Here is a 1153433-nt window from a genome sequence, read left to right as displayed (position 1 = left end):
GAACCTCACTTCATGACCAAGATCAGTTATGGCAGCAACTGATAAGAGATTTCTCCTGATTTCGGGAACATACAACACATTTGAAAGCTTTTTTACTTCACCATTTGCAGCAACAAAAGAAATAGTACCTGTGCCCGCAGCAGGGCATTTAGCATCATTTCCAACCGTCACAGTGATGGATTCTTGTAGAGGCTGCATAGAACTGTATAGACCTTTCTTGTTGGTCATGTGACGGGAGGCCCCACTATCCAACACCCAAGAGTCAGTGGTAGATTCTTCTTGCGCCGAGGAGCACACTTCCTCAATGGTCGCCATGAATAATTCCAACTCTGCTTCAGCCGTATTGGCTGTCTCTTTCCCTTTAGTTTTAAGGGTACCATTCTTTTCATCTGCCTTCTTGACACGACAATCTGCAATTGCATGTCCTTTCTTCTTACAGTAGAAGCACTCTCCTTGAAACCTCTTCTTGCCGCCCTTTTTCTTTTTGTCACCATCATTTTTGGTGGAGGAAACACCTTTGCCTTTTGCATTGGCAGAGAATGCAGCATCTCCATTGTTGCTTCCTTCTTGGGCTTTCAGCCTCAACTCCTCCTCCATTAATAATGCACAAAACTCCTCAAAAGTCAAAGCTTGAGGTCTCACCTGAGTATTAAGGGCAGTTACTAGTCCATCAAACTTTTGTGGACAAATCCGAAGACACCTCCGAGCTAGCTCTTCGCTAGTCTTTTGTATCCCAGCGCCAGCCATCTGGTCGCGCAGATTCTTAATCCGAGTGATGAATGCTTCAACCGTCTCTCCTACAGCAAACTTCTCCGCTGCTAGTTGATTCTCCAAGTTTTGAATCCTTGTTTGGTTTCGTGTTTCATACTGACTCCTTAGTACATTCCAAGCCTCTGACGCTTTGGTTGTATGCTGAATCAGAGTCAAAACACTGTCAGAACAGCTTGTAACTAAGGCACACAATGCATCTGCATTCCTTCGTTTCCAAGCTCGTAGAAGATCTGCATTTGGAGGAATCATCACACTAGGATTTGATGGGTCGGGGATAGGCTGTGGTTCTGCGTCAGTCCCCAGCACAGTCTCCAGAAGCTCATAAGAATCAAGGATAGTTGTAATTTTGAACTTCCACAAGGTGTAGTTTGTACCATCTAACTTGCCTTCGCTGAAGGTTGGTGGACGAATCCTCAGTGTTTGAATAGCCGGTACAGCAGCACCACCTCCTGCACCGCTTCCTGATGCGCCAGAACTACTTCCCGGAGTCGACATCGTTTCTCTTTGCTGTTGAAGCCTTTGCCTCTTGCACGCTCTCCGATCTCTAGAGCCCCCTGGGCTCTGATACCATGTAAAATATTACACGGCGCAGCGAACAGAATCTGAGAAAGAGATAGAGAGTACACAACAGATAAGAGGAGAATCAGTAAAATTCTTTAACTCCAAACAACTGATACAAAGATGGCTCTGTCCACCCGTGCGCTTCCACTGAGTGAAGCTTAGATGGCGATCTAGACAGAAGATAGGCGAAGAGCTTAAGGCTAGCTGGAACAACAACTCTGACTGGGTGAAAGATGAGTGAATGATGGCCGCGAAGGGGTTTAGCTTTTATAGCCCGTGAAGGTCGTTAGGTCGGCCTGCTGACCGACCTACCATATGAGCCTCCACTAGTCGGCCAGGGAATATTCCAGGGAATATTCCCTTTACCATCGGGCCGGGGGCGCTGCCCCCGGACCCCCGCCAGGGGGGCCGCTGGCCCCCCTGGGACCCCCCAGCCAGGGGCCGCTTCCGCGGCCCCCGGACCCCACAATAGGGGCCCCTTTTGACTCCCTTACCACGCAACTCAATGCAATGTGCCTCGAGTTGCTACCAGCTTAACCACTCTGTCTAACCCAAAGATTAGACCCACAACAGTCACCTTTTTGCCATCCGATCACATAGACCTCATCTGATATACAAGTCAGGACTCAACCAATGTCCGGGCTCACATTTGGCTTCTCCTCATAATGGGGGCCTTACAACTTTGAGCACCATGGATCATTGGTAGCACCTAATGAGGGTGGGGCATTGATCATATCTAACATCCAATACATTAAGTTTATTGTGGCAGGATCCAGCGACCATGTCGCTTTAGATTATTGTCGGTCATTTGCTTTAAGGCAAATACTTAACTTTCCTTTTCCTCCGTAAACTTTTACCAAGAAAAGTGAATAACAGGATGGTCACTCAACCTTAATAATTTAACTTCCTTCAATAACTTGTCAACTTCATTTCAAGAGATGACAAAACTCTTTGCGGACAAATTCCAAAGCTATACAATGTTACGGCTTGTGCGCAAGTATTGCATCTATTCCATGGAATCCTCCTATCCATTTCTTAGTGTTCCGACCACGGGTCTCTAACCCTAGTCGAGTAACAGGATTTTTGGGGTATCCTTCAAGTCATTTCTAATTAGGTTTGGCTCATGATTCTAGAATATGCAATTCCGTCGGAGTTCCATCATAATCCTTAGGTTCGCAGTTTTTGTCCTAAGCGATATCGAGTTATCCTTATACTAAATCCTAGTTATCTCTTAGGATTCCTATGTTATACGATTCCTTGTGATTCATATTACTTAGCCAATTCATTTATGCCTGTTTGTGACAAGGATGATCCTTCTAGGGTGATAAACCAAATCTACGGAATCGAATTCGCGTAAACAAGCGATTGATTGCCGTTTTCTTGGTGAGGTAAATTACTTACTAATATGTACGCTAACTTTCCTAATTAATCCAGCCTACTACTTTGTAGTCTATGCTCTTGAACTTATGCATTGGCGATTCATACAATCTTTCCTTGGTGCATGCTAATTTGGTTACTAACTTTCCCTAGGGCCTACTAGGTCTTGCATCAACAATCGTACCTACTACCTTGTAGTTTATCCTTTGGCATCCCATGCATTTACACCTAGTTACGACTCTTTAATGATTGATCCTTTTCTTATGAAGACTACGCAATTTCATAACATTCTCCTAGTCACTAAGTTGTGATGATACTCAAGCGAAAACTAGTGTTGCTCTATTCCATCGTATAACTATGTTGCAAGTCATACGTTCGTTTTTAGTGCCCTATTAGTTCTTTCCGAATGAAATCTTATGGTGCTAGACTTTCCCTATGAAATCATAATGTGCATATACGCTTAATTCATCATATCTAGGATGGCAACTAATGCACATATAAACTTCATCTTCTTGCTTAGGATTAGATTCTTACCTTTAAAAATACCATCTACATGCATCTAATTCCCTAACCGTTCAATCTTTCATAATGCTCAAAAAGATGCATTTCTTTCAATGCTTTTAATTTAAACGTAACTTGAATTTCCCTTCCTAAGCGCGCCTAATCATTTCTTATGCGGAATTTAACACGGAAGAACCTGGACTTGTGGTGTCGGGTGATGTCCACTTGCACGTTTGGAGTCGAACCTCCCGCGGTTGCCTCCTGGGATCTTTTAGGAGCCATCGTAGTCGTAAATTCGACTTACGAGTTGCCTTTGTGTTCGTATGCGGATGGTTTCCTCTTCGGAATAGACCTTGCAACAAAGCTTCGGACTCTCCACGAATTCGAATCGGCGCGGTAATTGGACGGCTTGCGGCTTATCCCTTCTTGCGGAGATCACTCGATGGATCTTGCGGTGGTCTTTGAGGCTCCGCCGTCTCTTCTTAGACGTTCCAGGGAGGAATAGGAAGGCCTTTTCCCGGGAATTGGGATGGGACGGAACCTTTGGAAATGGGTGGAATAAAAATCCCTTTAGGGAAGTTGGAAAAATGGCCGTGGGAAAGGCCTTTGGGCCAAAATGGTGGGAAATTGCCTTGCAATGGGGGCAAAGGATTTAGGGTCGTGGGAAGGCCCTTTAGGAGGCCCCCCTATGGAAGCTTCCAAAGAAGCTTCCAAAAGGAGCTTCTGGCACGTGGCAGGGCCGTGGACGACGTGGCGGCGGCCCGGATGGCTAGCGGACCCCAGCGGTGGCGAGGCGGCGTGTGGCAGCTGGTGGCGTCGCAGGCGGGCAGCAGCACGGCAGGCTGGAGGGGCGCAACACGGCGGCTGGCGTCCAGCGACACGGCAGCGATCGGGCGGCTCTCCTCTCCACAGACGACCTCCCTCTCCTCTCTCCCACACACAGTCCTCTCCCCTCTCTTCCTTAAGCACACCACCCATCAAGGGGGTGTTTATATAGGCCGTGGGGGTGGGGAAGGGGTCTCCCCCCACGTGGGGGAAACTGCCCATGCAACCCCCACCTTCCCATCCCCCCCACATACTCCCTTCCCTCCAGCCATGCATCGGCTGGGGGAAAGGGATAAATACATTAAAAAAATTTGCAATCAATTTAATTGAATTGCCCCTCCCAAGAGGGTGTTTTCGTGCAGTTAGCGGTTTTTATCCCCCGGTTCAATTTACCATTTGCAGAGGTCCTATTTCTCTTGTGCGGCTCACACATTACGCGGCCTAATAATTCAAATGCGAGAGATACCCTTTGCACAGGGTTTGCACGGCGTGTGAGAAGTGATACGATCATGTGGAAATATTACACAATCCCTGGACATGTTTCATGAAATTGCAGATTTTATGTCACAGATTGAGTCAGAGGCTGAGGTAACTCAGCAAAGAGTGTTGAGTGCTGAAGAAATTCAGCAAACAGAGTTTCCAGCTGGTTATGATCAGCTTTCAGAGAGACAGAGGGCTGAAAATTTTCAGCCAACAGAGTTTACTGCTGAAATATTTCAGCATTCAGAGTTTGGGGCTGTTTCTGTGCAGTCCATAGAGCAGAGGGCTGAGAATATTCAGCCATTGGAGTGCAGAATTGCTGATTTACAGCAAGGTTTATGTAATGCAGAAGAGCATAATGAAGCCAGGGTTGACACGAAATACAAAACTGTGGATAAGAAGGTGAAGCCGGTTGCTGTACCGCTTCCACCTGACAGTGATCAGCAAATAGAGAGGGCTGCTAAACAGCAAATTTTGAGGAATCCGGAGCATATTGGTCATAAATTTTCAGCAGAGACACTTGTTGAATTGAAAATTGGAAATGGCGATTTCTTGTTACCCATAGAGAAGCAATGCTTTCAGGATATGCTTGAGCGTCATGGAAGGGGATTTGCTTTTTTGCCACATGAGATTGGATGTGTGAATCCTGATATTGTTGCTCCTATGGTCATTTTTACTATTCCTCATATTCCATGGAATCTCCGACCTATTCCAGTGCCTAAAGCACACTTGTCAAAGCTGATTGATTTATTGAATGAGAAAATCAGGATGGGAATCCTTGAACCTTCATCTGCACCATACTCAAACAGGTGGTTTACAGTTCCGAAGAAGAATGGTACTCTTCGATTTATTCAGGACATGCAGCCAGTGAACAGAGTTACTATCAGGAATGTTGGTATAGGTCCAGTTGTGGATGAGTTTGCAGAGGCATTTGCTGGACATGCCATCTATTCTTTGGGTGATTTGTATTCAGGATATGATCAGTTTCAACTGGCTTTGGAAAGTAGGGACATAACCACCATGAGAACTCCTATTGGGCTTGTCAGGATGTGTACCTTGCCTCAAGGTGCCACTAATTCTGTTGCGCATATGATGAATGCCATGCATAAGGTCCTTCGTGATTACATACCTCAGCTTACTATGCCTTTCTTGGATGATGTGCCCATTAAGGGGTGTGCAGAAGAAGAGAAGAATGAGAGCCTAAATGAGCAGGGATGCAGATACTTTGTGGCTGATCATATTTCAGCATGTGAGAAGATTTTGGCCAGGTTAGAAGAAGTGAACTTGACACTTTCAGGGCAAAAATCTGTTTTTGGAGTGAATGAGGTTGTCATTGTTGGGCATATGTGTGGATATTATGGCAGGAAACCCTCACCTGATAAGGTGAATGCTATAGGTAAGATTGCAGAGTATTGTTCTACTACTTCAGAGATACGGAGATTCATTGGTGCTTGTGTGTTTTATATGATTTGGATACCTCATTTTGCACACATTGCAGATTGTTTGTATCAGCTGCTTCGAAAGGGGCAGAAATTCTATTGGGATGAGAGTCACACTAAAGCCATGCGGAAATTGAAGAAGTTATTGCAGAATGCTCCTACTCTCAGGAAAGCAGATTATAATTGTGATAGGCCTATTGTATTGACAGTTGACACTAGTCCAATTGGCATAGGTTGGGCTGTGGGTCAAGATGATGTAGATGGAAATAGGTATGCTATTCGATTTGGGGCGAAAGTCCTAAATGAGAGACAGAGGAGATATCCGCAAATCAAGAGGGAGTTATTGGGGATTGTCACGGGGCTCAAATGTGACAAGGAGTACTTTATTGGAGCTTCAGTTGTGGTAGAGACAGATTGCTTGTCATTGATTGGTATGATCACGAGTTGCTCTACTCCGGATATAGCCATGTTGAGATGGATTGCATACATCAAGTCATTAAATCCGGAATTTAAACACATAGCAGGGAAGGATAATCCAGTGGCAGATATGTTGTCTAGAGCCAGATATGATGATGAGGAGACTCTACTTGCAGAAGAGGATGATGCAGAAATTTCAGCCACTATGGTTGATCATGTTTGTCATGTTTATGATATTGTGGCTTTCACAGAAGAACTCTATGTTGGAGATTGGTTGCTGATTGGCAGGTACCTTAGTACACTAAGCAAAAGAGATGAATGGACAGATGAAGAGTTCAAGAAGATCAGAAGGAAAGCCTATGGTTATTTTCTCAAGGACGGATTTCTTTGGAAGCATCCGAAGAAAAGAGGCGGATTACCTTTGCGGGTTGTCTGCGATAGAGAGACACAGTTGCAGGTGATGAGGGAGTTTCATGAGAGTCCTTGGGCTGGTCATAGAGGAGTATGGGCTACTTATGAGAAAATCAAGGAGAAATATTGGTGGAAAGGCATGTATAAAGATGTTTCTCACTTTGTTGAGACTTGCAGAGACTGCCAGATGTATTTAGTAGTGCGTCATAGAGATGAGCTTTATCCGACCTATCCGCTATGCATTCATTATAAGTGGGTAGTTGATTTGGTTACCATGCCTATGGGTCTATGGCAGATGAGATACATTGTTTTGGCTAGAGAGGATCTTACTAATCATGTTGAGGGCAGATCTTTGAGAATGAAGACCACTAGTGCAGTGTGTAAGTTCTTATTGGAGGAAATTTTCTGCAGGTATGGTTGTGTGGGTAAGATCACTGCGGATCGTGGTGAATTGGATGCAGATGAAGCTAGGGAGTTTTTCTCTCAGCTAGGAATCAAATTGGCTCTAACCACAGCATATAATCCAGAGGGAAATGGAAAGAGTGAAAGAGGGCATCCGCCGATAGTGAAAGCATTAGCCAAAGCATGCAGAGGACGGATTGGAGAATGGCCGAGACTTCTACCATTTGCTTTGTGGGCTGATCGTACGACTCATAGTGTTACCACAGGATATATGCCTGCAGAGTTGATGTGTGGTCAGAAACCTGTTATGCCGATTGAGACTTGTGCTTTGACTTGGTCAGCTTTACCTTGGCAGGAGGATTTGACGAGAGAGGAGCTCTTAGCTCTTCGGATTCGACAGTTAGAGAGGAGACCTGAGGATATTCAGCTAGCTATTGACAGGTTGAAGGTTGCTAGACTAAGAAATAAGGACAGGTTTGACAGCAGGCATCGCTTGCGGCCTAGAGCAATAGAAGAGGGAGATTGGGTATTGGTGTTTGATAGCAGTATTGAAAATCAGCATACTGCACTTCGGAAGATGGTGAAAAGATGGTTTGGGCCGTACATAGTCAGACATGTCTTTGATAATGCAACATATGAGCTGACTGAATTGGATGGGACAATGCTTAGAGTGCCTATTGCTGGAAAAAGAATCAAGATTTTCAAGAAAAGAGATGATGAGGATTATGCATTGGAAGAATTTTCAAGAGAAGAGCAACGACAAGAAACTCCAATGGAAGAGACAGATGATATGGCTGATAATCTTGTTGATCTATCGGAAATGCATAACGAAGAGATTGATTTGTTTGTGGATCTTGATGATAACGATCATGGGTAGTTGGCCCATCCGGAGGATGCGCAGGATTAGAGGGGGTGGATGTCGTATTGCTGCGCATTCGAGGTGTGAAAACCACCCAAAAATTGTGTGTGTAATTTGATACTTTGTATATACTTAGTTGTTGTGTTTACATTTACTTTCTATGCATGAGTATAGTGAGGAGGAGTTAGAGGCATAGTGGTGAACATGATGAGATGCTTTCAGCCTATGTTGATACATGTTGCTGCAAAAAGGTCTGGAACCATTGCTTGTCAAAATCCATCAGCACTATTGCTTGTAGACTCAGCAGAAGGGAGCCATTGACAGTAGGACGGATTCATGGTTTGAGCTCAATGACTGAGGCTGCTCCAACTGTGGCAAGACATGTTGTGCTGAATTACTTGATGACATTGTTCAAAGTTGCTTTCCTGTTGTTAATTGAGCTTGGAGTGTTTCCTTTGATGTGCGGGCGGTGGTTGGACATATGTACTCTAAGCCTGTGGGACGGGATTTAAGGAACACATTGTGTTAATTTCAGATTGTGTCTGTTCAGCATTTTCATGGTGACCTTTTGGTTTACTCTGCGCTAGAACAAAGGAAGGGAGATGAGCTTTTTCAATGGAAAGGAAAGGAGACTAAAAAAAGAAAAGGATTTTTCAAAAGCTAAAGAGGGAGGGAAAAAAGAGGCGTATGTGACAGAAAAAGAGGGAGAGGAATTACGCTAATAAGGGAAGAACAGAGCATGGCTTTTGAGGGGAGTGCTCTGCAATCGGGGAATAAGGTGGAGCACGGTGGCAGAGAAGCAGGCGTTTGTGGACATTGTCATCCCAACAGTGCGCAAGCTTTGTCTCAAACCGGTCTGGATTTTATTCACGCAGGCATGCCACCACTGTGGCACGTGCGGGCACTATGATATGGAGTACCCCAAGCCTGCAAAGGAGGAGGAACCGAAACCACACGCACAAGGGAAAGCATCTTCGGCAACAATCGCCAAGGCAAAACAGGTTCAAAGCAAGATAAGAAAAATCTGCATCAACTAGAAGAGGAGGACAACTGCTGGCAAGTCGCCAGTAATCGGAAAGGTATACAAGTCCCTGCAAAGACACTCAACCCAATCCCTCAAAGCACAGTTGACAACCCTCCCTCGATCAAAAACTTTTGGAACAAGATTTCCATACCTAAAAATAGTCATTATCGATTCGACGTGTTCCTAGCTCTCAATGAAGTTCTGATTAATCATCTGGATATGCAGCATCCATGAATGGATGCAAAGCTGCAGTTGGCTATTAACAGAGACAATGCGGGTAGGTTTGATAGCAGTATTCAATCTTGGGCTCATTGCCCGATTTAGCAATGGGAAACAAGCTCGACAAGAAGTGCAGAACAATACATGTTGCATCGAGGAGCTGGCCTCGCTGGAGTATAGTGATGAAGGCTTCGATAACGTTGCCTCCCCAAATCCTAATGTCAAGAAGAATGATGCTAGACCATATTAAAATAGCAACCATCAATGCCAAATGTCTCAATGGTGGGTTGAGACACAGACAAGACACAACAGGGGGAAGAACAGCTCTCCTTCAGCAACGAAGCTAGGCACGGACATGGATGCTGGAAACAGGAAAGCGGCGTTTAAATGAGGTCCAGCGCAAGATGACAGAGAAAGCCATGGATCAAAAGCAGCTGCTCCTCCACATGTCATCGTGAAGCTCGCCAAATTGCAAAGCGATTTCCTTCGAGTCGGTGGTACTTAGGCACTGTATTAAAGCAGTTCATTTTAGCTGTTGAGGCTGATGGGCAAGAGGTCTTGGATGATCTTTATGAGCAGCATATCACATACTTGAATGCTTTTAAGGAAACAGGGGCTCATCATAAAAAATGATCAATTTACAATTGCAACAGCATGTATGTTCTTGGCCAGCAAAGTAGAGGAACATTGGAGGCCTCTTGAAGATGTGGTTGCTTTGGCATATTGTTTGCAAAACATGATTAATCCTGTAGCAGCTCAGGAGATGAGAGATAAGGATTTCCCTATTGCCGGAGAATTCTAACCTTCATTGATGATATGTTTCTGAATTACTGTGGCTGTCATTTGAAGATGATTTCAGCATTCATTTCAGTTCAGAGAACCTCAATATTACTAGAAATCCACCTTGACAAGATGTATATGCAGTCACAAAGCTAGAAGAAACATGCTATTTTGTCCTTTTAGAATCATGAACTGATTTCTATTGTTCGTCTGACAAAAATCTGTGACACTTCTTCAACCAGTTTAAAAGCAAACACTGCTCCTGAAAAATTTATTCTTGTCTGAATGAAAAAGAAGAGCCAACCTTCTATACTATTTATTTTTACAAGGATGTCATCAGCTCTATATGACATAATCAACCTTGATTCCATTGATCTTTTTCTGAGCTGCAATGTGGACATTTACAACAGTAGTCAGCAGTAAATAAGAATAATTCAGCTTGATTGATCTTCTATCCTAAAATTTAACAAGGACTTCTGAAGTTGCGACATTGCTTTTGAAACCCTTCGACAACGAACAACTTCACGATCTTTAGGTCCTCCATCCACTTGATTCTCTTCAAGCTAATTCGAAGGTAGGCATGTCGGTGGGCAGCTATGTAATAGATCCCTGAAACACCCATCCATCTCCGTTCCATGTACAAGGGTGTTGGATTGTAAATGCGGTCTAGGATGTTCATCATATCGATCCTTCGTCGATAATATAAAGCATGCATCGTGGTCATAAACATAACTTGGAACACCAAGAATCTATTTCATGCTTCATAAATCTGCAAGACAACATCGATAAGTAAGGAAATGTCCTTTACAACAACATTTGCTTTACTTCACCTTATTAAGTTTTCTTATAAAGACAGATCCTTCGTTGGTTTTTCCCTTATACCAACTGTAACATGTCCACTTGTTCCCTTTCAGGACACGTCTTAGTAGCCCATCGGGAAGAGAGTCTAGAAAGCTCCGCCCGGCACTCCCATGGAATGTTACGGGGTTTGCGATCTAGGTCTTCCCGAGTCTACCACATAGCAGAAGTATTCCGGCCGTTCCCACTTAGGACCGACCTGAATCAGGATTTTCCTAGTGGTTAAACTCCTAGAACATCGGCTAGCGTCGAACCCCAAGCGAGCTACTTTATGCAGAAACGCCAGGGTCGAAGCGAATTCATGCTGCACTTGGCTCAAAAGAATGGGAAACGAGAGGGATGCAAAGCTCGACCTCTCTGCCCATAAGGCATAGTCCCATTCCGTTCCCCTAAAATAGCATAAATCGGGGTTCTAATAACCTATATTCTAGGTCAACGTTCCTTACTGTTCATTTCCTTCGACAAAAGTTTCCTGCTGTCCATTTTGCTTGAGAAAAGTTCTTGGCCAATCGGAACCAACCATCCGTAGGACGGGGACCCATGGCCACATCCACCGCACTTTCCTCAGGGTTGTTTTAGTTGTCTAATTATCTACCACATTTAGTTGGGCATGCATAAAATAGCTTCCTTAATTAGCTAGTTAGACACTGGTTCCTTCACGTAATCTTAGCACTTGACATAGAAAAACAGTGTCAAACAAGTTCCTTTTCAACATGTTATCTTATTATCTTTGGAATACATCCATATAACCCAGCCCATAGGCTAATCCATAATCCGTTGGAAGGCTATCAAGCAATCTACAGGGATTACTAATCCAAGATTCCGCCCGTAGACTAGTATGCGAGCCTCGAGATCCAATCTTGAGTCACGTTGGCCTCTTATGCAGGGCCCGGAAGGCAAGGGATTTACGGCCAGAGCCCCCCCTGGCACCCAAGCGTCCTCCTGCTCCAAGTAGTGCCCAACGGAGAGACCTCTTGCGGCAGGTTCAGTCCACATTCCCGGTGCGGCTAACAACCCCCTTGATTAGGGTCAGGAAGACAGTCGGGGGTAACTAATGTTGCCTCTCCCTTCAGGCATTCAACCTGAAGCATTAATTAACTTTCCATCTTTTAGTTCCTTGAGCAAACAATGCAAACAGTGCTCCTAAACTGTTACAAGCACAATCAATCTACTCGTCGTTTATTTGGCCAACTAATAAGGAGTGATTCCTTATCTCCGAATGCATCCAGCATTCGATCCGGGATCAATTACGACTTGGCAAGATCCCCAAGGGTTTGTTTGTTCACCCTTTTGTCCTTGGGTTAGGACCATACCTTGTTAACCCAACTTAACCAACACCTTAGGTTTCATAAATTAACGGTAAATCTTGGCGACCATGTCGCTCTAACTTGATTGATCCTTTGCTTACCAAGCAAATACATAACTTCCCTTAACTTGGCAAATCAGCCCAAGAAAGATGATGTAGCAGGATGATTACTCATCCTCTTGCAAGTTAAACTTGCGCTAGAACCTGTCAACCTCATTCTAAGGAATGACAAATCTATCTTGTGATTAAACCACAAAACCGCGCGACGTTGCAACTTGTTGCAAAGTGTCGCACCTAACTCATGGGATCATTTCACCCATTGAATGGCGTTTCCTGGCCAAGGAATTATGTTTAGACAAGAGGCATGGTTTGGGGGTGTCTTCTTACCAACCCAACCCTAATTGTACTAGGTCAACAACGTTCAGTCCTAGGGTTTCCAAACTCAATCCGAGTTTTAGCATTAGGTCAAACGATCCTTAGGGTAGAAACCCTAGATCGTTGTTTGCATAAGCGTCCAATTGACCCAAACATTCCGTGAATGTGGGTAGGACCTTTGGGTTTGAGAGCTTCGACTTGGCATCCAAGTACGATATTAGGCTGCATTTCCGACATGCCAAGCCCTAGCTAGTACTTGAGGGGTTTATCGTATCAACTAGTTATGCCTATACGAATCCTTTGAGGGTTGGGTGATTTAGCTAAAATTGGACTACTTGTCTTGCGACAAGAGGGATCCTTTCCTTGAGATGCTAACCTTGTCTAAAGGTGTAAACAGATGCTAGATTCCACATTTTATGCAAGTATACGATTTGTTACATCTATGTTCTATAAGATATGCAATAACCCTTTAGTTTTCTTATTAAAGTCACGACAAATGATAACTTGCATGAAACCTATTAGGGTTTACATCAAAGAATCATACCTACAACCCTTTTGTCTAAGCTTTAGAATTTCATACTTTGATAAGCCATGCAATCTTTTCCAAAATGCAACTTGATGAAATGAAATTTACGCATGACGAATATGTAACATGTGACCCTTAGATACAACATCGTAAATGAAGTTCATGCAAGACTAAGGCTAGTGTTGACTTAATCCATTTCCAAGCATCTTTTGCATGTAACTTGCAAGTCCGTGGTTTCAATCCCATGCTATGCAATTTTTCGAACAACAACTAACAAATGATAACGATTTTTCCTCATGCGAATCACAACAAGGAAGTTATTGCCTAAAAGTAACATATGTTTTATTCTTTCCATGGCCAATCAAAAATGCACTTAACAATGCGTTTAGGCTTGACAATATGAAACGCGCAGAAAGGGAATATGCTACTAAGCTCGTAAGATGGATAGGTAATTCACATTCATAGCATTGGAAATGCAAATAAACCAATTTCATGACATGCATTAATTTTGGTAAATTGTCCGAGTGGGCAAATTTTTCCCCAAATGCATTTTAACTATGCTAGGTGAATTAGAAACATGCATAAGTGCTTCCCTTTCCATGAAAGTTATCGTGCTTAACGCGGTACTTTTGCGTGGAATCAAAATCGTAAAACCCGGGCTTGTGGATCCGCGGTGATGTCCATGTGTAAGATCGGGCAGGAACCTCCCGCGGGTGCGCCTTGCGTCTTCTTGGGAACCATCGTTGATGACTTGAACTCCGCGATCTCTTACTTGATCTCCGAATTTCCTCCGCTTTGGCAAAACGACCTCCAAGCCCGCCTGCTTTCTCCCTTGCGCAGGAATTGGGGCTTTATGAACCCGGTTTTTAAAACCGGGGAGGGCACTAGGAACAAGGCTTAAGGGCCTTATCCTTTAGAAGCTTCCAAGAAGCTTCTAAAGAGCTTCTGACTTTCCAAGACCACGTGGAAGAGAGGGAGACCAATGATTGGAAGGAGGGGACGTCGAAGACAGGGGGAGGTGATTAGGATGATGGCGGGGGCAATATGGCAACAGCAGCAGCGCTGTAGACGGCAGCTGGCGGCGAATGGTGGCGGCGTCTCCAGGCAGCACGGCAGCCTTCTTCCGAGCTCCACAGCCTCTCTCCTTATGTGCCCCTACTCTCTCTCTCTTCTCTCCCTTAGCACGATGCAGGTGGATAGGCAATGACAGCGGCAGAATCGTTCTGTCCTCTCTCTCTCCCCTTCACAGCAGCACGGCAGCATTTTATTGGCTCATCCTTCTCTCATCCACTTGACCACAAGGGGGGTTCTTATAGCTTTAGGTGGGGGAGATGGTAGCCACCACGTGGCTTAAACATGCCCCTCCCTCCTCATGCTCCCACACGACCCCTTAGGCCATTCCTCCCCACACTCCCTCTCCTCTAGCCATGCACCGGCTAGGGGAAGGGCTAATTATTTAAAAAAAATGACTTAAATTTATGTTATTGCCCCTTCAAAAAGGGTGTTTCCCCGTGGCTTTTACGGTGTGCAACCCCGGCCTTGATTTCACTATGCGGAGGCCTCATTTTTGTGCATGCGGGGTACGGATTAAGCTGCCAATAATTACGATACGGGAGATGACTTTGCACGGCCTTTTGGGCGGGTGTGCGGTGACCCAAGCTCTTTAATATTCCGAGCGAAAATATTACAATCAAGAAAATAGAAAAATATGAACTTTAGGCTAATGGGCCAAAACGGTGCAAGTGAGACCCAAGGACCTTCCTAGGGGGGCCTCTATCGCATCGTTGTGACCCATGCTGATCACGGTGGGTGTGTTGAAAGCCAATGGGCAAGAACAGCGTGAGTGAGGTCGAAGGACTAACTAGCGCAAGGCCCAAGGACTAACTAGCACAAAGCCCAAGGACTACCAATTGGTCCGCTTATTACAAGGGAGAGTTCTCCTAGTTCGGCGATGTAAATGTTTTGACATAAAGGCGAAGATCCCCCAAAGGACCTAAAGATGGACAGAGGAAAGCAAGGAGAAGACGAGAGGTGCAAGAGGGATTGCTTTCGGTTTGTGACAAGAGAAGACAAGAGGCAGCAGGTGAGAGAGGCCATCGTCGTATACCGTTGTGACCATTAAGGAAAGATTAAGCATACCTTGTACGAGATGGAAAGGAAAGCAAGCAGAAGACAAGAGGTGCAAGAGGAAAGAAAGCATGGAGCAAATGTGAGGTTCATCAAAGCCAACCACACGAAGTAGATGAAAGGTTCATCAGAGCGACTAGTGCTCACAAAAAACTTTGTTCCAATCCAATGGAAATAATGAGCATTTAATGCCACTTGAAGTGACCCGCATCGTGTTTGTTACGAGCCATGGCCCTCATTCCTTTTTTTTTAAAGAGAGACAGAATTTGATTCAAAGGAAAAAAAGAAATTACAAAGTTCCATAAGGAAGATCCATGGCGAGACTCTTAGTAGCAATACATACTAACCATGCACACAGGCTCAAAACCAAGCACATAATAGGAATCAGACCCAATATGGAATGTACATAATAGGCTTAGAAGAACCAAGGACATAATAAGACGAGTTTGTAGACAAAACACAAGAAATGGACACTGAAGTCGCTAATCAGCTTGAAGTTGAGGATGTGGTCATGATGAACAAACTTTCCCTTCTCCCTTCTGAAGAGAATCAAGGAACCATAATGTCACAAACATTTAACCTAGCACTCGTAGAGTCTATCCCAAGATTGCTGTAGAAGACTTATTTTTTTCGTTGAAGGCAGCAATTCATTCCTTTTTTTTTGTTTTCATTGTAGGTACATGAAATTTAGAAAGACTAGTTTTGGGCTTATCGTTTGATGAGTGGTTTTGGATTTTTTTTATTTTTATTTTTTTAAAAAGTAGGCACAAGGTAAGTTACTTCTTTGTATTTTCGCCCCTTCCTTGCCTCTTCATGTTTGTGTTTCTCACGTCATTCCCCTCCCTCTTCGTGTTCATGTTGCTTGCCTCATCCCCTACCGCTTCATCCCTGCATCTTCGAGTTTCTCACTGTCAGAATGAAAAGCTTCTCATCTACCAAGGTATATTAAGCCTCTCATCCTCCAAGCCTGGTTGTCTTCTTTGCAGTAGGATTCTATTACTCTCTGTCGTGCTTCCTCTCTTCTTGGGCCATCACAGTGCAAGAGAGGCCCTTCAATCCATCAACCTCATCCCCCTCACCTCGTGATGACCTCCCTTCCTGAGCCATCACGGTGCAACAAAGACCCCTCAATCCATCGAGCGCGCCCCCTTTACCCGTGATGACCTTCCTTCTTGGGCCATTACAATGCAAGAGAGACCCCTCAATCGATTGACCTCGCCCTGTGATGACCTCCCCTCCTAGGTCACCACATTGCGAGAGAGGACCCTCAATCTGTCGACCGCACCCCCATCGCCCCATGATGACCTCCCTTCTTGGGTCATCGCAATGCGAGAGAGGCCCCTTAATCCATCGACCGTGCCTCATCGCCCCATGATGACCTCCCCTTCTTGGGCCATCACAGTCTCATGCAAGGCCCAAGGACTTACTGTCATATGCTTGTAGATTCCATGACAAAAAGGCCAACCACAACAAAGCCTCACATCAGACCAAGATGATGCTATGTTACAAGTCGGATGCGGGAGACAAAGATACAATGCACACAGGGGAGTTCTTGACGAGCTTAGGCGCATTTCACGCCACATGCAGCCTGCAATCCGGAGACTCCCTTTCCAGAGGATTGTCAAAGAGATCTGCCAGCATCATTGAATAGGGATGCGGTGGACCACCTCTTCCCTCCTTTCCCTCCAAGAGATCTATGAAGATTTCTTGATTGAATTCATGGAGGATTCCTACACGCTTGTTGCACATGCACATAGGGTTACTGTGATGGCAAGAGACTTTGATACTAACAGGAGACTTTGCTACAGATATGATTGGTTGCTTTAGCCTCCTCCCATCCGTGACCGTTGCATGCATGACATCCTTGCAATGTCTCTTGTCCATCCAGAGCACCATAACGCAAAACCATATCAAGCATTCCACCCTCTCAATATAAGGTTGCAAAGAGGGCATGATTTGTAGATTTTTGTTGAGGAAGTTTTGCAAGAGCAACCCTAGCCCCAGGAGCCCCAACCCCAAGAGCCCCAGCCCATGGCCGAGCTAGGAGCCCCAACCCCAGCCACAATTAGAGCCGAGCAGCAAGAGCCCATGGCCCAACCCATGGTGGAGCCAGAGCCCATGACCCAGCCACAAGACTTAGGAGTCAGCCCCTCTGAAGAGCACCAAGATATTAATGACCAGTGCATCATTAGCATGCTCTGGGAGGATGTGGAGGCTGGCCTCCAAGATTACGAGAATATGCTAACCTCCACTTCTTCTTCTTCTATAAATTGTGGCTTTACCATTATGGGGGCCAGAGAGGTTTTTTTGATGGACTTGCACGACGTGCAATGCATACGGTATTTTGAAAGATGAATGACCACGGACACAATAGTGCATGCAGCAATGTTGTAAGTATTCTATTCAGTTGTCGTATGTTTAATAAGTATTTGATCAAATTCTTGTGTCTTACTTGCCCAATTGTTATTATGTATAGGTTCAATTTGCCATCTCTAGCAGAGGAACATCAAAGACAAGTTTTTGTTCTTAACCCTCTGTTCTCCATTGCATTGTGTGAGGATACACAAGTGTTCATCTAATAGCTTGATTGGTTCAGGTGTGTCAAGCCTGGATGATGCTTAAATCATCTGTATGGCCTATAATCAAAGGTATGTTGTGACTATTAAAGAATATCTTTAAGAGCCATTAAGCAAGCATGCTGCCAATATTTTTTTTCCCTTGTTAACTTAGTGAGCATTGGATCTTGTTATTATATTTGGTTAAGATGAATACAATATTTTTAGCAGATTTGAGGAGATCCAATGAATTCCATGGTCAAGTTAGACAGTGAGTAACCTCAACATTATATTCAATTATTTCATTCTATGCAAGTTTAACGTATTTGTTGTACACATCAAGGTGTCTTTGTAGTTGTGCAAAAAATTTTGTGATGATGTATGAGCATCTAGTGTTGGAGAGGGGGCTGGTAGACACGATGCAAATACAATGGGTTGTGGTGCCCATCTAGTCAGACGCGTTCTCTTGTGAATGGAGGACCGCTCTGAATGCCTCACTTTTATGGAGGCAAATTCTTGATATTCCTAACGTAAGTAGAGTGACTTATTTATGTTTATTTATATGTATACAACATGCATTGATAGATAAGGTGCATGTGTTACTTTATTTTCAAGACATTCCATTGCACTGTTATAGTGACTCAGCTCTCACCCTATATATCATGGTCACTCAACAAGGTATACTAGGCTAGCATTGATAGTCGACGACCAAGGAGGTAGCGCTAGGAGAAGTTAACGAGTATCAGTAACTGGAGCACCTTGTACAATAAGAAGAACTAAATCTTGTCGCTACTATAAGGCATGCAAAGGCTATGCGGCAATTTGAAATAGATCAAGCAGAGGTGGAGGAGTTTGTATATGTGAGAAGGGCAACCGAGAGGGAGTAGAGAGAACAGCTAGAATAGGTAGCATGATATGACATGGAGGCTAGAGGAAGCGCGAGACACGATCCCCTCCATGGAGCCAAGGTAGTCAACAGAGGGGGAGGCGCCTTGTACAACAAGAAGAACTAAATCATGCCACTGTTATAAGGCATGCAGAGGCTATGCGGAAATTTGAAATAGACCAAGCAGAGGTGGAGGAGTTTGTACGCACGAGAAGGGAAACCAAGAGAGAGCAGAGAGAAGAATTGAAATAGGTAGCATGGGATGACATGGAGGCTGCCCGAGATTGAGCAAAGGGAGCATCAGACACGATCCCCTCCACGGAGCCAAGGGAGTCAACAGAGGGAGAGGCGGAGTGGAAGGGGGAGAGAATCAGCTCATTGGTAATAAAAGCAGTAGACACTGACTCTAGAACATAAAATGTACTATCGTTCAAAAGCATGTATTATACATTGGGATTATCATAGTTATCAAGTTTATAGTGTATCATCAATTTGAGAGGTCTCCTCTAGTATTCTAATCCAATGACGATTGTGATAGTGTCAACCTTGCCTCCATTTTGCGAGTCCTTCAATTGCATTTGAGTTTCTAAATGCTTCAATCTTCTTGTATTTCTTTATCCTATCATCTCTTACTACTTGTGTAATGGCTGATGATTTTAATTCCTGTTTTGTCCATAGTATCCACAATATCCTTTTATACAACCATTGGAATAGCTTACAAAGACTATTGGCTTTTCTACTACCACCACCATGTTGGGTATGCCTAAAATACGCATTGTGTGCCATGTAATGGGACTTTTCCATGCCTTCTATGCTCCAAATACTTGGATTTCCATACTTTTCAATGAAATATGGCATATGATTGTATATGATGTGCTCCAGATAAATGATTAGTCTCTGAACATTGTTTAGTAGACATGGATAATTTTATACAAACATGTATAAAACCAAAGACTTGTCTTACCATATAGTGTTTGAAGTTGATGTCTTCCCATGATTTTATGAACTCTTTCTTGAATAGATCTAGAGTAGTCTAAAACCTCTTCTTGTTTGTATTTGTCCATGTCTCCTTATCCAGCATCTGGAATATGATATCCACAGCACGCCACACTTCTGCCTTTGCATGTCTTGAAAGAGGTTTGTGATCCTTTACTATCTTGTGCAGCCTTCTCCATTTCTCAAATTCAATCCTACTTACATGCGTCATTTTGTAGTACTTTCCACGTTTGGTAAGCTTTTGTCGCCTGTTGTCAGTGGGTCTCGAGAGGAATTGTCTTGCCTTCATGCCTCCAAGAGAAACTTTTCTTGGTATATCTATTTCATTGTTTGACTTTTTTTTATCTTGTATCCCTCCTCCATGAAGCTTCATGTCTGCCAATAACATCTCAAGAGCATCAATCCCCTTCTTTCGATCTGTGTGGTTCTTGATCTTCCAAGCAAATCTAATGTACAAGTTGACAAACTTCTCAATCACCCGATAGAGGTATATCAAAGATTGGTTTGAAATATTTGTTGAACTAGTGATGATTAGGCGCCTCCTTCCACCACTTTTGATTAAGTATTTTTGCATCCTCCATGCAATACAGGCAAGGAAGGGTGACCAGGCCTTTGTTACAATTATATAAGCACTTTAGAGTCTTCAAGTCCAATGCAAGTTGCCAAGTAACTTGAAAGTTGCCCATGTTTGGAACAACTAGTTTCTTCTGTCTTTTCATTTGAGCATTAATAACATCTAGTAGTGGAGTCTTCTAAAAGACACATTCCAATGCTTCATAATTCTCCAGCACAACCAAAAATGTCCCAAGCCACCATAAATTCATTTTGGGCTATACACTGAAGTAACAAGAATCATCCCTTGGCATGTTTGCCATTGCCCTGTCCATTAATGTAATGGCTATCCTCTCAATGTTAACATCTTTCAGAAATAATCTTTAATGTAAAGTTCAATATGCCATTTTTCTTTGCATGTGAGATATTGTAAAACTCAACCACTCTCGAACTTGTAGTATCTCCAAATCCATGAAGATATTTTTGTATTCGTCATAGACAACCAAACCCTATTTTTCCTCAAACTCTCCATTGATGTGATAGGGATTTCAAACATACTCCTCCTACTTTAAGTTAAGATATTTCCAAAGTCTCCAAATTTTTGTAGTTGTGGGCATGAGCTTTGGCTTAATACCTTGTGATTGTAATAAACTTGAAACCTCTTTTTGCAAGAAACCATAGCCATTGCAACTTATACTACTCTCATCCATGGTGCTCTGTATACCCTCCACAGAAACCATGTTTTGGCTCAAAAGGCTCAACAACTTGCCTCTACACTACCTTGAACTTCTTCTCCTATATGAGTTCTTCTGCAATCTTTGAGCTAACAAGTGGCTTAAGTCACTTTGCAAGGTTGACACTAGGGTTACAATTTTCCTTGTTTGGCTGTAGCACATCCCTAAACAAGAGGGACAATGTAAAGCAAGGAGACATAATAACCAAAAAACAAAGAATAGTAAGATAAGAGATTCCTAATATGATAACCCTTATTCATTTCTTCATACCTTCAGAGCCTACCTTCAAATCCTCTATGTTCTTTAGTTCTCGTTTCCTTTGTCGAAGGCCAAGCAATGTTTGCTTCTGTCTCAAAATTTGTAGCTGCTTGTTCAATCTTTCTATGTCATGTTGTTGGGCTTTGACCTTTTCAGCTCTTGATGTGCATCATTGCACTCTCCATTACAGGTGTTGTAGAGATAGCTTTGCAATAGCCAAGAAGGCCATTCTTGCCATCTTCAACAAACCTAAGAAGGGTAGTTGGGTTTGAAAAGGGTGGGGTGCTAATAGTGTGAGGATCTTTGGGATAAAGAGAACCATCACACCAAAGGTCGACATGCCTAGATCCTCCCTCATGTAAGTCAAAGGTATAAGTGATTTATATCTCGATACTCTTTCTTCAACAAGAATTCTACGTGGAGTTTTACATGTCCTAGATGTACAAATAAATCTTATTTTAGTTACAAGACTTGTGGATCTTGGTCTCTTTTTCGGTTTTGACCATATCAAGTATTGAGAGAGATGGCCAAGCCATCATTGTTACTCCTTGAAATCATAATTATTTTAAGTATTCTTTAAATGAAGATGTTGCAAATGTTGTTACAACTCCTAGAGATCCTAACAACAAAATATGGCATCATCGCTTTGTTCACTCTATTTTTTCAAAGCTTGTCGATCTTTATCGACATGACCTTTTTCAAGGTATGGAATTCAAAGCTTGTCCTAATATGGGTATTTGTGAATATTGTGCACTTGGAAAGCATTTTCGCAAACCCTTTTCCATTTCTACGACAACTGATTTTAGAGATTTGCTTGATCTTATTCACACTAATATTTGTGGACCTTTTTCTCCATCGAAATCTCAATATCGATATTTCATGACTTTTATTAATGACTTCTCAAGATACACCACTATTTTTCTCTTTGTACACAAATCAAAAGCTTTATTATCTTTTCAACAATATAAAAAAGCTACAAAACTTTACATTGGTCGTCGCATCAAGAAACTTTGCAGTAATAGTGGTGGAGACTACATTTCAAATTACTTTTATGATTGTTGTATTAATCAAGGTATTCATCACAAATATATGGCTCCCTACTCTCCTCAACAAAATGGTATTTGTTGAACATAAAAACATGACTATTCTCAATGCCATGCAATGTATGCTTATTCATTTTGGTTTATCTCAATGTTTCTGGGCCAAAGCAATCTTAAGAAGAGTATTTGTTCAAAATCATCTTCCTACAACTACTACTCCTGGTAAAATATGGATTACTACTTGGACACATGAAACTCCTTCTATTTCATATTTTAAAAATTTTGGATGTATTGCATATATTCATGTATCCAAAGAGAGGGACTAAAAACTTGATCCTCCTATTTTAAAACTTATTTTCTTGCAACTTATGGGCAACACATGGTTTCAAGAGGATGCTGGGAGGACGTGGTCACTGGAGGACGTTGATGATACAAAGTCATTACTCACTTATTTTCCTTTTCCATATGAAGATGAACATTCTTCACGGGATAATATAGACTCTTCAACTCAAGATTCACAACCTACACCTATTATTACTAATGATGACCTTGGCATTGATCTTTATGTTGCTCTTCCAATTGATAATGCGCATGGTATTGTCATATTTATGATGCTGACATTCTTTAGAATGCTCTCAATATTTGTGAAGACCCTGTCTCTTATAGTGATGCCATGTCATCCTCACAAAAGGAAAAATGGTGGGAGGCCATGGAAGCTGTGTATGAATCTCTCCTCTCTAAAGATACATGGGTTCTAACTGAGTTACCACCTAGACATATTGTTATTAAATGCAAGTGGGTTTATAAGACTAAAACAAAAGAATATTTAACATTTAACAAATTCAAAGCAAGGCTAGTTCCCAAAGGTTTCTCACAAATTACAGGAGTTGATTATCATGAAACTTTCTCACCTATTGTTCATATTACCAGTATTCGGGTCTTCTTAGTTGTTACTATTGAGTTTGATTTGGAGATTCACCAAATGGATGTGAGAACTGCTTTTCTTAATGGTGATTTAAAGAAAGAGATATACATGGAGCAACCATAGGGATTTTTAGTCAAACATAAGGAAAATCTTGCTTGCAGACTTCATCGGGCACTCTATGGTCTCAAACAATATTCACGAGCTTGGTATCAAAGATTTATCTCTTCCTTACAAAATAATGTTTTACCTCTCTTGTTCTTTAGATCCTAACTTATATGTCAAGTACTACAATAATAGGTTTGTTATTCTTATTCTGTATGTGGATAATACCATACTTGTTTCTAACCATCTCAACTTCCTTCAACAAGTAAAGAAGATTTTATCTTCTGCATTTGACATGGTCGATCTTGGAGACATACAATCATGTCTTGGTATTCAAATTCAATGCTATCGAGAAAATTGTGTTTTATTACTGCGTTAAACAAAGTTCATTGAAGATATTATTCAAAATTTTGGTTTGGGTTCTGCACATCCTGCTAGTACTTCTTGTCTTGTGAGCTCTACCAAAAACTCTCACTTTTTGTAGAATGATGGAAAATTAGCATTGCATCAACTTTATGCTAATCTTGTTGGATGTCTTCAATTTGTTGGCTTAAATTCTCAACCTGACATTCTTTTTGCTGCAAATTTTCTTGGACAACATCTTAGTTCTCCATGCCTTAAACATTAGACTGCAGTTAAACGAGTTATGAAGTATTTGAAAGACACTAAAGATTTTGGAATGGTTTACCGACACCAACAAAACTCCGATTCTCTACATTCACTTCAACTTCTGGGTTATATAGATACAGATTGGGAAAGCTCTCACTTATCTATGCTACAAGTGAAAATTGTTTCTTTATCAATGGTTGTCTTGTCTCTTGGACTAGTAACAAACAATGTTGTGTTGATGTTTCCAATACACAGGTTGAATATATAGTTGCATCTTTAGCGGCCCGAGAGTTAGTATGGCTTTGACAAGTTCTATCATATATTAGCCATCCTCCTCTCTCCAGCACACCACTTCAATGTGATAACCAAAGTGCTATTAGTCTTGCTAAAGACTATGTTCAACATAACAAGTCTAAACATATTGCAGTGCATTAGCATTATGTTCGATATGAAGTAAAGAAATGCATGATCATGATTGAAAATTGTCCAAGTGATCAGATGATTACACATATATTCAACAAAGGACTCAATGAAGCATGCTTCACTCTGTTGCGCTCAAAACTTAGAGGTGTCTCAACTTCAATCTTTGGGATCTAATCTACTATGACATTGTAGTGCCATTGTACAAACTCCCTGTAGGCACCATACACTTCACATATGCACATACACCATAGACCTATTGGTCATCTTTGTATATGCATATTCAGCCTCACTTTACATGCACGAATTCACTTTACATGCAAACAATAATCCTTCTTGATCATGTTTAAACATTTGTATATAGGAGCTTGGGGTTTTCCCTTGTGCTCCCCAAGGTTTTTTTCATCCACAGCTAGAGACCTTTCTTTGAGTGGGGGCATTGGAGCTATATATAGCTCACCCTATCTAGACTAGGTCTCACCTATATATATGTGTAGATTGTGATCAGTAGTCTATGGGAGTGTATATGTTGTGTCTCTTCTCTCCCTCTTGCATCTCTACATATCTTCTCTATCTACATCTCCACACACCTCTTATTCGACTCAGAAAGAGTCTATTGGACCAAATTTAGGCCTCAAACGATCAAATCTCATGCCTTGAATGGCCACTCGAAGCTCGAACAGACGCTCCTCATCCAAGTTTAAGTCGAGTTGATCACTCAAATAGCCACTAACTTGTAGGATTCCACTTGGATCGCCATCCAAGTCTAAGTCCAAGGAGTCTAAGTCTAACCATTCAAGCAACCACTAACTTGTAGGAGTCCACTTGGATGGCTGAATCAAGGACTCAGATGGCCGAGTCTAGGACTCGGGTGACAAATTGTCAAGAATTCTATTTTTGACTTTGTAATGCTACTTTTAAGACATGTTAGGGTCTACTCCCAACTCTCCACTAGCCACGTTGAAATCGGGACTAGTAGGTGAGACCATAGAGCTTTTTGCACTCTAAAACCTTGATCTAGGAGTCTAGGAGTGACTAAAATAACTTATCATTGGCTGCTACTTTGGATAGAGACCTAAATTGATGCACTTGGCTAAATACCCATTAGACCACCTGTAACAACCCGTGATGGATCCAAAGACGACTACCCGGAGTAATCAAAACCCACTCAAAAAAGATGAAATGGCATGAAATTGATTGGATATAGTTGACTTCATCAAAGGTGACACTCTACATTATAGACACCTAAGTGCACGTGAAATCGGGACTAATAGGTGAGACTATAGAGCTTTTTGTACTCAAAAACCTTGACCTAGTAGTCTAGGAGTGACTAAAATAACTTACCATTGGCTGCTACTTTGGATAGAGACCTGAGTTCACCCACTTGGCTGAATACCCTTTAGACCACCTTTAAAAACCCGTGAAGGATCCAAAGACGACTATTAGAAGTAATCAAAATCCACTCAAAAAAGCTAAAATGGCATGAAATTGATTGGATGTTGTTGACTTCATCAAAGGTGACACTCTACATTATAGATACCTAAGTGCATGTGAAAGCTAAAAGCTTGATTTCATACAACTCACATTAGGTCCCACTGCTAGCGTATAAGTCTGTGTACATTTGTAAAATGTTAAATTAATAAGGATCACACTAAGGGAGATTAAGCTAAAAATGAATCCACCAGTAGGAGTGCAACCTTGAGAATCAGAGGAGTAACCTAGGATACCAGAAATAAAGACCTAGAGAAGACAAAACTACCAAACCACTGAGGCAAGGAAAGACTAGCCAAGATTAGGGATACATCTTTAGTCGGCCTGCTTGACCTCATAAAAGAAGCACTACTAGGTCAAGAGACAATCACCATGGTAGGCACTATCTCGAATGAGAACAATATCATACCTTGACCTTGACTTTAACATGGTAGAGTATTCGGATGACATCCGAAACACTATATGACCAATAGACAGGATAGTGCATCATGGAAGACCAACACCAAATATCATAGCTAACCTCACGGAGGAGAGAAAATTGGAAAGGATAACATTGTAGTGCATTGCAAGTTATAGCCAGTAGCAAAGGGCTCAAAGGTTGCACTAAGAGAGAGAGCTCAATGAGTTCACATGATCCTAGCCATCACAGGTTTGAATAGAACGGCAGGCAATCATGATAGGAAGAGTTCCTTAGAAGCCGACCTTACAGTGAGCAAGCTACTCACAAAATGATTACTAGGTAATACAAGTGCTGAGCAAAGTGGGGCAGCCTTGGTGGCATCATTGCTAGCCACCCTAAATACTAGGGGCCAAATAAAAATATTCATAGTTGCAAAGTAACTCGATAAATACTAAGCAAGCAATGAGCCCTTTAACTTTGTCGAGCAATTTGAGCATGTATGTGAGGCTAACAACCTCATGGACCTTTCTCAACAAGCATAAGCATTTGTTGTTTACTTGGGAGACAAGGGACAGACTTGGTTTACAAATCTTGACAATGATGAATGCAATAACTTCATCCAATTGAAGGATCTCTTCATCAAGAGATTCTCCAAGGTAGGGTACTCCGATAAGCTCATTATCAAGCTGATGAATACCATCCCAAAAGATAAAGAGAAAACACGAGACTACGTTAGACATGTGAGGAGTCTCCACAAGAGGATACCTGCAAAGCTGAGTGACCCAATGAGAGAGCTATCTCTACTGTATTTATTAACAAGATCTGCAACAAAGAACTCTATAAGGCCCTAGTGAGGAATTTGAACGTGCAAAGGGATATGCTTGCAAGAGTCTTTGAAAAGGCTATAAGGATGGATGACTTGCTCATGGAGAGAAACTCTGGGGTCACACAACAAGGGAGCAACACGTGTAGAACCACCAAGAAAATCATAGAACTTAGCGAATGAGCAATCCCCAACAAACAAGATAAAGGAAAGAGTGTCAATCATCATACCCAAGCGATAGCTGATGTGAACTGGAAACTAACCAAACTATAAGAGTCAATATGAAGGCTAGTACCATCTCACGTGCAGTGTGTGCACTCTAGAGGGAACCACCACGTGCCATCTAAATATCAGGATCCCAGATCACGGCCATGTGCCATTTATGAAATATTTGGGCATGACACCATGCACTGTCGATTGCCAAGACTATTGCCTTACTAACACCCTTACACTCGGCCATACTATCTAGGAATTAGGTATCCATACTTTGGAAGGGGAGTCCCTTTGGCTCTACGCGGTTCAAAGCCAACTGCTCATAGACTAGACCCAACAAGAATCCCTAGACCACCAGGACTTATAGTGACCCATCCACCAAGCGATCCTCTAGTGCACTTTGTGGAGATACCACTAGAGGAAGACTCATACGTGAACCCTTATGTCGCTTATGACGAAGAGATAATCCCATATTGATGGACTATAGGCCTTTTCCAGTCATGGCCTTAGGCAAAGGAAGAGGTAGAGGCCTAGGAGGAGCTCAGAACCATAAGCCCATAGCATGTCAAATATGTGGCCATCAAGGGTATATCTCATCTTGCTGCCTGGAATATGAGCAAACAAATAGAGACTGACTTGAGATGCCCAAAATATGAAGTCATACACCTATTCACCGATTTCCTTGGGTGAAAACCCTCTACTAGTTTGACGATTGTACCATCTGTGCTATTCTAACTCTTTCGTATTCATTCACCTAACAAGGATGCCACATCTATCCCCATAAATGTCATGACACGAGCTCAAATAAAGCAAGCCGATATCTCATTACTTGGATCTAGTAACCTGGATATATCCTCTATAGGGAAGAACAACTAATAGAGGAGGAAAAAGAGAACTAAGGCAAAAATATCATTCAAGATAGAGAGTGAGTCCACATTGACAAAGGGAAAACATGTCAGTGATTGAAAAGCAAAAACACCTTCTAAGATGAGAGAGAAGGAAAGTGCTAAGGTTGGAGAGTACCATGACCCCAACCACCAACTAAAGGCTATGGATAAGGTCAAGGAGTTTATAAAATAAGGACAATCTCACTTGCAAGATGTTGAACCTATCATTGAGAATGAGATCCACAAATTCTTAGTCATGAGCCCACCAGTCTCTCCCATAAACTTGAGAGTAGGGGAGGCAACACCACCACAAGAATAGCCACATGGATAGAGCATTGGCAAGAAGCCCTTGCAGCCAAGGAGGGAAAGGCAGTAGATCACTTGCTAATCATACTAATATCAATGTTGGTGATATTGTCACTAGGAGAATTGCTTGGGAAAAACCCCGCACTATGGCAAGGATTGAAGCGGTAGGTGGAACAAAGTGATAAACATGAACCACAAGACTTGTCTGATCATGATGCCATAATGCACATACCGTCTAATGCTGAATCCAACTGTCTAAGTCCCCAAAAAGTAAATGACTTTCGGGAAGGCACTGAAATGCACACAGTTTTACCTGTCATTGCCCTAGGAGATACTATGCGGAATAGAAAAGTAGAAACAAGAGTAGAGGTTAGTGTGCTGAGCCACACAGTCCTATAAGCTTTGAGAAACCAAAGGGTGGAAAGCGCAGATTTCAATGTCACTCTAGCGAATGGGATGAAGGTTAGTTATTTGGGAGTCTTGAATGATTGGCCTCTATAGATAGCATGAATCAAATTCTATGAGAACTTCATTGTCATGAAGATAGTGGATTATGATATCCTGCTAGGCAAACCTTGGATGAGAAATGCCAAAGTGATAGAGGACTAGGGTAATAACTTGATATTCTTAGAAAATAGATTAGAAGAAATCCGAGTAGAGATGGACACTTGGAAAACCTCACCAATGGACCTAGATGCCATCTTTGCCATGGTAAAGGATGACTCTAGAAGTGCTTACGAAACTCTAACAAGGTACATTCCTTGCCCTGAGGATGAGCATGATTGGATGCATGTATTGGCAACCATTGATCACCCATTCTTGAAGGATGAGGGCAAATATGGGCAACAAGATGTAGACTCATCTACCAAACCTAACAATGCCATTATTTCTAATCTATCCACCACAGTACCCTTGTGCATGATGGCCATGAGTTCCATCAGTCAACCAACACCAATCACCTCTATCGTGTCCCAACTAACAAATGGGAACTCCACGAGATCTTCGAGTATCTATTGGGTGAGTTGGGTGGATTGTAGCCTAGCTTCTAATTTAAAGCCTCTCAAGGATCTTATGGAAAGAAAAGAGTGACAATGGACTAAGGTGCACGACTTAAACATGTCATATAATTGGACTCTCATATATCGAGTGAGAAAAAAACTTGAAAAGAGAAACCCTAAAAATGACACACAGTCCAAGTGTGAGGATTTTGAAGATGAGTACAAAGATTGTTGTTCCATCAATGATGAGGACGGCAAAGAAGAAGTAGAGACCATAGAATATGACATGGATGGAAGAGTGATTGAGTAAATTAAAGCAGACAATAAACCCGGAGAGGTCAACATGTTCATAGTGAACAAAGGAGTTGCCAAGGTAGATTGCAATTGAGCTTGGCTAGAATGCCAAGAGGTGGTAGATTATGAGTAAGAGAGATTAGTGCAATCTTGTACCACACCATTATTTGGAATGGAGTCAGTCTCAAAGTTCTAACCACCAGGGGAGACAACCTCTTCTAGTGAGGATAGTGAGTACAACTCCGAGTCAGAGGTGAGCTCTAATAGTGACACGGAAATACCTCAACCACCTAGAACCAAATGTATCAAAGGGACCTTCCAGTCCACATAAAGTGCAATAGGCTAAAGATGGAGAGGAAGAAATAGTCAAAGTCTTCAAAAGCTGAAAGATAGAAGAAACCCCATGACTTGCCATAGCACTTCATGAAATTTAAATTTGTAATTGAATTGTGGTGTTATTAGTACGAACCAAGGAGAAAGGACAAGCAAGTGAACCCATTAAAGAACTGCCCAAAGTTAAGGAGGTCAACTTTGCAAGGAAAGAGGACAAGCCGCTACCCGTGTACATAGAAAATGACCTAACCAAAGAGGAGAATAATCTCATAAATCTCTCAAGGGAATTTGCTGATGTATTTGCATGGTCCTTACATGAGCTAAACAAAATAGATTTGAGTATCGTGACTCATAACATCCCTATGATCCCTAATATAGTACGAGTTAAGCAATGACCATATGCAATGAATTCTAAGCATACACATGCAATTAAGGAAAGGATTAATAAGTTATTCAATGCAAAAATTATTTAACGAGATAGAGCAAATAGACCAGGTGTCACCCATAGTCATAGTCATGAAAAAGAATGAGAAGATTTGAGTGTGGTAAACTATAAGAAGGCCAATGTAGCTACAAAGAGAGATAACTACCCATTACTATACATTGAGCACATGATAGAGAGAGTGGCAGGAAAGGAAGCCTACGATTTTTTGAATGGCTTCTCAGACAATAACCAAGTGCAAGTCCGTCCAAAGGATAGACACAAGATGGCATTTGCCACTGACTAGGGTTGTTTATCTACATAGTCATGCCATTTGGACTAACCAATGCCCCTGCTACCTTCCAACATTTCATGTGTGCCATCTTCAAGGACATGCTTAGAAAATTGTTGGAAGTCTTGGTTAATGACTTATGCATCCACACCAACTGGAAAGAGCACTCGGAAAAGCTGCAAATAGTCTTTGAACAATATTGGCAATACGGTCTCTCACTAAACTCCTTAAAATGCCGGTTTTGGATAATAAAGCATGATTCTATTCTAGGGCACGTTGTGTTAAAGAATGGGATAGCCACAGATTCCTCGAAAATCAAGGTAACTATAGACCTTCCCCCTCTGACCAACTTCAAGGGAGTTCAATGTTTCTTAGGCCACACAAGATACTACTGGCGATTTGTGTTGAACTATACATTGATTGCTAGACCTTTGTACAAGCTATTAAAAGTTTTCAAGTGGACCGAAGAATGTCAAATGCCTATGAAAGGCTTAAAGAGGCTCTAAATTCAACTCCTATCTTAAGAGACCCAAATTGATCCATTATCTTCCATGTCCACATTGATTCATCAAAGTTTGCCGTGGGGATAGTATTGTGCAAAACTGGTGAATATAACATGGACTATCCAATGAGCTTTGCTAGTAGACAACTCATTGATACATAAATAAACTACTCCACAACAAAGAGGGAAGGGTTAGCCATAGTCTTTGTCGTAAAGAAGTTTAAATACTATCTTCTAGCAACACCCTTTATTTCTTTATTGATCCTTAAGCATTTCTGTACCTTGTGAACAAACCCGGTTTAGCAGGATGCATCGCTTAATGGTTACTTCTACTTTTGAAAATTGACTTCTATAGTAGTACACAAGGGCAAACAACACTACATGATGGCAGAACACATGTCGTGCATACCTACCACATGTGAAGTTGTTAGAACAAGTATTAGTGATGACGCACATCTTTTTCAAATGTCTAGTGAACAAGATTGTTTCAAGTAGACCTCACACAATATTGGACAAATGACATGTTCCACATTCTAGAGAATATATTTCCAGAACAACCCATAAAAAAATCTAGGTTAAGAAGTCTTGTCTTGAAAATATAGCCCTATCAATTGATTGCAAGTCAATTGTATCAGTGAGTAAAGGATGGAATTCTAAGGAGATGTGTCCACAAACACAAAATATATGATGTACCCAAGGAAGCACATGGCAAGATTGTTGGACATTTCAATGAAACACCACATCACGAAGGGCGCTCCAGTCTCAACTCTGGTAGCCAACACTATTCTATGATACAGCAAAGTTTGTAAAGCACTATGATGAGTGCCAATGAACCAAAGTCCCTATTCGTAAGAACAAAATGAAGTTGACCCCGGTGATCGCATGCCAATCATTTGAAAAATGGAGAATTAACTTCATTAGTTCAATCAGTCCTGTGACATAGTACTCTCAAGCCAATTACATCATCGTTGCCACACACTATCTCACCAAGTGAAGAGAAGCTCAAGAAACTCGCAAAAATGATGCTAGGTCCACATTCAAGTTCCTTTGGGAGAAAGTAATCTTGTGATTTTATTACCCCATAGAGTTGGTTAGTGACCAAGGCACACATTTTATTAATAAAGTAATCACTCACTTATTATCCATCTATTTAATAATCCACAAAAAATCCTCACAATATAATGCTCGAGACAAGGGTCAAGCTGAGTCCACGAACAAGATCCTAGTGAATGTCCTAACAAAAGTTGTATTTGCTTCACAGAGTGACTAGGACAACAAGCTTATGGCAGCTTTGTGGGCATATTTAGGATGGCCCACAAAAAAACCATAAGACAGACTCCAGTTAGGTTGACCTACAAAACTAAAGCTATTTTATCAATAGAGTTCTTTCCAAGCTTAAGAATAGGAGCCCAAGAGAGATGGAAGGGGCGAGAAGCATGGACAAATCAGTTAAAAGAGTTGGAATGCCCATCAATCTCATGGCAACCCATACTCTAACCTATGAAAAGATATGATGCAAGAGTTGATTTGACAAACACATCAAGCAACGAGGCTTTGGGCAAGGATACCTAGTCTTGTTGTACTCTATCAAGAGACACAAACAAAAAACAAAAATCAGGCGATTGGGACCTTTTAAGGTTCCCAATTTAGAAAACGAGGAATGTGGAACTTGAATTCCTAGAAGGGGAGGGCATAGGTTTCTTCAATGGAAGTCGCATAAAAAAGTATTATCCTTTGTCACATCCATTTCATGAACCTCTGATTATAGATCCACAGAAAAATGTGAGAGTTGCAACCATCATTGAACTATCTGAGGAGAATGCAACAAAAGTAGTACTAGCCTACCTGTAAATAACTGTAACTACCCAAAAGACATATATCCTTGATGCGCTATTTGATGAGGAAGCCAACTCAAATATCTTAATGTATAAACACTAGAGTGCCATGGGTATCAACCCCAATTGCAACTAACCAATGCAAAGCTTAGCCCATTTGGGGGGCAGTCCTATCCACTCTTGCAAATGTGCAAATTAATGGTTTCTATTGAGATTGAGAGCCTACCCATTGTATTTTACGTGCTACCTAACAAGCAAAGCATTGGTAAGAAATCATTGTTGAAATGTGTGTTCAAAAAATAAGCTCATTGTAATATTGACTATGAACTCTCAACCGAAACGGCAAATTTGGCACCCCTATAGTTCACAGGTGACTAGGTAGCACTAGGTTCCAAGAGCTCTATTGTGAGCCCAAGGATATTATGAAGGTAACACTTTGGTGTGGCTACCTAAACTCTCAAGAGCCATGTATAATCTTCAATATCATGCTCCAAAATACAAGGCCTAGAAACTTTAAACACAATAGAGAAACATAAAAGCCAAAAGGAAGGCTACTGAATCCATGAATGCTCCAATGGTGTATCGACCCAAATCTCAACCAAGAGTCCATGAGCAATCGCTCATGAATGAGCTCCTTCGTCATGACTCTAAGGTGATCACCACTATAAAATCCAATGACAAAGTGTCAATAAAACTCCAAAATTTTCCAACCAATCTTACCACACCCACTAAGAATCCCAAAGTAGAAGTACCACGCATCAACATGTCTAGCCCAAGCCACCAATAGGCCTTAGGCCATCTCAGCAATGATGATCCATTCTTGAAGTGGCTTTCGACATGGCCATAGAGAGGGGGATGACTTAGTAATGTGCATTCAACAACTGGACTCAACTTTCATATTGTTTGCTAGAAGTTACACACGTTTGGACCTAGGCCTACTTGAGAAACCCATAGCAAATGAGATGTATTCTTTGTCATGTTCTTGGAAAGAATACGAATTTATTTTTAGTAAGACCCCCCTATTGCACACATAAAATAATTCACAATGAAATTTCACAAGAAAAATCTGTAAGTCCATGATTAATCATACCCTTCACAAGAAAAGTAAAATTTCTATGCCACCACAGGAACTTTCTAAACTCCAACAATTAGTCGAGTTTGAGTCCAATTTCTTACGCAAGTGATATACTTTGCGCATTTCATGGTCTCAAGAGGGTTATCAAATCATGACCAATGGGGAGCAATGACATGCCATCAAGACTTCTAAGTATGACCAGACGTATGTAGCTTGAACCTTATTTAGGATATTAGCCCTCACAAGGAATCGGTCATTAGAAGGCAACATCACACTCCACTCATACTTGGATAGGCTCCCAATGGAGCAGAAACTCCACATTGCAAGCCAACTGAAATCTTGTAATATCTTAACTTATGTATTAACTTATATCACACAACTAGGCATTCATCCACAAGATATGAATTGTGATGTGACCCTAGAGTACAACCCCAAGTTTTATGACTAGCTCTTGAAAAAGTTGTTAAAATATTGAGGATGCATGCTAAGGAGGATCACTAATGAGCAAATAGACAATCATAAGGAGGCATAATCATTGACAAAGAAGAACAATTGATATTATCCAAGCATAATGCAAGTTCAACTAATGAGAAAGACTAATGGAATAAATTTGGGGATGTGTGCCTTTTATAGGCTTACAATGGGTGGTTTTGGTAGGTGAGAAAAGGTCGAAAGTGACTGTGGTATTCACCAACTGTGATTTTAATGAACCATGCATACATGACCTAGTCTAAGGCTTTATTTGCAATGTGTCTCTTTGCCTTGTTTGTTCCTTAAAAAGAGGCTATGGTGGATGTGATTGCACATTTTTCAACACCCCTGCTCAATCACAACCAAGAAAGACACTGAGTATACAAGGGCTGTCATGAGTAGAACCTTGCTAAGTGTAGACATGGAAAGAACCAACCATACAAAGCTCGAGGATGTTACAAGGCCTCACTGTGTGTGTAGAGGCTGTAGTGTGCAAAGGTTACATGAGAAGTATAGGAGCTTATGGTGAGAATATTAGGCAAATCCACATTTTAAACTTTAAAAAATTCTATTAGAAAATGAGCTACAAAAGAGGGACTAGTGAGTCCTATCCTTTTTTTCTTGGGCTTCTTTTTCTTTTTCTTCTTTGTTGTATTCATCTTCTTTGACTGTAGCAAGATATACTCTTTGAGAGCTTTTCTTAGCATAGAAAAATTTATCAATATGCCCAGTTTTCTTACAAAAGTCATAGACTATGCTCTTCTTTCCTTTCACATAGAGGAGTTATTGGTCTCCTCTTAGGATGCTTGTTTCTCCCTTGTTCTTGATTTTCTTTTCCTCTTCTAAGAGAGAGGCTTTGATATCCACAAGCTTCAGCTTTGGCATGTTGATTAATGTGGTAGACAAAATTACTAAACTCGAGTGGAAGACTCTTGAGAAGCACTTCAATGCAAATGTCTTCATCCATCTTCAAGTTGATTCCTGCAAGTTGTGTCAACAAGCTTTCCATATAATTCAAATGAGTTGCAAGTGAGGTACTACTTTGCATGTCAAGCCTAAAAAGTTCAATCAATAAGCCATATTTGGAGTATTTTGAATGAGCTCCAAACAAGGTTTCTAATCGATCCCATGTCGCATGAGAGGTTTCACAATCATCAACATGATGAATGTAGCTGTCATCAAGTTCAAGCTTGATAAAAGCTTGAGCCTTATCATCATTTTTATCCCATACGACTGAAAGGGCACCCTTGCCCATGATGAGGTTGCAAAATCAACAGCAAATCAGCTCCAAAAAAATTAGATTTGAGCAGCAGAAGAGTCTAGTTTGATGCCTCAAGTGTTACAGAAAATTGAGTAGAATTCTAGCCCACGTTGCAAAAACTCCAAATGACTAAAAAGAGTGAGAAAATGAAGTGAAATAGAAGCTTGAAGTTTGAAGGCTATGAAGTCTACATTAGGTTTTCTAGGGATAGCTTGGTTTTTCACCTCGTGTGAATTGAAGGGTCGATCATTTTCAAAACTTTTTTCAATAGAAATGAAGCTTGGTAGATAGGCTACAAAAGCCCCATGATGATCGTTAGCATTGCGGCGTGTGTAGGTGGATAGAGTAGTACGAATGAAAATGGTGCAAATCTGGGCAACAACCAAGAAATGGAGCAATGTTGGAGCATAGAGTCACTAATGTTGAGCTTTGAAGTGATAGCGAGGAGCGCCTAGAGTCAAGGAATATTGGCCTAGAAGGAAGCATGAGCTGAAATGGCCTAGGAAGAGATATTAAAGTCCCCCATTGAAGGTATGTAGCTATGGAGGTAGGTGAGAGATTCATGGAAAAGTGGAGGAAGCCAAAATTTCAAACTGAAGTGACCCAATTAGTGGCCCAATGACTCATTACCTTGAAACCCACTCTGATACCATATTAAAATATTGAGTATGCATGCTAAGGAGGATCATTGATGAGCAAATAGACAATCATAATGAGGCATAAGCATTGACAAAGAAGAAGAACTGATATTATCCAAGCATAATGCAAGTACAACTAATGAGAATGACTGATGGAATGAGTGTGGGGATGAGTGCCTTTTATAGGCTTACAGTAGGTGGTTTTGGTAGGTGATGAAAGGTGGAAAGTGACTATGGTATTCACCAACTGTGGTTTAAATAAACCATGCATGCATGACCTAGTCTAAGGCTTTATTTGCAATGTGTTTATTTGCCTTATTTATTCCTTACAAAGAGGCTATGGTGGATGTGATTGCACATTTCTCAACAAAAGTAAGGCACATCACAGATGCATTAAATGCCCATGCACCTTGATTTCCATAAATATAGGAAGGTTTTTCATCCTTTAAAAGCGAGAGGGGGTACAAGTGGAAAATGAATGAAAAGTCAAAATAGAAATTGAGTTTTAAAAGGAAGAATGACTCTGTAAAAATGTATGGATTGACTTATGTGAAAATTCTCATTTTGTGATTTATACCCTTCATCATTAGACATTCATATTTCTATAATCGCTTTACCTTCGATGCAAGAAATGTCCATTAAAGAGAACTAATTGTGGGCTGTTGTGTGGTGATAGGAACCTTAATGGGAGATTAGTAGAATAAAGCCAATAGGCTCCCCTTGTCGGAGGAGGCATATAGAAGATATGTATTAGCCATGGAGATACACATGTTCTCGGTGATATCTAAAGAGGTTGTTAGACAAATGATAGAGCAATGTACTATTGCCAAGTACGTGAAAAAGGTAGGGTGGAACATCAACCATAGCAAATGCATAGAGTTCTTGAGGACCTTTGATGCCCAAGGGAATAGTGGCACAATAACCATCGGGCAAGGAGAGACCTCTCTCTAGAAGGGTGGAAGTTGCTCTTAGTCCAAAAATGGTGGAGAAGGCCCTACGACTAGTAGATAAGCTGGAGAATATGCCAAAGAGGTATGTCTATGGGATACTAGGAATGGATAAAAAGAAAGAATACACAAACAATGAAATCAGATTGGCTACTAATGAGAAGGAGATCAATCGATCCACTCAGCAGCAACAAGAAAACTTGATTGAAAGGATGATCAGCGATGAGCAGTAAGGCTCAAAGCTATCAAGCTAGGGTGAGAGAAGGAAGATTACACTTAAAATCCCCATCAGAAAAACCCGATCCACCTTTGAAGAAAATAGAGAACTACAAAGGGTGAAAGAGGAATCAAAGAGGCTTAAAGAGGAGCACGGGAAGAAATAAAAAGAGGAGGAGGAGCAATTGAGACAATAGGAGGAGGAACAAATAGCTTTGGATATTCAGAGATCACTTGAACAACCATCTCAATCTCACGTATAAGCATTGATGAGCCTAGTACAAGATGACATGATAAGCATAAGTACAGCGAAAGTAGGACCAAGACCGGTGGTATGGAAGGCAAGGGTAAAGCCTCTCTACATACAAGCCCACCACTCATAGCCACCCCAACAATCACCTTGATACAAGGAATCATTGAAGGGGCAGTCAATGAAAGTAACATTATAGCTTGGGTGTATTATTTATGAGGAAAGTGCAAGAAATTGCACCTATCTCTAGCAAAGTATCCCTATAGAAACGAAAAACCCAACAAAGCAAAGGCAATACCCAATCTTACCAAGTGTCGAAGATATCCCCTTTGAAGGTATCAACTAATTTGGTGCCTTTAGCCATGTGCAACACTAAAGATTACGACGAGTTGGTAAAAGAAATTAAGAGCCAACTCGACAAGATGATTGAGAAGAAAAAGGATGCACTTGCAAAGCTAAAACAAGAGAAGATCGCATTTGCAACCGATAGGTAGAAAAAATGAGGGTGATGACCGTCATCAACAAGGAGATGATTCCATTAAAAGATGCCTTGAAGGCCACGTAGGGAGAAGAAAGCTTGAAAAACTTGTACAATGACGAAAGAGACAATTGTATTGCCCTAGAAGAAATGTGCATCTTCAACTCCAAGGAAAACAGACACCTTGATCTAGAAAAGGAGTTGAAGAGGCAAAGAGAGGAGGCAAGGAAAGAGCTGCATGTAACAAAGACTCAAAGAGATGAGGAGACCACACAAAGAGGATGGTAGAGCTAAACAACCAACTTCAAGTAGCTCTCCATGAACCAGCAATAGTAAGGGAGCAAGTAGAGCACCAAAACTAGGAGCAATAACAAATGCATGTATTGTAGCAAGAACAAAAGCAGGTAATCACCACTCTAGCCAGTACCAAAATCAAGGGCTATAACAGATGAAAGATAATGCAAAGGAATAGAGAGTCAAGAATGAAGATAGAATCAAAGACTTATCTTACAAGATGGCCCATTTAGAGAGTGAACACATCATGGCAGAGAGCAAAGCTGCAAACAATGAAGATAGGAATACATGAGCAATAATGATCTTTCTTAAGCACAATACTAAACATCATGCAACAATTAAGAGATGAATAAATACTGAAGTAAAAATAAAATTAGAATTGGCAAGGACAGTACTACAACATATGCTCCATGACAACCCAACCCTAGCACCATCTTGGGAGAAGAAAAGCAATGATCTTATCTAATTTTACCTAGCTTAATCTCGTAAGAACTTGACTTGTTAGGGTTTGGGAAGTTAGAGCAATAAGCGCAAATGCTTCCACAAGAGTCGATGGAGCCGATCCAAGAAGGGTAAAATTTTGAGCTTGACTAGGAAGAGAAAAAACGACGAGATGAACTAAGTCTCTTTTCACAAGTACAACCAAAAGAGCAAGGAGAAGAAGCCATGCCACCCAAAAGTCAGGTGGACATGAGGCACAAATGCATAGAGCACGTGGGACTAGCTCACATAAGAAGCTCCAAGCCAAGCCATTGCAAGTTTCCAAGTGAGAATGGTGGCCTCTAAACTGGGACTTGGAACTTGTAGTGTGGGAGAAATGGGAGAACTAGAGTCGCCCTTTCAAATTATCATTTACCTTACCTCGTATGTTGGATAGGATACTATCTCCAAGGGTGGTTCAGGATGTAATAAAGCTCTCGTTGAAGCTAGAAAGGAGATGGCTAGAGGAAAGAATGATACATCCCATGAGGTGGTAATAAGAGCATGTAGATTACTGAGAAGACAAAGTGATGGAGGTACCTCAAAGAGTTAAAAGGATATGAAGCTCAATCTAAGTGGCACAAAAACATCTGGGACTCTAAGCTAGAGGCCTGGATGGCCTTGTATAGCACCTTACCACATGAAAGGGATGATTATACCTACATGCCCTACTGGAGGAGGATTGGAGTTGACTTCAACTCCGGGAGGTAGAATTCACTTTTATCATGATCCTACTTCTAACCCATTCCTCCTTTTGGTACCTAATCCTCCATCTTCCCTAGAACCCTTGACCCTACCATCGCCCAAATCAACCCGACAACTTCCAAATGAACTCCTACTATAGGATCTACTTCTACCAAATGACATTTTTTCAAACATTCCCTCCTTTGCCCTCTATAGAATCAACCCATAATGACCCCTCCCTCTAGCCCACATTCCTAAACCCCAACAATAATGTTCCATATATCAAATGCCTAAGGACTTACTAGTCCACACATAAAAGCCGCTCAACAAGTGCTTCATTCTCCTAGACACCACTTTTGACACATTTTCCAAACTCTTTGCCATGATGGACTTGGGCATGGAAAACACTTACATGCTCTCATTGGCATCCCAATTGTCCCCTATATGGAAAGAGCACGAGCATCTCTTTTGCAAAAGCGTCACCATTTTAGAAAAGTTAGCACAAGAGATTGCACATGAATAGTTAATGAAATGTCGACTGCATCCCTCCTACAAGAGAAACAAATGAAATGCCGACTACCTCCCTCCTACAAGAGAAACACACTCCTCAAGGACTCCAATGCTATTTCCAAGATACAACAATTATGCAATTCATCAAGTCACTTTCTGAACAAATGGTCTACTCTTCACCAAGAAGTAGCCACACTTAGCAACAGTAAAGTGATTACAATTATAGAACACCAAAAGGTCATCAACATCCTACAACATGACCCCACTTATTACCACGAGACCATCTCTCTTTATGCCATCATCAAAGCTTGCGCCTTTACACCACCTAAAGAGTTGCTGCATCACCTAATCATTGATAAAATACTCATGGAAGAACTCCATGTTGCTATCACTTCAATGGACCATCACTCTTGGATGACCTAACTTGATATCTTTGTGAACTACTTGTTCAATCGACTAACCTAGACTCCCTTTCTAAATTGGAGTACAAATGTGATGTTTATGACTAGTGAATTCTAAACCTTCTCTTATACACTTATAAATTTCAATTTTTGTACATACAAATAATACTATACCATACATAACTACCTTAAAATTTTATGGCTACACACACTTGATCCCCCTCCCAATCTAGGAAGCTTGAATCATTTTTGTAGGAGGGAAAGGGAAAAATCACCAACATGCAGACAAGACCAACCAAACAATCTACAAACTCATGAGCAAACCAATGATGGTGATCCATGCTCGAGCAACAAATCATTGACAAGCACCTAACCCAATAAATCAAATCCAAGATGTAACAATTTGTGTTTAAAAATGGAGTTAGAACACGGAGTGATTGAAAATGTATCAACAATAGTCAATGATCTCCTTAATGAGGACAAAAACGTCTTCTCTCCTTTGTAAAGGAATTGCTTTCGCATCCAAGTAAACATGCTTGAAGTTGGACAAATCCGCTTTAGAGGCACAACTAGCCTCAACAACTTAATCAGCCATCATCAAGTACTCAGAGAAATGATAGTTAATTGTGAGGTAGTCACTTTCATCAAATATTTTGCACACCCTATTAATTTCATAACTTATAAAGTTGTGATCTATGGTTACCAAAAGCTGTGATCTATGGTAGTCACTTTCATCAAATATTTTGCACACCCTATTAATTTCATAACTTATAAAGCTGTGATCTATGATTACCAAGTAGAAAGAAAGGAAATTTGGATGTAGTTTGGTAGAAAGAATGGATATCACTAGGAAAACCACCAAAAGGTCATTGAAATCATGCCTAAATTAGTGTAACAAATATTGGGTTTGAAAAGAAAAATAGGAAGATGCAACAAAATAACAAAATTGGTGACGATATTCCAAACTTGGGACCCATAGGTGGTGACACTAGGGAGTACTCTCTATGAAACTAGGAGATGAAGAATTAATGGCCACTTTATAATGAGCCTACCTCCAACCTACAAAGAGTTTCAAAATGGTTCATGGAGGATATAATGACAAGGAACATAGTGAACCAACTTGAACATGTTATGGTTGGAGTGTATTTCTAAGTCCCTGTTGGGAGCTCACACAGTTTTTAAAGAAGATGCACCTTCCAATTTCAGTCACATAGAGGCCAAGAACACAATCATCAATTATGGAGCGATGTTGACTCACTTACTAGTTGCCCACCTTGAAGTCCCTCTTCAACAAAACTAATGCATGGTCCCCTACGAGCCAAATCTCTAGGGAAAGAATCGAAAAGAGAGAAGCAACAAAAGAGGCCAAGAGAAGACATGACCCATGAGGAGGAACAAAGACTATTTGATATGGTAGCCAAAATCTCCAAGCCACAATTTAACAAATTGGAAGTGGTATATGCACATCAAGAGAGGGAGGATCTTACTAACGCTATCCACACATCACTAGAGACCTCCACCCGAGAACACCTCATGACTAATGGCTATTGAAAAGGTAGAATCTCGCTTCAACAAGGAGAGGGTAGACGAAGAACCTATCCCCTCGTCCCTCTTGCTCAATAGGCAAAGAAATATGGATCAACTGCAAGTGCAAATCTCTAAACTAGCCAAAGCAAAGACCTTGCAAGGGACCACTAGAAACAATTAGCAAAAAGCACAGCAATATGCAGAGTCCACAAGAAGTGCCTACAACCATCCCAAACCACATGGGAAAGGAGAAATAGAGACCTTAGAGAGAATCTATGAAGACCTCAAGGGGGCAAAGATTAACATTCTTAAAGAAAAACAAGATTTGTATGAATAGCTACATAAGTTGTAGAGAAACTATAAGATCTTCATTGTAGAAAAAGAGAAACGGGTAGCAAAATTGCAAAAATTTGCTCAAGGAAAAGGAAACACAACTTAGAAAAAAAAAGAGGAACTCAACATGGCTAGAGCCACATGGGACAATGACATCCAAAAGGCATTGGAAAGAAAAGAATTGAGTCACAACAATCAAAATTCCTAAAGCTTTCGTTGGAAAAAGAAAACCTCCTAAAGAGAGAATTCCAAAAGGAAATGGAGAGGGAGAGTGCCTTGAAGGTGGAAAGCCAAAGGGTCAATCAAAGGGAAGTAGCACTTCAAAAAGAGCTTGAGTATAAAGAAGAAGGCCTCCAAAACACCAAGGAAAGACTTGAGGAAGTGCAAACGAGCTAAACAGCACGCTAGATGGAGAATGAAATGCTCAGGAGAGAAAACCTACAATTGAGCCATGCACTCATCGAAAGTTAACTAGTAATTTTCCAAGAAAAAGCCAATGTGCAACAATAAGAAAGAGATCACCAATTACATCTACAAAAATGAGAATAATGGAAAAAAGCCTTCAATGCCCTGCAAACAACAGACCATCATTAGTTAGCTAGGGTAGACTATAGATTCTTTGAAAAAAGTAGCATTGAGACTACAAAGAGAGATGCTCCTCAAATTCTCCAATGATTTAGGCATAGCCTTGTATCAAGAACCAATAGCTATGACTTCTTGCACAATTCTACATGGCCTTCCTGATCTTGACTTTAGAGAACCTGTGAAACACCCAATGGAAGAAACCCCAAAACAAAAAAAAATCTTATGAAGCCATGATTGAGGAATTGAGGACACAGTCCAAGATCACCGATTGTCTCTTCTATTCAACTGATTTTTGATGCATTGCAAGTGAACCCTGAGGAAGCAATGCAAAAATACCAAGTGTAGGAAGAGTCCAACAACACAATGATATTAAACTTTAAGGTGATGAGGGAAACAAGTTCAAGGAGCGACTTCCCCCATGCATAATGCGAGTGCTCATCATGGTAGCGAAGAGCATACCAAAAAAGTTGACATGGCAACTTGATGTAGAAGCTTTCGAGAAATCTTGCCAAGTCACTTGAGGCAAAAGCAAGTAGCTCACCATGCAACCATGGGAAGCATGAAGAAGGCAACTAGAATTGAGATACCCCATCCTAAAAACTAAAAAAATAACTTGATAGACCTTTTTCTACTCACGCATCATCACAAAGATGAACCCACTCCAATACCCTTAGCCTCCTCGCCATGGCAAGGAGTACATAGAAGGAGATTGTGATAGATATAACTTTCCCAAGATCCTCAATGTAGGAGCCTCTAACAAGAAGAAGACCTACCTATTCTTGTCACTTATCCTTGTTCCATTGTTACTATCTTTGCAAGAAGATTTTCTAAATGTCCTAATCCTTCTTTTTTCATCACTTATAACTATCTATAAATCCTCATTATTCCACTCCAATAGCCAATCATGCCATATGAGAAGAAACTCCCACCCTTATTTTTTTTATGTAAACACTTGAATTGACTGGGTGGCAATGATAATACTTTACCTTCAAGCTATATACACTATTGCCTTCTTACTGTGTTAAACTACTCGAGGATATGGTGGATTGTCGATTTGCACTATGCAAACATCCCTTCTACTCTATATTTTTCTTAAAACTATGCAATTCATTGAAAGAATACATGGTTAGCATGGAATGCTTTCAACATGTACAACATGTACACAAGCTAGTTCTTGAGTAGCATTGTGTCTACTTGTCAGGTTAATTCCCTCATCCTTATTTATTTATTTTATTTAAAAAGATAGAAGAAAAAAAAGCACAACACCTAGAGGTCTGTCACTTGGTCCATTCCTCCACACTACCACTTTAGGACTCGTCAATCGTAGGGCATCCCAAGCTTGCTTGGCTATCTTATATCTCTAAAGTGAGCACAGCATCACAACCTTCCACAAACTAGGTTCTCAAGTGTGGTTCGAGTTCCAAGTAAACTTGGATTGTTGTCCCATTTGCCAATTCCATTGCACAAGCACTACACATCACTAACAAGTAATCACCATAGAAGCACCATCCCCATCAGATCTACTTCACTCATCATTCCACCACCCTCTATGTATCCCATCTTTCCACTAGCTAGAGAAAGAAACAAGAGTGCTATGGGACTTGCACTCCAGTAGGAGAGGGGTAAATGTTAACAGCATTAAAAGCATGAGAACATTGTAGACATATAATTTTTGGAAAATTGTATCAATTAGTGAAAGCCTTGTATTAACTCTCCAAGAGTTGGGCTCTTCTCCCATACAAATTGTCAAAAAATAACATAAGAAACTGGACTAAAAGAGTGGAAAAGAGAGAAGACCTGCTGTCAATTAACCAACAGTTTGGCTAGATGCCCAAGGGAGGGGAAACTTAACCTTATAATTTATATATAAAAATAACGAGCTTGAATAGAATTTTTCATTCTTGTGTGTGCAAACATTGTCCCTCTACTTTTTTGCTCTAAGTTTAGTGTGAGATAGGGAGTGTGAAAGTGTGAGATTGAGAGATAGTATGTGAGTGGTGAAAAATAAGGAAAGTAAAACCTCTAGTCTCCTCTATAGTACTTTCTCATGCCCACCATGATCTCTCTTGCATACAAAGGTCTTGGAGGATTAAGGACCTTCTTGGTAGGAGGCACATGACCCTATGCTTGATACAATAGTTGGTTTAAATCCGCATGCGAGTAACCAAGTGAGAGAATTGGTGGTTTATGTAGAGGGTGTCCGAACAAATAATACTTCAAATTTCTACTACCATTGAAGTGGCTAATGGGTTGGCCATCTGGAGTTTCTAACTCTACATTCTTGATTCTACTAATCATGTGAACATAAAAAGATTTGAGGCCTCTTAATTTGAGTTTCTACTTGTTTCCTTTAATTGAATAAAGTATGACAATTTCCCCCTTATCAAAGGATATTGCTTCACATGCTTGTCAAACTAGGCTTTTCATCTCGCCTTCTCTACAAGTAGAGCATGAGTAACTAGCAGCCACATTTCACTCAATCGTTCCAACTCAAGCGACCTATGCTACCATACTTGAGTGCCTTTCCAATGTTCTTGAATAGCAATGCATAGACTATGAATCAAGAATTCTACATGCATGAGGGAATCGATGCCATACCTCAAACTAGCAACCACATTTCACTCAATCGTTCCAACTCAAGCAAGCTATGCTACCATACTTGAGTGCCTTTCCAATGTTCTTGAATAGCAATGCATAGACTATGAATCAAGAATTCTACATGCATGAGGGAATCGATGCCATACCTCAAACAAAATAGGGTTTGACAAATGGCAATCTCATAAGTTGTGCAATATGCCCAAAGAATTGCCATGGGCTTGTGAACCTAATCAAAGCATGAAGCAAAAATTTTCTTGATCAAAACATTAACAAAAGCTTTGCCTCTAGCTTAAGCATACTAACCATTGTCTCAATGATAGTATGGGCTAGATTTCTATTGGATGAGGGACATTGATAGAAGGTGATGGATTACCTCATTTAGGAAGCATGTCCCTTGATCGCTGACGATTTCTATGGTACATTGACTTATTCTCAAAGAAACCTAAGGATGTTCTTGCATCAATTTTATGGGTTGTCCATGCTTCTACCTGTTTAGTCATATAGTCACTTGCTATGATGATATGTTGAGCTTGTGAGTATTAGGCAACTGTGCTAATTGGTCATATGAAAACTATGCTTCACTTTTCAAAAGGTTAGTAGGAAATAACAAGTATGAGCTCCATTTTGTCCTTTTGAGTGGGTAATTTAGTACACAAGCTTCACTTTTCAAAAGGTTAGTAGGAAATCCATTTTGTCCTTTTGAGTGGGTAATTTGGTATACAAGCACTTGTCACAATGTTTAACAAAGCGGCTAACATCTTTGAATAGCGTGGGCCACCAAAGTTTAGCTTGAAGCACCTTCTTGGCCATGGTAGTTGCATCAAAGTGTCATCCAATGATATCCACCATGTGCCTTTTTCAATATAGCTTTTATCTCATGGTCACACACTCCTCTTTGAGAAGATCATGAGGTACAATTGATCGGCAATCAATTGATATGGACAAGATCTAATTAAAAGATGATTGAGACGCACTTTTTCATTTATGCATTCGAGAAGGTTATGTTCAAGAATGTATACTATGTCATCTACCCAATAGGACATGAGGTCAACCTAAAAGAGTTTAGTTTTCTAGCTAGTGTAAAACAGAGGAGTGTCTGGCAACTAATCATCAACTAGAGTGGCCTTCTTGTTCCATTGGTGACTTGTGAAAGGTGATCAACCATCAACCATGAAAGTTTTTTTTTCCTTTCATAGAACAATAAGAACATCAAATTCTAACAAGAGAAGCCATTTATCAATATGTACGATAGCACAAGTCTTGTTTACAAGATATATCAAGGCTTGATGATCCACAAAAAAGGTGAAAGGCATGACTAATAGATGATAGTAAAACTTATTAATGTCATATACAATAGCTATGCCTTTGCGTTCAATGGTAAAATAATTCATTTCAACTTTAACGAGTTGTTGACTTTAGAGGTTTTAACAAGAAAATCAAGGTTTTATTTACCAAGCTAGTGCAAGAATGCCCCAATTGCAACTTTAGAGACATCTATATGTACATGAATAATCAAGAACCTGGGACTTGTAAGATCGAGACTATCACGAGAGCCTTTTTTTAATGTGACATAAGATGCTTGATACTTCTCAATCCACTCCTAGGTAACTAATAGCTTGTACAAAGGTTGAGGGTTAGCAACTATGTAATTAGATACAAAGTGATTATAGTTCCCAATATGTCCCCAAGAAGCATTGCGCTCTCTTAGTGTTGAATGGGGATGGTTTTTTTATGATGACCCTAGCCTTAGAGAATTTTGACACTTGAAAGAATTTAAGGAGGTTATACAATCGATATCTTTCAAAGAAAAGGTTTCTCAAGATGATCTTCCCACAACTAGAATGGACACGTAAATCATCGACAAACACCTCAAGCCATTTTCTAAGTGTGTATTTGAAAATGGTAAACATGAGTCTTTTGAATGTCACAAGTGCATTAGTCAAACCAAATGGCATGATTATATAAGCAAAGACTTCCCATTCTATTACAAATGTTGTTTTAGGTCAATCATTTAGAAGTTCCTCAATCTCTTTCTTGACATGATATGCATAGCATAGATTCACTGGATAAGGTCATTGCTTTTAGTTAATGCAATCTTTACATTTTTTTAAAAGTGCCACAACAATGGAAGATAACCAATCAATGTTTTTGATTTCCTAGATGAATCGAGCCTACTAAATTTTCTCAATCTCTTTCTTCACATGATATGCATAGCATGGATTCACTGGATAAGTTCATTGCTTTGAAGGCTTAGCATCTAGTTTAGAGTGCAATCATGTGAGTTAAGACCTAGGGTGGAATCCCTTACAAATCTAAATAGCTCCAAGTGAATACTTCTTATACTCCCTAAGAAATTTCACAAGTCATGCATTTTTATCCTTATTAAGGTCTCCAACAATGTAGACGGTAAGTCTCTCCAATTTTAGCAAGGTTTACTTCTTTGAATTTGGTCAGTCTCTCAATAAGTTTATTGGATGGATGCTCCACACAAAATAATGACACTCACTTTTCTTAACTTGCTTAAACAAGCTAATAAATCTTGTGGGTTTTTTTGGCTATTTAAGCCCATTCCTCTTTCTTTAAGTACTTCTTGCTTAGAAAGTTTGACTTTAGCACTCAATGATTTAAGGTCAATCTAATTGAATTCGCCCAATCCTATGGCCATCGATGTCATAATTTTCCAATTTTGAGTCGAATTTGCCCAATCCTATGGCCATCGACATCATAATCTTCCAATTTTGAGTCAAACTCCTCCTAGATGTGATTGTCCTCTAAGTCACTACGCTCATCAACTTCTTTGCCTTTGCTCATGCATTAGTGAGACAAAGAGTTTGTTACGAAACTTCAATAAGACTTTATGCAAGTTTATCTATTCCTAGGTAAGACTTATCAATAATTATTTAAAGATTGTCAAATTTGCATGTGGACGATCATAGAATCATGGCCTCCACTAACTTAGCTTTTTCTTTAATGCCAATTAATCTTTTGCGAGATTGGATAGCCTTCAATGCCAAAATAGGAGCCATCATGAAACAAGGTATTGACAAGGTTTCAAGGATGGCTCAATGTCATATGGCTAAAGACTGCTACAAAAAGCAAAATGACATCATGAATGGAAAATTGCAACAATGGAATTATAAAGGATGTATGGTATATTGACTCAGGTGCATCAAACCACATGACAGGTCATGCAGAATGGATGTAGGATGCAAGGAAAATGGAAAACTAAAGTCTCTTTTTTATTTATGCATTCATAAGCTAAATGATATTTCGACTCATTTATGAATGGCGACTCCAATGTGGCACAAATGTACATTCAATCTTACTCATCCTCAAGGGAGGGAATGTATTCAATCAAAGGTGTGATTGTTCATCCTCCATGACTATTTCAATAGGGCCAAAATGGTATTAAGGTCAATAGAGGTCATCCTCCATGACTATTTCAACACAAACTACCTCTCTGCAATATCTTAAGAATACTAAACCATTGGCCCAATCCTCAATGAGTCATGCATTGCACATCCATGGATGTGCCAAGCAACGTCATTGTATACTCCTTTTATGACAAAAAAATCGCCCTTGAACAAGACTCCAATAATTTTGACTAGCCAATCTCATTGAACTCCCCAAGGATTGAACCTTAAATCCATCAACAATAGTTAAATTGAAATGAACTCTCTATGGGTGGACGAGGGGTGGAGTACTGCACACTTGGAGAATGTTATTGTTAACTATACCTACACCAACCCTAGGACCCGCTATTCCATGATGCCTAATGTTTTGGAGGGTTTCCATATGAAGTATTGCATGTCATTCAACACCCTCCAAAAACGTGTTGATCCCAAGAACACACAAGGCTAAAGATGCATTATGGTTGGTGTGAAGAGCATGCATGGTGTAGTTTGCTATGATCAAAACCTTCAACCCAAGCCTCCAATCCTTGCTAAATATGCTAGGATACCTTTCATTGAAGTATAGCAATGGTTTATGCAAGTATGGCAATTATTTCTAGTCTAATATGCTCATAGAGATTGTATCAAGAGAGAAGTCGTGATCCAAGGGTGATAACTCAATCAATGGTCTAACAATGAGCTTATCAATTTGTCATATAGAAGACAAGCTAAGAAGGTTGATTTTTCTTCACCCTATGCTTCCTTTTGCTCATCTTAAGCATCTTTTACCTACTCCTTAACTTTGTCAAAAGAAATTAATTGTTGGACCAAGTAGGTAAGAATGGTCCTTTACTAGTATCTCCTCTTTGGTAGGCTATGTTGTGGTGGGATAGCAACAAGTGGTAGTGATTAGTAGCATTCACTTTTTTATTCGAGTTCAATCATCATGCATGCTAATTAACACTTGATCAAGGTTGTTGTTGGCCCCTCTATTAATTCCACCTACCTTTCTTTGAGCACAAGTAATACCCAAGCTACATGTTGGTAACATTGTCGATTTCTACTAAGTGATTGAGAGTAATTTGTTCTTTGCCTCTCAACTCAAGCTAGTTTTTATTCAATGGCCTTAAGAGTCATATTGGAAACGTGTAGTTTTGGATTCAAAAGTATAGGTTTGGTGGTTCTCGACCACTCTGAGACACATGCAACATAAGCCTAAGCCTTGAAGCTATGTCTAAGGTTGATCAATCCTAGGTGATTACTCCTACTCACTTATTCTATTATGGAGATTTATATGCAATTTGCAAGATCACAAGGTCTCCCAACAATGGAGGTCGCACAATTTAAAATGAATGCCCATCATGGATACTCTTTAAGAGTATTATACAAACAAGGATGCAACAAACACAAAACCACCAACACTCAATAGCAATATATCTAGATGGTTTGGTGCACTCAATGGTTGAGGCAGCTACTACTCTATAGAGTTCATTCGCTTGTTTGGGTAAACAAGTGAATGAGAACAATAACAGTACAAAGGGTAGGCTAAGTATTACCATGTGGTGGAAAACAATGCAACATAACAAAGATGGGTGCATACATGAAATTGTCCCAATTTTCATTTCCCTGACAAAGGGAAGGCTAAGTATTACCATGTGGTGGAAATAATGCAACATAACGAAGATGGGTCCATGGATGAGCTGGTTGCTTTTGTACTACATGGTATGCCATGTATTGTGAAATTGTCCCAATTTTCCCTCCCCTCCCTCACCTTCCATAATCCTTCCATCTTACTAGATTGGACTCCGATTGCAAAGACAAAAGTTAGATACCTTGATGCACAACACACCATGACAAATCTTTTGCACCACTATCCATGCAAAGTAATGTGCAATGTACGAGTATTTAGATCCAAGTGTGAAACAAGTTTAGCAACCTCCTATTTCTTGGCCACCCACAATCCACCCACTCTTAGCCTTGACTAGAAAACAAGTTCATGATGTATTTAGTAAAAATTCATTGAAAAAGTGCAACAAAATAAAGCGTGAAAGAAGTATTGAAATTAACTAGCAACCTCCTATTCCTTGGCAATACTTGTACAAGCCATCCGCAACCCACATGCTTTTTGGTCTTGACAAGAAAACGAACATTGACACCAATAGGCACTCTTATTCTTTCAAGAGCTTTAACACACATGTACAAGCTATCCACAATCCACATGCTCTTGGTCTTTCAAGAAAACCAACAATAAGACCAATAGGCACCATTATTAAGCTTGAACAAACACAAAAGACTACTCACCTAATCACACTGCAAACTACTCTTCCAAGAGCTTGAACACACACTATAGACTACTCTCACCTAGTCACCCACACTTGGATTAAAACAACCATAGTATCAAGCATGAAGGTCATGTACCTCCCATAAGTTCTACATATACCTAGGTCAAATATCTCCTATAAGTTCTAAACAACTCCACAATCCAAGTGAGCTTGAACACACACTGTAGACTACTCTCACCTAGTCGCCCACACTTGGATTAAAACAACCATAGTATCAAGCATGAAGGTCATATACCTCCTATATAATTTCTAAACAACTCCACAATCCAAGTCAGCTTCTCACAACCCTGCTTGCACTAGAGCACAACCCTACTTGCACTGGAGAAAACATAATGGGTACAAGACCCTCCCATGCAGAAGAGAAAACATAGTGGACAAAATAGAGACCCTCCCATGCAAAAGAGAAAACATAGTGGACAAAATAGAGACTTCACTCTTACACTGAACTTGGGAGCAAGAAATAGAGCAAAGTTTAAACAAAAGAAAAACCATTTTAATTGTATTAACAAATTGTTCCACTCAAAAAAGACCATCTTGAAATTTACAATTATTAATGAAATATTAATGAAAATATATTATTGAAAAATATTCCAATCCACTAAAGGAATCCCCTACAAATTGTTCAACACATGATATCAAGAGCAGCTCGAAACTCATGGATATCAAACAATGAGAATAAATGTATTTCAATCCACCAAAGGGATCCTTACAAGCCACCTAAGCGGAGTTTGCCAAGGTCTTACCTTCTCCTTTCTTAAGTATGCTTGAAAGCGTCCAAGCACCTTTTATTGCAATCATCCATATGTTGCCCTATGCAAACTTTCCTCAAAGGAAGAGTTAATAACCACTCACAATAACCATTTCAATTTCAAATATAAGCAATTAACACTAGATAGCATTTACCTTACGAGCATCCACAACCATTAGAAACAATACCAATTAACACTAGATCACGTTTACCTCACGTTTACCTTACAAGCATCCACAACGAGTTGTCCAAAATAAGTTCATATTATGCCACAACAAATGACTATTAACTTGACTACTACACAAAAACCTCCTGTGTACTACACAAATCTACATGGCAAGTAGCTAATAAGTTAACTCACCAAAATAGTGGCACTACCATTTCAAATACTAAAAAGAAATAGTAGATCACTTCAATACACATTACGTTCTATCCAAGCACCCTTTTCGAGGTACCCCTACTCCTATAACGATTAGAGAGCATCATGCATAGCACATATACTATGTTCACTCACATCATTCCTATAACTCATATCAAGATACTTGATTCTATTTAATGAACTCCGAGATCATGCTAGATTTAGGGGCCTATAGCTAAGCTAGTAATAACACCGAGAAACAAATATGCTAAAAGTGTGCAATTAGGTTATTAAGTATAATCAACAAGGAAAAATCCAAAATATTCAATTTCTGATACTATTTCTAAAGAACATAGAAGTATAACCAACAAGATCAATCGGGTAATATCCTTTAAAGTCGACACCTATCTCTAATTGACTACCATGACACTATTATGAGCACACACCCGAAATAGGGCTTCGCTCTCACTCTAGGCACAAGACGATACATGGCACACCCGAAATAGGGTATAATCTGCAGGAACGTCAAGCCCGGAACGGGTTCAACTGGATCGCCTTATTTGAACTTTATGGAGGGATACATGGCGTACGTGTCCTTGCAATATACAAGGCCGTAGTGTACTGAAACATCAGTCCCGGGCCGTGCTGAAGTTGGTCGCTCGCGTTAAATCTAGGAACATGATGTCCAGTTACTAAATTATTCGGTAGAACCATGCTGCTGCAATGTCGATGGCTTATTGGTCCAACTCAAGGAGCTATAATTTCAAGGTCTAGCCTGTAACTGAAGCGAACTCAATCCTAGACGTTGGGTTCTATGTGACCTCACTCAGATCTCCCCTTACGCAATTATCGAATGAGTGAATGCAAAGACGAAGAAGAGGGCATGCACAATGTAGTTAGCAGTTAACCTAATGCTCAGTGTCTGCTTTATGAGATTTGAATGCTAAACATAGTTCACGTAGGCCTCGCTCATTTTCTTCAATGTTGAGCCTTGCCTGCTCCACAGTTGCGCGTCTAAAGTCATTACCACGTGATGTATACAAAAAGACATCATACATGAAACCAGTCATGAGTAGAGGTGGTCGGTACATACATACTCTGAAGACTTCCATGCGTAGGGAAGAAAACATCTTTACAAGTTGACTGGATGCTTTGATACGGCAATCGAGTTCGCCGCGGCCGGGAAGCAAACAATCGATCCCCGTAAAAGTGGGGAGGAAACAGAGGTAGAGGAGGCGGAGGAGGAGGAAGAGGAGGAGGAGCTCCCTTCAGTCCAAGGCGGGTGAAGGAAGAGAAGGGGTGGCTCCTGCTTCATACACACGCATGACCTTGTCTTTCTCCCTCATCGACACTTAAAAAGTCAAAGCCAGGCGAATGAATGAAGCAGCAGCGGCACCTTGCTTCGCCCTCTCCCAGGTTGGACCGAGGAGAGCTCCTGCCGCTGTTCTTGATCCCTGCAAGTAACGAAAAGAACAGTAAACCCTAATTAGTTAGGGTTAGGGCCGGTTCGGAGAGCTCGGGGAAACCCGAAGCTCGGCCAACGGGAGGTGAAATACAACGGCTGTTTTCTGTGAGTAAGCCACACAGAGAGGTAGAGACACTGTGTGTGTGTGTGTGTGTGTGTGTGTGCACGCGTGCGCGTGTGGAGGGGGGGGTTGTGTATTTGTGCGTGAGAGAAGAGTAGCCCCCCTAGACTGGATATTTATGAGTAAAGGTGGTTGTGACAACAACACATGCAGGCAGCAGGGGCAAAAGGTGGTAGCAAAGGAAAGCGAGAGCCAAGCAACCACAACCAACTGAACCGACCAGTTGTTGAAAGAAGGCGAAACGGGCAGCTATTTATAAGCCCTTAAGAGCCCCTCGCTAATCGTCTGCCTGTCTAATGGGAGACGTCTATGTCCCGGATATCACATCGAGGTGGTGTGTGTGTGTGAGAGTGAGTGGTATTAGATTCTCCACACTGCCAGACGTACCCTTTCCCCATGTGAACACTGCACTGCCGCTCTCACTCCTTCGCATGGCTAAGCGTCACTTCACCTTCCTTTGCAGCTCACGAAAGCTGCTACTTCCCATCTTTTCCCCTCTCTCTCTTTCTCTGTCTCGCTCTACTCCATCGATCATTGTTAGATCACATCGCCCCATCACCTCTCTCTCTCTCTCTCTCTCTCTCTCTCTCTCTCTCTCTCTCTGTGTCAATGCCTGATGCATCATGATTCGATCGCTGTTGGATCACATCCCCTATCACCGCTATCATTTCGCTTTCTCTCGCATCCTGGCCTGCATTATTTGCTGCAATCCTTTGGCCCCCGCCCTTTCCTTTCTGGTTGAATTAGACCCGAGACAATATAGCTATAGGAGAAACCTACCTCTGATTCTATCTGCACAAATATATCATAATCAATGCTCCTCTAAAGTCTCTCTCTTTTGTTGTTCTTATCATCCCCATTACCCGTTGATTCGACTGTTGGACCCTCATCCGATTACCCCATCCATCAGTTTTTTGCTTGCTCATTATTGAGGAAAAAGTTGTCTCGCGAACCTCCCAATCGGATTTTTGTAGATTTCTCTTTACCGCATCGGGAGGTTACTTTCCCACTTCAAAATCACATTCGACGGGATGGAAAAACCATTTAAAAACACTCTAGTCTGATGCCGAATTAGTCACTGGGCGAATCGTCCCTTTCTATGTATATCTTTACTATCATGACGGCATATCATGTTAGCTAAAAAGGATAAATCTACAATCCAAGATCAAGAAAGATGAAAAGGTCCTTGAAATCATATCCTAAACTCTTAAAAAGAGTTCTATAGTACAGGGAAAGCATTATTATTCACTAACATGATTTTCAGAATCCATTCACAAACTACAACATTCGAGCTTTCTTAGACAGGCTCTAAAGGCATTTCCTAACACAACAAATAATTTCGTATTACTTTGTATGCAAAAAGATATGCTGCAAGGGAAACATGGGTATAGTGTTTGAACTCACACACCCTTAGAACTCGATCCACAATAAAGCCACTATGCTAGAGCCTCGTTGAAAATTTCTTATTACTTTTAAACCACCATTAAACATTTGTAGGTTTTCACACAATTCGCTCAATTGTAAACATGAACATTGTTACAAAGCATACAAATTAGTTCAAGTCTTTCAAATTTATTTTTCTTAAATTACAACCTCTTCCACTTGCACAAACTCAACAACACATTGACTATCATGACCCTTATATGGTGTGAATGTGACCATTCTAAACAATATGTTAATTGTAGTGGCCTTTACATGATGTGGTTGTACATAGGTACCTGACCATATAGCTATTTTTCTACCTCCTCTTGTAAAGAATACTTTGCTCTACTTGTCCTTGCAAATGAAACTCCATTCTTCTCCTTGCCCCCTTTTTCCTTCTCTTCACGGTTATATCTCGACATGTAAATGAAGTGCTATCAAAATCCCCATTAAAATGCTCAGCAAAATATTAGTTTTCTTTAACTTTGCGTTCAAAGTTTTCAAGCCCTAATAATAACAATGGAATGTCCAATATTAATTTGTAAAACTAGTATTTTCATTTTGTCATTATATATGCCTATAGATCAAGACATGTTACTACAAATATTCTTTATTTAATTTTTGTATACCCATAGATATGAACATGTTATTATGGATTACATCTTCACCCCCAACAAAAAAACTAATGAGTACACTGGCTTTTAGTTAAGGAAACCTCCACAACAAGGTTGCAATCCTTATTATATATCCATGCTTCTACACAATATTGACATGCCTTTAAAGAGAAGATAATACCTTCCCAACAACTGTGAAAAGGGCTTATTTTCCTCTACACAAGTTATAGGTTTCCACTATTGACAATAATTATATCCTCTTAAAAATGAACACCTCAAAAACTTTTATTACACTCACAACAATATACTATATGCATTCACTTTTCAAAAGTTCTTTATTTCTTTTAAAGAAAAAAAAACCAAAGAGCCATAATATCAAGGCAACAACCTCTCGCAACAAAGAGAGCTAAAAGTCCAAAAAAAGAGCACACATCATGAGGGACAACTCAGTGGATCAATGAAGTTCAATATATTGGATTATGATGTATACACAAGCAAAGAGCCACATGACTTTCTTTGCTATGTCATCATCATATTCAAGAGCATAAGTATGGAACTACGCAACAATACAAAGCCAATGCAAAGTATGTTATATGCAAGTGAGCTCACTTATGAAAGCTCTTCAAGGATAAATCTCTCTAATTCTATAACCCCATTAAGATATGGTTGGGGAGTATTATCACTTCAGCAATAATGAAGAGGAAATGGTTCTCACTCTCAACCCTAGTACAACTCTTCTATTCACAAAAATTCCACACACAATATATATCTTCTCAACCCATGCCTTTCACGCTATCAATGTTGATATCACCAAACCAAAATAAAATAACAGATCTCATTTCTATTCCAAACAAAAGTTTTTCCCTTGCCAACTCTAGCCAAGGTGTGAATCAAAACTTCTTTCTCTCCTAACTACCCTCTACTCCTCTACATTTGTATAGTCGAATGATATGGTTGCAATGCCCCTTCTTGACTAGACATCTTTGACAATCATTTTCTTTAGTAACTCCTCTTTCCACGTAGGACCTTGTCTTGCTATGATAAAAAGGCTTCTCTTAAGTCTTTTTCTCACCTTTAACTCATCCTAAGTACTCTCTTTCTTTGTCTCCATTCCTTCTTCTCTCCCCATGCAGTTATGCCTCCCTCCTATTATAGTCTTGCTACATGGAATGGCAACATGATTTACTTTCTTACTCATGCAAGGCTATGACCATATCAAAATCTCCACATGGGAATGGGCTTGAGAAGAAGAATAATAAGAAGGGGTGAAACACAAGAAGAAGGGCATCAACCATAACTTTCCATATAACTCTCTCTCTTTTTCAAGCCATGACTATGTTAAAAGTAAGTAGGAAAAAAGAAGAAAGCAAGAACTATCAAGTCTTTATATACAACAATGAGCTTTCTATTTAGTTATACAAGTTATATCCACATGGTTTCTTTTTAGGTGGGCAATTTTGTATCCTCTTGTCTCTCTTTTGTCCATTTATGATTTGTGTCCTTCATACTAGGCTTTTGTGGCTTACTTGCAAGATTCTCTATTGTATGTAATGTATTAGTATATTTTAAAATGGAATGCTCAAAAGCAGTGGACTAGTCACAAGAGAGAGAATTGAACATGGAAGGGATTTAAAGAGATGTTGGGACTTTGATATCTCAAAAACTAATCTCTCTTTTTTTTGGCTCATGCCTTAATCTCTTGTTACTAATATTAACTATTAATCTTCACTTATTCTTTGTAGGAGTCTCTATCTTTTGCATTTTCTATGTATGGATTATGAAAATGATAATTGTAGTATTCTTGGTGCCTTGGGAAGTTTACTCTTACTTTTGGCCTTTATCAACTTTAGATTTTTATTACTCTAATTGTTTGTAATTCATATTTTAGCACCTTCTACTTTAAAAGGATTTATAAGTGACTAAAATTTTATCCTCCTAGATGGGTCTTAGTCCTTAGCACTCAATAACAAAAGGTTATATATTTTAGCATTTATGACATACAAAAAATATTAGAAATTGAGTATTAGAGCTTGGAGGAGCAAGGGTCTTTGTGATCATATAACTAATATTGCTAAATATTAGGAATCCAATTCACCTTTCTTGTTATGTGAAAGTTCAAGCAACAATGGATAACAAGCCTTTACCAGAGAGAGAGCATTACCAATGATGTTGATACACTTGTAATACCATTGAATGGAAGCATATATGTAGTTGATTGGCATACATGCATGGGCACATTCATCAACATGTTTACTATTATGTTTAGATTTGTGAACAATATAGAAGCTTTATACACTTTTAAACATGTCTATAGATGTATATTAATATTCCAACACATGAAGAGTATACTGGAAAAAAATTTCCATGAAAACACACACAAAAAAGTTTTAAAATATCAAGCCCTAACAGGGATGTATATAACAGTGCATAATCTCGACATACATAGCAAATCAGGCCAATGTACATAGTAATACATGTAGAGAAAAAACTTCTAGCAAGAATGAATGACTTACAAAACATCAACTTAAAAAACCTCTAGCAAGGATGATTCACACACACACAGTCTCTCTCTCTCTCTCTCTCTCTCTCTCTCTCTCTCTCTCTCTCTCTCTCTCTCTACGATCTCCTTTCTCTCTCCCCTCTTTTCCTCTTACTTTACTAATTGAGATTATGAAGGCAAATCCCTCGTTCATGTGAAAGAAAAATTTAAGAAAATAGATGAAAGTTTTTTGCAATTTTTATAACATCAAAATGTTTACAATATTATATTATAGTTGATATTTATATAAATTTTGATTAGTTATTTGTTTATGATGAGTTGAAAATTTATAACATCTAAAGAGAAAATTGCATCAAATGTTAAGATAAGAATAGCAATATTGATATAAAGGAAAGGGATAGTCTAGTGTTCTTGTAGTGAGCATCTTGAGAGTAAGAATTCATAGTAGGAAAAGAGAGATGGTTGGGGTTTGTGAGGATAATGTTGATCATATGTGAAAGACATCCTCAAATAGAGCTCAAATAATATATAAAGGTCAAGACAAGGTGACTTGTTGAAAAGTATATGCTTGGATAAATAGAGATATTTAAGAAGGTTAGGTTTGTTTCGAAGGAAATAAGAGAAATAGATGTAAAATAAAGTGAAAAGCTTAACAACTGCAATAGTACTCATGGACAAACAAGGGTCATTGTAATAAGAATGGATAAAATAATGTTCAAAGTAGTCCAATTGAACATTGTTTATAGTATCAATGCTATTGAAAATATGAGAATTAGAATCTAAATTTGTTGTAGCAAGCAAAAGTCGTATGTATATAAGATTATGACATTGCACATGTAAGGATTTCAATATGTTTGCCTTTCAAGTATAGCACATTATTAGTTATTGCTCTCTCTCTCTCTCTCTCTCTCTCTCTCTCTACACACACACACACACACACACACACACACACACACACACACACACACACACACACACACACACACACACACACACACACACACACACACACACACACACACACACACACACACACACACACACACACACACACACACACACACACACACACACACACACACACACACACACACACACACACACACACACACACACACACACACACACACACACACACACACACACACACACACACACACACACACACACACACACACACACACACACACACACACACACACACAAAAGCACTTAGCGTATTTGTGTTGTTTTTGGTAGAGAATAAAAATAAATATTCTTACATGCACTCCATAACCGTTAGGTTTCAAACAATGTATATCCTAATCTCATTTATTATCCTATCAACGTTTTGCAAAGGTTGACATTCATTTCTTATAAAGTGCACCAACAACAAATCTTAGCCTTATATTTCTTGTCCATAGGTTAAATGATCGTAGCTGAATAAGAACCAATAGGTTGTGCTTTTATGTCTACCTTAAAGGAACATATGGAAATGAAAATAACATTTTTCATTGTTAGATTAAGTGTGCCAAATAAAACAATGGAGATAGAGTGACAATAAGATAAAGAACGTTGTTGGCCTTTAGTTGAAGCCAACAATCATATCTCTTATCAGATTGATTGAGCCATATATCCACCATATTATCATGAGCTTCAACCACCTTCAAGAAGGTCGTAATTCATCTTAAAGAGCTTAAAATCGTTCAACAAACATACATAGTAGGAATCTACCACACCTAAAATTGAGATGTAGATTTAGAGTGTGATGTCCTTCATCTACCAAACATTATAGATAATTAAGCCCATTAACATAGAGCTACAATATTATTATGTTTTATTAATTCAAGTACATCTTTAAGTATTATTGTAGTGCTCACAAGCATTAAAGGTGAACATTTAAGTATTATTGGTTCAACATGTTTCAATTTATAATAAAGCCCATTTACCCTCTACAACTTTAATGTATTGGTTCAACATGTTTCAATTTCTTAGACTAGTTTTGCATTTTTTAAAATTTGAAATTATAAAGGTGAACTTTTGTACAAATTTACAGCAGAAAGGTCGTTTTTTTTAAGGCTCGGAGAAAAAGGTATTCATGAGTACTATCAACTTGAATGGTAATCAATGTGCCCTTGTCCCATCTTAGCGAGACATTTGTGTGTGTTGAAAAATGATGTTTCCTCTTTATCTTCCTTATCATGAGGAGACAATATCCTTGTGATGTTGAGAAATATGGGAGTTTAAATGGGCATCGTCTTGATCAAAAAAATATTCTCGTTATTATTTATAGTAATATGAATTTTTGTTTTTCAAGAAAAGTAACTTCTCAATAGCTTTTGTATCTTTTTAAAGTATAAAATGAGATGTGACATGAGAAGAGAATCTCAGGTGTTCTATCCAATAGGGGGTCGAGCTTGGCATACATTGTAAAGGACCAATGTGTGAAGTACAAGCTAGAGTGAACTATATTTTCCCTTTCTCCCTAGTAGTGGAAAATAAAATTCCAAGAAACCAGTAAGCAAGTGTGAATTTGTAAATCGATATACTCTCTAGTTGATGGACATATAGTGTTATAGTAGTTGCATTATTTTGTCCCATAAGATGGCACACTCAAATGCTAAATCTCTAGGATAATATAACTTGGAGTCTCCCTATTCCTTTGAAATCTGTACTTAATCTCATTATATTTTAGAGCTTCTAATTTTCCCTATGCTTTAAGACCTTCATATTCATCCCATGTAGCAATTGATAGGTTTTGGATAGCTTATAGAACATGGCTGCAAAGCCATATACATGTGAGGCCAAATTCCTATACAAAAACTTAATAACTTCTTAGACTAGGTGTTGATATAAGCATTATTCATTAATGAAAATGAGAAATTTGTCTAAATAGAAATTGTAATAAGACACAAACCTTTAAATAAGCCCTTGTTAAGGAGTGAGCCAAACATATTTTGAAATTTATGTTAACCATAAGCTTTTACTAAAAGGTGATGAGGGTGGTGATGCCAAAGTTGTTTCATTGAAACTAAGGATGTGCAAACGTGTTTTACTAGCTTGCACCCACCCATTGCATTATGAAGGAGCTTGCATGATTGCATATGTACAATGTTAGTTAGTTCATGTGCCATTACAAAATGGACTGAACATGCTAATGGATTAGCTTTTAAGGGGTCATTAGAAGGGTTCTTATGTAAACTAGAATGGGGTGATGCCAAAAGTAGGTTCTCAAAGCTATGGGACATTGAACCTAGTTTACTATTGTATAGATGTTATTAGCAAGGAGATCACGTGATTTTAAACATCTATTTTTCTAGATTACATTCATACACAATAACATTAGCATATACCTTGAGAAGAACAAGGAAAAGATCTACCACTAGACAACCAAAACATCATTTTCAATTACAAGATGTATAAAGAGTATAGGCTTGTATGCATAACTAGTTAAATTATATAGAATTATAAGCATAATAACAAATTATTATAATTTCATTAATTATAATTATAATTATTAAGTTTTATTAATAAAATTTTCAGTTAAAAGTGTTAAATGCATTGCATAAAAAAAGGATAGAAATTGTATAGTGGAGGGGAATCAGTCCATTGCTTAGGACTTAGAGAAGTCTTGACACTCTCCTAGCTCCCAATCTACCCCTATCCAAAAATCTACTTATTATTAATAAGATTTAATAACATTGTCCCTTAACGCTCAAGGGTTAAATTGAAATTTTAGAAAGGTATTCGACAACCTTCATTTCTAAACCTATGGCTATCATTAGCTAACTTTGATAAGCCGTAAGTCATGGCAATAGAAGACCCAAGCCCAAAAGGACCAAATCCCCTTAGTTTACAACTATTTGCTTGGCATTTGATTTGATCTCTAGCTCACCATTTCAAAATCCATCTCGAGCTGCGCCCTCAAACCGATTGTCATTATCCCCCTTTGGCTTCAGGTTGTGAGTGCTCACCATGTATGGGATAGCCCAATCATACAATTATATTATTTGGATGAGTTTGAACTTACAGATTTACAAAAATGATATGTTGCAAGCCTACACATTATAGTTGTCTGATTCTGTGTTTTAAAATAATGTGGTATTGTTATTAGATTTATTATATATATGAATAAGCAATCTTATTATTAGATCAACCCCCCACCCCCCAAAAAAAACATAAATAAATTTTACACACACACACACACACGCACGCACACGCACATGCACACGCACACACACACACACACATGCACACCCCATTCCTTCCTCTTTCACTGCAGCCACATTTATGATTTATTTTGGGTTTAAAAAAGATTCTTTAGTTCTTGAATTGGATCCTTCAAGGATGTCATGCATAATTTGCAAATGTTGGTACAAGTCCTTCCAATACATCTCCAAATCTATTGTTAAAAATAATAATTAGAAAATTATAAAAATGACAAAGGGCTTTTGTCTCTTTATGTTGGGCACACACCTTTGCGTCATGCTTTCCTAGATGTCTTCTCTATTTTCTTGGATCTTCTATCTTTGATGTTATATTCTCAATTTTGGTGATTGAGGTTTGGGTTGACATTGAGACATTATTAGTTTCACCTTCTATACTTCCCTAGTTGAACTTTAATGTTAATAAAAAATTTAAAAGGCAAGATCAAAGAAGGTTAAGCCAAAGTGAAAGCTAAAGTGTCTGATTTATTTGATGGTGCTTGTTGGTGGTACAAGTGGCTAGAGGTAGGCGACAACAAGTGGTGAGGTAGTACAAGTACTAGATGTGAACTAAGGTGGTGCAAGTCCTAGGTGGTGCTAGTCCTACGTGGTGCATGAGGTGAGGTGGTCCAAGTCCTAGGTGGTGCGAGAGGTAGGTGGTGCAAGTTTGGGTTTGTGTGGGATGTAGCATTTTGCATGTGTGGTTTGTGCAAGTATGGAAATAAAGTCGTAGTATGGAGTTCTAATGTGGAAGTGGAGGGCTAGTGTTGAAGTGAAGTGCTAGTGTAGAAGTAGTGTGAAAGTAATGGTATAGTATGGGACAAAAGGGACCTCAATTGAGATCAAGTCAAATTATGAGGGCTAAAAGCAATCAACCAACTCAACATATGGCAACAAGTAATAACCAACCAAACAATGAAAACAATTGCTATGTATTTTATTCTTGCACTACAAGATACAGGCCTTATACCGACGTTCAAAGCGACAAAAATGTTCATAAAGAAATTTGCCCCTTGTCATAGCAAAAAACATCGGTATTAGTGATGCTATAGAACAGTCAGTATCAACGTGTTATTTGCGTCAGTATCAACCTCACATTTGCGACATTGATACTGATGCAGATAACGACACTTTACGATGTATATTGCAATGCTAATAGCAACACATGCATTAAATTTGTGACACTAATAGTGACAGTAACAAGGAAATTTTTTTTTGTGGCAGGGCAACATACAAAAGAGTTTTAGTAATGTGTACAATGCTCGTGTAAATGAAGGCAAATAGTACTTGAATCATAACACTATTACATGAAATAAATACATGATCACATAATGAAAGCGACAATACAATCATGGCAAGATACTACTACTACATAGAAAATGCCTACACAAATCACATGACAAAAAAAGAAGACTATGTGAGCTCCACAGATCCAAGGGCGAGCTATAGATTCTCACCATCTGAAACCTTGTCCTGCTGCAAATGAGCATTGAACGGACTCTGGAAAAAAAGAAACAACTACACATCACTCCACTATACAATAATGCATTTTAATTAAATTTAGTAACCACGGACAAGAAAGATGAGTGACTTACAGGGTTGTCGCAAATACAATAATCGTGGTTTGTAATGGAGTGCTGCAAAGAAAACAAAATACAACTATTAGAAACACAATTGCGAGTACAAGGCATATTGCAAAAAAATAAGCAAGCAAAATAAAATAAAAACTTACAAAGTCCTCTAGATATGCCACTCCCAAGATGATGGACCACTCTTGCCTCCAGTCCTGCCCTTGCCACCTCGTACTGCTGTCTCCAACATCCTGGAGAATCTGTAGCCTCCTCCTTGAGTCGCTGCTAGTCGTCCGCGTCTAGCCACTCGAGCTTTGAGGCCCCACTCTTAAGTGCTTTGCATACGTCCGATCATCTGTGTGACATGTACGCACGCATGCATTCCATCATCCAGCCTGTGGAAAACCTATCTGCTATGGCAGGTACTGGAAACTCCGCATGCAAGGATGCTACCATGTAGTCCTTGCTCCCCTCTGGTATGTTCTTCCAATGATCCAAGACTTTGTGCCGAAAAACTTGTTGGCACAACTCTCTCATACAAGCCATCACTGTCCTCCCCTCATAATTCATTATGATGGCTCCTATCCTATCATCTACAAGGTATCCGTATCCCTCTAGGGTATGCCTAAGTTGTGTTCTCTCCCACCTGCGACCACACTCTTGGGCATATCTAGGAAACCCCTGTACATATGGTGTAGCTACGGGGGTAGTATCTCTCGAAGTAATTGGAGTAGACATCCCCACAGGTGTGACAAATCCCATAGGTGACGCAACTCCAACAGAACAACGAGACGGAGACATTGCGTTGGTACCTCCACAACAACCACCTAAGCCACGCTCTCTCAAACCACCAACGAGAGCAAGAAGTAGCACCTATATCCCGAGCCGACCACAGGCTCACTGCATCCATGTCTCCGCAGTATCCCCCAGAACCACTTCCTCTGTCTCACCCAAATCTGGAGCATCGACCTCGCCTACTGAAAATTGAAGCATCAAAGCACACCGAAGTAGATCTAACAAAATGGCGTGATGGTTTTCCAGACAGCTCCTGATCCGCCATATCTCTGAACCGAGCCATTTGATCTAGAGGCATACACGTGAAGATCTCCTGTAGCTTCTCATCGCTCATCCCTCGACTCATCATGCTGATGCAAATATCCACAAAGGTCACCTGCACAGACAAAAATTGATGTTAGCATAATCAATATAAATCATACAAAGCGCAGTAATATAAATCCTTAAAAAATGGTCTTACTTAAAATGCATATCTTATGTACCCTTATAAGCGATTCGTGGACGAATTGAGTAGGTGGATGCTCCAAGTATGAAGTACCCTATGGTCCCATGTCAATCTCCTGACAGAACTCTGCATACACTGGAAGGTCGATAGACATGTCACCACAAAAGGATGAGTCCACTTTATTCTCAAATAATGCTTGGACTCCTGTATTTCCATCATTCTTACCCGATTCTGGCTCCTCTACATGCTCCAAGCTTTCGGTGGCCTCCACCCCTTGCAATATCGACCCCTCTATTTGAATATTGTCCTCATCTACACTCGAAACATTTCTTTGATCATATACTCTCGCACTTTGGGAAGCTGAAGGTATAACATACCACCATCGAGGTTGTCGGGGGTTTGGATACCAAATTACATGTTCAAAATTATGTAGAAGAGAGATTTAACTTTTATGACATGTACCATGTCGTAATAAAATTTTAAAAAAATGAGTTTATGCACTTGTTCACAATGGGCCGGCAACACAAACGCATCGCGCACATCTGTCCATCTTTTTTCAGAATCTATTTCGAGAAATCCACATGGACCTCATCGAACTATTGCTCCAGCTCTTTCAAGTACCACTTTGAACCACTGCACATTGAATAGGATCATGGAGAAGTTACGGTAATCCACCATGACAATACTTTGCAAGTTCCCAAAATACTCCATCTCATCTATAACCGTGTTTGGATGCATTGCTCGTTATCGGCTCTCTTGCTCAAACTTTGCCATGATACTACAATTTGTTGTGGAGTGCATTTTGTCAATATGCTCCACGTGAAAATACCGTCCGCACAACCACGTCCCACTATATATATTGTACAGTATATTGAAACACTAAATTAGCTGTCGCATATAAAATATAGATACGACAAACCCTAAACACGTCATCGCCTTTGGACTACATCCCCTCGAGAATTCCCACTCCTCGGTTGAGACCTCCGCCCCTTCGCGACACGTTGCGGTTAAAGCTCCATGCAACCATTGCATTGACATAAACCGCGGCATCTCCTCCATGCCCTCGGGATATCCAATCGGTCAATGGTGCGTACTACATCGAAATTCAGATCGTGCTTCTTCCGGATCTTTTCTAGCTTGCTTGTACCTAGTGAGCCACGTTGTCAAAGAGTTTTCTGTTCATGATATAAATCATAGAGTTCTTATGTTTGTAGAAGAACTTCATTAGGATTCACATGAGAAAGTTTCATACATAATTCAGTCATTATTTCCAAACATTTGACTTAGATATCATTTAATCACATAAGTTCCCTTGTAACTTGACATGCAATTTTTCAATTTGTATAATGTAAAATTGTCAATTTGTCCTCATCAACAAGAGGTAATTGACATTCTACAGGTTATGTCACATTGGTTCATCAGGAGTATTTGCTTGGAAATCAAGAAGAGTGCCCAAAAGTCCAGTTGGTTTGTATGGGACCTGGAATAATGGACTTGTGTGACTTGTAAGTGACCTAAATGGTCAACTTTTGTGTGGAGGCTGAAGAGAAGAGCAGCCCGTATTTTTTGGCACAATTTTCGGGCCTGCATACTTGTGGCAGATGGAGGAAGAGCTGAAGGCTATGGTGCATGCTCCAAAGCATGCAAACTCAGAGCAAACTGAAGAAAGAGAGGAGATACAAACAAAGAAGGTAAGAGACTTTCTTGCCTATCCATTTGGTATTATGAAAATGAGTGGTATGACAGTCCGTAAAAGGGGAAAACAGAGATAAAGTATTCAGCCTGCTCTTATGTACGTCTTCTTCCATTCTCTTACCATTTTCATGGTCCATTGAAGCCCCTCTTGTGCCCAAGTACTTGAGTGACTTTGGGGCAAGTAAAGGGGAGATTTTGGAGGCGTATGGGGCTGTTTTGGACTACTAAAACTTGTCATAAATAGGGCAGCCCACTGTTCTTGGCTTCTTGAAGGGAAATCAAGTGATCTATGTGGATGCAAGTGATGGTATTGACCTCTAAACATCAGGGCTTCATTTGAGAATGATTAGAGAGGCTTATTCTTGAGATTATGTGCATTTTTGGAGCTTGTTTATGGGCTGGAAATTACTGTTATAAGATAGGGCTGAAGTGAATTAAAAGCTTTGTTAGTGCATTTCAAGAGTTTTTGGTCTATGTCTTGGAAGTAGTGGAATCTACCTCTCAAATACTTGTATCTTGGAGTTTTTGTTCATTGGCATTCATGAAATTGTAACCGTTTGGGCTTGCATTTGAAATATGTATTTGGATTAAATCTGAGATAAAATCTCTATATGTATTGGTCTATTAATCTCATACGCATTTGATGTAATCAAGTCAAAGTCTTTAATTCCATTCATGTATGCTAAATATATGAACAAGCTTGAGGTCTTCTTATCCAACTAAAACATCTCTAAAACCCAAGACTTATCAAACCCCATTCTTTTCTCCCTCTCCTAACCTTGAATCCCTCACTCCTCTTCTGCTCTAAACTCTGATGGTAGACCTTCGACCCTCCCCAACACGACAACAATGTCTCCATGGAGGCATGGTGCAACATACAAAAGCGATTCACTTTCTCCTCCATTGCAGCATCCATTATTTTTTCTACCCCATTTCCAACCACCATATCTTCGGTCAATCTATCATCGTCCTTCAGCGACCATAGCATACTGTTGTCTGAATCCACTGTTGGTAGCCATTGTGACATATGCACTAGCGCCTCACACACAAACCAACCTTCAGCCATGCTACCTTCTGGCCGAGCTCATTGTCACACAAAGCCTTTCAGGGTTTTTGTGAAGCACTTCAAGAAGAACATCCATCACGTATGGACCTATCCAACAATCTCCAGTTCATCTACAAGATGCACAAGAAGGTGGATTTGTATCGTGAGCATGCTAGTAGGCAGGTATTTCTCAAAGAGATAGACCATCTCCATTGCTCCCCGCCTTGTGGATTCAATAGAGGACGTCTTAATCTCCTTCTTGAGATCCATTGCACTAAAGTTTGACAACCTATAAATCACCCCGTGTATTTCTAGAGTAAGGCATCCTGCAATCGCGATCAGTAGTACAAAATGCCACAAACAAGGAAGCATTATGGACAATGACTACACTCCAAATAGCAAAATACCAGGCCACTTACAATCCAGTCGTAGTACAAGCCTGACATATCTTATGCCAATCATGGGATTTTAGCCTTGACAATTGGTCATCTTTAGAAAACGCGGACCTGAGAGAACGCATCATACCCATCGGAGTGCTGATAGACTTGACTATTTACTTCACAATGCGCTCTTCTTTAGTGGACAAAACCCAAGGAGCGCAAGGTAGCTGCAAACGACCATTAGCACTCGACCACGGCCAAAGTGCCTCCATCTTGCCTACCTCCTTCAAATCCATTCGTGCCCCTACAGTGTCTCTCTTTCCTGTGATGTGGTCCCATAGTAAGCTACCCACGTTTTTGAAAATATGCATGGGATCCAACAAGTAGTTGATTTGTAAGTGGGTCGAATACGACAACTCGTAGAAAACTGAGAACCGTCGTATTCCGTTTGGATTTGACTCTGTGTGGACCATTTTCAGCTCGTACCAGCTTTGGGCATTCATACATGCTGGAGGTTGTCCAAGAAAACCTTCCTTGAGTTTATGAACCTCTGGCAAGAAAGGGTGTGTCCTTGATATACCATATTTGTCATGGTTTGTGACCTTCGGGAGTCTAACTGTGGCCCACAAAATATGCATGCATGATAACCTGAGGTAACCAGACCTATCCCAACATCTCTATCCAGTGAATATAAACTTGAACGAGCTATGATAGATGTTACCAATGAGAACGGAAGCCTACCTACCTGAGCACTCCCCAAATCTCGGAAAGTCATGTATGGTCCACATGAGAATGTCTCAAATATTGGCGGATCGTCAACCATCGCACTTGCTCATATCTTCCACAATGACTCCCTCCTCCCACAAAATCTTAAGCTCATCGACTAATGGACGAAGATACACATCCATATTTTTGACTTTGTAGCGGTTGGGAATGAGCAAGCTAAGAATGAGATGTCATTTTTTCATAGAAAGCATGGAGGGATATTGTAGTTGACAAGGACTATAGGCCACACAGTGTAAGAAGTTGAGCGCAAACCGAATGGGTTCACGCTATCCATAGCAAGACAAAGCCAAAGACTCCTTGGCTCTTGCGCAAAGCCTGGAAAGGTAGAGTCAATGTGGCTCCATGCGCTTGAATTCGCTGATATTTGTTGAACTCCATCTGTGGATCTATTCTGTGGATGCCACGTTGTCAAGCTCGCCATGCCGGACGTACGAAACATGTGGTTTATGCGGGGTATAAGCGAAAAGTGTCTAAGAAATTTTTGAGGGATGGTTTGCCCTTGCAAGTCCTATCGATACCTGTGAGCACCACACTTTGGACATGTCTCCATAGTCTCGTATTCTCCTCAAAACAAGATGCAATCTTTTATACATGCATGGATGTTGTTGTAGTCCATGCCAAGCTTTCGTAAAACATGTCACGCATCATCACAAGACTCAGGTATGGTATTTGCAAGTTGTAATATATGATACTTTAGTAATCTGAAAAAAAATCATAAAACACCTTGAAAAAACACAAATGTTTTTTATGATAGTGTCGAAAAGAAATCAACGAAGCGTACGTACAAGGTACTTGAACAACTCGGTCACACTCATATCGCTCCACTCGTATTTTGCTTGCACACTTAGGAGTGCAAGTAGTGTCTTGAGGTGAAATACTCGGCACCCATCATATAATGGTATGGATGCTTCCTCTCTAAGCGGACTAGATGTCTCGACATCCATGGGCATCAATGCATTGATCATTGCCTCCATCTCAGGCTCCAAGATTGTAGGAAAGTCTGGAAGGCTTCTTGTTTCCTTTGGTATTGATGATATAGATTGGGTAGTATCTTCCAAGTGTGGTGGATTAGCTCGGTAACTCCATCCATTGCATGCCCATAAACTTTTCTAACTAGCCACAAAGGGTGTACTCCTCCTTGGGATAAGACGTCACCTCCCTGAATAGAAAATTTGCCAACCACACCCAATGTTTTTGTATATGATATTCAATTAGATTGCAAATACAATGCATGATTGATATACATTTTTCTTACCGTTTGCTCAAAATTTGAGATCGCGTGATCAATGATCTCTGATTGAAACTTGCTGAAGCGGCATACGTGTTCTATAGAAAATCAAAGTTTTCGTCTAATTGTCAGCTTACATTGAGAGCAAGGACATGGGACACGCTGATTAAGATATGCGATCTTGAACATCATGACCTTCATCGTTTTCCAGTTGGTCTGCGTTACGTTAAACAATTTGTTTTTCTTATCATTATTTTTTTCTTTCTTAAATTGTTTGAGAAGGGATTTCTTCTCTTGTAACTCAACAAAATCAACGTATGTAAAGTCTCCACCCATCCACAAATTAATGTATGTCGGAGTGTTTCCCGTCTCGTGGTATTGCACCAAACCTCACCAGACCTTGCCACCACTAACACTACTACTATTACTACTACTACAAACAAGAAAAGAAGAATTTAAAGAACAAGATCTTACCCTCTCTTTGTTTTTTATCCGTTCATTCTCTTCTCTCCCTCCATCTCTCTCTCTTTCTTTATTATGTTGTATGTTTATTCCCTCTCTCTCATTCCTTCTTCGCCCTACAAACAAGAAAAGAATAAATTAAAGAACTACTACTACTACTACCACTACTACTACTACAAAGAAGAAAATAAGAAATTAGCTACTACTACTACTACCAGCACCACTACTACTGCCACTACAAACAAGAAAAAAATAAATTAAAGAACTACAACTACTACTATTACTACTACTACAAACAAGAAAAGAAGAAATTAAAGAACATGATCTTACCCTCTCTTTGTTTTTTATTCATTCATTCTCCTCTCTCCCTCCCTCTCTCTCTCTTTCTCTCTTTCTCTATTATGTTTAATGTTTTTTCCCTCTCTCTCTCTCGGTCCTTCTTTCTTTTTCTCTCTTCCTCTCCCTCTCTCATTTCCTCTCTTTCTCTCTCAATACACATGATTTTTAACAAAAACAAGCAAAAGAAAATGAGAAAAAACAAAAACAAAGTAAGAGGGAACAATGCACTCACCGCAAAGGCCCGAGGATGGATTCAGCGGCTCTTCTTCGCCCTCCGTACACTTCTTCCTCTTCTTTGCAAATGGCGGCGGTGGCGGTGAGAAGCTTTCCTTCCCCCTCTTTCTCTCTTTCTCCCCCTCTCCCTCTCAAATACAAGATGCAGTTTGCTCTCCCTTTCGCTCTTTCTTTCGTTCGTTCGTGCAAAATGATGCACTTGGGTTTCGGCGCACTTTTTTTCGCCTGAGTACTGTCGCTATTTGCGTTTTAAAAAGTTTTTCTCAATTTCTTTCCTTCAATGCATATATAATAAATCACCCATAAGAAGTAAGATGCATCTACAATATTGATCCATGGACTTCTTAACTAAGAAGTTTTGAGTTTTGAGTTTTATATTCTACATTTTGCTTTTTACTTTTTCTTGAGTTTTTCTCAATTTTCATCCTTCAATGGTTGGATATAGAACCAAACACCCATAACAAGCAAGATTTATTTATAATATTGACCCATCGACTATTTAAGTAAGATTTTTTGAGTTTTGCACTTTGCCTTTTGTGTTGTTTTCACTTCAATGCATGCACAACCAAACAAGTTTGACAACCATGATACATCTTTAGTCCACAATAATGTCACAAAGGATTTTTAAGCAAGAAGAGTTTGAGTTTTGAGTTTTGCATCTTGTATTTTTAGGCTTTTGAGTTTTTATGCTATTTTTAAAGTTATTTTGTATTTTATGAGTTTGGGTTTTGTATTTTTTTTCTAGTCTAACAAATCCAATATTTTCAATCTCAATTTAATGCATTGGTTCCTCCCTATTTTGCCTTCCTAAACTAGTTGCATGTATTTCAAAGTATGCAAGTCATAAGTGTGGACGATCAATACCCCATCTATCCTATCCAGACAAGCAGTCAAGCCTTCTATTCGACCACATAGTGTTAAGGAGGGAGGGGGATATACATTAAGCCACTAACCATTGGGGTTCAAGAGACAAAATATGAGAGGTGAAAGGATAATATGAAACCAAAAGGCACTAAATGCAATCTACACTTGGTAGACAAAACTAGATGACTATCCATGCAATGGTGATGTGTTGAGACTGGTTTGAATCCTAGACCAATAAACAAATATTTGTATAATTGGATACATTAGAAATGATCTAGAATGTGTGACCTCTCAAGAAGTAATGATGTAGGAATTCTCACCTAGGTTTTAATAACTAACAACACTTTTGTTGATCACTCTAGATTTGATGTCATATATGGATTGAAAATTTGGAACCAACTTTATAAATCTTATAGTTTACTTATAATGACACTCCACATTTTGTTAGATATATTCAATATACTACCCTCATAAGATACCACCAATGATGAGACTAGACATTCCTAACTTGCATATTGGATAAGATCTATATGAGCAAAACTCTATATTTCTACTTCTTGGATTAGATATAGTAGTAGAAATGGTAGCAACTCAGCACACACTACATCCATTTGTAGGTTTATGTCCCATGGCTAGGGATCCAAGTATATATCACTTTTGACCTAATGGTAAAAGAGACATTTCTTGAAATCTTTACTAGTAGACTAATAGAGTTTAAAAAGTATATCAATTAGGCCTTTATTATCTTTTTAGGCTATAAAACAATGATTGCCCTAGATCCATAATCATCTATAGTCTTTCTAATTAGAATTATTCCAACTATCCTTGAGTTTTCACGTACCATTTATCTAGATTGCTATATTAGCTTCAAAATTGAAAGTAGAGGAGTGGAGAGAGTCATCTTGTGTCATTCCATTTAGAATTATAGAAGCTTTTGTTCTTCTCTAAGGTATTATTTACTTGGATTCCTTGCTTAGATTTTGCTTACTATAGTGTGTAATTTTTGAATGGTATCAAAGGCCATGCGATTCTAAGATTAAAGTGTACTTAAGAGACAAGGGCTTCAATAGTGAAGAGGAGTGACATAGTAACATCTACAAATGGTTTTTCCATTTTAAGAAAAGTGATTTTGGCACATCAAGAATTGGTATTACTACACTAGTATTTTGAACAAGGAGGATACATCCACCAACCTTTAGCATACAAAGTTAGATAGTACACACTATATACTATGGAAGTTTAAAATTACAAATGTATTTGATTCCTATGAGGTTTTGGAGTTGATAGTGGGAACTGAACTTGAATCATAACCTACCCCCCAACCCATCCAATTTGATTGTAATGATTCCTTTAAATGCTAAACTTCTATGTCCTTGTACATGAAGCAATGGATATGCATTGTGTGAATCAATTAGGAGAACTATTGATAGTGTTTTAACTTTGATTTAGTATAAAATTAGATCATAATTATAGGCTTGGAAAATATTGAAAAGATAGTAGTACAAAATGTAAAATCAAACATAGGTTGAGAACTTGGAGAATCAACTATAGTAGTAAAGAAGTTTGTTAAAGGAGAGAGAGAAAAAACATTTATCACTTGGGTAAAGTTTTTGCAAGTCATCTAGTTTTGGGATATAAAAGATTAGTACGGAATTGGCTTGGCAATGTCTTTGATTTTGTCCACCAAAGTCACATGGACTAGTAATACCTCTTAACAATAAAATGAGGCCTCATGCTTTTGTATTTGAGAAATTTCCTACTTTCTTGACAAAGGACGAGTTGTGGCTTAAAGCCAAAGAGGAGAACAATAGTGGAGATGTTATATTCTCCACCAATGCAAAAGGTAAATGTGTTTCCTCCACCAAAAGTGATGGTGATGATAAGAAGAAGAAGGGCGGTAAGAAGAGGTTTTGAGGAGTGCTTTTGTAGAAAGAAAAAATTGTATATAATTGTAGATTTTTGTGTAAATAAGAATATAAAAAGAATGGTACATAAAAAGTAAAGGGAAGGAGATAGCCAATGCAATTGAAGTAGAGTTGGAGTTCTTCTTTCATGGCACTCATTGGGTTCCTTCGTGCAAGATGTTGGTGCCTCTTATCATCTAAAAAGCTATATATAGTGCTATGTGGCCTCTACAGGAACCCATCATCTGATAGGTGGTAGTAGTATAAGATTCCTTACAATAGAAATGCATATATTATTTCCTTTATTACTCTAAATGGTTGAGTGAAAAAGTTTTCAATTGTTTGCATATTCTCACTACAAGGATATAGCGGAATAGCGATGGGTAGTTTTTCGACGATATTAGTGGAGTTGCTATTTGCAATGCACATAGCAATGGTCCCTTGACAAAAAAAATGGGCCACATGAGCGTAGAATTTTTCCATGAAGAGTGAAAGAGAGAGAAAAAGAGAGAAAAATAGATCGTGCGTTTGGGAGGGGGAGGGAGAGAAAGAGAGAGAAGGAGAGCTTCTCACCGCCGCTGCTGCCATTTGCGAAGAAGAGGAGGAAGTGCATGAAGGGTGAAGAGGAGTGGCGATTGCGAAGAGGAGACGAAGAATCAATCCTTGGGTCTTTGCAGTGAGTGTATTGCTACCTCTTGGTTTGCTCTTGTTCTTTCTCCTTTTCTTTTGTTTGTTTTTGTTGAGAATGAGATGCATTGAGGGAGAAAGAGAAGAAATGAGATAGGGAAAAGAAAAAAGAAAAAGGAATAAAGAATGAGAGAGAGAGGGAATAAACATGAAACATAATAAAGTAAGAGAGAAATAGAGAGAGAGAGAGAGAGAGAGGGAGGGAGAGAGGAGAATGAATGAGAAAATACGAGGGGATAGAGAAAAACAAAGAGAGGTTTTGTTTTTGTTCTTTAATTTCTTGTTTTCTTGTTTGTTTTTTTTACAATGATATGCATTGAGGGAGAAAGAGAGGAAATGAGATAAGAAATGAGAGAGGGCGGAGAATGTGGCGCATCAAGGGAGAACGATAGGAAATGAGAGAGGGAGAAGAAGAAAGGAAAAGGAAGAGAGAACGAGAGAATAAACATGAAAGATATCAAAGAAATTGGGAAAGAGAGAGAGAGAACAAGAAAGAAAGAATAAACATGAAAGACAAAGAAAACATGAAAGAGAAAGGGAAGAGAATGAGAACAAAAACAAATGGTTTGTCGTGACCAAATGGAAAACGATGAAGGTCATGATGTTCAAGATTGTGAGAGGTATCTTAATCAACGTGTCTTCTGTCCTTGTTCTCAAGGCAAGTTGGCAACTGGATGAAAATGTCGATTGCATATAGAACACGTATAATGCTTCCGCAAGTTTCAATCGAAGATCATTGATCAGGCGATCTCAAACTTTGAGCAAACGGTATACTTAGTGTGTATCAATTATGCATTGTATTCGCAAACTAATTGAAAATCATATACACAAACATTGGATGTGGCCATAAAATTTATTACAGGGAGATGATGTCTTATCCCAAGGAGGAGTGCACCTATTGTGGCCAGTTAGAAGAGTTCGTGGGCATCCAATGGATGGAGTACCTGAGCCAATCCACCACTTGGAAGGCACTACCTAGTCTATACCATCAATACCAGAGGAGACATGCAGCCTTTCAGGCTTTCCTACAATCTTGGAGCCTGAGATGGAAGCAATGATCGATGCATTGATACCCATGGATGCTGAGATATCTGATCCGCTTAGAGAGAAAGCATCCATACCATTATATGATGGGTGATGAGTATCTTTCATGGCCGTTGGTTGTACTCCTAAGTGTGCAAGCAAAATACAGGTGGAGTGATGCCAGTGTGGCTGAGTTGTTCAAGTATCTTCTACATACGCTTCGTTGATTTCTTTTTATGTTTCTAAAGTATCATATATTACTATTGGCAAATACCATGCCCGAGTCTCGTGATGATGCATGACATGTTTTACAAAACTTGGGCATGGAATACAACAACATCCATGGATGTGTTTATGATTGCATGTTGTTTCGAGGAGAGTACAAGACTATGGAGAAATGTCCAAAGTGTGGTTCTCACGCGTATCAATAGGACTTGTAAGGGCAAACCATCCCTCAAAAAGTGCTTAGACACTTTCCACTTATCCCTCGTATACATACATGTTTCATATGTCAGGCATGGCGAGCTTGACAACGTGGCATACACAGTATAGATCTACAGATGGAGTTAAATAAATATGAGTGGATTCACATGCATACAGCCACATCGACTCTACCTTTCTAGGCTTTGCACGAGAGCTAAGGAATCTTTGGCTCGGACTTGCTATGGATGTCGTGAACCCATTCGCTCAACTTCTTACAATGTGTGGCCTGTAGTCCCTGTTAGCTTCAACATCCCACCATGGCTTTCTACGAAGAAAGGACACCTGATCCTTAGCTTGCTCGTTCCGAGCCGCTACAAAGTCAAGAATATGGACATTTATCTTTGTCCATTAGTCGATGAGCTTCAAATTTTGTGGGACGAGGGGGTCATCGTGGAAGATATGAGAAAGCGTGGTGGTCGAGCCATTCTCATGTGGACCATCAATGACTTTCCAGGATTCAGAGAGTGCTAGTAAGTAGGCTTCTATTCTCATTAGTAACATCTATCATAGCTCGTCTAGGTCTATATTCACAGGATAGAGGTGTTGGGATAGGTCTGCTTATCTCAGGTTATCATGTATGTCCATTGTATGGGCCACAATTAGACTCCTGAAGGTCATGAACCATGAAGAAGATGGTATATTAAGGACACGCTGCTTTCTTCCCGGAGCGTCATGAACTAAGGGAAGGTTTTCTTGGATGACCTCTAGCATGAATGAAAGGCTAAAGCTGGTACAAGTTGAAAATGGTCCACACGGAGTTGCATCCAAATAAAATGTAATGGTTTTGAGTTTTCTACGAGTTGCCATATTGGATCCACTTACAGATCAACCACTTGTTGGATCCCATGCATATTTTTAAGAATGTGGGAAGCTTACTATGGGACCACATCACAAGAAAGAGAGACATTGTAGGGGCACAAATGGATTTGGAGGTAGACAAGATGGAGGCGCTATGGCCGCAGTCGAGTGCTAATGGTTGCTTGCAACTACCTAGCATTTTTTGGGTTTTGTCCACTAAAGAAGAGCGCTTTGTGAAGCAAACTATCAGGTCTATCCACACTCCAACGGGTATGATGCGTTCTCTCAGATCTGCGTTTTCTAAAGATGATCAACTATCAGGGTTAAAATCTCATGTTTGGCATAATCTATGTGAGGTTTGTACTAGAAATGGATTGCAAGTGGCCTACCTATTTTGCTATTTGAAGTGTAGTCGTTGTTTGTAGTAACGTTTCTTCATTTGTGGCAGTTTGTACTACCGATCGCGATCACAGGATGTCTTACCCCAAAAATACGTGGGGCAATTTAGAGATTGTCAAATTTAGTGCAATGGATCTCACTCAAGAAGATCAAGTCATCCTCTATTGAATCCGCAAGGTGGGGAGCAGTGGAGATGGTCTGTCTCTTTGAGAAGTACCTGCGCACCAGCATGCTCACGATACAAACCCACCTTCTGGTGCATCTTGTAGACGAAGTGGAGATTGCTGGACATGTCCATACACGATGGATGTTCTTCTTGGAGCGCTTCATGAAAACCCTAAAAGGCTTTGTGCGACAAGGAGCTCAGCCAAAAGGTAGCATGATTGAAGGTTGGTTGGTATTTGAGGCATTAGTGCATATTTCACAGTGGCTACCAATTGTGGATTCAGACAACACTATGCTATGGTCAATGAAGAATGATGATAGACTGACCAGAGATGTGGTGGTTGAAAATGGGGTAGAAAATAGAATGGATGCTGCAATGGAGGATAAAGTGAATCGTTTTTGTATGTTGCACCATGCCTCCATGGAGACATGGCTTGCTAGGTACGAGCAAGCCAAGAACGATTAGAAAGAAGCATGATCCGAATTTTCACGGAGTACGCGCCATCAACCGATTCGATATCCCGAGGGCATGGAGGAGATGCCAAAGTTTATATCAATGCGATGGTTACATGGAGCTTTGATGGCAGTCTCCCACAAAGGGGTGGAGGTCTCTACTAAGGAGTAGGAATTTTCCAAGTGATGTAGTCCAAAGGTGACCACATGTTCTATAAGCTGTTGTATCTAGATTTTATATGTATATGCACTAGTTAACCGTTTCAATGTATAGTACAAAATACACAGTACAGCGTGGTCGTGCGGACGACATTTCTGCGTGGAGCGTATTGACAAAATGTGCTCAACAACGGAAATTTATTTTGTGCATCTACCAGCGCATCTACATGGCAAATTAGACGGGCATATAGACACGCCCATAGATACGCTTTTACAAGCATCCATAGACGTGAACGCAAAACAAAAACTCTCCTTTAAAAAAAGATATTTTTTTTTTTAAAATTTGAATTATGTAGCGCGTGTATGAGTGCGTGTACTCTACATTTTAGACATGCTTATAAACGCGCGTTTTCTGCACTTTAGACGCACAGATAGACACGCAAAATAGAACTTGAAAAAAAAAACCAGAGAGCACATGCTTTATGGTTTTTTTTTCCTCCTTCCATACATCAAATTGTGCATTTGGAAAAAAGACAATGGATCTGAAAGCATGAGAATTGAAAACAAATGTCCATGTATTCATTATAGATAAAAAGTATTTACATAGGGAGTTTAAGTGCTTGCGACCTAAAGCGTGGCCGCAAGCAGTAGGCTCAAAGATGGATAATAGATATATAAGAAAACAAGGCCATAGAGGAGGTATGGTGCTCCTCTACGAATCTGAAGAAGAAACATCTTCGCTAGCACCACCATGGCTACTAGCATTGCTATCCCCCTCCTCGCTATGCTCCACATCGGGGTTCGCCTACACACACAAAAGATCAAGGTTGCTTACGTACACATGGTGGAGAAAAGTTATAATTAGCTATATTTTTAATAGGAAAGTAAGAAAAACATACCTCCTCTGGCTGTCGAATCCTCATAACCCGATTGTATTGGTCCTCAGTGATGAGATCCTCCTCATAGAAGTGAAGCCATGTGGCTACGTGGTTATGGCCTGGATGATAACCTACCTCTCTAGGAGTAGGTATCCTACCAACGATAGTAGTCTGCAAAACAATTATGATATATACAAACAATTATGAGACACAATGTATTAGAACAAATTATATAAAGAATTAAAAGAAATATAAATTTTAAAAAACTAGAAATCAAAATATACTTACAACCTCTGCCTCACACGACTCTCTGCCGCCCGATCCGTAATGTGATGATCCCATAGTTTCCATTTGGATGCGTCATGCCTCTGCATGCTGGCGACTCTTCACTTTCTCTGCTACTCTTCACTTTCTCTGCTGCTTTCTTCTTGGCTTTCTTTCACTCTATACGGTGGCACATAGGTGGTTGGCTATAGGCTCCACACCCCTTCTCCTGTCTCTACAGTGATTCCCTGGAGTGTGTCATGAGACGGGATCTTTTGTTGTGAAGCAAATCCCTGACTTTTGTGCGTCCCCAATCATCCGAGAATCGCTGACCCTCAGGATTTGGGTACCTCCTATGGACTGCCCTCAACACCTCCTGCCAAAAGCCCATTTTCTAATTTTTGAAGTGGACGAAATAATCTTTATACGTCGCATGCACGACGCTCCTCATGTACGCCATTACATCCCTTCCTTCATCATCATGGAAGATGCCACCAGTATTTGTAACTCTATAGTACTGGCGTACAGGCTCCTCTACGTGATCTTCTGGTGAGGGTGATGGCTCGCCACCTCCTAGGCAACCCCCACACAAGCCTCGTCCTCCCCCTCCTCCCTGTTTGTCGACTACCCTCTGCTTCGCTGGATGCACGTGTGTCGGCTGACGCTTGTGCTTTAGCCGATGTATGTACAGGTGCTGCACGTGGAGTACCTGCACTTGGAGTTTGGGAAGTAGTGCCAGGCAAAGACATCAGAGGCGTTCCAGACATGACACTGAACACCTCGTCTGCTGTGGGAGAGCGGCCAAGGTGTCTGGTCATCTGTCCCATGAAGTCTTCTCTACTAGGAAAACCTCCAAAAAATGCATTGACCCCTCTGCCGAACAAGCCCAATGTATCATTCATGCGATCCAAATCTGTGTCATTGCTAGATGAACCAGGATGCAACATCTGCAAAAAAACACAGGAAAAAGACAAATTCGTACAATTCCAGAAATAAAAAATTCCAATATGGCTCATTTTCTATTGTGTTTTATAGTCCAATAATTCCTTGACTTCTCATTTTCCATCATATCACATTTGTTTGCATACAAAAAATCATATATTGCCTTCATCCACACATAAAAATTTTCAAAGAGCCATAATCCTTGATCCAATCCAACATTAATTATGGAAAATCATTCAGTGAGCCTAGAATCATTATGTAAGAGAAGGATTTTAATGCTCACACATTTTCATTTTCTTCAACTGTATTTTGCAAGCACTTACTAAGGTCCATTTAAGTGAAACAAAGGTGTGAAAATCCCATAGAAAAAATACATGGATGCTCATGACACTTGAAAGTGCTAATAATCTAGCTTTCTTTAGACATTGAGCATAAAACTTAAGTTCTAATGCTTCTCATTCATTGGCCTTTGAACATTAAACATGGAAATTAATAACAATACTAACTTATTGTTCATTCCCTAAATTAAGCACTTGGAGGTGAAAATTTCCCTAGATACTATATAAAAAATCCCCCCAAGTCCCACTCTCAAATATGGGGTTAAGATTTAGCCACTTGGTCAAATCTTTACTCCTTATTTGAAAGTGGAGCTTGGAAGATTCCCAAATTCTCTAATATGGTATCGAAAGTATAATGCTATCTAATTCACTACGTTCGAAGGCTAAAGCTTCTAAAAATTTGATCATGAATCAAGAAAATTTATAAACACAAACATGGGATTGGTCACACTCATCATTGCAAAAATATATTATTGATTAAAAAACTAGATCTACATCCCATGCCCATTGTGTTTTTGTTCTTAGTTTGCTTTAGTTATCAATATAAAGAAGCATAATAAGCACAATAATGTTTAGGCAATAAAAATTGTTTTTTATCAGAGCTGGCTGGCGTGTGTATAATCGCGTCTAAAATGCAGGATAGACGCGCTCTCAGACGCATCCCTAAAGTCAACCCTTTGGTCAGAGCGCGTGTATATCCGCATCTGAGATGCAGTATAGACGTGCTATCAGATGCGATTTCTAGGTCAATGCTTCTGGCGTGCGTGTATCCTCGCATGTGGACTACAGAATACACGTGCCTGGAGACGTGACTTTGAAGTCAAAGCTTCTAGGGAGGGCGCGTGTATTCCCGCGTCTCACATGCAGGGTACATGCACCTGGAGACGCGACTCTCAAGTCAAAGCTTCTTTTGTGCAGAGCGTGTGTATTCTCGCATCTCTGACGCAGAATACACGCACTCTGAGACGCGGCCTCAAACGCAATGACAGCAAACATGGTTTCGCGTCTATCCCTGTGTCTGTACTGAAATATAGACGCACTGGCAAACATGCTCAATCGCCTGATTTCAGTCCGACGACTGCCATTCACGATTTATTTGTGCTATAAAAAATGCAATTATAGATTCTAATACAAAGAGAGAGAGAGAGAGAGAGAGAGAGAGAGAGAGAGAGAGAGAGAGAGAGAGAGAGAGAGAGAGAGAGAGAGAGAGAGAGAGAGAGAGAGAGAGAGAGAGAGAGAGAGAGGACTCACCTTGGGTGTTTGGTGTGGCGGGTGGTGGCGATTCTTCATTCTCCTTCTTCCTCTCCTTGGTGAGTTACTCTCCCTTGATGCTTGCTTACTGCTTGTTGTCTGCTGCCTTTGCTTGTTCTTCCTCTTGTTCTCCTCTCTCTTGTTCTCTCTTTCTTCCTCTCCTTGGCTTTCCTTTTTCCCCTCTTGTCTCTTTGAAATGAAAGAAGAGGTGATTCATGAGGAGGTGAGGCATGAAGAGACTGCATGTCGGCTAAACTCGAGCTTCAGAACTGTAAAAAACGCAGGAAAGGAAAGGCGCAGTTTGAAAAGAAATGATTTAAGTATCTTTTGAATTTTGACGTTTACGTCTATTTTCGCGTGTATATGCGCGTCTAAGTTTACGTAAACGCGCGTATAGACGCGAAGTTAGACGCGTAAATAGATGCAAATTTAGACGCGTAGGTAAACACAGATATAGACGTGCATTTAACTTTTATCACAATTTTTTGTTTTTAAGATAAGTTTTGATAGTAAGTTCTTATCATAAGTTTTTATGTATTTATGATAAGTTTTGTGTATTTAAAATTGAGATCTTAGAATAATTAATACGCCAGCTTGAAGTTTTTATGTAAACATATGAAAGAAAAATATTTTGATGTTGTCATGAATTAGGTTTAATCATGTCGTCGTCATCACCTAGTGCGGTGCATGCTGATGAGTCAACGAGCACATCCTCAAGTGAGGATGAAACATTACGTCTTCATAATCGAGATGCATGGCTACGACAAAAAATTAAATTCATGTGTGATCGTTGTCGAGGGTGTATTTTTCGAGCACGTCGAGTTGCAATGTCACACCTCAGCATGTATGGATAGTGGGACCGAGAAAAATCACCGGTATTCATTGTTTTTTTTTAACACTAAGATTGCTAGTCTATGTTACTCAATTATATATCAACATACATGAAACTCCCTTTTTTGGTTGAGTAGGATGCGGTGCCACATCCTCAGATGCTCCCTCCCGGGCGTTGAGAGGCTGTAAAACGTCGACGCGAGGAGGCAGAGTGTTCAAGAAGAGTGGAGACTGACGACCATGATAGTAGCCCTCATGAAATGCCCCATCAAGTTCTAGAGGATGAGATTTTGGATAACATGGTACACTATCTATTTTCGCAACCGGTTCAGGGAGAAGGTCACTCTACGAAGCCAGATGATCCACTATATGTAGCATCATCTACTCTGTTGTATGAAGGTTGTACATACTCCATTCTTCATGCGTCCCTCGAGATACTTAACTTGCAAACAATTTATGGATGAAGTAATGCCAGTTTGAATGCGTTATTGAAGTAGGTATCAATTCAGTTTGGCTTATGAATCATAATATTAATTGTTCTATTTTAAAATCAGACACAAATATATGTTGGTGGTTTTTTAACTCACTTTTAAAAATATATGTAGGTTATTATCACAAATGCTTCCAAAAGGAAACAAATTGCCAACTAAGAGAGAGCAAGCAAGACATTACTTGACATCTTTGGGAGGCCTCGATTATGTCAAGATCCATGCATGTGTCAATGATTGTGTCTTATTTCGTGGGATCCCTGAGTTCGCACGAGAGTGTCCTATTTGTGGCGAATCAAGATACGAAGTGGAGATGAAGTCAATGGATGTGCCTCGTAAGGTTTTGCGACATTTTTCAAATTTTCCACGTATTCAACTTATGTTCAAGTGTAAGTCTATTGGAAAGCTCATGTCATGGCATGCTAGTCATCGTTCAAGTGATGGAAAATGGAGGATCCCTACAGACACACCGGCATGGCAACATATAGATAATTTGTGGCCCGTTTTCAAAGAAGAGCCAAGAAATTTGAGATTTGGTTTAGGTATGGATGGAATCAATCCATTTGGCATCAAAAGCACATCATACAGTGTATGGCCAGTGGTATTGGAGAACTATAATATTCCTCCATCCATGGCAATTAAAAAGGGACATGTAATGTTGTCCCTTCTGATTCCTGGAAATCACAAGGTAAAAAACATGGACATTTACTTAGAGCCTTTGATTGAAGAGTTAGAAATGTTATGGGAAGGTATTGAGGTGCAAGATATAAGCGCATCTGCATCCTCTAGAGATTTCATGTTGAAGACCATGTTGTTGTGGACCATGTATGACTTTTCAGGATAGGGAGAGTGTTCAAGTACATGTATATAAATCTATATTTGAAATTCAAGACTTGAATCAATTGCATTTTATTAATTCACTTGTTTGTTCAGGATGTGCGCTCCACGGATCCAGGCGTGAGCTATAGATCCTCGCCATCCAAAAGCTCGTCCCACCTCAAAGGAGCATCGAAGGGACTCTGGAAAAAAAGAAACAACTACACATCAGTCCACCATACAATAATGCATTTTAATTAAAATTAGTAACTATGGACAAGAAAGATGAGTGACTTACTAGGCTACCATGTGCATACAATATATGGATCAATGTAGTGAGACCGTGTCTCTCTACATATCGAGTCTCTAGGCTGGTGGGATTGCGGTTTGTAATGGAGTGTTGCAAAGCTAATAAAATATAACTCTTATAAACATGATTCTCAATACAAGCGATATTGCAAAAAAAAAGCGACAAGAACAAAAGAAAAAATTACAAAGTCCTCCAGATAAGTCCTGTGGCCACCACTCCCAAGAGGATGGATCATTCATGTCTCCACTTGTGCCCTTGTTGCCTCGCGTTGCTGTCTCCAACGTCTTAGAGAATCTATAGACTCCTCCCTGAGTCGACGCCAATCATATGTGCCTAGCCACTCGGGCTTTGAGGCCCCACTCTTAAGTACCTTGCGTGCATTTGATCGTCTATGTGACATGTACGCATATACGCACTCCATCATCCAGCGTATGGAAAACCTGTTTGCTGCAATGCATACCAGAAACTCCTCATGCAAGGATGCTACTATGTAGTCCTTGCTCCCCTTCAGTATGTACTTCCAATGATCTAAGACGTTGTGCCAAAAAACTTGTTGGCACAACTCTCTCATATGAGCCATCATCCTCCTCCCCTCATCATTCATGATGATGGCTCATGTCTTATCATCTACAAGGTATCCATACCCCTCTAGGGCATGTCTAAGATGTGTTCTCTCCCACCTGCGAATCGCACTCTTGGGCATATCCAAGAGACCCCTGTACATCTAGTGTACCCAGGGGGGTGGTATCTCTCGGAGTAGCACCCATAGGGGTGCCACTTGCGGACGAGTTAGCAAAAGGTACAGTGACTAGAGTAGACATCTCCACAGGTGTTGAATCAGTTTGAGAATACAATGATTTTGCGAATACAATTCATGATTGATACACATTAAGCATACCGTTTGCTCAAAGTCTGAGATCTCTTGATCAATGATCTTCGATTGAAACTCGCAAAAGCGTCATACATGTTCTATAAACAATCGATGTTTTCGTCTAATTGCTAGCTTGCATTGAGAGCAAGGACACAAGACACGCCGATGAAGATATGCCTTGCAATCTTGAAGATCAGGACTTTCATCGTTTTCCATTTGGTCTACGATACGACAAAAAAATTGTTTTTGTTCTCATTCTCTTTTTCTTTCTTAATTTTTTTGAGAAGGGATTTCTTCTCTTGTAACTCAACAAAATGAATATCAGCTAAAGTCTTGGTTTTCTCCCCCTTTCTTTGTGCTCTTCATTTTGTGTTCTCCCCTTTCTCTTTCATATCTTCTTTGTCTTTCACGTTTATTCTCTTATTCTCGTTCTCTCTTCCTCTTCCTTTCTTCTTCTCCCTCTCTTATTTTCTTTCTTTCTCTCTCTCTCTTTCTTTGTTGCCACTTTCTTTGTTTCTCTCCACTCCCTTACGGGTAGGCCTACGGTGCACCTTTAACAAAACCTAGAGAGAGAGCTGCTGCTGCTGCTACTGCTACTGCTACTGCTACTACTACTACTGCTACTGCTACTGCTACTACTCCTACTACTACTACTACTACTATAGCCACCATCCTATATTGCTCAACAATCTACTACTACTACTACTACTACTACCACTACCACTACCACTACCACTACCACTACCACTACCACTACCACTACCACTACCACTACCACTACCACTACCACTACCACTACTACTACTACTACTACTACTATAGCCACCATCCTATATTGCTCAACAATTTCAAAACACGATAGTACAGCAGATGTGACGGCCATTTCTCTCTTCCTGTTCCTTTATTTTTCTCCCTCTCTTATTTCCTATCTTTCTTTCTCTCTCTCTCTCTTTCTTTCTCTCTCTCTCTCTCTCTCTCTCTCTCTCTCTCTTATTTCCTATGTTTCTTTCTCTCTCTTTCTTTGTTGCCCCCTTTTGCTCAACAATTTCAAAACACGATAGTACAGGAGATGTGACGGCCATTTCTCTCTTCCTGTTCCTTTATTTTTCTCCCTCTCTTATTTCCTATCTTTCTTTCACTCTCTGGCCATTTCTCTCTTCCTGTTCCTTTATTTTTCTCCCTCTCTTATTTCCTATCTTTCTTTCACTCTCTCTCTCGTATTTCCTATCTTTCTTTCTCTCTCTTTCTTTGTTGCCCCTCTTTGTTTCTCTCCATCCTCTTATGTTTTCTCACTCATTCTCCTCTCTTCCTCCCTCCCTCTCTCTTCCCATTTTTTGTTGTCTTTCATGTTTATTCTCTCTCTCTCTCTCCTTCTCTCTTCCTTTTCCATTCTTTTTCTCCCTCTCTCGTTTCCCATCGTTCTCCATCAATGTACCACATTCTCCGCCCTCTCTCCTTTCTTATCTCATTTCCTCTCTTTCTCCCTCAATGCACATCATTGTAAAAAAAAACAAACAAGAAAAGAAGAAATTAAAGAACAAAAACAAACCCTCTCTTTGTTTTTCTCCACCCCCTCATGTTTTCTCATTCATTCTCCTATCGCCCTCCCTCCAACTCTCTCTCTCTCTCTCTCTCTCTCTCATTCTTACTTTTTTTTAAGTTCTTCTTTTCCCTCTCTCATTTCCTCTCTTTCTCCCTCAATGCATCTCATTCTCAACAAAAACAAACAAAAGAAAAGGAGAAAGAACAAGAACAGACCAAGAGGGAGCAATGCACTCACGGCAAAGGCCCGAGGATGGATTATTCATCTCCTCTTCACGATGGCGGCTCCTCTTTGCCCTTTGTGCACTTCCTCCTCTTCTTCGCAAACAGTGGCAGCGGCAGTGAGAAGCTCTCCTTCTCTCTCTTTATCTCTTTCTCTCCCTCTCTCTCTTTCCCAAATGCACGATCTATTTTGCTCTCTCTTTCACTCTCTGTTTCGCTCTTCGCGGTGAAATGCCACGCTCGAGTAGTGTATGAATCTTATCCATCTTCATAAATATGTCCAATTTGGTATTGTGCCTTGATGCCATTCAAGAAAGTATCAAACTTACTAGAACACTAATAGTGCCTAGGTCTCTCTCAAGAGTCTAATTTGGTACTTTTGGTATTTTTTTCTATTAAAGTATCAAATTTGTTACATTGTTATAGTACTTAGCTCTTTGTAAAGTTTCCAATTTGGTACTTTTGGTATTGTAAGTGTCTATCATCTAGGATTGTACCAAATTTGGCATAATATGAATAGTATATAGGAATCTACAAAGTCTCAATTTTGGCTCTTTTGGTACTTTAGACAATGTTGTAAGTACTATATTTATAATTTTTCATACTATACATGAAATTAGTGTGGGGAAATAGAATACCAAAAGTGTTGGTATTGTATGAAACATGTATTGTACTGAACCTTCTACAATAATAGCCAAATTAATATATCTCACAAATTATGAAAACTAGGAGATGAGATTACTTAAGAATCATTTTAAAAATGCATCGAATGTTTCATGACAATATTTTCTTTAATTCTCATCTTACTAATGTCCTTTTTGTTGAGAGAAAATATTTTCTTTGATGACTAGAAGGGATAGACCAATTCTTTTTTTTTTGAGGATGATAAGATTTCTTGATGTGCTAATATCTAACAAGCACTTAATGGCACTAATTCATACTAATCTTTTATCTACAATTAAAAAGTTTTCGCCATTATATTCGTTTGATGTGAGCACATAAGAAACTAGTAATTTTAGATTGGTTCACTATTGTTGCGCCACTTGTAGTATTTTAGTACCATATTCAAAGAGCTTTTGTTCACAAAATGCTCACTTGTCTAGCAAGAGACCTTAAGTTCTTTCAATGTATTGTTGATGCGAGACAAGAGTGGGTTGGATGTCCATACTTTGCAACTTTAAACATGTCTAATGGTGTATAAGTTGGTGGAGTAGTTGCTCAGTCTCACTTGGAGATCTTGAGTTTTCTTGCATCAACACCATGCCACTATTGAGAAAATGTTTTTCTTCCTAGACTTGGTTTTTGGTGACCTCACAATAGTGGCATGATCAATTTCTTTGCTTCTTTGTTTGCAATTCTTTGTATTCCAATATCCACAAATGTAATCTTGGTTTGTGAGTGATCATGGTATGCAAGTAGCATCTAGATAGGTTTGTGGCATTGTATTGTTGCTTGGATCAATATACATGGTATACGTAGATGGTGGCTTGGAGTCATCAAAGCTCAAGAAGCACTATAAAATAGGATTCTCCATTGCCAGAGAGAGAGAGAGAGAGAGAGAGAGAGAGAGAGAGAGAGAGAGAGAGAGAGAGAGAGAGAGAGAGAGAGAGAGAGAGAGAGAGAGAGAGAGAGTAGCTCTCTCTCTCTCTCGTAGCTCTCTCTACTCTCTCTCTCTCTCTCTCTCTCTCTCTCTCTCTCTCTCTCTCTCTCTCTCACTCGCTCTTGGTACAACTCTCCATGCCTCCATTTGCTCTTGACCCCTTCACGTCCACAATCAGTTAAATGAAATAAATCAAGGATCATCCTACTCTCAATCCCAATCCTCTGTTTAATTTAAACATTTCATTTCTTCACAATGTATTTATTCTACATAAAATTCACTAAAGGCATGTGCTATCAACATGACAACTTTTTGTACCACCAAATCATGCATTCGTCCATACAAAGATAGAGAGATATTAGGGATAGGGAGATGAAGAGAAGATAAAGGAGATGAGAGATAATAGATAGAATATAGGGAAAGAGAGAGAATAATATAAATGAAGAAAGAGGGATATACACACACTCTCACTCATGGAAAGAAGGAGAAGATTATAGAGAAAGAGAAGATAAAGACAGAAAGGGTGATAGAAAGATGGAAGATAGAAGATAGTGAGAGATAGAAGGCATACGGTGAGGAAGAGAGAAGGAGGAGAGTGATAGAGGAAGATGTGATTTGTAAAGGCGAGGACAAGTAGAAGCCCTTGTCCATCATTTGCACAATCTACAAGAGATTATGAATATGTAAATGAATGAGATTATTTTCTAGCATTGTACTCTCCCCATCTTGTAAGAAAACTACAATAAATTATGAGTATGTAAATCATGAATAATATTTTTTTCTAACATTGTACTCTATCTCGAGTCTTGCCAAATTTTTGGCTGTCATTAGACTAGAATTTTAGGCAGTTTGAGAGTGAAGTATTGCACCTAGAATGATGAGACCATTTGTTAGAGAAAGATTCCCTTCTATGGTAGCATGGGCCTAGAGGTGGTGGGATTTGGTTGTGCTAAAGTTAATGCCACATTGGTCCCGTAACGAGAGAAAAAATAATTGGTGAGCATGATGTGTGAGCATTTGATAGATCCTATTTCTAGAAAAAGGTGAGGGCAAAACTAACGATATGGATGCAATATCTAATGATGGGGTATCAGTCTGAGTCTTAGGCAGTTGACTATAATAATTATAAATAATTGTCCCAACTATTTGAAAAAATATTCTTTAAAACCAATTTTATGTTGTGCCTTAAGAGTGTTCAATGAACCTTGTGTAATGAGAAAACTAAGGAAGTTTTTATATGTATTTATAATATCGCAATAGGACCCTAATTAAACAATGAAAGATGACAGGCATATTGTGTGGAAAGTTCATGAATAGCTTTATTAACAAAACTATCCTATAGATGGGTAGATATGATTAATCGAGTGATTTTCTAAAAGAATCCATAGAAAAGATTTAAACACATAAATTTTTGAGTTGAATCCTAGAGTTTGACTAGCATCCTTTTAGGGGGCTAGATTGAGATTACATTGTGGTAGAGGTATATCATTGATCATCCCCCCTTATCTATCACTCTCTTTGAACCAAGTGTTGCATTAGTATACTCTTAGTATTTATTGATTACAAACCTTCTTGATTGGGGGACTAGATTTTAAGTAGAGACTAAGAAGTTATCACAACTTTGAATCAATCTTGGTAGTTCGAGGTCATTATGTTTTGTTGTGAGGTAGAATCCAAAGTCTTCTCAGGAACTAAGCCCATGAATGGTGTGGCATTTGAATAATGGTACTCAATAGAGATGTTTAAGGGATTACCAAAAATCAACTCCCTTGGCTTGTCGAGGGGTGGATATGTCACACATGGTATCAACGATAAAAATGTGAGAGAACTAAAACTTAACTTTTGTGCTTAGTGAGTCAAACAGATAATGTTAAGTCAAAACAATCAAACTTGTGATGGAAATATTTAGAAAAAAAGATTCCTTTGAAAGCATGTTGAACTTAATGTAAGTATTTATACATCTACTTATGTGGAGGTACACCTCAAGATCAGGTGAGGCTAAGAAGCATGAAATGGACCTTGAAGCATACAATATGCACTTTTTTTTGGAACAACAAATAGCATGGATAATGGAGGCCTGAGAGACAAAAGCATGTGAGGAGTTTTGAGGCTGTAGAGATAGAGAAGTGGTTTAGAGATATAAACTCCTAAAGTAGCATGAAACAAAGTGGATCTTGCTACTCCCAATATCCTCTCTCCATGTTTCTTCTTTTTCCTTCCTCATTCCTCTTCCTTGCTCCTCCCGTTCTTCTTTCCTTTCTCATTTAGTAGGCTTGCATGTACTATGTGGATATAAATTCTTGGAATCTTTGCCTCTCACTGTACTCATGCTCCAAATCGCTTTCTGTTGAATAAAGGAACTTTGGTTTCCTTCTCCTTCAAAATTTTACTACATAATTGAATTCAAAGTGCATCTAATTAGTCATTACATATTTTGGTGGAGACTATAGAGTCACCCATCAAGATGAGAAGACCATCATTCCCTCAATAGAATCCAACATCACCAATGTGCATTGATTCTTTGATGTATCTTGAATATCAAACAAAATAGTACCCATTAGATTCAATACTAAATCCTCTATAAAACTTGATGATCAAAGTTAATTAGACAAATTAGTTGTAGATTTATTACATGATGAATCAAACCCATAAAACATGCTAATTTTAAGGTACGAGCAAAGTCCCACTCTACACTTGCCATGCATAGGATATCCTAACTTGGATTTGTCGTTTTAAGAAGGTATCAAATTACCACCAATAGCCACAAGAAAGACAAGCACTTGACATCCACACACCATTGGAAGGGATCGCAACACCATGATTCTTGCAACAATATGAAAATATTAAGAGATGTTGACAGCTAGCATAGCAAATATCAATTCAAAAAATTTCACATTAAGACATCACATAAAAAACATTATCACATATTTAATAACATAAGCGATGCTCCATAAAGAAGCTAGTAAGCCAAGTTGTACTAAAATAGAACCAACTATTACTCAAGGTAGACCCCTCAATGATAGAGGTAGTGAAAATAATTTATCTTTGGTCAACAATATAATTCAAGCTAGCTAGATGATTAGATGACCAAGGACCAACAACTTTTCATGATTCAATTTGGATAATTTAATGCGTTGAATTGAACAATGATATTTACTATGCACCCACACCAATGAATATTGATATCTAAAATGCTCAATGGATACACAAGAGAAAGATCCTTGAAGGAGACTCTCAAGGAAAATGAAAATATCTTCTTTGCAACAATAATTACAGAAAAAAAAAGATTCCAAGAAGCACAATGCATACCTTGTTGCACAATATATCTAAAAGAATAAAATACAAATCACTAATGCAAGAACTAATGGTGTTGTGCTTTACTACCTAGGTGAAGGTGTACATTCAGATTAAGAAAGGCCAAGGATAAGCCAACAACCACTAGAATAGGTTATAAGGGTTTTTCTTTACACCAAAAAATAGCATGGCCAAAGGAGGTGGAAAAGGAGGTGAGGGTGTTTGGAGACAATAGAGCTATAGAAGTGGTTCAGAAATACAAGCTCCTAAAGCAGCTCGCAATAAAGCGGATCTTCTTGTTGTTAGTCTTCTTCATTCATCTTTCTTCTTTTTTCTTCCTCATTCCTCTTTCTTGATCCACTTATCTTTCTTTCCTTTTTTCTTCAACAATCTTGACTATGTTACATGGAGATTAGTCCTTTGAAACTCCACCTCTCACCATTGTTGGGAGATTTAGTATGTATGGGCCAAGTGTTTATGGAACTGAGGTAAGAAGATTTTGTAGCATAGGAGAGAAAATTTGTAGCTCAAACCCAACTATCGAGTATATGTATCACATAAAACTTTATGTTTGACCCTTCTAAAACACATACATCAACATATAGACCATAAACTAAGGCTATGACAGCTTAGTAAAATCCCAAATATAGTTCACTCTATGTGTTAAAGGTTTTCATACATGAGATTAAATAAGGAACGATGTATCATCAACTCAAAACAAGCCAACATATGCATTAGAATAGTCATGTACATATGCGGTCCACATAGACTAATAATAGCATATTTTAGAGCATATAATTATCCTTCTTTTAGGTCAAATATTTGATCCTTAAACCTACTACAATAGTAGATCAAGAAACTTGAAAATATCCCTCAATTTAGGATAGTGAAGAGCGATAATCAAACCCATATTCAAGGTAGATCAAAGAATATCTTCATGAAGCCTAGTAGATAGCCTCTATGGCCTATTGAGAATAGTCCACAATAGTCAAAAGATTCCAAAGCAGCCCTCTTACTACATAGTAAGAGCTTCAACTTGTTATCTTCTAGTCTTTTCGTGTGCTTTCTTCTTGATCTTAGCATACAACTCATGACTATAACATATTAGGCCTACAACGACATTTCTAGCGATATTTTTAGTCTTTAGACAATTTCCTCTCGCATCATCACTAAAAGCTTCGATAAAATCATTGCGATAGAGCAGTCACTATTGGCCTCATGATTAGCATTGGTAATAGTGACACTTTTATATAGTAACACTAATCAAGGTAGTTGAAGTCAAATAATAATGCGAATAGTGATGATTACTTGTGAAAAAAAAACACCCATGCTACCCTTCTAGCCACATTGGGCTAAGAACTATATTCTGCTACATTGCATTGAAAACCAATCATGCCATTAAATTTAAAAGAGTGCACATCATTTCATAGATTATAAACTCTTTAACAAAAACAAATAAACACTAATTGAATGTTCCAAAATGTACAATGATAATGCGAATAAGGTAGTACTATAGTAAGCCATATGGTAGAGTTAAAATAAGACAAAGAGTTATAAATGTCACTCACTCTATAGTGCATACAATGAAGGGAAAAAGTGTCTATAAATGTAAGTTCCATATAATAGCCAAGAGGGGGTACAAGGGAAAAAAGAGAAGGGTATTCCAAGTAGCCAAACTCAGGATAGTTGGTTGCCATCCAAAAGCTTGTCTTGATGCTATACATCATCAAAAGGTTGAAGGGATAAATGGTCACAAGAGACTAGACTTCTCAATAATCCAAATAAGGTCAATCCTTGACTAGAAATCTCCATCATTGTATCCAATAGAGAAACTCCAGGCATGAATCTCACCACCGCTGAATGAAACAATAACTACTCTCTGCTAATGATGATGTAGAAAGAGAACACAAATCCCTATTCCAATGTACTAATTTGAGGATACATATCCCTATTCAATGTACTAATCAAGAATAAAATGCAGAATAATAGAGATGGCCACCACTAGAAACATTTAATAAGATTTACTTTATGCTCTCAATAAATGTCGCGGAAAAAGTAGATGAAGATGAGCATAAGTTGAAAAGCTAATGCTTTTCTAAGGCTGGTTCAACAAGTCACATGAACCAAAAGTGTGTGAGAAATATCTATCCATCAAGGAATGTGTCAAAAAGCTATTCGATTTAAATTTTTCACTTCGTGGATACTTTTGGGCAAACAATCTCATCGCCAATAAATCTAGTTGTGCCTAAGTTGCATAACGTGACTCTCCAAACCAATTATGTACTCTAGGTTTGCTGGCCGAGTGATTGCCAAATAGATAAGGCTTCCCACAATCTTCCAATACATAGTGACATCCTCAATCAAGTTGCGCTCATGTGCACTAAGCTTAGAATTGACATCCAAAGGTACAAAAATATGCTTGTAATCAGCAATACCATACTTCTTCAACATATCCAACACATATTGTCTCTCTGACAACCATATACCCTCTAGTGTCAAAATTTTCTCTATGCTAAGAAAATAGTGCAACTCTCCCAAATCGTTCATCTCAAATTGAATCTTGATGAGACCCTTCACATTTTCAATCCATGTTTGACTATATCATCCACAATGATCAAATCATCCACATATGTAGTAATGACCACAAAACTTGCATCATTCTCATAGAAATAGAATAAGTGATCAATATGTGCTTTGCAAAATCCAATGTTAACAAGGTATTTTGCAATCCTCTCATGCCATGCCTTAGGTTCTTGTTGCTTTAGCCCATATAAGACCTTACAAGTTTTCATACATAATCTAGATGACTCTTATCCACATAAGACGATAGCTACTCCACATAAACTTCCTCTTACAACTCCCCCTTCAAGAAGATATTCTTAACATCGATTTGATACATGATCGAAACTTTTGAGATAGCGATTGTTATCATAGTCCTTATAGTGGCCATTTTTGCCATTGGAGTAAACGTCTCCTCATAACTAATACCATAAGTTTGGTATACTCTTTGGCAATCAATCGTGCCCTATAGCTCTCAATAGATCCACCTTGTAAACACATTTCCAACAACCAATTGCTTTCTTGGCTTTAGGTAAAGGCACCAACTCCCATGTGTCATTATCCATAAGCGCAATCATTTTTTCATCCATAATAGAATCCCAATACTCAAGTGGGTTCCACATCCTACACAACCTTAGCCATGTATGCATAATGATAAGCTACATAGCTATTATATGTTAATCATTGCATTGGCTTTCTTATTCTACTTGACTAAAATACAAAAAATCCATGCCTATATTGCTTGACAGAGATGCCTATATTCCATTGGATCGTATTCACATTTGTTCATTGCATGATTTTGTCAGAATCATGGAGAAACTTGTATATGAATACATTTGCTTTGCTGATAGGATGCAACTAGAAAAAGAAGCCATTGTGTAGGAATGTGGAGCGAGTGCTATCAAAAATTGGGCTACATAAGCATCAAGTGATGATTGAAAAAGATGAGAAGAGATTAGAAAAATTTGGTAACTTTCCAAAAAATCCTTGCTTTAGAGGAGCAAAGACTAGGAAGTTTCTCTCAGTACCAATCAATGAGAAAGGGAATGTCATGGTTCCGGTGGGCCGCAAGCCTACGATGGGTGGAAAAAGTTACATTTTGCAGTTCCTAATCGAAGTAATGGAGGAAAAACAAGGCTGGCCGAAGCTAAGGTTTGGATAAACCTTAACAAATTGACTCCCTTACTTTGCAAGGTGGTGTTTAACAATGAAGATAAGCAAAAATTTATCGATGTTGTGCATAGCTTCTACAAAAAAATGGTGGAAGTGTTGGGCAAAAGCTCTATCACATATTACATGGTGCGTACTAAGTCAATATTTTAAAATTGTATGAATTGTATAAACTATTGAGCATAGCTTTACTCATGTGTGATATGTGACTTTGCAGCATATCTTGAGGCACATGGGTAATACTTTGCAAAAAGGGAAGCATCGGAGTTTGGTCCACACAAGAGATGGAAAATTCATATTGGATAGCGTGTGGTGTACACCAAAGAAAAATTGATCATTTTGGAGGGGTGAATAGTAACAATCCAATTATCCAATTGCTATCTTGGTGGTATAGGATTATAGTAACGGATGAAGCTAAACTCTCGCAAAAGAGAGCAAATGAAAGTGCTAATAAATCAGCTGCGCACATGATGGAATCACGTCGTGTTGCTAAAAGAATGCATTATGAAGCCTCAAGTGCCAAAGAAAACCATGCGAAGTGGCTAGGAACAAGGCTTTGACAAGACAACAAATGGGTTTGAAGAGAGCTAAGATAGTAATATAAACAATGTGTTCAGTGTGAATGCAATTCATAGTTTAAGAGAGAAAGAGAGAGTGTACATCTGTGTGAATGAGTGTTACAATTTAGGGTTATATAAAAGAGGGTTTCACTTTCTATCTTATTCATTGTGTTCTCACATCTCTTGTGTACGAAAAATGGCTAGGCCTAAGGTAGTTGCAAATAAGCTTCCGCTCAGAGCCCCAATATCCTATTCAGCCCCTTGGATCATCTACTAGCTTAGATACATCCCCATCTCAACTTAACCCAGCTTCCTCAAGTCACCCTCACAAGGGTCCTCCTCAGCATCCCCACAAAAAATGTAAGTGGAAGCTAGGTATAGTGGCCCTAAGAGAAATCATGAGATATCAATGCTCTTTTGATCTTATCATTCTAAAGACGAGCTTCTCGAGACTTGTTCGTGAGATTGTGCAAGACCTCTACCACATAGAAATCAGGAGGTGGCTTTTGGCACAAGGTTAGGATAGACCCGATCTCTTCACAAAAGAATGGCTTCATGCTTTACAGCGTGCTGCAGATGCCTATTTAGTTGACTTGATGATCGATGCTCAACATTGCGCAATACATGCGAAGCACATTACTGTAACTCCCAAGGACTTCCAACTTGTAAGAAATCTTCAAGTAGTGAAGGATGCATTCGTTCGAATGGAATGAACACAGTTTGTAATGCTATCCTTTTTGGCATAGTGTTCTCCTCGTGCATTGGAAATATAACTATGTTCTAGCGCCAAATTGTTGTACATGCCCTTAAAATATGAATTAAATTTTTACTCTTGTCCTTCGCTCTCAACTTCGACTATGCATCTTCGCTGTATTTTCAACTCTTATTTACATTTTTTGCCAGCACTATCAATTTCAATAGGAAAAACATGCAAAAATTCGCGATTTCTTATTGTAGACTTTACTCTTGATGCCTTTGTATAGTCTATCTAGTGCGAAGTTTCTAAGGGCCAATAGTCATGATCTTTATTTCTCAATTATCAATCCATTCATAATTTTGATGTGGGATAGTTTTTAAAATACTAAACTGTATTGAAATGCGACGAAACTTCATATGCACAATTGTTAGGTGACCAAGAGCCCATATTATTTTTTTTGGAAAAAATACTTGTAGACCCCTAGTCCAAACTATGGCGACTACTGGCTCTTGGTCACCTAACGAGTGTGCCCATGAAGTTTCATCGCATTCTAATAAAAGGTTATGAATTTACGATGACACGACGGACAGTGAGTATGAAATTGCATTAACCCGATTTTGGGATTTAAATGGGTTAAAACTTCATTCTTCTTCTCATTTTCACATCTTGCTTTCTTTGCTTACTCCCTTCTCACACTCCCAACCTCTATCTCGTCTCCATCTTGCTCTCCTTGAGCTTGCATTGCATGCACCAAGTAAGCATGTCACCATTTCGGCAACTGGAAGGCCTCACACCTGGAGCACAAGGTGGAGCCTCCTCTAGTGCAACAGTAGATGTTTCCCATAGAGCACAACGACCACCACAAAAGAAGAGGAGATGGAAATCGGGCACCGTCGCCCTTTAGGAGATAAGGAGAATCAAGTGCAAATACGAGCTTCTTATCCCGAAAAGATATTTTCATACGGTTGTTTGGGAAGTCATGAAAGACTTGGAGCTAAAAGGGATGCATTAGGGCTAAAAAGGATTCAAAAAAGGCACTTGTAAGAAAATGATTAAGTTGCTAATTAGTTGAGATTTTGGAAGAATGAAAATGCCAAATTTGGTTGCTCAGATGTGATTAATGAGAGAATATTAAATTCATTAAAGAGCTCAGCCATTAATTGTCTCTCATCTTTTATTTATGTTAGGGTCACCTTTTCGATCGTTTTTGTTCTTGGAACTTGGGAGAATTTGTATTTTTGAGAAATATCCACCTATATCGCAATTTGTCTACTCCCGTGTCTTCTTTTCACATGCTCTTTCTCCATTCTCTTTTGCCATTCTTTTCGTTGTGTTCCCTTTCTTATCACTATGATCGTTAATCTACTAAAATGTTTAGCAATACCTCTGCAAGTAATACAGATGTGAGCACATGCATGTACAAACTTACCATCCAATAACTAGATCCAATTTATTCATCTTGGAGAAGTATACATCTTCGAGTACTAACAGATGAGATGGAGGCCAACATATTGCAAACTCAAGGAAAGAAATTATACTCTATCTTACACATACATGGCTCAGATGAATAAAATGAGAAAATCATTATTTATTGCACAGACAATCATATTTAAGCTTAGAAATAAGATTGATGTTTTGGAAAATGCTAATAAGTCATTATAAGACAAGCTAGCACACTTAAAGAAAACTCCAATAGGATTCAGAGAGAGAAAGAGACCATTAAAAAATATAACTAGCTTATGTGAGAGAATAAAGAAAAGAAGATTGATTCTTGCAAAGAAATATGTCTCTAACATGTCAGGTATTAATATTCGAGAGAGTGAGGAGAGAATTAGTTTTTCAAAAGAGACCATGAATAAGAATGATATTTTGAGAATTCCACCTCAGAATATGGATTTGAGAGGCCCAACTCTCAAAGAGCTGGTTAAGGACTTATAGGACATAGTAAAACCAAACAAAATTGTAGAGACATGTGATACTATGGGCATTAGTCAAAAAGGTTATCGGGCTATCTCAAGATTATGATTTAAAAATCTAAAATGTAATAGAATACATGCATTTGGGTTATCTCGAGCCCTAAGAGTATCCGCTGCAAGGACTGCCATGAATCGTAAGATTCCACAAGTTTTCGGGGAATACATTCATATTGAAGCATCTATGCCATATGAAAAGACAAAAAGAAAATCTAGTTTTGAATACAATGTATCTAACAATATATGGGTTGATCTAAGAAGAGTGCAGATTGCAATGGTTCACATGTATAGACTCATGTTAGAGGAATGCCACGGTGTTTTGAAGTTTTCCTTGAAGTTAGATGAAGCACATATTCAAAAGGACAAAAGATAGAAAGAGCTAGCATTTGCATCATGAACAGAGTATTGGAATACGACAATGGTGGGGGTCAAGCACCAATGCATAAGTTCCAGTCTGAGATGGAGATTTGGTGGGTTGGTGCAGCTCAGGTACCAATTGAGAATCATCAAATGGTTGTTTACTCATACATGTATTCCAAACATTATTAAGTTTCAAAGTGAAGGAGAAATGTTGATTGTTGATGGGTTTGGTAATTTTAATGTGGAATAGCACATGAGCGCTAACTTGAAAACTATCAAATGTATGCTTGAATATGTAATGGGACAAATGTAAAATATCCTTGTATTTATTGCATGGAAAGTGTTGCGTCTAAAGATTGGAGCAACTTGTGCCCTCTAAGAAGAGCCCCAACTAGAGGTCAAGTTCACTTAAGAAAAGATCCAACACTTTCAAGGAAAACAAGAGATGTCTTGGCTGATGTCTCAATGGGAGGCTCAAAAGCTACGCATTTTATAGGAAACCATACAGGAAAACAGGTGAGCTTTACTTGGGAGCATTGGAGAGAGCTGTGTGGGATAACCATAAATGTTGCAAGCACACCATGACTTGTATTTCTAAGGATGGAGGTTTGGAGACACCTCGATGTCTTCCTAAAGCTCCTCAAGCAACAAACAAAAACCTACATGTATCCAGAAGAGTTCAAAAATTCGATTACAAATCTTGTTTAAGCAATAAAGTAGGCATGGGGAGAAAAAGATATCATTTTATTTGGTAAGAGAGAATATTTAATCTAAGCTTTCTTTGATAAAATTTCAATTGGCACAAAATGATTGTTACTCTTATGAATTTGCAGCATATTGTTCATATCCGTGGGCCTTACTTTGTGGAGGAGCAAGTGCCCCTAGCAACTTATAACGGCCAAGGCATGGAAAAATCTCACTATCAAGCACGTACAAGTTTTTTTCAAAGTACAAGACACGGAGGAGGAGTTACAAAAAGCAGTGCTCTTGAGGAGCTATTCAATTGGTTTTTTCAACAATAGCTTCAAAGAATGAATGCTTCAACTTGATAATTCATAGTATTTTTCAAGAAAGAAGAGTACAAAGCTAGATCTTAGGAGCCTTTACATCATCCTCCCCCCCAAGATATTTCCTCTATAATGCAGAAATTTTCTTCTCTTGTAGTAGCCAATTATTGATTTTATATAAGTTTGGTTTGTTGCCAAAGCATAAGATGAGAGGGCGACAAAGTATACTGCTCTAGAAGCAGAGAAACCAGGACCATAACCAAAAATCCTAATTCGCGTAGTCTTCTCCAAAAACATCACCTTATGTGCATTGTATTGTGACCAAGACAAAGCAAGTAGCCTTGTAAGTGCCTTGAGACATAGTATAGGCCATGTTGCTTCCTTTGAGAAGATGTTACGAAATACCAAGAAAACATGTGGATCAATCCTTGCTAAGTAATGGCCAAGTGCAACATCTTTCAGTGAACTAATACCAACTATTGTCCCTTTACGCTGTCCCAAGAAGTTATCGAAGTCTTCAATCTCCAACTGTAAAAAAAGATAAATGTCAAATGAATGTTGAAATAAAATATATTAATATATATATTACAAAATTTGAGATAATAGTACCAATTGATTTTCATCATTCTCTAGCTCAGTTGGATTCCATATGTTAATTGATGATTGTGCCTCATTGGTATCTTCCAATTCTTTAACATATTGTCACTCCTCTTCCAAAATTGGAAATTCCAAGTTGGTCTTGAAGGCCATGGAACTCCTCTTCAATAATCCCATACTATTTCTCAGCATTCTTTGCCTTATGAAAATAAAGAGAAAGGGCATCCCTTGCTTCAATAAACTTGTCGTCTGTAATTTGGGTGTCAAGTTTAAGTAACCCTTCTTTTGATTCGTTTTCAACATCACTAATGCCATTTGCAGCATGAGAAGCCTTTGTAATGATCATTAAACAATAATCCTCCCTAAGATTGATGAGCCTTTGGATGTCTGCTAGCAGTATGGATTCCTTGTCCTTGATAGGGAAAGTTGGAAGTGAAGCAACATTATAAAAAGAAGAGTCACATATAAGATCTGCATTTGCATGGTTTTCTTCAATAATGGTCTTAGCTTTGAATTGGGCAACATCTAGTTTGCAAGCAATATATGCTTTTTGCTCAAGGTCCAAACATTCCTCTATATCCTTGTCATTTGCTACCTCGTCCAAAAGGCAGAAGCTAGAACATTTTGGACCCTCTAATTGTTGTTCATAAAATTTAACAAGATATTTAACAAGAGTATACGCAATGAATGCATTTGTTTTTGACACTAGCATGCATTTCCTAGAATGTGCAGAACAAAAAAAATCTGAGGTACAAAACCTGTCAAGAGAATGAGATGTACACTTTCTTGAAAACAAAGCCTTCTCTGAAGGTTAGCTTCCAATAGGTATGTGAACATATTCCTTTGCATCCTTTTCAACTACCGAAAACGCAAGACTTTCAAACTTAGAAAAATCCTCCAGGAAAAACTTCTTGCATGAGTTCAATACATGGTCAATATCCCAGTCAGGGTTGAAAATATCCTTTGATGTTCCGTAATAAGATAAATCCATGCCATTCTTAAGAAGAAAGTCTAAGAGCCTTTTTGATGGAGAAACCTCTATGAGCTGAGACAATCGAGAAACCCTCAATTGTGACTTGCCTTTGACAGGAGACTTCCTAGGCATTCCAACACTTGCTACTAAACAAGGGGAGGAAGATATGGGAGTTTCAGGGGAGAAGGTAGCATAGTCAGAAGCCCTTGTTGACCCTAATGACAATCCTTAGGTTCAGACATGAGTAAAAGCACGATTTAGCGCGAAAGTGTGCACCCGACCTCACGGAAAATGCCTCCTCGTTTTGTATTTGTGGATCTACAATACAACGCAAAAGTGTGCACTTGACCTCACGAACAATGCCTCGCTTTATATTTGTGGATCTACGATACGGCGAGAAAGTGCGCAAGCAACGTCAAGAAAATATCTCCTCACTTCGTATCAAGGGGTGCACGAAATGGCGCAAATTGACATATGAAAAATTGAAATTGAACCTCAACTCTCAGCTTGATAATTTTCCATAAAAATCATAAATGTGAAAAGCCACGTAGACAGCCACGTGGATGGCCCACGCAAACCCTAGCCAATAAAACAATGCCACATGTTGCCTATCCCGCAAGTATAAAAGATTGATGCCAGCTTACGTGGCTCACTTTTTGAATCCACAACCGCGAATACACAACAACTTTGAGTTCAAAAATTGTCGCATCACCTTGTATCAGTCATCCGCAAATACGGCATGACTAGGAAAATTTTCTACCTACGCTTGACTCCTTTCGTGCCGTATCGATCATTTGCAAATACGGTGCGAGTAGGTTACTTTGAAACATCCACTTCACTCCTATTGCGTGTTGAGATATTTGCAATCACACCTAATGTAGCCTCTTTGTATGAGGAAATTCTGGGCTTAGGACATGCAGGCAGATTGAATTCCATATGCACCGAAAGGGAAACTACTACCCATCCAGCAACTATAAAGCATTGTACTTGACTACCACTTTTTCACACATATGACGAATGCAATATCATGATGCTTTTCCATTTCAGTTAGTGTCTTGGTCATTGTCAGCCTCATACTTAAGATTGTGTTTATGAGCCCACGCTTCCATCTTGGAACCTAATTCATTTGAGTAACAGTTGGTCTCTTAAGTCTACGTCGTCATGAATATTCTCTTTTTGTTCCATCCGCCATACCCATGCTCTAGATCCCACATATTTCACATGGTATCAGAGCACAGTTGAGCATGGCTTGGCATGTCTCAACTCTCCTCTCTACTCATCCAGCTCCTCACAGTCTCAGATCAACTCAGGATAAGTGCATGACTTTATTTTTAACTTCATTTTCATCTTGCACCTTGTGGCAGCCATAACTAGTCTGCATCCTGTCTCCTTTGAGCTCTTGGATCTCTTCATAGAAGCCATATCTTTGCAAGATTCCTTCTGGACATATCTCCCTCAACTTAGGAACTCCTCCCTAGTACATTACAGTTGGACATTGGTGATCATTCAAGCCAACATTGCATGATTTCATCATCGCTACCAAAATTGTGCCTGTGAGAGGTCCTACTGCTGCCGCCATCACTACAATCCACGATTGGAGATCCGAGCTTAGGATAAAGTAATCTTGCTATATAAGCTTCTGTCTCACCAAAGGAATTATCAAATGGCTTTGTCTACAAGTTACATAAATCGAAAAACTAGTCAGCCTATTCCTGAAACCCTCACTCCATAGCCATCTTCAGCATCAAGCTCTTGAAATTCTTCAGTTTCTCTCTCTTGCCACTCAAATCATATGCCTTCCACTCTGATCTTAGTCTTACTTAGTTCCAACAAAGATTTGAGAATTTAATCAGGAAGATTTGGAAGACTTTGAAGATTTGAAGCACTCATCTGAAGGACAAGCATCAAGAATAGTGAGATTTCATGTTATCACTGCCTGTGTTTTTTAAACACACTGCAAGTCAACTTGGTTGCTAGTCATGTTTAGTCAGTTGAAGAATTTTTGAAACATTCAAGATGAACTCCTTGCTAGCCATTTGGAGTTGATACCCTATCATGGGAATGTCAAATAAGAAGACTTTTATATGGCTACTTCCAATGAAAAGTAACATTATTATTGTTGCTTATTTCAATTTCATAGAAGATGTTTTTACTCTACCTACAGGAGGAAATGGAGCTACTCACACCCAAGTGCAATGAATGATTCCATCTAAAGATTTTAAAGACACTCTAGCTACGTTGGTCATCATGAAAACCTCAAAGATGATACCTTTGCTTTAGGGGGATATAAACATGAAGACTAATACAACTAATGCAAGTTGTTCTTGATCCTTGGAGTCTTCAGCTTTTTCATGGCTATATTAATGTCTTCAAGCCTTCTTTCTAGCTATTTAATGCATAGGACTAGCAACTCTTCTCTATTCAAACCCTCTTCCCATGGTAGAACACTCCAAGTAGCAATAGTCTCCTCAATAGGCATGATTGATTATTGTCCATACATTAATTCAGCAGACATATACCCTATAACTGCACTATGAGTGATCCTATCAGCCCACAAAGTAAAGGGTAACATTCTTGGCCATTCTTTCATCCTTCCCTTGCATGACTTTGCTAATGCCTTATTGATAGGTTGATGACCTCTTTCACTATTGCCATTTGCTTCAGGATTGTAGGCTGAAGTTAAAGCCAGCTTGATACCCAATCATGAAAAGAAGTCACGAGCCTCGTCCACTTCCAATTCTCCTCTATCAGCAACCACTTTACCAACACAACCATACCTGCAAAAGACTTCTTCCAATAAGAACCTGCAAATTGCTTGAGTAGTCTTTGTACTAAGAGCTCGACCTTCCACTTGATTTGTCAAGTCTTCTCGTGCAAGCACAAGATATCTCATATTCCATAAACCTGTAGGCATGGTAACCAAATCAACTACCCATTTGTAATGCATAGACAATGGATAGGTCGGTTGCAACACATTTCTATGCTTTACCATGGAATACATCTGATAGACATTGCATGATTCCACATAATGTTCCACATATTTATACATGTTTTTCCACCAATACTTCTCTTTGATCTTGGAAAATGTGCCCCAAACTCCTTTATGTCCAGTCCATAAGCTTTCATGAAACTCTTGCATCACCTGTTGTTGAGAAGCCCTATCTCCCAAAACACGTACTAGAGCTCCTTTCTTTTTCTTTGCATGCTTCCATAAACATCCATATTTTAAGAAAAGCCCATAAGCTTTTCTTTTAATTCTTTTGAATTCAGCTTTAGACCATTTAGCCTTTTTTGTCATGAGGCTGAGATATTGACCTATTTTGAGCCAATCATCCTCATACAACTCTTCCAAAAATTGTGTTCTCACTGAAGCATAACACTAATGATGCTTTCTCTCTACTGCCCATTTCTTCTCCATGGCTGTAAGCTCTTTTCTTACTACTAAAATCCCTATTACAACAGTTGTACCTGTAGTAACAACAGCTGCATACTCATTCCCTATTGTCATAAAGTCATTTTCAGCACCTATCACATCATCCTCTTCATCTTCCATCAACTCCTCTTCATCTTCAAACCTCGCTCGTGAAATCATGTCAGCCACGGGTTTTCTCTACTTACAATATGCTAAAAATTAGGGTTAAGTGACTTTATATATGCAATCCATCATAACATGACAATATAAGGAGTTGAGCAATGTGCTATCATGCCTAATACCACTACATGAGCTCCCATAAAATACTCCCTATCACACTTAAGGGCTGTCACTACACCCAAAGCTCTCTTTTGACTTGAGAATGCCTTTGTTGGCGTTCATTGAGGACATTTTCTCCAAACCGAATGACATATCTATTCCCATCAGCATCATCCTGACCCACTGCCCAACCAATGCCAATTGGGCTTGTATCCATAGTGAGAATAATAGGTTGCCCATTCTCATAATTTGCTCTCTTTAGTGTTGGGGCTGAAATCAATAAGCTCTTTAACTTATGAACTGCCTTTGTATGTTGTTTTCCCCACCAAAACTTTTGCCCTTTTCTCAAGACCTGATATAGACTTTTAGCCACATGAGCAAAATGCGGAATCCATATCAAGTAAAAGACACATGTACCCAAAAATCTTCTTACCTCGGATACATTCGAACATGTCTCTCGCATCTTTCTCATGGCATCAATCTTTACTGGTGAGGGCTTTCTTCCATATGGTCCACACATGTGCTCAACAACCAATACTTCCTCTACTCCAGAAACAAATTTTTCTCCTGATAGAGTCAAATGCACTTCTTCAAGACGGCTCAAAATCCAGTCACAACCAGTAATATGAGTAGTCACAAATCCTCTACATCCCTGATCATTCAGCTCTTCACTCTTCTCATGGATATCGCACCCTTTTATCAGCACATCATCAAGAAAGGGTAAGGTCAACTGAGGAATATACTCCCTCAAAACTTTATGCATAGCATTCATCATATGCGCCACTAAATTGGTTGCCCCCTGTGGAAGCGTACACATCCTAACCAATCCAAGTTGTGTCTTCATGGTAGTGATATCCGGGATTTCTAATGCAAGTTGGAACTGATCATATCCTGAATATAAATCTCCCAAAGAGTAAATTGCCTTGCCTGCAAATGCTTCTGCACATTCGTCCACTATCGGGCCTGATCCAACATTCATTATGGTGACTTTATTAACTGGTTGCAAATCCTGTATAAACCTCAAAGAACCATTCTTCTTTGGAATAATAAACCACGGATTTGATTATGGAGCTGAAGAGGGCTCCAAAATCCATATCTTGATCTTCTCGTTCAAAATCTTCAGCAACTTAGGCAAATATGCCCAAGGTACTGGAATAGGCTTCAAATTCCATGGAACATGAGGTACTGTAAAGATCACCATAGGTGCAACTATGGTCGGGATCAACACATCCAATTTCCTCTAGCTGAAATGCAAAGGCTTTCCCATGCCTTGCCAACATCTTCAAGAAACAAGATCTTTTCTACAAGTAAAAGAAAGCTTATATCACCAATTTTCAGCTTTTGTGAAGTTTTAGCTGTAAATTTATGTCTCACTCCATGTGGATCCCATAAACTAGGATTTTGAGTCACTTTTTTAACCAACCCATCACTTTCAAGTGGTAAAGGCAAAGCCACAAGCTTAACCTTCTTTGCAATTGTTTTATACTTTGTATCCACCCTTGCTTCAGCCCTGTTTTGTAGCCCATATTGCAGCCCATAACATTCATGCTTAGCAAACTCTTGAATGACTTCATACATTTCTAAAGTGTCAACATAAATAACCTCTTTTTCTGCTATGCTTTCAGCATTAATTGCTGTAGAAATTTTAGCCACTGTATCAACATCAATTAGCCCTGAAAATAGCCCTAAAATACCTTCATTTGTAGCCATCAAACCATATGTCTTCAGCTCTTTTTCAGCCCATCCTACATATTTCTTTTCAGCCCTGCACATGGCTGAAACATTCTTAAAACTGCCAAGACTACATGCTGTCCATTCCTGCAATCTAGACACAAATACAATTTCCCCCTTTCTTAGAGGCATAATTATCTTCCTAGAGGCACTGCTATAGCCTCCCCTTACAGCGGTGCTATCTAAAAACCCTTAAACTCTCATGCATTAGGTGGCATGGGATTATCCCACAGCTTATCCCGATTGCGGGGATGATTCACACAAACAATGAGAAACTGTACTGCCTTTGTATTATCTTTACTCCAAACCGGAGCATATGAAGAACCATCATCCAAGGCTGCCCCAAAATCACTGGATAACTACATGAATCTTGCATTAAAAAATGATATTCATCCCTAACATCTCCAATAGTCACGGGTGTTACAACTATATATATCATCTCTCACTTGACTTGGGTCTCACCTATATATACTAACTCTACATCAATAGGAATCATTCTTTGGGAGCATGTCTTGTGTATCTCTCGTACTCTCTCTCTCTCTCAACATGGTATCAGAGCTATGGATGCGTAGCAACAACAAGGAAGATAAGTTGTATGATTGTTTATACTTGATTGAATTCTTTGCACAAGTGATGATTTGATACATGAACTTGTTCAAATTAGAAGTATTAGTTAATTTTGTCTTTAAAAACCGCTCTCATCGTGCTCTCGAATCCTATCAAAACCGCTTGTCAATCGGAGTTCTGGATCAAAAGTTATGACAGTTCAGGATTCAAGACAACAATTCTGCTCCAATCTGCAATTCTTTATTTAAAAATGTAATTCTAATTACAGTTTGTTAATCCCCAATTACAGTTTGTTAATCACTTGTCTTTGTTAATGACGTTGATTACAACAAGTAAACGATGTTTTATTCTCGTTCACGTTCTTTGTTCGATCGAAATAGCACTTTTCTTATACGCGTCATCTCGTCTTGCACGTTATGTCTCTCTATTTTGAGCTTTCTTTTTAGTCACTCAATAATTTTTGTCGTTCGTATGTGCATCTCCCTATTTTGATTGTCACACATCTCAACTACGCTCGTCTTGTTCATGGTTTGCAGATTCTGCGATCTCATCTTATTTGTTTTCTCTCAAGATACATGCATGGCCAATTGCGTAATTGTTAACGGATATCCGTCTGGCCAATGTTCGGTTCCCTTCTTCCAAGGACAAGGCTTTCTTGGGTGGAAAGCAAAGATGATGCTAATTCTTGAAGATGACGAATTATTTGATATTGTTTTGGGCGACCTGTCTTGCGCAGTTCAACCTATTGATGTGATGAATGACAATTCTCTGATTACTGATGGCCCGTTATTTGAACAATGGAAAATTGATCATACTGATTGGATTCGTCGTGACAAAGCGGCTCCTCGTTATATATTCTCTGCACTTCCTGACTCACTTATGTTGGATGTCTTTCATCTGGAAATCTCTCATGCTGTTTGGGAGTATCTTATCTCAACGTTTGAGAAGAAATCGGTCACCGAAATTTTATATCTCCAAACTCGTTTGAAGAATCTTCAATATAAGGTTGGTACTTCTATGCACTCTCATATCGAGGCTTTTAAAGATATTATCAATCAGCTTGGTATTGCCGGCGCTCCTGTTGCTAAAAATCAGATTGTTACTCAACTTCTTCATACTATCAAAGATCCTTTATATGACAATATCATCACTATTTTGTCTAACAAGGATGATATCCACTTTGACAAAGCATGTATATCTCTTATTGAATATTCTCAACGTCATGAGCATCATTTGGAAAAATCTGATGCTGTTTTGGTCACTCGTGAAAAAAGGGATTTTGATGCTGCATTTGTTGCTCGCAAGCGTCCCGCTTCACGTTTTCAGCAGGGTGGACGCCCTAATCAAGGTGGTAAATCTTCTCGTCTTGCTTATCCTAACAAACATTGTTCTTATTGTGATAAGAAAGGCCATGTGGCTTCTGTTGTTGCTGGGCACGTCAATATGATGAGGAGCATGGAGTTACTACAAAGCAACCTCGCTCATCCAAAAGTTTTCCTCCTTGTGATTATTGTGCACATACAGATCATCCATCTCGTCGTTGTTATAAATGTAGATATGATGAAGAACGTTCTCGAGCTTATATTGTTCAACAAACTACAACTGATGATGATCATACTCATCACGAGCTCAATTTCGTCCATCATGATATCTCTCTAGAAAAGGTACTTCATGTTCATGATGGTTCTCTATTCATCGTTGATTCAGATGCCACTGGAAACATGACATACCAATCGTAGTGGCTTCACAATTATCATTCTCTTCCTGTCAAGAAGTTTGTTTACCTTGCGGATGATACGACTTGTCAAGTCAAAGGAGTGGGTGATTTATATCTGGGGACTATTTCATCCACTAGAATATTAAGAGGAGTTATTCATGTTCCAGATCTGCAAAGAAATCTTCTTTCTGTTGCTCTTCTAGTTGATCTTGGTTTGTTTGTTGGCTTTGATCATAATCAATGTCGTATAGAGAAAGACGGACATACTATAGCAGTGGCTCCTCGACATGGTAATCTATTTGAGCTATCATTGAACGATACAGTTGCAAATGTTGTTACTGCCCCAGGAGATGCAGATTGCAAATTATGGCATCAACCATTTGCACACTCCAATTTTGCCAAAATTCTTGATCTTCATCGTCATGGTCTTGTGCAAGGTATGGATCTTAAATCTCATCCACGTATGGGAATATGTGAGTACTGTGCACTTGGAAAACACCATCGTTTGTCTTTCCACACTTCTACTTCATCACATTCCTGTGCTCTCTTGGATTTGGTTCATACCGATATTTGCGGTCCTTTTCCTGCCTCAAAGTCTCAATATCGATATTTTATAACTTTCATTGATGATTTCTCACAATACACACATGTCTATCTTCTTCAACATAAGTCTGAGGCTTTATCTATATTTAAACAATACAAGATAAGTGTGGAGCTTCAAACTGGATTCTCTATAAAGACTCTTCGCAGTGACAATGGTGGTGAATATATATCCAATCTATTTGATGACTTCTGTAAGGATCAAGGTATTCATCATGAGTTTACAGTTCCTTATTCTCCTCAGCAAAATGGTGTTGCTAAGCATAAAAATCGCACTATTCTTAATGCTATACGTTGCATGCTTATACACTCTGGTTTGTCTCGAAAGTTTTGGACTGAAGCACTTCTAACAGCCGTTTTTATTCAAAATCATCTTCCAATAACTGCACCTTTTGGTAAAATTCCTATAACAATCTGGACAGGGAAGACACCTTCAGTCTCTCACTTTCACACATTTGGTTGCATTGCTTATATTCATGTGCCCAAGGACACTCGATATAAGTTGGATCCTCCAGGTTTGAAGGTTATTTTTCTTGGTTATTCAGATCATTCCAAAGGTTATAAATTTTATGATCCTTCTACTCAAAAGGTTATCATTAGTCGTGATTCTATATTTGATGAGAAGACTATGGGTGACACATGGTTGTCAGATGTTTCAGATGATACACAGTCTTTGCTTAGTGCATTTCCTTACTTGCTTTGTGAGTCTACTAATTCTGATGATCATAAACCTCCTTCACCTCCAAAGAAGATTGATGAAAATTTGGAGATATATGTCGATCTTCCTATTGAGATAGAGCATGGATTCTATTCTATTGAATATGATGTCTTTGATGATGCTATGTCTGTCCAAGATGATCCAATATCATATATGGAAGCTATCAATTCGTCTCAAAGGGATCAATGGCAAGAAGCTATGCAAGCTGAGTACGATTCTTTAATCTCCAAAGGTACATGGATTCTTACTGAACTCCCCCCAAATCGTGTTCCTATCAAATGTAAATGGGTTGATAAAACCAAGACCAAAGCTGATGGCTCGTTTGATAAGTTCAAAGCACGACTTGTTGCAAAAGATTACTTGCAGATTGTAGGAGTAGATTATCAAGAAACATTTTCTCCCGTTGTGCGCTCCACAATTGTTCGTATGCTTTTGGCTTTTGCAACACTATTTGATCTAGAAATTCACCAAATGGATGTTAAAACGGCTTTTCTCAATGGAGATCTTGAAGAAGAAATCTATATGGAGCAACCTGAAGGTTTTATGATTGCAGGAAAGGAGCATCTTGTATGCCAGCTTCATCGTGCATTATATGGATTGAAGCAAGCCTCTCGTGCTTGGTATATTAAGATTGATCAGTTCCTCACATCTAAAGGTTTTGTTGCATGTTTTGCTGACCCAAATCTTTACATCAAAAGGGAGGACAAATGTTTTATTATTCTTGCTCTATATGTTGATGATACTATTCTTGTGTCAAATAATATTGCTTTCTTGGATGCTATGAAGAAGCTTTTATCGACTGCATTTGAAATGGTGGATCTTGGTGAGATACATTCTTGTTTTGGTATTCAAGTTCAATGACACTGACAACAAGGCATTATTCTTATTCGCAAAACAAAGTTTATTAATGATATTGTTAAGAAGTTTGGGTTGACAAATGCGCACTCTGCCAACACTCCCATTCTTTCGAGCTCTACCAAGGGTACATCTACAACACGCAACGAAGAATCAGCCATTCATCAACCTTTTGTTAATCTTGTTGGTTGTCTTCAATTTATTGGTTTAAAAACAAGACCAGATATTTTATTTGCAGTTAACTTTTTGGGACACTATCTTTCCTTCCATTCCACTATTCATTGGAGTGCTACAAAACGTATTCTTAAGTACCTCAAGGGTACTAAGGAGTTTAGTCTTATTTATCGTCGTCGAGAGGATTCTTCTTTATCTTCTTCAACTTCTCTTGACCTTATTGGATATACAGATGCTGATTGGGCAAGTTCACATTTATCCATGTGATCTATAAGTGGGAATTGTTTCTTTGTAAATGGATGTTTGGTTTCTTGGTCTAGCAAGAAACAACGATGTATTGCGGTTTCTACAACTGAGGCTGAATATGTTGCTGTATCATTAGCAGCTCACGAGCTAGTTTGGCTTCGACAACTACTTGCAGATTTGGGACATCCTTCATCATCTAGTACATCTCTTCAATGCGACAACCAAAGTGCTATTAGTCTTACCAAAGACTATATACAACATAGTAAATCAAAGCATATTTCTATTCATTATCATTATGTTCGACATGAAGTCAAGAAAGGTTCCATTATGCTGGAGCATTGTCCCAGTGATCAAATGGTTGTAGACATCTTCACAAAAGCTCTTAGTGAAGCTCGCTTTAGTTCATTAAGACATGCACTTGGTATTGTTCCAAGTTATTATCTCACTGATTGAGGCATGTATCATTGTATTCAAGAAAACTTTATAGTAAATTATTTTTGTATCGTAGGTATGTGTAGGGGCTCGAATTTTTCCCTTGTTCTCCCCAAGGGTTTTTTCACTCGCAGCCAGAGACCTTTGTTTGAGTGGGGATGTTACAACTATATATATCATATCTCACTTGACTTGGGCCTCACCTATATATACTAACTCTACATCAATATGAATCATTCTTTGGGAGCATGTCGTGTGTATCTCTCTCGTACTCTTTCTCTCTCTTAACAACGGGTACATTTGGACAAGCTGCATAAAGTTCCCTTGATGAATTGCTTTCCGCCTGCATGTGCCATCCTGGATCTACATCAATTGGCCAACCTCCATTCTCATATAAATTGCGTGACATAACATTGATTTCAGAACCATGATCCAAGAGAGCTATGCAAGGCATCTCTCTTTCTCCCACTTTAACAATTGTCTATGCTGTAGCATGAGCCCAATGCGTTCATGAATAATGACTGCTTGGAATAAAATGTGCATCTTCTTCTTCATGTGCTTGTTGATGGATATGCCTATTATACATAGCCTTTTCTCTATGCTTAGTGCTGCCCATAATACCATTTTCGGCCACAAGCTTGCTGTCTATACTTTTATCTAACCCATTTTTCAGCATTAGCCTATTCCAAAACAACATTACATACATCATCATATTCCCTCTGAAGATGTTTCTCTATGTCTTTTTCAACCTGCATCAATGCTTGCAAAACTTCACCATCAAACTATTTTTTTCGTTTCAGCATATCAATGATTGCATCATGAAATTCACGCTTTGTGATTCCAAGAACTTCACCAAGTGTGAATTCCACTCTACTTTCAAGTATGCGATCTTCCAAGACTTTTTTAAGATTTGTGGCAATCTCAAGGTCTAATTGTAACCTATAATCGGACTGCTTGCCCCTTTTCTTCCCTTCTTGTTTCTTCTCTTGAGATGCATCATCCATAACATGCTCAGGTATGTCTTTTTTAGTCTCTTTTAGTTGCTCCATTTTACTTCATGATATGCGTTTAGATGGGCCTGAAGAGGAAGGACCAACAGTGTCCTCATCTCTTCTTATCTTTTCTTCCACAAGAGCTTCTTGATTATGAACCTCAGCCAAATAAGCATAGGCTGAAAATGAGTCCACTAGTGGGTGAATAGTCAACCTTTCTCGATGTAGGAGCATATTTTAAGAGTTGCTTCAATTTCTTCATTGCTTTCTGATGCTTCCTTTCCCAATGAAATTTCTAACCTTTCCTTAGAAGCTGATAAAGAGCATCGACTACATGTGTAAAGTGAGGAATCCATATCAAATAGAACACACATGCACCCAAGAATCTACGCACCTCTGATACATTCGTGCATACATCTTGCATTCTGTCAATCCCATCTATTTTTGCTGGTGATGGTCTTCGCCCATAGGGCCCACACATATGCCTAACAATCAAAACCTCTTCAATTCCAAAGACAAACTTTTTTCCAAAAAGAGTTAAATGCACCTCCTCTAGATGCGTCGAAATCCTCTCACAATCCACAATATGGTCTGCAACAAACTGTCTACATCCATGAGCATCCATCTCTTCATTCTTTTCATCCATTGCACCTCCTTTGATTGGAACATCATCCAAGAAGGGCATTGTCCACTGTGGTATAAAATCCCTAAGTATCCTATTCATAGCATTTGTCATGTGTGCTAGTGAGTTTATTGCACCCTGTGGGAGAGTACACATCCATATTAACCCCAAGGGAGTCTTCATGGTTGTGACATCCTTGCTTTCAATTGCAAGCTCAAACTGATCATATCCCAAGTAAAGATCACCCAAAGAATAGATCGCTCTACTTGCAAAAGCCTTTGCAAATTCATCAACCATAAGGCCTACATCCACATTTCTTTGGTCACTTTATTGACCGGTTGCATGTCTTGAATAAATCTCAAAGCCCCATTCTTTTTGGGTACAATAAACCAACGATTTGAGTACGGGGCTGAAGAAGGCTCCAAGATCTTCATGCGAATCTTTTTATTTAGCAAATCCACCAGCTTTGGCAAGTAAGCTTTAGGCACTGGAATAGGCCTCAAGTTCCATGGTACATGTGGCACAGTAAATATGACCATAGGAGAGACAACATTTGGATCCACACAACCTATTTCACTTGGCTAAAATGAAAATGCCTTTCCATGCCTCTCCAACATCCGCATAAAACAGTCTCTCTCAGTAGGCAAAAGAAACCCTTCTACACCAACTTTCAATTCTTGTCATGTTTCAGATGTAAACCGATGACCTATATCTTTAGGATCCCTAAGCTTGTCTGCCTTGATAAATTTTCATATAGACCCTCACTCTCTAGTGGAAGTGGCAAAGCAATTGGTTTCACCTTTTTTTCAACTGTCTTATACTTTGTCTCCACAAGTGCTTCAGCCCATTGTAATCCTTCCTGTTGAGTAAACAATGATATGACATCATACATATCCAAAGAACATACTAACAACACTCTGTTCTCAGCCTCATTTTCTACATGTATAGTTGCTAAAATTTCAACCATAGTCTCCTTGCATTTGGAGACAAAGGAGACTCTCGAAGCATATCACGATTTCTAGGATGATTAACACAAATCGGACTGCTTTCCTCCCATCCTTGCTTCTGGCTCTTACATAACCAGAACCATCATCAAGTACCTTTGTTTCCATCCGCACTCCTATAATATTGGGCTATCCCAAAATCACTGTATATGAGGAATTATCTTACACAAAGAAGTGTTTCTCTTCTTGTACATCACCAATTGTCACTTTCACATTAGGACATGCAGTATAAAGCTTTCCTAAAGAATTATTTGCAGCCCTCATACATGAACCATGATCAATATCTATAGGCCATGCACCATTTTCATACAATCCACGCTCAATGACATTTATCTCATACCCATGGTCAAGTAAAGCAACTCATGGAGTTTCACGTTCCCCTATTTTCACTACCATTTCAGTGGTAGCCCTAGCCCAATGATTTCTTGTGTAGTGACTGCGAGGAATAAATCCTAGAGTCTCTTCCCCATATTGTTGCATCTGCCTTACTCCACCATACATATTGCTACAAGACAATGCATTTTCAATCACTTTCTTCTCTTTTCCACATGTTATCCACTGATTAGTAGCATCCTGCATAGATAATCCAATACTTACTTCATGCTCATATTCAGTCCGATTACCCAACAAGCTATTTTCCTCTTCAAATTGCAGCAATATCACCAAGAAACTGACACTTCCTCTTAATTATGACAATGATCTCATCATGAAATTCTCACTTGGCGATGCCAAGCACCTCTCCCAAGGTGAATTCGACCCAACTGTTTAAGATCCGTTCTTCAAGAACTTTCTTAAGATCTATGGCTGTCTCAATTTCAGATTGCAACTTATATCTTGGCTGCTTGCCCTTCTTTTTGCCCTCTTGTTGATTGTCCTGTTTTTGCTTCAAACTAACCTCTTCCATAACATGCTTGAGAGGTAGCTAATTTGAAGCTTTAGGTTGATCTACACTTCTTCTTGTTATTCTTTTAGATGTCCTTACAATATCTTCATCTCTTTTTCATTTTTCTTCTACAAGTACATATGTATTTTGTACCTTTGCTAAATATGCATACACTGAATATGCATCTACCAGTGATTCCCAACTAGTTATGCCACGAACTTCTTGCCCTGCATGAGACATTTCACAATCAGTAACCTTTCTCTTTTCAGCTGCATATAAAGCATGTGTCCATATTTCATCCTTTGGACCAACCATCACTTGGCCATGCATTCTATCCAACTATAGACCAAAAGTAGAAGCATGTACTGCCGCATAAGCATTTCGGACAGCCAAGTCTTCCAACAACTTCTGCATACCTACCTTTTCAAAATTCAAAGAAAGAGGCAATCTCGTTTCTTGTGCATGGATCTTGCCATCTTTCCAAAAGATGAGGTGTCGTGCCAAGGCCTCCTGATAGGCATCACAATCCTTTCTTTTATACTACAAACTGTCACACCACATACATCTTTTTCCTGGCTTAGGGGCTGCTGCCCGTCCCCTTTTCTCTTGTCCTTTTTCATCTAATTTTGCAACCTTCAATTGAAGATCATGCATGCCTTTGACCAATTCATCTAAGACAACTTCTCTAACAGAGGAAACAATAGTAGGTATAGCCATAGGGTTAGCCACAGAAGTAGGTGGCTTATTGGATACATCAACTGTCTTGCCCGTAATAGTGGGCAAGCTAAAGATATACAGTCTTTCTCTTCTTCTATGCTTCTTCACAAGTGCAATAACAGCTTCCTTAACATGTCTCCACTCTATTTTCAAACATGTTTGTGTAGTCTAATCCTCCAGCAAATCATCAAGCTTCTCTTGAACCTCAGGATCAGCTGCCTGTAGAAACAATTCAATTTTCTGACTTGCAAGAGCTTAATATTTTGCAAGATCCAACTACTCAAATTGACTTTCAAATTCTCTTAGCAATTCTGTAGCCACAAGACCCTTATTGGGTTGTAAAACCCACTCCTGAAAAGTCTTGCACATAATCAAACTGGTATCTTCAATGTAAAATTCTTCCCTTAGTGTCTTCTTGAAAGCTATTCAATCAGCATCCTGCAAGTATAATTCAGTAATCCGTGCTTTCTGTTGATGTACAGTAACACATATAAAATATCGGCTCCATGCAGGTTGAGCCACCCCAAAGAATTTCATCTTCTGAGCATAGGTATGTACATATGCAGATACATTCTTGCCATTGAATAACTTCACCTCACGCTCAACTGCTTGTAAAGCATTCATCACAACACTTTCTATTTGAGTAAAAGCTTGCATCACCTCTTCTTGTTGTTGTACCTACATAAGCATATTCATATTTTGCACCAATTGTTACAAAACATCACTGGAGATTGTGTTCGAAGGTTCTCCCATCTTGTCTTTCCTTCTTCTAATGACCTTTCACGTCAGGTTCACCAATGTCTGAGGGGTTTTTTTCGAAAGGTCGAATCCACTGGGGATCAAAGGTAGAAGGAAGTAGAGATAGGAGATGGAAGAGAAGAAAGAGAATAGACAAGAGGTAAACACAACAAAGACAAAGCACAATGAACTGAATCAATATGTATTAAAAGAACCTGGAATCCTTGCACTACTCAGAAGCAATCTCCAGGCATTAGATCTCCTAGAGCTTCTTCATAGAACAAAACATGAATCAAAATTACAGCTCCTTCTCTGCTGCTCCGAACCCAAATTTGATGGCTCCATTGGCTCCAAAAGAGGGGTAAAACCCCAGGACGCCTGTTAACGAATCCTTCTTCCTCTTCCAGTTCAAATTGCAGTTTTTAGCCTGTTTAGAGCAATCGCAATGCACGTGATTTCGACAATCTATCCTTCTTATGAAAATCCCATTATTGACTTAAAAAGAAACTAGCTTTTTGCATGCCATCCTAATCTAGAAGCTTTTCTAACTTTTTCATATTTTTACAATAAATAATATAAAAAATAGGTTAAAATTATCCAAAAATCTAGTATTTTTGGATAATCCATGCAACTCACACCAAAACTAATGACTTAGATAACATTGATTCTCTTGATTAATAAGAAGTCAGATGATGATGCATTCCATGCTTTTTCACATTGTTTCCACATAGCATCATGACAACACAAGTGAAACGGGTCCATTCCCACCTCTCCTCATGAATCTCAGTTCCAATGAGTCATATCCATTTGAACTTGGAGTATGGGGCCTGGCTGCCTCGATCAAATAGAAAACCCTGCATGCCAAGAGGCAAAAATGATGGTTGCTCCATGTGGCACGGCCACCATGGAGGAGGGAGGAGACATGGGTTTGATCAAGCCTCACACTCCCTTCCCTTGTATCCGGTGTTGTTGGGTCGATATTTAATTTTTAACCATTATGGGTAGGGACCTTACGTTACATTTCACTGAATAGCTCAAATCATTGTGTTTAGATTCTGTATGTTTGGATTTGTAAGGCATGCACATACATAGACCTGTACATGTATGTGTGTGTGTGTGTGTCCCCCATCAAAATTAGAGTTAAAGTATTAATTTTGGATAAACACACTATAGAAGCATGATACACACCTCTTTACATTCATTTAAGGACTAATCTACGTTTTTGTGGTGCCATACTTATCATTGTTGTGGAAGATACACACCATCTAAATCTCATTCTCTCACGAAGTACATCATAAAATTCTCATTTTGACACAGCCATTTTCAACTTTGAATGACTAACAAATATGTAAGGAGTTTTCCTTTTTATTTCAAAAGTTAACCTAATCTAGAAGTATCCAGATTTAACTCAAGGATATGTAAAAATGGTTAGATATGACTTCTAAATATATACTATTTGGGAATTTTCTAAAGTAGGATGGTTCATGTGTATGAAGACATAATAGACTAGCATTATCTTTTTGGTTAGAGTTGCCTAAGCATTAGCATGTTTACCCTTGTTCAACCACATATATACATGTGCTAACCTCATCCTATTGTTATACATTATAGTTCAAATAATATCCTCTCTCTCTCTCTCTCTCTCTCTCTCTCTCTCTCTCATGACCTTTTTAAGGGGTAGCTATGGATGGAGAAAGTATTTTTCATGATGACAACAAAACCATTTGTAGCACAAGAGATCCTATAAGCAAAGCTCATTGCTATCCTTGTGGTGATTGGTGGTCTTTATGACCTAGTTATGCATACAAAAGAGCATACTATATGAAAGGAATTTAGATAGGTACTTAAACCATAGTTGATATTATGCTTAGAGATCCTCCCATAAGAGAAGACATAAAATGCTTGTCTGTATACACTAATATATTGCTAAGAAAATGGCCTTTGGACAAGTGGGCGACCATGAAGCCTAGATGAATGACGTGACTAGGCCATGCTAAGTTGAACTAGGTCATGGAGATTGATGTTGGCTAGTATGGTCATCAAGAGTACATTGAACCCATAAAAAATATGACTTAGCATAAATATAGCCTTATATAAAGACAACCTTCTTCAACTTTCTATGTCCTAATTTATTCATGATCTAAGCATGATCATATATTCTTTGCAAGATAATAGATCAATGATTTGATAGGCAAAACACACATGTGCAACAACAAATTTAAGTTGAGATAGGTGGATAGTTTAGAGAGGCTTAGGATGGTATGACCTATCAAAGATTCTAGATGCATAAGGTGGAGGCTAAGGAGGTAGGCATTTAGGAATATTACTTATGTAGATGCTAGGGTAGAAAAGGGTACTTGGTTGTAATGGCTATCTCCTTTTTCGAGGGATGTAATCTCCCTCCATCTTGTTATGATATTCCTTAAGAAGAGATTCCCTTGAGATTTGTTGGAAAATAGATTAAGGTTATTTTGGAAAGAAACCAAAAGGGATTTCACCCTTTGGAAAAAATCGATGGAGTTATGTGGCTCATCTCTTTGCTGCTTTGGTTGTGAACATGGTATGTGACTCATCTTTCTCTCCTCTCCCTCTTTGATTGTCAACATGGTACGAATCACTATCTTTGAGGTTACACGATTATGAGTTCTATTTCACATGTGCCTCTTGTTACAAGTTGATTCAATCTAGGTTTATCAAGGTTCTATAGTGTTTACAATATAGAGCTTATAATAGAGAGATCCAAAATTTAGTGGTGTCACTTTCACGCTTCGCCAAAGGATTTCTACTATTATGTTCTTGATCTATGTTGAATGCTTTTATGACTACAACTTATGCATAGAGTAAGCTTCGTGACTTATCATGTTGATAAGGTATGGCATGAATGATGAACATTAAAGGGGTGTAATCGAGGCTCAAATACGAGATAATACAATATAAAATGAGAGACTTAAAAAAAAACATTTTAATTCTAGGAAAAACACAACCCCTTCTATTTCTCTCTTTATCTTTAGTACTTATTATTTATAGATTTGCTTGGTTGACTCTCAAACCTCTTCACCAATACCACTATGATAGTGGTTTCCACTCTATCATGGATTTGTGGTGATTATGAAATAGGCTTCTCTTTCCTCTAATTTTTGTTGACCATTCTCCAAGTTTAATAGCCAAAACAAAAGAGATTGTTTGTCTTGAAAAAATGAGTGGTACAACCAACTTGAATGTTGAACCATTGTGCAATGTTTTTACCCAAAGAACAATAGTTTGTAACTTGATGACAATGATGTTGAGGCCTCTAAGATAGGTGTATGCCTTGGCATTGATGTTGATGCACCCTCTAGTGAAAAAAAATAAGAGAAGGAGAAAAAGCAAGAACGTAGAGATATCCACAAAGCTTGCATGACAGAGATTGAATATAATCTCCCCCATGCATGGGTGACCACATGCATATATTTATAAATTATCTTAGGCTTTTGTACTTAAAATACATTGAAGGCATCTTTTTGTTACTTCTTTTTCTTTTCTTGCATAGCTTGTTTTTGGCAAAATAAATCTATCCTATTCTAATAGCTTTACATCCAATAATAATATTTTAATCTTTTTAAGTTGATATAATAAATATATCCAAAATAAATCAATTACATATGTACATATGCAAAGTCATTAACACTTGTGAGTGCCTTAAAAAACATATTATTTTCAATGTCTAAAACCAACAATTTTCAATAATATTTACATGCTATAAAGCATATAGATTTCATTCCTTAAAATGTGCTTATAAAAGTATATATTTCACATAGCTCCATCTAATAATCTGCTTACCCACAACACAAAACATATTAGTATCATTCCATCTATCTACCACGAGTAATGTGATAAGTGTTACATATATACATACGCAAAAAGTGGATCAAATCCATAATAAATAAAGTAAAAATCATATTATATCAATAGTGAATGTCAATAGAATACACTAATTATCATAATTTCAATAATAGCAAATACTTTATTCAAACATTTTCTCAAATTTGACTCTAATATCAAATATATATTTGATTCATATCTTTATAGTTGAAATTCAAACTCTTAACTCCATGATATCTACTTATACATCAAATCATGATTTTTTAACTATATGGCATAGATTTCAAAAGACAAGACTAATGTTTTTTTACCACTATACATATCAATGAGATTTTTGTTCCATGAAAAGAGATTATATGTAATTGCATCATTAATTAGAAACATCTCAATGAATATAATGCATACACCTTGATATATGGGACATATATTAATTCAATCAATAATAGATGTATGCAAAGGTTACTTTTATTGGGTTGACATAGTTTTTTAAAAATAATATTATCTATCAGAAAGTGAAGCATCATCATGGTGAGCCTTATGCTCTACTTATACCAGTAATGTATCTAATGGATTGTGGGAACCAATCTCAAGGGAGTTCAAATCTAGTTGATGCTGGCTCATAATAATATACTATTGATAACTGTGGATAGATTCAATAAACATGTCTCCTTTGTTTCTTATAAGAAGATCTTAGTTGCACCTGCACTAGCTAAGTTTCTCACTAAGACTATTTCTTCCCATAATGGATCCTTGAAAGAATAACTTTCTAACCATGATGGTAGGTTTTCAACCATCCTTTGGTAGCACTATTCAAGATGTAGGTTCTAAGAGGGACTTCACATCAATATCTACCCTAAAAGCAATGGTCACTATGATGTAACCAATATCACTATCTTTAACCTTCTTAGATTATATACTATAGACTGGTCAAATAATTGGACCAACCTTTACCTATTGTACCATTTTCATATAATAATATTCTACATTGAGCTATAGGTAGGATACCTTTGAAAATAGTTAGGAATTTATTTTTTATATTTCTATGACCATAATAAGCATCGTAGCAACTAGTACTTTGGATAATAATCATTTTTAAACACTAGAAGAGGTAATTAACAAGATCAAACAATATTAACTAATATATGATGATCAAGCAAACAAGAAATGTAAGGCTGTAAATGAATAGCATATGTTACATTAGTTATACATTATCCTTCATTACTTCAAAAATATAATGTATTGTTTATACAAAATATCATACATATATATTAAAGTGAAAAAAACATTCTATTGAAGAATCTCGCTAGATTTAGAAGTTATTGCTTACTTTGACTTACAAATATCTAATGTCTACATGTCACTCATAATTTCATTAAGTCCAAATGGGCATAGATTTGTGGCATGAGGAACTATTAAGAAATCCATGGTTAACTTATTGTCATAGAGGGTATGCAAATTCATCACTTAGAGAAACAAATATTGCATTCTAGACTACCTCATTGATTGGTGCATATTAACTGTAGAAAGGACCAATAACGTCTAATTAATCTCCCATGTTATTTGTTCTCTACCAATTGAGAACAATTGCTTTTTAATCCCTAAGTAATGTTATGATAAAAAAATTGTGCATTTTTATTTGTGTATTGATTGCATAATCACGGATGCTTGTGCACGTAGTGTACTCTTTGATATTGATTGGGTAGTGTGTGGCAAATAGATGACAAGGAATAAATGTGCTTTGTGTTTCTAGTGTGCTGGACCTTGTAAGACAACATTATGCAAGTATAATTATCTTTAGATTTATCAACAGAGTATTTTGGGTGTGAAAAAATAGTATTATTTTTTTCATTACTAAAGTACAGATTTATTTATGCATATATGTGGAAATTTTATTTTTATTAATGAAACTTTTGTATTGCACTTAAGAACAAGATAATTACTTTTTGTAAAGCTAGATTTATTGGATGGGGATTATAAACAAAATAAGCAAAAACATCTTATTCATACAAGAAATGAAAAAAGCTAAAAATGAGACTTTTTATGATTATTTTAGAAAAAATATAAAGAATAAACATCTATAAATAGATATGGAAGAGAGAGGCTCACTCATGCATAAGGAGAGATTGTTGCCATCCTTTCTTTGTGCACTCTTGTCTTAATTTCTCTCTTGCTTCTTTGTGACTATGTTAATTTTTGTTTGCTAAAGTATAGTGAAGGAAACATGTCATGCCAAAAATTTAGCTTACATAAGAAAAGAAGAGGAGCCATCTCTTTAAAAACTCTAATGCCCTAGCTACTAACAAAGAGTATAAATTTACCATGATTGTTAGCAATGTCTCAACAAAGGCACAAATTTTTTAATGCTTTACATGTAGCTATAAATATAGCAATCACAAGAGTGGGAAATATTATGAAGAATGTACACTCCAATTGAGGGCACACTATATATGCAACATGAGAACTAAGGGACCAACAAAATGTGTCTAAAAGGTGACCCCCAATCAACCTTCAAACACATGAATCATGGATATAACTTCATACTCACTTAGGATTTTACTATTCTATATTGAACCTCAACTATACCCATTTAATGGTTTTTATTCATTCTATACATTGACCATGATAGTCCATAAATCTCACTCTATGTATAACCTATGATAGCTGTAAAGCATCTTGTATATATCAAGAATGTAATATTAGAAATCCTCCTACAAAGCGTTAGTGTGACATTCATGCATAACTTTTTTCCCCCTACTAAATCTTCATTGCAAAGACTACAAAAAAGTTGAAGCAAAGACAAGGTGTGTGACATGCATTTACGAGTGTGTCATATCTCAGTTAAATGCACCGATAACTAGATCCATCGTGTTGTGTGGTTAAATTTGCATAGAAAATAATTTTTACATATGTGGGTAAATATACTTGCAAATTTATGGAAAAGTACGTGCCTTATGAAAGCTTACTTATATCATACAGAGAACACCAAAAAGAGCATTGTAGCCCCACCATTAGTGCATTTGTATGTGTTTATAGGAGTGTTTACAAGAGTGTTTATTAACTAGTCTAATAAAGTGTTTCAAACAAGTTTGAAAATGGTTCTATAAGTAAGTTTTTATGAATATATTTATAAACATAAACTACTCAAGTTTGCACTTAGTCATGAGAAGACAACAATATAATTGTGGTACTAAACCTTAGACTTCCAAGGACAATCATGGTAAGGAACTCAATGGAGGTTGCACACACTCTATGTGCTTATAATTTACTAATTTGATCTTTAGAAAAGAGGGTTTAGAGTTTACGATCTGCTATTTAGTGTTTAGGGTTTAAGTTTTAGTATTGGGGTCTAATGTTTAGAGTTTATGGTTTAGGCTTTAGGGTTTGGAGTTTAAGGTTTAGAGTTTCTATTTTAGAGTTTAGGATCTAGTGTTCTCCTATGTGTCAATGGGTGGTTCTTTGCAAAGTGGATACATTGTTGACCAGGTAACATATGAGAGGAAAGATTTAAAAATTGACCTCCAACCAATGCATTAAGTCTAGTGAAAGAATAATTCAAGATGCATGTGGGTATTGCTTTCGCGACTTATATACATACTCTAAAACATGCATGATTCTAAAATCTCCTAAGATTGCACAACTACGGCCAACATATATTGAAAAACTTTCAAACTCAATATCTTTTCCCAAACCAATGAATTAAATCAAGTGAAAGAATTATTCAAAATATCTACACTTTTTACTTTCAAGATCTTATATGCATGCTCTAAAATGTGCATTTTCATGTGTCTTTAAATGCGCCACTAACATGTACCAATTATATTTAAACGTATCATCAGCTCATTTCAATTTTTAATATTCTTCTGATTTATTCATAGTGAGGAAAGGGCTGAGAGCTCTGATTGAGTGACAATCAAGCCATAAAATAAGAGCATAAGGTCTTGCGTGGGAAATGCCATGGAAGAGATCCATCATGGAGAAAGCACACTTTAGCCTTCACCTAGTATTCGTCTCCTGTAACTTGCAAAGAAATGTGTTATTATCTGTGTTTTTAAATACATGAAGATTTCTATCATTTGTTATTACAAGTGACTTTGTTAATTTTCTATATTTTTAGGTTAATTGTATTTCTTTTGATATTTTTATGGATGGACGTGATTACAGTTTCATAGGTTGTGGCTAAGGCTATATTCATTTGTGATATAATGGCTTGCAGTTTCATCAGTTACTTGTTTGAAAAGATGGAGCAACATGATGAAGAGAAAAAAATTGCTCTTACACAATGTATAATGTGTAAATCATCAAGGTATCAAAATTCTCCTCCACAACTCTCCTTTTCTATGGTGCAAGCCCCACGTGTACCATTAAGATATGCATGATAGAGATGTCTTCTATATACATTTAGGTAAATTTTGTACTTGACTTGTACTTTCTAGTGATATCCAAGATTTGCTAGCTTAGATTTCTTTCATTTTATATGCAAGCCAAACTTTACCTACTATCTCTTATATAAACTCATCTTGAGTTCTAATACTGATGCCAAGAGGCATATTCCACGATGGATTTCGTGAGGTTTTGCGGTGGATCCCGTTAAAATTTATTTATTGCCGAGGCTCATACACAAGGTGGATTCCTTGTGCGAAAAGTCGATGGGGACACCTATCCTTTTTGGGCATCTTGTTAATTTAATGTGCAAGTGGGTGATTCCATAGCGGGTGATTCTGTAAAATACATAGTTAAATTAATAGACATTTATGAGTTTAGAGTGCGCACTCGTAAAAAATTAAGGTTAGGATTGAGTTCTAACCAATTTATTTATTTTGTAGCTGAAGACTGTTAGATATTCACTTTTGTCAGTTTAACTTTATTATTTTCTAACAATTGTGAATGCTTCAGTTGATGTGTAGGCAGGCAACGATGGCGTTGGGAAGCAGTGGCTGATTGCGTGTATTCAAGTTATTATCATTTTTTATGGACGAGCATCTTAGGCGTGGCGCCAATATTTATTTTGACGCGCTTATTTATTGAAGTGCTTGATATTTATTTATTATTTTTGTATGCGCATGGGCGCACGATTTAAATATTTGTATTGGACATTGTATTTGGGCATCACCCGACTCCTTGGGCGTCCAATAGCTTTAATTCTTTAGTGGGACAAAAGCAAACACAAAAGCTAAAGAGTGCTAATTGTAAATTAGGCTATTTTTGGAGTTTCGAGATCAATAATATATGAAATACATGCTTTGTGGAGCGCTCACACAAGGCATGGGGGGAGATTGTACCCAATTGGTATTTTGCTTCATGTTATGCAAGATTTCTCTCTTATTTTTTGTGCAAAAGTAGAGTTCTTTTATTCTTGGGGACATTCCGGCGCTCACTACGTGCGCATACAACATCCGATCTGTGCACAAGTGGTATCAGAGCGAAGCTGAGATCGAGAGCTTCCAATGGCTTACCATATCGCGTGAAGGCGGAGCTCCTGGAATGATCGTGTTCTACAGTCAGTCTCGTGGCAATCCTCAATACGAGCGTGTTCCTGGCAGTCAAGAACCCCCTGCTACGCACTCAGATCGCGAAGGACCGACCTCTGCACGCGTAGCACCACGCGGGAAGCTTCTTCATCGACAGGTTTTTTTCTTCAAGATCAGAGAAGACAAATAAGTCAATTTAAGCTTAAAAGCTTAATAAGCTTTTTAATAAAGCTTAATCCCCAAAATTTCAGCGACAACGGTGGCGGTGTGTATTCTTAGGCGCCGATTCTATCATCAACATTCTCTTGTCCTAGATGTTTTTAAAAAAATTTCGTTAAGTTTTTTTATTAAATCCTAAAGGTTTAAAATCTTACTAAAGCTTAAAGCTTTATTAAGGCTCAAAATCCCAATTTTCAACTCTCTTCCATAGCGGCAATTTCCACACGCCTAAACACGAACTTGTCTTCAACCCTGTGCAAGCCCCTATTCACACCTATGGACTAACAGAGCTAGATTCTAGCAAACAGTTTATAGCACGCAGTTTGCACGCACGATTATCTTCTTGGAAGACGATCATGATATCAAATTTCGCATCCGCAAAGGAAAAATACTAAAAAAATCTATTTTTTTAATAAAAAAAGCATTGTAAACCGGACTTTGAGCTACGCTCATCCCGCTAACAAGATTTCGAGTGTGTGAGGTCTTTTGGAATTTTGTAGGATGTCCGATCAAACCATGGAAGATTTTATGGCTGAAGGTGACCTACCCGAACCAACGATGGAGCAAAAACTAGATTTGATTATAATGCAGCTTCAAGAGAAATGAAGAGCACATCAAACCTTGCAAGCTCAATTGGCCAATCTGCAATGATCTACCGCCGACCAAGATGGACCGCAATTAGAAGATCTTATATAACATATGATCGATGCAACACTTGAAGCGCAATCTATTCGGAAAGAAACAAAGATAAGTAAAAGAAATTTCAAATTTCGTACTTTCAATGGGTCACGCGATAGAAAGATTGTACTTGCTTTTATCAGTCAATTTGATGATTATTTATATGAAGAACAGTATGCTGAGAAAGGTAAAATTAAGTGTGTCACTAATCATCTAGTGGACCAAGCATCCCTATGGTGGATTGTTGTCCACAAGAGCATTTATTGTCCTACTACTTGGGAGACTTTCCAAAAGAAATTTTGAATTTCCTTCCACCCCAATGCCACAAAAAAGCAATCAAACAATGGGATCTTCTGCAACAAAGAGATTGTGAGCCTATTTCACAATATACCGAGCGTTTTTGGAATGCTTTATTGCAACTACGAATGCTTGAAGATGTACCTGAGGCAACCCATAAACGCAAGTTTATGTCTAGCTTACTTGGACATTTTTATGCAGAGATCAACATGTTTAAGCCAATGACTCTCGAAGATGCAATTTCTTTGGCCCATGACACTGAAGACAAAATTCAAGGACGAGAGAAGTGACCACAACAATTTCAAAGTAATGGTAACTTTGGTTCAAAACAATTCAATTCAAATTTTTGAAGATTCAATCAAAGTTGTTTCCTTCCATCTTCATTCCATAAATCTTGGACACGACCACCAGCTTTACCATCAAACACAAATCCAAACCCTAAGCCATCTCACTAGCCAAATCCCAATATTCCTAAACTTCCTGCTATTATCAATAATGTATCTAAAGTCAAACCCATAGTCTGTTACTACAAATGTCATCAACCTGGACATCTAGCGGCAAATTGTCAATCCAAAAAGCCAACTGTTCATATCAATTATTTGCGAGTGACAGAAGATGAAGAACATGAAGAAATGTCGGATTTCACGGAAGACGATGACGACATTAGTACTACTTCAGATACTTTACTAGGTATGCCAAATTCCCAATCTTTATTAATGACGAAATGTCTTGTGCATAGTAAAGAAAAGACTGTTTTACATGATGATGGGAGCACACATGACTTTATTTCTGCAAAATTGGTCAAAGAATTGAATTTACCAACTATTTCTACACATTATCGCATTAAGGCTACATTCTTAGGCACTAGATACAATGGAACACAAGAAGTACATGACTTAGAAATTAAAATTGGTGATTATGTCGAACATAGAAATTTCTTAGTTGTGCATTTGCAATCTAGTGACATTATCTTAGGAATGCCTTGGCGTCATCAGTACAATCCTGATATAGACTATTCCACGCATTCAATGAAGATTCATTCTAATGGGAAACAAATCACATTGCATAGTATGCACACTTTCGATAATTTTCCATTGCTTAGTTATACTCAAGCTAAACGTGCATTACGGAAAGGTAGCAAATCCTATTTAGTATGGGTGAATGAAATCGAGGCTAAAGAAAATCAAATGCATCCTAAGCACATACAATTTCTTTCACAATTTCAAGATTGCTTTGCTGCTAATTTACCACCTGGATTACCACCTATACGTCCCGAAGATCACAAGATAGACCTAATTCCCGGATCACAACCGCCATGTAAAGCACCATATAGACATAATCAAATTGAATAGAAAGAAATTCAAGCCCAAATTGAAGAATTGTTAACCCGAGGACTCGTTAGACCTAGTAGTTCTCCATTTGGTGCACCTGTCTTATAAGTGAAGAAGAAAAATAATACCTATCGCATGTGCATTGATTATGATGCCCTTAATAATATCATTGTTAAGAATAGATATCCGATTCCTAGGGAAAATGACCTTATGGACAAGCTACAAGGGTCTGCAATATTTAGCAAGATAGATCTTAAATCTGGATACCATCAAGTAAGATTGGACACATCTGATGTATTCAAAACTGCATTTAGAACACAATTTGGACACTATGAATTCCTTGTTATGCCTTTTGGTTTAACTAATGCACCAGTCACATTCAGTCATATGATGAATCACATATTTTTGAAGCATCGGCATTGTGTCATTGTTTTCTTTGATGATATATTGGTTTTCAGTAAGAATGAGAACAAGCATTGTGAACATTTATCTTTGGTTTTTAAATTATTGAAAGAGAATCAATTATATGCTAATCCAAAAAAGGGTGAATTTTTCCAAACAAAAATTGAATATCTAGGACATATTGTTTCATCTGAAGGTATTAAAGTTGACCCTGAAAAGATAGAAGCAATTTTGAAGTGGCCAATAACTAAAAATGTGCACGAATTACGTTCTTTCTAAGGTCTTGCTAGCTTTTACAAAAAATTTGTAAGGAATTTTTCATTGCTTGCATTACCTTTGACAAAATTATTAAAGAAAGGCATTGTGTATCATTGGTCTGACAATCAACAAAAGTCCTTTGATTTACTGAAACATGCTTTAACTCATGCTGCTGTATTGCAATTACCTGACTTCAATAGACCATATGTCCTAGTAGTCACTGATGCTAGTGGATCTGGAATAAGAGCAGTCCTTATGCAAGATTCTCATCCCATAGCCTACTCTAGTTGCAAACTTAAACCCTCTGAACTTAAGTATTCTACCTATGATAAGGAATTGGTAGCTGTAGTACAAGCTTTACGTCAATGGAAACACTATTTAATGGGATCTGAATTCATGATCAACACTGACCAACAAAGCATTAAACATCTCCTTAGTCAACCATAAATATCTAACCGACACATTAAATGGGCTACTTTTATTTAAAGTTTTCATCCACTCATACAATATCAATCTAAAAAAGAGAATGTCATTGCCAATGCTCTAAGTAGAAGACCGACTATTCATAATATTTTTGTGATATCTTTTGACTCTCTTCTCCCTATGAAAGATACTTATATCCAAGACCCTATTTTTTAAGTTGATTGGAATAAATTTGCTGCAAATAATTGGATTCCCATTGATTCATTATCTTACACTTATGGATTTATGTTCTATGAAAAAAGATTATATGTAACTGTTCCATTTCGATCATTTGTTTTGCATGAAATTCATTGTCCCCCATACCAGGGCCATAGAGGAATTATTTCTACTTTACGTACACTGATTGAAGATTTTTATTGGCCACACATTGAATCTGATGTATCTAACTTTGTATCTGAATGCTTAATTTGCCAAAGAGTTAAATGATACCATGGTAAACAATATGGTTTATTAATGCCTTTACCAATTCCAGAACGACCATGGGAACAGATCTCAATGGATTTTATCACTAGTTTTCCTAACACTAAAGCTAATCATGACATGATTTGGACTATTGTTGATAGGTTTAGCAAACAAGCATATTTCATTCCATGCAAGAAAACGTTAACTGCATTTCAAGCTGCTCAACTATTTTCACTAATCATGGTTTACCAAAAGTTATTATTTCTAACCGTGATTCTAGATTTTGCAATAATTTTTCGATTACTTTGTTTGTTAATTTAGGAACAAAGATTGATTTTTTATCTACCTTTTATCCTGAAACAAATGGGCAAACAGAAGCTACTAGCAGTACCATTTTAGATCTTTTGCGTGCATACACAATTTCAAAACCACAAACATGGGATACATATTTACATTTACTTCAGTTTGCATACAATAGCACACCACATACAGCTACATAGAAAGCACAATTTGAAATTATTTATGGATATAGATTACATATACCTATTACATCATTGTCAAACAAAGTTCAACCTGCTGATGATATTGCTAACATGCAAGATACTATTTTTAATGAAGTTAAAGATATGATTGCGAAAGCCCAGCAATTATATATAAAACAAGCCAACAAGAAAAAAAGAACTATGAGTTTCAAAGTTGATGATTATGTTTGGTTACGTATTGAAAAGCGAAGATTACAAAGTGTTGACAAATACCCTGTTGTAAAGTTAGCTCCTAATTTTATGGACCTTTCAAGATCACTCAAAAACTCAATGACAATGCATTTAAACTAGAATTGCCACAACACTGGAAAATCCACAACACTTTTCATATCAGTTTATTACAACCTTTTAGAGGCTAATTACCTATACATCCTATCTATGAAAACCCTCCTTTGCTAGAAGAAGAAACTGAAATTCTTGAACCTGAAACTATTCTAGATACTCACTTTATGACCACTAGAACTGGCCGTAGATATTCAAAATATTTGGTTAAGTTTAAAAATCATCTTGTTGAAGAGGCCCAATGGATGCATACTCGAGACCTAAGTGCTTACCCCTCACTGCTGCTGGCTCCACATTGAGCTGATAGCAATTGAGGACAATTGCTACCCCACCCTGGGGGTATGATGCCAGGAAGCATATTCCACGGTGGATCTTGTGAGGTTTTGTAGTGGATTCCGTAAAATTTTATTTATTGTCGGGGCTCATACACAAGGTGGATTCCTTGTGCGAAAAGTCGATGGGGACGCTTGTCTTTTTCGGGTGTCTTGTTAATTTAATGTGCAAGTGGGTGATTCCATAGCGGGTCATTCCGCAAAATACATATTTAAATTAAAAGACATTTATGAGTTTAGAGTGCGCACTCGTAATAAATTAAGGTTAGGATTGAGTTCTAACCAATTTATTTATTTTGTAGCTCAAAACTGCTAGGTATTCACTTTTTTCGGTTTAATTTTATTATTTTCTAACAATTTTGAATGCTTTAGTTTATGTGTAGAGCAGGCAGTGGTGGCGTTGGGAAGCACTGGGTGATAGCGTGTATTCAAGTTATTATCATTTTTTATGGGCGTGCATCTTAGGCATGGCACCAATATTTATTTTTATGCACTTACTTATTGAAACGCTTGACATTTATTTTTTATTTTTACATGCGCATGGGTACACGATTTAAATATTTGTATTGGACATTGTATTTGGGCATCGGATCTATGCACCAAATACATAAAACAATTCTATTCCATCACTCATTTTTTAAGTTCTTTTGTTTAATATTTTATTCTACCAAGTTATGTTCTTGGGTATATTTTTTCACACCACATTGGCTCTATTCATATAAATAATGCACAATGAGCATATAATAAAGGGCAAAAAAAAAAAGCTAGTGAGTTGATGATTATAGAACAATGGCTCCAAGCACAATTCTACAACGAGCAGCTCCGTGATTTTTATCTTCACTTTGACAATGTGCATTTCAAATTTGTGTAAATATATGTGAACAATGCAAAGATAGCATGTATATATACACATTTAGGAGTCCGTGAAAGTTGCAAATGTATTTGAGAGAAGTCACGTTTAAAATCGGGATTACATGCTTGTTATACATACACTTGTCACCTATCTTTCTTAGTTCAAGAAGTATGTCTATGAGGCCATTTAGGTGCCTAATCCCTTGTAGTGAAACACTATAAACCCTTAGAAAATCACATTGCAATAAGATTCCCATGCGAAACAAAAACCCTAGTTTCACAACTTCAAATATGATGCTTTTATACCACATTAAAAATGAGAGGATAGCAAAGAAAGATGAACAACATGACTCCATAGGTTCTGATCAAATAAACTCAATGAAAATTGAATCTCTTAAATAATGAAAAACTCTTTTGGTTATCTGCCGCACAAATCCTAAGGGAATCCCTAGAACTCATGGAATTACATAACAAGATGTAGGGAATCTAATCGCTCCAAAAAGGGGATGGTTATAGCAACCTAGTGTCCTTTTCAATGGAAGGCATCGACACATGTGATGTCCCTAAACCTACATCTCTTGAGCCTCCATCTTGTGCATTAGAATCTTGAATATGTCCTATCATCCTATCCCTCTCCAAGTTTTCTATCTATCTTCTCTCAAATTGAGTGTTAACAAGTGTGTTATAGGCCTAATGATATATCGATCTCTCATCCTATAAAATATATGTAAATGTAATATTGCTTATATCTTGAAGAAATTAAGAATAGAAAGCTAAAGATGGTATACATATATGCATATATTTATACCATCTTATTTTCGTTTTGATCAATGTGCCATTGATGCCCATATTAGTGGATGTCTATCTTAATGACTCAATTCAACATAGCAGGACCTAGCCACATCATAGGTATGTCTAGGCTACACTATGGCATTGGTAGTCTACGTATGTAAAGCCCATTTTCTCAACCATATACTAGTCTATACAAACAAGCATTTTATGTTTCCACATATAGGGTGATCTTTGAGCATCATGTCAACCATGGTTTAATATGTATCTAAATTCATTCCTTATAGTGAACTCTTGCATATGCATAACCACATCATAAAGAGCATCAACCACCACAAGGGTAGCAATGAGCTTTGCTTATATGTTCACTTGTGCTACAAACAGTTTTGTTATCATAACAAATACTTTCTCCATGCCTAGCCACCCCTTATAGAGAGAGAGAGAGAGAGAGAGAGAGAGAGAGAGAGAGAGAGGAAGGTTGATTATATTGTTTAAGGCATAATGTATGACGGGGATGAGGTTAACATGTATATATATGGGTGCTTAAATAAGGATTGACATGCTAATGCATAGACAACCCTAACCATAAAGATTATGCTATTTTGTCATGTCTTTCATACACACATCCTAATTTAGAAGAGTCTCAAATAGCGTATGTTGAAAAGTATATTTATCCATTTTCACATATCTTTTGATCACCTAAAATAGAAAAAGTTTTGAGCTTTTGAAATCAAAAGGGCAACTATCTACATGTTTATAATTCATTAACAATTGAAAATGATTGTGTGATAATAAAAAGTTCATTCTGTACTTCATGATCGAAAGAAAGATGGACAATATACTTAGTGGAAGCAGGTGTGCATCATGTTTTTATAGTGCCTTTATCGATAATCACCTCTTTGAATCGAATTGTGGGAACTGCATGCATATACATATTCGTACATACATACATATATTTGCACATGCTTACAAATCCAAGCGTACAGGATCCGAAAATGGTGATTTGAGCTTTTGAATTAAACCGAAGACAATGGTTCGGTATGCAATATCAACGCACCAACACATGATAAGTTCTGTTGCTCTCAAGATCATCAGGTTTAGACACGTTATCATTACTAATCCAGCCTTTCTACATCGACTTCAGAAATGCAGCTTTCAGCCACCTTTCTCTGGCCAAAAGGTCCTTGCCTAGAGACTTCTCCAAGCCACAGTTTTTAGGATGTAGTATACCCCCAAACAAAGGTCGAGCTCTCATCGACTATCCTGCGATAAGAAACCAATTCAAAGCTTGAAGCTCCTGCGATTCACGAGAAGGTGCTTTTCAGACATTGAACCAGCCAGTTCTATCTGAGCACGAGTTGGGCAACGCATCAGTTAAAACCTCAGTTAGCAACGTAGCAGGCGAACTGGTTAATGTGAGTGTCGTTGAAAACTCGTGTAAAGCCGTAGTGCCAGCCACCGCTCATAAGTTTCAGAATCACCTCATCACGTGGCGAACGCACTGCAGTACTCCTCTTTTGCCCTCATACGGCAGCCAGTGCTTCCTGATACTCGTTGTGGGCGTTTCGTTCTTCATTTTTTATTCTTTTACATGCTTAAAACAACTCATACTTTTGGATTGCGCGCAGCATTCTGAATGATAAGATTCTCTCGTCGCCTCCTAGCTGACAACCCCCTCGTCGACGCAGTGATCCTCGCGCCCCGAGTGGTAGTTAATGCCGGGGCGTCCACCATTCCCTGCGCTTCCGCCTCATGCCTTCACCGAGATTGACGGGAAGGCAGAGGGATGATGACGAGGTACTATACCACTCAATCATCGGGTTATATTCGATGGGCCAGTGAGAAAGAGAGGGACTCACCCTACGAGGATGCCGGTTATCGACAGCGAGAGAGCGAGAAACCGTACAAAGACCGGAGAGAGAGAGTGCAACACCTCTCTTAGACGGCCCCCCCCCCCCCCCCCCCCGGCGGATCCTCGATGCACCGATCCTCGCACCCTACTCCTTGAGCAATGAGTGGTAGCTAAGGCGGGACCATTCCCGTGCTTCCGCCTCGACCTGCCTGCAGCAAGATTGATGGGAAGGCACAGGGATGAGGACTCAGGAGCTATTGATGGGCCAGAGAGAGAGAGACCGGCCGAAGATGCCTGATGTCGACACCGAGAGAAAGAAAGAATAACCGTACAAGGACGAGAGAGAGAGAGAGGATCCGTGCAAAGATGGCAGTTCGAATGACCCGTTCATAATTGCAAGATATAGATTCAGCGCCGCCACGTGATTTATTTCGAGCATTTAAGATTTATATTAAACAATACGAAAACTTTTTTTCTCTCAATTTGTTTTCCAAGAGAATGTTGAAGGGCTATGCTACACGCAAATTTGCTACACTTTACAACAAGCAACGTAAACTGCATGTGACACCTTTCTTAACCGTCTCCTACTTATTATGAAAGGAGATTACTTTACTTACAAGACATTAGAATAGTTTACCTAGTCATTTCATGTAACGTAACCCTAAGAGATAACTTCTTTGCTATATGGCATGCTAGCAAATGAAGATGGATAGCACTATCTATTTTAAGTGGCTCGATGGCGTAGAGAAGCCAATAGAGTATCACCAAACGATTTCTTTTTCCATGTTTTTTTCAATGGAATTTATAGATATTTCCAATCTAGCTACATACATCAAGTGACACTCAAATAAAAAAATTAGGAGATTTTAATAGTTTACTAAGTAGACCTATTCATAAATAAAGTGTTTGCAAAAGAATGACAATGATAATTATGGGCGAGTGATAGCGAAGTTAGCCAAACCTTGCAAGAATTTGTGTTACAAGAAGCGGAACACATGGAAAACCTAGCAAATCAAACATCTCAACTATTAAATACAAACATTATAATACAGAAGAGAATTTGAATAACTCAATAGATTGAGAAAGACAAGAGAAAAATGTACGATTGGGCCCAACCTCCTCCATGGCAAAAGCCATGGCTTGTTATCTTTAATTATATATTATAGTTTTACATGGATATTTACATTTATATCTTACATATAATTACAAAAAAAATACAAATATCAATTGAAATACAGAGTTTTAAGAGTCAAGAGGTATCATGTAACATACTGCAGTTGCTGCATAAAATTCTGTGTTCCGAATCTTGAAATTTTGGCATCACCATTGCGTTGGGAGCATGCCAAAACCCCCAAGATGACTCTTGAAGCTCTTGATTCCGATTTCGGGGGATGAATGACAAACGAAAAAACTCAGTTTTTACCCTATTCTCCTGTTTTGCACACGATCCTGTTGCTTCTATAAAGAAAGCTAAAAAACCCTTCTATACTTAATTACATTAAGAAAATAGCAAGGTATTCCATAAAGAAAGCTTATTTCAATAAAATCATATCTTAAATCTCATATTCTAAAATAATCTATATTAAAAATAAATAAATAAATAGTACTAAGGATAATTATCTAATTATTACTAAATAAGTTTAAACTTATAACTTATAAATAGAGTAATAATTGTGATAATACAATATCATATAGATACATAATATTATACATTATACTTAAGATAACTAATCATAATTATAAAATTTACGTTTGAACTTACGCTAAACCCCAGTGCTATCCAAAGTCATTGCTACCTGCTCTACACATCAACTCAAGCATTCACAATTGTTCATAAATAAAATAAAAAAACAATAGTATAATTCTAGCAGTCTTCAGCTATAAATAATTAAAATAGGTTGGAACACTATCCTAACCTTAATTTAATTCGATGCCAGGAGGCATATTCCACGGTGGATTCTGTAAGGTTTTGCGGTGGATTCCGTAAAATTATATTTATTGCCGAGGCTCATACACAAGGTGGATTCCTTGTGCAAAAAGTCGAAGGGGACACCTATTCTTTTTGGGCGTCTTGTTAATTTAATGTGCAAGTGGGTGATTCCATAGCGGGTGATTCCGTAAAATACATATTTAAATTAATGGACGTTTATGAGTTTAGAGTGCGTACTCGTAATAAATTAAGATTATGATTGAGTTCTAATCAATTTATTGATTTTATAGCTGAAAACTGCTAGGTATTCACTTTTGTATGTTTAATTTTATTATTTTCTAACAATTGTGAATGCTTCAGTTGATGTGTAGAGCAGGCAGTAGTGGCATTGAAAAGCACTAGGCGATAGCGTGTATTCAAGTTATTTAGAAGAAATTATCATTTTTGATGGACACGCATCTTAGGTCTAGCACCAATATTTATTTTGATGCGCTTATTTATTGAAGCACTTGACATTTATTTATTATTTTTATACGCATGGTTGCAGGATTTAAATATTTGTTATTGGATATTGTATTTGGGCAGAGCCCGACTCTTTGGGCACCGAATAGCTTTAATTCTTTAGTGTGACAAAAGCAAGCACAAAAGCTAAAGCGTGCTGATTGTAAATTGGGCTATTTTTTGAGCTTAGAGATGAATAATATATCAAATACATACTTTGTGGAGCGCTCACACAAGGCATAAGAGAAGATTGTATCCAATTAGTCTTTTGCTTTATATCGTGCAAGTCTTCTCTCTTGTTTTTTGTGCAAAGGTAGAGTTTTTTTTGTTCTTGGGGACCTTCCGGCTCTTGCTACATGCGCATACAACGTCCGATCTGTGCACCAGTGGTATTAGAGCAAAGTTGAGATCGAGGGCTTTCAATTGCTTACCATCTCGCGTGCATGAAGGCGGAGCTCCTGGAATGATCGAGCTCAGTCTCATGGCAATCTATCAATCCCAGCGTGTTTTTGTAGGTGAAGAACCTCATGCTACACACTCGGATCGTGAAGGACCGACCTCTATAGGCAGAGGACCAGCAGACAAGCTCCTACATCAAGTCGCCTATTCACAGATAAGAGAAGAAGTTTATTATTATTTTTTAAGAAGATAAGCTTTAAAAAGCTTATAAGAGATTAAAGCTCTTTAAAATCTTGACTTATTGCGGTGGGAGCACGTCGTCACAGACGGCGGCGTCAACAAACGGTCCCCCTTACACATCGTCAGAAAAAAAACGGCCTATAATATTTTTTCAGCTTGAAAATCTTAATCACAATAGTCACCAATTAATCCTTCTATCATGGGTGTTCACACTACCTGAATTCTTGAACTGGTTTGAAGCTTCCAGTTGCCTGCGTTCACACTGGTTAATTCTGAACTAGTTTTTTACTCTCTCTGCAAGCTACTGTTCACCCTGTGCTATGACACAGTTCAATTCCAGCAAACAGATTGCAACACGCAGTCTAGTGCACGAATTATCTTCTTGAAAGACGACCGTGATATCAAATTCCGCATCCGCAAAGAAGAAATACTACAAAAAGCCATTTTAAAAAAAAGAAATAAGCCTTGTAAACCCAACTTTGAGCTACGCTCATCTGGCAGAATCTGACCTATCCGAACCAACGATGGAGCAAAAACTGGATTTGATTATGATGCAGCTTCAAGAGGAATGAAGAGCATGTCAAACTTTGCAAGCTCAATTGGCCAATCTGCAACGATCTACCACCGACCAAGATGGACCGCAATCTGAAGATCTTATACGACATACAATCAATGCAACACTTAAAGCACAATCTATTTAAAAAAAAACAAAGATAAGTAAAAGAAATTTTAAATTTCGTACTTTCAATGGGTCCCGCGATGGAAAGATTGTACTTGCCTTTATCAGTCAATTTGATGATTATTTCCATGAAGAACAGTATGCTAAGAAAGACAAAATTAAGTGTGTCACTAATCATCTAGTGGACAAAGCATCCCTATGGTGGAGTACTGTTGTCTGCAAGAGCATTGATTGTCCTACTACTTGGCAGACTTTCCAAAAGAAATTTTTGCAGAATTTCCTTCCACCCCAATTCCACGAAAAAGCAATCAAACAATGGGATCTTCTACAACAGAGGGATTGTGAGTCTATTTCACAATATTCAAGCGTTTTTGGAATGCTTTATTGCAACTTCGAGTGCGGCTTTTTTTTTTGCAGGAAGCTATAAAGATGTATTAATATTGAAAATAAAATTTTACAGCTGATTGATTTAAGTACTGCTTCAACCCTGGGAAGCTACTGTTACTTAGGTGGACACATATTCAACTATACAAAAAAAGGCCCAACAGACCATAACAGCATCAGAATTGAAAATCCTAATAGTCATTATTCAATGTTCAGCCTTCTTCTTGATATCCAGAAGAATTGCTGCCAAATCCACATTGGAGGCTGCAGTCTCCAGTCCCTCCTTTAAGCTGTCTTCATGCTGCTTGAGAATGGTAGCTATGTCTTTCTCAACGTGCAAAAAGAGGTCAGATTTCAGGCCATGTATAGGATCCACATCAATGTTTTCAAACAATTTCTTGTTCTTGCTTAACCAAATGTGCCACAAGTAATAGCTTCTGATCCAATTCCAAATTGGGGGAGGAAGACCATAAATTTCCCCTAATAACACCTCCTTCCAGGTGAGTTTAGTGGGGTGATACTTGAAGACAGTGACCTGCAGAAAACACTAGATGTTAGCATTTTTAGTAGAGTTACGGAAAATATGTGAAATTGATTCTACCTGCTGGCCACACCTTGTACACAGACCATTCCCCAAACTAGCTTTGAGTGATCTCTCATTAGTCCACAGACTTTTGAGGGTAATGAGCCACATCAGACAGGACATCTTTGGTTGAATAGAGGGAGCCCAAATGTTATTAAACCTATAGTTCCACTGTGCTACTGCCCAATTAATATGCCATCTGTTATTCAGTTTATTGCAGAGTGGAGCATTGGTATTTATCAAGTCAGGCAGGGGTAGTAGCGGTTTTTCCCCCAATAACCTGATCCCCCTGTGATTGAAGTGGTGGTTGAGATTGCTCATAACCGGCATGTTAGAATCCCACAAGAGTACCCTTTCAATTATCACGTCCAGTTTCTGACATTTTAGTTTGAATGTCTGTTTTAGTTTGTCCTAGTCATCCACTTTTTAAGGGCTGGATCCCATATGTCCCTCTAGCTTCTAATTCCTTTCTTGAAGAGCTTGTAGGCTAAGTTTAATTGGCTGTCTAGGATCGCTCCCTTATGGAAGCTGAACCAGATGGAGTCTCTGGAACACCAGGGCAGAGTGAGGTTGTGGTGGGGAGAGGGGATTAACAAGTTTTTGTACTTGAACCAGGCCTCCCAAAGTCCTTTGGCCAGGGGCGAGCAATCTTTAGGTTTCAGATTGGCAGGACAAATAGTTATTGTTAGTGGGTCTAGGCCTTTCCATTTTGGGCAGCCCTTAACCTGAAATTTGCCAATGGCTGCCTTGATTAAAGTAATCCAGTCCTCTTCTTCCCTTATGATGCTTCTTGCTATCCATTTGGCTGCCAGGTTGTCAGCCAGAATGCTAAGATTGGGAAGACCAAGACCACCTAATTTCTTAGGTGTAGTACATATAGCCCAAGATGCTTTAGGTACCTTGAATTGTTCCCCATCTCCACTCCAAAGAAAGTTTCTCCCTAGTTGCTCTAGTTGCTTCATTCCTACCTTAGAAGGTTTCCAGCAAGCCAAAAAGTAGATTGTGGATGGAATTAGCATGTGTTTAAGCACCATGCATCTTCCAGCTATATTGAGCTGCAGCCCCTTCCATTTTTCAAACTTACCCCTGACTTTTCCCAAGACCCAGTCCCATCTTTGTTTCATTGATATTCCAAAGCCCATGGGTATGCCTAATAGTCTAAAAACTTTACCTCTTTCTAGCTCCTTGCATCCTTCAGCTAGGAGCCAACTAGGACAAGGACTAATTAGTATTTTAATTCCTGTTTTGTTGGGGTTGATCACAGAGCCAGAAGCCTTGCAAAAGGTTTGCAAGTAGTTCCAAAAGGCCAGTAATGAGGCTGGATCATTATTGACCATACTATTTGTATCATCAGCAAACTGGTTGAGAACCATGTCTTTGTTGTTGGGGAGTTTGATACCTTTAATACTGCCCTTATCAATCTCATCTTGAATGAGCCATCCTAGTACATCAGCTGCAATGGCAAACAGTAAGGGAGCAAGAGGGCATCCCTGCCTGATGGATCTCCTCAAGGGAAAAGAGTTAGTCATCTCTCCATTAATGGCTATTCTGGTGGAAGCATTACCAAATAGGGTACTAACATATTTGATGAACTTCCTCCCTAGCCCCATATCATGGAGGGACTGAAGGATAAAATCCCATTTTAACCTATCATAAGCTTTGTCAAAATCAATCTTGAAGAACACAAAATCTTGGTTGGTTCTTTGGGCTTGTTCGATTCCCATAGGGCAATTATTGAGTCTAGGATGTATCTCCCTTTAATGAACCCCTTTTGTTCTTTTCTTATCCAGTGGTCAAGTTGATCAGATAGCCTTCTAGCTATGGCTTTAGCAAAGACCTTATATGCTGATGTGAGACAAGTGATGGGTCTCCAATTAGCTAGAAGCTCTTTGTCATCTCTCTTATGGATTAGCTTGACTACCCCTTCATTGATTGTGTGAGGCAAGGCTCCAAATTTTAGGGACTACCTCCATACCATGAGAAGGGGCGGAATAAGAAAGTCTTTGAATTCTTTGAAGAATTCATTCGGCAGGCCATCAATCCTTGGGCTTTTCCCTGATGCTAGAGAGTCAATGGCGTCACTGATCTCAATAGCTGAGAGCTCCCCATCTAGAACCTCAGCCAAGCCTGGAGGGACAACTTTCCTCCTAGCCATCACTATCTTAGCTTTAGCAGTTGTCTCTTCTGGTGAGCTCTCTCTAGGGGAGCTAAACATTTTAGAGAAGAATTCCTTGGCTATAAGGAGATTCTCACCATTGTTTTGTGCATGTGTACCATCTTCCTTTCTCAGCATAGGGATGGAATCTCTAATTTTTTTTAAAAAAAGGACTTGGAACATGTCTTTGGTGGGTTTATCTGCTTTGCCAGCCCACCATTGCCTAGTGAAGAGTTGTATGTCCATAGCTTCTTTTTCTTCAGTAGATCTAAGTTCTTGCTTGATTCTTTGTAGGTCAAGTTGCAGTTGGCTCTCCCCAGCTTCTATCATGATCTCCAAGGATCTATATGCTGAGTATTGTCTAGCTCTATGTTCCCTAACCTGCTGAACCTTTTTTATTTTGACATCCCTCAAGAATAGTCCATGAGTGAGCTGGGGAGACTGTTTGCCGGAAGGCCAATGTCCAGATTTCTTTGATGGAATCCCTAACTACTTTGTTTTGGAATAGTCTGGGGTCTGTATGAAACCAGCCAGCCCTAATTATTTGGGATGAGTTAGAGAGAGTCAGTTGTATAGGCTTATGGTCAGACATAACTAAGTTATCTAGTACTTTAACTTTAAGATTGGCATAGGAGGCCAGCAAACCTGCAGCTACATAAAATCTATCAAGTCTAGCCTTACGTAAAGAGGATCCACTTTGATTGTTACTCCAAGTAAATCCTAGTTGTTCAATAACATCCGTGAGCCCATGATAGGCTTTAGTTACCAACCACTTACTCCTTTCAGTTCCTGCAATACATGTACCTTTTTCCAAATACCTGTCAAATGTTTCAACCATATTGAAGTCACCTGCGATAATGATGGGGCAATTGATAACCTGAAATGAGTCCCATAGCCTGCATCTTTCAGAAGAAGTATTAGGGGCATACACTGAGACAACAACAAATTCATCCTGATTCTTAAAAAGGCCTGCCACCCAGTGATTCTCCGTATCTATCATTGTCTTACAAATTAGATCCTTAATTTTGACGGAGACACCTATGCATGTACCTCCTCTCCTATTGGTGTGGTTTGTTATGAACCATACATATTCCTTAGACACTGACTATAGATTCTTAAGAAGAGGGGGGCCTGACACTTTAATTTCCTGTAGGCAAATAACGTCGGGGAGGATGGCACTAACTTTGAGCCATTCCCTGAGTATAGTTGCCCTTTTGGGGTCAGTCAACCCCTTGATGTTATAAGAAACAATTTGTAATTTGTTCATTATCCAGATTTATGTTTTTTTTGGTTTCCCTTTCTTCTGAGGTCCTTTTGTTTGCCCAAATGGGTTACTAGCACTTTGTTCTACACTTGAGAATCTTCTTTTGGCATTTTGACTATTACCTACCTCTTTGGTTGGGCTTTCAACAGGGATAGGGCTGAGAGGGGGTTCTTTTCCCATTGGAAGTTCCTCTTCCTCTGCCTGCAAGAACTCGACATCTTCATTCTGTTCGTTGAGGTCAAAGTTTAGGTTTTCTAGATGTATGACATTGTCATCAGACCTGGTGGTCTGCCCCTTGTTTTCTCCCTGAGTTTCTTCCACTATTACCTCATCAGAGACTAGCTCTGTTGTAGTATCCTCACCCTTTGCCCCATTTACCCCCTTTTCACTATTCCCTTCTAATGTATCCTCTAAGTTCATGAGAAGAGGGGAGTATCTATTGTTATTAGTGTTTTTACTCTTACTACTAGTGTTTTGTTTCTGGGATGATTGATGTTTACTCTTACCCTTCCTATTGACCGATTGGAACCCATCATCTTGAGGGTCACAGGTTTTAGGATGGGGATTAACCTTGTTGGGTTTTGGACTCACTCTATCCTTCCATTCAGGGCAATCTCAAATGAAATGCCCCATTTTGAGGCACTTGAAACAGACATTAGGGAGATTCTTGTACAGGACAGGTTGGTTCTTCACAAAGTAGCCCTCTGTGTCAGTAATCAGCAAAGAATCAATTAGAGTTTTACTCAGATCTATTTCTATTAGGAGCTGGGGGTGCCATCACGGATTAATGTCCGTGTAGGGTCTTTGCCCTAACAGTCTACCCAGGGGGGCGGCTAAGGTTTTCAGAAAGGGGTATAAATGTAATGGTAGGTTCGGGAATTCGACCCAAATCGGGACGCAGGTCGGCTTGGGACCAGAGGGGTTGAACTCTGGTGACCACTTGAAAAGGGACAATGGAGAGCTTCTAAGCATCCATTGCCCATGGCTAAGGAGGTAAGGGCTGAGTGCTCATTTTCAAACAGGAAGAAGAAGTAGTTTTTTGGGAGGTATTGGATGGCAATGGGCTTCCCCCCAATAGGTTCCCAGTTTTGCTTAACCCAATTGCGTAGAAAATCCATGGGGGGACGTGCCCCATGACACAATCTGATCAGCGCTCTTGACTGATAAGAGACGGTGATCTTTTTTAGCTCAATAGCAGGGACAGAGAGACAGTATTGCGTACCTGACATACCTGTTTGGTTGGACGATTGGCTAGGTTCCGAAGGCGCTTTGGAGGGGGTGGCGACGTCCTGCTACCCTTTTTGCATTCCTGCTTGAGCCTGATATTCACTTCATTGAGGAAGACGTGGCTGACTTCGAGGAGTTGCAAAGTCGTCAGCTCCTTCAGTTTCTTGGAAACTCGCCCTTTGGAACGCGGGGCTTCCAAAACTGCCACCTGCCAATTGTTCTGCAACGCCTCCCAGGTGGACGGATCCAAATCCTGAGGACAATCCATCTCCTCTTCTGCCTGCGTGTTGTTTTGCATGCTGCCCAATAGGTTCGAGACCTGCATGCTGAGCGGGGAATCCATTAAACAGAGGGTTACCCACTACTTTCCCAAATGCCCTTTGTATAGAAACCGCCATGCCCGGATCATGATGGGAGAGAGATGGGGGTGTCATCTGCATGATAGGCAAGGACACGGTGCCAAACTGCGGCACAGTCTGAGCAGAGTTCTGGATCTGCATCTCCCAAGACGCAGGCAATACCGCACCTGCCCTAACGGGCGGCACGAAAGGAGACAAAGATCCCACCAACTGTTATGAGTGCCTCCCTCGCACATGCAACTCGTCCCGTCGCAGAAGCAACAAACCCTAACCCTCGGCCAAAAGGCTAGAGAACGAGCGGGCGAGAGCGAGCGGATAAGATCTTGACTAGGGCTCTTGGCTTTCTTATTGATCATGCACACCATGTGAAAAACTCTAAAGTGCGGCTTTCTTATTGATCTAGAGAGCCAATGCCATTTTAGACATTAGTGTTAGTGTCCATGGTTCAAACATATTAGTTTTTTGGACAAGTATGGCCAATTTATGATATTTTAGATATTATCTCTTGTAAAAATCCAAAAATTGTAGACAACTTCTAGATTAGGATGATATGCAAAAGAAAGCATGTAGCTTTCAATCATTTGTGAGGATTTTATGTAAAAGCAATCATTTGTTATAAAGCATCACCACCACTTGAAGCTGTAGAATCTCCCATCTTTACACACCTCTGCTGTTGCTGTTGACTTTCACGTCGGGTTCATCATTGTGGGAGCGTTTGCGATCGAAATTCAAGGAGTGGAGTAGACGGAAGAGAAGGGGTTGAAAGAAAGAGAAGATATGAAAGAATACTCGTAGAAAGAAATAGAAGACGTAGAATAATACTCACAGAATTGAAGCCTGTCAGTTTATTTCTCCATTATGAGAAGACAAATCTCTTGTACACAAAAACTACACAAAATAATACCTTCCTCTATGCTGCTTAGACCGCCAATCTGATGCTTCCATTGGCTTCAAAAGGGGGATAAAATACCAGCACACCTAGCCAGAATTTTGCCAGATCACTCCTTCTTTACTCCCACTTCGAAGTGCTGTTCACTGCTTGAAAACAATGATCGCGATGTGCTCGATTTAGTCCATCTGTCTACAACAACAGCAGCAGTTGTTGTTACAACAACAGATGCAAACTCAACAGGAAGCAGAAAGAATTGATTCCTTAGCCGTGAATGCATTGCAGGCAGTGGGACAATAATTGAAGCAGTTTAAAGGTCAAAATGTTTTGGCCTTCATCTGGCTGTATGAAGAAAAGATGTTGTTTCATGGGGTACCACAATATGCATGGAGTTGGTATTTCTCTTGTTTGGCCATGCATGCTTTGCATGATTGAATTGATGAGTTACATAGAAGAGATGTTGATTGGGCAGCTTTTAAGAAAGCTTTGAGAGAAGAGTTTTTCTTGGAAGATGCAGGATTGGTAACTAAAAAGACATTTATAGATTGGATTGAAAAGCCCAATAAAGGGTTGGCTGCTACAGCTTTGCTCCGTGAATTTGAAAGTCGGTATGCACAATTGGATGCTGATGAGCAATAATCATTGGAGAGTCAGAAAATTGATTTGTTTCTAAAGGCTACAGATCTTGTCTTGCAGGAGAAGTTGATTGATCGTTTAGAAGATGCCTCTTATGAAACAGGGCTGAAATCAGATTGGGCTAATGTAATTGAAGTAGTGCATATGTTGGTAAAGAGAGAGCGGATAAAATTAAGATGGGGTACAGGCACACAACTACCAGTGCTCAGAAGGGGGCTGAAATTGCAACCAAGGCGCATGTAGCTATGGCAAAACAACTGGCTATACTTGTTGGTCCAGCTCTTAAAGGTGATGTTATGGATGAATTAATCAAAGGCATGCATGATTTGAGGCTGAATTTGACAGAGATCTATGCAAAGGTCAAAAATTTGGATGTTAAGGTAGAAAAGAAGGCTCGGACAATAGTCCAAAGACCGTACAAAGAAAGATACAAGAGGAGATGCATTTGGTGTGACAGTTTACAACATGAAAAGCGAGATTGTACAGCTTACCGTGAAGCAGAAGCAAAAAGGTTAATCTTTCAAAAGATGGAAAAATACATGCAACAAAAACTGGTCTTCCAATAGAGCCGAATTTCGGAGATGGTGGCATGTAGAAGAAGTTGGAAGAAAGCCTATCATTATTACTCTTGATGCAAGCCCAATTGGGATTGGATGGGAAATTAGGCAAGATGATGAAGAAGGGAAAATATATGCAGTTTGCTTTGGTGCTAAAGTATTGACTGAATGACAGAGAAGATATCTACAAGTAAAAAGAGAATTATGGGAAATAGTGACAGCCCTTAAATGTGATAAGGAGTATTTTATGGGTGCTCATGTAGTCATTGAGACCGATTGTTTGTCGGTATTGGGTATGATTACTAGTTGTGCTACCCTGGACATTTTATGCTCTGGTGGATTGCATACATCAAATATTTGAACCTTGAATTTCAGCATATTGCAAGAAGAGATAACCCAATGACACACATGTTATCTCAGGCACGCTATGAGAATGAAGATGGGATGATGGATGAGGAGGAGGAAGATGACTTTCTTTGCGACTGAAAATGATGTTGCAAGAGTAAATTTAGCAATGCAAGGTGTTGCTACAGCATTAACTGAAGCTTGGACAACAAAGGGAAGACACTTTAGATGTTTTGCATCTTGTGTAGAAATGTTTCCAGAAGACAAATATGCAAGAGAGTGGCTGAGAATTGATCAATATCTCAGTACATTAACAAAGAGAGATGAATGGTCAGATGAGGAGTTTAGGAAGATCAAGAGGAAAGCCTATGGGTTTTTCTTAAAAGATGGATACTTATGGAAACATGCTAAAAAGAAACAGGGTATGCCATTACGAGTTTTGGGTGGCAGAGCTTCACAAGTAAATGCTATGCAAGAATTTCATGAAAGCTTGTGGGTTGGTCATAGAGGTGTTTGGGGTAATTTTGCAAAGATCAAAAAAAGATATTGGTGGCAGGGTATGTATAAGATGTTACTCACTTTGTGGAAACATGTATGACATGTCAAATGTATTCATCTGTGAGACATCGGGATGGATTGTAGCCCACATATCCATTGTCTCTTCATTTTAAGTGGGTTGTGGATTTGGTCACAATGCCTGCAGGTCTTTGGCAAATGAGGTATCTTGTGATGGCCCATGAAAACTTGAGTAATTAAGTGGAAGGGAAAGCTTTACGTACTAAGACAACAAATGTTGTGTGTACTTTTCTCTTAGAAGAGATCTTTTGTCGGTATGGCTATGTGGGCAAAATTACAGCAGATAGGGGTGAGTTGGATGCAGATGAAGCTCTTGATGTCTTTGCATGGTTGGGGATAAAGCTTGCTTTAACTTCAGCCTATAACCCTGAAGAAAATGGAAAAAGTGAAAGAGGTCATCCATCTATTGTGAAGGCATTGGCAAAAGTATGTGGAGAGAAGGTAAAAGAGTGGCCATGATTGCTCCCTTATGCTTTGTGGTCTGACAGAACAACTCATAGTGTTGTTACAGGATATATGCATGCATAATTGATGTATGGTCAAAAACCTATCATACCAATAGAAGAGATGACAATCACATGGAGTGTGCTACCTTGGGAGAAGGAGTTGAATCGAAAGAAGTTGTTGGCCTTGCGCATTAGACAATTGGAAAGGAAGTCAGAAGATAGAGGCAACAATTGCAAAATGAAGGGCAGCAAGGATACAGAACAAGAAACGGTTTGACAAAAGACACAGAATGAGACTAAGAACCATACAAGATGGGGATTGGGTATTGGTTTATGATAGCATTTTAGACAACTAGCATAGTGCCATGCATAAAGTTTCCAAAAGATGGTTTGGACCCTATGTGGTAAGACATGTGTTTGATAATGCTACTTATGCATTAAATGAATTGGATGGGACAGCCATAAAACTTTCCGTAGCAGGGAAAATAATCAAATTATTCAAGAGGCAGGAATCTACTGCCTATCAGTTGCCAGAATTAGAAGAAAATGGTAGCCATGATACATGGGATAGCCAAGAAGATATGGAAGATGAAGAAGCAAAGGACATGGTTACAGAGAATGAGGAGGACTCAGAATCCAATGACAACTAGGATTTTGGCACATATCGGAGGATGTGCAGGTTCAGAGGGGTGGATGTCATGATTCTATGCAGACATAGTGTGAAAAAACATGGAATGCATCATCATCCAACTTCTTATTAGTCAAGAGAGTCAATGTGATTTGAGTCATTAGTTCTAGTGTGAGTTGCATGGATTATCCAAAAATACTCGATTTTTGGAAAAGTTTAGCCTATTTTTGATATTATTTCTTGTAAAAATCCAAAAAAGTTAGAAAAGCTTTTAGATTAGGATGTCATGCAAAAAGCTAGTTACTTTTTAAGCCAATTATGTGTTAGATATGATCAATGCCCCACCCTCATTAGGTACTACCAATGATCCATGGTGCTCAAAGTTGTAAGGCCCCCATTATGAGGAGAAGCCAAGTGTGAGCCCGGACATTGGTTGAGTCCTGACTTGTATATCAGATGAGGTCTATGTGACCGGATGGCAAAAAGGTGACTGTTGTGGGTCTAATCTTTGGGTTAGACGGAGTGGTTAAGCTGGTAGCAACTCGAGGCACATTGCATTGAGTTGCGTGGTAAGGGAGTTAAAAGGGGCCCCTATTGTGGGGTCCGGGGGCCGCGGAAGCGGCCCCTGGCTGGGGGGTCCCAGGGGGGCCAGCGGCCCCCCTGGCGGGGGTCCGGGGGCAGCGCCCCCGGCCCGATGGTAAAGGGAATATTCCCTGGAATATTCCCTGGCCGACTAGTGGAGGCTCATATGGTAGGTCGGTCAGCAGGCCGACCTAACGACCTTCGCGGGCTATAAAAGCTAAACCCCTTCGCAGCCATCTCACACTCATCTTTCACCCAGTCAGAGTTGTTGTTCCAGCTAGCCTTAAGCTCTTCACCTATCTTCTGTCTAGATCGCCATCTAAGCTTCATTCATTGGAAGCGCACGGGTGGACAGAGCCATCTTTGTATCAGTTGTTTGGAGTTAAAGAATTTTACTGATTCTCCTCTTATCTGTTGTGTACTCTCTATCTCTTTCTCAGATTCTGTTCGCTGCGCCGTGTAATATTTTACATGGTATCAGAGCCCAGGGGGCTCTAGAGATCGGAGAGAGTGCAAGAGGCAAAGGCTTCAACAGCAAAGAGAAACGATGTCGACTCCGGGAAGCAGTTCTGGCGCATCAGGAAGCGGTGCAGGAGGTGGTGCTGCTGTACCGGCTATTCAAACACTGAGGATTCGTCCACCAACCTTCAGCGAAGGCAAGTTAGATGGTACAAACTACACCTTGTGGAAGTTCAAAATTACTACTATCCTTGATTCTTATGAGCTTCTGGAGACTGTGCTGGGGACTGACGCAGAACCACAGCCTACCCCCGACCCATCAAATCCTAGTGTGATGATTCCTCCGAATGCAGATCTTCTACGAGCTTGGAAACGAAGGAATGCAGATGCATTGTGTGCCTTAGTTACAAGCTGTTCTGACAGTGTTTTGACTCTGATTCAGCATACAACCAAAGCGTCAGAGGCTTGGAATGTACTAAGGAGTCAGTATGAAACACGAAACCAAACAAGGATTCAAAACTTGGAGAATCAACTAGCAGCGGAGAAGTTTGCTGAAGGAGAGACGGTTGAAGCATTCATCACTCGGATTAAGAATCTGCGCGACCAGATGGCTGGCGCTGGGATACAAAAGACTAGCGAAGAGCTAGCTCGGAGGTGTCTTCGGATTTGTCCACAAAAGTTTGATGGACTAGTAACTGCCCTTAATACTCAGGTGAGACCTCAAGCTTTGACTTTTGAGGAGTTTTGTGCATTATTAATGGAGGAGGAGTTGAGGCTGAAAGCCCGAGAAGGAAGCAACAATGGAGATGCTGCATTCTCTGCCAATGCAAAAGGCAAAGGTGTTTCCTCCACCAAAAATGATGGTGACAAAAAGAAGAAGGGTGGCAAGAAGAAGTTTCAAGGAGAGTGCTTCTACTGTAAGAAGAAAGGACATGCAATTGCAGATTGTCGTGTCAAGAAGGCAGATGAAAAGAATGGTACCCTTAAAAGTAAAGGGAAAGAGACAGCCAATACGGCTGAAGCAGAGTTAGAATTATTCATGGCGACCATTGAGGAAGTGTGCTCCTCGGCGCAAGAAGAATCTACCACTGACTCTTGGGTGTTGGATAGTGGGGCCTCCCGTCACATGACCAACAAGAAAGGTCTATACAGTTCTATGCAGCCTCTACAAGAATCCATCACTGTGACGGTTGGAAATGATGCTAAATGCCCTGCTGCGGGCACAGGTACTATTTCTTTTGTTGCTGCAAATGGTGAAGTCAAAAAGCTTTCAAATGTGTTGTATGTTCCCGAAATCAGAAGAAATCTCTTATCAGTTGCTGCCATAACTGATCTTGGTCATGAAGTGAGGTTCAAGAAGACAGGTGCAGAAATTATTGATAGTGCTGGCACAATTGTTGGCAAAGGAGAAAGGAGGAACAACCTGTATGAGCTAAGTGCTCTTACAGCCACCGCTGGAGTGGGCACAAGTAAGCTTTGGCATGAAAGGTTTGGACACATCGGATTTGCAGTATTGAAGGAGATGCAAAAGCAAGGTATGGTTGCTCACCTACCTACAATAACTGAATTGAAGGAACCATGTGAAGCTTGTATGATGGGCAAGCAACAGAGAAAGGCATTTCCACAAGAAAGCAAGAATAGAGCACATGCTCCTCTAGAGTTGGTGCATGCTGACTTGTGTGGTAAGATGCCTACACAGGCCTTGGGGGGATCTTCTTATTTTATGTTGATTGTCGACGACTACAGTAGGAAGATGTGGGTGTACTTCCTTCGTGATAAGGCTCAAGCTTTTGGTAAGTTTAAAGAATGGCTAATACTTGTTGAGAATGAAACAGGGAAAAGTGTGAAGAAATTTAGAACAGATGGTGGTGGTGAGTTCAACTCAAAGGAGTTTGAAGGCTTTTGCAAGAGCAAAGGTATCAAGCGTCAATTGACAACGCCTCACACACCTCAGCAGAACGGTGTTGTGGAACGCAGGAATCGCACCATTGTGGAGATGGCAAGATGCATGCTAAAGGGCAAGGGATTGCCTAACCATTTTTGGGCTGAAGCTGTTAATACTGCAGTCTACATTCTAAATCGGAGCTACACAAAGGCTCTCAAGGGAAAAACACCTCATGAGGCTTACACTGGTAAGAAACCATCTGTTTCACATTTCAGAATTTTTGGATGTGAATGTTATGCACATGTTCCAGATGAGAAGAGAAACAAGTTACAACCAAAAAGCAGAAAATGTATCTTCTTGGGTTATAGTGATGAGCAGAAGGCTTACAAGTTATATGACCAAGAGGCAAAGAAGATCATCGCGAGCCGTGATGTGGTGTTCAAGGAGGAGCCGCATACAGTGGAGGAGGAGAAGGCAAGGTCTTCCACTTTATCATCAAGCGAAGAAGTAGTCCACTATGAACCTGTCCCGAGAGCTATCCCTATCCTTAAGGAGGAGGAAGCATCATCTTCAGATGATGAGGAAAAAGTTCACCAACCTGACATCACCCCACCGGAAAAGCCATTGCCGCGCTGGGTGAAGCAGCTCTATGACCACAATAATCCTATGCCTGCATCTGTTGAGGAGAAGGCAGACGGACCAAGGAGGTCTCAGAGAATAGAGGAGCAAAGGAGGGCTTCTGCTCACATAGTCAACATGGCCTTGATGGTTGAGATTATGAGAGAAGTAAAGGAGCCAACTGACTTAGAAGAAGCACTTGCAGATCCATCATGGAAGGCTGCTATGCAGGCAGAGTATGACAGCATAATGAAGAATGACACTTGGGAGCTAGTGGATCGGCCAGCAAAGCGGAAGATTATTGGCACCAAGTGGATCTGGAAGGTAAAGTACAAGGCTGATGGTACCTTAGAAAAGTACAAAGCTAGACTGGTTGCCCAAGGATTTTCACAAGTTGAAGGGTTTGATTTTCAAGAGTCATTTGCCCCAACTGCCAGAATGACCACTATTCGCACGGTACTTGCAGTGGCTGCCCACAAGAAGTGGCCAGTGTACCAAATGGATGTTAAGTCAGCGTTCTTAAATGGTGACCTCAAGGAGGAGGTGTACGTGGCTCAGCCACCAGGGTTTGAGGCCCCCCATTCTGAGAACAAAGTGTGTAAACTGAAGAAGGCATTGTATGGGCTGAAACAAGCCCCCAGAGCATGGTACCAGCGGATAGATAGGTTCTTTTTAAACCTAAACTTCAAAAGATGTGCCTCAGATGCTAACTTGTATGTTTACAGGGATGGTAAAAAGTCTGTAGTGATTGTCCTATATGTGGACGACCTTCTTATTACAGGTGACTATGAAGACATGATCAACCAAACTCGAAAGGCTTTGAGTTTTGAGTTTGAAATGACAGACTTGGGCTTGCTGCACTATTGTTTGGGGATTGAAGTCTGGCAAGAGCCAGGAAAGATCTTCATCTCTCAGAAGAAGTATGCATGGGAGATCTTGAAGGCATTTGGCATGACCGAGTGCAAGGAGATAGCTACACCTATGGAGGTGAATGTAAAGTTATCCGTTGAGGATACATCAGCACTAGCAGACATTGGGAGGTATAGGAGGTTGGTCGGCAGTCTAATCTACTTGTGTAACACCAGACCAGATATCAGTTTTGCTGTTGGTGTTTTGAGCAGGTTCTCAAACAAACCTCATGAGAGTCATTGGAAGGCTGGGATGCGGGTGCTCAGATACTTGAAGAAAACTCTTGACTATGGTATCACATACAGTTTCGGAACTTCTCTTGTGGGGAACTGTGACTCAGATTGGGCAGGAGACATTGATTCCAGGAAGTCAGTTTCTGGTTATTGTTTCTCTTTGGGTTCAGGAATTTTCTCTTGGATTAGTAAGAAGCAACCAACAGTGGCATTGTCTTCTACCGAAGCAGAGTACAAGGCAGCTTGTTTTGCTGCATGTGAGGCCGTATGGTTGAGAAGGATTCTATGGCATATGGGAGTGCAGGATGAAGAACCAACTGTGCTGAGATGTGACAATCAGAGTTGCATCGCCATTGCCAAAAATCCAGTGTTTCATGCACGCACCAAACATATAGAGATCCAGTATCACTATGTGCGTGATTTGATGGAGGATGGGATAGTGGAATTGGTCTACTGTCCAACAGAGGAGAATGGAGCAGATATCTTCACCAAAGCACTTACGAAGGATCTGCTTCAAGTTCATCTTCAGAGACTCGGCATTGGGCCGAGGAGATAGTTCACCTATGGGTGGACATTGAGGGGGGGTGTTAGATATGATCAATGCCCCACCCTCATTAGGTACTACCAATGATCCATGGTGCTCAAAGTTGTAAGGCCCCCATTATGAGGAGAAGCCAAGTGTGAGCCCGGACATTGGTTGAGTCCTGACTTGTATATCAGATGAGGTCTATGTGACCGGATGGCAAAAAGGTGACTGTTGTGGGTCTAATCTTTGGGTTAGACGGAGTGGTTAAGCTGGTAGCAACTCGAGGCACATTGCATTGAGTTGCGTGGTAAGGGAGTTAAAAGGGGCCCCTATTGTGGGGTCCGGGGGCCGCGGAAGCGGCCCCTGGCTGGGGGGTCCCAGGGGGGCCAGCGGCCCCCCTGGCGGGGGTCCGGGGGCAGCGCCCCCGGCCCGATGGTAAAGGGAATATTCCCTGGAATATTCCCTGGCCGACTAGTGGAGGCTCATATGGTAGGTCGGTCAGCAGGCCGACCTAACGACCTTCGCGGGCTATAAAAGCTAAACCCCTTCGCAGCCATCTCACACTCATCTTTCACCCAGTCAGAGTTGTTGTTCCAGCTAGCCTTAAGCTCTTCACCTATCTTCTGTCTAGATCGCCATCTAAGCTTCATTCATTGGAAGCGCACGGGTGGACAGAGCCATCTTTGTATCAGTTGTTTGGAGTTAAAGAATTTTACTGATTCTCCTCTTATCTGTTGTGTACTCTCTATCTCTTTCTCAGATTCTGTTCGCTGCGCCGTGTAATATTTTACATTATGGGATTTTTTATAAAAAGGATAGATTGACAAAATTGCCGCGTTGCGATCACTGTAAATAGGCTTAAAACTGGAGTTTGAACTGGAAGAGGAAGAAGGATCCGTGAACACATGTCCTGATGTTTTACCCCCCTTTCGGAGCCAACGGAGCCATCAGATTTGGGTTCTGAGCAGCAGAGAAGGAGCTATAATTTTGATGTACATTTTGTTCTACGAAGAGGATCCAGGAGATCTAATGCCTGGAGATTTATTTGAGTAGTGCAAGGATTCCAAGTTCTTTTAATACATATTGATTCAGTTCATTATGCTTTGTCTTTGTCGTGTTTACCTCTTGTCTATTCTCTTTCTTCTCTTCCATCTCCTATCTCTACTTCCTTCGCCCTCTGATCCATGGTGGATTCGACCTTTCGACAAAAACCCCTTCGACATTGTGGTGTCATAGTCCAAGATGGTTGAAAGTGGATCCTTGTGAGCTTGGAACTCTTTTGTGGCAGGATCCGTGACTCCAAATGCCAAGTTACCCAGGTCTGAGTTAGACGAATGCATTACATGTGCAGTGGGTGTGCCATGGTAGGGGAGGGATATCTAAGGCGTGATGGCCTGGTGATGCAACATGACTTGGACAATGCATGTTGTGGTGTGATGGAATCTTCTTGGTATATCTTTCAAATTGGCTTTTTCTACATGTTCTAGATGTGACACAATGCTATGTGCTCGTGGACCATGTTACTTATGCTGGTTTTTGCACTACAGGCATGTGGGACCAAGTAGGGATCGTAACACTTGGTATAAAAGCTACCTAACACCCAATTGTTGCGGTGGTCTACATGGGTGGAGGCAAGTTGTCCAAGATTTCAAGCAAGGAGTGTCCAACAAGTCAAGACATGATGTCGAGCTTGTTCAAGTGTATGTGTTGAAAAATGAATTGGTAGAATGAAGCAGGGTTGATGTTGCATGTCACCACCCACAACTTGTGGAGAGATGTGAAGAGAATGTTGTAGGTTAATGGTTTGGACCTTAATCTATGCCCATCCACAGGAAGCGTGAAGTGGAATGCTCGTTTGAGCTTAAATGGATCTTTTGGAGCCATAAGTGGTTTGGACCTTAATCTGTGCCTATCCACATGGGGCATGAAGTGAAATGCTCATTTGATCTTGAATGGATCTTTTGGAGCCATAAGTGCCATATTATGAGACCATTTTTTTAATAGACTTGTGTTGCATAAGAAAATCCTTTGCCCCTTTTTCTTCACTCAGGGGATGGTCTATGAAGGGGATGCTATGCGAGCTGAAGATGGAGCTTACGAGATTGAGTATCTCTTTAAAGACTCATGGGCCTAATGCGAGTATAAAGAAGGCGGGTCAAGAAGATGTATAAAGGTGATATCTTTGAAGACTCTTGGACCTAGTTGGAGTATAAACAACGCGGGCCAGCTTGAGATTGCACGGTGAATTTAATGGAGCGGATGAGCGCTAAGGGCGAATGTGTAGTCTGTGAACTGAAACCCTTGTGTTCAACATCAATGAACTCGTGGACCTGGCAGGAGTATACAGATAGCAGGTGAAGGGTGAGACCATTAGTTAGAGGATGCAAAATGAGGATCATGTTTTGAGTTGAAGGATGAGCCATGAGGCAAAACAGAGTAATGTATGGAAGAGACGTAGGTGAATTAGTCGGACCGAAAGAGAATATACATGCATGGAGTTATGGGGCAACTTGTTGACTACTTATATGAGCCTTGATGTTGAAGTCACACAAAGAGAAGCAAATGGGCAATGGTCTGGCAACTCCTAATTACCTAGGAAGTATAAAGGTATTGGGTGTGTGATGAAAAGTGGATTCAAGAAACAAGTTCCTTTGTGTTGAGGAGAAGAAGAAGAAGATGGAGTGGAAGAAGCGAAGGAAAGATGGAGTGAAATGAGCGTGAAATGATGGATGTAGATTACGGCCCCACAATTTTCTCCAAGATAAAGATGAAGATGATGAAGAAGGAGTTGAGGAGGTGGGATGAGGTGGAGGAGAATCATGACACCGCTAGTATAAATGAATAGCCATGTTGAGTAGAGAGATGCAAGACTCCTTGAGACTGGGAATATAAAAGAATGGTCGAGTGTAGAAGAGATGTGTGGAGAATGAGTCATGTGGTTCACAATGCTTGTGGAGCCGCGAGCTTAAAGGAACATCCATCATGTGTGCGGAGGCTAGGGAGGGCCGAAAGAATCAAGAACTCCTTATGCCGAGAGTCTAAAGAACTTCTTGGTGACTTGGGGACTTGGGAAAAGTATAAAGATATTGGGCTAGTTGCCATCATTAGGAGAAATATGGACTCTCTTCTTTGCCCCTTAAGGAGTGAATAAAGAAATATAGGCCTAACCAATGAGAGATCTGGGATTCCAGATTCATGTAACATGAATCTTCTAGCCATATCTTGGCCCAAATCTTCCCTCAGCAATAAAATAGGGGGAAATGTGGAGAATACAATGCTGAAACTTCCTGGAAGTTTGTGACTCGAATTTTCATTTTCTTATTTTTTTATGTTTGACTTTTCATTTCTCCCCTTTTCAGTTTCCCCCTCTTTCTTAGGCATATCTCAACTTTATCATATCTCTTTCCTTGCGTCTTCTTTCTTGATGAAATCTTACAGCCTCATTGTTGCTTGCCCTATCTGTAACCCTGTGAAATTTCATTTCCTCTACACAAACACAGAGTGAGTTTCACGTGTTTTATGAGAGCAGAGCTTGTTCTACCAAAGCCCTAAGATTTTCTTCACAAAACTTTACAGGTATATTGTTCTCGTCCATGGATGCTCTATGGTAAAGTTTTATCTCGTTTGGACAAAACCTGTGCAAGTTATGTGCATTCTCTGACATGTAATTTTTTTTGTTTTGGTACTTTAGGAGTCTCTTATAGTCAAGAACAATGATTTTTAGAACACTCAACTTCTTCTTCAACATCTTATGGTTTCTTTGTAAACAAAGCTACATGTATGTTGTCCTTTTTTTTTGATGCTCCATGTTTAAATTTTATCTCGTTTGGACAAAATGTATGCAAGCTATATGCATACTGAGTTTTCCTTTGTTTTTTTACTCCCAGAATCTTTGAGGGTGGAGAACAATGATTTTTTAAAACCTCAACTTCTTCAACATCTTTGGGCTTCTTTGCAAAGAGAGCCATAGGTATATTGCCACTTTTTTTTGTTGCTCCATGGTTAAGTTTCAACTCATTTGGACAAAGCCTATGTAAGTTATATGTATACTTTAACTCGATATTTCTTTTGTTTTTGTACTATAGGAATTTGTCAGTGAAGGAACAATGGTCTTGTTATAAGTCAACTTTTTGTTCAACATCTTTGGGCTTCTTTGTGAAAAGAATTGTAGGTACAATGTTTTTTAAAAATTGCTCCATTTAAATTTCATTTCATTTGGAGAGAACATTTGCAAATTATACACATGCTGTTATGTAACTTTTCTATTTGGTTATCATAGATGTCTTCACGGAGGAAAAACATCAGTAACATACTTATAGTGGAGGTCTTCAATAGGAAAGATAGTGGCAGTAATTGGATTTGTGATAAGTACTATATGTTGGATTGGATTTTGATGCACCCAAGTACTCAAGGGAGTTTCAAGGTCAGGGATAAGGATTTTGCAAACCCTAGCGAATGCTGGAAAGGTAGAATTTTAGAGTTCAAAAAAGTGTTCAATGAAACAAGTATAGTAATAGAAGTGTTGATCCAACATGTTTATATACACAAACAAATCTTTGTACACGACAAGAACTACATTGCAAATTATTAAAAAAATAGTAAGTTTTTAAAATTTATCATTGTTTATTCTTTTGCATCAGAGTTTAAAAAAAAATCTTTGCAGTGTTCTAATTCAATCTTGTTTTAGTGACAGCTCTATATCCATAAACTTTGCATGAATGACAGAGTGTGGAATGTTTGAGCGGCAAGATATATGTTTGGCATGAAGACATAAGTTCCTTGATCTATGATAATAACTCTGCAAGTCAACTTGCAACTCAAAATATCCTTTTTTATGATTCATTGTATGTGATAGAAAGATAGAGACTACGGTATGTCCCATTGCCGCCACTATCTAGTGGTGAATGGTTGATTGGTAGCTTGGATTTGTTAGGAGTATGTAAGTCCAAGATAAAATTTGACATCAATAGTGCTATGAAACCCACCACATGCTCCAAAGATATGCATCTTAGTTGGTTTATTCCATTCTTCAGGAATGGATGAGTCAGCTATTGGGTGAGTCCTGGCAAGTTAAAAGAACACATTATTGTGATGAGACAATTGAATGCAGGGTCAACCAATCTGATCTCACATTCAAGTAAATCTTCTTTTACTACTTTGAATGCCTTGATTTAATTGACACAGGTCTTGCTTAGATGAATTGTTGTGCTATTCACATTTACTTACCATTATTTTTGTTTTTATTACATATATTTCATCGCTAGACAAACTCAGTGCATTTGCTTTTGATATAGAAGATGGTGACTTTTGCGAGGGGAGTGGATTATCTTGGATCAAGATACCTGAGATGAGACACATACAACTCTCATAGATGTGGTTATCTTGTGGAATGGTCATAATACTTTTGTGGTCAGCGCAGAGAGCCATTAGCCCATTTCTTTTTCGAGACAAGAAATCCAATTAATGTCCAATGAGCCCCTTTGCAACTTCTATTTCAAGTTAGATAATAGAAAAGTCAGGATTCGTAGTGAGCAATCCATGACATGTAAACAATGTGCTTCTCCACATATCCTTGATATAGTGGAATCCTTGTAAATTTTTTTAAATAAAGAATGAATATAAGCTTTTTTAAAACTTCTGAGTACTTTCAATTTAGATAATCTTAGTTTACTATGATCTAAGTGTGCGGTAATACATGTTGTAATTAGTCAATCGTGCTAGTTAAAATCATAATTAAATTGTAGGCTGGAGTTCTATAATCTATGCAATATTGTCTTTTCACAATGATATATTGTAGCTCATCTCTTCTACTTGTTTCTTAAAATTAAATATGAAATTGGATCCAAGGGATTTTGAAAGTCTTTCGGATTTCTTTTCTTAAAAATTTTCTATATTTTCTGTAGTTGGACTTGAATATACTCAGCGATCCGTGTATATTTGAGGATATAATAATGTAGAATGAAGCATTTGTCTGTATGAGTAACTTTAACGGTTACTTTAAAGTATTGAAATAAAGAAACTAAGGTAAGAGTTTTAATTTGAAACTTTAGAGTTAAAAAAGAACATTTATTTAAAACCTAGATACATAAAAGCTATAACTCTAAACTCATTTTCACTTTCATTCTCTACTTCCCTACACGTGCTCTCCTCCCTTCTCTCTTTGTGTGCCATGGCTACCACTCCCGCCTTCGCCACATGGATTAGCTCCACATGCTACGCACACATAGGAGACTAGATATACCCTAGGTTTTGTGCGACCTTGAGTCTAGAGAGCTCGCTTTCCACCGTAGACCCTAGATCTATTATACTGGCATTATTTTGTGATGTAGCAAACCCTCTCACCTGCTCTATTCCGGACTCTATTCTCAGATGGGTCTCCATAGATTTCCTATATAGTTTACTTGCTGGATCAAGCCATGCAAAGGTAATAAATTGAGCCCTTGTGCATGTGGAGCAGCATCTCCATGCCAGAGCAGTGCTCACCTCATTCTAAGACCATGCCATGATGGATCTCATTGAGCGTGATGTAGCATTTGCCATATATGTTTTGTGCATTGAGGTGCAAGAGGACAGTAAGGAAGATATCGACACACCCTCTTGGCCACAACTAGAGTATTTCGAGAGGGAGCCTGAAGAGATCACACTTGATCCGAGAGTAGAGGCAACACAAAGCTTAGCCATTGTGCTCGCACCCACCTCCTTACCTTGTTGAGATGTCGATAAGCGATAAGCCAATCCTCGCTTCTCTCCATGCTATCATCATCAAGGGGGTGAAATGTTTACTTATGCAGGATGTACTAGAAATTTTAGAGCTAAGGAAATAAGAGCTATATTGTATCATGGTGCGTGATGCACCTGATGATTTTATAGATTTTGATATACAAGATGCGCCAGCATATGTTGACGAGGTGACTCGATATGATGGCACAAGTGTCGATGACATCTCTTCCATTGTGAGCACCCAAAAGCAAATTGAGAATGTAGTGCCACAGTATGAGATCTTAGATGAGGAGTTCGAGTGGCCTCCGGCCAGGGCAGCTCTAGGAGCCTGATCTCGGAAAAATTTTATGTGCATACTCCCGATGCCCTAGAGGGCCTACTGGTAAATTTTGACGCAAATCCGATGTATATATCTTTACCATACTCCATGCATAGTGAGTTTGACACAGTAAGTCTGACACTGAACTTGTGTGATATAGGACATTGTCTATATAGATGAATTTTCATCTAGAAAAGGTGGCCAATTTGGTAACCAAGGAAGGGTGTGGGACTTGGTATTGAAGGAGTATATCGGCCAGCTTGTGAGCGATATTTTTGTATTCCATAAGACATGCTCTCCAGCTTTTTTTGAGAACTTCTTGAAGTTGAGGGCACTAACAAAGGCTGGGCCCTTAAAGACCATCCCAATGAACTCTAGCTTGGAGAAAGTAGTGTTGCTTTGACATTTGAAGCTCCTCTACTTATTCTCTAGTACTAGGTTTGGGCCACTTTTTTCTAGGGTGACCCATGGCATGGTTGCTGGTGTTGAAGACGCCCATGTCATTAGGCAAGAAGCACTAGGGAAAAATGTGTTGCTGCCTATGACCAAGAATAGCTCTAACCATGGGGAGTCTAACTCAAAGAAGCTTAGGAGAAAGTAGATGTACTTAGTGCTAAATGATATCTCATCACCAATGTAATGTAATTTGTTATCTTCTCTTGAAGTAATGAAAATAGATATTTTTTGGATTTGCGTATAATGTAGTTTTTCATACACATCATTTATTATTGTTTTTTACTTGAATATTACGTTTATTTATCAGATTTATATGCAACACAATTCGTATCCTAAATTTAATACGTAGTTTTTTATCAAGTTTGTGCACAACATGTATTTGTTCCAACACATGTAATGATAACTCAAAGACATAAATAAAACAAATAACAAACGAATAAACAAAAATAAGATGCGCCAAAAAATTTGTATTCATATTTATAACATTTTACATGGAATCCATTACAACCAGGGTTTTACAAAATCTCTTTGGAAGCTACATTTCATATATGTTTTAGTAGTACACCCTATTGTTGTTGATCTCCACGAGGACTATCCTTCCATCGCCGAAAAAACCTCACTATCCGTAAATTCCTATTGGTGACAATGACTCTCCTTGCATATACTGCTGCATAGACAACGTCTCTGAACAAGTCGATGACGTAAGCTTTGATAGCTTCCTGTAAGTTTAAGGAGGGCTTGGGCAGTCCAACGATCATGTTGTTGCAAGCTTGTTCCATCTGGAAAATGCCTCTTGCTTTTCTTAATAAGTATCACTACAAGGAATTGGGCAATTAGCGACACCGATTAGCGACGACAGATATCGGCGACGCCGCAGGGGAAAAAACGTGGCCGAAACCTGAGCGTGGTTTTCATTTTTTTTTGCTTCGACTTTTGAGAGCGAGAGCGAGGGAGAGAGCGAAGGCTTTGTGAGAGAAGAAGATGAAGAAGACTTGCTGCCACCGCCGCCGCCACCGCCGTTGTTCGTGAAGGAGAGGAGGAGCCCTCATTGCAAAGAGAAGCCGCCCCACGCTCGCCATATCTCATTGGTGAGTCTCCCTCTCTCTTTCTTTTGCTTGTTCAAGGTTTAAATCATTCTCTTTTGCTTGTTTAGGAGAGGAAATGAAAGAGAAGGAGAGGGAGAGGGAGAGGGAGAGAGAGGGAGAGAAAGAGAGGGAGAGGGAGAGGGAGAGAAAGAGAAAGAGAGGGAGAGTGCATTCTCTCTCTCTCTCTCTCCCTTTTGCTTGTTTAATGTTTAAATCACTTTCTTTTTTGCTTGTTTAGGAGAGGAAACGAGAGAGTAAGAGAGAAAGAGAGGGAGAGAGAGAGGGAGAGGGAGAGGGAGAGGGAGAGGGAGAGGGAGAGGGAGAGAAAGAGAAAGAGAAAGAGAGGGAGAGGGAGGGGGAGGGGGAGGAAATGAGAGAGGGAGAGAAAGAGAAAGAGAGGGAGAAGGAGGGAGAGTGCATTTTCTCTCTCCCTCTCCCTTTTGCTTGTTTAATGTTTAAATCACTTTATTTTTTGCTTGTTTAGGAGAGGAAATGAGAGAGAAAGAGAGCGAGAGGGAGAGGGAGGGGAAGGAAATGAGAGAGGGATAGAAAGAGAAAGAGAGGGAGAGTGCATTGTCTCTCTCCCTCTCCCTTTTGCTTGGAGGATGTTTAAATCACTTTATTTTTTGCTTGTTTAGGAAATGAGAGAGAAAGAGAGATAGAGAGAGAGAGGGAGAAAAAGAGAAAGAGAGGGAGAGGGAGAGGGAGAGGGAGGGGAAGTAAATGAGAGAGGGAGAGAAAGAGAACGAGAGGGAGAGGGAGAGGGTGAGAGAGAGAGTGCATTGTCTCTCTCACGACGGGTTTGGTTGTTTGTTGTTTGAATCACTTTCTCTTTTGCTTATTTAGGAGAGGAAATGAGAGAGAAAGAGAGAAAGAGAGAAAGAGAGGGAGAGGGAGAGAGAGGGAGAGAAAGAGAGGGAGAGGGAGGGGAAGGAAATTTAAGATAATAGACTTATTGATAATGGTATGCAATGTGCTTTGCCATGGGCCACGTACATTGGTGACTCTTTAAGATGGCTTAAAAATGGTCAATTCCTTCATAATGTCCAAGTAGGGGATCTAATTGTGATATGCAAAATTCATTGTTTTTGTATTAACTTTATAGGCATGCCAAATTAGAAATCATGCCAACTAGTCAACGGAAGGACTAAAAGAAAATGATACCCTAGCTAATGGTCATTACGGTACTTCATCAAAATGAACCCAAAAGTATTGTTATAGAAGAAAAAACCCTTAAATTGAGTATAGGATAATTTCTCTTAGGTCTTATGACTATGAGTAGAATTGATTGAAATAAATTTTATTACTATAGTTATTAAATTTCATAGATGGCGCGCATTAATTTTAAAATGGATTACTTATACTCAAAACCGAGATATAACAAATAATTATCTATCGGGACAAACAAATCCTTGAGCATGATACAAGGCCGAGATATAACATCGGAAAATCTCTCAACTACTATATACAATGCAAGATTTATGGTCAACTTGCAACTTGACGTACATCTCCATAAAGCTATCCATTTAAGCCTCGTTTGCTGTAATGTAGATAAGATGGAAAACGAAGAAGGTCTTATTGTTCAAGACCGCGAGACGTATCTTAATCAGCGTGTTCCATGTCCTTGCTCTCAATGCAAGTTGGCAATTAGACGAAAACGCCGATTGTCTCTAGAACACGTACGACGATTTGGCGAGTTTCAATCTGAGATCATTGATCAGGCAATTGCGGATTTTCAGCAAACGGTAATTTGAAGTTAATATTAATCATGCATTGTACTCTCAAGCTAATTGAAAACCATACACAATAAGATTGGGTCTTGTTGGCAAATTTTCTATCCAGGGGGGTGATGTCTCGACCCAAGGGGGAGTGCACCCTTTGCGGCCAATTAGAAGAGTTCATGGACGTGCGATAGATGGATTGCAGGAGCCAATCGACCACTCGCAAGGCCCATCTATACCGTCAATGCCAGAGGAGACAGACAACCTTCCCGATTTGCCTACAATCTTGGAGCCTGAGATGGAGGCAATGATCGATGCATTGATTCCCATGGATATTGAGACATCTGACCCGCTTAGAGAGGAAGCATCTATACCATTATATGATGGGTGCCGAGTATCTCGGTTGAAGACATTGCTTGCACTCTTAAGTGTGCAAGCAAAATACGGTTGGAGCGATACGAGTGTGACTGAGTTATTCATGTACCTTGCACACAGGCTTCATTGATTTTTTTTTAAACACTATTATTGCAAACATTTGTGATTTTTCAAGGTGTTTTATGATTTTTTTCAGGTTATTGAAATATCATATATTGCCACCTGCAAATACCATGCCTGAGTCTCGTGATGATGTACGACATGTTTTACGGAAGCTTGGCATGGACTACAATAACATCCATGCATGTATCAACGACTGCATATTGTTTCGAGATGAATACGAGACTATGGAGACATGTCCAAAGTGTGGTGCTCACAGGTATCGGCAGGACTTGCAAGGGTAAACCATCCCTCAAAAAGTTCTCAGACACTTTCCGCTCATCCCTCGCATAAACCACATGTTTCGCATGTCTGCCATGGCAAGCTTGACAACGTGGCATGTGCAGAATAGGTCCACGGATGGAGTTCAACGAATATCAGCGGATTCGCGCGCATGGAGCCATATTGACTCTACCTTCCCAGGCTTTACGCGAGAGCTAAGGAATCTTCGGCTCGGTCTCACCATGGATGGTGTGAACCCATTCGGTCTGCGCTCGACTTCTTACAGTGTGTGGCCTATAGTGCTTGTCAACTACAACATCCCTCCATGGCTTTCTACGAAGAAAGGACATCTCATCCTTAGCTTGCTCGTTGCGGGCCGCTACAAAGTGAAAAATGTGGACATGTATCTTCGTCCATTAGTCGATGAGCTTAAGATTTTGTGGGAGGAGGGGGTCACGGTGCAAGATATGAGCAGGCGCGATGGTCGGCGGTCAGCCAACATTCAAGCCACTCTCATGTGGACGATGCATGACTTTTCGGGATTGGGAGAGTGCTCAGGTGAGCAGACCTTTGTTCTCGCTGGTAATATCTATATTTTATTTCATTCAATCAAGTATTCACTAGGTCATGGCTCGCCTTATAGGTCTGGTTACCTTAGGTTATCATGCATGTCCATTGTGTGGGCCACAGTTAGACTCTCGAAGGTCACGAACCATGAAGAAGATGGTATATCAAGGACACACCGCTTTCTTGCCGGAGGATCATAAACTCAAGGAAGGTTTTCTTGGACGACCTCCAGCACGTATGAACGCTGCAAGCTGGTATGAGATGAAAATGGTAAACCCGGAATCACATCCAAATGGAATGCGATGGTTCTCAGTTTTCTACGAGTTGCCATATTGGACCCACTTACAGGTCAACCACTTGTTGGATCCCATGCATATTTTCAAGAATGTGGGCAGCTTGCTATGGGACCACATCACAGGAAAGAGAGACACTATAGGGTCACGAATGGATTTAAAGGAGGTAGGTAAGATGGAGGCGCTTTGGCCGCAGTCGAGTGCTGAAGGGGGGGTGCAGCTTCCTCGCGCTCCCTGGGTTTTGTCTACCAAAGAAGAGCGCATTGTGAAGCAAGTAATCAAGTCTATCCGCATTCCGACGGGTATGATGCGTTCTCTCAGGTCTGCATTTTCTAAAGATGACCAAATGTCTGGGCTAAAATCCCAATGATTGGCATAAGATATGTCAGGTTTGTGAACAGAATGGATTTTAATTAGCGTGGACATTTTGAAATTTGAAAAGTGACCATTATTCATAATGCTTTCTCCTTTGTGGCAGTTTGTCCTACCGATCGCGATCGCGGGATGCCTTACTCCAGAAATTCACGGGGCCATTTACAAGTTGTCGAATTTGGTGCAATGGATCTCACAGAAAGAGATTAAGATGTCCTCTATTGAATCGGCAAGGCGGGGAGCAGTTGAGACAGTCTGTCTCTTTGAGAAATACCTGTCCACTAGCATGCTCACGATACAAGTTCACCTTCTTGTGCATCTTGTGGACGAAGTGGAGATTGCTGGACCTGTCCATACGCGATGGATGTTCTTTCTGGAGCGCTTCATGAAAACCCTGAAAGGCTTTGTGCGACAACGAGCTTGTCCAGAAGGTAGCATGGCGGAAGGTTGGTTGGTGTCAGAGGCATTAGTGCATATCTCACAATGGCTACCAACGGTGGAACCAGACAATGAAATGCTATGGACGCTGAAGGACGATGATAGGCTGACTGGAGATGTGGTGGTTGGAAATGGGGTGGAAAAAATAATGGATGCCTCAATGGAAGAGAAGGTGAATCGCTTTTGTATGTTGCACCATGCCTCCATGGAGAGTGGCTCGCCAAGTACCAGATTGCAAGGCAAGATCGAGAGGAAGCGCGAGCTGAATTCCGACGCAGTACGCGTCACCGACCGATTCGATATCCCGAAGGCATGGAGGAGATGCCGCGGTTTATGTCAACACGATGGTTGCATGGAGCCTTGATCGCAGCATCCAGCGAAGGGACAGAGGTCTCAATGGAGGAGTGGGAGTTCTCGAGGGAATGTAGTCCAAAGGTAATGAGGGATTTAGAATGTGTCGTATCTAAATTTGCTTGCTACATCTAATTTGAGTATTTCAATGTACAGTACAAAATATATAGTGCAGCGTGGTCGCGTGGACGGCATTTTTGGGTGGAGCATATTGACAAAATGCACTCCACAATGGACTATGGTATCATGGCAAGGTTTGAGCAAGAGAGCCGGCGACGAGCAACGGATCCGAACACGGTTGTGGATGAGAAGGAGTATTTTGGGAACTTGCAAAGTATTATTACGGTGGATTACCGTAGCTTTACCATGATACTATTCGATGTGCAGTGGTTCAAAGTGGTACTTGGAGGAGCTGGAGCAACAGTTCGACGAGGTCCATCTAGATTTCTCGAAATAGATTCCGAAAAAAAATGGACGGATTTGCGCGACATCTTTGTGTTGCCGGCCCATTGTGAACAGGTGCAAATAGTCATTTGCTTGCTAATTGTAATACGACATGGTTTATGTAACAATGGTTTGAACTCGCTTTGTAAGTATTTATGAACAGGTAATCTTCTATCCAAACCCCCGACAACCTCGATGGTGGTATGTTATACCTTCAACTCCTCGAGGTGCGAGAGTATATGATCAAAGCGATGTTCCAGGCATAGATGAAGAAAATATGCAAATAGAGGGGTTGATATTACAAGGGGTGGAGGCCACCGCAAGCTTAGAGCCCGCATCGGCTAACAATGATGGAAATACAAAAGTGGTAGAATTTTTTGAGAACGAGACAGACTCGTTCTTTTGTGGTGACATGTCTATCGACCTTCCAGTGTATGCAGAGTTGTGTCAAGAGATTAACATGGGACCATAGAATACTTCATTCTTGGAGAATTGTATTACTCAATTCGTTGTTTAGATCTTCCATAAAGGTAGATAAGATATGCATTTTAAGAGGGATTTTTCAAAAATGATTTATATTAATGTGCTTTGTATAGTTTAAATTGATTATTCTAACATCATTTTTTATCTGTGTAGGTATCGACATTTTCAGGATGAGTCGAGGGATGAGCGATGAGAAGTTTCAGGACATGATGGCACGCATGTCTCCAGATCAGCTCGCGAGATTCAGAGAGATGGCAGACCAGGAGCTGTCTCGTTCTTCGTCAAGGCGCTTTGCTAGATCTGCTTCAGCGCGATCAGATGCTTCAGCTTCGAGCAGACGATCTCGACGCTCGCGACTTGGGCCAGAGGGAGGGATTGTGACTGCAGGAGGATCAGGGGGTGCTGCTGTGGAGACACAGATGTGGTGTCTCCGTCTCGTCATTCAGCTGGAGTTGCGTCACCTCTAGGATTTGTCACACCTGTGGGGACATCCACTCCAGTTACTCCGGCTTTTACGCAGCCGTCAGTAGATGGCACGCCTTTTGGTGGCAGTCCTTTTGGTGGCACCCCTTTGAGTGGCACTCCGGGAGAGGGTACCCCCGTCGGTACACCGGATGTACATGGGTCTCCTGGATATGCCCAGGAGCGTGGATGGAGATGGGAGAGGGCCCATCTTAGGCAGACTCCTAGGGGTTATGGATACCTAGTGGATAGTAGGTCAGGAGCCATCATCATGAATGATGAGGGGAGGAGGGTGATGGCTCGCGTGAGGGAGTTGTGCCAACAAGTTTTTCGGCACAACGTCCTGGATCATTGGAGGAACATACCGGAGGGGAGCAATGACTACATAGTAGCATCCTTGCACGAGGAGTTCCCGGTGCCAGCCGCAGTAGATAGATTCTCTACGGGCTGGATGATGGATTGCATGCGTACATACATGTCACATAGACGATCCAACGCACGCAAGGCAATCAAGAGTGGGGCTTCAAAGCCCGAGTGGTTAGATGCAGACGACTGGCGCCGACTGAGGGAGGAGGCTACAGATTCGCCAGGACGTTGGAGTCAGTAGCGGGAGGCGGCGAGGGCACGAATCGAGGCTGGATCGGTGCATCATCTTGGGAGTGGCAGCCATAGGACATATTTGGAGGACTTTGTAAGTTTCTCTTTTGTTTTGCTTTTTTTTTTTTGAGATATTCTTTGTACTGACAATCATGTTTCTAACAGTTAGCATTTTTTTTTCTTTACAGCACTCCATTACAAATTGCGATCCGCAAGGCCTTGAGACTCGATATGCAGAGAGGCACGGTCTCAGGGCATTGATCGACCGATTGTATAGACGCGGCAGCCTTGTAAGTCACTCATCTTTCTTGTCCGTAGTTACCATGAGATATTTGAATGCATTATTGTATGGTGGATTGATATATTGTTTGTTTTTCTGCAGAATCCGTTTGATGCTCCTTTGCGGCGGGACGAGCTTTCGAGGGACGAGGATTCGTAACTCGCCCTTGGATCCTTAGAGCTCACACACCTTTAGTTTTTAGTCACCTGATCTATGTAGACATTTTCTATGTATTAGTGATATCGTTTCATGATTGTACCAATCGCATTTTATGCGATCATGTATTTATTTCATGTATCAGTTTTATGATTTCAGTATACATTCTTTTTGTTTGCAAGCGCTTTGTATGCAGCAGTGCAGAAACTATTTTGTATGGCTCTCATACAGCACACAGTGCTATACTGCCCAGCCACAATTTTTTTTTTCTCTGTTACCGTCGCTATTTGTGTCGCAAATTTACTGCTCGCGTCGCTATTGGCGTCGCTATGAGCGTCGCAAATTCTCTGTAACCGTCGCTATATGCGACGCATATAGCGACGATTCTATGGCATTGTCAATAAGGTGAAGTCAAGAGAGGGCGAGGCATCGATTAGATGAAGGTTCAAGACTCGTGGACCTAGGGCGAGGATAAATAAATAGGGCAGATGGGGTTAAGAAGGATGGAACTCGTAGAGCCGCGAATATAAAGATGGGCTAAATGCATTAAATAAGGGTAGAGGACCAAGACTTGTAGAGCGACAATAAAGAAACTTGGGCTCGTGGTGGGAGCCAATGAGCAGTACAAATAATCTAGCAAATTTAGATCCAAGGAGGAAGAACAGGATCGAGGTGGAGCATAGTGAGATGCATGCCCTACTCTAAGTTTAAGTCAACATGACTCATTGGAGTTGAGACTCACGAGAGATTTGGCAATTGACTCGTATTGCCTCTATGGTGTATTGCCTCTATGGCGCTTTGGTCAAACTCTTCCATGACATGATTTGACAATTCCAAGCACTAAGTTACCCAAGTGTGAGTTAGACCAATGTTTTATGCGTGCTATGAGTGAGCCACGATGCAAGAAGGATATCTAAAGCATGACAGCATAGTGATGCGATATGACACGGAGGGTGCATGATGTGATGCAATGGCGTCTTCTTGGCATATCTTTTGAATTGGCTTGTGATGCGTGTTCTAGATGCAACGCGCTGCTGCATGCCCATGGACCATGTTACTTGTGCAAATTTCCCTGTTGCAAACACATGGGACCAAGTAGGCATCGTGACACTGGATAAGTTTTGTTGCTCTCAGCGTCTGGAGATTTAGAAACCTAGCTAGTCGAGCCTTTCTCCATCGACTTCAATAATGCAGCTCTCAGCCACACATAGCTTTTTGGATGTACTACACGCCGAAAAAAAGGTAGAGCTCTGATCGCGTATCCCGCAGAAAGAGTATCAACTAAAAGCTGGAAATTCCTGCAAGTCACGAGAAGGTGCTTTTCAGACATAGTATCACCTACTTCTATCTGAGCAAGAGTTGGGCAATGCATCCGACGATGCACAGGCTGGTTTTGGGGTTGTTAGGACGTCAGTTAGCAACGTTGCAATGCCAGGTAAAGCCCCAACTAGACTATCTAGTTACTCACCGAGGCGAGAAGTGCGTACATTGATCTGCGATTTTCGGATTGTGTGCAACATTCTGAGTGATGAGGTTGTCTCGTCGTCTCCCAGCTGGTGCCCTCTTAGCCCCCTACCCTCCTCCATGCACTGATCTTCGCGCTCTGAGTGGTAGCTAATGCGGGGAACTTTTAAGGGTCGCCCACCATTCCTCGTGGTTCCGCCTCGTGCCTCCACCAAGTTCGATGGGAACGCAGAGGGATGATGACGAGCTATTATACCATTCAATCATAGCCTATAGGGCTTGCGATGGCGCACAAAGAGAGAGAGAGAAAGAGCCTAGAGGGGAGTCACGGTACGAAGATGCCAGCTATCGACAGAGAAAGAGCCAACGTACAAAACCACACGGAGAGAGAGCGACCGTGCAAAGTGCACTTCTAATGACCCATTCACAACATTGTTCATGAAAAACATTTTTCGTAGCAGATACAAAAACTTTCAACTCAAATTTTTGCAGGGATTTTTGAATCAAATTACATATATTTGTTATTTTTATAATTAAAATTTTCAAAAGTTAGAGGTTTTAAAACTTCTTTTTTAAAATTTGAATGTTTTTAAATTTTTTTTGCAATTCACTCTACATTAAGCCTCGGTTTTTTGTGAACACTGATTCACAATCGCAAGATATAGACGAAGCATCGACATGTGATTTATGTCACAAGTTTAATATTAATATTGAATAATATGAAGACTTTCAACTTTTCTACGTGAGAATGGAAGTGTATTAATAAATAACTATTGTTATTGCATGGTAACCTCACTTGCTTCGTTTCTTCTTTATATATGATATTTCGTTTTTCTCATCTTCTCTAGCATGAAGACACCAAGCTACTTTAGGGCGACTTATTATGTGAAATTATCACGAATAATATTATAAAAAGAATAAACATGTCATTCGCTTGATTGTTTGTTGGCAATGCAATCTATTGCCTTGTTTGTCTATGCACACACACACACACTCTTTCTCTCTCTTTACAATTTGAAAGTGCTGGGCCATGTAGTCAAACTATCAGGTAACCTTGCTAGGAAATGACGTTCTCTCCCCTTGCCTCTTCCCCCACACATTATATTTCACTTTTCTCAACTTTAATACTTCTCATTACCTTTTTCTCTCTCATTCGTATCTCTTGCTCTCTCTCTCTCTCTCTCTCTCACTATATTTTTGTTAATCTCTCTCTTTCCCTACCCTTTTTCAACCCTCTCTTCTCTTTGTGACCTCTTTTTCTTGTTCTCTCTCTCCATATATATATATATATATATACACATACATATATATATAGATATAGATATAGATATAAATATATATATAACCTTTTTCTCTTTCTCTCACTCTCGTGCCCATTTTCTCTTCTTCATTTTCTTCTCTCTCAAAAAATTTTCCGTCCCCTCTCTCTCACTCAATTTTTTCTTCTTTTCTCTCTCTCTCTAGATAACTTCTTCTCTCTCTCTCAATGTAAGTTCTCTCTCTCTCTCTCTCTCTCTCTTTGTACTTTTCCATGACTTGTGCCATTTGTGCCACCCCTCCCATTAGGCACTTGCTCCTATCAATCACTCCCGCTATGCTGCCAACAACTCTCTCTATTGGACAATCCGCTATAGAGAGAGAGAGAGAGAGAGAGAGAGAGAGAGAGAGAGAGAGAGCATGTGTGCTTTGCCTTCCTCAGCCGTTATTCATTGGCCTTTGCTGACATTGATACTACTAATGCTTGTCATGTTCTTCTTTTTTCTATATTATAGTTGCCTCATCATACTAGTTGTCACTACCTCTACTATCCCCCACTAGTGCCATGCTACATGTGAGTGAGAGAGAGAGGGAGGGAGAGAGGGGGAACTCTCAACAATGGAGGGAGAGAGAGGGGGAATTCTCAAGAATGGAGAGAGAGTGAGTGAGAGAGAAGGGGGTAAGAGCCTGCATGTGGAGCTCATGGTTTGTAAAGAGAGATAGAGGGGTTGTGATCTCAAAGGCAATGCCCATTGAGCCACCAACTCTCAATCCCCACACTGCTCAACCACCACTAAGTACACTGCATAGTAGCCATCCAAAACTGCCACTGTCACCATCTTGCAAAACATTGATAATTTACATACATACATACATACATACATACATACATACATACATACATACATACATACATACATACATACATACATACATATATATATATATATATATATATATATATATATATATATATATATATATATATATGCTCACCCACCATATTTTTCATGTAGCTAGCCACTCACCTATTGGTGTGGGGAGAGAGAGAGAGAGAGAGAGAGAGAGAGAGAGAGAGAGAGAGAGAGAGAGAGAGAGTGTGTGTGTGTGTGTGTGTGTGTGTGTTGTGTTGTACACCTAGAGAGGAAGAGAGGGGGAGGGAAGGCCCTCACTTTTCAAGAGAGAGAGGAGGCCTTAGTAAAAGATGTTGAGACACAGTGTGTGTACTTTTTGAGAAACTCTTGATACGCTAGCCAAAAAGGGGTGGGAGGATTTTGATTTTTTCTTTTGAAATAGGTTTGGAGGATGCTGTAGGTTTATGAAGCCCTTTAGAGGCTCAAAACTTCTCAAACCTATAACCAAAATAAAGATATAACATAGATTTTTTAAAAATTACTCAGAAAGAATGTGTGGGTTAATGTAAATAGACTAGAGCCATCTGAGTCCTCTTTCTCAAAAGTGCTCTAAGCATGAGCGACACCCAGTAACTATGGGCTTTATGGTCAATATAGGTCCTAGTTCTTGGAAACACAAATGAGAGAGAGAGAGAGAGAGAGAGAGAGAGAGAGAGAGAGAGAGAGAGAGAGAGAGAGAGAGAGAGAGAGAGAGAGAGAGAGAGAGAGAGAGAGAGAGAGAGAGAGAGAGAGAGAGAGAGTGTGTGTGTGTGTGTGTGTGTATTGTGTTGTACACCTAGAGAGGAAGGGAGGGGAAGGGAAGGCCCTAACTTTTCAAGAGAGAGAGGAGGCCTTAGTAAAAGATGTTGAGACACAGTGTGTGTACTTTTTGAGAAACTCTTAATGAGCTAGCCAAAAAGGGGTGGGAGGATTTTGATTTTTTCTTTTGAAATAGGTTTGGAGGATGGTGTAGGTTTACGAAGCCCTTTAGAGTCTCAAAACTTCTCAAACCTATAACGAAAATAAAGATATAACATAGATTTTTTGAAAATTACTTAGAAACAATGTGTGAGTTGATGTAAATAGACTAGATCCATTTGAGTCCTCTTTCTCAAAAGTGCTCTGAGCATGAGCGGCAGCCAATAACTATGGACTTTATGGTCAATATAGGTCCTAGTTCTTGGAAACACAAATGCCTTTCTCATCATTATGTAACATAAATATTTGTCCCCACAAAGGGGATGTGATCAATAATCCAAATATTACACCAATAATTGTGTGACTCAATTCGCTTGTAGAGTTAATCATGATTCGATGTATGGTATCATATGAGATGTAAAAAAAGTTTGAGAAATGATGGTCTCTTATGTGTGGCCTAACCAAAAGCTAGAGAATTGTCACGAATCATGTGGTGGAAGGACTTGCTTGAGCTGTTACCCAAACACACACCATACACATAAGAAGAAGCTCACTCAAGAAGACCATAAGAGAGACACAAGCCAATACATTTTCTTGCTAGTTTCTTCTTTTTCTTTCAGACACAATACAATGTATACAAAGTGTAGATAAGATACAACATAGAAGAGAGTGGCATACTAAGTCAAGTAATATATAACTGACTATATAAGTGATTTGTGCTATAACTAAACTGCATGTAGGTAGGTACAACAAACCAAATATGATAAGTAATAAATCAATGGCTATGCGAGGATCATAATGACCATTGATGTGCTAAAAGTGTAGATATGTAGACCCATCTAGCCAAGTGGTCCATCATCAATGTCCGCATGTGTTAAGATTATCATCTCAACACTTCCTCTCAAGCTCAATTGTATCTCTCTAACTCTAAGTAAGATTAAAAAAATTTTGAAGCTTCTTTGCACAAAATACCTTTATGAAAATGTCAGCTATTTGATCTTATGAGCTCACATATACCAAGTCAATATCTTTAGCAAGCAAATTTTTTCTCACAAAATGGTAATGCACCTCAACATGTTTTGTCTTAGCATGGAATAATGGGTTCTTATCAAATTATATGTTTCTCATATTGTCACAGTAAATGATAACTAGACTATCTCCTTGCACATCCAAGCTGCCCAATAACCTTTGTAGCCATACCACCTCACATGTTGCCATAGTAATACCTATATACTTAGCGTTTGTACTCGATAAAGCAGCTCAAAGTTACTTTCTGCTACTCATCTGTAGGCCCAATCTACATGAGTGTATCCAAACACATGTATATCTTTACTTGTTTATAAAAAAAGTCCATAATGCAAAGTGATCTTCACATACCTCAATATACGTCTAATTGTATCCAAATGAGTCATTGATAAGGCCAACAACATAAGCCAAGTTTAGCCTTGTGATTGCTATATAAATTAGAATTCCTAATATCCTCTTGAATATAGTATGATTTTTTATCTTATCCCCAACATCAACACTCAACTTCAACTTTTTGCTCTAATGGCACTGAAAGAGGCTTACATGCTATCATACCATGTGTAGATGACATATCCAAGTCATATTGCCTTTGTGATAGCCATATACTATCATCACATTTGATCACCTCAATACCTAGAAAGTAACTTAGCTCACCCAAATCCTTCATCTCAAACTTCTTCTTCATAAGGTCCTTGACCTTAACAATCTCACTATCAATGTCACTTGCAATAATCAAGTCATCCACACCAAGCTTGCATCTCCCTTTTTTACATAAAGTAAGTGATCAACATCAAAAACATAAAAGCCAATGTTGATGAGATACTCTCGAATCTTGTAAAACCATGCTCCAGGTGATTGCTTCAATCCATGGAGTACCTTCTTGAACCTACACACATATGTGGGATACTTTAAATCCTCATAACTTGTTGGTTGCTCCATGTACATCTCTTCTTGTAATCCATCCTAGAAAAATGTATTTTTTACATCCATTTGCTATAAACTCCAATCTTTGGCTACACCAAAGTAATCACACATCTAATAGTTGTCATTCTAGCAACTGGATTGAAAATATCTTTCATAATCTATGCCATATATTTGAGCATAACCTTTTGCAACTAGGCTAACCCTATACTACCTACTTACAGAACCATCCACATTATGCTTAATTTTGTGGATCCACTTACAACCAATAACTTTCTTGCCTTTAGGCAATGGTACTAGATTCCAAGTCTTATTAGTCTCTAATGTAGCTATCTCCTCATCCATTGCTCCATCCCAATGACCATGACTAACAACATCCTCGAAGTAATTGGAATCAATATCCTCAACCACCTTTACCATATAAGCATAATGATGAGTTGTATAACCTTCAAAACAAAATCCTTTAACATGGTATTCGACCCTCCTAAACTTGTTTGCTATTGGAACACTCTCTAGAGCCTTTACATTATCAGGTATCTTGACTCAAGGAATACCAAGCTCATCATCCAAACTCTTTGAACCATTTGAATCTCCATCAGATCCCAAATGACTAAGAGATGCACCATTACTATCTCATACTTTCTTTTTCTCTTTGTTTTTACTTGCAATACTTATAGATGCACCTAAAGGTGTGAAGTTACTCCTTTGTCTCCCAGACCAAGGGCTAACTATAGATATAGTATCAGATGTTGGTTTTGGTCTACTAAGGCTCTATGATTCTTTTTTTCTGTGAGTGCATAACTATCATGATCATGATCATCATCCAATGCATCATCACCAGATGCATACCAACTACTCATCTCATAAAATTAAGATCCCTCTTACTCTGAACTTACTTGTGATAGGGTTATAACAATGCTATCCTTTGTGCTCTAAAAAGTATCCAATGAAAATATATCTTTTAGTCTTTGGATCAATATTCTTTGGCACTTGATCTAGCACATGAACATACACAATACAACTAAACACTTTTAAGTGTGATACATTGCACTTCTTACATGTAAAGCATTCTTCGGGGATCATTTCGTAAAATCCACTTGTGAGTGTTCTATTCATTATATAGATGGCAGTATAAACAACTTCACACAAAAAATATTTTGGAAAACTCTTTTTAGCCATCAATACCTATGCAACATCTATAATATACTTATTTTTCCTTTTGCAACCTTCTTTCGCTACGGGATATAGCTGCAAGTAAATTGTCTTTTTATCCCATGAGAGTTCAAGAAGTCATTGAACTCATTAGAGAGGTACTCTTCCCCTCCATATAACCTTAAGCACTTAACTTTCAAGCCTTTTTTTTTTCAATAGTAATCTTAAAAGTTCTGAAGTGCTCAAATATATCAATCTTTTTCTTCATGAAATACATCCACAATTTTCTTGAACAATCATTAATAAATGTGATAAATTATTTTTTGCTACCTAGATTTATGTTTTGTGTAGATCCCCAAATATTTATATGCATAACATCAAGTATATTTCTACTCACATCTCTATTATGCAAAACAGATTGACTTGCCTACTTACCAAATTGATATGCTACACACACTTTATGAAATTATGAAAATTTTAAAGTAGGTAACCGTGTAACCAACCCTTTGGACTATATTAATTTTAACATTTTCACATTTGTATGTCCAATATGTTTGTGCCATATTTTAATGCTTGCAAGCATTTTTTTGCTTTTAGCATACATAGTAGCATTCATAGTAGGAATTCTTGCATCTAAAGTGAACATAAGGCCAACTCTACTTGCTTTTTTGGATCAAACTACATATATTAATAAAGTCTTACACAAAATAACCTTTTGCATTAAATAAAAAATAAAGCCCTTGCTCTACCATCTAGCCAACAGATACTAGATTCTTTATGATGGACAGTACATGCAATATATTTTACAGAGACTCTTTGTTCAACCATCATGAAAGGACAAGGGAACTTTTCTAATGTGTGAAATTGGGTGTTATGAATCATCATCCATTTACACATAACCTAGACTTTCTAAACCTTGTATATTTCCCCCAACAACATTCACTATGGCTAGTCATATGATTAGATGCACCTGAATCAATACACCATATATAATGTGTTCTTTCATATAACAACATTCATCATGGGCTGCATAACAAATAGACACTCATTTTTCTCTTCATTTTTTTTGTGAAGATGATATATAGTTTTCTTGCTTCAATTTACGATTACAGATATTATCCTTCTTAATGTAACATTGAGATGCAATATGACTTGTTTTGCTGCAACAATAATAAATAATAGTAGAATTTCTAGAATCCATTTTTTACCATCCACCTCTTTGTCTAGAGCTTCCTTCATCTCTAAAGTTGCCATGGTCTCCTGAAACCTACATTTTACTAAATTGTTGATTCAACTTGTTTTGTTGGTTATCATAAGTACATCCCATGCTATGACCTCTTTAAGAGGATTTGCCATGTCCTCTTTCTAAACTTGAGTAAAATGCTTGGACTTGTTCACTAGTTTTTTCAAATGTTTCACCCTACATGTTGAGTAAAATTCTTCCATATATACATAGAAGTTACAAATGATTTCCACATCTTCTTATTTTTAAGGCCACCCAAAGTAGATGAAACCAAATGATCAATATCATGTATTCTATCAATAAGTTGCTAAGGTATCTGCAATGCTTCTCACTTTCCAAACATACTCATCTATAGACATCTTCTATTTCTTCAAAGTATTCAACTCTCAAATCTCCCTCTGGAGTTCTTCATGGGACTTACTTTTGCCTTTTTAGCCAGCCATTGGGATACAGACCACAGGACCTACTATTTGTAAATGGGGTGTAACTTTTGGTAGGAAACTTTGATTGGTGAGATTTTTGATTCAGATCAGAGGGGACAAAGCCCTCATTGAGACAAGCTATTAACCTTTGTGACAGAAAATGATCAGAATATTGTGCAATGGGATTTTTGTGTCTGTGGTTTGCACCCTATCCGCAGTGACCCTAGTGCACAAAAATGGCCATAATTTCCAAACCATATCTTTGATTGGGGAGATTTTTGATTCAAATTAGAGGGAACAAATCCCTCTTCGAGACAAGCCATAGGTTTACTCCAAGATGCAATATAGAATTTGTTGCTCTTCAACTCCAATCATTCAATGTAAAAGAAGAATATGAAGACAAAGTCATTGATGCTACTGATTATCAAAGAAAATTAGATTTGGGTTGAATGCATTATCATACATGTAAAAATTATGGCATATTCATCTAAACATGTCTAGTCTGAACAATGCCTAGTTTTTAAATATTTGGATGTGACCATTCATTAATATAATAGAATAGATTAGAGAATGTTCTTTGCGTACTCTGTATTATGGAGTTCTTTCTGTTTTCCACACATCAGAGCTTGAATTTTTGTAAGGGATGTAGGAGAATCTGAGGCAAGAAGCATTTGGGAGAGAGAGAGGCGACTGAAAGCTGCATCATTGAAGTCAACACAAAAATATTCGAGTAGAAATTGTTGACCCTCGATTTGCAATAATGATGACCTGAGTAGATCTGGTGATGTTGAGAGCAAAATAGCTTAACCTATGTAGTTGCATTGATATTGCATAATGGAACCATCATGGGTTGGCACAATCTTATATTTAGATGGACTCTATCCATTGAGATTTATGTGCATATATGCACATATATAAACTCACTATATAAGCATGGCACATAGTTTTGTTTATGTTTGTGTGTTGCCATAGTTATCATTTCTTTGGATGGAGGCCTAATCTATGTTTCTATGGTGCCATACTTATTATTTCTTTGGATGGAGCAAAAGAATTTGCCTTGAAATTTTTAACTTTGTGAATATGCTTGTCATGCACATGGAAGCTTCCTTGGCAATTGTACTCGATTTTTTAATTTGTCACTTTCTTTGGGGGGTGCAAGGTCTAGCTGAGAGCAAGGGGGGAGTTGTGTAGTCGTGCTCTCTAAAGCCTATAAAAGGAAGTAGCGGTATATGGCCTTTGGGAAAACCACATAAAATTTTAATGTAGACATTGCATTTCATGTTGCACCACTTAAGAGGTATGATTCCTTTATTACCAAGGAAAATAAAGACTTTAGAGTTCTTTTCTCTAGCCCCATAAAGCTTTTCAAGATCATCCCATTTCTCCTTGGAAGTGGAGAGTTGGTCAATGTGATGAGTCAAAGATTCATCCAGATGAAGTATAAATATGTCTTGGACTCTTTCATCATCTTCTACATTAGTTAGGTTGGATGGGTCAATAATTTTGGTCCCTTTGATGAAGGGCTAGCAGCCTTGTGCCAATAGCATCCTCTCTCGTGCATAAGTGGAATTTTGTAACATAAGAGAAAGAGAGAGAGTTGCATGAAAGTAAATTTTGATTAATAGCATGAAAAATGGTGGCTCTCGCCTTGTAGCGTAAGAATGGGTAAAAGAGTTAATCATGTAGCTCATAAAGTCACTTCTTGAAAAAGTGGTTTACCCATCACCATGAAATAACCACCCTTGGAAGTAAAGTGGTCACAACTATGGAACAACAAAAGATCATCAGCTTCCTAAATCATGACCCCACTTACTGCAAGACCATGTCTCTTCGAGTTATCATTGAAACTCGTACATTGAATCTACCTTTTCAGAGTTGCTTAAACACCCCCTCATCAATAAACTGCTGATCAAAGAAGAACTCCATGTAGCCTATCGCGTCAATGGCACATCACTCTTGGATGACATGACCTCGTATCTTTGTGAGCTTCTCATTCCTCTGGCAACCTAAACTCTAATGTTGAACTAGAGTACAATCCTAAATTTTATGATGTGAATTTTGGACGCTTCTCTTGTATAAAAATAAATCCAACCATTGTAAATACCAATAATACTCTAGAATACAAAAACATCCTAAAAATGTAAGACCACACATATTTGACCCCACTCCTAAGCTAGGAAGCTTGACTCCTTTTTGTAGGAGGGAGGAGGACCAATAACCGACATGAATACCATACCAACAAATATGGAAACCCATGAGTAGATCAATGATTGTAATCAACGATCAAGTAATAAACCATTGATAACCAACTTATAACCGTTTGGGACAAAGTTGGAAGAGTTAAAAGTGGACCAAAAATATAGAGAACCAAGACCTGAATGCACTATGGTTAGATTGCATCTCTAAGTCCCTTATAGGAGCCCACAAGGTCTTTGAAAAAGACATGCCCTCTAAGGTGAGTCACCCAAAGGATAAAATTACGATCATCAACTATGAATTTGTATCAACTCACTTGATAGCTACCTACCTAGGTGTGCCTTATGAATAGTTGATATCTAGCTCTACACCCAACTCAGTAGAAATAGAAAAGGAAAAGAAGTGACACCAAAAAAGGCATAGGGAAGACACTTAGGTGATGAAGAATGGAGATTATTTGATGTGGTTCCCAAAATCTCCAAGAAAGAGTTTGAAAAACTGGAGACTGGATAACACAACAAGAAAGGGAGGATCTCATAAAGGCTATCAAGGCATCATTAGAGGCCTCAAGCAGAGCAAAGGTTATGCCTATATTAGCCCTTGAAAAAAGAGAGTTCACTTCCAAGAAGGGAAAGGAGAAAGAAAATGAGGAACATTTTCCCCCAACCCTCTTGCTTGATATGTAGAAGAAGATGGATTAGCTACAAGCCTAGGTCTTTGATGAGAAAAGGGAACATTAGGAAAAAAAATGAACTCACAAATGGGCCTTTTAGCCCCCCTCTCTCCTCCTTAAAACAAGGAAAAGAGGGGAGAATAATAGTAAAATAATCCTCCTCTCTCTCCACTTTTGCAATCTTGTTTTTCCTTTTATATATTATCTACAAAGATATACTCAGATTCCTTCTCTCTCCTCATTCAAGAAGTATTTTTCAACCAAATTTTATATTAAAAAAGGAGCTAGTTACGGGAGTGTGGTGCTTCGATCTCAATGCAAAATGATTAGTAGATACGAGGCAATCGATTTTTTAAGCGAGAACAAGGAAAATGAATTTTCAAAAGTTCCTTTTAAGATATTTTGGGGATTTTTTATATCCTAGATTTTGTTCAAAAAACAAACCAACTGGTCAAATTTCGTGTTTTTTGGATATGTTTTTGGGCAAAATAGAAATATCTAAAATACAAAAAGTTTTGGATATCCCTACCCTCTGAGCTATTTCCCCCCATATCTATACTCTCTCATGGTTCTATTGTGACCTCTTCTCTATGTTTATTCAACCTTCATTAATAGAGTGAATTACTTACACCCTCCTTTCCCTTGGCACCTTTGTGTGCCTCTCTGTGCATCTCCACTCTACCTCTTGTGACAACCAAGTAGGCTCCTTATTTCTATTAATAGTATGAATACAGGAAGGAAGGAGCTGAATATTGAGATAGATATTGAATATGCCCCATTATTCAAAATAACCCAGTGTACCAGTGTCAACCCTCAAGTTTTGCAAAGTTACAGGTAAATGGGATTGAAACATGTGGATTTGTGGGTTAATGGGGGAATCTACCCAATTGATCCCTTAAACAATAGACCTCCAACTTTCTCAGGAATCACAAATTTACTAAAGTATGTGTGCGAGGGTAAAAATGGGTTATTTGGTTATACTAGGTGGCTCAATGATCAGGCGTTCAAAGTATTTACAACTTGCCAAGCAACCATAAAAAATTGCCATGATGTGATCGCTGCACATCAACTTCATATACAATAGCTCATAGGATAAGTGGTACAGCTGAATGACACTATAAGTCAACAAAACAATCAAATTATTTCAATGCAGGACACTATCCATGACATTGGTATCTCATATGAGGAGGAAAAGGCACAATTGGATGACTTGAGAAAGATCAACAGCAAGCCAACACAGGAACGCAAATGAAAGAAGAAGCCAAACAATGAGTTAATTGTGAATAGTGGCCAGTGGAAGCGATGTATCAAAGCATGTAAGGTAGCTCAGAAAGAGAACCTAGGTGAGGGTGAGGTTGGATAGTGTATTAGTAGATTACTGGACGTGTGTACATTCAAAAACTCTTTGAGCAATCCTAAGTTTAAGGCTATGAAGGAAAAGGTGATTGAGTAAACATTAAAAGATGTGTCAAAAGAGTTCTCAACTGTGGATGCACATGGGCCATATCCTTGAGGCACGTGGGCCATACTTTGCAGAAAAGAGAAGCATCAGAATTTGGTCCACACAAGGGATGGAAAATTCACATTGGATAGGGCGTGGTGCATACAAAAAAAAAACTGATCATGGTGGAGGGGTCAATTGCTATCTTGGTGGTATAGGATTTTAGTAGCGGATAAAACTAAACTCTCGCAAAAGAGAGCAAATGAAAGTGCTGATGAATCGGCTGCAGACATGATGGAATCGCGTCATGTCACTAAAAGAGTGTGTTATGAAGCCTCAAGTGCCAAAGAAAACCATGCCAAGTGGCTAGAAACAAGGCATCGACAAGGCAGCAAATGTGTTATGAAGCCTCAAGTGCCAAAGAAAACCATACCAAGTGGCTAGAAACAAGGCTTCGACAAGGCAGCAAATGGGTTCAAAGAGAGCTAAGATAGTAAGATAAACAATATGAGTCAGTGTGAATGCAATTCATAGTTTAAGAGAGAATGAGAGAGTGTACATCTATGTGAATGAGTCTCACAGTTTAGGGTTATATAAAAGAGGGTTTCACTTTCTATCTTATTCATTGAGTTCTCACATCTCTTGTGCACGAAAGATGGCTAGGTCTAAGATAGTTGCAAATAAGGTTCTGCTTGGAGCCCCATATTGTGTTCAGCTCCTTGGAGCATCTATTAGCTCAGATACACCCCCTTCTCAACCTAATCCACCTTCCTCAAGCTGCCCTCACATAAGGGTCCTCCTCAGCATCCCCACAAGAAACACAAGTGGAAGCCAGGTACAATTGCCTTGAGAGACATTAGAAGGTATCAATGCTCTTTTGATCTCATCATTCCAAAGGCAAGCTTCTCGAGACTTGTTTGCGAGATTGTGCAAGACCTCTACTGCACAGAAAGCAGGAGGTGGTTTTTGGCACAAGGTCAGGATAGACCTAATCGCTTCACAAAAGAATGTCTTCATGCTCTACAGTGTGTTGCAAAGGCCTTTTTAGTTGACTTGATGACTGATGCTCAACGTTGTGCAATACATGCGAAGCACATCACTGTAACTCCCAAGGACTTCCAACACGTAAGAAATCTTCAAGCAGTGAAGGATGCATTCATTCCAATGGAATGAACACTGTTTGTAATGTTATCTTTTTTGGCATAGTGTTATCCTCGTGCATTGGACATATGACTATGTCCCAGTGCAAAACTATTGTATGCACTCTTAAAATATATGAAATTTTTACACTTGTCCTTCACTCTCAAATTTGACTATGTATCTTCGTTGTATTTTCAATTCTTACTTACATTTTTGTTAGCACTGTCAATTTCAATAGGAATAACATGCAAAATTTTTCCATTTTTTGTTGTAGACTTTACTCATGATGCCTCTGTATAGTCTATGTGGTGCGAAGTTTCTAAGAGCCAATAGTCGCGATGTTGATTTCTCAATTATCAATCCATCCATAATTTTGATCTGGGATAATTTTTAAAATACTAAAATGTTTCGAAATGTGGCGAAACTTCACACGTGCACTCATTAGGTGGCCAAGAGCCCTTTTTTTTTTTGAAAAAACAGTGCTGTCTGCAGACCCCTAGTCGGAAGTCTGGCGTGTGGAGCCACTTTTCTGGCAGAAAAGTGACTCCAAAGTCTGCAGTCACTTTTTTTTCAAAAAAATTAATTCGAGCTCTTGGCCACCTAACGAGTGCACATGTGAAGTTTCGTCACATTCCGATACAAGGTTATGGATTTAAGATCACACGATGGACAGTGCGTATGAAGCTGCATTAACTCAGTTTTGGGGTTTAAATGGGTTAAAAGTTCATTGTTCTTCTCATTTTCACATCTTGATTTCTTTTCTTCCTCCATTTTCACATCCCCAACCTCTGTCTCTTCTATGTCTTGCCCTCCTTGAGCTTGCATGTCACGCACCAAGCAAGCATGCCGTCGTTTTGGCCCTAGGAAGACATCACACCAAGGCCTGCCACCTAAAGCACAAGGTGGAGCCTCCTCTAGCGCAGCAACAGGTGCTCCCCATAGAGCACAAGGACCACCATACAAGAAGAGGAGATGGAAACCAGGCACTGTCGCCCTTCAAGAGATAAGGAGAATCCAATGTGGATACGAGCTTCTCATCGCGAAAAGTTCTTTTCATAAGGTTGTTCAAGAAGTCATGCAAGACTAATTGGAGCTGAAAGGGATGGGAAGATTTTGGGCACGAGTGCGGGATGGCCCACCATCACGAAGGTGGACTGTTGTAGCTATGGAGGCTCTATAAATAGCTGCAGAGGGGTTTCTCATCGACTTGTTTGATGATACACAGCTTGCGGCCATCCATGCAAAGCATGTCACAATCACAGATAAAGACATGAACTTTATCATTCAGCTTCAACATGGCAAGGGAACTCCGCCATAGTTTACTAGATTAATGATGCAAGGTTTATAATGAGTGTTACAGCACCATAACATCTTTAAAGGACAAAAAATTTTGTATACTCTGCCACATTGGAATATTTATTTATATATACATAATATCTCATGCGATGTGTTTTGAATTTAAACAATCGCAAGTGCAATACTGCGCATTGAATTATGTTAATATATACGGATGTGTCATTCACGTACAACATATTATCGTCACACTTACACAATCGCAAGTGCAGTACTATGCATTGAATTGTGTTAACGTATGCGAATGCGTCATTCACGTACTACACATTATTATCACACTTATACGAACCACACATTTATTTAATAAATATTTATTTGTAGGGACAAAGTAAAGCATCTTATATTCATCAAGAAAAATACATGTGATGGTTGTTAGTGATGGTAGATACAAAAAGCCGATAGCCAACAAGAACTCTCAATTGTTCCTTGGCTTTTTCATCAGTGGAGAGGAGGGGCCAGTTTCCGATGAAAATATAAGTTCCTTCTTTGCTTTAAAAATGATGCGCTCCCCCTTCAGCTCTTTCTCCAGGAGAAGTGGATCTAACACTTTAGTGAGGTAGTCTAATGTAGCAATCACACACATTGCTCCACCACGCATTTAGTCAAACAAGTAAAGAAGCTTTGACTGCTTGATTAGCACCACCTTCTCCAAGCTAGATGTCACAGGTATCGCTCGAAAAGGTCCAAACTTGGTCAAAGCTCGAATTTTCATGATTATTTATTACCTTCCTGGTGAGCACTTCCTATGGAAGGCCACCAAATTTGCAATAAGGTTACCAATATACTCCTTCAGAGTTGAATCCTTCCGCCAATCCTCATGCCAAGCTCCTCCTTACCTTGATGCAAACTCATCTATATACAATATGTCCTAAATGACAAAGTCAAATAAAATAATATGTTTAGCGACTAACTTGGAGTTATCAAAAAGTGATGAAACTTGCCAGTAGAGTGCGTCGGGTCCCTGCGAGTCCACCGGTGAAATCTTGGCCAAAAATGATACCTACAGCTGCCATGTCCAAAGTCTGGCCCAGAAAGTGGCCCGAGACACTAGACTTCAGACATGGCAGTTGCATGAATCATTTTTTGCCAAGATTTCACCAGTGAACTCGAGGGGACCCGACGCACCCTACCGTCAAGTTTCATTGCATAAAAATATATGGTAGTTAGAAATATCACACCTTCTTTATATCATCTTGTGTCTTCATTTTCTCGTGTGTTAGTGAGGCACCTCTTTGGGCAGAGGGATCTACAAACTCCTTAGTAGGAACCCGGGGCCTTGGTCCAAACAAATCATGATGTAGTGCTTCAAATTCAGCATCTGGCACAATGTAATCTTCTTCAATCGAGGTAATATGCTCATGTGCTGTTATGGTCGCACTCACAGTATCTAAGCTTGTGCCATCATATCTTCCAATCTCTGCCATTGTTGGATGTACATCCATGTAATCATAATCGATCATGTCTTCCATTGAATCCTTGACTAGGATAGAAAAAAACTCTTCTTCCTTCATTTCCAAGTATTGTAGTACATCTCATAGAAGCAAGTATTGTACACCATCTACTTCAATGGGTATCAAGGAGGCAAGGTTGGGTTTGTCGACTTGTGGATGTTCTGAAGAAGATGGCACCATGAGAGCCAACCCTTGCTCTGCCATCACTCGATGTTCATATTCAGCTTTTACGAGCTCTTCAATCGGTTCTTCTCATGTGTATATGTTAGAAACAACCTGTGGAGTTGTATCTTCATCACTCTTCTCCTCTAGGGGTGTATCCAATGCAAGGAGGTAAATTGCCAATGTGCAATCACACTCCACGAGATCCGAAGGTGATGTACCTGGTGCACTTCCCATGGGAACAGTGCATCCTCTATGCGAAGGATCCACATGGGCCAGACACCTATTCACCTCTTTTTGGTGATTCTTCCCTTCCTAAAATACCATGAGCCGTTCCAGAGGCACCCAAGTCATGTCCGATCCCTTGATGGAGTATGTGCATGTAGCAATGGTGCTCACAAAGTCTTCCAAAACCTGAGGGGGGGGATCGAGCAATGAGAGCATGCTTTCAAGGTTAAATTTCTTAGAGAAAACCTTGAATATCTCATCACCCTGGTTGGCAAAGATAGTCTCATGGATCCACTCATCAAAGTGTGCGCGAGCATCCATCGTAGGAGGTAAGAGGGATGTGGTGGATATAAAGAGATGAAGAGAGAAAGTGTGAAATGAAACAATGAAACAAGAACTAAACTAGTTCTACCTTAAAAACCTTAAGTTTTAAACCATTAAGGGTTGTTCGCATACGATATTTAGTTATGGCTTTACTTACATCTTTGTAAAGTTTACATGCATATGTAAATGTGTTGATGTGGAAAGTGTATAACAAGTGTATGATTTTGCATAAATACCATAATTTTTAGATGTTGCAAGTTTGTAAGTGACAATAATCTATTGGCCAAAAAAATCCAAAAATTTATAGATGTTGGGATTTTTAAACCACGGTCCACCAAAGAGATGCTCTATCCACTAAATGATTAGTGACACACTTGATTTTATATTTTTCAGCGTATGTCTATTCATGAAAGTAATCATCAAACTAACATGAATGCAAAAAACAGTCTTTCCATCTCGAGTGCCATTGAAAGTACGGAATTTGAAATTTCTTTTACTTATCTTTGTTTCTTTGTGGATGGATTGAGCTTCGAGAGTCGCATTGATGGTTCGTCGAATAAGATCTTTGGATTGTGGTCCATCTTTGTCGGTAGTCAATCTTTGTAAATTGGCCAATTGAACTTGCAAGGCTTGCCGGGCTCTTCGTTCTTCGTCCAACTGCATCATAATTGAATCCAACTTTTGTTCCATCGTAGGTTCAGGAAAATCGTCTTCAGCCATTAAATCATCCATATTTTGTTCCGTCATCCTATAAAAATTCAAAAAACCTCACACTCTCAAAATCCAATTAGCGGGATGAGCGTAGCTCAAAATCGGGTGTACAAGGCTTATAGATTTTTGTTTGACTTCCACGATCTTTGACTTTTGCGGTTGCGGGGTTTAAAATCTTCGAAAAATCTGTGTTTGACCTTCTGCGTGTGCTGAAACTGGTTCAGCAAGTCTGCGTATGCGAACAGAGTCTTCCAAGGAACAACTTTGCAGTTCAGTGCTTCTGCGCAGGAACAATCCTTATGGGAGTTTTTGGCACAAGTCAGTTCTAACTTCTGGTGACTTGCTGGACTTACAAAGTTGCAGAACTTATGAAACTTGATCAACTTGAAGTTTGTTGTAACTTTAGACTTGCTTGACTAAGCTTAAAGCTTAGTCTAACTGAAACGACGAATTTTAGGGAGGAGGGGCCGTTTTTTGCATCGCCGAATCCGTTTAGGACATGCCGCGTTACTGATCGATGATTTTTGTGGGGCCTTAAGCTTTTAAATAGCTTATTAAGCTTTTGACTTAAGCTTTTAAGCTTTTGAAAATTATGGAAGCTTATCTGTTGACTGTGAGAAAACGACTTGGAGAAGAAGATGTTGACGTGGTCCTCCGTTGTTTCAGGCCGGTCCTTCGCAATTAGAGGTTGTAAACAGAGGTTCTTGACCGCCAAGAATCCACCCGTATCGACCGTTCGCGATGAGACTGACCGTAGAGCTCGATCGTTCCAGGAGCTCCGCCTTCACACAAGATGGGTAGCGATTGGAAGCTCTCGATCTTAGCTTCACTTTGATACCACTGGTGCGGAGATCGGATGTTGTATGCTCGCGTAGTGAACGCCGTAAGGTCCCCAAGAACAAAAGAACTCTACTTTTTGCACAAAACTCAAGGTAGAAAGCATGCACGAGGGTGGATACAAAGTACAAAACAGTAGCAAAAAGGTTAAGCATGTGGCTTTGCCTTTACCACCTGAAAGTGATGAGTTGGTTGAAAAAGTGCCTCAACAGCCTAGTCTGTGGGATCCACATAGAGTAGGACATACATTTACGGTTGAAACTTTACAAAAGCTAAAAATTGGCGATACAAGCTTTCTTTTGCATGCAGAAAGAGCTTGTTTCTTGCAGATGTTGGCAAGGCATGGGAAAGCCTTTGTGTTTCAGCCTAATGAAATTGGATGTGTTGATTCGACCATAGTTACATCTATGGTGATCTTTACAATACCTCATGTGCCATGGAATTTAAAGCCTATTTTAGTACCTTGGGCATATTTACTTGACAAACTGCTAGAGCTTTTGAACGAGAAGATTAGGATGCAGATTTTGGAGCCCCCTTCAGCTCCATATTCGAATCAATGGGTTACTAATCCAAAGAAGAATGGTTCTTTGAGGTTTATATAGGATTTAAAACCAATTAATAAGGTCACCATAAGGAATGTTGGATCATGCTCGATAGTGGATGAATTTGCAAAATCATTTGTAGGCAAGGCAATTTACTCTATGGGAGATTTATATTCAGGATATGATCAGTTCCAAATTGCATTGGCAAGGGGAGATGTCACTACCATGAAGGCACCACTTGGATTGGTTAGGATGCGTACGCTTCCACACGAAGCAACTAATTCTGTGGCACATATGATGAATACTATGCATAAAGTTTTGAGGGAGTATATTCCTCAGTTGGCCTTACCCTTTCTTGATGATGTTCCAATCAAAGGATGTGATATCTATGAGAATTATAAAGAGTTGAAAGAGCAAGGATGTAGAAGATTTGTGGCTAATCATATTGATTATTGTGACAGGATTTTGAGCCGTCTTGAAAAAGTGTATTTGACTATGTCAGGAGAAAAGTTGGTTTTTGGAGTGGAAGAAGTACTAGTTGCTGGGCACATGTGTGGGCCATATGGGAGAAAGCCCTCACTAGTATAGATTGATGCCATAAGCACGATGCAAGAGACATGTTCGAATGTATCCAAGGTGAGAAGTTTTTTGGGTACATGTGTATTTTACTTGATATGGAGTTCGCATTTTGCTCATGTGGTTGAAAGTTTATATTAGCTTTTGAGAAAAAAGAAAAAGTTCTGGTGGGGTAAATAGCATATGAAGGCAATTCAAAAGTTAAAGAGCTTATTGATTTCAGGCCCAACACTAAAGAGAGAAAATTATGAGAATGGCCAGCCTATTATTCTCACCATGGATATAAGCCCAATTGGCATTGGTTGGGCAATGGGTCATCAAGATGATGTTGATGGGAATAGGTATGCCATTCTTTTTGGAGCAAAGGTCATCAGTGAACATAAACGACACTATTCTCACGTCAAAAGAGAGGTTTGGGATGTAGTGATAGCCCTTAAGTGTGATATGGAGTATTTTATGGAAGCTCATGTAGTGGTAGAGACTGATTGTCTACCTCTATTGGGCATGATAGTAAATTGCTCAACTCCTGATATTGCCATGTTACGGTGGATGGTATATATAAAGTCACTTAGTCCTTATTTTTAGCACATTGCAGGTAGAGAAAATCTCATGGCTAACATGCTTTCAAGAGCAAGGTTGAAGACGAAGAGGAGCTTATGGAAGATGAAGAGGATGATGTGATAGGTGTTGAGAACTACTTTACGACAGCATGGAATGAGTATGCAACTGCTGTTACTATAGGTACAACTGTTGTAACAAGGATTTCAAAAGTAAGAAAAGAGCTTACATCCATGGAGAAGAGATGGGAAATACTAGAGAGAAAGCATAATCATGGTTATGCTTCAGTGAGAACACAATTTTTGGAAGAGTTGTATAAGGATGATTGACTAAAAATAGGCAAATATCTCAACCTCATGACAAAGAAGGCTAAGTGGTCTGAAGTTAAATTCAAATGGATTAAAAGAAAAGATTATGGGTTTTCTTGGCATGCAAAGAAAAAGAGAGGAGCTTCAGTACGTGTATTGGGAGATAGGGCTTCTCAACAACATGTGATACAGGAGTTTCATGAAAGCTTATGGGGTGGACATAGAGGAGTTTAGGGCACATTTGCCAAGATCAAAGAGAAGTATTGGTGGCAAAACATGCATAAATATGTGGAGCTTTATGTGGAATCATGTACTGTTTGTCAGATGTATTCCATGATAAAGCATAGAGATGGATTGCAATCGACCTATCCATTGTCTATTCATTACAAATGGGTAGTTGATTTGATTACCACGCCTATAGGTTTATAGAATATGAGATATCTTGTGCTTGCATGAGAAGACTTGACAAATCAAGTAGAACATTGAGCTCTTAGTACAAAGACTACTCAAGCAGTCTACACATTCTTATTGGAAAAAGTTTTTTGGAGGTATGGTTGTGTCGGTAAAGTGGTTGTAGATAGAGGAAAATTAGATGCGGATGAGGCTCATGACTTCTTTTCACGATTGGGTATGAAGCTGGCTTTACCTTCAACCTACAATCCTGAAGAAAATGGAAAAAGTCAAAGAGGTCATCAACCTAGCATTAAGGCATTAGCAGAGTCATGCAAGGGCAGGATGGAAGAGTGCCCAAGAATGTTACCCTTTGCTTTATGGGCTGATAGAACTACTCATAGTGCAGTTACAGGGTATATGCCTACTGAATTAGTGTATGGACAATAGCCAATCATGCCTATTGAGGAGATTATTGCTACTTGGAGTGTTCTACCATGGGAAGAGGATTTGAATAGAGAAGAGTTGTTGGTCCTACACATTAGATAGTTAGAAAGAAGGATTGAAGACATTGAGACAGCCATGAAAAAGCTGAAGACTACAAGGATCAAGAACAAGAAGAGGTTTGACAAGCGACACAGACTTTGACCACAAGCTATATAAAAAGTATACTGGGTACTGGTTTATGATAATAGCTTGGAAAATCAGCATAGTGCCAATCGGAAGATGACAAAGTAGTGGTTTGGTCCATATGTGGTAAGGTTTGTTTTTGACAATGTTAGCTATGCATTAAATGAGATGATGGATGGGACAACTATAAGGATTCAAGTGTCTAAAAAATGTATCAAGATCTTTAAACATAGGGAGCCTTCAGCATATGAGTTGAAGGAGTTGGATACTGAGCATGAACATGAGAATATGGAAGAAGAAGAGGCAAAAGATGAAGACATTAACATGGTAGAGGATACTTCTTTGACACTACATATCCATAAGACTTTGGCACATGCCGGAGGATGTGTAGGTTAAGAGGGGGTGGATATTATGCCGCTATGCAGACACTGTGAAAAACTCTAGAGTGCATCGTCATTCGACTTTCTTATTGATCTAGAGAGTCAATGCCATATTAGTTCATAAGTGTTAGTGTCTGTAGTGTGGATGGTTAAAAAATACTAGATTTTTGGACAAGTTTAGTCAATTTTTGATATTTTAGATATAATCTATTGTAAATATCCAAAAAGTGTAGACAGCTTCTAGAATAGGATGACATGTTGAAAAAAGAAAGTGGATTTCAGTCATTTTGGGAGATTTTATGAAAAAAGAAGGATTGGAAAAATCACTCGACGCATGATCGCAATTTACAAGCACCAAACACTGAACTCGGAGAAGTAGTGATTTGGGAGTATTCTGGCCAAGCGTGGTGGTATTTTAACCCCCCTTTTGGAGTCAATGGAAGCATCAGATGGGTGGTCTGAGGAGCAGAGAGGAAGCTATTTTTTAATGCATGTTTTTGCTCTATAAGAGATTTATCTTCTTAGGATGCAAAAATAAATTGACAAGCTTTACTTCAAAGGGGAGGAAAAAGTGAGGAAAAAATCACGCAAGACAAAGAAGGTGTTTTAATTTTAAAAATGGAGGTTTGGAAAGGAGGGTAGCTTTGAGAAGCCCTCTAGATGTTCAAGGTTTTCGGAACCTATAGCCAAAATAATATAGTAGTATAGATACAGATATAGAGATAAATAACACATATACATAATTTAATTAAAAAATCTTTTAAAAATTTAGAGTAGAGATTTTTGTAAATAGCACTAGGATCCATTAATGTACCTACTCGGGGAAGTTACTATGTGTATATCCTCTATATTACGTGCATTGAAGGCCTATTTATAAATATCTTTATCTGTGAAATTTTCTTGAATAAAATATAACAATTTTCTATTCAATCTGTAAATAACCCTTTATATTATACCATTTTGCAATTAAAAATATATAAAAATAATATTTTAAAAATACCTTATTTTGAACCCACATGATACACACATATATTCATGAGTAACTTATCCAAGTGTATCTATTATAAGTCCTAAGAAAAATGCTACTTGCCGAGGGTTAAGCTTCCACAAAATGAAAGAAAAAACCTTTGGAGACACTCTATTGGCCATTTTAACTTACCAAGCCACTTAAACTCGATGGCCACATCCATACCACGTTTTCCGTATACCATATAGTGGAGAAGTTATCTCTTATTGAAGAGTTTGGTTGTTAGGAATACTAGCTGGCGTTTCTTAGGAGAAACTATTTGAAAGAAATTGAAAGGAAGGTATCTTTTATCCCGGGGGTATTAAAGAGAACGGAGCTGGTAAATTTCCTTGGCGAATGGATTTCCCATACTTGTAACTCGGCTATTACTTTATTAGTATATTAATGTAATTTCAAGTTTTCGTACAAAAATCTGTGATATAAATCTCGTGTCGGAGTTTATTCTATTACTCGCGATTATGAACGGGTCATTCGAAGTGCCATCTTTGCACGGTCGCATCTCTCTCTCTCTCTCTCTCTCTCTCTCAGAGTGTCCCTTCTTCGTCTGATGATTCTGGTTACAACTGTCATCTTCGTACGGTCTCTCTCTCTCTCTCTTTTTCTGGTCCACCAATAGCCCCATGATTGAGTCACGAGTGGCATAGTAGCTTTTCCTTAGCCCTTTACCTTGCCATGAATGTTGCTGGAGGCACGAGGCGGAGGCACGGGGCTTAATGGTAGAAGCCCTCTAAACTAGTCCACGGCCTTGGCTCCCACTCAGTGTGTGATGATCGATTCATCGATGAGGATAGGGGGCTAACGAGGGATCTAGGAGACGACGAGATCAGAGCCTCACAACTCACGGTGCGCTGCAAGCACTATGAATGAAGCTTTACGGTCGTTTCATGTCCTTGTTGCGACACGCTACTGATCACGTTCCAAACGCTTAATCATCGTCCCAAGTATGAGAAATGTTCAAGAAATGCTTTACCGAAAAGTATGAGCTGTTTCTAGTAAATTGGAGTCTAAGAAAAGAACAGCATGCCCACAACGAGGAGGAGGCGGTGCAGATAATCAAGGTCTCTCTGTCTCTGTCTCTGTTTCTCTCTATCTCTCTCTCTATGCGCAACTCGCAAACGTGAAATCTTACTCGTTTCAGTACGGAAGTCCAATCTTAAATATGACTAATATGCAATGGCTGATTCATGCGGTTAATAGTATGGATCTGGTTCGCTTCGGCATCAATATACGAGGGTGCGCAAAAGAACTCCATTACGTTAATCGCCACGTGATGAGGTGACTCTGAAGTTATGAGGGCCTCGGAGGGATAACTAGCTAGTATATATGGAGCTGTGGCTGCACGAGGCCTTCACAGGATCTTTCAGCGACACTTACGTTTACCAGTTGGCCTGCTACATGGCTCACTGACGTTCTAAACGCCCAAAACCGGCAGTCGCATCGTTGTATGCATCGCCCAACTTATCGCCGGAACTATGTCTGAAAAGCCTTCTCCTGAATTGCAGGAGCTTTAAGCTTCTAGTTGGTACTATTATTGCAGGATAGTCGATCAATCATTATGTTGAATATTCATCCAATGGTCGTGTGTGAATCAAATAGACACATGTCCAGTCTTTGGATGTAACCGTTCATTAATATAATAGAATAGATTGGAGAATGTTCCCTGTGTGCTCTGTACTATGGAGTTTTTTTTGTTTTCCACATGGTATCCAAGGGTTGGGTCGATGCCTTGTGTATGTCTGTCTCATCAGTGAATCTCCCTATTTTCGCAGCTACAAACTCTTGCGTGTTGATTGCCAAGGTGCCCAAATCATTGCACCCTTTGAGCGATTGGTTTTCGAACAAATTGATAGCCATGCAATCCCAACTGGCACCCAGATTGTGACAATGGCCGAAGAAAGCAACCCGCCCAACGGTAATCATTGCCAATGTTCTATGCATGCCGCATCCTCTGAGCACAACGTTGCTGGCCAAGAAGAAGCAAAAGAAAGCAACGTGCTCTTATGAGTAACAACCTCTAAGTCGCCTTGCGAAGAGCCCGAGCAAGTTGTTCAAATCCAAAATCCTATTCTCCAAATTACCTCTCATCAGTTCATTCTGCTTCAAGCACCAGACTTGGGAGTTTTCTATGCTCATGGCCAGGACTCTACTATTCTTCCAACTCTAATATCTCCTCTGTGCATTGATTGTGTCCTGGGGAAGCCTCTCTCTTACGCAACACATGCATCCGAGACTTTGTGCATTGTGTTATGCCATTGCTCTTCATGCAACTACAACAATCCCAAGAGGTCATTCTTTTTTGCATGAGGTTGCTTCTCTTTCTATGGTGGTATTTCTTCAGGACATGGCATGGCATATTGTGATTACTTGGCCCAGGGTGAGGATGAAGGTTGAACTGTTGCAATTGCTTCGTCTTGCCAAGTGTTTTCTTCACCTTGGTGAAATGGATGCTTAAAATTTTTCTATGGGTGTTGTGTTTGGCTATATGCACGTAGCAAAGGGTTTGGACATTATAAGGCACACAATGTCAATGATCATGCTTTCTAAACACCATGAATTACCTTGTCATGTTCTAGATTTTTGTGATTTTTCTCATTTAGGAGGCAGCCTAGGAGTTCAGGATAGATACGTTACAAATCCATGTGAAACTTGCTAATTTTCCTTGGATCATGGAAGTGACATGTTGAGTGAGATGGCATTATGGGTGGCTTTTTGTGATGTTGCAAATGGTATTTATAATCAAGTTGCTGACGCTAGCCTCGGCTTCAATGTGACTCCTAATCCTATCCATCATTATTCAAGACCTAATGGTGTTTTAGATGATATACAAGAGAGCAATCAACTTGATGGACAAGTAGACACATCATTTTGCTGTTTCGCAAGTAGACTTTGCCAGATCTGTGAATTGGGATGATTGTGTTCCTCACTGCGTGAATTCTCTTGCTCTAGATCAAGATGCTTAGTTTGCAGCCTTTACCTTTCTCTTCCCATTGACGGGGAGTAAAGGTGCTCAATGGAACGAGAAAGGATTTTATTGGCATTTTTTGCTCTTCAATTCTTACCATTCAATGCATAAGAAGAAGATGAAAATGAAGTCATTGACGTTGTTGACCATCAAAACAACATTAGATTTGGGTTGAATGAAAATTTATCATACATGTAAAAATTATAGCATATAGCTCTAGCGAGTGAAGCACCATGAACCCTTAGGAAAAATGTGGTGCATCTCAATTTAAATTCTTTTGTGTAATTGAGACATTCACACTACTTCCATTAAGTAGAAGTGTTAGATATTCATATAATGGTCATGTGTGAATCAAACAGACATACATGTCTAGTTGTCCATTCTTTATATATTTAGATGTAATTGTTCATTAATATAATAGAATAGATTAGAGGATGTTTCCTGCATACCCTATATTATGGAGTTCTTTTTGTTTACCACACATTATGCACTTTTGGGGGTAGCGGAGGCAATTGAAATCTGCATTAATGTTGAAGTCAACACAAAAATATTGGAGTAGAAAAGGCTAACCTCCATCTGCAATAATGATGACTTGAGTAGATTTGGTGATATTGAGAGCAAAATAGCTTAACCTATGTAGTTGCATTGATATTGCATAATGTAACCATCATGGGTTGGCAAAATCTTATGTTTAGTTGGATTCTACCCATTTTGATTTGTATGCATACATGCACATATATAAACACACTATATAAGCATGGCACACAGTTGTTTATGTTTTTATGGTGCCATACTTATCATTTCTTTGGATGGAGACAAAGCATTTGCATTGAAAATTTTAACTTTGTGAATATGTTTGTCATGCACATGGAAGCCACCTCGGCAATTGCACTCTTAAGTTTTTAATTTGCCACTATTTTTGGGGGGTGCAAGGTTGAGCTAAGAGCAAGGGGGGAGTTGTGTAGTTGTGTTGTCTAAAGCCTAAAAAAGGAGTAGTGATATATGGCATTTAGGAAAACCAATTTTTTTTAGTGTACACATAGCATTTCATGTTGCACCACTTAAGAGGTGTGCTTCCTTGATTACCACGGAGGAAAATAAAGCTCCCATCCATCTCATCTTCTAGACAATGACTTGTTTTCTCGACATAAACATTTGTGCATTTAATGACATAAAAATATGCACATGGTTTGCATTTGAGCTCAAAGCTCGAAAGCTATTCTATTTCACATTTAAACTCCAGGATGAGTGAGAAAGGTTAGACATGCCTTTTTAATATATGCTATTTGTGACTCTCCTAATTAAGTAGGGGTGCTTATGTGGATGAACTGTGACAAATGATCATGATGTTTATGGTAGGATTGCTTATGTACTAGCGTATCTATCCTTATTTAAATACATGTATATACATGTTATGCCCATCATATTCTTTTACACAAGCAATAAAATCTTTCTCTATTGGGCTAGAGGTGCTCAATGTATTTGCAATGTTTGGGTGCACTTCTATTGTTTGAGAATCCTTGACCACTTAATTTGTAACTAACTCTCACATAGCCTCTTGCACATGAATGCAAGCATTTTTTTGTAGTGAGTGGCATGGCCTTTCTTTAACCCCATGAAGGATGCTTCTTGCATGCTCTATGACTCAAGTGAGTGTTTTGTTGGTTCTTAACCCTCAATGGCCCTTACATGCAAAAGAGAAGGCATGGGCATGTCACTCTCACTCTCACTCTCTCTCTCTCATAATGGGAGAAATAAGGAAAGTGCAAAAAGTTTGCATATTCATGAATAGCTTGTTCTATTCATTCTCATCTTTTTTATATACTTTTAAGGGGTTAGGATTTCCCCAACCCTTTTAGGCATCCAATCCGTCTTTTGGGCCAAAATATTGGTAATCTCTTATTGGATTTTTTTAAATTGTGAGAAAAGAATAGAATCTTTGTGGTTTCACCATAGGAGCCTATTCTAATATTATAAATTGCATGGGATCAAGCCCAATCTATAGATTTACATGGAAAAGTAATACAATTGAGGTGACTTCTTCGTAATTCCAATGTGCAATGCTTCATGCACATTGTGTTGTGGACAATAATTCTAAAATTATGATGCTTCATGCTTTGCTTGCATGTTGTACATTGCTTCTTGCAGTTAACATTTTCCCTTTCCTAAATGAGTGCATGTCCCATGGCACTCACCATCATAGGTAGCATGTTGTTGCTTGCACAAAGTCGTGAATGCAAGGGATAGTTATATGCTGCCTTGGAGAAATCCTTGTGAAGCTATTGATGAAGAATGCTTGTAGTGCTAGGCCAGATATGGTTGGTGTGATGGTAGTTGATATGATAATTGAATTTGTTGGTATCCTTTGGATTTTTTTGTAAACTCCAATGGAGAGACAAAAGATAGAAGCAATGGGTTAAAGGTCCATGAAGAGTTCATGATACATTAATTCTTGGAATCTTCAATACTTACAATTTGAAAGCCTCTCATGTGGTCTCACCCTAGGGGTAGTGCTAGTCTTCTTATTGTGCACAAGACAATTTTTGTTGGTTTTGGAGATGAGTCGAACTTGCAACACACATAAGAGTGTTGTTTCATATTTAAGGATCTAAACTAAATATAAACTATGTTGTAGATATTACGTGGGTGTATGTGCATACTTAGATATTACCTACTTAAAAGATAGCCATCTTGGTTTCTCATAGTGGTATAGCAAATGAAGCTTGGGGTGCAACTAGATGGAAAAAAATGTTGGTGCCGAGGAAAAGTACACTTGAAAGGAATATTGAGACACCTTCATTACTATAGTATATTTGGTGTACACTATCTTTCTCTTTGAAAATCAAATTGCAACAATTTTTCACATACTTTGTCAACATTAAGGGGGATTTTCTTTTCAACTCCCTCTAGGCTCTACCAAGATCTTAGATACTAATTGTGGGTTAGCCTCAAGTTTCAATTTAAATCTCCTTTGAGTCGATAAATTTGTAGCTCGGTATCTCCTCACTCAATGTGTATCTTGTTACCTCTCAAGACTCCTCATGTGCCACAGTTTCCTCCTCTCATTTCCTCTTAAACATTGTCACCCCTTTCATATCTTAGCTATGTCGCCATTCTAATATCTCTTCACCTCTTGGCTCTTGACTTGCCCTATGCACAAGCTTGATGGCCATAATCCATGGAGTGTATTGCATGTAGGGTATGGCCAAGTAGGAGGTCTCATTGATACTAAATACTAATAATACTACATGGGCGAAATAACTAAAACATTGAATTAAAACATCTCATTTTTGTTATCTCTATCTCTCTCTCCATCTCACAAACCTTGAAGTGTTATATTGACTTCTAATGTTTTTCAATATGCATATTAAGAGAATGTTTACTAATATTGAAAGTCTTCACTATATAAACGATATCTTACCTATATGGCATGCTAGCAAATGCAATGGTTTCAACCACCTATCTTAAGTGTCTTGGTAGGATAAAGGGGCCAAAAGAGTGTCATTTAAGGATTCCTTATTATTATTATTATCTGGTGAGTTATAAAAAGTATTAATAAATTATCTACATACATCAAGTGAGACTCAAATATAGAATTTAAGATTTTTGATAGTATTATCGAATAGATATAGTCATAAATACAAAATTCACAAAATAATGATAATGAGGGTGATAGAGTGACACTCAAGGATGCATATTTTTAAGGTTTTACAAAATAAAAAATATAAAAGCATTTACACAACTCATTTGTCTGACTCAAATTATGCTTCATGTAATATAAAAGGATTTGTATCAGAGCTTTACTAAAGTGGATGTATCTCTTGTGTAAAATTGTAATGAAGGAGACCTAGGAGAGAGAAGAAGGGAGAGACTCTAGTGAGGAGAGAAAGGGGGAGAATATGAGAGAAGAAGAGAGAGAAAGACAAGAAAAGGGAGAAAAAGAGAAGGGAAGCCATGAAAGATCAAAGGAAGGTAAAAAGAGACTTGATTATTGATAAATTGATGCCCTAATTTGGTCTCTTGATATCTTAAATACCCCAAGTGTAATCATGTATTCTCGTATTAACCCTATGTCCTACACCTCTATCTCCACTCTTTTATATTCCATCCCAAACGTGAAGGGTTTTATCCTAAAAAACAAAAAGAGGACTTATTGGTGGATGTGGCTTATAGGGGAAGGGGGTTATAGAGTACTACTTTGTTCAACATTTCAAATGATAATATAGATATGGAAAACTACAATTACATGTGGAATCAGGGCATGAAAATGTGTATAGGATGCATTAACATGTACAAGTTGATAGCGTATGAGTTTGTTCACCAATTCTTGATAATTTGGGGTGGACAATATGTTGTCCGAAATAGGTCTTGGAGAAAACCGATCATAAAATCCTATGGATAGCTCTGATTGTGGGATATAAAACATGTCAAAATGAAGCTCGTTAAGAATACATTTAGTCCATTTAGGTGATACTTGATTCTCATTAATGGGGTAAAAACTATTTTAAAATAGTCTACTATTTGCAAGTTATCTGCAGGCGTTATCTGCAGGCAATGCAAACTAGGATAAAGTTAGCTAATCCTTAGTCAAAATTGCACCCTTGAAGTACAGGGGAGGGGGTTGCACTGGTGAAATGCTAATCAAGGTAGGGCTTTTCCAAACTAGTCCTTCCCTTGGGATCAAATGGATAACCTATGTGGTAAGCATTAGGATCATAAGGGTTATCCATACAAGCATGGATCTTTGTACTACCATTAGGGTCAAAAGGATAATTGTGATCCAATACATCCATTGTATCATAGAAGTGATTCATGGCGTCATCCTCAATCATTGATTGTGGTGCAAGATCTACAATGACTTGCACAATAACATGCATTGACTCATCCATAAAATCATCAAGAACCACCATGCCATGTACTACTAGAGAAAATGAGGCCACAATCACCACTATATTCACTACATCAACCCCTAGGCATTGCCTATCTATGAGCTCCACATTCGTGCTACTATTGGGCCGTCAAAGTTAAGGGCCTTGGATTGAAGGGGCTCCTTCTTATGAAGCTGCATTGAGGTGCTCTCGTCATGGCATCGTCCATGAGAAGCATCATGTTGCTAATAAGGATGCTCAAGTTGCTCATAGGAAAGATCAAGTGACTGATGATATTGAGCATTGCATTGGTGATAGTGATATTGCTCACCATGTACATACTCATAGACATTTGCATGATGTTGCCCATGGACATAAGTTTTACTAGATTGTTGTCCATGCTCATGACCATAATGCAGCCTATAAGAATGTGCATAGTTATGAGATGCATGATGATACTCAATGCACAATCATCATATGTATGCTAACAAATCAGTAAGCACATGCTACTGCCTTTGCACATAAAACCCATGCCAATAGTCATGGTACTCATAATTTGCATGAGGATACCCATGCTTTTTGGGGATTTAAGAGGGGCACATATAATTCAAAAGAGTCTTCTCAAAAGCACCTAGTTGCCACTACAAACTCAACTATCACATACACAACATCATTAGCAATGGCACAACCACCTTCTTATGTATATGCACAACTTGCAAGTCTCACAATTTCACCATATGTGACCAACACATTTGGATACCAGTTTGTCCCGCCTTGTTATGCATATGTGCATACTCCATACCACTAGTATCTCTCACAAATTGAATATTCAACATTCCATCTCTTTATCAAATGCTCTAGGATGTGAGTATATCCTTTCATTATGTAAACTTGGAATTACTATTACATTAAATTCATTTATATTGCATTCACTATTACATTTTGTGTTTGTTGTCTATAGCAAAAAGAGCATGGAGCATCGTGTGTTGCTAAAAGCCTTTGGAGCTGAGCTTGTTCTAACAGACCCTAGAATCTTACATGCTCCAGCAATTTGAAAATCTTGCCAAACCACCTTCTATTTGTTATCTAAAAGAGTGCCTATTAATTCTAACATGTCAATTTTGTTGAGATATCAGAGTGATAACATGAGAAGATGTACACAAGAGAGGGAGAGAGAGCTCAAGTACAAGAAGAAGATTTTACTTAGTGTGTTGTTCACAAGTACAATTGGTACACTCTCTCTCATTTTGAGAGTGACCTCTAGGCTTTTTAAATAGCCTCTCGATGGCTAGGGTTAGGGTTTTCCCTATCCTCCAGTCCATTCACACTCATCTACTCTTATCCACTCTTGAATACATTGGGTTGACATGCCTCTCTCTCAACACCCCTCCTCAATGCTAGAGTGGCATTGAACTACAAGACATGTTAATGTTTTTTACCTTAAACAAATGGGATGACTTTATAAATTGGGCTACAAGAGTGCTTATGGATTTATAGATTTATAAGAGTCGATTATCAATTGTTGTGGAGAAAAAGTTGGCCTACAATTATTTTGGTACTTTAGAGATGGTAGGGCATTTAGTCGTGATATGCCTTGTCTTCTTACATTTGTTGCACTTGATCTTGTTAGAATTTTTTTCCAATAGTTTCTTACAATATGTCCTCTTTTATTGCAAAAGAAACATTTAGTACAAATGGTATGAACCAATAGTTGCTCATGTGCTATTGAAGTAGATGCCTGACTAATACCACCTTCTTCTGATTTCTTTTCTTCTCATCCAAAGAAAATTGGATGGTGCTTTTCAAGGTCAGATTAGGGATATTTATAAGTGTAGTCACAAGGGTTGTGAACACCTTTACAACTTTCAAGAGAACTACAATAGCATCTTCATCATGAATTGGAGCTTAAACTGACAATAGTCATGCAATGATCTCCTTCATGTGAGAGATAAATTTACCCAAGTCTTATCCTTGCTTATATTTCAAGCTAAAAAATTTGATATTGAGGAGAATTTTAGAGTTCTTTCCTCTAGCCCCATAAAGCTTTTCAAGCTCATTCAATTTCTCCTTGGTAGTGGAGAGTTGGTCAATGTGATGAATCAAATATTAATCCAAATGAATCAGACTCCTCTTCATTATAATAAAATTTATTTTGGCCAAATTCTCTGAGTATTCTTGTGCTATTCTTTTCATTATATTTCATATAAATGGTATAATTAAAGTGATGTCTTGAAATTAAATCTATACTTTGTTGATGTATGTATCCACATGCATTTTGATATTGATGTTTATGTCTATTTACAAAAGTGTAAACATCTCTTAATGCCATGTTGATTTGTATGGCATATTGGTGATTACTGGACAGACTTAAAATGCTTATTATTTAGGGGTTAATATATACTTCTTTACATCTTATGCATAGGTTATAATGCTTGAGAGAAGAACAAGAATTCTCTTGATAGAAGTACGCAACATAAAAGATAAAAAAGGGAATTGTATCACTAATACGTATCATTGCTCGTCTTGGGTACATATGCGTCCAAGTATGAAGGGAGCTTTCAAGGTGAAAGCATTTGCAATTACAGATGTATCAAAGTACTAGAAGGGTAAAATTTTAGCTCTCAGACAAAGGAATATTGATTCTCACCTTGTAATAGAGGCGTTTGTACAACATGTATTCATGCAAAAACAAATACATATTGCACCCACTGTGCCCTTTGAACAAAACATTGCAAACAATAAGTATTTTCAACTCATTGAGAATGAGAAATTTCAAGATACCTATGTAACAACTTGTCTCGTATTTACAGAAGTATGCCCTTCGAATTGCTGTGAGTGAAAAAATGTTGAGAGTTTCACTGGTTCTTTTAAGTGTTACCACCTCGAAATTGGTAGATTGCTCTTTGAGGGGCGTATAGCTAAGCGGCTCACAAAGGACCTTGTTTTTTTCTATGACTCCAAGTGCATATTGCCCAAGGGGAGTCGAGAATATGGAACCCTTGAGTCTATGTACATATCGAATCTCAATAGCATAGAATGGCCATTGTGTAGTAGAGACATTTTACACATGTGTAGCACCAAAATTTTAGTAGACATATTGAATTCTATGAAGCCAAGCACCGGCTCAAAGATTGTACATCTAAGATGGTTCATATCGATTGCAATTTTTGCACACATGTTCAAGGAATGTAAGTATTTGAGACGTATCGAAAGCACATATGTCATAAAAAATACATCTGAGGATTATGTAACAAGGATTCTAGGAAAAACTTGGACATAAAAAATATCTCACAGTCCTGACACAATGGAGTGTCGAGTCACAACAAGGGATATGGCTTTCAGGTAAAAATTTCATTTCTTGGTTGACTATTATCTTACTTTGGGATGAATCGACTAACTTTCTTTTCCAATTACAGGTACTTTGTCGCATGACAAACATTATGCCTAGTGTTCAAGTATCGTAGATGGAGGATACTCAAAGGTAAATGGTTGTGCCTTGATCAAGACATACATAAAGTGCAGTTGTGGATGTTACTTTCATTTGTGAGAGCCGCGAGTCCCAACTGTTACAAATGGAGGATGATTGGCCCTTAAGTATAATGCGCCAAGAAATTACAATGTTAATGCAGAATCCACTTGTTAGTTTCTATTTTAAACCAGATGGTAGGAAAATTGAAAGCTGAGCTGAGAATACTCTTACCAGCGGAAAGTGTGTGGCTCTACATATTTTAGAAATTGTAGATAAGAGCATAGATTGTCCTACTACCTGGGAGAGTTTCAAAAAGAAGTTTATGTAAAATTTCCTTCCTCCACAATTCCATGAAAAAGCCATAAAGCAATGGGACATTCTTCAGCAAAGAGATAGTGAGCCTATTTCTCAGTACACCGAACGCTTTTGGAATGCCTTACTCCAATTACGCATGCTTGAAGATGTACCTAAAGCGACTCACAAGCGCAAGTATATGTTTGGATTACTTGGGCATTACTACGCTGAAGTCAATATGTTCAAGCCTGCAACTCTTGAAGATGCAATTTCTTTAGCTCATGACACTAAAGACAAGATTCGAGGAAGAGACAAGCGTCCACAAAAATTTCAAGCAAATGGTAACTATGGTTCTAAGCAATTCAATTCCAATTTTAGAAGATTCAACCAAAGTCGATTTTCTTCATCATCTTTCCGTAAATCTTGGACAAAACCACCTGCTTTGCCATCAAATACCAATCAAAACCCTAATCCATCTTCACAACCAAATCCTAATATTCCTAGACTTCCTGCCATTGCAAACAATGTATCTAAAGCCAAACCTATAGTGTGTTACAAATGCCATCAACCTGGACATCTAGCAGCCAATTGCCAATCGAAGAAGCCACCTGTCCATATCAATTATCTTGGAGCAATGGAAGATGAAGAACATGAGGAAATGCCTGACTTTACGGAAGATGAGGATGACATTACTACTCCTTCGGATACTTTACCAGGTATGCCAACTCCACATTCTTTGTTGACAATGAAATGTTTAGTGCATGGAAAAGAAAAGATTATTTTGCATGATGATGGTAGTACACATGATTTTATTTCTGCAAAGTTAGTGAAAGATTTGAGATTATAAACTGTTCCTACGCATTATCACATTAAAGCAGCATTCTTAGGCATAAGGTATAATGGAACACAAGAGGTGCATGATTTAGAAATTCAAATTGGTGAATATACTGAAAGAAGGAATTTTCTAGTTGTACCATTACAGTCCACTGATATTATCCTAGGTATGCCTTGGTGTCATCAGCATAATCCTGACATAGATTATTCCACACATTCAATTAACATTCATTTTCAAGGAAAACACATTACATTGTATGGTATGCACGCATCTAATAATTTTTCACTGCTTACTCATACTGAAGCTAAACGTGCATTACACAAAAGTAGTAAATCTTATCTAATTTGGGTGAATGAACTTCAAGCTAAAGAAAAACATATGCACCCTAGGCATAAAGAATTCCTTGCACAATTTAAAGATTGTTTTGCTGAAGATCTACCACCTGGACTACCTCCTTCACGTCCTGAAGACCACAAAATAGATTTAATTCCTAGTACACAACCACCTTATAAAGCACCATATAGGCATAACTAGATAGAGCAGAAAGAAATTCAAAATCAAGTTGAGGAATTATTAAACAAAGGATTAATTAGACCTAGTAGTTCTCTATTTGGCGCACTTGTTTTGTTGGTAAAGAATAAGAATAATACTTATCGTATGTGCATTGATTATCATGCCCTAAATAAGATTACTGTAAAGAATAGATATCCAATTCCTAGGGTCGATGATCTTATGGATAAACTACAAGGTTCTGTCATATTTAGTAAAATAGATCTTAAATATGGTTATCATCAGGTGAGATTAGATAAATCTGACATATTCAAGACTGCATTTAGAACACAATTTGGTCATTATGAATTTCTAGTGATGCCTTTTGGATTGACTAACGCACTTGCTACATTTAGTAGAATGATGAACCACATATTTTTGAAATATCAGCATTGTGTTATAGTATTCTTTGATGATATCTTGGTATTCAGTAAAAATGAGAAAGAGCATTACGAACATCTGTCTTTGGTTTTCAAGTTGTTGAAAGATAATCAATTGTATGCTAATCCGGAAAAGAGTGAGTTCTTTCAAACAGAAATTGAATATCTAGGTCATATTGTGTCATCAGAAGGTATTAAGGTTGACACTAAGAAGATATAAGCAATATTGAACTGACCTATACCCAAAAATGTGTATGAGTTACGTTCTTTTCTAGGTCTTGCTACTTTTTACAGAAAATTTGTGCGAAATTTTTCATTACTTGCTTTGCCTTTGACTAAACTTTCAAAGAAATGTATTGTTTATCATTGGTCTGATAATCAATAGAAATCTTTTGATTTATTGAAACATGCATTAACACATGCTCCTGTATTACAACTACCTGATTTTAATAGATCATTCTTTTTAGTAGTTATTGATGCTAGCGGATCTAGAATAGGAGCTGTACTTATGCAAGATAATCATCCTATAGCCTATTCTAGTTGTAAATTGAAACCCTCCGAACTTAAATATTCCACATATGATAAAGAATTGTTAGCTGTTGTACAAGCTTTAAGACAATGGAAACATTACTTAATGGGTTCTAAGTTTATGATTAAGACTGACCAACAACGTATTAGAGATCTACTTAGTCAACCTCAAATATCTGACCGACATATCAAATGGGCAGCTTTTATTCAGAGTTTTCATCCTCTTATTCAATATCAACCAGGTAAAGAAAATATAGTAGCCGATGCATTAAGTAGAAGACCGACCATTTATAATATCTCTGTTATATCATTTGATTCTCTAACCCCTATGAAAGATACTTATCATCAGGACATTACTTTTCAAGCTGATTGGAATAAATTAGTTGAAAATAACTGGCTTCCTATTGATTCACTGTCTTATAATGATGGATTCATGTTTTATGAAAAGAGATTATGTGTTATAGTTCCATTTAAATCCTTTGTTTTGAATGAGATTCATTGTCCTATATATCAAGGTCATAGAGGTATCATATCTACTTTACTAAAGATTTTTATTGGCCACATATGGACACTAATGTATCTAACTTTGTTTCTGAATGTTTGGTTTGTCAAAGAGTTAAGAGACATCATGGTAAACAATATGGATTACTTATGCCTTTATCTATTCCATCAAGACCATGGGAACAGATTTCTATGGATTTTATTACTGGTTTACCTAATACTAAAGCTAACCATGATATGATTTGGACTATTGTAGACAGGTTTAGTAAACAAGCATATTTCATTCCATGTAAGAAAACTTTAACAGCATCTCAGGCAGCACAATTGTTTTTGAAAACTGTTTTCACTAATCATGGATTACCAAAAGTTATTATTTCTGACCGTGATTCTAGATTCTGTAATAACTTTTGGATTACTTTGTTTGCTAACCTAGGAACAAAGATCGATTTCTCATCTGCATTTCATCCTGAAACTAATGGACAAATAGAAGCCACTAACAATACTACTTTAGATCTTTTACGTGCTTACACTATTTCTAAACCACAGACATGGGACACACATTTGTATTTACTGCAATTTGCATATAACAATACACCACACACAACAACAAAGAAAGCACCGTTTGAAGTGATTTATGGTTATAGATTGTCTACACCTGTTGCATCTTTATCAAATAGAATTCAGAGTGCTGATGATATTGCTAACATGCATGATACTATTTTTGATGAGGTTAAAGACATGATTGCCAAAGCCCAGCAATCATATACAAAACAAGCCAATAAGAAAAGACAGGCCATGAATTTCAAAGTTGATGACTATGTTTGGTTGAGAATAGAAAAACGTAGATTACAAAGTGTAGATAAATACCTAGTTGTAAAATTAGCCCCTAGATTCTATGGACCATTTAAGATCATTCAAAAAATTAATGACAATGCATTCAAGTTAGAACTACCACCTCACTGGAAAATTCACAACACCTTTCACATTAGTTTATTACGACCCTTTAGAGGCCAATTACTTGTACACCCTATTTATGAAAACCCACCTTTGCTAGATGAAGAGATTGAAATACTTGAACCTGAAGCTATCATAGATATTGACTTGAACCTAACGATTGTGAATGCTTCAGCTGATGTGTAGAGATAGCAGCAGTGGCGGAGGAAAGCATTGGAGGATAGCATGTATTCGAGTTATCACTTATATTTTGATGGGCGCATACCTTAGGCATGGCGTCTACATTTTGTCGCGCTTATTTATTAAGGCATTCGATATTTATTTATTATTTTATATGCGCATGGGCGCATGATTATGATATTTGTATTTGGACATTGTATTGGGTATGCCTGACTCTTTGGGCGCCTGCCCATTAGCTTTATTTCTATTTTGTGCTAAAGCAAACTCAAAATCCAAAAGCGTGCTATTTTGTAATTTGGGCTATTATTTGAGTTTAAAGATGATTAATACATAAAATACATGCTTTGTGGAGCGCTCACACAAGGCATGGGGGAAGATTGCACCCAATTGGTCTCTTGTTCATGTCGTGCATGCTTTCTACCTTGAGTTTTGTGCAGAAAGTAGAGTTCTTTTGTTCTTGGGGACCTTCCGGCATTCACTACGCGAGTATACAGCATCCGATCTGCGCACCAAGTATGGCTTTTTCAACCTCTCTCTACTCCTCCATTTTACTTCATGCTATGCATTTAGATGGGCCTAAAGAGGAAGGACCAGCAGTGTCCTTGTCTCATCTTCTCTTTTCTTCCATAAGAGCTTCTTGATTATGAACCTCAGCCAAATAAGCATAGACTAAAAATGAATCCACTGGTGCACTCCATCTTGTTTTCCCTCGTATACTCTGCCTCACATCAGTCAATTCACACTTAGTTGTTTTTCCCTTTTCCATGAAATCTAATGCTTGCATCCAAACGTGAGATTTTGGTTCACCCATGCCTCCTTTACGAGCTTCATCAATCCTTTCAAGTCTCAATCCATACGTGGCTGCATCTATTGCAACAAATGCTATCCTTGTAGCCATATCTTCCAACATCTTCTACATGTCACCATTTTCAAATTTTGGCTCTATTGGAAGACCAATTTTTGTTGCATGTATTTTGCCATCTTTCCAAAAGATTACCCTTTTCGCTTCCGCTTCATGGTATGCTGTACAGTCTTGATTTTCATGATGTAAATTGTCACACCAAATGCATTTCATCTTGTATCCCTCTTTGTACGGTCTTTGGGTCATTACCCAAGCCTTCTCTTCTACCCTAACATCTAACCTTTCCACCTTTGCATAGATTTTTTTCAAATTTAGTCTCAAATCATGCTTGTCTTTAATTAATTCATCCATAACATCACCTTTAAGAGCCAAACGAATAGGTATAGTCGGTTGTTTTGCCATAGCCGCAGGTGTCTTGGCTTCAATTTCAGTCCCCTTCTAAGCACTAGCAGGTGTGGTGCCTGTACCACATCTTAATGTCATTCACTCTCTCCTTATCAACATATGCACTGCCTCAGTTACATTAGCCCAATTTGATTTCAGTCCCATTTTAGAAGAGGCATCTTTTAAGCAATCGATCCGCTTCTCCTACAAGACACGATCTACAGTCTTTAGAAACAAATCAATTTTTTGACTCTCCAATGATTGCTGCTCATCGGCATCCAACTATGCATACTGATTTTTAAATTCACGAAGCAAAGCTGTAGCAGTCAACCCTTTATTGGGTTTTTCAATCTAATTTGTAAATGTCTTTTTAGTTACCAATCCTACATCTTCCATGAAAAACTCTTCTCTCAAAGCATTCTTAAAAGCTGCCAAATCAACATCTCTTCTATGTAACTCATCAATCCAATCATGCAATGCATGCATGACCAAACGGGAGAAATACCGACTCCATGTATACTGTGGTACCCCATGAAACAACATATTTTCATACAACTGGATGAAGGCTAAAACATTGTGACACTTAAATTGCTTCAATTCCTATCCCACTGCCTGCAATGCATTCACAACTAAGGAATCAATTCTTTCTACTTCGTGTCAAGTTTGCATCTGTTGTTATAACAATAACTATTGTTGTTGTTTCTGCAACAAAGTAGTCATATGTTATAAAGAATCATCACCACTTGAACCTATAGAATCCCCTATCTTTACACACCTGATCTGACTTTCACCTCGGGTTCACTAGTGTCGGAGCGGTAGAAGAATACTCATAGAGGTTTTTTTTTGCATCTTGAGAAGATAAATCTCTTGTAGACCAAAAATATGCATTAGAAATGAGCTTTCTCTCTGCTGCTCAGATCACCAATCTGATGCTTTCATTGGCTCCAAAAGGGGAGTAAAATAACATGACACCTGGCCAAAATACTCGTAGATCACTCCTTCTCCCAGTTTGGAATGTTGTTTGTTGCATGTATACTATGATCGTACGTTGCGTAATTTCACCAATCATTTGTTTTGCATAAAATCTCCCAAAAATGACTGAAATCCACTTGCTTTTTTTTACATGTCATCCTATTCTAGAAATTTTCTATAGTTTTTGGATATTTACATGAGATAATATCTAAAATATAAAAAATTTAGCTAAAATTGTCCAAAAATCTAATATTTTTAAACCATCCACACTACGAACATTGACACTAATGACTAATATGGCATTGATTCTCTAGATTAATAAGAAATTTGAATGACGATGCACTCTAGAGTTTTTCACACTGTGTCTGCGTAGCGGCATGACAACCTGTCCAAATTAAAGATCATGATAAAGAATTTGAGTTTATAGACTCAAGGATCTCCCGAGAGGGATTGAAATACCTTGTCCCACTGGAAAGGATGTAACATCACTGATTGCACTTGGGAACCTGCAAAATATCTCCAAAGAGCACCTCTCAAAGTTAAAGAATTTCACAAGAGGAATCCAACAAAACTTGGACCAAACCACTAAGCCGTTCCTCCTTGCGGAACTCGCCACTAGAGGAGGGGGTCATGTCAAGGACATGCCATAATCAAGTGTATAGATTAATTCTTGCTCATGCCATATGAGTCCGCACCCCATGCAAACACACCCTTAACAGAACATCCTCAAGCAAACCATGCAAACCTACCCTTGCCATGTCATCGTAGAACCTTTTAGAAGATATGCCATATCATTGCTTGCATCATCGATGATGTCATCATGGAACATTCTAGAAGATCTTTAGCCACCCTTTAACTCTTATAAAAGGAGGGGCTTGTTAAGATGGCAAGCTCAACACATGCGGACATTGATGATGGACCGCTTGGTTGGATAGGTCCGCACGTCTACACTTAGCACGTTGGTGGTCATTGTGACACTCACATGGCCAATGACTTATCATTTATTATATTTAGTTTGTTACACCTACCTACAGCTGGCAAAGATATAGGCCAGTCGATTAGTGTAGTCGGTTATGCATTGTTTGACTTAAAAAGGCCACTTTTCTTTATGTTGCGTCTTATCTATACTTTGTGTACATTTTGTATAGTGTGTGAAGAAGAAGAAAAAATCAGCAAGAAAACGTTTTGACCTCCATCTCTCTTCTTGTGTTCTTGAGTGAGCTTCCTCTTGTGTATACAATGTGTGTTTGGGGTAGCAACTGAAGCAAGTCCCCCCATCACGCGATTCTTGACATGGTATCAAAGATGCACTATTGAGAGAGGCTAATTTTGAAGGCTGAAGTGAAGGAGAGGAAGCAAGGTTTGAGCAAGCAAGCAATGGGTAAGAAGCTCTCCCATTCTTCCACTCTCTCCCTTGGATAGTGCCTGTGGCGGCACTGGAAGTAGGGTAGAGCAAAAATCTCAGATTGTTGTGAAATTTGGTGTGCAAGCAAAGCACTGTATATTCTACAAATTAGGCCCTTTAGGGTGTTCCCGCAATTATTTTGGGCGTTTGAGTCCGTTTCAGGCCCCATTTTAGAGCCGCAAGGTTGTGGACAACAGTTTCAGGGTACACTGTCATTTCGGCTGTATTGACTGAAAGTGGGTGCATAGGTTACAGATTTCAAATTTGTAATTTTTGAGGTGGTTGCAAGAAGCAAACATAAGGTTTATTTGCAAACATATTGCACATCACATGTACTATTGAGCAATTAGTGAAAAAGATTGCTTGGTGTATGGTTGTGCACGTATTGTGAAAGATTGCAGAAGACTGGCTTATTGTGTTGTATCATTGTTTGTGATAATGGCAGAGAATAGTGGATATTCCATTATTGAGAAGCTCGACAAGAACAACTACCTTTCATGGAAGTTCCGTGTGACGAACTTCCTCATTGGAAAGGGCCTTTATGAGTTTGTTTTAGGTGAAGAAAATGAGCCAGAGCTCAGTATCCCTTCTACTGTAGATGAATTAAAAGCATGGAAAGAATGGAATGTGAAAGACAAAAAAGTGATATACTGGTTATTTGCATTCATTGATAATATGATGTTGGGACATATCAAGAATGCAAAAACTTCACATGCGACTTGGAAAATTTTTGAGAACATGTTTTTAGTAAATATAAAGGCACGAAAGGTTCAACTCAAGCAAGAGTTGAATGCCCTGAAGAAAGGAAAAATGTCAATCAATGAGTATGTGTTGAAGGTGAGGAGCATTGCAGATGCTTTAGCAGCGATTGATGCAATGCTTGATGATGATGATTTGGTTTCATCCACTTTGAGTGGCCTTAACAATTAGAAGGCATGGAAATCATTTGTTACTTCAATATACGTATAGAAGCCATTTTCAGATTTTAATGAGTTGATCTCTCTCATGATTACTAAAGAGATCAATATGGAGGGTGAATCATCTAAAAAAAATGGTGAACAAGTTCAAGCATTTTATTCAAGTTCAAGAAGGGGACGTGGTAGATCCTCTTTGAGAGGGCGTAGTATGGGACGTGCTAGTGATAACCAGCAAAATAGGTTCAATCAAGAGTTTGGTGAAATGCAAGTTTTTGGAGGCAAAGGAAACTTTAGAGGCAGGGGGAGCTCTAGAGGAAGAGGTGGATGGTAGAATAGAGGTTCTAGAAATTTTGCTATTGTTTGCCATTATTGTGGCAAAACCGGCCATATTGGAGTCCATTACTATGCAAAGAAGGATGATATTCACAGTGGTCATTTCCAGCAAGGAAACTATGCATCATCTTCACCACAAAATGAAGACAAAAATGAGCATCTATTTGTTATGTAGCATATGATGAATGTAGTTACATGAAAGGGGACACATGATGATGTATAGTATGTCGATTCAGATGCATCTAATCATAGGACCAGTCATGTTGAATGGTTTGGAGAGATGTAGGACTTACAAAATCCAAGTCATGTGTAGACGGGTGATGATTCATGCCACCCAATTTCACACATTGGAAAGGTTCCCTTGTCCTTGTATGATGGCCAAACAAAGAGTCTGACAGATGTATTACATGTGCCATCAATCACAAAGAATCTAGTGTCTATTGGCCAAATGGTAGAGCAGGGGTTGCAGGTCCGATTCAATGCAAAAGGTTGTTTTGTAGAAGACTTTAATGATAAGTGCATGTTAGTTGCAAAAGGAAGTAGAGTTGCCCTGATGTTCACTTTAGATGCTGGAATTCCTGCAATGGAGGCTACTATGTATGCTCAAGGAAAATGAATAGTTGCAGATATTGAAATATGGCATAAACGTATTGGACATGGAAATGTGCAAAGGTTAAAATTAATGTGGTCCAGAGGATTAGTTATAGGGTTGCCTTCTTTTAAGTTACAGAATTGCATAAAGTCTTTGAAGCATGTCAGTTTAGTAAGTAAGCAAGAAAACCCTTCTGGCATGACAACGAAGTGAGTAGAAAAATACTTGATGTAGTGCATACATATGTTTGGGGGCCTACACAGAATGTATCTCTTGGTGGCAGCAAATACTTTGCCACATTTATTGACGACTGCTCAAGGAAGTTATGGGTATACTTCATGAAGGAAAAGAGTGATGTGTTTGAGCACTTCAAATCTTTTAAGGCAGCTATTGAAACAAAAACAAGCTTAAAAGTGAAGTGTTTGAGATCAGATGGAGGGGGAGAGCACCTCTCTAATGAGTTTGCTGGCTTCTTGAGGACTCATGGGATAAAGAGGCAATTTACTTGCAGATATATACAAGAGCAAAATGGGGTTGTAGAAAGAAAAAATAGGCATATTGCAGAAGTTGCACGGGCATTAATGGCTGAAAAGAATATGCCCAAAAATTTTTGGTCTTAGACTTTCCATACTACTGTGTAGATTATGAATAGAACTCCCACAACTGCAGTTCATGGGATGACTCCTAAAGAGTGCTTTACCGGCAAGAAGCCCAATGTATTGCACTTGAAGGTATTTGGATGTGTTGCATATGTTCATGTGCCAGATGAGCTATGGAAGAAGCTTGATCCCAAGGCAAAAAAATGTATTTTTATTGGATACTCTTTAGAGTAGAAAGGGTATCACTATTATAACCCTATCACATGTGAGTTCAGAGTGAGCAGGGATGTTATCATCGATGAGATGGGCAGCTAGTGTGCACCTGTTGGTGATGTATTAGATGATGATAATGATCAGGACAGTTATGTGTAAAAAAAAAAAGAATCACGGAGTCTTAATGGACTAGAAATATCATCTGGTACTATACCTACAGTGGGCCCTTGGTCTGGGAGACTAAGGAGTAGCCCCACATCTTCAGGTGTATCTATAAGTGTTGCAGGGAAGGACAAAGGAAAGAAGAAAGCGCTAGATAGTAATGATGCATCTACCAGTCAGCTTCTTGAGGACTCATGGGATAAAGAGGCAATTTACTTGCAGATATATACAAGAGCAAAATGGGGTTGTAGAAAGAAAAAATAGGCATATTGCAGAAGTTGCACGAGCATTAATGGCTGAAAAGAATATGCCCAAAATGTTTTGGTCTGAGACTTTCCATACTACTGTCTAGATTATGAATAGAACTCCCACAACTGCAGTTCATGGGATGACTCTTAAAGAGTGCTTTACTGGCAAGAAGCCCGATGTATCGCACTTGAAGGTATTTGGATGTGTTGCATATGTTCATGTGCCAGATGAGCTACGGAAGAAACTTGATCCCAAGGCTGAAAAATGTATTTTTATTGGGTACTCTTTAGAGTAGAAAGGGTATCGCTATTATAACCCTATCACATGTGAGTTCAGAGTGAGCAGGGATGTTATCATCGATGAGATGGGCAGCTAGTATGCACCTGTTGGTGATGTATTAGATGATGATAATGATCAGGACAGTTATGTGCAAAAAGAAAAACGAGAATCACGGAGTCTTAATGGACTAGAAATATCATCTGGTACTATACCTACAGTGGGCCCTTGGTCTGGGAGACTAAGGAGTAGCCCCACATCTTCAGGTGTATCTATAAGTGTTGCAGGGAAGGACAAAGGAAAGAAGAAAGCGCTAGATAGTAATGATGCATCTACCAGTCATTTGGGATTTAATGGAGATTCCAGTGGTTTAGAGAGTTTGGATGATGAGCTTAGTATTCATTCAATCAGGACTTCTTGCATGGTGAATTGCAAGAAGAAGTGTATATGGAGTAGCCAACAAGTTATGAGGATTTAAAGCATCACACATATGTGTGCAGGCTAAAGAAGGCGCTCTATGGGTTGAAGCAAGCACCTAGAGCATGGTCTAACAAGATTGGAGAGTATCTTGTCAATATTGGATTTTGTATTTTTGATAATGATCACTCACTTTATGTGAGAAAGGGAGATGTAGGTTTGGTCATTATAGTCATCTATGTGGATGACTTGATTATACAGGTGACAATGACAATGGGATTGCTGAAGCTAAGGACTTCTTAAAGAAGAAGTTTGAGATGAAAGATTTGGGTGATCTAAGATACTTTCTTGGTATTGAGGTGATCAGATGTAATGATGGTATATGGCTATCCCAAAGACAATATGGCTTGGATATGTTATCCAAGTATGGTATGATAGCATGTAAGCCTCTTTTAGTACCATTGGAGCCAAATGTGAAGTTGAGTGCTGACGTTAGGGATGAGATAGAAGACCCTACTATGTTCAAGAGGATAGTAGGGAGTTTGATTTACATGACTATCACAAGGCCATACTTGAGCTATGATGTTGGCCTTGTCAGTCAATTTTTGTAAATGTCTAGAAAGCCTCAAAGACTCATTTGGATGCAGTTAGATGTATATTGAGGTATATGAAGTCCACTTTACATTATGGACTTTTTTATGAGGAAGGTAAGGACGTACAAGTCTTTGGATATACAGATATAGATTGGGTTGGTAGCATGTTAGATAGAAGATCTACAAGTGGATTCATGTTTTCCCTTGGTAGTGCAACAGTTACATGTAGCAACAAAAAGCAACCTACAATTGCTTTATCGAGTACAGAGGCTCATTATAGAGGTGCTGCTATGGTAGCATGTGAGGTGGTATGGCTGAAAAATTTATAAGGTGATTTGGATGTGCACAGAGATGGTCCAATTGTCATTCATTGTGGCAACATGTGCAACATACACCTAGCTAGGAATCCAGTATTCCATGATAGGACAAAACACATTGAGATGCACTACCACTTTGTGAGAGAGAAGGTACTTGCAGGAGAGATTGACTTGGTATATGTCAGCACGCAGGATTAGATAGCTGACATTTTCACGAAGGCATTGGGTGTAGAGAAGCTTCGAAAGTTCCGAAGCTTACTTGGAGTTGCAGAGATAGAATTGAGATTGAGGGGAGTGTTGACATGGCAAGCTCAACACGTGCAGACATTAATGATGGACCGCCTAGCTAGATGGGTTGGCATGTCTACACTTAACACATTGGTGGTCATTATCACACTCACACAGCCCACTCATCATTTATTATATTTAGTTTGTTACACCTACTTACAGCTGGCAAAGATATAACGCCAGTTGATTAGTGTAGTCAGTTATGCACTGTTTGACTTAGAGTTTTCCTTTATGTTGTCTCTTATCTATAATTTGTGTACATTTTGTATAGTGTGTGAAGAAGAAGAAAAAATAAGCAAGAAAACCTTTTGGCCTCCATCTCTCTTCTTGTGTTCTTGAGTGAGCTTCCTTTTGTGTATACAGTGTCTATTTGGCGTAGCAGCTCAAGCAAGTCCCCCCACCACGCGATTCTTGACAAGGCTCGTTACATAGCTGCTCACTTTTGCCAATACCAGTCTTGGGAGCTCAAGGAGTCAAGACCTCGGACTATGTAACTTCCAGCTCCATTTCTAGATCTTGTCTAGTCATGGTATCTAGTCTTCTCTTGTCTTTCATTATACTCCTATTGTCTTGTCACCTTGTAATCTCATAGTACAAGATTTTATCTAGTACTATCTTGTATCTTGTTCATCCTTGTTGAGGGAGATCTTGTAATTCTGATATCTTGTATCCATACATAGAGTCCTGGGTTGTGGGATCCTTCATATCATATCAAGTCCTGGTGTCTATACCTATGCTCTTGGATTGTGAAAATTTTCATATCTTGTTAAGTTATTAGCTCCCATAACAGTTTGGCAAGACTACTTTCTAGCGCTACTGAGAACCATGGAGGCAACCATTGAAAGAACCATAACCTTCCTTCAAAACCTCCAATAACAAATCTAGGACTTGAATGAATGACAAGCACAACTTCAAATAGAACATCCTATGCATCTAGACCCTATGCTTCAAGAGATGCAAGACCAGATTTGAGACACGTAGAACAATAGGGGAAAGTGATTAGATGATTTTGCATGTATATTAATCTCCAACAAGTTCCAAAGAGTAGCATGCCATAGAATTTCAATGGTGGCTATTCTAAGTTCAAGGGACTCTTGCAACAAGTAAAGCTCTATATCCACATGCAATTGGATAGGTATCCAAATGATGCTTGCAAGTTGGGATTCATTTGCCCCAATCTTGGGAAAGAATATGCCAGTACTTCATAACTATGAGGCATTTCTTTGCTAGCTTACTTTCACATTTGGAGATCAGACACCGATCAAGTAACAGAAACAAAACATGAAAAGCTACAAAAATATAATTTCCTTGCCTTTGCTTTCTTATGCATCTAGCTTTAGGCAATTAATCCATGACTTCACTTGGCATGAGGAGTATTTTATTAAGCAATTCAGATGGAGTCTTCAAGATTACATAAATGGCGTCTTGCTCACTATGCATAGAGACAAAAACATTCAACGATTATATCATGCAAGCCATCCAATGTGATAATAGATTATTCGAGAGGAAGCTAGAAAAGTGAGAAGAATTAAGGCCTTACCAATGGAACCCAACCCCAATCAAAGACCCAACAGAGAAGAAAATGTAAACAGATGACACCAAATTCCAGTCCTTGACCCCACAAGAAAAGTAAAGATGAAGAGAGAATCATCTATGCCTATATTGTGGAAATCCTAGGCACATCACCCTAAATGGCTCGAGTAAGAGGGAAAGAACCCTAATAGTTGTTGCCACCATCCCCTCAAGCACCAAAATGAGGATGTTCGATTGTAAATGAGATCGTATAGTTGGACTTTGATATAAGAAAGGGTATCTTGATCCTATCCATGCCCATGGAAACTTTCCTTGTCATAGTCCAGATGAACTTGCAAAGAAACACTCTTTTCCTGAAAACCCTAATCAAATCCTGGGCCTCCACATGTTTCATTAATGATGGCTTTATGAATAGATACCATATTCTAGTAAACAAAAAGACCAATATGCAATAGCTGAAGTTGTGGGTGGAAGACCTCTAGCATCTAGAGGTATTACTAAGGAGACTGGACAACGCATGGTAACTCTTGGTAATCACTAATCTCATATATGCTTTAATATCGTATCCAATCCCACAAATCCAATCATCCTTGGGATACCTTGGCTAAAGAAACACAACCCAAAAGTTGATTCGGTTAACCAAAAGATTACACATTGTGAAAATCCAAGAAAGTCACTATATTTAGGAGCCAATGACTGTATACACACAGCAAGGCACGAACTGACCTACATGATATATCATATACCTGTTGTAGAATCAAGTAAGGATGAGTTAGTCAAGCTACCAAGCCAATATGAAGATTTCCAAGATGTCTTTAAAAAAAAGAATGCAAATCTCTTGCCCGAACATAAACCATATGATTGTGCTATAGAACTCCATGAGGGGGCTCACCACCTTTTGGACCTATCTACAAGCTATCCTTCGATGAAATAGCTAAACTACGTAAGAATATTGATGAGACCTTAGCCAAGGGGTTCATTAGGCTCTCATAGCCTCCTGCTCAAGCTAGTCCCATCTTTGTTCATGAAGAAGAAAGATTGGTCACTTGAATGTGTGTGGATTATCGAAGACTCAACAAGATAATATTCTAGAATCGATACACTTTACTGTTGATACTAGAGATCTTTGAATGCCTTGGAAAAGCCAAGATCTTCATAAAGATTGATGTACGAGGGGCTTACAATATTGTATGGATCAAAGAAGGAGATGAATGGAAGGAACTTCTCCACACAAGGTATGGCCACTTTGAGTATGTTATTATGCCATTTGGTTTCACCAATGCTCTTGCAATGTTTTAACATATAATGAATGATATCTTTTCAGAGCATCTAGATGATTTTTTACTTATATATTTGAATGAAATCTTGATATTCTCAAAAGATCCAAAGGAGCATGAGAACCATGTAAAATTAGTTTTGGAAAATATCAGAGACAAAGGACTATATGCAAAACTTGAGAAGTGCTTTTCACCATCAAGCAGAAGTGGAATTCTTAGGGTACAATGTCTCCCAAAGAGGAATATTCAGGGACCCCAAAAAGATCAAGACTATTCTTGATTGGAAGATACCCACATGTGCCCACAATGTCCAATGCTTCCTTAGCTTTGCTCACTTCTACATGATATTTATCAAGGATTACTCAAAGATATTTACACCACGCACCATACTCACAGGAAACCATGAAGAATGCTTTCACCACTACCCCAATCCTAGTCCACCCAAATCCTATTGAGCCTACTCCAACCTAATTCTACTAGGCCCTTTTTCGAAGAGACCAATGGATTAAACAATGCCTTAGGAACCATATTGTTCCATCATGGAGATGATCATCATATACATCTAGTGGCATTCCACTCAAGGAAGTTCTGCCCTCTAGAGATAAACTATGAGGTGCATGACAAAGAACTCCTTGTCATTGTAGATGCTTTTGATACTTGGTGTCATCATCTACATGGTGTAGCCCATAAAGAATTGTTTATATAGATCAACAAAATCTAGAATACTCTATGACAACCCACATACTCAATCGAAGATAATCCCATTGAAGTAGCTTCTTTTCTAGGTTTGAATTTGTCATCACCTATCACCCAGGATACCAACAATGTCAATCAGATGCGTTATCAAGAAGGTCCTACTTGGCACCTAAGAAGGGAGAAGAATATTTTGATAAAAAATAAGCAATACTAGTCAAGCTAGAGCACCTCCAAGTAGTAGCCATCTCCATTTGTCACCAAGACAACCCTACGATGATCCAGTTAATCCACGAAGTCATGCTGCATGATGATTTGGCCAACAATGTCAAGAGAAAAAATCAAGAGGGAAAAGGAAATGTAGTTTGTGAGTTTCAGGAAACTAATGGATTGTTATACTCTAAGGATCTACTTAACATCCCTCCACAAAAGTGGAGAATCCACGTACTCCAACAATGCCATGACACGCCATCAACAGTAGGACACCTTGGAGTTAATAAGACCTTAGAGCTTATTTCAATATATTTTTGGTGGCCTTAGATGTGGAAAGAAGTTAAGGAATATATAAAATCATGTGATACCTGCAACATAGCCAATGTATCTCGTCATAAACCATATGGCCTCCTGCAACCCTTGCCCATTCCAGCACGACCATGGTCCTCTTTGTCCATGGATTTCATAACAGATCTTCCCAAATAAGAGAAATATAACTCTATTCTTGTTGTGGTAGATAGGTTCACAAAAATGGTACATTTCATCCCTACCACCAAGACCATCATAGGTGCAGCTACCACTAGACTCTTCCTCATATGCATTTTTAGTTTACATGGACTCATAGACAACATCATTGGTGAAAATCTTGGTCTCTTATTCATATCTAGCTTTTGGAAGAGCTTTTTGCAACCTCTATGGAGTCCAAGTTAAGTTTTCCACAACCAATCATCCACAGAGACTGATGGTCAAACCGAATGGGTAAATCAATTCTTGGAATAATATCTCTACTACACTATCAAGTACCATCAAAATTATTGGTTTGAGCTATTTCCCTTTGCAAAGTTTGCTTATAATAGTAGTATCCATGCATCTACTAAGAAAACTCCTTTCTTTGCAGACTATGGCCAACATCCAAGAATGGATATACATCTCTCCAATCAAGTAAAGAACCTTGCCACTCGAGATAAAGCTTAAGATGACATCCTCGAGCAAACCATGCAAGCCCACCCTTGCCATGTCATCAAAGAACCTTCTAGAAGATATGCCATGTCATCGGTTGCATCTTTGATAATGTCATCATGAAATATTCTAGAAGATCTTTAGTTGCGCTCCATTATCTATTAAAGGAGGGGCTTGCTATAGAGCTCATTAGTCTTGCCAATGCCAATCTTGGGAGCTCAAGGAGTTGAGACCTCCAAGTAAGTTACTTCGAGTTCCAATTCTAGTTCTTATCTAGTCATGATATCTAGTCGTGTCTTGTCTTCCATTATACTCTTGTTGTCTTTTCACCTTGTAATCTTAAAGTATGAGATCTTGTCTAGAATTGTGTTGTATTTTGTTCATCTATGTCAAGGGGGATCTTGTAGTTCTGATATCTTGCATTCATACATACGGTCTCGGGTTGTGGCATCCTTCATATCCTATTGAGTCTTGGTGTCTACACCTATGGTCCTAAATTGTGGTATTTTCTGTATCTTGTTAAGTTTTCATTGTACCTTGTGCCTCTACAAGTGGGATTATCGTGTAATCAAAACTCTTGTAAAACATTTTGCATCTAGTCTAGTTTCTCAAGCAGAGTCTAGTGCCCCCATAACAAAGATAGAGAGAGAAAAAAAGATGATGATGAAGAAAGAGCAAACGAGAGAGAGGGAAAAAAAGAGGAAAGATAAATGTATTTTTTAGATTTAAACATTTTTTGAGAAAGGGGGAAGGGAGAGAGGAAAGAAAAAGGAGTAGAGAGAGGGGGGGGGGGAATAGAGAGAGTCAATTATATAAACAAAAAAGATGAAATTCAAAGGAGATTAAAAATGGGGGGGAGAGAGAGAGAGAGAGAGAGGGAGAGAGAGAGAGAGAAAGAAGGAAAAGAGATGGGAGGGGGAGAGGGGAGTAGAGGAAAAGGGGAGAGAAATGGCGAGACAAGAAAAGTGAGGAGAAAAGAAAAGGAGAGAGAGAGAGAGAGAGAGGAACAAGAAGGAAGAGAATATGAACACACACAGATAGAGTAGAGAGAGGAAAGATAAAGCTTACATACTTTCAGAGAGAGGAGAGAAGGCAGAGAAAGAAGAAGAGAGAGAGAGAGAATTATAGAGAGAAAATATAAAATTCAAGAGAGAGAAGAAAAAATGAAAAAAAGAGGAGAGAGAATAGAGAGAGAAGGAAAAGAGAGAAGAGAGGTCATATAAAGAAGGGGGAGAGAAGAAAAGAAGACAGAGAGAGAAGAAGAAGATGAAGATGATAGAGAGAGAAAAGATAAAATTTAAAAGAGAAAAAAAATTAAGAGAGAATGAAGAGAGAGTGAGAGAAGAATAAAAAAGAGGAGATGGAGAGACAAGAAAAAGAGAGGAGAGAGGAGAGAGAAGAAAAGTGGGGAGAGAGGGGAGAGAGAAAGAGAGAGAGAGAGAGAGAGAAAACCAAATATGAGAGAAACTAAACTAAAATAAAAGGCAGAGAGAGAAAGAGAGAAAAATTTAGACATAAGGAATTTGGGGAGAGAGAGAGAGAGAGAGAGAGAATAAAAAATGTAGAAATATAGAGGGAAAAGAAAAGAGAGAAAGTGGATAAATGGATTGTTGAGTGAAGTTACTCACTTATCGCTTTGCCGCAAGTGGCCTAGCATGAAGTGTGCACGAAATGCTAGTTTTTATAAGTAAGAAATTTCAAGGGCTTGAGGTTTTAAACCTCCTTCTTTAAAATTTGAAGGTTATTTTAAACTTTTTTCAATTCACTTTACATTAGACCTTGATTTTTTATGAACACTAGGATAGACAAAAACATCTTCCTTTTCAAAGTTTGTACCCATGGTTGTAGTTCTTTCCTCATTTCTTAGTCCTTCTTCCTCTTTGTGGCAGCAATATGTGAATCTTCTTTCTTTCTCCAACTCTTTCTCATTTTTTCTCTTCTTTTTGGCCCATTTCTTATGCGTTCTTGCCTTACTATTAGTCCATATTATCTACAAAGTATTAGCCAAGTAAAAAAATCATTATTAGCTAGATGCAACTCTTCCATGTCATTTGGAACCTATAGTTCCACCACTAAGGTGACCAATTTGGACTCAATGATTTGTTAAGCTTTCTAATGATTCTATTTTGATTAAAGAAAAGGTTACGAAGAGGAATATAGGATTGTGATTACTTGGATTCCATTGTTTGCTAACCTTCCTAATGATTCTACTTTGATTAGAGGAAATGTTAGGGAGAGAAGCAAAGGTTTGTGATTATTGCAGCATATTTGAATGATGTTTTTGAAAAGGGAGTCCTAACAGTGAGTACTCACCTTGAGGATTTGGAGGTTTTGCTTTTAGATGTAGAGTAATTACAAGATCTTATCATCTTGCTTCTAGTCTCTCAAGTCATTGTCCTATATATCCTAATAATCATTGATCCCTTTTTTACTTATGAGGCAAGCTCTACCTAATATTTCTTTCTCTATGAGACTTTGGAACCTATTGAACCATATGTGATCTTGTGAGCACTAAGGGAGGGTGAAATTCAAAATTCTGGAGATGCTTATAGGGATCCATGTTAGCCAAAGGATTTCCATGTCAAGCAACATAAATATCTTTTCTTCTTCTAGGATCTCACATCCTTTCTCTAAGATCCATTGGGGTGAATGCTTGTTAAGGCTTATGATGCTTGTTCTTGCTTAGTTCACTAATGATCTCAAAGCTAGATAGAAAGTTTTGAGAGAATCCCAAAAGGAGGAAAGTGATTAATTGTCACTTTGTACTATACCATTTTTTAAATTTGTGAATTGATTTAGTACCATGTCCTTATTTTTGCGTAGTTCTATTTCTTTCAATATATCTATTTTTACTTTGTATTCTACTAGCCATCCAAGACTATTAAGTGACAATGGAAAGAAGTAGCAGAGTTAAGGACATCCATATCTTATGGATTTGTAGAGGTATTACCAAACGTAGTACCTATATATTTGATAAATCTTTTCCCAATACGAATGCCATGTAGTGATTGGAACATAAATCCCTAGTTTAGCATGCCATATATTTTTTGAGAAAATGCAAAGCTTTCCCAAAGTGCTATTATTTATTCAAGAATAAAGCTTCCTTTTATGATGCCTTTTCTATCCTTTCTTATTTATCCATCTAGGTGAGGGAACAACCTTCTTGCTAAAGTTTCAAAAAATATTATGTATATAGTGATTAGACATGTGACATGCTTCCAATTCAAGATATTTTCTTTCTCATGTCTCTTATAGATCAATTTGATGACACCTTGATTTATTCTAGTTGTTAGAGCCCCAAAACTCATAGACTTTCTCAAAAATCTAAGGATAGGGTATTTCTGAAATTCCTTGAACTCTTTTAAGAATACATTAGGTACTCTGTCAAGGTCGAGGCTTTCTCCTATTGCAAGATTATCAATTGTGACATTTATCTCTTATTCAAGTACCTTCATATCTAGTATGCGTATCATAGTTTTGGGAATAGGTTTTTCATTTGGTACCATCTCTTTTTATAAGTAGGAGAACCATGTCTCTCTCTTTCTTCTTTTTAGTTATTGAAAACATCTCTCATGCATGGAAGTCAATGTTTTGAGCCAACCTTAACCTTACATAGAGATGAAATTTTCTAGCCTCTTTCTCCTTCCCCTTCTCTTATTTTGTAATAATTAACCCTAATTAGCTTCTTTTTTATTTCATGTTTGCCTTGGTTGATTTATTTTTCTAGTAGATATCTCATGCTTAGCTCATATCTAATTTCCCTTATCTTTGTGCTTATTTTGCAAAATCCTCTTTTATTCATTGTAAGAAATATTGTGTGCCGCATAGCTTTATGCTGGACTTAGAAACATGGTGTTTTGGAAAGACCCATTCCAAATCTCATGCACATTTCTTTTACTCTAAACACTTTGGAAAACCACTCTTAAACTAGAAAGTGATTTGACAATAAAATATCTTTCAACATCCTACAACTACCATACCATAAGATGAAACTAGACTTAGTGAAACATACATTCTATCCAATATGGCTTACTACATACAGTGGCCTTTCTATTTTTGATGGACCATGTAAAATGGGAGAAAATACAGATATGAGGTAGGTTATGAAAGGTTTTGAAATTGAACCATCTTTTATTTGTAGTCCCTAATATTACATGTCTTTTATTCAAGAGCTTATCATTCAATAATGCCAAAATCATTGGCCAATACTTTGGGGCTAGTAAAATACTAATAATAACGAATGCTAGATTTTAGTTCTTCCTTTACATGATCTATATAAGGAAACCATATTTGGGCATGGGTTGAAGAGGATGATTTTAGATGCTTACTTTGAAATCCAAATGAACAAAAAGGCTCAACCTCCCATTGCAAAATGGTAGGCACTTAAGGGGACCTCCGCTTTAGCTCTAGTGAACCTAATGAGGATTCTACAATAAAGAAAGACTCTCAAGTGTTCTTAAATATGTCAATAAGGGTAGAATATAAGATTCATGATGCTAATGTAGTAGAGTTTAAACTTGGGACTCCCAATGATCCCTTCCCAATTAAATTCGACACTATATTATTTAATAATGAGCATAACGTTTGTGTGAACTCATATTGAAGTTTAGGGATGTATTTGCATGAACTGAAGGAGATTTCCCTAATTGATGTGGTGCATAAAATCCTATTGAAATAAGACAATAAACCTACAAGATAGAACATCAAACAGATGTTGTTTGAGCTAGGTTGCAAAGGATCCACCATATCTTTGCACAAAATTGAAGAAAATTCATGAAACTAGTAATTTCCACAGTATAATTAAGAGAGAAGAGTGCATGAGAGACCATTGGGCACAATCTTCTCCCCATGCATGGGTAAGTATATCCGCTATGCATGTATTTTATTTATTTTATTTTATTCTCTAAATAAGATCCTTGTAAACGTCCTGACCAAAGTAGTCTCTGCTTCACGCAGCAACTGGGATAACAAGCTGATGGCAGCCTTGTGGGCTTACCGTACAGCTTATAAACATCTTGACCAAATTAGTCTCTGCTTCGCGCAGCAACTGGGATAACAAGTTGATGGAAGCCTTGTGGGCTTACCATACAGCTTATAAAATGGTTGTTAGCGAGAGTCCCTTTAGGTTGACCTATGGGGCTGAGGAACTTCTACCAGTAGAGTTCTTCGTTCTTAGCCTGAGAATAGCGCTTTAAAAACGATGTGAAGGGAAGGAGGCATGGATGGAATGCCTAGTTGAACTTGAACGCCTCTTAAAAACTCACCTTCTAGCCACTCATGAGCTCATATACAAGAAGACACGATGCAAGAGCTGGTTTGACATGTCAAGCAGTGCGACTTTGAACAGGGTGACTTAGTGCTCATGTACTCAGTTAAAGGACACAATCATAAAATGAAGTTTAGAGATCATGGGCCTTTCAAAGTTAGCAGAACTGGCAACGCTGAGCTCGACACTCTAGACGGCAAGGGCATGGGCTTCTTCAATGGCAGTCGCATTAAGAATAACTACCCTCTCATGCATCCACTGCATGAGCCACCAATGTTAGAACCCCTGTCAAGGTAGGATTCGCCACAATCACAGAAATTGATGATGAGGATGAGGAAGCCATAGAACTCGCATACCTCCACATCACGGTCACTGTGAAGCAAACATGCAATTTTAATGCCTTGATCGACGAGGGAGCAGACTTCAATGTCTTAACTCACGATTATTGGACCCAACTTGGTAAACCACCACTATAGCCCACTAATACCAAATTAAGCCCATACGGGGGCCACTCATACACACTTCTAGTGTAGGGCTGCTGTTGCTATCGAGTCTGAGATTGTACCAATGATCTTTTACATGTTGCCAAATACTAAAGACACAAGCACGAAGTCACTGCTAGGGCGAACCTTCAAGAAGAAAACTCACTGCAATGTCGATTATGAGTTGTAGCGCATCCACCTCGCCATAGGCAACGTCCGCATTGTTACAGCCTTCAGCAAGGGATGTGCGACCTCATCAAAGTCTGAAAGGCCACCCGTAGAAATACTCGCAGCCAAGTCTACCGGGGGGGGAGGGGGGGGGTAGTGCTTGGCCACCATCCACTGAATCTTATGAGCCACCGCTCACAGCAACCAAAGCTAAGGCCCAACAGCCTAAGTTTCAATGGAGGCCTAAGCAACCACAATTGCTGCCTAGGAGTAGATTCTCACGTCCTCCTAACACAAGAAACTCTAAACCTAGGAGGCCGAGATGCAGTTACATAAATCAAAGCATGATCAAGCCAAGATGGGTTTCTAAAGCCCTCTTGCACATGCAAGGCTACTATGAGGGAAATGCGTGGATATGGATCCCTGAGGCCCGAATGGCCCAAGGCACTACTCACACGACGCCGCCCTCAAGCTTGATCACCATGAGCCCCATAGAACCTAAGAACTAAAAGCCGCATTGCTTCCAAGACCCGCCTCCTACAAGCTCACCCACGCACAATCCCAAAAGAGTTGAGCAAACCTATCGGACCAAACCAAAAACACATTTACACACTTCAACCCCTGCTAGTGCTGATAAGACTTGCCAAACCCAATCCAAGTGTAGCAGCCCATCCGTAGCAGCTACTACTCCGACGCCCATCCATGAGGCTCAACCACCGCTTCATGGGCAACTGCCACCATCTTCTGCCAAGCCCTCTAGCCCTATCAAACCCTAGCCACCTGCAGGCCTTAAACCCTCCTACAAGCAAAAATCATTCTTAACTCTAGCCGCAAACCTAGCCGAAGACACAAGGGATGACGTTATTGCTTGTCTTAGACACTTAGATACCATGTTCATGTCGCTGGCTTTAAGTTATGACCGCTTGGACTTAGGCCTGCTGTAAGAGCCTTTAGCAAACTGAAGTTTGCACGATGCCTTGTTCCTTGGAAACATTCGATTTTGCATTTGTCAAAACACCCCACTTAGCTATCGAGTTGCTACACACTGAGATATCAAGAGAACAAGCCATCAAACGGTGCCTCATTATATCCTACGATAAGTGCATGACTTCTTCCATCAGTGACAAAGAAGTCGAGGAGTTGAAAGCATTAGATGACACCGACTCCCCATTTTTACGAAACAAGTATACTCTGCGATTGCAGTGGGAAGTCGAAGGATGTCAAATGATGACCAACGCTAAGCAGTGCCATGCAATCAAGACATCGGAGTATAACAGAACCTATGTCGCACCCACCTCATATAGAGTGTTAACCACTCTTTGTGGTTGACCCATGGAAGAGCACGTCAAAGGACACCCATATCTTGATCATCTCCTGACCGAAGAAGAGCTGCACATTGCTAGCCATGTCAATTCTAGTGATTTCCTAATGGATGTCCTCACTTACATCACACACATAAGTACCCGACCCTCTGAACTGGACTGCAAGGCTTAGCTGGAGTATAACCTAGAATTCTATACTTGGCTCATGCGCAAGTAACCCTTATATCTGAATGTTGAATGCCCTTGACCTCCTAACCTTCAATCCTAGCAAGGATTCTTCTCAATCTAGAAGGGGAGGGGGTAAGGTGAATCAAATTAAAACCAATCAAGATGAAGCAAACGCATAAACACATAAGAAACTAGTGATATAGGAGGAATGTCACAAAAGATTTGAAATAAAAGGAAAGAATTATAAAGGGAAGAATCTATGTTGGATCTTAATGCTTTCATTCAACAAACATAAAGTCTTTCTTTTCAGTAAATTATTATTTTTAAAGGCACTAATGGGAATTATGGTTCATGACATGAACGAAAGATGTCGCAACAAGACCATGCACATCGACTCCCCTTCACGGAAGAGGAGAGGACCCAATACAGCTTCTCCTTAGCAAGTCGTGCCTACAACCAACTAAAATTTCAAACCATCCATAACACCAAGGAGGTAATGGCCAAGGAGGAAGCATCCAAGCGGGTCTTAGAGCAGTGCAACCTCGCTAAGTACCTCGAGAAGTTTGCACAAGATCTTGACCACAGAAAGCATGTGGAATTCCTCAGAACTTACAACCCAGATCAGGAATGTGGAACTCTAACAGTGGGAAGGGGTGAGAAGGCGAAACAGGTACAGGTACCCTTGAACCCAGCCTTGGTGAAGAAGGCAATGGACTTAGATCCTAAGGTGGAGAAGAAGTAGAAAAGAGACGTTTGTGCCATACTTAAGATGAAGAGGGAAGAGGTGCTGACCACAATGATGACATCAGCATCCAGGATATCCCTGATACTGAAGCTCGCATGCATGCAAAACTGGTGCACTCACTGTTCTCCAGCCAACGCTACAATTCCCTCATGCACCGGATCAGCATGCCTGTGCTGGAGAACATGGAAGCTCGCACCCTGGATGAGGTTGATTGGAATGGCTATGTGCGCAAGACCATAGACCAGGCAGCAAAAGCACTAGCCTTGGGGAGCAAGCCAACAAGCGGGGGAGTCCCTAGCCTCCAAAAGCACTGAGAGGAAGAAAGCCTCATCCAAAGCCTCTTTCATCAACTATGGAAGTGTTTTTACTACCCTCATCTAGGAGGCAGTAAAAGAGGCACAGGATGCAGAGGAAGGAGAAGGAGAAACACCTAATAGATCGCCCCCTCACCAAGACCAAGAGTTGTCTAGCGACAGGACCGAAAGTGATAAAGAAAAAAGCAAGCAAAGAAACCTAAGAAGAGGATGACATAAAAGAAAAAGCAAGACGAAGGCCGCAAAAATGAGAAGGAGGCCGAAGAGAGGAAGAAGAAAGAAAAAGAAGAAGCAGATAAATTGGAGGAAGAATCTAGGAAAGCAGAAGAGGAGAGGGAGAGGAGGGCTGTTGAGGAAGAGGAGCTGAGAAGGAAGGAGGAGGAAGACATGGTCGAAGCCACACGTCGGTCTTTAGAGCAACAAAGCAGGGCAGATGACCTAGGAGCTTTGAGCCCCGCCAAGGGAGGAGGGGCGAGGCTCAAGCACTCGGTGCCGGAGATCATACCGCTATCCCTCAGTGAAGGCAAGGGTAAATCCCCCATCCATCCTATCCCGACCCTTTTGGTGCCTACCACCGAAGCAGCCACCCTCACCCCAAGCATCCCCACTACTACCGACGTCTCAAACTTTGTGGCCTGGATACAATATTTCATCAATAAAGAATTAGCCCAAGGGAAGAGCATGGAAACCATGGCCACAGGGGCAGAAGAGGCCGGGCACAGATGCCGAATCTAAATGAGATCCAAAATGCCAGAAAGTGGAGGCCTCAACCACTCTGATCCACACGATGATGACGCCACCAGCTAACTATGATGAATATGTTGCTAAATTGCTCTCTCAACTAGAGAAAGCTAAAGAGGATAGGAAGATAGCTATGGCCGAGTTAGCTATGGAAAAAGAGTCGGCAGCTGCTTTTCAGCTTGAAAAGACCCGACAAATAGCCATGCAACAAAAGGAGATATTTGATCTCAAACAAGAGCTGAGTGGCTGGAAGATGAGAATCAGGAGTTAATAAAAATGGAGAGGGAGTATAAACTCTTGATCATGCAACATGAAGAGCTAACTGCAAAGACTGATCAGATCTAACGAGGCATGGAGGAGTTTGCTGCCAAAGAAGAGGAAATGAAGCAAGAGGAAGAACAACATCACAAGGAGATGGAGACCATGACTGAGAAGCTGAACTTAGAAAGAAAAGAGTAGGAGAGAATGAGCAAAGAATTGAAAGACCAGGAGCAAAGACTCATAGCTCTGGTGCAAAGGCAGGGGGAAGCCATGGAGGAAATGAAGAAGAGAGCCGAAGAATGGGTGGGACGAAATGAATGGAGGATGAAGACCTTGGTGTGTCACCTGGCTCTCGTGGAAAAAGAGAAAATCCTCACAGAGGGTAGAGCAGAGACCGCCCAAGTAGCCTTCAACACTCAACAGAAAGCCTTCTTGAATAAACTAATGGATACCGCCCACTCAAAGGAAGGGGAGCCCTTGAGATGGCAAAGAAGAAACTAAGCATAGCTCGTAGGGCCCTGCAAGCATGACTGCACATGCCACCCCAACCAGATGTCGTGGGGCTGAGCCTTGATGATCAACGGAAGTACTTATTGATGGCTGGCCTAACCCCCTAGGAGGTCGATGCATTAGGCTTTGAAGAGGAAACACAGCAAGTAGACCGATAGAGGAATGAAGTTGACTCCAATTTGATATGGGCAGATTTAAAGAAAAGGTGATCCCACAACCCCCCTTGCCACATTCCCAAGAGTAGCCATCAATTGACACATTTGCAGAAAAACAAGCCGCCCTCAGGGAAAGGAGAAAGAAATTGGTGAAATAAACCAGGAAAAAAATGAGAGCCAAGCTGTTCGTGCAACCATCCGCACCCCTACCACCATGCCTAGATGACCTCCGAGCATGTTTCCATGCTGAATTAATAGTTTGGGAGTGACAAGAAAGGGACAAAAAACCCTTCTCCTTTAACTTCCTTCTGCCCAACAGCCTGAGGAGAGTCATGCCACTTATAGTAGTGGAGGAAGGGATTGTGATTGGAAGCCGACTAGGCCAGCAATGGCTAGAAGAGAAAGAAAAGAATCCCATTCTCTGGGTGACCGAAGAGGCAGACTTTTGGCAGAATAAGGTCTTTGAAGTGCCACATCCTGTACAAGGCTATAACTACTAGCCCATGTGGAGGAGATGGGTGTGTGACATTAACATGCTCGCTTGGATGGCCTTTTGCAACAACTTACCATACTAGACGAACAACCCTACATTTATGGGATACCCTATAGGGTAGGAGTGGATTTTGACGCTACTCTCCATGGACGCTATGACTTCCCCATTATCTATAATCCTTACTGTGCCTCTTTTAAACAAGCTCTCATCTTCACCTTTGAAAGCCTAGACATTTCCATGACACACTTCCTCGCCAACTTTTCCTCTTTCCCTGACTCAGCCTTCATAACCACTTGTAACTACCTTAGGATTCTTAAACTCTTACTTAAGCATGACACTACCCCATAAGAATGTGGCCTCCCACCCCTCTTTTTTTATCCTAACGCCATCGGTAACTGCACCATGATGCGCTTGATGATGAGAGCTAGTATTCTACCTTCATTTTGCCAAGCTCTTCTTAAAAATATGAATGATAGCCAGTTCACCCGATGTAACCACCCCTTCCTCTCTACGACTTCACTCCATGTTCGCATGAATATCAAGGGATACATGCAAAGATGGCAGTTTTTAAGCAGATCTATCCGGCCCCCTTCTCCACCTCAGTCTAACTATGAAAGTTAGAAACTAGTTGTCATCCTGGTTTTTTTTAAAAGGGAAAAAGAAAAGGAAAAGAAAAGAAATATAAAAGAAAGAAAGGAAGGCAAGAAAACACATCACAAAAAGAAAAAGACATGGAAAGAAAGACTCACATGAAGACACAACCAGGACCACACATGACACGATCACTGCACCTAGGGGTCCTCAAGTTAGGTATGTCCGGTGGCTTTGTCGGCCGGCTCCACTCCTAACCCCCTAGCCCCTTTTTGACCCCCCACTTCACGCTTAGGTCACATCAAGGGCATGACATACCTAGGGAGGTAACACTCACCTATGGTTAGACTTGTCACCCTATGCTACACATATCACACCTCCCTACTACATGGACGGGGTCCTCAAGTGTGGGACATTACCCAGGCCTGCTTGTAATTAGACCCAACTCCCCGTTCCACCAGCACCACGAACACAATGCACCACACAGTAAGGTAGACACTCCCCTTAGGTAGAGCACCGCACCTTCTCCTTTTGGGTACTACAAAATGCAGCAAACCACCAACTTCAGAGGCCCCATCATCCACTTGACATCTGATTGGATTCTTCATCAACCATCATTCCCAAAGCTTCCAAAGCATCTGAGTCCACATATGGCCCTACCATCACCTGACCACAACAACTTGCCAATCGCCTACCCTTCCAACAAACAGCTAGAAGTGCCATGGCAAAGGCACTCGTCTCGGAGGGGGGTAATGTTAACTGATCCGAGAAAATCACAAAAAAATATTTGTCTAACACTTTGTTGATTTTTTGTACATTTGGAGGTTTGAAATAAAGAAGAGGGTAGGAACAACCTCTTGGGAAATCACTGGATAAAAATATTTTCCAAGAGGGTGGAAACAACCTCTTGGAAAATCACTGGATAATAATATTTCATGGACCGGTTTACCAAGGGGGGGTGAAGAGTAAAGATCAATGGAGGAAGGTGAAGGGAAAATGTCTAATGTGAAAAGAAAAGACATGAAATGGATTTGGAGCCATCCAAAGGGCATGTGAGGCTCATAATGTCATGGCTTTGGAGCCTTACGATAATTCAAACAAATGGGACTCTTCTTGGAAGCATTAGTGGAAGAAAATCAGGCACATGATTTTGTAATATTTTTAAAAAATACTTTCACTCTGATCCAAAAAAACTTTTCAACATGAAAGTTGTAGTGCGTGAGCTGAAGTTTTGGCTGGTATTTTTTATTTATTTTTTTAGCTACGAGTCGGGAGATATTGCCAAAATGGTGGATGTCAACTTTTTCCAATTGCAGTAGAGACCACCTCCCAATTTTATACACACCCACACTTTCTTTCCCACACTTAACACTTCCATAAAACATCATTCATTAGACTCCCAACCCTTTCCCCTCTCTTCTCCTCTCTCTCAAGCTAATAAACCATTAGAATTCCCCTCCAAAATCACCCTCAAATCATCATTAATTGTAGTAGTAATCTATGAATTCTCACTACTCTCTCTCCATTATTGCTAGATACACTACACTGTATAGGCCTTATATCGACGTTAAAAGCGATAAAAATGTAAATAATAAAATTTTCCCCCATCTTCGCAAAAAGCGTTGTTATTGGCGACGCCATAGAATAGTCGGTATCAGCACCGTTATTGGCATCGGTATCAGCGTCGCATTTACGACGCTGATATCGACACTAATAACGACGCTGATACCAATTCCCTGCAACACTAATAATGATGCCAATAACGATGCATGCAGTGACTTTGCGATGCTAATAGCGAGACGGTAACAGGTAAAAAAAATTGTGGCAAGGCAGCCACATATAGCACTGTGTGCTTTATTTGGGCCATACAAAATAGTTTCTGCACTGTGTACAATGCTCGTGCAAACAAAAACAAAGTATACTGAAATCATAACACTGATACATGAAATAAATATATGATTGCATAATGAAAGCGACTGGTACAATCATGACAAGATATCACTACTACATAGATCAGGCGACCAAATAAGAAAGGTGTGTGAGCTCCAGGGATCCAAGGGCGAGTTACATATCCTCGCCATCCGAAAGCTCTTCCTAGTGTAAAGGAGCATCGAACGAACTCTGCAAAAAAAGAAACAACAACACATCAGTCCACCATACAATAATGCATTCTAATTAAATATGGTAACTACGGAAAAGAAAGATGAGTGACTTACAGGGCCGCCACGTCTATACAATCAGTCGATCAATGCAGTGAGACTGTGCCTCTCTGCATATCAAGTTTGTTTTGGCCTTCTCACATACCATAACAGTCACGAAACATCATTCTTCCTAAATTCACAACAGTACTGAAAAGAAACTGCTTGAATAGATTTCTAGCCTTCATCTCCACATAATATTCAAGAAATACATTCAAATGTAGAGCAAAATATCATGCTTAGCAACATAAAATTACTGATCGTTGAACACAACACTGTTTTCGTTCACCATAATCATCATTGATTAAATAACATGAAAGAGAATAATATTAACATTCAAGACATGATAAGAAAATGATAGAATCAAACATCAGCAGTCATTCCTGAGCGCTACCCATAGTCATATTCCATTCATGATCAGAAACTAACTACTCGAATACAACTGCTTGATGTTTTTGACCTGTGCCTTGACTTTCAGGCGACACATCGTATGAAGTATAAAGACTGCTTTACATATGCTGACCCAAAAGACTACATGCATACTAATACTAATGTATGAAATAGTACTAAATAAACGGTAGAATCCGAGCCCTAACACCTGGCAGAGCCCGGTGGATGACTGGGCCAGTCATGACTCGAACCCACAAGCATGTAGATAGCTAACTGAACATATGAAGACTAGATATGATGAAGAACTTACTCAAAGAACACAATTATGCCTTGCCAGAGGCCTTGCACCCCTTGACAAGCCGCACTGAGCTATCATGAGTAGAGCCCCTCTAGGATACTCATAATCCTCTTATTCAGTTGCATAATTGATTCTAAGAGTCAGTGAGATGATCAAAATGTATCATGAACAAAACAAAACTACATGCAAAGTAACAACTAGTAAGATCTAGGAGTATAGGGAATGATATCCGTGCATGAAAACTTCTGACATGACACATCACCAACATCATGATGCTGAATTGGCTCATGATCTATAGCAGAAAAATCATGATGAAGTGTATGAACCACCTCCTGAATCAGAGAATCATGATCATCAGACCGAAAGTCTCTATGCTGCAACAAAGTAGCTACATGCTCTTCACTTGCTCTTTTTGCATCCACAGCCTTCTCCAATTTTGTAGTGACATCCATGCATTTTGCCTCCAATTCCTGCACTTTCAATTTCAAAGCGTCTCTCTCATGCATAACATCCTCATAATGTGTAGACACAAAGGCATTCTGAAGCATATGATAAGGCCAAGAAATCATGCCTTCAAATCTATCGGCAACCATTTTCCATGCAAGTTTAACATCATTCACCAATGCATTTCGAATATCCTCAAAATCAGATCTCAATATCACTGAAGCATCCACTTCAACCTCAACATTACTCAAGATTCGCTTCTCAACTTCTTTCAATGGATGATATCTTTCCAACAACATTTGATAATCAACCTGGAGTTGAACATGTTTCCCCATAAAAAACTGCATTTCCTCCAAGCATTGATCCTTAAGTTCACTAGTCCATTTTTCAAAAAAAGTAGTATACATTTTGTTTTTATCCAACAGCTGCTCTAGATGCATAATTTTACCATTAATATCCAATTCCAATGCATCATACTCGAATTTCTTGTGCTGCACTTGCTGAGTCAAGTCCTCAATTGCCTTCTGCATGGCAGCCAACTGAACTTGCATATCAGTAATCCGAACAGCAGTCCGAGCATTGCGCTTATCAAAATCCTGGAAATATACCATGAGTTTCTGCATAACTCCAATAGCATCAGAAAGACTACCAAAGTGATTATCATGCACCCCAAAACTAGTTGAAACCGAAGGTATGTCGGCTAAACCTTCAGCCACCTACTGCTGAATACCAAAGTCATCACAAAGAGGATTCTGAGCATCATTAAAATTAGCATCTTACTTCTTCTCCACTAATGTAGACCGGTGCCTCAACCATATCTTTCCAATTTTCTACTTTTTATTTGCATAAAGACTGCCATCTACTTTAAAAGCATCATTCCCATCATTTTGTTTACCAACATGAAGTACATCTTTAACACTTGCATCCTTATGATCCCCCTTAACAAATTCAGAAGCTATCTGCTTAGCATATGCCTCATCATATCCAACCTGCTTCAAATCACTATAAATAGCATGTTTTGGAACATCACTGATATTTTTAATCTCCTGAGAAACATCAACTTTATGATCAACTTCCACTACATCTTCAGCCAAAGAAGCAGCATCCATTTTCAACAAATACTCAGCTGTAAGCTCGGGATACAAGACCCGTGCATGCTCATACAAACCTGCAAGAAAACAACCCATCCGAGATTTTTGAAAAATCTTCTTAGTTTTGGAGATCTTGATTTCAGCCTTGAGCCTATCAAACATAAGGCTTGCCCAATTCGGCATCCCCAAATGCTCTGCATAATAAAGAATGCCATAAGTATCACAAGCAATACTATCAGTCTTGATAAACATCATAAAACGCTCCATAAACCACCGTAACTGCGATTTCTTGACACCATCAATGCGCTTCAGGACATAAATATTCCGAGGTCCAGCTGGTTTACCAAAAACATATTGCATCTGATCTTCGATACACGAATATGCAATCGGATTATCATTCATAGGAAGAGCAAACACTTCACTGACAATGGCAGGAGTTAACTCAAGACGACCTGCACTTTTACAATTTGAGTGCCGCAAAATATCCATCTAGATTGAAGCATGCACATTCGATGCCCAGCGATCCAAAGGCAAGGAGGCATAATCATACAACCCGATTTTATTTAACCATAATTGATGAGCCTCAGCCTCAACATTCAAATACAAGTTGGAGTCCACGAAGGGAGTACCAACAGCACTAGGACTGGAAAGAGCTGAAGCATTTGATGGCATTACCTCTTTGTCTCCCTGTTGCACCGGTTTGTCATCATCGCTGGGCACATAAAGCTCATCATCGTCATCCTCCTGACGGCCACGCTTGGTCAGAGACAGCTTCCGAGCTGAAGAGCGATGGGTATGCGTCATGGCGGTGAGAGTTGCAGGCCGAAAATGAGTCGGGAGTGGAGAATGTTGAGATGACAAGCTCAACACATGCGGACATTGATGATGGACCACCTGGTTAGATGGGTCCACACGTCTACACTTAGCATGTCGGTGGTCATTATGACTCTCACATAACCACTGACTAATTACTTATTATATTCAGGTTGTTACACCTATTTACATCTGGCATAGTTATAGCGCCAGTCGACTAGTGTAGTCGGTTATGCATTGTTTGACTTAGTAGGCCACTTTCATTTTATGTTGTATCTTATCTATACTTAGTGTACATTGTAAAGAGTGTGGAAGAAGAAGAAAAAATCAGCAAGAAAACGTTTTGGCCTCCATCTCTCTTCTTGTCTCTTGAGTGAGCTTCTCCTTGTGTATTTTGTGTGTGTTCGGCGCAGCATCTTGAGCAACTCCCCCCACCACGCGATTCTTGACATGGTATCAGAGCCGCACCACTGAGAGAGGCTGATTTCGAAGGTTGAAGAAAAGGAGAAGAAGCAAGGTTCGAGCAAGCAAGCCATGGGTAAGAAGCTCTCCCATCCTTCCACTCTTTCTCTTGGATAGTGCCTGTGGAGGCACCGGAAGCAGGGCAGAGAAAAAATCTCAGATTGCAGTGAGATTTGGTGTGCACGAAGAGCGCTGTATATTTTACAGATTCGCCCTTTAGGGCTTGCGCAGTTATTTTGGGCATTTGAGGCCGTTTCAGGGTCCATTTTAGAGCCGCAAGGTTGCGGATAGCAGTTTCAGGGTAATCTGTGACTTCGGCTGTATCGACTGAAAGTGGGTGCGCAGGTTACAGATTTCAGATCTGTAAGATCAAAGGTGTTTACCAGTGAGTAAACACAAGGTTTATCTGCAAACTGGTTGCAGATTGCATGTATTGTTGAGCAGACAGTGAAAAAGGCTGTCTGGTGTATTGCTGTGCACTACAGGTCGAGGGTTGCAGAAGATTTGCTTGCTGTTTGGTATTATTCTTGTGATAATGGCAGAGAATAGTGGAAGCCCCATCATTGAGAAGCTCGACAAGAACAACTACCTTTCATGGAAGTTCCGTGTCACGAACTTTCTTATTGGAAAAGGTCTCTACGAGTTCGTTTCAGGTGAAGAAAAGGAGCCGGAGGTGAGTGATCCTCCAACTGCAGAAGAGACAAAGGCACGGAAGGAATGGAATACAAAGGATAAAAAGGTCATGTATTGGTTGTCTGCAGTAATTGACAATAATATGCTGGGACACATTAGAAATGCAGAGAATGCATATGCAGCTTGGACCATACTTGAAAGTATGTTTTCTGTAAATACAAAGGCACGAAAGATTCAACTCAAGCAAGAGTTGAATACATTGAAGAAAGGGAAGATGTCTATCAATGAGTATGCATTGAAGGTAAGGAGCATTGCAGATGCCTTGGCAGCAATTGATGCAATGCCCGATGATGAAGATTTGGTGTCGTCTACCTTGGGTGGACTTAACAATGAAAAGGCTTGGAAGTCTTTTGTAACTTCCGTATATGTCAAAAAGCCATTTCCAGATTTCGATGAGTTGGTCTCCCTTATGATCACTGAAGAGATCAACATGCAGAGTGAGACATCTGAAAGAAGCGGTGAACAGGTCCAAGCTTTCTACTCCAATTCAGGAAGGGGACGTGGCAGGTTCTCTTCAAGAGGTCGTGGTACAGGACGTGGTAGTGACAACCAGCAAAATAGATTGAATCAGCAATTTGGCGATATGCAAGTTTCAGGAGGTCGTGGTAACTTTAGAGGTAGGGGGAGCTTTAGAGGAAGAGGTGGATGGCAGAACAGAGGTTCTAACAACTCTAGTATTGTGTGCCACTACTGTGGCAAAACAGGTCATATTGCAGCCCAATGTTATGCTAAGAAAGATGATATCCGTAGTGGTAAGTTGTAGCAAGGAAACTATGAATCGTCTTCACGACAGAATGAAGACAAAAATGAACGTCTGTTTGTTATGCAGCATATGTTGAATGCTGTTACAGGAAAGGGAGCACATGATGATGTTTGGTATGTTGATTCAGGTGCATCCAATCATATGACCAGCCATGCAGAATGGTTTGGAGAGATGCAGAATTTGCAGAATGCAGGTTATGTGCAGACGGGTGATGACTCATGCCACCCAATTTCACACATTGGAAAAGTTCCCTTGTCCTTGCATGATGGTAAGACAAAGAGTCTTTCAGATGTATTACATGTGCCATCTATTACAAAGAACTTAGTGTCAGTTGGTCAAATGGTAGAGCAAGGGCTGCAAGTCAGATTTAATGCAAAGGGCTGCTTTGTAGAAGATTTCAATGACAAGTGCAGGTTGGTAGCAAAGGGAAGTAGAGTTGGACGTATGTTTACTCTAGATGCTGGAATTCTGACTATGAATGCTGCTATGTATGCCAAAGGAAAAGGTGTTGTTGCAGACATTGAAATTTGGCACAAACGCATTGGACATGCAAATGTACAAAGGCTGAAATTAATGTAGTCCAAAGGGTTGGTTATAGGTTTGCCTACATTTAGAGTTGCAGAATTCCAGAAGGTATGTGAAGCATGTCAGTTTGGTAAGCAGACAAGACAACCTTTTTCACATGATAGAGATGTAAGCAGAAATATCCTTGATATTGTGCATACAGACATTTGGGGGCCTACACAAAATGTATCTCTTGGAGGCAGTTCATACTTTGTCACATTCATTGATGATTGTTCTAGAAAGCTGTGGGTACATTTTATGAAGGAAAAGAGTGAAGCGTTTGAGTACTTTAGAACTTTCAAGGCTGCAGTTGAAAGAGAAACATGCTTGAAAGTAAAGTGCTTGAGGTCAGATGGAGGGGGAGAGTACCTCTCAAATGAGTTCAGTGATTTTCTGAGGTCTCATGGGATAAAGAGACAGTTCACATGCAGGTATATCCCACAGCAAAATGGGATTACAGAAAGGAAAAACAGGCATATTGCAGAAGTTACACGCGCCTAGTTGGCTGAAAAGAATATGCTTAAGCATTTTTGGTCTGAGGCTGTTCATACTGCTGTTTATATTATGAACAGAACTCCCACAACTGCAGTTCATGGTATGACCCCCGAAGAATGTTTTACAGGTAAGAAGCCTGATGTTTCACACTTGAAAGTGTTTGGCTGCATTGCGTATGTTCATGTGCCAGATGAGTTGCGGAGGAAACTGGATCCAAAGGCTGAAAAGTGTATCTTTATTGGATACTCTTTAGAGCAGAAAGGGTATTGCTGTTACAACCCTGCCACATGTAAGTTCAGAGTGAGCAGGGATGTCATCTTTGATGAAATGAGCAGTTGGTATGCATCTAGTGGTGATGCATTGGATGTTGATGATGATCATGATACTCATGTGCAGGCTGAAAAGCAAGAATCACGGACTCTTAGTGGACCAGAGACATCATCTAGTAGTCCTTGGTCTGGGAGACTAAGGAGTACCTCTACATCTTCAGGTGCATCTAGTAGCACTACAGGTAAAGACAAATGAAAGAATAAAGTGTCAGAAGGCATTGATGCAGTTCTTGATGGAGACTCCAGTGGCTCAGAGAGCTTGGATGATGAGCTTGGCATTCCTTCAGTGAGGACTCCAGGTGTGCAGAGAGCACGCGTTAATGCAAAGACTCCATTGAGTGATCCAGTGGTCCGCAGGTCTAGCAGGGTGAGATACCCTGTTAAAAGATTTGGTTTTGAAGGTTATGCAGTGCACCATTATGCTTATATGGTGAAACTAGTTGAGGATGTTGAGCCCACATGTTTTGAGGAGGCTGTTGGTCATGCTCATTGGGATGCAGCAATGGATGAGGAGATGGCTGCATTAGAGGCCAATAAGACTTGGGATCTAGTATCATTGCCAGAGGGAAAGAAAGCTATTGGATGTAAATGGGTTTATAAGATTAAGCACAATGCAGATGGTTCTATTAGCAGGTACAAAGCTAGGCTGGTTGCAAAAGGCTATGCCCAAACATATGGCATAGATTATGATGAAACCTTCAGTCCAGTTGCTAGGATGGCAACTGTCAGATGTGTGATTGCTTTGGCAGCAGCCAAAGGTTGGAGGTTGCAGCAAATGGATGTAAAGAATGCCTTCTTGCATGGTGATTTGCAGGAAGAAGTGTATATGGATCAGCCAGCAGGTTATGAAGATTTAGAGCATCCCACGTATGTGTGCAGGTTGAAGAAGGCACTCTATGGGCTCAAGAAAGCACCTAGAGCATGGTCTGACAAGACTAGAGAGTATCTTGTCAATATTGGTTTTTATGTTTCTGATGCTGATCACTCACTTTATGTGAGAAAGGGAGATGCAGGTTTGGTCATCATAGTCATCTATGTGGATGACTTGATTATTACAGGTGATAGTGATAGTGGGATTGCTGAAGTCAAGGGCTGTTTGAAGATGAAGTTTGAGATGAAGGATCTAGGTGAGCTAAGGTACTTCCTTGGCATTGAGGTGATCAGATGTGATGATGGTATATGGCTGTCCCAAAGACAGTATGGCTTGGATATGTTGTCCAAGTATGGTATGACAGCATGCAAACCACTTTCAGTTCCGTTGGAGCAGAATGTAAAGTTGAGTGCTGATGTTGGGGATGAGATAGAAGACCCTACTATGTTCAGGAGGATAGTGGGGAGTTTGATCTACATGACCATTACAAGGCCAGACTTGAGCTACGCTGTTGGTCTTGTGAGTCAGTTTATGCAAGTACCTAGAAAGCCACACTTGGATGCAGTCAGACGCATATTGAGATATGTGAAGTCCACATTACATTATGGACTTTTCTATGAGGCAGGTACAGATGTACAGGTGTTTGGATACACAGATGGAGATTGGGCTGGTAGTATGTCTGATAGAAGATCTACCAGTGGATACATGTTCTCTCTTGGTAGTGCAGCAGTTGCATGGAGCAGCAAAAAGCAATCTACAGTTGCTTTGTCGAGTACAGAGGCTGAGTATAGAGGTGCTGCTGTTGCAGCATGTGAGGTAGTATGGCTGCAAAAACTATTGGCTGATTTGGATGTGCAACTGGAAGGTCCAGTTGTCATTTATTGTGACAACATGAGCAGTATACAGTTGGCTAGGAACCCTGTGTTCCATGCCAGGACAAAACATATTGAGGTACACTACCACTTTGTGAGAGAGAAGGTACTAGCAGGTGAGATTGACTTGGTGTATGTCAGCACACAGGATCAGATAGCTGACATCTTCACAAAGGCATTGGGTACAGAGAAGCTTCAAAAGTTTCGAAGCTTACTTGGAGTTGCAGAGATGCAGTTGAGCTTGAGGGGGAGTGTTGAGATGACAAGCTCAACACATGCGGACATTGATGATGGGCCGCCTGGTTAGATGGGTCCACACGTCTACACTTAGCACGTCGGTGGTCATTATGACTCTCACATAACCACTGACTCATTACTTATTATATTCAGGTTGTTACACCTATTTACAGCTGGCATAGTTATAGCGCCAGTCGACTAGTGTAGTCGGTTATGCATTGTTTGACTTAGTAGGCCACTTTCATTTTATGTTGTATCTTATCTATACTTAGTGTACATTGTAAAGAGTGTGGAAGAAGAAGAAGAAATCAGCAAGAAAACGTTTTGGCCTCCATCTCTCTTCTTGTCTCTTGAGTGAGCTTCTCCTTGTGTATTTTGTGTGTGTTCGGCGCAGCATCTTGAGCAACTCCCCCCACCACGCGATTCTTGACAGATAAGGGGAGAAACCCTCAAAAGAAAATATGCCCTTTTCCATTTGCATGCCAAAGTCCAAGTTCTCTCTCAGTCCACCGTGTTTTGTGCTAAGTGTCACTTCAACATCATGAGATTTAAACCATTCACACATGTAACTACCAATAACTAATTCTTTTGTCCCATTTTGAATGATAACATGAACATTGGAATAATAAGGTTGTACCAATCTCTTAAGCCTAAATCCATTCACTGCAGGTTGTAAAATCTTCCCTTGCAAGTCCTGCAACAAAAAGGTACCCTGACCCATGTCTCTGAAAATGATAAAGGGACCTGCATACCTGAGCTTTAACTTACCAGGAAACTTGCCAAGGCAAGAGTTATACACTACAACCCAATCTCTCTCCTGAAAATTTTTCTTATTGACATGTCTATTAACCCATGCCTATCTCTTCTGTTGTGTAACTCCAGTAATATAAGCTACTAATATCCGGTCCTCTTCCAGTTTCAGAAATTTCTCTAATCGATGCTGCACTGATTCTTCAAGATCCATCTTGCTCAAAACAGCAACTCTCAGACTTGGAACTACAAATTCCATAGGAACAACTGCTTCTAGGCCATAAACCAGCCTAAAAGGTGTAAGTCCGATTACAACTTTATATGCTGTCCGGAAAGCCCACAATGCTGAATCAAGTTTAATATCCCAAACTTCCCAATTGTCTTCAACAATTTTCTTCAAAATACAAAGCAAAATCTTGTTGGAACTTTTAGCTTGACCATTAGCCTGAGGATGATAAGGAGTAGACTTTTTGTGGAGAATCATATGCAAGATAGTCAGTTTTGTGATCACTTAATTCAGGAAATGCTTCCCCCGATCACTGATCAACTCAATAGGACAGCCAAATCTGGTCATAACATTAGAGTACAAAAACTTTGCCACACTTACTGCCTTATTATCCTTTAATGCTTGAGCTTCAACCCACTTAGTAGCATAATCAGTACAAACTAAAATGTATTTGTTACTTGTCCTTTTTGTAGCTGGTTTAATGGGACCAACAAAGTCAATCCCCCACTTTTGAAATGGCTCAAGTGGCAACACAGGATGATCTTGCATCCTATCCCTGTCAAGTGGTTGACCTTCCTTGAGACACTACAAACATTCTTTGGCATATTAATGAGCATCTTTCAACACAATAGGCCACCATAACCCTGCTCGTAGTATTTTCCTGCCTATAATCTCTCCAGAGAAATGACCTCCTGATAGTCCGGCATGAGCTTCATGTAACACTGCTGGTTGCTCAAACTCAGGAACACACCATCTTAAGATATTATCAACTCCCCTCCTGTACAATGTATTCATAATAACCTGAAACATTCTGCTCTTTAGTGCCAACCTCCTCCTGTGATCTGTTGAAAGGTGTGCATGCATGATGCTTGACTTTAGAAAATGCAGCATCTGATCATAATATGAATCAGGATCAAGAACCTGAAGCTCAAAAAGTTCAGCATTAGATAACTGATTAGAAACTCCAACTTCAAAATCATCATTTTCCAATAGACTTAAATAATCATCTATAGCATGCTCTTTCCCAGGAGTATGAACAATTTTGAAATCAAACTCCTGTAACAGCAACATCCATCTTGCTAATCTACTTGTCAATTGAGGGTTATTTACCAAAAATAAGAGTGCTTGATGGTCAACATGAAAAATGACTGGGTTGCCCAGCAAATAATGTCTGAATTTCTGCACTGAAAAAACCATTCCAAGTGGTTCTCTTTTAGTTATCGAATAGTTCTTTTCAGCAGTACTTAATCTCCTGCTTGCATAATAAATTGTTCTGTACCAACGAGATACTTTATCCTGCATTAGAACAGCTCCCACATCCAAATCAGATGCATCAACAAAAATATGGAAAGGTAAATCCCATGCTGGAGGTTGCAAGATTGGAGCCACCACCAACATTTTCTTAAGAATACTGAAGGCTCTCTCCTGATCCTCCCTCCAAACAAACTGCATCCCTTTCCTAGTGAGAGTTGTAAGAGGAGAACAAATATGTGATAAGTACCTTAAATACCTACTGTGCCACTTAACTTGGCCCACAAACCTCATGACTTCCTGCATATTACTTGGATCTTTAGCTTTCTGAACAGCTGCAATCTTTCTGGGATCAATACTCATGCCTTCTTCTGACAAGATATGACCTAACAACACACCTCTTTTAGCTGCAAAGACTGACTTGAAAGGATTTAATGACATACCAAACATTTTGCATCTCCAAAAGCATAACCTAAGGTGTTTGAGATGCTCTCTCCTGCTACCAAATACACAAAAATCATCAATAAAGACCCTCATAAAAGTTATTAGATAAGGCTCAAATGTCTTATGAGCAGCTCCCTGAAACTCAGGCGGTCCATTTTTCAACCCAAAGTTCGTAACGTGCTAACATAAGCTCCCCACTCTGTGATGAAAACTGTCTTATCCATGTCTTCCGGATGCATCCTGATTTGATTGTATCCTGAAAACCCATCCAGAAAACTATATATCTCATGACCTGCCACATCGTCTAGGAGAGAATCAGTAAAAGGAAGCGGAAAAGGATCAGTAATAGTAGCTGTATTTAATTTCCTATAATCAACACAAACTCTAATCTTCCCATTCTTCTTTGGCACCACAACAATAGGAGATAACCAAGTAACCTCATTGACTGGTTTGATGAACCCAACTCTCAAGAGCTTGTCAATTTCTTCCTTGACCTATTTGGCATAATTAGGATTCATTCTATACCTCTTCTGAACAATGGGCTTAGCATCTTTCTTCAAATTTATCTTGTGCTGACACACAGCTAGGTCAAATCCTTTCATATCTCTGTAATCCCAAGCAAAGATATCTCAAAACTCTCTGCACAACTCAATTAGATCCTGATGAAATTGTCCTCAACAAAAATACTAACCTTGATAGGTTTAGGCTCTCCTTCAATATTCAAGTCAAGCTCCTGAACCTCATCTTCAACAACTCTTGCAGATCTTCTCATTGTATGCTCATACCTTAATTTAGCCTGCACAATAGCTTTCTGTCCCTCTTCATCCAATACACCTAAACTTTCCATGAAACTGTCCATACCAGCTTGCTTTTTTTCAAGTCCTTCTTACTGCAAAACTTCAAGATAAACAATGCCTTGATCCTGAATTAATTTATCTTGCTCATCCCCTAACCTGTCCTGAAATTCAGGATGCTCCGGACCTTTAGGAAGACCTTATGCTTGATGTCCAGACTGATTTTGACCTGCAGTTTCAACAGGTTGATGCTCCAAAAGAACATTTCCAGCCAATCTAAACCACGGTCTCCCCAAAAGCATTGCATAAGAGTCTCCAATTTCTGACATTCGCAGCACAACAAAGCTCACCCTGAACTTTAGACTAGCCACTAAAATTTGTTGATTCATTAAGATACCCAAAGGCTGTAACCTCCTTTGATCTGCCATCCGGACCTGAAATGGGGCTGGTAAAAGCTCCTCCTACTTAGTTGCCAAATATGTATGTTCAGGAAGTATATTAACTCCTGAACCTCCATCCAACAGGACATCATCATGTTTTCTTCCTGCATACTCAACCTGAATAGTAGGTACTTGGTAATCCACAACCTCCTGCTGAGTTGGTATGACTGCCTTACAATCAAGAATTGCTTGTTCTTGATCCATTGTACCTTGAAGAACTTCATGCTGCTTCTGCATGATCTTCAAGAGTAACTTCTCTTTAAACCCTTGTAGCAAATCCAAAACTTGCTCCAAAGTCAACTACAGGGAACACTTAGCCAAAGCTTGAAACAAATCTTCTGAACCTCCTTGCTGTAATTTTTTAATATTTCTACTATCAGGAAACTGTTCTTGATGATCAAGAACCTGATCCTACTATTCAAGAAGTTGGTCTTGCAGTTCAAGAAGTTGGTCCTGCTGTTCAGGAAGTTGTATGCCTGAAGTCCCTACATCCCCAACTTGATCAAATTCAACTTCTTTAGCAAGTTTTTACAACTTTCTAACTTGTTTGGTTGCCTTTTTTCTTGTCTTTTCTTGTTCCTGCCAATCAAGCTTCTTGCCAGCTTGGCTTCTAGTGATTGCTAAAACCATTGGTTCATCCTGACATTCCTCTACTTCAATACAATTAGAACAATCACAATTAACATGCATACTTACAGCATTAGTGCTACCTAGTCATCTTAATCAGGTAACTCTATAAGGACTGCTGCAACTGGGGCAGGTGGATGCTGTTGATGAGATGCTCCTGTAGGTCTTGCGTCATTACGGGACCTTGCTACCGGCATTCCTCTCTCAGTCCTATGCCTTGCGCAAAGCTCACAGTTTGGTCCAACAAAGTGTCCTTCACCTCCACAATAATGGCATGCTCCTGTTTGTGTAGTTTGCTATTGTGCCTGAAAATTTCCCCAAGGCTGTCTAGGTTGCATTCTTCTAGGTCCTCTGAAGGGTCTCTGTGGTATAGTGTCAAGAATAATCTGATTCACTATAGCTGGTTGAATAGGTCTCGGTTTTGCTTACATCATTGGCATCTGCTTTGCCATCCTAACATTAGGATTATACCAGCAAGCCCTAGTTTCATGGCCCTTTCTCTGGCATATCTCACAATGCTTTTCCTTCTTCTTATTTTCAGAAATACCCAAATCCTTTAGCTTCTGTTTTAACATTTTATCTAACTTTCTGTCCACTGACTTCTTCCTATCTTTTTCCTTTGCTTTCTTCTTTTTGGTCTTGGGTAATCCTTATTTCTTCTTCTTCTTCTTCTTCCTCCTACTAAAATTATATTCATCAGAGTCACTGGAATCATCATCAGAATCTGAGCTGTAATCGCTGCCCTCATCTTCACTTTCTGTACCTGAATCTGATCCTGAATCTGCCTCAGAATCTGAATCCGAAGAGTCCTCATATTTACTATTCTTAGACCTAGAGGTACCAAGTCTTTTTTCCACTCTCATAGCTGCCCTAATCATTGTATCCAATGTATCATTCTGGCCCATCTCAACATTGGCAATGGGGTTCCGAATCTTACCTCTCAAACCCTTCATAAAGTAGGTAATCTGCATTTCAACTGAAGGTGTATCATCAGCATGCAGCCTGTTTAGCAGATTCCTAAACTTCTGAGCATAATCCTCTACCAACATAGCCTTTTGCTTGATTTTCTTAATCTTGCTAAGAATGTCTCCTGGAGTTTTATCTTTACGGAACCTACCCAAAAATTGCTGGTTTTAAGGCATCATATGAATTAAAGGCCACCATACCGAAACTGGCAAACCAGTCCATAGCTTTTCCTTGAAAGGTGGCAGCAAACTGTTGCATTTTAACCTGATCCCCGTACATTTGATTAAACCCACTGGCTGTCCACCTGGTCTCAAATTGTGCCACATGGTAATCAGGGTCCTCTTTCTTCTTGCCTAAAAATTTGGATGCACGAACCTTTGGATTAACCAATGGATTTGGATTCGTTTCCGGTCTCTTCCTGGGCTTCCTTGGAGGTGGTAATGGGTTAAAATTCAAAACCTTCTGAGGTGGAATTCTAGCACTTCTTAACAAAAATGTTCTTCCAAGCACTACATGCTGTAACCTCTCAAATGCCTGTCTAGGAGGAGTATCCTGCTAGTCAAGAGGTAATATGCCCTCATCATCTGACAAAGTTGGAGATTCTGATGAAGTGGCAGGAGAATGATAAACTATTGAGGTACCTGCAAAGGCACCCCCTTCCAAAGAAGTTTGCCCAACATCAATAAACTGCTCCTCATCCAGCCTGAACAAACCCTCTGTTCCACCCCTATCATCCAGCCCTGCAACCTGTTGCCGCTGTCTTGCCAAAGCCTCCCTGATTTTCCGGGACTTGCTTCTAGTAAGACTGCCCATAAAAGGCACCTTACCCAATCCCAATGCCATCAGCATTCATGTTGCCTGAATCTCCTAGAACCTGATTCTAGATCTGCACCAAAATCAAGAAAACATGTTCCTGAACCTGGTAGGGATGGCCAAAGTGTTTTGGCCTTCTCACACACCATAACCGTCACGAAACATCATTCTGCCTAAATACACAACAGTACTGAAAAGAAACTCCTTGAATAGATTTCTAGCCTTCATCTCCACATAATATTCAGGAAATACATTCAAATGTAGAGCAAACATCATGCTCAGCAACATAAAATTACTGATCGTTGAACACAACACTGTTTTCGTTCACCATAATCATCATTGATTGAATAACATGAAAGAGAATAACATTAACGTTCAAGACACGATAAGAAAATGATAGGATCAAACCTCAGCAGTCATTCCTGAGCACTGTCCACAGTCATATTCCATTCATGATCAGAAACTAACTACTCGAATACAACTGCCTGACGTTTTTGACCTGCACCCTGACTTTCAGGCGACACATCATATGAAGTATAAAGACTGCTTTACATATGCTGACCCAAAAGACTACATGCATACTAATACTAATGTATGAAATAGTACTAAATAAACTGTAGAATCTAATCCCTAACAGAGTCTCAAGGCCGGTCGGATCGCAATTTGTAATGGAGTGTTGCAAAGAAAATAAAATACTAATTGTTAGAAACATGATTGTTAGTACAAATGATATTGCAAAAAAATAAGCAAGCAAAACAAAGAAAAACTTACAAAGTCCTTCCGATATGTCCTATGGCCGCCACTCCCAAGATGATGGACCACTCCAGCCTCTAGTCGTGCCCTCGCCGCCTCGCGCTGCTGACTCCAACATCCTGGAGAATCTGTAGCCTCCTCCCTCAGTCGGCGCCAGTCGTCTGCGTCTAGCCACTTGGGCTTTGTAGCCCCACTCATGAGTGCCTTGCGTGCGTCCGATCATTTGTGTGACATATATGCACGCATGCAGTTCATCATCCAGCCTGTATAAAATCTATCTGCTAAGGCTAGAACCGAAAACTCCTCATGCAAGGATGCTAGTATGTAGTCCTTGCTCCCCTCTGGTATATTTTTCCAATGATCTAAGATGTTGTGCCGAAGATTTAGTGGGCACAACTCTCTCATGCGAGCCATCACCCTCCTCCCCTCATCATTCATGATGATGGCTCCTGACCTACCATCGACAAGATAGGCATATCCCCTTGGGGTATGCCTAAGATGGGTCCTCTCCCACTTGCGTCCACGCTCCTAGGCATATCTAGGAGACCCCTGTGCATCCGGTGTACCGACCAAGGTAATATCTGTCAGGGTGGCACCCATGCCACCTGCAGACGGCTGAGCAAAAATCGGAATCGGAGTAACTCGAGTAGATGTCCTCACAGGTGTGACAAATCCTAGAGGTGATGCAACTCCAACAGAATGATGAGACAGAGACACCGCGTCCGTGCCTCCACATCATCCACTTGAGCCTCAGCCACACTCCCTGGAACCGCTACGAGAGCAAGGAGTCGCACCTGTATCCCATGCTGACCACGGGCTCACTGCCTCCGTATCTCTACAACATCCCTCGGACCCTAAAGCACTCCCTCTCTCTCGCCCAAGTCTAGAGCGTCGACCTCATCTGCTCGAAGTTGAAGCATTCGATCACGCCGAAGTAGATCTAGTAGAGCGGCCTACGATGTCCAAGACAGAGTTCCTGGTCTGCCATGTCTCGAAATCTCGCGATCTGATCTAGAGACATGCGCGTGAAGGTATCCTACAACTCCTCATCGCTCATCCCTTGACTCATCCTAAAAATGTCACCTACAATGATAAAAATTTATGTTAGCATAATCAATTTAAATCATAAAAAGCATGGTAGTATAAATCCTTAAAAAATGATCTCTTTTCAAATGCATATTTTATGTACCCTTACAAGCGATTAGTCAATGAATTGAGTAAGTGGATGCTCCAAGTATGAAGTATCCTATGATCCCATGTCAATCTCCTGACACAACTCCGCGTACACTGGAAGGTTGATAGACATGTCACCACAAAAGGATGAGTCCACCTCGTTCTCAAAGAATTCTTGGACTCCTATATTTCCATCATTGTTAGCCGATGTAGGCTCCAAGCTTTCGGTGGCCTCCACCCCTTGCAATATCGACCCCTCTATTTGCATATTGTCCTCATCTATGCTCGGAGCATCGCTTTGATCATATATTCTCGCACTTCGGGGAGCTGAAGGTATAACATACCACCATCGAGGTTGCGGGGGGTTTGGATAGAAGATTACCTGTTCACAAACACGTACAAGAGAGATTAAACTATTGTGACATGTACCATGTCGTAATACAATTAACAAACAAATGAGTTCATGCACCTGTTCACAATGGGCTGGCAACACAAAGGTGTCGCGCAAATCCATCCATTTTTTTTCAGAATCCATTTCCAGAAATTAAGATGGACCTCGTCGAACTGTTGCTCCAGCTCCTTCAAGTACCACTTTGAACCACTGCACATCGAATAGTATCATGGTAAAGCTACGGTAATCCACCGTAATAATACTTTGCAAGTTTTCAAAATACTCCATCTCATCTATAACCTTGTTTGAATCCATTGCTCATCACCGGCTCTCATGCTCGAACCTTGCCATGATACCACAGTCCATTGTGGAGCGCATTTTGTCAATACGCTCCACGTGAAAATATTGTCCGTGCGACCACGCTGCACTATATATTTTGTATTGTACATTGAAACACTCAAATTAGTTGTCACATATAGAATATAGATAGGACAAATCCTAAACACCTCATCATCTTTGGACTACATCCCCTCGAGAATTCCCACTCCTCCCTTGAGACCTTTGCCTCGCGAGACACTACGGTCAAAGCTCCATGCAACCATTGCGTTGATATGAACCGCGGCATCTCCTCCATGCCCTGTGGATATCGAATCAATCGATGACGTGTACTACATCAATATTTAGATCGCGCATCCTCTCAATCTTGCCTAGCGATCTGGTACTTGGCATCGATCATTGCCTCCATCTCAGGCTCCAAGATTGGAGATAGGTCTGGAAGGCTGCACGTCTCCTCTGGCATTGACGATATAGATTGGGTAGTGCCTTGCAAGTGGTGGATTGGCTCATGCACTCCATCCATTGCATGCCCACAAACTCTTCCAATTGGCTACAAAGGATACACTCCTCCTTGGGATGAGACGTCACCTCCCTGGATAGAAAATTTGCCAGCCATACCCAATCTTATTCTATATGGTATTCAATTAGCTTGCGAGTACAATGCATGATTGATATTAACTTTTCTTACCGTTTGCTGAAAATCCACAATCGCCTGATCAATGATCTCATATTGAAACTCATCGAATTGTCGTACGTGTTCTATAGACAATCGACGTTTTCTTCTAATTGCCAGCTTGCACTGAGAGCAAGGACATGGGACACGCTGATTAAGATACGCCTCTCGCGATCTTGAACAACAAGACCTTCATCGTTTTCCATTTTGTCTACGTTACGACAAACAATTTGTTTTTGTTATCATTCTTTTTTTCTTTCTTAAATTGTTCTCCTCTCCTTCCATCTCTCTCTCTTTTTCTATGTTACGACTATGACCACGACCACGACTACAACTACAACTACGACCACAACCACAACCACGACCACAACTACGACTACAACTATGACAACCACGACCACGGCCACAACCACAACCATGACTACGACCATGACCATGACCACGACCACGACTACAATGACCACGACCGCGACTACGACCATGACCATGACCACCACCACGACTACGACTATGACCATGACTAGGACTACGACTATGACCACGACCATGACTACGACTATGACCACGACCACGACTACGACCACGACCATGACCATGACCACGACTACGACTACGACTACGACCACGACCATGACCATGACCATGACCATGACCACAACCATGACCATGACTACGACCACGACCATGACTACGACGACAAGGACCACGACTATGACCATGACCACGACCACGACCACGACCACGACCACGACCACGACCACAACCACCACGACCATGACTATGACTATGACCATGACCATGACCACGACCACGACCAAGACCACGACCACAACCATGACCATGACCACGACCATGACTACGACTATGACTATGACTACGACTACAACTATGACCAGGACCACGACCATGACTAGGACTACAACTAGGATGACCACGACCACGACCACGATTCCGACCATGACTACGACGACCATGACCACGACTACGACCATGACCACGACCACGACCACCACGACTATGACGATGACTACAACCATGACTACGACTACGACCACGACCATGACCACGACCACGACCACGACCACGACCACGACCACGACCACGACCACGACCACGACCACGACCATGACCACGACCAGACCACGATTATGACTACTTATATAGAGATGAAGAGAGAGACAAGAGTTAGGGAGAGAGTAAAGTTAGAGAAGAAGAGGAGAGAAGTGAGAGAGGTAGAAATGGAAAGAGAGATAGAGAGAGAAAAGAGATAGGAGGAGACAGAAGGATTTAGGGAGAGTATAGGAAGAGAGAAAGAGGAAAGATTGAGGGAGAGAGAAGGGTTGAGAGAAGAGAGAGGAGAAAGAGAGAGAGATCCGACTAGAGCATTTGACACCCATAGTCAACACACCGTGGAAAACACAAGCACAAATTGACATTGAATTATGGCAAGAAAATCCACTACAAAACAATAGTTATAATATACAAGGTAGGGTTTCAAAGTCTTACTAACTTCAATCGGTCATGGATGCCATACTATGGGTAGGTTGCACTCACTAAGAATAGAATTGGCGATTCACCTCATCTTCTCTCCATTATCAATAGAATTCTCCTTTACCATTTACAACTCACCCACATTCTCTCCACACTATTGAACACTACAATCTCTATGAGGGCATGAGATTGGGATCTCCACAGATACCAAAGCATGATCTCTATCTTGATGATTACATATATATTACTACTACTCATGGAATAAACCTAAAATAGTTATTATGCTCAAATATATGATTGTTAGAGCAGAAATTTGTTCCTAAGACTATTCTAAGGAAGAGAGAGGGTTAATGATAAAAGAGTGTCCTTTCTTGCAAGTGATTTTATATTATATTTTTTAATTAAAATTGATAGTTGAAGATGAGTTTTCTAAGAGATCTTGTGGTGATGTTGTTTTAGTTTTGCGAAGCATATAAATGATGATGTTTTAGTTTTTTGTATTTGTCTTTTTAAGAAGAGATTGATTTTTATAGAATATCCAAAGTTATTTTTGGATTTACGCTATGAGAAAGCCAATGGTATTTTTCCCTTCAGGCAGCAGCACAAGATCCCATGTCTTATTTTCAGGCAAGGCATTCATTTTTTCATCCATAGCTGCACACTAGTGCTCATCTTTCACTGCTTCAGCATATGTACCTGGTTCTTTGATCTCCATCACTTTTGTCATGTAAGCAAAATGCTTTGCAGAGTAGCCACTATACGTCAACCGGTCAACATGATATCTAACCCTTTGCGAGTGTCTAGAGGCTGTGGTGCATTGCTCAATTCCCCTCTCTCATGAGGCAGAATGTACATGTTCTGCCTAGTACCAAGCATAAACACAATCAAAATACCAAGTTCACTGTCTAAAGTGTCAGCAAACTCATATCCAAAAGTCATACCAAATGCATCCTCAGTAGCTTTCTCTTTTCCTTTGTTGTCCAAGACATCATATCTCCCCCTCACTGATATACTCGTGTCAGTGGACGGTGAGCTCCTCAATCTCCCTGTCCCTGGGGATATTGTCTGACCACTAGGACCTGTCATAGCAGTGCTCTACTGCAAATCAACTATAGATACATGAGTGGAAGGCATATCCGATGGCACCATAGCTGGTGATACATACCAAGAGCCCATCTCATCAAAAATAACATCCCTACTATGACCAAAGTCTCCCTGGTAGAGGGATCATAGCATTTGTATGCCTTCTTCTCTTGCGAATATCCAATGAAAACACGCTTATGCACTTTTGGATCTAGCTTCTTCCTTTTCTCATCTAGAATGTGCACATAAGCAAGACACCCAAAGACTTTCATGTGACTTACATCCGACTTATAGCCATACAGCTTCTCAAACGGTGTCATCTCATGAATACCTACAGTGGAAGTCCGATTCAAGATATACATGGCTGTCATAACAGCCTCAACCCAATAATAGAGTGGCATCTTCTTCTCATTCATCATGGCATGAGCAGCTTCCTTCAAGACCCTATTCTTTCTTTCAGCTACCCCATTTTATTGAGGAGTGTAGCTGCAGGTAAGCTACCTATGTATGCCATTTTCAGCCAAAAAATTGTCAAACTCATTTGTAACATACTCCCCATCGCTATCTGATCTCAAGCAAGAGATATCGCACTCAAATTCCTTTTCAACGTGCTTTTTAAACTACTCAAAAACAGCAAACACTTCATCCTTGTCGTTAGAATGTAAACCCAAGTATAGCGACTATAATCATCAATAAATGTCACATAATACTTTGAGCCTCCCATAGATGCATTATGGGCTGGCCCCTAAACATCAGAGTGCACTAACTGCAACGGACGTGCATTATACCTTACATGCCTCACAAATGGCAACCTCGACTACTGCTTACTAAACTGGCAAGCATCACATACATGACCAATATCTGAGTATTGGAACTTGGGTAAACATGTAACAAGCTATTTTTTCTACATAGTTTACAGCCTTTGCAAATTCACATGCCCCACTCTCTTATGCCAAATTTTCAAATCTTTGATAGTGCTAGAACCATGGGCAAACATCACTGAATTCAGCTCTGGAAAATAGCATCAAGAGTAAACATTATGCCATTCCTATGACCGTGAGCTATTAACTTGCTTCCATTGCCAAACTCTTCAATAAAACAGCCATGCTTATTGAATCTAACCTGTAAGTTTTGCTCCATTATCTGATCGACAGGCAATAAGTTTGTGGGAGCCTTCGCTCAACCGCCAAGACCCACAGACCGCTTATTATTTCAAGTGTTCCAAGCCCAGCACTAATGGCTATCTCTCACCTAGTTGGCGCGCCATGGATCCTAAGAGTGTAGTGAGCTTACCTTCATGCTGATCAAGTTACCTCCTATCCCGCACACTCCGGTAGCTCCAGATCCAAGTGCAAGCTTCAAGCAAGCTCCATCCTCAAGCTCCACGCTCCAAGCTCCATAGCCGCGACCAAGACAAGAGAAGAGAAGAGAAGAGAAGAGGAGAGGGGAAGATGGAGAGATTCTTCTCCTCAGTCTCTCACCCTTACACACTCACTCCCTTACACTTTCACACTCCCTCTCTCAAGCACAAGAAGAAGAAGAAGAAGAAGAAGAAGAAGAAGAAGAGGAGACCCACTTTTGGTTACACACAAGAATGAGCTTCTCATTCACTTTTCAACTTTATATACAAACCCCTAAATCCCTTTTGGGCGGTCATCCCCTTATCCCCTTTTTCACATGGCCAGCCATGGCCTAGGCCCTTTTTTCGATTGTCCTCCTATCTTCCTAGCTTCCTTCCTACCGCCATCTACCTTTACAAATTGCACAAGTGACAGCCTGGCACTCCTTAAATTATTGTGCACATTTCTCCCTTATTTGGGACTTTTCTACGCTTCTTGTGTTTCTAGATTTTCCTTGTGTGCCTTTGTCTTTCGTTTCACTTTGCCTTGGCCTTTGTCTTCTGCTTTAGCTTTCCAGATTTTCCACCTTGTTCATCTACCGGTTAACATTACCCCCCTCCTAGATGAGTGCCAGCCCCATGGGACTCACCGTCGTAGGTAGCAGGCTTTGGCATGCACTGAAGATGTGGGTGGAAGGGACATCGATGGTTGCCATGGAGGAGTGTTGGTAGTGGTGTGGAGGAAGGTCGTTGGGAGCATGTTGGTGGCCTAGGTGGCTGGTGGTAGGGTTGTTGGAGTTGGTGGTAGGGTTGTTCATTGTTGGGGATTGCACTGATGGCTAGCACAAGTGTTGGTTTGTTGGGGATTCTGCACATGACGATTCTTGGCGGGCTTGCAAGATGATAAAGGATAAGAATTCAGAGTTGGTGTCAATGAAGAGCGAATGACACCTTCATTGAAGTCTTCAATACATGCAACTGAAAACCTGTCATAGGTAGTCTCTTCCTAGGGGTAGTGCTAGTCTTCTCTAACGTGCACAAGACATAGTTCAATTAGTTTGGGAGACAGGTCGAACTCTAAGCAAGCTGAGAGTATTGTCCTGCACTTAAGGACACAAACTGTGTAAATATTTTGGTGCAGATATTATGTGAGTGCTCGTCCATACTTAGATATTACGTAGTTAGAAGACGGTGGGCTGGTTTCTCATAACAATTTGTGGATGAAGCAAAGTTGTCTATGTTGAGAAGAAGTACATGTGAAGGTGTATGAGACATCCTTTGCATTGTGACTGCACAATGTAGCATAATTGAAAATAGGGACACCGCACGTTCGGTAGCTAGGAGCTACTAGACTTGCTTGATGAGGACGGTGTACTTTCCATGACCATTCGTGCAGTGCTTACCACGATTGATTGCAATGGTATTAAGGCAAAGTGCAAGAGGGAATCGTGTGTATGGGTCAGGATGACAGGTCTAACCATAGGCGAGACAAGCTCCCTAGGTATGTCCTGCCCTTGATGTGCCCTGAACAATTGTGAGTGATGCTAAAGGGCTATGGGACTAGGGACGGAGCCAGCCGACCAAGGTCACTGGACGTACCTAATTTGAGGACCCCTAGGTGTTGTGCTGTGATCATGGGTGCTTCTTCTCTTTTCGTCTCTTTTCTCTTTTTTTTTTTCCTTTGTCCTTTTTTTTTGTGGGACTTTCCTCAGTACAACCATTGCAATGAGTTGAGGTTGCCTTTCCATGGGTTGGAAAATGTTGAGCTTCGAAGGCTCAGGAAATGGATATTACAGTGATGATTGTGCCCTAGCCTTGTTGTTAGAGAAACAATTGTTGAGATGGGGAGATACACTTGAGATTTTGCAAACCTCTTTGTGACACACAATGCCGGTACAATTGAGGTAACAACTGTCGTGAGCCAAATGTAGAGCTTGACCCAGAAAGAGAGCGTAGCCCATGACTATGCTTTGGGCCATGCGATGTGGCAGTCGGCAAGGGTGATTTTTTGCCTTTGGCAGCATGGCTTTGTCGCAGCTCTTTGCGGGATCGGTGGTCTTGCAGTGACTTGGGCATTGAACACTTTCGCACAAAGATCTGTGTCATCCTGCATCCACTTTTGTCACTTCATGAGAGTACATGCACGGCATATGCCACAACTATAATAAACCAATGCAACGCAAGGAGACACCACTTATCTGAATTCCATGGTGTTGACTTAGATACTTATCACCTGGGCTTGATTAGATTTTTCTTTTGCTAAACACGTGAAACATATTAAATGCAAATATGAAAAGTTTGTATAATTGGAGAACATGTCAACACTTAACGATTTCAAGACAAAAATTCATGGCCATGTAGCATTTGAAAAGCCTTTTATACAACATTGGGCTACTCCATTTGTACGAGACAGGGAAAGTTTGAGTGGTTGGGCGATTGAGGCTATGTTGGTGAGGGGCTCCTGTGAGGCTATGCAGGGAAAATGTTGGCTGGGACCTGAGTGGTGTAGTCTCTAGCTGCAACTGTTTCCAGAATGCTTTTAAACAATGTGTCAAACTCCTACTTGTCTCGAGCTGCCTTCTCCTTTTTCAAGCACCTAGTGCCCGAGCGTCTGGTGGGAGCTTGCACAACTGGTGTTGCCACACCCCGTGTGTTCCCTTGAGCCCTTGTCCTCTTGGCTTGGGGGGTTTTCCACCTTCGTCCTAGGCGGTGTCATTTGGGGCCTCTTTTCGGTGCGTACCTCTTTAGAGTAGGCACGTAGCGTTCTGGTGGGGGCGTTAGTGTCTTATGCTCTTTCCGACGGCGGAGAGCTTCCTTGCATGCATACTATGTGGTCCATGACTGCTACCGTAGGGATCTACAAAATGCGAACCAAGGATTAGGCCTTGAGGCACGATAAAACTATTCACATGGAAGGGATTATACAGTGGGTTATCAAGTGTATATGGTGAGGAGGGGTGAGGTGAGGCATGCAACGTTTGTTGTAGAGGAACATTCCCCTATTGATGTTCGTTTTGTCTCCAACCATTAGCAGATCTTAGCTTATGCTAAATTGCAGAAAGTGGTTGTCATGGAGTGGATCAGGGCTCATCCCTGGAAGGATAGACCGAAAAAGGGGAAAGGTGTATAGAAAGGAATAGTGCCCCATCTACACTATGAGAGATGTTGATCAAGGCTTCCTATGGAGATAAAGAGGGTTGCATGCCCTCCAATTGGAGGCGGGAATGGTCACACGACTTCTAAATGTGTGGTGAGAGGAGGACCTAAGGAGCTTAGTCTATCAAACCCAACTCTTCTCCCTACGCTTGACTATCATTGCTGTGTGTGATGATATTATCTATACAAGGTCACAAAAATCATTGTTTATTTATGTACATGTTTACGAATCCTTGTCACTTCATAAGGATAAAAACCAATTGTAGAACTCAAGATTGTACTGGAGTATGGCACATGCATCCAGTACTCCTGGCAGCCTTCTTAATAACATCAGGTATTTTGCAACGTCAAGTATCATGGTACCTTGTCCGAGTCTACTTGCAACATGTATCTCCTCCTCATTGAGAACCTAATCAGCCAGAGAGTTCTCTTGACTAGTTCCAGCTAAGTCCGTACCCCGAATGGCAGATAGCACTCGAAAGGAAGTTGGTGCTACATAGGTTGGGTCTCTTTGAGACCGCCATTTGGCCAATTGCTTCTCTGAGACTGTCATAATCTAGGCTCCTAATTCGACCATTGCAACACGGCTTTCAAACCAGCATTTTTCAAATTGACTTCGATCCTCTAATTGTCGCTTTAGTTGCTCTATCTCTAAGAGATTTGGTTGGCAAAGCACATCATTGAATGTTACAGTTAAGCGTAGTTTCTCAGCTTCCTCATTAGAGATGAGTCATATGTGTTCATGCAGGAGCTTGTCATAATGCTCGTCAAGATGTTCTTGCTCTTCCCAGGATAGGGGAAATGACAACTATTATTCATGTTGCTCCTTAGGGAATGCGTCCATGTCTACCAGGACATAGACACGTACGAATACCTTGAGCTTAGCATCCAACTCAGTTAAACATTCTACGACACTTCTATGTTTAACGAGGGCTTGCTTGGTTGCTATCTCATGCAAGGTTCTAGGAGTTTCCCTAGGCTTTAGCATAGCTGGAGGCTCAAGTCTAGATGAGCAAGATTGGTCAACACTACGATTGCTTATGCTCTCGGGGTTTCCATGTTTCCCCTGAGGTTTTGTTGTTGTGTCATGGTTCTCCTTAGATGTGACTAGTATAAATTTGTCACCCTATTGTGACAATGTTGTATCCACTCTTGATTGGTCAATACAAGTTCTGTTGTCGATGGATTGAGTGTTGCAAGCAACCGTTGATGGTAATGACTGCTTTGATTTTTCAAAACACATGGATGTGTCTAAGGTTTCACCGCTATTAGGAGAGACATCAATGGATTCATTGGTGGATGGTCTCGATGTTTTATTCCTCAGCTCTTCGGCACTCTTAGTTTCAATCTTATTGGGGTCTACAGCCACTTGCAACTATCGTTGTTGTTTTTGTTCTTTTTTCTTCTTTTTCTTAGGCAATTGAGGTGCATCCCTTGAAGACTCGGGAACTTGAACTAGGTCAGTCTCGTCGATGTGCTTGGCTGGGCCTCAACATTCTCTTTCTCTGGTGTGTCCTCATGGGACGTAGCTACAACCTGCCGGACAGCCTTACTAGGTTGATTGGTCAGATGCGCCAGCTCCTTGACCACATCTTTGAGAGGTTTCTCCTCAGGCCTAGGCTTTAGGTGCTTTGGAAGTGCTGGAGTTGTCAAGGATGCTGGTTGCGGCACCTCCTCCACAGGTGAACTACTACGGACACGTTCCGCAAGGGTCATTGTCACAGCCAAGGGCTATGACTGTTGTGATCCTGGATTGGAAGTAGTAGCAGCTATTTCAGTGGACTGGCTATACTGCTAGTAGATTGCAGTGTCAACTCCATAGGGTGATCAGAAGTGGTCGTGTCTTTTGTTGCCCTTTGAGCATTACTTGTATAGATTGAGCATGAGTTGATCTAGTCACCTTAGTTTGCACAAGCATATCCTTGGGCTGAGAGCTACGGATGGTGTTATGTCCCATCTCTTGGACATTTGGAATCTTAGCACTACAAGGAAACAAAGCAATAGCAACGCCCATTAGTAACGCAAATAGCGACACCCCACAAAGAAAAAAAAGCGGGCCGAAACTCGAGCGCGTTTCATTTCACACATTTGTGAAAGTTTTTGAGAGGGAGAGCGATAGAGAGAGAGTGACCGTTTTGCATAGAGGGTGAGAGAGGGAGAGGAAGAAGGCTTGTCACCCACCACCGCCGCCGCCGCCGTCATTTGCGAAGGAGAAGAGGAGCCACCGTCGCGAAGAGGAGCCACCAAACCCTCATGCAAATCTTTACGATGAGTCCATTCTCTCTCTCTTTTACTTGTTTAGGGTTTAATTTGTGTATATTGAGAGAGGGAGAGGAAATGAGAGAGAAAGAGAGGGAGAGGAAGAGGGAGGGGGAGGAAAGGGAGAGGGAGAGGGAGAGGGAGGGAGAGAAAGAAAGAGAGGGAGAGGGAGGAGGAGGGGGGGGAAATGAGAGAGGGAGAGGGAGGGAAAGTGCATTCTCTCTCTCTTTTACTTTTTTTAATATAATTTGTGTATATTGAGAGAGGGAGAGGAAATGAGAGAGAGAGAGGGAGAGGGAGGAAATGGAAGAGGGAGGGGGAGGGAGGGAGGGAGAGAGAGAGAGAAAGAGAGGGAGAGGGAGAGGGAGAGGGAGAGGGAGAGGGAGGAAATCGAAGAGGGAGGGGGATGAAATGAGAGAACAAGAGGGAGGGAGAGTGCATTCTCTCTCTCTTTTATTTATTTTTGTATAATTTGTGTATATTGAGAGAGGGAGAGGAAATGAGAGAGAAAGAGGGGGAGAGGGAGAGGAAGAGGGAGAGGGAGGAAATGAGAGAGGGAGAGGAAGGGAGAGAGAGAGAAAGAGAGGGAAAGAGGGGGAGGGGGAGGAAATGAGAGAGGGAGAGGGAGGGAGAGAGAGAGAGAGAGAAAGAGAGGGAGAGGGAGAGGGGGAGGAAATGGGAAAGGAACAGAGAGAGAGAGAGAAAGAGAGGTGGAGGGAGAGGAAGGGAGAGGAAATGAGAGAGGGAGAGAGAGAGAGAGAGGAAATAAGAGAGGGAGAGGGAGGGAGAGAGAGAGAAAGAGAGGGAGAGGAAGAGGGGGAGGAAATGGGAAAGGAAGAGGGAGGGGGAGGGAGAGGGAGGGGGAGGGAGAGGGAGGGAGAGAGAAAGAGAGGGGGAGGGAGAGGGAGAGGGAGAGGGAAACATTAAACATAATAGGGAAATGAGAGAGGAAGAGGGAGAGAGAGGGAGGGAGACATTAAACATAATAGGAAAATGAGAGAGGGAGAGGAAATGGGAGAGGGAGAGGGAGAGGGAGAGGGAGAGGGGGGAGACGAAAATATAATAGGGAAATGAGAGAGGGAGAGGGAGGGATAAGAAATGAGAGAAGGAGAGGAAGAGAGCAAAAGGAAATGAGAGAGGGAGAGGAGAGAGAAAAAATGAGAGAATGAGAGGAGAGAGAAAAAGAGAGAAAATATGTTAAACATAATAGGAAAAGAGAGAAAGAGAGGATGTGGGTGAGGGTGAGGGTAAGGATGAGGTAGGGAGAGAAAATGAGAGAGAGAGAGGGAGAGGAAGAGAGAAAAGGAAATGAGAGAGGGAGAGGATAGAGAAAAAGAAATGAGCGAGAGAGCGAGGAGAGAGAAAAAGAGAGAAAAATCATTAAACCTAATGGGGAAAGAGAGAAAGAGAGAGCCAGGATGAGGGAGGGAGAGGAAATGAGAGAGGAGAGAAAGAGAGAAAATGAAATGAGAGAGGGAGAGGAGAGAGAAAAAAATGAGAGAGGGAGAGGAGAGAGAAAAAGAGAAAAAAATCATTAAACCTAATAGAGAAAGAGAGAAAGAGAGGGTGAGGGTGAGAGAGGGAGAGGAAATGAGAGAGGGAGAGAAAGAGAGAAAGGGAAATGAGAGAGGAAGAGGAGAGAGAAAAAGAAATGAGAGAGAGAGGAGAGAGAAAAAGAGAGAAAAATCATTAAACCTAATAGGGAAAGAGAAAAAGAGAGGGTCAGGGTGAGGGAGGGAGAGGAAAAAAGAGAGGGAAAGAAAGAGAGAAAAGAGAATGACAGAGGGAGAGGAGAGAGAAAAAAAATGAGAGGGAGAGGAGAGAGAAAAAGAGAAAAAATCATTAAACCTAATAGAGAAAGAGAGAAAGAGAGGGTGAGGGTGAGAGAGGGAGAGGAAATGAGAGAGGGAGAGAACGAGAGAAAGGGAAATGAGAGAGGGAGAGGAGAGAGAAAAAGAGAGAAAAATCATTAAACCTAATAGGGAAAGAGAGAAAGAGAGAGTCAAGGTGAGGGAGGGAGAGGAAATGAGAGAGGGAGAGAAAGAGAGAAAAGTAAGTAGAACCTTACAACAAGCTCATCCTAGGCTAATAGGGGTTAGGCAGATCCTCAACAAACCTAAGGGATATATGGCTAGAGAGCCCTAGCATACTTATGCCTCCTAGCATAATGTTCTTCTTGCAAAGAGACCTCTCATACATGGGGCTTGTCCTAGCCTCCACCATGCAAATATACAACGAAGGCAATCAGCCTATCAGCATGAGAAACATTTATTTTTCATAACGTAATCCCAAAAATAACTTTGGATATTCCATAAAAATCAATCTTTTCTTAAAAAGACAAATACAGAAAGCTAAAACAAGATCATTCATATGCTTCGCAAAACTAAAACAGCATAACTACAAGATCTCTTAGGAAACTCATCTTCAACTATCAATTTTAATTAATAAATATAATATAAAATCACTTGCAAGGAAGGACACTCTTTTATCATTAACCCTCTTTCTTCCTTAGAATAGTCTTCGGAACAAATTTCTGCTCTAACAAGCATATATTTGAGCATAATAACTATTTTAAGGTTTATTCCATGAGTAGTAGTAGTACATATGCAACCATCAAGGTAGAGATCATGATTTGGTATCTGTGGAGATCCCAATCTCATGCCCTCATAGAGATTATAGTGTGTAATAGTGTGGAGAGAAGATGGGTGAGTTGTAAATGGCAAAGGAGAATTCTATTGATGATGGAGAGAAGATGAGGTGAATCGCCAATCCTATTCTTAGTGAGTGCAACCTACCCATAGTCATGGTCATCGTGGTCGTGCTCATGGTCATGGTCGTAGTCGTGGTCGTGGTTGTGGTCGTGGTCGTGGTCGTGGTCGTTGTAGTCATAGTCGTAGTCGTCGTCGTGGTCATGGTCGTGGTCGTGTCATGGTCGTGGTCATAGTGATGGGACCTAAAATGGGCCGGCATTGGCTATGGCACTAGCCGGACCTCATGCTCATGACAGACAAACACACCCTCACGGCCTCACGGACCAGGAGCGTCTATCTACTGCTAAAGGACAAACTGCCCTAAAGCCTAATCTATGTGTTTATAGTTTTATAGCTTTGTAGTCCAAGGTTTCCCTTTCTAAAAACTCCAGAGAGGGAGAACCCTTACACATTGGCAATACCACGATAATCACATACATAGAGGCAACCTCCTCGGTAGAAACACCACGGCCCCACTGCAGCTCTCCTACATCACAGGGATTGGCCCATTGATGCGCTGCTCAACATATAAAACAAACGAACACAAACTCCTCTCTTTTATATTTCAAATCTAGGAGATATACCATGTATCCTTACTTACCAGTCCCTTAGGAAACCGACCCCCTATCCTACGGCAAGGGATAACCCTACACTCTCAATCGTGGGTTAAATTCCTAAGAAAACAAGTGCTATGCAGTTTAGGAGCTTTTCCGTTGATACCATGAACTATGCATAGTGCATAATGTGAACGGTTTAGTGCACAAACAGAAGAAAATCAGCATTGTGCATCGTGCGAAACCAATCTTTTCATGATTTCCATGCTAGCATTTATGTAATGAGAAAAGACACCAAGCCTTATGCTCATGCTGCCTTTGCCTTTATTTTAAAACAACGTCCTATAGGCATGATGCAACACATAAAACAAATTTTAGTTTATATTTTGATACTCAACCTCCCCTCTCACCCTGCCGTTTAATGTTTTGCATTTGTTGATAGGTGAAAGAGTCATTTTATGTGTGTTTCCTTACAAAGAAAGCGATAAACATGAACGGAAACAAAGAAACGACGGTAAACCGAGGCCAACCTCGTGCTTTACCTTCATTATACGCTGCACAAACACACATGTAATTTTCTGGAATTTTCATTTTACTGTTTTCTACTTTTTTTCCATTTAAAACCCATTTTTCACCATTTTTTGGTATTTTACCTCTATTTTCTTCAAAAAAAATGACTAAAAATTAAGATTGATTGTGGGCTATGGTCCTTAGGTTCCTTGATAGCAAAATTTTAGGTTTTGTAAGCATTATGTCTCATATTTCCCATTTATTTTGCAAAAACCCCATTTTTACCCCTTAAACGCGTGTTTTTCGGGTTTTATAACATTAATTTCAGCCATATCACTTATGCTTTTTTTATTTTCAGATTATAAACTGTTGAAACTCATAGAAAAAAACATCATAATGAATAATCTACCCATGGAAATAATATTTCATCAATCAAATGGCATAAAAACTCATTTTTCTTCATAAAAATTGAATTACCGCTTGGATTTCGTGTTTTGGGATCTCGCTTCTGCTGTGGGACTGCGGGTCAACCCATATTCAATGTCCAGCATCTTCACAATCAGCAATCTTCATGTCTACATCGACCCGGAAGCAATCCGGTCCCAACCGGACAATCTTTCCTTCACCGTTCTTCATTTCCTCTTGCACGCAGGAATAGCCCTTTAGGGGAGAGAGAGAGGGAGGAGAGAGAAATACTAGAATTAGATTTCTTCATTCCCACAGCCATTTCACGAGTGAAGGGCGGCGATATGCTCAACCCATAGAAAGAAATCAAGGGCCAATGTCGGTGCAGGGGTTGTATTCAGCCTGCCATCATGATCCCCATGGATCATGGCACATTTTTTGGCACCAACAGACCACGCCATCTCCATGCTTGCATCACATTTTTTTATCTTCTTTTTCATAAAATTTTTAAGGGGGGTCAAAGCTCCAAAAGGCACACCCAATTTTGGTCACAAACTTGTCCACCTCTTCGAATCTTGACCGTTTCCTGGCTCCTTTCTCGTCCGGCATCCGATTTGAGCTTCGAAAAATCCTGGGCGTCCGGCTTAACATCCTACATTGACTGGCAACTCTTGACAACCCGCACGGCAGTCTGAATAATTATAAAAAATCCACAAGTATCGCTCGGGCGCCTTTTAAAAGCCATCTTTCACTTGGTGCTTAAAATCGTCCTAGCTGGATCCGCCGCCTTCGATGTTGAATATTTTTCCCCTAAAGTTTGGATTTTTTGGCAAATCTTAGACACATCCCGGGCTCAAAAGTCCGCTCTCATTGGTGACCACGGGATAGGGCGACTCAGCCCGTCGAATCCCACAACAAATCTGCACAAAAACAACCAAAGGAAGCATCAAGCTGATACAAAATAGACACATACTTAAACAGAGCACAATGCTCACCCTACCCTCCTGACAAAACCAAGGAATGAAATCCACAAGGAGTAGACCTAGCGTAAGCTGATAGAGGGTCCGAAACTAGTCACTAACCAACTGCTCCAACACGGCCAAACTAAAAAGAACTATCAAAGAGGTAGCCCTAAGTGGTGGTCTGAACTACCTACCTAACTAAGGACAACACAACCAAGAGCTCCTACTAGGCGAGGACTCCTATAGCCTGATCAAGAAGTATTTTCCTTTTAGCACATTTCGTCATTTAGGTTTTTTATTTTTCCATACTCGGGCATGTAAAAAGAGGAAGCTGAGCGTAGTGACCCAAGGAGAACAGGGCATCGGCCTCAGGTCCTGTCTCTGTACCCAAGAACCTACCAAGCCCTCGCAAGGCGACACGTAATCCTTTTCTGACGCTCACTTTTATTTTCAGTCCAACCTTCCTTACTTTCTTCTTTTCCAGCAAGACGCCACCCCTAGGAAGACAAGGCATCGGCCCCGGGACTGTGACTCATCCCCAGGAAACTACAGGCCCTCACAAGGCGATGATCAACTGCTTATAAATTTTCCTTTCTTTGCTTGTTTATTTTTATATGGGTTAGGACCCCTTTTTACACACCTTTGTATATATTTATTTTCTTTGCGATATTCAGGGTTTTTTTTTCTCTTCTCTATCATCATTTTTTCTTCGGGCAGGCTTCTCTAACTGCCTCACAACTAACAAGAAATCCTAGAACGGCTACCTAGCAGGCTAGCAGAACAGGGTCACTAGAACTGCCTTCTAAAACAAGTCTTTCGATGCCTGGCAATTTCTTTATAGGAGGCAACAACTACTCAGACCTCCCTCAGACAAACCTAACCTAAACCTAGGACTTCATGCCTTGGACACCGGTCCCCAACAGGAAAACAAAAATCCCCTATAAGTACATAGACACATAGTATAAAAACACGGTGCTCATAAAGGAGAAATATCACCTGGATAGCGCCACGAGAAGCTTTCGTGCGACAAAGGCTCCTTCCAAGCTCTTCTTCGAACCTATCGCACAAGACTAAAACAAGAAACCATTAATCTCACCTGTACTAAACAGACAACTGGCCCTCTTGGCCTAACGAAATAAAGCATTCCTCAAAAGAAACTGAGCGGCCCTCTTGGGCTAACCAAATCTGGACGTAATATCCAAAGCAGCTAGCCTTCCTAGCTTAAAACTAGATAGGTCATTTTAGTCCACGTAATACTGATGTCCTTGGCATATACATCACACCCTATCAGACTACTCGGGGTGCCAAGGATAGCATATCATAGGTCGACTAGCCCCATGCTACTCATGCAAGTTAGCTAAAAGCTTGATCTTGTATTTTTTTTATCTTAGATTGTTTTTTTGTAGAGCTACAAGTCCAAGCCTTTCCACCAATAACTCATCAATAAGACCAATCCCTTCTTGGGCACTATGAGCTGAATGAACGACCTGAGTGGGCTCGCATGTCCCATATTTATTGTCATCTGAATAAATTGGTCGTTCAAGCGACTGAGTGGCTCCTTTGGGAGAAAGAATCATAGCTTTGTACTCATTCGAACCTCTCCTACTCAGGTTTTCACATAAATCAGTGCCGCGACCCAAACTAGGTAGAGCTTCAAGCCTAGGCACATCACATGGGTGTATCCCAAGGCAGTGTATATTGTCAGATGTATATCCAGTCTTATTCTCTTGGGGGTTCGACAAAATATATCCTGATGGGATCCTTGGCCTTGCATCCGACACTCTTGCCATACTTTTGGAGATTTTGGGTCTCCAAACCCATCTCACATTTCCCTTAATATTCTTGCATTCCCTCAATTTGCTACACTGGTCTAACAAACTCAATGCAAACTTATCCCTATGGCCAAATGGCCTCACATCCTTATGACCTTTGTGAAGCATAGGTGGACTTTTATCATTTTGCATCCTCTTTACAAAAGATATCTTTACTTGTTTACGTCCACACTGCAAATTTTTTCCCATAAGAACCATGCTTTCACTGAAGGGAACAACATCCACCCGGAAGCATGATTCCAACACCAAAGGTCTCTCTAGACTTACTAGCAACAAAATTAAAACCACACACAGAATGCTTATCAACACTCATAGGCCCATTGGTTCTATCCATGTTGCCATCACAACTACCTCTCATGGAAGTGTTGCAAGCCCTAATGGGACTTATATGGCTTGGAACCGTTTCACTGAGAGGCATGTCATTACTACTCATAGGATTGCCATTTTCCGCTTTGAGAGTTTGGCCACCAAGGTTCCCCTCATAGGTTGCCTTGGTATCAACAAGTGAGCTGTCTCCTTGTAGAAATGGTTGGAAGCTAGGATGCACTTGTACTGAGCGGGGAAAACTCCAAAAGTTTTCCCAACATCTCTGAATATGACCCTCATAATCAGTGGAATGCATTTTTGCTTCCCTTAACGACTTAGGATTCCGTAGTCCCACTTGGATTTGCGTATTAATATCTAAGCCATTCAGAAAGAGCTCACATAGCACATCATCTGGTAATGCACTGGCTCTTCTTGGCCAAAGCCTAAGAGTACTATCAAAGCCTCTAGCATACTCTTTAATAGAAAGATAAGGCTCCTGTCTAAACTGCATAAGCTGCCCTAAGACCTGAATCGTAGGGAGCTTCTTTTCATACTCATATAGAAATCTATCACGAGACTCCTCAAATGATTTGATCGACCCTCTTAGGAGGCTCCAGTATCATTTCATTGCCTCTCCCGACAGGGTACTTGGGAATACGAGCATCCGATGTATATCGTCAAACCCACTTGCAATGCAAGTTAGGCCATATTCTCTTAAATGAATCATCAGATCCTCATTTGGCACCCCATAAAACATTGGAAGATCCCTATAAAGAGGAGGACATTTAGTCCTCCCCTTTGGGATCAACACCAGGTCATTAAAATCTTCATATTCATCATGATCTGGGTCTAGCCTCTTAGGATCTTTAACCTCTTCCATCTCCACCCTTTCTGGTGTAAGGAGGTTAATACCCTTGTTGACATCCCTTTCTGCCAACTCACTGAGTGGTCTTGGGAGTCCTATAAATTTCAACATGTCATTTTGATCCCCTCTTAGAGGGTCTTCCATACCTTTCCCTTTAAAAGGAAAGTCCATAACGGATTTATATAAGAGCTTTTGGTCCCTATCTAATGCAGATTTATCATTACCACTTCTTAAAACTTGGGAACCATGCCTTTTAAGCAACGGTTTTCCCTTGACAGCTAGGGCTTCTAACATCCTTGTGATGCCTACTATGTCATCATGGTGGCCCATTACACAAGATGTTTCAACCACAAACATATTCCATCATATATCAGCACTTTCCCATGGCATTATGGCTTTAACATGATGACTTGCTAATGCCATAAGTACCCTAGTTTCCAACATGCTTGTTCCATGCCCTCTAGATTGATGGATGGTTAAGCACGATTTCTCTCGGGTAGAGACCACACCAAGACGAACCTCGGCCCATGCCATCATATTAGAGGATGGGGTAACCACTAATTGGCTACTCTTTTCATCACATAAATTATCTTCTGCAAAGGACTCATGCTCTACATAACTAACTAAGTCCATTAGTAAGTTTTGTATGGGGAAAGACAAGTTTTTCCACCATCCTTGAACAAACCCCATTTTATGGATAATTTAGGGTCCCTTTAAACCCTAGATTCGAAAACCGTCACTTATAGGCAGCTCCCAGTAGACACACCACTGAAGGGACCTAAAATGGGCCGGCACTGGCTATGGCACTAGCCAGACATCATGCTCATGACAGACAAACACACCCTCATGGCTTCGCGGACCAGGAGCGTCTATTTACTGCTAAAGGACAAACTGCCCTAAAGCCTAATCTATGCGTTTATAGTTTTATGGTTTTGTAGTCCAACATTTCCCTTTCTAAAAACTCCACACAAGGAGAACCCTTACACATTGGCAATGCCATGATAATCACATACACGGAGGCAATCTCCTCGGTAGAAACACCACAGCCCCACTACTGTAGCTCTCTTACATCGCAGGGATTGGCCCCTTGATGCGCTGCTCAACATATAAAACAAATGAACACAAACTCCTCTCTCTTATATTTCGAATCCAGGAGATATACCATGTGTCCTTACTTACCAGTCCCTTAGGAAACCGACCCCCTATTCTATGGCAAGGGATAACCTTACGCTCTCAATCGTGGGTCAAATTCCTAAGAAAACAAGTGCTATGCAGTCCAGGAGCTTTTTCGTTGATATCATGAACTATGCATAGTGCATAATGTAAATTGTTTAGTGCACAAACAGAAGAAAATGAGCATTGTGCATCACGCGAAACTAATCTTTTCATGATTTCTATGCTAGCGTTTATGTAATGAGAAAAGACACCGAGCCTTACGCTCATGCTGCCTTTCCCTTTATTTTAAAATAACGTCCTATAGGCATGATGCAACACATAAAACAGATTTTAGTTTATATGTTGATGCTCAACCTCCCCTCTCACCCTGCCGTTTAATGTTTTGCATTCGTTCATAGGTAAAAGAGTCATTTTATGTGTGTTTCCTTACAAAGAAAGCGATAAACATGAACGGAAACAAAGAAACGAGAGTAAACCGAGGCCAACCTCATGCTTTACCTTCATTATACGCTGCACAAACACACATGTAATTTTCTGGAATTTTCCTTTTACTGCTTTCTACTTTTCTCCCATTTAAAACCCATTTTTCACCATTTTTGGTATTTTTCCTCTATTTTCTTCAATAAAAAATGACTAAAAATTAAGATTGATTGTGGGTTGTGGCCCTTAGGTTCCTTGACAGCAAAATTTCAAGTTTTCTAGGCATTATATCTCATATTTCTCATTTATTTTGTAAAAACCCCATTTTTACCCCTTAAACACGTGTTTTTTGGGTTTTATAACATTAATTTCAGCCATATCACTTATGATTTTCCAATTTTCAGATTATAAACTATTGAAACTCATAGAAAACAATATCATAATGAATAATCAGCCCATGGGAACAATATTTCATCAATCAAATGGCATAAAAACTCATTTTTCTTCATAAAATTTGAATTACCGCTTAGATTTTGTATTTTCGGATCTCGGTTTTGCTGCGGGACTGTGGGTCAGCCCACATTCAATGTCCAGCATCTTCACAATCAGCAATCTTCATGTCTACATTGACCCGGAAGCAATCCGGTCCCAACCGGACAATCTTTCCTTCACCGTTCTTCATTTCCTCTTGCTTGCACGCAGGAACAGCCCTTTAGGGGAGAGAGAGGGAGGAGAGAGAAATGCTAGAATCAGATTTCTTCATTCCCACAATCATTTCATGAGTGAAGGGTGGCGATATGCTCAGCCCATAGAGAGAAATCAAGGGCCAATGTCGGTTACAGGGGTTGTATTCAGCCTGCCATCATGATCCCCATGGATCATGGCGCATTTTTCGGGCCAACAATCCACGCCATCTCCATGCTTGCATCACGTTTTTTTATCTTCTTTTTCATAAAATTTTGAAGGGGGGTGTCAAAGCTCCAAAAGGCACACCCAATTTTGATCACAAACTTGTCCACCTCTTCGAATCTTGACCATTTCTTGGCTCCTTCCTCGTCGGCATCTGATTTGAGCTCCGAAAAGTCCTGGGCATTTGGCTTAACATCCCCATTGACTGGCAACTCCTCACAACCCGCACGACAATCTAAATAATTATCAAAAATCCACAAGTGTCACTCGAGCGCCTTTTAAAAGCCGTCTTTCACTTGGTGATTAAAATCGTCCTAGCTGGAGCCGCCACCTTCGATATTGAATATTTTTTCCCTAAATTTCGGATTTTTTGAAAAATTTTAGGCACATCCTGGGCTCAAAACTCCGCTCTCATGTAGTTGTGGTCGTATTCGTAGTCGTGGTCATGGTGGTCGTGGTCGTGGTCATGGTCGTGGTCATGGTCATGGTCATGGTCAGGTCATGGTCGTAGTCATCGTCATCGTCGTCGTCGTAGTTGTGGTCGTGGTCGTGGGTCATGGTTGTGGTTTTCATAGTCCTAGTCGTGGCCGTGGTCGTGGCCGTGGCCGTGGTCGTAGTCGTAGTCGTGGTTGTAGTCGTAGTTGTAGTCGTAGTCGTGGTGGTGGTGGTGGTGATGGTGCTGGTGGTGGTGGTGGTGGTGGTGGTCACCGTCGTCGTAGTCATAGTCGTAACCGTGGTCGTGGTCGTGGTCGTGGTCGTACTTGTTGTGATCGTGGTCGTGGCTGTATTCATCGTCGTGGTCGTAGTCACCATCATCGTCGTCGTCGTCGTCGTGGTTGTAGTTATAGTCGTGGTCGTGGTCGTAGTCGTAGTCGTAATGTAGAAAAAGAGAGAGAGATGGAAGGATAGGATAACAATTCAAGAAAGAAAAAAAAAGAAAGAGATGGAAGGAGAGGATAATAATTTAAGAAAAAAAAAGAATGATAACAAAAACAAATTGTTTATTGTAATGTAGACAAAATGGAAAACGATGAAGGTCCTATTGTTCAAGATCGCGAGCATATCTTAATCAGCATGTCCCATGTCCTTGCTCTCAATGCAAGCTGGCAATTAGACGAAAATGCCGATTATTTCAATCTGAGATCATTGATCAGGTGATTGCGGATTTTCAGCAAACGGTAAGAAAAGTTAATATCAATCATGCATTATACTCATAAGCTAATTGAATACCATATACAATAAGATTGGGTCTGGCTGGCAAATTTTCTATCTAGGAAGGTGACGTCTCGTCCCAAGGAGGAGTGCACCCTTTGCGGCCAATTAGAAGAGTTTGTGGGCGTGCGATGGATGGAGTGCATGAGCCAATCCACCACTTGCAAGGCCAATCTATACCGTCAATGCCAGAGGAGACAGGAAACCTTCCAGACCTACCTACAATCTTGGAGCCTGAGATGGAGGCCCTTATCACCCTGTCCAGGCCTGCACTCAACTTAATCTTGCTTCCCTTACTAACATTTAACCCGAAATTTCATTTCTTGCCCTTCTTTTTCCTATTTCAGCCTATTATACAGCAACAGAAAACCCTACTGTTTGCATCAACGTTTTTCTCCTATCCTTTCTAAATGCAAGAAAAAATTATAAGGAAAATACCTACACTACTCCATCATGCTTTCCCAAGTCCAAAACAACAAAAACCTACTTTCTAAGGAGATCGAATACCTCTTCAAACTCCCTCGCTTCCTACCTATCTATCTCAAGTACCGGTCTAGGGAAAACCCTATTTCAATGCTCGATTCGAAGCCTGCAAGTGCTCAAGGCTTGAATTCGTTGGTCCTAGCAATGAAACCAAAATGTGGGAGCCTTCGCTCAACCTCCAAGACCCACGGACCGCTTTTTGTTTCAAGCATTCCAAGCTGATCACTAAAGGATATCTCTCACCTAGCTGACATGCCATCGATCCCAAGAGTGTAGTAAGCTTACCTTCATGCCAATCGAGTTACCTCCTCTCCCGCGCACTTCGGTAGCTCCACGATCCAAGTGCAAGCTTCAAGCAAGCTCCATCCTCAAGCTCCACACTACAAGCTCCATAGCCGTGAGCAAGAGAAGAGAAGAGAAGAGGGGAAGATGGAGAGCTTCTCCTCCCCGGTCCCTCACCCTCACACACGCACTCCCTCACACTCTCACACTCCCTCTCTCAAGCACAAGCTCAAGCAAGAAGAAGAAGAAGAAGAAGAAGAAGAAGAAGAAGAAGAAGAGACCCACTTTTGGCCACACACAAGAATGAGCTTCTCATTCACTTTTCAACTTTATATATAAAACCCTAAATCCCTTTTGGGTGGCCATCCCCTTATCCCCTTTTTTACATGGCCAGTCGTGGCCTAGGCCCTTTTTCCCATTTTCCTCCTATCTTCCTAGCTTCCTTCCTACTGCCCATCTACCTTTACAAGTTGCACGGGTAAGAGTGCGGCGCTCCTTAAATTAAATCATGATGCACTTGCACTCTTTTACAAAAGTATTGACTTGCGCTTTTCCTTGTGTGCCTTTCTCCCTTATTTGGGACTTTTCAGCGCTTCTTGTGTTTCTAGATTTTCCTTGTGCACCTTTGTCTTCCGTTTCACTTTGCCTTGGCCTTTGTCTTCTGCTTTAGCTTTTCTCGATTTTCCACCTTGTTCATCTACCAGTTAACAAACTTCTTCATCATCGATGGAACATGCAATACATCATGCAAATTTTTCTTTTTGCCATCATGAACCACAAGAGGCACTTTGCCTTTGTGCTCAATGCTATGTTGTGTGTCATCACCTGTACAAACACAATATTTGTGAGTTTGGGAATCTCCCAATTCTCATTTTTTGAATACTAAAAAGGTGGCACCTGGATAACATGCCCATAATTTTCTTAAAACCATGTGATGTGACATATCATTGGTGTTAGCTATATATAGTCTGTCTATATATAGCACCCTAAGTCCCCTCTATATATTCCTATCATGTGTGCTCAGTTGGCACACTTCTAGGGTTCCACTTCCAGTGTCTCATTTCTCTCTTCTCTCCTCTCTTCCTTTCATCTCTCGTCTTCCTCGCAGTTTCCAACATGGTATCAAAGCGAGGTTCTACAACATCACAAAGCGATGCTGCACGCGTGCTGGATGAGGAGGCGGCCTCGAGCTGCATTGGAGAGGCCTGTGTCGACGATGATGTCTAGCATCAAGGTCGATGTTGACGTTGGTGTTGTTGCAAATGCCTTCAACGTTGCCATCGATGAGTGTGCGGCTCCAGTTGCCTGTAGATGCCTTCAACGTTGCCATCGATGAGCGTGCGGCTGCTAAGGGGAACATGTCAGTTACCATATGGCGCTTGATGGCGCTCATACTCAGTCTGGACCTCAAGAGGCGAGAGAAGGAGCTGGAATGCCAGCAGCAACAGATGCCTTTGTTCATGCGCGTGCTCACTACTAGCTATAACAGATGCCTTTGTTCATGCGTCTGCCAGTGAGCAGTATGGAATTGGGGGTTGGATCTCGTTTTCTTGCTCGCTTCCGGGTCTGCAGCGACTAACCAGGCTTCCAGTTTACCATATGCTTCACAGTTCATGTGTTTGTGGCAGAAATTCTGTGTGTAGCGGAAGCTCTCTGTGCAGTGCACATTTGTAGCATGGCGACTAGAGATCTCTACCCAGCAGTTTGCTTTTTAGATCACAAGCCTTGTGGCAAACAAGAGAGAGATTTTTTACTGCTTGTCTGTATTTCTCCTTCTCAGAGTGTCCGCTCTATTGTGGATCTAATGCACAGGCACAGTTTCCACGAAGCAGTAGTTTCGCCCTCTAGGAGATTTGTGGATTGGGAGGAGCATTTTATCTCCCATGACCGTGGGAGCAGAGTTGTCAATTATTGGCTCAAGGACATGAATGGTGCATCATGCCTTGCTGTTGTTGGTACTGAGCGTAGTCTCAGACACATGGTTTATGTAGTAATTGGGAGGAGCACTTTATCTCCCATGACCATGGGAGCAAAGTTGTCAATTATTGGCTCAAGGACAAGAATGGTGCATCATGCCTTGCTGTTGTTGGTACTGAGCATAGTCTCAGACACATGGTTTATATAGTAACTAATGAGTTCTTATTACTAGCAGGGCTGGACAAGTGTAGCACTCCCTCCATCACTACTCACCAAAGTAGCCTGTGAGGTTTGTAGTCTCAAACACATGGTTTATGTAGTAACCGATGAGTTCTTATTATTAGCAGGGCTAGACAACTGTAGCACTCCCTCCATCACTAGTCACCAAAGTAGCCTGTGAGGTTCTTCCATTTTATTTCGGTACTGAGCGTAGTCTCAGACACATGGTTTATGTAGTAACTGATGAGTTCTTATTACTAGCAAGGCTGGACAACTTTAGCACTCCCTCCACCATCACTGGTCACCAAAGTAGCCTGTGAGGTTATTCCATTTTATTTCAGCTCTGAGGAAAACTTCCACGTTGTTGTCAACAACATATACAGTCGGAAGCACTTGCTAGATTGCTTGTATGGCATTGCCACTCAAGGCTTATATTCTTCCCAGCTGATGAGGGTCTATATTCCAGCCGATGACACATTAATTCGTTTATATTCTTTCCAGCTGATGAGCGTCTATATTCCAGCTGATGACAAATTGTTTTATTTATATTCTATTCATGGGGCCCCACATGTGTTATGTTGTCTATAGAGCGGCGTCGCGAACCGTCTCTATAGACCTTGTGTTGTTCTAATGTCACTGTAACATTTTTCTTTAATTTTTGATGTGACAGATATACTGCTTACATCCCAAGTTTAGTTGAAGGAATTTCTTGGAGATTTTATCTTTTACAATGATGTCGCTTATCCTTCTTTTACATGTTGTATATTTAGGAGTGATAAATCTCTTTTGATGCCTCTGAATAGGTTGTTGTAATTTAGGAGTGATGTAGCTCCTGAATGATGTAGATCCTTCTCCGTTGATATTGTAATTCACAAGTGATGTAGCTCCTTTGATGCCTATGAATAGGCTCTTGTAAGTTCAACTTTGTAATTTTATATTTTGAATATTAATATAACGGTAGGCCTATATAGAGCTGTGGGTTTTTCCCTTGAGCCCCCAAGGGTTTTTTCATCCATAGTAAGGGACCTTTATTTGAGCGGGGGTGTTAGCTATATATAGTCTGTCTATATATAGCGCCCTAGGTCCCCTCTATATATTCATATCATGTGTGCTTAGTTGACACACTTCTGGGGTTCCACTTCCAGTGTCTCATTTTTCTCTTCTCTCCTTTCTTCCTTTCGTCTCTCATCTTCCTCACAGTTTCCAACAATTGAAAAATGCTTGAAAAATGGAATCTATTGAGCTATGGAGCGCTCAATTTGGAGTTATATTGTTTAAGTTATGACAAATCCAAAGATTTGACCATGTGTCCCAAACTTATGGGAAATTCCTATATTCCCCAATATGGTGTTTACATACATAGCCATGTTTTTCAGCCACCATGTCAGTGAACCAATCACCGTGAGGGGTCATGTGGTTCGATGCCCCTCAATCAATATACCAAACTGCATCATCAGTGGATTTTTCAGCAGCCCTGTCTTTTATATACTACATGGCAAATAGTCTATCACATGAAGCCTCATCTGTTTGACTAGACATAGCAAAATGTCCACATTGTTTGCCCTTCTGATTGCCTTGCTTCTTCTAGCAGTCCTTGGAAATATGCCCATATTTCCCATAGTAATGACAATCCTTATCCTTATTCGGATTGTCAGATGGGCGCTGCTGCTACCATGAGCCTCTACCTCTAGGGCTAGATCTCCCCCTGCCCCTAAAGTTTCCATCACCTCTTGCATTCGATACCTGCTGGTTGTTACCTCCATAGGATGCATTCTGCTGGCCTCCTCTGCCAAACCCGTAGCCTTTACCACGACTACCACGACCACGTTGATTGGAATAAAAAACTACATCCTTGTTTTTAGAACTGCTTAACCGTGTAGCCAAGCCAAGTTTAACCTCATCATGGATAAGCAATGCAACTAGTTCATTGAAATCAGACATTTCAGCCCGCATAGACACACAGAAGTGTCAAAAGACTTATACTCAGTCCCCAAGTGATTCAAAGTCACAGCAACCATGTCTTCATCTTCAACCTGTGAACCTACAGATTCCAACTGATGTGCAATGATCTTGATCTCCGTGACATAATCCTGAATGGATCTCCTCTTTCTCTCCATGTGTTGAACTTTTGCTTCAACTATATCCTTCTAGCACTTGTGGCTGTTCATTATCTGCATTACCATGGCATCTGATATACGTAGAGACAACCAGTGTAAGACCCTGTGAGCTCTTTCTGTCCAAGCTTCATGTAGTCGTCTCTTATCAGTCGTAGGTCGATCTCGAAGCTCAGGTTCAGCTTTGATTCCAGTCACCAACTCCCAGTATCCTTTACCTATCAGGAAGTTTTCTATTCTGAAATTCAAAATGGCATAGTTATGGTTGTCCAACTTCTCCCCCACAATTTGGGTAATATTGTCTGTCCTTTCTGCATTTGCCATGTTGTAGACCTTGTTTGGCTACTTGCAAACCAATTATTCTTAATAGTTTTAGTTTTAGCTTGCAACTATTTATGACAGTTTTCAGCACTGTATGTGCTCAGACATTCAGTTATTCCAGCCTGAAAACAGTGGTACATATACCTCTTGACACTTGGCAATCACCTAGGTATTGCAACCTGCATTTACAGACTACATTCAATGCAAAACCAACATGTATTTGGGCAGCCTGTTCATGTGTAGACAAGCAGTCTGTAAGTTGAAAAATGATAGTAACTAGCAGCTCTTTTTTAGGCTCAACATAGAGGGTACGTGCCCCAAGATCACTTACAGCAGTTCAAAGTAATATCCTTGCATATGGGGTTCCAGACATACTAGTTTGACACTGAATGCAACATGAACAGCTCTTCAAAACATCATAGACATGTACCATCATACATGGGATCCAATACATGAGCCTAACCACTTCCAAGTTGTCCCGTCTTCAAGAGCAATATCAGAGAATGCATTTACACTTTATGATCATCCAATAGAGTGTTAAAGTATTTGTTTTCTAGACCCAAATTTCAAATTCCAAGAGCATCCAATGCTCATGTAAATCCTCAAAAAATTTTGCAGACATATCCAATGCCATATATGTCATCAAGACCAACAAAAGAAAACATGTAATCTTCCAGTGTAGATGAATGCTTGTTATAGACTATGAATGACAATTTTTAGTCTATCAAGAACTCACAAATCTTAATTCTTTTTACACCAAACTTTAGTTTATAAGCATGGCATCCAGTACATATGCCTTCATAAACTTGTCTATGCTCCAATAGACCCTTTTCAGTATGCTAGGGAGCTTCAAGCTCTTACCCAATGTCAAGTACTTGGTGAATAGTCACTATTTACAGCAGTGAACCCTCTGTTTCAGACCTGTACAGTAGTACATCTGCTCATATCTCACCTCCTAGGAAATCATTAGCATGTGGAGTCTTCAAAGTACCTTTAGAGTAGGTCTTCAAGTTGTTTAGTGCCTTCTTGATGCCTATGAGCATGATCTCATGCCAAACAAGCAGTTCCCAGATCTGGCACAAACATGCAGGCTGCATGGATGCTTTCAGCAGCAACAATCAATGTAAATGATGCCAATGACATACTCCAATGTGTCCAATGAGATCCTCAAAATTCTCCAACCAAGACCAGGAAACCTCTTCTTCAAGCAAGATAGGTGAATGCCAACACATACCTAGATAGAGACAAATGACAAGCAATGGCTATCAACCCCTTCACTCTGCAAACCCTTGCACTTCATTCTTCAAGTCCTCTTCCTGCATGCACTCCACCAGTGAGCCCATTCATGGGTGCTCTGATACTATGTTAAAAGTCAAAGACAGAGACAGAGAGTTGGAGTAACCATGTAGAGCAGTCTACTCTCTCTGCCTTTAATTATCCATTCTAACACATAACTAAAGTGAATAGCACAACCTAAGGTCTCAAGGACCATTCACACCAAAGACTGCCAAGTCCTAAAACACCGACTTATTCAATGTGTGCATAGTGTGGTACAATTGGACATTCTAAGTGTTAGTTGGGTATAGTCATAACTGAAGATAGATAGATGAGCTTGAAGTCTAATAGATAACACTTGGCTCGCCAAAATTAGACAACTCTAACCATCCAGTTTAGATAAATCAAACTTGGACAGTGCATTCGGACCAACGGTCAAATATCAAATAGCCCAGAACTAGACATCGATTTTGAGAATGAGACTAAAACCTACAAAGCAAACAAGAGACTAGAGCATTAGTTTATGGAAAATTTTTACATTCCTAGACTATGTAGGGGCCAAACCCTAGCTATAGGATATCCCACTAGATCCCTAGATGAGTTGATACGGTAATAGAGGTGACTCACTCGAGGGTTGAGACCCGATAGTCCAAGAGCAACCAACTCATTGAGTATACCCCAATAGAAATCCAAATTGAAAACGTGAACCTGCTACCCTTTACACCACACTTCAAACGTGTAGCAAGGACCTAGAGCAGTGGACAACTATGAGTGGTCACCACTTGTACAAGAGAGATGTAACTAGTCAAATTGATTGAAGGAAGTATGATCTACGTTGATTGTGATTGAAATCGCACACTTCATCATGTAAACACACTTGAAGTGCACAAGAAAAGATAGAAAAATTGATTTGGCACAAGTCCACTCTACCACTTGTGTGTCCAATCCATATAGCATTGCAAGCTGATTGTGTAACAAGGAACACACTAACCAAGTTTATGTAAGGGACAAACCTACTAATAGGAGCAAACCCTAAGAAGCCGAATACAACCTAAGAACTAGAACACCTAGAATGAACAACTATAAATTGTCAAGTGACAAAGAAGGAAAAGAGAATCGACACGATTAGGGATGCCCAATCTGATCAACACACTGGTTGCTCAGGAAACCACTGACATGTCGAGAGCTAGAACCAACCTTGTAGATGATGAGCTCAACTTGGGAGAATTCCCAATCGACATAAAGCAAATGGTAAACCAATATGACCTATGAACCAAAATTGTGCATCATGGTAGACCAAATTAAAACATCATAACCGATCTTGAGGATGAGAGAAAGTTGGCAAGGAAGGTGCTGCAAAGCATATCAGCCTACAATTAAGAGCAATGAGCTTAGAAATTGAGACAAGATATAGAAATACATGAGTTCCAATGCATCTTAGCTCTCACCAATAGAACTAGAGCAAGACCAAATGCTGAGAGGGAGAGAGTGCTATAGGTTGATCTTATGTTGAATGAGCTTCTCATGAAGCAACTCTTAGACAATACGACTATGCTACAGAATAAAGAAGAGTAGGTCTAGTGACTACGTTGCTAGCAAGACTAGGAATCATGCCAAACTCTAAGAGCAAAACAAAAATACATGTCGTACTTGCTAAGCAGCTCAACAAGTATCAGCCCCATAATGACCCATATGACTTCATGGAGCAATTCGAGCAAGTACGCAAGATGAATGCCCTCACAGACCTTGGTCAACAAGCATAAGCTTTCAAACTTTGCTTAGGAGACAAAGAACGAATGTGGTTTACTAGCCTAGACAATGTCAAACATAATAATTTTAATAACCTCAAGAGTTTCTTCATCAGAGATTCTCTAAAGAAAGATACTCCAACAACCTCATCGTCAGGTTGATGAGCATCAACCAAAAGGATAATGAGGATATCTAGGACTATATCATCCACGTGCAAAGTCTCTTTAATTAGAGAATCCCAGTGGGGCAGAAAGACCTAACAAACAAGCAATCTCCACTATATTTTTAAATGGAATCTGAAGCAAAGAACTCTACAAGGCCTTGGTACACAACTCGAACATGGCAAAGGGATATGATAGATAGGGTCCTTGAAGAAGCCATGCTTGCACATGGATGACCTACTCAAGTAAAGAAGCTCGAGAACATGACCCAAGATTGCACTACCTCTAGACCCTCAGAGACAGCTGCGACCATTTAGCGAGAGATAAAACAACACATCCACCTAGTGACACTCCAATACATTATGTAAAGGATCTGAATGAGGATGAAGCATATCTGAACCCTTACATCTCATACAAAGAAGAGGGTGACCCCATCTTAATGGATTTCAAACCAATGCCGATGATGGTGTTAGACAGGGGAAGAGGTAGAGGTCTAGGAGGATAGAACCTAGAACCCATCGCGTCCTAGACTTGCAATTACCTAGAGCATATCTCATCTCACTGCCCCAAAAGGGAGAAAGGAAATTGAGATAAAGCAAACCTAAGATGTCAAGAGTGCTAGATCACACACTTATATGTCAAGTGCCCTAGCTAGAGCCCTTCCACTAGTTTAGGAATTGTGCCATCCATACCCTTGGGATTGTTTGGAGTCGAGACATTTGATGGTGAGGCCACCTTGATTCTCTTGAGCATCATGATCCAAGTACAAACAAAGCAAGTTGATATCTCATTACCTGGACAACCTAGAAATCTTAATGTAGCTTTAATAAGGAAGAAGAGTCGAAGGAGAAGGAGAAAGAGGGCTATGACAAAGGTAACGCTTAAGACAAATAGTGCCATCACATTATCTAAGGGAAAGTAAGTCACAAATACATAGGCGGAAACATATGCTCCCAAGATGGCAGAAAAGGGGAGTGCCAATATTGGGGAGTTTCCCTATCCAAGGCACTAAAATGAAGTAGTGGATAAGGTCAAGGAGTGGGTGAGAGAAGCCTAAGAGCACCTCAAATATGTTTAACCTATCATAAAAGATGAGATTCATGAACTCTCTAAAATGATCACATCAATATCACCAATGTGGTTAAGATTGAGAGATGGATCTAGATCCCATGTAGCACTGCATAAAGGAAGCCTAGACACCATACGCAGGTAGACTATCCACCAAGATCACTACAAAAGGGCCTAGAGCATTACTAAAAGCAAGTAGTTGGAAACCTAGTCACGATATTGATATTAGCCATTGTGACTCTAGCTCTGGGAGAGCTACTTATGCAAAACCAAACACCATGGTAAGTGTTGATGCAGTGCATGTAGAAAGATGTTGTCGCACGAAATATGTGTGCAAGTTCACGAAAGTCACTCGTCGCATGGATGCTATGCAAGATGGAAGCAAGATCAAGATCGACTCAAGACAATAGATTTGATGTAAAAGGTCTAGTATATTGCAATTCTAGTCCAAGTACAAATCCAATATAGAAAGCCTTTAGTAGAGATATCAAAGCAACTCATGTCTCCCTCTTCGAGATCAGAATAATTCCAACTGATAGAGAAATCTCAAGTGGCATGGCGAAGCGGAGACTTTACAATTAGTTAAGAGTGTACGACATTACTGAAAGAAGGAAAGAGAGATAAAGATGAACCGGGCTATCTTAGTATGCTGGAAATAGCTTCAACAAAGTGGCCAATTTTCGCCTACACATGACCTACATGGCGTGATTCTCTTTCTCTTTTTGTCTTCATTATTGCTTTATTTCAGAAAAATTTATTAACTCTTGACATTGATTTGCTCTGATGGTGTCAAATTGGAAAGCTTTAACTTTCATTCCCTTCTCTTTGCATGCACTGTGGATGTAGCACATGTTGATCCTTGTAGTAGCCTGCATTGATTTAGAGGCTTCTCCTTCCAAGAATAGATCCCTCCAGATCCTCCCTTTTTGCAGTAGAGCCGGCTTGTCCATGAATCTTCTAGCTCTTCACGATGATTTTCCTCAAATTCCCCATGCTACTCCTCAAGAGACCATCTTGTTTTGTCTTTCCTTCCTCTACAAATAGCTGTCTTGACAACAATAACCACAATTCATGCTCTAAGACACATATCAGCTGGCACATAGGAACCCACCCTCATGCCTAGACATAGTACAAAAGCATCCTCCCAAAAAAAACACAAGCATGCTGAAAAATCATGCCCTTATACAAATCCTTAAACTTCATAAACACTCCACAGTGAAACTGATTGCGCGAGATGATGCTCTATCGAGAAGCTTACAATGCTCTTATTGTCTGAGGTGACACGCTTATTGCTCAAGGCAACACTAATTCTAGACAAAAGGATAACCTGTGTGGATTGTAGGATTTCATTCACCCTTCATTTAGTTTTTCTTTATCAAGACTCCTTCCTGCCGGCGGCAAGTGATGACAAGTCGTTCCTGCCTTTCAGATACACATGACGCATGTAATTCTTTCCTCTTAATAACGTGAAGCCATCTCAAAGCATGAGAGGTAGAAGTTTCCCTCTTCCTTCCCTCCCATAACATGAAGCTTTATTTTTTTTCTTTTGCTGAAGGCGCTTCCACCAAAAACATCATGTCCCCTCCCGAAGGTTGAAAAAAGCTTCATTGATGCCAAATTTGCCACATGGCATTAGAAAAAGCCCCATGATATTTTCATAGCCCTATGCTCCTAAATTGTGAGACAGACTGATACATCATGCTCAGAAAGCACCTTTGGATTCAACATACTAACTAGCTAAAACAGTAAGTCAGGTTGTGCTTCAAACAAATCAGAAAATGTATTTGTGCATGACCTATTCCAAAAGAGTTGATTACACTGCTAGGAACACTGTACCAACATTTTGGCACTCCCCAATGAAAATTGTTGATAGAGTAGAAGAATTGTTCTTCATAATGCCAGGAAAAATATGAGAACAATATTCCCATATAGACCCAGACCCTACATGATCCTCAGGTGCCTAGGGCCCAATGCCTACAAACTCCAAATCCCCAAGAATGTAAAGGTTCACAACGTATTTCATTTAAGCCTACTAAAGAAATATGTAGCCAATCCTTGCCATGTACTCAATGATCAACAAGTTGTAATGCCGAGCCAAGGATTCCTTGAGCTTTGGCAAGATAGAATCCTAGACATTTGGGAGAAGCGATTGAGGAGTACAACTCTCAGAGAGTACCTCATCCAGTGGAAGGACTATCCAGAAGAAGATGCCACATGGATTGATGATATTACTCTCAAATAATACCCCCAATTCCTTTCAAGATGAGGACATCTTGATCCCTTAAAGGGGGAAGGATGTAATAACCCCCCTCCCCTTTTCTGTGTCCCATAGGACCCCCTATATAATTAAAATTATTTGAAAATTTTTTACTTCCCCCCCTTGTTGACACCACCAACTGGCGAGACGGAGGGGAACAAGAAGTAGAAGATGACAATGATGACGATCAGGAGGAGGGGCACACATGTGGCACCTCCCTCCCCCTTTTCCCCACTATCCCTTCCCCCCCTAACACAAAACAACGGGTGCATGGTGGCAGGCCATTTTTAGCCACCCAGGTGGAGGGTGGGGAGAAGGCCACCATACCACCCCTCCTCCCCATAAAGATCCCCCCCTTGGGATGAAGGCATTATCTACCTAGTCCCCCCCTTTGAAGCTGTGCAAAGAGAGAGAAAAAGAGAGAGAGAGAGAGGAAACTTCTAGAAGTTTCCAAGCCCTCCCCTTGAGAGGGATTTCCATGCACTATCTCCCGTTTGGTAAGCTCTGGAATAAAATCATGTAAGAACTTGTTCATCCCATTCATCATATGGGCAATAGAATTAGTAGCTCCCTGTGGAAGCATACACATCTGGACAAGGCCTAAAGGTGTATTTATCATAGTCAAATCTCTATTCTCAAGGGCAAGCTAGAACTGTCATAGCCAAAATAAAGATCACCAAGTAAAAAGATAGCACCTCCAGCAAAATCCTCTGCAAACTCATCCACAATAGGACCTACACCAGCATTCCATATAGTGACCCTATTCTCACCAGCTCTAGCTCCTGTATGAATTTGAGGGTCCCATTCTTCTTGGGAATTATGAACCATCTATAAGAATACCGAGTTGAAGATGGTTGTACAATCCCCATCCTAATCCACTCATTCAAAAGCTCCACCAATTTGGGCAAGTGAGAACTAGACACATGAATAGGCCATAGATTCCACAGAACATGCAGAATGGTAAAAATAACCATAGGCATCACAACAACCCTAGGATCAATACATCCTATCTCATGTGGGAAAAAAGTCAAGGCTCTTCCATGTCTGCTCAAAATCTCCTCAAAACATTTCACCTCTGTTGGAAGTAAAAAATCTTTAGTCTGAATCTTCATCTCTTTCAGTGTCTTGGCTGAAAAACCATGTCCAATACCTGCAAGATCTCGTAAAAAGAAGGCTGCATAGTTGCTCTCTTAATCATCTCATCACTGCCCAAAGGTAGCCGTCCTACAATGAGTCCAACCTTCATGTAAACTGTCTTATATTTTGTTTGTACTCTAGCTTCTTCTCTACTACCTACAAATTTTAGCCATTGCTATAAATACCCTAGTAAACACAAATTTTGCTATGTATAAATAGAACCCAACTCTTTTGACTGGCAAAAATCAGCCATATCATTTTTAGACTATATATGAATAGCCCAACATTGAGGCTCACAGCTTACTTGAACTGTAAATCCTGTTTGCTACTATAAATTAATACATTGTAATTCTTTTTGCTAAAATATTTCAGCAAAGAACACTGAGAATTCTTAACACCCAAATTTTCTTGGAGCATGAAAACAACAATTTCACAATACATCGCCAAAGAATTGACATGTAAGACATATGATAGCTCTTGATTTTTAGTTTTCAACAATGGTAAAAGATCCTCAATAGTATCCGAGAATGATAGCCCATCATAGAGACCATCTACCCTGTCTTCATCTTGTAAAATACCTACAAGCTTCAATCCTTTTTCTTTTCTCTTCAAGTACTCCCTAGCAACTCTAGGCATGTCTGTAATATGCTAAAAACACAAAGTAATTTTAGTAGACATACCACACTTCTGAGGAAAAACAACCGCTGTCAGGAGGCAAGAGCTTTCCCTCTCCTGTACCACTGTCAGGTTGCAAGACAGTGGTACCTAACAAAAATCTGGTGCTCTTGCTGGAAGAGAGGAATCCCTCAAAGAATCCTTATTCTGCTAATGGTTGACACAAACTATCGTGAATTGAACAACCCTCTTTCCATCCTTGCTTTGGATCAGCCATAGGCAGACCCATCTTCCAGAACCTTAGTCTCCATCCAAGACTCAACAATGAATGGCTGCCCCCCCAAAATAATAGGATAGGAACAAGAGTTATGCACAAAGAAATGATAAGTCTCATCCACATCTCTAACAAAAATCTTCAAGTTCGGACAAACAACATACAAATCTCCTGCAATGTTGTTGGCCACAGGCATGCACCAAACCATGATCACATCAACTAGCAATCTATCGATATCATACAATCCATGCACTATGACATTAATCTCGGAGCCATGATCCAAAAGAGCAACACAAGGGGTCTCCGCCTCACCAAGCTTGACTACCATCTCTACAGTCGCACAAGCCCAATGACTGCGAGAAAAGGCACCTCATCACTTCGCATACTATATGAGTTGAAGTAAAGGCTGAAGAGTCTTCTTAGATTTCATACATAAAGGTACATCTGTAGAGTCCTCAGTAATCTCCTCATCAAAATCAATGTCCTTAGTTTGCAAGCCATAGATAATAGCCTCACCAAAACAACTGCTAAAGCCTATGGATGGATCGTCTCCTATGTCAACTCTTCAATAATCTGTCATTTTCTTTTAGTGATGTATGTTATGGCCTTTCAACATGCCATAACAGCCACAAAACATCATTTTGCCGCCTAAATACATAACACTGTTGTAAAGGAACTTCCTGAATGTATTTCTAGCCATCAACACTACATTATGTTCAAGAAATACATTCAAACACAAAACAAACATCATATGCAGCAACATACAATTGTTGTCCATCAATTGCGACATTGTTTTCTATCACCATAATCATTATTAATTAAACAACGTGAAAGAGAATAACACCAACACTCAATAGACAATCAGAAGATAATGGGATCAAACATCGGCAGCCATTTCTAGGCGCTGTATACAGTTATATTCCATTCATGATCAAGAACCAACTGCTCGAATACAACTGCCTGAAGTTTTTGACCTGCGCCCTGACTTTCAAGCAACACATCATATGAAGTATAAGGATTGCTTTACATATGTTGATCCAGAATACTACATGCGTATATACTATTACAAAGGTATGAAATAGTAGTAAATAGATGGTGAATCTCAAGTCCTAACAATGTCGATGATAACATCACAAATATCTCTTTTGGAAATTCCCAAAACTTCTCCAAGATTGAATTCAATTTTACAGTTAAGAATCTGATCCTCAAGCTGGTGCGCAGATCGGATGCTGTACGCTCGCGTAGTGAATGCCGGAAGGTCCCCAAGAACAATAGAACTCTACTTTTTGCACAAATTACAAGGTAAAAAGCATGAACGACAAGAGCAAGAGACCAATTGGGTGCAATCTCCCCCCATGCCTTGTGTGAGCGCTCCACAAAGCATGTATTTTTATGTATCAATCATCTTCAAGCTCAAATAATAGCCCAAATTACAAAATAGCAAGCTTTTAGCTTTTGAGTTTGCTTTAACACAAAATAGGAATAAAGCTAATGGACGGTGCCCAAAGAGTCTGGCATGCCCAATACAATGTCCAAATAGGAATAACGTAATCGTGCGCCCATGCGCATAGAAAATAATAATAAATAACCGAAGCCTCAATAAATAGGCATGATAAAATATAGGCGCCATGCCTAAGGTATGCGCCCATCAAAATATAATCCATAAATCGAATACTCGCTATCCTCCAATGATTTCCTCCGCCACTACTGCTATCTCTACACATCAACTGAAGCATTCACAATCGTTAGTAAAATAATACAATTAAACCGACAAAAGTGAATACCTAGCAGTCTTCAGCTACATAAATAAATCAATTGGTTAGAAATAAATCCTAACCTTAATTTATTACGAGTGCGCACTCTAAACTCATAAACGTTTATTAATTTAATATGCATTTTGCGGAATCACCCGCTATGGAATCACCCATGTACACACTAAATTAATGAAACACCCGAAAAGGACAGGCATCCCCATCAACTTCTCGCACAAAGAATCCACTTTGTGTATGAGCTCCGGTCATCAAAGTTTACGGAATCCACCGTAAAACCTCACGGAATCCACCGTGAAATATGCCTCCTGGCATCACAAGCACCTTCTTCAAGTCTATAGTTGTCTCAATGTCAAAAAGCATCTTGAATCCAGGTTTCTTTTTCAGCTTCAGATCCTTTGTCTTCAGAGCTTTCTAATCTTCCTATACTTTCAGCTTCTAAACATTAGGCATACTTTGCTCTAATCCTAAAGAAGAAGGCTAAGAAACTAGATCACTTTTCCTAGTCACCCTCTTCGAACCTTCAGACTGATCATTATGTATTTTTTGCTTCTCCTCAACAAACACTTCAAATCCCTGAGATTTCCCCATATAGGCATAGATAGAAAAGACATCAACTCGATCATCCCATCCAGTCCCTTTCCTGATCTCATCACTTATGGGTGGCTGAAAGTCCGGATGTTGAAGCTTTTCCCTTTTTCTCTGCATGCACTGCATAAGACCATAAATGAGATTTGTCCTTTGACAAAAGTGCTCTAATTGAAATCCATAGGCAACAGCTTCTCTTGTTACCTCTCTTATCACATAAGAAGAGTGCAAAAGAGACTCTTGTAACAATTTCTTCATACCACCCTGACGAAAATTTGATTTGATCAACTGCTCTATGTCTCCAAAACATATCATCTATGGCTCTATCTACCACTAAGGCTGAGTATGTTGCAGCCACTATCTTTCACATTTTTGGCAGCGATGATGATGAAGGGCATGGGGGAGGCTACAAACAACCCCCCAATCTGATCACAACAATGACATTCCTCACTTTTTTGCTCCTAATCACCGCCTCCACCTCCCACAATGGCTGCCTGGTTGATGCTGAGATAAAAAATTAGTATTTCTCTCTCCTCCATCTCTCTCCTCTAAGGGGTTGATCACATGCAGAAAATCAAGAAGAGGATGCGATGAGGGATGCTTGTTCGGCGTGGACCAAATTGCTCCAAGATCGAAGGGAAGATGAGGGGCAATGTTCAACATAGTCGGGGAATTGATGAGGAGTCCATTGGTTGCCCGAAATTGTTTCATAAAAATATGTAGCACACAAATAAGTGGTATGCCTAAATTTTACAAAGAAAATTGCATTGGTTTGACATTTGATGGCTTTAATGATGTGCACATGGAAAGAAAATTTTCACGAATCAATCTTGAGCAAGATAATGAGCCGAAAAAATACTTCAAAGAGGTAAGGCTACTATAGAGAACCTGCCTAATGGCGATGGAGTTAGCCTCATTGAGGCTGTATGGGTTAATGGCACTTAAAGCTTCTAACCTACAAGCCATTACGAGAGGTCAAAAGGGTAGAGAAGGCGACAAAGATAATGTAAAACTTATCAATGAAAACCATAAGCAAAAATATAAAGGGACGCAATTCCTTAATCCTAACATGGAAGGGGGACCTTTAAAACCCAAAGAGAGTAAAGCGGATGCCAAGAAGGATAAATAATTACCAAGGAGAAAGAAAAAAGCTAAGAAGGAAGCATCAAAGCTAGTTTAAGGACCAAAAGAGAGTATGATCTAGTGAGAGAAGAGCACTCTAGGGAATTATCATGAATTCAATTTGGCAAGCTCTCTTTGTGAGGTTAAACCAAATGTAAATCTCTTGCAGTTGATTAAGTCGTGTCCAAGAGTGCACAAGGAATTTAAAAAGATCTTGTATACTAGGTATATCGTGGAACCTTTGGGCATAACACGAGTAGATTGGTGGGAGCATTCTAAAAGACATTACCCAAGGGTTGTAGCCTACGTTGATGGAATACTAGTGGATCATGCTATCATAGATACAGGATCCTCTATCAACATCATGAGCTTAGAATTGATGGAGAGGTTGGGTTTAGCAATCCAAAAGGATGCCTCCACAAATTTGCGAATGGATGATGATAGTTTAAGACAAGCTGAAGGTCGTATTACTACCAAATTCCTTGTGACCATTGCGAGTGTGGATTGCACTGTGGACTTTAGGGTCATTACGTTCACAGGACAGCCAAGATTTCAAGCATTATAAGGAAGGCCATGGATCTTGTGATCCAACAATCAAGTGGATATACATGCTCGTCCTTTGATTTTTGGTAGAGGTGCCAATCGTGTGGTAGTAGATGCATACCTTGGGTCTCCTCAAAGTGGAAGAGCTTCTCTATCCTCTACAAAATTAGAGATGGTAGAAGATGTGTCTGCAGTGAGATGTCATCAAGCGATGAATCCAAAGAAGGGTCCATTACAAAGGACATCTATTAGATAGCTTTGAATGAGCCAATAGAGCCACAACATCAGTTAGAGAAGCAGATGTGATTAAGATGGATCTTGGTATGCCAAATGATCCACGGCCAATTAAATTAAGGTCCATGCTTAGTGTGGAAGAAAGGGAGGACTATGTGTCCCTTATCCAAGAGTTGTGCAACATCTTTCCCTGAAGTTGTGATGAGCTGAGAGGTATTCCTTGCAGCATGGCAAATCATTCCATTCCTCTAAAGGAAGGTAGCCGTCCTATGCATTAGAAAGTAAGGCATATGCCTTTGGAACTAAGGGATGGGTTGTTCAAAGAGTTACAAAATTTGTGAAAAGCTGGTTTGATCTTCCATGTTCAACACATTGAATGGTGTTCACCTGTTGTTATCAGGAAGAAGAAAAATAATCAAATTTGGCTTTGCGTAAACTTTAGAGATCTTAATAAGAAAATAGTTCAGGACTACTACCTGTTTCCCTTTATTGACTAGATTTTAGACGAGTTAGCAGGTAGGGAAATAACGCATTTATGGATTGCTTTGTGGGATACAACCAGATGGCAATTGTAGAAGAAGGTAAGTTGAAAATAGCTTTCATTATTGTCTTCGGTAACTTTGTATACCATGTGATGGCCTTGGTTTATACAATGCGCCTAGTTCATGGCAATGAACGACAGACAAGACCTTTGGTGACATCTCCCTAGAGGAGTTCAAAGTATTTATCAATGATTTGGGGGCAGCCACCATAAGAGAAAGGTAGTTAATTATTTTAAGGAAGTGTTTTGAGTGCTGCACACAATTTTACATACATAGCTCTTAACCCATGGAAGTGCTTCTTTGGGCTATTGCTATGCCATGTGGTTAGTTCATTAGGGATTGTGATTGACCTTGAAAGGATAAAGGCCACAGTTGCCATGAGTCCACTACACACTCAGAAAGAAGTACACCACTTTTTGTCATCTATAGGATACTATCAGAGGTTCATAAATGCCCTAGAAAAAAGAACATTTCCACTAACGAATCTATTATCCTTTATCTGTCTATTTGAATAGAGTGACCCTTGTAAGGTAGCTTTTGATTATGTGAAATAGGATCTAGTAAAAGCACCTAAAAGTAACAAATTATTCTACATATTTTTAGCAGCCACCATGAATAGTATAAGTTACTACTTATTTCAAATCTAGGAGAAAAAATGGTACCATCCGATAGCCTTTGCTAGTCAAAAGTTGGGTATATCAGAAATCAAGTTCACCTACATGGAGAAGTTGTGCCTTGCAATGGTATTTGTGACTAAAAAATTCACGCACTACATCCTCTATGAGAAGGTAGTTTTCTATACGAAGGCAGAAGGACTTAGATTGCTTCTAGATCATTTAACAAAGTGGTTAATCACTTTGAAGGAATAAGATTATGAGATTATAAGTAAGCCACCAAAGTTGTAGGGTATTGTGGAATGTCTTATGGATTTCAAGGAGTCAAAAGAGTTGAAGGATGTGATATTGAGGAAATGTTTAAAATTGATACGGTCTCCATTCCATCTTGACATGCTGCTATCACACATTACCTATCAAGAGGAGAGGCTGGAGCTAGCTTATCAATATTAGAAAAGAGAAAAATTAGACAGCATGCTTTGAAATTTTCTTTGATCGCTCGTAGGAACACTATATGGGCAGGGGGTTAAAAATATCTATTGCCAATGTGTGATGCTGACAAGGTTCCATTCATTTTGGAAGAGTGTCATGACTTCGATTGGAGAGGGAACTTTGCTAGGTAGCTAACTGCACAAAAAGCTTTAAGAGTCAGATATTGGTGGGTGGCTGCCCATTTTCCAATATGCATTTGAGTATGTCAAGAGATGTGATACTTGTCAATGGCATGATAGTAGGGAGATTAGGAAGCGACCACTTACTCTGATTATGGCTATACTTCCATTTGAGAAGTGGGACATTGACTTCATCGGTCCTATTACCTCGTCATCTTCCACACAGAAGAGATATGTCATAGTGGGGTGACTAACTATTTTACAAAGTGGTCAAAAGCACAAGCAATGAGGAAGGACGACGCAAAAGAGACTGTCAGTTTTCTATTAGAATAGATTATATGTTGATTTGCTTTGCCAAAAGAATTAGTATCGTTGTCATGACATTGCGCATCCACCATTACAAACCTGAGGTCAAAGTTTTTCACCAAGAATTTGAACACATTAGTCAGTGTCATTAGGAATTTATTTTCCATTGTACATGATGCACAAGCACATGCAATTAGGGTAGGCACATTTTCTTTAGTGAATTCATAATTTTTGTGTGGAGCATTGTTTGATTGATTGCATTGCATAGAATTTAATTTGAATTTTTCAAATCACAAGAACGATTGGACGCGAAGTTCTATTTCATAGCATATTCTTGATAGAGCACATTGCATGGAAAAACAAGTTCATATGAAGGTATCCATTTTGAAGACTCAATGATCCAAGGAAAATATCAGCTTTTGGCTTTGGACTTTCCCCGTGCGACTTTCATATGTAGTAGCCTACAAAAGCTATAAGGGCACATGAGAATTTTTGGGAGTAAATGTTGAAAGAGTTAGAGCATTAGTTGAAAAATATTTTTGAAGAGAAAGATGACTTATTCATGGGTCAAGTTGCAAACCACCATGTTGGGCTTTTGTCCCTAGAAGATTTGTTTACCTTTGTGCTTACATTAAGAGGGGACCTGCAATTTTATTGGCACTTTGTTGGTATTGATCATCTGATGGAGTGGGTTTCACAAAGCAAACTTGCATGTCATAATTTAGTGTCTCTATCTCCAATGCTTGACGAAGTCCTAAACCCACCAAGATGTGATTATCCAAATTATGATTGAACCCAAGTTATAGTGCAACGTGCACGTGTTTTGTTTATATTCCATGTATTGCCATTTTTCCTCAAATTACTTCCACTATCAAGCTTTGCAAGCAAAGTAGCACCAGTAATGTTTTTGTATTTACAACATCCAATTGAAACTTTGGTTCAAGCATCATATGCACTATTACTGCACTTATATCATTCCAAGGTGATTCAAAAAGGCTTCCGAGTCGAGCTTGATGATTCTCGTCTTCCTTAAAGATTTTTTCACAAATCATGAAATTCCACCTTCTTCTCTTCTCTCTCAGTTTGAGATTTTGACTTTGTCTTTCCCAACCTCTTCTGATTAAATCCAAAAGTCTTTTGAGTATCTTGTGTATATTTTAATTCAAGAATTTGATTTTGCATTTGAAACTCTTCTGGTTATTTATTGTATGTTGAGTTCTTCCATCTCAAAACGTCCTTGTGGTGAGCGACTTCTGTGAACCCCCCGCACGAATTCCGTGCGACATGTGGTGGACCCGACGTGAAAGCGTCGCTTCTGATCATTGAGATGGGAGACTCTTTGAATAATCCATCTTCTTCATCAACTGCTTCTTCCTTTTTTACCAATGAGATGAAGACTTTATTACAAACTCTTTCTTCAACTATTATGATGCAGAATCAACAGATGTAGTTATCTATGCAGTAGCAACAACAACAGTTACATCAGCAACAATTGGATCAACAATGAAAGTTGCATCAAGAACAAGAGCATGTGCATGGTGCATCCAAGGCGATCAAGGCTGTGGTTAGTGAGCGTAAATTATTTGATGGTCGGAATGTTTCAGCCTAAGTTAAAGCCTTTGAGAGCCAAATGCACTTCTTTGGAGTTCCAACCAACTGGAGCAACTATTTCTTACAGCTTGTCACGCATGCTTTGCGGGTTAGAGTGACAAATTTGTTTGTGAAAGATTCTAACTAGAATGTTTTCACAAAAGTTTTCAAAGATGAATACTTTCTAGAGGATTAAGGTATTGCTATGTGAAAGACATTCAGAGAGTGCATTTATCGGCCCAATAAAGGACTTGTTGCTTCTAAATTGTTGCGAGAGTTTGAAAAGTAATATAACCAATTGGATGCACTAGGGCAAAGAGCTCTAAACTCAAAGAAGGTGGAGTTATTATTACAGGTGGCTGATCCGACGCTTCAGGATGAGTGGGCAGAGCTTCTTGAAGACTGTACACAACCTATGGGGATTGAAGACAGATTGGCAGGATGCTATTGATGCAGCTACTACACTAACAAGGAGGTGGAGATGGAAGGCTCGCTTGCAAAAGGGCATGCAATCACCACCAGCAATGTCTTCTCCTTTCTCAACTTCTCCTACTTCTTTTGTTGCTCCATCCACTGCTTCTCCTAATTCTATGCATGTGTCTATACCTATGACTATTCCTACTGCAATTTCTAGCCCCACTACACTAACAAGGAGGTGGAGATGGAAGGCTTGCTTGCAAAAGGGCATGCAATCACCACTAGCAATGTCTTCTCCTTTCTCAACTTCTCCTACTTCTTTTGTTGCTCCATCGACTGCTTCTCCTAATTCTATGCATGTGTCTATACCTATGACTATTCCTACTGCAATTTCTAGCCCCACTGCAAAACCAACTATTGAAGATATGATGGAGGAGATTTTAAAGGACTTAAAAGACCTACAAAACAAGATGACTAGAAGGGAGCAGCAACCAGCTCCACTTTCAGCCCCAACTTTATCTACCCTTGCAAATTCTTTCAAGATGGCAAAATCTCAGTGAGACGAAGCGCTTGTTGAGGAGAAGCGGAGAAGAGATGATGATCAGTTTGAAGATTCGAAGAGAGTGACTAGGAGGAGTGATTGAGCTTCTTAGTCTTCTTCTTCGGAACCAGAGCAAAGTATGGCTAATGTTCAAAAGCCGAAAGTATAAGAAGATCAGAAAGCCCTGAAGACAAAAGATCTGAAGTTGAAAAAGCAACTTGGATTCAAGTTGATTTTCAACATAACACCATATTGGGGAATATGGAAATTTTCCATAAGTTTGGGACAGTGGTCAAATCTTTGGATTTGTCATAACTTGAACACTATAACTCCAAATCGAGTGCTCCATTTTTCAAGCACTTTCCAATAATAGGTCATGTGGTTCTTTAAGAAATTTATGGGCATATTATCCGTGTGCCACCTTTTTAGTATTAAAAAATGGAAATTGGGAGATTCCCAAACTCACCACTATTGTGTTACATTGAGAGGACTAAAAACTTGAAGAAGATTAAGGAGATTGATTCTGATGAGGAGGTTACTGATGGTATTTATGACAAGCTATTATGATCAAATACTATGGAGGATCTTTCAACATTGCTGAAAACTAAAAATCAAGAGTTGTCATATGTTTTAGAGGTCAATTATTTGGTGATAAATTGCAAATTTATTGATTTCATGCAATAAGAAAATTTGGGTGCTAAGAAATCTCAGTAGATAGTGTTCTTTGCTAGAATATTTCAGCAAAAAGATTGACAAAGTGCCAATTTAGAACAACAAACAAGATTTATAGTTGAAATAAGCTGTGAGCCTCACTATTGGGCTGTTCATATGTAGTCTAAAAAAGATATGGCCGATTTTCAATAGGTATGGGTGATGTTTATGCATAGCAAAATTTGTATTTACCAAGGTATTTACAACAAATTCTGAAATTTGCAAGTTGTAGCACAAAGGAGCTAGAGTACATACACAATATAAGATAGTTGATAAGAAGGTTAAATAACCTTTAGAAAGTGCTAGTAATTTACCAATGTTTACGCCATTTATGGAGATGGATATGGATATAAACATCAATGTGGACAAAGCACAAATTTTCTTCAATAAAACAACCATCCCTGTTGAATCTGACTTGCAGATTCTGTTCTACCATCTGTCCAACTGACAGTAGATTCTTGGTAATAGAAGGTAATGTAGTACATCATGCAGGCTTTTCTTTCTGCCATCATGCATGAAAGAAGACTCTCTCTCTCTCTCTCTCTCTCTCTCTCTCTCTCTCTCTCTCTCTCTCTCTCTCTCTCTCTCTCTCTCTCTCTCTATGTGTGTGTGTTTTCTCTACTTTACTTTTACCTCTTCCTCTATATATATGTGTGTGTGTATGTGTATATGTTCTCTCTCTATCCCCCTCTCTCTCTATTTTCTCCTCTTTTCTTTGTTTTTCTCTCTCCCTATCTATTTCTATTTCTCTCTCCTCCTTCCCATCTTTATTTCTCTCATTCCTTCTCCCCTCCCCCTCCCTTCCCCATCTTCTCTTTTTTTCTTTCCTCTCTTTATTTTTCTCTCCATCTATTTCTCTCTTTGCGTCCCTCTCTCTCTCTCTCTCTCTATTTCTTTATTTTTATATGTCTCTCCCCCTCTATTTCTCTCCCTCTCTCTCCATATCCCTCTCTATCATTATTTCACTCCTTCTTTCCCTCACTCCCTCCCTCTCTTCATTTCTTTCCTTGTCACACACACACACACACACACTCTCTCTCTCTCTCTCTCTCTCTCTCTCTCTCTCTCTCTCTCTCTCTCTCTCTCTCTCTCTCTCTCTCTCTCTCTCTCTCTCTATGAAGCTCTACATAAACAATAAGAAAGAGAGAAGCAAAGAAAAGAGAGAAGAGAGAATGCACTTACCTCAAATCTTGAAGAAGAATCCTTTTGCGCTTCTCTCCTTCTTCTTCTTCTCCTTCAAGGGTTCCTTACTTCTCCTTTGGGTACAGTTGTCATCCTTTTGCACTTCTCTCCTTCTTCTTCTTCTCCTTCAAAGTTCCTTACTTCTCCTTTGGGTACAGTTGTCCCCTTTCTTTTCGTGGATGGCAATGGAAATGGCAGTGGCAATGGCCTCTCTCTCTCTCTCTCTCTCTCTCTCTCTCTCTCTCTCTCTCTCTCTCTCTCTCTCTCTCTCTCTCTCTCTCTCTCTCTCTCTCTCTCTCTCTCTCCCCCTTGCATTGATCTCTCTCCCTTCTTCTCTCTATGTATCTCTTCATCATCAAAAAGAAAGAGAGAAGTAAAGAAAAGAGAAAAAAAAGAGAGAAGAGAAAATGCACTTATCTCAAAGCTTGAAGAATAATCATTTTGCACTTCTCTCCTTCTTCTTCTTTGTTAAATATGCGAGATCTAGAGCACAGCGAATGCGAAAGATATGGAGGTTGAAAGAGGAAGAAGAACTCATGAAGGCATTTACCCTGACAAGACAAATTGTCACACAAGTGAATTAGGTTCCAAGATTGAGACTTGGACCTACAAACACAATCTTGTGTATGAACAGTGACATAGACACTTTATTGAAAAGAAAAGAGTACTATCATTGCATTAGAAAAGAGTGCAAGCACAATGCTTTATAGGAATTAAATGGTAGCACTTCTCCTACTGTGCATATGGGATTTTGGTCATGAGCCCTCACTACTCCTTACAAAGGGATTGAAGTAAGTGTGATTGTAAATATCTCAACACCCCTCCTCAATCACAATGAGAAGTACAAAGTGTATAGAGGATTTAGTGAGAGAAACTCCTACAAAGTGTGCGCACACCATAAACATGGCAAGACTCCAAAGGCTATCGCAAAAAGGCTAAGTGTGGGTACCACAAACATGATGGACATGTAGAGGTTGGAGTAGGGGCCTCTCCAAGTGTACAGAGGCTGTAGTACAAGGCTAACTAAGGAGTTTACAAGTTTATGTCTAAAGCATTAGGGCTAGGCAATAAAAGGCTAAAAAATTTTATCAAAATAGAATGACTGATGAGGTTTTCTAATGGTCTTATTCTTCTTCTTCTTCTTCTTTATTTGCTCCATTTTCTTCTTCTTCTTTAATTGCAACTAGATAGACCTTTTGGAACCTCTTTCTAGCATGGCAGAACTTCTCGGTGTGTCCGATTCTTTTGCAAAAGTCACAGAAGAGCTAGTCCTTCTTGCCTTTGTACCTATTGTGTCAACATAGACTGTACGTTCATCTCTAGAGGTGCTTGGTTTTTCCTTAGTTTTTAGCTTCTTTTCCTCCTCTAACAGTGATGCTTGGATATCAACAAGTTCAGGGTTTGGCATATTGATTAGAGTTGTTGATACATTATTATATTCAAGAGGCAAACTTTTAAGTAGAACATCGATGCAAACATCTTTTTCCATTTTAATGTTTATTCCTGCAAGTTGAGTTAAAAGTCCTTCCATGTAATCTAGATGTGTGGCAAGTGATGTGTTGGACTTCATTTCAAGCCTGAAAAACTCAATCAAGAGACCATACTTTGATGACTTAGATTGTGCACCAAACAAAGTGTGAAGTCTCTTTCGTGTATCCTATGAAGTATCACAGTTATCCACATGGTGGATGTAGCTGTCATCTAACTCTAGTTTGATAATGGCCTAAGCCTTATCATCATTCTTTTGCCAAGTGACTACAAGGTCTGGATCACGATGCTTCTTTTCTTTTCAAGTGGTAACGGCCTAGAGGCCCTTCTTCATCAGGATGAGTTTGATGCGCGTTTGCTAGATGTGAAACTCTACTCCTTTGAAGTGAGCAGTTGGAGAGTCTTTGCCCATGTTAGATGTCTTGAGAAGCAGCAAAAAACTTGAAAATTCTCAGATTTTATCAGTGGAAGAGTAGATTACAGTGTGTCAAGAGACACAAGTAATGACAATGTGAAAACACACTATGTAAAGACTACGTCTAAGTTTAGGTAGAACTTGAATCTTCTTAGTTTGGGGTCGTCGTCAATCTTTCCAGGTTCTTTCCCTCCTTGATTTGATGTTGGAACACTAGATTAGAGAGGCAATGGGTTGTTCCAAGTGGTAAGAGAGAGAAAATGATGAGATTTTTGAGCTTTAGTGAAGTTTGGCTATGGCTTCCTAGATTAGGATTTTGACCCAGCTTTGGTATTTCCCTGATTGTGGGAGCTACATTGGATCATTTTGAAAAAAAAGTTAATGGAAAAGAAGCCCTCTTCATACTCTATCAAAGCCCCATAATGATGGTCATGATTCAGGCGTGTAGGGCAAATGACGAGCGACATCTTTGATAATGCTAAGGATATAGAGTACCAACATCAATGAATTATGGGCCAAGAGAGAGTGCCATAAGTGAGGGAAGATATTTATGGAAGAGAGTTCACGAAGATATGCTCTGTATTTGGAGATCCAGCTTCTCCAAGGTGGGTATGTCCTACAGGCCACAAGGTGAGGTTATGGCAGCAATAGACAGAACAACTGACAATGCTGAGCTCCAGATAGGGCAATGGCATGATCTTATGTGATACAGAGAACCCTTGGAAGTCAAGGAATAAATCTGTAGAAGAGAGCTTGGGGAGATATGCCCTCTATAGGAAGTTATGGAAGCTCAAAGGAGGGATGTGCAGGCTCGCTATGGCTGCCACAAGGTGCTCTAAAGATGAAGTTTAAAAAGAATAAAGTCATATACTAATCCTGAGTTGTATGTGAGTTAGGTAAAGATTGAGAGGGACCAAGAGAAGCTGGAGAGGCAGTGCCATGCCCATTTGGGCTCTCACACCATGTTAAATATACGGGATCTAGAGCACGGTAGATGCAAAAGTTATGGAGGTTGAAAGAGGAAGAAGAAACTCATGAAGACATTGACCCTCACAAGACAAGTTGTCACACAAGTGAATTAGGTTCCAAGATTGAAACTTGGACTCATAAACAAAATATTTTGTGTGGAATGTGACATAGACACTTCAATGAAAAGAAAAGAGTACTATCATTGCATTAGAAAAGAGTGCAAGGACAATGCTTTATAGGAATTGAATGGTAGCACTTCTCCTACTGTGCATATGGGATTCTGGTCTTGAGCCCTCACTGCTCCTTACAAAGGGATTGAAGTAGGTGTGATTGCAAATATCTCAACATTCTTCTCCTTTACGGGTTCCCTCCTTCTCCTTTGCAGTTGTCCCTTCTCTTTTCATGGTGGATTGGTGGTGGCAACAACCTCTCTCTCTCTCTCTCTCTCTCTCTCTCTCTCTCTCTCTCTCTCTTTCACATTGATCTCTCTCAGTTCTTCTCTCTATACATCTCTTCATTAACAAAAAGAAAGAGAGAAGTAAAGAAAATAAAAAAACAAAGCAAGAAAAGATAATGCACTTATCTCAAAGCTTGAAGAAGAATTTCTTCGTACTTCCCTCCTTTTTCTTCTCCTTCGCGAGCTCCTTCCTTCTCCTTTACACTTGTCTCCTTCCTCATCGTGGATGGCAGTAGTGGTGGCGGCCTCTCTCTCTTTCTCTCTCTCTCTCATTTACAAACCTATAGAATGTTGTGCTCTAGTTTCGACACTTTTTTATGAAGCCCCTCTCTCTTCCTTTTTTTATTTCTCTTTGCCTCTCTCTTCCTTCCCTCCCCCTTCTTCTCTCTATCTTTCTCCCTCCTTCCCTCCCCGCTCTCACTCAATGTATCTCATTGCAAACACAATCAAATATAAAAAATAAAAGGCTTAAAAAACAAAGATATTGAAAGCAATGTTACCCCACCTTTCTTTATCTCTCTCTTCCCCCTCTCCCTTTACTTTTCTTTCTTTTCCTTCTCTCTCATTCTCTCATTTTTTTCCTATTTCTCTCTTCTTTTCACTTTCCTTTCTCTTTACCTCACCCTTCTTTTCTACCTCCTCCTTCTCTCTTCCTTCCCTCTCCCTCTTTGTATTTCTCTCCCCCTCTCTTTATCTCTCTATTTCCCTTTCTTTGTTTCCTCTCTCTTTTTTTCTCCTCCCTCTCTCCCTCGTTGTTTCTCTCAGTCATCCTCTCTCCCTCGTTTCTTTCTTCCTCTTTCTCTTTGTTTCCTTTCTCCACTTTCTCTCCCTCTTTCTCTCGTCCTCTCCCTTCCTTCTTCTCCTTCCCTCCCTCCCTCTCTTTCCATGCATCTCTTTGCAAAGAAAAAAGAAAAGAAATGTAGAGAACACAAAAATAAAGCAAGAAGAGGCAATGTACCTACCTTAAAGGCCTAAAGATGAAACCCTTTATACCTCCTATTTGTACCTTCCCTCCCTTCTCCCTTACATACTTCTCTTTCTTCTTCTTGTATAGCAACGGTGGCAGTGACGGTGATGATGAGCTTGCCCCTCATTCTTTCTCGCAAATGTTTTCTCAGCAAATGTCATGTCTCGGGTTTTCAAAACTTTTTTCTCAAACCGGTGTCACTAATAGCATTGATATTAGTGTCACTATGTGCTATTAGTGTCACTATTAGCATTGCTATGTGCGTCACAAATTCTAATAGTGACGCTTTAGTAACACCGCTTTTTTGTGTCGCAAACAACCATCGCTATTTCCCCATTCCCTTGTAGTGATAAGTGTTTGTGCATTGAAAGAAAGCATATAGGACTCGCTTCATTTAAGTTTGAAGGAACAATAGCATGATTTAGTTTAGTATTGTTTCTAAGCAACACAATACTATGATAGAAAGGAAATTATTGAAATAATATTTTGCATATGAAATATTTGTTATTTGTTGCTAATTTGTTTGAAAACTATATGGCATTGCACATTGCATCTACATTTAAATATGGTATTAAGAGAAAATATGTTGGATGTATGGCACTTCATCGCAAAAATGATTGACCAATAATGAGAGCATGTGAGGATTCTCAAGGTGTAGAATAAAATGATTTTCTTTGGGGAATCTTATGTAAGGAAACAAAGCTATCTCCTAGAATGCTTTATCAAAAGAGTGGACAATGTTACGATTGTGTTTTTTGTTTAGAAGGCGCATCCTGGTGCCAATCCTTGGAGTCTAGGAGAGTTGAAGGATCCATATCACTATGCTAGGGAGGATCTCTTTGTGTGTGTGATACAAGGTGCTAGCTTCCTAAATGTTTGGATACTCCCTCTATTGGAGTTGGGATGGGAAAAATCGTTGGACTACAAATTAATACAAACATGTGATTTATGTATAGTAGTGTGTATCCTCTAGACGCTCTTGGCTGCGGCATGAAGCTCTTCATAGCCTCATGGATTTTAAATATTATGCAAAGAAAGAGTTCAACTGTTATGTCTCATGCATACAATTTGATGGTGGTGGTGAATATGTGTCAAAGGAGTTTGATAGGTACTTGACTAAGCATGGGATCAGAAGATAGTTGACATCCATCTATACTCAGTAAAACAGAATTTCTAAAAGAAAAAATAGGTTCATTATGGAAGTAGCTAGGGCAATGCTAAATGAGAAACATGTGCCACTTTCTTACTAGGCTAAGGAAGTTCTTACTGCTATTTATGTCATGAATTAGATACCCATAGCTAGCATACATGAGAAGACATTCAATGAGAAACTTTATGGCTATAAACCTAATATTAAACACTTGAAGTTTTTAGCACCATGGTATATATACACGTACCTGATTGAGAAACAAAAAAGGCTTGATCTGAAAGCATTCAAGTGTGTCTTCATTGATTACTCATAGGAATGGAAATCTTATAAGTGTTATGATCTGTCTACTCATGAGATTTTGGTCAACTGTGATGTGATCTTTGATGAGCTAGTATCATGGTATGGCTCTAAGTAGGTAAGTTTCATGATGATCCTTCAGAAGATACATATGTTGAAAATGGGGTGCAAGACACTACTACACTAGTGGACCTACACATAATGTATCTACCAATGTTAGTCCTTAGACAATATGATTATGTAGTCATGGTTCTCATTCCACTAACTCGGATATGTCAAAGAGGGGGAGATTAGACATGGATAAAGTGAAAGAGAAGGCATTTGATGATGTAATAGGTTCCTTCACATTGAGATATGATTCTTCTAATATCTTGGATAGTGAATTTGGAATACCTACAGTTGTTACATCCGATGTTAAGTAGAGGCATGTACTACCTCATGAGAGAGTGGAATCTCAAAGTGCACCACAGCTATGAAGATCACAGAGAGACAAAAAATATGTTGACATATTTACTTAAAATGGATACTTAGCTAAACATTGGGCATACATGACACAAGCAATGAGTTACAAAGAATCCACATCATTTACAAAACTAATCAAAGATGAGAACTGGTGTATAGCAATGGATGAAGAGTATGATGCTTTGTTGAAAATTGGAACTTGTGAGTTAGTTAAGTTGCATGAAGGCAAGATGTCTATTGGATACAAGTGGGTCTATAAATTCAAATCCAAATCAAATGGCTCGCTTGAAAGATACAAGGCTAGGTTAGTTGTGAAGGGTTATGTTCAATAATATTGGCTGGATTATGAAGAGACGTTTAGTCCTGTTGCAAGATGGCAATTGTACAGGTAGTCATCGCATTGGTTACATCCAAAGGTGGGAATTCATATTAGATAGGTGTAGATAATGCATTTTTGAATGTTAATTTGATGGAATAAGTTTACATGGATATGTTGGAAGGATATGTACATCTTGAGTATCTATATTATGTTTGCAGATTGAAGAAAGCTCTATATGGATTGAAAGAGGAACCATAGGCATGGAATGCAAAAATTAGCTCATACTTATAGAGACTTGGATTTTAAATAGGCAAAAGCTAATCATAGCTTGTTTACCAAGAACACAAAGAAAGGCTATGTGATTTTGGTGGTTTAGGTAGATGAATTGGTCATTACAAGTGATGATAAGTATGGGATTGACGAGATCAAATCTATATTCCAGAAATAGTTTCAAATAAAGATCTAGGAGAGCTAAAATTTTTCATTGGTATTGAAGTCATATGAACATGTGAAGGAGTTTGGATATTACAAAAGCAGTATGCACATAATATGCTGGAAAAGTATGGTATGCTAGAGTGCAAGCCCATGGATACTCCATTAGAATAGAATGTTAAGTTACCAATTGATGAGAAAATGAGATTGAAAATGTACCCATGTACAGGCAAATGGTTGGAATATTGAACTGTCTCACCATCACTAGACTTGATCTCTATTATTCAGTTGGGTTGATTAGCTAATTTATGCAAAGGCCAAGGAAACCTCATTTAGATGTAGTGAAAAGGATTATGAGGTATGTGAAGGCTATACTATACTATGGAATGTTCTATGAGTGTGGTAAACCTCTTGAGCTTACATGTTATAGTGATGTAGATTGGGCTAGCTATACGTACGATAGAAGATCAACAAGTGGATATGCGTTTAGTCATGATAGCAGCATGAGTAGCTCGAGTAGTAAAAAGGAACCCATTGTGACTCTCTCTAGTACTAAAGGAGAACACAAAGTTGTATCCTTAGCTATATGTGAAGCTATGTGGCTGGTTAAGATGTTAGATGACTTGGGAATACATAAGGATAAACCAATCAAGATGTACTGTGACAACATGAGTAGGGTGTTTCTGGCAAGTAATCCTATGTATCATGCTAGATCGCAGCACATAGAAGTGCATTAGCATTTCATCAAGAAAATGGTACTTGAAGGGAAGATAGACCTTATCCATGTGAAGACAAAGGACCAAGTAGCTGACATCTTTACCTAATCACTTGGTAAATATAAGTTTACTCGTTTGAGGTTGATGTTTGGGATACAACAAATCACTTGAGCTTTTTTGAGAGTGTAAAGAATCAAGCTCATCTCATTTGTCCAATTCCTTGTCTAGCTATAGGTTAGCTAGAGGTCATATGTGCTCAATAAATGAGTTGGGATGAAATTCTCATTAGGAGTATGGCTAGGTTAGTAGTGTGGTTTGAACTCTATTATAGTTGTGTGTAGTAAGTGGGTTACTTAATGAATAATGAAGAATACTATGGAGAGCACTTTTCTCTCTGAGCTTACCTCACTCAGTGTCTCTCTCTCCCTTTGTATCTCAAAAAAATCATAAGCTAGCACTTAAGGCTTCAAAGGAAGGTCTTGGTGAATACTTTCGGTCTGAAATTGATAGTTAAAAGAGGGTATACAACAACATATATATTGCTATAACAAAAATTCAACATAAAATATACAAGTGGTTACATGTGAAGAGAATCGCTTGTCTATAAGAGACAAAAGTATGATGTACATGAAGAACAACTTTCTTTGGGTGTACTCATGCAGTAGGAAATGAGTCTTGTGGGTAAATTTGAAAGGGAATAGCATAAGAAAATGGGGTAGCATGGTAATGAATCGGGCATACAGGAAAATACCAATCACACTGGCGATATAAAACCATTTTCTTCTTCTTCTTTGACTGCAACTAGAGAGGCCTTTTGGGATCTCTTTCTTGCGTGGCAGAACTTCTCAGTGTGTCCGGTCCTTTGGCAGAAGTCACAGAAGAGCTGATCCTTCTTGCCTTTGTACCTGTTCCCAACATATAATGCATGCTCATCTCTAGAGGTACTTTGTTCTTCCTTAGTTTTTAGCTTCTTTTCCTCTTCTAACAGTGATGCCTGGATATCAACAAGTTCAGGATTTGGCATGTTGATTAAAGTTGTTGATACATTATTATATTCAGGAGGCAAACTCTTAAGTAGAACAGTGATGCAAACATCTTCTTCCATTTTAATGTGGATTCCTGCAAGTTGGGTTAAGAGTCCTTCCATGTAATTTAGATCTGTGGCAAGTGATGTGCTGGACTTCCTTTCAAGCCTGAAAAACTCAATCAAGAGACCACACTTTGATGATTTAGACTGTGCACCGAACAAGGTGTCAAGTCTCTTCCATGTATCCCGTGAGATCTCACAGTTATCCACATGGTGGATATAGCTGTCATCTAGTTCCAGTTTGATAATGGCCTGGCCAGTATAAATCTTCAAGAAAAAGATTTGGAGTACACGTCTAAAGATCCAAGCACCCACTTGAAGATCCCAGCTTTATATCAAGTCGGACATAGTGTGTTTTCACACTACCATTACTTGTGTCTCTTGACACATTGTAATCTGCTCTTTCACTTGTAAAATTTGAGGATCTTGGAACTGATTTGCTACTGCTCTAGCTCTCCAACATGGAAAAAGACTCACCGACGGCTCGGTTCAAGGGAGTTGGGTTTCACACCTGGAAAACCCACATCAAGCTCATCTTGATGAAGAAGGGTCTCTAGGCCATCACAAATGGCAAAGAGAAGAAACCCTAGTGATGTGGACCTTGCAACTACTTGGCAAAAGAATGATGACAGAGCCCAGGCCATTATCAAACTGGAACTAGATGACAGTTATATCCACCATGTGGATAACTGTGAGACCTCACAAGATACATGGAAGAGACTTGACACATTGTTCGGTGCACAGTCTAAATCATCAAAGTATGGTCTCCTGATTGAGTTTTTCAGGCTTGAAATGAAGTCCAGCACATCACTTCCTGAATATAATAATGTATCAACATCTTTAATCAACATGCCAAATCGTGAACTTGTTGAAATCCAGGCATCACTGTTAGAAGAGGAAAAGAAGCTAGAAACTCATGATGATGGAGACAAGGACACTGTTGTTACATAAGTGAATTAGGTTCCAAGATTGAGACTTGGACTCATAAACACAATCTTGTGTGTGTGGACAATGACACTGATACTTTACTAAAAAGAAAAGAGTACTATCATTGCATTAAGAAAAGGAAGCAAGTACAATGCTTTATAGGAAAGTAGTAAACTTCAATAGGCTCCACTATGCATATGGGATAGGTAGCATGCATGTCCTTAGCTCTGAAGCTCCATTCAAAGAGGCTGTTAGTAGGTGTGATTGTCTGAATCTCAACACCTTCCAAGAAGACCCCTCTGGACTTGGGGAAAAGATTTATTGTGACTATCTTTTACAAAAGTGAGTTTACCCCCTTCTTTCTCTCGAGACCCTCAAGCTGCCATGGAAGCTCCAGCCCAAAATCTTGCAAGATCTCTCTCCCCCTTCTTCCAAGGCTTATATGGCACCTCCAACCACTTTCTTGAGACCTTCGACTCACCCTAGAGTACATGAGTGCCATCCTATACTCGGCTAAAGCCCCCAGGGCTGCCCCCGTAATTTTAGGCACATATTGATCTGCGACATTTTTTTAAGGGGACTGATTTGCTACTCTTCCTTGCCACCGCCCATATCCTCATGAGCATCACGAATGCCTACATCATCACTGATATGTTGCTCTTCCTCACCACCACCCATATCCTCATCGGCATCAGCGATGCCTGCATCATCATCGATACTAAGGCCAAGCTTCAACAATGCGATGGATTCCGTTGCCAAATGTGTTGGGATCATCTAAGCTCAAACCAAATGTGAGCAGGGGAGTCTCAAACAGGAGCAGTACCAAGTCTTTGACAGAGCAACGGCATCATCTGGATTGATGCTCTTACGTAGCTCCTTTCCATTGAAGAAGTTTCCAAGCAGCTGTTGAACCTTCGGGATACATGTCGAGCCGCCCACAAGCACGACCTCATGGATACTTCTCTTGTCCATCTTGGCATCCTCAGGCACTTCTCCACAGGCTCCATGGATTTTTTGAACATGTCCATACTCAACTCCCACTACAACATATAGACCAATAGCGATGTTTAAAGCGACGGAATTATTCATACAAAAAATTACCCCCGTCATCGCTATTCGCATCGCTATTAGCAACACGATAGATTCGTCGCTATTAGGGTCGCAATTGGCGTTGTTATTTGGGTTAGCAATGCTAATAGAGACACAAATAGCGACTCTAATAGAGATGCTAATAGCGACGATTGCAGAGTAAATTTTCAATACAAATAGAGACGCAAATAGCTACTATTACATAGGGGAAAAATGTTAGGTGGCAGGGCATGCAACCCTGCCACCCTTCTAGCTATATGCACTAAATATTCTTGAATAATTCATTTTCCAATGTCACCTACACCTAATGTCTAAAAATTGTGTATCGGATTTTTAAAAAAAAACTGAATCCTTTGATTGCAAAAGCTAGATATAATCAATTCAAAAAGGTATTTTGCAAGGAGCTTTTTCATCACATGCTTAGGCCTGAGAAGAAAAAGAGCTTGTGATTGTAGATATAATCAATTCAAAAAAATATTACTCAATGAGCTTTTTTATCACTTGTTAGGCCCAAGAAGAAGATCTTCACTTCAAGCTTTCATTATAGTCAGGACCTTGAGGTATGAATAAGTCCCATTGATCTTCTGCTCACTCCAGCTTATTTCAAACTTGATCAAGTCTTTTTCGGGGAGCATTTGGACATTTGTAAGAGTTATACCATGGTGTTGGAGCCAAAAACACTTATATAGGGAGTGGTAGTGTCTCTAATCTCTACTTCTTCCTTCTTGTTTTTACCTACTTCTATGTCATCTTCTATCTCTTCTTTCTTGTCTTTACCCTCAATCTCAATGGATGGAGGTGCTTTAAGATAAAAAGGATCAAGCTCATCCTCCCCCTTCTCAAACTCCATTTCTTGAGCTCAAACTAGTTGTTGTACTCCAAGTAGATCCCTGAAAAGAACGAATTTCTCTTTACCAAGTGATTTGGTAAAGATATCTGCTATCTGGTCTTTTGTCTTCACATGAAGTAGATCAATCTACCCTGCAAGTACCATTTCCCTAATGAAATTGTAATGAACCTCTATTTGTTTGGATCTAGCATGATAGATGGGGTTGCTAGCTAGCATCACATTACTGAGATTCTCACAATGCAATGTGACTTTGCTATCCAACTGGATACCCAAATCATGTAGTAATTTCACAAGCCAAACTGCTTCACATGTTGCTAAGGTTGCACCCCTGTACTTTGCCTCTGTATACTAGATAAAGCAATGGTGGGTTGCTTCTTACTATTCTAGCTGATCATACTATTGCCCAAAGTGAAAGCATAACCACTGGTTGACCTCCTGTCATAGACACAACTAGCCTAATCAACATGCATATGACCTGTCAAGTAAAATGATTTTCCACGCTCATAAAACATCCCATAATCAGCAATACCCTTCACGTACCAAATAATCCTCTTGACTGCATCTAAGTGTGGCTTACGAGGTTTTTGCATAAATTGGCTAATCAGCCCCACTGCATAACTCAAATCAGGATGGGTAATAGTAAGGTAAATCAGGCTGCCCACCATCTATCTATACATAGTGACATTCTCGATCTTAGTCCCAACATCAATTGCAAGTTTGACATTCTGATCCAATGGTGTTTCCATGGCTTTGCACTCCATCATGCTATATTTCAACAACATATCATGAGCATATTGTTTTTGCAACAGCCATATATCTTAAGGTGTAGACACAACCTCAATCTTAAGAAGTACTTCAGCTCACCAAGATCCTTGACTTTGAATTCAGCCTGTAACATTGCTTTAATTTCAGCAATCCCATGATCATCATCTTTAGTGATGATCAAATCATCGACATAAACCACCATAACAACATAACCATGCTCTGTCTTCTTTGTAAATAGGCTGTGATCTACATGACCCTCAGGCTGCTCCATATACACTTCAAGTTGTGTACATAACCCTCATGCTACTCCATATATACCTCTTCAAGAAAGTTACTATTCAAGAATGCATTTTTGACATCCATTTGCCATAATTTTCAGCCCTTAGAGGCCACTAATGCAATGAGTATTCTCACCATTTCCATCTTGGCAACCAAGTTGAAAGTCTCCTCATAATCTAGGCCGTATTGCTGTGCATATCCCTTTGCAACCATCCGGACTTTATACCTTTCCAACGAACCATCTGACTTGCATTTCTCTTTATAAACCCATTTGCTTAAAGACATCAAGCACCTCATCCTTGTACTTTAGAAAATGTACAGCCATGTGTATCGACTGAAATCATCTATCCAACAGACAGTAGATTCTTGGAAATTCTGTTCTGCCATCTGTCCAACCGACAATAGATTCTTGGTAGTAGAAGATACATGTAGTACATCATGTAGGCTCTTCTTTCTGCCATCATAGCTGGAGTAGTCTACCTTCCTACTGGTGGGCCATCCCGCACTCGTGCCCAAAATCTTTCCATCTCTTTCAGCTCCAAGTCTTGCATGACTTCCCAAACAACCTTATGAAAATATCTTTTCGAGATGAGAAGCTCGTATCTGCGTTGGATTCTCCTTATCTCCCAAAGGGCGACAGTGCCCGGTTTCCATTTCCTCTTCTTCTGTGGTGGTCGTTGTGCTCTATGGGGAGCACCTACTCCTGCATTAGAGGAGGCTCCACCTTGTGCTCCTAGTGGCGGGCCTTGGCGTGAGGCCTTCCCATGGCCGAGAAACGGCGACATGCTTGCTTGGTGCTTGCCATGCAAGCTCGAGGAGGGCAAGCTGGAGAAGAGACAGAGGTTGGGGGTGTGAGAATGAAGGAAGCAAAATAATGTAAGATGTGAAAATGAGAAGAAGAATGAACTTTTAACCCATTTAAATTCCAAAATCGGGTTAATGCAGCTTCATATGCACTGTCCATCATGTGATCATAAATTCATAACCTTTTATCAGAATGCGATGAAACTTCACACACGCACTCATTAGGTGGCCAAGAGCCCAAATTTTTTTTTTGGGAAAAAAAAGGCGTGCAAACCCCTGGCTCAAAGTTTGGCATCTAAAGAATCCTTTCGTGCTTCTCTCCTCCTTCTTCTCCTTCACGTGTTCCCTTCTTCTCCTTTGTAGTTGTCCCCTCTCTTCTAGTGGATGCGGTGGCAATGGCAATGGCAGCGGCAACCTCTCTCTCTTTCTCTCTCTCTCGATCTTACTTGTGTTGATCTGTCTCCCTTCTTCTCTTTATATATCTCTTCATCAACAAAAAGAAAGAGAGAAGTAAAGAAAAGAGAAAAATAAAGAGAGAAGAGAAAATGCACTTATCTCAAAGCTTGAAGAAGAATCCTTTTGTGCTTCTCTCCTTCTTCTTCTTCTCCTTCATGGGTTCCCTCCTTCTTCTTTGTAGTTGTCCCCTCTCTTTTTGTGATGGATTGGCGGTGGCAGCGGCCTCTCTCTCTCTCTCTCTCTCTCTCTCTCTCTCTCTCTCTCTCTCTTCTCTCTCTCTCTCTCTCTCACACAATCTCCCTTGCGCATGTTGATCTCTCTCACTTCTTCTCTCTATACACTCTTTATCAACAAAAAGAAAGAGAGAAGTAAAGAAAAGAGAAAAACAAAGAGAGAAGAGATAATGCACTTACCTCAAAGCTTGAAGAAGAATCCCTTCATACTTCTCTCCATTTTTTTCTCCTTCGCAAGTTCCTTCCTTCTCCTTTACACTTGTCTCCTCCCTCTTCGTGGATAGCGGTGGTGGTGGTGGCCCCTCTCTCTCTCTCTCTCTCTCTCTCTCTCTCTCTCTCTCTCTCTCACAAACTTATAAAATGCCATGCTTTGGTTTTGACACTTTTTTATGAAGCCCCTCTCTCTCTCATTTTTTATTTCTCTCCATCTCTCTCTTCCTTTCCCTCCCTTCTTCTCTCTATTTCTCTCCCTCCTTCCCTCCCCACTCTCACTTAACTCATCTCATTGCAAAGACACAAAGATAGAAAATAAAAAGCTTAAAAAACAAAGATATTGAAAGAAATGTCACCCCACCTCTCTTTATCTCTCTCTCCCCCCTCTCCCTTTACTTTTCTTTCTTAACCTTCTCTCTCATTCTCTCATTGTTTTCCTATTTCTCTCTCCCTCTCTCTCACTCTCTATTTTTTTCTCTCTATCTCTCTTTATCCCTCTCTCTCTCTCTTTTTTTCACTCTCCTTCCTCTCTTTACCTCAACCTTGTTTTCTACCTCCTCCTCCTCTCTTCCTTCCCTCTCCCTCTCTCTATTTCTCTCCCCCTCTCTTTCTCTCTCTATTTCCCTTTCTTTGTTTCCTCTCTCTTTGTTTCTCCCCCCTCTCTCTCTCTCTCGTTGTTTCTCTCACTCATCCTCCTCTCTCCCTCCCTTCATCCCTCATTTCTCTCTTCCCCTTTCTCTCTGCTTCCTTTCTCTCCCTCTTTATCTCTTTCTCTCCCTTCCTTCTTTTCCCTCCCTTCCTCCCTCCCTCTCTTTCCATGTATCTCTTTGCAAATAAAAACAAAAAAAGAAGAGAAGAGAATACAAAAATAAAGCAAGAAGAGGCAATGTACCTACCTTAAAGGCCTAAAGATGAAACCCTTTGTGCCTTCTCTTCACACCTTCCCTCCCTTCTCCCTTGCACACTTCTCTTTCTTCTTCGTGTATAGTGGCGGCAGCGGTGACGATGGTGATGAGTTCCTCTCTCTCTCTCTCTCTCTCTCTCTCTCTCTCTCTCCCCCTCTTCCTCTCTCTCTCCCTCTCAAAGCTTTAAGCTCTCTCGCTCTCTCTTTCATTCTTTCTCGAAAATGTTTTCTCGGCAAATGTCACGCTCAGGTTTTCGAAACTTTTTTCTCAAACCAATGTCGCTATTTGTGTCACTATTAGTGTAGCTAATAGAATTAGCAACGCTTTTCTGACACGCTTTTTGGTGTCACAAATGGCCGTCGCTATCGCCCCATTCCCTTATAGTGTCCTCAAACCTTGTTGTGGTATTGGTGGAATAGAAATCAATCCCTTCATAAAGAGACTCAATTTCAATGGACGTCTGTGCAGTGGATGAAAGAGTCCTCTTGGCCCTCTCGCATGCCATTCTGAGCCTTCTCAAAGCCTCGGCATTGCCAGTGATCTCCTTCTTGTATTTCCTCTTAAACACCATGCGGTTGTCATAATCTTCACCCCCTAGATGCGTATCTCCTGCTGTGGACTTCACCTCAAAAATTTCCTCTTCTATGGTGAAAAGAGACACATCAAATGTTCCTCTGCCTAGGTCAAAAATTGGCACATTCTTTTCTCCAACACTTGATGCCTTCTTGTCTAGACCATAAGCGATGGCTGCTATTGTTGGCTCATTGATAATCCTCATGACATTGAGGCCTGCAATTACACTTGCATCTGCAAGTCATTGAAATAGGTAGGAACAGATAAAAAACAAAGGAGCTCAAATCCTCTCTCTAGTCCAAGAATGTCAAAAAAACAAACTACAATCCAGGAGCACAATATGCTCGCCTAGAGGAAGGATAAGCATGAAATTTTTGGAGGACAACTATGAGTTTCTTGGAGTGGGCAGCCACTACCTCTTCCTCAACCTCTCAGTTGGAGAGATTAAAGAATTACATGAATTATTGTTTAGGCTGAAGCTATGGATCACCTATTGATTTCCTTCTTCCATTATGCACTTCTTGAAATGCATGCATGCCTAAGCACACTTCAAATTTCTTTCCTATTGGCTGAGAATTCAACTCCTAACCCATAACTGTGCTTGGTCTTGATTCTTGATCATTAAGCCAAAAATTGTAAGGAAGGGTAAATGATGCAATCAGTGAGTCACTAATTTGCAAAGTAACCCCTTTCCCCATCCCATTTTCCTTATTCATCATGCATATCATGAAAGGCCCAATCCTCATATTTTAAATGCATATCATGCTAGTTGCTTAATAATGAATGTATGCCATGTATATTCCGAGTGAGAAAAATCCCGATGCCAGGCAAGGTGGCAAGATAAAAGAGGGGTGACCCCCGTGTCATCAAAGACCCTAAAGGGGTGCACAGCCCCGCGTGGGGGGAACTTTTCCCACCTCGTGGTGACCCAGAGCCCAAATTTTGTTTGCAAGTGCATGTACTCTAGATTGGTGGCCCGAACCCCAATCATTGACATCCAAGTAGCTTGCACATCTATGGACAGCAAATGTGTGACTTGATGGATGTATGATGGATGCAAACATATGTATCGGTGGAGATAATGTATGACTTGGTGGATGTATGATGGCTAAATGCACATGTACTGGCAAAGAACATGTATGACTTGATGGATATATGGTGGATGTATGCAATGGGAGATAGGTGTACCCTGTCTCAGTTTTGAAACGTCAATTACAACGAATTCTACATATTTACTATGAGAAATATTTTGGCATGGCCTCATAGAGGGGATCAAGGGCTCCATTTCAAATCATGAGCTTTGTGATCAGAGCTTCCTAGCTCGATATATTACAGTTTTGTGGCAGGGGGTCCGGTGGACTGCACCTAGTATGGCAAGTCATAAGGGTAAAGCCAAGGCCCAAGAGGCCTTCCAACGAGAGATCAAAGATTCCCATGCATCTATGAATGATCCTAGCTCCACCAAAGAGGATCCTGAAGACATTCTTGAAGAAGGTGCCCTCAAGACGGACCGTTTTGCTATGCTTAACAACGCACTATGCCAACATGAGACCCTTCATGCTAAGCGGCATCGAGAGCTGGAACACCACCATAGAGAGATGGAAAACCGCCAAGATAAACTCCCCTCATTCGCGTATTGGAGTATCCCCCTTTCAGGCATTGTATGGTTATTGGGTGCCCTTCCCCACCATGGTCTTCAGTGAGAAGCTTAACCCCCTTGGGAAAGAAGAGTTTGACTGCATGTAGGCCTTGCTTCAGCAATGCAAGGTCAATCTCAAAAAGGCTCAAGAGCACATGAAGCTCCATGGGGATGCAAAGAGGTGCCCTCTTGACTTCCAAGAAGGCGAATTGGTACTCCTCAAGGTCCCCAAGTCCCGTTATGCTACACTTAAAGATGGCTCTTGCAACAAGTTGGCACATCATTACTACAGGCCCTACACAATCCTTAAGAAAGTCGAAGACTTGGCCTATCGCCTCCAAATCCCCCCTAACATTAAGATACATAATGGATTCCATGTTTGCCAATTGAAGCCATTCATAGGCACCCCCAAAGATTATTGGAGGAACTGCCCCCCATGGATGAAGAGGGCCTAATTCAATATGTGCTTGAAACGGTCATAGGACAGCGTGAAAAGCAACTTTGTACTCGGTTCATTCATGAGTATTTGATCAAATGACAAGGCGTATCTCTAGAGGAATCTTCTTGGTGCCCGACCTCTATTTTGGATGATTTTCCCCACCTCAAGAAGACTGCATTGGTTGGATCTTGACCACACTTGACCCCTGTTTGGACTACACCCTGCTTAGGGATAGCCATCTGTTTTGCACCAGTTTTGGTCCTGAGCTATTCTTAGTCGCACCTTACCTACAGAGCTGAAAGTACACCTTAAGGGCTCTGCAAAAACACCTCACTTGTCCCAATCGAAGTTTCCTACAGGAAGTTATGGATGTTCTCCTACAACAGTCCTGTCTTGGACAGCATACCCATCTGCTTTTGGATAACCATTTGTTTTGCAACAGTTTTGATCTTGAATTATTTTTAGTTCCACCTTACCCACATGGCTGAAAGTATATCTTGTGGGCTCCACAACAACACCTCACTCATCCCATTCAGAGTCTTCTACCCAAAGTTATGCCTGACTTCGTACATCATACCCATCTTGAACTGCACACTATCCACTCCATCCAGGGCCTTGTTTTCATGACATGGATGCCCTTGTATCATGCACAGAGTAGTACTATGTAGCCTCCCTTCCCTGTTCCTCCCTTGTTTTTGAGGACAAAAAATTCATGAGACGGGATGGTTTGTAATGAATCGGGCATACAAGAAAATACTAGTCACACTGATGGTATAAAAGGTGTAAGAGGGTTTCCTTAGGCATCACAGAGTTATCAAGAAATCTCTCTTCCACCTCTCTTCAGCTCTCATGGCTTCTCCTTCTTCCTCTCTCTTTCTCTCTCTCTCTCTCTCTTCTTCTTGTCTTTCTCTCTCCTCTTCTTCTAATCCTACAATCTTTCTCTCTCTTCTCTCCCTTAGTTAGGCTTGCTAGGTCTCCTTCATTACAAGCATGATGTCCATGGTGTCTCAGAGCTTCACACTTAGTTTTAAATGCATCTATTTCTTTTAAATTTCTTTCAAATTGTGTCTCCTAAGAAAAGATTTCCTAATCACTAAATTCTTCACTAAGAGAAAACCTCATCAGGATATGGTAAACGGGGAATGGGCTAACGAGATATTGATCTTACTTAACCCTTGGGAGTAGCATCTTTCTAAGGACTATTATTGTAGATACATTGATGGATTTTGATGCTATTTATGAAGCATCAACATTGGCTAATGCCTCTCTTCGGATTCTAGACTCGACAAACTTATGTTCATGGAAAACATTTTTGGTGGTAGAAACAAAGACCTTTAACTCAAAAATTTGGAGGCATTTTTGAGTCAAATTAAGTGTATTTGTCATTTTTATAACTAAAATTTTTCAACGACTTGATGTTTCTAGCCTTCTTCTTTTAATTTTGAAGGTTTTTTTAAAAACTTTCTACAATTCACTTTACATTAGACCGTGGCTTTTTGTGAACACTAGGAAAGAAAGAAATAACTTACCTCTACAGTTTGTACCCATGATTGTGGTTCCTCCCCTCATTTCTCAATCCTTCTTTCTCTTCGTTGCAGCAATATCTTAATCTTCTTTCTTTCCCCAATTCTTTCTCATTTTTCTTCTTCTTTTGAGCCCATTTCTCATGTTATTTTTTAATTTTTTTCTTGATAAGACATATCAATATTAAAATAGTGGATTGGATCAATGTTCTTAGGATAAAATTGAGCTCTAATTCTACAAAGCTAGATATTCCATAGTAATGTGCTTCTTAGCCAGCTCCAGACACTTGGGGAGATACTATAAATTTCGTCCAAATTTAGCTCTTTCTAGTCAATCTTGGTTGGATAATAGGATCTAATGATTGCCTCCAGAAAATATCAATACATTCACATTATTCTACAATTCAAAAAGAGGTGAGGAATCATTTTAGCTTTACTTAAACATCTCAGACATTTTCCATTTTCTATAAAATCCTTGCATGCCCTGTTATTAGTCCATATTGTCGTACTAAGTATTAGCTAAGTAAGCAAATCATTATTGGCTAGATGTAGCTATTTTATATCATTTGGAACATGTGGTTTCACTAGTGAGGAGACCAATTGAGACTCCATATTTTTAACCTTCCTAATGATTTCATTTTGAGTAGAGGGAAGGTTAGGGAGAAGAGTAGATGTTTCTGATTATTTAGATGCTATATTTTGTTAACCTTCCTGATAATACTATTTTGATTAGAGGGAATGTTAGGAAAATGAGAAGTTTGTCATTATTCCAAAATATTCCTCTTGGGTTGAAGTCTAGATCTAGTTCAATGGTCTTTTTGAAAATAGGGCCCTAGCAATTAGTAATTTCCTTGAGGATTTGGAGGTTTTGTTTTGAGATGTAGAATAGCAACAAGATCTTATCATCTTGCTTCAAGGATATGAGGTCATAGTCCCAACTATCCTACCAATCATTGATCTTTTTTTTACTTATGAGGTTAGCCCTACCAAAAATTTCTTCCTCAATTGGGTTCTTAATATATCTTGATTTGGATGAATGCTATAGTGATTGTATTTGGGATTTTCCATCTTGATAGATCCTTAATATGGAAGGCCTTACAACTCTTGGGTATACTATCCACTTTGTAGCTAATATTTTTGCAATCTTTTCTAGGATAGGAAGCCTAAGACCTCATGTTCTTTTGGTAATATGCAATCTTCCAATGCTCGTTTAGGGAGTTTAAACTTATCTCTTTCTCTATCCTGTAAACAATTTCTAGCCAAGCTTTATTGTGGCTTGATGTCTACCTTGGAAGGTTTCGAATAGGAAAGAAAGTATATTGTGGAGGGTACTAGGGTATGTTTTAATGCCACCATTCTACTTCAATGTTGAAATCAAGACCCTTGTATGTGTTGCATTTCTTTTTAACATTTTCTAAGACTCGTTCCCATCTTTGTTTCATAGAGACATTGAGACCCATGGGAATGTCAAGCAACCTAACTAGGCTTTCTTCTTTTAAGGATTTTATGTGCTTCTAATATCCATTGGGATGAAGGTTTGATAAGGCTTTTGATGCCTATTTTGGCTTGATTGACTAACAACCCTCAAGCCAGATAGAAAGTTTAGAGAGAGTCCTAAAAGGAGGAAAGTGATTGAGGGTCATTGTGTACTATATCATTTGTTTCATTTGTGATTCAATTTAGTACCATGTCCTTATAATTGGGTAGTTTTATTCCTTGCAGTCTTCCCTTTTTTACTTTGTATTCTACAAGTTGGCCAAGACTATTAAGTAGTGATAATGACAAAAGAAGGGAAACTAAGAGCATTCATGTCTTATGGATTTGTAGAGGGGAAATAATTTGGAAATTTCCCCATTGACTACCACCAAAAGCAATGGTACTACAAAACAAGGTACTTAGATATTTAGTAAATCATTTCCCAAGACCAATCCTATAGTGATTGTATAAAGAAGATGACTAAGGAGAGAGAACAGAAGAGAGATAAGATTGCAAAAGGGAGAGAGAAATACTAGAGAAGGAGAGTAAAAGACACGAAGAGATAGAATGAAGGAGGGGAAGCCATGGAAGCTATGTGGAAGGTGAAGAGATAGCTCATTAAGTTAATGGATGCCCTACCTGAGTCCCTTTCCACCTTTTATACCCATCAGTGTGACCAAGTATTTCCCTTATTTCATGTGCTATTCTACTGTTTTACATTCTATTTAGCATTACGATGAAAGATAAATTGGTGGAAAAGCTCAAATTTAGATGGAATTGGGATGTGCCGTCATGCATGGGATATGTACATTAATGGGGTATTGTTAAATTGTAAGGTTAGTTGCCAATTCTTCATAATTCGACCCCTCAAGATTCTGGACGTCATGTTATTCACTATATTTGTGCTCTAGTAAACCTTGAAATCACTTTCTATGGACTAATTTGAATGGGGCATCACACATTTCAAAAGGAATCTCTTTGCAAGCACCTTTTGCCCATGTAGGATATACTTTACTATCATTGATGTAGGTTCAAAACTAGTCAAAAATAGAGTGCACTCTACATGTTATGTATGGTCAAAATTAGTCCATGTCTCGCTAGTCTTGAGCCAAATTAGCATCTTTTAGGTAGGGAAACTTCTCTAAGATCAATGGGGGTCACCAAGAGGCTTCTGGTAAAATGTAAACCACCTTGCCATTTTATGAGGTATTCTTTGATGGAACTAGACCTTAGCTGCTTGTCACGTTGGCCAATTATGTTTGTCTTAGGGATGTACTAAATGCCTTTTTTATCTATGGGTTGTAACTCTTTTACATACTCCACTAAGGTTCCACTGAAGGGCTTCAACTAGCTAATATAAAACACATTGTGAATCTTAGTTGAGAAGGGGAGTTCCAACTTCCAAGTGATAAGCCAAGTTACCTACCCTTTTTATGAATTTATATGGTCCATAGAGTGTGGTTTTGCTTATTACCAGTGCCATCCTTGAGAGTAGAATAGCAAGTCATTGGCACTTTCAAAAGAACTATTTCTCCCTCCTCAAACTCCACTTTTGGACACGATAAGGTTGAAGTCCTTAACCATGGGGGTTTCACTAACAAATGTTGGAGAGAGTAAAGGTAGAAAAGATTAAGAAGAACAAGGTAGAAAAGATTAAGAAGAACAACTGGTTACAAAAGTCGAGGATTCAAACACACAGTTTGAGGCCAAATCAAAGTTCTTTGAGTAATGACATTTACATCACTTCAAGATCAATATATGCATTGCAAGTAACAATGTAAACCCTTTATGAGACGACTAGCTTTGGAGTTTCACACGCGTGGAACATGCACTGAGGCACCATTTTGGAGGAGCCACTGCATTTATGGGGCAACAACTTACCACCTGGCATAGCCGACTGCATGCAAGCCACATCTGTGACGAGGAACACAGGGAGGACATGCAATCCCATGATCATAATGGGGCCATGGATTTCAAACTAGCCCTGCAGAGTGATGGAATCAACATGGCTGAGCTGGGTTAGGCCCTCAAAAATGATCAGGCCAGGCGAAACGAAGATTGTAAAGCGCGACCAGCAGAAGGTACGAGAAATTCTCAAAGCACTGATCTCGCTTGCCATTGATAAGATTCACCACAAATATGCTAGCTTGGTATCCACTACTGTCTATTTGTACTTCCTTGGTTGGCCTCCCATCGAGCATGAGTTCTCTCGGTGGCTTGAGGATACCTATCAAGGGAAGCCATTTTGCTTGAGTACAAGTTCATTGGAAAGGTCTTCTACATGGTGGTTCTAGCTAACAAGGGGGAGAGAGACTTGATCCTTGCAGCTGTTGTGGGGTACAAGGGTACCTTGATTTATGCGCTCCAATGGAGTTCCTCCTTCTCGCCGGACGGCGTCCTCATGCATGAATGCCCGGTGTGGATCCTTTACCCACCTGCCGCCTTGGCTTGATGGCGAGGCCATTGATATTGGTGCTATGCTTGGCGAGGTTCCTTACACTCCTATTGTGATGACTCAGGAGTTTGCAAATCTATCTGCATCTAAGATTAGTCAGGGCCAGAGGGCCAAGAGCTGATGTATGTGTCGTGGAAGGACCTTGAGGACTGGCTCCTACAATATGGTTTTCAGTCGATTCGCCTTGGAGAGGTCATCAAGTATCTTGGCGCTCCTATGGGGGTCCGAATCACAAAAAAACAGTTGTTTGATTGGTATATGAGCAGATTTACTCACAAATTCCACAAATTGATGTGCTTTGTGCTTTCATTTGCAGGAATGTTGACCCTGATTAAATCAATCCTCACTTCGACAATAGTGTACTAGGCTTCTTTATTTACTTTCTCTCCCACCTCCTGGAAGCAGGTGAAATAGGCAATTAGAAAGATGATGTGGTCTCATAGAGGTGGTAAAGCTCCCCCGCAGATAGCATGGGAAACCATTACTGCAAGCTGTGCTCAAGGAGGGGCAAGCATCGAGTCTATTGTGGTCAAGGCCCGGGGCCTTGCCTTTGGGCTAATTAGGATAATGGAATCGAATCAACCATGGATCATTTTAATGAAGCACTTGCTTGTCACCTCACCCATCAAAGGCAAGCCGTGGCCAGGTATAAGTTGGCAGGATCGCTTACGTTGCCACTCTGACGAAGTTAAGATTAGTGCATCTACGATAGCCCAAGGGCTTGCTCGTAGCTGGCAAGCTACACTGAGAGACGCCTCATGGACCCCCGCCTCATCCAAGAATGGGGATGCCTCACTCACCCTTTCCCTATGACCCTCTTGCCTCTTGGATTGACCCGAACCCAAGGTTGTATTACTACCCTAGTCTCAGAGGCGTCTCCAATTAGGAGGATTTATGGTATGGCTCGCATTTCAAGTGGTCCAAGGATCCTGGGGAGATTGTGGCAACCTTAGCGTCACCAGGGTGGAATTTTAGTGGCTGGTTGAAGCCTTGAATAAAAGAGGGATGATTGGCCTACAGCAGTAATAATCAATCCCTCCAAGCTTCTCCATTCATTGATGCGCCTGAATGGTAAGACCCTTTGGGAGAAGGAAATCCTCGGATCTATTAGTTACATCACCGGCCATAGCCATGAAAGAGCATGAGAACTGGAGGAAAGATTGTCCCTTTGCTTCCACTACTATATGGAGGAGAAGACTCAAGGACGTGTGGAAGGCAACCCCGTCCTTCATCCTCAGTGTCTTCAGATGGAGATTAATGTTGAAGTCCCTGCCTTTCGCGCCCGCCTTCTAAGCTTGAAGATTCTTATTGCCTCACTATGCATTTTCGTGTAAGATGGTAGAGGAATCAAATAAACATCTCTTTTGGGACTGCATGCATTTTGCTAGGGTATGATAAAAGCCAGGTGGTGATGTTGCCTTGTTTGCTGACTTTGATGCCTTGGATGACTAGTCTTGGCAGATAATTTCTCTTGTTTCAGTGGTCATTCTGGTATATGAGAAATGAATTGGTATGGAATGTATCAATGCCTTGAGACACGACTGTATCTTTGTACTCGAAGTTTGAAAGTAGCAAACTATGGATTATCAAGCTCTTTTGCAAGAAGCTCCTGAAATCGGGTTAGCACCCAGCTGCACCTAGGATGCTGCAGCTACATTTAGCTTTACTTTGTCAATACATCCGGATTCTGCATTATATTTTTAAAAAAAATTCAGTGTTTTGAGCCGCCTTGACGAACTGATGTCCCAAAATACAGTCCCATAGTACATACTTGTAATGTAATTCGGTTATTATTTTATTAATATATTGATGTATTCGCATCCAAGTTTTCGTATTATTTAACATAAAGCTTAAATGTGTCAGAGAAATCACGTGTCGGCGCTTATTCTATATCTTGCATTTATGAACGGGTCATTCGAACTGCCATCCTTGCACCTCGGGCTCTAGCCTCTCTCTCTCTCTCTCTCTCTCTCTCTCTACCGTCTTTGTACGGCCCTCTCTCTCTTTTTCCGGGATCTGGCCCAGCAATAGCCCTATGATTGAGTGGCAAAGTAGCTTGTCCTCATCCATATCTTGCTGGAGGCACGAGGCGGAACCACTTAAATATAGTGCCCTGCATCGGAAATGAAGCCTTACGGTCGTTTGATGTCCTTGTTGTTGCAAGTTTGTTGCCTTCTTGCATTTTTTGCCAAAAAATATGAGCTGTTTCTGTCTCTCTCTTTCTCATCTACGTGCGAGTCGCTACTACCAAATGTTGGGCTTACTCATTTCAATGAGGAAGCCAATCTTAATCTTATCTTAAATATAACTAATTTGCACTGGCTGACTCATGAGGATTACGATACGTACGAGGCATTAATAGTATAGCATCTGGTTCGCTTCGGCATTATACGAGGGCGCGCAAAAGAAGCCTATTACGTTTATAATCGCCATTTGACGAGGTGACTCAACTTACGAGGGCCTCGGAGGAATAACTATCTAGTATAGATGGAGCTGTGGCTGGCACGAGGCCTTCACAGGATCTTTCAGCGACACTTAACATTTACCAGTTGGACTGCTACTTGGCTAACTGACGTTTAAGAGCCCAAAACCAGCCGTTCTAGTGGGTACTATTATGGCACGATAGTCGATCAGAGCTGGACCTTTGTGGGGGAGACTGAGACAAGGAGCATTTGGGGCAGAGAGAGGCGGCTGAAAGCTGCATGCAATTTGAAGTCGACGCAGAAAGGTTAAGAGTAGAAGAGGCATCCGCAATAACGATGATTTGAGTAGATTTAATGATGTTGAGAGCAAGAGAGTAGCTAACCCATAGTGGGTTAATATTGCGTATTTCACCATCGTGGGTTGGCTCAATCTTATGTTTAGCTGGATAGTTCAAATCACCCTACTTGGAATCGTTACATTCAGATTCGTATACATGCATACATACACAATATATAAGCATGGCAGGTTGTGTTCATTAACTAAAGGCCTAATCTATGTCTCGTTGGCGGCATACTTTTATCATTTCTTTGGATGGAGGCAAAGCGTTTGCCTTGTCATTGATAACTTTGTGAATATGTTTGCCATGTATGTGGGAGCCACCTTGGCAATTACACTCAATTCTTCAATGTATCATGTTTTCATTGTTGGGCAAACCTTATAAAATTTTAGTGTACATATAGCATTTCGTGTTGCATCAGTCAGGAGGTATGCTTCCTTTATTGCCAAGGAAAATGAAGATCTAATCCACCTCACCTTCAACATAATAAATTTTTTTGACAATCATTTTGTGTTTTTAATGACTTAAAAGTTCACTATTCATGGTGTTCTACTCATGAGCTCCCCAAGTCATTACACTAGAAGCAATGATTATTCATTGCATTTAGAGCATCATTGACCCAAATCATCATGATAGTCCTTGTCTACCTCTTCAATATTGTACATATAGAGATATAGTTTTGAACCACAAAAAAGCAAGAGTAATAGCTCTCTAGGGACACACCTTACTACTTCAAGAGGAAGAAATTCATTCATTTTAAGATCGACTTTTATCTATTCCTAGGTTTGGGAAAACTTGGTGACCACCGTATCACGGCACCATTTCTTCTACCAAAGATGGGCTTTTCCTACATGCCAAAGAAGCAAATATTTAGTGATTCATAACACTAGTGCCTCTATGGAGAAGTAATCCTTGAATATTTCATTCTAGACCTCCACAACCACAATCTCAACCTTCGATCCTTTAGTACAAAATTCAAGAGATTTGATCGCCTTTAAAAAAAAGTTGTTCTCTCGAAGGCCAGTACCATTGGTTTTACATGTAATTGACAATCAAGGTCATACTTTTAGCTACATGTTATTTCCCTAACTTTTTAAGTATAGAAATTGGATATTATTTGATCAATTATTATTATTTGCTTTGATAAAATGTGTCATGTAGCCACCCTTAGTAAGGCCAAGAAACATGATTAGTAGTTGCTCACACACCTTCTTGAGCAAAACCATCTAGACTCCTTGAGATTTATGGACTTAGTTGGCCAATAAATTTTCGAGTCAACCTTAGAGTAGAATGTTAGGGTTTTGACTCACTAGGATTAACTTAAGGGATCTATGGCCCTTGAGTTTTCATTATCAAACTAGCATTTGATCAAGAAAGGTCACTTCGCACAATTGATTAAGATTGAGAGTGGATCAACACTTGATTTGAGAGTAAAAGACCAAGGAAAGCTAAGTATTAACCTCTTTTTCTTGACATACTCTAACTTTCGCCTAAAATGGTGTTGGTTGGATTCCATGAGTCAACCTTAAATAGGAAAATATTCAACTCCATGTAATTTTTTGTTAGGAAAGCACTTAGCCTTTCAAGTCCACCCCTTTGTAGGAAAGCGTCGTTATGATAGATATGCACTCACTTTTCATCTAATAGATCCCTCATTTTAGCTTTTTCATTGAGGATTCTAACACTTTGTGAGGACACATGAATGAAACTTTGTTAAGTACCCCATTATATGAGATTAATTGAACATCCTTTAGATTGGACACAAAACGATTTGAATATAATTTTTTTCGTTATGATAGATATGCACTCACTTTTCATCTAATAGATTCCTCATTTTAGCTATATCATTGAGGATTCTAACACTTTGAGGACACATGAATGAAACTTTAAGTACCCCATTATATGAGATTAGTTGAACATCCTTTAGATTGGACACAAAAAGATTTGAATATAATTATTTTCAAATAAACATTTAGTCATTTTGATATGATAAGTGTAACTAGCCTCAATCGGAGGCCCTATCTAAGAATGATATCCCATCATTTGATATTTTGGTCCTTTCCTAGGTTCCACACCCTTACCATTATTTATATTCAATGTCTCTCTAGTACCCATACACTATGCTCATTGAGGATTTTTGCGCTTATTACAAGATCACGAATGTTAACATGACTAGAGTCCCCATTTGGCCCATCCCTATTCAAGAAGGGAACCTTCCTTGAACATTTGAGTTGATTGTCTTAGGTATGAATCCCATAATATAAGTTCTACTAATTTTGTTCAACTGACAACAAACCATAGCAAGACTTAGGGGAAGAGTACAATGCCAATAGAACCCTTTTTATTTGTATATGTGCACACATCTATGACAATTGTCTTCAATCACATCCACAAGCAACCATATTGAGGAACAATCATATTTAACACATAGCAAATGAGAATCCAATATGTTCAAGTTGATACCATTTCACGATTCCTATCTTTGATAACAACACATCCATGATTCTATAACATCAATATTTTTACAAATACTATAGGATAACCCCTATCTTAATGCAAAATTCAACCATCCTAGTAGCAGATGCTATTTAAGAAGAACTAATTTAATATATAGAATCAACCATTTTGTGTATAGTTTTTCTATCTCTAGTATCCCCCAACACCACCGTTGAATTATCCCTATTTCAATAACTACATGGCCATATAAGTCAAAGGTATAGTGCATGTGGTATACATTTTTCCTCATGTTTCCCTAGAAATTTTGGGAATTAGAGAACTCTTAACCTAGTAGTCACTAAACTACCCATTTCTCTTTTAATCTAACATCCATCATTGTGTCTTTTGATATTCTCATATCATGCTTATTGTGGGTCATGGTAATAGGGGAGACATGTGATTGTTCAATATGTGACATAGCTAGGCTTTGTGCCTTGGATCAATAGCATGTCCCTTGAAGGCCAATTTTCCTCATGCTGACTTGGTTGTAGTTTAGGCTTAATCCTTTATTGGTTTTAGAATGCATGGAATAAGCTAAGTCAAATTCTATTTCTTGCATTTAATATTTCCTCCTCCATTACCATACTTATCTATTCTAATTTACAATTCGATCACTTTATGTGACAATCATATATGGAAGAAGAGGATCATAACTACACAATAAAGAAGAGAGTTAATTTATGACTATCTAAGTGGTGTCATTTGATGTGACGAGTGCTTGTTGTAGGTACCATTGCTATTCATGATGCGTTGACCAACTTGGTGAGTCTTTTTGATGATGATAATGATGGTTGTGATGAGGGGCCTAAGAGATAGTGTTATGTCAGAGTTGAGGGGAGAGAAAATTACTTCAAGAAGCACTATACATAAAAATAGAGAGGGGGAGAAAATAAGTCTCTCTCTCTCTCTTTCTCTCTCAAAGGAGTAGCTTGAACTTTTGGAGAAGAAATAAAAACTAGTTAGAATAATATTTCTCAATAGTGTGTTGTTGTAGGAAGGTTTTGATTAGCAAAAGAAAGTTCAAGATCAAGAAACAAAAATATTTCATTATGTGGATAGCTTGGATATTGAGGAAGAAGAAGGGTAGAAAGTTGTTATTCAAGCTTAAAAAAGATATGAGCATACCATGAAAGGTTTTGCAAGACCTTTGAGGATGAATTTTATGAAGGTAACATGAATACATTAGGAAATCTTAAACCTACGAAAGTCAGGTATCTATGTAGAGGAATTCAAGAATAATTGAAGATAGATATCTAGGGAATTTTACGATAGCTCTACATGGGATTATATTGACATGAATGGCCTTGATCCTACTATATGTTTACATAGAAACTTGAAGAAATATGCTAAATCTATCATATAAAGTGGTATAGAATAAGCCCTAACTATGATAGGGAAGCTAAAGAAGAATTTGACAAGCTATTGACGGTTGGTTCTCCTAAGCAAGTAAATGAGATGATATGGTTATCCTCCATAGTTGTTGTACCTAAGAAGGATGGTAAACTCAAGAGTATTTGTTTATTACATGAAGCTTAATGTTCCTACCATTAGTGATTGATTTTCTATTTCATTCACTATGCTCTACTTGATGGTGTAGAGGGACATGAGTTGTATAGCTTTATGGATGGATTTTTAGGTTACAATCAAATTGAGATGCACCTTGATAATACGAATAAGATTGCATCTATTACAAAATGGGGGCATATGTAAGCATTGTAATGAAATTTGGTCTCAAGAATGGGCCATTATAAGAGTTTTAGAAAGGTTCCTATGAAACTTTATATCCGTACTTCATAACCTTTGTGAAGCTTTTACTAAGAACTTTTGTGTGTTCTGTAGTAGAAAATATAATTTATAGCATCTTAAGTTGTGATTTGAAAGGTTGAAGAAGTTTGGAGTGTCCCTAAATCCCTTCAAGTTTCTCTTTGTAGCTAAAAGAGGGATAATACCATGTCATATTCTATCTAAAGAAGGAATAGCCATTGAACTAAGAAAGATATTTGCTATTTATATGGCCGAATCTTAAGACAAATTGAGGTTGTCATGAGATTTTTAGAAGTGGCACAATAGATACTTGAGGTATCTTTCCCATATGTGTTCTCTACTCACTACTCTTATTAAGGAAAGCATATGCTTTGTTTGGGGGTAGAATCAAGAAAAGACTTTTGTGATGCTTAAGGATATGCTTGTGGTAGCTCCTATTTTGCAAATTCTTGTATAGGATCTATCACTCAATATATTTGTTGATACCTCTTAATTGGTTGTGGAAGTTGTATTGATACAAAAGGTGCTAGGATGGCTTATGTTGATTTATTATGCACGTAGGAGGAGGAGTTCTAGAATCTAGAAAAACCACTTAATTACTAAAAGAAAAGCATTAAGGATGCTATATTTTCTTCAAAAAATCAAGTGCTATCTTTTGGGCATTCATCCTTTCTTTCATGCCAATGATCAAGCCTTGTTACAAACTAATTAATAAGCACTAATTCTCTAGAAAGTTGGCTAGATTGATGTTATTATACAAGCACTTGATTATAAAGTGATAGATACTCTTGGAAGAGAAGGTGCTAAAGAAATTTGCATGATTAAGAGTCATAAGCCTAATATGAGTAGCTAATAAATAGCCTCATGCAAAACTGTTTGAAAATCATGTTTTTGGTTTCAAAGCGCCTACTCAATGCAAGTTATGGAGCTTGATTCATATTATGATAAGTAGTAGTATTTTTGGTGGAAGGAATTATGCAAAAAGACTTGCCCTCAGATAAAATAAGGAAATTGGCCTTGAAAAGTAGATCTTATTGAGTCATTATGAATACTGTTTATAAGAGATGAGGTGATAATATGATAAGGAAATGTGTTCTTGAATATGATCAGGTAGTACTATCTCATGAGGCATATGCAAGATTTTTTGGAGGCCATTTTTCAAGAGACGTCAGGTGGTCAAATGTCCTAAAATATACACATAAGTAATATAAAGTAATTCATTATGGGAGTTTTGAGGTCTCTAAAATGCCTTTTAGATGTAAAAAAACATTGCTTTAGACCAATAAGACTAACAACTCCATAATGAAAGTTTTATTTTTGAGAAAATAAAAAATCATTTCATAAATAGATTAATAATGTAGGATCTCAATCACTTTACATTAATGACATATTTGGCATTGTATGATAATGACCATTGAAACTAAATTTAAAATTTCAAAAAGCTTAGTGTTTATTTTTTTTCTTTCCTTGTTTTATTCTCGTATCTTTCCTTCCTTGGTGGTAGCTTATTTTTCTCTCTCTCCTTTCTTTGTTATGGATACAGAAATTCCACCTTCAACAAGTTGCCCAAGCTCTACAAACATATCCATATTAGAATTTAATTTATTCTAAATAAATAGAAGATGGATTTCTATTATTATTAGCAAAGATAGCTAGAATTTCACCATTATCAGCAAAGATAGGTGAATTACCATCTGCAACAAGAAAAATGTATAAAAAGAGAGATACGTAAGATATCATTAATATCTGCTTGGAAAGGGTAGAATGAAATATTTCAGACTTGGGGCAAACAAGAAAAATGTAAAAGGGGCTTTAGTACAATATATATTTATGCATAGAAGGTTGCATTTGAAACTTGGAGTATCAAGTTTTCCATTGCATAGATTAAATTATAAATATTTCTAATTCTTTTTTTAAATTCAATTTGTTGAAAGGTTTTATTGTGACAAGTTTTGTTTTTATTTGTAGATGTCTATATTTCTAATCTTGAGAAATGGTAGGCCATTCAGTTTATTGTTTATATTATTAATATTATGCATAGTTTTATTGGAGAAGATATATACAAAGACGAGAAAAACATAACTTGTTGAGAATGGAATATATTTTAATGGCCGTTCTTATATTATCCTTATGCATACTGGCCAATGTAAAAATTACATGGCACAACGAACAAAATCTGAGAAAGAGATAGAGATAGAGAGTACACAATAGATAAGAGGAGAATTAGAAAATTTCTATAGCTCCAAACAACTGATAAAGAGATGGCTTTGTCCACCCTTGCGCTTCCACAGTGAAGCTTAGATGGTGATCTAGACAGAAGATAGGTGAAGAGCTTAAGGCTAGCTAGAACAACTCTGACTGGGTGAAAGATAGATGATCAATGGTTGTGAAGGGGTTTAGCTTTTATAGCTCGTGAAGGCGGTTAGGTCGGCATGACCAACCTACCATATGAGTTTCCACTAGTCGGCCAAGGAATATTCTAAGAAATATTCCTTTTAATGTCAGGCCGGGGGTGCTGCCCCTGGACCCTTGCCAGGGGCCCCTGGCCCCCTTAGGACCCCCCCAGCCAGGGGCCACTTCCGTGGCCCTCGAACCCCAAAATAGGGGTCCCTTTTAACTCCCTTATCCCACAACTTGATGTAATGTGCCTTGAGTTGCTACCAGCTTAACTACTCAGTTCAACCCAAAGATTAGACCCATAATGGATCATTGGTGGCACCTTATGAGGGTGGGGCATTGAGCATATCTAACATCCCCTCTCAATGTCCACCCATAGGTGAACAATCTCCTTCGCCCAATGTCCAGTCTCTAAAGATGAACTTGAAGCAGATCCTTCGTAAGTGCTTTGGTGAAGATATCTGCTCCATTCTTCTCTATTGGACAGTAGACCAGTTCCACTATCCCATCCTCCATCAAATCATGCACATAGTGATATTGGATCTCTATATGTTTGGTGCATGTATGAAACACTAGCTTTTTGGCAATGGCAATGCAACTTTGATTGTCACATCTCAGCACAGTTGGTTCTTCATCCTACACTCCCATATGCCATAGGATCCTTCTCAACCACACTGCTTCACATGCAGTAAAACAAGTTGCCTTGTACTCTGCTTCGGTAGAAGACAATGCCACTGTAGGGTGCTTCTTACTAATCCAAGAGAGAATTCTTGAACCCAAAGACAAATAAATAACCAGAAACTCACTTCCTGGAATCACTGTCGCCTGCCCAATCTAAGTCATAATTCCCTACAAGAGAAGTTCTAGAACTGTATGTGATACCATAGTCAAGAGTTTCCTTCAAGTATCTGAGCACCCGCATTTCAGCCTTCCAATGACTCTCATGAGGTTTGTTTGAGAACCTGCTCAAAACACCAACAGCAAAACTGATATCTAGTCTGGTATTACACAAGTAGATCAGACTGTCGACCATCCTCATGTACCTCCCAATGTTTGCCAGTTGATGTATCCTCAATAGATAACTTTGCATTCACCTCCATAGGTGTAGCTATCTTCTTACACTCGGTTATGCCAAATGCCTTCAAGATCTCCCATGCATACTTCTTCTGAGAGATGAAGATATTTCCTGGCTCTTGCCAAACTTCAATTCCCAAACAATAGTGCAGCAATCCTAAGTCTGTCATTTCAAACTCAGAACTCAAAGCCTTTCGAGTTTGGTTGATCATATCTTCATAGTCACCTGTAATAAGAAGGTCGTCCACATATAGGACAATCACTACAAACTTTTCACCATCCCTGTAAATATACAAGTTAGCATCTAAGGCACATCTTTTGAAGTTTAAGCTTAAAAAAACTTATCTATCCGCTGGTACCATGCTCTGGGGGCTTGTTTCAGCCCATACAATGCCTTCTTCAGCTTACACACTTTGTTCTTAGAATGGGGGCCCTCAAACCCTGGTGGCTGAGCCATGTACACCTCCTCCTTGAGGTCGCCATTTAAGAACGCCGACTTAACATCCATTTGGTAAACTGGCCACTGCTTGTGGGCGGCCACTATAAGTCTTGTGAGAATAGTGGTCATTCTGGTAGTTGGAGCCAATGACTCTTAAAAATCAAACCCTTCAATCTGTGAAAATCCTTGTGCAACCAATCTAGCTTTGTACTTTTTTAAGGTATCATTAGCCTTGTACTTTACCTCTAGAGCCACTTGGTGCCAATAACCTTCCGCTTTGTTGGCCGATCCACTAGCTCCCAAGTGTCATTCTTCATTATGCTGTCCTACTCGGCTTGCATAGCTGCCTTCCATGCTCGATCTGCAATTGCTTCTTCTAAGTCAGTTGGCTCCTTTACTTCTCTCATAATTGTGTTGGGGTAAAAGGCCTATAGTTCTACTTGTGTATACTATGATCGCCCATTCTTTATTCATATATAATATGATAGTGTAATAAGGCTGTCAGTTTAGTTGGACAGCACTTACATTGTGTGTGCTCTTCTCTCCTGCATCTTCCTCTTCTCTTTCTCCACTGCCATTGAATCCCCTTCAACTGGTATTAGAGCGGGTCTTCAAGAGCTCATCCCGGCCTTCCACACGATGTATGAGATCTTCATTCTCACTCAGTTTTCAGCTTAACAGGGTTTTCATAGATTGTGGGCAGCCATAGCTCACACCTCTTGGAGCTTCCTTCACTTGGATCTTGCTTCCAGTCTATCAAGGATTGCTGAGGCTTGGTGTAGGCCTTCTTTGGCCCCCATTTGTGCCCCCTTTGGGTTCCATTGTTGACACGTGGGACAACAGGCCCCCCTAACCAGCTCACGTTTTTTTGTGCTTGTTTTAAAATCTGGCCCAAAAATCACTCTTTTTGTCATATCTGGGGCATTTGGAACCCGATTCATGCAAGGTAAGAGTCTAAGTTGGGATTTTGGCATGCTCCAGACGTGATGGTGATGTTTGATTTGCCAAATTCTGATGACAAAATATTCTGCAACAAGTTTTAGGTTTGAGATAGCATGTATTTGTATGTCCATGGCTTATGTGATGCTTTTACTGATGTCTATTGATATCGGATCACTTGTGGATGTTATGTCTCTTAAGTGAGACGCACTTGGAGCTGATTTAGCTCAGTCATTGACTATTTTGAAAAAATTCAGATCTATCCAAAACAGGGCAGCCACTTGTTACTTCAATTTTATGCTTATAGATCTTGGCATTTGATGCCCGATTATGCCCGATTGGTGCCTATACATATGGGAATGTATGCCTATGGTTTACCTATGGATTTGAGCTTGGATTGAGCACTGATTTGCTCAGTTTACAAAGGTTATATGCTGTTGGAAACTTCAAGGTTGAAGCTATTTATGTTACAGTTAGGTCATGCCTATTGGTCACGGGGTGCTCTCGGCTACTCGGTATGATGTCATGATGTATTTGGACTATGCCACATGTCTTGTTTATGCTTCGGAATGATTTTGAACTGAGATTAGAGCTCGATTTGGATTTGACTGTCACTTCTTTGTAGCTGGCATTTCATCTATGACATGGTTTATGCTTAGGCTACCCAGTACAGGTCATGATGTCTTAGTGAATGCTTTATGCTTTGGCTGTGGATGGCAGTTGTTTGAGCTCATCTCGACATTCATTTGAGTATTCCCTTGAGCAGTTGGATATTGACATGGCTTTTTCTGTTACGACCTTGGATGCTATATGGGATTTGATGCTCCGATTATAGATCTTTACCACTGATGTACTAGCAGATGATTGTCTTTATGAGTAGGTTTCTTATGTTGCGACAACCCTCAACTGCTTGAGCTCTGTGGATGCTATGGATATCCCTATTCATGATTACTTGGATTCCTTGTCATCTTCTACAGGTTCTTCAGATGTTGTTTGCTTCCATTGTGGGAAGCTTGGGCATGTTCAAAGAAAATGCTTTAGATGGATTAGAGAGAAACAGAGACAGAGACGGACTCGACATGAGCAGAGAGTCAACGATGCAGCAGGTATTACCACTCTTTCTAATGGTGAGGTACATGCAATTACCCATGATGATGCAGTTGAGCATGTCCTCCTATCATCTAGTTTCCCTACAGCTTACTTGCTCAATGATCATGCCCATGCCTTTGATTGGCTTTTCGACTCTATGGCATCTTGTTATGTTACCCCTCATAGAGCATGGTTCTCTTCTTAGAGGGAGGTTGATGGATGTATTGATCTGGGCCTTGAGTAGACTTATGCTATTGTTGGTACATGGAACATAAACCTAGCTTTGCCTAATGGGACTTCTCTTATGCTTAGGGATGTTCTACATGTTCCCATGCTCAGTAAGAGCCTGATTTTTGTCATTCAGTTGCATGATGCATGCTACTTTTTTTCTCTTCAGGATAGGTCATGGAAGATCTGTCATGGTTTCTTGGTTTTGGCCAGAGGTTCTCGAGTTAGTTCTCATTACCTAGTGCATGTCTCTCATGTGGGAGATTCTATGATTGCAGTTATCCGGATACCACATGCATTGTTATGGCATTATCGCCTAGGCCATATGCACCACAGAGAGATAGATATCTTGTCTTGTTTAGACTAATTGCTGCCTCCTATGTCACTTCCAGATCTTGATGCTTGCCCTGATTGTACTCTTGGTCCTTGCAGACCCCCCTTGCGACTTATGGCAATCGTACGAGGCATGCTCCTCTAGATCTTGTTGATTGTGTAGTATATGGACCTATGCCTTCCCAGTCACTTGATGGAGCGTTGTACTTTGTGACCTTTGTTGATCATGCTACCCATTGTGTTTGGGCTTTTCCCTTGGTGCAGATTGAGGATGCTACAGTTATGCTTGAAAGGCTTATGGATTCGGCTGATAGCAGGCCTAGGTGCTTGCAAATGGATTACGAGAGTCATGCTCCTTCTCCCAGCTTTTGGACCTCTTGTTACGAGTATGGCATTGATTTCTTCTGCCCACAGTATTATGGGATTGCTCATGGCATGTGTCTGACCTTACAGGCGAAGGTTGCTTCTATGCTTACCACAGTTGGGTTGTCTTATGGCTTTTGGGCTGAGACCCTTATGACAATAGTCTATTCGGTTAACAGGACGCCGTGCTTGACCTTGGATGGTATTACACCCCATGAGGCATGGAGTCGCATGCAACCCTCCTATGATTACTTGAGGATGTTTGGCTGCCAAGCATATGTACGTATGCCACATGAGCCTATGTCATGTAGATGTATCCTCCTTGGTTATGGAGATGGTGACTTTAAGGCCTACAGATTATGGGATTTGGATGCCCAGCAAGTCATACGTAGTCATCATGCTGTCTTCTATGAGATGCAGACACCTCTTAGCCCTCTTGATGAGCTTTCAGTACGCTTTATGGCTGATTTTACAGCAACTACAGTGCCATTACAGCAAGCTCTTTATGCTGAAAATGAGGCACTTATTGACCCAGATGACGTAGCTATGCATAACAGCCAGGGTCAGGATGTTGGTGGTCAGTTGTTAGACCCCTTGCAGGTTCATGAGAGCCGTTTTCTTGTAGTTTTGCAGGCTAGACAGCCAGCTGTATGTCAATCTTCCGCTTTGCTGAGGCCACATATAGTCTTGAGACCCAGTTGGACGAGTGTTTGGGATGTTAGCCCTCTTTCAGGAGTGGGTTTTACAACCCAATAAGGGTCTTGTGGCTACAGAATTGTTAAGAGAATTTGAAAGTCGATTTGAGTAGTTGGATCTTGCAAAATATTAAGCTCTGGCAAGTCAGAAAATTGAATTGTTTCTACAGGCAGCTAATCCTGAGCTTCAAGAGAAGCTTGATGATTTGCTGGAGGATTAGACTACACAAATATGTTTGAAAATAGAGTGGAGACATGTTAAGGAAGCTGTTATTGCACTTGTGAAGAAGCATAGAAGAAGAGAAAGACTGTATGTCTTTAGCTTGCCCACTTTTACGGGCAAGACAGTTGATGTATCCAATAAGCCATCTACTTCTGTGGCTAACCCTATGGCTGTACCTACTATTGTTTCCTCTGTTAGAGAAGATGTCTTAGATGAATTGGTCAAAGGCATGCATGATCTTCATATGAAGGTTGCAAAATTAGATGAAAAAGGACAAGAGAAAAGGGGACGGGCAGCAGCCCCTAAGCCAAGAAAAAGATGTATGTGGTGTGACAGTTTGTAGTATAAGAGAAAGGATTGTGATGCCTATCAGGAGGCCTTGGCACGACACCTCATCTTTTGGAAAGATGGCAAGATCCATGCACAAGAAACAAGATTGCCTCTTTCTTTGAATTTTGGAAAGGTAGGTATGCAGAAGTTGTTGGAAGACTTGGTTGTCCGAAATGCTTATGCAGCAGTACATGCTTCTACTTTTGGTCTATAGTTGGATAGAATGCATGGCCAAGGTCCAAAGGATAAAATATGGACACGTGCTTTATATGCAGCTGAAAAGATAAAGGTTACTGATTGTAAAATGTCTCATGCAGGGCAAGAAGTTCGTGGCATAACTAGTTGGGAATCACCGGTAGATGCATATTCGGTGTATGCATATTTAGCAAAGGTACAAAACACATATGTACTTGTGGAAGAAAAATGAAAAAGAGATGAAGATATTGCAGGGACATCTAAAAAAATGACAAGAAGAAGTGTAGATCAACCTAAAGCTTCAAATTAGCTACCTCTCGAGCATGTTATGGAAGAGGTTAGTTTGAAGCAAAAACATGACAATCAACAAGAGGGCAAAAAGAAGGGCAAGCAGCCAGGATATAAGTTGCAATCTGACATTGAGACAGCCACAGATCTAGAACGGATCTTAAATAGTTGGGTGGAATTCACCTTGGGAGAGGTGCTTGGTATCGCCAAGTGAGAATTTCATGATGAGATCATTGTCATCATTAAGAGGAAGTGTCAGTTTCTTGGTAATATTGCATTGAAATGGTAGTGAAAATAGGGGAACTTGAAACTCCATGTGTTGCTTTACTTGACCATGGGTATGAGATAAATGTCATTGAGCGTGGATTGTATGAAAATGGTGCATGGCCTATAGATACTGATCATGGTTCACGTATGAGGGCTGCAAGTAATTCTTTAGGAAAGCTTTATACTGCATGTCCTAATGTGAAAGTGACAATTGGTGATGTATAAGAAGAGAAATACTTCTTTGTGTAAGATAATTCCTCATATGCAGTGATTTTGGGATAGCCCTATATTACAGGAGTGCGTATGGAAACAAAGGTACTTGATCATGGTTCTGGTTATGTAAGAGTAGAAGCAAGGATGGAAGAAAAGCAGTTCGATTTCTTACTATTTGTGTTGATCATCCTAGAAATTGTGATATGCTTCGAGAGTCTCCTTTGGCTCCAAATGCAAGGGAATTCAAAGACGTAGATTTTCATTAAGCACTGCTGTAATGGGGGGGGCTACAGTAGTGCTGTTTAGAGGATGCACTAACTCCTAATGGAATGAAGCATGTATTTACTAGTAGTTATTCTTAGTTTACAGCAAATAATTCATGTTGGTTTAAGCCTATGGAAGCTATGTGCAAGGCTAAATGCATATCTATGAAATGGGCTACTAAGAAATTGAGAGCATTGGGATTGTTAGCTAAAAATGATGGCATTTCAGGCATCTTTTATGGGCTAAATATTAGTGACACTATGTTTGAAAATTTAGCAACTATACATGTAGAAAATGAGACTGAGAACAGAGTGTTGTTAGTATGTTCTTTGGATATGTATGATGTCATATCATTGTTTGCTCAACAGGAAGAATTACAATGGGCTGAAGCACTTGTGGAGACAAAGTATAAGACAGTTGAAAAAAAGGTGAAACCAATTGCTTTGCCACTTCCACTAGAGAGTGAGGGTCTATATGAAAATTTATCAAGGCAGCCAAGCTTAGGGATCCTAAAGAAATAGGTCATCGGTTTACATCTGAAACATGACAGGAATTGAAAGTTGGTGTAGAAGCGTTTCTTTTGCCTATTGAGAGAGACTGTTTTATACAGATGTTGGCTAGGCATGGAAAGGCATTTTCATTTTAGCCAAGTGAAATAGGTTGTGTGGATCCAAATGTTGTCTCTCCTATGGTCATATTTACTGTGCCCAATGTACCATGGAACTTGAGGCCTATTCCAGTGCCTACAGCTTACTTGCCAAAGCTGATGGATTTGCTAAATGAAAAGATTCGCATGAAGATCTTGGAGCCTTCTTCAGCCGCGTACTCAAATCGTTGGTTTATTGTACAAAAAAAGAATGGGGCTTTGAGATTTATTCAAGACATGTAACCGGTCAATAAAGTGACCATAAAAAATGTGGATGCAAGTCTTATGGTTGATGAATTTGTAGAGGCTTTTGCAAGTAGAGCGATCTATTCTTTGGGTGATATTTACTTGGGATATTATCAGTTTGAGCTTGCAATTGAAAGCAAGGATGTCACAACCATGAAGACTCCCTTGGGGTTAATATGGATGTGTACTCTCCCACAGGGTGCAATAAACTCACTAGCACACATGACAAATGCTATGAATAGTGTACTCAGGGATTTTATACCACAGTGGACAATGCCCTTCTTGGATGATGTTTCAATCAAAGGAGGTGCAGTGGATGAAAAGAATGAAGAGATGGATGCTCACGGATGTAGACAGTTTGTTGCAGACCATATTGTGGATTGTGAGAGGATTTCGATGCATCTTGAGGAGGTGCATTTAACTCTTTCTGGACAAAAGTTTGTCTTTGGAGTTGAAGAGGTTTTGATTGTTAGGCATATGTGTGGGCCCTATGGGCGAAGACCATCACCAGCAAAAATAGATGGGATTGACAGAATGCAAGATGTATGCACGAATGTATTCATTTTAAGTGGGTGGTGGATTTGGTCACAATGCCTACAGGTCTTTGGAAAATGAGGTATCTTGTGCTGGCCCATGAAGACTTGACTAATTAAGTGGAAGGGAAAGCTTTACGTACTAAGACAACAAATGTTGTGTGTACTTTTCTCTTAGAAGAGATCTTTTGTCGGTATGGCTGTGTGGGCAAAATTACAGCAGATAGGGGTGAGTTGGATAGAGATGAAGCTCTTGATGTCTTTGCACGGTTGGGGATAAAGCTTGCTTTAACTTCAGCCTATAACCCTAAAGGAAATGGCAAAAGTGAAAGAGGTCATCCATCTATTCTGAAGGCATTGGCAAAAGTATGTGGAGAGAAGGTAAAAGAGTGGCCATGATTGCTCCCTTATGCTTTGTGGTCTGACAGAACAACTCATAGTGTTGTTACAGGATATGTGCCTGCATAATTGATGTATGGTCAAAAACCTATCATGCCAATAGAAGAGATGATAATCATATGGAGTGTGCTACCTTGGGAGGAGGAGTTGAATCGAAAGAAGTTGTTGGCCTTGTGCATTAGACAATTGGAAAGGAAGTCAGAAGATATAGAGGCAGCAATTGCAAAATGAAGGGCAGCAAGGATACAGAACAAGAAACGGTTTGACAAAAGACACAGACTGAGACTAAGAACCATATAAGATGGGGATTGGGTATTGGTTTATGATAGCATTTTAGACAACCAGCATAGTGCCATGCATAAAGTTTCCAAAATATGGTTTGGAACCTATGTGGTAAGACATGTGTTTGATAATGCTACTTATGCATTAAATGAACTGGATGGGACAGCCATAAAACTTTCGATAGCAAGGAAAAGAATCAAATTATTCAAGAGGCGGAAATCTACTGCCTATTAGTTGTTGCTAGAATTAAAAGAAAATGGTAGCCATGATACATGGGATAGCCAGGAAGATATGGAAGATGAAGAAGCAAAGGACATGGTTACAGAGAATGAGGAGGACTCAGAATCCAGTGACAACTAGGATTTTGGCACATATCGGAGGATGTGCAGGTTCAGAGGGGATGGATGTCATGATGCTATGCAAATATAGTGTAAAAAAACATGGAATGCATCATCATCCAACTTCTTATTAATCAAGAGAGTCAATGTGATTTGAGTAATTAATTCTAGTGTGAGTTGCATGGATTATCAAAAAATACTCGATTTTTGGAAAAGTTTAGCCTATTTTTGATATTATTTATTGTAAAAATCCAAAAAATTTAAAAAAGCTTCTAGATTAGGACGTCATGTAAAAAGCTAGTTACTTTTTAAGCCAATTATGGGATTTTTATAAAAAGGATAGATTGACAATATCGCCGTGTCGCGATCGCTGTAAATAGGCTTAAAACTGGAGTTTGAACTGGAAGAGGAAGAAGGATCCATGAACACGTGTCCTGATGTTTTACCCCCTTTCGGAGCTAACAGAGCCATCAGATTTGGGTTCTAAGCAGCAGAGAAGGAGCTATAATTTTGATGTACGTTTTATTCTACGAAGAGGATCTAGGAGATCTAATGCTTGGAGATTTATTTGAGTAGTGCAAGGATTCGAGGTTCTTTTAATACATATTGATTCAGTTCATTATGCTTTGTCTTTGTCATGTTTACCTCTTGTCTATTTTCTTGCTTCTCTTCCATCTCCTATCTCTACTTCCTTCGCCCTCTGATCCATGGTGGATTTGACCTTTCGACAAAAACCCCTTCGACATCGTGGTATCATAGTCCAAGATGGTTGAAAGTGGATCCTTGTGAGCTCGGAACTCTTTTATGGCAGGATCCATGACTCCAAATGCCAAGTTACCCATGTGTGAGTTAGACGAATGCATTACATGTGCAGTGGGTGTGCCATGGTAGGGGAGGGATATCTAAGGCGTGATGGCCTGGTGATGCAACATGACTTGGACAGTGCATGTTGTGGTGTGATGGAATCTTCTTGGTATATCTTTCAAATTGGCTTTTGCTACATGTTCTAGACGTGACACAATGCTATGTGCTCGTTGACCATGTTACTTATGCCGGTTTTTGCACTACAGGCATGTGGAACCAAGTAGGGATCATAACACTTGGTATAAAAGCTACCTAACACCCAATTGTTGCGGTGGTCTACATGGGTGGAGGCAAGTTGTCCAAGATTTCAAGCAAGGAGTGTCCAACAAGTCAAGACATGATGTCGAGCTTGTTCAAGTGTATGTGTTGAAAAATGAATTGGTAGAATGAAGCAGGGTTGGTGCTGCACGTCACCACCCACAACTTGTGGAGAGATGTGAAGAGAATATTGTAGGTTAATGGTTTGGACCTTAATCTATGCCCATCCACACGAAGCATGAAGTGGAATGCTCATTTGAGCTTAAATGGATCTTTTGGAGCCATAAGTGGTTTGGACCTTAATCTGTGCCTATCCACATGGGGCATGAAGTGAAATATGCTCATTTGATCTTGAATGGATCTTTTGGAGCCATAAGTGCCATATTATGAGACCATATTTTTTTGGCGGAGGAAAAACGAGATCAATAAACTTGTGTTGCATAAGAAAATCCTTTGCCCTTTTTTCTTCACTCAGGGGACGGTCTATGAAGGGGATGCTATGCGAGCTGAAGATGGAGCTTACGAGATTGAGTATCTCTTTAAAGACTCATGGGCCTAATGCGAGTATAAAGAAGGTGGGTCAAGAAGATATATAAAGGTGATATCTTCGAAGACTCTTGGACCTAGTTGGAGTATAAACAACACGGGCCAGCTTGAGATTGCACTGTGAATTTGATGGAGTGGATGAGCGCTAAGGGAGAATGTGTAGTCTGTGAACTGAACCCTTGTGTTCGACATCAATGAACTCGTGGACCTGGCAGGAGTATACAGATAGCAGGCGAAGGGTGAGACCATTAGTTAGAGGATGCAAAATGAGGATCATGTTTTGAGTTGAAGGATGAGCCATGAGGCAAAACAGAGTAATGTATGGAAGAGACGTAGGTGAATTAGTCGGACCGAAAGAGAATATACACGCATGGAGTTATGGGGCAACTTGTTGAGTACTTATATGAGCCTTGATGTTGAAGTCACACAAAGAGAAGCAAATGGGCGATGGTCTGGCAACTCCTAATTACCTAGGAAGTATAAAGGTATTGGGTGTGTGATGAAGAGTGGATTCAAGAAACAAGGTCCTTTGTGTTGAGGAGAAGAAGAAGAAGATGGAGTGGAAGAAGCGAAGGAAAGATGGAGTGAAATGAGCATGAAATGATGGATGTAGATTACGGCCCCATAATTTTCTGCAAGATAAAGATGAAGATGATGAAGAAGGAGTTGAGGAGGTGAGATGAGGTGGAGAAGAATCATGACACCGCGAGTATAAATGAATAGCCATGTTGAGTAGAGAGATGCAAGACTCCTTGAGACCAGGAATATAAAAGAATGGTCGAGTGTAGAAGAGATGTGTGGAGAATGAGTCATGTAGTTCACAATGCTTGTGGAGCCGCGAGCTTAAAGGAACATCCATCATGTGTGTGGAGGCTAGGGAGGGCCGAAAGAATCAACAACTCCTTATGCCGAGAGTCTAAAGAACTTCTTGGTGACTTGGGGACTTGGGAAAAGTATAAAGATATTGGGCTAGTTGCCATCATTAGGAGAAATATGGACTCTCTTTTTTGCCCCTTAAGGAGTTAATAAAGAAATATAGGCCTAACCAATGAGAGATCTGGGATTCCAGATTCATGTAACATGAATCTTCTAGCCATATCTTGGCCCAAATCTTCCCTCAGCAATAAAATAGGGGGAAATGTGGAGAATACAATGTTGAAACTTCCTGGAAGTTTGTGACTCGAATTTTCATTTTCTTAATTTTTTATGTTTGACTTTTCATTTCTCCCCTTTTCAGTTTCCCCCTCTTTCTTAGGCAGAACTCAACTTTATCATATCTCTTTCCCCGCATCTTCTTTCTTGATAAAATCTTACAACCTCATTGTTGCTTGCCATATCTGTAACCCTGTGAAATTTCATTTCCTCTACACAAACACAGAGTGAGTTTCACGTGTTTTATGAGAGCAGAGCTTGTTCTACCAAAGCCCTAAGATTTTCTTCACAAAACTTTACAGGTATATTGTTCTCGTCCATGGATGCTCTATGGTAAAGTTTTATCTCGTTTGGACAAAACCTGTGCAAGTTATGTGCATTCTCTGACATGTAATTTCTTTTGTTTTGGTACTTTAGGAGTCTCTTATAGTCAAGAACAATGATTTTTAGAACACTCAACTTTTTCTTCAACATCTTATGGTTTCTTTGTAAACAAAGCTACATGTATGTTGTCTTGTTTTTTTGATGCTCCATGTTTAAATTTTATCTCGTTTGGACAAAATGTATGCAAGCTATATGCATACTGAGTTTTCCTTTGTTTTTTTACTCCCAGAATCTTTGAGGGTGGAGAATAATTCAACTCATTTGGACAAAGCCTATTTAAGTTATATGTATACTTTAACTCGATATTTCTTTTGTTTTTGTACTATAGGAATTTGTCAGTGAAGGAACAATGGTCTTGTTATAAGTCAACTTTTTGTTCAACATCTTTGGGCTTCTTTGTGAAAAGAATTGCAGGTACAATGTTTTTTAAAAATTGCTCCATTTAAATTTTATTTCATTTGGAGAGAACATTTGCAAATTATACACATGCTGATATGTAACTTTTCTATTTGGTTATCATAGATGTCTTCACGGAGGAAAAACATCAGTAACATACTTATAGTGGAGGTCTTCAATAGGAAAGATAGTGGCAGTAATTGGATTTGTGATAAGTACTATATGTTGGATTGGATTTTGATGCACCCAAGTACTCAAGGGAGTTTCAAGGTTAGGCATAATGATGTTGCAAACCCTAGCGAATGCTGAAAATGTAGAATTTTAGAGTTCAGAAAAGTGTTCAATGGAACAAGTACAGTAATAGAAGTGTTGATCCAACATGTTTATACACGCAAACAAATCTTTGTACACGACAAGAATTACATTGTAAATTATTAAAAAAATAGTAAGTTTTTAAAATTTATCATTGTTTATTCTTTTGCATCAGAGTTTTAAAAAAAAATCTTTACAGTGTTGTAATTCAATCTTGTTTTAGTGACAGCTCTATATCCATCAACTTTGCATGAATGACAGAGTGTGGAATGTTTGAGCGGTAAGATATATGTTTGGCATGAAGACATAGGTTCTTTGATCTATGATAATAACTCTGCAAGTCAACTTGCAACTCAAAATATCTTTTTTTATGATTCATTGTATGTGATAGAAAGATAGAGACTACAGTATGTCCCATTTCTGCCACTATCTAGTGGTGAATGGTTGATTGGTAGCTTGGATTTGTCAAGAGTATGTAAGTCCAAGATAAAATTTGACATCAATAGTGTTATGAAACCCACCACAGGCTCCAAAGATGTGCATCTTAGTTGGTTTATTCCATTCTCATTGTTTGCACATTTGTTTGGTTTATGTGATGTTCTGAAGAAAACAAAGATTACTTATCAATGCAAGTGTCCATCCCAAGAATGGATGAGTCAGCTATTGGGTGAGTCTTGGCAAGTCAAAAGAACACATTATTGTGATGAGACAAATGAATGCAGGGTCAACCAATCTGATCTCACATTCAAGTAAATCTTCTTTTACTACTTTGAATGCCTTGATTTAATTGACATAGGTCTTGCTTAGATAAATTGTTGTGTTATTGACATTTACTTACCATTATTTTTGTTTTTATTATATGTATTTCATCGCTAGACAAACTCTGTGCATTTGCTTTTGATATAGAAGATGGTGACTTTTGCGAGGGGGGTGGATTATCTTGGATCAAGATACCCGAGATGAGACACATACAGCTCTCATAGATGTGGTCATCTTGTGGAATGGTCATAATACTTTTGTGGTCAGCGCAGAGAGCCATTGGCCCATTTCTTTTCCCAGACAAGAAATCCAATTAATGTCCAATGAGCCCCTTTGCAACTTCTATTTCAAGTTAGATAATAGAAAAGTCAGGATTCGTAGTGAGCAATCCATGACATGTAAACAATGTGCTTCTCCACATATCCTTGATATAGTGGAATCCTTGTAAATTTTTTTAAATAAAAAACGAATATAAACTTTTTTAAAACTTCTGAGTACTTTCAATTTAGATAATCTTAGTTTACTATGATCCAAGCGTGCGGTAATACATGTTGTAATTAGTCAATCGTGCTAGTTAAAATCATAATTAAATTGCAGGCTGGAGTTCTATAATCTATGCAATATTGTCTTTTCACAATGATATATTGTAGCTCATCTCTTCTACTTGTTTCTTAAAATTAAATATGAAATTGGATCCAAGGGATTTTGAAAGTCTTTCGGATTTCTTTTCTTAAAAATTTTCTATATTTTCTGTAGTTGGACTTAAATATACTCAGCGATCCATGTATATTCGAGGATATAATAATGTAGAATGAAGCATTTGTCTGTATGAGTAACTTTAACGGTTACTTTAAAGTATTGAAATAAAGAAAATAAGGTAAGAGTTTTAATTTGAAACTTTAGGGTTAAGAAAGAACATTTATTTAAAACCTAGATACATAAAAGCTATAACTTTAAACTCATTTTCACTTTCATTCTCTACTTCCCTACATATGCTCTCCTCCCTTCTCTCTTTGTGTGCCATGGCTACCACTCCCGCCTTCGCCACATGGATTAGCTCCACATGCTACGCACACATAGGAGACTAGATATACCCTAGGTTTTGTGCGACCTTGAGTCTAGAGAGCTCGCTTTCCGCCGTAGACCCTAGCTCTAGTATAATGGCATTATTTTGTGATGTAGCAAACCCTCTCACCTGCTCTATTCTGGACTTTGCTCTCAGATGGGTCTCCATAGATTTCCTATATAGTTTACTTGCTGGATCAAGCCATGCAAAGGTAATAAATTGAGCCCTCGTGCATGTGGAGCAGCATCTCCATGCCAAAGTAGTGCTCACCTCATTCTAAGACCATGCCATGATGGATCTCATTGAGCGCGATGTAGCATTTGCCATATATGTTTTGTGCACTGAGGTGCAAGAGGACACTAAGGAAGATATCGACACACCCTCTTGGCCACAACTAGAGTATTTCGAGAGGGAGCCTGAAGAGATCACACTCGATCCGAGAGTAGAGGCAACACAAAGCTTAGCCATTGTGCTCGCACCAACCTCCTTACCCTGTTGAGATGTCGACAAGCGATAAGCCAACCCTCACTTCTCTCCATGCTATCATCATCAAGGGGGTGGAATGTTTACTTATGCAGGATGTACTAGAAATTTTAGAGCTAAGGAAATAAAAGCTATATTGTATCATGGTGCGTGATGCACCTGATGATTTTATAGATTTTGATATACAAGATACGCCAGCATATGTTGACGAGGTGACTCGATATGATGGCACAAGTGTCGATGACATCTCTTCCATTGTGAGTACTTAAAAGCAAATTGAGAATGTAGTGCCACAGTATGAGATCTTAGATGAGGAGTTCGAGTGGTTGCAAGAAATCATTTTTTGACCTCGACCTGACTATGCAGTACCTTCCCAAGAGAGAGATGAGGGTGGCCCAATTGCGCGAGTGGACATGGATGCTCCTTTATAGCAACAGATAGATGATGTAGAGAAGGTAATGTTATCAGATTAATGTTATCACATTTGCGTCAAAATTTACTAGTAGGGCCTCTAGGGCATTGGAAGTATGCACATTAAATTTTGCCAAGATCGGGCCCCCATAGCTACCTTGGTTGGAGGCTCGCGTCCGGCCAAGGCAACAGATTCATGCCCCGAGACATGAGCCTCCATCCAGGGTAGCTCTGGGGGCCCGATCTCGGTAAAATTTGATGTGCGTACTCCCTAGGATAGCCTCCGGCCAAGGCAGCTCTAGGAGCCTGATCTCGGAAAAATTTTATGTGCATACTCCTGATGCCCTAGAGGGCCTACTGGTAAATTTTGACGCAAATCCGATGTATATATCTTTACCATACTCCATGCATAGTGAGTTTGACACAGTAAGTCTGACACTGAACTTGTGTGATATAGGACATTGTCTATATAGATGAATTTTCATCTAGAAAAGGTGGCCGATTTGGTAACCAAGGAAGGGTGCGGGACTCGGTATTGAAGGAGTATATTGGCAAGCTTATGAGCGATATTTTTGTATTCCATAAGACATGCTCTCCGGCTTTTTCTGAGAACTTCTTGAAGTTGAGGGCACTAACGAAGGCTGGGCCCTTAAAGACCATCCCAACGAACTCTAGCTTGGAGAAAGTAGTGTTGCTTTGATATTTGAAGCTCCTCTACTTATTCTCTAGTACTAGGTTTGGGCCACTTTTTTCCAGGGTGGCCTGTGGCATGGTTGCTGGTGTTGAAGATGCCAATGTCATTAGACAAGAAGTACTAGGGAAAAATGTGTTGCTGCCTATGACCAAGAATAGCTCTAACCATGGGGAGTCTAACTCAAAGAAGCCTAGGAGAAAGTAGATGTACTTAGTGCTAAATGATATCTCATCACCAATGTAATGTAATTTGTTATCTTCTCTTGAAGTAATGAAAATAGATATTTTTTGGATTTGCGTATAATGTAGTTTGTCATACGCATCGTTTATTATTGTTTTTTACTTGAATATCATGTTTATTTATCAGATTTTTATGCAACACGATTTGTATCCTAAATTTAATATGTAGTTTTTTATTAAGTTTGTGCACAACATGTATTTGTTCCAACGCATGTAATGATAACTCAAAGACATAAATAAAACAAATAACAAACAAATAAACAAAAATAAGATGCGCCAAAAAATTTGTATTCATATTTATAACATTTTACATGGATACCATTACAACCAGGGTTTTACAAAATCTCTTTGGAAGCTACATTTCATATATATTTTAGTAGTACACCCTATTGTTGTTGATCTCCGTGAGGACTATCCTTCCATTGCCGAAAAAACCTCACTATCTGTAAATTCCTATTGCTGACAGTGACTCTCCTTGCATATACTACTACATAGACAAAGTCTCTGAACAAGTCGATGACGTAAGCTTTGATAGCTTCTTGTGTAGTTCAAGGAGGGCTTGGGCAGTCCAACGATCGTGTTGTTGCAAGCTTGTTCCATCTGGGAAATGCCTCTTGCTGTTCTTAATGAGTATGCCGTCCATAATCTCACGCACTAGCTTTTGGAATGGAGTCTTTGGTATTAGGAGGAGGTGTGTGGTCTTCTGGTAATGGCAGATCTTACGAAGAGCCACTGTGCCTGGCTTATATCGACACTTGCGATGCTAGCATGGTGGTGGTGGTGGTAGTGGTGGTGGAGCTGAGGGAGGTGGCCTCTGCATAGGATTTCTAGGGGGTGTCTCCGGGCCGCCTGCTTGGTGCGTGCCATGTCTTCTAGGAGAGAAAACCCAAAACTCAAAAGTGAAATGTGTAAAATAATGTGAAACTTTAAACTTATAGTAAAACTTATAGTAAAACTTGAATTAATGTATCCAGGCTTTGGAAAAATATGACCAGTGATCCGATTGATGTGAAATTTTACATGTGGACTTCTTTAGGGTACATCAACTACCAAAATAAAATTTGGCCTCATCAGAAGTCTTCAGGACACCTGTCCAGAGGCTCATGTCTGGGGCCCTGAATCCCCAGGTGTCTCGGAGACTTCTGATGGGGCCTATTTTTTAATATCCATGAGTTTTTATAAAGCTCAACATGTGGGTAAAGTTTCACTAGATTTCGATTTATAAAATTGACGGTTCAATCATTTTTTGAAAATGCAGTAACTAGATTATACTTCACTGATAACAGAAAAACTCACCACCGCACCAAGTGTGCACAACTGCATATTAAATGTGTTGCCAACCAAACTACGTGAAATATTGGAAACTTAAAAATTCACAAAAAAAGTCATGGGTCAAATGGTATATTGCATATCAGATATATTGGTGCCAAATTGCTAAATATAGTAAAGATATAGTGCATCGGTCCATGTACAACGGAACACTGATGTGTGTGTGATTGCGCATTGAATTTATCCTTAACAAAACTACTTTCAAAATTAGAAACTTCGAAATAAACACAATGCAAATCATGGCAAAATAGAATATCAAATATCAGATTTAGCATTACGAAACTATGAAATACATAGTAGATAGTGCATTGCACCAATTAAAACTAGAGCTAGGCAAAATTTAACTCCATTTTGTAGACCACTGCTATCAAATACTTGAAGGTCTACTGGAAAGATAAACCAAAACTAAGCTCCTTACTATTTACAATCAAAATTGAGCTAAAAACATAAATCCAATTACAAGGTAGCTTCTCCAAGCATATTGTTGACATTAAGATTAAGTGTATCCTTGTTGTTGCGGATCCTACGAACAAGAACCATATCTATGGGCTTAATAGTGATACATCCGACATGAATAGCTAAAACTTGAGAATCACCCATTAGATCAATCAAGTAACTTTCAACTGCTTCTTGGAAAGCAAGGCAGGCTTGGCTTGACCATCACCCTACATTCCTTGCCTGGTTCCTTGAAAAGAACTTGTGATGATGCCCTAATTGTAGATCTTGCAGTATTTCTCGCACCAACCTAGAGAATGGTGCCTTAGGAATAATCAAGTTGGCACTCTTTTGGAATTTCCTTATCTCACGTAGCGCAGTTGTGCTTGGTCTCCATCTTCACTTCTTATGTCTTGGAGGACGTGTATTACTAGCTGGAGCAGTAGTGGGTCGTGGAGCAACTGGAGCACATGGACCACCATTTTTGGACAATGGCAAACCATCATTATTGACCACACTAGGGCCACCATTGTTGGAATCAGTAGCACTACCATTATGAGCTGCAGTAGGGCCACCATTGTTGACCACCAAGGGACCTTTGTCACTCACAGTACACTCACTAGATTCGGAAGAGTGTTGAGCTCTTGCTCCTACATGTGCCTTCTTGATAGGAAGCTTGGAATGTGCCATGGTTGTGATAATGAAGGATAGAAAGGTGGAGGGTAGAGTAAAGAGTAATGGGAAAAAATGAAAGGAGAGACTTCACTTTAGTACGAAACTTTTAAACTTACTATGGTGTAAATGACTTTTAAAATTGAAAAACATAGTTCGAAATCGACTTTGAAAAACATAGTGACAAACCTTCGAAATTTTAAACAAAATTTGCAAGACATCTCATATTAAAGATAGGAGTATTAATGTGTCATATCCTGGGTACCTATGCTCTCTTGTAGACTCTAAATGCATCAAAAGTATTATCTTTACCTAGGTCTCCATTTCTTGCCATCTCTCTCTTGGGTTGCCAACCATTCTACGTGGCGTTATCTAGCTGTGTTGTTTTCATATCTTGCATTTCTCACTTCATATATTGCCCTACTTATAAATTCTGCTTGAGAGGTTTTGGACTTATTTTCTTTTTCCTCATATGGTATCTCTAATCTCCTATACCACTATTGTAATAATTGCCTCATAGAATTGGAATCATTGATGCCACATCCATGATCAATTGCCTTTTGAAAAGAACAACGAGCTTGTCAATGAGATCGTTCCATGCCTTGAGTGAACCATACTGTCAAACTTCCTTGATTTGCAAAGTATGGACCATGTGCTTCAAGCATATGCTACACAAGAAGAGAGATTAGAAACACAAACTAATTTGAAATGATGATATTTTTTTGTAATTGTGACAATACTGACCATGTAGTGTGTTATACTATTTGTAGTCCATGCCTCCACCATGGACTTATGAAAAAGGCAACTGTCTCTTTAGATGCATTCGCATCACCATCCCTAAACCTTAACTTTTGTAAGAGAGTTGCTAATCTATCTAGGTGTATCCACAATTCTGCCTTTGCAATCCTCGTTCGTCCCACATTGCTCCAATCCGGAACAACAAGGTGCAAGTTTTTTCATGCTTCATACTTCTCTGGTTGTTTTATAAGTATATTACCTTTCTCATCTCGAGGTGGAGATGTAAACTTCCTAGCCTTGGGTTCACCAAAGCATGGTTTACAAGGGGTATTTCCTCTCTTTCCCGATTTTTTCTCATTTTTTTAAATTTCTACTTGGCCCCCCGTGTGCAATCCAACTTCAGAGAGGACTCGTTCTACCTTATTGCATGTAGCATCAGCTTCTGACACATGCTACATCTTGTATGCAAAGCATATATATTCATATACTAGCTTCTCAATTATTCTAACCAAACAATGCAATGAGCAAAAGTGAACCCTTGTTAGTGGAATTTCCAAAATAGGCCGCCAGTTTAGATCCACTGGAACTAGCATTCTATTTCTCATGACTTTTTGATCACATGTTGGAGCACCTTGTTGTCCTGTCTTGGCAAGCCCTTGCCATTCTTTTTTTCCATCTTTCCCTTTCTTCCTAGTTTGCATGCAGTATATGCATGGAAATTTTTCATTTGCTGCATTTAATAAACCAAACATATACTTCAATGTTTTTAAATCACCTGCAAGATGCCATTCAACTTGATAGTCTCCAAACCCCTCGATGTGTAAAATTGCTCCATTATTTTTCTATTGAATAACACTGGATATATTAGTGAGGTTAAAAAAAACTTTAAGTACTTCATGGTCCTCCTTTGGTACTTCAAATGCTGCAAGCCACCATATTTCATTCTCTGACTGTACACTAAAGTATAAAGAATGGTTTTCATCAATGTTGGGATCCAATGCTCGATTCATAAGTGTTATATTCACATGTTCAAGTTTTTGCCCCTTAATAATCTCACTCTCATCAAGTTTGAGGAAAAACTTAAGCTTGCCTCTACATTAAGCTTGCTTCTACATTCTTTCATAGACATATTGTAGAACTTGAACATAGCAATCTGAACCCTACATATATCCAATACAAAGTTATTGGATGCATTCAATACAAATGCAACTTCTTTGGAACCATACTTCAATATGTGTGTATTTTCTAGACGCATTGGCTAACCAATTAGTTCTAAAAGTTTCTCATTTAGTTATTTTCGAGCCTTCTTCACGTGAAATGGTTTTGATAGAGGCATTACTCGCTTAGTTTTGAAGACTTTTTTAAATCCCGCTCCAAAGTTTTTGTGAGCTTCCTCTTTATGTTTGGATTCTCCTTCTCCAAGTCTATAACTTTAGACTGTAACTCCATATTTTGCACATAGCATCTTCAATGACAGACATTGCTTGTTGTAAGCTCTGGTTCTCCCTATCCTTCTCAGCCAATAATCTATTCTTTTCCATCAAAGGCTGCATATTCCCTTGTAATCTTATCTGCATACTTATCAAGGCTTGATGAACCCTTGCTAATCCTTGTGTGACAAGTCTACATGTGTATCCATACAATCCTTCATTGCCTTCACAAACAAACTTTACAAATGATGTAAGCCCTTCAAATTGTGGTGGCCTTTGAGTGACTGGATTGGGTGGATAAATGCACCCATCAACCCAAAGGTCCATGTTTTTTTGTCCTACATTTCTTTCTTGTTGCATTGTGTATCTTATTGCATCATCCTTTTCTATAGTTCTTTTGAACATTGGTGCATATTCATCCTCCAATTGAAAGTAAATATCTCTCTTTCTCTTGGTATGTCTTGCACTTGCATCCTGTAAAGAAAAACATATGCCAATTTTAACATTACACAATTACACCCCTTTGATTAATAGTAAGCTAAGGAGTCGATGCCAAATTTCTGATCAATAGCAAGAACGTCTAAATATCTGGGAGCTGCATATCAGCATCTATCCAACAACATGCAACAAATTCTGGATTGGCTCAAATCACACAATTACACCCCTTTGATGCACTATATCTGCATTCTTTTTTACCTAGTTGAATCTTGTCTCTTTCTCTTGATTTCAATCATGATAGACCCTAATCAGCCCCTAATTTGCCTGTAATCTTAGCTTTTAATCTACCTCTAATCAACATACAATCTTATCTTCTGTTCTATCCAAAATACTCTCTCTCTCTCTCTCTCTCTCCCCCTCAAGAAGAATTGATCAAATATATTTAAACACATTTATACAGAATCTTGGCTAGTGGAGAACAACAACATCATGTTATCTTCTACCCTAATTTACTCTTTGTTACTCTATCACTTATTTTCTTAGTTCATCTCACACAGTCCTTTCTCTTTCCCCCTCCCTTCTCCCTCTCTCTCTCTCTCTCTTTCTCTCTCTATGAATTGATACTTAAGGATTAAACAACTATGAAGAATAATAATATCACAAGATTAAAAAAATAAAGATACCTCCATTATCACTTGATTGCTTGTAGTATAGAGTGTCGAAGAGGAAGATATCTTATAGCATAGTATTGAAGAGGGAGATTGCTTGTAGCAGGGTAGAGTGTTGTAGATAGAGATTATCTGATTTCAACAAATGCTATCAAAACCACTCCTGAGATTGCTTGTAGGAGGGTGTAGAGAGTGTTGTAGATAGCATTGAGTATTGCTTCATAAGAATTCGTATGCAAGAAACCATATTCTGGAGGGAAGGAGAAGAGTACATAAAATTTCGGACAAAACTAGAGCTTTGAGAGGGAATGAAGAAATGCCCAGAAATAGGCATATACTTGTTCAAAAACAATAAAAATTTACAAGAAAAGTCTCGAGTCAAAAAGGTGTCTTTGGGTTAAAAATAATCTTAAAATATGATGTGTACATCATTTTATATTGTTTTTAAAATTTCATCCCTTTAAGAAACAAAAAGCAAAATGATTCTAATATATTTTCATGTTGAAAAGTCATGAGGGCATTAAAGAGTCGTATATTAATGATTGGCTTCATTTTTACAGAAAATAGAATTGTATTTTTTGAGTTATGAGGATTTTTAGAAAAAGTGACCTTATCCTACAATTTGAGAATCAAATAATAGGTGAAATCTATTAAAAATACAAATATCATATTTGCTTGATTGTAGAAGATATCTTATTCTAATATTATTTTGGAATCTCTTTTTAGAGAGAGACAGGTGAGAGAAACCCCTTAAGGCAAAAAAGAGAGTCCATATTTCTCATAATGGCCACTACCACAGTGAAGCCGAGAGAGGGGAAGGGACCATGAAAATGGTCGTGATAAACTCATGGACTTGGGGTGAGTATAAGGATATTGGGCAGCCTGTCATGTTGTGAGGTGAAGTCGAGAGAGGGCGAGGTATCGATTAGATAAAGGTTCAAGACTTGTGGACCTAGGGCGAGGATAAATAAATTGGGCGGATGGGGTTAAGAAGGATGGAACTTGTAGAGCCGCGAATATAAAGATGGGCTAAATGCATTAAATAAGGGTGGAGAACCAAGACTTGTAGAGCAACGATAAAGAAACTTGAGCTCGTGGTGGGAGCCAGTGAGCAGTACAAATAATCTAGCAAATTCAAGGAGGAAGAATAGGATCGAGGTGGAGCATAGTGAGATGCATGGAAAGACTCATGGAGATGCGAGAATAAATGAATGGCCAAGGGTTGGTGGAGAGAAGAAAAAAGAAGTGGATTGAGGAAGACCTATGAGAAGGCTGAAAGAGCGGATGCTTACGTACCTGGGGTGAGCTTAAAGAAACCAGGCCCAAGACTCAGCCAAACTTTGTGGAATCCAAGGTATCTTGGACTGAAGGTGGAAACAAGGAGGATGCAACATGTGTAAGTGTGGATGTGACACAATGGGGTATGGGACCTAGTGTGGAGCCGAAGGATTTGTGGTATGGCAGAGATGAGGATAGAGTGTGCGATCGATGTTGGGACCTAGAAGCATGTTTCAGGCTCATTTGCTTGAAAATAGGGATAAAGATGCTTGTACAATCACACCCTGTATGAGTGGATGCATTCTGTGCACAGAGCCCTTCATGAGGCAAGGGCAGTTGATCTCAGCCTTAGAGTATGAGCAAGAGATGGAACAAATGTGAAAACCAACCAAGGATGATTGTAACATTGTGGGGAATACTTATGGTCTACTGTGGAAGACCCCCTCCTCCATGGTGGCCCCCTCCTCCATGGTGGGGAATACTTATGGTCTACTGTGGGGAATACTTATGGTCTACTGTGGAAGACCCCCTCCTCCATGGTGGCCGTGCCACATAGAAGAACCATGATTTTTGTCTCTCGGCGTACAGGGTTTTCTATTTGTTCAAGGCGGCTGGGCCCCCTGCTCTGAGTTGAAGTCAACATGACTCATTGGAGTTGAGACTCACGAGAGATTTGGCAAGTGACTCGTATTGCCTCTATGGTGTATTGCCTCTATGGCGCTTTGGTCAAACTCTTCCATGCCATGATTTGACAATTCCAAGCACCAAGTTACCCAAGTGTGAGTTAGACCAATGTTTTACGCGTGCTATGAGTGAGCCACGATGCAAGAAGGATATCTAAGGCATGACAGCATAGTGATGCGATATGACACGGAGGGTGCATGATATGATGCAATGGCGTCTTCTTGGCATATCTTTTGAATTGGCTTCTGATGCGTGTTCTAGATGCAACGCGCTGCTGCATGCCCATGGACCATGTTACTTGTGCAAATTTCCCTGTTGCGAACACATGGGACCAAGTAGGGATCGTGACACTGGATAAGTTTTGTTGCTCTCAGCGTCTGGAGATTTTTAGAAACCTAGCTAGTCGAGCCTTTCTCCATCGACTTCAATAATGCAGCTCTCAGCCACACATAGCTTTTTGGATGTACTACACGCCGAAAAAAAGGTAGAGCTCTGATCGCGTATCCCGCAGAAAGAGTATCAACTAAAAGCTGGAAATTCCTGCAAGTCACGAGAAGGTGCTTTTCAGACATAGTATCACCTACTTCTATCTGAGCAAGAGTTGGGCAATGCATCCGACGATGCACAGGCTGGTTTTGGGGTTGTTAGGACGTCAGTTAGCAACGTTGCAATGCCAGGTAAAGCCCCAACTAGACTATCTAGTTACTCACCGAGGCGAGAAGTGCGTACATTGATCTGCGATTTTCGGATTGTGTGCAACATTCTGAGTGATGAGGTTGTCTCGTCGTCTCCCAGCTGGTGCCCTCTTAGCCCCCTACCCTCCTCCATGCACTGATCTTCGCGCTCTGAGTGGTAGCTAATGCGGGGAACTTTTAAGGGTCGCCCACCATTCCTCGTGGTTCCGCCTCGTGCCTCCACCAAGATCGATGGGAACGCAGAGGATTGATGACGAGCTATTATAAAATTCAATCATAGCCTATAGGGCTTGCGATGGCGCACAAAGAGAGAGAGAGAGAAAGAGCCTAGAGGGGAGTCACGGTACGAAGATGCCAGCTATCGACAGAGAAAGAGCCAACGTACAAAACCACACGGAGAGAGAGCGACCGTGCAAAGTGGCACTTCTAATCACCCATTCACAACATTGTTCATGAAAAACATTTTTCGTAGTAGATACAAAAACTTCCAACTCAAATTTTTGCAGGGATTTTTGAATCAAATTACATATATTTATCATTTTTATAATTAAAATTTTTTAAAAGTTCGAGGTTTTAAACCTTCTTTTTTAAAATTTGAAGGTTTTTAAAATTTTTTTGCAATTCACTCTACATTAAGCCTCGGTTTTTTGTGAACACTAATTCACAACCGCAAGATATAGACGAAGCATCGACATGTGATTTATGTCACAAGTTTAATATTAATATTAAATAATATGAAGACTTTCAACTTTTCTACATGAGAATAGAAGTGTATTAATAAATAACTACTGATATTGCATGGTAACCTCACTTGCTTCGTTTCTTCTTTATATATGATATTTCGTTTTTCTCATCTTCTCTAGCATGAAGACACCAAGCTAATTTAGGGCGACTTATTATGTGAAATTATCACAAATAATATTATAAAAAGAATAAACATGTCATTCGCTTGATTGTTTGTTGGCAATGCAATCTATTGCCTTGTTTGTCTATGCACACACACACACACACTTTTTCTCTCTCTTTACAATTTCAAAGTGCTAGGCCATGTAGTCAAACTATCACGTAACCTTGCTAGGAAATGATGTTCTCTCCCCTTGCCTCTTCCCCCACACATTATATTTCACTTTTCTCAACTTTTATATTTCTCATTACCTTTTTCTCTCTCATTTGTATCTCTTGCTCTCTCTCTCTCTCTCTCTCTCACTATATTTTTGTTAATCTCTCTCTTTCCCTACCCTTTTTCAACCCTCTCCTCTTTGCGACCTCTTTTTCTTGTTCTCTCTCTCCATATAGATAGATAGATATATATATATATATATATATATATATATATATATATATATATATATATATATATATATATATATATGTATGTATATATATATATATATATACATACATACACATATATATATATATATACATACATATATATATATATATATACATACATATATATATATATATACATACATATATATATATATATACATACATACATACATATATATATATAGATATAGATATAAATATAAATATAAATATATGTATAACCTTTTTCTCTTTCTCTCACTCTCGTGTCCATTTTCTCCTCTTCATTTTCTTCTCTCTCAAAATTTTTTCTGTCCCCTCTCTCTCACTCAATTTTTTCTTCTTTTCTCTCTCTCTCTAGATAACTTCTTCTCTCTCTCTCAATGTAAGTTCTCTCTCTCTCTCTCTCTCTCTCTCTCTCTTTGTACTTTTCCATGACTTGTGCCATTTGTGCCACCCCTCCCATTAGGCACTTGCTCCTATCAATCACTCCCGCTATGATGCCACGAACTCTCTCTATTGGACAATCCGCTATGGGGGAGAGAGAGAGAGAGAGAGAGAGAGAGAGAGAGAGAGAGAGCATGTGTGTTTTGCCTTGCTCAGCCATTATTCATTGGCCTTTGCTGACATTGATACTACTAATGCTTGTCATGTTCTTCTTTTTCCTATATTATAGTTGCCTCATCATACTAGTTGTCACTACCTCTACTATCCCCCACTAGTGCCATGCTACATGTGAGTGAGAGAGAGAGGGAGGGAGAGAGGGGGAACTCTCAACAATGGAGGGAGAGAGAGGGGGAATTCTCAAGAATGGAGAGAGAGTGAGTGAGAGAGAAGGGGGTAAGAGCCTGCATGTGGAGCTCATGGTCTATAAAGAGAGATAGAGGGGTTGTGATCTCAAAGGCAATGCCCATTGAGCCACCAACTCTCAGTCCCCACACTGCTCAACCACCACTAAGTACACTGCATAGTAGCCATCCAAAACTGCCACTGTCACCATCTTGCAAAACATTGATAACATACATACATACATACATACATACATACATACATACATATATATATATATATATATATATATATATATATATATATATATATATGCTCACCCACCATATTTTTCACGTCGCTAGCCACTCACCTATTGGTGTGGGGGGAGAGAGAGAGAGAGAGAGAGAGTGTGTGTGTGTGTGTGTGTGTGTTGTGTTGTACACCTAGAGAGGAAGAGAGGGGGAGGGAAGGCCCTCACTTTTCAAGAGAGAGAGGAGGCCTTAGTAAAAGATGTTGAGAGACAGTGTGTGTACTTTTTGAGAAACTCTTGATACGCTAGCCAAAAAGGGGTGGGAGGATTTTGATTTTTTCTTTTGAAATAGGTTTGGAGGATGCTGTAGGTTTATGAAGCCCTTTAGAGGCTCAAAACTTCTCAAACCTATAACCAAAATAAAGATATAACATAGCTTTTTTAAAAATTACTCAGAAACAATGTGTGGGTTAATGTAAATAGACTAGAGCCATCTGAGTCCTCTTTCTCAAAAGTGCTCTAAGCATGAGCGACAGCCAGTAACTATGGGCTTTATGGTCAATATAGGTCCTAGTTCTTGGAAACACAAATGAGAGAGAGAGAGAGAGTGTGTGTGTGTGTGTGTGTGTATTGTGTTGTACACCTAGAGAAGAAGGGAGGGGAAGGGAAGACCCTCACTTTTCAAGAGAGAGAGGAGGCCTTAGTAAAAGATGTTGAGACACAGTGTGTGTACTTTTTGAGAAACTCTTGATGAGCTAGCCAAAAAGGGATGGGAGGATTTTGATTTTTTCTTTTGAAATAGGTTTGGAGGATGGTGTAGGCTTACAAAGCCCTTTAGAGGCTCAAAACTTCTCAAACCTATAACAAAAATAAAGATATAACATAGATTTTTTGAAAATTACTTAGAAACAATGTGTAAGTTAATGTAAATAGACTAGATCCATTTGAGTCCTCTTTCTCAAAAGTGCTTTGAGCATGAGCGGCAGCCAATAACTATGGACTTTATGGTCAATATAGGTCCTAGTTCTTGGAAACACAAATGCCTTTCTCATCATTATGTAACATAAATATTTGTCCCCACAAAGGGGATGTGATCAATAATCCAAATATTACACCAATAATTGTGTGACTCAATTCGCTTGTAGAGTTAATCATGATTCGATGTATGGTATCATATGAGATGTAAAAAAAGTTTGAGAAATGATGGTCTCTTATGTGTGGCCTAACCAAAAGCTAGAGAATTTTCACGAATCATGTGGTGGAAGGACTTGCTTGAGCTGTTATGCCAAACACACACCATACACATAAGAAGAAGCTGACTCAAGAAGACCATAAGAGAGACACAAGCCAATACATTTTCTTGCTAGTTTCTTCCTTTTCTTTCAGACACAATACAATGTATACAAAGTGTAGATAAGATACAACATAGAAGAGAGTGGCATACTAAGTCAAGTAATATATAACTGACTATAATAAGTGATTTGTGCTATAACTAAACTGCATGTAGGTAGGTACAACAAACCAAATATGATAAGTAATAAATCAATGGCCATACGAGGATCATAATGACCATTGATGTACTAAAAGTGTAGATATGTAGACCCATCTAGCCAAGTGATCCATCATCAATGTTCGCATGTGTTAAGATTATCATCTCAGCACTTCCTCTCAAGCTCAATTGTATCTCTCTAACTCTAAGTAAGATTAAATTTTTTTTGAAGCTTCTTTGCACAAAATACCTTTATGAAAATGTCAGCTATTTGATCTTATGAGCTCACATATACTAAGTCAATATCTTTAGCAAGCACATTTTTTCTCACAAAATGGTAATGCACCTCAACATGTTTTGTCTTAGCATGGAATAATGGGTTCTTATCAAATTATATGTTTCTCATATTGTCACAGTAAATGATAACTAGACTATCTCCTTGCACATCCAAGCTTCCCAATAACCTTTGTAGCCATACCACGTCACATGTTGCCATAGTAATACCTATATACTTAGCGTTTGTACTCGATAAAGCAACTCAAAGTTACTTTCTGCTACTCATCTGTAGGCCCAATCTACATGAGTGTATCCAAACACATGTATATCTTTACTTGTTTATAAAAAAAAAGTCCATAATGCAAAGTGGTCTTCACATACCTCAATATACGTCTAATTGTATCCAAATGAGTCATTGATAAGGCCAACAACATAAGCCAAGTTTAGCCTTGTGATTGCTATGTAAAGTAGAATTCCTTATATCCTCTTGAATATAGTATGATTTTTTATCTTATCCCCAACATCAACACTCAACTTCAACTTTTTGCTCTAATGGCACTAAAAGAGTCTTACATGCTATCATACCATGTGTAGATGACATATCCAAGTCATATTGCCTTTGTGATAGCCATATACTATCATCACATTTGATCACCTCAATACCTAGAAAGTAACTTAGCTCACCCAAATCCTTCATCTCAAACTTCTTCTTCATAAGGTCCTTGACCTTAACAATCTCACTATCAATGTCACTTGCAATAATCAAGTCATCCACACTAAGCTTGCATCTCCCTTTTTTACATAAAGTAAGTGATCAACATCAAAAACATAAAAGCCAATGTTGATGAGATACTCTCGAATCTTGTAAAACCATGCTCCAGGTGATTGCTTCAATCCATGGAGTACCTTCTTGAACCTACACACATATGTGGGATACTTTAAATCCTCATAACTTGTTGGTTGCTCCATGTACATCTCTTCTTGTAATCCATCATAGAAAAATGCATTTTTTACATCCATTTGCTATAAACTCCAATCTTTGTACACCAAAGTAATCACACATCTAATAGTTGTCATTCTAGCAACTGGATTGAAAATATCTTTCATAATCTATGCCATATATTTGAGCATAACCTTTTGCAACTAGGCTAACCTTATACTACCTACTTACAGAACCATCCACATTATGCTTAATTTTGTGGATCCACTTACAACCAATAGCTTTCTTGCCTTTAGGCAATGGTACTAGATTCCAAGTCTTATTAGTCTCTAATGTAGTTATCTCCTCATCCATTGCTCCATCCCAATGACCATGACTAACAACATCCTCAAAGTAATTGGAATCAATATCCTCAACCACCTTTACCATATAAGCATAATGATGAGTTGTATAACCTTCAAAACAAAATCCTTTAACATGGTATTCGACCCTCCTAAACTTATTTGCCACTGGAACACTCTCTAGAGCCTTTACATTATCGGGTATCTTGACTGAAGGAATACCAAGCTCATCATCCAAACTCTTTGAACCATTTGAATCTCCATCAGATCCCAAATGACTAAGAGATGCACCATTACTATCTCATACTTTCTTTTTCTCTTTGTTTTTACTTGCAATACTTATAGATGCACCTAAAGGTGTGAAGTTACTCCTTTGTCTCCTAGACCAAGGGCTAACTATAGATATAGTATCAGATGATGGTTTTGGTCTACTAAGGCTCTATGATTCTTTTTTTCTATGAGCGCATAACTATCATGATCATGATCATCATCCAATGCATCATCACTAGATGCATACCAACTACTCATCTCATAAAATTAAGATCCCTCTTACTCTAAACTTACTTGTGATAGGGTTATAACAATGCTATCCTTTGTGCTCTAAAAAGTATCCAATGAAAATATATCTTTTAGTCTTTGGATCAGTATTCTTTGGCACTTGATCTAGCACATGAGCATACACAATACAACTAAACACTTTTAAGTGTGATACATTGCACTTCTTACATGTAAAGCATTCTTCGGGGATCATTTCGTAAAATCCACTTGTGAGTGTTCTATTCATTATATAGATGGCAGTATAAACAACTTCACACAAAAAATATTTTGGAAAACTCTTTTTAGCCATCAATACCTATGCAACATATAATATACTTATTTTTCCTTTTGCAACCTTCTTTCTCTATGGGATATAGCTGCAAGTAAATTGTCTTTTTATCCCATGAGAGTTCAAGAAGTCACTGAACTCATTAGAGAGGTACTCTTCCCCTCCATATAATCTTAAGCACTTAACTTTTAAGCCTTTTTTTTTTCAATAGTAATCTTAAAAGTTCTGAAGTGCTCAAATATATCAATCTTTTTCTTCATGAAATACATCCACAATTTTCTTGAACAATCATTAATAAATGGGATAAATTATTTTTTGCTACCTAGATTTATGTTTTGTGTAGATCTCCAAATATTTATATGCATAACATCAAGTATATTTCTACTCACATCTCTATTATGCAAAACAGAGTGACTTGCCTACTTACCAAATTGATATGCTACACACACTTTATGAAATTATGAAAATTTTAAAGCAGATAACTGTGTAACCAACCCTTTGGACTACATTAATTTTAACATTTGCACATTTGTATGTCCAATATGTTTGTGCCATATTTTAATGCTTGCAAACAATTTTTTTTATTTTAGCATACATAGTAGCATTCATAGTAGGAATTCTTGCATCTAAAGTGAAGATAAGGCCAACTCTACTTGCTTTTTTGGATCAAACTACATCTATTAATAAAGTCTTCCACAAAATAACATTTTGCATTAAATAAAAAATAAAGCCCTTGCTCTACAATCTAGCCAACAGATACTATATTCTTTATGATGGACAGTACATGCAATATATTTTACAGAGACTCTTTGTCCAACCATCATGAAAGGACAATGGAACTTTTCTAATGTGTGAAATTGGGTGTTATGAATCATCATCCATTTACACATAACCTAGACTTTCTAAACCTTGTATCTTTCCCCCAGCAGCATTCACTATGGCTAGTCATATGATTAGATGCACCTGAATCAATATACCATATATAATGTGTTCTTTCATATAACAACATTCATCATGGGCTGCATAACAAATAGACACTCATTTTTCTCTTCATTTTTGTGTGAAGATGATATATAGTTTTCTTGCTCTAATTTATGATTACAGATATTATCCTTCTTAATGTAACATTGAGATGCAATATGACTTGTTTTGCGGCAACAATAATAAATAATAGTAGAATTTCTAGAATCCATTTTTTACCATCCACCTCTTTGTCTAGAGCTTCCTTCATCTCTAAAGTTGCCATGGTCTCCTGAAACCTACATTTTACTAAATTGTTGATTCAACTTGTTTTGTTGGTTATCATAAGTACATCCCATGCTATGACCTCTTTAAGAGGATTTGCCATGTCCTCTTTCTAAACTTGAGTATTTCCACGTCTTCTTATTTTTAAGGCCACCCAAAGTAGATGAAACCAAATGATCAATATCATGTATTCTATCAATAAGTTGCTAAGGTATCTGCAATGCTTCTCACTTTCAAAACATACTCATCTATAGACATCTTCTATTTCTTCAAACTATTCAACTCTCAAATCTCCCTTTGGAGTTCTTCATGGGACTTACTTTTGCCTTTTTAGCCAGCCATTGGGATACAGACCACAGGACCTACTATTTGTAAATGGGGTGTAACTTTTGGTAGGAAAATTTGATTGGTGAGATTTTTGATTCAGATCAGAGGGGACAAAGCCCTCATTGAGACAAGCTATTAACCTTTGTAATAAAAAATGAACAGAATATTGTGCAATGGGATTTTTGTGTCTGTGGTTTGGACCCTATCCACAGTGACCCTAGTACACAAAAATGGCCATAATTTCCAAACCATAGCTTTGATTGGGGAGATTTTTTATTCAAATTAGAGAGAACAAATCCCTCTTTGAGACAAGCTATAGGTTTACTCCAAGATGCAATATAGAATTTGTTGCTCTTCAAATCCAATCATTCAATGTAGAAGAAGAATATGAAGACAAGTCATTGATGCTACTGATTATCAAAGCAAAATTAGATTTGGGATGAATGCATTATCATACATGTAAAAATTATAGCATATTCATCTAAACATGTCTAGTCTGAACAATGCCTAGTTTTTAAATATTTGGATGTAACCATTCATTAATATAATAGAATAGACCAGAGAATGTTCTTTGCGTACTCTGTATTATGGAGTTCTTTCTGCTTTCCACACATCAGAGCTTGAATTTTTGTAAGGGATGTAGGAGAATCTGAGGCAAGAAGCATTTGGGAGAGAGAGAGGCAACTGAAAGCTGCATCATTGAAGTCAACACAAAAATATTCGAGTAGAAATGGTTGACCCTCGATTTGCAATAATGATGACCTCAGTAGATCTAGTGATGTTGAGAGAAAAATAGCTTAACCTATGTGGTTGCATTGATATTGCATAATGGAACAATCATGGGTTGGCACAATCTTATATTTAGATGGATTCTATCCATTGAGATTTATGTGCATATATGCACATATATAAACTCACTATATAAGCATGGCACATAGTTGTGTTTATGTTTGTGTGTTGCCACAGTTATCATTTCTTTGGATGGAGGCCTAATCTATGTTTCTGTGGTGCCATACTTATTATTTCTTTGGATGGAGCAAAAGCATTTGCCTTGAAATTTTTAACTTTGTGAATATACTTGTCATGCACATGGAAGCTTCCTTGGCAATTGTACTCAATTTTTTAATTTGTCACTTTCTTTGGGGGGTGCAAAGTCTAGCTGGGAGCAAGAGGGGAGTTGTGTAGTCGTGCTCTCTAAAGCCTATAAAAGGAAGTAGCGGTATATGGCGTTTGGGAAAACCATATAAAATTTTAATGTAGACATTGCATTTCATGTTTCACCACTTAAGAGGTATGATTCCTTTATTACCAGGGAAAATAAAGACTTTAGAGTTCTTTTCTCTAGCCCCATAAAGCTTTTCAAGATCATCCCATTTCTCCTTGGAAGTGGAGAGTTGGTCAATGTGATGAGTCAAAGATTCATCCAGATGAAGTATAAATATGGCTTGGACTCTTTCATCATCTTCTACATTAGTTAGGTTGGATGGGTCAATAATTTTGGTCCCTTTGATGAAGGGCCAGCAGCCTTGCTACATCATTTTGTACTTTACTAATACATGCCATGGATGAAAGTCGTTTCTATCAAACTTGTGGATTTGAGGTCTACTAACATTAGCATAGACCATGGCCATGATAGGAAGGTCTTACTGATTGCACCAGGAAAGGGTAGTGTCTAATCCTTTATACAACATGCAATAAGTATGGAAGCAAATGAAATTGTACTTACATTAATAGTGTAGAAGCAAATGAAATTGTACTTACATTAATAAGTAGCATACTCAAATGTGATGAGATAAGAGATGACGATAATGGTCTATGCATTCATAACAAATACATAACCTTGCAATGGTCAATGGGATGATGATACTTAAGCACTTATTGAATCATGCTTAAGGTCTAAAACTTTTACAAATTTTTGAAAATTATCAGCAGGAAGTGATAGATTATTATTAGTGCTAAGAAGCACTCATTGCGAAGCATAGGTGAAGCACGTGACATCAACTTGAGCAAACTAGCTTGAGGAGTCACCTTTGGTTGAAGACACTTTGATTTTAGAGCTTTTAGATTTGCAATAACTCCATAGAATCTTAATCATTGATTAAAATCATTGTTGATGAATTTAGTGAGCTGAAAACTCAAAAAACCAAGCTTTGAAGCTTTGGCTAGGGCTCCCATAAAAAACCACAGTTAGGGTTTTTCTTGGTTTAAGCAATAGAAAAGAAACTTATCTAAACCCTTTCAACTTAATTCTTACATATAAGAGGATATCATAGAATAGGATTCGACACATCCAAAGTACCAATGTTCCATATATCTTCATCACAATATATAGTATATTTCCATCTATAGAATAAAATATCTTTGATACTTCATAGTAAGAGAATAGAAATCTTTGTAAACTATAACATTTGTAAACTCAAAATCAAATTGATATTTCCTCTCTCTCTCTCTCCATATATATATATATATATATATATATATATATATATATATATATATATATATATATATATATATATATGTATGTATGTATGTATGTATGTATGTATGTATGTATGTATGTATGTATGTATGTATGTATGTATGTGTATATATGTGTATATATATACATATATATATGTATATATATACACATATGTGTATATATATATATATATATATATATATGTATACACACACACACACACACACACATCACAACTATATGTATATTCTTTCATTTAATCGGTACTCAATTACAACACATTATTTACTAATAAGGTGACTCTAGTTTTCACAATATATGCAATCATATGTAGTTTGTTAAAAATGATCAGTAGATAATAAAGAAAAATTTAACACAAATAATTAAATACATCACATTTTAATACAGATCTCATACTATCTCTTTACAAAATAAAGCTCATGAAGCAATTGGTGTACTCAAATCAACTGCTCATAATACCTAGAATTTATAAATAATAACTCATTTCTAAGAATCACAAAAGAATAACTCTATTGAATTCAACATACTCTAATATATACAATTCTTTTATTTTACTTTCTATATGACTCATATCATTTCTAAAAGAAGGAATATAGAAAACGTGTTGAAATTTATCCATATAAGTAAGATAAGTAAAAACTTATCTATTGAGTATCATATAGCTTGAACATTCTTAAGAGAGTTGCATCATATACTACTTAAAGTTATTCAAATAGTATGGTCGTATGCGATTCTTACGCTTCTTTTTCAATTGAGTTTTGAGATTCAATATTCCATGAAATATAATATAAGAGTAACCACGTAATAAATAATCCTCATAAATTGAGTTATTATTCATCAATTCTCTCATCCAAAGAAAAATTGGAAATTTAAATATTTTGCCATCCATGGTCCACGTGAGATTTAAATATATTGATTTGATCAAATCTATGAAATTAAAAAGATAAATCTATGAGTGGAAACAAAAGAGATTAGATACCTCTCTTTTTCCCTCTACTACATCTATAATTAATCTAGAGGATACATTCTATACAAAAACTAATCCTATGAAATAAGACAATTCCTTCATGGCACACCTTCATTCACTTTAAAGAAAATAAAATCTTTACTAGATTCAAAAAATAATTATAGTTAGCTTGAACCTTGCAATAAAATATTTTAAAAGAAATATCTATTATAAATATTTAAATATTCTTATCCAATTTCTCTCTTAAGATTTCTAAAAAAAAGAATACAAATAATCAAGAATTATATTTTTTCTCTTAAAAAAACAAATTCTTATGAGTTAAAAAAGTTAATAAAAAATTCTTTCCATAAACATGAACTACAAATCATAACATCTAATCAATATAAAAATATACATGATAATATTTAGAAAATAAGACAAATAAAAGAGTGAAATGTACTTATTTGTTTTAATAATCATGAAGAATCATAGGAGAAACATAAAATCCAAAGGCACATAATCTCAAATTATCTTTGCACCACTATAGTGTTTCATATAGCTACTCTTTTATTGTTTATCTCTATCACTTCCTTGTTTAATGTTTGCCTTTACTCTCTTAAACATCAGCTGACTTCATAGTCAAACCTTCATTCTAACTTCAAGTCAATAAAAAATCATCATGCTTAATAGTATATTCACTAGTGTTATCTTCAAAAGATATTTCTTTTCTCTTTGCTTATTGTTGTGACCTAGATTTTTGAGGCGGCTTTCCACTTGACTCACTCGTACAAGTCGTATTTGCTTTACTTCTTAGACCCATGATGATCATTGGTATCTTTGTAGCTTTCTTGTGAACTTGTTCTCTTCTCATATCACTAAGAAGATGTTGAATAAATTCTTCTAGCTTCTTGATTCTTTGCTCCAAGCTTTCTATCTTCAATGATCAGAACTGCTATAATACCACTTGTAACATGACTCCTTCATAATCATGATAAATTATATAGCCAATTGAACTGAATAAAGATACATATAGATAAAATAGAGAAGAAAAGAAATCCATATGATATCTAATCAAGTCTATAAAGTATAAACAATGAAATATCACAACATACACTCCAATATGGAGCTCAAACCTCCTGACCACCTCTGAGCTTATATCATATACATGATAATGAGTCCCAATCTCACTCTTAATCTCATTCACAATCACAATCACAAGTGCAAATTTTTGGATAAAGATGAAGAATAAGAATTGCCTCAATTAGTTATCTTCTATATAAATCTGTGAATTGCAAATCTTCTCAAGCAATGTATCTCTCAAGAAAATCCCACTCCAATATAACTCAAAAGAAGAAGAAGTAAGTGACAGGAACTCCATGGATTAATGTAGTGTGAACTATCATGAAGTAGTCTGCAACTTATTTTTGCTATAATTTTTTTCCATTAACATCTCATAATATAGATATATAGATACTCAAATTGATTGGAAGACACCTAATCAATAAGACTACAAGAGTAGAATTGTGAAATTTGACTTTTAGTTAGAGAAAACGATGATTTTAAGTCGAGCTTCACAAAAAGTGTGCATTTCATTTTTCATGACTCATACATACTATGTTAGGCTCCCTTATGTGTTTAATTTTAAAAATATAATAATATCTAATAAAAATATCATTTATAATCAATATAACTATGTTTAATCTCTGCAAATTATAGAGTTTAAGAAATACTACCTACTAACAAGTTTATAGATATATATTTTGATTATAACACAATCTATTTATTATATTGCAATCGATTAGATAATATAATACACACAATTTTTCACATGAAAAAACTATGAAATTATGTTTTTGATAGTTTTATGAAGAAGATCGTTACATTGTGGAAAGAGAAAGAAGATGATCCTTTAAGTGTAAATGAGATATAAATAACAAGTGTTGGGATAGAACATAAGATTTTGACATTGAAGCTTGAGGATAGAGTAGAGTGTACATATGGGAAGGGGTATTTACATGTATGGAAATGAATGAGAGGGAATGTTTGAGAGGGTAAATCTCCAAGGTTGACATTGATGGAGATGTGAAGACTTGATGATTACTTGATGGACATTTCTATAGGTGTTGAGGTCAAATTGGAAGAGTTGGTGGGTGGAGAGAGCCCCATGTGGCTGGTTCCCAATTTAGGAATGTGGGAGATGGAAGATGTATGGAGAAGAAAAAAGTGAGTAGATTCATTAGAATGGGAATAATGGGATAAAGGCACATGTAATTTAGAGATAACATGGAATGTCTTTTGATGAGCTTCCTCTAATAATAATGCATGTTATAGGGAAGAGGAGCATATTAAGGCCATTTCTTGAGATTTTGGAATGATTTGAAAATGGAAGAGTAGGTGAAAGTAGGGTGGGGCCTTGGAGAGTTGTAGAATGCGGCGAAGATGATGGGCTAGAAAGGGTGTGGCTTGAAGAAATTGGGCTTGGTTGTGAGGGAGGGGTGGAATGGTATACCATATGGAAACACAGGTATGCCTTATAGGCATGCTACATATGGATGTAATATCTTTATCTACGATTAGGTTGAATATGCCAATTGGTGGGTTGAGATTGGTGGATTGGGCAATGGAGGTTGATGATGAAGGGGGAGCACCCATGGCACATAATGGTAGGCCATCTGATGCTCATAGAATTTCTTGTGCTGGACAACATGTTAAAGTAGTCTGGGGACATATTCTTGAGAGCTAGGTATTGGGATTACACATGCCAAATGGATATGCATTATTTGCAATGGTAGTTCTTTTGGCATGATCAAGTAGGGTAGATTTTAGGCTTGGAAAGTTAGTGCTAAGGACTTCAAAATGATAGACTTAAGGGAGTTCAATGTTGGATATTCCAAAGAGTGCATTGACTATGGTTGGGGGCATTACGAAGGGACATGGTAGCAATATCAGGTAGGTTGAAGCCTTCTCTAAGGGAGGGACCTAAGCTTGGGCCACACAATATGGAGATGAGGCAATGGTGGTGTCGAGGTGTGGGAAAGAAAGAGGTGGATTGACTAGTTAAGAGTAGACGTGGGGAGAGAGCTAGAGAAGATGGTTACTACTTTGAAGAGAGTGGTGGTAGTTAGGTGTTCATGTGGGATGAAACCCCCCTTTTGATTTAGTGGCCATTTTTTAACGGAAAATTTTATTTAATCATATAGATAAAGGGTTGGGACACCTTTAGAAATCTTGTGGCCATGGTCTGTGAGAAATGGGAGTTCCCATAAAGAGAAGATCATGTGTGAAAGGTAATTGCATGACCAAGGATAATGGAGAAGAGGTTGGGTTCCCAAGGTATTGAAATGGAGCTCTTATAAAGAAGAGATGGTTCCCATTGGGGATAGGGAGATCACCATATCAAGAGTCAGTAAGATAAATATGGTGTGTCGATGAAAAAAGGCATAGATAAAGACTACTTCGGACTATACTTTTTGGATGCTTTGTGTGAGACTATAGAACATGTGATGAAGATGATAGTAGTGATGAGTTATGTAAGGGTATCCATGGAAAGAAAAATAGTTGATATTAGTGAAAAATCACACTGTAGGAAAATGAAAAGATGTGATGAGTGGGTTTGTAAACTCATACATCTTGATACCAAAGCGATCATGGAACACAATGAAGATGTGTAGCTTTGCCTTTAAATTGAGTTTTTTGTGAAGATTTGCAAGCACCACTATATAGTAGAGTGAGCGATAAAATTTTAGAATTGATTAATTAGGTGGGTGACCATATCAAAGAGTATATGGTGGGAAGTATTTCATGGACTTGGTGGCAACTCCATTTTGAAGGGAGCATGTAGTAGCTACTAACTTCTCCCAATAATCATCACTTAACCCAAGAAGGCTAAACTCATGGCCTATTAGTATTCATGAGTGTGCAATTTTCACTTTTTACATTACCATTTCATTGAGGATGTTATCCTATCATGCATTAAAATTTTCCTGATAGTGGCTTTCTCACTCTAAGCTCACTTTTAGGCCTCAAATACCAACCTCAAGGACCTTGTGACTATGAGAGACTAGAAGAATGCTAAAAACCACCTCTCACTAAAATATTTCATTGTAGTATACTTTCTTAATTTCCTAGCCCTAAACTCCAAGCAAGAGGTATTGCCACATAACAACATCTAATTCACTACACTACAGGATAGAGACCACATATTGATTTAAAGCGACACAAATATTCATTAAAGAAATTTCCCCCATCATCTCACTAAAAGCACCACTATATATGTTTCTATAGATCAGTCACTATTTGCGACACTAATAGCGTTGCAAAAGTGATGCAAATATCTACTCTTTCTAACATATATACCAACTCAGATAGCAACGCGTGTAGTAAATTAATGATGTGAATAGCGACAGTTGCATAGGGAAAAAAATTTGATGGTATAGTAGAGCATGCTGCCCAGCCACCTCCCAATACCATGTGCTTAATAATGCTCCATAAAGCAATTACATATTGAATACACAATCCTCATGAAGACAAGTGCATCATGAGATATTGAAAAAAAAAATCTTTGATTTAATATTCAAATAAGTACACTGATGATAATAACTCATAAAAATACATAAAACCATAGAGAGGAGAGTCCAAAACAAACATAAAAATGTATATAGAAATATCACAAAATGTGAGTTTATACAAGGGATGAGAAATACATCTAAGGAATGCTACATGGAAAAAGCTTGCATAGATCACAAGGCCAAAAAAGAAAACAATATGCACTCCACGAATCCAAGTGCATGTTATAGCTTCCCACCATCCAAAAGCTTGTCTCAATGCAATGGAGTATCAACAAATAGACTCTATAATACAAACAACTAGAGATTAATCCATAATATATATTGCATTGCAAAAAAGCCAATGAGTACAAACAAGAAAGAGAATTGACTTACAGGGTGTAGTGGGAGCTCGTGCTCAACCACCAAGACCCATGGACCGCTTATTGTTTCAAGTGTTTCAAGCAAGCTCTCATGGCTATCTCTCACCTAGCCGACGCGCCATCGATCCTCTTGGGGTGTAGTGAGCTTACCTTGATGCCGAAATGAGTTGCCTTCTCTCTCGCACACGCCAATAGCTCTGCTATCCTAGATTCTAGCTCAAGCATCCTCAAGCCTCCTCCATCTCCAAGCTCCATCCACCATAGCCGCACACATGATGTGGGAGCTCTTCAAGCTCTACCCCGAGACCTACGGACCACTTATTGCTCAAGTGTTTCGAACCGAGCAACCATGGCTACCTCTCACATAGCCAACACGCAATGCCTACCTTACGGGTGTAGTGAGCTTACCTTGATGCTCGATCGAGTACCCTCCTCTCTCTTGCACACCTGCAGCTCCACGATCCTTGAGGCAAGCTCAAGCAACCTCAATCCGTCTCCCATGAGCTTCATCCTCCATAGCCACGTACGAAACAAGAGAAGAGAAGAGAGGAGGAGAAGATGAAGAGAGAAGATGGAGAGCTTCTTCTCCAAGATCCCTCACCCTCACACGATTACTCCCTCACTCCCTCACACTCTCTCAATCCCTCTCTCAAGCACAAGCAAGAAGGCAAGAAACAAGAGGAGAAGAAGAACAAGCTTTCTGCCACCCACGAGAATGAGCTTCTCATTCACTTTTTAACTTTATATACATGCCCTAATTTCCATGGGCGGTCATCCCCCTTTTTTTACATGGCCGGCCATTAGCCTAGGCCCCTTTTCTCATTGTCCGTCTATCCTCCTAGCTTCCTTTCCACCGCCTGTCTACATTTACAAATTGCACGGGTGAGAGCCCAGCGCTCTTTTACAAGATTTCAGGGTGCGCCTTTTTTATTTTAAAATGCGCCTTTCCCTTTCTGCATTTGCCTTGGACTTTTAAGGCTGCCCTTGCGCTTTTGGTCTTTTTTCCTCTTCTTTCTTCAGTAGGGCTACCTTTTTTCCGCCTTTGCCCTACATCTTTTTCGCTTTCTTTTGCTTTCTTCGTGTTGTGGTTAACATTACCCCCCTCCTAGACGAGTGCCAGTCCCATGGCACTGTGGTGCGAAGTAGTGGGATAGATGATGCTATTGCTAGGTGTAACGGGTGGGTAGAGGACACTGAGGCTTGTGAATGAGAGGTGATGGAGTTTGATGACGATGACCAGGAGAGATTCCAGCGTGCTTTAGTCTTCCTGACGATTCTCGCCATCTTTCTCACTGTTCTGGCGCCCCTATGGAGCCGGTCGTCTTTTGAGGATCCGAAACGCTTGAAACAATAAGCAGTCCCTTAGGAGAATGGTATTGGAGGGATTTATTCTGGAGAAACCTCCCAAACATTGTTTGCCTTGAAAAGTCGTGGCCTGGACTGAAAACCCTTGTCTGGGAGTAGAGGATCTTCAGTTTTGAGTTGAAAGTCTTCAGGCTTATGGTGCTAATAAGCGATCCGTAGATCTTGAGGCAGTGGGCATGGATCATTGGACGGTGAGGTTCCAAGATCTATGCCAATGGCAGTCCATCAGGAGGCGGATGGTTGTCAACATGAAATCTGTTGAGCCATTGAAACCTTTGCAGCGAAGCTCCTGAAGTTGCAGTAATGGGGTCATGTCCGACTGCTGGAAAAATTCCTAGTCATTGGAGGATGTAGTAGATGATCGCCTTCAGCCAAGCAGCCCGTTCTTGAAACATGAACATAACCTGCAAGAAAAGTGGTGCACTTCCTTGGGGGTGTGTTTGTCTCACTGTGTAGTGCATGGTGCCCGTGCCAGTGGAACTGGGAGATGGGTGTAACCTTGGGCAAGCCCTTGGTAATGTCCCACACTTGAGGATTCCGTTCGTGCGGCTTCTGAGGTGCGGTGCAAAACTCAGGGTGACAGGTCTGAAAGTCCTGCCCTTGAAGTGCCCTAAGTGTGAAGTGGGGGAGGGGCTAGAGAGGACTCTAGATGCAGTGAGTATGGTGCATCATAATAGTGAATGAAGACTACAAGAACTTTCTTTTCTTTCCTTTTCTTTTCTTTTTTTTTGGGTGAATAAGAGAGAGTACATTGGGCAAGGTATGGGGCACCTATTTAGTCAAAGGGCGGTCGTAGGCATCGTGATAAAAATGCACGACTTTGTAGGTATTCCTTAATACCGGCTCTAGCTCTTAGAGGAGTGGTGGACAAAAAGGGGTGATTACACCTTGCAAAACGGGTGTCACTTATAATTTCTAATAGCTCTAAGCAGAAGGCTGGGAGGAGAGTAGCGCGCATCATCAACCTCGTCATGGCTCTACTATCTATTCCTAGGTTAAGATAAAAAAAGAGTGGAGGGAGATGGGCTTCCTCTGCTGCAGGTTTCTGGAGTAGCAGGAATTTGAGAAGTCGGAGGTAATTACAAGTGGTTAAGAATGCTGGATCGGGGCAGGAAGAGAAATCTACAAGGAAACGATTTATGGAGGGAAGCAGATCTTCTACCCTAAATACTAAGCACTCCTTCGGGCTGCTAGCATTTACATTATAGATTCTCAAGAAGTCAAAATCCCCATGCAAATCTCTGTTGGAATCCACTCCATGCCTACGGGGGTAGAGCATGTAGATGGGATCATTACGCTCTTCGGGGAGGGAGCTACAAAATGTGGTCCAGGCATCAAAATTGGTATCCCAAATCCTCCTCCACCATTTCGGTTGTGCCCTCGTAGCCTTGGACGGATTTGGGAACCAGACCGACCTTGTCTTCCCAGTATTCTCGTGGCTCTTGTCTCCACCTGGTTATTATCATGCTTCTCTCTTCCATCCATTTGTTTGCAAGTTCGTTAGCCAGATCTTTGATCTTGGCTACAACTCCTAAAGGTAGGGCCTGGTCCAGGGAGTGTGGAAAAGCGAATGAAGGCTCAAATGGCCTCTTATGTAGCTCTCTCTGGCGCCATATGATCAACTCCTGGGCCAATCTACAGGATGTGTATCATTTCGTAGTGGCATGGGCTCCTCAGGAGTTGTCGTGGAAGTATGTGCGCTCGGCGTTGGGCCTCCTCTGCTAACTCTTGCCTCCTTCTCCTTGCTACAATTATGCGTTCAGGTAGCTTGGCATCGGTTGGTTCCTCCTGTGGGATCTCTGGTTGAGGCGGACTCGGCATCCTTTGTGGCTCTTTGTCATCATCTTGCTCGAAGTCCGGGCCCTCTTCGACATTTCGCTCTACCATAGGAGGAACGACTGGTGGTGGTGGCGGTGGTTGTTCCTACTCCTGAAAACCCAACTCCTTGAGCTGCGCAGTGGAAAGGCCCGTACAGCGCAGGTAGTAGAACTGTTGCTCTTTACTTATTCCTGTACTTGTTGGAAGCTCCCGCTCTTGAAGGCCGCATCGTAGCGCCCGGGTGCTTAGCTCCAACTTTCTTTTTACCTGTTCCACTGTATCATCGCCCTCGGCTTGCGTCACGTGGAGCACCGTGTTGAGAAAGACCTGTCGCTGGGTCTTAGTGGTTATCTCTGCAGCCTCAACCCTAGCCTCGGCCAGCATTCTTTCACATTCTGCCACCGCAAGCCGTTCTGTTAAATCCCTCACCCTGTCAAAGTTCTTTCTTTCCCACTCTATGGCTCTCTCCTCCATCTTTTGCCTTTGTTTCTCTAGCTGGCCCGCGAGGGTGGTTACCACCTGTTGCTGCTCATTTGATAAGAACCATAACTGGTTTCTTTCTCTTAGTTTCTGAGCGAGCTGTTCTTCAGTGATCCCTCTTGCTTGATCAACAATGCTGAGCCTGTGGTGCGCTTCGGTCAGGATTTTTGATTTCTCTTGGACCAACTGTTCTAGGCTCTGGATTTCAGCGCGGAGCAGCCTCTTCTGATTAAAGGTCATGGCCATGAGGGCTTCCACGTCTTCCTGGGAGGTCTCCAGCGTATCTTGCAATCTCTGCACTTCATCCTGTAGTCGTTTTGCTTTAGCTGCTGAGACCCCCAACCCTTCATTTTTCAGGAATTCAATTTCCCTGATTAGCCTATTCTGTTCTTCTTGCTCGTGCCATGACTGGGGCTTTGCTGCATGTTCTTGTGGGACAGTGGCTTCGCTTTCCTGAACCTCCCGGTAGAGCTTTTCCCCTTGGGCCACCCTTTGCTGGAGATCACTGTATTGCTGCATTAAGAGTTTTATATTCCTTTGTTCCACCACCAGGCTCTGCTCCTCATCCTCCAGCCTTTGCCTAAGGCGGCTTTCATTGGTTTGGGCTTGCTTCGTTTTCTCTTCTAGCTGGTCTTGCAGGGCCTTTATCTCTCTCCATCTGTCAGCTTCCTGCCTTGAGACCTCTAGCCTGAGGGCTGCTTACATCTCCTTTTCTTTCTCTAGTTCCAACAGGGCCACCTTCTTTTCTTCTTTTGCCTTGTCCAGTTGTGTCAGTAACTCGGCCACATATGCGTCATAGTCTGTGGCAGGTATGGGAATATTGGGCGTGGTGGTCGATGCCTCCAGCCTTTGTCGTTTGGGGTCTTGCCGTGACTCTACATCTGCAGTGGCGGGCCTTTTTAATCGAGTTTCAGGGACAATTTCGGCCACCTTGCTCACGAGCATCTGCATCATGGTCATGAGCTGTGCCGCATCGAGAGGAGGCGTGGGTTGTACAGTGGTTGCGGTCGTAAATTCAGCTATTGTTGGCACAAAGGAGGGAGGGAGTGGATGTAGGACAGACTTGCCCTTGCCTATGACCATCGGTGCTGCTTCCACACTTGCGCTGGCTTCGGCTTTATGGCCAGGGCTTGCGGGTTCGAGTTCTCCGCCCCCATGGGTCTCTTCCACTGACCTTCGTGTAGCTTCCACCAGTTCGGCCAGTTCCTTGAGTCGCTGCTCCTCGGCTTCTTCCTCTGCCCTCCTTTTCCTGTCCTCTTCCGCCTTCTTCGACTCCTCTCCTATTTTGGCGAGCTCCTCCTCCTCTTTCCTCCTCCTTTCTTCCTCGGCCCTTCGAGACTCTTTTTTAGCTTTTTTTATGTTAGCCCGTTCTTCCTTACTTAATTTCTATTTTTTCTCCTTCTGACTCCTATCACTTTTGCTTTGTTCTATGGGTTTGGTCGCTCGTGGAGGCGGAACTTCCTGCTCTCCCTTGTGGCTTACTGTTCTTTCGCTTGATTCCCCTCCGCCGTGGTGAACCGAGCTTTGATGTGCCGCTTCCTCCTCCATGACGCCCTCATTCTTTATTGCTTCGTCTATGATGGCTGTGAGGATGCCCCCGTATCTGATTGTAGCTGCTTTCGACGCAGGTTTCTTCCTTATGGAGCGCGCTGTTGAGGCAGGGGACTCTCCTTCTACTGGTGCTTCCGCCGGAGTGAGGAGGGCAGCTGAACTTTGAATGGTCTTCTGTACGAATCCATTCCAATCTATTTCTTCAGGGGTTTCTGCTGCTATGCTTTCCAACAGTGGGACCCCGATCCTGTTCATCAGCGCATTGTAACGTTGGCCCGAGAAGAGGGTATGGATCATTTTTTCTTATGGTTTCACCGCTGGGTTCGGGATGTCAGGCAAGCTGATTCCATCCACAGTATATACCGCTTCTTTCTTGACCCCTAGCATGGTGTAAACGTCTCGCCTCGGCCTTCTCTCTTTCTTTGGCACAAGCCCCAGGGCCTTTTCTATGATCGTTGCATTGAGGGGCACTTCGATTCTCCTTTCTTGCTCCCCTGTCCTTACTGTGACGGTGCCACAATTCCTGCTTTTGTCGAAATTCCTCAGGAAATCCGCGCACATACTGTAATCCACCGCCTGCCCCTCTCACGCCCACCAAGAGCGCTCACAAGGCCAAAGAGTTCAAGTTTCTATGGGTGCCGAAACCGCAAAAACCACATCCGGGTAAACCACCCAAGTGTGATCCTAAACGTCCAAATTATCAACCATCCCGACCCAAGAGGCAGTCTAGGCGCTATCGCTGTAGACGCACAACCACGCCGGGCTGGATTCCCAAAGACCTCTTGCGAGCACAAGGATACCACGAGGGCAATCCCTGGATTTGGGTGCCTAAAAAGGGCCAGCTAAGAAGCTCATCTACAAGCAATCTCACCCTAATGAGAAAGGTTTGCACAAGTGGCGCCCAGAACACAATTAACAGGCCAGGGCCAGCGGTGGCTAACAAGCCTCAGCTCATCTATTGACCAAAGCAAATACCCCAGGCCTTAAACCTACCTAATCCTGAGAACTTACAAACCACGATGACTGCTCACTCAGAACCGAGTACAACCCCCATGCCTCTAGAGCTTCCTACAACATCTCAAAGTGCTTCCCATTACGAGGCCCGACCCGTGACACCGATGAGGAAGTCACAACTATCTAGTCCAGTTGCACCAGCCCTACCAGAGGGTCTTAAACCTTCATATGCAGTACGACCTTTCCTCTCTTTGGCTAAGGACCTTGCCACAACTTCTGGGGATGATTTAATAACCTACATAAAAATGTTAGATGAAACTTTCACTACATTTTCTAGAAGCTATGAGAGGCTAGACCTAGGTCTTCTTGACGAAACGCTTGCTTCGCATGTTCGTGCATTACCATGCACTTGGGAGAAATACGAACTTATGACCACTAAAGTTCCCAAAATTGTTGCCGAACTGATAGCAAACGAGGAAATATCGAAGGATGAGGCTGCACTTAGAAGACTTATCACTTCTTATCGTAAGCCTCCGCGTTCTGCTCCTGAACAGGAGCTGCAAGAGCTCACACAGATGGCAAGCTCACCTTCCACATTCTTGCAGCAGTGGTTTACGCTAAGGATCCAATGGGAGAAAAAAGGTTTTCGCATAATGACCAATGCTGAGCAGGGCAGGGCAATCAAAACTATCGAATATGACCCCACTTACGTGGCACCTATCTCATTTAGGGTCTTGGCCATCACCCGTGATCAGCATTTGGACGAGCATGTGCTCGCCCACCCCTACATTGACCAATTCCTCACCAAAGAGGAATTACATGTTGCCAGTCGCCTCAGTACCGGAGATCTCTTCCACGATGTTTTGACCTACATTTCCCAAGTCTCCATCCAACCATCTACTCTGGATTGTCATGCCCAACTCGAATACAATCCAAACTTCTATGATTGGCTATTGGCTAGGTAAGTCAACCCACGCGAAATAGTGCTTACCTCGCCCATCCTGTGCTAATCCTAGGAAGGATTCTTTGAAAGATTCCTGACGGAGAGGGAAGCAAGGTGAGCAAGAGCAGAGCAAAGATGAAAAGTTATGTTATCTAGCTAGCAGATTGTTATAATTAAGAAAGTTTCTATGAAAGAATATTGTAGAATAAAACAATAGCAATGGTCAAGTCTCTAAGCAAGTGTACCCACTTTGGGCCCATCTATTTTTCTCTCAAACTTAGTTCTAATTAGAAATAAGCCGATTGTTAGGCAGTAATGTTGGCATGGTGTGTTGACAGGTCACCGCCATGGCAGGACAGGACAAAGGAGGCAAACTACCATTCTCAGAAGAGGAAATGACCAAATTCGGCATCGCCATCGAGACGCGCAGATTCAGTCACTTCACTTTCAAGAACACACTGAATCTATCGGCGGCTTCGTAAAAGTGGGGGAGTTAGGGCAGCCCTTGCTGAAAGTCGTCACTATGCGCACATTGTCGATAGCAAGATGTATGTGATTTAAGTTGTAATCCACATTATAGCTGGTTTGTCTCTTGAAAGTGCGACCTAATAGTGACACATTACCAACGTCCTTAGTGTCAGGCAACACATGGAAGAAGGCTGGTAAACTTTCAGACTCGATCGAAACGACCACCTTGCATTTCCCTAGGAGTGGGTAAGCGGTACCCCCAAATGGGGTGAGTTGAGCGTTAGTGAGCTGTAGTTGTGGTTGACCAATGCGTGTCTAATGGTCATGTGTTAGGATGTTGTAGTCAGCACCTTCATCAATCAAGGCGTCGAAAGAATACACCGCTCCTGCTGCAACTGATGCTAGAAGGCATATTTCACGGTGGATTCGGTGCTATGGTGGATTCCGTGAGGTTTTATGGTGGATTCTGTAAACTTTGATGACCGGGGCTCATACACAAAGTGGATTCTTTGTGCGAGAAGTTGATGGGGACGCCTGTCCTTCTCGGGCGTTTCATTAATTTAGTGTGTACATGGGTGATTCCATAGCGGGTGATTCCGCAAAATACATATTAAATTAATAAACGTTTATGAGTTTAGAGTGCGCACTCGTAATAAATTAAGGTTAGGATTTATTTCTAACCAGCTGATTTATTTATGTAGCTGAAGACTGCTAGGTATTCACTTTTGTCGGTTTAATTGTATTATTTTACTAATGATTGTGAATGCTTCAGTTGATGTGTAGAGATAGCAGCAGTGGCGGAGGAAAGCATTGGAGGATAGCGAGTATTCGATTTATGGATTATATTTTGATGGGCGCATACCTTAGGCATGGGGCCTATATTTTGTCACGCCTATTTATTGAGGCGTCGGTTATTTATTATTATTTTGTATGCACATGGGCGCAAGATTATGTTATTTCTATTTGGACATTGTATTGGGCATGCCAGACTCTTTGGGTACTGTCCATTAGCTTTATTCCTATTTTGTGTTAAAGCAAACTCAAAAGCTAAAAGCTTGCTACTTTGTAATTTGGGCTATTATTTGAGCTTGAAGATGAATAATACATAAAATACATGCTTTGTGGAGCGCTCACACAAAGCATGGGGGGAGATTGCACCCAATTGGTCTCTTGCTCTTGTGTTCATGCTTTTTACCTTGTAATTTGTGCAAAAAATAGAGTTCTATTGTTCTTGGGGACCTTCCGGCATTCACTACGCGAGCATACAGCATCCGATTTGCGCACCAGTGGTATCAAAGTGAAGCTTAGATCAAGAGCTTCCAATCGCTACCCATCTTGTGCGAAGGCAGAGCTCCTGGAACGATCGGGCTCTACGGTCAATCTCGTCACGAATGGTCGATACAGGCAGATTTCTGGCGATCAAGAACCCCTGTTTCCATCATCGGATCGCGAAGGACCGGTCTGTAGAGGTGGAGGACCACTCCTACATCTTCTTCATCAAGTCGTCAACAACTAGAGAGATAAGCTCCATAGCTTACAAGCTTAAAAGCTTTTATTTTTTATTAAGCTTATTATTAAAGCTTTATAAGCTTTAAGAAGCTTAAAGCTTCCAAATTGCAACGTGAGATCTCAGAGTATGTTCTGAAAATTCCGCCGCGTTCAAAAAAAGCCCCCCCCCCCCCCACGATTTTCGCCGTTGGCTGTCCATTAAGCTACTAAGCTTAATCACACAAGCTCTAATAATCAGTCAAGTCATCACAAACTTCAAGTCACACACAACTAGTCAAGTTCAGCAAGTTCTAACAAGTCAAAGTTTCTGCAAGTCTGACAAAGCAAGCAAGTTCTGCAAGTTTACAAACTCTACAAGTCACATTAGTCTGGTACTTTGCAAGTCAGACAAGTCAACTAGAATCAAAACTGACTTTTGTCCAAAACTCATAGAAGGGTTGTTCTTGCGCAGAAACTCCGAACTGCAAAGTTGTTCATTGGAAGGTACTCTACGCATACACAGGCTTGCTAAAGCATTTTCAGTATATGAAGAAGGATAAAACACAGATTTTCCGAAGCTTGTGAAAGCCACACCCAAAAATATATAAGCCTTGTATTCCCGAACTTGAGCTACGCTCATCCCGCTAACTTGATTTTGAGTGAGAAAGGTCTTTTGAGTTTTGCAGGATGACAGAACCACATATGGACGATTTAATGGCTGAAGGCGACCTAGCTGAGCCTACGATGGAGCAAAAGCTGGATTTAATCATGATGCAATTGGATGAAGAATGAAGGGCTAGGCAAGCATTGCAAGTTCAATTGGCAAATTTACAAAGATCATCTACCGACAAAGAAGAACCTCAATCTGAAGATCTTATCTGACGTACCATCGACGCAACTCTCGAAGCTCAAATCATCCGCAAGGAATCAAAGATAAGTAAAAGAAGTTTCAAATTCCATACTTTCAATGGCATACGAGAGGGAAAAACTGTTCTTGCATTCATTAGTCAATTTGACGACTTCTTTCATGAGGAAACCTATGCAGAAAAAGATAAAATCAAGTGTGTCACTAATCATTTAGTGGACAAAGCATCTCTGTGGTGGACTGTAGTACGCAAGAGTATAGATTATCCCGCTACCTGGGAGAATTTCAAGAAGAAGTTCATGCAGAATTTCCTTCCTCCACAATTTCATGAGAAAGCCATTAAGCAATGGGATCTTCTTCAGCAACGGGATCGTGAGCCTATTCCTCAGTATACAGAGCGTTTTTGGAATGCACTACTCCAATTACGCATGCTTGAAGACATACCTGAAGCGACACACAAGCGCAAGTATATGTCTGGACTCCTTGGGCATTAGTACGCTGAAGTTAACATGTTCAAGCCTGCTACTCTTGAAGACGCCATTTCACTAGCTCATGACACTGAAGACAAGCTGCGAGGTAGAGACAGACATCCACAGCAATTCCAAGCCAATGGTAACTATGGATCTAAGCAATTCAACTCCAATTTTAGAAGATTTAATCCAGGTCGTTTCTCTTCATCATCTTTCTGTAAAAATTGGGCAAAACCACCTGCTTTACCATCCAATGTGAATCAAAATTCCAAGCCTATTCCACAGCCAAATCCTAATGTACCTAGACTTCCTGCCATTGCAAACAATGTAACCAAAGCCAAACCAATAGTATGCTATAAATGCCACCAGCCTGGATATCTAGCAGCAAATTGCCATTCGAAGAAGCCACCTGCCCATATCAACTACCTTGGAGCAATGGACGATGACGAACATGAAGATATGCCTGATTTTACAGAAGATGACGACGACACTACTACTCCTTCGGATACTTTACCAGGTATGCCAACTCCACATTCTTTATTGACTATGAAATGTTTGGTGCATGGAAAGGAAAAGATTATTTTGCATGATGACGGTAGCACTCATGATTTTATTTCAGCAAAACTAGTAAAAGAATTGAAGTTACAGACTGTACCTACGCATTATCGCATTAAAGCAGCATTCTTAGGCACTAGGTATAATGGTACACAGGAAGTGCAAGACTTAGAGATTCAAATTGGTCAATACACTGAAAGAAAAAAATTTCTAGTTGTTCCATTACAGTCGAGTGACATTATTTTAGGTATGCCTTGGCGTCATCATCATAACCCAGATATAGACTATTCCACACATTCAATGAATATTAATTTTCAAGGAAAACATATTGCATTGTATGGTATGCATGCATCTAATGTTTTTCCACTGCTTTCACATACTCAAGCTAAACGTGCAATACGCAAGAGTAGTAAATCCTATCTCATTTGGGTGAATGAATTGCAAGTAAAAGAAAATCATATGCACCCTAGGCATAAAGAATTTCTTGCACATTTTAAGGACTGTTTTGCCGAAGACCTACCACCTGGTTTACCTCCTTCACGTCTAGAAGACCATAAAATAGATTTGATTCCTGGCACACAACCACCTTGCAAAGCACCATATAGGCATAACCAGATAGAGCAAAAAGAAATTCAAAGTCAAGTTGAGGAATTACTAAATAGAGGATTGATTAGACCTAGTAGTTCTCCATTTGGTGCACCTGTTCTGTTAGTCAAGAAAAAGAATAATACCTATCATATATGCATTGACTATCGAGCATTAAATAAGATCACTGTAAAGAATAGGTATCCCATTCTTAGAGTTGATGACCTTATGGACAAACTACAAGGATCTGCTATATTTAGTAAAATAGACCTTAAGTCTGGTTATCATCAGGTGAGACTAGATACGTCAGACATATTCAAAACTGCATTTAGAACACAGTTCGGTCATTACAAATTTTTAGTGATGCCATTTGGATTGACTAATACACCTGCTACGTTTAGTAGAATGATGAACCGTATAGTTTTGAAATATCAGTATTGTGTAATTGTCTTCTTTGATGATATTTTGGTGTTTAGTCAAAATGAGAAAGAACATTATGAGCATTTGTCATTGGTTTTCCAGTTACTAAAAGATAATCAACTGTATGCAAATCCTGAAAAGAGTGAATTCTTTAAAACAGAAATTCAGTATTTAGGTCATATTGTATCATCTGATGGAGTTAAAGTTGACCCTAAGAAAATAGATGCAATATTGAATTGGCCTGTACCTAAAAATGTGCATGAGTTACACTCATTCCTTGGTCTTGCTAGTTTCTATAGGAAGTTTGTACGTAATTTTTCCTTACTTGCTTTACCACTGACTAAACTTCTGAAGAAAGGAATTGTCTATCATTGGTCCGAAAATCAACAGAAATCCTTTGACTTATTGAAACATGCATTAACCCATGCCCCTGTCCTACAGTTGCCTGATTTTAATAGACCATTCTTTCTAGTAGTGACCGACGCTAGTGGATCAAGAATAGGAGCTGTACTTATGCAAGACAATCATCCTATAGTCTATTCTAGTTGTAAGCTGAAACCTTCTGAACTGAAATATTTAACATATGACAAAGAACTATTAGCTGTTGTACAAGCATTAAGATAGTGGAAACACTACTTAATGGGTTCAGAATTTATGATTAAGACCGATCAGCAAAGTATTAGACATTTACTTAGCCAACCCCAAATATCTGATCGACATATCAAATGGGCCTCCTTTATTCAAAGTTTTCATCCTATCATTCAATATCAACCCGGAAAAGAAAATGTAGTGGCTGATGCATTAAGTAGAAGACCTGCCATTCATAATATTTCTATTATATCTTTTGATTCTTTGATTGCTATGAAAGATACTTATCATCAGGATATTACTTTTCATGCTGATTGGAATAAATTAGCTCAAAATAACTTGATTCCTATTGATTCATTGTCATATAATGATGGATTTATGTTTTATGAAAAGAGATTGTGTGTTACAATTCCATTCCGATCTTTTGTTTTGAATGAGATTCATTGTCCTCCATATCAAGGTCATAGAGGTATCATATCTACTTTACGTACATTAACTGAAGATTTTTATTGGCCGCATATGGACACTGATGTATCTAACTTTGTTTCTGAATGTTTGATTTGTCAAAGAGTTAAGAGACATCATGGTAAACAGTATGGATTACTTATGCCTTTGTCTATTCCATCTAAACCTTGGGAACAAATTTCTATGGATTTTATTACTGGTTTACCTAATACTAAATCTAACCATGATATGATTTGGACAGTAGTAGATAGGTTTAGTAAACAAGCATATTTCATTCCATGTAAGAAAACTTTAACAGCATCACAAGCAGCACAATTGTTTTTGAAAACTGTTTTCACTAACCATGGATTGCCAAAAGTTATTATTTCAGATCGTGATTCTAGATTTTGTAACAACTTTTACATTACTCTCTTTGCTAACCTAGGCACAAAGGTTGATTTCTCATCTGCATTTCATCTTGAAACTAATGGACAAACAAAAGCCACTAATAGCACTATTCTAGATCTCTTACGTGCATATACTATTTCTAAACCTCAGACATGGGATACACATTTGCATTTATTACAGTTTGCATATAACAATACACCACACACATCTACAAAGAAAGCACCGTTTGAAGTGATTTATGGTTATAGATTATCTACACCTGTTGCATCTTTGTCAAATAGAATTCAGAGTGCTGATGATATTGCTAGTATGCATAATACTATTTTTGATGAGGTTAAAGATATGATTGCCAAAGCCCAGCAATCATATACCAAACAAGCCAATAAGAAAAGACAAGCAATGAATTTCAAAATTGATGACTATGTTTGGTTGAGAATAGAAAAACGTAGACTACAAAGTGTAGATAGACACCCAGTTGTCAAATTAGCCCCTAGATTCTATGGACCATTTAGGATCATTCATAAAATAAATGACAATGCATTCAAGTTAGAATTACCACCTCACTGGAAAATTCACAACATATTTCACATTAGTTTATTAAGACCCTTTAGAGGCCAATTACCTGTACACCCTGTTTATGAAAATCCACCTTTGTTAGAGGAAGAGACTGAAATACTTGAACCTGAAGCTATCATAGACACTGACTTTATGACCACTAGAACTGGCCGAAGATATTCTAGATATCTAGTTAAATTTAAGAACCATCATGTAGAGGAAGCCCAATGGATGCACGCTAGAGACTTAAATGCTTTTCCCACTCTGTTAGCTCCACATTCAGCTAATAGCAATTGAGGTCAATTACTATCCCACCTCGGGGGTATGATGCTAGGAGGCATATTTCATGGTGGATTCCGTGCCACGGTGGATTCTGTGAGGTTTTACGGTGGATTCCGTAAAATTTGATGACTGGGGCTCATACACAAAGTGGATTCTTTGTGCGAGAAGTTGATGGGGACGCCTGTCCTTTTCGGGCGTCTCATTAATTTAGTGTGTACATGGGTGATTCCATAGCGGGTGATTCCGCAAAATACATATTAAATTAATAAACGTTTATGAGTTTAGAGTGCGCACTCGTAATAAATTAAGGTTAGGATTTATTTCTAACCAATTGATTTATTTATGTAGCTAAAGACTGCTAGGTATTCACTTTTGTCGGTTTAATTGTATTATTTTACTAATGATTGTGAATGCTTCAGCTGATGTGTAGAGATAGCAACAGTGGCGGAGGAAAGCATTGGAGGATAGCGAGTATTCGATTTATGGATTATATTTTGATGGGCGCATACCTTAGGCATGGCGCCTATATTTTGTCACGCCTATTTATTGAGGCGTCGGTTATTTATTATTATTTTGTATGCGCATGGGTGCACGATTATGTTATTTCTATTTGGACATTGTATTGGGCATGCCAGACTCTTTGGGCACCGTCCATTAGCTTTATTCCTATTTTGTGTTAAAGCAAACTCAAAAGCTAAAAGCTTGCTATTTTGTAATTTGGGCTATTATTTGAGCTTGAAGATGAATAATACATAAAATACATGCTTTGTGGAGCACTCACACAAGTAATGGGGAGAGATTGCACCCAATTGGTCTCTTGCTCTTGTCGTTCATGCTTTTTACCTTGTAATTTGTGCAAAAAGTAGAGTTCTATTGTTCTTGGGGACCTTCCGGCATTCACTACGCGAGCGTACAGCATCCGATCTGCGCACCAGCAACCGTGATCTGCAGGTATGCCGGTGCCACTACTTCTTTGTCCTGATTTGTCAGGTCAGTTACACTAGCCACGCAGACGTTCAGTGGGGGTTCTAGCATGGGTGACTCATGTAATAGATGTGAAGGAGGATAGTACTTTTTAATGCGACTGCCATTAAAAAAGCCTATTCCCTCACCATCAAGTGTTTCCAACTCGACATTTCCGGTCCTACCGATCACGCGTACCCTGAAAGGCCCTAGCCCCCGAAACTTCATCTTCTGTTTATGTCCTTTTATCGAGTACAGCAGAACAAGGTTCCCTTGTTCGAAGTCTTGCTGCGTGACATGCTTGTCAAACCACATCTTTTGCCGAGCCTTTTCACAAATCAGACAGTGAGTGGCGAGGAGTCGGGTCTCCGTTAAGCGCTTCAGTTCTACTAAGCGGTTGGTCCAAGCCTCTCTTCCCTCCCAACGTTCCTGGACTGCTAGCCTCAAACTAGGGATGAAGAATTCTACGGGCAAAATGGCTCCAGTTTCGTAAGTCAGCCTAAAGGGCGTCTGTCCTATAGCCTTTTTATAAGCTGTGCGATAGGCCCACAAGGCCGCCATTAGCTTGTTGTCCCAGTCACTTCTTGAAGTAGACACAACTTTTGTAAGCACATTGACTAGAATTTTGTTTGTGGATTTGGCTTGGCCATTAGCCTGAGGGTAATAGGGAGAGGACTTCTGATGAATTATTAGGAAGGTAGAGAGCAAGTGGGCAATCACTTCATTAATGAAGTGTGTGCCTTGGTCGCTTACAAGTTCGATTGGACAACCGAACTGTGAAATGACCTGCTCCCACAAGAATTTTGCGGTGGTCCTAGCATCGTTCTTCCTCATGGCTCGTGCCTCTGCCCATTTCGTTAAATAGTCGGTTGCCACTATGATGTATCGAGCTTGGGAATATTGTGCTGCAGGATTGACATGCCCAATAAAATCGATGCCCCATTTTTCAAAGGGTTGTTGGGCTATGACAGGGGTCAACTCCATCTTGTCCTTTCGCACAGGCACTTTGGTCCTTTGGCACTCATCGCAGTGCTTTACAAATTTAGCTGCATTGCGAAATAGGGTGGGCCACCATAGCTGGGATTGTAGCACCTTTCGGGCTGTTGTGTCCCCACTAAAGTGTCCTCCAACGATTCCGCCGTGTGCTTCGTTTAATGCGTCATGCATCTCATGCTCACACACGCATCTGCGTAATAAACCGTCTTGTCCCAGCCTGCAGAGTTGGCCAGCTATCAGTTGGTAGGGCTGAATTTTCAGGATAAGTCTCTTCAGCCTGGCCTTCTCAATGGGTTGCTCTGGTAGTCCATTTTCTAGCACTTGCACTATGTCATCAGCCCAATATGGCATCAGATCCGCTCTAAACAATTCTCATTCACTAGACAAGTTAAAAAGATGGGCGTCCGGTAAATCATCAGGCACCCCTTGTCCAGCGGCTTCTCCTGTGGGTATGCGGGACATGTGGTCAGCCATGTAGTGCTGCTTTCCTTTGCGTACAACCACAGAGAAGTCAAACTCCAGTAAAAGGATTAACCATCTAGCTATGCACCCCATAGCGCAAGGCTTGTTCACAAGATACAGTAGGGCTTGATGGTCAACGAAGAAGACAAAGGGAGTGGCCAACAGGTAATGCCTAAATTTCTTTACCGCAAATACCATGGCCAACCGCTCCCTTTCTGTCGTAGAATAGTTCATCTCGGTTTCTGTGAGTTGCCTGCTGGCAAAACTCACGAAGTAATCCAAGTTATGCTCACCAGGCTGGCATAGCACGGCTCCAATAGCGAACTTAGAGGCGTCTATGTGCACATGGAACGTTATGTTCCAGTCTGGGGCTCGCAAGATTGGTGCAGTCCTAAGAGCCTTTTTCAATTCTTCATATGAGTGCTGGTATTCCTCCGTCCACTCAAACACTACCAATAACTTGTACAAAGGTCTAGCTATTAATGCATAATTTAGCACGAATCGTCGATATTATCCAGTGTGTCCCAAGAAGCACTGAACTCCCTTGTAGTTGTTGGGTGGCGGTAGGTCAACAATGACTCTGACTTTCGAAAAGTCAGTGGCAATGCCGTTCCTTGACACTACATGCCCCAAGATGCATCCGTGTTTTACCCAGAACTGGCACTTTAAGGGGTTTAGCGAGAGGTGGTACAGCCTACACCTTTCAAAGACATCTCTCAATTTCTTCAAGTGTTCGTCCCAACTAGAGTGTAAACATAGGTCATCTACAAACACTTCCAGTTCGTGCCTAAGCATGTCTTTAAAGATAGTGCACATTAGGCGCTGGAAAGTTGCGGGTGCATTCATTAGCCTAAAAGACATGACAATGTAGGCAAATACGCCCCATTCCGTGGCAAAGGCAGTCTTGTGCTTGTCGTCGGGGTGCACTCGCACCTGATTGTAACCCGAGAAACCATCCAGAAAACTATAGGCTTCCTTCCCTGCTACCCTCTCCAGCATGTGCTTAGTGTAAGGTAAAGGATAATTATCCCTTTTTGTAGCGGCATTCACTTTTTTGTAGTTTACGCACACTCGGATTTTTCCATTTTTCTTCACGACAATCACGATAGGTGACACCTAGTCCGTGTGCTCGATCTCATATATGAAACCTGCCCTCATGAGTTTATCAATCTCCTCCTTCACTGCATGGGCATGTTTAGGATTCATGGGGTAAGGTCGTTGTTTTGTTGGCACTGCGTCTGGAATCATTGGGATGTTATGAGTCACGACCCTAGGGTCGACTCTCTTAAGTTCGTCTAATGTCCAGGCAAACACATCAATGTACTCTTGCAGGAGTGCAACAAGTTTGGTCTCTTCCTCCTCCGCCAAGTCATCTGCGACGAACACCGGTCTTGGTTTTTTGCCTTTCCTAGCCAAGTTAACCTCTTTGACTTTGGCGGGTCTCTCTGTCGGTTCACTAGTTTGACCTTGTCTCTTTGCACCTAGCAGGACCACCACCATGTCACCCTTTCTAAATTTCGTAAACCGTTTGGGTAGATCCTGTGGTTTCCTCTGCCTTTCCGCTTCCGAGCCTCTTGCTTGCTTCCTGGCCTCCGCTTTTAGCCTCCTGCGCCTCAGGTGGACTGGCAAATCTCCCTTGGTGTGTTTGACCCCAGATGGTTGCGGTATCTCGGGATCACTCTTAGTGCTAACTTCCGACTCTGAGTTGAACCCGCATCCTTCACTTGAGGAAGGTGTTTCCCCAAGGGATCTCAGTTCCGTCGGTGAGTCTGTCTTGAGCACTGGGATTACCCATCGTTGCGCCACTCCAGCTTGCTCGTAATCTACGGCTTCTATTTGTTCCAGCCAGGATCTGTCACACTCTATTAGTATGACTCTGTTTTCGTTTCGACTGAGCCCTTCTTTCCTAGGCTTTAAGTCTGCCATGATTTGCTCTATCGCTTTTCCCTCCGTGTCGTACTCTATCGTGTCTACCTCTTCTTCACTCTCTTCTCCCGCAGAGTGACAGTCTTCATACTCCTCATCGTCCGGGTCCTGTCCTTCTGACTGCTCATCATCCCCTAAGCTTCCCTCTTCACTCTCCTTGTCGTCAGTAACTAAAGCCCAGTTATATAACAAGTTCAGGTCATGGACTTTGTTGCATTTCCATTCTGGTTTAGCTAAAAGGTCACGTAGAGGTTTTAAGTTAGTGGCCAAATTGCCATTCAATTTATCGGTCAGATACTCTACGATCTCCTTAAGCTCTAGTTTGTTGTTGGGGATGTGGGACAAGGCCGGTTTGCCTGGGTTGAGCGAGCTTCCTACCATCATGCAAAGCGGCACAACTGGCTCCTCAGTCGGCACGGCAGCGGTTTTAGCAGCCTGCTGATGTTGTCCTTTCTCATTCGAGAATGGTAGGTCAATGCTTGCCAGCACGTGCATCCAATCCCTCTCATCCTCAGGGTAAGGAATATATCTAGCTAGTGATCCATAGGGCTTGGTCGTTTGAGTATCGCCTTTTAGCATGGCTGAGATGGCGGCCAGGTCAACAGGCGTCGTCGTCCAAGTGTCCATCTCTACCCTCACTGCACTAGTTCTGTTTCTTAGGAAAATCAATCCATTGCCCCAATCCTCTATGACTCGTGCATTCCTCATCCAAGGTCGGCCTAATAGTATGTCGTAATCCACTCCCTTCATGACAATGAAGTTTACCGAGAATTGCACACCGGCAATCTTTACCGGCCAATTCTTTAAGACCCCAAATGGTCTTACCTTCATTCCGTTTGCTAGTGTGACATTGAATCTAGCAGTCTCCATGGGAGGGTTTTCCCATTTCTCTAGGATCGCATGGTTTAGCACGCTAACATCAGCGCCTGTGTCTACAATTCCTTTCCGAGTCATGTCTCCTAAGGCTAGGACGGGCAAAACTGCGTGCATTTCAGTGCCTTCCCAAAAAGCATTGATGTGCAAGGATTTAGGATCTGCGTGTAGAGTTAGGCTTGGGATCCGTGTAACTGCATCGTGATCTTCTGGATCAGTGCCGACAAGCTCCGCGTGTCCCTCGATCGAGTCTTTTAACTCCTGCCACAAGGAGTGATTTTGCCTAAGTAGATCATACAGGCTTAGAGTTATTGGGGTGGACATCAAAGTTGTGAGGAGGCTATTGGACCCTTGTCTTCCTCTGAGGCTGGCAGTTCTAGGCCATGCATCATGTCTGCCCTGGTAAGCTTCCCCCCGGCCTTGCTGCTGAGTCGCTCCTAGTGGTGTAGGCATGCTCCCAGCCTGTGGTTTTGAGGGTGAAACTAGTGTGCTAACACTGGAGAAGTCGTCCATAGGGTCTTCCAATATGGGTTCAGCATCTTCGAGGTGCTTTTGGGCGTCCTTGACCCACTCCTTGACCTTGGCTATAGCTTCGAGTTGCCATTTGGAATGGAGATATTCCCCTACCTTGGCACTCCCTAGCTCTGCTGTCTTAGGAGCCGAGGTCTCTGCCTCTGCATCTGTGACCCTCTTTCCCATTACCAGCGTAGTCGTTTCCTCGGTTTTAAGGGTTATCTTCGCATCAGTTCTCTTTTTCCGTCTCCTCCGGCTTTTCTTCCCTATTGAGGTTGCATCAAGGTCACTTGGCCCTGGCAAGGAGATGCCTGCTTATTTCGTTTGAGCTCGCGTCATAGCATGTAGTGGGATGGGCGTATCCTCACTACCAAAAGTTTCAACTCCAAAGAGCCCCAAAGGCACCGATGGCATGTTGGCAGCACTCGTTGATGGCTTCCGCCTAGGACAGTCAGGAAACAGAAGTGTGATTCCACACTCTATGTATCGGAGATCCGCTTTGTCCTTGTTAGCTTGTTCTCGCTCTGGGCATTGTGATGTAATGTGGCATGGGTGGCCGCAAGTCCAGCATGTGACTGGATCCTGTCTTGGCCCTCCAAAGCCTATGCCTCATCCTCTTCCTAAAGCCATCACTGGCACTGGTCGATAGTCCATCAGGACTGGGTTGCCCTCCTCGTCCTAGGATACATAAGGATTGACATATGCCTCTTCCTCATTAGGCTCCTCCACAAAGTGAATAGGAGCATTGCTAGGTGGGTGAGTCACAAAAGGCCCTGGTGGCCTAGGTATACAAGTTGGGTTCATCTTCAGCCTAGGCACGATAGGTCTTGGGTCAGTTGGTGCTAGAAGAGCTAATTGGGTTCCCCTGCCAAAGAAATTAGGTGGCCTATTACCTAAGTATGGAGGGTTGTATTGGTGCATATATGGGAGTCTCCTCGGCATTCTGTAATACGCTGCATCATGTCCGAATCTACCGCAATTTGAGCACGGTCGAGATCTAGGATCATGGCACTCCACTGGGAGGTGATTGCCACCGCAATACACACATTGTACATGCGATCTCACAGGCTTTCTAACAAGCTCTTGCAATCGCACAATCTCCATTCTTATCTCTGCCATCCCTTGGTCGTGGTCTACACTCTTTCCCTTGTCCTGCGTGCTAGCAGTTACTTTTTCCCCTAAGATGGCTGATCTCCCAGGGTCCCTCTGGCTCACACTATCTCAGTTGGTAATCCTCATGCTACGTTCCCTGAGTTGGTCATCTACATGTATTGCCTCCTCGAAGACTCGAGCTAGCATGTCTCGTTGTAAGGTGGAGTTACTGGCCAAAGCCTTGTAGAGCTCCTCGCTTCGAATCCCATTCATGAATACTGTAGACACTGCCCTCTCGGTAGGTTGCTCATTGGCAGGGATTCTCTTATAGAGACTGCGCACCTGGGTACCGTAATCCCTAACGTCCTCCTTCTCCCTTTCACTGATATTCATCAACCTAACAATGAGGTTGTTTGAATACCCTGCCTCCGAAAACCTCTTGATGAAGAGGCCCTTAAGACGAGCGAAGTTTGTACGTTCTACGTCATCCAGACTAGAGTACCAGGTCGTCCCCTTGTCGCCTAAGCACAGGTCGAAGGCTTGAGCTCACTGCGCAGGGTCAGTAAGACCGTTCACCTCACATACTTGCTCGAACTGCTCCATGAAGCTATATGGGTCACTGCTAGGTTCGTATCGAGCTAGTTGTTTCGCTACTATGGGGATTCTAGCCTGCCCTTTAACCCCTTGCGTGACTCCCAATCCTGACAGTAGCGTGGTGGCTAGGGCAGTAGTACTTTGCTCCACGGATGTATTGTCCATGAGTCTCTTTGCCACCAGTTCACTCAACGTCATGCCAGCCTCTGTTGTCCGTTCCCTCTCTACATTCGGTCCAGGCTTGGCTGCCCCAGCTAGGTCTAGTACTCGTCTAGCCTCGTACATATCCACATCCTGCTGCAGCCTTCTAGCCCTTTGCTCATGGTTGTAGGCAATTATGCCTTCCAATGCTCTCTTGATAGCTCTTCTCTCTTCTTCCAGGTTAGCCACCACTTCCTCTACAGGTCTACCTTGGATCTCAGTCCTGGTAACTAGGTCATAGTCGTGTACCAGTTCTTGGACCGAAGTTGGAAATTCTCCTAAGTCTAATTGGTCTTCCCCTTGATCGCCTCTTGATCCCGACATTGTTTCTGCCTCCAGCTCCACGAGATTGTCGATGAATCCAATCAGCTCCAGTAGCTTTCACTCCTCTATCTTGTTGCTTCCCGTGTCTTTGTGTTTTCTCCAGGTACTACTAGTAGGGCGCTCAGGCACCTGTCTAAGTCTTGGGATCTCCTCCTACTAGTGGGTTCCTTAATGTTATTAGGTATCCAGATTTGTTCCTTGTTATTTGAAAGCAGCGTCGATCCTTACTCACACGTTGTGCTTAGTGCTTTCGTGGTGCTTGGTGCAAAAACAGGCTTTTCTCTTTTCTTGCTGTGCAGGTTTAGTGGAGCACAAAAGTGAAATGCCGATGCAAAAAGAGTTTAATGCAAACTCCACCTTGTTTCTACCCACGTTCTTAGCCTAATTTGAGTTTTCAACTCGGTTCCTGGCCATTCTACGGTCTTTCTGCACCCTGAGTTTGATTAATCTCTGAGGTTCTAATGGCCAAATTGGGTTCTGGGGGTGTTTAGGGTTACGTCCTGGGGTCAGGTCTGTGGTCAGGTGAGCAAAAGATCCTTATCTTTGTGTTCTGGAAAGATGGTCCGATTCTGGGAATCGGACGGACTCTGAGAGTCGGACGGTCCGATTTTGGCAATCGGACTTGTCTGATCCGACTCTAACAGTCGGGCAGGGTTGGTCCGATCGGACCAGTGGTCTGATTTTGTTGGTCACGTCCGACTCAGTAGTCCGATCCTGGACGGTCCGATTCTGGAAGTCGGACGGTCCGACTCCAGAACTCGGGTGGTCCGATTCTAGGGATCGGACCACTTTAGGTTGGTCCAACTGCATCGGCGGCGGGCGCGATTCCGGGGCGTTTGAATCCTTCCTAATGCCTGCTGCACTCAATCATTACAAACATCCCATAGCTGATTAGAGCGCCAATGGAACACACATTGGACTCACCTAAAGTAGCACGAATCGAATGCGCCTAGAATCGGGGTTGCGTTTCCTCGTCCTGTGAACCAGAAACTCTCTCTCTCTCTCTCTCTCACAAACAAAGCCAACTAAGAAAATGAGGTCTGTCCTGGCCTCCCAGGCCTCTTAAGGTTTTTTCCTAGCATTGCAATACCTTACAGCTAGTTCCCTGTCCCTGTTTCACCCAGAAACTTGAATCTGATCCCCTGTTTTCCTGTTTCCAGCAGCAGCCAGAACCTCTATTTTCTCTGGTTTTACCCTAATCTAACCTTAATCTAGTGTAGCCAATATGAAAAATAGAAATGCAGAACAATAGTCCTAATCTAATGCTTCCAACAAACCCAAATACTTACCTGTTCCTCAGATTAAAACCTTCTAAGTCTCCTAGTTATCTCGAGCACTGGTTCAAGCTGCAAACCCTACTTCCATGCTCGATCTGATGCGCGCGGCGCTCAAAGCTCGATTCCGTCGGTCCTGGCAATGGAATCAAAATGTGGGAGCTCTTCAAGCTCTACCCCGAGACCTACGGACCACTTATTGCTCAAGTGTTTTGAATCGAGCAGCCATGGCTACCTCTCACATAGCCGACGCGCAATGCCTACCTTACGGGTGTAGTGAGCTTATCTTGATGCTCGATCGAGTACCCTCCTCTCTCTTGCACACCTGCAGCTCCACGATCCTTGAGGCAAGCTCAAGTAACCTCAATCCCTCTCCCATGAGCTTCATCCTCCATAGCCACGTATGAGACAAGAGAAGAGAAGAGAGGAGGAGAAGATGAAGAGAGAAGATGAAGAGCTTCTTCTCCAAGATCCCTCACCCTCACACGATCACTCCCTCACACTCTCTCAATCCCTCTCTCAAGCACAAGCAAGAAGGCAAGAAACAAGAGGAGAAGAAGAAGAAGCTTTCTGCCACCCACGAGAATGAGCTTCTCATTCACTTTTTAACTTTATATACATGCCCTAATTTCCATGGGCGATCATCCCCCTTTTTTTACATGGCCGACCATTAGCCTAGGCCCCTTTTCTCATTGCCCGTCTATCCTCCTAGCTTCCTTTCCACCGCCTGTCCACATTTACAAATTGCACGGGTGAGAGCCCGACGCTCTTTTACAAGATTTCAGGGTGCGCCTTTTTTATTTTAAAATGCGCCTTTCCCTTTATGCATTTGCCTTGGACTTTTAAGGCTGCCCTTGCGCTTTTGGTCTTTTTTCCTCTTCTTTCTTCAGTCGGGCTACCTTTTTTCTGCCTTTGCCTTGCGTCTTTTCCGCTTTCTTTTGCTTTCTTCGTGTTGGGGTTAACACGTGAGAAAAGAGAAGAGAAAAGAAAAAAGAAGAGGAGATGGTGAAGAGCTTCACCCTCTTGATCCCTCACTCCCACACACTCACTCACTTCCTCACTCCCTCACATTCTCACACTCCCTCTCTCAAGAGCACACACACAAGCAAGGTGAAGAGAAGAAGAGATGACTCTTGTTAGCCACACATCAAATAATGAGCTTCTCATTCACTTTTCAACTTTTTATACAAAACCCTAAAATCCCATGGGCACCCATTCCTTTTTACATGACCGGCCATTGTGGCAAGGTCCCTTTTTCTAATTCCCCCTTCTTGCTTCATGCCCTAAGCCTATACCCATCTCTTCTTTTACAAATGGCATAAGAGGGAGCTTGGCACTTTTTTATAAGAGTGTTTAGAGTTTTTTTTAGGCACCTTTCATTTAAAATTGTGCTTTTTGCCTCAGCTTAGCTTTAGGGGCTGCCTCTTTGCCTTTGCTCATTTTCCATCCTTTTTTCACTTTTTCCTTCATTTTTTCGCCATCTCGAATTGAGGTTAATGATGAAGAATATTTGGTATGGTAGCATCTACACTATGCCAAACTCCCTTCTGCCACAAAGTAAATGAGGTAAGGACACCACCTAGTCATGGAAGAGTGGACTAGGACGCTATGCAAGAGGGAGAGGAGCTTGTAAGGGAGAAGAGAGGAAAACTAAGAGAGAGAGAGAGAGAGAGAGAGAGAGAGAGAGAGAGAGAGAGAGAGAGAGAGAGAGAGAGAACTACAAAAAATAGATGAATCAATAAAACTTAAGAGGGTACAAGAGATGGAGAACTCTCAAGACATAACCAGTATACACAATATGGACACCAATAGCATGGGCTTATTACACTATAGAGCATGCATAAGCTATAGTAAGGGAATGAACTGCATAAGCTCATGAGAGAGAATGGGGAAGGCTCAATAGGGCTGAAGAAGGCCTCTTGGCTCTCTCTTGCAAATTACAAAGGAGAAGGCCTCTTTATATAGGCCTTGAGGGTGTTTAGGGAGGAGGTTAAGATAGAATAGGAATTAACACCACCAAAGCTGCATTAAGGGGGTTCCACCAATGTGGAAGTTCCATTTAGATGTTTTGTTGACCAATTTTGTACTTAATCAAGTTCCATCATAGGTGAGTTGTCTCCATTCTCCCCCCCATAGCTTGAGTCCAAGAGCTCCTCTATAAAAAATAATATAGAGAATCTTCATAAAATAAGATCATATCACTACAAGGATATCAGGCCATAGCAACGTCGATTAGCTACGACAAATACCGGTGTTGTTATTTGCGTCGCTATTAGCATTGCATTTGCAAGGCTAGTAGTGATGCAAATAGCAATGGTACCCAGAGCAAAAAAACGTGGGCCGAAACTCGAGCACGTTACATTTCGTGCATTCACGAAAGAGAGCGAGAGAGAGAGAGCGACCGTCTTGCTGAAAGGGAGAGAAAGAGAGAAAGAAGGCTTCTCACCACCACCGCTACCACCGCCGCCGTTTGCGATGTAATGGAGGGAAAATACTTAGGTTAAGTTGACCTAAGTATAAATGGTGTAAGGGACACTGCATATGCACCATTTGATGAATACACATTTGTCCTTTCACCTTCTTCACCTTCTTCCCTGTCCTTCGATGGTGGCTGCCAACCATTTCTCTCTCCTCTTCTTGCCTTTCTCTCTCTACTCCTAGTATTTCTCTCTCCTCGTCACCCTCTTTTTCTCTCTCTTTCTCTCTCATCTCTGCAGTCTCTCCCTTCTCTCCTTCTCTCTCATAGGTCCCCTTCATTACAGTTGGTATCAGAGCTTAGTTTTTAGATCCTCTCTTTTCTCTCTCCTCATTTTCAAAACTAGTCTCCTTTTAGTCAGAAACTCTAGTTACTCAGACACATAGGTACACAGGGAGTACTGTAGGCAGAGATGGCAGCCTTTCTTGGAGTTTTAAATGGAGCTTGGACCAAAAATGGAGGCAGGAAGACAAAAATGGCAGTAGAATGAGCTTTCCTAGACTTGCGCCTGGAGCTGCTGGCTCTTGGATTGAACTTCATGGTGACTGGTTGTGTGCTTTACGCTCCAAGAGCCTGTCGATGCTGACATTGGCTTGAAGTATGGCCATGGATGAGTCACCGCAGGCGTGGTGCACAAGGTCTTTGTACCACAGGAGCTCATCCCTATATCCTTCTTCATTCGTGCATAGCGTTGGCCAGTAATACTACTGCCAGAACCTTCCTTCTTATTGTTGGCGATGGCCAACAATGACCGATGCAATAGCTTCTAGACCATGTCAGCTTCTCCTTCTTCTTCAACTTCGCCTTCTTCTTCTTCAACATGCGACGACGGACCGGAAAGCAGAAATGGCCTTTCTTCTCCGTCCTTTTGCCCCTAGAATCTTGTTCAATCTGAGGCTCCTTGCCATTGAAGCTATGGCCATTGCTTATATCACGATATTCTAAGACATCTTCTTCGTGATCGGGGACATCATCGTCCACAGTGCATTCGTGCATAGCGTTGGACCGTCGGCTGTGCCAGCAAGCTAATAGCATCTTTCGCAACCACGACAACATCCCTAATCTCAGAAGCTGCCTCCATGTGCACTGGCGCAACAGACGAAACAAGAAGTAAGTTCGAGATTATGTATTGTTGGTACAGTGGCATACACCAGAAGGACCAATGTTTTTCTGTGCTCCAGCATAGATCAAGCCAAATTTGGACACATCCACAGTCTGCAACAAGAAGGGTGTCACCTCAGGGGGAGGGAACAAGACGACGTAATCTTTTGGGATGTTGAGGAGGGATCTAAGGGCGGATTCAACATTCTAAATCACAGGCATGACAATCACAACAAGATCCTTTCTATCAGCAAATCCATCCTTAATTTGAGTAAGCTTTAATATATACAATTCATTTATTTTACTTTTTATATGATTCATATCATTTTTAAAAAATAAATATATAAAATATGTTTAAAATTATTAGTAGAAGTAAGAGAAGCGAGAAATTATTTATTCAGTATTATATAGCTTGAGGACTATTAAAAGAGTTGCATCATAAACTACTTAGAGTTCTCCAAATAGTATGGACATATGTGGTTCTCACTCTTTTTCTCTAAACCAATTTTGAGACTCAATACTCCTCCCTAATATATAATACATGGACAACCATGTAATAAATAATCTTGATAACATGAGTTATTTTTCACTACATCTCTATTTTAGAAAAAAGACCCAAATCTAAAGGTTTTGCTATCTAAGGTCCACATAAGGTGTAAATATATTAATTCTATCATAACCATGATATTGAAAATATAAATCTATAAGTGACAACAAAAGATATTAGATACCTCCCTTTCTCCCTCATACTACTTCCATAATTAATTTGGTTAGAACATATATTCTATATAAAAACTAATTTTATAAAATAAGATAATTTATTAATAGTAAAACTCCATTCACTTTAAAGAAACTTTAAAAGTAATGATCACATCACTCTCAAATCAAGCCTAATATAGATAATATTCTTTTTTAAAAAGAAACTCTTTCTTATGAGTTTAAATAAGAGAAAAATTTAATTCATTTTTTAATAAAATAACTATAAATCATTATATCTAATCAATATAAAAATATACATTATATTTTTTAAAATAATAAAAACAAAGAGAAAATTATAATTATATATCTTAATTATTATATAAAATCGTAGAGAAAATATCAAATTCAAAGACCGCATAATCTTAAATATTTATCCTAGTACTATTGTCTTGCAAATAAATACCACTTGTAATATGACTTTTTCATAATCATGACAAATCACACAGCCAATCAAATTGAATAAAGATACATATGGAGAAAATATAGAAGAAAAAAATAATAATATCTGATCAAGTCTATAAATAAGTGTAGGAACAATGGAGCATCACATTGCACTCAAATATGGAGCTCAAATCTCCCAATCACCCTCGAGCTTGTATCATGTACATGATAAAGGATTCCCAATCTCACTCTCACTCTCATTCACAATCACAATCTTGAATTTTTGGATGAAGAAATACAAGAAGAATATGTCTCAACTAGCTATCTTCTATATGAATCGATGAATTGCTGGAGAACAATAATATCAATCATACAAGTCTTCTTAAATAATGTAATCCTCAAGAAAAGCTTGTTTGAATCTATAATATATCAAATTAGATATGCATGCATGACTCTTAATCCTGCTTTTAGTCTCAATTGTTACAATCAAACTGAATAATATAGGAGGAATAATCATACATTAAACAATAAAAGGAAAAAACTAAGGAGCATAAACTCCATGTATCTATATAGTCTTTCCTAAAGTAATATGCGACTTATTTCTGTCATATCTTTCTCCTATGAACTCAAAATATAGATGTGCACGTACTCAAATCAATCGAATAAGTCTAATCGACAAGGAAACACAAGCAAAATTACGAAATTAGGCTTTTTGTGAATTCTTGAAGAAGGTGCCCTCAAGACGGACCGTTTTGCTATGCTTAACAACGCACTATGCCAACATGAGACCCATCATGCTAAGCGGCATCGAGAGCTGGAACACCACCATAGAGAGATGGAAAACTGCCAAGATCAATGTCATAACGAGATGATGGCTAAGATAGACTTTCTTGTAGAGTGCATGTGCACTCTCATCTCCACCCTCTCACCCTCCTCGGCTTAGTCCAAGGAGCATGGTCCTCCCCGTGAGACCAACAACCCTTTCTCCTTGGAGATGGGACGTGGCCAGCAAGGTTTTGGTAGCACCCATGGTTTTCCCCATAGCACCTATGAGCTGGGCAAGCCTTCTATGCGACATGATGAGCCCATCTCCCCTCACTCATGATGAGCCCTTCCAACCCACTTCCATCCTTAGGATAGCAGCTTCCCCATAGTGGAAGCTATATGCAAGGGCCAAATGCAAATTTTTGGTAGCATATTATGTAGGGTGCACATGGGCAGCCTGCACATGGTAATGGATAGCATGCACATGGTAGTTTTGGGCAGCAAGGCCCCAATTTTTAGTTTGGTTTGCATGTATTGCATGGGCATCATGAAAATTTTGCACAATAAGGCCCTAATGCAAGTGCACATGGGCAGCATGGCACCTAGGGACATTTTGGTCAGCAAGGCATGTATGGGCAACAAAGTATATATGGGAAACATGCAACACATGGCATTCCTGGTTAGCAGGGCCCAAATGAATTACGTGACAAGATTGTCTTTACTAAATTTAATGGGCAATCCTCATCCTAGGCTGAGTTAGAGGAATGGACCTCTAAACTCAAAGCCTACTTTCTCCTTTACCCCCGTTCTGATGAGGCCAAAACTGTCTTCACTTGGAGGGCTTTGTCCGCACATGGTGGAGGTACATTCAAAGGGAAAACCAGCAATTTCGTGATTGGGAAGATTTCAAGATGCACATGGTTCAAGTTTTTGTCTCCCCGATAGAGAAGGAACGTTTGGCAAGGCAATGGTATCATTTTGACTAGCGTAATCTCATTGTGCGGGAGTATACTAACCGGCCAAACTGCATATATACATTTATGGGCTAGATTTGAATCTCTCAACTGATGTAATGGCTCAAAAGCCAGCCACCTTATTTGACGCCATAGAGTTGGCTGAATGGTATGGCAAGAAATACCGCCTCAATGAGGTCATGCATCCCATTTTAGAATAGCAAATATACCTCACTAGACAACCCCCATATGCTAGAAATTATCGTAGCAACAATGCATTGAATGGTAGTCCCAAGATACCGACTTATCCCACTTTTTATGCTAAGAGAAAACATGGCAATTTTGGGACAACACCTTTGCCCAAAGGTGACACAAAGTATGTTAGAAGTAAGACTCCGAATTCCTTAGGTTTGAATGGCCAAATATTCATTTCCCTCGAATGTTGTCAAGGACCGAAAGGCTAAGGGTTTACGCTTTAATTGTGGCGATAAATACACGGCCAATCATGTGTCCCAATGCCCATTTAAGAATTTCATTGTTAGGTTTAATAGCATGTATGTGTAGGAAGATTGTGATAGAGTGGATGAGGACCCACATAACACACCACCGATGATGACACATGCTAAAAATGCAGAATTTGAAGAGGATCTTGATCCTAATCGATTTTATGATTCTCCGGATAGGTTCCCTTTTGACCCCGGTGGCTACCCCACATTTTGCTTGGTTGGAACTTATACTTTACCCCCCCCCCCCCCCCCCCCCACTTTCCCCCATATCAGTTTGGTCAATCTCCATGGATGCATGGACGAGCTCTAGGAGCCCAAGTATATGGAAACATTAATGGCAAGAATGTATATATCCTCATAGATAGTGGCAGCACACACAATTTTGTGAACAAATCCACCCTTTGTCCATCTCACATGAATTCCTACTGAATTACAGAAACCTCTAAAAGTCCAAGAGGCTAACAGGAGTGAAGAGATAAGCACCCATGTCTGCACACAAGCACCTCTCAGGTTGGCTAGAAATTATGCAACAGTGTTGGACCTAATTACACTTGATATGGGCCCCGTGAATGTTGTCTTAGGCTATGATTGGCTGAAGCAGTTGGGGAAGATTTCTATCAACTTTTCTCAGTTGTACATGAAGTTTTGGTGCATGGGCAGCTTGTAGATTTGGAAGGCATCAAAGAAAATGTAGATTTTCATCTTAAAAGAGCAACATAACTGAAAAAGAAATTTAAGAAGCGGTCATATATCTTTGTTTTGCATTTGAATAAGGATGTTGAGGACTAGCACAATTCTTGGAAGAAAGATGCAGCATTGAAGGAACTCTTGGTTGAATATTGGGATCTCTTTCGACCCCCCACCCTCCCACTTAAGAGACAAGTAGACCACCCGATTGACTTGGAACCCCATGCCAAACTAGTCAATAAACCCCCGTATTGACTCTCTAAATGTGAGTGAGAGGAAGTAGCCAAGCAAGTTAGGGAGCTCATTGAGATGGGATTCATTGAGCCTAGCTCTTCCCTTAATGCCTCCCTAGCTCTATTGGTCAAGAAAAAGGATGAGTCCTTTTGAATGTGCATTGACTATCATGATCTCAATAAGATCATAGTCAAAAGCATGTATCCTATCCCTAGAATTGATGAATTGCTTGATGAACTCAAGGCAGCCCACTACTTCACCAAGATTGATTTGAGATCCGGCTACCACCAGATATGAATGAGAGAGGGTGATGAAGTTAAGACAACTTTCTGGACTGATCATGGCTTATACCACTTCCTTATCATGCCACTTGGGCTCATTAATTCCCCTACCACATTTCAGAGCCTCATGAATAAGATATTGCAGCTATGTCTTTTCTAGTTTGTGCTGGTATTCTTTGATGATATACTCATTTACAACAAGCCACTGCATGAGCATTTACACCATTTCAAGCAATTTTTTGATATACTAAGAGAGTATCAATTGTTTGCCAAGGAAAGCAAGTGCGTTTTTATGCAAACTGAGGATGAGTACTTGGGACAAATCGTTAGTGAGAAAGGCATCGAAGCTAACCCTAAGAAAGTGCAATGTGTTCAGGATTGGCCCACCCCCACTACCACCAACTCATTGTGTGGTTTTCTTGGTCTCTCCTCCTTTTATAAGAGATTTATATGCCATTATGCTACAATTGTAGCACCACTGACTGATAGGCTGAAAAAAGAAGCCTTCTTTTAGGATGCCTTGGTTGATCGCAGCTTACAACAGCTAAAGGAATTGCTTACCTCAGTCCCCATTCTTGTGTGCCCTGGCATCTCAAAAGAATTTACCATTCAGTGTCATGCTAGTGGATGGGGTATTGGTGTTGTCTTGCTGCAAGAACATGGTGTGATAGCCTTTGAGAGCCACAAATTGGATGATAAAGAGAGATAGTTGCTTGTCTATGATCAAGAGATGTTGGCAGTCATTCATGCTATCAAAAAGTGGCATCACTACTTGTATGGTAGAAAATTTAAAGTGAAAAGTGACCACCGTGTGCTCAAATACTTCTTGACTGAGCCCAACTTAACTCCCAAGCAATGCAGATGGGTAGCCACCTTACAAAACTATGACTTTGATATTACTCACACTCATAACAAGGATAATGTAGTGGCTAATGCACTCTCTCGCATGTGCCCATGCAAGGTCTCATCTATCACTGAACTCCATCAAGATTGGATAGAAGAACTCCAAGACTCTTACTTACTTCATGCTAAATTCAGCCCTCTTTTCTAGAAATTACAACAAGGTGTTATGGATGCCAACTCCCAATATCAGCTTCGCAATGGTCTTATTTGGACACATGGCCATATTGTGATTCCCCATGCCTCCCCTTTTACTCAACGAATACTTGAAGAGATGCATTCTTCTCCGATTCGTGGTCACTTAGGGGTGTTTAAGATGTATGATTGCATTGCAAAAAGCTTCCATTGGAAAGGCCTATGGTGGGATGCTAAAGACTTTGTGTCTAGATGTATACCTTGTTAGTAAAATAAGGACAACACTCTTAAACCGGGTGGATTACAGCAGCCTTTGCCTATACCTGAGGGAAAATGGACCCACATTACAATGGACTTCATCACCAAGTTGCGTACAACCAAGAAAGGCTGGAACAACATCTATGTGGTAGTTGACCGCCTCGCTAAAGCAACCCATTTCACCCCTACAAAATCTCAGTTTACAGTATCTCAAGTTGCCACTAGTATCTATGTATTTAGGTTTCATGGATTGCCACATGACATAGTGCATGATTGGGATACCAAATTTATGAGTCAATTTTGGCAGACCATTTTCAGCTCCATGGGAACCAACTAGCTTTGTCTACAACCTATCATCCCCAAACAGACGGGCAGACTGAGTGTGTTAACAAGTGACTTGAGACATTTTTGTCATGGTGTGTAGAATGCTTGGGATATGTGGCTGCAATTGGCTGAGTTTTCTTACAACAACTCTCCTCATTCGAGTATTGGAGTATCCCCCTTTGAGGCATTGTATGGTTATTGGGTGCCCCTCCCCACCATGGTCTTCAGTGAGAAGCTTAACCCCCTTGGGAAAGAAGAGTTTGACTACATGTAGGCCTTGCTTCAGCAATGCAAGGTCAATCTCAAAAAGGCTCAAGAGCACATGAAGCTCCATGGGGATGCAAAGAGGTGACCTCTTGACTTCCAAGAAGGCGAATTGGTACTCCTCAAGGTCCCCAAGTCCCGTTATGCTACACTTAAAGATGGCTCTTGCAACAAGTTGGCACATCATTACTACAGGCCCTACATAATCCTTAAGAAAGTCGAAGACTTGGCCTATCGCCTCCAAATCCCCCCTAACATTAAGATACATAATGGATTCCATGTTTGCCAATTGAAGCCATTCATAGGCACCCCCAAAGATTATTGGAGGAACTGCCCCCCATGGATGAAGAGGGCCTAATTCAATATGTGCTTGAAACGGTCATAGGACAGCGTGAAAAGCAACTTTGTACTCGGTTCATTCATGAGCATTTGATCAAATGACAAGGCCTATCTCTAGAGGAATCTTCTTGGTGCCCAACCTCTATTTTGGATGATTTTCCCCACCTCAAGAAGACTGCATTGGCTGGATCTTGACCACACTTGACCCCTGTTTGGACTACACCCTGCTTAGGGATAGCCATCTGTTTTGCACCAGTTTTGGTCCTGAGCTATTCTTAGTCGCACCTTACCTACACAGCTGAAAGTACACCTTAAGGGCTCTGCAAAAACACCTCACTTGTCCCAATCGAAGTTTCCTATGGAAAGTTATGGATGTTCTCCTACAACAGTCCTGTCTTGGACAGCATACCCGTCTGCTTTTGGATAGCCATTTGTTTTGCAACAGATTTGATCTTGAATTATTTTTAGTTCCACCTTACCCACATAGCTGAAAGTATATCTTGTGGACTCCACAACAACACCTCACTCATCCCGTTCAGAGTCTTCTACCCAAAGTTATGCCTGACTTCGTACATCATACCCATCTTGAACTGCACACTATCCACTCCATCCAGGGCCTTGTTTTCATGACATGGATGCCCTTGTATCATGCACAAAGTAGTACTATGTAGCCTCCCTTCCCTGTTCCTCCCTTGTTTTTGAGGACAAAAAATTCATGAGACGGGATGGTTTGTAATGAATCGGGCATACAAGAAAATACTAGTCACACTAATGGTATAAAAGGTGTAAGAGGGTTTCCTCACGCATCACAGAGTTATCAAGAAATCTCTCTTCCACCTCTCTTCAGCTCTCATGGCTTCTCCTTCTTCCTCTCTCTTTCTCTCTCTCTCTCTCTCGCTTCTTGTCTTTCTCTCTCCTCTTCTTCTGATCCTACAATCTTTCTCTCTCTTCTCTCCCTTAGTTAGGCTAGCTAGGTCTCCTTCATTACAAGCATGATGTCCATGGTGTCTCAGAGCTTCACACTTAGTTTTAAATGCATCTATTTCTTTTAAATTTCTTTCAAATTGTGTCTCCTAAGAAAAGATTTCCTAATCACTAAATTCTTCACTAAGAGAAAACCTCATCAGGATATGGTAAACGGGGAATGGGCTAACAAGATATGGATCTTACTTAACCCTCGGGAGTAGCATCTTTCTAAGGACTATTATTGTAGATACATTGATGGATTTTGATGCTATTTATGAAGCATCAACATTGGCTAATGCCTCTCTTTGGATTCTAGACTCGACAAACTTATGTTCATGGAAAACATTTTTGGTGGTAGAAACAAAGACCTTTAACTCAAAAATTTGGAGGCATTTTTGAGTCAAATTAAGTGTATTTGTCATTTTTATAACTAGAATTTTTCAACGACTTGATGTTTCCAGCCTTCTTCTTTTAATTTTCAAGGTTTTTTTAAAAACTTTCTACAATTCACTTTACATTAGACCGTGGCTTTTTGTGAACACTAGGAAAGAAAGAAATAACTTACCTCTACAGTTTGTACCCATGATTGTGGTTCCTCCCCTCATTTCTCAAACCTTCTTTCTCTTCATTGCAGCAATATCTTAATCTTCTTTCTTTCCCCAATTCTTTCTCATTTTTCTTCTTCTTTTGAGCCCATTTCTCATGTTATTTTTTTATTTTTTTCTTGATAAGACATATCAATATTAAAATAGTGGATTGGATCAATGTTCTTAGTATAAAATTGAGCTCTAATTCTGCAAAGCTAGATATTCCATAGTAATGTGCTTCTTAGCCAGCTCCAGACACTTGGGGAGATACTATAAATTTCGTCCAAATTTAGCTCTTTCTAGTTAATCTTGGTTGGATAATAGGATCTAATGATTGCCTCCAGAAAATATCAATACATTCACATTATTCTACAATTCAAAAAGAGGCGAGGAATCATTTTAGCTTTACTTAAACACCTCAGACATTTTCCATTTTCTATAAAATCCTTGCATGCCATGTTATTAGTCCATATTGTCGTACTAAGTATTAGCTAAGTAAGCAAATCATTATTGGCTAGATGTAGCTATTTTATATCATTTGGAACATGTGGTTTCACTAGTGAGGAGACCAATTGAGACTCCATATTTTTAACCTTCCTAATGATTTCATTTTGAGTAGAGGGAAGGTTAGGGAGAAGAGTAGATGTTTCTGATTATTTAGATGCTATCTTTTGTTAACCTTCCTGATAATACTATTTTGATTAGAGGGAATGTTAGGAAAATGAGAAGTTTGTCATTATTCCAAAATATTCCTCTTGGGTTGAAGTCTAGATCTAGTTCAATGGTCTTTTTGAAAATAGGGCCCTAGTAATTAGTAATTTCCTTGAGGATTTGGAGGTTTTGTTTTGAGATGTAGAATAACAACAAGATCTTATCATCTTGCTTCAAGGATCTGAGGTCATAGTCCCAACTATCCTACCAATCATTGATCTTTTTTTTACTTATGAGGTTAGCCCTACCAAAAATTTCTTCCTCAATTGGGTTCTTAATATATCTTGATTTGGATGAATGCTATAGTGATTGTATTTGGGATTTTCCATCTTGATAGATCCTTAATATGGAAGGCCTTACAACTCTTGGGTATACTATCCACTTTGTAGCTAATATTTTTGCAATCTTTTCTAGGATAGGAAGCCTAAGACCTCATGTTCTTTTGGTAATATGCAATTTTCCAATGCTCATTTAGGGAGTTTAAACTTATCTCTTTCTCTATCCTGTAAACAATTTCTAGCCAAGCTTTATTGTGGCTTGATGTCTACCTTGGAAGGTTTCGAATAGGAAAGAAAGTATATTGTGGAGGGTACTAGGGTATGTTTTAATACCACCATTCTACTTCAATGTTGAAATCAAGACCCTTGTATGTGTTGCATTTCTTTTTAACATTTTCTAAGACTCGTTCCCATCTTTGTTTCATAGAGACATTGAGACCCATGGGAATGTCAAGCAACCTAACTAGGCTTTTTTCTTTTAAGGATTTTATGTGCTTCTAATATCCATTGGGATGAAGGTTTGATAAGGCTTTTGATGCCTATTTTGGCTTGATTGACTAACAACCCTCAAGCCAGATAGAAAGTTTAGAGAGAGTCCTAAAAGGAGGAAAGTGATTGAGGGTCATTGTGTACTATATCATTTGTTTCATTTGTGATTCGATTTAGTACCATGTCCTTATTGTTGGGTGGTTTTATTCCTTGCAGTCTTCCCTTTTTTACTTTGTATTCTAGAAGTTGGCCAAGACTATTAAGTAGTGATAATGACAAAAGAAGGGAAACTAAGAGCATTCATGTCTTATGGATTTGTAGAGGGGAAATAATTTGGAAATTTCCCCATTGACTACCACCAAACCAATGGTACTACAAAACAAGGTACTTAGATATTTAGTAAATCATTTCCCAAGACCAATCCTATAGTGATTGTATAAAGAAGATGACTAAGAAGAGAGAACAGAAGAGAGATAAGATTGCAAAAGGGAGAGAGAAATACTAGAGAAGGAGAGTAAAAGACACGAAGAGATAGAATGAAGGAGGGGAAGCCATGGAAGCTATGTGGAAGGTGAAGAGATAGCTCATTAAGTTAATGGATGCCCTACCTGAGTCCCTTTCCACCTTTTATACCCATCAGTGTGACCAAGTATTTCCCTTATTTCATGTGCTATTCTACTGTTTTACATTCTATTTAGCATTACGATGAAAGATAAATTGGTGGAAAAGCTCAAATTTAGATGGAATTGGGATGTGTCGTCATGCATGGGATATGTACATTAATGGGGTATTGTTAAATTGTAAGGTTAGTTGCCAATTCTTCATAATTCGACCCCTCAAGATTCTGGACGTCATGTTATTCACTACATTTGTGCTCTAGTAAACCTTGAAATCACTTTCTATGGACTAATTTGAATGGGGCATCACACATTTCAAAAGGAATCTCTTTGCAAGCACCTTTGGCCCATGTAGGATATACTTTACTATCATTGATGTAGGTTCAAAATGAGTCAAAAATAGAGTGCACTCTACATGTTATGTATGGTCAAAATTAGGCCATGTCTCGCTAGTCTTGAGCCAAATTAGCATCTTTTAGGTAGGGAAACTTCTCTAAGATCAATGGGGGTCACCAAGAGGCTTCTGGTAAAATGTAAACCACCTTGCCATTTTATGAGGTATTCTTTGATGGAACTAGACCTTAGCTGCTTGTCACATTGGCCAATTATGTTTGTCTTAGGGATGTACTAAATGCCTTTTTTATCTATGGGTTGTAACTCTTTTACATACTCCACTAAGGTTCCACTGAAGGGCTTCAACTAGCTAATATAAAACACATTGTGAATCTTAGTTGAGAAGGGGAGTTCCAACTTCCAAGTGATAAGCCAAGTTACCTACCCTTTTTATGAATTTATATGGTCCATAGAGTGTGGGTTTGCTTATTACCAGTGCCATCCTTGAGAGTAGAATAGCAAGGCATTGGCACTTTCAAAAGAACTATTTCTCCCTCCTCAAACTCCACTTTTGGACATGATAAGGTTGAAGTCCTTAACCATGGGGGTTTCACTAACAAATGTTGGAGAGAGTAAAGGTAGAAAAGATGAAGAAGAACAAGGTAGAAAAGATTAAGAAGAACAACTGGTTACAAAAGTCGAGGATTCAAACACACAGTTTGAGGCCAAATCAAAGTTCTTTGATTAATGACATTTACATCACTTCAAGATCAATATGTGCATTGCAAGTAACAATGTAAACCCTTTATGAGACGACTAGCTTTGGAGTTTCACACGCGTGGAACATGCACTGAGGCACCATTTTGGGGGAGCCACTGCATTTATGGGGCAACAACTTACCACCTGGCATAGCCGACTGCATGCAAGCCACATCTGTGACGAGGAACACAGGGAGGACATGCAATCCCATGATCATAATGGGGCCATGGATTTCAAACTAGCCCTGCAGAGTGATGGAATCAACATGGCTGAGCTGGGTTAGGCCCTCAAAAATGATCAGGCCAGGCGAAACGAAGATTGTAAAGCGCGACCAGCAGAAGGTACGAGAAATTCTCAAAGCACTGATCTCGCTTGCCATTGATAAGATTCACCACAAATATGCTAGCTTGGTATCCACTACTGTCTATTTGTACTTCCTTGGTTGGCCTCCCATCGAGCATGAGTTCTCTCGGTGGCTTGAGGATACCTATCAAGGGAAGCCATTTTGCTTGAGTACAAGTTCATTGGAAAGGTCTTCTACATGGTGGTTCTAGCTAACAAGGGGGAGAGAGACTTGATCCTTGCAGCTGTTGTGGGGTACAAGGGTACCTTGATTTATGCGCTCCAATGGAGTTCCTCCTTCTCGCCGGACGGCGTCCTCATGCATGAATGCCCGGTGTGGATCCTTTACCCACCTGCCGCCTTGGCTTGATGGCGAGGCCATTGATATTGGTGCTATGCTTGGCGAGGTTCCTTACACTCCTATTGTGATGACTCAGGAGTTTGCAAATCTATCTGCATCTAAGATTAGTCAGGGCCAGAGGGCCAAGAGCTGATGTATGTGTCGTGGAAGGACCTTGAGGACTGGCTCCTACAATATGGTTTTCAGTCGATTCGCCTTGGAGAGGTCATCAAGTATCTTGGCGCTCCTATATATATGGGGGTCCGAATCACAAAAAAACAGTTGTTTGATTGGTATATGAGCAGATTTACTCACAAATTCCACAAATTGATGTGCTTTGTGCTTTCATTTGCAGGAATGTTGACCCTGATTAAATCAATCCTCACTTCGACAATAGTGTACTAGGCTTCTTTATTTACTTTCTCTCCCACCTCCTGGAAGCAGGTGAAATAGGCAATTAGAAAGATGATGTGGTCTCATAGAGGTGGTAAAGCTCCCCCGCAGATAGCATGGGAAACCATTACTGCAAGCTGCGCTCAAGGAGGGGCAAGCATCGAGTCTATTGTGGTCAAGGCCCGGGGCCTTGACTTTGGGCTAATTAGGATAATGGAATCGAATCAACCATGGATCATTTTAATGAAGCACTTGCTTGTCACCTCACCCATCAAAGGCAAGCCGTGGCCAGGTATAAGTTGGCAGGATCGCTTACGTTGCCACTCTGACGAAGTTAAGATTAGTGCATCTACGATAGCCCAAGGGCTTGCTCGTAGCTGGCAAGCTACACTGAGAGACGCCTCATGGACCCCCGCCTCATCCAAGAATGGGGATGCCTCACTCACCCTTTCCCTATGACCCTCTTGCCTCTTGGATTGACCCGAACCCAAGGTTGTATTACTACCCTAGTCTCAGAGGCGTCTCCAATTAGGAGGATTTATGGTATGGCTCGCATTTCAAGTGGTCCAAGGATCCTGGGGAGATTGTGGCAACCTTAGCGTCACCAGGGTGGAATTTTAGTGGCTGGTTGAAGCCTTGAATAAAAGAGGGATGATTGGCCTACAGCAGTAATAATCAATCCCTCCAAGCTTCTCCATTCATTGATGCGCCTGAATGGTAAGACCCTTTGGGAGAAGGAAATCCTCGGATCTATTAGTTACATCGCCGGCCATAGCCATGAAAGAGCATGAGAACTGGAGGAAAGATTGTCCCTTTGCTTCCACTACTATATGGAGGAGAAGACTCAAGGACGTGTGGAATGCAACCCCGTCCTTCATCCTCAGTGTCTTCAGATGGAGATTAATGTTGAAGTCCCTGCCTTTCGCGTCCGCCTTCTAAACTTGAAGATTCTTATTGCCTCACTATGCATTTTCGTGTAAGAGAGTAGAGGAATCAAATAAACATCTCTTTTGGGACTGCATGCATTTTGCTAGGGTATGAAAAAAGCCAGGTGGTGATGTTGCCTTGTTTGCTGACTTTGATGCCTTGGATGACTACTCTTGGCAGCTAATTTCTCTTGTGACTACTCTTGGCAGCTAATTTCTCTTGTTTCAGTGGTCATTCTGGTATATGAGAAATGAATTGGTATGGAATGTATCAATGCCTTGAGACAAAGTAGCAAACTATGGATTATCAAGCTCTTTTGCAAAAAGCTCCTGAAATCGGGTTAGCACCCAGCTGCACCTAGGATGCTGCAGCTACCTTTAGCTTTACTTTGTCAATACATCCGGATTCTGCATTATATTATAAAAAAAGATTCAGTGTTTTGAGCCGCCTTGACGAACTGATGTCCCAAAATACAGTCCCATAGTACATACTTGTAATTCGGTTATTATTTTATTAATATATTGATGTATTCGCATCCAAGTTTTCGTATTATTTAACATAAAGCTTAAATGTGTCAGAGAAATCACGTGTCGGCGCTTATTCTATATCCTGCATTAATGAACGGGTCATTCGAACTGCCATCCTTGCACCTCGGGCTCTAGCCTCTCTCTCTCTCTCTCTCTACCGTCTTTGTACGGCCTTCTCTCTCTTTTTCCGGGATCTGGCCCAGCAATAGCCCTATGATTGAGTGGCACAGTAGCTTGTCCTCATCCATATCTTGCTGGAGGCACGAGGCGGAAGCACTTAAATATAGTGCCCTGCATCGGAAATGAAGCCTTACGGTCGTTTGATGTCCTTGTTGTTGCAATTTGTTGCCTTCTTGCATTTTTTGCCAAAAAATATGAGCTGTTTCTGTCTCTCTCTTTCTCATCTACGTGCGAGTCGCTACTACCAAATGTTGGGCCTACTCGTTTCAATAAGGAAGCCAATCTTAATCTTAAATATAACTAATTTGCACTGGCTGACTCATGCGGATTACGATACGTACGAGGCATTAATAGTATAGCATCTGGTTCGCTTCGGCATTATACGAGGGCGCGCAAAAGAAGCCTATTACGTTTATAATCGCCATTTGACGAAGGGCCTCGGAGGAATAACTATCTAGTATAGATGGAGCTGTGGCTGGCACGAGGCCTTCACAGGATCTTTCAGCGACACTTAACATTTACCAGTTGGACTGCTACTTGGCTAACTGACGTTCTAAGAGCCCAAAACCAGCCGTTCTAGTGGGTACTATTATGGCACGATAGTCGATCAGAGCTGGACCTTTGTAGGGGAGACTGAGACAAGGAGCATTTGGGGCAGAGAGAGGCGGCTGAAAGCTGCATGCAACTTTGAAGTCGATCCAGAAAGGTTAAGAGTAGAAGAGGCATCCGCAATAACGATGATTTGAGTAGATTTAGTGATGTTGAGAGCAAGAGAGCAGCTAACCCATAGTGGGTTAATATTGCGTATTTCACCATCGTGGGTTGGCTCAATCTTATGTTTAGCTGGATAGTTCAAATCACCCTACTTGGATTCGTTACATTCAGATTCGTATACATGCATACATACACAATATATAAGCATGGCACAAAGTTGTGTTCATTAACTAAAGGCCTAATCCATGTCTCCTTGGCGGCATACTTTTATCATTTCTTTGGATGGAGGCAAAGCGTTTGCCTTGTCCTTGATAACTTTGTGAATATGTTTGCCATGCATGTGGGAGCCACCTTGGCAATTACACTCAATTCTTCAATGTATCATGTTTTCATTGTTGGGCAAACCTTATAAAATTTTAGTGTACACATAGCATTTCGTGTTGCATCAGTTAGAAGGTATGCTTCCTTTATTGCCAAGGAAAATGAAGATCTAATCCACCTCACCTTCAACATAATAAATTTTTTTGACAATCATTTTGTGTTTTTAATGACTTAAAAGTTCGCTATTCATGGTGTTCTACTCATGAGCTCCCCAAGTCATTACACTAGAAGCAATGATTAATCATTGCATTTAGAGCATCATTGACCCAAATCATCATGATAGTCCTTGTCTACCTCTTCAATATTGTACATATAGAGATATAGTTTTGAACCACAAAAAAGCAGGAGTAATAGCTCTCTAGGGACACACCTTACTACCTCAAGAGGAAGAAATTCATTCATTTTAAGATCGACTTTTATCTATTCCTAGGTTTGGGAAAACTTGGTGACCACCGTATCACGGCACCATTTCTTCTACCAAAGATGGCCTTTTCCTACATGCCAAAGAAGCAAGTATTTAGTGATTCATAACACTAGTGCCTCTATGGAGAAGAATCCTTGAATATTTCATTCTAGACCTCCACAACCACAATCTCAACCTTCGATCCTTTAGTACAAAATTCAAGAGATTTGATGGACTTTTAAAAAAAGTTGTTCTCTCGAAGGCCAGTACCATTGGTTTTACATGTAATTGACGATCAAGGTCATACTTTTAGCTACATGTTATTTCCCTAACTTTTTAAGTATAGAAATTGGATATTATTTGATCAATTATTATTATTTGCTTTGATAAAATGTGTCATGTAGCCACCCTTAGTAAAGCCAAGAAACATGATTAGTAGTTGCTCACACACCTTCTTGAGCAAAACCATCTAGACTCCTTGAGATTTATGGACTTAGTTGGCCAATAAATTTTCGAGTCAACCTTAGAGTAGAATGTTAGGGTTTTGACTCACTAGGATTAACTTAAGGGATCTATGGCCCTTGAGTTTTCATTATCAAACTAGCATTTGATCAAGAAAGGTCACTTCGCACAATTGATTAAGATTGAGAGTGGATCAACACTTGATTTGAGAGTAAAAGACCAAGGAAAGCTAAGTATTCACCTCTTTTTCTTGACATACTCTAACTTTCGCCTAAAATGGTGTTGGTTGGATTCCATGAGTCAACCTTAAATAGGAAAATATTCAACTCTATGTAATTTTTTGTTAGGAAAGTACTTAGCCTTTCAAGTCCACCCCTTTGTGGGAAAGCGCCATTATGATAGATATGCCCTCACTTTTCATCTAATAGATCCCTCATTTTAGCTTTTTCATTGAGGATTCTAACACTTTGTGAGGACACATGAATGCAACTTTGTTAAGTACCCCATTATATGAGATTAATTGAACATCCTTTAGATTGGACACAAAACGATTTGAATATAGTTTTTTTCGTTATGATAGATATGCACTCACTTTTCATCTAATAGATTCCTCATTTTAGCTATATCATTGAGGATTCTAACACTTTGAGGACACATGAATGAAACTTTAAGTACCCCATTATATGAGATTAGTTGAACATCCTTTAGATTGAACACAAAAAGATTTGAATATAATTATTTTCAAATAAACACTTAGTCATTTTGATATGATAAGTGTAACTAGCCTCAATCGGAGGCCCTATCTAAGAATGATATCCCATCATTTGATATTTTGGTCCTTTCCTAGGTTCCACACCCTTACCATTATTTATATTCAATGTCTCTCTAGTACCCATACACTATGCTCATTGAGGATTTTTGCGCTTATTACAAGATCACGAATGTTAACATGACTAGAGTCCCCATTTGGCCCATCCCTATAATTGAGTTGATTGTCTTAGGTATGAATGTTAACATTTGAGTTGATTGTCTTAGGTATGAATCCCATAATATAAGTTCTACTAATTTTGGTCAACTGACAACAAACCATAGCAAGACTTAGGGGAAGAGTACAATGCCAATAGAACCCTTTTTATTTGTATATGTGCACACATCCATGACAATTGTCTTCAATCACATCCACAAGCAGCCATATTGAGGAACAATCATATTTAACACATAGCAAATGAGAATCCAATATGTTCAAGTTGATACCATTTCACGATTCCTATCTTTGATAACAACACATCCATGATTCTATAACATCAATATTTTTACACTAATACTATAGGATAACCCCTATCTTAATGCAAAATGCAACCATCCTAGTAGCAGATGCTATTTAAGAAGAACTAATTTAATATATAGAATCAACCATTTTGTGTATAGTTTTTCTATCTCTAGTATCCCCCAACACCACCGTTGAATTATCCCTATCTTCAATAACTACATGGCCATATAAGTCAAAGGTATAGTGCATGTGGTATACATTTTTCCTCATGTTTCCCTAGAAATTTTGGGAATTAGAGAACTCTTAACCTAGTAGTCACTAAACTACCCATTTCTCTTTTAATCTAACATCCATCATTGTGTCTTTTGATATTCTCATATCATGCTTATTGTGGGTCATGGTAATAGGGAAGACATGTGATTGTTCAATATGTGACATAGCTAGGCTTTGTGCCTTGGATCAATAGCATGTCCCTTGAAGGCCAATTTTCCTCATGCTGACTTGGTTGTAGTTTAGGCTTAATCCTTTATTGGTTTTAGAATGCATGGAATAAGCTAAGTCAAATTCTATTTCTTGCATTTCATATTTCCTCCTCCATTACCATACTTATCTATTCTAATTTGCAATGCGATCACTTTATTTGACAATCATATATGGAAGAAGAGGATCATAACTATACAATAAAGAAGAGAGTTAATTTATGACTATCTAAGTGGTGTCATTTGATGTGACGAGTGCTTGTTGTAGGTACCATTGCTATTCATGATGCGTTGACCAACTTGGTGAGTCTTTTTGATGATGATAATGATGGTTGTGATGAGGGGCCTAAGAGATAGTGTTATGTCAGAGTTGAGGGGAGAGAAAATTACTTCAAGAAGCACTATACATAAAAATAGAGAGGGGGAGAAAATAAGTCTCTCTCTCTCTCTCTTTCTCTCTCAAAGGAGTAGCTTGAACTTTTGGAGAAGAAATAAAAAATAATTAGAATAATATTTCTCAATAGTGTGTTGTTGTAGGAAGGTTTTGAATAGCAAAAGAAAGTTCAAGATCAAGAAACAAAAATATTTCATTATGTGGATAGCTTGGATATTGAGGAAGAAGAAGGGTAGAAAGTTGTTATTCAAGCTTAAAAAAGATATGAGCATACCATGAAAGGTTTTGCAAGACCTTTGAGGATGAATTTTATGAAGGTAACATGAATACATTAGGAAATCTTAAACCTACGAAAGTCAGGTATCTATGTAGAGGAATTCAAGAATAATTGAAGATAAATATCTAGGGAATTTTACGATAGCTCTACATGGGATTATATTGACATGAATGGCCTTGATCCTACTATATGTTGACATAGAAACTTGAAGAAATATGCTAAATCTATCATATAAAGTGGTATAGAATAAGCCCTAACTATGATAGGGAAGCTAAAGAAGAATTTGACAAGCTATTGATGGGTTGGTTCTCCTAAGCAAGTAAATGAGATGATATGGTTATCCTCCATAGTTGTTGTACCTAAGAAGGATGGTAAACTCAAGAGTATTTGTTTATTACATGAAGCTTAATTGTTCCTACCATTAGTGATTGATTTTCTATTTCATTCACTATGCTCTACTTGATGATGTAGAGGGACATGAGATGTATAGCTTTATGGATGGATTTTTAGGTTACAATCAAATTGAGATGCACCTTGATAATACGAATAAGATTGCATCTATTACAAAATGGGGGCATATGTAAGCATTGTAATGAAATTTGGTCTCAAGAATGGGCCATTATAAGAGTTTTAGAAAGGTTCCTATGAAACTTTATATCCGTACTTCATAACCTTTGTGAAGCTTTTACTAAGAACTTTTGTGTGTTCCGTAGTAGAAAATATAATTTATAGCATCTTAAGTTGTGTTTTGAAAGGTGGAAGAAGTTTGGAGTGTCCCTAAATCCCTTCAAGTTTCTCTTTGTAGCTAAAAGAGGGATAATACCATGTCATATTCTATCTAAAGAAGGAATAGCCATTGAACTAAGAAAGATATTTGCTATTTATATGGCCGAATCTTAAGACAAATTGAGGTCGTCATGAGACTTTTAGAAGTGGCACAATAGATACTTGAGGTATCTTTCCCATATGTGTTCTCTACTCACTACTCTTATTAAGGAAAGCATATGCTTTGTTTGGGGGTAGAATCAAGAAAAGACTTTTGTGATGCTTAAGGATATGCTTGTGGTAGCTCCTATTTTGCAAATTCTTGTATAGGATCTATCACTCAATATATTTGTTGATACCTCTTAATTGGTTGTGGAAGTTGTATTGATACAAAAGGTGCTAGGATGGCTTATGTTGATTTATTATGCACATAGGAGGAGGAGTTCCAGAATCTAGAAAAACCACTTAATTACTAAAAGAAAAGCATTAAGGATGCTATATTTTCTTCAAAAAATCGAGTGCTATCTTTTGGGCATTCATCCTTTCTTTCATGCCAATGATCAAGCCTTGTTACAAACTAATTAATAAGCACTAATTCTCTAGAAAGTTGGCTAGATTGATGTTATTATACAAGCACTTGATTATAAAGTGATAGATACTCTTGGAAGAGAAGGTGCTAAAGAAATTTGCATGATTAAGAGTCATAAGCCTAATATGAGTAGCTAATAAATAGCCTCATGCAAAACTGTTTGAAAATCATGTTTTTGGTTTCAAAGCGCCTACTCAATGCAAGTTATGGAGCTTGATTCATATTATGATAAGTAGTAGTATTTTTGGTGGAAGGAATTATGCAAAAAGACTTGCCCTCAGATAAAATAAGGAAATTGGCCTTGAAAAGTAGATCTTATTGAGTCATTATGAATACTGTTTATAAGAGATGAGGTGATAATATGATAAGGAAATGTGTTCTTGAATATGATTAGGTAGTACTATCTCATGAGGCATATGCAAGGTTTTTTGGAGGCCATTTTTCAAGAGACGTCAGGTGGTCAAATGTCCTAAAATATACACATAAGTAATATAAAATAATTCATTATGGGAGTTTTGAGGTCTCTAAAATGCTTTTTAGATGTAAAAAAACATTGCTTTAGACCAATAAGACTAACAACTCCATAATGAAAGTTTTATTTTTGAGAAAATAAAAAATCATTTCATAAATAGATTAATAATGTAGGATCTCAATCACTTTACATTAATGACATATTTGGCATTGTATGATAATGACCATTGAAACTAAATTTAAAATTTCAAAAAGCTTAGTGTTTATTTTTTTTCTTTCCTTGTTTTATTCTCGTATCTTTCCTTCCTTGGTGGTAGCTTATTTTTCTCTCTCTCCTTTCTTTGTTATGGATACAGAAATTCCACCTTCAACAAGTTGCCCAAGCTCTACAAACATATCCATATTAGAATTTAATTTATTCTAAATAAATAGAAGACGGATTTCTATTATTATTAGCAAAGATAGCTAGAATTTCATTCTTAGCAAAGATAGGTGAATTACCATCTGCAACAAGCAAAATGTATAAAAAGAGAGAAACGTAAGATATCATTAATCTCTGCTTGGAAAGGGTAGAATAAAATATTTCAGACTTGGGGCAAACAAGAAAAATGTAAAAGGGGCTTTAGTACAACATATATTTATGCATAGAAGGTTGCATTTGAAACTTGGAGTATCAAGTTTACCACTGCATAGATTAAATTATAAATATTTCTATTTTTTTTAAATTCAATTTGTTGAAAGGTTTTATTATGACAAGTTTTGTTTTTATTTGTAGATGTCTATATTTCTAATATTGAGAAATGGTAGGCCATTCAGTTTATTATTTATATTATTAATATTATGCATAGTTTTATTGGAGAAGATATATACAAAGACGAGAAAAACATAACTTGTTGAGAATGGAATATATTTTAATGGCCATTCTTATATTATCCTTATGCATACTGGCCAATGTAAAAATTACATGGCACAACGAACAAAATCTGAGAAGGAGATAGAGATAGAGAGTACACAATAGATAAGAGGAGAATTAGAAAATTTCTATAGCTCTAAACAACTGATAAAGAGATGGCTCTGTCCACCCTTGCGCTTCCATAGTGAAGCTTAGATGGTGATCTAGACAGAAGATAGGTGAAGAGCTTAAGGCTAGCTAGAATAACTCTGACTGGGTGAAAGATAGATGATCAATGGTTGTGAAGGGGTTTAGCTTTTATAGCTCGTGAAGGCGGTTAGGTCGGCATGACCGACCTACCATATGAGTTTCCACTAGTCGGCCAAGGAATATTCTAAGAAATATTCCTTTTACCGTCGGGCCGGGGGTGCTGCCCTTGGACCCTCGACAAGGGGGCCCCTGGCCCCCTTAGGACCCCCCCAGCCAAGGGCCACTTCCGTGGCCCTCGAACCCCAAAATAGGGGTTCCTTTTAACTCCCTTACCCCACAACTCGATGTAATGTGCCTCGAGTTGCTACCAGCTTAACTACTCAGTTCAACCCAAAGATTAGACCCATAATGGATCATTGGTGGCACCTTATGAGGGTGGGGCATTGAGCATATCTAACATCCCCTCTCAATGTCCACCCATAGGTGAACTATCTCCTCGGCCCAATGTCCAGTCTCTAAAGATGAACTTGAAGCAGATCCTTCGTAAGTGCTTTGGTGAAGATATCTTCTCTATTCTTCTCTATTGAAGAGTAGACCAGTTCCACTATCCCATCCTCCATCAAATCATGCACATAGTGATACTGGATCTCTATATGTTTGGTGCATGTATGAAACATTAGATTTTTGGCAATGGCAATGCAACTTTGATTGTCACATCTCAGCACAGTTGGTTCTTCATCCTACACTCCCATATGCCATAGGATCCTTCTCAACCATACTGCTTCACATGCAGTAAAACAAGTTGCCTTGTACTCTGCTTCGGTAGAAGACAATGCCACTGTTGGGTGCTTCTTACTAATCCAAGAGAGAATTCCTGAACCCAAAGACAAATAAATAACCAGAAACTGACTTCCTGGAATCACTGTCGCCTGCCCAATCTAAGTCACAATTCCCTACAAGAGAAGTTCTGGAACTGTATGTGATACCATAGTCAAGAGTTTCCTTCAAGTATCTGAGCACCCGCATTTCAGCCTTCCAATGACTCTCATGAGGTTTGTTTGAGAACCTGCTCAAAACACCAATAGCAAAACTGATATCTAGTCTAGTATTACACAAGTAGATCAGTCTGTCGACCATCCTCATGTATCTCCCAATGTCTGCTAGTGTTGATGTATCCTTAATAGATAACTTTGCATTCACCTCCATAGGTGTAGCTATCTTCTTACACTCGGTTATGCCAAATTCCTTCAAGATCTCCCATGCATACTTCTTCTGAGAGATGAAGATCTTTCCTGGCTCTTGCCAAACTTCAAGTCCCAAACAATAGTGTCGCAATCCTAAGTCTGCCATTTCAAACTCAGAACTCAAAGCCTTTCGAGTTTGGTTGATCATATCTTCATAGTCACCTGTAATAAGAAGGTCGTCCACATATAGGACAATCACTACAAACTTTTCACCATCCCTGTAAATATACAAGTTAGCATCTGAGGCACATCTTTTGAAGTTTAAGCTTAAAAAGAACTTATCTATCCGCTGGTACCATGCTCTGGGGGCTTGTTTCAGCCCATACAATGCCTTCTTCAGCTTACACACTTTGTTCTTAGAATGGGGGCCCTCAAACCCTGGTGGCTGAGCCACGTACACCTCCTCCTTGAGGTCACCATTTAAGAACGCCGACTTAACATCCATTTGGTAAACTGGCCACTGCTTGTGGGCGGCCACTACAAGTCTTGTGAGAATAGTGGTCATTCTGGTAGTTGGAGCTAATGACTCTTAAAAATCAAACCCTTCAATCTGTGAAAATCCTTGTGCAACCAATCTAGCTTTATACTTTTTTAAGGTATCATCAGCCTTGTACTTTACCTTCTAGAGCCACTTGGTGCCAATAACCTTCCGCTTTGTTGGCCGATCCACTAGCTCCCAAGTGTCATTCTTCATTATGCTGTCCTACTCGGCTTGCATAGCTGCCTTCCATGCTCGATCTGCAATTGCTTCTTCTAAGTCAGTTGGCTCCTTTACTTCTCTCATAATTGTGTTGGGGTAAAAGGCCTCTGGGCCTACTTGTGTATACTATGATCGCCCATTCTTTATTCATATATAATATGATAGTGCAATAAGGCTGTCAGTTTAGTTGGACAACACTTACATTGTGTGTGCTCTTCTCTCCTGCATCTTCCTCTTCTCTTTCTCCATTGCCATTGAATCCCCTTCAACTGGTATTAGAGTAGCTCTTCAAGAGCTCAACCCGGCCTTCCACACGAGGTATGAGATCTTCATTCTCACTCAGTTTTCAGCTTAATAGGGTTTTCACAGATTGTGGGCAGCCATAGCTCACACCTCTTGGAGCTTCCTTCACTTGGATCTTGCTTCCAGTCTATCAAGGCTTGCTGAGGCTTGGTGTAGGCCTTCTTTGGCTCCCATTTGTGCCCCCTTTGGGTCCCATTGTTGACACGTTGTCGAAGGGTCTCGAAAGCAATGTCGCAACTTCAGAAGTCCTTGTTAAATTTCAGGATAGAAGATCAATCAAGCTGAATAAGAAAAATGAGAAAAATGATGTCAAATAGTATTCATATTTCTGCCATGAAGTTTGCAAAATACAAGATGACTTCAAATCTGTTCAGTCCACTGATTTTAGGCCTTTTAATTTAATTCTGCTGCATTTGTAAATCCTTGACCTCAAGTCATATGTGCAAAAATTCAGAATTCAAATATACAACACTATTGTGATCTTCTTGGATTCTGATGTCAATAATGTGCAGGAAACTGCCATCAGTGAGTTTACAAACAAGAGGCATGAACTGTAATAAAATCTCTTTACTAACATCTCGAACTGTGGACCATCCTGTGTGGAAACTGTATTTATCCACCAAGATTGTCAATGTCTCCCAAATTCGTAGTCATTGTTCATATTTGGAGCCATGGAAGACAAAGATGTGTCATGAGAAAGGGAGTGTGTTGCAACTATGGAGTTGCAAGATATCCAAAGGCCTGATGACAATAAGGCTCTATTGTAGTTGCTGCTTTTGGAGACTAAGGGATGAATCCACGGACGCTACTCAGCGCAGGTTGTGAAAATGGAGTACGTTTTGGATGATGCCAAGAAGGATGGATCGATACTCAGAGTGGAGAGGAGGGTGGCTATGGCAAAGTATGGCTGACTCTTCATCATCCTCGTCTTTAGCTTGTAGCAGCAATGTCTTCTGTCACGTCTTTGTCACCTTCTTCTGCTTGTTCTTGCCGTCACAGCAACGTTGTCTTTGCCTTCTCCTCTCCTCTGTTATTGCAGGCAGGTCGCCGTCCTCTCATCTTCTTCTTTGACTAACTTCTTATCACTTTCGTCTTCACTTTGTCTTTTGCAAGTCAGTCGATCGTTGTCGTCTTCTCATCACCATCTTCATATCCTACAACGGCCCTTTCCTCACCTTCTTGGACGTCGCCTTTCTTCCATTCTTCAAGTGTCATCACCACAACGTCCTCTATCGTCGTCGTTTGTGAGCTCCATCATTCGTCTCTTGGCTTCCTCCATTCGATCCCTTTTCCCAGCAGCGTCCTCATCCTCTGTCACCTCTGTTAGCAGCAGTGTTCGCCAATGATCTCTTTATGTCTCCTTCTACTACGTCGAAGTCCCTCCGTTCACCTCTTCTCAGTTTGCTTTTCACTGTCGGCACCCTATGTTGTAGAGCCTCCTCTTTCCCACCTCCTTCTTCCCAAGTTTTCGTCTTCCACCTGCTTTTGTGTTTTCTCCCCTAGCTCTTTTGTTTCTGTAGTTGCCTTGATCTTCTTCTCGACTCCCCTTCGTCACCTTCTTACACCCCCAAGAAAATCTTTGCCGAAGACTCCCCAAAAAGCTTTCTCACCCACCACGCCTGCGCTCAGAAAAGCGACCCCTCTTTCTTTTTCCAGAAAAGCGGCCCAGTCATAGCCTCCTGAAATTCCAAGCATGAAATCTCTTCATCTTCCTCACCACTGATATCCATGTCACTATCACCATTCTCAAGATTCAAGAAATCAAGAGAGTCTGAATTCGTCTCCTTCTGTGAAGCCTCATAATCACTTTCTAGATTCTACTGAATAGATACCTTTCTTCTTGCAAGGTTGAGCTTTTGTACGTTATTACAACTCACAGATTTAGAAGACCCCTTGCACTTACCAATTATGGTTGGACTTGAGCTGGCTGTAATCGATTTTCCAATCATTTTTTCTCAGGAGCCATCCATCTTTAGGTGGCAGTCTCAGGTGTCATGACTCCAGTTTGGACTTGAACACGAGCAACACAAAAGTCGGCAGCAACCAAGACTCTATAGATTGAGTAAAATGCTTCAAGCACAGGTGACAGACCAGTGATAGAGGTAGACCCATTTGTGGGTAAAAGTAGTCTACCATTTTGATTCCCCAACCTTTAGCTCCATGTGTGTCACTTCCTAACACCATGATTTTGAAATAAAAAAAAACGTGTCTCATCCACCTTCAAGTGGGTTTCATCACAAGGGCCTTAATCTCTTGCCATTCTTCACAAACATATCCACCACTATGCTTCCAAACTTCTCCCCACTATACTCATACGCAGAAAATAAATGTAAACACAATAACTAAGTATGTACAAAGTATCAAATCACACACACAACTTTTGGGTGGTTTTCACACCTCGAATGCACAGCAATACGACATCCACCTCCTCTAATCCTGCGCATCCTCCGGATGGGCCAACCACCCATGATCGTTGTCATCAAGATCCACAAACAGATCAATCTCTTCATTATGCATTTCCAGTATATCAACAAGATTATTTGTCATATCATCTGTCTCTTCCATTGAAGTTTCTTCTCGTTGCTCTTCTCTTGAAAATTCTTCCAATGCATAATCCTCATCATCTTTTTTCTTGAAAATCTTGATTCTTTTTCCTGCAATAGGCACTCTAAGCACTGTCCCATCCAATTCTGTCAACTCATATGTTGCATTATCAAAGACATGTCTAACTGTATACAATCCAAACAATCTTTTCACCATCTTCCAAATAATCTGCAATAACTTCCTCATTTTCCGCATGGCTCTAGTGTAGCTCTTATCCCAAAATAATTTCTGCCCCTTTCGAAACAGCTCATATAAACAATCTGCTATGTGTGCAAAATGGGGTATCCAAATCATGTAAAACACACAAGCTCCAATGAATCTTTGTATCTCTGAAGTGGTAGAACAATACTCTATAATCTTGCCTATAGCATCCACCTTCTTATTAACAGTCTTGTATTTCCTATCAACCCTGGCTTCATTATGATCCTCTGCATTACTCAAACCTTGCTGTAAATCAGCAATTCTGCACTTCAATGGCTGAATATCCTCAGCCCTCTGCTCTATGGACTGCATAGAAACAGCCCTAAACTCTGGATGCTAAAATATTTCAGCAATAAACTCTGTTGGCTGAAAGTTTTCAGCCCTCTGTGTCTCTGAAAGCTGATCATAACCAGCTGGAAACTCTGTTTGCTGAATTTCTTCAGCACTCAACACTCTTTGCTGAGTTACCTCAGTCTCTGACTCAATCTGTGACACAAAATTTGCAATTTCATGAAACATGTCCAGGGACTGCACTAAAACATTACTGTGACAATTCTGCATATCAGTTTTCAGCATATCTCCCATCTCTGTCATCGTATTTGCACAAATCACACTGTCATACATCCCATCTATGTACTCATCATCCTCCAAAATGCCTGCATTTTTCAAATTTTTCTCATTCCTGCATATATACTGCCTGACAGCTCTAGGCAACCTAGAAGTCTTCTGATAGCTCATCGAACTGTTTGCTGAAATCCCAACAAAACTGGACGAGAAAACACTGCTGCCAGGAGGCGAGAACTCCAATCTCCTCCGCTCTGTACCACCGTCGTCTCACGAAACGGCGGTACCTAATGAAAATCCGAATCCCTCACTATGGGCAAAGGTGCATCTCTGAGAGTATCCCTGTTTCTAACATGGTTCACACACACAGTCATAAACTGAACTGCTCTTATACCATCTTTACTGCGAATCCGTGCATAAGCAGATCCATCATCCATTACCTTTGTTTCCATGCGCATCTCTGTGATGAATGGCTGTCCAAGAATTATGGGATAAGAGCATGAATCCTGCACAAAGAAATGAAAATCCTCCTCTACATCACCAATAGAAACCCTAACACTAGGACAGGCAACATACAAATCACCTGCAGTGTTATTGGCGGCTCTCATACGCCACCCATGCTCTACATCCATAGGCAATCTGTTACTCTCATAAACTCCACGAACTATGAGATTAATGCCCTAGCCCAATGGCTCCGCGAAAAGTGACTACGCGGTATCAAGACAGGCTCATCAATTTCAGCATAATGCATAAGCTGAACCCTCTTCTCTACCTACGGAAAAACAGAAGCATTATCAACCATAACCTCATCCTCATCCTCATCCAACTCCCCAATCAAAACTCCCTGTGTATCAGTGGTAGACAATGCATGTCTTTTCCTCTTCAAAACCTCCTGAAACTGATCCTGAAACTCTCTTTTTGAGATGCCCAAAATCTTAGAAATAGTGAAAGTCACCTCATTGCCAAGTATCTTATCATTAAAGATTTTCTTCATGTATGTAGATGTCTCAATATCGGACGTCAATCTAAACCCTCGCTGCTTTCTCTCTCTAGGCTCTTGCCTCTTTTCTCTCTTTTGAGCATCTTCCATCTGTCGATCTGGCCCTGGTCTTGAAGACGGTCCTGCAGTAGGTGGAGTAACAAACTCACCCCCTCTAGTCTTTTTAGCTGCACTTGGATTTTCTTCATCCCTCTTACGCCTCTCCTCAACAAGTGCATCTACTCCCTGAGACTTAGCCAAATAAGCATAAATAGAGTACCTGTCAACAGGCGAGTCCCAACCTGTCTTTGATATTATGCTAGAGCCTGCACTAGTCAAAACAATTTGCTGAATTTTTCCCTTGTTTGCAGTCTCCATAGCATAAGTCCATAGTGCTGACTGAGTCTCTGATCCCTTCTCAATCTGGACTCCATATGTAGAAGTATCACCTCTAGCTGTCACATAAGAAATACGCGCAGCCATGTCATCCACTAACTTCTTCATTCCACCTTTACCAAAGTTGGTAGCAAGTGGAGCTCCTGTCTCAGTCAACCAAATTTTATCATATTGCCCCCAATATACCAAATTCTTCCTCCTTGCATCCTGAAAAGATTCACAATTCCTGCAATACTGATGGTCTATACTATCACACCAAATACATCTCCGATCTCTCCTAGGTGCAGTAGGAGCACTCCTAGGTGCAGTAGGAGCACTAGAAGAAGTAGTAGGCACAGTCGAAGAAAACTGCTCTTTCAACTTTCCCACCAACTCCGCTTTGACTGATTCCAGTGTCAAATCTGTTACGCCTTTGATTATGTCATCAAGAGAGGTAGGCACCGATGGAGCGGATGGTTTTGGAGCAGAAGGTGTAGGCATCGGTCGTGGAACAGGAGGAATAGGTGGAGTGGAAATAATAGGCACTAGCATAGGCCAAGAAACTGGCTGAGGAGGAGAAGAAATAACACGGATAGAAGTAGGCATAGGAGCAGATGATGGTGTAGGTGTCATGGAACCATTCTGTAGGCGAGTCTTCCATATCCTTCTCTTGGTCAAATTCGAGACTGCATCCTGAGCATCCTGCCAATCCGTTTTAAGACCCATAGGCTTCGTGCGATCCTTAAGAAGCTCACCCAATTCTTTTTGAAGAGCAGGATCTGCAGCTTGCAAGAAAAGCTCAACTTTTTCAACATCCAATGCTCTTTGTTCAATGGCATCAAGTTGACTATACCTCTCCTCAAATTCTCGAATCAACTCTGAAGCAGCTAGACCTTTGTTTGGCATATAGACCCACTCTCGGAATGACTGCCGAGTAGCCATACCAAAGTCCTCAAGGAAATATTCTTCTTTCAAGGCCTTCTTAAAATCTTGCCAATGTGTATTTTGAATAAAAAGATCAGTCACTTTCGCCCTCAAAGCGGGTGTGACAATATGAAGGAAGTACTTACTCATAAGACCAGCTGGAACTCCAAAAAACCCCATCTTGATCTCATATGTCTTCAAATATACTGAAACATTTCGGCCGTCAAATAGCTTCTTCTCATTCTCAACTGCTTCAATAACCTTAGTCGCGCTGTTTGCATTCTCCTGCTCCGAATAGAGTTGCCTTTGCTGAGACAACTGTTGTTGATGCAATTGTTGCTGCTGCTGCATATACAATTGTGTCTGCTGATTTTGGAGTTGCATATACATGGACATATTCTGCAAAATCTGCTTTAGATCCTCTGTTGAAGTACTTGACGCAGCAGTCATTGATGGAGCTAAAGTAGATGCAGCTGGAATTGTAGAAGAGGCTGAAATAGAGACTGAAGTATCTCCCATCCTGAAATTTCTGCGACCCTTTCACGTCGGGTTCACCAAAAAAGTCGAAGGGTTTCGAAAGCAATGTCGCAACTTCAGAAGTCCTTGTTAAATTTCAGGATAGAAGATCAATCAAGGTGAATAAGAAAAATGAGAAAAATGATGTCAAATAGTATTCATATTTCTGCCATGAAGTTTGCAAAATACAAGATGACTTCAAATCTGTTCAGTCATCAGTGAGTTTACAAACAAGAGGCATGAACTGTAATAAAATCTCTTTACTAATATCTCGAACTGTGGACCATCCTGTGTGGAAACTGTATTTATCCCCCAAGATTATCAATGTCTCCCGAATTCGTAGTCATTGTTCATATTTGGAGCCATGGAACACAAAGATGTGTCATGAGAAAGGGAGTGTGTTGCAACTACGGAGTTACAAGATGTCCAAAGGCCTGATGACAATAAGGCTCTATTGTAGTTGCTGCTTTTGGAGACTAAGGGATGAATCCACGGACGCTACTCAGCGCAGGTTGTGAAAATGGAGTACGTTTTGGATGATGCCAAGAAGGATGGATCGATACTCACAGTGGAGAGGAGGGTGGCTATGGCAAAGTGTGGCTGACTCTTCATCATCCTCGTCTTTAGCTTGTAGCAGCAACGTCTTCTGTCACGTCTTTGTCACCTTCTTCTGCTTGTTCCTGCCGTCACAGCAACGTTGTCTTTGCCTTCTCCTCTCCTCTGTTATTGCAAGCAGGTCGCCGTCCTCTCATCTTCTTCTTTGACTAACTTCTTATCACTTTCGTCTTCACTTTGTCTTTTGCAAGTCAGTCGATTGTTGTCGTCTTCTCATCACCATCTTCATATCCTACAACGGCCCTTTCCTCACCTTCTTGGACGTCGCCTTTCTTCCATTCTTCAAGTGTCATCACCACAACGTCTTCTATCGTCGTCGTTTGTGAGCTCCATCATTCGTCTCTTGGCCGTGCTTCCTCCATTCGATCCCTTTTCCCAGTAGCGTCCTCATCCTTCGTCACCTCTGTTAGCAGCAGTGTTCGCCAATGATCTCTCTATGTCTCCTTCTACTACGTCAAAGTCCCTCCGTTCACCTCTTCTCAGTTTGCTTTTCACTCTCGGTACCCTGTGTCGTAGAGCCTCCTCTTTCCCACCTCCTTCTTCCCAAGTTTTCGTCTTCCGCCTGCTTTTGCGTTTTCTCCCCCAGCTCTTTTGTTTCTGTAGTTGCCTTGATCTTCTTCTCGACTCCTCTTCATCACATCTTCCCGCATGTTGATCTCCTTCGTCACCTTCTTACAGCCCCCCAGAAAATCTTTGCCGAAGACTCCCCAAAAAGCTTTCTCACCCACCACGCCTGTGCTGAGAAAAGCGACCCCTCTTTCCTTTTCCAGAAAAGCGGCCCAGTCATAGCCTCCTTGAATTTGAAATTCCAAGCATGAAATCTCTTCATCTTCCTTACCATTGATATCCATGTCACTATCACTATTCTCAAGATTCAAGAAATCAAGAGAGTCTGAATTCGTCTCCTTCTGTGAAGCCTCATAATCACTTTCTAGATTCTCCTGAATAGATACCTTTCTTCTTGCAAGGTTGAGCTTTCGTACGTTATTACAACTCACAGATCTAGAAGACCCCTTGCACTTACCAATTATGGTTGAACTTGAGCTGGCTGTAATCGATTTCCCAATCATCTTTTCTCAGGAGCCATCCATCTTTAGGTGCCAGTCTCAGGTGTCATGACTCCAGTTTGGACTTGAACACGAGCAACACAAAAGTCGGCAGCAACCAAGACTCTATAGATTGAGTAAAATGCTTCAAGCACAGGTGACAGACCAGTGATAGAGGTAGACCCATTTGTGGGTAAAAGTAGTCTACCATTTTGACTCCCCAACCTTTAGCTCCATGTGTGTCACTTCCTAACACCATGATTTTGAAATTAAAAAAACGTGTCTCGTCCACCTTCAAGTGGGTTTCATCACAAGGGCCTTAATCTCTTGCCATTCTTCACAAACATATCCACCACTATGCTTCCAAACTTCTCCCCACTATACTCATACGCAGAAAATAAATGTAAACACAACAACTAAGTATGTACAAAGTATCAAATCACACACACAATTTTTGGGTGGTTTTCACACCTCGAATGCGCAGCAATACGACATCCACCCCCTCTAATCCTGCGCATCCTCCGAATGGGCCAACTACCCATGATCATTATCATCAAGATCCACAAACAGATCAATCTCTTCATTATGCATTTCTAGTATATCAACAAGATTATCTGTCATATCATCTGTCTCTTCCATTGAAGTTTGTTCTCGTTGCTCTTCTCTTGAAAATTCTTCCAATGCATAATCCCCATCATCTCTTTTCTTGAAAATCTTGATTCTTTTTCCTGCAATAGGCACTCTAAGCACTGTCCCATCCAATTCTGTCAACTCATATGTTGCATTATCAAAGACATGTCTAACTGTATACAATCCAAACCATCTTTTTACCATCTTCCAAATAATCTGCAATAACTTCCTCATTTTCCGCATGGCTCTAGTGTAGCTCTTATCCCAAAATAATTTCTGCCCCTTTCGAAACAGCTCATATAAACAATCTTCTATGTGTGCAAAATGGGGTATCCAAATCATGTAAAACACACAAGCTCCAATGAATCTTTGTATCTCTGAAGTGATAGAACAATACTCTATAATCTTGCCTATAGCATCCACCTTCTTATCAACAGTCTTGTATTTCCTGTCAACCCTGGCTTCATTATGATCCTCTGCATTACTCAAACCTTGCTGTAAATCAGCAATTCTGCACTTCAATGGCTGAATATCCTCAGCCCTCTGCTCTATGGACTGCATAGAAACAGCCCTAAACTCTGGATGCTAAAATATTTCAGCAGTAAACTCTGTTGGCTGAAAGTTTTCAGCCCTCTGTGTCTCTGAAAGCTGATCATAACCAGCTGGAAACTCTGTTTGTTGAATTTCTTCAGCACTCAACACTCTTTGCTGAGTTACCTCAGCCTTTGACTCAATCTATGACACAAAATCTGCAATTTCATGAAACATGTCCAGGGACTGTACTAATACATTACTGTGAGAATTCTGCATATCTGTTTTCAGCATATCTCCCATCTTGGTCATTGTATCTGCACAAATCACACTGCCATACATCCCATCTATGTGCTCATCATCCTCCAAAATGCCTGTATTTTTCAAATTTTTCTCCTTCCTGCATATATACTGCCTGACAGCTCTAGGCAACCTAGAAGTCTTCTGATAGCTCATCGAACAGTTTGCTAAAATCCCAACAAAACTGGAGGAGAAAACACTGCTGCCAGGAGGTGAGAACTCCAATCTCCTCTGCTCTGTACCACCGTCGTCTCGCGAAACGGCGGTACCTAATGAAAACCCGAATCCCTCACTATGGGCAAAGGTGCATCTCTGAGAGTATCCCTGTTTCTAACATGGTTCACACACACAGTCATAAACTGAACTGCTCTTATACCATCTTTACTGCGAATCCGTGCATAAGCAGATCCATCATCCATTACCTTTGTTTCCATGCGCATCTCTGTGATGAATGGCTGTCCAAGAATTATGGGATAAGAGCATGAATCCTGCACAAAGAAATGAAAATCCTCCTCTACATCACCAATAGAAACCCTGACACTAGGACAGGCAGCATACAAATCACCTGCAGTGTAATTCGCGGCTCTCATACGCCACCCATGCTCTACATCCATAGGCTATCTGTTACTCTCATAAACTCCACGAACTATGAGATTAATCTCTGAACCATGATCCACCAATGCAACATAAGGCATATGTTTCTCTCCAATCTTTACCATCGTCTTTGTAGTTGCCCTAGCCCAATGGCTCCGCGAAAAGTGACTACGCGGTATCAAGACAGGCTCATCAATTTCAGCATAATACATAGGCTGAACCCTCTTCTCTACCTGTGGAAAAACAGAAGCATTATCAACCATAACCTCATCCTCATCCTCATCCAACTCCCCAATCAAAACTCCCTGTGTATCAGTGGTAGACAATGCATGTCTTTTCCTCTTCAAAACGTCTTGAAACTGATCCTAAAACTCTCTTTTTGAGATGCCCAAAATCTCAGAAATAGTGAAAGTCACATCATTGCCAAGTATCTTATCATTAAAGATTTTCTTCATGTCTGTAGATGTCTCAATATCGGACATCAATCTAAACCCTCGCTGCTTTCTCTCTCTAGGCTCTTGCCTCTTTTCTCTCTTTTGAGCATCTTCCATCTGTCGATCTGGCTCTGGTCTTGAAGACAGTCCTCCAGTAGGTGGAGTAACAAACTCACCCTCTCTAGTCTTTTTAGCTGCACTTGGATTTTCTTCATCCCCCTTACGCTTCTCCTCAACAAGTGCATCTGCTCCCTGAGACTTAGCCAAATAAGCATAAATAGAGTACCTGTCAACAGGCGAGTCCCAACCTGTCTCTGATCTTATGCTAGAGCCTGCACTAGTCAAAACAGTTTGCTGAAATTTTCCCTTGTTTGCAGTCTCCATAGCATAAGTCCATAGTGCTGACTGAGTCTCTGATCCCTTCTCAATCTGGACTCCATATGCAGAAGCATCACCTCTAGCTGTCACATAAGAAGTACGCGCAACCATGTCATCCACTAACTTCTTCATTCCACCTTTACCAAAGTTGGTAGCAAGTGGAGCTCCTGTCTCAGTCAACCAAATTTTACCATCTTGCCCCCAATATATCAAATTCTTCGTCCTTGCATCCTGAAAAGATTCACAATCCCTGCAATGCTGATGGTCCATACTATCACACCAAATACATCTCCGATCTCTCCTAGGTGCATTAGGAGCACTCCTAGGTGCAGTAGGAGCAGTAGAAGAAGTAGTAGGCACAGTCGAAGCAAACTGCTCTTTCAACTTTCCCACCAACTCTGCTTTGACTGACTCCAGTGTCAAATCTGTTATGCCTTTGATTATGTCATCAAGAGAGGTAGGCACCGATGGAGCGGATGGTTTTGGAGCAGAAGGTGTAGGCATCGGTCGTGGAACAGGAGAAATAGGTGGAGTGGAAACAGTAGGCACTAGCATAGGCCAAGAAACTGGCTGAGGAGGAGAAGAAATAACAGGGATAGAAGTAGGCATAGGAGTAGATGATGGTGTAGGTGTCATGGAACCATTCTGTAGGCGAGTCTTCCATATCCTTCTCTTGGTCAAAGTTGAGATTGTATCCTAAGCATCCTGCCAATCCGTTTTAAGACCCATAGGCTTCGTGCGATCCTCAAGAAGCTCACCCAATTCTTTTTGAAGAGAAGGATTTGCAGCTTGCAAGAAAAGCTCAACTTTTTCAACATCCAATGCTCTTTGTTCAATGGCATCAAGCTGACTATACCTCTCCTCAAATTCTCGAATCAACTCTGAAGCAGCTAGACCTTTGTTTGGCATGTAGACCCACTCTCGGAATGACTGCCGAGTAGCCATATCAAAGTCCTCAAGGAAATATTATTCTTTCAAGTCCTTCTTAAAATCTTTCCAATGTGTATTTTGAATAAAAAGATCAGTCACTTTCGCCCTCAAAGCGGGTGTGACAAGAAGAAGGAAGTACTTACTCATAAGACCAGCTGGAACTCCAAAAAACCCCATCTTGATCTCATATGTCTTCAAATATGCTGAAACATTTCGGCCGTCAAATAGCTTCTTCTCATTCTCAACTGCTTCAATAGCCTTAGTCGCGCTGTTTGCATTCTCCTGCTCCGAATAGAGTTGTTTTTGCTGAGACAACTGTTGTTGATGCAATTGTTGCTGCTGCTGCATATACAATTGTGTCTGCTGATTTTGGAGCTGCATATACATGGACATATTCTGCAAAATCTGCTTTAGATCCTCTGTTGAAGTACTTGACGCAGCAGTCATTGATGGAGCTGAAGTAGACGCAGCTGGAATTATAGAAGAGGATGAAATAGAGGCTGAAGTATCTCCCATCCTGAAATTTCTGCGACGCTTTCACGTCGGGTTCACCAAAGATGTCGAAGGGTTTCGAAAGCAATGTCGCAACTTCAGAAGTCCTTGTTAAATTTCAGGATAGAAGATCAATCAAGCTGAATAAGAAAAATGAGAAAAATGATGTCAAATAGTATTCATATTTCTGCCATGAAGTTTGCAAAATACAAGATGACTTCAAATCTGTTCAGTCCACTGATTTTAGGCCTTTTAATTTAATTCTGCTGCATTTGTAGATCCTTGACCTCAAGTCATATGTGCAAAAATTCAGAATTCAAATATACAACACTATTGTGATCTTCTTGGATTCTGATGTCAATAATGTGCAGGAAACTACCATCAGTGAGTTTACAAACAAGAGGCATGAACTGTAATAAAATCTCTTTACTAATATCTCGAACTGTGGACCATCCTGTGTGGAAACTGTATTTATCCACCAAGATTATCAATGTCTCCCGAATTCATAGTCATTGTTCATATTTGGAGCCATGGAACACAAAGATGTGTCATGAGAAAGGGAGTGTGTTGCAACTACGGAGTTGCAAGATGTCCAAAGGCCTGATGACAATAAGTCTCTATTGTAGTTGCTGCTTTTGGAGACTAAGGGATGAATCCACGGACGCTACTCAGCGCAGGTTGTGAAAATGGAGTACGTTTTGGATGATGCCAAGAAGGATGGATCGATACTCAGAGTGGAGAGGAGGGTGGCTATGGCAAAGTGTGGCTGACTCTTCATCATCCTCGTCTTTAGCTTGTAGCAGCAACGTCTTCTGTCATGTCTTTGTCACCTTCTTCTGCTTGTTCCTGCCGTCACAGCAACGTTGTCTTTGCCTTCTCCTCTCCTCTGTTATTGCAGGCAGGTCGCCGTCCTCTCATCTTCTTCTTTGACTAACTTCTTATCACTTTCTTCTTCACTTTGTCTTTTGCAGGTCAGTCGATCGTTGTCGTCTTCTCATCACCATCTTCATATCCTACAACAGCCCTTTCCTCACCTTCTTGGACGTCGCCTTTCTTCCATTCTTCAAGTGTCATCACCACAACGTCTTCTATCGTCGTCGTTTGTGAGCTCCATCATTCGTCTCTTGGCCGTGCTTCCTCCATTCGATCCCTTTTTCCAGCAGCGTCCTCATCCTCCGTCACCTCTGTTAGCAGCAGTGTTCGCCAATGATCTCTCTATGTCTCCTTCTACTACGTCGAAGTCCCTCCGTTCACCTCTTCTCAGTTTGCTTTTCACTCTCGCCACCCTGTGTCGTAGAGCCTCCTCTTTCCCACCTCCTTCTTCCCAAGTTTTCATCTTCCGCCTGCTTTTGCGTTTTCTCCCCCAGCTCTTTTGTTTCTGTAGTTGCCTTGATCTTCTTCTCGACTCCTCTTCGTCACATCTTCCCGCATGTTGATCTCCTTTGTCACCTTCTTACAGCCCCCTAGAAAATCTTTGCCGAAAACTCCCCAAAAAGCTTTCTCACCCACCACGCCTGCGCTCAGAAAAGTGACCCCTCTTTCTTTTTCCAGAAAAGCGGCCCAGTCATAGCCTTCTTGAATTTGAAATTCCAAGCATGAAATCTCTTCATCTTCCTCACCATTGATATCCATGTCACTATCACTATTCTCAAGATTCAAGAAATCAAGAGAGTCTGAATTCGTCTCCTTCTGTGAAGCCTCATAATCACTTTCTAGATTCTCGTGAATAGATACCTTTCTTCTTGCAAGGTTGAGCTTTCGTACGTTATTACAACTCACAGATCTAGAAGACCCCTTGCACTTACCAATTATGGTTGAACTTGAGCTGGCTGTAATCGATTTCCCAATCATCTTTTCTCAGGAGCCATCCATCTTTAGGTGCCAGTCTCAGGTGTCATGACTCCAGTTTGGACTTGAACACGAGCAACACAAAAGTCGGCAGCAACCAAGACTCTATAGATTGAGTAAAATGCTTCAAGCACAGGTGACAGACCGGTGATAGAGGTAGACCCATTTGTGGGTAAAAGTAGTCTACCATTTTGACTCCCCAACCTTTAGCTCCATGTGTGTCACTTCCTAACACCATGATTTTGAAATTAAAAAAACGTGTCTCGTCCACCTTCAAGTGGGTTTCATCACAAGGGCCTTAATCTCTTGCCATTCTTCACAAACATATCCACCACTATGCTTCCAAACTTCTCCCCACTATACTCATACGCAGAAAATAAATGTAAACACAACAACTAAGTATGTACAAAGTATCAAATCACACACACAACTTTTGGGTGGTTTTCACACCTCGAATGCGCAGCAATACGACAACGTGGGACAACAGACCCCCCCCAACCAGCTCACGTTTTTTTGTACTTATTTTAAAATCTGGCCCAAAAATCACTCTTTTTGTCATATCTGGGGCATTTGGAACCCGATTCATGCAAGGTAAGAGTCTAAGTTGGGATTTTGACACGCTCCAGACATGATGGTGATTTCTGATTTGCCAAATTCTGATGATAGAATATTCTGCAACAAGTTTTAGGTCAGAGACATCATGTATTTGTATGTCCATGGCTTATGTGATGCTTTTACTGATGCCTATTGATACCGGATCACTTGTGGATGTTATGTCTCTTAAGTGAGACGCATTTGGAGCTGATTTAGCTCAATCATTGACTGTTTTGAAAAAATTTAGATCTATCCAAAACAGGGCAGCCACCTGTTACTTCAATTTAATGCTTATAGGTCTTGGAATTTGATGCCCGATTATGCCCGATTGGTGCCTATACATATGGGAATGTATGCCTATGGTTTACCTATGGATTTGAGCTTGGATTGAGCACTTATTTGCTCAGTTTACAAAGGTTATATGCTGTTGGAAACTTCAGGGTTGAAGCTATTTATGTTACAGTTAGGTCATGCCTATTGGTCATGGGGTGCTCTCGGCTACTCGGTATGATGTCATGATGTATTTGGACTATGCCACATGTCTTGTTTATGCTCCGGAATGCTTTTGAACTGAGATTAGAGCTCGATTTGGGTTTGACTGTCACTTCTTTGTAGTAGCTGGCATTTCATCTATGACATGGTTTATGCTTAGGCTACCCAGTACAGGTCATGATGTCTTAGTGAATGCTTTATGCTTTGGCTGTGGATGGCAGTTGTTTGAGCTCGTCTCGACATTCATTTGAGTATTCCCTTGAGCACTTGGATATTGACATGGCTTTTTCCGTTACGACCTTGGATGCTATATGGGATTTGATGCTCCGATTATGGATCTTTACCACTGATGTACTAGCAGATGATTGTCTTTATGCGTAGGTTTCTTATGTTGGGACAACCCTCAACTGCTTGAGCTCTGTGGATGCTATGGATAGCCCTATTCATGATGACTTGGATTCCTTGTCATCTTCTACAGGTTCTTCTACTTCAGATGTTGTTTGCTTCCATTGTGGGAAGCTTGGGCATGTTCAAAGAAAATGCTTTAGATGGATTAGAGAGAAATAGAGACAGAGAGGACTCGACATGAGCAGAGAGTCAACGATGCAGCAGGTATTACCACTCTTTCTAGTGGTGAGGTACATGCAGTTACCCATGATGATGCAGTTGAGCATGTCCTCCTGTCATCTAGTTTCCCTACAGCTTACTTGCTCAATGATCATGCCCATGCCTTTGATTGGCTTTTCGACTCTATGGCATATTGTCATATTACCCCTCATAGAGCATGGTTCTCTTCTTAGAGGGAGGTTGATGGATGTATTGATCTGGGCCTTAAGTAGACTTATGCTATTGTTGGTACATGGAACATAAACCTAACTTTGCCTAATGGGACTTCTCTTATGCTTAGGGATGTTCTACATGTTCCCATGGTCACTAAGAGCCTGATTTCTGTCATTCAGTTGCATGATGCATGCTACTTTGTTTCTCTTCAGGATAGGTCATGGAAGATCTGTCATGGTTGCTTGGTTTTGGCCAGAGGTTCTCGAGTTAGTTCTCATTACCTAGTGCATGTCTCTCATGTGGGAGATTCTATGATTGCAGTTATCCGGATACCACATGCATTCTTATGGCATTATCGCATAGGCCATATGCACCACAGAGAGATGGATATCTTGTCTTGTTTAGACTAATTGCTGCCTCCTATGTCACTTCCAGATCTTGATGCTTGCCCTGATTATACTCTTGGTCCTTGCAGATCCCCCTTGCAACTTATGGCAATCGTACGAGGCATGCTCCTCTAGATCTTGTTGATTGTGTAGTATATGGACCTATGCCTTCCCAGTCACTTGATGGAGCATTGTACTTTGTGACCTTTGTTGATCATGCTACCCATTGTGTTTGGGATTTTCCATTGGTGCAGATTGAGGATGCTATAGTTATGCTTGAAAGGCTTATGGATTCGGCTGATAGCAGGCCTAGGTGCTTGTAAATGGATTACGAGAGTCATGCTCCTTCTCCCAGCTTTTGGACCTCTTGTTAGGAGTATGGCATTGATTTCTTGTGCCCATGGTATTATGGGATTGCTCATGGCATGTGTCTGACCTTACAGGCAAAGGTTGCTTCTATGCTTACCACAATTGGGTTGTCTTATGGCTTTTGGGCTGAGGCCCTTATGACAACAGTCTATTCGGTTAACAGGACGCCGTGCTTGACCTTGGATGGTATTACACCCCATGAGGCATGGAGTCGCATGCAACCCTCCTATGATTACTTGAGGATGTTTGGTTGCTAAGCATATGTACGTATGCCACATGAGCCTATGTCATGTAGATGTATCCTCCTTGGTTATGGAGATGGTGACTTTAAGGCCTACAGATTATGGGATTTGGATGCCAGCAAGTCACACGTAGTCATGATGCTGTCTTCTATGAGATGCAGACACCTCTTAGCCCTCTTGATGAGTGTTCAGTATGCTTTATGGTTGATTTTACAGCAACTATAGTGCCATTACATCAAGCTCTTTATGCTGAAAATGAGGCACTTATTGACCCAGATGACGTAGCTATGCATAACAGTCAGGGTCAGGATGTTGGTGCTCAGTTGCTAGACCCTTGCAGGCTCATGAGAGCCGTTTTCTTGTAGTTTTGCAGGCTAGACAGCCAGCTATATGTCAGTCTTCTGCTTTGCTGAGGCCACATATAGTCTTAAGACCCCGTTGGATGAGTGTTCGGGATGTTAGCTTTCTTTCACTGATGTTAGCCCTCTTTCAAGAGTGGGTTTTACAACCCAATAAGGGTCTTGTGGCTACAGAATTGTTAAGAGAATTTGAAAGTCGATTTGAGTAGTTGGATCTTGCAAAATATTAAGCTCTTGCAAGTCAGAAAATTGAATTGTTTCTACAGGCAGCTGATCCTGAGCTTCAAGAGAAGTTTGATGATATGCTGGAGGATTAGACTACACAAACATGTTTGAAAACAGAGTGGAGACATGTTAAGGAAGCTGTTATTGCACTTGTGAAGAAGTATAGAAGAAGAGAAAGATTGTATGTCTTTAGCTTGCCCACTATTACGGGCAAGACAGTTGATGTATCCAATAAGCCATCTACTTATGTGGCTAACCCTATGGCTGTACCTACTATTGTTTCCTGTGTTAGAGAAGATGTCTTAGATGAATTGGTCAAAGGCATGCATGATCTTCAAATGAAGGTTGCAAAATTAGATGAAAAAGGACAAGAGAAAAGGGGACGGGCAGCAGCCCCTAAGCCAGGAAAAAGATGTATGTGGTGTGACAGTTTGTAGTATAAGAGAAAGGATTGTGATGCCTATCAGGAGGCCTTGGCATGACACCTCATCTTTTGGAAAGATGGCAAGATCCATGCACAAGAAACGAGATTGCTTCTTTCTTTGAATTTTGGAAAGGTAGGTATGCAGAAGTTGTTGGAAGACTTGGCTGTCCGAAATGCTTATGCGACAGTACATGCTTCTACTTTTGGTCTATCGTTGGATAGAATGCATGGCCAAGTGATGGTTGGTCCAAAGGATAAAATATGGACACATGCTTTATATGCAGCTGAAAAGATAAAGGTTACTGATTGTAAAATGTCTCATGCAGGGCAAGAAGTTCGTGGCATAACTAGTTGGGAATCATCGGTAGATGCATATTCGGTGTATGCATATTTATCAAAGGTACGAAACACATATGTACTTGTGGAAGAAAAATGAAAAAGAGATGAAGATATCGCAGGGACATCTAAAAAAATGACAAGAAGAAGTGTAGATCAACCTAAAGCTTCAAATTAGCTACCTCTCGAGCATGTTATGGAAGAGGTTAGTTTGAAGCAAAAACAGGACAATCAACAAGAGGGCAAAAAGAAGGGCAAGCAGCCAGGATATAAGTTGCAATCTGACATTGAGACAACCACAGATCTTAAGAAAGTTCTTGAAGAATGGATCTTAAACAGTTGGGTGGAATTCACCTTGGGAGAGATACTTGGCATCGCCAAGTGAGAATTTCATGATGAGATCATTGTCATAATTAAGAGGAAGTGTCAGTTTCTTGGTGATATTGCATTGAAATGGTAGTGAAAATAGGGGAACTTGAAACTCCATGTGTTGCTTTACTTGGCCATGGGTATGAGATAAATGTCATTGAGCGTGGATTGTATGAAAATGGTGCATGGCCTATAGATATTGATCATGGTTCACGTATGAGGGCTGCAAATAATTCTTTAGGAAAGCTTTATACTGCATGTCCTAATGTGAAAGTGACAATTGGTGATGTATAAGAAGAGAAACACTTCTTTGTGTAAGATAATTCCTCATATGCAGTGATTTTGGGATAGCCCTATATTACAGGAGTGCGTATGGAAACAAAGGTACTTGATCATGGTTCTGGTTATGTAAGAGTAGAAGCAAGGATGGGAGGAAAGCAGTTCGATTTCTTACTGTTTGTGTTAATCATCCTAGAAATCGTGATATGCTTCGAGAGTCTCCTTTGGCTCCAAATGCAAGGGAATTCAAAGACGTAGATTTTCATTAAGCACTGCTGTAATGGGGGGGGCTACAGTAGTGCTGTTTAGAGGATGCACTAACTCCTAATGGAATGAAGCATGTATTTACTAGTGGTTATTCTCAGTTTACAGCAAATAATTCATGTTGGTTTAAGCCTATAGAAGCTATGTGCAAGGCTGAATGCATATCTATGAAATGGGCTACTAAGAAATTGAGAGCATTGGGATTGTTAGCTAAAAATGATAGCATTTCAGGCATCTTTTATGGGCTAAATATTAGTGACACTATGGTTGAAAATTTAGCATTGCAAGAAGAGATAACCCATGACACACATGTTATCTCAGGCACGCTATGAGAATGAAGATGGGATGATGGATGAGGAGGAAGGAGTTGACTTTCTTTGCGACTGAAAATGATGTTGCAAGAGTAAATTTAGCAATGCAAGGTGTTGCTACAGCATTAACTGAAGCTTGGACAACAAAGATAAGACACTTTAGATGTTTTGCATCTTGTGTAGAAATGTTTCCGGAAGACAAATATGCAAGAGAGTGGCTGAGAATTGGTCAATAGCTCAGTACATTAACAAAGAGAGATGAATGGTCAGATGAGGAGTTTAGGAAGATCAAGAGGAAAGCCTATGGGTTTTTATTAAAAGATGGATACTTATAGAAACATGCTAAAAAGAAACAGGGTATGCCATTACGAGTTTTGGGTGGCAGAGCTTCACAAGTAAATGCTATGCAAGAATTTCATGAAAGCTTGTGGATTGGTCATAGAGGTGTTTGGGATAATTTTACAAAGATCAAAGAAAGATATTGGTGGCATGGTATGTATAAGGATGTTGCTCACTTTGTGAAAACATGTATGACATGTCAAATGTATTCATCTGTGAGACATCGGGATGGCTTGTAATTGGTGGCATGGTATGTATAAGGATGTTGCTCACTTTGTGAAAACATGTATGACATGTCAAATGTATTCATCTGTGAGACATCGGGATGGCTTGTAGCCCACATATCCATTGTCTCTTCATTTTAAGTGGGTGGTGGATTTGGTCACAATGCCTACAGGTCTTTGGAAAATGAGGTATCTCGTGCTGGCCCATGAAGACGACTAATTAAGTGGAAGGGAAAGCTTTACGTACTAAGACAACAAATGTTGTGTGTACTTTTCTCTTAGAAGAGATCTTTTGTCGGTATGGCTATGTGGGCAAAATTACAACAGATAGGGGTGAGTTGGATACAGATGAAGCTCTTGATGTCTTTGCACGGTTGGGGATAAAGCTTGCTTTAACTTCAGCCTATAACCCTAAAGGAAATGGCAAAAGTGAAAGAGGTCATCCATCTATTGTGAAGGCATTGGCAAAAGTATGTGGAGAGAAGGTAAAAGAGTGGCCATGATTGCTTCCTTATGCTTTGTGGTCTGACAGAACAACTCATAGTGTTGTTACAGGATATATGCCTGCATAATTGATGTATGGTCAAAAACCTATCATGCCAATAGAAGAGATGACAATCACATGGAGTGTGCTACCTTGGGAGGAGGAGTTTAATCGAAAGAAGTTGTTGGCCTTGCGCATTAGACAATTGGAAAGGAAGTTAGAAGATATAGAGGCAACAATTGCAAAATGAAGGGCAGCAAGGATACAGAACAAGAAATGGTTTGACAAAAGACACAGACTGAGACTAAGAACCATACAAGATGGGGATTGGGTATTGGTTTATGATAGCATTTTAGACAAGCAGCATAGTGCCATGCATAAAGTTTCCAAAAGATGGTTTGGAACCTATGTGGTAAGACATGTGTTTGATAATGCTACTTATGCATTAAATGAACTGGATGGGACAGCCATAAAACTTTCGATAGCAGGAAAAAGAATCAAATTATTCAAGAGGCGCGAATCTACTGCCTATCAGTTATTGCTAGAATTAGAAGAAAATGGTAGCCATGATACATGGAATAGCCAGGAAGATATGGAAGATGAAGAAGCAAAGGACATGGTTACAGAGAATGAGGAGGACTCAGAATCCAGTGACAACTAGGATTTTGGCACATATCAGAGGATGTGCAGGTTCAGAGGGGGTGGATGTCATTATGCTATGCAGACATAGTGTGAAAAAACATGGAATGCATCATCATCCAACTTCTTATTAATCAAGAGAGTCAATGTGATTTGAGTCATTAATTCTAGTGTGAGTTGCATGGATTATCCAAAAATACTCGATTTTTGGAAAAGTTTAGCTTATTTTTGATATTATTTATTGTAAAAATCCAAAAAAGTAGAAAAGCTTCTAGATTAGGATGTCATGCAAAAAGCTAGTTACTTTTTAAGCCAATTATGGGATTTTTATAAAAAGGATAGATTGACAAAATCGCCACGTCGTGATCGCTGTAAATAGGCTTAAAACTGGAGTTTGAACTGGAAGAGGAAGAAGGATCCGTGAACACGTGTCCTGATGTTTTACCCCCTTTCGGAGCCAATGGAGCCATCAGATTTGGGTTCTGAGCAGCAGAGAAGGAGCTATAATTTTGATGTACGTTTTATTCTACGAAGAGGATCCAGGAGATCTAATGCCTGGAGATTTATTTGAGTAGTGCAAGGATTCCAGGTTCTTTTAATACATATTGATTCAGTTCATTATGCTTTGTCTTTGTCGTGTTTACCTCTTGTCTATTTTCTTTCTTCTCTTCCATGTCCTATCTCTACTTCCTTTGCCCTCTGATCCATGGTGGATTTGACCTTTCGACAAAAACCCCTTCGACATCGTGGTGTCATAGTCCAAGATGGTTGAAAGTGGATACTTGTGAGCTCGGAACTCTTTTGTGGCAGGATCCATGACTCCAAACGCCAAGTTACCCAGGTGTGAGTTAGAGGAATGCATTACATGTGTAGTGGGTGTGCCATGGTAGGGGAGGGATCTCTAAGGCGTGATGGCTTGGTGATGCAACATGACTTGGACAGTGCATATTGTGGTGTGATGGAATCTTCTTGGTATATCTTTCAAATTGGCTTTTGCTACATGTTCTAGATGTGACACAATGCTATGTGCTCATGGACCATGTTACTTATGCCAGTTTTTACACTACAGGCATGTGGAACCAAGTAGGGATCGTAACACTTGGTATAAAAGCTACCTAACACCCGATTGTTGCGGTGGTCTACATGGGTGGAGGCAAGTTGTCCAAGATTTCAAGCAAGGAGTGTCCAACAAGTCAAGACATGATGTCGAGCTTGTTCAAGTGTATGTGTTGAAAAATGAATTGGTAGAATGAAGTAGGGTTGTTGCTCCACGTCACCACCCACAACTTGTGGAGAGATGTGAAGAGAATGTTGTAGGTTAATGGTTTGGACCTTAATCTATGCCCATCCACACGAAGGATGAAGTGGAATGCTCATTTGAGCTTAAATGGATCTTTTGGAGCCATAAGTGGTTTGGACCTTAATCTGTGCTTATCCACATGGGGCATGAACTGAAATGCTCATTTGATCTTGAATGGATCTTTTGGAGCCATAAGTTCCATATTATGAGACCATATTCTTTTGGCGGAGGAAAAACGAGATCAATAGACTTGTGTTGCATAAGAAAATCCTTTGCCCCTTTTTCTTCACTCGGAGGACGGTCTATGAAGGGGATGCTATGCGAGCTGAAGATGGAGCTTACGAGATCGAGTATCTCTTTAAAGACTCATGGGCCTAATGCGAGTATAAAGAAGGAGGGTCAAGAAGATGTATAAAGGTGATATCTTTGAAGACTCTTGGACCTAATTGGAGTATAAACAACGCGGGCCAGCTTGAGATTGCACTGTGAATTTGATGGAGTGGATGAGTGCTAAGGGCGAATGTGTAGTCTGTGAACTAAAACCCTTGTGTTCGACATCAATGAACTCGTGGACCTGGCAGGAGTATACAGATACCAGGCGAAGGGTGAGGCCATTAGTTAGAGGATGCAAAATGAGGATCATGTTTTGAGTTGAAGGATGAGCCATGAGGCAAAACAGAGTAATATATGGAAGAGACGTAGGTGAATTAGTCGGACCGAAAGAGAATATACACGCATGGAGTTATGGGGCAACTTGTTGACTACTTATATGAGCCTTGATGTTGAAGTCACACAAAGAGAAGCAAATGGGCGATGGTCTGGCAACTCCTAATTACCTAGGAAGTATAAAGGTATCGGGTGTGTGATAAAAAGTGGATTCAAGAAACAAAGTCCTTTGTGTTGAGGAGAAGAAGAAGAAGATGGAGTGGAAGAAGCAAAGGAAAGATGGAGTGAAATGAGCGTGAAATGATGGATGTAGATTACGGCCCCATAATTTTCTCCAAGATAAAGATGAAGATGATGAAGAAGGAGTTGAGGAGGTGAGATGAGGTGGAGAAGAATCATGACACCGCGAGTATAAATGAATAGCCATGTTGAGTAGAGAGATGCAAGACTCCTTGAGACCGGGAATATAAAAAATGGTCGAGTATAGAAGAGATGTGTAGAGAATGAGTCATGTGGTTCACAATGCTTGTGGAGCCGCGAGCTTAAAGGAACATCCATCATGTGTGCGGAGGCTAGGGAGGGCCGAAAGAATCAAGAACTCCTTATGCCGAGAGTCTAAAGAACTTCTTGGTGACTTGGGGACTTGGGAAAAGTATAAAGATATTGGGTTAGTTGCCATCATTAGGAGAAATATGGACTCTCTTTTTTGCCCCTTAAGGAGTGAATAAAGAAATATAGGCCTAACTAATGAGAGATCTGGGATTCCAAATTCATGTAACATGAATCTTCTAGCCATATCTTGGCCCAAATCTTCCCTCAGCAATAAAATAGGGGGAAATGTGGGGAATACAATGCTGAAACTTCCTAGAAGTTTGTGACTCGAATTTTCATTTTCTTAATTTTTTATATTTGACTTTTCATTTCTACCCTTTTCAGTTTCCCCCTCTTTCTTAGGCAGAACTCAACTTTATCATATCTCTTTCCCCGCGTCTTCTTTCTTGATGAAATCTTGCAGCCTCATTGTTGCTTGCCCTATCTGTAACCCTGTGAAATTTCATTTCCTCTACACAAACACAGAGTGAGTTTCACGTGTTTTATGAGAGCAGAGCTTGTTCTACCAAAGCCCTAAGATTTTCTTCACAAAACTTTACAGGTATATTGTTCTCGTCCATGGATGCTCTATGGTAAAGTTTTATCTCATTTGGACAAAACCTGTGCAAGTTATGTGCATTCTCTGACATGTAATTTCTTTTGTTTTGGTACTTTAAGAGTCTCTTATAGTCAAGAACAATGATTTTTAGAATACTCAACTTCTTCTTCAACATCTTATGGTTTCTTTGTAAACAAAGCTACATGTATGTTGTCCTGTTTTTTTGATGCTCCATATTTACATTTTATCTCGTTTGGACAAAATGTATGCAAGCTATATGCATACTGAGTTTTCCTTTGTTTTTTTACTCCCAGAATCTTTGAGAATGGAGAACAATGATTTTTTAAAACCTCAACTTCTTCAACATCTTTGGGCTTCTTTGCAAAGAGAGCCACAGGTATATTGCCACTTTTTTTTGTTGCTCCATGGTTAAGTTTCAACTCATTTGGACAAAGCCTATTTAAATTATATGTATACTTTAACTCAATATTTCTTTTGTTTTTGTACTATAGGAATTTGTCAGTGAAGAAACAATGGTCTTGTTATAAGTCAACTTTTTGTTCAACATCTTTGGGCTTCTTTGTGAAAAGAATTGCAGGTACAATGTTTTTTTAAAATTGCTCCATTTAAATTTTATTTCATTTGGAGAGAACATTTGCAAATTATACACATGCTGATATGTAACTTTTCTATTTGGTTATCATGAAGACATAGGTTCTTTGATCTATGATAATAACTCTGCAAGTCAACTTGCAACTCAAAATATCTTTTTTTATGATTCATTGTATGTGATAGAAAGATAGAGACTATAGTATGTCCCATTGCCACCACTATCTAGTGGTGAATGGTTGATTGGTAGCTTGGATTTGTATCTTAGTTGGTTTATTCCATTCTCATTGTTTGCACATTTGTTTGGTTTATGTGATGTTTTGAAGAAAACAAAGATTACTTATCAATGCAAGTGTCCATCCCAGGAATGGATGAGTCAGCTATTGGGTGAGTCTTGGCAAGTCAAAAGAACACATTATTATGATGAGACAAATGAATGCAGGGTCAACCAATCTGATCTCACATTCAAGTAAATCTTCTTTTACTACTTTGAATGTCTTGATTTAATTGACATAGGTCTTGCTTAGATGAATTGTTGTGTTATTGACATTTACTTACCATTTTTTTTGTTTTTATTACATGTATTTCATCGCTAGACAAACTCTGTGCATTTGCTTTTGATATAGAAGATGGTGAATTTTGCGAGGGGAGTGGATTATCTTGGATCAAGATACCCGAGATGAGACACATACAGCTCTCATAGATGTGGTTATCTTGTGGAATGGCCATAATACTTTTGTGGTCAGCGCAGAGAGCCATTGGCCCATTTCTTTTCCGAGACAAGAAATCCAATTAATGTCCAATGAGCCCCTTTGCAACTTCTATTTCAAGTTAGATAATAGAAAAGTCAGGATTCGTAGTGAGCAATCCATGACATGTAAACAATGTGCTTCTCCACATATCCTTGATATAGTGGAATCCTTGTAAATTTTTTTAAATAAAGAATGAATATAAACTTTTTTAAAACTTCTGAGTACTTTCAATTTAGATAATCTTAGTTTACTATGATCCAAGTGTGCAGTAATACATGTTGTAATTAGTCAATCGTGCTAGTTAAAATCATAATTAAATTGCAGGCTGGAGTTCTATAATCTATGCAATATTGTCTTTCCACAATGATATATTGTAGCTCATCTCTTCTACTTGTTTCTTAAAATTAAATATGAAATTGGATCCAAGGGATTTTGAAAGTCTTTCGGATTTCTTTTCTTAAAAATTTTCTATATTTTCTGTAGTTGGACTTGAATATACTTAGCGATTCGTGTATATTCGAGGATATAATAATGTAGAATGAAGCATTTGTCTGTATGAGTAACTTTAACGGTTACTTTAAAGTATTGAAATAAAGAAACTAAGGTAAGAGTTTTAATTTGAAACTTTAGGGTTAAAAAAGAACATTTATTTAAAACCTAGATACATAAAAGCTATAACTTTAAACTCATTTTCACTTTCATTCTCTACTTCCCTACACGTGCTCTCCTCCCTTCTCTCTTTGTGTGCCATGGCTACCACTCTCGCCTTCGCCACATGGATTAGCTCCACATGCTACGCACATATAGGAGACTAGATATACCCTAGGTTTTGTGCGACCTTGAGTCTAGAGAGCTCGCTTTCTGCCGTAGACCCTGACTCTAGTATAATGGCATTATTTTGTGATGTAGCAAACCCTCTCACCTGCTCTATTCTGGACTTTGCTCTCAGATGGGTCTCCATAGATTTTTTATATAGTTTACTTGCTGGATCAAGCCATGCAAAGGTAATAAATTGAGCCCTCGTGCATGTGGAGCAGCATCTCCGTGCCAGAGTAGTACTCACCTCATTCTAAGACCATGCCATAATGGATCTCATTGAGCGCGATGTAGCATTTGCCATATATGTTTTGTGCACTGAGGTGCAAGAGGACACTAAGGAAGAGATCAACACACCCTCTTGGCCACAACTAGAGTATTTCGAGAGGGAACGTGAAGAGATCACACTCGATCCGAGAGTAGAGGCAACACAAAGCTTAGCCATTGTGCTCGCACCCACCTCCTTACCCTGTTGAGATGCCGACAAGCGATAAGCCAACCCTCGCTTCTCTCCATGCTATCATCATCAAGGGGGTGGAATGTTTACTTATGCGGGATGTACTAGAAATTTTAGAGCTAAGGAAATAAGAGCTATATTGTATCATGGTGTGTGATGCACCTGATGATTTTATAGATTTTGATATACAAGATACGCCAGCATATGTTGACGAGGTGACTCGATATGATGGCACAAGTGTCGATGACATCAATTCCATTGTGAGCACCCAAAAGCAAATTGAGAATGTAGTGCCACAGTATGAGATCTTAGATGAGGAGTTCGAGTAGTTGCAAGAAATCATTTTTCGACCTCGACCTGACTATGCAGTACCTTCCGAAGAGAGAGACGAGGGTGGCCCAATTGCGTGAGTGGACATGGATGCTCCATTATAGCAACAGATAGATGATGTAGAGAAGGTAATGTTATCAGATTAATGTTATCACATTTGCGTCAAAATTTACTAGTAGGGCCTCTAGGGTATTGGAAGTATGCACATTAAATTTTGCCAAGATCGAGCCCCCATAGCTACCTTGGTCGGAGGCTCGCGTTCGGCCAAGGCAACAGATTCATGCCCCGAGACATGAGCCTCCATCCAGGGTAGCTCTGGGGGCCCGATCTCAGTAAAATTTGATGTGCGTACTCCCTAGGATAGCCTTCGGCCAAGGCAGCTCTAGGAGCCTGATCTCGAAAAAATTTTATGTGCATACTCCCGATGCCCTAGAGGGCCTACTGGTAAATTTTGACGTAAATCCGATGTATATATCTTTACCACACTCCATGCATAGTGAGTTTGGCACAGTAAGTCTGACACTGAACTTGTGTGATATAGGACATTGTCTATATAGATGAATTTTCATCTAGAAAAGGTGGCCGATTTGGTAACCAAGGAAGGGTGCGGGTCTCGGTATTGAAGGAGTATATTGGCCAGCTTATGAGCGATATTTTTGTATTCCATAAGACATGCTCTCCGGCTTTTTCTGAGAACTTCTTGAAGTTGAGGGCACTAACGAAGGCTGGGCCCTTAAAGACCATCCCAACGAACTCTAGCTTGGAGAAAGTAGTGTTGCTTTGACATTTGAAGCTCCTCTACTTATTCTCTAGTACTAGGTTTGGGCCACTTTTTTCCAGAGTGGCCCGTGGCATGGTTGCTGGTGTTGAAGATACCAATGTCATTAGGCAAGAAGTACTAGGGAAAAATGTGTTGCTACCTATGACCAAGAATAGCTCTAACCATGGGGAGTCTAACTCAAAGAAGCCTAGGAGAAAGTAGATGTACTTAGTGCTAAATGATATCTCATTACCAATGTAATGTAATTTGTTATCTTCTCTTGAAATAATGAAAATAGATATTTTTTGGATTTGCGTATAATGTAGTTTGTCATACGCATCGTTTATTATTGTTTTTTACTTGAATATTATGTTTATTTATCAGATTTATATGCAACACGATTCGTATCGTAAATTTAATACGTAGTTTTTTTATCAAGTTTGTGCACAACATGTATTTGTTCCAACGCATGTAATGATAACTCAAAGACATAAATAAAACAAATAACAAACGAATAAACAAAAATAAGATGCACCAAAAAATTTGTATTCATATTTATAACATTTTACATGGAATCCATTACAACCAGGGTTTTACAAAATCTCTTTGGAAGCTACATTTCATATATATTTTAGTAGTACACCCTATTGTTGTTGATCTTCGTGAGGACTATCCTTCCATCACCGAAAAAACCTCACTATCCGTAAATTCCTATTGGTGACAGTGACTCTCCTTGCATATATTGCTGCATAGATAAAGTCTCTGAACAAGTCGATGACATAAGCTTTGATAGCTTCTTGTGTAGTTCAAGGAGGGCTTGGGTAGTCCAACAATCGTGTTGTTGCAAGCTTGTTCCATCTGGGAAATGCCTCTTGCTATTCTTAATGAGTATGCCGTCCATAATCTCACGCACTAGCTTTTGGAATGGAGTCTTTGGTATTAGGAGGAGGTGTGTGGTCTTCTGGTAATGGCAGATCTTACGAAGAGCCACTGTGCCTGGCTTCTATCGACACTTGCCATGCTAGCATGGTGGTGGTGGTGGTAGTGGTGGTGGAGCTGAGGGAGATGGCCTCTGCATAGGATTTCTAGGGGGTGTCTCCGGGCCGCCTGCTTGGTGCGTGCCATGTCTTCTAGGAGAGAAAACCCAAAACTCAAAAGTGAAATGTGTAAAATAATGTGAAACTTTAAACTTATAGCAAAACTTTCAAAAAACCCTTAAACTTGAATTAATGTATCCAGGCTTTGGAAAAATATGACCAGTGATCCGATTGATGTGAAATTTTACATGTGGAATTCTCTAGGGTACATCAACTACCAAAATAAAATTTGGCCTCATCAGAAGTCTTCAGGACACCTGTCCAGAGGCTCATGTCTGGGGCCTTGAATCCCTAGGTGTCCCGAAAACTTCTGATGGGGCCTATTTTTAATATCCATGAGTTTTTATAAAGCTCGACATGTGGGTAAAGTTTCACTAGATTTCGATTTATAAAATTGATGGTTCAATCATTTTTTAAAAATGTAGTAACTAGATTATACTTCACTGATAATAGAAAAACTCACCACCGCACCAAGTGTGCACAACTGCATATTAAATGTGTTGCCAACCAAACTATGTGAAATATTGGAAACTTAAAAATTCACAAAAAAAAGTCATGGGTCAAATGGTATATTGCATATCAGGTATAGTGGTGCCAAATTGCTAAATATAGTAAAGATATAATGCATCGGCCCATGTACAACGGAACACTGATGTGTGTGTGATTACGCATTGAATTTATCCGTAACAAAACTACTTTCAAAATTAGAAACTTAGAAATAAACACAATGCAAATCATGGCAAAATAGAATATCAAATATCAGATTTGGCATTACGAAACTATGATATACATAGTAGATAGTGCATTGCACCAATTAAAACTAGAGCTAGGCAAAATTTAACTCCATTTTGTAGACCACTGCTATCAAATACTTGAAGGTCTACTGGAAAGATAAACCAAAACTAAGCTCCTTACTATTTACAATCAAAATTGAGCTAAAAACATAAATCCAATTACAAGGTAGCTTCTCAAAGCATATTGTTGACATTAAGATTAAGTGTATTCTTGTTGTTGCGGATCCTACGAACAAGAACCATATCTATGGGCTTAATAGTGATACGTCCGACATGAATGGCTAAAACTTGAGAATCACCCATTAGATCAATCAAGTAACTTTCAACTGCTTCTTGGAAAGCAAGGCAGGCTTGGCTTGACCATCACCCTACATTCATTGCCTGGTTCCTTGAAAAGAACTTGTGATGATGCCCTAATTGTAGGTCTTGCAGTATTTCTCGCACCAACCTAGAGAATGGTGCCTTAGGAATAATCAAGTTGGCACTCTTCTGGAATTTCCTTATCTCACGTAGCGCAGTTGTGCCTAGTCTCCATCTTCACTAGTTCTTATGTCTTGGAGGACGTGTATTACTAGCTGGAGCAGTAGTGGGTCGTGGAGCAACTGGAGCACATGGACCACCATTTTTGGACAATGGAAAACCATCATTATTGACCACACTAGGGCCACCATTGTTGGACTCGATAGCACTACCATTATGAGCTACAGTAGGGCCACCATTGTCGACCACCAAGGGACCTTTGTCACTCACAGTACACTCACTAGATTCGGAAGAGTGTTGAGCTCTTGCTCCAACATGTGCCTTCTTGATAGGAAGCTTGGAATGTGCCATGGTTGCGATAATGAAGGATAGAAAGGTGGAGGGTAGAGTAAAGAGTAGTGGGAAAAAATGAAAGGAGAGACTTCACTTTAATACGAAACTTTTAAACTTACTGTGGTGTAAATGACTTTTAAAATTGAAAAACATAGTTCAAATCGACTTTGAAAAACATAGTGACAAACCTTCGAAATTTTAAACAAAATTTGCAAGACATCTCATATTAAAGATAGGAGTATTAATGTGTCATATCCTGGGTACCTATGCTCTCTCATAGACTCTAAATGCATCAAAAGTATTATCTTTACCTAGGTCTCCATTTCTTGCCATCTCTCTCTTGGGTTGCCAACCATTCTACGTGGCGTTATCTAGTTGTGTTATTTTCATATCTTGCATTTCTCACTTCATATATTGCCCTACTTATAAATTCTGCTTGAGAGGTTTTGGACTTATTTTCTTTTTTCTCATATGGTATCTCTAATCTCCTATAGCACCATTGTAATAATTGCCTCATAGAATTGGAATCATTGATGCCACATCCATGATCAGTTGCCTTTTGAAAAGAACAACGAGCTTGCCAATGAGATCGTTCCATGCCTTGAGTTAACCATACTGCTAAACTTCCTTGATCTGCAAAGTATGGACCATGTGCTTCAAGTATATGCTACACAAGAAGAGAGATTAGAAACACAAAATAATTTGAAATGATGATATTTTTTTGTAATTGTGACAATACTGACCATGTAGTGTGTTATACTATTTGTAGTCCATGCCTCCACCATGGACTTATGAAAAAGGCAACTATCTCTTTAGATGCATTCGCATCACCATCCCTAAACCTCAACTTTTGTAAGAGAGTTGCTAATCTATCTAGGTGTATCCACAATTCTGCCTTTGCAATCCTCGTTCGTCCCACATTGCTCCAATCCGGAACAACAAGGTGCAACTTTTTTCATGCTTCATACTTCTCTGGTTGTTTTACAAGTATATTACCTTTCTCATCTCGAGGTGGAGATGTAAACTTCCTAGCCTTGGGTTCACTAAAGCATGGTTTACAAGGGGTATTTCTGCTCTTTCCCGATTTTTTCTCGTTTTTTTAAATTTCTACTTGGCCCCCGTATGCAATCCAACTTTAGAGAGGACTCGTTCTACCTTCTTGCATGTAGCATCAGCTCCTGACACATGCTACATCTTGTATGCAAAGCATATATATTCATATACTAGCTTCTCAATTATTCTAACCAAACAATGCAATGAGAAAAAGTGAACCCTTGTTAGTGGTATTTCCAAAATAGGGCACCAGTTTAGATCCACTGGAACTAGCATTCCATTTCTCATGACTTTTTGATCACATGTTGAAGCACCTTGTTGTCCTGTCTTGGCAAGCCCTTGCCATTCTTTCTTTCCATCTTTCCCTTTCTTCCTAGTTTGCATGCAGTATATGCATGGAAATTTTTCATTTGCTGCATTTAATAAACCAAACATATACTTCAATGTTTTTAAATCACCTGCAAGATGCCATTCAACTTGATAGTTTCCAAACCCCTCGATGTGTAAAATTGCTCCATTATTTTTCTATTGAATAACATTGGGTATATTCGTGAGGTTAAAAAAAACTTTAAGTACTTCATGGTCCTCCTTTGGTACTTCAAATGCTGCAAGCCACCATATTTCATTCTCTGACTGTACACTAAAGTATAAAGAATGGTTTTCATCAATGTTGGGATCCAATGTTCGATTCATAAGTGTTATATTCACATGTTCAAGTTTTTGCCCCTTAATAATCTCACTCTCATCAAGTTTGAGGAAAAACTTAAGCTTGCCTCTACATTAAGCTTGCCTCTACATTCTTTCATAGACATATTGTAGAACTTGACCATAGCAATCTGAACCCTACATATATCCAATACAAAGTTATTGGATGCATTCAATACAAATGCAACTTCTTTGGAACCATACTTCAATATGTGTGTATTTTCTAGACGCGTTGGCTAACCAATTAGTTCTAAAAGTTTCTCATTTAGTTATTTTCGAGCCTTCTTCACGTGAAATGGTTTTGATAGAGACATTACTCGCTTAGTTTTGAAGACTTTCTTAAATCCCGCTCCAAAGTTTTTGTGAGCTTCCTCTTTATGTTTGGATTCTCCTTCTCTAAGTCTATAACTTTAGACTGTAACTCCATATTTTGCACATAGCATCTTCAATGACAGACATTGCTTGTTGTAAGCTCTGGTTCTCCCTATCCTTCTCAGCCAATAATCTATTCTTTTCCATCAAAGACTGCATATTCCCTTGTAATCTTATCTGCATATTTATCAAGGCTTGATGAACCCTTGCTAATCCTTGTGTGACAAGTCTACATGTGTATCCATACAATCCTTCATTGCCTTCACAAACAAACTTTACAAATGATATAAGCCCTTCAAATTGTGGTGGCCTTTGAGTGACTGGATTGGGTGGATAAATGCACCCATTAACCCAAAGGTCCACGCTTTTTTGTCCTACATTTCTTTCTTGTTGCATTGTGTATCTTATTGCATCATCCCTTTCTACAGTTCTTTTGAACATTGGTGCATATTCATCCTCCAATTGAAAGTGAATATCTCTCTTTCTCTTGGTATGTCCTGCACCTGCATCCTGTAAAGAAAAATATATGCCAATTTTAACATTACACAATTACACCCCTTTGATTAATAGTAAGCTAGGGAGTCGATGCCAATTTTCTGATCAATAGCAAAAACGTCTAAATATCTGGGAGCTGCATGTCAGCATCTATCCAACAGCATGCAACAAATTCTGGATTGGCTCAAATCACACAATTACACCCCTTTGATGCACTATATCTGCGTTCTTTTTTACCTAGTTGGATCTTGTCTCTTTCTCTTGATTTCAATCATGATAGACCCTAATCAGTCCCTAATCTGCCTGTAATCTTAGCTTTTAATCTACCTCTAATCAACATACAATCTTATCTTCTGTTCTATCCAAAATACTCTCTCTCTCTCAAGAAGAATTGATCAAAGATATTTAAACACATTTATATAGAATCTTGGCTAGTGGAGAACAACAACATCATCTTATCTTCTACCCTAATTTACTCTTTGTTACTCTATCACTTATTTTCTTAGTTCATCTCACACAGTCCTTTCTCTTCCCCCCTCCCTTCTCCCTCTCTCTCTCTCTCTCTCTCTCTCTCTCTCTCTCTCTATGAATTGATACTTAAGGATTAAACAACTATGAAGAATAATAATATCACAGAGATTAAAAAAATAAAGATACCTCCATTATCACTTGATTGCTTGTAGTATAGAGTGTTGAAGAGGAAGATATCTTATAGCATAGTACTGAAGAGGGAGATTGCTTGTAGCAGGGTAGAGTGTTGTAGATAGAGATTATCTGATTTCAACAAATGCTATCAAAACCACTCCTGAGATTGCTTGTAGGAGGGTGTAGAGAGTGTTTAGATAGTATTGAGTATTGCTTCATAAGAATTCGTATGCAAGAAACCATATTCTGGAGGGAAGGAGAAGAGTACATAAAATTTCAGACAAAACTAGAGCTTTGAGAGGGAATGAAGAAATGCCCAAAAATAGGCATATACTTGTTCAAAAACAATAAAAATTTACAAGAAAAGTCTCGAGTCAAAAAGGTGTCTTTGGGTAAAAAATAATCTTAAAATATGATGTGTACATCATTTTATATTGTTTTTAAAATTTCGTCCCTTTAAGAAGCAAAAATCAAAATGATTCTAATATATTTTCATGTTGAAAAGTCATGAGGGCATTAAAGAGTCATATATTAATGATTGGCTCCGTTTTTACAGAAAATAGAATTGTATTTTTTGAGTTATGAGGATTTTGAGAAAAAGTGACCTTATCCTACAGTTTGAGAATCAAATAATAGGTGAAATCTATTAAAAATACAAATATCATATTTGCTTGATTGTAGAAGATATCTTATTCTAATATTATTTTGGAATCTCTTTTTAGAGAGAGACAGGTGAGAGAAACCCCTTAAGGGGCAAAAAAGAGAGTCCATATTTCTCCTAATGGCCACTACTACAGTGAAGCCAAGAGAGGGGAAGGGACCATGAAAATGGTCGTGATAAACTCATGGACTTGGGGTGAGTATAAGGATATTGGGCAGCCTGTCATGTTGTGAGGTGAAGTCGAGAGAGGGCGAGGTATCGATTAGATGAAGGTTCAAGACTCGTGGACCTAGGGCGAGGATAAATAAATTGGGCGGATGGGGTTAAGAAGGATGGAACTCGTAGAGCCGGAAATATAAAGATGGGCTAAATGCATTAAATAAGGGTGGAGAATCAAGACTTGTAGAGCGACGATAAAGAAACTTGAGCTCGTGATGGGAGCCAGTGAGCAGTACAAATAATCTAGCAAATCCAAGGAGGAAGAACGGGATCGAGGTGGAGCATAGTGAGATGCATGGAAAGACTCATGGAGATGCGAGAATAAATGAATGGCCAAGGGTTGGTGGAGAGAAGAAAAGAGAAGTGGATTGAGGAAGACCTATGAGAAGGCTGAAAGAGCGGATGCTTACGTACCTAGGGCAAGCTTAAAGAAACCAGGCCCAAGACTGAGCCAAACTTTGTGGAATCCAAGGTATCTTGGACTGAAGGTGGAAACAAGGAGGGTGCAACATGTGTAAGTCTGGATGTGACACAATGGGGTATGGGACCTAGTGTGGAATCGAAGGATTTGTGGTATGACAGAGATGAGGATAGAGTGTGCGATCGATGTTGGGACCTAGAAGCATGTTTCAGGCTCATTTGCTTGAAAATAGGGATAAAGATGCTTGTTCAAGAGAATCACACCCTGTATGAGTGGATGCATTCTGTGCACAGAGCCCTTCATGAGGCAAGGGCAGTTGATCTCAGCCTTAGAGTATGAGCAAGAGATGGAACAAATGTGAAAACCAACCAAGGATGATTGTAACATTGTGGAGAATAGTTGTGGTCTACTGTGGAAGACCACTACAGGAGTTCTGCTATACACACAGAGCCATCCATAAGAGGCTAGTCTACTGTGGTCTATAGTGGGATGGCTAGTCTACTGTGGTCTATAGTGGTCTATAGTGGGATGGCTAGTCTCACCCTAAGAGGCTCGAAACAACCCTACTTGGGTACAGTGCAAGGTGTACAATGCAATGTGGCTTAGGTCCTAATCGAAGAATCACCAAGTCTACTTGCCTAGGAATGAAGGGGGGAGATAACTTTGATTGGAGTTTAGAAAATAACTCAAGGATGCAAGTTACAATTGTGTCTTTGAGGCGAAAGCTGGAGTAGGTGGTAGTGCCGCAGCTATCTAAATAAGAATAGAAGCAAATTAGGAAAAGTGACCCATCTTTGGTCTTTAGATCAAGGTCAGACACCTGCAGTAGCTAGTGAGTCGAGATGTGGCCATTTTGATGAGCTCTTCCCCATGCAAGGCAGTTTGGGGAATCTTGCGAGGGTGGCGGGTCGTATTACACATGGCTTGAAGAAATCATTGTCTCCACTTTAGAGCAATTTGTGCCAAAGGCATTCGTATAGTTGATGAATCCTCATAATGCCTCTTTTCAGGGTGATTAACCTTGGTCTTTTTCATAGGGAACTAACTCAATTTGAGTAGACTCAAATTCGATCAAGGGGAGGTAGGTATGAGGGAAGGGACTATGAGACTTGGGCAACCCCATGTCCCCCCCCCTCCTCCATGGTGGCCGTGCCACATAGAAGAACCATCATTTTTGTCTCTCGACGTACAGGGTTTTCTATTTGTTCAAGGCGGCTGGGCCCCCTGCTCTGAGTTTAAGTCAACATGACTCATTGGAGTTGAGACTCACGAGAGATTTGGCAAGTGACTCGTATTGCCTCTATGGTGTATTGCCTCTATGGCGCTTTGGTCAAACTCTTCCATGACATGATTTGACAATTCCAAGCACTAAGTTACCCAAGTGTGAGTTAGACCAATGTTTTACGCGTGCTATGAGTGAGCCACGATGCAAGAAGGATATCTAAGGCATGACAGCATAGTGATGTGATATGACACGGAGGGTGCATGATATGATGCAATGGCGTCTTCTTGGCATATCTTTTGAATTGGCTTCTGATACGTGTTCTAGATGCAACGCACTGCTGCATGCCCATGGACCATGTTACTTGTGCAAATTTCCCTGTTGCGAACACATGGGACCAAGTAGGCATGTTGCGAACACATGGGACCAAGTAGGCATCGTGACACTGGATAAGTATTTCTCCATCGACTTCAATAATGCAGCTCTCAGCCACACATAGCTTTTTGGATGTACTACACGCCGAAAAAAAGGTAGAGCTCTGATCGCGTATCCCGCAGAAAGAGTATCAACTAAAAGCTGGAAATTCCTGCAAGTCACGAGAAGGTGCTTTTCAGACATAGTATCACCTACTTCTATCTGAGCAAGAGTTGGGCAATGCATCCGACGATGCACAGGCTGGTTTTGGGGTTGTTAGGACGTCAGTTAGCAACGTTGCAATGCCAGGTAAAGCCCCAACTAGACTATCTAGTTACTCACCGAGGCGAGAAGTGCGTACATTGATCTGCGATTTTCGGATTGTGTGCAACATTCTGAGTGATGAGGTTGTCTCGTCGTCTCCCAGCTGGTGCCCTCTTAGCCCCCTACCCTCCTCCATGCACTGATCTTCGCGCTCTGAGTGGTAGCTAATGCGGGGAACTTTTAAGGGTCGCCCACCATTCCTCGTGGTTCCGCCTCGTGCCTCCACCAAGATCGATGGGAACGCAGAGGGATGATGACGAGCTATTATACCATTCAATCATATGTTAAAAAACAGGCACACCCAGACAATGTAAGATAATGTATATGAGGGCAAGAATTGATTAATTGATACGTATGTAGGAACAGGCTTAAATAGCCTTCGAGGGCAGTTCGAAGGTGGTTGCTGGACAGTTACAGAGTGTCGTGTGAAGTTAGCGTGAAGTTCACAGAACTTGCTATTTTGGGGCTTTTCAATTTATTGGACTCGCAACACACCCCCCTAAATTGACAAGGCCAAATTATACAGGGATAAGGCCAAGCTGTCTGCAGCATTCCAAATGCTTTGCTTTCGCAAGTGGTTTGGTGAGAAAGTCAGCCCATTGATGTTCTGTGCGAACATGAGCCAGTTGAATGCTTCCTTCTTGAATCAGCTCCCTGATAAATTGCAACTTCATAGCGATATGCTTTGTCTTCTCCGAGTGCTTTAGGTTCTTTGCGATGATGATTGCAGACATGTTGTCACAGTTAAGGAGAAGTGGCTGATCTTCAAAGAGGGTTGTCTCAATCAGCAAATGCTTCAGCCAAATGCCTTCCTTTAGTGCAAGTGTCATGGAGACATATTCAGCTTCCGTTGATGATAGAGTCACTCTGTCCTGCTTCTTACTTTGCCATGCGATTGCAGCTCCGGAGAGAGAAAAAACATATCCTGAGGTAGATTGTAAGGTTACTTGATCACCCCCCCAATCTACATCAGAGTAGCCCACTAGGAAAGGTGATGGTTTAGGAGTAACTGCATAGTAAGAAAGACCAAAAGATTTGGTGTGCTGAAGGTAGCGCAAGAGGCACTTGAGACATTGAATGTGAGGTGCTCCGGGGTGCTGCATGAAGCGAGAGAGAAGGTTGGCAGCAAAACAGATGTCAGGACGGGTGCAAGTGACAAGGTAGCGCACACCTCCAAGAAGATTGGAGTAAGGGAAGACCTGGGTGATCTGATTGGAGTGATCAGATTGCTGAAGCTTGAGATGTGGTGGCAAGGGGGTTTCCATGCCTTTACATTCTGCCATGTTGTACTTTCTCAATAGGGAGAGGATGTATGCTTCTTGCGAGAGGGTAATGGTGCCACCAGCTTGATGAACCTGGATGCCAAGACAGTAGTGGATGGGACCCATGTCCGTCATTGAAAAGGAAGCATGTAACTCTGCCTTAGCAGCATCAAGAGATATCTGAGAATTGCAGAGAAGCAAGATGTCATCCACATAAATGGCAAGCAAAAGAAAGGTGTCTTTTGTGTGACGGCTGTAAACATTGGGATCCGATTGAAAGCGTAGATACCCAAGTTTCTCCATGCAGCCATGAAATCGCTTGTACCATTGAAGGGATGACTGTTTCAGGGGCTTTGAGAAGTTGGCAGACATAATCAGGGTGCTCAGCCGAGATGTAACCAGGAGGCTGCTGCATGTAGATGAGTTCTTCCAAATCGCCATTCAAGAAGGCAGTGCGTACATCCATCTGATGAAGTAAGAAGCCAAATTGTGCAACAATGGCGATCAGCACCCTGAAGGTGGTGATGCGAAGAACAGGAGAGAAAGTCTCACTGTAGTCAAGGCCAGGTACCTGAGAGAATCCTCGAGCTACGAGGCGGGCTTTGTGGCGTGAGACACTTCCATCAGCATTAAGTTTCTTTCGCAAGAGCCATTTGCAAGTGACCAACTTCCTGTGGGGTGGGGAAGGCACCAATTTCCAGGTGTGATTATCAATGAGTGATTGATATTCAGAATCCATTGCATCTTTCCACTTGGGGGCTTCATCTCTAGCGAGGGCTTCTTCTAAAGTGATTGCATCGATTGGTTCTGAAGTTAGAGGCAGTGAGCCAGGATCATTGGCTGGGGCGTGGGCAGTTGCATAGAGAACTTGGAGGTTGAAAATGGTGGAAACCAAAGGGTGGGCTATGCTTTCCACATCAGCAGCAACATGGGTTGGTTCAATGGAAGAATCGAGCAAGAGGGAGAGGTTGCTATGTTCGTATATCTCCCGGAGTGAGCGCATTTTGGGAGACATAGTTGAGCGAGTTCTCCGAGTAGGAGCCATCAAGGAGGGTTGATGTATGGGTTCCGCAGGGACGTGTGGTTGCAGGGAATGTCCAGCCCATTCGGTGGAGGTGGATGAAGGTGAAGGAGCAAGGGAAATGTCCTGCTGCTGTGCAGGAGATGATTGTAAAGGTTGATGTGGTACGGGAGAAGAGGTTGGTTGAAAAGTATTCACAGCTTGCTCCAGCTGATTTTGGATGGGTGTAGGAGGTTGAGGGAAGAGGAAAGAGCCAGTCCTTTCTCCAAGAGACCAAGGAGGAGGTTGAGAGAGAAGAGGTGTTCTAATGGGGTTTGGAGAATTAGGAGCTGCTGGTGATGGAGGGGCTTGTTGGGGCACTTGTGGAGGTGGGTGTAGAGCGAGATCCGGTTCTTCCCATTCAACTTGGGGTGGGGAAGAAAGCTGAGATTCAGAGTTGAAATCAGGAAATGTCGTTGGAGAAGTTTCAAGGGGAGGTTTGGACTTCTCAACAGGCTGGGGGCTGAGCAAAGAAGACTCATCAAAGTAAACGGAGTGGGCAAAATGAAATTTTTGATGATGAGGATCATATAGCCGGTAGGCTTTCATACCAAAGCGGTCCCCATATCCGACAAAGATCATTCGCTCACCTGTGGCATCAAGTTTTTGACGTGAGGAGATCGCTTTGACAGGGTACGCAGTGCAGCCAAAGGTTCGAAGATGCTTCAGATTTGGTTTTTGTCCAAACCAATGGAAATGCGGGGTGTATGTTGGTTGAGTGGAGTGGGGTATGCGGTTTTGAAGATAACACGCAGTGGCTACTGCTTCTTCCCAATATGATTTGGAGAGGCCTGCAGTGAGGAGCATAGCACGAGCAGATTGGACGAGGGTACGGTTCTTCCTTTCGGAGACACCGTTTTGCTGTGGGGTATAAGGAATTGTGAACTGCTGTTGGATGCCCTCACTGTGGCAAAAAACCTGAAAAGCATTAGACTTGTATTCTCCACCATTGTCAGAACGGAGAACTTGAATTGGGAGGTCATGAGTTCGCATGACCTTCTTGCAATAATCCTGAAAGCATGTCAAGACCTGAGACTTGAGCTTGAGAAAATATACTGTGGTATATCTGCAAAAATCATCAACAAAAGTTAGGAAATAAAGAGAGCCGGTGAGGGATTTTGTTTCCATCGGGCCGCACAAATCACTGTGGACCAGCTGATTCAGCTGTGTTGAACGAGTCTGGGACCTTGGAAAGGGATGGTGGCTGGATTTGCCAAGGAGGCAGCCTTCGCAAAGATCAATTGGTGAGAGGTTATCAGGTAACCCTTGGCAAAGGCGGTTCTTTCCCATATGGTTGAGGGTGGAAGAGTTGATGTGTCCAAGCCGGTAGTGCCACAGTAAGGTTGAGGTGGCTTTGGTTAAATGTAGGGACAAATTTGAAGTCGAGGCAATGATTGGATGGTTGCCTTGTTGTGAAATGAGGATGGGATATAACCTATTCTTCTGTTGAAGCTTGATTAGCTCAAACTCGCCTGTGGGAAGTTTGAACTGAATGACACAATGATCATGAGAGAACTTAATGGTTGAACCTGTTGAGGTGACAGAAGTGACTGAGAGTATGTTGCGGCTGAGACCAGGGATGTGATAGACATCATGCACTTTGATGGTCGTCCCACTTGGTAATGATACAAGCATATTGCCAATTCCCGTTGCATTAAGACTCCTGTCGTCACCAAGATATACCTGCACACTTGGTGAAAGCTTTCTGTAGCCATGAAGGAAATGGGGATGGGGAGTCATATGGTGGGTTGCACCGGTATCAAGCAACCATTCTAAAGCATGATCTTGATCAAGCATTGGTGTGTTAATGGTTTGAATCACAGAATTAAATAATTGCAATGATTCGATACCATATTGACCAAGAGCAGGGTCCTCCATTTGTTGTAGGTGAGCGCGAGGACGACGACCAGTTCGTTGTTGCTGATCACGTCTTTTGGTGCGGCAATCGCGCTCGACATGGCCATGGCGTCTGCAATATCCACAAACTGTAGGAGTCAGGGGGGTATTGCTTCTTGGCTGATTTCTTGGGGTCGCATTGGGCCGTTGAAAGGGCCTGCGTCTGAAGCCTCCAGGATTCCGTTGAAGGAATTGAGCAACAGCAGGTGCTGGTGGAGAGGATCCATTCCTCATAGTGTCCTCTTGAAGGATTCTAGCTATGAGGGTCTCCACAGTGAGGCCGACCACTGAGGCTTGGGTGGTGATGAAGGGTCTCCAAGATGTTGGGAGTGCGGCCAGGAGCAGCATGGATTGGAGGCTGTCATCTAGTTGCAGGCCAGACAAGAGGGCATTGTCGAGGAGTGTACGCCACTCATCAACAAATTTAGGTGCATTCTGCTGCTCAGAGAGACTCGAGGTCAACAGCTTTTTGAGTGCTGTGACACGGGTGATGAGGTCTTCATGATGGTAAGTGGAGCACAAAAAACTCCAAATCTCTGCAGAGGTTTGGCAATGCCGTACCAGCTGGACTTGGCGGTCGCCTAAATGGAGCATGAGCTCTGCTTGGGCTTGCAGGTCTTGGGTAGTCCAAGTACCTAGGTCGGGGCTTCCAGCAGTAGGCTGGGGACTGGTGCCATCAACAATCTCCCACAGGGATGCTCGCTTGAGCAAGAGGATGACACGGGTGGCCCACGTGAGATAATTCGTACCTGTCAGTTTGTCAAGATGATAACTCCTGACAGTGGCTGGGATGAAAGAAACTGGTGCTTGCGGGGCTGCCATACTGTTGTCCGGATCAACAAGTAGGCGCTAGCAAGAGCAACAGAGAGGGATGGAAGGGTGGTGGGTAAGCGTGTGCTTACAGTGATACCATGTTAAAAAAACAGGCACACGCAGACAATGTAAGATAATGTATATGAGGGCAAGAATTGATTAATTGATACGTATGTAGGAACAGGCTTAAATAGCCTTCGAGGGCAGTTCGAAGGTGGTTGCTGGACAGTTACAGAGTGTCGTGTGAAGTTAGCGTGAAGTTCACAGAACTTGCTATTTTGGGGCTTTTCAATTTATTGGACTCGCAACATCATAGCCTATAGGGCTTGCGATGGCGCACAAAGAGAGAGAGAGAGAAAGAGCCTAGAGGGGAGTCACGGTACGAAGATGCCAGCTATCGACAGAGAAAGAGCCAACGTACAAAACCACACGGAGAGAGAGCGACCGTGCAAAGTGGCACTTCTAATCACCCATTCACAACATTGTTTATGAAAAACATTTTTCGTAGTAGATACAAAAACTTCCAACTCAAATTTTTGCAGGGATTTTTGAATCAAATTACATATATTTGTCATTTTTATAAGTAAATTTTTTTAAAAGTTCGAGGTTTTAAACCTTCTTTTTTAAAATTTGAAGGTTTTTTAAATTTTTTTGCAATTCACTCTACATTAAGCCTCGATTTTTTGTGAACACTAATTCACAACTGCAAGATATAGACGAAGCATTGACATGTGATTTATGTCACAAGTTTAATATTAATATTAAATAATATGAAGACTTTCAACTTTTCTACATGAGAATAGAAGTGTATTAATAAATAACTACTGTTATTGCATGGTAACCTCACTTGCTTCGTTTCTTCTTTATATATGATATTTCGTTTTTCTCATCTTCTCTAGCATGAAGACACCAAGCTACTTTAGGGCGACTTATTATGTGAAATTATCACGAATAATATTATAAAAAGAATAAACATGTCATTCGCTTGATTGTTTGTTGGCGATGCAATCTATTGCCTTGTTTGTCTATGCACACACACACACACTCTTTCTCTCTCTTTACAATTTCAAAGTGCTAGGCCATGTAGTCAAACTATCACGTAACCTTGCTAGGAAATGACATTCTCTCCCCTTGCCTCTTCCCCCACACATTATATTTCACTTTTCTCAACTTTTATATTTCTCATTACCTTTTTCTCTCTCATTTGTATCTCTTGCTCTCTCTCTCTCTCTCTCACTATATTTTTGTTAATCTCTCTCTTTCCCTACCCTTTTTCAACCCTCTCCTCTCTTTGTGACCTCTTTTTCTTGTTCTCTCTCTCCATATATATATATATATATGTATGTATATACATATATATATAGATATAGATATAAATATAAATATAAATATAAATATATATATAACCTTTTTCTCTTTCTCTCACTCTCGTGTCCATTTTCTCTTCTTCATTTTCTTCTCTCTCAAAAATTTTTCCGTCCCCTCTCTCTCACTCAATTTTTTCTTCTTTTCTCTCTCTCTCTAGATAACTTCTTCTCTCTCTCTCTCTTTGTACTTTTCCATGACTTGTGCCATTTGTGCCACCCCTCCCATTAGGCACTTGCTCCTATCAATCACTCCCGCTATGCTGCCACCAACTCTCTCTATTGGACAATCCGCTATGGGAGAGAGAGAGAGAGAGAGAGAGAGAGAGAGAGAGAGAGAGAGAGAGAGAGAGAGAGAGAGAGAGAGAGAGAGAGAGAGAGAGAGAGAGAGAGAGAGAGAGAGAGAGAGAGAGAGAGAGCATGTGTGTTTTGCCTTCCTCAGCCATTATTCATTGGCCTTTGCTGACATTGATACTACTAATGCTTGTCATGTTCTTCTTTTTCCTATATTATAGTTGCCTCATCATACTAGTTGTCACTAGCTCTACTATCCCCCACTAGTGCCATGCTACATGTGAGTGAGAGAGAGAGGGAGGGAGAGAGGGGGAACTCTCAACAATGGAGGGAGAGAGAGGGGGAATTCTCAAGAATGAAGAGAGAGTGAGTGAGAGAGAAGGGGGTAAGAGCCTGCATGTGGAGCTCATGGTCTGTAAAGAGAGATAGAGGGGTTGTGATCTCAAAGGCAATGCCCATTGAGCCACCAACTCTCAGTCCCCACATTGCTCAACCACCACTAAGTACACTGCATAGTAGCCATCCAAAACTACCACTGTCACCATCTTGCAAAACATTGATAACATACATACATACATACATACATACATACATACATACATACATATATATATATATATATATATATATATATATATGCTCACCCACCATATTTTTCACGTCGCTAGCCACTCACCTATTGGTAGAGAGAGAGAGAGAGAGAGAGAGAGAGAGAGAGAGAGAGAGAGAGAGAGAGAGAGAGAGAGAGAGAGAGAGAGAGAGAGAGAGAGAGAGAGAGAGAGAGAGAGAGAGAGAGTGTGTGTGTGTGTGTGTGTGTGTGTGTGTTGTGTTGTACACCTAGAGAGGAAGAGAGGGGGAGGGAAGGCCCTCACTTTTCAAGAGAGAGAGGAGGCCTTAGTAAAAGATGTTGAGAGACAGTGTGTGTACTTTTTGAGAAACTCTTGATATGCTAGCCAAAAAGGGGTGGGAGGATTTTGATTTTTTCTTTTGAAATAGGTTTGGAGGATGCTGTAGGTTTATGAAGCCCTTTAGAGGCTCAAAACTTCTCAAACCTATAACTAAAATAAAGATATAACATAGATTTTTTGAAAATTACTCAGAAACAATGTGTGGGTTAATGTAAATAGACTAGAGCCATTTGAGTCCTCTTTCTCAAAAGTGCTCTAAGCATGAGCGACACCCAGTAACTATAGGCTTTATGGTCAATATAGGTCCTAGTTCTTGGAAACACAAATGAGAGAGAGAGAGAGAGAGAGAGAGAGAGAGAGAGAGAGAGAGAGAGAGAGAGAGTGTGTGTGTGTGTGTATTGTGTTGTACACCTAGAGAGGAAGGGAGGGGAAGGGAAGGCCCTCACTTTTCAAGAGAGAGAGGAGGCCTTAGTAAAAGATGTTGAGACACAGTGTGTGTACTTTTTGAGAAACTCTTGATGAGCTAGCCAAAAAGGGGTGGGAGGATTTTGATTTTTTCTTTTGAAATAGGTTTGGAGGATGGTGTAGGTTTACGAAGCCCTTTAGAGGCTCAAAACTTCTCAAACCTATAACGAAAATAAAGATATAACATAGATTTTTTGAAAATTACTTAGAAACAATGTGTAAGTTAATGTAAATAGACTAGATCCATTTGAGTCCTCTTTCTCAAAAGTGCTCTGAGCATGAGCAGCAGCCAATAACTATGGACTTTATGGTCAATATAGGTCCTAGTTCTTGGAAACACAAATGCCTTTCTCATCATTATGTAACATAAATATTTGTCCCCACAAAGGGGATGTGATCATTAATCCAAATATTACACCAATAATTGTGTGACTCAATTCGCTTGTAGAGTTAATCATGATTCGATGTATGGTATCATATGAGATGTAAAAAAAGTTTGAGAAATGATGGTCTCTTATGTGTGGCCTAACCAAAAGCTAGAGAATTGTCACGAATCATGTGGTGGAAGGACTTGCTTGAGCTGTTACGCCAAACACACACCATACACATAAGAAAAAGCTGACTCAAGAAGACCATAAGAGAGACACAAGCCAATACATTTTCTTGCTAGTTTCTTCTTTTTCTTTCAGACACAATACAATGTATACAAAGTGTAGATAAGATACAACATAGAAGAGAGTGGCATACTAAGTCAAGTAATATATATCTCACTATAATAAGTGATTTGTGCTATAACTAAACTGCATGTAGGTAGGTACAACAAACCAAATATGATAAGTAATAAATCAATGGCCATGCGAGGATCATAATGACCATTGATGTACTAAAAGTGTAGATATATAGACCCATCTAGCCAAGTGGTCCATCATCAATGTCCGCATGTGTTAAGATTATCATCTCAACACTTCCTCTCAAGCTCAATTGTATCTCTCTAACTCTAAGTAAGATTAAAAATTTTTTGAAGCTTCTTTGCACAAAATACCTTTATGAAAATGTCAGCTATTTGATCTTATGAGCTCACATATACCAAGTCAATATCTTTAGCAAGCACATTTTTTCTCACAAAATGGTAATGCACCTCAACATGTTTTGTCTTAGCATGGAATAATGGGTTCTTATCAAATTATATGTTTCTCATATTGTCACAGTAAATGATAACTAGACTATCTCCTTGCACATCCAAGCTGCCCAATAACCTTTGTAGCCATACCACCTCACATGTTGCCATAGTAATACCTATATACTTAGCGTTTGTACTCGATAAAGCAACTCAAAGTTACTTTCTGCTACTCATCTGTAGGCCCAATCTACATGAGTGTATCCAAACACATGTATATCTTTACTTGTTTATAAAAAAAAGTCCATAATGCAAAGTGGTCTTCACATACCTCAATATACGTCTAATTGTATCCAAATGAGTCATTGATAAGGCCAACAACATAAGCCAAGTTTAGCCTTGTGATTGCTATGTAAAGTAGAATTCCTAATATCCTCTTGAATATAGTATGATTTTTTATCTTATCCCCAACATCAACACTCAACTTCAACTTTTTGCTCTAACGGCACTAAAAGACTCTTACATGCTATCATACCATGTGTAGATGACATATCCAAGTCATATTGCCTTTGTGATAGCCATATACTATCATCACGTTTGATCACCTCAATACCTAGAAAGTAACTTAGCTCACCCAAATCCTTCATCTCAAACTTCTTCTTCATAAGGTCCTTGACCTTAACAATCTCACTATCAATGTCACTTGCAATAATCAAGTCATCCACACCAAGCTTGCATTTCCCTTTTTTACATAAAGTAAGTAATCAACATCAAAAACATAAAAGCCAATGTTGATGAGATACTCTCGAATCTTGTAAAACCATGCTCCAGGTGATTGCTTCAATCCATGGAGTACCTTCTTGAACCTACACACATATGTGGGATACTTTAAATCCTCATAACTTCTTGGTTGCTCCATGCATATCTCTTCTTGTAATCCATCATAGAAAAATGTATTTTTTACATCCATTTGCTATAAACTCCAATCTTTGTACACCAAAGTAATCACACATCTAATAGTTGTCATTCTAGCAACTAGATTGAAAATATCTTTCATAATCTATGCCATATATTTGAGCATAACCTTTTGCAACTAGGCTAACCTTATACTACCTACTTATAGAACCATCCACATTATGCTTAATTTTGTGGATACACTTACAACCAATAGCTTTCTTGCCTTTAGGCAATGGTACTAGATTCCAAGTCTTATTAGTCTCTAATGTAGCTATCTCCTCATCCATTGCTCCATCCCAATGACCATGACTAACAACATCCTCAAAGTAATTGGAATCAATATCCTCAACCACCTTTACCATATAAGCATAATGATGAGTTGTATAACCTTCAAAACAAAATCCTTTAACATGGTATTCGACTCTCCTAAACTTATTTGCCACTGGAACACTCTCTAGAGCCTTTACATTATCAGGTATCTTGACTGAAGGAATACCAAGCTCATCATCCAAACTCTTTGAACCATTTGAATCTCCATCAGATCCCAAATGACTAAGAGATGCACCATTACTATCTCATACTTTTTTTTTCTCTTTGTTTTTACTTGCAATACTTATAGATGCACCTAAAGGTGTGAAGTTACTCCTTTGTCTCCCAGACCAAGGGCTAACTATAGATATAGTATCAGATGATGGTTTTGGTCTACTAAGGCTCTATGATTCTTTTTTTCTGTGAGCGCATAACTATCATGATCATGATCATCATCCAATGCATCATCACTAGATGCATACCAACTACTCATCTCATAAAATTAAGATCCCTCTTACTTTGAACTTACTTGTGATAGGGTTATAACAATGCTATCCTTTGTGCTCTAAAAAGTATCCAATGAAAATATATCTTTTAGTCTTTGGATCAATATTCTTTGGCATTTGATCTAGCACATGAACATACACAATACAACTAAACACTTTTAAGTGTGATACATTGCACTTCTTACATGTAAAGCATTCTTCGGGGATCATTTCGTAAAATCCACTTGTGAGTGTTCTATTCATTATATAGATGGCAGTATAAACAACTTCACACAAAAAATATTTTGGAAAACTCTTTTTAGCCATTAATACCTATGCAACATATAATATACTTATTTTTCCTTTTGCAACCTTCTTTCGCTATGGGATATAGCTGCAAGTAAATTGTCTTTTTATCCCATGAGAGTTCAAGAAGTCACTGAACTCATTAGAGTGGTACTCTTCCCCTCCATATAACCTTAAGCACTTAGCTTTCAAGCCTTTTTTTTTTCAATAGTAATCTTAAAAGTTCTGAAGTGCTCAAATATATCAATCTTTTTCTTCATGAAATACATCCACAATTTTCTTGAACAATCATTAATAAATGCGATAAATTATTTTTTGCTACCTAGATTTATGTTTTGTGTAGATCTTCAAATATTTATATGCATAACATCAAGTATATTTCTACTCACATCTCTATTATGCAAAACAGATTGACTTGCCTACTTACCAAATTGATATGCTACACACACTTTATGAAATTATGAAAATTTTAAAGCAGATAACCGTGTAACTAACCCTTTGGACTACATTAATTTTAACATTTGCACATTTGTATGTCCAATATGTTTGTGCCATATTTTAATGCTTGCAAGCATTTTTTTTGCTTTTAGCATACATAGTAGCATTCATAGTAGGAATTCTTACATCTAAAGTGAAGATAAGGCCAACTCTACTTGCTTTTTTGAATCAAACTACATCTATTACTTAAGTCTTCCATAAAATAACCTTTTGCATTAAATAAAAAATAAAGCCCTTGCTCTACCATCTAGCCAACAGATACTATATTCTTTATGATGGACAATACTTGCAATATATTTTACAGAGACTCTTTGTCCAACCATCATGAAAGGACAAGGGAACTTTTCTAATGTGTGAAATTGGGTGTTATGAATCATCATCTATTTACACATAACCTAGACTTTCTAAACCTTGTATCTTTCCCCAAGCAGCATTCACTATGGCTAGTCATATGATTAGATGCACCTGAATCAATATACCATATATAATGTGTTCTTTCATATAACAACATTCATCATGGGCTGCATAACAAATAGACGCTCATTTTTCTCTTCATTTTTGTGTGAAGATGATATATAGTTTTCTTGCTCCAATTTATGATTACATATATTATCCTTCTTAATGTAACATTGAGATGCAATATGACTTGTTTTGCTGCAACAATAATAAATAATAGTAGAATTTCTAGAATCCATTTTTTACTATCCACCTCTTTGTCTAGAGCTTCCTTCATCTCTAAAGTTGCCATGGTCTCCTGAAACCTATATTTTACTAAATTGTTGATTCAACTTGTTTTGTTGGTTATCATAAGTACATCCCATGCTATGACCTCTTTAAGAGGATTTGCCATGTCCTCTTTCTAAACTTGAGTAAAATGCTTGGACTTATTCACTAGTTTTTTTAAATGTTTCACCCTACATGTTGAGTAAAATTCTTCCATATATACATAGAAGTTACAAATGATTTCCACGTCTTCTTATTTTTAAGGCCACCCAAAGTAGATGAAACCAAATGATCAATATCATGTATTCTATCAATAAGTTGCTAAGATATCTGCAATGCTTCTCACTTTCAAAACATACTCATCTATAGACATCTTCTATTTCTTCAAAGTATTCAACTCTCAAATCTCCCTCTGGATTTCTTCATGGGACTTACTTTTGCCTTTTTAGCCAGCCATTGGGATGCAGACCACAGGACCTACTATTTGTGGTGTAACTTTTGGTAGGAAACTTTGATTGGTGAGATTTTTGATTCAGATCAGAGGGGACAAAGCCCTCATTGAGAGAAGCTATTAACCTTTGTGATAGAAAATGATCAGAATATTGTGCAATGGGATTTTTGAGACAAGCTATAGGTTTACTCCAAGATGCAATATAGAATTTGTCGCTCTTCAACTCCAATCATTCAATGTAGAAGAAGAATAAGAAGACAAAGTCATTGATGCTACTGATTATCAAAGCAAAATTATATTTGGGTTGAATGCATTATCATACATGTAAAAATTATAGCATATTCATCTAAACATGTCTAGTCTGAACAATGCCTACTTTTTAAATATTTGGATGTAACCATTCATTAATATAATAGAATAGATCATAGAATGTTCTTTGCGTACTCTGTATTATGGAGTTCTTTCTGTTTTCCACACATCAGAGCTTGAATTTTTGTAAGGGATGTAGGAGAATCTGAGGCAAGAAGCATTTGGGAGAGAGAGAGGCAACTGAAAGCTGCATCATTGAAGTCAACACAAAAATATTCGAGTAGAAATGGTTGACTTTCGATTTGCAATAATGATGACCTGAGTAGATCTGGTGATGTTGAGAGAAAAATAGCTTAACCTATGTGATTGCATTGATATTGCATAATGGAACCATCATGGGTTGGCACAATCTTATATTTAGATGGATTCTATCCATTGAGATTTATGTGCATATATGCACATATATAAACTCACTATATAAGCATGGCACATAGTTGTGTTTATGTTTGTGTGTTGCCATAGTTATCATTTCTTTGGATGGAGGCCTAATCTATGTTTCTGTGGTGCCATACTTATTATTTCTTTGGATGGAGCAAAAGCATTTGCCTTGAAATTTTTAACTTTGTGAATATGCTTGTCATGCACATGGAAGCTTCCTTGGCAATTGTACTCAATTTTTTAATTTGTCACTTTCTTTGGGGGGTGCAAGGTCTAGCTGAGAGCAAGGGGGGAGTTGTGTAGTTGTGCTCTCTAAAGCCTATAAAAGGAAGTAGCGGTATATGGCGTTTGGGAAAACCATATAAAAGTTTAATGTAGACATTGCATTTCATGTTTTACCACTTAAGAGGTATGATTCCTTTATTACCAAGGAAAATAAAGACTTTAGAGTTCTTTTCTCTAGCCCCATAAAGCTTTTCAAGATCATCCCATTTCTCCTTGGAAGTGGAGAGTTGGTCAATGTGATGAGTCAAAGATTCATCCAGATGAAGTATAAATATGGCTTGGACTCTTTCATCATCTTCTACATTAGTTAGGTTGGATGGGTCAATAATTTCGGTCCCTTTGATGAAGGGCCAGCAGCCTTGCTACATCATTTTGTACTTTACTAATACATGCCATGGATGAAAATCGTTTCTATCAAACTTGTGGATTTGAGGTCTACTAACATTAGCATAGACCATGGCCATGATAGGAAGGTCTTACTGATTGCACCAGGAAAGGGTAGTGTCTAATCCTTTATACAACATGTAATAAGTATGGAAGCAAATGAAATTGTACTTACATTAATAGTGTAGAAGCAAATGAAATTGTACTTACATTAATAAGTAGCATACTCAAATGTGATGAGATAAGAGATGACGACAATGGTCTATGCATTCATAACTAATACATAACCTTGCAATGGTCAATGGGATGATGATACTTAAGCACTTATTGAATCATGCTTAAGGTCTAAAATTTTTATAAACTTTTGAAAATTATCACAGGAAGTGATAGATTATTATTAGTGCTAAGAAGCACTCATTGCCAAGCATAGGTGACACACGTGACATCAACTTGATCAAACTAGCTTGAGGAGTCACCTTTGGTTGAAGACACTCTGATTTTAGAGCTTTTAGATTTGCAATAACTCCATAGAATCTTAATCATTGATTAAAATCATTGTTAATGAATTTAGTGAGCAGAAAACTCAAAAAACCAAGCTTTGAAGCTTTGGCTAGGGCTCCCATAAAAAACCACAGTTAGGGTTTTTCTTGGTATAAGCAATAGAAAAGAAACTTATCTAAACCCTTTCAACTTAATTCTTACATATAAGAGGATATCACAGAATAGGATTCGACACATCCAAAGTACCAATGTTCCATATATCTTCATCATAATATATAGTATATTTCCATCTATAGAATAAAATATCTTTGATAGTTCATAGTAAGAGAATAGAAATCTTTGTAAACTATAACATTTGTAAACTCAAAATCAAATTGATATTTCCTCTCTCTCTCTCTCTCTCCATATATATATATATATATATATATATATATATATATATATATATATGTATGTATGTATGTATGTATGTATGTATGTATGTATGTATGTATGTATGTATGTATATATACATATATATATGTATATATATACACATATGTGTGTGTGTATATATATATATATATATATATATATATATATATATATGTATGTACACACACACACACACACACACACACACACACACACACACACACACACACACACACACACACACACACACACACACACACACACACACACACACACACACACACACACACACACACACACACACACACACACACACACACACACACACACACACACACACACACACACACACACACACACACACACACACACACACACACATCTATCACAATTATATGTATATTCTTTCATTTAATCGGTACTCAATTACAACACATTATTTACTAATAAGGTGACTCTAGTTTTCACAATATATGCAATCATATGTAGTTTGTTAAAAATGATCAGTAGATAATAAAGAAAAATTTAACACAAATAATTAAATACATCACCTTTTAATACAGATCTCATACTATCTCTTTACAAAATAAAGCTCATGAAGCAATTGGTGTACTCAAATCAGTTGCTTATAATACCTAGAATTTATAAATAATAGCTCATTTCTAAGAATCACAAAAGAATAACTCTATTGAATTTAACATACTCTAATATATACAATTCTTTTATTTTACTTTCTATATGACTCATATCATTTCTAAAAGAACGAATATAGAAAACGTGTTGAAATTTATCCATATAAGTAAGATAAGTAAAAACTTATCTATTGAGTATCATATAGCTTGAACATTCTTAAGAGAGTTGCATCATATACTACTTAAAGTTATTCAAATAGTATGGTCGTATGCGATTCTTACACTTCTTTTTCAATTGAGTTTTGAGATTCAATATTCCATGAAATATAATATAAGAGTAACCATGTAATAAATAATCCTCATAAATTGAGTTATTATTCATCAATTCTCTCATCCAAAGAAAAATTGCAAATTTAAATATTTTGCCATCCATGGTCCACGTGAGATTTAAATATATTGATTTGATCAAATCTATGAAATTAAAAAGATAAATCTATGAGTGGAAACAAAAGAGATTAGATACCTCTCTTTTTCCCTCTACTACATCTATAATTAATCTAGAGGATACATTCTATACAAAAACTAATCCTATGAAATAAGACAATTCCTTCATCGCACACCTTCATTCACTTTAAAGAAGATAAAAAAAATATCACTTTAAAGAAAATAAAATCTTTACTAGATTCAAAAAATAATTATAGTTAGCTTGAACCTTGCAATAAAATATTTTAAAAGAAATATCTATTATAAATATTTAAATATTCTTATCCAATTTCTCTCTTAAGATTTCTAAAAAAAGAATACAAATAATCAAGAATTATATTTTTTCTCTTAAAGAAACAAATTCTTATGAGTTAAAAAGTTAATAAAAAACTCTTTCCATAAAAATGAACTACAAATCATAACATCTAATCAATATAAAAATATACATGATAATATTTAGAAAATAAGACAAATAAAAGAGTGAAATGTACTTATTTGTTTTAATAATCATGAAGAATCATAGGAGAAACATAAAATCCAAAGGCACATAATCTCAAATTATCTTTGCACCACTATAGTGTTTCATATAGCTACTCTTTTATTGTTTATCTCTATCACTTCCTTGTTCAATGTTTGCCTTTACTCTCTTAAACATCAGCTGACTTCATAGTCAAACCTTCATTCTAACTTCAAGTCAATAAAAAAATCATCATGCTTAATAGTAGATTCACTAGTGTTATCTTCAAAAGATATTTCTTTTCTCTTTGCTTATTGTTGTGACCTAGATTTTTGAGGCGGCTTTCCACTTGACTCACTCGTACAAGTCGTATTTGCTTTACCTCTTAGACCCATGATGATCATTGGTATCTTTGTAGCTTTCTTGTGAACTTGTTCTCTTCTCATATCACTAAGAAGATGTTGAATTAATTCTTCTAGCTTCTTGATTCTTTGCTCCAAGCTTTCTATCTTCAATGATCAGAACTGCTATAATACCACTTGTAACATGACTCCTTCATAATCATGATAAATTATATAGCCAATTGAACTGAATAAAGATACATATAGATAAAATAGAGAAGAAAAGAAATCCATATGATATCTAATCAAGTCTATAAAGTATAAACAATGAAATATCACAACATACACTCCAATATGGAGCTCAAACCTCCTGACCACATCTGAGCTTATATCATATACATGATAATGAATCCCAATCTCACTCTTAATCTCATTCACAATCACAATCACAAGTGCAAATTTTTGGATAAAGATGAAGAATAAGAATTGCCTCAATTAGTTATCTTCTATATAAATCCGTGAATTGCAAATCTTCTCAAGCAATGTATCTCTCAAGAAAATCCCACTCCAATATAACTCAAAAGAAGAAGAAGTGACAGGAACTCCATGTATTACTGTAGTGTGAACTATCATGAAGTAGTCTGCAACTTATTTTTGCTATAATTTTTTTCCATTTACGTCTCATAATATAGATATATAGATACTCAAATTGATTGGAAGACACCTAATCAATAAGACTACAAGAGTAGAATTGTGAAATTTGACTTTTAGTTAGAGAAAACGATGATTTTAAGTCGAACTTCACAAAAAGTGTGCATTTCATTTTTCATGACTCATACATACTATGTTAGGCTCCCTTATGTGTTTAAGTTTAAAAATATAATGATATCTAATAAAAATATCATTTATAATCAATATAACTATGTTTAATCTCTGCAAATTATAGAGTTTAAGAAATACTACCTACTAACAAGTTTATAGATATATATTTTGATTATAACACAATCTATTTATTATATTACAATCGATTAGATAATATAATACACACAATTTTTCACATGAAAAAACTATGAAATTATGTTTTTGATAGTTTTATAAAGAAGATCGTTACATTGTGGAAAGAGAAAGAAGATGATCCTTTAAGTATAAATGAGATATAAATAACAAGTGTTGGGATAGAACATAAGATTTTGACATTGAAGCTTGAGGATAGAGTAGAGTGTACATATGGGAAGGGGTATTTACATGTATGGAAATGAATGAGAGGGAATGTTTGAGAGGGTAAATTTCCAAGGTTGACATTGATGGAGATGTGAAGACTTGATGATTACTTGATGGACATTTCTATAGGTGTTGAGGTCAAATTGGAAGAGTTGGTGGGTGGAGAGAGCCCCATGTGGCTGGTTCCCAATTTAGGAATGTGGGAGATGGAAGATGTATGGAGAAGAAAAAAGTGAGTAGATTCATTAGAATGGGAATAATGGGATAAAGGCACATGTAATTTAGAGATAACATAGAATGTCTTTTGATGAGCTTCCTCTAATAATAATGCATGTTATAGGGAAGAGGAGTTTATTAAGGCCATTTCTTGAGATTTTGGAATGATTTGAAAATGGAAGAGTAGGTGAAAGTAGGGTGGGGCCTTGGAGAGTTGTAGAATGTGGCGAAGATGATGGGCTAGAAAGGGTGTGGCTTGAAGAAATTGGGCTTGGTTGTGAGGGAGGGGTGGAATGGTATACCATATGGAAACACAGGTATGCCTTATAGGCATGCTACATATGGATGTAATATCTTTATCTACGATTCGGTTGAATATGCCAATTGGTGGGTTGAGATTGGTGGATTGGGCAATGGAGGTTGATGATGAAGGGGGAGCACCCATGGCACATAATGGTAGGCCATCTGATGCTCATAGAATTTATTGTGCTGGACAACATGTTAAAGTAGTCTGGGGACATATTCTTGAGAGCTAGGTATTGGGATTATACATGCCAAATGGATATGCATTATTTGCAATGGTAGTTCTTTTGGCATGATCAAGTAGGGTAGATTTTAGGCTTGGAAAGTTAGTGCTAAGGACTTCAAATGATAGACTTAAGGGAGTTCAATGTTGGATATTCCAAAGAGTGCATTGACTATGGTTGGGGGCATTACGAAGGGACATGGTAGCAATATCAGGTAGGTTGAAGCCTTCTCTAAGGGAGGGACCTAAGCTTGGGCCACACAATATGGAGATGAGGCAATGGTGGTGTCGAGGTGTGGGAAAGAAAGAGGTGGATTGACTAGTTAAGAGTAGATGTGGGGAGAGAGCTAGAGAAGATGGTTACTACTTTGAAGAGAGTGGTGGTAGTTAGGTGTTCATGTGGGATGAAACCCCCCTTTTGATTTAGTGGCCCTGTTTTAACGAAAATTTTGATTTAATCATATAGATAAAGGGTTGGGACGCCTTTAGAAATCTTGTGGCCATGGTCTGTGAGAAGTGGGAGTTCCCATAAAGAGAAGATCATGTGTGAAAGGTAATTGCACGACCAAGGATAATGGAGAAGAGGTTGGGTTCCCAAGGTATTGAAATGGAGCTCTTATAAAGAAGAGATGGTTCCCATTGGGGATTGGGAGATCACCATATCAAGAGTCAGTAAGATAAATATGGTGTGTGGATGAAAAAAGGCATAGATAAAGACTACTTCGGATTATACTTTTTGGATGCTTTGTGTGAGACTATAGAACATGTGATGAAGATGATAGTAGTGATGAGTTATGTAAGGGTATCCATGGAAAGAAAAATAGTTGATATTAGTGAAAAATCACACTGTAGGAAAATGAAAAGATGTGATGAGTGGGTTTGTAAACTCATACATCTTGATACCAAAGCGATCATGGAACACAATGAAGATGTGTAGCTTTGCCTTTAAATTGAGCTTTTTGTGAAGATTTGCAAGCACCACTATATAGAGTGAGTGATAAAATTTTAGAATTTATTAATTAGGTGGGTGACCATATCAAAGAGTATATGGTGGGAAGTATTTCATGGACTTGGTGGCAACTCCATTTTGAAGGGAGCATGTAGTAGCTACTACCTTCTCCCAATAATCATCACTTAACCCAAGAAGGCTAAACTCATGGCCTATTAGTATTCTTGAGTGTGCAATTTTCACTTTTTACATTACCATTTCATTGAGGATGTTATCCTATCATGCACTAAAATTTGCATGATAGTGGCTCTCTCACTCTAAGCTCACTTTTAGGCCTCAAATACCAACCTCGAGGACCTTGTGACTATGAGAGACTAGAAGAATGCTAAAAACCACCTCTCACTAAAATATTTCATTGTAGTATACTTTCTTAATTTCCTAGCCCTAAACTCCAAGCAAGAGGTATTGCCACATAACAACATTTAATTCACTACACTACAAGATAGAGACCACATATTGATTTAAAGCGACACAAATATTCATTAAAGAAATTTCCCCCATCATCTCACTAAAAGCACCAGTATATATGTTTCTATAGATCAGTCACTATTTGCATTGCTATTTGCGACACTAATAGCATTGCAAAAGTGATGCAAATATCTACTCTTTCTAACATATATACCAACTCAGATAGCAACGCGTGTAGTAAATTAATGATGTGAATGGCGATAGTTGCATAGGGAAATAAATTTGATGGTAGAGTAGAGCATGCTGCCCAGCCACCTCCCAATACCATGTGCTTAATAATGCTCCATAAAGCAATTACATATTGAATACACAATCCTCATGAAGACAAGTGCATCATGAGATATTGAAAAAAAAGAATCTTTGATTTAATATTCAAATAAGTACACTGATGATAATAACTCATAAAAATACATAAAATCATAGAGAGGAGAGTCCAAAACAAACATGAAAATGTATATAGAAATATCACAAAATGTGAGTTTATACAAGGGATGAGAAATACATCTAAGGAATGCTACATGGAAAAAGCTTGCATAGATCACAAGGCCAAAAAAGAAAACGATATGCACTCCACGAATCCAAGTGCATGTTATAGCTTCCCACCATCCAAAAGCTTGTCTCAATGCAATGGAGTATCAACAAATAGACTCTATAATACAAACAACTAGAGATTAATCCATAATATATATTGCATTGCAAAAAAGCCAATGAGTACAAACAAGAAAGAGAATTGACTTACAGGGTGTAGTGGGAGCTCGTGCTCAACCGCCAAGACCCATGGACCGCTTATTGTTTCAAGTGTTTCAAGCAAGCTCTCATGGCTATCTCTCACCTAGCCGATGCGCTGTCGATCCTCTTGGGGTGTAGTGAGCTTACCTTGATGCCGAAATGAGTTGCCTTCTCTCTCGCACATGCCAATAGCTCCGCTATCCTAGATTCTAGTTCAAGCATCCTCAAGCCTCCTCCATCTCCAAGCTCCATCCACCATAGCCGCACACGTGATGTGGGAGCTCTTCAAGCTCTACCCCGAGACCTACGGACCACTTATTGCTCAAGTGTTTCGAACCGAGCAGCCATGGCTACCTCTCACATAGCCGATGCGCAATGCCTACCTTACGGGTGTAGTGAGCTTACCTTGATGCTCGATTGAGTGCCCTCCTCTCTCTTGCACACCTGCAGCTCCAGATCCTTGAGGCAAGCTCAAGCAACCTCAATCCGTCTCCCATGAGCTTCATCCTCCATAGCCACGTACAAGACAAGAGAAGAGAAGAGAGGAGGAGAAGATGAAGAGAGAAGATGGAGAGCTTCTTCTCCAAGATCCCTCACCCTCATACGATCACTCCCTCACTCCCTCACACTCTCTCAATCCCTCTCTCAAGCACAAGCAAGAAGGCAAGAAACAAGAGGAGAAGAAGAAGAAGCTTTCTGCCACCCACGAGAATGAGCTTCTTCTCACTTTTTAACTTTATATACATGCCCTAATTTCCATGGGCACATTTGGCAGTGGCATGGGCTCCTCAGGAGGTTGTCGTGGAAGTATGTGCGCTCGTTGTTGGGCCTCCTCTGCTAACTCTTGCCTCCTTCTCCTTGCTGCAATTATGCATTCAGGTAGCTTGACATCGGTAGGTTCCTCCTGTGGGATCTCTACTTGAGGCGAACTCGGCATCCTTTGTGGCTCTTTGTCATCATCTTGCTCGAAGTCTGGGCCCTCTTCGACATTTCGCTCTACCACAGGAGGAACGACTGGTGGTGGTGGCAGTGGTTGTTCTTGCTCCTGAAAACCCAACTCCTTGAGCTCCGTAGTGGAAAGGCCCGTACAGCGCAGGTAGTAGAACTATTGCTGTTTACTTATTCGTGTACTTGTTGGAAGCTCCCGCTCTTGAAGGCCATATCGTAGCGCCCGGGTGCTTAGCTCCAACTTTCTTTTTACCTGTTCCACTGTATCATCGCCCTCGGCTTGTGTCACGTGGAGCACCGTGTTGAGAAAGGCCTATCGCTAGGTCTTAGTGGTTATCTCTGCAGCCTCAACCCTAGCCTCAGCCAGCATTCTTTCACATTCTGCCACCGCAAGCCATTCTGTTAAATCCCTCACCCTGTCAAAGTTCTTTCTTTCCCACTCCATGGCTCTCTCCTCCATCTTTTGCCTTTGTTTCTCTAGCTGGCCCGCCAGGGTGGTTACCACCTGTTGCTGCTCATTTGATAAGAACCATAATTGGTTTCTTCTCTTAGTTTCTGAGTGAGCTCTTCTTCAGCGATCCCTCTTGCTTGATCAACAATGCTGAGCCTGTGGTGCGCTTCGGTCAGGATTTTAATGTCAATGTCCACCATCTGGTCTTCTTCATCTGCTTCGTCTTCTTCCTCTAATTTTTTACCCATTTGTCATTAAGTCGCCACTATGACCCTCCTCCTCGTATCGCTATTCTCTCATATCTTGACCTTGCCTGCGTCTCTTTTCACCATATCTTCTCGTCTCTTCATACCTCCATCTCCGCTCGGATCTGCTCTAAAAGTGCTAGAAGAAGAATATGATGAAGAAGAAGGAGAAGAGGAAGCACGCTTCAACATGGCGATCTGTTTTGCTCTCGTTTCCCTCGCTGATTTATAGCAGACCATGCATCCTCATCCTCATCCACAGGCGACATCAGCACGAAACGGCAACCACAAAGAAGGATAAGATAATCTTATACTTTTATCATAACCTTAAAATCCTAAGGTCTTTATAATGCTAGTTCATATGCAACATATCAATCTTTGCTTTTGAAAGGAAAGCCAAAGCATTAGAATCTTTCGGGTGGGAGAACATTAAAGTTTAATATGATGAAGTGGGAGTGCTACTTTGAAGATTTTTTGCGGGGTTTTCACCTTTTTGGTGCCAAATTGGTGGATTTTCAATGTTTCTTCTTCATGGAGATAGTGTGTCTCCCAAAATCAAAGTGTTGTGGTATTCATCCTTATCAGTATATTAGTTAGTGATGGATGTTTGGAATTAAGACAAAATATTGATGTGAAGTGATAGTGGTTGTTGAAGAAGTGGACAAATGATCCATGGAAGTGTGAAGAAATGAGAAGGAGGATATGAAGTGTTTATTGAAGCTTACAATGGAAGTTTATTATGGTTCTTTGGTTCGCGGGAGCTCACCAATTTAAGTGTGGGAGGAATGATAGCCTCCAATTTCTACATCACAAAGGCTAAAAGATTTGGGCTCTACATCGACAAATTATTCACTTTATCAAAAATGTTTGTGATATTGTGTCTAAGTTGTACTTCATTGATATATATTTTTACCATTGTAAATGCTTGGCTTGGATCTATAAAAGCCATTGCATATGTTCCTTTATTTTAAAAACCTTAGGAATCTTGCCTGGAATACATGCAACACATAAGGGCTTCAAGCTTTGCTTTTGTATGGTCAAAATATTTGATTTAATAAAGGTTCAAAAGGGTGCAATTGGGGTTCTTGGGAAAAAGAGGTTGAGGAGGTTGGAGCACGGCAGATTGTGGTGCCTCTTTAACTTCCCTCTTCCCTCTTTTCCAAACTCTCTTTGTCCATCCTTCTTCTTGCTCTACCCTTGTGCAGAAAGCTATGGATCTTGAGTGTGTAGAGGAAGAGGAGGAGCCTCCTGATCTTGTTTCTTGATTGGTGAGGGTGTGTCTTGAGTCTTTTGTGTGTGTGTATTCATGGCAAGAGAGGCGTGTTTGCAGGTTCATGGTGAGGAGCAAAGCTCCAAGCATATACTTGGCTCCTCAGTACCCTAGTTTTAGGCTTGTTAGAGTGCTGGGTGAGAGCAAGTCATTTTTGGTTCCGTTGCCGGGACCGGGCTAGCCATGGATTCTGCAACGTGAAGTGCGGGTGTTGAACATCTTGGAAGCCGGACTTGTAGATTGGGCCAAGATGGAGCCTTCTTCATCATGGATTGAAAGATCGTGCATTGGAAGAAGAAGAAGATGATAATGATGATGGGGCGAAGATGGGCGTGTCTGGCACGAGTGTTTGGTGACTCACTGAGATATGATGAATCTATGAAATTTTCCATCGAAAGGAATGGCTAGGTGGGTGAGCACGTAACTACCAAAGAAGAAGAAGAAGAACAAGATCGAGGAGGAGGAGGTTGAGAAGAAGAAGAAGAAGAACGAGACAGGGAAGCTAATGCTGGTATTTTCCTTCCTTTCATTCAAGGTCTAGGCCAGATTGCGCAATCTACTTTGATTTTGTCTGTAGCTCCGATTAGACATAGAACAAGATGAAAGAACAAGAAGAAGAAGACAGACAAACATACACGCTGCCCTCCCATCTGTGTAGGATCAGTCTAGGCAGTTTTCGATGAGTAGTGTGTTGCTGGTGGGTTTCCCTGCTCCTTCTTCTATGTCAATGTCCACCATTTAGCCTTCTTCATCTGCTTCGTCTTCTTCCTCTAATTCTTTACCCATTAGTCATTAAGTCACCACTATGACCCTCCTCCTCCTCGTATCGCTATTCTCTCATATCTCGACCTTGCCTGCGTCTCTTTTCACCATATCTTCTCATCTCTTCATACCTCCATCTCCGCTCGGATCTGCTCTAAAAGTGCTAGAAGAAGAATATGATGAAGAAGAAAGAGAAGAGGAAGCAAGCTTCAACATGGCGATCTGTTTTGCTCTCGTTTCCCTCGCTGATTTACTGCAGACCGTGCATCCTCATCCTCATCCACAGGCGACATCAGCACGAAACGGCAACCACAAAGAAGGATAAGATAATCTTATACTTTTATCATAACCTTAAAATCCTAAGGTCTTTATAATGCTAGTTCATATGCAACATATCAATCTTTGCTTTTGAAAGGAAAGCCAAAGCATTAGAATCTTCCAGGTGGGAGAACATTAAAGATTAATCTGATGAAGTGGGAGTGCTACTTTGAAGATTTTTTGCGGGGTTTTCACCTTTTTGGTATCAAATTGGTGGATTTTCAATGTTTCTTCTTCATGGAGATAGTGTGTCTCCCAAAATCAAAGTGTTGTGGAATTCATCCTTATCAGTATATTAGTTAGTGATGGATGTTTGGAATTAAGACAAAATATTTATGTGAAGAGATAGTGGTTGTTGAAGAAGTGGACAAATGATCCATGGAAGTGTGAAGAAATGAGAAGGAGGATATGAAGTGTTTATTGAAGCTTACAATGGAAGTTTATTATGGTTATTTGGTTCGCGGGAGCTCACCAATTTAAGTTTGGGAGGAATGATAGGCTCCAATTTCTACATCAAAAAGGCTAAAAGATCTGGGCTCTACATCGACAAATTATTCACTTTATCAAAAATGTTTGTGATATTGTGTATAAGTTGTACTTCATTGATATATATTTTTACCATTGTAAATGCTTGGCTTGGAGCTATAAAAGCCATTGCATATGTTCCTTTATTTTAAAAACCTTAGGAATCTTGCCTGGAATACATGCAACACATAAGGGCTTCAACCTTTGCTTTTGTATGGTCAAAATATTTGATTTAATAAAGGTTCAAAAGGGTGCAATTGGGGTTCTTGGGAAAAAGGGGTTGAGGAGGTTGGAGCACGGCAGATTGTGGTGCCTCTTTAACTTCCCTCTTCCCTCTTTTCCAAACTCTCTTTGTCCATCCTTCTTCTTGCTCTACCCTTGTGCAGAAAGCTATGGATCTTGAGTGTGTAGAGGAAGAGGAGGATCCTCCTGATCTTGTTTCTTGATTGGTGAGGGTGTGTCTTGAGTCTTTTGTGTGTGTGTATTCATGGCAAGAGAGGCGTGTTTGCAGGTTTCATGGTGAGGAGAAAAGCTCCAAGCATATACTTTGCTGCTCGGTACCCTGGTTTTACGCTTGTTAGAGTGCTGGGTGAGAGGCAGTCATTTTTGGTTCCGTTGGAGGAACGGGCTAGCCATGGATTCTGCAACGTGAAGTGCGGGTGTTGAACATCTTGGAAGCCGGACTTGTAGATTGGGCCAAGATGGAGCCTTCTTCATCATGGATTGAAAGATCGTGCATTGGAAGAAGAAGAAGATGATAATGATGATGGGGCGAAGATGGGCGTGTCTGGCACGAGTGTTTTGTGACTCACTGAGATATGATGAATCTATGAAACTTTCCATCGAAAGGAATGGCTAGTCGGGTGAGCACGTAACTACCAGAGAAGAAGAAGAAGAACAAGACCGAGGAGGAGGAGGTTGAGAAGAAGAAGAAGAAGAACGAGACAGGGAAGCTAATGCTAGTATTTTCCTTCGTTTCATTCAAGGTCTAGGCCAGATTGCGCAAGCTACTTTGATTTCGTCTGTAGCTCCGATTAGACATAGAACAAGATGAAAGAAAAAGAAGAAGAAGACAGACAAACATACACGCTGCCCTCCCATCTGTGTAGGATCAGTCTAGGTAGTTTTCGATGAGTAGTGTGTTGCTGGTGGGTTTCCCTGCTCCTTCTTCTATGTCAATGTCCACCATTTAGCCTTCTTCATCTGCTTCGTCTTCTTCCTCTAATTCTTTACCCATTAGTCATTAAGTCACCACTATGACCCTCCTCCTCCTCGTATCGCTATTCTCTCATATCTCGACCTTGCCTGCGTCTCTTTTCACCATATCTTCTCATCTCTTCATACCTCCATCTCCGCTCGGATCTGCTCTAAAAGTGCTAGAAGAAGAATATGATGAAGAAGAAAGAGAAGAGGAAGCAAGCTTCAACATGGCGATCTGTTTTGCTCTCGTTTCCCTCGCTGATTTACAGCAGACCGTGCATCCTCATCCTCATCCACAGGCGACATCAGCACGAAACGGCAACCACAAAGAAGGATAAGATAATCTTATACTTTTATCATAACCTTAAAATCCTAAGGTCTTTATAATGCTAGTTCATATGCAACATATCAATCTTTGCTTTTGAAAGGAAAGCCAAAGCATTAGAATCTTGTGGGTGGGAGAACATTAAAGATTAATCTGATGAAGTGGGAGTGCTACTTTGAAGATTTTTTGCGAGGTTTTCACCTTTTTGGTGTCAAATTGGTGGATTTTCAATGTTTCTTCTTCATGGAGATAGTGTGTCTCCCAAAATCAAAGTGTTGTGGTATTCATCCTTATCAGTATATTAGTTAGTGATGGGTGTTTGGAATTAAGACAAAATATTTATGTGAAGAGATAGTGGTTGTTGAAGAAGTGGACAAATGATCCATGGAAGTGTGAAGAAATGAGAAGGAGGATATGAAGTTTTTATTGAAGCTTACAATGGAAGTTTATTATGGTTCTTTGGTTCGCGGGAGCTCACCAATTTAAGTGTGGGAGGAATGATAGCCTCCAATTTCTACATCAAAAAGGCTAAAAGATCTGGGCTCTACATCGACAAATTATTCACTTTATCAAAATTTTTTGTGATATTGTATCGAAGTTGTACTTCATTGATATATATTTTTACCATTGTAAATGCTTGGCTTGGAGCTATAAAAGCCATTGCATATGTTCCTTTATTTTAAAAACCTTAGGAATCTTGCCTAGAAGACATGCAACACATAAGGGCTTCAACCTTTGCTTCTGTATGGTCAAAATATTTGATTTAATAAAGGTTGAAAAGGGTGCAATTGGGGTTCTTGGGAAAAAGGGTTTGAGGAGGTTGGAGCACGGCAGATTGTGGTGCCTCTTTAACTTCCCTCTTCCCTCTTTTCCAAACTCTCTTTGTCCATCCTTCTTCTTGCTCTAATCTTGTGCAGAAAGCTATGGATCTTGAGTTTGTAGAGGAAGAGGAGGAGCCTCCTGATCTTGTTTCTTGATTGGTGAGGGTGTGTCTTGAGTCTTTTGTGTGTGTGTATTCATGGCGAGAGAGGCGTGTTTGCAGGTTCATGGTGAGGAGCAAAGCTCCAAGCATATACTTGGCTGCTCAGTACCCTAGTTTTAGGCTTGTTAGAGTGCTGGGTGAGAGCAAGTCATTTTTGGTTCCGTTGCCAAGACCGGGCTAGCCATGGATTCTGCAACGTGAAGTGCGGGTGTTGAACATCTTGGAAGCCGGACTTGTAGATTGGGCCAAGATGGAGCCTTCTTCATCATGGATTGAAAGATCGTGCATTGGAAGAAGAAGAAGATGATAATGATGATGGGGCGAAGATGGGCGTGTCTGGCACGAGTGTTTGGTGACTCACTGAGATATGATGAATCTATGAAATTTTCCATCGAAAGGAATGGCTAGGTGGGTGAGCACGTAACTACCAGAGAAGAAGAAGAAGAACAAGATCGAGGAGGAGGAGGTTGAGAAGAAGAAGAAGAAGAACGAGACAGGGAAGCTAATGCTGGTATTTTCCTTCCTTTCATTCAAGGTCTAGGCCAGATTGCGCAATCTACTTTGATTTTGTCTGTAGCTCCGATTAGACATAGAACAAGATGAAAGAAAAAGAAGAAGAAGACAGACAAACATACACGCTGCCCTCCCATCTGTGTAGGATCAGTCTAGGCAGTTTTCGATGAGTAGTGTGTTACTGGTGGGTTTCCCTGCTCCTTCTTCTATGTCAATGTCCACCATTTAGCCTTCTTCATCTGCTTCGTCTTCTTCCTCTAATTCTTTACCCATTAGTCATTAAGTCACCACTATGACCCTCCTCCTCCTCGTATCGCTATTCTCTCATATCTCGACCTTGCCTGCGTCTCTTTTCACCATATCTTCTCATCTCTTCATACCTCCATCTCCGCTCGGATCTGCTCTAAAAGTGCTAGAAGAAGAATATGATGAAGAAGAAAGAGAAGAGGAAGCAAGCTTCAACATGGCGATCTGTTTTGCTCTCGTTTCCCTCGCTGATTTACAGCAGACCGTGCATCCTCATCCTCATCCACAGGCGACATCAGCACGAAACGGCAACCACAAAGAAGGATAAGATAATCTTATACTTTTATCATAACCTTAAAATCCTAAGGTCTTTATAATGCTAGTTCATATGCAACATATCAATCTTTGCTTTTGAAAGGAAAGCCAAAGCATTAGAATCTTCCAGGTGGGAGAACATTAAAGATTAATCTGATGAAGTGGGAGTGCTACTTTGAAGATTTTTTGCGGGGTTTTCACCTTTTTGGTATCAAATTGGTGGATTTTCAATGTTTCTTCTTCATGGAGATAGTGTGTCTCCCAAAATCAAAGTGTTGTGGTATTCATCCTTATCAGTATATTAGTTAGTGATGGATGTTTGGAATTAAGACAAAATATTGATGTGAAGAGATAGTGGTTGTTGAAGAAGTGGACAAATGATCCATGGAAGTGTGAAGAAATGAGAAGGAGGATATGAAGTGTTTATTGAAGCTTACAATGGAAGTTTATTATGGTTATTTGGTTCGCGGGAGCTCACCAATTTAAGTGTGGGAGGAATGATAGCCTCCAATTTCTACATCAAAAAGGCTAAAAGATCTGGGCTCTACATCGACAAATTATTCACTTTATCAAAAATGTTTGTGATATTGTGTCTAAGTTGTACTTCATTGATATATATTTTTACCATTGTAAATGCTTGGCTTGGAGCTATAAAAGCCATTGCATATGTTCCTTTATTTTAAAAACCTTAGGAATCTCGCCTGGAATACATGCAACACATAAGGGCTTCAACCTTTGCTTTTGTATGGTCAAAATATTTGATTTAATAAAGGTTCAAAAGGGTGCAATTGGGGTTCTTGGGAAAAAGGGGTTGAGGAGGTTGGAGCATGGCAGATTGTGGTGCCTCTTTAACTTCCCTCTTCCCTCTTTTCCAAACTCTCTTTGTCCATTCTTCTTCTTGCTCTACCCTTGTGCGGAAAGCTATGGATCTTGAGTGTGTAGAGGAAGAGGAGGAGCCTCCTGATCTTGTTTCTTGATTGGTGAGGATATGTCTTGAGTCTTTTGTGTGTGTGTATTCATGGCAAGAGAGGCGTGTTTGCAGGTTTCATGGTGAGGAGCAAAGCTCCAAGCATATACTTTGCTGCTCGGTACCCTGGTTTTAGGCTTGTTAGAGTGTTGGGTGAGAGCCAGTCATTTTTGGTTCCTTTGTCGGGACCGGGCTAGCCATGGATTCTGCAACGTGAAGTGCGGGTGTTGAACATCTTGGAAGCCGGACTTGTAGATTGGGCCAAGATGGAGCCTTCTTCATCATGGATTGAAAGATCGTGCATTGGAAGAAGAAGAAGATGATAATGATGATGGGGCGAAGATGGGCGTGTCTGGCACGAGTGTTTGGTGACTCACTGAGATATGATGAATCTATGAAATTTTCCATCGAAAGGAATGGCTAGGTGGGTGAGCACGTAACTACCAGAGAAGAAGAAGAAGAACAAGATCGAGGAGGAGGAGGTTGAGAAGAAGAAGAAGAAGAACGAGACAGGGAAGCTAATGCTGGTATTTTCCTTCCTTTCATTCAAGGTCTAGGCCAGATTGCGCAATCTACTTTGATTTGGTCTATAGCTCCGATTAGACATAGAACAAGATGAAAGAAAAAGAAGAAGAAGACAGACAAACATACACGCTGCCCTCCCATCTGTGTAGGATCAGTCTAGGTAGTTTTCGATGAGTAGTGTGTTGCTGGTGGGTTTCCCTCCTCCTTCTTCTATGTCAATGTCCACCATTTAGCCTTCTTCATCTGCTTCGTCTTCTTCCTCTAATTCTTTACCCATTAGTCATTAAGTCACCACTATGACCCTCCTCCTCCTCGTATCGCTATTCTCTCATATCTCGACCTTGCCTGCGTCTCTTTTCACCATATCTTCTCATCTCTTCATACCTCCATCTCCGCTCGGATCTGCTCTAAAAGTGCTAGAAGAAGAATATGATGAAGAAGAAAGAGAAGAGGAAGCAAGCTTCAACATGGCGATCTGTTTTGCTCTCGTTTCCCTCGCTGATTTACAGCAGACCGTGCATCCTCATCCTCATCCACAGGCGACATCAGCACGAAACGGCAACCACAAAGAAGGATAAGATAATCTTATACTTTTATCATAACCTTAAAATCCTAAGGTCTTTATAATGCTAGTTCATATGCAACATATCAATCTTTGCTTTTGAAAGGAAAGCCAAAGCATTAGAATCTTCCAGGTGGGAGAACATTAAAGATTAATCTGATGAAGTGGGAGTGCTACTTTGAAGATTTTTTGCGGGGTTTTCACCTTTTTGGTATCAAATTGGTGGATTTTCAATGTTTCTTCTTCATGGAGATAGTGTGTCTCCCAAAATCAAAGTGTTGTGGTATTCATCCTTATCAGTATATTAGTTAGTGATGGATGTTTGGAATTAAGACAAAATATTGATGTGAAGAGATAGTGGTTGTTGAAGAAGTGGACAAATGATCCATGGAAGTGTGAAGAAATGAGAAGGAGGATATGAAGTGTTTATTGAAGCTTACAATGGAAGTTTATTATGGTTATTTGGTTCGCGGGAGCTCACCAATTTAAGTTTGGGAGGAATGATAGGCTCCAATTTCTACATCAAAAAGGCTAAAAGATCTGGGCTCTACATCGACAAATTATTCACTTTATCAAAAATGTTTGTGATATTGTGTATAAGTTGTACTTCATTGATATATATTTTTACCATTGTAAATGCTTGGCTTGGAGCTATAAAAGCCATTGCATATGTTCCTTTATTTTAAAAACCTTAGGAATCTTGCCTGGAATACATGCAACACATAAGGGCTTCAACCTTTGCTTTTGTATGGTCAAAATATTTGATTTAATAAAGGTTCAAAAGGGTGCAATTGGGGTTCTTGGGAAAAAGGGGTTGAGGAGGTTGGAGCACGGCAGATTGTGGTGCCTCTTTAACTTCCCTCTTCCCTCTTTTCCAAACTCTCTTTGTCCATCCTTCTTCTTGCTCTACCCTTGTGCAGAAAGCTATGGATCTTGAGTGTGTAGAGGAAGAGGAGGATCCTCCTGATCTTGTTTCTTGATTGGTGAGGGTGTGTCTTGAGTCTTTTGTGTGTGTGTATTCATGGCAAGAGAGGCGTGTTTGCAGGTTTCATGGTGAGGAGAAAAGCTCCAAGCATATACTTTGCTGCTCGGTACCCTGGTTTTACGCTTGTTAGAGTGCTGGGTGAGAGGCAGTCATTTTTGGTTCCGTTGGAGGAACGGGCTAGCCATGGATTCTGCAACGTGAAGTGCGGGTGTTGAACATCTTGGAAGCCGGACTTGTAGATTGGGCCAAGATGGAGCCTTCTTCATCATGGATTGAAAGATCGTGCATTGGAAGAAGAAGAAGATGATAATGATGATGGGGCGAAGATGGGCGTGTCTGGCACGAGTGTTTTGTGACTCACTGAGATATGATGAATCTATGAAACTTTCCATCGAAAGGAATGGCTAGTCGGGTGAGCACGTAACTACCAGAGAAGAAGAAGAAGAACAAGACCGAGGAGGAGGAGGTTGAGAAGAAGAAGAAGAAGAACGAGACAGGGAAGCTAATGCTAGTATTTTCCTTCGTTTCATTCAAGGTCTAGGCCAGATTGCGCAAGCTACTTTGATTTCGTCTGTAGCTCCGATTAGACATAGAACAAGATGAAAGAAAAAGAACAAGAAGACAGACAAACATACACGCTGCCCTCCCATCTGTGTAGGATCAGTCTAGGCAGTTTTCCATGAGTAGTGTGTTGCTGGTGGGTTTCCCTACTCCTTCTTCCATGTCAATGTCCACCATCTGGTCTTCTTCATCTGCTTTGTCTTCTTCCTCTAATTCTTTACCCATTTGTCATTAAGTCGCCACTATGACCCTCCTCCTCCTCCTATCGCTATTCTCTCATATCTCGACCTTGCGTGCGTCTCTTTTCACCATATCTTCTCGTCTCTTCATACCTCCATCTCCGCTCGGATCTGCTCTAAAAGTGCTAGAAGAAGAATATGATGAAGAAGAAGGAGAAGAGGAAGCAAGCTTCAACATGGCGATCTGTTTTGCTCTCGTTTCCCTCGCTGATTTACAGCAGACCGTGCATCCTCATCCTCATCCACAAGCGACATCAGCACGAAACGGCAACCACAAAGAAGGATAAGATAATCTTATACTTTTATCATAACCTTAAAATCCTAAGGTCTTTATAATGCTAGTTCATATGCAACATATCAATCTTTGCTTTTGAAAGGAAAGCCAAAGCATTAGAATCTTGTGGGTGGGAGAACATTAAAGATTAATCTGATGAAGTGGGAGTGCTACTTTGAAGATTTTTTGCGAGGTTTTCACCTTTTTGGTGTCAAATTGGTGGATTTTCAATGTTTCTTCTTCATGGAGATAGTGTGTCTCCCAAAATCAAAGTGTTGTGGTATTCATCCTTATCAGTATATTAGTTAGTGATGGGTGTTTGGAATTAAGACAAAATATTTATGTGAAGAGATAGTGGTTGTTGAAGAAGTGGACAAATGATCCATGGAAGTGTGAAGAAATGAGAAGGAGGATATGAAGTGTTTATTGAAGCTTACAATGGAAGTTTATTATGGTTCTTTGGTTCGCGGGAGCTCACCAATTTAAGTGTGGGAGGAATGATAGCCTCCAATTTCTACATCAAAAAGGCTAAAAGATCTGGGCTCTACATCGACAAATTATTCACTTTATCAAAATTTTTTGTGATATTGTATCGAAGTTGTACTTCATTGATATATATTTTTACCATTGTAAATGCTTGGCTTGGAGCTATAAAAGCCATTGCATATGTTCCTTTATTTTAAAAACCTTAGGAATCTTGCCTAGAAGACATGCAACACATAAGGGCTTCAACCTTTGCTTCTGTATGGTCAAAATATTTGATTTAATAAAGGTTGAAAAGGGTGCAATTGGGGTTCTTGGGAAAAAGGGTTTGAGGAGGTTGGAGCACGGCAGATTGTGGTGCCTCTTTAACTTCCCTCTTCCCTCTTTTCCAAACTCTCTTTGTCCATCCTTCTTCTTGCTCTAATCTTGTGCAGAAAGCTATGGATCTTGAGTTTGTAGAGGAAGAGGAGGAGCCTCCTGATCTTGTTTCTTGATTGGTGAGGGTGTGTCTTGAGTCTTTTGTGTGTGTGTATTCATGGCGAGAGAGGCGTGTTTGCAGGTTCATGGTGAGGAGCAAAGCTCCAAGCATATACTTGGCTGCTCAGTACCCTAGTTTTAGGCTTGTTAGAGTGCTGGGTGAGAGCAAGTCATTTTTGGTTCCGTTGCCAAGACCGGGCTAGCCATGGATTCTGCAACGTGAAGTGCGGGTGTTGAACATCTTGGAAGCCGGACTTGTAGATTGGGCCAAGATGGAGCCTTCTTCATCATGGATTGAAAGATCGTGCATTGGAAGAAGAAGAAGATGATAATGATGATGGGGCGAAGATGGGCGTGTCTGGCACGAGTGTTTGGTGACTCACTGAGATATGATGAATCTATGAAATTTTCCATCGAAAGGAATGGCTAGGTGGGTGAGCACGTAACTACCAGAGAAGAAGAAGAAGAACAAGATCGAGGAGGAGGAGGTTGAGAAGAAGAAGAAGAAGAACGAGACAGGGAAGCTAATGCTGGTATTTTCCTTCCTTTCATTCAAGGTCTAGGCCAGATTGCGCAATCTACTTTGATTTTGTCTGTAGCTCCGATTAGACATAGAACAAGATGAAAGAAAAAGAAGAAGAAGACAGACAAACATACACGCTGCCCTCCCATCTGTGTAGGATCAGTCTAGGCAGTTTTCGATGAGTAGTGTGTTACTGGTGGGTTTCCCTGCTCCTTCTTCTATGTCAATGTCCACCATTTAGCCTTCTTCATCTGCTTCGTCTTCTTCCTCTAATTCTTTACCCATTAGTCATTAAGTCACCACTATGACCCTCCTCCTCCTCGTATCGCTATTCTCTCATATCTCGACCTTGCCTGCGTCTCTTTTCACCATATCTTCTCATCTCTTCATACCTCCATCTCCGCTCGGATCTGCTCTAAAAGTGCTAGAAGAAGAATATGATGAAGAAGAAAGAGAAGAGGAAGCAAGCTTCAACATGGCGATCTGTTTTGCTCTCGTTTCCCTCGCTGATTTACAGCAGACCGTGCATCCTCATCCTCATCCACAGGCGACATCAGCACGAAACAGCAACCACAAAGAAGGATAAGATAATCTTATACTTTTATCATAACCTTAAAATCCTAAGGTCTTTATAATGCTAGTTCATATGCAACATATCAATCTTTGCTTTTGAAAGGAAAGCCAAAGCATTAGAATCTTCCAGGTGGGAGAACATTAAAGATTAATCTGATGAAGTGGGAGTGCTACTTTGAAGATTTTTTGCGGGGTTTTCACCTTTTTGGTATCAAATTGGTGGATTTTCAATGTTTCTTCTTCATGGAGATAGTGTGTCTCCCAAAATCAAAGTGTTGTGGTATTCATCCTTATCAGTATATTAGTTAGTGATGGATGTTTGGAATTAAGACAAAATATTGATGTGAAGAGATAGTGGTTGTTGAAGAAGTGGACAAATGATCCATGGAAGTGTGAAGAAATGAGAAGGAGGATATGAAGTGTTTATTGAAGCTTACAATGGAAGTTTATTATGGTTATTTGGTTCGCGGGAGCTCACCAATTTAAGTGTGGGAGGAATGATAGCCTCCAATTTCTACATCAAAAAGGCTAAAAGATCTGGGCTCTACATCGACAAATTATTCACTTTATCAAAAATGTTTGTGATATTGTGTCTAAGTTGTACTTCATTGATATATATTTTTACCATTGTAAATGCTTGGCTTGGAGCTATAAAAGCCATTGCATATGTTCCTTTATTTTAAAAACCTTAGGAATCTTGCCTGGAATACATGCAACACATAAGGGCTTCAACCTTTGCTTTTGTATGGTCAAAATATTTGATTTAATAAAGGTTCAAAAGGGTGCAATTGGGGTTCTTGGGAAAAAGGGGTTGAGGAGGTTGGAGCATGGCTGATTGTGGTGCCTCTTTAACTTCCCTCTTCCCTCTTTTCCAAACTCTCTTTGTCCATCCTTCTTCTTGCTCTACCCTTGTGCGGAAAGCTATGGATCTTGAGTGTGTAGAGGAAGAGGAGGAGCCTCCTGATCTTGTTTCTTGATTGGTGAGGATATGTCTTGAGTCTTTTGTGTGTGTGTATTCATGGCAAGAGAGGCGTGTTTGCAGGTTTCATGGTGAGGAGCAAAGCTCCAAGCATATACTTTGCTGCTCGGTACCCTGGTTTTAGGCTTGTTAGAGTGTTGGGTGAGAGCCAGTCATTTTTGGTTCCTTTGTCGGGACTGGGCTAGCCATGGATTCTGCAACGTGAAGTGCGGGTGTTGAACATCTTGGAAGCCGGACTTGTAGATTGGGCCAAGATGGAGCCTTCTTCATCATGGATTGAAAGATCGTGCATTGGAAGAAGAAGAAGATGATAATGATGATGGGGCGAAGATGGGCGTGTCTCGCACGAGTGTTTGGTGACTCACTGAGATATGATGAATCTATGAAAATTTCCATCGAAAGGAATGGCTAGGTGGGTGAGCACGTAACTACCAGAGAAGAAGAAGAAGAACAAGACCGAGGAGGAGGAGGTTGAGAAGAAGAAGAAGAAGAACGAGACAGGGAAGCTAATGCTGGTATTTTCCTTCCTTTCATTGAAGGTCTAGGCCAGATTGTGCAAGCTACTTTGATTTCGTCTGTAGCTTCGATTAGACATAGAACAAGATGAAAGAAAAAGAACAAGAAGACAGACAAACATACACGCTGCCCTCCCATCTGTGTAGGATCAGTCTAGGCAGTTTTCGATGAGTAGTGTGTTGCTGCTGGGTTTCCCTGCTCCTTCTTCCATGTCAATGTCCACCATCTAGTCTTCTTCATCTGCTTCGTCTTCTTCCTCTAGTTCTTTACCCATTTGTCATTAAGTCGCCACTATGACCCTCCTCCTCCTCGTATCGCTATTCTCTCATATCTCGACCTTGCCTGCGTCTCTTTTCACCATATCTTCTCGTCTCTTCATACCTCCATCTCCGCTCGGATCTGCTCTAAAAGTGCTAGAAGAAGAATATGATGAAGAAGAAGGAGAAGAGGAAGCAAGCTTCAACATGGCGATCTGTTTTGCTCTCGTTTCCCTCGCTGATTTACAGCAGACCGTGCATCCTCATCCTCATCCACAGGCGACATCAGCACGAAACGGCAACCACAAAGAAGGATAAGATAATCTTATACTTTTATCATAACCTTAAAATCCTAAGGTCTTTATAATGCTAGTTCATATGCAACATATCAATCTTTGCTTTTGAAAGGAAAGCCAAAGCATTAGAATCTTCCGGGTGGGAGAACATTAAAGATTAATCTGATGAAGTGGGAGTGCTACTTTGAAGATTTTTTGCAGGGTTTTCACCTTTTTGGTGTCAAATTGGTGGATTTTCAATGTTTCTTCTTCATGGAGATAGTGTGTCTCCCAAAATCAAAGTGTTGTGGTATTCATCCTTATCAGTATATTAGTTAGTGATGGGTGTTTGAAATTAAGACAAAATATTGATGTGAAGAGATAGTGGTTGTTGAAGAAGTGGACAAATGATCCATGGAAGTGTGAAGAAATGAGAAGGAGGATATGAAGTGTTTATTGAAGCTTACAATGGAAGTTTATTATGGTTCTTTGGTTCGCGGGAGCTCACCAATTTAAGTGTGGGAGGAATGATAGCCTCCAATTTCTACATCAAAAAGGCTAAAAGATTTGGGCTCTACATCGACAAATTATTCACTTTATCAAAAATGTTTGTGATATTGTGTCTAAGTTGTACTTCATTGATATATATTTTTACCATTGTAAATGCTTGGCTTGGAGCTATAAAAGCCATTGCATATGTTCCTTTATTTTAAAAACCTTAGGAATCTTGCCTAGAATACATGCAACACATAAGGGCTTCAACCTTTGCTTTTGTATGGTCAAAATATTTGATTTAATAAAGGTTCAAAAGGGTGCAATTGGGGTTCTTGGGGAAAAGGGGTTGAGGAGGTTGGAGCACGGCAGATTGTGGTGCCTCTTTAACTTCCCTCTTCCCTCTTTTCCAAACTCTCTTTGTCCATCCTTCTTCTTGCTCTACCCTTGTGCAGAAAGCTATGGATCTTGAGTGTGTAGAGGAAGAGGAGGAGCCTCCTGATCTTGTTTCTTGATTGGTGAGGGTGTGTCTTGAGTCTTTTGTGTGTGTGTATTCATGGCAAGAGAGGCGTGTTTGCAGGTTTCATGGTGAGGAGCAAAGCTCTAAACATATACTTTGCTGCTCGATACCCTGGTTTTATGCTTGTTAGAGTGCTGGGTGAGAGCCAGTCAAACAAAGAAGATAAAACCTTGTTTACTTGTTGAAAGAAGTTGAGATTATTAGAAATGAGTATGGTATCATCCACATATAGATCAAGAATAACAAAGCTATCATTGCACTGCTTGACATATGAGTTAGGATCTGAAGAGAACGAGAGACAAAATCTTGTTTTGTAAGGAAGAGATCAATCTTTTGATACCAAGCTCATGAAGATTGTTTGAGACCATCGAGTGCCCAAAGAAGTCTGAAAGCAAGATTTTCCTTATGTTTGACTACACATTCCTCTGGTTGCTCCATGTATATCTCTTCCTTTAAATTGTTATTAAGAAAAGAAATTTTCACGTCCATTTTTTGAACCTCAAAATCAAACTCAACATGAAAAACTAACAAGATCTGAATACAAGTAATATGAACAACATGCGAGAAATTTTCTTGATAATCAACTCCTACAATTTGTGAGAAAACTTTGGCAACTAGCCTTGCTTTGAATTTTTCAAATGTTCCATCTACTTTTGTTTCAGTCTTATAAACCCACATGCATTTAATAGCAGTATGTCTAGGTAGTAACTCAGCTAGAACTCATGTACCTTTAGAGAGAAGAGATTCATATTCAGCTTGCATGGCCTCCTGCCATTGTTCCTTTTGTGGGGATGACATGGCATCACTATAAGAGACTGTATGGTCTTCACAAATATTAACAGCATTCTCAAGAATACCAGCATCATAAACATGACAAGTACCATGCTCATTATCAATTGGAAGATCAACATCAAGATCAATGCTAAGGCCATCATCAGCAATAATAGGTGTAGGTTATGAGTCCTGATTTCAATAGTCAAAATTATCGTGTGAAGGAGGTTCATTATCATATATAAAAGGAAAAGAAGTGAGTAATGACCTTTGTTTCATTAACGTCCTCTAGTGATCACCCCCCAACATCCTTCGAAGACCATTTGCTGCCCATAAGTTGCTCATTGAAAATAGCATCACGACATATAATTACCTTCTTAGAAGATGGATCATAAAACTCGTATCCTTTAGAAAAATAACAATATCTAATAAAAATAACTTTCAAACTGAGAGGATCAAGTTTTTTGCGAGTCTCTTTTGGTACTTGAATATAAGCAATACATCCAAAAGTTCGAAAATATGAAATAGAAGGAGTTTCAGCTGTCCAAGTAGCAATTGGTATTTTACCAACACGAGTAGTTGTAGGAAGATATTTTTGCACAAATAATGTTGTTAAGATTACTTCACCCTAGAAACATTGAGATAAGCCAAAATAAATGGGCATACATCACATGGCATTGAGAATAGTCTTGTTTTTATATTTAGTAATACCATTCTATTGAGGAACAGAGCGTCGCGTTCTTCTCCCATGCAAATTGTCAACTATAGTATACAAAAAGGGATTAAGAGTATGCAAGAGGGAGAAGATTGGTCAATTGGCCAAAGTCTAGGTAGGAAGCCCAAGGGAAAAGGGAAACACCAACCATAGACCTCATGTACAAAAGTGATGAGTTTGAATAGAAATGGTTATTTTTATGTGTGCAAACTTTGCTTCTGTAGTGTCTTGCTCCAAGTCTTTTGAGAGATTTTGTGTTTGAGAGTGAGAGATTTAGGGGAAGAGAGAATGAGTGAGAGGTGAAAGATAAAGAGAATGAAATCTCTAGCCTCCTCTCTTATACTCTCTCATGTCGCCTACCATACCTTCTCTTTCATGATGAGGACCATAGAGGGTTGAGGGGCAATGGAGTGCTCACTTGAATCGTGGAGCTAGAGCTTATGACCTTCTCAGTGCTACAAAACTTTCATGAATTGATACAATTTTAAAAAATTTGTGGCTACATTTTGCAATGTCTTTATGCTTCCAAAAATTTGTTAACACCCTTTTAAATTTTTTTTAACTTTACTCTAGGCTCACACAAATCAAAGATGGTTATGGGTTAGAATTACAAATTTCAGCTAAAAAAATGCTATAAATTGATCCACAAGTATTTATATATCCAATGAATGAATCAGTGGCACTAATGCAATAAATTGACCCATACTATGAAAAACCTTGATGACCAATATAGAGGAGGGCTGAATTCTTAATGTCTCTCAAGAAAATTGACATCGATTTAACAAATTCAATCAAGAGATCAAAATCTTTCTTGCAAATTTGGTCAAGAGACTAGGATCTCTCTTGCGAATCATCCCATAGAAGCAAAATGCCTTCAATGTCTTGAGATCTCCAAGAATTAGAGTCATGCACTGCTATAGGTGACTCTCATGAACCTTTTTGAGGCCTTATTTCAAAAATTGGGAAGCTTATGAGAAGCTTTTATGGATTCCATGAAGGATCCTTTGAATCTTAAGCATCAAGTATTCAATCTTGAGAGAATATTGATCAAAAGCTATTATAGGTAGACCGTAGGAATGAGAGGTGAAGCTCTCTGTTAAGATTTTAAAGCTTGGGAGTGTGTGACTATGGCGGTGCTTATTGTGTTCATAGTAGGGTTTCTTCAAGATGGCAATACATGTTAAGAATGAGGGGAGAGGGTTCAATGTTGACCATTGTAAGTTTCAATGGTTAAGGAATACCATGGAGGTGAGAATGAAAAAATGAAGTAGATGAAATGGAGAAGCAGATCAATAAAAATTGCATGGAATTTTTCGAACCTTCCCTAGTGGTCCATGTGGAGCTAAACTATTGCAAGATAGTTATGGTGCTGCTTCAAATCACTAATAAGATGCATCTATGGTGTTTCTTTCCCATGGAAATGGAAGTTCAAGGGGGCTAAGATTGATTTATCCCTATAATTATATGATATCTTGGAAGCAAGAAGAGAGAGAAGGTCTTCTTGAAAATGTGGTAGTGCTTTTACCCTTGTCTAACTCTTGTAGTGATATCCTTCACTAAGAACCCCTAGAATTAACCTAAAAGTTAGTGAAAAGCTACTAAGATAGACTTATTACTTCTATATATGCCCATAGCTTCCAACATAGCTTCTATGTGTCCTTTGAAGGAATCTGGCAACTACTTGTGGGGTTCTATTAACTCATTTTGTTCTCCATCATTGTCCATGTACTTATTGTATGTGAGTAACTACCTCGGGGAAGTTATTATTATATGTATATCCTCTACATCACATGCGTTCAAGGCCTATTTATAAATATCCTTATTTGTGAATTTTTATGAATAAAAAATAACCCTTTTCTATTCAATCTATAAATAACCCCTTTATATTACACCCTTTTGTATGCAAAAAATGTATAAAAATGGTATTTTAAAAATACCTTATTTTGAACCCACGTGATGCACACATACATTCATGAGTAGCTTACCCGAGGTAACTAGGGTTTCCTACTTTAAAAAGGGAATTAGATATGAGGGAAAGGAAGGAATAAAGGACGAAAACATGTAGCTTTGATATCAATTGTAAAGAAGAGGATTGAGGAGAGAGAAGAGAAGAGAGAGAAGATTACAAAAGGATGAGAGAAAGACTAGAAAAGTAGAGAAAAAGACATGAAGAGAGAGAAAGCAGGACATGAAGACATGGATGCTATGAGGAAGGTAAAGATATTTACTTCTTTAATTTTCAGGATGCCCTTAACTTTGAGTCCATTTACACCTTCTATACACTATCAGTGTGATTGAGTATTTCCTATGTTTCCCATGCTATCATAAAAATTGAAACATAAACCCCCAATGTGGCATGTCATAAATTTTTGAGAAAGTGCAAAGCTTTCTCAAAGGGCTATTATTAATTCAAGAATAAAACTTCCTTTTATGAAGCCTTTTTGTTCCTTCCTTATGTAGCTATCTAGTTGAGGATACAATCTTCTTGCTAGATTTTTAGAAAAGATTTTGTGTATAGTAGGGGCCTCTAATTCAAGATATTCTATTGATTATGTCTCTTCTAGATAAGTTTGTTGACGCCGTGATTTATTCTAGTTGCTATTGTTGAGATGTTAAGCTCTACATGAGCTTTCATTCAGTACGCACCATTGTGATGTGGTAGGGTATTACTTTCTAGCATGTTAGGTGATTGACATGAGGATACCCTAATAATTCTATGATTGGACTAAACCCACGTAGTACCATTAGTTATGGCACATTTATTATGCCACCTCTTTTTTCTTAGCAAGTTCACACTTAGTGACCACATGTACATACGTTGTAGTATTTTCATATTATTCTTTTATTATGTTGTAGACTTAGTTCTTTTGTATGGAAAAAGAAGAGGAAAGAAGAAGGAGAGGATTTCAACCCTATCTTTGTGTATGCTCAAGTCTCCATTGCTTTTGTGTGTGTGTTCTTGGTCTCTCTTCACCTCTCTTTTCTCTTGTTTGTTTTTGGTTGGAGCCCCAAAATTTATAGAGCCTCTCCGAACTCTAAGGATTGGATGTGTAAGAAATTCCTTGAATTCTTTAAAGAATATTAGTCATCAAGCAGGGAATTTTTTCTATTGCAAGCTCATCAACTATATCATTTACCTCTAATTCAATTACCTCCATATCTAGAACACTTGCCATAGTTTTGGAGATAGGTTTTCCCTTACCCCAACCCCTCTAACTCTATCCTGAGTTACTTTTGGTGTCTTGAAAAATAACTTTGAACATACATCATTGAATTGGAAAGTGATTTAATAGCACAATATCTTTAAACATCATATAGCTAGCATAACATAAGTTGAAATAAGACTTTGTGAAATATAGATTCTATCCAATCTCGCTTCTCACTATAGTGGCCTTTCTAGTTGTTGATGGACCATGTAAAACCTGAGAAAGGATTGATATTAATTAGTTATGAAAGGCTTTGCCATTGGACCATCTGTTTTCCTAGTCCCTAATATTACATGTCTTTTATTCAAAAACCTTAACCATGCCAAAATCACTTATGAGTACTACGGGGTTAGTAAAATACTAATGATAAATCCTAGATTTTAGTTCTCCTTTTAACATAACATGGTTCGTATAAGGATACCACAACAAATTCCTCTTCAACTTTAATTTAGGCTATTATCCACCATTATTGATATCATTTTCAATTCTTTTAACCAGAATTGATAGTTTGCTCTTGATTCTAAAACAACAACTCCACTTCTCATTTTGTGGCATGTGGAATACTAAGCACAATTGTCTTCAAGGGACACAAGATTCTTGAGCAGATCATAACTTGTGACTTTCGCCTCTTGTAAGGATAGGATAGCTAGTAGTAGATGGTGATTCCTTACCTAATCATTTATTATCCTTGCTTTGTCTCAGGGTTTATTAACCCCTTAGTATTGAAGGTTGTAATAGTTTATGGACTTAACCATTTTTTTTCTTTTTTGGGGGATTTTCCCTCTTTTTTTGGGCTTCCTTAGATTTACCAAATGGGTTGTTATTGCTTTCACAAGCCACTTTCAATAAGGATGTTTTAGTCGATTTATTAATTGTTAACTCTTTGCCTATTTTAGTTGGGGACTGCAAGTAAACTAAGTGTCTTTCATTAGGTCCTCTCTATTTGCTTTCTCAACATCGTCCAATCGCTCCATGACCACATTACATTGTTCCTTAAGGTCTAAATTTTAATTAACTTTATTCTTTTTTTATTTTTTTGCAAGTACCTTTTCTTCCACTACAAGCAATGATTATTTTCAATATAGTTTGGAAAAAAAAAGACAACATTGATATACATGATAAAATATATGTCTATATGTGGTGCACAGATCGGATGCCGTAAGCGCGCGTAGTGAGCGTCGGAAGGTTCCCAAGAATAAAAGAACTCTACTTTTTGCACAAAACTCAAGGTAGAAAGCATGCATGACATGAACAAGAGACCAATTGGGTGCAATCTCCCCCCATGCCTTGTGTGAGCGCTCCACAAAGCATGTATTTTTATGTATTAATCATCTTCAAGCTCAAATAATAGCCCAAATTACAAAATAGCACGCTTTTGGCTTTTGAGTTTGCTTTAGTGCCACATAAAAATAAAGCTAATGGGCGGGTGCCCAAGAAGCCAGGCATACCCAATACAATGTCCAAATACAAATATCATAATCGTGCGCCCATGCGCATTAAAAAATAATAAATAAATATCCAACGCCTTGATAAATAGGCACGACAAAATATAGGCGCCATGCCTGAGGTATGCGCCCATCAAAATATAGATGATAACTCGAATACACGCTATCCTCCAATGCTTTCCACCGCCACTGTTGCTATCTCTATACATCAACTGAAGCATTCACAATCGTTAGTAAAATAACACAATTAAATCGACAAAAGTGAATACCTAGCAGTCTTCAGCTACATAAATAAATCAATTGGTTAGAAATCAATCCTAACCTTAATTTATCACGAGTGCGCACTCTAAACTCATAAACGTTTATTAATTTAATATGTATTTTGCGGAATCACCCATGTACATACTAAATTAACAAAACGTTCGAAAAGGATAGGCGTCCTCATCAACTTCTCGCACAAATAATCCACTTTGTGTATGAGCCCCGGTAATCAAAGTTTACGGAATCCACTGTGGCACGGAATCCACCGTGAATTATGCCTTCTGGCATCATACCCCCGGGGTGGGATAGCAATTGTCCTCAATCGCTATTAGCTCAATGTGGAGCTAACAGAGTGGGGAAAGCATTTAATTCTCTAGCGTGCATCCATTGGGCCTCTTCAACAGGATGGTTTTTAAACTTGACCAAATATCTAGAATATCTACGGTCAGTTCTAGTGGTCATAAAGTCAGTATCTATAATAGCTTCAGGCTCAAGGTTTTCAGTCTCTTTATCTAATAAAGGTGGGTTTTCATAGACAGGGTGTACAGGTAATTGGCCTCTAAAGGGTGGTAATAAAGTAATATGAAAGGTGTTGTGAATTTTCCAATGTGGTGGTAGTTCTAACTTAAATGCATTGTCATTGATTTTGTGAATGATCTTAAATGGTCCATAGAATCTAGGTGCTAATTTCACAACTGGGTGTTTATCTACACTTTGTAATCTACATTTTTCTATTCTTAACCAAGCATAGTCATCAACTTTGAAATTCATGGCCTGTCTTTTCTTATTTGCTTGCTTTGTATATGATTGCTCGGCTTTGGCAATCATATCTTTAACTTCATAAAAAATAGTAGCGTGCATGTTAGCAATATCATCAGCATTCTAACTCTTATTTGATAAAGATGCAACAGGTGTAGACAATCTATAACCATAAATCACTTCAAATGGTGCTTTCTTTTTAGTTGTGTGTGGTGTATTGTTATATGCAAACTGAAGTAAATGTAGATGTATATCCCATGTGTGTGGTTTAGAAATAGTGTAAGCACATAAAATATCTAAAATAGTATTATTAGTAGCTTCTGTTTGACCATTAGTTTCAGGATGAAATGTAGATGAAAATTCAATCTTTGTTCCTAAGTTAGCAAACAAAGTAATCCAAAAATTATTACAAAATCTAGAATCACGATTAGAAATAATAACTTTTGGTAAACCATGATTAGCAAACACAGTTTTCAAAAACAACTGAGCTGCTTGAGATGCTGTTAAAGTTTTCTTGCATGGCATGAAATATGCTTGTTTACTAAATCTGTCTACAATAGTCCAAATCATATCATGGTTAGCTTTAGTATTAGGTAAATCAGTAATAAAATCCATAGAAATCTGTTCCCATGGTCTTGATGGAATAGATAAAGGCATAAGTAAACCATACTGTTTACCATGATGTCTCTTAACTCTTTGACAAACTAAACATTTAGAAACAAAGTTAGATACATCAGTGTCCATATGTGGCCAATAAAAATCTTCAGTCAATGTACGCAAAGTAGATATAATACCTCTATGACCTTGATATGGAGGACAATGAATCTCATTCAAAACAAATGATCTAAATGGAACTGTAACACATAATCTCTTTTCATAAAACATGAATCCATCATTGTAAGACAATGAATCAATACGAATCCAGTTATTTCTAACTAATTTATTCCAATCAGCTTGAAAAGTAATGTCCTGATGATAAGTATCTTTCATAGGGATAAGGGAGTCAAATGATATGACAAAAATATTATGAATGGTCGGTCTTGTACTTAAAGCATCGGCTACTATAGTTTCTTTTCCTGGTTGATATTGGATAAGGGGATGAAAACTCTGAATGAAAGTTGCCCATTTGATATGTCGATGAGAGATTTGGGGTTGACTAAGGAGATGTCTAATACTTTGTTGGTCAGTCTTAATCATAAACTCAAAACCCATTAAGTATTGTTTTCATTGACGTAAGGCTTGTACAACAGCTAACAATTCTTTATCATATGTAGAATATTTAAGTTCAGATGGTTTCAGTTTACAGCTAGAATAGGGTATGGGATGATTATCTTGCATAAGTACAGCTCCTATTCCAGATCCGCTAGTATCAGTAACTACTAAAAAGAATGGTCTATTGATATCAGATAGTTGTAATACAGGAACATGGGTTAATGCATGTTTCAGTAAATCAAAAGATTTTTGCTGATTATCAGTGCAATGATAAACAATACCTTTCTTTAAAAGTTTAGTCAAAGGCAAAGCAAGTAATGAAAAATTTCGCACAAACTTCTTGTAAAAACTAGCAAGACCTAGAAAAGAACGTAACTCATGCACATTTTTAGGTATGGGCCAGTTTAATATTGCATCTATCTGCTTAGGGTCAACCTTAATACCTTCTGATGAAACAATGTGACCTAGATATTCAATTTCTGTTTGAAAGAATTCACTCTTTTTTAGATTAGCATACAATTGATTATCTTTCAACAAACTAAAAACTAAAGACAGATGTTCATAATGCTCATTCTCATTTTTACTGAATATCAATATATCATCAAAGAATACTATAACACAATGCTGATATTTCAAAAATATGTGATTCATCATTCGACTAAATGTAGCAGGCGCATTAGTCAATCCAAAAGGCATCACTAGAAATTCATAATGTCCAAATTGTATTCTAAATGCAGTTTTGAATATATCAGATTTATCTAATCTCACTTGATGATAACCAGCTTTAAGATCTATCTTACTAAATATGGCAGAACCTTGTAGTTTATCCATAAGATCATCTACCCTAGGAATTGGATATCTATTCTTTACAGTAATTTTATTCAGGGCACGATAATCAATGCACATGCGATAAGTATTATTATTCTTATTTACCAATAAAATAGGTGCACCAAATGGAGAACTACTAGGTCTAATTAATCCTCTATTTAATAATCCCTCTACTTGATTTTGGATTTCTTTCTGTTCAATCTGGTTATGCCTATATGGTGCTTTACATGGTGGTTGTGTACCAAGAATTAAATCTATTTTGTGATCTTCAGGACGTGAAGGAGGTAGTCCAGGTGGTAAATCATGAGCAAAACAATCTTTAAATTGTGCAAGAAATTGTTTATGCCTAGGATGCATATGTTTTTCTTTAGCTTGAAGTTCATTCACCCAAATTAAATAAGATTTTCTACTTTTACGTAATGCACGTTTAGCTTGAGTATGAGTAAGCAGTGGAAAATTATTAGATGCGTGCATATCATGCAATATAATTTGTTTTCCTTGGAAATAAATTTTAATTGAATGCGTATAATCTATGTCAGGATTATGCTGATGACGCCAAGGCATACCTAAGATAATATCACTAGACTGCAAAGGTACAACTAGGAAATTCCTTCGTTCAGTATATTTCCCAATTTTAATTTCTAAGTCATGCACCTCTTGCGTTCCATTATATCTTGTGCCTAAGAATGCTGCTTTAATGCGATAATGTGTAGAAATAGTTTGTAAATTCAATTCTTTCACTAACTTTGCAGAAATAAAATCATGTGTACTATCATCATCATGCAAAATAATCTTTTCTTTTCCATGCACTAAACATTTCATTGTCAACAAAGAATGTGGAGTTGGCATACCTAGTAAAGTATCCGAAGGAGTAGCAATGTCGTCTTCATCTTCTGTAAAGTCAGACATTTCCTCACGTTCTTCATCTTCCATTGCTCTAAGATAATTGATATGGACAGGTGGCTTCTTCGATTGGCAATTGGCTGCTAGATGTCCAGGTTGATGGCATTTGTAACAAACTATTGGTTTGGCTTTAGATACATTGTTGGCAATGGTAGGAAGTCTAGGAATATTAGGATTTGGCTGTGAGGATGGCTTAGGGTTTTGATTGGTATTTGATGGCAAAGCAGGTGGTTTTGTCCAAGACTTACGGAAAGATGATGAAGGAAAATGACTTTGATTGAATCTTCCAAAATTTGAATTGAATTGCTTGGAACCATAGTTACTATTTGCTTGAAATTATTGTGGACGCTTGTCTCTTCCTCGAATCTTGTCTTCAGTGTCATGAGCCAAAGAAATTGTATCTTCAAGGGTTGTAGGCTTGAACATATTGACTTCAGCGTAGTAATGTCCAAGTAATCCAGACATAAACTTGCGTTTGTGAGTCGCTTCAGGTACGTCTTCAAGCATTCTGAGTTGGAGTAGGGCATTCCAAAAACGTTCTGTGTACTGGGAAATAGGCTCACGATCTCTTTGCTGAAGAAGATCCCATTGTTTTATGGCTTTTTCATGGAATTGAGAAGGAAGAAAATTCTATAGAAACTTCTTTTTGAAACTCTCCCAGGTAGTGGGACAATCAATGCTCTTACAAACCACGGTCCACCAAAGAGAGGCTCGATCGACTAAATGATTAGTGACACATTTAATTTTATCTTTTTCAGCGTATGTCTCTTCATGAAAGTAGTCATCAAACTGACTGCTAAATGCAAGGACAGTCTTTCCATCTCGAATTCCATTGAAAGTACGAAATTTGAAATTTCTTTTACTTAGCTTTGTTTCTTTGCGGATGGATTGAGCTTCGAGCATCGCATCGATGGTACATCGGATAAGATCTTCGGGTTGTGGTCCATCTTTGTCAGTGGTAGATCATCGCAAATTGGCCAATTGAACTTGCAAAGCTTGTCGGGCTCTTCGTTCTTCATTAAGCTATATCATAATTAAATCGAATTTTTGTTCCACCGTAGGTTCGGGAAGATCACCTTCAGCCATTAAATCATCCATTTTTTGTTCCGTCATCTTGTAAAAATCCAAAGGACCTCACACTCTCAAAATCCAATTAGCGGGATGAGCGTAGCTCAAAGTCGGGTATACAAGGCTTATATATTTTTGTTTGGCTTTTATAGTCTTCAACTTTTGCGGTTGCAGGATTTGTAGTCTTCGTAGAAACTGCGTATGACCTTCTGTGTGTATTGAAACTGGTTCAGTAAGTTTGCGTATGTGAACAGAGTCTTCTAAGAAACAATTTTGTAGTTCTGTGCTTTTGCGCAGGAATAGTCCTTATGGAAGTTATTGGAGTTAGTCTGTTTTGATCTCTGTGGACTTGTTTGACCTTTGTGACTTGCAGTACTCACAAGACTTGCAAAACTTGAATGATGAGGAAGATTTATGACTTGTAGCTTAGATGACTAAGCTTGAAAGTAAACTGACTGGTTGCGATGAAATTTGAGGGGGGGGGGCCGTTTTTGTCCACCAAAATTTACACTGAAGAGCCGTTGTTGCCGTCGATGATCAAATTGAAGAAACTAAGCTTTTTAAAAGCTTAGTTCTAAGCTTTAACTTAAGCTTATGAAGTTTTTATGCTATGGAAGCTTACTGTGTTTCTGTAGAAAAACGACTTGTAGTGAGAGATGTAGGAGTGGTCCTCCGCCTCCTCACGCCTGTCCTTCGCGATCAGAGGCTGTAGACAGAGGTTCTTGACCATCAGGAATCCACCCGTATCGACCTTTCGTGATGAAACTCACAGTAGAGCTCGATCGTTCCAGGAGCTCCACCTTTGCGCAAGATGGGTAGCAATTGGAAGCTCTCGATCTCAGCTTAGCTCTGATACCACCGGTGCACAGATCGGATGCCGTAAGCACGCGTAGTGAGCATGGAAGGTTCCCAAAAACAAAAGAACTCTACTTTTTGCACAAAACTCAAGGTAGAAAGTATGCACGACATGAACAAGAGACCAATTGGGTGCAATCTCCCCCCATGCCTTGTGTGAGCGCTCCTCCACAAAGAGTGTATTTTTATGTATTAATCATCTTCAAGCTCAAATAATAGCCCAAATTACAAAATAGCATGCTTTTGGCTTTTGAGTTTGCTTTAGTGCCAAATAGAAATAAAGCTAATGGGCGGGCACCCAAGAAGTCAGGCATACCCAATACAATGTCCAAATAAAAATATCATAATCGTGCGCCCATGCGCATAAGAAGACTGTCTTTGATATTTAGTTTATAAAACTGCATGAGAAGTTTTACCTTTTGTTAACCCTCAAACGAACAAAGGTGAAAAATCCAGAAAAGCTAAAGCAGAAGACAAAGACAAAGGCCAAGGGAAAGAGAAATGGAAGATAAAGACGCACAAGGAGAAGAGTCCTAAATAAGGGAGAAAGGTGCACAAGGAAAAACGCAAGTCAAAACTTTTGTAAAAGAGTGAAAGCGCATCATGTTTTAATTCAAGGAGCTCCGGGCTCTCACCCGTGCAATTTGTAAATGTAGACGGGCGGTGGAAAGGAAGCTAGGAAGATAGAAGGACAATGGGAAAAAGGGCCTAGGCTACGGCCGGCCATGTAAAAAAGAGGAAAAGGGAATGATCGCCCAAAAAGGGATTTAGGGTTTTGTATATAAAGTTGAAAAGTGAATGAGAAGCTCATTCTTGTGTGTGGCCAAAAGTAGCTCTCTTCTTCTTCTTCTTCTTCTTGTTCTTGCTTGCTTGAGCTTGTGCTTGAGAGAGGGAGTGTGAGAGCGTGAGGGAGTGAGTGTGTGAGGGTGAGGGACCGTGGGGTGGAGAAGCTCTCCATCTTCTCCTCTCTTCTTCTCTTCTCTTTCCTTCTCTTCTCTTGCTCGCGGCAATGAAGCTTGGAGCTTGGAGCGGGAGGATCGAGCTTGCTTGAAGCTTGCACTTGGATTGTGGAGCTATCGGAGTGCGTGGGAGAGGAGGTAACTCGAACGGCACGGAGGTAAGCTCACTACACCCGTAGATATGGATGGCGCATCAGTTATGTGAGAGGTAGCCATTAGTGCTCGGCTTGGAACACTTGAAACAATAAGCAGTCCGTGGATCTTGGCAGTTGAGCGAGAGCTCCCACATTTTGGTTCCGTTGTCGGGACCAACAGATTCAAGCCTTGAGCACTTGCGCGCTTCAAATCGAGCATTGGAGTAGCGTTTTCCCCGAACCAGTGCTTGAGATAGGTAGGAAGTGAGGGGGTTGAAGATGGTATTGGATCTCCTTGGCAAGTAGGTTTTTTATTTTTTTGAGATTTATGTTGTGAGATCGAGTAGTGTAGGTGATTGCTTTGTGATTTGTATGCATTTAGGATAGGAAAAAACAAAGAAAAAGAAGCAAACAATAGGGGTTTATGTTGTTGTATAATAGGCTAAAACAGGGGAATAGGGGCACAGATCCTTGGAGTGCCGTTTGATTCGAGCACCACAGTGATTCCAGGCATGTCTAGCATTCCCTTGTAGTGTCTTGCACCTATCTGGAAGGCGCTGGACGATTCACTGTAGTAGACGTCAGCCTAGAGGCATCGCGTGCAACTCGCGGGCCGTCGGCCGCGTAGTCGAACCAACTCGTTCGAGTCCCAGAATCGGACCCGTCCAGAATCGGACCAGTCCATAATCGGACGCTCGGACAACCGTCTGATCAGACCATCCTGTCCGATCGGACCACTCAGACCAACCCGTCCGATTCTGATACTCAGACAACCTGTCCGATTCGGACACTCGGACAGCCCGTCCGATCGGACCACTGCGTCCGATTCGGACGCTCGGACTCGGACACTCGGACTGTCGTCCGATCGAACCAACCCCGTCTGATCGGACCAACCCGTCCGACTCGGACACTCGGACAACCCAGAATCAAACCGTCTAGAATCGGACCACTTTTTCGATCCGACTCCTAGAATCGGACGTGACCAAAATCAGACCACTGGGCCGATCAGACCAACCCAAAATCGGACGTCCGATTTTGATAATCGGACTCTTGAAAATCGGACATCTGAGAATCGGACAAAAAACTGTCAAAATCGAACAGGTACCTAGAATACAAATTTTAATGCATCTAAACCTCGAGATTGACCCCAAAGGCTACGTAGAGCTAAAGGCACATCACAGATCCATCACTGGGCTAAATTTTAGAGCACGTAGTTCAAAATTTGGCTATAAACGGTTCTCCAATTTGCATATGGCGTTTACCTTAACGGCCCTGCAGACCCCCGCAGAGGGTGCTTTGCCCCCTCCGCACATCCCCCAAGTAGGTTGGAGGGAAAACGCGCGCCGTGACAGGTCCTCCAAATTGGACCCTAGTGTAGTAATGGCTCTACACGAGCATGGATTCTCCCTTGCAAAAGAGCTACCAAAATCCCGTGCCCGAATAGAGACAAACAGAGACCCTAGAACCTCAAAGGGCCCATCTAGCCAACAAGGGCAAAAAGGCCACACTACAAAAACACATATATGTTGCATTCAGACTGCATCTAGTCAAAGCGGAAAGCAACAACACCAAGCTACAATAGCGAGAATGACTAGATATGACAGTCCTGACGATAGATGCTCCTTAAATAGCACTGCACAAACAATCCAAGACATTGGTGGAGAATCCACGTCTGGTCATGCAAGTGGGGACTCAAGGGCATCTGTTAGAAGGCTTAAATTTACAAGCCAGGACCCGGAAGATGAAGACATAGTATCACCTGCTTATCTTAGGGTCAAACTCACCGCGAAAAGAGAGCATACTATCGATGCTCTGATTGATGAAGGAGCATATTTTAACATCTTAACCTATGAATCATGGACCCTACTAGGCCAACCAGAGCTCACACCGACTAGTACAACTCTTAGCCCTTATGGGGGAACAAGCACTCATAGGGAAGTGCAAAATCCTTGCAACAATTGAAATGGAAAGCTTGCCTATCCTATTTCATGTTCCCCCAAATAGTGCTAGCTGCGGGAAAGAAACCCCCCTAGGAAGACCCTTCAAAAGGGCGACCAAGTGTGAGGCCGACTATGTAGCACAGAGGATACACCTGACACTACCGGGTGTGAGGATAGTCACAACCTTTAGCAAGGGTGACCTCATCAAACCTCAAGGGAAAGGCAAGGAAGGTGCTGACGTAATAGTCAAGCCTACTAACGAAAGCAAGGACTTGTTGGAAAAACTGATACAAGCACAGGTCGAACAACGAGAACCAGTGAGTGAGGCCAGGCCTCAAAAAAGAAGATTAAGAGACAATGCCAAGGACGGGCTTTGGACTTACAAATATCGTAGAAGACCCCAAAAGAAGCCCAAGCCTTATAGACGCAGGCATCAATGGAAAGTCAATGCAACGCCGCGACGGATATCCAAAGCGTTGCTACGTGCTCAAGGGTATTATGCAGGTAACCAATGGATTTGGGTACCAAAACCCCTTGTTAAATCCCCTTTGTCGACAGAAGGCCAGATTGTATCAAGAGCAAAGAAGCGCAGGAGGAGATCTAAACGAAGAACCAAGTCTCAAGTCAAAAATAGTGGGGTGACTGAGCCCCTCATGGTCGAAATCAAGAAACCCAACGTGACCAATTGGAGGGTAGATCCTCAGCCTAGCGTGCTTGACAAGCAGACATCAGATGTAATCGTTGAGGATACACAAAAGCCACTAGTGCCCAAGGAACCTTTGACTCCCCAAGAGGATAGCAGGCATCATAGGCACAACATTGCTCATGGCAAGGTTAAATGCTCAACAAAGCAAATAGCAAAATCATCTAATAGCCATGAGCAAATCTCCAAGCCAGTGTCAAAGCCACTTAGGAGTCCCAAGTCTCCTATACCCTCTTCCCCTAAACAGACACAGGAAGCACAACACTCGTCAAGTGCAGCTACTCAAAATAATCCCAATCTCGACCTACATCAAAGCTTCCAAATGTCCAAGAGGCAGGACACGACACCACCCTTAGCTCTCAACCTAAGGATGTGCCTGTGCAATCCACCGTGGCTAGATCAACGGATACTCGATCTACGCAAGTGAATGCTCTAAGGGAAACAAAAGACATGACCACTTCCAATTGCTCTAAGGACTTGACACCGCAATCCACCAATAGTAGCAAGTCCATTGAACTAGCTGCTACTACTTGAAATCAGGGATCACAGCAGTCACAGCCCTTGGTCATGACAAGACCCCTTGCAGAACGTGTCCTTAGTAGTTTACTGGTGGAGGAGGTGTCAGAACCAACTTCATTAACAACTCCAGCCCTTCCTAAGCACCTAAAGCCTAGGCTTGAGGAGAAACCTCTCAAAGATGTGGTCAAGGAGGTGGCGCATCGAACCACTCAACCTAACAAGGCTATTCCGCAGGCCACGACTAGGTCCCATGAGGACACACTAGAGAAGGGAAATACTGAGGCCCAACCAAGCACATCAGTGGCGGTCAACCTAGCCCAAGGTCCTGAACCATTAGATGCAACTGTGCTGACCAAGAAAAAGAGGAGAAAACGGCAAAAACAACAACAGTTGCAGGTGGTTGTGGACCCCAAGAATGTTGAGACCAAGAGCGCTGGAGAGCTGGGAAATAAAGCATCAAGTCCATCCACTAGTGAGTCCATTGATGTCTCTCCTAATAGTGGTGAAACCTCAGACACATCCGTGTGCTCTGAAAAATCAAAGCAGCTATTGCCATCAATAGTTGCTTTCAACACTCAATCCACCGACAATAGAACTCACATCGACCAATCAAGAGTGGATACAACACTGTCACTGACGGGATGACGAATTCACACCAGTCATACCCAAGGAGAACCATGACGCAATAACAAAGCCTCAAGAGAAACATGGAAACCCCAAGAGCATGAGAAATCCTAGCGTTGATCAATCTTGCTCAATTAGGCCTGAACCCCCAGCTATGCTAAAGCCTAGGCAAACTCCTAGAACCTTGCATGAGATGGCAACCAAGCAAGCCCTCGTTGAACATAGAAGTATCGCAGAATGCTTAGTTGAGTTGGATGCTAAGCTCAAGGTGTTCGCATGAGTTTACATCCTTGCAGATGTGGGCATTGTCCCCAAGGAGCAGCTTGGAGATTACTTGCCCTTTCCTCTATCTTGGGAAGAGCAAGAACATCTTGACGAGCACTATAACAAGCTCTTACATGAATGCATGCGATCGCTGGTGACGAGGAAGCTGATGAACTATGCTTAACCGTCACGTTCAATGAAGTGCTATGCCAACCAAATCTCGTAGACCTAGAGCAACTAAAGCAACTGTCAGCAGGCCGAAGTCAATTTGAACAGCGTTGGTATGAAAACCGCATTGTAATGGCCGAACTAGGGGCTCAGATCATGATAGTCTCAGAGGAGCGATTGGCCAAATGGCAGTCTCAAAGAGACCCAACCTATGTGGGACCAACTTCCCTTCGAGTGCTGATTGCCATTCGGGGTACGGACTTAGCTGGAACTAGCCAAGAGAATGCTCTATTTGATAAGGTTCTCACTGAGGAGGAGTTACATATTTTCAGTAGACTCGGGCAAGGTTCCATGCTACTCGATGTGGTAAAATATCTATCGGTATTGAGTAAGCTGCCACGAATACTAGATGCGTGTGCCACGCTCCAGTACAACCGTGAGTTCTACAATTGGTTTCTATCCTCGTGAGGTGACATGGATTCGTATCTGTATATATATAGATGTATATATAAACAATGATTTTTGTGTCACCTTGTATAGATACTATCAACACACACAAGCAATGATAGTCAAGCGCAGGGAGAAGAGTTGGGTTTGACAAGCTAAGCTCCTCAGGTCCTCCTTTCATCACACTTTTAAAAGTCGTGTGACCATTCTCACCTCCAAGTGAAGGGCATGCAACCCTCATTACTGCCATAGGAAGCCTTGACAAACGACTCTGATGGTGTAGATGGGGTACCGTCCTTTTCTATACACCTTCCCTTTCCGATCCATCCTTCCAAGGTTGAGCCCTGCCTAAATTCATGACCACCAGCCGACGTAACTCGGCATGAGCCAAGATCTGCTAATGGCAGGAGGCTAAATATACATCACGGGGGCCATCCCTCTACAACAAGCACTACATGCCCCACCCCTCCCCTTCTCGTCCTATACGCTTGATTATTGAGATATCGAGCTCCACTCGTGATACGCCAGGGTGACCGTTGTGTATTTATGTCACCGACTTGTCAGTTGCAGATGCGGTTGGTACACCGCCCATGAATAATAGCTACATGATAGCTATCCTTATCTACTCTAGTTCGTGGCTCAGTTAGTATGCCACCTTAGTTAGTTGAGTTTGGTTTTGAGACCCATATATAGGGTTCTCCTATTTTCTTTGTAAGAGAGTTCTTTTTGGCTTACACAACTAAGAAGAGCAAAACTGTTTTCAGCCTCCACCCTTGTGTGTATTCCCCCATTGTGCAAGCAAAAAAGCTACAAGTGAGACTCCTTCTTTCTCTCCCACAATCTCGACATGGTATCAGAGCCTTGTTCGTGGTAAGGAGCTCAAGAAAGAAAGCCAAGCTCGCGGTGTTCTGGTAAGAGGAGTAGTGTTGCTTTCATTTTCTGTTTTGGGAGCAGATCTCTGCAGGTAGCACAGCCGGAAAGTGCAGGAGTGCATTGTCTCAGGTTGAGACGCCCTTCGTGGTGAAGCAAGAGGGCAGTATATGCTGCGGGAGAGGGCTTTAGCCATTGGCGACCCTGTTTTTTTGATTTGAGGCCATTTCGGGGCCTGTTTTGGAGGCGGAAGTTTTCTACACGCACTCAGGAAAAAGCCCTGTTTTATGCTGTGCGACCACTGTTCTACAGGTCGGTGAAAAGTTACCACAGAAATTGCATCATATGCTTGTGTGCAGAGACATAGGGAGTTTCGGAATCATCCTTGGTTCCTGTTTATGCAAAATCGTCACTAGGAAGTGACTGTGTGGTCAAATACCACTTTCGCCAGTTTTGCAGATTTGCCCTTGTGAGGGTGAAGCTGTGTTTTTTGCAGTGACAGAAATTTTTTGCAGTATTCTGTAATGGCGTCTGATTCTCTTTCACAGATTGTCACTGAAAAGCTTGACAAGAACAACTTCCAGGCATGGAAGTTTAGAATGACGAATTTCCTTATGGGAAAAGGATATTGGGAATTTGTTGCAGGAAATGAAGAAGAACCAGTTCTTCCTGATGTTCCCAATTAACAACAAATATAGGCATTTAAATCGTGGCATGAGAGAGCCAGAAAAGTTATGTACTGGCTGTCTATCAGCATTTCAAACTCTATGATTGTGCATATTCAGGATGCAAGTACGCCAAAGGAGGCATGGGATACTTTGTCAAAAATGTATAACACAAATACGCAAGCCAGGAAAATGCAGCTCAAGCAAGAGTTGCATAATGTGCAAAGAGAAAGTATGAGCATCAACGACTACCACATGAAGGTGAAGAAGATTGCAGATGCACTTGCTTCCATTGGGTCGCCAGTGGAAGATGATGATTTAGTTTCCATGACCTTGAATGGTCTAGGAAAGGATTATGCACAGTTCCGAACATCCATTTCCGTCCGTGAAAGATTTTCTAATTTTGAGGAGTTGATTGCTCTTCTAATTTCTGAGGAGCAGAGAAATGGTGGTGCATCTTCTTCAGGAGGAACTTCAAAAGAAGCTGTCTTCTACTTAAATGCTGGAAGAGGTAGAGGCAGAGGTAGAGGAGGCCGATTTGGAGGCCGTGGTAGAAATCAGAATATGCAGCAAACTCAAGAAAACCAGTCCTATAGAGGAGGACGTGGTAACTCTAGAGGCAGGGGGAGCCAAAGAGGTCGTGGTGGATGGCAAAGAGGCCAAAATGCAAACAACAATGTTGAATGCTACTACTGTGGTAAAATGGGTCATATGGCTAAAGACTGCTATAAAAAGCAGAATGACATCATGAATGGAAAACTGCAATAAGGGAATTATGCATCTTCTAGTAGACAGGGTGATGACAGAAATGAGCATTTGTTTATGGTGCAGCACATGAAAAATTCTGTGACAAGTGCAGAAGAAAGCAATGATGTATGGTATGTTGACTCAGGTGCATCAAACCACATGACAGGTCATGCAGAATGGATGGAGGATGCAAGGAAAATGGAAAAACCAGGATTTGTGGAGACTGGTGATGATACTGCACATCCTATTGTGCAGATTGGAAAAATTACTTTGTCTATGCAGGATGGGAAAAAGAAATACATGTCCGATGTATTTCATGTCCCGAATATCACCAAGAATCTGGTTTCTGTTGGTCAAATGGTTGAGCAGGGCTTGCAGGTCAGATTTAATTCTCATGGATGCTTTGTTGAGGATGTGAAAAATAAAGGTCGCTTGATAGCAAAAGGAAAAAAGAAGGGTAGAATGTTTACATTGGATGCAGACATGTCTGAATTGAGTGCAGCAATGTTTGCACATGGGACCGGTGTAGTTGCAGATATTGATATCTGGCATAAACGCATTGGTCATGTTAATGTACAGCGACTTAAATCAATGCAGGCCCAAAATATTGTTGCAGGATTGCCCAAATTCAAGGTTGCAGAAATGCATAAGATATGTGAAGCCTGTCAGTTTGGAAAACAGGCAAGGAAACCATTTCCTAGACATGTTCAAGAGAGTGAGAAGCCATTGGAATTAATCCACTCTGATGTGTGGACTACTAAAGCTGCATCTCTTGGAGGCTGTCATTATTTTGTCACTTTTATTGATGACTATAGCAGAAAATTTTGGGTGTATTTTATGAAAAAGAAAAGTGAAGTTTTTGGGCATTTCAAAACTCTTAAAGCTATGGTTGAAAAAGAAACAGGCCTGCAGATAAAATGCCTAAGGTCAGATGGAGGGGGAGAGTACCTCTCAAATGAGTTTGCAAGGTTCCTGCAGGAGCATGGCATAAAGCAGCAATATTCATGCAGTTATACCCCACAACAAAATGGAATTGCAGAAAGGAAAAACAGGCATATTGGAGAGGTATCTCGTGCCATGCTCAATGAAAAAGACTTGCCAGATTTTTATTGGGTTGAAGTAGTTGCTACAGCAGTCTACATAATGAATAGGACTCCCATTGCAGCAATACATGGAATGACTCCAGAGGAGAGGTATACTGGTAGGAAACCAGATATTTCTCATTTGAAAATTTTTGGTTGCATTGCCTATGTACATGTGCCAGATGAGTTGACATCCAAGTTGGATCCAAAAGCTGAGAAGTGCATCTTTATTGGTTACTCTCTACAGCAAAAAGGGTATAGATGCTATAACCCTTCTACTCATAAGTTTACAGTGAGCAGAGATGTTTTTTTTTATGAGATGAGTAGCTGGTATAAACCACTAAATGTAATTGATGATGTAGATGCACAAAATGGTAATGCTGCATAGAATTCACAGCAGCATTCACAAAATATTAGTGGACCTGGAGCGTCCTCTAGCAGCGGTTCACATTCTTCGCCATGGACAGGCAGATTGAGATCAGGAGAATCTTCTCAAAGCAATGCAGATAGTGGTATGCAGGTTTCACGAAAAGGAAAAGAGAAGGTAGATCAGCCCATGTTTGATGTGAATGCAGGTCACTCTTATGTGGATGGTGAATCCAATGGCTCAGAACAGAGCATTGATGATGAGTTGGGTATCCCCTCTATTGTTACACCTGGAGTAAGGAAGACCAGGGATGTTTTGAGAGCACCTGGAAGTGAGCCTACTTTGCGTAGGTCTACCAGAGCTAGGTATCCTGTGGATAGGCTGAAATATGATGGATTTACAGCCATTCACTATGCATATATGGTCAAAGTGATACAAGAACCAGAACCCACTTCTTTTGAGCAAGCCATGGGAAAAGAAAAATGGGAGAAAGCCATGGATGAAGAAATGGATGCCTTGGAAGCAAATGCTACATGGGAGTTAGTACCTTTGCCTAAAGGTAAGAATGCAATTGGCTGTAAGTGGGTTTATAAGGTGAAGCACAATGCAGATGGTTCTGTGAACAGATACAAGGCAAGATTAGTAGTCAAGGGGTATGCACAAACATATGGCATTGACTATGAAGAAACATTCAGTCCGGTTGCAAGGATGGCAACCGTAAGAGCAGTCATTGCTATGGCTGCATCAAAGGGATGGTCTTTACATCAGATAGATGTAAAGAATGCCTTCTTGCATGGTGATTTGCAAGAAGAGGTCTATATGGAGCAGCCACCAGGTTATGTGCATGATGTTCATCCTGAGTTTGTTTGCAGGTTGAAGAAAGCCTTGTATGGCTTGAAGCAAGCACCTAGAGCATGGTCTGACAAGATAGGACAGTATCTTGTCACTATTGGCTTTCAGATTTCCAAGGCAGATTTCTCACTTTATGTGAGAAAAACAGAGAAAGGTATTATGCTGCTTGTCATTTATGTTGATGATTTGATTATGACAGGTGACAGTGATGAAGATATCCTTAATGTGAAAATGCTATTGAAGCAGAAGTTTGAGATGAAGGATTTGGGAGAGCTGCGTTATTTCTTGGGCATTGAGGTGATTAGATCACCAAGTGGGATATAGCTCTTGCAGAGGCAGTATGGATTGGACATGCTGTCCAAATATGGGATGACAGGCTGTAAGCCTATTTCAGTTCCTTTGGAGCAGAATGTGAAGCTGAGCGCAGATGCAGGTGAGCTTCTGGAAGACCCTACTATGTACAGACGCATAGTAGGAAGTTTGATTTATATGACTATTACCAGGCCAGATTTGAGCTATGTTGTTGGATTGGTAAGTCAGTTTATGCAGGCTCCAAGGAAACCGCATTTGGATGCGGCTAGACGCATACTTAGGTATGTGAAGTCCACATTGCAGTATGGACTATTTTATGAGACTGGGGTTCAGATACAGTTGCATGGATACACTGATGCTGATTGGGCTGGTAATATTTCTGATAGACGATCTACCAGTGGATATGTGTTCTCTTTTGGGAGTGCTGCAGTCACTTGGAGCAGCAAGAAACAGCCTACAGTTGCCTTGTCGAGCACAGAGGCTGAGTACAGGGGCGCAGCAATGGCTGCATGTGAGGTAGCTTGGTTGCATAAGCTACTTTATGATATGCATCAGCCTACAGATGGGCCAGTTGTCATTTATTTTGACAACATGAGTAGTATACACTTGGCAAATAACCCAGTTTATCATGCTAGAACAAAGCACATTGAGGTGCATTATCACTATGTACGGGAGAGGGTTTTACTAGGTCTTATTGATCTAGTTTATGTCAGCACAGAGGATCAGGTAGCTGACATATTCACAAAGGCATTGGGCGCAGAGAAGCTGCACAAGTTCAGAGACCTGCTTGGTGTGCAGGAATTGGGATTGAGCTCGAGGGGGAGTGTTGAGATATCGAGCTCCACTCATGATACGCCAGGGTGACCGTTGTGTATTTATGTCACCGACTTGTCAGTTGTAGACGCGGTTGGTACACCGCCCATGAATAATAGCTACATGATAGCTATCCTTATCTACTCTAGTTCGTGGCTCAGTTAGTATGCCACCTTAGTTAGTTGAGTTTGGTTTTGAGACCCATATATAGGGTTCTCCTATTTTCTTTGTAAGAGAGTTCTTTTTGGCTTACACAACTAAGAAGAGCAAAACTGTTTTCAGCCTCCACCCTTGTGTGTATTCCCCCATTGTGCAAGCAAGAAAGCTACAAGTGAGACTCCTTCTTTCTCTCCCACAATCTCGACATTGATAACCTGCACTATAATCCCTTACATATGAATGGTTTATCATGTAACAAATACTAATCCTCGATCCGCATCTTACAGGCCCCCCGCGAGGAAAACATGGAGAACCAAGGGCAGCTAGCTTGCAAGGACGCTCTCCGCAGCCGACGGGAGCATGCAGTACACGCCCCTCTGCCGGTGCGCTACGTGCCCACTCTTAAAAGGTATGCCAAGAAACGCGGACCCAAGCGACACCGCCCCAGACGAAGGCCGAAGAATTCGCGGGCCAGGGGAGCGGACGCTCAAGGAGGCGCACACAATGTGGAAACACTAGTGGCACAAACCCCCAACGTACACTCGGGCACCAGGTGCCCACGAAGAGAAAAGGCGGCTTGGGACAGGGAAGAATTTAATGAACTGTTTAGAGACATTTTGGAAATGGTTGCGGCCCAGGACTACACCATTCATGTCCCAGCCGACATGTTCCCTGCCCAACCCCACAGGAGCCCCACACCAGCAGAGCCCCAATCGCCCGACCACCCAGACTCGCCCCGCCTCATACAAATAGAGTAGCCCCATGGTGTATAAAGGCTTATTAAAAGCTACCTGGCCAGGACTCTTTGTCTTCAAATGTACTCTCATGAAGTGACAAGTGGATACACGATGAGACAGGTCTTTGTGCGAAAGTGTTCAATGCCTGATCACCGCAAGACCATCGACCCTACAAAGAGCCGCGACAAAGCCATGCTATCGACCGCCCACATCTCATAGCCCAAAACATATTCATGGGCTATGCTCTCTTTCAGGGTCAAGCTCTATAGTTGGCTCATGGCAGTCGTTACCTCAATTGTACCAACATCACATGTGTCGCAAGGAGGTTTGCAATATCTCAAGTGTATCTCTTCATCTCAACAACAGTTCCTCTAGCATCAAGGCTGGTGACATAATCCTCTCTGTAATATCCATTCTTCATAGCCTTTGGATTCCAACATTTCTCAATCCAAATGAAAGGCTAATAGACTCAATGTATGGCATTGATTGTATTCATTTTTTTCCACCAAAAAAAAAAGAGAAAGAAAGAAAGAAAGAAAGAAAAGAAAAGAAAAGAAAAGGGAAAAAAAAAAGGAAAAAAAAGGAAAAAAAGCACACACGATCACAGCACCGCACCTAGGGGTCCTCAAATTAGGTACGTCTAGTGACCTTGGTCGGCTGGCTCCGTCCCTAATCCCCTAGCCCTTTGTACATCCCCCACAATTGTTCAGGGCACATTAAGGGCAGGACATACCTAGGGAGCTCGCCTCGCCTATGGTTAGACTTGTCACCCTGGACCACTTGCACAATTATTTTACACTCCATCTCAATGCCATTACAATCAACAGTGGTAAGCACGGCATGAAAGACAATGGAAAAGTACACCATACTTTTCAAGCACTATGAGTAACCACTAGCTACCAAAAGCTAAGACATCACAGAGCTTAATTGTGCTACATTGCCTTAACAAGACCATAATGATGTCTCAAGCAATCTTCAAGTGTACTCCCCGTCTTCATCGACAAATTTTTCCATCAACTAAGCCCTTGATTCACTGACCCATTGCTATACAAGGAACTAGGCCGACAGCACTCTTCTAGCTAAGAAATACCTAAATATGCACGAGCACTCACATAATATCTGCACCGAAGTTTATACATGGTTTGGGTCCTCAAGTGTAGGACAATACTCCAAGCTTGCTTAGAGTTCGACCTGTCTCCCAAACTAATCAAAATATGTCTTGTGGACGATAAGAAGACTAGCACTACCCCTTAGGGAGAGACCACATGAGAGGTTTTCAATTTGCAGGTGTTGAACACTCTAACGAAAGTGTCGTTCACTCTTCATCAACACCCAACTCTGAATGCTTATCCCTTCCCTTCCAACAAGCCCGCAACGAATCGTCATGAGCAGAATCCCCAACAAACTAACACTTGTGCTGGCCATCAATGCAATCCCCAACACAGAATAGCCCTACCACCAACTCCAACAACCTTCCACCAGCCACCTTGGCCACCAACAGGCCCCCAGGACCTTCTGCCACACCACCATCAACACTCCTCCACGAAAACCACAGGCATCCTTGTCACCCACGTCTTCAGTGCATGCTACAGCCTGCTACCTACGACGGTGAGTACCATGGGACTGGCACTCATCTAGGAGGGGGGTAATGTTAACCCTCAAACAAACGAAGGTGAAAAATCCAGAAAAGCTAAAGCAGAAGACAAAGACAAAGGCCAAGGCAAAGAGAAACGGAAGACAAAGACGCACAAGGAGAAGAGTCCTAAATAAGGGAGAAAGGCGCACAAGGAAAAGCACAAGTCAAAACTTTTGTAAAAGAGTGCAAGTGTATTATGGTTTAATTCAAGGAGCGCCGGGCTCTCACCCGTGTAGTTTGTAAATGTAGACGAGCGGTGGAAAGGAAGCTAGGAAGATAGAAGGACAATGGGAAAAAGGGCCCCATGTAAAAAAGAGGAAAAGGGGATGACTGCCCAAAAAGGGATTTAGGGTTTTGTATATAAAGTTGAAAAGTGAATGAGAAGCTCATTCTTGTGTGTAACCAAAAGTATTCTCTTCTTCTTCTTCTTCTTCTTGTTCTTGCTTGCTTGAGCTTGTGGTTGAGAGAGGGAGTGTGAGAGTGTGAGGGTGAGGGACCGTGGGGTGGAGAAGCTCTCCATCTTATCCTCTCTTCTTCTCTTCTCTTCTCTTCTCTTGCTCACGGCAATGAAGCTTGGAGCTTGGAGTGGGAGGATCGAGCTTGCTTGAAGCTTGCACTTGGATCGTGGAGATACCAGAGTGCGCGGGAGAGGAGGTAACTGGAACGGCATGGAGGTAAGCTCACTACACCCATAGATATGGATGGGGCATCGGTTATGTGAGAGGTAGCCATTAGTCCTTGGCTTGGAACGCTTGAAACAATAAGCAGTCCGTGGGTCTTGGTGGTTGAGCGAGAGCTCCCACACCTTTGAATTATTTGCTTGAGTACCAAACATTCTATCAAGTTCCTCCCAGGCGGTTCTAGCATTTCTAATGCCAGATATATAATGTAGCACATCATCACTTAATCCCTAGGCAATGATACCTAGTGCCTTATTATTCATCTTCTTCCATTCTTTGGATTTGAACTGGTCTTCTTCAACAAACCCGTCTTCATCATCTTCCTTCTTGTTGTCTGCATCATCTTCAAATAGGTCCCACAAGTCTTTCTGCATTAGGTGATACATGGTCTTTTCCTTCCAGGCATGGAAGCCTTCTCCATTGAACTTTGCTATTTGCTCAAGCTCTACCATGTTGAGCAGCTCCAATTTACTAAAAAAAGACTAGCAAGGAGATTTGTGAAGTGTCACAAGTAGATCAGTGTCAACTGACACTAGTTGAGTATCAATAGATACTATTCTTAAGCTTAGTATTGAATGTCAGTGCTTGATCTTCTTCTTACTTGTTGATCTGAAGTGTTAATCTTACTGGGAAGTGAGTTCAGACTCAGATAAGAGTGGCAGTGTGTCCCCTAGATTGAAGGGAATAAGAATTTGAAGAAAAAAGTGAGCTTCGACCTTGATGGCTATGGCTTCCTGGATTAGGGTTTCTGTAGCAGCTTGGTTTTTTGGTCTGTGTGTATTACACACTTGATCATTCTCAGAAAATTTTATATGGCCATGAAGCTTATCTCATGGGCTACAAAAGCCCTATGGTGGCTGTGTCGATTGCGCTGCATGTTGTGCGTGCAGCTGTACGAAACGTCACGCAGTTGTAGACTGCGTCGTTTTTGCAGATTGCACAATGCTTCCTGCTGTGGATGCTAATGTCGCTATCCGATGTGATAGGCTGAAGAACCTCGAGCAAGGAAAGATAGTTCCAGAAGGATTCACTTGAAGATATGGCCTGTAGAGAGAGATCCAAGTGCTCCAAGGTGGGTAGATGCAGTCTGGCTATGGCTACCACAAGGTCCAACTGAGATTTGAAGTTGAAACTGGAGATATGAGCTGAATGTGAGCTGGTTAGAGATCACCAGAGGTGAAGAGAGACTAGAGATTCAGAGTATGAGTTGTGCCATGCCCAATTGGGCTCTAATACCAAGTTGAACGATGTGGATCTAGGACATGACACAAGCTATGGTGGATCAAAGATGTAGACCAAGTTCATAATGACATGGACAAGTAGAGACAAACTATTACACAAGTGAATTAGGTTTCAAGATAGATTATCTTGGACTCATAAACACAATCTTGTGTAGAATCGACAATGACAGACGCTTAACTAAAAGTACAGAGCATCATGATATTGTGTTCATTTCATAGTCAAGTACAATGCTTTATAGACTTTGATTTGTTCCACTCTCCTCACTGTGCATATGGGATTCAGGACAGCTCCTCTTGGATCATACATCATTTGTCTATTTCTCAACACAGGAGCTATCTTTGATACTAGGAGGCATGTTCCACGGTGGATTCCGTGAGGTTTTGCGGTGGATTCCGTAAAATTTCATTACCGGGGCTCATACACAAGGTGGATTCTTTGTGCGAAAAGTAGATGGGGACGCCTATCCTTTTCGGGTGTTTTGTTAATTTAATGTGTAAGTGGGTGATTCCATAGCAGGTGATTCCGCAAAATACATATTTAAATTAATAAATGTTAATGAGTTTAGAGTGCGCACTCGTAATAAATTAAGGTTAGGATTGAGTTCTAACCAATTTATTTTTGTAGCTGAAGACTGCTAGGTATTCACTTTTGTCGGTTTAATTGTATTATTTTTTTAACAATTGTGAATGCTTCAGTTGATGTGTAGAGTAAGCAGCGTTGGCATGGGGAAGCATTGGAGGATAGCGTGTATTCAAATTATCATCAATTTTTTATGGGCGTGTATCTTAGGCATGGCGCCTATATTTTGTCGCGCTCATTTACTAAAGCGTTTGATATTTATTTTTTATTTTTTGTATGTGCATGGACGCACGATTTAAATATTTGTATTGGACATTATATTTGGGTACCGCCTGACTTCTTGGGCACCCATTAGCTTTAATTATTTAGTGGCACAAAAGCTAAAGCGCACTAATTGTAAATTGGGCTATTTTTTTAGCTTGAAGATGAATAATATATAAAGTACATGCTTTGTGGAGCGCTCACACAAGGCATGGGGGGAGATTGCACCCAATTAGTCTCTTGCTTCATGTCGTGCAAGCTTTCTTCATTGATTTTTGTGCAAAAAGTAGAGTTTTTTTGTGCTTGGGGACTTTCTGACACTCACTACGCGCGCATACGGCGTCCGATCTGTGCACCAGTGGTATCAGAGCGAAGCTGCGATCAAGAGCTTCCAATCGCTTACCATCTCGCGTGAAGGCGAAGATCCTGGAATGATCGAGATCTATAGTCAGTCTCATGGCAAATGGTCAATACCAGCGTCTTCCTAGCAGTCAAGAACCCCCTGTTGTACACTCAGATCACTTGGGACCGACCTCTGCAGGCAGAGGACCATGCGGAAAGTTCCTTTATGAAGTTGTTGAAAAAAGATAAGAAATTTCATTCCTAGCTCTTCAAGCTTTCATAATAAGCTTATTAGGCTTCACAAGAAGCTTACTTAAAAGCTTCATAACCCAATTTAACCCGCGGCAGCAGCATGTACTGCTCGTCGCCAAATCGGGCGAGATCATCTTGAGGTCCTCTAAATCCACACTTACTTAGAGAGACTAAAACTCTAAGTTACCCAAGTCACTAAGGTCATCAAAGTCAACTTCAACAACTACCATAGAGGCAATTCATATTTAGCAACTCACGAATCAGTTTACTACCCTCTGAAAGCCCCTGTTCACACCTGTGAACTGACAGAGGCAGATTAGAGTAAACAATCATCAACACGCAGACTAAACGCAGTCTATATGCAAAAATACTTTCTTGAAAGACGATTGTGATATGGAATTTCACAATCGTAAAGGAGAAATACTACAAAGGCCAAAATAAAAATATATATACAAGCCTTGTAAACCCGCCTTTGAGCTACGCTCATCCCGCTAACAAGGTTTCGAGTGTGTGAGGTCTTTTGGAGTTTTGCACGATGACTGATCAAACCATGGACGAGATCTTATGGCTGAAGGTGATCTACCCGAACCAACAATGGAGCAAAAGTTGGATTTGATTATGATGTAGCTTCAAGAAGAACAAAGAGCATGACAAGCTTTGCAAGCTCAATTGGCCAATCTGCAACGATCTACCACCGACCAAGATGGATCGCAACTTGAAGATCTTATACGACGTACCATCGATGCAACACTTAAAGCCCAATCTATTCGGAAAGAAACAAAGATAAGTAAACGAAACTTCAAATTTCGTACTTTTAATAGATCACACGATGGAAAGATTGTCCTTGCTTTTATCAGTCAATTTGATGATTAGTTCTATGAAGAAACATATGCTGAGAAAGACAAAATTAAATGTGTCACTAACCATTTAGTTGACCAAGCATCCTTATGGTGGACTATGGTCCGTAAAAGCGTTGATTGTCCCACTACTTGGGAGACTTTCCAAAAGAAAATTTTGTAGAATTTCCTTCCTCCCCAATTCCACGAAAAAGCAATCAAGCAATGGGATCTTTTACAACAAAGGGATCGCGAACCTATTTCACAATATACTGAACGTTTCTGGAATGCTCTATTGCAACTATGAATTCTCAAAGATGTACCTCAAGCAACTCATAAACGCAAGTTTATGTCTGGCCTACTTGGAGATTTTTATGCGGAGGTCAATATATTCAAGCCAACAACCCTTGAAGATGCAATTTCCTTGGCCCATGACACTGAAGACAAAATTCACGGACGAGACAAGTGACCACAACAATTTCCAACTAATGGTAACTTTGGTTCCAAACAATTCAATTCAAATTTTTGAAGATTCAATCAGAGTCGTTTTCTTCCATCTTCATTCCGTAAATCTTAGACACGACCACCTGTCTTGCCATCAAACACAAGTTCAAACCCTAAGCTATCTCTTCCATCAAATCCCAACATTCCTAAACTTCCTGCCATTACCAATAATGTATCTAACGCAAAAACCATAGTTTGTTATAAATCTCATCAACCTGGACATCTAGCAGCCAATTGTCAAGCCAAAAAGCCATCTGTTCATATCAATTATCTGGGAGCAATAGAAGATGAAGAACGTGAAGAGATGCTGGACTTTACGGAAAAAGATGACGACATTGGTACTACTTCTGATACTTTGCCAGGTATGCCAACTTCCCATTCCTTATTAACAATGAAATGTTTTGTGCATGGTAAAGAAAAGACTATTTTACATGATGATGGGAGCACACATGACTTTATTTCTGCAAAATTAGTCAAAGAATTGAATTTACATACTATTTCTACACATTATCGCATCAAGGCTGCATTCCTAGGTACAAGATATAATGGAACACAAGAGGTGCATAATTTAGAAATTAAAATTGGTGATTATACTGAACGAAGAAATTTCTTAGTTATACCCTTGCAGTCTAGTGACATTATATTAGGAATGCCCTAGCGTCATCAATACAATCCTGATATAGATTACTCTACGCATTCAATTAAAATTTATTTTCAAGGAAAACAAATTACACTGCATGGTATGCATGCTTCCAACAAATTTTCATTGCTTACTCATACTCAGGCTAAACGTGCATTACGTAAAAGTAGCAAATCCTTTTTAATATGGGTGAATGAAATTCAAGCTAAAGAAAACCAGATGCATCCTAGGCATGCACAATTTCTTTCCCAATTCCAAGATTGTTTTGCTACTGATTTACCGCTTGGACTACCATCTTCACGTCCTAAAGATCATAAGATAGATTTAATTCCTGGAACACAACCACCATGTAAAGCACCATATAGACATAACCAAATTGAACAGAAGGAAATTCAAAACCAAATAGACGAATTGTTTAACAGAGGATTAATTAGACCTAGTAGTTCTCCATTTGGTGCACCTGTCTTATTACTGAAGAAGAAAAATAATACTTATCTCATGTGCATTGATTGGTGCGCAGATCCGACGCAGGTAGCTCACGTAGTGAATTCCCAAAGGTCCCCAAGAACAAAGTACTCTACTTTTTAGCACAAAAACCAATGTAAAAGCAAGCACGACATGAGACAAGAGACAAATTGGGTTCAATCTCCCCCATGCCTTGTGTGAGCGCTTCACAAAGCATGTATTTAATGTATATTTCCAATCTTTATGCTCAAAAATAGCCCAATTACAAAAATATGACAAGCTTTTAGCTTTTGAGTTTGCTTTCTACCAAAAATAGGAAAATAAAGCTAATGGACGGTGCCCATAGAATCTGGCACGCCCAATCTCAATGTCCAAATAGAAATCAAATATCCAAGCGCATAAGCGCATACAAAATAATAATAAATAATCGATGTCTCTATAGACATAACAAAATATAGGCGTGGCGCCTATCAAAATATAGTCGAAAGGTCGAAAACCCGCTAGACTCCAATGCTTTTCTCCGCCACTGCTGCTATCTCTACACATCAACTGAAGCATTCACAATCGTTAGTAAAATAACACAATTAAACCGACAAAAGTGAATACCTAGCAGTCTTCAGCTACATAAATAAATCAACTGCTTAGAAATAAATCCTAACCTTAATTTATTACGAGTGCGCACTCTAAACTCATAAACGCTTATTAATTTAATATGCATTTTGCGGAATCACCCGCTATGGAATCACCCATGTACACACTAAATTAATGAAACGCCCGAAAAGGACAGGCGTCCCCATCAACTTCTCGCACAAAGAATCCTCTTTGCGTATGAGCCCCGGTCATCTAAGTTTACGGAATCCACCGTAAAACCTCACGGAATCCACCGTGGAATATGCCTCCTGGCATCATACCCCCGGGGTGGGATAGCAATTGACCTCAATTGCTATTAGCTCAATGTGGAGCTAACAGAGTGGGGAAAGCATTTAGGTCTCTAGCGTGCATCCATTGTGCTTCCTCTACAGGATGGTTCTTAAATTTTACTAGATATCTGGAGTACCTTCGGCCAGTTCTAGTGGTCATGTAGTCAGTGTCTATAATGGCTTCTGGTTCAAGTATTTCAGTCTCTTCTTCTAGTAAAGGTGGATTTTCATAGACAGGGTGGATAGGTAATTGTCCTCTAAATGGTCTCAATAAACTAATATGAAATGTATTATGAATTTTCCAATGGGATGGCAGTTCTAACTTGAATGCATTGTCATTAATCTTATGAATGATTCTAAATGGTCCGTAGAATCTAGGGGCTAATTTGACAACTGGATGTCTATCTACACTTTGGAGTCTACGCTTTTCTATTCTAAGCCAAACATAATCATCAACTTTGAAAATCATGGCTTGTCTTTTCTTGTTGGCTTGTTTGGTATATGATTGTTGGGCTTTAGCAATCATATCCTTTACCTCATCAAAAATAGTGTTATGCATAACAGCAATATCATCGACACTTTGTATTCTATTAGACAAAGATGCAACAGGTGTAGATAATCTATATCCATAAATAACTTCAAAAGGTGCTTTCTTTGTAGATGTGTGCGGTGTATTGTTATATGCAAACTGTAATAAATGTAAATGAGTGTCCCATGTCTGAGGTTTAGAGATAGTGTATGCACGTAAAAGATCTAAAATAGTGCTATTTGTGGCTTCTGTTTGTCCATTTGTTTCTGGATGAAATGCAGATGAGAAATCAATCTTTGTGCCTAAATTTGCAAATAGTGTAATCCAAAAATTATTACAAAATCTAGAATCTCTATCTGAAATAATCACTTTCGGCAATCCATGGTTAGTAAAAACAGTTTTCAAAAATAACTGTGCTGCTTGTGATGCTGTTAAAGTTTTCTTACATGCAATAAAATATGCTTGCTTACTAAATCTATCTACAATTGTCCAAATCATGTCATGGTTAGATTTAGTATTTGGTAAGCCAGTAATGAAATCCATAGATATATGTTCCCAAGGTTTAGATGGAATAGATAAAGGCATTAATAACCCATACTGTTTACCATGATGTCTTTTTATTCTTTGACAAATCAGACATTCAGAAACAAAATTAGATACATCTGCATCCATATGCGGCCAATAAAAATCTTCAGTTAACATGCGTAATGTAGAAATAATACCTCTATGACCTTGATATGGGGGACAATGAATTTCATTCAAAACAAAAGATCGGAATGGAATAGTAACACACAGTCTCTTTTCAAAGAACATGAATCCATCATTATATGACAATGAATCAACAGGAATGAAATTATTTTGAACTAATTTTTGCCAATCAGAATGAAAAGTAATATCGTGGTGATATGTGTCTTTCATAGCAATTAAAGAATCAAAAGATATGATAGAAATGTTATGAATTGCAGGTCTTCTACTCAATGCATCAGCAACTACATTTTCTTTTCCAGGTTGGTATTGAATGATAGGATGGAAACTTTGAATGAATGAAGCCCATTTGATATGACGGTCGGAAATTTGGGGTTGGCTAAGTAGATGTCTAATGCTTTGCTGGTCGGTCTTTATCATGAATTCTGAACCCATTAAATAATGCTTCCATTGTTTTAATGCTTGGACAACTGCTAAGAGTTCCTTGTCATAAGTGGAATATTTGAGCTCAGAGGGTTTCAGCTTAGAACTAGAATATGCTATTGGATGGTTGTCTTGCATTAGCACGGCTCCTATTCCTGATCCGCTAGCATCAATCACAACTAAAAAGAATGGTCTGTTAAAGTCAGGCAATTGTAGGACAGGGGCATTGGTCAATGCACATTTAAGTAAATCAAAGGATTTCTGCTGGTTTTCAGTCCATTGGTAAACAATGCCTTTCTTAAGAAGTTTGGTCAGTGGTAAAGCAAGTAATGAGAAATTACGTACAAACTTCCTATAGAAACTAGCAAGACCAAGGAATGAGCGTAATTCATGTACATTTTTAGGAATAGGCCAATGCAATATTGCATCAATTTTCTTAGGATCAATTTTTATTCCTTCTTTTGATACAATATGACCTAGATATTCTATTTCTGTCTTAAAGAATTCACTCTTGTCAGGATTTGCAAACAATTGATTTTCTTTCAGTAATTGAAAAACTAATGATAAATGCTCATAATGCTCTTTTTCACTTTGACTGAACACTAAAATATCATCAAAGAAAACAATCACACAATATTGATATTTTAGAAAAATACGGTTCATCATTCTACTGAAAGTAGCAGGTGCATTAGTTAATCCGAATGGCATAACTAAGAATTCGTAATGGCCAAACTGTGTTCTAAATGCAGTCTTAAATATGTCGGATCTATCTAGCCTCACCTGATGATATCCAGATTTAAGGTCAATTTTACTAAATATAGAAGATCCTTGCAGTTTGTCCATAAGGTCATCAACTCTAGGTATAGGATACCTATTCTTTACAGTGATCTTGTTTAATGCTCAGTAGTCAATACACATCCGATAAGTATTATTCTTTTTCTTGACTAAGAGCACAGGTGCACCGAATGGAGAACTGCTAGGTCGAATTAAACCTCTATTTAGTAATTCTTCTACTTGACTCTGGATTTCTTTTTGCTCTATTTGATTGTGCCTATACGGGGCTTTGCAAGGTGGTTGTGTGCCAGGTATTAGGTCAATCTTATGGTCTTCTGGACGTGATGGAGGTAAACCTGGTGGTAGGTCTTCTGCAAAACAATCCTTAAAATATGCAAGAAATTCCTTATGCCTAGGGTGTATATGAGTTTCTTTTGCGTGCAATTCATTCACCCAAATGAGATATGATTTAGTGTTCTTGCGTAGTGCACGTTTTGCTTGAGTATGCGAAAGCAGTGGAAACATATGAATTGCATGCATACCAAATAATGTAATAGATTTTCCTTGAAAATTTATATTCATTGTGTGTGTGGAATAATCTATATTGGGATTATGTTGGTGTCTCCATGGCATTCCTAGAATAATGTCGCTAGACTGTAATGGGACAACTAAGAAATTTCTTCTTTCAATATATGGACCAATTTGAATTTCTAAAGCTTGAACTTCTTGTGTGCCATTGTACGTAGTGCCTAAAAATGCAGCTTTTATGCGATAGTGCGTAGGTACAGTATGCAATTTCAATTCCTTTACCAATTTTGCTGAAATAAAATCATGCGTACTACCGTCATCATGTAATATAATTCTTTCTTTTCCATGCACCATACATTTCATAGTCAACAATGAATGTAAAGTAGGCATACCTGGTAAAGTGTCGGAAGTAGTAGTAGGATCATCTTCTTCTTCAGTGAAATCCGGCATATCCTCATGCTCGTCTTCGTCCATATCTCCAAGGTAGTTGATATGTGCTGATGGCTTCTTTGAATGACAATTTGCTGCGAGATGCCCTGGCTGGTGACACTTGTAGCATACGATAGGCTTGGCTTTGGTCACATTATTTGCAATGGCTGGGAGTCTGGGTATATTTGGATTTGCTTGTTGGATAGGCTTAGGATTTGGATTGACAATGGATGGTAATGCAGGTGGTTTAGGCCAATTCTTGCGGAAAGATGGTGATGAAAAACGACCTGGATTAAACCTTCTGAAATTGGAATTGAATTGTTTAGTTTCATAATTACCGTTTGCTTGGAATGGCTGTGGTCGTCGATCTCTTCCACGTAACTTATCTTCAGTGTCGTGAGCTAAGGAGATGGCGTCTTCAAGGGTAGCAGGCTTGAACATATTCACCTCAGCGTAGTAATGTCCAAGAAGTCCAGACATGTACTTCCGCTTATGTGTCATCTCTGGTACGTCTTCAAGCATGCGTAGCTGTAAGAGTGCATTCCAAAAACGCTCTGTATACTGTGGAATAGGCTCACGATCGCGTTGTTGAAGTAAATCCCATTGCTTGATAGCCTTCTCATGAAATTGCGGTGGTAGGAAATTTTGCATGAACTTCTTCTTGAAATCTTCCTATGTAGTGGGACATTCTATGCTCTTGCGGACTACAGTCCACCAAAGTGATGCTCTGTCTATCAGATGATTAGTAACACACTTGATTTTATCTTTCTCAGGATAAGTTTCCTCATGGAAATAGTCATCAAACTGGCTAATGAATGATAAAACAGTCTTTCCTTCTCTTATGCCATTGAAAGTGCGAAACTTGAAACTTCGTTTACTTATCTTGGATTCCTTGCGAATGGTTTGTGCTTCAAGAGTGGCGTCGATGGTACGGCGAATCAGATCTTCAGCTTGAGGTTCTTCTTTATCAGTGGACGCTCCTTGTAGCTTTGTCAATTGCGCTTGCAAGGCTTGCCTAGCTCTTCGCTCTTCTTCCAATTGCAACATGATAAGATCCAGCTTTTGTTCCATGGTAGGCTCGGGTAGATCGTCTTCAGCCATAGGATCATCCATATGTGGGGTAGTCATCCTGTAAAACTCAACAAACCTTTCTCACTCAAAATCAGTTAGCGGGATGAGCGTAGCTCAAATTTGGGGTTACAAGGCTATGTATTTTTGGATATTTTCTTCTTCAATTTTCAGAAATTCTACAATATTTCTGTCTCCGTTTGCTGAAAGTACTTCAACGAACTTGTAGATAGGTAGAACAGCTTGTTGCGAACAACTTTCCAGTTCAGAGTTTTTGCATACGAACAAGTCTTCTATGAGTTTTGAGCGTTAGTCAGTTCTGATTTAGTCTGACTTGCAGAGTTGCAGACTTAGCAGACTTGCAGGGTTGTTGACTTGCTGGACTTAGCCGACTTGCAGAACTTGCAGGACTTGATTCCAAGTGACTTGCTGAACTTGACTTCTGTAGTGCGAGACCCGGAGTATTTTGACTTGTCAGATCTGTGTGACTTGCAGAGATTTGTATGATTTAACTTAATTAGACTTGGTGATTAAGCTTAAGAGCTTAATTGGTGGACTAGCAGGCCGCCGTTTTTGAATCGTGGGGGGGGGGGCCGTTTTGACTGCGCGAAAATTTCGGGACCCTCCTCTTACACCACGAAAAGATTTTGAGAAGCTTAGGCTTCTCTTAAGCTCTTAAAGCTTTGTGATTAGGCTTTTAATGAAGAAGATTAAGAGCTTTCTCACTGTTTTTTTCAACGACTTGATGAAGAGAATTGATGAGTGGTCCTTCGCCGACAGAGATTGGTCCTTCGCGATCTGACAGTGGAAATAGGGGTTCTTGATCGCCAGAAGTCTGCTTGTATCGACGGTTCGCGACGAGATTGACTGTAGAGGCCGTTTGTTCCTGGAGCTCCGCCTTCGCCCGAGATTGGTAGCGATTGGAAGCCCTTGATCTCTGCTCCGCTCTGATACCACTGGTGCGCAGATCGGACGCAGGTAGCTCACGTAGTGAATTCCCAAAGGTCCCCAAGAACAAAGTACTCTACTTTTTAGCACAAAAACCAATGTAAAAGCAAGCACGACATGAGACAAGAGACAAATTGGGTTCAATCTCCCCCATGCCTTGTGTGAGTGCTTCACAAAGCATGTATTTAATGTATATTTCCAATCTTTATGCTCAAAAATAGCCCAATTACAAAAATATGACAAGCTTTTAGCTTTTGAGTTTGCTTTCTACCAAAAATAGGAAAATAAAGCTAATGGACGGTGCCCATAGAATCTGGCACGCCCAATCTCAATGTCCAAATAGAAATAACATATCCAGGCGCATAAGCGCATACAAAATAATAATAAATAATCGATGTCTCTATAGACATAACAAAATATAGGCGTGGCGCCTATCAAAATATAGTCGAAAGGTCGAAAACCCGCTAGACTCCAATGCTTTCCTCCGCCACTGCTGCTATCTCTACACATCAACTGAAGCATTCACAATCGTTAGTAAAATAACACAATTAAACCGACAAAAGTGAATACCTAGCAGTCTTCAGCTACATAAATAAATCAACTGGTTAGAAATAAATCCTAACCTTAATTTATTACGAGTGTGCACTCTAAACTCATAAACGCTTATTAATTTAATATGCATTTTGCGGAATCACCCGCTATGGAATCACCCATGTACACACTAAATTAATGAAACGCCCGAAAAGGACAGGCGTCCCCATCAACTTCTCGCACAAAGAATCCTCTTTGCGTATGAGCCCCGGTCATCTAAGTTTACGGAATCCACCGTAAAACCTCACGGAATCCACCGTGGAATATGCCTCCTGGCATCATTGATTATCATGCCCTAAATAAAATTACTGTTAAGAATAGATACCCGATTCCTAGGGTAGATAATCTTATGGATAAGCTACAAGGATCTGTGATATTCAGTAAGATAGATCTTAAATCTGGATATCATCAAAGTAAGATTGGACAAATCTGATATATTCAAAACTGCATTTAGAACACAATTTGGACACTATGAATTTTTGGTTATGCCTTTCGGTTTAACTAATGCACCAGCCACATTCAGTCATATGATGAATCGCATATTTTTGAAACATCAGCATTGTGTCATTGTTTTCTTTGATGACATATTAGTCTTCAGTAAAAATGAGAATGAGCATCATGAACATTTGTCTTTAGTTTTTAAGTTATTAAAAGACAATCAATTATATGATAACCCCGAAAAGAGTGAATTCTTCCAAACAGAAATTGAATATCTAGGACATATTATTTCATCAGAACATATTAAAGTCGACCCTAAAAAGATAGAAGCAATTTTAAATTGGCCGATACCCAAAAATGTGCATCAATTACGTTCTTTTCTAGGTCTTGCTAGCTTTTACAGAAAATTTGTGCGGAATTTCTCATTACTTGCATTACCTTTGGCAAAACTCTTAAAGAAGGGTATCGTGTATAATTGGTCTGACAATCAACAAAAGTCCCTTGAATTACTGAAACATGCTTTAACTCATGCTCCTGTATTACAATTACCTGACTTCAATAGACCATTCTTCTTAGTATTTACTAATGCTAGTGGATCTGGAATAGGAGCAGTCCTTATGCAAGATTCTCATCCCATAGCTTACTCTAGCTGCAAACTCAAACCATATGAACTTAAATATTCTACCTATGACAAGGAATTGCTAGCTGTAGTACAAGCCTTATGTCAATGGAAACATTATTTAATGGGATCTGAATTCATGATCAAAATTGACCAACAAAGCATTAGACATCTTCTTAGTCAAACACAAATATCTAACCGACACATTAAATGGGCTACTTTTATTCAAAGTTTTCATCCCCTTATACAATATCAACCTGGAAAAGAGAATGTTGTTTCTGATGCTCTGAGTAGAAGACCGACAATTCAAAATATTTATGTGATATCATTTGATTCTCTTATTCCTATGAAAGATACTTATCATCAAGATCCTACTTTTCAAGCTGATTGGAATAAATTAGTTGCAAATTATTAGATTCCTATTGATTCATTGTCTTACACTAATGGATTTATGTTTTATGAAAAAATATTATGTGTGACTGTTCCATTTCGATCATTTGTTTTACATGAAATTCATTGTCCCCCATATCAAGGTCATAGAGGAATTATATCTACTTTGCGTACATTGATTGAAGATTTTTATTAGCCACATATGGACATGATGTATCTACTTTTGTATCTGAATGCCTGATTTGTCAACGAGTAAAAAGACACCATGGTAAACAATATGGTTTACTAATGCCATTATCCATTTCATCACGACCATGGGAATAGATTTCAATGGATTTTATCACTGGTCTACCTACCTCTAAAGCTAATCACGATATGATTTGGACTGTTGTAGACATGTTTAGCAAACAAGCATATTTTATTCCATACAAGAAAACCTTAACTGCATCTCAAGATGCTCAATTGTTTTTGAAATTTGTTTTCACTAGCCATGGTTTACCAAAAGTCATTATTTTTTATCGTGATTCTAGATTCTGTAATAATTTTTGGATTACTTTGTTTGCTAACTTAGGAACAAAGATTGATTTTTTATCTCCATTTCATCCTGAAACAAATGGTCAAACAGAAGCTACTAACAGTACTATTTTAGATCTTTTGCATGCTTACACCATTTCAAAACCACATACATGGGATACATATCCACATTTACTTCAATTTGCATATAATAACACACCACATACAGCTACAAAGAAAGCACCATTTGAAATTATTTATGGACATCGATTGCCTACACCTGTTACATCATTATCAAACAAAATTCAAACTGCTGATGATATTGCTAACATGCATGCTACTATTTTTTATGAAGTTAAATATGATTGCCAAAGCCCAGCAATCATACACAAAACAAGCAAACAAGAAAAGAAAAGCTATGAGTTTTAAAGTTGATGATTATGTTTGGTTACGAATTGAAAAACGAAGATTAAAAAGTGTAGATAAACACCCCATTGTCAAATTAGCACCTAGATTTTATGGACCATTCAAGATCATACACAAAATCAATGACAATGCATTTAAACTAGAATTACCACAACATTGAAAAATCCACAACACCTTCCATATTAGTTTATTACGATCCTTTAGAGGACAACTACCTGTACACCCTGTCTATGAAAACCTTCCTTTGCTAGACAATGAAACTGAAATCCTTGAGCTTGAAACTATTATAGATACTGACTTTATGACCACTAGAACTGGCCGTAGATATTTTAGATATTTGGTCAAGTTTAAAAATCATCCTATTGAAGAGGCTCAATGGATGCACACTAGAGACCTAAGTGCTTTCCCTATACTGTTAGCTCCACATTGAGCTAATAGCAATTGATGACAATTGCTATCCCACTCTGGGGGTATGATGCCAGGAGGCATGTTCCATGGTGGATTCCGTGAGGTTTTGCGGTGGATTCCGTAAAATTTTATTACCGGGGCTCATACACAAGGTGGATTCTTTGTGCGAAAAGTCGATGGGGATGCCTATCCTTTTTGGGTGTTTTGTTACTTTAATGTGTAAGTGGGTGATTCCATAGCAGGTGATTCCGTAAAATACATATTTAAATTAATAAACGTTTATGAGTTTACAGTACGCACTCGTAATAAATTAAGGTTAGGATTGAGTTCTAACCAATTTATTTTTGTAGCTGAAGACTGCTAGGTATTCACTTTTGTCGGTTTAATTGTATTATTTTTCCAACAATTGTGAATGCTTCAGTTGATATGTAGAGCAAGCAACGGTGGCATTGGGAAGCATTGGAGAATAGCGTGTATTCAAATTATCATCAATTTTTTATAAGCGTATATCTTAGGCATGGCACCTATATTTTGTCACGCTTATTTACTAAAGCGCTTGATATTTATTTATTATTTTTTGTATGCGCATGGGCGCACGATTTAAATATTTGTATTCGACATTGTATTTGGGTACCGCCTGACTTCGTAGGTGTCCAATAGCTTTAACTCTTTATTGGCACAAAAGCAAACACAAAAGCTAAAGCGTGCTAATTGTAAATTGGGCTATTTTTTAAGCTTGAAGATGAATAATATATAAAATACATGCTTTATGGAGTGCTCACACAAGGCATGAGGGGAGATTGCACCCAATTAGTCTCTTGCTTCATGTCGTGCAAGCTTTTTTCATTGATTTTTGTGCAAAAAGTAGAGTTCTTTTATTCTTGGGGACCTTCTCACGCTCACTACGTGCGCATACGGCGTCTGATCTGTACAACAGTCTCAGTCTTCGTTAGGGTGCTCTGCTAGATCTACTTCAGTGCGATTTGATGCTTCAGCTTCGAGTAGACGAGCTCGACACTCCAGACTTGGGTCAGAGGGAGGGAGTGCTTCAGGGTCAAGGGGATGCTGCAGAGATACGGAGGCAGTGAGCCTGCAGTCGACACAGGATACAAGTGCGACTCCTCCCTCTCATGGCAATTCCAGAGGAGCGTGGCTTATGCTCAGGTGGATGCTGTGGAGGCACGGATGCGGTGTCTCCGTCTCGTCATTCAGCTGGAGTTGCATCACCTCCAAGATTTGTCACACCTGTGGGAACGTCTACTCCAGTTACTCCAGCTTTTGCTTAGCCGTCAGTAGGTGGCACCCCTATGGGTGCCACTCCTAGAGATATTACCTCGGTCAGTACACCAGATGCACATGGGTCTCTTGGATATGCCCAGGAGCATGGACGCACATGGGAGATGACCCATCTTAGGTAAATCCTAGGGGGATATGCATATCTATTCGATGATAGGTCAGGAGCCATCATCATGAATGATGAGGGGAGGAGGGTGATGGCTCGCATGAGAGAGTTGTGCCAACAAGTTTTCTGGCACAACATCTTAGATCATTGGAAGAACATACTGGAGGGGAGCAAGGACTACATAAGTGCATCCTTGCATGAGGAGTTTCCAGTTCTAGCCTCAGTAGATAGATTTTCTACGGGCTGGATGATGGATTGCATACGTGCATATATGTCACACAGACGATCTGATGCACGCAAGGCAATCAAGAGTGGGGCTGCAAAGCCCGAGTGGTTAGACGCAGACGACTGGCGCCGACTGAGGGAGGAGGCTACAGATTCTCCAGGACGTTGGAGTTAGCAGCGCGAGGCGGCAAGGGCATGACTCGAGGCCGGAGTGGTCCATCATCTTGGGAGTGGCGGCCACATGACATATTTGGAGGACTTTGTAAGTTTTTCTTTTGTTTTGCTTGTTTATTTTTTTGCAATATCATTTGTACTGACAATCATGTTTCTAACAGTTAGCATTTTATTTTCTTTGCAACACTCCATTACAAATCACGATCCGACCGGCCTTGAGACTCGATATGCAAAGAGGCATAGTCTCACTTCATTGATCGATCGATTGTATAGACGTGGCGGCCCTGTAAGTCACTCATCTTTCTTGTCCGTAGTTACCATGTTTAATTAGAATGCATTATTGTATGGTAGACTGATGTGTTGTTGTTTCTTTTTTTGCAGAGTCCGTTCGATGCTTCTTTGCGGTGGGACGAGCTTTCGGAGGGCGAGGAATGTAGCTCGCCCTTGGATCCCTGGAGCTCACACATCTTTATTTTTTGGTCGACTGATCTGTGTAGACATTTTCTATGTATTAGTGATATCTTGTCATAATTGTACTAATCGCTTAGTATGCGATCATGTATTTATTTCATGTATCAGTGTTATGATTTCAGTATACTTTGTTTTTGTTTGCAAGCGCATTGTCCACAGTGTAGAAACTATTTTGTATGGCCAAAAAAATTTTCTTCCCGGTTACCATCGCTATTAGCGCCGCAAATTTACTGCTCGCGTCATTATTGGCGTCGTTATTTTCGTCGCAAACCATTGCTACTATCAGTGTTGGTATTGGCGTCAGTATCATGCGACGCTGATATAACGACGCCAATACCGACGCTGATAGCGACACTGATACCGACTGTTCTATGGCGTCGCTAATAACAACGCTTTTTATGACGACGGGGGCAAATTTTATTATTTGCATTTTCGTCACTTTTAATGTCGGTATAAGGCCTATATCTTCTAGTGTAGATACTAGATGATAGAGAGTATGCACAAGAGTAAGAGAGAGAGGATTATGGGAGAGAAAGTAGAGAGAGAAAGAGGCAAGAGAAAGTAGGAGTGTAGTAAGAGTAGAGAGAAAACGTAGCATCCTTGCCTCAAAACCTTGATATATATAGAAATGTCTAGTTGATCAAAAGGCTTTTCTAGTATCATCATTGAGGTCTCCTTTAATTTTTTCTAGGACTAAAGAAATGTGGGTAAGAAAACTTTTTTTTCCACATTTACCAATTTTTAGATTGATACCAATTTTCTCCCAAAGAAATCTCATTTAGAGTCTTTGAGTTGAAGACGCATTTGTGAGGAAGGCTTTGATGCCTACATTTTTAAATCTCAAGATACTTTAAATCATTTTCTTATTAACTTTCTTGTTGTCTCTCACTTATTCTACTCTTTCCTCTTACAATTTTATGTTACTAACTTAAAACCAATATTTTCCATACTTGTAAAGTATTGGTATATTTGCTAAATTGTACTCAAAGATGTAGAGTTGTTTGCACTACATATTTCTTTATGTTGATGTCTAATAAAAATTCCAAGAATGATTTTTTGAAAAAAATGCAGCAATAGATTGACTATGTGTCAAATTACTCCATATCTAAGTGAAATTATTGTGTGTATGTATAATATATCCAACATTCGGCTCTTCTTCTAGCTTAGGCCAAGTGTGCTACATATCATTCATTATATTTTTCATTGTTGTTAAAGTACATAGAAGCAAACATTTCATGGAGGTTTGATGTAGAAATTTATATTTTACTTTTTATGCAAGAACATTTCATGGAGGTTTGATGTAGAATTTATATCCTATTTTTGTATGCAACTACATAAGATTAAATATATAAGTAAGAAATTTTTTAATATAAAAAGAATATTTAACAAAGTACAAATTGTATGAAGAGATTGTAGCTTAGTAGTACATAAGCATAAGAGTAAGCTTGAATATCCATAATACAAAATTAATGGTTTGATGCTCAAGGGTTATCACACATTTCTACTATAGTTGTTGACATTGCCTAATACCACATAGAGATGAGGAAATATAATGCTTTATATCCCAAGCTACAAATGCATGCTCCTCATCACCAGTTTGGAGTGGTGTTGGCTAGGAATCTTGAAGAAAGAATTTGTAGCTTTTATGATTGAGCTTGGATTCAATATGTCATTCTGATATTCTATCTGTTTTATCTAATATTCAATATTTTTAATCTAGAGTTTTCCAACATAACTATACTAGTCGTTTACCAACCTAAGTAAAGAAAGACTATATGAAATGACATGGGCTAAAGCAACTTATAGAGAAATTATATTCATAGGGAGGAGAGATATCTAGTATTTTTCCACTAAAAAGCTCACATTTTCTCTTGTATTTAAGAGTTTTTATAATCTATGTTTATTTCCTATTGTAGAATTCAACTAAGGAGGGATTGTCTGAGAAATAAGTTTTCTTATTAGGGATCTCATTGTTCTTTCCTATTTAGATATATAGTACTTTTAACTAACATTAGGAAAAATTATTCTATTGTATCATTTTAGATTTATACTTCTATTTGCTATTGCATTATGAGGACATCATTATATTGGTTTCTAATTTGAAGTACTTCATAGTATGTTTTCTTTGTGGAACATTGAAGTGTTATTCTCTTACTTTTTAGTACATTTATTTTGACAATACTTGAGTATTTGGATCTAATGGAGCCACGTCCCTACAAATTTCTTTTTTGCTACAAACTTCGCTATTAACTATTAGTGTAGCTTGTTTGCAACCATCGATATATTTATTGGTAATACCTTTGGTATTATGTTGTGTATAGTCTAAAGTGTATTCCATCACATGTACCAAAGTACAAACAGACATACTCGCTTCAAAGGTTTTACTGATGAATATTTTGATGGCATTAAGGCTTGAAAGTGTCAAATAATTTTGCTTCAATTTATGCATTAATTATCATCATTGTAGCCTTCATCTCTTGTAATATTCCTCTATCTTAGAGGATAAGAAGTTTAGTTAAAAGTTCTTATTACTTGAATGAGTATTTGCCTTGATCACTAATGAACATCAATAAGTTGGGGGAGACCCTATGTTATTATTTTTCTTTAGGTTATTCTTCTTTCTTAAAAAAACTAGAGTTATTTTCTTTCTTGTCCATTTTGGTTAATTATGGTCTAAAACATATGTACTTTGGATTTCAGAGTTTCTTTGGTAGGCATTTTTCCTTTCTCCTTCAACTAGGCTATCAATGAATAGAGTGTCCAACCTTTTAGGCACTTGAAAAATGCATTTAGGATATTCTTTTATCTCAATGGTTATTCTCTAATAATGCTCCCTTTGGTGTTAGATATTGTAACATGACTACTTTATAATTGTGATAGGTCACATAGCGAATCGAATTGAATAAAGATACATATAGAGAAAATAGAGAAGAAAAGAAATGGATATAATGTCTAATAAATTCTATAGAGTAGGAACAATGAAACATTCCAACGTGCACTTCAATATGGAATTCGAATCCTTTGACAACCCCTGAGCTTATATCATGTACATGATAAGGGATCCCAATCTCACTCTCAATCTCATTCAAAATTACAATCACAATCACAATTTTAAATTTATGGATAATGAAGAAGAAGAACAATAGGTCTCGATTAGCTATCTTCTATATGAATCCATGAATTGCTTGAGAACCATAGTATCAACCATACAAGCCTTCTTGAATAATGTATTCCTTAAGAAAAGCATGTTCCAATTTGTAATATATCAAATTAAACGTGCAGACATGACTCTTAATTTTACTTTTAATCTCAATTGTTATAATCAAACTCAATAACATGAAAGGACTAACAGTACATAAGAAAAAAAGAAAACACAAAAGAAACATAAACTCCCTATATCTATGTAGTCTCTCGTGAAGTAGTCGGCAACTTGTTTCTATCACAAATTTGTCTTACAAACTTATAATATAGATATGTGGATACTCAGATTAATGAAATAGGTATGACTGACAAGACAATGTAGGGAAAATTACAAAATTAAACTTTTTGTAAAAGAAAACAATGATTTTAAGTTAAGCATAATTAAAAATATTTTTTTCTCATGACTCTTCCATGTTATTTTAGGCTCTCTTATATGTTTTATTCTAAATATTTATGATAATATAAATAAATTGGGATCAATTCGAATTCCCTCAATATTACTATTTAACATATATAAAGTATATGAATAATACTACCTATTAACAAATGCATGGATATGTAAACTATACACATAAGTTTTTACATGGATAAATCATAAAATTAATATGTTTGGTGGTTTTATAGAAAAGATCATTACATTTGATCCCTCTTCAAAAGCTCTTTCCTCAAAGCTAAGGTTTATTAAGAAGTATAAATGGCACCTAATTCCTCTTTTAAATTTTATTTTTAAACATCATTGATTACTTTTTCATAAATTTTAGACTCGTTAAGCAAAAGTATAAAAGAAAAAATATAAAAAACCCATCTTCTGCATTATCTACTTTTTTATCATGTCTTCAATGTAGTTGTAGATATTGAGCATCACTTGCATGGATGTTCATATTGAGAGTCACATATATCTTCATAGTTCGAATAGTTCACATTACCTTCATAAAGCCCTCAAAAAGAGTCTTTTGGGTACCTAGATATCTTCTTCATGGTCCTTCACATTTAGTTTTCATAAAGTAATCATCAAGATCTTCAGGTTAATCCTTTTTATTTCTTAAAGAATCTTCTTCACAATAAAGTTGAGTCCAGTCATATATAGTTTAAATTAATCTCACTCTCACTTGAAGATTATGTCTAAGTATATCTAGTTAAAAATAATCATGGATTTGCTTTTCTCATTCATATTCTCATTTTCACTCTCATTTAGAGTTACATCTTTTGTAAGACACATATGATTTCCCCTCTAAAGAGGCTCAATCAGCTTAATATCTCTTGAAAGAAGTATTTAATCACTATCGATACCATAACATCATAAAAATATGTCCCATATAATAAGATCTGAGCCTCCTATATATACGTTGATATCATTGAACATGAATCAACACATTCAAAGAGAATAGAAATCTTTGCAAAATACATCATCTGCAAACTCAAAACCATACTCAGATTTCCTCTCTCTCTCTCTCTCTCACATAGTCCATAAATTATTATATCTAATCAATATAAAAATATACATTATATTTTTTAAAAAATAATAAAAATAAAGGGAAAATTATAATTATATATCTTAATTATTATATAAAATCGTAGAGAAAATATCAAATTCAAAGACCGCATAATCTTAAATATTTATCCTAGTACTATTGTCTTGCAAATAAATACCACTTGTAATATGACTTCTTCATAATCATGACAAATCACACAGCCAATCAAATTGAATAAAGATACATATGGAGAAAATATAGAAGAAAAAAATAATAATATCTGATCAAGTCTATAAATAAGTGTAGGAACAATGGAGCATCACATTACACTCAAATATGGAGCTCAAATCTCCCAATCACCCTCGAGCTTGTATCATGTACATGATAAAGGATTCCCAATCTCACTCTCACTCTCATTCACAATCACAATCTTGAATTTTTGGATGAAGAAATACAAGAAGAATATGTCTCAACCAGCTATCTTCTATATGAATCGATGAATTGCTGGAGAACAATAATATCAATCATACAAGTCTTCTTAAATAATGTAATCCTCAAGAAAATCTTGTTTGAATCTATAATATATCAAATTAGATATGCATGCATGACTTTTAATCCTGCTTTTAGTCTCAATTGTTATAATCAAACTGAATAATATAGGAGGAATAATCATACATTAAACAAAAAAATGAAAAAACTAAGGAGCATAAACTCCATGTATCTATATAGTCTTTCCTAAAGTAATATGCGACTTATTTCTGTCATATCTTTCTCCTATGAACTCAAAATATAGATGTGCACGTACTCAAATCAATCGAATAAGTCTAATCGACAAGGAAACACAAGCAAAATTATGAAATTAGGCTTTTTGTGATAGAAAACTACAATTTTAGGTCAAGCGTCATAAAAACTATGTTTTTCACTTTTCATGACTCTTCTATGTTATTTTAGGCACTCTTATGTATTTTATTTTAAATATTTATAATAATGTATATTAAAATATAATTTACAATCAATATAAATATATTCAACTTGTGCATACTATATAATCTCAACAATACTATCTATTAACAAATACATGGATATATATTTTGATAATAGCACCCTTTATTTATCATATTATAATCAATTAGATAATACTGCACACATAAGTTTTCACATGGATGGATCATAAAATTGATACATTTGATAGTTTTACATAAAATATTGTTACAAATGTCAATAATAATCCAATAGGTTTTGGCAATATCTTTTATTAGAATATATAGAAACCACCTTGGACAAGTCAAACAAGTTTATAAGTCTCTCACCAAGTTGTTTGCTTAGGAGACTTATCCATGTATGCATGATAGGATAGATATTTCTAGGTAGGCCTTAAAGCTTTACCAAGTGAGAAAATAGTGAAAAAAAATGCAAGAGTGCAAGAAAGTAGAAGACTTAATTGAAAGCTTAATAGACATTGTTGTATTCACAAGTATTATTTGTGTACAAATTGCCTTATAAAGAGATCAATGTGGCACATGGATGGTAGGTGGAAAAGGCATCCAGTAGCAGGTGGGTGCTACAAGATAGGAGGATTATATATAATAAATGGTAGATGGATGAATATCTAAATACTTTCAAACATTTTCCTCATGTGATCATGCTTTATCGCTATTAGCATGGTCAATAACCACTATCGTGATGCTGTGCATCCACCACTGCAAACCTAAGGGCGGAGTTTTTCGCCATGAATTTGATCTCATTACTTAGCGTCATTTGGGAATTGTTTTCTGTTCTATGTGTCTTTTCGTTTGCCGTCCAGTTTGAATTGTTAGTCTAAAAATTTGATTGCTTGGTTCCATCCTAAATTTCTTGTATTCATTGAGTAGTACTCAAGCGCAAATAACCCACATGTATGTCTGTGTGTGTGGTAGCTCATATGAGTGCTTGTTTGTTCTATTATTGAGAATCTAGTCCAAAGTTTGTACATGAAGAAGACAAGGAGTAAAAATCTAGTGGAACATACGATGGAGGAAGAAGCCTGAACACAAGGGCTAAAAGAGAAGCCTATCAACTTGATAAAGAACATCAACCCATCTTATCATTCTCTTGATAATCGGCCAACTAGTCTTGGTAGTAAAATCCACCTTGGAGTACGTCTCTGAATTCCTTGGATTCATTGGGAGAGCTGATTGAAGGAGAAAGGCATTTATTAGCATAGGTTGCAAAATTGCAGGGCAGAGTGACAACATTGGTTGATGAATTACAAGCAGCGTCCAACTTGAAGGGGAATTGAATGCAATATTCAACAAAGAGGAGGAAGAGAGGATATAAAGAGAAGAGGCAGCAAGAGATGATGGATGAGTTGAAGAGGGTTTGTGGCATTGAATATATATCCTATCAGTGATAACCATTTATATTACTCATTCGATGTGGATTGCTATCTCATAGTGAAGGCGGCATAATCTGAGGAGCAGTGGCTATTAATAGCCTTAAGCTTTTTTAAAGGAAAAAAGCTTGGAAAAAAGCGGATCTTTTTCGGGAAGAGGATCGACATAAAAACGTCGTGAAGGAGGAGGATAAAAAAGAAACGTAGCATGGCGCTTATGGAGAAGGCTAGCTTTTGAGAGGATGCACAAGGAAGGCTACATTATGGCACTGAATTTGGAAAATAAAAGATCCAGGGAGGAGAGCAATGGATGTGAAGGGGGATCTACCCATCTTATGACTGTAAAAAGCGGAATCCAGCTGTATATTTATAGATAGAGATGGAGACTAGCAGGATATGAACATATAGCTGAGAGTTTTTATCAACATGCTATCACTAATGATGAGAAGCTCCATTTCGCGAATTGATTAAGGGTTGCAATCATAGCTAAAAGTAGCTAGTCCAACAAGCAATCCATCAATTGATTGAGATAATCAACCGTGGCAATCGGCATGCTTTTGGCCATGTTCGCGTTTGTGAGAAGGCATCTGCATATCCAGGCCTGTTAAGTATGGGAAAGCTACAGAGAGTAGTCAACTGATTGACGTTGGGTACGAGAGAGCTTAGGAGATCATGAAGAGCGACCGACTGCAGGGTGGCGTGGACTTTTGAGAGGGAGATTGGCATGGTGAAAGGAATTTTAGCGTGCTTTCTCTCGGACTCTTGTTGCTGTTATTGGGTGATACTATGAAGAATAATAGAAGGCAAAGGACGGCGAGCTGTTGAGGGCATGAAGACGCAATCTCTGATTACAAGGACGAGCTCTCAGAGGCTTTGACGTCTATGTCAACGTGGATTTTGGCTTTGGTCGTCATCCTAGAGATGATGAGAAGGGATCTCGCCCCTTCGATCAGGATTTGCAGCCATGAGGCATCATAGATCCTTACTAACTACAGCACGCATGTTTCACCAAAACAGCATGGTGACTGCAACATTCCAGAACACTTCTCGATTGAAAGCATGAGGATTTCTAATGCTATCAAAGCACAGTCTCCATGAATAGATACAGCAATACGTCACATGTGCCTCTAATGATGAGTTCCTGAAGAAATGCTAAGACTAGAAAGATAAGTGGCGCAATTAGCGTACCTCTCAGGTAGAGACTATTGATCTTCATTGAGATATAAAGCCTGGTCTGAAGTGATGAAAAATGTAGATTATAAGTTAAGATGCATTGGATAGGAAGGTGACAAAACTCCATAGCAACAACACTCATCAAGCGTCACAATTGGTTTAGCACACACGACTGCAGTGGGGTGTCTTCATAATCTTTGTTGTCGTCTAAGATTACAATAGCACTGGGACAAACGAACGTCCAAGATAAGATTAATGCAACAAATGCAAGAATCTCCTAGTGGCCACAATATCATTTTGCAATTGATGGATGTATAATATCCTACATATGGTGGATTTATGAAGCCTCGTCGACACTGGAGATTAGGTGTCAATAAGGAGAATGATGAGATGAAGAGTTACAAAAACGTGCGAGGCTAAAAGAGGATGACAAGCAGATTGAAAGACCATTAATCATGATGTTGTCATACTACAATACGGAAGCAAGATTGCAAAGAAGCAATCACAGAGAGACAAGGTCATGCAATACCAAAATTTTTCAAAGTTTGTGCTATGAGCTCAAAGATATGCCATCAACTCCTAGTGCCTAAAAAATTAGTTGCAGGCTGTGTTTCATCTCCACTTTCTTTTACCTTGGCATTGGGTCCCATCCATGACACGTGATCTTTACTTGTCAACCTTTGATAATCTTTTCCTTGTATCTAAACTTTTTCTTTTGTGTATTTACCTTCAGTTGAGTACTCTTCATAATCCTTTGCTCCCATCTCACATAGCGTCCCTACGATGAGCGACTTTCACGAACTCCTATGCATATTTGGTGAGACATCGGGTGATATTGTAATCTTAGACGATGCAAAGATTATGAAGACACCCCAGTGTAGTTGTGTTTGTTAAATCAATTGTGATGCTTGATAAGTGTTGTTGCTATGGAGTTTTGTCACCTCCCTATCCAATGTATGTTAACCTGTAATCCACCTTTTTTATCACTTCAGACCCAGCTTCATATCTCCATGAAGATCAGTAGTCTCTACCAGAGAGGTAGGTTAATTGCACCACTTAGCTTTCTATTCACAACATTTCTTCAGGAACTCATCATTAGAGGCACAAGTTGATGAAAATGTGAGTATAGTTGGAGCCAACAACATCGCACAGCAAAGAGCTCCCACACTCATCTACATTATTAGTGAGTCATAACAAAAAAAAAGAGTACTACAACCTAAGGTCACTATAGGACCATTCACACCAAAGACATCTAAATAGAGCTTGAAGTCTAACACTCCCCCTCAAGCTCAAGACAACATCTATAGACCAAGCAGATGTCTAAAAACACTGAACTTATCTTTACCCAAAGACTTGGTAAAGATATCCACAACCAGTTCATCAGTCTTCGCATACATGATATCAACTCTCCTTGCAAGAACCATCTCTCTGATGAAGTGGTAGGGTACCTCAGTGTGTTTAGTCCTGGAATGGTATACTGGATTCATAGGCAGGAGTACACTACTAAGATTGTCACATAGCAAAGTCACTGGAGCATCCTCCTTTATGTCCAAATCAGCCATAAGCTTGAGCAGCCATGCAATCTCACATGATGCAGATACAACACCCCTATATTCAGCCTCAATACTTGGCAAAGCAACTATAGGTTGTTTCTTGTTGTTCCAGCGGATCATTCCGCTTCCCAAGCCAAAAGCATAGCCACTTGTATATCTACGGTCATATGAGCATCCTACCCAATCTGCATCCATGTATCCAACTAGTTTCAAGGGCTTATCTCTCACGTAGAACATCCCATAATCTACAGTGAACTTCACATATCTCATAATATGCGTAACAACATCCAAATGTGGCTTTCTTGGCTTCTGCATGAACTGGCTTATGAGCCCTACAACATAGTTCAAGTCAGGCTTAGTGATGGTCAAGTAGATCAGACTTTCGACCATTTGCTTGTACATAGTCACATCCTCAATTTCAGCTCTAGTGCTCATGTTTAGCTTAATATTCTTCTCAAGAGGTGTTTCTAATGGTTTGCATTCAGCCATGCCATACTTCTTTAGCATTTCCATGGCATAGTGCTTTTGCATCAGCCATAAACCATTTTCAACTTTGACCATCTCAATGCCCAAGAAATACTTTAAATCACCTAAGTCTTTCATGTCAAATTCTGATTTAACATTTCCATAACACGTTGTATGCCCAAGTCCTCATCCCCAGTAATTATCAAATCATCAACATATATGACCAGCACTACCAAGCCACTATTGGTCTTTTTTGTAAATAGGCTGTAATCAATCTTGCCAACAGTAAATCCCAAGCTTTGCAAGTAGTTACTGATCTTTGCATGCCCGGCTATCGGAGCCTACTTCAGCCCATACAATGTTGCTTTTAGCTTGCACACATAATGCTAAAAATCAAAGTGAACATACCATTCGGGTTGATCCATGTAAACATCCTCTGTCAAGTCACTGTTAAGAAAGGCATTCTTAACGTCCATCTGCTGCAATTTCCCGTCTTTAGCAGCAACCAATGCAATCACTGTGTGTATGGTTGCCATCTTGGCAACAGGACTAAATGTTTCCTCATAATCAAGTCTGTACTATTGAGCATACCCCTTAGCAACCAGCCTTGGCTTTATACCTTTCAACACTGCCATCTGACTTGCATTTGATCTTATAGACCCATTTGCAGCCAATGGTCTTTTTCCTTGTAGGTGGTGGCACAAGATCCCATGTTGCATTTTTAGCCAAGGCATCAATTTTCTTATCCATAGCTGTGCACCAATGCTCATCTTCCGCTGCTTCGGCATATGTACCTGGTTCTTTAATTTCCATCACCTTTGTCATATAAGCATAGTGCTTCGCAAAGTAACCACTGTAAGTCAACCTGTCAGCAGGATACTTGACTTTCTATGAGCATCATTAGCTGTGGTGCACTGCTCGATTCCCCTCTCTCATGAGGCAGAATGTACCTATGTGCCTCATGCCAGGCGTATAGACAATCGGAATGCCAAGCTCACTGTCTAAACTGCTAGTAGAGTCATAGTGTGAAGTCATAATACTAGGTGTCATCAAACTTGATGCATCCTCAAAAACTTTTTCCTTCCCTTTGCTGTCAACTATATCATGTCTCCCCCTTGCTGACGTAATGCCATCAATGGATGGTGTTACAGTCCTCCTCAATCTAACCCGTCCAAGGAGACACGGGCAAAGAGCCATCTGTTACTATAGGACCTGACAATGCAATACTCTACTACAAATCAACTGTAGAAACCTATGTAGAAGACATATCAAATGGCACTGCATTAGGTGATGCATACCATGATGCCATCTCATAAAATATAGCGTCTCTCTCACTAGTGTCTCTCGAGTAGAGGGAACATAGCATTTGTATGCCTTTTTCTCCTGTGAATATCCAAGAAAGACACACTTATGTGCTTTAGGACCCAACTTCTTTCTCTTCTCATCAAGGATATGCACATAACAGAAGCTATGCAACCAAATACCTTCATGTGACTAACATCCGACTTATAGCCATACAGCCTCTGAAAAGGTGTCACATTATGAAAATCTATAGTGGGAGTCCTGTTAAGAATGTACATAGTTGTCATAACAGCCTCTTCCTAATAATACAATGGCATACTCTTCTCATTCATCATCGCAAGAGCAGCTTTCATCATTACTCTGTTCTTACATTCAGCCACTCCATTCTGCTATGGAGTATAGCTGCAAGTTACCTGCATATGCCATTTTTATCCAAAAACCTATCAAAAGCATTTGACACATACTCACCACCGTTGTCTGATCTCAAACAATAGATATAGCAGTCAAACTCTTTCTCTACTTCCTTCTTAAACTGTTGAAAAACAACCAACACATCATTTTTTTCCTTCAGTATATATACCCAAGTATAGCGACAGTAATCATTAATAAATATCACATAGTAAGTGGAGCCTCCCATAGATGCATTATGGACTGGCCCCTAGACATCACAGTGCACTAACTGCGACAAATGTGTCCTCTTCCTTACATGCTTGACAAATGGCAACCTAGATTGTTTTCCAAACTGGCAAGCACTGCAGACATGACCAATGTCAGAATATGCAAACTTGGGTAGACCTTTAACAAGTTGTTTTTTCTGCATCATTTGTAGTCTCTGCAAGTTAACATGCCCCACTCTCTTATGCCAAATTTCCAAATCTCTGACAGTTCCAGAGCCATGGGCAAACATAGCTCACTCCAACTCTAGCAAAGTGGCATCAAGAGTAAACATCCTGCCATTCCCGTGACCACGAGCAATCAATTTGTATATATTTTCAAATTCTTCAATAAAGCACGCATGCTTATTGAACTTAACCTCCAAGTTTTGCTCAGTCATCTGGCCTACATAGAGTAATGTTACAAAGCGAAACACGTGGCAAATCTAGCAAATCAAATATCTCAACTATTAAATACAAGCATCATTAGAATACATAAGAGGATTTGAATAACTCAATAGATTGAGAAAGACAAGAGAAAAACACACGATTGGGTCCAATCTCCCCCATGGAAAAAGCCATGGTTTGCCATCCTTAATTATATATTATAATTTTACATGGATATTTGCATTCATATCTTACAAATAATTACAAAGAGAGTACAAATATCAATTGAAATACAGAGTTTTAAGAGTTAAGAGATATCCTGTAACATGCTGCATTTGCTGCAGAAAATTTTGTGCTATGAATCTTGACATTTTGACATCACCATCGCATCTGGAGCATGCCAAAACTCCCAAAACGACTCTTTAAGCTCTGAATTCTGATTTCGGATGAGGGAGAAACAAAAAAAAACAATGTTTTAACCATGTTCTCCTGTCTTACGCGCAATCTTGTTGCTTTTACAAAGAAAGCTAGAAAAGCCTTCTAAACTTAACCACATTAAGAAAATAACAAGTGGTCCATAAAAAAATTTTATCTCAATAAAAGCGTATCTTAAATCTCACATTCTAAAATAATCTATATTAAAAATAAATAAATTAATAATAGTAAGGACAGTGATCTAATTATTACTAAAGAATTTTAAACTTATAACTTACAAATAGAGTAATAATTTTAATAATATAATATCATATAAATACATAATATTATATATTACACTTAAGATGACTAATCGTAATTATGAAATTTATGCTTGGACTTATGCTAACGCCCAGTACTAACCAAAGCCACAGAAACTTGCTCTATACATCAATTGAAGCATTCACAATTGTTTATAAATAAAATAAACAAAAAATAGTGAATGACTACCAGTCTTTAGCTAAAAAATAATTAAATAAGTTGGAACTCTGTCCTAACCTAAATTTAATACGAGTATACTCTAAACTCATAAACATCCATTAAATTTAAATATGTATTTTGTGGAATCACCTGCTATGGAATCACCCACGTGTACATTAAATTAATATGACACCCAAAAAGGACAGGCGTCCGCGTCAACTTCTCGCACAAGGAATCTACCTTGTGTACAAGCCCTGGCAAATAAATATAGTTTTACAGAATCCACCGCAAAACATCACGGAATCCATCGTGGTCTCATGGAATCCACCATGGAATATGCCTCTTGGTATCAAGTAAGTTCTTTGTAATCCATGGAATATGCAATACATCATGTAAGTGTTTTTTCTTACCATCATGAATCACAAGAGGCACCTTGCCTTTATGCTTAATGTTATGCTGCATGTCATCACCAGTGCATGCATAGCCATTTTTCTTAGCCACCATGTCAGTGAACCAATCACTGTGAGGGGTCATGTGATTCGATGCCCCTGAATCAATGTACCATATTGCATCTTCAATGGATTTTTCAGCAACCCTGTCTTTCACATATTGCATGGCAAATAGTCTATCTCCTGAAGCATCACCTGCCTGACTAGATGAAGCAAAGTATCCATACTGTTTGCCCTTGTGATCTCCCTGCTTCTTCCAGCAATCCTTTGCAATATGACCATACTTTCCATAGTAATGACAATCCTTATCATTATTCGGATTGTCAAATGGGTGCTGCTATTGCCAAGTGCCTCTACCACAAGAGCTAGATCTCCCCCTGCCTCGGAAGTTTCCAGTTAACACAATATTAGTGAGTTTGGGAATCTCCCAATTCCCATTTTTTGAATACTAAAAAGGTGGCACCCAGATAACATGCCCATAAGTTTCTCAAAACCATATGATGTGACCTATCATTGGAAAGCACTTGAAAAATGGAATCTATTAAGCTATAGAGCGCTTCATTTGGAGTTATAGTGTTCAAGTTATGACAAATCCAAAGATTTGACCATGTGTCCCAAACTTATGGGAAATTTTCATATTCCCCAATACGGTGTTAGTTCCTCTTGCATTTGATCCATGTTGGTTATTATTGCCATAGGATGCATTTTGCTAGCCTCCTCTCCCAGAACCATAGCCTCTACTATGGCTGCCACAACCCTGTTGATTGGAATAAAAGAAAGTATCCTTGCTTTTTGTACTACTAGAGCTTGTACCCAAGCCAAGTTTAACCTCCTCATGGATAATCAATGCAACCAGCTCATTGAAATCCCGCATTTCAGCTTGCACAGACATAGAAGTATCAAAAGACTTATACTCTGGACCCAAGCCATTCAAAGTCACAACAACCATATCTTCATCTTCAACCTCAGTACAAATAGATGCTAGCTGATCCACAATGGTCTTGATCTATGTCACATAGTCCTGTATGGACCTGCCCTTTCTCTCCATGTTGTTAAATTTTTTCTTTAATTATATCTTCCTAGCACTTGTACTGGTGCCACAGTACCTGATCAAAATATGCCACGCATCCTTAGGAGAGCTGCAATTCATTATCTGCATTACCATGGCATGTGATATACATAGGGATAGCCATTGCAAAACCCTATGTGCTCTCTTTGTCCATGCTTGATGAGCTCATAGCTGGTCTTGTGTCGGATGCCTATCACCTGTAGGTAGCTTGGGCTCAGCCTCCACTCCAGTCACTAGCTCCCAGTAGCCTTTCCCTATCAAGAAGTTCTCCATGCGGAACTTCCATATGGCATAATTGCTACTTTCAAGCTTTTCCCTCACAATCCGGGTAATGTTGTCCGTTTTGTCAGCATTTGCAATTTGCAAACTCTATTTGTCTCCCTGCAAACCAAGACTTTTTTACTGATTGGCTTCAGCCTTCCAATGTAGTGATAAATTTCAGCAACACTTTGGTCAAAATGATTATTCTATTCACTATATGTTTAGGATAGTTTCAGTCCTTCTGTTTTCAGCAGTAAATTCACTACAATATACACATCATCTAAGCTTCCAAACTTGTCCAAACATGTTCCAACATGTATACCGTTAGTTCAGCATCAACACTTAAGCATTGTGGTCATCATAGTAACACAAGCTTCACGTATTCATGTAAAAAAAAAACTTCTGAAATTGCACTATTAAGCATAACCTTATTTCATACTTTGTTCTCTTAGCAACCCAAATAGTAAGGCATAATCATATAGTAGCATTCACTCATGTATGAATATCAAGGCATGTTACAATGAGCTATTTTCACTTTTTTTTAAAAAAACATGTCCAAACTTCCTTACAGCATATGACAAACATGAGAATTGCCACCAACATAAGTTGCCAAGTTATCTAGCTACACTCATGCCTCATGCAACATCTTGTTTGCAGTACATGAACCCTTTAAGCATACTGACTATTCAACCAAGTTGCAGACATATGACTTTCTCTAGAGTGGTTGAAAGCTCTTCAAGTTCATTTGTAGTGAACTCCAGATGAGACTTGGGAAAAGCCCAAAGTTTTAATACATGTTTATATCTTAGTTTTGTAGCTTGATTATCAAAATCATTCACTGCTTGTTGGTGAGGAGCTAGATGTCAAGCTGTCTTTCAACCCAATTGTAAAACCTGAACTAGAACAACCGCTTCAACTTATGATGCAGAATTCCAAAAAGTGAACAAACTAGAGAGTGCTGAGCACTTTTTAACCATACAAAAGAATCACAAGTCATACAAAAAACTTTGTTGGTCTTGTACCACCGAAAATGATATCTTTTTATCGTCTCCTGAAGCAATATCTTCCAATTGCCTGATTTGTCCAAGGGTGACTTTCCTAGTACTGCACCATTTCTTCCTTTATCACACTCAATTGCTTTTCCAATTTTCTCAAAGCCTGGGTTTGATTCTCCAAAATGATATAGGTATTGGGCATATCAAAGAGATTCATCTGATGTTGCTACATTCCATGACCTACAGACCAAAGTAGCTCTGCCCAGGAAGCATCTAAAAAATGAAAAGTATAAACCAGAATGTCCCTTGAAGCATCAAAAAGAGCTACCTCAAATCCTGTACATTTGCTTTGTCTACGCTGTTGTAGAACTCCAACATGGTTGAACTCACTTAAAACTGAGGCTTTTTTCTTTCTAGGCAATATACTTTCTCCAATTTGCACCAATGCATTCACAGCAAGTAGCTCTTGTATTGTCTCCAGCTCAGGCATGAAATGAATGGCCTCCCTCACATCTTCGAAAACATTGGCCTGCAAGCGCTTGGGTGTGACTTTGAAGCATCCTTTTAGAATCGCGGGTAGTTCACTACACGCTTGAGCGTAGTCGGAGCACTCACTCCACATTGACGTTGTTGTTCATAGATTATGTGAAGGCCAGACTAAGGGATGCCTATCCATAGACTATCTCACAAGTAGATATTATCGCCATGGCTGCTCACATCGTTGTCCATGCTAGCAAAGATCACTTACTTGAGATTGCCATTGATTGCAGTTGATAAACTCCTAGTTATGATTGATCTCTGCTAGAACCATGCTCTGATACCATGATGAAAGTGTGAGAATAGTTGGAGCCAACAGTAGTGGAGAGCAAAGAGCTCCCACACTCATCTGCATTATTAGTCAATCATAACAAAAAAAAAAGAGTACTACAACCTAAGGTCACTATAGGACCATTCACACCAAAGATAGCTAAGTAGAGCTTGAAGTCTAACACAAGTGACATACTGCCATATCTATCCATGGTGATTGTGCTTTGATAGCATTAGAAATCCTCATGCTTTCGATTGGGAAGTGTTTTGGAATGTTGCAGTCACCATCCTGCTTTGCTGAAACATGCATGGTGCAGTTAGTAAGGATCTATGATGCCTCATGGCCACAAATTCTAATTGAAGGGGCGAGATCCCTTCTCGCCATCTCTAGTATGACAACCAAAGCCAAAGTCTATGTCGACATAGACCTCAAAGCCTTTGAGAGTTCTGAAAAGCTCCTTGTAATCAGAAATTGCACCTTCATGCCCCCAAAAGCTTGCCGTCTTTTGCCTTCTATTGTTCTTCATGGTATCACCCAAAAACAAAAACAAGAGTTCAAGAGAAAGCATGCTAAGCTTTCTTTAACCATGCCAATCTCTGTCTCAAAAGTACAAGTCACCTTGCAGTCGATGGCTCATGATCTCCTAAGCTCTCTCATATCCGACATCAATCAATTGACTACTCTCTGTAGCTTTCCCATACTTAACAGGACTAGATATGCAGACGGCTTCTCCTCAAAAACACGAACATGGCCACCAAAAGCACATTGATTGCCACAATTGATTATCTCAATCAACTGACGGATTGCTTCTTGAACTAGCTACTTTTTGCTATGATGGCAATCCTTAATTAGATGGTGAAATAGATCTTTTCATCATAAAAACAATCAGCTATACGTTCATACCCTGCTACTCTCCATCTCTATCTATAAATGTACTGTTGGATTCCGCTTTTTGCAGTCACAAGATGGGTAAATCCCCCTTTACATGTGCTTTCTTTTTTTTTCCAAATTCATGTCATGCAGCCTTCATTGTGTATCCTCCCAAAAGCTAGCCTTCTCCATAAGTGCCATGCTATGTTTCTTTTTTTTTCCTCCCCCTCCTCCTTCACGATGTTTTTATGTTGATCGTCTTCCCGAAAAAGATCCACTTTCCGCCAAGCTATTTTCCTTTTAAAAAACTTAAGGCTATTAGCCACTACTCCTCAGATAATGCCACCTTCACTATGAGATAGCAATCCACATCGAATGACTAATATAAATGGTTACCACTGATAGTATATATATTCAATGCCACAAACCCCCTTCAATTCATCCATCATCTCTTGCTACCTCTTCTCTTCGTATCCTCTCTTCATCCTCTTTGTTGAATATTGCATTCAATTCCCGTTCAAGCTCGACATTTGAGTGCTTGTAATTCATCAACCAATGTTATCACTCTACTCTCATATTTTGCAACCTATGCTAATAAATTCCTTTCTCGTTCAACCAGCTCTCCCAATGAATCCAAAGAATTCAAAGACGTACTCCAAGATGGATTTTTACTACAAAGACCAGTTGGCTGATTATCAAGAGAATGATAAGATGGGTTGATGTTCTTCATCAAGTTGATAGGCTTCTCTTTTAGCCCTGGTGTTCAAACTTCTTCCTTCACCGTATGTTCCATAATATTTTACTCCTTGTCTTCTTCATGTGCAAACATCGAACTAGATCCTCAACAATAGAACAAATAAGTACTCATGTGACCTACCACACCAGACATACGTGTGGGTTATTTGCGCTTTAGTACTACTCAACGAATACAAAAAATTTAGGATTGAACAAGGGAATCAAATTTTGAGACTAACAGTTCAAACTGAATGGCAAGCAAAAAGGCACACACAACACAAAACAAATCCCTAATGACACTGACTAATGAGATCAAATTCGTGGTGAAAAACTCCATCCTCAAGTTTGCACTAGTGGGCGTGCAGCGTTATGACATCCGCCCCCTCCTAACTTGCACCTCCTCCGAATGGGCCACAACTACCTATCCTCATCACCACCAAGCTCGATGGTCAATGCGATCTCCTCATCTTCTGCAAAATCATCTATAGTATCCACATCCTCATCTACATCATCTCTTGCCTCGAGTCCATCATAAAACTCATCATCCAACTCCTCAACTAGATAGGCTGCATCATCTCTCCTCTTGAATAGTTTGATTCTCTTTCTTGCAAATAGGTATCCTCGAGCACATACCATGAAGCTCTACTAAGGAATACGTAGCATTGTCATGGACATGTTGCACCAAATAAGGCCCAAACCATCCTCTCAAAACCTTGTGGATAGCACTGTACTGGTTGTCTAGACTGTTGTTATAGACCAACACCCAATCTCCCTCCTCAATCTCTCTAGGTCTCAATATGTGTCTGCTATCATATCAGTCTTTGCTGCGTTTTCTAGCCTTTTTGAGCTTCTGGATAGCTCTCTCAATATCCTTAGATCTCCTCTTCAATTAACAAATATGAAGAGCCAAAAGATCATCTCTAGTCATCTCATCCTATTGCCACAATAAAGCACTCCAAGTGAGTGTGCAAGTCTCTGTAGGCATGACTCGTTTCTATCCATACATCAACTCAGCTCTGGTATATAACATGTGTTCACACTATGGGTATTGCAATCAACCTATAAGGCATTAGGAAACAATCTAGATCACTCCCTGACCCCATCCACCGCATGCTTCTGCCAAGGCTTTCACAATCCGTGGATGGCTCTCTCACTCTTCCCATTGCCTTTCGAATTATATGCTAAAGTCAAAGGAATTTTAATGCCAAGGCAAGAGAAAAACTCCCTAACCTAATGAGCATCCAACTCACCTCTATCTGCTGATGTAATTTTCTCAATGCAGCCATACTTGCAAATAACATCCTCCAACAGAAACTTAGAGACCAGTGAAGTAATCTTCGTCCTCAATGCTCTTCCTTCCACCTGATTCATGAGATCCTATCGTGCCAAAACAATGTAACCCATTTGCCACAATCCAATAGGCATAGTAATCAAATCAAGAACCCACTTGTAGTGAATACATAACAGGTAAGTACGGTGAAGCTTGTCTCTATGCCTCACTGAAGAAAACACCTGACAATCAGTGCATGCCTCAAAAAACTGTGAGATATCTCTGTATATACCTCTCCACTACTAGCTCTCTAATCTTCTCATAGGTCACCCAAATAGATCTATGTCTTGCCCAAAGACTTTCATGAAACTCCCTCATGATTTGCACATGTGAAGCTCTATCACATACAACTCTCAATGGGGCTATCCTCCTCGCTTCCGTGGATGCTTCCAAAGTAGCCCATTCTGCAAGAAGAAACCATAAGCTTTTCTCCTAATCTTCTTAAAGTCCACATGAGTCCATCCATCCTGTCTAGATATGGTACTCAAATAACGGCCATTAATCTGCAAATACTCTCTTTTATACAAAGACTCATCAAAGCTCTTCAAAGCAAATTCATGACAAGTATGATCATCATCCATGGCTCAAAGATCAGCTCCATCATCAACATCAGTAGTGCAAGAAGAATTCATATCATCATACCTTGCTCGTGAAAGTATGTCAGCTACTAGGTTGTCTTCACCTACTATGTACTTGAACTCAGGGTTCATGGATTTTATGTACCCAATCCACCTAAGCATGGCAATGTCGAAAGTAGAACAACTCGTGATCATACCGAGAACAGGCAAGCAATCAGTCTCGATCACTACAGCAGCACCAATGAATTACTCTTTATCATTCTTGAGAGCCAAGACAACTCCCAAGAGCTCCCTCTTAATTTGTGGATACCTATGCTATCCCTCATTTAGGACTTTCACCCCAAACTAAATGGCATACCTATTCCCATCTACATTGTCCTGGCCAATAGTGCATCCAATGCTGATAGGACTAGTATCAACAATGAGTACAATAGGTCTCCCACACTCATAATCTGCTTTTTGAAGAGTCGAAGTAGCTATCAACAATATCCTTAACTTTTGCATAGGTCTAGTGTGTCTCATGTCCCAAGAAAAATGTTGTCTTTTCCTTAAGCTCATAGAGATCATCTGCAATATGAGCGAAATGAGGAATCCAAATAAGATAAAATATAGTAGCTTCAAGAAACTTGCGAACCTCCAAAGTAGAAGAGAAAGTCTCAGCAATCTTCTTTATGGCATCAACCTTCGCAGGGGAAGGCAGGCCTCATCCCATAATAACCACAAATATGTCCCACAATCAAAACTTATCTGGCACCAAAAATAGACTTCAGCCCCGACAATGTCAAATTCACTTCTTCTAGCCTGCAAAGAATCCTCTCAACATCTTTGATATGCATAGCCACAAAGTACCTGCATCCATGATAATCTAAAGTCTCATCCTTCTCTTTTTCCAAACAACCCTTGATAGGAAGATGATCAATGAAAGGCATAGTAAGCTCTGGAGTAAAATCTTGTAAGACCTTGTTCATCCCTTTCATCATATGAGCAACCAAACTAGTAGCTTCCTGCAGAAGCGTACACATCCAGAAAAGTCCTAAAGGTGTCTTCATCAAAGTTAAATCTCTACTTTCAAGGGCAAGCTGGAAGTGGTCATAGCGGAAATAAAAATGGCCAAGTGAATAGATAGCACATCTAGCAAAAGCCTCTGTGAACTCATCCACAATAGGTCATGCACCAACATTACATATAGTGACTCTATTCATCGGCTATAAGTCTTATATGAATATGAATGTCCCATTATTCTTGGAAACTGTGAACCATCTATTAGAATACAGAGCTAAATATGGTTCTAGAATCCCCATCCCGATTTTCTCATTCAAAAGCTCCACCAACTTGAGCAAGTGAGCCCTAGGGACAAGAATAGGCTATAGATTCCAAGGGATATCCAAAATGGTAAAAATAACCATAGGTCTCACAACCCTAGGATCAATGCATCCTATCTCATGCGGGAAAAAAGCAAAGGCCTTCCCATGTCTGCTGAACATCTTCTCAAAACATCTCACCTTTACTAGAAGTAAAAAATCTTCAGTCCCAATCTTCATCTCTTTCAATGTTTCGACTTAAAATCCGTGTCTAATACCTGTAGGATCTCGTAAAGGAGGATGCATAGTTTTTCTCTCAATCATCTCATCATTGTCCAAAGGCAGCGGTCCTGCAATTGACCTTCTTGTGAATTGTCTTATATTTTGTATGTACTCTGGCTTCTTTGCTATAACTTGCAAATTTCAGCCCTTGCTGTAAATACTCTGGTAAACACAAATGTTGTTGTGTATAAATAGCACCCAACTCTTTTGATTGAAAAAAATCAGCCATATGCTTTTCAAACTACATATGAACAGCCCAATACTGAGGCTCACATCTTACTTCAGCTGTAAATCCTATTTTCGCTATAAATAAGCACCCTATCAATTTTTTGCTGAATTATTTCAACAAATAATAATTTTTCCTAAGAATTCTTAGCACCCAAATTTTGTTGTAGCATGAAATAGTAATTTCACAATACATCGCTAGATAATGGACCTATAATAGTGAAAGATCCTCCATAGTATCCGAGCATGACAACCTGTCATAAAGACCATCTACCCTATCTTGATCTTGTAAAAGAACTACAAGATTCGATTCTTTTTCTTTTCTCTTCAAGAATTGCCTAGCAGCAGTTGTAGACATGTCCATAATATGTTGAAAACACAAAGCACTTTTAGCTAACTTGAAATACATAGATATAATTACAAACATGTGACACAACCACACCATTAGTATAAGTAAACTTTCAATATAAGTATATTTCTTACCTCAAAGCCCTAGAGAGAATATGTTATTTTTTAATTTGACACTACATCATTTTATATTTTTACTTGAAAGTATTGGATCAAGCTTATTGTTCATCCCAATGATGGTAATTCATTCTAATTTTATTACCTTCACAATTTGGCACTCATTGAGCTTGAGTGCAAAACCTAGAATACCATCACATTCATCTAGAGTTACCTCAAATAATTAAATAGAATATGATTGTAAGGCCTCAAATTTGTAAAATATATTATTGTATTTGTTATAAACCATAGCCTCCCCTTTTGCTCCATAGTACATATCCTTGATGTAAAATGGAGCTCCTACGACTTAGAACTTAGTCATTCACTTGTTTTCATATTTTTTGAGTGATGTTGGATTTGGTCATATGGATCCATGCAGATTGGATTCCTTTATCTTTGATTAAAGGGTTTTGTATATAGCTATATATCCCTTGCTAGACTTCATATAACTTTACCTAACATGGTTTTCTTTCAAGAAGGCCTCAATATCTTCTTTTTTTATCTTTTGATACTTTGGGTCCCTCACAATCACTTTGATAGCTTCCTTATTTGAGAAGCATCTTAGCATGTGCAAATGATGCCTCCATGATCAAATTTTTTTCTTCCCTAAATTGTAAGATACCTCTACATTCAGAATTAAAATGTTTAGTTTTTATAAAATACTTTGCAAATAATTTATGAAATATAGAAAGATATAACAAGCAACTTACTTACTTCCCTACATGTATCCTTCTCTTAATATCTCAACTTTGCAACTTCATATCTTGAATATTTCGAAGTTTCTCCCACTATTTTACAAACTCACAATACTATTTTTTTACACCTCAATTGATCTCTTTGTTTCTCTAGCTCTAAAATAAACTCTTCTTTTTTGCTATATTTTGTATTTATATTTTCTAATGTTAGCCTCAAGGAAGCATTTTAATTCTCTAACAAATCTCTTTCCAACTAATGTATATTGCTAAAGGCATCCAAATGTTGTGTATATCCTAAGAGGCCATTATAACCATATCCAACAAAGCTCACCAAAGACGTAATACTATTAACAAAGGCATAGAATTGATCAAAGGATATTTTGGATAAAATTTTCCATCAATCCATAGATCTATTCATATATCCTTATGAGCCACATAGTTTTTGGATACAAAAGACATTGGACAAGATTTAGTTTTCTTAGTTAGTAGCTCATCGTCAGGCTTAAGCTTAGCATGAAGGTGATATACCTCTCTCCAAAACCCGTTTGATGATGAGTGATGTCCCACGTTGTCCCTTTATGAACTTGATTCCATCCCAACCATCTCCATTTGTGATATTTTCTCAACCCTTCCATCCCTATTGATTTCGCCCCAACCATCTCCATTTTTGAGGTTTTCATCAACCATAGCCATCCTTATTGACTTCACACTAGCCATCTTTGTTTGTGATATTTTTTCGGCCTTAGCCATTTCTATTTATGTTGCTTGTGAAGTTGCTTTCAAAAAATGAGAGAATATACATGAAATGATTCAAAATGTAATATGGTGGGCACAACTTTAGGCTTCATGTAAGTCTTTTGGCTCATCTTTTGATAAAAAGAACCTATTCTATTAATCCCAATCAATCTAGTTAGGAGCCATGAAATTGTGAGCATCGAGCACTTAATTCCAAGTGCTCACCTCTAGACTCTTAATTTGGGATAATTGATAACTTAAAGGTTATGAGCTAATTTTTGTATTTTGAAAAAAGTAAGAAAACTTAATTAATTTTGATATTTTACCTTTTTCAATTATTTTTTAATTATCTCTCTCTATGGTGAGGTGAGATTTCTTACAAGGTCCAAAGTTGAGTCCAAATCTCCCCTTATTAACTAGCTCCTTGTGTAGTTTAAAGTGATGGAATGTTTCAAACTTTAATGCCAATAAATACACAAAGGTATAGTGGATGTAGTCAACAATAAATGTGAGAAAGTATGTGAGTCTAAGAAGAGAGATACTTGGTATGAGTCTAATCCTCGGGTAAGTTACTCATGAATATATGTATCCATCACATGGGTTCAAAATAAGCTATTTTAAAAACATCATTTTTATACATTTTTTACATACAAAAGGGAGTAATATAAAGGGGTTATTTACAGATTGAATAGAAAAGAGTTATTTTTTATTCAAGAAAAATTCACAGATAAGGATATTTATAAATAGGCCTTGAACGCACGTGATGTAGATGATATACATATAGTAACTTCCTCAATGTCCACTCAAATTTTAATGCACAAGTTGGAGGGAACTTTCAGTGGATGCATTGAAAGAAAAGCATGCTAAGTGTGCATGACTCACAAAAGGGAATTGGAGCCAAGGAGTATGAAATTCTTAGTGCAAGCTCTCTTGTTTTCATTTCTTACAGGAAAAAATTAGATATATCATTTAACCTAAAGTGCCAAAGTAATAAATTTGTTTCTTTTTTATTAGGTTTTATGAGATGGATACTAAATGAAAAACACAAAAGAAAAAAATGTGTATTTAATGGGAAGATAATGCCTGTTTATGGGCATTCAAGAGTGAATAATGAGCCATCAGAGAGAGGGTACGTGAAGAGATAATAAGAGCAAGTAAATGGAGCATTTGATCTTGCTAATCAAAAGAATATTATTGTAACGGTTGGGAACATACTATAACTTTAAGATGGTGGTAGATTGGTATTTGGATAGTTTGATCTTGCTAATCAAAAGAATATTATTGTAACGGTTGGGAACATACTATAACTTTAAGATGGTGGTAGATTGGTATTTGGATAGTTTGATATGAAGATATCCATAGGTGTTGCTAATCAAGATTTTGGCTTTTCAAGTCCAACTTTTAGTGCTACAAGCCCTTGAGCTTGTTGGCAATATTTTCATCACCCAATGTGACTTGCTAGAAACCATTCAAGCTAACAAAGCTAGAGAGCCACTCACAATCGTGATTCATGTGATAGGGAGCACGAGTATCCAAGTACCAAGTGAATTGAGAAAGAGTTGGCATATTGGAACATGTCACAAAGTGCAATTAGAACCCCTTCATCAGTCTTAGCAATTATCATGCATACTTGGGATTTACCACCAAAGCCTTTGTAGGGGGTCAAAGTCTCACCAATGTTGCTAGGGATGCTATTGTTGTAGTGGTTATCCCTTCTTCTTGGTATCGCACTCATTCTTTTAGTGATCTCAATGCTTGTAGTAAGAGAAAATATCATTGTTAACCTCGGTACGAAGAAATAAAAAATAAAGCAAAAGAAAATAAAAAAGATGTAGGACAAAGCAAAAAAGAATGGCCTAATAGAAAAACTTGAGATAAAGGACCAAAAGCATAAGAAGCAAATTTGAAATTCCATGGCAAGTGCAAAAGGAGAAAGGCACATCTTAAATATAAAAGTGCACCCTAAATTCTTGTAAAAGAGTGCTAGGTTCCCTCCTATGCAATTTGTAAATGTAGAGGGTCATGGGTGAAGGAACAATGTAAATAGTAAGGAAATAGGAAAAGAGGATCTAGGCTAAAATGGTCAATCATATAAAAAAGGGATGGGTTCCCAAAGAGGAGTAGAGCATTTGTAAAAGGAAAAAAGTGAATGAATAAGGTAAGATCCCATAAATAGGGGGTAGATAAGGGGTATTTTCATATGATTCTTGCACGCAGGTGACGTCTCCTTATTACTACTAGTGAATCCCCCGTGTCTAAAAGTAAGTAGGTTAGATTAAATTAAGTGTTTGCTTGTCATTTGGATGCATTTAGATAGAGAAAACTTAAGAAAAATAGGGAAAGAAATAATAGGATTATTGCTATAAAACAAGGTAAAATAGGGAGAAAAAGAGGCTTCAATGCATTCAAAGAGGAAAGAGAGAGAGAAGGGGAGTGGAAGACTAGAAGATAAGGGATTTAAAAGGCAAGGAGATCAAGGGGGAGCTCATTTCTACACTTAGGGTTTCAAACAGAGAGAGTTGGATAGGGTTGTTGCAGGAGGGTAGCAGGGAGGCAAGGAGAGCTTTGATTCATGAGACTAGGTGCATTTTGAGGCTACAAGTGAGTTGTTATGATCACTAACATCTTGTTGGTTTGGAGCTTTCCAAGGACTAGGAGGACACATTGACAGTGTTGTACTAGAACTGCATTGAGTTTTTGTAATCAAGTTTTCATTATCGCACCATCCAACTATCAGAATTTGTCCAATTTTTGTATTCTTATACATTGGATTGTCCAACTGGATAATGTTAAAAGTCAGAGACAGAGATAGAGATTTGGAGTAACCGTGTGGAGCAATGTGCTCTCTCTGCCTTTAATTATCCATTCTAACACATAACTAAAGTGAATAGTACAACCTAAGGTCTCAAGGACCATTCACAGCAAAGACTTCTAAGTCCTAAAACACCGACTTATTCAATGTCCGCATAGTGTGGTACAACTGGACATCCTAAGTATCGGGTACAGTCATAACTGAAGATAGATAGATGAGCTTGAAGTCTAACACTCCCCCTCAAGCTCAAGTTAGTATCTAGACACTAAGCAGCTGTCTAAAAACATTGAACTTATCTTTACCCAGAGACTTGGTAAAGATATTTGCAACATGCTTGTCAGTCTTCACATGCATGATGTGTTTTTTCTTGTCATGGTATATTGGATTCATAGCCAGGAGTACACTACTCAGATTATCACATAACAAAGTCACTGGAGCATCCACCTGTATATCCAAAACATCCATAAGCTTGAGCACCCATGCAATCTCACATGTTGCCAATACAACACCCTTGTACTCTGCCTCAGTACATAAAGTAGCCGTAGGCTGCTTGTTGCTGCTCCAATTGATCATGCCGCTACCAAACCCGAAAGCATAGCCACTAGTAGATCTACGGTCATATGAGCATCCTGCCAAATCTACATCCGTATATCCAATCATTATCTCTGACATAGAATAGCCCATAATCTACAATGGACTTAACATATCTCATAATGCATCTAACTGCATCCAAATGCGGCTTTCTGGGCTTCTACATAAACTGGCTTATGAGCCCTATAGCATAACTCAAGTTAGGCCTAGTGATGGTGGTCAAGTAAATCAGGCTGCCAACCATTTGCTTGTACATAGTCACATCCTCTACTTCAGCCCTAGTGCTCATGTCTAGCTTGATGTTTTGATCAAGAGGTGTATCCAATGGTTTGCATTCAACCATGCCATACTTCTTCAGCATTTCCATGGCATAGTGCTTCTACCTGAGCCATAAACCATTGTTAGTTGCTGGAACTACCTCAATGCCCAAGAAATACTTCAGTTCTCCTAGGTTCTTTCATGTCAAATTCAGATTTCAGCATCTTCATTACATGCTCTATGCCCATGTCATCATCACTAGTGATTATCAAATCATCAACATATATGACCAGCACTACCAAGCCACTGTTAGTCTTGCCGTAAATAGGCTGTGAGTGATCAGCCCTACTAACAGCAAATCCCAAGCTCTACAAGTAGTTACCGATCCTTACAGGCCAGGCTCTTGGAGCCTACTTCAGCCCGTACAATGCTTTTTTCAATTTGCATACATAATGTTGAAAATCAGGGTGTACATACCCTTCCGGCTGAACCATATAGACATCCTCTGCCAAGTCACCGTTACGAAAGGAATTCTTCATGTCCATCTGTTGCAATTTCTAGCCTCTACTAGTAGTCAAAGCAATCACAGTGCGTATGGTTGCCATCTTGGCAACATGGCTTAATGTTTCCTCATAATGAAGTCCATACTGTTGGGTATACCCCTTAGCAACTAGCCTTGCGTTTTACTTTTCCACACTGCCATCCAACTTGCATTTGATTTTGTAGACCCATCTACAACCAATGGTATTTTTCCCTTCAGGCAGTGGCACAAGATCCCATGTCTTATTTTCAGCCAAGGCATTCATTTCTTCATCCATAGCTGCACACTAGTGCTCATCTTTCACTGCTTCAGCATATGTACCTGGTTCTTTGATCTCCATCACTTTTGTCATGTAAGCAAAATGCTTTGCAGAGTAGCCACTATACGTCAACCGGTCAACATGATATCTAACCCTCTGCGCGAGTGTCTAGAGCCTGTGGTGCACTTCTCAATTCCCCTCTCTCATGAGGCAGAATGTACATGTTCTGCCTAGTACCAAGCATAAACACAATCAAAATACCAAGCTCACTGTCTAAAGTGTCAGCAAACTCATATCCAAAAGTCATACCTGATGCATCCTCAGTAGCTTTCTCTTTTCCTTTGTTGTCCAAGACATCATATCTTCCCCTCACTGACATACTCGTGTCAGTGGACGGTGAGCTCCTCAATCTCCCTGTCCCTGGGGATATTGTCTTACCACTAGGACCTGTCATAGTAGTGCTCTACTGTGAATCAACTATAGATACATGAGTGGAAGGCATATCTGATGGCACCTAGCTGGTGATACATACCAAGAGCCCATCTCATCAAAAATAACATCCTTACTGACCAAAGTCTCCCTGGTAGAGGGATCATAGCATTTGTATGCCTTCTTCTCTTGCGAATATCCAATCAAAACACGCTTATGCACTTTTGGATCTAGCTTCTTCCTTTTCTCATCTAGAATGTGCACATAAGCAAGACACCCAAAGACTTTCATGTGACTTACATCCGACTTATAGCCATACAGCTTCTCAAACGGTGTCATCTCATGAATACCTACAGTGGGAGTCCGATTCAAGATATACATGGCTGTCATAACAGCCTCAGCCCAATAATAGAGTGGCATCTTCTTCTCATTCATCATGGCATGAGCAGCTTCCTTCAAGACCCTGTTCTTTCTTTCAGCTACCCCATTTTATTTAGGAGTGTAGCTATAGGTAAGCTGCCTATGTATGCCATTTTTAGCCAAAAAATTATCAAACTCATTTGTAGCATACTCCCCATCGCTATCTGATCTCAAGCAAGAGATATCGCACTCAAATTCCTTTTCAACGTGCTTTTTAAACTACTAAAAAACAGCAAACACTTCATCCTTTGTCGTTAGAATGTAAACCCAAGTATAGCGACTGTAATCATCAATAAACGTCACATAATACTTTGAGCCTCCCATAGATGCATTATGGGCTGGCCCCTAAACATCAAAGTGCACTAACTGCAACGGATGTGCATTCTACCTTACATGCCTCACAAATGGCAACCTCGACTGCTACTTACTAAACTGGCAAGCATCACATACATTACCAATATCTGAGTATTGGAACTTGGGTAAACCTGTAACAAGTTTTTTTTTCTACATAGTTTACAGCCTTTGCAAATTCACATGCCCCACTCTCTTATGCCAAATTTTCAAATCTTTGATAGTGCCAGAACCATGGGCAAACATAGCTGAATTCAGCTCTGGAAAATAGCATCAAGAGTAAACATTCTGCCATTCCTGTGACCGTGAACTATTAACTTGCTTCCATTGCCAAACTCTTCAATAAAACAGCCATGCTTATTGAATCTAACCTGTAAGTTTTGCTCCATTATCTGACCGACAGGCAGTAAGTTTGTGGGAGACTTCCCTCAACCGCCAAGACCCATGGACCGCTTATTATTTCAAGCGTTCCAAGCCCAACACTAATGGCTATCTCTCACCTAGCTGGCGTGCCATGGATCCTAAGAGTGTAGTGAGCTTACCTTCATGCCGATCAAGTTACCTCCTCTCCCGCACACTCCGATAGCTCCACGATCCAAGTGCAAGCTTCAAGCAAGCTCAACGCTCCAAGCTCCATAGCCGCGATCAAGACAAGAGAAGAGAAGATAAGATAAGAAGAGAGGGGAAGATGGAGAGCTTCTCCTCCTCAGTCCCTCACCCTCACACACTCACTCCCTTAACACAGATATGAAAAGTTTGTACAATTGGGGAACATGTCAGCACTTAACCATTTAAAGACAAAAGTTCATGGCCATGTAGCATTTGAAAAGCCTTTTATACAACATTGGGCTACTCCATTTGTACGAGACAGGGAAAGTCTGAGTGGTTGGGAAATTGAGGTTGTGCTGGTGAGGGGCTCCTGTGAGGCTAGGCAGCGAAAATGTTGGCTGGGACCCGGGTGGTGTAGTCTCTGGCTGCAACTGTTTCCAGAATGCTTTTAAACAATGTGTCAAACTGCACATGCATCCAGTACTCATGGCAGCCTTCTTAATAACATCAGGTATTTTGCAACGTCAAGTATCATGGTACCTTGTCCGAGTCTACTTGCAACATGTATCTTCTCCTCAGTGAGAACCTTATCAGCCAGAGAGTTCTCTTGGCTAGTTCCAGCTAAGTCCGTACCCCGAATGGCAGATAGCACTCGAAAGGAAGTTGGTGCTACATAGGTTGGGTCTTTTTGAGACCGCCATTTGGCAAATTGCTCCTCTGAGACTGTCATAATCTAGGCTCCTAATTCGACCATTGCAACACGGCTTTCAAACCAACATTTTTCAAATTGACTTCGATCCTCTAATTGTAGCTTTAGTTGCTCTATCTCTAAGAGATTTGGTTGGCAAAGCACATCATTGAATGTTACAGTTAAGCATAGTTTGTCAGCTTCCTCATCAAAGATGAGTCGTATGTGTTCATGCAGGAGCTTGTCATAATGCTCATCAAGATGTTCTTGCTCTTCCCAGGATAGGGGAAATGACAACTATTCTTCATGTTGTTCCTTAGGGAATGCATCCATGTCTGCCAGGACATAGACACGTACGAACACCTTGAGCTTAGCATCCAACTCAGTTAAGCATTCTACGACACTTCTATGTTTAACGAGGGCTTGCTTGGTTGCTATCTCATGCAACGTTCTAGGAGTTTTCCTAGGCTTTAGCATAGCTAGGGGCTCAGGTCTAGATGAGCAAGATTGGTCAACACTACGGTTGCTTATGATCTCGGGGTTTCCATGTTTCCCCTGAGGTTTTGTTGTTGTGTCATGGTTCTCCTTAGATGTGACTAGTATAAATTTGTCACCCTCTTGTGACAATGTTGTATCCACTCCTGATTGGTCAATGCAAGTTCTGTTCGGTGGATTGAGTGTTGCAAGCAACCGTTGATGGTAATGGCTGCTTTGATTTTTCAAAACACATGGATATGTCTAAGGTTTCACCGCTATTAGGAGAGACATCAATGGGTTCATTGGTGGATGGTCTCGATGTTTTATTCCTCAGCTCTTCGGCACTCTTGGTTTCAATCTTATTGGGATCTACAGCCACTTGCAACTACCGTTGTTGTTTTTGTTCTTTTTTCTTTTTTTTCTTAAGCAATTGAGGTGCATCCCTTGAAGACTCGGGACCTTGAACTAGGTCAGTCGTCGTCGATGTGCTTGGCTGGGCCTCAACATTCTCTTTCTCTGGTGTGTCCTCATGGGATGTAGCTACAACTTGCCGGACAGCCTTGATAGGTTGATTGGTCAGATGGGCCATCTCCTTGACACATCTCTGAGAGGTTTCTCCTCAGGCCTAGGCTTTAGGTGCTTTGGAAGTGCTGGAGTTGTCAAGAATGCTGGTTGTGGCACCTCCTCCACAGGTGAACTACTACGGACATGTTCCGCAAGGGTCGTTGTCACAGCCAAGGGCTGTGATGACTGTTGTGATCCCGGATTGGAAGTAGTAGCAGCTATTTCAGTGGACTGGCTATACTGCTAGTAGATTGCAATGTCAACTCCATAGGGTGGTCAGAAGTGGTCGTGTCTTTTGTTGCCCTTTGAGCATTACTTGTACAGATCGAGCATGAGTTGATCTAGTCACCTTAGTTGCACAAGCATATCCTTGGGCTGAAAGCTACGGATGGTGTTATGTCCCATCTCTTGGACATTTGGAAGCTTAGCACTACAAGGAAACTAAGCAATAGTAGTGACCATTAGTGACGCAAATAGCGACGCCCCACAGAGAAAAAAAAAGCGGGCCGAAACTCGAGCGCGTTTCATTTCACACATTTGTGAAAGTTTTTGAGAGGGAGAGCGATAGAGAGAGAGTGACCGTTTTGCATAGAGGGTGAGAGAGGGAGAGGAAGAATGCTTGTCACCGCCACCGCCGCCGCCGCCATCGTTCGCGAAGGAGAGGAGGAGCCACCGTCGCGAAGAGGAGCCACCAAATCCTCCTACAAATCTTTATGATGAGTCCATTCTCTCTCTCTTTTACTTGTTTAGGGTTTAATTTGTGTATATTGAGAGAGGGAGAGGAAATGAGAGAGAAAGAGAGGGAGAGGAAGAGGGAGAGGGAGGAAAGGGAGAGGGAGAGGGAGGGAGAGAAAGAAAGAGAGGGAGAGGGAGGAGGAGGGGGAGGAAATGAGAGAGGGAGAGGGAGGGAGAGTGCATTCTCTCTCTCTTTTACTTTTTTTTATATCATTTGTGTATATTGAGAGAGGGAGAGGAAATGAGAGAGAAAGAGAGGGAGAGGGAGGAAATGGAAGAGGGAGGGGGAGGGAGAGAGAGAAAGAGAGGGAGAGGGAGGAAATCGAAGAGGGAGAGGGATGAAATGAGAGAACGAGAGGGAGGGAGAGTGCATTCTCTCTCTCTTTTATTTATTTTTGTATAATTTTTGTATATTGAGAGAGGGAGAGGAAATGAGAGAGAAGGAGGGGGAGAGGGAGAGGAAGAGGGAGGGGGAGGAAATGAGAGAGGGAGAGAGAGAGAGAGAAAGAGAGGGAGAGGGAGAGGGGGAGTAAATGGGAAAGGAAAAGGGAGGGAGAGAGAAAGAGAGGTGGAGGGAGAGGGAGGGAGAGGAAATGAGAGAGGGAGAGAGAGAGGGAGAGGAAGGAAATAAGAGAGGGAGAGGGAGGGAGAGAGAGAGAAAGAGAGGGAGAGGGAGAGGGGGAGGAAATGGGAAAGGAAGAGGGAGAGGGAGGGAGAGAGAAAGAAAGAGAGAGGGAGAGGGAGAGGGAAACATTAAACATAATAGGGAAATGAGAGAGGAAGAGGGAGAGAGAGAGGGAGGGAGACATTAAACATAATAGGAAAATGAGAGAGGGAGAGGAAATGGGAGAGGGAGAGGGAGAGGGAGAGGGAGAGCGGGGGAGACGAAAACATAATAGGGAAATGAGAGAGGGAGAGGGAGGGAGAAGAAATGAGAGAAGGAGAGGAAGAGAGAAAAAGGAAATGAGAGAGGGAGAGGAGAGAGAAAAAAATGAGAGAATGAGAGGAGAGAGAAAATATGTTAAACATAATAGGAAAAGAGAGAAAGAGAGGGTGTGGGTGAGGGTGAGGGTGAGGGTGAGGTAGGGAGAGAAAATGAGAGAGGGAGAGGGAGAGGAAGAGAGAAAAGGAAATGAAAGAGGGAGAGGGTAGAGAAAAAGAAATGAGAGAGAGAGAGAGGAGAGAGAAAAATAGAGAAAAATCATTAAACCTAATGGGGAAAGAGAGAAAGAGAGAGCCAAGATGAGGGAGGGAGAGGAAATGAGAGAGGGAGAGAAAGAGAGAAAATGAAATGAGAGAGGGAGAGGAGAGAGAAAAATGAGAGAGGGAGAGAAAGAGAGAAAGGGAAATGAGAGAGGAAGAGGAGAGAGAAAAAGAGAGAAAAATCATTAAATCTAATAGGGAAAGAGAAAAAGAGAGGGTCAGAGTGAGGGAGGGAGAGGAAAAAAGAGACGGAAAGAAAGAGAGAAAAGAGAATGAAAGAGGGAGAGGAGAGAGAAAAAGAGAAAAAATCATTAAACCTAATAGAGAAAGAGAGAAAGAGAGGGTGAGGGTGAGAGAGGGAGAGGAAATGAGAGAGGGAGAGAACGAGAGAAAGGGAAATGAGAGAGGGAGAGGAGAGAGAAAAAGAAATGAGAGAGGAAGAGGAGAGAGAAAAAGAGAGAAAAATCATTAAGCCTAATAGGGAAAGAGAGAAAGAGAGGGTCAAGGTGAGGGAGGGAGAGGAAATGAGAGAGGGAGAGAAAGAGAGAAAAGTAAGTAGAACCTTACAACAAGCTCATCCTAGGCTAATAGGGGTTAGGCAGATCCTCAACAAACCTAAGGGATATATGGCTAGAGAGCCCTAGCATACTTGTGCCTCCTAGCATAATGTTCTTCTTGCAAAGAGACCTCTCATACATGGGGCTTGTCCTAGCCTCCACCATGCAAATATACAACGAAGGCAATTAGCCTATGAGTATGAAAAACATTCATTTTTCATAACGTAATCCCAAAAATCACTTTGGATATTCCAAAAAAATCAATCTTTTCTTAAAAAGACAAATACAGAAAACTAAAACAAGATCATTCATATGCTTCGCAAAACTAAAACAGCATCACTACAAGATCTCTTAGGAAACTCATCTTCAACTATCAATTTTAATTAATAAATATAATATGAAATCACTTGCAAGGAAGGACACTCTTTTATCATTAACCCTCTTTCTTCCTTAGAATAGTCTTAGGAACAAATTTCTTCTCTAACAAGCATATATTTGAGCATAATAACTATTTTAAGGTTTATTCCATGAGTAGTAGTAGTACATATGCAACCATTAAGGTAGAGATCATGCTTTGGTATCTGTGGAGATCCCAATGTCATGCCCTCATAGAGATTATAGTGTGCAATAGTGTGGAGAGAAGATGGGTGAGTTGTAAATGGCAAAGGAGAATTCTATTGATGATGGAGAGAAGATGAGGTGAATCGCCAATCCTATTCTTAGTGAGTGCAACCTATGCATAGTCATGGTCATCGTGGTCGTGGTCATGGTCATGATCGTAGTCGTGGTCGTGGTTGTGGTCATCGTAGTCATAGTCGTAGTCGTGGTCGTGGTCGTGGTCGTAGTGATGGGACCTAAAATGGGCCGGCACTGGCTATGGCACTAGCCGGACCTCATGCTCATGACAGACAAACACACCCTCACGGCCTCGCGAACCAGGAGCATCTATCTACTACTAAAGGACAAACTGCCCTAAAGCCTAATCTATGTGTTTATAGTTTTATAGCTTTGTAGTCCAAGGTTTCTCTTTCTAAAAACTCCACAGAGGGAGAACCCTTACACATTGGCAATGCCACGATAATCACAAACATGGAGGCAACCTCCTCAGTAGAAACACCACGGCCCCACTGCAACTCTCCTACATCACAAGGATTGTCCCCTTGATGCGCTGCTCAATATATAAAACAAACGAACACAAACTCCTCTCTTTTATATTTCGAATCTAGGAGATATACCATGTGTCCTTACTTACTAGTCCCTTAGGAAACCGACCCCCTATCCTGGCAACTCTTGACAACCCACATGGCAATCTGAATAATTATCAAAAATCTACAAGTGTCGCTCGGGCGCCTTTTAAAAGCCATCTTTCACTTGGTGTTTAAAATCGTCCTAGCTGGATCCGCCACCTTCGATGTTGAATATTTTTCCCCTAAATTCCGGATTTTTTGGCAAATTTTAGGCACATCCTGGGCTCAAAATTCTGCTCTCATTGGTGACCACGGGATAGGTGACTCAGTCCGTCGAATCCCACAACAAATCTACGGAAAAAAACAACCAAAGGAAGCATCAAGCTGATACAAAATAGACACATACTTAAACAGAGCACAATGCTCACCCTACCCCCTGACAAAACCAAGGCATGAAATCCACAAGGAGTAGACCTAGCATAAGCTGATAGAGGGGCCGAAACTAGTCACTAACCAACTGCTCCAACACGGCCAAACTAAAAAGAACTATCAAAGAGGTAGCCCTAAGTGGTGGTCTGAACTACCTACCTAACTAAGGACAACACAACCAAGAGCTCCTACTAGGCGAGGACTCCTATAGCCTGATCAAGAAGTATTTTCCTTTTAGCACATTTCGTCGTTTAGGTTTTTTATTTTTCCATACTCGGGCATGTAAAAAGGAGGGAGTTGAGCGTAGTGACCCAAGGAGAACAGGGCATCGGCCTCAGGTCCTGTCTCGGTACCCAAGAACCTACCAAGCCCTCACAAGGCGACACGTAATCCTTTTCTGATGCTCACTTTTATTATTAGTCCAACCTTCCTTCCTTTCTTCTTTTCCAACAAGACGCCACCCCTAGGAAGACAAGGCATCGGCCCCGGGACTGTGACTCATCCCCAGGAACCTACCAGGCCCTCACAAGGCGATGATCAACTGCTTATAATTTTTCCTTTCTTTGCTTGTTTATTTTTATAGGGGTTAGAACCCCTTTTTACACACCTTTGTATATATTTATTTTCTTTGCGATATTCAAGGATTTTTTTTCTCTTCTCTATCATCATTGTTTCTTCGGGCAAGCTTCTGTAAACTGCCTCACAACTAACAAGAACTCCTAGAACGGCTGCCTAGCAGGCTAGCAGAACAGGGTCACTAGAACTGCCTTCTAAAACAAGTCTTTCGATGCTTGGCAATGTCTTTACAGGAGGCAACAACTACTCAAACCTCCCTCAGACAAACCTAACCTAAACCTGGGACTTCATGCCTTGGACATCGGTCCCCAACAGGAAAACAAAAATCCCCTACAAGTACATAGACACATAGCATAAAAACACGGTGCTCATAAAGGAGAAATATCACCTGGATAGGGCCACGAGAAGCTTTCGTGCGACAAAGGCTCCTTCCAAGCTCTTCTTCGAACCTGTCGCACAAGACTAAAACAAGAAATCATTAATCTCACCTGTACTAAACAGACAACTGGCTCTCTTGGCCTAACGAAATAAAGCATTCCTCAAAAGAAACTGAGCGGTCCTCTTGGGCTAACCAAATCTGGACGTAATATCCAAAGCAGCTAGCCTTCCTAGCTTAAAACTAGATAGGTCATTTTAGTCCACGTAATACTGATGTCCTTGGCATATACATCACACCCTATCAGACTACTCGAGGTGCCAAGGATAGCATATCATAGGTCGACTAGCCCCATCCTACTCATGCAAGTTAGCTAAAAGCTTGATCTTGTATTTTCTTAAATCTTAGGTTATTTTTTTGTAGAGCTACAAGTCCAAGCCTTTCCACCAATAACTCATCAATAAGACCGATCCCTTCTTGGGCACTATAAGCTGAATGAACGGCCTCAGTGGGCTCACATGTCCCATATTTATTGTCATCTGAATAAACTGGTCGTTCAAGCGGCTAAGTGGCTCCTTTGGGAGAAAGAATCATAGCTTTGTACTCATTCGAACCTCTCCTATTCAGGTTTTCACATAAATCAGTGCTACGACCCAAACTAGGTAGAGCTTCAAGCCTAGGCACATCACATGGGTGTATCCCAAGGTAGTGTATATTGTCAAATGTATATCCAGTCTTATCCTCTTGGGGGTTCGACAAAATATATCCCGATGGGATCCTTGGCCTTGCATTCGACACTCCTGCCCAAACCCATCTCACATTTCCCTTAATATTCTTGCATTCCCTCAATTTGCTACACTGGTCTAACGAACTCAATGCAAACTTATCCCTATGGCCAAATGGCCTCACATCCTTATGACCTTTGTGAAGCATAGGTGGACTTTTAGCATTTTGCATCCTCTTTACAAAAGATATCTTTACTTGTTTATGTCCACACTGCAAATTTTTTCCCATAAGAACCATGCTTTCACTGAAAGGAACAACATCCACCCGGAAGCATGATTCTGACACCAAAGGTCTCTCTAGACTTACTAGCAACAAAATTAAAACCACACACATAATGCTTATCAACACTCATAGGCCCATTGGTTCTATCCATGTTGCCATCACAACTACCTCTCGTGGAAGTGTTGCAAGCTCTAATGGGACTTACATGGCTTGGAACCGTTTCACTGAGAGGCATGCCATTACTACTCATAGGATTGCGATGTAGTTTTGTTTTGTTCATGATACATTTTGATCATCTCACTGACTCTTAGAATCAATTATGCAACTGAATAAGAGGATTATGAGTATCATAGAGGGGCTCTACTCATGATAGCTCAGTGCGGCTTGTCAAGGGGTGCAAGGCCTCTGGCAAGGCATAATTGTGCTCTTTGAGTAAGTTCTTCATCATATCTAGTCTTCATATGTTCAGTTAGCTATCTACATGCTTGTGGGTTCGAGTCATGACTGGCCCGGCTATGCCAGGTGTTAGGGCTCGGATTCTACCATTTATTTAGTACTATTTCATACATTAGTATTAGTATGCATGTAGTCTTTTGGGTCAGCATATGTAAAGCAGTCTTTATACTTCATATGATGTGTCACATGAAAGTCAGGGCGTAGGTCAAAAACGTTAGGCAGTTGTATTTGAGTAGTTAGTTTCTGATTATGAATGGAATATAATTGTGGGCAACGCTCAGGAATGACTGCTGATGTTTGATCCTATCATTTCCTTATCGTGTCTTGAATGTTAATGTTATTCTCTTTCATGTTATTCAATCAATGATGATTATGGTGAACGAAAACAGTATTGTGTTCAACGATCAGTAATTTTATGTTGCTGAGCATGATGTTTGCTCTACATTTGAATGTATTTCTTGAATATTATGTGGAGATGAAGGCTAGAAATCTATTCAAGCAGTTTCTTTTCAGTACTGTTGTGAATTCAGGAAGAATGATGTTTCATGACTGTTATGGTGTGTAAGAAGGCCAAAACAGACTTGATATGCAGAGAGGCACGGTCTCACTACATTGATCAACTGATTGTATAGACGCGGCGGCCCTGTAAGTCACTCATATTTCTTTTTCATAGTAACCATGTTTAATTAGAATGTATTATTGTATGGTGGACTAATGTGTTGTTGTTTCTTTTTTTGCAGAGTCCGTTCGATGCTCCTTTGCACTAGGACGAGCTTTCAGATGGCGAGGATATGTAACTCGCCCTTGGATCCCTGGAGCTCACACACCTTTCTTATTTGGTCGCCTGATCTATGTAGATATTTTCTATGTAGTAGTGATATCTTGTCATGATTGTACCAGACTCTTTCATTATGCAATCATGTATTTATTTCATATATTAGTGTTATGATTTCAGTATACTTTGTTTTTGTTTACACGACGAGCATTGTACACAGTGCAGAAACTATTTTGCATGGCCCAAATAAAGCACACAGTGCTACATGTGGCTGCCTTGCTACAATTTTTTTTCCCTGTTACCGTCGCTATTAGCATCGCAAAGTCACTACACCCGTCGTTATTGGCGTCATTATTAGTGTTGCAGGGTATTGGTATTAGCGTCGTTATTAGTGTCGATATCAGCGTCGTAATTGCGACGCTGATACCAATGCTAATAACGGTGCTGATACCGACTGTCCTATGGTGTCGCCAAAAACGACGCTTTTTACGACGATGGGGAAAAATTTTATTATTTACATTTTTAACGCTTTTAATGTCGATATAAGGCCTATATCGTGTAGTGTATCTAGCAATAATGGAGAGAGAGTAGTGAGAAATCATAGATTACTACTACAATTAATGATGATTTGAGGGTGATTTTGGAGGGAAATTCTAATGGTTTATTAGCTTGAGAGAGAGGAGAAGAGAGGGGAAAGGGTTGGGAGTCTAATGAATGATGTTTTATGGAAGTATTAAGTATGGGAAAGAAAGTGTGGGTGTGTATAAAATTGGGAGGTGGTCTCTACCGCAATTGGAAAAAGTTGACATCCACCATTTTGGCAATATCTCCCAACTCGTAGCTCAAAAAATAAATAAAAAATACCAGCCAAAACTTCAGCTCACGCGCTACAACTTTCATGTTGAAAAGTTTTTTTGGATCGGAGTGAAAGTATTTTTTAAAAAATATTACAAAATCATGTGCCTGATTTTCTTCCACTAATGCTTCCAAGAAGGGTCCCATTTGTTTGAATTATCATAAGGCTCCAAAGCCATGACATTATGAGCCTCACATGCCCTTTGGATGGCTCCAAATCCATTTCATGCCTTTTCTTTTCACAATAGACATTTTCCCTTCACCTTCCTCCATTGATCTTTACTCTTCACCCCCCCTTGGTAAACTAGTCCATGAAATATTTTTATCCAGTGATTTTCCAAAAGGTTGTTCCCACCCTCTTGGAAAATATTTTTATCCAGTGATTTCCCAAGAGGTTGTTCCCACCCTCTTCTTTATTTCAAACCTCCAAATGTACAAAAAATCAACAAAGTGTTAGACAAATATTTTTTTGTGATTTTCTCGAATCAGTTAATATTACCCCCCTCTGAGACGAGTGCCACTGCCATGGCACTTCTAGCTATTTGTTGGAAGGGTAGGCGATTGGCAAGTTGTTGTGGTCAGGTGATGGTAGGGCCATATGTGGACTCAGATGCTTTGGAAGCTTTGGGAATGATGGTTGATGGAGAATCCAATCAGATGTCAAGTGGATGATGGGGCCTCTAAAGTTGGTGGTTTGCTGCATTTTGTAGTACCCGAAAGGAGAAGATGCGGTGCTCTACCTAAGGGGAGTGTCTACCTTACTGTGTGGTGCATTGTGTTCGTGGTGCTGGTGGAACGGGGAGTTGGGTCTAATTACAGGCAGGCCTGGGTAATGTCCCACACTTGAGGACCCCGTCCATGCAGTAGAGAGGTGTGGTGTGTGTAGCATAGGGTGACAAGTCTAACCATAGGTGAGTGTTACCTCCCTAGGTATGTCCTGCCCTTGATGCGACCTAAGCATGAAGTGGGGGGTCAAAAAGGGGCTAGGAGGTTAGGAGTGGAGCTGGCCGACCAAAGCCACTGGACATACCTAACTTGAGGACCCCTAGGTGCAATGATCGTGTCCTGTGTGGACCTGGTTGTGTCTTCATGTGAGTCTTTCTTTCCATGTCTTTTTCTTTTTGTGATGTGTTTTCTTGCCTTCCTTTCTTTCTTTTATATTTATTTTCTTTTCCTTTTATTTTTCCCTTTAAAAAAAAAACCAGGATGACAATTAGTTTCTAACTTTCATCGTCAGACTGAGGTGGAGAAGGGGGCCGGATAGATCTGCTTAAAAACTGCCATCTTTGCGTGTATCCCTTGAGATTCATGCGAACATGGAGTGAAGTCGTGGAGAGGAAGGGGTGGTTACATCGGGTGAACTGGCTATCATTCATATTTTTAAGAAGAGCTTGGCAAAAAGAAGGTAGAAGACTAGCTCTCATCATCAAGCACATCATGGTGCAGTTATCGATGGCGTTAGGATAAAAAAAGAGGGGTGGGAGGCCACGTTCTTATGGGGTAGGGTCATGCTTAAGTAAGAGTTTAAGAATCCTAAGGTAGTTACAAGTGGTTATGAAGGCTAGATCGGGGCAAGAGGAAAAGTTGGCAAGGAAGTGGGTCATGGAAATGTCTAGGCTTTCAAAGGTGAAGGTGAGAGCTTGTTAAAAAGAGGCACAGTAAGGATTATAGATAATGGGGAAGTCATAGCATCCATGGAGGGTAGCGTCAAAATCCACTCCTACCCTATGAGGGTATCCCATAAATGTAAGGTTGTTCCTCTAGTAGGGTAAGTTGTTGCAAAAGGCCATGCAAGCGAGCATGTTAATGTCGCACACCCATCTCCTCTAGGGCTGGTAGTTATAGCCTTGTATAGAATGTGGCACTTCAAAGACCTTATTTTGTCAAAAGTCTGCCTCTTCAATCGCCAGAGAGTGGGATTTTTTTCTTTCTCTTCTAGCCATTGCTGGCCTAGTCGGCTTCCAATCACAATCACTTCCTCCACTACTATAAGTGGCATGACTCTCCTCAGGCTGTTGGGAAGAAGGAAGTTAAAGGAGAAGGGTTTTTTGTCCCTTTCTTGTCACTCCCAAACTATTAATTCAGCATGGAAACATGCTGGGAGGTCATCTTGGCATGGTGGTAGGGGTGCGGATGGTTGCACGAACAACTTGGCTCTCATTTGTTTCCTGGTTTATTTCACCAATTTCTTTCTCCTTTCCCTGAGGCGGCTTGTCTTTCTGCAGATGTGTCAATTGATGGCTGCTCTTGGGAATGTGGCAAGGGGGGTTGTGGGATCACCTCTTCTTTAAATCTGCCCATATCAAATTGAAGTCAGCTTCATTCCTCTATCGGTCTACTTGCTGTGTTTCCTCTTCAAAGCCTAATGCATCGACCTCCTAGGGGGTTAGGCTAGCCATCAATAAGTACTTCTGTTGATCATCAAGGCTCAGCCCCACGATATCTGGTTGGGGTGGCATGTGCAGTCATGCTTGCGGGGCCCTACGAGCTATGCTTAGTTTCTTCTTTGCCACCTCAAGGGCTCCCCTTCCTCTGAGTGGGCGGTATCCATTAGTTTATTCAAGAAGGCTTTCTGTTGAGCGTTGAAGGCTACTTGGGCGGTCTCTACTCTGCTCTTTGTGAGGATTTTCTCTTTTTCCATGAGAGCCAGGTGACACGCCAAGGTCTTCATTCTCCATTCATTTCATCCCACCCATTCTTCAGCTCTCTTCTTCATTTCCTCCATGCCTTCCCCCTACCTTTGCACCAGAGCTATGAGTCTTTGCTCCTGGTCTTTCAATTCTTTGATCATTCTCTCCTGCTCTTTTCTTTCTAAGTTCAGCTTCTCAGTCATTGTCTCCATCTCCTTGTGATGTTGTTCTTCCTCTTGCTTCATTTCCTCTTCTTTGGCAGCAAACTCCTCCATGCCTCGTTCGATCTGATCAGTCTTTGCGGTTAGCTCTTCATGTTGCATGATCAAGAGTTTATACTCCCTCTCCATTTTTATTTACTCCTGATTCTCATCTTCCAGCCACTCAGCTCTTGTTTGAGATCAAATATCTCCTTTTGTTACATGGCTATTTGTCGGGTCTTTTCAAGCTGAAAAGTAGCTGCCGACTCTTTTTCCGTAGCTAACTCGGCCATAGCTATCTTCCTCTCCTCTTTATGTTTCTCTAGTTGAGAGAGAAATTCAACAACATATTCGTCATAGTTAGCTGGTGGCGTCATCATCGTGTGGATCAGAGTGGTTGAGGCCTCCACTTTCTAGCATTTTGGATCTCGTTTAGATTCGGCATCTGTGGCCTGCCTCTTCTGCCCCTGTGGCCATGGTTTCCATGCTCTTCCCTTGGGCTAATTCTTTATTGATGAAATATTGTATCCAGGCCACAAAGTTTGAGACGTCGGCAGTAGTGGGGATGCTTGGGGTGAGGGTGGTTGCTTCGGTGGTAGGCACCAGGAGGGTCGGGATAGGATTTTTGGGGGATTTACCCTTGCCTTCACTGAGGGCTAGCGATATGATCTCCGGCACCGAGCGCTTGAGCCTCCCCCCTCCTCCCTTGGTGGGGCTCAAAGCTCCTAGGTCATCTGCCCTGCTTTGTTGCTCTAAAGACCGACGTGTGGCTTCGACCATGTCTTCCTCCTCCTTCCTTCTTAGCTCCTCTTCCTCAACAGCCCTTCTCTCCCTCTCCTCTTCTGCTTTCCTAGATTCTTCCTCCAATTTATATGCTTCTTCTTTTTCTTTCTTCTTCCTCTCTTCGGCCTCCTTCTCCCTTTTGTGGCCTTCGTCTTGCTTTTTCTTTTATGTCGTCCTCTTCTTAGGTTTCTTTGCTTGCTTTTTTCTTTGTCACTTTCGGTCCTGTCGCTAGACAACTCTTGGTCTTGGTGAGGGGGCGATCTATCGGGTGTTTCTCCTTCTCCTTCCTCTGCATCCTGTGCCTCTTTTACTGCCTCCTAGATGAGGGTAGTCAAAACACTTCCATAGTTGATGAAAGAGGCTTTGGATGAGGCTTTATTCCTCTCAGTGCTTTTGGAGGCTAGGGACTCCCCCACTTGTTGGCTTGCTCCCCAAGGCTAGTGCTTTTGCTGCCTGGTCTATGGTCTTGCGCACATAGCCATTCCAATCAACCTCATCCAGGGTGCGAGCTTCCACGTTCTCCAGCATAGGCATGTTGATCCAGTGCATGAGGGAATTGTAGCGTTGGCTGGAGAACAGTGAGTGTATCAGTTTTGCATGCATGCGGGCTTTAGCATTAGGGATATCTTGGATGCTGATGTCATCGTTGTGGTCAGCACCTCTTCCCTTTTCATCGTAAGTATGGCATAAATGTCTCTTTTCTACTTCTTCTCCACCTTAGGATCTAACTCCATTGCCTTCTTCACCAAGGCTGGGTTCAAGGGTACCTGTACCTATTTCGCCTTCTCCCCCCTTCCCACTGTTAGAGTTCCACATTCCTGATTTAGGTTGTAAGTTCTGAGGAATTCCACATGCTTTGTGTGGTCAAGATCTTGTGCAAACTTCTCAAGGTACTTAGCGAGGTTGCACTGCTCTAAGACCCTCTTGGATGCTTCCTCCTTGGCCACTACTTCCTTGGTGTTATGGATGGTTTGCAATTTTAGTTGGTTGTAGGCACGACTTGCTAAGGAGATGCTGTATTGGGTCCTCTCCTCTTCCGTGAAGGGGAGTCGATGGGTATGGTCTTGTTGCGACATCTTTCGTTCATGTCATGAACCATAATTCCCATTCGTGCCTTTAAAAATAATAATTTGCTGAAAAGAAAGACTTTATGTTTGTTGAATGAAAGCATTAAGATCCAACATAGATTCTTCCCTTTAGACTTTTTTCCTTTTATTTCAAATCTTTTGTGACATTCCTCCTATATCACTAGTTTCTTATGTGTTTATGCATTTGCTTCATCTTGATTGGTTTTAATTTGATTCACCTTACCCCCTCCCCTTCTAGATTGAGAAGAATCCTTCCTAGGATTGAAGGTTAGGAGGTCAAGGGCATTCAACATTCAGATATAAGGGCTACTTGCGCATGAGCCAAGTATAGAATTCTAGGTTATACTCCAACTAAGCCTTGCAGTCCAGTTCAAAGGGTTGGGTACTTATGTGTGTGATGTAAGTGAGGACAGCCATTAGGAAATCGCTAGAATTGACATGGCTAGCGATGTGTAGCTCTTCTTCGGTCAGGAGATGATCAAGATATGGGTGTCCTTTGACGTGCTCTTCCATGGGTCAACCATAAAAAGTGGTTAACACTCTATATGAGGTGGGTGCGACATGGGTTGTGTTATACTCTGATGTCTTGATTGCATGGCACTGCTTAGCGTTGGTCATCATTTGACATCCTTCGACTTCCCACTGCAATCGCAGAGTGTACCGGTTTCGTAAAAATGGGGAGTCGGTATCATCTAATGCTTTCAACTCCTCGACTTCTTTATCACTGATGGAAGAAGTCATGCACTTATCGTAGGATATAATGAGGCACCGTTTGATGGCTTGTTCTCTTGATATCTCAGTGCGTAGCAACTCGATAGCTGAGTGGGGTGTTTTGACAAATGCAAAATCGAATGTTTCCAAGGAACAAGGCATCGTGCAAACTTCAGTTGCTAAAGGCTCTTACAGCAGGCCTAAGTCCAAGCGGTCATAACTTAAAGCCAGCGACATGAACATGGTATCTAAGTGTCTAAGACAAGCAGTAATGTCATCCCTTGTGTCTTCGGCTAGGTTTGCAGCTAGAGTTAAGAATGACTTTGGCTTGTAGGAGGGTTTAAGGCCTGCAGGTGGCTAGGGTTTGATAGGGCTAGAGGGCTTGGCAGAAGATGGTGGCAGTTGCCCATGAAGCGGTGGTTGAGCCTCATGGATGGGCGTCGGAGTAGTAGCTGCTACGGATGGGCTGCTACACTTGGATTGGGTTTGGCAAGTCTTATCAGCACTAGCAAGGGTTGAAGTGTGTAAATGTGTTTTTGATTTGGTTCGATAGGTTTGCTTAACTCTTTTGGGGTTGTGCGTGGGTGAGCTTGTAGGAGGCGGGTCTTGGAAGCAATGTGGCTTTTAGTTCTTAGGTTCTATGGGGCTCGCGGTGATCAAGCTTGAGGGCGGCATCGTGTGAGTAGTGCCTTGGGCCATTCGGGCCTCAGGCATCCATATCCACGGATTTCCCTCATAGTATCCTTGCGCATGCAAGAGGGCTTTAGAAACCCATCTTGGCTTGATCATGCTTTGATTTCTGCAACTGCATCTCGGCCTCCTAGGTTTAGAGTTTCTTGTGTTAGAAGGACGTGAGCATCTACTCCTAGGCGGCAGTTGTGGTTGCTTAGGCCTCCATTGAAACTTAGGCTGTTGGGCCTTAGCTTTGGTTGCTGTGAACAGTGGCTCATGAGATTCAGTGGATGGTGGCCAAGCACTACCCCCCCGTAGACTTGGCTGCGAGTATTTCTATCGGTGGCCTTTCAGACTTTGATGAGGTCGCACAGCCCATGCTGAAGGCTGTAATAATGCAGACGTTGCCTATGGCGAGGTGGATGCGCTACAACTCATAATTGAAATTGCAGTGAGTTTTCTTCTTGAAGGTTCGCCCTAGCAGTGACTCCGTGCTTGTGTCTTTAGTGTTTGGCAACATGTAAAAGATCATTGGTACAATCTCAGACTCGATAGCAACAGCAGCCCTGCACTAGAAGTGTGTATGAGTGGCCCCCTTATGGGCTTAATTTGGTATTAGTGGGCTATAGTGGTGGTTTACCAAGTTGGGTCCAATAATCGTGAGTTAAGACATTGAAGTCTGCTCCCTCGTCGATCAAGGCATTAAAATTGCATGTTTGCTTCACAGTGACCGTGATGTGGAGGTATGCGGGTTCTATGCCTTCCTCATCCTCATCATCAATTTCCGTGATTGTGGTGAATCCTACCTTGACAGGGGGTTCTAACATTGGTGGCTCATGCAGTGGATGCACGAGAGGTAGTTATTCTTAATGCGACTGCCGAAGAAGCCCATGCCCTCGCCGTCTAGAGTGTCGAGCTCAACGTTGCCAGTTGTGCTAACTTTGAAAGGCCCATGATCTCTAAACTTCATTTTATGATTGTGTCCTTTAACTGAGTACATGAGCACTAAGTCACCCTGTTCAAAGTCGCGTTGCTTGACATGCTTGTCAAACCAGCTCTTGCATCGTGTCTTCTTGTATATGAGCTCATGAGTGACTAGAAGGTGAGTTTTTTAGAGGCGTTCAAGTTCAAGTAGGCATTCCATCCATGCCTCCTTCCCTTCCCATAGTTCTTAAAGCGCTATTCTCAGGCTAAGAACGAAGAACTCTACTGGTAGAAGTTCCTCAGCCCCATAGGTCAACCTAAAGGGAGTCTCGCTGACAACCATTTTATAATCTGTACGGTAAGCCCACAAGGCTACCATCAACTTGTTATCCCAGTTGATGCACGAATACGAGACTAATTTGGTCAAGACATTTATAAGCTGTACGGTAAGCCCACAAGGCTGCCATCAGCTTGTTATCCCAGTTGCTGTGCGAAGCAGAGACTACTTTGGTCAGGACGTTTACAATGATCTTATTTAGAGAATAAAATAAAATAAATAAAATACATGCATAGGGGATATACTTACCCATGCATGGGGAGAAGATTGTGCCTAATGGTCTCTCATGCACTCTTCTCTCTTAATTATACTGTGGAAATTACTAGTTTCATGAATTTTCTTCAATTTTGTGCAAAGATATGGTGGATCCTTTGCAACCTAGCTCAAAAAACATCTGTTTGATGTTCTATCTTGTAGGTTTATTGTCTTCTTTCAATAGGATTTTATGCACCACATCAATTAGGGGAATCTCCTTTAGTTCATGCAAATACATCCCTAAACTCCAATATGAGTTCACACAAACGTTATGCTCATTATTAAATAATATAGTGTTGAATTTAATTGGGAAGGGATCATTGGGAGTCCCAAGTTTAAACTCTACTACATTAGCATCATGAATCTTATATTCTACCCTTATTTACTTATTTAAGAACACTTGAGAGCCTTTCTTTATTGTAGAATCCTCATTAGGTTCACTAGAGCTAAAGCGGAGGTCCCCTTAAGTGCCTACCATTTTGCAATGGGAGGTTGAGCCTTTTTGTTCATTTGGAGTTCAAAGTAAGCATCTAAAATCATCCTCTTCAACCCATGCCCAAATATGGTATCCTTATATAGATCATGTAAAGGAAGAACTAAAATCTAGGATTCGTTATTATTAGTATTTTACTAGCCCCAAAGTATTGGCCAATGATTTTGGCATTATTGAATGATAAGCTCTTGAATAAAAGGCATGTAATATTAGGGACTGCAAATAAAATATGGTTCAATTTCAAAACCTTTCATAACCTACCTCATATCTGTATTTTCTCCCATTTTACATGGTCCATCAACAAGTAGAAAGGCCACTGTATGTAGTAAGCCATATTGGATAGAATGTATGTTTCACTAAGTCTAGTTTCATCTTATGGTATTGTAGTTGTAGAATGTTGAAAGATATTTTATTGTCAAATCACTTTCTAGTTCAAGAGTGTTTTTCTAAATTTTTTAGAGTAAAAGTAATGTGCATGAGATTTGGAATGGGTCTTTCCAAAACACCATGTTTCTAAGTCCAGCATAAAGCTATGCGGCACACAATATTTCTTACAACGAATAAAAGAGGATTTTGCAAAATAAGCACAAAGATAAGGGAAATTAGATATGAGCTAAGCATGAGATATCTACTAGAAAAATAAATCAATCAAGGCAAACATTAAATAAAAAAGAAGCTAGTTAGGGTTAATTATTACGAAATAAGAGAAGGGGAAGGAGAAAGAGGCTAGAAAATTTCATCTCTATGTAAGGTTAAGGTGGGCTCAAAACATTGACTTCCATGCATGAGAGATGTTTTCAATAACTAAAAAGAAGAAAGAGAGAGACATGGTTCTCCTACTTATAAAAAGAGATGGTACCAAATGAAAAACCTATTCCTAAAACTATGATAGGCATACTAGATATGAAGGTACTTGAATTAGAGATAAATGACACAATTGATAATCTTGCAATAGGAGAAAGCCCCAGCCTTGACAGAGTACCTAATGTATTCTTAAAAGAGTTCAAGGAATTTCTGAAATACCCTATCCTTAGATTTTTGAGAAAGTCTATGAGTTTTGGGGCTCTAACAACTAGAATAAATCAAGGTGTCATCAAATTGATCTATAAGAGACATGAGAAAGAAAATATCTTGAATTGGAAGCATGTCACATGTCTAATCACTATATACATAATATTTTTTGAAACTTTAGCAAGAAGGTTGTTTCCTCACCTAGATGGCTAAATAAGAAAGGATAGAAAAGGCATCATAAAAGGAAGCTTTATTCTTGAATAAATAATAGCACTTTGGGAAAGCTTTGCATTTTCTCAAAAAATATATGGCATGCTAAACTAGGAATTTATGTTCCAATCACTACATGGCATTCGTATTGGGAAAAGATTTATCAAATATATAGGTACTATGTTTGGTAATACCTCTACAAATCCATAAGATATGGATGTCCTTAACTCTGCTACTTCTTTCCATTATCACTTAATAGTCTTGGATGGCTAGTAGAATACAAAGTAAAAATAGGTATATTGAAAGGAATAGAACTACCCAAACATAAGGACATGGTACTAAATCAATTCACAAATTTAAAAAATGGTATAGTACAAAGTGACAATTAATCACTTTCCTCCTTTTGGGATTCTCTCAAAACTTTCTATCTAGCTTTGAGATCATTAGTGAACTAAGCAAGAACAAGCATCATAAGCCTTATCAAGCATTCATCCCAATGGATCTTAGAGAAAGGATGTGAAATCCTAGAAGAAGAAAATATATTTATGTTGCTCGACATGGAAATCCTTTGGCTAACATGGATCCCTATAAGCATCTCCAGAATTTTGAATTTCACCCTCCCTTAGTGCTCACAAGATCACATATGGTTCAATAGGTTCCAAAGTCTCATAGAGGAAGAAATATTAGGTAGAGCTTACCTCACAAGTAAAAAAGGGATCAATGATTATTAGGATATATAGGACAATGACTTGAGAGACTAGAAGCAAGATGATAAGATCTTGTAATTACTCTACATCTAAAAACAAAACCTCCAAATCCTCAAGGTGAGTACTCACTGTTAGGACTCCCTTTTCAAAAACATCATTCAAATATGCTGCAATAATCACAAACCTTTGCTTCTCTCCCTAACATTTCCTCTAATCAAAGTAGAATCATTAGGAAGGTTAGCAAACAATGGAATCCAAGTAATCACAATCCTATATTCCTCTTCGTAACCTTTTCTTTAATCAAAATAGAATCATTAGAAAGCTTAACAAATCATGGAGTCCAAATTGGTCTCCTTAGTGGTGGAACTATAGGTTCCAAATGACATGGAAGAGTTGCATCTAGCTAATAATGATTTTTTTACTTGGCTGATACTTTGTAGATAATATGGACTAATACTAAGGCAAGAACGCATAAGAAATGGGCCAAAAAGAAGAGAAAAAATGAGAAAGAGTTGGAGAAAGAAAGAAGATTCACATATTGCTGCCACAAAGAGGAAGGACTAAGAAATGAGGGAAGAACTACAATCATGGGTACAAACTTTGAAAAGGAAGATGTTTTTGTCTATCCTAGTGTTCATAAAAAACCAAGGTCTAATGTAAAGTGAATTGAAAAAAGTTTAAAATAACCTTCAAATTTTAAAGAAGGAGGTTTAAAACCTCAAGCCCTTGAAATTTCTTACTTATAAAAACTAGCGTTTCGTGCACACTTCATGCTAGGCCACTTGCGGCAAAGCGATAAGTGAGTAACTTCACTCAACAATCCATTTATCCACTTTCTCTCTTTTCTTTTCCCTCTATATTTCTACATTTTTTATTCTCTCTCTCTCTCTCTCTCTCCCCAAATTCCTTATGTCTAAAATTTTCTCTCTTTCTCTCTCTGCCTTTTATTTTAGTTTAGTTTCTCTCATATTTGGTTTTCTCTCTCTCTCTCTCTATTTCTCTCTCCCCTCTCTCCCCACTTTTCTTCTCTCTCCTCTCTCCTCTCTTTTTCTTGTCTCTCCATCTCCTCTTTTTTCCTCATTTTTATTCTTCTCTCTCACTCTCTCTTCATTCTCTCTTAATTTTTTTTCTCTTTTAAATTTTATCTTTTCTCTCTCTATAATTCTCTCTCTATCTTCTTCATCTTCTTCTTCTCTCTCTCTGTCTTCTTTTCTTCTCTCCCCCTTCTTTATATGACCTCTCTTCTCTCTTTTCCTTCTCTCTCTATTCTCTCTCCTATTTTTTTCATTTTTTCTTCTCTCTCTTGAATTTTATATTTTATCTCTATAATTCTCTCTCTCTCTCTTCTTCTTTCTCAGCCTTCCCCCCTCTCTCTGAAAGTATTTAAGCTTTATCTTTCCTCTCTCTATAACTCTATCTGTGTGTGTTCATATTCTCTCCTTTCTTGTTCCTCTCTCTCTCTCTCTCTCCCCTTTTCTTTTCTCCTCACTTTTCTTGTCTCGCCATTTCTCTCCCCTTTTCCTCTCCTCCCCTCTCCCCCTCCCATCTATTTTCCTTCTCTCTCTCTCTTTCTCTCTCTCTCTCTCTCTCTCTCTCTCTCTCTCTCCCTCTCTCTCTCTCTCTCTCTCTTCCATTTTTAATCTCCTTTGAATTTCATCTTTTTTGTTTCTATAATTGACTCTCTCTATTCCCCCCTCTCTCTGTACTCCTTTTTCTTTCCTCTCTCCCTTCCCCCTTTCTCAAAAAATGTTTAAATTTAAAAAATACATTTCTCTTTCCTCTTTTTTCCCCTCTCTCTCGTTTGCTCTTTCTTCTTCATCATCTTTTTTTCTCTCTCTATCTTTGTTATGGGGGCACTAGACTCTGCTTGAGAAATTAGACTAGATGCAAAATGTTTTACAAGAATTTTGATTACACAATAATCCCACTTGTAGGGGCACAAGGTACAATGAAAACTTTACAAGATACAGAAAATACCACAATTTAGGACCATAGGTGTAGACACCAAGACTCAATAGGATATGAAGGATGCCACAACCCAAGACCGTATGTATGGATGCAAGATATCAGAACTACAAGATCCCCCTTGACGTAGATGAACAAAATACAACACAATTCTAGACAAGATCTCATACTTTGAGATTACAAGGTGAAAAGACAACAAGAGTATAATGGAAGACAAGACAAGACTAGATATCATGACTAGATAAGAACTAGAATTGGAACTCGAAGTTACTTACTTGGAGGTCTCAACTCCTTGAGCTCCCAAGATTGGCATTGGCAAGACTAATGAGCTCTATAGCAAGCCCCTCCTTTAATAGATAATGGAGCGCAACTAAAGGTCTTCTAGAATATTTCATGATGACATTATCAAAGATGCAACCGATGACATGGCATATCTTCTAGAAGGCTCTATGATGACATGGCAAGGGTGGGCTTGCATGGTTTGCTGGAGGATGTCATCTTAAGCTTTATCTCGAGTGGCAAGGTTCTTTACTTGATTGGAGAGATGTATATCCATTCTTGGATGTTGGCCATAGTCTGCAAAGAAATGAGTTTTCTTAGTAGATGCATGGATACTACTATTATAAGCAAACTTTGCAAAGGGAAAGAGCTCAAACCAATAATTTTGATGGTACTTGATAGTGTAGTAGAGATATTATTCCAAGAATTGATTTACCCATTCGGTTTGACCATCAGTCTCTGTGGATGATTGGTTGTGGAAAACTTAACTTGGACTCCATAGAGGTTGCAAAAAGCTCTTCCAAAAGCTAGATATGAATAATAGACCAAGATTTTCACCAATGATGTTGTCTATGAGTCCATGTAAACTAAAAATGTATATGAGGAAGAGTCTAACGGTAGCTGCACCTATGATGTTCTTAGTGGTAGGGATGAAATGTACCATTTTTGTGAACCTATCTACCACAACAAGAATAGAGTTATATTTCTCTTATTTGGGAATATCTGTTATGAAATCCATGGACAAAGAGGACCATGGTCGTGCTGGAATGGGCAAGGGTTGCAGGAGGCCATATGGTTTATGATGAGATACATTGGCTATGTTGCAGGTATCACATGATTTTATATATTCCTTAACTTCTTTCCACATCTAAGGCCACCAAAAATATCTTGAAATAAGCTCTAAGGTCTTATTAACTCCAAGGTGTCCTACTGTTGATGGCGTGTCATGGCATTGTTGGAGTACCTGGAGTCTCCACTTTCGTGGAGGGATGTTAAGTAGATCCTTAGAGTATAACAATCCATTAGTTTCCTAAAACTCACAAACTGCATTTCCTTTTCCCTCTTGATTTTTTCTCTTGACATTGTTGGCCAAATCATCATGCAGCGTGACTTCGTGGATTAACTGGATCATGGCAGGGTTGTCTTGGTGACAAATGGAGATGGCTACTACTTGGAGGTGCTCTAGCTTGACTAGTATTTCTTATTGGGTGATAGGTGGACAAAGTCAAACCTAGATAAGAAGTTACTTCAATGGGATTATCTTCGATTGAGTATGTGGGCTGTCATAAAGTATTCTAGATTTTTTTGATCTATATAAACAATTCTTTATGGGCTACACCATGTAGATGATGACACCAAGTATCAAAAGCATCTACAATGACAAGGAGTTCTTTGTCATGGACCTCATAGTTTATCTCTAGAGGGGAGAACTTCCTTGAGTGGAATGCCACTAGATGTATATGATGATCATCTCCATGATGTAACAATATGGTTCCTAAGGCATTGTTGAATCCATTGGTCTCTTCGAAAAAGGGTCTAGTAGAATCAGGTTGGAGTAGGCTCAATAGGATTTGGGTGGACTAGGATTGGGGTAGTGGTGAAAGCATTTTTCATGGTTTCCTGTGATTATGGTGCGTGGTGTAAATATCTTTGAGTAATCCTTGATAAATATCATGTAGAAGTGAGCAAAGCTAAGGAAGCATTGGACATTGTGGACACATGTGGGTATCTTCCAATCAAGAATAGTCTTGTTCTTTTTGGGGTCCCTGAATATTCCTCTTTGGGAGACATTGTACCCTAAGAATTCCACTTCTGCTTGATAAGAAAAACACTTCTCAAGTTTTGCATATAGTCCTTTGTCTCTAATATTTTCCAAAACTAATTTTACATGGTTCTCATGCTCCTTTGGATCTTTTGAGAATATCAAGATTTCATTCAAATATATAAGTAAAAAATCATCTAGATGCTCTGAAAAGATATCATTCATTATATGTTAAAACACTATAAGAGCATTGGTGAAACCAAATGGCATAATAACATACTCAAAGTGGCCATACCTTGTGTGGAGAGGCTCCTTCCATTCATCTCCTTCTTTGATCCATACAATATTGTAAGCCCCTCGTACATCAATCTTTATGAAGATCTTGGCTTTTCCAAGGTGTTCCAAGATCTCTAGTATCAACAATAAAGGGTATCGATTCTAGAATATTATCTTGTTGAGTCTTCGATAATCCACACACATTCAAGTGACCAATCTTTCTTCTTCATGAACAGAGACGGGACTAGCTCGAGCAGGAGGCTTTGAGAGCCTAATGAACCCCTTGGCTAAGGTCTCATCAATATTCTTACGTAGTTTAGCTATTTCATCGAAGGATAGCTTGTAGATAGGTCCAAAAGGTGGTGAGCCCCCTCATGGAGTTCTATAGCACAATCATATGGTTTATGTTCGGACAAGAGATTTGCATTATTTTTTTTAAAGACAGCTTGGAAATCTTCATATTGGCTTGATAGCTTGATTAACTCATCCTTACTTGATTCTACAACAGGTACATGATATATCATGTAGGTCAGTTCGTGCCTTGCTGTGTGTATAAAGTCTTTGGCTCCTAAATATAGTGACTTTCTTGGATTTTCACAATGTGTAATCTTTTGGTTAACCGAATCAACTTTTGGGTTGTGTTTCTTTAGCCAAGGTATCCCCAGGATGATTGGATTTGTGGGATTGGATACGATATTAAAGCATATACGATATTAGTGATTACCAAGAGTTACCATGTGTTGTCCAGTCTCCTTAGTAATACCTCTAGATGCTAGAGGTCTTCCACCCACGACTTCGGCTATTGCAGATTTGTCTTTTTGTTTACTAGAATATGGTATCTATTCATAAAGCCATCATTAATTAAACATGTGGAGGCCTAGGATTTGATTAGGGTTTTGAGGAAAAGAGTGTTTCTTGGCAAGTTCATCTAGACTATGACAAGGAAAGTTTCCATGGGCATGGATAGCATCAAGATACCCTTTCTTAGGGTCCAACTATACGGTCTCATTTACAATCAAACATCCTCATTTTGGTGCTTGAGGGGATGATGGCAACAACTATTAGGGTTCTTTCCCTCTTACTCAAGCAATTTAGGGTGATGTGCCTAGGATTTCCACAATATAGGCATAGATGATTCTCTCTTCATCTTTATTTTTCTTGTGGGGTCAAGGACTGGAATTTGGTATCATCTGTTTACATTTTCTTCTCTGTTGGGTCTTTGATTGGGGTTGGGTTCCATTGGTAAGGCCTTAATTCTTCTCACTTTTCTAGCTTCCTCTCGAGACGATCTATTATCACATTGGATGGCTTGCACGATATAATCGTTGAATGTTTTTGTCTCTATGCATAGTGAGCAAGAGGCCATTTATGTAATCTTGAAGACCCCATCTGAATTGGCTAATAAAATACTCCTCATGCCAAGTGAGGTCACGGATTAATTGCCTAAAGCTAGATGCATAAGAAAGCAAAGGCAAGGAAATTATATTTTTGTAGCTTTTCATGTTTTTTTTCTTTTACTTGATCGGTGTCTGATCTCCAAATGTGAAAGTAAGCTAGCAAAGAAATGCCTCATAGTTATGAAGTACTGGCATATTCTTTCCCAAGATTGGGGCAAATGAATCCCAACTTGCAAGCATCATTTGGATACCTATCCAATTGCATGTGGATATAGAGCTTTACTTGTTGCAAGAGTCCCTTGAACTTAGAATAGCCACCATTGAAATTCTATGGCATGCTGCTCTTTGGGACTTGTTGGAGATTAATATACATGCAAAATCATCTGATCACTTTCCCCTATTGTTCTACATTTCTCAAATCTGGTCTTCCATCTCTTGAAGCACAGGGTCTAGATGCATAGGATGTTCTATTTGAAGTTGTGCTTGTCATTCATTCAAGTCCTAGATTTGTTATTGGAGATTTTGAAGGAAGGTTATGGTTCTTTCAACGGTTGCCTCCATGGTTCTCAGTAGCGCTAGAAAGTAGTCTTGCCAAACTGTTATGGGAGCACTAGATTATGCTCAACAAACTAGTTTACTAGATGTAAGATTTGTTACAAGATTTTGATTACAAGATAATCCAACGTAGCGGTATAATGTACAATAATAACTTAACAAGATATGAAAATTTTCACAATCGAAGAGCATAGGTATAGACACCAAGACTTGATATGATATGAAGGATCCCATAACCCGGGACTCTATGTATGGATACAAGATATCAGAATTACAAGATCTCCCTCAACAAGGATGAACAAGATACAAGATAGTACTAGATAAAATCTTGTACTATGAGATTACAAGGTGACAAGACAATAGGAGTATAATGAAAGATAAGAGAAGACTAGATACCATGACTAGACAAGATCTAGAAATGGAGCTGGAAGTTACATACTCCGAGGTCTTGACTCCTTGAGCTCCCAAGACTGGTATTGGCAAGAGTGAGCAGCTCTATAATGAGCCCTGTCAAGAATCGCATGGTGGGGGGACTTGCTTGAGCTGCTATGCCAAACAGACATTGTATACACAAGAGGAAGCTCACTCAAGAACAGAAGAAGAGAGATGGAGGCCAAAACATTTTCTTGCTTATTTTTTCTTCTTCTTCACACACTATACAAAATGTACACAAATTATAGATAAGAGACAACATAAAGGAAAGTGGCTTCTAAGTCAAACAGTGCATAACTGACTACACTAATCGACTGGCGCTATATCTTTGCCAGATGTAAGTAGATGTAACAAACTAAATATAATAAGTGATGAGTGGGCCGTGTGAGTGTCATAATGACCACCAACGTGCTAAGTGTAGACATGCCAACCCATCTAGCTAGGCGGTCCACCATTAATGTCTACACGTATTGAGCTTGCCATGTCAACACTCCCCTCAAGCTCAATTCTATCTCTGCAACTCCAAGTAAGCTTCGGAACTTTCGAAGCTTCTCTACACCTAATGACTTCGTGAAAATGTCAGCTATCTAATCCTGCATGCTGACATATACCAAGTCAATCTCTCCTGCAAGTACCTTCTCTCTCACAAAGTGGTAGTGCATCTCAATGTATTTTGTCCTAGCATGGAATACTGGATTCCTTGCTAGGTGTATGTTGCTCATGTTGCCACAATGAATGACAACTGAACCATCTCCGTGCACATCCAAATCACCTTATAACTTTTTCAGCCATACCACCTCACATGCTGCCATAGCAACACCTCTATACTGAGCCTCTGTACTCGATAAAGCAATTGTAGGTTGCTTTTTGTTGCGACATGTAACTGTTGCACTACCAAGGGAAAACATGAATCCACTTGTAGATCTTCTATCTAACATGCTACCAACCCAATCTATATCTGTGTATCCAAAGACTTGTACGTCCTTACCTGCTTCATAAAAAAGTCCATAATGTAAAGTGGACTTCATATACCTCAATATACGTCTAACTGCATCCAAATGAGTCTTTGAGGCTTTCTAGACATCTACATAAATTGACTGACAAGGCCAACATCATAGCTCAAGTATGGCCTTGTGATATTCATGTAAATCAAACCCCCTACTATCCTCTTGAACATAGTAGGGCCTTCTATCTCATCCCCAATGTCAGCACTCAACTTCACATTTGGCTCCAATGGTACTAAAAGAGGCTTACATGCTATCATACCATACTTGGATAACATATCCAAGCCATATTGTCTTTGGGATAGCCATATACCATCATTATATCTGATCACCTCAATACCAAGAAAGTATCTTAGCTCACCAAATCTTTCATCTCAAACTTCTTCTTTAAGAAGTCCTTAGCTTCAGTAATCCCATTGTCATTGTCACCTATATAATCAAGTCATCCACATAGATGACTATAATGACCAAACCTACATCTCCCTTTCTCACATAAAGTGAGTGATCATTATCAAAAATACAAAATCCAATATTGACAAGATACTCTCCAATCTTGTTAGACCATGCTCTAGGTGCTTGCTTCAACCCATAGAGCGCCTTCTTTAACCTGCACACATATGTGTGATGCTTTAAATCCTCATAACCTGTTGGCTACTCCATATACACTTCTTCTTGCAATTCACCATGCAAGAAGGCATTCTTAACATCCATTTGCTGCAAACTCTAACCTTTGGCTACTACTGCCAAGGCAATCACACATCTAACAGTTGCCATCCTAGCAACTGGACTGAATGCCTCTTCATAATCTATGCCATATGTTTCAGCATAGCCTTTTGCAACCAGTCTAGCTTTATACCTACTAGCTGAACCATTTGCATTATGCTTGACTTTGTAAATCCACTTAGAGCCAATAACTTTCTTACCCTTAGGTAAGGGTACCAAATCCCAAGTCCTATTGGCTTCTAATGTAGCCATCTCCTCATCCATTGCTGCATCCCAATGAGCATGACCAACAGCATCCTCAAAACAAGTGGGCTCAACATCCTAAACTTCAGCATATAAGCATAATGGTGAGCTGCATAACCTTCAAAACCAAATCTTTTAACATGTTATCTGACCCTGCTAGATCTGCGTACCACAATCGAATTACTCAATGGAGCCTTTACATTAATATGAGCTCTCTGTACACCTGGTGTCCTGACTCAATGAATACCAAGCTCATCATCCAAACTCTCTAAACCACTGGAATCTCCATTAAATCCCAAATGACTGGTAGATGCATCATTACTATCTAGCTCTTTCTTCTTTCCTTTGTCCTTCCGTGCAACACTTATAGATACACTTGAAGATGTGGGGCTACTCCTTAGTCTCCCAGACCAAGGGCTCACTGTAGGTATAGTACCAGATGATATTTCTAGTCCACTAAGACTCCGTGATTCTTTTTTTTCTTTTTGCACATAACTATCCTGATCATTATCATCATCTAACACATCACCAACAGGTGCATACTAGCTGCCCATCTCATCGATGATAACATCCCTGCTCACTCTGAACTCACATGTGATAGGGTTATAATAGCGATACCCTTTCTACTCTAAAGAGTACCCAATAAAAATACATTTTTCAGCCTTGGGATCAAGCTTCTTCCGTAGCTCATCTGGCACATGAACATATGCAACATATCCAAATACCTTCAAGTGCGATACATCGGGCTTCTTGCCAGTAAAGCACTCTTTAGGAGTCATCCCATGAACTGCAGTTGTGGGAGTTCTATTCATAATCTAGAGAGTAGTATGGAAAGTCTCAGACCAAAATTTTTTGGGCATATTCTTTTCAGCCATTAATGCCCATGCGACTTCTGCAATATGCCTATTTTTTCTTTCTACAACCCCATTTTGCTCTTGTATATATCTGCAAGTAAATTGCCTCTTTATCCCATGAGTCCTCAAGAAGCTAGTAAACTCATTAGAGAGGTACTCTCCCCCTCCATCTGATCTCAAACGCTTCACTTTTAAGCTTGTTTTTGTTTCAATAGCTGCCTTAAAAGATTTGAAGTGCTCAAACACATCACTCTTTTCCTTCATGAAGTACACCCATAACTTCCTTGAACAGTCATCAATAAATGTGGCAAAGTATTTGCTGCCACCAAAAGATACATTCTGTGTAGGCCCCCAAACATATGTATGCACTACATCAAGTATTTTTCTACTCACTTCTCTGTCATGCCAGAAGGGTTTTCTTGCCTACTTACTAAACTGAAATGCTTCAAAGACTTTATGCAATTCTGTAACTCTAAAAGAAGGCAACCCTATAACTAATCCTCTAGACCGCATGAATTTCAACCTTTGCACATTTCCATGTCCAATACGTTTATGCCATATTTCAATATTTGCAACTACTCATTTTCCTTTAGCATACATAGTAGCATCCATTGCAGGAATTCAAGCATCTAAAGTGAACATTCGGGCAACTCTACTTCCTTTTGCAACCAACATGCACTTATCATTAAAGTCTTCTACAAAACAACCTTTTGCATTGAATCGGACCTGCAACCCCTGCTCTACCATTTGGCCAACATACACTAGATTCTTTGTGATTGATGGCACATGTAATACATCTGTCAGACTCTTTGTTTAGCCATCATACAAGGACAAGGGAACCTTTCCAATTTGTGAAATTGGGTGGCATGAATCATCACCCGTCTACACATAACTTGGATTTTGTAAGGCCTGCATCTCTCCAAACCATTCAACATGACTGGTCCTATGCATAGATGCACCTGAATCGACATACCATACATCATCATGTGTCCCCTTTCATGTAACTACATTCATCATATGCTACATAACAAACAGACGCTCATTTTTGTCTTCATTTTGTGGTGAAGATGATGCATAGTTTCCTTGCTACAATTGACCACTGTGAATATCATCCTTCTTTGCATACTAATGGACTTCAATATGGCCTGTTTTGCCACAATAATGGCAAACAATAGCAAAATTTCCAAAACCTCTATTCTACCATCCACCTCTTCCTCTAGAGCTCCCCCTGCCTCTAAAGTTTCCTTTGCCTCCAAGAACTTGCATTTCACCAAACTCTTGATTGAACCTATTTTGCTGGTTATCACTAGCACGTCCCATACCACGGCCTCTCAAAGAGGATCTACCACGTCCCCTTCTTGAACTTGAATAAAATGCTTGAACTTGTTCACCATTTTTTTAGAAGATTCACCCTCCATATTGATCTCTTTAGTAATCATGAGAGAGATCAACTCATCAAAATTTGAAAATGGCTTCTATACGTATACTGAAGCAACAAATGATTTCCATGACTTCTCATTGTTAAGGCCACTCAAAGTGGATGAAACCAAATCATCATCATCAAGCATTGCATCAATCGCTGCTAAAGCATCTGCAATGCTCCTTACCTTCAACACGTACTCATTGACTGACATTTTTCATTTCTTCAAGGCATTCAACTCTTGCTTGAGTTGAATCTTTTGTGCCTTTATATTTACTAAAAACATGTTCTCAAAAATTTTCCAAGCTGCACGTGAAGTTTTTGCATTCTTGATATGTCCCAACATCGTATTATCAATGAATGCAGATAACCGGTACATCACTTTTTTGTCTTTCACATTCCATTCTTTCCATGCTTTTAATTCATTTGCACTTGAAGGGATACCGAGCTCTGGCTCATAAACGCCCTTTCCAATGAGGAAGTTCGTCACACGGAACTTCCATGAAGGGTAGTTGTTCTTATCGAGCTTCTCAATAATGGGATATCCACTATTCTTTGCCATTATCACAAACAAGGATACAACACAATAAGCCAGTCTTCTGCAATCTTTCACAATACGTGCACAACAATACACCAAGCAACCTTTTTCACTAATTGCTCAATAGTACATGTGATGTGCAAACCTGCAAATAAACCTTATGTTTGCTTCTTGCAAACACCTCAAAAATTAAAGATTCAAAATCTGTAACCTATGCACCCACTTTCAGTCAATACAGCCGAAATCACAGTGTACCCTGAAACTGCTGTCCACAACCTTGCGGCTCTAAAATGGGGCCTAAAACGGACTCAAACGCCCAAAATAATTGTGGGAACACTGTAAAGGACCTAATCTGCAGAATATACAGTGCTTTGCTCTCACATCAAATCTCACAGCAATCTGAGATTTTTGTTCTACCCTACTTCCAGTGCCTCCATAGGCACTATCCAAGGGAGAGAGTGGAAGAATGGGAGAGCTTCTTACCCGTTGCTTGCTTGCTCAAACCTTGCTTCCTCTCCTTCACTTCAGCCTTCAAAATTAGCCTCTCTCAATGCTGTGTCTTTGATACCATGTCAAGAATCGCGTGATGGGGGGACTTGCTTCAGTTGCTACGCCAAACACACATTGTATACACAAGAGGAAGCTCACTCAAGAATACAAGAAGAGAGATGGAGGTCAAAACGTTTTCTTACTGATTTTTTCTTCTTCTTCACACACTATACAAAATGTACACAAAGTATAGATAAGATGCAACATAAAGGAAAGCGGCCTTCTAAGTCAAACAATGCATAACCGACTACACTAATCGATTGGCGCTATATCTTTGCCAGCTGTAGGTAGGTGTAACAAACTAAATATAATAAGTGATAAGTCATTGGCCATGTGAGTGTCACAATGACTACCAACGTGCTAAGTGTAGACGTACGGACCTATCTAGCCAAGCGGTCCATCATCAAGTATTCAAATCCCTCTCGGGAGATCCTTGAGTCTACAAACTCAAATTCTTTATCATGATCTTTAATTTGGACAGGTTGTCATGCCACTACGCAGACACAATGTGAAAAACTCTAGAGTGAATCGTCATTCAAATTTCTTATTAATCTAGAGAATCAATGCCATATTAGTCATTAGTGTCAATGTTCCTAGTGTGGATGGTTTAAAAATATTAGATTTTTGGACAATTTTAGCTAAGTTTTTTATATTTTAGATATTATCTCATGTAAATATCCAGAAACTGTAGAAAACTTCTAGAATAGGATGACATGTAAAAAAAAGCAAGTGGCTTTCAGTCATTTTTGGGAGATTTTATGAAAAAAAAAGGATTGGTGAAATTGCGCGACGTGCGATCATAGTATACAAGCAACAAATAACAATCCAAACTGGGAGAAGGAGTGATCTATGAATATTTTGGCCAGATGTCGTGTTATTTTACTCCCCTTTTGGAGCCAATGGAAGCATCAGATTGGTGATCTGAGCAGTAGAGAGAAAGCTAATTTCTAATGCACATTTTTGGTCTACAAGAGATTTATCTTCTCAAGATGCAAAAAAAAACCTCTATGAGTATTCTTCTATCGCTCCGATATTGATGAACCCAAGGTGAAAGTCAAATCAGGTGTGTAAAGATAGGGGATTCTATAGGTTCAAGTGGTGATGGTGCTTTATAACATATGACTACTTTGTTGCAGAAACAACAACAGTTGTTGTTATAACAACAGATGCAAACTCGGCAGGAAGTAGAAAGAATTGATTCCTTAGTTGTGAATGCATTGCAGGCAGTGGGATAGGAATTGAAGCAATTTAAGTGTCACAATGTTTCAGCCTTCATCCAGTTATATGAAAATATGTTGTTTCATGGGGTACCGCAGTATACATGGAGTCGGTATTTCCCCCGTTTGGCCATGCATGCATTGCATGATTGGATTGATGAGTTACATAGAAGAGATGTTGATTTGGCAGCTTTTAAGAATGCTTTGAGAGAAGAGTTTTTCATGGAAGATGTAGGATTGGTAACTAAAAAGACATTTACAAATTAGATTGAAAAACCCAATAAAGGGTTGACTGCTATAGCTTTGCTTCGTGAATTTGAAAATCGGTATGCGTAGTTGGATGCCGATGAGCAACAATCATTGGAGAGTCAAAAAATTGATTTGTTTCTAAAGACTGTAGATCGTGTCTTGTAGGAGAAGCTGATCGATTGTTTAAAAGATGCCTCTTCTAAACTGGGAGTGAAATCAAATTGGGCTAATGTAACTGAGGCAGTGCATATGTTGATAAGGAGAGAGTGAATGAAATTAAGATGTGGTACAGGCACCACACCTGCTAGTGCTCAGAAGGGGACTGAAATTGAAGCCAAGGCACGTGTGGCTATGGAAGAACAACCGACTATACCTATTCGTTTGGCTCTTAAAGGTGATGTTATGGATGAATTAATTAAAGACAAGCATGATTTGAGGCTAAATTTGAAAAAAATCTATGCAAAGGTGGAAAGTTTGGATGTTAGGGTAGAAGATAAGGCTTGGGTAATGACCCAAGGACCATACAAAGAGGGATACAAGAGGAAATGCATTTGGTGTGACGGTTTACATCATGAAAATCAAGACTGTACAGCATACCATGAAGCGGAAGCGAAAAGGTTAATCTTTTGGAAAGATGGCAAAATACATGCAACAAAAATTGGTCTTCCAATAGAGCCAAAATTTGAAAATGGTGACATGTAGAAGATGTTGGAAGATATGGCTACAAGGATAGCATTTGTTGCCATAGATGCAGCCACGTATGGATTGAGACTTGAAAGGATTGATGAAGCTCGTAAAGGAGGCATGGGTGAACCAAAATCTCGCGTTTGGATGCAAGCATTAGATTTCATGGAAAAGGGCAAAACAACTAAGTTTGAATTGACTGATGTGAGTCAGAGTATACAGGGAGAACAAGATGGAGTGCACCAATGGATTCATTTTCAGTCTATGCTTATTTGGCTGAGGTTCATAATCAAGAAGCTCTTATGGAAGAAAAGAAAAGAAGAGACAAGGACACTGCTGGTCCTTCCTCTTTAGGCCCATCTAAATGCATAGCATGAAGTAAAATGGAGGAGTAGAAAGAGGTTGAAAAAGCCATACTTGGTGCGCAGATCGGATGCTATATGCTCGCGTAGTGAACGGCGGAAGGTCCCCAAGAACAAAAGAACTCTACTTTCTGCACAAAACTCAAGGTAGAAAGCATGCACAACATGAACAAGAGACCAATTGGGTGCAATCTTTCCCCATGCCTTGTGTGAGCACTCCACAAAGCATGTATTTTATGTATTAATCATCTTCAAGCTCAAATAATAGCCCAAATTACAAAATAGCATGCTTTTGGCTTTTGAGTTTGCTTTAGCACAAAATAGAAATAAAGCTAATGGACAAGCGCCCAAAGAGTCAGGCATACCCAATACAATGTCCAAATACAAATATCATAATCATGCGCCCATGCGCATACAAAATAATAAATAAATATCCAACGCCTTAATAAATAGGCGCGACAAAATGTAGACGCCATGCCTAAGGTATGCGCCCATCAAAATATAAGTGATAACTCGAATACACGCTATCCTCCAATGCTTTCCTCCGCCGCTGCTGCTATCTCTACACATCAACTGAAGCATTCACAATCGTTAGTAAAATAATACAATTAAACCGACAAAAGTGAATACCTAGCAATCTTCAGCTACATAAATAAATCAACTGGTTAGAAATCAATCCTAACCTTAATTTATCACGAGTGCGTACTCTAAACTCATAAACGTTTATTAATTTAAGATGTATTTTGTGGAATCACCCACTATGGAATCACCTATGTACACACTAAATTAATGAAACGCTCGAAAAGGATAAGCATCCCCATCAACTTCTCGCACAAAGAATCCACTTTGTGTATGAGCCCCGGTCAACAAAGTTTACGAAATCCACCGTAAAACCTCACGGAATCCACCGTGGCATGGAATCCATCGTGAAATATGCCTCCTGGCATCATATCCCCGGGGTAGGATAGCAATTGTCCTCAATTGCTATTAGCTCAATGTGGAGTTAACGGAGTGGGAAAAGCATTTAAGTCTCTAGCGTGCATCCTTGGGCTTCTTCAACAGGATGGTTTTTAAACTTGACCAAATATCTAGAATATCTACGGCCAGTTCTAGTGGTCATAAAGTCAGTATTTATAATAGCTTCAGGTTCAAGTATTTCAGTCTCATCTAGCAAAGGTGGTTTTTCATAAACAGGGTGTACAGGTAATTAGCCTCTAATAAACTAATGTGAAAGGTGTTGTGAATTTTCCAGTGAGGTGGTAGTTCTAACTTGAATGCATTGTCATTAATTTTTTGAATGATCTTAAATGGTCGATAGATTCTAGGGGCTAATTTCACAACTAGGTGTTTATCTACACTTTGTAATCTACGTTTTTCTATTCTCAACCAAACATAGTCATCAACTTTGAAATTCATGGCCTGTCTTTTCTTATTGGCTTGTTTTGTATATGATTGCTGGGCTTTGGCAATCATGCCTTTAACCTCATAAAAAATAGTAGCGTGCATGTTAGCAATATCATCAGCACTCTGAATTCTATTTGATAAAGATGCAACAGGTGTAGACAATCTATAACTATAAATCACTTCAAACGGTGCTTTCTTTGTTGCTGTGTGTGGTGTATTGTTATATGCAAATTGCAGTAAATGCAAATGTGTGTCCCATGTCTATGGTTTAGAAATAGTGTAAGCACGTAAAAGATCTAAAATAGTACTGTAAGTGGCTTCTGTTTGTCCATTAGTTTCAGGATGAAATGCAGATGAGAAATCAATCTTTGTTCCTAGGTTAGCAAACAAAGTCATCCAAAAATTATTATAGAATCTAGAATCACGGTTAGAAATAATAACTTTTGGTAATCCATGATTAGTGAAAACAGTTTTCAAAAACAATTGTGCTACCTGAGATGCTGTTAAAGTTTTCTTACATGGAATGAAATATGCCTGTTTACTAAACCTGTCTACAATAGTCCAAATCATATCATGGTTAGCTTTAGTATTAGATAAACCAGTAATAAAATCCATAGAAATCTGTTCCCATGGTCTTGATGGAATAGATAAAGGCATAAGTAACCCATACTGTTTACCATGATGTCTCTTAACTCTTTGACAAGCCAAACATTCAGAAACAAAGTTAGATACATCAGTGTCCATATGTGGCTAATAAAAATATTCAGTCAATGTACGTAAAGTAGATATGATACCTCTATGACCTTGATATGGAGAACAATGAATCTCATTCAAAACAAAGGATCTAAATGGAACTGTAACACATAATCTATTTTCATAAAACATGAATCCATCATTATAAGACAGTGAATCAATAGGAATCCAGTTATTTCCAACTAATTTATTCCAATCAGCTTGAAAAGTAATGTCCTGATGATAAGTATCTTTCATAGGGGTTAGAGAATCAAATGATATAACAGAGATATTATGAATGGTCGGTCTTCTACTTAATGCATCGGCTACTATATTTTCTTTACCTGGTTGATATTGAATAAGAGGATGAAAACTCTGAATAAAAGCTGTCCATTTGATATGTTGGTCGGATATTTGAGGTTGACTAAGTAGATGTCTAATACTTTGTTAGTCAGTCTTAATCATAAACTCAGAATCCATTAAGTAATGTTTCCATTGTCTTAAAGCTTGTACAACAGCTAACAATTCTTTATCATATGTGGAATATTCAAGTTCGGAGGGTTTTAGTTTACAACTAGAATAGGCTATAGGATGATTATCTTGCATAAGTACGGCTCCTATTCCAGATCCGCTAGCATCAGTAACTACTAAAAAGAATGGTCTATTAAAATCAGGTAGTTGTAATACAGGAGCATGTGTTAATGCATGTTTCAATAAATCAAAAGATTTCTGTTGATTATCAGACCAATGATAAACAATGCCTTTCTTTAAAAGTTTATTCAAAGGCAAAGCAAGTAATGAAAAATTTCGCACAAATTTCCTGTAAAAACTAGCAAGACCTAGAAAAGAACATAACTCATGCACATTTTTGGATATAGGCCAGTTCAATATTGCTTCTATCTTCTTAGGGTCAACCTTAATACCTTCTGATGACACAATATGACCTAGATATTCAATTTATGTTTGAAAGAACTCACTCTTTTCCAGATTAGCATACAATTGATTATCTTTCAACAACTTGAAAACCAAAGACAGATGTTCGTAATGCTCTTTCTCATTTCTACTGAATACCAAGATATCATCAAAGACAATGCTGATATTTCAAAAATATGTGGTTTATCATTCTACTAAATGTAGCAGATGCGTTAGTCAATTCAAAAGGCATCACTAGAAATTCATAATGACCAAATTGTGTTCTAAATGCAGTCTTGAATATGTCAGATTTATCTAATCTCACTTGATGATAACCATATTTAAGATCTATTTTACTAAATATGGCATAACCTTCTAGTTTATCCATAAGATCATCGACCCTAGGAATTGGATATCTATTCTTTACAGTAATCTTATTTAGGGTATGATAATCAATGCACATATGATAAGTATTATTCTTCTTCTTTACCAACAAAACAAGTGCGCCAAATGGAGAACAAAGAGAAAGAGAAAGAGAAAGAGAAAGAGAAAGAGAAAGAGAGGGAGAGGGAGGGGGAGGAAATGAGAGAGGGAGAGAAAGAGAAAGAGAAAGAGAGGGAGAGGGAGAGGGAGAGGGAGGGAGAGTGCATTCTCTCTCTCCCTCTCCCTTTTGCTTTTGGAGAGTGTTAGGATATATTGTGAGAGGGAGAGGAAATGAGAGAGAAAGAGAGGTAAAGGGAGAGAGAGGGGGAGGAAATGAGAGAGGGTGAGAAAGAGAAAGAGCTCTCTACTCAAATGGATAGCTTTATGGAGATGTATGTCTACTCAAATAGATAGATTTTGTCTACTCAAGATGTAGTCTACCTGTGTGTGTATATATTGGAATGATAACATATCCATGATTATGGTAATGGTATGCACTTTGATTTTTTTATGAATACCATTACATCGACTCCTTAAGAGGGCTAAAAATTGGTCATACACTTTATAAAGTCTAATTAGGATATTTAAGATGCACAATAATAGACTTATCAATAATGGTATGCAATATGCTTTACCATGGGCCACGTACATTGGTGACTCTTTAAGATGGCTTAAAATTGGTCATATCCTTCATAATGTCCAAGTAGGGGATCTAATTGTGATATGCATAATTCCTTGTTTTTGTATTAACTTTATAGGCATAACAAATTAGTAATTATGCCAACTAGTCAACAGAAGGACTAAAAGAAAATGATCCCCTAGCTAATGGTCATTATGGTACTTCATCAAAATGAACCCAAAAGTATTGCCATAGAAGAAGAATCCCTTAAATTGAGCATAGGATATTTTCTTCAAAGGTTATGACTATGAGTATAATTGATTGGAACAAATTTTATAACTATGGTACACACACACATACCCCCACACAGACACAAACATTTTTACTATTTGATATTGTCTTTGACATGGTAACCTTGTATTACATTGTTGCATTTGATGTCTTCCAATCATTACAATAAAAGTTGACAAATTTCATAGATGGCATTAATTTTTATACATGGACCTAGGACAAAAAAACCACATTACTAAGATGCTTTTTGTTGAGATTGATTTATTATTAGACTAAGAGATCCTCAATGATACTCATAAATTTTGTTGACTAGGATTACTTATACTCAAAGCCCTCTAGTGCAGTTGTATAAGTAATCCTAGTAGAGCCCCTCTAAGATACTCAAAGTACATAACCTAGAGACCGTAGCTAGGTATATAAGGTATAATGGCCATACAAGAATACACCTCAATAATTGACTGATCACCACTAAATCCCAAAGAAAAATCATATTCCATCCCCTTCAACTCTATATTCACCTCGTGAAGAACTTCATTAATCATAGCATCCTTGTCACCAATCTTTTTGTTGCAATGATGAAGTAACATATTCATCACTTTTCCTTTTAGCATCTGAGGCATTATCCAATCTTTTAGTCAAGTCCAAACATTTAGTCTTCAACTCATGAACCTTATGAACCAATGCCTTTTTTTTCTACAATAATGAATAATTATCTACCGGGACAAACAAATCCTTGAGCATGGTATATGGCCGAGATATAACATCAATAAATCTCTCAACTACTATGTCCCATGCATTTTTTACATCAATCAATAAAGCATTTCTTATATCTTGAAGTTTAGATTTCAACACCATGGATGCATCAATATCAACCTCAATGTTTTTCAAAATTTGCTTCTCAACCTCTTGCAGAGGCTAAAACCTCTCAAGCAAGAGCTTATGGTTAACTTGCAACTTGACATACATCTCCATAAAGCTATCCATTTGAGCCTCGTTTTCCCAAATTGTATTACAAGTCATTAAATTGTTTGTTATAACGTAGACAAGATGGAAAACGAAGAAGATCCTGTTGTTCAAGATCGCGAGGCATATCTTAATCAGCGTGTCCCATGTCCTTGCTCTCAATGCAAGTTGGCAATTAGACGAAAACGCCGATTGTCTATAGATCATGTACAAAGATTTGGCAAGTTTCAATCTGAGATCATTGATCAGCAGGCAATTGCGGATTTTCAGCAAACGGTAATTTGAAGTTAATATCAATCATGCATTGTACTCGTGAGCTAATTGAATACCATATACAATAAGATTGGGTCTTGCTGGAAAATTTTCTATCCAGGGAGGTGATGTCTTGTCCCAAGGGGGAGTGCACCCTTTGCGGCCAATTAGAAGAGTTCGTGGGCGTGCGATGGATGGAGTGCAGGAGCCAATCCACCACTCGCAAGGCCAATCTATACCGTCAATGCCAGAGGAGACATGCAACCTTCCAGACCTACCTACAATCTTGGAGTCTGAGATGCATGCAATGATCGATGCATTGATTCCCATGGATGTCGAGACTTCTGATCTGCTTAGAAAGGAAGCATCCATACCATTATATGATGGGTGCCGAGTATCTCGATTGAAGACACTTCTTGCACTCTTAAGTGTGCAAGCAAAATACGGGTGGAGCGATACGAGTGTGATCGATTTGTTCAGGTACCTTGTACATAGGCTTCATTGATTTTTTTTTTACACTATTATTACAAAAATTTGTGCTTTTTCAAGGTATTTTATGATTTTTTTCAGGTTATTGAAATATCATATAATACCACCTGCAAATACCATGCCTGAGTCTCATGATGATGCACGACATGTTTTATGGAAGCTTGGCATGGACTATAATAACATCCATGCATGTATCAACGATTGCTGTCTGTTTCGAGGAGAATACGAGACTATGGAGACATGTCCAAAGTGTGGTGCTCACAGGTATCGACAGGACTTGCAAGGGCAAACCATCCCTCAAAAAGTTCTTAGACACTTTCCGCTCATCCCCCGCATAAACCACATGTTTCGTACGTCCAGCATGGCGAGCTTGACAACGTGGCATGCGCAGAATAGGTCCATAGATGGAGTTCAACGAATATCAGCGGATTCACGCGCATGGAGCCACATTGACTCTACCTTCCCAGGCTTTGCGCGAGAGCCAAGGAATCTTCGGCTCGGTCTCGCAATGGATGGCGTGAACCCATTCGGTCTGCACTCAACTTCTTACAGTGTGTGGCCTATAGTCCTTCTCAACTACAACATCCCTCCATGGATTTCTACGAAGAAAGGACATCTCATCCTTAGCTTGCTCGTCCCAGGCCACTACAAAGTAAAAAATATGGACGTGTATCTTCATCCATTAGTCGATGAGCTTAATATTTTATGGGAGGAGGGGGTCACTGTGCAAGATATGAGCAAGCACGATGGTCGACGGTTAGCCAATATTCGAGCCATTCTCATGTGGACGATGCATGACTTTTCGGGATTTGGAGAGTGCTCAGGTGAGTAGGCCTCCGTTCTCACTGGTAATATCTATATTTTATCTCATTCAATCAAGTATTCACTAGGTCGTGGTGTTGGAACAGGTCTGATTACCTCAGGTTATCATGTATGTCCATTGTGCGGGCCACAGTTAGACTCCCGAAGGTCACGAACCATGAAGAAGATGGTATATCAAGGACACGCTGCTTTCTTGCCAGAGGATCATGAACTCAGGGAAGGTTTTCTTGGACGACCTCCAACACGTATGAACGTCGCAAGCTGGTATGAGCTAAAAATGATCCACGCGGAATCACATCCAAATGGAATGCGGCGGTTCTCAGTTTTCTACGAGTTGCCATATTGGACCCACTTACAGGTCAACCACTTGTTGGATCCCATGCATATTTTCAAGAATGTGGGTAGCTTGCTATGGGACCACATCACAGGAAAGAGAGACACTATAGGGGCACGAATGGATTTGAAGGAGGTAGGTAAGATGGAGGCGCTTTGGCCGCAGCCGAGAACTGATGGTCGCGTGCAGCTTCCTCGTGCTCCTTGGGCTTTTTCCACTAAAGAAGAGCGCATTGTGAAGCAAGTAATCAAGTCTATCGACACTTTGATGGGTATGATGCGTTCTCTCAGATCCGCATTTTCTAAAGACGATCAATTATCGGGGCTAAAATCCCATGACTGGCATAAGATATGTCAGGTTTGTACTACGAATGGATTGTAATTAGCATGGGCATTTTGCTATTTGGAATGTGGCCATTATTCATAATGCTTTCTCATTTGTGGCAGTTTGTACTACTGATCGTGATCGCAGGATGTCTTACTCCAGAAATTCGCGGGGCCATTTACAAGTTGTCGACTTTGGTGCAATGGATCTCACAGAAAGAGATTAAGACGTCCTCTATTGAATCCGTGAGGCAGGGACTAGTGGAGACGGTCTGTCTCTTTGAGAAATACCTGCCCACCAACATGCTCACAGTACAAATCCACCTTCTTGTGCATCTTGTGGACGAAGTGGAGATTGTTGGACCTGTCCATACGCGATGGATGTTCTTCCCAGAGCGCTTCATGAAAACCCTGAAAGGCTTTGTGCGACAACGAGCTCAGCCAGAAGATAGCATGGCCGAAGGTTGGTTGGTGTCTGAGGTGCTAGTGCATATTTCACAATGGCTACCAACGGTGGAACCAGACAATGAAATGCTATGCTCGTCGCTGAAGGATGATGATAGACTGACTGGAGATGTGGTGGTTGGAAATAGGGTAGAAAAAAGAATGGATGCCTCAATGGAAGAGAAGGTGAATCGCTTTTGTATGTTACACCATGCCTCCATGGAGACATGGCTCGCCAAGTACCAGATTGCACGGATGGCATTTTCGCTTGGAGCGTATTGACAAAATGCGCTCCACAATGGACTGTGGTGTCATGGCAAGGTTCGAGCAAGAGAGCTGGCGACGAGCAACGGATCCAAAGACGGTTGTGGATGAGATGGAGTATTTTGGGAACTTGCAAAGTATTATTATAGTGGATTACCGTAGCTTCTCCATGATACTATTCAATGTGCAGTGGTTCAAAGTGGTACTTGGAGGAGCTCGAGCAACAGTTCGACGAGGCCCATCTAGATTTCTCGAAATAGATTCCGAAAAAAAATGGATGGATTTGCGCGACACCTTTGTGTTGCCGGCCCATTGTGAACAAGTGCATAGAGTCATTTGCTTGCTAATTGTATTACGACATGGTTTATGTCACAATGGTTTGAACTCTCTTGTACGTGTTTGTGAACATGTAATCTTCTATCCAAATCCCCGACAACCTTGATGATGGTATGTTATACCTTCAACTCCCCGAAGTGCAAGAGTATATGATCAAAGCGATGTTTCGAGCATAGATGACTGCATTTTTGCTTCCCTTAACGACTTAGGATTCCGCAGTCCCACTTAGATTTGCGTATTAATCTCTAGGCCATTCATAAAGAGCTCACATAGCACATCATCTGGTAGTGCACTGGCTCCTTTAGTTCTCTTAGTGAGGATTGGAGACTGGGTGGGTAAGAGGCAACCCATTCATCTTTTTAGCCCTCACTATGTCTTTAGTTTTTTAATGGTGAAATATATGATGAGTAGATGGCCCATATAGTAAGCTTCAATTTCCCTATGCTCGCAAGTGGGATGGCAGACTATATGGGTGGCAATAGCAGTACGACCGAGATCTAGTGCAAATATGACAATGAGGTCCAATTCTCGTAATTCGAGCTTACTAGAGCGTGCAATCTCAAGCTTTGATGTGATGTATTGATGCGTCTTGAGTAGGAGAAGAAATGTCTAGAAGAATATTTGTAATGATATGGCTTAGATGAGGAGATTGAAGAGCTCCAACATAGGTATGTGTTGTTTGGCTATGGCTACCAAATAGTGAGTATGAAGCTCAAGTGAAGAAATGGGATCAAGCACTTGGACTAAGCTAGGGGAAGATGAGGAGAAGATGGAAGAGCAGAGATGGAAGCTAAGCCATGCTTGATTGGCTCTGACACCATGTGGGAAAACATGGATCTAGAGCATAGCACTAACTATGGAGGACAAAAGTCGGTAACAAGACTCATAACAACATAGACAAGAAGCAAAACTATTGCTCAAGTGAATTAGGTTCCAATATGTATGCTTGAAATCATAAACACAATCTTGAGTTGACCATGATAGAAACACAGAATGAAGTACAAAGTACAAAATAGCATTTTCTTAAAAGTGAACCAAGTACATGTTTTTATAGCATTTTAGCTTCTCCACTCTCCTCACTGTGCATATGGGATTCATGACATCTCTTCTTGGAGGAGCATACATCATTTGTCTTTGCATTGAATGAGATTCTTGTTGCTCTTGACTTATATTATGCTAGCACTTTGTATCTAGATGCCTATCTTAAGGAAAAAAGTGTAGAACTGTGGATGGTTCAACATTAGTCTTGAAGATGTTGGACACTTTATAGCCACATGGCCATACCCATGACACTTAGCACACGAAATATTAGATCTAGGTGGGTTTGGAGTTGAGCTGCTCGAGGTTTGTTATACACTAGAAGATTTTGTTGTTATCGAATAAAATTCTTTTAAGGGTGCTCGCATTGTACCCATGATTTTCTCCTTCAACTTTCCTAAGGATTTTGCAATAATATCAGCTACTTTCTCTTCATCAAGAGGGGATTGAGATTGCGGCATAGAAGGCATTTGTCTTTTCATCATATAGGCTGGAATTGAAGTGCATGGATTTAAAGGTACACTTGATACATTGGAACTTGTAGTTGTCGATGGATTTAAAGGAATGGTCACATAAGTCTTGACCCTTTTTCTTTCAATAAAACAAAGTGACACATTCATAGATATCGCACTTGAAGTGCTTGGATATTCCATCCAAGGTTCTTTGAATAAATCCCTCCATTGTTGTTGGCTACTTCTTCCATCTAGCATGTGTTTTAGCATCTAATATAGTGTGGCTGGCCATTGTAGGCTAACATACTGATGAAATTCATGATTAAGCCATCAATAAATTTATGCTTTTTTGTGGGCTCATCAGGGGCTAGATTCATATTTCGAATAATTGTCTCTATACACTCAATAAAAATTTTGACACTTTCAGTTTTTCCTTGGAACAAATAATCCAATTGAAGGCTACTCTATCTTGGTAACCTTACCATCCAAATTTTTCTAGGAATGTTATTGATAAAGCAACATAAGTCACTTTATGTTGAGTATCTAAGTTTCTGTACCACCTCGCTGCTTCATCTTGTAGTGTTGCACGAAAGATATGAAGCTTTGGATCATCGTCTACTATCTCATTGGCAACATAGGTCACCTCAAATATTTGCAAATGCACATCAAGATCTTCGTCCCACAATCCCCCAAATTGCGTGAAGTCAACTAATGTGACTACGTTGCGAGCCATTGCTTCTCTAAATAATATCTCTAGCACTAAATCTTTGGTAATATCAAAGCACGCAGGTTCCTTGGGCTCCTTAAATAAAGATCTCAATCCTAGATCAGGTATGTCTTGAAATTAATCTCCTTGATGAGGAATCATAATAAGAACCGTAATCCAAAATCCGCTACTTGCTCTATCCTTGGGGCCTCCACTGCTCTCTAAATAATTGGAAAAATCCAAAATCTGACTATCCAACTCTAAGTCCCAATCAATGGATGGCTTTTACTTCCTATTGTAGCATTAACTTAACTTTTTATACTTTTGTTACTTTGTCTACTCCCTTCTCTAATGGGACTACTTGTACTTAAAACTTCTCAGTTTCATTGATAGGATTTTTCTTCACTTGCTTGTGATGAGACTCTATTAGATGGTATGTTAGGATCAAGCAACTCCACGTTTGAGATTGATGCAACGTCTATTCCCAAACTCAGCAAAGCATTCACCTTTTCTAACCTCTTTAGTAGCCAAGCCTCCAATTGAGCACCTCGTTCCCTTGCAAGTTGGTCTCAAGCTTCACTTTGTTATCTCCATCTGTCCTCAAAACTCTTTCACTATTAACGAAATAGCTATTCCTGTCATACTCTAAAATTTTGCACATTTTATATAGAGCTCTAAAGTTAAGCTCTTGATTGCATGTGCACTTAGAAGTTTAAGAATGATTGGTAACTCTGGATCTATTTCTCCCCATAAGGAAACTTCTCTTCTTGCTCAGGAATTAAGCCTAAATTTTCAAGGACCTCTCTAACATCTTTTGTATCAAAAGTAACTTTTAAACCTCTAGATACACGTATCCAAGGCAACACCTCATCCCATACCACTCTTATAAAAGTCTGATAAGTGTTGCAATAATACCAATCAAAGTGGTACAACACACTAATTGTATTTATTTCAATTGCATCTATTAGCCCAAAATCTGTTCTAATAAAACTATAGTTTGTGTGCAATTGTTATAGCCCCAACTCCAAGAAGATAATTATTCTACATCCACAGTTAATTGCAGGCCAAGATATTTACCCCTCTCTACTAATTCTGTGTCGCTTGCCCAATCCAATATTCTCCTTTGGCAATCTTGAGGCAATTTTGGAAAAGAGTCACTTAGAAAAGAAACCTCGTGTTCACTCATAAATACATAAGATTTCAATATCCTAGTGAGGTCAATCACCCATTCAAGTGCACTTGGCTCCTAGCAAACACACACTACAAGGATATGAGGCTATAGCGACGTGCGTTAGCGATGACAAATAGCGGCATTGCTATTTGTGTCGCTATTAGCGTTGCAAATGTGACGCCAATAGCGATGCAAATAGCGACAGTACCCAGAGAAAAAAATGTGGGCCGAAACCCAAGCGCGTAATTTTTTGCGCATTCACAAAAGAGAGAGCGAGAGGGAGAGAAAGAGAGAAAGAAGGCTTCTCACGGCCATCACCTCCACCGCCGCCATTCGCAAAGAAGAGGAGAAGGTATACAGAGGGTAAAGAGTAGTTGCCGTCGTGAAGAGGAGCCACCAAACCCTTCTTCGAGTCTTTACGGTGAGTGCATTGTCCATTCTTGCTTTGCTTTTGTGTTTTCTCTCTCTCTTTTACTTATTTTTTGAATAATTCATGTGTATTGAGAGAGGGAGAGGAAATGAGAGAGAAAGAGAGGCCGAGAGAGATGGAGGGAGAGGAAATGAGAGAGGAAGAGGGAGAGGGAGGAAATGGGAGAGGGAAGGAGAGGAAATGAGGGAGGGAGAGGGAGAGGGAGGAAGAGAGAAAGAGAGGGAGAGGGGGAGGGGGAGGGAGAGGAAATGAGAGAGGGAGAGGGAGTTTTCTCTCTCTCTTTTGCTTGTTTTTGGTATAATCCATGTGTATTGAGAGAGGGAGAGGAAACGAGAGAGAAAGAGAGGGAGAGAGAGAGGGAGGGAGAGGAAATGAGGTATAATTCATGTGTATTGAGAGAGGGAGAGTAAATGAGAGAGAAAGAGAGGGAAAGGGAGAGGGAGAGGGAAAGGAAATGAGAGAGGGAGAGGGAGGGAGAGAGAGAGAAAGAGAGGGGGAGGGAGAGAAAATGAGAGAGGGAGAGGGAGTTTTCTCTCTCTCTTTTACTTATTTTTTGTATAATTCGTGTGTATTGAGAGAGGGAGAGGAAATGAGAGAGAAAGAGAGGGAGGGAGAGGAAATGAGGTATAATTCGTGTGTATTGAGAGAGGGAGAGGAAATGAGGTATAATTTGTGTGTATTAAGATAGGGAGAGGAAATGAGAGAGAAAGAGAGGGAGAGGGAGAGGGAGGGAGAGGAAATAAGAGAGGGAGATGGAGAGGGAGAGGGAGGGAGAGGGAGGGAGAGAGAAAGAGAGGGAGAGGGAGAGGGAGAGGGGAGAGAGAGAAAATGAGAGAGGGAGGGAGGGAGAGAAAATGAGAGAGGGAGAGGGATTTTTCTCTCTCTCATTTACTTGTTTTTGGTATAATTTGTGTATTGAGAGAGGGAGAGGAAATGAGAGAGGAAAAGAGGGAGGAAATGGGAGAGGGAGGGAGAGGAAATGAGAGAGGGAGAAAATGGGAAAGGAAGAGGGAGGGAGAGAGAAAGAGAGGGGGAGGGGGAGGGAGAGGGAGGGAATTAAACATAATAGGGAAATGAGAGAGGGAGAGGAAATAAGAGAGGGAGAGGGAGAGGGAGGGAGAGAGAAAGAGAGGGGGAGGGAGAGGAAAAGAGAGAAAAAACATTAAACATAATAGGGAAAGAGAGAAAGAGAGGGAGAGGATATCCAACAGGTGCAAGTAGACTCTGGAAAGCAGCTAAACTTGTCTACGAATGCACACAAGAAGTTAACAAATAAACAAAATGCACCTCAAATTCTAGAGCTCCAATGTCTTCATTAGACTCTAATAGGAACTCATGACTAGGAGATGACTAACAGACATAAATAACATAAACACGCTAACATAACCTTCTTAACATTTATCTTTCCACTTGATCAAACATTGTTTTTTAACATGATGAGGTGTAAAATTCTCATGGAAATATGGTATCCGTGCTAGTTCAAGAGGTTGAATTGATGGTTCGATAATTTCTACTATCACTCCATTGTCTACGAAACTATCATCGTTACCAAGTTTCCTTCACAATTTGCTAACATAAAAGACTAGATGGACTCTTCAAGAGGATGGTAGATATTGTATGAAACTTTATGAGTAACTTCCAATATGGCTAAATAATCTTTCCAATAGGATATTCTTTTTCTTACATATTCTCATAGCATATCTTCTAGAAGTTGAATTACCCTCCTAGCTTGCTCATCTATTTGAGGGTGGTCTGTGATATTTATATTAATCACTATATCTAACCTTCTCATTATGGCTATCCAAAAATGTCTAATAAGCTTTTGATCACAATTACTTTATGATACTGGATAGAAAAATCCATAGAGATGATAAATATTCTCAACAAAAAGTGGACCTAATTTGAGAGTTTTAATAGCTACCTTTGTTGGAATAAATCTACACATCTTACTAAATCTATCTACTACTACCCAAGTGGCATGACGAGACCATGATTTTGCTAGTAGGAAGTCCAACAATAAAATCCATAGAGAGACTTTTCTTGGTTTCTATTATGAATATCCAAAGGATGTAAAATCCCACCAATCTTCAAGTGCTCAACTTTATTCACTTGACACTTTTGGCAGTGAATAACATATTTCTCTATATCCTTAAGATTCTAGGCCAATAAAGTATTTACATACATGTGTATAGGTCTTTCTTATTCGTAGATGACCTACACTAGCACTATCATGAGTCTCATAAAGAAATTGGTATCATGTGTTCAAGTCCAAGGATACACATATTCAACCTTTGTGAAGCAAGTATCCATTGTCAATATCATTAATAGTAAATCTTTTTCATCAATCAACCTCATTACATGTAAGAGAGGAGCCTTGTGTGGAATTCACATCTTGTTCAAGAAGTGGTGAGGGATCCCTTCTTTTAACCGCATTCCTTACCTCTTCATAAGATTGATCATACTCACATTTTCCTCAAAGAGAATCTAATAAACCACTCTTCAATATTGTAAATGAGAGAGTGTTAATCTCAAGTATTCTACTTAGAGCATCAACTACAACATTATATGGACCCTTGCGATACTATAGCATGAAGTCAAAATCTTGAAGAAAATCAATCCATTGAGCCTTTCTACATTTTTAATCCTTTTGGGTAGTAAACCATTTGATACTATCTTGATCAAATACTATCTCAAATGTAGCACCATACAAATAATGGTGCCATTTTTTCAAACCATAGGTAATTCTGTAGAGGTCACTTGAAGTTCATAAGTAGAATAATTTTGCTAAGCCTTATCAAGTTTTTTACTTTCAAAAGCCATATCCTCTTGGAGAAGCATAACTCCAATGGCTATGACATTGGCATTACTTGCCACCGCAAATAGTTTATATGGATCCACTATAGCTAGGATTGGAGTAATATCAATAGCTACTTTGAGTTTATCAAAACTTTGTTGTTATTCCTCGCTTGAAGAGAAAGTGTGACCTTAATTTTCAATTGATTTGTCATAGAAATGACTATCTTAGAAAAATATTTGTTAAAATTATGATAAAATCCTACCAAACTAACGAATATCTGTGACTCCTCTAGGTGCATAGGATGAGGCCATTGTAAGATAGTTTGGACTTTTTTGGGATCCATTCTAATATCTTCTTCAAATATGATATGGCCAAGGTAGTCAAATGCTACTTTTCGGATTTCATATATTGTTTTCTTAACATAAAGGTTTTTGCCATCTAAGTGGCTCAAAGACGAAGGAAACATGTTCCCAATGTTCTTCTTTAGAATGATTATAAATAATAATATCATAAAGGAAAACAACAACAAATTTTCTAAGATATGGGTGTAAGACACTATCCATGAGTGTCACGAATGGGGTAGGAGCATTACTTAGGCCAAAAGGCACAACGAAAAACTTAGAATGGCCAAAACATGTTTGAAAGGAAGTTTTAGATACATCCTCCATGAATATTTACACTTGATGGTAACCTATTCTTTATTGTGATCACATTTAGACCACAGTAATGTATGCACATATGCAGGTATCCATTCTTTTTCATCACCTAAAGGACAATGAGTTCAAAGCAACAAAGTACCTATGATTCAACAGGGGATGATCATCATCATCATGAAAAGTAGGTGACCAATTGGAGGGAGAGAGATCCAAAAAAAGAAGGTGGGGCTATACACATTGCCCCTTGTTGCTATTTTTTTATTTCCCTTGATTTTTTTCCTTACGGTTAAAAAATCAAGCCTAGACCTTACTATTATTAATTTATTTATTTTTAATATAGATTATTTTAGAATGTGAGATTTAAGATATGCTTTTATTGAGATCAATTTTTTTAGTGGACCACTTGTTATTTTCTTAATGTGGTTAAGTTTAGAAGGCTTTTCTAGCTTTCTTTGTAAAAGCAACAAGATCGCGCGTAAGATAGGAAAACAGGGTTAAAACATTGTTTTTTTTTGTTTCTCCCTCATCCAAAATCAGAATTCAGAGCTTAAAGAGTCGTTTTGGGAGTCTTGGCATGCTCTAGATGCGATGGTGATATCAAAATGTCAAGATTCATAGCAGAAAATTTTCTACAGCAAATGTAGCATGTTACAGGATACCTCTTAACTCTTAAAACTCTGTATTTCAATTGATATTTGTACTCTCTTTGTAATTATTTGTAAGATATGAATGCAAATATCCATGTAAAATTATAATATATAATTAAGGATAGCAAACCATGGCTTTTTCCATGGGGGAGATTGGATCCAATCGTGTGTTTTTCTCTTGTCTTTCTCAATCTATTGAGTTATTCAAATCCTCTTATGTATTGTAATGATGCTTGTATTTAATAGTTGAGATATTTGATTTGCTAGATTTGCCACGTGTTTTGCTTTGTAACATTACTCTATGTAGGCCAGATGACCGAGCAGAACTTGGAGGTTAAGTTCAATAAGCATGCGTGCTTTATTGAAGAATTTGAAAATATATGCAAATTGATTGCTCGTGGTCACAGGAATGGCAGGATGTTTACTCTTGATGCCACTTTGCTAGAGCTGGACTGAGCTATGTTTGCCCATGGTTCTGGCACTGTCAGAGATTTGGAAATTTGGCATAAGAGAGTAGGGCATGTTAACTTGCAGAGACTACAAATGATGCAGAAAAAACAACTTGTTAAAGGTCTACCCAAGTTTGCATATTCTGACATTGGTCATGTCTGCAGTGCTTGCCAGTTTGGAAAACAATCTAGGTTGCCATTTGTCAAGCATGTAAGGCAGAGGACACGTTCGTTGCAGTTAGTGCACTCTGATGTCTAGGGGCCAGCCCATAATGCATCTATGGGAGGCTTCACTTACTATGTGATATTTATTAATGATTACAATCGCTATACTTGGGTATATATACTGAAGGCAAAAGATGATGTGCTGGTTGTTTTTCAACAGTTTAAGAAGGAAGTAGAGAAAGAGTTTGACTGCTATATCTATTGTTTGAGATAAGACAACGGTGGTGAGTATGTGTCAAATGCTTTTGATAGGTTTTTGGATAAAAATGGCATATGCAGGTAACTTGCAGCTATTCTCCATAGCAGAATGGAGTGGTTGAATGTAAGAACAAAGTAATGATGAAAGCTGCTCTTGCGATGATGAATGAGAAGAGTATGCCATTGTATTATTAGGCAGAGGCTGTTATGACAGCCATGTACATTCTTAACAGGACTCCCACTATAGGTTCTCATAATGTGACACCTTTTCAGAGGCTGTATGGCTATAAGTCGGATATTAGTCACATGAAGGTATTTGGTTGCATAGCTTCTGTTATGTGCATATCCTTGATGAGAAGAGAAAGAAGTTGGATCCTAAAGCACATAAGTGTGTCTTTCTTGGATATTCATAGGAGAAAAAGGCATACAAATGCTATGTTCCCTATACTTGAGAGACACTAGTGAGAGAGATGCTATATTTGATGAGATGGCATCATGGTATGCATCACCTGATGCAGTGCCATTTGATATGTCTTCTACATAGGTTTCTACAGTTGATTTGTAGCAGAGTATTGCATTGTCAGGTCCTATAGTAACAGATGGCTCTTTGCCCGTGTCTCCTTGGATGGGTTAGATTGAGGAGGACTGTAACACCATCCATTGACGGCATTGTGTCAGCAAGGGGGAGACATGATACAGTTGACAGCAAAGGGAAGGAAAAAGTTTTTGAGGATGCATCAAGTTTGATGACACCTAGTATTATGACTTCACACTATGACTCTACTGGCAGTTTAGACAGTGAGCTTGGCATTCCGATTGTCTATACGCTTGGCATGAGGCACAGAGGTACATTCTACCTCATGAGAGAGGGGAATCGAGCAGTGCAACACAGCTAATGATGCTCATAGAAAGTCAAGTATCCTGCTGACAGGTTGACTTACAGTGGTTACTTTGCGAAGCACTATGCTTATATGACAAAGGTGATGGAAATTAAAGAACCAGGTACATATGCCGAAGCAGTGGAAGATGAGCATTGGTGCACAGCTATGGATAAGAAAATTGATGCCTTGGCTAAAAATGCAACATGGGACCTTGTGCCACTACCTACAAGGAAAAAGACCATTGGCTGCAAATGGGTCTATAAGATCAAATGCAAGTCAGATGGTAGTGTTGAAAGGTATAAAGCCAGGGCTGGTTGCTAAGGGGTATGCTCAATAGTACAGACTTGATTATGAGGAAACATTTAGTCCTGTTGCCAAGATGGCAACCATACACACAGTGATTGCATTGGCTGCTGCTAAAGATGGGAAATTGCAGCAGATGGACGTTAAGAATGCCTTTCTTAACAGTGATTTGGCAGAGGATGTTTACATGGATCAACCCAAATGGTATGTTCACTTTGATTTTTAGCATTATGTGTGCAAGCTAAAAAAAAACATTGTATGGGCTGAAGTAGGCTCCGATAGCCTGGGATGCAAAGATTAGTAACTACTTGCAAAGCTTGGGATTTACTGTTGGCAAGACTGATTACAGCCTATTTACAAAAAAGACCAATAGTGGCTTGGTAGTGCTGGTCATATATGTTGATGATTTGATAATTACTGGGGATGAGGACTTGGGCATACAATGTGTTATGGAAATGTTAAATCAGAATTTGACATGAAAGACTTAGGTGATTTAAAGTATTTCTTGGGCATTGAGGTGGTCAAAGTGGAAAATGGTTAATGGATGATGCAAAAACACTATGCCATGGAAATGCTAAAGAAGTATGGCATGGCTGAATGCAAACCATTAGATACACCTCTTGAGAAGAATGTTAAGCTAAACATGAGCACTAGAGCTGAAATTGAGGATGTGACTATGTACAAGAAAATGGTCGAAAGTCTGATCTACTTGACCATCACTAAGCCTGACTTGAACTATGTTGTAGGGCTCATAAGCTAGTTCATGCAGAAGCCAAGAAAGCCACATTTGGATGCTGCTACGCATATTATGAGATATGTTAAGTTCACTGTAGATTATGGGATGTTCTATGTGAGAGATAAGCCCTTGAAACTAGTTGGATACATGGATGCAGATTGGGCAGGATGCTCATATGACCGTAGATATACAAGTGGCTATGCTTTTGGCTTGGGAAGTGGAATGATCAGCTGTAACAGCAAGAAACAACCTATAGTTGCTTTGTCAAGTATTGAGGCTGAATATAGGGATACTATATCTGCATCATGTGAGATTGCATGGCTGCTCAAGCTTATGGATGATTTGGACATAAAGGAGGATGCTCTAGTGACTTTGCTATGTGACAATCTTAGTAGTGTACTCCTGCCTATGAATCCAGTATACCATTCCAGAACTAAACACATTGAGGTACACTACCACTTCATCAGAGAGATGGTTCTTGCAAGGAGAATTGATATCATGCATGTGAAGACTAATGAACTGGTTGTGGATATCTTTACCAAGTCTTTGGGTAAATATAAGTTCAGTGTTTTCAGACAGCTGCTTGGTGTATAGATGTTGTCTTGAGCTTGAGGGGGAGTGTTAGACTTCAAGCTCTATTTAGATGTCTTTGGTGTGAATGGTCCTATAGTGACCTTAGGTTGTAGTACTCTTTTTTTTTGTTATGACTCACTAATAATGTAGATGAGTATGGGAGCTCTTTGCTGTGTGATGTTGTTGGCTCCAACTATACTCACATTTTCATCAACTTGTGCCTCTAATGATGAGAATTCTTGAAGAAATGTTGTGAATAGAAAGCTAATTGGCGCAATTAACCTACCTCTCTGGTAGAGACTATTGATCTTCATAGAGATATGAAGCTGGGTCTGAAGTGATAAAAAAGGTAGATTACAAGTTAACATACATTGGATAGGGAGGTGACAAAACTCCATAGCAACAACACTTATCAAGCATCACAATTGATTTAACAAACACAACTACACTGGGGTGTCTTCATAATCTTTGCGTCGTCTAAGATTACAATATCACCCGATGTCTCAACAAATATGCATAGGAGTTCGTGAAAGTCGCTCATCGTAGGGACGCTATGTGAGATGGGAGCAAAGGATTATGAAGAGTACTCAACTGAAGGTAAATACACAAAAGAAAAAGTTTAGATACAAGGAAAAGATTATCAAAGGTTGACAAGTAAAGATCGCGTGTCATGGATGGGACCTAATGCCAAGGTAAAAGAAAGTGGAGATGAAACATAGCCTGCAACTAATTTTTTAGGCACTAGGAGTTGATGGCATATCTTTGAGCTCATAGCACAAACTTTGAAAAATTTTGGTATTGCATGACCTTGTCTCTCTGTGATTGCTTCTTTGCAATCTTGCTTCCGTATTGCAGTATGACAACATCATGATTAATGGTCTTTCAATCTGCTTGTCATCCTCTTTTAGCCTCGCACGTTTTTGTCAACTCTTCATGTCATCATTCTCCTTATTGACACCTAATCTCCAGTGTCGACGAGGCTTCACAAATCCACCATATGTAGGATATTGTACATCCATCAATTGCAAAATGATATTGTGGCCACTAGGAGATTCTTGCATTTGTTGCATTAATCTTACCTTGGACGTTCGTTTGTCCCAGTGCTATTGTAATCTTAGACGACAACAAAGATTATGAAGACACCCACTGCAGTCCTGTGTGCTAAACCAATTGTGATGCTTGATGAGTGTTGTTGCTATGGAGTTTTGTCACCTTCCTATCCAATGCATCTTAACTTATAATCTACATTTTTCATCACTTCAGACCAGGCTTTATATCTCAATGAAGATCAATAGCCTCTACCTGAGAGGTACGCTAATTGCGCCACTTATCTTTTAGTCTTAGCATTTCTTCAGGAACTCATCTTTAGAGGCACATGTGACGTATTGCTGTATCTATTCATGGAGACTGTGCTTTGATAGCATTAGAAATCCTCATGCTTTCAATCGAGAAGTGTTCTGGAATGTTGCAGTCACCATGCTGTTTTGGTGAAACATGCGTGCTGTAGTTAGTAAGGATCTATGATGCCTCATGGCTGCAAATCCTGATCGAAGGGGTGAGATCCCTTCTCATCATCTCTAGGATGACGACCAAAGCCAAAATCCACGTTGACATAGACGTCAAAGCCTCTGAGAGCTCGTCCTTGTAATCAGAGATTGCGCCTTCATGCCGTCAAAAGCTCGCCGTCCTTTGCCTTCTATTATTCTTCATAGTATCACCCAATAACAGCAACAAGAGTCCGAGAGAAAGCACGCTAAAATTCCTTTCACCATGCCAATCTCCCTCTCAAAAGTCCACGCCACCCTGCAGTCGGTCGCTCTTCATGATCTCCTAAGCTCTCTCGTACCCAACGTCAATCAGTTGACTACTCTCTGTAGCTTTCCCATACTTAACAGGCCTGGATATGCAGATGCCTTCTCACAAACGCGAACATGGCCAAAAGCATGCCGATTGCCACAGTATCTCAATCAATTGATGGATTGCTTGTTGGACTAGCTACTTTTAGCTATGATTGCAACCCTTAATCAATTCGCGAAATGGAGCTTCTCATCATTAGTGATAGCATGTTGATAAAAACTCTCAGCTATATGTTCATATCCTGCTAGTCTCCATCTCTATCTATAAATATACAGCTGGATTCCGCTTTTTACAGTCATAAGATGGGTAAATCCCCCTTCACATCCATTGCTCTCCTCCCTGGATCTTTTATTTTCCAAATTCAGTGCCATAATGTAGCCTTCCTTGTGCATCCTCTCAAAAGCTAGCCTTCTCCATAAGCGCCATGCTACGTTTCTTTTTTATCCTCCTCCTTCACGACGTTTTTATGTCGATCCTCTTCCCGGAAAAGATCCGCTTTTTTCCAAGCTTTTTTCCTTTAAAAAAGCTTAAGGCTATTAATAGCCACTGCTCCTCAGATTATGCCGCCTTCACTATGAGATAGCAATCCACATCGAATGAGTAATATAAATGGTTATCACTGATAGGATATATATTCAATGCCACAAACCCTCTTCAACTCATCCATCATCTCTTGCTGCCTCTTCTCTTTATATCCTCTCTTCCTCCTCTTTGTTGAATATTGCATTCAATTCCCCTTCAAGTTGGACGCTGCTTGTAATTCATCAACCAATGTTGTCACTCTGCCCTGCAATTTTGCAACCTATGCGAATAAATTCCTTTCTCCTTCAATCAGCTCTGCCAATGAATCCAAGGAATTCAGAGACGTACTCCAAGATGGATTTTACTACCAAGACCAGTTGGCCGATTATCAAGAGAATGATAAGATGGGTTGATGTTCTTTATCAAGTTGATAGGCTTCTCTTTTAGCCCTTGTGTTCAGGCTTCTTCCTCCATCGTATGTTCCACTAGATTTTGACTCCTTGTCTTCTTCATGTACAAACTTTGGACTAGATTCTCAACAATAGAACAAACAAGCACTCATATGAGCTACCACACACACAGACATACATGCAGGTTATTTGCGCTTGAGTACTACTCAACGAATACAAGAAATTTAGGATGGAACCAAGCAATCAAACTTTCAGACTAACAATTCAAACTGGACGGCAAACGAAAAGACACATAGAACAGAAAACAATTCCCAAATGACGCTAAGTAATGAGATCAAATTCATGGCGAAAAACTCCGCCCTTAGGTTTGCAGTGGTGGATGCATAGCATCACGACAGTTGTTATTGACCATGCTAATAGTGATGAAGCATGATCACATAAGGGAAATGTTTGAAAGTATTTAGATATTCATCCATCTACCATTTATTATATATAATCCTCCTATCTTGTAACACCCACCTGCTACTGGATGCCTTTTCCACCTACCATCCATGTGCCACACTGATCTATTTATAAGGCAATTTGTACACAAATAATACTTGTGAATACAACAATGTCTATTAAGCTTTCAATTAAGTCTTCTACTTTCTTGCACTCTTGCATTTTTTTTCACTATTTTCTCACTTGGTAAAGCTTTAAGGCCTACCTAGAAATATCTATCCTATCATGCATACATGGATAAGTCTCCTAAGCAAACAACTTGGTGAGAGACTTATAAACTTGTTTGACTTGTCCAAGGTGGTTTCTATATATTCTAATAAAAGATATTGCCAAAACCTATTGGATTATTATTGACATTTGTAACAATATTTTATGTAAAACTATCAAACGTATCAATTTTATGATCCATCCATGTGAAAACTTATGTGTGCAGTATTATCTAATTGATTATAATATGATAAATAAATAGTGCTATTATCAAAATATATATCCATGTATTTGTTAATAGATAGTATTGTTGAGATTATATAGTATGCACAAGTTGAATATATTTATATTGATTGTAAATTATATTTTAATATACATTATTATAAATATTTAAAATAAAAAACATAAGAGTGCCTAAAATAACATAGAAGAGTCATGAAAGGTGAAAAACATAGTTTTTATGATGCTTGACCTAAAATTGTAGTTTTCTATCACAAAAAGCCTAATTTCGTAATTTTGCTTGTGTTTCCTTGTCGATTAGACTTATTCGATTGATTTGAGTACGTGCACATCTATATTTTGAGTTCATAGGAGAAAGATATGACAGAAATAAGTCGCATATTACTTTAGGAAAGACTATATAGATACATGGAGTTTATGCTCCTTAGTTTTTTCCTTTTTTTGTTTAATGTATGATTATTCCTCCTATATTATTCAATTTGATTATAACAATTGAGACTAAAAGCAGGATTAAGAGTCATGCATGCATATCTAATTTGATATATTATAGATTCAAACAAGCTTTTCTTGAGGATTACATTATTTAAGAAGACTTGTATGATTGATATTATTGTTCTCCAGCAATTCATCGATTCATATAGAAGATAGCTGATCGAGACATATTCTTCTTGTATTTCTTCATCCAAAAATTCAAGATTGTGATTGTGAATGAGAGTGAGAGTGAGATTGGGAATCCCTTATCATGTACATGATACAAGCTCGAGGGTGATTGGGAGATTTGAGCTCCATATTTGAGTGCAATGTGATGCTCCATTGTTCCTACACTTATTTATAGACTTGATCAGATATTATTATTTTTTTCTTCTATATTTTCTCCATATGTATCTTTATTCAATTTGATTGGCTGTGTGATTTGTCATGATTATGAAGAAGTCATATTACAAGTGGTATTTATTTGCAAGACAATAGTACTAGGATAAATATTTAAGATTATGCGGTCTTTGAATTTGATATTTTCTCTATGATTTTATATAATAATTAAGATATATAATTATAATTTTCCCTTTATTTGTATTATTTTAAAAAAATATAATGTATATTTTTATATTGATTAGATATAATGATTTATAGTTATTTTATTAAAAAATGAATTAATTTTTTCTCTTATTTAAACTCATAAGAAAGAGTTTCTTTTTAAAAAAGAATATTATCTATATTAGGCTTGATTTGAGAGTGATGTGATCATTACTTTTAAAGTTTCTTTAAAGTGAATGGAGTTTTACTATTAATAAATTATCTTATTTTATAAAATTAGTTTTTATATAGAATATATGTTCTAACCAAATTAATTATGGAAGTAGTATGAGGGAGAAAGGGAGGTATCTAATATCTTTTGTTGTCACTTATAGATTTATATTTTCAATATCATGGTTATGATAGAATTAATATATTTACACCTTATGTGGACCTTAGATAGCAAAACCTTTAGATTTGGGTCTTTTTTCTAAAATAGAGATGTAGTGAAAAATAACTCATGTTATCAAGATTATTTATTACATGGTTGTCCATGTATTATATATTAGGGAGGAGTATTGAGTCTCAAAATTGGTTTAGAGAAAAAGAGTGAGAACCACATATGTCCATACTATTTGGAGAACTCTAAGTAGTTTATGATGCAACTCTTTTAATAGTCCTCAAGCTATATAATACTCAATAAATAATTTCTCGCTTCTCTTACTTCTACTAATAATTTTAAACATATTTTCTATGTTTATTTTTTAAAAATGATATGAATCATATAAAAAGTAAAATAAATGAATTGTATATATTAAAGTATGTTAAATTGAGTTATTGTTTTATAGTTCTTAATGATGATTTTTTGCTTATAAATGCTTAGTATTACAATCAAATGCTTTGAGTAAATTGGTTGCTTCATGAACTTTATTTTGTAATTAGATAGTATAAATCAACATTATAAAGTGGTGTATTTAGTTATGTATATTTATTTATTTTTTATTTTTTAAAAATAAATTATTGCTACATATATTATATAAAGTAAAATCATATTAGTGATAAATAGTATAGTTATTATTAAGTATGGACTAAATGAGAGAATATACATGTGACTATGAGAGAGAGAGAGAGAGAGAGAGAGAGAGAGGAAATCTGAGTATGGTTTTGAGTTTGCAGATGATGCATTTTGCAAAGATTTCTATTCTCTTACTATGAAATATCAAAGATATTTCATTCTATAGATACAGATATAATACATCTTATGATGGAGGTATGTAGAGTAATAGTCATTTGAATGTGTTGATTCATGTTCAATGATATCAACGTATATATAGGAAGCTCGAATCTTATTATATGGGACATATTTTTATGATATTATGCTATCGATAGTGATTAAATACTTCTTTCAAGAGATATTAAGCTGATTGAGCCTCTTCAGAGGGGAGATCATATGTGTCTTACAAAAGATGTAACTCTAAATGAGAGTGAAAATGAGAATATGAATGAGAAAAGCAAATCCATGATTATTTTTAACTAGATATAGTTAGATGCAATCTTCAAGTGAGAGTGAGATTAATTTAAACTATATATGATTGGACTCAACTTTATTGTGAAGAAGATTCTTTAAGAAATAAAAAGGATTAACCTGAAGATCTTGATGATTACTTTATGAAAACTAAATGTGAAGGACCATGAAGAAGATATCTAGGTACCAAAAACCCCTCTTTCTGAGGGCTTTATGAAGGTAATGTGAACTATTAGAACTAGGAAGATATATGTGACTCTCAATATGAACATCCATGCAAGTGATGCTCAATATCTACAACTGCATTGAAGACATGATAAAAAAGTAGATAATGGAGAAGATGGGTTTTTTATCTTTTTTCTTTTATATTTTAGCTTAACGAGTCTAAATTTTATGTGAAAGTAATCAATGATGTTTAAAAATAAAATTTAAAAGAGGAATAAGGTGCCATTTATACTTCTTAATAAATCTTAGCTTTGAGGAAAGAGCTTTTGAAGAGGGATCAAATGTAATGATCTTTTCTATAAAACCACCAAACATATTAATTTTATGATTTATCCATGTAAAAACTTATGTGTATAGTTTACATATCCATGCATTTGTTAATAGGTAGTATTATTCATATACTTTATATATGTTAAATAGTAATATTGAGGGAATTCGAATTGATCCCAATTTATTTATATTATCATAAATATTTAGAATAAAACATATAAGAGAGCCTAAAATAACATGGAAGAGTCATGAGAAAAAAATATTTTTAATGATGCTTAACTTAAAATCATTGTTTTCTTTTACAAAAAGTTTAATTTTGTAATTTCCCCTACATTGTCTTGTCAGTCATACCTATTTCATTAATCTGAGTATCCACATATCTATATTATAAGTTTGTAAGACAAATTTGTGATAGAAACAAGTTGCCGACTACTTCACGAGAGACTACATAGATATAGGGAGTTTATGTTTCTTTTGTGTTTTCTTTTTTCCTTATGTACTGTTAGTCCTTTCATGTTATTGAGTTTGATTATAACAATTGAGATTAAAAGTAAAATTAAGAGTCATGTCTGCACGTCTAATTTGATATATTACAAATTGGAACATGTTTTTCTTAAGGAATACATTATTCAAGAAGGCTTGTATGGTTGATACTATGGTTCTCAAGCAATTCATGGATTCATATAGAAGATAGCTAATCGAGACCTATTGTTCTTCTTCTTCATTATCCATAAATTTAAAATTGTGATTGTGATTGTAATTTTGAATGAGATTGAGAGTGAGATTGGGATCCCTTATCATGTACATGATATAAGCTCAGGGGTTGTCAAAGGATTCGAATTCCATATTGAAGTGCACGTTGGAATGTTTCATTGTTCCTACTCTATAGAATTTATTAGACATTATATCCATTTCTTTTCTTCTCTATTTTCTCCATATGTATCTTTATTCAATTTGATTCGCTATGTGATCTATCACAATTATAAAGTAGTCATGTTACAATATCTAACACCAAAGGGAGCATTATTAGAGAATAACCATTGAGATAAAAGAATATCCTAAATGCATTTTTCAAGTGCCTAAAAGGTTGGACACTCTATTCATTGATAGCCTAGTTGAAGGAGAAAGGAAAAATGCCTACCAAAAAAACTCTGAAATCCAAAGTACATATGTTTTAGACCATAATTAACCAAAATGGACAAGAAAGAAAATAACTCTAATTTTTTTAAGAAAGAAGAATGACCTAAAGAAAAATAATAACATAGGGTCTCCCCCAACTTATTGATGTTCATTAATGATCAAGGCAAATACTCATTCAAGTAATAAGAACTTTTGACTAAACTTCTTATCCTCTAAGATAGAGGAATATTACAAGAGATGAAGGCTACAATGATGATAATTAATGCATAAATTGAAGCAAAATTATTTGACACTCTCAAGCCTTAATGCCATCAAAATATTCATCAGTAAAACCTTTGAAGTGAGTATGTTTGTTTGTCCTTTGGTACATGTGATGGAATACACTTTAGACTATACACAACAAAATACCAAAGGTATTACCAATAAATATATCGATGGTTGCAAACAAGCTACACTAATAGTTAATAGCGAAGTTTGTAGCAAAAAAGAAATTTGTAGGGATGTGGCTCCATTAGATCCAAATACTCAAGTATTGTCAAAATAAATGTACTAAAAAGTAAGAGAATAACACTTCAATGTTCTACAAAGAAAACATTCTATGAAGTACTTCAAATTAGAAACCAATATAATGATGTCCTCATAATGCAATAGCAAATGGAAGTATAAATCCAAAATGATACAATAGAATAATTTTTCCTAATGATAGTTAAAAGTACTATATATCTAAATAGGAAAGAACAATGAGATCCCTAATAAGAAAACTTATTTCTCAGACAATCCCTCCTTAGCTGAATTCTACAATAGGAAATAAACATAGATTATAAAAACTCTTAAATACAATAGAAAATGTGAGCTTTTTAGTGGAAAAATACTAGATATCTCTCCTCCCTATGAATATAATTTCTCTATAAGTTGCTTTAGCCCATGTCATTTCATATAGTCTTTCTTTACTTAGGTTGGTAAACGACTAGTATAGTTATGTTGGAAAACTCTAGATTAAAAATATTGAATATTAGATAAAACAGATAGGATATTAGAATGACATATTGAATCCAAACTCAATCATAAAAGCTACAAATTCTTTCTTCAAGATTCCTAGCCAACACCACTCCAAACTGGTGATGAGGAGCATGCATTTGTAGCTTGGGATATAAAACATTATATTTCCTCATCTCTATGTGGTATTAGGCAATGTCAACAACTATAGTAGAAATGTGTGATAACCCTTGAGCATCAAACCATTAATTTTGTATTATGGATATTCAAGCTTACTCTTATGCTTATGTACTACTAAGCTACAATCTCTTCATACAATTTGTACTTTGTTAAATATTCTTTTTATATTAAAAACTTTCTTACTTATATATTTAATCTTATGTAGTTGCATACAAAAATAGGATATAAATTCTACATCAAACCTCCATGAAATGTTTGCTTCTATGTACTTTAACAACAATGAAAAATATAATGAATGATATGTAGCACACTTGGCCTAAGCTAGAAGAAGAGCCCAATGTTGGATATATTACACATACACACAATAATTTCACTTAGATATGGAGTACTTTGACACATAGTCAATCTATTGCTGCATTTTTTTCAAAAAATCATTCTTGGAATTTTTATTAGACATCAACATAAAGAAATATGTAGTGCAAACAACTCTACATCTTTGAGTACAATTTAGCAAATATACCAATATTTTACAAGTATGGAAAATATTGGTTTTAAGTTAGTAACATAAAATTATAAGAGGAAAGAGTAGAATAAGTGAAAGACAACAAGAAAGTTAATAAGAAAATGATTTAAAGTATCTTGAGATTTAAAAATGTAGGCATCAAAGCCTTCCTCACAAATGCGTCTTCAACTCAAAGACTCTAAATGAGAATTCTTTGGGAGAAAATTGGTATCAATCCAAAAATTGGTAAATGTGGAAAAAAAAGTCTCCTTACCCACATTTCTTTAGTCCTAGAAAAAATTAAAGGAGACCTCAATGATGATAATAGAAAAGCCTTTTGATCAACTAGACATGATGCCAGGAGGCATATTTCACGGTGGATTCCGTGCCACGGTGGATTCCGTAAACTTTGATGACCGGGGCTCATACACAAAGTGAATTCTTTGTGCGAGAAGTTGATGGGGACACCTGTCCTTTTCGAGCGTTTTATTAATTTAGTGTGTACATGGGTGATTCCATAGCGGGTGATTCCGCAAAATGCATATTAAATTAATAAACGTTTATGAGTTTAGAGTGCGCACTCGTAATAAATTAAGGTTAAGATTTATTTCTAACCAGTTGATTTATTTATGTAGCTGAAGACTGCTAGGTATTCACTTTTGTCGGTTTAATTGTATTATTTTACTAACGATTGTGAATGCTTCAGTTGATGTGTAGAGATAGCAGCAGTGGCGGAGGAAAGCATTGGAGGATAGCGAGTATTCGATTTATCATTCATATTTTGATGGGCGCCATGCCTATATTTTGTCATGCCTATTTATTGAGGCGTTGGATATTTATTATTATTTTGTATGCGCATGGGCGCACGATTATGTTATTTCTACTTGGACATTGTATTGGGCATGCCAGACTCTTTGGGCACCATCCATTAGCTTTATTCCTATTTTGTGTTAAAGCAAACTCAAAAGCTAAAAGCTTGCTATTTTGTAATTTGGGCTATTATTTGAGCTTGAAGATGAATAATACATAAGATACATGCTTTGTGGAGCGCTCACACAAGGCATGGGGGGAGATTGCACCCAATTGGTCTCTTGTTCATGTCGTTCATGTTTTTTTACATTGAATTTTGTGCAAAAAGTAAAGTTCTATTGTTCTTGGGGACCTTCCGGCATTCACTACGCGAGCATACAGCATCCGATCTGTGCACCAGTGATATCAGAGCGAAGCTGAGATCAAGAGCTTCCAATCGCTACCCATCTTGTGCGAAGGCAGAGCTCCTGGAACGATCGAGCTCTACGGTCAATCTCGTCGCGAACGGTCGATACAGGCAGATTCCTAGCAATCAAGAACCCATGTTTCCATCATCAGACTGCGAAGGACCGGCCTGCAGAGATGGAGGACCACTCCCACATTCTTTTCTCCAAGTCGTCAAAAACCAGAGATAAGTCATAAACTCCATATCTTCAAGCTTTAAAAACTAAAGCTTAGAAAGCTTAAAAGAAGCTTAAAGCTTCACAATTGCGTCACGATGAGGACGACACTACTACTCCTTCGGATACTTTACCAGGTATGCCAACTCCACATTCTTTATTGACTATGAAATGTTTAGTGCATGGAAAGGAAAAGATTATTTTGCATGATGACGACAGTACTCATGATTTTATTTCTGCAAAGCTAGTAAAAGAATTGAAGTTACAGACTGTACCTATGCATTATCGCATCAAAGAAGCATTCTTAGGCACTAGGTATAATGGTACATAGGAAGTGCATGACTTAGAGATTCAAATTGGTCAATACACTGAAAGAAGAAATTTTCTAGTTGTCCCATTACAGTCGAGTGACATTATTTTAGGTATGCCTTGGCGACATTGGCATAACCCAGATATAGATTATTCCACACATTCAATTAATATTCAATTTCAAGGAAAACATATTACATTGTATGGTATGCATGCATCTAATGCTTTTCCACTGCTTTCACATACTCAAGCTAAACGTGCATTACGCAAGAGTAGTAAATCTTATCTCATTTGGGTGAATGAACTGCAAGTTAAAGAAAATCATATGCACCCTAGGCATAAAGAATTTCTTGCACATTTTAAAGATTGTTTTGCCAAAGATCTACCACCTGGTTTACCTCCTTCACGCCCAGAAAACCATAAAATAGATTTGATTCCTGGTACACAACCACCTTGTAAAGCACCATATAGGCATAACTAGATAGAGCAAAAAGAAATTCAGAGTCAAGTTGAGGAATTACTAAATAGAGGATTGATTAGACCTAGTAGTTCTCCATTTGGTGCACCTGTTCTGTTAGTCAAGAAAAAGAATAATACCTATCGTATGTGCATTGACTATCGAGCTTTAAATAAGATCACTGTAAATAATAGGTATCCAATTCCTAGAGTTGATGACCTTATGGATAAATTGCAAGGATTTGCTATATTTAGTAAAATAGACCTTAAGTCTGGTTATCATCAGGTGAGACTAGATAAGTCAGACATATTCAAGACTACATTTAGGACACAGTTTGGTCATTATGAATTTTTAGTGATGCCTTTCGGATTGACTAATGCACCTGCTACATTTAGTAGAATGATGAATCATATATTTTTGAAATATCAGTATTGTGTAATTGTCTTCTTTGATGACATTTTGGTGTTTAGTCAAAATGAGAAAGAACATTATGAGCATTTGTCATTGGTTTTCCAGTTATTAAAAGATAATCAACTATATGCAAATCCTGAAAAGAGTGAATTCTTTAAAACAGAAATTGAGTATTTAGGTCATATTGTATCATCTGATGGAATTAAAGTTGACCTAAGAAAATAGATGCAATATTGGATTGGCATGTACCTAAAAATGTGCATGAGTTACGATCATTCCTTGGTCTTGCTAGTTTCTATAGGAAGTTTGTGCGTAATTTTTCATTACTTGCTTTACCATTAACCAAACTTCTGAAGAAAGGAATTGTTTATCATTGGTCCGATAATCAACAGAAATCCTTTGACTTATTGAAACATGCATTAACCCATGCCCCTGTCTTACAGTTGCCTGATTTTAATAGACCATTCTTTTTAGTAGTGACTGATGCTAGTGGATCAGGAATAGGAGCCGTACTTATGCAAGACAATCATCCCATATCCTATTCTAGTTGTAAGCTGAAACCCTCTAAACTAAAATATTCCACATATGACAAAGAACTATTAGCTGTTGTACAAGCATTAAGATAGTGGAAACACTACTTAATGGATTCAGAATTTATGATAAAGACCGATCAGCAAAGTATTAGACATTTACTTAGCCAACCCCAAATATCTGACCGACATATCAAATGGGCTACCTTTATTCAGAGTTTTCATCCTATCATTCAATATCAACCCGGTAAAGAAAATGTAGTGGCTGATGCATTAAGTAGAAGACCTACCATTCATAATATTTCTGTTATATCTTTTGATTCTTTGATTGCTATAAAAGATACTTATCATCAGGATATTACTTTTCATGCTGATTGGAATAAATTAGTTCAAAATAACTTGATTCCTATTGATTCACTATCTTATAATGATGGATTTATGTTTTATGAAAAGAGATTATGTGTTACAGTTCCATTTAGATATTTTGTTTTGAATGAGATTCATTGTCCTCCATATTAAGGTCATAGAGGTATCATATCTACTTTACATACATTAACTGAAGATTTTTATTGGCCGCATATGGACACTGATGTATCTAACTTTGTTTTTGAATGTTTGATTTGTCAAAGAGTTAAAAGACATCATGGTAAACAGTATGGATTACTTATGCCTTTGTCTATTCCATCTAGACCATGGGAACAAATTTCTATGGATTTTATTACTGGTTTACCTAATACTAAATCTAACCATGATATGATTTGGACAGTAGTAGATAGATTTAGTAAACAAGTATATTTCATTCCATGTAAGAAAACTTTAACAGCATCACAGGCAGCACAATTGTTTTTGAAAACTGTTTTCACTAACCATGGATTACCAAAAGTTATTATTTCTGACCGTGATTCTCGATTTTGTAACAACTTTTGGATTACTCTGTTTGCTAACCTTGGCACAAAAATTGATTTCTCATCTGCATTTCATCCTGAAACTAATGGACAAACAGAAGCCACTAACACTATGTTTGGTTGAGAATAGAAAAACATAGACTACAAAGTGTAGATAGACACCCTGTTGTGAAATTAGCCCCTAGATTCTATGGACCATTTAGGATCATTCATAAAATTAATGACAATGCATTCAAGTTAGAATTACCACTTCACTGGAAAATTCACAACACATTTCACATTAGTTTATTACGACCATTTAGAGGCCAATTACCTCTACACCCTGTTTATGAAAACCCACCTTTGTTAGAGGAAGAGACTGAAATACTTGAACCTGAAGATATCATAGATACTAATTTTATGACCACTAGAACTGGCCGAAGATATTCTAGATATCTAGTTAAATTTAAGAACCATCCTGTAGAAGAAGAACAATGGATACACGCTAGAGACTTAAATGCTTTCCCCACTCTATTAGCTCCACATTGAGCTAATAGCAATTGAGGTCAATTGCTATCCCACCCCGGGGGTATGATGCCAGGAGGCATATTTCACGGTGGATTCCGTGCCACGGTGGATTTCGTGAGGTTTTACGGTGGATTCCGTAAACTTTGATGACCGGGGCTCATACACAAAGTGGATTCTTTCTGCGAGAAGTTGATGGGGACGCCTATCCTTTTCGTGCATTTTATTAATTTAGTGTGTACATGGGTGATTCCATAGCGGGTGATTCTGCAAAATGCATATTAAATTAATAAACGTTTATGAGTTTAGAGTGCGCACTCGTAATAAATTAAGGTTAGGATTTATTTCTAACCAGTTGATTTATTTATGTAGCTAAAGACTGCTAGGTATTCACTTTTGTCGGTTTAATTGTATTATTGGCATATTTCACGGTGGATTCCGTGCCACGGTGGATTCCGTGAGGTTTTATGGTGGATTCCGTAAACTTTGATGACCGGGGCTCATACACAAAGTGGATTCTTTGTGCGAGAAGTTGATAGGGACGCTTGTCCTTTTCGGGCGTTTTATTAATTTAGTGTGTACATGGGTGATTCCATAGCGGGTGATTCCGCAAAATGCATATTAAATTAATAAACATTTATACAAGGCTTGTATATATATTTTTATTTTGGCCTTTGTAGTATTTCTCCTTTATAATTGTGAAATTCCATATCACAATCGTCTTCCAAGAAAGTAATTTTGCACATAGACTGCGTTTGGCCTGCGTGTTGATGATTGTTTGCTCTAATCTACCTCTGTCAGTTCATAGGTGTGAACTGGGGCTTCCAGAGGGTAGTAAATTGATTCGTGAGTTGCTTAATACGAATTGCCTCTATGGTAGTTGTTGAAGATAACTTTTATGACCTTAGTGACTTGGATAACTTAGAGTTTTGGCCCACGGCGATGGGCAGTACATGCTGTCGCTGCCAACGGGTTAAATTGGGTTATGAAGCTTTTAAGTAAGCTTCTTGTGAAGCCTAATAATCTTTTTATGAAAGCTTGAAGAGCTAGGAATGAAATTTCTTATCTTTTTTCAACGACTTCATAAAGGAACTTTTCGCGTGGTCCTCTGCCTCCAGAGGTCGGTCCCTCGCGATCTGAGTGTACAGCAGGGGGTTCTTGACTACTAGGAACACGCTGGTATTGACCGTTTGCCATGAGACTGACTATAGATCTCGATCATTCCAGGAGCTCCGCCTTCGTGTGAGATGGTAAGCGATTGGAAGCTCTTGATCTCAGCTTCGCTCTAATACCACTGGTGCATAGATCGGACGCCATATGCGTGCGTAGTGAGCGTCAGAAAGTCCCCAAGAACAAAAAAACTCTACTTTTTGCACAAAAATCAATGAAGAAAGCTTGCACAACATGAAGCAAGAGACTAATTGGGTGCAATCTCCCCCCATGCCTTGTGTGAGCGCTCCACAAAGCATGTATTTTATATATTATTCATCTTCAATCTCAAAAAATAGCCCAATTTACAATTAGCGCGCTTTAGCTTTTGTGCCACTAAAGAATTAAAGCTAATGGGTGCCCAAGAAGTCAGGGGTACCCAAATATAATGTCCAATACAAATATTTAAATCGTGCGCCCATGCACATACAAAAAATAATAAATAAATATCAAACACTTTAGTAAATAAGCGCGACAAAATATAGGCGCCATGCCTAAGATACACACCCATAAAAAATTGATGATAATTTCAATACACGCTATCCTCCAATGCTTCCCAATGCCAACGCTACTTACTCTACACATCAACTGAAGCATTCACAATTGTTTAAAAAATAATACAACTAAATCAATAAAAGTGAATACCTAGCAGTCTTCAGCTACAAAAATAAATTGGTAAGAACTCAATCCTAACCTTAATTTATTACGAGTGCGCACTCTAAACTCATAAACATTTATTAATTTAAATATGTATTTTGTGGAATCACCTGCTATGGAATCACCCACTTACACAATTAAATTAACAAAACACCCGAAAAGGATAGGCGTCCCCATCTACTTTTCGCACAAAGAATCCAACTTGTGTATGAGCCCCAGTAATAAAATTTTACGGAATCCACTGTGGAACATGCCTCCTGGCATCAGAGTCAGCTCCTGTGTTGAGAAATAGACAAATGATGTATGCTCCAAGAGGAGCTATCTTGAATCCCATATGCACAGTGAGGAGAGGAACAAATCAAAGTCTATAAAGCATTGTACTTGACTATGAAATGAACACAATATCATGATGCTTTGTACTTTCAGTTAAGTGTCTGTCATTGTCGATTCTAGGGAGTGAGTGTGTGTGAGAGTGAGGGATCAAGAGGGTGAAGCTCTTCACCATCTCCTCTTCTCTTCTTCTCTTCTCTTCTCTTCTCTTCTCTTCTCTTCTCTTCTCTTCTCTTCTCTTGCGCGCGCGGCTATGGAGGATGGAGCTTGGAGATAGAGGAGGCTTGAGGATGCTTGAGCTAGCATCAAGAATCGTGGAGCTACCGGAGTGCAAGAGAGAGGGTACTCGATCGAGCATCAAGGTAAGCTCACTACACTTGTAGGATTGACGGCGCGTCAGCTAGGTGAGAGATAGCCATTAGAGCTCGCTTGGAACGCTTGAAACAATAAGCGGTCCGTGGGCCTTGGCGGTTGAGCGAAAGCTCCCACATTGGTCAACTGGCTCTGTCCCTAGTTCGTTTCCCTCTAGCATCACCCACAATTGTTCAGGGCACATCAAGGGCAAGACATACCCAAGGAGCTTGTCTCGCCTATGGTTAGACCTATCACCCTGGCCCATTCGCATCATTCCCTCTTGCACTCTGCCTTAATACCATTGCAATCAATCTTGGTAAGCACCACACAAATGGCCATGAAAAGTACATCGTCCTCATCACACAAGTCCAATAAGTACCAGCTACCGAAAGTGTGGTGTCCCTGTGTTCAATTATGCTACGTCATGCAGTCACAACACAAGGGATGTCTTATACACCTTCACGTGTACTTCTTCTCAACATGAACTTGTACAAGTCACAACGCAAGGGATGTCTCATACACCTTCACGTGTACAAGGCCATCCTTCCTCTAAAGCCATTCGAGAAGTGGAGAATTGACTTTGTGGATCTCATTGATCTGCCAACCAGAAGGAAGAAAAACAGATATATCTTGGTCTGTACGGACTATGTGACAAAGTGGTGTGAAGCCAAAGCTTTGTAGGGAGATGATGGCAATAGTGTGGCTCTATTCCGTAGTACGAGGACATCATCACCCATTTTGATAGTTCCCTAAAACTGGCAAGTGACAAAGGTCCTGACTTCCTCAATAAGATTATGGAAGAATTGATAGAGTTGTAAAAGATCTGCCATCGCAACTACACACCCTACTACCCCAGAGACAACGACCAAGTTAAAGTTACCAATCACATATTCTACTCGATTCTACAAGGACGATTGCTACATATCACCTAAATGGGATGATCAACTTATAGAGGCCCTCTGGGCATAGAGAACCTCCTATAAGGCTACTATAGGACATACGCCTTTCCAACTAGTATATGGTATAGAGGCTATCTTCCCTCTTGAACTGGAATTGCCCTCTCTACGACTGGCTATCAACAACAAACACTTGGGGGATTATGAGTCCTTGTGTAGTGCCGTCTCTTGTACTTGGAATATCTGAATGAGACTTGCAGGAGGATGGCCCTAGAGTGCATGGAAGCCATGCAAGCTTAAAGAAAGGCCTATCATGACAGATTCATCCAAGTAGAAGGAGTTTAAGAAAGGTGATTTAGTTGTGGATTATGACTCGAGGTTTGGCAAGCTTCAACAGCAATGGATGGGATCCTATAAGATACTTGTTGTCAACCTTAATGGCTCTATCCAAGTGTAGATAGTGAATGCTTTTGATATTCCCTTCCTAATCAATGGCTATTGCCTCAAGAAATATTATGCTCTTTAGGGATCTTGACAACAATCACCATTGATAGTCCCTTCATCCCTTGCACGTCGATCAATAAGGCTTTGTCTATTGCTCTTGATAGCCCTGTTGCTTATCTTAATGAGGTGGCCTTGTTCTTATCGCCCCTGACATCCACCTCCCATGCCTCGTCTTCTTCTTGTCCATCTCATCCAACAGAGGTGGCGAGCATGGTTCTGATACACTCCTACCATTCTTCTTTTTGAAAAAAAATTAAAAAAATAGACATAGATATCAGTCATGAAAGAAAAGGACTTTGGTCCTTGTCATGCCAACCTATTCTTTGAGAAAAGGTGGAAACACCCTCAAGAGTAGGCCAAAAGAGAAAAAAAAAGAGATAAAAGATAAAATCAAAATTGTTATGAGAAAAAAGGAAGCAATTTTTTGTCATAACAGGCATTGTTCCAAGAAAAAGTGCCACACACCCTTGGATGAGAAGTTGGATGTAGAAAAGGTGGCAATACCCTGCAATCCATGATAGTTGAAACATTCGTTGATCTTTCAAGATGCATCTCCAAAGCCATCTCCCTTGGTGTGCTTTATTTTGCACCTCCATCAGTGCTTTTTGACTCTTACAGCGGATGACATTTCCAATATGCAATCCAAGTACCACACTTGTTGGCTACCTCCATGGGTACACCTCATCATCACCTAATATAAGTTTACATCATTAACCAAACCAAGCCAATCTTCATTAAAAACCCTTGAGTGATGTGAGCTTTCATCCTAAGCAGATGACAATGTGAGTATGGGATACACTCTATATTTATCACAACAGAGTGTGAGATAGAGGGTGGGGTGAGCCAGTCCTTGCCCCTTTATATTCAATTGAGAGATGAGATGTGTGAATGAAGTGTTGCATGCACGGAATGGACCTCTCAATGCAAAAAGCATGATTTTCTCCTATGCACAGGACTATAAGGATTTTTGGCCTTTCTTCTCGCATCGTATGCTGATACAGGGTGGAATGTACTTTTGCACCATCAATTGTGCACAGAAAAGGTATACAACCTTCGGACAAGTAATAGTAAGGCTTACATCGATGGGGTTCAGAAACTTGATTGCCCTCCTATATCTATGAAGAGGGCATCAGAGAGAGGGGGGACTGAGCATGACTGGTGTTTTCTTTAATCAACTGAGAGGTGAGGATTGAGGGACGTTACGACAATTGGAGTCAGGTATGTTCTCATTTTTCTATGCACACATGGGACAAGCCTCCTCCATTATCAATACACACATTACTTTGTTTGGTGCACTACATGCCAAGGCTCCTTGGCCTTCCTTCTTCTTACATCTATGCTAGATGGGTTGTGATGCACTGATGCACCATCCATTGTTGTGCACGTTATTGGCATACTCCTTTTGAACCATCCCTCTAGTCAATTTCTAAACTGAGTGTGAGGTATGGGTCTCAATTATTTTTTTGCTAGTGATGTGCATCATGGGGCGAGTGAATGATCTATCATTCTAACAAGCGTGATTGTTGAGGTTGAGTGATGTATGCCTCGCCATCGAAAACTTAACCAACTCTTTATCAACAATGCTATCTCCTTGGGTGTTGTTGCATGGTCCTTGCCATGTTGGATGAGTGTGATGTGGCGAGCCATGGCATCTTCGGCCGACAATGATGACTACGATCCTTCAAGTGTCACGGTTCACCTCGACCATCTAAAAATCGGGCAAAGTTTTTCTAACCCTACCTCTTTTGCTTACAAGTTTCGTTCATGTTTTAAGTATGAGGACGTACGAGTATGGGTTGTGGTCAAGTGTTAGGCCCTTGCTGATTAATCAACCCAATTTATTAATGTCTTATGTGTGGGGGCACGTCCTTGCATATCTTTTTGTATACCCTCATGAAAACACCCTTATCGGATCATTCAAGTATAGCATGTCCTCATTTTGTCCTAATGGAGTTCCTTCCCCACTAACTTGTCCTCTTTTCACCCTACCCCAGGGCCGTTCCATTTGTCTTTATCCTTTGTTTTGCTCTTTTTTTATGTGAATGCATCCTACATTCACCGAAATTAAGATCTAATTTTACGATCCTATTTATCCCTTTAAACTTGCTAGTTTTCATTTTTATGGCCCTCAGTTTCGAATCATGGTTCAAGAGTTAGTAATTTTTGAAGAATTTTTTGCAAAGTTGACGTGTTTTCATTGAACATGACTTCTCACTTCAGAACATCGATTTGATGTGACAACCCCAATCTACACCTTCTGCTTTACATTTTTCCTTTTTACCACTCATCATTTTGATGCATGATTTTTTCGTTATTAATTTTCTCGTGTTTTCGAGTATTCTCATGTATGATTTTTGGCTCTTTTTCCATGTGAACCTTCCCTAATCTTGTCGGAATGTAATTCCCATTAGATAACCTTCTCTAACATGCTCCATTGCACATTGTTTTCTTTTCTCCATCATGACTTGGGTCACCCATTTCATGTTATTAAATTTTTCGTGTGTTTTTGTGCTTGTTTTTACTATTTTCCCCATGTGAACGTGCCTTTCTTGAACTAGAATTGCATTTTGATTGGACATCCATGTCAATCCCCATCCCTCGAACATTTTTCCTTTTTCCTCTAATATTTTGACTTACTAATTTTTTACAATTATTTTTTTTTGGGTTTTTCATTGTATTTTTATCATTTTTTTAAATATGAACAGATTCTATTCTTGTTAGAACTACGTTTTGATATAGTAGGCCTATCTGCCTCTTCACTTTGGATGATTTTTCTTCTTTTCACATTTTATTTTGATTGTTGGATTTTGCAAAATTAATTTTCGTGTGTGTTTTTGTGCTCAATTTTTCATATTTTTCCACGTGAACCTTTTTTTTGTCACTGAATGCATTGGATACATTGTATATGTCATTTCTCCCATTACCCTATCTAGTTTTGCTTTTCATGGCATCCTGATCTGTTGCTCGAATCTCTCCGGATTAATTTTTTTGGTTAAATTTATGTTTGTGTCTCTCTCACGTGTTGTATCAACAATCGGGTTTTTGCATTGATCCGCGTGCTCGATTTTCACGATGTCGCATTCGGGCATTCGGATTTTCCATCACAGTTGGTGGTTCCTGTCAGCACAAAATTTTGTATCCCCCGCCCACATTTGTGCGGGAGACGTGGGGTGTCCTACTTTTAAAATAATAATAATAATAATAATAAAAGCATAATTTAAAAAAAAAACAAAAACAAAACTCCCTCCCCCCAAACCGTCCTGACCCTCCTCCTCTCTCCCTCCCCCCAAACCGTCTTGACCCTCCTCCTCTCTCTCTCTCTCTCTCTCTCTCTCTCTCTCTCTCTCGTGTTTCTCCTTTTCCCTTGTCCTCATTCCCTCTCCCTCACCTCCTCTCCTACTCCCCTCCTTCTCCTCCCCCACCTCCTCCCCTTCCCCTTTTTCTCCATCTCCTCCATCTGCCTCCTCCCCCATCTCCCCCTCTTCCTCTCCTCCTCTTCTTCTCCTTCCTCCCCCTCTTATTTTTCTTTCTTCCTCCCCCTTTGCCCTCTCTTATCATTCTCTCCCTCCTCTTACAGCAGTCGAACACCGCCTATCGCCGCACCCAAAGGTGCCTCCAGGCAGCCACGGAATTGCTGCCATGCACCGAAGTTGCCACCACATCGGTTGTTAACGTCATCGCTGACCAAGCCTCGTTCCGCGTCGCCACACCGACTTGGAGCAACGCCCCCCACTCCTAACCCCCCCCCCCCATCCCTGCCGCCTGCCACCCAAAAAGTTCATTGCTTCCCATAGCCGATTGCCCGTCCCCCCATAGAAAAAAAAAAGTCCCCCCTCCCCCTTCTAAATAGGTAACTCTCTCCCTTTTATTTAAACAACACCAAAAAAAGAAAAAATATATCTTAAAAAAAGTAAAACCATACAGTAAGAAAAACATAAAAAAACAAAACCAAACCTTTTAATATTAAAAGAAAAAAAACAAAAACACATTTACCTTACCCTCCTCCCTTCCTTTCCATCCTTCTTGTTTTTTTTAAATTCTCCTCCTCTAGCACGTGGCCTTTTTTGTCGTGCCCCATTCGTGTTCGCCTTCCAATGTGTTGTTCGCATGCCCAGATTTTTGTTTTCGAGTGTGGTCATTGTGCTAGTGGTCGTTCATGTACAAGGATGCGTGTGCGATTTTGTCTAGATGTGCTCAAGAGCTTGCAGTTGTTCACACACAGCAAAATGTAGTTCGGACCAAGTACCATATTTTTTGCATTTTTAATTGAAAAAACCAAAAATACATTTTAAAATGATCTAAAAACCATAAATTTCAAATAAAATAAAAATCACTGCATACAAACAAAACTCTAAACAAAACCCCAACACGTAATCGCCCAAGTGAGAAACCTTCTTATCCCTGTTTTTTAAATTTTGGTATTAGTATTTGGTTTTTCATACCTTATAGGAGGTCAATTGCCACTTAGTTTGATCTAAAGTTTTCATACGAGGATTTTCCTATTCTTTGGCTTATTTGAAAGTGGGATTTTGTGCATGAGACCTTGCGAGTGTCCACACATTGCCTAGGTTTTTTCTATTTTTCCCTCTTTTACATGCATCTTGACACACATATAATTGTAATTAAAAACCAACTAATCATTGCACCCACAAAATAAATAGATTTCACATCATAAATTTCTAATTAAAAAGAACCAGTTTTTAATTAGTAAAAGGAACCCCGCTTTTGTACAAGCACATAGCACCATAACCCACTTAATTTGGTAATTTAAAATCCATTCACAGTGCACTGTATACGTACTATACATGCATTTAATTTACAAATAATAATGAATCTCCCAAAGTCAGCATGCATGCACTTTGCACCACATATCATATAACTTTCAAAAAAATGAATTGCATTTGTAGAGATCCTTAGTCTAGTCTAGTCAAAGTAGAGGTTGGGATGTGAATACAAACTCAGCATGCATTAATGGAATAATTTAATAATAAACTATGATTAATTGGTCATATAATAAAAATAAATAATGTAATTTTCACTCATCCACTTCACCGTACCATAGATATACAATATACGCTTATCACAAGGATTGGGGTTTTTCTTGGTTGGAGACAAAGGTCTTGTCTTTCTATATTTATTGTGATGCTCCGAGTCTATGGTTTAGTCCTAATTTCTATATTTTGTCTCGAATATGGTATGCGTGGAATTTTATTTTCCTTTGAGTGTTTGAATACAGGGACATTGGGTGCTTGTTTGTATGCATAGCATGAAGCTTTCGATCACATATGTGCATAGGTCGTCATATCAAAATTTTTGTAGAATGTGGAATGCTTGAGGATGTTTGGTCTAGTCCACTCAATTTTTTATTATTGTTTCTTTTTTCTTGTTATCTATCCCAATGGTGGTATGTGTGGGTTTTGTAGGAATACTTCCTCCTTTTCTTGGTTTTTTGTGTGTGTGGATACTCTAGTGTAGTCTAAATGGCATCTTCTTCCACTCCCCCACTTGAGATTCAACATCCAGCATTATCGGTCCATGATTATTCCCTTCTTTTAGATGCTAACTATATTCGCAAGGTTGGCCGTCATCTCTTTGTGGCCTTGAAGTTCCCTCTAGTGGATGCAAAGCTCTGTTACTCTTTTCTAGAGACTTACAAGAAGCTTTCAGGCTTAAGGTTTTGTTTATCCCTTGGTATTGTTAATGGAACCTTGTTCCCACCTTTTGCAGCTTTCCATGTGCCTAGTGGTAATCATTTATTATCCACTACAGAGATCCTTGCCGTGTTGCAGAAGGAGACCTCTACTCCTTAGATAGCAAATAAGGTTATCACTAGTTCAGGAGTATCAATGGCACATATTTCCTCTCCCTTATGGAAGCAATTATGCGAATTCCTCTAGGACCGTCAAGCAAGTTTACCTCAAAGTGTTTGTCCTAAACATTATTCATGGTCTCTATCAAGATCCTGGAGGACATTAAGCTTAATTGGACAACCTTTTTGTTGGCTAAAATGGATCAAAATTTTCAGCATGTCACGAAAGGTCAACTCAGTACTGTTTGCTATGGGGTTTTTCTATAGAAAATCAATTAGTTGGTACCTCCCCCATGTGGCATTCCTATGCTTGATCTTGTTCCACTTCCGTAGTATTCTTCTCCTTCTCTTCCTTCTACACCTATGGAAGTCAATTTAGATTTAGGAGATGTACCCCTTACTGCAAGAATCATTCCAAAGAAGTGCCATACACAAGGTCCTTCAGATCCTCTCCCTATTCCAACTCCTATGGTATAGATTCTGATCCCTGAAGTGTCTAGTAGATCCATTTCCTCGTTCTTCTCTTGTACCAACCTCTTTGCAGTGCAATGGGAAGGACAACTAGATCCAAAGATTCCTGCTTCCTTGCAAATAGTACTTTCTGGATCTATGCTTTCACAGCTAGTTTTTGGTGTTTAGTGTGCTTTGGAAACTTCCATGACTTCCTGTCCTTCAGATAATTTATAAAGAAGTGTATGCTTCATTGCAAGACAAAGATGGATTCTTTGACTAGTGAGCTTAGCAAAGCTTTGGAGGATTTAGCTTTTGAAAAGACCACATTGAGTGATATCCATACACAAATGACTATAGCTACAACTTTGATGGATTCAAAAAAGGCCATAATTAAAGAGTTAGAAGCTAAGATTTCTACTTTAGAGGAAAAGAATGTATCCTTAACCAAGGATAAAAATTATGCCTTAAGGAAATGATAGAATCGTCTTGTAAGCACTTCGTATATGGAGGGCTAGTTGCAGCATTCTGAAGAAACCGTAGAGTCACAAAAGAAGTTTATTAAAGAACATAACGAGAAAGTTGCTACTCTTTCTGTTCCTCCTCTAGCCCTAATGATGTCTTCCTTATTGTCTAAGAAAGAGCTAGATCATTTGTAACAATAGGCTAGACTGTGTGATGGATTTTCTGCCAAGGTAGAGCACCTTTAACAGCATATGAGTTGTGTTTAGGAAGATTTTGTCCACTATGTCAAGATTGTGGGAGAGAAGGAAGGAGTCTCACTTGTAGCTTTCTTGCTTGCACAATGGGGGAATAAACACAAAGGTTGAGGCTGAAAACAATTTTCCTCTTCTTAGTTGTGTAAGCCAAAAGAACTCAAGTACATAGAAATAGAAGAACCCTATATATGGGTCTCAAACCAAACTCAACTAACTAAGGTGGCATACTAACTGAGCCATGAACTAGAGTAGATAAGGATAGCTGTCATCTAGCTATTATTCATGGGCGGTGTACCAACTGCATCTACAACAACTGACAAGTCGGTGACATAAATGCACAACGGTCACCCTGGCATATCACGAGTGGAGCTCGATATCTCAACACTTCCCCTCGAGCTCAATCCCAATTCCTTCACACCAAGCAAGTCTCTGAACTTGCGCAACTATATTCTGATTTCTACCATGGCCTCCAGATCGGCCTCCTCTACCTCTGCCTCTACCTCTTCCAGTATTTGAGTGTAAGACAGCTTCTTTTGAAGTTTCTCCTGAAGAAGACGCACCACCATTTCTCTGTTCCTCAGAAATTAGAAGAGCAATCAACTCCTCAAAATCAGGAAATCTTTCACGGATGGAAATGGATGTTCGGAACTGTGCGTAATCCTTTCCTAGACCATTCAAGGTCACAGAAACGAAATCATCATCTTCCACTGGCGACCCAATGGAAGCAAGTGCATCTGCAATCTTCTTCACCTTCATGTGGTAGTCATTGATGCTCATACTTTCTCTTTGCACATTGTGCAACTCTTGCTTGAGCTGCATTTTCCTGGCTTGCGTATTTGTGCTATACATTTTTGACAAAGTATCCCATGCCTCCTTTGGCGTACTTGTATCTTGAATATGCACAATCATAGAGTCTGAAATGCTGATAGACAACCAGTACATAACTTTCCTCGCTCTCTCATGCCATGCTTTAAATGCCTGCATTTGCTGTTGATTGGGAATATCAGGAAGAACTGGTTCTTCTTCATTTCCTGCAATGAGTTCCCCATATCCTTTTCCCATAAGGAAATTCGTCATTCTAAAATTTCCATGATTGGAAGTTATTCTTGTCAAGCTTTTCAGTGACAATCTGTAAAAGAGAATCAGACGCCATTATAGAACACTGCAAAAAATTCTGTCACTGTAAAAGACACAGCTTCAGCCTCACAAGGGGAAATCTGCAAAACTGACGAAAGTGGTATTTGACCACACAATCACTTCCTAGTGACGATTTTGCATCAACAGGAAACAAGGATGATTCTATAACTTCCAATGTCTCTGTGCACAGGCATACGATGCAATTTCTATGGTAACTTTTCACCGACCTGTAGAAAAGTGGTCACACACAGCAAAAAATAGGGTCTTTTCCTGAGTGCATGCAGAAAACTTCCGCCTCCAAAACAGGCCCCGAAATGGCCTCAAATCAAAAAAATAGAGCAACCAGGGGCTAAAGCCTCTCTCACAGCATATATTTCCCTCTTGCTACACCGCGAAGGGCGTCTCAATCTGAGACAATGCACTCTTACACTTTCCGGCTATGCTACCTACAGAGACTTGCTCCCAAAATAGAAAAATGAAAGCAACACTGGTCCTCTTACTAGAACACCACGAACTTGGTTTGCTTTCTTGAGCTCCTTACCACGAACAAGGCTCTAATACCATGTCAAGATTGTGGGAGAGAAGGAAGGAGTCTCACTTGTAGCTTTCTTGCTTGCACAATGGGGGAATACACACAAAGGTGGAGACTGAAAACAGTTTTCCTCTTCTTAGTTGTGTAAGCCAAAAGAACTCAAGTACATAGAAATAGAAGAACCCTATATATGGGTCTCAAACCAAACTCAACTAACTAAGGTGGCATACTAAGTGAGCCACGAACTAGAGTAGATAAGGATAGCTGTCATCTAGCTATTATTCATGGGCGGTGTACCAACGGCATCTGCAAACAAGTCGGTGACATAAATGCACAACGGTCACCCTGGCATATCACGAGTGGAGCTCGTCACCTTCATCATCTTTGTAGATTCAGTATCAATAATAGCACTTTGAGTTTACATTTCATTGAGTAATGTGGACTTAGAACCTCCAAAGGATGGTTGGCAGAACATGTTAGTAGATTTACTCACAACAATGTTTGATAGATTTGTTGATGAGTTAATCTCTCATGAAGCTTAGTTATTATCTTTTATATGTCTTGAAGGAGATCTGCACATCCCAAATAAGTAGGACATGAATCTTTATGTAGGAGATGTGATTTTTCAAGCAGTCCTATATGTCCATTCTGCTGAAATGACTTTGGTTGATGACCTGAAGAATTATCATCAATAGACATTGTGGTGTAAAGGCTATGATTTGTATCCTCCTTTGGAGGATGATGTTCTGGATGCTCGTCATCAACAGAGTGTGTTTCACAAGTTAGATATTCAGTCATTGAGATCCCAAGTGTTGAACCATGCATATTGCTAACAATCCCTTATTCATTGATGATTTCTTTTCAGCTTTTGATTTCTGATGTTCCATCTATCCATATGATCCTCATGATATCCTATCTTATTCCTTAATTGCTTATCGATTATCCTTGTATATTTCTATCATCCAATCTAATCCAAATACTATCCCTCTCTTATCTTTTACCCCTACAGTTTTCCCTCAAATTTCAATTTCTACTACATGCCTATTTATTAATGATCCTATATCCTCACCTACTCCTATTGAACTTACTCTTGTTGTTCCACCTATTCCTTTTTTTTTTCAAGTAGAATCCCTTGAAAAATTCCTACTCTCTTTCCCTCCTTTCCCACCCTCATTATCCCTTCAAATATCTTCATTCTAAGATTTATCTTATCCACCTCTTCAGTGTTCTCCTATTATCCATTTGCCATCTCCATCTGATTATATTAATCTTCCTCCACAATCCGTGATGGATACTCCTAGGTATAATAGTGATATCCTTTGTCAACAACATTGGGAACATTGAATGATTCTTTGACATGACCAATCGTGTTTAATTGGCCTATCATTCTTGGTTCCTAGGACACTTTTGCACAATGTTCTACTTCTTATCTTCAATTTTCTAGAGCACATACTTGTTCTAAGGATACTTTAGTTTGCTTGCTGTCTCATTTTTATTGGTATCTTGCTTTTATGCATCATTAGTCTCACCTAAATACTCATAAGAGTATTTCAAACTTGGCGATTAATCCAAATAATGAGTGATTGTTGCTCAGATGGATGTCCTGTATTATTTTGCAGAAGTGTTGTTTATAGTTTCTCCAAAATTTTTCTCTACATTTTGCAGATGAAAACAAGAGTCCGAAATGTCTCAAGCTAAGTATGAAGTTCAAGGAAAAATATCTTCATCCTACATAGCCTATGGACACTCTCTTGGATGTGCTGATCTTTTTAATGAAAATCTTTCTCTATGCTTTTCATTTTTTGGGAGCATGTGTCATTTAGACTACATTGTCTTGTGTCCATGTTAGTTTTGTATATGTTCTATGGTGTATATATGGTGTTTTATCCTTCTTGTGTGGAGTTTAAGATGAAGATGGAGCTAATTGAGAAGTTGATTGATGGTGGTTTTGATTCTATCTGATGGATGGATGCTTATGGCAGAAACAAACATCTTATATTCTTTAAAATTTTGTCATACTTCTCTATTTATAAATTGTGTTAATGGATAAAATTGTTTTCCTTTCATTGTATTCTTTATTAGATGCAGGTTATAAGTTAGGGTCATGCTTGACTCGTGTTTCTTAAAGATGTTGAGGAATATCTAGTTGAGTTATATTTTGAACTTCTATTTTCTTTTTCTAAGGTCGCAAGGATGCTCCCCAATTAAGTATGGGGATATATTGAGGGTTGAAATGACTTGATTTTTTGGTTGCTTTTTGTTGTTTTTGAGAATTGAATGGTTGATTTTTGATGGATTTTATATATGTATTAGTTAGTTTGAAAGTGATTGAGAGTGTTTTGAATAAGGTTGTTTAAGTTGGAGAAGCTCATGATGTTTTTCAATGAAGATATGATGTTCTCTCGGGGATGTTACTATATGTATATCCTCTACATTAGTGCATTCAAGGCCTATTTACAAATATCCTTATCTATGAATTTTTCTTGAATAAAGCATAGCCCTTTTCTATTCAATTTGTAAATAACCCCTTTATATTACACTCTTCTATATGTAAAAAGTAAAATAAAAATGTTATTTTAAAAATACCTTATTTTGAACCCACGTGATGCACACATATATTCATGAGTAACTTACTCGATAATGTTTTGGTGATGTTCTGTTAAAGTCAAATTGGTTCTGATTGATTCTCTTGAGATTTTTTCTGTTTTCTTTCTGTATGAGAGGTTTGAATGATGATTGATGGATTTTGAGAGTGTTTAGAAGCTTAATGAATGATTTTTAATGGTTTTGAATGGTTTTAGTTGAAGTAGATGCTTTTTTTAATGACTTTCTATTAGCCCTATGTTGATCATCTATAGAGCCTCTATCTCTGCTCTGTTTCTATTTTGTATGCCTCTGTAAGTGTTATGTGGGATGAATGTGTAGCTGGGGAAGTTTTCTAACCAGAGATGAATGCAAGTTCAAAATAGCTCAAAGAAGTGGAGGAAGTAGTTGCTAAAGACTCAAGTGACAGTGACATTGTTGAGTTGCAAAATGACATTGTAGTGGCTCTAGTGACCTTTCATAGTAGACATAACTCTTAGGAGGGGTATCCACAACCAAAGAGGGGTTATGGATAATTATTCCATTATACCATAGAGAGCATATATGAGAGAGAATGTTTGTGTGAAAGATAGCCAAATCTATGCAAAAGAATGAATCTATGAGTGAGATTATGAGAGAAAGTATGGAGCTATTGAAGAAGAATTCAATGTGATGTTTTTCATTTAAAGTGATGTATTATCTTGTGTTTTTGTGGTCTCTTGATGAATTCTATGAGGAATGTGTTGAAGTTTTATTGTGATAAATCCGTGGAAAAATAAGCTGCGTAAAGATTTGAGAAGATTGGTGTTGTTTTCCTTGTTGTGGTCACATAAAATATGAAAAACATGCTTGTTGATGATAAAAGATAGCTTTTGTTACAGTAAATTCCATGTTTTCTTGGTGTTCCTGTTGGGGCTCCAATGCAGCTTTCATAGAAGCCACATGTGGATGCAATGTGGCACGCATTGAGCTATTTCAATTCCACATTGGATTGTACCTTACTATGATGCATGTATACCATTGGATTTGCATGGTTATAAAGATTTAGATTGGACTCGTAATGTCTCAAATAGGATATCTACGAGTGTCTTATGTTTTCCTTTGGAAATATTGTTATTATTGGGAGCAACAAGAAACAACCGATAGTTACCTTGTCTAATACAGAGATAGAGTACTGAGATATTGTAGTTGCAACATGTGAGGTAGCTTAGTTACGCAAGCTACTTGGTGATGAGGATTCCTATGGACAAGAATGATAATCTTAGTAACATTCAATTAACTACTAGGAGCCAAGTGTATATTGCATGGACTAAACACATAGAGATCCATTAATGTTTCATTGGAGAGCGCATTCTAGTAGGTAATATTGACTTGGTTTATGTCAGCAAAAAGGATCAAGATACTAGAATTTCCACCAAGGCCTTGGGAGTTGAGAAGCTTCAATGCTTCAGTAATATGCTTGGAGTTCAAACACAAGCTCATGCTGAGCTTGAGGGGGAGTGTTGAGATGTCGAGCTCTATATGAGATAGCACCCACTATGCGCCTTGGTGATGCAGTACAAGATTATTCATTGGAGTGTTAAGTGACTGACACATGAGGATACACTAGTGATTCTACAACTGGACTATACCCACGTAGTCTATCCTTTGCTATAACACATTCATTGTGCAACCTCTTCTTTCCTAGCGGGTTCACACTTGTGTGATCTTGTGTATATACGTTTTAGTACTTTCATAATAGTCTTTTGTCATATTGTAGACTTAATTTCTTTTTTGTGGAAGAAGAAGTAATAATAAGAAGAAGATTTCAGCCATGTCTCTCTATATTCACAAGTCCCCATTGCTATTGTATATGTGTGCTCTTGGGTGCTTCACCTCTCTCTCCTCTTGTCTATTTTAAGTTCATATGAGTAAAATTGTGAAAGCAATGTATTTACTTTAAAGTAAGATTTATTAGGACTTTGAGGATAATTTAATAATTAAATAGATCATGATGTTGTGGAATAATAAATATATATTTGTGCAATGTTTGTATGGATTCTACAATATGGATATTACTTTAGTGTGGCCTCATATTATGTGTTAAGATGTGTCTTGTGCAGTTTTTCTCATTTCGTCACATATTTAAGAATACAACTCTTGTAAAATTGATCAATAGGAGTGGTTGGAAGGAGAAAATGAGATTAAATGTGATGATTTTATGATCTTTTTCAAATACATATAGGTCAAATTTTTAGTGTAAGGAAGATAGTGTCACAGGTTTTCTGCTATCTTCTACATTGCTACAACATGCGTAGCAAAAACATAAAATATATGATTTTTTCCTTTTATTTGTGTACTTTAGTGCATTTCACCTTTCATGGAAAGAGCATAAAAGTATGTTATTGAAATAAATATCCTAGATGTATAGCAATTTCTTCAAAAACCCATTGACCCACGTCGGTGGGTGAAAATGAGTAACCGAGGACATAATGCTATGTGGGGTCAAGTTGGGTAACACATGAAAATATCATTTTTTTGTCTTTCTAACACCTACCCATATCATGAGTCAGGCTAATAGGTGGATTCCCAAGTGGTACCATGCATGTTGGACACGTGGTTGTGATATTTGAGTTTTGAGGACATGTGCCTCATGCAAGAAGAGATATCCTCATACAGTGAACATGTTCTCACTTTCGATTTTGAGTCCCTGAGTGGATTTTTACATGGAAGGGGGTATCTTTGCCATCTAGCAACTAAGGGGAAGCAAGGGGACAGCTTGGTAAAATAGGGAAAAAAGTAAAAAAGTGAGGAGTTGTTTTAAAAAAGAAAAGAGAGGGAGAGGGATTCTACACAAGACAATTAGAGAGAGAGAGAGAGAGAGAGAGAGAGAAGAATCTTGCAGTCTGAATAGAAGGGAGAAATTTGATGCTCAAAAGCAGAAGAGCAAGCTTTTAGAAGAAAGAAACCCTACATCTAAAGTTATCAGAGCCGTGGAGCATGATGGCATTATATTAAAGATGGGGCCATTGAAGCCAATGGGCTGATGCGAGTTCTCAATTTTTAGATGATGGTAATAAGAGTTTTCCTTTTGTCTTGTTTTCTTCTACTCCTATGTGGAGCACAAAGTATGAAAAGATACGAGTGAGAGAAAGCATAGGGCTATTCTTAGTTGTGTTGAGAGTGATGTATGTTAGTTGTTTGTGTGAGGCTTCCCATCAAAAGAGAAGAATGGAAGTAAAGGATCTCTACATTTGAAACTAAGTGTGTGGAAGAGAATATATATTATGGGAAAGTGTTGAATGCATGGACTCAAGCTAGAGGAAATTCGAAAGGATTTGCAGCCAAGAAAATGATGAATTAGAGCTCATAATGTTTGAAGCTCCACAACTCTTCATCAATGCGAGATATGTTGAAATGTATCTGCTATTATACTAAAATGATAATATGAAATCAAATAAAGTGTCCTCTTGTTTGCAAGTTTGTTCTTTTTGGAGCAAAGAAGTTATGTGTTTATTGTATAGAGCAGGAGTGTATTTTTGTAGTGCTCTATGAGGCAGTTTCTATGCTGCATAAGGCAACATATGAGTTCAACAGCATCTACACCACCAACTTAGTTTCCCATGAAAATCATCATGATTATCCATTGCTCTATCAGTGTAAACTCTATTTTGTTGTAGTAATGGAATTTCTACAATGGTGAAATGGTTGTAGTAGTCAAATTGGCATGAAAATTTACCGTATAAAGATTTGGTTACCCGCGTTTTTTGTTTGTATTTATTTATGCTCTGAGAAAATAAGAATAGAAAGGATCTACAGCTAATTTTGCACTACTTGAGGCAACCATGCTTTGTGGGGACATTTCCCCATGGGGCTGCCATCCCTAAAAAATGGGACTTGTGTGAATATGAGAGCTTATGTTGTCAAAGTCTCAGCCATGGTTTTTTTCGCATCAGATTCTCTCTAAAAATGGTAAATTATGAGCTTGAAGGTTTGAAATGCTTAAGTGTTAAGTTGAAGTCTCAATGAGTGAGTGATCAAGAATATTTGATCATGTGTTCATTGGTGCTATCTCATAGGTTTTGTTGAGGGGAGATCCTCAATCATTATCCTGTGGTGTTGTCTTGGGGATTGTTAGAGGCCAACTACCCAATTCACCTACCATAGATTGGTGCCCCAGTTGAGGATCTCCAGTGTCGAAGATCTCTTGTTGTTGATCTTATTGGTTGGGAAGTGTAAGGTTTGGAAACCAACCTATACACAAACTCAAGCATGGTGGATTTTGGATATGAGCCCTTCTTTGGTATTGAAAATGAGGATGCTAATCAGTTTATCAAGAGATTAGAGTGGATGGCCTACCATGATCAAAGGGACACTGATGCAGATAAGCTTCAAATGATCAATATGTTGCTTGACAAGATTATGGTGGAACTCACTGGATGAAGAGACAATGGTATTTTTGAATGAAGTAAAAATGATTTCCTTACAAGGTTTGTAGCTAAGAAGACTCTCGAGAGTTTATGGAAATCTTTGGAAAGGATGTTTCAATGGAAAAATGAGAAAGTGTCCAAATTTTATGCGAGATTTGAAGCAAAATTGATAGAAATTGCACAGAGTATGGAGCAACCTCAGATGATGTTCTTGAAAAAGGACAAGTTTGTTTCATTGCTGAGGCCTGAAATTAGAGAAAAGATTCTAATCAAAGACTCTGATACATATGAAGATGCAATCAAAATAGCCAAAGAAAAGAAAAGGAAAATACAATTGAGGTTAGATTAATCAAGAGGTATTGCTGTGCATGTGTTTTTATGGCCTAATCAGGTTGACACTATTGTAGGAAATGCAGGACAACAAGCTATGAATCTTCATGGGGCATTTGAAAGAGCAGAGAATGGAACTCAACAAGGCCATAGGAAACTTGACGATGATGTGATTAATAAACTGCACGAACATTTGGAAAATCTGAATTTGAAATATGAGCGTATTGCAGGCAAAGGCAACCTCTAATGCAACCTAGATTTAGAGGACCTTCAAGAAATAGATGGGAAAACTTTGAATTCTTTAATTACAGGGAGAGAGGTCATATTTCTCGTGATTTTCCTTATCCAAGAAGAACAAGAGGCTTGGGTAAGTTACTCATGAATATATGTGTGCATCATGTGGGTTCAAAAATAAGGTATTTTTAAAATACTATTTTTATACATTTTTTACATACAAAAGGGTGTAATGTAAAGGGGTTATTTACAAATTGAATAGAAAATGATTATATTTTATTCATGAAAAATTCACAGATAAGGATATTTATAAATAGGCCTTGAATGCATGTGAGGTAGATGATATATATATAGTAACGTTCCCTCCAAGATAGGAGGGGAGATGTATCCTATGCATGTGAGGTAGATGATATATATATAGTAACTTTCCCTCCAAGACAGGAGGGGAGATGTATCCTATGCCACAACGGAATGCTAGGTAGGATGCTAGACCTCAATAGGAACAAATGCATGTGAGGTAGATGATATATATATATAGTAACTTTCCCTCCAAGACAGGAGGGGAGATGTATCCTATGCATGTGAGGTAGATGATATATATATAGTAACTTTCCCTCCAAAACAGGAGGAGAGATGTATCCTATGCCACAACGGAATGCTAGGCAAGATGCTAGATCTCAATAGGAGCAAAGGCCACTTGAACTAACTAGGAAATAGTTGGAAACAAGGACATTAAGTATGAATTTGATCGAAACCAACATGTCTGATGATGGGAAAAATGTAAATGTTTTAGCTAACAAGAGAGCCAGAGAGAGGGATACTAAAACTGAAACTTAGAGGGGGCAGGAAGGATTAAAAAGGGAAAACAAGTTGCATATGATCCAAAAATTAGCAAGAAAGCTAGACAATGAAGGAAGCTTCAAATGGGGGACTTTGCTTTGGAAGTCAATCAAGTTCCTTACAATCTGCTTGAGGATTTAAAAGGTAAGAAGGTTGATGTTACATTTGGTCAGCTGGCTGCAGATGAAGTCATCCTTGAGGAGGCAATGGCATGGTTTGGTTAGCATCAAGAAAGGAAAAACCCAAATTGAGCATGTTTGAGTGGTATATCTATTAGATGTGAAAGACATTATACATGTCATGGATGCATGGATACACAGAAGGAGAATCGATCAAGTTTAGGTTGATGGTGGTGTGCAAGTTTGTGTAATCACTGAAGAAGCAATGATGAAAATGCATCTTAAAATGACATGAAAGTCACCATTTAAGGTTAAAATGGAAAACAGGTCAAAAGTGAAATGTTTGGGAGTCAACGAGAACTTGGAAATCAACATTGGAGGCCAAAGAGCATGTTCGGATTTCCATGTTATGCCTGTAAAACTTGGGGCATATCCTCTCATTTTGGGATGACTGTGTGGTTGATTGGTATGAGGTCCAGAAAAGATTGGTATAGAGGTTACTTATAACTCCATCTAGAGAAGCCAGCTCATAAGAGGCTGTTCTTTGACATGAAAACAAGGCCTGCCATTCAAAATGGACATGAAAGTGATGCTGGAGGTGATGAAAGTAGCTATTTAGAAAATTCTGACCTTGATGTGAGAAAGATAGAGAATGTGAATCTAGCCTACTCTCTAAGGATGTTTACCTCTTTGGGTTTTCAATCTTCTAGGGTTCTAAAAGAGAGGAAAAAGTTGTAATATTTATGTAGGAAGTACAAACCTCATGCAAGAAACATGTGATCATCAACCTGAAATGAATATTGGACCACCCAAGCTTATGAATATGTTAGAAAATGACTTGACTAATGATGAAAGAGATAAATATTTAGTCAGTTTTCAGAAATTCCCGAAATAGTTTGCTACAAAATATCACCTGAGGGGTACTAAAAGCATTGTGCACCATATCAAATTGAAAAAATGGTATAAACCAGTGGCTCAAAAACTTAGGATACTTGGTACAATTCAGGAAAATGTACTTAAAGTTAAAATTGAGAAGTTTCTTGATGTGATATTTATCTATCCTATTGCTGATGCATAGTGGGTGTCTCTTGTTGTAATCAGGCCAAATAAGAATGGAAAGTGGAGAGTATGTGTTGATTTCAAGCTTCTTAATAGAGTGACTAAGAGGGACTACTATCCTCTTCCGTTTAAGGATGAGATCTTGGATCAAGTGACTGGTCATGAATTTTACAATGTGAGCGATAAATACTCTGGGTATTTTCATTTCATAATAGTAGAAGAAGATCAGAAGAAAAAAATGTTCACTATCTCCCATGGAGATGCTTCTGCTATAGAGTAATGCCCTTTGGTCTGATGAATGCATACACTAGCTTTTCAAGATGGATTAGGTGGATACTTTCCCCTTTCATTGGGAAATCTTCATGGGTTTCTATGGACGACTTTTGTGTGTACAACTTTAGGGCATTACACTCTCAAAAACTTAATGAAGTTTTCTACAGACTTGATGAGGATGATAGCCAGCTGAACCCTCATAAATGTAAAATAGCAAGAACTAGAGTGATACTCTTGGATCATGAACTGTGTGCTAATGGTATTTTACCTTAGCCTAGTAAATTTGAGGCTTTAATTCTTATGGATTCTTTAAAAACTATAAAATAACTAATGATCTTTGTTCAAAAGTTGAGGTATCTATCAAGATCATTCCATATGCTAGCTGAGTATGTATATCCTTTACAGAAAGGGAAGGGGAGCTACGGAGCTCTACCCCGAGACCTACGGACTACTTATTGATCAAGCCTTTCAAGCCGAGCAGCCATGGCTACCTCTCACGTAATCGACGCGCAATGCCTACCTTATGGGTGTAGTGAGCTTACCTTGATGCTCGATCGAGTTTCCTCCTCTCTCTTACACTCCGGTAGCTCCACGATTCTTTCGGTAAGCTCAAGCACTCCATCCTCCATAGCCGCGCGAGAAAAGAGAAGAGAAGAGAAGAAGAGAAGATGAAGAGAGAAGACGGGGAGCTTCTTCTCCACGATCCCTCACTCTCACACACTCACTCCCTCACTCCCTCACACTCCCTCAATCCCTCACTCAAGCACAAGGAAGAAGGCAAGCAACAAGAGAAGAAGAAGAAGAAGCTTTGGCCACACACAAGAATGATCTTCTCATTCACTTTTGCACTTTATATATATGCCCTAATTTTTGGGCGGTCATCCCCACTTTTTATATGGCCGACCATTAGCCTAGACCCTCTTTTCCTATATTCCACCGTTCTAACTTATCCCATCTCCAACTAGTGTATACAAGTTGCATAGGAGTGAGCCTGGCACTCTTTTACAAGGATTCCGGAGCGCTTTTACTCTTTTCTTTTCTCGAGGCAACATTGAGGCCTTCTGGAGAGGTCGTCATTCAAATTTTTTAGGGTCTGACTTCCATCCGGGGTGCCTTTTCCTTCCTTTGTCCTGTGCCCTTTTGGTTATCTCCTTTTTCCATTTTCCCGCTCCTATGTGCTACGTAAACATTACCCCTCTCCTAGCTGAGTGCCAATCCCATGGCGCTGTGGTGGGGAGTAGTGGGATAGTTGGGGTTTTTGCTAAGTGGAACTGGTGGGTAGATGTCCACAATCAAAAGGTGCTATTGTGAATGAGAGGTGATGGAGTTTGATTAACGATGATCGGGAGAGATTCTAGCGTACTTTATACTTCATGAAGATGCTCGGCATTTCTCACACAGTTGTAGCTCCCATTATGTGACGACACATAAAGGTTTTGCATGGGCATCTCTAATCCTTTTCATTGCCATCCCGCTGTTGAGAACCATGTAGCCGTGCATCCCGTGCTGATCCGAAAGCACTTCATCAATAAGCAATCCGTAGGTCTAGGGGTTTGAACATACATTTGGAGAATATGAGGCTCCAAAATCTATGCCAATGGTGGGTCCATCACTGAGTTTTCCTTTTGCTTGATTTGGTTCAGTCATGGTAGCCATCAACAGGCAGATGGTCGGCTACATCAAGCATGTTGGTCCATCCAACCATCAAAGTATGCAGAAGCTCCTGAAGCTGCTGTAGTGGTGTCCTGTCCGACTCAGGGAAAAATTCCTAGTCATTAGCAAATGTCGTGGATGATATTCTTTAGCTAGGCAGCCATTCATTGAGTCACGATCATAGCCTGCAAGAGAAAGTTGTTCACTCCCTAAGGTGTGTGTCTATCTCACGGTGTGGTGTAAGTGCATGTGTAGTGGAATCGGGAGATGGGTCTAACCTTGGGTAAGCCCTTGGTAATGTCCCACACTTGAGGACCCAGTTCGTGTGTTGTTGGAGGTGCAGTGCAAAACTTAGGGTGACAGGTCTAGAAGTCCTGCCCTTGATGTGCCCTAAGCGTGAAGTGGAGGAGGGGCTAGGTGTAAACCCTAGGTGTAGTGAGTGAAGTGAGCCCTCGTGCTTTTTTCTTTTCTCTTTTTCTTTGTCTTCTCTTTTTTTTTTGAAGAATTGCATACAAGGAAGATATCCTGGCTAATGCCTATCACCTTTAGCTGGATTACGAGGTGGTCGCAAGCATTGAGATAGGAATGCATGACTTTGTAGGTATTCTTTAATACCGGCCTGGGCCTTCAGAGGTGTGGATGACAAGAAAGGATGATTGCACCTCGTGGAGCAGGTATCACTCATATCCTCTAAGATTTCTAGGAAAAAAGAGGAAAGCAGGGTTGCCCTCATCATTAGTCTAGTCATGGCTCTACTATCTATCCCTAGGTTGATGTCAAAAAAGAGTGGAGGGAGGTGGGCTTCCTTGGCTGTGGGTCTTTGCATTAGTTGAAACTTGATAAACCTAAGATAATTATGTTAGAATATCAAGCTCCCATTACTCTCCTGTCAGTATGTATGATCGACATTAGTTGTGTCCAGCTATATCAGCAAGTGTGGGACATTAAATAAGTCGGTGGTCTTAGACCCAGTTTGAATGGTCCTACGGACCTTAGTACTATTGTATACACTTATGTTATGTTAGTAGTCTATGAAATAATGGAATATGATGAATGACCTAAAGGTCAGGTTGCTGCTCCATTACATTGTCTCTCTCCCTCTCTCTTCCAATATGGTATCAGAGCCATCATGGATGGGCTCTTTGAAGGCATGAAGCTGTTAGAAAAACCTACAGCCTGAAGACTCAGGGCAGTGGTTGAAGAGAAGCAGGTTGTCATTGTATCTGTGAAGGTATGCATTTTGCCATTTTGGGTTCTATGGTTCATGGCAGTGCTTGAGGCTTGATTAGAGCCTTCAGGAGACTTGGTTGAGCATGTAGAAGGAGATGACATGCTGTCATGCTGATGGCGTGTTTGAGCCTACTGTAAATGAAGGCTCTCCTGCTGCTATGAAGACATAAATCACTACTTGAGTGATCCAGAGCTTGTATGCTTGCTTGGGAAGACATATTAATGATCTGACATGTCAATGCTTGGCCTGGAGTTGATCAATGAGCTGGAATACTGAAGTACAGATCTAAAATTGAAGACAGGCTGCTGTAAACTGAAACAGGGTAGCATACACTGATCACTCTTTGAAGCATTGAAGCCATTTGATGAGCATTTTGAGCTCTACTGAAGTGAGGGTTCATTCATGAAGCATTTTTACTGAGTTTGATGCATTTGGATTGCATTTTACTAATAAAATATTCAGATCTGAAATTTTATGATAGGCTGAAAATTGTCATAAACATCATCATACACTCATTGACTTGAAGAAATACATGCCTTTTGTTACCTACAGGGAGTTGTATGGTACGGGATATGATTGTTGAATGCTATGAGCATTGAAGGCTCTTAAAAACTGAAATCTAAATCAGAGAACAAATGCTTTGAAAGTGTATTGGCTGGTCATAAACAGTCCATGTACTTTTTGACATTACTTCTTGAAGACAGAGAGTTTGCGAATGCCCGTATGGTTATGTATTGATCCCTACACACAGTGGCATATGTATGAAGTGGCTTGAGGATCTCTTGGGCTGAAATACATCTTGGTCTGACAGTTTATGGGATGTATACAATCTATGAGCAGATTTGTATCACTTGTACTTGCTGGATATGCACTGTTTTGTGCCCGTATGACTATGTCTAGTTGCCTACATATATTAGCAAATGTTTGGGAAAGTTTGGAGCATGTATGACATGTTTTAAAGTGGTTCTTGACAGTAAATTCACTGCTGGTTACTGAAAATTTACAGGTTTCAGATTGCGTATTCTCTTTACTGCAATAATCTTGCATGACACAGAGTTACAATACCTACAAAGTCTATGTACTGACTGATGTACCTACGGGTTATATCACATGTTTGTGGATATTTTTGAGGTTGTAAAGGGCTGAAATACCCTAGTTTTTTGCAGAGAATAGTTGCTGAAAACTGTCATAAATAGTCAAGGACTAAGGTTGGTCAGAGTGACTTGCTGGCTTGCAGGAAGTCAGGTAGTGACTAAATAGTGTCTCGTACAACATGGCAAATGCAGAAAGGATTGACAACATAACCCAGATAGTGGGGGAAAAACTTGACAGTAATAATTATGCCATATGGAAGTTCCGCATGGAGAACTTCTTAATAGGGAAAGGCTATTGGGAGTTGGTGATTGGAGCGGAAGCTGAACTTCCAAATCGACCTACGACTGATCAGAGACGATTACACTGAGCTTGGATAGAAAGAGCTCGTAGATTCTTGCACTGGCTCTCTTTATGTATCTCAGATGCCATGCTAATGCAGATAATGAAATGCAACTCTCCTAAGGATGCATGGGACATTTTGGTCAAGTATTATGGCACAACCACAAGTGCCAGGAAGATACAGTTGAAGCAGAAGTTCAACAACATGGAGAGGAAGAGCAGATCTATACAAGATTATGTCACGGAAGTTAAGACCATTGTGGATTAGTTGGCATCTGTTGGTTCACATGTTGAAGATGAAGACATGGTTGATGTGACTTAAACGACTTGGGACCTGAGTATAATTCTTTTGACACTTCTGTGTCTGTGCAGGCTGAAATGCCTGATTTCAATGAGCTGGTTGCATTGCTTATCCATAAAGAGGTTAAGCTTGGTTTGGCTACAGGATTTAGCAGTTCTAAAAACAAGGATGTAGTTTTCTACTCCAATCAACGTGGCCGTGGAAACCGTGGTAGAGGCTATGGATTTGGCAGAGGAGGCCAGTAAAATGCATCCTATGGCAATAACAATCAGCAGATATCGAATGCAAGAGGTGGTGGAAACTTTAGAGACAGGGGGAGATCTAGCCCTAGAGGTAGAGGCTCCTGGCAACAGTAGCGTCCATCTGACAATCCGAAAAAGGATAAGGATTGTCATTACTGCGAAAAGTATGGGCATATTGCCAAGGACTGCTGGAAGAAGCAGGGCAATCAGAAAGGCAAACAACATGGGCATTTTGCTACAGTCGGGCAGATGATACTTTAGGAGATAGATTGTTTGCCATGTAGTATGTAAAAGACAGAGTTGCTGAAAAATCCACTGATGATGCAGTTTGGTATATTGATTCAGGGGCATCGAACTATATGACTCCTCATGCTGATTGGTTCATTGATATGGTGGCTGAAAAAAAATGGCTATGTCTGTACAGGTGATGACATGCAGCATAACATTGAGCATAAAGGCAAAGTGCCTCTTGTGGTTCATGATGGCAGAAAGAAAAATTTGCATGATGTATTGCATGTTCCTTCGATTACGAAGAACCTACTGTCTGTTGGTGAGATGACGGAGCAGAACTTGCAAGTTAGATTCAATAAGCATGGTTAGTTTATTGAAGAGTTTGGTAATGGATGCAAGTTAATAGCTCGTGGCCACAGGAATGACAGAATGTTTACTCTTGATGCTACATTGCCAGAGCTGAATTCAGCTATGCTTGCCCATGGTTCTGGCACTATCAGAGACTTGGAAATTTGGCACAAGAGAGTGGGGCATGTAATATTAGAGTTCAGAAGGAAAAAAGAGATAGAGACAAAGACTCAGGCCCAAGGGTAGCAGACAGCTCCCTTCAGTTCATTCTCCATTATCCACACCCAGTCACTCACAAGTCAACTGTATGTACTACCCACACTCAAAGATAAACTGACCTAAATCTAATCATGGTTAAGTCAGTGTGACTTAACCTTATTCACTAAGATAAGCAACTGACAGAAGACAAATGAGCTTGATTCTCAACACTCCCCCTCAAGCTCAAGTAGGATACTTGACTCCAAGTAACTCTCTGAAATACACAAACTTATCTTTACCCAATGACTTGGTAAAGATATCTGCAACTTGGTCTTCTGTCCTCACATGGACCAAATCAATGTCACCTGCAATCACTTTTTCCCTAATGAAGTGATAGTGTACCTCAATGTGCTTAGTCCTAGCATGATAGATAGGATTACTGGCTAGGAGCACACTACTCATGTTGTCACAATAGAGTGTGACATGCCTGACTTCCTGCATGCCTAAATCATCAAGAAGGTTCATGAGCCATGCTGCCTCACATGCAGCTAGTGCAGCACTCTATACTCTGCCTCAGTACTAGAGAGTGCAACTATAGGTTGCTTCTTACTGCTCCAGCTGATCATACTACTACCAAGGGAAAATGCATACCCACTAGTAGATCTCCTGTCATAGGTACTTCCTGCCCAGTCAGCATCTGTATATCCTGTAAGCTCCAAAGGCTTACCATGCTCATAGAATAGACCATAATCTGATGTAGCCTTTACATATCTCAAGATCCTCCTCATTGCATCCAAGTGTGGCTTCATAGGCTTCTGCATGAACTGACTAATCAGTCCAACTGAATAGCTAAGATCCGGTCTAGTAATGGTAAGGTAAATCAGGCTACCCACCATTTGTCTATACATAGTGACATTCTCAATCTCATGTCCAACATTTGCAAGTAGCTTAACATTTTGTTCCAATGGAGTGCTCAATGCTTTGCAATCCAACATACCATACTTGGTTAACATATCCTGTGCATACTGCTTCTGCAACAACCAAGTACCACGAGATATAGAGATAACCTCAATCCCAAGGAAATACTTCAGATCTTCCAAATCTTTGACCTGAAATTCAGCATGTAACATTTCCTTGATCTCTCCAATTCCTGTGACATCATCACCTGTAATGATTAAGTCATCCACATAGATGACTAATACTACATAACCAGCTCTTGTCTTCTTTGTGAATAGGCTATGATCAGCCTTGCCCATAGTAAAACCAAGTTTTTGTAAGCATGCACTTATCTTAGCATTCCAAGCTCTAGGTGCTTGCTTCAGCCCATATAATGCTTTCTTCAATCTACACACATATGTAGGAAAATCTGGATGTGTATAGCCCTCTGGCTGATCCATGTATACTTCCTCAACCAAATCACCATTGAGAAAAGCATTCTTCACATCCATCTGATACATACTCCATCCTTTAGATGCTGCCAACGCAATCACTGTCCTCACGGTTTCCATTTTAGCAACAGGACTGAATGTTTCCTCATAATCAAGACCATATTGTTGTGCATACCCTTTTGCCACAAGTCTTGCCTTGTACCTTTCCAATGTGCCATCTGATTTGCATTTCACTTTGTATACCCATTTGCAACCAATAGCCATTTTTCCTTCAGGCAATTCAACCAAATCCCAAGTGTCATTTTCAGCCAATGCTGAATATTCCTCATCCATTGCCTTACACCAATGATCATCCAAAATAGCTTCAGAAAACTTTGTGGGTTCCTTGAAGCTAGTGACTTTTGCCATATATGCATAGTGTCTTACTGTGTAACCACTGTATGTAAGCCTATCCATAGGCTTCCTAACTCTTTCTGATCTCCTCAACTGAGGTGCAATATGAGACTCTCCTCTCTCATGAGGTGGTATATATCTATGTCTCACACCAGGAGTCACAACCGATGGAATACCAAACTCACTATCCAAGCTGTCAGTACTAGGTGAATCATAACCACAAGTGAGTGGCCCTGTAACATCATCAAGTTTTCCTTTGCCCTTATTCACATCTCTCCCCCTCACTGACATACCCGTGTCAGTGGACAAAGATGCTGAAGTCCTCAATCTGCCTGTCCAAGGACTAACTAATGTAGTAGCATCTTTAGAAGGCCCAGAAATTTGTGCACTTTCATTAGTACCTGCATGTATATAAGGCTCGTGATAGCCATCCTCATCATTCATCACAGTGATCTTCTTCTCATGCCATGATTTCAGCTCATCAAATACCACATCTCTTGAGACCAATATCTCATGAGTGGAAGGATTGTAGCATTTCTACGCTTTCCTATCTTGTGCATACCCAATAAAGATGGCCTTTTCTGCCTTTGGATCGAGCTTTTTCCTCTTTTCATCTGGAACATGTACATATGCCAAGCATCCAAAAACCTTAAGATGGCTGATGTCTGGCTTTATCCCATAAAGCCTCTCATAAGGAGTCACCTCATGTATACCTGCTGTTGGTGTACGATTCATGACATACACTGCAGTCATTACAGCCTCTGCCCAATATGCATTTGGTAGGCTTTTCTCATTCAACATGGCTCTAGCCGATTCCATGATCGCCCTGTTTTTCCTTTCGGCTACACCATTTTGTTGTGGTCTGTACCTGCATGTCAATTTCCTTTTAATTCCATGAGCTGCCAAGAAGTGATCAAAGTCTTTAGAAACATATTCGCCACCACTATCAGATCTCAAGCATGAGATATAACAAGCCAATTCTTTCTCCACATGTCTCTTAAAATCCTGAAAAACATCCATGACATCACTCTTGTGCTTTAGCACATACAACCATGTGTACCTACTATAGTCATCTATGAATGACACATAGTAACGTGATCCCCCAAGAGATACATTCTATGAGGGTCCCCATACATCAGAATGTACAAGCTGTAATGGTCTAGTAGTAGTGCTTACATGCTTCATAAATGGAAGCCTTGATTGCTTTCCAAATTGACAAGACTGACATACATGTCCCAATTCCGCATCTCAATGTCATATCTCAATGTCCCTTATTGCAGCATTTTTATGTAAGTAAATAGCAGCATTCAATGTTGGAATTTTCGTATCCAATGTAAACATCCTACCATTTCTTTTGCCTTTAGCAATGAGTTTGCATCCTTGACCATACTCTTCAATGTAGCATCCATCTCTATTGAATCTAACTTGTAGATTTTGTTCAGCCATTTGTCCCACAGAAAGCAAGTTTTTGGTTATGGAGGGTACATGCAATACATCATAAAGACTCTTTTTCCTGTCACCATGCATCATCAAGGGAACAGTACCTGTATGCATAATGTCATGTTGCGTATCATCCCCTGTGCAAACATATCCATGAGCACCTTCTACCAATGTGTCAAACCACTCTCCATGAGGAGTCATGTGGTTAGACGCCCCTAAGTCTATATACCATACATCATCTGCTTTGTCGTGTACAGGCAACCCTTTCTTCACATGTTGCATTGCAAACAACCTGTCATCCTCCTGCATACCACTAGAAGAAGCATAATTACCATGTTGCTTTCCTCTTGCTCTCTGATCATTCTGCTTTTTGTAGCAATCCTTAGCTACATGCCTGTATTTGCCACAATAATGGCAATCCTTATTTGCATTTGATTGCTGTCCATAACTCATTTGAGGCTGCTGCCAAGTGCCTCTTCCTCTAGGTGAATAACCTCCTCTTCCACGAGTATTTGAGGCACCTCTAGTTGCTTGAGGCTTCCTATTTTGCCATCCAGTAGCTTGCTGTCCACCACGGGCTGCATATGCATTTCCAGCACCTCTTCCTCGAAAAATTGATCTTCCTCTTCCACCTCTACCCCTTTGATTTGAGTAGAAGACATTGTCCCTACTGTTTTTAGACCCACTAGAACTTGTATTAAGTCCAAGTTTCACTTCTTCATGCAAAAGAAGTGCTACAAGTTCATCAAAGTCAGGCTGCTCTTGACGCACTGAAATGGAAGTATCAAACTGCTTATATTCCTGTCCAAGTCCATGGAGGGTAGTTGCTACCAAATCATCATCCTCAACTTCAGCTCCAATTGATCCTAGTTGTTCTGCAATGGATCTGATCTCACTGACATAGTCCTCAATAGACCTTCCATTCCTGGATATGTGGCTGAACTTTTGCTTCAGTTGTGTCTTTCTTGCATGAGTAACATGCCCATAATTCTTCATCAATAAGTCCCAAGCAGCTTTTGGGGAAGTAAAATTTGCAATTTGCATAGCCTTTGTGTCTGACACACATAGTGACAACCAATGCAAGACCTTGCTGGCCTTTTCCAACCAAGTCCTGTGTGCCTTCAACTGATCCTGTGTTGGAGCTCTATCTTCCGGTAGCTTGGGCTCATCTTCAAGACCTGTGACTAGGTCCCAATAGCCTCTTCCAACTAAAAAATTAGACATCCTGAATTTCCATAGAACGAAATTGTTATAGTCCAGCTTCTCACCAACTATCTGAGTGATAGTATCCTTCTCTCCTGTGTTTGCCATTTTAAAGCCTTAAGCTTTGTAAAACCAGTCAATTTTCCAAAATGCCACAGGCAATATACTTTAATAACTTGTAGTGCAACCAGTTTTTAATGTAAAAATGCATGTGCTTCTGTTTCCATTCAACTGCAGTTACAATGCATCAACAACTTTGCATAAGAGAACATCAAGTACAGATATTAAAGTTTCACTTGATACATTCACTGTTGCTGCAGAATTTGTCTCCAACAAGGCTCTTACATGCATCAACAATGGGTCTGTAGCCACTGCACCTGCAGATATTACCCACTGTGGCAGATTTGCAAGTATCCGTATTTGAAGTGCCAGACTGAGCACTGTTCAGCCAAGCATACATGACATGTATATTTCAAGTGTGCACTGAGAACCATGAGAAAAAAACTGCAATTCTTTCTTGCTCTGCATTTATCTATTGTGCCCTAGCACCTGTTTACAAGTGCTTTTGAATAACCCGTGAACTTGTCATATGTTTGTGTAGCAACAATGTGCTGCTTCTGCAACTCAGAGTGCTACCTCAAGTTACCTCTATTTTAAGTTGTCAAGTCTTGCTCCTCTTGCTGTGTTTGTTATTTCAGAAGAGCTGAAAAATGTGGATCCCAGTCAATGGTAACATCAAAGGGGAAATAATAGCATCAGCCTCTATTTTGGCAACACACATGTCTTCTATTCAGATAAATACCATATCTTCAATAGCAATCTTTGTGATTTCTTTGATCTCGAGAGGCTATTGTGGTATATGTATTGTTAAATACTTCTGAAGCCTTGATCTAAGCTTCAGCCCTGGTGCAGAGCAAACCAGTTATAAGCTCCAAGTTAAAGAGCTTCAGAACCCTTTCCTGACAGATGGGGCAATTGGGTGACTGTAAAATTTTCACCACGCTACTGCTACCGTTAGATGCTGAGAATGAGCGAGGACCCACTCCAGAGCCTCTCTGCCAAGTCATGCTCAGAGTTGGAGATTTGGATAGATCCATTAATTTCTATGCAAAAGCCTTTGTATGCAACTGCTTCGGACTCGAGACAACCCATAACAGAAGTACACAGTAGGCGCAGCAGCTCATTGTCCTTTTTTTCATCAGCAATTATATTCATCAGCAGGAAAGTTCGTGAGCAGCCATGCAGACGCCCTACAGTCAAGACTTTCTACTGTCCCTGCAGTACCCGGAAGACTACTGGTGGGCAGAACTGGAGAGCAACACGTCCATAACCGCTGAGACCGTGCTCTTGTACAAGATCCTGGACATGCAGGACAACCAATACCCCAAGGACAAGATGGAGAGGCATCTGAGGATAAAACGACTGTATTGGAGTTGACGTACAATTATGGTGTTACTGATTATTCCAAAGGCAATGCTTATGCCCGGATTGCATCACATGAAGTCAGCACCAGAACTGAGAGACCATCTCGAGATCCTGCACCCGGACTGCTTCCCAATAGTAGATAACGCACCAGCTGCCCTGTAGCGCTCTGCCACTCCAGCCCCTACTCGAAAAGCTTCTCCTGATCTCGAGTCCCAAGACCACGCTCCAACTCTAACTTTGCATTCTGTACTACCTCCAGAATACAGTCCCAATGGCGTCGATTCTAAGGTAGAATCGCTGGTATTAATCACATGCTTCCTCCCTGGTATTAATCGCATACTTTGCGGCAGCCATTAATCGCATGCATCCTCCTTGGATTAGCAGCTCCCGTTCCTCTGAAGTTTATGCTTGTACCTTTGGCAATTCAGAAGCTTGCCGAGTCCTGTTTTTGGTGAACCTTACAGGACTGTCATTCATCCACAGACTCCTCTTCTTCATTTAAGCAGGTCTCACAGAGGATGGAGGCTCTGATACCATATTAGAGTTCAAAAGGAAAAAAGAGATAGAGACAAAGACTCAGACCCAAGGGTAGCAGACAGCTCCCTTCAGTTCATTCTCCATTATCCACACCCAGTCACTCACAAGTCAATTGTATGTACTACCCACACTCAAAGATAAACTGACCTAAATCTAATCATGGTTAAGTCAGTGTGACTTAACCTTATTCACTAAGGTAAGCAACTGACAGAAGACAAATGAGCTTGATTCTCAACATGTAAATTTGCAAAGGCTGCAAATTATGCAGAAAAAATAGCTTGTTATAGGTTTACCCAAGTTCCAATATTCAGATATTGGTCATGTATATGATGCTTGCCAGTTTGGTAAGTAGTCAAGGTTGCCATTTGTCAGGCATGTAAGGCAGAGTACACGTCCATTGCAGTTAGTGCACTCTAATGTTTGGGGGCCAGCCCATAATGCATCCATGGGAGGCTCGAAGTATTATGTTACATTCATTCATGATTACAGTCGCTATACTTGGATTTACATTCTGAAGACCAAGGATGAGGTGTTTGTTGTTTTTCAGCAGTTTAAAAAGCAGGTTGAAAAGGAATTTGACTATTATATCTCTTGCTTGAGGTCAGATAGTGGTAAGGAGTATGTGTCAAATGAGTTTGACAACTTTCTGGCTGAAAACGGCATACGTAGGCAGCTTACCTGCAGCTACACTCCTCAGCAAAATGGGGTAGCTGAAAGGAAGAATAGGGTCTTGATGGAAGCTGGTCATGCCATGATGAATGAGAAGAAGATGCCACTCTATTATTGGGCTGAGGCTGTTATGACAGCCATGTATATCTTGAATCGGACTCCCACTGCAGGTATTCATGAGATGACACCGTTTGAGAAGCTGTATGGCTATAAGCTGGATGTAAGTCACATGAAAGTCTTTGGTTGTCTTGCTTATGTGCATATTCTAGATGAAAAAAGGAAGAAGCTGGATCCAAAAGCGCATAAGTGTGTCTTCATTGGATATTCGCAAGAGAAGAAGGCATACAAATGCTATGATCCCACTACTAGGGAGACCTTGGTGAGCAGGGATGTTATTTTTTATGAGATGGGTTCTTGGTATGTATTACTAGCAATAGTGCCATCGGATATGCCTTCCACTCATGTATCTATAGTTGATATGCAGCAGAGCACTGCTATGACAGGACCTAGTAGTCAGACAGTATCTCCATGGACAGGGAGATTGAGGAACTCACCGTCCACTGACACCAGTATGTCAGTGAGGGGGAGATATAATGTCGCGGACAAAGGAAAAGAGAAAGTTACTGAGGATGTATCTGGGATGATGACACTTGGTAGGATGACTTCTAGATATGCAAGGCAGAGTAGGTACATTCTGCCTCATGAGAGAGGGGAATCAAGCAGTGCACCACAGCTTAGACGCTCACAGAGGGTTAGATACCCTGTTGACAGGTTGACATATAGTGGCTATACTGCAAAGCATTATGCTTACATGAAAAAAGTGATGGAGATCAAAGAACCAGGTACATATGCTGAAGCAGTGGAAAATGAGAACTGGTGTGCAGCTATGGATGAAGAAATGAATGCCTTGGCTGAAAATAAGACATGGGATCTTGTGCCACTACCTGAAGAAAAAAAGACCATTGGCTGCAAATGGGTCTACAAAATCAAATGCAAGTCACATGGTAGTGTGGAAAGGTACAAAGCTAGGTTGGTTGCTAACGGGTATGCCCAACAATATGGACTTGATTATGAGGAAACATTCAGCCCTATTGCCAAAATGGCAACCATATGCACTGTGATTGCTTTGGCTGCTGGTAGAGGATTGAAATTACTACAAATGGACGTTAAGAATGCATTTCTTAACGGTGACTTAGCAGAGGATGTCTATATGGTTCAGCCAGAAGGGTATGTTTACCCTGATTTTCAGCATTATGTATGCACGCTGAAAAAGGCACTGTATGGGGGGACTGAAGCAGGCTCTGAGAGCTTGGCATGCAAGGATCAATAAACTACTTGCAGATGTTGGATTTACTATTGGTAGGGTTGATCACAGCCTATTTACAAAGAAGACCGACAGTGGCTTGGTAGTGCTGGTCATATATGTTGATGATTTGATAATCACTGGTGATGGTGACTTGGGCATACAACATGTAATGAAGATGCTGAAATCTAAATTTGACATGAAAGATCTAAGTGAATTGAAATACTTTTTGGGTATTGAGGTAATCAAGGCTGAAAATGTTTATGGCTGATGCAGAAACATTATGCCATGGAAATGCGGAAGAAGTATGGCATGGCTGAATGCAAACCATTGGATACACCCCTTGATCAGAATGTCAAGATGGACATTAGCACTGGAGCTGAAATTCAGAATGTGACTATGTACAAGCAGATGGTTGGAAGTCTGATCTACTTGACCATCACTAGGCCGGATTTGAGTTATGCAGTTGGGCTCATAAGTGAGTTATGGCAGAAGCCCATAAAGCCACATTTGGATGTTGTTAGATGGATTATGAGATATGTTAAGTCCACTGTAGATTATGGGCTGTTCTATATGAGAGATAAGCCCTTGAAACTAGTTGGATACACAGATGCGGATTGGGCAGGATGCTCATATGATCGCAGATCTACAAGTTGTTATGCTTTTAGCCTTGGAAGTGGCATGATCAGCTGGAGCAGCAAGAAGCAACCAACGGTTGGATTGTCTAGCACTAAGGCAGAGTACAGGGGTGCAGCATTAGCAACATGTGAGATTCATGGCTGCTCAAGCTTATGGCTGATTTGGATATTCAGGTGGATGCTCCAGTGACCTTATTATGTAACAATCTCAGTAGTGTACTCTTGGCAACGAATCCAGTTTACCATGCTAGGAAAAAACACATAGAGGTACACTACTATTTTATCAGAGAGATTATTCTTGCAGGGAGAGTAGATCTTATGCATGTGAAGACTGATGAACAGGTTGCAGATATCTTTACCAAGTCTTTGGGTAAAGATAAGTTCAGTAGTTTTAGACAACTACTTGGAGTTCATCAGATGATTTGAGCTTGAGGGGGAGTGTTATAATATCAAGCTCCCATTACTTTCCTGTCAGTATGTATGACCGACATTAGCTGTGTCCTGCTATATCAGCAAAGCGTGGGACATTAAATAAGTCCGTGGTCTTAGACCCCGTGTGAATGGTCCTACGGACCTTAGTACTATTGTATACACTTATGTTATGTTAGTAGTCTATGAAATAATGGAATATCATATGAATGACCTAAAGGTCAGGTTGCTGCTCCATTACATTGTCTCTCTCCCTCTCTCTTCCAATAAATTACAGGTAGTTAAGAAGGCTGGATCTGGGCAAGAAGAAAAATCTACGAGGAAGCGGTTGATAGATAGGAGGAGATCCTCTAACCTAAATACTAGGCATTCCTCGGGGCTCTGGGCATTAACATTATATATCTTAGGAAAGTTAGAATCCCCATGAATATTTTGATCATAGTCAACTCCATGCATACGAGGGTAGGGCATGTAGATGGGGTCGTTGCGTTTCTTCAGGGAAGGAGCTGTAGAAGGTGGTCGAGGCGTCAAAATTGGTATCCCAAATCCTCCTCTGCCACTTCGACTGTGGCTCGTAGCCTTGGCCGGTTTTGGGAACCCTGTTTACCTTGTCTTGCTAGTAGTCTTTAGGCTCTTGCCTCCATCTGGTTATTATGAGGCTTCTTTCCTCTATCCGCTTGTTTGCAAGATCATAGCCAAATCCTTGATCTTGGCTAGAATACCTAGAGGCAAAGCACGGTCTAGAGAGAGTGGATAAGAAAATGAAAGTTCAAACGGCCTTGTCTGGAACTCTTGTTGATGCCATATGACCAATTCCTGAGACCAATCGATAGGATGGGGATCTCCCGTAGTGGCACAGGCTCTTCATAGAATTGTCTTGACAATGATCGTGCTCTGCATTGTGCTTTGTCTGCTAGTTCTTGTCTTCTTCTTCTGGCTGCCACAATGCACTCGGGCATATGGGCATCTTTGGGCTCTTCAAGCAGGAGGTCTGGTAGAGGCGGACTAGGCATTCTTTGTTGCTCTTCTTCAACATCCTACTCAAAGTCTGGACCCTCTTTGACAATCTGCTTGACAACTGATGGAACTGCTTATGGTGGCGGTGGTGGTTGCTCAAGCTCTTCAAACCCAAGTTCCTTAAGCTCAACAGTGGAGAGACCGGCACGGCGTAGGTAGTGAAATTGCTGCTCTTTTGTGATTCGTGTGCCTGTTGGAAGCTCCTGTTCTTAAAGGCCATACTTTAGTGCTCGGGTGGTCAGTTCTAGCTTCCTTCTTACCTTCTCCACTGAATCATTGCCCTCCACCTGGGTGACGTGTAGTACTATGCTGAGAAAGGCTTCCCTTTGTGTGTTGGTACATATATCAGTAGCTTCCACCCTGGACTCCACAAGTACTCTCTCGCATTCAGCCACTGCCAAGGGTTCTATTAAATCCCTAACTCTTTCAAAATTGTTTCTTTCCCACTCACTGGCTCTCTCATCCATCTTCTTTCTTCCCTCCTCCAGCTCACTTGCCAAGGTAGTCACAACCTGCGCTGCTGCTCATTCGTTAAGAACCAGATTTGGTTCCTTTCCCTAGATTTTTGAGCTAGCTGTTCTTTAGTAATTTCTTTTGCCTGATTTGCAATGCTGAATCTTTTTTTTGCCTCAACAAATAGCTCTAACTTTTCTTGCACAAGCTGCTCGTGACTTTGGATCTCTGTGAAGTGCAATCTTCTTTGGGAGAAGGCCATGGCCATGAGGGCCTCTATGTCTCCCTTGGTAATCTCCAATGCATCTTGCAGTTGTTGTGCCTCATTCTGCAACCTCTAGCTTCTATCGTTTTGGATCTGTAGTGGTTGATGCCTCTAGCTTCTATCGTTTTGGATCTGTAGTGGTTGATGCCTTTAGCTTCTATCGTTTTGGATCTTGCCTAGACTCGGCATGGGAGTAGGGGTTGTAGTGGTTGATGCCTCTAGCTTCTGTCGTTTTGGATCTTGCCTAGACTCGGCATCTGCTGCAACGAGCCTTTTTTCTCCGGCTTCTGGTACAATTTCAGCCACTTTATTGACAAGTAGTTGCATCATGTTCATCAATTGGGCCATGTCCAGAGAGGGCGTGGGTTGCCGGGTGGTTGTGGTTGTGGTGTCGGTTAGTACTGGCATAATAGAGGAAGGCAGGGGGTGCAGTAAGGACTTGCCCTTGTCTACAACTACTAGGGTCGTTTCCACACTACCACTTGCTTTAGCTTCATGGCGGGGACTCAAAGGATCGATCTCTCCTCCCCCATGGGTTTCTTTGACAGATCTATGAGTGGCCTCTGCCAACTCAGTAAGTTCTTTCATTCTTAGTTCTTTCGCTTCCTCCTCTACCCTTCTTTGCCTCTCTTCTTCTGCCCTCTTTGATTCTTCTGTAATTTTTTCGAGTTCTTTCTCTTCTTTTTTCCTTCGTTCCTCCTCCACCCTTCTTGACTCTCTTTGAGCCCTCTTCATCTCGGCTCGCTCTTCTTTGCTCAGTCTTTCTTTCTTCTCCTTCTGGCTCTTGTCACTCTTCTTTTGCTCCGTGGTTTAGCCGCTTCAGTAGGTGGTACCTCCGGCTCCTCTTTGTTGCTTATTGTCCTTTCACTCGAGCCTTCTTTGTCAAGAATCGCGTGGTGGGGGGAGTTGCTCAAGATGCTGTGCCGAACACACACAGAATGCACAAGGAGAAGCTCACTCAAGAGACAAGAAGAGAGATGGAGGCCAAAACGTTTTCTTTCTGATTTCTTCTTCTTCTTCCACACTCTTTACAATGTACACAAAGTATAGATAAGATACAACATAAAAGGAAAGTGGCCTACTAAGTCAAACAATGCATAATCGACTACACTAGTCGACTGGCACTATAACTATGCCAGCTGTAAATAGGTGTAACAACCTGAATATAATAAGTAATGAGTCAGTGGCCATGTGAGAGTCATAATGACCACCGACGTGCTAAGTGTAGACGTGTGGACCCATCTAACCAGGCGGTCCATCATCCATGTCCACATGTGTTGAGCTTGCCATCTCAACACTCCCCCTCAAGCTCAACTGCATCTCTGCAACTCCAAGTAAGCTTCGAAACTTTTGAAGCTTCTCTGTACCCAATGCCTTCGTGAAGATATCAGCTATCTGATCCTGTGTGCTGACATACACCAAGTCAATCTCACCTGCTAGTACCTTCTCTCTTACAAAGTGGTAGTGTACCTCAATATGTTTTGTCCTGGCATGGAACACAGGGTTCCTAGCCAACTGTATACTGCTCATGTTGTCACAATAAATGACAACTGGACCTTCCACTTGCACATCCAAATCAGCCAATAACTTTTGTAGCCATACTACCTCACATGATGCAACAACAGCACCTCTATACTCAGCCTCTGTACTTAACAAAGCAACTGTAGATTGCTTTTTGCTGCTCCAAGCAACTGCTGCACTACCAAGAGAGAACATGTATCTGCTGGTAGATCTTCTATCAGACATACTACCAGCCCAATCTGCATCTGTGTATCCAAACACCTATACCTCTGTACCTGCCTCATAGAAAAGTCCATAATGTAATGTGGACTTCACATATCTCAATATGCGTCTCACTGCATCCAAGTGTGGCTTTCTAGGTACTTGCATAAACTGACTCAGAAGACCAACAATGTAGCTCAAGTCTGGCCTTGTAATGGTCATGTAGATCAAACTCCCCACTATCCTCCTGAACATAGTAGGGTCTTCTATCTCATCCCCAACATCAGCACTTAACTTTACATTCTGCTCCAACGGGATTGAAAGTGGTTTGCATGCTGTCATATCATACTTGGACAACATATCCAAGCCATACTGTCTTTGGGACAGCCATATACCATCATCACATCTGATCACCTCAATGCCAAGGAAGTACCTTAGCTCACCTAAATCCTTCATCTCAAACTTATTCTTCAAAAAATCCTTGACTTCTGCAATCCCACTATCACTATCACCTGTAATAATCAAGTCATCCACATAGATGACTATGATGACCAAACCTGCATCTCCCTTTCTCACATAAAGTGAGTGATCAGCATCAGAAACATAAAAACCAATATTGACAAGATACTCTCTAATCTTGTCAGACCATGCTCTAGGTGCTTGCTTGAGCCCATAGAGTGACTTCTTCAACCTGCACACATACGTGGGATGCTCTAAATCTTCATAACCTGCTGGCTGATCCATATACACTTCTTCCTGCAAATCACCATGCAAGAAGGCATTCTTTACATCCATTTGTTGCAACCTCCAACCTTTGGCTGCTGCCAAAGCAATCACACATCTGACAGTTGTCATCCTAGCAACTGGACTGAAGGTTTCATCATAATCTATGCCATATGTCTGGGTATAGCATTTTGCAACCAGCCTAGCTTTGTACCTGCTAATAGAACCATCTGCATTGTGCTTAATCTTATAAACCCACTTACATCCAATAGCTTTCTTTCCCTTCGGCAATGATACTAGATCCCAAGTCTTATTGGCCTCTAATGCAGCCATCTCCTCATCCATTGCTGCATCCCAATGAGCATGACCAACAGCCTCCTCAAAACATGTGGGCTCAACATCCTCAACTAGTTTCACCATGTAAGCATAATGGTGAGCTGCATAACCTTCAAAAACAAATCTTTTAACAGGGTATCTCACCCTGCTAGACCTGCGTACCACTGGATCACTCAATGGAGTCTTTGCATTAACGCGTGCTCTCTGCACACCTGGAGTCCTCACTGAAGGAATGCCAAGCTCATCATCCAAGCTCTCTGAGCCACTGGAGTCTCCATCAAGAACTGCATCAATGCCTTCTGACAGTTTACTCTTTCCTTTGTCTTTACCTGTAGTGGTACTAGATGCACCTGAAGATGTAGAGCTACTCCTTAGTCTCCCAGACCAAGGACTACCAGATGATGTCTCTGGTCCGCTAAGAGTTCGTGATTCTTGCTTTTCAGCCTGCACATGAGTGTCATGATCATCATCATCATCCAATGCATCACCACTAGATGCATACCAACTGCTCATTTCATCAAAGATGACATCCCTGCTCACTCTGAACTTACATGTGACAGGGTTGTAACAGTGATACCCTTTCTGCTCTAAAGAGTATCCAATAAAGACACACTTTTCAGCCTTTGGATCCAGTTTCTTCCGCAACTCATCTGGCACATGAACATACGCAATGCAGCCAAACACTTTCAAGTGTGAAACATCAGGCTTCTTACCTGTAAAACATTCTTCGGGGGTCATACCATGAATTGCAGCTGTGGGAGTTCTGTTCATAATATAAACAACAGTATGAACAGCCTCAGACCAAAAATGCTTAGGCATATTCTTTTCAGCCATCAAGGCACGTGCAACTTCTGCAATATGCCTGTTTTTCCTTTCTGCAACCCCATTTTGCTGTGGGGTATACCTACATGTGAACTATCTCTTTATCCCATGAGACCTTAGAAAATCACTGAACTCATTGGAGAGGTACTCTCCCCCTCCATCTGACCTCAAGCACTTTATTTTCAAGCCTGTTTCTCTTTCAACTGCAGCCTTGAAAGTTCTAAAGTGCTCAAAAGCTTCACTCTTTTCCTTCATAAAATATACCCACAGCTTTCTAGAACAATCATCAATGAATGTGACAAAGTATGAACTACCTCCAAGAGATACATTTTGTGTAGGCCCCCAAATGTCTGTATGCACAACATCAAGGATATTTCTGCTTACATCTCTGTCATGTGAAAAGGGTTGTCTTGCCTGCTTACCAAACTGACATGCTTCACATACCTTCTGAAATTCTGCAACTCTAAATGTAGGCAAACCTGTAACCAACCCTTTGGACTGCATTAATTTCAGCCTCTGTACATTTGCATGTCCAATGCGTTTGTGCCAAATTTCAATGTCTGCAACAACACCTTTTCCTTTGTTGGCATACATAGCAGCATTCATAGTAGGAATTCCAGCATCCAGAGTAAACATATATCCAACTCTACTTCCCTTTGCTACCAACCTGCACTTGTCATTGAAGTCTTCTACAAAGCAGCCTTCTGCATTAAATCTGACTTGCAGCCCTTGCTCTACCATTTGATCGACTGACACCAAGTTCTTTGTAATAGATGGCACATGTAATACATCTGAAAGACTCTTTGTCTTACCATCATGCAAGGACAAGGGAACTTTTCCAATGTGTGAAATTGGGTGGCATGACTCATCACCCGTCTGCACATAACCTGCATTCTGCAAATTCTGCATCTCTCCAAATCATTCTGCATGGCTGGTCATATGATTGGATGCACCTGAATCAACATACCAAACATCATCATGTGCTCCCTTTCCTATAACAGCATTCAGCATATGCTGCATAACAAACAGACGTTCATTTTTGTCTTCATTCTGTCGTGAAGACGATGCATAGTTTCCTTGCTGCAACTTACCACTACGGATATCATCTTTCTTAGCATAACATTGGGCTGCAATATGACCTGTTTTGCCACAGTAGTGGCACACAATACCAGAGTTGTTAGAACCTCTGTTCTGCCATCCACCTCTTCCTCTAAAGCTCCCCCTGCCTCTAAAGTTACCACGACCTCCTGAAACCTGCATATCGCTAAATTGCTGATTCAATCTATTTTGCTGGTTGTCATTACCACGTCCTGTACCACGGCCTCTTGAAGAGAACCTGCCACGTCCCCTTCCTGAACTGGAGTAGAAAGCTTGGACCTGTTCACCGCTTCTTTCAGATGTCTCACTCTGCATGTTGATCTCTTTAGTGAACATAAGGAAGACCAACTCATCGAAATCTGGAAATGGCTTTCTGACATATACGGAAGTTACAAAAGACTTTCAAGCCTTTTCATTATTAAGTCCACCCAAGGTAGACGACACCAAATCATCATCATCGAGCATTGCATCAATTGCTGCCAAGGCATCTGCAATGCTCCTTACCTTCAATGCATACTCATTGATAGACATCTTCCCTTTCTTCAATGTATTCAACTCTTGCTTGAGTTGAATCTTTCGTGCCTTTGTATTTACAAAAAACATACTTTCAAGTATGGTCCAAGCTGCATATGCATTCTCTGCATTTCTAATGTGTCCCAACATATTATTGTCAATTACTGCAGACAACCAATACATGACCTTCTTGTCTTTTGCATTCCATTCCTTTCGTGCCTTTGTCTCTTCTGCAGTTGGAGGATCACTCACCTCCGGCTCCTTTTCTTCACCTGAAACGAACTCATAAAGGCCTTTTCCAATAAGAAAGTTCGTGACACGGAACTTCCATGAAGGGTAGTTGTTCTTGTCGAGCTTCTCAATGATGGGGCTTCCACTATTCTCTACCATTATCACAAGAATAATACCAAACAGTAAGAAAATCTTCTGCAACCCTCGACCTGTAGTGCACAATAATACACCACCTGAGTCAACATACCACACATCGTTGCTTTCTTCTGCACTTGTCACCGAATTGGTCATGTGCAGCACCATAAAAAAATGCTCATTTCTGTCACATCACCCTGTCTACTAGAAGATGCATAATTCCCTTGTTGCAATTTTCCATTCATGATGTCATTTTGCTTTTTATAACACTCTTTAGCGAGATGACCCATTTTACCACAGTAGAAGCATTCAACATTGCTGTTTGCATTTTGCCCTCTTTGCCATCGACCACGACCTCTTTGGCTCCCCTTGCCTCTAGAGTTACCACGTCCTCCTCCATAGGACTGGTTTTCTTGAGTTTGCTGCATATTCTGATTTCTACCATGGCCTCCAGATCGGCCTTCTCTACCTCTGCCTCTACCTCTTCCAGCATTTGAGTAAAAGACATCTTCTTTTGAAGTTCCTCCTCAAGAAGATGCACCACCATTTCTCTACTCCTCAGAAATTAGAAGGGCAATCAACTCCTAAAAATTCGAAAATCTTTCACGGACGGAAATGGGTGTTTGGAACTGTGTATAATCCTTTCCTAGACCATTCAAGGTCACAGAAACTAAATTATCATCTTCCACTGGCGACCCAATGGAAGCAAGTGCATATGCAATCTTCTTCACCTTCATGTGGTAGTCATTGATGCTCATACTTTCTCTTTGCACATTGTGCAACTCTTACTTAAGCTGCATTTTCGTGGCTTGCGTATTTGTGCTATACATTTTTTACAAAGTATCCCATGCCTCCTTTGGCGTACTTGCATCCTGAATATGCACAATCATAGAGTCTGAAATACTGATAGACAGCCAGTACATAACTTTTCTGGATCTCTCATGCCATCTTTTAAATGCCTGCATTTGCTGTTGATTGGGAACATCAGGAATAACTGGTTCTTCTTCATTTCCTACAACAAATTCCAAATATCCTTTTCTCATAAGGAAATTTGTCATTCTAAACTTCTATGCTTGGAAGTTGTTCTTGTCAAGCTTTTCAGTGACAATCTGTGAAAGCGAATCAAACGCCATTACAAAACACTGCAAAAAATTCTGTCACTGCAAAAAACACAGCTTTAGCCTCACAAGGGCAAATCTGCAAAACTGACGAAAGTGGTATTTGACCACACAATCACTTCCTAGTGACAATTTTGCATCAATAGGCAACAAGGATGATTCTGTAACTCCCAATGTCTCTGCGCATGGGCATACGATGCAATTTCTACGGTAACTTTTCACCGACCTGTAGAACAATGGTCGGACAAGAAAAAATAGGGCCTTTTCCTGAGTGCATGCAGAAAACTTCCGCCTCCAAAACAGGCCCCAAAATGGCCTCGAATTAAAAAAACAGGGCAACTTGCTACACCGCGAAGGGCATTTCAATCTGAGACAATGCACTCTTGCACTTTCCGGCTGTGCTACCTGCAGAGACTTGCTCAAACTCGAAAAATGAAAGCAACACTGGTCCTCTTACCAGAACACTGCGAACTTGGTTTGCTTTCCTGAGCTCCTTACCACGAACCACGCTCTGATACCATGTCAAGATTGTGGGAGAGAAGGAAGAAGTCTCACTTATAGCTTTTTCACTTAAACAATGGGGGAATACACACAAAGGTGGAGGCTGAAAACAATTTTCCTCTTCTTAGTTGTGTAAGCCAAAAAAGAACACTAGTACAGAGAAATAGAAGAACCCTATATATGAGTTTCAAACCTAACTCAACTAACTAAGGTGACATACTAACTGAGCCATGAGCTAGAGTGGATAAGGATAGCTATCATCTAGCTATTATTCATGGGCGATGTACCAACCTCATTTGCAGCTAACAAGTCGGTGACATAAATGCACAACGGTCACTCTAGCATATCATGAGTGGAGCTCGATATCTCAACAACTTGGTCTTATAGTGACCTAAATAAAGGAGCATATAGGCCTCAAATGAAGAGAGTTCAAGGTCAAAATCGGATAAAAAGAAAGAAAGCAAGGACTAATAATGTCAACAACTTTGTCCCTACTCAAAGCAATGGCTGGAACTTTCGTTGTTTCCACTGCAATGAGCCCGGTTATTTCAAGAGGCAATGTTCCAAGCTTGGAGGAAGACATCGCCAGGCACCTTTCCAAGGAACGGGCCGTGGCTAGGGAGCCACTACCGAGGTAGAGGAAGAACCGCTTGTGTTGCCAATAGGAAAATGTGAGAAGAAGAAGATCCAACCATGGAAGCAGAGTTTGAAAGGGCGATAGTCCATGCCACTCTTCACAAGAAAGGCCCAAATCGCTAGTTATCGGTGATTCAGACACGGTCGGACTATTAAGGTAAAGGTTTCAAGACCTTGATTGATTGTGGTAGTACACATTCCTTTATCTCACCAGCTTGTGCAAAAAGATTAGAAATAGCCACAGTGGAAGCACCTACCTTGCTTGTGGAATTAGCAAATGGTCGTGAGGTCACTTGTACCAGGAAAATTGCTAAGGTGGAATTCTTTCTGGGAGAAAAGATGACTTCGATCAAATTCAGAGTCATGAACTTAGGCATCCATGAGTGTCTACTCGGAATGGATTGGCTTAAACCTAATGATGCCCACATTCATTGTGGAAAGGGCCAAATTTCCTTTCGAAACTCTAAAGGGAAACTGGTCACAACACAAGGTGAGGCTGGAGTGCCAAAAATTCAATTGGCCAAAGCATCTTGGATTATAAAGGGAGTCAGAAAAGGACTACCTGTCTACTTCATTAAGCTCAATAAGTTAGATTAGAAGCAGGAGTCTAGTGAAGGGCCTTCATGGCTAAAGGAATACGTGGACGTATTTTCGGAAGAGTTAACAGAACTCCTGCCTCAAAGAGAAGTGGATCATGAGATCAAGCTAGTACCAAGAGCTGCGCCAATTGCAAAAAGACCCTATAGAATGTCCATACTGGAAGCAATTGAGCTAAAGGAACAACTCAAGCAACTGCTAGATCACGGCTACATCCGTCCTAGTAGTTCACCATGGGGAGCTCCAGTACTGTTCCAGAAAAAGAAAGATGGAACGCTTCGACTGTGTATTGATTACAGAGGGTTGAATCAATCAAGTGTCAAGAACAAGTACCCTATTCCTAGAATAGATGAGCTTCTTGATTGTCTTCAGGGTGCAAAGATCTTCTCCAAGATTGATCTCAAGTCTGGTTACTATCAGATAAGGATCAAGGATGAAGATGTTCCAAAAACGGCATTCAACACAAGATATGGGCACTTTGAGTTTTTAGTTATGTCATTCGGGCTTACGAATGCGCCTGCCACCTTCAACAAGTTAATGCAGGATGTCTTTAGGCCATATCTTGATGACTTCGTACTCGTCTTCTTCGATGATACTTTAGTCTATTCCAAATAGGAAGAAGATCATGAACCCCAACTTCGGATTGTCCTTGAGACAATGAGGTCACACAAGCTATATGCTAAGATGAAGAAATGTGCATTCTTCAAGCGTCAGATTGAATATATGGGATTCATCGTATCAGCGGAAGGAATCTCAATGGACCCAGCCAAAGTCAGAGATGTGCTAGAATGGCCAATACCAACAACTGTCAAAGAAATATGCAATTTTCTTGGATTGATAGGATGGTATAGGATCTTCATCAAAAACTATGCTTTGATTGCAGCACCTCTGACGGACTTACTGAAGAAGCAAACATCCATTGCATGGTCAACTCCCAAACAAACTAGCTTTGATAGATTGAAGCAAAGTTTGGTATCAGCACCTATCCTAAGACTTCCAGATGTCAATAAGGAGTTCGAGGTAGTAATTGATGCTAGCACTTAGGATGTGTGCTCATGCAGGAAGGTTATCCTGTAGCATACTCTTCAAGGAAATTGAAGAGCCATGAGAAGAATTATGCTACCCATGATCTAGAACTGTTAGCTGTCATCCACGCTCTAAAGCTTTGGAGACACTACCTGTTGGGTAACAAGTTTACTCTAGTGGGACTGATCATAAAAGTCTCAAGTGGATCTTTACCCAGAACGAGCTCAACATGAGGCAACGTCGGTGGATTGAAGTGCTGGAAGAATATGACATTGAAATCAAATACTGTCCTGGAAAGGAGAATGTAGTTGCCGATGCACTTAGTCACAAGGCATTCCTTAATTCTCTAATCTTGCAAAACCCATCAATAGCCAGATCTCTAGCCACAAAGCTATCCATGCCGAACAATCCAATACTTGAGCTGGCTAGAGAAGAATCATGCCATGATCCAGCCTATCAAAAGATGCTAAGGGAGATCCCTATCAAGGACCAGGATCAAAAGCTACAGGCTAAGTATCATGAATTCTCTATCAATAGTGGACTTGTCTACTATAGAGTATGTATACTAGTAAGCCAGTCACTTAAGTAGAAGATATTGTGTGAATCTCATGATTCCCCTTTCTCAAGACATTCTAGCTATGCCAAGACTCTCAATGCAGTTAGGAAGAGCTACCATTGGGAGAGGCTTAAAGGTGACGTTCTCAAATATGTCATCGAGTGTTTTTCTTGTCAACGTATCAAATCCAAACATGTCAAGATGCCAGGGAAGTTGCAACCACTCGACAGTCCCCAAATGAAATGGGAATTCATCAGTATGGACTTTGTTGTTGGCCTACCCCAAGTTCAGGGAGGATACGACTCTATCATGGTTGTGGTTGACATGCTTACTAAGTTTGCACACCTTATTCCAATAAAAACAAACTATAAAGCCTCAGACATTGCAAGGTTGTTTATCAAGGAGATATTCAAGATACATGGGCTACCCAGAAGAATTGTTTGTGATCGTGATTCTCTCTGGGTAGCCCATGTAGCTATGCTAAGAGTCCCATGTGGTTGACATCACGATCATTAGTGATGGTAAGCTATGCTAAGAGTCCCAATGGCTTCAAAGATCACTAATGATTCTAATGCTATAAACAAATCGAGTCAATCAAGTCATCGAGGATATGCTTAGGGCATACTGCTATCGTGAACCAAAAAGGTGGATTCAATACTTGCCTTTGGTGGAATTTTCCTACAATGCTTCTTACCAACAAAGCATTCAGATGACCCCTTTTCAAGCATTATATGGTCATGACTGTCGAAGTCCCCTAAACTTCTCACATCCAACCTTGAGGGTTGAAGCTTCAAGGCAGATGTTGGAAGAGATGGATGACCAAATAAAGTCAATAAGATAGGACATCCAAGCCGCTAAGGATAGACAAAGGCATACGTGGATTTGAAGCATCAAGATAGAATCTTCGAGGAAGGAGACATGGTCTTCATTCGCGTACGCCCAAAGAAGAGTTCCCTATCCTTAGGACATTGCAAGAAGCTAAGTCCAAGGTATTGTGGACCATACAAGATCCTCAAGTTCCTAGGACCTAATGCTTATAGATTGCAACTCCCTGAGAACCTAAAGGTTCATAATGTATTCCATATCAGCCTATTGAAGAAGTATATACCAAATCCTAGTCATGTACTTGATGACCAACAAGTTGTAATGCCTAGTCAAGGAGTCCTTGAACTAAGGCCTGATAGGATCTTAGATGTTAGGGAGAGACAACTGAGATCCAGAACCTTGAGAGAATTCCTCGTCCAGTGGAAAGATTATCCCAAGGAGGATGCCACTTGGGTAGATGAAAGCACTCTCAACCATCAATATCCCCAGTTTATCTCGAGATGAGGACATCTCGATTCCTCCAAGGGGGAGAGAATTTAATATTTCTGATTCCTAACCCGTGTTCTTCATAAGAACCTCCTCTTGATAGGAGGCCAAAAGGATAATATTGAAATAATGGAAATTTTTTTAAAATTATCCCCTCTTTCCCCCAGTCGACAGTCGTGTTGGAGGAGAGGGAGGGGAGGCGCTATGACCAAGATACTTGCTGGAGCTCGTAGAAGGAAGATGCTCATGCATCAGGCTGCGTGGGGGAGGGGAGGTACCTCTCCCTCTCCCTATAAAAACCTTGTGAGGGAGAGAGCCATGACATTGCAGAGTGAGGAGGCTATGATAATCAGGACGCTGCCGTGAGAGAGAGAGAGTGGAGCCGCCAGTTGCTACGTCAGCGCCACCGCCTCAAGCTGGGCACGCCTTCAAACACCGTTCTAAATTGCTGCTTCAGTCTCACCTCCTACCTGCCATTATTTCTCCAAAATCATCCCCTCTTTTCCCACGTGGGTAACTGAGACCACAGAAGCTTCCAAGAAGCTTCTTGGAAGCTTCTAAGGGGGCTCCCTAAGCCCCCTTTCATATTGCAAGTCCCACAAAGGTTCATTTTAACCTCGGGGTCCTTTAGAACTCCCTTTCTATTGGCCTTCCCAAGCAATCACTTATATCCCCGGAAATTGGACCTTTTCTCTTTGCATTCCCCATAAGCCACACTAGTCGGATCTTAAAGGCCTTTTCCTAGCCTTCCCACACAAGTCCTCAAATCCCTTCTCATGGATTTTCTCCTCCCCTAGCTGGTTTTAAGCCCTTTCCTAGCATTTCCCCAAGGCTATTTAACCCCGGGATCCTTTTAAATCCTTCCCACACAAATAGCCATTTTAGCCATTCCCGTGGATTTCCCCCTCACACGTTATCTTAAAAGCCCTTCCTAGGGACTTTTATAAACCCTGGGGTCTTTATGACCCGGAATTTAAGCAACCTTTCCCCCCTTTGCATACCACAAAGCTATTTTCTTTTTCCCCTTTCCGTGTAGACAAATTGCATCCTCGGAGCTTCTACGAAAGGAAGGGAAAATTCATAAGTTCCATTTCTAAAGCCCGGTTCCAAAAGACGGTGAAATTGGTCAAGAAATTCGAATCTCAAAAGGGAGTTTTTGCGTGCAAAGGAGACGAGCCATTATCATAAGTCTGCGACCAAGTCGAGAAGATCGAATACACGATGGCTCCTAAGAAGGCACAAGGCGCAAATGCAGGAGGATCATCTCCTAACATCCATGTGGACATTTCACCACAAGTCCAGGTTTTTCTTCCTAATTTTGATTAACGCCGTAATACTTCAATTGTGCATGGATCATTGGATGAACTTTTTTTATTGAAATACCTTGGCTAAATTAAAGGTAATAACTTTGATCAAAGAATCGGTCATTTGTATTAAATGAATGAAAAAGAAGAGCATATGATCTCTATGCATTCCTAGCAAGTGGTTTTTATGCATTGCAAAGTAACAAACTTAGATTAACTAATTCCCATCTTTAAAAGTAAAAAATTATTATTGTACACTTCGATTAGGCATGGAAAGAATAAATCGCATGTCGCATTATTAGGCATCTTTTCTTCAAAATGATTCATTAAAAGAAGGTTGCTAATAATCCGTAGGAATTTGCAAGGCATGGTAATGGTTCTTGAGCTGTAGGAAGTAGATTAAACTCTAGTCAATTGGCATTTAATCTCAATCAACTACGAATATAGTTACAAAATATTGTGCAATGCTCATTCGACGTATGAATATCTCATTTAGAAAAGAAGTTAGAAAAAGCTGCATGGTTCACATAAAACCCTAAAGTTTAGTAGCATGAATCTTGAATGCATGTTATAAAAGGATCAATTGGAATTATGCCACAACTTAGCATATGCTTTGATTTTAACCAAAAAAGTAGGGTTTGTAAGTCTAATCATATGTAGGTAATGAATCAAGAGGTTACAAAAATGGTATCGTAAATATCTTCAAGAATAGACAAGTAAATTGGTTTAACCTAAACACCTAAATCACGAGGGACTCATTAGGAATGGTTAAATCGATGCAACATATCCCAAAGTGCTAACTAGGGTTTAGCACGTTGAGGACATGACCTAGTCACGCTTATTGTCAATTTGAAACTCTTATAACCAAAAGACTTGTCCACATTCACAGAATGTAGGGAAATTAGGACAATACTTGCGAGAAACAATCTAGGGTTTTTACCCTAAGTTTCGCTCGCTAAAAGGATGAAACGTGATTTGAAATTGGAAACCTAGGACCGACAATATCGGCCTAGTGCAATCAGGAGCAGATTGTTATGAAGATACCCTAACCATGTTCCCTATCTAATCATGACTCCGTGATTGGAAGACGTCGTTTGTTGATGGGTAAAATAGTCCCATGGATTGAATGTGACATTGGTGCAACATGTTGCAGAGTCACATGATCTTGTGATTTGATCACAAGGGAATGGCCAAATTCCTTGGAATGAGATTTGCAGATTCTTGCGTAAGTCTTTCTTGCAAGAGGATGAGCAGTCATCCTGACATAGCACCTTTCTTGGGAAAAGTGACCAAGATAGGGGAATTAGATATTTTCTTGGAAGCAAAAGATCAATCAGTAAATTGGAATAACATATTTACTGCTAATAGAACTTAAGGTATTGGTTAAGTTGGATTAATAGGGTACGGTCCTAACCCAAGGATATAAGGGTTAACAAACAAACCCTTGGGAATCTTGCCAAGTCACAATTGATCCCGGATTGAATGCTGAACACATTTGGAAAGAAGGATTTACTCCCTAACAATTGGCCAAAAATAACGACCACTGGAAATGATTGTGCTTGTAACAGTTGTAGAGAGCACTGTTTGCTTTGTTTGCTCAAAGAATTAAAGGATGAAAAGATATCTAATGCTTCAGGTTGAAGGCCTGAAGGGAGAGGCAGCCTGAGTTACCCCTGACTGCCTACTTGACCCTAACCAAGGGGTTTGTTAACCACGCCGGGAAGGTGGATCGAACCCGCCGTGAGAGGTCTCGGTGTTGAGCGCTACTTGGAGCAGAAGGACGCTTGGGTGCGAGGGGGGGACTCTGGCCGTAAATCCCTTGCCTTCCGAGCCCTCCACAAGAGGCCAACGTGACTCGAGATTGGATCTCGAGGCCCGCATACTAGTCTTCGGGTGGAATCTTGGATTAGTAATCCCTGTGGATTGCTGGATAGCCTTCGGGTGGATTATGGATGAGCCTATGGGCTGGACTTTATAAATGTATTCCAGAGATAAATATGATAACCTGTTGAAAAGAAATTGTTTCACACTGCTTTTCTATGTCAAGTGCTATGATTACGTGAAGGAGTCGGTGCCTAATGGACTAATTAAGAAAGCTGTTTGATGCATATCCAACTAAATGTGGTAGGTAATTAGATAACTAAAACAACCTAAGGAAATTGCAATGGATGTGGCCATGGGTCCGTCCTACGGATGGGTGGTCCCGGTTGGCCGCGAACTTTTCTCAATCATGATGGACAGCAAGAAGATCATTTCAAAGGACACGAACGGCAAGGGCGCTGACCTAGAGTCTAAGCTATAATAATCCTGATTTACGTTATTTTAGGGGAATGGAATGGGACTATGCCTTATGGTAGAGAGGTCAAGCCTTGCATCCCTCTCGTTTCCCATTCTCCTTGAACCAAGTGCAGCGAGAATCCACTTCGGCCCTGGCGTTTCTGCGTAAAGTAGTTCTCTTGGGGTTCGACGCTAGTTGCCGTTTAGAAAATGACCATTAGGAAAAACCCTGATTCAGGTCGGTCCTAAGTGGAAACAACCAGAATACTTCCGCTACGTGGCAGACACGGAAAATCCTAGATCACAAACCCCGTGAAATTTCATGGAAGTGCCGGGCAAAGCTTTCTAGACATCCTTTGCAATGGACTGCTAAGACATGTCCTAAAGATAACAGGTGGACAAGTTACACTTTTCTTAATGCATGTTTAGCCTTTTTATGACTAAGCAATGGAAAATTATCAAGGGTGTGCATACCATGCAATGTGATTTGTTTCCCATTAGAATGAATCTTCATTGAATGCGTGGAATAATCTATATCGGGATTATATTGATGATGCCAAGGAATTCCTAAGATAATGTCACTAGATTGCAAAGGAAAAACTAAGAAATTTCTACGTTCAACATAATCACCAATTTTAATTTCTAGGTCATGCACTTCTTGTGTTCCATTGTATCTAGTGCCTAAGAAGGCAGCCTTGATGCCATAATGAGCTGAAATAGTATATAAATTCAATTATTTAATCAATTTTGCATAAATAAAATCATGTGTGCTCCCGTCATCATGTAAAACAATGTTTTCTCTACCATGCACAAGACATTTCATCATTAATAAAGAATGGGGATTTGGCATTCCTAGTAAAATATCTAAAGTAGTACCGATATCGTCATCATCTTTCGTGAAACCTAGCATTTGTTCATGATCTTCATCTTCAGTCGCTCCCGAATAGTTGATGTGAACAGTTGGCTTTTTGGATTGACAATTCACTGCTAGATGTCCAGGTTGATGGCACTTATATTAGCCTATGGATTTGGCTTTGGAAACATTATTGGTAATAGCGGGGAGTTTAGAAATGTGGGGATTTGGCTAGAGAGATGGCTTAGGATTTGGATTTGTGTTTGATGGTAAAGCAGGGGGTCGTGTCTAAGATTTACAGAATGAAGGTGGAACAAAGCGATTTTGATTGAATCCTTGAAAGTTAGAATTGAATTACTTTATGCCGAAGCTACCGTTATTTGAGATTTGTTGTAGTTTCTTCTCTTGTCGAATTTTGTCTTCAGCATCATGGGCCAAAGAAATCGCATCCTCGAGAGTCCTTGGCTTGAATATGTTCACTTCAGCATAGAAGTGACCAAGCAAACCAGACATAAACTTGCGCTTATGGGTTGCCTCAGGTTCATCTTCAAGCATTCTAAGTTGCAATAAGGCATTCCAAAAAGGTTTGGTATATTGTGAAATAGGCTCGCGATCTCTTTGTTGCAGAAGATCCCATTGTTTGATTGCTTTTTCATGGAATTGAGGTGGAAGAAAATTTTGCAAAAATTTCTTTTGAAAACTCTCCCAAGTAGTAGGACAATCAATACTTTTGTGGACAATAATCCACCATAGTGATGCTCTCTCCACTAAATGATTAGTGACACACTTGAGTTTGTCTTTTTCTGCATATTGTTCTTCATGGAAATAATCATCAAATTGACTAATAAAAGCGAGAGCAGTCTTTCCATCGTGTAACCAATTAAAAGTACGGAATTTGAAATTTCTTTTACTTTTCTTAGCTTCTTTTCGAATAGATTATGCTCTAAGTGTTGCATCAATCATGCATTGTATAACATCTTCAGGTTGCGGTCCATTTTGATCGGCAGTAGATCATTGAAGAGTGACCAGGTGAGCTTGCAATGTTTGATGTGCTCTTTATTCCTCTTGAAGCTGCATCATAATTAGGTCCAATTTTTTATCCATTGTTGGTTCTAGTAAATCACCTTTGGCCATAAAATATTCCATATTTTGATCAGACATTCTACAAAATTTCAAACAATCTCACACACTCGGGGGATGAGCTTAGCTCAAAGTCGAGTTTACAAGGCTTGATTTTTTTATTTTTATATATGGCTTTTAGTGATCTTTCTTCTTTGCGGATACGGAAGTTGATGAAGTCCTTCTTTGACGAATTCTTTGCCTGTTGAAGACTTCATATAGCAATTTGCTTCCTGGAAAGTATCTCAGAGCACGAGTGTGAACAGAGGCTTACAGGGAGGTTGAAACGAGTTCAGTATAAGCTGAGAGGATGAATGCCCACTTAAGAGGAGATTAAAACTTTAAAATTTTGAGCCTTAGTAGCTTAAAAGAAACTTAAGCTTTAATCAAAAAGCTTGATCAAACAATTTGCTAACGACTAGGATGGCGGCAGCTTTTCATTGATATCATCATCATCAAGTACATCCTCCTGCAGTGATTCGTCAAATTTCAAGAGCTTAAGTAAAGATTAATCTTTGTAAAGCTTAAAGCTAATCTTAATGAAGATTTTGCTTACAATTATCTCTGAGAAGAAAACTTCTTCCAAAGAAACTTCCTGGGTGGTCCTTGGTTAGTAGAGACTGGTCTTTCGACGCGATCCAATAGCACAGCAGGGGGTTCTTCACCACCAGGAACACACTGGTATCGACGGAATGTCACAAGATTGACTGTAGAGCCTGTTCATTTTCGGAGCTTTCCTTCGCGGGAGATGGTAAGCGATTGGAATCCTTGATCTCAGTCTCGCCCTGATACCACTCGTGCACAAATCGAATGCTGGATATGTACGTAGCGAGCGTCGGAAGGTCCCCAAGAACAAGAGAACTCTACTTTAGCACAAAAAGCAAGAATATAGACTTGCATGATATGAAGAAAAGAGACCAATTGGGTACAATCTCCCCCCATGTCTTGTGTGAGCGCTCCACAAGGCGTGTATTTATAAATTTATTCAACTCAAAGCTAAGAAATAGTCCAATTTACAATTACCATGCTTTAGCTTTTGGGTTTACTTTTGTCTAAATAAAGAATAAAGCGTTGGGTGCCCCAAGAGTCAAGTTGTGCCCAAATACAATGTCCAATAATGAAATATTTAAACCGTGCACCCATGCGCATACAAAATAATAAATGTATATCAAGTGCTTAAATAAATAAACTCGCTTAAATAAATATTAGGGCCACTCCTTTAATGATAAGGTGTGTGCCCATCAAAAATGATAATTTCTTCTAAATAATCTAGATACAAGCAACTGCCCAGTGTTTCCCAATACCACGCTTCCCAACACCACCACTGTCTGCTCTACATATCAATTGAAGCATTCAAAATTGTTAGAAAATAATAAAATTAAACCAACAAAAGTGAATACCTAGCAGTCTTCAGCTACAAAATAAATAAACAGTTTGAAACTCTGTCCTAACCTTAATTTAATAAGAGTACACTCTAAACTCATAAACATCCATTAATTTAATTATGTGTTTTGCGGAATCACCTGCTCTGGAATCACCCACATGCACATTAAATTAACATGACGCCCAAAAAGGATAGGCGTCCCCATCAACTTCTCGCACAAGGAATCCACCTTGTGTACAAGCTCCGAAAAATAAATATAGTTTTATATAATCCATCACAAAACCTCACGGAATCCACTGTGGAATAAAAACTCATGGAATCCACCATGCAATATGCCTCCTGGCATCACTACAGGAGAAGGATCGAGCAAATAAAGACACCACCATCAATACGAACGGGTTATCAGGAACCGCGTGAATGCTAACTTGACACTCCAAAACCAGGTATCATTATCATGTCTAGAAATTGAAATCAAATATTTAAGCATAGGCATCATTAGGAAAATGCCACATCTCACATCGAGTAACTTGCATATTTTGAAAGGTAGCCGAAAAGGGTTTAATAACCATGAGTTGTCGCGAATAGATTAAGCATCTACTGATTACTCTAGAAATTAATTAAAGTATTAGGTTTGAACTTTTACAGATGCATCATAGATTGTTGAGGCACATAAATATTCTGTATAGGTCAATTGCATTCCGTAGACCATCATAGCAAATTAACTCGCATTTACAATGAATGCATGCACACTCACATTTGAATAATTGGGTCATGCCTTTTGAGTTGCATAAATGCACTAGAAGGTATTTTTATGAATAGGGATCTTGCAGCATTGCATCGACAACTCAGGGAAGGCATGCATCTAGATTTTCGTGACATCATGAATAGCCTCAATTGCACCACATAATGGAGAATGACCCCAAAAAGGTAGATTTAAGATGCGCATGTCAAGTGCTAAACTTAAGTCCAATCGCCAGTTTAGTAAATGAAACCTTACATGACAAGTGAAGCTAAGATTTGATTCGACTCAACTAGGGCTCTAATCCTAAATAGGTCAAGTTGCCCTTACGTCCATATTTTTAATTAGATTCAACATGCTCTTTGGTCCCTGCCCCAATAGCCAACCGTGATGGACCCAAAACACTCTTGGATATATCATTTTCAAAATATGATACATCTCAAAGTTAACACAAGAAAGTTGGAATGTCATATGCACATGAAGAATGACCATTCGCCAAGTTACATTCGATGCTCGTAACTATTTTGGAATGGTAAATAGATTTAGTTTGCACTTGACTTGCAAGAGGAGTAAACACAAGTTCCTGCTATCTTGAGGGGAGGAAATCCTAGGGTGAACATAGAACCCTAATAGAATTCTAAGGTGGGAAAATGGTTACCAATGGATCAATTAAAATCCTAGACTAGGATCTTAAGATGAGAACCAAAGGCTAGTAACTTAGGGAAGTTGTCATCAGAAACTATAGCAAAATTTCTCACTCCTATTATAAAGAAAAGAGGTCAAAAAGACGGTATTCTCTATCCCTTAGAAGATATGGAAAATGACACCAAGGCAGAAAAGACCAAGAAGGGTGATGCCAGCATCAAGATCAGGACTCCCTTAGCAGATGGCTTGATCACTCGCCTTCATTGTTGTTTGTGCTTGTAAATCTAGATTCAATGTCTGTGAAAGGAATGTATGACCCAAGCTCACAATAGAAATTTGAATAATGAATCAGGTTGAATTTAAGGAGGGCATGCAAAGCTAATCCTAGCTGGCCGCCAATCCTAGCCAACGGGGGTTCCAAATAACTATGACGGGAATGTGGTTCGAACCCACCATGAGAGGTCTCTCCGTGGGTCAGTTTAAATGTAGGAGAACACTTGGATGCCGGGGGGGCTCTAGTTGTAAATTCCCTGCCTCTAGGTCCTACTCAAATGATCTACATGACTCAAGATAGATTCTCAAGGCTATGTTACTAGTATAAGGGCGGAAACTTGAAGGAAATAAGACGCATCCTCACAGATTGCAAAATCTGTCCTTTTTTTGACAAGACTTGTATTTAAGTTTATATGCTAATATAAAGTTTACTTCCCAGGAATTTGTCTGAACTGTTTTCATGTCATTTCCATAAGCTACGCAAACGAACCATGTTCCCTAAAGGCTTAATTAAGGAAGCTGATTTTAAATGTCACACATAAATGTGGTAGGACCTAATTAGATAACTAAAGATGTTCAAAAAGTAGAGAGAGAGAAAGGGAAAGACTCCATATCCATGAGCCTTCAGGCTCTCAAGCTCATTCCTTCATTTCCACACACTAAACTGAAAAGCACACACACACTACAAGATAAAGTGACCTAGTGTAAATGTAGGCTAGACTGACTAACTCTAGTCAGGTCACTGATTGACTACTAACCCGACTTATTTAATGTAGTCACATGTAGACAGCTGTACACACTAGCTGTCATAGATGTCGGTCATAGATGAAGACACACTGACGGTGAGCTTTATTTCTAACACTCCCCCTCAAGCTCAAAAACAAAACTCAAATCATCTACATCACTCCAAGTAGCTGTCTAAAGTGAATGAACTTATCTTTACCAAGTGATTTGGTAAAGATGTCTGCTACCTGGTCTTCAGTCTTCACATGCTCCAAGTCAATCTGATCTGCTAAAACCATTTCCCTAATGAAATGGTAGTGAACCTCAATGTGTTTTGATCTTGCATGATAAATAGGATTGCTTGCTAACATAACACTGCTCAAATTGTCACAGTACAGCTTGACTTTGCTGTCCAAGTGTACTCCCAAGTCATTCAGTAACTTCTGTAACCACTTAGCTTCACAGGCCGCTAAGGCCGCACCACGATACTCTACTTCCGTACTAGACAATGCAACTGTAGGCTGTTTCTTACTCTGCCAACTGATCATGCTACTACCCAATCTAAATGCATAGCCACTGGTTGACCTCCTGTCATATGTGCAACCAGCCCAGTCAGCATCAGTGTACCCCATCAAGTAAAGGGTTTTCCCATATGCATAAAACAACCCATGATCTGTGGTACCCTTTACATATCTCAGAATTCTTCTGACTGCATCCAAGTGTGGTTTGCGAGGCTTCTGCATGAACTGACTTATCAGCCCCACAGCATAACTCAAGTCAGGTCTAGTGATCGTGAGATAGATCAAGCTGCCTACCATCTATCTGTACATAGTAACATTCTCAATCTCTATCCCAACATCAATCTACAGCTTGACATTCTGCTCCAAAGGCATATCCATAGGCTTGCAATCAGCCATACCATATTTCTATAACATGTCATGAGCATACTGCTTGTGTAGCAGCCATATGCCTCGAGGTGTAGAGACAACCTCAATCCCCAAAAAATATTTCAACTCTCCAAGATCCTTGACCTTAAACTCAGCTTGTAAACATGTCTTTATTTCTGCAATCCCATTTTCATCATCTCCTGTAATGATTAAGTCATCAACATAGACAACTAGAAAAACATAGCCACTATCTGTCTTCTTCGCAAACAGACTATGATCAGCATCTCCCAATCAAAAACCATGTTGTTGTAAATAACTGCTGATGTGAGCATTCCATGCTCTGGGTGCCTGTTTCAACCCATATAACGCCTTTTTCAGCCGACATACATGTGCTGGAAATTCTGGATGTACATAGCCTTTAGGCTGTTCCATGTAAACCTCTTCCTATAATTCTCCATTGAGAAATGCATTCTTTACATCCATCTGCCATAGTTTCCATCCTCTAGCTGCTATCAAGGCAATCACAGTTCTAACTGTAGCCATCTTTGCTACAGGGCTGAAAGTCTCCTCATAATCAAGACCATACTGCTGCGCATACCCTTTTGCAACCAGCCTGGCCTTATATCTTTCCAATGATCCATATGATTTACATTTTACCTTATACACCCACTTTCATCCAATAGGTGTTTTGCCCTCAGGCAACTGTACCAAATCCCATGTACAATTTTCAGCCAAAGCTGAATATTCCTCATCCATAGCAGCACGCCAATTCTCATCTGAAACTACCTCATCAAACTTACTTGGTTCTCTAAAACCTGTTACTTTCGTCATATAAGCATAATGACGGGCTGAATATCCAGTGTAAGTATACCTATCAACAGGTCATCTGACCCTCTCTGATCTCCTGAGCTGTGGCTCACTGTGAGCTTGCCTCTCATGAGGTGGCACATAACGGCTTTGTCTAGCACCTGGCGTCATAACAGACGGAATCCCCAATTTACTATCTAAGCTGTCACTGCTGCTAGATGAATCATAACCTGCAGTGAGTGAACCTGTTACATTTTCAAAAACCTTTTCTTTTCCCTTATCTGTTCTCCCCCTCACTGACATATCCGTGTCAGTGGATGCAGTAATGCGACTTCGTAATCGTCCTGTCCAAGGACTCACTATAGATGATACATCACCTGTTTGACCAATCATGGCAGTACTCTCTGCAGGAGTATTTTCAACATGACTCATACTAGGTGAGCCATCAGTAGGCACTGCAACAGGATTCCCATACCAAGATGCTAACTCATCAAATACCACATCTCTGCTTATGAGTGTCTCATGCGTAGAAGGTACATAACACTTATAAGCTTTTCGTTCCTGTGCATATCCAATAAACACACTTTTCACTGCCTTAGGATCCAATTTCTTCCTCTTCTCATCCGGTATATGCACATATGCAATGCTGCCAAATACCTTCAAGTGTGAAATATCAGGTTTATGACCATACAGCCGTTCATACGGAGTGACCTCATGAATCCCTGCTGTAGGGGTTCGATTCAGCACATATACAGCAGTCACCACAGCTTCAGCACAATAACCATTTGGCAAACATTTTTCATTCAGCATAGCTCTAGCTGACTCCATCAAAACCCTATTTTTCCTCTCTGCAACACCGTTTTGCTGCGGTGTATAACTGCATGTGAGCTGTCTTCTGATCCCATGTTTAGCAAGATACCTGTCAAAGTAGTTTGAGACATATTCACCTCCTCCATCTAATCTCAAACATGATATGTAATAGCCCAATTCATTTTCAGCATGTTTCTTGAAGTCTTTGAATGCATCAAACACATCATCCTTATGTTTCAAGATATAAAGCCAAGTGTACCTGCTGAAATCATCAATAAATGAGACATAATATCATGCACCGCCAAAGGAAGCATTATGTGAAGGACCCTAGACATCAGAGTGTACCAACTGTAAAGGCCTAGTGCTGTTTTTTACATCTCTCATGAAAGGAAACCGTGCCTGCTTCTCAAACTCACATGCAGAGCATACATGACCAAAATCATTATACTTGAATTTAGGTAATCCAAGTACTACTTTTTTTTGCTGCATAGATTTCAGCTTTTGTACATTGACATGTCCAATCCGCTTGTGTAAAATCTCTACATCCCGAATGGCACTCTCATCATGTGCAAACATGGCTGCCTTGAGTCCCGGAATGGTCGCATCCAATGTAAACATCCTGCCATCCCTTTTGCCCTTGGCAATTAACTTGCAACCATTTCCATACTCCTCAATGAAGCACCCATCTTTGTTGAACCTCACTTGCAAATTCTGTTCTGCCATTTGACCCACAGATAACAGATTCTTTGTTTTGGTCAGGACATGTAATACATCATGCAGGCCTTTCTTCTTGCCATCAGGCATCATAAGAGGAACAATCCCTTTATGCTTTATGTCATGTTGGGTGTCATCCCCAGTACATACATGACCATGTGTACCTGCAACCATCTCATCAAAACCACTCTCCATGCGGGGTCATGTGGTTTGATGCACCAGAGTCAATGTACCATCTGTCATCTCTATCATGTCTCGATGCATTTTTAGATACATGCTGCATGGCAAAGAGTCTATCAACTGACTCATCATGAGCACCACTTGAAGATGCATAGTGCCCATGTTGTCTGCCCTTTGCCTTCATATCTCCTTGCTTCTTATAACAATCCTTTGCAATATGCCCATACCGGCCACAATAATGACAATCCTTGTCCCTATTGGACTGATCAGACGACTGCCATGAACCAGAACCACCACCTCTACCTCCAGGTGATCTTCCCCTACCTCTAAACCCACCAGATCCACGCTGGCCTTGTGTATTTGCACCATGCCAATTACTCTGCTGCTGCTGCTATCCATAAGTATTACGAGTGTCACCACGACCTCGAAATGAACCACGACCTCTAGATCCTTTGCCACGCTGGCTAGAGTACAACAGAGTGTCTCTACTCTGAGATGCACTAGAACCTGTATTCAAACCAAGTTTGACTTCCTCATGCAGCAACAAAGCAACTAGCTCTTCCCAGCTAGGGGGCTCTTCTCTGACAGAAATGGAAGTGTCAAAAGCTTTGTACTCTTTACCTAAGCCATTCAAAGCAACAGTAATCATATCATCTTCTGATACACTTGAGCCAATAGTAGCAAGTTGATCAGCTATGGTCTTAATCTCCGTGGTATACGTCTGGATGCTCTTGCCATTCCTAGACATGTTGTTGAATAGCTGTTTCAACTGGATCTTTCTTGCATGTGTCATGGTTCCATAATTTTTCATCAATATGTCCCAAGCATCCTTCGGAGTCTCATATCCAGTGATTTGAATTACCATAGCATTAGATATACATAAGGAAAACCAATGCAACACCTTGCATGCTCTTTCATTCCATAGCCTGTAGGCTCTTTTCTGTTCATTTGTTGGATTGTGTGCAGGCAACTCAGGAGCAACTTCATCTCCTGTACATAAATTCCAATAACCTCTGCCAACCAGAAAATTTTTCATTCTGAATTTTCATAATGTAAAGTTCTTATTATCCAACTTCTCTCCAACTATCTGAGTGATATTGTCAGTCCCATGTGCATTAGCCATGATGCAATAGATTGTCTATCAAGTGCCTGACTCCCTACAGTCCAATAAGTATGACTGACTAAGTTCAGTCCGTAACAGTTTATGACAGTTTTCTACACTAAATTGCAAAAAAAAAACCAGGGTATTTCAGCCCACTTACACCCCAAAACAACCCTCAAACAAGTGGTCTCAACAATAGATATAACTGTCAATACATAAGCTATGTGTTTGCTTCAGCTTAAGCTTATGTAACCTCACTGCCAGGGTACATACATGCAATTTGAAAACTATAAACTGTGAGTAACCAGCAGCAATTTCAAGTCCAAAACTGAGTGTGTCAACAAATTCAATTTCAGGTTGCAGTCAACCAGAATTCAGCATACCAAGCTCCAAGCAGCTCCAAAATGTCTTTTGACCATGTCATACATTTACTTTGTAGTGGCAAGTTCAATACATGAGCATCTGAGTAGGCATAGATAACCTGTCTTCATTGACCAATGGCATAAACCTCATGAGCTGTTTGTAATTAACCAGGACAGTGTAACTGCATTTATTTCAGCTTCAAAATTCAGTTTTCAATGATGCTCATTGCTTGCTTCAATTCTCCATGCATTCAGCATGTATAGGTCAGTTCATATAGATGATGGAACCCCCAAGATGACCTGTATTGCTTCAGTAATGCACAGTACTTGTCATTGACTGTGTATGACAGTTTTCAGCCTGTCATTGATTTTCAGATCTGAGTATTCTGTCATTGACTGTGTATGACAGTTTTCAGCCTGTCATTGATTTTCAGATCTGAGTATTCTGTCATTGACTGTGTATGACAGTTTTCAGCCTGTCATTGATTTTCAGATCTGAGTATTCTGTCATTGACTGTGTATGACAGTTTTCAGCCTGTCATTGATTTTCAGATCTGAGTATTCTGAGCAAGAGTTCTCAGCTCCAAGACATTTGATCCAATGTATACATGCTTTGACACATTCTTGTACTCCAAAGATGCCTTCTGAGTGTAGTACAAGGCTCCTGTGTGTCAGTAATGACTAAATGCATGATGTTCATTCATGTTTACAGCAGTTCAGAAATGATTACAGGTCTGTGTCTGTCACTCCAGCTCATAACAGAGCTCCCACACAAGCATTTACTCCTTGCACACTTCAAATACCTTCAATAGTGATCATACATGCTCTATGAACCTTGTCCAGGTGCCCCATTGAAGATTGACAGGTTGCTGTCCACTCAGATCAGCAGGTGCAGATTTTCAGACCAAGGGGCGTAGATTTTTAGGCACAGGTTGCTATCCACTCAGATCAGCATGCGCAAATTTTTATATACAGGTTGCTGTCCATTCAGATCAGCAGGCGCAGATTTTCAGATACATGTTGCTGATTTTCAGGAGGCAGTCCACCATTTTCAGACACAGGTTGCTGATTTTCAGGAGGCAGTCCATGATTTTCAGAAGGCAGTCCACGCTGATTCCTTCCTTTGACTATGGCTTCATTTGCAAGTGTCCAGCTTCTTCCTCATTCCTTACTTCCATCTCCTTTGCACTGCAAGTTGTCATGCCCATTCTCCCACAGCCTCATGGATGAAGCTCTGATACCATGTTCAAAAAGTAGAGAGAGAGAAAGGGAAAGACTCCATATCCATGAGCCTTCAGGCTCTCAAGCTCATTCCTTCATTTCCACACACTAAACTGAAAAGCACACACACACTACAAGATAAAGTGACCTAGTGTAAATGTAGACTAGGCTGACTAACTCTAGTCAAGGTCACTGACTCACTACTAACCCGACTTATTTAATGTAGTCACATGTAGACAGCTGTACACACTAGTTGTCATAGATGTCGGTCATAGATGAAGACACACTGATGGTGAGCTTGATTTCTAACAAAAGAACGCCCATTGAGGGAAGCGGGTGGATAGAACCCCTAACGGGTCAGTCCTATAGAAGGGTGGAGGCTTCTCACAAGGTCCTAAAGTTGTACAACCTTTAGGTAATATTAGTTTAGAACCTGATTCATGCCATTTTAGGGGGTCGGAATGGGACTATGCCTTATGGGTAGAGAGGTTGAGTGGTGCATCCCTCTTGTTTCCCATTCTCCTTGAACCAAGTGTGGCATGGATCTGCTTCGGGTTGGGTATCTCTGCATAAAGTAGGATGTCCATGATCCGACACTAGAATGTTGTTAGGAGACCTTGGTAACTAGGAACCCAAATTTTAGGTCGATCTTAGTAGGTTCGGTTGGGAACGTTCCGTGTTGCAAGGCGGACTCAGGAAACCCTAGGCGACAAACCCCAGAACATTCCATGGGAGTGCCTGGTGGCAATGCTTAGATTTGTTTCTCGATGGACCACTAAAATGTGCTTGGATAGCCGACATGCAAACACATTACATTTTAAAAATACCTTATTTTGAGCCCACGTGATGAACACATATATTCATGAGTAACTTACCCGAGCTGATCATTTGATTTACCTCTACATGGCTAATTTTAAGGTTGATCACTTATAATCATATGTATATATCACATAGGTTTAACATACTAACCACATTTATATATTTTAAGTTATAAAAGTATCTTATATAAAAGGACTATTTGAAAACTTAATAGAAAAGGGACATGCTTTATTCATGAAAAATTCACACATAAGAGTCTTTACAAGTAGGCAGGCCTTGAATGCACATGATATAGAGGGTATACATACAATGGGGGCCCCCTGAGTTTTAAGATGGGGGTCAGGAAAATAATCAAATGGTGTGAGTCCATCTTCATTGCATATAAATTCAACCATGTGCATATCTAGAAATGCCAATAATGTGTATCTCCCTCCATAGCTAGTTGTCTTGAGAATGTTACATCTAGGTGGAGGTATATCTATTGTGGAAGCTCCCATAATCTCTAGAGAAATCTAATTGTATTGAGAAGGTCCTCTCTAACTATAGTTACAACATCTAACTCTACTAAAATAACATCATGTGGTACTCTTGATTTTTTTTGAATCATGCATGCCATCATCATAACTAATAGTCTCTTCGTGGGTTGCCATATTGTAGATCTCTCTCTCTCTCTCTCTCTCTCTCTCTCTCTCTCTCTCTCTCTCTCTCTCTCTCTCTCTCACATCCATCCATCATTGTAGGTGATTCTCTCCTAGTGTGATAAAGACTATATCGCCATATCTTCACTCCATATACTAGTGCTATCTATTTGGCCAATGTATCAAGAAGCTAGAGTGTAGTGTTCACCTCCACTATAAGGAATTATACATGCAAAAGGCCTAATTGATACATTTTTAATATCATGAAAAACAACTTATGGTGATGGTATCAACAATAGTACTTAGGTGTCACAATGCCTACATCAAAATGCATTCATATTTTAGCAATAATTAGCACAATTTTTCTACATTTCCTACCATGTTATATTTAAAACTTTAATGCTTGGTTTTTTGTGCGAATAAATGCACTCTTAATGTAATTTTCATGGGTTATTTAATGTGCTAGTAAATTTACATTTCATATCTAAGAAAAACCAAGAATTTTTTGTTTTCAATATTATTGTAGACTAAAGCCAACAATGATTTTGAAACCAGTAGCTCCTTGTCTTCCTCCCCTTGTAACTATAAAGTAAGCACAGCTTACATGAGTTGGATCCGCTGCCATTAAAGTAAAAGTAAAAATATAGTAAATATATGAAAATATATAACATAATTATAAGATAAAAAAGAGAAAATGTATATTCCAAGTACATCTATCCTAAAATAGCTCAGCATAGCCTGTAGTCCTAAATTTCTACATGTAGTCCACTTCAGACATTGACTTTCCAGAGTCCATAACTTTCACATTCTTGCTTGGATCAACACCAAACTTGTCAGAGACCTTTAGTAGGTGTCAAAGCACACTTTAAATATGTTGTCTAACATTTACAGACCATCTGATTAATATCAGATTTTAGAAAACTAAATCTATCCCAAATAATAAACTGGAAGTAACCTACTCTATGTATAGTATGTACATTACTTACATCCCCTTTATTTACTAGATTCTATAAATATATTTCTTTAGACGGAACCCATTGATTCTATTGTTGTGAATAGTCCCATCTAAATCTTGTAGCAAGCAAGTGCCGTTTTCAAACTTTTGCTTGATGAGGAAAGGTCCTTCCCATCTAGCTCAAAATTTGGTTTGAAAAGTGGAGTCCAAGCTATTGTTATATCTCATAACCAGCATCTCCTCTACAATATGCTTCTTTTTCAGCTCTATGCTGAACTATTGCCTTCTCTTCACAATCCATTTTTCATAACAATCCATTGCTTGTCGCCTATCTAACTCTAGGGTATGCAAGTTCAATCCTATGTCAACTCCTAATTCTATTTGATCTAACTGATGCTTTCTTACAAACTCCATCATAGGGAACATGACATTCATAGGTAATAAAGCATGTTAACAATATACTAAATGAAAAGGGGTGAATCATGTATTTGTCTTCTACATTGTTCTACAAGCCTACAAAGCTTTATGTAGATAATTGTCCCAATCTTTAGGATGATCTTCCACCATCTTAAAGAGAATCTTCTGTAACATTCCATTGAATGCTTCCACTAATCCATTGCACTGGGGCAATAAGGAGTAGAAAATCTGTGTTTCAAGTCTAGTTTCCCTCTTAATTCTCTCAATAGATTATTTTTGAAGCTAGGACCTTGATTTGTCACTATTTTTAGTGGTATTCCAAATCTCCAACATATGTCCTCCATGAGTAATTGAGTTACATCCTCTTTCTTGCAATTCCTTGTAGCCTTAGCTTCAAGCCATTTGGTCATATAATCAATTGCACTAAGGATGTAAGATCCAAACCCCACTTCTCGAACAGTCCATAGGCAACAATGGCTTTAACAGGTTCTCAAATTAGTACCCTTACCATGACAACTTTTACATCAATGAGTAACAGTGGTGCTCAGATTAGGCCAAGTAAGTACTACTAGCTGAATTTGCCTTATGGTAACCTCAAAACCAAAATGACCACCACATACTTCCTTATGACAAGAAGATAAGCAATCAAGAATCTCATAACTATCCAGCACCCTTCTTAGTACATTACCAATCCGCTTCATGTACAACTGATCATTTATTAGCACCTATGCCCTGGCCTTTCTGACAATGGCATACCTTTTATATCTATAAGCCAATGACTTTAACTCCCCAATTTTTAGAAACTCTTCAATCAGGTGAAGGCTTTCCCTGCCCTCATATCTAAAATTATCCACCCTCGTGGGGCAACAATATATTAGGAAAGAGCATCTTCAATCAATTCATGAGCTCCAGAGTTTTTCTCGCTGCCAATATGCCAAATTTAAAATTTTTATAATTGCCTCATGGGGCCTTTTATCTTGATATCCAATCCTTAAAAATGTCTTTATTGGATTTCCAAACATTTTGAAATTTTCTGACCACCAACATAGCATCTCCTTTTGCAACTATCTTCCTGTATCCTAGTTGGATACACTAACATAGCATCTCCTTTTGCAACTATCTTCCTATATCCCATTTTGAACTTTTCTGACCACCAACATAGCATCTCCTTTTGCAACTATCTTCCTGTATCCCAGTTGGATACACTATTTTAGGCCAACATGTAAACTCTCATATTCAACTTCATTGTTACTTTGTATCTCTTTACTTTCTTAACTTTCGAAAAAGACTTCTTGATTTTTAGCATCCAAAATGACAAATCCCAATCCTCCCTTTTTCAGCACTCTCCTGTAACTGCCATCAAAAAACAAGGTAGCATCTTTATCCTTCATCTCCTCATGAATTTGCAAATGCAGAATTAGTTTCTGTCTTATAACAGTTGCACTTTCAACAGGTTCTTTATAAGTCAAAATATTAGCTAAGCTAGCTCTTATAGTATCCTCCTTCAAACATGCAGTAAATTCAAATTCTTACAGAGCCATAAGCCACTTAGTAACTCTTGGAGCATTTTCACCAAATCACAAAACCTGTGGAAGGAACTTAGAACTAGTAAGTACTACAAATGGTTCTTGAATCAAGTATGATTTTCATATTTTGATTGCATATACCAATCCCCATGCCAACTTTCTTATATAGAACACAAGCCTCATATAAGATATCCCCTTTCCCTTCTACATTAAAATGGCTCCCATTGCATTTTTCCCAACACTGATACTAATGAAGAAAGGTTCATCCCAATTTGGAGGCATAAGAACTAGGAAAGTGCTTAACATTTCTTTAATATGTAGAAATGTATCCTCTTCAACTTGTGTCCAAACTAACTTTGAGTTGCTTTCTGTTTACCACAGCATAGAGGAGCAGGAAAATGGAGCAGAGGAGTGGGAAAATGGAAAAAGGAGATAATCGAAAGGGCATAGGACAAAGGAAGGAAAAGGCACCCCAGATGGAAGTTAGACCCTGAAAAATTTAAATGACGATCTCTTTAGAAGGCCTCAATGCCACCTCGAGAAAAGAAAAGAGTAAAAGTGCACCATTAATTGTGAAAGCGCTCCTGAATCCTTGTAAAAGAGTGCCAGGCTCACTCCTATGCAAATTGTATGCACTAGTTGGGAATGGGATAAGTTAGAATGGTGGGAAATAGGAAAAGAGGGTCTAGGCTAATGGCCGGCCATGTAAAAATTGGGGATGACCGCCCAAAAAGTAAGGCATATATATAAAGTTCAAACGTGAATGAGAAGATCATTCTTGTGTGTGCCCAAAGCTTCTTCTTCTTCTTCTCTCGTTTCTTGCCTTCTTGCTTGTGCTTGAGTGAGGGATTGAGGGAGTGTGAGGGAGTGAGGGAGTGAGTGTGTGAGAGTGAGGGATTGTGGAGAAGAAGCTCCCCATCTTCTCTCTTCATCTTCTCTTCTCTTCTCTTTTCTCGTGCAGCTATGGAGGATGGAGCTTTATGGAGAGGGGTTGAGGTTTCTTGAGCTTTCCGCAAGGATCGTGGAGCTACCAGAGTGCAAGAGACTGGAGGGAACTCGATCAAGCATCAAGGTAAGCTCACTATACTCGTAAGGTAGGCATTGCGCGTCGACTATGTGAGAGGTAGCCATGGCTGCTCGGCTTGAAACGCTTGATCAATAAGCAGTCCGTAGGTCTCGGGGTAGAGCTCCGTAGCTCCCCTTCATTTTGGTTCCGTTTTTGCTGGGACCAGCGAAATCTAGCCTTGAGTGCCGTGCGCATCAAATCGAGCATGGAAGTAGCGTTTGCAGCCGAACCGGTGCTCAAGATAGTTAGGAGATTTAAGAGGTTTTAATCCTTGGAGAAAGTAAGTATTTTGATTTGTTGTTGAATATTAGAGTAGGACCATCCATCTCCATCTCTGTTTTTTATTTTTGTTGCATTAGGTTAAGATTAGGATAAGAAAAAGAAGGAAAACAGAAAGGGTTCTACTGCGCTGGAAATAGGGAAATAGGGGCACAAATTCAAATTTTTGGTTGGAAGAGTGTGAGGGATTAGCTTCTGAGGTTACAATAGGCGGGGATGGGGCAATAAGAGGCCCAGGGAACTAGGAAAGACCACATTTGACATTCTGCTTTGTGAGAGAGAGTGAGATTGAGAGCCAAGGAGAGAGAGAGAGAGCTACAGGGAGATCCTTGGAGAGCCTTTTGATGCAAGCACCACAATGATTCTAGGTATGTCTGGCATTTCCTTGTAGTATTTTACACCTACCTGGAAGGCACTAGATGATTCCATGGAGTAGGCCCTGAGCTTAAGTCATCGCATGCAACCCATGGGCTGTCGTCTCCACAGTCGGACCAAGTTGTCTGGGTCCAATTCCCAGAATCGGACCACTCAATTTCTGGAGTCGGACCGTCCGACTACGAGAATCGGATCACCCCGGACGATCCGATTCCAGCAGTCGGACCCAGTGCCAAAATCAGGCCACCTATCCTAGTCTTAAAATTGGACCAACTGCAAGGATTGGACTACTTTTTCTAGTGTGAGAATCAAACCATTGGTCCTAGCGCCACAATTGGACCACTCGTCCTATCGTAGGAGTCGGACCCCCTGTCGGACTAGGGAAATTAGATCAAACTAGAAATCAGACTGTCTGATTTTTACAATTGGACCACCCTGTCTGAGTCTCAAAATCGGACGAGCCCATCCGATTCCCAAAATCCGATGGTCCGATTCTGAGAATTGGACCACTTCACCAGAACTTAAAATAGAGGGTTTTTGAGCCTGCCTGACAGTCCTAGCCACCGTGTTCACATCTCTGACCCCCCCTAGAAACCCAATTTAGCCCTTAGAAGCCAGAGACTAGACATGATAACCAAGGATTCACCCCAAATAGCTAGACACTGAGCGGACCGAATTTAGAAATTGACTTGACTTTTCGTAACTAACCAACCAACCCTGAAGCAGAATAGAGAATGCATCATGGACTTTTAGTAAGACCTTAGATCAGCCAAAACCTGCGCTTAGAGCCATATTAGGCTACGAACGTGAGGGGAAGAGTGGAGTTTGCATTGAGCATTTCTTGCATCTGCACATCACTTTTGATTTTATCACCAAAGGTGCACTACAAGAAAAGAAAAAGCATGTTTTTGCACTGAGCACTAGAAAGCATGAAGCACAACTTGTGAATAAGATTGACAACTACTTTCAATAACAAGGAATTCATCAGGAGATATAATAACATCAAGGAACCCACTATTAGATGAAGATCCCAAAACATTGTTGGGTGCCTGAGAGCCCCGTTAGTAGGACCTTAAGAGGACACGAAGTTCCAGAAGGCGACAACATAGAGGATTGGACGCTGCTAGAGCTACTCAAATTGATCGACGACCTTGTGGAGCTGGAAGTGGGAGCAATGTCTAGATCACGAGGCGGACAAGGAGAGGACCGACTGGACTTGGGAGAATTACCAGTCTTAGTGCAGGAGTTAGTCAATGAGTACAACTTGTTGACTAGGACGGTAGTTCAGGGCAGACCAGCAGAGGAAGTGGTAGCAAGCCTAGACGAGGAAAGAAAGGTGATTAGAAAGGCGCTAGAGGGCATAATTTCCTATAACCACGAGCGGAAGGCTAGGAAACTCCACCAAGATGTAGACATGTACGAGGCTCGGCGTGTGCTAGCCTTGGCTGGTGCAACCAAAGCAGGGCCAAATGCAAAGAGAGAACTTTTGTAGTGTTCTATAATGGCGTCTCATTCTCTTTCACAGATTGTCACTGAAAAGCTTGACAAGAACAACTTCCAAGCATGAAAGTTTAGAATGACGAATTTCCTTATGGGAAAAGGATATTGGGAATTCGTTGCAGGAAATGAAGAAGAACTAGTTCTTCCTGATGTTCCCAATCAACAACAAATGTAGGCATTTAAAGCATGGCATGAGAGAGCCAGAAAAGTTATGTACTGGCTGTCTATCAGTATTTCAGACTCTATGATTGTGCATATTCAGGATGCAAGTACGCCAAAGGAGGCATGTGATACTTTGTCAAAAATGTATAGCACAAATACGCAAGCCAGGAAAATGCAGCTCAAGCAAGAGTTGCACAATGTGCAAAGAGACAATATGAGCATCAATGACTACCACATGAAGGTGAAGAAGATTGCAGATGCACTTGCTTCCATTGGGTCGCCAATGGAAGATGATGATTTAGTTTCTGTGACCTTGAATGGTCTAGGAAAGGATTATGCACAGTTCCAAACATCGATTTCTGTCCGTGAAAGATCTCCTGATTTTGAGGAGTTGATTTCTCTTCTAAGTTCTGAGGAGCAGAGAAATGGTGGTGCATCTTCTTCAGGAGGAACTTCAAAAGAAGCTGTCTTCTACTCAAATACTGGAAGAGGTAGAGGCAGAGGTAGAGGAGGACAATTTGAAGGCCGTGGTAGAAATCAGAATATGCAGCAAACTCAAGAAAACCAGTCCTATGGAGGAGGACGCGGTAACTCTAGAGGCAGGGGGAGCCAAAGAGGTCGTGGTGGATGGCAAAGAGGCCAAAATGCAAACAACAATGTTGAATGCTACTACTGTGGTAAAATGGGTCATATGGCTAAAGACTGCTATAAAAAGCAGAATGACATCATGAATGGAAAATTGCAACAAGGGAATTATGCATCTTCTAGTAGACAGGGTGATGATAGAAATGAGCATTTGTTTATGGTGCAGCACATGACCAATTCTGTGACAAGTGCAGAAGAAAGCAACGATGTGCGGTATGTTGACTTAGGTGCATCAAACCACATGACAGGTCATGCAGAATGGATGCAGGATGCAAGGAAAATGGAAAAACCAGGATTTGTAGAGACTGGTGATGATACTGCACATCCTATTGTGCAGATTAGAAAAATTCCTTTGTCTATGCAGGATGGAAAAAAGAAATACCTGTCGGATGTATTTCATGTCCCGAATATCACCAAGAACCTAGTTTCTGTTGGTCAAATGGTTGAGCAGGGCTTGTAGGTCAGATTTAATTCTCATGGATGCTTTGTTGAGGATATGAAAAATAAAGGTCGCTTAATAGCAAAAGGAAAGAAGAAGGGCAGAATGTTTACGTTGGATGCAGACATGCCTGAATTGAGTGCAGCAATGTTTGCACATGGGACCGGTGTGGTTGCAGATATTGATATCGGGCATAAACGCATTGGTCATGTTAATGTACAACGACTTAAATCAATGCAAGCCCAAAATATTGTTGCAAGATTGCCTAAATTCAAGGTTACAGAAATGCATAAGGTATGTGGAGCCTGTCAGTTTGGAAATCAGGCAAGGAAACCATTTCCTAGACATGTTCAAGAGAGTAAGAAGCCATTGGAATTAATCCACTCTGATGTGTGGACTACTAAAGCTGCATCTCTTGGAGGCTGTCATTATTTTGTCACTTTTATTGATAACTATAGTAGAAAAGTTTGGGTGTATTTTATGAAAAAGAAAAGTGAAGTTTTTGGGCATTTCAAAACTCTTAAAGCTATGGTTGAAAAAGAAACAGGCCTGCAAATAAAATGCCTAAGGTCAGATAGAGGGGGAGAGTACCTCTCAAATGAGTTTGCAAGGTTCCTGCAGGAGCATGGCATAAAGCAGCAATATTCATGCAGTCATACCCCACAATAAAATGGAATTGCAGAAAGGAAAAACAGGCATATTGGAGAGGTATCTCGTGCCATGCTCAATGAAAAAGACTTGCCTGATTTTTACAGGGCTGAAGCAGTTGCTACAGCAGTCTACATAATGAGCAGGACTCCCACTGTAGCAATACATGGGATGACTCCAGAGGAGAGGTATACTGGTAGGAAACCAGATATTTCTCATTTGAAGATTTTTGGTTGCATTGCCTATGTTCATGTGCCAAATGAGCTGAGATCCAAGTTGGATCCAAAAGCTGAGAAGTGCATCTTTATTGGTTACTCTCTGCAGACAGCAGAAAGGGTATAGATGATGTAACCCTTCTACTCATAAGTTTACAGTGAGCAGAGATGTTGTTTTTGATGAGATGAGTAGCTGGTATAAACCAGTAAATGTGATTGATGATGTAGATGCACAAAATGGTAATGCTGCACAGAATTCACAGCAGCAGTCACAAAATATTAGTGGACTTGGAGTGTCCTCTAGCAGTGGTTCACATTCTTTGCCATGGACAGGCAAATTGAGATTAGGAGAATCTCCTCAAAACAATGCAGATAGTGGTATGCAGGTTTCACGAAAAGGAAAAGAGAAGGTAGATCAGCCCATGTTTGATGTGAATGCAGGTCACTCTTATGTGGATGGTGAATCCAGTGGCTCATAACAGAGCATTGATGATGAGTTGGGTATTCCTTCTATTGTTACACCTGGAGTAAGGAAGACCAGGGATGTTTTGAGAGCACTTGGGAGTGAACCTACTTTGCTAGGTCTACTAGAGCTAGGTATCTTGTGGATAGGTTGAAATATGATGGATTTACAACCATTCACTATGCATATATGGTCAAAGTGATACAAGAACCAGAACCCACTTCTTTTGAGCAAGCCATGGGAAAAGAAAAATGGAAGAAAGCCATGGATGAAGAAATAGATGCTTTGGAAGCAAATGCTACATAGGAATTGGTACCTTTGCCTAAAGATAAGAATGCAATTGGTTGTAAGTGGGTTTATAAGGTGAAGCACAATGTAGATGGTTCTGTGAACACATACAAGGAAAGATTAGTAGTCAAGGGGTATGCACAAATATATGGCATTGATTATGAAGAAACATTCAGTCCGGTTGCAAGGATGGCAACCGTAAGAGTAGTCATTGCTATGGCTGCATCAAAGGAATGGTCTTTACATAAGATGGATGTAAAGAATGCCTTCTTGCATGGTGATTTGCAAGAAGAGGTCTATATGGAGCAGCCACCAGGTTATGTGCATGCTGTTCATCCTGAGTTTGTTTGCAAGTTGAAGAAAGCCTTGTATGGCTTGAAGCAAGCACCTAGAGCATGGTCTGACAAGATAGGGCAGTATCTTGTCACTATTGGCTTTCAGATTTCCAAGGCAGATTTTTCACTTTATGTGAGAAAAACAGAGAAAGATATTATGCTGCTTGTCATCTATGTTGATGATTTGATTATGACAGGTGATAGTGATGAAGATATCCTTCATGTGAAAATGCTATTGAAGCAGAAGTTTGAGATGAAGGATTTGGGAGAGCTGTGTTATTTCTTGGGCATCGAGGTGATTAGATCACCAAGTGGGATATGACTCTTCCAGAGGCAGTATGGATTGCACATGCTGTCCAAATATGGGATGACAGGCTATAAGCCTATTTCAGTTCCTTTGGAGCAGAATGTAAAGCTGAGCGCAGATGCATGTGAGCTTCTTGAAGACCCTACTATGTACAGACGCATAGTAGGAAGTTTGATTTATATGACTATTACCAGGCCAGATTTGAGCTATGTTGTTGGATTGGTAAGTCAATTTATGCAGGCTCCAAGGAAACTGCATTTGGATGCGGCTAGACGCATACTCAGGTATGTGAAGTCCACATTGCAATATGGACTACTTTATGAGACTGGGGTTCAGATACAGTTGCATGGATACACTGATGCCGATTGGGCTGGTAGTATTTTTGATAGACGATCTACCAATGGATATGTGTTCTCTTTTGGGAGTGCTGCAGTCACTTGGAGCAGCAAGAAATAGCCTAACTGCCTTGTCGAGCACAGAGACTAAGTACAGGGGCGCAACAATGGCTGCATGTGAGGTAGCTTGGTTGCATAAGCTACTTTATGACATGCATCAGCCAACAGATGGGCCAGTTGTCATTTATTATGACAACATGAGTAGTATACACATGGAAAATAGTAACCCCAGTCTATCCAGAGGATTAGGTAGCTGACATATTTACGAAGGCATTGGGTGCAGAGAAGCTGCGCAAGTTCAGAGACCTGCTTGGTGTGCATGAATTGGGATTGAGCTCGAGGGGGAGTGTTGAGATATCGAGCTCCACTCATGATATGCGAGGGTGACCGTTGTGCATTTATGTCACCGACTTGTTAGTTGCAAATGCGGTTGGTACACCGCCCATGAATAATAGCTAGATGACAGTTATCCTTATCTACTCTAGTTTGTGGCTTAATTAGTATGCCATCTTAGTTAGTTGAGTTTGGTTTAAGACCCATATATAGGGTTCTTCTATTTCTTTGTACGAGAGGTCTTTTTTGGCTTACACACACTAAGAAGAGGAAAACTGTTTTCAGCCTCCACCTGTGTGTGTATTCCCCCATTGTGCAAGCAAGAAAGCTACAAGTGAGACTCCTTCCTTCTCTTGTTATCAATGATGCAACAGGACCCGGTCGCTTGTGGGGGATGTTATTAGAACATGCAATATATGGTAAACATTGGTTGATATGGGTGATGCAAAGAGTAGCTGAGACCACTCTACCGTTATTATCTGGGACCCATAGGTTGATCAGAAAACATATTATGCGTACACCTCTTGCTATCTATGTAGGAGGGATGGGTCATAACCTTATGCATTTAGTTTAGGGCTACGAGCCTGTTTATCCTCCTTGGGAGGGAGCCTATTATTGTATATTTGTGCTATTCCAGGGAAGGATGTGTAGGTGCTACTTTGTTTTATTTCATTAGGCCAAGAGGGCCCATTTTGCGAGGTTTTACTGTTTTATTCCATTAGGCCAAGAGAGCCCATTAAGTTTTGTGGAGAAGTGTTTTATTTTGTTAGGCCAAGAGGGCCAGTTGTCTGTTTAGTGCAGGTGCGGTTAATGGTTTGTTGTTTGAGTCCTGTGCTTGACAGATTCCGTGGAGTTGGAGGGAGCCTTTGTTGCGGCATCGATGCTTCTTGTGGCCCTATCCAGGTGATATCTTTCCTTTATGAGTACTATGGTTGTTATGTTATATGTGTTTTTGTACTTTTTAAGGGGGTTTTTTTTTCTTATTGGGGACCGACGTCCACGGCATGAAGTCCTGAGGTTTCGGTTTAGTATGTTTGAGGGAGGTCTGAGTGGTCGTGGCCTCCTGTAACGACATTGTCAGGCATTAAAAGACTTGTCTTAGAAGGAAGTTCTAGTGACCCTGTTCTGCTAGCCTGCTAGGTAGCCGCTCTAGGAGTTCTTGTTAGTTGTGAGGCAGTTAGAGAAGCCTGCCAGAAGGAAAAGAATGCTAATAATAAGAGATCCTGAATATCTTCAAGAAAATAAATAAATACAAAGGTGTGTAAAAAGGGGTTCTAACCCCTATCAAAAATAGAGAAGAAAAGAAAGAAAAAATTATAAGCAGTTGATCATTGCCTTACGAAGGCCTGGTAGGTTCCTGGGTACCGAGTCAGACCCAGGGCCGATGCCTTGACTTCCTAGGGGTGACATCTTGCTGGAAAAGAAGAAACTAAGGAAGGTTGGCGCAAAAATAAAAGTGAGCGTCATGAAAAGGATTAAGTGTCGCCTTGCGAGGGCTTGGTAGGTTCTTGGGTACTGAGACAGGACCTGAGGCCGATGCCCTGTTCTCCTTGGGTCACTACGCTTAGCTCCCTCCTTTTTACATACCCGAGTATGGGGAAAATAAAACCATAAAAGAAGAAGAAATGTGCTGAAAAGAAAACACTTCTTGATCAGGCTATAGGAGTCCTCGCCTAGTAGGAGCTCCTAGTTGTGTTGTCCTTAGTTAGGAAGGTAGTTCAGACCACCACTTAGGGCAACCTCTTTGATAGTTCTTTTTAGTTTGGCAGTGTTGGAGCAGTTGGTTAGTGACTAGCTTCGGATCTTCTATCAGAAGATGCTAGGCCTACTCCTTGTGGATGTCATGCCTTGGTTCTGTCAGGGGGTAGGGAGAGCGTTGTGCCGTTGTCAAAGAGTTTACTGTCTATGATATAAATCATGAGATTCTTATGAACTCAGAAGAGTTTCACTAGGAATTATATGAGATATTTTCAGGCATTGATATCCAATATCTACCTTAGTTATACAAGTTCTTTTGTATTTAGCATATAATTTGCAGATATACCATGTACATTTATGAAAAATAAGTCTATGGGAACCTAAAACTTGGACATCTGGAAGTAATTGACAGTCTGCTAGATAAATCACATTAATTCAGGTACAAAAATATGGACAAAAACCCAAAAATGTTGCAAAAAACTGTCAAAAGTCCACTAGGTCCACACGGGACCAAAAGTAACTGACTAAGGTGACCAGCAGGTGACCTAGGCTGGTCAAAAAGTGACCAAGGTTGGAGCAGAGAGCAGCCTATGATTTTCGGCGCAAAATGTGGGCTACTTTGCCTGAGGAAAACTGGGAGAAAGCTGGAGCTGAGATGCATGGAATGGAGCATGCAAACTGAAGATTAACAGTCCAACAACTGAAGATGATAACTTGGTGAGAGCTCCACTTCTCTGCCTCTTTGGTCTGACGAAAATGCATGCTGAAACTGTTTATAAAAGAGGGAACATCTGGGAGAAGAGGATTCAGCCTGCTCTTATGCACGACTTCTCTCATCTTCTCTACCTTATTCTTGGTCCAATGAAGCCTGACTTGTGCCCAAGTACTTGAGTGACTTTGGGGCAGGCAAAGGGTGAGGATATTGAAGACTTATGGACTGTTATGGGCTAGAATAACCAGTCATAAATAGGGCAACCCACTATTTTGATCCATTTTTTATGAGCAAACATGGGTTTTTTATGATTGTAATAGAGGAAAATTACCTCTTTTCTTCAAGACATTTTTCATAGATGATCAAGAGTGCTTCTTCTTGAGTTTATGCACTCATTTTGAATATGTTTATGGGCTGGAATTTTCTGTTTTAAAATAGGGCTAAAGCTAAAATGATTCATTTTCAATCCATTTCATGCATCTTTGGCCCAAATCTTGGATGTATTTGATTGTAGCATCAATATACTTGTCCCAAAGGATTGAAATCCATCTTTGTACATGTAATAAATGCCATTAGAGCTTGCATTTGACATTCATAAATCAATTGCAAATCTGAAAATATCCTTTATGAAATGATGTATGTATCCTGAAGCATTTGATGTATTCAAGTTAGTCTTATCCCTTCAGTTCATGTATGCTAAGTACAAAGTGAGAAGGCTTGAATTCCTCTTCTGTACCTAATTATTTCTAAACCCCAAATCTTATCAAAACCCAATCCATTTATCCTTTCTAAATCTTGAATCCCAAACCCTTCTTCTGCACTAAAAGCCCTGGTGGTAGACCTTCAACTCTTAACGCGACGACAGTGGGGTGAACCCGACGTGAAGGTCCGCTGCAGAAGAAGAAGTCCAATGGGAGAATCATCAAGCCCGGGAGGAGATGCTTTGCAACAGTTGGTTTATCTAATGCAAGAGAGCCAACAACAACAGCTACAATTTCAGCAGCAGTTGCAATTGCAATAACAACGGAGACAAGAAGAAGAACAGATTGATGCTGCTGCCATTAAGGCCTTAGAAGCAGTTGGGCATGAACTCAAGCAATTTAATGGGCAAAATGTGTCCTCTTTTATCCATCTCTACACTGACAAAATGGTCTTCTTTGGAGTTCCTCAACATGCCTGGAGCCGTTACTTTGCCCGCCTAGCTATGCATGGCCTCCAGGATCGAATTCATGGTCTTTCCCAAAAAGATGCTGGATGGACTGTGTTCAAAAAGGCTCTTCGAGAAGAATTTTTTCTTGAAGATTCTTGCCTTATGACAAAGAAAATATTCACCAAATGGGTTGAAAGGCCCAATAAGGGTCTAACTACTAACTGCTCTTCATCGAGAGTTTGAAAGCAAATTTGCCCAACTAGATCCTGATGACCAACAAGGTATGGAAAATCAAAAGATTGAGTTATTTTTAAAAGCTGCAGATTATTCTCTTCAGGAGAAATTAACTGACCGACTTGAAGACCCTGACATTGCTCGAAGAGAGCGATTGCGCCTAAGATGGGAGTCAACCCCTGTAACAACTGATTCTATGAAGGAGCCTGTTCCAGCTTCTCGACCTCCTATCTCTATGGCCGAGCAACCAAGAAATTCTGCTGTTCCTTCCCTAAAGAAGGATGTCATGAATGAGTTAATTAAAAGCATGTGGGATCTCCATCTTAATTTAACAGAAATTAATTCTAAAGTAGAAAGGTTTGATGTTAAAGTAGAAGAAAGGGGTCAGACAACCGCCCAAAGACCTGCACGAGAAGGCTTTAAAAGACGCTGCATTTGGTGTGATAGCCTTCAGCATGACAAGAGGGAGTGCAGAGCATTCCGTGAAGCCGAAGCACAAAAATTAGTCTTTTGGAAGGATGGCAAAATTCATGCAACCAAAACTGGGCTTCCTCTTGAGCCAAACTTCGGTAACGGCGGCATGAAGAAAAGATTGGAGGATTTGGCAACAAGAACAGCCTATGTAGCTGTTGAAGCTGCAACCTATGGGTTGCAAATTGAGCCAACTAATGAAATTGTTAAAGCATGTAAAACTAATGCAAAATCTAAAGTGTGGACGCAGGCCTTGGAATGCATGGAACAAGGCAAGGCAACTAAGGATGATTTAACTATAGCCAGTCAATGTATTCGAGGAAGAACCGGATGGTCCGAGCCTGTGGATCCATTTTCAGCTTTTGCCTGGCTAGCTGAAATTAATAATCAAGAAGCCATGATAGAAGAAAAGAGAAGAAGAGAAGAAGATGTTGACTAAACGCATAACAAGAAGTAAACCAGACCAACAGAAGGCTGCTGAAAATCCGCCACCACCAGAATTTGACATGGGAGATGCCCCTCAAGCAAAGAAGACAGAAGGAAAAAGAAAAAGCAAACATCCCAGTTACAAGTTGCAGTTAGACATAGAAACCGCAATGGATCTTAAACGAATCCTAGAAGAAAGGATTCTTGGAAGTAGAATTGAATTTACATTAGGTGAAATTCTCGGTATTGCAAAACGAGGATTTCATGATGTAATAATTGATGTAATTAAACGAAAAAGACAATATGTTGGTGAGGAAACTGAAGAATCTGTATATGCTTTTTTGCAAGTACTTCATGTGTATTTGCAGGATGAAGAGAAGCTGAAAACTCAAGGGATTCGATTGGAGGCAATCAAAGAATTGATTGCAGCCATAGAAGCCAAAGATGAAGACATTTATGAAGCAGAAGCTGAAGAAGTCAAAATGGTGGAAACTTCTCAATCTAAAGTGCAGCCCATGCAAAAGAAAGAGACTTTTCTTCACAACATGCAGGAAGAAAGTGAAACTCACTTTATTCCAAGTAGTCACTATTCCCGTACCTATTGGGCAAGGGCGACTACTGAAACTGTTGTTAAAATTGGTGAGAAAGAAACTCCATGCATTGCCCTTATAGACCATGGTTCAGAGATTAATGTTATGTCAAGAAGTCTCTATGAGAATGGTGGATGGCCCATTGACGTGGACCCAGGGTGGCGCATGAAGGCAACCAATAACTCTTCTGGCGATCTTTATGCAGCATGTCCTTATGTACAAGTTACTATTGGTAATGTAAAAGATGAATTTTATTTCTTTGTTTAAGATTCTTGCAGCTATCCAATCATTCTTGGACAACCATTTATTTCCGCATCTCGTTTAGAGACAAAGGCTCTTGATGATGGTTCATCATACGCTCGGATAAGAAGCAAGGATAATGATAAGGCTGTTCAATTCCTAACTGTCTGTATTAATCACCATCGGAATAGGGATCGATTAAGAGATCATCCCGTTCCTCTAATGCCCAAAAATTTAAGGGTTTTCGGGTAGCGCTGCTATAAGTGGAGGCTATGGCAGTGCATCATGTCATAAAAAATTGCCTCCACATATGAAGGAGGCAAGGTCTAAAGCTAATTTGCAGGTTTTTTCAGCCAATGGAGTGGGTTGTTATAAACAATTTTCAGCCATGAACAGGACTGAAAGAAAGTATTTGAGTCATTTGGAGCAAGAACTGAAGAAAATTGAAGTTTTACCTAAAGATGAAGAAATTTCAGGTCTATTTTATGGGCTGAATTATAATGATACAATGGCTGAAATTTATACAGCTGTTCATGCAAAAAATCAAGCTGAAAATCAGTCCATACAGGTATATACATTGGATATGTATGACATAATTCAAGAATTTGTAGATTATGAAGCCTTTGGACAGCCAAACAAGGATGAAGCAAGAGTAGAAACAAAATATAAAATAGTTGATAAGAAGGTCAAGCCAGTAGCTACTCCTCTACCATCTGAAAGCGAAGGATTGGCAGAAAGGGTATCCAAACAACCAAGCCTTCGTGATCCTAAAGATATTGGCCATCAATTTACAGTTGAAAGTCTACAAAAGCTGAAAATTGGTGAAGACTCTTTCCTCCTGCCGGGGCTGAAAAACAAATCTTAATGCAGATGTTAAAGAACCATGGTAAAGCCTTTTCACTTCAGCCGCATGAAATTGGCTGTGTGGATCCAAGCATTGTGGCTCCAATGGTAATATTTACGGTTCCACATGTGCCTTGGAATCTTAAACCAATTCCGGTTCCGAGGGCTCATTTGCCTAAGTTATTGGAACTGTTAAATGAAAAGATAAAAATGCGAATATTGGAGCCATCTTCAGCTCCATATTCCAACCGATGGTTTACCGTACCTAAGAAGAATGGATCTTTACGATTCATTCAAGATTTGCAACCCGTTAATAAAGTCACTATTAGAAATGTTGGGTCAGGACCAATTGTGGATGAGTTTGCAGAAGCTTTTGCAGGCAGGGCAATCTATTGCATGGCAGACTTATATTCAGGCTACGACCAATTTCAGCTTGCTTTGGAAAGCCGTGACATTACTACAATGAAGACACCTCTTGGCCTAATCTGCATGTGTACTCTACCTCAAGGGGCTACGAATTCAGTAGCTCACATGATGAATGCCATGCATAAAGTATTGAGGGATTATATTCCTCAATTGACTCTTCCTTTTCTTGATGATGTTCCAATTAAAGGATGTGAAGTTCATGAGAAAAATGAAGAACTCAATGAACTTGGATGTCGAAAGTTTGTTTTTTATCATATCAATGATTGTGCTCAAATCCTGTCTAAATTAGAAGAAGTCCATCTTACTCTTTCAGGAGCTAAATCCGTTTTTGGAGTTGAAGAAGTTCTTGTGGTTGGTCATATGCGTGGTCCATATGGCCAAAAACCTTCTCCATCTAAAATAAATGCAATCAGCAAGATGCAAGAAGAATGTACAAATGTTTCAGAAGTGAGAAGATTTCTTGGTGCATGTGTCTTCTACCTTATTTGGATACGACATTTTACTCATGTTGCTGAAAGTCTTTATCAGCTTCTAAGAAAGGGCCAAAGGTTTCTATGGACAAAAGAACATACTCTGGCTATTCGAAAACTCAAGAAAATGTTGACTTCAGCTCCCACTTTAAAGAAGGCTAACTACTCTAATGGACAGCCCATTTTTATTATAGTGGACACAAGTCCTATTGGAGTAGGATGGGCAGTTGGTCAAGACGACCTTGAAGGCAACAGATATGTGATCCGCTTTGGAGCAAAGGTTCTTAATGAACGACAAAGAAGGTATGCTCAAATTAAAAGAGAACTTTGGGGAGTAGTAACTGCATTAAAATGTGACAGGGAGTACTTCATGGGCACACATGTTATAGTTGAGACAGATTGCCTTCCACTCTTGGGCATGATAGCCAATTGTTCCACTTCTGACATAGCCATGCTAAGATGGATAGCCTATATTAAATCCTTAAATGATGATTTGAAACATATTGCAGGTAAAGATAATCCAGTTGCTGACATGCTTTGACGTGCCAGATATATGGATGAAGAAGAAATGAAGGATGAAGAAAAATCAGAGTTTATAAATGAAGCTGTTAATGCAGGTACAACAAAAATTACAGCAAGAACAACAGGTTCAGCTGATAATACAAATCTTACATCAGCAAGGATGGATGAATCAACTAAAGAAGGACAATGGACAACTAATAAACAACATATTCCATGTTTTGTTATGGTTTGTTCACACTTTAAAGAAGAATATTATGCAGATGATTGGCTAAAAATTGGCCAATTTTTTAGCACTATGACAAAGAAGGAAGAATGGACTCATGAAGAGTTCAAGAGAATTAAGAGAAAAGCCTATGGTTTTTTTCTTAAAGATGGCTACCTTTGGAGGCATGCAAAGAAGAAAGGAAGAGCGCATGTTTGTGTCTTAGGTGACAAAAAGACACAAAGACAGGTCATGCAAGAATTCCATGAAAGCCTATTGGCTGGTCATAGAGGCATATGGGGTACTTTTGCCAAAATAAAAGAAAAATTTTGGTGGCAAAACATGTATAAAGACATTGAGCATTTTGTTGAGTCTTGTCATGCTTGTCAAATGTATTCCATGGTAAAGCATAGAGATGGGCTTCAGCCTACCTATCCTTTATCTATTCACTATAGATGGGTTATTGATTTAGTAACCATGCCTACAGGAATTTGGAACATGAGATATCTAGTACTTGCTAGAGAAGATCTCACAAATCAAGTGGAAGGAAAGGCCTTGACAACAAAGTCCACTCATGCTATTTGTAGTTTTTTACTTGAAGAAGTATTTTGCAGGTATGGATGTGTTGCTAAAGTAACTGCTGATAGAGGAGAATTGGATGCCGATGAAGCTCGCCATTTCTTTGCTCAATTGGGGATTAAGCTATCTCTTACTTCAGCCTACAACCCTGAAGGCAATGGTAAGAGTGAAAGAGGTCATCAACCAATTCTTAAAGCCTTAACAAAATCATGCAAAGGAAAGTTGAGGGAATGGTCTAAAATGCTACCATTCGCATTATGGGCTGATAGAACAACCCATAGTGCAGTGACAGGATATATGCCAACTGAACTCATATATGGACAGCCACCTATTATGCCTATTGAGGAATCCATTGTCACATGGAGTATCTTGCCTTGGGATGAAGGCATGAACAGGGAAGAATTGCTGTCTTTACGCATAAGACAACTTGAAAGAAGGCCAGAGGATGTTAAAATAGTCATTGAAAGGCTAAAAACAACAAGATTAAAGAATAAGAAGAGGTTTGATAAGCACCATCGACTCCGTCCAAGAGCTATTCAAGAGAATGACTGGGTTCTTGTTTATGATAGCAGCCTAGATAATCAATATAGTGCTCATAGGAAGTTAGCCAAGCGATGGTTTGGACCATATGTTGTAAAAGTAGTATATAATAATGCTACTTACTCTTTAACACAATATTAGTGAGTTTGGAAATCTCCCAATTTCCATTTTTGAATACTAAAAAGGTGGCACCCGGATAACATGCCCATAAGTTTCTCAAAACCATATGATGTGACCTATCATTGGAAAGCGCTTGAAAAATGGAATCTATTGAGCTATAGAGCACTTGATTTGGAGTTATAGTATTCAAGTTATGACAAATCCAAAGATTTGACCACATGTCCCAAACTTCTGGAAAATTCCCATATTCCTCAATATGGTGTTCTTTGGCTGAAATGGATGGGACCATGATAAAGACTCCAATAGCTGGGAAACAAATCAAACTCTTCAAACGAAGAGAATCTTCAACTTATGAACTTGATGACTTTGATACAAGCCCTTTACTTGAAAACATGCAGAAAGACGAAGACTTAGAGAATGAAGATGAAGAAGAAGAAGACCCTCCTTGACTTGTATGAAATGGCACACGCCGGAGGATGTGCAGGTTAGGAGGGGGTGAATGTCAAAGAGTTTACTGTCCATGATATAAATCATGGGATTCTTATAAACTCAGAAGAGTTTCACTGGGAATTATATGAGATATTTTCAGGCATTGTTATCCAATATCTACCTTAGTTATACAAGTTCTTTTGTATTTAGCATATAATTTGTAGATATACCATGTACATTTATGAAATTGACAGTCTGCTGGATAAATCACATTAATTCAGGTAAAAAAATATGGACAAAAACCCAAATATGTTGCCAAAAACTGTCAAAAGTCCACTAGGTCCACACGGGACCAAAAGTAACTGACTAAGGTGAACAGCAGAGGTAACCTAGGCTGGTCAAAAAGTGACCAGGGTTGGAGCAGAGAGCAGCCCGCGATTTTCGGCGCAAAATGTGGGCTGGTCTGCCTGAGGGAAACTGGGAGAAAGCTGGAGCTAAGATGCATGAAATGGAGCATGCAAACTGAAGATTAACAGTCCAACAACTGAAGATGATAACTTGGTGAGAGCTCCACTTCTCTGCCTCTTTGGTCTGACCAAAATGCATGCTGAAACTGTCTATAAAAGAGGGAAAATCTGAGAGAAGAGGATTCAGCCTGCTCTTATGCACGACTTCTCTCATCTTCTCTACCTTATTCTTGGTCCAATGAAGCTTGACTTGTGCCCAAGTACTTGAGTGACTTTGGGGCAAGCAAAGGGTGAGGATATTGAAGACTTATGGGCTGTTATGGGCTGGAATAACCAGTCATAAACAGGGCAACCCACTATTTTGATCCATTTTTTATGAGCAAACATGGGTGTTTTATGATTGTAATAGAGGAAAATGACCTCTTTTCTTCAGGACATTGTTCATAGATGATCAAGAGTGCTTCTTCTTGAGTTTATGCACTCATTTTGAATATGTTTATGGGCTGGAATTTTCTGTTTTAAAACAGGGATGAAGCTAAAATGATTCATTTTCAATCCATTTCATGCATCTTTGGCCCAAATCTTGGATGTATTTGATTCTAGCATCAATATACTTGTCCCAAAGGATTGAAATCCATCTTTGTACATGTAATAAATGCCATTAGAGCTTGCATTTGACATTCATAAATCAATTGCAAATCTGAAAATATCCTTTATGAAATGATGTATGTATCCTGAAGCATTTGATGTATTCAAGTTAGTCTTATCCCTTCAGTTCATGTATGCTAAGTACAAAGTGAGAAGGCTTGAATTCCTCTTCCGTACCTAATTATTTCTAATCCCCAAATCTTATCAAAACCCAATCCATTTATCCTTTCTGAATCTTAAATCCCAAACCCTTCTTCTGCACTAAAAGGTCCGGTGGTAGACCTTCAACTCTTAACGCGACGACACCGTGTTTAGTATGTATTTATTTTGTATCAGCTTGATGCTTCCTTTGGTTGTTCATGTGCAAATCTGGTGTGGAATTCGGCGGGCTGAGTCGCCCTATCCCATGGTCACCAATGAGAGCAGAGTTTTGGTGTCGAGAAGTGCTTAAAAATAGCTAAAAATTACGAATATCAAGGGAAAAATATTCAACGTTGAAGACGGCGGCTCGATCTAGGACGATTTTAAGCGCCAAACTGCTTTAAGGACGCCCGAGTGACACTTGTTAATTTTTCATAATTTTTCAGACTATCATGCAGGTTGACAAGAGTTACTGGCCAATGCGGGATGTCAAGCCAGATGCCTAGGATTTTTCAGAGCTCGATTCAGAGTCCGGACGGGGAAATGGCCAAGAAATGGTCAAGATTTGAAAGGGTGGCCACAACATGGACCAAAGGGGGGGTGCCCTTTGGGGAAATTTTAACCCCCCAACCAAAAGACACATGAAAAATCGTGGAGAGAGAGGAGAAGAAGGCGCCATCAGGAGGCGCCAGAAAATGTGCCATGGATGGGAGGAGGCAACCTCCAGCCTGCAAACAACCCACATCACTGAGCATTGCCCTTGCTTCCCTCCTGGATGCCAATCATATCACCGCCTCTCGCCTGAGTAATCGTGGTCTCTATGAAGAATTCTGATTTCAGTCTTTCTCTCTCCTCCCTCTCTCTCTTCTAAGGGCAGATTCATGTGGTGAAGAAGAAGAAGAAGAATGGATGACGGATGCTTGTCCAATGAAGACCAGATTGCTCCGTGGTGGAAGAGGAAGGAAGATTGTTGATTGTGGACTGTCATGAGCATTAATGGTGGCTGGAAATCAGTCCCGAGATATGGCAAATAAAAACCCGCAACCCGCAAAGAACAGTAATCTCATTTTTACAAAGGAAATTGATGTTTTATGCAATTTTCTTCATGAATATTTGTTCCCATGGGATGATTATGCATTATGATGTTGTTTGCAATGTCTTCCAACTGTTTATGCTCAGAAAATCAGAAAATCATAAGTGTTGTGGATGAAATTAATGGTGTAAAACCCGTAAAACACGTGAAATATGGGGAAATTGGGTGTTTTTTGGTAATCCACAGCCCACAACTCATTTTGAATTTTCAGTCATTTAATATTACAAAAAAAACACAAGAAAAATAGAAAAAATGGATAAAAATAGAAAAAAATGGATTTTGAGTGCCGAAAATTAAGGAAAAATAAGATTCAGGGTTGTAGATGTATGGGGGGTTTGAAGTATGAGGTTTAGCCTCAGTTCAGCCCTACCTTTATGTTCTAGTGAGTTTTTATGGCTTTTTATACAATAAAAATGTGAAAAATGAACCCTAAACCTATGCAACATGCACAACCTAAACGGGTGAGGGGGTAGAGTGTATAAAAAGTGTTTAAATGCTGAATGAAATGATGAAAAGCTTGCTGGTTTTTATGCATACCACTTAGGTTGGTCGTGAATTAAAAATTAAGAACCTAGTAGCACGAGGGTTTCTCGGTGCCAGGTTCATGCAACGCCGCATACGAGAGATAGTCAAAATCGTTGAAAGAAATGTTTTCCACTAAGCACAATGTTGATTCTTAATTGTTTGAGCACGTGGACATTCACAATTTGTATGAAGCATAAAATGATAAAGGGTATCAGACAATACCTCCTGGATGCATGGCAATTGCTTTCTAGAGGAATATGACCAACGTTGAGTGAGTAAGGTTGTCTTAAGCTGTAGGTTAGGCGTTGGGTCTAGGGGAAAGAAAGTAAGGTATGGTACAATCCTGGATACGATCAATTGGTACCTTGAGTGGAAATATGTGCAATGTTGTGTTATATATGTTTAGCGATGCATCGAGGGGCCAATCCCCAAGATGTAGGATAGTCGCAGTGAGGTAGCGGAAGTCAGCCGTGGGAGGACCTCCTATGTTTGTACTTCGTGCTATTTGGCAATGTGCTGGGACTTCCTCTGAGGAGTGTTAATTGGGTTAGAGTTAGACTACAAGACGTGATACAAACGCAAGATGTTTAGGAAGATGATGTATATGTCATCCACGCTCCTGGCCGTGAGGCCGTGGGGTTGTTGAGCGCATGATAGAGGTCTGGCTAGTGCATGAGCCAGTGCCGGCCCGTTTTAGGTCCCATCAGGGGGTAAACTTCCATTCCCTTAAGAGGAGATGACAGAGTATGGGATCAGTGTTGAGACACGTGGATTTAGCTAGTTCACGTTCAAACATACCCTGAATTTAGACGATGCCATCCTGGAAGAGCCGGCAGTGAAGGAGTTGGTGGATAAATGCAACCTCCGAAAGTATGTGGAAAAGGTCGGACAAGTTGTAGATTGCAGCATGTGCATTGACTTTTTAAGGAGCTTTGGTGAAGGTAGGAGCTGTGGCATGGTCACAGTAAGGACTGGTGACCAGGAAAGAAGGGTGCAAGTGCCCCTTAATGTAGCTATCGTCGAGAAAGCCCTAGGGCTTGTGTCCAAGAAGGAGAGGTGCCTAAGAAGAGATGTATATACCATGATGGGAGTCAAAAAAGATGACGTGCACATAGTGGATGGAATCAGTTTGGCTGATATTCCAGACCCCACAACAAAAATTCAAGCTAAAATGGTTCACTCCCTTTTCTCAGGACAGAGATACAACGCTTTAATGAACAGAATCGGGGGGCCATTACTAGAGAGCATCGTTGCAGGAGTTCTAGAGGAGGTGGATTGAAACATTTTTGTGCAGAAAACTATCAAGAGTTCAGCCGCACTCCTGGCTCCAGCGGGAGCACCAGCTAGTGGGGAGTCTTCTGCTTCTACTCCACAATCCACAAGGAAAAAGCCTACCTCGAAAGCCTCCACAATTAGATATGGCGGTGTCTTGACTGATATCATCCATGAGGCTATCAAGGATGTTTGTGTAGATGAAGAGCAAGCTGTGCATCAAAGCTTACCTCATCGCCAGGAAGAATGTTGAGATGGCAAGCTCAACACATGTGGACATGGATGATGGACCGCCTGGTTAGATGGGTCCACACGTCTACACTTAGCACGTCGGTGGTCATTATGACTCTCACATAGCCACTGACTCATTACTTATTATATTCAGGTTGTTACACCTGTTTACAGCTGGCATAGTTATAGCGCCAGTCGACTAGTGTAGTCGGTTATGCATTGTTTGACTTAGTAGGCCACTTTCCTTTTATGTTGTATCTTATCTATACTTTGTGTACATTGTAAAGAGTGTGGAAGAAGAAGAAGAAATCAGAAAGAAAACGTTTTGGCCTCCATCTCTCTTCTTGTCTCTTGAGTGAGCTTCTCCTTGTGCATTCTGTGTGTGTTCGTCACAGCATCTTGAGCAACTCCCCCCACCACATGATTCTTGACATGGTATCAGAGCCTCGCCATTGAGAGAGGCTGATTTCGAAGGTTGAAGCAAAGGAGAAGAAACAAGGTTCGAGCAAGCAAGCCACGGGTAAGAAGCTCTCCCACCCTTCAACTCTTTCTCTTGGATAGTGCCTGTGGAGGCACCGGAAGCAGGGCAGAGCAAAAATCTCAGATTGCAGTGAGATTTGGTGTGCGCGAAGAGCGCTGTGTATTCTGCAGATAAGCCCTTTAGGCCTTTACCCGCAGTTATTTTGGGCATCTGAGGCCGTTTCAGGGCCCGTTTTAGAGCCGCAAGGTTGCCGACAGTAGTTTCAGGCTACGCTGTGACTTCGGCTGTATCGACCGAAAGTGGGTGCGCAGGTTACAGATTTCAGATCTGTAAGATCAAAGGTGTTTACCAATGAGTAAACACAAGGTTTATCTGCAAACTGGTTGCAGATTGCATGTATTGTTGAGCAGACGTGAAGCTATTCATTTTTGTGGAGGCTTACATAAACTCAACTTTACATATTCGAGCTAGGAGGGTTGAGCTAAACTCATATATATATGAGGAAGTGACCCGTGCAATCCCCGCCGACAGGATCAAGGTGCTGGGGTGCTATGAGAAGAATGGGTTCCAAAGGAAAGGATACCCTGATCTTCCAATGACTTATCGATTCCTAAAGATCCATGACCCGAAACCATACTATTATGCAGTTCCCGTAGATAAATGTAATACAACACTATTCTCCCCGAACTAAATGTAACAGCTGCTTCTCCATACCAAGAAATATTGTGTAGTGGAAACAACAACACAACGTTGTTTCTTGCTAGTCCAAGAAACAACACAACCATTGATTAAAAAAATAATTTCCACTTGTAGAATGCATAAATAAGTGAGAGCTTTCCCAATCTGAGTATGTATAACCCAAAAGTTGAAGTGAATGTAGAGAATCAGAGTTTTGTTGGTGCCAATAAACCAACCTAAATTATTTAGTGCCTTTCAAATACCTCAAAACTCGTTTAGCTGCAGTAGCTGCTGCAATCTAATCATACATAGGTAATGAATCAGGAGGTTACGAAAATGGTATTGTAAATATCTTGAAGAATAGACAAGTAAATTGGTTTAACCTAAACACCTAAACCACGAGGGACTTGTTAGGAATGGTTAAATCGATGCAACATATCCCAAAGTGCTAACTAGGGTTTAGCACGTTGAGGACATGACCTAGTAGCTCTTATTGTCAAGTTGAAACTCTTATAACCTAAAGACTTGTCCACATTCACGGAATGTAGGGACAATAGGACAATACTTGCGAGAAAAAATCTAGGGTTTTTACCCTAAGGTTTGCTCGCTAAAAGGATGAAACTCAATTTGAAATTGGAACCCTAGGACCAAAAATATTGGCCGAGTGCAATCAGAAACGGATTGTTATGAAGATACCCTAACCATGTTCCCTATCTAATCATGACTCTGTGATTGGAAGACGCTCTTTATGGGTAAAATAGTCCCATGGATTGAATGCAACACTGGTGCAACATGTTGCAGAGTTGCATGATCTTGTGACTTGATCACAAGGGAATAGCCAAATTCCTCAGAATGAGATTGGTAGATTCCTGCGCAAGTCTTTCTTGCAAGAAGATGAGTAGTCATCCTGACATAGCACCTTTCTTGGGAAAAGTGACCAAGATAGGGAAATTAGATATTTGCTTGGAAGCAAAAGACTAATCAGTAAATTGGAATAACATATTTACTGCTAATAGAACTGAAGATATTGGTTAAGTTGGGTTAATAGGGTACAACCCTAACCCAAGGATATAAGGGTTAACAAACAAACCCTTGGGAATCTTGCCAAGTCGCAATTGATCCCGGATTGAATGCTAAACGCATTCGGAAAGAAGGATTCACTCCTTAGCAGTTGGCCAAAAATAACGACCACTGGAAATGATTGTGCTTGTAATAGTTGTAGAGAGCACTGTTTGCTTTGTTTGCTCAAAGAATTAAAGGATGAAAAGATATCTAATGCTTCAGGTTGAAGGCCTGAAGGGAGAGGCGGCCTGAGTTACCCCCGACTGCCTCCTTGATCCTAACCAAGGGGGTTGTTAACCACGTCGGGAAGGTGGATCGAACCCGCCGCGAGAGGTCTCTCTGTTGAGCACTACTTGGAGTAGGAGGACGCTTGGGTGCGAGAGGGGGCTCTAGCCGTAAATCCTTTGCCTTCCGGGCCCTGCACAAGAGGCCAATATGACTCGGGATTGGATCTCGAGGCCCGCATAATAGTCTATGGGTAGAATCTTGGATTAGTAATCCCTGTGGATTGCTGGATAGCCTTCGGGCGGATTATGGATGAGCCTACGGGCTGGACTTTATAAATGTATTCCAAAGATAAATATGATATCCTATTGAAAAGGAATTGTTTGGCACTGCTTTTCTATGTCAAGTGCTATGATTACGTGAAGGAACCGGTGCCTAACAACAGACTAATTAAGGAAGCTGTTTGACGCATGTCTAGCTAAATGTGGTAGGTAATTAGATATCTAAAACAACCTGAGGAAACTACGGTAGATGTGGCCATGGGTTCGTCCTACGGATGGGTGGTCCTGGTTGGCCGAGAACTTTTCTCAATCATGATGGACAACAAGCAGATCGTTTCAAGGGACACAAACAGCAAGGGCGCTAACCTAGAGTCTAAGTTATAATAATCCCGATTTATGCTATTTTAGGGGAATGGAATGGGACTATGCCTTATGGTAGAGAGGTCGAGCCTTGCATCCCTCTCGTTTCCCATTCTCCTTGAACCAAGTGCAGTGAGAATCCGCTTCGGCCCTGGTGTTTCTGCGTAAAGTAGTTTGCTTGGGATTCGACGCTAGTTGCCATTTAGGAAATGACCATTAGGGAAAACCCCGATTCAGGTTGGTTCTAAGTGGGAATGGCTAGAATACTTCTGCTACATGGTAGACACGGAAAATCCTAGATCGGAAACCCCGTGACATTCCATGGGAGTGCCGGGCGGAGCTTTCTAGGCATCCTTTCTAATGGACTGCTAAGACGTGTCCTTGAAGATAATAGGTGGACACATTACAGTTGGTATCAGAGCGAACCAACGAAGGATTTGTTGTAAGAAATCTTAATAAAAAGAAGTAAAGAAAATGTTTATGTTTCAAACATTTCCTTACTTTCAGTGCTGTCTTGCAGAATTATGAAGCATGGAACATGTTCTTAGTGTTTCGAGTCATGTTTATGACTGCAATGCGTTCCTTGAATTATCAACAAAGGGTTGAGATGATGAACATCCTAGAGCGTATTTATAATCCATCACCTTTGTACGTGGAACGAAGATGGACGGGTGCCTCAGGAATCTACTATATAGCTACCCACCAGTTTGCATACCTTCAAACCAAACTAAAGAGGATCAAGTGGTTGGAAGACCTGAAACCACTTTGATGTGATAACCAAACTGCTATTAGTCTTGTTAAAGACTATGTTCAACATAACAAGTCTAAACATATTGCAGTGCATTATCATTATGTTCAATATGAAGTAAAGAAAGACACGATCATGATTGAACATTGTCCAAGTGATCAGATGACTATAGATATATTCACCAAAGGACTCAATGAAGCATGCTTCACTCTATTGCACTCATTGTCTCAACTTCAATCTTTGAGAATTAATCTCCTATGACATTGTAGTGCCATTGTACATACTCCGTGTAGGCACCATACACTTCACATATGCACATACACCTTAAACCCCTTGGTCATCTTTGTACATACATATTCAGTTTCACTTCACATGCACGGATTCACTTTACATACACACAATAATCCTTCTCAATCATGTTTGTACATTTGAATATAGGAGCTCGAGGTTTTCCCTTGTGCTCCCCAAGGGTTTTCTCATCCGCAACTAGAGACCTTTGTTTGACTAGGGGTGTTGGGGCTATACATAGCTCACCCTATCTAGACTAGGTGTCATCTATATATATGTAGATTGTGATCAATATGATATAGTCTTTGGGAGTGTATATGGTGTGTCTCTTTTCTCTCTATCATGTCTCTACATATCTCTTCTCTCTATATCTCAACATTTCCAAGAATCTCTCCCAACATAAATAGAGAGAATTTTATGAGGAGAAAATTGATATGATAAAGAGACATCACAAGTTCATTAAAGATCCAATGCATTATATGGATAATGAAAAATAAGAGCCAAGATTATAAGGTACATATGCAATGCATGATCATTTTATGAGGAGAAAATTGATATGATAAATAGACATCACAAGTTCATTGGAGATCCAATGCATTCTATGGCTAATGAAAAAGAAGAGCCAAGATTATGAGGTAAATAGGCAATGCATGATGATGACAAGGGTACAAAGAATATAATTGTTAAAATTAAAAATTTAATTGTTGTTTGTAAAAACTTTGTTGCGAATGCTAACAATGTAGTGGTTTACAATTTTACATCAAAGGGAGTATGTCAAATTTACTATAGTGAGGAAGTGACTATAACTGTTATACCAAATAGCCCCTGTACACAAAATCATTGGGCTAGAGTAACCACTAAGGCATTAGTGAAAAATTATCATTGTGAAATGAAAATATGATGGTGCAAGATGGGAATGGCTCTCATCATGTAGTAAGTTGAGGTACATTTCCTACATGTTTTACTAGATTTTAGTAGGTAACATAATATGTTTCCAAAGGATTGATAGTATGAATAGAGATGCAAAATAGCATGTTCACAACACACAAGAAGACATGAAGGGACCTAGATTATTAGAAGCTAAATAATGTATATTAAGAATGTATGATGGGTTATCTTATACCAATACTATGGCCAAACTTTTAGTTATGCTAAATTCTAGGCAAAATTTGAAAATATCATGTATAGTATGTTCCCAGTATATGACTAGGTGATTGTAGAGCTTGTGAAGTGGGAATGTATGTGATCAGATAAAAGGAATGAAGTGAAGGTAGAGATGCAAAAAAACATGTTCACATGGCACACGAAGACATGAAGAGACCTAGATTATTAGAAGCAAAAGAATATATGTTAGAAATGTATGATGGGCTATCTTATACCAATAGTATGGCTGAACTTTTAGTTACGCTAAATTCTAGGCTAAATTTTGAAAATAGCATGTATAATATGTTTCTTGTATATGACTAAATGATTGTAGAGTTTGTAAAGTGGGAATGTATAATAAAAGGGATAAAGTATAGCTTGATATGAAATATCAGATTGTAGAGAAAAATGTTAAATTAGTTGCACTACCATTGCCTCCAAACGGTGAGGAGAAGACTGAAGCCCAATTTAAGATACCGAAAAAAGATTGGGCATCAAGCTATAGTAGAGTCTCTCAAGGAAATAATGATTGAATGTGAGGAATTTCTTTCATTAAGTGGAAAGTAATGCTTGATGGGTATGCTACCTAGACATGGTAGAGCATTTGTTGTTAATCAATTATGGGATGCTAAGAGAGTCATATATACTCCATATATACAATGCTTTTAACATGCATTGCATTAGGAATAGTTGTTAAATTTGTGGGCTTCTTAGCAAACACTGCTGCTTTTTTTAATGTATGTTTTGGCATACTTCTCTATTCTTGCTTTCATTCCTAGGGTCCTCTATATCAGCTTTAAAGCTAACATTACTTTTGTAAATATCCACAAAATTGGCTGCAAGTCACTTTATTTGCTTAGGTCATATTTCACTATATTTGATATAACATGTATATGTGATACCAAAATTGGATATGACTTTCTCAATATTATAAGATCAGTATCCAACTCTCCTCTATTAGCTATGATTTTACCCACATATTCATATCCACATACCACATCTTTTAACAAGAACTTGCATACATCACTACTAGCTTTTGTCCTCAAAGCTCAAGCTTCAAGTTGATTTGTAAGGTCCTCCCTTTTAACCACATTATATCTCATGTACCATAATCCCAAAGGCATGGCCACTAGATCCAAAACCCAGTTATAATGCTAGAAATAATAAGATTCACATCTTCTAGTGGTCTAAAGTGTGAGTAATGTAGATGTGAATTCATTGAATTAATTTTGATGAATTAATTATGTAAATTAAAATGAAGATGAAGATGTGGAATCCAATGAATATGAAAGAAGAAAAATAAGAAGAAAAATTCAAAGAAGGAAAAATGGAAGAAGATTTACTTGACTTGATCTTAAATTCCCATCTACGTGTGTTAGTATATAATAATTCATCCTCTAGAGAAACTTTTCCATGGTCAACATACTGAACTATATCTTTCTTATGATCTATTCAAAATGTTGCAAAGTAGTAGAAGTAAATGAAAATTAAGGAACATAAGTAGAAACTTGTGTACCTTGCACTGGAGTGAAGCACTGAGTTTAAAAGAAAGGATCATACTCTAGATCTCTTTCTAAAATAGGGGAGCCCCTCCCAAATCAGAGTCTCCATGGCCTTGCAACATCATTAGATTATGGGAAACATCTAGAAAGAAAGAATCATAGTTACCTCTATTGAGAAAAGAAAGAATCATAGGTACCTCTATTGAGTAGCTATTCTCTAAGTTAAATTATTTTGTCGAGCTCCTAGATCTTGTTTCCTTTGTGAGCAATGATTAACTTAAGTTTAGGATGTGGTGTAGCTTCTCCTGGGTAGTCAAAAGTTCTCTAGCCATATCAAATCTTACAAGTAGGTTGTGGAACCCACTTTTGCTCCATTCTCAGCATAGGTTTATTTGGATACGGAGTTGGTATGGAAGTGTTCAATGTCATATTTCTTGTTTTCTTCCTCTCTCTAAAGATGGGCTTTCCAATCAAGGGCCTAGTCTTCTTCAACAAGTACCTAGCTTTGATACCATGCAAAGAGATACTTAACTACAAAATATAGACACAATCGTAATAATGGCAAACCTAGAAACTAATAAAGAAATATAGTTAAGGTTAGGATAACACAGAGACAATGAATACTAAATATGAAAGAAAGCTAAATAATAAATAAATGCAATGGTCAATGCAATAGAAAAACTATGCAACGTCAATAATCTAGAGGTGGTTGGTGTATAGACATCATGGTTAAAAGCAAATGAAGGCATAGGACATTAGTACATGTGACTCTTACTTTGAGGACCTATCATCACACAACCTTTCCTAGAGAATTCTCAGTATATGTATGGAGGGGAGTAGAGCCCCTCTTTACAAGGGGTCTAGAGTGGAGAGATACCCCCAAGTCCATCCCTATGGCCCAAACGGAAAGTGTGTTAAATGCCATGTGGCATTTAAGAATCTATCAATATCAATCCAATGCAATCAATTTGAATTATATGTTAAAAAAGAGATGGATGTATTGCTATGTTTAGTACAAGATTTTATCCCTTACTTTACAAGATGAAGCCATTTATGTAACATGTCCACATGTTCCCCTTCAGGACACGTCTTAGCAGTCCATCGTCAAGAGAGTCTAGAAGCTCCGCCCGGCACTCCCATGGAATGTTACGGGGTTTTCGATCTAGGACTTTCCGCGTCTGCTATGTAGCGGAAGTATTCCGGCCGTTCCCACCTAGGACCAATCTGAATCAAGGTTTCCCCTACTGGTCATTTTCCTAAACAGAAACTAGTGCCAAACCCCAAGCTCACTACTTTACGCAGAAATGCTAGGATTGAAGCGGATTCACACTGCACTTGGTTCAAGGAGAATGAGAAACGGGAGGGATACAAGGCTCGACCTCTCTGCCCATAAGGCATAGTCCCATTTCGTTCCCCCTAAAACAGCATAAATCGGGATTTTTGTAATCTAAACTCTAAGTCAGCGCCCTTGCTGTTCATTTCCTTTGAGAAGAGCTCCTTGCTGTTCATCACAATTGAGAAAAGTTCCCGGCCAACCGAGACCACCCATCCGTAAGACCCATGGCCACATCCATCGCACTTTCCTCAGAGTTGCTTTAGTTGTCTAATTACCTACCACATTTAATTGGACATGCATCAAGCAGCTTCATTAATTAGGAAGTTAGACACTGGTTCCTTCATGTAATCTTAGCACTTGACATAGAAAAACAATCTCAAACAAGTTCCTTTTCAACAGGTTATCTAATTTATCTTTGGAATACATCCATAGAGTCCAGCCGGCAGGCTTATCCATAGTTCGCCCGAAGGCTATCCAGCAATCCACAAGGGATTACTACTCCAAGATTTCGCCCATAGACTAGTATGCAGGCCTCGAGATCCAATCCGAAGTCACGTTGGCCTCTTGTGCATGGCTCGGAAGGCAAGGGATTTACAGCCAGAGCTCCCTTTGGCACCGAAGCGTCCTCTTGCTCCAAGTAGCACCCAACAGAGAGACCTCACGTGGTGGGTTCCGGTCTACATTCCCGGCGCGGCTAACAAACCCCCTTGGTTAGGGTCAGGTAGACAGTCAGGGGTAACTAAAGCTGCCTCTCCCTTCAGGCCTTCAACTTGAAGCATTAAATATCTTTCCATCCTTTAGTTCCTTGAGCAAACAATGCAAACAGTGCTTTCTAAACTGTTACAAGCACAATCAATTCTGGTGGTCGTTTATTTGGCCAACTACTAAGGAGGAGAATCCTTTTCCCCCAATGCATCCAGCATTCCATCTTGGATTAATTGCGACTTGGTAAGATTCCCAAGGGTTTGTTTGTTAACCCTTTTGTCCTTGGATTAGGGCCATACCATGTTAACCGAACTTAACCAATACCTTAGGTTTTATACATTAACAATAAATCCTGGCGACCATGTCGCTCCAAATTGTTTGACTGATCCTTTGTTTCCAAGAAAATACCTAATTTCTCTTAACTTGGAAAATTTTCCCAAGAAAGGTGATATAACAGGATGACTACTCATCCTCTTGCAAGTTAAACTTGCACGAGAATCTGCCAATCTCATTCCAAGGAATTGGCAACTCTCTTGTGATCAAACCACAAGATCATGTGACGTTGTAACTTGTTGCACAAGTGTCCCATCTATTCCATGGGATCATTTCACCCATCGAACGGAGTCTTTTGGTCATGTAATCATGATTAGATAAGAAGCATAGTTTAAAGTGTCTTCTTACCCAACCCATTCCCAATTGCACTAGGCCGACAACCGGTCCTAGGGGTTCCAACTCAATCCGAGATTCAACATTTGATCGAGTGATCCTTAGGGTAGAAACCCTAGATCGTTTCTTGCAAGTGCATCCAATTGTCCCTACATTTCATGAATGTGGGCAAGACCTTTGTGTATGGGGGTTTCGACTTGGCAACAAGTGCGAAACTAAGCCGAGTCTTTATCGTGCTAAAACCTAGTTAGCACTTGGGGTATTTAACATATCGATTGAACCAACCTATGCGAATCCTTTGCAGTTTAGGTGATTTAGGTAATCCAATTTACTTATTTTGTGACAAGGATGATCCATACTTAGAGATGTTAACTTCATCTAAAAGGGGAAAACTATTTGCATTACGTCACAATTCACGTAAGCACAGGATTCATTATCTCTACGTATGACTAGATTCACAATCCATAACTTTTCTTGTTAAGACCAAAACGCATGTTAAATTTTAGCATAACTTCCATTGAACCTACTAGGTCTTACATTCACGAATCATGCCACTAAGCTTTTAAGATTTTATGCTTAAATGAACCATGGAACCTTTCTCTAAGTGTACCCTTGATGAATGAAATTCTTGCGCACGTCGAATGTGCAACATGCAACCTTTTCCTAACTACTACATAGTTAAATGAGATTCATGCCAATTGAAGCTAGAGTTAACCTATTTCATGCAGCCCTTAGAATCTTTTCCATGCTTTGCTATTTCCTACGGTTGATAACCACTTCCTTAATGAAATATTATAAAGATGATTTGTCTAAAAATGAGACATGCGATTTAATCTTTCCATGCCTAATCAAAGGTGTAATTTAATAAGTTCGACCTTGTAAAGCTAGGCAATAGGCATTCTAGACCGTCACTTTGAAATGCACCAATAAAGCAACTTGCTAATAAGGTCCTAAAATGCATAGACACCTTATGTTTTTTCGTTTATTCCATTGAAAGTACCAATGACCAATTTCATATCATGAGTTAATTCTAGTAAATTCCAATTAGCCAATTTATTTCCAATTGCGTTGTCGAAGGGTTTCGAAAGCAATGTCGCAACTTCAGAAGTCCTGGATAAATTTCAGGATAGAAAATCAAGCAAGAGAACGAAGTCAAATTTGTTATGACAACAAATACTTCTTGTGATGTTAATCAGTTGGGAAGATAAAAAATGCACATGATCATATAGAATTCTTTGTATTGAATGAACCATCTTCAAAAACATAGAAGAGTTCTGATAATATGTATCATGTGTATCTCCCTTTTTTCTGCATTGCTGTCAGAATAATCAATGTGCTTTGGTGATGGAGTAGATGGAATGAAAAAGTTTAATAACTGACCCTTCATCCTCAGCTAGATGATTCCTGCTCCTGGGCACTGAATTGTGCTGAGATTTTTCCCGTGTTTGATGCTGATGTTAAAGCTCTGGTCAATTCAGTTTCTGGATCCATGTACAAAGGGCAAATATGCCATGGGTAAGAACAGGCCCTGATGTAACTTAACCAGTCCCACACAAAAGATAAGCAAGAGCCTTGAATACTGTAGAGAGGATCATCTGTGAAGATATTGATCACTCTTGCTCTTTTGCAAGGCTGTCCAAAAAGCAAGGTATTGCTCTGTAAACTGTGTCTACTTCTTTCCGAGGGAAGCTTCCCATCCTCTGTGCAGTCCGTTGTGTCCTCTAAGATGTCAATCTCCTAGTACGTAAGGTCCTGCTGACATAAAGCAAAGCCCACATATGACCTGTTTGGGTATTAAAGTTTCCTATCAGAAGCATATCTCGAAGGCTAATAATTCAAAGACAATGCTTCTGTGGCTGCAAGGCGCGCAGACAGTGAGTTGATTTGTCATATTAGAGTTGGCATGATTGCGAGCATCCTCAAGCCAGCTTGCTAGATGATTAAACGTCTCTCGCCTTGTGATGTCATATACCAACAGAGCACCGGAAGCACCACGATAATAAGACCTTGTGATAGATCGAAAAGACTCTTGCCCAGTCGTGTCTCAGATTTACAACTTGATGGGCTTATTGTCTATAGTGATCATGCGGGCTTCGAATTCGACACCGATGGTGAGATCATGGACAGGCTGAAAGCGCTTATCTGTGAACTGCAAGCGAAGGCAGAGCAATCATTTTGTTCTCGCTGAATCAAAAAGAAGCTCTTCGTCTCCCTCCAACTGATGAGTCGACGATCATCGTCGACATTGGGCAGTGATTTCACTCGTCTTCATCTTCTTCGCGGATCTTCCTTTAGCCTTTCTTCATATTTTCTGTAGCTTCGTCAGATTGGACCTCAGGCCTCTCTCCTCTCTCTCGTGTCTCTGCGCACCACTCCTGTCTCCTGGGATTCAATTCGGTGTGAACGTCCTTGTCTTCGAGCTCATCGAAGTCCCTTCGTTCCTTAGTAGCAGTCTCCTTTCGAGCTCCCCTCTGTTCAGTAGCAGTCTCCTTTCAAGCTCCCCTCCGTTCAGTAGCAGTCTTTGTCTACTTCTTCATAATCCTAATCCATCCGACAACGAACATCCTTCCCTCTGTAATAGTTGAGCTAGACAAGCAGTACATCACCCTTGATTATAAGTCTTTCGTCATCGGCTTTGTTACTATCAATCACTTGGCACTCCACTTCGTCTTCACAAAAAAAAAATCAGTCTTTCGTCCCTTCTGCCAATCAGTCAAACGTTGTTGGGATCTGTCATTCATCGTCATTGCGGCCACATCTGCTGCATCCTCTTTTTCTTCATTCGAAGTTCTCCCTTGTTTCCGCAGCAGTTGCCTACCTTCTTCCAGTCGAAAAAATACTGCTCCTTGAAGTCACCGAAAAAAAACAGTCCCCCCATTGAGCCGCAGAGTACCGTCTATTTCCCTCCCTTCCGATTCAAAAAAAGCTCCTCCTTTTTTCCCAAAAAAAAAGCCTCTTTTTCCTTCCTTTTCGTTCCACACCAAATTAGCGTCCCTCAGATTTGGCCTCATATTTAGCAGGTTCCCAGTATGCGACTCTTGAATAAGTCTGGTCTCATATTTAGCACAGCACTAATCAACAGACCACCTACACTTCTCCCATGGATACATAACTTGTCCTTAGCACCAAAATTGTGTGCAACAGCATACACAAATCCTCTATTAACCAGCGCTAATCTATTTGATCGAAATTCTGGCTCAATTGGATACTCATATGATCCATATCCATACAACAGCATGGGATCTGTACCATCTAGTTTCACAAGATCCTTCCTGTAGAGAATAGAAATCGGTAGTTTTGTTCTATCAACTGCCGTTGCCATTTACGAGTTGTCACATATTTCATACATGTCCACAAGCATGTCACCAACAACAGAGTCTCTTTCTAGGCCCCTTAGGATGATCTCAGCATGTTTCTCTTGGCCTATTGGGAATGCTCCTATGTTGCCACAGGCTTTCAAACGAACCCTTGGTCACAATCAAAGTGGTCCATGAGATTGCATGTCGAGTCACCAATCTACCAAAACTCCTTGTTCTTCTCCGTCTTCATCATAGAATGAAAGAACAAACATAACAACTAAGTATGTACAAAGTATCAAATCACACACACGACTTTTGGGTGGTTTCACACCTCGAATGCGCAGCAATACGACAGCGTTTAACTTGGTGGATGTGACATGCATAGGTGCATCCTAGTTCACGAAATTATCGTGCAATGTAATACTTTTTCATGAAATTAAAATAGAAAAAGCTTGGACTTGTGGGCTTAGTGAAATATCCACATGAATACTAGGAGATGATCCTCCTACAGGCGTGCCTTGTGACATTTTAGGGGCCATCGTGTTAGCTATATATAGTCTGTCTATATATAGCGTCCCAGGTCCCCTCTATATATTACTATCATGTGTGCTCAGTTGGACACACTTGTGGGGTTCCACTTCTAGTGTCTCATATCTCTCGTCTCTCCTCTCTTCCTTTCGTCTCTTGTCTTCTTCGCAGTTTTCAACATGGTATTAGAGCGCACAAATACGCCCGAGCTGGAAGAGAAGGAATGGGTGCTCTCCATCAAGGGCATGCTCGACGCCTGCTATGCGGGCTCCTTCCCGGACATTTAGGAGAGAGAGCGCTACAAGGCTATCACTGCTAAGGAGATGGAGAAGCACAAGGTCATGGCCTGCGCCTTTGTCGCCAAGTCCCTCCCCTCAGACGGACGACAAGCTCGTCTACATGCTGGCCCTGGATGCCTCTTTTGTGGTGTAGGTCTTCGGAAGAGCAAGGAGAGCTTGGAAGCCCGGGTCTTTTGTAAGAAAGAAAGCCAAGGGCTTTTCCCTATCTCGCTTGTATACAAGCCGTTGGACTAGAAACAGCAGACAAGGCTCCAGTGCGATAGCAAAAGCTACTGCTCCCTGTGAGTAAAGACACAATGTTGTTCTCATCCTTGGGCCTCAGCAGTGATGGATTCTCATCAGTCAACACTTCGAATTTAGCATTCGGCTCCTCGTGCACACACATGCAGGTGACAGATCGATTCCGGAACCTGATACACGATCCACCTTATCACCGTCCATCTTCTGGGTCGAAGCTCCCACTTATCATGGTCCATCGTCTGGGTAGGTGACAGATCGATTCGCGGAACCTGGTACACGATCTACCTTATCACCGTCCATCATCTGGGTAGGTGACATCGATTCACGGAACCCGGTACACGATCCACCTTATCACCATCCATCGTTTGGGCCAGAGCTCCCACCTTCGTGCCCACATGGACCCTTCCTTGCTAGATGATATCATTACAAGACTCCTTGAGGTCAGGTTTACCAGGCTTGGGAAACAAGTTCAACTTTCTGAGGGAGAGATTAAGCAACTTTGCCAGTATTCCAGAGACATCTTTCTCCAGCATCCCAATCTATTAGAACTTGAAGCCCAATCTGTTAGAACTTGAAGCACCCATCAAGATTTGTGAGATCAATCTATCCAGAATGTGCTGCAATTTACTTGGATTTCAATCTATCCAGAATGTGCTGCAATTTGCTTGGCTTTCTTTTGCTCAAAATATTGGGATCTCAGCTATCTCTCGTCTTCCTCGCAGTTTCCAACACATCGTAGACATGATTTTGGCTTCTGGTTTGCCTTTGGGGTTTACGAATGTTCGTAGCCTTAAGATCTTTGCCTGTCTCCCTCGTACGCGGAGATCCCCTTTGAAGTATGGATCCTTGAAAGAAGTACCGGCTTGCGGAATTTGGCTTATGGAAGGCCTTAGGGTTTGGAGCTTGGGCCTTCTTTTTTTCAGAAAAAGAGGGGGTTTGCGAAAGGGTTCTTGTGAAGGGCCTTGCGGGAATGGGGACTTTAAATCCTAGGCTAGGGATGGGCTTGTGGGTGATTGGTGGGAAGGGGGCTTTATAAGCTTCCTCTTCTTCTCTTCAAGGTCCTGGGCTAGGGATGGGCTTGTGAGAGATTAGTGGGAAGGGGGGTTTATAAGCTTCCTCTTCTTCTCTTCAAAGTCCCGAGGGGGGGGTAGGAATGGACTTATGGGGGATCTAGTGGGAAGGGGGACTTAGGGAAGCCCCCTTAGAAGCTTCTGGGGTGTGCAGAATGCCACGTGGAAAGAGGGAGGGGTAGTAATGTCAAGTGAGAGAAAAAAGACATGGTCTTGTAAGGGAATCGATGGCGCTAGCGGCTAGTCTGGGTGGCGGGCCTAGCAATAGCAGTAGTGGCGTTTGCAAAGGGATGGCGTACTTAGCCATCGGCAGCTCCCTCTCCTCCTCAACAACGCAGCACCCAACCTTCAGTACAGCGACATCTGCTCTCTTCCTCACTCTCCATGCGGTACACATCAGTTCCTTGCTTCCACCTCTACGTAGAACACTTGCAGCCCTTTCCACCCACTAAGGGGGTGGGTTTTTATAGGCCAAGGGGGGAGAGGGGACCTCCCCCACGTGGGCTGTGCATGCAGCCCACGACTCCCCCTTGTTACCACCTCTCCCACCTAGCCATCGCCTTCCCTCAGTCACGCATCGGCTGGGGGAAATTTAGTAAACAAAATTTGCAATTATTTGCACCTTATCCTCTTAACCTTCTCCCAAGAGGGAGTTTCCCCGCGGTTTATGGGGTTTTGAACCCCGATCCTGGTTTGCCAATGCCGAGGCCTTGATTCTTGTGTGCGGTTTACAGGTTACACTGCCAGTAATTCCAATATTGAGAATAACTTTTGCATGAGTTTCACGCGGTGTGCGGGAAGTCGGTCTAGTAATATTTTTAAGTGGAAATATTACATTCTCTCCCCCTTGGAGGAATCGAGATGTCCTCATCTCAAGATGAACTGGGGATATTGTTGGTTGAAAGTGCTTTCATCTATCCAAGTGGCATCCTCCTCAGGATAATCTTTCCACTGGACGAGGCATTCTCTCAAGGTTTTGGATCTCAGTTGTCTCTCCCTAACATCTAAGATCCTATCAGGCCATAGCTTAATGACTCCTTGGCTAGGCATTACAACTTGTTGGTCATCAAGTACATGGCTAGGATTAGGTACATACTTCTTCAATAGGTTGATATGGAATACATTATGAACCTTTAGGTTCTCAGGGAGTTGCAGTCTATAAGCATTGTGTCCTAGGCACTTGAGGATCTTGTATGGTCCACAATACCTTGGACTTAGCTTCTTGCAATCTCCTAAGGATAGGGAACTCTTCTTTGGGCATACGCGAATGAAGACCATGTCTCCTTCGTCGAAGGTTCTATCTTGATGTTTCAAATCCGCGTATGCCTTCTGTCTATCCTTGGAGGCTTGGATGTCCTGCCTAATTGACTTCATTTGGTCATCCATCTCTTTCAGCATCTGCCTTGAAGCTTCAACCCTCAAGGTTGGATCTGAGAAGGGGACTTCGACAGTCATGCCCATACAATGCTTGAAAAGGGGTCATCTGAATGCTTTGTTGGTAAGAAGCATTGTAGGCAAATTCAACCAAGGGCAAGTATTGAATCCACCTTTTTGGTTCATGGTAGCAGTGTGCCCTTAGCATATCCTCGATGACTTGATTGACTCACTCCATTTTAGGATGATCAATTAAAATTATGCTATAACTTAACCTATGCTTTGATTTTAACTCGAAAAGTTAGGGTTTGTAAATCAACTTATACGTAGGCAATGAATCATGTGGTTACGGAAATGGTAGCGTAATTATCTTCAAGAATAGAAAAGTTAAATTGGTTTAAACCTATACACCTAAATTGTGAGGTACTCGTTTAGGAAGGGTTAATTCAATGCAACATATCCCAAAGAGCTAACTAGGGTTATCACGTTGAGAACATTACCTAATTGCTCTTATTGCTAAAGCTAAAACTCTTAAACTTAAAGACTTGGCCACATTCACAGAATATAGGGACAGTAGGACATACTTGCAAAAAAGGATCTAGGGTTTTTACCCTAAGGATCTCTTGCTAAAAGGTTGAAATTCGGTTTGAACATTGGAACCCTAGGACCGACAATGTTGGCCTTATGCAATCAGGAATGGATTGTTATATCTAATCATGATTTCGTGATTATGAGACTCCACTCGATAGGTTAATAGTCCCATAGTTTGAAGCAACACTTGTGCAACAAATTGCAGAGCCGCATGATCTTGTGATTTGATCACAAGGGAATGGCCAATTCCTCGGAATGGGATTGGCAGATTCTTACGCAAGTTTATATTGCAAGAGGATGAATAATTGTCCTGATATAGTACCTTTCTTGGGTAAAGTGACCAAGATTCGGGGATTAGATATTTGCTTGGAGGCAAAATACCAATCAATGAATTGGAATAACATATTCACTACTAATAGAACTTAATATTTTGATTAAGTCGGGTTAATAGGGTACGGCCCTAACCCAAGGAAATAGGGTTAACAAACAAACCCTTGGGGATTTTTCCAAGTCGCAAATGACCGTGGATCGAGTGCTGGACACATTCGGAAAGAAGGATTCACTCCTTAGCAGTTGGTCATAAATAACAACCAATGGAAATGATTGTGCTTGTAACAGTTTTAAGAGCACTGTTTTTCTTTGTTTGCTCAAAGAATTAAAGGATGAAAAGATATCTAATGCTTCAGGTTGAAGGCCTGAAGGGAGAGGCAGCTTCAGTTACCCCCGACCACTTGCTTGACCCTAACTAAGGGTGTTGTTAACCGCGCCGGGAAGCTGGACCGAACCCGCCGCGAGAGGTCTCTCCGTTGAGCGCTACTTGGAGCAGGAGGATGCTTGGGTGCCAGAGGGGGCTCTGGCCATAAATCCCTCGCCTTTCGGGCCCTGCACAAGAGGCCAACGTGACTCGGGATTGGATCTCGAGGCCCGCATACTAGTCTACGGGCGGAATCTTGGATTAGCAATCCTTGTGGATTGCTGGATAGCCTTCGGACGTATTATGGATAAGCCTACGGGCTGGACTTTATGTATTTCAAAGATAAATATGATAACATGTTGAAAAGGATCTTGTTTGACATTGCTTTCTATGTCAAGTGCTATGATTACGTGAAGGAACCAGTGCCTAACTAGCTAATTAAGGAAGCTGATTGATACCTATCCAACTAAATGTGTTAGATAATTAAATAACTAAAACAACGTGAGGAAAGTGCGAAGGATGCGGCCATAGGTCCTGAGCAGTTAGATCTTGCATAGCAACAATCTCTTGCAAGTCAAAAAATTGAATTTTTTCTACAAGTGGCAAATATCTTGAGCTTCAAGAGAAGCTTGATAATTTGTTAGAGGATCAAAATATAGAGACAAGACTTAAAATAGAGTGGATGCATGTTAAGGAAGGTATTACAACATTGTTGAGAAAGCATCAAAGAAGAGAAAGATTGCATGTATCTAGCTTATCCACTGTTATGGGCAAAATAGTTGATGTATCTAGTTAGCCATCCACTTCTGTGGCTAACCCTATGGCGACACCTATTTTTTCCACTATTAGGAAAGATGTATTAGATTAATTGTTCAAATACATGTAGGATCTTCAGTTGAAGGTCCCAAAATTGAATGAAAAGGATAAGAGGAAAGGGACGGGCAGTAGCCCTAAACTAGGAAACAAACGTATGTGGTGTGATAGTTTGCAGCATGAAAGGAAGGATTGTGCTACTTATTAAGAGGCCTTGGCACAACAACTAATCTTTTGGAAAGATGGCAAGATCCATGCACAAGAAACATGATTGCCTCTTGCTTTGATTTTTGGAAAGGAAGGTATGCAAAAGTTATTGGAAGACTTCGTTGTTCGAAATGCTTATGTGATTGTACATGCTTCTAATTTTTGTCTACGGTTGGATAGAATGCTTGGCCAAGAGATGATGGGCCCAACGGCTACAATATGGACACATGCTTTGCATGGGACTCAAAAGAGGAAAGTTACTAACAGTGAAATGTCTTATGCAAGGCATGGCATTCGTGTCATAAGTGGTTGGGAATCACCGGTAGATGCATATTCAATGTATGCATATTTAGCAAAGATACAAAACACGGATGTACTTGTCAGAGAGAAATGAAAGAGAGATAAAGATAATGTAGGGACATCTAAGAGAGTGAGAAGAAGAAATGTAGATCAGCCTAAAGCTCTAAATCAACCATCTCTTGAGCATGTTATGGAAGAGGTTGGACATGAGTAGAAACATGATAGAAAGCAATAGGGCTTAGAAGGGCAAGCATCCAGGATATAAGCTGCAATCTAATATTGAGACAGCCATGGATCTTAAGAAGGTTCTTGAAGAAAAAATTTCAAACAGTTGGGTGGAATTCACCTTGGGTGAGGTGCTTGGCATTGCCAAGTGGGAATTTCATGATGAAATCGTTAACATAATTAAGAGTAAGTCTCAGCTTCTTGATGATATCACTAGTGTAATGTTGTAATTTGATGAGGTAACTAGTTTTTTGGGTATTCAAATTGAATATGAGCATGATGTAAGTGTTGGTTTATCTATGCAGGATGCTACTAATTAGTGGAGAGCATGTGAAAAAGAGAAAAAAGTGGTTGAAAATGCATTGTCTTGTAGCAATATACATGGTGGAGTAAGATAGATGTAAAAATATAGAGAAGAGACTACACGATTTATTCCTCAGAGTCATGAAAGGGTAGTGAAAATATGGGAGCATGAAACTCCTTGTGTTGCTTTGCTTGACCATGGGTCCAAGTTTAATGTCATTGAGTGTGGACTATGTGAGAATGGTGCATAGCCTATGGACATTGATCATAGTTGGCATATGAGGGTGGCAAATAATTCTTCGATTGAGCTCTATGTAGTATTTCCTAATGTAAAAGTGATGATTGGTGATATACAAGAAGAGAAAAACTTCCTTGTGCAAGATAATTCCTCATTATGGAGTGATTTTGGGATAGCCCTATATTACAAGCACTAGTGTAATGCGGGGCTACAATAGTGCCATTTAGAGGATGTACTCAATACTTGATGGAATGAAGCATGTATTTATTTTTGGTTATTCTCATTTACAAAAAAAATTTCATGTTTGTTTAAGCCTATGGAAGGTATGTGCAAGGTTGAATGCATATCTATGAAACAGGCTAGTAAGAAATTGAGAGCATTGGGATTGTTAGCTAAAAATGAAGGCATTTCAGGCCTCTTTTATCGGTTGAATGTTACTGACACTATGGCTAAAATTATAGCAACCATACATGCAGAAAATGAGGCTAAAAATAGAGTGTTGTTAGTATGTTCTTTGGGCATGTATGATGTTGTAGCATTGTTTGCATGAAGGATTACAATGGGCTAAAGCAGTTGTGTAGACAAAGTATAAGACAGTTGACAAAAAGGTGAAACCAGTTATTTTGTCGCTTCCACCAAATAGTGAGAGTCTGTATGAGAAAGTATTAAGGTAGCCAAGTTAACGGGATCCTAAAGTTATAGTTCATCAGTTTATAGCTGAAACATTACAGGAACTGAAAGTTGGGGTAGAAGGGTTTCATTTGCCTGCTAAAAGAGATAGTTTTATGTAGATGTTGGGTAGGCATGGAAAAGAATTTGCATTTCAACCAACTAAAATAGGTTGGGCGGATCCGAATGTTGTCTCTCCTATAGTAATATATATTGTGCCACATGTACTATGGAACTTGAGGCCTATTCCACTGCCCAATGCTAACTTGCCAAAGCTAATAGATTTGCTAAATGAAAAGATTCGCATGAAGATCTTGGAGTCCTCTTCAGTCTCGTACTCAAATCATTGGTTTACTTGCCCAAAAAGAATGGGTCTTTGAGATTTATTCAAGACATATAGTTGGTCAATAAAGTGACCATAAGAAATATAGGTGCAAGTCCTATGGTTGATGAATTTGCAGATTGTTTTGCAAACATTGTAATCTATTCTTTGGGTGATCTTTACTTAGGGTATGATTAGTTTCAGCTTGCAATTGAGAGTACGGATATCACAACCATGAAGACTCCATTGGGATTAGTATGGATATGTACTCTTCCATAGGTTGCAATGAACTCAATGGCACACATGACAAATGCTATGAATAGGGTACTGAAGAATTTTATACCACAATTGATAATGCCGTTCTTGGATGATATGCCAATCAAAGGGTGTGTAGTGGATGAAAAGAATGATGAGATGGATGCTCATGGGTGCAAACAGTTTTTTTTAGACCATATTATTGATTGTGAAAGTATTTTGACACGTTTAGAAAATGTGCATTTAACCCTTTTTGGACAAAAGTCAGTCTTTGGAGTTGATATTTTGATTGTTGTGCATATGTGTGGGCCTTATGGGCGAATACCATCACTAGCAAAAATAGATGGGATTGTTAAAATACAAGATGTATGCATGAATGTATTTGAGGTACATAGATTCTTGGGTGCACGTGTATTTTATTTGATATGGATCCCTCACTTTGCACATGTAAGTGATGCTCTATATCAACTCTTGAGGAAATGTCAAAGGTCTCACTGGAAAGGAAGCATAAAAAAGTAATGAAGAAATTGAAGCGGCTCTAGAAATCTGTTCCTACATTGAGAGAGGCTGATTATTCACTTTGGAAGCCTATCATTATTTCTCTTGATACGAGCCCGATTGGGATCAAATGGAAAATTGGGCAAGATGATGAGGAAGGACAAAGATATGCAATTTGGTATGGTGTGAAATTATTGAGTGAACAAAAGAGAAGGTATTCACATATGTACAAGGAGAATCATGGGGAATTGTAATAGCCCTTAAATGTGATAAGGAGTATTTATGGATACCCGTGTAGCTCAGGGAAGTTACTATATGTATATCCTCTACATCACGGGCGTCAAGGCCTATTTACAAATATCATTATTTGTGAGTTTTTCCTAAATAAAATGTAACCCTTTTCTATTAAATCTATAAATAACCCCTTTATATGTCACCCTTCTGTATGTAAAAAATTTATAAATATAGTATTTTAAAAATACCTTATTTTGAACCCACATGATACACACATATATTCATGAATAACTTACTCGAGCTGTGTAGTCATTGAGACTAATTGTTTGCTGGTATTGGGTATGATTACTAGTTTTGCTATCTTGGACATTGCTATGCTCTGATGGATTGCATACATCAAATCTTTGAACCCTGAATTTTAGCATATTTCAAGAAGAGATAATCGAGTGGTAGGCATGTTATCTTGCCCATGCTATGAGAATGAAGATGGGATGATGGATGAGGAGGAAGAAGATGACTTTCTTGCAGCTGAAAATGATGTTTTGATTGGTAAAACTAAATTGGCAACCATTGTAACTACAAGTATAGCTCTCATGAATGCAAGGAAAAGATTAAATGCAGTAACTATATTAGCTGGTTTATCAAGTACAAGTGTTGTAAGAGTGAATTTAGCAATGCAAGGAGTTGCTAGAGCACTAAGGGAAGCTTGGATGAAAAGAATATGCACTTGTCTCCTAACGAACGTGTTTGCTAGCAGACACATTATGAGTCTTATGTTGATAATATATGTGATAATTTTTTTATTTAAGCAAGTTTTAATATAAAATTCTTGGTTGTAGATATATTTCCATCAACAAGTATTGAATGGCAACCTGTGGAGGTTTGAGTGGAACTTTCAATGCGATTCATAAGGTGTTTACAGACATTATCTATATTGATGAGACTGTCGGCTCTTTTAGTAAGAGAAATTTTTTAATATATGATGCACAGTATGTGGTTCCATCTAGAGGGGGTACATATGGACATATCAAGGATTTACCATTGCCAAGTCTCTCATCTCTAATTTGGGAGGTTACTGATAAGTCAATGATGCATAGTTTTAAATTCAAAATATGTCAAGATATTCAAAAGTCCATGATAGGTGGAAGGATCTCAAGAATAATACACTTGTCATTGTTTATCCCCTTGCATATCTTTGTGGGCTACTTCAAAATAGCAAACTTATAAAGAACAAAAGTATCTTGGCTAAGTAGAAAATTTGCAAAAGAATTAGAACTAGATAACATTATAAGGATGGATTTGGAAATCTAGAGAGGTTGACCATAAGGGCAACACCATCAGGTGTATTGTATTCCCCCAAAAATCTTTTAACTTTAGCTTCCTTCTATCTCCTCGCATCACAAATCAACAAGTACTCCAGCTTCTCGCTCTCTAAGATTTTCTGGTTCTCTACATGAAGAAGATTCAAGGCAAAGATTACCCCTCACTTAGCACCTTTTTTATAACTAATCATAGCCTTAAATTTTTTTGTTACCCACTCATTCTTACATGTGTATGATACACACAATCAAATAAGCATGCTCTCCTCCTCGAATCACACTCGTTCTCCTTTGTTTAAATCATGTCCCCATTGCATGGCAATATTTTAACCTAGATTTTCTCCTTAGCTTTTGCTTTACAAGCATCATGTTTTGATTGACCCCTATATAATATTGGCTAAAGCCAATTACTTTGGCTCCAAAATTAGGAGACAAAGGAAATAGTAGATTAACATGCCTTGGCAAAAAATATGACTTGGATAAATTGCTAGAATGAGTAGACATTTAGTATACTCTTACTTGATTGAATCCTCATTCAAGCTTGACATACCAAAAACATTTGTGTCATTGTCCACAAGTACAAATAAACATTCTTCCCCTATTCTTTCTTATAAGCACACATAAAGGATGTATCCAAGCATGATACATATTGTCTTCCATTTGAATCCTACCCCTATGGTCCAACATGTGTCATTTTGCTAGCTTGAATAGTAGATCAATTGACTTAAGATAAAAGATCAACTTCTCATAAGCATTAATGTTATTCTACTTCTTAGTCTCCTTCAAAAATAGCTTTCATAGCTCTCCTACACTAACTTTTCATATTGAATATCACAATAAGGAATATGTTTTGATTGTAGTTTGAAAATGTTTGAGAACAATTCTTACAGGCTTATTTTGTATTCAAAGGTTCTTGCTTTCAGGAAATGATAATTTGACTTGGATAAATAAGGATATCCATGACATCAAGGATTCGAAACCTTATGATGTTGTGGGTTGATAGGCAGTTTGAAAGGAAAAAGAACTTGATTACTGTTCAGACACACGGAATGAAGTCCGAACCCAAATATATAAAAGAAGTTAACATCTTTCAGAGCTCACCAAAGTTTCCTGTCTTCGTCCTTTGTTCCACATCGACTCCTGCTGATCTGCTGTTGCCTCCTTTTTAGCCGGATATTCGTAGAATTCAGTCAGAGAGATTAGTATCACACGTAAAAACAAGAAGTCATCTGCTGAATGTCGCTCGTTGGCACCCGGCATGGCAATCATGATCGGAAGGAAAATTAGGTCTTCTTCTTTCTCTCAGCGACCAAAATATTCACATCAGAGGACTCGTTCTTCTTCTCCTTCTACATCACCCTCACCTTCAACGTTGCTCCATCTTCCCGTTGTCCTTCTCATTGCCTTCCTTGTTTGTTTTTTCGCTCCGCTCCATTTGTCCACCTTTGCCACCTTCGTCTTGTTCTTTTGTCTGGTTTCTCCTTCTACTGGGCCACCTTTCGTCGTCGACTTCATAAACTTAGCCTTGTCTTTAGTCCTTCCTGTCTCATTCTTTTCTTCGTCAGCGTGATGTAGTCTTCACCGATGCTCTCTGTTCTTCCCCCCCCTTCACTCATCTTCTGTAGGTTTGTCATCTTCGTCAGCCTTCAGCAGCTCCTCCAGACGTCCTTCGATTCTGCGTCTCCGTCCAGAGCATCTTTAACAATCAACTTGCCTTCTACTTCTCAAATAATCCCATTCAGGATATACTTCTAAGGGAAGGAGTCTGCCAAAAACTCATCTCCTAGACATCAAATAGCGATGCAAATTGGTGCATAATAAGCTGAGCAGAACCGATTGTGACCACATATTAAGGCTCCATTCAAAACAGTAATAAGGCTTAAGCAGAAACTGATCCTTGAGAGCAGCTCCTGGTAGACCAACATGATGACGAGCTATGGAAGGTGGTGAGTGGCAAGCCTCTGCCAATTGAAATGTAGCGATTGATGTCGTCAAGTCCCTCCTTTGATTACCTCTGGCACCACAGCATTCTTTGATCAAGATGAAGTAGCGTCCTCTCTCCGTCGCTTCATGTTCATTGATGCCGTCGGATAGAACTTGACGTCTCAAATGGTCTTTAGCTTGGTTCCCCGCTTCGTCTTTGTTGGAGTCTTCTGCAACATATTTGGTCTCCTTGACTTCTTCGTCTTTTCTTCTACTTCAATCGCCTCTTCATCTTCGATTTTATCATTGACTCCGTCTGTCGTCACTTCCATGCTTCATTGTGCAAAGCTCGTCGAAGCCTCCACCGTCACTTCCATGCTTCGTTGTGCAAAGCTCGCCGAAGCCTCCACCCTTCAACCTTCATTCAAGGTCCTCTTTTTTCCTTCATCATCTCCTCACCACCACATTTATAATCAATGCCACTTTTAAAAAAAACACGCAGTCACATTGGAAAGCCATGGCTTTTCTGTCGAATCTTTTTCAAACCCCGATCGAATTTTGGCATGCTTTTATTTTTCCAGTCGTTGCTGGCTTGTCGACATCATTGACTATGCCAATTTTGCTGCCTCCACCAATATTACCCCAATTTGTCCAATGTAATTTTTCTGCTAGCTTCTTCTTTAAAGACTACCAGTTGGTTTTTTCTTTGCAGAAGACCAGCCTTTTCGCCCTTTAATTTTTTTTTTAATAATCATGTATATACCATACAATAGGCTAATGTTTTAGAGAAGTTATTAGCCAAGATTGTTGCACTAAGGGTGATTAGATTTAATCAGGGTTTAAGTTCCTTGCAAGGCATTTGTGTAGTCCAGACGTTTTGGTTACAAAGCATGAGCAGCATGTGGATGTTTGTCTAAGGATTAACCATGGATATAAAACATTCTTCCATTTCATGAGGTGCAATAGCAAGACTGCAATGGTAATTAATATCTAAATAGATTCCAAGAGAGGCCATTAGCCAAGGTGTGTGAAATCCTGATGAGCTTTGTTAGTACCGAATGTACCAATGTGGCAAGTTGTTTTACTGTGCAAGGTACATGTTATCGATGCTCATTTTGAACATACAACAACATTGTTTTTGTAGAGCTTGTTTTATCCATCTTCACAAAGAATGCAAGTGTCAAATTTAGCAATACTCCACTTAAATGCTCATATTATGAGCGGATAGCTTTTAGCTTTTGTAGGCTGCTAAATGTTAATCCAATTTTGCATAAGAAGAGACTTATCATCTGCACTAGAAACATCCAAATTACAAGTCACATGGAGAAAGTCCAAGCAAAGGATCAACATTTTAATCTTTTCCTCAAGTCCTTGAGTTTTCAAAACAAAAACCTTCACGTGAACCTATTTTCCATGAATTATGCCCTATCAAGAACATGCTTTGGAAAAGAATTTCATGCCCAATCACTCATGCAGTCTGCAAATTAGAATCCATGCTATGCAATCAATCAAGCGATGCTCCACAAAAAAATATGAATGCATTGAAGAATTTGTGCCTAGCCTAACTACATGTGCTCGTGCATCATGTAAATGCAAACACAAAAGATACACACAACAAAAAATAAATCCCTAATGTCGCTGACTTATAAGTCCAAAAATCTTGGCAGAAAATTCTGCCCTCAAGTTTGTAGTGGTAGACGCGCAGCGTCACGACATCCACCCCCTCCAAACTTGCACATCCTCTAGATGGGTCACAGCTACCCATCCACATCACTACCAAGCTCGATGGTCAATGTAATCTCACCATCTTCTACAAAAGCATCTTCAATGTCCACATCTTTATCTTTATCATCTCTTGGCTCAAGTCCATCATAAATCACAACATCCATCTCCTAGAATGCATAGGCTACATCATCTCTTCTCTTGAATAGTTTGATTCTCTTCCCTGCAATCGAAATCCGTAAGGCTGTACCATCAAGATCTACTAAAGAATATGTAGCATTGTCATGGATATGCTGCACTAAATAGGCCCCAAACCATCGTCTAGAAACCTTGCGAATAGCATTATACTGGTTGTCTAGGCTACTGTCATAGAATAACACCCAATCTCCCTCTTTTATCTCTTTAGGCCTCAATTTGTCTCTGCTATCAAAGTGGTCTTTATTGCGAGTGTTCTAGCCTCTTTGAGCTTTTGAATTTCTTTCACAATATCTTCAGGTCTTCTTTCCAACTGACGAATACGAAGAGCCAAATATCTTCCCTAGTCATTTCTTCTTGTTGCCACGGTAAAGCACTCCAAGTAAGTGTGCAAGTCTCTGTAGGCATGACTGGCTTCTGTCCATATAATAACTCAATTGGCATATATCCTATAATTACACTATCAATAGTGTGATCAGCCCATAAGGCATAAGGAAACAACCTAGGCCACTCTCGAACTCGCCCACCACATGCTTTGGCCAATGCTTTCACAATCGATGGATGGTCTCTTTTGCTCTTTCCATTTCCTTCTAGATTATATGCTGAAGTCAAAGTAAATTTAATGCCAAGGCGAGAGGAAAACTCCCTAGCCTCATCAACATCCAAGTCACCTCTATCTGCAGTAACTTTCCCAATACATCCATACCTGCAAAAAACATCCTCCAATAGGAACTTACAAACCACTGAAGTAGACTTTGTTCGTAATGCTCTTCCTTCCACTTGATTTATGAGTGGCTTTTGCTCATCAGCCATGCTCTGCTCTGATCGTGAAGAAGAAGGCTGAAGATGATGCCAGGAGGCATATTTCACGGTGGATTCTGTGCCACGGTGGATTCCGTGAGGTTTTACGATGGATTCCATAAACTTTGATGACCGGGGCTCATACACAAAGTGGATTCTTTGTGCGAGAAGTTGATGGGGACGCCTATCCTTTTCGGGTGTTTCATTAATTTAGTGTGTACATGGGTGATTCCATAGCGGGTGATTCCGCAAAATGCATATTAAATTAATAAAGGTTTATGAGTTTAGAGTGCGCACTCGTAATAAATTAAGGTTAGGATTGATTTCTAACCAGTTGATTTATTTTTGTAGCTGAAGACTGCTAGGTATTCACTTTTGTCGATTTAATTGTATTATTTTACTAACGATTGTAAATGCTTCAGTTGATGTGTAGAGATAGCAGCATGGCGGAGGAAAGCATTGAAAGATAGCAAGTATTCGAGTTATCACTTATATTTTGATGGGCTCATACCTTAGGCATGGCGCCTATATTTTGTTGCGCCTATTTATTGAGGCGTTGGATATTTGTTTATTATTTTGTATGCGCATGGGCGCACGATTATGTTATTTGTACTTGGACATTGTATTGGGTATGCCTGACTCTTTGGGCACCACCCATTAGCTTTATTTCTATTTTGTGCTAAAGTAAACTCAAAAGCTAAAAGCTTGCTATTTTGTAATTTGGGCTATTATTTGAGCTTGAAGATGATTAATACATAAAATACATGCTTTGTGGAGCGCTCACACAAGGCATGGGGGGGAATTTGCACCCAATTGGTCTCTTGTTCATGTCGTGCATGCTTTTTACCTTGAGTTTTGTGCAAAAAGTAGAGTTCTTTTGTTCTTGGGGACCTTTCGGCATTCACTACGCGAGCGTATAGCATCCGATCTACGCACTAGTGGTATTAGAGCGAAGCTGAGATCAAGAGCTTCCAATCGCTATCCCTCTTGTGCGAAGGCGGAGCTCCTGGAACGATCGAGCTCTACAGTCAATCTCATCGCGAACGGTTGATACGGGTGGATTCCTGGCGATCAAGAACCTCTGTTTCCATCTTTAGATCACGAAGGACCAGCCTGCAACAGCGGAGGACCACTCCTACATCCTCTCATACAAGTCGTGGAGTAACAGAGATAAGCCATATCTATTGCAAGCTTAAAAGCTTAAATTCTAAAGTTTAAAAGCTTAGTTCAGTTTGAAGCTTTAATAAAGCTTCAAAACGTTGATTCATGGGGACGTGAGGACCTTCAGGGCGCCGAAATTTCCGCCGAGGACATATTCATGTCCTCAAAATTGACGACTGATCAAGAAGCATAAAGCTTCTTAATCCTCTAAGTCATCCAAGGCTTTTCAACTATTCAAGTCTTCAAAGTCCTCCAAGTTTAAATTCTGCAAGTCTGCTAAATCACTCAAGTTCTAGAAGTTCTGGTACTTTGCAAGTCACATAAGTCTGCAACTCTGCAAGTCAAACAAGTTACTTGAAGTCAAAACTGACTTCTGTTCAAAACTCATAGAAGGGTTGTTCCTGCGCAGAAACTCCGAACTGCAAAGTTGTTCATTGGAAGGTACTGTTCGCATACACAGGTTTGCTGAACCCGTTTCAGCACGTGCAGAAGATTAAAACGTAGATTTTTCAAAGATTACAAATCCCGCAATAGCCAAAGACGAAGATTGTGAAAGCCACACACAAAAATATATAAGCCTTGTACACCCGATCTTGACCTACGCTCATCTCGCTAATTGGATTTTGAGAGTGTGAGGTTTTTTTTGAAGTTTTGCAGGATGACGAAACCACATATGGATGATTTAATGGCTGAAGGCGATCTTCCTGGACCTACGATGGAGCAAAAGCTGGACTTAATTATGATGCAATTGGATGAAGAATGATGAGCCCGGCAAGCATTGCAAGTTCAATTGGCTAATTTACAAAGATCGACTACCGACAAAGAGGAACCTCAATCTGAAGACCTTATTCGACGTACCATCGACGCGACTCTCAAGCTCAATCCATCCGCAAGGAAACAAATATAAGTAAAAGAAATTTCAAATTCCGTACTTTCAATGGCACCCGAGATGGAAAAACTGTTCTTGTATTCATCAGTCAGTTTGATGATTACTTTCATGAGGAAACATATGCAAAAAAAGAGAAAATCAAGTGTGTCACTAATCATTTAGTGGATAGAGCATCTCTTTGGTGGATTGTGGTTCATAAGAGTATAGATTGTCCCACTACCTGGGAGAATTTCAAGAAGAAGTTTATGCAGAATTTCCTTCCTCCACAATTCCATGAAAAAGCCATAAAGCAATGGGACCTTCTTCAGCAACGAGATCGTGAACCTATTCCTCAGTACACCGAGCGCTTCTAGAATGCATTACTCCAGTACGCATGCTTGAAGACGTACCTGAAGCGACTCACAAGTGTAAGTATATGTCTGGATTACTTGGGCATTACTACGCTAAAGTCAATATGTTCAAGCTTGCAACTCTTGAAGACACAATTTCTTTAGCTCATGACACTGAAGACAAGCTTCGATGAAGAGACAAGCGTCCACAGCAATTTCAAACCAATGGTAACTATGGATCTAAACAATTCAACTCAAATTTTAGAAGATTTAATCAAGGTCGTTTTCCTTCATCATCTTTCCGTAAAACTTGGGCAAAACCACTTGCTTTACTATGCAATACCAACCAAAACCCCAAGCCCATTCCACAACCAAATCCTAATATTCCTGGACTTCTTGCTATTGCAAACAATATAACCAAAGCCAAGTCTATAGTGTGCTATAAATGCCACCAACCTGGACATCTAGCAGCCAATTGCCATTCGAAGAAGCCACCTGTCCATATCAAGTACCTTGGAGCAATGGAAGATGACGAACATGAAGAAATGCCTGATTTCACGGAAGATGAAGACGACATTACCACTCCTTCGGATACTTTACCAGGTATGCCAACTCCACATTCCTTATTGACAATGAAATGTTTAGTGCATGGAAAAGAAAAGATTATTTTGCATTATGATGATAGTACTCATGATTTTATTTCTTCAAAGCTAGTGAAAGAATTGAAATTACAAACTGTTCCTACGCATTATCGCATTAAAGCAGCATTCTTAGGCACAAGGTATAATGGAACACAAGAAGTGCATGACTTAGAAATTCAAATTGGTGAATTCACTGAAAGAAGGAATTTTCTAATTGTACCATTACAGTCCAGTGATATTATTTTAGATATGCCTTGGCGTCATCAGCATAACCCTGATATAGATTATTCCACACATTCGATTAATATTCATTTTCAAGGAAAACATATTACATTGTATGGTATGCATGCATCTAATGCTTTTCCACTGCTTTCTCATACTCAAGCTAAACGTGCATTACGCAAAAGTAGTAAATCTTATCTCATTTGGGTGAATGAACTACAAGTTAAAGAAAACCATACGCAACCTAGGCATAAAGAATTTCTTGCACACTTTAAAGACTGTTTTGCAGAAGATCTACCACCTGGTTTACCTCCTTCATGTCCAGAAGACCATAAAATAGTTTTGATTCCTGGTACACAACCACCTTGTAAAGCACCATATAGGCATAACCAGATAGAGCAAAAAGAAATTCAAAATCAAGTTGAGAAATTACTAAATAGAGGATTGATTAGACCTAGTAGTTCTCCATTTGGTGCACATGTTTTGTTAGTAAAGAAGAAAAATAATATCTATCGTATGTGCATTGACTATCGTGCATTAAATAAGATCACTGTAAAGAATAGATATCCAATTCCTAGAGCCGATGACCTTATGGATAAACTGCAAGGTTCTGCCATATTTAGTAAAATAGACCTTAAATCTGGTTATCATCAGGTAAGATTAGATAAGTTTGACATATTCAAAACTGCATTTAGGACACAATTTGGTCATTATGAATTTCTAGTGATGCCTTTTGGATTGACTAATGCACCTGCTACATTTAATAGAATGATGAACCGTATATTTTTGAAATATTAGCATTGTGTTATTGTATTCTTTGATGATATTTTGGTGTTTAGTCAAAATGAGAAAGAACATTATGAACATTTGTCCTTGGTTTTCAAGTTATTGAAAGATAATCAACTGTATGCTAATCTGGAAAAGAGTGAGTTCTTTAAAACAGAAATTGAATATTTAGGTCATATCATATCATCAGATGGTATTAAGATTGACCCTAAGAAAATAGAAGCAATATTGAACTGGCCTATACCTAAAAATGTGCATGAGTTACGATCTTTCCTAAGTCTTGCTAGTTTCTACAGGAAATTTGTGCGTAATTTTTCATTACTTGCTTTGCCTTTGACTAAACTTTTGAAGAAAGGTAGTGTTTATCATTGGTTCGATAATCAATAGAAATCCTTTGACTTATTGAAACATGCATTAACCCATGCTCCTGTATTATAACTACCTGATTTTAATAGACCATTCTTTTTAGTAGTGACTGATGCTAGCGGATCTGGAATAGGAGCCATACTTATGCAAGACAATCATCCTATAGCCTATTCTAGCTGTAAACTGAAACCCTCCGAACTTAAATATTCCACATATGATAAAGAATTATTAGCTGTAGTACAAGCTTTAAGACAATGGAAACACTACTTAATGGGTTTTGAATTTATGATTAAGACCGATCAACAAAGTATTAGACATTTACTTAGCCAACCTCAAATATATGACTGACATATCAAATGGGCAGCCTTTATTCAGAGTTTACATCCTATTATCCAATATCAACCCGGTAAAGAAAATGTAGTGGCCGATGCATTAAGTAGAAGACCTGCCATTCATAATATTTCTATTATATCACTTGATTCTTTAACTCCTATGAAAGATACTTATCATCAGGATATTACTTTTCATGCTAATTGGAATAAATTAGTTGGAAATAACTGGATTCCTATTGATTCATTGTCTTATAATGATGGATTCATGTTTTATGAAAAGAGATTATGTGTTACAGTTCCATTCAGATATTTTGTTTTGAATGAGATTCATTGTCCTCCATATCAAGGTCATAGAGGTATCATATCTACTTTACGTACATTAACTGAAGATTTTTATTGGCCATATATGGACACTGATGTATCTAACTTTGTTTCTGAATGTTTGATTTGTCAAAGAGTTAAGAGACATCATGGTAAATAGTATGGATTACTTATGCCTTTATCTATTCCATCATGCCAGGAGGCATATTTCACGGTGGATTCCGTGAGGTTTTACGGTGGATTCCGTAAACTTTGATGACCGGGGCTCATACACAAAGTTGATTCTTTGTGCGAGAAGTTGATGGGGACGCCTATCCTTTTCGGGCATTTCATTAATTTAGTGTGTACGTGGGTGATTCCATAGCGGGTGATTCCACAAAATGCATATTAAATTAATAAATGTTTATGAGTTTAGAGTGCGCACTCGTAATAAATTAAGGTTAGGATTGATTTCTAACCAGTTGATTTTTTTTTGTAGCTGAAGACTGCTAGGTATTCACTTTTGTCAGTTTAATTGTATTATTTTACTAACCATTGTGAATGCTTCAGTTGATGTGTAGAGATAGCAGCAGTGGCGGAGGAAAGCATTGAAGGATAGCGAGTATTTGAGTTATTACTTATATTTTGATGGGCGCATACCTTAGGCATGGCGCCTATATTTTGTCGCGCCTATTTATTGAGGTGTTGGATATTTGTTTATTATTTTGTATGCGCATGGGCGCACGATTATGTTATTTGTACTTGGACATTGTATTGGGTATGCCTGACTCTTTGGGCACCACCCATTAGCTTTATTTCTATTTTGTGCTAAAGCAAACTCAAAAGCTAAAAGCTTGCTATTTTGTAATTTGGGCCATTATTTGAGCTTGAAGATGATTAATACATAAAATACATGCTTTGTGGAGCACTCACACAAGGCATGGGGGGGAGATTGCACCCAATTGGTCTCTTGTTCATGTCGTGCATGCTTTTTACCTTGAGTTTTGTGCAAAAAGTAGAGTTCTTTTGTTCTTGGGGACCTTCCGGCATTCACTACGTGAGCGTACAACATCCGATCTGCGCACCAAAAGAACTAGCTCACTCCTCCTAGTTGCTTTCTTTGATCCTTCCGGTTGATCATTATCTATTTTGTGTTTTTCTTCAACAAGTGCTTCAAATCCTTGAGATTTTACAATTTAAGCATAGATAAAGAAGACATCTATGCGATCATTCCATCTAGTTCCTTTTCTAATTGCATATTCCTATGAATGAAAGTGCATAGGACATAAAGGAGACTTATCTTTCGGTAACTGCTCCAATTGAAGACCATAGGTTGCAGCTTCTCTTGCCGCCTCTTGCTTTACATAAGAGGAACGCAAAAGAGTTTCTTCCAATAATTTCTTCATACCTCCTTTTCCAAAATTTGTTTTGAGTGGTTGCTCTAAGTCTTTGAAATATATCATCCTATCCTTCCATACCACCAAGTTCAATCTTTTCACCTCTTCGAAGTCTTGACAGTCTTTGTGCTCATGGTCTGGACTAACACACCATATGCATTGGCAAACACGATCATTTATAGAAGAATTCATAGGAGCATTAAGAAAAGCCCTGAGAATGAAAATGAAGCAAGAATAAACCTTGTTGGTCATGGATTTCCTATTCTTTCTTCTTCAAGACAACACCATAACTCTCTTCCTCTTCCCCCCAAATGCATGGCAAAGATACACTCCACCTTCCTCTCCTTAATCTTGATTGTTCCCCCTTGAGTTGAGCTTCAGTTGCATGCTTTAGAAGCTGCTCATATGGTCCAATTGTGCTAGCACCCTCTTTGCAGCCCATGCTCGTAATTTGCGGCACATTTCACATTGAAGGCTTGTTCTTCACCTACATAACTCTTAAGTTTCATAAGGCATAACCTAATTCATTAACAAAGGCATATACCGTGTCCCATGCTCAAACCAAGTGAGCTTGTCAAACTAAGTGACATCCAGGAAAAATGAACTTAAAGAGTCATTGCTTTAGGTCCTGTAAGTTTTCCTAAAGCTCTCGTAGACCAAGTATGCAGATCTACACAATCCACAACATCTCCATTTTTCACATTGTAAACATAAAATCCCATGACACCGTGTATGATCAAGCTAAGGATCAAGTATCCTTCTTCATAGAAAGCCATGGTGGGATATTATAGTTCACAAGGAATATTGGCCACATACTATAAGAAGTCTGTGAAGAGATTTATGCTATTCATAGAAAAACCAAGCCAAAGATTCCTTGCCTCTCATGTAAAGCTTGAAAATATGGAATCAATGTGACCCATACTTGAGAGTCTACTAATATTTGTTGAATTTCATGTGTGGACCTATTTTATGCATGCCACATTGTCCAGCTTGCCATGCCTTCTGAAATGTGAAGCATGTGAGGGATATATGAGCAGAAAATGTCTCATAACCTTTTAAGAGACAAATTTCCCTTGCAATTCTTGTTGATTCTTGCGAGTCTCACACTTTAGACATATTTCCATGGACTCCTATTCTCTTCATAAGAGCACATGATCATTGATACATGCATGAATGCTATTATAATCCATGCCTAGATTTCACCACACTTATTGTGTATCATTCACAATTCTTGAGTATCCTATTTTAAAATGATAATATATGACCCCATGCCTGAGATTCTACTAGTATTTGTTGAGTTTCATGTGTGGACCTATTCTATGCATGCCACATTGTCAAGCTTGCCATGCCTTTTGACATGTGAAACATGTGAGGGATGTATAGTATGAGCATAAAAGGTTCTATAATCTTTTAAGGGACAATTCACCCTTGTAGTTCTTATCAATTACTATGAGCACCACACTTTAGATATTTTCCATGGACTCGTATTGTCTTCAAAAAAACACAAAATCATATATGCATGAATATTGTTATAATCCATGATTAGCTTTCGCAACACTTGTTGTGCATCATCACACAGGACTCAAGTATCCTATTTCCAAATGATAATATATGATATTTTAGTTATCTTAAAAAAACTAACACCTTGAAGAAATAAAAAATCATTCTTATTTATGTAGTAAAAACAAAAGGATGTAGTATATACCTAAATAACTCGCTCCTACTTGCATTGTTCCATCTGTACTTTGCATGTATACTCATGAATAAAAGGAGTGTCTTTAGGCAAGATACCCATCATCCATCATATAATGATATGGATGTCTTCCCTCTCAATGGATTAGATGACTCAGTATCCATGGATAATAATACATCGATCATCGTGTCTATCTTAGACTCCAAGATTTGAGCAAGATCTAGAAGGTTTCCAATATATTTTTTTATCAAGGGCGAACTAGATAAACAATTTTTCTCACCATTAACTCAAAGTTAAAGACCACTTGATCAATGATTTCCAATTCAAACTCACCACGACATCACATATGGTATATAAATAAGCAACATTTTTATCAAATTATAAGCTTTCATTGAGCATAAGGACATGCTCAAGACATGGGACATGTTGATTGAGATATGTCTCTGAATCTCCAACATTGCAGCTCTCATTGTTGTATATTTCTTCAATATAATAACATGCAATATATTTCTCCTCTAAATTCATTGCTCCTTCTCTTCCTTCCTCTCTCTCTCTCTCACCCTTCCTCTCTATTTCTCTAATTTGTTTCTCTTTTAACCTCTCCTATCTCTATTCCTTTATCTCTCTATTTCACTCTTCCTCCCTCTATTTCTCTCTCCCTATCTCCATCACTCTCTCAATCTATATCCTCTTGCTCCCTCTCTCTATTTCTCTCTCCCTATCTCCATGTCTCTCTCTCCCTTCCTATCTCTTTCTACATCCCCCTCTCTCTCTATCTCTATTCCTTTCCCTCTCCCTCTCCCTCCATCTCTCTTCCTTTTCCTCTTTCTACCTCTCTCTCTCTCTCTCACTCTATCTCTATCCATTTCTCTCTCCCTCTTCTTCTCTCTCTCCCTCTCCCTTTGTCTCTATCTCTACTTCTTTCCGTCTTCCTCTATTCCTCCTACTTTCCTTCTTTCTATCCCTTTCCCGCTCTCTTTCCTCAAGAGGGTCACTCACAAGGAACTTTCAATCATTTCCTACATAGGAAAAAAAAAGGAAATTCCCTATCATTTTCTTAGTTAAAAATATACATAAGTAGGGAAAGTAAATAATAGGGAAGATGGAATATTTCCTAGTTAGAGAAACTAGGAGATCGCATAGGAAATTCTCTACATAGGAAAAATCCCCTATGTTAGGAAAATTTCCCGATGGAAATTTTTCCTATGAATATTCCATATATGATTCCCTAGTTTCTCTAGCTAGGAAATGTTCCATTTTCCCTATTATTTAATTTCCCTACTTATGTGTAATTTTAACTAGGGAATTGATAGGAAATTCCCTTTTTTCTCTTTCATATCTTTCATATGTTTCCTTACATAGAGAGATTTCCCTACGTATGGTAATTTTCCTATATATGAAATTTCTTATGCGATTCTAATTTTTCTCGAACTTGAAAATGTTACATTTTTTTTAATTTGCCTATTCCTATACTTATATGAATTTCTAAGTAGAAAATTTTCAACTAGAAAATTATATAGATATTATTTAGTTAGTTTCAAATAGGACGACATAATACACATCTAATAGATTAGGAAATAATTTTTCACTATATAGGCTTTTTTTTCATATGTCAAGAAATAGTTCCTAAATAGATAATATTTTTCGACATAGAACTTTTTTTCCTATGTCACAAAAAAACTTGTATATACATAATTTTATTGACCCACTACACGGAAAAGAGAGAGCAAGAGAAAGAGCACAACAGTTAAGGAGAGTTGAGGCGGCAGGCACGAAAGTGAGTGCGAGCAAGCGCAAATCAGGTGGGCAATCAACCTGGGTAAGTTGGTGCCAAATGGCATTTCTTGTACATATTCCTGACAAGAAAAGCAATAGGAGACATATTCCCTACTTTGTTCCCTGTCAGAAACAGGAGGGTGGATTTCCATGACACCTTTGCACCTATAGCTCGGATGGCTACCATTAGAGCCATTCTTGCCTTAGCTAGACATTATAGGAGTTGGCCAATTTAATAGTTTGATGTGAAGTCTACTTTCCTTAATAGATATTTGCAAGGGGAGATCTATGTTGAGCAACCTTGTAACGTGTCCACTAGTATCATCCAGAACATGTCTTAGCAGTCCATCGGAAAGGATGTCTAGAAAGCTCCGCCCGGCATTCCCATGGAATGTTACGGGGTTTGCGATCTAGGGCTTTCCGTGTCTGCCATGTAGCGGAAGTATTCTGGCCGTTCCCACTTAGGATTGATGGGAATTAGGGTTTTTCTGATTGGTCATTTCCTAACAGCAACTAGCGTCGGACCCAAGCGAACTACTTTACGTAGAAACGCCAGGTCCGAAGCGGATTCACGCTGCACTTGGCTCAAAGAGAATGGGAAACAAGAGGGATGCAAAGCTCAACCTCTCTGTCATAAGGCATAGTCCCATTCCGTTCCCCTAAAACAACGTAAATCGGTTAAGACATAACTCTAGGTCAACGCTTTTGTTGTTCGTGTCCTTTGACGATCATCCCGATGTTCTTCGAGATTTGAGAAAAGTTCCTGGCAAACCGGGACCACCCAACCGTAGGACGGGGACCATGGCCCATCCTCCGCGCTTTCCTCGGTTTGTTTTAGTTAGGTAATTATCTAACACGTTAGTTGGACATGTAACAATCAGCTTCTTTAATTAAACCATTAAGCACTGGTTCCTTCACGTAATCTTATCACGTGACATAGAAAAACAATATCAAACAAGTTCTTTATTAACATATCATCATATTTATCTTTGAAATACAAGGAGTTTCGCCCATAGGCTTGTCCATAATCTGCCCGAAGGCTATCCAGTAATCCACAGGAATCATTATTCCAAGTTTTCGCCCATAGACTGGGATTTACAGCCAGAGCCCCCCCTGGCACTCAAGCGTCCACCTGCTCCAAGTAGTGCTCAACGGAGAGACCTCTCGCGGTGGGTTTGGCCCACATTCCCGGTGCGGTCAACAACCCCCTTGGTTAGGGTCAGGTAGGTAGTCCGGGGTAACTGAAGCTGCCTCTCCCTTCAGGCCTTCAACCTGAAGTATAGATATTCATTTAATTTGTAATTCATAAATCAAATAGTGCTCTAAAATCTCTAGCAAGCACAAACATTTCCATTAATCGATCTTGTTGTTGGCAAACTACTAAGGAAGGAATCCTTCCTTTTGAATGCATCTAGCACTCGATCTGGGGTGCCTTGCAACTTGGCAAGATCCTTTATATTTTGGGTCAGGGTGTACCCTATTAACCCAATTTGGTCAACCCTAAAGTTCATTGGATACTTTAGTTTCCAGCTTTTAACCCTCCTTACTTAGAAGGATATCAAGGAATATATCCTTTTGCAAGATAACTTACGTAAGGATCCGCCATCCTTGTTGAGGGTATTTAACCTTTTCTCTTGTGAATCAATCATAAGACCATATGACTTCGTACTTGCCACGCAAGTCCTGCATCGTACTATGCGGTAATGGAGTTACGGAACAATCCGTTTTCAGTTTCTTTAAGCTGACGTTTGTCGGACCTAGGGTTTCCTAGCTTTATTATTTTCTCAGGGATAAACCCTAGTTCTTATTTTTCGGTTATAATTTACTGGCCCTATATTCAGGGAATGTGGACAGGTATTTAAGGTATAGATGTTTCTTGGAATTTTACTTCATTTCCAATGAATATTTCACAGCATTTTTAATTTGGTTAACTCTAGAAGGTAATTTCGAGACTACTTCCGTATGATTTGTTATCTACGTGTCAATTGACTTTCCAATCTTATACTTCATCGATTTGAGGTTAGGTTAAATCCAACTAATCTTCCCTTTTCTTTGCGAACAAACTCATGCTAAATAAGCAATCTTTTCCTTGCTAAGTTATGCAGTTAGCAATGACAACTTCCTAGAGTTTAAGCATCGCAAGAATCCTTTCATGATTTGCACTTTCCATGATGATTTGTTGTAAAGAGGAATAGGGGTTAATGGTGCAAGATGCAGTTTATATCCTCCAGACTTAACCGAAGTAAACTACTTTAGTGGGTAAATAATCTTGCTCATAATTCGTTTCAATGCATAATACTTTTTGAAGGAAAACTATGTTTATATTTTATTTATTTTGCATATTTAATTAAATTAAATTCCTTCATCGTAAATAACTAGGACAAAATATATATCTTATCCCTAACAATTCATCTTGCATGTTTGAATTAAAACCGATATAAAATTAAGAAGGAAAAACTTGGTTTTGGGGTGAGATATCCACATGGATACCGGGAGATGACCCTCCCGCAGCTACTCCTTAGACTTTCTTAGGCTAATAAGACCTTTAAGGTCTTAATTTCTTCGGGAGGGCAAGGTTTACAAAGCCTAAAGAAAAAACCCTATAGGGATTTATACACGGTGAAAAGGGTGTGTGTGAGGGTGGTTTCAAAAACATATGAAGGGCCTTGGGAGATCTTTGGGCACGGGAGTGAAAGGGTATGGGAAGGGGGATCTTGAAGGGATTTTTGGACACGGGGGTAAGTTCCAAGTCGAGGGAAAAGGTGAAGGGTGAAAGGGGGTTTCAAAAAGCACAAGAAGGGGGTTATAGGTTAAACATGGGGGTTAAGGTGGATAAGACTTTTCAAGCCTTAGTTTTTTTTTTGGGGGGGTTCCATCCAAGGGAAGGGGGCTTAAGGGAGAAAGGGCTTAAGGCTTATAAAGCACAGAGTGGGGGGGTAAGGTGGATATGAGCCAGGAAAAAAAAAGGGGTTAAGGAGGTCCTTAAAAAAAGATCTAAACCGGAAGGGGAAAAATTTGAAGGCCAACACAAGGGGGTGGAAGGGCTTTAAGGGGCTCCACAGAAAGGGGTTAAGGGCTCCATGGGAAGGGGAGCTTAGAGGAGCCCCCCCCTTAGGTTCTCTTGAAGCTTCTGTGGTCAAGAGCCACATGGGGAGAGAGGATAACAGTGAGGTGGGATAGACGAAGAATGATTTGGAAGGCTAGAAGGTGGCACGTGGGCCCAACGTCAGTCTATGGCATTGACGGCAGCAACCCAGCGTTGACAAGACTGAAGGCGGCCTGGCTCGCACGGTAGCAGCAGTTCTGGCTCTCAGCGTGGCGGCGTTACATTTCCCCCCCTCCAACTGTCTCTCTCACACGACCGTCTGAATCTCACACCCTCCTCTCTATCTCGTTTATGGCAGTTTAGGCATAGCCTTCAAAATTCCCTCTCCCGTTCTACCCTGGCGGCGTGACGGCTTATTTTTTTCCTCCTCCCCTAGCTTTCACGGCGAAGGGTTTTATAGGGGGAGGGAAGGAATTCCTCCCTCACGGCGTGTCACCTTGCATGGACGTTCTGGATATGCAAGCTCCAACGAGGAGCTTGCTATCCTTACTAAATCCTTACTCCCCTCCAGCACGACCCGTTGCCAAGAGAGGAAAAAGAATATTTGATAAAGTAAAGCCACTGAGAGAGGAGAAGAATATTTGATATATTACAAACCTCCTCGCTTTCCCTCATCCAATGGCAAGGTGTATAGATTGAAGAAGATCCTTTACGACCTCAAATAGCCTCAACGTGCCTAAAATGAGAGGATATACTTGTTTCTCCAAGGGAAGTTAGAATATTGGCATTCCTCTTTCGATTCCCAATTGTATGTCCACACCTTAGTTAGAGAGCACACACTATTTGTGCTTTATATAACTGATCTCATCTTGATAAAGTGACCATGCCCAAAAGGTTAAGCAAAAAACGGAGGCACTATGCACTAGGCAGGTAAGGTGACATTCATTGGGCAAGCAGCAATGCAATGTAATAAATCATAGATTTTCTACTTATTTTATGTGTAGTCAGCTATTTTCAACAACTACTCGCTAGAACTGGTCATGTTATTGGGCTATTTTTAGCTATTTATTTGGTATGCCTATCCCAATTCATTTGTCATTTTTAAGTGGACTGAGAGATTAGCTCGCAGAGATACTTTTGACAACCCGTTTGTATATTTATCTTTTTTATTTCAACATTCATTTACAATAAATTTTTGCATTCTACTATCTCTTTTCTCTCTCCCTCTTTTCTCATGTTCATCGTCTCTTAGTCTTGTCCATAGGCTTCCACATTCCTTGCACTTTGACAACTCTCTCTCTCTCTCTCTCTCTCTCTCTCTCTCTCTCTCTCTCTAAGGAGGGATTTAGGCCTCTCCACAACCCAACATACTCAAAGACCTCTAGTCCCTTAGTTCTTATAGCCTTCCCACCCTTCAATACATTCCATAAGGAAAAACTAGTGTTAAGACCCAAACTATTTTATTACATTTTACACATAGCTTAGAAGTAAACCCTTAAGAGTACTTTTAATTTACCCTAGCACTGCTTAGAAGTAAAATATGTGTCAAAAGGGCACCTCAAGTAGTCCTGGGCAAGAGTTCCACCTTTGTAAGAGAAGCTTCCTTGCTTTTGAAATGTCTCAGCAAAGTTTTCAGCTGATTACTCTATTCTGCACAAATATTAAATTATCCAAGCCACAAAAGTCATTCTTCTTTATTCTCAAAGTTCTGTCTCTTGCATCAAAAGTCCATGAAAATAGCTTGCCAGTGTTGAAACCCAACCCCCCACCGCAACCCAAAACAAAAAAAAACACTCTTTAAGTGATCACTTTTGAATGAAATTCACTATGCTTGTCATCATGATCTACTGCTATAATTCAGCTACTCCTTTTGCTGTATCTTTAATAGAGTTGCAAGTTCCTGATGTTCAAGGAAATCCCTTAAAACATTGCAACTCAATAACAGTGGTACACAATTGAAGGGACCATGATAGACATAATGGCCATGTTCTGTAGCAGTTCATAGAGCTTTCATTTATAATTAGGAAGCTTCAACAATAGCTTTTCATTTAGCAAAAAAAAAAGTTCCAATCACTACCTGAGTTGGACTTGGTGCTATTAATGGACCCGCAATTTCTTCTCCTATTACATGACCATTTGGCCTTGCCACTAACATATTAATTCCACAAGTTGTTTTGCAAGTCTCTCCTTTATCAGTCAAATGGAAAGATCTATAAACACCTATACTAACCTAGCTACCATTAACATTCAAGCAACTCCACCCCATAGAGTTCATGTAGAGAGTTGATAAACCCTCCCTTTATATATGGGATTAGCACATCTACCCAAACCAAAGATTCCTTCAGCTTGTCTTGGATGGCCTTGCACAAGGAATCGATGCCTTTTGTAGTCATGGTGGAAAACTTGTAGACGATATTCTTTGGATTTACTTGTATTGCAAAGGATTATAGGGCTAAACCTGAATGAAAACACTAAGCTTCCTTGGTTCCCATTTGCATTTGCATCCATTGGGAGAATTGAGCCACTATTTGAGCATTAAATTCTACTAATTTATTAATTGAAGCCTTCATTTCAGTAGTGGAATCTACCAACTTCTCAATGGAAGACTTCGTTTGATTAGTAGACAATACCATCTACTCCACTCTAAATAACAGCCCCATATGCCTTTGAGCATGTCTATTCTCATGTTCACACATAGTATTATTGAGTGCGCTAATTTCACCTTTCATTTTAGGCTCTTCAGGTCCCTCTTGAGGTGTATAAAGCCTCACAAGTCACAAGTTCAATGTGCAAATTCAACAAGTCACAAGTTTCATGATGAATGGAGAAATTGGACCAAGCAACCAATACCTTAGGAGTAGTAGAGATGTTAGTTTCAAGCATCATTGCCTCATAGCCATGTTCAAGATGGTCATGAGATAGTCACAAAGCTCATTAGCTCAATCATATGTATAAGCCAAAATACAATAGGTACCTCAAACGGTCTCCTATGTTGCATCTGAGGAATAGATCGATTGAAGTATCTTTCTATCTTCTTCAAATTTTCTTCGTCTCTTTTTTTTGCCAAGAGATTGAAAGAAACACTCGCAAGAAATTTGCACTCAATACAATCTCCCCATATCATCTAAATTATCTTGATTAAAGAAAATCACTACATACCTTTTTTGCCAGACCGACCACTCCTTCCAATTCTGTGTACGTACAGTTCATAGTCTAGCTCATGGGGATATTCATTTTTTACTGGTAGATCATAGTTGACCACAAGAGTGACCTAAGCTCCCCACCACAAATAGGTCCCACAATAAAAAAAACAAAAAATACAAGCAAAGACAAATAAATTTACACAAAAAAAACCTGTTGCTCCATTTTCAAGAATCTTGTACCTAACAATTTACACACAACAAAAAAATATGTACACCTAAAAGGAACCTACAGTTACCTATACTTGATCAAAACCTCAAGCAAACACATAAGTTGTTATCAAAACATGTGTCACTTAAGATCTGAATTCATTTATGACAAGGTCATGATCCTCAAAAGACATGCCACCATGAATGGATGTGAATGTGTGTCTCACTATTGCCAATCTATCATGTAATTGCCTTGCACTACTTCAAGTTTTGACAAAAAAATTTGCATGCCCAAAATTTTTAGTAGCAAGAAATATTTGATCAATAAGCACAAATATTTTGGTTGATTCATTTGGGCACTTTTCATGATATTGCTTCATAACATCAAGAGAGAGATGGTCCAATTTTATTGTTGAAATAATGATTAATTCAACACAAAAACTAGACCTATTACTACTGCAATCATAATATAAAAATGTGCAAGAGTGCACCTAAAGAGTGCTGCAAATCTCAGCCTACTGCTCTACCTAGATAGGATGTAGAATGTGTTTGATCCATGCATTGAATTAAACATGGAGACCAAAAGAAGGCAACTAAATAAAATATAAGAGGTAACCTGATAATAAAACTCCAGCACAAAGTATCCAAGGAGCTTTAGTCAGCTTAATAGACAAGAAAAGACAATGCATCTAAAAAGAAAGAAAGACCCACATATGCTATTGGTTCAATCCATGAAAAGAGCTTTGCATTCACTTTCTTCAAATAACTAAAAGAACTCAAACTTCCAGCACCTCCTATGTATCTTATGGCTCTTTAACTCTAATAGTTTATGGATTCTATAGAGCATTATGGAGATGCCATAAAGCTATAGTTTGACACTCTGATAACCAAGCTTTCCCCCTCTACTCAAGTCTCTATCGCCAAAAATAATGCCATCACCTTTCAAAACTTCTCAAGGGTATTTAATGGATTTAGTAGCATAAGAAAACAACCTTGTGCCACTTCCATACATGCCTTTCTCATGCCCCTCATCACTACAACAACCTCTATTGTTCCTCTCATTTAATCCTTCTTGATGGTGGGAGCTACGGTTCCATACCTAGCAGCCTCCAATTACCCCGCATGATAGAAAGTACTGAGAACACTAGTGTAGATACCACTATTTGGCCTCAAACCCTGAGCCAAACTATCATTTCCAAAGTCTATTTATCTATCATATATCACATAAATACATGAGACATTAAGGGACAATAATCTACTTCGAACTATACACACATTTTTTCTATGGCTGCCACATGCCATTAGCAAAACTTGGGTCACTAACATTGGCATTTCACTTTGATTTAAGGAATAGCATAATTAAAAGGGTCATACAAACTTGAGTGAACTCTTTTTTTTTAATATTGTCCCTTGAGTTGGGGGATCTAAGATATCCTTGACTTTCTCCGTATATCTACCAAGCGTGGTGCTGCCTATCATAAAGATAAGAAAATCAAGACCATGGAAAATAGATAACCAAGAAAAAGCCAATAAAAAATAGCACAAGCAAAGAAAATCACCTTTTCTACACAGTTTTTATGAGAGAAAGTTAATCAATCATGGGAAGCATCATTTGCAAGCTTCAGGGTTGCCCCCTTCTCTGTGCAATCACCATAGCCACTCAACCAAAATGCCCATTCTCCTCTTCTTATAGTTGTCCAAATCCTCTTGCCCTCCTCCTTCAAAATTGCTACCTCGTCATGTCCACCAATGTACTAATCGTATATACCTACATACTCCTTCAAAGCCATGAAGATCGTGCTTCATACCTACAGAGCAACACACCCCCACAATGAATCAACATGCCCTCAATTTGAGTTAAATGTGCCTTATGAGTTGTTAAAATGGGCATGCTTATGAGCTCTACATAGTGGTGGCTAAACCATTTGTAGTAGCACCTTTGGAGGAGAAGCCAGGGTCCTCCTCCTCCTCTATGGCAGCACCTCTGGAGAAGCTAGAGTCCTCCCCTTTCCTCTCGTAAGCCTCCCCTCTAGTAGCTTTGAAATAGAAACCAGGCCCTCTTGCCTACTCTTTCCAAGTTTCCTCCTTATTTCTTCTCTTTTGACTTTTCACACTACATGCTGCTTCACAAATCTTCCATGGTCTTCTCTATCAACCTAAGATGAAGACAAAAACTTCCTTCTCTCTTAAGAGTTGCTCGATAGAGAAAAAAGAAACCAGATTGCAACCATGGTAGCCTTGCTCAAATCATGAAGATGCCCTCAAAGAAGATATTGAACCATTAAAGCCATCTATGATGGCATGAATATGACTATCCAAAAGTCTCATTGCATCATGAAACTAAAACATTCCAATACTTGAAGTTTGGACTATTTCTGTAATACTTTTTGCAATCTTTGAAACCAATAGATTACTATGCTTTACCCTCTTCTCCAAATACATTGTTGTTTACAATAGTTCGCTAAACAAACTTTGTTAACTTCTCTTTAGACATTTGAAGGATATGACGAGCAAGGATGAATCAAAGTGAAGCTTGAACCGAAGAGTATAAGGAGACATGTCTTAACATCAACATTAGATTTATCCTCTTGATCTGAATGACATGTTCCTATTTGAAGCTCCACCCTACTCTTTCCAACAATAAATTTGCCTTGCACAAATACAATTTGCAAAAAGAGAAGTCCACCCCAAGTTTCAATCTTCATCTTGCTCCCATCATTGGCCTCCTCAAATTGACCAAAGCTTAGAAGCTTATGACATGAAGGACTCTATTTGTTATACATTCATTCCACCATTCCAATTTTGAGTTCCATCCACAATGTCATAGTTTCAAGTTCCATCCACACTCAATCTAGCAAATGCAAGCTCAAAATATGCTCTGAAGAGAAATGCAAATTGAAAATATGCTCTACATATCAAAGCACCCATTGCCCCATCTATTACTGTTGAAGATCTAATTGAAACTTAGATCAGCCCCATGTGCTAGTGTTCACCCTAGACACATAATAGATCTACCCTAGGCTCAGAACATGCTCTTCTTAGTAGTTTCATTTGTCACAAGATCTGCTGTAATGCCTCTCTCATCGAACAAGAAATTGATGTGGACTGAAAGCTTTGAGAAGAATTCATAGAATAGGTTCACATGTTGACAAATGAAAACAATGTTGAGCCAGAGTATGCAAAATATGATGGCCTTTGAAAAAGGAGAGCTCCAAAGCAACCTGAGCTTGAGCTAGAGTATGCGAAATATGAATCAGTCTGCAAATCTGCATGAACATTCTAGGTTGTCAGGATATGAATATGAAATTCTCCGAATTATGAAACATTTAGTATTTAAATCATAAACCTTCCAACTGTGCAGACGTATAGCAAGATAAAATTATTAAAAGACCTATATGTGAGTAGTAATATGGGAGTAAATATATCGACTTGCAATCTAGTAGCAATGATAAATGACTAGTTGAGTAGTGTAATCGACCTATATAATCTGAGGAGGCAACGATGTCATAAAGCATGATGAAGTGCAGCATGTATAACTCACTTGGAGATGATATAAGCATACCAATGCAGAGACCATGATTTTGCAAGTCCTAATTAGTGTACATTGCCTCCACCAAGTCGTATAATGCATAGGCCGAATCAGGGGCAGACAATGTGCTCAATCTTCTCTCTCTCTCTCTCTCTCTCTCTCTCTCTCAGACAGAGTATTTTCATGGCAGCAGGAGGGAGTATTGAGGTCACTGGATCATATGTATATTTGGGAGTCACCTTTTCAGCAGCTTCAGGGACTTTCTCGATGACACAGACAGCTCGTGACCCCCTCACTAGAGGATACTCAGCATTGGCTCTTATGGAGCGACAGTGTCATCAGGCACATTTCTAGGAGCCCCGCACCAAGGGGTGGCTCTTTGATACTCTAGTCACTCCAGCACTGATGTATGGAGTAGCTATATGGGGGCCAGGCCTTGCCGATTATGTATGGACATTGATGGAGAGACCTCAGGTGATCATGATCTCTAGATTGATTCGCAGCAAGGCCTCAGTCCCACATGACATTGTGCGAGCAGAGCTTGCCACACCGCCCATGCTAGTCGAGGCATTATTTTAGACAGTCTACTTCCTACACAGATTTCACGATATGGACAGAGATCGCATTGCATATAGAGCATATATGGCATCTCAGGAGATGGCTCGAGCGGGGGATACCACATCATGGTATGCACAGACTAGAGCTTGGTTTGACATACATGGGCTGGACATTGATAGACTCCCACCTCTTCTATATGATACTCAGGCTCCCACTTACACCCTCTCTCTCTCTGAGAGGAACAGAGTCATCAGACAGGAGATATGGCATATTTATATACACAGGACATGGGTCAGCCCTGCACAGCCACTGCCATCGAAGATGGCACATTATTATACACAGTTATTGAGGATATCAGAGTAGGGATTCATAGAGATTCCGAGATATATGCATATCTATATGCCACATCGATTGAGAGTTCTTATTGGACAGCTCACGGTATCATCACATCAGCTTATGATTGAGAGTGGCAGAGCCAGTGGCATCCCGCGGGAGGAGAGGATATGCCCCCTTTGCAGATCAGAGGTGGAGAGTGATGAGCATTTTGTTCTCAGATGCCCGGCATACTCAGAGTTGAGATCTAGATACACATTGAGCAGCTCACTTCAGGGATGTATGATTGATATGGATCAGAGATCATTTGGCCGTTTTCTGGGAGAGGCATGGCACATCAGAGAGCAGAGCACATAGGGGGTCCTAGTCAGAGAGGGGCCCACCCAGACGGCTATTACACAGTTCTTTCAGATAGACAGAGTGAGAGCTACTGTACCAGCCTCCAGCTAGACCTCCGGGCTCGCACTACAGCAGGCTGAGGACCAGTACCCGACGCCGCACGAGGATCCGTGGGTTTCGGACCCCACAGCCACCCCGACAGGAGATCCGGAGGATTCTTGATCTACATCGACAGTAGATTGAGATCCGACGACACTCGACACATTGGATCTCAGATCTCCAGTTTGCTCTTTCTCCACCTCCGATGTACCACATCCTGTATCCAGGAGGGATCACCTACTATTAGCGACTTCGACGACTGCTACTACATCCCAGGATAGTATATCTCCCTGCATCTGTTACATATACACATCGCACCACTTTATCACAGCCGACAATTGTTCCCCTATCACAGCCGACATTTGTTCCCCTTTTGTAGCCATTATCTGGAGTACCAGAGCTACATACGCACATACACATACACGACACTTATCACACTCACAGCACCGTATTTTCAGTTTCCAGTTTTTAGCTTTTCATTCAGCACTTTTATGTTGGATAGCTGGACCTCATCAGTTGTATCACAGTTTGTCTCATAGGCCAGTTTTGGTCTTTAGAAGACGTTAATATAACTTTCTTTCTTTCTTTTCTCTCTCTCAATACACATGCGCGGTTCCCTTACAGGCATATGAAATCGGCCCAAACCTTTCTCATGAAGCTGAAGTGTCTTTAGTATCAATTATGAGCTATTGGGGCCTATACAAGGATGAGAGAACGTATTTTCTTTGGTTTTGAGAAATCTACCACATGAGTTTAATGCATTGGTAAGAGAAATTTATGTAGCAATGGCTCATTATCTTTTCAAGAAGCCAATGCTTTAATACTTGATTAAGAGTTGCCAACGCAAATGCAAGGGAAGCTACAAGAGATATCCATAACGAATGTCCTCATGGTGAAGGAAGGTAGGAAGGTAGGAGGAGGAAGAAGAAGAAGAAGAAGAAGAAGAAGAACCACCACCAGGTTGTAAGACGGCCCAAGATCTTTGTTGAGATCGTCCTCACAAGAAAACCCAAACATGTGGGAGATCTAGTAACAACTACTAAGACATATTTGGCCCGTTGTGGAAGCTCAGCATTAGCTAGGTGATTAGGCAAGGATTGATTTGTCACTTGGATTGTCTATGTGGCTAAATGCTAGTTAGATGGTTAGGCAAGGATTGATTCGTCACTTGGATTGTCTATTTGGCTAAATGCTTGGCTCCCGTTCAAGGAGAATATATTTGTTGTTAATGCAAATCCTAAATTTTCATATTCTATTTCACAAAAGGGAAGGAAATGTTGGGAGAACTTGTGGGATCGAACACAAGAAATAAACTAGGTGCCATTGTAGCTAAATAATGATCATACTCCCTGATGTCATAGGAAATGGATTGATTAACCCAAATTATATCAAATTTTAAGGAAATATTGCGCACCTTTCTTAGGATCAAGCTCAATCCTAGCTAACTTATTTGGGCTATCAAGGTATTGAAAATGTGAGAAAAATCAAAGGCCCAAGGCAAATGGACTAGTTTCTCAAGCCATATATATTTTGAGGTCAAAGCACAACTCATGTATGTGAGTGAATGCAAAAGTCTAATTTTTATAACATGGAATACCACACTCTTTGTTTAGTTTAATATGCTTCTTTGAAGCCTCGTTATGTTGATTTTTCCATAGCTATTATAGTCTTAGTAAGTTGATGTCTCTTTTACACATTGCCCTTTATGCTAGGTTGAAAAAGAGAATTCTTTGAATCTCTTTTGGTATTGCATATGCATAAAAAAGGTGTGCAAGAAGGTGCACAAATGGTAAACTACAATTGTTTCTTAGTTTCTACATGTATCAAGCAAGGTCAAATGGTGGTGTACATTAAAATCTTGATAAATTATAGTATACCTTCATAGGTCTTGGTATACCACCAAATAATATTTAGAGGTGTAAGAATAAGAATTTGGCAAAATATCCAAGGAGAAGCAATGTTGTACCAAGTGCACATGAAAACGAATAAAAGAGATCCATGTAACTAGCATGGGATATTAAGGCCAAATTTATATCCTAACTACTTCCCATGGTTTGAGAAAATACATATGCTTTGAGAAACCAAACCATTTACCTTAAGGATATGATCTCTATCACATTTTTCATTACAATGCATTGGTATTTTTTACCTCAATTAGGCTAGATCATATGTGAGATTTGTCCTTAAACACTAATTAAGCACGAATAGAGCCCTTTCCAATAAATGTATATTTGACCCATTGTAAAATCTCCTCCTTAGGGGGTATTTACCCATGAAAAAACATGAAAAAAAATAGCCATAGCTTGAAATACTCAAGATTGGCTAGGTGCCTTCGTGAGGATTGATTCATCAGTTGGATTGTCTATTTGATTGAATTCTTTGGGCTTCAAAGAGGATATATTTGTCATTAAGAAAAATCCTAAATTGGCCTATCAATTCTGAAAAGGAAATGAAATTTTAGAAAGCTTGTGGGATTATAAGAAATTAACTAGGTATCTTTGTAGCTAATTAATTTTAGGTACTCCTTGATGTCAAAGAAAGTGGGGTAAAACAAATCTGCCTTGAGAATCCAATCCATTTGAGTTAGGGCTTTGATCTCCAAGTACAATTTGTCCATTACAATCCTTAATATTTTTAACCTCAATTAGGCTTGATTATAGGTGACATGGGCAATGGCGTGTCCTTTAACTCAACTTCAAGTAGGCTTGATTACAAGTAACATGTGTAATATGTTTTTAAACTCTAACCTAATTTGGGATAGTCATAGTAACTACAATAAACTTACATATGTGAGAAAAATGCAAAAAATTAACCTTATCAATATAGAGTGCCACATCTTTCTATAAGTTTCAATATGTTTCTTTGGAATCTAGTTGTGTTGAGGTTTTCCACAGGTGGACTTAGTATGTTAATGCTTATTTTAGGAAATTTACCTTATGAGAAAGAGAATCATTTTCATCTCTTTTAGAAATGTGTTGAAGAATATGCACAAATGGCACACTACAATTGGTTCCTAATTTCCAAAAGTATTGAGCTAGCTCACATGGTTTTCAACATTAAATTATTGATCAACATAGTTACCTTTATAGTGTTGGTGCATCACCAATTATTCTTTAGAGAAATAAAGAGAAGAATTTTGTAAACTTTTGTAAAACATGATGAGAAGCAATGTTGTATTATTGAGTGACTACTTAATTTAGGCCTAATTTTCTTGGCAACCATTTCCCATAAAGTATTTGTAATTTTGCATGAAGTATATATTTGTACTTGATATGGCTATTTGTAATTTCCCTGTATGAAATGTGAGGAACCGAGTTCCCTAGTTGTGTGGTCTAGAATTCCCTACTATGTTGTATGGGAAACATGATTCTCTAGTTATATGACCTACAAATCCCTTGTTTAAGATGTGGGGAATTAAATTTCCTACTTATATGACCTAGAAATCCCTAGTTTAAGATGCGTAGAATAAATGTCCTAGTTATATATAAGGAGTTCATACATGCATGTCTAGGATTCCCTAGTGTGGGATGTGGGGAAAGTAATTTCCTAGTCATACATAGGGAATCTATATACACGTACCTAGGAAAAGTTAGAGAATTTCCTACATTCTAAGAGTTTTCCTATGTAGGAACTATTCAAAAGCTCCTTGTGACCTCTTGTGACTATATGTAAACCTTCTATATCATGTGTGTTCAAAGGATATTAGAGAATACAATTTCTTTATATCATGTAAGATAATAGAATGATCCCTTTTTCTCTGAGAAACTTATAGATATATTCCAAATTGTAATTAAAATGGCCCTTCTATTGATTGTAAGTGGTATACTTATATTATCCCCGAGTCTCTTTCTCCCTCTAGCTCTCTCTTCCTCTCTCTATTTTTGTCTCTCCCTCCCTCTCTATCTCTATCTCTTTCCCTCTTGCTTTATGCCTTTCTCTATCCCTCTCTCTCTCATGCCCTCTCACTATCTCTAATTCTCTATTTCTCTCTCCATTCCTCCCGCTCTATCTCTATTTCCCTCTCCATTTCTATTTTTTCTCCCACCCCTCTATCTTTATTTCATTCTTTTCTCGCCTCTCTCTCTCTCTACTTCTCTCTCTTTCTCTCTCCTTCCCTCCTCTCTCTCTCTATTTCCCTCTCTCTCCCTCCCTCTTGATCTCTCTCTCCCTAGCCTCTCCCTATTTCTCTCTTTCTCCCTATCTTTATTTCTCTCTGTCTTCCCCTCCCTCTCTTTATTTCTCTAGTTTGTCTCCTTTTCCATCTCTCTCTTGATTTCTCTATCTCTACATATTTTTCTCTCTAAAATTTCCTCCTTTCTTTTATCTCTTCTTTTCTTTTTTTCTCTCTCTCCATCCCTCCTATTTATCTCTTTCTATTCCTCTCTATCTCTTTTTTATTTCCTCTCTCTATTTTCTTTATTTCTGTTTGTTCCCCTCTCTCTTTATCTCTCTCTATTTTTTCCTCTCTCTTTCTCTCTCTATTTTTATCTCTCTCTCCCTACCTCTCTCTACGTATCTCCCTTCCTCCCTCTCTATATATCCCTCTCTCCCACCCTACTTCCTCTCTCTATTTTCCTATGTCCCTCTCTAACTCTCCCTTTATTTCTCTCTCTATTTATATTTCTCTCTTTATTTTCTCTCATTTTCTTTTATTTCTCCCTCTCTCTCTCTCTCTCTCTCTCTCTCTCTCTCTCCTATTTATCTCTATCCTCCCTCTCTTTCTCTTTTTTCGTTCCCTCTCTCTATTTTCTTTACTTCTCTATCTCTCTCCCTATCTCTATATATACTTCTCTCTCCCTCCGTCTCTCTATTTTTCTCTCATTTTCTTTATTTCTCTCTCTCTTTCTCCCTCCCTCTCTTCTTCTCTCTATTTTTCTCTATTCCTCCATCCCTCTTTATCTTTCTTTCTCTCTCTCCCTCTCTTTACTTTCTCTTCTTTTCGTTATTTTTCACTCTTCTTCTCCCTCACTCTCTCTACTTCTCTCTCCCTCCATCTCTTTATTTCTTTCTTTTCCTCTTCCTTCCTTCTATTTCTCTCTCCCCCCTCTCTCCCCCTCACTCTCCTTGTTTCTCTCTCCCCTCCCTTTATTTTTCTCCCTCTCTCTCCTATATCTTTATATTTCTCTCTTTCCCTCTCTTTATTTCTCTCTTCCCCTCTCCCTCCCTCCCTCTACTTCTCTTTCTCTCTCCATCTCTCTCTCACTCCCTCCTCTCTTCAGGTATCTCTCCATAAACAAAAAGAAAGAAGAGAAAAAAAAAAGAATAACAAAGAGAGAAGAGAGAATGCACTTATCTCTCAATGGTGGAAAAAGAATCCCTTCGCGCTTCCCTACTTCTTTTCCTTCTTCACGGCTTCCCTCCTTCTCCTTTGCACCCGTCTCCTCCTTCACAGATGGTGGTGGCAATGGCAATGGTGCTCTCTCTCTCTCTCTCTCTCTCTCTCTCTCTCTCTCTCTCTCTCTCTCTCTCTCTCTCTCTCTCTCTTGCTCGTTATAATTGCAAAATGTCGTTCTTTGCTTTTGATGCTTTTTTTTCCCATAGTATGGTGTTAATATGTGTGTCGTAATGTGTTACTATAGATAGTAATGCAAATAGTGACACATGTAACGACGCTTTTGGTAGCACCACTAAATCTCATCATAAATTACTGTCGCTATGCTTCTATTTCCTTGTAATGGTTTTGGCAAAAGATACATAAGATTTGTTACAAATCTATTTGGTAACAAGTCTAGAAGACTTTTTATCAATGGATAACTAACTTTCCCATTTCTTCTTAGGAAATCAATTTTGGGTCTATTTTTGTCCTAGTTGACCTTGAAAGTCAGCATGTATGGTTATCCCCAAAGATGTAAATCTTTTGCCCATTATTTTTTTCTTTAATAAAAATTTACTCTCTTTCTCGAAAGAAAACATATAGCCTCTAGTCTTTCCTTGCCAGGCCCTTGTGTTACAATACCTTGGTGGGTCAATATTTTTTGTTTTCCTTAGAATGATTTTGAGGCTCCGGTTACTCCGGTGCACTCCTTTGGAAACCACAAGTACATAGTAACGAGTATTGTGCGAAAGCACTTTGAAGTGGTCACGTCTTTTCGCATAGCGATGAGTTGAGGAAGATGGAGGGCATTTGTGAAATTGATTAATGTCCTGTGAATGGGCCGAAGGCAAATCAGATGTGCAGGATCAACGCCATGTTGCTGTTGCTGCAAGATGCGTTGCTCCCGGTTGGCGACGACGTCAAGGGCGGAATACCTGCAGGAGAAGTCTCACGGAGGATTCAGCCGGTCTGGCGTCGATGTGCTTGATAGAATGTATCTAGCAGCCAGTGAGTGCTTGGACGGGCTATGGCACTCGTTGCAGCAATTAGCAGTGGAAAATGATCATCAGCAAAGTATAGGCAGTAACGGCAGCGATTTCCAATCGCTAGCCCGCAAGGCGGTTATGTCACAGGCGTTAGCATGCATGCATTGGGTGAACGCCCTTCACGCCTTCTCATCAAACAATAACTCTAACGTCGTCGCACAGACACGACAATATTTTCAGGACACGCCCGCAGCTTCTGTAGCGCATCCGACGTTCCACGGAAGTCCTCAATGTCAACAATACTATCAAGAAAGTTATTTCTCGCATCCTGTGGCCAACTGCGCACCACCTTACTCACTGTTCTCCTCCAGCTATCCGCTCCAAGCGATCCCAGCCACCGTCCTGCATAACGCTAGTGGTGCAGGTCATGCCGTTATGTCTCACCACGGGCCGCGTACTACTGCAGCACCAGCCGTTCATTATAATACCAGCATTAATCCACCATTCGTCACGAAGCCCTACGCGCCTGGAAGAAATAATGCTGATTACTTGCATCATCAGCAGCAGCGCCCGATACTGGCTCCACTGCCGTCTCAACAAACTTTCCAACACGCTATCAGTCCGCAGATGTCAAGGACTCATGACTCCAGCGTCGATCCGCAGCTCGTTAACTTAACACGTGCACATCCACCTCCCGTTATTTTACACAACAGATCATGTGATAGCACGTCCTTACACGGCACTGAGCAAGCCGTGCATGGTGTGCCGCACGCTCAGAACCACACTAATAATGTAGCGGAGATAAATCGCGACTTACCACCTGCTGCGTCGTCTTGGCATGAGAATATTACTCACGCACCAGACGGGCAGCCTTCGTGGGACGCTCTTAAAGCGCCTTACATGGAGGAGAAGTCGGCACGGGCATTGTCTGTGCCACACGGGGATTCAATCGAGGATCAACTTACGGCTTCCTTTCAGTTGATAGACTTAATGGATAAGACCGAGTATGTGGACTTAGTAACGGACGACACGTCCATGGCGCATTCTGGTACAGGGCCGACGTCAACGGCAGAGCCACGGTGGTTTAAAATATCCAGTAATCCCAAGCATGCCGAGTTAGGTGAGGCAAAAGACAAGGCAAGTTTGCCCACCAATTTTTGTGTGCAAGAGTCGGCGCCGCTAAACCACAGCACAAGCAAAGAGTGTCCTGCGACAACGCAAGTGATTAGCTCCAGTAGCAAAAGCTGAGAACCAAATGAAGTTCTAGAGTCGGACTTCCAATTCGAGGCAGATTTCGAGGAAACCGTTTCTTAACAAGGTGATGTTTCCAAAAGGATCTGCGAAGACTAATAGAAAGTAGACTTAAATGAGTTTTTGTGATACCGAGAAGTGGGAAAAGGTTTCCTTTGTTTTATTCTTTCACCAAATTTCTACTTTTATTCTCGACGATGTAATATGCTTGCTTAGCTTGCTTATGGATACGTCCAAACAAGTTTTATCACACCGAGTTTCTACCTACTAAAGCATACAAAATGGTTGATTTAGTATACAAGTTGATTTAGGAAGAAAAAGAGATTTAGTATAGAAGTTGATTTAGGAAGAAAAATAGATTTGTTTTGCTAAGAGTCAGCTGCTTTGAATTAGAACTAATACAAAAATGGTTGAATAAGTATAGAATTGGCGTGATACAAAACTAGAGACCTAAAGAGTAAAAAGCTGAATAGTGAGGTAGGCCAATGATAGCATTGAGTCACAAGCATGAATAAGCATAGTAAAGACCAAACTACTACTGCCAAAAACACCTCCTTCCTCTCAAACACAACATGCAAATCCATATGCGTGCACATGTACTACAATGTATGTAAAGCTAGACTCTCTCTCTCTCTCTCTCTCTCTCTCTCTCAATGTTTTCATACAAATTTCCAATTAAAATGTAGATCCCAGAAGGTTGATGAAGATGCAAATCCTCTGATTGGTATAGATAGATTGCAATGATGGTCTCCTTCGCCTCTTTTCTTCACACTCACTCTCCTTGGAACTTTAAGAGTAGCTAGTCCCTATCATGCTAGTAAAATAACCCCAACCTATAGTCTCTCCACTGAAATAGCTTTCCTACTCTCTTCTATCACATATGTTAAAATGAAGCCCTTCTCTTGTATAAGACATTCCTCTTGAACTTCAATGCATCCTATATGAGCTCCTAATTACCTGCTACTATTCTTTTTTGCACACATCAAGGCATGGGCTACTCTCACATACCTCCCAAATTTGCACCCTATCTCTTTATAGGCAACTATGGACTCATTTTGATTGTTCTTAGTCTCACATCATGATTTGAGGATCACAATTTGATATTGTGATGTTGTTGATTAGTTCTCTTAGTGTTGTCATCATGATGGCTATTCTAGGCTTATCATGGATTAGGAAAACATGGAAAATCAGCACCTATGTTGGTAGCCTATTCGTGCATCATGATTGGTGGAAATTGTCACCCTTTTGGTAAGAAAATTGATGTATAACATCACTATTACTTGTAATATCCCCCAAATATTGTATAGAATCTAAAAATTATACTTGCATAATCATATAGGAGAAATCACACTACTAATGATGAAATCACTTCCTTTCACTAAAGAAAAACATGCAAATCCATATACATGCACAAATATCATATCTCCCTCTCTCTCTCTATCTCTCTCTATCTATCTCTCTTTATCTCTATCTCTGTCTCTCTCTCTTTATGCTTTCTTATCTTGCTCATGTATGTATCCAAAAAAGTTTTATTAGAATGAATTTCTATCTATTAAACCTTCATAAGCTAGAATAAAAGCGGTAAATTCACATATCATATAGTTTCAAGAGCACTTGATTATGTCATTTGGGTAGATCGTCACATTGTGAAATGGGAAATAAACTAGACGTGTTATTGAAAAGGCCCAAAGAAGTAATTACTTTTGACTTGCTGTTTAACATATAGTTATTTTAATTATAGTGACATTTTTTAGTAATTTGGTTCATGTCTATTCTTTCTCATAGGTGTTTAAGGACCCATATAGCTCTTGGTTCATCAGTGAGTTAATTATTTTCACCCTTTCGATTTAAAGTTGGTTACCAAAGAAAATTTCATTTAATTTTTTTAAGGATGTTGGGTTTTGCTTTACACTCATTGATTGATTTTTGATTTACATGATTCTAAGCTAGTAAAGTAATTATTAAAGCTATTATTGTTAATTTATAGTGTTTTTAAAACCTATTCACTATTCTATTGTCTCTAATATGATATTTCATGCATGTTTGAGTGTTAAATGAATTAGGAAATTTAAGAAAGAAGAAATATTACCCAAGTTCTTTTCTACAACAATAAGGCAAGATTTAAGAATAGTGTACCATGCAAGAGAGTGCATAGTTTTTCTTCAAAAAAGATCTCCAAATCAAATTTTTCCCTTATAGGAACTATACTTAAAATCAGTCATTTCCTCTCTCTTATCTAGACTCATATTATATCTAATAAGATTCGCCTTATAATGCCTTCTTTGGATGGCACATGGCTAAGGGGTTTTACCTTATAGTAGATCCACATTATATTTCATAAGATTTGCTTTAGAAATGTCCCTTTGGATGCCATGTGGCTAGCTAAGGGGTTTTCTTATTTGTCTTCTATCCTTCGTACCTCTTCTTCACAAAAATATATTTAGGGTTTTTTGATGAGGGTCTCTTTGTACTACTCATTTCTAATAGATTGTGTATGTCATGTGGGATGATATTTTTCAACTCGGTGCAGTGATGCTAGCATTGTTTGTGCTCTTCCTCTATGCCTAATTCATCCTCAACTTGATATTTTTTAGCATCATCCATAGCTTTTATACTTATGGCTAGTATTTTTTGTGCTCTTCATCTTGACCTAATTCATCCTCCACTTGCTCTTATCTTGCACCATCTATAGCTTCTATACTCGTGGCTATTTTTTATTTGGTTAGATCATCTTATTTGTTTGCATCTCCCTCAATGATTATATGGTCATTGTTACTTTCTCTCTATGTCATAGTGTCTCTATTTGCTTCACGACCCATTATTATGGTTGGGCCCTTGTTCTTATAACATGATATGATATTTTCTTAATAATTATAATCTATTTTGATATGTGTCTTTTTGCTATATATATAAACTGTTTGTGATAGTTGTTTGTAATAATTATAATCTATTTTCATGTGGTGAAGGGACTTGCTTGAGTTTCCACATCAAACATACACCATAGACACAAAAGAAAGCTCACTCAAGAACACAAGAAGAGAGATGGATGAAAAAATGTTTTCTTATTGGTTTCTTTTTCTTCTTCCACACATAATGCAATGTATACAAAGTACAGATAAGATACAACATAAGTGAAATTTGGCTTGCTAAGTTAAACAGTGCATAACCGACTATACTAATCAACTAACACTATAATTGTGATAGCTAGAGGTAGGTGCAACAAAATAAATATAATAAGTTATAACTTGATGTCTATGCAAGGATCATAATGACTACCTACGTGCTAAGTGTAGATATGTAGATCCATCTAGCGAAGTGGTCCATCATCAATGTCTGCACATAGTGAGTTTGCAATCTCAATACTCCCCGTCAAGCTCAACTCCATCTTTGCAACTCCAAGTAAGCTTCAAAAATTTCGAAGCTTCTCTGCACCCAATGCCTTTGTGAAAATATAAGCTATGTGATCCTCTATCCTAACATATATAAATTCAATCTCTCTTGCAAGTACCTTCTCTTTCACAAAGTGGTAGTGCACCTCAATGTGTTTTGTCCTACCGTGGAATAGTGGGTTTCTAGCTAGTTGTATGATGCTCATGTTGTCAGAGTGAATGACAAGTGAACCATCTCTCTCCCCCAGTAACTTTTGTAGCCATGCCACCTCACATGCTGTCATAGTAGCACCTCTATAGTCACCCTTTGTACTCAATAAAGCATTTGTAGGTTGCTTTTTGTTGCCCCATATAACTGCTACACTAATAAGGAAAAACATGAATCCATTAGTAGATCTTCTGTTTGACATGCTACTAGCTCAATCTACATTTGTGTATCCAAACACCTTTATATCCTTACTTATCTCACAAAGAAGTCCATAATGTAGAGTGGACTTCACATGTATTAATATGAGTCTAACTACATCCAAATGAGGTGTTTTAGGTGTTTGCATAAACTAAGTGACAAGGCTAACAATATAGCTCAAGTCTAGCCTTGTGATAGTTATGTAAATCAAACTTCCTCTACTATCATCGTGAACATAGTAGGGTCTTCTACCTCATCCCCAATGTCAGCACTCAACTTCACATTTTGCTCCAATATTATTGAAAGAGGCTTACATGTTGTCATACCATACTTGGATAGTATATCAAAGCTATATTGCCTTTGTGATAGCCATATACCATCATCACATCTAATCACCTTAATACAAAGAAAGTACCTTAGCTCACCCAAATCCTTCATCTCAAAATTCTTCTTTAAAAAATCCTTAACTTCAACAATCCTAGTATCACTATCATGTGTAATAATTGAGCCATCCATATAGACAACTATGATGACCAAGCCTACATCTCCCTTTCTCATATAAAGTGAGTAGTTAGCATCATCAAAAACATAAAATCCATTGTTGATTGACAAGATACTCTACAATCTTGTAACACCATGCTCTAGTGCTTGCTTCAGTCCATAGAGCACTTTCTTTAACCTGGACACATATGTGAAATGCTCTAAATCCTCGGAACCTAATGGTTGCTCCATATACACCTCTTCTTGCAATTCACCATGCAAGAAGACATTCTTGATATCCATTTGCTGCAAATTGCAACCTTTGGCTACTGCCAATGTAATATATCAAATATTGAGAATTCATGGGAAATTTTTTTCTTCCGACGGCGACGGTTTGTGCTAGAGAAGAAGAGGGATTTAGAAAGGCCAGCAAGCTCCTCGCTGGAGCTTGCTTAGTCTCAATGGCCGTGCCTCGTGACACGAAGGAGAGGGAGGATCCCCCTCCCTCCCCTATTTAACAGAGAGGGACGTCGTCGTGTGGAAAAAAAAAAGGGAGAGTAACCGCCGCCATAACGCCGTGCTGTGCCACTGCCGTGAGGAGGGAGGGCCGCCTCATTTTGGTGATGTGGATGAGGTTTGGCCTGTCGTGCAGCCAACGGGAGCCGCTGCCTTCCTTTTCGCCATCGACAGACGGCTCTCTCACCCCCCCATGTAATCTTGTGGAAGTCAGAAGCTTCCAAAGGGGGAGGGCGCTCTTTAACCCCCCTTCCTATACCTTATTATCCCCCCCCCCCCCCTGGGTTTTAATCCCCTTAAGCCCCTTTCACCCCCCTTCTTGTGCCTTCCAAGAAAAACCTTTTATTACCCCTCCTCGTGTCCGAAAATCCCCCCAAGACCCCCCTCTTATGCCTTTTGGAACCACAACTTCACCCCCCCTGGATTTTAGAATTCCCTTAAGCCCCTTCCTTATGGGCTTGAAACCCTTTTTATTACCCCTGTGCTTTAATGCTTACTTAGCCCCCATTTCCGTGGATTCGGGATCACCCCCCCTCCGTGTTTTTATAAATCCTTAAGCCCCCTTTTCCTTGGAACTACACCCCCCATGTATGAACCCTTAAACCCTTTCCTTGGGCATCCTAAAACCACACCCCCCTGTGTTAATCCCTTAAACCCCTATCCCTTGGCTTTGGAACCACCCCTCTTTCCTCTGTGTTTAAACCTTCCCTAGCCCATCCCCTTGTGGCGTATTGAAACCCCTTTTCTCCAAGTTTGACCTAAGGGTCCTTCGACCTTACTTATAACCTTTACGGTTGCTATATTCCCTTGGAGTTCTCTCCCGCACCTTGTGTCTTTTCTGCACCTTTCTATTCCCGTTCATGCAAGTTTACAAAGACCATTAAGCCTTCCCCATGTATTCAATGGGTCTTAGTCGTAAAAGATTCTGAAACACCCTTTCGAATTCCCGACTTCAAGGAGGGAGCCTTCCAAAAATAACTTTTGACGGACGGTGCAAGGGAGCGAGGGTGGAATTCCAAGGAGTAGTTGTAAAGTTACTTCCACGTCCGAAAAACTACAATTGCGATGCCTCCTAAGAAAGTCCAAGGCGTAGCCGTGGGAGGGTCATCTCCGGGCGTCCATGTGGATATCTCACCCCAAGCCCAGGTTTTCCTTCCTAATTATTATTTCATATTGTTAGAAATAGGATATATTTTGGTCCTAGATGCTCACGACGAAGGAACTTAGTCATTAATACTTTTAATGAAACATGCAAAATAAAGAAAGCATAAAAGCATTTCTAGCAAATAGCTTATGCATTGAAATGAATTATAAGCTAGATTATTATCCATTGAAATAGTATACTTCGATTAAGCCTAGAAGTATAAACTGCATCTCGTACTATTAATCCATATCCTCTTTGCAATGAATCATCATGGAAGGTGCAAGCATGAAATGATTCTTATGACGCATAAACTCTAGGAAAATATCGTTTATCAACAGCATAATTTATCAAGTAAAAGGTTGCTTGTTTAGCATGAATTTTATTCGCAAAGTGTAGGAAGATTATTTGGAATTAACCTAACCTCAAATCGATAAAGTTTAGGATTGAAAAATCAATTTACGCATAGACAACAAATCATGTGGAAGTAATCTGGAAATTATCTTCTAGAGTTAACCAAATTGATATAAACTTAAAACTCCTAAGGTGCGAAATATTCGTTGGGAATGAGTTAAATTCCAAGAAACACATATAACTTAAATACTTTCCCTTATTCACTGAATGTAGGGACAGTGAATTGTAATTGTAAAAGGAACTAGGGTTTGTCCCTAAGAATCTTACAAAGATGAAGCTTGAAAACCCTAGGTCTAATGATGTCAACATAAAGAATCTGAAACAGATTGTTTCGTGACTCCATAGTCTCATAGTTTGACCCAGCACTTGCGCAACAAGTGTGGAGTCATATGATCTTGTGATTGGATCACAAGGGAATAGCCAAGTTCTCGCAATGAAGTTGGCATGTCCTTACGCAAGTTACCTTGCAAGAGGATGAATAATCATCCTAATTTAGCAACCTTCTTGAGTAAGGAAGATTGTTCGAAAACTAAAGACCAACCAATAAACTTAAGGTTTGACCAAGTTGGGTTAATAGGGTACGCCCTAACCCAGGATATAGGGGATTTTTCCAAGTTGCAAGTTATCCTGGATTGAGTGTTGGACGCATTCGAAAGGATTCATTCCTTAGCAGTTTGCCAACAAAAACGATCAATGGAAATGTTTGTGCTTGCTACAGATTCTAGAGCACTATTTGACTTTGTTTGATCAATGAATTAAAAGATAAATGGATATCTATACTTCAGGTTGAAGACCTGAAGGGAGAGGTAGCTTCAGTTACCCGCGAGTGCCTGCCTAACCCTAACTAAATGGGTTGTTGACCAAGCGGGGAAAGTGGACCGAACCCGCCGCGAGAGGTCTCTTCGTTGAGCGCTACTTGGAGCAGGAGGATGCTTGGGTACCAGGGGGGCTCTGGCCATAAATCCCTCGCTTTTCGGGTCCTGCACAAGAGGCTAACGTGACTCGGGATTGGATCTCGAGGCCCGCATACTAGTCTACGGGCGAAAACTTGAAATAGTGATCTCTGTGGATTGCTAGATAGCCTTCGGGCAGATTGTGGATAAGCCTACGGACTGGACTCTTTGTATTTCAAAGATAAATATGATAACCTGTTAATAAGAAACTTGTCTGATATTGTTTTTCTATGTGAAGTGATAAGATTACGTGAAGGAACCAGTGCCTAACGGGTTAATTAAAAAAGCTGGTTGTTACCTATCCAACTAATGTGTTAGGTAATTAAATAACTAAAACAACCCGAGAAAAGTGCGGAGGATGGGCCATAGGTCCGTCCTACGGATGGGTGGTCCCGATTGGCCAAGAACTTTTCTCAAATCACGAGGAATAGCGGGATGATCGTCAAAGGACACGAACAACAAAAGCGTTGACCTAGAGTTATGATTAAACCCGATTTACGTTGTTTTAGGGGAACAGAATGGGACTATGCCTTATCACAGAGAGGTTGAGCTTTGCATCCCTCTCGTTTCCCATTCACAAATGTTGTTGTCCAAACATTTCCTTACCTTCAATGTTGTCTTGTAGAATTACGAAGCGTGGAACAGGTTCTTAGTATTTCGAATCATGTTTATGACTGCAATGCATTATCTGCATTATCGACAAAGGGTTGAGATTATGAACATCCTAGAGCAGATCTATAATCCATCACCCTTGTACACGGAACGAAGATGGACGGGTGCCTCAAGAATCTACTATATAGCCGCCCACCGATTTGCTTACCTATAAACCAACTTAAAAAGGATCAAGTGGTTGGAAGATCTGAAAGTCGTGAAGCTGTTCATTTTTGTGGAAGCTCACGTAAACTCAACTTTACATATTCGAGGTCGGAGGGTTGAGATAAACTCATATTTATATAAGGAAGTAGCCCGTGTAATCCCCACCGACAAGATTAAAGTGTTGGGCTGCCATGAGAAGAATGGATTCCAACGGAAAGGATATCTTGAACTTCCAATGATTTACGGATTCCTGAAAATCCATGACCCGAAACCATACTACTATACAGTTCCTGTAGATAAATGTAATACAATGCTGTTCTCCCCAAACTAAATGTAACAGTTGGCTTATCATCACAAGAAATGTTGTATTCCGAAAGGGCTATGCCTATATCAATACGAATAAGACTTCCTTTTATCAATGTCTAATTGTGCATGAGAATTGATAAAAAGTTAAGTAGCTACATTGCTTATGTGATAGCAGAATTGAAGTAACATAAATCAATAATGATTATCGTATAATAACGTTAAGAAACTTTTATTCACGCACAATCCCAGGTACAGGTTCCTAGTTCGCCTCCTACATCAAGTACTACTGTAATCCAGGAGAAGAAGTTTCTTCTCAAGCAGATTAAGCCACCTGAGTTTGATGGGAGAGGAAAATTCGTCCAAGCTGATGCTAAAATTTGGATTGAATCCATGGAGGATTACTTCGAAGCAGCCGGTACTGCACCCGCCAATCAGGCTATGCTCGCCAAGCTAAAGCTCACTGGTGAAGCCAGACTTTGGTGGAATCAATGGTGCAGGGATCAAGGGATCGCAGAGGGATCTGTTACCTAGGAGAAGCTGAAGAAAGGCATGCATGGGAGATACTTGCCACCTGCATATCGCACGTAGAAAATGAATGAGTTCTACGAGCTAAAACAGCTGGGACTCACTCTTGACGCATACTATTCTAAAATTGTTTCACTTCTTAAGTATGCACCACAGATGGACATGACACAACAGGTGTCCTAATTTTTTGCGGGTTTAAATCCACCAGTCAATACCTGTCTCGAATCTATGCATCCATCAGATCTTTAGGACACACTCATTCAAGTAGCACCTATAATTCAGGAGGTACAATATAGACCAAGGGGTAACAAAGCTTGGTCTTATAATAACCCGAACAGAGGAGCATTCAGACCTCAAATGAAGAGAGTTCAAGGTCATAATCAAGGACAAAGAAAGAAAGCAAGGATGAATAGCGTCAACAACTTTGTTCCTACTCAAAGTAATGGCCGAAACCTCTGTTGTTTCCACTGCAACGAACCCGGTCACTTCAAGAGGCAATGTCCCAAGCTTGGTGGAGGACATCACCAAGCGCCTTTCCAAGGAACAGGCCGTGGTCAAGGAGCTGCTACCCGAGGCAGAGGAAGAACCGCCTGCGTTGCCAATAGGAAAATGTGCGAAGAAGAAGAAGATCCGACCATGGAAGCATAGTTTGAAAGGGCGACAGTCCATGCCGCTCTACACAAGAAGGGCCGAATCGCCAGTTCTCGATGATTTAGACACCATCGTACTATCAAGGTAAAAGTTTCAAGACCTTGATTGATTGTGGCAGTACACATTCCTTTATCTCACCAGCATGTGCAAAAAGATTAGGAATAGCCACAGTAGAAGCACCTACCCTGCTTATGGAATTGGCAAATGGTCGTGAGGTTACTTGTACCAGGCAAACTACTAAGGTGGAATTCTTTCTGGGAGGAAAGAAGACTTCGGTCAAATTCAGAGTCATGAATTTAGGTATCCATGAATGTCTACTCGGAATGGATTGGCTTAAGCCTAATGACACCCACATTCATTGTGGAAAGGGTCAAGTTTCCTTTCAAAACTCTGAAAGGGAATTAGTCACAACTCAAGGTGAGGCTGGAGTGCCAAGAATCCAATTGGCCAAAGTATCTCGGATCATAAAAGGAGTCAGAGAAGGATTACCTGTCTACTTGATCAAACTCAACAAGTTAGATTAGAAACAAGAGTCTAATGAAGGACCTTCTTGGCTAAAGGAATACATGGACGTATTCCCTGAAGAGTTGACTGAACTTCCGCCTCAAAGAGAAGTGGATCATGAAATTAGGTTAGTACCAGGAGCTGCGCCAATTGCAAAGAGACCTTATAGAATGTCCATACTAGAAGCAATTGAGTTGAAGGAACAACTCAAGCAACTACTAGATCAGGGCTACATCCATCCTAGCAGTTCACCATGGGGAGCTCCAGTACTATTCCAAAAAAAGAAAGATGGGACACTTCGACTATGTATTGATTACCGAGGATTGAATCAATCAACGGTCAAGAATAAGTACCCTATTCCTAGAATAGATGAGCTTCTTGATCGTCATCAAGGTGTAAAGATCTTCTCCAATATTGATCTCAGGTCAGGTTATTATCAAATAAGGATCAAGGAAGAAGATATCCCAAAGACAGCCTTCAATACAAGATATGGGCACTTTGAGTTCCTAGTTATGTCATTTGGACTTACGAATGCACCTGCCACCTTCAACACGTTAATGTAGGATATCTTTAGGCCATATCTTGATGATTTCCTGCTTGTCTTCTTCAATGACACTTTAGTCTATTCTAAGCAGGAAGAAGATCATGACCCCAACTTCGGATTGTCCTTGAGACAATGAGGTCGCATAAGCTATATGCTAAGATGAAGAAATGTGCATTCTTCAAGCGTCAGATTGAATACCTGGGATTCATAGTATCAGCGGAAGGAATCTCAGTAGACCAAGCCAAGGTCAATGATGTGCTTTAGTGTCCAATACCAACATCCATCAAAGAGATACGTAGCTTTCTTGGATTGACAGGATGGTATAGGGTCTTCATCAAAAACTATGTTTTGATTGCAGCACCTCTGACGGACTTACTGAAGAAGCAAACTTCCATTGCATGGTCAACTACCAAACAAAATAGCTTTGACAGATTGAAGAAAAGTTTGGTATCAGCACCTATTCTAAAACTTCGTGATCTCAATAAGGAGTTTGAGGTAGTAACTGATGCTAGCATTCTTGCCTTGGGGTGTGTACTCATGCAGGAAGGTCATCTAGTAGCATACTCTTCAAGGACATTGAAGAGTCATGTAAAGAATTATGCTACGCATGATCTGGAATTGTTAGCTGTCATCCATGCTCTAAAGCTTTGGAGACACTACCTGTTGGGTAACAAGTTTACTCTATTAACTGACCATAAGAGTCTCAAATGGATCTTTACCTAGAACGAGCTCAACATGAGGCAACGTCGGTGGATTGAAGTGTTGGAGGAGTATGACTTTGAAATCAAGTACCGACCAAGGAAAGAGAACGTAGTTGCCGATGCACTTAGTCGCAAGGCATTCCTTAATTCCCTAATCTTGCAGAATCCATCAACAGCCAGATCTCTAGCTACAAAAGTATCTATGCCAAACAACCTGATACTTGAGTTAGCTAGAGAGGATGCATGCCATGATCCAGCCTACCAAAAAATGCTAAGGGAGATTTCTATCGAGGATCAGAATTGAAAGTTGCAGGCTAAGTATCATGAATTTTCTATCAATAGTGGGCTTGTCTACTATAGAACAAGGCTGTGTATACCAGCAAGCTAGTCACTTAAGAAGAAGATATTGTGGGAAGCTCATGATTCCCCTTTTGCAGGACATCCTAGGTATGCCAAGACTCTTAATGCAGTCAAGAAGAGCTACCATTGGGAGAGGCTCAAAGGTTACCTTCTCAAATATGTCACTGAGTGTTTTTCTTGCCAACGTATCAAAGTCGTGATGCGAGGGAAACTGCAACCACTTGATATTCCCCAAATGAAATGGGAATTCATCAGTATGGATTTTGTGGTAGGCCTACCCCAAGTTCAGGGAGGATACAACTCCATCATGGTTGTGGTTGACATGCTTACTAAGGTTGCACACCTTATTCCAGTAAAGACAAACTATAAAGCCTCAGACATTGCAAGATTGTTTATCAAGGGGATATTCAAGCTACATGGTTTACCTAGAAGGATCATTAGTGATCGTGATTCTCTCTTCACATCACACTTCTGGAGAGCTATCTTTGAAGCTATTGGGACTCAACTCTGCTTTAGCACTACTTACCATCCCCAAATGGATGGCCAAATAGAGCGAGTAAATCAAGTCATGGAGGATATGCTAAGGGCATACTGCTGTCATGAGCCGAAGATGTGGATTCAATACTTGCCTTTGGTTGAATTTGCCTACAATGCTTCTTACCAACAAAGCATTCAGATGACCCCTCTCCAAGCATTGTATGGTCATGACTGTCGAAGTCCCCTAAACTTTTAAGATCCGACCTTAAGGGTTGAAGCTTCAAGGTAGATGTTGGAAGAGATGGATGACCAAATAAAGTCAATAAGATAGAACATCCAAGTGGCCATGCGGATTTGAAGCAGCAAGATAGAGTCTTCGAAGAAGGAGATATGGTCTTCATTCACGTACGCCCTAAAAAGAGTTTCCTATCCTTAGGAGATTACAAGAAGCTAAGTCCAAGGTATTGCGGACCGTACAAGATCCTCAAATGCCTAGGAACTAATGCTTACAGATTGCAACTCCCTGAGAACCTAAAGGTTCACAATGTATTCCATATCAGCCTATTGAAGAAATATGTACCTAATCCTAACCATGTACTTGACGATCAACAAGTTGTAATGCCTAGTCAAGGAGTCCTTGAACTAAGGCCTGATAGGATCTTAGATGTTAGGGAGAGACAATTAAGATCAAGAACCTTGAGAGAATGCCTCGTCCAGTGGAAAGATTATCCTAAAGAGGATGCCACTTGGAAAGTTTATCTCGAGATGAGGACATCTTGATTCCTCTAAGGGGGAGAGAATGTAATATATCAAATATTGAAAATTCATGGGAATTTTTTTTCTTCCGACAACGACAGTTTGTGCTGGAGGGGGAGAGGGATATAGAAAGGCCAGCAAGCTCCTCGCTGAAGCTTGCTTAGCCTCAATGGCCATGCCTCGTGACATGAAGGAGAGGGAGGATCCCCCTCCCTCCCCTATTTAACAGAGAGGGACGCCGTTGTGTGGAAAAAAAAAAGGGAGAGTAACCGCCGCCATAACGCCGTGTCGTGCCACTGCCGTAAGGAGGGAGGGCCGCCTCATTTCGGTGCTGTGGACGAGGTCTGGGCTATCGTGCAGCCAACGGGAGCCGCTGCCTTCCTTTTCGCCATCGACAGACGGCTCTCTCAACCCCCCTCCCCCAACGTAATCTTCTGGAAGTCAGAAGCTTCCAAAGGGGGGGGCCTCCTTAACCCCCCTTCCTATACCTTATTATCCCCCCCCCCGGTTTTAATCCCCTTAAGCCCCTTTCACCCCCTTCTTGTGCCTTCTAAGAAAAACCTTTTATTACCCCTCCCTGTGTCCTAAAATCCCCCCAAGACCCCCTTCTTATGCCTTTTGGAACCACGACTTCCCTCCCCCCCCCCCCCCCCCCCGGGTTTTAGAATTCCCTTAAGCCCCTTCATTATGGGCTTGAAACCCTTTTTATTATCCCCGTGCTTTAATGCTTACTTAGCCCCCTTTTCCGTGGCTTTGGGATCAGCCCCCCTCCATGTTTTTATGAATCCTTAAGCCCCCTTTTCCTTGAAACCACACCCCCTGTATATTAACCCTTAAACCCTTTCCTTGGGCATCCTAAAACCACACCCCCCCGTGTTAATCCCTTAAACCCCTATCCCTTGGCTTTGGAACCACCCCTCTTTCCTCCATGTTTAAACCTTCCCTAGCCCATCCCCTTGTGGCGTATTGAAACCCCTTTTCTCCAAGTTTGACCTAAGGGTCCTTCGACCTTACTTATAACCTTTACAGTTACTATATTCCCTTGGAGTTCTCTCCCGCACCATGTGTCTTTTCCACACCTTTCTATTCCCGTTCGTGCGAGTTTACAAAGACCATTAAGCCTTCCTCATGGATTCCATGGGTCTTAGTCGTAAAAGATTCTGAAACACCCTTTCGAATTCTCGACTTCAAGGAGGGAGCCTTTCAAAAACAACTTTCGACGGACGGTGCAAGGGAGCGACGGTGGAATTCCAAGGAGGATTTGTAAAGCTACTTCCACATCCGAAAAACTACAATTGCGATGCCCCCTAAGAAAGTCCAAGGCATAGTCGCGGGAGGGTCATCTCCAGGCATCCATGTGGATATCTCAACCTAAGCCTAGGTTTTCCTTCCTAATTATTATTTACTATTGTTAGAAATAGGATATATTTTGTCCTAGATGCTCACGAGGAGGGAACTTAGTCATTAATACTTTTAATGAAACATGCAAAATAAATAAAGCATAAAAGCATTTCTAGCAAATAGCTTATGCATTGAAATGAATTATAAGCTAGATTATTATCCATTGAGATAGTATACTTTGATTAAGCCTAGAAGTATAAACTACATCTCGTACTATTAATCCATATCCTCTTTGCAATGAATCATCATGGAAGATGCAAGCATGAAATGATTCTTACAATGCATAAACTCTAGGAAAATATCGTTTATCAACAGCATAATTTATCAAGTAAAAGGTTGCTTATTTAACATGAATTTTGTTCGCAAAGTGTAGGAAGATTATTTGGAATTAACCTAACCTCAAATCAATAAAGTTTAGGATTGAAAAATCAATTTACGCATAGACAACAAATCATGTGGAAGTAATCTCGAAATTATCTTCTAGAGTTAACCAAATTGATATAAACTTAAAATACCTAAGCTGCGAAATATTCGTTGGGAATGAGTTAAATTCCAAGAAACACATATAACTCAAATACTTTCCCACATTCATAGAATGTAGGGACAGTGAATTGTAATCGTAAAAGGAACTAGGGTTTGTCCCTGAGAATCTTACAAAGATGAAGCTTGAAAACCCTAGGTCTAATGATGTCAACATAAAGAATCTGAAACAGATTGTTTCGAGACTCCATAGTCTCATAGTTCGACACAACACTTGCGCAACAAGTGCGGAGTCATATGATCTTGTGATTGGATCACAAGGGAATGGCCAAGTTCTCACAATGAAGTTGGCATGTTCTTACGCAAGTTACCTTGCAAGAGGATGAATAATCATCCTAATTTAGCAACCTTCTTGAGTAAGGAAGATTGTTTGGAAACTAAAGACCAACCAATAAACTTAAGGTTTGACCAAGTCGGGTTAATAGGGTACGTCCTAACCCAAGATATAGGGGATTTTTCCAAGTTGCAAGTTATCCCGGATCGAGTGCTGGACGCATTCGAAAGGAAGGATTCATTCCTTAGCAGTTTGCCAACAAAAACGATCAATGGAAATGTTTGTGCTTACTACAGATTCGAGAGCACTGTTTGACTTTTTTTATCAATGAATTAAAAGATAAATGGATATCTATACTTCAGGTTGAAGGCTTGAAGGGAGAGGCAGCTTCAGTTACCCCCGACTGCCTGCCTAACCCTAACCAAGGGGGTTGTTGACCGCACCGGGAAAGTGGACTGAACTCGCCGTGAGAGGTCTCTCTGTTGAGCGCTACTTGGAGCAGGAGGACCTTGGGTGCCAGGGGGGGCTCTGTCTGTAAATTCCTTGCCTTCTGGGTCCTGCACAAGAGGCTAATGTGACTCGCGATTGGATCTCGAGGCCCGCATACTAGTCTACGGGCGGAAACTTAGAATAGTGATCCCTGTGGATTGTTGGATAGCCTTCGGGCGGATTGTGGATAAGCCTACGGACTGGACTCTTTGTATTTCATAGATAAATATGATAACCTGTTAATAAGGAACTTGTTTGATATTGTTTTTCTATGTCAAGTGATAAGATTACGTGAAGGAACCAGTGCCTAACGGGTTAATTAAAGAAGTTGGTTGTTACCTGCCCAACTAATGTGTTAGGTAATTAAATAACTAAAACAACCCGAGGAAAGTGCGGAGGATGGGCCATAGGTCCGTCCTACAGATGGGTGGTCGTGGTTGGCTGGGAAGTTTTCTCAAATCACGAGGAACAACGGGATGATCGTCAAAGGACAGAACAACAAAAGCATTGACCTAGAGTAATGATTAAACCCGATTTACGCTATTTTAGGGGAACGGAATGGGACTATGCCTTATGGCAGAGAGGTTGAGCTTTGCATCCCTCTCGTTTCCCATTCTCCTTGAACAAAGTGCAGCGTGAATCCGCTTCGGACCTGGTGTTTCTGCATAAAGTAGTTTGCTTGGGTCTGACGCTAGTTGCTATTAGAAAATAACCAATCAGGAACACCCTATTTCAGGTCGATCCTAAGTGGGAACGGCTGGAATACTTCCGCTACGTGGCAGATGCGGAAAGCCCTAGATCGCAAACCCCGTAACATTCCATGGGGGTGCCAGGTGGAGCTTTCTAGACATCCTTTCCGACGTGTCCTGGATGATACTAGTGGACACGTTACAGCCAAAGCAATCACACATCTAACAATTTCCATCCAAGCAACTAGACTGAATGTCTGTTCATAATCTATGCCATACGTTTGAGCATAGCCTTTTGCAACCCGTATAGCCTTATACGTACTAACACAACCATATGAATTATGCTTCATTATGTAAATCCACTTATAACCAATAGTTTTCTTACCCTTAGGTAAGGGTACTAGATCCCGTCTTATTGGCTTCTAATGTATTCATCTCCTCATCCATTGTTGCATCCCAATGAGCATGACCTAAAACATCCTTAAAAAAAGTGGGCTCAACATCCTCAACTATCTTTACCATATAAGAATAATGGTGAGTTGCCTAACCTTCTAAACCAAATCTTTTAACAATGTATCTTACCTTGCTAGACCTACATACCACTAGATTCATTAATGGAGCCTCTACAATACATCTAATATCTATACACCTAGTGTCTTGACTAAAGAAATACCAAGCTCATCATCCAAACTCTCTAAACCATAGAATATCCATCAAATTTGAAATGACTAGTAGATGCATCATTACCATCCAACACTTTCTTCTTTTCTTTGTCTTTACTTGCAATACTTGTAGATTCACTTGAAGATATGGGTCTACTTCTTAGTCTTCCAGAGCAAGGCTAACTATAGATGTAGTATCGGATGATGTTTCTGGTCCACTAAGTCTCTGTGATTGTTTTTTTTCTTTTTGCACATAACTAACATGATTATCATCATCATCCAATGCATCACTACTAGATCCATACCAACTACTCATCTCATAAAAAATAACATCCCTACTCACTCTAAATTCACCTGGACAGGGTTATAACAGTGATACCCTTTTTGCTCTAAAGAGTATTCAATAAAAATACATTTGTGGGAGTTCTATTTATAAATATAGACATCAATATAAATAGATTCGGACCAAAAATATTTTGACATATTCTTTTTAGTCCCATCAATGCCGTGTAACTTTTGCAATATGCCTATTTTTTCTTTTTGCAATCCCATTTTGCTATGGGGTATACCTACAAGTAAATTGTTTCTTTATTTCATGAAACCTCAAGAAAGGAGTAAACTCATTAGACAGATACTCTCCCCCTCCATTGAATCTAAAGCACCTAACTTTCAAGCATGTTGTTGTGTCAATCGCAACCTTGAAAGTCTTGAAGTGCTTAAATACATCACTCTTTTCCTTAATGAAATATATCCATAGCTTCCTTGAATCATCAATAAAAGTAACAAAATATTTATTGCTACCAAGAGATATACTCTATGTAGGCTTTGAAACATTTGTATATACAACATCCACTATGTTTTTACTCACATCTCTGTCATGAAAAAAGGGTGATCTTGCCTACTTATCAAATTGTCATGCTTCACACACTTATCAAATTCTACAACTCTAAAAGCAAGAAACCATGTAAACAATCCTTTGGATTACATTAATTTCAATCTTCGCATATTTGTATGTCCAATACATTTATGACATATTTCAATGCCTACAACCACTCCTTTTCCTTTAGCATACGTAGCAGCATTGATTGCAAGAATTTCAACATCTAAAGTGAACATACAACCAACTTGCTTCCTTTTGCGACTAACCTACACTTATCATTAAAGTCTTTTACAAAACAACCTTTTGCATTAAATCAAATATGCAACCCTTGATCTACTATTTGGCCAACATACACAATTCCTTATGATTAATGGAATAAGTAATACATTTGATAGACTCTTTTTCTAGCCATCATTTCAAGGATAAGGAAACCTTTAAAATATGTAAAATTGTGTGGGATGAATCATCACCCATCTGCACACAACTCTCCAAACCATTCAACATGACTGGTTATATGATTAGATGGAATCAAAACAACATACCATACATCATCATATATGTGTCCCCTTTTATGCAATAACATTCATCATATATTGCATAATAAATAGATGCTCATTTTACTTTCATTTTTTTATGAAGATGATGCATATTTTCCTTGCTACAATTTACCACTATGGATATCATCTTTCTTAGCATAATAGTGGTCTGCAATCTCAGATAAGTTACTCATGAATATATGTGTGCATTACGTGGGTTCAAAATAAGGTATTTTGAAAATACCATTTTTATATTTATTTACATACAAAAGGATATAATGTAAATGGGTTATTTACAGATTGAGTAGAAAAGGGTCATGTTTTACTTAGGAAATTTTCACAGATAAGGATATCTATAAATAGGCCTTGAATGCACGTGATGTAGATGATATATGTATAGCAACTTCCCCGAGGCTACAATATAGCTTGTTTCACCACAATAATGATTGAAAATAGCATAATTTCCAGAACCTCTATTCGACTATCCACCTCTTCCTCTAGAGCTCCCCCTTCCTTTAAAGCTTCCATGACCTCGTGAAACCTGTATTTCATTGAATTGTTGATTTAACATGTTTTGTTGGTTATCACTAGCATGTCCCATACCATGGCCTCTCGAAGAGGATCTTGCATGTTCCCTTCCCCTGAACTTGAGTAAAATACTTGGACTTGTTTATCATTCCTTTTAGATGAGTCACCCTCGTGCATATTGATCTCTTTAATAATCATGAGAGTGACTAACTCATCAAAATCTGAAAATGGCTTCCATACATATATATAAGTTACAAATGATTTTCAAACCTTTTCATTATTAAGGCTACCCAAAGAAGATGAAACTAAATCATCATCATCAAGTATTATATCAATCACTGCTAAAGAATCTGCAATGCTCCTCATATGCTATCTGCAACCTTGCAGCTCTAAAACGGGGCCTGAAACAACCTCAAATAGCCAAAAAATCTATATTCTTTACTCGCACACCAAATCTCACAAAAATTTGATATTTCTGCTCTATCCTACTTCTGTTGCCTCCATAGGCACTATCCAAGAGAGAGTGTGGAAGAATGGAGAGCTTCTTATCTGTTTCTTGCTTGCTTGAATCCTTGCTTCTTCTCTTTGACTTCAACCTTCGAAACTAGCCTCACTCAGTGGTGCCACTCAGATACCATGTCAAGAATCCCATGTTGAAGGGACTTGCTTGCAATACTATGCCAAACACACACCATACATACAAGAGGAAGCTTAGTCAACAACATAAGAAAAGAGATGCAGGCCAAAAAAAAAATTTGTTAGGTTCTTCTTCTTCTTTCATACACAATATAATGTACACAAAGTATAGATAAGATACAACATAAAGGAAAGCGGTTTGCTAATCAAATAGTGGACAACTAACTATAATAATTGACTGGCTCTATAACTATGCCAACTATAGGTAGGTGCATCAAACTAAATATAATAAGTGATAATTAATTATCCATGTGAGGATCATAATGACCACCGATGTGCTAAGTATAGACATGCAGACCCATCTAGCCAGGTGGTGTATCATCAATGTCCACATGTGTTGAGCTTCCCATCTCAACACTTAATGATTGGATATGGCCATATCCATCTATGCATCAATGACTTACTCCAACCTTGGCTTGCATAGTAGACATCCATGTTGGATTTGCAAGTGCTTCTTCTAAGCCAGTTGGCTTCTTTACTTCTCTCAGAATCTCAGCCATCAAGGCCATATTGACTATGTGCAGAAGCCCTTCTTTGCTATTCTATTCTCTGAGACCTCCTAGGTCCGTCTGTCTTCTCCTCAACAGATGTGGGCATAGGATTATTGTGGTCATAGAGCTGCTTCACCCAACATGGAAATGGCTTTTACTGTGGGGTGATGTCAGGTTGGTGAACTTTTTCCTCATCATCTGAAGATGATGCTTCCTCTTCCTTAAGGATAGGGACAACTCTCAGGACAGGTTCATAGTGGACTACTTCTTTGCTTGATGATAAAGTGGAAGAACTTGCCTTCTCCTCCTCCACTGTATGTAGCTGCTCCTTGAACACCACATCACGGCTCGCGATGATCTTCTTTGCCTCTTGGCCATATAATTTGTAAGCCTTCTACTCATCACTATAACCCAAGAAGATACATTTTCTACTTTTTGGTTGTAACTTGTTTCTCTTCTCATTTGGAATATGTGCATAACATTCACATCCAAAAATTCTGAAGTGTGAGACAAACGGATTCTTACTAGTGTAAGCCTCATGAAGTGTTTTTCCCTTGAGAGCCTTTGTCTAGCTCCGATTTAAAATGTAGACTGCAGTGTTAATAGCTTTAGCCCAAAAATAGTTAGGCAATCACTTGCCCTTTAGCATGCATCTTGCCATCTCCACAATGGTGTGATTCTTGCATTCCACGACACCGTTCTTTTGAGGTGTGTGAGGCGTAGTCAATTGATGCTTGATTTCTTTACTCTTGCAAAAGCCTTCAAACTCCTTTGAGTTGAACTCACCACCACCATATGTTCTAAATTTCTTCACACTTTTCCTTGTTTCATTCTCAACAAGTGTTAGCCATTCTTTAAACTTACCAAAATCTTGAGCCTTATCATGAAGGAAGGACACCCACATCTTCCTACTGTAGTCGTCAACAATCAACATAAAATAAGAAGATCCCCCCAAGGCCCATGTAGGCATCTTTCCGCACAAGTCATCATGCACCAACTCTAGAGAAGCCTGTGCTCTATTTTTGCTTTCTTGTGGAAATGCCTTTCTCTGTTGCTTGCCCATCATATAAGCTTCACATGGTTCCTTCAATTTAGTCATTGTAGGTAGGTGAGCAACTAGACCTTGCTTGTGCATCTTCTTCAACACTTCAAATCCGATGTGTCCAAACCTTTCATGCCAAAGCTTACTTGTGCCCACTCCAACGGTGGCTATAAGAGCACTTAGCTCATATAGGTTGTTCCTTCTTTCTCCTTTGCCAACAACTTTTCCATCATTATCAAGAATTTCTGCACCTGTCTTCTTGAACTAACTTCATGACCAAGATCAGTTATGGCAGCAACTAATAACATATTTCTCCTAATTTCAGGAACATACAACACATTTGAAAGCTTTTTGACATCACCATTTGCAGCAACAAAAGAAATAGTATCTATGCCTGCACTAGAGCATTTTGCATCATTTTCAACTGTCATAGTGATGAATTCTTGTAGAGGCTGCATAGAACTGTACAGAACTTTCTTGTTGGTCATGTGATGGCGGGAGGCCCCACTATCCAACACCCAACAGTCAGTGGTAGATTCTTCTTGCACAGAAGGAGCACACCTCCTCAATGAATGCCATGAATAACACTAGCTCTGCTTCAGCCGTACTGGCTGTCTCTTTCCCTTTACTTTTAAGGATACCATTCTTTTCATCTTCCTTCTTGACACGACAATCTGCGATTGCATGTCCTTTCTTCTTGCAGTAGAAGCACTCTCCTTGAAACTTCTTCTTACCGCCCTTCTTCTTCTTGTCACCATCATTTTTGGTGGAGGAACCACCTTTGCCTTTTGCATTGGTAGAGAATGTAGCATCTCCATTGTTGCTTCCTTCTTGGGCTTTCAGCCTCAACTTCTCCTCCAACATTAATGCACAAAACTCCTCAAAACTCAAAGCTTGAGGTATCACCTGAGTATTAAGAGCAATTACTAGTCCATCAAACGTTTGTGGAAAAATCTGAAGACACCTCCTCGCTAGCTCCTTGCTAGCTCCTCGCTAGTCTTTTGTATCCCAGTACCAGCCATCTAATCGCACAGATTCTTAATCTGAGTGATGAATGCTTCAGCTCTCTCTCCTTCACCAAACTTCTCTGTTGCTAGTTGATTCTCCAAGTTTTGAATCCTTGTTTGGTTTCACATTTCATAATGACTCCTCAGTACATTCCAAGCCTTCGATGCTTTGGTTGTATGCTGAATCAAAGTCAAAAGATTGTCAGAATAGCTTGAAACTAAGGCACACAATGCATCTGCATTCCTTCATTTCCAAGCTCGTAGAAGATTTGCATTTGGAGGAATCATCACACTAGGATTTGAGGGGTTGGGGATAGGCTGTGGTTCTAAATCAGTCCCCAGCATAGTCTTTGAAAGCTCATAAGAATCAAGGATAGTTGTAATTTTGAACTTCCACAAGGTATAGTTTGTACCATCTAACTTGCCTTCATTGAAGGTTGGTGGAGGAATCCTCAGTGTTTGAATAGCTAGTACAACAGCACTACCTCCTGTACGGCTTCCGGAACTCCTGATGCACCAGAACTGCTTCCCAAAGACGACATTGTTCCTCTTTGCTATTGAAGCCCTTGCCTCTTGCACACTCTTCGATTCCTAGAGCCCCTTGGGCTCTCTCTGATAGCATGTAAAAATTACATGGCGCAACGAATAGAATCTGAGAAAGAGATAGAGATAGAGAGTACACAATAGATAAGAGGAGAATTATAACATTTCTTTAGCTCCAAACAACTCATACAGAGATGGCTCTGTCCACCCGTTGTTGTGTCGCAAAGCACATACTATGTAAAAAAATCTAGAGCGTGGCTTCCTTTTAGATTTAGAGAGCCAATGCCATTTTAGACATCAGTGTTAGTGTCCAAGGCTCAAAAATATTAGATTTTAGTCAATTTTTAATATTATGGATATTATCTCTTGTAAAAAGAATCTACAAAACTATAGAAAACTTCTAGATTAGGATGACATGTAAAAGAAAGCATGTAGCTTTCAGCTATTTTGAGAGGATTTTATGTAAAAAGAGAGATTAGAAAAATCACACGACGTACGATTGCTGTTTTCAGGCAATGAACAACACTCCGAACGTGGGAGATGAAGAAGGAGTGATCTGGCAGGATTCTGGCTAGGTGTCCTGGTATTTAGCCCCCCTTTTGGAGCCATTGGAAGGATCAGATTGGCGATCTGAGAAGCATAGAGGAAGGTATTATTTTGTACACGTTTTTGTCTACTAGAGTTAAATTTTCTCATAATGCTGAAAGAAACTAACAGGCTTCATCTTTATTAGTATTCTTCTATATTTTTTAATTCTTTTTTGAAGTATTCTTCTACATCTTCAATCTCTTCAAACTCCTTCTCTTCTGTCTACTCCTCTCCTTGAGTTTACCTTCACCGTGCTGTCACTTATATTCAAGAACTTGGCTTGAAACCTTCAACCCTTCTCTTATCTCTACCATCTATGGAGTCTAAGCTCTTGAGTCCCCATACATTCTTCTCTCGCCAAACCCCTATGGTGACCTTCAACTCTATGCGCTGCAACATTGGTGAACCCGATGTAAAGGTCAGTGTAAGAGAACTCCAAGATGGGGGATTCTTCACGAGATACTCTACAACAATTGGTGCGCATACTACTGCAGACTCAACAACAACAAATCCAAATGTTACAATAAGAACAACAAAGGCAAGAAGAAGAGAAGATTGATTCCACAGCTATCAAGGCCCTAGAAGAAGTTGGGTGTGAATTAAAAAAATTTAATGGTCAAAATGTCTATGTTTTCATTCGTTTTTATGTTGAGAAAATGCTCTTCTTTGGTGTACCGCAACATGCATGGAGCCGTTATTTTGCTAAACTAGCCAAGCATGGCCTTCAAGAAAGAATCCATGGTCTTTTCCAACAAGATGCAAATTAGGATGCATTCAAAAAAGCCCTACACAAAGAATTCTTCTTAGAAGACTGTGGCCTTATGACAAAGAAAAGTTTTACTAAATGGGTTGAAAAACCCAACAAAGGTTTAGTTGCAATAGCTCTATACCATGAATTTGAAAGTAAATTTTGGTCAACTTGATGTTGAAGACCAACAAAGTATGGAAGGTCAGAAGATTGAATTATTCCTTAAGGCTGCAGATCCTATTCTGCAAGAAAAGCTTGTTGATCACCTAGAAGATGCTACCTCTGAATTAAGAGTCAAGACTACATGGACAGATGTTACTCATGTAGTTAACATGATTGCTCAAAGAGAGCGCATGTAACTAAGATTGGGCTCTACTTCAACTTCGACAACTCCATTGATAGAGCTTGTTCCACCTTCAAAATCCCCTATTCCTTTGACTAATCAACCAACCCTTTCTTCTTCTGTTCCTTCTAAAAATGATGTCATGGATGAGATTATTAAAAGCATGCATGACCTTCATTTAAATTTTATAGAAATTAGTTCCAAAGTAGAGAAACTGGATGTCAAAGTTGAAGAACGAGGATGATAATCAACTGAAAGACCCATGAGAGAAGGCTTTAAGAGGTGTTGTATTTGGTGCGATAGCCAACAACATGACAAGAGGGAGTGTTTTGCCTTCTATGAGGCTGAAGCATAGAAGCTCATCTCTTGGAAAGACGGAAAAATCCATGACTAAGGGTAAAAGAAAGTATTTATGTCATGTAAAAAGGGAGCTAAAAACTTATGACATGATAGCTAAAAATGAAGATATTTCGGGCATTTTTTTGGACTGATTACTATTGACAAATTGGTTAAAATAAATGCAAATGCTCATGCAGAAAATCAGGCAAAAAATCAGTCCATAGAAGTATGTACATCGGTTTTTTATAAAAAAATTCAAGAATTTGTTGAGCAAGAAGACATTGGTTTACTCAACAAGGTTGAAGCGCAGGTGGAGATAAAATACAAGACGGTGGATAAGAAAGTCAAACCTATGGTAGTCTCACTACCTGATAGGGCAACAAATCAGCCAAGTCTTCATGATCCTTCCAACGTTGGTCACAAGTTCACATCTGAAAGTATAAAAGAGCTCAAAATAGGTGAAAATTCTTTCCTTTCGCCGGCTGAAAAACACTCTTTTATGCAAATGCTAATAAAACATGGAAAAGCTTTTGCATTTCAACCAAGTGAAATAGGCTGTGTGGATCCAAATATTGTGGCTCTTATGGTCATTTTTACGGTCCCACATATTCCGTGGAACCTGAAGCTTATTCTTGTTCCAAGGGCACATTTGCCTAAATTATTGGAACTTCTAAATGAAAAGTTCAGAATGAATATTTTAGAACCTTCTTCAATGCCCTACTCAAAACGATGGTTTACCGTGCCCAAGAAAAATGGATCTTTATGATTCATTCAAGATCTACAGCCTGTTAATCGTGTCACAATCCAAAATGTTGGTTCGGGTCCAATTGTTGATGAGTTTACTGAAGCTTTTGCAAGTAGAGAAATTTATTCTATGGGCGACCTATATTCAGGATATGACTAATTTCAGCTTTCATTAGAAAGCCAAGACATTACCGCAATGAAGACACCTCCTCGATTGGTCCGCATGTGCACTCTACCACAAGCTGCAACAAACTCCGTAGCCCATATGATGAATTCCATGCACAAAGTCTTAAGGGAATTTATTCCACAACTTACTCTTCCATTTCTTAATGATGTACTTATCAAGGGATGTGAAGTCAATGAAAAGAATGAGGACTTGACGAAGATGGCTACAGGACATTTGTAGTTAACCATATTCATGATTGTGACAAGGCTAGAAGAGGTACATCTTACCCTTTCTGGAGCTAAGTCGATTTTCGGAGTAGAAGAAGTCCTAGTGGTCAGTCATCTATGTGGCCCCTATAGATGCAAACCTTCTCCAATCAAGATAGATGCCATCAACAAAATGCAAAAAAATGCACAAATATTTCAGAGGTGAGAAGATTTCTTGGCGCATGTGTATTCTATCTCATATGGATACCACATTTTGCTCATGTAGTCGAAAATCTTTATCAATTATTAAGAAAAGGCCAAAGATTTTCTTGGGGTAATGAGCATACTCTCACTATGTGTAAATTAAAGAAGTTGTTAATTTCAGCCCCCACTCTCAAAAGGGCTAATTATTCAAATGGTCAACCCATCATCCTTACTGTGGATACAAGACCCATTAGGATAGGATGGGATGTTGGCCAAGAGGATCTTGAAGGTAACATGTATGCAATTCGTTTTGGAGCAAAAGTTCTCAATGAACGTCAAAGAAGGTATGCACAAGTAAAAAGGGAATTGTGGGGAGTTGTAACAACATTAAAGTGTGATTGTGAATACTTTATAGGTGCTTCCGTAGTGGTAGAAACTGATTGTCTTCCACTCAAGTTGAAGGCAAAGCCTTAACAACCAAATCCACTCAAGCTGTTTGTCATTTTTTGCTTGAAGAAGTGTTTTGTAGATATGGATAAAGTAACTGCAAATAGAGGAGAGTTGGATGTTGATGAGGCACGAAACTTCTTTGCTCAATTGGGTATTAAGTTGGCTTTAACATTAGCCTACAACCCTGAAGGCAATGGAAAGAGTAAGAGAGGTCATCAACCTATTCTCAAAGCTCTAGCAAAGTCTTGTAGAGGAAAAATCAACAAAGAATGGCCTAAAATGCTACCTTTTGCATTATGGGCTGACCAGACTACTCACATTTCAGTGACTAGCTATATGCCAGCTAAACTTATGCATGGACAACAACCAATTATGCCAATTGAAAATTCTATTCTCACATGGAGTCTTCTACCCTAGGAGGAAGGCATCAGTAGAGAAGAGTTGCTGACTTTGTGCATATGGCAGCTGGAAAGAAGACTTGAAGATGTTCAAGCAGCTATTGAAAAGCTAAAGACATCAAGACTAAAGAACAAAAGAAGATTTGATAAGCGACATCGAATTCAGCCAAGAGCAATTCAAGAAAATGACTGTGTGATTGTCTATGACAGCAGCTTAGACAATCAATACAATGCTTCTAGGAAGATGGTGAAGCGTTGGTTTGGCCCATATTGTAAAGGTCATTCATGACAATGCCACATATTCATTGGATGAATTGGATGGAACAAGCATGAAGACACCCATAACTGGAAAAAGAATCAAGCTCTTCAAATGAAGAGAAAGTTCAACATATGAGCTAGAAGACTTGAATATAACTCAAGAGCATGAAGATATAGAGGAAGAAGAAGAGGCAGAAGATAAAGACATTGACATGGCAGAAGATACTTCTTCTGACACTGCAAATCCGTAAGACTTTGGCACATGCCAGAGGATGTGCAGGTTAGGAAGGGGTGGATGTCGTGCCGCTACGCGCACACTGTGTAAAAAAATCAAGTGTGGATTCCTTTTAGATTTAGAGAGCCAATGCCATTTTAGACATTAGTGTTAGTGTCCATGGTTCAAAAATATTAGATTTTATTCAATTTTTAATATTCTAGATATTATCTCTTGTAAAAAAAATCTACAAAACTATAGACAACTTCTAGATTAGGATGGCATATAAAAGAAAGCATGTAGCTTTTAGCTAATTTGAGAGGATTTTATGTAAAAAGAGAGATTAGTGAAATAGTGTGACGCGCGATCGTTGTTTTCAGATAGTGAACAACACTCCGAAAGTGGGAGATAAAGAACGAGTGATCTGGTAGGATTCTGGCCAGGTGTTCTATCTTTAACCCCCCTTTCGGAGACATTGGAAGGTTAGATTGGTGATCTGAGCAGCAGATGAAGGTATTATTTTTTACACGTTTTGGTCTATTAGAGTTAAATTTTCTCATAATGCTGAAAGAAACTAACAGGCTTCATCTCTGTTAGTATTCTTATATATTTTCTAATTCTTTTTGGAAGTATTCTTCTACATCTTCAATCTCTTCGAACCCCTTCTCTTCCGTCTACTCCTCTTCTTGAATCTACCTTCAGCTTGCTGTCACTTATCTTCAAGAACTTGGCTTGAAACCTTCAACCTTTCTCTTATCTCTACCATATTTGGAGTCTAAGCTCTTGAACCCCCATAAATTCTTCTCTTGCCAAACCCTTATGGTAACCTTTAACCCTATGCGTTGCGACACCGTGTGCTTCCACAGTGAAGCTTAGATGGCGATCTAGACAGAAGATAAGTGAAGAGCTTAAGGCTAGCTGGAACAACTCTGAATGGGTGAAAGATAGATCATCGATGGTTGTGAAGGGTTTTAACTTTTATATCTCGTGAAGGCAGTTAGGTCGGCATGACCGGCCTACCATATGAGTCTCCACTAGTTGGCCTACCATATGAGTCTCCACTAGTTGGCCCATCGAACCTCGAAATAGGGGCCCCTTTTAACTCCCTCACCCCGCAACTCAATGCAATGTGCCTCGAGTTTCTACTAGCTTAATTACTCAGTCTAACCCAAAGATTAGACCCACAATGGTCACCTTTTTGCCATCTAGTCACATAGACCTCATCTGATATACAAGTCAGGACTCAACCAATGTTCGGGCTCACATTTGGCTTCTCCTCATAATGGGGGCCTTATAACGTTGAGCACCATGGATCATTGGTGGCACCTTATGAGGGTGGGGCATTGAGCATATCTAACACATAGAAGTTATTATTAAAGATAAGGAGAAAAAGGAAAAATGGCCATCTAAGGACCTCTAAGAGAATATGTAGAGGGGGTGGTAGGACTAATTCTAAGCAATCTACACCTCTTGCTAGGCCTATACTAAAACACATCATGGATATTTTTCAAAAAGATGAAAAGGGCAAAAACTATGATCAAAAGGAAAATGACAGACAACCAAGTTGCAAGTTGCTTTTTGATATAGAGACTACCACGTATCTAAAGAAGGTTTTAGAGAAGCACATTATAAATAGTAAATTTGAATTTACTCTGGAAGAAGTACTTGGCATCACCAAAGGAATTTTAGTGAGGAGTTAATATATATTATCAAAAGGGTCAAACAATTTATTGGAGGTTATAGACTATGAGATATAGTGTGATGAGAAAATAGATCTACATGATATACGTGTGATTTGTGAAGAAGATAAAGGTGCTAAAAATGATTGCATAGGAGCTAATAAAGTGATTGTTGACAATGCAAAGATTGGAAAGTTGGTGACTTGCATCAATATAGTAAAGGGTGTGTGGCCTATGCATTATAGAGATTATGAGGCTTCAAGTATGATATCTCAACGTCAGTATTCTCCTTGGGGAGGGTGCACCTTATAGAATATGTAAGATACCATGTGAGTTCAAAAGAAAATGTATTATATTTAGCAAAATTTATTGGATTATATTTACAAAATGGATTTTTTAATTACAATTTGAGAAAAATTCGTAAGTTTAGTAAAGTAAAAGGGGTTATTTTATGCCCTTATAGCATGTAGAGAAATGGCATTTCTTCATATAATTTGAATGCAAGTTATATAGATGATTTCTTTTAGCTTCATCGCCCGAGGTATTCTCATAATTATTGGTTTGGTCCCACTATGAATACAATAGTTAAAATTTAAGATCTTGAGACTCCATGTGCTGGTCTCATTGACCATGGATAAAAAATGTATATCATTGTTTGAACTTTCTACGAAGCTAAAACTGGCCAATGAATGTTAACCATGGTTGGAGAATGAAGCAACCAATAACTCTACTAAAGAAGAGTTATATGTGGCATGTCTGAATGTGAAGATTTCTATGGGTGACATCTAGGATAAGCATCATTTGTTTGTGCAAGTTTCTTCTTTTGATCTTGTAACTCTTGGATAGCCTTATATTACTTCTATGTATATGAAGATGAAAGTTTCATATGATGATTGACGTTATGCATAGATCAAGAGCAAAGATGGGAAGAGAGCTATGTAAATTTTTATTCTCTGGGTAAATTATGTTAAGAATATAGGTACTTTGAGAGATTATCCACTGACCCCCAATGCAAAAGATTTCAAAGAAGCAAGTTTTCAGTGAGTACCTCTCTAATGTTGAACTATAGTGGTGTCAAGAGGTAAAAGACTCACCTATCACTATCGACACATGATTTTCTTCAACGTTTTTAGGATGTTCAACACAAGGTTCCATGTGTTACTAGAGTGTTGTAGACAAGGAATGATGATCGTATGTATGTAGGATTGAGAAAAACATGAAAGAACATGGACTTTACAAGATGATGAAAGTATCTCCAATTTTATGATGGAGTTTCTTATAGAAATACTATGTCAAAAATAGTAGCTATGCTAGGATTTGAAAAGAGTTTTGAGTCTAGAACTATACAAATGAATTCTTTGGACATGGTTTAGGTTATTGTTGATTCTATGATGCATGAAGAGATATATTTGGAAGAGTTAATTGAAGCTAGAGTGGATACAAAGTATAACAAAGTGGACAAGAAGATGAAACTAGTTGTAGTCCCATTGCCCTCTGATAGTGAGGAATTGATTAGATTAGCATCATGATATCCAAACTTGAGGGGTCCAAAGAATATCATCTATGAATTAAATATGGACTCTCTCAAAGGATTGAAGATTGAAAGAAGATATTTTCTATTATTGACAGAGACACAATGCTTTTGAGGATATGCTATGTAGGTATGGTAGGCCTTTGCATTTAAACCACAAGAGATAGGTTTTGTTGATCCAAGAGTTATGGCACCCATGGTTATCTTTAGACTCCACATATTTTTGAGATGTTTGCAATCACACCTGATTCGTCCTCTAGAGAACTTAAAAACCACTATGACCACTCACTCAGAACCCAGCACAACCCCCATACCCCCGGAGCTTCCTAAAAGACTCCATAGCCAACTTCTCAAAAAGCTTCAATTTTCTTCATTTTCTCACTCCTCATGGTACACTAAAGTTACTGTCACTCTGATTTGAAGATTCCAAGAAGGTGGGAAATTTATGAAGACCTTGGAATATTTGGAGACACTACCTGTTCATGCAAATCCAACATGGGAAAAGACTCTCCAACAACTCATTTCAAAGGAGTCAGGTTTCACACCTAGAAAACCCGCATCAAATTCATCCTAATGAAGAAGGGCTTATGGGCCATTACCACTCAAAAAGAAAAGAAGCCTCCTGATGTGGACTGGTAGTCACTTGGTAGAAGAATGATGATAAGGATCATGCCGTTATCAAACAGAAGCTAGACAATAGCTATATCCACCATGTGGATAACTGTAATCCTTAACAATGATACACATAAGAGACTTGACACCTTGTTTGGTGCATAGTCTAAGTCATCAAAGTATGCTCTCTTGATTGAATTTTTTAGGCTTGACATGAAGTCCAACACATCACTTGCCACACATCTAAATTACATGGAAGGACTTCTAACCTAGCTTATAGGAATCAACATTAAATTGGAAGAAGATGTTTGCATTGGTATTCTACTCAAAATTTTACCTCTTGAATATAACAATGTATCAACAACCTTAATCAATATGCCAAAACCTAAGCTTGTTGATATCAAGGCATCATTGTTAGAGGAGGAAAAGAAGCTAAAAACTAAGGAATAACCAAGCACCTCTTGAGATGAACAAGCATTATATGTTGGCAAACATGTACAAAGGCAAGAAGGACTAGCTTTTCAGTGACTTTTGCAAAAGGACCGGACATACCGAAAAGTTATGCCACGCCACAAAAAGGTTCCAAAAGGCCTATCTTGCTATAGTTAAAGAAGAAGAAGACCATGGAGCAAAGGAAGAAGAATACCACTAGGACCTCATTGGTCCTTATATTCAAATGGACTTTTTTAGCCTTGTATTGCCTAGCCCTAATGCTTTAGACATAAACTTGTAAAATCCTCATGTAGCCTTGTACTACAGCCTTTGTACACTCTGTGAGGACCCTATTATAGCCTCCAGATGTCCACCATGTTTGTGGTACCATGTCTATGGTCTTTGCAATAGCCTCTGGTATTTTTCCATGTCTATGGTGTGCCCACACTTTGCAAGTGTTGCTTTCACTAAAGCCTCTATATGCTGTCGGCGGAGGTGTTTTTGTCGAAAGGTCAAATCCACTAGGGATCATCAAAGGTAGAAGGAAGTAGAGATAGGAGATGGAAGAGAAGAAAAAAAATAGACAAGAGGTAAACACGACAAAGACAAAGCACAATGAATTGAATCAATATGTATTGGTAGAACCTGAAATCCTTTGTCTAGCACTACTCAGAAGCACTCTCCAGGCATTAGATCTCTTAGAGCTCCTTCATAGATCAAAAACATGCATCCAAATAAGAGTTCCTTCTCTACTGCTTGAAACCCAAATATGATCCCTCTATTGTCTTTAAAATGGGGGTAAAACTTCAGGACACCTGCTTAGGGATCTCCTAGATCACTTGTTCTTCTTCTTCTTCCAATTCAAAGTGCAGTTTTTAACCTCTCAACAATGATCATGACGAGCGCCATTTCGCCCAACTTTCTTTTTTATGAAAATCTAATAACTGGCTAAAAAAGTAACTTGCTTTTTGCATGCCATCCTAATCTAGAATCTTTTTAAAATTTTCAAAAATTTACAATAAATAATATAACAAATAGTCTAAAATTATCCAAAAATCTAGTATTTTTGGATAATCCATGCCATGGACACTAGCACTAATGACTCAGATCACATTGACTCTCTACACTAATAAGAAAGTCGGATGATGATGCACTCCAAAGTTTTTCACACCGTGTTTGCATAGTGGCACAACATCCACCCCCTCTGAATGTGCACATCCTTTGATATGTTCCAAAATCCTAGTTGTCACCCGACTTTGTCTTCCTCATTCTCAACAACGATATCCTTTGCTTCTTCATCATCCATATCTTTTTGGCTAGCCCCTGTATCATGGCCACTATTTTCCTCCAATTCTAGCAACTCAGAGGCAATAGATTCCCACATATTGAATAATTTGAATATCTTTCCTATTACCAAAAGTTTTATGGCTATCCCATCCAGCTCATTTAATGTGTAAGTAGCATTATCAAATACATGTCTTACCACATAGGGTCCAAACCATCTCTTGGAAACTTTACGCATGGCACTATGATGATTGTCTATACTACAATCATAAACCAACACCCAATCCCCATCTTGTATGGTTCTTGGCCTCAATTTATTTCTTTTGTCAAATTGTTTCTTGTTTTGTATCCTTGTTGCTCTTAAATTTGCAATTGTTGCCTCTATGTCTTCTAAATTTCTTTTCAACTGTCTAATGCATAAGGCCAACAACTCCTCTCAATTCAACTCCTCCTTCCCAAGTAGCACACTCCATGTGACTGTCATATCTTCTATCAGCATGACAAGTTTTTTACCATACACCAATTATGTAAGCATATATCCTATAACAGCACTATGAGTTGTTTTATCAACCCATAAGGCATAAGGGAACAATCGTGGCCACTCTTTTACCTTCTCTCCACATGCTTTTGCTAATGTGTTCATAATAGGTAGATGACCTCTTGCACTTTTTCCATTTCCTTTAGGGTAATAGGTTGACATTAAAGCAAGCTTTATCCCCAATCGTGCAAAGAAATCATGAGCTTCATCTGCATCTAGCTCACCCCTATCTGCAGTAATTTTTCCCACACAGTCATATTGACAAAAGATCTCTTCTAAGTGAAAAGTACACACAACATTTGTTGTCTTAGTATGTAGAGCTCTCCCTTCCACTTGATTAGCCAAGTCTTCATGGGCAAGCACAAGATATCCCATTTGCCAAAGATCTGTTGGCATCATAACTAAATCCACCACCCACTTAAAATAACGAGAATGGATATGTGGGTTGCAATCCATCCCATTGTCTCATAGATGAATACATTTGGCATGTCGTACATGTTTCCATAAAGTGAGTAACAACCTTATACATACTCTGCCACCAATATTTTTCTTTGATCTTTGCAAAAGTACCCCAAACACCTCTATGACCAGCCCATAAGCTTTCATGAAATTCTTGCATAGCATTTACTTGTGAAGCTTTGTCACCCAAAACTTGCAATGGCATACCCTGTTTCTCTTTAGCATGTTTCCATAAGTATCCATCTTTTAAGAAAAACCCATAGGCTTTCCGCTTGATCTTCTTAAACTCCTCATCTAAACATTCATCTCTGTTTATTAATGTACTAAGGTATTGAGAAATTCTCAGCCACTCTTTTGCATATTTGTATTCTAGAAACACTTCTACACAAGATGAAAAACATCTAAGGTGTCTTCTCTTTGTTGTCCAAGCATCTGCTAATGCTGTAGCAACACCTTGCATTGCTAAATTCACTCTTGCAACATCATTTTCAGCGGCAAGAAAGTCATCTTCTTCCTCCTCATCCATCATCCCATCCTCATTCTCGTAGCGTGCTTGAGATAATATGTCTGCCACCACTGGGTTATCTCTACCTGCAATATGTTGAAATTTAGGGTTCAAAGATTTGATGTATGCAATCCACCAAAGCATAGCAATGTCCAGAATGGCACACCTAGTAATCATACCCAATATTGCTAAAAAATTGGTCATCTCAATGACTACACGAGCACCCATAAAATACTCCTTATCAAATTTAAGAGATGTCACAATTCCCCATAATTCTCTTTTAATCTGTGGATACCTTCTCTATTGTTCATTCAATACTTTAGCACCAAAGAAAATTGCATATCTTTGCCCTTCCTCATCATCTTGCCCAATTTTCCATCCAATCCCAATTGGGCTTATATCAACAGTAATAATGATAGGCTTTTCATGTGAATATTTAGCCTTTCTCAATGTAGGAGCAAATTTTAAGAGCTGCTTTAATTTCTTCATTGATTTTTGATTTTTCCTTTCCCAATGAAATCTCTGACCTTTCCTCGGATTCAGGTGATATAGAACATCAACTATATGTGCAAAGTGAGGAATCCATATCAAATAGAACACACATGCACCCAAGAATCTCCACATCTCTGATACATTTGTGCATATATCTTGCATTCTATCAATCCCATCTATTTTTGTTGGTGATGGTCTTCACCCATAGGGCCCACACATATGCCCAAAAATCAAAACCTCTTCAACTCCAATGACAGACTTTTGTCCAAAAATAGTTAAATGCACCTCTTCTAGACGTGTCAAAATCCTCTCACAATCCACAATATGGTCTGCAACAAACTGTTTGCATCCATGAGCATCCATCTCTTTATTCTTTTCATCCACTGTGCACCCTTTGATTGGAACATCATCCAAGAAGGGAATTGTCAATTGTGGTATAAAATCGCTGAGTACCCTATTCATAGCATTTTTCATGTGTGCCACTAAGTTGTTGAACCTTGAGGGAGAGTGCACATCCAAACTAATCCCAAAGGAGTCTTCATGGTTGTGATATCCCTGCTCTCAATTGCAAGCTAAAATTGATCATACCGCGAGTAAAGATCACCCAAACAATAGATCACTCTGCCTGAAAAAGCCTCTGCAAATTCATCAACCACAGGACCTGCACCCACATTTCTTATGGTCACTTTATTGACCGATTGCATGTCTTGAATAAATTTCAAAGCCCCATTCTTTTTTGGCACAGTAAACCAACAATTTGAGTACGGGGCTGAAGAGGGCTCTAAGATCTTCATGTGAATCTTTTCATTTAGCAAATCCATCAGCTTTGGCAAGTTAGCTTTAGGCACTGGAATAGGCCTCAAGTTCCATGCTACATGTGGCATAGTAAATATTACCATAGGAGAGACAACATCTGGATCCACACAACCTATTTCAGTTGGTTGAAATGCAAATGCCTTTCCATGCCTAGCCAACATCCGCATAAAACAACTTCTTTCAGCATGCAAAAGAAACCCTTCTACACCAACTTTTAATTCTTGTAATGTTTCAGATGTAAATTGATGGCCTGTATCTTTAGGATCTCGTAAGCTTGGCTGCCTTGACACTTTTTCATACAAACCCTCACTTTTTGGTGGAAGTGGCAAAGCTATTGGTTTCACCTTTTTGTCAACTGTTTTATACTTTGTCTCCACAAGTGTTTTAGCCCATTGTAATCATTCCTATTGAGCAAACAATGCTATAACATCATACATGTCCAAAGAACATACTAACAACACTCTATTTTCAGCCTCATTTTCTGCATGTGTAGTTGTTGAAATTTCAATCATAGTGTCATTAATATTCAGCCCATAAAAGATTCCTTAAATGCCTTCATTTTTAGCTAATAGTCCCAATGTTTTTAGTTCCTTTGTAGCATGTTTCATAGATATTCGTTTAGCCTTACACATAGCTTCTATAGGCTTAAACCAACATGAGCTGTTTGATGTAAACTGAGAATAAGCAATAGTAAATACATGCTTTATTCCATCAAGAGATAAGTACATCCTCTGAACAGCACTACTCTAGCCCCGCATTACAATAGTGCATAATGAAAATCTAGGTCTTTGAATTCCCTTGCATTTGGAGCCAAAGGAGACTCTTGAAGCGTATCATGATTTCTAGGATGATTAACACAAACAATAACAAATTGGACTGCTTTCCTCCCATCCTTGCTTCTAACTCTTGCATAAGCAGAACCATCATCAAGCACCTTTGTTTCCATATGCAGAAAGAAGTGTTGCTATTCTTGTACATCACCAATTTTCACTTTTACATTAGGGCATGCATCATAGAGCTCTCTTGAAGAATTATTTGTAGCCCTCATACACCAACCATGATCAGTGTCTATAGGCCATGCACCATTTTCATACAATCCACGCTCAATGACGTTTATCTCAGACCCATGGCCAAGTAAAGCAGCACAAGGAGTTTCACGTTCCCCTATTTTCACTACCGTTTCAATGGTAGCCTTGGCCCAATGATTTCTTATGTAGTGACTTCGAGGAATAAATCCTAGAGTCTCTTTCCCATATTGTTGCATCTCCCTTACTCCACCATGCATATTGCTACAAGACAATGCATTTTCAGCCACTTTCTTCTCTTTTCCACATGTTGTCTACTGATTAGTAGCATCCTGCATAGATAATCTAGTACTTACTTCATGCTCATTTTCAGCATGAATACCCAAAAAACCAGTTTTCTCTTCAAATTGCAGCAATGCACTAGTGGTATCACCAAGAAACTGATGCTTCCTCTTAATTATGTCAATGATCTCATCATGAAATTATTGGTAGGCAATGCCAAGCACCTCTCCCAAGGTGAATTCCACTCGACTATTTAAGATCCATTCTTCAAGAACCTTCTTAAGATCTGTGGCTATCTCAATGTCAAACTGCAACTTATACCCTGGTTGCTTACCCTTCTTTTTGCCCTCTTGTTTGCTATCCTATTTTTGCTCTTGACTGACCTCTTCCATAACATGCTCGGGAGGTGGCTGATTTGTAGCTTTAGGTTGATCCACACTTCTTCTTGTAACTCTTTTAGATTTCCTTGCATTATGTTCATCTCTCTTTCATTTCTCTTCCACGAGTACATCCATGTTTTGTACATTTGCTAAATATACATACACTAAATATGCATCTACCGGTGATTCCCAACCAGTTATGTCATGAATGTCTTGCCCTGCATGAGACATTTCACTATCAATAACCTTTCTCTTTTCAGCTACATGTAAATAATGCATCCGTATTTCAGCCTTTGGACCAACCATCACATGGCCATGCATTCTATCCAACTGTAAACCAAAAGTAGAAGCATGTACTGCCGCATAAGCATTTCGAACAGCTAAGTCTTTCAACAACTTCTGCATACATCCCTTTCCAAAATTCAAAGCAGGAAATCCCATTTCTTGTGCATGGATCTTGCCATCTTTCCAAAAGAAGAGCTATCATGCCAATGCCTCCTGATAGGAAGCACAATCCTTTCTCTCATGTTGCAAACTATCACACCACATATTTGGCATTTTTGCTTAGAAAATCTTGGCTACAACTCTATTTATGAGCTATCATATCAAGAGATGTTGGAGGGCCTTCCATACCTAAAACTATCTCAAAAGGTCTATAAAGCACATCAATTAGGTAAACAGCATCATGCACCCTTCCCTCAATAGTCTAACACCCATGCTGAGGAATCCCTTAGGGTCATTCATGTAGATCTTTGTGGTCCCACATCCATTGCAACCTTGAATGGCACACTATACTTCTTTTTTATAGTAGATGATTTCTCTAGGTACAACAACACTAGAGATTGTGTTCAAAGTTTCTCCCATCTTGACTTTCCTTCTTCAAATGACCTTTCATGTCAGGTTCGCCAATGTTGGAGGGGTTTTTGTTGAAAGGTTGAATCCATCGAGGATCAAAGGTAGAAGGAAGTAGAGTTAGGAGATGGAAGAGAAGAAAAACTATAGACAAGAGGTAAATACAACAAAGATAAAGCACAATGAACTGAATCAATATGTATTGGAAAAACCTTAAATCTTTGTCTGGCACTACTCAAAAGCACTCTCCAGGGCATTAGATCTCTTGGAGCTCCTTCGTAGATAAAAAACGTGTATCCAAATAACGACTCCTTCTCTAATGCTTGAAACCATAATCTCATCGCTCCATTGGCTTTGGAAGGGGGTAAAAACCTAGGACACTTGGTCAAGGATCTTGCACATCACTTCTTCTTCTTCTTCTTCCAACTCAAAGTGCAGTTTTCAGCCTGTCAACCGTGATCGCAATGCATGTTATTTTGCCGAGCTTTCTTTTTTATGAAAAATCTAATAATTGACTGAAAAAGCAACTTTATTTTTGCATGTCATCCTAATCTAGAACCTTTTCTAACTTTTTCAGATTTTTACAATAAATAATATAAAAAATAGACTGAAATTATCCAAAAATCTTGTATTTTTGGATAATCCATGCCACATACACTAACACTAATGGCTCACATCACATTGACTCTATACATTAACAAGAAAGTTAGATGATGATGCACTCCAAAGTTTTTCACACCATATCCGCGTAGTGGCATGACAATGCTTTGTACTTCTGGTTGTGATTAAGGAGGGGTGTTGAGATGTTTGCAATCAGATCTACTTCAATCTCTTTGAAAGGAGCATTGAGGGCTCAGGACAAGAATCCCATAAGCACAGAAGGATGATGTGCTACCTAGACTTTCCTATAAAGCATTGTACTTTCTTGTCATTTTGATATGAGATGAATATAATGTCATTATCAGTCTTATACACAAGAATGTTTTTATGAGTCCAAGTCTCAATCTTGAAACCTGATTCACTTGTGGAATAGGTCAAGTGCTTGTCTTTTTCCATGTCATCATGATCTCAATCTTCATCTTTCATCCACCATAGCATCTACCATGCTCTAGATCTCAAATCTTTTACACATATACCATCTAACTTATAGTCTATTCTAGCTCCAAGGGTACACAGGTGGATCATAGCTCTAAAGAGGAATGGAATGTTGAGATTTATATAAGATATATAGCGAATGAATAAGGTAACCATCAAGAATGTGGGAACAAGACCAAATGTGGATGAATTCGTTGAAGCTTTTGCAAGGAGAGCCATCTATTCATTGAGTGATTTGCATTTATGTTATGATAAATTTTAGTTGGTACTTGAGAGCATAGATCTTACCATGATGTAGAATCCATTGAGTCTAGTACATAGATGAAGCTTGCCATAAGGGGTGACACACTCTATCTCCCACATGATGAATGCCATGAGCAAAGTGCTCATAAATTATATCCCACATCTAACTATGATTTTCTTGGATCATGTACCCACAAAGGGGTATGTGGAAGAAGAGAAGGATGAGGAAGTGGATGACTAGGCAAGTGGAAAGTTTGTGGCATCCCACATTTCCCACTTTCACAAGATATTGACCATTCTTGAAGAAGTGAATTTGAAACTTTCAATTCTAATATCTATTTTTGGAGTGAATGAAGTACTGATGATTGGTCATTTGTGTGGGCTCTATGGAAGAAGGCTATTTTAATATAATTCCACATATACTCTGCAAATTCAATAGGACAAATACAAAGATACATGTTGTAGGAAAGAGGAGGATCAAGTTGTTCAAGAGAACAAACTTAGATAACTTTGAGGAGGAGAAGCTAGAAGGAGAGTCTCCACCACAAGGAAGTATTTAGGTGAATGATGATGGTGATCTTGTGGAACAATTGATAGTTGTAATACATGTGGTCCCTATCAAAGAGTACCATCCCCACATAATGACACATATAGTCTGTGTGAATTGGATGGAACAACTTTGAATATACCTATTGTAGGGAAGAGGGGGGTTAAGTTGTTCAAGAGAAGAAACTCAAGCATTTGTGATAAGCAAAAGTGAGAAAAAGAGTCTATAGAGGCAAGTTAAGAGGATGAGCATGTTCGAAGCCCACCGCCCACCATGGGCTTCGCAATGATACCGCTTGTACATGCTAATTTGACAAAATAAGAATGCTGAAATTTTAGTATTTCTCTCTCCTTATTCTCTACATACAAATTACTTGTTCCCATGAGAGACGGAGAAGGGGAGAGTGAGTGTAAGAGATGAATGGATAAACTTGATTTTCTATCAAATAAATTGTTGAATAATAAAAGTTAAAAATACAATAATTAAAAAAGTATTAAAAATTTCATAAACCCTTAGAGTGTGCAAAAACATTCCATTTACAACTTTAAATTTAACAAAACTAAGGCATTTATACTAAAAAGAGATGTTTTGGTAGCATGGAGACAACCCCATGTTACTCATCATAATCTAAATAAATCCATGAGTCACAAATCAAATAAATCTTTCTAAAAACTATTGATTTTTTATGCATATCATAAATAAGATGTTCTTGTGCTATTAGTACACTCAAAGATAGAGAGTTAGAAAGATTCAAAGTGGAACAACTACAATGTGTAGATAAAACTCATGGGGAAAAAATGGAAAGAATGTTTGTTGCACATGAACTTTGTTTTCCACATTAAATATGCTTGAACAGATTTCATTCACATAATCCATTCAAGCATTCTTTTGAGCATATAATTGCATTGCAATTGTCTTTCCTCCTTGATTGAGTGTGTGAGATTTACCCAAGCTATTTAGGTAGAAGGGTCATAACAGATTGGAGGTGGGGAAGAGTGGAATAAGTGTAACCATTTGTGAAACAAGAAGAGGGCACCTTTATGTTAGGCGGTCTAGCTTGGATTTTGGGCCAAGAAACTACATATGTGTAATGTACTAGACACTCGATTAGACATCTTTATGTTGGCACTTTCACTTAGAGTTCATGCTAGGAAATTAGATATTGGGCTATAAACATAGCATTTTAATGTCAAGAGAAATCTTAAATCTTATTGTGAGTTGCTCATGGCCACGGGGTCATAGTAGTTGGTTGTGTAAAGTTTGATAGTGATCTTAGAGAGTGAGGGAGTGGTTGTCAGGTCCATTTTAGGTCTTGAAAAGTTGTGCTTTGCGGAGAGCTCTCTAGGATTCCCAATAAGGGCCTAGATCAGAGAGCCTTAGAGTATATGACTTTTCGTTCAAAAGTGGAGATAGAAGTGCTTAGGAAAGAACAAGAAAGAAGGCTTAAAATCTCTTGTATATCCAATGTGAGGAACATGAAGAGTGATTAAGTAGACATGCAAAGATCTTTCACAAGTACTCCCTTCATCGTACTACTCACATATCTCTTAAGAGTATTTATCCCTTTAAGTCAAGGGTCTCATATTCACTTGTAGTAAAAATAGTCCCAAAGTGTGTAAAAAAGGAAGCTTACTCCATACCTAGGTAGTTCACTTCTCCAAGGACTAGTCGTAGTGGTGGGTTGACTCCACCTAGTGCTTCACTTGTTTCAAATTTTATCCCTATATCTACAATGATGGGGTAACTGCCACCTTTGATACCTACTCAAGTAGTCCAGATTTCGGCATGTATAAGAGCCCTTCCCACTTTAGGATACCCATTTCCCATGTTCAATGGAGATCGCAAAGCTACATATAAAGGATTTCTAAATGTTAATGCCAAATTAATAATCAAGCTTACCACATGATGTTCTTTAGCATGAACCTAAAGGTAGATAAAGCCCAATAGTATTATCACCTTATGGCTAATTCAATCACTAATATTCAAGGGTTTTATATCCTCTTTTGTAGGGATTTCGCGCCCAAAAAGATGGGACATTTTGGCTATATATCATTAATAAGACTCATGAGGAGTTCAATGAGTTTCAAATCATATGCTTAAAAGCTATCTGCCAAGGTTTTTCAAAGCATTTGGATAGAACCATTCCACTACCTCATCTGCTCTGCTAGATTGCAATTATTTTTGAGAGGGTTGGACTTTACAATCCAACTCCACTTCTGTAACACTATGCTTGATGATCTTGATGCCACTATATTTGCAGCAAAGGGGGAAATTCTAGAATCCAAGTAGCATGTACAACAAGAGGACAAGCCCTCACAATTACTAAGATTGTGCTAAATATGGTGTTAATGAGTTATAGTTCATAACATGCATTACTAGTAATGATTTGGGTTGGAGTCAAGGGGACCTAAATCAATAGTTGCCTCAATCATAAGCTCCTCGACAGCCAAATGTTAGTCACTTGAGGCCTGTGATATCAATGAGCAATGGGTAGGCCACTCTTGCAAACCAAGGGTTTATACACAAAGCACCCATTTGCAAATTGTCATAACCAAAATGTGAGGATGGCTCTTGATACCATTGGTTAAGATTCATGTACATCCAATATCATAGAGAAAGTCAAGGACATGATGAAACACACCACTAGTTATAATTATAGAATAATATTGATATATAGTAGTGGATGTCAATTTCTTAAAGTGCCAGCAAAATCTAATGGGGATTGTGAAGCCGCATCATGTAGGTCCATCAAGATGTAGCCGCAAGTGAAATGGTGATCATCACCTTCCATGGAAATTTTTTCATATGAGATTGTGACATGTGAAAATCCAAGACATATGGTGACATATGGCCAATACATGCTAGAGTAGGATTAGTTCACTCCAATAAGATAGTCAACAACCTAGGCTAGTGAATCATCATGCAAATGATGGGAATACTCTATGGGAGGACCTTATGTTGATTCTAAAAAGGGGGAAAAACTACCTTAAGTAAATGGTGAGTGGGTCCAACTTGGTAGAGCTATGGTCAATTAATGAAAATGCAACTTCTAACAATATTGGAGCAGTTATTAGGGTTCACAAAATGGAAGAGGATAAGAAGGATGAACCTAGTGTGAGAAAAGCTAACACTCAGCCTAGTGTGGTTTATAGGAAAGACTCAAATCCCATCACCTAGGTGGGTCCTCTTAAATAGGATGGTGCCTTAAAGAACCCTATGGTAAAGGTAAAATCAAATCAAAAGTGAATGCTCTATGTGAAGTCAAGTTGAATGTGAATTTACATTTGAGAGTTTGATTTGGAAAATACTCTATGTGAAGTCAAGATGGATGTGAATTTGGTACAATTAATTCAGTTATCACCAAACATTTGCAACAAGGAATTCAAGAAATTCCTACAAGTGGACCATATTGTAGAGCCTATTGGTATCAGTTGAGTGGGTAGTTAATAGTGGGAGCATATTGAAAAACATTGTCCTAGGGTGGAAGCTTATATTGATGGAAATTTGATTGAAAGTGGAGTGGTAGACCTAGGCTCATCTATAAACATTATGAGCATGGATTCATTAGAGAGAGTATGTTTTCCTATTCGAAATAATATCATGACTATTCAAAAAATGGTTGCAAAAAATCTAAGATAATGAAAAAGAATAGTATCTCAAGTGCATGTGGTGGTAGCTCGCATAGAGTATATTCTTGACTTTGATGTTATTTAATTCATTGGGATGCCAAACTATCAATTGTTGCTTGGATGGAGTTGGATTTTATAATCTGATCACTTGTAGATATTCTAGCCGATTGATTAATTTTTGAACATGGGTTAAAAATAAAGATCTCATATGCTTACCTTAAATTACCTATTAAATGAAATGTCATTACCCTTGCAAGTACAAAATCAAAGGAACTACAGGGAACCTACGCCATGGAACTTCAAGCTCTAGTGATTCTAATGAGAGTCCCCTATGAAGGAAGTCTATGAAGTGTGTTTGACTGAGCTAATAGAGGCAAACGATCAGATCCATGATGCTAACATATTTGAGTTGGATCTTGGGACTCTTAATCATCCCCATCCAATTAAACTCGATACTATATTGTTTGATGATGAGCATAAGATTTACGTGGAACTTCTATTGGAGTTTAGGGATGTATTTCAATGGAGCTATAATGGATCAAAGGGGATTCCCACTACTATTGTTGTGCATACTATCCTGTTGCAAGAAGGAAATAAGTTTGCTTTAAAAAGGTCAAACAAATGCCTTTTGAGCTAAGAGAGCCTCTTTTTGAGTATTTCATATGTGTAGGAAAGGCAATGTTGATTGTTCCTATTGAACACACTGAATAGTGCTCATTAGTTGTAATTAGAAATAAGGAAAACAATCAAATCTTCTTGTGTCTATATTTCAAGGAGCTAAACAAACAAATAGTGAATGATTACTATCATTTGCCCTTTATTGATCATATTCTAGAAAAATTTTGATAGAGTGAGAGATCATTTCTTTTATAGAATATTTTGCAGGCTATAATCAAATGGCCATAGCTTTTAAAAAAACATTATTATCTTTGGTAAACTTTTTTACCATTGAATGGCTTATGGTTTGTGTAACTTTAGATCGTGGCAAAGGATGGCTAAAAAGGCAATTCCCAACATCTTGCTTGAGGAACTTAGTGTCCTTATAGATGACTTGGGGGTTGCCAAAATCTGTGGTAGAAAGCTTATTGTCTTACATAAGTGCTTTGAGCATTTCCATGAGTACTATATAGTGCTAAATCCTCAAAAGTGTGTATTTGGCATGCCTTATGGTTTATTATTGGGTCATGTTGTGAATGTAGCTAGATTTGCTATTGATCTTGAAATATAGTTGTTATTTTCACAACAATGACCCCACCTACCAACCCTAGAGAAGTCTAAAAATATGTTTCATCTATGGGTTATTATAGGGGGTTTATTAATGTATTGGCTAAGCATTTATTACCCTTGACAAATCTGTAATTTCATAGCCATGTTTTTGAGTGGACTAAACCATGTGAAGTAGCATTTGAGGATGTTAAGATGGAATTATCTAAAACACTGGTGTTAGAGGCTTCAAAAGGAGGAAGGTTTCTATATCTTCATGGCTACAATAAGATGTGGCATGAGTTATTGCCTATCTCAAATTTGGCAGCCATAGCTATATCATCCAATTACTCTTGCAAGCTAAGAATTGGGTATTTTAAAGCTTTGATATAGTCATTTAGAGAAAGTTTACTTGGCTATTGTGTTTGCCACCATGAAGTTTAGGTATTTTACTTTATAAGAATGTCGTGTTTCTCACCAAGGCTAGGAGGTTGTACCTACTATTGAACAAGCTTCAAACCCCTGATAACCTAGACAAGTGGCTAATATCTTTATAAGAGTTTGATTATGAGATTCAAAACAAGCCTCTAAAATTGCTAGGAATTGTTGAATGTTCAGTAGATTTTGGTGAGCCTAAGGATGAGTGGGATGATATCAATGACTATGAGGATCTATGGAAGATTGATGTAGCCTGAATCCCATCATGATATGCTTCCATTACACATTATCTATTAAAAGGTAACTTGATAGAAAACCTTTCTAAGTGTGAAAGGAGAAAGATCAAGCAACAAGCACTTTTCTTTTCTTTAATAGCTCATGTCCTATATAAAAAGGGAGTGGATGAGGTAGAACATCATTTCATGGTGCCTGATGATGTGCCATTCATTTTAGAAGAGTGCTATGATGTAGTATGTGGGGTTCATTTTGCTGGATGGCTTACCGCCCTAAAAGGTTTTACATGCTAGATAATGCACCTAAACTACTAGAGCTCCTATATTTTCATTAGGATTTGACAAGAGCTCATAAGTATGGCCAATTGACATAACTAACATAGGTAGAAGATCCAATAACCTCATGTGATGAATCATAGAAGCTTTGGGCAAAGACTTTGTAAAGAGATTTGCTACATCGACCTCTATCGGACAACAAGCTAGTGCTAACTCGGAATCCAAGATTCACTCTCAAACATAGTGGTACTAAACCTTGATGTGCTTCGTGTGAGCATGAAACATAGGACTCTTTGGTAGAGCTAGAGTACTCTCTTTCATATTCTATTAGTAGGTATATGGACATGCATTCCTAAGCTTTAAAGAGACAGCAAGGCTTTATAGAAAGAGAACTCTATGACAAGATAACATTGACAAATTTTAGTGGTCAATCATCTTTCCAATCAAATTTGGACGAGTGGACATCCAAAGTAGAGTCTTAATTTGATATCTTTCATAGGTTTGATTATCAAAAAATCCATTTTGTTATAGTTAACCTTGAGAGATTTTCTCAGACATGGTGGAGGTACATTAAAAGAGAGAAACAACATGTCGATAATTGGGAGGATTTCAAAACAAAGATGAATCAAGCATTTGTGTCCCCCACCATTGCAGGTAATTGTGCATGACAAGGACTCAAAGTTCATGAGTAGCTTTTGGCAAGCAATATTTAGATCTATCGGTATTAATTTTGTTCCACCTACAACTTGTCATCTGCAAGTTGATGGAAAGTCAAAAAGTGTCAATCAGTGATTAGAGATCTACCTTTGACATTTTTGTTATGAAGTATGTGTGGGACTCCAAGTTCACTTGGTTAAATTTTCTTATAACGATTCTACCCATACAAATATTGGATTTTCTCCCTTTGAGGCCTTGTATGGCTATAAAGTGCCCCTTTCCACAATTATTTTCATTGAAAAAATAAAACCTTATGAGAAAGAAAAAGTAAAGAGAGAGTAGAATCTTCTTCAATAGTGTAATGTGAATCATGAGAAATCCTAGGAGTAGATGACAATGTATGCTGATGAGAGGAGGTGTCCTATGGAGTTCCAAAAAGGAGAGCTAGTTTTGTTAAAAGTATGCAAGACTCATTACTGTACCTTGAAAGATGGTTCTAGCAACAAGCTTGGTCATAGGTTTTATGGACCATACAAGATACTAAATCTCATAGGACACTAAGCATACATATTGGAGCTACCCTCTTCCACTAATAGTCATAATTTATTCTATGTTAGATTGATATAATAGATGAAGTACCTCTCATTGATGAAAAAGGTATCGTATAGTGTGTCCTTAAGGGGATCGTACAACAACGTTGTTGAAGGATTTTCAAAAGCAAAGTCGTGATCATAGAGATCCTTGACTAATTCCAGGATAGAAGATCAATCAAGCAAGATCAGGTTATGCTAGACAATTTATATGTTCTCTAGGCTCCCACATTTAGCATACATATCAACAAGAGCACCTCCATCCAGCAAACTATAAGCAGGTCTTTCTTTTTTATACAACCCTGTATAAGGCAAAATGCAATGCTAAAAGAGACATGATGCCCTTGCTGGACCATGCAGTCCATACATTGCAATGCATAAGAAAGTTGTTCTTCTTAACAGAATTTCCTGCATGTGTCATGTCATCTTTTTTGCAAGTCGCCGTAATTTCAGTCTGATATGTTTTGAACTTTTCCCACCTAACTAGTCATGTAATTCTGCATTCTAACTTTTTCATCCTTGAGAATCTTTCCTGCTTCTATACTTGTTTCAGCAATTTCTCTCAGTAAACATACAGCAAGCATGCAGTATACAATATACAACTGACAAAAAGCTTTCAGCAAACTAAGTATTTTGTCTTCAACATAAAGATTGTTGTTTCATTTTACCACCTACTTCAACACCTTATCTGTGTACACATATGATTGTTTTCAAAGAGCTTATTACCACTAAAGTTCCCCTTCTCTGCATAATACTTGTCTTATTATGCTTATAAATATAATAGGACATGGACGCGCCCCTAATCAGCTTGATTCACCACCTCCTGATGCAGACATTCACCTCAAAATTGGAGGACCTCTTGGTCAATAAAGATCTAGTTTTGATAAAAATTCTCAAGAGCAGCATCACTTCGTGGAGTTCGAAGCCCATATGATGCCTCCTTTGCCTCTAAGATTGAACAGCTTCTCGGTAAGGATCTTCCGATCGAATGCATAGTGCACGACTATCCTCCAGAGTAGAGCTGTGAGCATCAACGAAGCCACAGTGAAGAAGACAAGGCCTCTTTTGCTCATGGCGTAGGAGCCTTCGTCATCACAGTCGGTCTTTTACAATCATAGAAGCAATATGGTAGAGAAGAAGAACTCTATAGAAGATAAGAGTGCATGAATTGTGATGAATAAGAGAAAATTAGTCTTCACTACAAAAGCCTTGGTCACTCGACATCTTCTTGATGGATATGTCTCACAGTTGTCTTAAACTCGAACACCAAGCTTCCTTCTTTATAACAGATAGGTCCTTGTCCAAGATTGAAGCAGTTTTCCATCGATTCTTCATATAATTATTGTCATTGAACGTCCTTTTGTTCGTCGTCTTCCCTGTCACCAGGAAAACAGTCTCCACCGTCTTCTCTGTGCTTCGTCACCAGCAAAGTAATCTCCCCTTTTGATAGATCTCCCCTCCTTGCATTGTACTCCTATTTTTTTTCTTCTTGCAGTCCAAAGTACTGGCAAGATTTCGATTTGATTATGCTCCTGTAGAAGCTCCAATCTCTCAGGGATGAGCCGAATTGATCTGTGCAGAGGCTATTATCAGAAAATTTCAGTCTGATGTTCTTTTCCTGTAATGAGTCAGGGACCTGCAGGGTTCAGAATCATCATTGCCCTCTGAGCTTTTTCCATCCAGGGTATTTACTGGATCAATATGATTACTGGTACACCCCTCCATTCAAAAGAGTGGGAAGGAAGTAATTTTGATTGCCACAAGGCGCATAATGAGGCCTCCCCTTTCTGCCTTCGACATGATAATTGGCAAGTCCACAATCGAGCACCTTTGATGGATTTTAGACCCCTCAGTCACACTCTGCCAACTTCCCTTATCAAAATCCCCTCCTTTTTTCCTTCCGTAGCTCCACTCTGATTGACGAAAAATCCCTCCTTTTCCCTCCCGTCGAGCTCCTCTGTTCAGTCGCCACTTTCTTCTTTTTCCCCACAGTTTTCTCCCTATTCCCTTCTCTGCTTGAAATTCATAGCTTTCTCCCTCTCTTCTTCTCAATTAAGCCTCTTCCCCCCAAAAAGTCCATTTGAAAATAGTCATTCCCTGTACTTTTTCTCCTCAGCCCAATATATTGCACTCATAAAAGCAGCCCTTTTTCTTCACTAGAAAAGCAATCCAGTCACTCCCACTCTTGGTGGTTGTGATACCACCTCTCCTCGTTCAGGCCCTATCCGCCCTGCATCACTATAATTTATATGGAAGGCCATCACACTTTCTGCCAGTCAATTCCTTGTCGTAAATGAAATGGTCATTTATTCTTGCAAACAATTTAGGAAGAGGTGTTCTGCAACTGCACTTGTACCATCCAAATGCAATAGTAAGCTCATGAGAGGTCATCCAGTGTGTCACTTGTATCAGTAGATACCAGTAACTCTACCATTTTCATCCAAGCCTCAGCATCATTTGGACTTATTTTTGTTGCTCATGTTTCCTCTGTTCTCCCCTATAGGACTTATATATGTCCCATAGCCTTAAGACATTCACAATTCTCAGGCTGTACATCATGGATGCAAGACATGGACTATTGTAATATGCCTGTGTAGAGACCAAACAAACATAGAACATACAGGTTATAGACAAGTGCACAAACCGAGGGTGCGCATACTCCTCATCACCACAAAGGGGCACCCACACACCATTAATCTCATTTCCAATCCAACATATCTAGCAATAATAGGATTTATGTATCCATTTCAGTGACATCACCAAAATCAAGCTCGATTCCAAATGCTTCCAAACTTCTCTCCACTATACTCGCATGCAGAAAATAAATGTAAACACAACGACTAAGTATGTACAAAGTAACAAATCCTACACACACAACTTTTGGGTGGATTTCACACCTCGGATGCGCAGCAATACGACATCCACCCCCTCTAATCCTGCGCATCCTCCGGTTCTTGTAGTTGACACACACTCAGATCTTTCTGTTTTTCATTACTACGATCACTATGGGTGACACCCAGTCTGTGTGCTCAATCTCGATTATCTGTCATATCATCTCTCTCTTCTATTGGAGTTTCTTCTCGTTGCTCTTCTCTTGCAAATTCTTCCAATGCATAATCCTCATCATCTCTTTTCTTGAAAATCTTGATTCTTTTTCCTGCAATAGGCACTCTAAGCACTGTCCCATCCAATTCTGTCAACTCATATGTTGCATTATCAAAGACATGTCTGACTATGTACGGTGGTCCAAACCATCTTCCGAAGTGCAGTATGCTGATTTTCAAGGCTGCTATCAAAGACTAATACCCATTCTCCCTCTTTTATTGCTCTAGGCCGCAAGTGATGCCTGTTGTCAAATCTGTCCTTATTTCTTAGTCTAGCAACCTTCAACCTGTCAATAGCTAACTGAATATCCTCTGGTCTTCTCTCCAACTGCCGAATCCGAAGAGCTAAGAGCTCCTCTCTTGTCAAATCCTCCTGCCAAGGTAAGACTGACCAAGTCAAAGCACAAATCTCAGTGCATAACCAGTTTCTGACCATACATCAACTCTGCAGGCATATATCCTGTGGTAACACTGTGAGTCATACGATCAGCCCACAAAGCAAATGGTAGAAGTCTCGGCCATTCTCTAATCCGTCCTCTGCATGCTTTGGCTAATGCTTTCACTATCGACAGATGCCCTCTTTCACTCTTCCCATTTCCCTCTGGATTGTATGCTGTGGTTAGAGCCAACTTGATTCCTAGTTGAAAGAAAAACTCCCTAGCTTCATCTGCATCCAATTCACCGCGATCTGCAGTGATCCTACCCACACAGCCATACCTGTAGAAAATTTCTTCCAATAAGAACTTACACACTGCATTAGTGGTCTTCGTTCTCAAAGATCTGCCCTCAACATGACTGGTAAGATCCTCTCTAGCCAAAACAATATACTTCATCTGCCATAGACCCATAGGCATAGTAACCAAATCAACTACCCACTTATAATGAATGCATAGAGGATAGGTCGGATGAAGCTCATCTCGATGACGCACTATCGAATACATCTGACAGTCTCTACAAGTCTCTACAAAGTGAGAAACATATCTATACATGCCTTTCCACCAATATTTCTCCTTGATTTTCTCATAAGTAGCCCACACTCCTCTATGACCAGCCCAAGGACTCTCATGAAACTCCCTCATCACCTATAACTGTGTCTCTCTATCGCAGACAACCCGCAAAGGTAATCCACCCCTTTTCTTCGGATGCTTCCAAAGAAATCCATCCTTGAGAAAATAACCATAGGCTTTTCTTCTGATCTTATTGAACTCTTCATCTGTCCATTCATCTCTTTTTCTTAGTGTACTAAGGTACTTGCCAATCTGCAACCAATCTCCAACATAGAGTTCTTCTATAAAAGCCACAATATCATAGACATGGCAAACATGATCAACCATAGCGGTTGAAATTTCTGCATCATCCTCTTCTGCAAGTAGTGTCTCCGCATCATCATATCTGGCTCTAGACAGCATATCTGCCACCACTGGATTATCCTTCCCTGCTATGTGTTTAAATTCTGGATTTAATGACTTGATGTATCAGCATAGCTATATCCGGAGTAGAGCAACTCATAATCATACCTATCAATGGCAAGCAATCTGTCTCTACCACAACACAGGGGCCAATAAAGTACTCCTTGTCACATTTGAGAGCCATAACAATCCCCAGTAACTCCCTCTTGATTTGCGGATATCTCATTTGTCTCTCATTTAGGACTTTCGCCCCAAACCGAATAGTATACCTGTTTCCATCTGCATCATCTTGACCCACAGCCCAACCTATGCCAATTGGACTAGTGTCAACTATCAATACAATAGGCCTTCCGCAATTATAATACGCTTTCCTAAGAGTAGAAGCAATCTGCAATAACTTCTTCAATTTCCGCATGGCTCTAGTGTGGCTCTCATCCCAATAAAATTTCTACCCCTTTCGAAGTAGCTGGTATAAACAATCTGCTATGTTTGCAAAATGGGGTATCCAAATCATATAAAACACACAAGCTCCAATGAATCTCCGTACCTCTGAAGTGGTAGAACAATACTCCATAATCTTGCCTATAGCATCCACCTTCTCAGGTGAGGGTTTCCTGCCATAATATCCACACATATGTCCAACAATGACAACCTCATTTACTCCAAAAACAGATTTTTGCCCTGATAGTGTCAAGTTCACTTTTTCTAACCTGGCCAAAATCTTCTCACAAGCTGAAATATGATCAAGCACAAAGTATTTGCATCCCTGCTCATTTAGACTCTCATTCTTCTCTTCTTCTGCACACCCCTTAATGGGCACATCATCCAAGAAAGGCATGGTAAGCTGAGGTATGTAATCACGAAGAACCTTATGCATGGCATTCATTATATGCGCAACAGAATTAGTGGCACCTTGAGGCAAGGTACACATGCTGACAAGCCCAATAGGAGTTCTCATAGTGGTTATGTCCCTGCTTTCCAAAGCCAACTGAAACTGATCATATCCCGAATACAAATCACCTAAAGAATAGATGGCACGTCCAGCAAATGCTTCTACAAACTCATCCACAACTGGACCTATACCAACATTCCTGATAGTAACTCTTCGGAGAGTACCATTCTTCTTTGGAACCGTAAACCACCTATTTGAGTATGGTGCAGATGAAGGCTCAAGGATTCCCATCCTGATTTTCTCATTCAACAAATCAATCAACTTTGGCAGGTGTGCCTTAGGCAATGGAATAGGCCGGAGGTTCCATGGAATATGAGGAATAGTAAAGATCACCATAGGAGCAACAATATCCGGATTCACACATCCAATCTCATGCGGAGAAAAAGCAAACCCCCTTCCATGTCGCTCAAGCATCTCCTGAAAGCATTGCTTCTCTGTGGGTAGCAAGAAATCACCATTTCCAATTTTCAATTCAGCAAGAGTCTCTGCTGAAAATTTATGGCCTATATGCTCTGGATTCCTCAAAATTGGAAAGCATCCGCTCCATCGGTGCCTTCCTCTCTTGATGATATAATCAAAGGCATAATGGATTTGACACTAGAGTCAGTTAAAGCAGAATTAGTGGGAAAATTGAAAGAGTAGTTTGCTTCGACTGCACCTGCTATTTCTTTTAGTGCTCCTACTGCACCTAGGAGTGCTCCTAATGCACCTAGGAGAGATCGAAGATGTATTTGGTGTGATAGTACGGACCATCAGCATTGCAGGGATTGTGAATCTTTTCAGGATGCAAGGAGGAAGAATTTGGTATTTTGGGGACAAGATGGTAAGATTTGGTTGACTGAAACAGGAGCTCCGCTTGCTACCAACTTTGGGAAAGGTGGAATGAAGAAGTTAGTGGATGACATGGCTGCGCGTACTTCTTATGTTGCAGCTAGAGGAGATGCTTCTGTATATGGAGTCCAAATTGAGAAAGGATCAGAGAATCAGTCAGCATTATGGACTTATGCTATGGAGACGGCAAACAAGGGAAAAATTCAACAAATTGTTTTGACTAGTGCATGCTCTAGCATCAGATCTGAGACAGGTTGGGATTCGCATGTTGACATGTACACTATTTATGCCTACTTGGCTATGTCTTGGGGAGCAGATGTACTTGTGGAGGAGAAGAGTAAGAGGGATGAAGAAAATCCAAGTGCAGCTAAAAAGACTAGAGGGGGTGAGTTTGTTACTCCACCTACTGCAGGACACCTACTGCAAGACCGTCTTTGAGACCAGGGCCAGAATGACAAATGGAAGATGCTCAAAAGAAAGAAAAGAGGCAAGTGCCTAGAGAGAGAAAGCAGCCAGGGTTTAGATTGATGTCCGATATTGAGACATCTACGGACATGAAGAAAATCTTTAATGATAAGATACTTGGCAGTGAGATGACTTTTACTATTTCTGAGGTTTTGGGCATCTCGAAAAGAGAGTTTCAAGATCAGTTCCAAGAGGTTCTGAAGAGGAAAAGACATGCATTGCCTACTACTGATACACAGGGAGTTTTGATTGGAGAGTTGGATGAGGATGAGGATGAGGTTATGGTTAAGAATGCTTCTGTTTTTCCACAGATAGAGAAGAGGGTTCAGCCTATGCATTATGTTGAAACTAATGAGCCTGTCTTGATACCGCGTAGTCACTTTTCGCGGAGTCATTGGGCTAGGGCAACTACAGAAACGATGGTAAAAATTGGAGAGAAACAGGTGCCTTATGTTGCTTTGGTGGATCATGGTTCAGAGATTAATCTCATAGTTTGTGGAGTTTATGAAAGTAATAGATGGCCTATGGATGTAGAGAATGGGTGGCATATGAGAGCTGCCAACAACACTGCAGGTGATTTGTATGCTGCCTATCCCAGTGTCAGGGTTTCTATTGGAGATGTAGAGGAGGATTTCCATTTCTTTGTACAGGATTCATACTCATATCCCATAATTCTTGGACAGCCATTCATCACAGAGATGCGCATGGAAACAAAGGTCATGGATGATGGATCTGCTTATGCACGGATTCACAGTAAAGATGGCATGAGAGCAGTTCAGTTTATGACTATGTGTGTGAACCACGTTAGAAATAGGGATACTCTTAGAGATGCACCTTTGCCCATTGTGAGGGATTCGGGTTCTCATTAGATACAGTTGTTTCGTGAGACGACGGTGGTACAGAGCAGAGGAGATTGGAGTTCTCGCCTCCTGGCAGTAGTGTTTTCTCCTCCAATTTTGTTGGAATTCCAACAAATAGTTCAATGAGTTATCAGAAGACTTCTAAGTTGCCTAGAGTTGCCAGGCAGTACATATGCAGGAAGGAGAAAATTTTTAAAAATGCAGGAATTTTAGAGGATGATGAGCACATAGATGGGATGTACGATAGTATGATTTGTGCGGATACGATGACAGAGATGGAAAATATGCTGAAAACTGATATGCAAAGTTGTCACAGTAATGTATTAGTGCAATCCCTGGACATGTTTCATGAAATTGCAGATTTTGTGTCACAGATAGAGTCAGAGGCTGAGGTGACTCAGCAAAAAGTGTTGAGTGCTGAAGAAATTCAGCAAACAGAGTTTCCGGCTGATTATGATCACCTTACAGAGACACAGAAGGCTGAAAACTTTCAGCCAACAGAGTTTACTGCTGAAATATTTCAGCATCTAGAGTTTAGGGCTGTTCCTATGCAGTCCATAGAGCAGAGGGCTGAGGATATTCAGCCACACTGAAGTGCAAAATTGCTGATTTACAGCAAGATTTGAGTAATGCAGAGGATCATAATGAAGCCAGGGTTGACACGAAATACAAGACTGTGGATAAGAAGGTGAAGCCGGTAGCTGTACCGCTTCCACCTGACAGTGATCCAGAGCATATAGGCCATAAATTTTCTTATAACGATTCTACCCATACAAATATTGGATTTTCTCCCTTTGAGGCCTTGTATGGCTATAAAGTGCCCCTTCCCACAATTATTTTCATTGAAAAAATAAACCCTTATGAGAAAGAAAAAGTAAAGAGAGAGTAGAATCTTCTTCAATAGTGTAATGTGAATCACGAGAAATCCCAGGAGTAGATGACAATGTATGCTGATGAGAGGAGGTGTCCTATGGAGTTCCAAAAAGGAGAGCTAGTTTTGTTAAAAGTATGCAAGACTCATTACTGTACCTTGAAAGATGGTTCTAGCAACAAGCTTGGTCATAGGTTTTATGGACCATACAAGATACTAAATCTCATAGGACACTAAGCATACATATTGGAGCTACCCTCTTCCACTAATAGTCATAATTTATTCTATGTTAGATTGATATAATAGATGAAGTACCTCTCATTGATGAAAAAGGTATCGTATAGTGTGTCCTTAAGGGGATCGTACAACAACGTTGTTGAAGGATTTTCAAAAGCAAAGTCGTGATCATAGAGATCCTTGACTAATTCCAGGATAGAAGATCAATCAAGCAAGATCAGGTTATGCTAGACAATTTATCTGTTCTCTAGGCTCCCACATTTAGCATACATATCAACAAGAGCACCTCCATCCAGCAAACTATAAGCAGGTCTTTCTTTTTTATACAACCCTGTATAAGGCAAAATGCAATGCTAAAAGAGACATGATGCCCTTGCTGGACCATGCAGTCCATACATTGCAATGCATAAGAAAGTTGTTCTTCTTAACAGAATTTCCTGCATGTGTCATGTCATCTTTTCTGCAAGTCGCCGTTATTTCAATCTAATATGTTTTGAACTTTTCCCACCTAACCAGTCATGTAATTCTGCATTCTGACTTTTGCAGGCTTGAGAATCTTTCCTGCCTCTATACTTGTTTCAGCAATTTCTCTCAGTAAACATACAGCAAGCATGCAGTATACAATATACAACTGACAAAAAGCTTTCAGCAAGTTGAGTATTTTCTCTTCAACATAAAGATTGTTGTTTCATTTTACCACCTGCTTCAACACCTTATCTATGTACACATATGATTGTTTTCAAAGAGCTTATTGCCACTAAAGTTCCCCTTCTCTGCATAATAGTTGTCTTATTATGCTTATAAATATAATAGGACATGGACGCGCCCCTAATTAGCTTGATTCACCACCTCCTGATGTAGACATTCACCTTAGAAACGGAGGACCTTCTGGTCAATAAAGATCCAGTTTTGATAAACAGCATCACTTCGTGGAGTCCGAAGCCCATCTGATGCCTCCTTTGCCTCTAAGATTGAACAGCTTCTCGGTAAGGATATTCCGATCGAATGCATAGTGCATGTCTATCCTCTAGAGTAGAGCCTTGAGCAACAACAAAGCCACAGTGAAGAAGACGAGGCCTCTTTTTCTCATGGTGTAGGAGCCTTCGTCATCACAGTCGATCTTTTACAATCATAGAAGCATTGTAGAGAAGAAGAACTCTACAGAAGATAAGAGTGCGTGAATTGTGATGAATAAGAGAAAATTAGTATTCGCTACAAAAGCATCTGATCACTCGACGTCTTCTCGATGGATATGTCTCACAGTTGTCTTAAACTCGAACACCAAGCTTCCTTCTTTATAACAAATAGGTCCTTGTCCAAGATTGAAGCAGTTTTCCGTCGATTCTTCATATAATTATTGTCATTGAACATCCTTTTGTTTGCCATCTTCCCTGTCACCAGCAAAACAGTCTCCACCGTCTTCTCTGCGCTTCGTCACCAGCAAAGTAATCTCCCCTTTTGATAGATCTCCCCTCCTTGCATTGTACTCCTATTTTTTTTCTTCCCGCAGTCCAAAGTACTGGCAATATTTTGATTTGATTGTACTCCTGTAGAAGCTCTAATCTCTCACGGATGTGCGGAATTGATCTGTGCAGAGGCTATTATCAGAAAATTTCAGTTCGATGTTCTTTTCCTGTAATGAGTCAGGGACTTGCAGGGTTCAGAATCATCATTGCCCTCTGAGCTTTTTCCATCCTGGGTATTTACTGGATCAATATGATTACTGGTACACCCCTCCATTCAAAAGAGTGGGAAGGAAGTAATTTTGATTGCCACAAGGCACATAATGAGGTCTCCCCTTTCCGCCTTTGGCATGATAATCGGCAAGTCCACAATTGAGCACCTTTGATGGATTTTAAATCCCTCAGTCACACTCTTCCAACTTCCCTTATCAAAATCCCCTCCTTTTTTCCTTCCGTAGCTCCACTCTTATTGATGAAAAATCCCTCCTTTTCCTTCCCATCGAGCTCCTCTGTTCAGTCGCCACTTTCTTCTTTTTCCCCATAGTTTTCTCCCTATTCCCTTCTCTGCTTGAAATTCGTAGCTTTATCCCTCTCTTCTTCTCAATTAAGCCTCTTCCCCCCAAAAAGCCCATTTGAAAATAGTCATTCCCTACGCTTTTTCTCCTCAGCCCAATATATTGCACTCATAAAAGCAGCCCTTTTTCTTTACTAGAAAAGCAATCCAATCACTCCCACTCTTGGTGGTTGTGATACCACCTCTCCTCGTTCATGCCCTATCCGCCCTGCATCACTATAATTTATATTGAAGGCCATCACGCTTTCTGCCAGTCAATTCCTTGTCATAAATGAAATGGTCATTTATTCTTGTAAACAATTCAGGAAGAGGTTTTCTGCAACTGCACTTGTACCATCCAAATGCAATAGTAAGCTCATGAGAGGTCATCCAGTGTGTCACTTGTATCAGTAGATACCAGTAACTCTGCCATTTTCATCCAAGCCTCAGCATCATTTGGACTTATTTCTGTTGCTCATGTTTCCTCTGTTCTCCCCTATAGGACTTATATATGTCCCATAGCCTTAAGGCATTCACAATTCTCAGGCTGTACATCATGGATGCAAGACATGGACTATTGTAATATGCCTGTGTAGAGACCAAACAAACATAGAACATACAGGTTATAGACAAGTGCACAAACCGAGGGTGCGTATACTCCTCATCACCACAAAGGGGCACCCACACACCATTAATCTCATTTCCAATCCAACATATCTAGCAATAATAGGATTTATGTATCCATTTTGGTGACATCACCAAAATCAAGCTCGATTCCAAACGCTTCCAAACTTCTCTCCACTATACTCGCATGCAGAAAATAAATGTAAACACAACGACTAAGTATGTACAAAGTAACAAATCCTACACACACAACTTTTGGGTGGATTTCACACCTCGGATGCGCAGCAATATGACAACGTTGTCAAGCAGTTTTTTGAAAATTGAAAACCCCTAGTCAAATTGTAGTTAGGTTTGATTTATGATAGCTTAGTTGTTGTGTGACAGTTTGTTTTGTCATTTCGTAGATGGATTTCTTGTGTTTGTCTAGCTTAGGATTTGTTTATGTCATTTTGTTTGATTTGTTGAGTGTGAAACTTGATAGCCTTGGTCGAGCTTGGTATTTTTTTGAACAAGGTGAAGCTTGTATTTGTCATTAGCTACCGAACATTGAGGAGCTAGGTATGTATTCTTGTTGAGACTCATGCACATCACAGGGATTATGGGTTCATGAGCACTTCACATTGCACTTGTTGATGCACTGCACACGGGGGTCGTCTCCTATTCTTATCAAATACCTTCATGCCATGGGTTGGGATTATGCACATTTTGCACCATCATTGAGCACTAGCACAGCATGAGGTCCGCTGCAACTATATGCAGTAAATCTTAGATGCACGTGCACATGAGAGAGCACCTGTCATTGAGCACGCACATTTCTTGCACGCACCATTTGGGATGTTCATCACAAAGTTAGGAACCTCTGGTTGAGAGTGTAAGGTGGTTGGGAAAGTTCGAGGGTCATGAAGGACGCCATCAATTGTGAGAAGGGTTGTTCATATTTGGTCAACAGCTTGAGGACCATCATTTTCTTGAGAGATTGTGAGATTATGGATGGGTGGAGTGGAGTATATCATATCTTCTTATGAGAGTTGAGAGGTGAGGATAAGGAATTTTAAACTAATAAGGAATTTTGTTTGCATTTTGCATGACGCATGATCACATCTAGATAGGCTAGGAACAACTCTTCAAATGTATACATTATTTTTTGTGTGAGCATGGATTGAATGATTGCATATCATATATCAATTGCAATTTTTTATCAAATCATGTATGATTGGGCACGGAGTTCATTTCAAAAAACTATATTCTTGCTAGGACACACTGCATATAAAAAAGGTCCATATCCAGAGAATATTCATTCTGAAGACTCAAGGATCAAAGGTTTAATTTTTTTATCAAATATCTGAATTTTTCAAATTGAGTTGTGCATTCAACAACGTCAATTATCCCAACCGGCACTCCTTAACATCTCGTTATCGGGTTGTGAGAGAGGCTTGCTCTCGATCACCGCTCGCGTAACATCTCTTTTTTGGTGCCCCCGCTGAGGAGTGCTGAAATTGGCATTGTTGTTGTTTTGAATGTGAGTTTGTTTGGATTTCTTGTGATTGTTGAAAATGGCTAATGATTTTCCTGAGTTCCATGGTAATCATAGTGAAGATCCCGAAAGATTTTTAGAGAAGATCCCGAAAGATTTTGATAGAGACAGTTTCATTTGTGATTGTTGAAAATGGCTAATGATTTTCCTGTGTTGTTTGATAGAGAGAGTGACTAATCCTAAGGATAAACTCCAAATTCTTAGGTATCAATTGCAGGGAGAAGCACGGAATTGGTTGCTTGACTTTGAGAGAAACCTGAAATTTAAGAGACAGAAATTAGACTATGAGACCATTAAAAATGCTTTTCTATCTAGGTTTAAAAAAAGAGAAAGTCAAAGTGAGATTTGGGCAAAAATAAAAACTTGTGTTCAAAAAGATGATCAATGTGTTGAGGAATTTGCTAGGGATTTTGAAAGATTGTGGAAACGATGGAGTTTAACATTGTTAGAAGGTGAGATAGCCCCAATAATGTTGACGATAATGTATTTTGTAAATGGGTTGAAATTAGAAGATTGGAGAGTGAAATTAGAGGTAAAAAACCCTAAGACTTTCGAGGAAGCGGTGAAGATAGCTCAATGTCAAGAGAGGAAGACCAAAAGAAAAAAGGAGTTAGGGTTTGATGAACCGAGGGAAAGGTTGAGTTCAAGACGAGTTGAGAGAAAAGTTTTTGAGGAGAATAGAGTTAGTTATGTCTATCCTCAGAGAGGTATACTATATTCTCTATTTAGGAGAGATGAGTTGACTTGTGAGAAATCAATTGAAGTATGTGAGGAGAAACTCCCTAGGGTGGTTGAGGAGAAAAATACTTGTTTGACTGATTGGAGTGAAGAGTCTAGGAGTGTGAATTCATACCCATTGACCATGGATACTTCTAATTCAGTGATTAGTGATTTAACTAAAAAAGAGGGATCAACTGATGATACTTTGGAGCTTGAGGACTATAGAGATGAGCTAGAGTTGGATCTGAGTTGTAAAGAAGAAAATGAGAGACCATATTGTTTTAAGGACCAAGAATTTTCATGTTCTTTGGGAGAGTATGAGAATCAAGAAAGTTTTGATATTTCTGATGAGGGAAGGTGTGATGAAAATTCTGATAGTCATGGCAGTGTTGAAGAGAGTAAATATAATTTAGAGAGTGATCTTGTTTACCTTGGTGATAGTATATATGGATCTGATTGCTTGAAGGATGAAGAGAGAATTGAGGATGAATTTTTGAGTTTGTTAGAAGACCATGAGGGGGAGGGCTTAGAAACTGTAAGTTTTCAAGATGAAGTTAAGGGTTCGAATTTGTTGCCTACTAAGTTTGTTGAGATTTGTTGTGAGTTTGATGATCAAGAGAGTATGGAGGTTTTAGGTTCTGACTCTTGTTGTGATTCTGGTATTGGTGTTGTTGACTCAGTTGAGTCTTGTGAGTTGGTTGTTGATGGTTTGAGTAGCCCTGGAGAGGCTTTTGTTTGTGGTGTTGATGATGTTGTGTTGAGTAGACCTAACCTCATGCTTCTTGATAGTTGTGATGATGATTGCTTGGTTGTTTTAGGCAACAATGTGGAAGAGAAAACTTCATTTGATAGTCTTATAGTTTCTTTGAATTCTCCAGAAGATTTTGATGAAGTTTGTGATGATTCTGATTGCGGTTTTGAGGATCTTGAGAGTGACATTGATGAGGATGTGAGAGAGAATTTGAGTAAGTCTTTAAAAAGAATTGAGAATTTGAGGGGAGAGCAGTTTAAAATCAAGAAAATAGAGTTGAAATGTATTTGTGAGGAGCTAGTTGGGGATTTGGTAGTTAAGGAGTCTTTGGTTGAGGTTTTAGACCCAAAATTGTTGTATTGTGAAGATGTTATTTGTGATTATGAAGATGTGAAAGTTTCTTCAGTTTCTTGTGAGGTTTCTTGTAAGGATACTATGGAAGGCGTTTATCACTCTTTGTGTGTGAAAGACTCGATGGAGTCTTGTATCGTTGATGAGTTGAGTGAGGTGGCTGGGTGTCCTGGAGTGACCCCATTTGTGGATGTTGTTGGTTTTTGTGGTGTTATGAATTTGGAGTTGACTCCTTTTGATGTTGTTTTTGATTTGGAGATTGAATTGGGTGATCCTTGTATAGTATCTTTAGGAGAAGTTGTAGATGAATCAATGGATGAATTTGAAATTGGCAACAAAGAAAGGGTCAAAACTTTATTTAGAGACTCTAAAAGTAACATGGTTTTTCCTAGGGAGGATGGGTGGGATATGAAAATTTTGGATTATGGTTGGGATTTGTGGAATTTGAACATTTTTGAGTGTGGTTATGATTTGAGGGATTTAAAGAATTCGGAGGATGATGCATTTTCCTTAGATGGAGAGGATTGTCTCAAGGATTTTGATGAGAATTTCATGGATTAGTTTTGTCTACTTGTGAAGGAGTTGTTTGAGAGAAATGTGCCATTTGTGTTTGTTGAGAAGATTCTAGATAGATCATTGGATTTGATTTTTGATTGGCTCATAAATGTTGCATCGTTTTATGAAAGCAACTGCTGCACATGAATGTTTGCAGATTAGGGGGAGAGCTAAATATGTCAAGAATTTTTTTGAAAATTGAAAACCCCTAGTCAAATTGTAGTTAGGTTTGATTTATGATAGCTTAGTTGTTGTGTGACAGTTTGTTTTGTCATTTCGTAGATGGATTTCTTGTGTTTGTCTAGCTTAGGATTTGTTTCTATCATTTTGTTTGATTTGTTGAGTGTGAAACTTGATAGCCTTGGTCGAGCTTGGTATTTTTTTGAACAGGATGAAGCTTGTATTTGTCATTAGCTACCGAACATTGAGGAGCTAGGTATGTATTCTTGTTGAGACTCATGCACATCACAGGGATTATGGGTTCACGAGCACTTCACATTGCACTTGTTGATGCACTGCACTCGGGGGTCGTCTCTTGTTCTTATCAAATACTTCCATGCATGGGTTGGGATTATGCACATTTTGCACCATCATTGAGCACTAGCACGGCATGAGGTCCACTGTAACTATATGCAGTAAATCTTAGATGCACGCGCACATGAGAGAGCCCCTGTCATTGAGCACGCACATTTCTTGCACGCACCATTTGGGATGTTCATCACAAAGTTAGGAACCTTTGGTTGAGAGTGTAAGGTGGTTGGGAGAGTTTGAGGGTCGTGAACGACGCCATCAATTGTGAGAAGGGTTGTTCATATTTGGTCAACATCTTGAGGACCATCATTTTCTTGAGAGATTGTGAGATTACGGATGGGTGGAGCGGAGTATATCATATCTTCTTATGAGAGTTGAGAGGTGAGGATAAGAAATTTGAAATTAATAAGGAATTTTGTTTGCATTTTGCATGACGCACGATCACATCTAGATAGGCTAGGCACAATTCTTCAAATGCATACATTATTTTTTGTGTGAGCATGGATTGAATGATTGCATATCATATATCAATTGCAATTTTTTATCAAATCATGTATGATTAGGCACGGAGTTCATTTCAAAAAACCATATTCCTGCTAGGGCACACTGCATAAAAAAGAGGTCCATATCCAGAGAATATTCATTCTAAAGACTCAAGGATCAAAGGTTTAATTTTTGGCCTTCCCCCTTGCTTACAATTATATTATATGAGAGAGGAGAGTGGTGGGTCGCATGCTAGAGTGAGCTCTTGTCATGCCAATTTGAAAATTGCAGCTTTTGGATGTCGAAGCGCCAAGTGTCGGCTCAAGGTTGTTAAGGTACGAGAATATATTTCACTTGGTTTATTTTCGAATTGTTAGTATTTTTGTTGTGTTGTGGCTGTGTGATGCTCTACCAGCATACGGGTTTTAAATTTTTTGTGAGCTATAAGAGGCATTGTTTTTAGTCTTGTTTTGTGGTGTTTTATCAAATATCTGAATTTTTCAAATTGAGTTCTGCATTCAACAATGTCAATTACCCCAACCGGCACTCCTTAACATCTCATTATTGGGTTGTGAGAGAGGCTTGCTCTCGATCACCACTCGCATAACAACGTGAGGAGAAGCTTCACTTAAATTTTATCATTAAGTACTTGATTAAGTATAGAGGATTACCATGTAAGGAAGATTTTGGAGACCTCCTTCTTGTTTGGATGAGTGTCCCTATCTTTGGGATGCTTTAATGGTTCAAACATAGATCCAATTTGGCCAAATTGGGTGCATATAGGACCTACACAATAGCGTGTTTTGGAACAAACTTGATTCTATTCTTTCTTCAATAGAGTGCCACTTATATAATGTAAAAATAATCTTTGAGAGTTTCATATTGTTGTGTGGCATGCCCCTTTTAGAGTATATGTGAAGTTATAGCAATTAGTAGAGTGTAAGACAAATTGTAACCATGAGAACTTTGTTTTCTCAAAATTCAATGATTTAAAGAATAAGAATAGATAAGGGTAGAAAACTCAAAAATAACAAGCAAAACAACAAATTGATAAATATCTAGGACTTTAGCTCATGGCATGGACACATGTCCTTTCGTGTAGTGGATGTGACATTCTAATGGCCATATCAAATAGAGACCCTAGTCCTACAGATCTGTAGGCATTGAAAACACTCCCATCCATGACTTAATTGACTAAGTTATCCAATCAATCTAGATAGAGGGAAGAGAAAAAACGAGGAACACTAGAGAGAGATGAGGCCTCAAGAGATACCTTGGATGATTTTCAAACCTCAATAATTCACAACATCCAACAAGGTGCATATTTGATGTCTCCACTATGACTTCATAGGTTATGGAAAGGAAATATGCAAGTAGAGATAGAAAGTATCCATATGTTGTTGTTGAATCTAGGAGAAATAGGCTCATCACAACATTTCCTCTCAAATCTTGTGGAATGGAATCTACTGGATTGCTTTAATAGATGCAATTAGGGATCCACATTGCATAAAGTATCCTAATAGGAATGGAAAATAGTCTAGGAACTAGAGGCTATGCAAGAATCCCCTTAGTTACAAAATTTCTAGATAAGTACCACATTGTGGACAATCCTTATAGCTTTGTTTAATAGTTTAAGTAAGACTGTGAGGGTGAAAACCTTCTTGATAACACCAAGCAAGTGTAGGATTTTGAACTTAAGACAAAAGGATGAAACCTAGTTTATTGATCTTGATGCTATTAAGAAGGATTCTCTCTTACTACATCTGGACTTATTCATTGAGTGCTTCATTGAAGCTAGCTATGGGGATAAACTCATTTTTCACCTCATTAATATCAAGTAATTAGAGGAAAAAAGCATGAGAGATTTCATCTGTAAGGTTTAGAGTATGTACAAATGGACCCCTACCATAGAGAGGGCCACCATCAAGGCAGTCATGATGAAAGCCTTCACTAAATATATTTGTGATGAAAGGATCTATGAAATCTTGGTTGGGAACTCCAAACTTGACCACTCCAAGATTAATATTGTTCTAGACAAGGCTATCCATGTACACAACCTCCGCCATTGATGCGATAGAGATAAAAGGCCTCATGAATCCTATCAATATGTAGTTCTAGGACGAAGCACCACAGGAAGTAAGAAAACCTAAGACTTAGTCATAAATGTTAAGAAGGATTGGAAATAATTACTAGTAGAATCACTTTAGAATTTCTAGATGGTATTATTAGAATATGCAATGCACTCAGTGGGGAATATATCCTCTTCATTGATGAACCAACAAAATGTAAAGAATATATGAATCCTTTTATTTGTCACAATGATGAAGGACATCTGATCCTCATAGACTACTGTCCTATACCCACTATGTTTTTGGGATGAAAATATGGGCAAGAGACTATGGGCAAGTCATGTCTATAACTTGGGACTCCATTGCATGTTGGAGTTAAGAGAAGCCACAATATATTTCCTTAAGGTGTCCATAGAAAAAGAGTAGTCTAAGGTAAATAATATCGATTTGATGCTACCTTGAATGCAGGTCATGCACATATATCCAAATTGTTCACAATAGTGTTCGAGATACTGCATGTCTAAAGTGTGAAAACAAACATGTTCTTGAATTGTATAAGATTTACCAATCTAGAAATTGTCATATGCCAAATCTCTCAGACACACTGATTTTCTTGACAAGTCACATAAATCCTATCAATGTGTGTGGCATAATATAAAGTACAAACTCATAGGTCGAATTTGTAAGTGACCAAAATAATTGAGAGAGATTATTTTAAGCGTGCTAGGACTTATTTTAAATGGTACAAGTCTATCAAGCTATTTTTTTTTCAAAAAGTTACATGTTTACAAGAAAACAATGTTTTTGGCTATTGTGAAGGGATTTTTGCAATTCTATCTATGAGTTACAACTAGGCATAAAAGAAAATGAATACAGAAAATCAAAAAGTAAGAGCTTGGAAGGTAAAAATCATAAAAAAACAATAGCAAAAAACAGGCAGGAATTTCTATAAATGGTTATAAATAGAGATCTAAGATATTGTTACAAGATTGGGAGAATAATACTCTACTATTGTGATTAATGAGGTTGAAGTAAAAGACAAGTGATTCTACCTCTTTAGGGGTGTCTTAGTTGAGAAAGCCATGCTTCTAGGATATTACTTATCTAAACATATCTTCACCTATTGCTATAAGCAAGAACTAAGAGTGTTTGTATAGCTATATTTGAAGAGACCTCACATGAATTTACCAAAGAAAAAGAGTTGAAGTAGTTACAAAATATTTGATAGCATTTTCAAGTGTTTCCTTTCTATTTTCTTTGGTAATCCGATAGTTTTCGAATGGTAGTTCCCCTAATTTGCTAGCCTTTAGTCCGGGGCTCTTAGCTTAAGGTCACAGGTCTTAGATGACTCAAACTAGGATTTCAATTGGGCAGTTGATAACCATTTTCCCACCTTAGAATTTTATCGGGGTTTCTAAGTTTACCCTAGGGTTTCCTCCCCTCAAGATAACAGGAACTTTTGTTCCTTCCTCTTGCAAGTCGAGAGTAAACTAAGCCCTTTTACAATCCTTAAATAGCTCTATGAGCATCAAATGTCACGTGGCGAATGGTCGTTCTTTCTTGTGGATACAACATTCGGGTTTTCTTGTATTGGCTTTGAGATGTATCATATTTTGAAAATGACATCTCCAAGGGTGTTTTGGACTCATCATGGCTAGTTGTTAGGATAGAGACCAAAGAGTGTGTTTACTTGACTCTAAAGTCAACATATGGTTGCAACAATAATTTGACCTATTTACAATTAAATCCTAATTGAGTCGAATTAAACCCCAGCCTTACTTATCATATAGGATCTCATTTACCAAAATGCCTCTTGCAATTAAGTTTAGTAATTCACATATGCATCTTAAATCTATCTTTTAAGATGAATCCCTATTATGTAGTGGAACTGAAACTGTCCATGATGCCATGCAAATCTAGATGCAAATCTTTCGTGAGATTGGTGATACGAAGCGGGATTCCCATCCATGAAAATTCCTTCTAGTGCATTTATGCAAATCATAAAGTGTGACCTAAGTATTTAAGTGCTATTGTACATGAGTTCATCATGCCTAATGTAAATGCGAGTTACTTCGCTCTAATGATCTACAAGATGCAATCAACCTACACTGAATATTTATATACATTGGAAATCCAAGATGCACTCGCAAAAATTCAAACCTAATAATGGGCTTAGTAGTACTGCAACAACCCGTAGATGCTTAATCGATTCATGGCAATTCATGGCTATTAAGCCTTTACAACTACCTTTCCAGTTAAGCAATTTACACGATGCAAGTGTAAGATTTCTTTTTGCGATAATTATGCTATACTATTCCCTTCATTAGACATTGTAATGGTACCTAGTTTTGGAGTTTCAAATTAGCGTTTAAACCCAAAATACCATTCTTGTTAGTGGTGACATCCTTGCCCAATCCTCCTTCCATGGTCGTCGCTTTTCTGATTACTTGGGAAAGTCTGCACTTTGGGGTCATTTTAGAGCTTGAAATCTGGCCCTCACTTCTCTCGAAGCACTCTTTTGGGTCAGAGTTCCCTACGCCTTGCCTTGACTTTTGTGATCTTTTTGTCAACTAGAGGCAGTCAGTGGAGAGATCTCAGGAAATGGCGATGGGGAGAGAGGGTGCTTGAGGCTTCGTCCAAGTAAGGAATTGTCCTGAAGCCTCTTCTCTCTCTCTCTCTCTATCCATTTCTCTCTTACTCTAAGTTTCCCTTACCTCTTCTTCTCTCTCTCTCTCTCTCTCTCTCTCTCTCTCCTTCACTCTCTCTCCCTCTCTTCCTCTCCTTCACAAGTTGGTAGCAAGGGGGAAAAAAAGAGAGATTAACGTACCCCTTTGCTTAAGGGGTGGGGTAGGAAATTATAAGGGGAAGATGGGTAATAAATGGGGGGAGGGGGGGGGGGGGGGGGGGGGGAGGCATTGTGACAAGGGCCCTTAGCTCCACCCCATGGCATGTATACCTATCCCATGCGACCCTAATTAAGGGTAAAGGAAGGGGTAGGGGGGGTTTTGGAGGTGGCACACATGTGCCCCTCCCCCCATTGGATTCGACATCATGTCCGCTCGCCATCTCTTAGTGTTGATGCCCATTGCAACTCTACCATCTTCATCATCCTCTTCACCTACCACAACTACATGTTTAGCTACCCCCCTCCCTTTGCGAGCTGGCGGCATCGCGAGGGAGGGGGTCATTAAAAAAATCATTTTTATTTTATTTTATTTTAACGATGAGATATTACATTTACTACCTTCTTTTGATGAGATTATATGCATGGAAACAAGGGAAAAGTCTACCTCAATCCATCATAATTCTATGGAAAGATATTCCTAAACCCCTATTAGGAGTACCATATAATCCACACCCTCATTAGTAGATACAAGTGTCGATTATAATGGGGCGGGGATCATTGGGAATCCTAAGATCCAACTCTATCACATCAACATCACACACCCTGTCCTTTGCCTCTATTGGCTCATTCAAACACACTTGGTAAACCTCCTCAATGGTAGAACCCTCTTCAAAATCACTAGAACTTGAGGTTCCAATAGCCAAGGTTCCCTCAAGTGCCTCCCATTCCATAATGGTAGGAAATGCTCTTTCGTCCTGTAATATTTCTACTGAAAATATTATGAGGCCGTGTGAAGTCTCGGGCAAATGACAATGTCGGCATTGTGGTCATCGACGGTGCGAACTTTAACACAATGCATCATGATCTCCATTGGCAGAATCGAGACTAAGGTTTAATGAAACCGCATATTTTCAGGTGAACCTCCACTTGGGAGGAGGTCAAGGGGATAATTGATGGATATATGGCAAAAAAAAAAAATTATTATAACCTTCCTTCTCCTAGCCCAAGGCTGTGTTGGAGGAGAGGGAGTAAGCACGGATGACTAAGCACAGTGCTGGAGGTCTTGGGGGGGGGGGGGGATATAGCCATGCACTAAGCCGCGTGGGGGGAGGGAGGTCCCTCTCCCTACCCTATAAAAACCCCCTGTGGGGGGGGGGGGAGTAAGGGCAAAAAAAGGACGGGATTCTGCCAGGCCAAGGAAGAGAGAGACTAAGAAGGGTCGTAAGCTGTCGTTGTGTGCCGCGCCGTGAGGGAGGAGCTACCACCGAAGGTCTGCCATAGCCATCATTTTGGCCCTGGCCGCCAACACGCTGCCATTAGAAATCATCTCCTTTCCTCCACGTGGCATCTCCATGCCTACAGAAGCTTCAAGAAGCTTCTTGAAAAGCCTCTAAGGGGGCTTTCATAAGCAATCTTTACACCCACTTTCCCCCCTTTTTCATTCCACCAAGTCCATTTAAAACCCCCCCTTCCCGTGGGGTTCCATACAAATCCCTTTTTGGCCACTTTTAACTCCCGGGTTTCTTCAAACCCCTTTCCTATTGCCTCTCAAGCGGGTTTTTATAAACCCCCCCGCCCCCCCCCTCGAGATTTAAGCACCCCCTTCTCGTGGGGTTTCCACCCAAGTCAATCTAAACCCCCCTTCCGTGGAGTTTCCTCCCCTTACATCCCCCATAAGCTCACATTAGGCCGGGTTTTAAACCCCCTTCCCATGGACCCTTTTCCATTGCCCCTACAAAGCAGGTTTTTTACAAACTGGGGACTTAAGCACCCTTTCCCCTTGCATCCTCGAAAACTGAGTACTTCTCCTTGCATTCCACAAAGCCATTTTTAACCCTTCCGTGGATTTTCCCCCCACTCAAGTTCTTTAAAGGCTCCCATGGCATTCCCACTCAAACCGTATTAGCAAGTTTTACACCCTCTTTCATTGGTCCTCCTTAATTTCACTCTAATCGCCAGATTCAAGAACAATCTTTCCTATTACAAATCCCACAAGCCTATAAGGTCTTCTAAAGACCAATTCCAAAATACAATGCAGTCGGTCAAGGAAGCCGAATCTCAAAAGGGAGTTTCGCGTGCGAGGGAGATGGGCCAAGACCATAAGCCTGCGGCCAAGGCAAGAAGGTCGAATTCGCGATGGCCCCTAAAAAGGCAAAAGGCGCAACCGCAGGGGGATCATCTCCTAACATCCATGTGGACATTTCACCACAAGTCTACGTTTTCTTCCTAATTTTTAATTTACATTGTAATATTTCAATTGTGCAGAGATCATTTATGGAAATAGGATGCACTTTTTTGATTGAAATACTTTGACTAATTTAAAGGAAATAGCTCACGATTGAAGAATTCGGTCATTGGTATTTCTTTTAATGAAACAAACAAAGAAAGAGCATAAGATCTCTATGTATTCTTAGCAAGTGTGTTTTATGTATTACAAAGTAACGAATTTAGATCAACTAAAGATCATCTTTATAAAGTCGAAATTATTATGGTACAACTAAAGATCAACTAAAGATCATCTTTATAAAGTCGAAATTATTATGGTACACTTTGATTATGCATGGAAAGATAAAATCGCATGTTGCATCATTAGACATCTCTTTCTTTCCAAGGATTCATTAAAGAAGATTGCTAACAACCATAGGAATTTGCAAGGCATGGAAATGATTCTAGGGTTGCATGAAGTAGATTAAACTCTAGGCAATTCGCATAAATTTCAATCAATTACGTAGGTAGTTACGAAAGGTTGTGTGATTCTCATTCAGCGTAAGAATAATTCATTCAGAAATAAAATTAGGAAAAAGCTGCATGATTCGTTTTAACATAAGCCCTAAAAGCTTAGCAGCATACATCGTGAATGCATCAATGGGAATTATGCCGTAACTCAACATATGCTTTGATCTTAATCGCAAAAGTTAGGGTTTGTAAATCAAGTCATACGTAGGCAATGAATCATGTGATTATGAGAATGGTATCATAAATATCTTCAAGAATAGACAAGTAAATTGGTTTACCCTAAAACACCTAAACCGCGAGGGACTCATTTAGGAATGGTTAAATCGATGCAACATATCCCAAGTGCTAACTAGGATTTAGCATGTTGAGGACGTGACCTAATCACTCTTATTGCCAAAGTTGAAACTCTTATACCCTAAAGACTTTCCCACATTCACGAAATGCAGGGACAATAGGACGTACTTGCGAGAGACGATCTAGGGTTTTTACCCTAAGGATCGCTCGCTAAAAGGATGAAACTCGATTTGAATTTGGAACCTTAGGACCGACAATGTCAGCCTAGTGCAATCAAGAGCGGATTGTTATGAAGGCATCCTAACCCCCTTCCCTATCTAATCATGACTCCGTGATTAGAAGATGCCATTTGATGGGTAAAATAGTCCCATGGATTAGATGTGACACTTGTGCAACATGTTGTAGAGTCGCATGATCTTGTGATTTGATCACAAGGGAATGGCCAAATTCCTCGGAAATGAGATTGGCAAATTCTTGTGCAAGTTTATCTTACAAGAGGATGAATAATCGTCCTAATATAGTACCTTTCTTGGAAAAAGTGACCAAGATAAGGAAATTAGATATTTGCTTGGAAGCAAAGGACCAATTAGTAAATTGGAGCGACATACTTTCTGTTAATAAAACTTAGGGTATTGGTTAAGTTGGGTTAATAAGGTACAGCCCTAACCCAAGGACATACGGGTTATCAAACAAAACCTTAGGGATCTTGCCAAGTCGCAATTGAACCCGGATCGAGTGCTGGATGCATTTGGAGAAAGGGATTCACTCCTTAGCAATTGGCCAAAATAAACGACCACTGGAAATGATTGTGCTTGTAATAGTTTAAAGAGCACAGTTTGCTTTGTTTGCTCAAGGAACTAAAGGTTGAAAAGATATCTAATGCTTCATGTTGAAGGCCTGAAGGGAGAGGTAGCCACAGTTACCCCTGACTATTTGCCTGACCCTAACCAAGGGGGTTGTTAACCGCACCGAGAAGGTGGACCGAACCGGCCACGAGAGGTCTCTCCATTGAGCGCTACTTGGAGCAAGAGGACGCTTGGGTGGCAGGGGGGGCTCTAGCCGTAAATCCCTCACCTTCTGGGCCCTGCACAAGAGGCCAACGTGACTCAGGATTGGATCTCGAGGCCGGCATACTAGTCTACCGGCGGAATCTTGGATTAGTAATCCCTGTGGATTGCTGGATAGCCTTTGGGTGGATTATGGATAAGCCTACGGGTTGGACTTTATAAATGTATTCCAAAGATAAATATGATAACCAGTTGACAAGAACTTGTTTAACACTGCTTTTCTATGTCAAGTGCTATGATTACGTGAAGGAACTGGTGCCTAACGGGCTAATTAAGGAAGCTGATTGATGCATGTCCAACTAAATGTGGTAGGTAATTAGATAACTAAAACAACCTGAGGGAAGTGCGGTGGATGTGGCCATGGGTCCGTCCTACGGATGGGTGGTCCCAGTTGGCTGGGAACTTTTCTCAATCATAAATGACAGCAAGAAGATTGTTCCAAAGGACACGAACGGCAAGGGCGCTGACCTAGAGTCTAAGTTACAATAATCCTGGTTTACTCTGTTTTAGGGGAACGGAATGGGACTATGCCTTATGGCAGAGAGGTCGAGCCTTGCATCCCTCTTGTTTCCCATTCTCCTTGGACCAAGTGCAGCGTAAATCCGCTTTGGCCCTGGCGTTTCTGCGTAAAGTAGTTCACTCGGGGTTTGACACTAATTGCCGTTTAGGAAATGACCATTAGGGAAAACCCTGATTCAGGCTGGTCCTAAGTGGGAACGGCCAGAATACTTCTGCTATGTGGCAGACGCGGAAAGTCCTAGATCGCAAACCCCGTGATATTCCATGGGAGTGCCAGGCGGAGCTTTCTAGACCTCCTTTTCGATGGACTGCTAAGACATGTCCTAAAGGGAATAGGTGGACACGTTATAGTTGGTATCAGAGCGAACCAACGAATGATTTTTTTAAAATAAATCTTAATTAAAAAAAGTAAAGAAAATGTTACTGTTCCGAACATTTCCTTACTTTTGATGCTGTCTTGCAGAATTATGAAGCATGGAACAGGTTCTTAGTGTTGCGATTCATGTTTATGATCGCGATGAATTCCCTGGATTATCAACAAAGGGTTGAGATGATGAACATCCTAGACCGTATTTATAATCTATCGCCTTTGTACGTGGAATGAAGATGGACGGGTGACTCAGGAATCTACTATATAGGTGCCCACCGGTTTGCATATCTTCAAACCAACCTAAAGAGGATCAAGTGGTTGGAAGACCTGAAGATCGTGAAGCTATTCATTTTTGTGGAGGCTCACGTAAACTCAACTTTACATATTCGAGGTTGGAGGATTGAGCTAAAATCATATGTATATGAGGAAGTGACCTGTGTAATCCCCACCGACAGGATCAAGGTATTGGGGTGATATGAGAAGAATGGATTCCAAAGGAAAGGATATCCTAATCTTCCGATGACTTACGGATTCCTGAAGATCCATGACCCAAAACCATACTATTATCCAGTTCCCGTAGATAAATGTAATACAACATTATTCTCCCCAAACTAAATGTAATAGTTGCCCTATCATCTCAGGAAATGTTGTACTCTGAAAGGGCTACGCCCATATGAATGCAATAAGACTTCTTTTTATCAATGTCTATCTTGTCCATGAGAATTGATAAAAAGTTAAGTGGCTAGGATTCTTGGTTGATAGCTAAATTTGTGTATGTAACATAAATCATGACGATTAGTGAGTTATAACGTTAAGAATCCTTTATCCAGGCACAACCCGAGGTACAGATTCCCAGTTCGCCTCCTACATCAAGTACTGCCATAATCCAAGAGAAGAAGTTTCTTCTCAAGCAGATTAAAGCGCCTAAATTTGACGGTAAAGGCAGGTCTTTCCAAGCGGATGCTGAAATTTAGATAGAGTCTATGGAGGATTACTTTGAAGCAGCCGGTACTGCACCCGCCAACCAGGATATGCTCGCCAAGCTGAAGCTCATTGGCGAAGCCAGACTTTAGTGAAAGCAATGGTGCAGAGATCAAGGGATCTCGAAAGGATCTATTACCTGGGAGAAGCTGAAGAAAGCCGTGCAGGGAAGATACTTACCACCTGCATATCGCACGCAAAAAATGAATGAGTTCTATGAGTGAAATAGCTAGGACTCACTCTTGACGCATACTACTCTAAATTTGTCTCACTTCTTAAGTATGCGCCACAGATGGACATGACACAGCAGGTGTCAAAATTTTGTGCTGGTTTAAACCCACCAGTGAATACCCGTCTCCAATCTATGCGCCTATTAGATCTTCAGGTTGCACTCATTCGAGCTGCACCTATAATTTAGGAGGTGCAAGCTAGGCCAAGAGGTAACAAAACTTGGTCTTTTAATGACCCAAATAGAGGAGCATATAGACCTCAAATGAAGAGAGTTCAAGGTCAGAATCGGGGACAAAGAAAGAAAGCAAGGACTAATAATGTCAACAACTTTGTCCCTACCCAAAGCAATGGCTAAAACCTCCGTTGTTTCCACTGCAACAAGCCCGGTCATTTCAAGAGGCAATGTCCCAAGCTTGGAGGAGGACAGCGCCAGGCACCTTTCCAAGGAACGGGCCGTGGCCGGGGAGCCACTACCCAAGGTAGAGGAAGAATCGCCTGTGTTGTCGATAGGGAAATGTGCAAAGAAGAAGATCCGACCATGGAAGCAGAGTTTGAAAGGGCGATAGTCCATGCCGCTCTACACAAGAAAGGCATGAATCACCAGTTCTCGGTGATTCAGACACCATCGGATTATCAAGATAAAGGTTTTAAGACCTTGATTGATTGTGGTAGTACACATTCCTTTATCTCACCAGCTTGTGCAAGAAGATTAGGAATAGCCATAGTAGAAGCACCTACCTTGCTTGTGGAATTAGCAAATGGTCATGAGGTCACTTGTACCAGGCAAACTGCTAAGGTGGAATTCTTTCTGGGAGGAAAGACGACTTCGGTCAAATCTAGAGTCATGAACTTAGGTTTCCATGAGTGTCTACTTGGTATGGATTAGCTTAAACCTAATGACGCCCACATTCATTGTGGAAAGGGCCAAGTTTCCTTTCGAAACTCTGAAGGGGAATCGGTCACAACTCAAGGTGAGGTTGGAAAACCAAAAATTCAATTGGCCAAAGTATCTCGGATTATAAAGGGAGTTAGAAAGGGACTACCTATCTACTTGATTAAGCTCAATAAGTTAGATTAGAAGCAGGAGTCTAGTGAAGGACCTTCATGGCTAAAGGAATACATGGATGTATTCCTTGAAGAGTTGACAAAACTCCCACCTCAAAGAGAAGTGGATCATGAGATCAAGCTAGTGCCAGGAGCTGCGCCAATTGCAAAGAGACCTTATAGAATTTCCATCGTGGAAGCTCAGGGGGTTTACTATATATATATTCTCTATATAACGTGCATTCATGGCCTATTTATAAATATCCTAATCTGTGAATTTTTCTTTAATAAAACACAACCCTTTTCTATTCAATCTGTAAGTAATCCCTTTATATGACACCCTTCTGTATGTAAAAAAAGTATAAAAATAGTGTTTTAAAAACCCCTTATTTTGAACTCACGTTATATATACATATATTCATGAGTGACCCCCCCGAGCCTAGAAGCAATTGAGCTGAAGGAACAACTCAAGAAACTGTTAGATGAGGGCTACATCCTTCCAAGCAGTTCACCACGGGGAGCTCCAGTACTATTCCAGAAAAAGAAAGATGGAACGCTTCGACTATGTATTGATTACATAGGGTTGAATCAATCAACTGTCAAGAACAAGTACCCTATTCCTAGAATAGATGAGCTTCTTGATCGTCTTCAGGGTGCGAAGATCTTTTCCAAGATTGATCTCAGGTCTAGTTACTATCAGATAAGAATCAAGGAAGAAGATATCCCAAAGACGGCCTGAAACAAAAGATATGGACACTTTGAGTTTCTAGTTATGTCATTCGGGCTTACGAATGCGCCTGCCACCTTCAACAGGTTAATGTAGGATATCTTTAGGCCATATCTTGATGGCTTCGTACTTGTTAACCCCAACACAAAGAAGCAAAAGGAAATAAAAAATACGTAGGGTAAAGGTGGAAAAAAGGTAGCCCGATTGAAGAAAGAATAGGAGAAAAGGCCAAAAGCGCAAGGGCAACCTTAAAAGTCCAAGGCAAATGCAAAAGGGGAAAGGTGCATTTTAAATAAAAAGGCGCACCCGAAAATCTTGTAAAAGAGCATCGGGCTCTCACCCGTGCAATTTGTAAATGTAGACGGGCGGTGGAAAGGAAGCTAGGAAGATAGAAGGACAATGGAAAAAAGGGCCTAGGCTACGGCTGGCCATGTAAAAAAGGGGAAAAGGGGATGACCGCCCAAAAGGGATTTAGGGTTTTGTATATAAAGTTGAAAAGTGAATGAGAAGCTCATTCTTGTGTGTGGCAAAAAGTGCTCTCCTCTTCTTCTTCTTCTTCTTCTTCTTCTTCTTACTTGCTTGAGCTTGTGCTTGAGAGAGGGAGTGTGAGGGAGTGAGTGTGTGAGGGCAAGGGACTGAGGAGGAGAAGCTCTCCATCTTCTCCTCTCTTCTTCTCTTCTCTTCTCTTCTCTTCTCTTGCTCGCGGTAATGGAGCTTGGAGCGTGGAGCTTGAGGATGGAGATTGCTTGAAGCTTGCACTTGGATCGTGGAGCTACTGAAGTGCGCGGGAAAGGAGGTAACTCGAACGGCATGGAGGTAAGCTCACTACACCCTTAGATATGGATGGCGCATCGGTTATGTGAGAGGTAGCCATTAGTGCTCGGCTTGGAACGCTTGAAACAATAAGCGGTCCGTGGGTCTTGGCGGTTGAGTGAAAGCTCACACATTTTGGTTCCGTTGCCAAGACCAACGGATTCAAGCCTTGAGCACTTGCGCATTTCAAATTGAGCATTGGAGTAGGGTTTTCCCCGAACCGGTGCTTGAGATAGATAGGTAGGAAGCGAGGGAGTTTGAAGACGTATTCGATCTCCTTAGCAAGTAGGTTTTTGGTTTTTTAGATTTGGAAAAGCATGTTGGAGTAGTGTAGGTGATTGCTTTGTGATTTGTATGCATTTAGGATAGGAAAAGACAAAGAAAAAGAAGCAAACAATAGGGTTTTCTATTGCTGTATAGCAGGCTAGAACAGGGAAATAGGGGCACAGATCCTTGGAGTGCCGTTTGATTCGAGCATCATAGTGATTCCAGGTATGTCTGGCATTTCCTTGTAGTGTTTTGTACCTATTTGGAAGGCATTGGACGATTCGGTGTAGTAGACATCAGCCTAGAGGCATCGCTTGTAACTCGTGGGCCATCGACCGCATAGTCGGACCAGCTCGTCCGAGTCCCAGAATCGGACCCATCCCTAGAATTGGACCAATCCATAATCGGACGCTCGGGCAACCGTCCCGATCAGACCACTCGGACCAACCCGTCCAATTTTGAAAATCGGACCACTTAAACACTTGGACTCAAACCACTCGGACCATCCTGTCCGATCAAACCACTCAGACCATCCTGTCCGATCGGACCACTCAGACCAGTCAGAATCCGATTCCCAGAATCGGACCACTTTGAAAATCGGACCACTTGTTCGATCCGACTCCCAGAATCGGACGTGACCAAAATCAGACCACTGGGCCAATTGGACCAACCCAAAATCGGATGTCCGATTCTAATAATCGGACTCCTGAATATCAGACATCTGAGAATTGGATAAAAAATTGTCAAAATTGGACAGTATCTAGAACACAAATTTTGACACATCTAAACCCCGAGATTGATCCCAAAGGCTACGTAGAGCTAAAGGCACATCACAAATCCATCACTGGGCTAAAATTTAGAGCACGTGGTTCAAAATTTGGCTATAAACGGTCCTCCAAATTATGCATGGCTTTTACGGTAACGGCCCTACGGGCTGGGGGACTGCCCCCCTGGGACCCCGGCAGAGGGGACTCTGCCCCCTCCCCACCTCCCCCAAGTAGGTTGGAGAGAAAACGCGCGCCGTGACAGGACCTCCAAATTGGACCCTAGTATAGTAATGGCTCTACATGAGCATGGATTCTCACTTGCAAAAGAGAAACCAAAAGCCCATACCCGAACAGAGAGAAACAGAGACCCTAGAACATCAAGGGGCCAATCTAGCCATCAAGGGCAAAAAGGCCACACCACGAGAACACAAAGACATTGTGTTCAGACCATGTCTAGGCAGAGCAAAATGCAACATCAGCAAGCTACAAATGCCAAGATGACTAGACATGACACTCTTGACGAGAGATGTACCTTGAGCAACAATGCATAGACAACCCAAGACATTGGTGGAGAATCCATGTCTGGTCATGTAAGTAGGGACTCAAGGGCATCTATTAGAAGGCTTAAATTTACAAGCCAAGACCCACAAGATGAAGACATAGTACCACCTGCTTATCTTAGGGTCAAACTCACCGTGAAAAGAGAGCATACTATTGATGCTCTAATTGATGAAGGAGTACATTTTAACATCTTGACCTATGAATCATGGACTCTACTAGGCCAACCAGAGCTCACACCGACTAGTGCAACTCTTAGCCCTTATGGGGGACACCCACAAGCACTCATAGGGAAGTGCAAAGTCCTTGCAACAATTGAAACGGAAAGCTTGCCTATCCTATTTCATGTTCCTCCAAATAATGCTAGCTGCGGGAAAGAAACCCTCCTAAGAAGACCCTTCAAAAGGGCGACCAAGTGTGAGGCCAACTATGTAGCACAGAGGATACACCTGACACTACCGGGTGTCGCCCCTTGTGGAACGTGTCCTTAGTAGTTTACCTGTGAAGGAGGTGGCGCGACCTACCTCCTTAACGACTCCAGCAGCTCCAAAGCGCCTACAACCTAAGCTGGAGGAGTCAAGCACAGGGGAATGGGCAGAAGCGCAGGGAGAAGAGTTGGGTCTGACAGGCTAAGCTCCTCAAGTCCTTCTCTCATCACGCATTTAAAAGTCGTGTGACCATCCCCACCTCCAGTGAAGGGCATGCAACCCACATTACCGCCATAGGAAGCCTTGACCAACAACTCTGATGGTGTAGACAGGGTGCAGCCCCTTTTCTATACACCTTCTTCTCTTTCCGATCTATCCTTCCAAGGTTGAGCTCTGCCTAAATTCATGACCACCAGTTGACATAACTCGGCATGAGCCAAGATCTGCTAATGGCAGGAGGCTAAATACACATCACGGGGGCCATCTCTCTACAACAAGCATTGCATGCCCCACCCCTCCCCTTCTCGTCCTATGCGCTTGATAACCTGCACTATAATCCCTTACATATGAATGGTATTATCATGTAACAAATCCTAATCCTTGATTCGCATCTTACAGGGCCCCCCGTGAGGAAAACATGGAGAACCAAGGGCAGCTAGCTTGCAAGGACGCTCTCCGCAGCCGACGGGAACATGCAGCACACGCCCCTCCGCCGGTGCACTACGTGCCCACTCTTAAAAGGTACGCCAAGAAACGCGGCCACAAGCGACACCGCCCAGGATGAAGGCCAAAGAATCCACGGGCTAGGGGAGTGGATGCTCAAGGAGGCACACACAATGTGGCAACACTAGTGGCACAAACCCCGAATGTATGCTCGGGCACCAGATGCTCAAGGGCAAAAATGGCAGCTCGGGACAGGGAAGATTTCAATGAACTACTTAAAGGCATTTTGGAAACGGTGGCGGCCCGAGACTACACCATTCATGTCCCGGCCAACCGGACTCACCCCACCTAGTATCTATCGACTAAGCCCCTATGATGTACAAGTAGCTTGACAAGTCATCATGCCATCACTTTTTGTTCTTGATGAGTAAAGGGGCAAGATCCACACTTGTACACACTACCTTCACCTACCATTAATGTATGCGATCTTAACAAGTAATGGGATAGGCATCATAGCATTCTGAAAAACTATGTCTTAACATGATTGCATTGGTTTGATGTACTTAACGCAAGTGAGCATATACTCTCACGAAGTGACAAGTGGATGCAGAATGACATAGGTCAAGGTCTAGAGGCATTTAATATCCAAGTCACCACAAGACCACCAATCTCACAAAGAACCATTATGGAGGAAGTGACAGGAATACCAAGAAACAAAAGCCATGACGGAAACACCACTGGATGAGAACCCAAGGATGCCTCTGTAGAAAAATCACATATTGCAACTGAGCATGGCCAAAGCATAATCATCGATTACCTCCTCCTTCTTGGCTAAACTCTTTGTTCGGGCAGGAGCCACGCTCTCAACAAGGGCGAACGTCTCTTCATCATCCAGGATTCAATTCGCAAGATGCTCTGCCCTTGTCCATGCATAGCTCACTCCAAATGCTACCTCAATTATTCGATGTCTCACATGTTAGAAAGAGGTTTGCAAAATCTCAACTGTATCTCTTCATCCCAACAACAGTTCCTCTAGCATCAAGGCTGGTCACACAATCATCTATATAATATCAATTCTTCATAGCCTTTGAATCCCAACATTTCTCAATCCAATGAAAGGCTAACCTCCTCAATTTATGGCATTGATTGTATTAATTTTTTCCACGAAAAAAAAGAGAAAGAAAGAAAGAAAGAAAGAAAAGAAAAGAAAAGAAAAGGAAAAAAAAAGCACACACGATCACAGCACCACACCTAGGGGTCCTCAAATTAGGTACGTCCAGTGACCTTGGTCGGCTTCCCCGTCCCTAATTCCCTAGCCCTTTGTATATCCCCCACAATTTTTCAGGGCACATTAAGGGCAGAACATACCTAGGGAGCTCGCCTCGCCTATGGTTAGACCTATCACCCTGAACCACTTGCACAATTCTTTTGCACTCCATCTCAATGCCATTAAAATCAACAGTGGTAAGCAAGGCATAAAAGACAATGGAAAAGTACAACATACTTTTCAAGCACTACAAGTAGCCACTAGCTACCAAAAGCTAAGACATCAAGCAGCTCAATTATGCTACATTGCCTTGACAAGACCATAATGATGTCTCAAGCAATCTTCAAGTGTACTCCCCATCTTCATCGATAAATTTTTCCATCAACTTAGCCCCTTGCTTTACTGACTCGTTGCTATACAAGGAACTAGGCCGACAATCTTCCTAACTAAGTAATACCTAAATACGCACGTGTACTCACTTAATATGCACACTATAACCTATACACGATTTGGGTCCTCAAGTGTAGGACGATACTCTAGGCTTGCTTAGAGTTTGACCTGTCTCCCAAATTAATCAAAATATATCTTGTACACGATAAGAAGAATAGCACTACCCCTTAGGGAGAGACCACATGAGAGGTTTTTCAATTGTAGGTATTGAAGACTCCAACAAAGGTGTCGTTCGCTCTTCATCAACACTCAACTCTGAAATCCTATCCTTATCACACTGTAAGCCTGCCAAGAATCATCATGTACAGAATCCCCAACAAACCACCACTTATACTCCATCTGTGCAACCCCCCCCAAAGAATAGCCCTACCACCAACTCCCATTGCCCTACCACCTACCACTTAACCCACCAACGTGCCCCCAACAACCTTCCTCCCACCACTACCGACACTCCGCCATGGCAACCACAGACGTCCTTGCCACCCACGTCTTCGGTGCATGCTAACTCCTGCTCCTACGACGGTGAGTACCATGGGACTGGCACTCTCTAGAAGGGGGTTAATGTTAGCCCCAACACGAAGAAGCAAAAGGAAATAAAAAAGACGCAGGGTAAAGGCGGAAAAAAGGTAGCCCGATTGAAGAAAGAATAGGAGAAAAGGCCAAAAGTGCAAGGGCAACCTTAAAAGTCCAAGGAAAATGCAAAAGGGAAAATGCACATTTTAAATAAAAAGGCGCACCTTGAAATCTTGTAAAAGAGCGCCGGGCTCTCAACCGTACAATTTGTAAATGTAGACAGGCGGTGGAAAGGAATCTAGAAAGATAGAAGGACAATGGGAAAAAGGGCCTAGGCTACAGCCGGCCATGTAAAAAAGGGGAAAAGGGGATGACCGCCCAAAAGGGATTTAGGGTTTTGTATATAAAGTTGAAAAGTGAATGAGAAGCTCATTCTTGTGTGTGGCAAAAAGTAGCTCTTCTCTTCTTCTTCTTCTTCTTCTTCTTCTTCTTGCTTGCTTGAGCTTGTGCTTGAGAGAGGGAGTGAATGTGTGAGGGCGAGAGACCGAGGAGGAGAAGCTCTCCATCTTCTCCTCTCTTCTTCTCTTCTCTTCTCTTCTCTTCTCTTTCTCGCGGCAATGGAGCTTGGAGCTTGAGGATGGAGCTTGCTTGAAGCTTGCACTTGGATCGTGGAGCTACCGGAGTGCCCGGGAGAGGAGGTAACTCGAACGGCACAGAGGTAAGCTCACTACACCCTTAGATATGGATGGCGCGTCGGTTATGTGAGAGGTAGCCATTAGTGCTCGGCTTGGAACGCTTGAAACAATAAGCGGTCCGTGGGTCTTGGCGGTTGAGTGAAAGCTCACATAGTACTCGTCTTCTTCGACGACACTTTAGTCTATTCCAAATAGGAAGAAGATCATGAACCCCAACTTCGGATTGTCCTTAAGACAATGAGAGCACATAATCTCTATGCTAAGATGAAGAAGTGTGCATTCTTCAAGCGTTAGATTGAATATCTGGGATTCATCGTATCAGTGGAAGGAATATCAGTGGATCCAACCAAAGTCAGAGATGTTTTAGAATGGCCAATACCAAAAACTGTCAAAGAAATATGCAACTTTCTTGGATTGACAGGATGGTATAGGGTCTTCATTAAAAATTATGCTTTGATTGTAGTACCTCTTACGGACTTACTAAGGAAGCAAACATCCATTGCATGGTCAACTCCCGAACAAACTAGCTTTGATAGATTGAAGCAAATTTTGGTATCAGCACCTATCCTAAAACTTCCAGACCTCAGTATGGAGTTCGAGGTAGTAACTGATGCTAGCACACTTGCCTTAGGATACTCTTCAAGGAAACTGAAGAGCCATGAGAAGAATTATGCTACCCATGATCTAGAATTGTTAGATGTCATCCATGCTCTAAACCTTTGGAGATACTACCTGTTGGGTAACAAGTTTACAATAGTGACTGATCATAAAAGTCTCAAGTGGATCTTTACCCAGAACGAGCTCAATATGAGGCAACGTTGGTGGATTGAAGTGCTAGAAGAGTATGATTTTGAAATCAAGTACTGACCGGGAAAGGAGAACGTAGTTGTCGATGCACTCAGTCGCAAGGCATTCCTTAATTATCTAATCTTGCAAACCCCATCAACATCTAGATCTCTAGCCACAAAGGTGTCCATGCCAAACAACCCAATACTTGAGCTAGCTAGAGAAGAAGCATGCCATGATTCAGCTTATCAAAGGATGCTAAGGGAGATCTCTATCAAGGACCAGGACCAAAATCTACAGGCTAAGTATCACAAATTCTCTATCAGTAGTGGACTTGTCTACTATAGAATGAGAGTATGTATACCGGAAAGCCAGTCACTTAAGTACAAGATATTGTGGGAAGCTCATGATTCCCCTTTCTCAGGACATCCTGGCTATGCCAAGACCCTCAATGCAGCTAGGAAGAGCTACTATTGGGAGAGGCTTAAAGATGACGTTTTCAAATATGTCACTAAGTGTTTGTCTTGTCAACGTATCAAAGCTAAACATGTCAAAATGCCAGGAAATTTACAACCACTCGACATTCCCCAAATGAAATGGGAATTCATCAGTATGAACTTTGTCGTTGGCCTACCCCAAGTTCAGGGAGGATACAACTCCATCATGGTTGTGGTTGACATGCTTACTAAGGTTGCACACCTTATTCCAGTAAAGGCAAACTATAAAGCCTCAGACATTGCAAGGTTGTTTGTCAAGGAGATATTCAAGCTACATGGGTTACCTAGAAGAATCATTAGTGATCGTGATTCTCTCTTCACATCACTCTTCTAGAGAGCTATCTTTGAAGCCATTGGGACTCAACTCTGTTTTAGCACAGCTTACCATCCCCAAACTAATGGCCAAACGGAGCAAGTCAATCAAGTCATTGAGGATATGTTAAGGGCACACTGCTGTCGTGAACCAAAAAGCTGGATTCAATACTTGCCCTTAGTTGACTTTGCCTACAATGCTTCTTACCAACAAAGCATTCAAATGACCCCTTTTCAAGAATTGTATGGTCGTGACTGTTGAAGTCCCCTAAACTTCTCAGATCCAACCTTGAGGGTTGAAGCTTCAAGGTAGATGTTGGAAGAGATGGATGACCAAGTAAAGTCAATACGATAGGACATCCAAGCCACCGCCTCATCCAATGAAAAGATTATCCCAAGGAGCATGCCACTTGGATAGGTGAAAGCACTCTCAACCATCAATATCCCAAGTTTATCTCGAGATGAGGACATCTCGATTCCTCCAAGGGGGAGAGAATATAATATTTTTGCTGAAAATATTACGAGGTCGTGTGAAGTCTTTGGAAAATGACAATACTGACATTGTGGTCACGGACGGTGTGAACTTTAACACGATGCATCATGATCTCCATTGGCAGAATCGAGACTACGGTTTAATGAAACTGCATATTTTTAGGTGAACCTCTTCTTGGGAGGAGGTCAAGGGGATAATTGATGGATATATGGCAAAAAAAAAAAATTATAACCTTCCTTCTCCCAGCCAAAGGCTGTGTTGGAGGAGAGGGAGTAAGCACCGATGACTACGCACAGTACTGGAGGTCATGCGGGGGGGATATAGCCATGCACTAAGCCGCTGTCAAGTGTTTTTCTAAAAACTAAAAATCCCTAGTCTAGTTGTAGTTAGGTTTGATTTCTGCTAGCTTAGTTGTTTCCGTGACAGTTTGTTTTGTTGTTTTGTAATTGGATTTCTTGTGTTTGTCTAGCTTAGGATTTTTTTCTCTCATTTTGTTTAATTTTTTGAGTGTGAAACTTGATAGCCTTGGTCGAGCTTGGTATTTTTTGAACAGGATGAAGCTTGTGTTTGTCAATAGCTACTAAACATTGAGGAGCTAGGTATGTTTTCTTGTCGAGACTTTTGCACATCACGTGGATTATGGGTTCACGAGCACTTCATGTTGCACTTGTTGATGCACTGCACTCGGGGGTCGTCTCCTATTCTTATCAAATACTTCCATGCTATGGATTGGGATTATGCACATTTTGCCCCATCATTGAGCACTAGCACGGCATGAGGTCCACTATATCTATATGCAGTAAATCTTAGATGCACACGCACATGAGAGAGCACCTGTCATTGAGCATGCACATTTCTTGCATGCACGATATTTGGGATGCTCATAAAAAAGTTAGGAACCTCTGGTTGAGTGTGTAAGGAGGTTGGGTGAGTTTAGAGGGTCGTGAAGGACGCCATCAATTGTGAGAAGGGTTGTTCATATTTGGTCAACATCTTGAGGACTATCATTTTCTAGAGTGATTATGAGATTTTGGATGGGTGGAGCGGAGATTGATATTTTATTGATGAGAGTTGAGAGGTGAGGATAAGGTTTTAAATAATCAAGGAACTATGTTTGCATTTTGCATGACGCACTAGCACATTTAGATAGGCTAGGCACAATTCTTCCAGTGCATCCATATTTTTTGTATAAGCATTGTTTGAATGGTAGCATGTCATGGATTCGATCAATTGCATGTTTTGTCAAATCATGTATGGTTGGGCATGGAGTTCATTTCAAAGAACCATATTCCTGCTAGGATACACTGCAAAAAAAATAGGTTCATATCCAAAGAATATTTATTTTGAAGACTCAAGGATCAAAGGAAAGATCGTACGTTTTACATCGTCAACGAGTATTTCTTGAAGAAAAAGAGGACATGTGAGCTGAAAGTGTGTGCAATTACAAGAACAATAGGCCAAGAAAGGGAATAAGTCATCCAAGATAAAAGATGGAGATAAATTATGCGATTTACAAAAATCAATATTTTTACTCCGTTTTGATGGATTTTCATAATTTTGCCCGCTCTGGCTTGTCAACCAGATGCGTTTTGATCGTTTTGAGTACTCGAACAACTATATTCGAAGTTCAAATGATGAAGTTATGATCCAAACAATTTGCAAACATGCATAAAGCAGAAAAACGAAAATAATGAAAAGTAATAGAAAAGCAAAAGCCAAATATTGAAAGCAAAAAGCCTAATGTGTGTGAGTGTGGATATAAAACTATATAAGGAGATGAGAATGGAGAGTTAAGGGCCTTCCCCCTTGATTATAATTGTATCTTGTGAGAGAGGAGAGTGGAGGGTCGCATGCTAGAGTGAGCTCTTTTCATGCCAATTTGGAAGTTAGCGCTTTTGGGTGTCAAAGTGCTGAGCATCCGCTCAAGGTTGTTAATGTACAAAAATATATCTCACTTGTTTTGTTTTCAAATTATTGGTATTTTCATTGTGTTGTGGTTGCGTGATGCTCTACCCACATTCGAGTTTTTAGTTGTTTTGAGCTTCAAGAGGCATTGTGTTTTGTCTTGTTTTTATATGTGGCATGTGGTGTATTAACGAATATTTTGAATTTTTCAAGTTGAGTTGTGCATTGGACAAAGTCAATTACCTCAACCGGCACTCCTTAATGTCTCGTTATCGGGTTATGAGTGAGGCTTGCTCTCGATCACCGCTCGTATAACATCTCTTTTTTGGTGCCCCCACTGAGGAGTGCTGAAATTGACATTGTTGTTATTTTGAATGTGAGATTGTTTTGATTTCTTGTGATTGTTGAAAATGGCTAATGATTTTCCTGAGTTCTATGGTAATCATACTGAAGATCCCGAAAGATTTTTAGAAAAAATAGAGCTGTGTTGTTTGATAGGGCGAGTGACCAATCCTGAGGATAAACTTCAAATTCTTAGGTATCAATTGCACGGAGAAGCACGAAATTGGTTGCTTGACTTTGAGAGAAGCCTGTAATTTAAGAGACAAAAATTTGACTATGAGACTACTAAAAATGCTTTTTTATCTAGGTTTAAAAAAAGAGAAAGTAAATGTGAGATATGGGCAAAAATAGAAACTTGTGTTCAAAAAGATGATCAGTGTGTTGAGGATTTTGCTAGGGAGTTTGCAAGATTGTGGAATCAATGGAGTTTAACGTTGTTAGAAGGTGACATAGCCCCAGTTATGTTGAAAATAATGTATTTTGTAAATGGGTTGAAATTAGAAGATTGGAGAGTGAAATTAGAGGTAAAAAACCCTAAAATTTTTTAGGAAGCGGTGAAGATAGCTCAATATCAAGAGAGGAAGACCAAAAGAAAAAAAGAGTTAGGGTTTGATGAACCAAGGGAAAGGTTGAGTTCAAGGAAAATTTAGAGAAAAGTTTTTGAGGAGAAGAGAGTTAGTTATGCCGATCCTGAGAGAGGTATATTATATTCTCTATTTAGAAGGGATGAGTTGACTTGTGAGAAATCAATTAAGGTATGTGAGGAGAAACTCCCTGGGCTGGTTGAGGAGAAAAATACTTGTTTGACTGATTGGAGTGAAGAGTCTAGGAGTGTGAATTCATACCCATTGACCACAGATACTTTTAGTCCAGTGATTAGTGATTTAACTAAAGAGGAGGGATCAACTGATGATACTTTGGAGCTTAAGGACTTTAGACATGAGCTAGAGATGGATCTAAGTTGTAAAGAAGAAAATGAGAGACCATATTGTTTTAAGGACAAAGAGTTTTCATGTTCTTTGGGAGAGGATGAGAGTCAAGAAAGTTTTAATATTTCCGATGAGGGAAGGTGTGATGAAATTTCTAATAGTCATGGCAGTGTTGAGAGTAAAGACAATTTAGAGAGTGAGCTTGTTTGCCTTGGTGATAGTATAGATGGATCTGATTGCTTGAGAGAGGAAGAGAGAATAGAGGATGATCTTTTGAGTTTGTTAGAAGACCATGAGGAGGAGGGCTTAGAAACTGTAAGTTTTCAAGATGAAGTTAAGGGTTCGAATTTGTTGCCTAATGAGTTTGTGGAGATTTGTTGTGAGTTTGATGATCAAGAGAGTATTGAGGTTTTAGATTCTGACTCCTGTTGTGATTCTGGTTTTGGTGTTGTTGACTCAGTTGAGTCTTGTGAGTTGGTTGTTGATGGTTTGAGTAGCCCTGGAGAGGCTTTTGTTTGTGGTGTTGATGATGTTGTGTTGAGTAGACCTAACCTCATGCTTCTTGATAGTTGTGTAGATAATTGTTTGGTTGATTTAGGCAACAATGACGAAGAGAAAACTTCATTTGATAGTGTTTTAGTTTCTTTGAGTTCTCCTAAAGGTTTTGATGTTTTTTGTGAAGATGTTGTTTATGATGATAAAGATGTGAAAGTTTCTTCAGTTTCTTGTGAGGTTTCTTGTAAGGATACTATGGAAGGTGTTTACTACTCTTTGTGTGTGAAAGACTCAATGGAGTCTTGTATCGCTGATGAGTTGAGTGAGGTGGCCAGGTGTCCTGGAGTGACCCCATGTGTTGATGTTGTTGGTTCTTATGGTGTTGTGAGCCCAGAGTTGACTCCTTTTGATGTCGTGTTTCATTTGGATATTGAGTTGGGAGATCCTTGCATAGTATCTTTAGGAGAAGTTGTAGATGAATCAGTGGATGAATTTGAGATTGGCAACAAAGAGAGGGTCAAAACTTTATTTAGAGACTCTAAAAATAACATGGTTTTTCCTAGGGAGGATGGGTGGGATATGAAGATTTTGGATTATGGTTGGGATTTGAAGAATTTGGAGAATGTTGTATTTTCCCTAGATGGAGAGGATTGTCTCAAGGATTCTAATGAGAATTTCATGGATGAGTTTTGTCTACATGTAAAGGAGTTGTTTGAGAGAAATGTGCCATTTGTGTTTGTTGAGAAGATTGTGGATAGATCGTTGGATTTGATTTTTGATTGGCTCATAAATGTTGCATCGTTTTATGAAAACAACTGCTGCACATGAATGTTTGCAGACTAGGGGGAGGGCTAAATATGCCAAGTGTTTTTCTGAAAACTGAAAAGCCCTAGTCTAATTGTAGTTAGGTTTGATTTCTGCTAGCTTAGCTATTTGTGTGACAGTTTGTTTTGTTGTTTTGTAATTGAATTTCTTGTGTTTGTCTAGCTTAGGATTTGTTTCTGTCATTTTGTTTAATTTGTTGAGTGTGAAACTTGATAGCCTTGGTCAAGCTTGGTATTTTTTGAACAGGGTGAAGCTTGTGTTTGTCAATAGCTACTCAACATTGAGGAGCTAGGTATGTTTTCTTGTCGAGACTTTTGCACATCACGAGGATTATGGGTTCACGAGCACTTGACGTTGCACTTGTTGATGCACTGCACTCAGGGGTCGTCTCCTATTCTTATCAAATACTTTCATGCCATGGATTGGGATTATGCACATTTTTCACCATCATTCAGCACTAGCACAGCATTAGGTCCACTACAGCTATATGTAGTAAATCTTAGATGCACACGCACATGAGAGAGCACCTGTTATTGAGCACACACATTTCTTACACGCACGATATTTGGGATGCTCATCAAAAAGTTAGGAACCTCTGGTTGAGTGTGTAAGGAGGTTGAATGAGTTTAGAGGGTCATAAAGGACGCCATCAATTGTGAGAAGGGTTGTTCATATTTGGTCAACATCTTGAGGACCATCATTATCTAGAGTGATTGTGAGATTTTGGATGGGTGGAGCGGAGATTGATATTTTATTGATGAGAGTTGAGAGGTGAGGACAAGGTTTTAAATAATCAAGGAACTATGTTTACATTTTGCATGACACACTAGCACATTTAGATAGGCTAGGCACAATTCTTCCAGTGCATCCATATTTTTTGTGTAAAGCATTGTTTGAATGGTAGCATGTCATGGATTCGATCAATTGCATGTTTTGTCAAATCATGTATGGTTGGGCATGAAGTTCATTTCAAAAAACCATATTCCTGCTAGGGCACACTACATAAAAAATAGGTTCATCTTCAAAGAATATTTATTTTGAAGACTCAAGGATCAAAGGAAAGATCGTACGTTTTACATCATCAGCGGGTATTTCTTGAAGAAAAAGAGGACATGTGTGCTGAAAGTGTGTGCAATTACAAGAACAATAGGTCAAGGAAGGGAATAAGTCATCCAAGAGAAAAGATGGAGATAAATGATGCGATTTACAAAAATCAATATTTTTACTCCATTTTGATGGATTTTTGTAATTCTTCCTGTGCACGCTTGTCAACCAGATGTGTTCCGATCGTTTTGAGTACCCGAACAACTATATTAGAAGTTCAAATGACGAAGTTATGATCCAAACAAGTTGCAAACAGGCATAAAGCAGAAAAAACGAAAATAGTGAAAAGCAGTAGAAAAGAAAAAGCCAAAAACTGAAAGCAAAAACCTAATTTTTATGAGTGTGGATAGAAAACTATATAAGGAGATGAGAATGGAGAGTTAAGGGTCTTCTCCCTTTATTATAATTGTATTTTGTGAGAGAGGAGAGTGGAGGGTCGCATGCTGGAGTGAGCTCTTGTCATGCCAATTTGCGCCGAGCATCGGCTCAAGGTTGTTAAGGTACAAAAATATATCTCACTTGTTTTTTTTTCAAATTATTGGTATTTTTATTATGTTGTGACTGTGTGATGATCTACCCACATTCGGGTTTTTAGTTGTTTTGAGCTTCAAGAGGCATGTGTTTTGTCTTGTTTTTATATGTGGCATGTGGTGTAATAACGAATATTTGAATTTTTCAAGTTGTGTTGTGCATTCAACAAAGTCAATTACCTCAACCGGCACTCCTTAACGTCTCGTTATCGGGTTGTGAATGAGGCTTGCTCTCGATCACCGCTCACATAACACCGCATGGGGGGAGGGAGGTCCCTCTCCCTACCCTATAAAAACCCCCTTGTGGGGGGGGAGTAAGGGGAAAAAAAGGACGGGACACTGCAAGGCCAAGGAAGAGAGAGACTGAGAAGGGTCGTAAGCTGTCGTTTTGTGTCGTGCCGTGAGGGAGGAGCTACTGCCGAAGTTTCGCCACGGCCATCATTTCGGCCCTAGCCGCCAACATGCCACCATTAGAAATCATCTCCTTTCCTCCACGTGGCATCTCCATGTCTACAGAAGCTTCAAGAAGCTTCTTGAAAAGCTTCTGAGGGGGCTTTCATAATCCCCCTTCACAAGTGATTTTTACACCCCCTTTTTCATTCTACCAAGTCCATATAAAACCCCCCCCCTTCCCGTGGAGTTCCATACAAATCCCTTTTTGGCCACTTTTAACCCACGGGTTTCTTAAAACCCCTTTCCTATTGCCTCTCAAGCGGGTTTTTATAACCCTTCCCCCCCCCCCCCCCCCGCCCCCCCTCTGAGATTTAAGCACCCCCTTCTCGTGGGATTTTCACCCAAGTCAATCTAAACCCCCCTTCGGTGGATTTTCCTCCCCTTACATCCCCCATAAGCTCACATTAGGCCGGGTTTTAAACCCCCTTCCCGTGGACCCTTTTCCATTGCCCCTACAAAGCGGGTTTTTTACAAACTGGGGACTTAAGCACCCTTTCCCCTTGCATGCTCGAAAATTGAGTACTTCTCCTTGCATTCCACAAAGCCATTTTTAACCCTTACGTGGATTTTCCTCCCCACTCAAGTTCTTTAAAGGCTCCCATGGCATTCCCACTCAAACCGTATTAGCAAGATTTACACCCTCTTTCATTGGTCCTCCTTAAGTTCACTCTAACCATCGGATTCAAGAACCATCTTTCCTATTGCAACTCCCACAAGCCTATAAGGTCTTCTAAAGGCCGATTCGGAAATACGGTGCAATTGGTCAAGGAAGTCGAATCTCAAAAGGGAGTTTCGCGTGCGAGGGAGATGGGCCAAGACCGTAAGTCTGCGGCCAAGGCAAGAAGGTCGAATTTGCGATGGCCCCTAAAACGGCACAAGGCGCAACCGCAGGAGGATCATCTCCTAACACCCATGTGGACATTTCACCACAAGTCCACGTTTTCTTCCTAATTTTTAATTTACGTCATAATATTTCAATTGTGCATAGATCATTTATGGAAATATGATGCACTTTTTTGATTGAAATACTTTGGCTAATTTAAAGGAAATAGCTCATGATTGAAGAATTCGGTCATTGGCATTTTTTTTAATGAAAAGAACAAAGAAAGAGCATAAGATCTCTATATGTATTCTTAGTAAGTGGGTTTTATGTATTACAAAGTAACGAATTTAGATCAACTAAAGATCATCTTTATAAAGTCTAAATTATTGTGGTACACTTCGATTATGCATGGAAAGATAAAATCGCATGTTGCATCATTAGAGATCTCTTTCTTTGCAAGGATTCATTAAAGAATATTGCTAACAACTGTAGGAATTTGCAAGGCATGGAAATGATTCTAGGGTTGCATGAAATAGATTAAACTCTAGGCAATTCGCATAAATTTCAATCAATTACGTAGGTAGTTAAGAAAGGTTGTGTGATGCTCATTCAGCATACAAATAATTCATTCAGAAATGAAATTAGGAAAAGGCTGCATGGTTCGTTTTAACATAAGCCCTAAAAGATTAGCAGCATAAATGGTGAATGCATCAATGGGAATTATGCCATAACTCAACATATACTTTGATCTTAACCAGAAAAGTTAGGGTTTGTAAATCAAGTCATACGTAGGCAATGAATCATTTGATTACAAGAATGGTATCGTAAATATCTTCAAGAATAAACAAGTAAATTGGTTTACCCTAAAACACCTAAACCGCGAGAGACTCATTTAGGAATGGTTAAATCGATGCAACATATCCCAAGTGCTAACTAGGATTTACCACGTCGAGGACGTAACCTAATCGCTCTTACTACCAAGCTGAAACTCTTATACCCTAAAGACTTGCCCACATTCACGGAATGTAGGGACAATAGGACGTACTTGCAAGAGACGATCTAGGGTTTTTACCCTAAGGATCGCTTGCTAAAAGGATGAAACTCGATTTGAATTTGGAACCTTAGGACTGACAATGTCGGCCTACTACAATCAGGAACGGATTGTTATGAAGACACCCTAACAGTGTTCCCTATCTAATCATAACTCGGTGATTAGAATATGCCATTTGATGGGTAAAATAGTCCCATGGATTAGACGCAACACTTGTGCAACATGTTGTAGAGTCGCATGATCTTGTGGTTTGATCACAAGGGAATGGCCAAATTCCTTGGAATGAGATTGGCAGATTCTTACGCAAGTTTATCTTGCAAGAGGATGAATAATCATCCTAATATAGTACCTTTCTTGGGAAAAGTGACCAAGATAAGGGAATTAGATATTTGCTTGGAAGCAAAGGACCAATCAATAAATTGGAGCAACATACTTTCTATTAATAAAACTTAGGATATTGGTTAAGTTGGGTTAATAAGGTACAGCCCTAACCCAAGGACATACGGGTCATCAAACAAAACCTTAGGGATCTTACCAAGTCGCAATTGAACCCAGATCGAGTGCTAGATGCATTCGGAGAAAAGGATTCACTCCTTAGCAGTTGGCCAAAATAAACGACCACTGGAAATGATTGTGCTTGTAACAGTTTAAAGAGCATTGTTTGCTTTATTTGCTCAAGGAACTAAAGGTTGAAAAGATATCTAATGCTTCAGGTTGAAGGCCTGAAGGGAGAGGCAGCCATAGTTACCCTCGACTGTCTGCTTGACCCTAACCAAGGGGGTTGTTAACCACACTGGGAAGGTGGACCAAACTCACCACGAGAGGTCTCTCCGTTGAGCGCTACTTAGAGCAGTAGGACGCTTGGGTGCTAGGGGGGCTCTGGCTGTAAATCCCTCACCTTCCGAGGCCTGCATAAGAGGCCAACATGACTCGGGATTGGATCTCGAGGCCCACATACTAGTCTACGGGCGAAATCTTGGATTAGTAATCCCTGTGGATTGCTGAATAGCTTTTGGGTGGATTATGGATAAGCCTACAGGCTGGACTTTATAAATGTATTCCAAAGATAAATATGATAACCAGTTGACAAGGAACTTGTTTGACATTGTTTTTCTATGTCAAGTGCTATGATTACGTGAAGGAACCGATGCCTAACGGGCTAATTAAGGAAGCTGATTGATGCATGTCCAACTAAATGTGGTAGGTAATTAGATAACTAAAACAACCTGAGGGAAGTGTCGTGGATGTGGCCATGGGTCCGTCCTACGGATGGGTGGTCCTAGTTGGCCGGGAACTTTTCTCAATCATAAATGACAGCAAGAAGATCGTTCCAAAGGACACGAATAGTAAGGGTGCTAACCTAGAGTCTAAGTTACAATAATCCCGGTTTACTCTATTTTAGGGGAATGGAATGGGACTATGCCTTATGGCAAAGAGGTCGAGCCTTGCATCCCTCTCGTTTCCCATTCTCCTTGAACCAAGTGCAGCGTAAATCCGCTTCGGCCCTGGCGTTTCTGCGTAAATTAGTTTGCTCGGGGTTCGACGCTAGTTGCCGTTTAGGAAATGACCATTAGGGAAAACCCTGATTCAGGTCAGTCCTAAGTGAGAATGGCCAGAATACTTCCGCTACATGGCAGACGCGGAAATTCCTAGATCACAAACCCGATGACATTCCATGGGAGTGCCGGGCGGAGCTTTCTAGACCTCCTTTCCGATGGAGTGCTAAGACGTGACTTGAAGGGAATAGGTGGACACGTTACACATCCAATGGGTGGTCAAGGTATGCATCTGGAATTATTCTCTTTAATCCACATCAAAAAATCATTCGACCAGCTAGGATATCCACCGAATAATGAGAATGTAATATCCATGGACATCGAAGCAAAAACTAATATATTGGCCTTCGAGCAAATTGGATAAAATAGAAGTCAAGGATGCACTCAATGCTAGCAACCGTCACATGCACTTGCATTACCATTCCTTTCGATTTTCTTAGGCTATCATCAACCATCTTTAAAACCATTATGACATCCTTTTGGATTGGTAGAACCAACCTCTCCAACAAATCTACACTCATAATGTTTATGGATGATGGGGCCAAGGTGCACCACTACATTGTTAATTAGATTCCATCAACATATGCTTGCACCCTAGGACAGTGTTTCTCTACACGATCCCACCATTCACTATCTACTTGATGGACACCAAAAGGTTCTACAACATACCCCATTTGTAGGATCTTCTTGAACTCCTTATGGATGTTCAGTGAGACAGTTGGATGAGTTGTAGTACATTCACATTTGGTTTAACTTCACAGAGCATGTTTCATAGGTTTTACTCATGGAAGTTAACCACTATTCTCTTATCTTTCCACACCAATTGCTCTTTTGGCTTATTGATAATCTTAGTATCCTCCTTTTCTTTGGATTTCCATTTTATTTTGATGATAGGCTCCTCTAAAACACCATCATTTTTAAGAGGACCTACGTGGCATCCAACACATTCTTCTCATCCCTACTAGGTTTAGGGTTAACTTTTCTTATACTAGGGTCATCTTTCTGAGCATCTTTTAGTTTCGAACCTCTAGTTACCACCCTAACATTGTTAGGAGATAAGCTCTCACTGATTGGCAATAGTTTCAACCAAACATACCCCACTAGGTATTTCCTTGAGTGTGGCTTTACCCCTTTGCAAAATTTTCTTAGAGCTCTCTCCTTTAGTATTCATGTTATTCACACAATGATTTACAAGCCCAACTTGTTGACTACCTTGCTAGAGAGAACTGACCCTAGTTCAATAACTAGTGGCTAAGTGACCAGACTTCTCATATATATTGCATTTGACATTAATACAATTACGAGAGATATGTTGTCCCCACCATACCACTTTTTACAGTAGCTGAATTGTGATGGGCTCCCATCATTGGGCTTTCTAGTACCCATATGATTTTTTTGATGCTTTAAGAATTTAACATCTACAATGATCTGGTAATATTACTAAGTGATCATATCCATATAATGTTTTATCAATTCCTTTACTTTCTCTATAATTTTTAATGCAAAGGGCTCATAACCAGTGGCTTTAGAAGCTATCTTCTCAGTAGGCACACAACTTACAAAGGAGCTGCTACCTGCACGGGCCCTTGGTTCACAAAAGGAGCTCTTTGGCTGAAGTATTGATCATATCTTGATCTCCACTGACCAATTGCAAATTATTTCTATGACTAAGGCTCAATTTTAAAATTTCCTTTGATGTGTATGCCAGTTGTAAGTGGGACTTTACTTCCTCTACTCGGGTTATAGTAGTATCTATATCCACTAGAGGACCACTACTCAACTACACTTGAATATTAAGGTCCAATATGTGCAAGAATTATTGAAGTTGTACACTAGGTGAAAATACATCTTTTATCTTCTTGGCATGTTCTCAAGCATTTTCATACTGCTCTTCACATGTCACATTTAGGACATATAGCCAATATTGTCCACCTCTTTTAGGGGCAAATTTGATATGAAAGGCTACAAAGAATCGATTGATTGTGGTTATCGTTTCCACTTTTAAGCCATGATACCACATTGTAGCTCTCTCTTTTAGGGTCATATTTAAAAAAATCTTTAGGTGTCCCTCATCTTGAATTTGAAAATTAAACATGAGCTTTTGGACCTCACTAATACGAAGCTCTGCATCCTTCTCTATTGATGGGACCTAAAATGGGCTAGCACTGGCTATGGCACTAGCTAGACCTCATGCGCACAATAGACAACCCCACCACACCGCCTCATAGGCTAGAAGCGTTTAAGCCTCACTCTACACTAATCAATTATATATTTTTATTGAGTCATATTTCAACATTCACCATCTCTTCTCCTCAGAGGGAGACCCCATAACATGTAGGCATATTCCCTCGTAACACAAACATAAGGAAGCTCCTCTCGGCTGATTGATGCGGCTCCACTGCAACTCTCCTACACCTCGAGAATCGACCCCAAGATGTGTCGCTTCAATATAAAGTATACACCATACAAACTCCACTCTTTCATTTTGAACGTATTCTAGGAGATACCATGTGTCCTTACTAAACAATTCCAAAAAATCGATCGACTAGCCTACAGATTAGGTTATCTCACACACTCAAGCGTAGGTCCTCATAACGGAAAACAGGTGCTATGCATCCAGTTCTTCATATTCTGATACCATGGTTGATACACACATGCAAAAGTGGATGATCCTAATGTGCTCAAACATAATTTTCAATCAGAAATGTGTTATACACAACCAGGCTTTCCAATGCTCATTCACTAACTCGTTGCGACGATGTAAGGATAGCACCGAGACAATGCTCATGCTATTATCCTCTTAATTAAAATACACCAAACCCTATAACATACTATGCATAAGAAAAATCAGTAATAATCAGCACCCAAATCGCATCATTCAAACATCCCACCCTTTATGTTTAGGTATTGCTTTCGTTGCATGGGTGTACAGGTTCATTTTGTCATGTTTTGATGTATGAAAAGCAATAAATCACGAACTTTGACAAAGAGATAGGGCAAACTGAGGCTAAACCTCATGCTCTGCCACTACCATACATTCACAAACAGTCATTATATTTTCCCTTATTTTTATGAAGCGCATTTCTATTTTTTCCTTGTTTTTCTTTTATTTTCTAGCATTTATTTGTCAATAACCACTATTATTTTCTGATTTTTCTTATACCAATCATTTTAACATACCAAAATTCAATTTCCTTTTGACTCAAAATGAGATGGGGGTTGAAGAACAACGCACCCTAGCAGCAGTTATTCTTATACCAATCATTTTAACATCACTGCTGCTAGGGTGGGTTGTTCTTCAACCCCCATCTCATTTTTTTTCCATGAAGGAGGGGAGTATGGTGCCATTTTTTTGTTGTGTGCAGAGAAAACATCCCCCCCTCCCACGAATTCAATTTCGGGGGGTGGCCCCAAAGGTCACCCCCTTTCACTTATCCGTTTGGGCCCCTTCTCACCAAGTTTGGCCATTTTCTGGCACTCCTCTCACATCCGACCTTTGAATCGACTTCTGAAAAATTCTGGGCGTACGTCTCGAGGTCTTTCACAGCTTGACTCTTTTCAGGGTCCATTTTGGAAAATGAAAAATTTATGAAAATTCCCCAACTGTTTCTCGATGGAACTTTTAGCACCCGTCTCTAACTTGCCGCTTAAAATCGTACTGAGTGCAGCTGCCGCCTTCAATGAAGTCCATTTTTCCCTTCAAATTTGGATTTTTTGGCTATTTTTAAGGATGTTTCCCGGGAAAAATACACCACTCATTGGCAACCATAAGATCAGGCAACTCATCCTGCCGAATCCCACGAACACATTTGCACATAAACACAACCACAAAGAGCATCAAGCTGATATAGAAAATACTCACCAAAACACATCAGAGGTCTCACCCTATCCCCTATCAAAACAAAGGCATGAAATCCATGAGGAGTAGGCCAAGCATAATCAGACAGAAAAGCCTAAAGCTAGTCACTAACCAACTATTCCAACATAGCCAATCTAAAAAGAACTATCAAAGAGGTCATCCTAAGTGGTGGTCTGAACTACCATCCTAATGAAAGACAACTCAACTAGGAGCTACTGCTAGGCAAGGAATCCTATAGCCTGGTCAAGAAATAGTTTCTTTTAGCACATTGATCTTTTACTCGCTTATTTTCCATACTCCAGCGTGTAAAAAAGAGGGAGCTGAGCGTAGTGACCCAAGGAGAATACGGCATTGGCCTTAGGTCCTGTCTTGGTACCTAAGAACCTACCAAGCCCTTGCAAGGTGACACTTAATCCTTTTCTCACACTCACTTTTATTTTTTATCCCACCTTCCTTTAGTTTCAACTAGATCCCACCCCTAAGAAGACAAGGCATTGGCCATAGGTCTTGTCTCATCCCCAGGAAACTACCAAGTCTTTGCAAGGCGAGAAACAACTGCTCAAAATTTTATCTTTCTTTCCTTTTCTATTTTCTTAAAAGGGGTTAGAACCCCTTTTTACACACCTCTATATATATATTTTTTCTTTGTTTTAGATATTTGAAGTTGTTCTTCTTTTGGTTATTTTTAGCAAGCTTTGATAACTGCCTCACAACTAACAAAAACTCCTAGGATAGCCACCTAGCAGGTCAGCAGAATAGGGTCACTAGAACTCCCTTTGAAAATAGGTATTCCAATGCGTGAGAATGCCTTTGCAGGAGGTAATGACTACTCAGACCTCCCACAAACATATAACCTAAACCTCGGACTTCATGCTTTGATTGATGGTCCCCAACAAAAAAAAAGTACCCCTTACATACACATGTATCATTAATTGCTCAAGGGAAAAGACTTGGGGAGGGGACAAAACCACCTGGAATAGCCACAAGAAGCTCCTCTGTAGCAAAGGCTCCCTCTAGTGACTTCATCATTCTATATGATGGAATCATTAAACAAAAAGCCATTAAATGTACCTACACCAAACAGACATATGGCCCTCTTGGCCTAAAGAAATAGCACAGTTTGCTGTAAACTAACTGGCCCTCTTGGCCTAAAGAAATCAGTCATAACATTACAAAAATGATTGGCCCTCGTGGCCTAAATAATTCAAACATTATAGCACCTATGCATCCCTCCTTGTAATAAGGTAGATATAAGAAAATATGCTCCAATCCAAGGGAAAAAAGAGGGCTCTCAGCCCTAAACTACATGCATCAAATTGTGACCCATCCCTCCTACATATATACCAAGAGGTGTATACATAACATGTTGTCTAACCAACCTATGGGTCCAAGATAGTAGTGGTAGATGGGTCTTGCCCACTCTTCACAATACCCATATAAACCACCGTCTGCCATATAATGCAAGGTATGATAAAATTCCCCACAAGTGACTAAGTCATGTCTCATTACCAATAACAACATCCAAACTAGGACCAGAGTTGAAGAAGAGATTCTCTTCATAAGCAAAATTCACTAGGGAATCCATAAACTGATTCCAAGAATATGGAATCAGCTGAAGAGATACTTCCTCAAATTCGTCAAGTGGGGTCATAGCAGTTCGATGATACATACAAAGGATAGGATTCCAGACTGTGCATGTCTCATTTAGTTGATTTAAGATCAGCTGGGAACCCCCTTTTACTAACAACCGCCGAATACCACATTTCTTGGAAATGTTCAGTCCCATAATCAAGGCTTTATACTCCACCATGTTGTTAGTGAATCATACCTCGAGATAAGTAGCTAATTTCATTGTAACTCTACGTCAGGGATCTTAGATAACCACTTTGATGCTCCCTTTTTTACGAGGGCCTTTGGATGCTCCATCAAAGTATAATGTGTACGTCCATAATGGGTTTACACAGCCAGCCATCAAGAACTCTATTTGTAATTATGATAGTCAAAATTCAACATATTTAGAGGATGAACTGATAGCTCCAGATTCCCACCTTATTCATTAAACTCAACAGGGATGCTGGTCAGAATTTGTAAACAGTGATGGCATAAAACTTTGATCTCCCACACAAAGTTACTATCTTTTTGCTCAACCACTTTGGATCCTTTGCTCCACCAGATAAGATTCTCTTGATAATATCTTTGCTCTAGATATGGGTGCTCCAAGTAAGCAATTAACCACCCATCAACCAATGTAAGCTCTCTTGCAGGTCTAAAATCAGCCCCAGTATGGACCTGCAATGCATTGAGCGTGTTAGCATACTTCAAAAATAATAAGGTTTAATCTTATTAATATTAACCTTATTTTTAAATTCCACTCCTTGTAGATCAATCAGTAAAGCCATGGACTTATTTTTTCCAATCCTAACTACCTTGTGAGGGCCATCCCATCTAGGTTCCAACTTTCCTAGAAATAGCTCCCTATGTGCATCATAGTATAGAACTAACTGTCCTTTCTTAAAGGTATATTTCTTTGGATTTAGATCATACAGCCACTTCATCCAACACTTAGCCACTTCTTGGTGTAACAAACTCTGCAATTTGAGCTCATCCAAGTGGGCTATAGTCATAAAACACTCAAATAGGGCATCTTCCTCACCAAAGAATAATTGATTGCGAATCTTATAGTTAGAAAATCAATTTCCAAGGGCAAGACACACTCTTCCCCATAAACTAATTTGAATGGGGGTGTGGCCATTGGCTCGTTTAAATATCATGTTATACACCCACACTGCCACATACAATTTTGTATCCCAGTCCCGTTTCTTTTCAAAGATTATCTTGGACAGGATACCCACAAGCTACTTATTCAAACTTTCAACTTGTCCATTTGCTTGCGAATTATAGGGGGGTTCTCTCATTATGCTTAATTTTCCATGCTTTAATCAGGATTTTAATAACCTTGTTCAAAAAATGGGTTTCACGGCCCGATACTATTTCCTTTTGTAGACTGCTCAAGTAGGAAACTGGCAGTCTCTTTGATCCCAGGAGGCATATTTCATGGTGGATTCCATAAACTTTGATGACCGGGGATCATACACAAAGTGGATTCTTTGTGCGAGAAGTTGATGGGGATGCCTATCCTTTTCGGGTGTTTCATTAATTTAGTGTGTACATGGGTGATTCCATAGCGGGTGATTCCGCAAAATGCATATTAAATTAATAAATGTTTATGAGTTTAGAGTGCGCACTTGTAATAAATTAAGGTTAGGATTGATTTCTAACCAGTTGATTTATTTATGTAGCTGAAGACTGCTAGGTATTCACTTTAATTGTATTATTTTACTAACGATTGTGAATGCTTCAGTTGATGTGTAGAGATAGCAGCAGTGGTGGAGGAAAGCATAGGAGGATAGCGATTATTCGATTTATCACTTATATTTTGATGGGTGCATACCTTAGGCATGGCGTCTATATTTTGTCGCGCATATTTATTGAGGCGTTGGATATTTATTTATTATTTTGTATACGCATGGGCGCACGATTATGTTATTTGTACTTGGACATTGTATTGGGTATGCCAGACTCTTTGGGCACTGCCCGTTAGCTTTATTCCAATTTTGTGCTAAAGCAAACTCAAAAGCTAAAATCTTGCTATTTTGTAATTTGGGCTATTATTTGAGCTTGAAGATGATTAATACATAGAAATACATACTTTGTGGAGCGCTCACACAAGGCATGGGGGGAGATTGCACCTAATTGGTCTTTTGTTCATGTCGTGCATGCTTTTTACCTTGTATTTTATGCAAAAAGTAGAGTTCTATTGTTCTTGGGGACCTTCCGCCATTCACTACGCGAGCGTACAGCATCTGATCTGCTCACCAATGGTATCAGAGCGAAGCTGAGATCAAGAGCTTCCAATCGCTACCCATCTTGTGCCAAGGCGGAGCTCCTGGAACGATCGAGCTCTATGGTCAATCTCATCACTAACGGTCGATACGGGTGGATTCTTGGCGATCAAGAACCTCTGTTTCCATCATCAGACTGCGAAGGACCAACTTGCAGAGGCGGAGGACCACGTGGATATCTCCTACATCAAGTCATCTTCATACACAGAGATAAGACTCCATAGCTTAAAAGCTTAAAAGATTTTATTATTATTAAGCTTAGTAGTAAAGCTTAAAGAAGATTTAAGCTTCTAAAATTCGTCGTGAGATATTAGAAGATGGCCGCGATTTTTTCGTCGGGCTGAAAAACGGCCCCTCCCCCTAAATTTCGCCATTTCAGATTCCTTTAAGCCACAAGCTTAGTTACTAAATCTCTAAATCACACAAGCCTCACAAACTCAGCAAGTACTGCAAGTTCTTCAAGTTCAAATCCTGCAAGTCAGATAAAGCAACTAAGTTCTGCAAGTCCGAGAACTTTGCAAGTCAGACAAGTCATCTGAAGTCAAAACTGACTTCTATTCAAAACTCATAGAATGGCTGTTCCTACGCAAAAACTCCGAACTGCAAAGTTGTTCATTGGAAGGTACTGTTCGCATATGCAGGTTTGCTGAACCATTTTCAGCACGCGCAGAAGATTAAAACGTAGATTTTTCAAATATTACAAATCCCACAATAGCCAAAGACGAAGATTGTGAAAGCCACACACAAAAACATATAAGCCTTGTACACCCGAACTTGAGCTACGCTCATCCCGCTAATTTGATTTTGAGAGTGTGAGGTCTTTTGAGTTTTGCAGGATGACGGAACCACATATGGATGATTTAATGGATGAAGGCGACCTACCTGAACCTACGATGGAGCAAAAGCTGGACTTAATTATGATGCAGTTGGATGAAGAACAACGAGCTAGGCAAGCATTACAAGTTCAATTGGCTAATTTACAAAGATCGACTACCGATAAAGAGGAACCTCAATCTAAAGATCTTATTCGACGTACCATCGACGCGACTCTCGAAGCTCAATCCATCCGCAAGGAAACAAAGATAAGTAAAAGAAATTTCAAATTCCGTACTTTCAATGGCACTCGAGAGGGAAAAATTGTTCTTGCATTCATCAGTCAGTTTGATGACTACTTTCATGAGGAAACATATGCAGAAAAAGATAAAATCAAGTATGTCACTAATCATTTAGTGGATAGAGCATCTCTTGGTGGACCGTGGTTCGTAAAAGTATAGATTGTCCCACGAATTTTAAGAAGAAGTTTATGCAGAATTTCCTTCCTCCACAATTCCATGAAAAAGCCATAAAGCAATGGGATCTTCTTCAGCAACGGGATCGTGAGCCTATTCCTCAGTACACCGAATGCTTTTGGAATGCATTACTCCAGTTACGCATGCTTGAAGACGTACCTGAAACGACTCACAAGCGCAAGCATATGTCTGGACTACTTGGGCATTACTACATTGAAGTTAATATGTTCAAGCCTGCAACTCTTAAAGACGCAATTTCATTAGCTCATGACACTGAAGACAAATTGCAAGGCAGAGACAAGCGTCCACAGCAATTCCAAGCCAATGATAACTATGGATCTAGGCAATTCAACTCAAATTTTAAAAGATTTAATCAATGTCGTTTTCCTTCATCTTTTCGTAAAACTTGGGCAAAAACACCTGCTTTACCATCCAATGCCAATCAAAACCCTAAGCCCATTCCACAGCCAAATCCTAATATCCCTAGACTTCCTGCCATTGCAAACAATGTAACCAAAGCCAAACCTATAGTATGTTATAAATGCCACCAGCCTGGACATCTAGCAGCAAATTGCCATTCGAAGAAGCCACTTGTCCATATCAACTATCTTGGAGCAATGGAAGATGACGAACATGAAGAAATGCCTGATTTCACGGAAGATGAGGATGACATTACTACTCCTTTGGATACTTTACCAGGTATGCCAACTCCACATTCTTTATTGACAATGAAATGTTTAGTGCATGGAAAGGAAAAGATTATTTTGCATGATGATGGTAGTACTCATGATTTTATTTTTGCAAAGCTAGTAAAAGAATTGAAGTTACAGACTGTACCTATGCATTATCACGTCAAAGCAGCATTCTTAGGCACTAGGTATAATGGTACATAGGAAGTGCATGACTTAGAAATTCAAATTGGTTAATACACTGAAAGAAGAAATTTTCTAGTTGTACCATTACAGTCTAGTGACATTATCTTAGGTATGCCTTGGCGTCATCAGCATAACCTAGATATAGATTATTCCACACATTCAATTAATATTAAATTTCAAGGAAAACATATTACATTGTATGGTATGCATACATCTAATGCTTTTGCATACTCAAGCTAAACGTGTATTATGCAAAAGTAGTAAATCTTATCTCATTTGGGTGAATGAACTGCAAGTTAAAGAAAATCATATGCATCCTAGGCATAAAGAATTTCTTGCACACTTTAAAGACTGTTTTGCCGAAGATCTACCACCTGGTTTATCTCCTTCACATCCAGAAGACCATCAAATAGATTTGATTCCTGGTACCCAACCACCTTGCAAAGCACCATATAGGCATAACCAGATAGAGCAAAAAGAAATTCAAACTCAAGTTGAGGAATTACTAAATAGAGGATTGATTAGACCTAGTAGTTCTCCATTTGGTGCACCTATTCTGTTAGTAAAGAAAAAGAATAATACCTATCGTATGTGCATTGACTATCGAGCTTTAAATAAGATCACTATAAAGAATAGGTATCCAATTCCTAGAGTCGATGACCTTATGGATAAACTGCAAGGATCTGTTATATTTAGTAAAATAGACCTTAAATCTGGTTATCATCAAGTGAGACTAGATAAGTCTAATATATTCAAGACTGCATTTAGGACACAATTTGGTCATTATGAATTTTTAGTGATGCCTTTTGGATTGACTAATGCACCTGCTACATTTAGTAGAATGATGAACCGTATATTTTTGAAATATCAGTATTGTGTAATTGTCTTCTTTGATTATATTTTGGTGTTTAGTCAAAATGAGAAAGAACATTATGAGCATTTATAATTGGTTTTCCAGTTATTAAAAGATAATCAATTGTATGCAAATCCGAAAAAGAGTGAGTTCTTTAAAACATAAATTGAGTATTTAGGTCATATTGTATCATCTGATGGAATTAAAGTTGACCCTAAGAAAATAGAAGCAATATTGAATTGGCCTGTACCTAAAAATGTACATGAGTTATGATCATTCCTAGGTCTTGCTAGTTTTTACAGGAAGTTTGTGCGTAATTTTCATTACTTGCTTTACCATTGACTAAACTTTTGAAGAAAAGGTATTGTTTATCATTGGTCCGATAATCAACAGAAATCCTTTGACTTATTGAAACATGCATTAACCCATGCTCCTGTTTTACAATTGCCTAATTTTAATAGACCATTCTTTTTAGTTGACTGATGCTAGCGAATTTGGAATAGGAGCCGTACTTATGCAAGGCAATCATCCTATAGCCTATTCTAGTTGTAAGCTGAAACCCTCCGAACTGAAATATTCCACATATGATAAAGAATTATTAGCTGTAGTACAAGCTTTAAGACAGTGGAAACACTACTTAATGGGTTCTAAATTTATGATTAAGACCGATCAACAAAGTATTAGATATTTACTTAGCCAACCTCAAATATCTGATCGACATATCAAATGGGCAGCCTTTATTCAAAGTTTTCATCCTATCATTCAATATCAACCCGGTAAAGAAAATGTAGTGGCCGATGCATTAAGTAGAAGACCTGCCATTCATAATATTTCTGTTATATCATTTGATTCTTTAACTCCTATGAAAGATACTTATCATCAGGACATTACTTTTCATGCTGATTGGAATAAATTAGTTCAAAATAATTGGATTCCTATTGATTCACTGTCTTATAATGATGGATTCATGTTTTATGAAAAGAGATTATGTGTTACAGTTCCATTCAGATCTTTTGTTTTGAATGAGATTCATTGTCCTCCATATCATGGTCATAGAGGTATCATATATACTTTACGTACATTAACTGAAGATTTTTATTGGCCGCATATGGACACTGATGTATCTAACTTTGTTTCTGAATGTTTGATTTGTCAAAGAGTTAAGAGACATCATGGTAAACTGTATGGATTACTTATGCCTTTATCTATTCCATCAAGACCATGGGAACAAATTTCTATGGATTTTATTACTCGTTTACCTAATACTAAATCTAATCATGATATGATTTGGACAGTAGTAGATAGGTTTAGTAAACAAGCATATTTCATTCCATGTAAGAAAACTTTAACAGCATCACAGGCAGCACAATTGTTTTTGAAAACTGTTTTCACTAACCATGGTTTACCAAAAGTTATTGTTTCTGATCGTGATTCTAGATTTTGTAACAACTTTTGGATTGCTTTGTTTGCTAACCTAGGCACAAAAATTGATTTCTCATCTGCATTTCATCCTGAAACTAATGGACAAACAGAAGCCACTAACAGTACTATACTAGATCTTTTACGTGCTTATACTATTTCTAAACCATAGACATGGGACACACATTTGCATTTATTACAGTTTGCATATAACAATATACCACACACATCTACAAAGAAAGCACCGTTTGAAGTGATTTATGGTTATAGATTGTCTACACCTGTTGTATCTTTATCAAATAGAATTCAGAGTGTTGATGATATTGCTAGTATGCACAATACTATTTTTGATGAGGTTAAAGGCATGATTGCCAAAGCCCAGCAATCATATACCAAGCAAGCCAATAAGAAAAGACAAGCAATGAATTTCAAAGTTGATGACTATGTTTGGTTGAGAATAGAAAAATGTAGATTACAAAGTGTAGATAGACACCCATTAGTGAAATTAGCCCCTAGATTTTATGGACCATTTAAGATCATTCACAAAATTAATGACAATGCATTCAAGTTAGAATTACCACCTCACTGGAAATTCACAACACATTTCACATTAGTCTATTAAGACCCTTTAGAGGCCAATTACATGTACACTCTGTTTATGAAAACCCACCTTTGTTAGAGGAAGAGACTGAAATACTTAAACCTGAAGCTATCATAGATACTGACTTTATGACCACTAGAATTGGCTGAAGATATTCTAGATATCTAGTCAAAGTTAAGAACCATCCTTTAGAAGAAGCCCAATGGATGCACGCTAGAGACTTAAATGCTTGCCCCACTCTGTTAGCTCCACATTGAGCTAATAGCAATTGAGGTCAATTGCTATCCCACCCCAGGGGTATGATGCCAGGAGGCATATTTCATGGTGGATTCCGTGCCATGGTGGATTCCGTGAGGTTTTACGGTGGATTCCGTAAACTTTGATGACCAGGCCTCATACACAAAGTGGATTCTTTGTGCGAGAAGTTGATGGAGATGCCTATCCTTTTCGGGCGTTTCATTAATTTAGTATGTACATGGGTGATTCCATAGTGGGTGATTCCGCAAAATGCATATTAAATTAATAAACGTTTATGAGTTTAGAGTGCGCACTCGTAATAAATTAAGGTTAGGATTGATTTCTAACCAGTTGATTTATTTATGTAGCTGAAGACTGCTAGGTATTCACTTTTGTCGATTTAATTGTATTATTTTACTAACGATTGTGAATGCTTCAGTTGATGTGTAGAGATAGCAGCAGTGGTTGGCGGAGGAAAGCATTGGAGGATAGCGAGTATTCGATTTATCACTTATATTTTGATGGGCGCATACCTTAGGCATGGCACCTATATTTTGTTGTGCCTATTTATTGAGGCGCTGGATATTTATTTATTATTTTGTATGCGCATGGGCGCACGATTATGTTATTTGTACTTGGACATTGTATTGGGTATGCCAGACTCTTTGGGCACCGCCCGTTAGCTTTATTCCAATTTTGTGCTAAAGCAAACTCAAAAGCTAAAAGCTTGCTATTTTGTAATTTGGGCTATTATTTGAGCTTGAAGATAATTAATACATAAAAATACATGCTTTGTGGAGCGCTCACACAAGGCATGGGGGGGAGATTGCACCTAATTGGTCTCTTGTTCATGTCGTGCATGCTTTTTACCTTGTATTTTGTGCAAAAAGTAGAGTTCTATTGTTCTTGGGGACCTTCCGGCATTCACTATGCAAGCGTACAGCATCCGATTTACGCACCACTCTTTTGCATCGTCCTGCCTTGTCACCCGTTCTTCTAACCACTTTGTAAAGTAATCAGTGGCTATTATAATATATCTCTTTTGAGTGGTAGACGACGGGGTAATAAGATCCACAAAATTGATGCCCCACTTCTCAAATGGAAGGGTAGCCATAATAGGCATAAGTGGTTGCTTTCTATTCTCTCTACTGTCATGTCTTTGACATGTATCACATCTCGTAGCATACTCAAATGAATCGTGGAAGATGGATGGCCATCGATATCTAGCTCTTAAAGCCTTTTGTGATGTCAACCACCCAGCAAAGTGCCCTCCACAAGAGGAGTCATGGTACTCCTTCAAGATAAATGGAACCTCGTCAAGCATCACACATCGGTGATAGTGATAGGTATCATCAATACCCTGCTGATATAGTACTCTTGTGATCAAGGAAAATTTCAATGCTTACTGTTTAATTTTTCTCTTCTCGGATGTTGATAGAGTAGCTCCAGTCTCTCCTGTAGATACATAGTACGTCCCTAGGACGGACCCATGGCCACATCCACCGCACTTTTCTGGGGGTTGCTTTAGTTATCTAATTACCTATCACATTTAGTTTGACACGCAAAAACAACTTCCTTAATTAGCCAATTATTCACCGGTTCCTTCACGTAATTTAAGCACTCACATAGAAAAACAATGTCAAACAAGTTCATTTTTAACAATTGATCTTATTTATCTTTGGAATACATCATATAATCCACCCCATAGGCTATTCCATAATCCGCTCGAAGGCAATCCATAACCCGCTCGAAGGCAATCCATAATCAGCTTGAAGGCAATCCGACAATCCTTAGGGATTACTAATCCAAGTTTCCGCCCGTAGACTAGTATGCGGGCCTCGAGATCCAATCCTGAGTCACGTCGGCCTCTTGTGCAGGACCCGGAGGCAAGGGATTTCTGGCCAGAGCCCCCTGGCACCCAAGCGTCCTCCTGCTCCAAGTACCGCCCACGGAGAGACCTCTCGCGGCGGGTTCGGTCCACATACCCAGTGCGGCTAACAACCCCCTTGGATAGGGTCAGGAAAACAGTCGAGGGTAACTGATGCTGCCTCTCCCTCCTGGCCTTCAACCTGAAGCATTAAATATTTTTCCATATTTAGTTCTTTGAGCAAAGCAATACAAACAGTGCTCCTAAACTGTACAAACACAATCAAACTAGTGGTTGTTATTTGGCCAACTACTAAGGACTGAATACTTCTCTCCGAATGCATCCAGCATATGATCCGGGATCAATTGCGACTTGGCAAGATCCCCAAGGGTTTTTTTGTTTACCCTTTTATCCTTGGGTTAAGGTTTATACCCTGTCAACCAAATTTCGCAAACACCTTAGGTTCCTTAAACTAAGACAGTAAATCCTGGGCAACCTCATTGCCCTAACTTGATTGTCAATTTCTTGCTAGGCAATACAGAACTTCCCTTAACTTGGCAAATCGACCCAATGAAAGGTGATGTAGTAGGATGTCTACTCATACTCAATTAGATTTGCACTAGAACCTGCCAACCTTATTCTAATGGAGTGGCAAATCTATCTTGTGATTTAAACACAACTCCATGCAACATTGCAACTTGTTGCACAAACAAGTGTCACACCTAACTTGTGGGATCATTTCTCCCATCAAATGGCGTTTCTTGGTCAAGAAATATGCTTAATCAAGATGTAGGGTTTGGGATGTCCTCTTGACTCAACCCAACCCTAATCTTTCTAGACCGATAATGTTTGGCCCTAGGGTTTCTAAACTCAATCGGAAGTCTAGTATTAGGTCATTTGATCCTTAGGTTAAAACCCTAGATCGTTATTGTATGGGCGACTAACTAACCCTAACATTCCGTGAATGTGGGTAGGACCTTTGGTTTTGAAAATCTTGACTTGGCATCATAAGTACGATACTAGGCAAAATTTTTAGTGTACTAAACTCTACCTAGCACATTGAGGTAATCACCGTTTGAGTTACACCACTGCAAGCGAATTACCTATTCGAACTAATTGTCTTGACAAGAAGGGATCTTTCCTTAAGATACCAATACTTTTTCCCTAAAAAGATGTAAATAGTCCCAAAATGCAACATTCCATGTGAGTATGTGAATCATAGACTTTACCTTCTTTGCTACTATAAGGCTTGCAATAGCCATTTCTTTTCCTTGCCTAAATCATAGTGATTGAGGATTTAGACTAACTCGTATAGAAACCTACGTTGAGAACTATTCCTATAAACCCTTTGTCCAATGCATTGAATTCATGATTTAACATGAAATGCATCTTTTTCCAAAACATCTTCGATAAAAGAAGTTCATGAATATCATGAGACCATTAATTATTTTAGTTTGTCCTTCGACACTTAATGAACCTAGGATGCAATTAACATCGCATGCAATATGCATGGTACATAAATCTCTTCCATGTAATGCAATCACTTGGACAACATTTTTATGGACATCGATGATTATTTCGTACGAATCACATCTAGGGAATCATTGACTAAATGCATTAAGTGCTTCTTCTTTCTTGTGAGGAAGACAAGGATGCATTTAAACAATTTCATCTTTTTAATCTATGCAATATGCATTTAGGATTGCAGCTTTGGAAATGCAAGCAAAGTGCAACATACAACTAAAACTTGTAAGATGAATGAATAATTGCATTCATAAATTCCTCATGAAATTTAAATGTGCCCAATGCATTTATTTTATGAGGAATTAAACTTCTAAGAACCTGGGCATGAGGACTCGTAGGGATGTCCATGCGTAGACTTGGGTTGGAGGCTCTTGCGTGTGTGCCTCACGTCTTTGACTTTGGGGCCATTTATGCAGTGTATTTTTTTGTTGCAGTAGCTTCCCTTGGGTTACTCGCGCATCCTGAAGACTCACAGCCCGCGATCTCCTTTTCATGCGCAGGATCACGGGCCTTGGAGGCCTGGGTTTAAATTCTCGAGGATAAGCCATATGCACAAGGCTTATGGAAGCTTTGTCTTTAGAAGCTTCTAACTTCTGTGACAGAACGTGTCGTGGAGGGGAAATGATTGGGAAGGAGGAAAGATGACGACGAAGAGGATGATTATGATGATGGCGATGGAGTGGGCAGTAGCAGCGCGGCAACAAGCAGCAGCAGGTGGACTTCGTGGCGGCAGCTTCTTGGCGTGGCGGCGATCTTTACGGTAGCCTCCACTCTCTCTCTTCTCTCCCCTCCCTCAAGTCTGGGGAGGGGGTGTTTATATAGGCTAAGGCGGAGGGGAGATAGCCTCCCACGTGGGTGGCTTGCATGCTTCCTCTCTCCCCCATGCTCTTCACATAACACTACTCCTCTCACACTCCCTCTCCCCCTGCCATGCATCAGCTGAGGGGAGGGGTTAATTATTAAAAAAATTTGCACCAAATTTATCCATTAACCCCTTTTTCTCCGTGAAAAGTGTTCCCATGTGGCTTGCGGGTTTTAGCCTCGGCCTTATTTACACAACACAGTTGGGGTTTATTAATGCGCCCGCGGGGTAAGGACTTAGCCACTGACATTATTCCATTACGGGAGATAACTTACCAATGCTTTTGTGTGGGGTGTTAAAGTTCTTTAATATTCCGTGCGGAAATATTACACTGTTGCCTTCGACAAAGTCTATTTTTCCCTTGAAATTCAGATTTTTGGGCTATTTTTAAGTACTTCTCCGCAGTCAAAAATCATCTCTCAATTATTCACATGGGAAGCCTATAATTATTATGGTTGATATGAGCCCAATCGGGATCGGATGGGAAATTGGGAAAGATGATGAGGAAGGCAAAGATATGCAATTTGGATTGGTACTAAAGTATTGAGCAAACGACAAAGAAGGTATTCACAGGTAAAAAGAGAATTATGGAGAATTGTGAAAATCCTTAAATGTGATAAAAGTTATTTTATGGGTGCTCGTATAGTCATTGTTGAGACTGGCTGTTTGTCAATATTGGGTATGATTACTAGTTGTTCTACCTAGACATTGTTATACTACGATGTGGATTGTATACATCAAATCTTTGAATACAAAATTTCAGTATATTGCAGGAAGAGATAACCTAGTAGACATGTTGGTATATTGGACACATTATGGGTGCTCGTATAGTCATTGTTGAGACTGGTTGTTTGTCGATATTGGGTATGATTACTAGTTGTTCTACCTAGACATTGTTATACTACGGTGTGGATTGTATACATCAAATCTTTGAATACAAAATTTCAGCATATTGTAGGAAGAGATAACCTAGTAGACATGTTGGTATATTGGACACGTTATGAGAATGAACATGGGATGATAGATAAGGAGGAAGAAGATGACTTTCTTGTTGCTGAAAATGATGTTTTGATCAGCGAAGCTGAATTGGCAACTGTTGTAACTACAATACAACTCTCATGAATGCAAGGACAACATTAAATGTAGTAAATACATAAACTAGTTTATCAAGTATAAGTAATATAAGAGTGAATTTAGCAATGCAAGGAGTTGTGTCAGTACTAACAGAAGCTTGGACAACAAAGAGAAAACACTTTAGATGCTATGTATCTAGTGGTGTAGAAGTTTTTCTAGAAGACAAATATACAAGAGAGTGGCTAAAAGAATTGGTCAATACCTCAACACATTAAAAAAGAGAGAAGAGTGGTCGGATGAGGAGTTTAAGAAGATCGAGAGGAAAGTCTATGGGTTTTTCTTAAAAGATGGATACTTACAAAAACATGCTAAGAAGAAATAAGGTATGCCGTTGGGAGTTCTGGGTGATAGAGACTCACAAGTAAATGTTATGCAAGAGTTTCATGCAAAATTATGGGTTGGCCATAGAGGTGTTTTGCGTATTTTTGCAAAGATCAAAGAATTTTAAGTAGGTGATGCAGCTAACAATGCCCTTGTCTAGATAACTCAACTCTTCTTACTTAAAAAGTCTATGTACCAATATTATAGATGCAACTTTCTTATTATGGATGATTGATTGTGTGGGTATTAAAGGGAGTGAGTAAACTCAAAAAACACAAAACACAAAAGGCAAGGCCAAAACTCAAAACTCAAACTTCTCTTACATGAAAAATTTGGGTTATACTATTGTGGATTGAAAATACATTGCTCTTGTCCTAGTTATTTAGTTATATATACATTAAAGAAAGAAATTTGAGAAAACTTAAAAAAAAGTAAAATGAGAAACACAAAAATGCAAAACTCAAACTTGTCTTACTTAAATAATTTGTGTGATACTATTTGTGGATTGAAAATGCATCATACTTATCATAATTTTTTGTTATACATGCGTTGAGAGAAGACAAAACTCTATGTCATATTCTTTCTCTTCTTCTCCTCTACTGGCTTCTAGACTTATTAGTATGCTCCATGGTGGATGCAAATGAGTGACATCCAAGAACCATTTGTCTTGGAGTCTAGCCATCAAACAATCAACTTATGACTGCTGTAATAATCAAGAATACACAAGGCGAAAGTATATTTGGAGTCTATCCATCAAACAATCAACTTATGACCGTTGTAATAATCCAGAATACACAAGGCGAAAGTATATTTGGCGTTCCTTACAAGGATTTTATTTATATTCTTAGGTTCTATCAATACATAGTACTTCCAATCATTGAGCTTTGTATTTATCTTGTGTACCTCCAACCTATTCTTTTTCTTCTCTTCTATCTCGTATTCTCTACTTCCTTCTCTCTCTCTGATCCTCGATGGATACGAGGTTGATTATCCCTATTGATTTCACACTAGCCATCTTTGTTTGTGAGGTTATTTTGGCCCAAATCATTTCTATTTGTGTTTTTTGTAAAGTTGCTAGTATTTTGGCTCATCTTTTAATAAAAAGAACCTTTTCCATAATCCCAATCAATCTACATAAGAGACATCAAATTCTGATCATTGCGCACTTAATTCCAAGTGCTGACTTCTAGATTCTTAATTTGGGATAATTGATAACTTGAAGGCTATGAGCTTATTTTTAAGGGTTTTTAAATTTATCTCTCTCTATACTGAGATGGAATTTCTTACAAGGCCCAAATTTGATTCCAAATCTCCCCTAATAACTAGCTCCTTGTATAGTTTAAAGTGATGGAATATTTAAAACTTTAATGCAAAGAAAAAGAAAAAAGTGTAGTGGGTGTAGTAGTCATCAATAAAAGTGAGAAAGTATGTGGGTCCAAGAAAAGAGGTAGTTGACATGGTCCACCCAAAATTTGAAAGCACAAGTTGGAAGAGGAAATTTGGTGGACATTAGGAAAAAAATGAGCTCACAAATGGGCCTTTTAGCCCCCTCCTTAAAACAAGGAAATGAGGAGAGTAATAGTAAAATAATCCTCTTCTCTCTTCACTTTTGCAATCTCATTTTACCTTTTTTATATTATCTACAAAGATATACTCAAATTCCTTCTCTCTTCTCATTCAAGAAGTCTTTTTCAACCAATTTATTTTAAAAAAGGAGTTAGTTATGGGAGTGTGGTGCTTCGTTTTCAATGCAAAATTATTAGTAGATACAAGGTAATTGATTTTTTAATCAAGAACAAGGAAAATGAAATTTCAAAAGTTTCTTTTAAGATATTTTGGGGATTTTTTATATTCTAGCTTTTGGTAAAAAAACAAACCAACTGGTCAAATTTTGTGTTTTTTGGAAATGTTTTTTGAGGTAAAATAGAAATATCTAAAATGTGAAAAGTCTTGGACATCCCTAATTCTGAGCTAATTTTCTCCCATATTTATACTCTCTCATGGCTCTATTGTGACCTCTTCTTTGTGTTTATACAATCTTCATTAATAGAGTGAATTACTTACATCCCCCTTTCTCTTGGAACCTTTGTGTGCCTCTCTGTGCATCTCCACTCTACCTCTTGTGACAACCAAGTAGGCTCCCCGTTTCTACTAATAGTAAAATGAATACAGGATAGTAGGAGCTGCATATTGAGGTAGAGATTGAATACATCCCATTATTCAAAAGAGCCCAGCATACGAATGTCAACCCTCAGGTTTTGCAGAGTTACATGCACATGGGATTGAAACATGTGGACTTGTGGGTTGATGGGGAAATCTACCCAATTGACCCCTGAGACAACAAACCTCCAAATTTCTTAGGAATCACAAATTTGCTGAAGTATGTGTGCGAGGGTGAAAATGGGTTGCTCGGTTACACTAGGCAGCTCAATGATCAAGCATTCAAAGTATTTACCACTTGCCAAGAAACCATAAAAAATTATCATGAGGTGATCAATGCACATCAAATTCAACAGTAGCTCATAGGACAAGTGGTACAATTGAATGACACTATAATTCAACAAAACAATCAAATTATTTCAATGCAAGACACTATCCATGACATTGGTATCTCATATGAGGAGGCAAAGGAACAATTGGACGACTTGAGAAAGATCAACTGCAAGCTAACACAAGAGCACACACGAAAGAAGAAGTTAATCAATGAGTTAATTGTGAATAGCGGCCAGTGGAAGTGACATATCAAAGCATGTAAGGTAGCTTAGAATGAGAACTTAGGTGAGGGTGAGGCTGGATCATGTATTAGTAGATTGCTAAAGGAAAGTACATTAGAAAACACTTTGAGCAATCCTAAGTTTAAGGCTGTGAAGGAAAAGGTGATTGAGTGCACATTAAGATGTCTCAAATGAGTTCTCAACTGTGGATGCACAATCCATTTGTGATAGGGCCGGTATTAGCACAACAACTTACTCAAAGATATTCAAAGGTGTGAAGGATGGATTTGGTCATGAGCTTAAGAGAAGTAAAATCCTGCCTCTTACTCAACCTTCAAAGTTAACAGAGGCCGTTAGCCCCAAGTCAAGAAGGCGGAAAAATGAATGAAAAAGTGGAAGAGGATGGAAAAAAAAGCAAAGACATGCAGGCGGCCTCTAAAGCTAAGCTGGGGCCAAAAGCGTAATTTTAAATGAAAGGTGCCTCAAAAAACTCCAAAAACTCCTGTAAAAGAGTGCCAGGCTCCCTTCTGTGCCAATTGTAAAGTATTAGATGGGTGTAGGCTAGAGGCATAAGGCTAGAAGAGGAAAATAGAGAAATGACCTTGCCACAATGGCCGATCATGTAAAAAAAGGGATGGGTGCACATGGGATTTTAGGGCTTGTATATAAAGTTCAAAAAGTGAATGGAAGCTCATTCTTTGGTATGTGGCTAACAAGAGTCCTCTTCTTCTTCCCTTCTTCTCTTCACCTTTCTTGTGTGTGTGCTCTTGAGAGAGGGAGTGTGAGAGTGTGAGAGAGTGAGTGTGTGGAAGTGAGGGATCAAGAGGGTGAAGTTCTTCACCATCTCCTCTTCTCTTCTCTTGCGCGCACGGCTATGGTGGATGGATCTTGGAGATGGAGGAGGCTTGAGGATGCTTGAGCTAACATCTAGGATCATGGAGCTACCGATGTGTGCGAGAGAGGAGGTAACTCATGTCGGCATCAAGGTAAGCTTACTACACTCGTAGGATCGACGACACATCGGCTAGGTGAGAGATAGCCATTAGAGCTCACTTGGAATGCTTGAAGCAATAAGCAGTCCATCAGGTCTTGGCGGTTGAGGGAAAGCTCCCACATTTTGGTTCTTTTGTCAGGACCAATGGATTCAAGCTTGAGCGCTTGCGCGCCTCATATCGACAATCGAAGTAAGGGATTCATCCCTGGAATGGAGCTTGAGATAGGTAGGAAGTTCGGGTGTTTTGATCTTCAAAACAAGTAAGTATTTTGGGTTAGTTAGTTTGTTTGATGATTGGAAAACATGGAGAAATCATTTCAGTTTGTTGCTTTCAATTCTTATTGCATTTAGCGTAGGATAGAATTAGGAAATCGAATCGGAAAAAGGTAGGGTTTACCATTGCAAAATAGGGCAAAACAGGGCATAAATCATGGAAAAAATGAAAAAAATCTTGCTTGGGATGCTTAATATCGGCAAGTGAGTGATTGGGAGCATCAAAACCTTACCTGGGAAGGGGTTTAAGAGCCAAGAGGCCAAGAGCTCATTTGCAACCATTGCAGTGAGAGAGAGAGAGAGAGAGAGAGAGAGAGAGAGAGAGAGACAGAGACAGAGAGAGAGAGAGAGCCCCACAAAGATTCGATTTGATCTCGTCATCGAAGAGCCTACCACTCGCCTCACGTATACCAATCACTTCCCATGGCACCCTAGTTAGGATCTAGAAGTTCGTGCTTGGAGTGATTGCCTAAATCATGAGATTTGATTGAAATCGTCATGGCACTGCATTCATCGTGACACGTTCGGCCCGTTCGAGTGATCTTTTTGGGCTGAGTCCCAGACTCAACCCTTAGCCCTTTCTGTTTGGCCGACTCGGCCTGGAAACCCTAATCGGCCCTCAGTCGAAAGTCTACTCGATCCCATTGACCGACTCGTTCCACTCGACTCGGACGCCCACTGCTCGGCCCATTCGAGCGACCCAATTCAGCCCTCGGCCCGTGCAAAACTCAGTCCTCCGACAAACCTGATTTGGCCCTCGGCCCTTGTGCCTCGGCCTGTGTCTGAGTAGACTCCCTCAGCCCGTCTGAGTGACCCCGTCCAAGTGGACCTTTTCAGCCCACCCGAATCAGCATCTCGGCCCGTCCAAGTCCACCCTGTTCGAGTCATCCATTTAGCCCTCGGCCCGGGCAAATCGGACGAGTTGGGCCCAGTGTAAATTTGTCTCAAATTTTCAGAAATTTGACTTGACCCGACTAGAGATCAGCAGCGCAAACTGTTGCAAGTCCTCCTGACACCCAGAACTTGATTCTAGTGCACGGAATAGACAAAATCCTAAGGCACAGCTGCTTAGCTGCTTGAGTAGGCTTTCGCAAGACCTCAAGACCTAGAGTCCACCCGCTGAGCCATGAAACCCTGATTGGACCAAAAAGTGAGCAGGGCAACGTAACTAAAAAACCCTAAACCCCATCAAGATGGCCAGAGAATTGATCAACAAAGCCTATCAAGCCTTAAACGACGCGAGGGTGCGTAGAACACCTAGAGATTGTTTGCCCCACCCACCTTGAATTTCCGCACTTGAAGTACACTTAAGGAAACTTGAAAGCCTGATTGAGCACAAGTGCACTGGAAAACTCACACACTGAGTGGAGATAAATTAAGGAGTGTATTTAATAAGTCGAAGAACTCACTCAGATAAACCACTCAAGGAACCCACCAATAGGAGAGGACCCAAGGACATAGACAAACCATCAACACGCGGAGTAGGACCCAGTAAGCGGCGCCAACGAAGTGGATTTGACAAACCTACTCAACTTGATTGATAGCTTGGTAGAGCACGAGAACTCAACTATGGAAGAAGAAAGCTCAGACCGTAGGTCTAACAAGGAACTCAACTTAGGCATCTTCCTAGAGGCTATTCAATAGCTGGTCAGTAGCTATGATGCGCACGCCCAGTATGAACACCGTGGTAGGATAGCCAATGCTATCATCGCAGACTTAGAAGAAGATAGAAAGCTAGCCCACAAGGCATTGCAAAGCATAGTCGAATACAAAAGAGACCAGTACTAGGAGCTAAAGGCAAAGCACGAAGTTGCGTGAGGTGTAGCGAGTGTTGAACTTAGCCGGTAGAAACTGAACAGATCACGAGAGAGTCCTAGAAGGAAACTTAATGCTGAGGGAGCTTCTCATGAAGCGACTGTTAGACAACACTGCAGCAGAGCAAAGTACCGCAGCATTGGCGACATCACTGCTGGCAGGATTAGGAGCAACCCAAGGCTCTAAGAGCCAGTATAAAATCCCAATAGTCACAAAGTAGCTCGACAAGTACCAACCCCACGATGATCCATACAGCTTTGTAGAGCAGTTCGAGCAAGTCTGTGAAGCCAACGGCCTCAGCGACCTAACTCAACACTCTCAAGCGTTTGGGCTCTGCTTAGGTGACAAGGGTAGGACTTGGTATACAAGCTTAGATATCGCAGAGCGAGCCAATTTCAATGGCCTCAAGAATCTCTTCATCAAGAGATTTGCCGAGCCTGGATACTCTGACAATCTACTTAGTACGACTGATGAATGTCAAGCAGAAAGAGGAGGACATTCGCAATTACGTAACCCATGTGGGGAGTCTCTTCAAGAGAATCCCTACGGGCAAACGATCGACTGAAAGAGAAGTTTCAACTATATTCATCAATGGAATTCAAAATGAGGAATTGTATAAGGCTCTGGCAGGTAACTCAAGCTTCTAGTGAGATGCACTAGCTAGGGTTTTTGAGGAATCCATGAGAGTTGATGATGAGCTGAAAGAGTGGGGCTCCAGGAGCTCAAACTCAAAAGGAACCAACTCACGAAGTTTAGAGAGAGCATCAACATCTAGTGAACGACCAGTACCATCATCCCAAGATAAGGGGAAGGTCACGGAGACAAACCACGACTTGGCTGATGTCAAGATGGAGATAGCTAAGTTGCAAGACATGTTGAGACGACCAACGCGCCCACATGTCCAATATGTGTATTGTGGCGAAAACCACTTGCCAGCTGAGTGTGAAGACCCTAGGTTGAGACCTTGCGCTAACTGCGGTAGGTTTGGTCATGACATTGTGCATTACAGATTACCGTGAAGACTTCCATACTCACAACCATACGGCCAGCCTTACCTAGCGAACAGACCACATCCACTCTTCGGAAGGGGAGCCCCATTGGCCCTTCCTGCACCTAATGACATTGAGTTGGTTGTTCCTAGGATGGACATAAACCTTGCAAGCATACCTAGACTACCTGGTCTCTATGTGATCCATCCAGCGAGTGACGCTACAGTCCACTACATGGAAGAGCCAAATGAGGAAGACACTTACTTATACCCTTATGTCTCTCATGACGATGAGGGCAACACAGTCCTTATGGACTATTGACTAGTACCGATGATGGCGTTAGGGAGAGGACGAGGTAGAGGCCTAAGAGGGCAGATGCAAGATCCAATCATCTGTTGGACTTGTGGTCATCCAGGTCATGTCTCATCACGTTGCCCTGAGAGGGAGCAACAGAACAAAGACAAAGCTAACCTAAGGTGCATTGAGTGCGGAATCACCCATCTCTTCGTCAATTTCCTAAAGTGGAAACCTTCTTCAAGCTCAACCAACGTACCATCTGTCCAATTGGGGCTGTTTGGTATCGAGAACCTCAATGGGGAGGCCACACCTATCCCATTGCAGGTCATGACATGCGCCTAGACGAAGCAGACCGGCATATCACTACCAGGACCTAGCAACCTCGATGCAGCCTCGATAGGGAAGAAGAGACTTAGGCAGAGAAAGAAGAGGTCGAAAGCTAAGATTGCACTAAAAATTGAGAGTGCTACAACTCTGCCTGTTGGAAAGAAGGTCACGGACACAGAGGCAGAAACTTTAGCCCTTAAGACGGCCGAAAAGGGAAGTGCCAAGGTAGGGGAATACCTGCATCCAAAGCGCCAGCTAGAGGCCATAAAGAAAGTGAAGAACTGGGTGAAAGAGGCCCAAGAACACTTGAGGGACATTGAGCATATCCTAGAGGACAAGATCGATGAACTCCCCAGCATAAGCACGCCAGTCTCACCCCCTTGACAAAGTCAGGAGATGCGACCGCACCACAAGCAGCACCGCTTAGGCCAAGTCTTGATGCTGCAAGCCCGCAAATCAGTCACGGCCATTGGCCAGGATGATCCAGTTTAGGAGAGAGACGAGCAACAAACAACCTCCTTACCACACTAGTGACTACCCCTGTGATGTTAAGCTTGGGAGACCTGCTTAAGCATCATCCCACCCTATGGCAAGACCTCAAGTAGTGGGTTGAGGGGTCATGAGAACAAGATACTGATTTGCATGACCATGATACAGAAACACAAATACTGAGTCTAACGCTGCACTCTGTGCCAAAATCCTTGCATGTTAATGGTTTTTGGGAAGGCATCGAGATGCATGCAATATTGCCGGTCCTAGCCTTAGGGGGACACAACGAGAAAGGGGATCGTAGACACGGGAGCTAGGGTTAGTGTGCTAAGCCACGCAGTACTTCAGACTTGGGGAAACCCACCTATCGAGATTGCTCTATTTAATATCACATTAGCAAACGGCATGAGAGTGAAGCCATTCAGGGTACTTAAAAATTAGCCAGCGAAAATTGCAGGTATCCAGTTCTCTATCAACTTTATAGTCATGAAGGGGGTGGACTATGATATCCTATTAGGCTGACCCTGGATGCGCAATGCCAGAGTTATCGAAGATTGGGGTAACGGCCTTCCTATGCAATAGAAGGAAAGCTGTGAGGGTAGAGATGGACACTTGGACGACCTCACGAGTCAACTTGGATGCCATCTCCGTGATGCTCAAAGGTAACGCTCAAGTCAAGAAGTCTTATGGGCCCTTAACCAAGTATATTCCATGCCTAGAGGATGAGCGAGATTGGATGCATGTCCTTACTACAGTTGACCTGCCGTTCTCAGATCATGAGGCATATGAGCAAGCCATCAAGATGATGGGCAAGTCTAACGGCACGCCCTCCATACCAGTTTGCATGATGGCCGGAACCCTTCGTACGAGACCTAGGCCCGTCACCTTCCAAGTGCCAAACAACAAAAGAGAACTCTAGGAGATTCTCGAATACTTAATGGAAAAGCTAGCTGACAATCTAGTAGTAAAATTCAAACCACTCCAAGATCTCTTAGATGAATCCAAGTGGCAATGGACCAGGGTGCATGACTTAAAACTTATGTACAACTAGGCCCTAGTTCCTGATCAACAACAAGAGATATACCAAGCCCTAGGAAATGATGAGTAGCCTGATGCAAAGGATTCTAATGACGAGTATGAAGACTGTCAATCCTTCAGTGATGACGGAAGTGAGGGTGAGATAGATACCATAGAATATAACACTGAGGGACATGAAATAGAACAAATACGAGCAGCCTCCAAGCCATAGAAAAAGAGTGTTTTCATGATAGAGTGAGGGGTCATGCACATGGATTGTGATCGCGCCTGGTTAGAACACATAGGAGCCATAGACTTTGAGCAAGCAGGCCTAGCCCAACCGGGAACGACACTAGTGCTTAGGACAGAATCATCATCTGAATTGCAACCACTAGGGGAGACCACCTCTTCTAGCGAAGACGGGGAGTTCGACTCTAAGTTGGAGGTAAGTTAGGATAGCAACCCAGAAATACCTAGGCCGCCCAAGACCGGATGCACCCAAGCGGGACCTACCCGTTCACCTGAGGCGTAGACGATTGAAGCAAGAAAGAGCGAAACAATCCAGGGACACACGAACAGTCAAACAGTGAAAACCGCAGGATCTCCCTAAAAGATTTATGAATTTTAAGAAAGGACATAGGATAGTGATCATGTTGGGTGCCAAACGATAAGGGCAAACGAGTGAACCAATCGAGGGACCAGCCAAGGTCAAGGAGGTGAACCTAGCCCAAGAAGGGGAGACACCCCGACTAGCCTTCATTGCCGATGACTTGACTGAGGAAGAAGAAACGAGTCTTGTCGCTCTCTTGCGAGAGTACATAGACGTATTTGCTTGGTCCTTGGAAGAGCTCAACGGGGTAGATCCGAGTGTAATGATTCATAATATACCCATGACACCAAACGCAATGCCGGTGAAGCAGTAACCATACCCTATGAATCCAAAACATGCTCATGCTGTCAAGGAAGAGATTGATAAGCTGATGAGAGTGGGATTCATTTACGTAATTGAGCACATGTACTGGGTATCACCCATAGTCATCATGATGAAGAAAAATGGAAAAATTAGAGTGTGCGTCAATTACAAGAAGGTGAATGCTGCTACTAAGAGGGACAATTACCCATTTCCATACACCGAGAAAATGCTTGAAAGAGTTGTGGGCAAGGAGGCCTACAGTTTTCTGGATGGCTTCTCAGGATACAATCAGGTGTAAGTGTATCCTGCTGACATGCATAAGATTGCCTTCGCCACCACTGAGTGGGGCGTCTTTGCCTACATAGTCATGCCTTTCGGGTTGACTAATGCCCCTGCCACTTTCCAATGCCTCATGTGCACCATATTTAAAGACATGCTTCACAAAGAGTTGGAAGTCTTTGTCGATGACCTCTGCGTTCACTCGACTTGGATGGAACACTTAGACAAACTTCAAGCAGTCTTTGAGCGGTGTTGCCTATATGGTCTCTCCTTGAACCCCTTAAAATTCCAGTTTTCGGTGAAGCATGGATGCATCCTAGGCCATGTGGTATCAAAGAAGGGCATTGCCACTGACTTCTGGAAAGTCAGGGTTATTGTTGACCTTCCACCTTGAAGCAACTATAAGGGAGTCCAATGCTTCTTAGGCCATACGGGATACTATCAACGGTTTGTGCTGAATTACACGTTGATGGCTAGACCTTTATGCAAGCTGTTGATTGTCTTTGAATGGACTGAAGCATACCAACGAGAATATGAAGAGTTGAAGAAGGCTCTAACCACAACACCAATTCTATGAGCCCCAGATTAGACCATTACCTTCCACATGCATATCAATTCTTCTAAATTTACTATAGGGGAAGTGTTGTGTCAACCTGGCAAACACAACCTAGACTATTCAGTGAGCTTTTCTAGTAGACAACTCACTGAGATGGAAATGAACTACTCGACGACAGAAAAAGAGGGCTTGGCCATGGTGTTTGTTGTGAAGAAGTTCCGGCATTATCTATTGGCTACACCCTTTACCTTTTTTGTGGACCATCAAGCCTTGCTATATCTAGTGAATAAACCTTGTGCTATAGGACACATAGCTCGGTGGCTCCTTATGCTTTTGGAGTTTGACTTATCCGTGGTTGTACGGAAGGAAAAACAGCACTACATGGGTGACCATATGTCACGCATCCCCACAGGGGAAGCCGCTGGAGAAGGCATTGCCGATGAATTGCCAGATGCCCGCCTCTTTAACCTTTCCAATGAGAAAGATTTATTCAAGGCTGATCTAATGCAATATTGGGCAGATGACATAGTCCAAGTACTTGAGCACGGACTACCTGAGCGACTAATAGAGAAGGCAAGACTTAGGCAACTCATTCTCAAGATCCAACCCTACCAGTTTTGATAGTAGGTGAGCTGTATTGCCTAGGGCAAGATGGATTGCTGCGCAAATGTGTGTGCGAGCATGAGATGCATGACGTGCTCTCAGAGGCACACGATGGAATTGTTGGTGGACACTTTAGCGGAGACACAAAGGCCCACAAGGTGTTGCAGTCTCAACTATGTTGGCCAACATTGTTTCATGATGCAGCATGATTTGTTAAGAATTGTGACAAGTGTTAGTGGACAAAGGTCTTGATTCACAAGGATCAAATGGAGTTGACCCCAATCATTGCACGACAATCCTTTGAAAAATGGAGAATTAACTTCATAGGACCCATCAGCCCCGCTACACAGTATTCACAGGCCAAATACATCATTGTGGCGTAGACTACCTAATGAAATGGATAGAGGCAAGATCAATACAAAAGAACGATGCTCAAAAGTTCTTGTGAAAGCAGATAATCTCACGATTTGACTGCCCCATCGAACTAGTCAGTGACCAGGGCACACACTTCATCAATGAAGTGATAGCGCATCTCCTATCCACCTTCCTAATTATCCATCGGAAATCCTCTCCATACTACCCTCAAGCAAACGGCTAGGCAGAATCTATGAATAATATTCTTATCAATGTCCTAACCAAGGTAGTCTCTGCCTCGCGCAACGCTAGGATAATAGGCTGATGGCAACCTTGTGGGCTTACCGCACAGCTTTAAAAATGGTTGTCGGCCAGACCCCCTTTAGGTTGACCTACGGAAGCGAAGCAATTCTCCCCATAGAATTCTTCGTGCCTAGCCTGAGAATAGCACTTCAGGAATGGTGGGAAGGAAAGGAGGCATGGATGCAACGCCTAGTTGAACTCGAACGCCTCTTGAAAACTCACCTTCTAGCCACTCATTCACTCATATATGAGAAGGCACGACACAAGAGCTGGTTTGACAAGCACGTTAAGCAGCGCGACTTCAAACATGGCGACTTAGTGCTCCTACACTCAGTTAAGGAGCATTAAAAAAAATGAAGTTTAGAGGTCTTGGACCTTTCAAAGTTTGTGCAATCAGCCAAACGGGCAACATCGATCTCGAGACTCTAGACGGCAAGGGAATAGGCTTCTTCAATGGCAGTCGTGTCAAGAAGTACTACCCTCCCATGCATCCTTTGCATGAGCCACCAATGTTGGAACCACCTGTCAACGTACGAGTAGCCATGGTCACTGAAATAGATGATGAGGATGAGGAATGCGTAGAGCCCGCATACGTGCACATCGTGGTCATTGCTAAGCGAACATGCGCCTTCAATGCCTTGATTGACAAGGGAGCAAACTTCAACGTCTTGACTCATGAGCATTGGACCCAACTTAGCAAACCACCGTTACAGCCCACTAATGCCAAATTAAGCCCATATGGGGGCCGCTCATATGCACTTCTCAGCAAGTGGAGAGCTATTGTTTCTATCAAGTACGAGACTGTACCGATGATCTTCTACGTGTTTCCAAATACCAAAGACGTAGGCATGGAGTCGCTACTAGGGCGAACCTTCAAAAAGCAAACTCATTGCAATGTTGATTATGAGGTGCGGTGCATCCACCTTGCCATAGGCAATGTTCGCATTGTTACAACTTTCAGTAAGGGACTGCGCAACCTCATCACAGTCCGCAAGGCCACCGGTAGAAGTATTAGTAGCCAAATCTAAGGAGAGAGGTAGTGCTCGGCCACGACCCACCAATTCTCAAGAACCGATGCTCATAGCAGCAAAAGCTAAGGCCCAATAACCTAGGTTCCAATGGAAGCCTAAACAACCGCAACTGCCGTCTATGAGTTGATGCACACATCCTCATAAGACCCGAAACTCTAAACCTGGGAAACCAAGGCACAGTCACAAAAATCAATGCATGATCAAGCAAAGATGGGTCCCTAAAGCCCTTTTGCACGTGCAAGGCTACTATGAGGGAAACGTCTGGATATGGATCCTTAAAGCCCACACGGCCAAAGGCACCACTCGTACGCGGGCCTCAAGCTTGATCACCCCAAGTCCCAAAGAACCTCAAAACCATAAGCCACATCACTTTCCTGACCCACATCCATCAAGCTCATCTACTCCCATACCCAAGAGAGTTGAACAAGCCTATCGGCCCAAACGACAAACATTGTCACATGAGCCATCACCCGCTAGAGCCAATCCGACTACAATGATCCATTTTGAAGGCAGCAGCCCATCGGATGTAGCTGCTACTTCCCCAACCCTAATCCAGGAGCTCCAACCACAATCTCAAGAACACCCATGACTGCAACTATTCATTGTCAAAGGCTCTAGTGCTATCAAACCCTAACCACCAGCACGTTTTAAACCCTCCTATGAGCGGAAATCATTTTTGACACTGGCCTTAGATATAGCCAAAGATATGGGGGATGATGTGGTTGATTGCATTAGATGACTAGATGCCACTTTCAGAGAGCTAGCTTTGAGCTACAACCGCTTGGACTTAGGCCTATTGCCCGAACCCTTTGCAACCGAAGTTCCTACAATGCCTTGTTCTTGGGAGACGTTTGAACTTGCCTTCGCAAAAGCAGCTAACTCCACTGTTGAATTGCTCAATAGCGAGATTTCCAAAGAGCAAGCCCTCAAACAACGCATCATCACGTCATACAATCAGCAAACCACTTCTGCCATCACTGACCAAGAAATTGCAGAATTATCAAAACTTACTGATATTGAATCCCCATTCTTGAGACACTAGTATACTCTTAGGTTACAATGGGCAGTTGAAGGGTGCCAAGTCATGACAAACGCTGAGTAGTGCCGCACCATCAAAACAGCGGATTATGACCCCACTTACATCGCGTCAACCTTGTATAGAGTGTTAACCACTCTTCGGGGCTGACCCATGGAAGAGCACATCAAAGGACACCCTTACCTCGATCGCCTACTAACTCAAGAAGAGTTACATATTGCTAGCCGCGTCGCTTCTGGTGATTTTCTAATAAATGTTCTCACTTACAGCACACACGTGGGCATTCAACCTTCTGATCTAAACCGCGAAGCTCAATTAGAGTACAACCCTGATTTCTACACTTGGTTCCTACGATGCCAGTAACTCCTAGACCCATCGTAGAATGCCCTCGACCTCCTACCCTTCAATCCTAGGAAGGATTCTTCTCGAGCTGGAAGGGAAGGGGGTGAGGTGGATAAAATTAAAACCAAGGAAAATCAAGAAAAATGCATAAACACATAAACAATGAGCGAGGTAGGAAAAATGGCATGAGAACTTTGAAATAAAGGGCAAAAAGTTAAAGTCTGAAGGAAAGATTCTACATTGGATTGGATTTTATTGCTTTCATTCAATAAACATATAGAGTCTTTCTTTTTATTTATGAATTTTCTAGCAAATTATTATTTTGAAAGCGCTAATGGAAACTTGGGATCATGAAAGAAACAAAAGATGTTGCAGCAAGACCGTGCCCACCGACTTCCATTCACGGAGGAGAAAAGAACGCAATACCGCATCACCCTTGAAAGCCACACCTACAACCAGCTCAAGTTCAGAACCATTCATAACATAGAGGGTGTGGTGGCCAAGGAGGAAGCAGCCAAGAGAGTCATCGAGCAGTGTATCCTCACCAAGTACCTTGAGAAATTTTCACAAGAGCCTGACCACCACACGAAGTGTGTGGAATTTCTTAGGACATACGATCCTGACCATGAGTACGGCATCGTGATGGTGGGAATGGGAGAAAATGCTAAATAGGTGCAGGTTCTCTTAAACCTAGCCTTGGTGGAGAAGGCATTTGGATTGGAGCCAAAGATAGAGAAAAAGAAGAAGAGGGACGTGTAGGGCAGGAACAATAAGAACAATCGGGCAAAAAATAGGCCAAGAAACCCAAGAAGAAGACGGCACAAAAGAAAAAGAAGCGGGATGAAGGCCGCAAGAAGAAGAAAGAGGATTTGCAGAAGGCAAAAAGAGAATCCCTCAAGGAGGCCGAGGAGAGGGAAAAGAAGAAGGAACAGGAAGAAGAAAAGGTAAAGAAAGAAGTCAACAAGGCTAAAAGGGTGTCGAAACAGGAGGCCGAGAAGAGGAAAAGGAAATAATAGGAAGAGAAAGAGAAATTGGAGGAAGAGTGCAGGAAATTTAAAGAAGAAAGGCAAAGAAGAGATGCTGAGGAGGAAGAGAAACTAAGAAGGAAGGAGGAGGAGGACTTGGTCGAAGCTACACACCGGTCAATCGAGTAGCAGAGCAAGGCTGATGATCTGGAAGCCTGGAGCCCGCTGAGGGAAGAAGGGCCTAGTTCTAGCACGTAGGTACCAGAAATCACACTGCCCGCTGTCCTTGAAGGCAAAGGCAAGGCCCTTATCCACCCTATCCCTACCCTCATGGTGCCTCCCACTGAACCAACCACCCTCACCCCTAGCATCCCCACTAGCGCAAAGGTCTCCAACTTCATGGCATGGATGCAGTATTTTATTAATAAAGAAATGTCCTAGGGAAAGAGCACGGAGACCATGGCCATGGGACAAAAGAGACCAGCTGCAAATGCTGAGTCGAGACAGGACCAAAAACATCAGAAAGTGGAGACCTTGACCACTCCAATCCACACAATAGTGACGCCACCAGCCAATTACGATGAGTATGTCATTGAGCTGCTCTCCCAACTGGAGAAGGCTAAGGAGGAAAAGAAGATGGCTGTGGCTGAGTTGGTGGTGGAAAAGGAGTCGGTAGTTGCATTCCAGCTCGAAAAGACGTGCACAATAGCTATGCAGCAAAGAGAGATCTTTGATCTCAAACAGGAATGTAAGGCCATGGAGGACATGGAGAAGAGCTATAAGCAGTGTGCTAGAGGATGAAAATCAAGAATTGGTGCAGATGTAGAGAGAGTATAAGCTCCTCCTAATGCAACATGGGGAATTGGAGGTGAAAACTACCAACATTGAGCAAATGATGAAGGAATTGAATGCCAAAGAAGAAGAGAGAAAGCATGAGATGGAGCAGTAGCAAAAGGAGATCGAGTCTATGACCGATCAACTACATTTGGGAAAGAAAGAGCAAGAGAACATGAGCAGGGAATTGAAAGACTAAGAGCAGAAGCTCGTGATCCTGGTACAGAAGCAAGGAGAGAGCATGGAAGAAATGAACAAGAGAGCAGAGGAATGGGTAGCACAGAATAAAAAAAGGGTGAAGACACTGGCACGACGCCTCGCTTTGGTAGAGAAAGAAAAGATCCTCGTAGAGAGCAAAGCAGAAGCTGCCCAGATAGCCTTCAGTGCCCAGCAAAAGGCCTTCATTAACACACTAATGGACACCACTCACCCCCTAGAGGAAAAGGAGTCATTGGAGGTGGTACAGAAAAAACTCAGCATCGCACGCAGAGCGTTGCACACAGGGCTGCAGATGCTACCCCAACTTTTGGAGGTTAGGCTGAGCCTACAAGAGCAACGAAAGTACCTGCTAGTGGCCGGCCTAACCCCCTAGGAAATTGATACAATGGGCTTTGAAGAAGGAACACAACAAGGAGACCGGCAAGGGGAGGAGGCTGAGCTTGAATTTGATATGGGGAGATTCAAAGAAGAGGTGATTTCATAACCCCCCTCGTTGCATTCCCAAGAGTAACAATAGGTTGAGGAGAGACAAGCCGCTCTTAGGGAAAGACAGAGAAAGTTAGTCGAAGAAACCAAGAAGCAACTAAGGGCCAAACTAGTCGTGGAGCCATCCGCACCCCTCCCACCATGCCCTGATGACATCCCCGCTGGATTCCACATAGAGTTGGTGATTTGGGAGCGGAACGAAAGAGAAAAAGACCCATTCACCTTCAGCTTCCTCATGCCCAACAGCCCGTGGAGGGTCTTACCGCTCAAGGTGATGGAGGAGGTTATCGCAACTAGCAGCCGACTAGGACAGAAGTGGCTGGAGGAAAGGGAGAAGACCCCCACTCTCAGGGGAAATGAAGAAGTTGAGTTTTGGCAAAACAAGGTATTAGAAGTACAACATACCGTACAAGGATATAACTGCCAACCCCTATGGAGAAGGTGGGTGTGCAACATCAGCATGCTCACCTGGATGGCTTTTTGCAACACCCTGCCCTACGAGAGGAACAACCGCACGTTCATTGCATACCCTTGTAGGGCAGGTGTGGATTTTGTTGCTAGCCTCCATGGGTGTTACGATTTTCCTATCATCTGCAACTCTAATGCTGCCTCCTTTGAACATGCCTCCTCTTCGACTCGGGAAGCCTAGATCACTCCATGATGCGTTTCCTCATGGATTTCTCTTCATGCCCCAATCCAACCTTTGTAACTACATGTAATTATCTTAGGTTACTCAAGTTATTACTTAAGCAGGACTGGACTCCACAAGAATGTGGCCTACCTCCCCTCTTCTTTGACCCTAACACCATCAACAGCTATGCCATGGCATGTCTGATGATGAGGGCTAGCCTCCTCCCCTCTTTTTGCCTAGCTCTCCTAGAAGATATGAATGACAGCCAGTTCACTAGATGTAATCATCCTTTCCTCTCCAGCATCTCCCTCCATGTCTGCATGAATTTGAAAGGATACATGCAAAGCTATCAATTTTTGAGCAAATCCATCCGACCCCCTTCTCCCATAATTCAAACGAGGAGAATTAGGCACTGGCTGTCATTCTACTAGTGTAATACTATTTATTTTTTAAAAAAATTAAAAAGAGAGAAAACGTATGAAAGGAAAAGCAAGAAGAACATTACACATGGAATGGGCAAAACAACTCACTTGTAGAAGCACTTAGTACAATATAAAGCATGATCATTGCACGTATGGGTCCTCAAGTTAGGCATGCTCGTCGGTGGCTTCGGTCGGCTGGCTCCGCTTGTAACCCCCTAGTCCCTTTTGCTCCCCCACTTCACGCTTAGGGCCCATCAAGGGTAGGATATACCAAAGGAGGTAACAATAGCCTATAGTTAGACCTGTCACCCTAAGCTACAGGTACCGCATCTATCTTTGCACAAATAAGGTCCTCAAGTGTGGGACATTACCCAGGCTAGCATGTGGTTACCCAACTCCCCATTCCACAAGCATAAGCACAATGCACTACGCAATAAGGTAGACCCCCCCCCTTAGGTAGAGCATCGCACCTTTTCCTTCTAGGCATCACAAAGGTGACAAACCACCAACTTCGGAGGCCCCCGTCATCCACTTGCTATCCATTTGGCTTCTCCAACAAACCTCATTACCAAGCTTCCACAAGCACCTGAGTTTACACGTGGCCCTACCCTCACACGAATACTTTGCCAACTGCCTCTTAAACCCCAACAACAACCAAAAGTGCCATGAGACTGGCACCTGTCTTAGAGGGGGGTAATGTTAACCCCAAGTCAAGAAGGTGGAAAAATGAATGAAAAAGCGGAAGAGGATGGAAAAAGAGCAAAGACATGCAGGCGGCCTCCAAAGCTAAGCTGGGGCAAAAAGCGTAATTTTAAATGAAAGGCACCTCAAAAAACTCCAAAAACTCGTGTAAAAGAGTGTTAGGCTCCCTCTTGTGCCAATTGTAAAGTATTAGATGAGTGTAGACTAGAGGCATAAGGCTAGAAGAGGAAAATAGAGAAAGGACCTTGCCACAATGGCCGGTCATGTTAAAAAAGGGATGGGTGCCCATAGGATTCTAAGGCTTGTATATAAAGTTCAAAAAGTGAATGAAAGCTCATTCTTTGGTGTGTGGCTAATAAGAGTCCTTTTCTTCTTCCCTTCTTCTCTTCTCCTTTCTTGTGTGTGTGATCTTGAGAGAGGGAGTGTGAGAGTGTGAGAGAGTGATTGTGTGGGAGTGAGGGATCAAGAGGATGAAGCTCTTCACCATCTCCTCTTCTCTTCTTTTCTTTTCTTCTCTTCTCTTCTCTTCTCTTCTCTTCTCTTCTCTTCTCTTCTCTTGCGCACACGGCTATGATGGATGGAGCTTGGAGATGGAGGAGGCTTAAGGATGCTTGAGCTAGTATCTAGGATCGTGGAGCTACTGGTGTGTGTGAGAGAGGAGGCAACTCATATCGGCATCAAGGTAAGCTAACTACACTCATAGAATCGAAGGCGCGTCGGCTAGGTGAGAGATAGCCATTAGAGCTCGCTTGGAATGCTTGAAGCAATAAGTGGTCTATCAGGTCTTGGCAGTTGAGCGAAAGCTCCCATAGCAATAGTAACTTAATACAAAGGCTTTGGAGTTGATAGAAGATCCCATGCATGTTCAATGCATGGAAACACTAAAGATTGGGACCAAAAATTCATATGAAGTGAAGTTCATCGAACTTAACAATTACTATTTAGATTTTACAAGGTGCAGTTGGCAATGGTAATGTGCTACAATATGTCTATTGAGAAATGTAATTGTAAATTTTAGTTTGTTATAAAATTAGATGAAAGTGAGGTCTTCAAAGGAGTAAAACTTGAAAGAGTTAGTGTAAATCTGATGAATAGAGCTTTACAATTGAACAAGAATAACCGAGAGATGGAAGGAAAGGATAACAATCTAAGAAAAGAAAAGAATGATAACAAAAACAAATTGTTTGTTGTAACGTAGACAAAATGGAAAATGAAGAAGGTCCTGTTGTTCAAGATTACGAGGCATATCTTAATCAGCATGTCCCATATCCTTGCTCTCAATGCAAGCTGGCAATTAGACGAAAACGCCGATTGTCTATAGAACACGTACGACGATTTGGCGAGTTTCAATCTGAGATCATTGATTAGGCGATTGCGAATTTTCAGCAAATGGTAAGAAAAGTTAATATCAATCATGCATTGTACTCGCAGGCTAATTGAATACCATATACAATAAGATTAGGTCTCGCTAGCAAATTTTCTATTCAGGGAGGTGATGTCTCAACCCAAGAAGGAGTGCACCCTTTGCGGCCAATTAGAAGAGTATGTGAGCGTGCGATGGATGGAGTGAAGGAGCCAATCCACCACTTGCAAGGCCAATATTCTATACCATCAATGCCAGAGGAGACAGGCAACCTTCTAGACCTACCTACAATCTTGGAGCCTGAGATGGAGGCAATGATCGATGCATTGATTCCCATGGATGTTGAGACTTCTCATCCGCTTAGAGAGGAAGCATCCATACCATTATATGATGGGTGCCGAGTATCTCGCTTGAAGACACATACGGGTGGAGCGATACGAGTGTGATCGAGTTGTTCTGGTACCTTGTACATACGCTTCGTTGATTTTTTTTTCGGCACTATTATTACAAACATTTGTGCTTTTTCAAGGTGTTTATGATTTTTTTAAGGTTATTGAAATATCATATATTACCACTTGCAAATACCATGCATGAGTCTCATGATGATGCACGATATGTTTTACAAAAGCTTGGCATGGACTACAATAACATCCATGCATGTATCAACGATTGCATACTGTTTCAAGGAGAATACGAGACTATGGAGACATGTCCAAAGTGTGGTGCTCACAGGTATCAACAGGACTTGCAAGTGCAAACCATCCCTCAAAAATTTCTCAGACACTTTTCGCTTATCCCCTGCATAAACCACATGTTTCGTACATCCGGCATGGCGACTTGACAAGGTGGCATGCACAGAATAGGTCCACGGATGGAGTTCAATGAATATCAGCAGATTCACGCACATAGAGCCATATTGACTCTACCTTTCCAAGCTTTGCCTGAGAGCCAAGGAATCTTCAGCTCGGTCTTGCAATGGATGGCATGAACCCATTCGGTATGTGCTCAACTTCTTACAATGTGTGGCCTATAGTCCTTGTCAACTACAATATCCCTCTATGGCTTTCAATGAAGAAAGGACATCTCATCCTTAGCTTACTTGTCCCCGGCTGCTACAAAGTCAAAAATATGGACATGTATCTTCGTCCATTAGTCGATGAGCTTAAGATTTTGTGGGAGGAGGGGGTTACCGTGCAAGATATGAGCAGGCAGATGGTCGGCGGTCAGCCAATATTCGAGCCATTCTCATGTGGACGATGCATGAATTTCCGAGATTCGAAGAGTGCTCAGGTGAACAGGCCTCCATTCTTGTTGGTAATATCTATATTTTATCTCATTCAAGCAAGTATTCACTGGGTCGTGGTGTTGGAACAGGTTTGGTTACCTCAGGTTATCATGCATGTCCATTGTGTGGGCCATAATTAGACTCTCGAAGGTCACGAACCATGAAGAAGATGGTATATCAAGGACACGTCGCTTTCTTACCAGAGGATCATGAACTCATGGAAGGTTTCCTTGGATGACCTCCAATAGGTATAAACGCCGCAAGCTGGTATGAGCTAAAAATGGTCCACACGGAATCACATCCAAACGGAATGCGATGGTTCTCAATTTTCTACGAGTTGCCAAATTAGACCCACTTACAGGTTAACCACTTGTTGGATCCCATGTATATTTTCAAGAATGTGGGCAGCTTGCTATGGGACCATATCAAAGGAAATAGAGGCACTATAGGGGCACGAATGAATTTGAAGGAGGTAGGTAAGATGGAGGCGCTTTGGCCACACTCGAGTGCTGATGGTCGCGTGCAGCTTCCTCCTGCTCCTTGGGTTTCGTCCACTAAAGAAGAGCGCATTGTGAAGCAAGTAATCAAGTCTATCCGCACTTTGACGGGTATGATGCATTCTCTCAGGTTCGCATTTTCTAAAGACGACCAATTATTAGGGCTAAAATCCCATGACTGGCATAAGATATGTCAGGTTTGTACTACGAATGGATTGTAATTAGCGTGTGTATTTTGCTATTTGGAGTGTAGCCATTATTCATAATGCTATCTCATTAGTGGCAGTTTGTACTACCGATCATGATCGCAGGATGTCTTACTCCAGAAATACGCAGGGCCATTTATAGGTTGTCGATTTTGATGCAATGGATCTCACAGAAGGAGATTAAGACGTCCTCTATTGAATCTGTGAGGCAGGGCGCAGTGGAGACGGTCTATCTCTTTAAGAAATACCTGCCCACCAGCATGCTCACGATACAAATCCACCTTCTTATGCATCTTGTAGATGAAGTGGAGATTGTTGGACCTATCCAGACGCGATGGATGTTCTTCTTGGAGCGCTTCATGAAAACCCTGAAAGGCTTTGTGTGACAACGAGCTCGGCCAGAAGGTAGCATGGCTGAAGGTTGGTTGGTGTCTGAGGCGCTAGTGCATATTTCACAATGGCTACCAACGGTGGATCCAAACAATGAAATGCTATGGTCGCTGAAGGATGATGATAGACTGATTGGAGATGTGGTGGTTGAAAATGGGGTAGAAAAAAGAATGGATGCCTCAATGGAGGAGAAGGTGAATCACTTTTGTATGTTGCACCATGCCTATATGGAGATGTGGCTCGCCAAATACCAGATTGCTAGGCAAGATCGAGAAGAAGCGCGAGCTGAATTCTGACGCAGTACGCGTCATCAACCGATTCAATATCCCGAAGGCATGGAGGAGATGCCGCGGTTCATGTCAATGTGATAGTTGTATGGAGCTTTGACCGCAGTGTCACGCGAAGGGACAGAGATCTCAATGGAGGAGTGGGAATTCTCGAGGGGATGTAGTCCAAAGGTGATGAGGGGTTTAGAATTTGTCATATCTAAATTTTATATGCGACATCTAATTTGAGTGTTTCAATATACAGTACAAAATATATAGTACAGCGTGATCGCGCAGATGGCATTTTCACATGGAGTGTATTGACAAAATGCACTTCACAATGGACTGTGGTATCATGGCAAGGTTCAAGCAAGAGAGCTGCATGGCATTCATCATATGGGCTACAGAGTTTGTTGCACCTTGTGGTTGAGTGCACATGCGAACCAATCCAAGAGGTGTCTTCATTGTGGTAATGTCTCGGCTTTCTAATGAAAGCTAAAATTGGTCATATCCTGAATATAGGTCTCCCATAGAATAAATTGCTCTACCTGCAAAAGCTTCAGCAAACTCATCAACAATTGGACCCGAACCAACATTTCGGATTGTGACACGATTGACAGGCTATAGATCTTGAATGAATTGTAAAGATCCATTTTTCTTAGGCACAGTAAACCATCGATTTGAGTAAGGTGCTGAAGAAGGTTCTAAAATATTCATTTTGATCTTCTCATTTAGAAGTTCCAATAATTTGGGCAGATGTGCCCTTGGAATGGGAATGGGCTTGAGGTTCCAAGGCACATGTGGGACCGTAAAAATGACCATAGGAGCCACAATATTTGGATCCACACAGCCTATTTCACTTGGTTGAAAAGCAAAAGCTTTTCCATGTTTTATTAGCATTTGCATAAAAGAGTGTTTTTCAGTCGGCAAAAGGAAAGAATTTTTACCTATTTTGAGCTCTTTTATACTTTCAAATGTGAGCTTGTGACCAATGTTGGAAGGATCACGAAGACTTGGTTGATTTTCTACCCTATCAGTGAGCCCTTCACTTTCAGGAGGCAGTGGGATTGCCATAGGCTTGACTTTCTATCCACTATCTTGTATTTTGTCTCCACTTGTGATTCAGCCTTGTTGAGTAAACCATCGTCTTTCTATTCAATAAATTATTGAATTGTTTGATAAAAATCCAATGTACATACTTCTATGGACTGATTTTCGGCCTGATTTTCTGCATGAGCAGCTATATATATTTCAGCCAATATGTCAATAGTATATCAGTCCAAAAAAAATGCCTAAAATATCTTCATTTTCAGCCACCATATCATAAGTTTTTAGCTCCCTTTTTACATGACATAAATATTTTCTTTCAGCCTTAGTCATGGCTGAAAGAGACTTATAATAGCCCATACTATTGGCTGTACATACATATAAATTTGCTAGAGACACAGTTTCTATTTGATGAGGAGGTTCAATCTTTTTACATGATGCACTACCATAGCCTCCCATTATAGTAGTGCAGTCCAAAAACCGTTGAATTCTCAGGCATTAGGAGGCATAGGATAATCACGCAGTCAATCTCTGTTTCGATGATGGTTAACACACACAGTAAGAAATTGGACAGCTCGTTCATTATCATTGCTTCGGATTCGAGCATAGGAAGAACCATCATCAAGAGCTTTTGTTTCCAAGCGGGCTTCAGAAATGTAAGGTTGCCCAAGAATGATAGGGTAACTACAAGAGTCTTGAACAAAAAAGTGAAAATTATCTTTTATGTATCCAATAGTCACCTGCACATTAGGACATGCAACATATAACTCTCCAGAAGATTTGTTTGCAACTCTCATTTGCCAACCTGGATCAACATCTATGGGCCATCCGCCACTTTCATAGAGACTCCTTGCCATGACATTTATCTCCGAGCCATGGTCTAAGAGTGCAATACGTGGTGTTCTTTTTTCTCCAATTTTGACGACTGTCTCCATTGTTGCTCTTGCCCAATGCGTACGGGAGTAGTGACTACTTGGAATGAACTGAGCCTCTTCTTCCTCATGCATGTGCTATAGACGGCCTTCTTTTTTAGAGGTGGGCTGCCCAACTGGTTTAGACCAACCGACCATTACATTTTCAACTTTCACTTCTTTAATTTTTGCATTCATGTTTTCTTTATCTTCAGCTTCAATTGCTGCAATTAATTATTTAACTGCTTCAAGTTGAATTCCTTGTGAAGTCAGCTTCTCTTCATCCTGCACAAAAACTCGAAGAACTTGCAAAAAAGCATGTAGTGTTTCTTCATCACCAACATATTGTCTTTTCCTTTTGATTACATTAATAATTACATCATGGAATTCACGTTTGGAAATTCCAAGAATTTTGCCTAAGGTGAATTCAAATTTTCTTCCTACAATTCATTCTTTTAGAACTCGTTTGAGATCAGTTGCAGATTCTATGTCAGACTGCAATTTGTACCCTGGCTGCTTGCCTTTCTTCTTTTCTTCGGTCTTCTTTGTTTGTGGTGCATCTTCCATCTCTTGATCTGGGGTTATATTTTCAGCAAGCTTTGATTGTTTAGGTGTTCTTCTAGTTACCCATTTTGGAGGGCCAAAAGAAGAAGGCCATGGTTCATCTTTTCTTCTTCTCTTTTCTTCAATCAAGACTTCTTTATGATTGGTGTCAGCCAAATGCGCAAAGGCAGAAAAAGAATCTACTGGTTCTTTCCAACCAGTTATTCATCGAATATACTGACTGGTGTTAGCCAAATCTTCTTTGGCTGCTTTACCACGTTCCATTTGATCTAGTGCCCTTATCCATACTTTAGATTGCACATTAGCTTTACATGCATTCAAAATTGATTTAATTGGCTTAATTTGCAACCCAAAGGTAGCTACATCAATTGATGCATAAGCATTATTTACAATTAAATCTTCTAATCTTTTCTTCATTCCACCATTGCCAAAATTTGGCTCCAGTGGAAGACCAGTTTCAGTCACATGAATTTTTTCATCTTTCCAAAAGACGAGCTTCTGTGCTTCAACCTCACGGAAGGCAGAACACTCCCTCTTGTCATGTTGTTGGTTGTTACACCAAATACAGCGCCTCTTAAAGCCTTCTCTCATGGGTCTTTGAGTTGATGCTCGTCCTTGCTCTTCGACTTTGACATCCAGCTTCTCTACTTTGGAACTAATTTCTATAAGATTCAGATGAAGGTCACACATGCTTTTAATAAGTTCATCCATTACATCATTTTTAGAAGGAACAGAAGAAGAAAGAGCTGGTTGATTAGTCAAAGGAATAGGGGATTTTGAAGGTGGAACAAGCTCCATCAATGGATTTGTTGAAGTTGAAGTAGAGCCCAATCTTAGTCTCATCCGTTCTCTTTGAGCAATCATGTTAACTGCTTCCATAACATCTGTCCATGTAGTCTTGACTCCTGATTTGGAGGTAGCATCTTCTAGGAAATCAGCAAGCTTCTCTTGCAGAATAGGATTTGCAGCCTTAAGGAATAATTCAATCTTCTGAACTTCCATACTTTGTTGGTCTTCAGCATCAAGTTGTCTAAATTTACTTTCAAACTCATGGTATAGAGCTGTTCAAGCTAAGCCTTTGTTGGGTTTTTCAACCCATTCAGTGAAACGTTTCTTCGTCATTAGTCCAGAGTCTTCTAAGAAAAATTCTTTGCGTTGGGCTTTTTTGAATGTAGCCCAATCCGCATCTTGTTGAAAAAGACCATGGATTCTTTCTTGAAGACCATGCTTGGCTAGTCTGGCAAAATAACGGCTCCATTCATGTTGTGGTACACCAAAGAATAGCATTTTTTCAACATATAAGCGAATAAAAATAGATACATTTTGACCATTAAATTGTTTTAATTCACACCCAACTTCCTCTAGGGCCTTGATGGCTGTGGATTCAATCTACTCTTCGTCTTGTCTTTGTTGTTGTTGTTGTTGTTGTAACATTTGGATTTGTTGTTGCTGAGTTTGCTGCAGTGTGCACCAATTGTTGTAGAGTATCTCCTGAAGAATCCCCCATCTTGGAGTTCTCTTACACCAACCTTCATGTCAAGTTCACCAATGTCGCAGCACGTAGGGTTGAAGGTCACCGCAGGGGTTTGGCAAGAGAAGAATGTATGGGGGTTCAAGAGCTTAGACTTTGAATATGGTAGAGACAAGAGAAGGATTGAAGGTTTCAAGCCAAGTTCTTGAAGATAAGAGACAGCAAGGTGTAGGTAGATTCAAGGAGAGGAGTAGACCGTAGAGAAGGGGTTCGAAGAGATTGAAGATGTAGAAGAATACTCACAAAAAGAATTAGAAAATATAGAAGAATACTAACAGAGATGAAGCCTGTGAGTTTCTTTCAGCATTATGAGAAAATATAACTCTAATAGACAAAAACGTGTACAAAATAATACATTCCTCTATGCTGCTCAGATCGCCAATCTAATGCTTCCAATGGCTCCGAAAGGGGGGTTAAATCCAAGGACACCTGTCTAGAATCCTGGCAAATCACTCCTTCATCTCCCACTTTCGGAGTGATGTTCACTTCCTGAAAACAGCGATCGCGCGTCACACGATTTTGCTAATCTCTTTTTTTACATAAGATCCTCTCAAATTGGTTGAAAGCTACATGCTTTCTTTTACATGTCCTCCTAATCTAGAAGTTATCTATAGTTTTATGGATTTTTACAAGAGATAATATCTAGAATATAAAAAATTGACTAAAAACTTGTCCAAAAAAATCTAGTATTTTGAACCATGGACACTAATACTAATGTCTAAAGTGGCATTGGCTCTCTAAATCTAAAAGGAAGCCACACTCTAGATTTTTTTACACAGTGTGCACATAGCAGCATGACAACGCTCTCTTTCACATGGCAATGCAGGCCCTCCTTTGCTATAAGAAACTCCTAATCATGATTAAATCTCTAGACCCACAACAATAGCATACTCATCTTTAGGGACGATGCCTTCTTCCTTTGAACTATGATCTATCAAGCTTTGTCCTTCTAGGGTGGTTTGAGTCCTCCCCTCCTAAAATGTTTATATTGCCCAAGTGACAATTCTATATTGTCATCAAGGCTATTCTAATCCCTGTGATCCTTCGACTAAAAGTTCCTTGTGTTAAATGATAGTCCCTTCTCATGGCAAACTCCCCAAATAAAAGTTGGCATCCCTCCATCAACATGCAAGTAAAAAGCTAGCATAGAAGCTAGATTTGCACATCAACTTTTGCCTCCAATGAAGCACATCCAAGCATATTCAAAAAAAGAAAGACGAACCTAAAGCAAGCACTAACCACTAAGCCTTAAGAGAGAGTTCAATTTCTACTTTTCCTTATACTCTTTCCACCCCACAAAATAAGACAAACCCCTCTACCAGTTCCTTACCAAAGATTAAATGCATATGATATAAGTGTGAGCAAGGTTCTTTATGCATCATCCCATCTAAGCATGTGAATAAACTTCAACTAGTACATATCAAACCCTGTGGACTAGCTATTCGAAATGTAGAGAGAGGGAGAGAGAGACACAGACATTTGAAAACCACAAAGAGTAGAGCACTCTCTTTTTCTCTTCTTATTCCTTTTATTATTCATTATTTTCTATCTTACACACACCATACCAAGTAAGTCCTAAGTCTACATAACAGTGTGAAAGAGACTAAGTTACTAATTGACTAGTATGGCTAGGTCTAAGTGACATTATTATGGCACACTTGTCATTCAACTAACCTAGTACTAGAAAGAGTCGATACACTTATTGAGATTGATCATACACACTCCGCATCAAGCTCAAGTCAGAGAATGTATCCCAAATAGTAATCTAAAGTAAGTAAACTTATCCCTACCAAGTGATTAGGTAAATATGTCTACTATCTAGTCTTTTATCTTCACATGAATAAGATCTATCTTGTCTCCAAGTACCATTTCTTTGATGAAATGATAATGCACTTCCATGTGTTTTGATTTCGTATGATAAATAGGATTACTTGCCATCAGAGCACATTGCTCATATTATCATACTACAACTTGACTGGTTCATCCACATGTACTCTCAAGTCATCTAACATATTAAGAAACCAAATAGCTTCACATGCAACTTAGGCTGCCTCTGTATTTGAGTCCCCATAAATCCAAATGAATATGCTGCAAGGGTCTACTATTGTTCTGTGTATGTCTAACAAATGGGCAACAAGCTTTTTTACCAAATTGACAAGCTGAACATATGTGTCCCAAATTATCATATTTAAAATTTGGAAACCTTGAAACGATATCCTTTTGTTTCATATTTTTCACCCTTTAAACATTTATGTGTCCAATGAATTTATACTAGATAAATCTGTCTCTAACACTTGCATTATTCATGAGAAAACATTTCATCTTTAAGATTGGGAATATTTGCATCCAATATAAACATTCTGCCATGTGTTTTTCCCTTTGCAATCAGCTTTTAACCTCTGCCATATTCCTCAATAAAACAACATCTTTGTTAAACCTTACCTATAGGTTTTGTTTAGCCATCTAGCCAATAGATAATAGATTTTTCATGATTGAACAAATATGAAAGACATCATACCATTTCTTTATTTTTCCATAAGGAAAAACCAATGAAGAAACTCCTGTATGAGTTATATCATGATGGGTATCATCTCCAATGGATACATAACCATTTATAACTACTTTCATTTCATCAAACCACTCACCATGTGGTGTCATATGATTTGATGATCCTGAATCAATGTACCAAATGTCATGTTTCTTTTCCTATTGAGTAGTCTTGTTCCATACATAAGACATTCCAAATAACCTATCATCACTCTCAGGCTCTACATGACTGGACAACACATAGTGATCCTACTGTCTACCCTTTTCATTTGCTTGCTTTCTTACTTTCTTTCACAATTTGTCAATATTTTCCATAGTTATGATAGTCCTTATCCTTGTTTGCATTATTATGTGTACTCTCTGTGTGCTGATTGCCAAGTTCCTTTGCTCTAGAGTTGGATCTCCGCCTTGCTCGAGATTATCCCTCACCTCTAATAGTATATATCCTTGCCAATTTTATACATTTTGAGATGCATATTGTGAGTCTCTCGACCATGGAAGGAAATCTTGTCAAGGTTGCCATGACCTCTTTAATTACAATAGAGAACTTCATCTCTACCTTTTTAGCTCCTCGAGCTCATAACTAAACCCAATTTCACATCCTTATGAATGAGCAATGAGACTAGCTCATTAAAGTGAGACATTTTAGATCTCAATGAAATGTTTGTGTTAAACAACTTATACTCAATTCCAAGACCATTCAAGGTCACTATAATCAAATCCTCATCCTCTACTCTAGTTCCAATGGTAGGCAACTAATCAACAATATTTTTTATCTTGGTCACATGCTATTGAATGGAGTGTCCTTTCCTATCCATGGTACTCAACTTCTATTTCAACTCTATTTTTCTTACAGTAGTGGTGGTCGTACCATAATACCTCATCAAGATATTCCATGTATCTTTTAGTGTCTTTCAGTTCATAATTGGCATTGCCATGGCATCTCATGTACATAATGACAACCATTGTAAAAATCTATGGGCTCTTTCCATCCAAGCACGATGTGCCCTCAACTATTCAACATATGGTGGAGCCTTGTTGGGAAGCTTGGGCTTAGCAACACTTGTTATCAAATTCCAATATCTTTTTTCGATCAAGAAAATTTCCATGTGAAATTTCTATATAGCATAGTTGTTATTATCTAGCTTCTCTCCCACTATTTGAGTGATATTGTCTAATGTTTCAACATTTTCCGTAAATGAAAACACTATGTATTACTAGTTAGTGTCAGACTCCTTGCAACCAACACAAATCTTCCACTGATCAAGATATTTGTATAGCATCCAAAAAACACAAGTTCATTAGTTTGTACCCTTCAATCACTTTAGTTTAGCTCATCTGAGCATATTGTAAACATGGAAGTTCCAAGCCTTTCATTTTGGATGCATAGATAGCTCATTATTGATGGCTAGTTTCAGTCCACTAACTTTATGATAATAAAGTTCTAGAATAACCAGTAAATTTCAGCTTATAGACATGTCAAAAACATCCCAAGTATGTGGCAAAACATCTAGACATGATAGCGTGTTCATATGGACTTCATCTCTTGCATACCCCTTATATGCGACCAAGTTGTTTAAGAGTGGATCGATAAGTAGTCTATAGCCATCAACCTATGAATAACCAACAGTATATTCTCTACTAAAACATGGGAATTTTCAACTCAAAATAGCCTCAAGACATAGAAGACGTGTGTCATGACTTTCTAGGTACCAATACATAGTCGTATACGCATTAATGCTTGATCTTGGGGGGGTCACTCATGAATATATGTATATATAACGTGAGTTCAAAATAAGGGGTTTTTAAAACACCATTTTTATACATTTTTTACATATAGAGAAGGGTGTCATATAAAGCGGTTACTTACAGATTGAATAGAAAAGGGTTGTGTTTTATTGAAGAAAGATTCATAGATTAGGATATTTATAATTAGGCCATGAATGCACGTTATATAGAGAATATATATATAGTGAACCCCCCGAGTGCTTGATTATACAGCTAATATCAATGATGACAAAAAAACTTCTCATAGGTTATGAATAGACCCCAATGAACTATTTATCTAGCAACACATTAGTTCAAAATTGAGAATTCAATGCTCATTGCATTCCAAAAAAGCATTCTCCACTCATGGACCAATGCCCAAGCATATCTAGGTATCAAACAACCTTCACAATACTCAAGAGATTCAAGTGTAGTTGTCAGCTATTTCATTATAGTTTCTAGCCTATGAAAAGCATTCTAGATATGAATTTTAAACTTCTCTTGATCATGCAAAAGTGCACAAGATTAAAGGCATATATATTCCCAAGCTTCTCATTATGATTACATGTACCAATTCAAGCATTCATGACTGAGAGTATGTCTGTATTCTTTGCATTAACTAGGGGCATATTCAAAGATATGTCAAAAGCTAAATTTTAGCCTTCAATAGGGCTACTTCCAATTGTTCATGAAGCTTTCTTTCACTAGCATTCAAGTGAGTTATATAAGCTCCATTGATGAGCTATGTATCATATATTTTAAGGACTCCAATGCTTGTCTTATGCTTTCTTAGTTGCTCTCTTAGTGCTACCCATTCTTTGCATTCCCCTTGCTATTTATGTATGGGGGGTTTGGCCAACAACTTGAAGCATCTAGTGTAGGGCCTTAGTGGCCCATCCCTTGGTCTAGGTTTTATACTTTAGGAGAGTCTTTGTCAGAATCAAGGGTTTAGATCAACATTGTTTACTAAGCTTCATGCTTTCTTCTCATATTTCATTAGGCCACGAGGTTCGAGATGGTCCCTTTCTAGATGTAGATGCTTTTAACTTGTGGATTGTTAGTAGTTTTGTTGTGCAAGTTAGTTCATTTGCGCACAAGGAATGCATTTTGCAAGATAACATGGATATTCTCAATATGAGTTGTCTCTATCACCTTTTCTCCCATTGGTTATTGCTTTTTTTAAAAGAGAAAGGAGTAGGGGTTTTCTATATTGGTTTCCATGAATCTGAGACTAGGACTTGGGATGGAGATTGAGTATCCTTGCTGAATGGAATGCCTTAGTTGCTCATTTCCTTTTCAAGGGTGCTCATAGGTTGATCTTCAGTGTCATTCTTGTCCATTTGATGGTCAATAGTAGGGGCTGCCTTTCTTTTGTAAGATAACAAGCCTAGATAGGAATATTCACTTTGATTTCTTGTCATGGTGATGAAGTCCCTTAGTGACTGAGGGGCTAAGCTTTGAGTGTGGCATATGGGCTAAAATTTGTTGCAAGTCCCATCATGCAAAAAAAAAGGAAGTGCTAGGAGATACTCGTCACTTGCAAGGGTTTGATAAGTTCCTAAATCTATCTGTTTTCCTTGGGATAACACCTAGCTGTGGGGTTAGAAGGGAAAAAATACATTAAGATCATATATAATCTATGCATCACCTTACAAGGCTTTGATAGGTTCTAATATTCAAGTGGGCTTGAGACCGCATGCTCGAGGCCAATCCCTTGATCTCCTTAGGATACTACAATGACCGATGAGTCATCCCCACTAAAAAAAAAGAGGGAGGAAAATAAATTCATAAAGGGAATGCTAGGGGTAACATTTTTAACTTTTGTCATTAGTGGGTTTTAAGAGGTAGGGAGTCAAATTGGGTCTCTTGCTAGTGTTTGTGTGCCTTACATGAGGTTGGGTTCTTCCCTAGGTGTCTGTCCAACAAGGCTAGGATGTCATTCAAATCAGCTCACTCTTCAACAACATGGATAGTTTTTTAGTGTCATTTCCTTAGGGAGACTCTTATTTATTGGTCTTAGTCATGGCCATTAGATCCATGGTTTTTAAGGAATAATGTTCAGCCATTCCTTTGTTCTATAGTTATCCCTTGCCTTCGATCATGCTTTCATATTTTGTGTTGTGTTCACTAGTTTTTCTCGTGATTTTGAAGAGCTAGATCACTCTATCCCATGGTCCCCAATGAGAGGTGGATTTGAAGGTATACTCTACATGATTTTTTTCTTTTTCAATGGATCCGCAATGCATTTTTGCTTGTTTAAAAATGAAAATTTCAAGCTTAAAATTGGTTTTTGGTTTGAAGAGGCTAAGGCACAATCCACATTGCATTTTAAAACAAAGGTGAAGCAAGTCACAAATTCCAATTTGCTAGCAATAAGAAAATATCCATTTATGATATTTGCATAAAGTCTATGGATTTGTACGTCAAATCCATATAGAATGACCTCAGTTTGAGGAGGAAAAGGTGGGGGACCAATATTTGGTCAATAATTGGCCAATTTTGAAGGGTTATATGTCAGAATATCAAAAGAAATAGCCTTCAAAAGCAAAGAAGAGGAAAAGGAATGTAGGAAGATGAATGAGATCATAGCGCCCTCCCTCTTCCTTGATGTCCTTCTTTGCAAATCAGCACCCCTTAATACTTGTGATTACATTATTGAAGCCTACTCATCAAGCCCTACACAAGGATACCAATCTTGTGGAATGATTTGAAGGAATAATAATTCTAAAATTTAAGTCTTTTTCTCTCCTTACAGAGATCTACTCTTTCTCTCTCCTCATTCTCTATATGCAAAATGCTTGTTTTTATGAGAGAGAGGGAAGTGTGAGTGTGACATGAGTAGTGAGTGATGAATGATCATGACGCATTGCTAAAGTATGTGCGCATCTTCCAAGAGTGTCAGTAGCTTGTAAGAGTGTCAATAGCCTTGGTTTTCATATGAGGCAGCACGTGCCTTATATTGTAAGGGAGGTTAATGAATAGCCACTAATAACCATAGGGGCTTTTTATCAAACAAGATAGAAGATGAGAACAAGATTAATTGACACCAAAGAATACTATGTAATATTGAATACAAGCACTGGACAAATATAAGAAACCCTTAAGCAAACTCTAATAATAGAATAATAATTCTTCTCTATGAGACCTTTAGCTTTTAGGCCAAAGCCAAGTAGAATATTTGCCCAATCTCCTTATTCAAGCAGCCTTCTAGCTAAGGCACCTATTTGGTACTCAATCTTGTGTCCTCATATCAAAAGACACAAGATATCTTCAGCTCCCAAATTTCCCAGGCCTTCTCCTTTATCCATGCTTCTATTTATACAACTCTATCACTTGTTTACAAACTCAAAATCTTGCTTTCCAAACATAAAACATCAATTTTACCTTTCTTGCCTATAGTTTTCATTTTTCTGTAGGCCACGAGTTAGGTTTTGACCATAACTTTCTCATACAAACGCCAAATATAGTCATCCAGGTATGCAAAACGATTGGAATGATCCTTTCTACAAGTCTACAGGGGTAGATTTACAAAATTCTTCTCAAAGTGACTAAAAATGGCATTTTTGTAAAACACATCACCTTTTGAAATTTTGGTCTTGGACAACTTGTACTATTTAAAATAGATCCTTGTATATATTTGGATCTATCAAAAGTTCTCATTTAGTTATTAGAACTTATTAATGGATATTCAAACTATTTTGATGGACAAGTTCTACTACTTGAAAATCTTGTAAATATCCTTTTCGAGTACACCATAAGAACATATTCAAAATACTTGAATGGATGTCTTTTCCTTGCTCTTCCTTCTTCATTGAATCTGTAGTGTTACGACAACAAGATGGAAGCAGTTTATGAGCAAGTATGCCAATTTCCATAAATAATGATGGTGAAAAGAAAAAATATTTTAGACTGTGAAAAAAGAAAGTTAATTCTTAATTTTTAGCAATTTAAATTTTAGTTTTTGATTTTCTTATTTTTTACGAATAAATGGATTAAAATAGAGAAAAAGAGAGAATAGAAAAATATTATTTAAAAATATCAATAATTGGTAAATTACTAATAATATCATTAATATTTAAAATATATAAATAAATTTCATATACAACTTTTAAATACACAATAACAAAGGTCTTGATGCATCAAATAAGCGGTTTGGTAGCATAAGGGTGGTCCAATGCCGTTTTTTCATAAATTTAATGAACTAATGAGCCATGAACCTGATATACCTTACTAACAACTAATATTTATTTATTTATTTTATTATTATGTTTTTTAAATGTTACTTTTATGCTCAAGGGTAGCATGAGTCATGAAGACTCAATGCTCTATAGTTTGTTGAACAATGTTGCAATGTATAGACAAATGCATGGAAAAATATAAAAAGAATAAAATTTGCACTTTTACTTATTTACCATATTAAAGATACTTGAGAACATTTAATTCACATCATGCATTCAAAAATTCTTTTGCACACATCAATGCATGGATTTTATCTTCCCTGAAGAATTGAGGGTTTTATGAGTTTTTTGGTTCTTATAGTGTTCATATGGAATATAATGTTGGTTCTTGATTTATAGAATCTTTAGATGTTTGAAAATCAAAAAAATAAATAATAAATATGAAAATAAATTTAACATTTTTAAAAAGAAAAAAAAGATTTTACCTTTGAAAAAATTACTAAAAATTATGAATATATTTGTAAATATATGGTGGGACTAGCACATGACATTTAGCCTCGGTTTATCCCCATTCTCTATGTTATGGTGCATAGTTATTGCTTTCTATACATAAGAAAAACACATAAAATTTGCTCTTTACACCTACCACTGCGAGCAAAACCTTACAGAATAGGGGAAAGGGGATTGTGGGAGTTAAGAATCCTTTGAATTTTGATTTTATGCATATTTCAATATATAGAATTTTGATTTTTATGCATATTTCAACATATAGAATTCATTTGATTTAAGATTTAAAAAGGGTAGTAGCATAGATTATTTCAATGTTGCCTTAGCAATGATGCATTGTATTAGAGTGAAGTCATGAAAATAATTGTTTGTGCACATCCACACTATTTTGTCTATAAATATGCTTATTTGTGCACTCTATGGCATTCACTTTACATCCACATTTTCATACATGGTATCAAGAGAATTATCTCTTAGATGCATAACACTTGTTTTTGAATGATTGATACACATTGAGTGCAAGGTTCCCTAAGTTGAAGGCCTAGTGTTATCATTTCCTTGGGGAAATGATGTATGCAGATTAAATTTTCTCCTGGAATGTTTTACTTAAAGAGAGGACTATGTTGCATATGTGTTTTATGTTGAAACGATGCATCTTGGGACTAATCCCTAGGATATAAGAGAGCCGTAGTGTAGCTTCTATAGTAATAAGCTAGGGGGGATGCTTCCCACTCCCTTCATTTGTGCTATGGAAGTGCTATACACCATTATATTAGGTACACCAATTACTTAGAGTTGAGAAGGGCATCATGTTTTCCTATGATCTAGAGATAATATCTACAAACACATTCTTTTGTTGAATCAATTTATAGTGTCTATACGCTCCTAGCCGTGAGGCCATGGGGTTGTTTAGGTGAGTATAGTAGGCTAGCTAGAGCCCTAGAGCTAGTGTTAGGCCCATTTTTCGTATTGACAATCTGATCAAGTCTATAGAGTAGGAACAATGGAACATTACAACATGCACTCCAATATGGAGCTTGCACCTCCTGATTACCCCTAAGCTTATATCTCGCGGAAGTTACTATATGTATATCCTCTACATCACGTGTGTTCAAGGACTATTTATAAATATCTTTATCTATGATTTTTTCTTGAATAAAACATAATCCTTCTCTATTAAATTGGTAAATAACCTCTTTATGTTACACCCTTCTATATGTAAAAAATGTATAAAAATGGTATTTTAAAAATACCTTATTTTGAACCCACATGGCGTACACATATATTCATGAGCAACTTACCTGAGGCTTATATAATGTTGAAGCCCCAAGAGGAACACCAAGGAGAAGGGGATTTTACTGCAAGAAAATTTATCTTGTAACATCAACAAGCTTTTATTTCATTCTTTTGACGACCAAAACAAAGAAAACAACAATTCTTCACACAACATCATAGTAGATATCTCCCACGGATTTGATAGAATCAACCATAATCTTCAACTTCTTCATAGAATACTTCAATAGAACAAGGAACATAAAAGAATACACCATCTTTGAATGGAAATCAATCACACAATATTCATCTTCAATGTCTTCATAGTTCTCTCCCTCAATCTCTCATATATAGTTACACTGTTTTGATAGATTTGGTTATCTCTGGCTCTCTCTCTCTCTCTCTCTATCAATAGTACATCACCTTCTCACTACAATACTCTCATAATAACTCTCAATAATCCTTCTTAGGTCGTGGATGCACCTCCCAAGAGGTATGTCTGATACGAAGAGGCACCAGAGCCACTACAGTGTCTCCTCACAACTCACTACTGTCACTGTCACTTCAGTCTTCTCTTCAGTCTTCACAGCTGCTTCTTCCATTTTTTTTAGCTCTTTTGAACTTAGATTCATGCTTTCCAAAAGTTAGAAAACTTTCCCAAAGTCACACATACTTTCTACAGAACACTTACAGAAGGTCTACAGAAAAGTACATTACAGTACTAGAGCAGATACAGAATAGTTACAGAGTAGAGACAGAGGCTCTACAGAAGGTTTACAGAGGGTTACTGAAGGTCATCAGAACCTCCTCATAACTCATACTAAAACCATTCAAAACTATTCAATAAGCTTCCAAAAGACCTCAATCTTCATCAATCATCAATCCATGCTTCATACAGAAGAAAATCAAAACAAAAGAGAAGCTATACAGAAGGTATCCATAACCAATTAGAACCTCAATAGAACCTATCAGAACATCACAGAGCTTCATATCTCTACTAAAAATCATCATGAACTTCCAAAACATAATCAATATCATCCAAAACACTCTCAAAAACTTCCATTAATAACCATACATCACTCTAAATGCATAAAAAATCAATCATTCAGACCTCAAAAACAACAAAAATTAGTCAAAATTTCAATCTTTTTCCATTCTCAACATATCCCCACACTTAGAAAGGAAGTGTCCTCGCAGCCTAAGGAAAAGAAGAATATAAGCTCACTAAAGAGCTCAATTTTATCTTCCGTAGGATCTTCAATAATCTCACCAAACCACGACCCCAACTTATCACCTGTATTTCTAGAAAAAACTACTAAAGGAAAACTTCATTATTCATTAACTTATCTGATATCCATTTAAAAGTCATAACAAATTTGTAGAGGATATAAGAGGTTCTTCTTCAGATTTCCACCATAGGCTTTCCATCCACCATCAATAGTTTGAAAAGAGCTCTCGAAAAAATTATTCTCAATCAGCACAAACTCATCACATACAATTATTACAACACACACAAACACTAACACAACCATCTGAATGACACCTCCAAAAAGAGATATATATAATTAAGAATCATCCAAAATACATTGCAAAGGAATCAATGAAGGTGATCCCTTTTGAAGGCTTGGTGGTTTCGAAAACGATCCATGGAGAATGACTCATCTACAAATGTCTTTGGAGGATTTTGAAAGAACTGTAGGTAGCACATCCTTTCTAGCAAAACAAGGTATCTGCTAGGTGGACATAGGGCATGTAAATATAGGACATCCAACTCTTGGGAATCAATGTTCACATTGACATTCATAAAAAGCTTTGGAATGGCCTTTTGATCATTATGTGAATGCCTATGCATGTATGCTAGATACCAAGAAAAATAAGTTGTCAATCTCACTGAAGGATCTAGACATTGTGAATATTGGTGAGCAAAATGAAGGTAATTCTGGTATGCTTGACTAGTAGTAGTCTAGTCACCTAGAATTATTGGCCAGTTTATCTGTGATCGCGTGAGAGAATCAATCGAGCTCCGTCCTCTTCTTCTGGAAATCTGATGACCAAATCTTCGTACTCACTAATCAACTGAGGGGGTTGAGAAATAGAAATGGCAGGAAATGGAAGTGGAATAAGTAAAAGTGGATGAAGAGATGGGTAGCCAAAATCATAAAAGGAGGAATAAGCTAAAGAAGGAGTGGCTGAAAATTTAAGTGAATTAGTTAGGAAAGGTGTCAATTGATAAACAAGAAAAGTAGAAGGTATATGAATAGATGGAGAAGGGCATGGTGGAGAAGGGAAAAATACTCGATCTTCGATAAAAGAACAATAGGTAAATATAGAAATTTGAGAAAAACCTTGAGGTTGAAAAAGAAGAGGTAAGATAGCTGTTGAATTGGTTTGATAAAGGGAAAGATAAGTACCATAGCGATGAGCCATTTGTTGATAGTATAATAGGCTAGGAACAGAGGGACCTAAGGTCGATCTTCTCTGGTAGGCATAAAAAAAGGTTGAATCAAATGGATGGTTTTTGGAAAGATAAGCTAGGAGATCCACCCTCAGTTGGTTAGTGCTCTGCACATAAGTAGAAGCTATATTCTGACATTGATTGAGGACCACAAAATCAATCATTGAGTGCCATGAATTGTCAAGGCAAGTAGTCACTTTTGAAGAATAACACTAGAACATGTCATCTATCTGCAACTCCAAATAGTTGACATACAGGACAGCTTGCAAAACCACATCCCCCACATACCAAGCCATATTTATTTCATCTGTAATCAACAGATCACCTCGTAGATACATGTAAGACAACAACATGGTATCCGTCATCACACAATCTTCAAACACCATACGGACCACTTCTGTCAGCAACTCAGGAGACCAGGACCCACTCCAACCATCCTCTGGAAGAGGAAGATCCATCGTTGAAAGCTTCATATAGAAGGCCAACTTCTACAACTGATAGTGGACAAAGAAAGAATGGTCTGGAGGAACATACTCCTGAAAGTAAATGTAGACCATAACAAATCCATCCTGGATTGCAATCTTTCCACTTTATCTTGGAAAAATGGAAAAAAGATGGCATGTCTCTGGAGAACTGCCAAGTCGTGCTTAGAGATAGAAGGAATAATAGGAACATTGGGGCTTGGAGGAATGGACCGTGACAATGCCAATTGGTCTTGCAATTGCTTAATTTGGGAAGCTTGTGATTCCACTGTATTATGAGCAGTCTGTAAGACTCACATTTTTGCATCTAAAAGAGTCTGAAACTCTTGAGCTTCTTTGGACATTCTCTCTTTCTCCTCTGAGACTTTAGTGACCTCTAACTGAGCTTCTGTTAACTGAATCTTCAAAGAAGATATTTCTTCTCTTTGGGTCTCAATCATTTGGGTCTCCTGCTCCATCTGCTTAAACAGATCTGCAAGTGTGTCTTTAGCAGAGGCTAACTCTGAGGTTGCCTTATGCAACTGGTCTTTGGACTGCATCAGTTCTTCGTAGAAAGAAGCATACAGCTCTTGAACACAAGTTGTCACTGAAAGTTCAATCGAACTTTGGACATCATTACAAAGGAATGGAATAGCATCTCCTGATACTAAACTGTTCAACGAAGGGAGTGATATCTCCAAAGAACCCTCTCTATGTGCCCTGAACAAATTGTTACATGTGAGGTAAGCAGGGAGGTCACTGCCAGATGTAGCAAGAATTGTGACTGAAGGAATAACTGAGGGAGTTTTATCTACCACACGCTTCAAGCGCTTCCGCTGAATGACCAATGGAGGACGGGAATCAAGATCCTCTATGTCAATAGGTTCTGACTCTTCTAGAGGTGGAGGGGGAGGTACTGGATCAGATGGAGGAGGTGGTAGCACACCCTTCTTAAGGCCTGAGTACATCAAGAAAGCATATAAGTAGGAACCATATGTGACATTTGTGACATTCCCTCTGGTTACTTTGACAAAAAGTTGGTCCATCTTTGTAAGTAGATAAGTACTCCAATCAATGGCCACCCCTTTTAACACCATCCTGGAAGCTGTGAAGAGTTCTTTGGACAAGTAATGGGATGGTGTTTTGGTAGGCATAAACCTGTCTTGGAGGAACTGGCTGACTAACTTCCAAAGAGAATTAGTGATCATGGAAAAAGACACACTTGAAGTGTTTATCACTTTCTTGACATCCATAATCTCTTTGGTCTGCTTCTGTATAACAGCTTGAAAATCTCATCGTTGGAGAATAATTATCTAGCTGTAATAAAGGGCTCTCCTTTATAGGGAAGAGACAAAGCTTTCCTTAACCCTCGGGGTGTCAACACCATGAAAGCACCATGAACTAGGCCCGACTTCTTACTGTATGATGCAAGAAACTCATCACATAGAGATGGATCATCTGGAATCAATGGGAATGAAGCAGCAACGAAAGTCGCAAGTCCTGCTTTCACTATAGGCTCAAAAGCCAGTAGGAAAGAATAATCCCTACTGATCAACGGGACATACTGGATAGGAGGAGGAGCATGAGGCGCCATTCAGATGGAAAACACACATACCACAACACAGAAAATCACAAAGAATGCATGCAAAACAACCAAAAGGCTATAAAAAATAAGTCAATAAAAAAGGACACACACACATAAAGACATAACTAACCAATTTACCACCCCAAACAACCCACATCCTAGAAAAAATTCGGCATGACCTCTACACATATGCGATCGAAAACTCCATGTGATGCAACAAGCAGCACCCAAAACCCCGTATAAGGCAAGAAAAAAAAAAGAAAAACTACAAACTGTACTCGTAATCGTAACACATAAGCAAACTATAATACCATAAAAATCTAAATCATGACTTAACCATAACCTTGACCCACAATTTCAACTTAGAGGACTTTACACGCCCATCCCACGAAGCGTGCTTATTAAAAAGAGAGAAAAAAGCGCAGTGAGAGGAAATGGTTTTAATGAAGGGTTCATTTTAAGAAATTATTAACAATGGGTGACATTTTATTAAGTTATAAACCTTAATAAGAAAACAGCGGTTCATTCTTAAAATTTTAATTACAAATTATTAGAGTGAAACGGTGCTTTATCGAAACCTGGACTGCAATTCCTAGACTGGGGTCTCTAAATGCAAATTCATTAATTAGAAATTAATGGTGATGTGGAGCCCGTGCTTTTTTGTGACGGTTGGTTCATTTTTATTAAAAATTAAGGTGCCTTTGAAGCGCACATAGCGCATGCAAAGTGAATGACTGGTTGATTATTATTATTATTATTAGAAACTCTGTGTTTAGCACGGATGCGCGTGAAAAAGTGGGTGAATATAATTCATTTTAGCAATTAATTGTGGTTAAGGGATGATCAAAATGAATAAAGCTCAAAAAATAAATACCTGGCAGGGGTGTGTATGCAAAAGACTGAAAGCGCACGAAGTAATCTCCAAATTCAAGGAATCCAGTAAAAAAAAACAAACACCATTGATTGGAAAAAATAAAGCACCTTAGTGTCTTTGTTTGATTTGGATTTTATTTTTATTATTTTTTTAATTTTGTTTGCTTGTGCTTTTTTTTCAATTGAATTTAAGGTGTGTTTGCATTTTGTGTAATATTTGGGTTTTGTTTGTTTGTTTATTGACTTTTTCTTTTTTTTCTTTTAAAAAAAATTAAATCGAGATATACGACACATGAATATATTGTGAAGTGCAAGGATGGAATTTGAGAAATCCAACAAATGTTAACAATGTGTTGTAATTTATCCATGATTTTTCAACTAATTTTTAGAATTTAAAATAAATTTTCATGAGGTGAAGTATTAAATTTAGGGTTTTGGCTTCTAATAATATTTTGGCCATTTAGGGAAGCACTTCTAATTGAGAAATTATTGAAAAAAGGGGCAAGGGGGTTTGTGAAAATTTTTGGAAAATTTTTGGATTTAATTTTGAATTTTTACATATTTTTAAGGAATTTTACTCATTTTGTATGTAAATTTGAAGAAATTTTAAGATTTTGAATTTTTTGCAACTTATTTTCTTGAATTTCCACTTAAAAAGATATTCCAAATGATTTAAGAAATATTAGAAATTTTTTAGACTTTTATTTGCAATTTTTTTTATTTTTAAATAAATTTTAATGAGTTTTTGGAGTTTTTATGCGTTTTATGTGTATTTTTATGTATTTTGCGGGTTGGAAAATAAAAGGCGGTACCCGAACTACGTGTGAACGGTTGGCTACTACACTCCACCACACGGACGAATCGGAATCACGTCCTCGCGCGTGAACGCCCGCTAGCCACACTCGTACACCGAGAACGGCCACACGGCGGGAAAACAACGGAGGAGAAGGGGCAGAAACAGGGGCTGTAAGGGGGTAACCTAGGCGAATTAAGTGATTGAGTAGGTTAAGTTTATTAGGTTAGCTTAGCCTGAGAAAGTCAATTAAGTTAGTTTAGTGTGTGAAATCAATTAAGTTAGTGAGGTAAGTTTAGTCTGTTAAGTTAGGTTAGTTAGGTCAGTTTGGTTAAGTAATGTAAGTAATGTTAATTAGGTTAAGTAATGTTAGTTAGTTGAAGTAATATTAGTTAGTTAAGCTAAGGTTAGTCAGTTTAAGCTATGGTTAGTCAATTTAAACTAGGGTCAATTAAGTTTAACTAAGGTGAGTTAGGTATAACTGAAGTTAGTTAGGGGTAACTTAGGTTAGTTAGGGGTACTAACCAAGGGTGAAGAGAGGGGAAAGGCCGCTACAGGAGGAGGAGGAGGAGGAGGAGGAGGAGGAGGAGGAGGAGGAGGAGGAGGAGGAGGCGGCGGCGGCGGCGGCGGCGGCGGCGGTGGCGGTGGGGGAGTACGGGGGAGGAGAGGAGGGAGGATGATGACGGGCGGCAGGGGCGCTGGCGAAGGAGACACGAGGAGGAGGCGGCTTTTGTTGTGAGCGGCGCGAGGTGGTGGAGGCGGCTTTTGCGGCGAGTGGCACCCAGCGGCGGTCGAGGGAGAGGAAGGAAGGGGAGGAGAGAGGAAGAGAAGAGGGGAAGGAGGGAAGGCGATGGAAAGGGAGACGACCAATAGGGGCCGTGGGCGCACAGGTAAGGCAGTTAGGTTTTTCTTTTTTCTTTTCCTTTCTTTTCTTTCTTTCTTTTGTTTTTTTTTTATTTTTAAATTTTATTAGTATTTTGTGTGTTGTTGTTCCTTTTGTGTTTGTGTAAAATTTTTTTGGTTTTTTTGTGTTTTTTTAAAAATTATGATTATTATTTTAATTTAATTTGGTGGTGTGGTTGGTTTCTTTGGTTTTTTCTTCTTTTCGTGGGTTTGTTTGTTAGTTGTTTGTGTTTTTTTTAAAATATATATTTTTTAAATTTGGTGTATTTGGTTTGTTTTGTCTTTGATTTTTTAATTTGTGTTTTCTTTAAATAAAAATAAATTGAATATGGGTGTGCAAAAGAACGCGGGCTAGGGTAAAAAAATTTACAATGACAGGATCAAACGGGGCAGGGACGGCGATACACGAACCATAGATGCCACAGGGGCATCCCGAGGCGCCTAAAATCGGAAACAAGCGCGTTCACGCGTGACACAAGAAACGCGGTCACACGGCAAAAAGGAAGAAAAATTAATAAAACCCAAACCGTACGTCGGATTGAAAATCCATAAAAAGGAAAAATGTGGGAAAAATGATAGAAACATGTAACATTGGGTCCGGTGCAAAATCAGGGTGTTCACATGGAAAAAAATGCAAGAAACAAGCCCGAAAACACTTATGTGTATTAATACCGGAAAATCCACGCATTGGAACGAAGTACAAAAAGAAGGAAAATTGTACAAAATAAGGTATGCTACAATCCTATTATGGCAAAACAAAGTTCCGATCGAGATAGGACGCGTTCACATGGGAAAAGCCCCAAAAACAGACACAAAAATGGACTCGAAAATTAATACGGGAAGAACCGTGTACCAGAATAGAGGACAGTCAAAAGGAAAAATGTTCGGAAGGAAGGGATTCACAAGGCTGGTGCATCAAAACTCACGTTGGGGGAAATTAGGAGGGGTTCATATGAAAAAAAACACGAAAAACATATCCGAAAACACTCAGAAAAATTAATAATTAAAAATCCGATAGTCAAAAGAGGGGGGAGAAAAAAGGAAAAAGTGGAGAAAAGGTTGGCATGACACAATTGTCAAATTAAACTGGAATTCCGGTGCAAATAGGGCAAGTTCACATGGAAAAATGTGAAAAATAGGCACGAAAAGGGCCCAAAAACCCGCAAAAATTAGCAACAGATGAACCGTGCATCAAAATGACATGGAGTAAAAAGAAAAAATATCAAGGAGAATGGGTAGGACAGGGCTGGCTGTTACCGTGTTTCTGCAGCACAGAGGAGCGGAAAAAGGAAAAAACAGAAATAGCAAAAAAGGTGTAGGACAAAAGCAGAAAAAGGCACCTTGACCGGGAGCCAGTCCCTGAAAAATTCAAATGTTCGGGCACGACCCTCAGGAAGCTTCGATATCGGCCCGAGGCAACAAAAGAATTAAAATGCGGAAGCGCCCCCCGAATCTTTCTAAAAGAGTGCCAGGCTCGCTCCTGTGCAAAGTGTACGCATTAGTTGGGAATATGATAAATTAGAATGGTGGGAAATGGGAAAAAGGGCCTAGGCTACGGCTGGCCATGTAAAAGAGGGAAAAGGGGATGACCGCCCAAAAAAAAGGATTTAGGGCTTTGTATATAAAGTTGAAAAGTGAATGAGAAGCTCATTCTTTGGTGTGTGGCAAAAAGAGTCTTCTTCTTTCTCTCTTCGTCTCTCCTTTTTGCTTGTGTGTGTGCTCTTGAGAGAGGGAGTGTGAGAGTGTGAGGGAGTGAGTGTGTGTGAGAGTGAGGGATCAAGAGGGTGAAGCTCTTCACCATCTCCTCTCCTCTTCTTCTCTTCTCTTCTCTTTTCTTCTCTTGCACGCGTGGCTATGGAGGATGGAGCTTGGAGATGGAGGAGGCTTGAGGATGCTTGAGCTAGCATCGAGAATCTGGAGCTACCGGAGTGCAAGAGAGAGGAGGGTACTCGATCGGGCATCAAGGTAAGCTCACTACACTCGTAGGATCGACAGCGCGTCGGCTAGGTGAGAGATAGCCATTAGAGCTCGCTTGGAACACTTGAAACAATAAGCGGTCCGTGGGTCTTGGCGGTTGAGCGAAAGTTCCCACATTTTGGTTCCGTTGCCGAGACCAACGAATTCAAGCTTGAGCACTTGCACGCCTCATATCGAGCATCGAAGTAGGGTACTCATCCTCGAAACGGGGCTTGAGATAGGTAGGAAGTTGGGTGTTTTTAATCTTCAAGACAAGTAAGTATTTTGGGATATTTTGGTTGTTTGATGATTGGAAAGCATGGAGGATCTGTTTCAAATTTTTTGCCTTCGATCTTCGTTGCATTTAGCATAGGTTAGAGTTAGAAAATCGAACCGGAAAAGGGTAGGGTTTACCATTTCAAAATAGGGCAAAACATGGAAAAAATCGTGCAAAATGTGCAAAATGCTTGCTAATGAGGCCTAAGATCGACAAGAGAGCGATTGGGGGCGTCAACGCCACATTTGGGAAGGCATATAAGAGCCAGGAGGCCAAAAGAGAGCTCATTTATGCCATTTTAGTGAGAGAGAGAGAGAGAGAGAGAGAGAGAGAGAGAGAGAGAGAGAGAGAGCTAGAGAGCCCTAGCCCATGTGATTCGATCGCATCACCGATGCACTTACCGACCCATTCAGGTATATGAATCCCTTCCTCTATCCCCCTAGATAGGATCTGGAGGGTTATGCTTGGTATGATTGGGTAAATCCCAAGAATGGAGTGAGATTGATATTGCGTTGTTTCCTCGCGCCACGTTCGGCCCGTCCAAGCGGTCGCTTCTGGGCCGAGTCCCAGAATCGGCCCTCGGCCCCTTACCATTTGGCCACTCGGCTTGAAACCCTAGTCGGCCCTCGGACCACGGCCCTGGGATGAAAATAAAAGAGAAAATGAGAAAAAATGAAAAGAGTAAATGAAATCCACTATAACATCAAAGTAGCACAACCACTACACCTAAGGGTTCTTAAGCTAGATGCATTTGGTGGTCTGGATTGGAACCCCCTAGCCCCTTTTGTTCCTCCACTTCACACTTAGGGCTAATGAAGGGCACGACACACCTAGGGAGGTCACACTAGATCTGTCTCTTCTTACGAATACGTTTTGCAGCACTCCAATGAATAATGGAAGGGGAAGAAAGATACTGTCCCAAAAAGTTAGCTGCAAATAAAATATCTGGTCTTGTGCTTAAACCAATAAATTGAAGACAACCAACAAGATTAGCAAAAGGTTGATGAATGGCTGATTCTTCATTGCGTGTTGTAGATATACCCTTGGTAGAGCTCGAAAGAATGGGAGTGAAACAAGAATGTATCTCACAGATCCACCATTTCAAATGCAGTCGATAAAAGCTTCTTCATAGCATCCAAGAAAGCAATATTATTTGACACAAGAATAGTATCATCAACATATAGAGCAAGAATAATAAAACATTTGTCCTCCCTTTTAATGTAAAGATTTGGGTCAGCAAAACATGCAACAAAACCTTTAGATGTGAGGAACTGATCAATCTTAATATACCAAGCACGAGAGGCTTGCTTCAACCCATATAATGCACGATGAAGCTGGCATACAAGATGCTCCTTTCCTGCAATCATAAAACCTTCAGGTTGCTCCATATAGATTTCTTCTTCAAGATCTCCATTGAGAAAAGCCGTTTTAACATCCATTTGGTGAATTTCCAGATCAAATAGTGTTGCAAAAGCCAAAATCATACGAATAGTTGTGGAGCGCACAACGAGAGAAAATGATTCTTGATAATCTACTCCTGCAATCTGCAAGTAACCTTTTGCAACAAGTCATTCTTTGAACTTATCAAATGAGCCATCAGCTTTGGTCTTGGTTTTATAAACCCATTTACATTTGATAGGAACACGATTTGGGGGGAGTTCAGTAAGAATCCATGTACCTTTGGAGATTAAAGAATCATACTCAGCTTGCATAGCTTCTTGCTATTGATCCCTTTGAGATGAATTGATAGCTTCCATATATGATATTGGATCCTCTTGGACAGACATAGCATCATCAAAGACATCATATTCAATAGAATAGAATCCATGCTCTATCTCAATAGGAAGATCGACATAGATCTTTGAATTTTCAACAATCTTCTTTGGAGGTGAAGGAGGTTTATGATCATCAGAATTAGTAGACTCACAAAGCAAGTAAGGAAATGCACTAAGCAAAGACTGTGTATCATCTGAAACATCTGACGACCATGTGCCACCCATAGTCTTCTCATCAAATATAGCATCACGACTAATGATAACCTTTTGAGTAGAAGGATCATAAAATTTGTAACCTTTGGAATGATCTGAATAACCAAGAAAAATAACCTTCAAACCTAGAGGATCGAGTGTCCTTGGGCACATGAATATAAGCAATGTAGCCAAATGTGCGAAAGTGAGAGACTGAAGGTGTCTTCCCTGTCCAGATTGTTATAGGAATTTTACCAGTAGGTGCAGTTGTTGGAAGATGATTTTGAATAAAAATGGCTGTTAGAAGTGCTTCAGTCCAAAACTTTCGAGACAAACCAGAGTGTATAAGCATGCAACATATAGCATTAAGAATAGTGCAATTTTTGCGCTCAGCGACACCATTTTGCTGAGGAGAATAAGAAACTGTAAACTCATGATGAATACCTTGATCCTTATAGAAGTCATCAAATAGATTGGATACATATTCACAGCCATTGTCACTGCGAAGCGTCTTTATAGAGAATCCGGTTTGAAGCTCCACACTTATCTTGTATTGTTTAAATATAGATAAAGCCTCAGACTTATGTCGAAGAAGATAGACATATGTGTACCGTGAGAAATCATAAATGAAAGTTATAAAATATCGATATTGAGACTTTGAGGCAGGAAAAGGACCGCAAATATCGATATGAACCAAATCCAAGAGAGCACAGGAATGTGATGAAGTAGAAGTGTGGAAAGGCGAACGATGGTGTTTTCCAAGTGCATTGTACTTACATATTCCCATATGTGGATGAGATTTAAGATCCATACCTTGCACAAGACCATGACGATGAAGATCAATAATTTTGGCAAAATCGGAGTGTGCAAATCGTTGATGCCATAATTTGCAATCTGCATCTCTAGGGGTAGTAACAACATTTGCAACCGTATCGTTCAATGATAGCTCAAATAGATTACCATGTCGAGGAGCCACTGGTAGAGTATGTCTGTCTTTCTCTATACAACATTGATTATGATCAAAGCCAACAAAAAAATCAAGATCAACTAGACGAGCAACAGAAAGAAGATTTCTTTGCAAATCTGGAACATGAAGAACTCCTCTTAATATTCTAGTGGATGAAATAGTCCCAAGATATAAATCACCCACTCTTTTGACTTGACAAGTCATATCATCCGCAAGGTAAACAAACTTCTTAACAGGAAGAGAATGATAATTGTGAAGCCACTGCGATTGGTATGTCATGTTTCTAGTGGTACCTGAATCAACGATGAATAGATGTTGAGAGAGAGAGAGAGTACAAGAGAGATACACAAGACATGCTCCCAAAGAATGATTCATATTGATGTAGAGTTAGTATATATATAGGTGAGACCCAAGTCAAGTGAGAGATGATATATATAGTTGTAACAAACCCTACATGTCGGAGGTCAGAAGGTCAAGCTAAACACATATGTGTACGAGGAAGTGACTCGGATAATCCCTGGCGACAGAATCAAGGTGTTGGGACGTTACGAGAAGAATGGGTACCAAAGGAAAGGATACCCTAATCTTCCAATGACCTATCGATTCCTGAAGATCCATGCCCCAAATCCATATTATTACCTAGTTCCTGTAGCTGAATGCAACACAACCTTATTCTCCCCAAATTAATGTATCAGCTTGTTCCATTTTCCCAAGAATAATTGTACTCCGAAAAGGGCTATGCCAATATGAATGAAATAAGACTCTTTTTATCAATGATTGTCTTGACTATGAATATTGATAAAAAGTTAAGTGATTAGGTCTCTTGGCTGAAAGCTGAATTGGACATGAAATGTAATGTAAGAAACGTTTAGCGAATTGTTAACGTTAAGAATCTCATACTCAGGCACAACCTCAGGTACAGATCTCTAGTCTGATCCCTACACCAAGTACGGCCGTGATATAGGAGAATAAGTTTCTTCTGAAGAAAATCAAGCCACCAGAATTTGATGGCAAGGGAAGGACCGTCCAAACTGATGCAGAGATCTGGATCGAGTCCATGGAAGATTACTTTGAAGCGGTCGGTACTGCACCCGCTAACCAAGCAATGCTCACCAAGCTAAAGCTTACCGTCGAAGCCAGACTTTGGTGGAAGCAATGGTGGAGAGACCAAGGGATCTTGAAAGGGTCTGTTACTTGGGAGAAGCTAAAAAGAGTTGTGCAAGGAAGATATCTACCACCCGCATACCGCACGCTGAAGATAAACGAGTTCTACGTGCTGAAACAACTTGGTTTATCTCTTGATGCTTACTACTCAAAGTTAATCTCTATTCTGAAGTGTGCACCACAAATGGATATGACACAACATGTGTCAAAGTTTTGTGCTGGATTAAACCCACCTGTAAACACTCGCCTCGAGTCGATGTGCCCAACAGATCTTCAGGACGCACTCATTAGAGCTGCACCCATAATTCAGGAAGTGCAGGCCAGGCCAAGAATAACAAGAGAAGAAATATGATTTTGAAATCAAATACCGGCCTGGAAAGGAGAATGTAGTTGCCAATGCACTCAGTCGCAAGGCATTTCTAAATTCTCTAATCTTGCAAGATCCATCAACAACTAGATCTCTAGCCACAAAGGTATCCATGCCAAACAACCCAATACTTGATCTAGCTAGAGAAGAGGCATGCCATGATCCAACCTATCAGAAGTTGCTAAGGGAGATCCCTATCAAGGATCAAGACCCAAAGCTACAGGCTAAGTATCAAGAATTCTCTATCAATAGTGGGCTTGTCTACTATAGAATGAGATTAAGTATACCGGCAAGCCAATCACTCAAGCATAAGATACTTTGGGAAGCTCATGACTCCCCTTTCTTAGGACATCCTGGCTATGCCAAGGCCCTCAATGCTGTCAGAAAGAGCTACTATTGGGAGAGGCTTAAAGGTGACATTCTCAAATATGTCACTTAGTGTTTGTCTTGTCAACGTATTAAGGCCGAACATGTCAAAATGCTAGGAAAGTTGCAACCACTTGACATTCCCCAAATGAAATGGAAATTCATCAATATGGACTTTGTTGTTGGCCTACCCCAAGTTCAAGGAGGATACAACTCCATCATGGCTGTGGTTGATATGCTCACCAAGGTTGCACACCTTATCCCTGTTAAGACAAACTATAAAGCCTCGGAAATTACAAGGTTATTTATCAAGGAGATATTCAAATTGCATGGGTTACCTAGAAGAATCATTAGTGATCGTGATTCTCTCTTCACATCACACTTCTGGAGAGCTATCTTTAAAGCCATTGGAACTCAATTCTTTTTTAGTATAGCTTATCATCCCCGAACCGATGATCAAATGGAGTGAGTCAACCAAGTCATTGAGGATATACTAAGGGCACACTGTTGTCGCGAACCCAAAAAGCGGATTCGATACTTGCCACTGGTTCAGTTTGCCTACAATGCTTCTTATCAACAAAGCATTCCAATGACCCCTTTTCAAGCATTGTATGGGCACGAATGTCGAAGTCCTTTAAACTTCTTAGATCCAACCCTAAGAGTTGAAGCTTCAAAGCAGATGCTGGAAGATATGGACAACCAAATGAAGTCAATAAGACAGGACATACAAACCGCCAAGGATAGACAGAAGGTATACGTAGATTTGAAACATCAAGATAGAACCTTCGCTAAAGGAGGCATGGTCTTCATTTGTGTACGCCCCAAGAAGAGTTCCCTGTCCTTGGGTGAATGTAAGAAGCTAAGTCCAAGGTATTGTGGACCCTACAAGATCCTCAAGTGCCTAGGACCCAATGTCATAATGTCTTTTATATAAGTCCTGAAGAAGTATGTACCTAACCTAGCCATGTACTTGATGATCAACAAGTTGTAATGCCTAGCCAAGGAGTCCTTGAGCTACGGCCTGACAGGATCTAAGATATTAGGGAGAGAGAATTGAGATCCAAAACCTTGAGAGAATGTCTCATCCAGTGGAAAGATTATCCCGAGGAGGATGCCACTTGGATGGGTGAAAGTACTCTCAACCAACAATACCCCCAGTACTTCTCGAGATGAGGACATCTCGATTTCTCTAAGGGGGAGAAAATTAATATTTCCGCTCAAAATATTAAAGAGATTTGATCACCACACACCTGTGAGAAAAATCTACATAAATTGATCTCCCACATCGTAAATATTGGCAGCTAAATCCTTACCCCTCCGCGCACCATGCTAAATTCCAACTCCGCATTGTGCAAACTAAGGCCGAGCTTGAAGACCGCAAAGCCGCGTGAGAACACCCTTCTTGGAAAATAGGAGCAATTGGATAATGGAAAAAATTTAGGTATTTTTTTTTATTAATTACCCCTCCCCTCAGTCGATACATGGCAGGGGGAGAGGGAGTGTGTGGAGGAGTGAGTTAAGGAGGAGTGTGGTGTGGATGCATGAGGGAGGGGAGGCACGAAAGCCTCCACGTGGTGGATCTTTCCCCCCTCCCTTACACTATATAACCTCCCCCTTAGCCTTGGGGGGAGGGCATGATCAGAGGAGGATGCCATACTATTGTTGAAGGAGGAGGATTTGGAGCGCCTACTGTCGTACGTGCCACCATTGGCCGTCGCCATCCCGCCGCCACACAACGCTTGCTGCCACCGGGTGCTGTGCTGCAGTGTTGAGATGACAAGCTCAACACATGCGAACATTAATGATGGACCGCCTGGTTAGATGGGTCCACACGTCTATACTTAGCACGTCGATGGTCATTATGACTCTCACATGGCCACTGACTCATTACTTATTATATTCAGGTTGTTACACCTATTTACAACTGGCATAGTTATAGCGCCAGTCGACTAGTGTAGTGGGTTATGCATTGTTTGACTTAGTAGGCCACTTTCCTTTATGTTGTATCTTATCTATACTTTGTGTAGATTGGAAAGTGTATGGAAGAAGAAGAAGAAACTAGCAAGAAAACGTTTTGGGCCTCCATATCTCTTTTTGTCTCTTGAGTAAGCTTCTCCTTGTGCATTTCTATGTGTGTTTGGTGTAGCATCTTGAGCAAGTCCCCCCACCACGCGATTCTTGACATGGTATCAAATCTGCACCAGTGAGAGAGGCTGATTTTGAAGGCTAAAGTGAAGGAGAAGAAGCAAGGTTCGAGCAAGTAAGCCACAGGTAAGAAGCTCTCCCATCCTTCCACTCTCTTTCTTGGATAGTGCCTGTGGAGGCACTAGAAAAAGGGTTGAGTAAAAAATCTCAGAAGTGTGCAAGCAAAGCATTGTATATCATGCAAATAAGCCCTTCAGGGCTTGCCCGCAGTTATTTTGGGCATCTGAGGTCGTTTTAGGCCCCATTTTAGAGCCACAAGGTTGCGGACAACAGTTTCAGGGTATACTGCAATTTCGGCTGTATTGACCGAAAGTGGGTGCACAGGTTACAGATTGGGAATCTGTAATTTTTGAGGTGTTTGCAGGAAGAAAACATAAGGTTTATCTATAAACAAGTTGCAGATTACATGTACTATTGAGCAATCAGTGAAAAAGGTTGCTTGGTGTATTGCTATGCACGTGTTGTGGAAGATTGTAGAAGACTAGCTTGTTGTGCTATATTCTTGTTTGTGATAATGGCAGAGAACAATAGAAATCCCATTATTGAGAAGCTCAACAAGAACAACTACCCTTCATGGAAGGCACTTGTGATGATTTTCCTCATTGGAAAGGGCCTTTATGAGTTTGTCTCAGGTGAAGAAAAGGAGCTAGAGCTGGGTATCCCTCCCGACTGCAGATGAGTTAAAAGCATGGAAAGAGTGGAATGCGAAAGACAAAAAGGTGATGTACTGGCTATCTGCAGTAATTGATAATACTATGCTAGGACATATCAGGAATGCAGAAACTTCACATGCAGCTTGGACGATTTTTGAGAGTATATTTTCAGTAAATACAAAGGCACGAAAGATTCAACTCAAGCAAGATTTGAATGCCTTGAAGAAAGGGAAAATGTATGTCAATGAGTATGTGTTGAAGGTGAGGAGCATTACAGATGCTTTAGCAGCGATTGATGCAATGCTGGATGATGATGATTTGGTTTCATCCACTCTGAGTGGCCTTAACAATGAGAAAGCATGGAAATCATTTGTTACTTCAGTATATGTACGGAACCCATTTCTAGATTTTGATGAGCTGATCTCTCTCATGATTACTGAAGAGATCAATATGCAGGGTGATTCGTCTGAAAGAAATGGTGAACAGGTCCAAGCATTTTACTCGAGTTCAGGAAGGGGACATGGTAAATCCTCTTCAAGAGGCTGTGGTACAAGACATGGTAGTGACAACTAGCAAAATAGATTGAATTAGCAATTTGGCGATATACAAGTTTCAGGAGGTTGTGGTAACTTTAGAGGCAGGGGGAGCTTTAGAGGAAGAGGTGGATGGTAGAACAAAGGTTCTAACAACTCTGGTATTGTGTGTCACTACTATGGCAAAGCAGGTCATATTGCAGCCCAATGTTATGCTAAGAAAGATGATATTCGCACTAGTAAGTTGCAGCAAGGAAACTATGCATCATCTTCACGATAGAATGAAGACAAAAATGAACGTCTGTTTGTTATGCAGCATATGCTGAATGCTGTTACAGGAAAGGGAACACATGATGATATTTGGTATGTTGATTTAGGTGCATCCAATCATATGACTAGCCATGCAGAATGGTTTGGAGAGATGCAGGATTTGCAAAATACAGGTTATGTGCAGACGGGTGATGATTCATGCCACCCAATTTCACACATTGGAAAAGTTTCCTGTCCTTGCATGATGGTAAGACAAAGAGTTTTTCAGATGTATTACATGTGCCATCTATTACAAAGAACGTGGTGTTAGTTGGTCAAATGGTAGAGGAAGGGCTACAAGTCAAATTTAATTCAAAGGGCTGCTTTGTAGAGGACTTCAATGACAAGTGCAGGTTGGTTGCAAAGGGAAGTAAAGTTGGACATATGTTTACTCTGGATGCTGGATTTTCTACTATAAATGTTGCTATGTATGCTGCTATGTATGCTAAAGGAAAAGGTGTTGTTGCAGATATTGAAATTTGGCACAAACGCATTGGGCATGCAAATGTACAAAGGCTAAAATTAATGCAGTCCAAAGGGTTGGTTACAGGTTTGCCTACATTTAGAATTGTAGAATTTCATAAGGTATGCGAAGCATGTCAGTTTGGTAAGCAGGCAAGACAACCCTTTTCACATCACAGAGATGTAAGCAGAAATATCCTTGATGTTGTGCATACATATATTTGGAGGCCTACACAAAATGTATCTCTTGGAGGCAATTCATACTTTGTCACATTCATTGATGATTGTTCTAGAAAGCTGTGGGTATATTTTATGAAGGAAAAGAGTGAAGCGTTTGAGCACTTTAGAACTTTCAAGGCTGCAGTTGAAAGAGAAGTAGGCTTGAAAGAAAAGTGCTTGAGGTCAAATGGAGGGGAAGAGTACCACTTGAATGAGTCAGTGATTTTCTGAGGTCTCATAGGATAAAGAGACAGTTCACATGCAAGTATACCCCATAGCAAAATGGGGTTGTAGAAAGGAAAAATAGGCATATTCTAGAAGTTGCACGTGCCTTGATGGCTGAAAAGAATATGCCTAAGAATTTTTGGTCTGAGGCTATTCATACTGCTATTTATATTATGAACAGAACTCCCACAGCTGCAGTTCATGGTATGACTCCTAAAGAATGCTTTACTGGCAAGAAGCCTGATGTATCACACTTGAAGGTATTTGGCTGCGTTGCATACATTCATGTGTCAGATGAGCTACGGAAGAAGCTTGATCCAAAGGCAGAAAAATGTGTTTTTATTGGATACTCTTTAGAGTAGAAAGGGTATCGTTGTTATAACCTTGTCACATGTAAGTTCAGAGTGAGCACGGATCTTAGTGGACCAGAGACATCATCTGGTAGTCCTTGATCTAGGAGACTAAGGAGTAGCTCTACATCTTCAGGTGCATCTAGTAGCACTACAGGTAAAGACAAAGGAAAGAATAAAGTGTCAGATGGCATTGATTCAGTTCTTGATGGAGACTCCAGTGGCTCAGAGAGCTTGGATGATAAGCTTGGCATTCCTTCAGTGAGGACTCCAGGTGTGCAGAGAGCACGCGTCAATGCAAAGACTCCATTCAGTGATCCAGTGGTACGTAGGTCTAGCAGGGTGAGATACCCTATTAACAGATTTGGTTTTGAAGGTTATGCAGCTCACCATTATGCTTATATGGTGAAAGTGATTGAGGATGTTGAGCCCACATGTTTTGAGGAGGTTGTTGGTCAAGCTCATTGGGATGCAGCAATGGATGAGGAGATGGCTGCATTAGAGGCCAATAAGACTTGGGATCTAGTATCATTTCCAAAGAGCAAAAAAGCTATTGGATGTAAGTGGGTTTATAAGATTAAGCACAATGCAGATGGTTCTATTAGTAGGTACAAAGTTAGGCTGGCTGCAAAAGGCTATGCCTAGACATATGGCATAGATTATGAAGAAACCTTCAGTCCAATTGCTAGGATGGCAACTATCAAATGTGTGATTGCTTTGGCAATAGCCAAAGGTTGGAGGTTGTAGCACATAGATGTGAAGAATTCCTTCTTGCATGGTGATTTGCAGGAAGAAGTGTATATGGATCAGCCAGTAGGTTATGAAGATTTAGAGCATCCCATGTATGTGTGCAGGTTGAAGAAGGCGCTGTATGGGCTCAAGCAAGCACCTAGAGCATGGTCTAACAAGATCGGAGAGTATCTTGTCAATATTGGCTTTTATGTTTCTGATGATGATCACTCACTTCATGTGAGAAAGGGAGATGCAGGTTCGGTTTTCATAGTCATCTATGTGGATGACTTGATTATTACAGGTGATAGTGATAGTGGGATTGCTGAAGTCAAGGAATTTTTGAAGAAGAAGTTTGAGATGAAGGATTTAGGTGAGCTAAGGTACTTCCTTGGCATTGAGCTGATCAGATGTGATGATGGTACATGGCTGTTCCAAAGACAGTATGGCTTGGATATGTTGTCCAAGTATGGTATGACAACATGCAAACCACTTTCGATCCCGTTAAAGTAGAATGCAAAGTTGAGTGCTGATGTTGGGGATGAGATAGAAGACCCTACTACGTTCAAGAGGATAGTGGGGAGTTTGATCTACATGACCATTACAAGGCCAGACTTGAGCTACGTTGTTGGTCTTGTGAGTTAGTTTATGCAAGTACCTAGAAAGCCACATTTGGATGCAGTCACACACATATTGAGATATGTGAAGTCCACATTACATTATGGACTTTTCTATGAGGCAGGTACAGATGCACAGGTGTTTAGATACACAGATGCAGATTGGGCTGGTAGTATGTCTGATAGAAGATCTACCAGTAGATACATGTTCTCTCTTGGTAGTGCAGCAGTTACTTGGAGTAGCAAAAAGCAATCTACAATTGCTTTGTCGAGTACAGAGACTGAGTATAGAGGTGCTGCTGTTGCAGCATGTGAGGTAGTATGGTTGCAAAAGTTATTGGCTAATTTAGATGTGCAGGTGGAAGGTCTAGTTGTCTTTATTGTGACAACATGAGCGGTATATAATTGGCTAGGAATCATGTGTTCCATGCCAAGACAAAACATATTGAGGTACACTACCACTTTGTGAGAGAGAAGGTACTAACAGGTGAGATTGACTTGGTGTATGTCAGCACATAGGATCAGATAGCTGACATCTTCAGGAAGGCATTGGGTACAGAGAAGCTTCAAAAGTTTCGAAGCTTACTTGGAGTTGTAGATATGCAGTTGAGCTTGATGGGGAGTGTTGAGATGACAAAATCAACACATGCAGACATTAATGATGGACCACCTGGTTAGATGGGTCCACACATCTACACTTAGCACGTCAGTGGTCATTATGACTCTCACATGGTCACTGACTCATTACTTATTATATTCAGGTTGTTACACCTATTTACAACTGGCATAGTTATAGTGCAAGTCGACTAGTGTAGTCTGTTATGCATTTTTTTACTTAGTAGGACACTTTCCTTTATGTTGTATCTTATCTATACTTTGTGTACATTGTAAAGTGTGTGGAAGAAGAAGAACAAACCAGCAAGAAAACGTTTTGGACCTCCATCTCTCTTCTTGTCTCTTGAGTGAGCTTCTCCTTGTGCATTTCTATGTGTGTTTGGCGTAGCATCTTGAGCAAGTCTCCCCACCACGCGATTCTTGACATGCAGCCGCCTACCTACCGCCTTATTATCATAAACTCTCCCCCTCTCATCATTAATTTTTCCCCCCAATCATTACCCACTCCACGCTTTCTGTAAAAGGCAGAAGCTTCTTGAGAAGCATCTAAGGATAAGGCCTCATAAGCCTTGTGCACGCAGCTTGTCCATGATTGCTTATAACCCACATCCATAAAAGGGTATTCCTACGCGAGGGAGAAAGTAGATAGACTTGGAGGTTGTTTTGCCAAAGCTTGGAGGAAGTTTGGAGATCGTGTAAAAGATCGCGGAGTTCAAATCATCAACGATGGCTCCAAAGTCAAAGTCATAAGGCACACCCGCGGAAGCCTCAAATCCAAGCTTAGACATGCACATCGCCGCAAGTCCCCAAACCCAGGTTCTGTGAAGTTTAATTCCACATTGGGCACGCTTAAATTTCATGCGAAAATTATGAATACAAAATTACGCATTCATCCTACAAGTTTTAAATTGCATGTTTCTCTTGCTTGCATTTCCAAAGTTGTGAACATAAATTACTTGTCATCTTGCCTTTTTCATGCATTTCTAAAGTGACAAGCCTAAACACATATTGCTTAGGTTTAAATGGATGAAAAATCTGTTTAAATTCACATTTGTCTCCCTTGCTAGAAGAACAAGCGTATATTGCATTTAGGCAATAACTTCCTTGTGATTCGCATGAGAAAGTCGTTAATGTCCGTTAGATGTTGTCCAAAGGATTGCATAGCATGAGAATGAAACCATAGACTTGCATAATGCATGTGAAGATGCTTGTAGAATGGATTAATAGTTGCATGTCACATATTTGTGATGCATGAACTTCATTTAACGAAGTTGTATCTAGAAAAGGTTGAATGTTACATATTCGTCATGCATAACTTCGTTCATCGAAGTTGCATCTAGGAAAGGTTGCATGACATATCAAAATCTAAAATTATATTGCATTAAACAAAGGGTTGTAGGCATAGTTCCTTGATGTATATCCTTGTAGGTTTTATGAAAGTTATTCTCCAAATTATCATTCGTCATGACTTTAAGAGAGAGAAGAAAAGGGTTATTGCAAACCTTATAGTACATAGAGATAATGAAGCACATACTGACACGTAATGTGATGTCTTGCAACTATTTACACCTTTAAAGAAGTTTAACATCTCTAAGAAGAGATCATTAGTAGACCGATTTGGATGGATCACTTGTAAGGGTATAACCCTCAACGGATTTGTATAAGCATAGCTAGTTAGTACAACAAACACCTCAAAATGCTAGCTAGGATTTAGCATATTAGAAATTCTGCCTAGTACCACACTTGAGACGCCAAGTCGAGATCTTCAAACCCAAAGGTCCTACCCACATTCACGGAATGTTTGGGTTAATTGGACACCCATGCAAACAATGATCTAGGGTTTCTACCCTAAGGATCGATCGACCTAATGCTAAAACTCAGATTGAGTTTGGAAAACCTAGGAATGAACGTTGTCGGCCTAGTACAATTAGGGTTGGGTTGGGTAAGAAGACACCCCAAACCCTACATCTTGACTAAACAAATTCCTTGACCAAGAAACGCCGTTTGATGGGTGAAATGATCTTATGATTTAAATGCAACACTTGTGCAACAAGTTGAAACATCGCATGCCTTGTGTGTTAATCACAAGATAGATTTGCCACTCCTTGGAATAAGGTTGGCAGGTTCTAGCACAAGTCTAACTAGCAAGAGGATGAGTAGTCGTCCTGTTACATCACCTTTCTTGGGCTGATTTGCCAAGTTAAGGGAAGCTATATATTGCTTATTAAGCTATGGATCAATCAAGTTAGAGCGACATGGTCGCCAGGATTTACTGTCTTAACTTAAGAAGCCTAAGGTCTTGGTTAATTTGGGTTGACAGGGTATGACCCTAAACCAAGGGCAAAAGGGTAAACAAACAAACCCTTGGGGATCTGGCCAAGTCACAATTTGATCCCGAATTGAATGCTGGGTGCATTCGGAGAGAAGGATTCATTCCTTAGCAGTTAGCCAAATAAAACAACCACTGGATTGTTTGTGTTTGTATAAGTTAGGAGCACTGTTTGTATTGTTTGCTCAAGGAACTAAAGACAGAAAGATAACTAATGCTTCAGGTTGCAGGCCTAAAGGGAGAGGCAGCATTAGTTAGCCCTGACTGTTTGCCTGACCCTAACAAAGGGGGTTGTTAGCCATGTCGGGAACGTGGACCAAACCTACCAGGAGAGGTCTCTCCATTGTGCGCTACTTGGAGCAGGAGGATGCTGGGGTGCCAAGAGGGCTTTGGCCATAAATCCCTTGCCTTCCGGGTCATGCACAAGAGGTCGACGTGACTCGGGATTGGATCTCAAGGCCCGCATACTAGTCTACGGGAAGAATCTTGGATTAGTAATCCCTGTGGATTATGGATTGCCTTTGGGCGGATTATGGATTAGCCTACGGGCTGGATTATATTATGTATTCCAAAGATGAATAAGATCAATTGTTGTAAAGGAACTTGTTTGGCATTGTTTTTCTATGTCAGTGCTAAGATTACATAAAAGAACCAGTGACTAATTGGCTAATTAAGAAAGCTGTTTTATGCATGTCCAACGAAACGTGGTAGGTAATTAGACAACTAAAGCAACCTTGAGGAAAGTGTGGTGGATGTGGCCATGGGTCCGTCCTACGGATGGGTGGTCTCGGTTGGCCTAGAACTTTTCTCAAACGAAATCGACAGCAAGAAACTTTTCTCAAAAGAAATGAACAGCAAGGAACGTTGACCTAGAAATTAGGATACTAGAACCCCGATTTATGCTATTTTAGGGAAATGGAATGGGACTATGCCTTATGGGCAAAGATGTTGAGCTTTGCATCCCTCTCGTTTCCCATTCTCCTTGAACCAAGTGTAGCATGAATCTGCTTCAACCTTGACATTTTTGCGTAAAGTAGTTCGCCTGGGGTTCAACGCTAGCTGCCGTTTTAGGAATTTGACCACTAGGAAAATCCTGATTCAGGTCGGTCCTAATTGGGAACAACCGGAATGCTTCCGCTTTGTGGTAAACTCGGGAGGACCTAGATCGCAAACCCCATGGCATTCCGTGGGAGTGCCGGGCGGCGCTTTCTAGACTCTCTTCCCGATGGGCTGCTAAAACGTGTCCTGTAATTTAACAGGTGGACACGTCACAGATTCCTTGGATGGAAAGTAAAGATGCTGCTAATTCTTGAAGGTGATGACTTGCATGATATTATTCTTGGTAATTATGAATATCCGCCTCAACCAATTCACCAAGCTCATGATAATACCCTTGTAATTGAAGGACCTATCATTGAAGAATGGCAAATTGTTTCTAATGACTAGTTCAGATACAACAAAATAGCTCGTTGGTATACTCTTTTTACTTTTCAAGGATCTTTTATGCTTGATGTATGTAATCTTTCAACCTCACAAGCTATATGGGGGTATTTGATAGTAAATTTTGAGAAGAAATATATTATATAAATACTTTATCTTCATAGTCAACTCACTGAGTTACAATGCAACATCGGAACTTCTATGACAACACATATCAAATCATTTAAGAATATTATCAATTAGCTTGTTGTTTTTGGTGATGCAATTCCATGAAAGAAATCGGTAACATAACTTCGTGATACTATAAGGGATCCTGCTTATGATAATATTGTTACCATATTATCTAACAAAGACGGTATCAATTTTGATAAAGCTCGTACATCTTTGATTGAGTATTCACAACGACATGAACAATGACACGTAGATCAAGAAACAATTATGATCTCACAAGAGAACACACGGTCAGAACCAAGAGACCAATATTTAATTGCTCGAAGGTGTCCCTTTCCACACTTTACAAGTAGGAGTCATCATGGTGGTAACTTCTCTCATCTCAAGTTTCCTAATAGACATTGTTCTCATTACAATAGATTAAATGGTCACACTACAGATGATTGCTGAGAAAAAAAAAAAGATGAAAAATATGGTATTACAAATAAAAAACCACATTTATCTAGAGATTATTCTTCTTGTGACTACTACAAAAAGAGTAATAATCGAATCCATCTGTGTTTCAAGAGGCATTTGATTGAGATCGTAATAGAGCATATGCTGTTATACATGACAACACTATTGAAGAAGAAAATTGTGTGAGTTATTCTATCTCTCTGGAAAGGATAATTCATGTTTGTGATGGATCTCTTTTTGTTATTGATTTTGGTGCTATGGAAAACATGACATATCAGTCCCAATGGTTACATAATTATTATTCTATTCTTGTTAAGAAATTGGTGTATCTTGCTGATGACACAACCTATCAAGTCAAAGGGATAGGTGATTTATATCTTAGTACTCTTTCTTCAGCAGAAATTCTGTGTGAAGTTTTACCACTTGGGCATATTGCTATTAAATGCAAGTGGATATATAAGACTAAAACAAAAGAAAATGGAACATTTGACAAATTTAAAGCAAGGCTAGTTGCCAAAGGTTTCTCACAAATTGCAAGAATTGATTTTCAAGAAACTTTATTACCTATTGTTTGTATTACCTGTATTTAAGACTTATTAGTTTTTGCAATTGAGTTTGATTTAGAGATTCATTGAATGGATGTGAGAACTACTTTTCTTAATGGCGATTTAAAGGAAGAGGTATACATGGAGCAACCTGAGGGATTTATAGTCAAATATAAGGAGAATCTTTCTTTTGCAAACTTCATCGGGCACTCTATGGTCTCAAAAAATCTTCATGAGCTTGGTATCAAAATATTTATCTCTTCCTTACAAAACAAGGTTATATCTCTTGTTCTTCAGATCCTAACTCAAATGTCAAGCATTGCAATGATAGTTTTGTTATTCTTTCTCTATATGTGGATGATGCCATACTTATTTCTGACAATCTCAACTTCCTGCAAGAAAATAAGGTTTTATCTTTTGCATTTGACATGGTGGAACTTGGAGACATACATTCATGCCTTGTTATTTAGATTCCACACTATCAAGAAAAGGGTGTTTTATCACTACGTCAAACAAAGTTCATTGAAGATATTATTCAACATTTTGGTTTGGGTTCTGCACATCCTCCTAATACTCCTTGTCTTGGGTGAGCTCTATCAAAAACTCTCACTTTTTGTAGAATGATGTATAATTAGCTTTAAATCAACCTCATGCTAATCTTGTTGGATGCCTTCAATTCGTTGACTTTAATTCTTGCCATGACATTCTCTTTGGTGCAAATTTTTTTGGACAACATCTTAGTTCTCCATGCCTTAGACATTGTGGACTACAACTAAATGAGTTTTGAATTATTTGAAAGGAACTAAAGATTTGGGCTCTGATTCTCTACATTCACTTCAAATTTTGGGTTTTACAAATGCAGATTGGGCAAGCTCTCACTTATCTTTGCATTATACAAGTGGAAATTGTTTCTTTATCAATGGTTGTCTTTTTTCTTGGACTAGCAAGAAACAACTCTTTGTTGTTGTTTCCACTATAGAGGCTAAATATGTAGCTACAACTTTAGCATCTCAAGAGTTAGTATGGCTTCAGCAAGTTCTATAAGATATTGGCCATCCTCCTCTCTCGAAGCACACCACTTTGATGTGATAAACAAAGTGCTATTAGTCTTGCTAAAGACTATGTTCAACATAAGAAGTCTAAACATATTGCAGTGCACTATCATTATGTTCGATATGAAGTAAAGAAAGGCATGATCATGATTAAAAAATTTCCAAGTGATCGGATAACTATTACATATTCATTCGTCAAAGGACTCAATGAAGCATGCTTCACTCTACAACATGCTTAGAACTTGGAGCTGTGTCAACTTCAATCTTTGGGAGTTAATCTACTACAATATAGTAGTGCAATTGTACATACTCATTGTAGGCACCATACACTTCACACATGCCCATACACCTAAGACCTCTTCGTCATCTTTGTACATACATATTCATTTTCACTTCACATGCACAAATTCACTTTACATGCACACAATAATCCTTCTTGATCATGTTTGTACATTTGTATATAGGAGCTTGGGTTTTTCCCTTATGCTCCCCAAGGGTTTTTTCATCCATAGCTAGAGACCTTTATTTGAGTAGGGATGTTGGAGCTATATATAGCTTGCCCTATCTAGACTAGGTCTCACCTATATATGTAGATTGTGATCAATATGGGATAGTCTTTGGGAGTGTACATGGTGTGTCTCTTCTCACTCACTCACTCACTCACTCACTCACTCACTCACTCACTCTCACTCTCTCTCATGTCTCTACATATCTTCTCTCTATACATCTCAACATCATATACATCAAAATAATTACAATGTCACTCTCTCATAATCTCAATTACAATCACATTCATAGTCTCAATCTCAAATTTTTAGAGAAGAAGATGATGGTGATAAAGATGATTGTTCACTAAGTTTTCTGTCAAAACAACTTCATGCATCAAAATTTATTTGATGGTGGATTGTTATTTTGCATATCTTCATCATATTAACTTGGGAACTTATATTATTATTGTATTTTATGGATACCACATTATTATAGTTGTAATATTTTGTGAGAGCTAGGCTCACTCTCATGCATTGTGCCATCACCCATTGTTGTATTTCTCACATCCACAATTGTTATATGGGTTTTTAACATGTATTTTCCATTGTATTAGTGTAGGCATAATAAGACTAAGGTATAAGTATAATTTAGATACCAAAAAGGAAGTAGGATGCCTTACTAGAGGGTGCAAACCCTAATTCACATTGAAGGAAACCTTAAAATACAAAAGAGCTACAAACCCTAAAATGTAAATAGTATGCCATCCTAGAGAAGTAACCTAGCCCTAACCCTAATTTGTATCTGTATAAGAGTGGTAGGTCTTAGTTGTATTTATCCTTTTAGTGCATCCATGTTGTGGAAGCTCTATCGGTGCAACAATTGAGGCTTTCTGTTAGCCTCAATTTGAGAGATGTCCTAGAAAGTGCCGTCTAGGATTTTGATGAAAATCCTTGGAGTTTGCTAACTACGCTCACTTGAGTCTCCACCCCACATTGGAATTTTTGGCCATTTCCATGAGGATTGACCTGAGTCTTTTTTGTCAAATCAACTACTAACGGTTGATTAGTATCACTGGTTCGAGATTCCATTCCTTATAGGAATTGCTAACTGAAACGATCTTACGTTGCACTGGGTTCAAAGAGAATGGAAAACGAAGAAAAGTACAACACTTTAATCCCTTCTGCCCATGGTTCTAAAGTGATGCGAGTCAGAGGCTTTCTGATCTCTATTATAAAAATATAGTACTTCCATGATGGGTGCTTGGTTGATGGTATTCGCAACTTCGTTTGTAATCACAGTACTCACCATTCCGTTTGTAATTGTGTCCGTAAGGTTATTGGGAGCTCTTGTCTCCCAAGACCTTCATAGCTTTCTTCTTCAAGGCCATAATCTTTAATCGCAAGATCGTAGGGGGGGATATTTGGCAAGAGAGATCGTCGCAATTGGGTTGATAGGAATTTGATTGATGGGGATTGGCAATCACTAGGATTTTAAGAAAATTGATAAGAGTCTTGATTCAAAGGGAAGTAGGGTAGAAGGAATGGATGATTCACTTCCAAGAGTTTGTGGAGTATCCTCCTTGTCTTCATGTGACACAAATTTCCATTCTCACACTTCTCTTGCCCCACTCCCCCTTGCTCTATACTCCTAAGAAAGGCCTCTCCTCTCTTGCTCAGATTGCTCTCCAATGGCTCCTCATGACTCGTATTTATAGCTAATTTGAAGAAGAAGGGTTATGGCCAAGAAGAGAAGCTCTTTAAGGAGGATATCTTGGCAAATCAACAATCTATAAGCTTTCAAGATGCAATCTGATACTTGCGATTTGATCTTTGAGGTCTAGAGAGGTTGCCAGAGATGCTATGACTGATTTACTTGGCTCTCAGATGATCTTGCTCAATCAAAGCCTCTCGTCAAACTGAGAAGAGGGGATGATTATTGGAGTTAACAGCTAGAATACAGAATGAGAATTCAAGATTTTCCATTAGTAAAGAGGAACTCCAAATTTAGGAGGTTAAGGTACCAATTTTTTTTCAAAAAAAAGAGAGGGGGTGGCAGCATGTCGTCGTCGTTTTCCTCCTCTTCTTCTTTTTCTTTTTAATTTTTTTAAAGCTTTAATGCTTAAAGCTCCCTGACTTGTCTTGCTTTGCCAAGTTGAAAATGTGTTTGATCAATTTGGACTCATGGCCCATGACTCGCGTTCGTGTGATAACTTTCATGATGGATGGCTACAGTCCCTATCAACCTGGAAAAGTGTCAGCGGATAGCGAACCTCGGGGACTATTTTGCTCAATACTTCCTCCATTTAATGGTTTAAAATTCTTCAAGTCCAATTGAGGATAAGTCAAGAAGATTGAAAATAAAGTCGAGATATCACATCCTCTTCCCCTTAGAGGAATCAAGATGTCCTCATCTTGAATGAAACTGGGAATATTTGTTACATAGTGAGTTTTGGTCAACCCAAGTGGCATGCTCTTCAGGGTAGTCTGTCAATTAGATGCGATACTCTCTGAGGGTTTTTCTCCTTAGAGTCTTCTCTCGCATGTCATCTTTTTTGGTTGAAGTTTGAGGACTCCTTGAATTTTCATCACAATTTATTGGTCATTAAGCATATGGTCTGGGTTAGGAACATAAGATTTCAATAGACTAACAGGAAATACATTATCTACTTTCAAGTTATTGGGGAGTTGCAGCTAGTAGGCACGTCCTAGACACTTTAGCACCTTATATGGCCCATAATACTTGGGACTTAACTTCTTGAATTCCCCCAAATATAAGGAAGTTTTATTCGGAAAAACTTGTAGGAAAACCATGTCACCTTCTTTGAAAATGCGCTCTTGCCTTTGTTGATCAGCATATGCCTTCAGTCAATCCTTGGAAACTTGAATATCTTGCCTTATAGGTTTCACTTTTGTTGATCCATTTCTTCCAGCATTTGCCTAGATGCTTCTACCCATAGATTAGGTTCGGAAAAATTCAATGGTGTAAGAGAATCTTGCCCGTATAGTGCTTGAAAAGGAGTCATTTGAATACTTTGATGGTATGATGCATTGTAGGAAAATTCAACTAAGGGTAGGTATTGGATCCACCATTTGGGTTTCCTATTACAATAAACTCTCATTATGTCCTCAATAACTTGGTTGACCTACTCTATTTGACCATCAGTCTGGAGATGGTAAGTAGTACTCAAGTAGAGCTGGGTTCCTAGCGCTTTGAACAAACTCTTCCAAAAGTTTGAGATGAAGAGAGAATGGCGGTCACTAATGATTCTTTCGGGTAATCCATGTAACCTGAAAATTTCCTTAATGAAAAGCTTGGTGATATCAGAAGCCTTGTAATTGGTTTTTAAAGGAATAAGGTGGGTAACTTTTGTTAGCATATCAAAGGCTACCATTATGGAGTTATATCCTCCTTGTACCAAGGGTAATCCAACTATGAAGTCCATGCTAATATACTCCCATTTCATTTGAGGGATGCCAAGTGGCTAGAGCTCTCCTAGCAACTTGACACACTTGGCCTTAATTTGTTGGCAGTTAAGGCATTGGGTGACATACTTGAGTACATCATACTTGAGTCTTTTCCAATAGAAGCTTCTTCTGATTGTATTAAGAGTCTTAGCATAACCATGATGGCCCAAAAATGGAGAATCGTGAGCTTCCTAGAGTATTTTCCTTTTGAATTCCTGACTTGCAGGAATACATAGTCTTGTCCTAAAATAGGCAAGCTCCTCATTTATGGAAAAATATTGATACTTAGTCTTGAGTTTTGGATTTGAATCCTTGGTAGAAATTTATCTTAACAATCTCTAATAGCTTGGATCCTTAACTGTCTGTTGTGCCAATTCTATGAGAGGGTTACTGGGCATTGAAATCGTTATAGCAAGAGTTCCAGCCCTAGAGGGTTCCTCTAGGATGAGAGTATTAAGAAATGATTTATGGCTTAGGGAATCTGCAATCACATTCTCCTTGCCTGGTCTATATTTGATTTCAAAGTCAAATTACTGCAAGGTCTCAATCCATCAACATTGTCTCATATTAGACCTCCGATGTTGAGAAAACAAAAACAACGCCATACTTTTTTTAAAAAGTACTAAAAAAAATATTTTTCATTTTTAGAGATTCATATATTGAAAACGGTGAGGAATTGGACTAAGCCGATGAGAAAATTAAATATTCTCATTAATATTCTCTTCCAACTTTGTGAGAGGAAATTTAGACAAATTCTGCTCCATTTGATCATAAATCAAGCTCAAGATAGGACTTATCTATGTTTAAAAAATGTGCACCAAAAATTTGCTAACACCAAAATTTGTCAAAATACTCAAAATAACCTAAAAATTACTTCCAAACATTATTTACGAACATGTCAAAAAAGTTCAATGTGGCTGACATGTATCCCATTTTATCCACACCTTTACAATATATCTACCTTTAAGATATCAAACTTTGTGATCTAATACTAACTCTAGTTCCACCTTCACTGTTCTATCCTCTAGTAACCTGGACTTGTCATGCAAAACATGATCAAAGTTAGAAACATACTTTTTTAGTAAACTTAGATGAAAAACATAATGAACCTTGACAAGAGATGGAAATTTAGGTTTATATGCAAGTGAGCTAATCTTCTTTAGAATTTTGAACATTCTTATCAATTTGGACATGACCTTCTATCCTTCCCAAGAACTAAATTAGTTTGACAAGCTCAATTGTCAAGAAAACCATATCACTTTTATTAAACTATAATGCTCTCATTTTCTTGTCATAATATTTCTTTTGTCTTTGTTGTGCCTCTCTAATGTGTTGCTTCATTATCCTTATTCTTCATTCATTATTTTAAGCATTTACTTTTAAATGTCTACTCTATTTGAAGCATTTAAAAAATGAACGAGTCACATAGTTATATTCATACAGTAACCCTCATTGGCCCCACTAAAATGGCAGTTTTGAGCGTTTTGCTTACCTTTGCACTTTCTTCTCCATGTAGCTCTAGATTTTGGGTAAAACACAAGATGGGCTTCCTTGTTTTCTATTTTTTCAATAGGGTTTGATGTCATTACTGTTCTTTTGTTATTGTTGTTTTATTGTAGAGGTTGTTTTGGGAAGGAGGCAGAGGTACTCATCTCTCTCTCTCTCTCTCTCTCTCTCTCTCTCTCTCTCTCTCTCTCTCTCTCTCTCTCTCTCTCTCTCTCTCTCTCTCTCTCTCTCTCTCTCTCTCTCTCTCTCTCTCTCTCTCCTTTCTTTTCTCCCTCTCTCTATGTGTTAAGTGACTTTTATTCATTTAATTAGTGACTTTTATGTTTTATGGGATTGATGATTTCTTTTGTCCATCATTTGCAATGGGTTTTGATCAGCAACGAATCTTATCTTTAGCTGATTAGCTTATAAGTAAATTGGCCCTATTTTGTGTTGCTTCTATTCATCCAGTTATCTAGATATTTTTTGTTAAAAGGGATTCATGCAAGTATTTTTGTTAAAAGAGATTCATGTAGGTATTTTTTTGTACATGCAGGTATTGTACAAGGTTTAGATGAAGCTCATAATTCTCAATCGACTATTTTGATGTGGCAAGTGATTCCTTTGTGTTGGATGATATGGATCTGCTGGAAGTTGATGGTTCAAAAATCCATAGTTTTATTGGTCTTGTGTATTCATTCGGATCTCCATGTCAATTGGTAATGATCCATGAAACTCTTCTATCATATCATCCATATAATGCACAATGTGTTGAGTCATAGAATATCTCAGGTGTCAATCCAATGTGCCTATTAAGATTTGCATACCATGTGGTTGTTATCCTTCTAACAACTACTCTATAATACCCATGTTTCATACAATGTATTGAGTCAAATCAAACTCCTATTCATTATAATAAAATTTATTTTGGCAAAATTCTCTGAGTATTCTTGTGCTATTCTTTTCATTATATTTCATGTAAATGATAAGATTAAAGTAATGCCTTGAAATTGAATCTATACTTTGTGTCGATGTACATATCCACATGTGTTTTGATATCAATGTTTGTGTATGTTTACAAAAGTGTAAACATCTCTCAATGCCATGTTGATTTGCATGGCATATTGGTGATTACTAGATATACTTAAAATGCTTATTATTTAGGGGTTAATACATGCTTGTTTACATCTAGCTCCCAGGTTATAATTCCTGAGAAGAACAAGCATTCTCTCGATAGAAGTACATAACAGAAAATATAAAGAAGAGAATTGGATCACTGATACATATCATTGCTTGTCTTGGGTACATATGTAACCAAGTATTAAGGGAGCTTTAAGGATGAAAGCATCTACAATTGCACATGTATCAATGCATTGGAAGGGTAAAATTTTAGCTCTTAGATAAATGAATGTTGATTCTCACCTTGTAACAAAGGCATTTGTACAACATGTATTCATGCAAAAACAAATACATATTGCGTCCACTGTACCCTTTCAACGAAACATTGCAAACAGTAAGTATTCGCAACTCATTGAGAATGAGAACTTTCATGATATCTATGTAACTACTTGTCTCATATTTAGAGAAGTATACCCTTTGGATTGTTGTGAGTGGCAAAATGTCGAGAGTTTACCACGTTATTTTAAGTGTTACCACCTCAAAATTGGTAGATTGCTCTTCGAGGGGCGTAAAACTAAGCAGCTCGCAGAGGACCTTGTTTTTTTTCTATGAATGCAAGTACATATTGCCCAAGGGGGGTCGAGAATATGGAACCCCTGAGTCTATGCACATATCAAATCTCAATAGCATAGAATGGCCATTGTGTAGTAGCGACATTTTGCACATGTGTAGCACAAAAATTTTAGTAGACATATTGAACTCTATGAAGCCAAGCAATGGCTCAAAGAATGTACATATAAGTTGGTTCATACCAATTGCAATTTTTGCACATATGTTCAAGAAATGTAAGGGTTGAGATGTACCAAAAGCACGTACGTCATAAAAAGTGCACAAGGATTCTAGGGAGAACTTGGACATAAAAAATGACTCACAGTCCTAACACAGTGGAGTGTCGAGTCAGAACGAGGGACATGGCTTTCAAGTAAATTTTTTATCTCTTAGTTGCATATTATCTTACTTTGGGATGGATCGGCTAACTTTCCTTTCCAATTACAAGTACATTGTCACACAACAGACTTTATGCCTAGTGTTCAACTATCGTAGATGCAGGATGCTAAAGGGTAAATGGTTGTGCCTTGATCAAGATATGTGTGAAAGTGCAGCTATAGATGTTACTGTCATTTGTGAGGGATGCAAGCCCCAACTGTTGCAAATGGAGTGTTGAACAATGCGTGAGGGAGATGAGGAACAGAGGAAGAGAGAGGAGAATAGAGACACGAGACACCAGAAATGGAACCCCAAAAGTGTGTCAACTGAGCACACATGATAGGAATATATAGAGGGGACCTGGGGCGCTATATATAGACAGACTATATATAGCTAACACTATATATAGCTAACATGGAGGATTATTGGCCCTTGAGTATAATGAGCCACGAAATCATAATATTAATGCAAAATCCACTATTAGCTTCTATTTTAACTAGATGGTAGGAAAATTCGAAGTCGCAAGTTGGGGATATTGTTATCAGTGGAAAGTGTGTGGCTCCACATATTTTAGAAATTGTAGAGTCTCCCTAGAAATACCAACAACACAAGTTGTAATATCCAACACTTGTAGATTTTTGGATTTTTTTGGCCAATAGAATATTATCGCTTGAAAACTTGTAATATTTAAAAATCATAGTATTTATGCAAAATCATACACTTGCTATACACTTTTCACATCAATATATTTACGTATGCATGTAAACTTTACAAAGACGTAAGTAAATCCATAACTAAATATCATATGCGAACAACACTTAATGGTTTAAAAATTAAGGTTTTTAAGGTAGAACTAGTTTTGTTCTTGTTTCATTATTTCATTTCACACTTTCTCTCTTTATCTCTTTATATCTACCATATGTGTCCTACCTGCTACTATGGATTCTCGCACACACTTTGATGAGTGGATTTAGAAGGCTATCTTTGCCAGCCAAGGTGACGAGATATTTCAGGTTTTATTTAAGAACTTCAACCTTTAAAGCATGCTCTCATCAGTCGATCCCCCCCCTTTAGGAGTTGGAAGACTTTGTGAGCACAATTTCTACTTGCACATACTTCATCGAGGGATCTGACATGACTTGGGTGCCTCTTGAACATCTCATGGTATTTCACGTAGGGAAGAATCACCAAAAAGTGGTGAATAGGTGCTTGGCCCACGTGGATCGCGTATGCACTATTCCCATGGGCAGTACACTAGGTACATCACCTTTGGATCTTGTGGAGTGTGATTGCGCATTGGCAATTTACCTCCTTGCATTGGATACACTCCTAGAGGAGGAGAGCGATGAAGATACAACTCCATAGGTTGTTGCTATCACATATACAAGAGAAGAACAGATTGAAGAGCTCATTAATATTGAAGAAAAACATTGAGTGGTGGCAAAGCAAGGGCTGGCTCTCTTGGTTCCATCTTCTTGTTTCTATCAAATGTGCTGCAATACTTGGAAATTAAGAAAGAAAATACAATATTAGTGAGTTTGGGAATCTCCAAATTTCCATTTTTTGAATACTAAAATTATGGCACCCGGATAATGTACCCATAAGTTTCTCAAAACCATATGATGTGACCTATCAATGGAAAGCACTTGAAAAATGCAATCTATTGAGCTATAGACCGCTCGATTTGGAGTTATAATGTTCAAGTTATGACAAATCCAAAGATGAAACCATATGTCCCACACTTGTGGGAAATTTTCATATTCTCCAATATGGTGTTAGAAGAGTTGTTTTCCATCCTAATCAGGGATTTGATGGAAGACCTTATCGATTGTGATTATATGGATGTGCATTCGAGGATGGCAGAGATTGGAAGATATGATGGCACAAGCTTAGATATAGTGAGTGCCATCATAACAGCACAAGAGCATATTACCTCGGTTGAAGAAGATTACCTTGTGCTAGATGTTGAATTTGAAGCACTACAAGATGATTTGTTTAGACAAGGCCCAAGCTTCCTACCAAGGATTTTGTAGATCCCTCTGCACAAAGAGGTGCCTTGCTGACACATGAGTAAATGAAGATACAAGATGATCTGAAGAAGGTGAGATTTCTAGCTACCATATATTTTTATGCAACGAAACTTGACGGTAGGGTGTATTGGGTCCCATGGATAGCTACCATGTCCCAAGTTTGGTGTCTAGGGCCAAAAAGCCCTAGATGCCACTTCAAACAGGGTAGTTGCAGGCACCATGTTTTGCCAAGATTTCACCAGTGGACTCCGAGGGACTTGATACACCCTACTGTCAAGTTTTGTCACTTTTTGATAAATCTTAGTTAGTTGCTAAATATATTTTTTGATTTGCTTTGTCATTGAGAACATACTATATATAGATGAATTTGAGCTTTGACCAAGTTTGGACCTTTTCGAGTGATACCTATGATATCTAGCTTGGAGAAGGTGGTGGTAATCAAGCAATGAAAGCTTCTTTACTTGTTTAACCAAACACGTGGTGGAGCAATGTGTGTGCTTGCTACATTAGGTGACCTTGCTAAAGTATTAGATCCGCTTATCTTGGAGAAAGAGCTGAAGGGGAAGCGTGTTATTTTTGAAGCAAAGAATGAGCTTCTATTTTCATTGAATGTTGGCCCTTTCTCTCCACCAATGAAAAAGCCAAGGAACGAATGAGAGTTCTTGTTGGTTATCGAATTTTTGTATCTTCCATCACTATTAGCCATTGCATGTATTTTGCTTAATGAATATAAGATATTTTACTTTGTCCCTGTAAATAAATATTTATTGAATAAATGTGTGGTTTGTGTAAGTGTGACGATAATGTGTGGTACGTGAATGACGCATTTGCATACGCTAACGTAATCTGATTTAATTATGTCAGAGCGTAGTACTGCAATTGTGATTGTACATAAGCAATAATGTAACTCGAATCCGTACGCATTACTACTTTTGATGAGTGCATATGTTAAACAAAAATTAACAGTTACATGTTTCAAGATACAAAACAAAACAACTTTACTTAATTATTTGAAATTAGTACACATCATATGAGATATGTGTGTGTGTGTGTGTGTGTGTGTATTCCAATGTGGTAGAGTACACAAAATTTTTTGGCCTTCCAAGATGCTATGGTGCTATAACACTCATCAGAAAACCTTGCATCATTAATCTCATAACCTATGGAGGAGTCCCCTTATTGTGTCGAAGCCGAATGATAAAGTGCATGTCTCCATAGTTAGAGTAGTCCATCTTCCTACTAGTGGGCCATCCTGCGTTCATGCCCCAAAGTCTTCCCATCCCTTTCAGCTCCAAGTCTTGCATGACTTCCTGAACAACCTTATAAAAAGATCTTTTCGGGATGAGAAGCTTGTATTCGCACTAGATTCTTCTTATCTCTTGAAGGGTGATAGCACCTAGTTTCCATGTCCTCTTCTTTTAAGGTGGTCATTGTGCTCTATGCAGAGCACCTGCTACTACACTAGAGGAGGCTCCACCTTGTGCTCTAGGTTGCGGGCCTTGGCATGAGGCCTTCATGTGGCCAAAACAGTGACATGCTTGCTTGGTGTGTGACATGCAAGCTTGAGGAAGGCAAGATGGAGAAGAGACAGAGGTTGAGGGTGTGAGAATGGAGAAAGAAAAGAAAGCAAGATTTGAAAATGAGAAGAAGAATAAAATTTTAACCCCTTTAAACCCCAAAATTTGGTTAATGCATCTTCATACGCACTGTCCATCATGTGATAGTAAATCCATAACCTTGTATTGGAATGCAATGAAACTTCACATGCGCACTCGTTAGGTGGCCAGGAGCCCAAATTATTTTTTTGAAAAAAAAAGCCTGTAGACCCCTGATCCGAAGCTCCAAATGCCAGCAGACTTCAGACCAGGGGTATGTAAGCATTGTTTTTCCTTTTTTTTTGGGCTCCTAGCTCCTCCAACAAACTTTGGACTAGGGGTCTACGAGTAATTTTTTTTCCAAAAAACAAGGCTCCTAGTGCAAGCAAACTTCGGACCATGAGGTTTGCAAGCAATTTTTTTCCAAAAAAAAAATCTAAAGTCTATTGGCGTTTGGAGCTTTCAAAGTCTGCTGGCGTCTGGCACAACAGACTTTGGACCAAAGGTCTATAGGCATTTTTTTCCCCAAGCTCTAGATACTAGTAGACTTCGGACCAAGGGTCTACAAGAAATTTTTTTTCCAAAAAAAAAAAGGCTCCTCTAGATACCAAACTTCAGACCACAAGGGGTTTGTAGGCATTTTTTTTCAAAAAAAAAATCGGCTTTTGGCCATCTAACGAGTGCACATGTGAAGTTTTGTCGCACTTCCATACAATTTAGTATTTTTTTAATTATCCCACACCAAAATTATGGGTGGATTGATAATCGAGAAATTAACATCGCAAGTACTAGCCCTTAGAAACTTCACACCACATAGACTATAGAGAGACATCAAGAGTAAAGTCGGCAACAAGAAACAACAAATTTTTACATGTTTTTCCTATTGAAATTGACAGTATTAGCAAAAATTGTAAGTAAGAGTTGAAAATACATCGAAGATGCATAGTCAAAGTTGAAAGCAAATAACAAGAGTAAAAATTTAATTCATATTTTAAGGGTGCATACAACATTTATGCACTGGGACAAAGTCATATTTCCAATGCATGAGGAGAACACTATGCCAAAAAAGATAACATTACAAACTATGTTCATTTCATTGCAACGAATGCATTCTTCACTACTTGAAGATTTCTTGCAAGTTGGAAGTCCTTGGGAGTTATAGTGATGTGCTTTGCATGTATTGCACAACATTGAGCATCAGTCATCAAGTCAACTAAAAAGGCCTCTGCAGCGCACTCTAGAGCATGAAGACATTTTGTGAAGCGATCATGTCTATCCTGACCTTGTGCCAAAAACCAACTCCTACTTTTTGTATGATAAAGGTCTTACATAATCTCACGAACAAGTCTCAAGAAGCTCATTGCCTTCGGAATGATGAGATCAAAAGAGCGTTGATACCTCCTGATTTCTCTCAGGTCACTGTACTTGTCTTCCACTTGCGTTTCTTGTAGGGATGCTCAGGAGGACCCTTGTGAGGGCAGCTTGAGGAAGATGGGTTAGGTTGAGAAGGGGGTGCATCTGAGCTAGCAGATGCTCCAAGGGGCTGAACACGATATGGGGATCTAAGTGGAAGCTTATTTGCAACTACCTTAGGCTTAGCCATCTTTCCTGTACAAGCGATGTGAGAACTCAATGAATAAGATAGAAAGTGAACCCCTCTTTTATATAACACTAAACTGTAAGACTCATTCACATAGATGTACACTCTCTCTTTCTCTCTTAAACTATGAATTGCATTCACATTGAACACATTGTTCATCTTATTATCTTAGCTCTCTTTGAATCCATTTTTTGCCTTGTTGAAGACTTATTTCTAGCCACTTGGCATGGTTTTCTTTGGCACTTGAGGCTTCATAACACACTCTTTTAGTGACATGATGTGATTCCATAATGTATGTAGCCAATTCATCAACACTTTCATTTGTTCTCTTTTGTGAGAGTTTAGCTTCATCTGTACTATAATCCTATACCGCCAAGAATCTAGAAATTGGATCATTGGATTACTACCATTCACCCCTCTATCATGATTGGTTTTTCTTTGGTATGCACCACACGCTATCCAATGTGAATTTTCCACCCCTTGTATGGACCAAACTTTGATGCTTCCCATTTTCGCAAAGTATAGTCCATGTGCCTCAAGGATATAGTACAAAGACACATATCACACATGAGTAAAACTATGCTCAATAGTTTATACAATTCATACAATTTTAAACTATGAACCTAGTATGCACTATGCAATGTGTGATAGAGCTTTTTCCCCATGCTTCCACCATGTTTTCGTAGAAGCTATGCACAACATTGATAGATTCTTGCTTATCTTCATTGTTAAACACCATCTTGCAAAGTAAGGGAGCCAATTTCTAAAGGCTTATCTAGACCTTAGCTTTGGCCAACCTTGTTTTTCCTCCATTACTATGATCAGAAACTGCAAAATGTAACTTTTTTCACCCATCTTAGTCCTGAAACAGCCTATGAATCATGACATTCCCTTCCTCATTGATACGTGCTGAGAGAAACTTCCTAGTCTTTGCTTCTCTAAAGCAAGGATTTTTTGGCAAGATACCAAATTTTCTTGATCTCTTCTCATCTTTTTCAATCATCACTTGATGCTTGTGTAGCCCAATTTCTAATAGCACTCACTCCACATTCCTACACATTGCAATGGCTTCTTTTTCCGGTTGCATCCTATAAGGAAAGAAAATATATTCATGTACAAGTTTTTCCGTGATTCTGACAAAAGCATGCAATGAAAAAATGTGAATACAATCCAATGGAATGTTGAAGATGGGCTTCCAAGTGGGATCTTCTCTATTGCGTGTCAGTGCAACACTTGTCACCCTTTGCTAGTTCTTCTTTCCATCCTTTCCTTCCACCCTCTATTTCAAGAAATATAGGCATGGTTTCTTTGTATTTATACCATTTGAGATTCTACATGCATTTTAAAGTTTTGAAGTCTCCTGCAAGATGCCATTCAACCAAGTATTGACCATACCCTTAAACCGAGAGCATCTCACCATGTTCCTGATGATCAATGATGCTTGGAATGCTTGTGTGCATAAAGAACAACTACAGTACCTCAAATGTTTCCTTAGGAACTTCAAATGCATCAAACCACCACACATGACCCTCGGATTGCACACACAGTACCTAGCACATAATATCATAGCATCTTAGTATCTAGCACCTAGTACTCTAGTATCATAGTGCCAAGTACTATGTAGCAGGTGCTAGGGTACCTTAAGCATTATGCAGTAAATGTGAGGTTCTAGGGTACTATGATAGTATGTAATAGGTACAAGGTAGTACATACTAGGGTACTATGATACTATCTATCTATCTATCTATCTACTTTTCTATCTATCTATCTACCTTCATAATACTTGGGTACAATAGCAAATATGGGTAGTAAAGAAGAAGAGAAGTTGTAACACTGACTATTATACCCACATATTGTTACATCATAGAAGAGAAGCTTCTATAATGTAGTTTCTAGGATAATGTACTTGTACCCTTTGTACCTAGATGGAATCATTCTTAGTGAGGTGAATCTCATTTCTTTTTTTCTCTCCTCTCCCTCTCTCGTTTCCTTTTCTCTCTTTCTCTCCCTCTCTCATTTCCTGTCCCTCCCTCACCCTGACCCTCTCTTTCTCTCTTTCTCTATTAGATTTAATGATTTTTTTCTCTTTTTCTTTCTCCTCTCTCTCTCTCTCATATTTTTCTCTCTCCTCTCCCTCTCTCATTTTCCTTTCTTTCTTTCTCTCCCTCCCTCACCCTGACCCTCTCTTTCTCTCTTTTCCCATTAGGTTTAATGATCTTTCTCTCTTTTTCTCTCTCCTCTCTCTCTCTCATTTCCTTTTCTCTCTTCCTCTCCCTCCCTCGCCCTCGCCCTCACCCACACCCTCTCCCTCTCTTTTCCTATTATGTTTAACATCTTATCTCTTTTTCTCTCTCCTCTCATTCTCTCTTTTTTCTCTCTCCTCTCCCTCTCTCATTTCCTTTTGCTCTCTTCCTCTCCTTCTCTCATTTCTTCTCCCTCCCTCTCCCTCTCTCATTTCCCTATTATGTTTTCGTATCCTCTCCCTCTCCCTCTCTCTCTTTCTCCTTGTCCCTCTCTCATTTCCTCCCCCTCCCTCTCCCATTTTCTCCCTCTCCCTCTCTTTCTATCTCTTCCTCTCCCTCTCCCTCTCCCTCATTTCTTCTCCCTCTCTCATTATACACAAATTATACAAAAAATAAATAAAAAAGAGAGAGAATACACTCTCCCTTCCTCTCGTTCTCTCATTTCATCCCCCTTCCTCTTCCATTTCCTCCCTCTCCCTCTCCCTCTCCCTCTCTTTCTCTCTCTCTCTCTCTCTCTCTCTCTCTCTCTCTCTCTCTCTCTCTCTCTCTCTCTCCCTCTCCCTCTCTCTCATTTCCTCTCCCTCTCTCAATATATATACACAAATCATATAAGCAAAAGTAAAAGAGAGAGAGAATGCACTCTCCCTCCCTCTCCCTCTCTCATTTCCTCCCCATCCCTTTCCCTCTCCCTCTCCCTCTCCCTCTCTCATTTCCTCTTCCCTCCCTCTCCCTCTCCCTCTCTTTCTCTCTCATTTCCTCTCCCTCCAATATACACAAATTAAACCCTAAACAAGCAAAAGAGAGAGAGAATGGACTCACCGTAAAGATTTTGGTGAGGGTTTGGCAGCTCCTCTTCGCAACGACGGCTCCTCCTCTCCTTCACGAACGGCTGCGGCGGCGGCGGCAAGCCTTCTTCCTCTCCCTCTCTCACCCTCTATGCGAAACGATCGCTCTCTCTCTCGCTCTCCCTCTCGAAATGTCTCACAAAAATGCGTGAAATGAAATGCGCTCGCGTTTTGGCCCTGTTTTTTTCCTTGTGGGGCATCGCTATTTGCAAATAGCGCAACACCGCTATTCCTGTGTCGCTACCCATTGTCGCTATACTTGCGTTTTCTTGTAGTGCAACAATGTGAGAGTTATAGCAAACAAAAAAAGTTGACCATGAGTCCTAAACTTGTGGAAAAATTCCAAACTCACTAATAGTGTGTTAAATGGAGTGCAAAAAAAAAAAGACGAACCGCATAGGGATGTCCAATCAAAACATAATTACGATTAGAACAAAGTGTATTTGTATGGAGAAATTACAAATACACAAAAGAAGTAAGATCTGTAAACACACAAAAATTAATAACAGCCAATCTGTGCGTTGGAATGAGGGGCAAGAAGAAGAAAAAATGTGCAATTTGATGGGATGGTTAGAACTATAAGATCAAATCTTTGTTTTGAGATAAAATGTATATTCACATGGAAACACGTCTGACTCATACAAAATCCATAAAAGTTTAATAAAGAATAAACCATAACTTAGAACAAAGGACTATAAAAAGAAAAAGTGTCTCATTTAAAGGTAAAAATTTGCTAATGATATCAAATTTGAGTGTTGATGAAGATAGGGACGTTCACATAATAAACTCATAGAATACAAAAATAAAAAAATAAAAAAGGCAAAACCCCCAAGTGTTGACAACTATGCAAGCTCATTCCATCATACCTTATCTAAACCCTAACATGATAGTTTGGTCCTTAGCTGTCACTAGTGTATGCTTTGCAAATAAGGTGGGTTATAGGGGTTACAGGCTAACTCTAGTTAGTATGCATGATCACTTTAGATCTAGTTTAGTTGTACTTTGATTTTTAGTGTGTGATGAATGATGAAGTGAAGAAGAGAGTATACTCCTCTCTGAGCTTTTGCCCATTTTCCTATCTCTCTCTCCTCCTGCTAATAAAAATAAGACGGATATTGATGAAGAAGTCGAAGCCATGCGGTAGCTTCTCCACACGTAGACGAAGCTACTCGCCCCTAGCAACTCTGCAAAGAAGCTCTTGTTCCAGCCGTCAGAGAAAAGCTTTGAGTTCAAGGCTTCAATGAAGCCTAGCTTCGCCACCTCCTTCTACAATCACAAAGCCACCATGCAGAGAGAAAGATGGCCTCTACTAGAAATCAGAGAACATGCTCATAGTTGCCATAGTGTAAACATACACGCCTCTATTACACGCTGCCTCCTCTGTAACATCGATTACAATATCTTTGTCATCTCGACGCCACACTTGCAATCGTCATCACCTTTTCCAATCACAGGCCATCACCATGAATAGCGTCCCCCCCTCTCAAATCTCCATCTCCTCCTCTGCACCACCCGGCTACCCAAAAAGCACGTAGCTTTTTCTTATAAAAGCTTAAGGCTTTGAAAATATTTTTAACAAAGCTTTTTTTTCCTCTGTCTCGCCAACTTCACGTTGCCAAATCTCTGTGTTAGAATATGCCACCAATCAGGCCATAATCAATGACGGTCACCGTCATCCGTATGAGAACGCTGTCTACCTGAAATGCCGTCATGATCTCTTGCGTTGGCCGTCTTCATTTGTAGGCGGTCGAATTACCTGCGTTTTAAATAGTCGCCATTGAACCTCGTTTACAGCAGTCGTCATCCCCTTCTAGAACACCATCACCTGCTCGCCATCCTGGCTCGTCATCATTGGCATAGCCCATATCTCAACATAGATAATAGGCCGCCTCATCAATTAGCAACCGCTGTACTTGGTTCCCTGTGGAGATGCTGCCATGGATTCTCAATCACAGGCCCAAACAAGCGTCCTATCAGAATGCTGTCGGCTTCCCATGTCTGCCTACTATTAATTGAAAATTCCTTTGGTTGCTTCAGTTCTCTTTGATCATTGAATGCAAAGAAGAATGAAACATTATTGGCACTTTCACGGAAGAAGCTATCCTCAGCATACTAATGTGTAAGGTATAAGTCTAAAACCATCAAAGCCTTGGTAGGTTTTTCCTCCCCAACCTCACAAGTGCTCTTCAAAACTCTCACCCACCCACTTTATGAGCTTTAGCTGCACTTTCTGATATATGGTGTCATAGTTCGTGTTTTTTTTTTGCTAAAGTTAGTGCATTCAGAGTACAAACTTCACCATATTGTCACATGCACTAGTTCATACATTGAAATCAAATTTCAAGGTATCACAAGGAACCTCAATATCATCGTCCAAAGAGAATATTGCATTTGATGTAAGGCCATCCAAAGGCTTGAACCCCACTTGCATGTCAATTCCATACGACTCAAAGAAAATCAACATTTAGGTAGAGAGAATATTCACTAATTTTCATATTATTGTAGATAATATTCTCCCCATAGTTATGTCCTCCCAATGACATCGGATGTCAACTTTGACGAAGCATGCCAAACTTCCAACACACTGCCACTAACTAATTCATGTAGGCCTCATAATAATCATTGCATCATCTATCTCAAAACTCTATTTGTGATTCTCAGAATCTAAGACCAATAAAAAATAATCACTACAAGGATTTGAGCCGGTAGCGACGGCGATTAGCGACGGCGGGTAGTGGCGATGCTATTTGCGTCGCTATTGGTGTCGCTATTTAGCGACACAAATAGCGACACTCCACAGGGAAAAAAGCGGGCCGAAACCAATCGTGAGAGAAGGAGAGGAAGAAGACTTGCCGCCGCCGCCGCCGCCGTTGTTTGCGAAGGAGAGGAGGAGCCTTCATCGCAAAGAGGAGCCGCCCACACTCGGCATATCTCATCGCTTAGTTTCCCTCTCTCTTTCTCTTGCTTGTTTAAGGTTTAAATCACTTTCTCTTTTGCTTGTTTAGGAGAGGAAATGAGAGAGAAAGAGAGGGAGAGGGAGAGAGAGGGAGAGAAAGAGAAAGAGAAAGAGAGGGAGAGGGAGAGGGAGAGGGAGAGGGAGAGTGCATTCTCTCTCTCCCTCTCCCTTTTGCTTGTTTAAGGTTTAAATCACTTTCTTTTTTGCTTGTTTAGAAGAGGAAATGAGAGAGAAAGAGAGAAAGAGAGGGAGAGGGAGATAAAGAGAAAGAGAGGGAGAGGGAGAGGGAGGGGGAGAGAAAGAGAAAGAGAGGGAGAGGGAGAGGGAGGGAGAGTGCATTCTCTCTCTCCCTCTCCCTTTTGCTTGTTTAATGTTTAAATCACTTTCTTTTTTGCTTGTTTAGGAGAGGAAATGAGAGAGAAAGAGAGGGAGAGGGAGAGAGAGGGAGAGAAAGAGAAAGAGAGGGAGAGGGAGAGGGAGGGAGAGTGCATTCTCTCTCTCCCTCTCCCTTTTGCTTATTAAAGGTTTAAATCACTTTCTTTTTTGCTTGTTTAGGAGAGGAAATGAGAGAGAAACAGAGAAAGAGAGGGAGAGGGAGAGGGAGAGGGAGAGGGAGGAAATGAGAGAGGGAGAGAAAGAGAAAGAGAAAGAGAGGGAGAGGGAGAGGGAGGGAGAGTGCATTCTCTCTCTCTCTCTCCCTTTTGCTTTTGGAGAGTGTTAAGATATATTGTGAGAGGGAGAGGAAATGCGAGAGAAAGAGAGGGAGAGGGAGAGAAAGAGAAAAATAACATATATTGGAACGATAGCATATCCATGATTATGGTAATGGTATCCACTTTGCTTTTTTTCTGGGTACCATTACATCGACTCCTTAAGAGGGCTAAAATTAGTCATACACTTTATAAAGTCTAATTAGGAGATTTAAGATGCACGATAATAGACTTATCGATAATGGTATGCAATGTGCTTTGCCATGGGCCACGTACATTGGTGACTCTTTAAGATGGCTTAAAATTAGTCATATCCTTCAAAATATCCAAGTAGGGGATCTAATTGTGATATGCATAATTCATTGTTTTTGTATTAACTTTATAGGCATAACAAATTAGAAATCATGCCAACTAGTCAACGGAAGGACTAAAAGAAAATGATACCCTAGCTAATGGTCATTACGATACTTCATCAAAATGAACCCAAAAGTATTGTTATAGAAGAAGAATCCCTTAAATTGAGTATAGGATATTTTCTTCAAATGTTATGACTATGAGTAGAATTGATTGAAACAAATTTTATTACTATAGTTGATAAATTTCATAGATGGCATTAATTTTAATACGCGATCCTAGGACAAAAAAACCACATTTCTAATATGCTTTTTGTTGAGACTGATTTATTATTAGACTAAGAGATCCTCAATGATGCTCATAAATGGATTACTTATACTCAAAGCCCTCTAGTGCAGTTGTATAAGTAATCCTAGTAGAGCCCCTCTAAGATACTCAAAGTACATAACCTAGAGACCGTAGCTAGGTATATAAGGTATAATGGTTGTACAAGAAGACACCTCAATAATTGACTTATCACCATTAAATCCCAAAGAAGAATCGTGTTCCATCCCCTTCAACTCTATATTCACCTCGTGAAGAACTTCATTAATCAGTAACGCATTTCTTATATCTTGAAGTTTAGATTTCAACACCATGGATGCATCAATATCAACCTCAATGTTTTACAAAATTTGCTTCTCAAGCTCTTGTAGAGGCTAAAACCTCTCAAGCAAGAGCTTATGGTCAACTTGCAACTTGACATACATTTCCATAAAGCTATCCATTTGAGCCTCGTTTGCTGTAATGTAGATAAGATGGAAAACGAAGAAGGTCTTATTGTTCAAGATTGTGAGGCGTATCTTAATCATCATGTCCCATGTCCTTGCTCTCAATGCAAGTTGGCAATTAGACGAAAATGTCGATTGTCTATAGAACACGTACAACGATTTGGCGAGTTTCAATCTGAGACCATTGATCAGGCGATTGCGGATTTTCAGCAAATGGTAATTTGAAGTTAATATTAATCATGCATTGTACTCGCAAGCTAATTGAAAACCATACACAATAAGATTGGGTCTTGTTGGCAAATTTTCTATCCAAGGGGGTGATGTCTCGTCCCAAGGGGAAGTGCACCCTTTGCGGTCAATTAGAAGAGTTCGTGGATGTGCGAGGGATGGATTGCAGGAGCCAATCCACCACTCGCAAGGCCAATCTATACCGTCAATGCCAGAGGAGACAGACAACCTTCCAGACCTACCTACAATCTTGGAGCCTGAGATGGAGGCAATGATCGATGCATTGATTCCCATGGATGTCGAGACATCTAATCCGCTTAGAGAGGAAGCATCCATACCATTATATGATGGGTGCCGAGTATCTCGGTTGAAGACATTGCTTGCACTCTTAAGTGTGCAAGCAAAATACAGGTGGAGCGATACGAGTGTGACCGAGTTATTCAGGTACCTTGCACATAGGCTTCATTGAATTTTTTTTTTGACACTATTATTACAAACATTTGTGCTTTTTCAAGGTGTTTTATGATTTTTTTTCAGGTTATTGAAGTATCATATATTACCACTTGCAAATACCATGCCTGAGTCTTGTGATGATGCACGATATGTTTTACGGAAGCTTGGCATGGACTACAATAACATCCATGCATGTATCAACGATTGCATACTGTTTCGAAATGAATACGAGATTATGGAGACATGTCCAAAGTGTGGTGCTCACAGGTATCGACAGGACTTGCAAGGGCAAACTATCCCTCAAAAGGTTCTCAGACACTTTCCGCTCATCCCCCGCATAAACCACATGTTTCGTACGTCCGGCATGGCAAGCTTGACAACGTGGCATGTGCAGAATAGGTCCACGGATGGAGTTCAACGAATATCAGCGGATTCTCGCATATGGAGCCACATTGACTCTACCTTCCTAGGCTTTGCGCGAGAGCCAAGGAATCTTCGGCTCGATCTCGCCGGAGGATCATGAACTCAGGGAAGGTTTCCTTGGACGACCTCCAACACGTATGAACGCCACAAGCTGGTACGAGCTAAAAATGGTAAACCCGGAATCACATCCAAATGGAATGCGACGATTCTCAATTTTCTACGAGTTGCCATATTGGACTCACTTACAGGTCAACCACTTGTTGGATCCCATGCATATTTTCAAGAATGTGGGCAGCGACATGTATGTCAGTCTTGTCAATTTGGGAAGCAATCAAAGCTTATTTTTATAAGGCATGTAAGCACTACTACTAGATCATTACAGCTTGTACATTCTGATGTAAGGGGACCCTCATAGAATGCATCTCTTGGGGGATCACGTTACTATGTGTCATTCATAGATGACTATAGTAGGTACACATGGTTGTATGTGTTGAAGCACAAGACTAATATCATGGATGCTAATCAGGACTTCAAGAGACATGTGGAAAAAAAATTGGCTTGATACATCTTATACTTGAGATTTGATAGTGGTGGAGAATATGTTTCTAAAGACTTTGATCACTTCTTGGCAGCTCATGGGATTAAGAGGCAATTGGTATGCAAATACACACCACAACAAAATGGTGTGGCAAAAAGGAAAACAAGGTGATCATGGAATCGGCTACAGCCATGTTAAATGAGAAGAGCCTACCAAATGCATATTGGGTAGAGGTTGTAATGACGGTAGTGTATGCCATGAATCATACACCTACAACAAGTATACATGAGACTGACTCCTCATGAGAGACTTTACATGATAAAACTGGACATTAGCCATCTTAAGGTTTTTGGATGCTTGGCTTATGTACATGTTCCAGATGAAAAGAGGAAGAAGCTTGATCCAAAGGCAGAAAAGGCCATCTTTATTAGGTATGCACAAGATAGGAAAGCATACAAATGCTTCAATCCTTCTACTCATGAGACATTGGTCTCAAGAGATGTGGTATTTTATAAGCTGATATCATGGCATGAGAAGAAGATCACATTGATGAATGATGATGATGGTTGTCATGAGCCTTATATACATGCAGGTACAAATGAAAGTGTAGAAATTTTTGGGCCTTCTAAAGATGCTACTTCACCAGTTAGTCCTTGGATAGGTAGATTGAGGAATTCTACATCTTTTTCCACTAACACGGGTATGTCAGCGAGGAGGAGAAATGTGGATAAAGGCAAAGGAAAACTTGATGATGTTAGAGGGCCACTCACTTGTGGTTATGATTCACCTAGCATTGACAGCTTGGATAGTAAGTTTGGTATTCCATCAGTTGTGAATCGTGGTGTGAGACATAGATACATACCACCTCATGAGAGAGAAGAGTCTCATATTGCACCTCAGCTGAGGAGATCAGAAAGAGTGAGGAAGCCTGTTGATAGGCTTACATACAGTGGTTGCACAGTGAGGCACTATGCATATATGGCAAAAGTCACTAGCTTCAGGAAACCCACAAAGTTTTATGAAGCTATTTTGGATGATCATTGGTGCAAGGCAATGGATGAGGAATATTTAGCATTGGTTGAAAATGACACTTGGGATTTGGTTGATTTTCTTGAAGGAAAAATGGCTATTTTTTGCAAATGGGTATACAAAGTGAAGTGCAAATTAGATGGCACATTGGAAAAATACAAGGCAAGACTTGTGGCAAAAGGGTATGCACAACAATATGGTCTTCATTATGAGGAGACATTCAACTGTGTTGCTAAAATAAAAACCATGAGGATAGTGATTGCTTTGGCAGCATCTAAAAGGATGGACTATGTATTAGATGGATGTGAAGAATGCTTTTCTCAATGATGATTTGGTTGAGGAAGTATATATGGATCAGCCCGAGGGCTATGTACATCCAAATTTTCCAACACATGTGTGTAGATTAAAGAAAGCATTATATGGGCTGAAGCAAGCACCTAGCGCTTGGAATTCTAAGATAAGTGCATGCTTACAAAAACTTGGTTTCACTGTGGGCAAGGCTGATCATAGCCTATTCATTAAGAAGACAAGGGCTGGTTATGTGGTATTAGTCATCTATGTGGATGACTTGATCATTACAAATAATGATATCACAAGAGTTGGAGAGATCAAGGAAATGTTACATGCTGAATTTGAGGTCAAAGATTTGGGTGAATTGAAGTATTTCCTTGGGATTGAGGTTGTCTCTACACCTCATGGTACTTGGTTGTTGTGGAAGCAGCATGTACAAGACATGTTAACCAAGTATGGTATGTTGGATTGCAAGGCTTTGAGCACTCGATTGAAGAAAAATTTTAAGCTACTTGTAAATGTTGGACATGAGATTGAGAATGTCACTATGTATAGACAAATGGTGGGTAGCCTGATTTACATTACAATAACTAGACCGGATCTTAGCTTGGATTGATTAGCCAGTTCATGCAAAAGCCTATGGAGCCTCACTTGGATGTAGTGAGGAGGATCTTGAGATATGTGAAGGCTACATTAGATTATGGTCTTGTAATATTTCTGTTGAAAAATATTACTAGCCCGCGTGAGTCTCATGCAAATGACAATTCCAGCATTGAAGTTACCGACGGTGCAATCTTTAAACTGTACGCGAAGTGTCATGACTTTCCACTAGCAAAACGGGACCAAAGTTTAAAAGAACCCGCATAACCACAGGTGAACATCCTCTTGGGAGGAGGTCAAGAGGATAGTAATAGGTTAATTACAAATTTTTTAAATTACCTTCCCCCAATCGAAGCGTGGCTGAGGGAAGGGGATGGGGCTATAATAGCATGCAGGGGGCCACGTAGGGGAGGGAACCCTCTCCCCCCTTGTCCTATATAAACCCCCCCTAAGGGATGGAGGAAGGTAGAGAATAGGAAAGCGTGAGGGAAGAGAATAGGTTGACAGACCATGAGAAGAGGGAGGAAGGACGACTATGGAAGACCAGGCATGGAGGAGGAAGAAGCTGCCGAGATCGTTGCACCGTGAGGAGAAAAGAGCCGCTACAGTCCGTGGAGCGGCCCGAGCTGATAGAATCGCCGCCGCCTGAAGCCTGAACACTGGCGCTCCCATTGCCAAAGCTGCCATTCTACCTCCCTCCGCCATCAAGATCCTCATCGTCCTCCCACGTGGGCATCATCCTTTTCCCCCTCCACATAACTATCATCTCCCCTCTTCCACGTAGACTGTACACGTCCCCAGAAGCTTCTTAGAAGTTTCTAAGGGGGCTTTTTAAAGCCTCTTCCCGTGGATTCACATAAAGCCATATTAGTCGGGTTTTAACCCCCCTTTTCCCATTGAATCTCCTTTAAGTCCACTCTACCCTCTGGATTTAAAGCCCTCCTTCCCATTGCAACTCCCACGAGCCATTTTACCTTGGGTTTTTCTTAAGCCCCCTTTCCATGAAGGCAATTTTATTCCCGGAATTGAAAGCCTTTATATTGGATCTTTGTAAGATCATTCCAACCCCGGAATTTTCAAGGAGAAGAATCTCTCAACCCTCCGTTTTCGCAAGGCTTTTGCAAGAACCCACTCACGAATCCCTCTTTTCCAAAAGAAAGAATACCCAAACTCCGAACCCTAAGGTCTTCCAAAGTCCAATTCCGCAAGTCGGTACTTCAGTCAAGGAAGCCGTACCTCAAAGGGAATTGCCCGTACGAGGGAGACGGGCCAAGAACATAAGACTGCAGCCAAGGCAAAAAGGTCGAATTCACGATGGCCCCTAAAAAGGCACAAGGCACAACTGCAGGAGGATCATCTCCTAACATTCATGTGGACATTTCACCAAACCCACAAGTCCAGGTTTTCTTCCTATTTTTTATTTACATCAAAATATTGATATTATGCATGGTAAATTCACGGAAGTAACATGCACTTTTGCGATTGAAATACATTGGCTATTTTAAAGGAAATAACTCATGATTGAAGATCGGTCATTTGTATTTTTTCAATGAAACAAATGAAAAAAGAACATAAGATGTCTATGCATTCTTAGAAAGTTGTTTTTATGCATTGCAAAGTAATGAATCTAGATAAACTAATGACCATCATTACAAAGTAAAAATTATTGTAGTACACTTTGATTATGCATGGAAAGATTAAATCGCATGTCACATTATTAGACATCTCTTTCTTCGCAATGGTTCATTAAAAAATGTTGCTAACAACTGTAGGAATTTGCAAGGCATGGAAATGATTCTAGGGCTGCATGAAGTAGGTTAACCTCTAGTCTATTGGCATAAATCTCAATCAACTACATAAGTAGTTAGGAAAGGTTGTGTAATGCTCATTCAGCGTACGAATATTTCATTCAGAAATGAAGTTAGGGAAATGTTGCATGGTTCGTTTTAACATAAAACCCTAAAAGCTTATTGGCATGAATCGTGAATGCATGTTCTAGAAGGATCAATGGAAATTATGCCGTAACTTAACATACGCTATGATCTTAATCAGAAAAGTTAGGGGTTGTAAATCTAATCATACATAGGCAATGAATCGTTAGATTACGAGAATGGTATCGTAAATATCTTCATGAATAGACAAGTAAATTGGTTTACTCTAAATACCTAACCCGCAAAGGATTCGCTTAGGATGGTTAAATCAATACAATATACTCCAAGTGCTAACTAGGGTTTAGAACATTAAGGACTTGGCCTAGACACACTAAATTGCCAAGTCGAAACTCTCATAACCCTAAGTCCTGCCCACATTCACGGATGTAGGGACAATAGGACGTACTTGCAAGAAACGAATTAGGGTTTCTACCCTAAGGATCGCTCGTTAAAAAGATGAAACTCAGAATGAGTTGGAACCCTAGGACCAACGATGTGGGCCTAGTGCGATCAGAAATGGATTGGATATGAAGACATCCTAAACCATGTTCCTATCTAATCATGATTCCATGATTAGAAGACATCGTTCGATGGGTAAAATAGTCCCATGGATTGGATGCGACACTTGTGCAACAAGTTGCAAAGTCGCATGATCTTGTGGTTCGATCACAAGAGAATGGCCAATTCCTCGGAGTGAGATTGGTAGATTCTTGCGCAAGTTTATCTTGCAAGACGATGAGTAGTCGTCCTGATATAGCACCTTTCTTGCGAAAAGTGACCAAGATAAGGGGATTAGATATTTGCTTGGAAGAAAAAGACCAATCAATAATTTAGAGCAACATATTTACTACTAATAGAACTTAAGGTATTGGTTAAGTTGGGTGAATAGGGTACGGCCCTAACCTAAGGACATAAGGGTTAACAAACAAACCCTTGGGGATCTTGCCGAGTCACAATTGATCCCGGATCGAATGCTGGATGCATTCGGAGAGAAGGATTCACTCCTTATCAGTTGGCCAAATAAACGACCACTGGAAATGATTGTGCTTGTAACCGTTTAAAGAGCACTGTTTGCTTTGTTTGCTCAATGAACTAAAGGATGAAAATATATCTAATGCTTCAAGTTGAAGGCTTGAAGGGAGAGGCAGCCTCAGTTACCCTCGACTGTTTGCCTGACTTTAACCAAGGGGGTTGTTAGCCGTGCCAGGAAGGTGGACCGAACTAGCCGCGTGAGGTCTCTCCGTTGAGCGCTACTTGGAGAGGAGGATACTTGGGTGCTAGGTGGGCTCTGGCTGCAAATCCCTCGCCTTCCGGGCCCTGCACAAGAGGCCAACGTGACTCGGGATTGGATCGCGAGGCCCACATACTAGTCTACGGGCGGAATCTTGGATTAGTAATCCCTGTGGATTGCTGGATAGCCTTCGGGCAGATTATGGATAAGCCTGTGGGCTGGACTTTATGAATGTATTCCAAAGATAAATATGATAACGTGTTGAAAAGGAACTTGTTTGACACTGCTTTGCTATGCCAAGTGCTATGATTACGTGAAGGAACGGGTGCCTAATGGGCTAATTAAGGAAGCTGCTTGATGCATGTCCAACTAAATGTGGTAGGTAATTAGACAATTAAAACAACTTGAGGAAAGTGCGGTGGATGTAGCCATGGGTCTGTCCTACGGATGGGTGGTCCCGGTTGGCCGAAAACTTTTCTCAATCATAATGGACAGCAAGGAGATCATTTCAAAAGAAATGAATAGCAAGGGCGTTGACCTAGAGTCAAGATTATAATAATCCCGATTTACACTATTTTAGGGGAACGGAATGGGATTATGCCTTATGGCAGAGAGGTCGAGCCTTGCATCCCTCTCGTTTCCCATTCTCCTTGAACCAAGTGGAGTGTGAATCTGCTTCGGCCCTGACGTTTTTGCGTAAAGTAGTTCGCTTGGGGTTTGACGCTAGTTGCCATTAGGAAATGACCATTAGGGGAAACCCTGATTCAGGTCGGTCCTAAGTGGGAATAGCCAGAATACTTCTGCTACGTGCCAGATGTGGGAAGTCCTAGATTGCAAACCCCGTAACATTCCATGGGAGTGCTGGGCTGAGCTTTCTAGATCACCTTTCTGATGGACTACTAAGACGTGTCCTGAAGGGAAGAGGTGGACACATTAGAGTTGGTATCAGAGCGAACTAACAAAGGATTTCTTTTTAAGAAATCTTAATATGAAGAAGTAAAGCAAATGTTGCTATTCAGAACATTTCCTTACTTTCGATGCTGTCTTGCAGAATTATAAAGCATGGAGCAGGTTCTTAGTGTTCCGAGTCATGTTTATGACCGCGATGCATTCCCCGGATTATTAACAAAGGGTTGATATGATGAGCATCCTAGACTGCATTTATAATCCATCACCTTTGCACGTGGAACGGAGATGGACGGGTGATTTAGGAACATACTAGATAGCTGCCCACCGGTTTGCATACCTTCGAACCAACCTAAAGAGGATCAAGTGGTTGGAAGACCTGAAGATCGTAAAGCTGCTTTACATATTCAAGGTTAGAGGGTTGAACTGAACTCATATGTATACGAGGAAGTGACCCGTGTAATCCCCGCCGACAAGATCAAGGTGTTGGGGCGCTATGAGAAGAATGGGTTCCAAAGGAAAGGATACCCTAATCTTCCAATGACTTACCAATTCTTGACGATCCATGACCCAAAACCATACTATTATCCAGTTCCCGTAGATAAATGTAATACAACACTATTCTCCCGGAACTAAATGTAACAGTTGCTTTGCCATCCCAAGAAATATTGTATTCCGAAAGGGCTATACCCATATAAATGCAATAAGACTTATTTTTATCAATGTCTATCTTGTCCATGAGAATTAATAAAAAGTTAAGTGGCTAGGGTAGGAGTGTCCAAGCGGATGCTGAGATTTGGATAGAGTCTATGGAGGATTACTTTGAAGCAGCCGGTACTGCACCCGCCAACCAGGCTATGCTCGCCAAGCTGAAGCTCACCAGCGAAGCCAGGCTTTGGTGGAAGCAATGGTGCAGAGATCAAGGGATCACAGAAGGATCCGTTACCTGGGAAAAACTGAAGAAAGCTGTGCAAGGAAGATACTTACCACCTGCGTATCGCACGCAAAAAATGAATGAGTTCTACAAGCTGAAACAACTGGGACTCACTCTTGACACATACTACTCAAAATTCGTGTCACTTCTTAAGTATGCACCACAGACGGACAAGACGCAACATGTGTCAAAATTTTGTGCTAGTTTAAACCCACCAGTGAATACCCGTCTCGAATCTATGCGCCCATCAGATCTACAGGATGCACTCATTCGAGTTGCGCCCATAATTCAGGAGGTGCAAGCTAGGCCAAGAAGTAACAAAACTTGGTCTTATAATGACCCGAACAGAGGAGCATATAGGCCTCAAATGAAGAGAATTGAAGGTTAGAATCGAAGACAAAGAAAGAAAACAAGGACTAATAATGTCAACAACTTTGTCCCTACCCAAAGCAATGGCCAAAATCTCTGTTTTTTCCACTGCAACGAGCCCGGTCATTTCAAGAGGCAATGTCCCAAGCTTGGAGGAGGACATCACGAAGCACCTTTCTAAGGAACTGGCCGTGGCCAGGGAGCCGCTACCCAAGACAGAGGAAGAACCGCCTGTGTTGCCAACAGGGAAATGTGCGAAGAAGAAGATTCGACCATGGAAGCAGAGTTTGAAAGGGTGACAGTCCATGCCGCTCTTCACAAGAAAGGCCCGAATCGCCAGTTTTCGGTCATTCAGACACCATCGGACTATCAAGATAAAGGTTTCAAAACCTTGATTGATTGTGGCAGTACACATTCCTTTATCTCACCAGCTTGTGTAAGAAGATTAGAAATAGCCACATTAGAATCATCTACCTTGCTTGTGGAATTAGCAAATGGTTGTGAGGTCACTTGTACCTGAAAAACTACTAAGGTGGAATTCTTTCTGGGAGGAAAGACGACTTCAGTAAAATTCAGAGTCATGAACCTAGGTATCCACGAGTGTCTACTCGGAATGGATTGGCTTAAACCTAATGACGCCCACATTCATTGTGGAAAGGGCCAAATTTCCTTTCGAAACTCTGAAGGGGAATTGATCACAACTCAAGGTGAGGCTAGAAAGCCAAAAATTCAATTGGCCAAAGCATCTTCGATTATAAAGGGAGCTAGAAAGGGATTACCTGTCTACTTGATTAAGCTCAGTAAGTTAGATCAATAGCAGGAGTCTAGTAAAGGACCTTCATGGATAAAGGAGTACGCGGATGTATTTCTTGAAGAGTTGACAGAACTCCCGCCTCAAAGAGAAGTGGATCATGAGATCAAGCTAGTACCAGGAGCTGCGCCAATTGTAAAGAGACCTTATAGAATGTCCATCACGGAAGCAATTGACTGAAGGAACAACTCAAGCAATTGCTAGATCAGGGCTACATCCTTCCTAGCAGTTCACCATGGGGAGCTCCAATACTGTTCCAGAAAAAGAAAGATGGAACGCTTCGACTGTGTATTGATTTACAGAGGGTTGAATCAATCAACTATAAAGAAAAAATTCCTAGAATAGATGAGCTTCTTGATCGTCTTCAGGGTGTGAAGATCTTCTCCAAGATTGATCTCAGGTCTGGTTACTATCAGATAAGGATCAAGGAAGAAGATATCCCAAAGACGGCCTTCAACACAAGATATGGACACTTTGAGTTTCTAGTTATGTCATTCGGGCTTACGAATGCGCATGCCACCTTCAATAGGTTAATGCAGGATATCTTTAGGCCATATCTTGATGACTTCATACTTGTCTTCTTTGATGACACTTTAGTCTATTCCAAACAAGAAGAAGATCATGAATCCCAACTTTGGATTGTCCTTGAGACAATGAGAGCACATAAGCTCTATGCTAAGATGAAGAAGTGTGCATTCTTCAAACGTCAGATTGAATATCTGGGATTCATCATATCAGCGGAAGGAATCTCAGTGGATCCTGCCAAAGTCAGAGATGTTCTAGAATGGCCAATACCAACAAGTGTCAAAGAAATACACAATTTTCTTGGATTGACAGGATGGTATAGGGTCTTCATCAAAAACTATGCTTTGATTGTAGTACCTCTGATAGATCTACTAAAGAAGCAAACATCCATTGCATGGTCAACTGTCGAACAAACTAGTTTGATAGATTAAAGCAAAGTTTGGTATCAGCACCTATCCTAAAACTCCCGGGCCTCAGTTAGGAGTTCGAGGTAGTAACTGATGCTAGCACACTTGCTTTAGGATGTGTGCTCATGCAAGAAGGTCACCCTGTAGCATACTCTTCAAGGAAACTGAAGATCCATGAGAAGAATTATGCTACCCATGATCTAGAATTGTTAGTTGTCATGCATGCTCTAAAGCTTTGGAGATACTACCTGTTGGGTAACAAGTTTACTCTAGTGACTGATCATAAAAGTCTCAAGTGGATCTTTACTCAGAACGAGCTCAACATGAGGCAACGTCGGTGGATTGAAGTGCTGGAGGAGTATGATTTTGAAATCAAATATCGACGTGGAAAGGAGAATGTAGTTGCCGATACACTCAGTTGCAAGGCATTCTTTAATTCTCTAATCTTGCAAAATCCATCAACAGCTAGATCTCCAGCCACAAAGGTGTCCATGCCAAACAACCCAATACTTGAGCTAGCTAGAGAGGAAGCATGCCATGATCCAGCCTATCAAAAGATGCTAAGGGATATCCCTATCAAGGACTAGGACCAAAAGCTACAAGCTAAGTATCATGAATTCTCTTGCAATAGTGGACTTGTCTAATATAGAACGAGATTATGTATACCGGCAAGCCAGTCACTTAAGCAGAAGATACTATGGGAAGCTCATGATTCCCCTTTCTCAGGACATCTTGGCTATGCCAAGACTCTCAATGCAGTTAGAAAGAGCTACTATTGGGAGAGGCTTAAAGGTGGCGTTCTCAAATATGTCACTGAGGGTTTGTCTTGTCAACGTATCAAAGCCGAACATATCAAAATGCCAGGAAAGTTACAACCACTTGAAATTCCCCAAATGAAATGGGAATTCATCAGTATGGACTTTTTTGTTGGCCTACCCCAAGTTCAGGGAGGATACAACTCCATCATGGTTGTGGTTGACATGCTTACTAAGCTTGCACACCTTATTCCAGTAAAGACAAACTATAAAGCCTCAAATATTGCAAGGTTGTTTATCAAGGAGATATTCAATCTACATGGTTTACCCAAAAAAATCATTAGTGATCGTGATTCTCTCTTCACATCACACTTCTGAAGAGCTATCTTTGAAGCCATTGGGACTCAACTCTGTTTTAGTACAGCTTACCATCCCCAAACTGATGGCCAAACAGAGTGAGTCAATCAAGTTATAGAGGATATGCTTAGGGCACACTGCTGCCGTGAACCAAAAAGGTGGATTCAATACTTGCCTTTGGTTGAGTTTGCCTACAATGCTTCTTACCAACAAAGCATTCAGATGACCCATTTTCAAGCATTGTATGGTCATGAGACTGTCGAAGTCCCCTAAACTTCTCAGATCCAACCTTGAGGGTTGAAGCTTCAAGGCAGATGCTGAAAGAGATGGATGACCAAGTAAAGTCAATAAGACAGGACATCCAAGCCGCCAAGGATACATAGAAGTCAGACGTGGATTTGAAGTGTCAAGATAGAACCTTCGAGGAAGGAGACATGGTCTTCATTCACGTACGGCTAAAGAAGAGTTCTCTATCCTTAGGAGATTGCAAGAAGCTAAGTCCAAGGTATTGTGGACCATACAAGATTCTCAAGTCCCTAAGACCTAATTCTTATAGAGTGCAACTCCGTGAGAACCTAAAGATTCATAATGTATTCCATATCAGCCTACTGAAGAAGTATGTACCTAATCCTAGCCATGTACTTGATGACCAACAAGTTGTAATGCCTAGCCAAGGAGTCCTTGAGCTACGGCCTGACAGGATCTTAGATGTTAGGGAGAGACAACTAAGATCTAGAACCTTGAGAAAATGCCTCATCCAATGGAAAGATTATCCTGAGGACGATGCCATTTGGATGGATGAAAGCACTCTCAACCATCAATCTCCTCAGTTTATCTCGAGATAAGGACATCTCGATTCCTCCAAGGGGAAGAGAATGTAATATTTCTGTTGAAAAATATTACTAGCCCATGTGAGTCTCATGCAAATGACAATTCTGGCATTGAAGTTACCGATGGTGCAATCTTTAAACTATACGCGAAGTGTCATGACTTTCCACTGGCAAAACGGGACCGAAGTTTAAAAGAACCCGCATAACCGCAGGTGAACATCCTCTTGGGAGGAGGTCAAGAGGATAATAATAGGTTAATTGCAAATTTTTTTAATTACCTTCCCCCAGTCGAAGCGTGGCTAAGGAAAGGGGATGGGGCTATAATAGGAAATTGAGGAGGTGGAAGGGAGGATAGCATGCAGGGGGCCATGTAGGGGAGGGAACCCTCTCCCTCCTTGTCCTATATAAACCCCCTCTAAGTGGTGGAGGGAGGTAGAGAGTAGGAAAGCGTGAGAGAAGAGAATAGGCTGACAGACCATGAGAAGAGGGAGGAAGGACGACTGTGGAAGACCATGCGTGGAGGAGGAAGAAGCTGCCGAGATCGCTGCACCGTGAGGAGGAAAGAGCCACTACAGTCCTGGAGCTGCCAACTGATAGAATCACCGCCGCCTGAAGCCTGAACACTGCCGTTGCCATCCCCAGAGCCGCCATTCCACCTCTTGCCACCATCAACATCCTCATCGTCCGCCCACGTGGGCATCATCCTTTTCCCCCCTCCATGTAACTATCATCTCCCCTCTTCCACGTAGACTGTACATGTCCCTAGAAGCTTCCAAGAAGCTTCTTAGAAACTTCTAAGGGGGCTTCTTAAAGCCCCTTCCCATGGATTCACATAAAGCCATATTAGCCGGGTTTTAACCCCCCTTTTCCCATTGAATCTTCTTTAAGTCCACTCTACCCTCCGGATTTAAAGCCCTCCTTCCCACTGCAACTCCCACGAGCCATTTTACCCTGGGTTTTTCTTAAGCCCCCTTTCCGTGAAGGCCATTTTATTCCCGGAATTTAAATCCTTCATATTGGATCTCCGTAAGATTATTCCAACCCCGGAATTTTCAAGGAGAAGAATCTCTCAAGCCTCCATTTTCGTAAGGCTTTTGCAAGAACCCACTCACGAATCCCTCTTTTCCGAAAGAAAGAAGGCCCAAACTCCGAACCCTAAGGTCTTCCAAATTCCAATTCCGCAAGTCGGTACTTCGGTCAAGGAAGCCATACCTCAAAGGGAATTGCGCGTACAAGGGAGACGGGGCAAGAACATAAGACTGCAACCAAGGCAAAAAGGTCGAATTCACAATGGCCCCAAAAAAGGCACAAGGCACAACCGCAGGAGGATCATCTCCTAACATTCATGTGGACATTTCACCAAACCCGCAAGTCCAGGTTTTCTTCCTATTTTTTATTTACATCAAAATATTGATATTATGCATGGTTAATTCACGGAAGTAACATGCACTTTTGCGATTGAAATACATTGGCTATTTTAAAGGAAATAACTCACGATTGAAGATCGGTCATTTGTATTTTTTCAACGAAACGAATGAAAAAAGAACATAAGATGTCTATGCATTCTTAGAAAGTTGTTTTTATGCATTGCAAAGTAACGAATCTAGATAAACTAATGACCATCATTACAAAGTCAAAATTATTGTAGTACACTTCGATTATGCATGGAAAGATTAAATCACATGTCACATTATTAGACATCTCTTTCTTCGCAATGGTTCATTAAAAAATGTTGCTAACAACCGTAGGAATTTGCAAGGCATGGAAATGATTCTAGGGCTGCATGAAGTAGGTTAAACTCTAGTCTATTGGCATAAATCTCAATCAACTATATAAGTAGTTAGGAAAGGTTGTGTAATGCTCATTCAGTGTACGAATATTTCATTCAGAAATGAAGTTAGGGAAATGTTGCATGGTTCGTTTTAACATAAAACCCTAAAAGCTTAGTGGCATGAATCGTGAATGCATGTTCTAGAAGGATCAATGGAAATTATGCCGTAAATTAACATACGCTATGATCTTAATCAGAAAAGTTAGGGGTTGTAAATCTAATCATACATAGGCAATGAATCGTTTGATTACGAGAATGGTATCGTAAATATCTTCATGAATAGACAAGTAAATTGGTTTACTCTAAATACGTAACCCGCAAAGGATTCGCTTAGGATGGTTAAATCAATACAATATACTCCAAGTGCTAACTAAGGTTTAGCACATTAAGGACTTGGCCTAGACGCACTAAATTGCCAAGTCGAAACTCTCATAACCCTAAGTCCTGCCCACATTCACGGAATGTAGGGACAATAGGACATACTTGCAAGAAACAAAATAGGGTTTCTACCCTAAGAATCGCTCGTTAAAAAGATAAAACTCATAAAATGAGTTGGAACCCTAGGACCGACGATGTCGGCCTAGTGCGATTAGAAATGGATTGGATATGAAGACACCCTAAACCATGTTCCTGTCTAATCATGATTCCGTGATTAGAAGACGCCGTTCGATGCGTAAAATAGTTTCATGGATTAGATGCGACACTTGTGCAACAAGTTGCAGAGTCGCATGATCTTGTGGTTCGATCACAAGAGAATGGCCAATTCCTCAAAATGAGATTGACAGATTCTTGCGCAAGTTTATCTTGCAAGACGATGATTAGTCGTCCTGATATAGCACCTTTCTTGGGAAAAGTGACCAAGATAAGGGGATTAGATATTTGCTTGAAAGCAAAAGACCAATCAATAATTTAGAGCAACATATTTACTGCTAATAGAACTTAAGATATTGGCTAGGTTGGGTTAATAGGGTACATCCCTAACCTAAGGACATAAGGGTTAACAAACAAATCCTTGGGGATCTTGCCGAGTCGCAATTGATCCCGGATCAAATGCTGGATGCATTCAGAGAGAAGGATTCAATCCTTAGCAGTTGGCCAAATAAACGACCACTAGAAATGATTGTGCTTGTAACCGTTTAAAGGGCACTGTTTCCTTTGTTTGCTCAATGAACTAAAGGATGAAAATATATCTAATGCTTCAGGTTGAAGGCCTGAAGGGAGAGGCAGCCTCAGTTACCCCCGACTATCTGCGTGACCCTAACCAAGGGGGTTGTTAGCCATGCCGGGAAGGTGGACCGAACCCGCCGCGTGAGGTCTCTATGTTGAGCGCTACTTGGAGTAGGAGGACGCTTGGGTGCCAGGGGGGCTCTGGCCGTCAATCCCTCGCCTTCTGGGCCCTGCACAAGAGGCTAATGTGACTCGGGATTGGATCTCAAGACCCGCATACTAGTCTACGGGCGGAATCTTGGAATAGTAATCCATGTAGATTACTGGATAGCCTTCGTGCGGACTATCGATAAGCCTACAGGCTAGACTTTATGAATGTATTCCAAAGATAAATATGATAACCAGTTGAAAAGAAACTTGTTTGACACTGCTTTTCTATGCCAAGTGCTATGATTAGGTGAAGGAACCAGTGCCTAACCGGCTAATTAAGGAACTTGCTTGTTGCATGTCCAACTAAATGTGGTAGGTAATTAGACAACTAAAACAACTTGAGGAAAGTACGGTGGATGTAGCCATGGGTCTGTCCCACGGATGGGTGGTCCCGGTTGACCGGGAACTTTTCTCAATCATAATGGATAGCAAGGAGATTGTTTCAAAGGAAATGAATAGCAAGAGCGCTGACCTAGAGTCAAGATTATAATAATCCTGATTTACACTGTTTTAGGGGAACGGAATGGGACTATGCCTTATGGCAGAGAGGTCGAGCCTAGCATCCCTCTCGTTTTCCATTCTCCTTAAACCAAGTGCAACGTGAATCTGCTTCGGCCTTGGTGTTTCTGCATAAAGTAGTTTGCTCGAGGTTTGGTACTATTTGCTATTAGGAAATGACCATTAGAGGAAACCCTAATTCAGGTCGGTCCTAAGTGGGAGCGGCCAGAATACTTTCGCTACATGGCAGACGTGGGAAGTCCTAGATCGCAAACCCGTAACATTCCATGGGAGTGCCGGGCAGAGCTTTCTAGATCTCCTTTTCGATGGACTGCTAAGACGTGTCTTGAAGGGAACAGGTGGACACGTTACAGGTCTACTCTAAGAGCATGGTAAGCCTTTGGAGCTTACTGGATATACAGATGCTGACTAGGTAGGAAGTACCTATGATAGGAGATCTACTAGTGGGTAAGCATTTTTCCCTTGGTAATAGTGATCCAGGTTTTTTACAAATCGGGTTTTTACCACAAAATTTGGCCAAAACCCCTATCAAGAGCCTTACCATATCACTTTGGGTTTACTCTTCAAGCACTAGGTATGCTACATTGCTTCTCTATTATGATAACTCTAGCAAATGGGGGGGACAAGTTCTTAGAAGGGATGTCAATATAAAGGATAAAAGAAATGGTTATTTTAGTAAAGATGGAAATGGATTACACCTAGGAGTTGAGTGAGTGCATAGATTTTTCAAAGGACTAGCCTCCGACTACACGTGGGTTCCGCCTGCATCACTAAGATTTGGAATCTATCACCATCATTAGAGGACACCTCACCCTAGTACACAAGTCAATATCTACATCATGGTGTCATTTGGATCTTACACAAAAGCTTACAAGCGTGGACCCCTTCTGTCACATGCTTATATGTATTTATATATATATGGGGGACTAAAGTCAAAGCAGCTTTTGGAAGCCATTTTTTATAATCTCAATAACTCCCAAGGAAAAGTGAATTTCAATAAAATTCTCACCCAACCCGATTGGTTTTGACCTAGTCTACAAAGTTGCAAAAGAAACTCTTTTCAAATTCTTCACCAATTTTAAGCTACAAAGACGCAGACTACTGGCTACATGTAATTTTCTTCTCTCTTTCACCACATCAACTTTCCATTCTATCCTTCTTGTAAATATATTATAATAATTTTCTTTGGGCACCCACCTCTTGTAATTTAGCTCCCTTTCTCTATTTTATCTACCACCACCCTTGGCTTCTTGCATGATGACCAAGGTGGAGACTTGTCCCATCCACTATTCTCCATATTTTCAAAGATACCATACATCATCTAGGATTATGTTAATCAAGAAGATTAGCTTAATCTAATCCCTTATGGAGGCTATATAAGGAGCCAATGGAGATGTAAAGGACAAGGACAATGACAAGCACATGAGAGCACTCTAGAATACCCTCATGCTAGTCCATCTCTTTGAGGTAAGCTATGAGTGAGTTCTTTTATTATGTAGCATAATGTGAAGCTTCCTCTACCTCTTCTCCTCTTGTCTCCCTCTCTTCTCATCTTCTCATTCCATGAATACATAATGGCAAGCTTCCTCTACCTCTTCTCCTCTTGTCTCCCTCTCCTCTCATCTCTCTCTCTCATATTCTAATATGGTGTCTAGTACATTTATTCTCTCTTGTGAAGTTGTGTCTTGGTTCTTTTGATTCTCTTTTAGAAAAGGGATGTCCTAGCCCATCCTCCCTTTGGCTAGGTGGTGCCCCTCTTTAGTTCTATTAGTGAGGATTGGAGGTTGGATGGGTAAGAGGCAACCCATTCATCATTTCAGACCTCAGTAGTATGGTCAGCTTGAGCAGTAAGAAGCAACCTATAGTTGCACTCTCTAGTACTGAGGTAGAGTATAGAGGTGCTGCATTAGCTGCATGTGAGGCGGCATGGCTCGTGAAGCTTCTTGATGATTTGGGCATACAGAAAGTCAGGCTTGTCCTCGGGGAAGTTACTATATGTATATTCTCTATATCACGTGTGTTCAAGGCCTATTTATAAATATCCTTATCTATGAAATTTTTTTAAATAAAACATAACCCTTTTCTATTCAATCTATAAATAACCCCTTTATATTACACCATTCTGTATGTAAAAAATGTATACAAATGGTATTTTAAAAATGCCTTATTTTGAACCCACGTGATGCACACATATATTCATGAGTAACTTACCCGAGGGCTTGTCACACTCTATTGTGACAACATGAGTAGCGTGCTCCTAGCCAGTAATCCTATCTATCATGCTACGACTGTTGAGAGAGAGAGAGAGAGTACGAGAAAGATACACAAGACATGCTCCCAAAGAATGATTCATATTGATGTAGAGTTAGTATATATAGGTGAGACCCAAGTCAAGTGAGAGATGATATATATAGTTGTAACATCCCCACTCAAACAAAGGTCTCTGGCTACGAGTGAAAAAACCCTTGGGGAGAACAAGGGAAAAACCCGAGCCCCTACACATACCTACGATACAAAAATGATTTACTATAAAGTTTTCTTGAATACAATGATACATGCCTCAATCAGTGAGACAAGAACTTGGAGCAATACCAAGTTCATGTCTTAATGAGCTAAAGCGAGCTTCACTAAGAGCTTTTGTGAAGATGTCTGCAACCATTTGATCACTGGGACAATGCTCCACCATAATGGAACCTTTCTTGACTTCATGTCGAACATAATGATAATGAATAGCAATATGCTTTGATTTACTATGTTGTATATAGTCTTTGGTAAGACTAATAGCACTTTGGTTATCACATCGAAGAGGTGTACTAGATGATGAATGATGTCCCAAATCTGCAAGTAGTTGTCGAAGCCAAACTAGCTCGCGAGCTGCTAATGATGCAGCAACATATTCGGCTTCAGTTGTAGAAACCGCAACACATCGTTGTTTCTTGCTAGACCAAGAAACCAAACATCCATTTACAAAGAAACAATTCCCACTTGTAGATTGCATGGATAAGTGTGAACTTGCCCAATCAGCATCTGCATATCCAATAAGGTCAAGAGAAGTTAAAGAAGATAAAGAAGAATCCTCTCGACGACAATAAATAAGACCAAATTCCTTAGTACCCTTGAGGTACTTAAGAATACGTTTTGCAGCACTCCAATGAATAGTGCAAGGGGAAGAAAGATACTGTCCCAAAAAGTTAGCTGCAAATAAAATATCCGGTCTTGTGTTTAAACCAATAAATTGAAGACAACCAACAAGATTAGCAAAAGGTTGATGAATGGCTGATTCTTCATTGCGTGTTGTAGATGTACCCTTGGTAGAGCTTCAAAGAATGGGAGTGTTAGCAGAGTGCGCATTTGTCAACCCAAACTTCTTAACAATATCATTAATAAACTTTTTCTAGCGAAGAAGAAGGATGCCTTGTTGTCGGTGTCGTTGAACTTGAATACCCAAACAAGAATGTATCTCACCAAGATCCACCATTTCAAATGCAGTCGATAAAAGCTTCTTCATAGCATCCAAGAAAACAATATTATTTGACACAAGAATAGTATCATTAACATATAGAGCAAGAATAATAAAATATTTGTCCTCCCTTTTGATGTAAAGATTTGGGTCAGCAAAACATGCAACAAAACCTTTAGATGTGAGGAACTGATCAATCTTAATATACCAAGCACGAGAGCCTTGCTTCAATCCATATAATGCACGATGAAGCTGACATACAAGATGCTCCTTTCCTGCAATCATAAAACCTTCAGGTTGCTCCATATAGATTTCTTCTTCAAGATCTCCATTGAGAAAAGCCGTTTTAACATCCATTTGGTGAATTTCTAGATCAAATAGTGTTGCAAAAGCCAAAATCATACGAACAGTTGTGGAGCGCACAATGAGAGAAAATGTTTCTTGATAATCTACTCCTGCAATCTGTGAGTAACCTTTTGCAACAAGTCGTGCTTTGAACTTATCAAACGAGCCATCAGCTTTGGTCTTGGTTTTATAAACCCATTTACATTTGATAGGAACACGATTTGGGGGGAGTTCAGTAAGAATCCATGTACCTTTGGAGATTAAAGAATCGTACTCAGCTTGCATTGCTTCTTGCCATTGATCCCTTTGAGACGAATTGATAGCTTCCATATACGATATTAGATCCTCTTGGACAGACATAGCATCATCAAAGACATCATATTCAATAGAATAGAATCCATGCTCTATCTCAATAGGAAGATCAACATAGATCTCCAAATTTTCATCAATCTTCTTTGGAGGTGAAGGAGGTTTATGATCATCAGAATTAGTAGAATCACAAAGCAAGTAAGGAAATGCACTAAGCAAAGATTGTGTATCATCTGAAACATCTGACGACCATGTGCCACCCATAGTCTCCTCATCAAATATAGCATCACGACTAATGATAACCTTTTGAGAAGAAGGATCATAAAATTTGTAACCTTTGGAATGATCTGAATAACCAAGAAAAATAACCTTCAAACCTAGAGGATCCAACTTATGTCGAGTGTCGAATGAATATAAGCAATGCAGCCAAATGTGCGAAAGTGAGAGACTGAAGGTGTCTTCCCTATCCAAATTGTTATAGGAATTTTACCAGCAGGTGAAGTAGTTGGAAGATGATTTTGAATAAAAATAGCTGTTAGAAGTGCTTCAGTCCAAAACTTCGAGACAAACCAGAGTGTATAAGCATGCAACGTATAGCATTAAGAATCGTGTGATTTTTGCACTCAGCAACACCATTTTGCTGAGGAGAATAAGGAACTGTAAACTCATGATGAATACCTTGATCCTTACAGAAGTCATCAAATAGATTGGATACATATTCACCGTCGTTGTCACTGCGAAGCGTCTTTATAGAGAATCTAGTTTGAAGCTCCACACTTATCTTGTATTGTTTAAATATAGATAAAGCCTCAGACTTATGTCGAAGAAGATAGACATGTGTGTACCGTGAGAAATCATCAATGAAAGTTATAAAATATCGATATTGAGACTTTGAGGCAGGAAAAGGACCGCAAATATCGGTATGAACCAAATCCAAGAGAGCACAGGAATGTGATGAAGTAGAAGTGTGGAAAGGCGAACGATGGTGTTTTCCAAGTGCACAGTATGCACATATTCCCATACGTGGATGAGATTTAAGATCCATACCTTGCATAAGACCATGACGATGAAGATCAAGAATTTTGGCAAAATCGGAGTGTGCAAATTGTTGATGCCATAATTTGCAATATGTATCTCCAGGGGCAGTAACAACATTTGCAACTGTATCATTCAATGATAGCTCAAATAGATTACCATGTCGAGGAGCCACTGCTATAGTATGCCCATCTTTCTCTATACGACATTGATTATGATCAAAGCCAACAAACAAACCAAGATCAACTAGATGAGCAACAGAAAGAAGATTTCTTTGCAAATCTGGAACATGAAGAACTCCTCTTAATATTCTAGTGGATGAAACAGTCCCCAGATATAAATCACCCACTCCTTTGACTTGACAAGTCCTATCATCCGCAAGGTAAACAAACTTCTTGACAGGAAGAGAATGATAATTGTGAAGCCACTGCGATTGGTATGTCATGTTTCCAGTGGCACCTGAATCAACGATGAATAGAGAACCATCATGAACATGAAGTACCTTTTCTGGAGAGATATCATAATGGACGAAATTGAGCTCCTAATGAGTATGATCATCATCAGTTGTAGTTTGTTGAACAATATAAGCTTGAGAACGTTCTTCATCATATCTGCATTTATAACAACGACGAGATGGATGATCTGTATGTGCACAATAATCACAAGGAGGAAAACTTTTGGACGAGCGAGGTTGCTTTGTAGTAACTCCATGCTCCTCATCTATTGACGTGCCCAGCAATCAGAAGCCACATGACCTGGATTAGGGCGTCAACCCTGCTGAAAACGTGAAGCAGGACGCTTGCGAGCAACAAAAGCAACATCAAAATCCCTTTGTTCCCAAGTGACCAAAACAGCATCAGATTTTTCCAAATGATGCTCATGTCGTTGAGAATATTCAATAAGAGATATACATGCTTTGTCAAAGTGGATATCATCCTTGTTAGACAAAATAGTGATGATATTGTCATATAAAGGATCTTTGATGGTATGAAGTTGAGTAACAATCTGATTTTTAGCAACAGGAGCGCCAGCAGCACCAAGCTGATTGATAATGTCTTTAAAAGCCTCGATATGAGAGTGCATAGAGGTACCAACCTTATATTGAAGATTCTTCAAACAAGTTTGGAGATATAAAATTTCGGTGACCGATTTCTTCTCAAACGTTGAGATAAGATACTCCCAAATAGCATGAGAGGTTTCCAGATGAAAGACATCCAACATAACTGAGTCAGGAAGTGCAGACAATATATAACGACGAGCTGCTTTGTCACGACGAATCCAATCAGTATGATCAATTTTCCATTGTTCAAATAATGGACCATCAGTAATCACAGAATTGTTATTCATCACATCAATAGGTTGAACTGGGCAAGATAGGTCGCCCAAAATAATATCAAATAATTCATCACCTTCAAGAATTAGCATCATCTTTGCTTTCCACCCAGGAAATCCTTGTCCTTGGAAGAAGGGAACCGAACGTTGGCCAAGACGGATATCCGTTAACAATTACGCAATTGGCCATGCCTGTATGTCGAGAGAAAACAAATAAGATGAGATTGCAGAATCTGCAAACGATGATCAAGACGAGCGTAGTTGAGACGCATGACAATCACAATAGGGATATGCACGTAAGAATGAAGAAGAGTATTGAGTGACTAAAAAGAAAGCCCGAAATAGAGAGGCATAACGTGCAAGACGAGATGACGCATATAAGAAAAGTGCTATTTCGTTCGAGCAAAGAACGTGAACGATAATAAAACATCGCTAAAAATAGCAAGATGTTTTCTTGTCGTAATCAACATCATTAACGAAGACGAGCGATTAATAAACTGTAATTGGGGATTAACAAACTGTAATTAGAAATACAGTTTTAAATAAAGAATCGCAGATTTGAGCAAAATTGCTGTCTTGAATCCTAAACTGTCATAACTTTTGATCCAGAACTCCGATTGACAAGCGGTTTTGACAGGATTCGAGAGCACGACGAGAGCTACGCACTGGACCTAGTTTTGTTTTTAAAGACAAAATTAACTAATACTTCTAATTTGAACAAGTTCATGTATCAAATCATCACTTGTGCAAAGAATTCAATCAAGTATAAACAATGAAACAACTTATCTTCCTTGTTGTTGCTACACATCCATAGCTCTGATACCATGTTGAGAGAGAGAGAGAGTACGAGAGAGATACACAAGACATGCTCCCAAAGAATGATTCATATTGATGTAGAGTTAGTATATATAGGTGAGACCCAAGTCAAGTGAGAGATGATATATATAGTTGTAACAAGGACTAAGCACATTGACATACACTATCATTTTATTAGAGAAAAAGTGATTGCAAGTGACATTGATTTGGTTCATGTGAGGACAGAGGACCAAGTTGCAAATATCATTACCAAGTAATTGGCTAAAGATAAGTTTGTGCATTTCAGAGAGCTACTTGGAGTGAAGTACCCCACTTGAGCTTGAGGGGAGTGTTGAGATTCAAGTTCATAGTTGTTTACCTTAGTTGAATAAGGTTAAGTCACACTGACTTAACCATGGTTTGATATAGGTTTGTTGATCATTGTATGTGTGTTGTACATATAGTTGACTTTTACACTATGTGTTGTGGGAATGAACTAAGAAGGGAGCATGGCTGCTATCCTTCTTGTCTGTACCTTTGTCACCATCTCTCTCTCTCTCATTTTGTAATACAAGCATCTAGTCACACTTGTCCTTAGGACATGGGATATACTTTGCTAGCGGCCGTAAGATTTTCTAACCTGAATATCACCCTTCAGTCGAGTTGAGATGGTGTCAAAAGTCAATCGATGTAGTCTTCGACGTGTCCGTTTTAACCTTCTATGACTCATGCATTCTGCATCCAAGGTCAGCCTAATAGGATAGACTCCCTTCATGAAGATGAAGTCCACTAAGAAATAGACTCCTACGATCTTCAATGGCCAATTTTTTAGCACTTGGAATGGTTTGATCTTCATCCCATTGGCCAGTGTGACATTAAACCTACCATTCTCTCAATAGGCGAGTGACCCAAGACTCCCTCTTCTAGTAATGACAGAGAGTTCCATTTTGAATTAGAGCTCAAATAGTGACCCCGCAATGCCTCAACCTCCTAATACAAAACACACTAAGGGAGACCTATCGGTCCACCTAAAGTGCAGATAGTTAGAGAAAAGGAAGAAGCAGTCTAGGGAGTTGGAAGCTATATACCGAAACAATTCACAAAGTTCAAGAGAGGCGATAGGATAGTGGTCTTTCTAGGAGCCAAATGACAAGGGCAAGCGAGTGAGCCTATAGAAGGACCTGCCAAAGTGAAAGAGGTTAATTTGGCTAAGGAAGGGGAGATGCCTTGACCTACCTTTATCACCAACAATGACTTGTACATACAAGAAGAAGAAAGTCTCATTGCTCTCCTACAAGAGTACATAGACGTCTTCACTTGGTCACTCGATGAGCTGAAAGGAGTGGATCCGAGTGTAGTGACTCATAACATTCCCATGACACATGACGCAACGCCGGTCAGAGGCAGCAACTATATTCGATGAATCCAAGCATGCTCATGCAGTTGACAAGGGGGAGATAGAACAACTCTTAAGAGTAGGATTTATCTATGAAATTAAGCACATGGATTGGGTCTCACCCATTGTAATCATTCTCAAGAAAAACAGAAAAATCAGAGTATGCATTAATTACAAGAAATGTAAATTTTCAATGAAGAGGGACATCTATCCATTGCCATACACTGAGCATATGCTCGAGAGGGTGGATGGCAATGAAGCCTACAGTTTCTTGGACGGTTTCTCAAGATACAATTAGGTACAAGTGCATCCTGATGACAGGCATACGACTGCATTTGCTACCGAGTGGGGTTTCTTTGCCTACATAAGCATTCCCTTTAGGGCTAACAAATGCACTAGCTACATTCCAACAGCTCATGTATACCATCTTTAAGGACATGATTCGACAAGAGTTAGAGGTATTTGTTGATGACCTATGTTGATGCCAGGACGCATATTCCACGATGGATTCCATGAGACCATGGTGCATTCTGTGATTTTTTATTCCACGATGGATTCCGTGAGGCTCTGCGATGGATTCTATAAAACTATATTTATTTGCCGAGGCTCATACACAAGGTGGATTCCTTGTGCGAAAAGTTAACGGGGATGCCTGTCCTTTTTGGATGTCATGTTAATTTAATGTGTACGTAGGTGATTCTGCAAAATACATATTTAAATTAATGGACGTTTATGAGTTTAGAGTGCATTTGTATTAAATTAAGATTAGGACAGAGTTTCAACCTATTTATTTATTTTGTAGCTGAATACTGCGAGGTATTCACTTTTGTCAGTTTAATTTTATTATTTTCTAACAATTGTGATTGCTTCAATTGATGTGTAGAGCAGGCAACAATGGCATTGGGAAGCACTGGGCGATAGCGTATATTCAAATTAGCTAGAAAAAATTATCATTTTTTATGGGTATGGACCTTATCATTAAAGGCATGGTGCTAATATTTATTTAGGCACGCTTATTTAATGAAGCGCTTGATAAATATTTATTATTTTATATGTGCATGGGTGCATAGTTTAAATATTTCATTATGGAACATTGTATTTGGGCACAGTCCAACTTTTGGACCGCCCAACTGCTTCATTCTTTAGTTGGACAAAAGCAAACACAAAAGCTAAAGCATGCTTATTGTAAAATTGGGCTATTTTTTAGCTTTGAAACGAATAAATTTATAAATACATGCCTTATGAAGTGCTCGCACAAGTTATGGGGGGAGATTGTACCCAATTTGTCTCTTTTCTTCATGTCATGCAAGTCTATCTTCTTGCTTTTTGAGCTTAAGTAGAGTTCTTTTATTCTTGGGGACCTTCCGGTGCTCGCTACATACGCATCTAGCATCCGATTTTCACATTAGTGGTATCAGAGCAAAGCTGAGATCAAGAGCATCCAATCACTTACCATCTCGCGCGAAGGTGAAGCTCCTGGAACGAATGGGCTCTACAGCCAACAAACCGTCAATACCAGTGTGTTCTTGGCAGTGAAGAACCCCCTGTTGTGTACTGTTCGATCGTGAAGGGCCACTCTCTGATGATGGAGGACCACTTCCAAAGCTCCTCCATCAACAAGTTTTTTCCTCAGGGTAGCAAAGAAGAGAGATAAGTCAATTGAAGCTTAAAAGCTTAATAAGCTTTAAAAAGAAGCTTAAGCCCATAATTTCAAACGACCGTGACGATAGGGACAATGTTGAATTCGTGAAGGATGTCCTTTCATCCTGATTCGTTTTTTCTCAATCCATTAAGATTTTATTAAAGCTTAAGCTTATTAAGATTCCTAAAGCTTAAAGGTTTCAAAAATCTCTCCTTCTCAGCAGCTGTTCACACTGAGTTAATTCCAAACTCATTTCCAACTTCCCTGCAAGCGCTTGCTCATATCTGCACTCTGGTAGAGACAGTTTCCAACAAGCAAACTAGCATATGTAGTCTATTTTCCACTTGGAAGAAGTACTACATTGATTTCCATACCCGTAAAAAGAAGAAAGATCACAAATTTTCGTATTTTAAAAAAAGAAAAAATTTCCTTGTAAACCCAACTTTGAGCTACCTCATCCCGCTGACAAGATTTTGAGTGTGTGAGGTTGTTTGAAATTTTGTAGGATGACAGATCAAAATATGAAAGATTTGATGACGGAAGATGATTTATCGAAACCAACGATGGATCAAAAATTGGACCTAATTATGATGCAGCTTCAAGAGGAATGAAGAGTACGTCAAGCTTTGCAAGCTCAACTAGCTACTCTTCAACGATCTACTGTTGAGATCAAGATGGACCGCAACCCGAATATGTTATACGATGTACGATCGATGTGACACTCGAAGCACAATCTATCAGGAAAGAAGCCAAGATAAGCAAAGGAATTTTAAATTCCATACTTTTAATGGGCTATGTGATGAAAAAATTGTTCTCGCTTTTATCAGTCAGTTTGATGATTATTTCCATGAAGAACAGTATGGCGAAAAAGACAAACTCAAGTGTGTCACTAAACATTTAGTGGGTGGATAGAGCATTGCTATGGTGGACTATTGTCCGCAAAGTATTGATTGTCCTACTACTTGGGAGGCTTGTCAAAAGAAATTTTTGTAGAATTTTCTTCCACCTCAATTCCACAAAAGGCAATCAAACAGTGGGGTCTTCTGCAACCAAGAGATCGTGAGCCTATTTTGCAATACACTGAGTGTTTCTGGAACGCCTTATTACAACTTCGAATGCTTGAAGATGTACCTAAGGCGATCCACAAGCGCAAGTTTATGTCTGGTTTTCTTACTTACTTCTATGAAAAGGTGAACATGTTCAAGCCAACGACTCTCGAGGATGCAATTTCTTTGGACCATGATGTTGAAAGACAAAATTCGAGGGCAAGAGAAGCGACCACAACAATTCCCAACTAACAGTAATTTCGGTACAAAGCAATTCAATTCTAACTTTCGAAGATTCAATAAAAATTACTTTGTTCCATCTTCTTTCCGTAAATCCTGAACGCGACCCCCTGTTTTACCATCAAACACAAATCCAAGTCCTAAGCCATCTTTCCATCCAAATCCCAACATACCTAAACTCCCAGCTATTACCAATAATATTTCCAAAGCCAAATCCATAGTCTGCTACAAGTGCCACCAACCTAGACATCTAGCGGTGAATTGTTGGTCTAAAAAGCCAACTATTCACATCAACTACTTGGGAGCGACTGAAGATGAAGACCATGAAGAAATGCCAAATTTCACGTAAGACGATGACGATATCAGTACTACTTCAGATACTTTACCAGGTATGCCGCATCCTCATTCTTCATTAACGATGAAATGTCTTGTGTATGGTAAAGGAAAGATTGTCTTACATGATGATGGGAGCACACACGATTTTATTTCTGCAAAATTGGTCAATGAATTTAATCTACATACTGTTTCAACTCATTACCGTATTAAGGCTACATTCTTAGGTACTAGATACAATAGTACACAAGGAGTTCATGACTTAGAAATTAAAATTGGTGATTATATTGAGTGCATAAATTTCTTGGTTGTGCCTTTGCAATCTTGTGGCATTATTTTAGCAATGCCTTGGTGTCATAAATATAATCCCGTATAGATTATTCCATGCATTCAATGAAGATTCATTCTAATGGGAAACAAATCACATTACATGGTATGCACACCTTAGATAATTTTCCATTGCTTAGTCACACACAGGCTAAATGTGCATTAAGAAAAGGTAGCAAATCATACTTAGTATGGGTGAATGAAATTGAAGCTAAGGATAATTAGATGCATCATAGACACACACAATTTCTTTCACAATTTAAAGTTTGTTTTTTTGCTGACTTACCACCTAGCTTACCACCTACATGTCTTGAAGATCATAAAATAGACTTAATTCGAGGTTCTCAACCACCATGTAAAGCACCTTATCGGCATAATCCAATTGAACAAAAAGAAATTCAAACCCAAGTTGAAAAATTATTAACCAGAGGACTCATTAGGCCCAGTAGTTCTCCTTTTGGTGCACCTGTCATATAAGTTAAAAAGAAAAATAACACCTATAGGATGTGCATTGATTATCGTGCTCTAAACAAGATTACTATCAAGAACAGATATTTGATCCCTAGGGTAGATGACCTCATGGATAAACTACAAGGGGTCACAATATTTAGCAAGATAGATCTCAAATCTGGATATCATCAACTACGACTGGATACACCTGATATTTTCAAAACTACCTTTAAAACTCAATTTGGTCATTATGAATTCTTTGTTATACCTTTTTGTTTAACTAATGCACCAGCCACATTCAATCTTATGATGAATCACATATTTTTAAAGCATCAGCATTGTGTAATTGTTTTCTTTGATGACATATTGGTTTTCAATAAGAATGAGAACGAGCATTATGAACATTTATCTTTGATTTTCAAATTATTGAAAGAGAATCAATTATATGCTAACCCTGAAAAGAGTGAATTTTCCAAACCCACATTGAATACTTAGGACATATTGTTTCTTCTTATGGTATTAAAGTTTATCCTTAAAAGATAGAAGCAATTTTAAATTTATTGATAACTAAAAATATACATGAATTACGTTCTTTCTTAGGTCTTGCTAGCTTTCACAGAAAAATTGCGAGAAATTTTCATTGCTTGCATAGCCTTTGACAAAATTATTAAAGAAAGGTATTGTATATCATTGGTCTGATAATCAGAAAAAGTCTTTTGATTTATTGAAACATGCTTTAACCCATGCCCCTATTTTGCAATTACCTGACTTTAATAGATCATTCTTCCTAGTAGTCGCTAATGCTAGTGGATATGGAATAGGAGCTATCCTTATGCAAGATTCACATCCCATAGCCTACTCTAGTTGCAAACTTAAACCATCTGAACTCAAATATTCTACCTATGATAGGGAATTGCTAGGTGTAGTACAAGCTTTATGTCAATGGAAACACTATTTAATGGGATCTGAATTCATGATCAAAACTGATCAACAAAGTATCAAACGTCTCCTTAGTTAGCCACAAATCTCTGACTGTCATATTAAATGAGCTACTTTTATTCAAATTTTTCATCCACTTATCCAATATCAACCTGGAAAAGAGAATGTTGTTGCTGATGCCTTAAGTAGAAGATCAACTATCCATAATATCTCTGTTTTATCTTTTGAGTCCCTTATCCCTATGAAAGATACCTATGACCAAGATCCCAGTTTTCAAGTTGATTGGATAAACTAGTTGCAAATAATTAAATTCCAATAGATTCATTGTCTTATACTGATGGATTTATGTTTTATGAGAAAAGGTTGTTTGTAATTGTTCCATTTAGATCATTTCTATTGCATGAAATTCATTGTCCCCCATATCAAGGCCATAGAGGTATTATTTCTACTTTACGTACATTGGTTGAAGATTTTTATTGGCCACAGAAGGAATCTGATGTTTCCAACTTTGTATCTGCGTGTTTAATTTGTCAAAGAATTAAGCGACGCCATGGTAAGTAATATGGCTTATTAATTCCTTTACCGATTCCTAAACGACCATGAAAACATATTTCAATGGATTTTATAATTGGTTTTCCTAACACCCAAGCTGATCATGATATGATTTGGACTATTGTAGATAGATTTAGCAAACAAGCATATTCCATTCCATGCAAAAAAACATTAATTGCATCTCAAGCTACTCAATTGTTTTTAAAAATTGTTTTCACTAACTATGGTTTACCAAAAGTTATTATTTCTAATCATGATTCTAGATTTTGCAATAATTTTTGGGCTACATTATTTGCTAATTTAGATACAAATATTGATTTCTCATCTACATTTCATCCTGAAACAAATGGGAAAACATAAGCTACTAACAGTACAATTTTAGATCTTTTACGTGCATACACAATTTCAAAACCACAAACATGGGATACATATTTGCATTTACTTCAATTTGCATATAATAATACACCACATATAGCTACACAGAAAGCACCTTTTGAAATCGTTTATGGACATAGATTGCCTACACATGTTACATCATTGTGAAACAAAGTTAAAGCTGTTGATAATATTGCCAATATGCATGCTACAATTTTTGTTGAAGTCAAAGACATGATTGCGAAAGCCCAGTAATTATACACTAAACAAGCTAACAAGAAAAGAAAAGCTATGAGTTTCAAAGTTGATGATTATTTTTGGTTACACATTGAAAAGAGAATATTACAAAGTGTTGAGAAACACCTTGTTATTAAGTTAGCCCCTAGACTTTATGGACCTTTCAAGACCATTCACAAAATCAATGACAATGCATTTAAATTAGAACCACCCCAATACTAGAAAATCCACAATATGTTTCATGTAAGTTTGTTACGACCTTTTACACAACAATTACATGTTCACTTTGTCTATGAAAACCCTCCTTTCTTAGAATAAAAAACTGAAATCCTTAAACCTGAAACTATTCTAGGCACTAACTTTCTGACCACTAGAACTGGCCGTCAATATTCTAGATATTTTGTTAAGTTTAAAAATCATCCTGTTGAAGAGGCCCAATGGATGCACGCCCGTGACCTAAATGCTTACCCCTCACTACTCGCTCCACATTGAGCTAATAGCAATTGACGTCAATTGCTATCCCACCCCGGGGTATGATGCCAGGAGGCATATTCCATGGTGGATTCTGTGACACCACAGTGAATTCCATGATTTTTTATTCCACTGTGGATTCTGTGAGGTTCTGCGATGGATTCTGTAAAATTATATTTATTTGTCGGGGCTCGTACACAAGGTGGATTCCTTGTGCGAGAAGTTGACGAGGACGCATGTCCTTTTCGAGCATCATGTTAATTTAATGTGCACGAGGGTGATTCCATGACGGGTGATTCCACAAAGTACATATTTAAATTAATGGACATTTATGAGTTTAGAGTGCACTCGTATTAAATTAAGGTTAGGACAGACTTCCAAGCTATTTATTTATTCTGTAGCTAAGGACTGGTAGGTATTCACTTTTGTTAGTTTAATTTTATTATTTTCTAACAATTGTGAATAATTTAGTTGATGTATAGAGTAGGCGATGGCAACGTTGGGAAGCACTAGGTGATAGCGTGTATTAAAATTACCTAGAAGAAACTATCATTTTTCATGGCCGCACATCTTATCATTTGATGCCAGGAGGCATATTTCACGGTGGATTCCGGGCCACAGTGGATTCCGTGAGGTTTTACGGTGGATTCCGTAAACTTTGATGACCGGGGCTCATACACAAAGTGGATTCTTTGTGCGAGAAGTTGATGGGGACGCCTGTCCTTTTCGGGCGTTTCATTAATTTAGTGTGTACATGGGTGATTCCATAGCGGGTGATTCCGCAAAATGCATATTAAATTAATAAACGTTTATGAGTTTTGAGTGCGCACTCGTAATAAATTAAGGTTAGGATTTATTTCTAACCAGTTGATTTATTTATGTAGCTGAAGACTGCTAAGTATTCACTTTTGTCGGTTTAATTGTATTATTTTACTAACGATTGTGAATGCTTCAGTTGATGTGTAGAGATAGCAGTAGTGGCGGAGGAAAGCATTGAAGGATAGCGAGTATTCGATTTATGGATTATATTTTGATAGGCGCCATGCCTATATTTTGTCATGCCTATTTATTGAGGCATCGATTATTTATTATTATTTTGTATGCGCATGGGCGCACGGTTATGTTATTTCTATTTGGACATTGTATTGGGCGTGCCAGACTCTTTGGGCACCGTCCATTAGCTTTATTCCTACTTTTTTGTTAAAGCAAACTCAAAAGCTAAAAGCTTGCTATATTTTTGTAAATTGGGCTATTATTGAGCATGAAGATGAAATATACATAAATACATGCTTTGTGAAGCGCTCACACAAGGCATGGGGGGGAGATTGCACCCAATTGGTCTCTTGCTCTTGTCGTTCATGCTTTTTACCTTGTAACTTGTGCAAAAAGTAGAGTTCATTGTTCTTGGGGACCTTCCAGCATTCATTACGCGAGCATACAGCATCCGTTCTGCGCACCAATGGTATCAGAGCAGAGCTGAGATCAAGAGCTTCCAATCGCTACCCATCTTGTGCGAAGGCGGAGCTCCTGGAACGATCGGGCTCTACGGTCAATCTCGTCGCGAACTGTCGATACAGGCAGACTTCTGGCGATCAAGAACCCCTGTTTCTGTCATTGGATCGCGAAGGACCGGGCTACAAAGGCGGAGGACCACTTCCAACTTTCCTTCATCAAGTCATGGAAAAACAGTGAGAAAATCCTCCATAGCCAATCTTTTTAATAAGCTTAATAATAAAGCTTATAAGCTTTAAGAAGCTTAAAAGCTTCGAATCCAAACCACGAGGTATCTAAGGACGTCGCGATTTTTCCGCGACGTCAGCAAAACGCCCCCCTCCCCTACGATTTACGATTTTTTTTCATAGGCTAAGCTAAAAAGCTTAGTTACCTAAGTTGCAAGACACACAAGTCTCTCAGATCCAGCAAGTACTACAAGTCTGCAAAGTTTAGATTCAATAAGTCTCTCAAGTCTAAGTTCTGCAAGTTCTATAAATCGACTAAGTCCTGCAAGTCTGCAACTCTGCAAGTCACATAGATCTGCAACTCTGCAAGTCAGACTAGTCAACTGGAGTCAGAACTTACTTATGCTCAAAACTCCTAGAAGGACTGTTCCTGCGCAGAAACTCTGAACTGCAAAGTTGTTCATTGGAAGGTACTCTACCCATACGCAGGTTTGCTGAAGCATTTTCAGCATACGAAGAAGGATAAATCGCAGATTTTCCGAAGATTGAGAAAGCCATACCCAAAAACACATAAGCCTTGTATTCCCGAACTTGAGCTATGCTCATCCCGCTAACTTGATTTTGAGTGAGAAAGGTCTTTTTAGTTTTGCAGGATGACGGAACCACATATGGATGATCTTATGGCTGAAGGTGACCTACTTGAGCCTACGATGGAGCAAAAGCTGGACTTAATCATGATGCAATTGGAAGAAGAATGAAGGGCTAGGCAAGCATTGCAAGCTCAACTGGCAAATTTACAAAGAACGTCTACCGACAAAGAAGAACCTCAAGCTGAAGATCTTATTCGACATACCATCAACGCAACTCTTGAAGCTCAAACCATGCGCAAGGAATCAAAGATAAGTAAAAGAAGTTTCAAATTCCATACTTTCAATGGCATACGAGAAGGAAAAACTGTTCTAGCATTCATTAGTCAGTTTGATGACTACTTCCATGAGGAAACCTATGCAGAAAAAGATAAAATCAAGTGTGTCACTAATCATTTAGTAGACAGAGCATCTCTTTGGTGGACTGTAGTACGCAAGAGCATAGATTGTCCTGATACTTGGGAGAATTTCAAGAAGAAGTTCATGCAGAATTTCCTTCCACCACAATTTCATGAGAAAGCTATTAAGTAATGGGATCTTCTCCAGCAACGGGATCGTGAGCCTATTCCTCAGTATACAGAGCGTTTTTGGAATGCATTACTCCAGCTATGCATGCTTGAAGATGTACCTGAAGCAACACATAAGCGCAAGTATATGTCTGGACTCCTTGGGCATTACTACACTGAAGTTAACATGTTCAAGCCTGCTACTCTTGAAGACACCATTTCACTAGCTCACGACACTGAAGACAAGTTGCAAGGTAGAGACAGACGTCCACAGCAATTCCAAGCCAATGGTAACTATAGATCTAAACAATTCAATTTCAATTTTAGAATATTTAATCCAGGTCGTTTCTCTTCATCATCTTTCCGCAAAAATTGGGCAAAACCACCTGCATTACCATCCAATGTCAATCAAAACCCTAAGCCTATTCCACAACCAAATCCTAATGTACCTAGACTTCCCACCATTGCAAACAATGTAACCAAAGCCAAGCCAATAGTATGCTATAAATGCCACCAGCCTGGACATCTAGTAGCAAATTGTCATTCAAAGAAGCCACCTGCCCATATCAACTACCTTGGAGCAATGGACGAAGACGAACATGAAGATATGCCTGATTTTATTGAAGATGAGGATGACAGTATTACACCTTCGGATACTTTACCAGGTATGCCTACTCCGCATTCTTTATTGACTATGAAATGTTTGGTGCATGGAAAGGAAAAGATTATTTTGCATGATGACGGTAGTACTCATGATTTTATTTCAGCAAAATTAGTAAAAGAATTGAAGTTACAGACTGTACCTACGCATTATCGCATCAAAGCTGCATTCTTAGGCACTAGGTATAATGGTACACAGGAAGTGCAAGATTTAGAGATTCAAATTGGTCAATACACTGAAAGAAGAAATTTCCTAGTTGTTCCATTACAGTCGAGTGACATTATTTTAGGTATGCCTTGGCGTCATCAGCATAACCCAGATATAGACTATTCCACACACTCAATGAATATTAATTTTCAAGGAAAATCTATTACATTATATGGTATGTATGCATCTAATGTTTTTCCACTGCTTTCGCATACTCAAGCTAAACGTGCATTACGCAAGAGTAGTAAATCTTATCTCATTTGGGTGAATGAATTGCAAGTAAAAGAAAGGCATATGCACCCTAGGCATAAAAGATTTCTTGCATATTTTAAGGACTGTTTTGCAGAAGACCTACCACCTGGTTTACCTCCTTCACGTCCAGAAGACCATAAGATAGATTTGATCCCTGGCACACAACCACCTTGCAAAGCACCATATAGGCATAACCAGATAGAGAAAAAAGAAATTCAGAGTCAAGTTGAAGAATTACTAAATAGAGGATTGATTTGACCTAGAAATTCTCCATTCGGTGCACCTGTTCTGTTAGTCAAGAAAAAGAATAATACCTATCGTATGTGCATTGACTATCAAGCTTTAAATAAGATCAGTGTAAAGAATAGGTATCCCATTCCTAGAGTTGATGACCTTATGGACAAACTTCAAGGATCTGCTATATTTAGTAAAATAGACCTTAAGTTTAGTTATCATCAGGTGAGACTAGATAAGTCTGACATATTCAAGACTGCATTTAGGACACAGTTTGGTCATTACGAATTTTTAGTGATGCCATTTGGATTGACTAATGCACCTGCTACGTTTAGTAGAATGATGAATCGTATATTTTTGAAATATCAGTATTGTGTAATTGTCTTCTTTGATGATATTTTGGTGTTTAGTCAAAATGAGAAAGAACATTATGAGCATTTGTCATTGGTTTTCCAGTTATTGAAAGAAAATCAACTGTATGCAAACCCTGAAAAGAGTGAATTCTTTAAAACAGAAATTGAGTATTTAGGTCATATTGTATCATCTGATGGAATTAAAGTTGACCCTAAGAAAATAGATGTAATATTAAATTGGCCTGTACCTAAAAACGTGCATGAGTTACGCTCATTCCTTGGTCTTGCTAGTTTCTATAGGAAGTTTGTACGTAATTTTTCATTACTTGCATTACCATTAACCAAACTTCTGAAGAAAGGAATTGTTTATCATTAGTCCGAAAATCAACAGAAATCCTTTGACTTACTGAAACATCCATTAACCCATGCCCCTGTTCTACAGTTGCCTGATTTTAATAGACCATTCTTTCTAGTAGTGACCGATGCTAGTGGATCAGGAATAGGAGCTGTACTTATGCAAGACAATCATCCTATAGCCTATTCTAGTTGTAAGCTAAAACCTTATGAACTGAAATATTCCACATATGACAAAGAACTATTAGCAGTTGTACAAGCATTAAGACAGTGGAAACACTACTTAATGGGTTCAGAATTTATGATTAAGACCGATCAGTAAAGTATTAGACATTTACTTAGCCAACCCCAAATCTCTGACCGACATATCAAATGGGCCTCCTTTATTCAAAGTTTTCATCCTATCATTGTAGTGGCTGATGCATTAAGTAGAAGACCTGCTATTCATAATATTTCTGTCATATCTTTTGATTCTTTGATTGCTATGAAAGATACATATCATCACGATATTACTTTTCATGCTGATTGGAATAAATTAGTTCAAAATAATTTGATTCCTATTGATTCATTGTCATATAATGATGGATTTATGTTTTATGAAAAGAGATTGTGTGTTACAATTCCATTCCGATCTTTTGTTTTGAATGAAATTCATTGTCCCCCATATCAAGGTCATAGAGGTATCATATCTACCTTACGTACATTAACTGAAGATTTTTATTGACCGCATATGGATGCTGATGTATCTAACTTTGTTTCTGAATGTTTGATTTGTTAAAGAGTTAAGAGACATCATGGTAAACAGTATGGATTACTTATGCCTTTGTCTATTCCATCTAAACCTTGGGAACAAATTTCTATGGATTTCATTACTGGTTTACCTAATACTAAATTTAACCATGATATGATTTGGACAGTTGTAGATAGATTTAGTAAACAAGTATATTTCATTCCATGTAAGAAAACTTTAACAGCATCACAAGCAACACAATTGTTTTTGAAAACTATTTTCACTAACCATGGATTGCCAAAAGTTATTATTTCAGATCATGATTCTAGATTTTGTAACAACTTTTGGATTACTCTGTTTGCTAACCTAGGCACCAAGATTGATTTCTCATCTGCATTTCATCCAGAAATTAATGGACAAACAGAAGCCACTAACAGCACAATTCTAGATCTTTTACGTGCATATACTATCTCTAAACCACAAACATGGGACACACATTTGCATTTATTACAGTTTGCATAAAACAATACACCACACACATCTACAAAGAAAGCACCATTTGAAGTGATTTATGGATATAGATTATCTACACATGTTGCATCTTTGTCAAATAGAATTCAAAGTGCTGATGATATTGCTAGTATGCATAACACTATATTTGATGAGGTTAAAGATATGATTGCCAAAGCCCAGCAATCATATACCAAACAAGCCAACAAGAAAAGACAAGCAATGAATTTCAAAGTTAATGACTATGTTTGGTTGAGAATAGAAAAACGTAGACTACAAAGTGTAGATAGACATCCAGTTGTGAAATTAGCCCCCAGATTCTATGGACCATTTAGGATCATTCATAAAATAAATGACAATGCATTCAAGTTAGAATTACCACCTCATTGGAAAATTCACAACACATTTCACATTAGTTTATTGAGACCATTTAGAGGCCAATTACCTCTACACCCTGTTTATGAAAACCCACCTTTATTAGATGAAGAGACTGAAATACTTGAACCAGAAGCTATCATAGACACTGACTTTTTGACCACTAGAACTGGCCGAAGATATTCTAGATATCTAGTTAAACTTAAGAACCATCCTGTAGAGGAAGCACATTGGATGCACGCTAGAGACTAAAATGCTTTCCCCACTTTGTTAGCTCCACATTGAGCTAATAGCAATTGAGGTCAATTGCTATCCCACCCCGGGGGTATGATGCCAGGAGGCATATTTCACGGTGGATTCCGTGCCACAGTGGATTCCGTGCCACGGTGGATTCCGTGAGGTTTTACGATGGATTCCGTAAACTTTGATGACCGGGGCTCATACACAAAGTGGATTCTTTGTGCAAGAAGTTGATGGGGACGCCTATCCTTTTCGGGCGTTTCATTACTTTAGTATGTACATGGGTGATTCCATAGCGGGTGATTCCGCAAAATGCATATTAAATTAATAAACGTTTATGAGTTTTGAGTGCGCACTCATAATAAATTAAGGTTAGGATTTATTTCTAACCAGTTGATTTATTTATGTAGCTGAAGATTGCTAAGTATTCACTTTTGTTGGTTTAATTGTATTATTTTACTAACGATTGTGAATGCTTCAGTTGATGTGTAGAGATAGCAGCAGTGGCAGAGGAAAGCATTGGAGGATAGCGAGTATTCGATTTATGGATTATATTTTGATAGGCGCCACGCCTATATTTTGTCATGTCTATTTATTGAGGCATCGATTATTTATTATTATTTTGTACGCGCATGGGCGCACGGTTATGTTATTTCTATTTGGACATTGTATTGGGCATGCCAGACTCTTTGGGCACCGTCCATTAGCTTTATTCCTATTTTTGTGTTAAAGCAAACTCAAAAGCTAAAAGCTTGCTATATTTTTGTAAATTGGGCTATTATTGAGCATGAAGATGAAATATACATAATATACATGCTTTGTAAAGCGCTCACACAAGGCATGGGGAGAGATTGCACCCAATTGGTCTCTTGCTCTTGTCGTTCATGCTTTTTACCTTGTAACTTGTGCAAAAAGTAGAGTTCATTGTTCTTGGGGACCTTCCGGCATTCACTACGCGAGCATACAGCATCCGTTCTGCGCACCATCATTAAAGGCGTGGTGCTAATATTTATTTAGGCGAGCTTATTTATTGAAGCACTTTATAAATATTTATTATTTTGTATGCGTATGGACGCATGGTTTAAATATTTCATTATGGAACATTGTATTTGGGCACAACCCCACTTTTGGACCATCCAACCGCTTTATTCTTTAGTTGGACAAAAGCAAACAAAAAAGCTAAAGCATGCTTATTGTAAATTTGGGCTAATTTTGAGCTTTGAGAGGAATAAATTAATAAATACATACCTTATGAAGTGCTCACACAAGTCATGGGGGGAGATTGTACCCAATTTGTCTCTTTTCTTCATGTTGTGCAAGTCTATCTTTTTGCTTTTTGAGCTTAAGTAGAGTTCTTTTGTTCTTGGGGACCTTCCGGTGCTCATTACATACTCATTCAACATCCGATTTACACATCAGTGGTATCAAAGCAAAGCTGAGATCAAGAGTTTCCAATCTCTTACCATTTGGCACGAAGGCAAAGCTCCTGGAATGATCAGGCTCTACAACCTGTCTCGCAAAGAACCGTCAATACCAGCGTGTTCCTGGTGGTGAAGAACCTCCTGCTATGCTATTGGATTGCGAATGACCACTCTCTCAAGACGGAGAACCACTTCCAAAGTTTCTTCATCAACACGTTTTTTCCTCAGAGTAGCAGAGAAGAGAGAGAAGTCAATTTAAGCTTAAAAGCTTAATAAGCTTTAAAAAGAAGCTTTAGCCCATAATTTCAAACCACCGTGTGGCAGGAGCACGTTTTAGACGGTGTCAAATCTGTAAAGGATGTCCTTTTGTCATGATTCATTTTTTCTCAATTCATTAAGCTTTTATTAAAGCTTAAGCTTATTAAGCTTCCTAAAGCTTAAAAGTTTCAATCTAAATCTCTCCTTCTCAGTAGTTGTTCACACTGAGTTAATTCCAAACTCATTTCCAACTTCCCTGCAAGCCCCTCCTTCTACGTGCACTCCAATAGAGACTGTTTTCAGCAAGCAAACTGACATACGCAGTCTATTTTCTGCTTGGAAGAAGTACTACATCAATTTCCATACTCGTAAAAAGAAGAAAGATCGAAAATTTTCATATTTAAAAACAAAGAAAAAAATTTCCTTGTAAACCCAACTTTGAGCTACGCTCATCCCACTAATAAGATTTTGAGTGTGTGAGGTTGTTTGAAATTTTGCAAGATGTCCGATCAAAATATGAAAGATTTGATGGCGGAAGGTGATTTATCGGAACCAACGATGGATCAAAAATTGGATCTAATTATGATGCAGCTTCAAGAGGAACCAAGAGCACGTCAAACTTTGCAAGCTCAACTAGCTACTCGTCAACGATCTACTGTTGAGATCAAGATGGACCGCAACCCGAATATGTTATATGACGTACGATCGATGCGACACTCGAAGCACAATCTATAAGAAAAGAATCCAAGATAAGTAAAATAAATTTCAAATTCTATACTTTTAATGGGCTATGTGATGGAAAAATTGTTCTCACTTTTATCAGTCAGTTTGATGATTATTTTCATTAAGAACAATATGCCAAAAAAGACAAACGCAAGTGTGTCACTAAACATTTAGTGGACAGAACATCACTATGGTGGACTGTTGTCTGCAAAAGTATTGATTGTTCTACTACTTTGGAGGCTTTTCAAAAGAATTTTTTGTAGAATTTTCTTCCACCTCAATTCCACGAAAAAGCAATCAAATAGTGGGATCTTCTACAACAAAGAGATCTTGAGTCTATTTTGCAATACACTGAACATTTTGGGAATGCCTTATTGCAACTTCGAATGCTTGAAGATGTACCTGAGATGATCCACAAGCGCAAGTTTATGTCTGGTTTTCTTGGTCACTTCTATGCGGAGGTGAACATGTTCAAGCCAACGACTCTCGAGGATGCGATTTCTTTGGACCATGATGCTGAAGACTAAATTCAGGGACGAGAGAAGCGATCACAACAATTCCCAACTAACGGTAATTATAGTACAAAACAATTCAATTATAACTTTCGAAGATTCAATCAAAATTGATTTGTTCCATCTTCTTTCCATAAATCCTAGACACGACCCCCTGTTTCACCATCAAACACAAATCCAAGTCCTAAGCCATCTTTCCAACCAAATCCCGACATACCTAAACTCCCAGCTATTACCAATAATGTTTCCAAAGCCAAACCCATAGTCTGCTACAAGTGCCATCAACCTGGACATCTAGCAGTGAATTTTCAGTCTAAAAAGCCAACAGTTCACATCAACTACTTGGGAGCGAATGAAGATAAAGACCATGAAGAAATGCCAGATCTCATGGAAGAGGATGATGATATCAGTACTACTTAAGATACTTTACCAAGTATGCCAAATCCTCACTCTTTATTAATGATGAAATGTCTTGTGTAGGGTAAAGAAAATATTGTTTTACATGATGATGGGAGCACACCTAATTTTATTTCTGTGAAATTAGTCAAGGAATCGAATTTACATACTGTTTCAACTCATTACCGCATCAAGGCTGCATTCTTAGGTACTAGAAACAATGGTACGCAAGAAGTTCATGACTTAAAAATTAAAATTGGCGATTATGTTAAGTGCAAAAATTTCTTGGTTGTGCCTTTGCAATCTACTGACATTATTTTAAGAATGCCTTGGCGTCATAAATATAATCTTCATATAGATTATTCCACTCATTCAATGAAGATTCATTCTAATGGGAAACAAATCACATTACATGGTATGCACACCTTAGATAATTTTCCATTGCTTGGTCACACACAGGCTAAACGTGCATTAAGAAAAGGTAGCAAATCATATTTTGTATAGGTGAATGAAATTGAAGCCAAGGAAAATCAGATGCATCCTAGGCAAACACAATTTCTTTCACAATTTAAAGATTTTTTTGATTGTCCTTATCAAAAAGTAGCCTCCTTCTTTATAAATGGAGAGTGATAAGGATAGCACAATCTCCCATCAAAGATTAGCATAGCATGTACACAACTTGCCCCTTCAAGACAGATTAAACAGTGTTGTACTGCCACCTGAAGTAGCACTATTACTTGTCGTGGGGGGGGAAAGGATCCACTAAAGTAATCAAGATGACGAGGCCTATAGAAGCCGAAACATGCTACCACTATGCGTATCCATCTTGGTGAAGTGGGCAAAACAAACACCAACAACAACAATGTGCACCAAAAAGAACCCACCTCACACACACAATCTTACCAATTGTATGTACTGATGATGTCTTCCGTTTGATTTCAATGGCAAATACTCCAAAAAGGAGCACCTGAATTGTCGTCTCACTCGCATACCACAAAGGGCCATTGACACCATACTCCCATGTAACATTAGAGCTTTGCAAAATAGTAGCTGCCCAAGTCCACTGTGATACAATGACACTCACAATCAAGCCTGCCTTGATGCTCCTACTAGTTGTATTGCACCATTCTAAGGTGTGCTAAACATCAAGCAAGCTCTCACATTTGGCAAACATATCCACCAATGTACTTCGACTTGCATCTCTTGGAATTAGTTTAGTACTTCCTCACAAAGCCCATATTTGGCATATCTTAAAATAAGTGTAGCCCATGAGATTGCATCTCGAGTTTCCAATCTATCAAAAACCTTATTCTTCTCCATCTTTGGCATAGAATGAAAGAGCAAACATAACAACTAAGTATGTACAAAGTAACAAATCTCATGCACAACTTTTGGGTGGTTTTCACACCTCAAATGCGCAGCAATACGACATCCACCCCCTCTAATCCTGCGCATCCTCCGGATGGGCCAACTACCCATGATCATTATCATCAAGATCCACAAACAAATCAATCTCTTCGTTATGCATTTCCGGTAGATCAACAAGATTTTCAGCCATATCATCTGTCTCTTCCATTGGAGTTTCTTGTCGTTGCTCTTCTTTTGAAAATTCTTCCAATGCATAATCCTCATCATCTCTTTTCTTGAAAATTTTGATTCTTTTTCCAGCAATAGGCACTTTAAGCACTGTCCCATCCAATTCAGTCAGCTCATATGTTGCATTATCAAAGACATGTCTGACTATGTATGGCCCAAACCATCTTTTCACCATCTTCCGAAGTGCAGTATGCTGATTTTCAAGACTGCTATCAAAGACCAAAACCCAATCTCCCTCTTCTATTGCTCTAGGCCGCAAGCGATGCCTGCTATCAAACCTGTCCTTGTTCCTTAGTCTAGCAACTTTCAACCTGTCAATAGCTAGCTGAATATCCTCAGGTCTCCTCTCCAACTGTCGAATCCGAAGAGCTAAGAGCTCCTCTCTCGTCAAATCCTCCTGCCATGGTAAAACTGACCAAGTCAAAGCACAAGTCTCAATCGGCATAACAGGTTTCTGACCATACATCAACTCTGCAGGCATATATCCTGTAGTAACACTATGAGTCGTACGATCAGCCCATAAAGCAAATGGTAGAAGTCTCGGCCATTCTCCAATCTGTCCTCTGCATGCTTTGGCTAATGCTTTCACTATTGACGGATGCCCTCTTTCACTCTTCCCATTTCCCTCTGGATTATATGCTGTGGTTAGAGCCAATTTGATTCCTAGCTGAGAGAAAAACTCCCCAGCTTCATCTGCATCCAATTCACCATGATCCGCAGTGATCTTACCCACACAACCATACCTGCAGAAAATTTCCTCCAATAAGAACTTACACACTGCACTAACAATGTACCTCATCTGCCATAGACCCATAGGCATGGTAACCAAATCAACTACCCACTTATAATGAATGCATAGCGGATAGGTCGGATGAAGCTCATCTCTATGACGCACTACTGAATACATCTGGCAGTCTCTGCAAGTCTCAACAAAGTGAGAAACATCTCTGTACATGCCTTTCCACCAATATTTCTCCCTGATTTTCTCATAAGTAGCCCATACTCCTCTATGACCAGCCCAAGGACTCTCATGAAACTCCCTCATCACCTATAACTGTGTCTCTCTATCGCAGACAACCCGCAAAGGTAATCCGCCTCTTTTCTTCGGATGCTTCCAAAGAAATCCGTCCTTGAGAAAATAACCATAGGCTTTTCTTCTGATCTTCTTGAACTCTTCATCTGTCCATTCATCTCTTTTGCTTAGTGTACTAAGGTACCTGCCAATCTGCAACCAATCTCCAACATAGAGCTCTTCTGTGAAAGCCACAATATCATAAACATGACAAACATGATCAACCATAGTGGCTGAAATTTCTGCATCATCCTCTTCTGCAAGTAGAGTCTCCTCATCATCATATCTGGCTCTAGACAACATATCTGCCACTGGATTATCCTTCCCTGCTATGTGTTTAAATTCCGGATTTAATGACTTGATGTATGCAATCCATCTCAACATGGCTATATCCGGAGTAGAGCAACTCGTGATCATACCAATCAATGGCAAGCAATCTGTCTCTACCACAACTGAAGCTCCAATAAAGTACTCCTTGTCACATTTGAGAGCCGTGACAATCCCCAATAACTCCCTCTTGATTTGCAGATATCTCCTCTGTCTCTCATTTAAGACTTTCGCCCCAAACCGAATAGCATACCTATTTCCATCTGCATCATCTTGACCCACAGCCCAACCTATGCCAATTGGACTAGTGTCAACTGTCAATACAATAGGCCTATCCCAATTATAATCCGCTTTCCTGAGAGTAGGAGCATTCTGCAATAACTTCTTCAATTTCCGCATGGCTCTAGTGTGACTCTCATCCCAATAAAATTTCTGCCCCTTTCGAAGCAGCTGATACAAACAATCTGCAATGTGTGCAAAGTGAGGTATCCAAATCATATAAAACACACAAGCACCAATGAATCTCTGTACCTCTGAAGTAGTAGAACAATACTCTGCAATCTTGCCTATAGCATTCACCTTATTAGGTGAGGGTTTCCTGCCATAATATCCACACATATGCCCAACAATGACAACCTCATTCACTCCAAAAACAGATTTTTGCCCTGAAAGTGTCAAGTTCACTTCTTCTAACCTGGCCAAAATCTTCTCACATGTTGAAATATGATTAGCCACAAAGTATCTACATCCCTGCTCATTTAGGCTCTCATTCTTCTCTTCTTCTGCACACCCCTTAATGGGCACATCATCCAAGAAAGGCATAGTAAGCTGAGGTATGTAATCACGAAGGACCTTATGCATGGCATTCATCATATGTGCAACAGAATTAGTGGCACCTTGAGGCAAGGTACACATCCTGACAAGCCCAATAGGAGTTCTCATGGTGGTTATATCCCTGCTTTCCAAAGCCAGCTGAAACTGATCATAACCTGAATACAAATCACCCAAAGAATAGATGGCACGTCCAGCAAATGCCTCTGCAAACTCATCCACAACTGGACCAATACCAACATTCCTAATAGTAACTCTGTTCACTGGCTGCATGTCCTGAATAAATCGAAGAGTACCATTCTTCTTTGGAACTGTAAACCACCTGTTTGAGTATGGTGCAGATGAAGGCTCAAGGATTCCCATCCTGATCTTCTCATTCAATAAATCAATCAGCTTTGGCAAGTGTGCTTTAGGCACTGGAATAGGTCGGAGATTCCATGGAATATGAGGAATAGTAAAAATAACCATAGGAGCAACAATATCAGGATTCACACATCCAATCTCATGTGGGACAAAAGCAAATCCCCTTCCATGATGCTCAAGCATCTCCTGAAAGCATTGCTTCTCTATGGGTAACAAGAAATCACCATTTCCAATTTTCAATTCAGCAAGTGTCTCTGCTGAAAATTTATGACCAATATGCTCCGGATTCCTCAAAATTTGCTGTTTAGCAGCCCTTTCTATTTGCTGATCACTGTCAGGTGGAAGCGGTACAGCAACCGGCTTCACCTTCTTATCCACAGTTTTGTATTTCGTGTCAACCCTGGCTTCGTTATGCTCTTCTGCATTACATGAACCTTGCTGTAAATCAGCAATTCTGCACTCCAATGGCTGAATATTCTCAGCCCTCTGCTCTATGGACTGCATAGGAACAGCCCCAAACTCTGAATGCTGAAATATTTCAGCAGTAAACTCTGTTGGCTGAAATTTTTCAGCCCTCTGTCTCTCTGAAAGCTGATCATAACCAGCTGGAAACTCTGTTTGCTGAATTTCTTCAGCACTCAACACTCTTTGCTGAGTTTCCTTAGCCTCTGACTCAATCTGTGACACAAAATCTGCAATTTCATGAAACATGTCCAGGGACTGCACTAATACATTACCATGACAATTCAGCATATCAGTTTTCAGCATATCTCCCATCTCTGTCATCGTATCTGCACAAATCACACTGTCATACATCCCATCTATGTGCTCATCATCCTCCAAAATTCCTGCATTTTTCAAATTTTTCTCCTTCCTGCATATATACTGCCTGGCAGCTCTAGGCAACCTAGAAGTCTTCTGATAGCTCATCGAACTGTTTGCTGAAATCCCAACATAACCGGAGGAGAAAAAATTGCTGCCAGGAGGCGAGAACTCCAATCTCCTCTCCTCTGTACCACCGTCGTCTCGCGAAACGGCGGTACCTAGTGAAAACCCGAATCCCTCACAGTGGGTAAGGGTGCATCTCTGAGAGTATCCCTGTTTCTAACATGGTTCACACATACAGTCATAAACTGAACTGCTCTCTTACCATCTTTACTGCGAATCCGTGCATAAGCAGATCCATCATCCATGACCTTTGTCTCCATGCGCATCTCTGTAATGAATGGCTGACCAAGAATTATGGGATAAGAGCATGAATCCTGCACAAAGAAATGAAAATCCTCCTCTACATCACCAATAGAAACCCTGACACTAGGGCAAGCAGCATATAAATCACCTGCAGTATTATTGGCGGCTCTCATACGCCACCCATGCTCTACATCCATAGGCCATCTGTTACTCTCATAAACTCCACGAACAATGAGATTAATCTCTGAACCATGATCAACCAATGCAACATAAGGCACCTGTTTCTCTCCAATCTTTACCAGCGTCTCTGTAGTTGCCCTAGCCCAATGGCTCCGCGAAAAGTGACTACGCGGTATCAAAACAAGCTCATCAATTTCAGCATAATGCATAGGCTGAACCCTCTTCTCTACCTGCGGCAAAACAGAAGCATTATCAACCATAACCTCATCATCATCCTCATCCAACTCTCCAATCAAAACTCCCTGTGCATCAGTGGTTGACAATGCATGTCTTTTCCTCTTCAGGACCTCCTGAAACTGATCCTGAAATTCTCTTTTTGAGATGCCCAAAATCTCAGAAATAGTGAAAGTCACCTCACTGCCAAGTATCTTATCATTAAAGATTTTCTTCATATCTGTAGATGTCTCAATATCGGACATCAATCTGAATCCTGGCTGCTTTCTCTCTCTAGGCTCTTGCCTCTTTTCCCTCTTTTGAGCATCCTCCATCTGTCGATCTGGCCCTGGTCTTGAAGACGGTCCTGCAGTAGGTGGAGTAACAAACTCACCCCCTCTAGTCTTCTTAGCTGCACTTGGATTTTCTTCATCCCTCTTACGCTTCTCCTCAACAAATACATCTGCACCATGAGATTTAGCCAAATAAGCATAAATAGAATACCTGTCGACAGGCGAGTCCCATCCTGTCTCTGATCTGATGCTAGAGCCTGCGCTAGTCAAAACAGTTTGCTGAATTTTCCCCTTGTTTGCAGTCTCCATAGCATAAGTCCATAGTGTGGACTGAGTCTCCGATCCCTTCTCAATCTGTACTCCATATGCAGAAGCATCACCTCTAGCCGTCACATAAGAAGTACGCGCAGCCATGTCCTCCACTAACTTCTTCATTCCACCTTTACCAAAGTTGGTAGCAAGTGGAGCTCCTGTCTCAGTCAACCAAATCTTACCATCTTGCCCCCAATATACCAAATTCTGCCTCATTGCATCCTGGAAAGAGTCACAATCCCTGCAATGCTGATGCTCCGTACTATCACACCAAATACATCTCCGATCTCTCCTAGGAGCACTAGGAGCACTCCTAGGTGCAGTAGGAGCACTGGAAGAAGTAGTAGGCACAGTCGAAGCAAACTGCTCCTTCAACTTACCCACCAACTCCGCTTTGACTAACTCAAGTGTCAAATCTGTGATACCTTTGATTATGTCATCAAGAGAAGTAGGCACCGATGGAGCGGATGGTTTTGGAGCAGAAGGTGTAGGCATCGGTCGTGGAACAGGAGGAATAGGTGGTGTAGAAATAGTAGGCACTGGCATAGGCCAAGAAACTGGCTGAGGAGGAGAAGAAATAACAGGGATAGAAGTAGGCATAGGAGCAGTTGATGATGTAGGTGTCATGGAACCATTCTGTAGGCGAGTCTTCCATATCCTCCTCTTGGTCAATGTCGAGACTGCATCCTGAGCATCCTGCCAATCAGTTTTAAGACCCATAGGCTTCGTGCGATCTTCAAGAAGCTCACCCAATTCTTCTTGAAGAGCAGGATCTGCAGCTTGCAAGAAAAGCTCAACTTTTTCAACATCCAATGCTCTTTGTTCAATGGCATCAAGCTGACTATACCTCTCTTCGAATTCTTGAATCAACTCCGAAGCAGCAAGACCTTTGTTTGGCATGTAGACCCACTCTCGGAATGACCGCCGAGTAGCCATACCAAAGTCCTCAAGGAAGTATTCTTCTTTTAAAGCCTTCTTAAAATCTTGCCAATGTGTATTTTGAATAAATAAATCAGTCACCTTTGTCCTCAAAGCAGGTGTGACAAGACGAAGGAAGTACTTACTCATAAGTCCAGCAGGAACTCCAAAAAATCCCATCTTGATCTCATATGTCTTCAAATATGCTGAAACATTACGCCCGTCAAATAGCTTCTTCTCACTCTCAACTGCTTCAATAGCCTTAGTCGCGCTGTTTGCATTCTCCTGCTCCGAATAGAGTTGCCTTTGCTGAGACAACTGTTGTTGATGCAATTGTTGTTGCTGCTGCATATACATTTGTGTTTGCTGATTTTGGAGCTGCATATACATGGACATATTCTGCAAAATCTGTTTTAGATCCTCCGTTGAAGTACTGGACGCAGCAGTCATTGATGGAGCTGAAGTAGACGCAGCTGGAGTTGTAGAAGAAGCTGAAATAGAGGCTGAAGAATCTCCCATCCTGAAATTTCTGCGACGCTTTCACGTCGGGTTTACCAAAGATGTCGAAGGATTTAAGAAAGCAAAGTCGCGTCTTCAGAAGACCTTGATAAATTTCAGGATAAAAGATCAGACAAATGCATAAGCAAGATGTAAGGATTTGTGTCCACTAAGCTTTCAACGAGTCCTCGTCTTTACAGCAATGATAAGACTAAAAGCAAGTTCTCAGCTGAGCATAGAATTCATCCTTCAATATTGAAATATTTAATACAAAATCTAGTTATCAGCTTCAGACAGAAGAATTAGCATTATCCTTTCAGAGGTGGCTCCTTTCCAAGGTCAAGAAGGTTGGACACGGAATGATCAAGAACCATATATTCTTTTACATTCTCCATAAGCCGACAAACTGATTTGTGGCAATGTAAAGCACATTTTTCTCTTTCATGATAGTATTTTTAACATATGAACAATAACTGTAATCATGTGCAGTAAGTACTATTGCATCATTTTCATATTTCCAAAAGCAAACGCCTTACAAAATTTTTCATTTGCTGCAAGAACTCCAGATCTATTGTCCTCATGTAAAGCTCATATCTCATCTCTCAATTTTTCTGCTTTGTTATAATTTTCAGAGCAATTAACAGCTTCCCTTTAGTATCAACATCATATCTGGCTTCAAGGTCTTAATAGTGGGTTTATCACTTGACATGGCAGACTTGGATCAATGGGCTTTATAGTGCAAATACTCCTTTCTTCTTTCACCTTTTAAACAAAAACAAGACAAGAACGTTGATGAAGATAAACGAGATGTAAATTGAGTTCCTTTTCCTTGTGAGAAGCTTGAAAGCAGTATCAAGAACACCCAGCTTCTGCCTGTTTTGTAGCTAGCGGCTCCAGTTTATCCTCGAGAACCTTCCTTTGACTCTCCATTGAAAGGGAAATCAAATTCTTGCTAGGGAATTCGGCCCAGCTACATCTCATAAAAGTTAAAAGTCTGTGTTGATCTAATCAGAGATGTGTCAAAAGATTTTCAACAAACTTATAGTAGCTCCTGTGCAGGAAACAATATCACAATTTGAGCTTCATCACAGCTCGTTTTCAATTTTGCTGCGAATGATATCTGCAGGTAGCAAACCTTCTGTACGAATTGCATTCTTTACAGCATCTTTACTTACAAATATAAGAGTTTGGTAATCCTTGAATCTGCATTTGACTCGCAAGCTCAAATTCTTCATCTGTGTCCACCTTAAGAAATGTCACTGTATCACCATACTCTGCAGCTAGCTGTTCAAGCTCCTCCGAAAGCAGCTTGCAGGGGCCACACCACTGAGCATTAAAATCTACAACTACAGGACAGTTTCTGGTGCCGTCCAATATGTTGTCTAACTCCTTTGCTGTGACCTTTCTCACGAGAGTGCTTTGTGCCCGGGGAATCCACGGCGGAGCAAGTGAGGGCAAGGAGGCGTTCCTGGTGTTCGGCGGTGCTCGTCGTAGAAAAGAGGCTCCAATAGAGGCGCAGGGAATCAGATTGGAACTCTGAAACACTTCTCCTCTTCTATCTCTCTGATTCCTAATATGGCTGACAATCTGAAAGCAATGGCCTCATGTGTAGCAGAGTCCTGCTCGATGATTGTGGATTTCACAAGAAGGGTAACAGTTTAACTTTCACAAGACGGTATCAATTCGTAGAATCATGATAGGTGTCAATCTGTGGAAATGTGACAGGTTTCGATTTGAGCCCATGGAACAGGACTTCGAGCAACGGCAAATCATAAAAGGCCTGGATTTCTTCACGCTACTGGTCGTGTCGAGACCCCTGCTGATTCTTCCCTCCGAGCCATCCCAAAACACGAATTCCCCTTACTGAAAACCTCCTTTCCACCAAAAAGCAGAGCTCCTTCCGTTGATCCCCTTCCTCTCCAAATTCTGCGCCCCCTCCATTTCCCAGCGCTACTGGTCCCCCTCTATCATGAGCAATAGAAGGCTCCCTCATAAGCAGTGAAAGGCTCTACCTTGAGCAGTGGAAGGCTCTCTCTTGAGCAGTGGAAGGCTCTATCTTGAGCAGTGGAAGGCTCTCTCTTGAGCAGTGGAAGGCTCTCTCTTGAGCAGTGGAAGGCTGGAAATTTTTCCATCGTTGGCAGGCCTCCCTTCCCTCTTCCACATTCGTCCCTATTCCCCTCCGAGCTGTCGCAGGAGCGTCCTTTTCGTCCCTTCTGCCCCCCAGGAAAAACCAAAGAGGCCTCCCTTTTCGCTCCCCTTTTTCCAGGATTAGTGGCTCTTTTCATTTTTTTAATACAAACGCAGATTGTCCTTATCAAAAAGTAGCCTCCTTCTTTATAAATGGAGAGTGATAAGGATAGCACAATCTCCCATCAAAGATTAGCATAGCATGTACACAACTTGCCCCTTCAAGACAGATTAAACAGTGCTGTACTGCCACCTGAAGTAGCACTATTACTTGTCGTGGGGGGGGAAAGGATCCACTAAAGTAATCAAGATGACGAGGCCTATAGAAGCCGAAACATGCTACCACTATGCGTATCCATCTTGGTGAAGTGGGCAAAACAAACACCAACAACAACAATGTGCACCAAAAAGAACCCACCTCACACACACAATCTTACCAATTGTATGTACTGATGATGTCTTCCGTTTGATTTCAATGGCAAATACTCCAAAAAGGAGCACCTGAATTGTCGTCTCACTCGCATACCACAAAGGGCCATTGACACCATACTCCCATGTAACATTAGAGCTTTGCAAAATAGTAGCTGCCCAAGTCCACTGTGATACAATGACACTCACAATCAAGCCTGCCTTGATGCTCCTACTAGTTGTATTGCACCATTCTGAGGTGTGCTAAACATCAAGCAAGCTCTCACATTTGGCAAACATATCCACCAATGTACTTCGACTTGCATCTCTTGGAATTAGTTTAGTACTTCCTCACAAAGCCCATATTTGGCATATCTTAAAATAAGTGTAGCCCGTGAGATTGCATCTCGAGTTTCCAATCTATCAAAAACCTTATTCTTCTCCATCTTTGGCATAGAATGAAAGAGCAAACATAACAACTAAGTATGTACAAAGTAACAAATCTCATGCACAACTTTTGGGTAGTTTTCACACCTCAAATGCGCAGCAATACGACATCCACCCCCTCTAATCCTGCGCATCCTCCGGATGGGCCAACTACCCATGATCATTATCATCAAGATCCACAAACAAATCAATCTCTTCGTTATGCATTTCCGGTAGATCAACAAGATTTTCAGCCATATCATCTGTCTCTTCCATTGGAGTTTCTTGTCGTTGCTCTTCTCTTGAAAATTCTTCCAATGCATAATCCTCATCATCTCTTTTCTTGAAAATTTTGATTCTTTTTCCAGCAATAGGCACTTTAAGCACTGTCCCATCCAATTCAGTCAACTCATATGTTGCATTATCAAAGACATGTCTGACTATGTATGGCCCAAACCATCTTTTCACCATCTTCCGAAGTGCAGTATGCTGATTTTCAAGACTGCTATCAAAGACCAAAACCCAATCTCCCTCTTCTATTGCTCTAGGCCGCAAGCGATGCCTGCTATCAAACCTGTCCTTGTTCCTTAGTCTAGCAACTTTCAACCTGTCAATAGCTAGCTGAATATCCTCAGGTCTCCTCTCCAACTGTCGAATCCGAAGAGCTAAGAGCTCCTCTCTCGTCAAATCCTCCTGCCATGGTAAAACTGACCAAGTCAAAGCACAAGTCTCAATCGGCAATTTACAACTCTATTCCTGACTAGGCAAGGGGTGTCTAGAGCTCCACTAACCCCAAGCGACCTAGGATTGAGACACAACTTCCGTGGTTGGTCTTTTCACCACTCGACCTTCGGTCCGTGAATCGAGCAATGTCCCCCTCGAGTTGAAATGTGGTGTGACCTTGGAGATGATCCACCCGCAAAAAATATCCTTAATTAATCCAATTAAGAATCAAGCACAATTGAGGCAATCATCCGAATATCATCTTCCAAGAAAACATTCCTTTATTTCCCCATGGCATTGACCCCTACCATGTATTTACCATCAAACACAAGCACTTGGTATTTTAATTAACTATTGAGAAATAATTTCGAATTACTTATTAAAATGAACTCATGCTCATGCCAAGGTGATATAACCTATGTCTCAATGAATAGCGGAGAGGACAATTAGTACCTGGATATTCAGATATAAATTATCCATACCCAAGGTTGTTTTCGTATTCACATAAATGCTCTAGCCAGTGGCTTCCTTGTTGGATGCAAGATTATTGTTGATGTGTGTCTCCCTCCACTTTGGGGCCATACTTTCAGTTTATAAATCTCTCTCTCTTTCTTTCGTCAAAGAGATGGCATGCCGAGCGACTTCCTTCTATCACAATGGAGGGGAATAAGCTCGTGGAGACGAGGATAAGGGTGATCACGTGTGGTCACCCTCTAAGGAGGGGAAAAGAAGGAGAACCATCTTGGGGCGGTTCTCTCTCTCTCTCTCTCTCTCTCTCTCTCTCTCTCTCTCTCTCTCTCTCTCTCTCTCTCTCTCTCTCTCTCTCTCTCTCTCTCTCTCTCTCTCTCTCTCTCTCTCTCTCTCTCTCTCTCTCTCTCTCTCTCTCTCTCTCTCTCTCTCTCTCTCTCTCTCTCTCTCTCTCTCTCTCTCTCCTTCTTCTTCTTCTTCTTCTTGTCTCTTCTCATCTCTCTTCCTTCTCTCCCTCTCTCTCTCTTTCCTTATGCAGCATCTAGGTGTTTTATCCTCATTTTTGCTTACGATGGTGTGGGGCGGGTTATAATAGGGAGGGGAGGGATGGGCGTGGGGAAGGGGTGATGGAGGCTCTCTCCTTACCCTCCACCTAGGTGGGCCAAAATGGCTATCTTTCTCTACATGGCGGTGGGGTGACTGAGAGAGCCAGGGGGCATGGTAGGCCACGTGGGCTCCCCCCTCCATCGTCGTTGACTTTGCATTTGTCATGGTCGCCTGCTTCCTCCCCCTGCCACCTGTTTCGCAATGACAAGGGGGAAGTAATAAAAAAATTTTGCATTAATTTAATTATTAGGGGGTATTTCCCATGCAACAGGGTGTGGGGATATTATATCCTCTGATACCAACTGTAATGTGCTTTCCTATCAGTTGTCCAAGCACATTTTTAGCGGTCCATCTAAGCGACACCGCATGGGACTTCCATGGAATGTTATGGGGTTTGTCACCTAGGGTTTCATGAGTCCGCCTTGCAATGAAACCCACTAGAATCATCCCAAAATCTGGGTTCCTAGTGGCCAAGGTCTCCTCACAGCATTCTAGCATCAGGTTTTGGACATCCTACTTTACGCAAAGATACCCAAGACAAATGAAACCCATGCCACACTTGCTTCAAAGAGAATGGGAAATGAGAGGGATGCACTACTCGACCTCTCTGCCCATAGGGCATAGTCCCATTTCGGTCCCCTAAAATGGCATGAATTGGGTTTTAACTTAACAATATCTAAATTTTGAACGATGGTAAAAACTTATGAGAAGCCTCCGAGTTCTTTAGGACCACCCTGCCATAGGACAGACCCCTCGAGAGTTTCGCCCACCTGCTTCCCTCAGTAGCGTTCTTTAATTATCTAATTAGGTCATATCACATTTATGTGTGACATTTAAAATCAGCTTTATTAATCAAGCCTTTTAGGAAATAGGGTTTGTTCGCGTAATTTATGGCACAAACATGAATACAGAGCAAGAAATCCTTTGACAAACAAGTTCAAATAAATTCCTTAACTTATCTCACGTTAATCTTTGTCGCTTGGCCATACAGGAGAAATTTTGTATCCCTTTTGTCCAACAGAAGTACCCTATCCAAATCACATGGCACCATAATTTCCATCCACTATCTAGAATAGGATCGTCCAATGCCCTAGATGTTGGGCTCACGGCAGCCTACAACTCCATTCGGGAGTAGGCAAGGGGTGACTAGAGCTCCACTAACCCCAACGACCTAGGAGTGAAACACAACTTCCGTGGTTGGCCTTTTCACCACTTGACCTTTGGCCCGTGAATCGAGCAGTTTTCTCTCAGATTGAAATGCGGTGTGACCTTAGAGATGATCCACCAGTGCAAAATATCCTTCCTTAATTAATCCAATTGACCTTCGGTCCGTGAATCGAGCAGTGCCATCTCAGATTGAAACACGGAGTGAGACACAACTTCCGTGGTTGGCCTTTTCACCACTTGACCTTCGGCCCGTGAATCGAGCAGTGCCCTCTCATATTGAAACGCGGCGTGACCTTGGAGATGATCCACCAGTGCAAAATATCCTTCCTTAATTAATCCAATTAAGAATCAAGCACAATCGAGGCAATTAGCTTGATATCATCTTCCAAGAAAACATTCCTTTATTTCCCCATGGCAACTTGTCATCACTGACCCCTGCCATGCATTTACTATCAAACACAAGCACTTGGTATAATCATCCAAATTACATCCCAAAAATCAGTTTAATGCAAAAGCATCTAGGATGTTGTTTGATCAATCAACATAAAACAATGGTATCCTTTTCCAAACATTGCAGGAATAGTCGTGATAGTCTTTCCACATTATATTTTCTCTCTCCCCCTTGGGCATCGAAGAGCAATTCTATGTAAAATTTACTTAACACTCCTTCCTTTGGCTAAGGCATATGTTAGGGGTTTCAAACATTGTACAAGACATAAGTTCTATTAATCACTTACAACCCTAATGATTGTTGTATGTGCTAGCTACCACAACTTCAAGATCCCAATGAACTAATAGTTCATGATATAAGCAAGATTGTAATGCAAGATCAATTTGTGTACCATCAATGTATGCTTCATATAATCTTTCCCATGCATGCACCGTCTATGTGCATAAGCCTTAAGTATACCTTATGCATTTCTGCAACCTTGAAATTGGGCAATCCTGCAACAATATTTTGGGCCTGCATTGATTTAAGTCGCTGTACATTAACATGAACAATGCGTTTATGTCAGATATCAATATCTGCAACTACACCGGTCCCATGTGCAAACATTGCTACACTCAATTCAGACATGTCTGCATCCAATGTAAACATTCTGCCCTTCTTCTTTCCTTTTGCTATCAAGCGACCTTTATTTTTCATATCCTCAACAAAGCATCCATGAGGATTAAATCTGACCTGTAAGCCCTGTTGAGATATCGAGCTCCACTCGTGATACGCCAGGGTGACCGTTGCGTATTTATGTCACCGACCTGTCAGTTGCAGATGCGGTTGGTACACCGCCCATGAATAATAGCTACATGATAGCTATCCTTATCTACTCTAGTTCGTGGCTCAGTTAGTATGCCACCTTAGTTAGTTGAGTTTGGTTTGAGACCCATATATAGGGTTCTTCTATTTCTTTGTATGTGAGTTCTTTTGGCTTACACAACTAAGAAGAGGAAAACTGTTTTCAGCCTCCACCCTTGTGTGTATTCCCCCATTGTGCAAGCAAGAAAGCTACAAGTGAGACTCCTTCCTTCTCTCCCACAATCTTGACAAGCCCTGCTCAACCATTTGACCAACAGAAACCAGATTCTTGGTGATATTCGGGACATGAAATACATCGGACAGGTATTTCTATTTCCCATCCTGCATAGACAAAGGAATTTTTCCAATCTGCACAATAGGATATGCAGTATCATCACGAGTCTCCAAAAATCCTGGTTTTTCCATTTTCCTTGCATCCTCCATCCATTCTGCATGACCTGTCATGTGGTTTGATCCACCTGAGTCAACATACCATACATCATTGCTTTCTTCTGCACTTGTCACAGAATTGTTCATGTGCTGCACCATAAACAAATGCTCATTTCTGTCATCACCCTGTCTACTAGAAGATGCATAATTCCCTTGTTGCAGTTTTCCATTCATGATGTCATTCTGCTTTTTATAGCAGTGTTTAGCCATATGACCCATTTTACCACAGTAGTAGCATTCAACATTACTGTTTGCATTTTGGCCTCTTTGCCATCCACCACGACCTCTTTGGCTCCCCTGCCTCTAGAGTTACCGCGTCCTCCTCCATAGGACTGGTTTTCTTGAGTTTGCTGCATATTCTGATTTCTACCACGGCCTCCATATCGGCCTCCTCTACCTCTGCCTCTACCTCTTCCAGCATTTGAGTAGAAGACATCTTCTTTTGAAGTTCCTCCTGAAGAAGATGCACCACCATTTCTCTGCTCCTCAGAAATTAGAAGAGCAATCAACTCCTCACAATCAGGAAATCTTTCACGGACGGAAATGGATGTTCGGAACTGTGCATAATCCTTTCCTAGACCATTCAAGGTCACTGAGACTAAATCATCATCTTTCACTGGCGACCCAATGGAAGCAAGTACATCTGCAATCTTCTTCACCTTCATGTGGTAGTCATTGATGCTCATACTTTCTCTTTGCACATTGTGCAACTCTTGCTTGAGCTGCATTTTCCTGGCTTGCGTATTTGTGCTATACATTTTTGACAAAGTATCCCATGCCTCCTTTGGCGTACTTGCATCTTGAATATGCACAATCATAGAGTCTGAAATGTTGATAGACAGCCAGTACATAACTTTCCTGGCTCTCTCATGCCATGCTTTAAATGCCTGCATTTTCTGTTGATTGGGAACATCAGGAAGAACTGGTTCTTCTTCATTTCCTGCAACAAATTCCCAATATCCTTTTCCCATAAGGAAATTCGTCATTCTAAACTTCCATGCTTGGAAGTTGTTCTTGTCAAGCTTTTCAGTGACAATCTGTGAGAGAGAATCAGACGCCATTACAGAACACTGCAAAAAATTGTGTCACTGCAAAGAATACAGCTTCAGCCTCACAAAGGCAAATCTGCAAAACTGACGAAAGTGGTATTTGACCACACAATCACTTCCTAGTGACGATTTTGCATCAACAGGCAACAGGGATGATTGTGTAACTCCCAATGTCTCTGCGCACAAGCATACGATGCAATTTCTACAGTAACTTTTCACCAATCTGTAGAGCAGTGGCTGCACAGCATAAAACTGGGCATTTTCCTGAGTGCGTGCAAAAAACTTCCGCCTCCAAAACAGGCCCCGAAATGGCCTCAAATCCAAAAAACAAGGTCGCCAAGGGCTAAAGCCCTTGCCCGCAGCATATACTGCCCTCTTGCTTCACCGCGAAGGGCGTCTCAACCTGAGACAATGCACTCCTGCACTTTCCGGCTGTGCTACCTGCAGAGATCTGCTCCCAAAATAGAAAATGAAAGCAACACTGCTCCTCTTACCAGAACACTGCGAGCTTGGCTTGCTTTCTTGAGCTCCTTACCACGAACAAGGCTCTGATACCATGTCAAGATTGTGGGAGAGAAGGAAGGAGTCTCACTTGTAGCTTTCTTGCTTGCACAATGGGGGAATACACACAGAGGTGGAGGCTGAAAACAATTTTCCTCTTCTTAGTTGTGTAAGCCAAAAAGAACTCTAGTACAAAGAAATAGAAGAACCCTATATATGGGTCTCAAACCAAACTCAACTAACTAAGGTGGCATACTAACTGAGCCACGAACTAGAGTAGATAAGGATAGCTATCATGTAGCTATTATTCATGGGCGGTGTACCAACCGCGTCTGCAACTGACAAGTCGGTGACATAAATACACAACGGTCACCCTGGCGTATCACGAGTGGAGCTCGATATCTCAACAGCTAAAGTGAGAACTCTAGGCCACCATGAGGGACTCCTGCTCCATGCTTCCACACCTCTTCCAAACAAGATAGACGAGCCCAACTCTGATGCCAAGTTTGCCTCTCCTATCCAATCGCAAACCATTGCAACCCCATCCCTCCCCAACACCAAGAAAGACTACTCCCATTAGCTCCACCCCAATATACTTTGCCTTTGGGTTGGTATCCAAATTCAAACTTTTCAACTTGTTGAAGACTGAGACCAACCACTCTCTGGATCATAATAAATTAACCAGCCAAGGAGTGTAGTCTTGAAGTAAAGCACCCCATGTCTGCCAACAAAGGAAAGCAAATCACCATGAAGGAACCTGTTGGTACCTTGAGCAAGGAGGACACTTCACCCAAGCCACTAATCTTAGACTTCTTTGAGTTCTCCACTAGCACAAGTTCTATGGATCCGAAGTGGTACATAATGGTTGAACATTGCCAAGCGTAGATCAGTGAAATGTCGAGGCAAAGGATTGGCTTCACACCTTGCAATAGGCTATCTTAGACCTTGAACATTGCCAAGCATAGATCAGTGAAATGTCGAGGCAAAGGATTGGCTTCACACCTTGCGATAGGCTATCTTAGACTTGAACCGGGATTGGAAAGAAAAAATTGACATTCTTTGGCAACACATTCTAGAGGAAGAACAGGCTCGACTAGCTCACAAGATAAAGAAGGATGATATTCCTCTCCCTAGCCAAGATTCAATAGACCCATGCCCTATAATGAAGCAGTGATAAAGGGCTCGACATTGATCCAAGGCCAAAGTTGAACAAGAATCATGTCAAAGCCCAGTAGCCAAACCCCCAAACCCAATAATCCAAACAAGGATCAAGGAGATAACGATCCCCATTTGGATGATCCACTTTCTAAAAATCTCCATCAGCACCTCCAACATCATGAAGTTGGCTAGCATCACCCAATTCTAAGCTTGCCTAACTCAACCCAAGGCTCTCTCCCTCAAGTGCTAGCATTGGATCTATGCTCCCCTCAATGCCAAATATTGGTATAAACCTGAACTTGAAGGAGTCCAAGACGAACCAACTTTGAACATGACCACCTACAGTAGAAAAGATGGCTTAGTACTCTTTATTTGGAGAAGCTAATGGCAGAGCTCATCCACCACAATATTTTGCAGCCTCCCCTCTAGACCACCTCTAGTACAATCCCCTCTTGCCACTCCACCATCCACCTCCTAGAGTAGCAACAACTTGATTTTGGTCCCCATTCAATCCCAACCCACCTCATCACCTGCTACCTCCCCTTCCACCATTTGTCCTTCTTGCCCCACCTCCACCACTAGACCAATTCCATGTTAATGATGCTCACAACACGGAGGATGATAGCAACATCAATGAAGTAATTCTATGGGTCCATCCCATCCATGCCAGTGTTAAAGGCAATGACACTCAGTGGCATTTAAGCTAGAGTCTCCAACAGTGCATTAAGGAGCCAATTGGTGCAAATGCAATATAGGCTACCGAACAAGGCACATGGGTGGAGAGAATGTCCCACTACAGGTAGTGGCCTATATAACAAAAGGGAGAAACTTATTATCATTCTAAGCATACGCATAGTCATAGGGCTTGAGGAAAAAAGGATCCTCTTACTTAATGCCATATCCTTCCTAAGTCTTTCTACCAAGTCTTCTTTGACAAGTATCCTAGATGCTCTCACAGTAGAGCTTATATTGTAATGCTTCCCCCCAGTCCTTTTTTTTGAAAATAGTAATGCCTTGGTCATTGTATCTTACAATCATCTAGTTTCCACATGTTTTAATTAGAGAACAATGTCGATATCATTGGGTCTTTGATCGACGTATTGATTTTAACTTCAATAATATACATTCTAGATTGAATCTTGAGTACAATTTTTGTTTGATCTCTGTGCTCTGAATATACCTAGATTGAGTCTTGAGTATACTTGTTGTTTGATCTCTGTGTGCTATGAATATGTATCACTTTGCAACCTAGGTGACATATGTTGAAAGTGATGTCAATGTTTATTTGTCTCAGCTCTAAGTACACTTGCCATCATTTCTATGGGAGTTATGCTTGGACATTGATTACACTACTCTAGATATAGCCATTTTAAGATGGAATACTTATATTAAGTCAATGAGCCCAGAGTTCAGGAATATTGCAAATAAAGAGAATTTGATAGTAGGCAAACATGCTATCTAGAGCTAGATATGAGAATGAGGAGGGCATGCTAGCAAAGGATGATGAGGCTAAGATTTCAGCCACCATCATGGATCAAGAATGTTAGTTTTTTTTTCAAAATCTTTTGTAGAGGAATTCTATGGGGGTGAATGGCTATATATTGACCAATAATTGAGCACATAGACCAACAGAGATGATTGGAGAAAGACAAAGTTTAAGAGGATTAGAAGAAAAGCTTATGGCTACTTCCTAAAATATTTTTTTAAATGGAGGAATCACTATTCAAGCTAATCTGTGACAAATATACATAGGTTCAAGTTATAAAGGATCTTCATAAAATCTTGTAGGTAGGACACATGTTGAGATATTTGCAATCACACCTACTTTAGTCCCTTTGTAGGGAGTAGTGTGGGCTCATGACGAAAATCCCATATGCATAGAAGGAGAAAGTACCACCACTCAATTCCTATAAAGCATTGTGCTTGCACTCTTTTTCTAATGCAATGATAGTACTCTTTTCTTTCCAGTAAAGTGTCTTGTCACCGTCAATATACAAGATTGTGTTTATGATTCCAAGTCTCAATCTTGGAACCTAATTCACTCGTGTGAAAATTTTTCTTTGTCAGGGTCAATGTCTTCATGAGATTCTTCTTTCTCTTTCAACCTCCATAGCTTTCGCATCTGCCATCATGCTCTAGATCTTTCATATTTTAACATAGTATCAGAGCTCAAGTGAGCAAGTCTAGATCTCTTTTCACTCCTCTTAGCGTCTCTTCATCTTAATCCAGCTTAGGTTGAGTGCATAATCCTCATTTCTCACTTGAATCTCACAATCACCTTGTGGCAGCCATAGATAGACGTGACTTGCTCCACTTGGAGCTTTCATATCTCATCATAGAGCTCATATCTTTGGAAGCTTCCTTATAGAGAGTTGTGTCTTACTCAGGGAGAATATTCCTATCATTTGACACCTTGACATTGGCCACTCCAAAGCCCAGCATTGAAGAAATTCATGGTTGCTGCCCAGAATGCACCTATTGTTGTTCATACAGCTGCCGCCGTCACTATAGCTCGTGATGTCAAAGACCACCATAGGGCATTGATAGCCTTTGAAGTAAGCTTCATCCTCATATAAAAAGTTTTCAAAATAATCAAGTATAGCTTCTATAATGTTAGAAAAACCAGGCTGCCCCCAAAAACCCTAACTGTGACTCCATAGCCAAACTTTACCAAGCTAAAAAATCTCATCATTTTCTCTCTCCTACCACCTGGAACAATCCACTATGACTCAGATTTGAAGGTTGCAACATCAAACCAAGAAGGAGAAGATTTGGATCTGAAAGAAATTAAAGGATTTTGCAGATTTGGAGGAAGACTCAAGGAAGAAACATAGTGTATTGACACTCATTTAGTGCTCTTAGCACTTGTGTCTTTTGGCACATCTCAACCAACTCTTCTGTTGCTTAAATCTGATAATTTTAAAGTTGATTTGTTTTTGTTCCCACAAGTCTAACATGGGAAAATACTCTCCAACTGCCCATTTCAAAGGAGTCAGGTTTCATACTTGCAGACCCGCATTAAACTCATCCTGATGAAGAAGGGCCTCTAGGCCATTACCACACCAGAAAAGAAAAGAATCCTCATGCAGACCTTGCTATCACTTGGCAAAATAACGATGATAAGTCTCAAGCCATTATCAAATTGGAGCTAGATGACAGCTAGATCACCATGTGGATAAATGTGAGACTTCAAAGGATACATGGAAGAGACTTGACACCTTGTTTGGTGCACGATCTAAATCATCAAAGTATGGTCTCTTGATTGAGTTTTTCAGGCTTGAAATGAAGTCTAGCACATCACTTGCCACACATCTAAATTACATGGAAGGACTTCTAACATGGGAAAAGACTCTCCAACTGCCCATTTCAAAGGAGTCAGGTTTCATACTTGCAGACCCGCATTAAACTCATCCTGATGAAGAAGGGCCTCTAGGCCATTACCACACCAGAAAAGAAAAGAATCCTCGTGCAGACCTTGCTATCACTTGGCAAAAGAATGATGATAAGGCTCAAGCCATTATCAAATTGGAGCTAGATGACAGCTATATCACCATGTGGATAAATGTGAGACTTCAAAGGATACATGGAAGAGACTTGACACCTTGTTTGGTGCACAATCTAAATCATCAAAGTATGGTCTCTTGATTGAGTTTTTCAGGCTTGAAATGAAGTCTAGCACATCACTTGCCACACATCTAAATTACATGGAAGGACTTCTAACCCCACTTTTAGGAATCAACATTAAAATGGAAGAAGAATATATTTGCATTGGTGTTCTACTTAAGAGTTTTCCTCCTGAATATAATAATGTATCAACAACTTTAATCAACATGCCAAACCCTAAACTTGTTGATATCCATGCATCACTGTTAGAGGAGGAAAAGAAGCTAAAAACTAAGGAATAACCAAGCACCTCTAGAGATGAACATGCATTATATGTTGGCAACATGCAAGAAGGATCAGCTCTTTTGTGACTTTTGCAAAAGGACCAATCACACCGAGAAGTTCTCCCACGCTAGAAAGAGGTCCCAAAAGGCCTATCTATTTGCAGTCAAAGAAGAATAAGAAAACAGAGCAAAGGAAGAAGAAGAATATCACTAGGAGAAGGACAAACCTCATTAGTCCTTCTATTCAGATAGAATTTTTTAGCTTTGTATTTCCTAGCCCTAATGCCTCTGACATAAACTTGTAAACTCCTTAGTTGGCCATGTACTACAGCCTCTGTACACTTTGTGAGGCCCTTGCTACAGCCTCTCGATGTCCATCATGTTTGTGGTACCCACACTTAGCCTTTTTTGTAACAACCTCTAAAGTTTTTCCATGTTTATGGTGTGCCCACACTTTGCAGGTGTTTCTTTCACTAAAGCCTCTACACACTTTGTACTTCTACTTGTGATTGAGGAGGGGTGTTGAGATATTTGCAATCACACCTACTTCAGTCCCTTTGTAAGGAGCACTGAGGGCTCAAGACTAGAATCCCATATGCACAAAAGGAGAAAGTACCACCACTCAATTCCTATAAAGCATTGTACTTGCACTCTTTTTCTAATGCAATGATAATACTCTTTTCTTTCCAGTAAAGTGTCTTGTCACTGTCAATACACAAGATTGTGTTTATGAGTCCAAGTCTCAATCTTGGAACCTAATTCACTTGTGTGACAATTTGTCTTTGTCAAGGTCAATGTCTTCATGAGTTTCTTCTTTCTCTTTCAACCTCCATAGCTTCCACATTTGCCATGCTCTAGATCTCGCATATTTTAACAACTCATAGGAGTAAAAGCTATGCTTGAGGAGATTAAAGTGCACTATTAGTGGAAGGAAATTAACATGGATGTATTAGAGTTTATAAAGTCTTGTAGAGAATGCCAAATGTACTCTTTAGTCTCATAGAGATGAGTTATAGGCTTACAAGAGAAGATTTGACTAATGAAGTTGAAGGGATGGCATAAAGGACCAAGAATACTAGTGCAATATGTAAGTTCTTCTTGAATATCTCTTTTGCAAGTATGAATATGTAGGAAAAGTGACCGCTAATGGAGGAGAGTTAGATGTAGAAGAAGCCATAGAGCTCTTTTCAAGACTAGGTATAAAGCTAGCATTGCCTTCTATTTATAATCTAGAGGGTAATGAAAAGAGTGAGAGAGGACATTAGCCCATAGAGACAGTTTTAACAAGGATTTAAAGAGGAAGAGTCAGAGATGTTCACATTTATTTCCTTTTGCTTTATGGGAAAATCGTACCACACACATTGTTATCATAGGTTATATGTTGACTAAGCTCATGTATGGGTAGAAGCTAGTGATTCTAGAGCAATAGTGATTACTATATGGAGCAAGATTCCATGGAAAGAACATTTGACCAGAGAAAAGCTCATAGCTCTTAGGATTTGACAGCTAGAGAGGAGACCAAAAGAAATTGAAGTTCTAGTCAAGAGACTAAAAGAGGCAAGACTAAAGAACAACAAAGAGAGATTTGATCATTGGCATGGGTTGAGTCCTAGGGCTATTGAAGAGGGCAATTGAGTGTTGATATATGACAATAGTTTGGATAATTAGCACAAAAATTAAGAAGATATCCAAGAGGTGGTTTAGATCATACATTGTGATGCACGTTTTGACAATGCTACATATGCCTTGTGTGAACTAGATGGAATAGAGCTTAGTGTTCTCACTCTAAGTAAAAGAATTAATATCAAGAGTAGAGAATAAGAGGAATATCAAGAGCCAAAGCTTGAAGATGAAGAGCTAGATTATTAGAATATTGGAGAAGAATAAGACTCAAAGCTTATGTAAGATGATGAAGACCTAAAAATTCAATTTATATAAAGACACATGATATGAAGCTTTTACAAGGTTTCCTAGGGATAGAAATGGTCTTTGAGATAGTTTGAGTATCTAGTATTAAGTTTTAGTGAGTTAATGAGAGTTTTGGATAAATCTAAATACATACAAAACTTATTTTGAGTGATATAGGTCTTCCAAGATAAAAAGTATTAAAAGGTAGTGCACGTACAAAAAAGTAATGTTTTTTGCTATTCTAGGAGAATTTTTACAATTCTAACTAGATTAGTTGTTGACCAAGTTGGTTCGCTTTGATTTGAGTACCTAGATAATCCTATTCTAAGTTCCTATGTAAAGGTTATGGTTGAAACAAGTTATAGTCAAACCCAAATTAAAAAATATGGAAAAAGCAAATAGCAAGAGTTTGGAAGGAAAGAAGCATGAAAAACAACAATGAAAGGAGGCATGAACTACTATGAATGGTTATAAATAGAGATTTGAGCAATTATTATAGGTCTAGAAAATAAACAAGTGATTTACTCCCATGATTAATAGGGCTAAACTAAAATACAAGTAATTCTATCTCTTTATGGGAGGCTAGAAAGGCCTAGCTATAAGAGGTTATTTTTGGGATAGATCTAAAGATATCTTTATGTACTATGGTAGGTGAGAAGTGAAAGTATTTTTATGGCTTTAATTGAAAAGATCTTATAGGGTTACCAAAGAAAGAGGACTGAAGTGGTTCTAGGTTGTTTTATGCATATCCGGGCTACTTTGGTAAAGAGTATTTTACAATACTTTCAAGTTTTCATTTGTACTTATGGAAGAAATTACCAAGTAATGAAAATATTACAGCCGATGATCTCAGCCCAATAAAGTCTCCCTAAATTTCCTAATAATAAAAGATTCTTCAAGGCAAGGAAGCCTCATTAATCTTTTTTGTAATATCCCTGCCCCCTTTTGCATGGGAACTACCCCCTAATAATTAATTTAATTTAAATTTTTTTAATTACTTCCCCTCGGTCATCGCCAAACACGGGCAGGGGGAGGAAGCAGGCAACCATGACAAAGGTGTAGTTGATGATGATGGAGATGACGATGATGGAGGGGGGAGGCCACATGGCCTACCATGCCCCATAGCTCTCTGAGTCCCCCTGTCGCCATGTAGAGAAGGGTAGCAGTTTTGGCATGCCCAGGTGGAGGGTAAGGAGATGGCCTCCATCACCCCTTCCCCATGCCCCCCCCCCCCCCCCTCCTCATAATAAAAGATTCTTCAAGGCAAGGAAGCCTCATTAATCTTTTTTGTAATATCCCTGCCCCCCTTTTGCATGGGAACTACCCCCTAATAATTAATTTAATTTAAATTTTTTTAATTACTTCCCCTCGGTCGTTGCCAAACAGGGGCGGGGGGAGGAAGCAGGCAACCATGACAAAGGCGTAGTTGATGATGATGGAGATGACGATGATGGAGGGGGGAGGCCACATGGCCTACCACGCCCCATGGCTCTCTGAGTCCCCTGCCGCCATGTAGACAAGGGCAGCAGTTTTGGAATGCCTAGGTGGAGGGTAAGGAGATGGCCTCCATCACCCCTTCCCCATGCCCCTACCTCCTCATAATAACCCTCCCCTCCCTATTATAACAACCCCCCCTCCCCCCCCTATCTTAAGCAAAAACGAGAATGAAATGCCTAGATGCTGCATAGGGAAAGAGAGAGAGAGGGAGAGAAGGAAGAGAGGTGAGAAGAAGAAGAAGAAGAAGAAGAAGAAGAAGAAGAAGGAGAAGAAGAAGAAGAAGAAGAAGAAGAAGAAGAAGAGGGAGAGAGAGAGGGAGAGAGAGAATGAGAGAGGGAGTGCCAGAGAGAAAGAGAGAAAATCCCCCCAAGAAGGTTCTCCTTCTTTTTCCCTCCTTAGAGAGAAAAAGAGAGAGTGCCAGAGAGAAAGAGAGAGAACCCACAAGAAGGTTCTCCTTCTTTTTTCCTCCTTAGAGGGTGACCACATGCGATTACCCTTATCCTCGTCTCCATGAGCTTATTCCCCTCCCATCATGATAGAAGGAAGTCACTTGGCATGCCATCTCTCCAATGACAGAAAGAGGGAGAGAGATTTATAAGCTAAAAGTATGGCTCCAAAATGGAGGGAGACATGCATCAATGGTAATCCCGCATCCAACAAGGAAGCCATTGGCCAAGGCATTTCTGTGAATACGAAAACAACGTCGGGTATGGATAATTCATATCCAAATATCCAGGTACTAATTGTCCTCTCCAGGATTCATTGAGGCATAGGTTATATCACCTTGGCATGCGCATGAGTTCATTTTAATAATTAACCCATAATTATTTCTCAATAGTTAATGAACTCATAGGGGATTTTAGGATAAATCTTTCCGTAACCATAGATGACCTTGCGTAGATTTATGCATATGACGCATTGAGGATCACACAAACCCTTGTATCCAAATATAATGATTACATCCCAATGCTATGCAATAAAAATCATATGTATCATAAAGAGCATATAAGGGTGAAGCCTGTCAGTTTGGAAAACAGGCAAGGAAACCATTTCCTAGACATGTTCAAGAGAGTGAGAAGCCATTGGAATTAATCCACTCTGATGTGTGGACTACTAAAGCTGCATCTCTTGGAGGCTGTCATTATTTTGTCACTTTTATTGATGACTATAGCAGAAAAGTTTTGTATTTTATGAAAAAGAAAAGTGAAGTTTTTGGGCATTTCAAAACTCTTAAAGCTATGGTTGAAAAAGAAACAGGCCTGCAGATAAAATGCCTAAGGTCAGATGGAGGGGGAGAGTACCTCTCAAATGAGTTTGCAAGGTTCCTGCAGGAGCATGGCATAAAGCAGCAATATTCATGCAGTCATACCCCACAACAAAATGGAATTGCAGAAAGGAAAAACAGGCATATTGGAGAGGTATCTCGTGCCATACTCAATGAAAAAGACTTGCCAGATTTTTATTGGGCTGAAGCAGTTGCTACAGCAGTCTACATAATGAACAGGACTCCCACTGCAGCAATACATGGAATGACTCCAGAGGAGAGGTATACTGGTAGGAAACCAGATATTTCTCATTTGAAAATTTTTGGTTGCATTGCCTATGTACATGTGCCAGATGAGTTGAGATCCAAGTTGGATCCAAAAGCTGAGAAGTGCATCTTTATTGGTTACTCTCTGCAGCAAAAAGGGTATAGATGCTATAACCCTTCTACTCGTAAGTTTACAGTGAGCAAAGATGTTGTTTTTGATGAGATGAGTAGCTGGTATAAACCAGTAAATGTGATTGATGATGTAGATGCACAAAATGGTAATGCTGCACAGAATTCACAGTAGCAGTCACAAAATATTAGTGGACCTGGAGCGTCCTCTAGCAGTGGTTCACATTCTTTGCCATGGACAGGCAGATTGAGATCAGGAGAATCTTCTCAAAGCAATGCAGATAGTGGTATGTAGGTATCACGAAAAGGAAAAGAGAAGGTTAATCAGCCCATGTTTGATGTGAATGCAGGTCACTCTTATGTGGATGGTGAATCCAGTGGCTCAGAACAGAGCATTGATGATGAGTTGGGTATTCCTTCTATTGTTACACCTGGAGTAAGGAAGACCAGGGATGTTTTGAGAGCACCTGGGAGTGAACCTACTTTGCGCAGGTCTACGAGAGCTAGGTATCCTGTGGATAGGCTGAAATATGATGGATTTACAGCCATTCACTATGCATATATGGTTAAAGTGATACAGGAACCAGAACCCACTTCTTTTGAGGAAGCCATGGGAACAGAAAAATGGGAGAAAGCCATGGATGAAGAAATGGATGCCTTGGAAGCAAATGCTACATGGGAATTGGTACCTTTGCCTAAAGGTAAAAATGCAATTGGCTGTAAGTGGGTTTATAAGGTGAAGCACAATGCAGATGGTTCTGTGAATAGATACAAGGCAAGATTAGTAGTCAAGGGGTATGCACAAACATATGGCATTGACTATGAAGAAACATTCAGTCCGGTTGCAAGGATGGCAACCGTAAGAGCAATCATTGCTATGGCTGCATCAAAGGGATGGTCTTTACATCAGATGGATGTAAAGAATGCCTTCTTGCATGGTGATTTGCAAGAAGAGGTCTATATGGAGCAGCCACCAGGTTATGTGCATGCTATTCATCCTGAGTTTGTTTGCAGGTTGAAGAAAGCCTTGTATGGCTTGAAGCAAGCACCTAGAGCATGGTCTGACAAGATAGGACAGTATCTTGTCACTATTGGCTTTCAGATTTCCAAGGCAGATTTCTCACTTTATGTGAGAAAAATAGAGAAAGGTATTATGCTACTTGTCATTTATGTTGATGATTTGATTATGACAGGTGATAGTGATGAAGATATCCTTCATGTGAAAATGCTATTGAAGCAGAAGTTTGAGATGAAGGATTTGGGAGAGTTGCATTATTTCTTGGGCATTGAGGTGATTAGATCACCAAGTGGGATACAGCTCTTGCAGAGGCAGTATGGATTGGACATGCTGTCCAAATATGGAATGACAGGCTATAAGCCTATTTCAGTTCCTTTGGAGCAGAATGTGAAGCTGAGCACAGATGCAGGTGAGCTTCTAGAAGACCCTACTATGTACAGATGCATAGTAGGAAGTTTGATTTATATGACTATTACCAGGCCAAATTTGAGCTATGCTGTTGGATTGGTTAGGCAGTTTATGCAGGCTCCAAGGAAACCACATTTGGATGCGGCTAGACGCATACTCAGGTATGTGAAGTCCACATTGCAATATGGACTATTTTATGAGACTAGGGTTCAGATACAGTTGCATGGATACACTGATGCTGATTGGGCTGGTAGTATTTCTGATAGACAATCTACCAATGGATATGTGTTCTCTTTTGGGAGTGCTGCAGTCACTTGGAGCAGCAAGAAACAGCCTACAGTTGCCTTGTCGAGCACAAAGGCTGAGTACAGGGGTGCAGCAATGGCTGCATGTGAGGTAGCTTGGTTGCATAAGCTACTTTATGATATGCATCAGTCTACAGATGGGCCAGTTGTCATTTATTGTGACAACATGAGTAGTATACACTTGGCAAATAACCCAGTCTATCATGCTAGGACAAAGCACATTGAGGTGCATTATCACTATGTGCGAGAGAGGGTTTTACTAGGTCTTATTGATCTAGTTTATGTCAGCACAGAGGATCAGGTAGCTGACATATTCACGAAGGCATTGGGCGCAGAGAAGCTGTGCAAGTTCAGAGACCTGCTTGGTGTGCAGGAATTGGGATTGAGCTCGAGGGGGAGTGTTGAGATATCGAGCTCCACTCGTGATACGCCAGGGTGACCGTTGTGTATTTATGTCACCGACTTGTCAGTTGTTGCAGACGCGGTTGGTACACCGCCCATGAATAATAGCTACATGATAGCTATCCTTATCTACTCTAGTTCGTGGCTCAGTTAGTATGCCACCTTAGTTAGTTGAGTTTGGTTTGAGACCCATATATAGGGTTCTTCTATTTCTTTGTACTAGAGTTCTTTTTGGCTTACACAACTAAGAAGAGGAAAACTGTTTTCAGCCTCCACCTCTGTGTGTATTCCCCCATTGTGCAAGCAAGAAAGCTACAAGTGAGACTCCTTCCTTCTCTCCCACAATCTTGACATTAGCTTCTCCTAACAGTTGATCCACTCCCTCAATTAGTCTTGCTAGATTTCTTCAATGATCTCTAGGGAGAGCGGGGTCACGCCATCTAAGTTATCTGCTCTAGCTACACATGCCTATATAAAAGCATTCTCCCTCTCTTGCTACTGGGCCAATCATTGCCAATGGTCATGGAGGATAGGGGTCTTTCTAGTCTGGAGCTCCTTGAAGAGGGCAATGTTTGCTTACTTGAAGCAATTGACTTGTGCAATGAGCTCTTGTTGTCATTGCTATTGTTGAGTCAATAACTTTTTAATGAAGTTCAATAACCAATGCACCATTTTCTAGTTGAACACGATCCAGATGAGGACAAGTAGTGAGAATGTAGTGGTCAAGAGAGATTGGACACAGTAAGGGTGGTGTCAGTCCGATTAGTGAGGATTTTCTATTAGGATTATTATCTTGTTGTGGGTTATCCTCCCTCTGGTACTTTTGGCCTTTCAACTTGAGGAGGGAAATTTTGATGGAGAGGCTAGTGTTGGGAGTGATCTTGGGGGCAACACCTGCTAATTAGGGGCATTCTTTGGTTAGTCCTCCTTTTTGAGGACTTGATCTTCGATGTTCTCCATGGTGGGTGGGATCTCTTTTTTGAGTCCTTGTCATTTTTCATTCTCCATGGGGCTAATAGTGGGGTTGGGGATGGGCTTTAAAGCAACTTCTATCTCTAGGTGAGACTGGGGGATGTTTGCCAACTGATGAGGCAAGTAAGTGGGGGGTCGACCAAAGTAGGGGGTGGAAAGAGGAGAGTGAAGTGGTGCCCACACATCACCTTCATGGACTTGGTTGTGGATGACCAGCGGACAACACATTTGACCTTGACAAAGAGGTAGTCTCAAAGGATAGAAGCCCAAGCAATAGCAATAGAAGAAGGCAAGAGAAATGGAGAAGCTACCTTCTTTGAGGCATTGAACACTTTTGTATGCAAGTAGATGGCCTCAACTAGGAACTTGAGGGCCTCCTTTTTTTGTGGCACAAGGAAGTTGCAAACCAGTACTTTTTGTTATTGATTGGGCCAAAGATCTCTTCCATTGCTTGGGTGGAGAGTGTTGGCAGATTGGTCTTGCCCTATTATAGTAGGGCCAGCTTCTCAGAGTGAAAAAATTATACTAACGGCCTTAGATAGATGGCAATGATTTTTTCAAGTTTCTCTAGGATGGTTAGGGTTTCTAGGTGAACTGGGATAGAGTCCTATCAGAGGGTGATGAAGTGAGTAAGCTATAGGGCATCAAGCCATGGCCTGTGTTGTTGATGGCCATAGTGGTAGGTGGATATATCTCCTTGATAATGAGCTAAAAGTTCACCCCATGAAAGTAGCACCTAAGAATAGTGATGCACAAATGGCACAGAGAGAGTAGATGGTGAAGCTCAAACAATCAGTACAAATGGGAGATGACAAATAAGGCTGATGGTAGATAAAAACTTCCTTAAAAGGCTATGGAGTTAATGTGAAAGGTCTCTATGCCAATGCATGCGCAACACATTAGTGAAATGGGCCATAATCAAGTATGATAAGAATGAGATTTAAATCTAATTTTATCGAAAATGGACACTAAAGACCATCAACATGACAATGGCATAATCAAGATCCATTGATAGGCTTCAGCTTACCCTATGTAGAATGAATTAGTGCCAAATTCATGAAAGACCTAGAAAGGATCGCTCCACTAGAATTTGAGCTTACTGAAAATTTTTCCCATTTGAGTCCTAAAGACCAAGACAAGTTGGCCCTGCTCTTTTTGTAGAGAGAACCTTGTTACTCAACTAGCCAACATTGCAAGAAAAGCAACAAAGCTATAGAATGAAACTCTATTGGATTCCCAATCAATCAACTAGATAATGAAATTCACTAGGTCATGCACACACACCATCCCCTTATATCACTTCCTTGTTAATATAAGCATGTAATAGCTCCCAAATCAAAATGACTTCATAGAGTCATTCAACATGGAGATGGGAAACTAGTGGGCATGGAATGCCAGAATCCGATGGTGGAGCAAAAATAGGTGAATTTGGTTTGATTGAAAAATGGGTGCTGGAGGCTATCAACATGACAGTGGTCTAGTCAAAATCTATTGGCATGCTTCAGCTTACCTTAGAAATCTATCAAGTAGAATGTATTAGTTCCAGAATCATGAAATACCCAGAAAGGACCACTCCACTGGAATTTAAGCTTACTCAAAAGTTTTCCCAATCAGGTCTTAAAGATCATGACAAGTTGGCCCTTCTGGGACAATGGTTTCTTTTTTGGAGAGAACCTTGTTACTCAGCTAGCCAACATTGCTAGAAAAATGACAAAGCTACAAGATGCAACTCTATTGGATTCCCAATCAATCATACACCAAGTCATGCACACATACCATCCCCTTAGATCACTTCCTAGTGCTAATGTCCCATCCCATGTCAATGGACACTCATAATTTCTTGAAGCATGTCTTTCTTTTTTTTTGTGCTTTTCATAATTTCCTATTTAGACTCTAAATAATTTCAATTCTACGAGTAGGATACAAAACAACCTATATAAGCATATTGTGTTGCAACTCTAGAAGATTGTTGATATAAGCATGCAATAGCTATCAAATCAAAATGACTTTAGAGCCATTCAAAATGGAGATGGGCAGCTAGTGGGCAAAGAATGCTACAATCTGTGAACCAAAAACATGTGATTTTGATTTGATAAAAAATGGGCACTTGGAAGCCATCAACATGACAATGGCATAGTTAAAATCTGTTTCACACATTTTAGCTTACACTCTAAATCTATCGCGTAGAATGAATTAATGCAAGAATCATGAAAGACTAAGAAAGATTTTGCTCCGCTAGAATTTGAGCTTACTAGAAAGTTTTCCCATTCAGGTCTTAAAGAGCAAGACGAGTTGGCCCTTCTGGGATTGGATCTCGGATAGAATATACTTGTTGTAAATTCAGTCTTCCTCTAATTGGGCTATGGATTCCATCCAAAATGGAAGTGATTCTTTTGGAATGAGCCGATGTTTCACTATGAGTTAGAAACTCTAGACTAAAAATTCTGGGGGTAATGGCCTCCACTATTTTCTATTTTGATCTACAAACTTGGTTAAGATTTTACATAAGACTTTGTTGGGTGGACTCAGTTAAGCCATTTTCTTGTGGATAGTAAGAAGAGAATTTCTTATGTATAGTTAGAAAGAATGATATGAGCTCCCTAATTACCTTATTTTCAAAATGTGAACCTCTAAAAGCTAATAAGTTTGATTGGAGTGCCATATCTTGTGAAGATATCCTTAAAGAGACATTTGGTGACTCACTTCATTGTATTGTCTAGTAGGGCCCATGCTTCAACCCATTTGGTGTAATGATTGGATAATGTCAGGATATACTTGTTTCTTGTGTATGCCACAGTCAAAGAGATGGGACTGATGAATTCTAGTCTCCACTGCTAGAAATGTTCCAAAGATAGGATCATTCGCAGTGGCAAGCAGTCTCTGGCTCTAAGATTGCCCAATCTTTGACATGAATCATAGTGCTAGATTTAGTTGCGAACATTTTCATGCATGGTCAACCACCATAATCCAGCTTGCAAGATTTTGTGAGTTGTAACTTTATCATCAGTGAAGTGGCCACTAGCAATTTCTTGATGGGCTTCCTGTGGGATAGTAGGCTGCTCCATAGGGAGAACCACTCTTTGCAATAGTCCAAAGAGTGTGCAATAGTGGCCACCAACAATTCCTTGATGGGCTTCCTCCAGGATAGTAGGTTACTCCATAGGTAAAACCACTCTTTGTAGCACTTCAGAGAGCATCTGGTAGTACAACTATCCCATGAAAATTTCAAAACATTGTCTTTGGAGAGCCAATCATTTCCATTAGTCCTACTTGAGATGAGACAAAGATACTTTGGTTTTTAGGAAAAATATCATTTCTTCATACCACAACCACAGAGGGTTGGGTGGCGGGTGCATTCACTTCTGTAGCAAATAGTTGGGCATCCGAGAAGTCATCCTCTACATTAGTTGGAGGTTCTTCGAAGTCAAAGCAAGATGGAAAATCTCTAATGATGTACTAGGTCTCGGGACAATGGATGAATGTGTATTCAAATTCTTACAACATGAGAATCCATTGAGCAAATTACCTAGTGGCAATTTGCTATTTGACCAATTAAATTAGCATTGAATGATCCATATGAAAAACAAAGGCATGCCCTAGCAAATAATTCCAAAATATCTTGATGGATTAGATCATGCCAAGAAACTCTCTTTTGGTTATTGAATAATTTTTCACAGTATTAGATAATCTTTTGTTGGTATAAAACATAGGTTTGAACCAACCATTAATACAATGCTGCATAAGAACATTGCCAATAGCAATGTTAGACACATCTACAAATATATGGAAGGTCATTGCCCAATCAGGTGGAATCATAATACAAGCTTTTGAGAGTAAAAGCCAAAGGTGTCCGAATGCTTAGTTAGCTTCTTCATTCCATTGGTATGTTGATTTGGCCACATGCACCAATTTATTGAGTGGAATAGTGAGATGTGCCAAAAAACACATATGGCAACCATGCCACCGAATTTGGCCTTAAAAAACATAGTAATGCGGATGAAAAAATACAATACTAAATCTTGTATAATTGCTACCACTTTGGTGAGATCAATAGTGATGCCATTTTGTAAAATGATGTGGCCTAGCAAAATACCACCTTGAACATCAAATATACAATTGCGTGGATTTAAACTTAACTTACCTCTCACATTTGGTGAGGCAAAGCCAGAGATGTATCAGGTGAAGTGTGACATTTCCAAATATACAAAAATCATCCAAGAAGACCCTCATGAAATCCAATAGGAGGTAGGGCCCAAAAATCTTTTACATTTCTCTCTAAAAAAGGAGACTGGAGCATTCTTGAGATTGAACCACATCACTATGCATATATATACTCCCCATGTATTGATAAAAGAAGTTATAGCTTGGTCTTCTAGAGCAAGGTGCATTTGATTGTATTTGTTGAAATCATCAAGAAAGGAGTACATCTCGTGGCCAACTACTTCATCTAGTATCATATCCAAGTAAGGATAGTAGGGAAAGCATCCATGATTGTAGTTGTGTTAAACTTTCGGTAATCTATAAATATCCAAACCTTCTTGTTTTTCTTCGAAACAATGACAATCAGGGATATCCAATCTATGTAATCTACGAGAGTGATAAACCTATCTCAGTTGTCAATCCAACTCCTCTTTGATCTGCTTAGCCATGTGAGAACTCATTATGTACCATTGCATCCAAACTAAGATAGGATCCGCAATTTTAGAGGAATTTGATACTTATAGAAATGAGGATCTATTACTTCCTATCTAAATATTCCCATGCAAGCATATCCTTGATTTCATTCGGCAAATTGATGAGTTATTGACAAAAGGGTGATTGCAATTTAGTATTAATCTTGACTATTTTGCTGGACCCAAATAACTTGTGTCCAACTCATCTTCTTTGACTCTCGTTACTTTCTGCATCTATGCTCAAACTCATGGTCTTGATTCAAGATTTCATGAATGTTAGTCTCAACAATTTTGTTAGTGTTAATATTGCTTTCAATGTAGTCTGGGCTTTGAATTATGTGGGATGTTGTCCTATTTCTACTCTTCCAAGGCTTGAGGTTATAGACTTTGGGGTTACATGTGTCAAAAGACACAGATCTAGAGCATGGAAAAAGCCATGGTGGATGGAAGATGAAGACCAAACTCATGATGACATGGACAAGTAGAGACAAATTGTTACACAAGTGAATTAGGTTCCAAGATGGAAGCTTGGACTCATAAACACGATCTTGTGTAGGACTGACAAAGACAATACACTTAACTGAAAAGAGAAAGCATCATGACATTTATTCATTCGATATGAAAGTGATAGTTAAGTGCAATGCTTTATAGAAATTGGGTTGTTCCACTCTCCTCACTATGCATATGGGATTTGGGACAGCTCTTCCTGGAGCATACATCATTTGCCATTTCTCAATAACATGTATTGTTCACACTGATTTGGAGAACATTAATGAGACACCATGGTTACAAGTCTACATTAGCATTTGGGAACTCCTCTTCTTCATTGTTGCTTAGTCCCTTGACCATGTTTTCTATTTCAGCTATAGCTAATTGACAGTGTGGGATGGGTGGGGCAACATTGGTTAAGAAAGCCATTACCTTGTGCTAATTTCTTCAGATAGTCAGTTTATCCTTAACCCAATTATGACTACTTGACGTAGCCAAGGCCTTCCCAATAGTAGGTGGTAATCTTTGCTAGCATGCTCCATATTTGAGACTACTAAGAAAACTAGAAATTGGAATGTGGCAATTTCTAGAAGTATGGACTTGATGATACCTAGAGATCATACTCGTTGCTAATTGGCCATCCTCACTAGGAAGGGGGTTGGCTCCCAATCCATCAATCCCAGTTTTTGGCAAGTTACCAATGTGATTATATTTACCCCTTATCCACTGTCGAGCAAGACATTTTGGATTATCTCATCCTTGCATCAAACAAGAATCAATAGAATGGTTGAATCAAATAGAGGGTTGATGGTGGCTGGAATTGGCTACTACTAGATCTCACAGAGTTTTCTCCAAAGCATGGGCCATCATGGCTGCCACTTTTGATTTTGGCAATACTGAGGATTTAGGTTTAATTATCTTCAAGAGATGATCTTTGAAAGTCAAGACTAGGTTAGTAAATCACCTAGAGGAATAATGGTATTCACATGTCTCCATCTGGTTGATGCATTGAATGAGTCCAAAACCATTGAAATTCTTGGCATGTTCCCTTCTGTTTATTGTGGGTTTAGCTTCCTTCTTGTGGCTTCTACTACCTTTGTGTTTAGCATTTGGAGTTGTACTCTACCTCTGTCCATGTTAATCCTCCAAATTCTTCGTGTGGCCTTTGCCAGTGTGGATATCCAAAATTTGACTTTTTTGCTTGGCAAAATGAGATTCTCGAAACTTCCCTTTTTACCTCCAAGGCCTTTCCAATGCAATGCAACCCACTCAGAGACCCAATCAAAGAAGTAGCCCCACTCAGAGCCCAAAAAATACAAATAGATAATACCAAATTCCAGTCCTTGACCCGACAAGAAAAGCAAAGACAAAGAGAGAATCATCTATGCTATATTGTGGAAATCTTGGATACATCAGGGCTACTTCTTGGGTTCTTCTCTCCATTGGGTTGTGGGTATTCTTACACAATTTTTTTGTTCTTCTCTTGTGGTGGGTTTGGTATTCTTTATGCCAAATTTGAAACTTCATAGACTTCATATTGTTGATCAAGTTGGGGCTTTGATTCTTCTATGCTGGGTGGAACTGAGTCTTTATAAATTGTTGCAATCCTTGAATGGATGGGATATACATAGTATACTACAATTGCTTAGAGTTGCCAAGCCGATTGTTGAGTTTATCCTCTGGACTCCACCTCAAGGGGGTTGAATGTTTCATGGCCACTGGTTTTGCAGTCCATCCTGCCACCTAGTGGCAAACTTTCTCTTGCTTGGCCCATGAAGGGCATGTGAGATGCAACACAACATCCTTGTAGGTCTTGCTAGATTGGGTAATCACATGTACCTTCGGTTTGAATAATCCCTTGATCTCCACTATATTGGCTTTGAGCATATATGTTGGACCTTGTGCTTGTCTTTTATGAGCATTGTATGCTTGGGCATTTGGACACTCAGCTCGCCAATATCTTTCCTACATGCAAAAGAAGAAATGTTTAGCAAAGAGCCAAAAATTTCATCAACCTCTTCCACCTCTATTACACCCACTATTGTAGCCATTGTCGAGTTGCACGGGTCATCATGATTGGTATATGCCATGGCTAAGGTAGGAACCAAATTGTCCTAGAGTTTTGTCCATTGGCCAGAGTTCATTGCTTTGGTCTCTTACTATCCTCTAGGATGGACCATTTGGTGCCTACCATTATACCAGTAGTACTCACTATTGTGCATGACCATGTTGCAAATGTTGCACCATCTTTGGTTCAAGATGCATTTAGCCAAGACACATCTATGATTATTACACTGTGTGCAATAGAGGATTTTGACCTCATTATTCTTGGTGTTTTCCACCATTTTTCTTTCTTTGTCTTTCTTCTTATTCTTATGTTGCTTTCTTTCTTCCTCCTCCTCAGAATCAGACTCTGTATTTTCAGATTCTGGTTCAACCAAAAGTCGATTCATTACTATCATCATTTTGATTTTTTGCAATAGATTTGCCATACCTCTTCTCTTTCTCGGCTTTTCTTGTGATAGAAACTTCTCTATTTGAGAGCTTTCTTATAAAATGGGTCAATGTTGTTACCAAATAGAGCATCAAAAGCAAAGGCTTTCAAAATAGGTTTATTGAAACCTTGGACATACAAGATATTTAGCATTTCATCTTTTAGCTATGCATTTGAATCAATGTGACTATTTAGGATTGTGAACTTGGTAGTACACCTAGATTGAACTATCACCTTACTTCAGATGGTAGAGTCTTTTGAGTTTTTGCACATCCATTTGGTCTAGTTGGAAACAAATATGGAAGTCATTTAGGGCTTCATTCCATGATGGCTAGCCATGTTCCATCACTAGCCAATAGGTTGCATCCTTCTTCTGCATTGAGGATTTGAATATGGAAACCTTGTGGGCTTCATTCACCTAACTAGGGTAGTTGACTATATATGCCACATCAAACTACTAAATAAAAGCATCAAGATCTTTATGGGAAGATCCAAAGAACGTACTATGGGGATCAGAAGGATAGGGATAATTGTGATTATTGATGGAACACGTACTAGTTTGAATGAATCTAGGAAATGATTTGCTAGATTTAATGGTGTAATGGGCAAAAAGTTAAAACTACCAAGTTCACTCCCAATCAAAGGGGTGGAATATGAATGATTCTTTTGGAATTTGAAGAAGCTTTTTGCACTTTAGATAGACCCTCGCACTAAGGAATGGAACAGCCTCAAAAGGTGGTACTATATCATTGTCTAGATTGAGACCGTTGTGAGTGGCCTAATGCCATAATTATATCAAGCAGACCATGAAATTGCATGTGCATTTAGGTCAGCACACACACAAAGAAATGATAATTGTGGTCTCCATGTGTAATTGGTGTCCAAGCATAACCAACATAGAAACGATGACATGCATACTCAAAGTCGACATAGACAGACCTTGGCATCACTTTTGACATATAGTACACTCGGGTTACAAAGCAATACTTATTCATAGCACAAAGATCAAACATTAAATTTACTCAAGACCCAACCCATTATGTATACTATTGAAGTCAAAATCAATGCATCAATTAGAGGCCAAATGGTCTTAACACAGTTCTCTAAACAAAATAGATAGGAATTAGATGATAGTAAGGTACAATGACCAAGGAAATATTACTATGAATACAAAGACTCGGGGGGATAGTAAAATATAAGATATATTGTGAGAGCACCTAGGATGCTAGTCAAAGAACACTTCATAGAAAGACTCGAGAAGGATATGGCATCAAGCAAGAGGACCCTTTTTTGCTTAACCCCTATGGTTATATATATGCTCGAGACAATGGTGATTTGCTCCCTTATATTATGTAGACCACTACCTATAGTGGGACATTCTCTCTGCCCATGTGTCATGTTTGATATCCTTTACTGCATATCTGCACCTGCGGACTCCTTAATGCACTGTTGGTGACTCTGGCTTAAATACTGTTGACTTCTATCATCTTTAACAAAGTAGAGCTACTGATAATCATACCTTAGTAGAGGCAAACTATCAATGCCCAATCACTATCTCTTGATCTATGGATATTCTCTATGTCTTTCATTGAAAATTTTTGTACCAAACCTCAGCGCATATGTATTCCCTTCATCATCATCTTGACCTATAGCCCCACCAATTTCAATTGGACTAATGTCCACTATAATAATGATAGGCTTCACTCTACTTTTCTCAATGTTGGTGCACTTCTCAAAATATTCTTCGATTTCCTTATAGCTTTGTATTTCTCTTGTCTCAAAATAATTTCTATCCCTTTCTTAACAATTGCTACAAGTCATTGCAATGTCAGAAAAATGGGAAATCCAAATTAAGGAAAAGACATATGATCTAATAGACCTTTTAACTTCAAACATTGATGAACATATCTCTTTTATCTTCTGTATTGTATCCACTTTCACAGGAGAAGGTTTTTCGTCATAAGACTCACAAATATGACCCACTATCAATACTTCATTGACCCTAAGCATTATGCCTTGAGAGAGTCAGATTCACTTCCTCTAACCCAATAAGGATTTTCTCACAATATAATATATGATCTTTGACAGACTTTTTGCAACCTTGTTCATCTATCTCTTCATCTTTCTCTTTCTCTACACAACCCTTTATGTGCACATCATCTAGGAATGGCATAGTTAGACTTGGAATATGATCCATGAGTAGGCTTGTTCATACATTCATCACATGAGCCATAGAGTTTGTAGCTCCCTATAGCAACATATATATATCGGTGGAGTCTTCATTGTAGACAAGTCTTTGCTCTCCAATACAAGTTGAAACTAGTCACATAATGAGTATAGATCTCCCAAAGAATAAATAGCTCTTCCTTCAAATGCTTCGATAGATTCATCCACCACTAGTCTTGCACCCACATTTTGGATGGTTACTTTGTTCATTAGATGAAGATCATGTATAAAATTCCATTCTTCTTAGGCATTATGAGCCATTTGTTACAAAATAATGCAAAATAAAGGTTCTAGAATATCCATTCTTATTCTTTCTTTTAATAGTTCTATGAGTTTTGACAAGTGAACACTAGGTACTAGTATAGATCACAAGTTCCATGCTATATGTGGTATGGTAAAAATCACCATGGGTGCTACCACTCTTCGATCCACAAACCTATTTCATGTGGTTGAAATGTGAATGACTTGCCATGCCTAGATAACATCTCTATGAAATTCTATCTCTTTGCTTTGGTAAGAGAAACTCTTCACTATCAATCTTCAATTCTTTAAGAGATTCCTTTGTAAATTTATGGCCACTCTTGCTTGGATCTCTTAGATATGGTTGTTTGGTAGCCAACTTAATTAACTCTTCACTCTCTAAAGATATTAGTATTGTAACTAATTTCACATTTTTATCCATTGCTTTGTACTTTGTCTCAATTTTGGCTTCAGCCCTATTTTCCCCATACTCTCTGAAGATAGTATCATTGTAACTAGATTCATCTTTTTATCAACTGCTTTCTATTTTGTTACAACTTTGGCTTCAGCCCTATTTTCCCCATATGACTTTTCATGCATCATAAATTCAGCAATGAGTTGAAACATATCCAAAGAATTTACTTATATGTTGTTAGACCCAATACTCTCCTGTATTTTCAATAAAATTGAAATCTTTGCAATTGTGTCTTTAAAACATACCCCACCATATAATCCTATATTCCTCTCATCATCTTGTAATAAACCCTTCTCTTTTATACTATTTTCTACCCTACAAACATATCATCTAGAGGCTTTGTTCATCTCTTCAATCCTCTACAATTTCTTCTACCCTACAAACATACTATCTCTGAAAGCTTTGTTCATCTCTTGAATCCTCCCGAATTTTAGGGAACCTATTGTTGATATTCTTATGAAGCCTAAAGAAAATTCATCTTTACTTGCAATAATAGGCAAGAGATTTATCCTCTCAATATCACCATAGTCCCGCAGTATAGTAGTATTTCTCGCAAACCCTATTCTTGAAATTTACTAGCATTGGAAGGCAACTGGTAATCCTTCAATGTATCCATGTTTCTTACATGATTGACATAGATTGTCATAAAATGCACTAATCTTATGTTATATTTTCTCTTGACTCTTGCATAAACAAAAAAATCATCTAGAACTTGTGTCTACCCATGCTATGGCAATAACTGTGTGTCCTAAGATCCTTGGATATGATGAAGAATCTTGCACAAAGAAATTGTGATCATCATGTATATCTCCTATGGTAATATTTACATTTGGATAGATCTTCTAAGGAGTTATTGACTGCCCCAATCCTTTGTAAGACATATTTCATTCTCATAAATATTCCTCACCATGACATTTATCTTTGAATCATAGTCTATCAATGCAACACATGGAGTTTGCAACTCTCCAACCTTCACTATAATCTTTGTGGTAGCATAACTCAATGGTTTTTTAAATAATGACTCCTTAGTATCATCCTTGAATCCACTTCATCCTCTATATAGTGCAAAGGTTATACATGTCATGTTTTTACTACATATCACAATCTTTTTTGCAACACTATTCACTTTAGTAGTGTCTACAATAAGCTCTTCTATTTCTTCATAGGCAACCTTTGCATCTGCATCATCCTCAAAACCAATTGTATGCCATGTAAGCTTATTTCTTCTTCACTTTCTATTATAGCATGATTTGACTCATCCACAAAATATCTTTCTCTTTTTATAATATGTATAATTTCTTTATAGAACTCTCTTTTTGCTATTCCCTAGATTTCATGTAATGTGAACTTGACTTTCTTATTCAAAATTATTTCTCCCAAAACTTTTTAAAGATCTAGAGTCATCTCTATGTCAAAGAGAAGGTTATATCCTAGTTACTGTTGCTTAGGATTTTCTAGTTTCCTTTCTTTCTACTCTCTTTTCTCTTGTACATCTTTCATGTTCTAGTTTGGACAAGGTCTAGCAGGAGGCACAGACTACTCAAATTTTATCCTTCTAATCCGAAAAAATCACAAAAAAATATTTGTCTAACACTTTGTTGATTTTTTGTACATTTGGAGGTTTAAAATAAAAAAGAGAGTGGGACCAATCTCTTGGGAAATCCAAGAAATCACTGGATGGAAATATTTCGTGAACCAGTTTACCAAGGGGGGGGTGAAGAGTAAAGATCAATGGAGGAAGGTGAAGGAAAAATGTGTAATGTCAAAAGAAAAGACATGAAATAGATTTGGAGCCATCAAAAGGGCATGTGAGGCTCATAATATCATGGCTTTGGAGCCTTATGATAATTCAAATAAATGGGACCCTTCTTGGAAGCATTAGTGGAAGAAAAATCAAGAACATGATTTTGTAAGATTTTTTAAAAATACTTTCACTCCGATCCAAAAAAACTTTTCAACATAAAAGTTGTAGCGCGTAAGCTAAAGTTTTGGCTGGTATTTTTTAATAATTTTTTGGAGCTACGAGTCAGGAGATACGGCCAAAATGGTGGATGCCAACTTTTTCCAACTACGGTGGAGATCACCTCCCAATTTTATACACACCCACACTTTCTTCCCCACACTTAACACTTCCATAAAACATTATTCATTAGACTCCCAACCCTTTCCCCTCTCTTTCTCACTACTCTCTCTCCATTATTGCTAGATATGATCTTATTTTATGAAGATTCTCTATTTTTTTTTATAGGAGAGCTCTTGGACTCAAGCTATGGGGGGAGAATGGAGACAATTCACCTATGATGGAACTTGATTAAGTAAAAAATTGGTCAACAAAATATCTAGGTGGAGCTTCCACATTGATGGAACCACCTTAATGCAGCTTTGGTGGTGTTAATTCCTATTCTATCTTAACCTCCTCCCTAAACATCCTCAAGGCCTATGTAAAGAGGCCTTCTCCTTTGTAATTTGAAAGAGAGAGCCAACAGGCCTTCTTCATCCCTATTGAGCCTTTCCCATTTTCTCTCATGAGCTCATGCAGTTCATTCCCTTACTATAGCTTATGCATGCTCTATAGTGTAATAAGCCCATGCTTTTGGTGTCCATATTGTGTACATTGGTTGATTTTAAGCGTCAAAGTGCTTTAAAGGTGCCCGAGCAATACTTTTTGATTTTTGATAATTTTTCAGACTGCCGTGCAGGTTGTTAGGAGTTACCGGTCAATGCGGGATGTCAAGCCGGATGCCCAGGATTTTTCGGAGCTCGATTCAGACACCGGACGGAGAAATTGCCACAAGTTGGGCAAGATGCGAAGGGGTGGACATTAGAGTGGTCAAGTGGCAAGTGACCTTTGGGAGCCCCCAAAATTTTAATGTAGCATGTAACTTTGGCAAAAAATCGTGATGAAGGAAAACGTGGGGGGAGCGTGGCCAGACAGGCGCCGAAAAATGTGCCATGGATGGAGGGGATCATGATGCCTGCCTACACACAACCTATGCAATCGACATTACCCCCGAACTACTCCTTCCCTGCTGATCTTATCGCCGTCTCTCACCCGTCAAATGGTGGCCTCAATGGAGATCTCTAATTTCAGTCTTTCTCTCTCCTCCCTCTCTCTCCCTTAAGGGGTTGTTCTTGTGTGGAAGAAAGCAATGAAGAATGATGGAGGAAAGCTTGTCCGGATGAGACCGGATTACTTTCCGGGTGGATGAAGACATGAAGAGTGCTATTCTTGAAGATACTGGACATTGAATGAGGGCTGACACGTAGTCCCATAGCAAAACCGAGATCCCGAGACACAAAGCCTAAGCGGTAATTCAATTTTTATGAAGAAAAAATGAGTTTTTATGCTATTTGGGTGATGAAATATTGTTCCCATGGGCTGATTATGTATTATGTTGTTGTTTGCTATGAGTTTGATCAGTTTATGCTTAGAAAATCAAAAAATCATTAGTGTTATGACTGAAATTAATGGTATAAAACCCGTAAAACACACGTTTAAGAGGCAAAATGGAGGTTTTTTGCAAAGTAAAGGGGAAACATGAGATATAACATCAATAAAACCTAAAATTTTATTGTCAAGAAACCTAAGGGCCACAGCCCACAATCAATCGCAATTTCTAGTCATTTCTTATTGAAGATAATAGAGGAAAAATACCAAAAAATGGTTAAAAATGGGTTTTAAATGGGAGAAATTTAGAAAACGATAAAAGGAAAATTCCAAAAAATCACATCAGTGTTTGTGCAATGTATAATGAAGGTAGAGCACGAGGTTAGCCTCGGTTTACCCTTGTTTCTATGTTTTTGTTCGTGTTTATTGCTTTCTCTACAAAGAAATACATATAAAACGACTCTTACACCTATCAACGGTTGCAAAACATTAAACGGTAGGGTGAGAGGGGAGTTTGAGCGTTAAAGTACAATCTTAAATCTGATTTATGTGTTGCATCATGGCTATAGGACGTTGTTTTAAAATAAAGGAAAAGGCAGCATGAGCGTAAGGCTCGGTGTCTCTCCTCGTTTCAATACATAAACGTTAGCATGGAAGTCATGAAAAGATTGGTTTCGCACGACGCACAATGTTGATTTTCTATTGTTTGTGCACTAAGCCATTCACATTATGCACTATGCCTGGTTCATGGTATCGAAGGAAAATCTCCTGGACTGCATAGCAATTGTTCTCTTAGGATTTTGACCCACGATTGAGAGTGTGAGGTTATCCCTTGCCGTAGGGTAGAGGGTCGGTTTCCTAAGGGACTGTGAAGTGAGGAAGCATGGTATATCTCCTGGAAATACGAGAAATATAAAAAAGAGGAGTTTGTGCTCGTATGTGTTATATGTCTAGCAGCGCATCAAAGGGCCAATCCCTGAGATATAGGAGAGCTGCAGTGGGGCTCCGACTGTTAGTCGGTGAAGTGCCTCCTATGTGTGTGTGTTCGAGGCGTTATGCCTAAGTACTTTGGGGTCTTCCTCTGAGGAGTTTAAGGGAAATGTTGGACTATAAACTATAAACACAGGAATTAAGCTTTAGGGCAGTTTGTCCTTCAGCCTTAGATTGACGCTCCTGGTCCGCGAGGCCGTGAGGGCGTTTGTGTGTTATGAGCATGAGGTCCGGCTAGTGCTATATCCAGTGCCGGTCCATTTTAGGTCCCATCAGTGGTGCGTCTGCCAGGAGCCACTTATAAGTGGTGGTTTTCCGATCTAGGGTTTCTAGGGACCAAAAGGAAGTTGGTTTATATCCTCTGACAAGGACCATCAAGCCGAAATCCAGAAAGTAGAACGTGCTGAGAGGGCTAGACGGCAGTTAGAGATTGTAAGCCGTTATTCTCCTCAAAGGAGTATCCCAGTACGTATACGAAGCAGTGGTCTTAGTCATCTAACTACTCACCTATTCCACTAGGTGCAGGAGGAAGTGTAAGATCTTCCTCTCCTCCACCAAGTCTACCCACTTCAAGTAGGGGGGTGAATTCACCCGTTCAAGCTCGTGTTGCTAATCCGATTATCACCATGGCACAGCCTATTGTGATTCCTGCAGGGACGCCGGATTTACCAGCCTTAGGAGTTCCCTTGCCCATTTTTAATGGCATGGCCTTGGTAGATATAGACACCGCTATTATGTGGGCAGAGGGAGTAGAAGCACGATTACAAACTGCCTACTCCTCTCGAATGAATGTTAATGGGGGTTTAGTACCTAGCGGCAATCTATCATTGACGAATGGAAGTTAAGGGATGCCTATGACTAACCCTAATGGGAGAGGGAGTGTGGTTTCGAATGTACCTTTACTACCAGCTCCTCCCAGTGTGACTATGCCCATGGCAAGTCAGTTGGCTCCACCAAATGTTGGAGGCCAAGGTTCAAATTCGAATGTTGTTCCTATGGGTCAACAGCCAATGCCAAATCTGATTGTTAGGCCAATGGAATGACGGGTTGACGATCGAGGCTACGAGTCGAGTGCATCTAATGTCCTTGGCGAAGTCAAGGATATGATGAAGCATTATACCGATATGATTTCCAAACAATATCAACAAATAGCTGTCGACATTAATTTCTTGAAGAAGCAACAAAATCTAATAGGGAGTCGACGCCCTGAAGAGGGTGGACCCTCTAGATTCAGTTGTAAATGGTGTGGTGGACAGCACTTTCCCAGAAACTATCCAAATGTGAAATGTGACATTTGTGGGAAATCGGGCCACTTAGCTACTACCTGTTGGAGTAAGATTAGTTCTCTCCAACAAGGGAGTAAACAACCGGGACCAATGAATCATAGAGCGCAAGGAAATAACTTGCAGCAGAATGATGCACCAAGGCAAATATTGCAGAGGGGGAAAACAACTATAGAAGAGTTGCCACAAGGCAACGGAGTCAGCCTTATTGAGGCTATACGAGTCCATGATGCTGAAACCTCTAACTTAAGAGCCGTGACAAGAGGCCAAAAGGCTAAAGAGGTTGATAAAGATAATGCAAAACTGGTTGAGGCAAACCCTAAACAAGGGGATAAGGGAACGCAGGTCCAGAATCCTAGCATAGAAGGGGGACCGCTAAAGCCGGTTGACAGGAAAGGCGACCCTAAGAAGGATGAGGAAGTGCCCAGAAAGAAGGCAAGAGCCAAGAAAGAAGCACCAGAACCGGTCCAGAGACCAAAAGAGAGGATGGTTTGGCGAGAAAAGAGAGCTTTGGCTAGTTATCATGACTTTGATTTAGCAAGTTCTCTGTGTGAAGTTAAACCAGATGTGAACCTCTTGTAATTGATCAAATTATCTCCAGGAGTACGCAAGGAATTTAAGAAGATCCTGCGTATTGGGTATATTGTAGAACCCTTGGGCATAGCACGGGTAGGGGAAGATTGGTTTGACTATGCTGAAAAGAACTGCCCTAGGGTTCTAGCTTATGTGGATGGGATATTAGTGGAACATGCCATTGTAGACATTGGATCCTCCGTCAATATCATGAGTTTAGAATTGATGGAGAGGTTGGGTCTAGGCATCCAGAAAGGCAGCTCCACTCTTCTTAGAATGGATGATGATAGTCTAAGACAACCAGAAGGTTGCGTTACTAGAGTCCATGTTACAGTGGCGAGTGAAGAATGTTTCTTGGACTTTAGGGTGATAAGATTTGCATGACGTTCTAGCTATCGAGTCTTGCTAGGTAGGCCTTGGATCTTACGAACATACTGTCAAGTCGATATACCTGCCGGTCATGTGATTCTAGGTAGAGGTGCTAATCGAGTAATAGTCGATGCTTATCCTGAGTCTCCTCAAAGTGAGAGAGCTCCGTTATCTTCTACTAAATTAGAGACAGTAGACGATCCATTCGGTAGTGAGACATCATCCAGTGATGAATCTAAAGAGGGGTCCACTACAGAGGATATCTATCAGATAACTCTAAATGAGCCGATAGAACCGCAAGATAGGATAAGAGATGCGGATGTGATTGAGTTAGACCTTGGCACGCCGAATGATTCGCGGCCAATTAAATTAGATTCCATGCTTAGTTCAGCAGAAAGGGAGGACTATGTGTCCTTGATTCAAGAATTCCGCGATATCATTGCTTGGAGTTATGATGAGCTGAGAGGCATCCCTCCCAGCCTGGATGTTCATACTATTCCTGTAAAAGATGGCAATCGTCCTGTGCGTCAGAAGGTAAGGCGTATGCCTTTTGAATTGAGGGACTATCTGTTTTAGGAGTTCCAGAAGTTAAGGAAAGCTGGGTTGATCTTCCCTGTTCAGCACACAGAATGGTGTTCACCAGTTGTTATCAGGAAGAAGAAAAATAACCAGATCCGATTATGTGTAGACTTTAAAGAGCTGAATAAGTAGACGGTTAAAGATTACTACCCGTTGCCATTTATTGACCAGATTTTGGATCAATTAGTGATAGGGAGATATATTCGTTCATGGATTGCTTTGCGGGATATAACCAGATGGCAATTGCAGAAGAAGCCAAGTTGAAAATAACTTTTATTACGGTCTTTGGTACTTTTGTGTACCATGTGATGGCCTTTGGTTTATGCAATGCACCTGGATCGTGGCAACGAACAGCAGACAAGACCTTTGGTGACATCTCTCTAGATGAGTTGAAAGTATTTATTGATGACCTGGGGGCAGCCACTGTAAGGGAAAGGATGTTGATTATTTTGAGAAAGTGCTTTGAGAGCTGCAGACAATTTTGTATCGCTCTTAACCCACGGAAGTGTGTCTTTGGAGTACCTTATGGGCTATTGCTGGGCCATGTGGTCAGTTCAGTAGGGATAGCAAACTGAACCTGAAAAGATCAAGGTTATAGTCGCTATGAGTCCACCACGCACTCCGAAAGAGGTGCATAGCTTTCTGTTGTCGATAGGGTACTATCGGAGGTTTATAAATGCCTTGGCAGAAAGGACGTTGCCATTAACAAATTTATTATCCTTTAGCTATTCATTTGAATGGAGCAACCCTTGTAAGGTAGCTTTTGAGGATGTGAAATAGGAGCTAGTAAAAGCACCCATTTTAAAAACATCTAAAAGAGGCGAGGTGTTCTATATATTTTCAGCAGCCACTATGCATAGTATCAGTTGCTGTTTAGCCCAAATTTGGGAGGAAAAGTGGTATCATCCGATAGCTTTTGCCAGTCGAAAATTGGGCATTTCAGATATCAATTATACCTACATGGAGAAGTTGTGTCTTGCAATGGTCTTTGGGACTAAGAAATTCAGACACTACATCCTCTATGAAAAGGTAGTGTTCTATACAAAGGCGGAGGGGCTTCAATTGCTTATGAACAAACTGCAACTGCCTGATCATTTGTCAAAGTGGTTAATCACTTTGCAGGAGTTTGATTATGAGATTAAGAGTAAGCCACCAAGGCTGTAGGGTATTGTGGAATGCCTTGTGGATTTCGGGGAGAAGAAATAGACTTTGGCTGAAGGAAGTGATATTGAGGAAATGTTTAAAATTGATACAGCTTCTATCCCATCTTGGTATGCTGCTATTACGCATTATCTATCAACAAGAGAGACGGGAGCTGGTTTGTCAAAGTCTGAAAAGAGGAAAATTAAACAACAGGCTTTGAATTTTTCCTTGATCGCAGGGACACTATATCGGTAGGGTGTGGATGATATCTATCGCCGATGTGTGACACCTATTGAGGTCCCTTTCATCTTGGAGGAGTGTCATGACTCTGCATGTGGAGAACACTTTGCAAGATGGTTGACGTTGTAGAAAGCTTTAAGAGCCGGATATTGGTGGCCGTCCATCTTTCAAGATTATTTTGAGTATGTAGAGAGATGTGATACCTGTCAAAGGCATGACAGTAGAGAGAATAGGAAACGTCCACTTACGCCTATCATGGCTATCCTTCCATTTGAGAAGTGGGGCATTGATTTTGTGGGTCCTATTACCCCGTCCTCTACTACCCAGAAGAGATACATTATAGTAGCCACTGATTATTTTACAAAATGGTCAGAAGCGTGGGCGATGAGGCAGGACAATGCAAAAGAGACTGCAAGTTTCCTTTTAGAGCAGATTATCTGCCGTTTCGGTCCACCGAAAGAATTAGTGTCAGACCGTGGAACCCATTTTTTGAAAAAGGTGATCAAAAGCTTGACTGAGGCTTGGCAAATCAAGCACAATAAAATGACTCCTTATAATCCGCAAGAAAATGGGCAGGTGGAAAGTACTAATAAGCAGCTTGTGGGGATCTTGTCTAAAATAGTCTCTGAGAAGAAATGAGACTGGGACAGGAAGTTGTATGTGGCAGTATGGGCGTACAATACAACGTTCAAACGAGCTACCGGCCATACTCCATTTAAATTAGTTTATGGGGAAAAGTGTGTGTTACCCCCTGAAATTGAGTTGCCAACCATACGGTTTGCAATTAACCACTCTTTGGGAGATGAGGATTCCCTTTTTGAACGTTTCACGACCATAGCCCACCTAGATGAGCTGAAGTTGCAGAGCTTATTACACCACGAGGTAGCTAAACATTGGATGAAGCAGTTGTCAAGATTGTGGGAGAGAAGGAACGAGTCTCACTTGTAGCTTTCTTGCTTGCACAATGGGGGAATACACACAAGGGTGGAGGCTGAAAACAGTTTTCCTCTTCTTAGTTGTGTAGGCCAAAAAGAACTCTCATACAAAGAAATAGAAGAACCCTATATATGGGTCTCAAACCAAACTCAACTAACTAAGGTGGCATACTAACTGAGCCACGAACTAGAGTAGATAAGGATAGCTATCATGTAGCTATTATTCATGGGCGGTGTACCAACCGCGTCTGCAACTGACAAGTCGGTGACATAAATACACAACGGTCACCCTGGCGTATCACGAGTGGAGCTCGATATCTCAACACTCCCCCTCGAGCTCAATCCCAATTCCTGCACACCAAGCAGGTCTCTGAACTTGCGCAGCTTCTCTGCGCCCAATGCCTTCGTGAATATGTCAGCTACCTAATCCTCTGTGCTGACATAAACTAGATCAATAAGACCTAGTAAAACCCTCTCTCGCACATAGTGATAATGCACCTCAATGTGCTTTGTTCTAGCATGATAGACTGGGTTATTTGCCAAGTGTATACTACTCATGTTGTCACAATAAATGACAGCTGGCCCATCTGTAGACTGATGCATATCATAAAGTAGCTTATGCAACCAAGCTACCTCACACGCAGCCATTGCTGCACCCCTGTACTCAGCCTCTGTGCTCGACAAGGCAACTGTAGGCTGTTTCTTGCTGCTCCAAGTGACTGCAGCACTCCCAATAGAGAACACATATCCACTGGTAGATCGTCTATCAGAAATACTACCAGCCCAATCAGCATCAGTGTATCCATGCAATTGTATCTGAACCCCAGTCTCATAAAATAGTCCATACTGCAATGTGGACTTCACATACTTGAGTATGCGTCTAGCCGCATCCAAGTGTGGTTTCCTTGGAGCCTGCATAAACTGACTTACCAATCCAACAGCATAGCTCAAATCTGGCCTGGTAATAGTCATGTAAATCAAACTTCCTACTATGCATCTGTACATAGTAGGGTCTTCTAGAAGCTCACCTGCATCTGTGCTCAGCTTCACATTCTGCTCCAAAGGAACTGAAATAGGCTTACAGCTTGTCATCCCATATTTGGATAGCATGTCCAATCCATACTGCCTCTGCAAGAGCTGTATCCCACTTGGTGATCTAATCACCTCAATGCCCAAGAAATAACGCAGCTCTCCCAAATCCTTCATCTCAAACTTCTGCTTCAATAGCATTTTCACATGAAGGATATCTTCATCACTGTCACCTGTCATAATCAAATCATCAACATAAATGACAAGTAGCATAATACCTTTCTCTGTTTTTCTCACATAAAGTGAGAAATCTGCCTTGGAAATCTGAAAGCCAATAGTGACAAGATACTGTCCTATCTTGTCAGACCATGCTCTAGGTGCTTGCTTCAAGCCATACAAGGCTTTCTTCAACCTGCAAACAAACTCAGGATGAACAGCATGCACATATCCTGGTGGCTGCTCCATATAGACCTCTTCTTGCAAATCACCATGCAAGAAGGCATTCTTTACATCCATCTGATGTAAAGACCATCCCTTTGATGCAGCCATAGCAATGACTGCTCTTACGGTTGCCATCCTTGCAACCGAACTGAATGTTTCTTCATAGTCAATGCCACATGTTTGTGCATACCCCTTGACTACTAATCTTGCCTTGTATCTGTTCACAGAAACATCTGCATTGTGCTTCACCTTATAAACCCACTTACAGCCAATTGCATTTTTACCTTTAGGCAAAGGTACCAATTCCCATGTAGCATTTGCTTCCAAGGCATCCATTTCTTCATCCATGGCTTTCTCCCATTTTTCTTTTCCCATGGCTTCCTCAAAAGAAGTGGGTTCTGGTACCTGTATCACTTTAACCATATATGCATAGTGAATGGCTGTAAATCCATCATATTTCAGCCTATCTATAGGATACCTAGCTCTCGTAGACCTGCGCAAAGTAGGTTCACTCCCAGGTGCTCTCAAAACATCCCTGGTCTTCCTTACTCCAGGTGTAACAATAGAAGGAATACCCAACTCATCATCAATGCTCTGTTCCGAGCCACTGGATTCACCATCCACATAAGAGTGACCTACATTCACATCAAATATGGGCTGATCAACCTTCTCTTTTCCTTTTCGTGATACCTGCATACCACTATCTGCATTGCTTTGAGAAGATTCTCCTGATCTCAATCTGCCTGTCCATGGCGAAGAATGTGAACCACTGCTAGAGGACGCTCCATGTCCACTAATATTTTGTGACTGCTGCTGTGAATTCTGTGCAGCATTACCATTTTGTGCATCTACATCATCAATCACATTTATTGGTTTATACCAGCTACTCATCTCATCAAAAACAACATCTCTGCTCACTGTAAACTTACGAGTAGAAGGGTTATAGCATCTATACCCTTTTTGCTGCAGAGAGTAACCAATAAAGATGCACTTCTCAGCTTTTGGATCCAACTTGGATCTCAACTCATCTGGCACATGTACATAGGCAATGCAACCAAAAATTTTCAAATGAGAAATATCTGGTTTCCTACCAGTATACCTCTCCTCTGGAGTCATTCCATGTATTGCTGCAGTGGGAGTCCTGTTCATTATGTAGACTGCTGTAGCAACTGCTTCAGCCCAATAAAAATCTGGCAGGTCTTTTTCATTGAGCATGGCACGAGATACCTCTCCAATATGCTTGTTTTTCCTTTCTGCAATTCCATTTTGTTGTGGGGTATGACTGCATGAATATTGCTGCTTTATGCCATGCTCCTGCAGGAACCTTGCAAACTCATTTGAGAGGTACTCTCCCCCTCCATCTGACCTTAGGCATTTTATTTGCAGGCCTGTTTCTTTTTCAACCATAGCTTTAAGAGTTTTGAAATGCCCAAAAACTTCACTTTTCTTTTTCATAAAATACACCCAAATTTTTCTGCTATAGTCATCAATAAAAGTGACAAAATAATGACAGCCTCCAAGAGATGCAGCTTTAGTAGTCCACACATCAGAGTGGATTAATTCCAATGGCTTCTCACTCTCTTGAACATGTCTAGGAAATGGTTTCCTTGCCTGTTTTCCAAATTGGCAGGCTTCACATACCTTATGCATTTCTGCAACCTTGAATTTAGGCAATCCTGCAACAATATTTTGGGTCTGCATTGATTTAAGTCGCTGTACATTAACATGACCAATGCGTTTATGCCAGATATCAATATCTGCAACTACACCGGTCCCATGTGCAAACATTGCTGCACTCAATTCAGACATGTCTGCATCCAATGTAAACATTCTGCCCTTCTTCTTTCCTTTTGCTATCAAGCGACCTTTATTTTTCATATCCTCAACAAAGCATCCATGAGGATTAAATCTGACCTGCAAGCCCTGTTCAACCATTTGACCAACGGAAACCAGATTCTTGGTGATATTCGGGACATGAAATACATCGGACAGGTATTTCTTTTTCCCATCTTGCATAGACAAAGGAATTTTTCCAATCTGCACAATCGGATGTGCAATATCATCACCAGTCTCCACAAATCCTGGTTTTTCCATTTTCCTTGCATCCTCCATCCATTCTGCATGACCTGTCATGTGGTTTGATGCACCTGAGTCAACATACCATACATCATTGCTTTCTTCTGCACTTGTCACAGAATTGTTCATGTGCTGCACCATGAACAAATGCTCATTTCTGTCATCACCCTGTCTACTAGAAGATGCATAATTCCCTTGTTGCAGTTTTCCATTCATGATGTCATTCTGCTTTTTATAGCAGTCTTTAGCCATATGACCCATTTTACCACAGTAGTAGCATTCAACATTACTGTTTGCATTTTGGCCTCTTTGCCATCCACCACGACCTCTTTGGCTCCCCCTGCCTCTAGAGTTACCACGTCCTCCTCCATAGGACTGGTTTTCTTGAGTTTGCTGCATATTCTGATTTCTGCCACGGCCTCCAAATCGGCCTCCTCTACCTCTGCCTCTAGCTCTTCCAGCATTTGAGTAGAAGACAGCTTCTTTTGAAGTTCCTCCTGAAGAAGATGCACCACCATTTCTCTGCTCCTCAGAAATTAGAAGAGCAATCAACTCCTCAAAATCAGGAAATCTTTCACGGACGGAAATGGATGTTCGGAACTGTGCATAATCCTTTCCTAGACCATTCAAGGTCACTGAAACTAAATCATCATCTTCCACTGGTGACCCAATGGAAGCAAGTGCATCTGCAATCTTCTTCACCTTCATGTGGTAGTCATTGATGCTCATATTTTCTCTTTGCATATTATGCAACTCTTGCTTGAGCTGCATTTTCCTGGCTTGCGTATTTGTGCTATACATTTTTGACAGAGTATCCCATGCCTCCTTTGGCGTACTTGTATCCTGAATATGCACAATCATAGAGTCTGAAATGCTGATAGACAGCCAGTACATAACTTTCCTGGCTCTCTCATGCCATGCTTTAAATGCCTGCATTTGCTGTTGATTGGGAACATCAGGAAGAACTGGTTCTTCTTCATTTCCTGCAACAAATTCCCAATATCCTTTTCCCATAAGGAAATTCGTCATTCTAAACTTCCATGCTTGGAAGTTGTTCTTGTCAAGCTTTTCAGTGACAATCTGTGAAAGAGAATCAGACGCCATTACAGAATACTGCAAAAAATTCTGTCACTGCAAAAAACACAGCTTCACCCTCACAAGGGCAAATCTGTAAAACTGGCGAAAGTGGTATTTGACCACACAGTCACTTCCTAGTGACGATTTTGCATAAACAGGAACCAAGGATGATTCTGAAGCTCCCAATGTCTCTGCGCACAAGCATACGATGCAATTTCTATAGTAACTTTTCACCGACTTGTAGAACAGTGGCTGCACAGCATAAAACTGAGCCTTTTCCTGAGTGCGTGCAGAAAACTTCTGCCTCCAAAACAGGCCCCGAAATGGCCTCAAATCAAAAAAACAAGGTTGCCAAGGGCCAAAGCCCTCTCCCGCAGCATATAGTGCCCTCTTGCTTCACCGCGAAGGGCATCTCAACGTGAGACAATGCACTCTTGCAATTTTCGGCTGTGCTACCTGCAGAGATCTGCTCCCAAAACAGAAAATGAAAGCAACACTGCTCCTCTTACCAGAACACCGCGAGCTTGGCTTGCTTTCTTGAGCTCATTACCACGAACAAGGCTCTGATACCATGTAAAGATTGTGGGAGAGAAGGAAGGAGTCTCACTTGTAGCTTTCTTGCTTGCACAATGGGGGAATACACACAAGGGTGGAGGCTGAAAATAGTTTTCCTCTTCTTAGTTGTATAGGCCAAAAAGAACTCTCATACAAAGAAATAGAAGAACCCTATATATGGGTCTCAAACCAAACTCAACTAACTAAGGTAGCATACTAACTGAGCCACGAACTAGAGTAGATAAGGATAGCTATCATGTAGCTATTATTCATGGGTGGTGTACCAACCGCGTCTGCAACTGACAAGTCGGTGACATAAATACACAACGGTCACCCTGGCGTATCACGAGTGGAGCTCGATATCTCAACAGCAGTTGCATGACCTCAGAGCGAAGAAGTATACCTTTAAAAAAGGGAAATTAGTCATTGTGGAAGCTTTCGCTCAACCGCCAAGACCCTCGGACCGCTTATTCTTTCAAGTGTTTCAAGCGAGCTCTAATGGCTATCTCTCACCTAGCCGACGCGCCTTCGATCCTACGAGTGTAGTGAGCTTACATTGATGCTTGATCGAGTACCCTCCTCTCTCTTGCACTCCGGTAGCTCCACGATCCTAGATGCTAGCTCAAGCATCCTCAAGCCTCCTCCATCTCCAAGCTCCATCCTCCATAGCCGCGCGCGCAAGAGAAGAGAAGTGAAGAGAAGAGAAGAAGAGGAGAGGAGATGGTGAAGAGCTTCACCCTCTTGATCCCTCACTCCCACACACACTCACTCCCTCACACTCTCACACTCCCTCTCTCAAAAGCACACACAAGCAAGAAGGAGAGAAGAAGAGAGGAAGAAGAAGACTCCTTTTGCCACACACCAAAGAATGAGCTTCTCATTCACTTTTCAACTTTATATACAAAACCCTAAATCCCTTTTGGGCGGTCATCCCCTTTTCCTCTTTTTTACATGGTCGGCCATAGCCTAGGCCCTTTTCCCCATTGTCCTTCTATCTTCCTAGCTTCCTTTCCACCGCCCATCTACATTTACAATTTGCACGGGTGAGAGCCTGGCGCTCTTTTACAAGATTTCAAAGTGCGCCTTTTTATTTAAAAATGTGCCTTTCCCCTTTTGTATTTGCATTGGACTTTTAAGGTTTCCCTTGCGCCTTTGGCCTTTTCTCCTATTCTTTCTTCAGTCGGGCTACCTTTTTTTGCCTTTGCCCTGCGTCTTTTTTATTTCCTTTTGCTTTCTTCGTATTGGGGTTAACATTACCCCCCTCCTAGACGAGTGCCAGTCCCATGGTACTCCTTGTCGTAGATAGCAGGCGGTAGCATGCACCGAAGACATGGGTGACAAGGACGCCTGTGGTTTTCGTGAAGGAGTGTTGGTGATAGGGCTATTCTGTGTGGGGTTTGCATTGGTGGCCGTCACACGTTTTGTTTTGTTGGGGATTCTGCACGGAATTATTCTTTTCGGGCTTGTCGGATGGTGAGGGATAAGCAGTCAGAGCTGGGTGTTTGATGAAGAACGAATGACACTTCCGTTGTGGTCTTCAACACTACAACTAAAAACCTCTCAGGTGGTCTCGCCCTAAGGGTAGTGCTAGTCTTCTCTATTGTGCACAAGACATATTTGATTAGTTTGGGAGACAGGTCGAACTCTAAGCAAGCTGAGAGTATTGTCATGCACTTGAGGACCCAAACTGTGTATATACTTCAGTGCAGGTATTATGTGAGTGCTTGTGCATACTTAGATATTACTTAGTTAGAAGATTGTCGGCCTGGTTCCTTGTATAGCAAGGGGTCGGTGAAGAAAGGGGCTAAGTTGATGGAAAAAGTTGTCAATGAAGACAGGGAGTACACTTGAAGATTGCTTGAGATGTCATTATGGTCTTTCCATTGTCTTTCAAGCCTTGTTTACCACTGTGGGTTATAACGGGATTGAGATTAGTGCAAAAGGATTGGGCAAGTGGTTCAGGGTGACAGGTTTAATCATAGGCGAGGCGAGCTCCCTAGGTATGTCCTGCCCTTAAGGTGCCCTGAACAATTGTGGGGGATGTATGAAAGGGCTAGGGGATTAGGGACGGAGCCAGGCGACCAAGGTCGTTACACATACCTAATTTGAGGACCCCTAGGTGCGGTGCTATGATCGTGTGTGCTTCTCTTTTTTTTTCTTTTTTTTTATAATAGCATGAGGAGGCGTATACATGGAGGCAAGCGGTACAAGGGCCTGACAGGAGTTTACGCCTCGTCATCTGAATAGTGGGTAGGGGTTGGTGGAGGGCAAGGGGCTTTGCTAAGGAATTTTCGACTCAACAAGTAGCCTTTGATACGGAGGCGGGTTTTGAGGGTGGTGGTAGAAAGGAAGGGGTGGTTGCACTGGGTGAATTTGCTGCCGTTCATGTCTTGGAGTAGTGCACCATAGAAAGATGGCAAAAGAGAAGAACGCATCATGAGGCGAGTCATGGTGTTTCTGTCGATGGCATTGGGGTCAAAATAGAGGAGTGGGAGGTGGCGTTCTTGGGGTGCGGGCTCTTGGTGGACTAGGATCCTAATTAACCTAAGATAATTACAAGTGGTGATGAATGCGGGGTCGGGGCAAGAGGTGAACTCGCTAAGAAATTTATCTATAGAGCTATACAAGTCGGGGAGGGTGAAAAGAAGGGTGTTTCTATGGGAGGTACTATTGGTATTATAGATGATGGGGAAATCGAACTTGCCATGGATGGACGGATTGAAGTCCACTCCTACCCTTCGAGGATACAGCATAAAAGTGGGGTCGTTTCTCTGTGAAGGGAGGGTGTTGCAAAATGCCATCCACGCTTCCAGGTTGACGTCAAAAATGTGTCTCCTCCAAATGGGTTGGCAATTATATCCTTCCACTGATCTAGGCACCTGAAGGACTTTATCTTGCCAAAACTCGCGGTCCTCGGTTCCCCAAGCAGTTGGGTGAGCCTCATGCTCTGCTAACCATTTGGCTTTGAGCCTTGCCCCCATGGCAATGACATCCTCCACCAGTTGAATGGGCAATGCCCTATTCAAGGCAGTGGGAAACTCAAAGCACAAGTCGAAGGGGTCGCGGTTATACTCCTGCTGTTCCCAGATAATCAATTCGACACGATATTCAGCAGGGGAATCTTGGGTGCGCAGTAGGAGAGGGGCAGGCTGTCTCGGGACAGGTCTGGCATTCAGTTTTCTTCTTGCCTTCTCCACCATCTCTTTCCTACGGTTGGTTTGGGCCGCTCTTCTCTCGGCAGATGTATCAAGGGGCTGCACTTCGGCTTGTTGTGGTTGAGGGGGTGGTGGGACGTATTCCTCCTCTTGAGGTCCCAGATTGAGCTCCAGTTCACCCCCTTCTGCTTGCTCGTCTTCTTGTGTTTTTTCCCCTGTGAAGCCGAGGTCATCTATCTCCTGCGCCGTCAGGCCTACCTGTGCAAGATATCTTCTCTGCTCTTCTAGGCTCTGCGGCGGGCCTCCTAGCTGCAGCGGCACGTGCAGGCCTGCTGTGAGAGCTCTGCGCGCAATGGTTAGTTTCCTTTGCAGCTGATCATTGGCGTCATCTCCTTCTGATTTGGTGGCGTGGAGTAGTGTATTGAGAAAGGTGTGCTGCTGGGCTATCATGGAGACCTGGGCCGCTTCTGGCTGATTCTTAGCCAGCACCCTATCTCCTTCGGCCTTGGCTAGCCGGTGTGCTAAGTCCCGTACTCTATGCTCGTTATGATTGGACCATTCTTTTGCCCTTCTTTCCATATCTTCCACGCTCTCCCCCTGATGGCGGGTCATTGCCATGAGTTGTTGCTGCTGGGCCTCGAGCTCACGGTGCAGGCGGGACTGCTCCTGGCGTTCTTCTGCGATTTGCGCATTGAGCTGGTCCAGCTTTACCTGCATCCTTCGCACCTGTTCTGCCCTTAATTGGTCCAGCTCTGCAGCCTCCTGTCTGATTTTGTCAAGCTGGCTCTGCGCTTCCAGGTTGACTGCAGATAACTAATCATTTTTGCACCGCAGGTGGGCATTCGTTTCCCTCTCCCCGTTGAGACGCTCCATCAAGATTTTTCTTCTTCCCTCGCAGGCAGCGTCACGTTCCTTCAGGGCTTTTAGTTCTTCCGCCTCCTTAGTGCTGGCTTCCTCCCTGAGCACAGCGATTTCCCTTTGATATTCTGTTATCTGCTTCATTCTTTCCAGCTGGAGGGCGGCTTGTGATTCTCGTTCCGCTGCCAGCTCCTCCACGGCTATCCTTCTTTCCTGTCTGGCTCTTTGCAACTGCGCGAGCAGCTCCTTCACGTACTCGTCGTATTGGCCTGCTGGAGGTGGGGGGTGTGGCATGGTTGTAGTGGTGGCAACCTCTTCTAATTTTTGCCTTTTCAATTCCGACCTTAGCTCCAGTTCGCGGCCGTGGCTGCCCTTTTGACTCCTGAAGCTGGGGTGGCCACGGCTACTTCCCTTGCCAGCTCCCTTTCCACCAAAAACTACAGCCAGGTGACCACATTGCTCTTGTCAACTTTTGGGGTGTGCCCCCAGGTGGCTATGGCAGGGGGTGTCATCATGATAGGGGTGGCTTGCATAGGTGGCATGAGGAAAGGGAAAGCTGGCCTGATTAGGTCCTTTCCTTTTCCTTCTGCAGGGGGCAGGGGCGCAATTTCCGACACACCAGTACTGGGACCGGGTGCCTCAGGTTGGTGTGGACCCCTTGCTCCTTCCTCGTCTCTTCTTTGATGTTCCTCGATGGAGCAACGAGTTGCCAGCTCCAAATCTTTCTCTTGCTTCCTTCTCAGCTCCTCCTCGGCCTTCTTTTTTCTTTCCTCCTCATCCCTTACCGACTCCCTTTGGGCCCATTCGAGATCTTCCTTCTCTTTCCTCTTTCGCTCCTCCTCTCTTTTTCCATGTAGGGCCTTAGTTCGTTGTTCCGCCTTCCTTTGTGGTGTAGCCTGGGATTCTCCCTCCTCATCGGTGTCCGTTTCCGTTTCATCAGACTACTCTTCCGCGTGAAGCTGGGACTATGACGGTGATTCGCCACTTTTCTCGTCACCTCCCTGTTTGTCTTCTCCTGCTTGTCCCTGCCCTATCACTTCTTGAATGATTGCGGTAAGGACACCTCCAAACCCTATGGTGGAGGCCTTGGAGGATGAGGCTTTGCGGGTCGATCGGGATGAAGGGGATTCTCCTGCCACGGCTCTTCCTCCTGTCGTCAGGGCCTTTACCGAAGCCTCAATGGTCTTTCTTACGAACCCACTACAAGGAATTGGGCAATTAGCGATGCCGATTAGCGACGGTGGATATCGGCGTCGCTATTAGCGTCGCTATTTGCGTCGCAATTTGCGTCGCATTTGTGATGCAAATAGCGACGCCACAGGGAAAAAAACGAGGCTGAAACCCGAGCGCGGTTTTCATTTCTTTTGCTTCGACTTTTGAGAGCGAGAGCGAGGGAGAGAGCGAAGGCTTTGTGAGAGAAGAAGAGGAAGAAGACTTGCTGCCACCGCCGCCACCGCCGTTGTTCGCGAAGGAGAGGAGGAGCCTTCATCACAAAGAGAAGCCGCCCCACGCTCGCCATATCTCATTGGTGAGTCTCCCTCTCTCTTTCTTTTGCTTGTTCAAGGTTTAAATCATTCTCTTTTGCTTGTTTAGGAGAGGAAATGAAAGAGAAGGAGAGGGAGAGGGAGAGAGAGGGAGAGAGGGAGAGGGAGAGGGAGAGGGAGAGGGAGAGGGAGAGGGAGAGGAAGAGAAAGAGAGGGAGAGTGCATTCTCTCTCTCCCTCTCCCTTTTGCTTGTTTAATGTTTAAATCACTTTCTTTTTTGCTTGTTTAGGAGAGGAAACGAGAGAGTAAGAGAGAAAGAGAGGGAGAGGGAGAGGGAGAGAAAGAGAAAGAGAAAGAGAAAGAGAAAGAGAAAGAGAAAGAGAGGGAGAGGGAGGGGGAGGAAATGAGAGAGGGAGAGAAAGAGAAAGAGAGGGAGAAGGAGGGAGAGTGCATTCTCTCTCTCCCTCTCCCTTTTGCTTGTTTAATGTTTAAATCACTTTATTTTTTGCTTATTTAGGAGAGGAAATGAGAGAGAAAGAGAGTGAGAGGGAGAGGGAGGGGAAGGAAATGAGAGAGGGATAGAAAGAGAAAGAGAGGGAGAGTGCATTGTCTCTCTCCCTCTCCCTTTTGCTTGGAGGATATTTAAATCACTTTATTTTTTTCTTGTTTAGGAAATGAGAGAGAAAGAGAGATAGAGAGGGAGAGGGAGAAAAAGAGAAAGAGAGGGAGAGGGAGAGGGAGAGGGAGGGGAAGGAAATGAGAGAGGGAGAGAAAGAGAACGAGAGGGAGAGGGAGAGGGTGAGAGAGAGAGTGCATTCTCTCTCTCACGACGGGTTTGGTTGTTTGTTGTTTGAATCACTTTCTTTTTTGCTTGTTTAGGAGAGGAAATGAGAGAGAAAGAGAGAAAGAGAGAAAGAGAGGGAGAGGGAGAGAAAGAGAGAGAAAGAGAGGGAGAGAGAGGGGAAGGAAATTTAAGATAATAGACTTATTGATAATGGTATGCAATGTGCTTTGCCATGGGCCACGTACATTGGTGACTCTTTAGGATGGCTTAAAAATGGTCAATTCCTTCATAATGTCCAAGTAGGGGATCTAATTGTGATATGCATAATTCATTGTTTTTGTATTAACTTTATAGGCATGCCAAATTAGAAATCATGCCAACTAGTCAACGGAAGGACTAAAAGAAAATGATACCCTAGCTAATGGTCATTACGGTACTTCATCAAAATGAACCCAAAAGTATTGTTATAGAAGAAGAAACCCTTAAATTCAGTATAGGATAATTTCTCTCAGGTCTTATGACTATGAGTAGAATTGATTGAAATAAATTTTATTACTATAGTTATTAAATTTCATAGATGGCGCGCATTAATTTTAAAATGGATTACTTATACTCAAAGCCAAGATATAACAAATAATTATCTACCGGGACAAACAAATCCTTGAGCATGATACAAGGCTGAGATATAACATCGGAAAATCTCTCAACTACTATATACAATGCAAGATTTATGGTCAACTTGCAACTTGACGTACATCTCCATAAAGCTATCCATTTAAGCCTCGTTTGCTGTAATGTAGATAAGATGGAAAACGAAGAAGGTCTTATTGTTCAAGACCGCGAGACGTATCTTAATCAGCGTGTCCCATGTCCTTGCTCTCAATGCAAGTTGGCAATTAGACGAAAACGCCGATTGTCTATAGAACATGTACGATGATTTGGCGAGTTTCAATCTGAGATCATTGATCAGGCGATTGCGGATTTTCAGCAAATGGTAATTTGAAGTTAATATTAATCATGCATTGTACTCTCAAGCTAATTGAAAACCATACACAATAAGATTGGGTCTTGTTGGCAAATTTTCTATCCAAGGGGGTGATGTCTCGACCCAAGGGGGAGTGCACCCTTTGCGGCCAATTAGAAGAGTTCGTGGATGTGCGATGGATGGATTGCAGGAGCCAATCGACCACTCGCAAGGCCCATCTATACCGTCAATGCCAGAGGAGACAGACAACCTTCCCGACTTGCCTACAATCTTGGAGCCTGAGATGGAGGCAATGATCGATGCATTGATTCCCATGGATGTTGAGACATCTGACCCGCTTAGAGAGGAAGCATCCATACCATTATATGATGGGTGCCGAGTATCTCGGTTGAAGACATTGCTTCCACTCTTAAGTGTGCAAGCAAAATACGGTTGGAGCGATACAAGTGTGACTGAGTTATTCAGGTACCTTGCACACAGGCTTCATTGATTTTTTTTTTAATAGTATTATTGCAAACATTTGTGTTTTTTCAAGGTGTTTTATGATTTTTTTCAGGTTATTGAAATATCATATATTTCCACCTGCAAATACCATGCCTGAGTCTCGTGATGATGCACGACATGTTTTACGAAAGCTTGGCATGGACTACAATAACATCCATGCATGTATCAATGACTGCATATTGTTTCGAGATGAATACGAGACTATGGAGACATGTCCAAAGTGTGGTGCTCACAGGTATCGACAGGACTTGCAAGGGCAAACCATCCCTCAAAAAGTTCTCAGACACTTTCCGCTCATCCCCTGCATAAACCACATGTTTCACACGTCTACCATGGCAAGCTTGACAACGTGGCATGTGCAGAATAGGTCCACCGATGGAGTTCAATGAATATCAGCGGATTCGCGCGCATGGAGCCACATTGACTCTACCTTCCCAGGCTTTGCGCAAGAGCCAAGGAATCTTCGGCTCGGTCTCGCCATGGATGGTGTGAACCCATTCGGTCTGCGCTCGACTTCTTACAATGTGTGGCCTATAGTGCTTGTCAACTACAACATCCCTCCATGGCTTTCTACGAAGAAAGGACATCTCATCCTTAGCTTGCTCGTCTCGGGCTGCTACAAAGTAAAAAATATGGACGTGTATCTTCGTCCATTAGTCGATGAGCTTAAGATTTTGTGGGAGAAGGGGGTCACGGTGCAAGATATGAGCAGGCGCGATGGTCGGCGGTCACCCAACATTTGAGCCATTCTCATGTGGACGATGCATGACTTTCCTGGATTGGGAGAGTGCTCAGGTGAGCAGACCTTTGTTCTCGCTGGTAATGTCTATATTTTATTTCATTCAATCAAGTATTCACTAGGTCGTGGCTCGCCTTGTAGGTCTGGTTACCTCAGGTTATCATGCATGTCCATTGTGTGGGCCACAATTAAACTCCCGAAGGTCACGAACCATGAAGAAGATGGTATATCAAGGACACGCCGCTTTCTTGCCGGAGGATCATGAACTCAAGGAACATTTTCTTGGACGACCTCCAGCACGTATGAACGCTGCAAGCTGGTATGAGCTGAAAATGGTAAACCCGGAATCACATCCAAATGGAATGCGACGGTTCTCAGTTTTCTACAAGTTGCCATATTGGACCCACTTACAGGTCAACCACTTGTTGGATCCCATGCACATTTTCAAGAATGTGGGCAGCTTGCTATGGGACCACATCACAGGAAAGAGAGACACTATAGGGTCACGAATCGATTTAAAGGAGGTAGGTAAGATGGAGGCGCTTTGGCCGCAGTCGAGTGCTGAAGGGGGAGTGCAGCTTCCTCGCGCTCCCTAGGTTTTGTCTACCAAAGAAGAGCACATTGTGAAGCAAGTAATTAAGTCTATCCGCACTCCGACGGGTATGATGCGTTCTCTCAGGTCCGCATTTTCTAAAGATGACCAAATGTCTGGGCTAAAATCCCATGATTGGCATAAGATATGTCAAGTTTGTGAACAGAATGAATTTTAATTAGCGTGGACATTTTGAAATTTGAAAAGTGACCATTATTCATAATGCTTTCTCATTTGTGGCCGTTTCAGTTCCATTGGCGCAAAATGTAAAGTTGAACTGATATGGGGATGAGATAGAATACCCTACTATGTCCAGGAAGATAATAGGGAGTTTGATCTATATGACTATTAGAAGGCCCCAACTTGAGCTATGCTTTTGGACTTGTGAGTCAATTTATGCATATACCTAGGAAGCCTCATTTGGATATAGTTAGATGCATATTGAGGTATGTGAAGTCCACCTTGTATTATTGACTTCTTTATGAGGCAGGTTAGGATATACATATATTTGGGTATACAAATGCAAATTGGGCTGGTACCAAGTCCAATAGAAGATCTACCAGTGGATTCATGTTTGACCTTGGTAATGCAACAGTTACTTGAAGCTGCAAAAAGCAACCAATGATTGCTTTATCGAGTACAAAGGGTGAGTATAGAGGTGCTACTATGGCAACATATAAGGTGGCATGGCTACAAAAGCTATTGGGTGATTTGGATGTGCAAGGTGATGGTCCAGTTGTCATTCACTGTGACAATATGAGTAGTATATAGTTGGCTAGGAACCCAATGTTCCATGCTAGGATAAAACACATTGAGATGGATTACCATTTTCAGAGAGAGAAGGTACTTATAGGAGAGATTGATATTGTATATTTTAGCACATAGGGTCAAATAGCCGACATTTTCACAAAGACATTGGGCATGAAGAAGCTTTGAAAATTTTGAAGCTTACTTGGAGTTGCAAAGATAGAGTTGAGCTTGAGGAGGAGTGTTGAGATACCAAGCTCAACATGTATGGACATTGATGATGGATCACTTGGTCTACACTCAACACGTAAGTAGTCATTATGATCCTGACACCTACCTATATCTAGCATAGTTATATCACTAATTGATTAGTATAGTTAGTTACGCATTGTTTGACTTAGTAGGCCACTTTCCTTTATAGTATATCCTATCTATACTTTGTGTACATTGTATTGTCTGAGGAAAAAAGAAAAAATACTAGTAAGAAAATGTTTTGACCATCATCTCTCTTCTTGCGTTCTTGAGTGAGCTTCCTCTTGTGTGTATGATGTGTGTTCTCTCAAAGTTTTAGGGGAGAGAGAAAGACACAGACATTAAGAGAAACCCACATAGAGAGAGTAGAGCACTCTCATGTTCTTCACCTTTTTATTATTCAAGATCCCATAGTCTAGGTCACTAACTGACTATGTCACTAACTATGGTTGAGTCTCTGACTCATTTATTACAACACACATGGTAGATGATAACAACTAAGACTACAATTGTTAAGATAGAGTCGATGACGATGATCATGGCCTTGAATCTCAACACTCCCCCTCAAGCTCAAACTAACTGTTGTAGTCCAAGTAGCTCCCTAAAATGCACAAACTTCTCCTTACCAAGTGATTTGGTAAATATATCTGGTCTTCTGTTCTCACATGGAGTAGATCAATCTATCTAGCAAGTATTATCTCCCTGATTAAGTGGTAATGAACCTCTACATATTTGGATCTACATGATAGATAGGATTGCTAGCCAACACCACATTATTGGGATTGTCATAATGCAATGTGACCTTCCTGTCTAACTGTATACCCAAGTCATATAGCAGTTTCACAAGCCAAACTGCTTCGTATGTTGCTAAGGTCGCACCCCTATATTTTGCATCTATACTAGATAAAGCAACAATCGGTTGCTTCTTACTAGTCTAGTTGATCATATTGCTACCCACATTGAAAGTATAACCACTTGTTGACCTTTTGTAATAGGCACAACAAGCCCAATCTATATATGTATAACGTGTTAAGTCAAATGAATTTCCATGCTCATAAAACATCCCACAATCATCGGTACCCTTCACATACCGCATAATCTTCCTGATTGCATCTAGGTGTGGCTTATGAGGCTTCTACATAAATTGGCTAATTAGCCCCACTGCATAACTGAGGTCAGGATGAGTGACAGTGGGATAAATCAAGCTGCCCACCATTTGTCTATACATAGTGACATTCTCTATTTCATTCCCAAAATCAACTACAAGTTTGACATTCTCATCCAATGGTATTTCCATGGCTTTACACTCCATCATGCCATATTTCAGCAACATATCATGAGCATATTGTTTTTGCAACACCCATATACCTTGAGGTGGTGTAGACACAACCTCAATCCCAAGGAAGTATTTTTGCTCTCCAAGATCCTTCACCTTTGTATTCAGCCTGTAACATGACTTAATTTCAACAATGCCATGATCATCATCTCTAGTGATGATCGAATCATCCACATAAATCACCAAGAAGACATAACCATTCTCTGTCTTCTTTGTAAACAAGCTATGGTCTGCATGACGCATCTAAAAACCAAGCTGTTGCAAATAAGTACTGGTACGAGCATTCCATACTCTCGATGCCTGCTTCAACCCATACAATGCCTTTTTTGGTCTGCATACATGTGTCAAATAGTCAAGGTGTACATAGCCCTCAAGCTAATCCATATACACCTCCTCAAGAAAGTCTTCATTCAAGAATGCATTTTTGACATCCATCTACCATAACTTGCATCCCTTAGAAGCTACTAGTTCAATGACCATTCTTACGATTGCCGTCTTTGCAAAGTAGGCTGAAAGTCTCCTCATAGTCTAAGCCATATTGCTATGCATATCCCTTTGCAACCAACCCAGCTTTATACCTTTCCAATGAACCAAGTGACTTGCATTTCACTTTACAAACCCATTTACAACCAATGGATGTTTTTCCTTCAAGAAAACTAACCAAATCCCATGTTTCATTTTCAACCAGTGCTGCATATTCTTCATCCATGGCAGTACACCAACTTTCATTTGCAATTGCCTCACTAAACTTCGTAGGCTCTCTATAACCTGACACTTTAGTCATATATGCATAATTTCTGGCTGAATACCCACTATATGTTAGCCTATCAAGTGTTTTCTTGACCCTTTCAGACCTTAGCTACGGTTCACTCTATGCTTGCCTCTCATGAGGTGGCACATACCTACTTTGTCTTACACCAGGTGTCATAACTGCTGGTATGCCCAATTCACTATCAAGACTATCACTTCCAGGTCACTCATATCCAGCTGTAATAAGAAGCAGGCCGATCACATCATCAAACATCTTCTCTTTGCCTTTATCTAATCTCCCCAAACATATCCATGTCAGTGGATGCAAAAACATGACTGTATAGTTGTCTTATCCAAGGACTAACATTAAAAAAACCATCACCTATAGGTCCACTCATGGTAGTACTAGCTGAACGATAATTTTCAACATGAGTAGGGCTAGCTAGTCCATTAGAAATTGTTGCATTTGGACCACCATACCATGATGTTAGCTCATCAAACACTACATCCCTATTGATCAAGGTCTCATGAGTGGACACATTATAATACTTGTAGGCCTTTCTATCTTATGCATAGCCAAGAAAGACACTCTTTATACCTTTCAGATCTAACTTCTTTCTCTTTTCATCAAGTACATGTACATAAGCAATGCAACCAAACACTTTAAGGTGGCTGATATCAAGCTTGTGCCCATACAATTTCTCATACGGAGTCAAGTCATGAATTCCATATGTGGGTGTTCTATTTAGTACATAAATAGCAGTGACAACTACTTTAGCCCAATAAGCATTTGGTAAGTTCTTTTCATTAAGCATTGCCATGGCAGCTTCCATAAGTACACGATTCATTCTCTCTGCCACACCATTTTGTTGTAGTGTGTAACTGCATGTGAGCTTCCTTTTTATGCCATATTTTGCCAAGTACTTGTCAAACTCTCTAGAGACATATTCTCCACCTCCATCAAATCTCAGACATGAGATATAATATCCAAACTCATTTTCAGCATGTGTCTTAAAATCCTTGAATACGTCAAGCACCTCATTCTTGTGCTTCAAGATATGCAGCCATGTATATCTATTGAAATCATCAATAAATGGCACATAATACTTGGCACCACCAAAAGATACATTTTGGGTAGGACTCCATACATCTGAATGTATCAACTGCAAAGGTCGGGGAATTGTTTCTGACATGTCACATAAATGGAAACCTTGCTTGTTTCTCAAACTGACAGGCGGAAAAGACATGTCCTAGATCTGTGTACTTAAACTTTGGCAAACTAAGTACGACCTACTTTTGCTACATATTTTCTAGCCTCTAAATATTTACATGACCAATGCATTTGTGCGAGATTTCTACATCCCAAACAACTCCATTATCATGTGCAAATATGGCTTCTTTCAATTCATACATAGATGCATCCAAAGTGAACATTCTGCCATCTCTCTTGCCTTTAACAATCAATTTGTAGCCATTTCCATATTCTTCAATGAAGTAACAATCTCTGTTGAATTTAACTTGCAGATTTTGTTATGCCATCTGTCTAACCAACAATAAATTCATAGTAATAGAAGGCACATGTAGTACATCATATAGACTTTTCTTTTTGCCATCGGGCATGATTAGCGGAACCACACCTGTATGCTTAATATCATGTTGTGTGTCATAACCAGTGCATATATGTCCATGGGAACCTGATGTCAACTCATCAAACCACTCACCATGCAAAGTCATATGATTAAATGCTCCTCAATCTATATACCACTTGTCAACTTGCTTAGATGTATTTTTAGAAACATGCTACATAGCAAACAGCCTATCTCCCTCATCATCCTGCGTACCACTAGAAGATGCATAATTTCCATGTTGTTTGCCTTTTGCCTTCATATCTGCTTTCTTTTTATGACATTCATTTGCTATGTCTCCATATCTTCCACAATAATGATAGTGTTTATCCCTATTAGATTGCTCATGCGACTGTCAAGAGCCACCTTTGCCTCTAGGTGATCTCCCCCTGCCTCTAATAGCTCTAGATCCTCATTGTTCTTGCACATTCAAGTTTTGCCATGCATTCTATTGTCCATATATATTCTAAGTGTCCCCACGACCTCGAAAAGCTCCACGAGCTCTACCACCTCTAGCTCGCTGACTAGAGTAAAAGACAATATCTCTACTCTGAGAGGTACTCAGAGCCAAGCTTGACTTCCTCATGTAGCAGCAATGCAAGTAATTCATCCTAGTCAAGGGGATCTACTCTCGTAGAAATTGAAGTATCAAATGCTTTGTACTCCTTGCCTAATCCATTCAATGTAACTACAATCATGTCATCCTCTGAGACTTTGAAACCAATAGTAGTAAGCTGATCTACTATGGTTTTTATCTCTGTCATATAAGCTTGACTACTCCTGCCATTTCTAGACATATTATTAAACTACTACTTCAACTATATCTTCCTTGCATGAGTAACATTACCATAATTCTTCATGACAATATCCCAAGCATCTTTTGGGGACTAATAGCTTGTAATTTGCATAGCCATCATATCAAAAATGCATAAAGAGAACCAGTGTAACATTTTTCTTGCTCTTTCCAACTAATGTCAATGAGCTCCCTGTTGATCATGGGTCAGATTCCATTCAAGTAATTCAGGTTCTACTTCAGCCCCCATATATAAATCCTAGTAACCTCTATCGATCATGAAATTTTGCATCCTGAACTTCCACAAAGCAAGGTTTTTATTATCAAGCTTCCCTCCCATAGTTTGAGTGATATTATCAATGCCCTGAGCATTAATGCTTGTACTTGATAAGCTAAACTCATTGAATCTTGAGTTGCTAGCCATTAATGCTTGGATGATCCCACATGATTATGGGATGGTTTATGAAGTTTATGAATTGTAAATGCTCAAGGTCTAGATAGATTTATTGCTAGTTATAACAAAGTGTTGGCTAGTTATAGTCAATGGTGGAAAGGGTATGTGTCATCTCAACTTGATGTATATGCAACCCCTATGATGCCCAGTTGGATAGATATCAGCTACCACATGGAGTGATAAATGTCTCAAATGCTTTGTGACTGTTTTGAGGTAAATTAGCATGCGAAGAATGCTAATTTAAGACTATATTTCTCTCTATTTAGATATTATAATAATTATTAGTAAATAAATTACTTGCTACAAAAACAAGAGGGCATATGAGTAATTTTAACAAATGACTCAAGAACTACATTTTACATTTTGTATTTCAATATGTTGGGGAAATAGTAATACTTGTAAATTTAATTTAAAAATATCTAAATGAGTTACATCTAAGAAATCTTAGTTTCTAAAATATAACTTTGTACAAAAGTTAACGGTTATATGTTGTATTATTTTTTTAAAGAATGTAAGGCTTGTTCACAAGAAATGTACAAAGACAAGGAGAGTGTGAAGTGGTATTAAAAGGATCATCACCAGATTTGAACCCTAAACCTTTACCTTACAATCTTGTATCATGCCCACCAACTAGAAACATGATTTTAAAAGCATATAATGTACTATTTAAGTCATTTTGATCATTCTAAAGAAGATAATGTAATCACTAAGTCAGGTTTCAGTAAAGCTTTTGCAAGCATGTGAAGTACTACTATTCTTAGTGCGAAATGTATCGTCTTTGGATGTATTTGTACAAGATACCCACATTTTTATCATTCAAAATGCTATTTCAAATTATTACACTATTCAAAATGAAGAACTTCAACAAGTTTTTGATGTTGAAACCACTCAAGTTAACAAACATCTAAGGAATTTTTAGAACAGCATGGTTTTGGATAGAAAATGATTAGTTTTCAGACTTACAAAAGTGGGCTAAAAGTCAAGAAGTAGAGGAATCTATCAGTTTGTCTTATTTTCCTAAAGACCTAAATGTTGTATGTTATATTAATTAACTCCAATTGAGATGATTCAATGGTTTTCTTCTAAGCTTGAAAAGGAGAGGAATACATTAGAAACTGCAGTAGCTAAATCTTTATCTGTCATATCAATTAGCTTCAAGAAGAGAAAGCATTGTTGCAATAAGAAGTTTCTCAAGTGAAGAATGCAATGGATTTACAAGCTTCTCATTGTTTTGAGATCATTAATGCTCTTGCGGTAATTGCTCTATAGAAGGATAATGTGATTGTTGATTTACAAGCTTCTCATTGTTTTGAGATCATTAATGCTCATGTGGAAATTGTTCTATAGAAGGATAATGTGATTGTTGATTTACAAGGCTTCTCATTGGTTTGAGATTATTAATGCTCTTGTGGAAATTGTTCTATAGGAGGATAATGTGATTGTTTATTTTCATACACTCAATTGGCATTTTCATATGTTCCAAGTCATGATGTTATCCTTGAGGATCTATATGCATTGAATGATCAAATTGTTGATTTTTCGATTCATACTAATATTTTTAAAGTTTGTGAGGAATTTGATCAGTTTATCAATGAGCTTGAAGCAAATGAAATTATGCAAGTACTTGTAGTGGACATTTATGTAGTTGATGTTACAACAAGAGTAGTTGATATTGTTCATGATTAGGAGTTTTCAAGTCTATTAGAAATGCCGAATTTACATGATGGATAACAATAACCCAATTTCCTACAATAACTACCTAAATGTCTACAACATCAAGAAGATCTACCCCGCAGAAGTCTAATTACTTACAACAAGAAGAATTGTATCAACAATCTGTAAAGCAAAAAATATAGCAATAGCTTGAAAATCAACACAGGAGCATCCTTGGTCAAAGGCTAGAAATAATAATGTGGGGGAAATATTAACTACATTGGCTTGCATGTGTTAGTTATGCTCAATGCCCCACCCTCATAAGGTGCCACCAATGATCCATGGTGCTCAAAGTTGTAAGGCCCCCATTATGAGGAGAAGCCAAATGTGAGCCCGGACATCAGTTGAGTCCTGACTTGTATATCAGATGAGGTCCATGTGACCGGATGGCAAAAAGGTGACCATTGTGGGTCTAATCTTTGGGTTGGACTGAGTAGTTAAGCCAGTAGAATTAGAAAATTTCTTTAGCTTGTCTCATTTTCTAATTCTCCTCTTATTTGTTGTGTACTCTCTATCTCTATCTCTTTCTCAGATTCTGTTCGTTGTGCCGTGTAATTTTTACATGGTATCAGAGCCCAGGGGGCTCTAGGGATCGAAGAGTGTGCAAGAGGCAAAGGCTTCAACAGCAAAGAGGAACAATGTTGTCTTCCGGAAGCGGTTCTGCCGCATCAAGAAGCGGTGCAGGAGGTGGTGCCATTGTACCAGCAGATATTCAAACACTGAGGATTCATCCACCAACCTTCAGCGAAGGCAAGTTAAATGGTACAAACTATACCTTGTGGAAGTTCAAAATTACAACTATCCTTGATTCTTATGAGAATTTGGAGACTATGCTGGGGACTGATGTAGAACCACAGCCTACCCTCGACCCATCAAATCCTAGTGTGATGATTCCTCCAAATGTAGATCTTCTACGAGCTTGGAAACAAAGGAATTGTGTGCCTTAGTTACAAGCTATTCTGATAGTGTTCTGACTTTGATTCAGCATACAACCAAAGCATCAGAGGCTTGGAATGTATTGAGGAGTGAGTATGAAACATGAAACCAAACAAGGATTCAAAACTTGAAGAATCAACTAGCAGCAAAGAAGTTTGTTGAAGGAGAGACAGCTGAAGCATTCATCACTCGGATTAAGAATCTGCGCGACCAAACGACTGGTGCTGGGATACAAAAGACTAGCGAGGAGGTGTCTTTGGATTTGTCCACAAAAGTTTGATGGACTAGTAACTGCCCTTAATACTCAGGTGAACCTCAAGCTTTGATTTTTGAGGAGTTTTGTGCATTATTGCTGGAGGAGGAGTTGAGGCTGAAAGCCCAAGAAGGAAGCAATAATGGAGATGTTGCATTCTCTGCCAATGCAAAAGGCAAAGGTGGTTCCTCCATCAAAAATGATGGTGACAAAAAGAAGAAGGGCGGTAAGAAGAAGTTTCAAGGAGAGTGCTTCTACTACAAGAAGAAAGGACATGCAATCGCAAATTGTTGTGTCAAGAAGTTAGATGAAAAGAATGGTACCCTTAAAAGTAAAGGGAAAGAGATAGCCAATACGGCTAAAGCAGAGTTGGAGTTATTCATGGCGACCATTGAGAAGGTGTGCTCCTCGGCACAAGAAGAATGTACCACTGACTCATGGGTGTTGGATAGTGGGGCCTCCCGTCACATGACCAACAAGAAATGTCTATACAATTCTATGCATCCTCTACAAGAATCCATCATTGTGACGGTTGGCAATGATGCAAAATGCCTTGCTGCGGGCACAGGTACTATTTCATTTATTGCTACAAATGGTGATGTCAAAAATCTTTCAAATGTGTTGTATGTTCCCGAAATTAGGAGAAATCTGTTATCAGTTGCTGCCATAACTGATCTTGATCATGAAGTGAGGTTCAAGAAGACAGGTGCAAAAATTCTTGACAATGATGGCAAAGTTGTTGGAAAAGGATAAAGAAGGAACAATCTATATGAGCTAAGTGCTCTTACATTCACCTTTGGGTGGGCACAAGTAAGCTTTGGGTGGGCACAAGGAACAACCTATATGAGCTAAGTGCTCTTACATTCACCTTTGGGTGGGCACAAGGAACAACCTATATGAGCTAAGTGCTCTTACATTCACCTTTAGGTGGGAACAAGTAAGTTTTGGCATGAAAGGTTTGGACACATCGGATTTGCAATGTTGAAGGAGATGCACAAGCAAGGTATGGTTGCTCACCTACCTACAATGACTGAATTGAAGGAACCTTGTGAAGCTTGTATGATGGGCAAGCAACAGAGAAAGGCATTTCCACAACAAAGCAAGATTAGAGCACAGGCTTCTCTAGAGTTGGTGCATGCTGACTTGTGCGGAAAGATGCCTACACGGGACATGGGGGAATCTTCTTATTTTATGTTGATTGTCGACGACTACAGTAGGAAGATGTGGGTGTACTTCCTTCATGATAAGGCTCAAGCTTTTAGTAAGTTTAAAGAATGGCTAACACTTGTTGAGAATGAAACAGGGCAAAGTGTGAAGAAATTTAGAACAAATGGTGGTGGTGAGTTCAACTCAAAGGAGTTTGAAGACTTTTGCAAGAGCAAAGGGATCAAGCGTCAATTGATGATGCCTCACACACCTCAGCAGAACGGTGTTGTGGAACACAGGAATCGCACCATTGTGGAGATGGCAAGATGCATGCTAAAGGGCAAGGGATTGCCTAATCATTTTTGGGCTAAAGATGTTAATACTGCAGTCTACATTTTAAATCAAAGCTACACAAAGGCTCTGAAGGGAAAAACACCTCATGAGGCTTACACTTGTAAGAAACCATCTGTCTCACACTTCAGAATTTTTGGATGTGAATGTTATGCACATATTCCAAATGAGAAGAGAAACAAGTTACAACCAAAAGGCAAAAAACTTATCTTCTTGGGTTATAGTGATAAGCAGAAGGCCTAAAAATTATATGACCAAGAGGCAAAGAAGATCATCGTGAGCCGTGATGTGGTGTTCAAGGAGCAGCTACATACAGTGGAGGAGGAGAAGGCAAGTTCTTCCACTTTATCATCAAGCGAAGAAGTAGTCCACTATGAACCTGTCCCGAGAGTTGTCCCTATCCTTAAGGAGAAGGAAGCATCATCTTCAGATGATGAGGAAAAAGTTCACCAACCTAACATCACCCCACCACCAGAAAAGCCATTGCCGCATTGGGTGAAGCAGCTCTATGACCACAATAATTCTATGCCCACATCTTTTGAGGAGAAGGCAAACGAACCAAGGAGGTCTCAGAGAATAGAGAAGCAAAGAAGGGCTTTTGCTCACATAGTCAATATGGCCTTGATGGGGCTGAGAGTATGAGAGAAGTAAATGAGCCAATTGACTTAGAAGAAGCACTTACAGATCCAGCATGGAAGGTAGCTATGCAAGCCAAGTATGACAGCATAATGAAGAATGACACTTGGGAGCTAGTGGATCGACCAGCAAAGCGGAAGGTTATTGGCACCAAGTGGATCTGGAAGGTAAAGTACAAGGCTGATGGTACTTTAGAAAAGTACAAAGCAAGACTGGTTGCACATGGTTTTTCACAGGTTGAAGGGTTTCATTTTCAAGAGTCATTTTCCCCAACTGCCAAAATGACCACTATTTGCACAATACTTGTAGTCACTACCCACAAGCAGTGGCCAGTTTACCAAATGGATATTAAGTCAATGTTCTTAAATGGTGACCTCAAGGAGGAGGTTTACGTGGCTCAGCCACCAGGGTTTGAGGCCCCCCCATTCTAAGAACAAAGTGTGTAAGCTGAAGAAGGCATTATATGGGCTGAAACAAGTCCCTAGAGCATGGTACCAGCAGATAGATAAGTTCTTTTTAAGCTTAAACTTCAAAAGATGTACCTCAGATGCTAACTTGTATGTTTACGGGGATGGTGAAAAGTCTGTAGTGATTGTCCTATATGTGGACGACCTTCTTATTACAAGTGACTATGAAGATATGATCAACCAAACTCGAAAGGCTTTGAGTTCTGAGTTTGAAATGACAGACTTGGGCTTGCTACACTATTGTTTGGGAATTGAAGTCTAGTAAGAGATAAGAAAGATCTTCATCTCTCAGAAGAAGTATGCATGGAAGATCTTGAAGGCATTTGGCATGACCGAGTGCAAGGAGATAGCTACACCTATGGAGGTGAATGAAAAGTTATCCGTTGAGGATTCATCAACAGTGGCAGACATTGGGAGGTACAGGAGGATGGTCAGCAGTCTGATCTACTTGTGTAATACCAGACCAGATATTAGTTTTGTTTTTGGTGTTTTCAGCAGGTTCTCAAACAACCCTCATGAGAGTCATTGGAAGGCTAGGATGTGGGTGCTCAGATACTTGAAGGAAACTCTTGACTGTGGTATCACCTACACTTCCGAAACTTCTCTTGTGGGGATTGTGACTCAGATTGGGCAGGAGACAATGATTCTAGGAAGTCAGTTTATGGTTATATTTTCTCTTTGGGTTTAGGGATTTTCTCTTGGATTAGTAAGAAGCAGCCAACAATGGCATTGTCTTCTACCGAAGCAGAGTACAAGGTAGCTTGTTTTGTTGCATGTGAAGCAATATGGTTGAGAAGGATCCTATGGCATATGGGAGTGCAGGATGAAGAACCAACTGTGCTGAGATGTGACAATCAGAGTTGCATTGCCATTGCCAAAAATCTAGTGTTTCATGCACACACCAAACATATAGAGATCCAGTATCACTATGTGTGTGATTTGATAGAGGATGGGATAGTGGAACTGGTCTACTGTCCAACAAAGGAGAATGGAGCAGATATCTTCACCAAAGCACTTACAAAGGATCTGCTTCAAGTTCATCTTCAAAGACTCGGCATTGGGCCGAGGGATAGTTCACCTATGGGTGGACATTGAGGGGGCGTGTTAGATATACCTAATGCCCCACCCTCATAAGGTGCCACCAATGACCCATGGTGCTCAAAGTTGTAAGGCCCCCATTATGAGGAGAAGCCAAATGTGAGCCCGGACATCGGTTGTTGAGTCCTGACTTGTATATCAGATGAGGTCTATGTGACCGGATGGCAAAAAGGTGACCATTGTGGGTCTAATCTTTGGGTTGGATTGAGTAGTTAAGCTGGTAGCAACTCGAGGCACATTGCATCGAGTTGTGGGGTAAGGGAGTTAAAAGGGGCCCCTATTTTGGGGTCCAAGTGCCGCGAAAGAAACCCCCCGATGGTAAAGGGAATATTCCCTGGCCGACTAGTGGATGCTCATATGGTAGGTCGGTCATGCCGACCTAACCACCTTCACGGGCTATAAAAGCTCAACCCCTTCACAACCATCGATCATCTATCTTTCACCCAATCAGAGTTGTTCCAGCTAGCCTTAAGCTCTTCACCTATCTTCTGTCTAGATCGCCATCTAAGCTTCACTATGGAAGCGCATGGGTGGACAGAGCCATCTCTATATCAGTTGTTTGGAGCTAAAGAAATTTTCTAATTCTCCTCTTATCTTTTGTGTACTCTCTATCTCTATCTCTTTCCCAAATTATGTTCGCTGCACCATGTAATTTTTACAGTATATAAGGTATAAGAGACTTTTATTTTTCACGATCCAATTAATACAAAGTCTCTTCATCTTATATCTTCTTTCTCTTAGCTTCCATGGCTTCTTTTACCTCTTTCCAATCTTTCTCTCTCCTCTATACTCTTCCTTCCTCTCTGTCTTGCAGTCTTTTCTCGCAATTTCTCTCTCCTAGCTCACTCCTTTACAAGTGGTATCAAAGCGTAGTCTTTGATCGATTTCTAATTCTTTTTTAAGTCTATTTTCTCCATTTTCTAGTTAGAAAATCTATGGGCCTTCAAGTACAACAAATACAAACATGGCAAGGAGCATTTGAGTGACCAGTTGCCTCATAAAAGCAAAGAAGATAGTAGACTTGGGAACATTAATGGTGTTGTGGACCAAAGTTGGAGATAAGTCACCAAAGATCTGCTAGCATCACATTTTTCATTTTTGAGCTATTATAGAGATAGTTTGGTTAAAACTAGGGTCATCATAGTCTAAAAGAGACAAAAGTCTTCAACATCAAGAAGATCTACCCCGCAAAAGTCTAATTACTTACAACAAGAAGAATTGTACAACAATCTGTAAAGTAAAAAATATAGCAATAGCCTGAAAATCAACACAGGAGCATCCTTGATTGAAGGCTAGAAATAATAATGTGGGGGAAATATTAACTACATTGGCTTGTATATAAGGTGTAAGAGACTTTTATTTTTCACGATCCAATTAATACAAAGTCTCTTCATCTTATATCTTCTTTCTCTTAGCTTCCATGACTTCTTTTACCTCTTTCCAATCTTTCTCTCTCCTCTATACTCTTCCTTCCTCTCTGTCTTGCAGCCTTTTCTCACATTTTCTCTCTCCTAGCTCACTCCTTTACAAGTGCTATCAAAGCTGAGTCTTTGATCCATTTCTAATTCTTTTTTAAGTCTATTTTCTCTATTTTCTAGTTAAAAATTCTATGGACCTTCAAGTACAACAAGTACAAACATGGCAGGGAGCATTTGAGTGACCAGTGGTCTCACAAAAGCAAAGAAGATAGTAGACTTGGGAACATTAATGGAGCTGTGGACCAAAGTTGGAGATAAGTCACCAAAGATCAGCAGCGCATTTTTCAGTTTTGAGCAATTATAGAGATAGTTTGGTTAAAATTAGGGTCATCAGAGTCTAAAAAAGACAAAAGTCTTCACTGCTTTTTGAAAGAGAGCTTTCCCCTTCTTGTTCAAGCTTTGTCATAGCCCCCATGGATGCTTGGAGCCGCGGATCTCTTAGCCATGACCATTTCTCTCTACGAGTCCCTTGTTGCCCGAAAGCTCATTTTTTTAGGAAGGATAATGAGCACCATTTATGCCACATTTGCAACTCATGGATAGTGTAAGCCTTTAGGAAAAATTTGTGCAAATTTTGCTTGCAATAGAGACAATGCCCAATTCAATTTGACAACTTCATACCACATTTGGTCACTTCCACTACAAGCATTCCTACTTCTCTTCAAACTCCATTTTCAAGTTTGAACTCTTACCTCTTCAAGTACCATTTCAGTCCCAAGATAGCAACAAATGTCTTGATCTTTTTTCAAGATTTGGAGCATCAAGAAGCATCTACTATTGCTTGATGTTTGTCCAATCCATGGCTATAAGCTTAACAATTCATTGCTCTTCTTGTAAGCAAGTATTTCTCTTCTTTTGATACTTAACAAACCCTAGATATGGTGGATTGTGGAAAACAATGTACTTGACAAAAATTTCATTGATTAGAAGCTTTGAATCAATTCTAAATGCTTAGAGATCACCTAATCCCTTCCTTCTATCCATCAAAGCCAACATTTTGTTAAATCCTTTACTCCTTGAGCTTTTTTCTTCTACACTAAAGCATGGAGAGCAATGGCCACTAATTCTTCATCAAGAAGACTTTGAGATAGAGGGATTTTTCTTTTCAAAGGTTAATAACCCTATCTACAACAGGGATACATGAAGATTTTGCAGAAGCATGGGTTGCAATTGGAGGTCTCTTTAACACTATAAGCTTGGTCAACTTTGGGGATTCATCAACAACCTTACAAATTTCTTATCTCTGAAGGCTTAAGCAATTGAATGCGTTCTAAATCCAAGGATTATCTAGCGGGAATTCAAAGCACTTAAGTCATGGATTTCATGGAGTCTGTTGGAGCTATGTGAGCTATTGAAAGCTAAAATTGGAGCATCCAATCTATATCAACCAGTAAGAGGTACTCAATTCTTAGTTTCTCTCTCTTTCTTTAATCCTCTTGTTGAGCCATCATCCACTTGTTGGAAGAGAGACAAGATTTGATAATGCATTTTATGGAAGCTCCTTGCTTGTGTGGATTATGCATCCCTCTTTAATGCAGTAAGCATTCAATTTTTTGAAATTTTGCATTGAATTTGATTGGATATTCTTTTGATCTTACTTATAACTTGTTGAGGGTTGATTGTGAATAGCAAAATAAATGAGAAATCCATTGTAAAAAGGTAAGTCAAGTAGTGAGTCACTACATGGTAAATCCCTCTTCCCATGTAATTTACCATTTTGATTTACAATCCAATTAATATCATGAAATGAGCTAAAAGTTTATTTCAATAATTGCATTTCATGTTTGTTTCTTAGCTTAGAATTGGACTACCATGTTGAAAATAACCACAGAGGTAAAAAGATGGATGTCGAGGGAGATAGTAGGACAAAGAGAGTAACTTGCCCTCACTATCAAAAATCCCAAAGAGGTAAAACCAACCGATGCCAAGTGAAATTTTGCCCACCTCCTGGTGATTCAAAGCTTCTGTAGGGAGCCCATCTCACCATTTTATCCCCCCTCACACAGGTACCCTATGTAAAGCTATTGAAGACTTGAAGATCTTAGCTAAAGAACATTAAAATAGGCTACTTCTAAATTAGTTTACAAGGATTATAAGTTGATTCCAAATCCATTTAGCCTTAAAAATTAGGGTACAAGTAATTGTAGGAGAAACAAGGTATTAGGAGTCATTTTAAGGACATTATCTACTTAATTATTGATGTTGTAGGTTATCCCAAAGCATAAATAGAGCTTATACAAGTCATAGTAGGTGGTAATCATTAGCTATATGTCTTATCCAAGATGCTACAAGGTTTTGAGACCTTAGTTTGGACCTATAGAGAGTGGAAAGGCCAAATCATTGAGTTTATAGGGTGTGAGATTGTTTTGTATAGTCATAGAGAATTGTTCCTAAAATTGGCTATTGATTTTTTGTTATAGTTTTTTCATGCTCATCTTGTAGAGAGGATTATTTGCTTCAATTTGAACCAAAAAGTAGATTAATCAAAGTATCTTAACAAAAGTTATAGTCAAAATAGTTACAACATGTCTAGTAGGATTGTACTATAAGAAAGGCAAGAAACAAGGGTAAAGGCAAAGCTAATGAGGATTTACAACAACAAATTAAATATTATAGGGACCCTAAGGTTGGAGATACCCATGGGAATGATTATGAAGAGGATTCATATGAAATGGGAGCCTATAATACCTTATGTCAACATGAAAACAAACATCCAGTTAGACATGGTGAATTATTGGATGCTATGAATAAGTTTGGGAATCAAACTCACTCTTCTCTTGATAAGCTCACTACTCAAATAACAAGATGGATGGACTTCTAAATGCAAGAGAATGAGAAGGGGAGGCAAGAGAAAGATAAAGAGAAGGAACATGCTCAATGAACTTGGCCCTCCATTGACAAACTTGTTGCTAAAATTACCAAATGGATGGAATCCCAAATGAAAGAAAAGAAGAAGGAAAAGGAGCCACACATTATTGTAGATAATGTGCCACGTCCATCACCCAAGTGCAGATTGTAATCCTTTGAGCAACCTAGAGGGGAGATTCCCCATACCACTTATGAGATAGATGAGGCTTCGCATAAGGGTAATGACCATTTCGGCAATACAAGTGGAGGTGGTTATGTAAGTGAAGGTGGTTTTTTTGCCACTGAAGTAACCATTCCAAGCATTAGATCTCAAACTTCATTTGGCAAGAATTACCCAAACAATGGTAACTTTGGTGGTTCATAAAATGATCAGCCCCATGGTGGGCAACCAAATCATGGTGATAGAGAATTGCAGGATAAGATTATACTATCCAAGTACAATGGCCAATCATCCTCTCCATCAGATCTTGAAGAGTGGCTTTTCAAATTAGAATATTAATTTGGCAATATATTTCTTAGGGCTAATGAGCAAAAATCCACTTGCCACCGTACATTTGGAGGCCTTTCCCACACTTGGTGGTGACAAATGAAGAAGGAAAATCATCAGATGGATACTTGGGAAGATTTTAAAGCGCTTATGGTGCAGGTCTTTGTTTCCCCTATGGAAAAAGAAACGCCTACTAGACGTTGGTATGGCCTAGAGCATAGGGGTCTTTCTGTGGGAGAATATACCGATCAATTTTTGAAACTTATTATGTATGTGGAGTCTGTCAATGATGATGCTACACTTCATGAATACATGTATGGTTTAGATCCTAGTCTTTCAATTGATGTGATGGCACAATCTCCTACGAGTTTGTTTAAAGCTATTAAGTTGGTTGAAAGGTGTTCGAGGAAATGTAGGAGAGAGACTCCTTTGCAATCATCTTTTGGGAAACAAAGAAATACTTTGACAGATGACCAATTAGGGACAAGTTATGAAGGAAATCATATGCCATTTAGCAAACTCAAAACACCTATCTTTCCACCTTTCAATGCTTCAAGACAATAAGGTAATTTTAGGCTAGCAAAATAGTTCAAGAATGGATCATAAACAAGGGGATAGTAAGTCTAAAAACACATTAGTATTTGGTAATCAAAGATCTATTCCTATGGACTTGTACAAGAAAAGAAAAGAAAATGAACTTTGTTTTAAATGTGGTGAGAAAATACGCGGCTAAGCAACCAAGCATTCCTACAGGAATGCGAAAGCCAATGTTCATTGATGAGGATGTTGGGTAAGAACAATTTTATGATCATGTTGATACTTTCCCTTTTGTCCTTGTATATTGCCACTATTAGCTCTATTTCAATGGATGCATGGACAAAATCAAAAAGCCCAAATACACTTCATATCCAAGGAGCATTAATGGAAAAAATGTGTTCCTTTTGGTTGACATTGGTAGTACCCATAGTTTCATAAGTAAATCAGCTACTATAGGCACGTTAAAGTGCTTCCCTACTAATTTACAATAGCCTATCAAAGTGCAAGTGGCAAATGGAGATTAAGAAATTGGCAACCAAATGTGTCCCAAAGTGTGTATTCAGTTCGTTAAAAGTCATGGATAGTAAATGGACTTAATTGCTTTGGATATGGGCCCCATTCATATTATGTTAGGCTATGATTGGTTGATGTAGTTAGGCAAAATTATTATGGATTTTTCTCAACAAAACCTAGAGTTTGTCTATGGTGGATAGCTTATATACTTGGAAGGAATCCATAATAAGAAAAAATTTCAACTTATTACAATAAAGAAAATAAAAAATGACTTTAAGAAATGATCCCAAATCTTTGTTTTGCATCTTAACAAAGAAATATCAGATCAACCCAAAGAATTGGCCAAAAATTCAACAATGGAAGCTCTTTTGGAAGAGTGCAAGGATCTATTCCACATACCTATAACATTACCCCCAAAAGACCAATTAACCATCTAATTGATTCAGAGCCTCATTCTAAGCCAATCAACAACCACCCTACAATCTCTCCAAGTGTGAAGGAGAGGAAGTTGCTAAGCATATCAAAGAACTATTGGAGATGGTATTTAAAGAGCCTAGTTCTTCACCTTATGCATCGCTAGTCCTTTTGGTGAAGAAGAAGGATGGATCATTCAGGATGTGTATTGACTGTAGGGACCTTAATAAGATCATGATGAAGAATAGGTATCCCATCCCTAAGATGGATGATTTACTTGATGAACTAAAAAGAGCAAAATACTTCACCAAAATAGATATATGATCTATCTATCATCGAGTTTGCATGAGGCAAGGTGATGAAGCTAATATTGCTTTCAGGATAGATTATGGGATTTATCATTTTCTAGTAATGCCATTTTGATTAGTCAATACCCCAACTACCTTTCAAAGTCTCATGAATAAGATTTTGCACCCTTTCCTTTGTCAGTTTGTGCTAATATTCTTTGATGATATACTCATCTATGGTGTTGAGATAGCAAGCTCAACACGTGCGGACATTGATAATGGATCGCCTGGCTAGATGAGTCCGCACGTCTACGCTTAGCACATTGGTGGTCATTATGATACTCACATGGCCACTGACTTATTATATTTAGTTTGTTACACCTACCTACAGCTGGCAAAGACATAGCGCCAGTCGATTAGTGTAGTCAGTTATGCACTGTTTGACTTGGTAGGCCACTTTCCTTTATGTTGTATCTTATCTATACTTTGTGTACATTGTATAGTATGTGGAAGAAGAAGAAAAAACCAGCAAGAAAATGTTTTGGCCTCCATCTCTCTTCTTGTGTTCTTGAGTGAGCTTCCTCTTGTGTATACAGTGTGCGTTTGGTGTAGCAGCTCAAGCAAGTCCCCCCACCACGCGATTCTTAACATGGTATCAGAGCCACACCATTGAGAGAGGCTGAAGTGAAGGAGAAGAAGCAAGGTTCGAGCAAGCAAGCAACCGGTAAGAAGCTCTCCCATTCTTCCACTCTCTCTCTTGGATAGTGCATATGGAGGCACCAGAAGCAGGGTCGAGCAAAAATCTCAGATTGCTATGAGATTTGGTGTGCAAGCATATCACTGTATATTCTGCAGATTAGCCCTTTAGGGCCTTCTCACAGTTATTTTGGGCGTCTGAGACCATTTCAGGCCCCGTTTTAGAGCTGCAAGATTGCGGACAGCAATTTCATGGTACACTGTGATTTCGGCTGTATTGATCGAAAGTGGGTGCGTATGTTACAAATTGCGAATCTATAATTTTTTAGGTGTTTTTAAGAAGCAAACATAAGGTTTATCTGCAAACAGGTTGTAGATTACATGTACTATTGAGCAATCAGTGAAAAAGGTTGCTTGATGTAGTGTTGTGCACGTGTTGTGAAAGATTGCAGAAGACTAGCTTGCTGTGTTGTATCCTTGTTTGTGATAATGGCAAAGAACAATGGAAATCCCATTATTGAGAAGCTCGACAAGAAAAACTACCCTTCATGGAAGTTCCGTGTGACGAACTTCCTCATTGGAAAAGGCCTTTATGAGTTTATTTCAGGTGAAGAAAAGAAGCCAGAGCTGGGTATCCCTCCGACTACAGATGAATTAAAAGCATGGAAAGAGTGGAATGCGAAAGACAAAAAGGTGATGTACTGGCTATCTACAATCATTGATAATACTATGCTGGGACATATCAAGAATGCAGAAACTTCACATGTAGCTTGGACAATTTTTGAGAGCATGTTTTCAGTAAATACAAAGGCACGAAAGTTTCAACTCAAGCAAGAGTTGAATGCCTTGAAGAAAGGGAAAATGTCTGTCAATGAGTATGTATTGAAGGTGAGGAGCATTGCAAATGCTTTAGTAGCAATTGATGCAATGCTGGATGATGATGATTTGGTTTTATCCACTCTGAGTGGCCTTAACAATGAGAAGGCATGGAAATCATTTGTTACTTCAGTATATGTATGGAAGCCATTTCCAAATTTTGATGAGCTGATCTCTCTCATGATTATTGAAGAGATCAATATGCAAGGTGATTCATCTGAAAGAAATGGTGAATAGGTCCAAGCATTTTACTCGAGTTCAGGAAGGGGACATGGTAGATCCTCTTTGAGAGGCCACAGTATGGGACGTGCTGGCGATAACCAACAAAATAGGTTCAATCAACAGTTTGGTGAAATGCAGGTTTCTGCAGGCATAGGAAACTTTAGAGGTAGGGGGAGCTCTAGAGGAAGAGGTGGATGGCAGAATAGAGGCTCTGGAAATTCTACTATTGTTTGCCATTATTGTGGCAAAACAGGCCATATTGCAGCCCATTGCTATGCAAAGAAGGGTGATATTCGCAGTGGTAAATTGCAGCAAGGAAACTATAAATCGTCTTCACGACAAAATGAAGACAAAAATGAGCGTCTGTTTGTTATGCAGCATATGATGAATGTAGTTACAAGAAAGGGGACACATGATGATGTATGGTATGTCGATTCAGGTGCATCTAATCATAGCTATGGGTATACTTCATGAAGGAAAAGAGTGATGTGTTTGAGCACTTCAAATCTTTTAAGGCAACTGTTGAAATAGAAACATGCTTAAAAGTAAAGTGTTTGAGATCAGATGGAGGGGGAGAGTACCTCTCTAATGAGTTCAATGGCTTCTTGAGGACTCATGGGATAAAGAGGCAATTTACTTGCAGGTATACCCCACAGCAAAATGGTGTTGCACAAAGAAAAAACAAGCATATTGCAGAAGTTGCACGGGCATTAATGGTTGAAAAGAATACGCCCAAACATTTTTGGTATGAGGCTGTCCATACTGTTGTTTACATTATGAACTGAACTCCCACAGCTGCAGTTCATGGGACGACTCCTAAAGAATGCTTTACTGGCAAGAAGCCTGATATATCGCACTTGAAGGTATTTGGTTGTGTTGCATACGTTCATGTCCCAGATGAGCTACAGAAGAAGCTTGATCCAAAGGCAGAAAAATGTATTTTTATTGGATACTCTTTAGATCAGAAAGGGTATCGCTATTATAACCCTGTCACAGGTGAGTTCAGAGTGAGCAGGGATGCTATCTTTGACGAGATGGGAAGTTGGTATACACCTGCTGGTGATGTTTTGGATTATGATAATGATCAGGACAGCTATGTGCAGAAAGATAAACAAGAATCATGGAGTCTTAGTGGATTAGAAACATCATCTGGTACTACACCTACTGTGAGCCCTTGGTCTGGAAAACTAAGGAGTAGCCCCACATCTTCAGGTGGATCTATAAGGGTTGCAAGGAAGGACAAAGGAAAGAAGAAAGTGTTGGATGGTAATGATGCATCTACCAGTCATTTGGGATTGGATGGAGATTCTAGAGGTTCGGAGAGCTTGGATGATGAGCTTGGTATTCCTTCAGTTAGGACATCAGGTGTACAGAGAGCTCATAGTAATGTGAAGGCTCCATTGAGTGATCCAGTGGTATGCAGATCTAGCAAGGTCAAATACCTTGTTAAAAGATTTGGTTTTGAAGGTTATGCAGCTTACCATTATGCTTATATGGTGAAACTAGTTGAGGATGTTGAGCCCACTTGTTTTGAGGATGCTGTTGGTCATGCTCATTGGGATGCAGCAATGGATGAGGAGATGGCTACATTAGAAGCCAATAAGACTTGGGATTTGGTACCCTTACCTAAGGGTAAGAAAGCTATTGGCTGTAAGTGGGTTTACAAAGTCAAGCATAATGCAAATGGTTCAATTAGCAGGTATAAAGCTAGGCTGGTTGCAAAAGGCTATGCTCAAACATATGGCATAGATTATGAAGAGACATTCAGTCAATTTGCTAGGATGGCAACTGTTAGATGTGTGATTGCCTTGGCAGCAGCCAAAGGTTGGAGTTTGCAGCAAATGGATGTTAAGAATGCCTTCTGGCATGGTGAATTGCAAGAAGAAGTGCATATGGAGCAACTAGTAGGTTATGAGGATTTAGAGCATCCCACATATGTGTACAAGTTAAAGAAGGTGCTCTATGGCCTGAAGCAAGCACCTAGAGCATGGTCTGACAAGATTGGAGAGTATCTTGTCAATATTGGATTTTGTATTTCTGATGCTGATCACTCACTTTATGTGAGAAAGGGAGATGCACGGTTGGTCATCATAGTCATCTATGTGGATGACTTGATTATTACAGGTGACAGTGACAATGGGATTGCTGAAGTTAAGGACTTCTTAAAGAAGAAGTTTGAGATGAAAGATTTGGGTGAGCTGAGATACTTTCTTGGTATTGAGGTGATCAGATGTGATGATGCTATATGGCTATCCCAAAGGCAGTATGGCTTGGATATGTTATCCAAGTATGGTAGTATGACAATATGTAAGCCTCTTTCAGTACCATTGGAGCAAAATGTGAAGTTGAGTGTTGATGTTGGAGATGAGATAGAAGACCCTACTATGTTCAGGAGGATAGTAGGGAGTTTGATTTACATGGCTATCACAAGACCAGACTTGAGCTATGCTGTTGGCCTTGTCAGTCAGTTTATGCAAATGTTTAGAAAGCCTCATTTGGATGCAGTTAGACATATATTGAGGTATGTGAAGTCCACTTTACATTATGGACTTTTTTATGAGGCAGGTAAGGACGTACAAGTCCTTGGATACACAGATGCAGATTGGGCTGGTAGCATGTCAGACAGAAGATCTACAAGTGGATTCATGTTTTCCCTTGGTAGTGCAGCAGTTACATGGAGCAGCAAAAAGCAACCTACAGTTGCTTTATCGAGTACAAAGGCTGAGTATAGAGGTGTTGCTATGGCAGCATGTGAGGTGGTATGGCTGCAAAAGTTATTAGGTGATTTGGAGTGCAGGGAGATGGTCCAGTTTTCATTCATTGTGACAATATGAGCAGCATAGCTAGGAATCCAGTGTTCCATGCTAGGACAAAACACATTGAGATGCACTACCACTTTATGAGAGAGAAGGTACTTGCAGGAGAGATTGACTTGATATATGTCAGCATACAGGATCAGATAGCTGACATTTTCACAAACGCATTGGGTGCTGAGAAGCTTCGAAAGTTCCGAAGCTTACTTGGAGTTGCAAAGATAGATTTGAGCTTGAGGGGGAGTGTTGAGATGGCAAGTTCAACACGTGCGGACATTGATAATGGATCACCTGGCTAGATGAGTCTGCACGTCTACACTTAGCACGTTGGTGGTCATTATGATACTCACATGGCCACTGATTTATTATATTTAGTTTGTTACACCTACCTACATCTGGCAAAGACATAGTGCCAGTCGATTAGTGTAGTCGGTTATGCACTGTTTGACTTAGTAGGCCACTTTCCTTTATATTGTATCTTATCTATACTTTGTGTACATTGTATAGTGTGTGGAAGAAGAAGAAAAAACCAGCAAGAAAACATTTTGGCCTCCATCTCGCTTCTTGTGTTCTTGAGTGAGCTTCCTCTTGTGTATACAGTGTGTGTTTGGCGTAGCAGCTCAAGCAAGTCCCCCCACCACGCGATTCTTGACATATGGCAAATCATTATAGAATCATTTGGCACATGTGAGGAAGGAATTTGATGTTTTGAGACAGCATAAGCTATTTGCTAAGGAGTCCAAGTGTTCATTCGGCCAGAAGAATCGTGATCAAGTTTTGGTCTCATTCTCCACTGATACAGTATACTTGATCATAGCTCCTTTGTTCACTCCACATTCTTGTGTTATTCATTGATTCATCCCTTGTAATGGCAGAAATAGAGTAGTACTCTATTTTGCTCTATCCCATACATTGTAAAAAGTTATAATTTTGATTTTGGGACAAAAACATTCATCTAGGGATAGAATGTAAGAGGCTAAAAATAATAATGTGGGAAAAATACTAATTACACTATTCAATTAATACAAAGTCTATTCATCTTATATCTTCTTTCTCTCATATTCCATGGCTTCTTTCACCTCTTTCTAGCCTTTCTCTATCCATTGCACTCTTTGTTCATCTCTCCTACATTCTTCTCTCTCCTTATTTTATCTCTCTTAGCTCACTCCTTTACAAACCTAAAGATCAAAAATCACAAGAACTTGAAAATAGACCTAAAGGTTGACAAATATATATTTTATCAATTTTGATTGATGTTGATAAAGATTTTGTAGATGATATTATGTAGACCGAAGTTATGGAAGATTATGATGTAGACATTGAGGCAGTTCTATATTTTCTTTTTGTTAGGTTTTCTTGGATTATCTTGCATATTTCTTTGGTGATGCAATACCTTGTTCAAGGTTCAGTTTCCGTGGTGCAGTGCCGTACATTTCTTATGATGCAGATTTTAGAATATTATCAACATATTGTTTTATCAATATTTCTACTCTTTGTCATTAGAGTAGTGATCTACTTATTCAAACGGTTCTATGTCTTTATTCTCTATGATGTACTATGGATGTCATTGTACATGATGGGTTCCTAGTCTTGGCATGTTGCCTTAACATGATTGCACTTTATTTTACTTTGGATCAAGGGATATGTGGGTCCAGGTCATGGCTACCATGCAGCCATCCATTGAGTTGCGCCAAGTGTTAGCACCCGAAATGCACTATTATTATTTACCATATATTTAGCACATGCACATAGCCTTAGAGGGCTTGGAATTATCTTCACATTAGTCTAAGGTTTGAAGAGGCACATTATTGCATGCATCTTGGAGAAAGTGGGAGTCGTGCAAATCTTGGAAATGGAAGTTGAGGAGAGAGAAGGAGTTCTTGTCTATTCTATTCTTGTCTTCTACAAGTATGACAAAAATTATTTCTATTGTATCTCATTTCAGGAAATGTCATGAAATAGGAGTGATTGCTTTGTTTTACGCGATGCAGTGTCTCCTTTGATGTTTTTTTCCTTGTTTTCAACATGTTTCCTATTTATTCTTTGTTGTGTGCAATGCTTAGGAGTTGTTTGTTATGTCAAGTTTTCAAGTGTTAATTGTTATGTATGTTCAGGCAAGAAGGCCAAGGGTTTCTAATTAGGCCTCGAGTGCATGTGATAAAACACTTTATATATAGTGTACTTCCTCGATGAGATGAAAAGTATCTATGATGACCTTATATGCATACTTTTACTTATCATAAACTTGCATGTGACTAAAGCTATTGGTGACACAATTTGAGCAACTTATGTTGTTGGACTTTCTTAGTCAAGATAGCCACAAAGAGACTACATAAATGTGTATGTGTGAATAATGATAGTGAGCACAATATTCATGCAAATTGCAAATTGTGATTTGCATGGAGAGTTATGGTTAATTTTTTTCAATAATCTATTGTATTTTAAGATTGACATAAGTTATCTTAGGTACCAAAGAAAAATCAAACTAACTTTTAGGTTGCATCCATTCTATAGGCATGTGTTGTGCATGAAAGACATGTGAATGACATAGTGAAAGCTTTCATAACAATATAATTGCTTCTTAATCATAGCCCTATAATTGCACAAAAGGTAGGAGAAGTTACATGTCCATGAAAGAAAGATTATGAAATTGCATTTAAGAAGTGTGGAACAATTTCATCATATCATTTTGATCAATCCCTTCACCATCTTGATTCATTTAATTATGGCGCAACATAACTCATATCTAAAGGAGAAGTAAGTTACAAATTAACAATGGATTCTGACATTGTGTCCAACAATGATTGATTGATCTAACAAAGTTCATCATATTTTAATAAGCACATAGAAAGTCCCATATTCTTTTCAAAAATTTGAGTTGTCCTCACTTTGTTCATAATGTTCCATGAAATGCCAAGTTGGGCCAAATCTTGCATATTGACATATGCAAATCCTAATAGGGATTAAAATAGTGTTGGTCATAGTTGAATCAAGCTAAAATGAACTTGATATTCCTATAATATTGTGAATTTCATAAACCATATGAATGATGATGGTGAGAGTGTTGAGTAATCATGTAAAATGAAAGTTGTTCCTCTTGATTAAACCAATATTTTAGTCTTGTTGGCCATATGCATTAAGAAAAATGGGAAATAAAGAATTCTAATGTACAACATTTCAATCAACTATATGTGATTTCGATGTATAGATAGCATTTTAAATGTGTTCAAAACCAAGCAAGAATCCAACCATATTTCAAAGGTGGCTTGTCAAACTTTATCAATGTGAAGAATAAAAGTTATTTTATTATAGAACAAAATAATCACCCACCATCATCCATATGTAAGATTGTGTTATATGTTTTGTAAAAAGGGATCGTCCACCTCAACTTAGGGCCCACTTTTTCTCCATGTCAAGGTCAATTTTTAAGGCAACAATGAATGTTGGATAGCTTGCTAGCTTTATGAAGTGTCATAATATTGGCCACATCCTTGATTATATAACTACCACTTGTAAATTTATTATCCTTAATTACATATTGGATTTTATGTTTTTGGATAAATAGATAGTTTTTCAAGCTTGATGGTAGCTATACAATCATTCTAAGCTCTACATAAACAAAAGGCTTAAGAGAATATGGTAAAAGAGAGCATGGAGATCATCTACATAAAGAAAAGACTTAAGATAATATGGTAAAAGAGAGCATGGAGATCACAAATATTACATATTTTCCTCCAAATTAAATATTATAAGGTATGATGCAATTACAATTACTTTTGTGTTGTTGAGCACAACATAGTCTGGACAAGGGCTAATATTCCTCACTCGTTTGTAACTATTCTACCATCTAATCATCTTTGTAGCCTTCTTTAATTTGACAAGATACCAAATGCCAATTTTTCATTCTAGAAATTATCTCTAAAAATAAGTCATTGTGGTTGATGGGTGTTATACTTCCATTTAAGCATGGATTGTTGCCAATTGTGGACTAAAATTGTGGACTAATCTCTAATATAGCTTATCTAAAGGTCTAATTTGGAAGACATTAGTGTGTGTGAATTTTTATTCTCCATTGCTTCATTGGTTTAGAGTCCCATTTCATCCATCAAAGTTAGGGTGCATGTACCATTCTTAAAACTAAACTAAAAAACTTAGTTTGGTAGTATGTATGCAAGAATACCTTTTTCCTAGAAGTGATTGCTATGTGGGTAAAATGATATGATTTTCTTTCAAGCCACTACTTTGTAGTGTTTGAAATGTTACATTCAATTGTTAAAGCTTTTTAATGATGTTTTCCATTGCACTTTAACCAACACAAGTCATTTTAATCTCTATCAACATGTTGTTTGTCATTTCACCAATCGCATGCATCATAGGGCTTAAATGTTTCCAATTTTTAAGTGAAATGCTCAAAATGTAGCATGTGTGTATTAGGTGTAATATAGATTAGCTAATAGAGCACATTTGTGAACTTTGTCAATCACATCATAAGAGTTGTTGCATGTCTGACTTTGTTCTTTAAACTTAGAAATTCACTTGCAATGGTTGACATTTCAAGTGGCCTCAATGCAAAAAATAAGATGGTGTATATACATTATTGAATTGAATGGATGCTTTGGGAGGAGCTTGGGAGATAGTAATTGATAGACACAAATTTATTTTCTAGATTACAACAAAAAAATGCTATGTGCTTGTGAGATTATCAAGGTATATTGATAGAGATATACAATCATTTTTTGAGTGTTTACATTGACTAACATTAATCTCTTTTGAACTTGATAGAGGTTTTTTGGTTGTAGCTTTGGAGATTTACAATGGAGGAGATCCATGATCAAGCAACACAAGTGAGTAACTATTGGATGTGTACACTTATGTAATGAATGAGGTTGAGAGGAGAGAGGAGAATGAGCTAAAGAGAGAGAATGAGAGAAGGAAGAAAAGAAAGAAGACTAGAAGAGGAGAGAGAAAGACAGGAAAGAGGGGAGAAAGGAGGGAGGAAGCCATGGAACCTGAAGATGAAGGTGAAGAGTATGTCCTTGATAATAACTAAATGCCTTAAATAGGGACTCTTACACCTTATATACCCTTGTCAGTGTGATTGGGTGTCTAATCCCTAGTTCCCATGTATCCCACTCATTACAATCCATCCCCACCCTAAAAGAATTTTCCCTCAAAAACAAAAAACAACTAAAGGGGATTTGATAGATGGGTTGTGGGGTGCAAAGTATTACTCTAATCCACATTACAATGAGAATGGGTGGGTACAGCCTATGGACAGCATGCTATCCATTACATGCCTATTAAGGTAAAACCGCCATAACTTTTGTTAGGCCACTCGGAATGGGACGTGAGCATGTAAAAATGGAGCTTATGACATGTACTTTCAGCCCATGTAGGAAACACATTGATAAGATTTGAGCAAGTACAAAAGTATTCTAAAACAATGTGCAGTCTGTAGGCAAAGTGTGGTCAAAAGGGGACAAAACTTACTAATCTTCAGCCTGTTGGGTATCTTGGAGGTGAGGAAATGAATTTACAATAGTGATTGGGCACCAGGAGGCTTCATCCAAGGGTAGGCCTTGCCATTTGATGAGGTACTTCTTGATGGATCAAGATTGCAAGTGTCTATCTCATTTCCAAATGATTGCCTCAAGGATATACTAAATGATACCTTCTTTGTATATGGGGGGAAGTTCTTCCACATAGTCCACTAAGGTGTCAATGAAGAGCTTCAGCTAGTTGATATGAAACACGTTATGAATCTTGGTGGAGGGGGAAGCTTTAATCAGTAGGCCAATTCACCTACTCTCTTGAGGATCTGATAAGGGCCATAGAAATGATTGGCCAGCTTGTTATTACTGCCTTCTTTGAGAGTGGAGTAACAGGACTTAGGCACTTTCAAGAGGACCAGCTCCGATTCTTGGAATTCCAAATGCTTTCTTTTCTCATCAACATAGAGCTTCATGTGAGTTTGTACCTTTTGAAAATTCACCTTGCATTGTTGAAGCAGGGCCTATATGAGACCCAACTCGATTTTTCTTGCTCTGAGGGTTGATCTTATCATTGAATAAGATTGTAGGAAGGGGAACCTTATACCCATATAATGCCTCAAAAGAGGAAACCCTAATGCTAGAGTGGGTGGAGTTGTTATATGCAAATTCGGTCAAATGGAGGCATGTATCCCAACTGTGTTGCACATCATGGCAAAAGTGCCGTAAGTACATCTCAAGCCATTTATTTACTCTTTCAATTTGGCCATCTGTCTGGTGGTGGTATGCAATGGATGGAGCAAGCTCGTTACCCATAGACATGAAAATTGCCTACCAAAAGTTGCTCATAAACTTGGCATTCCGATCATGCACTATGACTTGTGGTAATCCATGCAACTTAAAGATATACTCTATAAACTGAGTGGCCACTTGAGAGGTAATGTATTGTGTCTTAGTAGGCATAAAGTGGACATCTTCGGTGAGGTGATCAACTACCACGTATATACTATTCCATCATTTCTTTGTAATGGGGACGCCTGTGATGAAGTCCATGGTGATATGTATCCATTTCCCTTAGGATAGGCAAGGACTGCAAGAGGCTAGTGAGCCTAAGCATGTTGTCCTTGTTCTATTGGCACAGGATATGGATTTTCACTCAGAATGAGCTCAATATGAGGGATTTCGATGGATCGAAGTGCTGGAAGAATATGATTTTGAAATCAAATATAGGCGTGGAAAAGAAAATGTAGTTGCCGATGCACTCAGTCGCAAGGCATTTCTAAATTCTCTCATTTTGCAAGATCCATCAACAGCAAGGTCTCTAGCCACAAATGTATCAATGCCAAACAACCCGATTCTTGAGCTAGCAAAAGAAGGGGCATATCATGACCCGGTCTATCAAAAAATGCTAAGGGAGATCCCCATCAAGGATCAAGACCCAAAGCTAAAGACGAAGTATCAAGAATTCTCCATCAGTAGTGGACTTGTCTACTTTAGGACAAGATTATGTATCCCTACAAGCCAAACTCTCAAGCAGAAGATACTTTAGGAAGCCCATGACTCCCCTTTCTCAGGACATCGTGGTTATGCTAAGACCCTTAACACGGTCAAGAAGAGCTATTTTTGGGAAAGGCTCAAGGGAGACGTACTCAAATATGTCACGGAATATTTGTCTTGTCAACACATTAAGGTAGAACATATTAAAATGCATGGGGAATTGCAACCACTTGACATTCCACAAATGAAATGGGAGTTCATTAGTATGGACTTTATTGTTGGCTTGCCCCAAGTTCAGGGAGGATATAACTCTATTTTGGTTGTAGTAGATATGCTCACCAAGGTCGCACATCTCATCCCTATCAAGACAAACTATAAAGCTTCATTCATCAAGGAAATATTCAAACTTCATGGGTTACCCAGAAGAATCATTAGTGATCGTGACTCTCTTTTCAAATCACACTTCTGGAGGGCTATCTTTGAGGCTATTGGAACTCAACTCTGTTTCAGCACAGCTTACCATCCCGAAACTGATGGACAAACAGAAAGAGTCAATCAAGTCATTGAAGATATGCTTAGGGCATACTGCTATCACGAACCCAAAAAGTGAATTCAATACTTACCCCTGGTTGCTCACTAGCCAACACCTTAGCCTTCCCAATCACTCCACCTTCGACTCCGAGACATCTAAGCACTCTTTTTTTTCCATTTTTCCCTATTATTGCCCTGTTCAGGACTGTTTTACAACAGTGAACTTCAAGCTTTCCACTCTGATTTCTCTTTCCTATCCTCTCTAAATGCAACAAAAATCAAAAGTAAGGTACTGAATTGATTCCTTCTACTCAATTAATCTTCAACAATCAAAAATACTTACTTGTAGCACAGATTAAAACCCAAAACTTCCTATCTATCTCAAGCTTTGGTTTGAGGATGAAACCCTTACTTCAATACTCGATTTGAAGTGCACAAGTGCTCAAACTTGAATCCGTTGTTCTGGTAATGAAACCAAAATGTAGAGGCAAGATTAAGCTCAACCACCAAGACCCACGGACCGCTTATTGTTCAAGCATTTCAAGCGAGCACTAATGGCTACCTCTCACGTAGTTGACGCGCCATTCCTCTCTACAAGTGTAGTGAGCTTACCTTGATGCCCGATTGAGTTGCTTCCTCTCTCAAGCACTTTGATAGCTCCACAATTCTTGATGCAAGACCAAGCATCCTCAAGCTTCCACCTCCAAGTTCCATCCTCCATAGCCGCACACGAGACAAGAGAGGAGAAGAGAAGAGGAGAGAAGAAGAAGAGGGGAGATGGTGGTGGAGAGCTTCACCTCCTTGATCCCTCACCCTCACACACTCACTCCCTCGCGCTCTCACACTCCCTCCCTCAAGCACACACAAGCAAGCAAAGAGAAGAGAAGAAGAGAAGAATGCAAGTCTCTTGTTGCCACACACCTTGGAACCTAATTCACTTGTGTAACACTTGTCTACTCATTGTCCATGTCAACATGACTTTAGTCTTCACCTTCCAACCTCCATAGCTCCTACCATACTCTAGATCCAACATTTTCATAGAATCAGGAAGTCACAAATGGCACAGTAGCAACTCAGCTTCCTCCTCCAGAGCATGTCTTTCTGAGCTTGGAACATCCCTCCAAGTAGGTAGGTGGCACTAAAGATGAACTAAAGATTGAAGGAGGTATATGTCCTAGCTTTTGTGATGAAGCCTAGAGCAAGAGCAAGGCTGTAGTCAGACATCTTGAGGTGAACATTAGGAGAAATATGGACTCTCTTTTTTGCCCCTTAAGGAGTGAATAAACAAATAAAGGCCTAACCAATGAGAGAGTCGGCATTCCAAATTCATGTAACATGAATCTTCTAGTCATATCTTGGCCCAAATCTTCCCTCAACAGTAAAATAACCTTGACATCCCTCCATAAGCCTTTCTAGTGAAAGCTCTTGGCAATCCTAGCATATGTTTTGAAAACACCCAAGTGATCAGCAGTGAGGCAAGAATGCCTCTCTTCCATAATCTTGTATGTGAAAGGGGAAGTATGGGGGATGACAATCTTACCACGGGACCAAATAAGGCCATGCTTGAGCTTATATTGAGAGTTTTCAACCATTACCCCATGCAGTAATTTCTAGAATATGTGGTTGAAGATCTCATCTAACAAATAAGCTTCTTAAAGGTCCTCAATCCAATCGCTATGCAACTCTGAAATGGAGGATACTCTACAAGCCCACATCTGAGAGAGTGACTTGGCCATGATATTATCATTGCCCCAAGTGTAAGAAATATCAAAATCATTGTTTTGCAATGTCACCACCCATCTCCTTTGCTCAGGAGTCAAAGTAGACCGAGTCAAGAACTACTGGAGGACTCTATGATCGTTGATAACTTGAAAGCAACTACCATTTCTTCATAGCATAGAGGATGGCCAACATCTCCTTATCATAACATTCATTTGCATCTCCTTGTCATCAAGCTTATAGCTATCAAAAGCAATCACACCATGCTCTTGCAACAAGATTGCACCAATATCTCTAGCGGCATTGGCATCACATCAGATGGTAAACTCCTTAGAGAAATCAGGGCATACGAGGATGGGGACTGAAATAAGCATTTTCTTCAACTGTTTAAAGCTATGATAAATAGTGCCATCCCACAAGAATGGTTTCTTTTTTAACTGATCAATCAAGGGTGCTGCAATGGTGACATAATGCTTAATGAAGCATCTATAAAATGAAGAGAGACCAAGGAAACCATGTAATGAAGTAGTAATGGATGGTGTGGGCTAGAGTCTTTAACACATTGCACCTTCTTGGGGTTAGCCTGTATGCCATTTTTGCTAACAATGTGTCCCAAGTACTCCACAGATGTCTATATAAAGATACACTTATTTTTCTTAGCAAAGAGTCGATGCTCTCTCAATATATCAAACACCCTTCTAATATGTGCTAAGTGCTCCTCTTGTGACTTGCTGTAAATGAGAATGTCATCAAAGAAAATAAGCACAAACTTAAATAAGAAGGGGTGAATAATTTTATTCATGAGGCTCTAAAATGTGGCGGGGCGTTAGTCGACCCAAAAGGCATCACTAGAAAATGATAAAGCCCACAATCAATCGTCGTGAAAGCGATGTTGATCTCATCACCCTCCCTCATATAGATATGATACATATCAATCTTAATGAAAAAGTGTACCTCTTTCAACTCATCCACAACAAGGCATCAATTCGAGGAATGGGATAATGGTTCTTCACGGTGATTTTGTTCAAGTCTCTATAGTTGATGCACATGCAAAAAGAGCCATCTTTCTTCTTGACTAACAGGACGAGGGATGCATAAGGGGAAGAACTCGATTCACTGAAACCCATCTCAAGTAACTCCTTGACTTTCTTTGCAATCTCTTCACATTCACACTTGGAGAATCTATAAGGTGGCTTGTTCATTGGCTTGGAATGGGGCTCTAAATCAAGTGGGTGGTCCACTTGCCTCTTGGAGGGAGGATTGAGGGAGGATTGTAAGCATTTGAAATAAATCGCTATACTCCTCAAGTAAGACCTATAAGGTTGAATCCTTTAGATACTTTGAAGGGCTAATCTGAATTTTCATTATTCAAGTGGAAGACAAAGATCTATGAGCATTTCTAAAACTCCGATTTGAGTTGCTTTGCTATAATGAGCTGAAAATCGGCATTATCATAAACTCCCTCTAAGAATATGAGTTGTCCATGCATCATAAACTCTGTGTAGAGTTGAGAGAAGTCCATAGTAATTTTCCCTAATTGTTTCAGCTAATCACAACTCAAGACAACATCAATGTGGCCCATGTCTAATGCAATCACGTCAACCAATGCTACATAATTCTCAATCAAGCATAGGGGGACTACGGGACATACATGTGTGCTCATTTCTTCCTCACAATTTGCTACTTGAACTTTCAAGGGATACTATAATTCTATAAGGGTGCATTTCAACCGGTTAATGGCTAATTTATTGACAAAACTCTGAATACTACCACTATCCACAAGGATAAATACATGCTTTTAATGAATACTACCTTGAATATGCATGGTGTTGGGGCTTCTAGACCTGTCTAAGCATCCAAGGAGATAGAGCAAAGGGAGGTGGTAGTCAGGTGGGATGTCAAATCAAGTGCATGGGATGGGCAATTGCCTAGGTCAAAGGGGAGCCCATCCTTCGGGTCATAGAACTGCTCGTGGTCCACATTCTCAACATGCTTCTCATTGTCACAATATAGGTAAGTCGTCCTCATCATTGTGCCAATCTTCCATTACATACATGCTATGAACTTTGGCCTTGAGTGTCTTGTAAGGGCACTTGGAGGCATGATCAAAAGTGTACTTGTCCCCACATTTAATACTTGTCTCGACATTTAAAACATAGTCCTTTCTCATTCTGGTCCTTCACAACATCTGAAAAATTGACCCTTTGGTCACTTGAGCCATTGGAGATGATGCAGTGGAGTGTCTATGTTTAGTATATTTACTCTCAGCATTAGAGCCAAGTGTTGTCCCAAGAGTGCCCTATTTTCTTTCAACATGGAAGGGGGGATAAGTGGGTATTTCGGCATTGTTATTAGGCATGGAATTGCCTCTAAATTCACCCCCATATGGGGTTGACCTCAATGGGGTGCATGCCTATCCATAACTATGCTAAAAACTCTCATTCTTATTGTATTTTCTTAGATATCTTTCAACCAATTCAATTGCATCAAATAGTGAAGTAGGCTTTTGAGCCATGATATCCACCGATAGGCTTGGTTCCAACCCATAGATGTCCATAGATGTACTTATGCGATTTGGCATCATCACTAATGCTCTCCACATACATGGTCAAGTTCATAAACTGATTGGTGCATTCGTGTATAGTGAGATTACCTTGGTTAAGAGTGTACCATCATCTTGCCAATCGCTCTTTTTTCATGGGGATACAAATACTTGAACCATATACATTTTAAAGTCTTCCCAATTAATGAACTGATGATTCTCTTGATTGGTATAGTGCCACCATGTGTGGGAAAATCCTTCCAAGTTGAGAGAAGCAAATATAATTTTCTAATCATCTATGCGGGGGGTAGATATTGAAGTAGGACTCTAATTTGGATGTCCATTCTTCCAAGTCTGATGGTGAGGGAGATTGTCCATTGTACTTAGTGAGAAGGATCTTGTTACGGTGATCATGAGGGCCTTGTCGCCCATGAAAACCTTATTGTCCATACATACCATGATGATAGTATATACCTTACTATCCATACATACCATGTGGTGCATTTATCCTATGCTGCCCATTATTACCATGCCGCCCATGATTGCCATGTTAGCCATTCATACCATAATGTCCATGATGGGGCTGAGCTAGATAAGTTCAATCAGGGCTCCAAGGGAGAGTAGGGAGCTTCTACCAATGGTGGGAGAGGGTCTCACTGGAGGGTTGGCCACATGGGTGATGGGGAAGCTCAATAGAGGCTTGTCATGAGCATGAGACGGTTCACCAACTTCATAGGTAGAAGGGGGAATACCCTTGGATACAAAAATGCCCTATGGACCATGTAGTGGCTCTAGTGGTGGAGGCCATCGAGACTCACACTTAGATTCATTCGCCTTTTCTTGGGACAGAATGGTAGCTAGCTAAGCTATAAGAGTGGTGAGCTATTCAAGGGTTTGTTGAGTCTTAGAGGTTGATAGGGCCATTTGCTCAATTACTTTATCAAATTTGGACATCATTTGTCTATGGTTGGCAACCATGTCATTATACCTCTTCATGTGATGAAGCTCATGCTAGCATAACGTGTTGTTGACCAAGCGCTGTAGGGATCCATATCGAGCACTTCCTCATGCATATCACCATGATAATCTTGGATAAGCTAGGTTCATAATTCAATTGAGGTCTTGGAGTCCCTAATCTCCCTATGGACCTCTTCATGGGCCTTACTTTTGCCTTTCTGGCTAGCCATTTAGATGTAGTCCACAGGACCCACTATTAGCAAATGGGGTGTAACTTTTGATGGAAAACTCCGATTGGTGAGATTTTTTATTCAAATCGAAAGGGAGGAAGCCCTCTTTGAGATGAGCTATTAAGCTTTGTGACAAAAAATGATCAAAGAATTTTGCAATTGGATTTCTTTGTATGTCCCACACAGTGGTGTGCACCTTGTTCACAGTGAACTCAATGCACAAAAATGGCCATAACTTTTAGACCGTAGCTCCGGTAATTGGGGAGATTTTTTATTCAAATGAAAGGAAACAAATCCCTCTTTCAAATGACATTTGTTTTTAAAGAAAAAGAAGAAGATCCAAAGCTATTAGGTTCACTCCCAAGTGTAATATAGAATTTTTTGTAATAGGATCTTTATGACTATTCCTAGTCGACTGTGACTAAAAACATTGTCCCTTTATGCAAATGCATTGTATGGATGGCTCATAGTCTAAAAGACTTGAGCATCATCATAAAAAACATCTTGGGCATGCTGAACATAATCCCAAGTACATTTATATGTCCATCTTCTCTATCATCACTGCATAAGTGGAGCTTAATGCCATACATCTTGTTTGATCGCATACATCTCAAGTGTCATATATGGGTACCATATGCACTAAAAGGGTGTCTAGAAGGGGTTATTTCATCAGGAGTTGTGGTGACCATGGGAGGGGTACCTGCACCTGCATACAAGTATCAAGCTCCGGATCATCGGGAGGTGGGAAAAATTTCCCTCGAGCTGAGCTGTGTGCCCTTAAAGGTCTTAAATGGTTAAGGAGGGTCACCTCTCTTTTGGCTTACCATCTCGCCTGGCATCAGCCTTTTTCCTCAATCAAAATATACATTGCAAACAACTTTATTGTGAAGATCTAATACATTCAAGTCTATGTACTTAAGAATCGCCCACTCATTGCAGAATAGGAGTTTATACCCAATCAATATCTAAAGCTTAGAATGTGTCATATGAAGTTTTTATTTTTGAATATAAAGACTAGGTGCTCCACACCTAGTTTCTCCTTATGCTTCACGTCAATGTTCTCCCGATGCTTTGCATTAGAGTTCAAAAGCATGGTTTATGTTGCCATAAATTTGAAATGCCATAAACTATATTGAGAATTACTTGTTCTTCTTCTCTCCCTCTCTCATAATTAATAATTAATAGCATCGATATCCATAGTTATGTATGCATAGTGTGTTAATTGAAATACAATTATATATCTTTAATTACTAGTGAATATACCTATTAATAATTAATGATTAATGATCACAATCATTTACATTATTATATCACATACACACACACATTCTCTCTCTCTCTCTCTCTCTCTCTCTCTCTCTCTCTCTCTCTCTCTCTCTCTCTCTCTCTCTCTCTCTCTCTCTCTCTCTCTCTCTCTCTCTCTCTCTCTCTCTCTCTCTCTCTCTCTCTCTCTCTCTCTCTCTCTCTCTCTCTCTCTCTCTCTCTCTCTCTCTCTCTCTCTCTCTCTCTCATATGCATGTTTATCTATATATATGAGCATATATGCATATATCTATATATGAGCATATATGCATATATGCATACATGTGTATGTGAGTTTGTATATGTATATGTGTATATACATACATGCATGTATGTATGTATGTGAATGACATACATATGCATACACATATGCATTTTTTCATTTTTGCCTCTTCTTATCTTTTCTATTTTTTGTGTACACGTTCATGCAAATGTGTGTGTGTGTGTGTGTGTGTGTGTGTGTGTGTGTGTGTGTGTGTGTGTGTGTGTGTGCACATACGTATGCATAAATATGTTTAATATGTGTGTGTCTATTTGTGTGGTCTCATCAATGTGTGTCCTCTTTTTACATGCATGCATGTGCATATGTGTGTGTGCATGTATTGTCCATGTGTTTTTATAGTTTATGTGCATATTTATGTGTTTTTAGAGCATGTATACATTGCACATACATGTTCGATTATTAAAACTATTATCTCATCCCATGTGTTAATTTTTTTTTTTTAATTCAACTCTTTTTTGATAATGTGTGTGCATTTGTGAATGTTTTTAGAGAATATACACCACATGTCCAACCACTAAAATATCATTTCATTTCATATCTCTAATGAATTTCCCCCACTCACTCTTCAAGAAAAAACCCTCTTTATTACTTGAATACCAAACTTCTCCTCCTCGTGCCACATAGGCATGGGAGCCTTCTAGTTGGTTTGGGATCCCCAAGGCAAACCTCTAAATAACATATAGAATACATCAGGATTTCTATATCAATATGCATTATAAAAGACAGTAAAACAAATGAACTTTAAGAATAGAGAGAGAGAGAGAGAGAGAGAGAGAGAGATAAGCATTTGAATAGAGAGGTGTTACCAATACAAACAAAATATAATAAGCAAGACATAAGAAAGATGATAGGTGCATAAGGTCAACATTACTCTACATTAGATATCTTGACAATTCACTAGTCGGTATTTTGAAAATATCCTCGTTTCATTTTTTTAATAAAAAGAGAAAAAACTTGACATAAGAAAAATCGGACAATTATATATTGAATAATGAGGCCTTCTCTTGGGTAGGATAATAAGGCTAAGTCCAATAGCTCTTCCCACATTATTATTTATTCACTCTAATAAGCTTGAAAGAGTCGTTTGCCAATTAGTGAGCAATTATCTTCACATGAACAATGAGGCCTTCTCTTGGGTAGGATAATAAGGCTAAGTCCAATAGCTCTTCCCACATTATTATTTATTCACTCTAATAAGCTTGAAAGAGTCGTTTGCCAATTAGTGAGCAATTATCTTCACATCACTATGCAAAGTGAAACCCACCATATCTCCATTCCAGGCAAACTTATCCATTACACTAGACACTTGATTAGTCACTAAAGCAAACTATAAAGGTTAGGAGGCTTGTATAGTGGCAATGTAGTAAAAAATGCTTCTAGAGTAGTTGTGAACTTCTCTAATACAAAAACAAGATTTGTGGCATAGGACAATACTCAAGGCTTTCTCTCTTCCCATGAAATCATAGTATCTTTGCCACTTCACTCGCTCAAGAAGTGCATTGGGAGGATATAGTGATTGTCACTTTATCAACTCTATACCCTAAGGATACACACTCACTTGAAAGAACAACAAAAGGTTAATCTTTTTAGACATCTCTTGTTAATAAATACACTTTATGCACATGTGATTATAACATTAAAATATACCAACCATAAATACTATTTATGTATATGTTTAACTTATTAATACGTTATAAGTCTAATTGTATTTAGTCTTAGTTTGTTTGGTTAGGCTATTAATCTTTAGTTATATCAAAATCTTTAAGTGGACCTTTATTGTAAATAATATTAGAGTAACAAATTTTATTTGAAGTTAAAATAAGACATTGATTTTTGAAAATCCTAGCTAGTTTTCATTTTGGAAAAGAGAGAAAAAGCAAGAGGATCATGTGTAAAATTGGTGGATAAGACAATACATAAATTGGTTGTTTTTTACTTATTATTGGAGATTGTAATTGAGAGCTTCAAGAGTTGTCTTGAGGGTTTTTGCATTCTCCAAACATGATGGTGACATCAAAATATCATGATTCCACTTTTGTAGCAATCTAATAATAGCCACAACAACCTGAAGGAACCATAAGAATATTATGCTAGTTAATTTGTTCATTCTACTTATTTGTCATATGCATTGAATGATTCTACATTCTAGTTGCTAAGTATAGATGCTCAACATTGGAATGAGATATGCATTTAACATTGAATAATGTTGATTTTCTTGGTATTTCTAATATAGCATGATAGCCCATGTAGTAAAAAAATCTCCATAATGAATAGCTTGGCTATATTGGAGGCCTTGCTTGGTCAAAATAATGTGGGCAACATTACTCAGCATATCCATTATGATCAATATGAAGTCATAACCTTCTTAAATAGTGGGAAGGCTAACAATGAAATCCATATTGATGTATCCCTATTTCATTTTAGTGATGTTAAGAAAGTGAAGTTCTCCAAGCAATTTGACCCATTCTACCTTAATGTTTTGACATCTTATACACTGTGTCACATAGCTAAACACATTGACTTTATTTGTTGGCCAAAAATATATCTTCTTCACCATTTCTAGGGAAACATAATCTATATTAGAAGTATAGACACTCACGTTCAAGGTGATAGCCTTTGAATTTGGTCTCCTCCCTAGAGTTTTCCTTGTAACCATGACCAACTCTCATATCTTCAAGTATTCTAAGTTAGCATGGATATCTGCATTTGTTGCTTTGAGAATTAGATTTAGGTATGGAAATTAGACTTGTAAAAATCCATGCGAGGGGTTCTTCTATCAATAATGAGTTTAGATAAGCTTTCTCACTAAGAGTATCAGTACAACCATATTCTGCTTACCTAGGTGGTACTTGATTTCATAATCAAACTCTTGAAATACTTCAATCCATTTGAGAGGGAAGCAATAAGGCTAGGAGTCAAAGATAGAGAGTGGAAGAGGGTTGAGAGAGAGACAAAGCACATAAGAGAGTTTTGGTGGGTATTCAGTTACTCTTCTTCTTCATTATCTTCAATTATATACGATTGCGTAGTGTGTACTATTGCATGGGGTGCCTGCTTAGCCTTTTGCCATTGGCCTTTACCGTAACAACCTCCACTTAAAGGGCACCTTTAAGGGAGTATAAAATAGTGAAGGTACTATCAAATGCCTACCAACACTACATAATGTGCAAAGTGCTCAAAAGATAAACTCTTTGTGAGAAGATATATAGGGTTATCATCCATAAGGACCTTTACAAACTCAATGCACTTGTCCTTAAGCATCCCCTTGATGAAGTGATATTTTACATCAATGTGCTTTACCATTGCATAAAAGACAAGATTTTCTGTCAACTTGATGGTACCCTGACTATCAAAATGCAAAGTAGGCATCTCTCTTCTAATGCATAAATCTCCCTTTAGATGAGTAACCCATATAGATTCCTTGCATGCCTCACTAACTACAATATACTTAGTCTTGTATTCAGTCTCAATGGTAGATACATCCCTACAACATGACTATAATCAAGAGACCCATAAAAGTACACCACCTATGAAAATAAAACCTGTCATAGATCTTTTAAAGTCTATATTCCTTGCAAAATTAGTATTTGCACATCAAAGGATAGGTGCATCCTTTCTTCCAAAGCATATACCTAATGCCATTTTCTCATGGTACTATTCATTGCTTCCCAATGCTTCTTACTAGGGCCCATAAAAACCTATAAAAAACTTGAAAATTTGTGATGACTACTACTAATGTTAGTTTTCTCACACTTATGAATGCTTTGTATGTACAAGAGATTTTAGAAGAGTTTCGTGTCAAATTTTCACATTTAACAGGATTAGCTTGATTGTAAAGTTTGTTGATAATAGATGTATAGCTCATGATCTCTCTTATGGGGATACAATTATTACATTTGCATGCATGCATGGTTGTATGATTTAAAAGCCAACTCTAAAATGTTTTTGTGCTTTTTTTTACCATGGTAGAATGTAAAGTAGGTACTCTTTATTTAAATCGAGGAGGGGAGCATATGTTTATAAGGAATTTAATGCATATATGGTTACATGTGGCATAAAACACCAATGTAGAGTGTTGTATATATCACAACAAAATGGTGTAGCTAAGAGAAAAAATAGATCACTCATGAATATGGCATAATGCATTATTAAGAGTTAAGATTTGCCACATAGCTTCTAGCTGGAGGCTATTTTATGTGCACCCTATGTACTTAAGAAGTGTCCCACAAAGGCTTTATAGTCTATCACTCCATATGAGGCTTCATATGGTGAAAAGCCATTCATGGATGGCTTGCATGTTTTTGATTACTTAGCTTATGCTTTGATACTAATGCAACAATGCAAAGTTTATGAGTTATACCATCCACAAAGCTAGCTATGATGTTGTCTTTGTGGAAGATGTTCCATCTTTACTTTCATGTATGAAAGAGATATGTTTATATTCACAAGATATATACAACACTTCATTGCCTCTCTCTAGCAGTGCACAATTATATGGAGTGCCAAAAGAGGAATCTTTGTAGCCTATAGGTTTCTCACTGTAATCAGGTATGAGCATTACCACCATAGGATAGAGGACCGACACAAGTGGATACCAACATCACACTCGACAGTCAGTGTGTCTGAGGTGTAGAGCTAGGCATAGTCACAATAATGAGATTGAATACCAAGTGTACTTGAAAGATCAACCCAAAATATGTTGCTAAAATAAGAACAATACATCTATTTGATACGATTTGATATAGGAAATGGTAATGACCTAGGACTTGGGAACGACTAATGCTAGATCACATAATCATCATGAATACAAGACAACGAGATACAAGACAATGGCAATACTACTGCCAAACGTGGGGACTGTGAACAACATAAGAGTAGCTCTGCTATGATAGAGAGCACTCAAGATGCCAATCAAGAGAGACTGGCCTAAGGGATTTACGAAGGGCCTAACAATGAAGCATGAGAGCCCTATGACCCTTGAACTCTTGGACTATGCATGCACTTGCAACCCTTGATCACTTTCTCTCCCTTCCTTATATAGCCTGCTACAACATTCTATTCACCCATGTGCCATGCTAGGTAGTCTTCACTATTCTTACACCCGTTGGCTCATTAATGCGCCATTGGCGACTCCTAGCTTTAAAGGCTGCTAATTGCCATCACCTTTAACATAGGCACACATGATGGACTTGGACCCACAAATTCACTGATGTCACCATCATCCTCTATGTTGGGTGCATCGTGATCAAGTATCCGGTTTGGGGATGGAGGTGGGGCAATAAGGACCATGAGTGGAATGGGAGGAATCAAGGGGTTTGGTGGTTACCAATGTGGTGGGGTACTACTAGGCCATGAGGTGGGTGTCAAAGTGATGGGAGGGGGTATACTAAAGGTGGTCCTACTGCAGCTAAAGATCCGTGAAAGTCCAGAGGGGAGGCTATGGGAGGTTGTGATCAATAAGCTCTACCAGCTTCTCCAAGTAAATAGCTCCGAGCTGGAATTATTGCTATAGCTAGTCCCATTCAAAGGTAATCCGGACAAGATGAGCCTAGGCTCCTTCAAGTTCTAGTTTATGCTTACACTCAGGCATTTAGGAGGGCATGGATCTGATGCCATCACTTGAGAGAACGGGCTTTAGATTAGGTTAGGTGGGCTCAAAGTGGAATATCAATGGCTAGCTTCAGGATATTAGAGATGGGAGTAGAGGGGTCTTCAGAGAGTGGATCATCAAGGTTGGGATCACCACCTCCTTGATCCTTGCCTAGGTCATCAGGATTTATGGATCCCTCCCCCTCATATGGGCTTAGTTTCTTCTTAACTCCAGCCTTGGGCTGGAGGTGGGTACTTCGCTCGTGCTTTTGGAGCAAGGCATGGGTTTGTTGTGACGGACATGGAATCTTGGCCTTCTTCATTTCTCAAGCTACTCAGACCCATTTTTTCTTTCGGATGTGTGGCCAAAAAAGGTAGGATTTTGCCTTCCAATCCCAATTCTAGTTCATCATCACTTGTTGAAGCACATGAATATGCTCCTCTACTTTGACATTCTACTACTCCAGCGTATGGCAGTGCTCCACCATGACTTGCTACTTCGAATCGGTGAAATTGGTGCTAGATGGAGAAGTCAAATAAGTATGAAGCCATGAATTGGGGTGATGCATTCTCATCACTTTCCTTGTGGCAACTTCCTTGCCTTTGCCAATGGGCACGGATGCTTGGCCATGTTTGCTTGTTCCTTGGACGATCGATTTGTAACAATCTAGAGTGTGGGCAATTCGGTCTTAGGCAAGGCAACAGGTTTGAATTTGACCATGAAGCTTGATACTGAGTGGAAGTAGGGGGAGCGGAGCTGGTAGCTCTACTGTTGACATGTTGTGGTGGATGGGGCAAAGTTGTGGGTGGCTGGGGATGGGCAGGGGAAGTAGTCTAGGCATCAAAGTTTGGCTCATATGGCTTGTTGAGGAGAGGCAAAAGTTGGGAGCAAGAGTTGGTCATGGTGGCCCAAAGTTCTCGTTGGAGCTTCTCCCAACTATCAAGCCACTCCACTTCGTAGTCGCACTGTAGTTCTTCAATGACCTCTAGGTAGAGCGAGGTTGCGCCATCTAGGTTCTCTACTCTAGCCACACGGGCTTGGAGAAAATGTTCTCCCACTCCAACTAATGTGCTCTACTCTTGGCATCATTGTTGACAAAGGCCAGCTATGCATGCTAGCTCACCTCCATGATCTTGGAGAACGACATCATTTTGCCACAGTTGCATGGACAGGGAAATATTGGCTTGCTTGAGGCGATCCACCTGGACTGCAAGGTCCTGCTGGTGATGTTGTTACTCAGTCAAGAATTCATTGATGAAGTTTAATGACCGATGGGCCATCTCGTAGCCAACAAACTGAGGTGCAATTGACGCAACTTGTTGAGACAAGTGAGCAAGGAGAGACATGGCCACAAAGGAGGTGTTGTTTGGACCGGTGAGGGAAAAAGTGAGAGCAGGGGGCTTGGTGTCATCAGTGGTCTCCTCTTCTTGTGATCTCTTTTAGCCCTTCGACTTGAGGAGGGTAAGCTTCATAGAGACTAGTGGAAAATGTGGATTTATTAGGGGACCGAGGAGATTGGGCCTCTCTGGGGGTGGTGGATCCTATTGGGTAGGCTACTGGACAAAGGTGTCAGCAGGGGGGATCCTCCTTTTCGAGGGCTCGATCTTAAATGCTCTCCATGGTATCCTCAATGAGGTTAGAGGGGAGCTTCAGTGTGGTTCTTGTTTAAAGGTTGAGACCAGGGAACATTCATTGTTGATGAGAGGAGAGTTTGCAAGGAGGGTCAACAAGGGTGGATGGGGAAAATAAGAGAGTGAAGTGCTAGCCACACATCACCTTGATGGTTCTAACAGAGGATGGTCTGTGAGATAGGTGCTTCACCTCGACAAAAAGAGGTGGTCCAAAAGTAGATGGGCCAAGTGATAAGGGTATCAAAATGTAAGAAGAAGAGAGAGGCTACCTTCTTGGAGATATTGAGCACCTTAGCCTGCAGGTAGAGAGCCTCAAGCAAGAACCTAAGAGTGTCAAGTTTCCATTTGTGGTCGTTGACAATGTTGCTCAGCCACCATTATTCCTAGTTGAGAATGGAGCCAAAGATGTCTTCCATGGTGGTGGTGGGGATGGTTGGTGGGTTAGCTTCTTCTGCACTCTCTGTGCAAAGAGCTTATACTTGTGGCCCTAATGTAAATGGTGGAGCTAAAGAGAAGCTGCTCCAAGATGGTTTGGGTATCAAGGTGGACTAGGGTGGCACTCCATGCGAGGTCGGTGAAGTTGGTGAGTTGTAGAGTGTCGATCTAGGCATCTACAAGCACCTTAGGGCGAGGAGATATAACTTCCTCAATGGTGAGTTGGAAGAACACCACGGCAAAGAGATGAAAGTAGGGTTTGTCTTCTTTTTCTTCTCTTCCTTTTCTTTTTCTCTTTCTTTTTATTTTCTTCTTCTCCTTCTAATTTTTTAAATAAACTTTACAAAAAAACTTCTTCTTCTTCTTCTTCTTATTCTATTTATTCTCTCTCTTTTTTAAGTTAAATTTTTTAAATAAACCTCCTCTTCTTTTTCATCTTCTCCCTCTTCTTTTTCCACTAACCTAAATTGCATATATGAATTGCACTAGCTTTTTTTGTTAAACTCAAAAAATTAAACCATACAAACTAGACCATCTCAACATACATTGATAAAACCAATTGATTTTTTTAATGAAAATAAAAAAAATAAAAATATGATTCTATCCCACCAAAATATATTTAAAAAATTTACAACATTATCATATGTCAATACTTCAATAATCCAATAAAAACCCATCAAATTCTAACTATTCACAAAAATGTTTCAGGGTTAGAAATACAATACTCTCTATTTCACATTGTGATGCAAATATGAGCAATCACGTGGTCAAAATGTCCTAGGTCCCAGCAATGAAATCAAAATGTTGTGCTTCAAAAGTGTAACATAGTGGGACATTGGATACACTCTTATTCCTTCAAGAGCTTTGATTCATAAGAATCAAACAACTACCTTTCACATAGACTCTTGCACACAAATGCAAGCATTCATTTGTAATGAGTGGCATGGCCTTCCTTCAATCCTAGGAAGGATGCACTTTGCACACTCCATGATCCAAGTGAGTGCTCCTTTGACTCTCAACCCTTTATGACCTCCACATGCAAAAGACAAGCATGGGCATGGCGAGAGAGAGTGCTTGGAGAGAGGAGAGAAGATGAGTAAAGCTTCACCCTCTTAGTCCCTTACCTTCACTCTCTCGCTCTCTTGCTCTCAATCTCTCACTCTCACCCTCACTCACTCTCTCACAATGAAATTAGGAAGGCAAGTGCACAAAGTCTGCATACATATGAATAGCTTGTTCTATTCATTCTCATCCTTTTTTTATACATGATTTCTAGGGTTAGGGTTTCCCCATCCCTCTTGGGCATCCAACCCACTTTAGGGCCTCAAGTCCGGACATGTCTCATTGCATGCTTTTCCCATGGTGAGAACGAACTAAAATCTTTGTGATTCTTCCATGAGAGTTTATGCTATCATTACAACTTGCACGTGGATTGAGGATTTATATGATTAATCGATACAAGTGTTGCAACATTTGGCAATTCAAATATATACGCAATTTGTGCAAATTATATTGTGATTAATAATCCAAAGTCTATTTCTGAACATTTAAGAGAATTTCGGTAAAGTTGTAAATGTTCTAAGGATCCACAATCCTAGTACTTTTTATAGAGCCTGAAAACTTGTTGAAGTTGTAATTCACAACAAGCTAGAAATGGTGGAGATGACATAGAAAATACACTAGCAAGTCATATAGAGTATTTTGACCATTTAATAAAAGGGAGTAATAAATAAGGATGCTTCATTGAATAGCAATGCTAATGGTTCATAACTTGTAGATTCGTCCGATGTGATGTCTGTGTTAGATGAGAGTTGTTGATAATATGAAAAAGAATGTAGGCATTTGAATGGTCAGGTGGCAAGAGTGACATAGCAATGGAAAAATGGTGATTTCAACTACACCTTGACGGCATCATCATATCAATGGTTGGGGTGGAGCAGATTTAGTGTTTGATATGAAAGTTACCTTTATAAGCTTATATAACTCAAACAACTTAAAAAACTAAAATGAAGCATAGCAAATTGAAACACTAAGAGAGGATGGTGATTTAGATTGTAGGTGTGAGAGGTCAACAAGATTGGCATTGTCATAGGTTGCTAATGGGATAGACTTGGAGATGTGGAGCTAGCATCTTTAGATCAACAACTTTCAATCTAATTGTCCTTCTGTCTAGATAAATATATAACACTTTTTTCATTCCCAAAAAAGCTTTAAGCTTAAATAAGCCTTTTCAGAGCTTAACAATTGAAATAAAAATCATTGAGAGTTGTAACCTTTATGCAAGGCCTAAAGGGCTAGATAATATTTTTTGTATAACCCTTACAATAGTTTATCTAGTTAGGAGTTGGAAAGTCATATACTTAAAAAAACATGGTGTTCATGCAAAGAAAGTAATAGCTCAAAAAGGGTGCCTCTTTGTGCATTGTGAGCACAAAAACTTTAATACATCCACAAATACATGCAATGGGAGGTGCTAATCCATGCATGGGGGGAGATTGTGCCCAATCTTGTGTCATTGTATTTTCTTCTATTTTCTCTCTTCTTGCAATTTGTGTGTTCTAACAATTTCTTATTAATTCTTGCTAATATATGGTGAAGGGCTAGGACATTAGTATCAAAGCAAGATGATTGGTTTGCATGTCAACATTGAAGAGAAGCCATTATCTATCCTTAGAAGTCATCATCATCCTCACATTAGGCAACTCTCTCTTGTCACTTTGATGGAGACACTGGATTCCAAAGACCTCTCTTTGTAGTCAAAAGAGAGTAAGAACAACCTTTAAAGGAGCCTCCCTTCATCAAAACCATATAGGAGAATAAAGCCACTTTGAAAGGTGGTATTGGAGAGAATATAGGTTTTCCTCCAAAAGAGATGGACAGCTCCATTAATGACCATCGATGCCACCATCATGAAACCACCATTCATCGCATGAATTGACACCTTCTTAGCTTGGCTCCATGGCAATCAATACTTTACTAAATCATCTCCTTCACACCAAATAAATAAATTGCACATGTATATATACACCAATTTCTCACTAGAGTGGTGTCTCAAAATATAATAATTATGTCCTAGTGAAGCACATAAAAAGAATTAACCCTTGTGCATTAAAATGTGCTCTCCTCAAATTAATGATTCCATATAACTCCATCTAACAATTTGCTTACCACAACACAAAATACACTAGTTCCATGCCATCTATGTACCAAGCACAATGCAATCAATGCTACATGCAAACCCATGTATAACAAGTCATTGCTATATAGAAAATAAACAAATGAAAATCTATATAAATAAATTATCATAACGTGCACTTCCCTATAGATGAGTGGAAGCTCTTGTTCGCCACATCACTCCTAAAGGGTATTTGTTGCCATAATTTGGTAGTGATGTGTGTAGATACACTTAGGATTGGCAAGGCACATTCTTCCCTCTTTAGGATATTTTTTCCTACTAGACTTATATATATGCTTATTGACTTTAGGGCATACTAGGCCTTGAGGTCCAATTTATTGACACCTCTTAATATACTTTGAATTGTGCTCTCTCAAGCTACTTCTTCTCTAAGTTATGTATGTACATTCTTGCAAACCTACATCCAACACTCTCATATGCTTCTTTTTTAAAGCCATGTTAAAGTCTATCTTTTACATATTTAACCAAGTCAATGTCTCCTGCCCAAGATAATTGGACAATGAAGGCTAAGTAGTGATGACCATATATTAGCCATTTCACGTACATAGCATGAAGCATGAATTGACATAATCACAATTTCTTACTCGCCTTTAAAATATATTGCAGTCCATCTATTGGTGGGTCCTAAAAAATGAGACTAGTTAGCTTTACGTGGATTCTAATAGCTACTCTCCCGTTTCCATTATTATGAGATGTAAAGTACCAGTATAACTATTATCGATTGTTTTCATTTTTTATTTAAAGTGTTGCACATTGCTTTGATCTCTTGTAGTCACAACACACTAGGTACTATTCAATTACCCTTCATCAGTCCTTGATTATTCTTACCTTATTAGGGTTTGTTAGCCCCTTAGAATTAAATATGATTATCTTGATAGACTTAAACAATATATATATATATATATATATATATATATATATATAAACTTTACCTTTTATTTTAGCCTCCTCATTGCTTTTCCCAAAGAATAGTGGTGTTTAGCCTCAACATTAGCATTCAATTGTTTATGCATATTTTTAGGACTTAGAGTGGACTATGGGTCTTACATGGACTCTTTTTCCCGATGTGTTCACCCTTGTCCATGTTCTCTAAAATCACATGACCATGCCACTCATTTAAATCTAGGTTTTTATTATCATAAGAGTTAATGTTTTTAGTATTACTACGATTTCATCTTCTTCTAAGTCCAAAGAAGCTGCTACTAATTTAAAGTTCTCTTATGCCAATATCTCATTTTGGTATGGTATGCTATGTTTCCATTTTTGGGTGACCCTAATAAAATGTCCTACTTTCGGGAATTTGAAACACTCATTCAAAAGATTCTTGTGAGTTAAGGGTTGTCTCTTGAGGACTCCAACCTCTCATTTTGAAAGGAGAAGAATATCTTGGAGCTTCTAACTAGTTTTCATCGCAATCAATACTTGTTTGGAGATACTATCTAGAATTTACTAGACTAATAGGTCATTGCCCTAAGAGTTTTCCTAATAAAGAGATTAGAAGTCTAATGAAGAGGTACAAAATTTTGGCTACCAATTCAGCATGGTTTAGCATCTTGGTGGGTTTTGCATTGTGGGGATTGAATTTAGCCATTCGTTTGAATAGGGAGAATTCCTTATCATCCATTATCCCATTCCAAGAATATTAAGCATCATCTCATTGGTTTCAAAAAAGATTTAAAGAAATATAGACAAGGACAAAAGTCCACTTGAATAGGGACAAGGATGAATTGTTTATCATCCACTATCCCGTTTTCCAAGAATATTAAGCATAACCTATTTGGTTTCAAAAAAGAAAGAAAAAGAAATTGTTAGGCATATACTAGATTTTGATCAAGTGACATCCAAGACTTTCCTAGATGCTTTTGATCCACGACCTTAAGAATCCCATCAGGGATGTGCTTGATGGTAGAGGTTAACTATTCCACTTTTTATTCATGCTCACTATTCCATATATTCAAACCAATAGTTGGAACCAAGATGGGGACTTTTTTTTCAAAATCGCCTTGTTGAGTTGCTGTTGGGACTTGCATGCCTCTACCCTTCAATGTTCTTGCCTGATTCTTTTATTGGTCTCATTGAGAAATATTTGTCAGAGTTTCAAAATTGGGCATGTTGGAATGGGCTTGAGGGTGCTAACCGTTCCTCTTTTGCATATAGCTGATCTAGAGGAAAATCCTCCAATGCTTTGAGCTCTTGAGGTAGGTCTTGGATGGTCTTGCATGAGGATGCTCTTACGGTCAACAAACCCCCCACCCATTTCCTCTTAGTCTAGAGTAGGCATGTTGCTAGATAGTAGGATTTGTAAGGCAAGAGTTGATTTGTGCATTATGGTAGATGATGGAGTTGTACATGGGTTTTCCAATGACTGATGGCCCCATAGGAAGCCTTCAACGATTTAACTATTCCTACATTTTGATTGGTGAAAAGATGATATGGTCATTTGCATGATCTTGGATGACATAGAACCAAACTACATATTCACATTTTGACGAATATTGATAGGTAGATGGTAGCTTGAGAAATCATGGTGACGACCCTGAAAGGTGAGAAGGATCGAAGCTTGCACGCGAGCTATGGCGGGAGAGCAAGAGCAAGAAAGAGAGAGACAAGAAATGGGAACTCCAACAGTCACAATGTGTGACCGGGCCTTCCTTTATTCAAACTGTCACTAAAAGAATAAAGAATAAAGTGACGTGACGGGCGCCTTCCACCTGCAGTGTGCAGTGGCGGGTACTGTCAGTGTAGTAATACACGGGGCGGCACGGCGGAGGCGCCTTTACCCCCAACGTTGAAAGGTGAGAAGGATCGAAGCTTGCACGCGAGCTATGGCGGGAGAGCAAGAGCAAGAAAGAGAGAGACAAGAAATGGGAACTCCAACAGTCACAATGTGTGACCGGGCCTTCCTTTATTCAAACTGTCACTAAAAGAATAAAGAATAAAGTGACGTGATGGGCGCCCGCCACCTGCAGTGTGCAGTGGCGGGTACTGTCAGTGTAGTAATACACGGGGCGGCACGGCGGAGGCGCCTTTACCCCCAACAACCTCCCACTTAAAGGTGAATCTGCCCTAGTGAGAGAGAAAAGAAAAAGAAAAGACAGTACAAATGTACATAGGTGAGGAAAGGTGACATCTCATCCAACGCCCATCAACCTCCTGAGGAAGGCAAAGCGCTCAGTAGTGAGGCTCTTCGTGAGCAAATCTGCAGGATTCTCGTCAGTGGAGATCTTGACAAGGTCAACAGACCTGTCCTCCACGACACCACGTATGAAGTGATACCTCACCTCAATGTGTTTCGTCTTCGCATGGAAGACCGGATTCTTAGCCAACTGAATGGCACTCATAGAATCCGAATGCAGTGTAGGTGTAGCATCAATCCCAAGGTCAGCAACTAGACGGCCTAACCATATGGCCTCCTTGCAAGCCTCAGTGGCTGCAACATACTCGGCCTCAGTGGTAGACAAAGCCGTACACTTCTGAACCCTGGACATCCAAGAGATAGCCCCTCCAGCATAGGTGAATACATAGCCAGAAGTGGACTTCCTACTATCTGCATGTCCTGCATAATCGGAGTCAGTGTACCCCACGACCCCTGTATCCTGGCTGCCATAGCAAATACACATATCTGCTGTGCCCTTCAGGTACCTCATGATACCCTTCACGGCATCCCAATGTCTGCTGCCAGGTGTAGCCATATAGCGTGCCACAACACCAACTGCATGTGCAATATCTGGACGAGTGGCTATCATGGCATACATCAAACTGCCCACGGCTGATGCATAAGGGATCTTGGCCATCTCAGCCCTCTGCTCATCTGTCTGCGGACAATCGGCCTGTGATACCTTCACATAAGAAGGTAATGGACAGCCAATAGGCTTTACGTCCTGCATGCGGAAGCGCTCAAGGACTTTATGAATGTACTCCCGCTGTGAGAGATACAAAAGTCCCTGATGCCTATCGCGCTTAATGCGCATCCCAAGTATATGTGAGGCCTGTCCCAAATCCTTCATCTCAAAGCTCTTCTTTAGCTGAGATTTAAGAGCATCTAGCTCATCATGAGCTTTCCCTACTATCAGCATATCATCAACATAGAGTACCAAGATAAGCAAACTGCCATCACGGGCTTTCTTCGTGTAAAGACACGGATCCATAGCACTCCTGCTGTAGCCCTGTGACTGCATAAAGGCATCAAACTTATGATACCATTCCCTAGGTGCCTGCTTCAAGCCATACAAGCTCTTCTTCAACTTGCACACTAGGTGCTCCCTGCCAGGTTCTGCAAAGCCCTTAGGCTGATCCATATAGATCTCATCATGCAAGTCCCCATGTAGAAAAGCCGTCTTGACATCCATCTGATATAGATCTAAGTCAAGCTGTGCAACCAAAGCCAAGACTAAGCGCAGGGTGGTCATCTTAACCACAGGAGAGAAGACCTCATCAAAGTCCACACCATGTTCCTGCTTAAAACCCTTTGCTACCAATCTAGCCTTGTATGCCGGCTTGGGGTGTCCAGGGGTACTTTTCAGCTTGTACACCCACTTGCATGGCAAAGCCTTCTTGCCCTTAGGCAAGGCAACCAAATCCCAAGTCTCATTCTTATGCAGGGAGTCTATCTCAGACTGCATAGCCCTCTCCCAGGAGTGACTGTCACCCCTACGCATAGCCTCATCATAAGTGAAAGGCTCTCCTGCATCTGTAACCAAAACATAATGCATAGAGGGCTGAAATCTGTCAGGTGGACGTCTATCTCTAGCAGACCGTCTCACCACAGGCTCTGCTGCCTGTCTAACTACTTGTCCAACATCCTGGCCCTGTGGAGGAACTGCTGCAGGCTGTACTACTGGCTGTGCTGGAGCTTTAGGCTCCTCCTGAAAGATCACTCTGCGGATCTCAACCACCTTCTCAGGCTGCATGTGCATCTTGTCTTCATGGAAGACGACATCATGGCTGCGTACTATTTTCCGCGCCTGCGGATCCCATAGGCGATAGCCCATCTCTCCTGACTCACCATAGCCAAGGAATATGCATTTAATGCTCTTTGGATCCAATTTACTCCTCTTGTCCTTGGGCACATGGCAGAATGCCTCACATCCAAAGACACGGAGATGCGCATAAGAGGGTGGCTTACCAGCCCAAACTTCCTCTGCAACCTGGAAATCCAATCCACTGGAAGGCGATCGGTTTATGACATGCACTGACGTACTAACTGCCTCAGCCCAAAAACTCGGGGGTAGGCCTGCATGGCTAAGCATAGAGCGCACACGCTCCTGAATAGTCCTGTTCATGCGCTCAGCCAAACCATTCTGGGGTGGGGTGTAAGGGGCGGTCAACTGACGCTTAATACCCCTGTCATCACAAAACTGCTCAAAAGCATGCGAGACATATTCTCCCCCATTATCTGTCCTAAGGCATTTCAGCCTATACCCAGTCTGGTTCTCAACAAGAGCAAGCCATCTCTGAAAAACTGCCAAGACATCGGACTTCTGCTTTATGGGATAAGCCCACACTTTCCTAGAAAAATCATCAATGAAGGTAACGAAGTACTTCGCGCCACCCATAGACATGCAAGGCATAGGCCCACAAACATCGGAATGCACCAATGCCAAGGGCTCACTCATGCGTGGCCTACCCGATTTCTTATGCGTAGACCTATTCTGCTTACCATAAAGACAATGATCACACGAGTCAAAACATGCATAATCCAAAGGCGGAAGATACTGCAAACCAGATAACATTTTCATTCCTTTCAAAGACATATGCCCCAAACGGGCATGCCAAAGTGATACATGTGGGATAGAGCCCACTGCCAAAACATGCTCTACAGAAGACCCAGATACAACAAGAGGATAGAGGCTGCCAGCCTTGGCGCCTCTAGCAAGCACAAGTCTGCCTTTGGTAATCTTCCAGGTAGAATCCCCAAAACAGACATGAAATCCTGCATCATCCAACTATCCTGCAGACATAAGACTACGCGTAAGCGCAGGTACATGACGTACATCCCTGAGCAAAAAGGAACTGCCAGTGGAAAACTGCAACTGAATATCTCCACAGCCCACAATATCAAGAGACCTGTCATCTCCAAGTTTGACTGATCCAGATACAGTACGGTAAGAGTGAAACCACTCACGGTAAGGCGTCACATGGAAGGACGCACCTGAATCCAATAACCAGCACTGTGCATACATACTAGGTGTCTCAGTCAAGTGTGAAGCATCAGAAGAACTAGCTGCAAGTATAAACTCATCACCACCATCGGACTCTTCAGTCTGCGTGACATCAATTTCCTCAATCTTGACGTTGGACTTCGCAGGTACTATGCTGCGATCAGAGGACTTCTCCTGCACTTTATCTTTCCCCTTATCCTTGCGCTTCTCATTGCGCAACTCATGACACTGTGGTCTAATATGGCCCTTTTTCCCACAATGATGACAAGTGACATTTGCATTGCGTCCACGCGACTTACTACGCGACTTGCCACCACGAGATTTAGACCGACCCTTCTGCGAGTCATGGCCTCGGCCATTACCACGGTCATACCTGTCATTCCTGCCTCTAACTGTCAAAGCATGACTACCACGAGAGGCATCCAAGTTTTTGCGATTCACCTCTTCCTGAAGAAGAGCACTCTCAACATCTGCCAATTTTAGAGTAGCACTAGAGGCACAAAGAGCAGTGCGGAATACATCCCATGACTCATTCAAAGTTCCAAGCAAGAAAAGAGGAGTTACTTCCTCTCCAAAGGTGATATCCTGCGAAGTCAGGTTCTTCAGTATAGCATGGAACTGACTCAAGTGAGCAGACATAGTCGCATTATCCTTCATGCGCAGATCCATAAGCTGCTTCAACCAGTACATCTGACTCGCCGGACTTTTCTTATCATAAAGATTCTTGATCTTATTCCATAGATCCCATGCACTCTGTGCTTCCTCAAATACATTATAATGTACCTGTTCAGTGAGAGACAATACAATCGTGGACTTGCATAGCTCATCAAGTTCAAGCCAGTCGTCAATGTCCATAGTTTCAGGCTGCTCCCCACTCAACC

The 1153433-nt window shown here is 39.9% G+C and overlaps 1 protein-coding gene and 1 pseudogene across 1 annotated transcript; both read right to left on the bottom strand.

Moving 5' to 3' along the window:
• Window positions 1-246317: 246317 nt before the first annotated feature.
• On the bottom strand, window positions 246318-246695 carry LOC148030677 (uncharacterized). Its single transcript, XM_087687405.1, has one exon. The coding sequence runs from the start codon at window positions 246693-246695 to the stop codon at window positions 246318-246320; it is 378 nt and encodes a 125-aa protein (XP_087543531.1).
• Window positions 246696-1041337: 794642 nt separating this feature from the next.
• Window positions 1041338-1042364, bottom strand: LOC148030676 (thioredoxin-like protein CITRX, chloroplastic pseudogene; annotated as a pseudogene).
• Between the last annotated feature and the right edge of the window lie 111069 nt (window positions 1042365-1153433).

Source organism: Lygodium microphyllum, chromosome 10 (genome assembly GCF_053477565.2).
Source record: "Lygodium microphyllum isolate KBCC chromosome 10, Lygodium_microphyllum_v1.1.10, whole genome shotgun sequence".
NCBI classification, from domain to species: Eukaryota; Viridiplantae; Streptophyta; class Polypodiopsida; order Schizaeales; family Lygodiaceae; genus Lygodium; species Lygodium microphyllum.
Note: the sequence above shows the minus strand (reverse complement) of the source record. Positions and strands in the feature narration are given on the sequence as shown.

Bases quoted from the DNA above. Each gene is read 5' to 3' on its own strand.
- LOC148030677 (XM_087687405.1), bottom strand. From the start codon at position 246,695: ATGATTCTCCACAAAAAGTCTACTCCTTATCATCCTCAGGCTAATGGT.